Source organism: Grampus griseus, assembly GCF_964374135.1.
Source record: "Grampus griseus genome assembly, chromosome: X".
Taxonomy (NCBI): Eukaryota; Metazoa; Chordata; class Mammalia; order Artiodactyla; family Delphinidae; genus Grampus; species Grampus griseus.
The window spans coordinates 78,051,010-79,204,442 of record NC_138999.1 but is presented as its reverse complement, the minus strand read 5'-3'; the positions used below and the strand labels follow the sequence as shown (position 1 = coordinate 79,204,442).

At 35.1% G+C, this 1,153,433-nt stretch overlaps 1 protein-coding gene and 2 pseudogenes across 10 annotated transcripts; all 3 read right to left on the bottom strand.

Moving 5' to 3' along the window:
• Positions 1–60,024: 60,024 nt before the first annotated feature.
• On the bottom strand, positions 60,025–60,602 carry LOC309817558 (splicing factor U2AF 35 kDa subunit-like; annotated as a pseudogene). The gene has a single exon. The product of its transcript is annotated as a splicing factor U2AF 35 kDa subunit-like (transcript).
• A 282,210-nt stretch (positions 60,603–342,812) lies between these two features.
• On the bottom strand, positions 342,813–1,049,657 carry PCDH11X (protocadherin 11 X-linked; the record flags this gene model as incomplete). 8 transcript variants are annotated; one of them, XM_082680819.1, is made up of 9 exons in its annotated part: positions 342,813–343,073; positions 343,182–343,495; positions 472,471–472,494; positions 543,103–543,301; positions 670,061–670,090; positions 719,190–719,270; positions 996,451–998,937; positions 1,033,702–1,034,286; positions 1,049,615–1,049,657. In XM_082680819.1, 8 exons carry the CDS (start codon positions 1,034,239–1,034,241, stop codon positions 342,813–342,815), a joined length of 3,936 nt encoding a protein of 1,311 aa, XP_082536945.1. The 8 variants fall into 8 exon arrangements, with proteins under 8 accessions (XP_082536945.1, XP_082536942.1, XP_082536944.1 ...); XM_082680816.1 differs by having other exon boundaries at positions 342,813–343,495; XM_082680818.1 differs by lacking the exon at positions 1,049,615–1,049,657 and having other exon boundaries at positions 342,813–343,495; positions 670,061–670,105; positions 1,033,702–1,034,241.
• LOC309839433 (retinoic acid receptor beta-like) lies at positions 1,013,854–1,032,851 on the bottom strand (annotated as a pseudogene). Its single transcript has 2 exons — positions 1,032,818–1,032,851; positions 1,013,854–1,014,616 (listed from the first exon to the last, which is right to left on the bottom strand). The product of its transcript is annotated as a retinoic acid receptor beta-like (transcript).
• Positions 1,049,658–1,153,433: the final 103,776 nt, after the last annotated feature.

The window sequence follows — 1,153,433 nt, the reverse complement described above, 5'->3', positions numbered from 1 at the left end:
AGACGTAGATGCTTCCTAGATGCTCTCCATTAAATTGAGGAAGTGTCCCCTTGTAGTCCTAGTCTGGTGAGAATTATTATTATAAATGGGGATGGGTTTTGTTAAATGATTTTTTGTGTGTATCAATTGATATGATCATATTTATTTCTTTTTGGGGACATAAAAACTTTTTATTATATAATCTCTACATATCAACTAGCCATAAAATTCCAAGCTTCTGTTTTCCCCCATATTTCATAAACTCCCATGCTTTTCTCAGATTTTTATGTCAATAATTTATCAATATTTTACTTGACGATTATTTGCATTTTGCTTACTCTCTTTATATTAAGGGTTCCATTTCTTTTTTTTTTAAGGGTTCCATTTTTATTATTGCTTCCTTTTCACTTTTTTTTTCTTCACCTCTGACAGCCATATTTATATTTCTTTAATTTCTTCTTATTATCCACAGGGTCATAGAACACGTAGGAAACAAAAGGCAAAGTAAAACATTTGTACAATTGTCCTAAAGGATAATCTAACTTCTTGGAAGCCTTATAGGAAAAGATAAAGAACCACAAGAAAGAAGACTATATTCCTTTTGAGAAATACCTCCTTTTTAAATTTGTTTAATTTTTTTATATATTTATTATTTTTCAATATATTTTTTAAGATTAATGTAGTTGACTTACAATGTGTTAGTTTTGGGTGTACAATGAAATGATTATAGAGTATTACAAAATATTCAGTTCAGTTCTCTGTGCTGTATATTAGGTCCTTGTTGGTTATCTGTTTTATATCTAATAATGTGTATATGTTAATACCAAACTCCCAATTTATCCCTCCTCCACCCTTTCCCCTTTGGTACAGATTTTTTTTCTATTTATGTTTCTGGGCCTATTTCTATTTTGTATATAGGTTCATTTGTATCCTTTTTTTATAGATTCCACATATAAATGATACCAAATGATATCTATCTTTATCTGTCTGACTGACTTCAATTAGTATGATAAACTCTAGGACCATCCATGTTGCTGCAAATGGCATTACTGTATTCTTTTTTATAACTGAGTAATGTTCCATTGAATATATATATGCCACATCTTCTTTATCCATTCCTCTATTAATAGACATTTAGGTTGCTTCCATGTCTTGGCTATTGTAAGCAGTGTTGCAATGAACATTGTGGTGCATGTTATCATTTTTTTAATCTTTATTGGAGTATAATTCCTTTGCAATGTTGTGTTAGTTTCTCCTGTACAACAAAGTGATCACCTATATGTATACGTATATACCCATATCCCCTCACTCTTGAGGCTTGCTCCCACCCTCCCTATCCTACCACTCTAGGTCATCAAAAAGCATCCAGCTGATCACCCTATGCTAGGCAGCAGCTTTCCACTAGCCATCCATTTTACATTTGGTAGTGTACATATGTCAACACTACTCTCTCACTCCATCCAAACTTCCTCTTTCCTGCCCCGCCGTGTCCTCAAGTCAGTTCTCTATGTCTGCAACTTTATTCTTACCCTGTCACTAGGTTCATCAGTACCGTATTTTTTAGATTCAATATATATGTGTTAGCACACAGTATTTGTTTTCTCTTTCTGACTTACTTCACTCTGTATGACAGACTATAGGTCCATCCACCTCACTACAAATAACTCAGTTTTATTCCTTTTTCTATGGCTGAGTAATATTCCATTGTATATACATGCCACATCTTCTTTACCTGTTCATCTCTTGATGGATACATCATTGCTTCCATGTCCTGGCTATTGTAAATAGCACTGCACTGAATATTGTGGTACACGTCTATTTTTGAATTATGGTTTTCTCAGGGTATATGACAAGTAGTGCGATTACTGGGTCATATGGTAGATCTATTTTTAGTTTTTTAAGGAACCTAGATATTGCTCTCCACAGTGGCTGTATCAATTTTCATTCCTACCAACAGTGCAATAGGGTTCCCTTTTCTCCACACCCTCTCCAGCATTTATTGTTTCTAGACTTTTTGATGATGGCCATTCTGAGTGGTGTGAGGTGATACCTCATTGTGGTTTGATTTGCATTTCTCTAATGATTAATGATGTTTAGCATCTTTTCATGTGTTTGCTGGCAGTCTATATGCCTTCTTTGGAGAAATGTCTATTTAGGTCTTCTGCACATTTTTAGATTGGTTTGTTTGTTTCTTTGAAATTGAGCTGAGGGAGTTGCTTGTATAATTTGAAGATTCATCCTTTGTCAGTTGCTTCATTTACAAATATTTTCTCCCATTCTGTAGGCTGTCTTTTTGTCTTGTTTATGGTTTCCTTTGCTGTGCAAAAGTTTTTAAGTTTCATTAGGTCCCATTAGTTTATTTTTTATTTTATTTTCATTACTCTAGCAGGTGGGTCAAAAAGGATATTGCTGTGCTTTATGTCATAGAGTGTTCTGCCTATGCTTTCCTCTAAGAGTTTTGTAGTGTCTGGCCTTAAATTTAGGTTTTTAAACCATTTAGAGTTTATTTTTGCATATGGTGTTAGGAAGTGTTCTAATTTCATTCTTTTACATGTAGCTGTACAGTTTTCCCACACCACTTATTGAAGAGGCTGTCTTTTCTCCATTGTATACACTTGCCTCCTTTGTCAAAGATAAGGTGACCATATGTGTGTGGGTTTATCTCTGGGCTTTCTATCCTGTTCCATTGATCTATATTTCTGTGTTTGTGCCAGTACCATACTGTCTTGATTACTGTAGCTTTGTAGTATAGTCTGAGGTCAGGGAGCCTGATTCCTCCAGCTCCATTTTTCTTTCTCAAGAATGCTTTGGATATTTGGGGTCTTTTGTGCTTCCATACAAATTGTAAAATTTCTCGTTCTTGTTCTGTGAAAAATGCCATTGGTAATTTCATAGAGATTGCATTGAATCTGTAGATTGTTTTGGGTAGTATAGTAATTTTCCCAATGTTGATACTTCCAATCCAAGGACATTGTATATCTCTCCATTTGTTTGTATTGTCTTTAATTTCTTTCATCAGTGTCTTATAGTTTTCTGCATACAGATTTTTGTCTCCCTAGGGAGGTTTATTCCTAGATATTTTCTTCTTTTTGTTGCAATGGTAAATGGGTGTGTTTCCTTAATTTCTCTTTCAGATATTTCATCATTAGTGTATAAGAATGCAAGAGATTTCTGTGCATTAATTTTGTATCTTGCTGCTTTACCAGATTCATTGATTAGCTCTAGTAGTTTTCTGGTAGCATCTTTAGGATTCTCTATGTAGTGTATCATGTCATCTGCAAACAGTGACAGTTTTACTTCTTTTTTCTGATTTGGATTTGTTCATTTCTTTTTCTTCTCTGATTGCTGTGGCTAAAACTTCCAAAACTGTGTTTAATAATAGTGGTGAGAGTGGGCAACCTTCTCTTGTTCCTGATCTTAGAGGAAATGGTTTCAGTTTTTCACCATTAAGAACGATGTTGGCTGTGGGTTTGTCATATATGGCCTTTAGTATGTTGAGGTAAGTTCCCTCTGTGCCTACTTTCTGGAGAGTTTTTATGATAAATGGTGTTGAATTTTTTCAAAAGCTTTTCCTGCATCTATTGAGATTATCGTATGATTTTAATCTTTCAGTTTGTTAATATGGTGTATCACATTGATTGATTTCTGTGTATATATTGAAGAATCCTTGCATTCCTGGTATTAACCCCACTTGATCACGGTGTATGATCCTCTTAATGTGTTGTTGGATTCTCTTTTTTAGTATTTTATTGAGGAATTTTGCATCTATGTTGATCAGTGATATTGGCCTGTAATTTTCTTTTTTGTGACATCTTTGTCTGGTTTTAGTATCAGGGTGATGGTGGCCTTGTAGAATGCATTTGGGAGTGATCCTCCCTCTGCTATATTTTGGAAGAATTTGAGAAGGATAGGTGTTAGCTCTTCTCTAAATGTTTGAAATAATTTGCCTGTGAAGCCATCTGGCCCTGAACTTTTGTTTCTTGGAAGATTTTTAATCACAGTCTCAATTTCAGTGCTTGTGTTTGGTCTGTTCTTATTTTCTATTTCTTCCTGGTTCAGTCTTGGAAGGTTGCAATTTTCTAAGAATTTGTTCATTTTTTCCAGGTTTTATTGGCAAATAGTTGCTTGTAGTAATCTCTCATGATCCTTTGTATTTCTGCAGTGTTAGTTGTTCCTTCTCCTGTTTCATTTCTAATTCTGTTTATTCAAGTCTTCTCCCTTTTTTTCTTGATGAGTCTGGCGAATGGTTTATCAATTTTGTTTGTCTTCTCAAAGTACCAGCTTTAAGTTTTATTGATCTTTGCTAGCATTTCTTTCATTTCTTTTTCATTTATTTCTGATCTGATCTTTATGATTTCTTTCTTTCTGCTAACTTTGGGCTTTTTTTTTTGGTCTTTCTCTAGTTGCCCTAGGTGTAAGGTTAAATTGCTTATTTGAGATTTTTCTTGAGGTAGGATTGTATTGCCATAAACTTTTCTCTTACAACTGCCTTTGCTGCATCCCATAGGTTTTGGGTCATCGTGTTTTCATTGTCATTTGTTTCTAGGAATTTTTTGATGTCCTCTTTGATTTCTTCAGTGATATCTTGGTAGTTTAGTAGTGTATTGTTTAGCCTCTATGTGTTTTTATTTTTTACAGTTTCTTTCCTGTAATTGATATCTAGTCTTATAATGTTGTGGTCAGAAAAAATGCTTGATATGATTTCAATATTCTTAAATTTACTGAGGTTTGATTTGTGATGCAAGATGTGATCTCTCCTGGAGAATGTTCCGTGTCCACTTGAGGAGAAATTTTATTCTGTTGTTTCTGGATGGAATGTCCTATAAATATCAATTAATTCCATCTGGTCTAATGTGTCATTTAAAGCTTGTGTTTCCTTACTTATTTTCTGTTTGGATGATCTGTCCATTTGCGAGTGTAGGGTGTTAAAGTTCCCTACTATTTTTGTGTTACTGTTGACTTCCCTTTTCATGGCTGTTAGCATTTGCCTTATGTATTGAGGTACTCCTATTTTGGCTGCCTATATATTTACAATTGTTATATCTACTTCTTGATCTGATCCTTTGATCATTATGTAGTGTTCTTCCTTGTCAATTGTAATAGTCTTTATTTTAAAGTCTATTTTGTGTGATATGAGAATTGCTACTTCAGCTTTCTTTTCATTTCCATTTCCATAGAATATCTTTTCCATCACCTCACTTTCAGTCTGCTTGCGTCCCTGGGTCTGAAGTGGCTCTATTGTAGATAGCATATATACAGGTCTTGTTTTTCTATCCATTCATCTAGTCTCTATCTTTTGTTTGGAGTATTTAATCAATTTACATTTAAGGTAATTATTGATATCTATGTTCCTTTTACCATATTCTTAATTGCTTTGTGTTTGTTTTTGTAGGTCTTTTTCTTCTCTTGTATTACCTACCTAGAGAAGTTCCTTTAGCACTTGTTGTAAAGCTGCTTTCATGGTGCTGTATTCTCTTAACTTTTGCTTGCCTGTAAAGCTTTTGATTTCTCTGTTGAATCTAAATGAGATCGTTGTTGGGTAAAGTAATGTTGGTTGTAAGTTTTTCCCTTTCATCACTTTAAATATGTCCTGGAACTCCCTTCTGGCTTGTAGAATCTCTGCTGAAAGATCAGTTGTTAACCTTATGGGGATTCCCTTGTATGTTATTTGTTGCTTTGCCCTTGTTGCTTTTAATATTTTTTCTTTGTATTTAATTTTTGATAGTTTGATTAATATGTGTCTTGGCCTGTTTCTCCTTGGATTTATCCTGTAAGGGACTCTCTGCACTTCCTGGACTTGATTGTCTATTTCATTTCCTACGTTAGGCAGGTTTTTGACCATAATTTCTTCAAATATTTTCTCAGACCCTTTCTTTTATTCTTCTTGCTCTGGGATGCCTATAATTCAAATGTTGGTGTGCTTAATATTGTCCCAGAAGTCTCTGAGACTGTCTTCCATTCTTTTCATTCTTTTTTCATTATTCTGCTCTGTGGCAGTTATTTCCACCATTCTATCTTCCAGGTCACTTATCCGTTCTTCTGCCTCAGTTATTCTGCTATTGATTCCCTCTAGAGTATTTTTAATTTCATTTATTGTGTTGTTCATTACTGTTTGTTTGTTCTTTAGTTCTTCTTGATCTTTGTTAAACGTTTCTTGTATTTTCTGTTTTCTATTTCCAACATTTTGTATCATCTTTATTATCATTACTCTGAGTTCTGTTTCAGGTAGGTTGCCTATTTCCTCTTCATTTATTGGTCTTGTGGGTTTTTACCTTGCTACTTTGTCTGCAAAATAATTCTCTGTCTTGTCATTTTGTCTAATTTACATTATTTGAGGTCTCCTTTCCCTAGCCTGCAGGGTCGTAGTTCCTCTTGCTTCTGTTCTCTGCCCCTGGTGGTGATGTTGGTGCAGTTACTTACGTAGTCTTCTTGATGGGAGGGACTGGTGTATGAGGTCTGGTGCGTGGAGCTAAGTCTTTTACATTTGATGAGCAGGGCCAGGTCAGGTGATATGTTTTGGAGCACCTGTGAGCTTAGTATGACTTTAGTTGTTCTGTGTGTTGATGGGTGTGTTTGTGTTCCTGTTTTGTTTGTTCTTTGGTGAGAGTCAGCCAGCGCTGGAAGCTGCTGGAAGTTGGGTGGAGCTGGGTCTTGGATTCAGATAGAGGTCCCCATGAGAGCTCTCAGAGATTAATCTTCCCTGGGGCCAGGAATTTTCTAGTGGTACAGCATACTGGACTTGGTGCTCCTACCCCTGAGCCTCAGGCCCTACTTCCAGTCGAGGAACCAAGACCCCACAAGTCACTCATCCCAGCAATAATGGGGATTTAAAGGAAAAAGAAAAATAAAAGACTAACAAAACCCCTGACAGAGTAAAAAGTAAAATCAAGCAAACAAAAACAGATACAAGGAAACATGCAAACACACAAAAGAAATAAAAACATAACCAAATAGAAAAGAAGCAAGAGAACAACCAGACTAACAAAAGAACCCAAGAAGGTAATCAAACAATTAAAAACTGACAAAAAACAAAATCAAAGAATGAAACCAAAGTAGATGCCAACTGAAGAATGAAGTAAAGAAACAAAACAAACCAAAAAAAATGATTAAAAAAAAGAAAAAGTAAAAGAGGAAAGAAGACAGAACAACAGAAAAGCAATGTAGAAATAGAAATAAAAAAATAGAAAAATATTAAAGAAAAGAAAAAGTCAAACAAAACCCCAGAGAAATTGTAAAAACAAGATCAAATGAACAGAAACAGAAACAAGGAAACACACATGCAAAAGAAACAAAAACAGAACCAAATAAAACAGAAAGCAAGAGAACAACCAGACAAATAGAAGAACCCCAAAGTGAAATCAAACAATTAGGATCAAAACTAACAAAAACACAAAACCTAAAAACAAAACCAAGCAGTGTGCCAACTGAAGAATAAAGCAAGGAAACAGAACAAACCAATTAAAATGATTTTAAAAAATTATAACAAAATAAAATGGGAAAAAAACACTGGACAACAGAAAAGCAAAATAGTAATGGAAATATAAAAACAATAAAACATATATTAGAGAAAAATAAAAAAGGGAAAAGAACAGAGAACAACAGAAAATCAAAGTAAAAATAAAAATATGTTACAAAAATTTAAAAAATGTTATAAAACACGATCCCAAAAGACTAAATTAAAAAATATATATATATACTAAAACAACAACAAATAAACAAAAAAAGAAAACAAAACAAAACAAAAGCCAGAACCAACAACAGAATGAATCAAAACATAATAAAATTAATGGTAATAATTATGTTTCCCTGGGTCTCCACTGTAAGTGCCCTTGCACACACCATGAGCCACAGCCCACCTCCACCTACCCAAGAGGCTCTCTTCTTCCTCTGGGTTGATCTCTGGTCCTGCTGTGGGCCGTGTTAGAACCACTCAGACTCTGATCTGGCCCAATTCCTGAATGTGCTTGCCCCCAAAGTCCACAGCTGCCAGAACCAGACTGTTTTCATTTGTGGGAACACTCATTGCCTACTCAGGTATTCTAAAGAGGCAGGGTCTACCTAACTGATCATGGGGATTTAATCTGCAGCTTATACAGCTAATGGAAAGATTTTTGATCTTCTTCCTTAGTCACTCGATCCCTGGGGTTCAGCTTTGGTCTTATCTCCACCTCTGCATGTGGTCCACCCACCGGACTCTGGTCCCAAGGCTGCCCTGAAGTTCTTGGGTCTGCCCCTGTGAGGGCCAGGCGCAAGCATGGTATGACTGCTTGAATTGTGGGAGCTGTGGAAAAGCCAAATGTGCAGGGATGCCAGTGGCCGTGGGTGCAAGAGATATGGCCCAAGTGAGGGCCTGTTCTGACGACAAGCAGCAGGCATGTGAGGGCCAGGCCTAAAAGCACTTTTTTTTTTTTTTTTTTTTTTTTTTTGCTGTACGCAGGCCTCTCACTGTTGTTGTCTCTCCCATTGTGGAGCACAGGCTCAGCGGCCATGGCTCATGGGCCCAGCTGATCCGCGGCATGTGGGATCTTCCTGGACCGGGGCACAAACCCGCGTCCCCTGCATCGGCAGGCAGACTCTCAACCACTGCGCCACCGGGGAAGCCCTGAAAGCACTTTTTTTACTTCCCTGCAGCCAGCACATGAGAGCCAGACCTGAGGGGGCTTTTTTTTATTGTCCATCAGCAGGCGCTGGCATGTGCAGAGAGAGAGGTTACAATAGTGGCTCCACACCCTGCCTGTGACTCGGCAGTAGTGCCCTGGTTCCATGGCAGTCCAGTCTTCCTCTGTAGGCATTCCCTGCTGCAGATTTTCCCCTTCCCATACTCTCAGTCCATCTCCCCACAGCCAATAGCAGTTCTTGCTCTGGACCTGTTCTCCAACCTCCATGCTCCAGCTCCCAGCCCCCTTGCACACCTGTGAACACACTTCCCAGTCCAGGGCATGTAGGGCCATGGTATGGACCATCTGTATAATTCTCACTCTGTCCCATCTGTCACAGATCAGCCACTTTCCCCTCTTCTAACAGCCTCAAATTCTTCCCTTCTGTCCCAATTGATTTCTCCATCAGACAGGGGGTTTCACCAAATTCGGGAATCTCTCCTCTGCTTCAGTTCCCCTGCCTGGGGTGCAGGTCCAGTCCCACTTCCTCTCCTCCTCCTTCTCCCTTCTTTTTTAAATCCTACCCAGTTATTCAGGGATCTTTATAATCCTTGCCAGTGTCCAAGGTCTTCTGCTAGTTTTCAGCTAGTGTTCTGTGAGAATTGTTACATCTATAGATGTATTCCTTTTGTTTTAAATTAATTAATTTATTTATTTTTGGCTGCATTGGGTCTTCTTTGCTGCATGCAAGCTTTTATCTGGTTGCAGCGAGTGGGGGCTACTGTTTGTTGTGGTGCACAGGCTTCTCATTGTGGTGGCTTTTCTTGTTGCAGAGCATGGGCTCTAGGCACACGGGCTTCAGTAGTTGTGGTGCATGGGTTCAGTACTTGTGGCTCATGGGCTCTACAGTGCAGGCTCAGTAGCTGTGGCAAATGGTAGTTGTTCCATGGCAGGTGGAATCTTCTTGGACCAGGGCTCAAACTAGTGTACCCTGCATTGGCAGGTGGATTCTTAACCCCTGCACCACCAGGGAAGTCCTATAGATGAATTTCTGTTACATCCATGGAGAGAGTTGAACTCCATATACTCCTACTCCTCTGCCATCTTAACTCTTTGGATCTGGTAAGCTATTTTTAACTATGTAATCTAGGATGGTCTTGTGGAGGTGATATTTGAGTTGAGTTGTAGAAGATAAGAAGGTGCTAACCCTACAAATACTTGGTAAATATTCTCCACAGAGAGAAAAAAAAATGAAAGTATTCAAAGCAGTTACAAATTTTGCTACCATGAGGAACAATGTAGCTAAAGTATAGTGTGTGAGATGAATAGTGGTAAAGATGAGGGTCAAGAAAAAGGCAGACATCAGATCATTTAAAAGCTTATAAACCATATGTTAGAGGATTAGTTTAAGGATTATCCTATATCCATGAATTTGTCTTGCTTTGTGACTGGAGGGACTTAGCAATGACTTGTACTGTTCCCATATAAAGCCAACTTGCAGTTGCTACTGCTTCCACTGCTGCAGGTCAAATATCACCATACATGACATTAACTGGTAAAGCAGGATGGTTTTGCTTGTTCACTGGCTGGAATGAACTAGTGGAAGTTTTGGCTTTTCTTGTAGGTTTCTAGTGAACTTAGATGATACAGACTAGAAGTAGGGTAGGATGATGCCCCATTGGGCAAAGTTTGAAGAATGGAAAATAAATTCTTCTTCCTTCTTCCCTCATATGTATTTTTCTGAGACACAGTAGTTCATGTCACCTTTCCAAAGGTGTTTTAGGAGACTGAGCAAGACTGTTATTGGTGGAGTAATCAGCTGCACTTGTTACAAAACTTTGGCCAGTTTGGTAATGCACACACTCATATCTGCTTTTCCTTCTTCCCTATCACTTCCCTTTTCCCTGGGATTGCACTCCTAAGTAAAGTGTTAACAAGTAAGAATTTGTCTCAGGCTCTGTTTTTTAGGGAACTGAAGGTAAAACACCTGATAAGCAAATAGACTTTTAAGTGCAAAGGGACATATTTTAAGCAGATGAGAGACATAATCCAATTTACATACTTAAAAGATCTCTTTGGGTGCTACAGATTGTGGGAGCACAATTATGTCAGTAGGGAGATTAGTTGTAATTTTATTGTAGTAGTCTATGTGAAAGATGGTAGTGTTTTGGCAAATGGTTTTGATAGTGGAATGGGGAAGTGGATTGTTTTCTAATACATTTTGAAGAACGGTGGACAAGACTTAATTAAAGAATGTATGGGGGTGGTTGTAAAGAAAAGAATTAAATCAAGGATAGTGCTAAATTAGGGGTTTGAGCTAGGGGGTGGAAGAATTGTGCTATATTTTGAGTTGAGGCTTATTCTGGATAAATGAGTCAGTGGACGTAGCAGAGAAATCAACAACTACATTTTGGATATATTAATTTTAAGATGCCCTATTAGAATTTCAGATTGAAAGCCAAGTATGAAACTATGTGCTCACAGTTCATAGCCAAAAATTAAAATTTGTGGGATACAGTTAAGTCAGTACGGGGGGAAATTTTATAGTGCTAAATGCTTTCAGTAGTAAAGAAGAAAGGTCTCAGAGCAGTAAGTTGTACCCCAAGAAACTAGAAAAAGAAGAATAAAATAAACGCAAAGCTGGTAGAGAAAAGGAACTATTATTAAAGACAGTTAATAAAAATCATTCAATTTTATAATCAAATAAATGATAAAATAAAATAATTAAATTTAACAAACTTCTAATAAAAACAGCAAAGCTAAAAAGAGAAGATGCAAATCACAGATATTATGAATGAGATATGGATGTCACTACAGATCCTGCAGCCATTAAAAACATAATATGAGAAAACTTTGAATAACTTTAAGTTCATAAACTGGACAACTTAGAAGAAATGAATAGTTTTCTAAAAAAAAATAAATTATCAAAACTCAACTGAGATGAAATACATAACCTGAACAGTCCTATAACCATTAAAGAAATTAAATTTGTAATTAAAACATCCCCAAAATGAAATTTCCACGTCCAAATGATTTCAATGTGTAAGTCTATCAAACATTTGAAAAAGAATAAACATTAACAACAATTGTACACAAAATCTTCTAGAAAATAGAGATGGAGGGAATATTTTTTACTTTATGATGCTAGTATCACACTTTTACCAAAACCAAACAAAGAAAGTGCAAAAAAAAAATGAAGAAGAAAACAAAAAAGAAACCTACAGAGCAATATCTAAATAGACATTTCTCTAAAGAAGACATACAGATAGCCAAGAAGCACACGAAAAGCTGTTCAACATCACTAATTATTAGAGAAATGCAAATCAAAACTACAATGAGGTATCACCTCACACCAGTTAGAATGGACATCATCAGAAAATGTACAAACAACAAATGCTGGAGAGGGTGTGGAGAAAAGGGAACCCTCTTGCACTGTTGGTGGGAATGTAAATTGATACAGCCACTATGGAGAACAGTATGGAGGTTCCTTAAAAAACTAAAAATAGAATTACAATATGATACAGCAATCCTACTACTGGGCATATACCCAGAGGAAACCATAATTCAAAAAGACACATGCACCCCAATGTTCATTGTAACACTATTTACAATAGCCAGGTCATGGAAGCAACCTAAATGCCCATCGACAGACGAATGGATAAAGAAGTTGTGGTACATATATACAATGGAATATTACTCAGCCATAAAAAGGAACAAAATTGAGTCATTTGGTGAGACGTGGATGGATCTAAAGACTGTCATACAGAGTGAAGTAAGTCAGAAAGAGAAAGACAAATATTGTATATTAATGCATGTATGTAGAACGTAGAAAAATGGTACAGATGAACCAGTGTGCAGGGCAGAATTGAGACACAGATGTAGAGAACAAACGTGTGGACACCAAGGGGGGAAAACCACGGTGGGGTGGTGATGGTGGTGTGCTGAACTGGGCGATTGGGATTGACATGTATACACTGATGTGTATAAAATTGATGACTAATAAGAACCTGCAGTATAAAAAAAACAACAAACATACAAGCAAAAAACAACTAATACTAAACTTTCTTTGGGTTACTTGTATGGAAATATGTTAACATAAATGTTTCAGGCATTACATGACATTTCTAAAAATCTTATATGTTCTGGTATAATGTTATAAGTCATAATTCTAGTTATTACTTTAAAATGTATATCTCAGAAGTAACTAAATTTCCTTGTCAACTGCATTCTTATGAATTTTCATCAAATCTTTAACTGTGGTTATTTTTAAGTCTTTTATCACTTACAGACAGTTCTGTGTGTACTGATGCTTTTGTAAAAATGTTCCTATAAAAGAGTTTCATCTTCAAGGAATTCATGGAAAAGACTCTGACAAGTACAGGTTCCTGGTAACTGACTATACTGATGAACTGAATGAGTAAGCATTTTCAGAACTCAATGGAAAGCTGATGAATTCATAAAAGTGCTAACAAACGATCAAGATGAAAAAAAATAATTACATGGGACTGAGTGAACTGATGAGGACGATTATAATTTTTGTGACTTTGTGTTTGAATTAAAAAAAAATCCCACAAGGACTCAGAGGCAAAAAATATACAAATCAATAATCACTGCAAAGTAAAGGAGCTGTTACAGTGGAAGATTACTGGACTGAATGTCAATATTATGACATAGTATGAGTGTGTTTCATGTTTGGTAATTGCAATCATTGTTGCTTTTGTTGTGGTCATCCACTTACAATGCTTGGTGTCAGTTTATTTATCTATTGTAAAAATAAAATACAGTGTGTGTGTGTGAAAAAGAAAAAAGAAACCTACAGAGCAATATCTCTTATGAATATAGATGCAAACTCCTCAACAAAATTTTACCAGACATAATCCAGCAATATGTAAAAAGAATTATACACTATCACAAAATGGAAATTATTTCAGGTAATCAAGGCTGTTTCAACATATGAAAATGCATCCATATAATCCACCATATCAATAAGCTATAAATAAAAGAAAAAGAATATGATCATATCAATTAATACACACAAAAATCATTCAACAAAACCCGTCTCCATTTGTGGACAAATGGACAAATTCTTAGAAAGGTACAATCTCCCAAGACTAAACCAGGAAGAAATAGAAAATATGAACAGACCAATTACAAGTGCTGAAATTGAATCTATGATTAAAAAACTCCAAAAAACCAAAAGTGCAGGACCAGATGTCTTCACAGGCAAATTCGCAAACATTCAGCGAAGAGTTGACCCCTATACTTCTGAAATTCTTCCAAAAAATTGCAGAGGAAGGAACATTCCCAAACTCATTAGATGAGGCCACCATCACCTTGATACCAAAACCAGACAAAGACACCACAAAAAAACAAATAAAATTACAGGCCAATATCACTGATGAACATAGATGCAAAAAACCTCACCAAAATATTAGCAAACAGAATCCAACAGCACATTAAAAGGATCATACAGCGTGATCAAGTGTGATTTATACCAGGAATGCAAGGATTCTTCAAACTACACAAATCAATCAATGTGATACAACATATTAACAAACTGAAGGATAAAAATCATATGATAATCTCAGCAGATGCAGAAAAAGCTTTCAACAAAATTCAACACCCATTTATGAGCAAAACTCTCCAGAAAGTGGGCATAGAGGGAACTTACTTCAACATAATAAAGGCCATATATGAGAAGCCCACAGCCACCATCATTCTCAATGGTGAAAAACTGAAAACATTTCCTCTAAGATCAGGATCAAGACAAGGTTGCCCACTCTCACCAGTATATTCAATATAGTTTTGGAAGTCCTAACCACAGCAATCAGAGAAGAAAAGGAAATAAAAGGAATCCAAATCGGAAAAGAAGTAAAACTGTCACAGTTTGCAGATGACATGATACACTACATAGAGAATCCTAAAGATGCTACCAGAAAGCTACTAGAGCTAATCAATGAGTCTGGTAGAGTAGCAAGATACAAAATTAATGCACAGAAATCTCTTGTATTCCTATACACTAATGATGAAAAATCTGAAAGAGAAAGTAAGGAAACACTCCCACTTACAATTGCAACAAAAATAATAAAATGCCCAGGAATAAACCTACCTAAGGAGACAAAAGACCTGTATGCAGAAAACTATAAGACACTGATGAAAGAAATTAAAAACAATACAAACAAATGAAGAGATATACCATGTTCTTGGATTGGAAGTATCAACATTGTGAAAATTACTATACTACCTAAAGCAATCTATGGATTCAATGCAATACTATGAAATTACCACTGGCATTTTTCACAGAACTAGAACGAGAAATTTTAAAATTTGTATGGAAACACAAAGGACCCCAAATATCCAAAGCATTCTTGAGAAAGAAAAATGGAGCTGGAGGAATCAGGCTCCCTGACCTCAGACTATACTACAAAGCTACAGTAATCAAGACAGTATGGTACTGGCACAAACACAGAAATATAGATCAATGGAACAGGATAGAAAGCCCAGAGATAAACCCATGCACATATGGTCCACCTTATATTTCACAAAGGAGTAAAGAATACACAATGGAGAAATGACAGCCTCTTCAATAATTGGTGCTGGAAAACTGTACAGCTACAGGTAAAAGAATGAAATTAGAACACTTCCTAACACTATACACAAAAATAAACTGAAAATGGATTAAAGAACTAAATGTAAGGCCAGACACTATAAAAGTCTTAGAGGAAAACATAGGCAGAACACTCTGTGACATAAAGCATGGCAAGATCCTTTTTGACCCATCTCCTAGTGTAATGAAAATAAAATCAAAAATAAACAAATGGGACCTAATAAAACCTAAAAGTTTTGCACAGCAAAGGAAACCATAAACAAGATGAAAAGACAACCTACAGAATGGGAGAAAATATTTGCAAATGAGGCAACTGACAAAGGATGAATCTCCAAAAAATACAAGCAGCTCACTCAGCTCAATACCAAGGAAACAAAGAACCCATTCCAAAAGTGGGCAGAAGACCTAAATAGACATTTCTCCAAGAAGACATGCAGATTTCCAGTAAACATTAAAATATGCTCAACATCACTAATCATTAGAGAAATGCAAATCAAACCACAATGAGGTATCACCTCACACCACTCAGAATGGCCATCATCAAAAAATCTAGAAACAATAAATGCTGGAGGGGGTGTGGAGAAAAGGGAACCCACCTGCACTGTTGGTGGGAATGTAAATTGATACACCCACTATGGAGAACAGTATGTAGGTTCCTTAAAAAACTAAAGCTAGAACTACCATATGACCCAGCAATCCCACTACTTGTCATATACCCTGAGAAAACCATAATTCATAAAGAGACATGTGCCACAATGTTCAGTGCAGTGCTATTTACAATAGCCAGGACATGGAAGCAACCTAAGTGTCCATTAACAGATGAATGGATAAAGAAGATGTGGCACATATACACAATGGAATATTGCTCAGCCATAAAAAGGGATGAAATTTTGTTATTTGTAGTGAGGTTGATGAACTTACAGTCTGTCATACAGAGTGAAGTAAGTCAGAAAGAGAAAAACAAATATCATATGCTAACACATGTATATGGAATCTAATAAAACAGTACTGATAAACCTAGTGGCAGGGCAGGAATAAAGATGCAGACATAGAGAATGGACTTGAGGACATGTGGGGTGGGGAAGGGGAAGTTGGGATGAAGTGAGAGAGTAATATTGACATATATACACTACCAAATGTAAAATGGATGGCTAGTGGGAAGCTGCTGCATAGCATAGGGAGATCAACTTGATGCTTTTTGATGGCCTAGAGGGGTGAGACAGGGAGGGTGGGAGTGAGGCTCAAGAGCAAGGGCATATGGGGATATATGTATACATGTAGGTGATTCAGTTTGTTGTACAGCAGAAACTAACACAAAATTGTAAAGCAATTATACTCCAATAAAGACTAAAAATATATGTATAGCTTACCAGTAACTCTCCAAAATTTTAGCTTGGTTTATTTTCTCCACAGCATTTATCACAATATTGTTTATTTATGTGTTTTTTTGTTTTTGTTCCTTCCACCCCTTGAACACAACTCCATACAAAGAAAGATATTATTTTTCCTGTTAACTGCTGCATTCATTGTACTTATCACAAATCTGGCACATCATAGTTATTATAATAAATGTCTATATTTTAAAATCATATTAATATTTTTCAAGTGCATACAAGGTGAGACACTTAGATTCCCTCTCAAGACCAAGGCAGTCATTCTTTCAACTGATAAGAATGTTGACCACTGATGTATTATATTGAGTCCTTCCCCAGGAATTGCTCTCTGCTGAAGGAAGATGCCTCACCAAGGTCATGTCCCCTCCCTAAATATAGCCTGCATCATATCATGGGTCAATGTAGGAGTAAAAAGACCTGGCCCTATTGCCTCACTGCACTTTTTTATTCTTTTTTCGGTACGCGGGCCTCTCACTGCTGTGGCCTCTCCAGTTGCAGAGCACAGGCTCCGGATGCACAGGCTCAGCAGCCATGGCTCACGGACCCAGCCGCTCTGTGGCATGTGGGATCTTCCCGGACCGGGGCACGAGCCCATGTCCCCTGCATCGGCAGGCGGACTCTCAACCACTGCGCCACCAGGGAAGCCCCTCACTGCACATTTTTGAGGGGCTTTACCAAGCTCAGCATTCCTCCTAAGATTGGATGGGACCTCTGTTGCTACCATATCATGGTTTTACTACTCCCTCTACGGAGTCCTGCTTCCTTCATTCTGTTCTAAGTTTGTTTCCAAAAGGAAGTCCCAATAAATCTCCTAAATGCAATTCTTTGTTTCAGAGTCTGTTTCCTAGGGTACTTGACATAAGGCAGCTACTTCAGAAATATTTTTTAAATCTAGCTTCTTCATCTCAACTGTCATTGACCTAGTCTCAGATTTATCGCTTCCCACTTGGATTATTTCAACAGTCTCCAAATTTTTCTTTTGTTATATACACCTTCTCTCCAACACTTTTAGAATTCTTAGTCATGAACCTCTAGCATAGTGCTTCTTAAACTTTATTGGGTCTTGGAATTCTCTGTAAATATGATAAAATTCTTGTCTTGTCCCTGACCTCACCTCATCAAATAATTGTACTTTTGCATCTATATATAAATTACTACATATAATTTTCTTGGCCTAGGACCCCCTAAAACCCATCTCTGGAACCTAACTTAAGAAATTCTGTTCAAAAGGCTTAAAGTAACTGAGTAGGCAAAACATGCAATTATTTAAGCACTCATTTCTAAGAAAAATAGAACATTAAAATTATTTTATATCTCTTTATTTACTCTTTTTTTCTGCTTGTTTTTGTTTGGCCAGGTGAACAACATTGAAAATCATCCAAGGAGAAGAACAGGAAGCCATGATAGAAGAAGGAAGATAACTTCAAAGGTAAGAAAGGGCAGTGATGTTCTTTGGCTAAAAAAACAGGGGGAAATCTCCTAGAAAAATATTTAATTTTTAAAATTGAGAGATAATTGACATATAACATTATATTAGTTTCAGGTTTACAACATAATGATTTGATATATGCATACATTGGAAAATGATCACCACAAAAATTTAACATCCATCACCACATTTTTTTCTTACAGTGAGAAATTTTAAGATCTACTGTCAGCAATTTTCAAATATACAATGCAGTATTATTAACTACAGTCACCATGCTGTACATTACACCTCCAGGATTTATTTATTTTATAACTGGAAGTTTGATCCTTTTGACTACTTTCACCCATTTCACTCCCCCCGAACCCCCACCTCTGGCAACCAGCAATCTTTTCTCCATATCTACGAGTTCAGTTTTTTGTTTCTGTTTCTGTTTTTAAGATTCCACTATAAATGTGGTCATGAGGTATTTGGTATTTGTCTTTTTCTGTCTGACTTATTTCACTTAGCATAATGCCCTCAAGGTCCAACCATGTTGTCACATGGATTTACTCTTATAAACCCTTCAAGGCTTTTTTATGATGCTCTTTCTCTCTGAAGGAGATTGGTAGTATAGTAGTAATCCTAATCTTTTTAAATCAGTAAATAATTTGTCTCCCATCAATTATGTATAATGTAAAATCAAGAGAATTATGTGAATGCAGGTGGACTAATAAAGCACCATTAAAAAGGCTAATCCAATTAGTTAAAATCAAGATAATTACAATAAACATAGCAGGTCAGGTTTGCTTACCAAGAATGAGAAGGAGAACAATTTATTTATTAAGTTAATACAGTGGTATATAAAGCACTAAAGTATATGTTTGACTCACAGTCACTGACTCAAAAACAGTGAAAATCTTCTAATTATTGTATAATGATATTGAGGCCCAATTTATTTTTTACTATGACGATGAACTCTTTAGATACAAAATTCATTACAAAATTATTCAAGGACGCCATCTTTTTTAAAATGTTGAGAAACTTTATAAGTAATGCACATCTTAATTACTTCATACATTTATTCCACATTTATTAGGTATTGGGCAGTTCACTACATACTTTAAATCAATTAGCCAATTTAATCTTCACAACTACTCTGAAAAGTAGTTTTATATCCCATATTACTGATGAAGAAAGGCTTAGTGATTATGGAATTAGCCTAAGATCACACAGGTAGTAAGTGAAGAGTCAAGAATCAAACTCAAGGCTACTGTCTCTATCATGTAAAAAGTTCTTTAAAATGATCTATATCCATACACACATTCCATTGTAACACAGTATATCACAGTATGTATTTTTATGATCCCTATATCAGTTAACCATTGCTTTATAATGAAACACTTCAAAACTTATTGGCTTAAAATAAAAATCATTTATTTGTTCAAAATTCTGTGGGTCAGAAATTTGGACTAGGCTCAGCCATGATAGTTCATCTCTGCTCTTTGCGGTGCTAGCTGGACACAATATTAAGTGTAGGGCCACAAGTGGTATAGCTGGACTGACTGATTTCACTGGCTCTCTCTTCCCACATAGTCTCTCATCATCCAGCAGACTAGCCTGGTCTTGGTCAAATGCAGACAGCATTCCTAGAGGGAGAGAATGGCAGCCCTAAGGACTCCTGAGGCTTAAGCTTAGAATGTGCACCACATCATTTGTGTTTCATTCAATTAGTCAAAGCAAATCACAAAGCCAATCCAGATCCAAAGGGTTTAGAACTAGATTCCATTTTTTGATGGAAGGAGATGAAACTAATTTGTGATCATTTGTGATTTACCAAATTCCCATTAGTAATAATAGGGAAAGCCTATTACGTAATGATTACTTGATATTTAATATAGCAATCAAAATAAATATTATTGAAATTATCAAGATGAAAACTATCTAAGAAATGCTATTATTGGTAAATTAATATGATAGACACAAATGTAATTATTTTGTTCAGCAGAAGCAATGGAGGGTTCTTTAAAATATACTCTCTAACAAAATACTTTTTAATTTTAGTGTCTTATTTTTGAAGCAACTTGTGAACATACATTTTTTTTATAACTAGTTTCTAATATTCAAGGAAAAAAGCCATAGAAATTCAATTTTATCACTGCTTTCTGATAGAGTTATAAATTATTTAAAAATTCTTTATCTTCACAATGCCCAGTTGAATACATTGAGGGAATACATTCAGAGAACAGAAACAAAAAGTTTCAGCAACTGATGCAACTATCTTGCCAAGTTAGAGAAAAACATGCCTTTCTCTAAACACTTTAACCCTAGGAGATTCATTCCAGTAGGTCAAAAAAAAAGCAGCTGACAAAAATCAGTGTTAAAGGAAATATAACTCACGTTCTTCACAGAATGTATAAAATGGTTAAAATGTTAATGTAGAAATATTATCAGTCTTTATTTCCCTTTTAGAAATAGTTTTCTACTAAAATAAATGAAAACATTTGGTACTAAGTAATTTAGCAGTTGGCAAGCCAATATTGCTTTGTTTGTTTTCCAATAATTAAGACTAGACATTCAGATGATTTCTATTAGAATTTGTCTTCCTGAGGTTAAAAAAGAACTTTGCTTATAATGTCAAATACCGAGCTTTCTTTTCAACCTGAGTATTGACTTCCTCCTTGTCTAAAAGAGAGCAGTAACTTCTACATCACAGGAAAAATACCAAGCATAAGATAATCAAACTCATAAATTGCTGTACTTGTTCTTTATTTATTGACTGTCAGAGTCTAGTCAAGATCCAATTAAAGCCCAAAGTAAAAGAAAAGGGAAAATTAGAAATAGATCAACAAATACACAAAACCTCTTGTGAAATCTAAATAGATTTGGCTCTTATATCTTATGCTTAACCATCTGTGAAAAATATATAAGCTAACTTCTCACTCTACCTAATGAACATGTTTTACTTTGTAGAATGATTATATCTTAAACTTGATTAATGTTGGTAATTTCCAACTGAAATCATCCATGCCCACAATACATGTCCTTTCTGGTGGCAGACACTCTGATAATATACCTTGTGTTTTGTTATCTAGAATAGTTAATACCAAGAACATTAGAAGGGCTAGGTGAAGACTCTTGATGCAAAGTTTTTACTTTTTTCAGGGAAAGTAGTTTACCAAAAACCATCAGACATTTTGCAAACTTAGCCTGGATAACAATCACATAGTAAGAGTAATAGAATTAATATTTGTGGAACACCCTGCTCTGTACTGGGAACTGGGAGCTGGGAATATATATATATATATATATATATATATATATATATATATATATAATCACTTTTTAATTTAATTTTCACAATCCTCTGTCATAAAAATTACTATTTCTATTGCCCAAGCAAGACAACTGAGGTCCTGAGAATTCAGTAAGTTATGGAGCTAAGATTTAACTTAATTCTCTTTCAGGACTTAAGGGTTCTATGTGGCAAATTAGATCAAAGTCTAAGGGATCAGGATTCACATGGGGGCTTTATCCATGGAAAAAATCATAAAGCATGCTATGATTCCATTCATGTTAACACTCAAAAAAAAAATTTAAGACAAATCTTAGCTGCATACCCCACTGAGTTCTCAAAACTGATCAGCACATCCTCTAATCTTTGAATGTACATTCCTATATATGTGTCTTTGTGTGTATGCATGTTATCTTGTTTGATGGAACAAAGTATTTCATTAACTATGAGTGAAGTATGCATAGGGAAAATGAAGTGATTGTGATAAGAATCAGATGATATTTCTAAATTTTTAATTCATTTAATTCAAGATGTCATATCTTTGTATTACTAGGATTCAATTCACTTATTGAATTCAAACAGTCCTTTAAGGTTAACAAGAAGAGAAAAACAATATTTCCTAAAGTATCCAGATAATAATGTGGTAAAGGTCTTTTAAAAATTATAATTACCTAAATAACTTTTTTGTTCACTGCTTCACTGCTGTTTACACACATTAGAGTAAATTATATTTAAGCATATAATTCCACTTATAAATTATTATTTATTTTATGGCTTTTCAAAACACATATAATTCCAAATGCCAACTTTACATATAGAACCTGCTTCAATAGCACTTACACTTTGATACTTTAAATGTCAGCAGCCCGTCTTTGATGAGCAGCTTAACAATTCTAAAACAGCATGTACATTTATTTTAAAAAGAGGAAAAATCAGTATGCAAATTCATGTCAGTATTTCATTCTACTGCATACAAAGTGGCTATTGTTAAAAATGGTAAGTTGAAAAATGCTAGCCAGTATCCTTTTCAAACTTATAATATTCTAGTAAATTTAACTATAATACATTTAAGCTACTGAAGACTCACTTAGGCACAAAAGTGAAAAGAATATTAATGTTAGCACTAGAAGGTTGAGTATGAGCATCAGAATAATGTTCTTTTCCTGTAGACATTATATCATATGAACAGATGGCCTGCTTCTTTGCAGAAGAGATTTTCTATTACCATACAAAATACTCATGGTATAATAGAAAATGCATTGGATTGGGAGTGAGGAGACCTGAGTTGTAGTTTCAGCTTTTTCATCATTCTATATGTGTGACCTGAGGTAAGTCAGCTTCAAAAACTGAAGAAATTTGGGAGGTATGGATAACACCACATTAGACAATCATTAAATCGATTAAGTGGACCATAGTGAACATTTCTGAAGCAATAAATAGGAATATAGCAAAGTAGAAAATATTTAAATGTCTCACACATAACAAGTACACATACTGTGTGAAAGTGCTGTTTCAGTTATATAGATGTCTTGTGGTTTGCCAGAGTGTATGATCAATCTTTCTCCAAAAACAAATTGCTAAAAATGTTGAAACACCAAGGGGATATGTGAAAAGGCTTATTATTCACACAGAGAGGCTTTCTGTGAATAGTAGTGTGGGTACCCAAATGGATCCAAAATAGCTTGAGTGAAGGGAAGGGCAAGTGGCTTTGTTTTTTATTGTGACTTGGGTGTGGGGCTAGAGTGAGGGAAGTTTGTACTTCCCTCTGGCACCAAAGGAGAGAATGTGCATGCTTCTTTATCCACTTTCCCAGATTTGGGGAAGAAGAAAAAAAGGAGTGGTTGGGCTTTAAAGTTCTCATGGTCAAACATCAAAATGGTCAGAATCTTTATTGCAACAGATACATATGTGTATACCTGGTCACTTCTTATTGAGAAGTGCTCTCAAAAAGATGTATATATAGCTTCTATTCTTGAGCAGTTTTCACCATATAATATTCAGGAAAATGAGGATAAAAAGATTTTTACATGTTTGAACTCTGGATGAGATATTGTGAGGGTAGATTTCTAGTGTCTGTGGTTCCCACTTACTTTTATCCCAGTGAAAGGGAACTTCTGCAAATGGGAAGAGGCCCTCCTTACTAACAGGTACATAGGTCTTGCTTACATAGTAAGACCTATGGTGTGTCTTGGCCATTGCTCATATTAAATTATTCTTCAGGAATAATTGAGTAGGCATTTGATTCCCTCTCAACCATATGTAGCTGAAACGTAGGAATATCATATCTACAAATATCACAGGACAGTCTGGGAAATACATATATATCAGGTAATATATCAAAACTTTCAGCCAGGGATGATACTCCCTTTGGGAAGTCATACTATTGACCCTGATGGACATCATTTTCTGAAAAACCTTCCTGAGTTGGAGCAGCTCCTATTGTTTTTTATAGATACCCCTGCACACATACTTTGGAGAAACTGTTATTTTGTGGCCTCTTCCTCCTTAATGTTCCTCAAAGTAAGTATCTGTTGATACAAAATACTTATAATATTTTAAAGTGTCTCCTTAAAATTCACAATAGCTTTAATAAAAACAATCAATATCTCAGACTTGCAGGGTCATGCCTTACTGTATAAATTGTAATTTTAGAGGATGAGGGGAATATGGCGAAAGAGTAAGACACAGAGATCACCTTCCACCCCACAGATACACCAGAAATACATCTACACAAGGAACAACTCCTACAGAACACCTACTGAACACTGGCAGAAGACCTCACACCTCCCAAGAGGCAAGAAACTCCCCACGTACCTGGGTAGGGCAAAAGAAAAAAAGAAAAAACAGAGACAGAAGAATAGGGATGGGATCTGCACCAGTGGGAGGGAGCTGTGAAGGAGGAAAGGTTTCCACACACTAGGAAGCCCCTTCGCGGGCGGAGACTGCGGGTGGTGGAGGGGGGAGCTTCGGAGCCATGGAAGAGAGCACAGCAACAGGGGTGCAGAGGGCAAAGCGGGGACATTCCCACACAGAGGATTGGTGCCGACCGGCACTCACCAGCCTGAGAGGCTTTTCTGCTCACCCGCCAGGGCAGGCAGGGCTGTGAGCTGAGGCTCAGGCTTCGGTCGGAGCACAGGGAGAGGACTTGGGTTGGCGGCGTGAACACAGCCTGAAGGGGTTAGTGCACCACAGCTAGCCGAGAGGGAGTCCGGGAAAAGGTCTGGAGCTGCCGAAGAGGCAAGAGACTTTTTCTTCCCTCTTTGTTTCCTGGTGCGCCAGGAGACGGGATTAAGAGCTCTGCTTAAAGGAACTCCAGAGATGGGCGTGAGCAGCGGCTAAAAGCGTGGACCTCAGAGATGGGAGGGAGACGCTAAGGCTGCTGCTGCCACGACCAGGGGGCCTGTGTGCGAGCACAGGTCACTCTCCACACCACCCTTCTGGGGAGCCTGTGCAGCCCGCCACTGCCAGGTTCCTGGGATCCAGGGACAACTTCCCCAGGAGAACGCATGGTGAGCCTCAGGCTGGTGCAACGTCACCCTGGCCTCTGTTGCTTCAAGCTCGCCCCGCACTCCGTGCCCCTCCCTCCCCCTGGCCTGAGTGAGCCAGAGCCCCCGAATCAGCGACTCCTTTAACCCCGTCCTGTCTGACCGAAAAACAGACGCCCTTTGGCGACCTACTGGCAGAGGCGTGGCCAAATTTGGGAGCTGTGAGAACGAAGAAGAGAAAGGGAAATCTTTCCCAGCAGCCTCAGAAGCAGCAGATTAAAGCTCCACAATCAACTTGATGTACCCTGCAACTGTGGAATACATGAATAGACAACGAATCATCCCAAATTGAGGAGGTGGACTTTAGAGAAGATTTAGGATTTTTTCCCCTTTGCCTCTTTTTGTGAGTGTGTATGTGTATGCTTCTCTGTGAGATTTTGTCTGTATAGATTTGCTTCCACCATTTGCCCTAGGTTTCTATCAATCTGTTTCTTTTTTTTTAAATTTTTTTCTTAATAATTATTTTTTATTTTAATAACTTTATTTTATTTTACTTTATCTTCTTTCATTCTTTCTTTCTTTCCTTCCTTCCCTCCTTTAGACAACGAATCATCCCAAATTGAGCAGATGGACTTTGAGAGAAAGACTTTTGATTTTTTCCCCTTTTCCTCTTTTTGTATGTATTTGTATGTTTCTATATGAGATTTTGTCTGCATAGCTTTGCTTCCACCATTTATCCTAAGGTTCTATCCGTCCTACTTTTTAAAAATTTATTTTCTTAATAATTATTTTTAATTTAATAACTTTATTATATTTTACTTTATTTTATTTTATCTTCTTTCATTCTTTCTTTTTTCCTTCCTTCCCTCCTTCTTTCCTTCCTCCCACCTTCCCTCCCTCCCTCCCTCCTTCCTTTCTTTCTTTCTTTCCTTCTTTCCTTCTGTCCTTCTTTCCTTCAGTCCTTTCTTTCTTCCTTCCTTGCTTCCTTCCTTCCTTCCTTCCTTCCTTCCTTTCTTTCTTTCTTCCTACTTCTACTAATTATTTCTCTTTACATTTTCTCCCTTTTATTCTGAGCCGTGCAGATGAAAGGTTCTTGCTGCTAAAGCCAGGAGTCAGTGCTGTGCCTCTGAGGTGGGAGAGCCAACTACAGGACACTGATCAACAAGAGACCTCCCAGCTCCACATAATATAAAATGGCAAAAAACTCCCAGATATCTCCATCACAATGCCAGCACCCAGCTTCACTCAACACCAGCAAGCTACAGTGCTGGACACCCTATGCCAAACAACTGGCAAAACAGGGACACAATCCCACCCATGAGCAGAGAGGCTGCCTAAAATCATAATAAGTCCACAGACACCCCAAAACACACCACCAGATGTGGACCTGCCCACCAGAGAGACAAGATCCAGCCTCATACACCAGAACGCAGACACTAGTCCCCTCCACCAGGAAGCCTACACAACCCACTGAATGAAACTTAGCCACTAGGGACAGACACCAAAAACAATGAGAACTACAAACATGCAGCCTTCAAAAAGAAGACCCCAAACACAGTAAGATAAGCAAAATGAGAATACAGAAAAACACACAGCAGATGAAGGAGCAAGATAAAAACCTACAAGACCTAACAAATGAAGAGGAAATAGGCAGTCTACCTGAAAAAGAATTCAGAATAATGATAGTAAAGATGATCCAAAATCTTGGAAATAGAATAGACAAAATGCAAGAAACATTTAACAAGGACCTAGAAGAACTAAAGATGAAACAAACAACAATGAACAACACAATAAATGAAATGAAAAATACTCTAGATGGGATCAATAGCAGAAAAACTGAGGCAAAAGAACGGATAAGTGACCTGGAAGATCACTTAGTGGAAATAACTACTGCAGAGCAGAATAAAGAAAACAGAATGAAAAGAACTGAGGAGCATCTCAGAGACGTCTGGGACAACATTAAATGCACCAACATTCGAATTATAGGGGTTCCAGAAGAAGAAGAGAAAAAGAAAGGGACTGAGAAAATATTTGAAGAGATTATAGTTGAAAACTTCCCTAATATGGGAAAAGAAATAGTTAATCAAGTCCAGGAAGCACAGAGCATCCCATACAGGATAAATCCAAGGAGAAATATGCCAAGACAGATGTTAATCAAACTGTCAAAAATTAAATACAAAGAAAACATATTAAAAGGAGCAAGGGAAAAACAAAAAATAACACACAAGGGAATTCCCATAAGGTTAACAGCTGATCTTTCAGCAGAAACTCTGCAAGCCAGAAGGGAGTGGCAGAACATATTTAAAGTGATGAAGGAGCAAAACCTGCAACCAAGATTACTCTACACAGCAAGGATCTCATTCAGATTTGGTGGGGAAATTAAAACCTTTACAGACAAGCAAAAGCTGAGAGAGTTCAACACCACCAAACCAGCTTTACAACAAATGCTAAAGGAACTTCTCTAGGAAAGAAACACAAGAGAAGGAAAAGACTTAAAATAATGAACCCAAAACAATTTAGAAAATGGGAATAGGAACATACATATCAATAATTACCTTAAATGTAAATGGACTAAATGTTCCCACCAAAAAGACACAGATTGGCTGAATGGATACAAAAACAAAACACATATATATGCTGTCTACAAGAGACCCACTTCAGACCTAGAGACACATACAGACTGAAAGTAAGGGGATGGAAAAAGATATTCCATGCAAACGGAAACCAAAAGTAAACTGTAGTAGCAATTCTCATATCAGACAAAATAGACTTTAAAATAAAGACTATTACAAGAGAAAAAGAAGGACACTGCATAATGATCAGGGGATCGATCCAAGAAGAAGATATAACAATTGTAAATATTTATGCACCCAACATAGGTGCACCTCAATACATAAGGCAAATACTAACAGCCATAAAAGGGGAAATCGACAGTCACACATTCATAGTAGGGATCTTTAACACCCCACTTTCACCAATGGACAGATCATCAAAAATGAAAATAAAAAAAGGAAACACAAGCTTTAAATGATACATTAAACAAGATGGACTTAATTGATATTTATAGGACACTCCATCCAAAAGCAACAGAATACACATTTTTCTCAAGTGCTCATGGAACATTCTCCAGGATAGATGATATCTTGGATCACAAATACAGCCTTGGTAAATATAAGAAAATTGAAATTGTATCAAGTATCTTTCCTGACCACAATGCTATAAGACTAGATATTACAGGAAAATATCTGTAAAAAATACAAACACATGGAGGCTAAACAATACACAACTTAATAACGAAGTGATCATTGAAGAAATCAAAGAGGAAATAAAAAAAAATACCTAGAAACAAATGACAGTGGTGACTCGAAGGCCCAAAACCTGTGGGATACAGCAAAAGCAGTTCTAAGAGGGAAGTTTATAGCAAAACAAGTCCACCTTAAGAAACAGGAAACATCTCGAATAAACAACCTAACCTTGCACCTAAAGCAATTAGAGAAAGAAGAAGAAAAAAAAAAAAGAAAGCAGAAGGAAAGAAATCATAAAAATCAGATCAGAAATAAATGAAAAAGAATGAATGAAACAATAGCAAAGATCAATAAAACTAAAAGCTGGTTCTTTGAGAAGATAAACAAAATTGATAAACCATTAGCCAGACTCATCAAGAAAAAAAGGGAGAAGACTCAAATCAATAGAATTAGAAATGAAAAAGGAGAAGTAACAACTGACACTGCAGAAATGCAAAAGATCATGAGAGATTACTACAAACAACTCTATGCCAATAAAATGGAAAACCTGGAAGAAATGGACAAATTCTTAGAAAGGCACAACCTGCCAAGACTGAATCAGGAAGAAATAGAAAATATGAACAGACTAATCACAAGCACTGAAATTGAAACTGTGATTAAAAATCTTCCAACAAACAAAAACCCAGGACCAGATGGCTTCACAGATGAATTCTACCAAACATTTAGCAAAGAGTTAACATCTATCCGTCTAATACTCTTTCAAAATATAGCAGAGGGAGGAACACTCCCAAATTCATTCTATGAGGCCACCATCACCTTGATGCCAAAACCAGACAAGGATGTCACTAAGAAAGAAAACTGCAGGCCAATATCACTGATGAACATAGATGCAAAAATTCTCAGCCAAATACTACCAAACAGAATCCAACAGCACATTAAACAGATCATACACCATGATCAAGTGGGGTTTATTCCAGGAATGCAAGGATTCTTCAATATATGCAAATCAATCAATGTGATACACCATAATAACAAATTGAAGGATAAAACCCATATGATCATCTCAATAGATGCAGAGAAAGCTTTTGACAAAATTCAACACCCATTTATGATAAAAAACCCTGCAGAAAGTAGGCATAGAGGGAACTTACCTCAACATAATAAAGGCCATATATGGCAAACCCACAGCCAACATCATCCTCAATGGTGAAAAACTGAAAGCATTTCCACTAAGATCAGGAAGAAGACAAGGTTGCTCACTCTCACCACTCTTATTCAACATAGTTTTGGAAGTTTTAGCCACAGCAATCAGAGAAGAAAAGGAAATAAAAGGAATCCAAATCGGAAAAGAAGAAGTAAAGCTGTCACTATTTGCAGATGGCATGATCCTATACATAGAGAATCCTAAAGATGTTACCAGAAAACTACTAGAGCTAATCAATGAATTTGGTAAAGTAGCAGGGTACAATATTAACGCACAGAAATCTCTGGTATTCCTATACACTAATGATGAAGAATCTGAAAGTGAAATCAAGAAAACACTCCCATTTACCATTGCAACAAAAAGAATACAATATCTAGGAATAAACCTACCTAAGGAGACAAAAGACCTGTATGCAGAAAATTATAAGACACTGATGAAAGAAATTAAAGATGACACAAATAGCTGGGGAGATATACCATGTTCTTGGATTGGAAGAATCAACATTGTGAAAATGACTCTACTACCCAAAGCAATCTATAGATTCAATGCAATCCCTATCAAACTACCACTGGCATTTTTCACAGAACTAGAACAAAATATTTTGCAATTTGTATGGAAACACAAAAGACCCCGAATAGCCAAAGCAATCTTGAGAACGAAAAACGGAGCTGGAGGAATCAGGCTCCCTGACTTCAGACTATACTACAAAGCTACAGTAATCAAGGCAGTATGGTACTGGCACAAAAACAGAAAGATAGATCATTGGAACAGGATAGGAAGCCCAGAGATAAACCTATGCACATATGGTCACGTTACCTTTGATAAAGGAGGCAGGAATGTACAATGGAGAAAGGACAGCCTCTTCAATAAGTGGTGCTGAGAAAACTGGACAGGTACATGTAAAAGTATGAGATTAGATCACTCCCTAACAGCATACACAAAAATAAGCTCAAAATGGATTAAGGACCTAAATGTAAGGCCAGAAACTATCAAACTCTTAGAGGAAAACATAGGCAGAACACTCTATGACATCAATCACAGCAAGGTCCTTTTTGACACACCTCCTAGAGAAATGGAAATAAAAACAAAAATAAACAAATGGGACCTAATGAAACTTCAAAGCTTTTGCACAGCAAAGGAAACCATAAACAAGACCAAAAGAAAACCCTCAGAATGGGTGAAAATATTTGCAAATGAAGCAACTTACAAAGGATTAATTTCCAAAATTTATAAGCAGCTCATGCAGCTCAATAACAAAAAAAAACAAACAACCCAATCCAAAAATGGGCAGAAGACCTAAATAGACATTTCTCCAAAGAGGATATACAGACTGCCAACAAACACATGAAAGAATGCTCAACATCACTAATCATTAGAGAAATGCAAATCAAAACTACAATGAGATATCATCTCACACCAGTCAGAATGGCCATCATCAAAGAATCTGGGAACAGTGAATGCTGGGTGGGTGTGGAGAGGGTGGAGCACTCTTGCAATGCTGGTGGGAGTGTGAATTGGTATGGCCACTGTGGGGAGCAGTGTGGAGGTTCCTTAAAAACTACAAATGGAACAGCCATGTGACCCAGCAGTCCCACTGCTGGGCATGTACCCTGAGAAAACCATAGTTCAGGGGGAGTCGTGTGCCATGATGTTCATTGCAGCTCTGTTTGCAGTGGCCCGGAGATGGAGGCGGCCTAGATGCCCATCATTGGATGGGTGGATTGAGAGGATGTGGTACATATATACAATGGAATATTACTCAGCCTTAAGGAGAAACGAAATTGAGCTATTTGTGGTGGGGTGGATGGACCTGGAGTCTGTCATGCAGGGTGAAGTGAGTTGGAGGGAGAGAGACAGGTGCCGTGTGCTGGCACATATGTATGGAATTTGAGAAAAAAAACAATGTCATGAAGGGCCTAGGGGTAGGACAGGGATAGAGATGCAGACCTACTAGAGGGCAGACTTGGGGATATGGGGAGGGCGGGGGGTGAGCTGTGACTGGGCGGGAGAGGGGCATGGATATATATACACTACCAAACGTAAGGTAGATAGCTGGTCGGGGGCAGTCGCATAGCGCAGGGAGATCAGCTCGGTGCTTTGTGACCACCTGGAGGGGTGGGATAGGGAAGGGGGAGGGAGAGAGACACAAGAAGGAAGAGATATGGGAACATATGTATATGTATAACTGATTCACTTTGTTATAAAGCAGAAACTAACACACCATTGTAAGGCGATTATACCCCAATAAAGATGTTAAAAAAATTGTAATTTTATTGATAAAAACCATAATGTGTTCTTTTAAATTTCTCTACTTAATGAAAAACATGAAAGAGTCGTCTTCCTCGTATATTCTTATAGTCTAACCAATTGTAACCCAAATATTAACTAAGGTCTTATTGTCCAGTAAGACCTAGTTAGAATGAACTTGAATCCCTATCTATGTCTTATGGAAGTCCCAAACTATCTCCAAGAGTTCTATGAATTACTAGAGGATCTAGGTTCTCAGAGTTTCCATTAGCTCCAGGCTCCTACTTCTGCTGAAATACTTCCATTTGTAAATTATCTCTTAAAGTGCTATTCCTTTTATGCCTATTTTGAATTGCTTTATATGGATAAAGAAAGAATCTTTGTTAGAATGGCAGGTTTTAATAATGGTTTTATGGAAAAGTGTTTCTTGTATGAGGATTACAACATTGCAAATAACTTTTATTCTTAACTAAACTCCATACTTTATTCAGATTCTTTTAATTCCCTTTTTTTTTCTAAATTTAAGGTCCTTCTTATGTTAGGGTCCTATCCTATATGCCACATTTATTCAGTGTTCATGTCTCCTTAGACTCCTCCAGCCTGTGACAATGTTTTAGACTTTCTTTGTTTTTGATAACTTTGACAGTTTTGAGGAGTGCTGATCAAGTATTTTGTAGAATACCCCTTGATTTTGGTATGTCAGCTGTTTCTCTTATGGTTAGACTGGGGTTATGGGTTTTGGGAGGTAAACTACCATTCTCAACCCATTATATCAAAAGTACATGCTATCAAAATTACATCACTGATGATGCTAACCTTGATCAACTGGCTGAAGTTGATTTTGCCATATTTTTCCACTATAAAATTACTTCTCCTTCCTTCCTTTTCCAGTTAGAAAGCCTTGCCCACATTTTAAGTGTGGGAAGGACGTCTGCTCCACCTCAGTGAGGGGCCAGTATCTATATATGTTACTGAACTTAGGTTCGGCTCCTCACCCCTCAAAAGTCAATAATGGAGGGGCAAGTGTCAGTAGAAAGGAAAGGTGCTGTATTCAGAAAAGCTGGTGATCTGGGAAGAAGGCAGACTCATGTCCCATGACCAACTCCAAAGTTTCTGCTCAGCCATGACAGTTTTTAAAGGTAAAAAGGAGAAACAATCTCAGTTCATCATTAAGGTAGGAAGTCAGATGCTTCAATTTTCCATTGTTTGCAGACCTACTGACTTCTCCTGATCTTCCTTTGGATGCTAACCTGCTGTGTCATTTACCTGCAAATTTGCTAAGAGGGAAGCTGGGGGAAGAATGTCTGTCATTCTTTAACTAATTAATTCTTCTTTCTTACTCCTTTTAATCCAGGAAAGGAATCAACAGGTTAGGCAAGGCATTTAGTAGAACAGAAGTCAGGAGTTAGGTTAAAGGTTACATAGTGAGCTCATTTTTATAATTAAGGTTTAAGGGGAACAGAAATAGACAAACAGGAAAGAGGCAAAAGAGCTGCTTACACATACATTATATGGAATTCTGCTGTATGGGAGATAAGTCTTTTCTCCCTCATTTATTCACCTATTTATATCAGTATGTGAACATAGATATGCTACCTTATTTATTTTATTGCTCAAATTGTTCCAACTTTGGCCATTTGGAGCTCTTTCAGTTGGTTCCTCTGTTCCTTTGACATGTCCTCATCATTGTGAGGTTTTTTTTTTTTTTTTTTTTTTGAGCACTTTCTTACTTTCTGGCACCATAAGATGTCCCAGGCTCATTTTGTATGTTTCTTATTTCCTGCCCCAGTTCTAGAACTGGCCATTTCTACAAGGATCTATGTTCCCTTTATTGGGGAATGGAATTAGAAACCACTATATGAGCATGGGATGTGCTTGTTGCTACTGGAGTGTCATTGCTTCTAAGCCTTCTTAGCAGATAGAACTAGGAAATGTGTGTGTGTGTATATATATATATATATATATATATATATATATATATATATATATATATATATATATATATATACTAATCTGTGTATATACACAGATCTAATAAATAATATACATAAATATATATCCAACCATATCTGTATTGGGCTTGTATCTATGAGTTAAACATGAGTTTATACTGCTGTCTTCAACTCTAACTCAGTACTAAAAGGCTCATTCTAGCTTTCTCTCCTTGCTCATGCATAATCTCACTCACTACCATGGAAAAAAACCTGGCTCCCACCATCCACCAATCATTTACTTATTTATTCAATTCCAGTATATATGTGTATTGGTTTTGGTATTGATAACTTACACACAAGGGAATGACTTTTCCAATCAAAGTACAGTGTTATGTGCCATTACATTGTCTTTAGTCTTATAGGTTCCATACCTTTCCAAAGTTACTCAGGTCAGCATCTTTCCCATGACCCTCTTCAGTCAGGTTATATTATACATTTGTAATGCAGTTAGATCCTGTTGTCACAGTTTGCATTTCATCCTGAGATACCCTGCCTTTCTAGTTGATGTTTTATAATTTGCATACATTAGGGTTTACTCTTTGTGCTGTAAAGTTCTATGGACTTGATAAATGGATAATGTCAGGTATCTACCACTAGATACATAACAGTATCAACACCTTAAAAAATCTCCTGTGATTTATGTAGTGCCTCTCCTCCATCTCAAATCCTGGACAACCAGTGATCAGTTTACCAATTCTATAGTTTTTCATTTTCCAGAATGTTATATAAATAAACTGATATATTTATATATGTAGCCTTCTCATACTGGACTCCTTTACTGAGCAATAAGCATCTACAGCTCATCTATGTTGGAGAGTGGATTAATAGCCTATTCCTTTTAAACAGTGAATAGTACTACATAGTACGGATATACTAGTTTGTTTATACCTTCATTTATTGAAGAACATTTTGGTTGCTCCCAGTTTTTGGTGACCATGATTAAATGCTATAAACATTCATATGCAAGTTTTCATATGGACATAAACTTTCAAGTCAGCTGGATAAGTACCTAAGAGTTTGCTTAATGGATCGCATGGTAAGACTATGTTTAGCTTTGTAAAAACTGCCTAAGTGTCTTCCAAAGTAGCTGTGCCATTTTGCATTCCTACCAGAAATAAGTGAAAGTTCTTGTTGCTCCAAATCCTTGCCAACACTTGGTATTTTCAGATATTTGGTATTTAAATAATTTTAATAGATGTGTGGTGATATCTCCTTGTTTTAATTTATATTCCCCTAATGGCAAATGATGTTGAACATCTTTTTATGTGTTTAATTGCCATCTGTATATCTTCTTTTGTGAGCTGTTCAGGTATTCCCACATTTTTAAATGGGTGATTTATTATCTTATTGTTGAGTTTTAAAAGTGTTTTATATATTTTGGATATAAGTTTGTTATCAAATCTATGTTTTACAAATCCTTTCTCCCAGTCTGTGGCTTATCTTTTCATTCTCTAACGGTATCATTCACAGAGCAGAAGTTTTAATTTTAATAAAGTCCAACTTATCAATTTGTTCTTTTATACATCATGTTTTTGTTGTTATATGTAAATTCTCATCACTAAAGCCAAGGTCATGCAGAATTTCTCCTATATTTTCATCTAGAAGTTTTATAGTTTTGCATTTTACATTTAGATCTATGAAAAGTGCATGCTGCAGTGGTATTTCAACTTGCATAGAAATTTTCCATTAAGTATTTGAAAAGTCTCATTTTTAAAGCCTTTGATCAGTCTATCACAAGAACTATTGTGTACATACTTCACTGGACATATATCACAACTTGAACCATCTGCCTAGCTCCTCTATCTCCTTTTTTTGTTCACTTATAACATCCAAAAGTTATGGAACACTTATCGTGTGATAGTCACTGCTGTAAGCACTTTCCAAAGAGTAACTATATTGATTCTTACTAATCCCTATGAGTTAATCGCTATTGTTCTTCTCACTTTACAGAAATAGAAACTGAAGTACAAAGAGTTTAAGCAGCTTTGCCATGGCCATATACCACTGGTAGAGTTAGAATTTAAACCCAGTCCCTTTTCTTAATTTCTCCAATATAATAAAAATTATACCATGATAACATAATAAAGCAATAACATTTTAATATAGCTAATATAATAATAAATATATAATTTCAAATACAATAATAAAAGGTAAACTTGTTCAGTGAATAAATGTGTCAGTTATTAAATATATTTTTTCTGGTCTTACACAACATTTATAAAAATTGACTATATTCTAGACCATAAAGCAGGTTTCAACAATTTTCAAAGACTCCAATCTTACAGGAATACATTATTTGACCACAGTGTATTTAAGCTATAAATCCATAACAAGAAGCTAAGTATAAAATTCCCCTATGATTGTAACATAAGCACTATACTTTGAAAGAACTGATGGATCAAGGAAGAAATCACAATGTGGACTGTAAGAAATCTTAACCTGAAAGATGATGGACATATAACTTCCAAAACCTTGTGGGATGGAGCTAAATGTTTGAATAAAGGAAAGTTAGAAGCTTTAAATATATATTTTAAAAATTGATAAAACTGAAAACCATTTATTTAAGCATCTATCACAAAGAGTTATACAAATAACAAAATTAAACTAAAGTCAAGGGAAAGAAAGAAAATCTAAGGAGCATATATTTGTGAAGCATAAAACAAATGAAAAACTATACTGAAATTTGGATCTTTGGAGAAACTTACTGAAAGTCCTAATGAGGATAGCCAGGAGAAGAAAAGAGAAAGCACAAATAATATCAGAAATTAAAATTTAAAAGTATATCACTACACAATAAACAGACATTGAAAAGATCATAAATTGTGGACTTTATATCAATTAACTAGAAAATTAAGCTAAAAACAGGAAATTTATAGATAGTACAACTTTCTACACTGTGTACAAGAAGGAATAGGGAATAAGAATAACCCACTAATTATTAAAGGAATTGATACTGTAAATAAAATCATTCCCATGAAGAAAACTCTTAGCCTAAATGGTTCCACTAGTGAATTATGAAATATCTAAACAAGAAATAACACCAATCACAAATTAGTCCTAAGAACAGAAACACTTCCCAACCCAACCTGTTTTATTAAATTCTGTTTATACCAAAACTCTTTAGGAAATTTACATGATAGGACAATTACAAGCCAATCACTTTTGAGACTAGATGCAAAATTTCATCAATAAGATATATAGTAATGAATAGCAATGCATCAGATAATACAACAACCACTTCACAAAGCAGAAATTATAGGCAATACAAGAAAAGATAGAAACATATTAATAATGGTTGATTTTAGTACATCTCTCAAAGTTAAAGACAAATCAAGTTGGCAATAATAAGGAATAATTTAGAAGAATTAATAAAACTAATAAAAGAGATTTTATGGATATATTCCAAACTGTATGCCCCAGTAATAGCAAATATGTCTTCTTCTATAAGGCATATAGAATATTTACAAAAATCAACAATATATTAGATCATAAAGAAAGTCTCCATAAATTCCACAAAGGAAAAGCAATACAAATAATATTCTCTGATTACAATGCAATAAAATTAGAAATTTATTACAGAAACAAAAGGGCCCTTACAGTTGAAAATGTATAAACGTGTGAGTGTAAATAACTTTAGAGTAAAATAGGAAATACCACCCAAATCCACCTGTTAAAAGGGACAATCAGATTGTATTTTAGGAATTGAGCTATGTACTTTAAAGGACATGGATTATTTGGAAGAAAGAAATGGAGAAGAGATACTGAATAAATATTAACTGAAAAGAAGTTGATGAGTTATATTAATATTGTATTAACTTGAATTGAGACAGAATATTGTATTAGAAAAAGTGATGAGAGGAATAATTCACCAGAGAGTTCAATTTTAATCTTATATGAAGCTGATAAAGAATAGACTATAAAAATATGAAGCAAACTACAATATTACAAAGAGAAATAGACAAATCCACAATTATAAAGTTTTAACATATTTCTTTCAGAAATTGATTTACCAAGCAGATGAAAATTAAGTATGATTTAAAAGATTTGAATATTATTTTGAGCGCTTGATTTAACTGATACATAAAGATCCTTAAACCCATTAATGATGATTCCATCAATGTAAAGGACCTTTTATTAAACATTCATGGCCTCTCTTTACCCCTTTCCTCACTCTTTCCAAGGTGAGATCAATTGACATCTGATTATTGACTTTTTGTAAAGAACTGGGTAAGCATAGTCCAGACTTTTATTTTATTTGCCTTTAGGGATACAACATGCTTCCAGAGGGCACATATTTTCTGCTCCTCTGCCCATACAGGGTAGGAACTGTAACATTCTATTATTGGTTGATACTGAATGGGTAAGTCTCATTCTTAGCTGCAGCATTAGGAAGCTCAGTTTGCCCCAGTCATTAACCATATTCTTCTATGTCATGTTTACCAATAACAGAAGTTATAATTTATTAACAACATGGTTTTCTCTTCGTCTTTTAAGGGAAGAATGAATGCTATATATTGGACCATCACAAGACCCAATAATAATAGAGAATACACAATGCTTTCAAACAAATATACATTACTAAAATAATTGACCTTGAACAAGATCACAAAGGCTATAGTTGTTAGTATACAAACTTTATTTTATAAGTGTAAAGGAATTAACTTAGAAACCAAATACAAAATGATTTATAAACTCCCTTATACATCTGGAAGTAAGAAAACACAGATGTTATGTATCTTATAGGTCATAAAATAAATCTCAATGCCAATTAGAAAAATATGTAGAATAAATATAAAAAAATGCAGCATATATGAGAATCTGTATCTTTACATGTTTATGTTATAAAAAGAAAATTTGAAAATTAATGATTTAATTGTCCAATTCAAGATGTCAGAAATAGGACAATTGAGTAAATGTAAGAAAATGGAAGAAAGATGATATAATACAAGAGTATAAATTAACAAAACAGAAGAATAAAAAAATATTTTCCTCAGATAAGTGATTCAAATTTGAATTCCATACTACATATTATGTTATGAAATTTAAACTGTCAGGTTTTTAGCTTCAAATCAAATCAAAATTAATAAATACTCCCACTTTTAAATGTATATGTCTTTAAATTTTTAATCTTCAATATCAAACATTTTTGCATTATGATACCTGATTAAGAAAGTTTCTGGCAGTCGATTAAAAAAAAAATTCTATCCCAGTCAGTGTATTTGTTATGCTTTGTTGTTCTCTTTCCACCTGGAGTTTGAAATCATGAAAAGCTCGTTTAGACTGAGTTAGTAGTGTCCCTGGGCAAATGAGATTTAAAGTAATTAATTGTTAAAATAAAAGAAACTTGAATCTATTTTTACAGTAGGAGTGTAAAAAGAATCATATCGATCTGTTTCCTATGGAAATATTACATGCAAACAGATCTCTATATTCTCTAAATTCTGGAATAGACAGTAAAAACAAACAAAAAGCACCAAAATCATACATTAAGGCCACACCATGTAAATATGCATAGTATATTTATTTTAGGTTTGTCCTCTAAAGCAGACCCTGAAATACAAGATTCTATTTTTTTTAAATGAGTTATGCTCAGGCTACCTGTAAGGTAGTGAGAGAAGCAGGATAAGGAAAGCAAAGAGCTAGACAAAGATGTTTTTTTAGATGAAGTTTAGCCTCAATCTGATTCCATGGGGTGATCTGGAATGCAAATTTCACCTCAGAGTCATGCCCCCGCTACTTGAGGAAAGCGAGTGAAGATTTTGCAGGCCTGTGCTGTTAACTAAGAGCTGACCTGGGTGGAGGGTATAGGCTCCTCTGCTGGAGCTGGCTCCAATCTTTCAAGGGCAATCTTCCAGTTAAGGTTTTAGGTAAGAGTCATTAGCACAGGCAGCAGATGATAAGAGAGATTCTAAGGCTATCAACAAAAGCTGCTATAAAGCTGAAGAAAATTCAATAAAGGAAAAATATATTAAAGAATGTTTAACCTTACAAGAAAAGAAAAATGGGAATTAAAATGATAATGCAGGACTTCCCTGGTGGCACAGTGGTTAAAGAATCTGCCTGCCAATGCAGGGGACATGGGTTCGAGCCCTGGTCCAGGAAGATGCCACAGAGCAACTGAGCCAGTGCACCACAACTACTGAGACTGTGCTCTAGAGCCCACAAGCCACAATTACTGAGCTTGCATGCCACAACTACTGAAGCCCACATGTCTAGAGCCTGTGCTCTGCAACAAGAGAAGCCACTGCAATGAGAAGCCCGCACACCTCAATGAAGAGTAGCCCCTGCTTGCCACAGTTAGAGAAAGCCTGTGCACAGCAAAAAAGACCCAATGCAGCCAAAAAAAGAAAAAAAGAAAAAAATGATAATACAGTATCTCCACTTTTTACCAATTATATTAGCATACATTTTTAAATGATAATTTGCCTTACTGAAATGTGGCAAAGCAGGTGCAGTCACACGTTACTGACATTATCATAAATAATTAGAAACATTTTGGAACAGTATATATTGAGAAAATTAAAATTTTTGAGTTTAATATCAGTTTTGGTACTGTTAACCTTAACCAATAATCTAATATATAGAAAAGATAATATGCATGTGATTGTTCACTACAGTATTACTTATAATAATGTAAAATGGAAAGTAATTTGTCTTCAACAACAGAATCACTAAATAAATGTTTTGTACATTTACTGTGTAGACTAATTTTTTCGAGGGTGGGCCGCATCACATGGGACTTATGGGATTTTAGTTCTTGACCAGGGATTGAACTCAGGGCCCTCAACAGTGAGTATGTGGAGTCCTAACCATTAGACCACCAGGGAATTCCCAGTGTAGACTATTTTCAACCATTGAAAAATGCAGTTGTGTAGATTAGATTGCAAAATGGGATGGTGTTTACTGCTCAAAGTGAAGTGAAAAAACAAACAGCATATAAAATTACAAGTGCACTCTGTTTTCCAAAATAACAGTGGTTATATGTAGGTGAGTTATTATGAGTGATCTGTTCTTGTTTCTCAAATTCTCTTTAATGTAATTTTATTTCTATTATTCAAATAAGTTTCTTTTAAAACAAAACAAGGAATTATCTTTGAAAAATGGTAAAGTTTTCTTAGATATTTAATTCCCTGCACCTTTCAGAGACAGATTAAAGATTTGTTCATAAAACCTTCTCATTTTAGTTGTTTAAACAAGTTATTTTGTCAGCATAGTGTTGAGGGATAATGAGGAACAAGGTTCCTTCTAGGTCCAACCTAGCACTTGGGGAGTTCTCACTCCTCTGAGTGTTCCCTCACTCTCTCAGAGTGCTTGTGTTCATTTAACCATTCAAAAACACTACTACGGTTCTACTATATGCAGCACATTATGATCACTGTTAGAAATATGAAGACAAAGAAGGGATTTTACCAGTGAGGAACTCATAGATCAGTAGAGGTGAAACAACTATAATGGGTTGAGTTCTAGAATAGAAATAGGACTAAGTATTACTGGAATGAATAGAAAAGAGCAAGCATACTCACATATCTTGTTTCTGAATATCTTTGATTCTGTTACTCAGTGTCTCTATCATTGTATGTTTCTGATACAGCAGTTCTTTAGGGTGTCTCTCGCTTGGCAATTCTGTGAGTGTATTATTCAATAAATAGGTTTTGTAACCTGAGATGATTCTAATTCACCTCACAATTTTCAAGTTGAATTAATTCCTTTCCTCCCAATATTCTGTAGCTATTATAGATGATTCTGAATCACTATTAGGTTTCTTAAAAATATTTGCTCTCTTTCTATTAATATCTCCCAAGTAATGGAATAAAGATACTGTTAGACTAATACCAACTGAAAAACAGACACAAAAAGAACACCTCTATATCAGGTAGGAGTTTTTGTTTATAAGTAATAGGAAACTCACTACAAAATAACTTTAAAAAGTAAATGGTATATATGGGATTGTTGTCAAACCCAAGTTCATATGCCTAATGCACAGTGAGGCCAAACAAACTGAAATGTTGAAGTTTGGAGCAGAGAAAGTTTTACTGAAGGGACAAGCAAGGAGAACGGGTGGCTCATGCTCAAAAGACAAGAACTTCCTGATGGGTTTCAGTGAAAAAGTTTTTATTGACAAAATTTGTGGGGAGGGCTGCAGCATGTGTAACCCTCTTCTGATTGGTTAGTGATGAAGTAACACAGTGGTGTTCCAGGAATCTCAATCATCAGGCTTCTGGTTCCAATCAGTCTGGGGTCCACCTACTTGTGCTCAAACTGAAGTTACCATCCTCCATCTGGTTGGGGATCTTAGTTTCTTTAGAACTCAGAGATATGCATTAAATTTTTAGGCACAGGGATTGGTTCAAGATGGTGGAGTAGAAGGATGTGTGCTCACTCCCTCTTGCAAGATCACTGGAATCACAACTAACTGCTGAACAATCATTGAGAGGAAGACACTGGAACTCACCAAAAAAGATACTCCATATCCAAAGACAAAGGAGAAGCCACAATGAGATGGTAGGAGAGGCACAATCACAATAAAAGCAAATCCCATAACGGTTGAGTGGGTGACTCACAAACTGGAGTGAGTCTTTTTTTTTTTTTAACATCTTTATTGGGGTATAATTGCTTTACAATGGTGTGTTAGTTTCTGCTTTATAACAAAGTGAATCAGCTATACATGTACATATGTTCCCATATGTCTTCCCTCTTGCGTCTCCCTCCCTCCCACCCTCCCTATCCCACCACTCCAGGCTGTCACAAAGCACCGAGCCAATATCCTTGTGCCATGCTGCTACTTCCCACTAGCTATCTACCTTACTACGTTTGTTAGTGTGTATATGTCCATGACTCTCTCTCGCCCTGTCAGAGCTCACCCTTCCCCCTCCCCATAACCTCAAGTCCGTTCTCTAGGAGGTCTGCGTCTTTATTCCTGCCTTACCCCTATGTTCTTCATGACAATTTTTTTTTCTTAAATTCCATATATATGTGTTAGCATACGGTATTTGTCTTTTTCTTTCTGACTTACTTCACTTTGTATGACAGATTCTAGGTCTATCCACCTCATTACAAATAGCTCAATTTCATTTCTTTTGATGGCTGAGTAATATTCCATTGTATATATGTGCCACATCTTCTTTATCCATTCATCCGATGATGGGCACTTAGGCTGTTTCCATCTCCGGGCTATTGTAAATAGAGCTGCAATGAACATTTTGGTACATGACTCTTTTTGAATTTTGGTTTTCTCAGGGTATATGCCAAGTAGTGGGATTGCTGGGTCATATGGTAGTTCTATTTGTAGTTTTTTAAGGAACCTCCATACTGTTCTCCATAGTGGCTGAACCAATTCACATTCCCACCAGCAGTGCAAGAGTGTTCCCTTTTCTCCACACCCTCTCCAGCATTTATTGTTTCTAGATTTTTTGATGATGGCCATTCTGACTGGTGTGAGATGATATCTCATTGTAGTTTTGATTTGCATTTCTCTAATGATTAATGATGTTGAGCATTCTTTCATGTGTTTGTTGGCAGTCTGTATATCTTCTTTGGAGAAATGTCTATTTACGTCTTCTGCCCATTTTTGGATTGGGTTGTTTGTTTTTTGTTATTGAGCTGCATGAGCTGCTTGTAAATTTTTGAGATTAATCCTTTGTCGGTTACTTTGTTTGCAAATATTTTCTCCTATTCTGAGGGTTGTCTTTTGGTCTTGTTTATGGTTTCCTTTGCTGTGCAGAAGCTTTGAAGTTTCATTACATCCCATTTGTTTATTTTTGTTTTTAATTCCATTACACTAGGAGGTGGGTCAGAAAGGATCTTGCTGTGATTTATGTCATAGAGTGTTCTGCCTATGTTTTCCTCTAAGAGTTTGATAGTTTCTGGCCTTACATTTAGGTCTTTAATCCATTTTGAGCTTATTTTTGTGTATGGTGTTAGGGAGTGATCTAATCTCATACTTTTACATGTACCTGTCCAGTTTTCTCAGCACCACTTATTGAAGAGGCTGTCCTTTCTCCACTGTACATTCCTGCCACCTTTATCAAAGATAACGTGTCCATATGTGCGTAGGTTTATCTCTGGGCTTTCTATCCTTTTCCATTGATCTATCTTTCTGTTTTTGTGCCAGTACCATACTGCCTTGATTACTGTAGCTTTGTAGTATAGTCTGAAGTCAGGGAGCCTGATTCCTCCAGCTCCTTTTTTCGTTCTCAAGATTGCTTTGGCCATTCGGGGTCTTTTGTGTTTCCATACAAATTGCAAAATTTTTTGTTCTATTTCTGTGAAATATGCCAGTGATAGTTAGATAGGGATTGCATTGAATCTATAAATTGCTTTGGGTATTAGAGTCATTTTCACAATGTTGATTCTTCCAATCCAAGAACATGGCATATCTCTCAATCTATTTGTACCATCTTTAATTTGTTTCATCAGTGTCTTAAAATTTTCTGCATACAGGTCTTTTGTCTCCTTAGGTAGGTTTATTCCTAGATATTGTATTCTTTTTGTTGCAATGGTAAATGGGAGTGTTTTCTTGATTTCACTTTCAGATTTTTCATCATTAGTATATAGGAATGCCAGAGATTTCTGTGCATTAATTTTGTATCCTGCCACTTTACCAAATTCATTGATTAGCTCTAGTAGTTTTCTGGTAGCATCTTTAGGATTCTCTGTGTATAGGATCATGTCATCTGCAAACAGTGACAGCTTTACTTCTTCTTTTCCGATTTGAATTCCTTTTATTTGCTTTTCTTCTCTGATTGCTGTGGCTAAAACTTCCAAAACTATGTTGAATAAAAGTGGTGAGAGTGGGCAACCTTGTCTTGTTCCTGATCTTAGTGGAAATGCTTTCAGTTTTTCACCATTGAGGATGATGTTTGCTGTGGGCTTGTCATATATGGCCTTTATTATGTTGAGGAAAGTTCCCTCTATGCCTACTTTCTGTAGGGTTTTTATCATAAATGGGTGTTGAATTTTGTCAAAAGCTTTCTCTGCATCTATTGAGATGATCATGTGGTTTTTCTCCTTCAATTTTTAATATGGTTTATCACATTGATAGATTTGCGTATATTGAAGAATCCTTGCATTCCTAGAATAAACCCCACTTGATCATGGTGTATGATCCTTTTAATGTGCTGTTGGATTCTGTTTGCTAGTATTTGGTTGAGGATTTTTGCATCTATGTTCATCAGTGATATTGGCCTGTAGTTATCTTTATTTGTGACATCCTTGTCTGGTTTTGGTATCAAGGTGATGGTGGCCTCGTAGAAGGAATTTGGGAGTGTTCCTCCCTCTGCTATATTTTGGAAGAGTTTGAGAAGGATAGGTGTTAGCTCTTCTCTAAATGTTTGATAGAATTCTCCTGTTGAGCCATCTGGTCCCGGGCTTTTTTTTGTTGGAAGACTTTTAATCACAGTTTCAATTTCAGTGCTTGTGATTGGTCTGTTCATATTTTCTATTTCTTCCTGATTCAGTCTTGGCAGGTTGTGCCTTTCTAAGAATTTGTCCATTTCATCCAGATTGTCCATTTTATTGGCATAGAGTTGCCTGTGGTAATCTCTCATGATCTTTTTTATTTCTGCAGTGTCAGTTGTTACCTCTCTTTTTTCATTTCTAATTCTATTGATTTGAGTCTTCTCCGTTTTTTTCTTGATGAGTCTGGCTAGTGGTTTATCTATTTTGTTTATCTTCTCAAAGAACAAACTTTTATTTTTATTGATCTTTGCTATTGTTTCCTTCATTTCTTTGTCATTTATTTCTGATCTGATTTTTATGATTTCTTTCCTTCTGCTAGCTTTGGGGTTTTTTGGTTCTTCTTTCACTAATTGGTTGAGGTGCAAGGTTACGTTGTTTTTTCGAGATGTTTCCTGCTTCTTAAGGTGGGCTTGTATTGCTATAAACTTCCCCCTTAGAACTGCTTTTGCTGCATCCCATAGGTTTTGGGTCGTTTTGTCTCCATTGTCATTTGTTTCTAGGTATTTTTTTATTTCCTCTTTGATTTCTTCAGTGATCACTTCGTTATTAAGTAGTGTATTGTTTAGCCTCCATGTGTTTGTATTTTTTACAGATCTTTTCCTGTAATTGATATCTAGTCTCATGGCATGGTGGTCAGAAAAGATACTTGATACAATTTCAATTTTCTTATATTTACCAAGGCTTGATTTGTGACCCAATATATGATCTATCCTGGAGAATGTTCCATGTAACTTGAGAAAAATGTGTATTCTGTTGTTTTTGGATGGAGTGTCCTATAAATATCAAGTAAGTCCATCTTGTTTAATGTATCATTTAAAGCTTGTGTTTCCTTATTTATTTTCACGTTGGATCATCTGTCCATTGATGAAAGTGGGGTGTTAAAGTCCCCTACTATGAATGTGTTACTGTTGATTTCCCCTTTTATGGCTGTTAGTATTTGCCTTATGTATTGAGGTGCTCCTATGTTGGGTGCATAAATATTTACAATTGTTATATCTTCTTCTTGGATCGATCCCTTGATCATTATGTAGTGTCCTTCTTTGTCTCTTTTAATAGTCCTTATTTTAAAGTCTATTTTGTCTGATATGAGAATTGCTACTCCAGCTTTCTTTTGGTTTCCATTTGCATGGAATATCTTTTTCCATCCCCTTACTTTCAGTCTGTATGTGTTTCTAGGTCTGAAGTGGGTCTTTTTAGACAGCATATATAAGGGTCTTGTTTTGCATCTATTCAGTCAATCTGTGTCTTTTGATGGGAGCATTTAGTCCATTTGCATTTAAAGTAATTATCGATATGTATGTTCCTATTCCCATTTTCTAAATTGTTTTGGGTTCATTATTGTAGGTCTTTTCCTTCTCTTGTGTTTCTTGTGTAGAGAAGTTCCTTTAGCATTTGTTGTAAAGCTGGTTTGGTGGTGCTGAACTCTCTCAGCTTTTGCTTGTCTGTAAAGGTTTAATTTCTCCATCAAATCTGAATGAGATCCTTGCTGGGTAGAGTAGTCTTGGCTGCAGGTTTTTCTCCTTCATCACTCTCAGTATGTCTTGCCACTCCCTTCTGGCTTGTAGGGTTTCTGCTGAGAGATCAGCTGTTAACCTTATGCGGATTCCCTTGTGTGTTATTTGTTGTTTTTCCCTTGCTGCTTTTAATATGCTTTCTTTGTATTTAATTTTTGACAGTTTGATTAACATGTGTCTTGGCGTATTTCTCCTTGGATTTATCCTGTATGGGACTCTCTGTGCTTCCTGGACTTGATTAACTATTTCCTTTCCCATATTAGGGAAGTTTTCAACTATAATCTCTTCAAATATTTCTCAGTCCCTTTCTTTTTCTCTTCTTCTTCTGGAACCCCTATAATTCGAATGTTGGTGCGTTTAATGTTGTCCCAGAGGTCTCTGAGACTGTCCTCAGTTCTTTTCATTCTTTTTTCTTTATTCTGCTCTGCGGTAGTTATTTCCACTATTTTATCTTCCAGGTCACTTATCCGTTCTTCTGCCTCAGTTATTCTGCTATTGATCCCATCTAGAGTACTTTTAATTTCATTTATTGTGTTGTTCATCGTTGCTTGTTTCATCTTTAGTTCTTCTAGGTCCTTGTTAACTGTTTCTTGCATTTTGTCCATTCTATTTCCAAGATTTCAGATCATCCTTACTATCATTATTCTGAATTCTTTTTCAGGTAGACTGCCTATTTCCTCTTCATTTGTTAGGTCTTGTAGGTTTTTATCTTGCTCCTTCATCTGCTGTGTGTTTTTCTGTATTCTCATTTTGCTTATCTTACTGTGTTTGGGGTCTCCTTTTTGCAAACTGCAGGTTCATAGTTCCTGCTGTTTTTGATGTCTGTCTCCATTGGCTAAGGTTGGTTCAGCGGGTTGTGTAGGCTTCCTGGTGGAGGGGACTAGTGCCTGTGTTGTGGTGGATGAGGCTGGATCTTGTCTCTCTAGTGGGCAGGTTCACGTCTGGTGGTGTGTTTTGGGGTGTCTGTGGCCTTATTATGATTTTAGGTAGCCTCTCTGCTAATGGGTGGGGTTGTGTTCCTGTTTTGCTAGTTGTTTGGCATAGGTTGTCCAGCACAGTGGCTTGCTGGTCGTTGAGTGAAGCTGGGTGCTGGTGTTAAGATGGAGGTCTCTGGGAGATTTTCGCCGTTTGGTATTATGTGGAGTTGGGAGGTCTCTTGTTGACCAGTGTCCTGAAGTTGGCTCTCCTACCTCAGAGGCAGAGCCCTGACTCTTGGCTAGAGCACCAAGAGCCTTTCATCCACACAGCTCAGAATAAAAGGGAGAAAACGTAGAGAGAATTAGTATAAGTATGAGGAAAGCAAGAAGGAAAGGAGGGAAGGAAGGAAGGAAGGACGGAAGAAAGAAAGAAGCAAAGAAGGAAAGTAGACAAGCAGGAAAGAAAGGAGGGAGACAGGGAGGGAGGAAGGAAGGAAAGAGAGAAAGAAGGAAAAAAGACAGAAAGAAAGAAGATACAGTAAAAATAAAATAAAGTATAATAAAGTTATTGAATTAAAAAATACTTATTTAGGGAAAAAAAAGGGACGGATAGAACCTTAGGACAAATGTTGGAAGCAAAGCTATACAGACAAAATCTTACACAGAAGCATACACATACACCCTCACTAAAAGAGGTAAATGGGGAAAAATCATAAATCTTGCTCGCAGAGACCACCTCCTCAATTTGGGATGATTCGTTGTCTAAAGGAGGGAAGGAAGGAAGGAAGGAAGGAAAGAAAGAAAGAAAGAAAGAAAGAAAGAAAGAAAGAAAGAAAGAAAGAAAGAAAGAAAGAAAGAAAAGTATAATAATGTTATTAAAATTAATTATTAAGAAAAAAATTAAAATAAAAACCATGGATGGATAGAACCCTAGGACAAATGGTAGAAGCAAGACTACACAGACAAGATCTCACACAGAAGCATACACATACACATTCACAAAAAGAGGAAAAGGGGAAAAAAATCATAGATCTTGCTCCTAAAGTCCACTTCCTTAATTTGGGATGATTGGTTGTCTATTCAGGTATTCCACAGATGCAGGGTATATCAAGTTGATTGTGGAGCTTTAATCCGCTGCTTCTGAGGCTGCTGGGAGAGATTTCCCTTTCTCTTCTTTGTTCTCACAGCTCACTGGGGCTCAGCTTTGGATTTGGCCCTGCCTCTTCATGTAGGTCGCTGGAGGGTGTCTGGTTTTTGCTCAGACAGGACGGTGTTAAAGGAGCCGCTGATTCGGGGGGCTCTGGCGCACTCAGGCCGGCGGGGAGGAAGGGGCACGGAGTGCGGGGCGGGCCTGCAGCAGCAAAGGCCGACGTGACTTTGCACCAGCCTGAGGCCCGCCGTGCGTTCTCCCAGGGAAGTTGTCCCTGGATCCCGGGAACCTGGCAGTGGCGGGCTGCACAGGTTCCGCGGAAGAGGGGTGTGGAGAGTGACCTGTGCTCGCACACAGGCCCCTTGGTGGCGGCAGCAGCAGCCTTAGCGTCTCCCTCCCATCTCTGGGGTCCGCGCTTTAAGCCGTGGCTCGCGCCTGTCTCTGGGGGTCCGTGCTTTTAGCCGTGGCTCGCGCCTGTCTCTGGGGGTCCGCGCTTTTAGCCACAGCTCGCGCCTGTCTCTGAGGTTTGCGCTTTTAGCCGCGGCTCACGCCCGTCTCTGGAGTTCCTTTAAGCAGCGTTCTTAAACCCCTCTCCTCACGCACCAGGAAACAAAGAGGGAAGAAAAAGTCTCTTGCCTCTTCGGCAGGTGCGGACTTTTCCCCGGAATCCCTCCCGGCTAGCGGTGGTGCACTAACCCCTTCAGGCTATGTTCAAGCCGCCAACTCCAGTCCTCTCCCTGTGCTCCATTCGAAACCGAAACCCGAGCCTCAGAGCCTCAGCTCGCAGCCCCGCCCGCCTCACCGGGTGAGAAGACAAGCCTCTCGGGCTGGTGAGTGCCGGTCGGCACCAATCCTCTGTGCAGGAATCTCCCCGCTTTGCCCTCCGCACCCGTTGCTGTGCACTCCTCCGCGGCTTTGAAGCTCCCCCCTCCGCCTCCCGCAGTCTCCGCCCGCGAAGGGGCTTCCTAGTGTGTGGAAACTTTTCCTCCTTCACAGCTCCCTCCCACTGGTGCAGGTGCCGTTCCTATTCTTTTGTCTCTGTTTTTTCTTTCTTTTCTTTTGCCCTACCCAGGTACGTGGGGAGTTTCTTGCCTTTTGGGAGGTCTGAGGTCTTCTGCCAGCCTTCAGTAGGTGTTCTGTAGCAGCTGTTCCACGTGTAGATGTATTTCTGGTATATCTGTGGAGAGGAAGGTGATCTCCGCGTCTTACTCTTCCGCCATCTTCCTCTCCATCTGGAGTGAGTCTTATACCACAGAAGTCCACCGACTGGAGTGAAGGTTCTAAACCGCATGTCAGGCTTCCCAACCTGGAGGTCTGGCAACAGGAGGAGGAATTCCTAGAGAATCAGACTTTGAAGGCTAGTGGGATTGGATTGCAGGACTTTGACAGGACTGAGGAAAGCAAAGACTCCACTCTTGGAGCACACACACAAAGTAGTGTGAGCATTGGAACCCAGGGGAGGGAGAAGTGACCCCATAGGAGACTGAACCAGACCTAACTGCTAGTGTTGGTGGGTTTCCTGCGCAGATGGGGGTGGCTGTGGCTCACCATGAGGACAAGGACACTGGCAACAGAAGTTCTGGGAAGTACTCCTTGGCATGAGCCTTCCCAGAGTCCACCATTAGCCCCCAAAAAGAGCCTGGTAGGCTCCAGGGTTAGGTTGCCTCAGGCCAAACAACCGATAGGGAGGGAACCCAGCCCCACCTATCAGCAGACAAGCAGATTAAAGGTTTACTGAGCTCTGTCCACCAGAACAACAGCCAGCTCTACCCACCACCAGTCCCTCCAAACAGGAAACTTGAAAAACCCTCTTAGATAGCCTCATCCACCAGAGGGCAGACAGCAGAAGGAAGAAGAAATACAATCCTTCAGCCTGTGGAACAAAAACCACATTCACAGAAAGATAGACAAGATGAAAAGGCAGAGGGCTATGTAGCAGTTGAAGGAACAAGATAAAACCCCAGAAAAACAAATAAATGAAGTGGAGATAAGCAACCTTCCAGAAAAAGAATTCAGAATAATGATAGTGAAGATGATCCAGGACCTCAGAAAAAGAATGGAGACAAAGATCGAGAAGATGCAAGAAATGTTTCACAAACACCTAGAAGAATTAAAGAACAAACACTTAGAAGAATTAAAGAACAAACAGAGATGAGCAATGCAATAACTGAAATGAAAAATACACTAGAAGGAATCAATAGCAGAATAACTGAGGCAGAAGAACGGAAAAGTGACCTGCAAGACAAAATGATGGAATTCTCCACTGTGGAACAGAATAAAGAAAAAAGAATGAAAAGAAATGAAAGCAGCTTAAGAGACCTCTGGGACAACCTTAAATGCAACAACTTTCCCATTTGGGGTCCCAGAAGGAGAATAGAAAGAGAAAGGTCACAAGAAAATATTTGAAGAGATTATAGTCGAAAACTTCCCTGACATGGGAAAGGAAATAACCACCCAAGTCCAGGAAACGCAGAGAGTCCCAGGCAGGATAAATCAAAGGAGAAACATACCAAGACACATAGTAATCAAACTGACAAAAATTAAAGAAAAATTATTGAAAGCAACAAGGGAAAAATGACAAATAATATACAAGGGAACTCCCATAAGGTTAACAGCTGATTTTTCAGCAGAAACTCTGCAAACCAGAAGGGAGTAGCATGATATATTTAAAGTGATGAAAGGGAAGAACCTACAACCAAGATTACTCTACCCAGGAAAGATCTCATTCAGATTCAACAGAGAAATCAAAACCTTTACAGACAAGCAAAAGCTAAGAGAACTCAGCACCACCAAACCAGCTCTGCAACAAATGCTAATGGAACTTGTCTAAGTGGGAAACACAAAAGAAGAAAAGCACCTACAAAAAGAAGCCCATAACAATTAAGAAAATGGTAATTGGATTGTATGGATAATTACCTTAAACGTGAATGGATTAAATGCTCCAATCAAAAGAAGGAGGCTTGCTGAATGGATACAAAAACAAGACCCATATATATGCTGTCAACAAGAGACCCACTTCAGACCTAAGGACACATATAGCTTGAAAGTGAGGGAATGGAAAAAGATATTCCATGAAAATGGAAATCAAAAGAAAGTTGGCATAGCAATACTCATATCAGACAAAAGAGACTTTAAAATAAAGACTGTTACAAGAGATAAGGAAGGACACTACATAATTATCAATGGATTAATCCAAGAAAAAGATATAACAATTATAAATATATATACACACTATAGGCACATCTCAGTATATAAGGGAACTGCTAAGAGCTCTAAAAGAGGAAATCAGTAACACAGTAAGAGTGGGGGAATTTAACACCTCACTTACAGCAATGGACAGATCATCCAAAGAGAAAATTAATAAGGAAACACAAGCTTTAAATGACACAATAGACCAGATAGATTGAATTGATATTTACAGGACATGCCATCCAAAAACAGCAGATTACATTTTCTTTTCAAGTGCACGTGGAACATTCTCCAGGATAGATCACATCTTGGGTCAAAAATCAAGCCTCAGTAAATTTAAGAAAATTGAAATCATATCAAGCATCTTTTCTGACCAAAACGATATGAGATTAGAAATCAATTATAGGGAGAAAAACAAAACAAAAACAAAAACACATAGAGGCTAAACAATATGTTACTAAATAACCAAGAGATCATTGAGGAAATCAAAGAGGAAATCAAAAACTCTCTAGAGATAAATGACAAAGAAAACACGATGATCTGAAACCTATGGGATGCAGCAAAAGCAGTTCTAAGAGGGAAGTTTATAGCAATACAAGCCTACCTCAAGAAACAAGAAAAGTCTCAAATAAACAATCTAACATTACACCAAATGGAACTAGAGAAAAAACGAACAAACAAAACCCAAAGTCTTAGAAGGAAAGAAATCATAAAGATCAGAACAGAAATAAATGAAATAGAAACAAAGAAAACAATTGCAAAGATCAATAAAACTAAAAGCTGGTTCTTTGAGAACATAAACAAAATTGATAAACCATTAGCCAGACTCATCAAGAAAAAGAGGGAGGGGACTGAAATCAATAAAATTAGGAATGAAAAAGGAGAAGTTACAACAGACACTGCAGAAATACAAAGCATCCTAAGAGACTACTACAAGCAACCCTATGCCAATAAAATGGGCAACCAGGAAGAAATGGACAAATTCTCAGAAAGGTATAACCTTCCATGATGGAACCAGAAAGAAATAGACAATATGAACAGACCAATCACAAGTACTGGAATTGAAACTGTGATTAAAAATTTTCCAACAAACAAAAGTCCAGGACAAGATGGCTTCCCAGGTGAATTCTATCAAACATTTAGAGAATAACTAACACCCATCCATCTCAAACTCTTCCAAAAAGTTGCAGAGGAAGGAAGTGTCCCATACTCATTCTATGAGGCCACCATCACCCTGATACCAAAACCAGGCAAACATACTACAAAAAAAGAAAATTACAGACCAGTAACACTGATGAATATAGATGCAACAGTCCTCAACAAAATACTGGTAAACAGAATCCAACTACGCATTAAAAGGATCATTCACTGTGATCAAGTGGGATTTAGCCCAGGGATGCAAGGATTCTTCAATATACACAAATCAATCAATGTGATACACCATATTAACAAATTGAAGAATAAAAACCATATGATCATCTCAATAGATGCAGAAAAATCTTTTGACAAAATTCAACACCAATTTATGATAAAAAAAAAAACTATTCAGAAAGTGAGCATAGAGGAAACCTACCTCAACATAATAAAGGCCATATATGACAAACCCACAGCAAACATCATACTCAATGGTGAAAAACTGAAAGCATTTCCTCTAAGATCAGGAGCAAGACAAGGATGCCCACTCTCACCACTATTATTCAACACAGTTTTGGAAGCCCTGGCCGCACAAATCAGAGAAGAAAAAGAAATTAAAGGAATCCAAATAGGGAAAGAAGAAGTAAAACTGTCACTATTTGCAGATGACAGGATACTATACATAGATAATCCTAAAGATGCCACCAGAAAACTACTAGAGCTAATCAATTAATTTGGTAAAGCTTCAGGATACAAAATTAATACACAGAAATCTCTTGCATTCTTATACACTAATGATGAAAAATCTGAAAGAGAAATTAAGGAAAAATTCCCATTTACCACTGCAACAAAAAAAAATAAAATACCTAGGAAAAAACTTACCTAGGGAGACAAAAGACCTGTATGCACAGAACTATAAGACACTGATGAAAGAAATTAAAGATTATGCAAACAGATGGTGAGATTTACCATGTCCTTGGATTGGAAGAATCAATATTTTGTAAATGACTCTACTACCCAAGCAATCTACAGAGTCAGTGCAACCCCTATCAAATTACCAATGGCATTTTTTACAGAACTAGAACAAAAAGTCTTACAATTTGTATGGAGACAAAAAAGACCCCAAATAGCAAAAGCAGTCTTGAGGGGAAAAACTGGAACTGGAAGAATCAGACTCCCTGACTTCAGACTATACTCCAAAGCTACAGTAATCAAGACAGTATGGTACTGGCACAGAAACAGAAATATTCATCAATGGAACAGGATAGAAAGCCCAGAGATAAAGCCACACACATATGGTCAACTAATCTATTACAAAGGAGGCAAGGATATACAATGGAGAAAAGACAGTCTCTTCAATAAGTGGTGCTGGAAAAACTGGACAGCTACATGTAAAAGAATGAAATTAGAATACTCCCTAACATGATACACAAAAATAAACTGAAAATGGATTAGAGACCTAAATGTAAGACCGGACACTATAAAACTCTTAGAGGAAAACATAGGAAGAATTCTCTTTGACATAAATCATAGCAAGATCTTTTTTGATCCACCTCCTAGAGTAATGGAAATAAAAACAAAAGTAAATAAATGGGACCTAATGAAACTTAAAAGCTTTTGCAAAGCAAAGGAAACTACAAACAAGACGAAACGACAACCCTCAGAATGGGAGAAAATATTTGCAAACGAATCAATGGCCAAAGGATTAATCTCCAAAATATATAAACAGCTCATGCAGCTCAATATTAAAAAGCAAACAACCCAATCCTAAAATGGGCAGAAGACCTAAATAGACATTTCTCCAAAGAAGACATGCAGATGGCCAAGAAGCATATGAAAAGATGCTTAACATCAGTAATTATTAGAGAAATACAAATCAAAAATACAATGAGGGGCTTCCCTGGTGGTGCAGTGGTTGAGAGTCTGCTTATGGATGCAGGGGACACGGGTTCATGCCCCAGTCTGGGAGGATCCCACACACCGTGGAGTGGCTGGGCCCGTGAGCCATGGCCACTAAGCCTGCACGTCCAGAACCTGTGCTCCACAACGGGAGAGGCCACAGCAGTGAGAGGCCTGCATACCAAAAAAAAAAAAAAAAAAAAAAAAAAAACCAACTACCATGAGGTATCACCTCACACTGGTCAGAATGGCCATCATCAAGCCCTACAAACAGTAAATGCTGGAGAGGATGTGGAGAAAGGGAACCCTCTTGCACTGTTGGTGGGAATGTAAATTGATACAGCCACTGTGGAGAACAGTATGGAGGTTCCTTAAAAAACTAAAAATAGAATTACCATATTACCCAGCAATCCCACTACTGGGCATATACCCAGATAGAACCATAATTCAAAATACACATGCATCCCAATATTCATTGCAGCACTATTTACAATAGCCAGGTCATGGAAGCAACCCAAATGCCCATCGACAGATGAATGGATAAAGAAGTTGTGGTATATATATACAATGGAATATTACTCAGCAATAAAAAGGAATGAAACTGAGTTATTTGTAGTGAAGTGGATGGACTTAGGTTCTGTCATACAGAGAGAAGTAAGTCAGAAAGAAAAACAAATACCGTATGCTAACACATATATGTGGAACCTAGAAAAATGGTACAGATGAACCGGTTTGCAGGGCAGAAATATGGACACAGATGTAGAGAACAAACGTATGGACACCAAGGGGGAAAGTGGTGGGGGTGGTGGTCGGATTAATTGGGAGATTGGGATTGACATATATACACTAATATGTATAAAATGAAATACTAATAAGAACCTGTTGTATAAAATAATAAATTAAATAAAATTCAAAAAGAAAAAAATTGTTAGGCACATTCCCAAGGAGGAACCAGGCCAAGGTCTCATACTGCACTATTGTTTCTTCCTGCATTCCTGCCCTTCCCTGATTAACAACTGTTTGTATCTGCCCTTTGGAACTCAGGGAAGGCCTAGAAGGCTGAAAACCTTTTTCCTAAGAACAAGAAATGGGGGGTGGGGTGGGGGGCAATGGAAAGGGTTTTGTGCCCGGGAGAGCCCCAGAGGGTCCTGCTTGCTTTCAGTGTTAGAGAGTGTGGGCTGAAGCGTGGTTTGATATAGAGATTTATGATGTCATGAGGATTGCAGCCCTGTTTTCCTATAAATATCTTGGCTCTTCCCTTCTCTTATGTTGGCTTTATCTGGGGGCTGACTACTCTCGTAGCTGGGTGGCTGACAGCATCTCCCAGATTTACATGCTTTCTTATTCTCATCAAGGGGGAAAGAAAAAAGCATGTCTCCTCCAAATATTGAACAAAAGTCCTGGAGTTCCCACTTATGAGACTTTCTCAGTCATGTTCCCACACTGAGCAAATAACTTTAGCAAAGAAATTTACAAAAAATATCAGATTCTGTTGCTGGGAGTAAGTGTTGTATTGATACCACCTAAATCAAAAAGCTGTGACAAAATGAAAAGGGATACAATCATGTTGAAGTGGTGACCAATCTGCCCAATACAAAGTGACTTAGTATCTGACACATACTAAGTAGTCAACAAATTTGTTTCACTTTATTTAATTTCCCTTACATATCCAATTCTTTCAACACTAAGGAGAAAAAAAACATTCATTCGTTTTCATGCCAGATTTTTTTAAAAAAAAAGATCTTCAAGGGGAATAAAATCCTTTATAATTTATGGGTTAAAAATTCTGTGCCTTGATTTATATAAATCTAGTATTCTCCTTGTGTTTTGATGCTAATGCATTTCAAGTGTAGGAGAAAAAGGTTCTGAAAATAGGTGGAAAAGTGTGGGTGACATGGTGTTTCCCAAATGGGACGTATCTTTAGTCTCTGCTATCCACCAGTGTAGAGAGTCTTTTTCTGAGTAGGATTTTTCAATTTCCTTTTCAATCTGTGCCCTTAACCAATACTTTTTCTTCTCACTACATCAAATTGAGGTTTGGATTTTGAAGTTCCTGTGTTAAATACTTCATAATATTACATCATGTTCAATAGAGTCAAGTGAACTCTCTCACCCACCATGCAAATATCTGGCAACTCTATGTTATACATGAGAATGCTTATAATAGTGTATCATTACTCAGCATCCATTTCCCTGGAGTTTCCTGCTGATTTACTCTGAAATCATTAAGAAAAGAATCATTTGTTAGCTTGTACTTTTATTTTCTTTATATAATTGCTTAAACTTTTCACTTATGATTTGCTTAAAGGCAAAATTAAATGAAGTAATTTTGTCCACTTTTCCTGACGACCCAAGTCTGAAAACTTCAAGTGTATGCAAATGTAGTATTTATAACAAATTATTTTAGGCAAGCATCTTATGAAGGGGATGCAATGAATTTCTGCCTTTAGGAATTTTGAGCTATTAGGAAGTCTGGTATAGCACTAATAAAATACAAACGCATAGTCAAATCTTATTTCTGATGCTGTTAAATGAGAACTTACAGCTTAACGAAATAGGCAATTTAGCATATAAATGTATACCATAAAAGCAAGATGTTGGCAGTTCAAAACAATAAATGTTAACCTGTGGGCAGGCTGTTACTGAGGTGTTAAAGGCCCCTGAAATTTTAATGAACTTGTTTAGACTAAGAATTTCCTACTCTAAGTATCTTGCCTGAATTTACCCACTCCCAATTTCATGCCAAATTACAGAATGAGACATTCAAAAAGTTAGACCTGAAGTAACTGACATTTTCATTGGATTGTTTTGGCAGAAGTTTTATTTCAGACTTTTCCCTTCACTATGATGTTTGCATCTGTCATCTATTCTGGTAATTCTCTAAGTACATTCTAGTGGCAGTCTATTTCCCAGAACCAAGAGGAGGCATGAACTGTCTCTCTTAACTCGGAGAGCCATTTTCAATGCAAGTACATAACAACATTTTTTATAATCTAAATAATATAAGGATAACTTTATTTCTTTCTCATTTTTCTAAGCAGATACAGATGCCAGTCACTCTAATCCTCAGGAGAGAGAATACTATCTTGACAGTGGAATTCATTGAAAGGGGAACCAGAGGAGATTCTTCAATGTGGATAGAAACTCTTAAAAACTCCATAATATCAAGCAAAAGAAGTCCAGACTCTCTGAAGTCACTCATATTGTTGACCAATAATTTCTCGTCAAACTTTTGCCTTTTTTTTCTGAGTCTTCACCAGCCTATTAGTTCTGTTAACAATCTTACTGATCTTTTTCTGTATCTTTAGCTGACTCCTCTTCTGTGGTCCCCCACATCTTAAAGTTAGATATTCTCCCAATTTCGCCCTAGTCCCTCTTTGCCTTTGTTTTTTTCTTTCTTTATTTAGGTTTATTACATTTACTCCCAGAGAGTTTCAGTTATACCTATGAAATTGACTCCAAAATCTATGTGTCAAACCCTCCTTATCATTTGAGTTTCAGATATAATTTTCAACTTCCACTGTTTCTCAATACTGAGATAAGTTATTAATAAACTTAACAATTCCAAAACTTAGCATATCATCTTTTTAAAATATAGTGTTATAAGAAAACCACAGGCCTCAAATGACATCACTTGTGCTAAAGCCCATGATACCAAACCTAGATTTAATACCTGATCTAATTGCAGTTTAAATGTAATCTTAATGGACCAATCTGGAATTTTCTGTCATGTACAAGTAAGATCATCAGTCATGTGCCTCTCCATCTCCCACAGGAAGAAGAAGCAATCTGCATGGTAACTTCTTTGCTTTCCCTTCTCCCACAAAAAAAAAAAAAAAAAAAAAAAAAAAAAAAAAAAAAAAAAAGATGTCCTGGCCTGAAAATAACCCTTTCTTTTATTTTGTTAATAGTTTCTTACCCCACCCTCCTTCTGTCTATAAAAATTTCCCATTTTGTACTCAGAACTCTCTTCTAGTTGCTAGATGGGATGATGCCCAACCCATGAATCACTGGATAAAGCCAATTAGATCTTCAAATTTACTTAATTTCATTTTTGGGGTTTTTAAAATACTAGTAAATAATAAAATATCAGGAATTGTTCTAAGTGCTTTACATAAAATAAGGCACTAAATTCTGAAGTAGGTACAATTTCTACCATCATTCCCATTTTACAGATAAGGAAACTGAGCCGCAGAATGTTTCAGTGACTGCCCACAGTCATACAGCTGGTAAATAGTAGAGCCAGGACTTGAGCTTGAAAATCTAGCACTAGGGTCCTTGTTCTTAACTACTTTGCTTTGCTGCATGGTTTCCCTTACTATTTTCTATTGATTTTACCTCTATTCTCCTCACATCAACACTTATAATCATATTTTTTTTTTTACTTTTTCTTGTTACTCCCCACCCTTCTTCCCACATCAGATCAGTTGCTAAATTAACAAGTCTTGTATTTCTACCACTTCAGGTTTGTTTTTATTTTTTGTGAGAGAGTGGACTCAATTTGTTTTCCTAACTCCAGCCTCTCTCCATTCTAATTCAGCAGTGGGGAGATTAATTTTACTACAGCACAGCTCTAATGGAGCTCCTAACAAATTTCTTTCTACTTACAGAAAAAGAGAAACAAAAACAAAACAGACTCTTCAAACTGAAATTCATGGTTCTCCACAATATATGGCTCCAACCCACTTCTCTAAGCTTATTTGTTATGTTTCTAATACATGAGATCCATTGTTTAGCCATGTTGAACTGCTTGTTTCTGTCTTTGGTAACCTCATCTAATTCTATCCCTAATTTCATAGCTATTCATTTTGTAGTCTTTATGCACAACAAATATAACCTGTCTGTTAGTCCCTGCCTTTCCTAATTACAACTCAGCTGCTAGTACTATTGATCTCCAATATATAGGCTCAATCCTGCCCATTTTAGGGGCCAGAACCAAACAATCTTATTGATATATGAAGAATGCTATTTTGTGGTAAAAATATAAAGAGACAATAAAAAACTAGGAAAATAAATATAAATGGCCATTAGCAAACAAAATATTCAATATTGTTTGTAATAAAAAATCAATATTAAAACAATAACCAATGTTTTATGAGATGGTCAGCTTCATAAACTTGTGATGAGTATTATTTATTTTTTTACTATATCATTACTGATTTTATTCAGAAACCCATCCTTGTTGGTTTTGTCGCTGTTGTTTAAAAAAATTCCCATTATGAACTAGTTTGGTCAATCAACTACACTTTCTAGAAGACATAGGGTAAAAATGGCATGGCTTAAAATTGCCCTCATCTTTCATGATCTCTCCACTACCTTCTGTCCACACTCTGGTCCCCAGACCCTGACCTCCATCTATGCTTCTTGCAATGGTGTCCATATAACTCTCACCACAATTCTCTAGAAATGGGCTTCAAACGCATGAAGTTGCAGAAGCCTTCTCCTGTACACACTGCCTTTTCATACTGGTGGCATCAGGCTTCTCTGACATCTGTCCCAGAGGAGAGCCTCAAGTCAATCAAATCCTTTTCTGCATCTTCTTCAGGACGAAACTTGACATACATGTTTACACCTAGGTGATCTCCAAGGTTATCACAGACGTTCTTCTCTTCAACTTAACCCTATTTTTCTATTTCTGTAAAAACCTCCTCAAAAAATTCATCATAATGTACTTGCATTTTGACATCACCCATAGCACAGCACAAACTGTCAGCAGGCAATGAAGAGTTTTGAAGGTTATGGTACATGTTCAAGCAGGCAATGGTCTGGTTGGTTTATTGTGCGACTGAGAGGATCTGTCTCCATGAGGACATACTCCAATTGTGAAACAAAATGAATAGTTGACTTTGTCTTTTTTGGTGCCAAAGATGGAGATCAAGTCGTGTGCCATTTCCCACCTGCCGCTGCCAATACTACTGCCTGCAAAGCTGACCTTCTATGAAGGGAATTTAAATAGGCACAACCTTTGGGGAAAGCAATTTAAAAAAACAGCCTATAACAGAAAACAAATAGAAAAAAACTTAAATATTCATGATAATAATAATCACTAAGTTAAATATAGTATATCCACTCTATTGAATTATTCATATTTATATGTACTGAGGTAGAAAGTTCTTTAAGATATATTTAATTGAAAAGTAATGGTTGCAGAATGATGAGCACCATATTTATAACAATACATACAGATAAAATATCCAGAAAATACACAAAAATGTATATAAATTTATGTGTGAATTATAATGTGGTAATTGTAAGGTCCAATATTAGTGTACTGTTGAATAAATTTTGGTACATCCATATGGTATTTGAAAATCATATGTAAATATTTATAATATAATGTTATATAAGTAAAGTAAGTTATAGTTTATATCTCTGGTGTCAAACACAGGGCCTGACACTGACAAGTGAATGTTCAATGAATACATGTGTGTATATTACAATATTAATTGGAAAAAGAAAAGATAGCATACATGCTCAGAGTTTAGAAGGAAGTTGACTAAAAATTCAGCAGTGATTATTGATGGGTAATGGGCATAAGAATATTTTAAATATCACCCATGCAAATATTTCTTCCACAAATTTTTTTTATTGTGGTAGAAAGAATAACAGTCCCCCAAATATGTCCATGTCCTAATTCCTGGAACCTGTGAATATGCTAGCCACCTGGTAAAAGGGACTATACAGATGTGATTAAAGACATTGATTATCCCAGAGATTATCACAGATTATCCAGGTGGGCCCCACCTAATCAAAAGAATCTTTAAAAAGGAAAGAATGTTCCTCAGCTGTGGTCAAAGAGAAGTGTGTGTCAATGTAAGTGTCAGAGAGATTTGACATTAATGGTTTTAAAGATGAAAGAAGCGGGGTGCAAGCCAAGGAATGCAGGTTACCTTTAGAAACTGGAAGTGAATTTTCTTGTAGAGCCTCCGGGAAGGAATGCAGCCTTGCTGACACCTTGATTTTAGTTCAGTGAGAGCCATGTTAGATTTATGATCCACAGAACTATAAGATAATAAATTTGTGTTGTTTTAAGCCAGTACGTTTGTGGTAATTTGTTATGGCTGCAATAGAAAACAAATACATTTGTTGAATACAAATTAAAAGTATAGATACACACACACACACACACACAAACAACAAAAAAATCATTGTTAATCCCACACCAGATATATCTACTACATTATGATATATAGATAGATACATAGAACATTTTTCTTTACAAATATAACACATCTCAATAAAAGGCAACTTCATTCTTCCAATTGCTCAGGTCAAAATCCTTGGCATCAGTATTGTTTTTTTTTTCTTATATACCACGTTCAATTAATCAGCTCTATATTTGTAATAATCTGACCATTCTCACCATCTCCAAATACTACTTGGATTTCCATAGCCTCTAAATCTTCTCCCTGCATCCATACTTGCCCTGCTAGTCTATTCACCATAGAGCAGCCAGAATTATCCTTTACAAATATATATCACTCACCTTCTAAAGATATCCTCTCTTTCAGAATAAATCTAAATTCCTTGCAGTTGCTTATGAGTCCCTAGAAAGATATGGCCCTCCGTTGCTTCTATGATCTCATTTCCTATCACTATTTGCTCTCAGTCACTCCATGGAAGCCATTAATACACTCCATGTTTTTTCCCCCCAAATACCAACCATGTTCATAAAACAGGACTTTTCCATTCTGATTCTTTTGCCTAGAGTGTTCTTCCTAAATATGTCTATATGGCTCAATTTCATTTCTCTTAAATTCCTGCTCAAACGTCATCTAACCCAGTGGATTTCCATGACCTCCATAACACTATCTTCCCCATATTCTCTATCCCCTTTACCCTGCTTTATTTTTCCTCATAAAACTCATTACTTCCTAAAATAAATTATACACATTTCAGATATTGTATATGAAATTGTATAGTTATATGCATTTTGTTTTGTATGTATTTTTTAAGCATTTGTATGTGTTTTCTTCTTTTCCCAGGGTATGGAACACTATAAATAACATAAATGTTTTTCTCTTACAGTTTTGGAAGCACATGTATATGAAATGATCTCTTCCTAGTTACTTTTGTTAGTGTACGTCTTTGAGTTTGAAGCTGTTATGTATATTGCCACTGTGAACACCCTTATTGGTGTGCCTCAGTGTAGGGTTTTGGGTTTTTTTGGGGCATTTATCCTTCTTGGTGGTCTCTGAGCTTCCTGTACCTGTAGGCTGGTGTCTGACATTAATTTGGAGGAAATTCTTAGTCATTATTTTTCAAATATTTCTTCTGTTTCTTTCTCTCTTTTTTCTCCTTCTGGTATTCCTGTTATGTGTATGCTACACCTTTTGTAGTTGTATCACAGTCCTTGGATATTCTCTTCTGTTTGTTTATCTTTGTTCTCTTTGCTTTTCAGTTTTGGAGGTTTCTTTTGAGATATCCTCAAACTCAGAGATTCTTTCCTTAGCTGTGTCCAGTCTACTAATAAGCCCAGCAGAAATAATTCTTCATTTCTGTGTTTTGAATCATTAGCATTTCTTTTTGGTTGTTTCTGAGGATTTTCATCTTTCTGTTTACATTGCCCATCTATTTTTGCATGCTATCTACTTTATCCATTAGAGCCCTTACCATGATAATTATTGTTGTTTTAAATTCCTGATCTGACAGTTCCAACATCTCTTCCATGTCTGGTTCTGATCTGTCTCTTCAAATTGTGTTTTTTTTTTGCCTTGTCTGTATTTATGTCTTATAAATTTTTCTTAATTGCTGGAAATAATGAACTGGGTAAAAGGAGCTGCTATAAATAGGACTTCAGAAATATGGTGGTGTGTGTATGTGGGGACAATGTTCTGTAGTACTATGAATAGGTTTCAGTCTTTTAATGAGTCTATGCCTCTGGACTATGAACTTCATAGTGTTTTTCTCCCCAATTAGATGGGATAGGATGGCTAGAGTGGGCTGGAATTGCAATTCATCAGTTACTGTTCAGGTTTTACTATCCCAGCCCTGGTTCCTTTATTGGCTTCCACTCATGAGTCTCTGCTTTTGTAACTGTAACTCATATTCACTTGTCTGTCTCTCCAATTTAGGAGGCAGTGGTTTGCCCTGTGTCCTCTCTTCTCTTCTAGATCCAAGAAGAGTTGTTGATTTTTCAATCTGTTAAGCTTTTTACTTGTTAGCATGGAGTGTCAACTTCCAAGCTCCTTACATGTAGAACTGGAAATTGGAAGTCTCTAAAGGGTTTTAAAATTCACTCCAATTGTTTTATATTCCAATATCCTCATCTGTGAGTTTTGTTTAATTGTCTTTCAATAACATGAAAATGTGAAGAATTTATTTTTTCACAGAGAGTACATCGGTTAAACAATCTTAAGTCTATGTGTTTCCAATAAGCCCTTTTGGATATCTTCACATATGAATGAAAACTTGATAGGGTATAAAATTCATGGGTGATAACTTTCACTGAGTAAAACTCTGTAAACCTTGTTTTGTGCATCAAATACCTTTATTATTTTAAAATAATCTATTTGTATAATTTTATGAGTACTATACAGTTTTGATGATAGTGGTTTTATGATACATTTTAATAGCTGGTGAAATGAGTCCTCACTATTTGCATTTTTATTATTTTATTGGATATACTCAGGCATTTTTTATTTTATATAATCTTTTAAATTATTTTAAACCAATTTCAAGAATTCCAGTCCCATACACTTTTCTAAATGAAACTGCATTAAATTCATAAATTAATTTTGTCAGAATTAATATTTTCATGGTATTCACTTTCCTTCTAAACTCATGACACATTTCTAGTTGTTCTGATATGATTTTATGTTCTTCAATTTGATGTTTTGGTAACAGTTTTATTGGGATATAATTGACACATCATACAATTTACCCATTTAAGTGTACAATTTAATGACTTTTAGTATGTTCACAGAGCTGTGCAACCATAACCACAATCAAATTTAGAAAATTTTCATTATCCCCCAAAGAAGCATTATACACTTTAGCTATCTTCCGGCAATCCTCCCCATTTACCTTAACCTAAGGGACCCATTAGTACTCTCTGTTTCTATGGATTTGCCTACTATGGATATTCAATATAAATGGAATCATATTATGTGTGGTCTTTTGTGACTGGCTTCTTCCCCTTAATATAATGCTTTCAAGGTTCATATGAGTTATAGCATGTATCAGTATTTCATTTATTTTTATTGCTGAATAATATTCCATTCTATGGACATATGACATTTGGTTATCCATTCATTGGTTGATAGATATTTGGGTTGTTTTCACTTTTTGGCTATTATGAATATTATGAACATTCATGTACAAGTTTTCATGTGAACATATATTTTCACCTCTCTTGGGTATATAACTCGGAGTAGAATTGCTAGGTCATATGGTAAATCTATGTTTAAGCTTTTGAAGAGCTGCCAGACTGTTTTCCAAAGTATCTGCACCATTTTACATTCCTTCCAGCAGTGTGTAAAGGTTCCAGTTTTTCCAATTCTTTGTCAACACTTATCTTTTTGATTATAGAAATTCTATTGGTTGTGAAGTGGAATCTCATTATAGTTTTGATTTGCATTATCCTAATAATTACTGATGTTGAGCATCCTTTCACATATCTATTGACCATTAGTATATATTATTTTGAGGAATGTCTACTCAAATTCTCTGTCTATTTTATAATTCCATTATTTGTCTTTTTATTATTAAGTTCTAAGAGATACAATTTGCAAATATCTTCTCCCATATTCTCTCCCATTCTGTTAGTTGTATTTTCACTTTCTTCATGGAATCATTTGAAGCACAAACATAATCTTTTAGTTTAATAGATTGTAATGAAATCCAATCTATTTATATTTTTCCTGGGCTAGTTTACAGTAGGTACAGAAGAGTCTCCATTAGTAAAAGAGTGCATGCTCCATTATGTGAATACTTTTAAAACCTCTGCTTGTACATATTTAATAATGTTTTATTAGCCAAAACAATTCACATGACCAAGGCGAAACTCAAAGGTAGAAAGATATACTTAACTCCTTAATGGGGGGAACTGCAAAATATTGTGGCTTATTTTGGCAAAATCTATCACATCCTTAATTAAGTGACACTTCTACTATGATGTTTCATTCCACAACTAAGAACCAGGACTCTGAAACTTGTCTAAGCTCAGTTCACAATACTTTTTTGAACACTAAAAATTAGGCTTTTCAATTTGAGTCAACTATACAGGTCTATTGCCTTTGGTTCATCTATAACTTGCTTATCCTATTACCTGCCACAAAGAATCCAGAATGCTTTCAGACTGAGCCACCCCAGATATAACACTTTCCTATCACCATGCTTTCTTAGGACACCTAACTTACTCTAGGTTGTCTTATATTTATTTATATACTTGTCTTTGCTACTAGATCATGAATAACCTTGAGGGAAGGGATCATATATTACTTCTCTATCTCTGACAGTCTTGCCCATGACCCTGTCTCTTGTCTTTTCTCTATATTTGTAGAAACCACTAAACCAGAGCACAGATTCTCATTTTATTTTTGTTTGTTTAGCCTTGCCACACTTCCAGATAAAAGATTTGGCTACATAGATGTTCCATAAGTTATTTACCACAATTAGAGTTTAGATTGGGCTGTGGTTGTTACAGATTTCCCATACCTATGGAAACTTCATTCAACAAACTGATCCAGTAAGAACATCTGACCACTGAATCATTGAACTTTATACACTGCTGTTCTATGTATTTATTTGCAATAATCAGCTCACTGTAGTTTATCCAGATGAAGGGCATATGGAAAAGCTGTAATGAATGGGTTTCTAATTCCATTTTTCTTAAGGGAAATTTCTTCATTATTGGTTGCTGACTATTCTCTCTCTCTCTCTCATTGTTATTATTCTTTTTTAATGAACAAATGATCCCATCTTTGGCTACTATGAGCCCCTTCAAGTTGACTTCTGTGGGATGTTTTTTGTCATGATCCTAATAGTTTTTGATAGCTTCTTAGATTTCAGACATGACAAGGTGCTCTAAATTCAATTTGTACATTTCCTAATTCATACCGGAATTAGCTATTTCTCCAAACTTCCTTCTTTTAGTAGAACATTGTATTTATAGACCACTCTTTTTTTGTGCTAGGAATGCTCATTGAAATTGGGTTGGTTGTTTCTCCTATTTAATTATTTAAGGCCTTTGTAGAATATTAACAGGTTTGAAAAATGATGAACTGTATCTTGTCTCTAACTTTAATAGCAATGTTTCTAAAGTGGTAGCATTAAGGATAATGCTTGTTGCATATTTATAATAGATTGCCTCAATCAGGTTAATGAAGTTCTCTTGTTTACATATTTTGGTAGGTAACTTTCTCAGGTTAGGTGAAGTCTCTATCTTTATGTTCTGAAAAAAAAATTAACATGAATGTGTATTGAAATTTAATTGAATGATTACATCTGTTATTACAATCACATAGGTTCTTCTGAAATCATTTTATATGATATATTTGATTAATATATTTTCTGACCTAAATATTTTTTGCTTTTTGAAAATAAACTTTTCTTGGTCATGATATATATATATATATATATATATATATATATATATATATAATTTTTTTTAACATGATAGAAAAAAATTTTTATTGTTGTGGAATTTTTATATGTATACTCATAATTGACATTAGTCTATAATTGTCTTTCTTTTACTGATTTTTTTCTCCTGAATAAATTAAGGATATATTTTCTAACCTATGAAAAATTTTAAATTATATAGGAATTATCTTTTTTCTTTGTATTTTTGGTAAAAATAATCTGGAACTTTTATGTGTGTTCTTTCAATTATTGATTAAGTTCCATTGATTCTCTATTTCTCTTTTGGTCTTTTTTACTAATTTTTTTTGAGGTATTTATCTCATTTAGTTTCAAATGTTGGATAAGTTTGTTCATAGTATTTTCCGATGAATTTTTTTTTTTTTTTTTTTTTTTTTTTTTTTTGCAGTACACGGGCCTCTCACTGTTGTGGCCTTTCCCGTTGCGGAGCACAGGCTCCAGACGCACAGGCCTAGCGGCCGTGTCTCATGCGCCCAGCTGCTCCACGGCACGTGGGATCCTCCCGGACTGGGGCACGAACCCACGTCCCCTGCATCAGCAGACGGACTCCCAATCACTGCGCCACCAAGGAAGCCCTCTCCAATGAATTTTTAATATCTATACTGTCTTTCTAGTTATACTCTCCTTTTGTCCTTAATTTTATTTATTTGTATCTACATCTTTTCTTTCCTACTGATCAGTATTTCTTTCTATGTCTTTCCAGAGAACAAGGTTTTGTTTTCTTTATTTGTAATTAATTATTTGTTTTTATCTGTATAATTTTTCCTTTTCTTTTATATTTAGGTTTAGTTTCCATCTCCATGACTCTAAGTTGAATGTTTTAGTGATGAATTTTCAAAATTAAAAAAATATATATAATTTTTGTATAAATTTCCCTCTAAATAACAGTTTAGCTACATCCCCTAATTTTTTTGTAGTGCTCATTAGGATTCAGATCTAAATATTGTGTAATTTCCAGTATAACTACCTCTTTAACTCACAATTTATTGAGAAGGACATTTTAAAGTTTCTAAATATTTCTCAACTATATTCACATTGTGATATTTTATTTACTTGCATTTTGGTCAAAGGATGTTATCTTTATTATGTAACTTTTCTGACTTTTGTACGTCATTTTGACCATTACATGTTTATTTTTCATTCATGTTCCCTGCATACTGTTCTTCAATATATATATTCTGTATTTGGAATTCAGCGTTCTCTCTCTCTCTCTCTCTCTCTCTCCCCCCTCCCTCTCTCTCTTTCTCTCTCTCTCTCTCTCTATATATATATATATGAATATATATATATATATAAATATATATGTGTGTATGATGTGTATGTATATGCATGTATTAGATCAACCTTGTTAAGTTTGTTGCTCCAATCTTCCATATCTTTACTAATTTTGAATGTTTGTTGTTGGACCTATCATATTAAAAAAATGCCCAGGTAGGAGTCATATTTCTGTACCTAAGGAAAGTGATAATAGAGTAGTTTTGCTTACTAATGTGATAAGAAAAATTCTTCAAAAATCAGGAAAGAGATAATTGATAAATATGATATACATTTTTAAATTATTATTGAAGTTTTATGCAGTATATAGTAATGTTATATGGTATTAATTCACAATTTTTTTGTCTAAAGCTTTTGCTAAAATAATTACAGTATCAATGTCATTATTACTTATTATCTTCATAATTGACATGATTATCATCATGATAATTGATACCTTTTTTTGAGTCTCATTGTATGGTAGACACAGAATACTTTTTATACAACATTTTTTTTTTGGCTGTGCCAAGGGGTATGTGGCTCCCAGATCGGAGATCAAACCCGTGCTCCCTGCAGTGGAAGCACAGAGTCTTAGCCTCTGGACCACCAAGGAATTCTCTATATACACTATTAATTCCTTATGAAAGTTCTCTGAAAAATCTGCTAATACAGCTGCCATTTGTAGATGAGGAAACTAAAGGTAAGAGGCTATGTAACATATTCTAAATCAAATAGTTTTACGTACCAGAGCTGGGATTGTGAGCAAATGTGTCTGATTTTAAAGTCTTTGCTATTTGCTTCTATTCTCTATACTTCAATGCATAACCAACGTGTTTTTTCATATTTTCTCACAAAGATCATCTTTCTATTTATAGCTATAGTGCCCTGTGTGTGTGTGTGTGTGTGTGTGTGTGACTGTCCAGCCACAGACACCTTTCCTTACTTTGATCCTGATACCTGAGCCTGGGTCACACAAACCAGGCTGAACTGTTCAAGCTGTGCTTTCCTCGTGTGGCTGGACACAGACATAAAACTGCAGAGAACACAGATTTTCAATCTCCTTCTTTCTGCTTACCTAGAAGTCTCCTTCAGGCTGTAGGCACCTCAGTGGGGTTACTATCAAGCTAAGGATGGTGACCTGCAGTTACAACATAAGAAGTAAACAAATTTCCAAATAAGGAGTTTGTTTCAAGGCTGTTCCTCTGTACTTCTATAAGCAATCCCAAATAAGAAACTGCTTTTCCCCCTTAGGGTAGAAAGGTAGAAGGATTCCTCCACAATCTAGGCAAAAAGCAAGATCCTAACTATATCAGGGTGAATAACCCTAACCTCGGATTGGGGTTCTTCAAACAAGGGAGTAAAAATCCAACATCAAAATTTCTGGATCATTAAGTTATGCATGAGAGTTTTTCACACTGAATTTGACTTTTATGTGCTTTCTTGAGTTTAAGAACCTATTTACCCACTAACATTGTACATGTTTTACCCATCAGTATTATTCTTAAACAAATGCTCTTTTGACCTTTGAGAAATACATTTTTAATTCCTTATCTCACACTAAGATAAATGTATCTATAACTTGAAGAGTTACCAATCCAAGAATATTTGTATGCTAATCAAAATCAAAGTCCAATATTTAGAGGCAACAATATGGAATTTCAAGAATTACCTTCTCTATAAGCATTGTTTTTTTCCCGACCCTTGAATTGTATTATTCAAGAGCATCACTTACAAAGTTTACTGACAAGACCATCCCCTCAAAACAGACATAGCATCTTCAGTTGCCCTTAAATTTTTTCTTTCTGTACCTTGCTTACAGGTGCTTCACATTTGATCACCAGGGGCTAATTACTTCATTTTCCTTCCACTATCAGTTTTATATGCAATCTCTCTCTTTATGGAACTGTAAAAAACAGAAACATCAATTAAATAGAATTGGGAGACAAGAAGGGGGAGGATAGGAGAGCCCAATGGAAAGAGAAAGGCTCCTCTTCTTTCCTGGCAACAACTCAACCAGTGAAAAACCATGGACTCTTTGTTTACTATAACCCTCCCAACTTCCTTTTACCCTCTATAAGTTCTTTTTTTATATACGTGGGCCTCTCACTGTTGTGGCCTCTCCCATTGTGGAGCACAGGCTCTGGACATGCAGGCTCAGTGGCCATGGCTCACGGCCCAGCCGCTCCACAGCATGTTCCCGGACTGGGGCACGAACCCGTGTCCCCTGCATCAGCAGGTGGATTCTCAAGCACTGCGCCACCAGGGAAGCCCTATAAGTTCTTTTTTAAAAAGTTTTTATTGGAGTATAGTTGATTTACAATGTTGTGTTAGTTTCAGGTGTACAGCAAAAGTGAATCAGTTATACATATATATGTATCCATTATTTTTCAGATTCTTTTCCCATATAGATTATTATAGAATATTGTGTAGAGTTCCCTGTGCTATACAGTAAGTTCTTGTTAGTTATCTATTTCACATATAGTAGTGTGTATAGGTTAATCCAAACCTCCTAATTTAACACTTCCTCCCACATTTACACTTTGGTAATCATAAGTTTGATTTCGAGATCTGTTTGTTTCTGTTTTGTAAATAAGTTCATTTGTATCATTTTAAAAATTAGTTTCCACATATAAGTGATATTATATGAAATTTGTCTTTCTCTGCCTGACTTACTTCACTTAGTATAATAATCTCTAAATCCATCCATGTTGCTTCAAATGGCATTATGTCATTCTTTTTACAGCTGAGTAATATTCCATTATATATATATATATATATATATATATATATATATATATATATACCACATCCTTATCCATTCCTCTGTCAATGAACATTTAGGTTGCTAACCCTCTATAAGTTCTCTTCCCCTTGCTGCTCTATGGGGACTTGAACTTGGCTCACCATGGTTGCAGACTCTGAATTGCAATTCTTAGCTAATCCTGAATAAACCTATTTTTGCTGGAGAAATAGCTGGCAGTCTATTTGTTTTAGATCAATAGAACTGAACAACTTTGTTTCAGGATTAGTGGATAAATGTGTATTATAGGTATTCACTATAGATGAGCATATATTGTTACTGTTTGCTCATGGAAGCTGCAAAAAAACTGTTGAGGAGACTGGGAATATTAGATGCAGTATAATTTAGTGGGTACAGTCTTGGGTATTGAAATTAGTCAGATCTAGATGAAAACTACAGGCACATCTCAGAGACATTGTGGGTTCAGTTTCAAACTACCACAAAAAGGGAATATCAAAATAATGCAAGTCTTACCAAAGTTTTGGCTTCCCAGTACACACAAAAGTAATGTTTACACTATACTGTAGTCTATACTAAGTGTGCAGTAGCATTATGTCTTAAAAAACAATGTATATACCTTAATTAAAAAATAGTTTGTGGCTAAGAAATATCATCATCTGAGCCTTCAGCAAACCGTAATCATTTTGCTGGTGGAGGGTCCTGTCTCAAAGTTGAGAGCTGTTTACTGATCAGGATCGTGGTTGCTGGGGTTGGGGTGGCTGTGGTAATTTCTTAAGATAAAGCAACACTGAAGTTGGGCACCCTGATCAACAATTTCCTTTCACAAATGATTTCTCTGTAGCATGCAATGCTGTTTGGTAGGATTTTACCCACGGTAGAACTCCTTTCAAAATTTGAGTCAATCCTCTCCAACCTTGCCACTGTTTTCAACTAGGTTTATGTAATATTCTAAATCCTTTGCTGTCATTTCAACAATCTTCATGGCAACTTCACCAGTAGTAGAGTCCATTTCCAGAAACCACTTTCTTTGCTCCATAAGAAGCAACTCCTCATCCACTAAAGTTTTATATTTATAACAAATAAAATAATAAGAAAGCTTGAAATATTGTGAAAATTATCAAAATGTGACACAAAAACACGAATTGAGCAAGAACGGTTGGGAAAAATGGTGCCAATAGACTTGCTTAATGCAGGATTGCCACAAACCTTCAATTTGTAAAAAACACAGTATCTTTGAAGCACAATAAAGGGAAACACAATAAAATGAGGTCTGCCTGTATATCACTTGTCCTTATTAGAAGTATGATGTTGAACAAATCATTTTAACACACTTATTCTCATAGGAGGGTTAAACAAAATAATGTATATAAAGTGCTGGGCAAATAGTAAGTACTCAGTAAATGTTAACTAAACCAAAACAAAAACAACCCCAATGGAAACCTAGAAGTGCACCTGGATTTCATAGTCCTGTTGAGAATTAGATTGGGTCATTAATCAATTTAACTTTGCTTTCCACAGCTAAAATGTATTTGTAAACTATTTATACTTTATAAAATGAAGACATTAGGTAATGACTACAACTCAGACCCTAAAGCAAACTTCCCTTGATTTTATGTGTTTGAATTTTTCATATAAACTCTCTGTGTCAGAACTCTGCTAATGTTTAAGTCACATGCTAGCCTTCTTGGATCAGTTTTGCATTCTTGACCATTCATTCAATAAATAACAATTTATCTTATATCTACTATGTACCATGACTGTATTATTTGTGACTAGTGTAAAGTTGCATAAGATGTTGCCACTGCTTTTAAGGTATGCACAGGTTTAGTAGAGGAGGCAGATATGTAAACAACTAATGATAACAATAGTTATCTGTATGAAAATCACTTGTTATAGAAAGTGCAAGTGACAAATATCATAAAAAAGGTTGACCTGGTGGCGCAGTGGTTGAGAGTCCGCCTGCCGATGCAGGGGACACGGGTTTGTGCCCCAGTCCGGGAAGATCTCACATGCCACAGAGCGGCTGGGCCCGTGAGCCATGGCCGCTGAGCCTGCACGTCCAGAGCCTGTGCTCCGCAGTGGGAGAGGCCACAACAGTGAGAGGCTCGCGTACCGCAAAAAAAAAAAAAAAAAATTGTTGACCTGAGTCATGACAATACTTAGTGTGGAATAGTAAGATTCATAAACTTTATCTTATGTACAAAATTAGGACAATAGAGCAAGGAGCACAGGGAGATGGGTGCCAAGTTGACCTCTTCCTGCAGTGGGATATAACAGAGCCATACAATGTTTTGTCACTATTAGCTATGTAATTATGAGCCTTACTTTTATCTTCTGTAAATTGGGGTAATAAAACTTTCATTTCAATATTTATTCTGAGGACTTGTTCTTTCACCCAACAATATTTATTAAATCATTATTCTGCCAGACAGTGTGGTAAGTGGTGGATTAAATAAGACAATGTAAATAATGTACTTAATACATGGCAGGCCCTCAATAAAACACAATGATATAAGTGGTAGTAATCAACTAACAATAATAACAGTTATAATTTATTGAATATGTTCTATGTGATACTTACCTTCATTATTTGGAAATGTTTCCCACAACTCCCAATATCACTATTAATAATATTATTCATTATATTATTATATAAAATTATATAATAAAGTTGTATATTATAACTGGATTCTTATATATTAATATAAAATTGATATTATTAATACTAATGCTATTTATACTGTATTAGATAATATAATAATTGCATTATAAATAGTAATACTTCCCTTATACAAGTGAGTTAACAGAAAGGTGAACCTTTCTCCCTAAAGTAATATGTTAAAGCACTGGTTTGTTGAAGCTAAGACTAACGTTTCTTCTAATTTAACATGCTGCTTTTGATAAATAAAATTTTTAGCTTCTTAACTAAAGACATAAATTCAAGTCTAAAATTTTTTTTTATTTTTAGGAGCATAAAATTTGGATAATTTTAGTGGATAATTAGCAAATTCCTACCGATTTTTCCTTGAATTCGTTGTTTAAATGGATGATCTAAAGGAAAAGTAACTGGACAATATTATAACCCAATCCAACATTTTTAGTGTTTTTAGCCAATATTACCTTGTTTATTGTTTTTTTTTAACATATTTTTAAGCAAGAAATTCAAATTAATTTTTAGACAGAAGAGAGGTTATTTAACATTTTAGAATGGATTATCTCTTTTTGAAATTCTTGCCCTCAAATATACTGCTTTTCACATGTAGGCAAATCAAAGCTTTTATACAGTGTGTTTAATTTTTAAAAAATATAAAATTCTATTAGGGCAAGATATTCACACTGAATTGTGTAAGATAATTTTAATTAAATTGTGATTTCAAGATAAACGAAAGAGTATGTCAATATCAAATATTTGCACAAGCAAAATTAAAGATCTTCCAAGATCTCTGCGGACTTTCCCCTTATTATTAAAACACTGCTGGAAATAAAGTACTGTCAAAGGTTTTCCAATTTTATTGTGATTCCTGAAAAATCCATTGTTGTTGAGTGATTGTAATGTTTAAGGAATCTAAATTAAATGGTGACACAGGATTATTAAATATTAAATATAAATATTATTAAATATTAAATATAATATTAAATTCCAATTATTACAGAAACTAAAATGTATCAGCAATCAACTTTCTTCATCAAAATTGAAATGTCATCAAGAAATATTCAGAGTTCATTTGACTATGAACAATAAAAACATTAATTATTTAGAGTATAAATTTGCGAAAATTTACTGTGAAGAGTCTAATAGTAATTGTTTTAGACTTTGTGGATTTCATGGTCCCTGCCAAGCTACTACTCACCTCTGCCATTGTAGTATGAAAGTAACCAAACACAATACATAAACAAATGGGCATGGATGTGTTCTAATAAAACTTTTCTTATTGACACAGATTTGAACTTCGTATATTTTTTTTCCTGAGCTTGAATAATCAGTTATATTTTTTATTGAAGTATAGTTAATTTACAATATTGTGTTAAAGTGTACAGTAAAGTGATTCAGTTATGTAGTTATATTCTTTTCCATTATAGGGTATTACAAGATACTGAGTATAGTTCCCTGTGCTATACAGTAGGATTTTGTTGCTTATCGATTTTATATATAGTAGTTTGTATCTGCTAATCTTAAACTCCTAATTTATTCCTCCCTCCACCCCTTTCCCTTTGGTAACCATAAGTTTGTTTTCTATATCTGTTTCTCTTCGGTAAATAAGTTCATTTGTATCATATTTTAGATTGCACATATAAGTGATATCATATGACATTTGTCTTTCTCTCTTTGAATTACTTCACTTAATATGATAATCTCTAAGTCCATCCATGTTGCTGTAAATTGCATTAGTTCATTTTTTTTATGGCTGAATCATATTCCATTGTATACATATACCACATTTTATTTATCAATTCATTTGTTGTTGGACATTTAGGTTGTGTTTCCATGTCTTGGCTATTGTAAATAGTGCTGCTATGAATATTGGGGTGCATGTACCTTTTCAAATTATAATTTTATCCAGATATATGCCCAGGAGTGGGATTGCTGGATCATATGGTGACTCTACTTTTCATTTTTTAAGGAACTTCCATACTGTTCTCCATAGAGGCTGTTCACAAAAGATTCAGCTCATTCCCTTCCTTCACACATAATATTTTCACTACAGTCTCAGGGAGGGCAACACAAAAATCTCATCTAGTGACTATGTCAAGCTCTAAATCCAAGATGCCTGAATTAGGCACAGATAATCTCTATATCAGATCTTGATGTGACTCTTCCTTATGTGAAAAAAAATAAAATATAAAGAAAAATTATCTGTTTCCTGCACATACTCAATTTATGATGATTGAAAAGGGACACGATAATACTAATAAACATCTTCATTAGGAAGGGGGAAGGATGGGAAACCTACACATGCTAGTGGTTAAAGCTTCCACATAGAAGTTTATATATATATATATCAGTTCTCCTCATATTTTATTGGCCAAACCAAGCCATGTGGCTATACAACACTTCAGTTAAAGAGTCTGGAAAATGCAATCTTAATGTGACCCTGGAAGGAAGGGAGTCTGAAATAGGCAGTGTAGAACATTAATAATTACTGTAAATTATATATAGGGATATATGAAACCACAATATCAAAGTAAAAAAGGAAAAGTATCAATAACTGTTTTTTTTCCATTCCCTGAAATGCAGACTTCACTTGTCAGACTTTGAATACATCCAATCTTTTAATCAGACCACAAGGAGAAATGATCAGTTTACTTCATTATGTAAGACCAGTCACAGGTGACTTTTGCACAGCATTTTTATATCCCACATTAGAGGCAATATAGACAAAAGACAAGGAGTTGTGATAATTGAAACAAAGGAAATGTGAAGTTTAGAGTGCAACATAAATTTATTTTTCATGTTTAGAACATCCTCGTGTTTTCATCTTCTTGGTTTTAATATATTTTGTTTACATTTCAGAATTTTCAAACTTTATAAAACATAGCACTGTGCATATAAATCACCTCAGATCCTTGTTATGTATACAGCTATTGGACCTTACTCCTTATTAGGTCTGTTGTGGGTCTCAGGAATCTACACTTCTAAAAAGCATTCCTGGGACTTCCCTGGTGGTGCAGTGGTTAAGAATCCACCAGCCAATGCAGAGGACAAGGGTTGGAGCCCTGGTCTGTGAAGATCCCACATGCTGCAGAGCAACTAAGCCCGTATGCAACAACTACTGAGCCCACATGCCAAAACTACTGAAGCCCGTGTGCCTAGAGCCTGTGCTCTGCCACAAGAGAAGCCACAGCAATGAGAAGCCTAAGCACTGCAACAAAGAGTAGTCCCCACTCGCTGCAGCTAGAAAAAGCCTGCGTGCACAATGCCCAATGCAAACAAAAATAAAATAATAAATAAATAAATTTATTTAAAAAAATAAAAAGCATTCCTGATTATTCTGAAGTGGGTGATCTGTGCAAACCCCATTTATAAATGAATAAAATAGAGTAACTAGATTCAAAGTAATCCAAGAATTTCTGAATTATTTTGCAGTGAAAATCTATATTAATATAAAATTCATATTCCATATAAATAAATAACTTACAGAACATGGCATATTTCATGCTAAAATAGATAAATCAGTTATGAGTAAAGTTAATTCCTTACTGAAAAAATCACATCACATTTTGAAACTGATATACTAGCTGTTGAATTAAACAGATCACCTTCTTTATCAGGTATATCATGTATTGAGTAAGTTATATAAACTGCTAAATTAGATGTCCTGCTTGAATGTGATACATCACCCTATGAACCAGAAGATAACCTTCTAAATTAGATATATAACTTGCTGAATCTAATACCTAATACACTAACTCAAAGTTACCACCCACTAATTCATGAGTATTCAAATCATCTATTCTCAGGTTGCATATATATTTAAAGAACTAGTGCATGCCTTACATCATCGTTATCTCAGATTTTACTTGAGGAAGCCCCTACAGATTTTATTTTGCTTTAATGTTTTAAGAGTTTGATCAATTTTCTTTTACTTGTTATATTTAAGCCACGAGTTGTCTGGAGAAAGTGGAGATATATCTCTGCATGAATTATGGAAATATATATTTTTAGTTAAGGAATCTAAACAAATACATTATTTAGTGAGTTCTATTTATTGTTGCTCCTTCTGTGCTATGCAAACACCAAATCTAAAAGTAGAAAATGAGCAGAAACTTACCTGCTAAATTAGGTCTATTTAAACTAATGATATTTTGGTGCTCTGTAAAGATCCTCCAGGTGGGGTTGTGACTGGTTTAAAACTCACATTGAACAAGAATGTTGCTATTATTTGATTAATATATTAAAATATATTGATATTTTTATTGTGGTGAAAATCATATTTGAAATAAATATGATTGTAAATTCAGACATACTGCATTTGACTACAATACAATCTATGTACTATATCTATTGGTGTCTGTATATCATGCTTAATGGTCTTCCAACTATGTAGACTGCCTAGGCTTAGCATAAATCTCAATAGCATCCTATTATTCAAGTGTGATTTGGGGAGTGTATAAGAATTAATTGGAATATTTAAATAAAATGATTATAACAGATATTTTCTCAAATATATCACCTTCTATATAATTATTCCATCACAATCAATGTTTAATCATTTGTTTATTTTGTGAACTATTTTAGAACATAATTTTTTATGTCAAAATCTAGGGTTATCTTATTTTTTGAAATTTAGAGGTGACTTGAAACATTATTCTCCCTCAGAATGGGAGAAAAATATTTGCAAATGAAGCAACTGACAAAGGATTAATCTCCAAAACATACAAGCAGCTCATGCAGCTCAATATCAAAAAAACAAACAACCCAATCCAAAAATGGGCAGAAGACCTAAATAGACATTTCTACAAAGAAGATATAGAGATTGCCAACAGACACATGAAAGAATGCTCAACATCATTAATCATTGGAGAAATGCAAATTAAAACTACAATGAGATATCACCTCACACCTGTCAGAATGGCCATCATTAAAAGATCTACAAACAATAAATGCTGGAGAGGTTGTGGAGAAAAGGGAACCCTCTTGCAATGTTGGTGGGAATGTAAATTGATACAGCCACTATGGAGAAGAGTATGGACGTTCCTTAAAAAAACTAAAAATAGAACTACCATACGACCCAGCAATCCCACTACTGGGCATATACCCTGAGAAAACCATAATTCAAAAAGAGACATATACCAAAATGTTCATTGCAGCTCTATTTACAATAGCCAGGACATGGAAGCAACCTAAGTGTCCATCAACAGATGAATGGATAAAGAAGATGTGGCACATACATACAATGGAATATTACTCAGCCATAAAAAGGAACAAAACTGAATTATTTGTAGTGAGGTGGATGGACCTAGAGTCTGTCATACAGAGTGAAGTAAGTCAGAAAGAGAAAAACAAGTATCGTATGCTAACACACACATATGGAATCTAAAAATAAAAATAAAAAGAAAAAAATGATCAGAAGAACCTAGGGGCAAGACGGGAATAAAGATGCAGACCTATTAGAGAATGGACTTGATACAGGGAGGGGGAAGGGTAAGCTGCGACAAAGTGAGACAGTGGCATGGACATATATACACTACCAAACGTAAACTAGATATCTAGTGGGAAGCAACCGCATAGCACAGGGAGATCATTTTGGTGCTTTGTGACCACCTAGAGGGGTGGGATAGGGAGGGTAGGAGGGAGGGAGACACAAGAGCGAAGAGATATGGGTACATATGTATATGTATAACTGATTCACTTTGTTATAAGGCAGAAACTAACACACCATTTTAAAGCAATTATACTCCAATAAAGATGTTTAAAAAATAACAGGGAGGAAACCAAAAAAAAGAAAAAAACAAGAAACATGAACAACATTATAATGAAAAAATATTTTTAAAGCAAGTGAAATAATTTCACCTAGTGTACTCCTTTTTCATTTTTATTATAAATTAGTTTTTCTAGAAAAAAATAATAACACAAATAAGCCATTTTAATAGTAAATCATAAAAAAATATCTCATGCATCGGAGGTTATGATTGTCATTACTCAGATATCTCCTATGAAAATGCATACATACACTGAAAATATTCTTGAAGTCATTTTAGCAGGCATAGCAATCTGAGGTTCATTTGAAGCATTAAAACTTTGCATGTTTATTCTTAGCACCTTAGTTGCTTCCCATGGCATCTTGTGAGTTAAAATAGGAAAGTCTGATATTATCTCTTCCATTTTATAGATGAAGAAAAGATAAAGATATATTTTCATTTTGGTATATTTTAAATATCTTAAGTAGGTTGTATGATCTGTTAAAAAAAACACTCTCATATACGAGTAAAGTGTAAAAAGTCAAAAATGAATCATTCCTATTTTTTTATTGAGACAAATACTCTCTTTTCTTGATCATGTTTTGTGCCTTTTAAAAAATATTCTACTTAGTTTATTCCTCTATAAGTGTGACAATAATGACTTTCTCCTCATCTTTTTTGAATTAACTCCATAAATCAAACTTAATTTTACTATAACTCAACCTCATCTTCTAGAAATTCTCTTCAAGCCTACGGATTCTCCGAACTCCTCTTACATTCCTTGAGAAATGTAGTACCGGATCTATACCATGAATAGGGAAAATCAGAGGCATGAGATATTAGGATCCAAAGTACTAGTGCAAATTTTCATCCATTCTTATGGTTTTTTTTCTACAGGAATGGCCAGAGAGTAGGTAGTACATTATCTACCTAGATGTGAAATAAAGTACAGAAGAAGGCTGATACAGGAAGAAGTGAATCAGTCAAACTTAAGATAAGATAAAAGCAAAGTCAGATCCATACAGTGAATGCTTTCACCTATTAACCTTCTTCTTGGAAGAGAATTACCTGTTTTGCTTTAATCAATTACTTTCTTGTCCCATTCTTTAACACTTAAGGTTAACATTGAAATTGCACATCAGCTGCGTGTTTGGAAATTCCCTGAATTCTGAGAATATAAAATACTACAGAATACTTAAGCATAATGATAGGTCAGCTGGAAAGAGCATTCAACTAAGAGTCAGAAAACCTGGTTCCCAATGTGAAACTTACAACTATATAACTTCGAAAATGTCACTTCACCTTTCCTGGCTTCATCTACTAAATAGAATTACACATCTAATCCTCCCAAATATTGTAAGATGTTATGAAGATTAACAACATTCCATTAGATAATTTGAAGTTCTTAGAATAGTAAGGAGGAGGTATATAAGTACAGGGACTATTTTTTTTAACTGATAATATTTAACTTTTTCTTAACATATTTATTGGAGTATAATTGCTTTACAATGGTATGTTAGTTTCTGCTTAATAACAAAGTGAATCAGTTATACATATACATATGTCCCGATATCTCTTCCCTCTTGCATCTTGCTCCCTCCCACCCTCCCTATCCCACCGTCTAGGTGGTCACAACGCACTGAGCTGATCTCCCTGTGCTATGCGGCTGCTTCCCACTAGCTATCTATTTTACATTTGGTAGTGTATATATATGTCCATGCCACTCTCTCACTTTGTAACAGCTTACCGTTCCCCCTACCCATGTCCTCAAGTCCATTCTACAGTAGGTCTGCATCTTTATTCCCGTCTTGCCCCTAGGTTGTTCTGATCATTTTTTTTCTTTTTTCTTTTTTTTTTAGATTCCCTATATGTTTGCTACCATACGGTATTTGCTTTTCTCTTTCTGACTTACTTCACTCTGTATGACAGACTTTAGGTCCAACCACCTCACTAAAAATAACTCAGTTTCATTCCTTTTTATGGCAGAGTAATATTCCATTGTACATATGTGCCACATCTTCTTTATCCATTCTTCTGTTGATGGACACTTAGGTTGCTTTCACATCCTGGCTATTGTAAAAAGAGCTGCAATGAACATTTTGGTACATGTCTCTTATTGATTTATGGTTTTCTCAGGGTACATGCCAAGTAGTGGGATTATTGGGTCGTATGGTAGTTATATGTTTACATTTTTAAGGAAACTCCATACTGTTCTCCATAGTGGCTATATCAATTTACATTCCCACCAAAAGTACAGGAGGGTTCCCTTTTCCCCCCACCCTCTCCAGCATTTATTGTTTGTAGGTTTTTTGATGATGGCCATTCTGACAGGTGTCAGATTATATCACATTGTAGTTTCATTTGCATTTCTCTTATGATTAGTGATGTTGAGCATTCTTTCATGTGTTTGTTGGCAATCTGTTTATCTTCTTTGTAGAAATGTCTATTTAGGTCTTCTGCCCATTTTTGGATTGGGTTGTTTGTTTTTTTGATATTGAGCTGAATGAGTTGCTTGTATGTTTTGGAGATTAATCCTTTGTCAGTTGCTTCATTTGCAAATATTTTCTCCCATTCTGAGGGTTGTCTTTTTGTCTTGTTTATGGGTTCCTTTGTTTTGCAAAAGCTTTTAAGTTTCATTAGGTCCCATATTTTATTTTTTAATTTCCATTTCTCAAGGGGTTGGGTCAAAAAGGATCTTACTGTTACTTATGTCATAGTGTGTTCTGCCTATGTTTTCCTCTGAGAGTATGATGGTGTCTGGCCTTACATTTAGGTCTTTAATCCATTTTGAGTTTATTTTTGTGTATGGTGTTAGGGAGTGTTCTAATTTCATTCTTTTACATGTAGCTGTCCAGTTTTCCCAGCACCACATATTGAAGAAGCTGTCTTTTCTCCACTGTATATTCTTGCCTTCTTTATCAAAGATAAGTTGACCATATGTGTGTGGGTTTATCTCTGGGATTTCTATCCTGTTCCATTGATCTATATTTCTGTTTCTGTGCCAGTACCATACTGTCATGATTACTGTAGCTTTGTAATATAGTCTGAAGTCAGGAAGCCTGATTCCTCTAGCTCCATTTTTCTTTCTCAAGATTGTTTTGGCTATTCGGGGTCTTTTGTGTTTCCATACAAATTGTGAAATTTTTTGTTCTAGTTCTGTGAAAAATTCCAGTGGTAGTTTGATAAGGATTGTATTGAATCTCTAGATTGCTTTGGGTAGTAGAGTCATTTTCACAATGTTGATTCTTCCAATCTAAGAACATGGTGCATCTCTCCATCTATTTATATCATCTTTAATTTCTTTCATCAGTGTCTTATAATTTTCTGCACACAGGTATTTCATCTCCTTAAGTAGGTTTATTCCTAAATACTTTATTCCTTTTGTTGTATTTGTAAATGTGAGTGTTTTCTTAATTTCACTTTCAGATTTTTCATCATCAGTGTGTAGGAATGCAAGAGACTTCTGTTCATTAATTTTGTTATCTGCTACTTTACCAAATTCATTGATTAGCTCTAGTAGTTTTCTGGTAGCATCTTGAGGATTCTCTATGGATAGTATCATGTCATCTGCAAACAGTGACAGGTTTACTTCTTCTTTTCTGACTTGGATTCCTTTTTTTTATTTTTCTTCTCTGATTGCTGTGGCTAAAACTTCCAAGACTATGTTGAATAATATTGGTGAGAGTGGGCAACCTTGTCTTGTTCCTGATCGTAGTGGAAATGGTTTCAGATTTCACCATTGTGGATGATGTTGGCTGTGGTTTTGTCATATATGGCCTTTATTATGTTGAGGAAAGTTCCCGCTCTGCCTGCTTTCTGAAGTTTTTTCATCATAAGTGGGTGTTGGATTTTGTCAAAAGCTTTCTCTGCATCTATTGAAATGATTATATTGTTTTTCTCCCTCAATTTGTTAATATGGTGTATCACGTTGACTGATTGGCATATATTGAAGAATCCTTGCATTCCTGGAATAAACCCCACTTGATCATTGTGTATGACCCTTTTAATGTGGTCTCTGTTTGCTAGTATTTTGTTGAGGATTTTTGCATCTATGTTCCTCAGTGATACTGGCCTGTAGTTGTATTTGTTTGTGACATCTTTGGCTTTGGTATCAGAGAGATGGTGGCCTCTAAGAATGAGTTTGGGAGTGTTCCTTCCTCTGCTATGTTTTTAAAGAATTTTCGAAGGGTAGGTGTTGGCTCTTCCTTAAATGTTTGATAGAATTCTCCTGTGAAGCCATCTGGTCCTGGGTTTTGTTTGTTGGAAGATTTATAATCACAGTTTCAACTTCAGTGCTTGTGATTGGTCTGTTCATATTTTCTATTTCTTCCTGATTCAGTCTCGGAATGTTGTGCATTTCTAAGAATTTGTGCATTTCTTCCAGGTTGTACATTTTATTGGCATATAGTTGTTTGTAGTAATCTCTCATGATCCTTTGTATTTCTTCAGTGTCGCTTGTTACTTCTCCTTTTTCATTTCTAATTCTATTGATTTGAATCTTCTCCCATCTTTTCTTGATAACAATGGCTAATGGTTTATCAATTTTGTGCATCTTCTCAAAAAAACAGCTTTTAGTTTTATTGATCTTTGCTATCGTTTCCTTCATTTTTTCTTTCATTTTTTTCTGATCTGATCTTTTTGATTTCTTTCCTTCTGCTAAACTTTGAGGTATTTTTGTTCTACTTCCTCTAATTGCTTTAGGTGTAAGGTTAGGTTGTTTATTTGAGATGTTTCTTGTTTCTTAAGGTAGGATTGTATTACTATAAACTTCACCCTTAAAACTGCTTTTGCTGAATCCAATAGATTTTGGGTCATTATATTTTCATTGTCATTTGTTTCTAGGTATTTTCTGATTTTCTCTTTGATTTCTTCAGTGATCTCTTGGTTATTAAGTTGTGTGTTGTTTAGCCTCCATGTGTTTGTATTTCTTGCAGCTTTTTCCTGTAATTGATATCTAGTCTCATAGCATGGTTGGAAAAGATACTTGATACAATTTCAATTTTCTTATATTTACCAAGGCTTGATTTGTGACCTACGATATGATTTATCCTGGAGAATGTTCCATAGGCACTTGAGAAAAATATGTATTCTGTTGGTTTTGGATGGAATGACCTATAAATATCAATTAAGTCCATCTTGTTTAATGTATCATTTAAAGCTTGTGCTTCCTTATTTATTTTCCTTTTGGATGATCTGTCCATTGGTGAAAGTGGGGTGTTAAAGTCCCCTACTATGATTGAGTTCCTGTTGATTTCCCCTTTTATGGCTGTAGTATTTGTCTTATATATTGAGGAGCTCCTATGTTGGGTGCATAAATATTTGCAAATGTTGTATCTTCTTCTTGGATTGATCCCTTGATCTTTATGTAGTGTCCTTCTTTGTCTCTTGTAATAGTCTTTGTTTTAAAGTCTATTTCGTCTGATATGAGAATTGCTACTTCAGCTTTCTTTTGATTTCCATTTGCATAGAATATCCTTTTCCATCCCCTCACTTTCAGTCTGTATGTGTCCCTAGGTCTCAAGTAGGTGTTTTGTAGACAGCATATATACAGGTCTTTTTTTTTGTTTCCATTCAGACAATTTATGTCTTTTGGTTGGAGCATTTAATCCATTTATATTTAAGGTAATTATCAATATGTATGTTCCTATTACCATTTTCTTAAATGTTTTGAGTTTTTTACTGTAGGTCTTTTCCTTCTCTTGTATTTCCTGCCTAGAGAAGTTCCTTTATCATTTGTTGTAAAGTTGGTGTGGTGGTGCTGAATTCTCTGAGATTTTGCTTGTCTATAAAGGATTTAATTTATCCTTCAAATCTGAATGAGATCTTTGCTGTGTAGAATCATCTTGGTTGTAGCTTTTTCTCCTTCATCACTTTAAATATGTCCTACCACTCCCTTCTGGCTTGCAGAGTTTCTGCTGAAAGATCAGCTGTTAACCTTATGGGGATTCCCTTGTGTATTATTTGGTGTTTTTTTTTTTCCTTGCTGCTTTTAATATTTGTTCTTTGTATTTAATTTTTGATAGTTTCATTAATATGTGTCTTGACATGTTTCTCCTTGGATTTATCTATTATGGGACTCTCTTTGCTTCCTGGACTTCATTAATTATTTCCTTTCCCATATTAGGGAAATTCTCAACTATAATATCTTCAAATATTTTCTCAGTCCCTTTCTTTTTCTCTTCTTCTTCTGGGACTTCTATAATTTGAATGTTGGTGTGTTTAAAGTTGTCGCAGAGATCTGTGAGAATGTTGTCAGATCTTTTCATTCTTTTTTCTTTATTCTGCTCTGCATTAGTTATTTCCACTATTTTGTCTTCCAGGTCACTTGTCCGTTCTTCTGCCTTAGTTATTCTGCTATTGATCCCTTCTATGGAACTTTTAATTTCATTTATTGTGTTGTTCATCACTGTTCTTTGCTCTTTAGTTCTTCTAGGTTCATGTTAAACGTTTCTTGCATTTTCTCCATTGTATTTCAAGATTTTGGATCATCTTTACTATCATTATTCTGAATTCTTTTTCAGGTAAACTGCCTATTTCCTCTTCATTTTTTAGGTCTGGTGTGTTTTTGCCTGCTCCTTCATCTTCTGTGTTTCTCTGTCTTCTCATATTGCTTAACTTACTGTGTTTGGGGCTCCATTTTGCAGGCTGCAAGGTCTTAGTTCCCTTTGTTTTTGGTGTCTGTCCCCAGTGGCTAAGTTTGGTTCAGTGGGTTGTGTAGACTTCCTGGAGGAGGGGACTAATGCCTGTGTTCTGGTGTATGAGGCTGGATCTGGCCTTTCTGGTGGGCAGGACTGTGTCTTGTGGTGTGTTCTGGGGTCTGTGGCTTATTATGATTTTAGGCAGCCTCTGTGCTAATGGATGGGGTTGTGTTCGTGTTCTTGCTAGTTGTTAGGCATAGGGTGTCCAGCACTGTAGCTTGCTGGTCATTTAGTGGAGATGGGTCTTTGTGTTGAGGTGGAGATCTCTGGAAGATTTCCCCCTTTGATATTACGTGCAGCTGGGAGGTCTCTTGTGGACCAGTGTCCTGAACTTGGCTCTCCCACTTCAGTGGCACTGCCCTGACACATGGCTGGAGCTCCATGAGCCTGTTCTTCACACAGCTCAGAATAAAAGGGAGAAAACGTGAAGGAAAGAAAGAAGATAAAATAAAATAAAGTTATCAAAATAAAAAAAAATCATTAAGAAAAAAAAATGTTAAGTAATAAGAAAAGGAAAATCAGACAGACAGAACCCTAGGAAAAATGGTAAAAGCAAAGCTATACCATACGCACTCACAAAAAGAGAAAAAGATTATATATATATTTATATATGTATGTATGTATGTGTATATATATATATGTATATATATATATATACATATATATATATATATATATATAATTGCTCCCAAAGTCCACCTCCTCAATTTGGGATGATTCATTGTCTAGTCAGGTATTCCACAGATGCAGGGTACATCAAGTTGATTGTGGAGCTTTAATCTGCTGCTTCTGAGGCTGCTGGGAGAAATTTCCTTTCTCTTCTTTGTTTGCTCAGCTCCCGGGGTTCAGCTTTGGATTTGGCCCCGCCTCTGTGTGTAGGTCACCTGAGTGCATGTGTTCTTTGCTCAGACAGGACGAGGTTAAAGGAGCAGCTGATTTGGGGACTCTGGCTCACTCAGGCCGGGGGGAGAGAGGACTATGGATGCGGGGTGAGCCTGCGGTGGCAGAGACTGGCATAATGTTGCACCAGCCTGAGGCACACCGTGCGTTCTCTCTGTGAAGTTGTTCCTGGATCACGGGACCCTGGCAGTGGCGGACTGCACTGGCTCCTGTGAAAGGAGGTGTGGGAGTGACCTGTGCTTGCACACAGGCTTCTTGGTGGCTGCAGCAGGAGCCTTAGCATCTCATGCTCGTCTCTGGGGTCCGCGCTGATAGCCATGGCTCGTGCCTGTCTCTGGAGTTCCTTTAAGCAGCACTCTTAATCCCCTCTCCTTGCACACAAGGAAACAAAGAGGCAAGAAAAAGTCTCTTGTGTCTTCAGCAGCTCCAGATTTTTCCCCGGACTCCCTCTCAGGTAGCTCTGGTGCACTAGCCCCCTCAGGCTGTGTTCACGCAGCCAACCCCAGTCCTCTCCCTGGGATCTGACCTCCGAAGCCCAAGCCTCAGCTGCCAGCCCCCAACCGCCCTGGCAGGTGAGCAGGCACCTGCCAGGGCTGGTGAGTGCTGGTCAACACTGATCTTATGTGCGGGAATCTCTCTTCTTTGCCCTCTGCACCCCTGTTTCTGTGCTCTCCTCCGTGGCGCCGAAGCTTCCCCCCTCCGCCACCTGCAGTCTCCCCCCACAAAGGGGCTTCCTATTGTGTGGAAACCTTTCCTCCTTCACAGCTTCCTCCCACTGGTGCTAGTCCCATCTCTATTATTTTGTCACTGTTTTCTCTTTTTGCTTTTCCCCTACCCAGATACATGGGGAGTTTCTTGCCTTTTGAGAGGTTTGAGGTCTTCTGCCAGCGTTCAGTAGGTGTTCTTTAGGAGTTATTCCACATGTAGATGTATTTCTGATGTATTTGTGGAGAGAAAGGTGATCTCTGCATCTTACTCTTCCACCATTTTGAAGCTCCTCACAAGGACTACTTTGAAAAGTTACATGGCAACTGAACTTATTTACAAAACAGAAACAGACTCCAGACTTAGGAAAACAAACTTATGGTTACCAAAAGGGAAAGGTATGGAGGGGAGAGGGATAAATTGGGAGTTTGAGATTGACATATACACACTACTATATATAGTATAGGTAACTAACAAGGACCTACTGTACAGCACAGGGAACTCTGCTCAGTATTCTGTAACAACCTAAATGGGAAAAGAATTTGAAAAAGAACAGATACATGTATGTGTACAATATATATGTAATAAAGGTGTTTATAAGGTAAATAAATAAATAAATAAAATTTTAAAATTTACATGGCAGAAATAATAAATGCTTCAGAAAGCTTTAGTCTAAAATCAAATTTTCATAATTTCTATTATTCTCTTCTTTTGAATTGTTATAAAATTCCTCATCTTAATTTGTATTAGAAGGAAGTATAGATTGAGAGACTGAATAAGCACCTGTGTGACTAGTGCTCAGAGACAAAGGAGGTGCATGGTAAAAGACAAGGCTGGAGAAAGAGAGAGACCAATCAAACAAGGTCTTGCAAGCCATGATAAGGATATTGTTTTTTAGTCTAAGAAGCAATTGAAAATTATTGAAAGATTTTAAGTGGGAAAAAAAAATCAGATTTGCATTTTATAAAACTCACTCTGCCTGCAGTGTGGAAAACTAATTTGTTTTGGACAAGAGTAGATACAGTGAAATTAGTTAGGAAACCACTGCAGGAATTTAGATGAGAGGTGATGGGGAATTTTTCTTGGATTTTATTAACAGAAATGATGAAAAGTGGGCCAAATACTAGTTTTCGTGAGTGAAGGAAGTCAGGGTGATCAGATATATGATGATCACAAAGATGGATATCAAGTATCAGTGTTCTGATTAGTGTGGAGAGTTGGCTCATGTGTATTCATTGTAATGTAAATGAGCAAATAAATTGAGAGAGCAATGCATGGAACAATGATGACAGGTTTTAATGAAGCAAAGATTGTGACTAATCTAATCCTGAGAAACTGATGCTTGTAAGAAATAAGAAAGCAAAAATCAATGATTAAATGGAAATGTGAAATTAAATGACAAATATATACTAACACAACAACAATTTCAATAAATATAAATGGGATATACTCATTAATAAAACAAAAAGACATATAGTTTTGAGAAAAGAGAAACAGGATCCAACTGGATGTTGATAAAGGTACATAGAATACTTGAAAATAGAGGAAAAAAAATGGAAATACCAAGCAATATGACAAAGAAATCTCAGTGTGGGTTATTAAGTATCTGAAAAAAATAGAATGTAGTCAAAAAAAAACATAAAGGAACAGGAAGGTTGTTATGATAAACAAAACAATTGAACAAGAAGATATATCTATTATAAATATATACCTTTATCAGTGCAGACTTTATATATTCACTAAACAGTAACAAAACTTCAGAGAAACAAAGATAAAGCAACAATTTAATCAGAGACTTTAACACATCCTTGTAGAAAAACCTAAAATAAATCTGTTTTATATATACTCTGTGTGTGTTTGTGTGTGTGTCTACACATATAACCCTACAAAAAAACAGGAAAATATTTTCAAGCATACATAGAATATTTAAAATAATAGAATACATATTTTGTCATACAGAAAGCCTCCATGAATTCCAAAAGATAAGTAAACTGTGGTAACATTAAAATCAAAAATAATGGAAACATAGGTTAATATCACAATTTAGAAAATGAAATAACATATTCATAAATAACCTATGGCTTACAAAAGGAATCATAAGAAATCAATAAATATTTTAAACTGAGTGATAATGAAAGCATGAATTGTCAAAATTTGTACGTCACAGATAAATAATTATTAGAAGAAAATTTGTACTGTTTGTATTTTATAAAGAAACAAAGATGGCTCTGTTGTATCCCACTGCAGGTAAGAGATCAAATTGGCAGCCTTCTCCCTATGTCTTACTCTCTCATTCTAATATTATACATAAGGTAAAGTTTATGAATATTACTACTCCACACTAATCATTATCATGACTCCGGTCAACCTTTTTGATGATATTTGCCAAGAACATCATCTCCACCAATTATTTTTCCCCTTGAAATCCTTCTCTCCCCTCAGGAAAAAAAAAAACAAAAAAACCTCTTTGACCTTTTAAACAAACTGTCGCCTGTTCCTTCTCCCCTTTTTCCCCATTTATTGAAGGACTGAATGGAGGTTCCTTGTCTCAGTGTAAGTCTCCCTCTGCTATGGACTCTCTTTCAAACTGTGCCATATTCCTACTAATCCTTACTATTTTCTCAACGTGTCAAGGACAAACCCAGCACCCCCACACACCAGTCTTCCAAACCATGGCCACATTAGCAAATCAATCTGATTGCTGATTATGTCAACATTGTGCCCTGTATACAAAGCCCTGACCAAGGAGGAGCTTGCACAATCCTTAGTAAAAAACGCAGCTTCTATGTAAATCAGACAGGACAAATGGTGTCTAATTTACACCTGTTAAAGGAGAAGATTAATACTTTCCATCAGATAAATGAGGCTCATAAGTTTTATTGGACTACTCTATTCCCAGGATTGAGAGTTTGGTTTTAACAGAATATGGGGAAGTGTGTTTAGATTTGTTCTTTTCTGCTTATTCATCTTTCTTCTAATCAATATTCTTCTCTCCCTTTGTGGATCTCATACCACTCAGCTATTAAACTGAAACTTCTCTTCACAGTTATCAACTCAACTTTTAATATGTAAAATTTCCTGTAAAATTTTATACAGGGGAAATAGAGGTGATCAGAATATGCCACCCCAAAATTTGCTGCATTGGCATAAGATTATTTTGAGCTGAAGGCAAATGAAAAATTAAAGATACAAGAAAAGTTCTCTTCCCACTTCCTATCGGCCTAAATGCAGACATACATTTCCTTCATTAAGGTGTCTCTCTTTTATGGGAGAACAACTTTGTCACCAGACTTGAAGATGGCACTGAGATGAGTGAGCATAAACAAAACATTAGTAAATAACCCTTATCTTCCATTAGTTCCTCCACAATTTATTGCCTTTTAAGATGATTATATAAGTCCCCTTCCTGTCCCTCTTCCAAGTTTAACTGCTTCTTTGGGTCTTCATTTCTTTTTAGGAAGACCTCTGTATATGTAAAAAAATTAAAATATTAACATCAAATAAACTTTGTGTAACTTTTCTCCTATTAATCTGTCTTTTGTCAGTTTAATTTGTAGGCCCCAGGCCAAAAAACAAGAATGTAGAAAAACAACTTTTTTCCTCCTCTACAATTGACTAAGTCAAACAATTGTAAAAATGAATATAGACTATATTCATATCTATACTCATATTTAGCACACAGGGCCACAAATAACAGTTTAGTTCTAAAATAAATGCTGTCTTATAACAAGTGAAAATATTTTTTTCTTGAATATGTGTCATATTTCCAGAGACTCCAATATAACTAGATCATAGGTCAACAAATTGTAGTCCAAGGGCCTAATCCAGTTTAGCAAATGATTTTATAATTAAAGTTTATTGGAACAGAGCCACACCCATTCCTTTATGTACTGTCTGTGATGCTTTTGTGTTACAAAAGCAGAGTTGACAGAGTTGAGCAGTTGTAGTAAAGCCTCAAATATTTACTATCTGTTTTTTTACAGAAAAAGTTTCCCAGATCATCAAGATCTCTAAAGAAACAATCCTATTGAGGGGAAAGCTTATAAAACCTCTGTAATAAATAGTTGTTTGGCCTCTTTCTATTCATAGGCAGAAAAATAATTTATTGAAGCACACAATGGAGTAAAAGTGAAAAATAAGATATTAGCATACGTCTTCAAAAGTTTCTTATCTGCATAATATATATATATATAACAAATAAGACAAATCTGCAAATAAATATGATCACTCATACATAAAAAAACTATGTTTGTATCTATCTAATTAAAAAAAAAACTTACCTGTGTGAGTTGATAACTAAAAAGGTAACTGTAAAGATATTACAATACTGTCTAATATTAGAATACTGTCTAAACAGTATTCTTTGTTGCTCTAGCACCCTTATGAGTCTCAAGTTTAGAGTCTATACAATAATACAATATTTTATCAACTTTCATAGCCTTCATAGGAGTCTCTCAAGGAATTCTCTCAGCCTTTTCTTGGAAAACTGTGGTTCTATATCAAAATTTTGTGTAATATCAATTTCATCTATTCCTCTTTTCTCATTTGGCCTTAATTAGATTGCTTGCTTGTAGTTATCTCCTCTAAGCCTAACACCAAAATTTACATATTTTATTTGATTTTAATTATGCATGTTTTGATGCCTTCCCATGCTTGTCTGAAACTTGTTCTGGGGACCCATGCTTATCTTTTAACACAAATTCAATAAAAATTGTGTGAGTCGAATTTACTTCTCAAAATAAACATTACTACTTTGGCTTTTAGGAGTCTTAACCTTCTTATTAAGAATATATAATGCCTAAATCTGAAGGTCTCTGTCAACTTTTTAGCCGCAGTTCCTACCACTTTCATGTAGAACTTGTTACCAGACTCAATGGATCTGTCACTGGGGTGGTTAGCCAGTGAATACAAAAAGTACTTTTAATTAAAACAGAAGCATTTATTACTTGTAACAAGTATGGAGACAGGTATATAGCTCTCAAAACACTGTTTTCCCAAACAGCAAGATCAGGGAAGTTTTAAGCTAAATGTGCATGCTTATTCATGAAAGGGTGAGTGTAATCTTCCTTGTAAAGGTGGATATCTAGACGTGCTTGAGCAGAGTGACAATATTCTCAAACATACATTGCATGTTCAAAAATGGCAGCGATACCCACCCTGGGGAGGCAGAGATTTTAGCCTTAAAATGAGGCAAAGATTGCTCTAGGTTGACAAAATCCTGACACTTAGTTGAGTGAAGTCACAGGGTCAGCAATTGTCAGCGTCATCATTTCTTAGACTCCAGTTAGTCAGATGATTGAGTGCTTGAGGGGATTTGGATCCTGCACCTCAAGTGCTTCAGGCTGATCTTCACCTTTGAAACAGAACTGGAAGAGTTTATGACTAATTTTTTATCTTTACTATGTTTACTTCTCTTGCCTCATGACAGTTGTTTGTTCCTTCATTCTTTGTTCTTTTTAAAATCATTAACCACTGAAACCTATTCTTGTTCCACATGAGGACCCAGGAGACCATAGTTCACCCATCTCCCAAACATCAGTAAAGAGAACACAAAGGGGTTCTGAAATTCATGCTCCGGTTCTCAACCAAAGCTTGTCTAGCTCGTGTAACAATTTCTCTTATTGCCTGGTATTCTACTTCTGCAAGGTATGACATACTCTGGGTCAAACCTACCCTTTCGTTATTACTGTCTCACTAACAAACTTACACTCTATACGTTCAGAATTATATGCAGTTTTCGCTCTCATAAAAACTCTTTCATTCTGTTCCACTGTTTTCTCTGCCAAGAAAGTATTCTCTTGTCCATTTCCCTTCCCCCTCATCAAATTCCTAGTCATCCCTCAAACTTGAATTCTAACCTTACATTCTCCAAGAAGCTCCCTTTGACCAAGCCCTCACTACCAACAAGTCAGAGTTGGATTGTATCTCTTTGTGATGTTCCCATATTTCATAGCACTAATCAAACCATATTTTAAATGCTAATGATGTCAAGTACTTAGTGCTAATGCACCAAGCACTACTCTAAATAATTTGTACATAGTAATTCATTTATCTTCATAAATCCACATTGAACTAGGTACTTTTTATTAGCCTCAATTTTTTAGATAAGGAAACTGCAACACAGACAGCTTAAGTAACTTTCCCAAGATAAGGAAACAAGTTAGTGGCAGAACTCCAGCTGGACCCAAGGAACCTACAGTCAAAGTCTATGCTTTTAATAACTTTTCTACACTGCTGTATTTGTCTATCTTCCCCTCTAAAATATAAGGGTAATTTTTTTGTCACTTTTATCCCCAACCCACTATAGATACTAGTACACAGCAGACCACCAATAAATGTTTTTTGCATTTATCAATGAGTGGATGTATATTTGTGAGGTTAAGCATATATCTTGAATCTTATTATATTATTATAAGAAATTCATACATGCTAAATAGAAGTTAAAATTTGGCATTGCCTATGAGAGTCATAGGCCTCAGGTGTTTCTGATTTGAACATTAGAGAGTCTTTACAGATAATGTTTTTTAATCTTGTGGGAGTGAAATTTAAAGCTATAATTTTTCTTAATATATCACCAATAAACCTTAAACCCAATATATCAGTAAAAAACCCTCAGGAGCTTTGTAAAACATATATATTCCCAAGTCATGACATTAAATTTGGCAATGATTTATTGGCTATGACACCAAAAGCACAGGCAACAAAGATAAAATAGACAAATTAGAATTCATCAAATAAAAAAGAAAAAACTTTCTGTGCATTCTTTTTTTTTTTTTTTTTTTGCAGTACGCGGGCCTCTCACTGCTGTGGCCTCTCCCGTTGTGGAGCACAATCTCCAGACACGCAGGCTCATAGGCCATGGCTCATGGGCCCAGCCACTCCGCGGCATGTGGGATCTTCCCGGACCGGGGCACGAACCCGTGTCCCCTGCATCGGCAGGCAGACTCTCAACCACTGCGCCACCAGGGAAGCCCTCTGTGCATTCTTATATCAAGAAAGTGGAAAGGCAACCCATAGAATGGGGTAAATATTTGCAAATTATGTATTTGATTAGATGTTTATATCCAGAGTATGTAAAGAACTCTTTTTTTTAACATCTTTATTGGAGTATAATTGCTTTACAATGGTGTGTTTGTTTCTGCTTTATAACAAAGTGTATCAGCTATATGTTTACATATATCCCCATATCTCCTCCCTCTTGTATCTCCCTCCCATCCTCTCTATCCAATGCCTCTAGGTGGTCACAAAGCCCTGTAAAGAACTCTTACAACTCAATGACACCAACCAAAAAAAGCAAGCAAACAACCCAATTTAAAAAAAATGGGCAAAGGAGTTGGAAAGACATTTCTCTAAAGAAGACATATAGATGAGCATTAACCATGAAAATATGCTCAAAATCACAAATAATTAGAGAAATTCAAATCAAACTACAATGAGTCTCCACCCACATCCACTGCAATGACTATTACAAAAAAAAATAGAAAAAAGAAAATAGCAAGGATTGTTGTGGATTCACAAAAATTAGAACACATATATTGCTGGAGGAATGTAAAATGGTGTAGTTACTGTGCAAAACAGTATGAGAGTCCCTCAAAAAATGAAATTAGAATTACCATAGGATTCAGCAAGTCCACTTCTAAGTATATACACAAAAAATTTGAAAGCAGGGACGAGAACAGACGTTAGTACACCAATACTCATAACAGCATTATTCACAATAGCTAAAATGTAGAAACAATCTAAGTGTCATCAATAAATGAAAGGATAAACTAAATGTGGTATATACATACAATGGAATACTTATCAGCCTTAAAAAGGAATGAAATTATGAAATATGCTACAACATGAATGAATTTTGAAGCCTAATTTATGCTAAGTGACATAAGCCAGATGCAAAGGCCAAATATTGTATGATTCAGATTATATGGGGTATTTAGCATATTCAAATTCATAGAAGCAGAAAATAGAATGATGGTTACTAAGGGCCAGGTGAAGGCAAAAAAGAGAGGTTTTGGTTTTTTGGGTTTTTTTGAGGTACACAGGTCTCTCACTGTTGGGGCCTCTCCCGTTGTGGAGCACAGGCTCTGGATGCACAGGCTCAGCGGTCATGGCTCACGGGCCCAGCCGCTCCGTGGCATGTGGGATCCTCCTGGACCGGGGCACGAACTCGCGTCCCCTGCATCGGCAGGTGGACTCTCAACCACTGCACCACCAGGGTAGCCCTAATGTAATTTTTTTTATGTATGCATTGGCCAAAACATATTATATAGATCCATATACTCTATGTGTCCAAAAAGATACAGCATTAAAAAAAAAAAACTCTATATGTTCTGTTAGAGAATGTTAACCAGGGAAAATTCTGCATACTATTATTTTAGTATTTTTGAAATCTTTCTTCAGATTCTTATAGGAATATGGTATAATAGTATTTCACTTAAGTTGATCTCTCTTTTTACTGTGACTGCTTTTAAGTTCTTATCATTGTCTTTGCACTTTTATAGTTTCACTACAATAATTTTAGGAGTGAATTTATTTTTAGTTTTTTAGTGTACATTGCTCTTCTTATTTCTAAGGATTTATTCATTTATTTAACAAATATTTATTAACATTTATTACATACCTAATTCTTGCCAGGTAGAGTTCTACATGCTGATGATACAGTGATAACCAAAACAGACAAAAACACACTGCTCTTTGGAGTTTCAATTCTTCATGTGTTTGATCATTTCTGGAAAATTCTCAGTGGTGATATTTTCAAATATGGCCTCACATCCTTTCTCTCAGATATGCTTTTTTGAGCCTCTGATTAACAATATTTTAGACTTTCTCATTCTATCTTTCACATGTATTATCTTCTTTTTCATATTTTATCATTCTTTGATTCTCTGTAGTGCATTCTATGTCTTCACACCTATCTTACAATTCACCAATATACTATTCAACTGTATTTAATCTACTTTTTAACAATCCTTTCAGTTTGATATTTTTATTTTAATTTTTTATTATTTTATTGAAATAAAATGTACATACAAAAATGCATAGCTCTTAATTTTTTATTTGTATAAACATTGACAATTGAATTCATCTGTGTAATCATCTCCTAAGGTAAATTGCAGAAAATTCCCATGTCTCAGAAAGTTCCTTTACACTTCTCTTTGTCCACCATAAATCCCCGAGAGGTATCACCATAGATTAGTCTTATCTGCTCTTATACTTTACATAAATAGTGGGGGATGGTAGTTTGGGAGGAGTGAATGTACTTTGGATGTGGGTTAGATGTAAATAATTTGTGACCTGAAGGCAGGATATGGTAATTAAAAATGTCCACACTAGTATACTTCCACTTCAGTATAGTCTAGCCATGTAACTTATGGCCAATACGTTGCAGGCAGAAAAGAAATGTCATGTCATCAGAGACCAAATGATAAGGAGTTGTGTTGGCTTTTTGATGTATCAACTTGGCTGGGCTGAACTACATTTCCAACTATCCCCATTCTAGTTTGATTTAATTTAGGAAAGACTATAAGGAATATTATCTTGTAAGATTTGGGGGATGGGAGGGAGGGTAGTGGCCATCTATTTGCATATACACACCTTCTCCAAGTTATTTCATCAAACATTAATTTAGGTGTTGCCATGAAGTAATTTTTCAGATGTGATTCAAACCCTAATCTACTTTGAGTTTAAATTAATCAAAAGGGAGACTATCCTGGGTGGAATTGACTTGATAAGTTAAAAATCCTTTAAAAGTGGTCATAGGCCTCCTGTGTAAGGGAGATTCCAGACACTGAGTCTGCAATTACTCTCTCTTTCCCATAAACCTTTCTTTCTGACTGCCACCTGTGGACAAAAAGCTTCAGCCCATGCTAATGGACTTTCATCCTGAGAATGACCATCCCTTCTTGGCTGCCGGTGCAATGGACTTTGGACTTGCTTAGCCAGTCTCCACAGTTGCATGAAATTCCTTGTAACAAATAAATATACATGTATATTTGATCTGTTACCAGTTCTGCTTCTCTTGTTGAAACCTGATTGATACAGAATTTAGTCAGCAATAGATAGCTAGTACAGATTTTGGTTTGTGTAGTGGGATGCTGCCCTAACAAGTAACTAAAAGTGTGAGAATAGGTTTGAACAGTGCTATAGCTGTGTTCCCAGTGAATTTAAGGTTCTTGCCTCATTGCAAAAGAATTCAGAGACAAAGTGATAGGTAATGAGTGGATTTATTTAGAAAGAAACACACTCCACAGACAGAGTGTGGGCCATCTCAGAAGGTGAGAGAGCCTCAAAATATGGCATGGTTAATTTTTATGGGCTGGGTAATTTCATAGGCTAATGAATGGGAGGATTATTCCAATTATTTGGGGGAACGGGCAGGGATTTCCACAAGTTGGGCCACCGCCCACTTTTTGACCTTTTATGGTTGGCTTCAGAACTGTCATGGCACTGGTGGGTGTGTCATTTAGCTAATGTATTACAGTGAGCGCATCATGAGGCTCAAGGTCTGCTGGAAGTCGAATCTTCCACCATCTTGGACCTAGTTAACTCTAACCAGTTTTTGTCATGTCCTATGGCTGTGTCATTCTTTTAAAGGTTGTGCCCTTCCCCCTTCCCTCCTGTTTCAGCTGGAAGACTGTTTGAAAACATAATAAAGTCTAAATAACCCTAAACAGACAGTTAGAAATCTGGACTTGGAGGACATTGTTGGTGAGGGCTCAGAAAAAAAGAGAAGAACATATTATTGGAAAGTAGAGGAAGGGGAAGTCATTGTTTTATAGTAGCAGAGAGCTTAGCAGAATTGTGACTTGCAATTATGTGGATAAGTGACAGACTTAGATATTTTGTTGTCAACTGAAAAAATAAAGTTGCAAGTTATGTTTTATTCGGGAACCTTATTGAGGAATATAGCCCAGGGTACAGCCTCTCAGATAGCTTTGAGGAAGTATTCCAAAGAGGTAAGGGAGGAGCCAAGATATATAGAAGTTTTTGCTGAAAAAAAAAGTATTTGAACATCAAAATATTACTGCTAATCACAAAAAAATGACATCTCAATTTAAGGATTTAATGCTTTTCTTTGTACGGGAAGTTGCAGGAGTCTGGGCTTATTGAAATTATTCCTTTGATATGCCTCTTAACAATCTGGGGCCAGTATCCTGTTTTTCTCCAAACTGAATTCCCCTCAGGGTGCACCATTAGGGGCATTCGGGGCAGCTGCAGTGACTGATAGCTTGATGGCAGGCAGCGTTGTTTACATAAAAGGCAGGCAACATTTTTTTTTTTTTTTGCCCACATAGTTAAGAAGATTTCCAAACAAAGTGTTGAAGGCACAGCATGGTTTTTCTTGTTGCTTACAGTAAAATGTCAGAGAAAGAGATAAATTGAGGGAAGAACTGTTATACCAAAAGGAAGCAGGACCTGATGATTTTGGAAATGCTCAGCCTTTGGAAATGGCAAAAGACATTAAATTAAGAGATTTATTATTAGGAAAGTGTGCTCCAGAGAAAAGGCTGAAGGTGACTCTACAACCCTTTCCTGAAGCCCCAGAAAGATCAAACATCAGAGTATTTAGTCACACAAAATCCTCTTTAAAGAGATTAAGGGTGTGCCTCACAGATCCTTTCAACTATATCAGAGGACCACTTGGAAGTTTAAGGCCATTCTCTCTCATCCATCTCAGCAGGAGCCAGAATTAGAGAAGGGATTATCCTGAAAAGAGCTGTGAGTTTGTCTTTTGTATAATGGAATGAATCCCTATGAAATATATGGAACACTCACAAAGTTCCTAAGAAATTAATTTAGCAGAAACACTGCCAATTTAGAATAAAAGAGACAGAGACAATTAAAAATGAAAAGTATTTCTTGGACCCCAAAAATTCTACTGGCAGGAAGCAGGCTGAGCTGCAAATAAATGCTACTTTACATGAAAAAGGAATGATGATTCAGAAGCAGAAAAAAAAAAAAAAAACCCAGAGGACAGAGCCAAGAGCCACAAAGGATTATCCCTAGTCCTTGAACCTGATCAAGGGACTTTGGCTGGAGTTTGCATGTCTGGATTACATAACTGCCTTGGAGCAGTGACTGTTTTCATCTTCCATTTCCCCCTTATTCGAACTGGAATGTCTATTGCTGTTATCCTATGCTTTTCCCACCACTATATGTTGGGTATTGTATTAGTCAGTGCTCTCCAGAGAAAAAAAACAGAACCAGTAAGATATAGTATATATATAGTATATCAACATCTGTATGTATATGAATGTAGATATATACTATATCTATACATATAGTATACATATACATATACATATGTGTATTCTCATGGTTCAGTCAAGTTAACACATAAAATTAAGCATCACAGGTGTATTGGGGGCAGATAACTTGTCTCTTTACTTTCACATTTCCATAAGATAGAGGGGAATTTTATCTCAGGAGCAAAATGGATTAAATCTACGAGACTTATTTGCACCTGATCTATATTTAGATGATGAAATTTTGAAATTTGACTTGACACTGCAATGGTATGAGACTTTTGGAAATCTTGGAATGAGGTGAATATGTTTTACATGTGAGGGAGACATAGGTCACTGGGGACCGGAGGGTGGGCTTTGGCAAGAATACCCTAAGAAAATCTCTAATTATTCATGCCTTATATAATCCCCTGCAATCTAGTATGGCAAAACTTCTGACTTGCTTCTAGCCAATAGAATATGGCAAAGGTGATGGGGCAGTCACTACATGATTATCTTATATTATACATGAGTCTGTTTTAGCTGAGTGATAAAAGAGACTCTTTGGCTTTGATGTAGGAGGAGTAGTTTGGTACATAGCAACAGATTACTGATATTTAGATAAACATATATATTTTTTAAAGTTTTCTTTAAACTTTATCCAGATATTTAATCCAGGTATTTAATATTTAATATATTTAATTTTATATTTCAGTGATTTTGACATATGCATACAACCATGTACATATCACCATAAGCCAAGGTATAATACTTTCTCATCATGCCAAAAGTTTTCCACATACCCTTTCCCATTAAATTTCTGCTTCTCATACCAGGAGGCAGGCAACACTGATCTACTTTCTATCAGTGGATTAGAGTCATCATTCCTAGAGTTTTATATAAATGAAACCTTATAGCATATTCTCTTTTGTGCTTAGTTCATAGTGATCCTGAGGGTCATACATGTTATTGTGTATATCAGAAGTTTGTTCATTTTTATTACTAGGTAGTGCTCCTTTATGTAGATATACCACAGTTTACCTATTGTCTTGTTGATGGATGTTTGTGTAGTTTCCAGTTTTTCCCTATTAGGACTAAAACTACTGTTAACATTCATGAACAAGTCTACTGTGGATTTATGTTTTATACATCTTGGGCAATTACCTAAGAATGGAGTTGCTGAGTCATAGGTAAGTGTACATTTAAATTAAGAGATGAATAGACCATCTTCCAAAATAGTTTTACTACATTCTATTCCCGTAAGCAATAATATTAAAGACCCAGTTGCTCCATATTCTTGCAAACACATATTATTTTCTAGTATTTTTTATTTTAACTTTTCTAGTGGGTACTACTGCCATGTCATTTTAGTTTTAATTTATGCTTCTTGATGATTAATAATATTAACCACTGTGGAAGGAAGAATAATGATATCCCAAAGATATCCACATCCTAATCCCTAGAACCTATAATATGTTACCTTACAAGGCAAAATGGACTGTACAAGTGTGACTAAGGATTAAGGACCTTGAGATGGAATTATTTTGGATTAGTTGGGTGTGTCCAATCTAAAAGTGGAGAATCTTTCACAGCTGAGGTGAGGGTCAGAGGGAGATATGACTAAAGAAGTATGGTCAAAGAATGTAAGGCTTTGAAGTTGGAGAAAGAGGCCATGCATCAAGGAATGTGGGAGTCTTTAAAAGCTGAAAAAAAAGGGGAAAAGGAGTCTTTCCTAGAGCCTCAAGAAAAGAGTACAGCCCTGTGTATACATATTAATTTTAGCCCACAGAGACCCATGTTGATTTCTAACTTACAAAACTGTAAGATAATAAACTTGTGTTGCTTTAAACCACTAAATTTCTGGTCATTTGGTATAGCAGCAATAGGAAATTAATGCAAGCATGTTTTACTGTGCTTATTTGCCATACATATATCTTCTTTGGTCAAGTGTCTTTTCAAATATTTTATCCAAATATTAGGTTGTTTGAATTTTTATAATTGAATTTTATAATTACTGGACACAAGTCCCTTGTCAAACATTTTGCATTTGTTTCCTATTGCTGAATAAGTTATCACAAACTTTTTAACTTAAATCAATACAAATTTATTACCTCACAATGTCCACAGGCCAGGAATTTGTGGGTGGCTTAACTGGTTCTGCTTTTCAGGCTATAATTACAGTGTTGAATGGGACTGTGATTCTCATCAGAGGATCAGTGTTACCTTCCATGTTCATTGTTTGTTGGAGGAATTTATTTCCCTGTAGCTTTATGACTGAGGTCCCTATTTTCTTGCTATCTGTCTTCCAGGGACCACTCTCTTTGCTTAGAAACCATCCATAGTTCTTTGTCAAGTAGCCTCCTTATTAGGCAGTTTAAAACGTATATGTTTTCTTAATTTCAGGCCAGCAAGAGAAGGTCTACTGCTGCTTTTTGTTTCTTTTAAAGATTTACCCACCTTATTAGGTCAGACCCACCCAGGATAGCCTTCCTTTTGTTTAACTCAAAATGAACTGATTAGTAACTTAACTATGGAAATGATATCCCATCATATACACTTGTCTCCCCTATATGTAAAGGAAGGTGATTATACAAGGTGGGTACAACAGGGGGTGAGAATGAAAGGGGCAGCATCTGAGAATTCTGCCTATCACATGTATGTATTGCAAATGGTTCCTCTCAATCCGTGGCTTCTCTTTTCATTTTAAAATACTGTAATTCAAAGAGCATACTTTAAAAAAATTATTGAGGTATAATTGACATATGATATTATATTAATTTCAGGTATAAGACATGATTTAATATTTGTATATATTGTTAAATGATTATTGCAATAAGTCTAGTTAACATCCATTACTGTATATAGTTAGAGAATTATTTTCTTGTGATGGGAACTTTTAAGGTATACTCTCTTAACAACTTTCAAATATTTAATACAGTATTATTAACTATAATCACCATGATGTACATTATATTCTCATGAGTTGTTTATTTTGTAACTGAAAGCTTGTAACATTTGACTCCCTTCACACATTTCTCCCAGCCCCCAACCTCCTTGCCACCAGCAACCACCAGTCAATTCTCCATATATGTGAGCATTTTAAAAAAATCATTAGATTTCACATATAACTGAGATCATGATATGTCTTTCTCAGTCTGACTTATTTAACTTAATTTAGCATAATGTCCTCAAGGTCCATTTACATTATTGTGAATGGCAAGATTTCCCTCTTTTTATGGCTAAATAATATTCCATTGTGTGTGTGTGTGTGTGTGTGTGTGTTTCTATGCCATATTTTTTTATTCATTCATCTTCAATAGATACAAGTTGTTTCCATATCTTGGCTATTGTAAATAATGTGGAAAAAAACATGGGGTGCTATAACTTTTTGAGATTGTGTTCTTTTCTTTTTTATAGATACCTAGAAGTAAAATTGCTGGATCACATGGTAGTTACATTTTTAACTCTTTAAGGAAACTGTATTACTTTCCATAGCAACTGCACCAATTTTTATTCCTACCCACAGTGCACAATGGTTCCCTTTTCTCCACATTTTTGCTAATACTTGTTAATTTCCTATCTTTTAAATAATAGCCATTCTAACAGGTGTGAGGTGATATCTCATTGTGTTTTTTCTTCCAGTTTTATTGAAATATAGTTGACATAAAGCACTGTATAAGTTAAAGTGCACAACATAATGATTTAACTTATGTACATCATGGAATGATCACCACAATAAGTTTAGTGAACATCCATCATCTCATATAGATAAAAAATTAAAGAAATAGAAAAAACATTATTGTTCCTGGTCTTAGAGGAAAAGCTTCCAACTTTTCTGCATTGAATATGTTCACTGTGGGCTTGTCATATATGGCTTTTATTATGTAGATCTATGTTCCCTCTATCACTACTTTGTTGAGAGTTTTTATCATAAATGGATGTTTAATTTTTTCAAATGCATTTCTACATCTTTTGAGATGATCATATGATTTTTATCCTCAATTTTGTTAACATGGTATATCCGTTGATTAATGTGAGGCTGTTGAACCATCCTTGTATCACTGGAATAAATCCCACTTGATCATAATGTATGATATTTAATTTATTGTTGAATTCTGTTTGCTAATAATTTTTTGAGGATTTTTGCATCTATCTTTATCACAGTTATTGGCCTGTAATTTTCTTTCCTTGTGTTTTTCTTGTCTGGTTTTGGTATCAGGGCAATGCTGGCCTCATAAAATTAGTTTGGAAGTGTTTCCTTTACTTCTATTTTTGGAAGAGTTTGAGAAGGAATGGTATTAATTCCTCTTTGAATGTTTGGTGGAATTCACCAGTGAAGCCATCTGGTCTTGGACATTTGTTTGTTGGGATTTTTTTTTTTTTTTTTTTTTGCGATACATGGGCCTCTCACTGTTGTGATCTCTCCCATTGCAGAGCACAGGTTCCAGATGCACAGGCTCAGTGGCCATGGCTCATGGGCCCAACCACTCCGCGGCATGTGGGATCTTCCCGGACCGGGGCATGAACCCATGTCCCCGGCATTGGCAGGTGGACTCTCAACCACTGCGCCACCAGGGAAGCCCTGTTGGGAATTTTTTGATTACTGATTCAATCTTCTTACTAGTGATCTGTCTGTTCAGATTTTCTATTTCTTAATGATTTTGTGTGGTTTCACATGGTGAATTCATACATTTATTCTAGGTTGTCTAATTTTTTGGTGTATAATTGTTCATAGTAGCCTGTTTTGATTCTTTATATTTCTGTGGTATCAGTTGTAATACCTCCTCTTTCATTTCTGATTTTATTTATTTGAGTCCTCTCTATTTTTCTTAGTGAGTCTAGCTAACATTTTGTCAATTTTATCTTTTTATAGAACCACCTCTTTGTTTCGCTGATCTTCTCTATTGTCTTTTTAGTGTCTATTTCATTTATTTCTGTTCTGACCTTTGTTATTTCCTTCCTTCTACTAACTCTGGGATTTGCTTGTTTTTCTTTTCCTAGTTGCTTGAGGTGTAAAGTTTTGCTGTTTATTTGAGATTTTTCTTATTTCTTGAGGTAGGCAATTATAATTATGGACTTTCCTCTAAGAACTGCTTTTGCTGGCTCATATAAGTTTTGGTATGTTGTATGTACAGTTTCATTTTTCTCAAGTTTTTTTTTAAACACTCTTTTGAGTTCTTTGTTGATCCATTGTTTTTTCAGAAGCCTGTAGCTTAATCTTCATATGTTTGTTAATTTTCCAATTCTTTTCTTGTAATTGATTCTAGTTTCATACCATTGTGGTTGGAAAAGATGCTAGTTATATTTTCAATCTTCTTAAGTTTTAAAGAGTTGTTTTGTGGCATGATTTATAATCTATCCTGGAGAAAATTTCATGTGCATTTAAGAAAAATATATATTCTGTTGCTTTTGGATGGAATGTTTGGTATACATCTGTTAAGTCCATCCAGTCTAACATGTTGTTTAAAACAAATTTTTCCTTTTTGGTTTTCTGTCTGGATGATCTATTCATTGATGGAAATAGGATATTAAAGTCTTCCACGATTATTGTATTGTTGTCTATTTCTCCCTTTAGGTCTGTTAATGTTTGCTTTGCATATTTAGGTGCTCCTATGTTGGGTGTATAAATATTTACAAATATTATATCCTCTTGTATTGACTCCTTTAGCATTATGTAATGTCTTTCTTTGTCTCATGACTGTCTTTGTTTTAAAGTCTATTTTGTCTAATATAAATATAGCTACCCCAGCTTTCTTTAGGTCTCCATTTGCATGTAATATCTTTCCATCCCTTCACTTTCAGTCTGTGTGTGTCCTTACATCTGAAGTGAGTCTCTTGTAAGCAGCATATAAATGGGTCTTGATTTTTAATCCATTCAGCCACTCTTACGTTTTTTGATTGGAGAATTTAACCGATTTACATTTTAAATGATTATGGATAGGTATGTACTTATTGCCATTTTGTTAATTTTTTTCTGGATGTTTTGTAGTTCCTCTGCTCCTTTCATCTTCTCTTGCTCACTTCTTTTGTGGCCTGAAGACTTTAGTGTATGCTTAGATTCCTTTCTCATTATCTTTTTACATCTACTATAGGTTTTTACTTTGCAGTTACCATAAGGCTTACATATAATAACTCATATTTATAACAGTTTATTTTAAGTTGATATCATCTTAAGTTTGAATGCATTCTAAAGTTCTATACTTTTACCTTCACCCCCCACAACATTTTATGTTTTTGATGTCACATTTTATACCTTTTTATTTATATCCCTTAACTAAATTGTTGTATCAATTATTTTTACTACTTTTTTTTTCTTTTTAACTTTCATACTAGATTTTTAAGTGATTAATCAAGGACTTTTACTACATATTTACCTTTACCAGTGAGCTTTATACTTTCATATGTTTTCCTGTTACTAATTAGTGCTTTTTTCAACTTAAAGAAGTCCCTTTAACATACCTTGCAAGCCATTTTAGTGATGATGAATTCCTTTAGCTTTTGCTTGTCTGGAAAGCTCCTTATATCTCCTTTAATTCTAAATAATAATTTTCTTGGTAGAGTATTCTTGCTTGGAAATTATTTTCTTACAGCACTTTGAATGTATTGTGCTACACCTTTCTGGCCTGCAAATTTTCTCCTGAAAAATCTGCTCATTGTCTTATGAGGGTTCCGCTGTACATAACAAGTTGTTTTACTCTTGCTGTTTTTAAGATTCTTTCCTTGCCTTTAACTTTTGACATTTTAATTATAATGTTTCTTGGTGTAGGTCTTTTTGGGTTTATTTTTTTGATATCTTGGGTTTTCCTGGATCTGCATGTGTGTTTTCTTCTCTAGATTAGGAAAGTTTTCAGCCATTATTTCTTCAAATAAGTTTTCTTCCCCTTTATTTCTCTCTTCTCCTTATGGGACCCCTATGTGACTGCTAGTGTGCTTGATATTGTATATAACTCCCTTAAGCTATCTTCTCTTTATTTATCTTTTTCTACTTTTGCTGCTTTCGTTCTGTGAGTTCCTCTGCCCTGTCTCCAAATCCACTGATCCTTTCTTCTGCTTCATCTAGTCAGCTTTTGAACCCCTCTAGTGTATTTTCAGTTCAGTTCATCAGAGACAGGAGATCAAGGAGATATCCCCTAGGCAGCAATTGCAAAACATAAGGGCACCCAACATAAAAACTAGGGTGCCAGACACATATAAGATCTCCCCTCTTGAGGAATCTGGTGCTCTGAAGTATGGCAGAAGGGAGTGTGAAGAGTGCCATTCTCTAAGGTCTCAGGAAAAGTTTACAGTCAGCCCTTGGAAGTGTGTGTAATTAGAAGCCTGTATTTCAGGCTGCAATTATTATGATAAACTAATAGGCCTTTTTTACAGAAAGACTGAAATCCTGGGTCTGCTGCCTCTTGCTGTGCCCTGGTGGTTGTAGCTATTTAAGAGCTCTTTCTCCATTGTTTACAGTTCTGTGAGAGCTGCAAGCAAAAGCCCCAATTGCCACCAGAGTCAGGTAATGTAGAAGTATCCCCAGGTAGCAGCCACAAAAGTCAGGGCACCAGAGGAGTGTATAAGCTTCTTTTTGTATGATATCATAGAACTGGAATGAGACAGAAGGAAAATGCAAAGATTGTGTCCTTTAGACTCCATTTCCTGAGATTACCTCCTTAAGCCCCTGTAAGTTTGCTAAACCAGAAGCCTCTATCACAGACCAAATCTCTTGGAAAAGCAAATAAGTCTTTCTTAGAAAGACTGGAGGTGTGTTTCAGTCTGCTAACTGCAGTGCCCTGGGAGTGATAGTCTGCCAAGAACTATCTTGCCAATGTCTCCAATGTTATAGTCCCATTGAACCCAGGAACACAAGCCCCCCCTGGCCTCCAGAACCAGGTGACCAGAGGGCATCCCTTGGGTGGTAGCCACAGAAACCAGGTCACCATATGTAAAAATCAGGGCACCAGATGTATGTAGGAGCTCCCCTCTCGGAGGTACTGGCACTTTGAATTGTGGTAGCGGGAAAGCATGAAGAAGGCTCTTACCCATGTTTCTCCCTATACCTTTTGCCTTCTGGCTAAACCTGGTGCTTCCCTGTGTGGCCCATTGTGGCATTTTGTGCTGCCTCTGCTTGAGAACTGTGAGTAGCAAACTGTCTTTTCAATGACAGCTATCTCCTGATCTATCAGCCTCACCATACCTGAATGATAACAAAACCTACATTTTAAAATAACATACTGTACACTTGTCAAAACTCATATGTACAACCTAGAGTGAACTCTAATGGAAAGGCTGTAGCTAATAATACTGCATCAAGCAAGAGGGAAAAGATATGGGAACATATGTATATGTATAACTGATTCACTTTGTTATAAAGCAGAAACTAACACACCATTGTAAAGCAATTATACTCCAATAAAGATGTTAAAAAATAATAATAATAATACTGCATCAATATTGGCTCATCAATTATAATAAATGTTCTATGATAATGCAACAGGAGGAAACCATGTATGTTAGGGTGGTTGAGTGAGTAAATGGGTACTCTGTACTTTCTGTTCAATTTTTAGGTAAGCCTGAACTCTAAAAACAAAATCTATTAATTTCTAAAAATGGGTTTATTTTAGGATTTTTGCATTTGTTCTATTGACAGATATGTCTATCCTTAAGACATTACCACATCATAAATCTATGATTACCATAGGTTTATAGTGTGTCTTAAAACTGGTTATTCTAAATCTTCTGACTTTGTTCCTCTTTTTCAAAATTGCTTTGGCTCTTATTTTTCCTTTGATTTTTCATATATATTTCAGGTTCATCTTGATAATTAAAAAAATGTTTTCTGGGACTTTGATTGGTATTGCCTCAGATACATAGTTCAACGTGGAGAAAATTGCTATTATAAAAAATATTGCATTTTCCAATCCATGAACATGGTATACCTCTCCATATATGTAGATTCTTTCACTTCTTGGAATTTATTTAGGTTTCTTTGTTTCCTTAGCAAATCTGATAGGTCAAAAAAATAAAACTTTTAACTTATCTGGAATTTTCTCATTGTTTCTTGGGATGTATAATCTTTTAACTTTCTAATAGTAACAGAAGTGAAAGAACCCACTGAGTTTTAAATTTCAACAAATAAAAATAGTCGCTTGTGTGTGTATACACACATTTCTAAAAGTTTTATTTGGTTGTTTTTAAATGTCAGATTATTTTTGATAGTCTCATATTGCTTATTCATATTCTGGAGTCCCTGTCTTATTTTTTTTAACACATAATAAATAATTTGTAGTCAGTTTATGATGGTTCTGATATATATCTTAGATATGTAAATCCCTTGCATCTAAAAACAAAATTCCTGCTGACTTTCACTTATTTAAATTTATTTTCTTCATTGCTTAGTAAACTTTAATAGTGAGTTCATATCTCTTTGATATTTCTCTGTGGTAATATAAGGGTCTATAAAAGGCATGATTTCATTTGCAGATGCCTGTGCCTGAGCTCAGGAGACACTATGGCCTGGAACCACTTTAAATTCCTTGCAATGTCCTTGATAAAATGTAGTGGTCTCAAGTTCATCTCCTTCATTTGAGATTTTCTCATGTCTTTTTTTTTTTTTTTTTTTTTTTTTCTGTATGAGGGCCTCTCACTGTTGTGGCCTCTCCCGTTGCAGAGCACAGGTTCTGGACGCGCAGGCCCAGCAGCCATGGCTCACGGGCCCAGCTGCTCTGCAGCATGTGGGATCTTCCCGGACCGGGGCACGAACCCACGTCCTCTGCATCGGCAGGCGGACTCTCAACCACTGCGCCACCAGGGAAGCCCCTCATGTCTTAATCTATAAACTGCAGTGCTGATTTTGGAAGTTGCTTTTAGGGTTTCTCTGATTTTTTGGTTTCAATGGCTACTCAAAACTTCCTGTTCTGGTTTCATTTCAAGCTTATTACTTTGTTGTTGGTGGGGGGGGGGCTGGTGTTTGAATATTCATTGTTTTTTGATTAGATGAGAAATTTATTAAAATGTGTATTCATAAAATTTCTGCAGTTTTATAGAAGATCTTTTGATGTATCAGCTCTGTTTTAGTACTCAATGATACACTCTTCACCACCTCTCCAGAAGGTCTCAAAAGTTTTATGCCAATAAGACTATAAGACTTTTGAAGGTAACCTATTTCAGTCTTACATGGATTCCTTGGATAGACACATATATTGATAATATTTATACATATAATCATGATGAAGAGCTACTATATATGTGTGTATACACATATATAGTATGTGTAAACACATGTATATATGTCTGAATTTTATTAGATTTGACTTTTAAGTCACTATTTTCCACATCATCATTAACTACTCCTAAAGTAAAAATGCCACAGATGTCGTTTGCTTACAATTTTTTCCCCAATTTTTGGCAGCATAAACTGAATGATAAAATGAAAGCAGAAGGAACAATAAAGTAGTTGTACTTTAGCTGCAAATGTGCTGAATTTGGCCCAAATATTTTTGAGAAAAAAACTTGAGAACTAAATCCAGCAAGTTTAAGATAACTGGGATAATGGATGGAAAAATAGAATGGTTCTGTCTACATATTTGTACATCTTACTGAATGAAACCAAATGCAATTATATTAGTATGTATGTCTCTGTAGATTTGCATCACTAACATGCATTCTTATTATACCAGAAAATCCATCAATATAAGTACTTCCATTGGCTGAGTCTAGTGCATATAAATATATGGAAGACAAGCATAAACTGGGACTTCAAAGATTCTAAATACCTGATGTAATATATTCCTTCATTCATTCTCTCTGTTGATTTCTGTTTTCTATCTACTTCCTAGAGCCTTCTTCCACAAAAATCATTGTTATTTCCTCACATAGATTTCTTTTTCAGAGAGAGGGAATTCGTATCAGAATTTTTAGAACAAGTGATTTCTGCCACGGTTCTTTCTGCTCATTTCACACGTCCAAGAAAATGAGATTGAGGAAGAATTTAAAGAGAAGAGACTTATTGCTTGCTATTAGGAGTGCCTGACTTTGTATGTCTCCTCTTTCTAGCACTATAACTTCACATTGAAGTAATATTCCCTTACTTATGATTGTATTTCTTTGGAAAGTCTTCAGGACAGTTCTAAGATATTATGTATTCTATCTACATGGTACAAGTGGTATAAAAAAAGTTAACTAAAATTTTACTAATATGGAGTGTTCAGTGAACCTGAATATCTAGAAATCAAATTATTAGGAATGGTTGAGATGTAGTTCTAATACAATGAGAATAGATAAATGGGTTATATTATCTATACTGAAATATTTCAGAACTATGAAATGAAACAATTTTTATCTTTGTAAAGAAGGTTTTTCAATTCTTGGATAATTAGCAATGTGAATAAATATGAATTATCGGTAAATAAAATTTTGTTTTCTGGAAATATATAAATAAGCACCCTTGAAGCACTATAATAAAAAAATATAGCATGACATTTGTTTAAGCTTATTTTAAGGATATAAAGTGCTATATAAAATGTATACTTATAAATAACTTAAAAAGCGAGAACAATTTTTAGGAATGTAGACAGTTTGGGCATAAGGTATAATGATGTGTTTTGCTGTAGACTTCCTAATGTAGAACTAATACTCACTATGTGGATAGGAGTTTTCTCTTTACAAACTCAGCTCCTGTCTTGTTGTGGAACTGATGTGTGGGACAGAAATGTTAATCTGAGAGCCAGCAATCTATTTGTCTAAATGACCCAGTGAAAGAACATAATGTAACTTGACATTAGGAACTATTGCTTTCCCCCAAGAGGGAACCCCTACTCATGTTAGTTGTAGGAAGTGAGGATGCACAAGGTATAGGGAGCAGACAAATTCATCCTACCCCTGAATTAGACACATGGAGGATTCTTTCTACACTTCTCTCAATCTAATTCATGCTTTCTTCAATGCACTTTATTCTAGCAGTACAAAGATAATAAAGTTAAAGGTGAAGATTTGTACTTGCTACAATACAAATGAAAAACTAAACAAATAATTAAATTAAATGAATAAATAAAGGATTGGTTAAAAATTACTTGTGACTTCTACTTTTCACAAAACTTTACTTTTCAATTTTGTTCATATTCATATACAGAGCCTCATCTCATACTTATGCAACTTGACGTTTATTAGTGTCTCTTTCACTCTGACTTCTGGCTATATTCCTTGACTGAGATTTATAATCATTCCATTTTCCCCTTTTTGAGTAGCTCTTCTGTTTCAGTCTGGTTTCCAGGACCCTATAGCTCTGTGCAGACTCTAAGAACTGTCACTCTACTAAGTTCATATTGGCTTTGTATTTTAAAAGAAATATGATTGCCTTCTAAATTTGAGATGAAGGTTATGTGAACAAAGATCTTAACATGATCTGCTTGGCTGCAGGCTAGTTTTGGAGTGTGGTTTCAAGCTAGGATCTACTACTGGAGGTTATAGAGTGGCAGCTTTTGATGTGAGCTATAACTAGCAGGAATGTCTCAAGAATTAGTAGATATCATTGGATGATAATAGTATATGATTAAAATATCAGATAGTTACTGTACTAGAAAGTCTTTAAGGTTCCTTAAAATCTTGAGGCTCTTTCATACTCTTTAAAATGAACTGTTTCAGGTCAATATTAATATGCATATGTTATCTGTCTGAATTCTCTCCTTGTAGGGCTTTAAGCAGGTTGGCCAGAAGGCTAGAAATTAAGTCTGGAAGTGCAAGTTGGGGAGATGCTAAAGTCCTGAGCAAACAGAAAGCAGGTAGATCTTGTAAGGTCAACTCTGTCAGAGCACTTGTCACAGAAGACAGTGAGGAGCAGAAAGGACCAGGTGAAAAAAAAAAAAAAAACAAGCCTAAAAGGTAACAACAGAATCAATGTAAATGAGACATTCATCCAAGAGTAAACAACCAAAATGGAACTGGATGAAAAGAAGAACAGTTCAAAAAAATGTATAATCATTCTGAGACAATTGGTGCAAATATTATGTGAATTCTCCTTCTTATATTTATGGAGAGTTGTTGCATGGATCTCATAGACTTGCATAAATGCCCAGGACTAAAAACGGCTGTATTCTCATATTCTCTAATACACTTTTTTAGTAATAGTGTTATAGGGAAAAATTAGTCCATTTTTAAAGCAGAGAAAACTGATTATTAACCAATACCCATTCTGTTCTTCCTTTAACAAACAAAACTCTCAAGTTTTATCTTGATGCATACTCAAGTGAAGAATGCATTTCCTAGCTTCCTTTGTATTTTGGTGCTTTCAGGTAACAAAGATATGCCATTTCTGAGTCATGCACTTGAAAGGGATTTGCTTCCCTTGCCCCTTACTCTTTCTGAAAAATGGAGTGCAATCATGACTGGAAGACTTGAAAGAAATGTTAAACCACAAGATGGAATTCAAATATTTAGGATGGCAGAACAACAAGATAGACTGATACTGATTTTTTATACAAATTCCAGAAGCAGAGCTATCCTACAGTATCCATATTGCCTACCTCATGACTATTGTGTAGGAGAAAGGTTTCTATCTTATTTAAATCATGGTATTCTGTAGTCTCTTCTTCTTCCTTTTCTTCAGCAATTTAGACTTTATACTAATACACATGAGATATCTTCCATTAAAAAAATCTTCATGGTGAAAGAAATTTAGAAAATTTTGGATGAAACAAAGTTAAACTGAATACACACACACACACACACACACACACACACATACATATACATATCCAAAAACCTTCACCATGCTAATATGCATTGTGATTCTCCAATAGAGGGATATAGTATTCTGTATATTTAAAATTTCATGAAACATGGAGCTCCATTTTCAGAAAATTTAAAAATTTTTTCCATGGAGTAAACTACCAAAATTCTGCTCCAAAAATGTATATAGGAGAACTGCTCCATTTGGCAGGCACATTCTGTCTATCCACCACAGAACTGAAGAGAGAATTTTTATGGTATGACAAGGAAAAAGAGAGAAAGATAGATATTTACAGAGTAGCTGCAATGATGCTCTACTAAACAGTTAAATATTGTTAGAGGAAAGGAGAATAATATTTATAATACACTGGACACTGTACAAAAATATATATACACATGCACATTTTATGTACATGTGTTAGTATATGTATACACACATATGTGCACAGATATATAGATATAGTGTCTTCCTATCCTTATAAAAATTATTCAAAGTAAGCTTTAGCAAACTCATTTTACAACTGAGAAAATAAATTCCTATTTAATGACATGTTAAAATGATACTTGGTAACACCACTAGCAGGAATGAAAAGAGACAATATGATGTACTTCTCATTAAGGTCCTTCTAGAAATGTCTTAAAGGTGTATGACCAACCTTCCAGTGAGTGAATGATATAAAATCAATAGATAACCCCTTTGATCACCACTCTAATATATAAAAACGGGGACATAAAGGAATGGAAAATGAGGCATGGCAATTCTGATGGTGCACCCGCTATAGCAGGCGGAGGTGGAGGTAAGACCTTGGTAAACAAGACCCCAGTCATGGGGTTCTGGACAACAAAAAAGTACACAATGAGGGATGGGAGAACATTGGTGCTCTAAAAAACTAAGGTCTTCATCACAATTTTGCTTTAGGTTAGTCCAAATAGTTTACAGTTCCTATGTATAAAGAAAATGCCAGTAAACTGTTAATCCTATTTTTAAATACTGGCTTCTTTTAAGAATATTGATTTAGTTAAATAATAGAACATTTGGTGTCTTTAATAAATAGATTTGTTAATTAAGCATATTGATTTGTTTCCTGAGTTTATAGATTTGTGAAAAATTGATTTTTGTGATAAATACTTGGGTGTCCTTGGCAGTTTAATTATTTTCTACATGACACCTATTGATGTATGATTAGGGAGTATTTCTTGGAGTATGTATTAAGCAGTGATCACACTTTGTAGGTAGTGTCTTGTAACTTGACTTAGACACTGGTAAGAAGTACATGAATAGTCACATAAACACACAAATATAACAACACACATGTTTCAGCTTAAATTAAGGCATCCATTCAAAACAACTCACTACATTGTTATGCACTAAGAATACAGAATTAAAATCCAGTCCATGTTCTCAAAGTATAACTGGGGAGTAAACATATAAACATGACTATAGAATAGCCAAAACCTGCTATAATAGAAGGATATCACATGGAATGTGAGAGAGGGAACAATTGTTCCTCATTGGAAAGGATTTAGGAAAGAAGTAATATTTGAACTAGACCTTAAGGATGATTAGCATTTCAACAAAATTTAAAGGTCATTTAGGTGGAGGAAATAATGTTTCCTATTTTTGTAAAGGCACAAAAACTCTGATGAGCCTAATGACATAATGAAACTTTGCATTCTTAAACATGAATACTCTTTTGACTCCCCCAAAATCTTTAGATCACAGTAGTGCATGATAATTTTTTCTTCATAGCATTTTGACTCCTTGGTTAAAATACAATACCATATAATGAAACAGCAGAAGTGTTATACATGGTGTTGCCCGTTCATTATATTATACTATCTTTTGAATACGAGATCTAGAAATAATGACTTGTGCATTTACAATTCCATTTAATCAATAAAAAATATTTATTGTGCTTCACCTACACATTCAGAACTGTGAATGGTATGATGAAGAATTTATAAAGAAAGAAAATTTAAGACATGGTCCCAACATTGATTATCTTAGAGTCTATTTGTTGAAAGCAAAGTTAACATATATGTAATAATCAGAGAATATAAAGCCCTAATCCAGTAGTTAAGATTCATAGCTATTACTACCAAGACATAGATTAAATTTCAAGATATTTTGAAGAAGAAATATCATGATATAATGGAAAGAATACTGGATCACACATCAAAAAGCTTGGATCTAGCCTTAGTTCTGTTACTACTTATTATGTGACCTTGGGGATTTGCTTACTTGATCTTTAATTCTTTTCCAGATATAATAGACAAAAGTTTCGTTCAGTAGTTCTATGAACAAATAATGATAAATTACTGATAGGTTTTAGAGTCAGTACTCTATATAGTACTAAACCATGAGTGTTTTTGGCCAACTGAGGAAATAACAATTGGAGATTAGGGAGATGCACATTTGTGTGATACACAATGGAAGTTTGTGTTAGGATCAAAGGTAAGATAAGGTTATATGGATGGGCTAGACCCAGAAAATACTAATATTAATCAGATAGGTCAGTATTTAGATTGGATTTTGGTCAGAGAGACTAGGCACAGAGAAACTAGCTAGAAAAACATTGTGCTAATCTAAGAAGGAGCTATTGAGTTCCTGCACTAGTGCACAATCAGTGGAAGTAGAGAAAAATAGGTGAATCTGAGACATTTGGGGGAAAAATAGACAGGGAAAGACATAAGATAAGTGAAAAATCAATGGTCATCCTGAGGTTTCTAGTTTCAGATGTTAGGGAATGAAGACACTCCTGAAAAAATAGAATAATTAACCAAAATGAAAGGAGAGATACAGTGTACCTTCATACGTATGGGTTTTATGGTAATGATAACAAAAACCAAAAGGAGAAGTTCTGCAGGCAGTTGAAAACATGGCCATTGTACACAGATGTGAAAGAAATCAGAGCTAGAGATATAAATTGGAGAACGATAAAATCATCAGAATGAAAGTCAGTGTCGAAGCCATAAATTATTAAGTTCACCAATAATGATAATGGTAGCTAACACTGATTAAGGATACTGGTTTAAATGCATCATGTGTATGAATTTATTTAAACATCAAGTTAACCTATTAGTTAGATTATTATCATGAACCTCTTTATAGAAGAGGAAACTGAGGCAAAGAGGTGTTGATTACTTGTCTCAGGTCATAGCTAGGCCATATGATTCAGAGTCTACACTATTAAACATGTGGGAGTGAATAAAGTTTGAAAAGAGGAGAAAGCTTGAGAGCTACCACAATTAAGAAACAAAAGGAAGAAGACAGGATAGTAAAAAAATAATAATAATAATTTTAAAAAAACAAGGGAGAGAGCATGAATAGTCAAGGGAGTAAGAAGAGATTTAGGAAAGTGCCATATGAAGAATTCTGCTACTGAGTTGTATCAGTTCCCTATATATTTTGTGTGTATACATATATTTGGGGGAAAAGACCTGAATAGATTATTTCTCAGAAGAGAAAACATACGAAGGGCTAATAGGTATATGAAAAAGTGCTCAACATCAATAATCATCAGGGAAATGTATATCAAAACCACAATGAGATAACACCTCTCACTTGTTAGAATGGCTACTATGGAAAAGACAAAAGATAACAAGTACTGGCGAGGATGAGGACACCGTTGGTGGGAATGTAAATTGGTACAGCCATATAGAAAACAACATGAAAGTTCCTCAAAAAATTAAAAAATAGAAAATATCCTCCAGCAATTCTACTTCTTGGTATATATCCAAAGTAAATGAAATCTAAATCTTGAAGCAATATCTGTACTACAACATTCATTTCAGCATTATTCATAATACCCAAGATATGGCAATAACCTAAGTGTCCATCAATGGATGAATGGCTAAAGAAAATATGTATCAATATAAATATACACACACAAAGGGAGTCAAGATGGCGGAGAAGTAGGAGGATGTGGAGTTCACCTCTCCCCACAAATGCATCAAGAATACATCTACAAATGGAACAAGTCTCACAGAGCATGAGCAGTACACTAGCAGAGGACCTTGAACACCTAAAAGGACAAGAAAGATCCCCACATAACCAGATAGGATGAAAGAAAAAAGAAGGTAAAAGGAAGAGGAGAGGAAGCAGAGCAGGACAGGACCTGCACCCGTAGTGGAGAGCTGAAGGAGACACGAGGTTCCCATACCTGAGGAAGTCCCCTCACTGGCTGGGAGATCAGTTGGGACAGAAGGGGAGCTTCAGGGGCTATCAGAGGAGAGTGCAGCAAACCATCTGTGGCAGGAAGGACAGAGTGAGACTTATACAGATGGTCTGTGCCACAGCCCTGTGTGCCCAGCCTGAGACGTGTATCTGCTGGTGCAGATGGGGGCTGGGTGCTGGAACATGGGGTTTGGAGAGCAGACCCAGGGAGAGGACTGCTGTTGTCTGTGAGGATACAGCCTGAGCGACCATAGAAGCAAAGCGCTGTTACCAAGTGATACACAAGGGGCAGGACCACCATTGCAGCCTCTTTCTCCATGCACTGGCCCCTGGCTCTCTCGGCACTAGGAAGGACTCCCTCTGGAGCAGGCACTCCTGCAACCATGGCAGCCACAACCTCCTCCTCTGCATTCTGTACCTGCAGAGGCAGGTGCTCCTGTGACACCAGCAGCTGCTGCCTCCTTGCCCTTCTTTGCCAGGGTGGATTTGTGTGATCCAGGGCAGCCTTGGGAGCAGAACCCTGTGGGTGGCCCACAAACAGAAGTGGGGCTGAAACCACAGCTGAGCCCCAAAGGCCATGCAGCTAAGGAAGAAAAGCTGAAATCTCTCCTCACAGCTGCACAAACAACGAATTGACACCTGCATGACCAGCTTTGTAAACTCAGCACCTACAGAACATCTGAACAGACAACGGGTGCTCCTGCAGCCAAGACTGCTCTAGCTTTAGCATGTCAACTTTGTGAGCACATACATGTAGGGGTTAGACCAGGCCAGAGTCTGAGCTTCCCCCATAGTGCCCACAATGGGTCCAGATCCATGATTACTGCAATCCTTGGACCTGACTTCAGTGGATCCACACTGGTGGCATGGTAAAAATAATGTCTGAGAGACATAAGAGCCAATTGCCAGTATACCCACCAGTAAGGTGGAGCCAAGAGCAGTGCCAGCAGCAAAGTAATCTGGGAGCTCACACAATGGGTGAAAGGTGACACAACAGAGCACACCCACAGGTGAACAGCTCCAGAGGAGGAATACTCAGTGGCTTCCCTCCCAGTGAGACTGATCCAACCCTACCTATCTCACACTGCAGACCAGAAACACAGTGAAGAAACAGATGTGGGGACCTCTAATCCAACAACTAGGGAGTAGACCCCAACTATGACAGGTCAGTGACAGCCATAGAGCCAAGGGGAGGACCTGCTCAATATCCAGTGCAGGCTCTGGTCACCACAACATCAGTCACACCTCCTATCAAGGGGATAATGGCCAACATACACTGAAGAAAGAGGTGGAAGACATCTATGCTAGAAGCAGCCCTTGCAACAAAAAATATTAAGCCCACACAGGATGTACAGGGATGTTCCCACATAAAAATAGCTCACCAAGAGACAGTCTGAGGGTCTGACATTGGGAGGAAGAATTCCCAGAGCATTCAGCTTTGAAGGCCAGTGGTGCTTGAGTGAAAGAGCTCCAGAGGGCTGGGGGAAACAGAGACTCTACTCTTAGAGGGTAGAGACAAGGTCTTAGATGCACTGGGACCAAGCAAAAAGCAGTACCTCCACTGGAACCTGGACTATACTTACTTAGGGGTTTTGGAGGGTCTCCTGAGGAGTCGAAGGTCAAATATAGCTCACTGTGGGGGCAAGGACACTGGTCGTGGAAGCCCCAGGGAATATTGATTGGAGTGAGCGCTCATGAAGGTGAACATTTTGGCACCAAGATGCGGCCCCATGCAACAACCTGCAGGCTCTAGTTCTGAAAAGCCTCAGGCCAAACTACCAACAAGATAGGAACACAGTGCCACTCATCAGAAGACAAGCTGCCTAAAGTCGTACTACACTCACAGCCACCTCAAAACATACCCTTTGACACGGCCCTGCCCATCAGAGAGACAAGACCCAGCTCCACTCATCAGAGGGAAGGCACCAGTCCTTCCTACCAGGAAGCCTGCACAAGGCCCTGGACCAACCTCACACATGGGACAACACCAGAAGCAAGAGGAATTATGGCTCTGCAGCCTGTGGAAAGGAGACCACAGATACAGAAAATTAGACAAAATGAGATGACAGAGATATATGTTGCAAACCAAAGAACAAGATAAAAACCCAAAAGAACAACTAAATTAAGAGGAGATAGGCAACCTACCTGAGAAAGAATTCGAGTAATGATAGTAAAGATGACCCAAAATCTCAGAACAATAATTCAGGCACAGATCGAGACAATACAAGAAATGTTTAACAAGGTGCTATAAGATTTAAAGAACAAGCAAACAGATGAAAAATACAAAAACTGAAATCAAAAATACACTACAAAGAATCAATAGCAAAATAACTGAGGCAGAAGAACAAATAAGTGAGCTGGAAGACATAGTGGTGGAAATCACTTCCATGAAACAGAGTAAAGAAAAAAGAAGGCAAAGAAATGACGACAGTTTCAGAAGCCTCTGGGACAACATTATATGCACCAACATTTGAATTATAGGCATTCAAGAAGGAGATGAGAAGAAGGGGCCTGAAAAAATATTTGAAGATATAGCTAAAAACTTCCCTAACATGAGAAAGGAAACACTTAAGTCCAGGAAGCACAGAGGATCCCACACAGGATGAACCCAAGGAGAAATATACAGAGACACATATTAATCAAACTGACAAAAATTAAGGCAAAGAAAAAATATTAAAAGCAACAAGGGAAAAGCAAAAAGAAAACATACAAGCTAAACCCCATAAGATTATCAGTCGATTTTTCAGCAGAAACTGCAGGCCAGAAAGGAGTGGCACAATATATGTCAAGGTTGAAAGGGAAAAACCTACAACCAAGAATACTCTACCCAGCAAGGCTCCCATTCTGATTTGACACAGAACTCAAAAGCTTTACAGACAAGCAAAAGCTAAGAGAATTCAGCACCACCAAACCAGCTTTACAATGGATGCTAAAGGAACTTCTCTAGGCAGGAAAGAGCCCAGCAACATAAAACAAACTTGTACATACATAGACTGCTATATCAAAATCTCATAGGAACAACAAGCACAAAAACTACAATAGATACACACTTAAAAAAAGAAAAAAAGTAACCAAAACACAACACAAAAGATGGCATCAAAACACAAGAGAACAAAAAAGGAAAGGAAGAAAAAACACCTATGAAAACAAAACCAAAATAATTAAGAAAATGGAAATAGAACATACATATTGATAATTATCTTAAATGTAAATGGATTAGACTCCAACCAAAAGACATAGAAAGGCTGAATGGATACAAAAATAAGACCCGTATATATGCTGTCTACAAGAGACCCACTTCAGAGATAGGAACACATACAGGATGAAAGTGAAGAGATGGAAAAAGATATTCCATGCAAATGGAAATCAAAAGAAAGCTAGAGTAGCAATTCTCATGTCAGAAAAAATAGAGTTTAAAATAAAGACTTATACGAGATAAGGAAGGACACTACATAATGATCAAGGGATCAATCCAAGAAGAAGATATAAAAATTGTAAATATTTATACACCCAATGTAGAAGCACCTCAATATATAAGGCAAATGTTAACAGCCATAAAAGGGGAAATCGACAGTAACACAGTAATACTGAGGGACTTTAACAGCCTGCTTACACCAATGGACAGATCATCCAGATAGAAAATTAATAAGGAAATACAAGTCTTAAATGAAACATTAGACCAGATAGACTTCATTGATTTCTATAAGGGCATTCCATCGGAGAGCAACAGAATACACTTTCTTCTCAAGTGCACATCACATGGAATATTCTCCCGGATAGATCACATCTAGCACCACAAATCAAGCCTTAGTAAATTTAAGAAAATTAAAATCATATCAAGCATCTTTTACAACCACAAGCCTTTGAGATTAGAAATAAACTATTAGAAAACAACTGCAAAAAGCACAAACTTGTGGTGACTAAACAATACACTACTAAAGAACCAATGGATCAATGAAGAAATCAAAGAGGAAATCAAAAAATACCTAGAGACAAATGACAATGAAAACATGACAATTCAAATCCTATGGGACACAGCAAAATAAATTCTAAGAGAGAAGTTTATAGCAATAAAATCTTATCTCAAGAAACAAGATAAATCTCAAATAAACAACCTAACTTTACACCTAAAGCAACCAGAGAAAGAAAAAACAAAACCTAAAGTTAGTAGAAGGAAAGAAATCAAAAAGATCAGAGCAGAAATAAATTAAACAGAGACAAAGAAAACAATAGCAAAAGTCAATGAAACTGAAAGCTGGTTCTTTGAGAAGATAAACAAAATTGATAACCTTTAGCCAGACCCATCAAGAGAAAAAGCAAGAGGACTCTAATCAATAAAATTAGAAATGCAAAAAGAGAAGTTCCACTGACACAACAGAAAAACAAAGGATAATAAGAGAATACTACAAGGAATGAAACACCAATAAATGGACAACTTAGAAGAAATGGACACATTTTTACAAAGGTACCACCTTCCAAAACTGAAGCAGGAAGAAATAGAAAATATTAATACACCAATCAGTTGTTTTTATGAGATTGAAACTGTGATTAAAAATCTTCCAACAACCAAAAGTCAAGAACCTGATGGCTTCACAGATAAATTCTATCAAACATTTAGAGGAGAGCTAACACTTATCTTTCTCAAACTGTTCCAAAAAATTGCAGAGGAAGGAACACTCCTAAGTTCATTCTACGAGGCCACTATCGCCCTGATACCAAAACCAGACAAGTATATCACACAAAAAAAGAAAATTACAGGCCAATATCACTGATGAACATAGAAGCAAAAATCCTCAACCAAATACAGGAAAACAGAAAACATCCACACATTAAAAGGCTCATACACCATGATCAAGTGGGGCTTATCCCAGTGATGCAAGGATTCTTCAATATATGCAAATCAATCAATGTGATACACCACATTAACAAACTGAAGAATAAAAACCATATGATCATCTCAATAGATGCAGAAAAAGCTTTGGACAAAATTCAACACCAATTTATGATAAAAACTCTTCAGAAAGTGGGCATAGAGGAAACCTACCTCAACATAATAAAGGCCATATACAACAAGTCCACAGCAAACATCATTCTCACTGGTGAAAAACTGAAAAAATTTCTTCTAAAATCAGGAGTAAGACAAGGATGTCCACTCTCATCACTTTCATTCAACATAGTTTTGGAAGTCCTAGCCATGGCAATCAGAGTAGAAAAAGAAATAAAAGGAATCCATATTGGAAAAGAAGTTGTAAAATATTCACTGTTTGCAGATCACATGACATCGTACGTAGAAAATCCTAAAATTGCCACCAGAAAACTACTAGAGTTAATCAATGAATTTAGTAAAGTTGCAAGATACAAAATTAATACACAGAAATCTCTTCCAGTCATATACACTAACAATGAAAGATCAGAAAGAGAAATTAATGGAACAATTCCATTTACCATCACATCAAAAAAAAAAAAATACCTAGGAATAAACCTACCTAAGGAGGCAAAATACCTATACTCAGAAAACTGTAAGATACTGGTGAAAGAAATCAAAGATAATACAAAGAATGGAGAGATATACTATATTCTTGGATTGCAGGAATCAATATTGTCAAAATGATTATATATCCAAAAGTAATCTACAGATTCATTGCAATCCATATCAAATTACCAGTATCATTTTTCACATAATTAGAAGAAAAATTTTTACAATTTGTATGGAAACATGGAAGACCCCAAATAGGCAAAACAATCTTGGGAAAGAAAAACAGCTGGAGGAATCAGGCTTCCTGACTTCAGACTATACTAAAAAACTACAGTAATCAAAATAGTATGGTACTTTCACCAAGAAAGAAAAATAGATAAATGGGAACAGGATGGAAAGTCCAGAAATAAACTCACACACATATGGTCAACTAATCTAAGACAAAGGAGGCAAGAAGATACAATGGAGAAAAGAAAGTCTCTTCATTAAGTGGTGCTGGGAAAACTGGATGGCTACATGTGAAAGAATGAAATTAGAACATTCTCTAACACCATACACAAAAATAAACTCAAAATGGATTAAAGACAGAAACGTAAGGCTGGATACTATAAAACTCTGAGAGGAAAACATAGGTAGAGCACTCTCTGACATAAATCACAGCAAGGTCTTTTTTGATCCACCTCCTAAAGTAATGAAAATGAAAACAAAATTAAACAAACTGGACCTAATTAAACTTAAAAGCTTTTGCACAGCAAAGGAAACCATAAATGAAACAAAAAGACAATACTCAGAATGGGGGAAAATATTTGCAAACGCAGCAACTGACAAGGGACTAATCTCCAAAACATACAAATAGCACATGCAGCTCAATATAAAAAAATAAATAAATAACCCAATCAAAAATGGGTAGAAGTTCTAAATAGACATTTATCCAAAGAAGACATACAGATGGCCAACAAACACATGAAAAGATGCTCAACATCATTAACTATTAGAGAAATGCAAATCAAAACTACAATGAGATATCACCTCACACCAGTCAGAATAGCCATCATCAAAAAATCTGCAAACAATAAATGCTGAGAAAAAAAAAATAATAAATAAATAAATGCTGGAGGGAGTGTGGAGAAAAGGGAACTCTCCTACACTGTTGGTGGGAATGTAAATTGGTACATTCACTATGAAGAACAGTATGGAGTTTCCTTAAAAAACTAAAAACAGAGCTACCATATGATCTAGCAATCCCACTCTTGGGCATATATCCAGAGAGAACCATAAATCAAAAATTTACATGCACCCCAAAGTTCATTGCAGCACTATTTACAATAGACAGGACATGGAAACAACCTAAATATCCATCGCGGGATGACTAGATAAAGTAGTTGTCATATATATATATATATATATATATATATATATATATATATATATATATATATATATATATATGACACAATATTACACAATGTAATATTATTCAGCCAAAAAAAGGTTGAAATAATGCCATTTGCAACAACATGGATGGGCCTAGAGATTATCATACTGGGTGAAATCAGACAGAGAAAGAAAAATATATGATATTGCTTATATGTGAAAACTAAAAATATGGTACAAATGAAATAGTCACAGATGTAGAAAAAAAAACTTATGGTTACCAAGGGGGAAGAGGGGGAGGGATAAACTGGGAGATTGGGATTAACATATACAGACTAATATATATAAAATAGATAACTAACAAGGACCTACTGTATAGCACAGGTAACTCTACTCAATACTTTGTAATGACCTATTTGGGAAAAGAATCCAGAAAAGAGTGAATATATGTGTATGTATAACTGAGTCTCTTTGCCCTGCAGCAGAAACTCACACAACATGGCAATACAACTATATTCCAATAAAAATTAAATTAAAAAAAAGAAAAAGTTATATGCACACACAAAGACAATGAAATATTCAGCCTTTGAAAAAGAAGGAACTCCTGACATTTGCAACAACATGTATGAACCTAGAGGACATTATGCTAAATGAAATAAGTCAGATACAGAAAGATAAGTTCTTCATGATTTCACTTATATGTGGAATCTAAAAGAGTCAAACATATAGAAGCAGAGATTAAGAACAGTGGTTGTCAGAAACAGTGGGGAGGGAGAAATGGGGAAATGTTGGCCAAAAGGTACAAAATTTATGCAAGGTAAATAACTTCTAGAGATATAATGTACAATATGATAACTATAGTTAACAATACGATATTGTATACTTGAAATTTGTTAAGAAGGTAGATCCTCAGACATTACATGAAATTTCTAAAAATCTTATATGTTCTGGTATAATATTATAGGTCATAATTCTAGTTATTACTTTAAAATGTATATCTCAGAAATAACTAAATTTCCTTGTCAACTGCATTATTATGAACTTTCATCAAATCTTTAACCGTGGTCATTTTTAAGTTTTTTGTCATTTACAGACAGTTCTGGGTGTACTCTGATGCTTTTGCAAAAATGTTCCTATAAAACGGTTTCATCTTCAAGGAATTCATGGAAAAGACTCTGACAAGTACAGGTTCCTGGTAACTGACTATACTGCTGAACTGAATGAATAAGCATTTTCAGAACTCTAATGGAAAACCGATGAATTCATAAAAGTGCTAACAAAAGATCAAGATGAAAAAAAAATTAATTACATGGGACTGAGTGAACCGATGAGGATGATTATAATTTTTGTGACTTTCTGTTTGAATAAAAAGAAAAAAAAATCCCACAAGGACTCAGAGGCAAAAAATATACAAATCAATTTTCACTGCAAAGTAAAGGAGCTGTTACAGTGGAGGATTACTGGACTGAATGTCAATATTATAACATAGTACGAGTGTGTTTCATGTTTGGTAATTGCAATCATTGTTGCTTTTGTTGTGGTCATCCATTTACAATGCTTGGTGTCAGCTTATTTATCTCTTATAATAATAAAATACAGTGTGTGTGTGTGTGTGTGAAAAAATGTTGCTTTACTTCATAAATCCTTATGATGCAATTTCCTGGAATGCTTATCAAAATGTTTAAAGTGAAAAAGACTGACAATACTTAGTGTTAGCTAAATTAGAGAGCAACCAGGATTCACATCTGTTGCTGGTTGGTGTATAAATTGCTACAACTACTTTAGAAAATTATTTGGCAGTATCTAATATTAGCATAACCTATGACTCAGCAATTTCATTTCTAGGTATATTCTCAACACAGATGAGAATATATTAACCAAAACAAATGTATCGTGTGAGCTGAAGCAGCACTATTCATAAGTGTATGAACAAGAATCTGTACAAGTATCCTTCTTATCCTTCAAATTGAATGGTCAAATAAACACTCATATATTTATACCATGAAATACTAAACAGCAATAACTGAAAGATATACATACAGGTATACAAGAATATGAATCTTAAAAATATTATGGCTGAGAGAAAGAAGCTACAAAATAATATATACACTTGTATATTTATATGAATTTCAAAAAGAGCAATAAATGACCTATGTTCTTAGATGCTTCAGATCATGGGATAGTAGTGAATAGAATCAGACATGAGAGCTTCTGAGGTTCTGGTAATGTTAATGTTGTGTCTCTTGGTCTGAGTGTTCATTACATGACGTGTTTACTTTGTGATAATGCATCCAGCTATACAATTTATTGCATGTACAATTTTCTTTATGTACATTTAACTTCAATGTACATTTAGCTTTAATTTTACTTTAAATCAATATAAATTTTTAAAGATTAAAAAAACATTGTGATATGACATGTCTCAGTTATAAAATAATTTTATATAAAATAAATGTTTTATTGATACTATAAAAAAGAAAAAGAAAAGAAGGTAGATCTTAAATGTTCTCACCACATAAACACACAAAGAAAGAAAATAGTAACAATGTGAGGTGATGGGTATATAAGTTAATTAGCTTGAGTGTAGCGGTCATTTCACAATATATACATAAATCAAAACATCAAGTTGAATACCTTAAACATATACAATTCCTATTTGTCAATTATATCTCAGTAAAGCTGGTGGGGGGCAAGGAATGTTGCACTTAAAAGGGGGTAGGGAACACAAACATATAAATATGTATGTGTGGTAAGTTATATTTCCCAAAGTACTGACACAGATAGGAGGTGCTAAAGGATAATAAAGGAGAAATTCTTTATGAGCTAAATTGCTAAAAAAAAAAGTATTTAAAGGAGGGGACATTAGATTGAACCTTGTAAAATGAGTATATATCTAAGAGATGTCTAAATAATTGAAGAAAGATAAAAAGAAGACTGAAGAAAAGTACAAATGTAATATATCAGTTAACTATTGACACAATAATGGTGTGCAGCAAAGCACTTCAAAACCCAGTGACCTAATACAGCAATCATTGCTTCTCACTCATGCTTTTGTGGGTCAACTAGAAGTTGGCTGCTTTCACCTGGGCTTGGCTGGCTTTGGCCATAAGCTTCATCTTGCCTTCACCAGCAGAAGAACCAAAATATCAGGGTGATAGTAGATACAAGAGGAAAAACCCAACTTTGAGAGCACATTTCAAGTCTCTGCTCATGTGATGTCTACTTGTATAACATCTTCTAACTCTCTTGGACAAAGTAGGCTATATGGCCAAGTCCAAAAGACAACTGATAGGCAAGCACACACTGAATATAGTATGAGGAACTGCAAAATTACATGTTAAAAGAGTATGGATTCAAGGTAGGTGGAGATTAAAGCCAATTATTCAATCTACTACAGATGAGAATGCATCAGCCATTTGGAGGTCTGTGATTTTCAGGCCATGTTGAATGACACAAAAGATTTTTATAGGGAAAAACCATTTTGAATGATAAATTAGGGCCACAGAGTGGAAATCAATGGATGGCAAGCTGAAGAATATTTATCTTATAAGTAATGGAGAACCAGTAAAGATCAATGAGCATTGTAAGGGCTTTATGAAAGTGATATTTTATGAAGATTGTCCTGGAAGTGTTATGCAAACATGATTAGAGTGGAGAGAGACTTCGGTATGGGAAACCAGATAGGAATCAGAAACCCTAACCATAAGAAAGCTGGAGTGGATATATTGATATCTGAGAAAGTAGATTTCAGGACAATGTATATTAAAATAGAGAAAGAGGAATATTTCACAATAACAAAAGAGTCAATTCATCAATAAGACATCCTTAATATCTGTATTTTTGCATCTTAATTTTATTTATTATTTTTAACTTTTTATTTTATATTAGAGTAAAGTGGATCAACAATGTTGTGTTAGTTTCAGGTGTACAACAAAGTGACTCAGTTATACGTGTACATGTATCCATTCTTTTTCAAATTCTTTTCCCAATTAGGTTGTTACAGAACATTGAGCAGAGTTCCCTGTGCTATACAGTAGGTCTTGTTGATTATCCATCTTAATTATAGCAGTGTGTACATGTCAATCCCTAACTCCCTAACTATTCCTCTCCCCAGACATCCCCCCTGGTAGCCATAAGTTTTTTCTCTAAATCAGTGAGTCTGTTTTCTGTTTTGTAAATAAGTTCGTTTGTATCATTTTTTTTAGATTCCACATATAAGCTATATCATACAATACTTCTCTTTCTGTCTGACTTACTTCACTCAGTAGGACAATCTCTACCTCCACCCATGTTGCTACAAATTGTATTATTTCATTCTTTTTAATGGCTGAGTAATATTCCATTGTATACATGTACCACATCTTCTTTATCCATTCTTCTGTCAATGGAAAATTAGGTTGCTTCCATGTCTTAACTATGGTAAACACTGCTGCAATGAACACTGGGGTGCATGTATCCTTTTGGGCCATGTTTTGCTCTAGGTATATGCCCAGGAGTGGGATTGCAGGATCATATGGTAGCTCTATTTTTAGTTTCTTAAGGAACCTCCATACTATTCTCCATAGTGGCTGTACCAATTTACATTCCCTCCAACTGTGTGGGAGGGTTCCCTTTTCTCCACACCCTCTCCAGCATTTACTGTTTGTGGATTTTTTGATGATAGCCATTCTAACTGGTGTGAGGTGATATCTCATTGTAGTTTTGATTTGGATTTCTCTAATAATTAGTGATGATGAACACTTTTCATGTGCCTCTTGGCCATCTGTATGTCTTCTTTGGAGAAATGTCTATTTAGGTCTTCTGCCCATTTTTTGATTGAGTTGTTTGTATTGATGATATTAGCTGCATGAGTTTGTTTCTTGGAAGATTTTTAATCACAGTTTCAATTTCAGTACTTCTGATTGGTCTGCTCAATATTTTCTATTTCTTCCTGGTTCAGTCTTGGGATATTGTTCCTTTCCAAGCATTTGTCTATTTCTTCCAAAGTGTCCATTTTGTTGGCATATAGTTGCTTGTAGTACTCTCTTATGATCCTTTGTATTTCTGTGGAGTCAGTTGTAACTTCTCCTTTTACAATTAAATTAAAATTTCTAATATATTGATTTGGTTCTCTTCCTTTTTTTCTTGATGAGTCTGGCTAAAGTTCATCAATTTCATTTATCTTTTCAAAGAACCAGTTTTTAGTTTCATTGATCTTTGCTATTGTTTCCTTCATCTCTATTTCATTTATTTCTGCTCTGGTCTTTATGATTTCTTTCCTTCTACTAACTTTAGGTTTTGTTTGTTCTTCTTTCTTTAGTTGCTTTAGGTGTAAGGTTAGGTTGTTATTTGAGATTTTTCTTGTTTCCTGAGGCAAGACTAAATTGCTATTACCTTCCTTCTTAGAACTACTTTTGCTGCATCCCATAGGTTTTGGATCTTTGTGCTTTTGTTTCCATTTGTCTCTAGGTGTTTTTTGATTTTCTCTTTGATTTCATTGATCCATTGGTTGTTTAGTAGTGTATTGTTTAGCCTCCACATGCTTGTGTTTTTACAGTTTTATTTTCTTGTAGTTGATTCCTAATCTCATAGCATTGTGGTTGGAAAAGATGCTTAATATGATTTCAATTTTCTTAAATTTCCCAAGGCTCATTTTGTGGCCAGCATGTGGTCAATACTGGGGAATGTTCCATGTGCACATGAGAAGAATGTGTATACTGCTGCTTTTGGATGGAATGCTCTGTAAATATCAATTAAGTTCATTTGTCTAATGTGTTATTTAAGGCCTGGGTTTCCTTACTGATTTTCCGTCTGGATGATTTGTCCATTGATGAAACTGGGGTGTTAAAATCCCCCACTATTATTGTTTTACTGTCAATTTCTCCCTTTATGGCTGTTAGTATTTGCCTTATATATCGAGGTGCTCCTATGTTGGGTGCATATATATTTATAACTGTTATATCTTCTTGGATTTATCCCTTGATCATTATGTAGTGTCCTTCTTTGTCCTTTATGACAGTCTTTATTTTAAAGTCTATTTTGTCTGATATGAGTATTGCTACTCCAGCTTTCTTTTGATCTCTATTTGCATGGAATAACTTTTTCCATTCCCTCACGTTTTGTCTGTATGTGTCCCTAAGACTAACGTGGGTCTCTTGTAGACAGCATATATATGGGTCTTGTTTCTGTATTTATTCAGCCAATCTATGTCTTTTGGTTGGAGTATTTAATCCATTTACATTTAAGGTAATTATTGATATGTGTGTTCCTATTTCCATTTTCTAATTGTTTTGGGCTTGCTTTTGTAGGTCTTTTTTCTTCCCTTCCTCTCTTGTTTTCTCCTCTTGTGGTTTGATGACCATATGTAGTGTTGTGTTTGGGTTGCTTTGTGTGTGTGTGTGTGTGTGTGTGTGTGTGTGTGTGTGTGTGTGTTTGTGTACCTATTGTAGTTTTTGGGTTTGCTGTACCCATTAGGTTTTGTTATACTGGTCTATATATGTACAAGTTTCTTTTAAGGTGCTGGTCTCTTTCCTGCCTGGAGAAGTTCCTTTAGCATTTGTTGCAAGCCTGTCTGGTGGTGCTGTACTCTCTTAGCTTTTGTTTTTCTGTGAAACTTTTGATTTTTCTGTCAAATCTGAATGACAGCCTTGCTGTGTAGTGTATTCTTGGTTGTAGGTTCTTCCCTTTCATCACTTTAAATATATCATGCTACTCCCTTCTGGCCTGCAGAGTTTCTGCTGAAAAACCAGATAATAATCTTATGGGAGTTCCCTTGTATATTATTTCTCATTTTTCCATTGCTGCTTTTAGTATTTTTTCTTTGTCTTTAATTTTTGTCTGTTTAATTCATATTCCTCCTTAAGTTTATCCTGCCTGGGACTTTCTGTGCCTCATGGACTTGTGTGCCTGTTTCCTTTCCCATGTAAGGGAATTTTTCAGCAATTATCTCTTCAAATATTTTCTCAGGTCCTTTCTCTCTCTCTTCTCCTTCTGGGACCCATATAATATGAATGCTGGTGCATTTAATATTTTCCCAGAGGTCTCTTAGACTGTCTTTATTTCTTTTCATTCTTTTTTCTTTATTCTGTTCCTCGGCAGTGATTTCCACCATTCTGTCTTCCAGGTCACTTATTTGTCCTTCTGCTCAATTATTCTACTATTGATTCCTTGTAGTGTATTTTCCATTTCATTTATTGTATTGTTCATATCTGTTTGTTTATTCTTTAGTTCTTCTAGGTCTTTGCTAAACATTTATTGCATCTTCTTAAGTACTTTCTTGGAGATTCTGACCATCTTCACTATCATTATTCTGAATTTTTTTTTCCAGAAGGTTGCCTATCTCCACTTCACTTAGTTGTTTTTCTGGGGTTTTATCTTGTTCCTTCATCTGGGACATATATCTTTGCCATTTCATTTTGTCTAATTTTTTGTGATCGTGGATTTTGTTCCACATGCTGCAGGATTGCAGTTCTTCTTGCTTCTGCTGTCTGCCCTCTAGTGGATGAGGTTTTCTAAGGGCTTGTGCAAGCTTCCTGATCAGAGGGACTAGTGGTTGGTGCAGGTGGGTCTTGTACTTCTGGTGGGCAGGGTCATGCTCATTAAAACTTTAATCTGCTTGTCTGCTGATGTGTGGAGCTGTGTTCCCAGCCTGTTGGTTGTTTGGGCTGAGGCGACTCAGCACTGGAGCCTACAGTCTGTTTGGTGAGGCTAATGGTGGCCTCCAGGAGGGCTCACACCAATTGGTACTTCTCAGAACTGCTGCTACCAGTGTCCTTGTCCACTCAGTGAGACCCAGCCACCCCCCACCTCTGCAAGAGACCCTTCAATACTAGCAGGCAGGTCTGTCCCTGTCTCTTCTGGGGTCACTGCTTTTATCCCTGGTTCCTGGTGCACTTGAGACTTTGTGTGCACCCTTCAAGAGTGGAGTCTCTGTTTCCCCCAGTCTGTGGAAGTCAAACCCACTAGCTTTCAAAGCTAGATTCTTTGCGGACTCCTCCTCCCTTTGCCAGACTCCCAGGCTGGGAAGCCTGAGGTGGGGCTCAACTTTCACTCCTGTGGGATAACTTCTGTGGTATAATTGTTTTCCATTTTGTGGGTCACACACCCAGCAGACATGGGATTTGAGTTTATTGTGATTACATCCCTTCTTCTGTTTTGCTGGGGCCTCCTCTTTGTGTTTGGATATAGGGTATCCTCTTTTGGTAAGTTCCAACATTATTTTTTCGATGGTTGTTCAGCAGTTAGTTGTGATTTTGATTTTTTCATAGGGAGGGGGTGAGTTCACATCTTTTTACTCTGTCATCTTGAGCTAATCTAAAATGTCAGGCATTTTAGACTCAAAGAAGAAGTGACCACCTGAGCAGAGACTCAGGAGTGGAAACCACAGTGGGAACCAGGACTTGAGAAGGAAAACTGGAACTGTAATTGATGAAGTGCTGGAGGTTCAATGTAGACAACACAAAAAACTCCAGGGGCACCCAGTCTTGGTAGGGTGGGTGGGGATGGGAGGGCTCAACAGTATTGTGAGAATTACCTCTAGGAGTTCAGCCAGGTTCTCACAGTAGATATCAGAGAACAATCCCCTTGTGCTTCCAGTAAGAGGAGGGGAAAGGGAACCATGTGTATTTAGCAAATAACAGAGTTTCAAACGTGACATAAAATATAATTGAAGTAAATGGAGAAATAGACATAATCCATAATTATATTTGAAGATTCCCATATCCCTCTTTCAGGACTGATAGAACAAGTAGACAGAAAATCATAAGCATATAGAAGACTTCAACAACACTCTCAGACATTTTAAACTAATTTCCATTTATAGAATAATAAACCCAGAAAAGAAAATACACATTCTTTTCAAGAGCACATGGAAGATGCACTAATTAGACCATATCATTTGCTATAAACAAGCCTCATTTTAAGGGGTTGAAAGCATGCAGACACTGTTCCCTGACCAATATGCAACTAAGTTAGAAATCACAACAAAAGGTATGTTGAAAATATGAATATTGTGAAATTATGCAACATAGTTTCAAATAACCCATGTATCAATGATGAAATTACAAGGAAAGTTAGAAAATTGAGTTAAATTATATTGAAAACTCTACATCAAAATGTGCAGGATGCAGCTGGAGGAATAATTAGAGGAAAATGTATAGCTCTACATGTTTACATTAGAAACAATATTTTAAAAATAAATGATCTGTAGACTTTTGCTTGTGAAAAAGATGCAGTAAAAGGTACCAGATTTACTCTCCCAACTTGAAGGAACAACAATAATAACAACAAAATCAGCTAAAAACTTGATTAGTGCTTGTTTCCATCTGCCAGATTCAAAAATTCAGTATTCACAGGGAATTGGCTAGTGTCTTGTCTCAGTACTGGGAAACAATTAGCTTGAGACTAAGCACTGTTCTGGTCTTGACTGAATACTAACAGGAAATAAGTTCAGGAATACACTCAATACCACTGATCCAGTGGAAGGCAAATTAAAGCCTTATGACTCAGAAATTCTTCTAGGTATTTACCCAAGAAAAATGAAAATAAAATATGTACACAAAAAGACTTGTGCAAGAATGTTTATAGCAGCTTTATTCATAATAGCCCCCAATAAGAAACAACTCAAATATCCATCAGCAGAGGAATAAATTTAAAAATTGTGGTCTATCCATACAATGAAATGCTCCTTCGCAATGAAAAGGAATAAACATGCAAAACACAGGTGACTGAGAAACATCAGGCTGAATGAAAAATAACTGGACAAAGAAAAGTACATACTGTAAGATTCCATTTATCTAAACTTTTAAAACAGAATAAAACTTATCTCTGGTCAAAAAAAATACATCAGAACAGTAGTTTCCTGGGAGTGGACTGAGGGTGAATGGAAAGGGGCAAAACGGATCTTTCTTGGGTGACGGAAATGTTCAATAACTTGATAGGGATGATTATGCAATTATAAAACTCATCATACTACACCAGTAATATCTATCATTTGCTCACATACGTAAATTATACCTCAATTTAAAAATACTTTAAAATTATTAACAAAATCTCTTTCAGAAAAGTGATATTTGAAAAAATGACAGTGAGTTACAGAAATAAAATCAGGAGCGAGTATAACAAGGTTAGGGTATTCAGGAGTGGGAATACCCCACCATCGCCATCACCAAATGCTTACTTTACAATGATAGTTCCATGAAGGCAGAGTTTTTAAAAGTTTTGTTCTTTTCTTTAACCTTGGTACAGGGCTTGACATATAGTCATTGCTAAGTAAATATCTGATGACTGAATGAATTTCATCCAAATTGAAGCAGATAGGATATGAGAAAAGATCAATGGATTTCCAAAAGTGGTAATCAATGAATTTTTAAAGAATAATTTATATAGAAAAATGGACTTGAAATAAATCTATTCTTTTTTGTTTTACATCTTTATTGGAGTAAAATTGCTTTACAATGGTGTGTTAGTTTCTGCTTTATAACAAAGTGAATCAGTTATACATATACATATGTTCCCGTATCTCTTCCCTCTTGCATCTCCCTCCCTCCCACCCTCCCTATCCCACCCCTCTAGGTGGTCAAAAAGCAGCGAGCTGATCTCTCTGTGCTATGGAACTGCTTCCTACTAGCTATCTATTTTAAGTTTGGTAGCGTATATATGTCCACACCACTCTCTCGCTTCGTCACAGCTTACACTCCCCCTCCCCATATCCTCAAGTCCATTCTCCAGTAGGTCTGTGTCTTTATTCCTATCTTACCTCTAGGTTCTACATGACATTTTTTTTTCTTAAATTCCATATATATGTGTTAGCATACGGTATTTGTCTTTCACTTTCTGACTTACCTCACTTTGTATGACAGACTCTAGGTCCATCCACCTCATTACAAATAGTTCAATTTCAATTCTTTTTATGGCTGAGTAATATTCCATTGCCTATATGTGCCACATCTTCTTTATGCATTCATCCAATGATAGACACTTAGGTTGTTTCCACTCCGGGCTATTGTAAATAGAGCTGCAATGAACATTTGGGTAAATGACTCTTTTTGAAATATGGTTTTCTCAGGGTATATGCTCAGTAGTGGGATTGCTGGGTCATACAGTAGTTCTATTTGTAGTTTTCTTAAGGAACCTCCATACTGTTCTCCATAGTGGATGTACCAATTCACATTTCCACCAGTGGTGCAAGAGTGTTCCCTTTTCTCCACACCCTCTCCAGCATTTATTGTTTCTAGATTTTTTGATGATGGCCATTCTGACTGTTGTGAGATGATATCTCATTTTAGTTTTGATTTGCATTTCTCTAATGATTAATGATGTTAAGCATTCTTTCATGTGTTTGTTGGCAGTCTGTATATCTTCTTTGGAGAAATGTCTATTTAGGTCTTCTGCCCATTTTTGGATTGGGTTGTTTGTTTTTTTGTTATTAAGCTGCATGAGCTGCTTATAAATTTTGGAGATTAATCCTTTGTCAGTTGCTTCATTTGCAAATATTTTCTCCCATTCTCAGGGTTGTCTTTTGGTCTTGTTTATAGTTTCCTTTGCTGTGCAAAAGCTTCTAAGTTTCATTAGGTCCCATTTGTTTACTTTTGTTTTTATTTCCATTTCTCTAGGAGGTGGGTCAAAAAGGAACTTGCTATGATTTATGTCATAGAGTGTCCTGCCTATGTTTTCCTTTAAGAGTTTGATACTTTCTGGCCTTACATTTAGGTCTATAATCAGGCTTATTTTTGTGTATTGTGTTAGAGAGTGATCTAATCTTATACTTTTACATGTACCTGTCCAGTTATCCCAGCACCACTTATTGAAGAGGCTATCCTTTCTCCACAGTACATTTCTGCCTCCTTTATCAAAGATAAATTGACAATATGTGTATGTGTTTATCTCTGGGCTTTCTATCCTGTTCCATTGATGTATCGCTCTGTTTTTGTGCCAGTACCATACTGTCTTGATTACTGTAGCTTTGTAGTATAGTCTGAAGTCAGGGAGCCTGCTTCCTCCAGCTCCGTTTTTCATTCTCAAGATTGCTTTGGCTATTCAGGGTCTTTTGTGTTTCCATGCAAATTGTGAAATTTTTTGTTCTCATTCTGTGAAAAATGCCAGTGGTAGTTTGATAAGGATTGCATTGATTCTGTAGATTGCTTTGGGTAGTAGAGAAATTTTCACAGTGTTGATTCTTCCAATCCAAGAACAGGGTATATTTCTCCATCTATTTGTATCATCTTTAATTTCTTTCATCAGTGTCTAATAATTTTCTGCATAGAGGTCTTTTGTCTCCTTAGGTAGATTTATTGCTAGATATTTTATTCTTTGTGTTGCAATCATAAAAGGGAGTGTTTTCTTTTTTGATTACACTTTCAGATTTTTTCATCATTAGTGTATAGGAATGCCAGAGATTTCTGTGCATTAATTTTGTATCCTGCTACTTTACCAAATTCATTGATTAGCTCTAGTAGTTTTCTGGTAGCATATTTAGGATTCTCTATGTATAGAATCATGTCATCTGCAAACAGTGACAGCTTTACTTCTTCTTTTCCGATTTGGAATCCTTTTATTTCCTTTTCTTCTCTGATTGCTGTGGCTAAAAACTTCCAAAAGTATGTTGAATAAGAGTGGTGAGAGTGGGCAACCTTGTCTTGTTCCTGATCTTAGTGGAAATGCTTTCAGTTTTTCCCCATTGAGGACGATGTTGGCTGTGGGTTTGTCATACATGGCCTTCATTATGTTGAGGAAAGTTCCCTCTGTGCCTACTTTCTGCAGGGTTATTATCATAAATGGGGGTTGAATTTTGTTGAAGCTTTCTCTGCATGTACTGAGATGATCATATGTTTTTTCTCCTTCAGTTTGTTAATATGGTGTATCACATTGATTGATTTGCATATATTGAAGAATCCTTGCATTCCTGGAATAAATCCTACTTGATCATGGTCTATGATCCGTTTAATGTGTTGTTGGATTCTGTTTGCTAGTATTTTGTTGAGGATTTTTACATCTATGTTCATCAGTAATTTTGGGCTGCAGTTTTCTTTCTTTGTGACATCCTTGTGTGGTTTTGGTATCAGGGTGATTGTGGCCTCGTAGAATGAGATTGGGAGTGTTCCTCCCTCTGTTATATTTTGGAAGAGTTTGAGAAGGATAGGTGTTAGCTCTTCTCTAAATGTTTGATAGAATTCATCTGTGAAGCCATCTGGTCCTGGGTTTTTGTTTGTTGGAAGATATTTAATCACAGTTTCAATTTCAGTACTTGTGATTGATCTGTTCATATTTTCTATTTCTTCCTAATTCAGTCTTGGCAGACTGTGCATTTCTAAGAATTTGTCCATTTCTTCCAGGTTGTCCATTTTATTGGCTTAAAGTTGCATCTAGTTATCTCTCATGATCTTTTGTATTTCTGCAGTGTCAGTTGTTACTTCTCCTTTTTCATTTCTAATTCTATTTATTTGAGTCTTCTCCCTGTTTTTCTTGATGTGCCTGGCTAATGGTTTATCAATTTTGTTTATCTTCTCAAAGAACCAGATTTTAGTTTTTTTGATATTTGCTATCATTTCGTTCATTTCTTTTTCATTTATTTCTGATCTGATTTTTATGATTTCTTTCCTTCTGCTAACTTTGTTTTTTTTTTGTTCTTCTTTCTCTAATTGCTTTAGGTGCAAGCTTAGGTTGTTTATTTGAGATATTTCCTGTTTCTTAAAGTAGGATTGTATTGCTATAAACTTCCCTCTTAGAACTGCTTTTGCTGCATCCCATAGATTTTGAGTTGTCTTTTCTCCATTGTCATTTGTTTCTAGGTATTTGTTTATTTCCTCTTTGATTTCTTCAGTGATCACTTCGTTATTAAGTAGTGTATTGTTTAGCTTCCATGTGTTTGTATTTTTTACAGATCTTTTTCTGTAATTGATACCTAGTTTCATAGAGTAGTGGTCAGAAAAGATACTTGATAAAATTTCAATTTTCTTAAATTTACCAAGGCGTGATTTGTGACCCAAGACATGATCTATCCTGGAGAATGTTCCATGAGCACTTGAGAAAAATGTGTATTCTGTTGTTTTTGGATGGAATGTCCTATAAATATCAAATAAGTCCATCTTGTTTAACGCATCATTTAAAGCTTGTGTTTCCTTATTTACCTTCATTTTGGATGATCTGTCCATTGGTGAAAGTGGGGTGTTAAATGCCCTGACTATGAATGTGTTACTATCAATTTCCCCTTTCATGGTTGTTAGTATTTGCCTTATATATTGAGGTGCTCCATTGTTGGGTGCATAAATATTTAAAATTGTTATATCTTATTCTTGGATCGATCCCTTGATCATTATGTAGTGTCCTTGTTTGTCTCTTCTAATAGGCTTTATTTTAAAGCCTATTTTTTGTGATATGAGAATTGCTACTCCAGCTTCCTTTTGGTTTCCATTTGCATGGAATATCTTTTTCCATCCCCTTACTTTCAGTCTGTATGTGTCCCTAGGTCTGAAGTGGGTCTCTTGTAGACAACATATATATGGGTCTTGTTTTTGTATCCATTCAGCCAGTCTATGTCTTTTGGTGGAAGCATTTAATTCAATTACATTAAAGGTAATTATTGATATGTATATACTTTTCCTATTTTCTAAATTGTTTTGGTTTTGTTATTGTAGGACTTTTCCTTCTCTTGCGTTTCTTGCCTAGAGAAGTTCCTTTAGCATTTGTTGTAAAGCTGGTTTGGTGGTGCTGAACTCTCTCAGATTTTGCTTGTCTGTAAAGGTTTTAATTTCTCCATCAAATCTGAATGAGATCCTTGCTGGTTACAGTCATCTTGGTTGCAGGTTTTTCTCCTTCATCACTTTAAATATGTCCTGCCAGTCCTTTCTGGCTTGCAGAGTTTCTGCTGAAAGGTCAGATGTTAACCTTATGGAGATTCCCTTTTGCGTTATTTGTTGTTTTTTCCTTGTTGCTTTTAATACGTTTTCTTTGTATTTAATTTTTGACTGTTTGATTAATGTGTGTCTTGGCATATTTCTCCTTGGATTTATCCTGTATGGGACTTTCTGTGCTTCCTGGACTTGATTAACTATTTCCTTTCCCATATTAGGGATGTTTTCAACTATAATCTCTTCAAATATTTTCTCAGTCCCTTTCTTTTTCTCTTCTTCTTCTGCGACCCCTATAATTTGAATGTTGGTGAATTTAATGTTGTCCCAGAGGTCTCTGAGAGTGTCCTCAGTTCTTTTCATTCTTTTTTTTTCTTTTTTCTGCTCTGCATTCGTTATTTCCACTATTTTATCTTCCAGGTCACTTATCCATTCTTCTGCCTCAGTTATTCTGCTCTTGTTCCCATCTAGAGTATTTTTAATTTCATTTATTGTGTTGTTCATCATTGCTTGTTTCATCTGTATTTCTTCTAGGTCCTTGTTAAATGTTTCTTGCATTTTGTCTATTCTATTTCAGAGATTTTGGATCATCTTTACTATCATTATTCTGAATTCTTTTTCTGGTAGACTGTTTATTTCCTCTTCTTTTGTTGGGTCTGCTGGGTTTTTATCTTGCTCCTTCATCTACTGTGTGTTTTTCTGTCTTCTCATTTTGCTTATCTTACTGTGTTTGGGATCTGATATTTGCAGGTGCATGTTCATAGATCCCATTGTTTTTGGTGTCTTTCAGCAGTGGCTAATGTTGTTTCAGTGGGTTTTGTAGACTTCCTGGTGGTGGGGACTAGTGCCTGTGTTTTGGTGGATGAGGCTGGATCTTGTCTTTCTGGTGGGCAGGTTCACGTCTGATGGTGTGTCTTGGGATGTCTGTGGACTTATTATGATTTAGGCAGCCTCTCCACTAATGGGTTGGGTTGTGTTCCTGTCTTGCTAGTTGTTTGGCTTAGGTTGTCCAGTAATGTAGCTTGCTGGTCATTGAGTGAAGTGGGTACTGGTGTTGAGATGGAGATATCTGGGAGATTTTTGCCATTTGATATTATGTGGAGCTGGGAGGTCTCTTGTTGACCCATGTCCAGAAGTTGGCTCTCTTACCTCAGAGGCAGAGTCCTGACTCCTGGCTGGAGCACCAAGAGCCTTTCATCCACATGGCTCAGAATATAAGGGAGAAAAAGTAGAAAGAAGGAAAGAAGAGAAAAAGAAGGAAAGAAAGAAAGAAAGAAAGAAAGAAAGAAAGAAAGAAGATAAAATAATATAAAGTAAGATAAATTAATGTTATTAAAATAAAAAATAATTATTACAAAAAAATTTTTAAAGAGAAAGAAACAAAAATGAACAAACAAACAAAAACGGATGGATAGAACCCTAGGACAAATCGTGGAAGCAAAGCTATACAGACAAAATCTCACACAGAAACATACACATACACACTCACCAAAAGAGGAAAAGGGGAAAAAATCGTAAATCTTGCTCTCAAAGTCCAGCTCCTCAATTTGGGATGATTTGTTGTCTATTTATGTATTGCACAGATGCAGGGTACATCAAGTTGATTGTGGAGCTTTAATCCGTTGCTTCTGAGCCTGTTGGGAGAGATTTCCCTTTCTCTTCTTTGTTCGCACAGCTCCCTGTGCTCAGCTTTGGATTTGGCCCCGCCTCTGAGTGTAGGTTGCCAGGGGCGTTTGTTCTTTACTCAGACAGGACGGGGTTAAAGGAGCAGCTGCTTTGGGGACTCTGGCTCACTCAGGCCATGGGGAGGGAGGGGTACGGAGCGTGGGTCGAGCCTGCGCAGCAGAGGCCAGCATGACAGTGCACCAGCCTGAGGCCCACTGTGCATTCTCCTGTGGAAGTTGTCCCTGGATCCTGGGACTTTGGCAGTGGCGGGCTGCACAGGCTCCCCAGAAGGGAAATGTGGATAGTGACCTGTGCTCGCACACAGGCTTTTTGGTGGCAGCCTCAGCAGCCTTAGAGTCTCATGCCTGTCTCTGGGGCCTGCGCTGTTAGCCGCGGCTCACGCCCATCTCTGGAGCTCCTTTAAGCAGCGCTCTTAATCCCCTCTTCTCGCGCACCAGGAAACAAAGAGGGAAGAAAATGTCTCTTGCCTCTTCGGCAGGTCCAGACTTTTCCCTGGACTCCCTCCCAGCTAGCCGTGGTGCACGAACCCCCTGCAGGCTGTGTTCACGCTGCCAACCCCAGTCCTCTCTCTGCGCTCCAACTGAATCCGAGCCTCAGCTCCCAGCCCCGCCCACCCCAGCATGTGAGCAGACAAGCCTCTCAGACTGGTGAGTGTAGGTTGGCAACGATCCGCTGTGTGGGAATCTCTCTGCTTTGCCCTCCGCACCCCTGTTGCTGCACTCTCCACCACAGCTCCGAAGCTTTCCCCCTCCGCCACCTGCAGTCTCCCCCCCGAGAAGGGGTTTCCCAGTATGTGGAAACCTTTCCTCTTTCACGGCTCCCTCCCACTGGTGCAGGTCCCATCTCTATCCTTTTGTCTCTGTTTATTCTTTTTTCTTTTGCCCTACCCAGGTACGTGGGGACTTTCTTGCCTTTTTGGATGTCTGAGGTCTTCTGCCAGCATTCAGTAGGTGTTCTGCAGGAGGTGTTCCACATGTAGATGTATTTCTGGTGTATCTGGGGGAAGAAGGTGATCTCCACATCTTACCCTTCCGCCATCTTCCCCTCGTCTCTAAATCTATTCTTTATTAAAAAATATTGTGTATTGAATCTACATGGAGAGAAAAGATGCAGAACATTGTTTTCAGGTAACATTGAGGGAAATGTTTCATATTTTACCAAGATGTTTAATGGGTAAAAACAAATTAAACTCAAGTGTTGAGTAAGAGAATAATTTTTGCCTCCTATATGAAGTTACAGAATGAGTGAAGAAAATGATATGTTCATACATATAATTACTATCATAGATTGTGAATGCACTTTAGACTGCAATTATGACAGCTTTAAACCTATGGTTACAAAATTGGTCTCACTGAAGAGACAATGTAGAGATCCTTTTGTTTAATGCTAAACTGATTCTGAAACAAGACTGTGTGGTACCAAATTTAGGGACAGTCCTATCTGAAGGAAGAGGCAGTTGTGAGTTTCCTGATTTATAAACATAGAGAAAAATTACTTAAACAAAACTATGTACTTGTTAAGATTTTACAATTCCAACTGGCTACTTATGTGTAAAGAAAAAATAATGAAACATAAATAACAAATGAGGCAGTTCAACTACTTGGTACTTGCAGATCTAAAAAAAAAAGTTTATTGTGAGAGATGGTTAAAATCAGGATTTGAATCAACTGCAGATTTCAATTATCTGTGATATCATTGGAATACAGTGAGTTATTAATAAATGTTTCTTTAAGAATGAATGAATCAATCTCTGTACTCTATCACGGGGAGAAAAACAAAACAGAATTGGCTGTTGTGACGCAGGAAGAAATGTCCTGTCATCATTGTTTTGCAAACAGCATTTCCCACCCAATAAAACAATGATGACTTTGGGAAATTATCAATGGTTTGAACTCTGCAGTATCTGGAAAACTGATCATAAACCATCAGACAGCACTTGTTTGTCAAAGTCTGAGTTACACTAAGAATGATGATAGTGATGGTAGAGTGGTAGGAATTGAGCAAGTTGTTTCTCAAGACTTAATTTTGTGGACCTGAATTAAGAAATCATGAAAGGGCTTCCCTGGTGGCACAGTGGTTGAGAGTCCACCTGCTGATGCAGGGGACGTGGGTTCGTGCCCTTGTCCAGGAGGATCGCACATGCCATGGAGCAGCTGGGCCCATGAGCCATGGCCGCTGGGCCTGCACGTCCGGAGCCTGTGCTCCGTAACGGGAGAGGCCACAGCAGTGAGAGGCCCGCATATCGCAAAAAAAAAAAAAAAGAAATCATGAAAAAGTAAATATTTATATATTATCAGAAAGAAAGGGGGAGTAGGAATATTATTACTATGAATCTAGCACACTACAATTCATTTACATTTTAAGGTGATATTGACAATATTATTAAGATTAAATATATTAATTTCCCTTAGGAATAAGAATATGGATATGGTCTCCAAATATTTTTTAATACAAGGAAAAGAGTTAATGCTCTGCAAAATGACTTTCTCTTGGTTTAAAAATTAATTTTCTCATTATCATTTGTATTTTATGAGCCCTAGGTATAATTAGTAAGATAAGTACTCTGTATGCACAAAGCTCTTGATATACCTTTGTTGTATGCTAGAATAGTGTTCATCCACACACATTGGAGATCCACCATAAAAGTTATTTCTGATGGGATGGGATGAAACTTGAAATAATTTCTTTCACAAATTGCTGGAAAATTCCAGGTTCATCTCACCATTTACTGTTTTAAAGCAGTGACAAGAAAAATAGTATGTTCCTAGAGAGAAATATGTCATCAGTGATAAACAATCCCAAACTCAGTCAAGCAAGTAATGCATTGCAGGTCAAAAACTATACACCTGACAACTGCACATGCAGGTAATACACCACATGTCATATTTGAAGGAGGGAATGCTTTTTCTATTACTACATCCTCAACAAATTGTAGTACCTGCTGACATAGAGATATGAAGGATTTGTAGAGCTAGAGGAATGCACTTACAAGTAATATGAAATGTAGCACAACAAAGAAAAAATGCAATTGGCATTCCAAACTCATGAGGAATATTAGCCAAACAATAAATCATGGTGGAATTTAATTATAAATGATAGTAAATGTTCACCATAACTAAAGATTAGGTCCTATGGACAGAAAATACTCCAAATTCAGTGTCAGTAAAATCGCACTTGATATTGGTTGAAAGGGAAGGGAGAGGAGATTCTTCATTCTTGGTTTAAGATAATTCTATTTCTCCTCTATCTACTCAACTACAGATGAATTAAACATGAATATAATAATATACTCCTACTCTCACTCCACTCAACTAATATAGCTGCAAAAGCAGTGGGGAGGACATTACCTTCAGTGTTTAAGTATTTAAACAAATAGAGCTAAAGTACTGAATAAGAAATCTAGATACAGAGGTTATTTATAGCTATTCTCTTTCCAAGAAAAAACTCATGGTATTTCACTGACTAGGTTGGTGAAAAGATGACTCTATTATTTTTTTCCGTGCAAAAGCCAGGATACAGTCATATGGAATAATTGCACAGGTTTGGGGCATATCAGACGCTTCTGCTAGTCTGTTTTGGCAGAATCACCTTATAAACCATTAGTCATATTTCCACTTTTTAAGAAACCATATGATTGATTGTTTTATCATCCAAAATCTAGAAGTAAATGGAAAAGATGGATTCTGCAGAATTTGTGGACTTTGTGTGCAGGAAATTCCTAGGACCACCTGCAGGACTGAGAGCACCTTAGAATTGTGTTAAATTAAGCCTTTTATTGCTTAAAAAAGCAAAATGTAGAAGCAACAGGAAATCAGAACTTTTATAACTAACCCATATAAGTTTTTGCTCTAAACATGGTTTTAAATATGCAACACAACTAATTTCATCTTAAAAATGGGGATATGAATAAATATGACTATCCTTAAGTTACAAATGAGGGATCTTAAGCATAAAGTGGTTAAATATCTTGTTCAAGGTCAAAAGCTCAGTTAATGATGAAGCCATGATTAGAAGCAAGGAAAACCTGGTTTCAGCATTTGCATTCTTAACCATTATACTATACTATTAGAAGTTAAAATACGGAGGAATGACAGGAGACAGCAAGAGAAATGTCAGCAGAGACTGATTCACCACTCTAAGAGCAGTTAACTCCACGTGGTGCAAAAACCACTGAGGGTTTCATTGTGTTACCTCATTAAAATAATGAGACAACAACAATAGTGGTTTATTGAGCACAAACTACACTACAGATGTTTTCACAATGAGATTTATTTCCTGCAATCCTTACAACCCTACAAAGTGGGTTAAAACCTTGTTAGTAAATGAAAGAAATGATTTGAATCTAGGACTGTCTGAAATCAAAAGAATTATGACTTCTAATAGGTAATGCTGATCAGTGAAATAAATACTTTCCACTATTTTCACTGTCCATGGATGGCCATGGGTGTTCAAAAGAAAATGAAATTGTTTACTGTGTGAATGAAAACAAGGTATGCATAAATGCACTTTATGTACTGTTTTTACTAAAACCCTTAAAACCTAATTTAACTTAATTTAATTCAACAAGTACTTGCTGATACCCCATATAATTAAGGTACCAGATTAAATTCTTCAGGGGAAACAAAAATGATACAGCCTGTCTCCACAGAGCTTATAGTTTACTGAAGGAGTTAAGACAACTGTGCAAAAAAGAATACTGCATAAAAGAAGAGAATAGACATTTTCAAAGAAGTACAAAATGTCATGAGGGCACATCTGGATTTAGGATGACAGAAAGAAGAGGTTTCTACCCCTTTATTCTCTGATAATCACTCCCAAATAAGAAAAAAAAAAAAAAACAAGGAAATGAAAACACAAACTCCATATTTGATGAAATCAGGATGCTGCTGTAACATCAAAACCCAGTATATGAAGATGGAAAGTAAATGAGGGATTGTGATTGATTCAGCTGTGCTAATAAAAATCCACACACTTGTCTTCTGGGATAAAAACAGATCCAGTGGTGGGAAGAGAAAGGGGGAAGGCTATAGGCTAAGAGCTTTCATTTGTACTTTTGCCTCTGGCCTTCAAATCCTAAAGGTGAACCTGAGCTGAAGTACATGGAATAGTGCTGTATCCAGGACATTTTAAAAGGTGTCGAAAGACTTAATAATAGGGACAAAGAAAACTAATCAAACAAATACTATAATATAGTATTTGAAGTAGTAAACATTTACTTAGTCACAAAAGTATAAATGAAACTTTTGTATTGAACTCAATTCACACATTTTGTGAATTTCTTCTGTGACTGGGGAGTAAGAAGAGAAAAAAACAGAAATTGAGGATTAACCAAAATGTACTCTAAAATACTGTAGCTTAAATGAGACCATTTTAGCTATTGTGCACAATTTCTTTCTTATAATTATTTTTGTACTATTTATATGGAATATATAAACTGAATATAATTTACTTTTATTAACATACTCATCATATTCTTAATGGATTTTGAATATTTTCTCATATCATTAAATATCATTCTTATGTATTAAAGTGTAATTTACATAAAAAACCCACATAACTGACATGTTATGTATGCACCTGTGAGTACCAACCACAAGAATTTATAGTACAGTTCCGTGGCTCCAGAAAGTTCCCTCCTGTTCCTTTTCACCTCATTCACCTCATTCCCACCTGAGCAACTGTTTTCTAATTTTTATGACCATAGATCAGCTATGCCTGTTCTTGCATTTCAAGTAAATTGAATCATACAATGTGTACTCTTGAGTCTGGCATCTTTCAGGCAGCATCAGGTTTCCAAGACTCACCCATATTGTTATGTGTATCTGTAGTTTATTTTTCCCTTTTTGTTACTGAGTAGTATTCTTTTGTATGAATGTACCCAGTTTGTTCACCCATATATTTTTTTGGACATATACACACAATTCTTTTTTATGCATTATTTTATTACCCTTCAAGAGCAGAAAGAGTGAGCATTGTTGTGTATCCTAGTAACTAACAACTCATAACTACTTTCATATTAGCTACTATTATGTTTTTCTTTTTCCAGGGTATGAAAATATTACTAATTAGGAAGTCTCCAAATTTGTTGCTAAAGTGATTAAAATAAAATCTGTGCTATGAATTCAGTTAAATCAACAAATAGCATCTAGCTCCTGTTGAAATAACTATAAATCCAAATGTTCCATTATAGTCTTTTTTATTAAAATTAATTTTGCTTGTTTGGAAACTAGGCTAAAAATTATGCATGAAAATAAGTTTATATATATATATATATATATACATACATATATATATTTTACTCTTTAAAAATTTAATTTAAAAAATTTAATTTAAAACTATCATATAGTGAAAATGACTGTTTTTTTTTTCCTTTGGTGCTCATTTCTATGAAGTTTAAGACATGTATATTTTTATGTAACTGACACCACAGTCAGAATAGAGAACATTTACTTCTTTCAGCCACAAAACCTGCCTTGTGCTACCTCTTTATAGTCCTACTCTTCCCCTACCTCTAACCCATGAAAAGCACTAATCTGTTCTTCATCACTCTAATTTTATCACTTCAAGTATGTTATATAAGTGAAATCGCACAGTTTATAACCTTTGAAAACTGTCTTCTTTCACTCAGCATAATGCCTTTTAGGTTCATCCAAGTTGTTCTGTATATTATTGGTTTGTTTCTTTATATTGACGAGTAACATTCCATTGTATGAATATAACAAAGTTTATCCATTCACTGGTTGAAGGACATTTGGGTTTTTCCCAGGTATTGGCTCTTTGAATAAAGGTTTTATAAAATGTGCTAGGAACTTGGGATAGTTCTTTTTCTTGTCTGAATCTCAGTTTCCTCATCTATAAAATAGACATAATACTAGAAATCACCTCACAAGACTGCTGAAAGAATCAAATTAGAATGTATATAAAACATACCATGAATTTTAAACATTCAAATAATTACTAATATAATAAAAATATATGACAATGCAAAACTGAACTGCAAGTCAGGTATCCCCTATCTTCTACTTTTGCAGCTGTTTTTTTTCTAAATGACTATTACAAAACATTACATGCATCCTTATTTATGTCATTTCATTTGTTTCTATCAGTAGAGAAATTCCAGTTTTCTCATCCTGCAACATTAGTTATTTATTCATAACTAGATATGAATTGGGCCATATAAAAATTTTATAAATATGCTTTTAGTAGTTTCAATAATGCTACACAAGGCAAAAAAGTAATGCATGCAGTGGAAATGAATGGATAAATTTGAGAGAAATTGCAGGTAATTGAAAGGACTTGGAAAGTTTTCACATATAATGGGTGACAACAAAAAAGGAATAAAATGAGGCTTTGAGTCCAACCAACTGAAAAAATAATTGCATCATTCATAGACATAGGAAGGTCAGAAATGGGGGGGGATATTCAATTGTAGACATAAAATTCTCAGTGGTAAAATAAATGTGAAATCATACTTTTAAATATACGAATTAGAAAAATAACATTTAAATACCTTAGAGGCAAATGAAGGATAAACATACATATTAGTACTTAATCACATAAGGAAGAAAATGTTATGGAGAGTGACATCAGCATCCTGGCAGCATAAGATATCCTTCCCTTTTGTCCCCCCATTTAACAGCTAAAATTTGGCATCTATCCACAAACAAAAGTGCTCTGTGGGAGTTGTGGGATCCAGGACCATAATCCAAGAGACCCAGGAGGAGTCTCAACCCCTTGTGCATCAGGTAATAGGCAGGCAGAACTTGATATAGACTGTAGAACCAGCAGGAGCCTATAAACAAGCTACAGGCCCTTTCAGTGGTAGTCTGGGAGCACCTGAAGAACACTGATTTGGGCAGACACCCATAGGTGAGACAGTCTTTGTAGAAGTACAGGTTTTACAAAAGAGAAGTTCCACAACTCTGTTGGAGCCAAAAAAGATAAATACAAGTTTGGATTCATTGGAGTGGGTAAGAGGAAGTTTATCAGTATCTTTCCTTTTCCCAAGACAGCACAGCTAAGAGCTATAAGAGGCCAGGGATCTTTCCCATGGAGGAAGTGGGAGAGTGGTGAATGAGTGCCCAGATTCCCCAGCAATTTGAGAAGCTGCTAAAGAAACCCATCTCTCTCAGAATATTAAAGCAAGAGCTCCATGACTAGCAGGGAGGGAGGAGATTAGGAAAGAGTCAGACAAGAATATCAGAAAGCATTTAAAGAATGAGGTCCCTGCTGACTGCCTCTGTACTCCAACAGGAAGCCTGCCCATGAACCTCTGGGAAAATCTCACCTGAGGATCCCCTAACCTGGCCTGTAGGCACACCAAATCTCCCAGTACCAAACTCACACTTCCCCCAACTCTGTGGCTGGCTCCTTGTTCACCTCCTGAGGGTGGTGGCAAGAGGGAGCTTGAGTAGTCAGGGAATGTACACAAAAAACAATCCAGAGTCTATGGGCAAGGGAGAAATCACAAATTTGAATGGTAGTTCCACCTTTGAGAGTAAAAGAGGTTTCCAGCAGTTGGCTTGGTTATTGTAAGGTTGAGAAAAGACATACAAGCTTAAGGATTCTGCCACAAGAAGAGGAAAGAAGCATGGAGCAAATATATCCATAAAAGGTCAAAGAAAGTCCCAGATATAAGCATGAACAACAAAATATATCTCCTATCTGAAGGCAGCCATTAAATATTGGAGGAGGCTCTGCTACTTCAAATACAAAAACAACAATGCAGAACTCCAAGTAACATGAGGAATCAAGGAACCATGACATCACCAAACGACCAAAATCTTCCTCCAGTAACCAAACCCAATGATATGGAGATCTGCTATTTACCCAATAAAAAATTCAAAATAGAGGAAGTTCACTGACCTACAAGAAAACACAGAAAGACAATTCAACAAAATCAGGAAAAAATACACAAAAAAATGAGAAATATAAGAAAGTGATAAGAATCATTAAAAAGAACCCTACAGAAATTCTGAAGCTGAAGAATTTAATGAATGAAATAAAAATAGAATAGAGACCATCAATACCAGACTTGAGCAAATAGAAGAAAGAAGCCTTGAATTAGAGAATAGGAACTTTGAAATAACCTAGTTAGAGGAGAACAAAGTAAAAAAATAAAAATAAAAAAGGGCAAAGAAAGCCTACTTGACCTATAAGACACCATCAAAAGAATAAATATCAGAGTCATTAGAGTAACAGAAGGAGAAGAGAAGGAGCAAGGGGTAGAAATTTTATTTAAAGAAAAATAGCTGAGAACATGCCAAACCTGGGGAAACACTTGGACATCCAAGTTCATAAGCCTTGTAAATCACCCTATTATTTCAATTCAAAATGGTCTTCTCCAAGATACATTATTGTAAAACTGTCGAAAATCAAAGACAAAGGGAGAATCCTAAAAGCATCAAGAGATAAAGATTACGACCTACAAAGCAACCCAATAAGGCTATCAGTGGATTTCTCTGACACATTACAGCCTAGAAGAGAGTAGAATGATATATTTAAAGTGCTGAAAGAAAAAAATTGCCAGCCAAGAATATTCTACCTGGCAGAATTATTCTACAGAAATGAAGGAGAACTAAAGATCTTCCCAGACAAACAAAAGCTGCGAGAATTCAACATCACTAGACCTGTCATATAGGAAATGCTGAAAGGCATTCTTTAAGCTGAAATGAAAAGGTCGGTAAGGTGAAAACATACAAAAATATACAACATCCTAATAAAGGTAATACACAGTTTAAAAAACTCTAATAAGATGTTGTGTCAACCACTCAATGATGTTATAAAAGTTAAAGGAAAAGAATATTTTTAAAAACTATAGTTAGTAGTATTTGTTAATGAATGCATAATATAAAAAGAGGTAAATTGTCACATCAAAAATATAAAAAGGGGGAATAAAAGGGTAAAGTTTTGTATGTAATTGAAGTCAAGTTGCTATCAGCATAAAATGAACTATATTATCTGTAAGATGTTTTATGCAAGCCACATGGTAACCACAAAGCAAAAACTTATAGCAGATTCACAAAAGATAAAGAGAAGGAAATCAGAGATGACCACCACAGAAAGCCACTAATTCACAAAAGTAGTCAGCAAGAGAGAGAAAAAAAGGAAATAAAAAAGCCAGAAAGCAATTGACAAAATGGCATTAGTAAGTTCTTACATATCAGTAACTACTCTAAATGTAAATTAATTGAATCCCCCAATCAAAAGGCAAAGAGTGCCTGAATGGATAAAAAACAGGACCCAACTATATGCTGTCTACAAAAGAATCACTTCAGCTTTAAGGACACACATCAGCTCAAAGTGAGGGACAGAAAAAATATATTCTATGCAAGTGGAAACCAAAAGGCAGTGATGGTAGCTATACTTATATCAGACAAAACAGATTTTAATCCAAAAATAGTAACGAGACAAAGAAGGTCATCATATAATGATAAAGTTATCTACTCATTAAGAAGCTATAACAGTCATAAATATATATGCACGTAATATTGGAGTACCCTAAATATATTAAGCAGATACTAATGAAACTGAAGAGAGAAATAGATGATAATACAATAATCATAGGGGACTTTAATAGCCATTTTCATTAATAGATAAGTTATCCAGACAGAAAATCAAAATGGAAACATTGGACTTGAACTATACTTTTAGACAAAATGGAGCTAACATTTCATCCAACAGCAGCAAAATATACATACTTCTTAATTGCACTGTTAGAAGGAATGTAAATTGGTGCAGCCCCTGTGGTAAAGAGTATGGGAGTTCCTCAAAAATTAAAAAAAATAAAAATCATATGATCTGACAATCCCACTTTTGGGTATATATACAAAGAAATGAAAACAGGATATCAGAAAGATATCTAAACTCCCAAGCTTACTGCAGCAATATTCACAATAGTCAAGATGTGGAGAAAACGGAAGTGTCCATCAATAGATGAATGGATAAAGAAGATGTGGTATATGTGTATATTGGGATATTATTCAGTCATAAAAAAAAAGATATCCTGCCTTTTGCAAGAACATGGATAGACTTTGAGGATATTATGCTGAGATAAGTCACAGAAAGATAAATACTGCATGATCTCATTTATATGTGGAAACTAAAAAAGCTAAACTCATATAAACATAGAGTAGAATATCAGTTACCAGGGGCTGGTGGTTTGGAAAACTGGGGAGATGTTCGTCAAAGGGTACAAACTTGAAGTTAGAAGATGAATAACTTCTGGAGAGTTAATATACAGCACTGTGAAAATAATTAACAGTACTGTAGTACATGTTACTAAGTTGCTAAGAGACTAGATTTTAAATGCTCTCACTATAAAAAGTAAATGATAATTATGCAGCGCATTGGAGATATAAGCTAACACTATGATGGTAATCATATTGCAATATATAAATGTATCAAATCAATCTGTTGTACACTTTAATCTTACACAATGTTAAATATCAATTTTATCTTAATTTAAATAAAGTCTAGGAGTTAGTTTTTCTGAGTGTCTCCCATGTAGACATGTTGTTAAATTTTGCTTGATTTTCTCCTGTAAATCTGTCTCTTGTCAATTGAATTCATAGACCAGCCAGAATAACCTAGAAGGGTAGAGGGCAATTTCTTCCTATCCAACCATTGGGATGAGAATGGGATAAAACTTTACTGGCTGGACACTACTTGCCCCAAAGTTGTCACAGTAAGACATGCTGGGACACCTGACAGAAGCCAGCAGGTGAGAATTCCTACCACATCAGTCAGTCCCCTGGATTTCTGCCTGCATGGTATGTTAGAAACAAAAGTGCCATGTGGCTGACAGGGTCTTGGTGCTCCAGCCAGGTATCAGGCCTGAACCTCTGAGGTGGAAGAGTTAAGTCCAGGACATTGGACCACCAGAAACTTCCCAGCCCCATGTAATCTCAATTGGTGAGAGAACTCCTAGAGAACTCCATCTCAACACTAAGACCCAGCTCTACCCAATGCCAAGCAAGCTCCAGGGCTGGACACTCCATACCAAACAACTAGCAAGACAGGAACACAACTCCACCCATTAGCAGAGAGGCTACCTAAAATCATACTAAGTTCACAGACACCACAAAACACACCACAAGATCCAGTACCACCCACCAGAACACAGGCACCAGTACCCTCCAGAAGGAAGGGTAAAGAAGCCACTGAAGCAACCTCACTCAATGGGGGCAGACAACAAAAAAGCAACGGGAAGTATGAACCTGCACCCTGCGAAAATGAGAGCCCAAACATAGAAAGTTAAATAAAATGAGAAGACACAGAAATATGTAGCAGATGAAGGAGCAAGGCAAAAACACAAAAGAAGAGAAAATAGGCAGTCTACCTGAAAAAGAATTCAGAATAATGACAGTAAAGATGATCCAAAATCTCGTAAATAGAATGGAGAAAATAAAAGAAATATTTAACAAGGGCCTAGAAGAACTAAAGAACAAATAGACAATGATGAACAACAAAATCATTGAAGTTAAAATTACTCTAGAAGGAATCAAGGGCAGAATAACTGAGGTAGATGAACAGATAAGTGACCTTGAAGATAAAATAGTGGAAATAAAGTAAAAAGATTGAAAAGAATTGAGGACAGTCACAGAGACATCTGGGACATTAAACACACCAACATTCGAATTATAGGCGTCCCAGAAGAAGAGAGAAAAAGAAAGGGTCTGAGAAAATATTTGAAGAGATTATAGTTGAAAACTTCTCTAACATGAGAAAGGAAATAGTCAATCAAATCCAGGAAGAGCAGCAAGTCCCATACAGGATAAATTCAAGGAGAAACACACAAAGACACATATTAATCAAACTAGAAAAAAATTAAATACAAACAGAAAATGTTAAAAGCAGCAAGGGAAAAGCAACAAATAACATACAAGGGAATCCCCAAGAGGTTAACAGCTGATCTTTCAGCAAAACTTGGCAAGCCAGGAGGGAGTAGCAGGACATATTTAAAGTGATGAAAGGGAAAAATGTACAACCAAGATTACTCTACCCAGCAAGGATCTCATTCAGATTTGATGGAGAAATGAAAAACTTTACAGACAAGCAAAAGTTAAGAGAATTCAGCACCACCAAAACAGCTCTACAACAAATACTAAAGGAACTTCTCTAAGCAGGAAACAGAAGAGAAGGAAAAGACCAATATAAACAAACCCAAAACAATTAAGAAAAGGGTAATAGGAACATATATATTGATAATTACAGTAAATGTAAATGGATTAAAGGCAACAACCTAAACACATAGACTGGCTGAAAGGATACAAAAATAAGACCCACGTATATGCTGTCTACAAGATACCCGCTTCAGACTGAGGGAAACGTACAGACTGAAAGTGAGTGATGGAAAAAGATATTCCATGCAAATGAAAATCAAAAGAAAGCTGGAGTAGCAATTCTCATATCAGACAAAACAGACATTAAAATAAAGACTATTACAAGAGACAAAGAAGGACATGACATAATGATCAAGGGATCAATCCAAGAAGAAGATAAAACAATTGTAAATATTTATGCACCCAAATTAGGAGCACCTCAATACATATGGCAAATGCTAACAGCCATAAAAGGGGAAATCAGCAGTTAAAAATTCATAGTAGGAGACTTTAAAACCCCACTTTCACCAATGGACAGATCATCCAAAATGAAAATAAATAAGAAAACACAAGCTTTAAAGGACACATTAGACACAATGGACTTAATGGACATTGATAGGACATTCCATCCAAAAACAGCAGAATACATTTTCTTCTCGGATGCTCATGGAACATTATCCAGGATAGATCATATCCTGTGTCACAAATCAAGCCTCGGTAAATTTAGGAAAATTGAAATCGTATCAAGTATCATTTCCAACCACAATGCTATGAGACTAGGTATCAATTACAGGAAAAAAAAACTGTAAAAAATACAAACGCATGGAGGCTAAACAGTATGCTACTAAATAACCAAGAGATCACTGAAGAAATCAAAGAGGAAATGAAAAAATACCTAGAAATAAATGACAATGTAAACACGATGACCCAAAACCTATGGCACACAGCAAAAGCATTTCTAAGAGAGAAGTTTATAGCAATACAATCCTACCTCAAGAAACAGGAAACATCTCAAATAAACAACCTAACCTTACACATAGAGCAAGCAGAGAAAGAAGAACAACAAAAACCACACAGTTAGCTGAAAGAAAGAAATCATAAAGATCATGTCAGAAATAAATGAAAAAGAAATGAAGGAAACAGTAGCAAAGATCAATAAAACTAAAACCTGGTTCTTTGAGAAGATAAACAAAATTGATAAACCATTAGCCAGACTCATCAGGAAAAAAAGGGAGAAGACTTAATCAACAGAATTAGAAATGAAAAAGGAGAAGTAACAACTGACACTACAGAAAAACAAAAGATCATAAGAGATTGCTACAAGCAACAATATGCCAATAAAATGGACAACCTGGAAGAAATGGACAAATTCTTAAAAAGCACAACCTTCCGAGACTGAACCAGGAAGAAATAGAAAATATGAACAGACCAATCACAAGCACTGAAATTGAAACTGTGATTAAAAATCTTCCAACAAACAAAAGCCCAGGACCAGATGGCTTCACAGTTGAATTTTAGCAAACATTTAGAAAAGGCTAACACCTATCCTTCTCAAACTCTTCGAAAATATAGCAGAGGGAGGAACACACCCAAACTCATTCTATGAAGCCACCATCACCGTGATAGTGAAACCAGGCAAAGATGTCACAAAAAGAGAAAACTACAGGGCAATATCACTGATGAACATAGATGCAAAAATCCTCAACAAAATTCTAGCAAACAGAATCCAACAGTGCATTAAAAGCATCATACACTGTGATCAAGTCAAGTTTATCTCAGGAATGCAAGGATTCTTCAATATATGAAAATCAATCACTGTGATATACCATATTAACAACTTGAAGGATAAAAACAATGTGATTCTCTCAATAGATGCAGAAAAAGCTTTTGACAAAATTCAACACCCATTTATTATTAAAAACTCTCCAGAAAGTGGGCAAAGAGGGAACCTACCTCAACATAATAAAGGCCATATATGACAAACCCACAGTCAACATCATTCTCAATGGTGAAAAACTGAAACTATTTCCCCTAAGATCAGGAACAAGACAAAGTTGCCCAATCTCACCACTAATATATAATATAGTTTTGGTAGTTTTAGCCAGGGCAATCAGAGAAGAAAAAGAAATAAAAGGAACACAAATTGGAAAAGAAGTAAAACTGTCACTCTTTGCAAATGACATGATACTATACACAGAGAATCCTAAAGATGCTACCAGAAAACTACTAGAGCTAATCAATGAATTTGGTAGATTAGCAGGATACAAAATTAATGCACAGAAATCTCTTGCATTCCTATACACTAACAATGAAAAATCTGAAAGTGAAATTAAGAAAACACTCCCATTTACCATTACAACAAAAAGAATAAAATACCTAGGAATAACCTACCTAAGGAGACAAAAGAGATGTATGCACAAAACTATAAGACACTGATGAAAGAAATTAAAGATGATATAAACAGATGGAGAGATATACCATGTTCTTGGATTGTAGGTATCAAACTTGTGAAAATGACTATACTACCCAAAGCAATCTACAGATTCAATGCAATCACTATCAAAATACCAATGGCATTTTTCACAGAATTGGAACAAAAAAAAATCACAATTTGTATGGAAACACAAAAGACCCCAAATAGCCAAAGTAATCTTGAGAAAGAAAAATGGAGCTGGAGGAATTCAGCTCCCTGACTTCAGACTATACTACAAAGTTACAGTAATCAAGAGAGTATCTTGCTGGCACAAAAACAGAAATATAGATCAATGGAACAAGATAGAAAGACCAGAGATAAACCCACACACATATGGTCACCTTATCTTTGATATAGGAGGCAAGAATATGCAATGGAGAAAAGACTGCCTCTTCAATAAGTGGTGTTGGGAAATCTGGACAGCTACATGTAAAAGAAAGAATTTAAACACTCCCTAACACCATACACAAAAATAAACTCAAAATGGTTTAAAGACCTAAATGTAAAGCCAGACAGTATAAAACTCTTAGAGGAAAACATACGCAGAACACTCTATGACATAAATCACAGTAAGATCCTTTTTGACCTACCTTCTAGAGAAATGGAAATAAAAACAAAAATAAACAAATGTGACCTAATGAAACTTAAAAGCTTTTGCACAGCCAAGGAAACCATAAACAAGACAAAAAGACAACCCTCAGAATGGGAGAAAATATTTGCAAATGAGGCAACTGACAAATGATTAATCTCCAAAATATACAAGCAGCTCATGCAGCTCAATATCAAAAAAACAAACAACCCAATCCAAAAATGGGCAGAAGACCTAAATAGACATTTCTACAAAGAAGATATATGCCTTGTCAACAAACACATGAAAGGATGCTCAGCATCACTAATCATTAGAGAAATGCAAATCAAAACTACAGTGTGGGGCTTCCCTGGTGGCACAGTGGTTGAGAGTCTGCCTGCTGATGCAGGGGACACGGGTCCATGCCCCAGTCTGGGAAGATCTCACATGTCGCAGAGTGGCTGGGCCCGTGAGCCATGGCCACTGAGCCTGCACGTCTGGAGCCTGTGCTCTGCAATGGGAGAATGGGAGAGGTTACAACAGTGAGAGGCCCGTGTACTGCAAAAAAAAAAAAAAAAAAAAAAAAAAACCTATAATGTGGTATCACCTCACCCTGGTCAGAATGGCCATCATCAAAAAATCTACAAACAATAAATGTTGGATAGGGTGTAGAGAAAAGGGAACCCTCTTGCACTTTTGGTGGGAATGTAAATTGATACAGCCACTATGGAGGCTACTATAGCCACTATACAGCCACATACAGCAGTATGGAGGTTCCTTAAAACAACTAAAAATAGAACTACCATGTGACCCAGCAATCCCACTACTGGGTATATACCCTGAGAAAACCATAATTCAAAGAGAGTCATGTACTACAATGTTCATTGCAGCACTATTTACAATAGTGAGGACATGGAAGCAACCTAAGTGCCCATCATTGGATGAATGGATAAAGAAGATGTGGCACATATATACAATGGAATACTACTCAGCCATAAAAATAAATGAAATTGAGTCATTTTTTTGTGAGAGGGATGGACCTAGAGTCTGTCATACTGAGTGACAGACTCTCTTTCTCTCAGAAAGAGAAAAACAAATACTGTGTGCTAACACATATATATGGAATCCAAAAAAAAAATGGTTCAAATGAACCTAGGGGCAGGACAGGAATAAAGATGCAGATGTAGAGAATGGACTTGAGGACATGGGGGGCGGGAAGGATAAGCTGGGACGAAGTGAGAGAGTGGCATGGACATAAATACACTGCCAAATATAAAATAGATAGCTAGTGGGAAGCAGCCACATAGCACAGGGAGATCAGCTCAGTGCTTTCTGACCACCTAGAGGGGTGGGATAGGGAGGGTGTGAGGGAGGGAGACGCAAGAGGGAAGAGATATGGGGATGTATGTATATGTATAGCTGATTCACTTTGTTTTGCAGCAGAAACTGACACAACATTATAAAGCAATTATACTCCAGTAAACATGTTAAAAAAGTATGTTCTAATGAGGATCAAGTTGCCAGATTTAGCAATAAAATGTATGATGATCAATTAAATTAGAGAATCAAACAGTGAATAATTCTTTCAGTATGGGACATACATTTATGAATATTGTATGAGATATATTTATACTAAAAATTATTCATAGTTTATAAAACTCAAGTGTAACTGAGCATCTTGTATTTAATCTGGAATCCTCTGAGTATTAAGAATTTTTTGAGCCCTGAGTGTCTCCAAAAGGTTAAGCAATATCAGTGACATGTCTAAGCTAAATAAGAACTGGAAGAGAAACCAAGCAGAAGAACAGGTAAAGAATGAACAATGAATGTGAAAAAAATATTAAAAAATAAAAAATAGAGGCTGAGATAAATAAAATGATATATATGGTGGGTATACAGCATCGTTAACCTGGAGAGGCCCTTATGGGATCCATTCAACAAATGTTGTTTAGCAGCCTTAGGATTGCTAGTGTTTGGCTTGTTCTCATGTAGACTTAATTTGGCTTTGATACTTGTTTTGGATAATTATTTACAAGTTAGAGACTGCAGATACCAAACTAAATAAATAAATACCATATTTGCCTCAGTTTACCTATGGAGTAAATATCTTGGATGGTCAATGTTAAAGATGAAGAAACTGAATAGCTGAGACATGCCCAAGCTCATATAGTGTTTTGCAAAGCAAACTAACTAGAGCCTGCCTTTTGTGATTGCCCCTCCCCCACCTCTTTTTAACCTAGACTTTGACATTTCAGTAATTTATGGAGGAAAAACAAAACAAAGCAATACAAAATCAAGCAAAGAACAGAAGGAGAGAATCTGATATCTCCATCATGTAGGTGAGGTATAATATGATCCTCAGAGTTTAGTTTCCAGTGGCAGGATATAAATAGCCTGAGAAAAACCATTGAGACAGGATAATGACTAACTGGTAAGCTTTGCCATAGTAGAAATGCTTCAATTCAATTTTTTATCTTCAGAACTGAGCACATAACCTTGTACATACTATGTGCTCAATACATACTCACTGGGGAAAAAAAAAAAAGATATCCCTTATTTATAGTAGATATTAAAATTCCCATGAACTGAATCAGAAATTTTACAATACTAACAACTAACTCAATAAAGACCACATAAGAGCTCTGAAAAACAAATTATAACTAAATATATATATATACATATGTATCAGTTATGAAAGATTCATGGTCCTCAGAACATGAGGCAGAACTTTGTCAATTAAATAGGACTCCAGAAGCTACTTTGAGTAAATGTGTCATTTTGAAAATAAACATTTTAAAAACATATTCTAAAAATTTCAAATCCAAAAGAAGGTGTACAAATTTTTGAGACATCGGCACGTACATTCTTTCTCAACCATCATCTCTTGTTTCATCTGTGAAATACATAAGGTTTATCCAAAAACCTTATGAGATACGTAAATTTATCCAAAGTTGGAGAGACAAAGAATGCTTTGGCTGGAAAGGGTGACAGGTCCATTTACGATAATGAACTGCTATTATGTCCTTATTATGTCTGAAGCCAAAGAAAGACCTGGAGGTGTTCTGAAACCTCATTTGTCATACTGGAGAGGTAATTCTATTAATGACTTTAAGTCAAGCTTTATGCAGTGTGTTTCAAGTGTATTTTAAGGATCACTTGGTCAGACAATTTCCCAAGGACAACAGAGAAAAAAAATGGCTAAGTGCAACTGAAAATGACATCCAGTTACCATCAACTCTCTTCCACAGTGAATCTGGCAATATCTTTTCCTGGTGGACTATTTCCTTTGTAAACATGGGATGATCAACACCTATCTCAAAAAAGTAGTCTTGCTTGGTTAGCACTGAATTCTAGCCTATGAAAGGAAAAAAAGGCTAACGGCAACAACTGGAAGATATCTTGCTTACTGTTTTTGTAATACAGCATTTGCTTTATTTTAGCTTCTAACCTGAAAATGTTTCATTACATAGGAAGCATGAGAAAACTGAATCATTTCTTACAGGCCTGTAGCTATGGCAGAATCTTAGAAGAATCTTAAGCAAGAATACAGCAGACGTTGCTTTTGCAAAGGCCATAATAATCCCATTTATATGAAAAACATAATTGTGGTTCTAAAGATCAAATACTGATTGTTTTACTTCACAGATGTATTATGTATATGGCATTGAAGACATAGTTGCATCTAGTTATTAAAATCTCTCCCATATTGCACATAGGAGAAGGAAATACACGTTTTTGGGAATACTCTTTGTGACTAATGTTATTAATATGGGACAGGCTAGTCATGAAATGACCATCAAGAAACTCCACTCCTAGCAGAGAACTAATTAATAGAGTGATGCTTCAATACTGGGCAATGCTATTTGTTAGAAACAGCTGTTCAGTATGGCATTTCTTGACTATACTACACTATGGACTAGGGCTTCTTCACTGCCACACAAGAAAAATGAGGAACCGATTTAGAAAGTAGTGTTTAAATGTGTGTATCTGAACACTGCCAGATTTCAAATCCCAGCCTTACTATTTAATAGCTGCATAAGTTTGGATCTCTCATTGTGTCAGTTTCTCCATTATAAATGGAAATAATGTTAGAATCTATTTCATAGATGCACAGTGAGAACTAAGTGGGATAATGTATGTGAATGAAGTTCGCAGCACTATGAGACTCAATTCATGTTAGCTTTATTATTATTATTAAACAGCTATGTGCCACACATCGTGCTAGGCGTTTCACATTTCTTATTTTTTTTTTAACACTCACAAGCACCTTGTCAGGACAATATCATTCATTGTTTTGCCAAATAGTTCTTTTGCTTGCAAGCCCAAAAGATTGACTTTGGATAACAAACACATCTACAAAAAGTGTAGGAACCAAGATGATACCAGTGATCAACATAGCAGGTATACCATGCTGCCTCTGCTGGGGTGAATCAAATCTAACCATTTTTTCATTCTTTTATCACTCTGCTCAAGAGAGACTTCAGTTAGTTACACTTGGATTTTTAACCATAATTTGCCTAAGGAAGGGATCGACACCCTGGTCAACATTCCTATAAAGACTAATCACAATGGGGAACAGGTAATCCTATAAAAGGAAGTCAGGGTGCTGTTACTTGAAGAAGACAAAGCATGATAGATAGCCACAGACATAAAGTTTCTAGGAATCATACTATATAGTTAAAGGAGTACTTTTGTGTTTTCATCTTTAAGGTATGGAAGTACAGGTCAGTCAGTAGTGCTGGTGATGGGTGAGAATCCATTGTGAGAGATTTCTCTTGGAAATTTATTTTCTGAAAACCTGATAAATTCCTTTAACATTTCTTCTGGAGGATGAAATCTCTAGGAAAGATTTAATAAATTTACCTTTAGGTTACATACATAGAGGTATATTGTTATAGGCTCCTCACAATATCTTAGAGCCTGTGCAAACAAAAATCTTGATAGGACTAATTGTTTATGGAGATTATAGATGAGATTTATTACCCTTTAAAACAATAATTTCCTTACTGCACTTTAATTGTTCCTGACTAATCATGAACCTAACATAAAAAGCTATCAAATTGCTGTCAATTTCCTGAAATACCTTCAAAACCACTAGTGGAAGTGATAGTAATAGGAATTGTCCAAATATGCAAACACCTAATAAAAAGTTTCTAAACCTTATTGAAGTTATCCATTGGTAAATATCAAAATATTACATATGTGGGGAAGTGGAGAGTAAAATTCTTTGGGGGAAATTTTTTTCAGTTGTTGTCTTATTTTCTAGCAAGTAAAGATCATCTTATTAAACATCTGTTTTCAGGTTTAGTCAATTTGCTTGAAATACTGCCCACTCACTTTGAGAGTAGAAAGAGACTAGGCAACTGAACTATAACACTTTCATAAATTAACCAGAGCTTCAGTAGGAACTGGTTTTGAACATTTTTTTTTCCTATTCCTATTTTTCTTTTTCTGGGAAGGTAACTGAAACAAATTTTCTTCTGAAGCCATATTCTTTGGCTATTGAAATATTCTGAAGTATTGATTTTTATTCCTGGTTTTGCTTATTGCTTGGCATTTCATTCCAGCCCGTGTTGCAGCACCCAGTTTTTTTTTCATTTTAACATCTTTATTGGAGTACAATTGCTTCACAATGGTATGTTAGTTTCAGCTTCACAACAAAATGAATCAGTTATATATATATACATATGTTCTCATATCTCTTCCCGCTTGCGTCTCCCTCCCACCCACCCTCCCTATTCCACCCCTCCAGGCGGTCACAAAGCAACGAGCTGATCTCCCTGTGCTATGCGGCTGCTTCCCACTAGCTATCTACCTTTTATGGCACATCTAGTGTAATATGAAGTATTATGACAAAATTTAGTTCCCTCAAACTCAAAGACTGCTGTAACTGTATCTTTTGCACCTGCTTGGAGAGAAATGGAAGGTATCTTGTTCAGCTCTGAGGAAGGGAGAAGTTCCTCTAAAGGAAAGTTTCATCTATTTCAATAGTACTTCCTCTAAATAGTCATAAAGGAGGAACGATTTAAAAGTTACATAATATAGTATCACTTTAAGCCAGACACAGATGTTTCAAATTAAAGTGGTACAGTTATAGAAGCACAAAACGAAAGAAAGCTTTTAAATAGTAGGGTGACAGACGGCCTACTTATCAATGAGCCTGCTTCAGAAACCCTAGGTGCTCTCCCATTATAAAAGACAAAACCTTTTTACAGTGTATACACGTCACAATATTTCTAAAAATGTGGGATTCAAAACTGTTGGCACTTAAGACCACTTGCTTCCAGAAATAAAGCCTTGGTTGTGCAATAAACCTCCTCTGAGCACTACATTTCAGCTCTGCACATAATTAGGATTTTAAAACTTCAAAATGGCAAAAATCAGGTAGTACCATTACCAGTATACTAAAATTGTCCAGTAAGAAAAGATCCACTTACACTCGTATTAAATGAGGAAGTCAGGCAACCTCCATAGCCAATAATATTTATCAAACTGGCCCTGCCAGAAATTTCCACCATTAGCCAATTCTTTGTGTTAAAGCATTATTATCCCTCTTCTATCAGATTGCATAAATTATCTGAAAGGGAGTAAACATTCAGCCATTAAATGTAAACTTCAGATTTATTAGATTTAAGGAAGTGAGACACAACTCAAATGTTTTTATTAAGGTGATATTAACATAAAATAAAACTGACCATTTTAAAGTGAATAATTTAGTGTCATTTAGTACATTTGCAATGTTGTGTAACTACCAGCTCTATCTACTTCCAAATATTTTCATCACCTCAGATTATGATCCCATACACATTAAACAGTTCCCTATTCCCCTTTTTCTAGCCTGTGGAATCACCAACTTGCTTTTTATCTCTATGGATTTACCTATTCTGGATATTTCATATAAATGGAATTGTACAATATGTAACCTTTTGTGTCTAGCTTATTTCACTTAGGATAAATATTTTCAAGGTTTTGTCATGTAACAGTACTTCTTTCATTTTTAAGACTGAATATTTTTCATTTCATGAATACATCACAATTTCTTTTTCCGTTCAGTTATTCATGACAATTGACTTGCTTCAAACTTTTGTCTATTGTGAATAATGCTATTATGATCATTTGTGTACAAATATTCTTTTGAATGTATACCTAGAAGTAGAATTGCTGAGTCGTATGGTAATTCTATGTTTAATTTTTTGCAAACCTCCCAACTTAAACATCACAACTAAACAATTTTACATTACAATTAGCAATGTATGGGGGAGGTTGCAATTTGTCTACATCATTGCCAACATTAGTTATTTTTGCATTTAAAAACATGTATTACAGTCATCCTAGTGGGAGTAAAGTTGTGTCTCACTGTGGTTTTGATTTGCATTTACCTAATGACTAATGATGTTGAGTACCTTTTCATGTGCTTATTGGCCATTTGCATGTCTTTGGAGAAATATCTGTCAAGCCCCTGGATTGGTTATCTTTTGGTTGTTTGTGTTTTGCGTTTTTGAATTATGAGTTTGAATTGAGTTGTTCAACATTTTGTCATTGAGTTATAAGAATTCTTATATGAGAACTCTTATGAGAAAAAGATAAAGATTTGCAAAGATTTTTTTCCCCTCTGTAGGCTGTCTTCCACTTTCTTGATAATGTCCTTTGATGCACAAAATGTTTTCAATTTTTACAAAGTCTAATTTATCTATTTTTCTTTTGTTGCTTATGTTTTTGGTGTCATGTTTAAGAATTTATTGTCAAATTCAAGGTCACAAAGAGCACAAAAACCTGTATTTTCTTCTAAAGGTTTTAGAGTTTTACCTCTTATATTTAGGTCTTTGATCAATTTTCAGTTAATTTTTGTTTATGGTGAGAGATACCACTCCAACTTCATTCTTTTGCCTGTGAATATCAAGTTGTCTGAGTACCATTTGTTGAAGAGACTATTCTTTCTCCATTGAATGATCTTGGCATCTTTGTTGAAAATAAATTTACCAGGAATATATGTGATTATATCTGGCTTCTCAATCCTACTCTATTGGTCTCTATGTCTATCTTTATGCCAGTACCATGCTGTTTTCATTACTGTGGCTTTGTAGTAAGTTTTGAAATCTGGAAGTATGGTTTCTCCAACTTTGCTCTTCTTTTTCATGTTTTTTGTTGTTGTTGTTGTTTGTTTTGGTATTTGAAATCCCTTCTAATTCCATATGAATTTGAGGATTGGCTTTTCCATTTCTGTAAAAAGGCTTTTAGAGCTTCGATAGGGACTGTATTGAATCTGTAGATCACTTTGGGTAGTATTGCCATATAAACATCATTAAATCTTCTAATCCATGAACATGGGATGTTTTTCCATTTATTTTTGTCTTCTTTAATTTCTTAAAGCAATGTTTTAGAGTTTTCAATGTTCAAGTTTTTCACCTCCTTAGTTGAATTTATTCCTAGGTATTTTAATTTTTTGGATGGTATTACAAATGGAATTATTTTCTTAATTTCTTTTTCAGACTGTTCACTGCTTGTCAGTATATAAAAGCACAACTGATTTTATATGTTGACCTTGTATTCAGTAACTTTGCTGAATTCATTATTAGTTCTAGTAATTTTTTTGTGGATCTTATGGGATTTTCAATATATAGCATCACATTATCTGTGAATCAGCTAAGTTTTCAAAGGAACCTGAAGAAGCAAAACAGGGAAGAAAATGCCCACAAAATAAGATTGCAGAAGATGTTAGTCTTGTGTAGGATGCAACAATTAGAGTAGAAGAAGGGAATCAAGAAGGCAAAAATAAAATATTAGGCCCCTAAAAAGTGTACAGAAAGCAAGGAGTAAAAAACAAAATAGACTAAAGGAATTTGAAAGGTCAGGTTTTCATACTTCACAATCTATTCAGTAGCCAGCTTTATTCACAGCAGAAAGGAAAGACCTCATTTAATCAAAATTATTATAGTAAGGATGATGCTTAGAGACACGTTCTTATTGTAACAAAGACTTGAATTTCTGGGGATCAACCAGACCAAATTCTTAAATTTTGTCTGCATATATATTTTACAGCCTTAAACATACAGATTAATATGTCTTATTTTAGTTGCTACTTAACATTCCATTTTTCCAAGCTGCCTCATGGTAAGCAATATGGAGTTTGAAAGCACTTACTAAAAAGTGTCTGCATTTTGAAGAATTCTGTAGTAGACTGTATTTTTGAATCTTCCTAGGTGCTTCAATACAATTTCAACTGTTTCAACTGTTTCCATTTTGACATTTAAGGAAATAAATCCAAGGCTAGAATCCTCAGTTTCACAGGTACTTTTATTTTTTAGTCATGTCTGAAAAATGATAAGCAGGAAATGATCCAAGCATAGGTCATTTTAATCCATTACTCAATTTCAACCTCATAGTAAAAGAATGTCAGTCAATAGATGAAATAAATTGCCATTTTGATCATTTGATTTTCACCCGCCAGATTGATTAAACTGATACTCCTTTTTAACCCTATTCTTTAATGGACTTATTTGACACATCAAGTAACTGTCTGAACTAGAAATCTAGTTTCTTTCTGGATACCTTTCTCTGTCTTAACCCACACCTAATCTATCAGCAAGTCCTACAATTTCTACTTCCAAAATATACCCCACATGTCAATTTCTATCCCTCTCTACTGCCACCAGCCTAGGACAGACCACCCTCATCTCTTGGCTGGATTTTTAAATAGCCTCAAATTTTGTCTCCCTGCATCCAAACACACTTGCCTCTCAATTCCATTCTCCACACAGCAGTTAATCTTTCAAAAATGTAAATCAGGGCTTCCCTGGTGGCGCAGTGGTTGAGAATCTGCCTGCTAATGCAGGGGACATGGGTTCGAGCCCTGGTCTGGGAGGATCCCACATGCCACGGAGCAACTAGGCCCGTGAGTCACAACTACTTAGCCTGCACATCTGGAGCCTGTGCTCCGCAACAAGAGAGGCCACAATAGTGAGAGACCCGTGCACCGTGATGAAGAGTGACCCCCGCTTGCCACAGCTAGAGAAAGACCTCGCACAGAAATGAAGATCCAACAGAGCAAAAATAAATTAATTAATTAATAAACTTCTACCCCCAACATCTTCTTTAAAAAAAAAAAAAGGTAAATCAGATGATTTCACTCTCCTCTTTAATCCTCCAATGGCTTTCCCCTTCAAACTTAGAATTTAACATCCAAACTCCTTACTACAACCTATAAAACTCTGCATGATCTGAACCTTCACTGACTTTCTCATACCTTCTACTACTTCCTCCCTTACACTAAACTCTCCAGCCCCACTTGTCCTTTTTCTGATTCTCAACATTCCAAACTTGTTCCCTCTTCAAAGCTTTTTCTCTTCTTATTTTTCTACTTTAGATGCTTTTCTACTAGGTAAACTACTTGTTCAACCCATCTATGAAGGTCTCAGCTCTAATGAAACTTCCTAAAGCAGAACTTCCTTGACAACCTGATCTAAATTTGTCTCCTAATCCATCCCTTCTCCATACCATATTATTTTTTTACAGAGTCCTGTTCTTTCCCACAGAAGTCTTATCACAATATTTATTTATTTATTTATTCATCTCCTACTAGATTGTATGCTCCATAAAGACAAAACCCTATATTTATTAATCACCAGCTTATAATATGTACATAGGCATATTTTTTTTAAAAAAATGTCCACTGTATAAATAATTTTTATTTTTTTAATGAAGAAAGTGCCATCTTAACTTTATTTTCTCTGCTTTAATTCATTACTTCCTTCAATAAATGTTATCCTTTCTCTTGAATCTTTAATTATCTTCCTTCCCCTCTGTAATGCATAGGCTCAGGTTATCTATAACAACACAAAATTTAAACTTTACTCCTTCTTGTCAAGACATGCCTTTATTTCTCAGCTTCTGCCCTCAGATTCATGGATTGCCCTGAATTCACATTTACTTTGTCCAACCCCAAGTTAGTTCATTCAATAGAGCTGGGTTTCTGTCTTGACCTATGTGTGTTAATTCTCACAGATGATTCTTTTTTTTTCTGTCAAATTCTTATTCTAGTACTGGGGTCTGCCACATCTTTAGTTCACTGACTAGTAGTCTCCCTGCTGTTTCCACTTACTTCTAAAAAAGTACCCTACCTTTGATAGAACTGGAGACTTATATATTTGCTCAACTAGGGCCTAAGAAATGAGGATTTTGTCCTTTCCTTTTCATGGAAAAATGTGCTGTGTAAGGGCTGACCACTTTCCTCAGGACCAATTTTTTCAAAAATTGATATTGAGATTTCAGTAGGTAACACAATTAACCTCACCACCAGCCCATTAATCCTGTTCTCATAAACTCCAGCCTGTCTCTGGCTTCTTGTTTACCCAAAGTTCTTTAAAAATAGTGTTCAATCATTCTGTCTATTTTGGCAACATCAATCCACCCAAATTCTTTGTAATCTGATTCCTTCTCTACATGAGTACTAAATCTATCCTCTGGAATGATCTCCAAATGATAAAACCAATTCCTTAGTTCTCATTAAAATTGATTTCCCTGCAGTAGTTGACTAACCAACTTGTTTTTATTGAAATGTTCTTAAAATTTGTGACCATTCATTACTGTTTTTTCTCTCACCTTTCAACTGAGCTTTATGTTGTTTTTCTAATAATCCTTTTTTTCTCCTGCTCCTTAAATATAAGGTGCTGTCCTTGATTTTATTTCACTTGTTCCTTAGAGAATTAATTCATCTCAATATCTTAATTATTACATCTATGTGAAATTTATGTACTTAGTTAAAAAACATCTTTGGGACATTCTTCTCATATTTCTCTTTGATAGCTGACTATTCATATTTTGATGTTCCAAGACCTCATTCTCAACATGTCAAAAAGCTGAACCCATAATCAAAACCCCAAACCTCATTTCTTTTAATAGTTACCATTGCTTTTTTCAGTCTTGAAACTTCAGAATTATTTTTATGTCTTTCTACATCACTCCCTACATCCAACTATCCAATAAGTATTATCAATTTTTCCATTACAGTGTTTCTCACATAAAACTCTATAGCCAGAGTACATTCCAGAAACCCATTTCAATCTTTCATAACATATGCATGAACTATACAAGTATCTACTTAATTGTTTCCTTCATTTCAATAATATTTGCTCCTGGGCAGTAATCTTCAAATAGAAATTAAATATCCCAAAAGTATTCAAATGGCCCACTAGAATTCAAGACAGAAAGTCATAGATTTGATTTATATAATTTGATGTCTTAAAAATCAGAAAGAAATTTATGTTTACCAACATTTAACATATATGTTGACACTGGCTTCCAACTCAATTCATAAGTATATGTTTATTTGACAAGGCTGGGAGGCATGTTATCTTGAAGGAGATGAAGTATCACAATATGGAGGGGTTGGTGCCTTCACTCTTCATTTTTCTTCAGCTTTCATTAGATATTGTGTTTTACTCATTCCAGTTCAGTGGATTTAAATATTACATTATCAATTTTTAAGGAAATGAATAATCAAACATTGGCCAAAGGCCCTAAAAATATGTTGGGTATGAAATTGAAGATTGAAAATTATATTAATATTGCAGATACAAATAGATTATATGAAAATGCAGCAGACACTTCTAAAAGCAGCACTTCTTTAGTTTCATTACAAGGTAAAAATGACAATAATTAGATCAGATATAAGAAGTCATCTAAATGTTCCTAATGTTAGCAAAAATATTTAAATATATATTTATATCCATTACTGTTAATGATGATGTCTATGTGCTTTGAGATAGTGACTAGTGCTAATGCAAAACATCACAGTAAGAAATACATTGTAAAGTAATATTTATATCATTTAAATTTTGAATATATTTGATAATATACATAAGTAGTACAACAGGAAATGTATATACTTTATAACCAGCTAATTATCTGTATATCAGAAAGTACATAATCAAATAGTTTTTATTGATGAGTGTATGACCAACAAAATAGAGACCACTGTTCTAGTACATCTTTCATATCACAAGTTGATTATTCTTTATGAAACACTATTTAAGTCCTGCCACTTCCATGTTAAAAGTCTCCAATTTTCCCATTGTTTATTGAATAGAGTATAACAAACACTTTAGCAAGGCTTCTAGTGTCTAGTTCCAGCTAATATTTCCACCTTTTTTTAAAAACCATTTTCCATCAATTTGTTGCATGTTGGAAATCAACTATTAAGCCAAAGGACCACATAGGCCTTGATAATTTGATGCTCCCACTATTAAGTTGCATAGGATTATTTAAAAATTATTTATTTCATTGACAAAAGTCATATTTCTCAGAAACATCTGAATTTTGGGCTTGTTTTAAATATCAAAAAATGTGCCAACACTGGACTTTTAGTCTTGAATGGCAACAGGAAGCTGGAGCTGAGTAGCAGATGTTCCCTTTGAACTAAACTTGTATTCTCCAGGTCATCAAATTTGCAAACTCTCTCCTTTGTCTTTGTAATTCTAAGGCCAAGTGTTAATTAATATTTCTCACCACCTTTTTGCTGTGGTAAAACAAATATACACAAAGATTGTAGTGTGTTTTAAGAGAAATGGAAGAGAGTACATATGTATATGGAAGAGAAGAAATTCCTGTCATATAGGCTTTTGTATCTCTTAGCATCTACTTCAGATGAACTTAGCTAACTCAACATTACATGAAACACATTTAGACTTCTCATTCTTGTGTTTTTATTCACGCTGTTTTCTCTACCCAGGAATTTTCCTCTTTATCCTTAAAAACTAAAAGATCTATGTAACACTTCTGTTTTTTTTTTTATTATAGATACTTAGATCCTCCAAGTGACCATTCAGTTCTATAACAACTAAAACTTTGCAAGATATTAGTTAGGAGACATTGAAAGTCTCTACCAAAGGTAGAACTCCTAAATATAAAAAATAATATAATTACTCAAATTTAAAAAAAAACACAACACATCTGACAGGAGAAACAGCAGAATAGAGAACTAAAAGCAGAATTAAAGAAGTGGAAGATGGACCAGTAGAAATTACCCAAATAACAGCTCAGAAAAACAAGCATATGGCAAATTAAAAAAGAAAATGTGAAAGTATATGGAGATGTGAAATTAAATGTCTTGCATAAATCTAATAAAAATCACAAAAGGAGAGAATAGAGATAATTGAAGGGGAGACAATATGTAAGGAGATAATGGCTGAAAATTTTTCCAGAACTGATAAAAACAAGAATATATAGGTCTAGAAACCACAGTATATCCAAGCATCCAGAAAGAAGACCAGAACATCTAAAAAGAAACAATAATTATATTTACAACAACATCTTAACAAAATATTGAAGCTAGAATACAATGAAGTCATATCTTCAAAGTTCTGAGACAAAATAACTCGACCTGGATTGTCATACCATGTTAGATTTTCAGCAATTCCTCTAAATGAATCTTTTCTTCCTATAACCATGTTCTTGTATAGTCCTCTCCCACATTAACTCTAGGGTTGGTCTTGTGAAATGTTTTGACCCATAAGACATTATCAGATTTGAGGCTTAAAAGCCCTTGGGAACTGGAGCTTAGCTTCTTGCTCCTGGGAATTCAACCTCTATAATATGAAGAAGTCTAGGATAGTTTATTGAAAGATGAAAACATGTGGACTCATTCCAAATGAGGTCCTCCTAGACCAATTGTGGCAAAATAATACCCTTCCACCTGACCAAAGATGTCCACATCCTAATCTATGAAATATGTGAATATGTCACCATACAAAGTAAAAGGGACTTTGCATTCAGATGTGACTAAGTTAAAGACCTTGAGATGGAGATATCCTGGATTATCTGGGTGAGCCTAATGTCATCACAAGGAACCTTAAAAGAGTCAGAGAAACAGGTAAGACAACAAAAGTGGAGATGAGAGAGAGAGAAAGAAAAAGAGAGAGAGAGAGATTTGAAGATCCTACACTGCTACATTTCTGGCTTTGAAGACAGAGGAAATGGCCACAAGCCAAGGAATGCAGGCAGCCTCTAGAAGCTGGAAAAGGTAAGGAAATAGATTCTTCCCTAGAGCCTCCTGAAGGACTGCATCTCTACCAACACATTGATTTTAACCCAGTAAGATCCATTTTGCATTTATTATGAGATAATAAATTGGGGTGATTTTAAATTACTGTTTGTATTAATTTTTACAACAACAGTGTGAAATTGATACATAAGTGTTTCTCAACCAGAGACAATTTTGCTTCCAAGGGAACATTTGTCTGGAGACATTTTTGGTTGTCACGACTCTGGAAGTTCCATCATCATCTCAAAGATAGAGGCAATGGATACTGCTAAATATCTCATAATATATAGGAAAACCCCATAAAACACAGAGTTATCCCATTCAAAACGTCAATACTGTTGAGGTTTGTTAACCTTACCCTAGACCAACAAGCTCATGCTGATCCACAAGCTGAATATAGTCACATGAATGAGCCCCAGACAGGACCAGTAGAAGAACCATCCAGTTGAACACAGACTAAATTGGAGACTCAAAGTCAACACCAAATAAAATAAATGGTGGGACTTCCCTGGCTGTCCAATGATTAAGACTTCACCTTCCAATGCAGGGGGTGCAGGTCCGATCCCTGGTCTGGGAGCTAAAATCCCACATGCCTCACGACCAAGAAATCAAAACATAAAACAGAATCAATATTGTAACAAATTCAATAAAGACTTTAAAAATGGTCCACATCAAAAACAAAATCTTAAAAAAAATGTTGTTTTTCTATATAGTAGTAGATAACTGATACACACCAGGAAATCAATATATGAAAAATTAGAGTAGAAAAAGACACTTTCAGATGAATAAAAAGTGAGACTACCAACAAGAGACCTGTACTAAATTAACTCCTCAAGAATGAACAAAAGATGTCAGAAGAATAGTCTGATATGCATAATAGTGAGCAAATAACTAAAATGTTAAACAGGTAAGTAAATCCAAAGTTTTCTTTACAAATTAATAAAAATAATTTATAATGTATGCTGTTAGAAAACAACAGAAAATTTCACTATTAGGATGAGTTTGGACTTGTTCCCTCCTCTTCATTTTTTTTTTTTTTTGGAAGAGTTTAAGTAGGAATGGTGTTAATTCTTCTTTAAAAGTGTGTTAGAATTCACCAGTGAAACCATCTGATCCTGGCATTTTCTTTTTAGAGATGTTTTTGATTACTGATTCAGTAGCTCTGCTAGTTATAGGTTTGTTCAGATTTTCTGTGTTTTCATGATTCAGCCTTGGTAAGTTGTGTGTTCTTAGGAATTTTTCCATTTCATCAGTGCCCTTAAAAGAAGAGACCAGAGAGAGCTTGCTTCCTCTCTCTCTCTCTCTCTCTCTCTCTCTTTCTCTCTCTCTCTCTGCCATGTGAAGATACAAGAAGACGTTCCTTAGCAAACCAGGAAGAGGGCCCCTCCAGAAATCTCTGGAACCTTAATTTTGGACTTCCCAGCCTTCAGAAATGTGAGCAATAAATATTGTTGTTTTAGCCACTCAGTCATTGGAATTTTTGTAGAGCAGCCCAAAATAACTAAGACATGGTTGTTCCTCAAAAAATTAAAGATAAAATTATCGTATGACCCAGCAATTCCACTTATGGGTATATACTCAAAAAAGCTTGAAAGCAAGATCTAGAAGAGATATTTGTACACCCATGACATTGGCAGCATTATTCACAGTAATCAAATGTGGAAGCAACCCAAGTGTCCATCTATGGATGAATGGATGAACAAGATATGACATATACATTCAGTTACAAATTGGATATATGTCCAAAAGAAAAATAAAGATCTAAATAAATGAAAATATATTCATTGTTCATGGACAGGGAGATGCAGTTTTATTAAGGTATCAATTGTTACTACTTCATCTATAGACTCAACGCAATCCCAAACAAAATCCCAGCTACTTATTTTGTTGATATCCACAAACTGATTCCAAAGTTTATATGGAGAGGCAAAAGACCCAAAATAGTCAATAAAATATTGAGGAATAACAAAGTCAGAGGCATGAAACTACTCAACTTCAGGATTTACTATAAAGCTATAGTAATCAAGACAGTGCAGTACTGGTGAAATAATAGACAAATAGATCAATGGAACAGAACAGACAGCCCAGGAATAGAGCAACCAAATATAGTCAACTGACTTTTGACAAAGTTGCAAAGGCAATAAAATGAAGAAAATTGTGTCTTTTCAACAAGTGGTATTGGAACAACTGGACACCCACATGCAAGAAATAATAATAATTATTATAAAAATTTATTCAAAATGGATCATAGGCCTAAATGTAAAATGCAAAATTATAAAACTCCTAAAAGGTAACATACGAATAAATTTAGATTACCTTGAGTTTGCCAGTGACTTTTTAGACACAAAAGCAACAGTACAATCCATTGAAAGAAATAACTGATAAGCTGGACTTCATTAAAATTAAAAACTTCTGCTCTGTGAAAGACAGTGTCAAGAGAATGAGAAGACAAGCCACAGTCTTGTCTTCACAAATCCGATAAGACAGATATTTTAATCCTTTAATAATTTATTGCTTGGTCCCATTCTATGTTTCTGACTTTCACAGATTTCTCATCAGAATTAGTTTGGAGTATGGAAAACAAAAATTAATAATAAATTATAATAATTACTATTTAGTGAATCTTAAGTATTTTACTTTATTCTAAAAATAAGATATGTCAGTACTAATATAAATTTCTTTTGAAAATAAATTCATCAGATCTTTCTAAGCCTGGAAGATATACCATCTATACTAGTGACTCTACCAGTTAACCAGACACTGAGGGGCAGATTAGCTAGTCATATGACACTGAGAACCCATCTGTCACTCAAATATGACAATGTCTTTGGAGCCTATAGTAGATCTCACAGAGATTAGAGAGAAAGATTGAGTTAAACCTGAGAAAATTTTAGAAAAGCCACACTATCCCCAGAGATTCTGTAATGGTGGTTCCGGTGCTGATACAAAGGCCCTAATATGTCAGATGTGCCTGAAGTATTTGAATTTCCTTTGATAATTTTTATAGTGTGGACAGAATTCTTGATTTTATGATGACTTTATGAAGTCTAGAGCATTCTATACTTATGGAAGAGAGGATCAGTGTCTTTACAGGTATTGCATGTAACCCAGCACCAATTTACACCATGCAATAATGAATAATCATTTGAGGCAGTAATTCCAAGTAACACATTTTAATGCCTTTCAATACTTTATTATTATAATGTTCCTCTTGTGTCTTAAATAAATAGTACTGTCCATGGATATTTCTATTTAAAATATTAATAAAAACAACAACTTTTGTTTTCTCATTTACCCACCTGAATTTGTTCTAAATGAGAATAACTGATTTTAGGTACATGTGAAAAATACTTAGATTGAAGCTGGATTTTATTAAAATTAAAAATTTCTGCTCTGTAAAATATAATGTCAAAAGGATTAGAAGACAAGCCACACATGGGGATAAAATAAAATAAAATAAAACATATAAAGGTATATGTTTGTATCCAAAGTATACAAACTCTTAAAAATTAACTAGAAAATGAACAACTCAATTAAAAATTGGGCAAAATATTAGAACAGACAAGTTACTACAGGAGATATACAGATGAAAAATATTAATGTGAAAAGATGTGCCACATCATCTCATCAAAGATTTGAAAATAAAATGAGATACCACTACACACATATTAAAATGGCCAAAATCTAGAAAAATGACTCCACCAAATGCTGGTGAGGATGTGGAGTTACAGGAACTCTCATACCTTGCTGGTGGGAATGCAAAATGATACAAATACTTTGGAAGACAGTTTAGCAGATTCTTACAAAATTTAACATTCTCTTATCATATGATTCAGCAATCATGATCCTTGGTGTTTACCCAAATGATTGAAAACTTATGCCAATTTTAAAAACCTGTAAATGAATATTTGTAGCATCTTTATTCATAATTGCTAAAATGTGGAACCCATCAAGATGTGCTTCAGTGGGTAAATGGATAAATTGTGGTATATCTAAACAATGGAGTATTATTCAGCACTATAGAGAAATGAGCCATCAAGATATACAAAGACATGGAGGAAAATTAAATGCACAATACTAAGTTAAGAAAGTCAAATTTAAAGGGCTAAATACTGTATGATTCCAACTATAAGACATCCTGGAAAAGAAAAATCTATGGGAAAATAAAAAATCAGTGGTTGCTAGGGGTGGGGAGAGGGATGAATGAATAAGCAAAGCAGAGAAATTTTTAAGGCAGTGAAACTTGTTTTGTATGATATTATAATGGTGGGTAATTATCGTTGTTCTTTTGTCCAAACTCATAGAAGGTACATCAAGTGTGAACTCTAATGAAACTATGGACTTTGACTAATAATGGCATGTCAATGTAGACTCATTAATTGTAAGAAATATACCACTCTAGTATGGTATGTTGATAATAGGGGAGGCTATGTTTGTTGGGGGGGAAAGTGGTATATGCGAACTCTGTGTACTTTCTCTTTCTTAGTTTTGCTATTACCCTGAAGCTTATTCAAATCAAAGTATATTTAGGTGGAGCAAACACAAAATAACTCATGTGCCATTAATAAATATGTTGTTTAATCTCCAAATTTTTGAGGGTTTTCCAGCTCTGTTTACATTATTAGTTTTTAGTTTCATTCCTTTGTGGTATGAGAATGTACATGGTATGATTTTTATTTTTTTAAACTCATTAAAGTGTTTTTGGGCCAATAATGTCATCTATCTTGGTAAATTTTCTATATGACCTTCAGAAGAATATATATTCTGCCATTGTTGAATGGAATGTTCTAAGTGTCAACTTGATCAAGTTGATTGATAGTACTATACAAGTCAGCTATATCCTTACTGATATTCTGTCTGCTTGATATATCAATTACAAAAGGAGGTGTTGAAGTCTCCAACCATAATAGTGGATTTGTCTATATATCCTTTTATTTCTATCAGATTTGGGCTTATGTATTCGGACAGTTTTTCAGTGCATGCACATTTAAGATTTGTATGTTTTCTTGCATATGTGACCTACTTATTATTATGTAATATATCTCTTTATCTTTGGTAATTTTCATTGTACTGAAGTCTACTTTGTTTTAAATTACCATATCTATTCCAGCTTTCTTTCGCTTAGAATTAACATGGTTTACCTTTTCCCAATTCTTCCTTTTAATTTAAGTCTTTAAATTTAATGTATCTTTATGGTACATAACATATAGCTGTGTTTTTTTATTTCACACTATCTGTGTATTTTAATAGGTGCATTTAGATCATTCACATTTAAAGTGATTATTAACATTAAATTAATATTTATAATGTTTATGGCTGTTTTCAATTAATGTATTTGCTTTTGTTTATTTTGTACCCTCTTTTTCTGCCTTTCCTAATTAATTTTTTTTAATTGAAGTAGAGTCAATTTACAATGTTTTATTAGTTTCAGGTATACAAACATAATGATTAAATATTTTATAGATTATACTTAATTTAAAGTTATTACAAAACAAGAGCTACACTTCCCTGTGTTGTACAATATATTCTTGTTGCTTATCTATTTTATACATTGTAGTTTGTACCTCTCAATCCCATACTCTATCTTGCCCCTCTCTCCTTCCTTCTCCCCATTGGTAACGATTAGTTTGTTCTCTATATATGTGAGTCTGTTTATGTTTTGTTACATACATTTGTTTTATTTTTTAGATTCCACATATAAGTAATAACATAGAGTATTTACCTTTCTCTGTCTGATTTATTTCACTAATCGTAATACTCTAGGTCAATCTACATTGTTGCAAATGGCAGAATTTCATTCCTTTTTATGGCTGAATGTATATACATATATACATATGTATATATATACAAATATGTATATATGTATATCACATCTTCTTTATCCATTCATATGTTGATAGACACTTAAGTTGTTTACATGTCTTGGCTATTGTAAATAATGCTGCTATGAACATTGGGGTGCATGTATCTTTTTGAATTACTGTTTTCATTTTCTTTGGGTATATACCCAGGAGTGGAATTGCCAGATAATTTGGTAGCTCTATTTTTAGTTTTTTAAGGAACTTCCATATTATTTTCCACAGTGGCTGCCCCACTTTACATTCCCACCAAAAGTGTACAAAGGTTCCCTTTTCTTCACATCCTCACCAATATGTGTTATTTGTAGACTTTTGATTAAAGTCATTCTGAGAGGTGAATTGATATCTCATTGTGGTTTTGATTTGCATTTCTCTAATGGTTAGAGATGCTCAGCATTTTTTCATGTGCCTGTTATCCATCTGTATGTCTTCTTTGGAAAAATGTTTATCAGGTCTTCTGCCCACTTTTTAATTGGGTTGTTTGTTTTTTGGATGTTGAGTTGGATGAGCTGTTTATATATTTTGGATATTAACCCCTTATCGGTCATGTCATTTGCAAATATTTTCTTCCATTCAGTAGGTTTTTCCTTTCATATTGTGGATGGTTTCCGTTGCTGTGAAAAAAAATTGTAAGTTTGAGTCCTATTTGTTTATTTCTGCTTTTATTTCTTTTGCTTTAGGACACATGTGCAAAATACTGCTATGATTTATGTCAAAGGGTGCTCTGTCTATGCTCTTTTCTAGTTTTATGGTTCAGAGCTTACATTTAGGTCTTTAATCCATTTTGAGTTTATTTTTGTATTTGGTGTGAGGAAGTATTCTAATCTCATATTTTACACATAACTATCTGGTTTTCACACCACCAATTATTGAAGAGACTGTCTTTTCCCCATTGTATATTCTTTCCTCTTTTGTCATAGATTAATTGACCATAAGTGGTTAGATTTATCTCTGTGTTCTCTATTCTGTTACATTGATTTCTGTTTTTGTGCCATCTTCTGTTTCTAATACTGTTTGATAGACAACTTTCAGCCAGTATCTAGTGCTCTTTTTGTTGCTGTGTGTCTCTGACCATGTTCTACTGGGTCAGAAAACTGCTTCTTGAAATGGATCCTGCTACCTAAAAGTCCTGGCACAACCCAGTCCAGGTTCCAGTGAGGCAAATGTGAACATTACATTTTAAAGCTTTTATAACCTTTGTTACTCTAGCCTTTGGATTCTTGATTCTATGAGCTTCATCTACAATAACAGCTGACCATTCCAAACTGCTAAGTTCATCCAGACACAAGTACAGTATTTCATAAGCCGTTACAGCAATTTCACATTTCCTCTGCTTTACACAAGTCGGTTCATTGTCTTTTTTGTTACCATGTAAAATAGTGATTCTGAAATATCCCCAGGTGTCCAATTCATCCTTCCAGTTGTAGAGGACAGAAAGAGGAGCAACTATTAAGAACATATTTTTTGCTATAAGAGAAGAGGTGCTCCTTTTTCATACTTTGTAGTAAAACCTCTGTCATTTTATTTTCAATATCTTCATGAGTAATCTATTTATGCAAAACTGCCACCAAAAATGAAATACCCTGTACTATTTTTCCAAGTTCCATATCATCACCAAGAATACTCCCTCTTCTTTGGATGAATTGTCCATAGATAAACCGGACTCCTTCCCTTTGGTAGTCTGTCAAATACCCATTAATTGTATAAGGAATAGAGTTTCAATCTTCAGATAAGAGAAAGCAATAGCAGAAGATGGAAATTTTCTGTCTAGGAAGTAAGGTTTTTCCAAATCTTCATCATCAAATATAAAATTCCTGAAGCAATCTTTAACAGTTCTTACTTCTTGAAATCTTTTGAGAAGTATTTTCCTTTCTTGAAAATCTGAATATAAGATGATGCAAATGACTTCCTATTTTCATCCACAGTGATAGATTTTATGAAGTTTTATGAAGTGATAGATTTTTATAAAGTTTTTCATTATCTGGAGAAGAGGAAAGACATCTTTCTCCTGGATGCCATGTATTTGCCAGTCGTTTCCACACCTGGTTTCTAGGCAGAAGGATCCGTCTGGCCAGGGGGAGGGGCCTGACAGTTTGGCTGCATTTAACCCCAGGCCAGGCAGGAGGATGACAAGGAGGAGGCCAGTGGGAGGATGGTGGCCAATACCACTTCCTGCTGCCCTCTATACAGTGCCTCCCCCATGTGGCCTGTTAACATGTGACAGAGGGAACAAAGGAGGGGCCCAAGGCGATGAAGGGAGAAAGGACAGTGGCCAAAGTATGCTGTGGAAGCTGACAAGGCAGCACTCACTTAGTCCTCTAGAGCTCTGCCATGGTGGAGGACAACAGGTGGGCAAGTCAACCCCCTACCCTCCCTTTCAGTGTTGGGCCTCCCTTTACAGCACACTGCAACTTCCCAATTCTGAAATGTTTGTGAGAATTCATCAGTGAAGCCATTGAGCCATGAGCTTTTTGTTGGAAGGTTGTTAATTACTGCTTCAATTTTTTACTGGTAATTTGTCTGTTCATATTTTCTATTTCTTCATGATTCAGTTTTGATAGGTTTTATGTTTCTAGGTATTTATTCATTTCTTCCAGACTGTACAATTTGTTGGCATATAATTATTCATAGTAGTCTCCTACAGTCCTTTGTATTTATGTGGTATCAGTTGTAATGTCTCCTCTTTCATATATAATTTTATTTATTTGTCTTCCTTTTTTCTTGGTAATCCAGCTAATAGTTTGTCTATTTTGTTTATGCTTTCAAAAACTAATTCCTAGTGTCATTGATCTTTTCTATTCTCTTTTTGTCTCTAATTTATTTCCACTCTGATGTTTATTTTCTGCCTTCTGTTAATTTTGGACTTAGTTTGTTCCTTTTCTAGTTCCCTGATATGTAAAATTAGGTTTATTTTAGCTCTTTCTTGTTTTTTTTTGTTTGTTTGTTTGTTTTTGGCTTTACAAGCTTTATTTCTCCTTCAATTCAGAGTTTATGATTTGTCTATCACTGATATCTTAAAATTAAGAAGGCACATTCTGTTTTATAATGTTACCAACAATTTAAAGAGAAGATTATTTTTTTAAAGATTTTTAGAAGTTTCATGTAATGTCTGAAACATTTATATTAACATGTTTCCATTAAAATAACCCAAAGAGAGACTTCTGGGAAGATGGCGGAAGAGTAAGTCATGGAGATCACCTTCCTTCCCACAGATACACCAGAAATACATCTACACGTGGAACAACTCCTACAGAACACCTACTGAATGCTGGCAGAAGACCTAAGACCTCCCAAAAGGCAAGAAATACCCCACGTACCTGGGTAGGGCAAAAGAAAAAAGAATAAACAGAGACAAAAGGATAGGGATGGGTCCTGCACCAGCGGGAGGGAGCTGTGAAGGAGGAAAAGTGTCCACACACTAGGAAGCCCCTTTGTGGGTGGAGACTGCAGGTGGCGGGGGGGGGTGAGTTTCGGAGCCACGGAGGAGAGCACAGCAACAGGGGTGTGGAGGGCAAAGTGGAGAGATTCCAGCACAGAGGATCAGGGCCGACCGGCACTCACCAGCCCGAGAGACTTGTCTGCTACCCCGCCGGAGTGGGCGGGGCTTCGGTCAGAGCCCAGGGAGAGGACTGTGGTTGGCGGCCTGAACACAGCCTGCAGGGGTTTAGTGCGCCACGGCTGGCTGGGAGGGAGTCCGGGGAAAAGTCTGGACCTGCCAAAGAGGCAAGAGACTTTTTCTTCTCTCTTTGTTTCCTGGTGCACAAGGAGAGGGGATTAAGAACGATGCTTAAAGGAGCTCCAGAGATGGACTGCGAGATGCGGCTAAAAGCACGGACCACAGAGACACACATGAGACGCTAAGGCTGCTGCTGCTGCCACCAAGAAGCCTGTGTGTGAGCACAGGTCACTATCCACACCCCCCTTCTGGGGAGCCTGTGCAGCCCGCCACTGCCAGGGTTCCGGGATCCAGGGACAACTCCCCCGGGAGAACGCACGGCGCGCCTCAGGCTGGTGCAATGTCACACTGGCCTCTGCCGCCGCAGGCTCACCCTGCGCTCCGTGATGCTCCCTACCCCTTGGCCTGAGTAAGCCAGAGCCTCCGAATCAGCGGCTCCTTTAACCCTGTCCTGTCTGAGCAAAGAACAGACGCCCTCCAGCGACCTACACGCACAGGTGGGGCCAAATCCAAAGCTGAGACCCTGGGAGCAGTGAGAACAAAGAAGAGAAAGGGAAATCTCTCCCAGCAGCCTCAGAAGCAGCAGATTAAAGCTCCACAATCAATTTGATGTACCCTGCATCTGTGGAATACATGAATAGACAACGAATCATCCCAACTTAAGGAGGTGGACTTTGAGAGCAAGATTTATTATTCTTTCCCCTTTTCCTTTTTTTGTGTGTATGAGTATGCTTCTGTGTGAGATTTTGTCTGTATAGCTTTGCTTCGACCATTTGTCCAAGGGTCCTATCCATCCATCTTTTTTTTCCCTTAATAATTACTTTTTTATTTTAATAACTTTATTTTATTGTAATTTATCTTCATTCTTTCTTTCCTTCCTTCCCTCCTCTGGACAACAAATCATCCCAAATTGAAGAGGTGGACTTTGAGAACAAGATTTATGATTTTATCCTCTTTTTCTGAGTGGGTATGTGTATGCTTCTGTGTGAGATTTTGTCTGTATAGCTTTGCTTCCACCATTTTTTCCAGGGTTCTATCCATCCATTTTTTCATTTTTTTCCTCTTAATAATTATTTTTTATTTTAATAAATTTATTATATTTTATCTTACTTTATATTATTTTACTTTAGCTTTTTTCTTTCTATTTTCCTTCCTTCCCTCCTTCCCTCCTTGCACCCTCCCTCCCTCCCTCCTTTCTGTCTTTCTTTATACTTCTACTAATTCTTTCTTTCTACGTTTTCACCCTTTTCTTCTGAGCCGTGTGGATGAAAGGCTCTTGGTGCTAAAGCCAGGAGTGAGTACTGTGCCTCTGAGGTGGGAGAGCCAACTTCAGGACACTGGTCCACAAGAGGCCTCACAGCTGCACATAATATCAAAAGGTGAAAATCTCCCAGAGATCTCCATCTCAATGCCAGCACCCAGCTTCACTCAACGATCAGCAAGCTACAGTGCTGGACATCCTATGCCAAACAACTAGCAAGAGAGGAACACAACCACACCCATTAGCAGAGAGGCTGCCCAAAATCATAATAAGTCTACAGACACCCCAAAACACACCACCAGACATGGACATGTCCAACAGAAAGACAAGATCCAGACTCATCCACCAGAACACAAGCACTAGTCCCCTCCATAAGGAAGCCTACACAACCCACTGAACCAACCTTAGCAACTGGGGACAGACAGCAAAAACAACAGGAATTATGAACCTTCAGCCTGCAAAAAGGAGACCACAAACACAGTAAGGTAAGCAAAATGAAAAGACAGAAAAACACACAGCAGATGAAGGAGAAAGATAAAAACCCACCAGAACTAACAAATGAAGAGGAAATAGGCAGTCTACCTGAAAAAGAATTCAGAATAATGATTGTAAAGATGATACAAAATCTTGGAACTAGAACAGCAAAATGCAAGAAACATTTAACAAGGACCTAGAAGAACTAAAGATGAAACAAACAATGATGAACAACACAATAAATGAAATGAAAAATACTCTAGATGAGATCAATAGCAGAATAACCGAGGCAGAATAATGGATAAGTGACCTGGAAGATAAAAGAGTGGAAATAACTACTGCAGAGTAGAATAAAGAAAAAAGAATGAAAAGAACTGAGGACAGTCTTAGAGACCTCTGGGACAACATTAAACGCACCAACGTTCAAATTATAGTGGTTCCAGAAGAAGAAGAGAAAAAGAAAGGGACTGAGAAAATATTTGAAGAGATTATAGTTGAAAACTTCCCTAATATGGGAAAGGAAATAGTTAATCAAGTCCAGGAAGCACAGAGAGTCCCATACAGGATAAATCCAAGGAGAAACATGCCAAGACACATATTAATCAAACTGTCAAAAATTAAATACAAAAAAAAATATTAAAAGCAGCAAGGGAAAAACAGCAAATAACATACAAGGAAATCCCCATAAGGTTAACAGCTGATCTTTCAGCAGAAACTCTGCAAGCCAGAAGGGAGTGGCAGGACATATTGAAAGTGATGAAGGAAAAAAACCTGCAACCAAGATGACTGTAACCAGCAAGGATCTCATTCAGATTTGATGGAGAAATTAAAACCTTTACATACAAGGAAAAGCTGACAGAGTTCAGCACCACCAAACCAGCTCTACAACAACTGCTAAAGGAACTTCTCTAGGCAAGAAACACAAGAGAAGGAAAAGACCTACAATAACGAACCCAAAACAATTAAGAAAATGGGAATAGGAACATATGTATCGATAATTACCTTAAATGTAAATGGACTAAATGCTCTGACCAAAAGACACAGACTGGCTGAATGGATACAAAAACAATATGCATATCTTTGCTGTCTACAAGAGACCAAATTCAGACCTAGAGACACATACAGACTGAAAGTGAGGGGATGTAAAAAGGTATTTCATGCAAAATGAAACCAAAAGAAAGCTGGACTAGCAATTCTCATATCAGACAAAATAGACTTTAAAATAAAGACTATTAGAAGAGACAAAGGACACTACATAATGATCAAGGGATCAATCCAAGAAGAAGATATAACAATTGTAAATATTTATGCACCCAACATAGGAGCACCTCAATACATAAGGGAAATACTAACAGCCATAAAGGGGAAATTGACAGTAACACATTCATAGTAGGAGACTTTAACACCCCACTTTCACCAATGGACAGTTCATCCAAAATGAAAATAAATAAGGAAACCCAAGCTTTAAATAATACATTAAACAAGATGGACTTAATTGATATATATAGGACATTCCATCCAAAAACAACAGAATACACATTTTTCTCAAGTGCTCATGGAACATTCTCCAGGATAGATGATATCTTGGGTCACAAATCAAGCCTTGGTAAATTTAAGAAAATTGAAATTGTATCAAGTATCTTTTCCGACCACAATGCTATGAGACTAGATATCAATTACAGGAAATGATTTGTAAAAAATACAAACACATGGAGGCTAAACAATACAGTACTTAATAAGAAGTGATCATTGAAGAAATCAAAGAGGAAATAAAAAAATACCTAGAAACAAATGACAATGGAGACATGACGACTCAAAATCTGTGGGATGCAGCAAAAGCAGTTCTAAGAGGGAAGTTTATAGCAATAAAATCCTACCTTAAGAAACCGGAAACACCTCGAATAACAACCTAATCTTGCACCTAAAGCAAATAGAGAAAGAAGAACAACAACAAAAAAAAGAGATAGCAGAAGGAAAGAAATCATAAAAATCAGATCAGAAATAAATGAAAAAGAAATGAAGGAAACAATAGTAAAGATCAATGAAACTAAAAGCTGGTTCTTTGAGAAGATAAACAAAATTGATAAACCATTAGCCAGACTCATCAAGAAAAAAAAGGAGAAGACTGAAATCAATAGAATTAGAAATGAAAAAGGAGAAGTAATAGCTGACACTGCAGAAATACGAAAGATCATGAGAGTTTACTACAGCACTCTATGCCAATAAAATGGACAACCTGGAAGAAATAGACAAATTCTTAGAAAGGCACAACCTGCCAAGACTGAATCAGGAAGAAATAGAAAATATGAACAGACCAATCACAAGCACTGAAATTGAAACTGTGATTAAAAATCTTCCAACAAACAAAAGCCCAGGACCAAATGGCTTCACAGGCGAATTCTATCAAACATTTAGAGAAGAGCTAACACCTATCCTTCTCAAACTCTTCCAAAATACAGCAGAGGGAGTAACCCTCCCCTACTCATTCTACGAGGCCACCATCACCCTAATACCAAAACCAGACAAGGATGTCACCAAGAAACAAAACTACAGGCCAATATCACTGATGAACATAGATGCAAAAATCCTCAACAAAATACTAGCTAACAGAATCCAACAGCACATTAAACAGATCATACACCATGATCAAGTGGGGTTTATTCCAAGAATGCAACGATTCTTCAATATATGCAAATTAATCAAAGTGATACACCATATTAACAAATTGAAGGAGAAAAACCATATTATCATCTCAATAGATGCAGAGAAAACTTTTGACAAAATTCAACACCCATTTATGATAAAAACCCTGCAGAAAGTAGGCATAGAGGGAACTTTCCTCAACATAATAAAGGCCATATATGACAAACCCGCAGCCAACATTGTCCTCAATGGTGAAAAACTGAAAGCATTTCCACTAAGATCAGGAAGAAGACAAGGTTGCCCACTCTCAACACTCTTATTCAACATAGTTTTGGAAGTTTTAGCCACAGCAATCAGAGAAGAAAAGGAAATAAAAGGAATACAAATCAGAAAAGAAGAAGTAAAGCTGTCACTACTTGCAGATGACATGATACTATATATAGGGAATCCTAAAGATGATACCAGAAAACTACTAGAGCTAATCAATTAATTTGGTAAAGTAGCAGGATACAAAATTAATGCACAGAAATCTCTGGCATTCCTATAAACTAACGATGAAAAATCTGAAAGTGAAATCAAGAAAACACTCCCATTTACCATTGCAACAAAAAGAATAAAATATCTAGGAATAAACCTACCTAAGGAGACAAAAGACTTGTATGCAGAAAATTAAAAGACACTGATGAAAGAAATTAAACATGATACAAATAGATGGAGATATATACCATGTTCTTGGATTGGAAGAATCAACATTGTGAAAATGACTCTACTACTCAAAGCAATCTACAGATTCAATGCAATCCCTATCAAACTACCACTGGCATTTTTCACAGAACTAGAAGAAAAAATTTCACAATTTGTATGGAAACACAAAAGACCCCGAATAGCCAAAGCAATCTTGAGAACGAAAAACAGAGCTGGAGGAATCAGGCTCCGTGACTTCAGACTATACTACAGAGCTGCAGTAATCAAGACGGTATGGTACTGGCACAAAAACAGAAAGATAGATCAATGGAACAGGATAGAAAACCCAGAGATAAACCCACGCACATACGGTCACCTTATCTTTGATAAAGGAGGCAGGAATGCACAGTGGAGGAAGGACAGCCTCTTCAATAAGTGGTACTGGGAAAACTGGATAGGTACATGTACAAGTATGAGATTAGATCACACCCTAACACCATACACAAAAATAAGCTCAAAATGGATTAAAGAACTAAATATAAGGCCAGAAACTATCAAACCCTTAGAGGAAAACATAGGCAGGACACTCTATGACATAAATCACAGCAAGGTCCTTTTTGACCCACCTCCTAGAGAAATGGAAATAAAAACAAAAATAAACAAATGGGACCTAATGAAACTTCAAAGCTTTTGCACAACAAAGGAAACCATAAACAAGACAAAAAGACAACCATCAGAATGTGAGAATATATTTGCAAATGAAGCAACTGAGGAAGGATTAATCTCCAAAATTTATAAGCAGCTCACACAGCTTAATAACAAAAAAGCAAACAACCCAATCCAAAAATGGGCAGAAGACCGAAATAGACATTCCTCCAAAGAGGATATACAGACTGCCAACAAACACATGAAAGAATGCTCAACATCACTAATCATTATAGAAATGCAAATCAAAACTACAATGAGATATCATCTCACACCAGTCAGAATGGCCATCATCAAAAAATCTAGAAACAATAAATGCTGGAGAGGGTGTGGAGAAAAGGGAACCATCTTACACTGTTGGTGGGAATGTAAATTGATACAGCCACTATGGAAAACAGTATGGAGGTTCCTTAAAAAACTACAAATAGAACTACCATATGACCCAGCAATCCCACTACTGGGCATATACCCTGAGAAAACCATAATTCTAAAAGAGTCATGTACCAAAATGTTCATTGCAGCTCTATTTACAATAGCCCAGAGATGGAAACAACCTAAGTGTCCATCATCGGATGAATGGATAAAGAAGATGTGGCACATATATACAATGGAATATTACTCAGCCATAAAAAGAGGCAAAATTGAGCTATTTGTAATGACGTGGATAGACCTAGAGTCTGTCATACAGAGTGAAGTAAGTCAGAAAGAGAGAGACAATTACCGTATGCTAACACATATATATGGAATTTAAGAAAAAAATATGTCATGAAGAACCTAGGGGTGAAACAGTCATAAAGACACAGACTTACTAGAGAATGGACTTGAGGATATGGGGAGGGGGAATGGTAAACTGTGCCAAAGTGAGAGAGGCATGGACATATATACACTACCAAAGATAATGTAGATAGCTAGTGGGAAGCAGCCACATAGCACAGGGAGATCGGCTCAGTGCTTTGTGACCGCCTGGAGGGGTGGGATAGGGAGCGTGGGAGGGAGGGAGATGCAAGGGGAAAGAGATATGGGAACATATGTATATATATATATAACTGATTCATTTTGTTGTGAAGCTGAAACTCACATATCATTGTAAAGAAATTATACTCCAAGAAAGATGTTAAAATGAAAAAAAAAAAAAAAAAGAAAAGGAAAACAAACCTGTTTATGTGATATAACTACCCAAGGGCAAAAAATAATAATAATAACCCAAAGAAAGTTTAGTATTAGTTGTTTTTTGTTTGTTTGTTTGTTTTTATACTGCAGGTTCTTATTAGTCATCAATTGTATACACATCAGTGTATACATGACAATCCCAATCGCCCAATTCATCACACCACCATCCCCACCCTACCGCAGTTTTCCCCCCTTGGTGTCCATACATTTGTTCTCTACATCTGTGTCTCAACTTCTGCCCAGCAAACCAGTTCATACGTAACATTTTTCTAGGTTCCACATACATGCGTTAATATACAATATTTGTTTTCTCTTTCTTACTTCACTCTGTATGCCAGTCTCTAGATCCATCCAGGTCCCAACAAATGACCCAATTTCGTTCCTTTCTATGGCTGAGTAATATTCCATTGTATATATGTACCACAACTTCTTTATCCATTCCTCTGTCAATGGGCATTTAGGTTGCTTCCATGACCTGGCTATTGTAAACAGTGCTTCAATGAACATTGTGGTGCATGTGTCTTTTTGAATTATTGTTTTCTCTGGGTATATGCCCAGTAGTGGGATTGCTGGATCATATGGTAATTCTATTTTTAGTTTTTTAAGGAACCTCCATAGTGTTCTCCACAGGGGCTGTATCAATTTACATTCCCACCATGAGTGCAAAAGGGCTGCCTTTTCTTCACACCCTCTCCAGCATTTGTTGTTTGTAGATTTTCTGATGATGCCCATTCTAAATGGTATGAGGAGATACCTCATTGTAGTTTTGTTTTGCATTTCTCTAATAATTAGTGATGTTGAGCAGCTTTTCATGTGCTTCTTGGCCATCTGTATGTCTTCTTTGGAGAGATGTCTATTTAAGTCTTCTGCCTATTTTTGGATTGGGTTGTTTGTTTCTTTAATATTGAGCTGCATGAGCTTTTTATATATTTTGGAGATTAATCCTTTGTCTGTTGATTTATTTGCAAATATTTTCTCCCATTCTGAGGGTTGTCTTTTTGTCTTGTTTATGGTTTCCTTTGTTGTGCAAAAGCTTTGAAGTTTCATTAGGTCCCATTTGTTTAGTTTTGTTTTTATTTCCATTACTCTAGGAGGTGGATCTAAAAAGATCTTGCTGTGATTTATGTCAAAGAGTGTTCTTCCTATGTTTTCCTCTAAGAGTTTTATAATGTCTGGTCTTACATTTAGGTCTTTAATCCATTTTGAGTTTATTTTTATGTATGGTGTTAAGGAGTGTTCTAATTTCATTCTTTTACATGTAGCTGTCCAGTTTTCCCAGCACCACTTATTGAAGAGACTGGCTTTTCTCCATTGTATATCTTTGCTTCCTTTGTCATAGATTAGGTGACCATAAGTGTGTGAGTTTATCTCTGGGCTTTCTATCTTGTTCCATTGATCTATGTTTCTGTTTTTGTGTCAGTACCATATTGTCTTGATTACTGTAGCTTTGTAGTATAGTCTGAAGTCAGGGAGTCTTATTCCTCCAGCTCAGTTTCTTTCCCTCAAGACTACTTTGGCTATTCGGGGTCTTTTGTGTCTCCATACAAATTTTAAGATGATTTGTTCTAGTTCTGTAAAACCTGCCATTGGCAATTTGGTAGGAATTGCATTGAATCTGTAGATTGCTTTGGGTAGTATAGTCATTTTCACAATATTGATTCTACCAATCCAAGAACATGGTATATCTCTCCATCTGTTGGTATCATCTTTAATTTCTTTCGTCAGTGTCTTATAGTTTTCTGCATACAGGTCTTTGTTTCCTTAGGTAGGTTTACATTTGTTTGTTTTTAATTTTGGCATTTATCAAAATGAACTTGCCTCTTATAGCTGCTCTCTGGTGTTCCATATTTTTTGGTGTATTGTGTTTCATCTTCATTTCTCTCAAGATACATTTTTAAAATTTATTTAATTTTTATTTATTTATTTTTGGCTGTGTTGGGTCTTTGTTGCTGCACACAGGCTTTTTGTAGTTGCAGCGAGCGGGGGACTACTCTTCATTGTGGTGTACGGGCTTCTCATTGCAGTGGCTTCTCTTGCTGTGGAGCATGGGCTCTAGGCACACGAGCTTCAGTAGTTTTGGCATGCAGGCTTCGTATTTGTGGCTCATGGGCTCTAGAGCTCAGGCTCAGTAGTTGTGGTGCACAGGCTTAGTTGCTCTGCAGCATGTGGTATCTTTTCATACCAGGGATCGAACTGGTGTCCCCTGCATTGGCAGGTGGATTCTTAACCACTGTGCCACCAGTGAAGTCTCTCAAGATATTTTAAATTTCTCTCTTGATTTATTATTTGACACATTTGTTGCTCAGGAGCATGTTTAATATACATATATGTTTATATGTATAAATGTTTATATGTTTACATTTATGTAAATTTTCCAGTTCTTCCTATATATCTGGATGTCTGTTTTTTACCCCAGGTTAGGAAGTTTTAGCCATTATTTCTTCGATTAAGCTTTCTGCTGCTTTCTCTCTCTGTGTCTCTTACACTGCATATATTGGTTCCTTTCATGAGTCCTATAAATCCCTTAAGCTATCTTCACTACTTTTCCTCATCTACTTATTTACTTCATTTTTTTCTCATTTCTTTCCCCATTTGAATGGATTCCACTGCCCTGTCTTCAATTTCACTGATCTTTGCCTCTGCCACATCTAGTCTGATGTTTAACCCCTCCACTGAATTTTTCAATTCAGTGATTTGTGTTTAGTACATTTTAATATTTTCTATCTGTTGAAACTCTCACTCTGTTTGTGCATTATTCTCCTGATCTTGGTTAGAAGCTTTATGACACTTATTGTGAACTTTCTATCAAGTAAATAAATTATCTCAATTTCATTGGGGCATGATTCTGGAGTTTTGTTGTTCTTTTATTTATTTTTATTTTTAATAATTTTTATTGGAGTATAGTTGCTTTACAATGTTGTGTTAGTTTCTACAGTACAGCAAAGTGAATCAGCTATACATATACATAAATCCCCTCTTTTTTGGATCTCCTTCCCATTTAAGTCACCACAGAGCACTGAGTAGGGTTCCCTGTGCTACACCGTAGGTTCTCATTAGCTATCTATTTTATACATATATCAATAGTGTATATATGTCAATCCCAATCTCCCAGTTCATCACGTCCCCCCTTTCCTCCTTGGTATCTATACATTTGTTCTCTACATCTGTGTCTCTATTTCTGTTTTGCAGATAAGATCATCTATACCATTTTTCTAGATTCCACATATGAGTTAATACATGATATTTGTTTTTCTCTTTCTGACTTACTTCACTCTGTATGATAGTCTCTAGGTCCATCCACGTCTCCACAAATGACCCAATTTCATTCCCTTTTATGGCCAAGTAATATTCCATTGTGTGTGTGTATATATATATATATATATATATATATATATATACACCACATCTTCTTTATCCATTCATCTGTTGATGGACATTTAGGTTGCTTCCATGTCCAGGCTATTGTAAATAGTGCTGCAATGAATATTGGGGTGCATGTGTCTTTTTGAATTATGGTTTTATCAGGGTATATGCCCAGTATTAGGATTGCTGGGTCATACAGTATTTCTATTTTTAGTTTCTAAGGAACCTCCATACTGGTCTCCATAGCAGCCATATCAATGAAAGAATTCAAAGATGACACAAACAGATGGAGAGATGTACCACGTTCTTGGATTGCAAGGGTTAATATTGTGAAAATGAGTATACTACCTAAAGTAATCTACAAACTCAATGCAATCCCTAACAAATTACCAATGGCATTTTTCACAGAACTAGAACAACATATTTTACAGTTTGTCTGGAAACACAAAAGACCCCGAATAGCCAAAGCAATCTTGAGAAAGAATAACCAAGCTGGAGGAATCAGGTTCCCTGACTTCAGACTATACTACTATAGTAATTAAGCTATAGTAATTAAGGCAGTATGGTACTTGCACAAAAACATAAATATAGATCAATGGAACAGGATAGAAAGCCCTGAGATTAACCATCGCACCTATGGTCACCTAATCTATGACAAAGGAGGCAAGAATATACAATGGATAAAGACAACTTCTTCGATAAGTGGTGCTGGGAAAACTGGACAGTTACATGTAAAATAATGAAATTAGAACACTCCCTAAAACCATACACGAAAATAAACTCAAAATGGATTACTGACATAAATGTAAGGCCAGACACTATAAATCTCTTAGAGAAAAACATGGGAAGAACACACTTTGACATAAATCGCAGCAAGATCTTTTTTGACCCACCTCCTAAAGTAATGAAAATAAAAACAAAAAGAAACAAATGGAACCTAATGAAACTTAAGAGCTTTTGCACAACAAGGGAAACCATAAACAAGATGAAAAGACAACCCTCAGAATGGGAGAAACTATTTGCAAATGAAACAAATGACAAAGTATTAATCTCCAAAATATAAAAACAGCTCATGCAGCTGAATATCAAAAAAACAAACAACCCAATTCAAAAATGGGCAGAAGACCTAAATAGACATTTCCCCAAAGAAGACATACAGATGGCCAAAAGGCACATGAAAAGATCCTCAATGTCACTAATTATTAGAGAAATGCCAATCAAAACTACAATGAGGTATGACCTCACCTCACACCTGTCAGAATGGCCATCATCAAAAAATATACAAGCAATAAATTCTGGAGAAGGTGTAGAGAAAAACGTACTCTCTTGCACTGTTGGTGGTGTTGTTCTTTTATTTGGAACATATTCTATTTCTTTATTTTTACTCTGTGTGTTGGTTTCTGTTCATTAGGTAAAACAGCCACCTCTCCCAGTATTGAGTGGTCTTGTGTAGGAGATGGACCTCCTCGATCAGCCTACCAAACTCCTGATTTTGTCTCAGACCTTTGATTGTTCAAGCCACCTTCTTTGTTCTTAGTGTCTACCAGTAGTTGAGGGTGGCCCGAGACCTGCTAGTGTTCCAAAGAGGAGGATCACATTCAACACCTAGATAGGAAGTTGGATCCTCAGGCAACAGCTGGGAAAGTATGTGGTTAAGCCCCTTCCAGGGAGAAATGGGGAGATGGACATCTTTGCTTATTGTTTGTATGCTAGACCTGGAAATACAACCATGGGGGAGGTGCTTCTGCATCCATTAAGAAATGCTTCTTTTTTGCTACAGTCCTGTGGGACTCATGAGTCCATGCTCCATTGTCTATCTGAGCCAGATGATCCGAGGGCCAGTCCCTCAGGTAGCAGCCACAAAAATTGGGACACCATATGTGTCAGTTCCTTTCAGGGGAATACTGGCAACTTGGAAAGTGTTTGAGGGAGATGGTGAGAGAAATGTCCATCAGCTTACCCTGTCTCTGGGGAGGATCAATGCCAGACTTTAGATGTGTGCTAAATTAGAAGCTTGACCCTCAGGCAGCAGTTTTTAGAGTGTGAAGGTGGACCCCTTTCAAGAAAAGACTGGGAGATGGTCATTTTTGCCTGCTTCTTCTGTGCAGACCTCAGAGGGGAAATAGCTGGTTAAGAATTCCATTGTTTGCTACAGTTCTGTGGGACTCATGAATGGAAGTCTTCTTGGCTAACAGAGCCAGGTAATCCAGAGATTTGTCCTTAGGCAGCAGAGCAAAATCAGGGTGCATACATGCATACAAGCTTCTTTCTGGAAGATACTGGTGACTTGGAGTCGGCTACGTAGAGATGGCCTGGTGACTGCCAATTTTCCTGGTTTCTGGGGAAGAGTGCATCTAGTCCCTAGATGTGTGCTAAATTAGAAAGCTGGCTTTCATTCAGCAGCTTTCAAAGTATGCAGATGGACCCCTTTCAAGGAAAGATTGGGAAAGGGGAATTTCTACTTGCTCCCTCTGCACTGCACCCTGAGGAGATAGCCATGGGGGTGCTTGCCACCCATTAACAACTACTGTTATAGTCTTGTGAGTTTCCTGAATACAAGCCTCATTGGCTTTCAGAGCTAGGTGTTTTGGGGGCTCATCCTTTAAGCAGGGGTCTAAAAATTTGGGACACTAGATGTGTGGTACAAACCCTTTTCTCCTCAGGGAGAAGCTAGGAGTTGGAGCTCCCTCTGGATTGTATGGAACCGTGCCAGTGTGGGGTTTATCTTGAGAGTGTTCCTCAATCTTTTCTACCCATTTTGATGTGAGTTTTTCTTTTGATGTGGGTTTTTCTGATTTGCCTGTTGTGTAGTAGTTGCTCAGTTCACTTCAGGATTTCTTTCAGAGGTAATTGTTGTGTGTAGATCTACAGTTGTTATGGCCATGGAGGAGGGGAGTTCAGGAGCCTCCTGTGTTGCCATCTTGGTCTACTCCTCTCCTGTAGCCTTGTTTGATTTAAATTCAATTTTGTTTAATACTTGTTTAGCACTCCCCTTTCTATTTTCCTTACGATTTGCATGGAATATCTTTCTCCATCATTTCACTTTCAATCTATTTGTGTCTTTGGAACTACAGTGAGTTTTTTGTAGACAACATAGAGTTGGTTTATTTTATTTTTAATCCATTTTGTCAATCTCCATCTTTTGACTGGAAAGTTTAATTCATTTACCTGCAAAGTATTTACTCAAAAGTAGAGACTTCAGTAATTTTGCTATTTGTTTTGTATGTGCCTTATAATTTTTTTGTCCCTCATTTTCTGCATTATTGTCTTTTGTTGTTAGTTGACTTTTTTGTACTGAAACATTTAAATTTCCTTCCCATTTCGTTTTTGTGTATTCTGTAGCTGTTTTCTTTTTGGTTACCATGGTGATAACATTTAACATCCTTAAGTTATAAAACTGAACTTAATTTTTTAGCAGCTTAACTTCGATAACATACAAAAACACTGCTTCTACCTATATAGCTCCATCTCCACTCTCTTTTAACTATTAATGACACAAAATTATGTCTTCATACATTGTCCAAAATGTAGACTAGTAATTACTTTTATGCATTAGTCTCTTAAATCAAGTAGAAAACAAAAAGAGGGAGTTTCAAATCAAAGTACAATAATTGTAGTTTTTATAATTTTCTATGTATTTACCTTTACCAAATTTCTTCATGTCTTCATACATGTAGTCTCCTGTTATTTCAACTGGAAGGACTCCCTTAAGCATTTTTTGCAGGGTTGGTCCGGTGATAATGAACTCCTTCAGCTTTTGTTTATCTGAAACGTCTAATTGTTACCTCATTTTTGAAGGACAATCTTTCCAGATCAAAGATTCTTCTCTGATATCACTCTATTAGGGAGCTGTAGGAGTGCCTTTTTTCTGCATCTATTGGCATTTCTGAGTTCCAGCCTTCTTAAACTCCAAATCTTGGATATAAGAGGCAAAAAGAAATCCAAGAACTGACCACCATGTCTTTCTTTAGGTTTTAAAATCCCCAGCCAGTCTTTCTACTTCTCACCATTTTTTAAAGTTTCCTTATGTTTGTTTTATATAATGTCTGTAGTATATTTGTGCTTACCAAAATGACAAAGGTAAAGTATGTCTAGTGTATCTTCCTAGAAGCATTAAAAAACTCTATTGAGATTTTCATATGTTATTTGTCCTTTTATTCTATTAATCTGGTAAATGACATTTATTGATTTTCCCCCCTTGCGGTACGCAGGCCTCTCACTGCCATGGCCTCTCCCATTGCGGATCACAGGCTCTGGACGTGCAGGCTCAGTGGCCATGGCTAACGGGCCCAGCCACTCTGTGGCATGTGGGATTCTTCTGGACCGGGGCACGAACCCGCGTCCCCCGCATCGACAGGCAGACTCTCAACCACTGTGCCACCAGGGAAGCCCCATTTATTGATTTTTTAAGTGTTAAACTATTTGGCATTACTTGAATAAACTTTATGTAGTTTTATATTAGTATCATTTTAATATATTTTGTATTCAATATTCTAATATTTTGTTATAGATGTTTTAATCTCTATTCTAGGCATACATTTCTTGTTTTCTGAAAATCTCCTTGGCATGTTTTGGTATCTGGAATATTTTGACCTCTTAAAAATTAGAAAAATGCTCTCTCCTTTTTACTATTTTGTGGAGGAATTTATATATGAATACTGTAATTTTGTTCTTAAAAAATCAAAATAATTTTATGATTTAGCCTCTGGATTTGAAATTTACAGTGTAAGAACGCTTTTAATAATGGAAATAATTACTTTTAGTAAATATGGGATATTTGAGATTCTCTGTATTTTTATCAGCTTTAGTAAGTTTTATTTTTTTTAATTGTTCATAATATCTTATTGAAATTTGTAGGATCTGTGGTTATGTCTTATTTCATTTATTATATTTGTACAATAATTTGTAACTCTTTTAAAGAATATTTATGACTTTTAATTTTATATGCCTTGTGTTAGTGTTCTTTTGCTGTCTGTTATGTACTGAGTGTTTGATTTCCTGCCCCAAAATCATATGTTGAAGTATTAACCCCCAATGTGCCTGTCTTTGGAGATGGGGCTTCTAAGGAAGCAATTAAGATTAAATGAGATCATAAGAGTAGGGCCCTGATAAAATAAAATTAGTGCCCTTGTAAGAAGAGGCACCAGGGAGCTTGCTCTCTCTCTCACAAGCACAAAGAGGTCATGTGAGCACACAATGAGAAGGCAGCTATCTAGAAGCCAGAAAGAGCCCTCACAAGAAATTAAACCCTGCTGGACTTTGATCTTGGACTTTCTAGCCTTCAGAGCTGTGAGAAAAATAATTTCTTTTGTTTAAGCCATGCAGTCTGTGATATTTTGTTACAGTAGCCTGGACAGACTAAGACACTGTCATAAAATTAATACAAAGATAGCAGCTTAAAAAAGCATAAATTTATTATTTCACATTTTTTTAGATCTGAAGTCTGGGTGGATTTTAATGTTTTTTGTTTGTTTGTTTCTTTTTTTTACTCCTTATCTCACATGGCTAAAATCAGGGATAGAGGATCCTTTTCATATACCAGTAGCAATAAAAAAATACTCATATATATCTTAGTGTAAAGAGGGTATTACACTGTAAAAAATACCTGAATAAGTGAGAACAGCTTTGTAATTAGGATTTGAGCAGGGGCTGGATGATTTTTAAGGACTATATTAAAAAATGTCTAAATTCCTTTGAGCAGATTGTTTGTCAGACTGTTTTTCAAGTTGGTTCTACTATTATACATTCTTACTAGAACTATATGAGGATTTTAATTGGCCCTGTATGATTTTCATGATATATTTAAAGTATGGCTCTGTAGTTTCTGAAACCTGCTGGATCTCATTGGCTCCTTCACTTTAAGGCTTTGTCTTAGAAGGGAGATTTTGTTGGTTAGTTTTGATTGTTCACATGGCCTTCCTGCTCCATTACCTAACTGCAGTTTCTTTGCAGTCACCTCTGAATTTCCTGTGTAATGAAGTTTCTATGTATGTGAAGAAGTAAAAACCAAACAAAAAAGAACTCCAAATTTTAAAAAGCGCACACACAATAAACTTTGTAAACACTAATCACTTATCAATTCTCTATAGGGGAACTAGGTTATGTTTCTGATATGTAATAATTGGGCATTATAGAAAGACCAATGAAATATACATTAAAGTATATATCTGAAAAATAGTTTTATTATCCATGTGACAATAAACATGCAACATTTATGCTACCTTTTTTAAAAAAAGGGAAATCCTTTATTCATTACATTTTAATAAAGTATGCATCATTATTAAAACATTGTGTGAACATGAGATGACATTTTTCAAGGCTTTGTCTTTTGACATAGTGCAATACATTTACTTAAACTTCTTTGGAAAAATTTAATTTGATACTGACCCTATAACAAAATATAAAATATGTGATATAGGCAATTTAAAGTTACACACAAAAGAGGAAAAGAGACTGCTCACTAAGATTTCAGAACAGTAGCCTTCAAGTTATTAAAATATTTATATTAATAAATGTGTAATGATATCTACAATTGTGAAGTAGGGAGTATGTCTTTTATCCATTTGGAAAGTTTTATTTAGAAAGATTTAGATGCATAGAGTATTAATGTTTGTGGTTGTAGAAGTAGTTAAGGATTTTATCATAGAGACTACTTTTCATAATCAGCTACATACGTATTCCAAATAATCAGGAACTTACTTTTCCATCAGATCAGTCAAACTTAGAAGACAGTTCTTATTTCATCTTATAAATAATAATTGCTATAGGTTATCACATATCCACCATTTAAACATAGAAAAATATGTGGCGATCATTAATGTTATTCACCAGAAAATGAATGGTATCAGCCACTTTTAATTCCTGAAGATAAGGAAAACACTAATGGTTGGATTCATTTTTATTTTCCAAAACTTTCTATGTGTTCCAAAACTCTGTAAATCCAGGAGCAGAGAATAGTCTAGAAAATGGTGATTCTCTTCCAAGTCTATCTTTTTATTACCTTGAAAAATATCGTTTCAGGGCTTCCCTGGTGGCGCAGTGGTTGAGAGCCTGCCTGCCAATGCAGGGGACACGGGTTCGTGCCCTGATCCAGGAAGATCCCACATGCTATGGAGTGGCTGGGCCTGTGAGTCATGGCCATTGAGCCTGTGCATCCGGAGTCTGTGTTCCGCAACGGGAGAGGCCACAACAGTGAGAGGCCCATATACCGCCAAAAAAAAAAAAAAATATATATATATATATATATATATATATATATATATCATTTCAAACATTTGGGACACTGTCTTAAACTGATAGTTAACATTTACTGTATATGTATCATATTTTTCTCCCAAAATTAAAACCTCTTGAGAACAGGAGCCATGTTATTTACTTGTTTTTCTTATTTAGCACTGGGGAAAAACACGAGGTTTATTAGTTCCTCAAAAAAAAAAAAAAAGCATTGGACTTGCAATATACTAAAGAAAAAGAAATCCCTCTGTATTCATAAAAGCATACTCTGCTATGGATGCATAATCACATGTGTCCTAAAGATGCAGTACACTGTTGAAATGATTAAAAATTGTCTCCATATAATATAGGTATTATTATTATTTAAATCTGAGCATTGAATCTAAAAAGAGATACCTCTTGTATGCCAATGATAATGGTGAGCTAACATTTACTACTGCCAGGGAAAATGGTAAGCATTTTCAGGTATATTTCATTTAATCCCCTTAAATATTTATGAGACAGATGTAATTATCCCCATTTTACAATTTTAAAAAAATGAGGCAGAGAGGTTATGTAACTTTTACAAATCTTTCAGTTAGTAAGTGGTAGAACTAGGCTTCAAAGTGTACACTTTCAATGTCTATACTATATTGCCTTTTCAGTTATGTAATACACTGGATGAGAAGAACTCAGGTCATACAGTTGGACTGATTATAAAGAACTGAAGTCTTGCACAATAGCACAATAACCTGATTCCTCAAGTACCAAATCTACTCAATATTTTGTCACACATCTAGCAGAAGAACCTTATTATACAGTTCTCTATCAAATAGTGACAGTAATTTAGTACGTTACTAAAATAATACCTGATACTAATTTAGTGTCTTACTAGAATAATATCTTTTTCAATAGAAAAAAAAAGAATGCAGTTCTTCAAAACTCTATGATCCAAGGATCAACTTTAAACCTAAGCAAACATAACTCAGTAATATTCTTTGCTGGTTTCAATTACTTGTGTGCAGCTCTGCCACTTTCATTCCATTATTACTTGAGATTCCATCTGTAGAAAAGACATCTGTTTCCCTGTAGCCACAAAGAAAATGTATCCACGTGTTCATATAAACACTTTGAAGCAGGGAATACATTATCACAGTGAATACAAGCTGCGATTGAAGCAGTGACATCCATAAGAATATGTGATACAAAAATTAACTCTGATTTCCCAATAGAATTTGATGATTTTATTGCTACCATTGATTTTCAAAGTATTTCATATAGATTAACTTAAGATATAGTCTTGGGCTTCCCTGGTGGCGCAGTGGTTGGGAGTCCGCCTGCCGATGCGGGGGGCACGGGTTCGTGCCCCTGTCCGGGAGGGTCCCACATGCCGCGGAGCGACTGGGCCCGTGAGCCATGGCCGCTGAGTCTGCGCGTCCGGAGCCTGTGCTCCGCAATGGAGAGGCCACAGCCGTGGGAGGCCTGCGTACAGCAAAAAAAAAAAATATATATATATATATATAGTCTTGACAAAACATTGCTGATGCTGATGAGTCAGCTCCAAAGAACATGAGAATCATTTCAAATTTGTGGCATTAAAATATAGTTTTCACAGTAAATTGAGGACTAAGTAAACATAAGTAAAATACTTTGGGCAAAGAGCTAACTAGGATTATCCTTTGGTTTAGGTCATATATCAACTGTATGCTTACCTTACATATCTATACTAATTCCATAAAATCTTTCATTTGATGAAAGTAGCAAGTGTGAGATTCACAAGTGACCAGTAGTAGAATCTTAAAATTCAGCTAACAAAAGAAGTAATTGAAATTAAAGATATAAAACTTAAAAGGGACAAATCTGAGTTCTCTTATATATGTCTAGGTAGATTCCATATAACATGTATTACTGAGAAGTAAAACTATTCCCCAGAAGGTTCTGGATTAACTAAGCACTGAAGGGCATTTGAAGAAAAAACCTGTTAGGGAAGGGATCAAGGTGACAATGGTGTATGAACCACATAAACGTTAGGAATTCTGATATCATTTTTGAGGTTGCTATTTAGAACCATTATGAGAATAAGTATTATATAAGTGCACTGATGTATAAAAAAGTTAGACAAAACTTGAAAGCAATCACTTTCTGGGACAGATTTCTTAAATATCATGACACCCAGCAGTAGTGCTACAGTACTTTAAGCTATGATTCCACACTGCCAGATATGCCATTATTGTAACATTGACATGGTATGTTAGATAGGGTAGGAAAAGTTTATTAAAATTATAAAAGTTGGTTGATATTTCCTCAGATTTAAAATATAGTCTATTTTTACTGGTTTAGCACAAATGCAAGGACACTTCATTGGACAGATGGAATAACAAGAATCTGAGGTTTTTGGCCTGCAAAGTCTTACAAATCATATTAAGTATGATGATCTAGAGTGTTTTAATTACAGAAATAATACCCATAGCCTGAGAGTCTTCAGATTCTTCAAGCATATTAGAATGCTCAGAGTGACTGGTGAGCAGAGCGAAATCTCCCATGGGCACTACCAGCTGGGTGGTGGTGAGGCTCAGTGGTATAGATCAGGAGAACAAGGTGAATGGGGAGAAGATATAAGGGGAGAATCATATGAATGATAAGGATGATACGAGATACAGGACCATTATCATGATAGTCAAAATTATAATAGTATAAACAATAAATGTGGTATAAAACTCCAATAAAATTTTTTAGAATAAAATCATATTTTCCAAGGTTGTTGGACAGAGGCATTCTGAAGTTTTTTATAAGGTAGAGCAAGCTTGGAAGTGGGGACAAGTGGATGGATGGAGCCTGCTTCATTGGTAGGTGGCAGAGAGTACACACTAAAATAATGTCACTCATTGGCTACTTTCCCCGTTTACATCATGTTTTGTTTTAATGGTGTCTTACCTAATGGTTTTTAAGCAAAATCTCAGGAGTCACTTATCGTATTTTAAAATTGTTTAAAATTCTAAAGTAGAAACTACCACACCACTGTAAAGCAATTATACTCCAATAAAGATGTTAAAATAACTCTAGATAACTTACTCAGTGGGAGGAAACATATTCCTCTTCCCCCCCAGCTACACATATGCTGCCACTGTTCTTCAAGTTCCAGCTATCCACACAGCCAAGAATTGTCCTCTTAGATAACTAAACCAGGCTGAAATGACAGGTGGGACTGTCACATGGATGGACTTGAAACTTACACCTGGAACTCCAGAACTCTATACCAGCTGAACAGTGTACCTAAGTAATTTATTTAACTGTGCAATAATGTGACCCCACCATCTTAGGTGACTATATACTTTGAATTTCATATAACATCATTGTAGAAGGTTTTTGCTCAAGTATTTTGTCTCTATCCCTAAACCACCAAAAGGCACACACACACACACACACACACACACACACACACACACACACACACAGGAGTACGGGGATAAGAGGTTTTGTATGTGTTTAACTCTCCATGCAGAGATTGACAAAAATCAAATGCAGAATTGCATCCTATTAATGGCTGAATTACAACACAAGTTGAACTTCCAGCCTCTCATGGTGTCTGCTGTTAAAGGGAAAGAAGAGTATTCTGAAAATTGGAATGGGAGGTGTGTAAAGACCCTGATGGGAGACCTTCAAGATGGCGAGGACTAAGACATGGAGATCATCTTCCTTACCAGAAATGCATCAGAAATACATCTACATGTGGAACAACTCCTACAGAACACCTACTGAACACTGGCAGATGACCTCAGACTTCCCAAAAGGCAAGAAACTCCCCACGTACCTGGGTAGGGCAAAAGAAAAAAGAAAAAACAGAGACAAAAGAATAGGGACAGGACCTGCACCTCTAGGAGGGAGCTGTGAAGGAGGAAATGTTTCCACACACTAGGAAGCCCCTTCACTGGTGGAGACGGGGGTGGCAGGGGGGAAACTTCAGAGCCGCAGAGGACAGCACAACAGCAGCGGTGCAGAGGGCAAAGCAGAGAGATTCTCCCACAGAGTAAAGGTGTTGACCAGCACTCACCAGCCTGAGAGGCTTGTCTGCTTACCCACCACGGTGGGAGGGGACTGGGAGCTCAGGCTCTGGCTTCAGAGGTCAGATCCCAGGGAGAGGACTGGGGTTGGCTGTGTGCACACAGCCTGAAGGGGGCTAGTGCACCACAGCTAGCTGGGAGGGAGTCCAGGAAAAAGTCTGGAACTGCCTAAGAAGCAAGAGACCATTGTTTCGGGGTGCACGAGGAGAGGGGATTCAGAGCACCACCTAAACGAGCTCCAGAGACGGGTGTGAGCTGCAGCTATCAGCCCAGACACCAGAGATGGGTGTGAAATGCTAAGGCTGCTGCTGAAACCAACAAAAAGCCTGTATGCAAGCACAGGTCACTATCCACACCTCCCATCCCAGGAGCCTGTGCAGCCTGCCACTGCCACTGCCAGGGTCCCGGGATCCAGGGACAACTTCCCTGGGAGAACACAGGGCCTGCCTCAGGCTGTTGCAATGTCACGCTGGCCTCTGCCATTGCAGGCTCACCCCACATTCCATACACCTCCTTCCCCCTGGCCTGAGTGAGCCAGAGCCCCCTAATCAGCTGCTACTTTAACCCTGTCCTGTCTGAATGAAGAAAAGATGCCCTCAGCCAACCTACACTAAGAGGTGGGGCCAAATCCAAAGCTAAACCCCAGGAGCTGTGCGAACAAAGAAGGGAAAGGGAAATTTCTCCCAGCAGCCTCAGGAGCAGTGGAATAAATCTCCACAATTAACTTGATGTACATTGTTGCATCTCTGGAATCCATGAATAGACAATGAATCACCTCAGAATTGAGGTGGTGGATTTTGGGAGCAACTGCAGACTTCAGGGTTGCTTTCTACATCTAATTTGTTTCTGGTCCTATGTTTATCTTAGCTTAATATTTAGAGTTTATTATCATTGGTAGATTTGTTTATTGATTTCATTGCTTTCTTCCTTTTTTTAAAAATATATATATATATATTTTTTTTTTCTTTTTCTCTTTTGGTGAGTGTGTATGTGTATGCTTCTTGGTGTGATTTGGTGGTCTGCATAGCTTTGTTTTTACCATTTTCCTAGGGTTCTGTCTGTCCCATTTTTGTTTGTTTGTTTTTTTAGCATATATTTTAGCACTTGTTATCATTGATGGATTTGTTTTTGGTTTGGTTGCTCACTTCTTTCTTTTTAATTACTTTTAATTTTTTAAATTATTAATAGTTTTTTTATTTTAATAAGTTTATTTTATTTTTTCTTTCTTTCTTTCTTTCTTTCTTTCTTTCTTTCTTTCTTTCTTTCTTTCTTTCTTTCTTTCTTTCTTTCTTTCTTTCTTTCATTTTTTCTCCCATTTCTTCTCAGCTATGTGGCTGACAGGGTCTTCGTGCCTGGGTGTCAGGCCTGTGCCTCCGAGATGGGACAGCCAAGTCCAGGATGTTGGTCCACTAGAGACCTACCAGCTCCACATAATATCAAGCAGTGAAAGCTCTCCGAGAGATCTCCATCTTAACGCTAAGACCCAGCTCCACTCAACAATGACCAAGCTACAGTGCTGGACACCCTAGGACAAACAACAAGCAAGACAGGAACACAACCCCACCCATCAGCAGAGAGGCTGCCTAAAATCACAATAAGGTCACAGACACCCCAAAACACACCACCAGACACAGTCCTGTGCACCAGAAAGACAAGATCCAGCCTCATACAACAGAACACAAGCACTAGCCGTCTCCACCAGAAAGCCTACACAATGCACTGAACCATCCATAGCCACTGGGGGCAGACACGAAAAATAATGGGAATCATGAAGCTGCAGCCTGTGAAAAGGAGACCACAAACACAGTAAGTTAAGCAAAATGAGAAGACAGAGAAACACACAGCAGATGAAGGAGCAAAGTAAAAACCCACCAGACCAAACAAATGAAGAGGAAATAGGCAGTCTACCTGAAAAAGAGTTCAGAGTAATGACAGTAAAGATGATCCAAAATCTTGGAAAGAGAATGGAGAAAATACAATAAATGTTTAACAAAGACTGAGAAGAGCTAAAGAGCAAATAAACAATGATGAACAACACAATAAATGAAATGTAAAATTCTCTAGAAGGAATCAATAACAGAATAGCTGAGGCAGAAGAATGGATAAGAGACCTGGAAGATAAAATAATGGAAATAACTACCACAGAGCAGACTAAAGAAAAAAGAATGAAAAGAATTGAGGACAGTCTCAGAGACCTCTGGGACAACATTAAACACACCAACATTCGAATGATAGGGGTCCCAGAAGAAGAAGAGAAAAAAAAAAGGAACAGATAATATATTTGAAGAGATTGTAGTTGAAAACTTCCCTAATGTGGGAAAGGAAAGTGTCAATCAAATACAGGAAGTGCAGAGAGTCCCATACAGGATAAACCCAAGGAGAAACATGCCAAGACACATATTAATCAAACTATCAAAAATTAAATACAAAGAAAAAATATTAAAAGCACCAAGGTAAAAACAACAAATAACATATAAGTGAATCCCAGTAAGGTTAACAGCTGATCTTTCAGCAAAAACTCTGCAAGCCAGAAGGGAGTGGCAGGACATATTTAAAGTAATGAAAGAGAAAAACCTACAACAAAGATTATACTAACCAGCAAGAAACTCATTCAGATTCAATGCAGAAATTAAAACCTTTACAGACAAGCAAAAGTTAAGAGTTCAGCACCACCAAAACAGCTTTACAACAAATGCTAAAGGAAAGAAACACAAGAGAAGGAAAAGACCTACAATAACAAACACAAAACAATTAAGAAAATGGTAATAGGAACATACATATCAAAAATTGCCTTAAATGTAAATGGATTAAATGCTCCAACCAAAAGACATAGACTGGATGAATGGATACAAAAACAAGACCTACATATATGCTGTCTACAAGAGAACCACTTCAGACCTAGAGACACATACAGACTGAAAGTGAGGGGATGGAAAAAGATATTCCATGCAAATGGAAATCAAAAGAAAGCTGGAGTAGCTGTTCTCATCTCAGACAAAACAGACTTTAAAATAAAGACTCCAACAAGAGACAAAGAAGGACACTACATAATGATCAAGGGATCAATCCTAGAAGAAGATATAGCAATTGCAAATATTTATGCACCCAACATAGAAGCACCTCAATACAGAAGGCAAATGCTAACAGCCATCAAAGGGGAAATTGACAGCAACACAATCATAGTAGGGGACTTTAACACTCCACTTTCACCAATAGACAGATCATCCAAAATGAAGATAGATAAGGAAACAGAAGCTTTAAATAATACATTAACCAAGATGGACTTAATTGATATTTAAAGGATATTCCATCCAAAAACAACAGAATACACATTCTTCTCAAGTGCTCATGGAACATTCTCCAGGATAGGTCATATCTTGGTTCACATATCAAGCCTTGGTAACTTTAAGAAAATTGAAATTGTATGAAGTATCTTTTCTGACCACAACATTATGAGACTAGATATCAATTACAGGAAAAAATCTGTAAAAAATACAAAACATAGAGGCTAAACAATATACTATTAAATAACCAAGATATCACTGAATAAATCAAAGAGGAAATCAAAATATACCTAGAAACAAATGACAATGAAAACATGATGGAGACTTCCAGGAAGATGGTGGAAGAGTAAGACGTGGAGATCACCTTCCTCCTCACAGATACACCAGAAATACAGTTACACATGGAACATCTCCTAAAGAACACTTACTGAACGCTGGCAGAAGACCTCAGACCTCCCAAAAGGTAAGAAAGTCCCCATGTACCTGGGTAGGGCAAAAGAAAAAAGAATAAACAGAGACAGAAGGATAGGGACGGGACTTGCACCAGTGGGAGTGTGAAGGAGGAAAGTTTTCCACACACTAGGAAGCCCCTTCACGGACAGAGACTGCAGGTGGTGGAGAGGGAAAGCTTCGGAGCCATGGAGGAGAGCACAGCAACAGGGGTGCGGAGAGCAAAGCGGAGAGATTCCCGCACAGAGGATCGGTGCTGACTGGCACTCAGCAGCCCGAGAGGCTCGTCTGCTCACCTGCCAGGGTGGACGGGGCTGGAAGCTGAGGCTAGGGCTTCGGTCGGAGCACAGGGAGAGGACTGGGGTTGTCGGCTTGAACACAGCCTGGAGGGGGTTAGTGCACCATGGCTGGCGGGGAGTCTGGGTAAAATTCTGGACCTGCCAAAGAGGCAAGAGACTTTTTCTTCCCTCTTTGTTTCCTGGTGGGGGAGGAGAGGGGATTAAGAGCACTGCTTAAAGGAGCTCCAGAGATGGATGTGAGCTGCCGCTAAAAGCGCGGACCCCAGAGACAGGCATGAGACGTTAAGACTGCTGCTGCCGCCACCAAGAAGCCTGTGTGCGAGCACAAGTCACTATCAACACCCCCCTTCCGGACAGCCTGGGCAGCCCACTACTGCCAGGGTCCCAGGATACAGGGACAACTCCCCTGGGAGAACGCATGGCATGCGTCAGGCTGGTGCAACATCACGCTGGCCTCTGCCGCTGCAGGCTTGCCCTGCACTCCGTGCCCCTTTCTCCCTCCGGCCTGAGTGAGCCAGAGCCCCCAAATCAGCTGCTCCTTTGACACCATCCTGTCTGAGTGAAGAACAGATGCCCTCTGGTGACCTATATGAAGAGGCAGGGCCAAATCCAAAGCTGAGCCTCTGGGAGCTGTGAGAACAAAGAAGAAAAGGGTAAGTCTCTCCAAGCTGCCTCAGAAGTAGCGGATTAAAGCTCCACAATCAACTTGATGTACCCTGCATCTGTGGAATACATGAATAGACAATGAATCATCCCAAATTAAGGAGGTGGACTTTGAGAGCAAGATTTGTGATTTTTCCCCTTTTCCATTTTTTGTGAGTGTGTATGTGTATGCTTCTGTGTGAGATTTTGTCTGTATAGCTTTGCTTCCACCATTTGTCCTAGGGCTCTATCCATCCGTTTTTTTTTCTCTTAATAATTATTTTTTTATTTTAATAACTTTATTATATTTCATCTTACTTTATTACATTTTACTTTATCTTCTTTCTTTCTTTTTCCCTTCCTTCCCTCCTCTCTTCCTTCCTTCCTCCCTCCCTCCCTCCCTCCCTTCTTTCTTTCTTTCTTTCTTTCTTGCCTTCTACCTCTACTAATTCTTTCTTTCTACTTTTACTCCCTTTTATTCTGAGTGGTGTGGACGAAAGGCTCTTGGTGCTAAAGCCAGGAGTCTGTGCTGTGCCTCTGAGGTGGGAGAGCCAAATTCAGGACACTGGTCCACAAGAGACCTCCCAGCTCCACATAATATAAAATGGCAAAAATCTCCCAGAGAACTCCATCTCAATGCCAGCACCCAGCTTCATTCAACAACCAGCAAGGCACAGTGCTGAACATCCTATGCCAAACAACTAGCAAGACAGGAACACAACCACACCCATTAACAGAGAAGCTGCCTAAAATCATAATAATTGCCTAAATGCCTAAAATCATAACCCCAAAACACACCATCAGATGTGGACTTGCCCAACAGAAAGACAAGATCCAGCCACATACACCACAACACAGGCACTAGTCCCCTCCACAAGGAAGCCTACACAACTCACTGAACAAAACTTAGCTACTGGGGACAGACACCAAAAACAACAGGAACTATGAACCTGCAGCCTGTGAAAATGAGACCCCAAACACAGTAAGATAAGCAAAATGAGAAGACAGAAAAACACACAGCAGATGAAAGAGCAAGATAAAAACCCACCAGAAAAAAACAAATGAAGAGGAAATAGGCAGTCTACCTGAAAAAGAATTCAGAATAATGATAGTAAAGATGATCCAAAATCTTGGAAATAGAATGGAGAAAATGCAAGAAACATTTAACAAGAACCTAGAAGAACTAAAGATGAAACAAACAATGATGAACAACACAATAAATGAAATGAAAAATACTCTAGATGGGATCAATAGCAGAATAACTGAGGCAGAAGAACGGATAAGTGACCTGGAAGTTAAAAGAGTGGAAATAACTACTGCAGAGCAGAATAAAGAAAAAAGAATGAAAAGAACTGAGGACAGTCTCAGAACCTCTGGGAAAACATTAAAGACATGAACATTTGAATTATAGGGGTTCCAGAAGAAGAGAAAAAGAAAGGGACAGAGAAAATATTTGAACAGTTTATAGTTGAAAACTTCCCTAATATGGGAAAGGAAATAGTTAATCAAGTCCAGGAAGCACAGAGAGTCCCATACAGGATAAATCCAAGGAGAAACATGCCAAGACACATATTAATCAAACTGTCAAAAATTAAATACAAAAAAAAATATTAAAAGCAGCAAGGGAAAAACAGCAAATAACATACAAGGAAATCCCCATAAGGTTAACAGCTGATCTTTCAGCAGAAACTCTGCAAGCCAGAAGGGAGTGGCAGGACATATTGAAAGTGATGAAGGAGAAAAACCTGCAACCAAGATGACTGTAACCAGCAAGGATCTCATTCAGATTTGATGGACAAATTAAAACCTTTACAGACAAGTAAAAGCTGAGAGAGCTCAGTACTGCCAAACCAGCTCTACAAAAACTGCTAAATGAACTTTTCTCTGCAAGAAACACAAGAGAAGGAAAAGACCTACAATAACGAACCCAAAACAATTAAGAAAATGGGAATAGGAACATACATATTGATAATTACCTTAAATGTAAAGGGACTAAATACTCCCACCAAAAGACACAGATTGGCTGAATGGATACAAAAAGAAGACCCATATATTTGCTGTCTACAAGAGACCCACTTCAGACCTAGAGACACATACAGACTGAAAGTAATGGGATGGAAAATGTTATTTCATGCAAATGGAATCCAAAAGAAAGCTGGAGTAGAAATTCTCATATCAGACAACATGACATTAAAATAAAGACTATTAGAAGAGACAAAGAAAGACACTACATAATGAGCAAGGGATTGATCCAAGAAGAAGATATAACAATTGTAAATATTTATGCACCCAACATAGGAGCACCTCAATACAGAAAGCAAATACTAACAGGCATAAAAGGGGAAATCAACAGCAACACATCCATAGTAGGGGACTTTAACACCCCACTTTCACCAATGGACAGATGATCCAGCATGAAAATAAATAAGGAAACACAAGCTTTAAATGATACATTAAACAACATGGACTTATTTGATATTTATAGGATAGTCCATCCAAAAACAACAGAATACACATTTTTCTCTATTGCTCATGGAACATTCTCCCGGATAGATCATATCTTGGGTCACAAATCAAGCCTTGGTAAATTTCAGAAAATTGAAATTGAATCAAGTATCTTTTCTGACCACAAGGCTATGAGAATAGATATCAATTACAGGAAAAGGTCTGTAAAAAATAGAAACATTTGTAGGCTGAACAATACACTACATAATAACAAAGTGATCACTGAAGAAATCAAAGAGGAAATAAAAAAATACCTAGAAACAAATGACAATGGAGACACGATGATCCAAAATCTATGGGATGCAACAAAAGGAGTTCTAAGAGGGAAGTTGATAGCAATACAATCCTACCTCAAGAAACAGGAAACATCTCGAATAAACAACCTAACCTTGCACCTAAAGCAATTAGAGAAAGAAGAACAAAATACCCCAAAGTTAACAGAAGGAAAGAAATCATAAAAATCAGATCAGAAATAAATGAAAAAGAAATGAAGGAAATGATAGCAAAGATCAATAAAACTAAAACCTGGTTCTTTGAGAAGACAAACAAAATTGATAAACCATTAGCCAGACTCATCAAGAAAAAAAGGGAGAAGACTCAAATCAATAGAATTAGAAATGAAAAAGGAGAAGTAACAACTGACACTGCAGAAATGCAAAAGATCATGAGAGATTACTACAAGCAACTCTATGCCAATAAAATGGAAAACCTGGAAGAAATGGACAAATTCTTAGAAAGGCACAACATGCCAAGACTGAATCAGGAAGAAATAGAAAATATGAACAGAGCAATCACAAGCACTGAAATTGAAACTGTGATTAAATATCTTCCAACAAACAAAAACCCAGGACCAGATGGCTTCACAGATGAATTCTATCAAACATTTAGAGAAGAGCTGTCACCTATCCTTCTCAAACTCTTCCAAAATACAGCAGTTGGAGGAACACTCCCAAACTCATTCTATGAGTCCACCATCACCCTGATACCAAAACCAGACAAGGATGTCACCAAGAAAGAAAACTACAGGCCAATATCACTGATGAACATAGATGCAAAAATCCTCAACAAAATACTAGCAAACAGAATCCAACAACACATTAAAAGGATCATACACCATGATCAAGTGGGGTTTATTCCAGGAATGCAAGGATTCTTCAACATACACAAATCAATCAATGTGATACACCATATTAACAAATTGAAGGAGAAAAAACATATGATCATCTCAATAGATGCAGATAAAGCTTTTGACAAAATTCAACACCCATTTATGATAAAAACCCTGCAGAAAGTAGGCATAGAGGGAACTTTCCTCAACATAATAAAGGCCATATATGACAAACCCACAGCCAACATCATCCTCAATGGTGAAAAACTGAAAGCATTTCCACTAAGATCAGGAAGAAGACAAGGTTGCCCACTCTCAACACTCTTATTCAACATAGTTTTGGAAGTTTTAGCCACAGCAATCAGAGAAGAAAAGCAAATAAAAGGAATCCAAATCGGAAAAGAAGAAGTAAAGCTGTCACTGTTTGCAGATGACATGATACTATACATAGAGAATCCTAAATATGCTACCAGAAAACTGCTAGAGCTAATCAATGAAATTGGTAAAGTAGCAGGATACAAAATTAATGCACAGAAATCTCTGGCATTCCTATACACTAATGATGAGAAATCTGAAAATGAAATCAAGGAAACACTCCCATTTATCATTGCAACAAAAAGAATAAAATATCTAGGAATAAACCTACCTAAGGAGACAAAAGACCTGTATGCAGAATATTATAAGACACTGATGAAAGAAATTAAATATGATCCAAATAGATTGAGAGATATACCAGGTTCTTCGATTGGAAGAATCAACATTGTGAAAATGACGATACTACCTAAAGCAACCTACAGAGTCAATGAATTCCCTATCAAACTACCACTGACATTTTTCACAGAACTAGAAGAAAAAATTTCACAATTTGTATGGAAACACAAAAGACCCCCAATAGCCAAAGCAATCTCGGGAATGCAAAATGGAGCCAGAGGAATCAGCCTCCCTAACTTCAGACTATACTACAAAGCTACAGAAATCAAGACAGTATGGTACTGGCATAAAAACAGAAAGATAGGTCAATGGAACAGGATAGAAAGTCCAGAGATAAACCCATGCACATATGGTCACTTTATCTTTGATAAAGGAGGCAGGAATGTACAGTGGAGAAAGGACAGCCTCTCAAAGAGTGGTGCTGGGAAAACTGGGCAGGTACATGTACAAGTATGAAATTAGATCACTCCCTAACACCATACAAAAAATAAGCTCAAAATGGATTAAAGACCTAAATATAAGGCCAGAAACTATCAAACTCTTAGAGGAAAACATAGGCAGGACACTCTATGACATAAATCACAGCAAGATCCTTTTTGACCCACCTCCTAGAGAAATGGAAATAAAAACAAAAATAAACAAATGGGACCTAATGAAACTTCAAAGCTTTTGCACAACAAAGGAAACCATAAACAAGACCAAAAGACAACCCTCAGAATGGGCGAAAGTATTTGCAAATGAAGCAACTGACAAAAGATTAATCTCCAATATTTACAAGCAGCTCATGCAGTTTAATAACAAAAAACAAACAACCTAATCCAGAAATGGGCAGAAGACCTAAATAGACATTTCTCCAAAGAAGATATACAGACTGCCAACAAAAACATGAAAGAATGCTCAAAATCACTAATCATTATAGAAATGCAAATCAAAACTACAATGAGATATCATCTCACACTGGTCAGAATGGCCATCATCAAAAAATCTAGAAACAATAAATGCTGGAGAGAGTGTGGAGAAAAGGGAACCCTCTAGCACTGTTGGTGGGAATGTAAATTGATATAACCACTGTGGAGAACAGTATGGAAGTTCTTTAAAAAACTACAAGTAGACCTACCATATGACCCAGCAATCCCACTACTGGGTATATACCCTGAGAAAACCATACTTCAAAAAGAGTCATGAACCAAATTTTTCATTGCAGCTCTATTTACAATAGCCTGGAGATGGAAACAACCTAAATGTCTACCATCGGATGAATGGATAAAGAAGATGTGTCACATATATACAATGGAATATTACTCAGCCATAAAAAGAAACGAAATTGAGCTATTTGTAATGAGGTGGATAGACTTAGAGTATGTCATACAGAGTGAAGTAAGTCAGAAAGAGAGAGATAAATACCGTATGCTAACACATATATATGGAATTTAAGAAAAAGAAATGTCATGAAGAACCTAGGGGTAAGACAGGCATAAAGACACAGATCTACTAGAGAATGGACTTAAGGATATGGGGAGGGGGAATGGTAAGCTGTGACAAAGCAAGAGAGAGGCATGGACATATATACACTAACAAACATAAGGTAGATAGCTAGTGGGAAGCAGCCACATAGCACAGGGAGATTAGCTCGGTGCTTTGTGATCGCCTGGAGCGGTGGGATAGGGAGGGTTGGAGGGAGGGAGATGCAAGAGGGAATAGATATTGGAACATATGTATATATATATATATATATATATATAACCGATTCATTTTGTTGTAAAGCAGAAACTAACACCCCTTTGTAAAGCAATTTTATTCCAATAAATATGTTTAAAAAAAAATTATGACCCAAATCCTATGGGATGCAGGAAAAGCAGTTTTAAGAGGGAAGTTTATAGCAATACAAACTTACCTCAAGAAACAAGAGTCATCTCAAATAAACAACCTAACTTACATCTAAAGCCTTTAGAGAAAGATCACAGAACCCCAAAGTTAGCAGAAGGAAATAAATCATAAAAGTCAGAGCAGAAATAAATGAAAAAGAAATGAAGGAAACAATAGCAAAGATCAATAAAAATAAAGCTGGTTCTTTGAGAGGATAAACAAAATTGATAAACCATTAGCCAGACTCAACAAGAAAAATAGGGAGAAGACTCAAATTATTAGAATTAGAAATGAAAAAGAAGTAACTACTGACATTGCAGAAATACAAAGGATCATGAGAGATTACTACAAGCACCTATATGCCAATAAAATGGCCAACCTGGAAGAAATGGACAAATGCTTTTTCTCCATACCTGTTAATAAAGATGACCAGAAGCAGTTTTCTTTCAGCTGGCAAGGTGAGAAATATACTTTTACTGTCCTATTTCAGAGGTATGTCTACTATCTGGCCCTATGTCATTATTTAGTTCATGTGGATCTTAGTCGCCTTTTCCTTCTGCAAGTTTTCACACTGATCCATTACATTGATAAATTTATGCTGATTGAACCTAGTAAACCAGAAGTAACAGCCTACTTATTGGCAAGACATTTGCTTATCAGAGGATGGGGAATAAATCTAACAAACTCTTATAGGTTGTCTACTTCAGTGAAATATCTACGTGTCTAGTGTTATGGGGTATGTTGAGCTATCCCTTCAAAGGTGAAGAACAAATTGTTGCATCTAGCCCCTCCAACAACTAAAGGAGAAACACAATGCTGAGTGGACCTCTTTGGATTTTGGAGGCAATATATTCCTCATTTGGGTGTGTTACTTTTGCCCATGTACTGGGTAACCCAAAAAGCTGCTAGTTTTAAGTGGGGCACAGAAGAAGGGAAAGTTCCGCAGCAGGTCCAAGCTATTGTGCAAGCAGTTACATCACTTGGACCATATGATCCAGCAGATCCAATGGTACTTGAAATGTCGGTGGCAGATCGGGATGCTCTGTGGAGCCTTTGGAAGGTCCCTATAGGTGAATCTTAGTGCATGCCTTTAGGATTTTGCAACAAAACTGTGCCATCCTCTTAAGGTAGCTACTCTCCTTTTGAGACACTTTTTTTTTTTTTTTGCCTGCAACTGGGCCTTAATAAAGACTGAATGCAACAGTAGGCCACCAAGTTACCATGTGCTGTGAGCTTTCCATCCTGAACTTGGTGTTATCTGATCCACCAAGTTATACAATTGCACATACACAGAAGCATTCCATCATCAAATGGAAGTGGTTTATAACTAACTGGACCAGAGCAGGCCTTGAAGGTATAAGTTACATGAAGAAGTGGCCAAAATGTCCATGGTCCCCATTCCTGCTACATTGCTGTCTCTCTCACAGCCTACACCTATGGTTTCATGGGGAGTTCCCTACCATCAGTTGACAGAGGAAGACAAGAATCAGGCCTGGTTTACTGATGGTTTTGTGTGAAATTCAGGTACCATGTACAGGTGGAGAGCTGCAGCACTGCAGCTCCTTTCTGGAACATAGTTGAAGGATAGTGGTGAAGGGAGATCATCCCAGTAGACAGACCTTTCAGTAGTGCACCTAATTGCTTACTTTTTTTTTGAAGGAGAAATGGCTGGATGTGCAATTATATACTGATTCATGGGCTGAGGCCAATGATTTGGCTAGATGGTCAGGGACTTGGAAGAAACATGGGTGACATAGAAATTTGAGAAAGGTATATGGATAGATGTCTCTGAATGGGCAAACCATATGAAGATAATTGTGTCCTTTGTGAATGGTCATCAAAAGGTGATCTCAGTAGAGAAGAATTTTAATAATCAAGTGGATAGAATGACCTGTTCTGTGAGTACCAGTCAGCCTCTCCCTAACCACTCCTATCATCACTCAATGGACTCATGAACATTGTGGTCATGGTGGCAGAAATGGAGGTTATGCATAGGCTCAGCGACATGAACTTCAACTCAGCAATGCTGACTTGGGCACAGCCACTGCTGAGTGTCCAATCTGCCAGCAGCAGAGACCAACAATGAGTCTCCTGAATGACAGCAATCCCTGGGTAGTCACTCAGCCAGCTACCTGGGCCATATTGATTACACTGGACCATGTACATGATGAAAGGGGCAGTGTTTTGTTTTTACTGGAGTAGACACTCAATATGGATTTGCCTTCCTTGCACACAATACTTTTGCCAAAACTACCATCTGTGGACTTACAGAATGCCTTGTCCACTATTAGGGCATTCTACACAGCATCACTTCTGATCAAGGAGCTCACTTCACAGCAAATAGTGTGTGACAGTGGGCCCATGCTTATGGAATTCACTGGTTTTACCACGTTCTTCACTACCATGCAGGATATAGCTTGATACGATGGAAGGTGGAATGGCCTTTTGAAGACTCAGTTACAGTGCCAGCTAAGTGGAAACACCTTGCAGGGCTGGTGCAAGGTTCTCTAGAACACTCTATGTGCTATAAATTGCATCCAATATATAGTACTGTTTCTCTCACAGCCAGGATTCATGGGTCCAGGAATAAAGGGGTGGAAATGGCCCCACTCACTGTTACCCCAAATAACCTACTAGCAAAATTTTGGCTTCCTATGCCTGTGAGCTTATGTTTTTCAGGTCTAGTGATCTTAGAGAGAAATGCTTCCATCATGAAATACACCAATGATTCCACTGAAGTAAAAATTAAAACTGGCTCCAGCCACTTTGGGCTCCTTATTCCTCTGAATCAACAGATAAAGCAGGAAGTTATGGTGTTGGCTGCAGTGATTGATCCTGATTACCAAAGGGAAATTGGACTACTACTCCACATGGAGGAAAGGAGATTGTGTTTCCAATACAGGAGACCACTTAACACATCTCTTAGTATTACTATGCCCTTTGATTAAGATCAATTCAAAACTACAACATTTCAATCTAGGCCGAGACCCTAGGGACTTGTCTGCCTCCATAATTGTGTGGGATTATTCCTTATTAATATATAAGGATATATTGAGTGTTTTGTTTCTCTGGAAAATTCTGACTAATACATGGACCGTTTTTGTTTTGTGACTATCCATTTTCTATTTTATCTTATTTTTCTAATGGAATTTAAAATTTCCTTTCAATGATCATCTTTCCCCTTCTCTCATTTATATGGTTGTGGTCAAGACAACATCATCTCTCACTGAAGAACTGGGCACCAATCCATGATCAGCTAATCAGACACTCACAGTAATTGGTTCAGGGATGAGAACATGACCTAGTTTGGACTGGTTATAGTCATGCCTGGGACTTTTTTAGAAAGAGTGAAAAAAAGTGGCTCTCTTTCCACTGAGGTGTTAATTTCTAGTTGCTGTGGTTACCTTTCAACTATAAGAGCAAAGTCTTTCTGAGAATGATGCAAACACAGAACCAAAATATGGAGATAATGAAATTCTTAATGAAAATTTTGACCTTATCAATCTAGCTATTCTTCAAGTCTACCTTTGGATTTTTCAGTTATATAAACTATTCTTGATGGGTTTCTGTCACTTATAACTAAGAAAGTCCTGTTTAATACAACTCGTACAGCTGAAAATATTTCATTTTATCTTCCCATATGAATGCTATCTTGCTTGAGCATGTGTTTCTTGCCTTACAATCATTTTCTTTCCATTCTTGAGATATTCTCCTACAGTATAACTTACACTTATACAAATGAGAAATTCAGTGACAGTATGATTCTCTTTCATAGCTATTGTGCTTTTTCTCTTTATGGGAGATTAACAGAGTTTCCTTTTTTTCCCTGTAATTTAAAAATTTTTCCATCACTTGTCTAAGTGTAGTTCTTCTTTAATACTACTTCCTGAAATTTTGCATGTGCTTGGGTATAAAAATTCAATTTTTTAATTACTTTGGTTCAAAATTCAGTGAAGTTTTCTTTTTAATTACTCTATCTTTGAGCATAGATTTCCTTTCATCTTTTCCTTCCTTCCTTTTTTCTCGCTCCCTCCCTCCCTCCCTAAATCCATATTCTATTTTAGTTACTTATTTTGTCATTATTAGTAATGTTAATAGAAATGATAAAATATCTCAGCCTTTATTCATTGTAATACAGCCATGATATTAATTTTATTAGAAGACTACATTTCTTGATCAGGTAGAGATATGATTCTGTGTTATATTCAAAGGACATCCTACTTTTTAAATGAAATTTTGAAATTGCATACTGTGACTAATGAGAAATTATGTTATATAGTTTCATCTTTTATTTCAGTCCCATATTACTGAGTCACAAATGTCACTTCATGTGTTTCTGAGGCAAGAAGGAAGCTTGACATTATGGTATCTAAACATTCATATAACCTTTTCAAAAATATCCATTTAATATGAGAAGTTATGCTACTCTTAGAAATAAGTTATAGCATAATAATAGACTTATATCTTAAATGTTGACTTGAGATTTATTGTAGGGATTTTTAAGGAAAATTTAGGGGAGAAATAACACTATTGCATAGTAATATTTTAAATCTTAAGAAATTATCTTTAAATATCACACAATTTTCAAATTCCCAGATGTTATTTATTTATCATATATGCATATGGATTTGAAGATACTTAAATTATCAAGACTTCAGGAAACAATTACTACTGAAATTTTCTTTTGTTAATTCAAATGCTTTAAGTTACACAATGAAGTTGTTTCACCATACTACATCTAGATTATATTTCCAAACAATTGAAGAATTTACTGCATGTTTTTAGTATTCAGTTATTTGAAATTATATACATAGTCATAGTAATGCTCTGACTTAGAATGCATTCATCTATTTTTATTATAAATTATTTTTTATTTATTATTTTTTTTAAGTGAAAATTGTTTAATCATCTTAGAGCAGTCGAAATACAATATAAGATTGGTATCTTGGTGTCTGAAAGCAATCATTTTACCATTTGCATTTTAATCTTTTGTATTATTCATTTAAGTTGATGGTTAATTAAAAAACCTAGTTTTAATCAAAGTTGTTTTCAAACATTGTCATAATGTCACTTTGAAGAGTCATATCAATGGTACCAGCCATTGCTTCTCTTCTCCTCCGCTCTTGCTCTTTCCCCCTTGCTAAATTACAGTCTTTGAGAAGCCAGAGTTTGCCTCCATCTTGAGCTTACAGTGACTGCTGACGTTCTTTCTGCTCTTCTCCAAGACACTCGTTTTGCATTTTATTTGGAAAAGATTCTAGAGTGAAGCCATGGTCCCTTTGATTTTCTTGAAATACTTTTGGTTCCTTTGTATTCTGTTCCAGATGTTTCTGTATTAGTTCCTGTGTTTGAGCTCTCACTTCCTTTTCTATCACTGCTTTTCTAAATTGGTTGAAGAGTTCATCTGATGATTTCATTACCCCTGATGTTTTGACTGGTTTGCCTAAACTTTTCCAAGAATCTGCATTCTTGATCTTTATATCCTTTTGCACTGGAACTTGGCATTCTGATTCTAACACCACTGTGTCATTATCACCAGACTGATGCATCACAGTTAGGCCATTCAAGCATTGTTCAGGATTATCTGAAAGAGGCAGAATTTGTAAAAGTGAAATATTTTCCACACTCTGTAAACATTCTGATTCTTGATAACTTGATAACTAACTGGTGGTGATTTGGTGGTGTTCCACCTGAACATGTAGTCTGATGAACCAGGCTAGTTTTCCCAGAGGTTGTATCTTGCACAGAAGATTGTATCTTTACTTTCTCTTTAGAAGAAGAATCATTCTGTTTTACTCCAGTAAATTTAGGAAACATTTCTGATTCGGAATCACTGCGTCTGAAGAACTTGAATCACTGCTACTACTTTCAGACTCTGATAAGCTACTGATGCTGCTACTGCTGCTGTTTTCATTCATTCGGGAACCACTTCCAATGGCCTATTTTTATTATAAATTATATTTTAAAAAGAATCAAGTTTTACAAGTGTTCTCTTAAGTAAAGTTTGCAATCCAGATTACTGTATAAACATGTTATGAATGTGCAGTTGGTGAGGATAACAAGAATAAATGTTTATTAATAGATCACTTCAGTCACTATTGTAATCTTGGATTATATTCACTGTCATTACTATGACTGTAATACCTTCTTTCCCACATTTCTTTTTAGGCAGTTTCCCCTCCTTCCAGTTTAGCCATATAGACTGAGTAGGAACTGCCATTCTCTCATGTGACCCTACCACAATGGGCACCATTGATAGTCAAGGGATAGACACTTAAACCAACCTGAGACAGCCATTTTTTGAGATTTTTCTAACTAGAGATATCAGTTAACAGCCTTTTCCTTTCCAGTCACAAAGACATAAGGATAGAAGTCTAGAGTTGTTGGGTATATACCTCCTTTTATAGGGAAAACAAGTCATAAAATAAAGTGTAGTAAAGAAAGAAGAAAAGATGAAGAGACAGTTCTGACAGCATCAGAGACCATAGTTCTAGATTTTCTTGGCTTTCTTAAGATTATTTGTTGTTCAGCCATTATTTGGGCCTGGGAACTGAGCCACTGTAGTTTCTTAGTAATTAATTTCTTTTTTTCTTCTTATTCTACCTTTTTTTTTTTGCTTAAGTTATTCCAGTTAGTTTTCTGTTACTTGAAAACTAAATAGCCTGCCTAACTAATATACAAAGTCTTGCTCTTGCACATATATTGAAATTATCCCTAAGAAGAGCAAATCTGAAGAGTATTTCTCAAGTCAGTTCCTACCAATAACACAGCCCCCTCTGAAGGAGTATATTCTTACTCTACATCCAGCCTTTTTCTGAGGTTTGTGGTGGTTTATAAATGTGTCCAACATGAACAGTTCTATCAAAACAGAGGTGATGAACTAGACAGTAAATATGGGGAAATTCTATCATTTGATAGCAACAAGAGAAGCTGAGAGTGACTCATACGTCAAATTGTGAGTAAGCAGAAGCAAGAAATAAAAAGAAACCATAAAAAAAAGAAAGAAAATATAAAGAGAAGGTGCACAATGTAAAGACTGAGGCAGTTTGTTGGTAGTAACACGTACAGGAGAAGTAAAGTCAAGAGGCATGGTATTGCCACAATGGAGAAAGCTTAATGAATCCATAATGCTAACAGACTAATATGATAATCTGGATCCCAGAGGACTGGGCTTGTATCTTCTAAACTGCATTTTATCTCCAATTGTAGAGTTATACAGCTGTTTCTGCAATCCTGTAAAATTGCTATTTCCTTTACTTCCATATATGGCATTCATTATTTATCGTTTGAGGTAATGAGTGACTAAACCTTTTGACTAAAATAAACTAAATATCACAGTTCTGCACTTTCTATCTCACAGCATTGTAAATTACTTACAAATATATATATATAGTTTTATAATGTCTCACAGACAAATTACAAGAAATCAGGTAATCATAAACACTTCACCCATGCAACAGTTAAAACATTAAGTCTATTAGAACAAAAAAATTAGTATGGTAAGAAAAATTGGGTAGCTTCCTTTTTAAATATTATTTTTCCTTCTGAAATCTTCAAATATTGATTTCAGGTTTTCTATTTTGTTTTTATTTCTTAATACATTATTTTAAAAGTTTTATGCTCCATTGGAACATTGAATCTGAGTCCCTACCCACCTTGGCAAAATATATGAGAATATATATCTATGGGACTTCCTTGTTATTATTTATTTTTAATACACACTTTAATTAAAATTTTGGTAGAATAAATATGATATCACTAATGGGATAACACTTTCTATCAATATATATACACACACACATACATATATATATATATATTCATATATATATATGTATTGTAAGTATACATATAAGATCTTGACAAAAATAAGTCTAAATGGACATTAAATTTATTAAGAGTAAAGGGAAACTAAGAAAGGCAATCACTAATAAGTAAACAACATGCATTACTGTGAGTGATTGTTTTACTTACAACATATAGACAACATAAATTTAGTATATTAAAAAAGGAAGATAAAATGTTCTTCTTGCTTTGATAGAATAACTAGTAGTGGACCTACCTCCCCCTTCCAGAAAAAATTAGAAAACTTGGGGGAAAAAAGGATACTGTTTTCAGACATTGGTCAACATGAAACTTAGCACTGTGATCAGTAAAAGGCTATAACAAGGTAAATAGTGCAATATCCTAGACAGAGGAACAGGGAAGATGAACCCAGGGGAGGAACTGTGGTCTCCCTAAATTTAAGGTATAGAAATTGGAATTTAGGGAGGTTTAGATGACTGGAATTTGTAGGGCAGAGTACCAGAGAAGAAGGTACAATACAGAGGAAGAACTCCAGAAATTTGCAGAGAAAACAGTTTGAGATTTTTGTGCAGTAAAAAACTGAACATAAAAAAAAAACTGAACATTCATGAGACTATACAGAGAACAATAACTGGGAATTTCCAACCTGAATGATTCCCAGATATCACACAGGGCTGGGAAGCATTCAAATTCTAACCAAACAGCTTAGGGAAACCTCACTATACCTACCACAGGGCACTCAGTAGAGATCTCAGAAGCTTCACACCTTAGTAGTAGAACATAATTATCTCTATGGTTAAAGCTACTCCACACATACCCTAACAAAGCTTAAAAACAAGTCCCAAACGAATCAAGCTTATCTGTAAGTTAATGCAATGGTAAAAGTTATGCCATGCAAACATTAGTATAAACAAAGCAACAGTAGCTATATTAATGCTAGATAAAGTAGACTTCAAAACAAAGATTACTAGGGAAAGAGATAACAATAAAAGGTTGGATTGAGTATATTAATATCAGACTAGGGAAAGTTTAGGACAAGTAATAGTAGCAGAAATATCTCATTCCATGAGAAGAAGGTGTAGTTATATAGTCTCCTTTACCTAGGGTCACACACCAGTTACCCATCTGGACTTAAAATAAGAAGAGGACCCAGATAAAATTTTCTAATCCAAGAATCAAGACATTTGAGAAAGAAAACGTTTCTTGTGGAATATCAATTTTTCTTTGAATATCAGTGACCAAGCCTGGAGAACTCAAGGCATAGTTTATACCATTAAAAAAAAGTGTAAAATAATTCATGGCTACATAAAAACAAGTTTCCAACCACATACAGAGGAAATAAAAGCATCTCTGTTCTGACTAGAGTAGGATGGAGAAAACTAAAAGAAACGACCAAGACAATAATCTTGATCTAACAACCTGAGAAAAGTGACTCAATTCTATTAGAGTATTGTAAACCTGGAAGTGGATGATAGTAACTCAGAGAGAGGTCTAAGGAACTAAATGGTGAGGTGACTTACTCTGAATCCTGATTGAAAATTTGAGGGGAAACAACTTTGTGGAATGTCACTGTAAAGTAAGAATAAGCATAAGATTAGTTTCCTTTGGAGGAGAGTAACTGAGTTGGGATAAAACCCTCACTGTTCATCATTAAGTATACCATAAAATTTGAACAATGTGAATGAATTACATCTTCAATTTTATTTATGTATATATATATGAAAAAGGATTAAGTTTTTCTAAAGTTAATTGATTCATTGGCTCTGATTTTTTTGCACTCTGCTAAAATTGTAAACCCAAGGAACATAACACATGGAGCATTAAGGTAAGTACATAATTTATATTAATATACAGTAAACATAAATGCCTATTATAAATGGCACATATATAATTTGTGTTTCTCTATTAAAAAGTGTCAGTTGTCAGCCAAAAGAGGAGTAAAGCTGAGAGGATGTGCAAGAGAGGAAAGAACAGGTAAAGCCAATTTACAATACATTTCCTTAAAATAGAAAATAGAAAAACAAAATAAATAAAGAGGATATAGTGTTTTTTATTATTATTATTGTCTGGCTACTGAATATCTCTAGACCTTCCTATTCAGGGAAAGAGGGTCATGATGGGAAGTGGAGCTCTACTTCCTACCCTGAGAATCAAAGGTGATACTTGTGCAAGTCTGGGTCCACTGGATACACTTGACAAGAAATTTGAAAATTGAAAGGATAACATAAAGATACAGAGATATTTAAAAATTATGTTGCAGACTTGAGATTCTAGACATGGCATCAGGAGTGTCCAGGAGTGGCCAGAAACGGCAGCTCCAGGGATGTTATGCTAACCAAACTTCAATGAACTTCATTTTGTAGATTCTTATCTTCCTTTGGTTTCTCCTTCATTTTCATACCTGGTTATCCATTTTCCGTTGATTTTGTGACTTATACCTTTTCCTTTTAATAAGCTCGTTTTCTGTATAAGTTATCCACAGCAAGTTTCTACATTTTACAACTAACAAGCCATGCTTATAAAGTGGATTTTGGGTTGTAGGATACAGGTGATGTTTATTCTGATAGGTGTAAGTGTTTAAATGACTTATGGAGTTTTTTGTATGTTATGTGTGATTAAGTGAAAGAGCAACACTAATCTTGCCTCTGCCATAAACTTGTTATGTATCCTTGAACAAGTCATTCAGTTCTCTGGTACTCAGTGTCCATATATGTAAAATCAAGTGACTAGGAGTGACATCATGGAAAATGGCAGTGTAGGGAGCTCAAGAATCAGTCTCTCCACTGAAGGAACCATTATGCTCACAAAAACTGTCTGAATCTTTTTTTTTTTTTTTTTGGAATTCTGGAATCTAGTTTAAAATTTATATTAACAAGGAGAATGCTAAGTAAAGAGAGAGGCTGCTACATTTTAGTAATAAAATATAGTGGTATTTTTGCTTACCCGCCTGCCATCTCTTAATTCCCCAGCTCAGTTAGCTGTAGGGACAGAAGCCCACATTCCTGGTACAGCTTTCTGGTGTCAAGGGGAAAGGCAATACAGACCTCTTTCTCAAAAAATTTGTGGTTCTGTGTTCAAATTGGTCTTGTATGTAAAACAACAATTATAAATCTAAGTTAGTGTGCACAAGATGTATAAAAGATGTGTTTGTGGTGGCATTATCAACATAAAGGGAATGTATTAGCCTGCTCAGGGTGCCATAACAAAAAACACAGACTGTGTGACTTAAACAACAAAAATTTATTTCCCAAAGTTACAGAGGCTGGAATTCCAAGACGGTCAGGTAGGCTTTGGTTTCAGATGAGGGCTCTCTTTCTTGTTGGCTGGGGACACCTTCTCACTGCAGTCTTCACACAATCTTCTGAGTTAATCAGAGAGAAAAAGAAATGGGGGGAAGAGAGATATCTGTTTTTTTCTTACATGCTTATAAGGTCATCAATCCTACTGGATTAGGACCCCATCCTTATGACCTCATTAACCTTAATTACCCTCTCACGGCTCTATCTCCACATACAGTCTCATTTGGAGATTAAGATTTCAACACATGAATTTTTGAGTAACACAATTCAGTCCATAGCAGATGGGTGCTGAACTGTATAGGACCAGAGTTTTTGTATGTTATTGAAGCTAAATTGGTATCTATTCAAACTAGACATTTATAAATTTACAGTGTTGATTGTAAACCCCAGGATGAAACAGAACCCTAAGATATATGAAGCAAATAGTGACAAAAGTAAAGAAAGAAATAGACAGTTCTACAGTAATGGTTAGTGACTTGAATACCCCAGTTTAAAAATGGACAGATCAATAAGGAAATAGAGGCTTCAGAACAACGTTATAAAGAAGCTATATCTAATAGACATCTATAAAACATTTCAGCCAATAAGAGCAAAATACATATTCTTCTCAAGTGCACATGAAGCATTGTCCAGATAGACTATAAGTTAGAATTAAAAAAAAAACAATAAATTTTCTAAGATTGCAAATATACAAAGTACCTTGTTGACCACAATGTACTGAAGCTAAAATCCATAAAAGAAAGAAAATTAGAGAATTCAAAGATTAAGAGTGAGAAACATGCTCTTAAACAACAACATGGTCAAAGAAGAAATCACAAGGCAAATTAGAAAATTATTTGACATTAATGAAAACAAAAACACAGTGTACTGAAGACTTATGGTTTCTAGTCCAACATGTAAGGAGAGTGTCACTCAGACAGTAGTCACTCCTGTCCTCATGACAAAAAATTGTGGAAAACTGAAAATTGACAACTATCTTAGATCATTGAAGATGTTGAGGTATCAGGGTAAATTGTCTCCCCTCAAACTGGAGAGAATGCAAATACAGAGAATCACAGCTTATCAGGAGCATAAACCTCTACTGAAGCCTACAAAGAATATTTTAAAATATCCTTCAAATTACAGGAGAAATAAAGACATCCTCAGACAAATAAAAATTGAAGGAATTGTCACCAGTAGACATAGCCTGCAAGAAAGGTTAAAAGTTCTGCAGAGGAAAGAAAAATTATATAAGTCAGAAACTCAGATCTAAATAAACAAAGGAAGAGCATTAAAAAAGGAGAAAATGAAAGTAAATAAGATCTTTCATTTTTCTTGTTCTTAATTGATTTAAGAGTTAATAGCTTGTTCAAAAGGAAAAGAGCAAAAAACTATTAGGTGATTATAGCTTATGGAAGAGTGAAATGAATTAAACCAATTTAATAAGAGATAATAAGGAAGAATTGAGAATAATTTGTTATAAAGGACCTGAATTACCCATGTTATTTGAAAGTGGATTTAGATTAGTTGTATATTACAAACTCTAGGGCAACCACTAAAAAATCTTTTAAAGGAAGTATAGAGAGGGCAGACAGCATACGCAAGAACTACAATCCTGCAGCCTGTGGAACAAAAACTACATTCACAGAAAGATAGACAAGATGAAAAGGCAGAGGGCTATGTACCAGATGAAGGAACAAGATAAAACCCCAGAAAAACAACTAAATGAAGTGGAAATAGGCAACCTTCCAGAAAAATAATTCAGAATAATGATAATGCAGATGATCCAGTACCTCAGAAAAAGAATGGAGGCAAAGATCAAGAAGATGCAAGAAATGTTTAATAAACACCTAGAAGAATTAAAGAACAAACAGAGATGAACAATACAATAACTGAAATGAAAACTACATGAGAAGGAATCAACAACAGAATAACTGAGGCAGAAGAACGGATAAGTGACCTGGAAGACAGAATGGTGGAATTCACTGTTGCTGAACAGAATAAAGAAAAAAGAATGAAAAGAAATGAAGACAGCCTAAGAGACCTCTGGGACAACATTAAATGCAACAACATTCACATTATAGGGGTCCCAGAAGGAGAAGAGAGAGAGAAAGGAACAGAGAAAATATTTGAAGAGATTATAGTTGAAAACTTCCCTATCATGGGAAAGGAAATAGCCACCCAAGTCCAGGAAGCACACAGAGTCCCATACAGGATAAACCCAAGGAGAACCATGCTGAGACACATAGTAATCAAATTGGCAAAAATTAAAGACAAAGAAAAATTATTGAAAGCAGCAAGGGAAAAATGACAAATAACATACAAGGGAACTCCCATAGGGTTAACAGCTGATTTCTCAGCAGAAACTCTACAAGCCAGAAGGGAATGGCATGATATAATTACAGTGATGAAAGGGAAGAACTTACAACCAAGATTATTCTACCCGGCAAGGATCTCATTCAGATTCAATGGAGAAATCAAAAGTTTTACAGACAAGCAAAAGCTAAGAGAATTCAGCACCACCAAACCAGCTCTACAACAAACGCTAAAGGCACTTCTCTAAGTGGGATACACAAGAAAAGAAAAAGACCTACAAAAACAAACCCAAAATAATTAAGAAAATGGTCATAGGAATATACATATCGATAATTACCTTAAATATGAATGGATTAAATGCTCCAACCAAAAGACACAAGCTTGCTGAATATACAAAAACAAGACCAATCTATATGCTATCTACAAGACACCCACATCAGACCTAGGGACACATACAGACTGAAAGTGAAGAGATGGAAAAAGATATTCCATGCAAATGGAAATCAAAAGAAAACTGGAGTAGCAATACTCATATCAGATAAAATAGACTTTAAAATAAAGAATGTTACAAGAGACAAGGAAGGATACTACATAATGATCAAGGGATCAATCCAAGAAGAAGATATAACAATAATAAATATATATACACCCAACAAAGGAGCACCTCAATACATAAGGCAAATGCTAACAGCCATCAAAGGGGAAATTGACAGCAGCACAATCATAGTAGGGGACTTTAACACTCCATTTTCACGAATAGACAGATCATCCAAAATGAAAATAAATATGGAAACAGAAGCTTTACATGTCACAATAGACCAGATAGATTTCATTGATATTTATAGGACATTCCATCCAAAAACAGCAGACTAAAATTTCTTCTCAAGTGCTCACAGAACATTCTCCAGGAGAGATCACATCCTGGGTCACAAATCAAGCCTCAGTAAATTTAAGAAAATTGAAATCATATCAAGCATTTTTTTCTGACTATTATGCTATGAGATTAAAAATGAATTACAAGAAAAAAAACGTAAAAAGCACAAACATATGGAGGCTAAACAATACATTACTAAATAACCAAGAGATTACTGAAGAAATCAAAGAGGAAATCAAAAAATACCTAGAGACAAATGACAATGAAAACACAACAATCCAAATCCTATGGGATGCAGCAAAAGCAGTTCTAAGAGGGAAGTTTAGAGCTACACAAGCCTACCTCAAGAAACAAGAAAAATCTCAAATAAACAATCTAACCTTACACCTAAAGGAACTAGAGAAAGAAGAACAAAGAAAACCCAAAGTTAGCAGAAGGAAAGATATCAGAAAGATCAGAGCAGAAATAAATGAAATAGAAACAAAGAAAACAATAGCAAAGATCAATAAACCTAAAAGCTGGTTCTTTGAGAAGATAAACAAAAATGATAAACCACTAGTCAGACTCATCAGTCAGGTTCACAGTAGGTAGGAGAATAAATCCACCACTTTGTGGGGACTGGCAAAATTCTGGAAAATAATGCAAGACAGAAAATACTCATGTGGTTATTCTTGTAAAATAAAATCTACCACAAATATTTCTTAAAAGGAAATGTGTGGTCACAAACTTAGTGAAATTTATCAAACCTGTTTTTTTTTTAAATCTTGCTTCTCTATTTTAAAGAAAAAGCAACTGAAATACCATGCCTTATCATAAGTTGCAGATTAACCTTCTGAATATAAGGATTACAGTACAAATTTACTAAGAAAAAATTCTATATAAAGGAAATATTTTCAGTGCCTGGATACAAGCAGTACAGAAGCTCATAGAAATGTTTTGCTTCAAAAACATGTAAAATGTACTTTCTCTTTTAAAATGATGTTTTCACTTAGAAATAAATATAGCATGAATAAAATGAATAATTGCAATTAACAAAATATCCGTTAAACAGCCTCCTGTTAGCTCTTGCTGTATTGCTTTACAATAATTGACTAAAATGAGTAAGTGAATGCCATTTTAGAATTATTTCATAATAATAATATGCCTCAGGATGATATTAGAAAACCTGTTTTAAAGACAATGAATTTGATTAGCTTCAAAGTATAATTTTAATAACTTTCCAAAATACATTCACCTTAATCTCTACCTTGCTAAGAGATAAAACAGAACCATTTTGTGCTTAGAATTTTATTTGTTTGAAATTCATTGCTTAAGAGAAGACACACTTTAATGTTTCGTGAAAATGCATTTGCTAATTCACATTCTTAACATATTTACTGTTTAATCTTCTCAAGACCCCAGATGGCACTATCTTGTCTCTTTCTTCTGATGATAGAAAAGATGTCACATTTCTGATACTATATCCTGTCCTATGTCAGATCACTTTTAAAGCCATTGGAAGAGAAAAATATCTCAATGACCTTGAGTTTGGCAATGACTTTTTAGAAGAAACACCAAAGGCATGGTCCTTGAAAGAAATAATTAATAATAAGGACTTTATTAAAAATACAATTTTTTTGCTCTGCAAATGACAGTCAGGAAGATAAAAAGATAAGTTGTAGATGGAGAAAATATTTGCAAAATACATATGTGAAAAGGACTTCTATACAAGATATCCAAAGAACCCTCAAAAGTCAACAATAAGAAAACAAACAACCTCATTAAGAAATAAGTCAAAGGTCTTAACAGACACCTCACAAAAGAGGATATTCAGGTGGCGAATAAACATTAAAAAATGCATATGTCATCAAAGAAATGCAAATAAAAACGAGATAACACTACACACTTATTAGAATGGTCAAAATCCAGACCGCTGGCACCACCAAATGATGATGACTGGTGGAAATGCAAAATGATTCAGCAACTTGTGAAGACAGTTTGACAGTTTCTTACAAAAATATACATACTCTTACCATCCATCATCACACTTCTTTGGTATTTACCAAAGAATATGAAAACATGTCCATACAAAACCATGCACACAGATGTTTACAGTAGTTTTATTCATCATTGCCAAAACTTGGAAGCAAACAATATGTACTTCAGTAGGTTAATGGATAAATAAGTTGTGGTACATCTAGACAATGGAATATTATTCAACTCTAAAAAGAAATGGGCTATCAAGTCATGAAAAGACATGGAGGAAACGTAAATGCATATTACTAAGTAAAAGAAGCCAATTTGCAAGGACTATGTACTATTGAATTCCATATGCTTTTTTTTTGAAAAAAGCAAAACTGTGGTGATAATAATAATAAAAAAGTGGTTGCCAGAGGTTTGGAGGAAAGGAGGGAAGAACAGATAAAGCACAGAGGATTTTTAGGGCAGTGAAACTACTCTCTATGATACCATAATGGTGGTATTTGTCATTATACATTTGTCCAAACCCATAAAAGTTACAATATCAAGAATGAAACCTATTGTAAACTATAGGTTCATCGATTGTAATAAGTGTACCACTCTGGTGGGAGATGTTGATAATGGTAGATGCTATGCATGTGTGGGAGCAGGGGGCTTATGTAAAATCTTTGTACTTCATGTTCAATTTTGCTGTGAATCTAAAACTGCCCTAAGAAATAAAGTCTATTTTTGAAAAAAGAATAATTTTCAAGCTGTTAAATTAAAAAGTGAACTTGGCATTTTATCACCTTAGATCTTCTATTTCCTCCCATATCAATAGTGACACAATCTACTCATGTTTCCCAAATTGGAACCCTGTGATTCATCCTAGACATTTCCATTTTCCTCATCACCTGCATCCATTCTGTCATGAAATCCTGTGAAATCTAATTCCTAAAAATTCCTCAGACCTCATTTTTGCCATCTTAATTGCCACTGCATTAAATCAATGTTCATCACTTTTTTTCATGAATTGATTACTTTCTGATAATTCTGCTTCCAGTCCTATCCCTGGCCTGCTATTAAATTACTCTCTTTAGAAAATCACAAATTACTTTTTTCATCCTTTACTTTATACCATCCAATAGCTAATCTTACTCCTCAGGATAATGGTTCAACAGAGTATAAAATGTACACTGGGGTAGTTCCTGTTTGCTTCACCACTCTCATCTCTGGCTACCTACCCATAACAATTGGCATTTTGTTATGTATATCATATTCTTTCTTGCCTGTATGTCTTTGCCAATGATATATCCTTTGTCTGTTATTCTTCTCTTTTCCCACTCTCATATTATTTCTATTTGTTGCTCAATACTCAGTTGAAGTGTCATGTTCTTGAGGAAGAATTTCCTGATTTCTTCACACTCACATCCCCATCCCAATCAAGTCATGGTTATATACTCCTCCTCTGTTTTCTTTATAATATTGTTTTTAACACCATGATAGCATGTGTGAAAATGCATTTCAATTTTCTACTAGTTGTCTTCCACCCTAGACTCTGGTCTCCTTGAGGACAGAAATCCTCTCTTGCTTATTGTTGTTTCCTCAGCATTTAGGCCTGTGCTAACATAAAATAGGTATTTAATAAGCATGTGTTAATGACTAGTTGAGTGAATTAAGTACAGTAAAATGGAACAGGCCATGGACTAATTGCCAGAAATCTAGCTCCCAATCCCATTCTTTTACCTAATAATTGTGTAAGTAGGGACAAGTGACCTAACCTCTCTGAACCTCAGTTGTCTCACCTTTAAAATAAAAGAGGCCAAAAATAAATAAATAAATAAAACTATAAAATAAAAGAGGCCTACCCATTTTACCAAAAAAAAATGTTAAAGCACCTTACAACATAGATATACTATCATTATTTCCAATTTTTTCTAAGATTTAATTTATTATAACTAACCCATTGAAATAAGTCAGGGTTGAAACTTCAGTTGTTTTACCCAGAATCAAGGCTTCTATATCAGCTAAGATAATTTTAGCTACAAGTAATGAAAAACCTGAAATTGGAATGCTTTATACAATGAGCAATATTGATTATTTTCAGCCAGTGAATGAAAAGCTATGGACTCTTTGTTTACTATAGCCCTCCCCACTTCATTTTTCCTCTCTATAAAAACTTTCTCCTTCCCTTGCTGTGCAGGATCTTGCACATGGCTTGCCATGGTTGCAGACTCTGAATTGCAATTCTCTGCTGAATGCTAATAAACCAATCTTTACTGGAGAAATACCTGCCAATCGATTTGTTTTAGGTCAGCACAACATTTACATTTTTATTTTTCAAAAATTTTCTTCCATTGATTTAATGAAAGAAACATGATAATTTTATATTTGGTAAAATTTACCCTCCTGCCAACATTTCTATTTTTTTCAGTTCTTCTAATTATTCTAACTTGTTGGTTTTACCAAAAGAACTCTAAACTCTAGCTTCAGAAAAATATCTAATGACATTTTTATTGGGCTACTTTAATGTAAATAACTTGGGGAAAATTAACTTTTATGATGTTGATTCTTCCTATTTAAGACCAGAGGACCCTACTAATTTTTTAAAAGAGTTATACTGCTAAAAATATCAGAAATTAACACTAAATATGTCTATTTTTTTAAGTTTAAAATGTACCTTGGACTATCTATATTAGGAAGAAGGCTGGAAAGAACAGTTTTCCCCAGCACTCACTTCACATAGAATCAGAAAGAAATTGCACATGGGGAATATTCCAGAGGTTAGGGCCAGCACTGTGGAGAATGATGGACAAAAGAGCAAAAGATGAGCTTAACCAAGGAGCATTTTCCAACCCCAAGTTACCTCTATCCCATTTCAGAATTTCTATGTATCAATGTCTGTTGTATGTATTTCACTATTTTTCATTTTTTCTCCATGGAAATACTTACTGCTATTAAAGTGTGCAATAGTGTGCAATAACATTATGTCAAAAAGTAATATGCATACCTTACTAAAAATAGTTTATTACTAAAAAATATTAACCATCATCTCAGATGAGTCTTCAGCAAGTTGTAATCTTTTTGCGATAGAAACATCAAAGAACACTTATCACAGATAACCATAACAAATATAATAATAATGAAAAAATAATGAAGTATTATGAGAATTACCAAAATGTGACACAGAGACACAAAGAGAGCAAGTGCTGTTGGAAAAATGGCACTGATAGACTTGCTCAATGCAGGGTTGCCACAAACTTTCAATTTATAAGAAATGCAATATTGGTGAAGTGCAATAAAATGAGACACAGTAAAACAGGTATGCCTGTATTCAATTTTCCTCTGTTTATGAGAACACAGGGGATTAAGTTTTCCACCTCTTGCACTTAAGTGGGATTGTTTGTTACCATGAGATGTAGATATGTATTTGATACATGGGGATTGTACATTTTCTTTTCTGTATTCCTGGTTCCCTGGCAAATAGAGATTGTACATTTTCTTTTCTGTATCTCTGGTTCCCTGGCACATTATATATACACTTAGCAAATATGTATTAAAAGAATGGAAGCTATCATCTCAGAAATTCTAGCAGTAATATCTCATGACCTCATATATTTTTGCACTGTAAATATAATTAAATTTCCAAAGTTTTATGATTATTAGTTTTCACTAACTTCCAATTTTCTGAACATGTCAGAAAATATGTATCTAAAGGAAATATCCATCTAAGGAAATTATTTTCCTTTATTTCTGTGTTTTACTCATCCTTCAGGAATTCTATTCCTTTTCTACCAATCTCTTAGTCATGTCTAGGTATTTTAGTGCTGTTTTGTTTAAAAAAATATATCGATACATGAAGGGTAGATTTTTACAGTTGTCTAGTAATAAAACTCATCACCTATTTTCCTGAGATTAGTCTAGAAATAAAGTAAAGCTCAACAATAATTAGAAAATAGATTAACTGTGCCCATATAGACCATTGTACTTCCAATCCAGTGGTATGTTTACTTAACTGACAACTAAGTGTCTCCTTTTAGGATGTTTTGAACAGAAATAAGTACAATTTGAGCTTGATAAAGTGCTGATGGAATGAGAGTGACATCTCAGTTCATCTATTGATAGCTATATTTAAGGGAAGATACTTTGGGGAGATTCTATTCCTTAAAGTGAGTGTAGTACAAGGAAGCTGCCATTAAATCTTGCTGATCCAAGGACACCTGGACTTATAACTTGTAAAGGACTACATAGACAAAGAGTGTTCACACTTTGGGGGCGAGGTGGCTTTTTTTGAAGTTCTTACATATACTTTTAAAGTTAAAAAAAATACAACACACTTGCTCAAACTATCTTTTTAGATGCACAGAGCACTTATTTAAAAATTTTTTTTCTACAAACAAGATGCAGTATATTCTGATCTAAAGTAGACATTCAGTAATTTTGACAAGGTATTATAAAAATCTACTTTTGAGTTACCTAGCTTCAGAAATCATCTGAAATAATTTACATCTGAAAAATATATTGAGACAACTGAAGTGGGGTATTACATTATAGCAAAGCTTTTCTACAAGCTTCCTTTCTAAGAGCAAGAAAGAAATTGAAGTTGACAACATGATTAAAAAACTGTATATAGTACTTATGCTAAGGAAATCACACAGCAGACTTTTGATTACATAAGGTAATGGGGTGCTGATAGAGCATGCAATTAAGCTCCACAGATAATCATTTTAACCATGAGTTTCAACCATCTAAGCTATTAGTAAGTAGCCAATTTTTATTTCACTGCTCTCCTCCCCAGTATCATTAAAAGTGATAGTCAATGTTAAGGAACAAGGGTGAGTTACTAACAACTCAGAATATTCCAAAACCTGAATTGATTTCCTGTATAATGTAGGATTTATCATGCCTCTTAATTGAGAAACACGACTTATGTAGAGAGCAAAAGAGGTAGAAATAATTGAAAAGTCTTTGCTTGAGGGACAGAGAGGAACCCTAACAGGGCTGGCCAGCCCACTCAAAGGAAAAATAGCTAAACATTTCTATAATTTTTTTCCAATGGAGGGATGAAAATTCTTTATGTATACACTGCATGCTTGATGTTTCTATAGTCTAGAAACACTATTTGAAATTGTCATTGACCTCTGAAGATTCATAAATGGATAGCATGATTATTAATCATAAATTATGAATGGAAAGACAATTTAATTTTTTTATATTGTTTTAAAAAGTATTATATTATTACCTTGAAAGTTAGCTACTACTTATTGTACATTATTTCATGCTTATGTAAACTTCAAATAGATTATTTTCCTGATAATTGTTTCATCCCCAAAATGATTACTTAACTCATCAGTAGCATATTTTTACCCTATTTTATTCAAGGCAATATGACAAAAGGTAATTTAAAATCTTACCCTAAGTGTCAGAAATACAAGGAATGGCAAAGATTATGGTAAACTAGAGAGCACATGTTTCACGCTGACCATACAACTGCTATTACAGCCAATTATTCCCATTCAAAGACATAAGGCCAAGATTGTCAGATCTCCTACTATTTCAAGAGAAGCAACTAATAGCATAATTATCATAGTTACACAGATTAATATTTTCATCATTTTTCTGTTCTTTATAACTCAGGGACAAAATGGCATAGTATAGGGTTTCTGTCCCTTAAATTCTTAAGCAAACTTTTCATGCAGCCACATAGTTTTCATATCATGCTTCATTAAATAACTGTATACTTTAGTTACCTTTTCTTATTGTTAATGCCACATGCTGACCACAAAGACAACATCTGGCTACTAAGAAGATTTTGTTATACACAATAATGATATTTATCTTGTTCTGATACAGAATCTTGCTCTGCTATACTCTTTTTTTTTTTTTTTTTTTTGCATGGTACTCAGAAAACTAGAAACATTTAACAAAAAGTGTTTCCAATTTTAAAAAGAAAAATAACTAACTCCTGTTGATGTGAATCAGGGGATATAAATTCTATTTTTATGAAACATTCTGTACAAACACTATGATGGTAAGCAGAGGAAGTAAGCATAAAATAATTATGATCTTCCAAAAATATATTGGTTCCCTCAAAGTTTAGGGAGCACCTATGCTGATGGTTACAGTTATAGCCACATGAAAAGTAGGAGTGTGTGTGTGTGTGTGTGTGTGTGTTTAGAGAGGAGGGGAAGGACCTTTCTTTGAAATCTGCAAAAGATAAATCCAACCAGTTCATTTTTTATATGTGCATGAATGCACATACACACACATTGATATTCATTTAGTCCCTTTTGGTAAAAACGTGCTACAGAAGTGGCTATCAATGCAAGATTGCAAGATTCAGGAGAAAATGCTATACAATATTTTTTGAAGAGTTGCTTTGTAAGACTAGCTGCATATGCTGTATAGTAAGTAGAGATTGTTTAGATAAATTCTTGTAATTCAAACCTTGAGGAGAACTAAAGATTAAACATAGGGCAAAGCTTTTAAGTCTAGATGATACTAGTTCTCCTTCAAATCCTTATACTTGCACTCCAGAAACATACTAGAGAATGGATTTTTAACATATTAAAAAACTTAGCAATATTCAATATTAATTTAAGATGCCCATGGAAGAGAAATAATAAAAATTCCCCCCAACCACACACACATACACACAAACACAGAGTGGATAACAGTGGCTGATGCTGTAGGCCAACTGGACAGAAAAATAGAAGCAAATAGAAAAATCTGAAAAAAAAATCCCCATGTGTTAATTAAGACCAAAGTCATGTCCCACATATTAAGCTCATTGTATGAGACTTTGGGCTAAGCAGAATAATTCGACTCATGAATAAATTAATAAAATCTGCTGTCACTCTCCGTATCTTCAGATAATATAAAGCTTCTCTTCTAAGGATGTAGGAGGTAGCAGAGAACCTGGGATCAGGACAATGTGCCTGTTGTCCTAGGCTTGGCATTTATGTTATTTGTCAGGAAAAAAACTTGACTTTACCAACATATATCTTATTCTTATACTGTACCTACATAAACCAGATGCAATCAATTATAAACCTATGGGACAAAGGAAATTTCCACTCAAGATGAACTCTTTAAATTATCAATAGACAAAAGCAAAACCAAAAGTGTGAATAATAGCCAACAAACTCAATAATCAGAAAAACTTGCTTCTGAGGAAACAGAAATAATAAAACAATCTGAACATGACTTTAAAATGAATGTTTATTATCTACCATAGAAAATGAAAGGGTTGATATCCAGAAAAGAGCAATAAATCATTAAACAAAAGAAAAAGGCTATGAATCAAAAACAGATATCTAAGATAATAAACCTTCCAGTTAAAAAAATATAAAATACAATAAGAGCTGATATATTTAGAACTCAGATGAATAATTAGGAACTGATAGTACTTAAGAATTAGCAAAGAATGCATTACAGAGCAAGAAAGTTATTTAAACTATGAAAAATAAACCAGAAAGGACCTACTGTACACAGGGAACTCTACTCAATATTCTGTACACAGGGAACTCTACTCAATATTCTGTGATAACCTATATGAGAAAAGAATCTGAAAAAGAATGAATATATGTATATGCATAACTGAATCACTTTTCTGTACAACTGAAACTAACACAACATTGTAAATCAACTATAATCCAATAAAATAAAAAAAATAAATGAAGAAACATAGAGAATAGTTTGAGATTAATTTCATGACTGAAAAGAGTTCCTAATATAGAGAATGGAGGAAATGACATACAGGCATCATAGTCAAGTTTTTTAGAATTGAAGACTTGAGTCATAAGCTTGAAAAATAATACCAAATATTGAATGAAATTAGACTGCAAATTATCATGGACTAAGGCAAAATCTCAAAATCTAACTGCAATTGACAGAACTGTTCATAATGACTCAAATCTGGAAAGTATATAAATATCTGTCAATAGTAGTGTGCACAAATAATTTGTGCTTTAATTACACATTAAAATACTATATATCAATGACGATGAATTAACTATAATCATATGCACATTTTAAATTCTTAAAATGGAAAATATTTATTTCTTGCTCATGTTACATGTCTATGCAGGTAAGTTATTCATCTTATTCACTTGGAAGCAGTCCTCAGTATGGGAAGTTGGCGGATAAATATCCCAGGTTTCTCACTCCTCAGTTGGTGTAACTAAGAGATGTGTTTCCTCACTGTCTCTCAGAGATCCTCAGTGGGATTAAACTACAACTGCCACACTGATGACTGGTTTGATAATGTTAAATTTCTCGGTTTACTTTTCTTCCATCTTATTTTTCCACTTCCCTGACACTGTTTACTGAGATCACCTTCCAAATAAACTATTTGCACTCAAATCCTTTTCTCATTGTCTGTTTCTTTGGAAACCTAATTCAAAGCAGTTCCCCTTCTGGGCGAAAAATTACAAAAAAACACCCCTTATGAGAAGACAAATTAGAAAAGTCATGCTTCCTTCAGCTTTATGCAGCTTTTTACCAGATGATTGTTTAGTGAGCAAAGTACAGGGTAGATTTTAGTCCACCCTTTCCTCATTGGAAGGGAGCCCTTCTTATGGAAATATCCTACGAATTGTACACATTGATTTTGTCGGGTATGTTCTTTTTCATTAGATAATTACTTGACTGACACCCTTGCTGCTTTCAGTTTTCTGCTCAAACATCATAGGTTAAATGAGACCTTCTCTGTCAAATCGCTAATACAGTAAAACCATTAACTACTGTTTATGAATCAGTGTAGATCCATGCCTTTGTCCATCTTTTCTCTTATGTACAATATAATACCTAAAGTACTACTCAAATTCTGCCCTCTGGGTTGGGGGTGAGGTAGGGGTGGGGTGAGGTGTGGTGGTTCCTTCCATTATCTTCTCCAGTGCTACACAGCTGGTGCCAACATATCATGTAGGACTATCTGCTAAACAGCTCAATTATTTTTTTTAGTAAACAGGTTATAGGGAGCATCTCAGGAAGCACTATGATGTTTAAAGAGAAACTGGATCTGTTGAGTGGATGCTAAAGCCCAAGTGGCAGAAGTTGCTCACTTTACAACTTAAATCATTCCAGAGAGGCTTTTCTTTCTGGGATTCCTCCAAAGAAGGCAGCATTACTGGTCACTTCATAAATAGATTGAAGTAAATGAAAATGCACAATATATTGTCTACAAAATAAAAAAAAATCCAACAAAGATTGTGTATGTTTCTTACTGGAAGAGATATAAAGTGCAACAACTCATCATTCATGAGGTTGAGATTTACTGCTTTGAACCAATTAGGGGACTGGATTTAACTGATTTGTTGTGGGTTTGCCCAGATAGAGAATTTACAGGTGCTTCAACCCAAGTATATCCATTCTGATGGAAAACCTCAAGGCAACCCTATCCAATTATGAGCTGCAAAACTCAAATTCCCCTTTCACTTTCCAGTCCTCTCTCTTATTTAAGTATTTGCTTTACATGATTCCCTGTGAATTGCAAAGTGAATATATTTGAGTAACTGCAATAGTCCACTAGGACTGCCATAACAAAACACTGCATGAATTAAACAGAAATTTTTTTTCACAATTCTAGAGATGAGAAGTCCAAGATCAAGGTGTTGGCAGAGTCAGTTTTGCCTGCAGCTTCTTTCCTTGGCTTTTTGATAACCATCTTCTTACTGTGTCCTCACATGTCCTTTTCTTTGTGTGTGTGCATTCCTGTGTCTACAAGGACATCAGTCCTATTGAGTTAAGGCCCCATCCTTATGATCACATTTAACCTTAATTGAATCTTTTTCAATTGACTTATAGTTGACTTAAAACATTATGTTAGCTTTAGGTGTACAGAATAAGTGATTCAGTATTTTTACAGATTGTACTCCATTAAAAGTTATAACAAGATAATGGCTATAATTCCCTGTGCTATACAATATATCCTGGTTACTTATCTATTTTATATATAGTAGTTTGTATCTCTTAGCCCTATACCCCTATCTTGCCCCTCCCTCATTTCCTCTCCCCACTGGTGTCCAGTAGTTTGTTTTCTATAACTGTGAGTTTGTTTTTGTTTTGTTAAATACATTTGTTTGTTTTATTTTTTATGTTCCATATATGAGTGATATCATACAGTATTACTCTTTTTCTGTCTGACTTATTTCACTAAAGCATAATATTCTCCAGGCCCAACCACATACTACAATTTAACTCTTTTTTAGGGCTGTGTAATGTTCCATGGTGTGTGTGTGTGTGTGTGTGTGTGTGTGTGTGTGTGTGTGTGTGTGTGTATACCACATCTTCTTTATCCATTCATCTGTTGATGGACATATACTTGGTTTGTTTCTATATCTTACTGCTATGAACATTGGGGTGCATGTATCTTTTAGAATTAGGGTTTTAGTTTTTTTCTGAATATATACCCAGGAGTAGAATTGCTGGATAATACGGTAGCCCTATTTTTAGTTTTGTTAGGAACCTCCATATTGCTTTTCATAGTAGCTGCACTGATTTACATTCCCACCAATAGTGCATGAGTGTTCTCTTTTCTCCATATCCTCACCAACACTTATTTGTAGACTTTTTGTGATAGCCATTCTGTCAGGTGTGAGATGATATCTCATTGGTATTTTGATTTTCATTTCTCTAATCATTAGCAATGTTGAGCATCTTCTCATGTGCCTGTTGGCCATCTGTATGTCTTCTTTGGAAAAATGTCTATTCATCTCTTCTGCCCATTTTTTGATTGGGTTGTTTGCTTTTTTGATATCGAGTTATATAAGCTGTTTATATATTTTGGTTATTAAACACTTGTCAGTCATATCACTTGCAAATATTTTCTCCCATTCAGTAGGTTGTCTTTTCATTTTGTCCATGGTTTCCCTTGTTGTGTAAAAGCTTTTAAGTTTAATTAGGTCCCATTTGTTTGTTTTAGCTTTTATTTCTTTTGCATTAGGAGACAAATCCAAAAAAATACTGCTAAGATTTATGTCAGTGTTCTGCCTATGTTCTCTTCTAGGAGTTTTATGGTTTCACATCTTGCATCTAGGTTTCTAATCCATTTTGAGTTTATTTTTCTATATAGTGTGAGGAAATCCTCTAATTTGATGTTTTACATGTAGCTGTCCAGTTTTCCCACACCCATTTGTTGAAGAGACTGTCTTTTCTCCATTGTATACTCTTGCCTCCTTTGTCATAGATTAATTGTATGGGTTTATTTCTGGGATATCTATTCTGTTTCATTGATCTATATGTCTAGTTTTGTGCCAGTACCATGCTGTTTTGATTACTGTAGCTTTGTAGCATAGTCTGAATATTGGGAGGGTGATGTCTCCAGCTATGTTCTTCTTTCTCAAGATTGCTTTGGCTATTCAGATCTTTTGTAGTTCCATATTTTAGAATTATTTTCTCCAGTTCTTTGAAAATTTTATGAATATTTTGATAGGGATTGCATTAAGTCTATAGATTGTATTGTGTAGTATGGTCATTTTAACAATACTAATTCTTCCAATCCAAGAGCACTCAATATTTTTCCATTTCTTTGCATCATCTTCAACTTCCTTCATCAATGTTTTGTACTTTTAACTGTATAGAATCTTTCACCACATTTGTTAAGTTTATTACTATGTATTTTATTTTTTTATGTGATTTTAAACAAGATCTTTTGTTATCCCTTTCTGGCAGTTAATTATTAGTGTATAGAAAAGCAACAGATTTCTGTATATTAATCTTGTATCCTGCAAATTTGCTGAATTCATTTATCAGTTCTAATAGCTTTGTCTGGAGAATTTAGAGTTTTCTATATAAAGTATCATGTCATCTGCAAATATGACAGTTTTACTTCTTTTCTTCCCTTCCAATGAGGATGCCTTTTATTTCTTTGTCTTGTCTGATTTCTGTAGCTAGAATTTCCAATATTATGTTAAATAGAAGTGGAGAGAGTGGGCATCCTTGTCTTGTTCCTGAAATTAGAAGAAATGTTTTGAGCTTTTCACCATTGATTATGATCTTGGCTGTGGGCTTGTCATGAATGGCGTTTAATATGTTGAGATATATTTCCTCTATACCCACTTTGATGAGAGTTTTTATCATGAATGGATGTTGAATTTTGTTAAATGCTTTTTCTGCATCTACTGGGATGATCATGTGATTTTATCCTTCCTTTTTGTTAATGTGATGCTTCACATTGAATTATCTGAGAATATTGAAACATCCTTGCATCCTCGGAATAAATCCAACTTGATCATGATGTAAGACCCTTTTTATGTATTGTTGGATTTGGTTTGCTAATATTTTGTTGAGAATTTTTGCATCTATATTCATCAATGATATTGTCCTGTAAGTTTCTTTTTTTTGTCATATCTTTGTCTAGTTTGGGTATCAGGGTAATAGTGGCCTTGTAGAATGAGTTTTGGTGTTCCTCCTCTTCAATTTTTTGAAGTAATTTGAAAGGGATATGTACTAGTTCTTCTTTATATGTTTGGTAGAATTCCCCTGTGAAGCCGTCTGGTCCTGGACTTTTGTTTGCTGGGAGTTTTTAAAGTACAATTTCAATTTCACTACTAGTGATTGATCTCTTCAAATTGTCTATTTCTTCTTGATTCAATCTTGGAATATTGTATTTTTCAGGAAATGTGTCCATTTCTTCTAGTTTGTCCAATTTGTTGGCATTTAAATGTTTGTAATATTCTCATGATTTTTTGTATCTCTGTGGTATCAAAGTTCTTTCATTTCTTATTTGGTTTATTTGGGTTCTCTTTCTTCTTGCTGAGTCTGGCTAAATGTTTATCAATTTAGTTTATCTTTTCAAAGAATTAGCTCTTGGTTTTACTAATATTTTCTATTGTCTTTTATCTCTACTTTATTCATTTCCTCTCTGATCTTCATTGTTTCCTTCTTTCTGTTTATTTTGGGCTTTCTTTCTCTATACTCCTTTGTCTAAGTCCTATAGGTAGTACCCTAGGTTGTTTACTTGAGATTTTTCTTGTTTCTTGAGGAAGGCTTGTATTGCTCTATACTTCCTTCTTAGCACTGCTTTTGCTCCATTTTGTAGATTTTGGAGGTTTTTTTTCCCCATTGTCATTTGTCTTGAGGCATTTTCTGATTTCCTCTTTGTTTCTTTACTGACCCATTGGATTTTCAGTAGCATGTTGTTTAGTCTCCATGTGTTTATTATTTTCCCATTGTTCTTTATGTAATTGATTTCTATTTTCATATAGTTATGCTCAGAAAAAAAATCTTGATATCATGTCTATCCTCTTAAATTTGTTAAGATTTGTTTTGTGGCCTAGTATGTGATCTATCCTGGAGAGCATTCCATGTACAGCAGAATGTGTATTCTGCTGTTTTTGAATATAATGTCCTGTAGACATCTATTAAGTTTAACTAGTCTACTGTGTCATTTAAGAGCACTGGTGGTTGCATTATTGTTTTTCTGTCTGGATGATCTGTCCATTGATGTAAATGTAGTGTTGAAGTCCCCTACTATTATTGTATTATTATCTATTTCTCCCTTTATGTCTATTAGTATGTGCTTTATATATGTAGGTTCTCCTATATTAGGTACATACATGTTAACAAATGTAATATCTTCTTCTTGTATTGATTCCTTTACCATTATATAATGCCTTTCTTTGTGTTTTGTTATAGTCTTTGTTTTAAAGTCTGTTTTATCTAATATGAGTATTGCAACCCCCATTTTCTTGTAATTTCTGTTTGCAAGAAGTATCTGTTTCCAACCCCTCCCTTCACTTTAAGTCTCTCTCTGTGTTTAGCTCTAAAGTCAGTCTCTTCTAAGCAGTATATAGAAGAGTCTGGTCATTTTATCCAATCAGCTACCCTATGTCTTTTGATTAGAGAATTTAGTCCATCACTATCTAAAGTAATTATTGATAAGTATGTATTTATTGCTATTTTATTACTTGATTTCCAGTTATTTCCATAGTTCTATGTTCATTTCTTCTTCTTTTTGTTTCTTCCCTTTTGGGTTGATGCTTTTTTTTTAGTAGTATGCTTATGTTCCTTTTTTTTTTTGGTTTTTGTGTATCTATTGTAAAGTTTTGATTTGTGGTTACCATGGGGTACAAATATGTTGAGCTATAATTATATCTACTTGTTTCAAACTGATAATTATTTAAGTTCAAGCACGTTCTAAAAGTTCTACATTTTTTATTCCCTTCCCCCACATTTGACATCTTCATATTTATCCTTTAACTCTTTACTGTAGCTATAGTTGCCTTTACAACATTTTTGTCTTTTAATATTTTTACTGGCTTATTTAAGTAGTTGATCCTGTCCTTACTATATATTTGCCCTTCCTAGTGGGATTGTCCCTTTCCTCTAGATTCTTACTTCTTTTCCACTTAGAGAAGACCCTTCAACCTTTCTTTTAGGGTAGGTTCAATCTTTCTGGGTAGAGTATCCTGTGCTATAGGTTCCTCCCTTTCAGCACTTTGAATATATCATGCCACTCCACTTTGGCCTGAAAAGTTTCTGCAGAGAAATCAGGTGAGTTCCTTATGGGAATTCCCTTGTAACTGACTCTTTGTTTTTGCCTTGCTACCTTTAGAATTCTCTTTATCTTTAAACTTTGCCATTTTCATTATGATATGTCTTGGTGTGGGTCTGTTTGGGTTCATCTTGTTTGGGACCCTCTGTACCTGGATATATGTTTCCTTCCTCATGTTTGGGAGGTTTTCAGCCATAATTTCCTCAAATACATTTTTCTTTTTTTTGTTATGTTCTTCCATAAAGATAAATACACAAACAAATAAAACCTATTTTTTGGAAGTATAGTTGATTTACAATGCTGTGTTAGTTTCTGCTGTACAGCAAAGTGATTCAGTTACACATAAGTATGCATTCTTAATATTCTTTTCCATTATGGTTTATCACAGGATATTGAATATAGTTCTCTGTGCTATACAGTAGGACCTTGTTGTTTATTCATTGTATATAAAATAGTTTGCATCCACTAACCCCAAACTCCTAATCCATCCCTCCCCTATCCACCCTTGGCAGCCACAAGTCTGTTCTCCATGTCTGTGAGTTTGTTTCTGTTTTATAATCAGTTCATTTGTATCATATTGTAGATTCCACATATAAATGATACCATACAGTATTTGTCTTTCTCTTTTTGACTTATTTCACTTAGCATGATAATCTGTATGTCTATCCATGTTGCTGCAAATGGCATTATTTCATTCTTTTTTATGTTTGAGTAGTATTCTATTGTATATATGTACCACATCTTCTTTATCCATTCATTTGTCAATGGACACTTAGGTTGTTTCCATGTCTTGTCTATTGTGAATAGTGCTGATATGAGCATAGGGGTGCATTTATCTTTTTGAATTATAGTTTTATCCAGATATATGCCCAGGATTGTATTGCTGGATCATACGGCAACTCTATTTTTAGTATTTTGAGGAACCTCCATACTGTTTTCCCATAGTGGCTTCACCAACTTACATTCCCACCAGCAGTGTAGGAGGGTTCCCTTTCTTCCACACCCTCTCCAGAATTTGTTATTTGTAGATTTTTTTAATGATCACCATTCTGACTGGTATGAGGTGGTACCTCATTGTAGTTTTGATTTGCATCTATCTAGTAATTAGCAATGTTGAGCATTCTTTCATGTACATGTTGGCCATTTGTATGTCTTCTTTGGAGAAATGTCTATTTATATCTTCTGTGCATTTTTTGTTTGGCTTGTTTCTCTGTTGTTTAGTTGTACAAGCTATTTGTACATTTTGGAAATTAAGCCCTTGTCAGTTGCATCATTTGCAAATATCTTTTCTCAGTCTGCAAGTTATGTTTTTGTTTTGTTTATGGTTTCATTTGCTGTACAGAAGCTTGTAAGTTTACTTAGGTCCCATTTGCTTACTCAAATACATTTTTCAATCCCCTTCTCTCTCTCTTTTCCTTCTGGGACCCCTATAATGTGAATGTTGGTATGCTTAATGTTATTCCAGAGATTTCTTAAATTGCTTGCACTTAAATTTTTTTTCCCCTTTTTCTGTGCTGATTGGTTGATTTCTATTATTCTATCTTTCAGTCACTTATACATTCTTCTGTATCACTTATTCTGCCATTAATTCTTTCTAGTGTATTTTTTATTCCAGCTATTGAATTCTTCATTTCTGATTGGGCCTTTTTTATATTTTCTAGTTCCTTGCTGTAATGTTCATTGTTTACATTAATTCTTTTCCCTGATTAAGTTAACATTTTTATTACCAATGTTTTGAATTATTTATATGATAAATTGCTTATTTTGGTTTCATTATGTTTTTTCAGGGGTTTTCTCTTGCTCTTTCAATTGAGAGCAGTTCCTGTGAATTTTCATTTTGCTTACTTTCTCTGACTCTATGAATTTAGGTGAAAGAGTTACCTATTGCATTCTTGAAGGGGTTTTCTTCTGTGGGAGCATTTGTATACAGACTGTGTGTGCCCAATGCCTTTGGTGGGATAGCTGGATTTGACATGAATGCAATTCACATATTTCCTCAGGGTGTGCTGGCAGCTATTACCTTGATAGGGGGTGGAGCTGGAGCTAGAGAGCCTAGAGCTAGCTCTGGGTGTGAGGCAGGACTTCCCTGCTGCTCCGTGGCCATCACCACTTTATTGGGTGTGGGGTCTGATCCCATGTTCCTGGAGCAGAAGCTCTGAGGATTAGGCCCTGTGCTGGCTCTGTTCCCTTTAAGTGTGTGTTTTCCCCCTTCTTCACCCTGAGACACTTGCCCCAGAGTTGGGGAGTGCTGAAGGAAGGAGGGTCTATGTGGACTCTCAGCTCATGTTGTGTACAGACAGAGGTACAAGCTACTTCTGGTGCACTGCCTGTGCAGGTGTCTGTACTTTTATCCCTCACTCTGCTCAGACACAACCTCAGGTGCAAGTACCCTTTGTCCCTCACAGTCAATCACTTCCCCCGAGCTCCTCTTCCCCCACCCTATTGTGAAACCACTCCACAGGGTAGGACGGGCCACATGGACTCTCAGCATGTATTGGAGAGTAGGCTGTGATGGAGTGGCCACCATCGGAGATCTGAACTTCTGAGGCCCTGCTTGAGTAAGCACCAACAGTGGCTGCTGCCACATCCAGACACTGCCTTGGGTCCAGGTTGTCTCTGTGCCTCATGGTTGGGTGTTTTTCCCAGTCATGACTCCCCCAAATGCAGTGCTATACAATGGCATGGAGTGAGTGGGGCTGGAGTGTTGACTCAGCTTGGGCTGGCACACATGATGGGATGGTGGCAGGAAACCCAGCAGTTGCTAAAGCAGACGTCTCTGTGCCCTTCCTCAGGGGAAAGCCAGCAGTGCATGCTCCTCATGTGTGGAGTCCAGGCTTCCCTCCATTCTTCCCTTAGTCCCAGTGGTGCTCCAATCAGTCAAGGGATCTTGTTTCCCAAACATAGGACTCAGGACTGGCATGCTCATTCTGTGGCTTAAACTGCTCACTCCCAAGGGTTGGTGTCCACTGGTGTACTCTCCCTCTTCCTATGAGTCCCCTCCCAGGGGCGCAGGTCTTAACCCAATCACTTTTCTTCCCTTCTGACCCAATTATGTGTGTGTCTTTCTTACAGCCTTGGTTGTACAGGAATATTTCTGCCAGTTTCCAGTTTGTTTCCAGTGAGAATTGTTCCATGTGTAGATATATTTTTCATGTGTTCATGGGGGGAAATAAGGTCCACACTCTCTTACTCTGCCATCTTGATTGATCTTCTTTTAATTGCCATTTTAAAGGCCCTGTATCCAAATACAGTCACATTGTGGGCTAGGGTTTGAACATATGATTTTGGGGGTGACACAATTCAATCCATAGCAGTAAGTAAAGAGCTCTCAATTGTATGTATTCCCTTAGTTTTGTGTCAGTTCCTTTGTTCTGGAATGATGTTTGACATGTTCATGTGCATAACTACCCTTGCATAATGTTAAAATTAATTTTTAAAATAATTATGAGTTATTTTTACATAATCATTTAATGCACAACTATAGATTCTGTTATGGACTAAATTTTTTTCCTTCCCCCTAAATTTATATATTGAAGTCCTAACACTGAATATTTCAGAATGTGACTGTTTGGAGATAGCACCTTTAAAGAGGTATTTGAGTTAAAAGATGTCATTGGGATAGGCTTTAATCCAACAGAACTGGTGTATTTTTAAGAAAAGGAGGTTAGGACACAGACACATACAGAGGGAATATTGTGTGAAGACACAGGGAGAAGAAAGCCATCTACAAGCAAAGAAGAATGGGTTAATAAGTAAACAACCCCGCCAACACCTCAAACTCAGACTTTTGTTAGAAAATGAATTTCTGTTGTCTAAACTACCCAGTTTGTAATATTGTGTTTTGGCTGCCCTAGCAAACGAATACAGGTACCTAGTTTCTATATATTTTTTCACATTTGACCCAGGCCCCTGTTCCTTTTCTGACCCGATTATTGTCTGCAAATTTATATGCTATGGGATAGGGATTCACATCTCTGAATCAATCAGATACTTGATGTCAACTGCTCTTTTGGGATGGTTTGCCCAGATGACAACCTTGCAGAAACCCCAACTGAAACACACCAGATTGGGTGCAAACCTTAGAGATTCTGTGCAATTTCTTCTTTGCATACTGGGTCAATTCATCCCAAATGTCCTAGTAACCCAGTAAAGACAGAAATCTCCCAGAAAAAACTCAATTCCCCTGTCACTTCCCAGATAAACCCTCTCATTTAAAGTCTTGCTTTCCATGATTGATAATGAAAGAAAATGTGAAGTGCATTTTTGGGAACTGAGGATCTCTCTCAATTTTACTGACTCACTTATGTCTTAGCCATTTCTTTTGACTAATTTCCTTAGGAAAATGTGAATTGCCTCTTCTCTGTGCCTAATTGGGCTTCCTCTTTTTAAAAATGAGTATCTTTAAAAAAGAACATACAGACAGTGACGTTACCAAATCACAAGTGTTCAGGTGGATGAACTGACCATTTAAGTCAATATACATTGAATTAATTCCAGTATCTAAGTCCTCTGTGTCTCATATCACTATCACTATTCCCACTCTCCATTCTAACACTGTAGGTTAGTTTTCCCTGTTTTTGTAATTTTTATCAATTGAATCATAAAGTATGTGCATTCTTGTTACTGACTTTTCTTTTTTCTTTTTCTTTTTTTTTTTTTTTGCAGTATGCTGGCCTCTCACTGTTGTGGCCTCTCCCATTGTGGAGCACAGGCTCCGGACGCACAGGCTCAGAGGCCATGGCCCACGGGCCTAGCCACTCCATGGCATGTGGGATCTTCCCGGACAGTGGCATGAACCTGTGTCCCCTGCATCGGCAGGCGGACTCTCAACCACTGCGCCACCAGGGAAGCCCTTGTTACTGACTTTTTTGGTTCAACACTATATATGTGAAATTTTTCCACGTTGTTGCATATGGGGATACTTTGTCCTCTTTTTAATTCTTCATAGTATTCCATTATGTGAATCTCCTGCAAGTAAACTTACTCGTTGGTTCATTTCACTCTTAATGGCCATTAGGGTCATTTCTAGTTTCTGAATTATGAATAATTGTTCTATGGACATTTTTACATTTGCATTCTGGTGCATGTATGCACCCATTTCTGTTGGTCATATTCTCATGAGTGGAGCTTTGGTTCAAAATTTATGTATATGTTCATTTTTAATAGAGGCTCATGAACAGTTTTACAATGTAATTTTACCAATGTGGATATCCTTTTTACGAAGAGCCTTGATAAACTTTTTTCCCATTTTCCTATTAGGTTGTCTATCTCTTACTAATTTCTAGGAATTTTCTATATATTATGGACACAGGCACCTTTGTCCATAATATATATTATCAGTTAAATCTATTTCAAATGTTATAGTAATACTCTGGCTTGCATTTTCGTTCTCTCTTTTTCTTAAATTAATTAATTTATTTATTTATGGTTGTGTTGGGTCTTCATTTCTGTGTGAGGGCTTTCTCTAGTTGTGGCAAGCGGGGGCCAGTCTTCATCGCAGTGTGCGGGCCTCTCACTATCGCGGCCTCTTTCGTTGCAAAGCACAGGCTCCAGACGCGCAAGCTCAGTAATTGTGGCTCATGGGCCCAGCTGCTCTGCGGCATGTGGGATCCTCCCAGACCAGGGCTTGAACCCTTGTCCGCTGCATTGGCAGGCAGATTCTCAACCACTGCGTCACCAGGGAAGCCCGCATTTTCGTTCTCTTAATGGTATGTTTTGATTAAAAGAAGTTTTTCATTTTAGTGTAGTCCAATTTATCAATCACTTCCTTTATGGCTACTGCTATTTTTCCATTTTATAAATATTTTCCTATCACAATGTCATGAAGATATTTTTTGATATTATATTCCAAATGCTTTTTAGTTTTACATTTCACATTTAGAGGTTAGAGGCTCCTGTTAGGGATCACCAGGGACAAACCAATAGCCTAATAAAATCTGATTATTGACCCACCACAAAGGAGGGGCATTTTAGAAGGCCTGTGGAATGTCATTTGACAAGACAGAGGAAGGAAATATTTTTATATGGTTTGGATTACTGCTGAAGTATTCTGAGGACAGTCTAAAGGAAGAATGGATCAGTTCTAGAGTGGTTGTTATTTCTGAGATTAGCTTAGAAGCAACACAGATTATTAAGGGTTTGGTTACTGGCAAGAGGTGAGAGAAGTTCAGCATTTGGGTTTCCCTAGTAAGAAATAATAGAAAATCTAACCTGGGGGTATCAATAGTAAGAAAGTAGCACTCTCTCAAAGAGGTGATTTTTATGGCATATTACAGCTATTGTATGATCTTTGAAAAAACCGTTTCCTTTTAACCACAGCTGACTTCATCATGTCTACCCTCCCAGAGTGATTAACAACAGGCTGTCATTTTTTTTTTGACTACCCAATTGGCTCAACACCATTAACTGAAAGGACATTTCTTATCCCACTATTCTGATGTGTTATATTTAAGATAAATCAGATGACTTTATGTTGGTATGTTTCTGGGCTCTAGATTGTTTATTCTGTTTCACTGGTATATTGTTACGAAAAATACCACATCGTCATCTGTTTTTTTCCTTACATCTTTATTGGAGTATAATTGCTTTACAATGGTGTGTCTTTTTTCTGCTTTATAACAAAGGGAATCAGTTATACATACACATATATTCCCATATCTCTTCCCTCTTGCATCTTCCTCCCTCCCACCCTCCCTATCCCACCTCTCTAGGTGGTCACAAAGCACTGAGCTGATCTACCTGAGCTATGCGGCTGCTTCCCACTAGCCATCTACCTTACGTTTGGTAGTGTATATAGGTCCATGCCTCTCTCTCGCTTTGTCACAGCTTACCATTCCCCCTCCCCATATCCTCAAGTCCATTCCCTAGTAGACCTGTGTCTTTATTCTTGTCTTAGGCCTAGGTTCTTCATGACATTTTTTTCCTTAAATTCCATATACATGTGTTAGCATACGGTATTTGTCTTTCTCTTTCTGACTTATGTCACTCTGTATGACAGACTCCAGGTCCATCCACCTCATTACAAATAGCTCAATTTCGTTTCTTTTTATGGCTGAGTAACATTCCATTGTATATATGTGCCACGTCTTCTTTATCCATTCATCCGATGATGGACACTTAGGTTGTTTCCATCTCTGGGCTATTGTAAATAGAGCTGCAATGAACATTTTTGTACATGACACTTTATGAATTATGGCTTTCTCAGGGTTTATGCCCAGTAGTGGGATTGCTGGGTCATATGGTAGTTCTATTTGTAGTTTTTTAAGGAACCTCCATACTGTTCTCCATAGTGGCTGTACCAATTCACATTCCCACCAGCAGTGCAAGAGTGTTCCCATTTCTCCACACCCTCGCAAGCATTTATTGTTTCTAGAATTTTTGATGATGGCCATTCGGACTGGTGTGAGATGATATCTCATTGTAGTTTTGATTTGCATTTCTCTAATGATTAATGATGTTGAGCATTCTTTCATGTGTTTGTTGGCCGTCTGTATATCTTCTTTGGAGAAACGTCTATTTATGTCTTCTGCCCATTTTTGGATTGGTTGTTTGTTTTTTTGTTATTGAGCTGCATGTGCTGCTTATAAATTTTGGAGATTAATCCTTTGTCAGTTGCTTCATTTGCAAATATTTTCTCTCATTCTGATGGTTGTCTTTTGGTCTTGTTTATGGATTCCTTTGCTGTGCAAAAGCTTTGAAGTTTCATTAGGTTCCATTTGTTTATTTTTGTTTTTATTTCCATTTCTCTAGGAGGTGGGTCAAAAAGGATCGTGCTGTGATTTATGTCATAGAGTGTTCTGCCTATGTTTTCTTCTAAGAGTTTGATAGTGTCTGGCCTTACATTTAGGTCTTTAATTCATTTTGAGTTTATTTTTGTGTATGGTGTTAGGGAGTGATAAAATCTCATACTTTTATGTGTACCTGTCCTGTTTTCCCAGCACCACTTATTGAATAGGCTGTCCTTTCTCCACTGTACATTCTTGCCTCCCTTATCAAAGATAAGGTGACCATAGGTGCATGGGTTTATCTCTGGGATTTCTATCCTGTTCCATTGATCTATCTTTCTGCTTTTGTGCCAGTTTCATACTGTCTTGATCACTGTAGCTTTGTAGTATAGTCTGAAGCCAGGAAGCCTGATTCCTTCAGCTCCGTTTTTCGTTCTCAAGATTGCTTTGGCTATTCGGGGTCTTTTGTGTTTCCATACAAATTGTGAATTTTTTTCTTCTAGTTCTTTGAAAAATGCCACTGGTAGTTTGATAGGGATTGCATTGAATCTGTAGATTGCTTTGGGTAGTAGAGTCATTTTCACAATGTTGATTCTTCCAATCCAAGAACATGGTATATCTCTCCATCTATTTGTATCATCTTTAATTTCTTTCATCAGTGTCTTATAATTTTCTGCATACAGGTCTTTTGTCTTCTTTGGTAGGTATATTCTGAGATATTTTATTGTTTTTGTTGCAATGGTAAATGGGAGTGTTTTCTTGATTTCACTTTCAGATTTTTCATCATTAGTGTATAGGAATGCCAGCGATTTCTGTGCATTAATTTTGTATCCTGCTATTTTTCCAAATTCATTGACTAGCTCTAGTAGTTTTCTGGTAGCATCTTTAGGATCTCTATGTATAGTATCATGTCATCTGCAAATAGTGACAGCTTTACTTATTCTTTTCCGATTTGGATTCCTTTTATTTCCTTTTCTTCTCTGATTGCTGTGGCTAAAACTTCCAAAACTATGTTGAATAACAGTGGTGAGAGTGGGCAACCTTGTCTTGTTCCTCATCTTAGTGGAAATGCTTTCAATTTTTCACCATTGAGGATGATGTTGGCTGTGGGTTTGTCATATATGGCCTTTATTATGTTGAGGAAAGTTCCCTCTATTCCTACTGTCTGGAAGGTTTTTATCATAAATGGGTGTTGGATTTTGTCAAAAGCTTTCTTTGCATCTATTGAGATGGTCCTATGGTTTTTCTCCTTCAATTTGTTAATTTGGTGTATCACATTGATTGATTTGCATATATTGAAGAATCCTTGCATTCCTGGAATAAATCCCACTTGATCATGGTCTATGATCCTTTTAATGTGCTGTTGGATTCTGTTTGCTGGTATTTTATTGAGGATTTTTGCATCTATGTTCATCAGTGATATTGGCCTGTAGTTTTCTTTCTTTGTGACATCCTTGTCTGGTTTTGGTGTCAGGGTGATGGTGGCCTCGTAGAATGAGTTTGGGAGTGTTCCTCCCTCTGCTATATTTTGGAAGAGTTTGAGAAGGATAGGTGTTAGCTCTTCTCTAAATGTTTGATAGAATTCGCCTGTGAAGCCATCTGGTCCTGGGCTTTTGTTTGTTGGAAGAATTTAAATCACAGTTTCAATTTCAATGCTTGTGATTGGTCTGTTCATATTTTCTATTCCTTCCTGATTCAGTCTTGGCAGGTTGTGCCTTTCTAAGAATTTGTCCATTTCTTCCAGGTTTTCCATTTTATTGGCATAGAGTTGCTTGTAGTGATCTCTCATGATCTTTTGTATTTCTGCAGTGTCAGTTGTTACTTCTCCTTTTTCTAATTCTATTGATTTGAGTCTTCTTTCTTTTTTTCTTGATGAGTCTGGCTAATGGTTTATCAATTTTGTTTAACTTCTCAAAGAACCAGCTTTTAGTTTTATTGATCTTTGCTATTGTTCCCTTCATTTCTTTTGCATTTATTTCTGATCTTATTTTTATGATTTCTTTCCTTCTGCTACCTTTGGGGTTTTTTTGTTCTTCTTTCTCTAATTGCTGTAGGTGCAAGTTTATGTTGTTTATTCTAGATGTTTCCTGCTTCTTAAGGTAGGATTGTATTGCTATAAAGTTCCCTCTTAGGTTTTGGGTTGTCATCTCTCCATTGTCATTTGTTTCTAGGTATTTTTTTTTATTTCCTCTTTGATTTCTTCAGTGATCACTTCATTAATAATTATTGTATTGTTTAGCCTCCATGTGTTTTTATTTTCTACAGGTCTTTTCCTGTAATTGATATGTAGTCTCATAGCATTGTGGTTGGAAAAGATACTTGATACAATTTCAATTTCCTTAAATTAACCAGGTCTTCATTTGTGACCCAAGATATGATCTGTCCTGGAGAATTTTACATGAGCACTTGAGCAAAATATGTATTCCGTTGTTTTTGGATGGAATGGCCTATAAATATCAATTATGTCCATCTTGTTTAATGTATATTTTAAAGCTTGTGTTTCCTTATTTATTTTCATTTTGGATAATCTGTCCATTGGTGAAAGTGGGGTGTTAAAGTCCCTGACTACAAATGTGTTACTGTCGATTTCCCCTTTTATGGCTGTTAGTATTTACCTTATGTATTAAGGTGCTCCTTTGTTAGGTGCATAAATATTTAAAATTGTTATATCTTCTTGGATCGATCCCTTGATCATTATGTAGTGTCCTTCTTTGTCTCTTCTATTAGTCTTTATTTTAAAGTCTATTTTGTCTGATATGAGAATTGCTCGTCCAGCTTTCTTTTGGTTTCCATTTGCATGGAATATCTTTTTCAATTCCCTCACTTTCAGCCTGTATTTGTCTCTAGGTCTGAAGTGGGTCTCTTGTAGACAGCATATATATGGGTTTTGTTTTTGCATCCATTCAGCCAGTCTGTGTCTTTTGGTGGGAACATTTAATCCATTTACATTTAAGGTAATTATCGATATGTATGTTCTATTCCCATTTTCTTAATTGTTTTGAGTTCATTATTGTAGGTCTTTTCCTTCTCTTGTGTTTCTTGCCTAAAGCAGTTCCTTTAGCATTTGTTGTAAAGCTGATTTAATGTCGCAGAACTCTCTCAGCTTTTGCTTATCTGTAAAGGTTGTAATTTCCCTATCAAATCTGAATGAGATCCTTGCTGGGTAGAGTAATGTTGGTTGTAGGTTTTTCTCCTTCATCAATTTAAATATGTCCTGACAGTCCCTTCTGGTTTGCAGAGTTTCTGCTGATAGGTCAGCTGTTAAGCTTATTGGGATTCCCTTGTATGTTATTTGTTGTTTTTCCCTTGCTGCTTTTAATACGTTTTTTTTTTTTTGTATTTAATTTTTGACAATCTGATTAATATGTGGCTTGGCATGTTTCTCCTTGGATTTATCCTGTATGAGACTCTCTTTGCTTCCTGGACTGGATTAACTATTTCTTTTCCCATATTAGGGAAGTTTTCAACTATAATCTCTTCAAATATTTTCTAAGTCCCTTTCTTCCTCTCTTCTTCTTCTGGAACCCCTATAATTTGAATGTTGGTGCATTTAATGTTGTCCCAGAAGTCTCTGAGACTGTCCTCAGTTCTTTTCATTCTTTTCTCTTTATTCTGTTCTGCAGTAGTTATTTCCACTATTTTATATTCCAGGTCACTTATCTGTTCTTCTCCCTCAGTTATTCTGCTATTGATCCCATCTAGAGTATTTTTAATTTCATTTATTGTGCTGTTCATCATTGCTTGTTTCATCTTCAGTTTTTCTAGGTCCTTGTTAAATGTTTTTTGCATTTTCTCCATTCTATTTCCAAGATTTTGGATCATCTTTACTATCATTATTCTGAATTCTTTTTCAGGTAGGCTGCCTATTTCCTCTTCATTTGTTAGGTCTGTTGGGTTTTTATCTTGCTGCTTCAACTGCTGTGTGTATTTCTGTCTTCTCAATTTGCTTATCTTACTGTGTTTGGGGTGTCCTTTTTGCAGGCTGCAGGTTTGTAGCTCCCGTTGTTTTTGCTGTCTCTCCCCAGTGGCTAAGGTTGGTTCAGTGGGTTGTGTAGGTTTCCTGGTGGAGGGGACTAGTGTCTGTGTTCTGGTGGATGAGGTGTATCTTGTCTTTCTGGTGGGCAGGTCCAAGTCTTGTGGTGTGTTTTTGGGTGTCTGTGGACTTATTATGATTTTCGGCAGGCTTTCTGCTAATGGGTTATGTTGTGTTCCTTTCTTGCTAGTTGTTTGGCATAGGGTGTCCAGCACTGTAGCTTGCTTGTCATTGAGTGAAGCTGGGTGCTGGTGTTGAGATGGAGATGTCTGGGAGATTTTCTCCATTTGATATTATGTGGAACTGGGAGGTCTCTTGTGGACCAGTGTCCTGAAGTTGGCTCTCCCAACTCAGAGGCACAGCATTGACTCCTGGCTGCAGCACCAAGAGCCTTTAACCCACACAGCTCAGAATAAAAGGGAGAAAAGTAGAAAGAAAGAAAGGAAGAAAGAAAGAAAGAAAGAAAGAAAGAAAGAAAGAAAGAAAGAAAGAAAGAAAGAAAGAAAGAAAGAAAGAAAGAAGGAAAGAAAGAAAGAAAGAAAGAAAGAAAGGAAGGAAGGAAGGAAGGAAGGAAGGAAGAAAGGAAGAAATAAAGAAAGAAGGAGAGAAAGAAGGAATGAAAGAAAGAAAGAAGGAAGGAAGGAAGTAAAGAAAGAAAAAAGTGGAAAGAGGGTAAAATAAAATAAAATAAGATAAAATAAAATAGTTATTAAAATAAAAAATAATTATTAAAAAAAATTAAAAAAAAAGAAATGACAGATAGAACCCTAGGACAAATGGTGACAGCAAACCTATACAGACAAAATCTGACACAGAAGCATACACATACACACTCACAAAAAGAGGAAAAGGGGAAAAAATAATAACTCTTGCTCTCAAAGTCTACCTCCTCAATTTGGGATGATTCGTTGTCTATTCATGTATTCAACAGATGCAGTGTACATCAAGTTGATTGTGCAGGTTAATCCACTGCTTCTGAGGCTGCTGGGAGAGATTTCCCTCTCTTCTTTATTCGCACAGCTCCCGGTGCTCAGCTTTGGATTTGCCCCTGACTCTACGCGTAGGTCACCGGAGGGCGTTTGTTCTTCGCTCAAACAGGACAGGGTTAAAGGAACAGCTGCTTCGGGGACTCTGGCTCACTCAGGCTGGGGAGAGGGAGGGGCACAATGTGGGGCGAGCCTGCAGCGGCAGAGGCTGGCATGACGTTGCACCAGCCTGAGGCGTGCCGTGCGTTCTCCCGGGGAACTTGTTCCTGGATCCCGGGACCCTGGCAGTGGTGGGCTGCACAGGCTCCCCAGAAGGGAGGTGTGGAGAGTGACCCATGCTCACGCACAGGTTTCTTGGTGGCGGCAGCAGCAGCCTTAGCATCTCATGCCCGTCTCTGTGGTCCACGGTTTTAGCCGCAGCTCATGCCCATCTCTGGAGCTCCTTTAAGCAGCGCTCTTAATCCCCTCTCCTTGCGCACCAGGAAACAATGTGGGAAGAAAAAGTCTCTTGCCTCTTCGGTAGGTCCAGACTTTTCCCCAGACTCCCCCCCGGCTAGCCGTGGTGCACTAACCCCCTGCAGGCTGTGTTCACGCCACCAACTGCAGTCCTCTCCCTGCGCTCTGACTGAAGCCCTAGCCTCAGCTCCCATCCCCGCCCGCCCCGGGGGGTGAGCAGACAAGCCTCTGGGGCTGGTGAGTGCCAGTCGGCACCGATCCTCTGTGCAGGAATCTCTCCACTTTGCCCTCCACACCCCTGTTGCTGCGCTCTCCTCCGCGGCTCCGGCTCCGAAGCTTCCCCCCTCTGCCACCCACAGTCTCTGCCCGTGAAGGGGCTTCCTAGTGTGTGGAAACCTTTCCTCCTCCACCGCTCCCTCCCACTGGTGCAGGTCCTGTCCCTATTTTTTGTCTCTATTTTTTCTTTTTTCTTTTGCCCTACCCAGGTACGTGGGGAAATTTCTTTCCTTTTGAGAGGTCTGAGGTCTTCTGCCAGCATTCAGTAGGTGTTCTATAGGAGTTGTTCCACGTGTAGATGTATTTCTGATTTATCTGTGGGGAGGAAGGTGATCTCCGTGTCTTACTCTTCTGCCATCTTCCCGATTCCCCCATCCATTTACTTTTAATTTGTGTGTTTCTTTATATTTAAAGTGGGTTTCTTGTATACACATACTTACTGTTAATCTGGATTTATCCTGTGGTTATAACTTTGGGAAACATTTCTGTAAATAGAATTTGTGTATGTTTCTGCCAGTAGCCAGTGGGAATCCTTTATCCTATGATATCTCAGTCCCCTATAGAGTTTTTAGCTGAAAGTAGAAATCCCAAACTAAGAATTTATAAGTCTGAGTATACCATTTTATTTCCTTAAGCTCTCAAGTGCAGTTGGAAATAGACATCCAACCCACAAACCTTGTGTTCCTCATTCCAACAGTGTATCATAATAACTCTTCATTACAGTCACCAGTGAAAACTTAAGTAACTATTTGCCACTGTCTTCTATGAACTAACAGTTGTGCATTCTCCAATAATAACAAGATTTTCACTACATTTATACACAATCAGGTCAGATAACCAATCCCACATTCTCAATCTTGAAGTTTTATTGCCTGAAATTACTTCTAGTATCAAACACTTTCTCAAGGCTTGGTTTAGATAAAAGAAACTATTCCAAATAGTTTAATTAAAAAGGAACTTATAGTAAATTCAGTGTTTATGAGGTTATTGCAAGAGTTAGAGGATGAAGCTCAAGACTTTACTGGACCTCCACTAATGGTACCTAGTACCCTTCAGAACAGATATTTTAGAAGTGTTAATATTTTTCATCATAATCAGGAAGGTGGGGAATCAGGAGGTGACCCCATAAGTTATGAACTTTAATATAGCATTATAGTAGCCATGATCCAGGAATTAACAAGACTGTTCAGGAAGTCATGACTACTACTACAAACACTGCATGTGTCTGGACACTGAAATATGGACTCTAGAGTCCATGATAGCCACTTTTTTTCTCAGTACCCATAACGCTAATGACTGGATTCTGAACTGTTGAGTCTGGCCACTATTATTGCTGTAATTGCCACTTTCATGAAACTGGAAATTGAGTAATGACATCTCTACCATCAATTTTTGCCAGCCAGAAAACTGAAACGCTATTTTAGAGGGCCTATGCCTGACTTCTGCCTTCTAAATCTTATGTGCGTACAACTCATTAGCAAAACTTAATTTCACTATGTAGTTGTTTTCTATTGCTGCATAACAAGTTACCACAAACTTAGCATTTTAAAACAATTTCCATTTTTTTATCTCACAGTTATCTAGTCCAGGAGTCTGACATGGCACCATTGGGTTCTCTGCTCTGTATATTACAAGGCTGGAATCAAAGTGTCAGCCATGCTGAATTATGGTCTGAATGGTCTGGGAAAATATCTGCTTCTAGCTCATTCAAGTTGTTGGCAAAATTTAACTCCGTGGAGTTGTAGAACTGAGGTCCACATTTCCTTAAATGCTGTTAACCAGGGGTCACTCTTTGTTTCTGAAAACCACTCTCTGGTTCTTGCACATGATTCCCTTCATCTTCTAAGCAAGCAACAACAGGCCCATTAAATCCTTATTCTGCTTGAAAACTCTGTGACATCTCCTTCTGCCATCAGCTGGAGAAAATTTTCTGCTTTTAAAGGACTCAATTGAGTCAGGTCCACCCAGATAACCTCTGTTTATTAACATCAACTGACTTGGGACTTCAGTTACATCTGTAACAATCCTTCAAAGACATACCTAGATTAATATTTAATTGAATAACCAGAATATGGGAATATTAGGGTTGAAGGGCTGAGTTAGACTCTTATCTATCACAGCCTCCATAACTCCAGTCACAAGAGATTTCTGGATATTTTTTTTTTAGCTAGTATTAAAAATCATGCTAGAAGGAACTTAGAACTGTGTCATTTAAACACATCCAACCAAGGATATAGCTAATAAATAGGAGATTTTTTAAAAGTAGCATGTATAGGAAACTGCAAGAAGTTCAGTATGTTTAAATTGTAGCATAGGTGCATGATGAAAGAGGCAAAAAATGAGCCTTTCAACGTGGGTTCGGGAAAATTGTGAAGAACCATGTATGAATGTATGAGGATTTTAAACTTATTTCTGCAGGTGATGAGAATTTATATAAGATGGAGTTTAAATCATAAATATTGAAATGATATTGAGATTAAAAAATACTGGTTTATATCCTGGTTTCACCATTAATGAACTTTATTTTCTTGTGCAAATTACTTGAAGTTTCTTAGCATCAATATCTTTATATGTAGATGAGGATAATAATGGTAATATATTATTTTAAAAGGATTTTAAAAGACTACATGTTAAGTGAATAGGATATAAAGAGCACTTTAAGATGCTAGTTTTTATTGCCATTAAATGTATTGTACAGGATATTTATCTGATTTAACATGTGTTTTAGAAAGAAAACTCCCAAATAAATGTAGAAGATAATTTAGAATGGAGAAGAGACCAGAGAGTTAGACAAGTAAGCAAAGGTCCAGATAAGAGATGATAAAAATATGTAAACTAAGACACAGTTGACCAGAATGAAAAGGAAAAGAAAAACTGAGAATCATTTCAGAAATAGATTTATCCATGTAAATTTATTTAATTTACAGGTGTCTTCAATTGGTCAATCACAGTACCTACTATGTCAAAGCTATTCCCCTGCTAGGGGAAGTGACCCCTGGTTGTTTGTTGATTATGTTATGCTCATGTGATGTCCCACTTTATACTTCTCCACAACCAACCCTTACCTACAGGGTATTAGACTGTGAATGGTCACTTGATTATAACAAGTCATTCTCTAAACTTATCAGAAGCCTATGAGGTGAAAAAATTGAACAATTCTGGAAAAATAAGGATAAACTGAACCACTAATATTCCCTTTTTAAGAAATATAAAGGGGTGATCTCAAGAGAATGATGTAGTTAATAAGGACAGCTGAGGCTAAAAGCATGTACAGAAGGATGAAAAGGCATGAAGGACCATAAAAAAAAGATTCAACTGAAGATCATGGGTTGGTCAAAATTATAAGTAAGCAGAAAATTTGTATAAGTTGGAGATTGTTTTATCGGATGTCAATGTTACACACACATTTTAAAAATTTATTATAAAATAAATTTAGAATATTTGAATATGGTAAGTTATGCATAGTAAACCTGGTTAACATCAGGGAAGACAGAAAATATACTGAATAGAAGTTAAAATAGTCAACGCAGAGAAGGAGGAGAAATAAGAAGAAACAAAGAAAACATTAAAAACCAAAAGAGTAGCTGTGTCACATTAATGGTAGGACACTAAAGTGAAAATCCATGAACAACTGTTACAGGGGTTCCTGGAAGTCTTGACAGTCCATAACATAGTCTCAAAACTATGTTATAGTTCAGTCTGTGAAATATGACTGCTGCTCTGCTCATCTTTTGGAATTACCATGGAAGCCCTATCACAAGTTTTCTCATATTTCTCCTCATATTAATGCCCATAACTTGAACTCTTCCAAGAACGATCGTGTTCCTTGCAACTAGAAAAGACAGACATAAAATAAGGAAGCTCTTATCTGTCTGTTCTTTGTACGATGCTCCATTTTTTAGTCTCTCTATTGCTTGAATTCTTAATATCTCCCAGTGTTGGGTTTTCCTCTTGTGTCTTCAAACATGGCGCAGCTCTCCCTGAATCAAAAATTCATTTACTACTTCCTGTCACCTCTTCAACGTACTGTCTTGTCTATTTTTCTTACTTTCACATTTCCTTCAGAGAAGATTTCAAAATTGTCTTCACTTCTTTACCACCCATTCACAGTTTTACTTCTTAAAATCATTCTCTTAACTGATTCGTCTGAACCATTTTACTGAAACTGCTTTACTAGATATTAAAAATTACCTTCTGGTTTCCAAATTCATTTACCTACATCAATATTCATTTTTCTTGACATTTCTGCAGTATTTGATGGTGTTGACAACTCCATACTTCTAAGAATTCCTCCTCCTTTGGCTTCTGTAAAACTGTACCCTCCTCATTTCTACTTGACTTCTGTATCTTTTGTCAGTTTCTCTTATTCTTTCAGTCTGCTAAATACATACAACCCAAATTTTACTATCTTATTATCCCAATTGCTGACAAATTTTACTTTGATCCCTCTACAATGCCTGGCCTTATCATTTGTCCCCTTGGGGGAATACCTTTAAGGGCTCCACATTCAATGTACCAGCATTGTGCCATTGGCTGCTATGGTCATCCCTGTTTTCCAGCTAGGTACAGTTTTCTAATTTTGATGGCCACTGCTCTGTCTAGTACAACAGGCATTGATGAAATGTTGTAGGTCAGTCTGTTGCCACTAATCTGTTCCTACATTTGTGGATACTGGTGTTTTCTACTTGATCTGCTTGGCACAACATTTATCTCTTCCTGTTGCCAAAGGTAACAGGGTTTGCATGACAGTGTGATGGAGTGTAACTCCCTCCCCTTTATTTTCCAATTTGTTAAAAGAATCCCAAAGAAGTGTTCTTGTGCATCCATATCTTAAAGAATATTTAGTGACATATCTCTCCATAGGTCTCAGACAATCCAACTGGAGCTGAGCCAGGAGACTAAACATAATAATAATTAACATTTGTTGAGCACTTACTAAGTCTCAAGAACTGTTCTATATACAGACAGTATTTAACTTCTTTTACCACTACAACAGACTTATGAGGTAGTATTATTTTCTCAATTATGAATTTGAAGGTACTGAGGCACAGAGAAGTTAAGATACTTGCCCAAGGCCACAAAGCTAGTAAGTGGAAGGGCAGGAACTCAAACCCACACACTCTGGCTCTAGAGACTCTATTCTTAACCTCTAGATTCTACCTTCTTTCAAATCTGTGCTGTGGACACAATGTTTTTCTTAGATTGTTCTTTCCTAAATTAACTAAACTTCATTCTACGTCAAGTGCAGGATTTTAAACCTTCCTGCCAGGAAACTTTTCTTGGAAGGGTGCAACAGTTTGCTGGACATGCCTACCTGTGCCTGAATTATTTAAAATATAAAAAAAAAATCTTCACACAATTTACCTTGTGAGCCCATCACATGAGTTATACAGCTATTTGCAGATCTTCCTTAATCAATTTTTTTTTTCACGGTACACAGACCTCTCAGTGTTGTGGCCTCTCCGGTTGTGGAGCACAGGCTCCAGACGCGCAGGCTCAGTGGCCATGGCTCACGGGCCCAGCCGCTCTGCGGCATGTGGGATCTTCCCAGACTGGGCCACGAACCCGTGTCCCCTGTATCGGGAGGCAGACTCTCAACCACTGCGCCACCAGGGAATCCCCCTTAATCACTTTAATCCTTAAGTTGGATCTTGCTACTTTTGTGTATTGCTTAAGATTCCATTCATGACCTTCTGGTCATCTGTTCTTTAGCATCCATTCCTCAGAAAATTTATCTACATCCATAGATTCAACTATCACTTCTATGTAAACAACCCTTACATCCATATCTTCAGTCCTAATATCTCTCTAGACCAGGAGACCTGCTGAGCTAACTGATATTTCCACCTCACTGGCACCACAAATTCAACATTTTAAGAATTAAACTTTTCATTTTCTTTCTCAAGACAATTTATTTTTCTGACATTTAATTTATTCCAACAGTTCCACTCAAGCTTGAAATCTCTATATCATTTTTTACCCTTCCTCTCTTCTATTTTCTATGGCCAATCCGTGGCTGAATTTTATTAATTTTAGTTTCCGTGGGATACCTTTTATCCATTCTTTCTCTCTGTTTCCTCTACCACTGCACAAATTCAGGCTTGATTGACTTAATATTGAACTTTTATAAGGCCTTCTTAGCTGGTCTTCATCTTTTCCGCCTCCTCACTTCCAAATTATCCTATCCTCCTATCAGAAAAATATTCTTTCAGTAAAACTTTATATATTTTATTTTCTTACTTTAGAATATTCATTACTCCTCCTCAGTTAACTATGAAATTAACTTGAAACTACATCACTTTGCATCCAAAACTCTCATCATTTTATTTCAAATTACCTTCTCAGGCTTTTATTTGTCTAACTTGCTAGATCATGTACAAAAGATCACTCCACAGACATATGGGGATGCTTATTGACTCATGCTTTGCTTCTTCCATGCTTATTTTAATCCATCTTTTTGGAATGTCTCCTATACCCACCCTGGAGTACATATTTTAAAATTCTGCAACTCTATCTCACCACTTCTTTAATGAAACCTCTTTTGATCCCTCTAATTAGATGTGGTCTTTCATTCATTTCTCCCCACACCATTTTTACCTATTTTAGTGTACTTTTTACATCCTGATTATTTTAGTTATTTTTCACTTATCTCCCTTCTATTTCCACCTTACAATCCCACTCCCAACTTCATCCCAGTTTGTGTCTAAGCAATTCAAGAGAATGGAAAATAATTTTTTATATTCTTTTCCCTTGTAGTGATTAACAGATTGCTTACACATAGAAAGTACTCTGTAAAAATCATTCAGTCGAATTAAAATTTCAAATAAGTCAGAATTCCTAATGCATGTGGTGGAGATATAAAACATTTGTCAGTTTCGTTTCTTTTTATGGCTGAGTAATATTCCATTGTATATACGTGCAACATCTTCTTTATCCATTCACCTGTCAATGGACACTTAGGTTGCATCCATGTCCTGGCCATTGTAAATAGAGCTGCAATGAATATTGTGGTACATGACTCTTTTTGAATTATGGTTTTCTCAGGGTATATGGCCGGTAGTAGGATTGCTGGGTTGTATGGTAGTTCTAGTTTTTTAAGGAACCTCCATACTGAGGTGGATGGACCTAGAGTCTGTCATACAGAGTGAAGTAAGTAAGAAAGAGAAACACAAATACCATATGGTAACACACACACATATATATATGGAATCTAAAAAAAAAGGTTCTGAAGAACCTAGGGGCAGGACAGGAATAAAGATGCAGATATACAGAATGGACTTGACACGGAAATTGAGAAGGGTAAGCTGGGTCAAAGTGAGAGAGTGGCATGGACATATATACACTACCAAATGTAAAATAGATAGATAGTGGGAAGCAGTCGCATAGCACAGGGAGATCAGCTCATTGCTTTGTGACCACCTAGAGGGGTGGGATAGAGAGAGTGGGAGGGAGACTCAAGAGGGAACAGATATAGGGATATATGTATACGTATAGCTGATTCACTTTGTTATAAAGCAGAAACTAACACACCATTGTAAAGCAAGTATACTCCAATAAAGATGTTTATATATATATATATATATATATATATATATATATATATATATATATATATATATATATATGTCCATGCTCACGGAAAGAGAAGGAAAGCTGCTAATTTCTTGAGTAGGGCAAGGGTGACAACAAATACAGCTACACCAAAGGTTGCCCACTAATAATTTTCAGAGTGTCGCCCAAAATTCATCAGATATCCTCATTACACATAAGTCACCAGTTGTGAAATAATGAACAATCAAAAAATCTAGAACAGTTTGTGAAGTCCCTGAGGTCAGCAAATATCTTTATTTTCTTCACCACTGTATCCTCCATGACTGGTGGACTATTGATGCATAATATACCTCACATATTTATAGAATGAATATATAAAGGAAAATAATTGAATAATGGAAGTGAAAGAATACCATGAAGGAGGTGGTTTCCTTTGTCAATCTGTTTAAAAGTTGTTCTTAGCTTAGTGAGAGGTTAAATTGGGGTATGGAACTCTGAGTAGAGTGAGAGTAAAGAAGGAAGCCATAAGGTAACTTTGAACACACTGACTATGAGAACTTTAAAATTTACTGATATGCTTGTTGATCCCTATTCAAATAAACTCTCTACTTAAATATAAAATTGTGCTAATATCTATTACAAATGCATAATTGTGCATATTTGAAAATTTTCATTCTACCAAATGTAGAAAGTGGAGAAAGAGAACAGACATGCTAGTTTCTAGAGCATCATGTAAGGAGCTTGGAAATTAACAGTCCTAATAACAAGGAAATAGCTGAACAAACTGAAAAATCGACAACTCTACTTAGATCCATAAGAGAAGTGAGGTCACAGGGCAAACCACTGTCCCCAAAATTGGAGAGACAGACAGGTAAATACAGAGAATCACAACTTACCAGACCAGAAACCCATGAATAGAAACCTCCATGGGAACCTGTGCTGGGGTAGGAAAACCTGAACTGTAATTGATGAATTGCTGGAGGCTCCGTGTGGACAGGTCTGAGAGTCAAAAACTCCAGGGAGACCCAGTTACAGGAGTGTGAGTTTTACCTCTAGGAGCTCACAGGTTTTCACAGTGAATACTTAAAAGGAAAAAAACCACTTCAGGCAGAAGGAGGGAAAAGGTAGCCATTTTGAAATACACCAGAGCAATCTGTTCTTCTTAACAAAGCCTGCAGTCAGGAAAAACTATTTAACCAGGGCCTAACTTATTGGGGATTTATCAGAGTCTAACTGACCCAAGGGAAGGGAAATAACCAACTCCAGGCCTCTCTATCCTTCCATGCAGGGGAAGGCAATTATTTAATTCCAGCCCACTCTAACCATTCTGTTCCACCTAAGGGAGGGGTCTCTGAAAAGTACTTGTGAAATTCACTGTCCAGAGGCACAGGTTCACTAAAAGACAGAGATCTAATCATAGGACTATAGAACGTTTCCTCTCCCCACACATCTTACCATTATTAAAGACCTATTAATGGTAGTTTCTTTTATCCAGTACATCATGTCTGGATACCAAGAGAAAATTACAAGGCACAATAAAAGGCAAAAACCACTGTTTGAAGAGATAGAACTAGCATCAGATCCAGACTCAATTATGACAGAAATGTTGGAATCATCAGACTACCAATTTAAAACAACTACAGTTAGTAAGCTAAGAGCTCTAATAAATAAAGTAGATAGTATGCAAGAACAGATGAGTGGACTTCCCTGGTGACACAGTGGTTAAAACTTCACCTGCCAATGCAAGGGACACGGGTTCGATCTCTGGTCTGAGAATATCCCACATGCCGTGAAGCAACTAAGCCTGTGTGCCACAGCTACTGAGCTTGAGCTCTAGAGCCCACAAGCCACAACTGCTGAAGCCCGTGTGCCTATAGCCCTTGCTCTGCAACAAGAGAAGTCACCACAATGAGAAGCCCATGAACCACAACAAAGAGTAGCCCCCATTCACTGCAACTAGAGAAAGCCTGCACACAACAACAAAGACCCAACACAGCCAAAAATAAATAAATAAATAAATTTATTTTAAAAAAGAGCAGATATGCAATATAAGCAGAGAGATAAAAATTCTAAGAAAGAATCAAAAATAAATGCTAAAGTTCAAAAACACTGTAACAGAAATTCAGAATGTTTTTGAATGGTTTATTAGTAGACTGGACACAGCTGAGGGAAAAACATCTCTGAGCTTGAGTATGCCTCAATCAAAACTTCCAAAATCATAAAGCACAGAGAAAAAGACTGAAAAAAACAGAGCAGAATATCCAAGGACTGTGGAACAACTACAAAAGATGAAACAAACAAACACATAATAGGAAAACCAAAGGGAAGAAAGAGAAAGGAACAGAAAAAAAATATTTGAAGAACAATAATGACTGAAAATTTCCACAAATTAATGTCAGACACCAAGTCACAGATCTAAGAAAATCAGAGAACACCAAACCAGATAAATGCCAAAAAAAAAAAAAAAAATTCTATACTGAGGCATGTCATATTCAAATTGCAGAAAGTCAAAGGTAAAAAAAAAAAAAGTCCAAAGAAAAGCCAGAGGGTAAAAACGGTATACCTGTAGAGGAGTAAGGATAAGAGTTATATCATCAGAAATCACGTAAGCAAGAAGAAATGGAATAAAATACTTAAAATGTTGAGAGAAAAAACTCACGCACCTAAAATCCTGTACCCTGCAAAATTATCCTCCAAAAGTGAAGGAGAATAAAGATTTTCTCAGGCAAAGAAACATTGAGGGAATTTGTTGCTAGTAGACCTACCTTGCAAGAAATGTTTAAAGAAGTTGTTTAGAGAGAAGGAAAATGATTTATATTAAAATCTCAGACCTACATAAGGAAAGGAAAAACATTGCAGAAGAATAAATGACGGTAAAATAGAAACTTGTAAAAAATGTTTAATGGATAAAACAGGTAATAATTTTTGTAAAATAATAACATCAACAGTACAATATATTCAATTATGTATTCATATATATGTATGTATATGTATATGCTTATGTATTAGTGAAATGAATGAAAATTGTGATTAAAGGGATGTGAACAAAGAATTAGGATAATTTTGTTATTATATGGTACCTGCATTACACATGAAGTGATATAGTGTTATTTGAAAGTGGACTTGGATTAGTTGTAAACATGCATCACAAACTTTAGGACAACCACTATGAAAAGAAAAGTAAAAGAAGGAGTATAATTTATATGCTAAGAGAAGAAAGAGATGGAATTACATAAAATGCTCTAATAAAACCACAAAAGACAGAAAAAAGTGGAAGACAAAAATAGGAACAAAGAAAACGGGCAACAATTAGAAAATAGTAACAGATAAGGTAGATATTAATCCAATTATATCAATAATTATTTTGAATGTCAATGAGTTAAATGTACCAATTAAAAGACAGAGATTGTCAGAGTGATTAAAAAAAATAAGACCCAACTGTCTTAGTCAGTTTGGGCTGTTAAAACAGAAATACCATAGACTGGGCGACTCAAACAACAAGCATCTATTTCTCACAGTTCTGGAGGCTGGAAAGTTCAATATCAAGATGCTGGCAGATCTGGTTTTTGCTGAGGACCTGCCTCCTGGTTTTCAGAGGACCATCTTTTCATTGTATCCTCACATGACTGAGAGATAAGAGAGGAAGAAAACTCTCTCAGGTCTCATCCTTTATAACACATTTATGAGAGCTCCACCCTCATGAACTCATCTAATCTTAATTATCTTCCAAAAGGTCCATTTCCAGTAATGCCATTATATTGGGGGGTAGGATTTCACCATATGAAATTTGGGGAGACTTAAGCATTCAGTCTATAACACCAACTATATGTTGTCTACAAGAAACCCCCTTTAAATATAAAGACATATATAAATTTAAGGTAAATGGATTGAGAAAGCTATACCATGCTAACAACAATTAAAGCAGGAGTATCTATATTATATATATTTTAACATTTGGAAATAAATTAATGTAATCCATCACATCAAGAAGCTAGAAAAGAAAAATTACATGATCATATCAATATATGCAGAAAAAGCATTTGACACAATTCAATACCCATTCATGATAAAAACTGTCAGTTCACTAGGAATAGAGGGGAATTCCTCAACTTGATATAGAATATTTACAAAAACCTACAGATAACATCACACTTAATGGTGAGAAAATTGACAATTATCTGCTAAGAATAGAAATAAGGCAAGGATATCCCCTCTTACCACTGCTTTTCAATATCATACTGGGAGTTCTAGCTAATGTAATAAGTCAAGAAAATGAAATAAAAGATATACTGATAAGGAAGGAAGAAAAATTGTATTTATTTGCAGATGACATGATTGTCTATGCAGAAAATCTAAGAGAATTGACAAAAGAACTCCTAGAACTAATAGTATTTAATTATAGCAAGTTTTCAAGAAATAAGGTTAATACACAAAAGTCAATTGCTTTCCTATAAACAAGCAATGAATTACTGGAATTTAAAATAAAAAACACATTCCCATTTACATTAGCATCCAAAAAGAGAGGAACACTTAATGTTATGAACTGAATTTATGTCTCTCCAAAATTCATATCTTGAAGCCTTTAACCCCCAATGGTATCTGGAGGTAATTAAGGTTAGATGAGGTCACAAGAGTGTGGTCCTCATGATGGGATTAGTACTCTTAAGAAGACACCATAGAGCTTTCTCTCTCTCTCAATGATGTGATGGACACAGAAAGAAGACAGCTATCTGCAAGCTAGGAAGAAGATCCTAGCCATACACCAAATCTATGAGGACTGATATTGCTGTGAAAGAATTGTTAAAGGTGATTATGATGAGGACTTAGAAAGAAAAGGGAAAAGCTGTCAATAAAACATCCATCTTTTTAGAAAATACATAAATAATTATGCAGACAATGCTAGTAGAAATATGGACAATTAAGGTCATTCTAATGAGGTCCCAGATAGAAATTAGAAATGTGATTGAACAATGGAGAAAAAGCAATTCTTGTTATAAACTAGCAAATAATCTGGCTGAATTGTTTGTTCTTGTGTTTTGTGGAAAGTAGAACTTGAGAGTGATTAAAATTGGATATTTAGCTGACAAGATTTCTAAGCAATGTGTTGTGTTCTAAGCATCTTGGTTCCTCCTGACTGCTTATAGTAAACTATGAGAAGAGAGAAATGAATTGAAGAAATAATTGTTAAACAAAAATGAGCTGAACTTAAAGATTTGGAAAATTGTTATCCTATTTATATTGAAAATAATTAGACAGTGTGTTTGTTCAGAAGGGAATAGCAAGGGTGGTGCTGAACCTTTGATAAGGAGATTAATATGGGTGTGAATCATGGAGCTAAACAGTCACTCAAGCAGGAACACTGTCCAGTTTAAACTAAAGGGGGGGTAAATGGGACAGAATGAAGGAAGGCTGTTGAACTTCTTAGATCCCACAGGACAGGATGATAAAGCTATTTGGCTGTGAACTTGTGCTATTCTCCAAAAAAAGGGAAGGGTGGCCCCAAAGGCAAATCAGAGATCACCAGGACCTTTGCCACAATTTCAAAAGGCAATACAGCATCCATCTGAATCCATGGGGTCTGGGCCACTCAGAACCCTGGGAGTGAGACTTCCACCCAGCAGAGCCCTGTAGGTGGAAACCCCACTCTGCAGAGTCTGTCTTGGCTCTCTTTGGGAGCCCTTCCCATGCCACAGATCTGCCATACAGTGGAGAGGGTGCACCCCACACAAGTGGGAGTGGCATTGACACCACAGTGGAACTGGAAGGTAGAACATAAAACCAAAGAGGATTACTTGCTCCTTAAGATCTAATGGGATTTTTCCTGCTGGGTTTTGACTTGTAAATCTTATGCCTGTTCCACCATTGTATTCAAGAAGCATATAACTTGTTTTCTTTCAGGGGTTCACTGCTGGGGAGGAATTTGCCTGAGGATGAATCTCATCTCGAGTCTCACCCATATCTTATTTACATGTCATTTAGATGAGACTTTGAACTTTACAGTTGATGCTGGAATGAATTTAGGCTTTTGAGACTATTAGGATGGAATGTATGCATTTTGTATATGAGAAGGAAATAAATTTTGAGGGACCAACAGAAGAATGCTATAGACTAAATATGTCCTGCTGAGATTCATATATTGAGGCTCCAAGCACCAATGTGATGGCTTTAAGAGGTAGAGCTTTGAGAGGTAATTAGGTTTTGATGAGGTCATGAGGGTGGAGTCTTCATGATGGAAATATAGTGCCCTTATAAGAATAGACCAGAGAGTTTGATCTCTGTCTATTCACAATCCAAGGGCACAGAAAAGAAGACTGCCATTTGCAAGCATGGAAGAGCACTCTCACCAGACACTGAATCTGCCAGTACCTTTGTCTTGGACCTCCCTGTTTTCAGAACTTTGAGAAATGACATTTGTTCTTTAGGCCACTCAATATTTTGAGGGTATTTTGTTTTAGCAGCCCCAACTAAGACACTTAAGTGTAAATCTAACAAAATATGTGCAAGATTTATATGAGGAGAACTACAAAACTCTGAAGAAAGAAATCAAAGAACAGTAAATACTGAGCTATTCCATATTCATGAATAGGAAGACCCAATATAGTCAAGAAGTCATTTATTCAAAACTTTATCTGTAGATTCCATAAAACCCCACTCAAAAATGCACCAAGCTATTTTGTGGATATCAACAAACTGATACTAAAATTTTTAGTAAGAGACAAAACACACAGAATAGCCAACACAAAAAGGAGAAGAATGAAATTGGAGAACTGACACTACTCGACTTCAAGACTTACTCTAAAGGCATAATAATCAAGAGTGTGTAATATTAGCCTAAGAACAGACAAACAGATCAATGCAAGAGAATAGAAAGCCAAGAAATGGACCCAAATAAATATAGTTAACTGATCTTCAACAAAGGAGTAAAAGTATTACAAGGGAGAAAAGATAAATTTTTCAACAAATCATGCTGGAACAATTGGACATCCTCATGCAAAGAAATGAATCTAGACACAGACTTCACAATTTTCACAAAAATTAACTAAAGATGTATCACAGATATAAATGTAAAACTCAAAACTGTAACTAGAAAATAAATCCTAGAAAATAACATAGGAGAAAATCTACATGACCTTGGGTTTAGTGATGACTTTTTAGATATAACATCAAAGGTACAATCTATGAAAGAAAGCAATGGTAAGCTGGACTTCTTTAAAAATAAAAATTTGTTCTCTGCAAAAGGCACTGTCAACAGAATGAAAAGACAAGCCACATACTGGGAGAAAATATTTGGAAAAGATATATCACATAAATTATTGTTATCCAAACTATTCAAAGAACTGTTAAAATGATTTAACAAAATGAACAACTGGATTAACCAATGACCCAAGACCTTAACAGACACCTCACCAAAGAAGATATATAGATGATAAATAAACATATTAAACAGCACTTCACATCATTTGTCTTCAGGGAAATGCAAATTAAAATTGCTACACAACTATTAGTAGGCCGAAATCTGCAACACTGATAAATTCAAATACTGGAGAGAATGTGAAGCAACAGGTACTCTCATTCATTGCTGATGGGAATTCAAAATGCTACAGCCACACTGGAAAACAGTTTGACTGCTTCTTACAAAACTAAACATACTCTTACCATATGATCCAATGATCATGCTCCTTGATATTTACCCAAAGGGGTTGAAAAATCATGTCCACGGGTAAGTTTGCACAGATGTTTATAGTCGCTTTATTCATGATTGTCAAAACTTGGAAGCAACCAATATGTCCTTCAGTAGGTGAATAGATAAACACACTGTGGTAACTGTGTGCTTTTAATCCACACTGTGGATTATTCAGCTCTAAAAAGAAATGAGCTATCAACCCAAAAAGACACGGAGGACACTTAAATGAATAAGGAAGAAGCCATTCTTAAAAGGCCATATATTCTGTGATTCCAGTTATATGACATTCTGGCAAAGAAAAGCTATAGAGATAGTAAAAACATCAGTGGTTGCCAGGAATTAGTGGGGAGGCAGGAATGAAGAGGCAGAGCACAGATGATTTTTAGAGCAGTGAAGTTATTCTGTATTATACTATAATGGGGGATACATGTCATTATGAATTTGTCCTAACGCATAGAATGTACAGCAAGGGTGAACCTTAATGTAAACAATAGACCTTGTTTGATAATGATGTGTTACTTGTTCATCGATTGTAACAAGTGTACCACTCTAATTGGGGATGTTGATAATGGAGGAAGGTATACCTGTGTGGGGGTAGAGGTATATGGGAAATTTCAGTACCTTCCTGTCAATCTTGCTGTGAACCTAAAACTGCTCTAAAAAATATATTCTTTAAAAAAATGGAGGGTGACCACCAAACATATCAAAGAGCAAATCAGTAGAACTTGCTAAACTAGAGACAAAACAGGATTTCTGCCTTAGACCATTTATAGTTTTCAGTGCGGTTTAAACTTAGCCCTTCCAACTACATTGAGTAATGCCATATCTTTTAATAAACTTGGCACCTCTAAAATTTACTTTTCAAATAATGCAGAGAAAAGACATAAACAAATCAAATGTATTTCTTCTACTGAAGTCACAAATACAGTGTATCTAAATTTAAACATGGTAAAACTAGGAAAGATTAATTTTTTCTTCAATGATGTTTCTATTTAGGCAGTATTTCTTTCAGGAAAACAATAAGTAAGTATATTTAATACTTTTTATTCTGAGTTGCAAATTATAATTTTGATTTATGTAGAATTACTCAAGAGGCAATTTGTATGCAAGATCAAATATGAAGAATCAGAATATTTTCCTCTTGGGACTTTCTGTGATATATCAAAATTGTATCACAATGGTCTTTAGATAAATGAAAGAAATATAAAACAGCAGGTTTAAAAAAATTATTTTGGTTTTGTTTTAAATAATGATTGTATCAGTTACAGGTCAATGGAGAAAGAAAAAGTAAGGTGTATATAAAAAATTGACTTCTTTTTAAATTTTCCTTTGTCATTAATCTTTCTAATGTTATTATGTAAATACCAATCAGCACTATAAAGTGACCTTTGATTTCCTTGTATCTAGAAATACAATAGCCACTGCCTTTCCTTTTTGCAAAGAGTAAAATAAGCTACAAAAGGCAGCATTTTGTGGTTTATCACAGGCTAGGAGATTATCGGAATTTAAAAAACAAAAAACCTGTAGGAAAAATTTTTTCTATAAGATGTGCCTGTGCAACAATGAAATTGCCAGGATCATCTTTGTCATTACACATGAAAATAAACATCTATGAATACATATACCCAATAAGATTTTGACCAAAAGAAAGATGAAAATGGCTCAGCTATAGATATCCATTACAACTGAGATGAGGAAAACATAGGAATGAAAATCACATTTAGATTGTATCAGAGTCTGAATTTCTTTACAGCTTGCTACAATAAAATTCTGATGTACTTTAAGAACATTTCCATTCTTTTCTTTTCTTTGTTTAAATTATTTCCCTTTCATTTGGTAAAGGCACCTTGCCTTTCTTTTGGAAGATAACGCTTTCCTCAATCTTCTTTTTTTTTTTAACTGAAGTATAGTTGAATTACCATGTTGTGTTAATTTCTGCTGTACAGTAAAGTGATTCATTTATACATATATATACATATTATTTTTCATAATATTTTCCATTATGGCTTATCATAGGATATTGAATATAGTTCCTTGTGCTATACAGTAGGACCTTAACTTATCTATATACAATCATTTGCATCTGCTAACCCCAAACTCCCACTCCATATCTCCCCTACCCCCTCCCCCTTAGCAACCACAAGTCTGTATTCTAAGGAACATATCTTTTCTTATCCCAGGTTTTGTTGTTAATACACGATTCAGAATGGTGAACATATATTTTTGGGTGTGGGTATTTTTTGTTTTTTTTTTTTGAGAGAGAGTTGTTGAGTTAGAGTGAACTATGTTTAAATCCCTGCTTCACCACTTTCTAAGTCATTGGGAATGTTATTTAAAAATTCCCAAACAATTTTGGGAATGTTATTTAAGCTTTTTGAGCTTTAGTTCCTTCACTGTGAATAACAGAATCTACTTTGAAGAGTTGTTGCGACAATGAAATGTGGTAAATAAATTTTATTCACACACTTAGATGTTACACAGTCATAAAGAGGTACCATCAGTTGCCTTAAATTCTTTTTGACTGAAACTCATAGAAAAGATATTGAAGGAAATAACTTCATTTAGAGGTGTTTTTTTCTCTTTCAAGGAAATCTACATTTCCTAGATTATAATACTTGATCCTTTCTCAATGATTTTTTTCACAGAATGTATAACTTTTGACAGGAAATTAGTTTTAAAGCCTATAGTCTCCAACACACCTAGAAACCTATAATTTCCACATTTACCTTCATGAAGTATATGTTATTCATAGCACTTTCCTTTGGAATCTAGAGCAATAGTTATATGCCTCCCAATAACGTCAAATTTACTCCATTGTCTCAGCAGATTTCAGCTATATCTCAAACAGTATACAGTTCATAATTTAAACAGGCATAATAGAAAAAATAATAATAATAAATAAGAGAATGGAAAATAGTCCAAATATAACAATAATGACATTCAGAATATTCACTTCCTGTATCAAAAGAAGATTGGGATAAATCACAAATCTAGCAATATAGTGACACCTGGAAGAGCCACTTTTAGAAAAATATTAAGTAGAATAAAATATGGGTTTGTGATATATTTTTAAATAGCAAGAAAAACATAAGTAAAAATTATAATGCCTAAAGGGGGGTGTAAATAAAGAAACCCCATTCAAGAGGACTAATTTAGTGGCACAAAGGTAAAAGCTATAGTAAATATTTTTTTTAAAAAAATGAGTATATATTTCTGAAATAAAACAGCAAGAACATATATACACGGAAAAATGGATAAAAATGCATGGAAAAAACAATGGAAGTGGACTTCCCTGGTGGCACAGTGGTTGAGAGTCCGCCTGCTGATGCAGGGGACATGGGTTCATGCCCCAGTCCGGGAAGATCCCACATGCCATGGAGCGGCTGGGCCCATGAGCCGTGGCTGCTGAGCCTGCACATCTGGAGCCTGTGCTCTGCAAGGGGAGAGGCCACAACGAGAGGCCCGCATACCGCAAAAAAAAAAAAAGGAAGCAAAATTTCAATGAGATATATTTATATAGAACTAATGAGCTAAAAAATATACTAAGATAAAGAGGACAATTAATAAATAGGTAACACAGATTTGTGTTGTTTACTAAACAGAAAAATAACTTATATTTCCTGTAAAATATACCTATATATTTTATTGAAATGATGCAATAAGCTGTCATTAGAGGCTGTCATTAGATTTTTTGAATAAGAACTTTACACATAACTTTTTTAGATTGAAAACTATAAACAAATAAAATGTAATCAAATTATTTAAATATTTAGGTTTTTCAACGTACCCTTTTAATTATAATAACCTCAGGAAAGAAATCATAATATATCAACAAAACATATGTGTAAATAAGAAAATTAAAAACAGAGGTTGGTTGGTTAATCCAATACACATTCATTCACCATTCTTTTGATATACTGCCAATGGTTATTTTATTGTTATAATTTTAAGTATGAAGAAGTAATTGAGGTCCCCCTCACATCACCTCTCTTATCTAAATCTTATCCATGGTACAACTTCTACAACTTCCTGTCTCATTTTTTTAAAACTGGAGCAATAATTTATATATCCTTGTGAATTAGTCTGAATATGAAAACTCTTTGAATTGTTATGATTTGTTCTCCAGTCTTTAAAGGTTGTCTTAAGTGCACTTAATTATATAGCAGTTATTTTTAGTATTTCTCTGGCATTAAGTCTTACCAAAACATTCAATTTAGTTTCTATAGAAACACTTCTTTTTTTTTGCACTCATATTTCCCAACTTTGCATGATATTATTTATGTATATAACTTCAGTAACAAATATGGGTAGTATAAATAAGTTTGGCAATAAACTCAACACACTCTGTATAAACATAATTTAACTGCCAATCTGCTCTCAACTGCTTCTATAGTACTTTTAGAGGGACCCAGAAAATCTTGATTATTTATCCCGTATTACAGGAAGAGTGTTTAGGATTCCATTAGGTTGCTGTTCGCTCCATCCACTTAGACTGTCTCCTCACTCATATCAGTGACCTACCTTTACCAGTTAAGAATTCATTTAGCTACAAACAACAGATAGCTACACTAATTGTGATTCAAGCAAGAAGAGGCTTTCTTATATAACAAGAAGTCTGTAGTTAGGCAGTCCAGGACCTTTGCAATTCAGAAAGAATGTCATCAAGGGCCCAGTCTCTCTATTTCATGTTTTACCATCCTCAACATGTGTTTTTTGTCCTTGTGTTTTCAATGTAATTAATGCACCTACAAAGAGGAAGAAAGGTGAAGGACAAAAGGCAAAATGTCAATGAAACAGCTGAGAGACTGAATACACAAGTGGAGAATGGCAGACCATATATAAAAATAGGACTCTGACCCCAAATCTTCAGCAACCAGCCTGGAAAGCCAACTCATTATCTACAGTGACCATTCTAGGAAGTCAGTCTACTGTCTCTAGCAACCAATTTAGGAAGCCAAACAATGAGCCCTGAAACAATCCGACCCAAATGGTCAGGACTTGGTTAATGGCTGACAACTACTCTAATTTTTGTTCTCTTTTCTAACTGGAGGAAGTTAAATATGTACCCTTAACCAATCACATAGGATGCCCCACTTCTAGTTAGCCTGCCTACTGCTTCCCCCATGCCAACAGCCTCCTATCAGAGCATACCTGAAGTCTTCCCTTTTTACCACTATAAAGCTTTCCCACTCCTGTGCTTATCTTTGAGTCTCTGCTAAATACAAGTGATGTTGCCAGACTTGCTATAGCAAGCTCTGAGTAAATAGCCTTTGCTTGTTCTCATTTGGGTGGTCTTTGTTTATTTCCACATAGCCATTGATCTTGTCCCTTTCAAAAGAATTCCAAAAGACATTCCTAAACTTCTTACTCTTACATTTTATTATCTGCAAAAGAAGGAATCTGAAAAGGTGAATATTTTAGGTTTCTAGGTGTCATTAAAGTAAGGTAAAAGTGAGTTTTAAATGACTTTGAGTAGACATTCTGCAGTATCTGCCACACTACTTAACATTTAGTATCTATGTGGAACAAAGGACAATTTTACAAAGTTTCCATTCTCCTGGATTACAACCTAAAATATATATTTTTCTTGGGAAAATTCTTAATTAATTAATTAATCTAAGGTTTCTGACCAGGTTATTTTTAAATGTATAAAGATAAGAACTTTTAAATTATAATCATAATAACAGTATCACATATAAAAACAAATAATAAAAATTACTATCCTGTCAGTTCAAATTCCCCCACCAATTCATATTCTATAGATTATTCATATAAGAATCGAAATAATAGTTATACTTTTAAATTTTATTTTATCTCTCTTATGTTTTTCTCCTTTAATTTATACTTTCCTCTTTTTTTTTTTCCCCAAGATTAATCATATTAAATAACCTTAAGGCACATTAACGATCCTGGAAAGGGCTGGCGGCACAGTGATCTGTTGATTCTCAGGGAGCAGGTAACCATCAGTTAATATGTGTTTCCATAGTCAATAAGGCCACCAAATGGCAAAAATCATTGAATATATTGTGTTGAAATAAATTTCTAGACCCAAGATGGAGCCACTCCTGCCTGGAATGCAATGTCAGCCAACCAAACTTTTGTACTCCTATAAACACTACACTTGACCGGAAAAGCAGTTGATCAGAAATGTGGTGCAGTTGACCCTTGAACAATGTGGTTTTAAACTGTGTGGGTCCACTTATATGTGGATTGTTTTTCAATAAACATGTACTACAGTACTACATGATCCCAGGTTGGTTGAATTTTCCGATGTGAAACTGTGGATATGGACAGTAAAGTTATATTTGGATTGCGCCCCTAACCCCTCCTCTGTTCAAGGGTCAACTGTATGTCCAATCAGCCAATCACAAAATGCCAAGCCAGCTCTGGGCTCATACATATTTTCTTGTTCCTTCATCTTTCTAAATAAGTCAAATACAAAACCCCAGCCAATCATGCCCTTTTTTCATGTTGCCACTTCTAACGCTGTTAGAAAACTCTTGCCCAAAATCCCTCAGGAAGAGTGCACCACTGCTTGTGAGGCACCACACTCCCCCAGTCTATGAAATTTTTCCCTAGAATAAAGGACATCAAGCTTGTTACTAACTTGTTTTAGCTTTGTCATTTGATATTTTGTTGAGTCTTCATTGTTCTTAATGCTGTAAGAGTATGTGGAAATCAAAGGGGCTGCAGCAGAGGACTAGCAGCCTGCCTGCTTCTAAACAGCCAACCCAAGGGGATACATTTAAAGTGCTTCTTCCTTCCCCCTTTGTACAAAAAACTGGTTAGAATACTCCAACAACCATACCTAAACTACAATGAGCTAACGAGTTAAATAATTCATTTAAAGCATCCAAACTGCCAGAAATAGAGACATCAGTGAGAATATATAATACATTCATAAGAAAGAAAACTTGCTGACAGAGATAGATGAAGACTGAAATAGAAAAATAATAAAGGACTCTTGAGGAGCTACAATCATAATTTCCCAAGTAAAGAATTCAGTAAACAAATAGAAGATGATGGCCAGTGCTGAGACCCCATAATTGGCATTATTATTTTAAAGTTTAAATCAACATTAATGAGGTATAATTTACTTTACAAGAAAAAACACAGATATCAAGAGTTCAATTCATTTTGTCAATTGTGTATAAACCTGTGTACTCACTACCTGAAACAGGCTACAGACCATTTCTATCTAACTTAAAACATTCAGCAGTGCTCTTTTGCAGTCAATCCTCTCAACTCTTGGTCCTAGCAACAACTGATCTATTTTCTTTCAATATAGATTAAGTTTTGCCCATTTTAAAATTTCATATAAATGGAATCATACATACAGCTTGCACTGTTTTTTGTCTGGTTCCTGTTTTTGTCTGTGTACAGTTTTTGAGATTCATCCATGTTATTGAATGTACGAGTGTTCCTTTTAATTTTCAAGTGCATTCAATTGAACGGATATATGGCAATTTGTTGATTTATTCTCCTGTTGATTGATTTTTTTGTTGTTGGCTACTATAAATACAGCTGCTACGAACATTTTTCTACAACTCTTTTGGTGGATGTGTTTCCCCATTTCTCTTGTGTAAATACCTAGGAGTGGAAATGCTGGATGGTACAGCTAGTATAGTCTTAGCTTTATAAGAAACTGTCAAACTATTTTCCAAGATGACTGTACAATTTTTATTACTACAACATATGAGAATTCCAGTAACTCCACAATCTAACAAACACTTGATAAAATTAGTGTTACTATTTTAATCAGTCTAGTGAGTATGTAATTGATACTTTAATTTGAATTTTTCTGATGTTTAATGATTTGATTACATTTTCATGTGTTTATTGGCCATTTGTACATCTTCTTCTATGATGCATTTAAATACTTCACCAGTTTTTTATTGGGTGGTATGTCTTTCATTGTAAGAGTTCTTCATATAGTCTAATTTATTTGACAGATATACATATTGTGAGTATTTTCTTCCAATCTATTGCTTTTATTTTCATTTTAACAGTGTCTAATGAAGAACAAAACTTGTTATTTTATACGAAGTACAGTTTATAAATTTTTACTTTTAATTAATTTTTTACTTTTTGTGTCCCATCTAGGAAATCATTGCCTATGCCAAGATCATGAAAGCTTCTTTTATTTTCATATTGGTTCTGGGAGACCTATGGGGAGACGCAGATCTCAGCAGCATCTTCAGCTACTCAGACATCTGTTGTTCATTGCTTTTGTATGTTAATGGTTTATCCTCCTATCTCATTCAAATTCTTTATATTTTGAGGGAGTTTTGAAAAAAAAACATTGATTCTCTTGTGTTTTCCATACATAATATAAAATCACTACATATAGAGATAGTTTAAATTATTCCTTTCTAATTCTTAAGCTTCCAGTTGTTTCCTGTTATTGAATTGCATTTCCTTATGCCTCAAACACAATGATAAATAGTATTGGAAATAATGAGATTTTTTACCTTGTTTATATCCAACAGTGGAAATGACTCTGTTGTTTTCCATTAACTAAGACACTTGTTTGAGAAAGAAAATATATATTTATATTACCACATTAAAAAAAAGTGTGCACTGATTTTTTTATTAAAGGTTTTCATCAGTAATCAGTGTTAGAACTTAGGAGTTCTGTTTCCAGGGACAATTGAGAAAAAAAAAGCGTTTATCTTTCCAATTTATGCAATAAAAATATGCAGTAAATAAATTAAACAATGCTGTACAGACATTGGGCAATAAGCAGTGCAGGACAGTGATCACTGGGAGAAGACAAACAAATGAGATTAGCCTTATCATTGACCCAGTTTCCAGGCTGAAGCACATTGAGAGCAGTCCCATAGACAGCACACTGGTCTCCCTGAGTTGAATAGACATAGTTGAGCAATCAAGGACAGCACACCAGGTAGAAATGACAATGAAGATTACCAAGGGAACTGCACAGAAAAGGGTTGCAGAAGATTCCCTTGAGTGTGCAGTTTATCACTTATTAGTGCAAAACAGGTTTCTAAATTACTAGAGAACAGAGAGAGAACTACAATAAATTAGCAGGGAAAACAACTCCTAAAGCACACACAGGTTTGGGAATAGTTCCTGCTCCTCAAAGAAAGGAGAAACCTCTTAATACACACATCAGATAGAGATATCTGTAGAATATTGCATCAGCAATGATGTCAAACTAGTACTAAAGACTGTTCTGGCTTTGCATAACAATGCTTACAAGAGAGTCCCAAAATGATTAAACTATTTTCAAGTAACTTAACTTCATATCAGAACAAATCCCAAAATTATTGAAATGAATTTTAAAAAAGAGCATAAGCACTCAGCAATGAAAAATTCACAATGTTTGGCATCAGAAAACAAAATTCTCAGGCATGGAAAAAGCAGGAAAATTTGACTAGTAACTTTGAGAAACATCAATAATAGAAATAGACTTAAAAACAGATGATAAAATTAATACTGGAGAACATGTAATAAGTATTATTGACATATTTTATATGCTTAGGAAGTTCAAGGAAAGAATAAGCACATAAAAGACACATGGAAGATGTAGAAAAACACAGAATGAACTTCTGGAAATAAAAAAAAAATTAAACTGTTGGAGATGAAAAATACACTGGTTGAAATGAAAGGCAGATTACAAATAATAAATTCTGGAGAGGGTTTGGAGAAAAGGGAACCTTTCTACACTGTTGGTGGGAAAGTAAATTGGTACAGCCACTATGGAGAACAACTGCCATATGACCCAGCAATCCCATTCCTGGGCATACACTTGAAGAAAACCATAATTCAAAAAGATATATGCACCCCAATGTTCATTGCAGCACTATTTACAATAGCCAAGGCATGGAATAATCTAAAAATGTCCATCAACAGAGGAATGGATAAAGAAGATGTGGTACATATGTACAATGGAATATTACTCAGCCATAAAAAAGAACAAAACAATGCCATTTGCAGCAACATGGGTGGACCTAGAGATAGTCATACTGAATGAAGTAGGTCAGACACAGAAAGACAAATATATGATACCGCTTATATGTGGAATCTAAAAAAAAAGGGTACAAATGAACTTATTTACAAAACAGAAGTAGAGTCATGGATGTAGAAAACAAACTTATGGTTACCAGGGGATAAGGGGGAGAGGGATAAATTGGGAGATTGGAATTGACATATACACACTACTATTTATAAAATAGATAACAAATAAGAACCTACTGTATAGCATGAGAAACTCTACTCAATCTCTGTAATGGCCTATATGGAAAAGAATCTTAAAAAAAAAAAGAGTAGCTATATGTATATGCATAACTGATTCACTTTGCTGTACACCTGAAATTAACACAACATTGTAAATCAACTATACTCCAATAAAAATTTTTAAAAAGGAAAGCAATCATAATAAGAAAGCATAAGAAAATAATGTAAATTACTATTTACAGTAAAAAATAAAATGTGGAGCAGAAAAATAATAAAATTAGGCAATGTGAGCTCTTCACAGATATAATGTTAAGAAATTTGTTATGATTTTTTTGTAGGAAAAAAACACATATAAACTATGTTTACTATTCTTGAAAGAAATGTCTCTTCTAGGGGACTTATTTTCCTATGAAAATTGAATTGAAGATAACTAATGAATAATTGTTAACTAAATCAATTTTAGGACTTTACATTTCACTAATAAATTAGGTCATTATTAGGTTTTTATGAGGATTTTACTATTCTTATTTCTCTGTGCTATAATTTTTGGCAATTATAAATAGCATAGAATATAGAATGTAAACTTTAGGAAGTATCCTAGATAATTTAATCCAATAAAAATTTGGAAAAAGCCAAAAAAAAAGAAAAAAAAGGAGAGTAGACAATGCAAAAGAAGAGATTAGTGAATTTGAAAGTGTTACAGCAGGCAGGTTGCTAGATATCAGCAGAGAAATGGGGACAGGGACCAGGTGGCAGGAAATCATGCATCTTGTAAACACTGGGGGGTCCATGGGCAGACAAAGAAAATCAGGAACCTTCAGACTGACAGGGAATGACACATTTTGGGTGATGTGTCCTGGAGGCAGACAAAAGAAGGTGGGAATCTCCTTCATCCAAATGTAACCTGTTGCTCATTATGCTCTCATTACAACAAAATGATCCTTGAAGCTAAGAAGTACCCATCATCCACCGACACCATGACACTTCTGATCTAAGGTAAATAAGGACAAAAGTCCTTCCCTCGGGAAGATGGAGCTGGGATGAAAATCAGGGAATATGACCCCCAAACTCCTCCTTCCCTAGTGAATATTCCACACCATGTGGTTGGAACTCATGGTGGTAGGACAAAGTCTGGGCTGCCATTGTTCAATGCCCATCTCCTGGTGTTTGGCTGGCCCCCTCCAGGGTCCACCCTGACCCCATCCCCACCGCACCCTGTTGGGGTGGGACAGGCCACTCATGCTGGGTGGGTTGTGCACACGGCTGTGCGCTGGGGATACATGCCTAGGCAATGACTTGCATTTGCTGTGCTTGCTTCCTCCAGGGTCATGGGATTGGGAGTGTCCTTCCAGAGTCACAGGGCCCTCTGTCTCCCAAATGCAGATGTGGTGCCTCCGCCTCAGGCTCCATATCTGCCCCTGCACCCATCCCCACTTCCCACTGCCTGGAGCACATGTAGGAAGGGGTGAGGGGGAGGATGGCACCAAGGACCTGGGGGGTGCCACCCACAAAAAGGAAAGGAAGAAAGAGGGTTTTTTCACAAACCATCTCCCTTAATGGCCATGCCTATGTTCCAAAACTTACCACCTTTTTAGAGAAAAAAAAAAGGCTGGGACCTAAATAGGTCCTGGAACCATGAGGATGTCCATTGCAGGGGAACATATCCCAGAACACAGGGATTAATCTATAGAATCTATAGAGAAGCCTACAGGAAGGTCACTCATCCTGGGTACTGCAGATGCCAGGATAGGACACAGGTCCTAGGATGCTAGAGCCATCAGGACTGCCACATGGGGGAGTAGCTAACTCCTATTATGGATAAGGTCAGCAGGACTAGGTGGACGGGGACACCTAGAACCAGCTCTGTCTTAGACAGCCGCCAAGGGACCTCCTAATGCTAATGATCCTCTCTGTTACAGGAGCATCCTCTCCCTGAAGGAACGATGGGGAACACCTCCTCCATCCCCAAGGACTCACACCTCAGGTGTATTTTGATTCACTGGGACAAGTTTTCTCTAGATTCTTTAAAATGAAAAAAACCTCATTTGTTTTGTAATGAAGTCTGGCCCCAATATAAACTTGAGGACAATGAGGCCTGGTCAGAAAATGGGAGCCTCAACTATAATACCATCCTACAGTTAGACATCTTTTGCAAAAGGCAAGGGAAATGGACAGAAGTTCCTTATGTTCAGGCTTCTATGGCCTTAAGAGAGAACCTAAGAGCTATGGAAGTCCTATGTTAGGAAACCTTGCCGGCTGGGACCCATTAAGGCTACACAGAAGCCCTCTCTAGTGGCACCCCTGGAGCAACAGGAGCCCCAGACAGAAGATTCAAGTCCTAACACTCTTTCGCCATCTTCAGCTTCTCCCCCACCCTATAAGGCTCTTTACCCTTCAGTACCAGAAATGCAGCCAGAACCTCTTTGCCCCCTTCAGAGAGTAGTAAGTAGGCCTCAAAGAATTACCTGAGTCCACATCCCTTTTTCTTTGTCTGACCTTAACCAGTGCTGCACCCTCTTAGGCAGATTCTTGGAGGACCTAGCCAGTTCATCGAAGAATTCGAGGCACTGACCCCCTTTTTTGACCTTACCTGGAAGGACGTAAATATTATCCTTTCCCACTGCTGCACCGAGGAAAAGGCCCATATTTGGGCACAAGCTTAAACATATGCTGATGGATTACACGTTGTCCAACCACATCAATACCCTGTGAGCCTAATGGCAGTGTCTCTAATGGATTCCAATTGAGACTATCAACCAGGCCAGCCTGGAATCACTAGAAGTGATCACATGGTCTTTTGCCTCATTGATGGGATGAAATAATGTATAATTAAACCTGTTAACTATGATAAGGTTAAAGAGATCACCCAAGGCCAAGATGAAAATCCAGCCCTATTCCAGACCTGATTGGAAAATGCCCTCAGAAAGTATACAAATGTAGACCCAACTACTTTTGTATTTGCAACCCAATTCATTAGCCATTCAGCCCCTGATATCCTTCAAAAGCTCCAAAAGCTTGCCATGGGGCCCCAAACCCCTCTCAACCTTCTATTGACACAGCCTTCCATGTCTTTAACAATAGAGACTAGATTGAGAAGGAAAGGAAAGAACAGCGTGACTTAAGGAAGGAATGATGGCAAGCCAGGCTTTTGGCAGCTGTCATGACAAGACCTAATCCACCTCCTGGTCACGCCAAAATTATTCCCAGAAGACCTCCACCAGGGAAGGGAGCCTGTTTTAGCTGTGGGGGTCCCGAACATGAGCAAGGAATGCCAGGAAACAGGTGCCAGCCTACACCCAAAATGCCATGCCCACTCTGCAAGAAGATGGGTTACTGGAAGAGAGAATGCCCCCAGCTTCAAAGGGAGCAAGGAAATTCCCCCACACCTGTCACGGCAGTGTTTGATTGACTGGACCCATGATCTCCCAAGGTTCCCAAGACAGTCATCATCACACGGGAGGAACTGTGGGTGACCACTGACATGGCAGGTAAGCTTGTCCAGTTTCTAGTGGACATGGGAGCTACTTACTCTGTCCTGACTTCTCATGCTGGGCCACTTGCCACTGAAACCTGCTCTGTTGTTGGGGTCAAAGGAAAACCAAAACTAAAACATTTCACCACCCCTCTAGCTTGCACCTGGGGAAAGACTCATAACTCACAAGTTTCTTGTCATGTCTGAATGCCCCAGCCTGTTATTGGGAAGAGATTTTCTCTCAGCCTTGGGGGCAACTCTTACTCTTCCTGAAAACCAAAGCCAAGGAATGTTTTTGGCTGGACTATGTGTTATACAAGACACAGACAATCCAACCCAAAATATCCCCCCAGAAATTGAAAAACTTTTACATCCACAGGTCTGGGACCAGGGAATCTCAGGGAAGGCAAAGTTTGTCACTCCTGTAAAAATAACCTTAAAGGAAACTAATAACTTCCCTTTCAGGAGCCAATACCCCATAAAACCAGAGGCTCGATGGGGCCTCCAACCCCTAAACTCAAAATTAATTAAATATGGGCTTTTGGTGCCATGCCAATCTTCCTATAATACTCCAATCCTACCTGTCCTCAAACCAAATGGGGAAATGTAGAATGGTCCAAGAGCTCCTGGCTGGCTCGCCAAGATGTTCCAGGTGAATTTAAGGTTCTTGCCTCAACGCGGAAAGAACTTGGAGACGAGACACGGAGGTTAAGAAAGTAAAGTGAGAATTCATTTAAGCAAGAATACGCTCTCAGAGGCAGAGCAGGGGGACAGGTGAGTAGCTGCCGCCTTGGGTTTCTTTGGCAAGCCAGTTATGGGGGGCATACAAATGAAGGGGTGGAATATTCACTGGGGAAGGAGGAGTTTGTTGTATTCCCTGATTTTCATCATAGCTCCATCTTCCCAAGGGGAGGAGGGATTTTTGCCTTTATTTAGCTTAGATCAGAAGTGTCATGGTGTCGGTGAACGATGGGTACTTCTTAGCTGCAAGGCTCATTTTATTGTAATGAGAGCATAATGAGCAACAGGTTACATTTGGACGCAGGAGATTCCCGCCTTTCCCCCACCTTCTTTTGTCTGCCTCCAGGACGCTTATCACCCAAAATGTGTCATTTCCTGTCAGTCTGGAGGTTCCTGATTTTCTTTGTCTGCCCATGGACCTCCATTGTTTACAAGATGCATGAATTTCTTCTACCTGCTCCCTGCCCCCATTTCTTTGCTCATATCTAGCTACCTGCCTGCTGTAGCAAAGGCACATCAATAGAGCTATCTAAAATGAACACAGAGAGAAAAAAAAAATTGTGTAATTTGAATTTCAGCAGGGAAGAAGAGAAAACATCTTTGGAGAAATAATCATGAAAATTTTCCCAAATTTGATAAAAATTTTGAAGCAGGGTTTCTCAATAGCAGTGCTGTTGAAGTTTTGTGTAAGATAATTCTTTAGTATGGGAGACTATTCTTTTCATTTTAGGGTGTTTGGCATCATCCTAGTAGATATCAGTAGCACCCCCACTTATTTAACAATGAAAAATGTCTGCAGACACTGCCAAATTAACCCTGTGGGGTAAAGTTTTCCCTGGCTCAGATATCCAGAATATATAAAGAACTCCTGCAACTCGATATCAAACACACACACACACACACACACACACACACACACACACACACACACAATCTGATTAAAATATGGGAAAATGGCTTGAATAGATATTTATCCAAAGAAGATATGAAGATATGCAAAAGACTAATAAGCACATGAAAATATTCTCAACATCTTTAATCATTAGGAAAATGCAAATCAAAACTTCTAAGAGCTACCACTTCACACTCATGAGGAAGACTAGTAATCAAAAAATAGAAAATAACAAGTGCTGGAATGGATATGGAGAAATCGGAACACTTGTGATTACAGAACAATAAAATTCATCCAATCTACACAACAGAGGGAAAAAATACATTGAAAAAATGGACAGATCCTCAGGAATCTGTGAGAAAAAAAAAAAACGAAAGATAAAAACTTCTCAGTAGAATTCTAGGAAGGGAGAGACAGAGTGAAGGTGAACAAGTATTTGAAGGAATAATGGCTGAAAACTTCTGAAGTTTGGCAAAAGATAAAAACCTACTACCCCCAAAAGTCAAATGCACCCCAAACAGGATGACCCCACAGAAATCCATGCCAGGACACATCACCATTGATCGTTTGAAAACAGAAGACAGGATAAATCCCTAATGTAGCCAGAGAATAACATATAGGGGAACAATAAATCAAATGAAAGCATATTATTTATCTTAAGCAATGGAGACCAGAAAGGAGTGGCACAATATTTTTCAAGTGCTGTAAGGAAAGAACTGTCATTCATGAACTCTATAGCTGGTCAAATTTTCTGTTAGGAAAGAAGGGGGTATTAAAACATTTTTAGATAAAAGAGCACTAAAAGAATTTGTCATTAGCAGAACTACCATATGAAGGAAAAAACGGAGCTGGAGGAATCAGACTCCCTGACTTCAGACTATACTACAAAGCTACAGTAATCAAGGCAATATGGTACTGTCACAAAAACAGAAATATAGATCAATGGAACAGGATAGAAAGCCCAGAGATAAACCCATGCACCCATGGTCAACTAATCTATGACAAAGGAGGAAAGGATATACAATGGAGAAAAGACAGTCTCTTCAATAAGTGGTGCTGGGAAAACTTGACAGCTACATGTAAAAGAATGAAATTAGAATACTCCCTAACACCATACACAAAAATAAACTCAAAAAAAAAATTAACTACCATAATCCAGGGAAATAATGAATAAAATGAACTCAGAGCAAGAAGAATGCACAAAATTATATGCATAATATACATAATAAAATAGTACATAAAATAAATATGTGTGGATGTCCATGAAGTTGAAAACAGAAAAACAATTTAAAAAGATTGTAATGTATAATTTGAAAAGATCAATAAAATTAGCAAACTTCTAGTGAGGCTGACAAAGAAAAAAGAGAGAAGATCAAAATTATTAATATCACAAATGAAACAAAGAGTATCACTACAGACTCTGCAAACTTCTTAAGACTAACAAAGAAATAGTATAAAGAGTGATACACACAAAAGTTTGACAACTTAGATTAAATGTACCAATTCCTCAGAAGGCACAAACTACCACTACTCATCTAGTATGAAATAGATATCCTATAACTATTAAAGTAATTTAATTCATAATTAAACAGTCTCCCAAAAAGAAATCTGCAGGCCCAAATGACTTCTCTGGTGAATTCTACCAAACATTTAATGAAGAATTAATATAAACTCTACTGAGTATTTTCTACCTCTATCTCTCATGAATATAAAGCAAAAATTGTTAATAAAATAATAACAATTGAATTCAACAATATATAAAAATAATTATAAAATATGAACAAAAGGAATATTCCAGGGATAAAGGCTGGTTCAGTATTTGAAAATCAATCAATGTCATCTACCATGCTAATAACTTAGGAGAAAAGTACATAATCCTATCAATTGATGTAAAAGAAATAATTGACAAAAATCTAAATCCCACTCGATAAAAAACTTTCAAGAAGTTGGAATAGCTGGAAAACTGCCTCTATATGATAAACAGCAGCTACAAAAATCGTACAACTAATATCATTAAAAAAATATAATTGAAAAATCCAGCACCTGTTCATGATAACGGCTTTCAGAAAAATAGTAATAGAGGGATCTTGATAAAGAACTCTTACAAAGAACATACAACTAACTTTATACTTCATGGTTAAATACTATATGCTTTCCCCTTAAAATCAGGAGCAAGGAAAGGATGTCCACCCTCACCACTCTTACTCAACATAGTACTGAATGTTCCAGCAGGTGCAGTTGGCAAGGAAATGAAATAAAAATTGTACAGTTTGGAAGGAAAGAAACAAAACTGTCAGTGTTTCCTGATGACATGATAGTATACACAGAAAATCCCAAGCAATCTACTAAAACCACCTAAAACTTATTCATCAGTTTAGCAAGGTTGCAAGATATGAAATTTAAAATAAATTGCATTTCTGTATACTAACAATGAACATTTGGAAACTAACATTAAAGTCAAAATATTACCTTTAATCTTTCCAAAGAAAATTCGATGCTTAAGTATATACTGCAAAAAAAATACACAGGTTTTGAAATTAAGAGAAATCACTTTAATGAAATAAGTCAAAGAAGGATTAAATAAATGGAAAGACATACCATATCCATAAATTGGAAAACTCAACATGGTCACAAAGTCAATTGTCCCAAAATGGGTCTGCAGGTTTAATGCAATTCTTATCAAGATCAGAGCACAGATTTTTGAAGATGTAAACAAGCTTAATCTAAAATATATATAGAAAGGCACAGGACCTAGAAAAGCTAAAATAATTTTGAAAAGAAAAAAGAATGAGGAGGTATTATCCACTCTATATTAAGGCCTATTATGTAGTTACAGTGATCAAGTGTAAGATTGGTATGGAGGGATAGACAAAAGATTAATGGAACAGAAAAGTAACTCAGAAATAGACCCATTCAAATATGCCCAGGATGACGGGAATATGGCAGAAGAGGAAGACGCGGAGATCACCTTCCTCCCCACAGATACACCAGAAATACATCTACATGTGGAACAACTCCTACAGAACACCTACTGAACACTGGCAGAAGACCTCAGACCTCCCAAAAGGCAAGAAACTCCCCACGTACCTGGGTAGGGCAAAAGAAAAAAGAATAAACAGAGACAAAAGAATAGGGATGGGACCTGCACCAGTGGGAGGGAACTGTGAAGGAGGAAAGGTTTCCACACACTAGGAAGCCCCTTCATGGGCAGAGACTGCGGGTGGCGAAGGGGGAAAGCTTTGGAGCCGTGGATGAGAGCACAGCACAGGGGTGCAGAGGGAAAAGCGGAGAGATTCCCGCACAGAGGATCAGTGCTGACTGGCACTCACCAGCCCAAGTGGCTTTTCTGCTCACCCACTGGGGCGGGTGGGGCTGGGAGCTGAGGCTCGGGCTTCAGTCGGAGCACAGGGAGAAGACTGGATCTGGTGGCATGAACACAGCCTACAGGGGGTGAGTTCACCACGGTTAGCCAGAAGGGAGTCTGGGTAAAATTCTGGACCTGCTGAAGAGGTAAGAGACATTTTCTTCCCTCTTTGTTTCCTGGTGTGTGAGGAGAGGAGATTAAGAGTGCTGCTTAAAGGAGCTACAGAGAAGGGTGCAAGCCGTGGCTAAAAGTGTGGACCCCAGAGACGGGCATGAAACGCTAAGGATGCTGCTGCCACCACCAAGAAGCCTGTGGGCGAGCACAGGTCACTATCCACACCCCTGTTCTGTGGAGACTGTGCAGCCCTCCACTGCCAGGGTCCCGGGATCCAGGGACAACTTCCCCGGGAGAAAGCACAGCACGCCTCAGGCTGGTGCAACGTCACACCTGCCTCTGCTGTCGCAGGCTCACCCTGCACTACATGCCCCTCCTTCCCCCCGGCCTGAGTGATCCAGAGTCCCTCGAAGCAGCTGCTCCTTTAACCCCGTCCTCTCTGAGCAAATAACAGATGCCCTCCTGTGACCTACACACAGAGGCAGGGCCAAATCTGAAGCTGAGACCCTGGGAGCTGTGAGAACAAAGAAGAGAAAGGGAAATCTCTCCCAGCAGCCTCAGAAACAGTGGATTAAAGCTCCACAATCAACATGATGTACCCTGCATCTGTGGAATACATGAATAGACAACAAATCATCCAAAATTCAGGAGGTGGACTTTGAGAGCAAGATTTATGATTTTTTTCCCTTTTCCTCTTTTTGTGAGTGTGTATGTTTCTGTGTGAGATTTTGTCTGTATAGCTTTGCTTCCACCATTTGTCCTAGGGTTGTGTCTATCGTTTTTTTTTTTTTTTTCTTTTTCTTTCTATTTTTTCTTTATTATTTTTTATTTTAACAACTTTATTATATTTTACCTTACTTTATTTTATTATACTTTACCTTCTTTCTTTCTTTTTTCCTTCCTTGCAGCCTTCCTTCCTTCCTTCCTCCCTCCCTCCCTCCCTCCTTTCTCTCTTTTGTTAATTTTCTTTCTTTCTTTCTTTCTTTGTTTCTTTCTTTTTTTCCTTCTACTTCTACTAATTCTTTGTTTCTACTTTTTCTCGCTTTTATTCTGAGCCGTGTGGATGAAAGGCTCTTGGTGCTACAGCCAGGAGTCAGTGCTCTGCCTCTGAGGTGGGAGAGCCAACATCAGGACACTGGTCCACAAGAGACTTCCCAGCTCCAAGTAATATCAAATGGAGAAAATCTCCCAGAGATCTACATCTCAAGACCAGCACCCAGCTTCACTCAACAACCAGCAAGCTACAGTGCTGGACACCCTAAGCAAAACACCTAGCAAGAAAGGAACACAACACAACCCATTAGCAGAAAGCCAGCCGAAAATCATAATAAGTCCACAGACACCCCAAAACTCACCACCAGACGTGGACCTGCCCACCAGAAAGACAATTTCCAGCCTCATCCACCAGAACACAGACATTAGTCCCCTCCACCAGGAAGCCTACACAACCCACTGAACCAACCTTAGACACTGAGGACAGACAGCAAAAACAACGGGAACATCGAGCCTGCAGCCTACAAAAAGGAGACCCCAAACACAGTAAGATAAGCAAATTGAGAAGGCAGAAAAACACACAGCAGATGAAAGAGCAAGATAAAAACCCACCAGACCTAACAAATGAAGAGGAAATAGGCTGTCTACCTGAAAAAGAATTCAGAATAATGATAGTAAATATGATCCAAAATCTTGGAAATAGGATAGACAAAATGCAAGAAACATTTAACAAGGACCTAGAAGAATTAAAGATGAAATAAACAAAGATGAACAACACAGTAAATGAAATGGAAAATACTTTACATGGGATCAATAGCAGAATAACTGAGGCAGAAGAACGGATAAGTGACCTGGAAGATAAAATAATGGAAATAACTGCTGCAGAGCAGAATAAAGAAAAAAGAAAGAAAAGAAGTGAGGACAATCTCAGAGACCACTTGGACAACATTTAATGCACTAACATTCGAATTATAGGGGTTCCAGAAGAAGAAGAGAAAAAGAAAGGGACTAAGAAAATATTTGAAGAGATTATAGTTGAAAACTTCCCTAATATGGGAAAGGAAATAGTTAATCAAGTCCAGTAAGCACAGAGAGTCCCATACAGGATAAATCCAAAGAGAAATATGCCAAGACACATATTAATCAAACTGTCAAAAATTAAATACAAAGAAAACATATTGAAAGCAGCAAGAGAAAAACAACAAATAACACAGAAAGGAATTCCCATAAGGTTAACAACTGATCCTTCAACAGAAACTCTGCAAGCCAGAAGGGACTGGCAGGACATATTTAAAGTGATGAAGGAGAAAAACCTGCAACCAAGATTACTCTACCCAGCAAGGACCTCATTCAGATTTGATGGAGAAATTAAAACCTTTACAGATAAGCAAAAGCTGAGAGAGTTCAGCACCACCAAACCAGCTTTACAACAAATGCTAAAGGAAATTTTCTAGGGAGGAAACACAAGAGAAGGAAAAAAACCTACAATAATGAACCCAAAACAATTAAGACAATGAGAATAGGAACATACATATCGATAATTACCTTAAATGTAAATGGAACAAATGCTGCCAGCAAAAGACACAGATTTGCTGAATGGATACAAAAACAAGACCCATGTATATGCTGTCTACAAGAGACCCACTTCAGACCTAGAGACACATAGAGACTGAAAGTAAGGGGATGGAAAAAGATATTCCATGCAAATGGAAACTAAAAGAAAGCTGTAGTAGCAATTCTCATATCAGAGAAACTAGACTTTAAAATAAAGACTATTAGAAGAGACAAAGAAGGACACTACATAATGATCAAGGGATCGATCCAAGAAGATATAACATTTTAAAATATTTATGCACCCAACATAGAAGCACCTCAATACATAAGGCAAATACTAACAGCCATAAAAGGGGAAATCGACAGTAACACATTCATAGTAGGGGACTGTAACACCCCACTTTCACCAATGGACAGATCATCCAAAATGAAAATAAGTAAGGAAACAAAAGCTTTAAATGATACATTAAACAAGATGGACTTATTTGATATTTATAGGATATTCCATCCAAAAACAACAGAATACACATTTTTCTCAAGTGCTCATGGAACATTCTCCAGGATAGATCATGTCTTGGGCCACAAATCAAGCCTTTGTAAATTTAAGAAAATTGAAATTGTATCAAGGATCTTTTCGAACCACAACACTATGAGACTAAATATCGATTACAGGAAAAGATCTGTAAAATATACAAACACATGGAGGCTCAACAATACACTACTTAATAACAAAGTGATCACTGAAGAAATCAAAGAGGAAATAAAAAAATACCTAGAAACAAATGACAATGGAGACACGATGACCCAAAACCTATGGGATACAGCAAAAGCAGTTCTAAGAGGGAAATTTATAGCAATACAATCCTACCTTAAGAAACAGGAAACATTTCGAATAAACAACCTAACTTTGCACCTAAAGCAATTAGAGAAAGAAAAAAAAAAGTTAGCAGAAGGAAAGAAATCATAAAAATCAGATCAGAAAAAATGAAAAAGAAATGAAGGAAATGATAGCAAAGATCAAAAAAACTAAAAGCTGGTTCTTTGAGAAGATAAACAAAATTATTAAGCTATTAGCCAGGTTCATCAAGAAAAAAAGAAAGAAGACTCAAATCAATAGAATTAGAAATGAAAAAGGAGAAGTAACTACTGATATTGCAGAAATACAAAGGATCATGAGAGATTACTACAAGGAACTTTATGCCAATAAAGTGGACAACCTGGAAGAAATGGACAAATTCTTAGAAATACACAACCTGCCAAGACTGAATCAGGAAGAAATACAAAATATGAACAGAGCAATCACAAGCACTGAAATTGAAACTGTGATTAAAAATCTTCCAACAAACAAAAGCCCAGGACCAGATGGCTTCACAGGCGAATTCTATCAAACATTTAGTGAAGAGCTAACACCTATCCTTCTCAAACTCTTCCAAACTACAGCAGAGGGAGGAACACTCCCGAATTCCTTCTACGATGCCACCATCTCCTTGATACCAAAACCATACAAGGATGTCACAAAGAAAGAAAACTACAGGCCAATATCACTGATGAACATAGATGCAAAATTCCTCAACAAAATACTCACAAACAGAATCCAAGAGTACATTAAATGGATCATACACCATGATCAAGTGGGGTTTATTCCAGGAATGCAAGGATTCTTCAATATATGCAAATCAATCAACGTGATAAAGCATATTAACAAATTGAAAGACAAAAACCATATGATCATCTCAGTAGATGAAGAGAAAGATTTTGACAAAATTCAACACCCATTTATCATAAAAACCCTGCAGAAAGTAGGCATAGACGGAACTTTCCTCAACATAATAAAGGCCATATATGACAAACCCGCAGCCAACATCGTCCTCTATGGTGGAAAACTGAAAGCATTTCCAGTAAGATCAGGAACATGACTAGGTTGCCCACTCTCACCACTCTTATTCAACATAGTTTTTGAAGTTTTAGCCACAGCAATCAGAGAAGAAAAGGAAACACAAGGAATCCATGTTGGAAAAGAAGAAGTAAAGCTGTCACTGTTTGCACATGGCATGATACTATACACAGAGGATCCTAAAGGTGCTACCAGAAAACTAGTAGAGCTAATGAATGAATTTGGTAAAGTAGTAAGATACAAAGTTAATGCACAGAAATCTCTTGCATTCCTATACATTAATGATGAGAAAATTGAAAGTGAAATCATGAAAACCCTCACATTTACCATTGCAACACAAAGAATAAAATATCTAGGAATAAACCTACCTAAGGAGACAAAAGACCTGTATGCAGAAAATTATAAGACACTGATGAAAGAAATTAAAGATGATTCAAATAAATGGAGAGATATACCATGTTCTTGGATTGGAAGAATCAACATTTTGAAAATGACTCTACTACCCAAAGCAATCTACAGATTCAATGCAATCCCTATCAAATTACCACTGGCATTTTTCACAGAACTAGAAGTAAAAAAATCACAATTTGTATGAAAAAACACAAAAGATCCCGAATAGCCAAAGCAATCTTGAAAACGAAAAGCGGAGCTGGAGGAATCAGGCTCCCTGACTTCAGACTATACTACAAAGCTACAGTAATCAAGACAGTATGGTACTGGCACAGAAACAGAAAGATAGAGCAACGGAACAGGATAGAAAGCCCAGAGATAAACCCACGCACATATGGTCACCTTATCTTTGATAAAGGAGGCAGGAATGCACAGTGGAGAAAGGACAGCCTCTTCAGTAAATGGTGCTGGGGAAACTGGACAGGTACATGTAAAAGTATGAGATTAGATCACTCCCTAACACCATACACAAAAATAAGCTCAAAATGGATTAACAACCTAAATGTAAGGCCAGAAACTATCAAACTCTTAGAGGAAAACATAGGCAGAACACTCTATGACATACATCACAGCAAGATCCTTTTTGACCCACCTCCTAGAGAAAAGGAAATAAAAATAAACAAGTGAGGCCTAATGAAACTTCACAGCTTTTGCACAGCAAAGGAATCCATAAACAAGACTAAAAGATAACCCTCAGAATGGGAGAAAATATTTGCAAATGAAGCAACTGACAAAGGATTAATCTCCAAAATTTACAAGCAGCTCATTCAGCTCAATAACAAAAAAACAAACCACCCAATCCAAAAATGGACAGAAGACCTAAATAGACGTTTCTCCAAAGAAGATATACAGACTGCCAACAAACACATGAAAGAATGCTCAACATCATTAATCATTAGTGTAGTGGAATAACTGAGGACATGGAAAGGAGGTGTGACCCATGAGCCCTCCCCCCCAGCAAACTGGGGGCTGGTGAATAAGCCAGAACTGCAAACAGTCCTGACTGCTTTGAGCCCCCGCAACAAACCAGGGGCATGAGAATAAGCCAGAACTGCAAACAGTCCTAAATGCTTTGAGGGCCCCCCCCCGGCAAACCGGGGGCCTGCGAATAAGCATTGAGTGCTTTGGACACTGATCCATGAGATGTCCTCAGTATAATCAGAATGGTGAGAACGCAAGGAAATGTCCTTGTGCTACTTCATTATAATCAAAATAATGGTGGGAACTTTATGCTGTTTTTGCGCTCAAGGACGAAGCACGACATGTTTTCAAGAAAGCCCATTATTGCTTGTATAATCAATAGAAGAATATGTTACTGCTTTGGCATTTCTAAAATGTTAAGAAAACAAGTCTTAAAATGTAAACATAGATAATGCTTTAATAAAAGCTACCACAACAGGACAGACGGTGCTGTTTTGCCTGAGTGAGTGGCAGCCCTCTACTGCTGTGCTTCGACACAATTCATGTCATGTGATGAGCTTACTTTTGGTCCTGTCATAAGATAAACTACAACATTTGGCACCCGAACAGGGACCTGAAGGTAAGTAATCACGTGATTGCGGGACCGAAGGGGAAATTGGTCCGCTCAAGAGTAAGCGAAACCTTTGGGAGCAGTAGAGTAACTGTAATGGGGAATTCCCATTCAATAGAATTTCAATACATTAGACTCCTGAAACAGTTATTACAGAGTTCAGGAGTGAAAGTAAAGCCAGAATCTTTTGATGAATTGTTTGCGCTGGAATGTAAACATTGTTACTGGTTTCAACCTACTGGTCATAACCAGTTGAATTTAAAAGTTTGGAAACAGGTTATGTGAGCCTTAAGAAGAGCTCATCAGCATGGAGACCCTATATCTGTCCGTGTTTGGTCTCTTTGTAAATTAATTTCCCTTGCCCTGGAACCATTACAATCTGAGACTGAAAGTGAAAATGGGGCGCACCCTCAGCGTCCGAATTCTGCTCCCGATCATTCTGCTGCTTTTCGTACTCTGTTTCGTGAATCTCCTATAGAGGACCTTCCTCCGCCTCCTCCTCCCCTTGTGTCTGAGACAGGAGAGGATTTTTCAGGTTCCAGTGATGAAGGGGCTTTTTCTGATGATGATAAAGATCGGGAGCAGGCTAGCAAACAAAATGAGATGCCACTTTCTCAACAGAATGAGATTTCTGATATACTTTCAAAGTTAAAAAATTTGATGGTTAAATTGGAAGAAAATAAAAACAATGCTACCACTCTTTTATATCAGGAGCCATGTTCTACTATTCCTTCTGCTCCTCCTTTAGAATTAGCAGCTTATCCTGTTGGAGCCTCTTGTCAGTTTCGCTTTCCTCTAAAACCTGAATCTAATAGACTATTGTTGGAAGAAGAGATAAATAAGGAGGAAAAGCAATATTCTGAATCATTTTTTGCTTTCCCTATTGTTAGACAAGCTATGTCTGCTAATGATCAATTTCCGAATGGATATGTAAATGTTGAGTATAACCATCATTATGTAAAATTTTAAAAATGCTAAAAGAAGCCATTAATGCATATGGGATGCATTCTAATTATATTCAAGGTCTTTTGTCTAGGTATGCTTCCGAAAACATATTAATTCCTCAAGATTGGGAGGCACTTGCCAAGACTGTTCTTGACTTGGTGGAAAAAAGAAGACACCTCCATTGACCTGGAGGCAAATGAAAAAGTTTACAGGCACTGCTAAAAATCTTGTCATTTCACAGGGTAAACCCCTCACTAGCACCAATCTTTTTGTGGCCATGATGGCAGTGTTGTCTACACAGGTAATAAGCATATCAGCCAATGAGATAAATTGTACTAACCATACTTATTGGACTTATATTCCTAACCCTCCTCTTAATATGGGGGTTACCTGGTGGGATGCCCCAATTCTTGTATATGTAAATGAGTCTGGATGGTTGCCTGGTCCTTTTGATGATAGAGGCCCTTTGAAGCTGAAAAAAGAAGGAAGGATAATAAAAAATTACACAGTGGGTGTTAATGGACCTCCTATCTGTATGGGAAAGGGAGATCATTGCCTTAAAATGAATTATCAGGCATGGTTAAGTGTTGTCAAAAATGAAAACAGATATCATGGGTTATATCTTTTGAGTGCTTATAGCTTTAAAAGTTCTAATTCCACTCTTAATGAGAATGTTTCTGCACCTTACTTGCCTCCATGCCAGGTGCCTCTTGTGGATCGATTATTGGATTGGGTCCATTGGACTCAATGCCGAGGAGAAATGGCTCGGATTCTTGTTAATACTTCTTGGGGAAGTGTCATTGATTGGAGCCCTTTTGGCTCCACCCGAGGATAAAGGGGTCTAAAAAATTTACACTGGTATAGAGAGGATAACACTATTTATAACAATACTATTAACGATACCATAGTATGACATGCAGGAGGGTTTTCTCCTCCTGGTCCTCATTTAAATGGATATCCTATCCAAAAGGATTTGTGGAAGCTTATGACAGCTTTGAAAAAGATTAATGCTTGGGTAGGACATATGGTTAACAAATCTGGAAATCATAATTTGACTTTTCATAAAAATGTTACTCGGTATACTCGTAGTTATGTGAAATTACCTTATATATTGTTAAAGGGACCAGCTGTATGGAATGAGACTCAAGGTATTATAATGTGTAAAAATTGCTCTCTGTATACCTGCATTAACTTTAGTATATCTTTTAACATATCTACTAAAAGTTTGTATATCTTACAAGCTCGGACAGGTCTTTGGCTTCCTGTCAATCTTTGAAGGAAATGGCAAAAATCTCTTCCTAAGACTGTTTTGCAATATTTAGTTGATGCATTAAAAAAAGGTAAAAGATTTGTAGGAATGTTGATTACAGCTGTCATGGGTATTATAGCCATAACAGCTACTGCTGCAGTAGCTGGAGTTGCTTTAGAACAATCTATTCAGACCGTTGATTATATAACTGATTGGCATAAAAATTCTGAAATGCTTTGGTCCTCTCAACAACAAATTGATTCGGAAATACATTCGGAAATAACAGATTTACAATAAGCTGTGGTTATGTTGGGGGACCAACTTGTGAATTTACAAAGACAAATGAAGCTACGTTGTGACTGGAATCAAAGTGCCTTTTGTGTCACTTCAGTTCCATATAATCAGTCTACATTCCCCTGGACAAAAACTAAAAAGCATTTATTACATCACAAAAATTTGACAAAAGAAATTGTAAATTTACAAGAGAAAATTCAACAAACTTTTCAGAAGAGATTGCAACAACTTAATTCACAAGAAGTATGAACTAGAATTATTCAAGGACTTAATAATCTAAATCCCATGTCTGAATTACATGCTTTATTTGGTTCTACTGCAGGATTGCTAATGCTCATTATAATAATAACCATATGTTTAATTGTAGTCCAACGACAAGTAAAAGCTACCCACCATACAACATTGCAACAAGCTGCTGTGTTCTCCTTGATGTTACACAAGCTACAAAACAAAAAGGGGGAAATGTAGTAGAATAACTGAGGACATGGAAAGGAGACGTGACCCATGAGCCCCCCCCTCAGCAAACTGGGGGCTGGCGAATAAGCCAGAACTGCAAACAGTCCTGAGTGCTTTGAGCCCCCCCAACAAACCGGGGGTATGTGAATAAGCCAGAACTGTAAACAGTCCTAAATGTTTTGAGCGCCCCCCCCCCCGGCAAACCGGGGGCCTGCGAATAAGCATTGAGTGCTTTGGGCACTGATCCATGAGATGTCCTCAGTATAATCAAAATGGTGAGAACGCAAGGAAATGTCCTTGTGCTACTTCAGTATAATCAAAATAATGGTGGGAACTTTATGCTGCTTTTGTGCTCAAGGTGAAGCACGACGTGTTTTCAAGAAAGCCCATTATTGCTTGTATAATCAATAGAAGCATATGTTACTGCTTTGGCATTTCTAAAATATTAAAAAACAAGTCTTAAAATGTAAACATAGATAATGCTTTAATAAAAGCTACCACAACAGGACAGATGGTGCTGTTTTGCCTGAGCGAGCGGCAGCCCTCTACTGCTGTGCTTCGACACAATTCATCTCATGTGATGAGCTTACTTTCGGCCCTGTCATAAGATAAACTACAACACATTAGAGAATGCAAATTAAAACTACAATGAGATATCATCTCACACCCGTCAGAATGGCCATCATCAAAAAATCCAGAAACAATAAATGCTGGAGAGGGTGTGGAGAAAAGGGAACACTCTTGCACTGCTGGTAGGAATGTGAATTGTTACAGCCACTATGGAGAACAGTATGGAGGTTCCTTAAAAAACTACAAATAGAACTACCATATGACCCAGCAATCCTACTACTAGGATTGCTACTAGGATTCCTACTACAATCCTACTACTGAGCATACCTGAGAAAACCATAATTCAAAAAGAGTCATGTACCAAAATGTTCATTGCAGCTCTATTTACAATAGCCCGGAGATGGAAACAACCTAAGTGTCCATCATCAGATGAATGGATAAAGAAGATGTGTCACATGTATACAATGGAATATTACTCAACCATAAAAAGAAACGAAATTGAGCTATTTGTAATGAGGTGAATAGACCTAGAGTCTGTCATACAGAGTGAAGTCAGAAAGAAAGACAAATACCGTATGGTAACACATATATATGGAATTTAAGAAAAAAAATGTCATGAAGAACCTAGGGGTAAGACAGGAATAAAGACACAGACCTACTAGAGAATGGACTTGAGGATATGGTGAGGTGGAAGGGTAAGCTGTGACAAAGCCAGAGAGAGGCATGGACATATATACACTACCAAACGTAAGGTAGATAGCTAGTGGGAAGCAGACGCATAGCACAGGGAGATCAGTTCAGTGCTTTGTGACCACCTCGAGCGGTGGGATAGGGATTGTGGGAGGGAGGGAGATGCAAGAGGGAAGAGATATGGGAACATATGTATATGCATAACTGATTCACTTTTTTATAATGCAGAAACTAACACACCATTGTAAAGCAATTATACTCCAAAACAGATGTAAAAAAAAAAAATGACATTTGACAAGAATGAAAGAATGCAAAAATGATTCAATGAGGAAAAATAACCTTTTCTACAAATGGTCATGGAGTAATTAAAAAATTCAAAATGGATTACAGACTTAGGTGGAGAAAGGAAAAGTATGAAATTTTTAAAAGATTATGGGAGAAAATCTTCATGATTCAGAGCTAGGCAAAAAGGTTTTAGACTTGATCCCAAAAGCATGATCCATAAAAAGATAAGTTGATTAATTGGACTTAACAATTTTTTTTAAACCTATATTTAAATTTATTTTATTAAAAATATTTTTCCTTTGTGAAAGACGATGTGAAGAGGATAAAAAGACAAGTCACAAGTTAGGGGAAAACATTTGCAATCTATATATCCTACAAAGGACTTGTGCCTAGAGTACATAAAGAATTCTTAATACTAAACATTTATAAGAACTGTATTAAAAATAAGTGAAATACATGAACAGACATTTCACTAAAAAGCATATGTAGATGTAAAATAAGCACATTAAAATATGTTCCACAACATTAACCATCAGGGAAATGCAAATCAAAGACTACAATAAAATATCACTACACATTTATTAGAATAGCTAAAATAAAAAATAGTGACAACACCAAATTCTGACACATCCATATCCAGAGAAACTGGAGCATACATACATTGTTAATATGAAATGATAGACCCATCTAGGAAAAAATTGGCAGTTTCTAATATAACTAAACATGCACTTACCATATGATCCAGAAATTCACTCTTGGGCATTTATCTAAAGAAATGACAACTCATGATCACACAAAAGCCTGTATATAAATGTTCATAACAGCTTTATTTGTAAGAGCCAAATTTTTCAGAACTCATTCAACTGGTGAATGGTTAAACAAGATGTGGTGCATGCATAACATGGAATACTACCTCAGCAATTAAATGATACATACAAATAACTACTCAGCAATTTAAAAAAGTAAACATACTAATTCAACCTTGTTGAATTGCCATGGAGTTATGTGGAGTGAAAAAATCAATCCCAAAAGGTTACATACCATATTGCTTCATTTATATACATTTTTTAATAACAAATTTTAGAAATGCAGGACCAATGGAGGTTTCTAGGGGCTAGGGACAGGAGGGAGGGGAGAAGAGGTGGGTGCAGTTATACAAGGGCAATATCAGGGATTCTTTTTGACTGAAATGTTCAGTATCTTAACTGTGGTGGTGGATTCAGAAACTTCCAGGTGTGATAAAATGTTGTAGAACTAAATACAAATATACACACAAACACATGCACACCTCACAAATGAGTACAAGTAAACCTGGTGAAATCTGAATAAGATCACTGGGTTTTATTAATGTCAATATCCTGGTTGTGATATTGTTGTATAATTTTGCAAATGTTACTACTGGGAAAACCAGGTCAAAGATAACACAGTGGATTTCTCTGTTGTATATTATAACTGCATGTGAATCTGTAATTATCTCAATAAAAATTTATTTTTCTTCTTCTTTGAAGAAAATAAATCTCAATTTCTAGTTTTAGTGTTAATGGTGGAAGGTTAAAAAAAAAAAGAATTATACGGAAGAAAAACCATCTAGGGAAATATTGAAAAAGTCATCCTCCTTTATGTATGTAAAGCAATTAGCATTGTGTCCTCTTGCAACACAGAGTGAGTACTCAATAAATGTTATCTACTATGCACAATGACCCTACCTCAGTAAGGGAAGGATTATTCCTGAAAGTCTAATTTGAAACTCTGAACATTTTTTTTCCATAGAAACTTTGTTAAACATAATATAATGTTTTGTGCTACAATCTGTTTAGAACAATACTTAAGGGACCTTAGAAGTTAAATAAGATTTTACGGAAGTGCTGTAGATATCTATCTGCCATATTAAATATTCCCTAGAAGAAAAATAATTTCCAAACAAATTAAATGCAAATGAACTTTACACCCTTCTCACAAATTGTAAATTATTATTATATTTATGGGTATTTAAAAAATATTTTATTGTAGTGCAAATATAATTTTCATATCTAAATATATATATAAACTTTATTTCAAGAATTATTTGTACCAGTCATTATTTACATTGCCAAGAAAAATCTGATCTATCTTTAAAGAATGCACGAATTATTTTTACAAATATATTATAATTTTTAACTGATTTTCTTTCCATATATTTCTATTCTATATTTGTTTTCATTAATTGTGCTCCTTCCCTTTTGTCAGCTCCTTCAAATCAAGACTCTGATGTCTATGAATAAAGTGTCTAGATGTGAAGAGAGAAATTATTTCTTAAAAAACTATTGAATATTAGGAAAATCTGAAAAAAATAATTGAGATGAATGTGCAGACACCAAAATAATTAATGGGAATATTGTGATGAAAATTAAAGTTAAAATAAGAAATACCTTAAAATTCTGCTTGTGATTATTTCACTTTGGGGAATGTGTAAAGGAGAACAAAATCAAGTTGTTTTTTTTTTTTTAATGACCTGCAAGTATCATAACAAAGCAAAACAAACACCATATACTAGTCATTGTTTATATGGCCTAAAGAATATTTTAGTTACTATTACTAAACTTTATCTCATTAAGCAATATAAAAGAGTTGAATCGCTAACAATTGGGCATCTACTTCTAATTAGGGCAATTTAAATTTAAGTAATCCAGTTAAAACGTGGCCCTTGATTCTCATATAACAGCATTGCGAGTTATGCATCAAATAGAAGCAGGCCTTACTTCTAGCAGAAGGAATGGAGGGAGAGAGGGTAGGTAGCCTAAAAACACTCACAATTTTAAGACTCATATCCTGCTAGTATGCCAGATTCCTTGAGACCTAACTGGCATGCATGCTGGTTTTGAAGATCCTATTTAGATGAGTTAGGAATGACTGTTTACTTCTCCCCTTAATACTTCTAAATAACTGTAACGCCAACTAGAATGGTTAGTCAACATAATATATAATCTCGCTTAGGGCAGGAATGATTCATATGCATACATTTGTTTTAATTGAGTAGATAAATTGTCTTTGACTAAAATGTAACAAGTTTAGTATATCTACTAAGATAAACATACTAACATAATGTTAATTTGAAAAAAACAAGAAACATAAGTACAGATGGATCAGAGAATTCAAAAGGAATTTGAAATTTACAGTTTTCCTGATATTGTGCCATTAACATACATTGGGTAGAATTATTTTTATCATAGCAACTGATTTAAATTTTGACACTACCAGAAACTACCAGTTTAATGTACTAAACTAGGTTGATTCTTTATATATATATTTTTCTCAAGGTAGACTTTGTTTTTGTGTGACAATTAAAGACTTATTAATGCATTTACAGATTTTCCCTTTCAATCTCCCTTATTCATACCAAACCCATCCCTCACCCAGGAAAATCCCTGTGTTTGCCTATAATGTTAATATTTGGGACACTTTGTGCAAATAGGATAATGGGTGAAGAAAACACATGAGTGAAGTCCAGAAGTACTATAATGGCCTGTAAAATAATATATTGAGATACAATTGACAGGAAGAGGAGTAGATTAAAATTTTTAAATTTATAGTAATTCTTGGTAAAGTTGAGGTAGTAGTGGATATAGAGGAGTTTGTAAAATAGAATTGTGAAGAGTTAGACACTGAGATGAGAGACGAATAATTTTAGTACATTTAGATGTGTGTCATGCACATGCATTCCTCTGAAATTACTCAATGATGATTTAAATTGTTTTCCAGGACTTTGTGGTCATTGACTTTGGGTTTCCATCTACATCACATCACATGATAGGGTTGACCACAACGACTCACACAGATTTGGATTATGCATATTTTAATTTATGCTATTTTTAAAATATTTTTAAAGTATGGAAGTCATACCTGCTCATTCTACTAAGTGAAAATAATACAGAAATGTAGAAAGTCAAAGTTGAAGGAAATATATATTCTCATACAATTCTGATAAGAGTGTAAAATGTTAAAACTATGTTAGCCTCTTAACATGATGAAAATCATTACATAAATTGTACTATATAATACTGAAAATGATTAAATGATGGATTGACATGGATAAATCTACAAAGCATGATAACCAAAAAATGTTGCAGAAGAGAATGCTTTGTATGATAGCAAAGGTGGTAGGCAGCCACTGGGATCACCTCTAATGATTCCCACCTCCTGATATTTATGTCCTTGTGTAATCCTTTCCACATGAGTGTGGGCTGAAATTAATAACTTGCTTCTAATGAATAGGAAAGACTCTGGCTTTGGTCTTGGCTGCACTCTCTTGCTCTCTTACTTGGGAGCTCCAATGGAAGTCAGCTTCCATGTTGTGAGCTGCCCTATTTGGAAGTCCATGGGTCAAGAAACATAGGGAGGGTATGATGGTTAATTTTATGTGCTAACATGAGGGGACTAAGAGAAGCCCAGATAGCTGGTAAAATATTATTTCTGGGTGTATCTGTGATTGTGTTTCTGGAAGAGATTAGCATTTGAATCAGCAAACTGAGTAAAGAAGAGTGCCCTCACCAATGTGAGTGGGTATCACCTAATCCACTGAGGGCTTGAATAAAACAAAAAAGTGGAAGAAGGGACAATTTGTTTTCCTTGCTTGAGCTAAGACATTCATCTTCTCCTGCCCTCAGACATATGCACTCTTGGTTCTCAAGCATTTGAACTCAGCCTGGGACTTACAATATTGGCTTCCCTGGTTCCCACGCCTTCATACGTGGACTGAATTACAGCACTCACTCTCCTGTTCTCCAGCTTGCAGAGAGCAGATCATGGGACTTTGTGGTCCATAATCATGTGAGCCAATTTCTATAATAAATGTCCTCATATTTCTATCTATCTCTATCTATCTATCCTATAGTTTCTGTTTCTCTGAAAAACCTTGACTAATACAGGAGGCTTCTGGTCAATGACCAGTGAGGAACTGCGACCCTCAGTTCAACAACTCAAAAGGAACAGGATTCTACTAACAACCATGTGAATGAACTTGAAGGCAGATTTTCCCTCTGTTGAGCTGTTAGGTGACACTGCAGCTATGACCAATATCTTTTTTTTTTTTTTTTTTTTTTGCGGTACGCGGGCCTCTCACTGCTGTGGCCTCTCCCATTGCAGAGCACAGGCTCCGGACACGCAGGCTCAGCGGCCATGGCTCACGGGCCCAGCCGCTCTGCGGCATGTGGGATCTTCCCAGACTGGGGCACGAACCCATGTCCCCTGCATCGGCAGGTGGACTCTGAACCACTGCGCCACCAGGAAATCCCCTATGACCAATATCTTGATTGCAGGCTTATGCGAGACCTTGAGACAGAGGCACCCAGTCAAGCCACGCCTAGATTCCTTATCCACAGAAACTGTGAGATAATAAATGTTTGTTCTTTTAAGTCACTAAGTTGTAGGGTAATTTGACATACAGCTAAGATAACTAATATAATATCATTTATGTAAAATTTAAAAGCACAGTACATTACATTTTATGGACACGTAAAAAAAACATGAATAGGAATAACGACAACTTTTGGATAATACTTCTTAAAATAAGAGAAGGGAAAGGTGGTGAGTGGGGGTGGTCAATGGCAAGGCATAAGTGAGTTTCAACTGTAACTATAACATTTTGTTTACTAAAAAGTATTTTAGAAGTAAACATATTAAATATAGGTGGTAGGTAATTGGAGTATTATCTCATTCTCTGTTTTTTCTACTATATTTTGGAAATACTTCATAAGTTAAAAAACAACAGTGAAAACAATGTAAATATTCTAAATAATTTATGTTTATAAAAACTTATCATTCTATACTATTATTTTCTGTAACTTGAATTTGTACTTACAAATTTAAACTGGATATCTTATAATGATATTCTGCTTTATAGTTGCAGAGTGGTCCATTATGTAGAATTACATAATTCAGACGTCGAAATAGATAGGCATTTTTATTGCTTCCTATATTTTATTAAAATATTGTCTCTGAATATTATTTGCATTTGTACAAATGCTTGCTCAGAAAAAAAATGGACAAATGGATTTTATAATTCAATGGTTTTGTGGAATTTACATTTTAATTAATATTTCTATGGTTCTGAATATGCTCCAAAAATTTATGCTTGTACCAACATTGTATAAATATGCTTTTGCTAGCACTAAATTTTTTTTTATATTTTAAATCTTTGAAAAAGTGAAGAGAACTTGTTTTGATTTGCATCTGTTTGATTAGTAAATTTGATGTTTCTTTTCTTATGTTTGTGAGCAATTTACAATTCTTTTGTTAATTCTTGTGTTTACTTATTTTAAATGAGGTATTCATGTTTTACTGGTTTATAGATTCTCATATATTATAGACACGTCTCTTGTTTGTCACATATATTTGTAAATTTCCCAATTTGCTACTTATTCTCTAAATTTGTTTATAGTGTCTTCTTTCACATAGATTAAAAAATAATTCTGCATTAAAACTTGCCTGAATTTCTTTTTAAAATTTTTAATCTTTGAATCATGTTTATGTACATATCCTCTAATATTTTCTTTTAAAACTTTAACAATTTTTAAAATTATTCTTTTGGTTTACATTCAGGTCTTTCCACCATCTGGAATCTAATTCTGGAAATGGTGATATAAGCTAAATATTTCACTGTATTCTTTTTCCAAATGGTTAATTATTCTAACATAATTTATTGAGTAATTCATCCTTTCTCTCCAATTACCTGAAATATTACCTTTTCTATATAAATTCTTATTTATGTTTTATTTTGCTTCTGGACTCTGTTGCATTTATCAATTTTTCTACTTAAGTTCAAAACTCTTGAACCTTTGAGATTTAAAATAAGTTTTGCTATATTTTAGTGAAAGTCCTAATTTTTTTCCATAAATTGCTTAACTATTCCTACACTTTCATTAAGCTATTAATTCAATAAATATTTGAATTTCTAACATGTGTCAGGCACCACATTTGGTATTAAAGTAGTGAACAAGCTAGATGTGGAAATTTCTATATCATTATCTGGTTAATATTACATTAGTTAATTTTCATTTGGTTCCTAGCATAGAGCCTTGCACATCATAGACAGTCAAATATATATCAAATAAAGAAGGAACTTTTATTCATAAGTGAGACAAGGTTATTGTTAATTTTTTTCTAAATTTATCATGTTTTATTATCAGCATTACTCTAGATTCATAAATGAATTCTGGTGGTTTCCTTCTGTCTCTATGCTATGAGCTGGTTTAAATAACATGAATTATTTATTACCTGAAAGTTTGGTAGAATTTATATTCACTTTAATCTAGTCCCACAATTCCGGTTTGGGGAGTAGGTCTTTGACAATTTTTCACAAATTTAGCTGATTGGCAGAGTTCATAACCAGCTCCACTATTTATTAACTCTGTGTTCTTGGGAAAGTATTTCTTCCTTATCTCTAAAATACAGAGAATGATAGTATTAAGCTTACAGGGTCCTTTTGAGGATTAAATATGTGAAAAGCACTTAGCAAATGTTTGGAAAAAAGTAATTTTCTTTGTGTCTTATATAGATGATCACTATTTGAAATGTGCCATAAACATTTGAAGACAATGCACATTTTCTGTTTAAAAAATACCAGATAGATAGATAGATCTAGAGCTAGATATGCTTTTGCCAGTATCTATTCTGCAACTGAATGCATCTCTTCATATAATTTTTGGCAATTTAAACATCCTAGAACACTGAGAAATTATTCTTTTTATGTGGAAGTCTGCACTCTTTTTTAAAGTATATTTCAAAAGATTTTTTTCAAAGTTCTCTCCTTTTTTTTTTTCTATGAAGCCTCTTAACAGGTTGAAGCCTCTTAACATGTTGATCCATTTGACCTGAATTGACAATTTGAATTTTCTCTTTTGAGCTAATATACTGATATATCCAGTGATTTTAATTTTGTATTCTATTCCAGATCAATAAGCCATAAACTGGGGGCCTATAGTTTGGTACAGTGGATTTACTTTCATGTTCACTGGAGTCCCCATAATCACTTAATATTTTCCACCCAAAGGGCTTCACATAGTTACATTTCCCGATTGTTTTCTGATGAGTTTGCTACTTCTGGTCTAAGTGAATCGGTGTTGTTAATGGGTGTGAGTCCTTCCAAATGTATATAAATTTATTTTTCACATTCTTCCCTGAAACAGATGAACAGTAGATGAAATCTCTTCCCTTATACACTTGGGAATGAATAGAATGGGCCGACTAGGGCAGGTGGAAGCTTTAAGGGTATTTGCTTCGCTCAGGTAGTGATGGGACTGCACATTATTCCTTGCAAGCCTGGAGGCTTTTCCACAAATAGTTATAAATGTCTGTAGATGGCTAACTAAACAAGAGGGCAGGTTGAGTCATTTTCCGGCAAGTGTATGTGTGTGGTTTGGTGTGAACTGCTGTATGTCTATTCCAGGAGGAGTAAAGATCAGGAGTATACAGGCCTCCTCTTGCTATGTGACTGGGAATAAAGTTCCCCAAATGAGACAATTTTGAGAAGTCTCATCGTGCAGTTTCTGTAGCTTTCTTATTTAGAAGGGCTGCTACTAGGAGTCTAAGAGATGGGACGCTTTCTAAGGGACCCGTCTCTCTAAGTGACTTCATATAACTATTCTGATTCATTTCCAGGATAAATATAGGTGTACAGAAATATTTCCACGTGCTTTGTTGTCTTCTACAGGAGTAGAACATTTTATAGCTGCTGTTCACAATGCAGAGTAAACTCTGAGGCCTACAGTTAAGAAACTAAGTGTATTAGGACATTCTGCAAAACAAAATTTTGTCTCTTGAGGTATTAACCTTAAACCATGCAAAACTGCAGCAGATTTGAGATTACAGTTATTTTAAATATACCCAATTCAAATTCTTAGATGGGATTGCCTTCTCATGCCAAATACTTTTGCTTTTCTTTTCCCTGTTCAGAGAATACCTCAGGTATGGCGGGTGTTCTCCCAGTTTTATATGTAAATAAAGACGGATGGAAAAATATATGTAGATATAGAAATAAACACCTAGGGTCAACTCTGTAAGCTTTTGTTACCTAAAACTTCAGAAATAGGTTTAAATGGTTCAAAAGTTTTATTTGCTTAGTATTTGTTATTGTCTACTAAACAGCCTTGAAAATAATGAGAGTAGTGAGTGGTGAATGCTTGCTTGCGCCTTAAGCCATAGTGAATAAACTACACCAAAAAAACAAGCAAGAATCTCTAAATGTAACTCCAGTGTCCTCCAGCCTGTTAGCTCCTGATTCCTTGTCCTTCCTTTATGCTTTAGGACAAATGATGCTGCCGAGAACGGACATTGTAACTCCTTGAGATGATTTTAAAGCAATAGCATATAAAGTTTCTAACCTGTTTTATTATGAGAGTATTGCCAGTTCCTCAAGAATTGATCAAGCTGGAAAGAAGGGAATATCCATTTTCAAAGTTTGATTGTAAGCAATTTTTACCTCTAAATAAAAATAATCTCTGGAAAATCTTAGGCTTACTTAAAATAAATCTGTGAGAACTGGGGTAAGGGGAAATGGGGAATTTTGTTGCTCAATGGGTTTAAAGTTACAGTTATACAAGATGAATGAGTTCTAGAGATCTGCTGTACAACATAGTGTCTATAGTTAACAATATGTTATTGTGCACTTAAATTTTTGTTAAGACAGTAGATCTTATATTGTGTTATTACTGCAACAACAAAAATAAATATAAATCTACAAAATTGTAAATTCTACAAAAATTCATATGATCTTTCCTAGATGTATGATGAGTATATGGCAATGCAAAGATTGAATCTAGATTATAAGGATATGATAAATAAAGTCGTATGTCTTCGTTGACTATTTTTCATGATCTTTTGAATGTTATCATTAGTATAATAGTTTGTATTTTTTCAGAGAAAAGGATTAAATATATTTGCTTTAATTAATTTTTTTCATATTTTTGGAAAAAAATCAAGTAAGGCAACTTATGTAGCAACCAGAATAAATAAATGAAAGAAGTCTAGGGTATGAAATTCAAATATGGCAATATCTAACAAAATGTGAAGAGCTACTTAAGAAACAATTTTGCTTTGGACAAAATTCATCTTTGTCAATAGTTTTATTTTTTCATATAAGCAAAAATTTTATTTTAATTTTCCTTTTCAAATCTAGTTCTACAAAAGGTCGGGCAGAATGTAGAAGGAATAACCCACTTATATGTTCATTTATTTCTACTAATGCATCAATGCACAAATAAAGCATATAAATATTAACTAATTGACTAAAATAAAGCTCTTTACATAATCAGTTTGAAGGTGCATTGTTTCAACTATCTATTGCTAATAACAGCTTAATGATACAAAAGAGCATTAATATATTATTAATTATTGTTATTATTATCATCACTTATGGTTCTGAGGGTTGATTTGGATCAGGTAGACAATTCTTTTGTGGGCCTCCCAGGTTACAATCAGTTGATGACAGGGGCTGGAGTCATTTAGAAGGCTTCCTCACTCACATGTGTGGCAGTTGATGTTGGCTGCTGCCTGGGACCTCAGTGATGGCTGTCAGCTGATGTATCTTGACAAGGATTCTCAATGTGGCTTGGGCTTCCTTATAGCCTGGCAGCTGACTTCTGGTAGTTACTGTCCCATGAGGAAAACAGGTAGAAGCTCTATTGTGTTGTCAATGATATGAACTCTTATCAAGAATATAACCTATTCATGAACCTCATATACAGTAACATTACTTACACTATATGTAATATCACTTCCATCAGGCCAGTAAGAAAGACCCACTCAAGTTCAAGAGGAGGGAATATAGTTTCTATCTCTTGATAGAGTTGTTTGTGAAAATGTGGAAGAGCATGTGGGACTGTAAATATTGTTGCAGTTGTTGGAAAATACTATCTGCTATAGGAATCTAAGGAAAGTAACATAAGAGAGTAGTTAAGTATGGTTCAGTCTCTGACAATAACCACAAGTATGAGCTTAGGTAGGTAAATTGTTCTACGTTTCTAAGGCATGGTTTCCTCATCTACAAAGTGGGGATAACAACTTCTAAATTTAGGGCTAATGTGAGCATTAAATGGGATAATGCATTTAAAGTGCTTGGCACATTGTGGATGCTTAACAAATATTACCTACTACTACTATTATTATTATTCATTATTATTGCTATTGTATGAAATGGAGCCACTCTATCCAATAGCATTTTCTTTATTAATAGAAATGTTCTGTATTTTCATTGTTCAGTATGGTAGCCTTTAGCCACATATGGCTATGGAATTCTTTAAAAGTGACTAGTGCAATTTATGAACAGAATTTTAGAATTTTATTAAATTTAAAATAGTCACTGTTGGGAGATTTTCAATGGGCCTCTTGAATTTCTACATCTCTTGTGAGGGAAGTACTAACTGTCTCTTGTTCTGAACTAGCTTATCAAGGATGTTTGCAGAGAGAAGAGCCTTGGTAGTGTCTCCCTCCAGAGAAAAGAGCAGGCATACTTAAAACCCAATAAAAGATTTGAGCTCCGTAAACTCAAAGTTTATCATCTATAATACATCTCATTGTGTATGCAGGTTTCAGATGGCTTTTTTTGTATCACCCTGTGGGAACTGAGGCTCAGAAAACCAGTGCAAAATATGATACTCTTGCTACTGCTATTGCTGTGGGTAATGAACTACCCTTGTCTCGGATCCAGGAGTTTCAGAAAGTTGAATAATATTCTATTGTATGTATATGTCACATTTTCCTTATCCATTCATCTGTTGACAGACATTTAGATTATTTCCATATCTTGGATATTGTGAATAATGCTTCAATGAACATGGGAGTGCAGATATGTCTTTCAGATCCTGATTTTAATTATTTTGGATATATACGCAGAAGTGGGATTATATTCAAGTTCACTGATTCTTTTTTCTGCTTGATCAAGTGTGTTGTTGAAACCCTCTAGTGAGTTTTGCAGTTCAGTTATTATATATTTCAGTTCCAGAATTTTTGTTCAGTTCTTTTTAGTAGTTTCTCTTTGCTGATATTCTTATTTTATTCATGTATTGCTTTTTTAATTTTGTTTAGTTGTGTATCTTTGTTCTCTTATAACTCACTGAACTTCTTTAAGATGATTATTTTGGGCCTCTTGCCTTCCAAGATGGCCCACACTCTGTCTATGGAGTGTGTATCTCCCTGAATAAAACTTCCTTCACTTTACTATGTCTTGCTCTTGAATTCTTGCCTGCACAAAGCCAAGAACACACACTTGGTGGCCATCCCAGGGACTCAGACATGACTTGGGATGTGACCATCCTCTCGCACCCCACTCTCTTTCCTGCAACATCTTTTCTGGCACCCAATGCGGGGCCTCAAAGGCCATAATCTCGATCCGCCTATTGGGCTATGGCTCCCCTCTGAAGGGTGGCTGGGACTTATTCTGAGCCATGGAGATTCAAGTAGCCCGTTAAGTGGCAGCTGACGTCGCCTGCAGGATCTGGCAGAGACCACTTCTCTGGCCGCTAAGAAGCACACTGAGGCCAAGGCTTTTCCCCCTCAGTCTTTCTCATTCTCCTATTGCTCTATCTCTTTGGACTTGAAAAGATCCACCCAGACGACCACCGAACATCCAAATTAAGACTGCGCGGCAAGTAATTGACAACTTGGTTGGGTCTAAAGAACTCCTGCCAGGGGGCTTATCTGGTGGCACAGTGGTTGAGAATCTGCCTGCCAATGCAGGGGACAGGGGTTCGAGCCCTGGTCTGGGAGGATCCCACATGCCGCGGAGCAACTAGGTCTGTGCACCACAACTACTGAGCCTGCGCGTCTGGAGCCTGTGCTCCGCAACAGGAGAGACCACGATAGTGAGAGACCCGCGCACTGCGATGAAGAGTGGTCCCCGCTTGCCGCAACTAGAGAAAGCCCTCGCAGAGAAGCGAAGACCCAGCACAGCCAAAAATAAAAAAAAAATAAATTAAAAAAAAAAGATGATTATTTTGAATTCTTTGTCAGATGATTCATAGATTTCCATTTCTTTAGGGTCCATTACTAAACATTTTTGCTGTTGTTGTTCCTTTATTGTATCATGTTTCCCTGATTCTTTGTGTTCCTTGTAGCTCTGCTTTGATGTCTGTACATTTGAAGAAACTGCTGCCTCTTCCAGTCTTTACAGACTGGCTTTGACAAGGAAAGACCTTCACCAATCAGCCTGGCTAGGCATTCTGGGAGCCACTCAAACCTTTTCTATGAATGTATCTTCCTTGAACTTGTGCATGTAGATTGTGAATTAGAGTGATTTACTGGTTTCTTTCTTTCTTTCTTTCTTTCTTTTTCAAGACTCTATAATCTCCTGCTCCTCTGTCCTTCTGGTGTCTGACTGCTATACTGTAGGCTAGGACATTAGAGGCATGCTCTACTTCCCTCTCTCCTTCCTTGTGGAGGAGTCTTAAGATCGGCCCCTTTTCCCAATTTTGCAGAGCGGTGCTGGGAACAGCAAGCCACCCTTCACTCTTCCTTCTTATTAATTGCCTCCATAAACCTAAGTTGGTTCCACCAGGGTCCTTTGTGAGGGGTGACAGAAATGAGCCTCTTGGGCAGCTTAGTGAAAGACCAGAATGTTGGACGCATTCTCTACTCCTCTCCTCCCTCTAAGGGGAGAAGTTTCAGGTTCTTTACTTGATTGCAATCTCACAGAGCAGTGCCAGCCACAGCAGGCTGTCTGCCCCATTTCTTTTTTTCTTAACTTCCCCCTGGCATCTGAACTATGCCAGTTTTACCAGGACTACATATGAGGCAAGACAGAAACCAACTTCTCCAGCAATGCATGTAAGCACCAAGATATTTGAGGCATGTTCCATTCTATCTTTTCCCTGATTGGAGAAGTTGCAGGCCAAGGTTGTCTCTATGTGCAACTTGAGGAAAGGGCTGGCTCAAGTTAAATAAAACTACACTTCTTTCTCATTTCAATGTGGCTGTTCTTTGTTTTGTGCTCATCTGGAGTACTGCAACTTCCTAACTGAATTTTAGACCTCTCATAAAGGTATTTTGGTCCATATGTTATTGTTAAATTGGTGTTTCTGTTGGGGAACGAGGACTAGGCCTTCCTACTTTGCCATCTTGCTGACATCATTCCCTTGTTATTTTAATTGATGACCTATAGTCCAGTTTTCCTCAAAAGTCAGAATCTATTCCAAAGGTAAGAATCAGGAACTAAAACTATTTTGAAGCTATGTATAGGTTGATGGGACTTGCTTACTGATGAGCTTAGTGAGAGCTTTCTTTTATTGGACTGAGATTTGGTCATTATGTTTGTGGATGCCCACATGTTAGAACTTGGAAAATTTCACTCTGGGATAGTTCAATTTATTTTGATTAGAAAAACTGATTGTATCTGGAAGACAGACTTTGGGAGGTAACAATTCTTTTTTAGGAGAGGGAGAGCAAATGGGAAATTTACTTGTCAGTGTTCAGTCTTTCAATCAATTTCACATTTTCAGTCACATATTTTTTTTCTAAAACGCTTTTATCTAGTAGAAAAGGTAACAGTAGGCACTGAAGAACTCCAGAAAGGTTGAGTACATAGAAAGAGCACACATGATGGTGTGGAACTTGTCTACCTGAAAGAGAAATAGAAGATTATGCCCACAAGTATTTCAATAACTTCTTCGATTATAGATGTGAGCCTAGGCACTCCAAGATATTTTCTAATTTTGAATAACTTTGTAAAATTTGTGTAGGTTTGCAGAATTTGCTGTGAAAGAAAGTGTTGTTTACAAATTTGAAAGAAATAATGAAAATAGAGACAGAATCTTTACAGAAATGGGATTCTTATCATGGAAGAAATAGTATAAGCCTGTCCTGTAAGCTGCAGATAATAGACCTTTTAAAGGATGGCAGAACTGTTTTGTGTAAATGTAGATGAGTGAATTATAATTATAACAGCACTAGCTACTATTATTTGTTGTCAAGCAATATGATTTGCATTACTCAAATAATTTAATCTCCACAGTAACCCTCTATTTTACTATAACACAAAAAGCCTATAATTCTGATGTTATTTTTGTCTTCAATACAGTGGAATAATTTTGTAACTAAAACAGATTAAGCAATTAACTAATAACAACATAAGCTCCATTAAAATACACTTAACATATCCATTCCATAGACTGAGGGCCTGGGGCAAAAACAAAAAAGACTACACATCATAAAAGTAGGTTACCTCTAATCCTAGATTCCTATAAATTAATGTAGCTCTGGTCTTTCATAAGTGTGACAGACTGAATCAAAGCATTGTTGTTAATATGTAGCATTTTTAGAAGGCCAGTTTTTAAGTAGTCATTGTAAACCACCAAGAAGTAATAAATATCACTTAATACAGAGAGTTATTACATTGTCATGGCAATATTGATCGAAGTGTGACTAAAGGTATGGAATGGGATGCTTTGGAATCTGACCTCTTGAGGTTCAACCTAGCACAGTAACCTTTTAATGTCAAGATAACTGACTTTCTACTCTGCATTTGATGCAAGATTTCCAATTTATAAGACATTCTTTTCATTTTAATTCATAAAGAATGCACTGTTAAATGTTTCATGTAAGAACCTGACTGGTACCTTGTAAAAGTATAGGTTAATGTGAAGAGTGATCCCTTTTGTTACATTTTGAATAGAATATTCAAAATATTCAATTTGAGTATAATTTGTATAATTTTAGTTTCTTTGAATAATTCAGATGCATTCATTTATTCTTGATTAGTGAATCAAAATCTGAAAAAGAATATATTTTACTTTATGACATGTAGCATTAATAATTTATTACTTCACTCACAAATCTTTCTTTCGGGAAAGCAGTAGGAAATTTTCAGGGAAAGTAATACTCAAAATCACAGATGTACTAATGCCAGGTAGCCACAGCATGATATGAAGAGCAATCTGGATGGATCTGATAAGAGAATTTAGTGTTCTGACAAGCACAGCCATATAAAAATACACCTTTTCTATGATTTTAGAATGAAATCTTTTCCCTGGATTTTATCTAGGTACATATATATGGGTAAAATGTCTTCGAGATTATGGTTTATCCTCATAGCACTCTCAGACACAATTCAATGTTACTATGCCTTCCTAATATTTTTCACAAAGTTCTACTTCTATGACTGATCAGTCACACTAAATGAAAAATAGCCAATTTGGTGCTCTTAGGTACCTTAGAAAACACCTACAGGACCTCTATAATGAACAGATTATATTGAATTCCATCAAGATATGGATTCTCAACAAGTCACATGTGCCGTAACCCCTTCCCAATGTGTTGCCAAATATTTTCCAAAGTGTAAATTTTATTTTTGTTACAATTGAGAATATGTATTTCATGGCAAAATCTGTCAGAAGAAATATTGAGCTGAGCAGTTGTAAGATACAACATAAGAAGGAAGAAGTATAGCAAATACCAAGCTGTTGTCAGATGAAAATCTTTTACTCCATGAAACACTAGTGAAATTTGCCTCTTGAGTGTATAAAAGGGTAAGGTCAAGTCAGTAAAAAGCTGTAATGATTTAACTAAAGTGAACACAAAAGTCAATAGAGTGATCAATGCTGATGATATTGTGTACCTTCTGAGTCAATATTATACTGTAGTAATGATTATTTTATAACTACTGTTGATTTGTGATTGTTGTGATACTTTTAATTTCTACAATTCTGTCACCCAAACTTCTAACATTTTAAATGTATTGTGAAGTTCCTGATGAAAACGGAACACATATGTTTGTTTTCTTCTCTCCTGAGGAAATACTGCTAGGAGATTCAAGAGTCTCTAAAAAAATTCTACCTAGTGTTCAAAGAAGATATTGGAAATCCAAGGTTTGAATAGCTGGAGAAGGCCCTGGATGTCAAAGGAGCAGGATATTTTAATGTATTAGAGCTTCGCTTCAAATTATACTAATCCATTCAAAATTTACAACAAAAATATTTCCTTTAAAAGCCAGTAATAAATGAATCAATTAATTTTGTATGATTATACTTTTTTTCATTATGAGAAGTTTCAAACCTATGCAAAGTAGAGAATTTTCTAATGAAGCCACATGATCTCACCACTAAACTTAAAAACTATTCAACTGTTCAAATTATTCATCAACAATTCATGTCCTAACTTGCTGAATCACTACATACAACAAGTCCCCTGCCCCACCCATAACTGAGATTATTTTGAAGAAAATTACATAATTATTTCATACTTAAGTATATGCCTCTGCAAGTTAAGACTTTTAAAAATATAACCACAATGGAATCATCAAACTTAAAATGAATAATTCCTTAATATCATGAAATATCCACTAAGTGTTATCCGCTAAATTTTCCTCATAGTCTTACACATGTTGTGAGACATTTTAAAGGCTTTTTTAAATTCAAAAGTTAGAACTCTCTTGAGCTTAATTTAAGGTTTGCATTTAGTACAAAAAATTATAATGTTTTTTCTTTTTCTCTTACTTTTGCTCCTGTACACAGGAAGTTTAAATGACCTGCATGAAGTATTTGTCACAGTGGGGGGAAAAAAACAATAAAGCAAAAGAAGCAACATTTCTCTGATAGTGCAGTGCTTAAGAAAGAGAGAACTGGGAGAAAAATAAAAGTGCTATTTCTACAGTGTTTTTTTGTTTTCTTATGATAAACGTACAACAGTGTCTATACCTAAATCAAGAGCCTTTTGAATAATACTTGCTGAAGAAAGTAGATTTCAATTTGTTCTATAATTCACTAACATTATCCTCCATCCAATTCCCACATATATCAGAATATAAATCCTAGACTTCCCGTGACAGTGGTCTGTAATGAAAATGCAAGCAGTATTGAGGGCAAACGAAGAGCCAAAATATTTTGAACTGGTTCTACTCTGTCCAAGCTAGACTCAATCCTCAACTGTTATTCTAGCTACTTATATTCAATAATTTTGAGCCCCCTTGTTTCCTGCCAAAGCTGAGAGGCAAGACTGTTGACTTCAGTAGAATGCACTTCAAGCACATATATCTAAAATTGGGAAATTACAGAATGTTAGAATTCTAAACTTATGCACATTACAACATTAGTTTCTGAACAGGTTAGTATGCTTTCAAATTTCTTCACATGAGGTATTTTTGCTACCATTGCCACACCCCACATCATGGACTTCAATATTTAGTGAATCTACTATAATGATTACTCCATTTCAGAGCCGTATATTTCTTTGTAAAAATAATTGATTGTAAAAGGATGAGGAGAAATTTATTTTTGTTTCATTACATAATTTTTTAAATATAATTTTTCATTCTTTATTTGACAGATTCATAACTTTACAAGGTTTTCTTTTTCTGCATCTATTCACATGACACTAAAACAAAAATTGATTTATTATTTAGGCATTTCCTAGAGTATTTACCTTCCAATACAAACACATAAATGAATGGGAAACCAACAGAACATGACTTGCATTTTATTTATTTCTCCAATAACAGCCATTAAAAAGTCAAAACCCTTAAAACATCTCAAGGAAAATTCACAGTTTGTTCTATATGCTTTTAGTTTAGTTTTTTTTTAACATCATTATTGGAGTATAATTACTTTAAAATGGTGTGTTAGTTTCTGCTTTATAGCATGTTATCGGCTATACATATACATATATCCCCATATCTCCTCCCTCTTGCATCTCCCTCCCACGCTCCCTATGCCACCCCTCTAGATGGACATAAAGAACAGAGCTTCTCGCCCTGTGCTATGTGACTGCTACCCAGTAGCTCTCTATTTTACATTTGGTAGTGTGTATATGTCCATGCCACTCTCTCACATCGTCCAAGCTTAGGCTTCCCCCTCCTCATGACCTGAAGCCCATTCTCTGCATCTGCGTGTTTACTCCTGTCCTGCCCCGAGGTTCTTCAGAAACTTTTTTTTCTTTTTTTAAGATTACATATTTATGTGTTAGCATATGGCATTTGTTTTTCTCTTTCTGACTTACTTCACTCTGTATGACAGTCTCTAGGTCCATCCACCTCACAACAAATAACTCAATTTCGTTTCTTTTTATGGCTGAGTAATATTCCATTGTATATATGTGCCACATCTTTATCAATTCATTTGGCAATGGACACTTAGGTTGCTCCATGTCCTGGTTATTGTAAATACAGCTGCAATGAATATTTTGGTACATGATTCTTTTTGAATTATGATTTTCTCAGGGTATAGGCCCAGTAGTGGGATTGCTGAGTCATATGGTAGTTTTTAGTTTTTTAAGCAACTTCCATACTGTTCTCCATAGTTGCTGTATCAATTTATATTCCCACCGATAGTGCAAGAGGGTTTCCTTTTCTCCACACCCTCTCCAGCATTTATTGCTTGTAGATTTTATTTTTTGCAGTACGCGGGCATCTCACAGTTGTGGCTTCTCCCATTGTGGAGCACAGGCTCTGGATGCACAGGCTCAGCGGCCATGGCTCATGGGCCCAGCCGCTCCGCAGCATGTGGGATCCTCCCTGACCGGGGCACGAACCCGCGTCCCCTGCATCGGCAGGTGGACTCTCAACCACTGCGCCACCAGGGAAGCCCTGTAGATTTTTTGATGATGGCCACTCTGACCTCTGTGAGGTGATACCTCATGGTAGTGTTAATTTGCATTTCTCTAATGTTTAGTGATGTCGAGCACTTTTCAAGTGTTGGTTGGCAATCTATATATCTTCTTTGGAGAAATGTCTATTTAGGTCTTCTGACCATTTTTTTTTTTTTAAACATCTTTATTGGAGCATAATTGCTTTACAATGGTATGTTAGTTTCAGCTTCATAACAAAATGAATCAGTTATATATATACATATGTTCCCATATCTCTTCCCGCTTGCGTCACCCTCCCTCCCACCCTCCCTATCCCACCCCTCCAGGCGGTCACACAGCACCGAGCTGATCTCCCTGTGCTATGCAGCTGCTTCCCACTAGCTATCTACCTTACGTTTGGTAGTGTATACATGTCCATGCCTCTTTATTGCTTTGTCACCGTTTACCCTTCCCCCTCCCCATAGCCTCAAGTCCATTCTCTAGTAAGTCTGTGTCTTTATTCCTGTTTCACCCCTAGGTTTTTCATGACATTTTTTTTTTTTCTTAAATTCCATATATATGTGTTAGCATACGGGTCTCTTGTAGACAGCAAATATATGGGTCTTGTTTTTGTATCCATTCAGCCAATCTGTGTCTTTTGGTGGGAGCATTTAGTCCATTTACATTTAAGGTAATTATCGATATGTGTGTTCCCATTCCCATTTTCTTAATTGTTTTGGGTTTGTTATTGTAGGTCTTTTCCTTCTTTTGTGTTTCTTGCCTAGAGAAGTTCCTTTAGCAGTTGTTGTAGAGCTGGTTTGGTGGTGCTGAACTCTCTCAGCTTTTGCTTGTCTCTAAAGGTTTTAATTTCTCCATCAAATCTGAATGAGATCCTTGCTGGGTAGAGTAATCTTGGTTGCAGGTTTTTCTCCTTCAACACTTTCAATATGTCCTGCCACTCCCTTCTGGCTTGCAGAGTTTCTGCTGAAAGATCAGCTGTTAACCTTATGGGGATTCCCTTGTGTGTTATTTGTTGTTTTTCCCTTGCTGCTTTTAATATGTTTTCTTTGTATTTAATTTTTGACAGTTTGATTAATATGTGTCTTGGCGTATTTCTCCTTGGATTTATCCTGTATGGGACTCTCTGTGCTTCCTGGACTTGATTAACTATTTCCTTTCCCATATTAGGGAAGTTTTCAACTATAATCTCTTCAAATATTTTCTCAGTCCCTTTCTTTTTCTCTTCTTCTTCTGGAACCCCTATAATTCGAATGTTGGTACGTTTAATGTTGTCCCAGAGGTCTCTGAGACTGTCCTCAGTTCTTTTCATTCTTTTTTCTTTATTCTGCTCTGCAGTAGTTATTTCCACTATTTTATCTTCCAGGTCACTTATCCGTTCTTCTGCCTCAGTTATTCTGCTATTGATCCCATCTAGAGTACTTTTAATTTCATTTATTGTGTTGTTCATCGTTGCTTGTTTCATCTTTAGTTCTTCTAGGTCCTTGTTAACTGATTCTTGCATTTTGTCCATTCTATTGTCCATTCTATCTCCAAGATTTCGGATCAACCTTACTATCATTATTTTGAATTCTTTTTCAGGTAGACTGCCTATTTCCTCTTCATTTGTTAGGTCTGATGGGTTTTTATCTTGCTCCTTCATCTGCGGTGTGTTTTTCTGTCTTCTCATTTTGCTTATCTTACTGTGTTTGGGGTCTCCTTTTTTGCAGGCTGAAGGTTCGTAGTTCCTGTTGTTTTTTGTGTCTGTCCCCAGTGGCTAAGGTTGGTTCAGTGGGTTGTGTAGGCTTCCTGGTGGAGGGTACTAGTGTCTGTGTTCTGGTGGATGAGGCTAGATCTTGTCTTTCTGGTGGGCAGGTCCACGTCTGGTGGTGTGTTTTGGGGTGTCTGTAGACTTATTATGATTTTGGGCCGCCTCTCTGCTAATGGGTGGGGTTGTGTTCCTGTCTTGCTAGTTGTTTGGCATAGGATGTCCAGCACTGTAGCTTGCTGGTCGTTGAGTGAAGCTGGGTGCTGGCGTTGAGATGGAGATCTCTCGGAAATTTTTGCTGTTTGATATTATGTGCAGCTGGGAGGTCTCTTGTGGATCAGTGTCCTGAAGTTGGCTCTCCCACCTCAGAGGCACAGCACTGACTCCTGGCTGCAGCACCAAGAGCCTTTCATCCATAGGGCTCCTTAATTTGGGATGATTGGTTGTCTATTCAGGTATTCCACAGATGCAGGGTACATCAAGTTGATTGTGGAGCCCCAATCCGCTGCTTCTGATGCTGCTGGGAGAGATTTCCCTTTCTCTTCCTTGTTCTCACAGCTCCCAGGGGCTCAGCTTTGGATTTAGCCCCGCCTGTGCGTGTAGGTCGCCGGAGGGCGTCTGTTCCTTGCTCAGACAGGACGGGGCTAAAGGAGCCGCTGATTCGGAGGCTCTGGGTCACTCAGGCCTGGGGGTAGGGAGGGGCACGGAGTGTGGGGCGGGCCTGCGGCGGCAGAGGCCGGCGAGAAGTTGCAGCCTGAGGCGCGCCTGTGCGTTCTCCCGGGGGAGTTGTCCCCGGATCCCGGGACCCTGGCAGTGGCGGGCTGCACAGGCTCCCCGGAAGGGCGTGTGGCTAGTGACCTGTGTTCGCACACAGGCCTCCCGGTGGCGGCAGCAGCGGCCCTAGCGTCTCATGTCTGTCTCTGGGCTCCGCACTTTTAGCCGCGGCTCGCGCCCGTCCCTGGAGCTCTCTCAAGCAGCGTTCTTAATCCCCTCTCCTCGTGCACCAGGAAACAAAGAGGGACGTAAAAGTCTCTTGCCTCTTCGGCAGTTCCAGACTTCTCCCCGGACTCTCTCCCGGCCAGCCGCGGTGCACTAACGCCCTGCAGGCTGTGTTCACGCCGCCAACCTCAGTCCTCTCCCGGCGCTCCGACAAAAGCCGGAGCCTCAGCTCCCAGTCCCGCCCGCCCCGGCGGGCGAGCAGACAAGCCTCTCGGCTGGCGAGTTCCGGTCGGCCCGATCCTCTGCGCTGGAATCTGTCCGCTTTGTCCTCCGCACCCCTGTTGCTGTGCTCTCCTCCGCGGCTCCCAAGCTCCCCCACTCCGCCTCCCGAAGCCTCCACCCGCGAAGGGGCTTCCTAGTGTGTGGACACTTTTCCTCCTTCACAGCTCTCTCCTGCTGGTGCAGGACCCGTCCCTATCCTTTTGTCTCTGTTTAGTTTTTTCTTTTGCCCTACCCAGGTACGTGGGGGGTTTCTTGCCTTTTGGGAGGTCCGAGGTCTTCTGCCAGCGTTCAGCAGATGCTCTGTAGGAGTTGTTCCATGCGTAGATGTATTTCTGGTGTATCTGTGGGGAGGAACGTGATCTCCGCGTCTTACTCTTCCGCCATCTTCCCGGAAGTCCTGACCATTTTTTGATTAGGTTGTTTGTTTTCTTGATATTGAGCTGCATTAGCTGCTTGTATATTTTGGAGACTAATACTTTGTCAGTTGCTTCATTTGTAAATATTTTCTCCCATTCTGAGGGTTGTCTTTTTGTCTTGTTTTCAGTTTCCCTTGCTGTGCAAAGCTTTTAAATTTCATTAGGTCCCACTTTTTTATTTTTGTTTTTATTTCCATTTCTCTAGGAGGTCCACTTTGAGTTTATTTTCATGTATGGTGTTAGGGAGTGTTCTAATTCCCTTATTTTACATGTAGCTGTCCAGTTTTCCCAGCACCATCTATTGAAGAGGCGGTCTTTTCTGCATTGTATATTCTTGCCTCTTTTATCAAACATAAGGTGACCATATGTGTATGGGTTTATCTCTGGGCTTTCTATCCTGTTCCATTGATCTATATTTCTATTTTGCACCAGTACCATATTGTCTTGATTACTGTAGCTTTGTAGTATAGTCTGAAGTCAGAGAGACTGATAACTCCAGCTCCGTTTTTCTTTCTCAACATTGCTTTTGCTATTTGGGGTCTTTTGTGTTTCCATACAAATGGAGAAATTTTTTGTTCTAGTTCTGTGAAAAATGCCATTGCTAGTTTGATAGGGATTGCATTGAATCTGTAGATTGCTTTGGGTGGTGTAGCCATTTTCACAATGTTGATTCTTCCAATCCAAGAACATGGTATATCTCTCCATCTGTTGTATCAGCTTTAATTTTTTTCATCAGTGTCTTATAGTTTTCTGCATACAGGTCTTTTGTCTCCTTAGGTAGGTTTATTCCTAGATATTTTATTCTTTTTTTTGCAGTGGTAAATGGGAGCGTTTCCTTAATTTCTCTTTCAGATTTTTCATTATTAATGTATTGGAATGCCAGAGATTTCTGTGTATTAATTTTGTATCCTGCTACTTTCCAAATTCATTCATTAGCTCTAGTAATTTTCTGGTAGAGTCTTTAGGATTCTCTATGTATAGTATCATGTCACCTGCAAACAGTGACAGCTTTACTTCTTCTTTCCCAATTTGGATTCCTTTTATTTCTTTTTCTCCTCTGATTGCTGTGGCTAAAATTTCCAAAACTATGTTGGATAATAGTGATGAGAGTGGGCAACCTTGTCTTGCTCCTGATCTTACTGGAAATGGTTTCATTTTTTCACCATTGAGAACAATGTTGGCTGTGGGTTTGTCATATATGGCCTTTATTATGTTGAGGTAAGTTCTCTCTATAACTACTTTCTGCAGGGTTTTTATCATAAATGGGTGTTGAATTTTGTCAGAAGATTTTTCTGCATCTGTTGAGAGGATCATATGGTTTCTCTCCCTCAATTTGTTAATATGGTGTATCACATTGATTGATTTGTATATATTAAAGAATGCTTGCATTCCTGTGATAAACCCCATTTGATCATGCTGTATGATCCTTTTAATGTGCTGTTGGATTCTGTTTGCTAGTATTTTGTTGAGGTTTTTTGCATCTGTGTTCATCATTGATATTGGTCTGTATTTTTCTTTTTTTGTGACATCATTTCCTGGTTTGGGTTGCAGGGTGATGGTGGCCTCATAGAATGAGTTTGGGAGTGTTCCTTCTTCTACCATATTTTGGAAGAGTTTGAGAAGGATAGATCTTAGCTCTTCTCTAAATGTTTGATAGGATTCACCTGTGAAGCCATCTCACCCTGGGCTTTTGTTTTTTGGAAGATTTTTTTTTTTTTTTGTGGTACGCGGGTCTCTCACTGTTGTGGCCTCTCCCGTTGCAGAGCACAGGCTCCCGACGCTCAGGTTCAGCGGCCATGGCTCACGGGCCCAGCCACTCCATGCCATGTGGAATCTTCCCGGACTGGGGCACGTACCCGTGTCCCCTGCATTGGCAGGCAGACTCGCAACCACTGCACCACCAGGGAAGCCCCCTACCTTTATCTGAGTGGTCTGCAGAAAAGCTATTGACCTTTAATTTTTTTTTCCTTTTAATTTGATTCCAAATATGCCTTCAAATTATCTTAATATTTTTACTAGTTCATAGAAGAGTCTGTGGAATTCCAGAACATTTTTGGAAATAACATTTTTTCAATATTTATTGGAAACAACTTTAAGTTTTTAAGATTTATACTGAAAGTTTCATTTTATTATCTTATTCTACTATATAAAATCTCCAAAAAGAATGTCATATATTAGTGAAGAGAGCATGTATATGTCTTTTTCTGACAATAATGGAAATTAGTATTTCATTACTATTTATGTCTGTTAGTTTTATTGCAAAATGTATTTACCATATTTTGTAGTTCCCTTTAATTTTTATTTACCTACATTTTTATTTGAGTTGGATGTTTAATTTCAGCTTCTATTGATACAATCATATATTTTCCCTTTTAATTTATTGTTAGAGTGAATTTTATTGATAGAGTTTCTAAAAAGAACCCAATTTTGCATATGTGGAGTAGAACATACTCTGTCATCATGGTATATTGGTGTATTGTTCTCTTCATGTATTACTTAATTTGGATGACTATTTTTTAGATTTTTTCATTTATGCATAATTTAACGTTGTTTAACATTTTCTTCTTTTGTGCTACTTTTGAGGTTTAATATTTAAGCAGTAAAGTTTTGTTGGTTTCATAAAATAAATTATGGAAATTTTAATTGTTTTTTTTAATGAATGGTGTAGGGGAGCAAAATTTGCCACCCCAAAATGTATCTCTTTGGTATGAGGATTCATTTAAGCTCATTAATTTTAAGGTGCAAAAGACCCAGGAAGAACCTTTGACCTTCCCCCTAACTGCCTAAAAGAATGTAGATAGAGGACCTGTTCCAGGCAGGCAGCTATCACCATAGATAACTATAGTATGAATTAGGTATATAGAAATAGAGGAACCTACAAAGTCTGTTTGTTAAAATTCTTCTCTGTGTCCCACCTTCTCTGCTTGGCCCAGGAAACATTTGCGTTTTCATCTCCATGTGAATTGCCTTCCTCCCCTTTGAAGTTCCAAACCACTACCGCCAACATCCTCTTTTGTCTTTAGTTGAAGATGGTATTTAAGGTGAGGGTTTCAGCCATTTTGGTGAGTTACTCAGTTTTCCTGAGTCTCTCTCATGTATCAATGTTATTAAGTTTTTGTTTGATTTTCTCCTGTTAATCTGTCTCATGTCAATTTAACTCTTAGACCAGCCACAAGAACCTAGAAAGGTAGAGAAAAATTTCTTCTTCCCCCAAAATGGAATGAGTTTGAAAACTATAGGAGTTTTAAGTGTCTTAAAAGTTATATAGTTGAACAGGAAAACATCTAAGTCTGGACTTCTTTTTAAATAGGTTGGTGTTTAATTGCCTCTCTTCTGTCTTCTAAGATTACTTTTATGTCTAGGTAGTTTATCATTTCTTTGGTCAACTTTGGTAATTTATATTTGCAATGAAATATTTTTTTTCCTTCAGATTTTAAAATTATTTGAGCAATATTCCACATTAATTTTTTAAAATAAGTTCCATATCCATGATTACATTTTTTTCTTATATGACATAATTTTACTTTCTTTATTATGCTTACTAAGTTTAGACAGAAAGTTACCTATTTTATTTGTATTTTTAAGAATTAACTTTTGGTTTCATTTGACATTTCTTCAATTTTTAAGATTAAGGTTTAGGGAAATTGATTCTAGAATAGTAGTGTGAGGAGCTTGCTCCAATAAAACAACCATAAGTGGTAAAAGTTATTGAAAAACAAAAATAAATAACCATTTAAAGTCTCTGGAAATTGTTCCAAGGGCATATAATACACTTTTTTTTTTCCAAGAAAATCTGGTAAGAACAGAATGTCTATATGGCGTTTGAGCCACAGTCCACTCCCTTTCTCTAGAATCATGGGAGGTCCACTCATGCTGGGATCAGCTAAGAACACAGTGTTCCCTCCCCACCACCGACTTCCAATCTATTGTTTCAGTGTCTTCCATGGATGGGAGGGCTACCAGTATATCTTACCCCTCCCAGATCTGTGTTGCAGAAGCTCCATTCCAGGCAAGACTGATTCTGGGAATCTCTTTCTCTACTCAGCCCTAACTCATGGGGTACTAGCTCTTCTCCTGGTATGGCAGGCTGAGGATACTAGGGCCTAGTTACCTTCACTTCAGATTACTCATAAGATGGAGCCATTCTAAGGAGGCAAACTGAGAAAACCAGAAGCTACCATCCACTTTGGGTGTGAATGGTGTAGGGGAGCCTGAGAGTATTGAGCCACTGTCATGGTCACAAGGTCTGGAGCAATGGCAGAAAGATTTTGCACAATGATAGAGACAAGTTGTAAGAACAGAAAACTGTGAAGCTCACCCCAAGTTATCAGGCTAAATTTAGAATGGACTGTGGGGATGTTTAAGCCTAGGAAATTTGTTGAAAGTAATGCAGATTTTAATGGTAAGCAATTCTGTTGCCTCCATGAGAAAATTCACCAAACCATAGACCAGCTAGAACTTTACGAGAGACAACCAGGGAAAGAGACAACGAAGAAGGCACCTCCAGGGTTATAACAAGAGAGAAGGAAGACTATATGGTCACAGATGCAGGCAGTTGGAAATAGGAATTTGTGGTAGGAGCTTGTGAAAATTCTGTTTGAGTTGCTCCAATGTTCTCATTAAAATAAGCAACAATATTATCAACCAAGGATGAGTGAATCATCTAGAAGAGTAGAAGAAAAAATACACTAATATGGTATGGTTGTTGGGCAGCATTAAGGTCCACTTGAAGTGAAAGAACAGTAACAAAGTTCTGACAATTAACAGAGTCAAACATTCACATTTTGTTGATATTCTTTCCTTCTTTGACTTCTACAAAACTACTCTTGTTGTTTTCTCCATATTTATTATCTCTACCTCCCAGTCTCAATTCATCCTTTGTTGCCTCTTTTATCATCCATATCTCATCTCACCTCAAATGTCTTCTCAAAGAGGCCTTCTAAGGTTGCTGAGAATTTAGCTAAGCCACTCCATGATATTACTACCTCAGCACCCATTTTGCATCGCTAATAGCCTACAGGGGCCTTGAACTGACACTAGTCTTACTCACTAGTGCATGCCCTAAATAATGGCCTTCAGAGTCACAAGTAAGTGCAAGTTCCTGATATGACTTCCTCAACACCTCTGGTGATAAAACAGTCACTCCTGCCTCCCAACTCCTTCCTCTTGTGTCCCCTTTAGGTAAGACCGCTGTGGAACTTACCAAAACCCCACTTTTTTGATTTGAATTGACCAATCTAGCCTTAGTCCAGGAACCCCAAAAGCATTCAACCCATGGACCCTAACAAAGGTAAATGCCCCAGGTCTTGTTTCTTGCTTTCTGCCTGTACTCTGCCCTGCCCTTCCCATTTGGACCCTCAGGATGTACTCTCTACATCTCTAGAATAGTAATAACCTTCTGTATTTCATTTTCCCTTGTAGTCTTCTTTGAACAGGTGGTTCACCGACTGGTACCCCAGGGCTTTACGTAACAAATGTTAATTTAACAAAAATCACAACAAAACTGGCTCCGTATTTGACTAAACCAAATCTATTTCTTCTAGTTTAATTTATTCATGGCAACTTCATGCACTTTACCAGTGATTGTTTCATTAGGGACATGTGACCTCATTTTGGCCAATAAAATAGTCAGCTGGGAGGTCCCCGAGGAAGATTTTTCTGTTTCTTGAAATATGGCATCTCTTCTTCTTTCTCTGGATGTTGCTGTATTTAGATGTGACAATGAAATTGCAGCCGTCTTCTTACTAGCAGCCTGAGGATGAAGCCAATAAACAATAGTAGGTAAAACCAAGGGAATTAACAGAGAAGCAAAGTTAGAGCCTGGATGTACCACATCTGAAACATCCTCACCTTAGGATAGATATGGTGTTAAGTCAAATAATGAAATTTCTCATTTTGAACTTATGTGAGTCAGGGTTTTCTATTATATGGAGCTAAAAACATCTTAATACACATACTAAAGAGTCGGCCTCTATCATATTACTTTGTTGGATTTTCCTCACTGATCACTATCAGACATTTTCTAATAAATGTATGTGTATTCTTGTTTATTGCCTGTCCCCTACATATCATTAGATCACTAGCACCAGAAGAGCAGAAACCATTTTTCTTCTCATGATTGTATCTTCAGTGACTAGAACAGTGCTTTCCACTTCATAGGCACTCATTAAATACCCACCGAATTATCAATTCTCTCTTTCAAGGCTGTCTTTCTTATTTCCTTCCCTGCCTCATTATCTCACTCTCTAAATATTTGTTTCTTTAAGTTCTTTCCTTTACTGCTATCTTCCTCACTAATAAAGTTCTAAGCATAAAACTTTAGTAATAATATGATGGCCATGATCAGGTTAGGTGTTTGAAAATGCCCATAAGCATTGCCTCAGTGCCAATGGGATGAGAGGCCCTTGTGTTCTTCAGGTGACTAACAACTTCACTTCATCAGGTGGTTAGATTTCAAGTGTCTCAGGGCTGAGGCACCTTCTCTAAGGACAGAGGAGTGTTGACTAGTTCATTTTTCTTTATTTCACTTCCCCATTGAATGGAAAGAGGTAAAAATCTAGTAAGGTGAATTATATATAGGTGTCACTCCAGAGGAAATATTTTTCACTTTTTTATTTGTCCTTTTAGTTGTTCCCTTCTCCAGCCAAAGTTCATAAGTCACTTATTGCCATGATTGCTTATAATATACCTGTATTAACCCCAGTTTACAAGAAAGAAAAATGAGGCTTAAATATTGCCCCATGGTAATCTAGCTTTCAAGTGGAAAAACTGGGATTTGGGCCTAGATTTGTATGATTTTAGAACTTAACTACTAAACAATTACTGGAGGCAGATAGAATTCTAGCTAAGACCACCTGCATGTCAAAAGAATATACTTCTCTCAGAACCCGAATACTGAATGAAACAGCACTTCATCAGGCCTGATCTTGTATGACAGATCTTAGTTAAGATATGCTTAAAATTAAAACCTGTATTAATCAGGGTTCTCCAGAAAAAAAAAAAAGTACATATAGATAGATAGATAGGTAGATAGATAGATAGATAGATAGAGAGAGAGAGAGAGACAGAGACAGAAAGAGAGACAGAGACAGACAGACAGAGCCTGGCAGAGACAGAGACAGAGAGGTTGATTTTAAGGAATTAGCTCACACAGTTGTGGAAGCTGGCAAGTCCAAAATCTGAAGGTATGCTGGCAAGCTGGAGACCCAGGGAAGCAATGATGTTATAGTTCAAATCTGAATGTGGTCTGCTGACAGAATTCCCTCTTCCTCAGAGGGAGGATAGGAGTTGTTTCTTAAGGCCTTCAACTGTTTGTATGAGACCCACCACACATTGTGGAGGATAATCTGTTTTAACAAAGTTTTCTTATTTAAAAGTTAATCTCATGTAAAAAAGACCTTGACAACAACATCTAGACCAGTGTTTGACCAAATCTCTGGTACTATGACCTACCCAACTTGGCACATAAAATTAACCAACAAAGAATCTCAGTACTCTGCCTTGGTTACCTATCAAATCTAATTGCTAGAATCAATTTTGTTGGAAAATCTAGTGTGAACTATTTTAACCAGAGACATAGACAATAAGATTTTCTAAGTAATACATTTCCTGGATTTTTCCACTTGCTCAGCAGCACATTGCAGACAAGAATAATAGGATGATTGGATAATTCCTCCAATTGGATGGCTGGCAAGACAAGTACTTTGTATCCTTACAATTCATGTTTAAAGTTCAGCTTCTTTCAGTGTCATTCCTGGTTGAGAAGCAGACTTGTGTGTAAGACAGTCTTTCTTGACACCTTACCGAACACAGCTAGGTAAAACTAAAGCTATTTGGAGAGTCATTGGCTGACCCTTTAAACAAATGCTCCCTTCTAGGCATATAACTGTATTGTAATATGTAAGACAATGACTTTAAGTACTGGAAATGGGCAGTGTATGACTTAGGCTCTTAGTTTCATTGTGTTTGATCACGTGAATGCTTTCATAGAAAAATATACAGTGACAAGCATTATCATCTTTGTGCCTAAAAGGCACTCACATGTGTCATCTAGTAATTGATTTTTTTCTCTTCCTATGAATAAAGAATGCAGTGGAAAAAATTTACCTTGGGCTATCGCAGGGTAATTTGCTTTATAAATTTGAACTGTTCTTATAGAAGCATTCTAAATTGAAAGCCACAACTTTTTTTTCCTTTAGTTTATGAAAAATCAATTCCCTCTCACACATTGAGTATATTGTTTGGTAATAAATTTTTGTAACTACCAGATATATGGCATCAAAGAGCCAATTGGTTTAGGTGTAAAATTTAAAAAGACTTAAGAAAAGGGCCAACAGTTTTCTCTCATTAGATAAATCTTCAATAACATTTCTCCCTTGACAATGTCTAGTGAATATCCCCTAGTAGATAAACTTGAGCTTCAAAGCACCAATCTATTAAATAATAATCAATTTATCTACACTTCTTCACAACTCCAAGACAAGTAAAACAAGTTAGAATCCAGCAATTTTTGTCCCCAACCCCAGAAATAAGGGATATTTACCTATTGTATTGTATTTGTTCTATGTGTGTCTAGGTGCTCAATGTCTTCTACTTGTCATTAAAAAAGGTAAAATCTCAGTTTTCCACCTCCTTCTGTGTTTCTCTTTCTTATGTATCTCCTTTACTACTCACACAGAATAGTTCACTTCAGATACTTCTAGTCACAAAATGTGTGGAGGTTTTTTTCCACACCAAGCATTTCTCTGCATGCAACACCAGCTGGGTGTGCTACAATTCAACTCAAGTCTGACACTAGATATCCAGATAGCATAGGATTCTATAAGTTAAATTTTCAGTCCTACAAGACTGTCCCCACCCCCAACTTTAGACACCAGTAGTAAGCACAGAGTGTTACCTGTGCTTCCCACTGACCAGTTACAGATTGGAGATTCCTCCCTTAGGTTCCATTAATTTGCTAGAGCAGCTCACAGAACTCAGTGACATGTTTACTTACCTTTATCAGTTTATTAAAGGGTATGATAAAGGATACACTGAACATCCCTTTGGAAGAGATGCATAGGGCAAGATATGTGGGAAGGAGTGCAGAGCTTCCATGCCCTTTCCAGGCACACCACTCTCCCAGCACCTCCACATGTTCACCAACCTGGTCATGTTTGAGTTTCTATGGAGGCTTCATCACATAGCCATGGTTGATTATTAACTCCATTTACAACCCTTTTCTCTTCTCAAGAGAATGGGGGCAAGGGCGAGGCTGAAAATTTCAAGCTTCTAATCATGCCTTGGTCTTTTAGATGACCAGCTCTCATCCAGGAGTCCACTCAGAGTTGCCTCATTAGAACAAAAGACAATCTTACCACTCAGGAAATTACAAGGGTTTCAGGAGCTCTGTGTCAGGAACCAGGGTCAGAGGCCAAATACTGAAACAAAAGATGTTCTTACTGCTCTTATCACTTAAGAATTCACAAGGGTTTTAGGATCTCTGTGGCAGGAACCAGGGACAGATACGAATATATATGTATTTCTTATTACAAATCACAATATCATAGACATGATTCCTGAAATTTTCATCATTAGTGGAATATCACCACAGCACTCATTTACTATTTAGTAACTGTGGGAAGGGGAACACAGTTACTTATTATTTTCTATTAATACTTTAGTTAAAATTGCCCCATTAGACACTGAAAAATTAAAATGAAATGTTACGATAGTAATCTTTGTGAAAAGTGGTAATTTGGGAAAGAGCATATCTTAAATTATCCCATGGACTTCAAGAGCATGGAAGGAATGTTGTCGGGATATCCTGAGCCTCTGTGCACCAAACACTTGAAAAATTGTGGGTCTCTGATTCAATGGTGAAGAGTGAAACCTAAGCAGAAAGTGAGATGATGCAAAACACTAACTGTATAAGTTAAATAATGTACTATCATGTACAATTCATAAAATGTGATGAAACAGGCACTTTGCCTCTATGGTCTTCCACTCAAAAACATATAGCCCCAGTCTAATCAAGAAAAAAACACCAGATAAATCCCAACTGAGGGACATTCTACAGAATACCACACCAGTATTCAAAACTGTCAAGGTCATCATTAACAAGGAAAGTCAGGAAAATTGTCACAGTCTAGAGGAGCTTAAAGAGACATGACTACTTAATGCAATGTATAATTCTGGATGGGATCCTGGAATGGAAAAAGGACAGTAGCAGAAAATTTAGGAAAACTGAATAAACTATGGACTTTAGTTGATAATAATGTACCAATATTGGCACATTAATTGTAACAAATATGCCATGTTAGCTATGTTAATAACATGAGAAACTGGGAGATGAGTATTTGGGAGCTGTATCATCTTTGCAATTTTTCTGTAAATCTAAAACTCTTCAAAACTGTTTATGAAGAAAATGTACAATGAATAGATCCCTGATATACTTAAATTGTTGACAGGATTAAGCTTCCATTTATGGTTTTCTTTATTTTTGTCTTTTACTTTTGTTTTCCCCAATTAACTTTAGAACACTTTGATAGACAATAAAGGAATTAAGCCTGCGTACAAGTTAAATTTCTATTGTTTTTATGCAGCTGTAGATTCTCAGATACTTGAAATGGCTATTGAGTTTGTAACCCAACTTACAGAAATTAAATACTGTACCTACTTGCCTGCTTCACAGTTGTGTTTTGTTTTGTTTTGCTTTGTTTGAAGCCATTTCCATTACACCATTAACAATTTATTTTATCAATCACTGTGACCAGTTCTAGCAATGAAAGCAGCAAGTTCAATAATGTCTTTTTTTTTTTTTTTTTTTTTTTTTGCGGTACACAGGCCTCTCACTGTTGTGGCCTCTCCCGTTGCAGAGCACAGGCTCTGGATGCGCAGGCTCAGCGGCCATGGCACACGGGCCCAGCCACTCTGCGGCATGTGGGATCTTCCTGGACTGGGGCACGAACCTGTTTCCCCTGCATCGGCAGGCGGAATCTCAACCACTGTGCCACCAAGGAATCCCCAATAATGGTTTTAATCAAACTAAATATTAGCTCACTAATTTTTCCACTTGTTGAAATATAAATTTTCAACATTCTTTTCCAGTAGGGCACTTTTCCCCCATTCACACAGTGTGTATTCACCATATTCACTTTTTCAGGTTTTTAGAGTTCTTGCCAAGGTTATTATGATAATGTCTATCTCTAATCTGGTAATTCCTAATCTACATATTACTCACTACAGCTTGTGTTTTTTCCCAAATGGCTGGAGTCAAGCTGAGAAATAACACAAATTAACCTACACATATGTTATACTTCTTCTAAATCTCCAATCTCCTTTTGCCAGAAATTAAATATTTGCTTGATTTAATTTTTTGTTTTTAATTCCTTCATCAGCCAACCTTTGGTAAGAATGAGTACATTAATATCACAATTACAGAAAAATGGGTGAGAAAAGAAAGAAGACAAAAAGCTCTAGATTATTGCTCTATAACTCTTAATCAAACTTCAGGACTGATAAAAATACCAAGTGCAATGGAATATTTACTGATCCTGTGTGGCCTGAGAGGTTTCAAAGTACTGGAATTCTCTCCATTTAGCCAAAGTGAAGCCAGGAGTGAAGTTATTTTGTTCCACAAATATTATCAACATTCTCCAGAATCTTATTTCACTTGGATCCTCAAGGGTTGTGTAGGGAAATCCTTAGGTGGCTTTTACATTAAATGAGACAATAGGCCTATTCTGAAATAAATAAATATCTCAAGTTTGTCTTGTAAGATTCAAAATAAGTGTTCTAAAAGACTACAATATTGCTTACCAACTTTGAAAAGTGGGTGAAAAGATGTGCATTTCAAAGAACTATATTGAAGGGACTGAGCAAACAAAAAAGTAAGCTAACTCATCAAAATGTTCCACCAAAAGGTGTATTTTACTCTAGATAGATTTAGAAAACTATTTAAAATAAAATAAAACCTTTGACTTTTGAATTAATAAACACACACAATGAATATGTATCTTCATTTCTCAGAGCTTTATTAATACCTATATTAATGAATAAGAAAGCATGCAATACAGAATCTGATATTGAACAATTAATACACATTTGCCACTGGACTACATACTGCCATCCTGGGCCATACAATATCCAACCGTCTCACTTCCAAAGTATGGCTAGAGCTGCTTTGGGATACTGTTCACTTTCAGATGCTGTATGATGTCACAGAGGAGGAATCTTCTCGAAATACAAACATAAATACATATTTCATAAAATTCCAAGTATTTTAAGCAGGGACAGCACACATTTTCACACATTTTATTTGTAAAAGTATCACAGACAATCACTAAACAATTGCCTTCATTATTTTTGTTTTCATTTGTGCACACACATTTTTCTGAGTGGCCTTTTCATTTTACTACTTTTACTGATGTCAACTTGTACTGCTTTTAAAAATCATATTTACTGAAAGCATATGGATGGTTAGTGTAAGAAAGCTACTATGAATGAATATTTTAAGGCCTCTGCATAAAATTGCTCTGGTGTGATAATTGGCATGTTAATGTAAAAAGTTTCCTGTCCAAATATAGTTCAGCTTCTCTTTCTCCCATGTTTTCCAGGGCAATTGTGCCAGTTGGAAATAGGCAAAATAGTCTAATGATTGTGAGAAAAAGTTCATCTATATATAACCATAAATTTGGTTTGGAAAAAATATGAAAGAGGAAAGACAGGAAATGATAACTATAGTGGAAAATATACATCAGAAGAATATAAAAAGAGAAAAGATTAAACAAATAGGTGTTCACAAATGTGGATTAGGAGATATACGCACATTCAGACTTAATATAAACAACAAAAAACTAATGTTGAAATATACATGTGAGTAAAACTTAATTTTCCCATGACTTTAATGAAAGTGTGTGACAAATATTGGTTTGAGAAGGCAGAGGTTCTTCATAACTGTCACCAGTACACAATAGCACTAATCATTTAGCAACCTTTTTTTTTCTAACCAAATTTACATTACCAAAAATAAAATGTTAAATAATTAGATGAGACTACACAAAATGTACCTTCTAAATGTATTACATTGTTTGTACCATATGTAAGTTTGTTTTTAGTACACTGACACAGTATTAGTTAAAACTTGAAGATAAATTTCAAGGAAAAAATATGTATGCACTTAGCATATAAGATACACAGTGTTTGAATACATATTTACAAATGTGGTATATTAACATTATAACTAGTAAATTAATGATCACATGTAACTGAACATGGCCACAAAATAGAACAACCAGTCTGACTAAACATATTATTACCATCCTTGTCATTCAGTTATAAGTTCTTATTTCCAACTAAATCAAATCTTACTTTTTTCAAGGGAAATATTTTTGGTTGATGGTAAAATAAGACTTATTGGAGTTCCAGGACTAAATTTTTGCACATTAAAAAAGCCATCTGTGAGTTTTGTCAACCTACAGCTCTGTCCATCCACTCAAAGAAAGAATTTGCAATGTGATGAGAAAGATCTCATCAGATCTGAAACCTTGGATGTTACAGGTTGCCAAGTCCAGACCCAATGGAAGCTTAGGAAGAGAATGCATAGGGGAGCATAACTGGGCTCACACCCCTTGCCTCTTTGGCTACTTTGAGCCTGCTTCCATTCAAAGCCTCTCTGGTACAAACACAGAAGAGGGTGCCCAGTCATTTAATATTCTAAACACAATCTAAGTCTGACTGTATAATCAGAGTTAGAAAGGACAATAAAAGCATATTTGTTCATTCCTATATCTCTAGGAAAGGTATCAAAACTTCACAAATTTTACATGAGGATTTAAGAGCCACCCATATAACTCAATAAATCACACTATCAGAAAAAAAATCCCAAATATCTAACATTGATTTCTATTCTGATTTTCATTAACATAGATAGTAACTATTCATACTACTGACATTATTTGTCTTTCAGTTTCTCCTTTTTATCTCTTTTTCATTTATTTCTTTTTGTGTGTGTAGATCTTAACTAATAATGTGGAGAAGAAAATGTAGAAATAACTAAAAAAAGAAAAAAAATAGCACATTATCTTTGCAAGCTTTAGAGGAAAAAGCATTCTAAAATCTACTGGAAGCACCGATTTTGTCATTCTAGGTTTCTTTATCTTCCCCAGGTATAAAATCTTCATTAACCATAGCAACAAGAATACCAACACATATACGTCATCATATTTCAATATCTTCACTTTCAAACATCATCAGTCCTTCAGGACTCACCTGCATCTGGAATACCAGGATGCTCCAAATCCCTTTGAATATAACAAACACAAATGAGGGGAAAAAATCAGTAATACTAACTAATTTGAAATTTCAGTAATTAAACTCTAGTAGTTAAAAGTTAAGAAGTTCTACACACCAAATCAGATATGATTTAAAGAGCTTCATAATGGGAACAATATATTCTCAAAATGCTACGTAACCTGCTGGGCACATGAAGAGAAGCTTTCTCAACATTCAATGGAAACTTTCACCAATGAAACTATACATTTACCACAGTTTATAATACAACATTTACACACAGTTTAATCATAAATTACATATCTTCAAGTTACACATTACAAAGTCTACATCTAATTTAAGCAAGAAGAAATATTCACTCCCCCCCCCACACCACAACTAAAACATCAATTGTCTCCTGGTTTAGCGTAATACTGAAATAAATATTTTCAGTTTTGCTATGGATGAAAATTAAGTTGATGGTGTTTCGGTAAATTGATCAAATGTGCACATAGAAGACCACGGACAGTTAAGAGGACAAAAAATAAAATAAAGAACAGACAACAGAAGGAAACTAATGTTCCCTAGGAATACTCATGTATTCTTTGCTTAGAATGACATATATTGTTTCATATATGAGATTTTGTTGGTTTATTTTTTTGTGTGTGTGTGTTATTGGGGTATTTCTTTTCAACCCCAAGAGGTAGTCATGAACCCCATTTCTCCCTCTGCACATCTCCTTAAAATTCTATACTGTAACACATTTGATGTAGATTTATAATTATGTCTCTTGAAAAGTTCCTTCCTGACTTTCATCTTGTTATCAGTGGTTTTCTTCAGTAGGTTGAGCTAGAATGACAAAAATCCCTTAGTCTTATAGGTTTAGTATGTGGTTTTATCTACAGTTATGTTTATTTTAATTAGGAGTTGAATACATCCACCTTCTTTATGATTTTCTAAGCTGTTATATACAAATTTCAGAAGATAAAGACCCAATTAATAATGGAATATAGGCTTAAAATGACAGATACAACATGATTTCTGATGCACTTTACACTAAACTACAAAGATAAATTTAACACAAAAAGAAAGAGGCCCTTTTTAGCAAATAATTGCCTAATTTGGGCACAGTTATTGCACTTCAGTGTCTCGAACTCTACTAAAGAGTAGAGAAATAGGTTATAGACGTAAATCTGTACAGTTTTTATAAGTTCTTTACTGAAAATGTATATACAAATTATATCAACAATATATTCTTAAAATAAAGGTAGAAAACATAAAAAACAGACAGAAACAAAAAATATAAGAGATATCTCCACCCCTATTGGTCATTTTTGCAGAAAAACTAATAACAAAAAAGTGGAGACAACAAAAAATATCAAACAAAAAGACAAACAAAAATGCCACCGTACTTAAACCTTCTAACAGTCTAAACAAAAGTTTAGATAGAATAAACGTACTCTTGGAAAATCAGATATTTGTTAGTTTTCCATTAGCTATGTACTGGGTCCACAAAAAACAGAATGGAAAAAAATCAGTAATATTGCACATGTTGGTAAAAATAAATGAAAAAATACAGTGCACCAGAAATAATATATACTATATATTAATATATGCCATGATAAGCCTTTCTGTACAAAAGGGTGCAACTTTTTTTTCAATTTCTTTTATTTTTAATACACATTCTGAATTAATCAAATTGTAAATTTATTTTTAACTTTTGACTAAGGGTCTAGCTCTAGACTTGATTCTGGTATTGGTTTCTATTTACATAGCTATTTACAAATCTAATAATTTGAAGTATTCATTGAAATTGGATCTTAAACTTTGATTATATACATCCTGTTGGAAAATGTGAAGTAGCTGTTTTAGTTTTATAAAGGATGTTCTTCCATAGTGGGAGAATCACCCCTAGAGGGTCTGGCCTGCTGCCCTGGAGTGAAGGTTTTCAAGGGAATGACTTTAATTGAATCATCACTAGGATGAAGTCTTTCAGACATGGCGTAAAACTGAGATCTTGTACTACCTTGTGCTCCCTGATCAAGAGAAAGTAGTCCATCAGGGCCAGCACTTTGCCCCCAACCTTGCTGCAGACCCATTGGTGGTTGTGCGGGGCTACAATGGAGGGCAGCAGCCTGTGGCAGAGGAGGGCTGCAGTGGATTGTGGCAGCCTGTGCCAGGGGAGGGCTGTAGCGGAGGGCAGAGGCCTGTGCTGGTGAAGGGCTGTGGCGAAGAGCAGTAGCCTGTGCTAGAGGTGGGCTGTGGTGCAGAGTGGAGGTCTGTGCTGGTGGAGGGCTGTGGCACAGTGCAATAGCCTGGGTCACCGGCGGACTGTGGCAGAGCACAACGGTCTGTGTCACTGGAGGGTTGCGCCGGCGAAGAGTGGTCTGCGTCAGGGGTGGGCTGTGGCACAGAGCAGAGGTCTGTGCCTGTAAAGGGCTGGAATGGGTCAGAGAAGCTGGCATCCAGCAGGCATCAGAGTGGCCCAAGATGAGACATTCTTGAGTGCAGTTGTCAGAGGCCTCTTCCAAGGTTGGTTGAACAGTTATTTCTGCAGCTGTTAGGGTGGGAAACAAATAATAAAATTTATGTTTCAAAGGCATATGTTTAATAGCTACTTAAAATAAATCATATTGTTACAGGAACATTTAATAATCTGTATACAAATGCATCAGAGACTTCTAATATTTTCACGATTGGTACTTGATTTGTCAAGAAATAATTCTTACAGTAACATAAACAGCCAGGAGTGGGAGGATGGCATTTCATTTCTATAATTAGGATACTTTGGTTTAGTCTCCCAAATGTAGATATTTTAAATTATGTTTGTGACTGGGAATGGAAGCTGTGGTCATTGATCTCTACACACAAGTCAGTTGAAATATGGTCCTAACACAAAGAGACGACATGAGTGAAACCAGTCACAGAATGGTAAATGGAAAAACCAGTCACAGAAACATGTAATTAACTAACCAATTATAGCTAACGGTTTGGTTAAGAATCTAATTAATTAATCTGAGAATAAATCTAAGAATCAATTAGGTTAATTTGGAAACATAGCTTATTGAACTCTAAGATATGTCTTTTAGTTTCCAGAATGAAATATAGCTGTAATTATCTTAGAGACAATTGATTTCTGTATTCCTCATTTTCTGAAATCATGGCAAATCAGTTTAGCAACATAATTAATTACAGATCCAAAATACTTAGCTCTAAACTACAATACTTTTTAAAACTCCTTTATAAGATTTCTGTAACATTTTCAAATTTCCATAGGTATGAAATATCAATAAGTATACCATACAAAGACTAGCCAAGTAAAGACAGAGTAGCTATATCAACGTAAAAGTTGACTTTAAAGCAAAGAATGCTACTAGCGATGGTGAAGGATATTACATCATGACTTTTTTTTTAAAAAAAGGTCATTTCTCTAAGAAGACATAACAATTCTAAAAGTTAAAAATAGAATTCACGTTCCTATAAGTCCTCAACAGGATATAGAGTCCAGGTACTCGCATTATACTATCACACTTAAAGCCAAAGAATAGTATATATCAGAAGTGATTCTCATTAATAAGGCTAATTTTCTCCATTAGATAACCATTTACTTTTCTTCATTTAGAAGGCACTTTAAAAATGTCCCTATGAGCTTAACATTTAAAATATTCTATATTTTTGCACAATTATATTTGGGAAGTATTTGGAAAGGTAGAGTGTTATATATTTCGGGTGACATTAAATCATAAAAGCATGCATGGAAATATATGAACATACATACAACTATACTTTAAAACAAAATTTAATTTCCTCACCATCAGAAAAGCAACTGATCTGGCAGCTTTAAATTTTACAACACAAGAATATATCATAATTTCAACATTGAGTTATTTGCCTCTTTATGATGAGGAAACATACCAAGTCATTTTCACTGAAATATATGATTTATAGAAATTCCTTTTTTAACAGCTTTATTGAGATATAATTCACATGCCATAAAGTTCACTCATTTAAAGTGAATAATTCAATGGTTTTTAGTATATTCACATAGTTGTGCAACTATCACCACAATCAATTTTGGGACATCCTTATCAGTCCCAAAAGAAACCTGGTATCCATTAGCAGTCACTGGCCACTTCCCCCCAAAATCCACAGCCCTAAGTGACCATTAATGTACCTTTTTCTTCGATAGATTTGCCTATTCTAGGCATGTAATATGAGTGGAATCCTTTAAATGAAGTCTTTTGTGACTGGCCTGTTTCATTTAGCATAATGTTTTTAATGTTCACCCACGTTGTAGCATGTATCAGCGCTTCAGTTATATTTTTTATTGCTCAAGATTACACTTTGTATGAATATACCACATTTTATTTATTCATTCATCAGTTGATGGACATTTGGGTTGTTTTTACTTTTTGGTTATCATGAGTAATGCTTTATCAACACTGTATAAAAGTTTTGAGGGAGGGGAAGATGGCAGAAGAGTAAGACGTGGAGATCACCTTCCTCCCCACAGATACACCAGAAATACATCTACACGTGGAACAACTCCTACAGAACACCTACTGAACACTGGCAGAAGACTTGATACCTCCCAAAAGGCAAGAAATTTCCCAGGTACCTGGGTAGGGCAAAAGAATAAACAGATACAAAAGGATAGGGATGGGACCTGCACCAGTGGGAGGGAGCCGTGAAGGAGAAAATGTTTCCACACACTAGAAGCCCCTTAACGGGTGGAGACTGTGGGTGGCGGAGGGGGAAAGCTCTTCTCCGTGGAGGACAGCGCAGCAACAGGGGTGCGGGGATCAAAGCGGAGAGATTCCTGCACAGAGGATCAGTGACGCCCGGCACTCACAATCCCGAGAGGCTTGTCTACTCACCCACCAGGGTGGGCGGAGCTGGGAGCTGAGGCTCGGGCTTCGGTCGGAGCTCAGGGAGAGGACTGCGGTTGGCAGCGTGAACACAGCCTGCAGGGGGTTAGTGCACCATGGCGAGCCGGGAGGGAGTCCAGGGAAAAGTCTGGACCTGCCGAAGAGGCAAGAGACTTTTTCTTCCCTCTTTGTTTCCTGGTGCGTGAGGAGAGGGGATTAAGAGCGCTGCTTAAAGGAGCTCCAGAGACGGGCGCGAGCTGCGGCTAAAAGCACGGACCACAGAGACGGGCATGAGACGATAAGGTTGCTGAGGCCTCCACCAAGAAGCCTGTGTGTGATCACAGGTCACTAACCACAGCCCCTTTCTGAGGAGCCTGTGCAGATCGCCACTGCCAGGGTCCCGGGATCCAGGAACAAGTCCCCCAGGAGAACGCACGGTGCACCTCAGGCTGGTGCAACGTCATGCTGTCCTCTGCTACCGCAGGCTTGCCCTGCACTCCGTAGCCCTCCCTCCCACCCTGCCTGAGTCCCCGAAGCAGCTGTTCCTTTAATCCCGTCCTGTCTGAGCGAAGAACAGACACCCTCCGGCGACCGACGCGAAGAGGCAGGGCCAAATCCAAAGCTGAGCCCCTGTGAGCTGTGAGAACAAAGAAGAGAAAGAGAAATCTCTCCCAGCAGCCTCAGAAGCAGCGGATTAAAACTCCACAATCAACTTGATGTACCCTGCATCTGTGGAAGACATGAATAGACAACAAATCATCCCAAATTGAGGAGGTGGACTTTGAGAGCAAGATTTATTATTTTTTCCGTTTTCCTCTTTTCGTGAGTGTGTATGTGTATGCTTCTGTGTGAGATTCTTTCTGTATAACTTTGCTCCCACCATTTGTCCTAGGGTTCTATCTGTCAGTTTTTTTTTCTTTCTTTCTTTAAAAAATTTTTTTTTCTTAATAATTATTTTTTTATTTTAATAACTTTATTTTATTTTATCTTACTTTATTTTATTTTCTCTTCTTTCTTTCTTCCTTTCTTTCTTTCCTTCCTTCCCTGCTTCCATCCTTCCTTTCTTCCTTCCTCCCTACCTCCCTCCCTACCTCCCTCCCTTCTTTCTTCCTTCCTTTCTTTCTTTCTTCCTTTCCTTCTTTCTTCCTTTCTTCCTTTCTTTCTTTCTTTCTTTCTTTCTTTCTTTCTTTCTTTCTTTCTTTCTTTCTTTCTTTCTTTCTTTCTTTCTTTCTTTCTTTCTTTCTTTCTTTCCTTTCTACATTGTCTCCCTTTTATTCTGAGCTGTGTGGATGAAAGGCTCTTGGTGCTAAAGCGAGGAGTGAGTGCTGTGCCTCTGAGGTGGGAGAGCCAACTTCAGGACACTGGTCCACAAGAGACTGCCCAGCTCCACATAATATCAAACAGAGAAAATCTCCCAGAGATCTCCATCTCAACACAAGCACCCAGCTTCACTCAATGACCAACAAGCTACAGTGCTGGACACCATATGCCAAACAACTAGCAAGAAAGGAACAAAACCCCACCCATTAGCAGAGAGGCTGCCTAAAATAATAAGTCCAGAAACACACCAAAACACACCACCAGACGTGGACCTGCCCACCAGAAAGACAAGATCCACCTCATCCACCAGAACACAGGCACTAGTCTCCTCCACCAGGAAGCCTGCACAACCCACTGAACCAACCTTAGCCACTGGGGACAGACACCAAACACCATGGGTACTATGAACCTGCAGCCTGCAAAAAGGAGACCCCAAACACAGTAAGATAAGCAAAATGAGAAGACAGAAAAACACACAGCAGATGAAGGAGCAAGATAAAAACCCAAAAGACCTAACAAATGAAGATGAAATAGGCAGTCTACCTGAAAAACAATTCAGAATAATGATAGTAAAGATGATCCAAAATCTTGGAAATAGAATAGACAAAATGCAAGAAACATTTAACAAGGACCTAGAAGAACTAAAGATGAAACAAACAACAATGAACAACACAATACATGAAATGAAAAATACTCTAGATGGGATCAATAACAGAATAACTGAGGCAGAAGAACGGATAAGTGACCTGGAAGATAAAATAGTGGAAATAACGACTGCAGAGCAGAATAAAGAAAAAAGAATGAAAAGAACTGAGAACAGTCTCAGAGACCTCTGGGACAACATTAATCGCACCAACATTCGAATTATAGGGATTCCAGAAGAAGAAGAGAAAAAGAAAGGGACTGAGAAAATAGTTGAAGAGATTATAGTTGAAAACATCCCTAATTTGGGAAAGGAAATAGTTAATCCAGTCCAAGAAGCACAGAGAGTCCCATACAGGATAAATGCAAGGAGAAATATGCCAAGACACATATTAATCAAACAGTCAAAAATTAAATACAAAGAAAACATATTAAAAGCAGCAAGGAAAAAACAACAAATAATACAGAAGGGAATCCCCATAAGGTTAACAGTTGATCCATCAGCAGAAACTCTACAAGCCAGCAGGGACTGGGAAGACATATTTAAAGTGATGAAGGAGAAAAACCTGCATCCAAGATTACTCTACCCAGCAAGGATCTCATTCAGATTTGATGGAAAAATTAAAACCTTTACAGACAAGCAAAAGCAGGGAGAGTTCTGCACCACCAAACCAGCTTTACAACAAATGCCAAAGGAACTTCTTTAGGCAAGAAACACAAGAGAAGGAAAAGACCTACAATAATGAACCCAAAACAATTAACAAAATGGGAATAGGAACATATATATCGAAAATTACCTTAAATGTAAATGGACTAAATGCTCCCACCAAAAGACACAGATTCTCACAATGGATACAAAAGCAAGACCCATATATATGCTGTCTACAAGAAACGAACTTCAGACCTAGAGACACATACAGACTGAAAGTAAGGGGATGGAAAAAGATATTCCATGCAAATGGAAACCAAAAGAAAGTTGGAGTAGCAATTCTCATATCAGACAAAATAGACTTTAAAATAAAGACTATTAGAAGAGGCAAAGAAGGACACTACATAATGATGAAGGACACTACATAATGATGAAGGGATCAATCCAAGAATATGATATAACAATTTTAAATATTTATGCACCCAACATAGGTGCACCTCAATGCATAAGGCAAATACTGACAGCCATAAAAGGGGAAATCGACAGTAACACATTCATTGTAGGGGACTGTAACACCCCACTATCACCCATGGACAGATCATCCAAAATGAAAATAAATAAGGAAACACAAACTTTAAATGATACATTAAACAAGATGGACTTAATTGATATTTATAGGACATTCTGTTCAAAAACAACAGAATACACATTTTTCTCAAGTGCCCATGAAACATTCTCCAGGATAGATCATACCTTGGGTTACAAATCAAGCCTTGGTAAATTTAAGAAAATAGAAATTGTATCAAGTATCTTTTCTGACCACAACGCTAGAGACTAGATATCAATTACAGGAAAAGATCTGTAAAAAATACAAACACATGGAGGCTCAACAATACACTACTTAATAACGAAGTGATCACTGAAGAAATCAAAGAGGAAATAAAAAAAAAACTAGAAACAAATGACAATGGAGACACGACGACCCAAAACCTATGGGATGCAGAAAAATCAGTTCTCAGAGGGAACTTTATAGCAATACAATCCTACCTTAAGAAAAAGGAAATATCTCAAATAAACAACCTAACCTTGCACCTAAAGCAATTAGAGAAAGAAGAACAAAAACTCCCAAAGTTAGCAGAGGGAAAGAAATCATTAAAATCAGATCAGAAATTAATGAAAAAGAAATGAAGGAAACAACAGCAAAGATCAATAAAACTAAAAGCTTGTTTTTTGAGAAGATAAACAAAATTGATGAACCATTAGCCAGACTCAGCAAGAAAAAAAGGGAGAAGGCTCAGATCAATTGAATTAGAAATGAAAAAGGAGAAGTAACAACTGACACTGCGGAAATACAAAAGATCATGAGAGATTACTACAAGCAACTCTGCCAATAAAATGGAAAACCTGGAAGAAATGGACAAATTCTTAGAAGAGCACAACCTGCCAAGACTGAATCAGGAAGAAATAGAAAATATAAACAGACCAATCACAAGCACTGAAATTGTAACTCTGGTTAAAAATCTTCCAACAAACAAAAGCCCAGGACCAGATGGCTCGACAGGAGAATTCTATCAAACATTTAGAGAAGAGCTACACCTGTCCTTCTCAAACTCTTCCAAAATATAGCAGAGGGAAGAACACTCCCAAACCCATTCTACGAGGCCACCATCACCCTGATACCAAAACCAGACAAGGATGTCACAAAGAAAGAAAACTACAGGCCAATATCACTGATGAACACAGATGCAAATTTCCTCAACAAAATACTAGCAAACAGAATCCAACAGCACATTAAGAGGATCATACACCATGATCAAGTGGGGTTTATTCCTGGAATACAAGGATTCTTCAATAGATGCAAATCAATCAGGGTGATATACCATATTAAGAAATTGAAGGAGAAAACACATATGATCATCTCAATAGATGCAGTAAAAGCTTTTGGCAAAATTCAACACCCATTTATGATAAAAACACTGCAGAAAGTAGGCATAGAGGGAACTTTCCTCAACATAATAAAGGCCATATATGACAAACCCACAGCCAACATTGTCCTCAATGGTGAAAAACTGAAAGCATTTCCACTAAGATCAGGAACAAGACAAGGTTGCCCACTCTCACCTCTCTTTTTCAACATAGTTTTGGAAGTTTTAGCCACAGCAATCAGAGAAGAAAAGGAAATAAAAGGAATCCAAATCAGAAAAGAAGAAGTAAAGCTGTCACTGTTTGCAGATGACATGATACTATACATAGAGAATCCTAAAGATGCTACCAGAAAACTACTAGAGCTAATCATGAATTTGGTAAAGTAGCAGGATACAAAATTAATGCACAGAAATCTCTGGTATTCCTATACACTAATGATGAAAAATCTGAAAGTGAAATCAAGAAAACACTCCCATTTACCATTGCAACACAAAGAATAAAATATCTAGGAATAAACCTACGTAAGGAGACAAAAGACCTGTATGCAGAAAATTATAAGACACTGATGAAAGAAATTAAAGATGATACAAATAGATGGAGAGATATACCATGTCCTTGGATTGGAAAAATCAACATTGTGAAAATGACTCTACTACCCAAAGCTATCTACAGATTCAATGCAATCCCTATGAAACTACCACTAGCATTTTTCACAGAACTAGAACAAAAAAATTCACAATTTGTATAGAAACACAAAAGACCCCAAAGAGCCAAAGCAATCTTGAGATCAAAAAACGGAGCTGGAGGAATCAGGCTCTGTGACTTCAGACTACGCTACAAAGCTACAGTAATCAAGACAGTATGGTACTGGCATAGAAGCAGAAAGATAGATCAATGGAACAGGAAAGAAAGCCCAGAGATTAACCCGTGTGCACATGGTCACCTTATCTTTGAAAAAGGAGGCAGGAATGTACAGTGAAGAAAGGACAGCCTCTTCAATAAGTGGTGCTGGGAAAACTGGACAGGTGCATGTAATAGTATGAGTTTAGATCACTCCCTAACACCATACACAAAAATAAGCTCAAAATGGATTAAAGACCTAAATGTAAGGCCAGAAACTATCAAACTCTTAGAGGAAAACATAGGCAGAACACTCTATGACATAAATCACAGTCAAGGTCCTTTTTGACCCACCTCCTAGAGAAATGGAAATAAAAACAAAAGTAAACAAATGGGACCTAATGAAACTTCAAAGCTTTTACAGAACAAAGGAAACCATAAACAAGACCAAAAGACAATCCTCAGAATGGGAGAAAATATTTGCAAATGAAGCAACTGACAAAGGATTAATCTTCAAAATTTACAAGCAGCTCATGCAGATGAATAACAAAAAACCAAACATCCCAATCCAAAAATAGGCAGAAGACCTAAATAGACATTTCTCCAAAGAAGATATACAGACTGCCAACAAACACATGTAAGAATGCTAACCTCATTAATCATTAGAGAAATGCAAATCAAAACTACAGTGAGATATCATCTCTCACCAGTCAGAATGGCCATCATCAGAAAATCAAAAACCATAAATGCTGGAGAGGGTGTGGAGAAAAGGGAATACTCTTGCACTGCTGGTGGGAATGTGAATTGGTACAGCCACTATGGAGAACAGTATGGAGGTTCCTTAAAAACTACAAATAGAACTACCATATGACCCAGCTATCCCACTACTGGGCATATATCCTGAGAAATCCATAATTCAAAAAGAGTCATGTACCAAAATGTTCATTGCAGCTCTATTTACAATAGCCCGGAGATGGAAACCACCTAAGTGTCCATATTGGATGAATGTATAAAGAAGATGTGGCACATATATACAATGGAATATTACTAAGACATAAAAAGAAACGAAATTGAGCTATTTGTAATGAGTTTGATGGACCTAGAGTCTGTCATACAGAGTGAAGTATGTCAGAAAGAGAAAGACAAATACCGTATTCTTACACATATATATGGAATTTAAGAAAAAATAATGTCATGAAGAACCTAGGGGTAAGACAGGAATAAAGACACAGACCTACTAGACAACAGACTTGAGGATATGGGGAGGGGGAAGGGTAAGCTGTGACAAAGCGCGAGAGTAGCATGGAGATATATACACTACCAAACATAAAATAGATAGCTAGTGGGAAGCAGCTGCATAGCACAGGGAGATCAGCTCCGTGCTTTGTGACCACCTAGAGGGGTGGGATAGGGAGGGTGTGAGGGAGGGAGATGCAAGAGGGAAGAGATATGGGAACATATGTGTATGTATAACTGATTCACTTTGTTATAAAGCAGAAACTGACACACCATTGTAAAGCAATTATACTCCAATAAAGATGTAAAAAATGAAAAACAAACAAACAAAAAAAGTTTTTGTGTAGACACAGTTATTCATTTCTCTTGGGAGTGTACCTGTGTATGGAGTTGCTGAGTCATATGGCAACTCTATGTTTAACTTGAAGAAGTGCCAAACTGTTTTCCAAATTGGCTGCACAATTTTACATTGCCATCAGAAATACATGAAAGTTCCAATTCCTCTTCTAACTTTCTGCAAAAATTCAGTTTGAATTTTGTTAAGTATTGTTTTGAATCTGAAGATCATTTTGTGAAGTATTGAACTTTAACAGTATTAAATCTTCCTGTCTTTGAACATGGGATGTCTTTTCAGTTATTTATATCTTTAATTTCTTTCAATGGTTATTTCAAATTTTTCAGAGTAAAAACTTTGCACTTCTTTTGTTGAATTTGCTCTTAAGTATTTTATTCCATTGCAAATCGAATTGTTTTCCTAATTTCTTTTTTGGAATATTTATTGCTAGAGTATAGAAATACACTTGATTTTTATATATTGCTCTTAAAGCCTGTAACACTGCTGAGCTTGATTAGTTTTAATAGGTTTTTATTGGATTTTGTAGGATTTTCTCTATACAAGATCATATCATCTGCATATAGAGATAGTTTTGCTTCATTCTTTGCAGTATGAATGCCATATATATATATATATATATATATATATATATATATATATATATATATAGTCTAATTGTTCTGGCTCAAACCTCCAGTATAATGTTTAATAGCAGTGATGAAAGTGGACATCCTATGTCTTATTCCTGATACTAGGGGAAAACAGAGTATTTCACCATTAAAGTAATTTCTAATTTCTCTTGTGATTCCTTCTTTGACCAATTGATTATCTAGGAGTGTGTGGTTTAATTTTCCCATACATATTAACTTTCCAAATTTCTTTCTTTTATTTCTAATTTCGTTCCATTGTGTCCAGAGAATATATTCTGTGTGAATGCATTTCTTTCAATTTATTGAGAATTGTTTTATAGCGTAGCATATAGTCTATCCTGTACAATGCTGCATGTGCACTTGAGGAGACTATGTATTCTGCTCTTATTGGCTGGAGTGTTCTGCAGATGTCTGTTAGGTCTAATTTACTTAGAGTACTGATCACTTCTTCTATTTCCTCTGTGGTCTTTTACATGGTTATTCTTTCTATTATAGAAAGTGGAATATTGAAATCTCCAACTGTTATTATTGAATTGTCTATTTCTCCCTTCAATTATGTCAGTTTTTGCTTCATGATTTTTAGAGCACTGTTTTTAGATGCATATATGTTTATAATTGTTATATCTTTCTGATTATTTGACCATTCTATCATGAAAAAATATCCCTCTTTATCTCTAGTAACATTTTTAAAGTTCTTCTAATTTAAATAAGTCTGATATTAGTGTAGTCACTCTATCATGATTTCTGTGTGCATGATATAACTTTTCCATCATTTCATAATTAATCTATCTGTATCTTTGAAACTAAGGCCTGCATCCTGTAGGCATACATTTGGATTTGATTTTTTTAATTCAGTGTTACAATTCTTCCTTGTTTGGGGTTTCTAATCAATTCATTTTCAATGGTCTTATTGATATAGTACATTTATATCTACCATTTTACTTTTTGTTTTCTATGTATTTCATGTCTTTTTCTGTTCCTCTATTCCTCCTTTACAGCTTCTTCTGCATTAGGTGAATACTTTCTAGTTTAATGTAATTCTTTTAATGATTTTTGACTACATATGTATATATAATATATAGTGTATATAATGTTACATGTAAATATGTATACTTATTTATGCACGCATATGTGCACACGTGTGTGTGTATGTCATTCTCTTACTGGTCTTTAGATTGTGTGGGCTTATTACAATTACTTCAGATTTATTATACATTAATTCCAGTGAGAAATAGAAATATTACTCCTATATATCTATATTTTCTCTCCTCTTTATTGTGCCATATATATATATACATATATATAACACATATGTATGTAAAAATTCAATATATTGTTATAATTATTACTTTATGTATTATTTGTTTTAATGAAGCTGAAACAAGGATGGGAGTGCAAGTTTTATAAATAATTATCAATTATTTTTTACTAACATTCTTATTTGCCATTTCTGGTTCTCTTCATTTGTTTGCTTGTTTCTGTGTATTTTGAGTTACCATATGATGTTGTTTTGTTACTCCAATTCAGTTTTGCTCCTACCCACCCCTTTTATACTGTTATTGTCATATATATATGTGTGTGTGTGTGTATATATATATATATATGTATAAATTTTATATATATATATAATTTTAATAATGCTGTTATCAATGCATGTGTACAAATATATTTGAGCCCGTTTCAGTTGTTTGGGGTATATATCCAGGGATGAAATTACTAGGTTATATGGTAATTCTATGTTTAATTTTGTGTGGGATCACCATACATCTTCTATAGCAGCTGCACCATTTTATATTCTCACCAGCAATACACAAGTATTCCAATTTCTCCACATTCCCCTTGAAGCTTGTTATTTTCTGTGTGTGTGTGTTTGTGTTTTTAATAACTGCCATTCTAATATGTGTGAAGTAGCATCTCACTGTGGTTTTGATTAGCTCTTCCCTAATGACTAGTGATGAACAGCATCTTTTCGTGTGTTTATTGGCTATCTGTATACTGCATTTGGAGAAATGTCTTCAAGTTTTTTGCTCATTTTTAAACTGGGTTGGTTGAGTGTTTGTTTTGGTGTTGTTAGAATTCTCTTTATATTCTGGATATAAGTCCCATATCAGATATATGATTTGCAAATATTTTCTCCCATTCTGTGTGTTTCCTTTTCATTCTGTTGACCAGATCCTTTGTTGTACAAAGGGTTTTAATTTTGATACAGCCCAACTTATCTATTTTTTTTTATTGCTTGTGTTTTTGGTGTCATACCCAAGAAATCTTGCCAAATCCAATGTCATAAAGTTTTTTCCCCATATTTTTTCTTGTAAGATTTTTATAGTTTTAGTTCTTACATTTAAGCCTTTGATCCATTTTGAGTTAAATTTTGTATACGGTATATGGTAAGGGTGCAATTTCATTCTTTTACAAGTGGATATCCAGTTTTCCCAGCACTATTTGTTGTCTTCTAGTTGCTAAATGGCAGCCATTCATATTGCCCCTTCTTCTCAAAAGATCTATTTCTATATATTTAAACAAGCATCTTTCAAGTTTTAGAAGTCTAATTTATTAGGAACCATCCACCTTCTGAATTCACTTGCTGTCACTCTGTCTCTAGTTAAGCATTAACTTTACCAAGTGAAATCAATAATTTCCAACTAGATAGCTTTCATCCATAGAGAATAAAACAAAGCATACTAAGAATTGAATTCAATACTAACATTTTGACTAACAAAATTAGAGAGTTCTTGAAAACTTGGGAAATTAAGTAACAAATACATACAGAATTGAAGAAAAATTAAAAAGCCAAAAGGTAAGGGCTTTTAAAAAATTCATTATGCATATAAAATATTGTAGTGTTTTTCACAATTTGACAGATTTTCTGAAGAATTTGGAAACTAGCTGACACATAATATTTTAGATGGACAGACGATACTTCACATAAAGTGCTTCCAAAATATGTGATGGAACAATGTAATATTATTGTTCAAATGATATTTACTATAAAATATAGGTAATTAAGTACATCTCTAGAACTTTTCTCAATAATTCACCTTGACACTAATCCAAAACATCTTTTTTATTTTCTCACTTAACTCTAATTGGCTTATAGTAGATAAACCACATAAATACTAATTGAATAGAGACTCTGTCAATTTGGTAGTAGAGTTTTAATAAATAACCAGAAACATTGATATTATTTGTCCTTAAAAAAACTCTGTCTTGTCCTTTAAGTAATGGGTATTGCTATAGTTAGTAACATTCATGACTTGAAAAAAGCCTATTCACAAACTACAACAAACAGAAAACATATATCCAAACCTACTAAATGTAATTATACCCAATTAGATAAACAGGAGATTGTTCACAATGTGTGTGTGTGTGTGTGTGTGTGTGCGTGTGTGTAAAATTTATAAAAAGTCACATTTTTAGCTAAATGTTTTTAATCTCAGAATTCAGAATACCTTGGTGAAAATCCTAGTTTTAATTAAAACAAGTTTTGTAATAAACTTCGTTGTTGTATCTCTAAGTGCATAAAAATCCACCAACTACTAGAGAAACAATATAAATAAAAGCACAAAAACAGAAGTGTAATTAATATTCTAAGAGTTTCTATTTGAATGAATGCTATTAAAATATTCTTTTAAGCATATTTTTTTAGTGGGCTATACAGTCTCCCTTAATACTATCGATACCATTTAATTAATGAACTATTTCCCAAAGAGAGAGTACAAGTCAAGCACAGACTAACTCAGTGAAAGTTCAGAATAACATTCGTTGTGAATTAGTGGAGTTCAAATTAATTACACTTAAAACAACATTCTCTGAGGGCTTCTGTAACTTATTAATAACATTTAACTTTGAAGAAATAAATATTCTTCCTAGGGAAATATATTATCCTCGTAAAGCACAAAAATACCCTTTGGATATCACAGTAATTTTCTATAGGGAAAATGTGATGTAGTCATATTTTTGATCATTTTATCATGTTGAAAAGGCAACTTGAACTAAAGTTATGAGTCAAGTGATGACCAAAATTCTGCCAATATGCACCTCAATCGAGTATACTGGGAAAATGGAATATATAACAGGGTGATAAAAATACCTATCTATAAAGAATATATTGCAAAGGAGACAGACCCAATATCTCTCTTTGGAAATCACTTACAAGAGAACTGTTACCATCTGCAGTTGTTGAGAAGGAGTGAGGAAAAATGACAGAATATTGAACTATATTTTTAGCACAATGAAATTAAGATCACTGTTAGAGTGTAATTCATCTGTTTTGTGTCAGAAAGAAAATGTGTTCTTATGAGGTTAAATAAATTCATTTGGATATTCTTTTCCTTTGTTCTAAATGCTTACACTTATTTGACCATTAAATTGCTTTTGAGAACTATCTGTTAACTCACATTTATTTAGTTGGCTGATATATATATATATATATATATATATATATATATATATATATATATATATATATATATATATATATATATATATATTTCAAGAAATAGAGGAAAAATTCCAGTCTTTCAGAATTCAGATAACAAGTTCATAGATATGATTAAATGTGCTCTGGTGATGCTCCCTATCATTCTCTAATCTTTATCAATTTGAAGACAAATGCATATTTTATAGACATTTTCCTTAGTGCTATTCCAAAACTTAATAGAATGTTCATTATACAGAAATCTCCAAACTGTTCCATTTAATATATCTGTTCATCTCTGATAGCAAATTACATATGATAGAGCTCTTATACAGATCATTTGATTAGTTTTCAAAGCTGACCTCTCATGAAAAAGAATGTGATATTGTTATAAATTTGCTTTGGTCTTTCTTTCTCTTGCTCTTTCAGTAGCTTTCCAATTATACCACTGAAGATTTTCAGTGTCATGTTTTAGGGGAATACTGGATTGTAACTGATACATTTATTTCAGCAAATAATTTTTACTGCCCTCAGTTGTTCATCATTTGGTCTTCCCAAGTGAATAACTGGAAAATTTATGACTTGCCTAATGGGTTGACAGTTCAGAGTTTGGTTTAATGTGGTCCAAATGCCTAGTAAAGGTATTTGGGACATTCAACTCAGATTTTCACTTTTTATTTAAAGTTTTGTGAGATTTAAAGTTCCCCTAATATTGTTGAAGATAATCTGTTGCAACTTGATACCTTCAATCTATTCATGTAAGTTAACTAGTCAGAGTAGCAAAAGGACACACTAGAAACAAATATAATAAGATGAATGATCCTATTTTCACCTGACATCTCTCCAATATCCACTGAGACTTGTTGGGAACAAATTGAGTAAAGTTCCCATCACCAAAATAATAATTTGGGCCCATATGAGTAAGCAAACATCTGGAAATAGGTGGGGTTGGAAAGCTTACTATGAAAATATCGTTAGAGTTGGCTACCTTATAGCTACAAATATATCTATACTTTTTTATGCTAATAAATTGTTTATTCTACACCAGACCTTTAATCAATCCATGGTTCCATAATCATATATTAGTTCTGAATTTAGACTTCCCAGAGTTTTATTCCTATATAACTTAAAGTCTAAGTTAGTTAACTAGCTTAACAAAGAGCAGGTTTTTGTTTTGCTTTGTTTTGTTTTGCGGTACGCGGGCCTCTCACTGTTGTGGCCTCTCCCGTTAAGGAACACAGGTTCCGGACGCGCAGGCCCAGCGGCCATGGCCCACGGGCCCAGCTGCTCCGCGGCACGTGGGATCCTCCCGGACCGGGGCACAAACCCACGTCCCCCGCATCGGCAGGCGGACTCTCAACCACTGCGCCACCAGGGAAGCCCAAGAGCAGGTTTTAAATTAAGCAAATTCTTAATATTAACAGTATAGCATTGCATTTAGAGTAAAATGATGAAAGAAGCAAAATTCTCACACAATGAAACTGTCTATAATTACACAGATACTTTTCATATTTCAAAACACTGCAAATACATGAAAACATAGTTCGCAATATCAACAACCATCAAACAATGAGAAGTGACTCATTTGCTATAGCATTTCTGATTAATCAACAAGTGTAGCAGTTTTTATATTATCAGGTTATTGGGACCTCAGCGAAACAATGGTGACAACCTTACACTGGTTCAGTTAACAATAGTCACTAAGAAGAGTCTTCCTTTCCCCTTTAAAAGTAGTATTTGATGAAAATAACAATTCAAACCTGGTAAAAGAAGAAAATCTTCGGAACTACCACAGCAGCCAAAAATAATCTCATGGATAATATCACTGAATAAATTTTGTTTCATGTCTATCTGCAATACTTTGAAAGACTTAAAACTTATTTGTTAATATTAATTGATATACTTTAATAAAATGAGCTGTGATATCTTTCATTTCAAAATTCTGTGACATATTCTGCATCATGTGACTGTAAAATATTTTAAACACCCAAATCTATGCAAAACTAAGACAGAATGCAGGTAAATGCCAAATTTTTAATTACTTTATTCTTTTATATTTTATCATATTGAAATAGTGCACACATACTTGATGAAGAGGCAATGACACTTTGATGCAAAACATTATCACGCTAGGAGTGTTGTGATGCAAAGTATACTTCACAAAGCACTAATTGTATTTGGCTTTTGAAATTGGAAAGTAAAACATTTTCATTTTTTCTGGGGGATTAGCAGAGAATATTTTATTATTCTTTAGAACTTTGATTTATAGCGTGAACTTAATATCTACAAGTCCAAAGCAGAACAAGGCCATTACCTTAGTGTGACTTTTAATTTTTTTTAGTTTAATGAAGAATCTATCAGACTTATAGATTCTCCTTTTGGAAGATGGAAAAAGGGACTTTTGATCTATGGCCACAGACACTATGAAAAACATACAGAATTATTAATGACCAATAAATGTAGCCAATGCCTTTCATCCAATAATCTTGGCCTATTTGTGCTAATGAAGTGGGCTTGGTAATACCTATTGCTATTCTATAAAGCAGGAAGCCTGTGTTTATTTAGACTGGGAAAACTGGGACACACCTGCCTTGTTTAAGAACTCACTTGGCAAAATCTTCACACTTCAGGTTTAACCCATTTTTTTTGAATATATCTTACAAGAAATAGAAATTGTTCTCTCCATTTAAAAATTAATAATGTTAAGATTATAAACTTCTCCTATTATGAATTCTGGGAGTTTCTTACAAGCATGCTAGGTCCTTCTAATAATGAGTCTTTTAGAATACTGAATCATTAATAATAAATGCTGTCCAGTGTATTTGTTAACAAAGGCTATTACAGTTAAACATGTTAATATACGTTATTACAGAGACTCATAGGTGACTATAAACACAAAATCAGTCATGATATTTTGGGATTATTTGGGGAAATATTTGTTCATAAATTTACTATTAGTTAGTAACTATTCAAGAACTATATTTTGCAAAAGCAATAGTTAATGTTATTGCTTCTAGGCCTTTTGGCTAAGATCAAGTGAAGAGTTAATTTTAGTGATTAAAGAGATATGTAATCAATTAATTTATATTTTAAAATGTAATTGATAGCTTTTAAAATATGCCATTTAAATATGCCTTTCAACACAATCTACAGTATTGGTGTCTTTGACATAAAGAATAGGAAGTACAAGAAAAAATATATTCAAAGGTACTGAAAAAGTACCATTTCATGCTTATTAAAAAACAAAGTCTGTCATATATAATACTATGTAATGCTGTTAAAAGATATACATAGAAAGAAAACTCAGATATCTAAATTACTTTGGATATTCCATTTAAATAATTTTGTTTCTATAAAATTGATTTTTATACTGAAAACATATACAACAGAGAAAGTGTGAGCTATTACTATCATCATTGCTATCTAATTACAATCTGAAGAAGAGAAAGGATTTCTTCCCCTAATGATGCTCTTTGAATAGGGCACTAATAAGAGCAAGGATAAACAGTAGTGACACCAGATATTCCCACTGCTGGGATCACCTCTAGGTTATTCTAAGGTAGGATTTGGAAATGTCAAAGTATATAATGAAACAAATGTGGAAACATTTATTCTATGGTAACTTTGAATAAATTGATTCAAATGTGAGAGAAGTCATGCAAACTTTCTCTAGTGGAAATATTCTTACTCCTGTTACAAGGTTTATGAACTATTACCCATAATATAGGTGGGTATGAATTAACCATTTGGGATTCAGTATTACATATTACTTGAATGAAATTTTCAATAAATTCTAACTTACTGCAGCCAAACATTATGCATGTGAGCATTTATTCAGTATTTTGTATTTTAGTCAAACTCAATATGTTCCTGGTGTCAATATGCTGATTGTCTTTGAGCAAGAGAGAAGAAAAAAGTGTTGCTTTTCTTTTTTGAAACAGAGAATGCCTGGTACTTGCTTTTCTATTTGTGCTTGTATTGATTTGCATATTCTTTAGAGGTAGGTCATTGAAAAAACAATGCTTTATATAATTTTACACTAATAATGCAAGTACATTTAATTGGTCAAGAGATAAAGCTAATTGCTTGCTTTTATTAATGCAGATATCATAACTGTACTGTAAATGACATATGAAGGTTTTCTTTCAAATTGTTTTTTTAAAAATGGCAACTGGTGCTCCAGTTGTATTAGGCATACTATAGATTCAATATTTTTGATCTGTACAAATTTATATCTGTTTTGTAATGAGGAGCATTAGAATGTTTGTACAGATATATTTTGTAATGAGGAGTTTTTTAATGAGGAGCATTAGAATGAGGAGTTTTGTGAAGTTTTATAATGAGGAGCATTAGAATGTTTGTACAGATATAAGGTGGACAAGCATTAATCAAATTTAGTCTAATGAACTATAACTTTGATGTTTGCACTGCAGACAACCTGTATTTCAATTAATCTGTACAAGATTTCAAAGGTAAGTGTATGTGCTATAAAAACATATAGAGAATCATAGAGATAGTGTTCATTTAAACAACAACGTTTCTTCACAGCAAACTAAAGTTTAATTAACAGTATAGATAAATAAACTGTTATAATGTAATAGACTAATCATACATTTCTTACAAAGTGGCTGAAGATATGGACCAAAAAAAATAAGATTTCTTAAAATGTACTTAATCCAAATATATGTATGTAATTTGTGAATGACAGCCAATTTAACTACTCCATTTAAGAGGAAGATGATAAATAAGGCATAGGTTGTGTGTGTGTGTGTGTGTGTGTGTGTGTGTGTGTGTGTAAAATAAGGAGGATGTGATTGTGGTGGCTATGGAAGAGAGAGCACAATATCCATAGAGGTCTGGGGACGATAGAAATGAGTGAAGAAAAGGAGAGATTTAGGTACAGGAAGATTTGCAGGGAACTAGTGTGAACAGTCCTTTGGACAGTTAATTGGAACCTTAAGTGAAGAGGAAGGCCCCGGAGGCAGTACTCTTTCTCAATTGAGGGAAATGAACCAAAAATGATCCCTGATAAATGGACATGGAAATAGATGAAACATTGTTCACGGTATGTAGGCTGGCATATTAAAATAGAATATAAAGCAACATTCCCTGAATTAAACAGCATACTTATTTCAATACATTTTTCCTAAAATTGCTTTTCCTCACTATTAACATGTATCCTCCCCACATATGGATTTTATTGTACATACATACACAACAAGTGCAATTCAATACATACAAATGAACTTTCTTTTACTAAGAAAGGAAGAAAGGATTAACCTCATATTCTTATTCTATTTTTAACTCATTATGTTTTCTAGTGATTCAGTTGCACTTAGGCTCTAAAGATGGGCCTGCATTTATTCACTATAGCAACAAAACTTACTATGCTACTGGGGTGAATTACAAAGACATATTTCTAAATGTTAAAGAAACCATGAATTCCCAGGAAATACTTCATTCCCTAATATGTATCTCACATTTTATATATTGTTAGATTTGTTTTGCTAATATTTTAAATGGACATTGTGCCTATATTCATGAGGAATATTGTTTGTAGCTTTTTTATTCTTTTCATTTCACACTGTCTTTTCCTGGATTTTAGTGTCAGAATAATGCTGGTCCCTTAAATGAGTTGTAAAACATTCCTTCTTGTATTTTTTGAAAAAGTCTGTGGAGAATTATTATTCTTTCATCCTTAAACATTTTTGAAAATTCACCTTTGAGACTCCCTGGGCTTGATGTTTTCTTTGTGGGAAGATTTTCAGCAAAAAAAGTAAATTCCTTCTATAGATATAGAACTGTTCAGATTATATATTTTCTTCTTGAGGGAGTTTTGATAACTTGTGTCTTTCAAGGAATTTGTTTATTTCTTCTAAGTTGTCCAAATTGTTGGAAAAAAGTTGTGCTTAACTATTCTCTTATTTTTTACTATCTGTAGGATCTTTGGCAATGGCTCCCCTTTTTTCCCTGATATTGATTGATTGATTTTTTTTTTTTTTTTTTTTTTTTTTTTTTTTTTTTTTGCGGTACGCGGGCCTCTCATTGCTGTGGCCTCTCCCGTTGCGGAGCACAGGCTCCGGACGCGCAGGCTCAGCGGCCATGGCTCACGGGCTCAGCCACTCCGCGGCACGTGGGATCTTCCCGGACCGGGGCACGAACCCGCGTCCCCTGCATCGGCAGGCGGACTCTCAACCACTGCGCCACCAGGGAAGCCCTGATTGATTGATTTTTGATCCCTATCTTTTTTCTTCATTGCTTTAACAAGGGATATATCAGTTTTATTAAAGTTTTCAAAGGACTAGTTTTGACTTGTTCATTTTCATTAATGTTTGTTTTCTATTTTGTTGGGTTATGCTTTTTTCTTTATTACTTCCTTCTACTTACTTTGGGTTTATTTTGTATTTATTTTCTAGCTTAAGTTAGTATCTTGGGACATTAATTTTAGACCTCTTATTTTTTCTAATATAAGCATTTAAAGCTTATGTTTCCTCTGAGAATAGCTTTAGTTATTTGCATCTCATTAATTTTGATATATTGTATTTTTATTACAATACAGTTTGGAATAGCTTAAACTTCTTGATTTCCTCTTTTTCTCATTGAAGTATGTTGTTTAAATTCCAAATATTGTGATTTTTCCTAGGTATCTAATTGTTATTTATAGTTTAATTCCATTAAGTTCAATAAATATATTGTGTGCTTTCAATCCTTTGAAATTTATTAAAATTTGTTTTATGATCCAGCAAATGGTCTACCTTGGTGAATGCACTATATGCATTTGGAAAACAATTCATATCCTGCAGTTTTAGGTTGTAGTATTCTGTATGTAATTATCAAGTAGGTGAATGTGGTTGATTGTGTTGTTTGGATCCTCTATTTCTTACTGATTATTTTTTTTAATCTACTTGTCAGTTGCAAAGAGAATGATGTTTAAAATCTCCTACTATTTATGGGATTATGTATTCCTTGTTTTAATTTCATCATTTTTGCTTCACATATTTTGAAGAAATTAAGTGCATACCCATATAAGATTAATATATTTTCCTAACGAATTAACACTTTTTAAATTATGAAATAGTCTTTATTTTTGGTAACACTTTTTGTCTTGAAGTCTATTTTTCTAATATTAACATGGCTACTCTGGCTCTTTATATTTACTGTTCAATTTATATATCTTTTCCTATCCATTTATATTCAAACTATCTATATCTTTGTATTTAAAATGCATCTCTTCTAGACAGCATAAAGTTGGATTTTGCTTTCTGCCTTTATTTAGAGTGTTTACTTTGTTAACATTTAATGTAACTTGATATAGTTTAATTTGGTTTCCCATTTTATTGTTAATTTTCTTCTTGTCCTCTATTTTTCTTAATATCTGTTCCTATTTTTCTGTCTTTTATTGGATTATTTGAATTTTTTAGATATCCACTTTAATTTATTTATTGGCTTTTTAGCTATATGTCTTTACATTTTTTTAGTGATTGCTCTAGGAATTAGAATACATATTCTTAAATTTTTACAATCTACTTAAAATGAATGTATTGTTAAAAAATTATTCTGACACTTGTTAAAACTATAAGGAAGACTTTACTCAAGACACTGTCATAGGTGTGGTGTGAAGACATTTTCAGTAGAAGAGAGAGATTGAGCTCTTCTCTGAATACAGTAAAGACAGCTGAGTACTTATAGTCAAGGAGAAGAGAGAGGGGGAGATGGATGGGGAGATGGAAAATTACTAAGAGGAGACATCAAGGGTAGGGAGATTCTTGATAAACCAATTCAACAGAATTCTTGCTGAAGTCATGCCTGAGTAATCAAATATCGAGGGTGTGGGATTCTCTCTAAACTGAATTTTCAGGGCTTGACAGGCCAAAGAGAGGGCCCAAAAATGAGATCTAGTCAAAAAGAGGGCTCAGAGGAACCTATCTAAAGTTTGGTGAAGGAGAGAGTCTTTGTCAGTACCACTGAACATAAAATGTAGTAATTTACTGTGTTTACTATGACATATTATTTGGAGAACAATACCAAAATATAGTAAGCAAGAATTTGTAAACTTTTCCACATAACGATGTTTTTAACTACCCACTTTGTCATTCTTCTACAGATTTCTTCTGGAAGAGACATAAAGCATATTATTTCTTTATTAAAAGAAAGTTAATATTGGGGAGGAAGAAAAGTATTTGATAAAAACAGTTCTGATAATTGGATAAGGAAAATCTGAAAATATTAATTATATTTATAATTTAATTCAATTATTTAAAGTGTCTATGTTTTCCCTTTATCACTTTTCTGGGCAGATTGAGCAATAACTCAATAATAATCATGATATTAAATCCTGCAGGCACATTACAAGAAAGACATTATAATGTTATTGTAGTTAATACAAATATAACAGTTAACAGAGAATATTCCAAGACCATGTTCTTATATTCAACCCAAAGGATTTTAACAGTGCTTCTTGACTAGGGTTGCCAGATTTGACAAATAAAAGTACAAGTGGCCCAGTAAAATTTGAATTTTATATAAACTCCAACTAACTATTAGTGTAAGTATGCTTGATGCAATATTTAGATCTACTTATGCTAAAAAAAAATGTTGTTTATCTGAAATCCAAATTTATCTGGACATCCTGTATTTTATCTGGCAGTCCTATTCTTGATATGATGCTCTAATGTATCCACGAATTTTCTGTAACTGCACAATAACCACAAAAAACATCAATGAGAATTTATTTGCTTTCAATCAGATGCTAAAAAGATAACTTAAGTAACCCTTGTATATGCATAGTAGGTAACTATTTTAAAGAAGAAACTTATCATATATTTCTTATATACATCCTAACATTATAAACCATATACCTTGTGGAGAAAGAGAGGAACTAATTTCTCAATATTAAATTCTTCAATTTAAATCCCAGGTCTTGAAAAACAGTCTCTTTTTTAACATATTAGACCAGCTCTGCTCCCTACTCTCAGAAAAATTCCTTTCGTTTTTTAAGGAATACATGATATTATTTTAGCAAAGACCTGTTGAGCAATTAATATTTATTTGGTTCTAATATTGATGGAGGCTAGACCATATAAAAAAATTTTGATAAATCTGTTGCTTTTCATTTTGTGGTGCAATCTATTTTAGTTTATGTCTAAAAAAAGGTGTTTAAGGAGGCACATTCTGTTATTCTGGTCATCTTAATATTAACTAATAAATTATTATTCATTTATGAATATTACTGTACTAATTCAAAGTTAGCAGGAGAGAAGATGTCAGAGCCTTGCTGAAGGCAGTCATGGATTTATACTGAGATAGTCACTTTCTTGCTTGGCCCTGCCTGTGACCAAGGATCCACATTTGTAAGAAAGACAAACCAAATATTAAATTTTTATTATATGAATTGCAGGAAGATTTTTGAGCTACTGTACAATAAAAATGTGTTTTAAACACAAGGGATAATATGTACCTATATTATTTACTTTTACAAAAGCTATTAAAAGTAAAATTGCATCTAAACAAGTCAATAAGTATGAAGTATGTCTATATTTTTGCATTTTTTCCTAAAGTGTTGCAATTCCAACCCAAAATACATTTTCCCCAAGGTTTGAATCATCTGTAAATTTCACAGAGCAATCATTATATAATTGAAATATGCAAATATGCAGATTTTTGAATTAGACATTTTATGATATTGTGTGGTTACATAAGTTGTAAAATGAAACTCACTATTAAAACTACTTAGAATGTTTTATAAAATCAATTTAAGACATAGTCAATATACTATTATAGTACTCTTTTTTTAAAATAAGCTTTATACCTTAATGATTACATATTAAAAAAGTTTATTATAGCTCTGTGGTGATTCATCCTATTTACTCAGGTAAAAAAATATATATATTTTCAAAACCTAAATTGCTCTGACAATATTACACCTCTAGGAACAATACAATGCAGGAAGTTTTCAATATTCAACTAATGTGTTTCTTCCCAGCTAGTCTTGCCAATTATTTATAATATCATAGAGATAGTAAAATGTAATTGAAATCTACTTTATATCACTTAACTGAGTACATTATGTATATCATATAATTTAGAAAATTTTATTAGATTCCATTAGTCATGTTCCAAAGGCTACAAACACAACAAATATGAAACATATATATTAGAATTTATAACACCTGTGCCTAACATTCACACCTTTCAAAATAATGATAGAATAGATGCCATGCATATGCACTGCATACATGCATATGTTTGCCCACAATTAATTTGTATTTTGTAGTTAATATCTTATTGTTATGGGCTTTTTAAAGTTTGTTTTATATAAATTTTGGATGGTAACTGCATATATTATCAAATATAATAATTCCTTTCATTAAAAAAATACACATTGTTTCTCAAAGAAAATTTAGATCACTTTCTATAAATTAAATGCAAATCAACAGAGTGATAGATTACATTTATTTATACAAGAGTGTGAGTATAAATCAGTGTAGGTAGATATGAATGTTTTAAAATATATGGTAACAACTTACACAATAAAAAGGGTAAAAAGCAATGACATATTTTGATTATTGGTTAGTTGCACCAGAAAGTATAAACATAAAATGAAACATTTCATGAAGCAACAATTTAGTATTTTAAATGAAGGGAAAATGCGTAGTCAAACTGACAAATAGAAATAATATGAGTGCTACAATTTTCACATCAATCTAAGGAAAAAACTGTTTTGAATTACAGTCTTTTTAATCCTATGTGATAAAGAAAATTATTTCAAATGTGTAATAATTTTAAATAGTATAATCCAGATTTCACTGTGCCCCTATCAAATCTAACAGTGTAAAAGTGTGCTTCTGAGTAATGTATATCTTCTGGCACTTCTGAAAAACTGTTGAAAGCTTTTGTATTAGAAAAGTGGTGAGGGGGACCTTGAAGATGGCGGAAGAGTAAGACGCGGAGATCACCTTCCTCCCCACAGATACACCAGAAATACATCTACATGTGGAACAACTCCTACAGAACACCTACTGAAGGCTGGCAGAAGACCTCAGACCTCCCAAAAGGCAAGAAACTCCCCACGTACCTGGGTAGGGCAAAAGAAAAAAAGAAAAAACAGAGACAAAAGAATAGGGACGGCACCTGCACCAGTGGGAGGGAGCTGTGAAGGAGGAAAAGTTTCCACACACTAGGAAGCCCCTTCATGGGCGGAGACTGAGGGAGGCGGAGGGGGGGCTTCGGAACCGCAGAGGAGTGCACAGCAACGGGTGCGGAGGGCAAAGCGGGGAGATTCCTGCACAGAGGATTGGTGCCGACCGGCACTCACCAGCCCGAGAGGCTTGTCTGCTCACCCGCCGGGGCGGGCGGGGCTGCGAACTGAGGCCCGGGTTTCAGTTTTGGACTGAGCGCAGGGAGAGGACTGGGGTTGGCAGCTTGAACATAGCCTGAAGGGGTTAGTGCACCACGGCTAGCCAGGAGGGAGTCCGGGGAAAAGTCTGAACCTGCCGAAGAGGCAAGAGGCTTTTTCTTCCCTCTTTGTTTCCTGGTGCGCGAGGAGAGGGGTTTAAGAGTGCTGCTTAAAGGAACTCCAGAGACGGGCGCGAGTCACGGCTAAAAGTGCGAACCCCAGAGACGGGCGTGAGCCGCGGCTAAAAGCACGGACCCCAGAGACGGGCGCGAGCCGCGGCTAAAAGCGCGGACCCCAGAGATGGGGGGGAGACGCTAAGGCTGCTGCTGCTGCCACCAAGGGGCCTGTGTGCGAGAACAGGTCACCCTCCACACCCCTCTTCCGCGGAGCCTGTGCAGCCTGCCACTGCCAGGTTCCCGGGATCCAGGGACAACTTCCCTGGGAGAACGCACGGCGGGCCTCAGGCTGGTGCAACGTCACGCCGGCCTCTGCCGCCGCAGGCCCGCCCCGCACGCAGTGCCCCTCCCTCCTCCCCCCCCACCCCGGCTTGACTGCGCCAGAGCCCCCGAATCAGCGGCTCCTTTAACCCCATCCTGTCTGGGCAAAAAACAGACGCCCTCCAGCGACCTACACGCAGAGGCAGGGCCAAATCCAAAGCTGAGCCCCTGTGAGCTGTGAGAACAAAGAAGAGAAAGGGAAATCTCTCCCAGCAGCCTCAGAAGCAGCGGATTAAAGCTCCACAATCAACTTGATATACCCTGCATCTGTGGAATACCTGAATAGACAAGGAATGATCCCAAATTGAGGAGGTGGACTTTAGGAGCAAGATCTATGATTTTTTTCCCTTTTCTTCTTTTTGTGAATGTGTATGTGTATGCTTCTGTGTGAGATCTTGTCTGTATAGTCTTGCTTCCACCATTTGTCCTAGGGTTCTATCCGTCCATGGTTTTTTAAATTTTTTTTCTTAATAATTAATTTTAATAACTTTATTATACTATACCTTCGTTCTTTCTTTCCTTCCTTCCTTCCCTCCTTTAGACAACGAATCACCCCAATTTGAGGAGGTGGTCTCTGAGAGCAAGATTTATGATTTTTCCCCCTTTACCTCTTTTAGTGAGGGTGTATGTGTATGCTTCTGTGTAAGATTTTGTCTGTATAACTTTGCTTCCAACATTTGTCCTAAGGTTCTATCCGTCCCTTTTTTTTTTAAATAAGTATTTTTTAATTCAATAACTTTATTATACTTTATTTTATTTTTGCTATATATTCTTTCTTTCTGTCTTTTTTCCTTCTTTCCCTCCTTCCTCCCTCCTTCCCTCCCTCCTTTCTTTCCTTCTTTGCTTCTTTCTTTCTTTCTTTCTTTCTTTCTTTCTTTCTTTCTTTCTTTCTTTCTTTCTTCCTTCCTTCCTTCCTTCCTTCCCTCCTTTGCTTCTTTCTTTCCTCATACTTCTACTAATTCTCTCTACTTTTTCTCCCTTTTATTCTGAGCCGTGTGGATGAAAGGCTCTTGGTGCTCCAGCCAGGAGTCAGGGCTCTGCCTCTGAGGTAGGAGAGCCAACTTCAGGACACTGGTCAACAAGAGACCTCCCAGCTCCACATAATATCAAATGGCGAAAAACTCCCAGAGACCTCCATCTTAACACCAGCACCCAGCTTCACTCAACGACCAGCAAGCCACAGTGCTGGACAACCTATGCCAAACAACTAGCAAAACAGGAACACAACCCCACCCATTAGCAGAGAGGCTGCCTAAAATCATAATAAGGCCACAGACACCCCAAAACACACCACCAGACGTGAACCTGCCCACTAGAGAGACAAGATCCAGCCTCATCCACCACAACACAGGAACTAGTCCCCTCCACCAGGAAGCCTACACAACCCACTGAACCAACCTTAGCCACTGGAGACAGATATCAAAAACAGTGGGAACTACAAACCTGCAACCTGCAAAAAGGAGACCCCAAACACAGTAAGATAAGCAAAATGAGAAGACAGAAAAACACACAGCAGATAAAGGAGCAAGATAAAAATGTACCAGACCTAACAAATGAGGAGGAAATAGGCAGTCTACTGAAAGAATTCAGAATAATGATAGTAAGAATGATCCAAAATCTTGGAAATAGAATGGACAAAATGCAAGAAACACTTAACAAGGACCTAGAAGAAATAAAGATGAAACAAGCAACGATGAACAACAGAATAATTGAAATTAAAAGTACTCTACATGGGATAAATAGCAGAATAACTGAGGCAGAAGAACGGATAATTGACCTGGAAGATAAAATAGTGGAAATAACAACTGCAGAGCAGAATAAAGAAAAAAGAATGAAAAGAACTGAGGACAGTCTCAGAGCCCTCTGGGACAACATTAAATTCACCAACATTCGAATTATAGGGGCTCCAGAAGAAAAAGAGAAAAAGAAAGGGACTGAGAAAATATTTGAAGAGATTATAGTTGAAAACTTCCCTAATATGGGAAAGGAAATAGTTAATCAAGTCCAGGAAGCACAGAGAGTCCCATACAGGATAAATCCAAGGAGAAATATGCCAGAACACATATTAATCAAACTGTCAAAAATTAAATACAAAGAAAGCATATTAAAAGCAGCAAGGGAAAAACAACAAACAACACACAAGGGAATCCCCATAAGGTTAACAGCTGATCTCTCAGCAGAAACCCTACAAGCCAGAAGGGAGTGGCAGGGCATACTGAAAGTGATGAAGGAGAAAAACCTGCAACCAAGACTACTCTACCCAGCAAGGATCTCATTCAGATTTGATGGAGAAATTAAAACCTTTACAGACAAACAAAAGCAGAGAGAGTTCAGCACAACCAAACCAGCTTTACAACAAATGTTAAAGGAACTTCTCTAGACAAGAAACACAAGAGAAGGAAAAGACCTATAATAATGAACCCAAAACGATTTAGAACATGGGAATAGGAACATACATATCGATAATTACCTTAAATGTAAATGGACTAAATGCTCCCAGCAAAAGACACAGATTGGCTGAATGGATACAAAAACAAGACCCTTATATATGCTGTCTACAAGAGACCCACTTCAGACCTAGAGACACATACAGACTGAAAGTAAGGGGATGGAAAAAGATATTCCATGCAAATGGAAACCAAAAGAAAGCTGGAGTAGCAATTCTCATATCAGACAGAATAGACTTTAAAATAAGGGCTATTAAAAGAGACAAAGAAGGACACTACATAATGATCAAGGGATCGATCCAAGAAGAAGATATAACAATTGTAAGTAATTATGCACCCAACATAGGAGCACCTCAATACATAAGGCAAATACTGACAGCCATAAAAGGGGAAATCGACAGTAACACATTCATAGTAGGGAACTTTAACACCCCACTTTCACCCATGGACAGATCATCCAAAATGAAAATAAATAAGGAAACACAAGCTTTAAATGATACATTAAACAAGATGGACTTACTTGATATTTATAGGACACTCCATCCAAAAACAACAGAATACACATTTTTCTCAAGTGCTCATGGAACATTCTCCAGGATAGATCATATCTTGGGTCACAAATCAAGCCTTGGTAAATTTAAGAAAATTGAAATTGTATCAAGTATCTTTTCTGACCACAACGCCATGAGACTAGATATCAATTACAGGAAAAGATCTGTAAAAAATACAAACACATGGAGGCTAAACAATACATTACTTAATAATGAAGTGGTCGCTGAAGAAATCAAAGAGGAAATAAAAAAATACCTAGAAACAAATGACAATGGAGACACAACGACCCAAAACCTATGGGATGTAGCAAAAGCAGTTCTAAGGGGGAAGTTTATAGCAATACAAGCCCACCTTAAGAAGCAGGAAACATCTCGAATAAACAACCTAACCTTGCACCTCAAGCATAGAGAAAGAAGAACAAAAAAACGCCAAAGGTAGCAGAAAGATAGAAATCATAAAAATCAGATTCGAAATAAATGAAAAAGAAATGAAGGAAACAATAGCAAAGATCAATAAAACTAAAAGCTGGGTCTTTGAGAAGATAAACAAAATAGATAAACCACTAGGCAGACTCATCAAGAAAAAGAAGGGAGAAGACTCAAATCAATAGAATCAGAAATGAAAAAGGAGAAGTAACAACTGACACTGCAGAAATAAAAATGATCATGAGAGATTACTACAAGCAACTCTATGCCAATAAAATGGACAATCTGGAAGAAATGGACAAATTCTCAGAAACGCACAACCTGCCAAGACTGAATCAGGAAGAAATAGAAAATATGAACAGACCAATCACAAGCACTGAAATTGAAACTGTGATTAAAAATCTTCCAACAAACAAAAGCCCAGGACCAGACGGCTTCACAGGCGAATTCTTTCCAACATTTAGAGAAGAGTTAACACCTATCCTTCTCAAATTCCTCCAAAATATAGCAGAGGGAGGAACTCTCCCAAACTCATTCTACGAGGCCACCATCACCTTGATACCAAAACCAGACAAGGATGTCACAAATAAAGATAACTACAGGCCAATATCACTGATGAACATAGACGCAAAATTCCTCAACAAAATACTAGCAAACAGAATCCAACAGCACATTAAAAGGATCATACACCATGATCAAGTGGGGTTTATTCCAGGAATGCAAGGATTCTTCAATATACGCAAATCTATCAACGTGATAAACCATATTAACAAATTGAAGGAGAAAAACCATATGATCATCTCAATAGATGCAGAGAAAGCTTTTGACAAAATTCAACACCTATTTATGATAAAAACCCTGCAGAAAGTAGGCATAGAGGGAATTTTCCTCAACATAATAAAGGCCATATATGACAAGCCCACAGCAAACATCATCCTCAATGGTGAAAAACTGAAAGCATTTCCACTAAGATCAGGAACAAGACAAGGTTGGCCGCTCTCAACACTCTTATTCAACATAGTTTTGGAAGTTTTAGGCACAGCAATCAGAGAAGAAAAGGAAATAAAAGGAATCCAAATCAGAAAAGAAGAAGTAAAGCTGTCACTGTTTGCAGATGACATGATACTATACATAGAGAATCCTAAAGATGCTACCAGAAAACTACTAGAGCTAATCATGAATTTGGTAAAGTAGCAGGATACAAAATTAATGCACAGAAATCTCTGGCATTCCTATATACTAATGATGAAAAATCTGAAAGTGAAATCAAGAAAACACTCCCATTTACCATTGCCACACAAAGAATAAAATATCTAGGAATAAACCTACATAAGGAGACAAAAGACCTGTATGCAGAAAATTATAAGACACTGATGAAAGAAATTAAAGATGATACAAATAGATGGAGAGATATACCATGTTCTTGGATTGGAAGAATCAACATTGTGAAAATGACTCTACTACCCAAAGCAATGTATAGATTCAATGCAATCCCTATCAAACTACCACTGGCATATTTCACAGAGCGAGAACAAAAAATTTCACAATTTGTATGGAAACACAAAAGACCACGAATAGCCAAAGCAATCTTGAGAACGAAAAAAGGAGCTGGAGGAATCAGGCTCCCTGACTTCAGACTATACTACAAAGCTACAATAATCAAGACAGTATGGTACTGGCACAAAAACAGAAAGATAGATCAATGGAACGGGATAGAAAGCCCAGAGATAAACCCATGCACATATGGACACCTTATCTTTGATAAAGGTGGCAGGAATGTACAGTGGAGAAAGGACAGCCTCTTCTATAAGTGGTGCTGGGAAAACTGGACAGCTACATGTAAAAGTATGAGATTAGATCACTCCCTAACACCATACACAAAAATAAGCTCAAAATGGATTAAAGACCTAAATGTAAGGCCAGAAACTATCAAACTCTTAGAGGAAAACATAGGCAGAACACTCTATGACATAAATCACAGCAAGATCCTTTCTGACCCACCTCCTAGAGTAATGGAAATAAAAATAAACAAATGGGACCTAATGAACCTTCAAAGCTTTTGCACAGCAAAGGAAACCATAAACAAGACCAAAAGACAACCCTCAGAATGGGAGGAAACATTTGCAAATGAAGCAACTGACAAAGGATTAATCTCCAAAATTTACAAGCAGCTCATGCAGCTCAATAACAAAAAACCAAACATCCCAATCCAAAAATGGTCAGAAGACCTAAATAGACATTTCTCCAAAGAAGATATACAGACTGCCAACAAACACATGAAAGAATGCTCAACATTATTAATCATTAGAGAAATGCAAATCAAATCTACAATGAGATATCATCTCATACCAGTCCGAATGGCCATCATCAAAAAATCTAGAAACAATAAATGCTGGAGAGGGTGTTTAGAAAAGGAAACACTCTTGCACTGCTGGTGGGAATGTGAATTGGTTCAGCCACTATGGAGTTTTTTCTTAAAAAACTACAAATAGAACTACCATATGACCCAGCAATCCCACTACTGGGCATATACCCTGAGAAAACCAAAATTCAAAAAGAGTCATGTACGAAAATGTTCATTGCAGCTCTATTTACAATAGCCCGGAGATGGAAACAACCTAAGTGCCCATCATCGGATGAATGGATAAAGAAGATGTGGCACATATATACAATGGAATATTACTCAGCCATAAAAAGAAACGAAATTGAGCTATTTGTAATGAGGTGCATAGACCTAGAGTCTGTCATACAGAGTGAAGTAAGTCAGAAAGAAAAAGAAAAATACCGTATGCTAACACATATATATGGAATTTAAGAAAAAAAATGTCATGAAGAACCTAGGGATAAGACAGGAATAAAGATGCAGACCTACTGGATAACGGACTTGAGGATATGGGGAGGGGGAAGGGTGAGCTGTGACAGGGCAAGAGAGAGTCATTGACATATACACACTAACAAACGTAATAAGGTAGATAGCTAGTGGGAAGCAGCCGCATGGCACAGGGACATTGGCTTGGTGCTTTGTGACAGCCTGGAGGGGTGGTATAGGGAGGGTCGGAGGGAGGGAGACGCAAGAGGGGAGACATGTGGGAACATATGTATATGTATAACTGATTCACTTTGTTTTAAAGCAGAAACTAACACACCATTGTAAAGCAATTATACCCCAATAAAGATGTTAATTAAAAAAAAAAAGAAAAGTGGTGAGAGATTGGCTCAAGATGGCAGAGTAGAAGGATGTACGCTCATTCCCACTTGCTAAAGCACAAGAATCACAACTAATTGGTGAATAATCATTGACAGAAAGACACTGGAACTTACCAAAACAGATAACCCACATCCAAAGACAAAGGAGAAGCCACAGTGAGATGGTACACAGGGTGCAGTCACGATAAAATCAAATCCCATAACTGGTGTGTGGGCAACTCATAAACTGGAGAACAATTATACCACAGAAGTCTACCCACTGTAGTGAAGGTTCTGAGCCCCACGTCAGGCTTCCCAACCTGGCAGTCTGGCAATGGGAGGAGGAATCCCCAGAGAATTGGACTTTGAAGACCAGCAGGATTTGATTGCAGGACTTCGACAGGACTGGGGGAAACAGAGACTCCATGCTTGGAGGGCACACACAAAATAGTGCATGCACCAGGACCCAGGTGGAAGGAGCAGTGACACCATAGGAGACTGAACCAGACCTACCTGCTAGTGTTGGAGGGTCTCCTGCAGAGGTGGGGGGCAGCTGTGGCTCACTGTGGGGACAAGGACACTGGCAGCAGAAGTTCCAGGAAGTACTCATTAGCTTGAGCCCTCCTGGAGCCCACCATTAGCCCAACCAAAGAGCCTGTAGGCTCCAGGGCTGGGTCCCCTAAGGCCAAACAACCAACAGGGAGGGAACACAGCCCCGCCCATAAGCAGACAAGAGGATTAAAGTTTTACTGAGCTCTGTCCACTAGAACAACACCCAGCTCTACCCACCACCAGTCCCTCCCATCAGGAAGCTTGCACAAGCCTCTTAGATAACCTCATCCACGAGAAGGCAGACAGATAAAGCAAGAAGAACTACAATCCTGCAGTCTGTGGAAAGAAAACCACAATCACAGAAAGACAGACAAAATGTAAATGCAGAAGACTATGTCCGAGAGGAAGGAACAAGATGAAACCCTAGAAAAACAACTAAATGAAATGGAGATAGGTAACCTTCCAGAAAAAAGAATTCAGAATAATGATACTGAAGATGATCCAGGACCTCAGAAAAAGAATGAAGGCAGGATCCAGAAGATGCAAGAAATGTTTTACAAAGACCTACAAGAATTAAATAACAAACAAATAGAGATGAGCAATACAATAACTGAAATGAAAAATACACTAAAAGAATCAATAGCAGAATAACTGAGGCAGAAGAACGGATAAGTGACCAGGAAGACAGAATAGTGGATATCTCTGCCGTGGAACAGAATAAAGAATGAAAAGAAATGAAGACAGCCTAAGAGACCTCTGGGATAACATTAAATGCACCAATATTAGCATTATAGCAGTCCCAGAAGGAGAAGAGAGAGAGAGAAAGGACCCGGGAAAATATTTGAAGAGATTATAATAGAAAACTTCCCTAACATGATAAAGGAAATAGCCACCCAAGTGCAGGAAGTGCATAGAGTCCCAGACAGGAGAACCCAAAGAGAAACACGCCAAGATACATAGTAATGAAATTGACAAAAGTTAAAGCCAAAGAAAAATTATCAAAAGCAACAAGGGAAAAAAGACAAATAACATACAAGTGAACTCCCATAAGGTTAACAGCTGATGTCTCAGCAGAAATACTGTAAGCCAAAAGGGAGTGGTATGATATATTTAAAGTGATGAGAGGGAAGAATCTAAAACCAAGAATACTCTACCCAGCAAGGATCTCATTCAGAATCGATGGAGAAATCAAAAGCTTTATAGAGAAGTAAAAGCTAAGAGAATACAGCACCACAAAACCAGCTCTACAACAAATGCTACAGGAAATTCTCTAAGAAAGAAACACAAGAGAAGAAAAGGACCTTCAAAAACAAACCCCCCAAAATTAAGAAAATGATAGTAGAATCATACATATCAATAATTAGCTTAAATGTGAATGGATTAAATGCTCCAACTAAAAGACGCAGACTGGGTGAATGGATACAAAAACAAGATCAATATATGTGCTGTCTACAAGAGACCCAATTCAGACCTAGGGACACATACAGTCTGAAAGTGATGGGATGGAAAAAGATATTCCATGCAAATGGAAATCAAAAGAAAGTTGGAGTAGCAATACTCGTATCAGAACAAATAGACTTTAAAATAAATAATGTTACAAGAGACAAGGAAGGACACTACAAAATGATCAAGGGATCAATCCAAGAAGAAAATATAACAATTATAAATACATATGCACCCAACATAGGAGCACCTCAGTACATAAGGCAAATGATGACAGCTCTAAAAGGGGAAGTTGAAAGTAACACAATAATAGTTGGGGACTTTAACATTTCACTTACACCAATGGACAGATCTTCCAGACAGATAATTAATAAGAAAACACAAGCTTTAAATGACACAATAGACCAGATTTATTTAATTGATATTTATAAGACATTCTAGCTGAAAACAGCAGATTACACTTTCTCCTCAACTGCACATGGAACATTCTCCAGGATAGATCACATCTTGGGTCACAAATCAAGCATCAGTAAATTTAAGAAAATTTAAATCATATCAAACATCTTTTCTGACCACAATTCTATGAGGCTAGAAATAAATTACAGGAAAAAAAAACTGGAAAAAATACAACACATGGAGGCTAAAAAATATAATACTAAATAACCAAGAGATAACTGAAGATATCAAAGAGGAAATCAAAAAATACCTAGAGACAAATGACAATGAAAACACTACAACCAAAAACCTATGGGATGCAGCAAAAGCAGTTCTAAGAGGCAAGATTATAGCAATATAATCCTACCTCAAGAAACAAGGAAAATGTCAAACAAACAATCTAACCTTACACCTAAAGGAACTAGAGAAAGAAGAACAAAAATAACACAAAGTTAGTAGAAGGAAAGAAATCATAATGATCAGAGCAGAAACAAATGAAATAAAAGAAAGAAAACAATAGCAAAGATCAACAAAACGAAAAGCTGGTTCTTTGAGAAGATTAAAGAAAAAAGATAAACCTTTAGCCAGACTCATCAAGAGAAAGAGGGAAAGGAATCAAATCAATAAAATTAGAAATGGAAAATGAGAAATTACTACGGACACCATAGAAGTGCAAAGCACCGTAAGAGACTATTACAAGCAACTATATGCCAATAAAATGGACAAATTCTTAGAAAAGCACAACCTTCTGAGATGGAACTAGGAAGAAATAGAAAATATGAACAGACCAATCACAAGTAAGGAAATTGAAACTGTGATTAAAAATCTTCGAACAAAGAAAACCCCAGAACCACATGGCTTCACGGGTGAATTCTATCAAACATTCAAAGAAGAGCTAACACCCATCCTTCTCAAACTCTTCCAAAAAATTGCAGAGGAAGGAACACTCCCAAACTCATTCTATGAGGTCATCATCACCCTGATACCAAAACCAGACAAAGATACTATACACAAAGAAAATTACAGACCAATATCACTGATGAATATAGATGCAAAAATCCTCAACAAAATACTAGCAAACCAAATCCAGCAATGCATTAAAAGGATCAAACACCATGATCAAGTGGGATTTATCCCAGGGATGCAAGTCTTCTTCAATATATGCAAATCAATCAATGTGATACACCATATTAACAAATTAAGAAATAAAAACCATATGATCATCTCAATGGATGAAGAAAAATCTTTTGACAAAATTCAACACCCATTTATGATAAAAACTCTCCAGAAAGGGGGCACTGAGGGAACCTACCTCAACATAATGAAGTCCATATATGACAAACCCACAACAAACATCATTCTCAATGGTGATAAAGTGAAAGCATTTCCTCTAAGATCAGGAACAAGACAAGGATGTCCATTCTCACCACTATTATTCAACGTAGTATTTGAAGTCTTAGCCATGGCAATCAGAGAAGAAAAAGAAATAAAATGAATCCCAATTGGAAAAGAAGAAATAAAACTGTCACTGTTTGCAGTTGACATGATAGTATACATAGAGAATCCTAAAGATGCTACCAGAAAACTACTAGAGCTAATCAATGAATTCCATAAAATTGCAGGTTATAAAATTAATGCACAGAAATCTCTTGCTTTCTTATACACTAAGAATGAAAGATCAGAAAGAGGAATTAAGGAAACAATCCCATTTACCATTGCAAAAAAAATAATAAAATACCTAGGAATAAACCTACCTAAGGAGACAAAAGACCTGTATGCAGAAAACTATAAGACACTGATGAGAGAAATTAAAGATGATACAAAGAGATGGAGAGATATACCATGTTCTTAGATTGGAAGTATCAACATTTTGAAAATGACTATGCTACCCAAAGCAATCAACAGATTCAATGCAATCCCTATCAAACTACCACTGGCATTTTTCACAGAATTAGAACAAAAATTTTCACAATTTTTATGGAAACACAAAATACCCCAAATAGCCAAAACAATCTTGAGAAAGAAAAACGGAGCTGGAGGAATCAGGCTCCTAGCCTTTCAGACTATACACAAAGCTGCAGTAATCGAGACTGTATGGTACTAGCACAAACACAGAAATATATATCAATGGAACATGATAGAAAGCCCTGAGATAACCCCATGCACATATGGTCACCTTATCTTTGATAAAGGAGGCTAGAGTATACAATGGAGAAAGACAGCCTCTTCAATAATTGGTGCTGGGAAAACTGGACAGCTACATGTAAAAGAATGAAATTAGAACACTTCTTAACACCATACACAAAAATAAACTCAAAATGTCTTAAAGACCTAAATGTAAGGCCAGACACTATAAAACTCTTACAGGAAAACATAGGCAGAACACTCTATGACATAAATCACAGCAAGATCCTTTTTGACCCACCTCCTAGCAAAATGGAAATAAAAACAAACATAAACAAATGGAACCTAATGAAACTTAAAATCTTTTGCACAGGCAAGGAAACCATAAAAAAGGAAAAAAAGACAACCCTCAGAATGGGAGAAAATATGTGCAAACGAAGCAACTGGCAAAGGATTAATCTCCAAAATATACAAGCAGCTCATGCAGCTTAACATCAATGAAAAGAGCAACAGAGTCCAAAAATGGGCAGAAGACCTAAATAGACATTTCTCCAAAGAAGATATACAGATTTCCAACAAACACATGAAAAGATGCTCAAAATCACTAACCATTAGAGAAATGCAAATCAAAACTACATTGAGGTATCACCTCACGCTGGTCAGAATGGCCATTATCAAAAAATCTAGAAACAATAAATGCTGGAGAGGGTGTGGAAAAAAGGGAACCCTCGTGCAGTACTGGTGCACATGTAAATTGATGCAGCCACTACGTAGAACAATATGGATGTTCCTTAAAAATCTAAAAATAGAGCTACCATATGACCCAGCAATCCCTCTACTGGGCATATACCCAGAGAAAACCATAATTCAAAAAGAGTCATGTACCACAATCTTCATTGCAGCACTATTTAGAATAGCCAGGACATGGAAGCAACCTAAGTGTCCACTAACAGATGAATGGATAACAAAGATGTGGTACATATATACAGTGGAATATTACTCAGCCATAAAAAGGAACGAAATTGGGTCATTTGTAGTGAGGTGGATGGATCTAGAGTCTGTCATACAGAGTGAAGTAAGTCAGATAGAGAAAAGCAAACACTGTATGCTAACACATATATATGGAATCTAAAAGAAAAAAGTTTCTGATGAACCTAGGGGTAGGACAGGAATAAAGACACAGACATAGAGAATGGACTTGAGGACACAGGGAGGGGGAAGTGTAAGCTGGGATGAAGTAAGAGAGCAGCATTGATGTATATACACTACCAAATGTAAGATAGATAGCTAGTGGGAAGCAGCTGCATGGCACAGGGAGATCAGCTCGGTGCTTTGAGACCCCCTAGAGGGGTGGGATAAGGAGGGAGGGAGGGAGATGCAAGAGGGAGGAGATATGGGAATATATGTATGCATATATCTGATTCCCTTTGTTATACAGCAGAAACTAACAAAACACTGTAAAGCAATTATACTCAAATAAAAATGTTAAAAAAAAAAAGAAACTTGGTTGAAGATCAAAATATGCACTGGAGAGAGACAGTTAATTTCAGATTAAACAGTATTTCCTTACATTGACCCCAAATCACAATACTGTCTAAGTAAGTAGCCAATGAAATAAAATGAAAATCCACTTCATGTTCAAAATGAAATAAGTAATGTATATGAAAGTCTTTATCAACTATTAATGACTGCTCGAAAATAAAGTAATGTAACATATCAAATTAAATTTTAAATTAGGAAAGCAAAGTCAAATTTAAATACGTAATTTCTAACTTGAACATTAGTGTGAGATTTGGCAATTACAACTTAGTATTCCTCATAATGTACTAAAAGCAGGATTTTGGACCTCTATATCACTGTATTTTGTGAGATTATATGAGTTTTTATTTTTTTTTTATTGTACCTTGTTCTGTTTTGGTCAGATGTATCTGGTGCCTGTTTTAAATTATTAAATGGCAAACAAAAAGGCAGCCTCCTTAATGGGAGAAGGCATTTACAAATGATATATCTGCTAAGGGGTTAATATCCAAAATATACAAATAACCCATACAATTCAATATAAAAAAAAAAACTCAATTAAAAAATCGGCAGAGGGCTTGAACAGACATTTGTTTCCAAAGAAGACATACAGATGGCCAACAGACAAATGAAAGTATGCTCAACATCACTAATCATCAGGGAAATGCAAATTAAAATCACAATGAGATACCAACTCACACCTATCAGAATGGCTATTATCAAAAAGACAACAAATAACACATCTTGGCCAGGATGTGGAGAAAACGGAACCCTCCTGTACTGTTGGTGGGAATGTAAATTGATACAGCCACTCCAGAAAACAGTATGGAGGTTCCTCAAAAAATTAAAAATAGAACTACCATATGATCCAACAATTTTACTTCTGGGTATTGACCCAAAGGAAACAAAAACACTAATTCAGAAAGAAATATGTACACCAATGTTCATTGCAGCATTTATTATAATTGCCAACATATGAAAGCAAACAAGTGTCCATCCTTAGATGAATGGATAACGAAGATGTTATTTGTGTGTGTGTGTGTGTATATATATATATATATATATATATATATATATATAATGAAATCAAACTTGCCAACAGAGACAACATGGATCTATCTAGAGGGCATCATGCTAAGTGAAATAAGTCAGACAGAGAAAGAAAAATATGATCTTACTTATATGAGGAATCTAAAAATAAAAAGAAAGAAAACAAAGCAAAAACAGGCTCATAGATACAGAGAGTAAATGTGTGGTTACCACAATGCAGGGGGGTGAGGTGTTGAAATAAGTGAAGGAGATTAAGAGGTACAAACCTTCAGTTACAAAATAAATAAGCCATGGGGATATACAGAATAAGGATACAGAATAAAGAATATGGTCAATAATATTGTAATAACTTTTTATGAGGACAGATGGTTACTAGACTTACGGTGTTGATCATTTCATAATGTATGCAAATGTCAAATCACTCTGTAATACACCTGAAACTAATATAATGTTGTAGGTCAACTATATTTCAATCAATAAATCAATCAAATATTGAGTGGTACACTTTAAACCTGATTTTAATAAATGACAATTATACTCTCCACACATTAAGTATATGGATTAGACATTTCTTAAGACATTCTGATCTTTTGGTTTATATTTTGACTGTTGCTTCATTTAATATAATTTTAATAACTGTGGTAATGCTTGCAGTATTCTCTAATAACAGGTGAAACATGTCACTTCAAAAAGTTTACTTTTTTTCTGTGTTGTTATGAACAAACATTTCAAATAGTATTTATGTCACTTGGTGTTAGCTCTGTCATCTATTAAGAGGACTACTTCTGATAGCATTCTGAGAGATAAGGGAAAGACGGCTGAAAGCAAAACTTTGACATTGCAGTATAGTTTTTGTTCACATTCCAGAAGGCACTAATTTTAAGAGAAATTAATTTAGGGATGCTCATCATATTATCACAGGTTTGACAGGATCAGCAAGTGTCATTGTGAACACTGATGATAAGATGTCAGAAGCTAGATAAAAGAATAAAAAATAAATGAAAGTACAGGAAGGAAATGAGCTCTTCCCTTTATGGGTATTTTATAGATAGTGATGCAGAATTTAAACTTGAATTGTGTTGGGAGGAGGAATCCAGATCATCTTTTTTTAACAAGGGCTTTCGGTTTTAATCAACTTTTACATATATCGAAGCTATTGGCACCTGATACAAATAGAATTTAGAGTTTTAATATAATTTCTGTACTACCAAAATAACATTTTAAAGGATGCTAAAAATCTTACAAATAGTTCACTATCTATACAATGGTGGTGAAATAGAATATTTTTGCAAAATCCAGTGTATTTTTTCTTATTTACAGATGGAACTGATAAAACTATACAGCAATAAGAGTATCAGTTTAATACCAAGAAAAAGCTCTTTAGAATAAAAATGACCAGTTATCATTTTTCTCAAGGTAAGTGTGTATCTTCTAAAAGCCTTGATAGGGAAAAAGCACACTAAAGGTAAATCTTCATGATAATATAAGGTAAATAACTAGCAACATTCTAAATTTTAAGGTGGGGAGGGGGGAAGGAATGAAGGAAAGGAGGGAGAGAGAGAGAGAAAAGGAGAGAGAGAGAAAGAGAGAGAGAGAGGTTTGTGTTCACATTTCTTCTTGAGATTACAACTTAATCTTCATTTAGAAACCCTAAATGGGAAGTAGAATATGCATTTAAATAGCATTTTTCCAAAAAATGAGTATTACCTTAAGCAACATTTAAAAAAAATCAGTTGTTATTTCACCATATTTTATTTTATAACCAATTCCCTTTATCACTATTCTCTCACCTTTTATGTCATTTTCTAAGTAGTTTATCAAGGAATCTTGACAACTATGAAGGAATAGAGAAATCTGGCCAAATCACCATGATGCTACTCTAATTCACAGAAAGAAAGTGTTAATAATTCTTGATGGGGATTTATGTTGAATTTATGGTGGCAATAGTGCTTTCAATGGAACTATCTAGAAGCTAGTTCTTTTTTGCTGGGTTCTCCTAAGGGTGCAATAAATATGTCCACTGTGAGGAGGAAAATTGTTCCCCCCAGCCCCGCAGTAGTGAGTGATGTTAGTGCTCCAAGGAGGACAATAAGATACTGTGCTGGGGCATACTGTGAGGAGACAGGGAAGAGAGCAGCAGATCAATTTTTGCAATTCAGGCAACAGGTCCTTGTAATATAATAATTAAATGTTGATTAAATTTATGGAGTCTATGTGCTCCTGAAGCTGTAGATCCAATATTAAGGAAAATTAAGCTAAAGGCCACTTGCAGACATTACTTTTTTTACAAGAAAAGCAATATACTTGTGTAAATGGAGGGTAGTGATAAAATAATTGTGTGGCTTGAAATACTGTAAGGAAATACAAAATTTCATCAGACACCTGCACATTTTACATAGTTCTCAAACTTGGCTCTTTTTCTCCACTTAACTATAGATTATTACTGTATAGTAACTTTATTTAGGCTGTCATAACATCTGTAATTTGGAAGAGAGGAATGTGGGGAATTGGCATTACCTAACTTTTTCCTTGAGTAACATACTCTAACAATTGTTTCCTAATTGTTTGCTATCTATCCTCAAAATAAGAGTTAATAACAAGGAAAATAAACTAGTAATGATTCATCTAGAATACTTATTGAAAAAAAAGTTCTCATAAATACACGGAGATGAGAATTTTCTAAGATGTCTCCACATATGTTGATGGAAGATAACAATATTTGGCCTTTAAAGTGATGCTGTCTTCTCTAATACTGTATAGTTTCTCATTTTAGCGCTATTCCAGCCAGATTCTGGTAGCAAGTCAATAATTTTTCTTTTGGGTTTTATTCCTAATTTCCACAACTAAATAAATGTGTGATCTTAGGTTAGTCACATCCTCACTAGGGCTTAGTTTTCTCATCTATAAAATAAACAGTGTGAACTCCCTGATCATCAAGGTTCTTTCAGATAAAAAATTCCTTTCCTTTTCTTTGTCATTTTTTTCAAAGAGGAAAAAAGGCCCCCAGTTGTGTAAGGTTCAGCCCACCACATAATACCTTGACTGGATATTCAGCAGTTCATTGTCGGGTGCATACTTTTAAAATATTGGGTTGGCCAAAAAGTTCGTTTGGGTTTTTCCATAACATCTTACTTAAAACAAACGAACTTTTTGGCCAACCCACAATAAAAGGAGCAGATCCTTATCAACAGTGCCTGAGGGCTAGTGATAATACTTCCTCTATTCCCCATCATACAATTTTGGAGAAAGAGATAACAGAGAAAATGCTACCTTTAAACCAAAGGTATCAGGTGTGACAATAATTTTATATTCTTAACCTAAAATGTCTGAGAAGGGGTTTCTAAATTCATACTACTGATTTTTCTATCACATTATGCGCAAGAGCCTTATTTAAATTTATGCACATGACCGCATATCAGTGGATTAATTATCAGTCAAGAATTTAACTCTTAAAGTCAGTGATTCAAAAAATTACAATTTTACATATCTCCTTATCTGATAGAATAAATATCTCCTATGTGGTAAGATATTATTCATCTTTGGAACAAATAAACTCTAAATTATAAATTGCTCTGGTAAAAATTGAATATATGCTAAAGTAAATCCTCACATGCTCCCTTGGTGGTTATAAAACTCACATGCTTATCATTATGACTTTTCTCTCCACTCTCTCCCAGGGAGTATATCAAAAGCTATAACGGCCTTTTCAGTCCACCTTATGGGAGCATGCTTTTAGACAATAGGATCTCTCCAATTATTCTATTAAAACCCCTATACTATGCACTAACATTTCCGTCCACTTCTAGGAGTCATGGAACATGGGTGCAGGTAATAGGAAGAGATAGGTGCCAGTCTACTCTGCCTGTGTCTTGAGGTGTATGAGTCTGGATATATAAATTGCAGGATTCTAGGCTATCAGTAAAAATACACCACCTAAACTGATTCTAAAAATTTCATTTATACAAGTTTTCCTTACTTTAAAAAATTGCTTCCATTGTTAATTCACACCAATATATTTTCTTCATTAAAGGCATTTCTAGAATTTAATGTTCAGGAGAGCTTTGATTAAATCAGGTCTTTAATTACAGTGAGTCTAAGAAAATCCAATTATTTTAGATAATGTGTCCAACCTTCTGAACTAAAATAAAAATCATATAATGGGGTTAAATGTTAAGATGTCTGTCTCCAGTGGTAACTGTTCACATAAGATAGGAACAAAGAGGGTAAGACAAAATAAAATAAAACAAAAGCAAAAAAAAGAAAGCAAAATTGCCTTGTGCTGAATTCTCAGTGTACTTCCTTGGCTAACTAAGTCTAAGTCTAACAACAGTTCTTCTAATCTCATTATTTAAAAAAATAAATCAAGGGCAAACTGTTTTGCTGTACTCTTTGTTAAACATAGCCAGTAATTTTCTCTTCTATTCTTCAAGGGCTCTGTTCTTCATAAAACCTATTTTGGAGGAGAACATAGCTATATTTTCTCCAAGGGTAACTTATGTACCTAGGAAAAAAGCAAAATGATACATTCTCTTAAGGCATTTTGCTATCCTACTTAACTAGTTTATGGGAAAATGTGAAATATGCAGAATCATTCCCCAAAAGGAAAATTTAGTGATGAAATTGTACCTGCCTGAAACTCAGGGTTTTATTCCAATACATATGGATGTCACAGTGAGGAAGGTGTTTAAAAACTGCCCTATGCTGACCCTCCCCGCCAAAACCTACCAGTTTCATTTAAGAGGGAAATGAAATTGTCAGAGACTGATTTTTCTTAAACTTTCTTCTTCCCTTCCCTCCTTTCCTTCTTTCTTTCCTTCCTTTAATGGTCTATCGACAATTGAATCTATGCTACTTACACAGTTGTGTTTTTTTTCTTGTTTTATCTTAGATATCTATGTTCTTATTTACCTTTCACATACTTGGAAAATAAGATTGTCTTTTGATGACTTCCTTAGATGACTTGAGTACAGCATATCCTTCTGTTCTAGAGTATGTACTATGTGCAAACTTTTTTTTTTCCAAATAATGACCCTGATACTGATCTTGTGAATTCATATGACAACTTCTAGCCTATTTAGAACATTTGAAAAAATGAATTAGCTAGAGATTTCATTCTACTTTCTGATTAGTAGGGATTATTGGGAAATTAAGGATTGAAAACAGTCTATTACCATGTATATTCTTTTTTTTTTTTTTTTTTGCAGTACACGTTTCTCTCACTGTTGTGGCCTCTCCCGTTGTGGAGCACAGGCTCTGGACATGCAGGCCCAGTGGCCATGGCTCACAGGCCCAGCCACTTCGCAGCATGTGGGATCCTCCTGGACCGGGGCACGAACCTGTGTCCCCTGCATCAGCAGGTGGACTCTCAACCACTCGCCACCAGGGAAGCCCACCATGTATATTCTTGACATGTTTATACTTTTGGAATTGATTGGCCAACAATGTTGATTTGAATAACAATTTAATGCTGTGTTGATAACTGTAGGTCATCTTTATAGTATAAAAGTCAATTTTATGTAATATTTACCTTCAAGCAGAATTTTGAGAATTTACATGTGTCTATAGGAAATCATGGCAATGTTTAAAAATAAAGGTTCAAAAGTTATTAAGGGCCAACTTTTAAAAAGCTCTATAATTATTATTGTATGATCAAGAACTGCAGTGTTCTGACATTCAGACATTAAACTGACTAGTGACTTCAGATATTTTTAAAAAATAAACATGACCCCTTCAAATATTTGTAGAAATCAGATACTCTCACTAGTTCCTCATATTCTAGATGAAAAAAATGGAAGTGAGTGTTCTATAATCCAGACTTAACACTTTTTTGAAAGATGAAATAAAATGCTGAAGAATTTTGATCTCTTATGATGAATGATCCTGTTCAGGATCATTAATAACACAATTGGTTGAAACACTTCATTTTTCTTCTGTACCATGGAGTATCTAGAAAGATGGCTCTCTGGAGAGTAAAATGATATTTTCTTTATTGCATTTTTAAAGAAGATCATGTATTCTTTTTATTAGAACTGCATTGAACTTCGTAAATTTCTGCCACTTGAGAGGCTTTAGGTTTTTCATAGAGAATACTAGTCATCAGAAAATAAATAACAATTTTTTAATGGTGAAAGGATTCCATTTGTTAATGTTATTTTGCATACTTTCACAGAACATGTTTTTATTCTTTCATCTAAAAGGAGAATGTTATGTATCTCACATATAAATTGGCTTCAAATGATTTTCTTACAGATTATTTTTAAGAAGCATATGTTGAGCCACAAAATTTGGGCTCCTATTATGAGCTCTTAAGAAAAAATTAGGAAAATGTTTTTATTATAACTTTATTAAAATTCATAGACACTTTGAAACATGCTAATAGTACTTTTAATCAAACAATAAAATGTAGAGTACAGGCATATCTCACTTTACTGCACTTTACTGAGTTTGTTTTACAAATTTCATGTTTGTGGCAACCCTGTAGTGAGGAAGACAAAGTCCATGGGCACCATTTTTTCAACAGCATTTGTTCACTTCATGTCTCTGTGTCACGTTTTGGTAATTCTCCCAATATTTCAAACTTTTTCATTATTGTTATATTTGTTATGGTGATTTGTGATCAGTGATCTTTGATGTTACCATTGTAATTATTTTGGGGTGCCATGAATCATGCCCATATAATATGACAAACTTAACTGATAAATGTTGGATAAATGTTGCTTGTGTTCTGACTACTGCATGGACCAGCTGTTCCCCCATCTGTCTCCCTCTCCTTGAACCTCCCTGTCTCCTGAGACACAAAAATATTGAAAGTAAGCAAATTAATAACTCTACATAGGCTTCTAAGTGCTCAAGTGAAAGGAAGAGTTACAGGTCTCTCTTTTTAAATCAAAAGCTAGAAATGATTAAGCTTAGTAAGGAAGGCATGTGAAAGCTTACATAGGCCAAAAGCTAGGCCTCTTGTGCAAAAAGTTAGCCAATGCAAAGGAAATGCAAAGGAAAAGTTTTTAAAGAAAATTAAAGGTGCTACTCTGGTGAAGACACTAATGATAAGAAAGTGAAACAGCCTTATTGATGATATTGAGAAAGTTTTAGTGGTCTGGATAGATCAAATTACTCACAACATCCCCCTTAAGCCAAAGCCTAATCTAGGGCAAAGCCCTAATTCCTGCAAATTCTATGAAGGCTGAGTGATGTGAGGAAACTGCAGAAGAAAAGTTTGAAGCTAGCAGAGGTTGGCTCATGGGGTTTAAGGAAAGAAGTCATCTACATAACATGAAAGCACAAGGTGAAGCAGCAACTCCTGATGTGGAAGCTGCAGCAAGTTATACAGAATATCTAGCTAATTAATGAAGGTGGCTACACTAAACACTAGATTTTCAATGTAGACAAAATAGCTTCTATTGGAAGAAGATGCCATCATAGCTAAAGAGGAGAAGTCAATGCCTGACTTCAAAGTTTCAAAGAACAGGCTAACTCTCTTCTTAGAGGCTGACACACCTGGTGACTAAGTTGAAGCCAATGCTCATTTACCATTCTGAAAATACTAAGGCCTTTAAGAATTATGCTAAGTCTACTCTGCCTGTGCAGTATAATGGAACAACAAAGCATGGATGACAGCACACCTGTTTACAACATGGTTAACTGAATATTTTAAGCCCACTGTTGAGATCTGCTGCTCAGAAAAAGAAAAAAAGTCCTTTCAAAATATTACTGCTAATTGACAATGCACCTGGTCACCAAAGAGCTCTAATGGAGATGAGCAATGAGATTAATATTCTTTTCATGTCTGCTAGCACAGCATCCATTCTGCAGCCCATAGATCAAGGAGTAATTTCAACTTTAAAGTGATTATCTAAGAAATACATTTCATAAGGCTATAGCTTCCATGGCTAGTGATTCCTCTGATGGATCTGGGCAAAGTAGATTGAAAATTTTCTGGAAAAGATTTGCCATTCTAGATGCCATTAAGAACATTCATAATTCATGAGGAGAGGTCAAAATATCAACATTCACATGAGTTTGGAAGTTGATTCCAACTCTCATGGATGACTTAGAGGGGCTTAAGACTTCAGTGGAGGAAGTAACTGTAGATGTGGTGGAAACTAGAGAACTAAAATTAAAAATGGCACCTGAAGATGTGACTGAATTACTGCAATCTCATGATAAAACTTTAATGGATGAGGAGATCTTCTTATGGTTGATCAAAGAAAGTGGTTTCTGGAGATGGAATCTACTCCTGGTGAAGAGGGTGTGAAGATTTTTGAAATGACAAAGGATTTTGAATACTACATAAACATAGTTGATGAAGTAGGGACAGGATTGACTCCAACTTTGAAATAAGTTCTATCATAGGTAAAATGCTATCAAACAACATTGCATTATTTATTTTCAACAGACTTATCGGGTCCATAAAATAATTTAGAAGTAAAAATATAAAGATCTAAGTTAGATTAGATCATATAATCAAATACTAGCCAATTAGAAATTGAAGCAAAGGTAGGAATAAGATCCTGTGATACAGTATAGTACCAGTAAGGATACATATTTGAAAACACGACATTATGTAGAATGATCTTAGGTTAACAAGACTATCTCCTCAAGTCTTTCTTATTTTAGCACTGTTTTGCATAGAATCGACAAAAACTTTTGCCTTCTCAAAGGTATCATACTGGCTGGGTGAATAAGAAATGTCTTAGAGGTTCATCCTTTAATCTTGATATTCAATCCTTATAAAGTGTTTTGTGTTACAGGGTTTGATAATGCTGTTTCTCTAGTGAGTTTGTGTTCCCCATAATCTTTTTTTTTATGTTAACATTTCAATCTCCCCAGAAAAGTTTCACCTGTATGAATCTTACTGGTAATGAAGTTAAGGTAAGTGTCGCACATTTTTTTTAAATATAGAAAAATAGAATATAGTAGCTTAGTAGTTTCAACAAAGAAACTGCTATTTCACCTCAATAAGAGTGCTTATTTTTTTTCTGAAATTATCTGAATAAAAATATTCACATAACACTATTTATGAAGATTCCTAATATGATTTGATGTTAATATTAACAAATCACACTCCTCCCACAATCTATCTGGTACATATGTTGAAACCATGGCAACTATTTTAATATAAATCTTTGTCTTCACAAAATAACAGAGTCACATTGGGATTATTCACTAAAAATTTCAATATTTGTAATCATTTGACTTTGCTATACAGTTTAGTAAGGAAAAGATTAATGTTTTTATCTGTCTTGTAGTCTTTTGACTAAAGATACACAGTAGTAATTAATAATAAATTTCTCATAAGGAAATATCTAGTTGTCCTAGCTAAAATTTTACTCTTGAAATATTACTGTCCCACAAAACACCTTCTAAGAAGCTTGTACAAGTTTTATCATTATATTATGGAGACTATTGCGCTACATGTCTTAAAGAGTTTCTAAGTTCAGGAAAGCTTAAGAATATAGTATGAATATCTTTGTTTAAAAATTGGTTATAAAAGTTCTAAAGCCAGAATCTGATAATTTAATATAATTTCAAAAGTCTTATAGATACATGCAAGTATAATTTTTCTTTTTCTCTACTATAGATTATAAACGTATTCACACTAGATAGTAAGCTTCAGGTTACATAGACTAGACACATGTTAAATTTATGTAATGTAATTAGTAAATATGGTCACCTGCTTCAGGTCTTACAAAATCATCACCTTTTCAAGATTTCTACCTGGGCAGGCCTATTTAAAATAAAATCTGCCCTGCACCTAAAAATCAACTTGCAAATTTCCTACCTCTGCACTAAATTTTTCCATACCACTTGTCACCTTTTAATATATCACAAAATTATTTCTTAAGTTGATTGCTTATTGTCTCTCTTTTACCACTAAAATATAAGTTCATAGAGGGCAGGGAATTTTTTTTCTGTTTTGTCCTCTGATAAAACCCAGCTACCTAGAACTGGGTCTGGTATAGAGGATCTAATAAATATTCACCAAAGGAATTTTTATTATACACATAAAATTATGCCATAACATCACAAGTATTAGGGCTATATTTTAGTATTATTCATCTTTATTTTTCTCTCTCAAAGATATTTTATTAGTATTCTATCTTGTCTATGATCTCCTTCTCAAGGCCTCCAAACAAACTGCACATTCTGTTCTAATCAGTTTTTAATGTTTACAAATTTTTTTTAGAAAACAAACATTTCCTTGCTAGATACATTACTCCTTAACTTATCCTGAGTCCCTTTTAATATATTCTTAAACCTCACTGCATCCTAATGTGAACAGCTTTTCACTTTCTATGTTGTATCTTATTAAACCTAATCTGTATCTTTTCTCCCATTTCTACTACTTCCTAATTTATTCCCCTCATTCTGACTAAACACTTCGTGTCTCTACTGTCTACTCTCATATATGCTTAAGTACAACAAAGATTTAGTTGATGATGAAGATAGTATGGTATTTGTTAGTATACTGTATTTAGTAAAGAATTTTCTTCTTTAAAAAAATTATTTAACATTAGAGCTACTCCTTATATTTGAATAGTAAAGGTAACATTAAGTCTAATTTCTTAAGGAGAAAACAAATGTAACTGAATTTAGGTTAATTTAAACTCTATCTGAAGAGTTTCTTATTGATGTCCTCACTCCCCTTTTATTGATCACTTTGGGAGAATGAACACTATATTTATCAATAGCCAATCTTTATGGACAGCAGCTAAATAATGGAAACTTGAAATATAAAGGACAGACCAGATACTCTCAAGGTACTGTAGGGTCTACAACAATTAAAACATATTTCTATTGGTGTATCTTTCTTTCATGAAATTCCCTATACTAGACCTCGCTTTCCCCAGTGTCTACTTTGTCCCTGTACTAGGTTAGCATGATTACTGAGGTGCCTCTGTGGTATCATTAGTAATACATTACTGCTGCATGACAGAAAATCCCATTTATCCTTAGAATACCAATGAAAAATAGGAATTAAATTATCCACATTAGTGAAATTAATGAACTTAAAGATCTTTTCATTTCCAGTCCCTCAGGCACACTGTTAAGCCATGATTTTTCATGATTTTCTCTGTGAAAAAGATAATTGAATATTTTTTGACAATATAAGACTCTCACTAAACTCAGAAAAGCTTAAGGCTAAGAAAGATCACATAGGTGGGTCAGTGGTTTAATATTAATACTTTTCAAGTCAAGTTCTCTGATATGTCAAATATTGTCAAAATAAGATTTTTTTCAGTGTTAGTGTAAATATTTACTTGCTTATTTAAGATATTCATAAAAACCTTCAATTTTTGATAAAATCTGGTTGAGCAAATTTTCAGAGCATGATATATAATATGTTAATAGCAAATAAGCTGGTTTAAGCAAATAATGTGTAGGAACACATTTATGAATTAAATAAGTAAATTCATTAAGAGTATGCACACAGAGTTCAGATCTTCAGAAAACAGCATATTTCTGTCAATGATTTATATTATAGAAAATTATAAATATAAATTATAAACCCATCTCTGGATTTCACTTATGGGGGAAATAACTTTGACATCTAAAGTTAAAAACATGAGAACACTGACATTCTGCTAAAAGATGTAGCTTTAGCATTTTTTGATAATACCTATGACGTCTTACCCTTTGTTTTAGATACACTGAGGATAGAGTTTTATTTACAAAGTTAATTTTAAGACATTAAGTTTTGTTCTAAATCCTTCAAAGAAACCTCAGAGGAGTTAAATTAAGATTCTGTCTACACAGTTTAAAATTGTCACTTTACTCCTACTGAATTGATCTATCTATCTATATATATATATATATATTTTTTTTTTGGCTCAAGGAAACCTTTCCATTTCTAGTGTTTTTCTCACATGTGGGAGTGCCACAGATGTGTTTCTTCTAACATAAGAGAAATAGTTTTGGAGATAATGCATTAACTTGAGAATTAAAAAAAATACGTTCTACATCTACGTTTGCTACCAATATACTTTCAGACCAGTTGAAATTGGCACCATCTATCCATCCATGAAAGGATAATTTAAAAGGCTTTACTTAGAATTGTGTGACCAACATGATGACTACATCAGATGACTCCATGACTAATACAATTGTTTCTTTGTAATCAGTTGTCAAGGGAGAGAAAGAAAGAAAGAAAGAAAGTAAGTAAGTAAGTAAAATAAAGAAGGGAGGAAAGAAAGAAAGAAAGGAAAAACGAGCTAAAAATAGTTGATTCAGAGATTCATCACCTAAGTGATATCATATTCTGTCTTTGGGTTCTGTGAGTCTGGGGCATTTTGTTTATACCTTTTTAAAGTTCTGCAATCTTATTCTTTAAGCACAGAACCATTTTGAAGCATTACTGTAACTTTTGTACTAAGAGACCACAGGGTCTTTGAAAGGGATATGCATGACAAAGTATTAGGAAAGTGGCATTATTAGCACCCATCTCTGAATTTCTCCTGCCTGACAGCTATAGTTTGTATCTATTACTGGGGTAAGGCTTAATGTTCTTTGTAGTTGGTACATTGACAACAATGTGGGGCCTGTTTTGGTGGTGGTGGATGTTCTCCCCCAGCCTTCTCAAGAAAGTTTGCATTTGTACACATTATATGTAAAAGGGGGAGTCAAGCTAATTTTTCAAAATAATCAATATTCAAATGATTTTGAATCTTATTGGAAGAACTTCTACTCCCCCCATAGATGAAGACTAATTAGGAGGTCTAATATGTACCTTGAACTTGGGGTTCAAAGAATAATAAAGAAAACAAAATTTTTAATCTTTTAAAAAATTTTTTTTTTCGCTTTGAGGACCGCCTGAATTGAAAGTTAATTTTCAGGTTCTAAGGTTTCTTTTCTTTTCTTTTCCTTTTTTTTTTTTTTTCTAAAGAGGAAAGCATGGTGGCAAAGTATTTCAAATCACTTATTTTAATATCCCTAATTCTATTACACATAGTTTATTTACAAAACCCTGTTTCACAAAAAAAAAAGGTCAGTCCTTGCTAAAGCACGGTATCTTACAGAGAAGTCCTTTGTATATTCCCAATAAATCCTTATATAATTTTCAATTGTTATTTCTACCAAATCTAGAAGACGGTTATCAACAATGATGGACACCATTATTGGCTCAAGTTATATGTACCTCCAATTTTCCTTTCTCATTCACAAACAGATCACAGAACCTATATTTATTTACTTTTACTTTTTGAAAATATCTCTTTCTTTATTAGCATCCCATAGAACATACTTTAGTAAATGCTAGTCTCTACTTACATGCATTTGAGTCAGCTATTCTATTTTCTTTATATTCAACCAATGAAACCCAGAGAAAAGATGTGCCATCTGTTTTGGCTACTTATATGTAATTATTCACGATTTTACATCCATTAATCCTCTTCATATTCACTGCTATCCCAGTGCTACTCTGGGCAAGAGCTTAGACTGACTATTGCTCTTGTAGTTGCTCTTTCTTATTACAGTATAAGGGCTCTACTGCATTACCAAGATCCATGAACACAAATAAATAACAGAGAAATAAAAATCTGGAAAGCTCTAAGAGTGGTAATGGCACTAAATAATACATATAGATTCAGTGGACTGTGATTAGCATTTGTCTGAAAGGTATCACAGCTCTGTTCTGCTGTTAGAACAACACTTGCAGCCATGGAATATATCTATATTAATGCTAGAAACCCTGACTAATGCATTTAGTATGAATAACCCATCCAAAAAACAAGCAATGGTGGTTTGCTGGTTACAACAACACAGATTGCACACTAATCACTGCCTATTCTGTAAACATGAATCCAACTGTGTTCTTTTCTTCTGATTTCCTTTAAAAAAATCATTCATTCTATAAACACATAAAAGGGGGAGCTTTCCACAGTGTTAAGTATAATGCTTCAGGAAAAAAGTGGTGCATTAAAAAGCTCTACCCTTTAATCCAGACAGCAATCTAAATCTAACCTGGGCTGTTTATTTTTTTAAGGTGTGTGGATCTGATTATTATATCATTCAGTGATTCCCTCTGTTACCTTTATCAATTCTGTACTAATCTTTCCTCAGTTAATAATGTAACAAATTTTAGGGCTTAAATTGGACATAATTTCCTAAATCTCTATACTGATGCTCTTATTTTATCACCTGAGTTACATATACATTTGTAGGTAGTGGGTTTAAAGATAAAGACCACTGTTCTTCTTTTGACCATCCAAACTTTTGTACAAACATTACCTCTTCTTTTCTCAGAGATATTAAAGTAATAATTCAAATTCTTATTAAAACATGGAGAAATATAGTGTTTTCAGAGATATATGAAAAAAGGTTGAACTGGAATTTCACTAAGAATTCCTGCCACAACCTAGGACTCATTAAATGCATGTGCATTGTGCATGTATATGTCTGTGTCTGTGTGTGTGTAATTTTATTTGTCTTAAAAGGAAACTTCTCTGTAATTTTGTTAGCTGCATTATGTGACCTCTTGTTCTTGGAAGAATAATCAAACTCTTTAACTAACCAAAGAGACCTGCTTTTACAACTAGTTCCACAGTTACCAGTCTCATTCCTCTTTTGATTAGTATCTAGGGCTAGGAGAGAATTTAGAGGTAGTTCTCACACTCTCCTCTCATTTTCATCTATTCATCTGAGAATGGGGAATGTTTTTCACACTCAAAGAGCTATCTGGAAGTCTGTCAGATTATGGTCCATTTCATTCACTCATGCATTCTTACATTCATTCATAATAAATCTATGATTGCTTTTTAAATATGCTTGACATTACTGATGGAAAGAAGAGAATCTAATTTTATAAGTGAAGTAGAAATCAGATATTTGGGTTAAAATTTTACTTGGGTCTTGAAGGAATGAATGAATGCCCTTTGGAAGAAATGGTCAATTATATTAGATAACTTCTCTTGGGCGGGATTGTTGAATAGATGAATACAATTTTGGATATTTATCTTTTTAAAAGTGTTTTCTTTTAAGTGCAGGGTCTGATAATTTTTTTTAAATAAATTAACTTTAGGGCTAATTTCTCAACCTATATTAAATAACTATATTCTGTTTGTCAAAATTTCCAGCATTTTAAAATTGGTTATAAGCATTCTAAAGGTATCAGAATCACATTAATTTAAAAAAATATCTTCATTTATGCATGTGATCTGTTGGCATTTTTAGGATTTATGACAAAAATACTTCAATCTTGTATTCTGTCTAAGAAGACACTATATAAAACTCCCTTTCAAGCTTCACACTCATCAAAGACATTACATCAGATATCACACTGCTTATTTAGTTAAACATATGAAGATTTCAGTAATAATGTAAATATTTTAAAATTTGCATGTCAACTTAGCCACAACTGAAAATCAAAAAGTTCAATTTTTACCAGTAGAATAAAACACATTATTTTTACTCTCAATGTAAATATACATGGGCATTAGCCATCTCTCTGAATAAAATCTACCCAATGTATATTTTTACCATATGACTTCAGGATTTTCCAGTAAAAATGTCTTTCTCTCTAATCAAGTCTATAGCATAAAAGCTCTAATTTTCAGGAAATGAGGAGTTTTGTTTTAAAATGTGATAATATGTTTTTACAAAATAAAACAAAGAAAAATAGACCAAAACAACAACTTCCCCCATGTAAACATGAGCTATTAAATAGCAAGCAAGTAAAGCAGAGTTCATAGAAAGCTCAATTCATGGAAAAATTACGGATTTCTTCTTTTCCTTACTTGGCTTCCACCACCTTCAGTACTCCAAAAGCTGCTAATGATCATAAAGGTGAAACCATATATCAAATGTTGCAGGTGGTAGAATAAGAAAGGAAGGAAATGCTAAAGTCAGTCTACAAGGACATAAACCTCCTGTGATGAATTAAGAATAACTTTTATTTCAAGGACAGGTACTCTTTTAAAAGTTCAGATGCTGGCCTATTGTATTCTGACACCTGAGAAATATTTAGCTACAGGGAACAGCAGGGAATCTGCAGCCCAAGTACTGAGTTCCATTTCTTAATTTTGTATCCCAATTAATTCTTAGGTCATTTCCTAGCACTCTGTGTTTTATCTTCTAATTTGAAAAATTAGAACAAGAAATTTGAAAATGATCCAGTGAATGAATTCTATTGTCTAGCTTGTCTAGCTAAAGTTGCATTATCATTGCAATATTTTTCTTTTAAATGGTTATCAATTAAAATTTAACACACTGGCTTCAAAAATGGTTATGGTTAGGATGTTTTATAAGGCAAGGTTGATAGAGAACTTTTCAATAAGCCATTGTGTACCTGATTGGCCAAAACCTCATAAAATAAAGATTCCATGTTAAAAAAAATCTTATTTTTGGCAATTTTATGCAGTACCATTTTTGTGAATAGCTTTAATTATTTTTTATATTTTTCTTGACATCATGACTGTATCTATAAAAGAAAAAAAGTAGGCAGCTTCTTATCAAGTTTAAAAAGAAGACACAACTCAGGAAGGAAATTTGGCAGATATCAAAAAGAAAATTCAAAATGGTTAAAAAGGATATGATAGTATGAATCATAACACCACATGGAAACTAAGTTTGTTTTTAATGGGTTGAAGACATAATATTTTATGAAGATTCTACACAGTTTCTATTTAAGGACTCTTTTCTGGCACAGTTACTTATTACTGAGTAAGGAAAAACTTTACAAGTTTGTTTCTCATTGTCAGATTTACTTTTTTGGGTAGGTTGCAGATCAATTATCAAAAATCATGGAGTTCCTCATAGCAGAAAAACAAGGTCCTGGTCAAAGACATGAGCACAAACCGTGTACTGGACTTTAGGCATTGCCAATACACATTCTAAAGATGACATTCTCTTAGCTGTCTATCCTCCTATTAAGTTAACTTTTGGTCAATTATCAGATCTCAAGGGAATGGCAAGGCACAAAATGGCAATAGATTGAAACAAGTGTCTGTTACAGGGACAGAACATGAATTCCAGAGGATAAGTTTCACCTGTATTTAGTTGTAGTAAAGAAAAGGATAAACTGACCTTGAAAACTAACACTGAAAACACAAATCTCCAATGAAAACACAAATCTTTTGTAGGGGTATAAAAATAGGGATGAAATAACTGGTAGGTGGGAGTGGATACCCACATTGTCAGAAATCAGAGGATAAGCCAGATAAATGTTATTGCCTTAGTTTCACCACAGTATGCATTAACAAGAGCTCCTTCTGAGAAATGAATAGGTAAAGAATTCAGATTTTGGATAAGAGACATAGAGCAAAAGTTGGACATCCGATAGATTTACACCGTCTAGGTAGTTAATCATTTGTGTCTTCCTATATTAACTCTACCTGATATATGGCATGATATGTTTGCTTCATATTATAAACTCTTTTTCACAACTCTAGAGCAATTTAAAGAGAAAAGGGAAAGAGATCTTCCAAGAGGATAAGTTGCTTAAAATCAATAGGGATAAAGGTAGTAGCTGGGTACTGAGGTGTCAAGGTGTTTAAAATTTAACTCTGGATAATACATGATAAACGAAAATAACCAGAAGCTCTAGAATACCAAACCATTTTTTCTTCCGTAGTAACTGTTTACTACACGGCTTCTAGCCTCCCTTTTAGAGCATACTGAAACATATCTAGTTTGGTATCTGAAAGTAGCTCACCTTAATTCAAAATGAAGTCATAGAAAAAGGATGAAGAAACAGTCATATTTCATTTGGGAAAGGTGCTAAAAACTAAACATTAAAAACAAATTATGATGAATTGAGAGGTCAAGGACATTTCTGAAAATAAACAAAAAAGAGCACGTGTTAGATTCAGGATGTAAGAAAAGTAATGATCAGTGAGCAAAAGAAAGAACTTTATGATGAGGTGAGCTATTAAGTACCAGAAAGGCTAATTGATTCACTGCTGCAAAATCTCTTTCCCTGGAAGTTTTTAAAAAAGCATGTGTGCATTAGGGCATATGCTCACGCCCTTAGGGAGGCCACATAAACTTTGTGGGCAGGGTGACCAAAGCAGAGATGGAGGCAGTTGGAGAAAATCCCTGCCACTGAGTTCCAGGGTGAACTCTGGTGGGCACAAAGTCAAGATTATGATAGCACCAGTTAATGTCAAATTTCAATCTTGATTCAATATGTCTTGTTTTTATGAGATGTGAGAAATGTATAACATTACTCTTACTATTTATAGAAAAAAATGTAGCTCACAGCTATCTAACACATTATGAGGGAAAAATAATGAGGAGACGAGTGGATAAAATATTTGTGGACCAATTTAATAACATGAAATTTTAGAAATAGACCAACTATAATTCCCTGTGTATGTAGAAAGGGATTCAAAAGAGCCTGTGGGCAGAGTAGTAAGCAAAAGACGTGACTCATCCAAACCAATAAATATCATCATTTTGGTCGAAAAGCAGTGCATCACTGAGAAAAGTTGATATGACATTGGATGGTAATGACAAAATGGATTGCCTGTTGCTGTGATGTTATTCTGGGGGAAAGACTTTAAAATGTGACATCTTTTAAGGGATATGCATATTTATACAATGTCTGCATGAGCTGAACAATACTTCAGACCAAATCATGTGCAACCAAATTTTATAGTTTTCTAAAACAGCCTGAGAAGTTCTACTTTGCTACCTTCAGCAGTTTTGCCCCCAAACATGACACTTAATTAATGATCATTAAAATAGTGCAGAAGGCTTGACCCATCATTTCCTGTCCTATATTTAGCTTACTCTCTGACTGATGCATCTATGGCAGATTTGTCAGAGAGCCTTACTTTCTGAATGGTCAAAATCTTAACTGCAAAGAACAACTCTTGAATATAGCTTATTCAAGTGGCATCAAGTTGTGGGAAAAGTATAAGTATTAAGGGTCAGATAGACTTGGGCTGTTTTGGCACTTAAGAGTTTTTGATCTTGGGAAAATTAATTAGCTCCCTCTGTGTCCCTTATCCCCTTTTTCTTAAGGTCCAGAGTGAGTTTGCAATTCCTATTCTTCAGAAAGACTGTTTTGAAAATTGGACATAATGTATGTAAATTTCTTATCAGAGGATCTAGAAAATAAACAAAATAACATTTACTATAAATACAATAAATGTTCATGTTGATTCCTTTCTATTTCTTGCACCCCCAAGATATTTTTATTTATCAGCAATTTTTCTATACAATGAGTCATTTTTACAAATAGTGTCCAATTATTCTTTTTCCTCTCTCATTCATATAATTAGAAGCCAACCAACTGCTCCTTCCATCCTACCCCACAAGGCAAAGAAAACACTTAATACTTGTCAGTATCATTTCTCAACTGTCATAGTACAAATTCAAATCTACAAAGATATATCTATTGACATTATTGTCATCTCTAGTCACAAATCCTCAAAAAGCCAACAAAATCTGTAAAAAAACAAGCATTTCCTATTAATATGTACTTGAAGTGGGCATATGAAGGCAAAGAGAGGGTGAAAGGGATAAAGGGAAAGTATAATATTGTAAAAATGACATGCTGAAAAATGAAACATATTATTTGAATATACTGGGACGATTAATTAACTAATGATAAAGATATAATTTTGATTTATTTTCCTGTCATAAATTAAAAAAAAAAGAATATGATGTCATTATGGTAAATTTCTGCTTTCTGATGCCAACTGTAATTTGAACTAATTACAACTGATAGGTTAATATGCCTTTTGATAAATGAGTCTACAGTCATTAATTATATTTTTTATCTCTAACAAAGAAAGTAATAATTATACTTAAGCACTCTGCAAGACAGAGAGTTGTACTAGCTTAATCATAAAGTAAAGTAAAGGCAAAGAACATATAACCTGGCATTAGGGAGAAGGAGAAGGTCATGTTTTGATAGAGAGGATAAATCTATGTCCTAGTATAATAGAAGGATAAACACAAGTTTGGCTTTAATTATGAATGAGTTAACACCCAGTTTCATATGAGCTTGAATGAGTTACCCAGGTTCTCTATACATAGTTCATCTGCCAGTGCAATGTATGAGGCACTTGACATGCATTATTTTATGTATTCTTACAAAAATGAAGTAGTTAACATTATGATCCTCATTTTACAAATGAGGAAATGGGGTTCAGAGTGTCTAAGAGCTTGTCCAAGGTCACACTGTTAGTAAGCAGTAGTAGCAGGACTTGAAAGATCTTTTTATCAGTAAGTCATACTGAATGCTCCCTGAAAGATTTGTTTTGTATCTAGCAAATTCCTTTTTTGCTAACATGCTCCCAGAAGGTCTTCAACAGACTACGTTAGGATGTAATGCTGAAGGGCCTGATCATTCTAGCTTTTGCAAAATTGAGGAAATAGGCCTTATATAAGCAAGTCAAAAAGATGCCTAGACCAAGTGGAGAATGCAAAACATCATCTCCTTTTCATAGTGATGAAAGGTATATGGTGATATCCTCCCAAGAATATAATTGGCTCAATTGAATTGTTCCAGACCATATTCCCTAGCAATCACTGGACTGAGTCTACAAAGTGCATATGTATACTATGCACACACACACACACACAGTGTTGTGATTGCGTTTTACAAAAGTATTTTATAATATCAATATTTATGCTTATACATGAAGATATAGTTGCTGCTAAGGAAAGTATAATAAAAATATCCACATGATAGGTAAAGAGAATGTAAACAAACATGAAAAGAAAGACATTTCAAAAAAATGATATATACAGCATTTAACTTCTCAATTTGGATGAGTTTACAAATATTCTTTAAGATAAAAATCCAGTTAAATTAAAACAAATTAGTTAAATGAAACAGGTTTAAGGCAGATAGGAAAGTCAACTTTGTTTTTGAAAAATATTGAAACTATATGACAGCTTTCACATACTAATTTGTTTAAAATAACTTATAGTATAAAAGAAAGAAAGAAAACAAGAAAACATGGGATTAATCTATCATCTTAGTTCAAACAATTTTCACCAATAGACCATGGAGGTGAGATCCCCAGTGAATGGAAATACTGTCATTGCACTGTAACATCTTTTTAAAAATCAAAGAAGTGGGCTTCCCTGGTGGCGCAGTGGTTGAGAGTCTGCCTGCCGATGCAGGGGACAGGGGTTTGTGCTCCGGTCCGGGAGGATCCCACATGCCGCGGAGCGGCTAGGCCCGTGAGCCATGACCACTGAGCCTGCTCGTCCGGAGCCTGCTCGTCCGGAGCCTGCGCGTCCGGAGCCTGTGCTCCGCAACGGGAGAAGCCACAACAGTGAGAGGCCCGCGTACCGCAAAAAAAAAAAAAAAAAAAAAAAAAAAAAAAAAAAGCCATTTATATTAAAAAATAGGACAATAGAGACAGAAAGTAGATTAGTGATTGCCTGGAGTTAAGGATGGACACAAAGAATCTTTTACGGGGTGATGAAAATGTTCTACAATTGCATTGTGGTGATGATTGCACAACTCTGTAAATTTGCTAAAAGTCATTGACTTGTACACTTAAAATGCGTGAATTTTATGGCATGTAAATATTATTTCAAAGAATCTGTAAAGGCAAAGATTAAACATTAAAAAAAATCAACATGCGGAACCTTATGAAAATAAGAATATAAAAGGAAAAAAGTACTTTTCGAATTGAAAAGTTGAAATGATGGGAATAAAAATGTCAAAATTAGTGAATCTTCAGAGGTGTAACCTTCATTTCAAGTCTGAGTGTTTAAGATCTTCAACAGATAAAATAATCACATATTGAAAATTTTTATGGTCACGAAATCCTTATGAAATGTCACATTATGTGGTGGCCATATTTCTAATATTCTTATTTTTGTGTAGTGCAAAATATAAAGGAATTCCTCACTATGATTTTTTTATCAATTCCATAACTTCATTTCTCCCTTTATTTCCAAAGTTTCATTATTTTTGATAGTAACATTTTTCATACTTTCACAATATAAAGGCCGCTACTTTCTTAATAAGAAAATCTTCTTTCCATTCTCAGTAAAGAAGCAATTTGCCCTTGTTTTTTAGAAAGAAGGGGCAAAACTTGAAGTTACTCAAGTTGCACAGGGTATGTGTACACATGTGTGATTAAAAAATGCATTCACCTTTGTCTCCACTTTGTATTTTAACAATAGTAAGCATGAGAATACACTATATTTCATAATATAAAAGAGATAACATACTGAATAAGCACCATCCTAACTGCTTTAAGTCATTCTATCTCTATTAATTAATTCTTAGGGCTGAAACATATTGAGGACTTAATATATGTCAGGCATTTTTCTATACACGTTATACACATCATCTTTCATTTAATCTGCAAAGCATTTCCATGAAGTAGGTACTAATATTATCTCCATTTGACAGATGAGAAGCCTGAGGCACAGTTAAGTAACTTGCCCAAGACCACACAGCTAGCAATAGTAGAGCTAAGAATAAAATTCAGTAGTCTGACTGCAGAGCCAAGATCTTAACCACTGCTCAGTGCTGCTTCCCACTTTGTGTTAAATTTTCAAGCTAATATTTCAAAATAATCCAAAATCATTTGATTTAATAAATGTACTATAAAAATCACTTTCCCATTGTGCTTCAGCACTCTGTACACCCACTGTGAAATGATGGCTCAGTTTTATGACCTGTAGTTACAAAGATACTAACTATGGCTTTAATTAAACATTTTCCTTTCTTTCGTGTATCATCCTTTAAACATTCCTCCAGTAATTTCATCCTAGTTAAATAATTTAGTTCTCAGGAGAAACTCATCTTAATTCCATACTTCAAAAACCCAGTCTCCTCAAGACACTTTAGTTGGTTCTCTAAAAATGTTGTAACAAGAGGAAGAGTATTCTGATGAGTTCAATATAATTATATTTAACCCCAAAATAGTTCCCAGTATTAATATGCTAACTACCATCTACTAATCTTGGAAGTGTTGTAGTCATCAAAGGCTGTTGCATTTTCCAGTGATGTGTCTCTCTTTCCTTCAAAAGAGAAAGCACTGATTCAACTCAATGAGCCACAATGAAAAAATAATATTCTTTTGCTTTCCAAAGCACTGGTAAATGGACAGGTATCTGCATGAATGTGTTGATGCTTCAAAGAAATAGACCATTATATTAGGATGTGCTTCACCTAGCGGATGGTATGTGAAATCAGTTTCATGGATGATGAGGCTTCTAAAGGTTTTGATTTGTAATCCATTGCTTTAACACGAAGTAATACATACTCAGGGAAGAGTTTCCCCACAGCAACATTTTATAATGATCCATATTTGAAGGAATACCCTTAAAGACAAGCACAGACAAGCAATAGACATTACTATGTGACGCCATAGATAAAGGCCTTATTGGATTTCAGCTAAGTTTGCCATCAAGAAGCTGGACCTGTCATAATCTTATGCACCCCCTCATCTTCTAGGAGTGGGGAGGTTCCTTGAAAGCTTTTGATTCCACTATGTACACACTCAAGAAGCAAAGAACATGATATGGAGTTTCAGGGGATTTTTTATGCTGCTTCAAATTATTTCTTAGAAAATACAGGAAAATCTTATCCTGCCTCTGTTCTCTGTCACTAAGATGCTTCAAGGCAGAAATGCACTGAATTAAGACTGGGTTTCAGACTCATCTAGTTCAGTTAACTTCTCTGTGCCTCGTTTTGTCTCTCCATGGACCAATAATGCTAAAAGCAACAATAACAACGATAGATACAATAAATTTGGAAGACACTCTGTTACATGCACCGTGCTTAGTGTTTGTTAAAAAAACACGTTATATTGCATTAAGGTGGATATAATCACATCCATTTTATAGCTGAAACATATTAGGTTAATAACTAATGAATAAAATATTCAAACCCAGACTCCCTCTTCCGAAGCTGCACTCCCCTTTCCAGCTTAATGTTGCCTATTTTAATGTTGCCTATTTGCCTCCTCACTACCAAATAATGGGATTTTGAACTTTAACATTCTCTGTTGTCCCATTTGATCTAAATTACTGCCAGCAATATGTTCTAACGATGCTCTGCAACTGTCTCTGCCTGGGGTCAGTAGAGTTACTAGAATTCCTAGAATCACACAGTTGCCATAGGAATGCCTTTCAGACCTGGCTCACAGACAGTAGCAATTTTCAGGTATGCTCATCTCTCCGGAAGAGATAGCACAGGAATGTGTATTGAACACATGCAAAGACACAGCGTCCAGTGACAAACTGGAACCACTACAGGCTTTACTTTTATACTCCTAAATTGCATCTGGGAAAACTGGCCTGCAGAACCTCCCAGCACATTCAGCCTTGCTGTCTGCAGTCTGAACATTCAACAGCTTTAAAAGGTATTGCTAAAAATAGCCAAAGCAATCTTGAGAATGTAAAACATAGCTGGAGGATTCAGACTCCCTGACTTCAGACTATACGACAAAGCTACAGTAACCAAGACAGTATGGGACTGACACAAAAACAGAAATATAGATCAATGGAACAGGAAAGAAAGCCCAAAGATAAACCCATGCACATATGGTCACCTTATCTTTGATAAAGGAGGCAGGACTGTACAGTGGAGAAAGGACAGCCTCTTCAATAAGTGGTGCTGGGAAAACTGGACAGGTACATTTAAAAATATGAGATTAGATCACTCCCTAACACCATACACAAAAATAAGCTCAAAATGGATTAAAGACCTAAATGTAAGGCCAGAAACTAACAAACTCTTAGAGGAAAACATAGGCAGAACAATCTATGACATAAATCACAGCAAGATCCTTTTGACCCACCTCCTAGAGAAATGGAAATAAAAACAAAAATAAACAAATGGGACCTAATGAAACTTCAAAGCTTTTGCACAGCAAAGGAAACCATAAACAAGACCAAAAGACAACCCTCAGAATGGGAGAAAATATTTGCAAATGAAGCAACTGACAAAGGATTAATCTCCAAAATTTACAAGCAGCTCATGCAGCTCAATAACAAAACAAAACAAACAACCCAATCCAAAAATGGTCAGAAGACCTAAATAGACATTTCTCCAAAGAAGATATACAGACTGCCAACAAACACATGAAAGAATGCTCAACATCATTAATCATTAGAGAAATGCAAATCAAAACTACAATGAGATATCATCTCACACCAGTCCGAATGGCCATCATCAAAAAATCTAGAAACAATAAATGCTGGAGAGGGTGTGGAGTAAAGGGAACACTCTTGCACTGCTGGTGGGAATGTGAATTGGTACAGCCACTATGGAGAACAGTATGGAGGTTCCTTAAAAACTGCAAATAGAGCTACCATATGACCCAGCAATCCCACTAGTGGGCATATACCCTGGGAAAACCATAATTCAAAAAGAGTCATGTACCAAAATGTTCATTGCAGCTCTATTTACAATAGCCCAGAGATGGAAACAACCTAAGTGTCCATCATCGGATGAATGTATAAAGATGTGGCACATATATACAATGGAATATTACTCAACCATAAAAATAAATGAAATTGAGCTATTTGTAATGAGGTGGATGGACCTGGAGTCTGTCATACAGAGTGAAGTAAGTCAGAAAGAGAAAGACAAATACTGTATGCTAACACATATATATGGAATTTAAGAAAAAAAAAATGTCATGAAGAACCTAGGGGTAAGACAGGAATAAAGACACAGGTCTACTAGAGAATGGACTTGAGGATATGGGGAGGGGAAAGGGTAAGCTGTGACAAAGTGAGAGAGTAGCATGGACAGGTATACACTACCAAACGTAAAATAGATAGCTAGTGGGAAGCAGCCGCATAGCACAGGGAGATCAGCTCGGTGGTTTGTGACCACCTAGAGGGGTGGGATAGGGAGGGTGGGAGGGAGAGAGACACAAGAGGGAAGAGATATGGGAACATATGTATATGTATAACTGATTCACTTTGTTATAAAGCAGAAACTAACACACCATTGTAAAGCAATTATACTCCAATAAAGATGTAAAAAGTAAAATAAATAAATAAATTAATAAATGCTGGAGAGGGTGTGGAGAAAAGGGAACCCTCTTGCACTGTTGGTGGGAATGTAAAGTGATACAGCCACTGTGGAGAACAGTATAGAGGTTCCTTAAGAAACTAAAAATAGAACTACTGTACAGCCCAGCAATCCCACTAATGGACATATACCCTGAGAAAACCATAATTCTAAAAGAGTCATGTACCACAATGTTCATTGCAGCTCTATTTACAATAGCCAGGACATGGAAGCAACCTAAGTGTTCTTTGACAGATGAATGGGTAAAGAAGATGTGGCACATATATACAATGGACTATTACTCAGCCATAAAAAGAAACAAAATTAAGCTATTTGTAATGAGGTGAATGGACCTAGAGTCTGTCATACAGAGTGAAGTAAGTCAGAAAGAGAAAAACAAATACCATATGCTGACATATATATATGGAATCTAAAAAAAATAAAAAATAAAAAAAATGTGGTTCTGAATGAACCTAGGGCTAGGACAGGAATAAAGACACAGACATAGTGAATGGACTTGAGGACACAGGTAGGGGGAAGGGTAAGCTGGGATGAAGTGAGAGAGTGGCATGGACATATATACACTACCAAATGTAAAATAGCTAGTGGGAAGCAGCAACATAGCACAGGATCAGCTCGGTACTTTGTGTCCACTTAGAGGGGTGGGATATGGAGGGTGGGAGGGAGATGCAAGAGGGAGGAGATATGGGGATGTATGTATATGTATAGCTGATTCACTTTGTTATACAGCAGAAACTAACACACCATTGTAAAGCAATTACACTCCAATAACGATGTTAAAAAAAAAAAAGGTATTGCTAAATCTGCACTTCTTAGAGATAAACACTTAAGACAATTGAAAGCCTGAGAATAGATTTCCATAATTTAAGAATACCTTTCATGCACAGTAATTGAAAAGCAGAGTGAATCTGATGTTTCTGGGGAAGCTGTACTTAAAAATCAAGAGATGAGTTAGGATAATATGAACTGAATTTCTTAACAATCTTATAAAAGGCACAAGCAGAAGTGTTCTATTAAGAGAACTTGCACCTTCCAGAACTGTGCAAGATACAGTCTGTTAATCCAGGGAGGCATTGTTAAGAATATTTAGTCAGATACACCCCCATACCTGAATCACTCCATGGTGATAAGTTAGGTTGCTCTACAGCATAGTTAGCTTTTCAAAGCCTCTTCAGGACAATTTAGTGCCTTGAAAATTGTCAGTAATATGCTAAATGCCCTCAAGTTGCATTTTCATGGTTAAGCAAAGTAGAGACAGGCAATTATTATATCAGAATAATTCAGACAAAACCCTTTCCCCAAATTTGTACTGAGAGCTAATTTAAAAGATTCAGAAACTGGCATTTGCAAGATTTTTGCCCTGTTATTTAATTCTTTCAACCATGCTGATACTGCTCAAGTGTTTATCTTATTGCCATGTTGTTATTCAGGAACAGGGGAAAGCAGGTTTCATTCACTATCACTAAAGGAATGAAATAAAGTAATCAACTGAGAACAACTCTGTAGACAAGATGTTATAGCCTGGCGGTGGTTCCTACTAATTAAATATTTCAAGGTTGTCCTCAGTAAGTTATAAATTCCAATTATATCAAGATTTAGGTTTGTTTTGAAGCAAGAAATTATTTAATTTCACCCACCTTCAAGTTCAATACTTCATGTTTACTTTCACACAAGAACAACAATTACATTACAAATTAAAACGTCTGAAAACATATTGTTTCATTATTAAATATCCTATAATTTTTGAAGTGAGATTCTAGCTAAATCTCTATTTTAAATCGTGGCATATTTCATTATGAGTCTCAAAAAAAAGGGAGAGATATTGTAAGGCTCAAATGAGAATATGACTTAATAAGAAAATTTGCAGGTTTATCTCAAAGATCAATAATTAATATTTTTCCTACCAGTGTTTCCTTATGTTGCACAGAGAAGCTATTATGAATTTGACCTTTGTCTAGCCAAACAATTCTTTACCCAGGGGTGAGGATGGAAACTAACAACTATTAAGCATCTCCTATATACTAAGATCTAGAATAGAAACCAGGTCACCTAAGTCCCAGCCCAGCCCCATGTTTTTCCCCATATACCATTGTTGCATTTCTTGAAATGCAGAAGAAATAAACAAAAAAAATATTACTGAGGCAATATTAGCTCTTATAACAACTGACTAGGAAGCTGTAATCAATAAGTATGTAGACTGCTCTCAAATAATACTTATCTAAAAGAAAAGGAGAATCTGAAGCAGAAACCATTTTGCAGAATTCTAATCAGAATATGTCTCAAAAAAGGAAAAGTAAATACAGTATTTCTTGTCACTATTAATAGCACTTTCTTTTTATCTGAACTTTTGGCCTTAAAGAATCACAATATCCAGATTCCCAAGTTATAATTTATTTGAAGAAACTCTAAGTCTAGTGCCAAACTGTCAATCACTGTAGGTCTTACATGTAGGCAAATCTGATATACTCATTCTCCCCACCCCCACCCAACCCTCATATACACAGCGCAATTTCCATCCCATCATTTCAGCTAAGAAGTAAATCTGACAATTTATTACAGCCCTCCTGCACCAGATAATGGTCCAATTGATGGTATGTGACAGAGCAGCTTAACTTCAAGAGCTACTGCCGCTTTCTACAACTGCTGTCACTTTTGCTTTCCTCAGCTTCACCTTAGTAAACGATTTCCTTGCTGCTGTTTTAATTTTGATATGTCTTGTTTCCCTAGGAAATTTCTATGAAAGTGAATAAAAATAGGTAGCTGTGAAGTTTTTTTTCCCCAGTATATACATCAACTTTTCTCTAACATAGTCTCAGAATCAGAGCAGTGGCTAACACCAGACATTTTTTTTTTCTAGCCAGTATGAAAACATGGGCACTGTCTCATCTTGGCAAAACTCTTTACTTTTTCAGTGATATATAATCTATTGAGGCAGAAGAAAAAAGTTTTAAAAATTCATTGTTTTGATCTTAATATTTAGTAAAATTAGATGTTCTTCAGGAAATTTAAAAATATGTTCTCTTTCAACTTATTTGTATATACAAAGTTATTTTCAGGCACCTATTAAAATCCCAGCTAAATTTCTGTCCCAAATGCTGTTCTAATTTTGCTATTATTTTAGTTATTTTAATCTTGTGTTGATTTATTTTAATGAGTTTTATGTTAGTCTTAGCTTTACATCATTTGTAAAATATCCATAAAATGTTATGCATTCTAAAATGAGAGGGTTGATATGTGTTGGAGGTTCAATGTTAAAATTCTTGTTTCTTGTTGTTGCAGCCCGGCCTCTTTACTGCTACTCCAACACCAGTTAAACATCAGTTTACAGCATGAAAGTTTTTCTTTAGGTGCAAATCAAATATTTAATATCCACATGGAAACCCAGATGATCCAGCAGAAGTTTGCGCCAGTCATTTTGATTTCAAATGAATAAAATGTCAGTGTCTAAAAACATTTTTCTCACTTAAAGATCTGTATTTCTCATTGTAAGAAACTGAACTAGAGTCAGCTCTCACCAATCTGACCCAACAGAGGACAGTAGCAAGGATAATCCATAAGGTATTTATATTTGGTTTTGGAATGCATTTTTGACATGGCATTTTTTGCAATTGAGTGTTTTCTGATGTGGAGCGCTCAATTCAAAGTGATTCAAAGACATTATAAAAGTCCAATTCTGAAATGGCTGGAAAGCTGCTCTGATTTGCACTCTCAGAACTGTCCCCCCTCCCACCTCATGTTTATGTTCTCGATTTTCTGCCTAAATCCTCCCTATATCTCTCAGGCCTCTATATTGTTACATGTTTCTGGCACTATTTCTGACAGTTTGTAGGATCTCTCTTTAGCTCAGTCCTGATGGGAAATAAAGGCTTTTGCCACTTTTCCTCAATGGAAAACAAGTAGAAATATATTCACCCTCTACATTACATTTTCGACCTTTGAAGATGAGGATAGGAATTGATGTTGTAAAAAGGAAAATAAAAGGTGAAACAAATCACATGCTTTTCACAGATTAAGGTAATTTTTTTCAAAATTAAACACTATTAATTAGAGAGATGTATAAAAGGATCCTGATTCCTGGAATTGAAATCATTTGAAAGATAAATTGTTTGGATAAGCATATAAAAAAGTGGAGTGCAACCACTTTAAAACATTTTACAACTTGATTACATGTTCAGTGTAATTTTCATTCTGGGTATCAATTACAAGAAAAGTGTTTTAAGCCACAGAAATTTTCATAAATAAATTGCCTCTATAAAGATTCATTTTAGCTGCATTAGAAATGTGTTACAAAGCAAATACAGTGAGGAGCTGGATTCACAGTTGAAGAAAATTATACACGTTACGGTGACAAGAACTAGCATTATAAAGGCCAGAGAAAGATTGGAATTACTTATTGCCCTTCTTCAATGGTATTTCTAAAATGCATTATTCATAGTGATGGCAATAACTATCCACTGGTTTTCAGAAACTCCAAAGGGAGAGGTACTTTCATTTATTTTATTCTTTTTTTTTAAATCCAGAGCTCATGTCTGGGCAAAAATTACTATCAAAATTGTATAAATATAGAATCAAATATTTGATTGTTTTATATTTATTTGTTTACACTGAAGAGAAATAAATCTTAATTAATTAGCATCATACTGATAATGAGTAAATTTTTCCCCTAAGTAAATAGTCATAAATATCGAGACAAATTTCACAGACCCTCTAAATTCTGAATTAAAAAAAATATATATTGTATTGAAGTGATTTAGATTTAATGAAAGGAGATAAGGTATAAAAGAAACCAGAATGAAACAATTAGGAGATATTTAGTACATTTAGGGAGAATTTGGGAGGCACTAAAACAATCTAAGTGTCTGTGGACTTCTTTTCAGGAAGATTATAAAGAATTACCCAGAAAAAAAATATGCTATATTTTCCATTCCCCAAGTTATCTCTAGAATATAGTCAAGATATTTTGAATTATGCTATAATATCTAATCTATTGCTGATGTGCAATATACATGAAAGAACTACTCAGTTTTGCAAAGAAGCTGCTTCTTTTCAAGTTAAGGAATTTATCTTCCACTGGGTATTTTAATCACTGCTTCAGGTTTATATTATTCATTTCATATTTGAAGGTTGCATTTTATGTGTATAAGTGTGATCTTTATTTTTAAGCATTTTAGGATTAAAGTGTTATGTATCACATAAGTATATAATAAACTTAAAATTTGCAATGGTTTCATAATCACTATATTGTTTGATTGACTTAGTACATTATAAGGCTAACTATATAACTAATAAACGGACTTGAAGTTTCATTCTTGTGTCATGGTATTTATTTTTAACAAACTGGGCAGCAGAATTTTTGAGGAAAAAAAACCTCTACTGCAGTAATGTAGCAGATTTGTTTTAAACTATCAAATGTCTGTATGTTTAGTGATAATCCACCACATTCTGTTAGTGAACCACAGGTGTCTCTAAAGAGTGGGTAATTTGGTATACCATATGTGATGACATGCTGTCCCAATAGGATAACATATTTGCTATAGAAACTTTACAATTTAGCGTTATGCTTTGTTACTTTTGTAGGTGGACTAATTTTACTCAAGACAAACTAAACTACCTCTTTTAAAGAGCATACTTTCATAAAAATAACTTTAAAAGAGAGAAAAGGAAAACTCTCAGGGCATGCTTAATTGTGGACATCTGAGATAATGGTCCAATTTACGGAAGTACCATTATACTCTATGCAAATGTTTGTTATATTTTGCAGTTTAAACCAACAAGAAATGTGTCTTTGTTTTTTGTTTTCTTTGCGGTACATGGGCCTCTCACTGTTGTGGCCTCTCCCGTTGCGGAGCACAGGCTCCGGACGCGCAGGCTCAGTGGCCATGGCTCACGGGCCTAGTCGCTCCGCGGCATGTGGGATCCTCCCGGACCGGGGCACGAACCCATGTCCCCTGCATCGGCAGGCGGACTCTCAACCACTGCAACCACCAGGGAAGCCCAAGAAGTGTGTCTTTATACACTAACAAAACAATGAATTAAAAAATTTAAAAAAACGAATTAACTGGATGTTTGACTTTTCTCCCACAAAGCAAATTAATCAGACTTTTTGTAATCATGTATTATCCTTAAGTGATCAATATTTGCACGGAACATCTAAGGGCATAGCAATTTTACAAAAGCATATCAAATAAAATTTTGATAACTTGGAATATTGATATACTTGGCAAATAACGGACATTTGCCTAGTCCTATGCATATATATCTATATCTATAAATATATATCTGTCTAGCTCCAATTCAAACAAGATCATTCTCTATTATGATAATTAATGATTTGAAACAAAGCAATATTAAAATTTCTCATGATTGATCAAATAGTCAATTAAATGAAATAATTCTTATTTTTATAATTATGAAATATATATAAACATTTCAATCAAAAGTTTGTACTTTGAAAGATTCACCTTTTAACTGTAGAATCCTAGTGTCTAAATCCTAATGAATACCTGACACTACTGCTATATTTTAAAAAATAGTAGTTTAAAGTTACCTTATGCTCTGTACTTAAAAAGTTAATTTCAATTCAAATAACAACTTATCACAGCAGAAATCCACAAGAAAAACCCCCATGAAAACCAGTGCCAGGGTAGGAAAACCTAAACTGTAATTGAGAAATTGCTGGATGCTCAATGCAAACAATTCTGAGAGATAAAAACTCCAGTGGGACCCAGTCATTGAGGTGCCCCAATAGTTTTTGAGTTTTACACCCTGGAACTCTACCAAGTTCTCACAGTGAGAAAAATCCCCAAGGTCTTTTGGCAGGGAGAGGGAGAAAAGAACCATTTTGAAAGATGTCAGAGCCCTCCGTTCTTCTTAATAAGACCTGAATTCAAGAGAAACTGTTTAACCACAGCTTAACCTGCTGAGGTTTTATCAGAGCCTAACTAACCTGGGGGAAGGGAAATACCCAACTTTGCTGCTATGGACTTCTAAATGGAGCAAGGGAAATGTCCAAAGCCAACCCCTTTAGCCATCTTGTCACTCCCAAAAAGGGTGGGGAAGTTGAGAAACATTTGTGAAGTTCACAGTCCAGAGGCATGGGCTCACTAAAAAATTGAGACCTAGTCATAGGACTACAGAACACTTCTCCTTTCCCTTATACCTTATCACCATGTTAGTGAAGATCTATTTACAGCAGTTCCTCTTACCCAATATATCATGTCCTGTTATCAAGAAAAAAGTGACAAGGCATACTAAAAGGCAAAAAGCACAGTGCGAAGCAACAGAGCAAGCATCAGAGCCAGACATGGCAGGAATGTTGGAATCGTCTGACTAGTAATTTAAAACAACTATGATTAATAAACTAAGGACTCTAATGAATAAATCAGAAACAGCATGCAAGAACCGATGGTCAATGTAAGCAAATAGATGGAAAGCATGAGTAAGAAATATTAGAGATCAAAAAACGCTGAAACAGGGCTTCCCTGGTGGCGCAGTGGTTGAGAGTCTGCCTGCCAATGCAGGGGTCGCGGGTTCGTGCCCCGGTCCAGGAGGATCCCACATGCCACGGAGCAGCTGGGCCCGTGAGCCATGGCCACTGAGCCTGCACGTCCAGAGCCTGTGCTCCGCAACGGGAGAGGCCACAACAGTGAGAGGCCCACGTACAGCAAAAACAAAACAAAACAAAACAAAACACTGAAACAGAAATGAAGGATGCCTTTGATGGGCTTGATAGCAGGCTGGACACAGCTGAGGAAAGAATCTCTGAGTTTATTTTAGCTGCTATGACAGGGGTCCATATAGGATATAGTGTTCAATTCTACCTGGGGGAGGGTCGTGGAAGCATTGTAAAAGGAATTGACTCTTGAGCTGTGGGTTGAAAAATAAGAAGTGCTTTAAAGTGGACATTGCAAACAAAGTAGTATATAAACCAACAAGGAAGCTGAGTGACTCATTAAGTGAACTTTAAATTATTTGGATTGTTTAAAGCATTGAGATTGAGGGGCAAGTGGAGAAATGAGCATGGAGAGATAGATGAGATGCAGATCATGGAAGACTTGCTAAGCTAAGCAATTTGCATTAGTTGATAAAAAAGAATGGCAACCAGAAAAAAAGGGCTGCATCAATATATAAAATGTTTATACAAATATTACAGGAAACTCACTGTTAAAATGCAGTGTGATGTGATGAGAAAAGGACTAGGATAGAGTGTGACAAATCAGCCTTTAAATATCAGCCCTTCTATTTAATAACTATATACTACAGGGGAGTTACTTAACATTTTTGAATCTCAGTTTACATATGAACAACTTAAATTGCTTAGATATTGTGGACATAACACCAATGCAATGGTATTATTGTATCTGGCAGAGTCATCAACTGTAGAACAGCACCTTGTAGTCTATATATATAACTGTAAAATGCGAGCCCAGCAAGGCAAATGATTATGTTCAGTTTTAGTTACAATACATGTGAACCGTTCCCAAGTCTGATGCATTTACTGATACCTCAGGTTAGAGAAAAAACTCCTACCACTCTTCAGGGTCTGATCATTATTCCAGAAAGAGGGCATCACTGTAGATCAATGCATTTTCTTGAATGCATTATGTAAATTCAGTATTGTCAGTGAGAAAGGATGGATTACAGTAGTGCTGGCCTATAATATTCACTGGAGAAAACAAGGAGAGTTAAAAAAACATCAAACGTCAGCCTCTCTCTACTGAAACGAAGTGAAAGGTGAACTGTTTATACATATGGCATGACAGCTCCACTAACATATACTTCATTTTTCATAGGATAAACAGACAGTGATATTTAATACTCCTAACAGGGGATAGATGTTCTGATCTGTGAAACTGCTTGGCAGTTCATGAGGAGAAGACAAAAGTGCACTGATATCCTATTGAAAGGCCAGGACAAAATACATCTCTTGAATCACAAATGACATGAAAAGGACTTAGAAGGACTATATTTGCATGATCTTTGGGTTATTTTATAATAACAGGTTTTGAACAATTTATACCTCTTTACTATTTCTTGTACGATACTTTGACCCTCATTTTCTTTAAGGGAATTGTTGAATTGTGTGAGTTTGAGGTGTGGCTTTCCAACTCCCTTTAAACTAGATGGATGGGTAAAATAGCAAAATGGATATTTTGGTAGGGTTGTGTGTTTGACCGTTCAACATATGCTTCTCATTTTTTTTTTTTTTTGCATTATAATACTTAGCTTTGTGAAGGGAAAGAAAATAACCTTTTTGTAAAATGTTGTCAAATAGGGTTATAAAAATCAAGGGGACAGGGCTTCCCTGGTGGCGCAGTGGTTGAAAGTCCGCCTGCCGATGCAGGGGACACGGGTTCGTGCCCTGGTCCAGGAAGATCCCACATGCCGCGGAGTTGCTGGGCCCGTGAGCCATGGCCACTGAGCCTGCGCGTCCGGAGCCTGTGCCCCGCAACGGGAGAGGCCACAACAGTGAGAGGCCTGCGTACAGCGGAAAAAAAAAAAAAAAAAAAAAAAAAAATCAAGGGGACGGACATGTAGTTTTTATTGCTTTAGTTCACTAGTTTCTGTGTTATGCAGAATCCAAGTATTAAATAAAAGTTTCCCATATTTTTTGGTCGTAAAGATGGATTTTGTAACAAAAATGAACACACTACTGCCTTATTGACTTCTAATGAGACCAAAACCGACAGAGGTGTGAACTGCCCTATTTATTATATTGAAATTCCAATATTATCATTTATTTATGACAGTTTTGATGTTCTTACTGAAATAAGACTTTAGAGGTTTTTTTAAAAAAATATTAACCTTGCAATCAAAAATAAAATATCTCTCACTGAACTATATTATATTCTCTCACAATGAGATCTGTACTTATGACATTTTAGTATGTGCAAGATACATCCATATATGCACATCACAAATATATTTTATATAGATATTTTGGAAATGTATATTTATTTCACATGATTCTTATTTTAAAAGAAGAAAATATTATAAATTAATTATTAGCTAACATTTAGAGAAATCACACCCTATTTAATATCAAATGTTGGGCTCTCAAGGGTGTTTTATAAAGATGTTTGCAAATTCTAGAGCTTTTTCTCAGCTCTAAAGGATCACTTGGTAACATAGTAGATAAGTTAAAGAAATGTACTAGTAGTCTTTTGGGGAAATGAAAAAAGAGAAAATTTGTTCTGATCCTCTCTGGAAAATTAGTCCCCATAATACTTGCCTCAAAAGTTCTGCTTACCACCGAGCATCTATACTTTCAGAATTTTTACATATACAGTTTAACAAGCAACATACATATTGGTAAACGCATCTTCTATGACTCATATATCCTAGAGCATGTTACTGTCAGTGCCTTAACTAATGACATTCTTCAGGCTCATGTTCCAGATGAATCTCAGTAAGGTTAAGGACCTCACAGAAGGACACACAGGCATATTCTAGTGACTGGGATTTAAATATTTAAATATTCTGCCTAGCTCACCAAGACATGCTGGCTTTGTGGGAAGCAACTCCAGCAACACTATTAGTACTTGTAAAGGGCCTCAAGGCTGATGTATGCGGATGATTTTCAGAGGGCATAGCTATATTCTAAGAAAGTTAAAGCATAGTAGTCGTCATTTTCATATCAACAAACCATCTCTACTACCCCTATGGTGTGCCAGTGTGTAAAAATGAACTGAAAATCGAAAAACCTGAAGAGTTAGAAGCAACCTGACTAATTTCACATCTGAGTCACTGAGAAATACAGCCTAGTATGTTCTCAGTGTTTTCAACTTTGGTAATGAGTCTCCTATCTCCCATCTGAATCTCATGCTAACCCAGGCAGTGAAGCAGGGGGTTGCTGATCCTTCCCATCTGACACTGGAACAGCTGAACTATATACAATAGGTATGATTTTTCTCAAAATAAATGACAGAAAAAAGACCTAGGACTAGAATGCAAATCTCTAGTTTCCCAGCCCCAGGCACTTTGAAGTTCCTGAAAAGCTGATGTAGTGACCTGTTATTAAGGCTAAAAGAAGAAATCAGCTTAAAATATATAACATGTTTTCAGTCATCAAAACATATCTGTTTACTTTTGCCCAAACTCCAAAATGTATGTTAAGCAAGAACGAAGCTCACAGTTAAATTGAAACCCTGATTAATTAATCCGGTCTTATATGTTTTCTATGGGAAAGATATAAAAGAAGGTGTGACATCTCCATAATAGTGTTAGCTTGTATAGTTTGCATGCACGATCTGAACAAAATACTTTTTTTTATGGGCAGATTTAGATCTGAAACATCCTTTTCCCCCCATTGTATACTGATTTGGGGAAAATTTTTGCTACCTGAATTTCTAATCAATGACACAATAAAAGTTTGGATTCAGCTCACCAATACACAGAAAAAGCAGCTTTCTCCAAAACAAACATATTTCACTCTAAAAAACCGTGAGAGAGAGCAAAATACTAAAGTGATTAACTGAAGTGAAGAAATATATGTAGAAAGTTATTTGAATATTTGGTACCTAGCTATTCTGTAGTGAAGATAATATCACAATAAAGGTTGCTATGCTTGCAAAAGTGAATTCAAACTAATTGAATTGAAGCAACTTATTTGTGTAAACTGCTATTGTAAAAATACTATTTTCTAATGATGTAGATTACCTTAAAGTTTAAGTGGCTTATTGTTTTATTGCAGAAGTATAAGTAGTATCTAATCCTTCAAGTTGTACCCAGAGGCTCAGAACCAATTAGCAAAAAAAATAATAAATACATAAAAAATTAAAAAGCTAATTCAACACAGTTCACTTTAATTTTTACAAACAGCTAAAATAAAATAGGTTTGAGGATAAAACCTAAACTTAAAATGAACATGGCTTGTCACCATTAAAGACTGAAATTTTTCCAATTAATGCATATTTTACTATACCAAATTCAAAGCTGATGAGTTTCATGACATTCAGATACAGATATTGCCAATACATGCCATACAAATCAAGCTATTAACAGAGACTTAATGTAAGACAATGGTAAACTAAGTCTCTTGTGTTAAGCCACTTGGACTATACAACACAGTCCTAGAAATGCAACACGTGGAGGAATACCCAATATTTTCTTTATTTCATTTTTTTTTTATATTACACGGAGGGAATCTGGAATTTTCTAAGTACAATTTATTATGTACCTTACATTTTTTTGCCTTCTTTTTCCTCCTGTTTCTCTTTTAAACTATTTTAGTGAAATTTGAATTGGGATTCTGGCAATAACTTATATGCCATGATTTAAAATAAATTTGAGTAGAAAAAATATACTCACTCATAATTTACTCAACTCTCTCTTCCTTTTAGAAGACCTGTTTCACTTCCTATTAAAATAGATCACAAAATAGATCACAAGACAAGCTTCACAAGATCCTCCTGAGGTCTGTGCCTTGTTTTTTAGTTGATATGCTTGTAACTAATAACAATCATTCAACTATCAAAATTCCCAGATTAGAATTCCCTAAGACTCTGTGTCAAAAATCACAGCTGTCATTAATTTCTCTCCTAGTTATCATTTCAGTAATTGTGCCAAAAACTGAATGGCTCAATGAAGACTGAATTTCTGTCTCTCTCTTAAAACAAGTTGTGCAGGGCAAGCATGGTAGTGAGACAGGGCAAATAAATTCAATGCCACTGCACATGCCACTTCTGTACTGTGTATTTAATAGATAATCATGGTCTCTGGGGTCCCTCTTTCTGACATCTGGCTTAACTTCTATTGGTGACAAGTTCATTATAAGTACATAGACAGATTTTTCATGATCATTGTTATGAAAAGTAGCATTTTACTTCCCAGAAGTATATAACTTCAACCCACATGCATCTTCACACGTAGGTTTTGTTAATTGTATATATGTATTTCTGACATAAACCTAACTGCATCATCACTGTCAATACAAGGAAGAAAAATACTCCAGAGTATATGACATAAAGATATGTGGAGGAAAAAAAAACTATAGAGGTTTAGGTGATATAAATTATATTTGACGTTTTATTGCTGTAAAGCCCATGATTAAAATATCTATTCTAAAGATAATCCATGTCCTTATTTCTCTACTAATTTGTCTCTGATGCTCTTGTTACTCTTTGAAAACAAGGAGCTCTCCTGTCTCTTTTGTACAAGTTCTTAGAAACAGTAGTACTGAGAATGTATTGACTACCATTTCATCTATTAGTGTCAGTTCTAAAGAACTTATTAGGTTTACATGTCAGCAAAACCTTTTTCTACTTTTGTGCAGTCCAAGGACTGACATCGCTTTGTCATGTTCACAGTTGTTTTTTATCTATCTGCCTTGAAGTTCAATTTTATTTGAGAAAGCTATTATATTTTTGTTTTTGCTGTTATTATTATTAGTACTTTAATCATTATTACAGAATTATAGGTGTTAAAAATAATATGCCAGAATTAATACTTATTGGGTTCAAATAAGATCACGTTGTTTCATACAACAGCTTGTGTGAGAATATTAGTGATTTGAAAGATATACATAAAAGTTCTGTGGCATGACTCCTATTATTTCAATAAATGAAATGGGCCAGAATTAGAAAGATTAAAAGGGTGGAGATGCAGATTGTTGAAAAATAATTTTGATAGTAAGAACAGAACAGAGTCTGACAGAAAAGGGTATATTATTTCATCCTCAGTTTAGCTCTATGAGGATCTGAAAGAAAAACTTAAAAAAGGAGGGTGGAAATAATTAAGTAAACTCACAAAGTTTGACTCTGCCCAAAAAGAAAAATAAACATTGTGAGAGAAGGGGTAAGGGACAAATATATTTTGTACTAAATGAACATTCAAGTGTAAACATATCTGGGTTTCTGGGTGAAGGTCTCTGAGAAGCCATTGTTTTCCCCAAGCCTAACATGGGCATTGCCTGTGGTGACCATTTTGGCTATGACAGCCATTTTTGTTCAGAGCAGGTGGTGGGTGTCTTTCACCAGGATATAATACCAGAAACATCTTTTCCTCATGCTTTTATTTTTTCAGACATAGGAGTAATCCAGCAAGGTCCAAAAGTGAGTGAAAAAGTTCATTCACATTAATATTTCTGGTGGTATAATACCACCATAACTATAATCACAATAAATGCCAATCTACTGTGATGTTAAAAAATAAATTAATCCAGCTGTGCTATTTATTAGTTAGAAGTCGAAGTCATCAAAATTAAATCATTAGTTTGGATATAAAACTATGTTATACACAGCATATTTTAAAATGTTCACTTGATGTGGGTGTGTGCCCACATCCAGGGTCTGGGTGCATCTGGCCATTTGGAAAAGCTACAAATTAGCTTGTGTGTGAAATAATCCCCACAGAGCTGCACGTGTCACTTTCTGGAAAGTTGAGCTGTAATAAGTTGTTCCAAATAACTGTCTTGAAAATTGGCCATATCATCCCTAATTGTTCTTTCTTCACTTTCTGTCCATATAAAGACAGACTCTAGGGGAATCTGCATATCACGGTTTCTGAAACAAGTGTCATTTCTTCAGATCAGAGTTTGTATGGTATATACCTGTTCTGCAGCAAATAGTGTTTTACTATATCTAGATTTAGACTGATTAGGTCTTTCTTTGCAGTCCACATTGAAACTATTTTGAATACAAACCTAGCTTATAAACACGCTTCTTCAAGCCTGCCTGAGTCTAACAATTAAAGATTTTGAGCTTTCTAGTAGTTAACTAGCTCAAAAATGTAAATTCAACCTTAGTCATTGTTCATGAGCCCTGTATATATTTGTAAGACAACTAGAATAATTGTACTCTACTAAAGAAATAGACAAATGATTGATAAAATTGGGCAAAAATTCACTGAACAAGTATTTATTGGAAAGCTTATATATGCCAGGTACTGTTATAGGCACATGGGAAACATCAGTGAATAAAACAGACCAGAACTTGGCCATCACAGAGCTTACTTCCTAGTGAACTTACATTCAAGTGACTAGAAAGAAATCCCTCTCCTAACACTCAAGACACTAAGCAAAACTTTCCCCAGAATAGAGGCTTCTTGTCATTTCTTACAACCTGCACCCTAAGAAGAAGTTACTGATGGTAAGAGGTTAACTGAGGAGATGATTATGTGATACGGTTCTAATAAAACATTAACCAGATTCACCCCTTACTGATATTCAGGATTTGAAATTAATTGGGAGGTAATTCAATCACATCATTACAGGGTGTTCATTGAAGGATGAATTATTCTTGTCAGTGGTGCATACACATCATTAGTTGGCAAATATTGAGTCCTAACAGAAACCTATTAGCTCATAGGAGTCAGAAAGGGCCTTCTTATTTCTCCAGAGCAGAAAACTATTTTCATAACTATATCTTCATATAGTTCATATGATATGTCAACTATATCATAACTATACCTTTCATAACTATATCTTACTATACTATATGGGAATTACCTATTTTTGAACCTAAATCTCTCTTAGAAACAGAGATTGCAGTATACTTATTTCTGAGCCCTAGGGTCCTACCGCAATGCCTGACACAGCATAAGGGCTCAGAATTGCTAACTGAGCTATTATTGAACAATAAACAATCTTACTCTTTTTTTAAATGAAGATTTAAATACCATTTATAAATAGCAACCATTTGAAAATTTTACCTTTTTATGCCATTTCTCTGTATACAGAAATAATTTGGCATAATTAAGTACTAAAATACTTAGTATTTTATAATAGAATATTAGAAAACTGCATTACCATCTTGTATTAGCTCAAATAAAAGATGAAAAAGACATTTGATCAGTGATCTTAATGGAAGGTAACTTTACCTCCAAGGGGACACGTAGTAATGTCTAGAGTTTTGTTGTCACAACTCTGGGGCGGGGGAAGGGTTACCACTTTTATCACTTGACAGAGAATAGAAGCCAGAGATGCTGCTTGGCAACCTACAATGTACAGGACAGCCCCACACAACAAGGAATTACCTAGCTCCAAATGTTAATAGGGCCAAAGGTGAGAAACCCTGCATTAGATAAATATGGGCTAAAATTATAGGAAGTATAGATAAAATTCTAACATAGCTTGTCAATATTTAGGTGACAAGAGTAAATAAACATTTCAGTGAACATCATGAGTGGAAAACTGGTAAGATATGGTAAAACCTTTAATTATTTTATTTGTTACAGCTATTTTAAATGTTTAGTGATGATTTCCAAAGGCAGCTGGTTTGCATATTTATTGCAAAATGGTGGTGGGGGGAGGGGGAGAAGTCAGTATATTCCAGTAGATAGAACTCTGAGATAAAAGATCAATGATCATCTTTCTCTTCTAAGTGTAGCACTAACTCCGGGACATCTTGGGGAGGTCACGTAGTTTCTGGGACTCAGTTTTTGTTGTGCCACCTGCTTCTGATCAGTAAGTCCTCAATAACCCACTCCTCTCTACGGCAGCATTGTCCAACAAAAATATGAGAGGCCCAGGTACAAGACACATATGTAATTTAAAATTGTCATGTAGCCCCATTAAAAAAAGTAAAAAGAAACAGGTGAAATTCATTTTAATATTATACTTTATTTAACATAATATATCCAAAATATTATCATTTCAACATGTAATCAAAACAAAAAACTACTCAGATATTTTACATTATTTTTTAATACTGTCTTAAAATCTCATATTTAGTTTACACTTAGGGAACATATCAGTTTGAGCTAGCCACATTGCAAGGATTCCTAGACACATGTTGCAAGTGGTTAATATATTGGTCAGTACAGACCTAGATATTAAAACCTGACTCTTAAATTTGCCCATGGAGGTTTGAAGAAAGAGAAAGGAAAAAAAAAATCAGAAATCACGGCATTATCACTATTAACAAGTTTTACTGGTTCCCTCTTACCCCATTTATGTGACTCTTGTGATAAGGTTTATACCTATAAACATAGCCATTTTTTCTTTTCATCTTCGGGCATTATTAGATAAATAAGTATAATAAAATAATCTGGAACTTTTGTTTTACATCTGAAGAAAGTTGAGATGGGTGTTTTCATATATTTACAACTATGTGTTTCAAGGTATTCTCCGGTAATGGTAGCCAGAGATATTAACTAAACAAACAGGAACTGAGTAATGTCTGTAAGGGCAGAACAATTAACAACATTAAGTACTGTCTCTGCAATCTTTTCTTTCTTATATCCTTCCTTTAATAGACTAACCAAATTGTGAAGCTGTATCTTTAAGTTCAAGTGAAACAAAAATAGAGTTTTTTTCTTGGAATTGAAAAACTATATATTTGTTATGTCACTGAAGCTTTGCTAAGGAAAGCACTTCATCCACAATCATATGAAGTTCTGAAGCTTCACAATGTAATACTTCAATTGAAAACAACACAGGATTACATGACAGTTGGAAAAATGCAATACAGTATCTCTGAGAGGATATACTAAAATCCGTTTTGACAGCATAATGATATTACTACTGCTTAAAGACACATGCTAAAAATGTTTTTTTCAATTTGTTCACTTAATTGTGTGAGTGGTGATAAAAAATCAGAAATATTTGTTAAGTTTATTGCTCATATCAATATATTTGCACAAGCAAAATAATTTCCCAAGAAAAATTAAGTAGGTAAGGCAGAGAAAATAAATGAATTATGAGTTATGATGGTTTGGAGCATACCGGTTAAAATTAGTATATTTTCTTTTAAAGAAGAATTTGAATATAGGAGTATACAGATATTTGAATCAACTTGGGATATGTGAGAGTCACTTTACTTTTTTAAAGCTTTGCATTGTATGTCCATGATCTTTAGCTTTTATGATTCTGTATACACATATTGCAAGGAGCAGCTGATACATACTGAGCATTTACAATACGACAGGTGTTTTGCAAATATTGGTTTCAACATAGTACTGTCCCACATTTTCTGATGAAGAAATCAAAGGTATTCGAGTTTCAAGTTATAAAGATTAAGGAGATAGTAATAAATTTCCTGCTTATTATTTAATACATGTATACAGGATCATTTTCATGAAATCCTTGAAAAGTGGAGAGATTTATAAATAAGATTTAATAAATTTACAATGCTTGCCATGTTAAATATAATGCCTTCTGTATCATTTACTCTGTGAATCTTGCCCACCTGTACATCCCAGCTAACAGGTAAAACAGACAATTTATATTCTCTTATACTCTGAGTTTTGGGAGGAATTAATATCACTTTACTTAATGATAATAGCAATTAAAATACTTCATTTTTCTTGCATCTAGATAGTTAACACTTGCTCTCTAAACTCTGTTCTGCATTCTGACAGCACTTTTCAACCTGGTAATCTAGTACAAGGAAAAATTCCCAGAAGGCAAGCTTTTTTTTTTTTTTCGGTACACAGGCCTCTCACTGTTGTGGACTCTCCCGTTGCAGAGCACAGGCTCTGGACGCGCAGGCTCAGCGGCCATGGCTCATGGGCCCAGCCACTCTGTGGCATGTGGGATCTTCCTGGACCAGAGCACGAACCCATGTCCCCTGCATCGGCAGGTGGACTCTCAACCACTGCACCACCAGGCAAACCCAAAAGGCAAGCTTTGACCTTATGTTCTACTACATAAAGAATTAGGAGGGAGGGGAAGATGGCGGAAGAGTAAGACGTGGAGAACACCTTCCTCCCCACAGATACACCCGAAATACCTCTACACATGGAACAACTCATACAGAACACCTACTGAACACTGGCAGAAGACCTCATACCTCCCAAAAGGCAAGAAACTCCCCACGTACCTGGGTAGGGCAAAAGAGAAAAAGAAAAACTGAGACAAAAGAATAGGGATGGGACTTGCACCAGTGGGAGGGAGCTGTGAAGGAGGAAAGGTTTCCACACACTAGGAAGCCCCTTCTCGGGCGGAGACTGTGGGTGGCAGAGGGGGGGAGCTTCGGCGCCACAGAGGAGAGCGCAGCAACAGGGGTGCGGAGGGCAAAACGGGGAGATTCTCGCACAGAGGATTGGTGCCGACCAGCACTCAACAGCCCAAGAGGCTTGTCTGCTCAACCGACGGGGCAGGCGGAGCTGGGAGCTGAGGCTCGGGCTTCGGTCAGAGCGCAGGGAGAGGACTGGGGTTGGCGGCGTGAACACAGCCTGCAGGGGGTGAGTTCACCACAGCTAGCTGGGAGGGAGCCCGGGAAAAGGTCTGGAGCTGCCGAAGAGGCAAGAGACATGTTCTTCCCTCTTTGTTTCCTGGTGCACGAGGAGAGGGGATTAAGAGTGCTGCTTAAAGGAGCTCCAGAGACCGGCGGGAGATGCAGCTAAAAGTGCAGACCCCAGAGACGGGCATGAGACGCTAAGGCTGCTGCTGCTGCCACCAAGAACCTGTGTGCGAGCACGGGTCATTATCCACAACTCCCTTTTGGGGAGCCTGTGCAGCCTGCCACTGCCAGGGTGCCGGGATCCAGGGACAGCTTCCCCGGGAGAATGCACTGCGAGCCTCAGGCTGGTGCAACGTCATGTGGGCCTCTGCCGCCGCAGGCTCGCCCTGCACTCCATGCCACCCCCCGGCCTGAGTGAGCCACAGCCCCCGAATCAGCGGCTCCTTTAACCCCGTCCTGTCTGAGTGAAAAACAGACGCCCTCCGGCGACCTACATGCAGAGGCAGGGCCAAATCCATCGCTGAGCCCCTGGGAGCTGTGAGAACAAAGCAGAGAAAGGGAAATCTCTCCCAGCAGCATCAGAAACAGTGGATTAAAGCTCCACAATCAACATGATGTACCCTGCATCTGTGGAAGACATGAATAGACAACAAATCATCCCAAATTGAGGAGGTGGACTTTGAGAGCAAGATTTATTATTTTTTCCCCTTTTCCTCTTTTTGTGAGTGTGTATGTGTATGCCTCTGTGTGAGATTTTGTCTGTATAGCTTTGCTTCCACCGTTTGTCCTAGGGTTCTATCCGTCCGTTTTTTTTTAATTTACTTTATCTTCTTTCTTTCTTTCTTTCCTTCCTCCCTTCCTTCCTCCCTTTCTTCCTTCCTTTCTTCCTTCCTTCCTTCCTTCTTCCTTCTTTCTTTCTTTCTTTCTTTCTTTCTTTCTTTCTTTCTTTCTTTCTTTCTTTCTTTCTTTCTTTCTTTTCTTTCTTTCTTTCTTTCTTTCTTCCTTCCTTCCTTCCTTCCTTCCTTCCTTCCTTCCTTCCTTTCTTTCCTTCCTTCCCTCCTTTAGACAACGAATCATCCCAAATTGAGGAGGTGGACTTTGAGAGCAAGATTTGTGATTTTCTTCCCCTTTTCTTCTTTTTGTGAGTGCGTATGTGTATGCTTCTGTGTCAGATCTTGTCTGTATAGCTTTGCGTCCACCATTTGTCCTAAGGTTCTATCCGTCCATTTTTTTGTTTGTTTGTTTGTTTAAAAATTTTCTTTCTTAATAATTATTTTTTAATTTGATAATTTTATTATATTTTACTTTAGTTTATTTTAATTTATCTTCTTTCTTTCTTTCTTTTTTCCTTCCTTCCCTCTTACCATCCTTCCTTCCTTCCTTCCTCACACCATCCTTCCCTCCCTACTTTCTTTCTTTCTTTCCTTCATTCCTTCTTTCCTTCTTTTGTTCTTTCTTTCTTTCTTTCTTCCCAATTCTACTAATTATTCCTCTCTATTTTTCTCCCTTTTATTCTGAGCCGTGTGGATAAAGGCTCTTAGTGCTGCAGCGAGGAGTCAGTGCTGTGCCTCTGAGGTGGGAGAGCCAACTTCAGGACACGGGTCAACAAGAGACCTCCCAGCTCCACATAATATCAAATGGTGAAAAAGTCCCAGAGATCTCCATCTCAACACCAGCACCCAGCTTCACTCAACGACCAGCAAGATACAGTGTTGGACACCCTATGCCAAACAACTAGCAAAACAGGAATACAACCCCACCCATTAGCAGAGAGTCTGCCTAATATCATAATAAGTTCACAGACACACCAAAACACACCACCAGATGTGGACCTACCCAGCAGAGAGACAAGATCCAGCCTCATCCACCAGTACACAAGCATTAGTCCATTCCACCAGGAAGCCTACACAACCCACTGAACCAACCCTAGCCACTTGGGACAGACACCAAAAACAACGGGAACTACGAACCTGCAGCCTGCAAAAAGGAGACCACAAACACAGTAAGATAAGAAAAATGAAAAGACAGAAAAACAGACAGCAGATGAAGGAGCAAGATAAAAACCCACCAGACCTAACAAATGAAGAGGAGATAGGCAGTCTACCTGAAAAAGAATTCAGAATAATGATAGTAAAGATGATACAAAATCTTGGAAATAGAATGGAGAAAATGCAAGAAACATTTAACAAGGACCTAGAAGAACTAAAGATGAAACAAACAATGATGAACAACACAATAAATGAAATGAAAAATACTCTAGATTGGATCAATAGCAGAACAAGTGAGGCAGAAGAACGGATAAGTGACCTGGAAGATAAAATAGTGGAAATGACTATTGCAGAGCAGAATAAAGAAAAAAGAATGAAAAGAACTTAGGAGAGTCTCAGAGAGATCTGGGACAACATTAAACACAGCAACATTCGAATTATAGGGGTTCCAGAAGAAGAAGAGAAAAAGAAAGGGACTGAGAAAATATTTGAAGAGATTATAGTTGAAAACTTCCCTAATATGGCAAAGGAAATGTTAATCAAGTCCAGTAAGCACAGAGAGTCCCATATAGGATAAATCCAAGGAGAAATACGCCAAGAGACATATTAGTCAAACAGTCAAAAATTAAATACACAGAAAGCATATTAAAATCAGCAAGGGAAAAACAACGGATAACACACAAGGGAATCCCCATAAGGTTAACAGCTGATCTTTCAGCAGAAACTCTGCAAGCCAGAAGGGACTGGCAGGACATATTTAAAGTGATAAAGGAGAAAAACCTGCAACCAAGATTACTGTACCCAACAAGGATCTCATTCACATTTGATGGAGAAATTAAAACCTTTACAGACAAGCAAAAGCAGAGAGAGTTCAGGACCACCAAACCAGCTTTACAACAACTGCTAAAGGAACTTCTCTAGGCAAGAAACACAAGAGGAGGAAAATACCTACATAAACAAACCCAAAACAATTAAGAAAACGGGAATAGGAATATACATATCGATAATTACCTTAAATGTAAATGGACTAAATGCTCCCACCAAAGGACACAGATTGGCAGAATGAATGTAAAAACAAGACCCATATATATGCTGTCTACAAGAGACCCACTTCAGACCTAGAGACACATACAAACTGAAAGGGGATGGAAAAAGTTATTCTATACAAATGGAAACCAAAAGAAATCTGGAGCAGCAATTCTTATATCAGACCAAATAGACTTTAAAATAAAGACTATAAGAAGAGACAAAGAAGGACACTACATAATGATCAAGGGATTGATCCAAGAAGAAGATATAACAATTGTAAATATTTATGCACCCAACATAGGAGCACCTCAATACATAAGGCAAACACTAACAACCATAAAAGGGGAAATCGACAGTAACACATTCATAGTAGGGGACTTAAACACCCCACTTTCACCCATGGACAGACCATCCAAAATGAAAATAAATAAGGAAACACAAGCTTTAAATGATACATTAAACAAGATGGACTTAATAGATAATTATAGGCCACTCCATCCACAAACAACAGAATATACATTTTTCTCAAGTGTTCATGGAGCATTCTCCAGGATAGATCATATCTTGGGTTACAAATCAAGCCTTGGTAAACTTAAGAAAATTTAAATTGTATCAAGTATCTTTTTCGACCACAACATTATGAGACTACATATCAATTACAGGAAGAGATCTGTAAAAAATACAAACATATGGAGGTTAAACAATACACTACTTAATAACGAAGTGATCACTGAAGAAATCAAAGTGGAAATAAAAAATTACCTAGAAAAAAATGACAATGGAGACACGACGACCCAAAATCAATGGGATGCAGCAAAAGGAGTTCTAAGAGGGAAGTTTATAGCAATACAAGCCCACCTTAAAAAACAGGAAACATCCCAAATAAACAACCTAACCTTGCACCTAAAGAAATTAGAGAAAGAAGAACAAAAAACCTCAAAGTTAGCAGAAGGAAAGAAATCATAAAAATCAGATCAGAAATAAATGAAAAAGAAATGAAGGAAAAAATAGAAAAGATCAATAACACTCAAAGTTGGCTCTTTGAGAAGATAAACAAAATTGATGAACCATTAGCCAGACTCATAAAGAAAAAAAGGGAGAAGGCTCAAATCAATAGAATTAGAAATGAAAAAGGAGAAGTAACAACTGACACTGCAGAAATACAAAAGATCATGAGAGATTACGACAAGCAACTCTATGCCAATAAAATGGACAACCTGGAAGAAATCGACAAATTCTTAGAAATGCACAGCTGCCAAGACTGAATCAGGAAAAAATAGAAAATATGAACAGACCAATCACAAGCACTGAAATTGAAACTGTGATTAAAAATCTTCCAACATACAAAAACCCAGGACCAGATGGCTTCACAGGTGAATTCTATCAAACATTTAGAAAAGAGTTAACACCTATCCTTCTCAAACTCTTCCAAAATATAGCAGAGGGAGTAACACTCCCAAATTCATTCTACGAGGCCACCATCACCCTGATACCAAAACCAGACAAGGATGTCACCAAGAAAGAAAACTACAGGCCAATATCACTGATGAACATAGATGCAAAAATCCTCAACAAAATACTAGCAAACAGAATCCAACAGCACATTAAAAGGATCATACACCATGATCAAGTGGGGTTTATTCCAGGAGTGCAAGGATTCTTCAATATACGCAGATCAATCAATGTGATAAACCATATTAACAAATTGAAGGAGAAAACACATATGATCATCTCAATAGATGCAGTAAAAGCTTTTGGCAAAATTCAACACCCATTTATGATAAAAACACTGCAGAAAGTAGGCATAGAGGGAACTTTCCTCAACATAATAAAGGCCATATATGACAAACCCACAGCCAACATCATCCTCAATGGTGAAAATCTGAAAGCATTTCCACTAAGATCAGGAACAAGACAAGGTTGCCCACTCTCACCACTCTTATTCAACATAGTTTTGGAAGTTTTAGCCACAGCAATCAGAGAAGGAAAGGAAATAAAAGGAATCCAAATCGGAAAAGAAGAAGTAAAGCTGTCACTGTTTGCAGATGACAGGATGCTATACATAGAGAATCCTAAAGATGCTACCAGAAAACTACCAGAGCTAATCAATGAATTTGGTAAAGTAGCAGGATACAAAATTAATGCACAGAAATCTCTGGCGTTCCTATACACTAATGATGAAACATCTGAAAGTGAAATTAAGAAAACACTCCCATTTACCATTGCAAGCCAAAGAATAAAATATCTAGGAATAAACCTACCTAAAGAGACAAAAGACCTGTATGCAGAAAATTATAAGTCACTGATGAAAGAAATTAAACATGATACAAATACATGGAGAGATATACCATGTTCTTGGATGGAAGAATCAACATTGTGAAAATGACTCTACTACCCAAAGCAATCTACAGATTCGATGCAATCCTTATCAAACTACATCTGGCATTTTTCACAGAACTAGAAGTAAAATATTCACAATTTGTATGGAAACACAAAAGACCCCGAATAGCCAAAGCAATCTTGAGAATGAAAAACGGAGCTGGAGGAATCAGACTCCCTGACTTCAGACTATACTACAAAGCTACAATAATCAAGACAGTATGGTACTGGCACAAAAACAGAAAGATAGATCAATGGAACAAATAGAAAGCCCAGAGATAAACCCATGCACATATGGTCACCTTATCTTTGATAAAGGAGGCAGGACTCTACAGTGGAGAAAGGACAGCCTCTTCAATAAGTGGTGCTGGGAAAGCTGGACAGCTACATGTAAAAGTATGAGATTAGATCACTCCCTAACACCATACACAAAAATAAGCTCAAAATGGAGTAAAGACCTAAATATAAGGCCAGAAACTATCAAACTCTTAGAGGAAAACATAGGCAGAACACTCTATGACATAAATCGCAGCAAGATCCTTTTTGACCCACCTCCTAGAGAAATGGAAATAAAAACAAAAATAAACAAATGGGACCTAATGAAACTTCACAGCTTTTGCACAGCAAAGGAAACCATAAACAAGACCAAAAGACAACCCTCAGAATGGGAGAAAATATTTGCAAATGAAGCAACTGACAAAGTATTAGTCTCCAAAATATACAAGCAGCTCATGCAGCTCAATAACAAAAAAACAAACAACCCAATCCAAAAATGGTCAGAAGACCTAAATAGACATTTCTCCAAAGAAGATATACAGACTGCCAACAAACACATGAAAGAATGCTCAACATTATTAATCATTAGAGGTATGCAAATCATCTCACACCAGTCAGAATGACCATCATGAAAAAATCTAGAAACAATAAATGCTGGAGAGGGTGTGGAGAAAAGGGAATACTCTTGCACTGCTGGTGGGAATGTGAATTGGTACAGCCACTATGGAGAACAGTATGGAGTTTCCTTAAAAAACTACAAATAGAACTACCATATGACCCAGCAATACCAGTCCTGGGCGTATACCCTGGGAAAACCATAATTCAAAAAGAGTCATGTATGAAAATGTTCATTGCAGCTCTATTTACAATAGCCCAGAGATGGAAACAACCTAAGTGCCCATCATCGGATGAATGTATAAAGAAGATGTGGCACATATATATAATGGAATATTACTCAGCCATAAAAAGAAACGAAATTGAGCTATTTGTAATGAGGTGGATAGACCTAGAGTGTGTCATACAGAGTGAAGTATGTCAGAAAGAGAAAGACAAATACCATATGCTAACACATATATATGTAATTTATGAAAAAAAAATATCATGAAGAACCCAGGGGTAAGACAGGAATAAAGACACAGACCTACTAGAGAACGGACTTGAGGATATGGGGATGGGGAAGGGTAAGCTGTGACAAAGCGCGAGAGTAGCATGGAGATATATACACTACCAAACATAAAATAGATAGCTAGTGGGAAGCAGCCGCATAGCACAGGGAGGTCAGCTCCGTGCTTTGTGACCACCTAGAGGGGTGGGATAGGGAGGGTGCGAGAGAGGGAGATGCAAGAGGGAAGAGATATGGGAACATATGTATATGTATAACTGATTCACTTTGTTATAAAGCGGAAACTAACAGACAATTGTAAAGCAATTATACCCCAATAAAGATGTTTAAAAAAATAAATAAATTAAAAAAAAAGAATTAGCACTCAGCCTCTCCATCCAACCCAGTTTTAATAAAGCTACCCAAATCCTCTTGGCTGATTCTTTGGCAGGATTGTATCACTCAAATACTCAATTTTTTGCTTGCTAATTCAATAGGCAGCCTGAAAATGCTTTCAGCTCTACATTTAATGGGATAAAGATTTTTATGTATTTTCAATTTTTGTTCTGTTGACAGAAAAAAATGAGTTTTGAGAACTCCAACAAGACTTTCTTCTCTCATAATAAATGTTACTTCTAACCTAGGGGCAGGACAGGAAGGAGGGAGAAGCAAGAGTGAGGGGATATGGGATATATGTATACATATAGCTGATTCACTTTGTTATACAGCAGAAAGTAACACAACACTGTAAAGCAATTATACTCCAGTAAAGATATTAATAAATAAATAAATAAATGTTTCTTCTAACTTTAACATTACTTACCATTTCATCAATCTTCCACTATTATGCAAGTTTACATTTTAGGGGAATATAATATTAACTTTATTATCACAAGTAATTGAAACTTTATGGATTATTAATAATAATAAATTAACTCATTCCTTCAGGGCTTAAAATAACTTCATATTTTATTACCTTTGGAGAGAAAATTTATATTTAAATATACTAAATGTGTCATTGTGTTACTTTATTAACCTTTTCTTATTATTAAATGCATAATTGTTCTTCACTGTAAATGTGTTTCTTATGAGATGTGAAAAAATATGAGCATGTTTGACATAAGTGAAGTCTTCCTGATCTTTTCCTATGTCATTATCATTAATCACTAATTTTTCTGGGGTAAGTGCACTGCTATATGTTTATGTCATTATCTTTCTCAATATTCTTAACAGTTTTAGTCATATGACCAATGAAAGAGTGCTCCAAATACAATCTTTATGATGTTTACTATTATAATAATAATTTAAACACTCCCCAAAATAGGTTATCTCCAAAGATCCAGTATTCCCCAAAATAGGTTATCTCCAAAGATCCAGTATTTCTCATCTTAAGAAAAACTGATTATCACCATGCAGAGCATGGGAAAGAAATAAAACAAAACAAACAAAACAGATACAAATATCAAGGTACCTTTTGGTACCTGGGTACAGTAGAAAATTGTCTAACAAATAATTAATACTTTTAAAGCAATCATCCCTAAACCCTTATATCTTAATGGTGCTTTGTGGCTTCACATTGCTTTTTAGAAGTATAAAAACCAGTTTATCATTCATCACTTGAATGTTAATTCAAGTGTTTTCTTAATTTTGCACATAGCTATGATCTCTGAAGTCTACTTTAGTCTTCTTTCTACTGAACATTGCTCCTTCCCGAAGTTAAGTAGTAATGCTCAGGAGGGAAACATTACATATTACACTGCTATGTCACTGCTTTCTCAGTAGTTCACATTCTCTGGCAGAAACGATATAAAATCAGAAATAACCTCACACTGGAATAGAGACTTCGATTTCTAGGCAATACATCAAATGCAAAATATTGCTTAAGTGTTTAAATCAACTATCTATAAAGAAACCATTTCTCTTATGGAGTGGATTATGAAAGAATAAAATAAAAGATAAGCTTGTTCTTTCTGAGGTTAGGAATTTAAACTTAACTGGTGCTTATATGCACACAGGGCAAAGAATGTTACAAGGAGGAGTTTGAATTTCCAATCAATTACAAGTTTCCTTGTAATCGTATCTATTGACTTTTTACAAGAATAGTGAGCTAGACAAAGCAATGCAGACCAATTTCATGAAAATGTCTAAGTGTCAATTTCCCTAACAGACCTTACATAAAAATGGAATGATTTTTAAATGGATCATGACATATACCTGACTGTAACTGAAAAGAGACATTATCAAGGACTGCATACTCAGTAAACAAGAGATTATTTTCCCAATAAGCAAAGAGAAGCTATTGCTTGTTAGGCTCATTCAGGCACTCTAAGTGACATTCTGAGACTTCGTTTCACTCTGAAAAAATAAAATAAACAACAATAAAGTTATGGAGAAAACTTCATTTTCTTCTAAACACTAAATGAAATTAACATTATGTGGAATGAAAATCTCTTAAGCTAAAAGCTCTATTTCTCCACCTAAGGCAAATTTCAAAATAAATATTAAGATTTTCAAAGGATAGTGTTTAAAGTTCTTGTTACTGAGGGAAGACAGAATGAAATTAATAAACATATGTGCATAAATATGTATCGAATCACAGTCTGATAAAATAGAATGGAAGTATCTAAATATTTTGTGATAAATTCTTGTGGAAAATATGCTGCTATAAAATGTGAGTAGCATTTAACTTGTAAACAATTCCGAATCATCTTCTAAATCATCTATCTGTAGGTGAGGTTCTCATGCAATCACTAACACATTCATTTCTAAAACCACTAAATGTAAATTTTAATGTTAGGGATAACTTCTGATGACAAAAAAGGAAGTACTTCTAACTGTACCAGGTTCCCTACCATATGTCTTCACACCTTCCCTTACCTCTATCCACCCACCTATAGATACCAATTGCAGTTCCTGGAAGATACTTCTTTCAGATAATCTCATTATATGGCCAAAGAACTGTGGTGCTACTTTAAGCTCGAAACATATTCCAAGTTAACACCCTCTTGTGATATGGCTTCATGTAGTGTACAGTCATCTAATCCACCCTTCCAACTCTGACTCAGAATTTCCATAGATAATTTGCACATGATTTAGAGAAAACCATAAAATAGAAATAGTAAAAATAGCACAGTCTGTTGTTTCTTAAGCTATAGACAATCATAAAATGCCAGTATGAAACATATTTGTAACATTACATATACATAACTATTTATTCAAAGGTACCTCTTATCCTGTGTGATATGAAATGGAACCCAGCAGGTCTTCATTTAAAAATGATTAAAATTATGTGAAATAATTTTAAAACCATTCACCCATTTTGTTTTGTTTTAGAAAATGGCATTGCAAATTATTACATTATTTACATTCTCTGTATCATTTATTGTGCCTTTTGGAGAGGGTATAATAGAATGCAAAGGGGATTCATAATAACGTTGACTGGGTTTAAACTGTGAGACTGCTACTTAAAGTCTGGATGCACAGAGAAATTAAGTGACTTGTTCAAATGACAAAAAGTAAGATTTGTAGTATTTTTATTATTAATATAGGATTGATACAGTGGAAATTAATAGATAATATTATATAGTTCTCTGCTAACTGCTCTGTATCTACTACCTCACACTTTAAAAATATTATATTCATGGATTTAGAACATGGAATTATGCAAATCATATAGCAAAGTATCAGAACACAGAAGGAGTTAAAAAATGTTAGGTATTGTAGTACTGTATAGAAAGTTGGAATATGTTACCAAGTTCTAGTTAGAAAGTAAAGAACAGAGTGAAAGGAAATGAATATAATTCCTGATTTTGAGGATGTTTAGGTGATGGGCTGCATTCCATTTCTCTTAATGTCACTGCAGATTACCAGATGGATATCTCACTGAAAATTAGTGTCCTATCCTTTATAACTACACATGGTACCAGGTAAGATAATTGTTCAGTCCTGATTATTTTTAGACCAAGGCCCCCTCTTATTCATGTCTATATTTTCACATCTTTTTCCAACTCATTTGCCATTCAAGTCCAATATTGTAATCCTCAAAATAGTACAACAGACCAATAACAAAATTGTGATAGAATTCAGGAAATTTTAGAGAGATTTAATCTATTAATACATTTTAAAGTATAATGTTACATCAATACAATTTAATGGGAGAACGAATAGTCTTTTTAACAAATTCTGCCCTGTAATCACATGGAAAAGGATGCAAAAGGACCCCTAACTCAAACCATGTACAAAATTAACTCTAAGTACATTATAGACTTAAATATTGTATAAGATCTAAACCTATATATCTCTTAAAAGGAAACATTGCAGCAAATGCAATCTTGGATTTGGCAATGGTTGCTTAGATATGCCATCAAAAGTACAAACAACAGAGACAAAATTGGATTTCATCAAAATAAAAAAACTTTGTCTTTGAGAAAAACTGTCAAAAGGATGAAAAATTAAGCTAAATACTGGGAGAAAATATTTGCAAATCACATATTTGATAAAGGAATGTATTCAGAACATATAGGTAACTTACAGCTCAACAATAAAAAGACAAACAGCCCAATTAAAAATGGGCAAAGTGTTTGAGTAGACATTTTGCCAAGAAAATATACAAGTGGTCAATAAGCACGTTAAAGATGTTCAGTATTATTAGTCTTAGGAAAATACAAATCAAAATCAGGAAATATCACTTTATACCCATTATAATGGCTATAATAAAAAAGATAATAACAAGTCTTGGGGAAGATGTGGAGCAACTGAGAACTTCATGCAGTGCTGATGGGAATATAAAATAATGCTTTGGAAAACAGTTTGGCCATTCCTCAAAAAGTTAAAAATAAAGTTATCATATAACCCAGTAATTCCAACCCTAGGTATATACCAAAGAAAATTTAAAATATATGTCTACACAAAAATGTATATACAGCAGGGAAACCTTCAAGATGGCAGAGGAGTAAGCCGTGGAGATCACCTTCCTCCCTACAAGTACATCAGAAATACATGTACCTGTGGAACAACTCCTACAGAACACCTACTGAATGCTGGTAGAAGACCTCAGACCTTCCAAAAGGCAAGAAACTCCCCACGTACATGGATAAGGCAAAATAAAAAAGAAAAGACAAAAGAATAGGGACAGGACCTGCACCTTGGGGAGGGAGCTGTGAAGGAGGAAAAGTTTCCACACACTAGAAAGCCCCTTCACTGGAGGAGACAGGGCTGGTGAGGGTGGGGGAAACTTCAGCGCCAAGAAGGAGAGCACAGCAACAGGGGTGCAGAGGGCAAAGCAGGGAGATTCCTGCACAGAGGATCGGTGCTGACCAGTACTCACCAGCCTGAGAGGCTTGTCTGCTCACCTGCCAGGAGGGGTGGGGTCTGGGAGCTGAGGCTCAGGTTTCAGAGGTCAAATCCCAGGGAGAGGACTGGGGTTGGCTGTGTGAACACAGCCTGAAGGGGGCTAGTGTGCCACAGCTAGCCAGGAGGGAGTCCAGGAAAAAGTCCGGAACTGCCTAAAGGCAAGAGACCATTGTTTCAGGGTGTGTGAGGAGAGGGGATTCAGAGTACCACCTAAATGAGCTCCAGAGAGGGGCACAAGCTGTGGCTATCAGAATGGATCCCAGAGATGGGCATGAAATGCTAAGGCTGCTGCTGCAGCCACCAAAAGCCTGTGTACAAGCACAGGTCACTATCCACACACACACACACACACACACACACACACTCGGGACCTGTGCAGCCCACCAAGCCAGGTCCTGTGATCCAGGGAAAACTTCCCTGGGAGAACACACAGCACGCCTCAGGTGGTTGCAACATAACACAGGCCTCTGCCTCCACAGGCTCACCCTGCATTCCGTACCCTGCTCTCCCCAGGCCTGAGTGAGCCAGAGCCCCCTAATCAGCTGCTCCTTTAACCCAGTCATGTCTGAGCGAAGAACAGATGTCCTCTGGTGACCTACATGTAGAGGTGGGGCCAAATCCAAAGCTGAATCCCAGGAGCTGTGTGAACAAAGAAGAGAAAGGGAAATCTCTCACAGCAGCCTCAGGAGCAGTGGATTCAATCTCACCAATCAATTGGATGTACCCTGCATCTCTGGAATACCTGAATAGCCAACAAATTATCTGAAAATTGAGGCAGTGGACTATGGGAGCAACTGTAGATTTGAGGTTTGCTTTTTACATCTAATTCGTTTCTGGTTTTATGTTTATCTTATTTAGAGTATATTATCATTGGTGGATATGTTTATTGATTTGGTTGCTCTCTTTTATATATAGATATATAGATTTTTTTTTCCTTTTTCTCTTTCTGTGAGTGTGTATGTGTAGGCTTCTTTGTGTGATTTTGTCTGTAGAGCTTTGCTTTTGCCACTTGTCCTAGGGTTCTGTCTGTCTTTTTTTTTTTTTTAAGTATAGTTTTTAGTGCTTGTTATCGTTGGTGGATTTGTTTTGGTTGGGTTGCTCTCTTCTTTTTTCTTTCTTTCTTTTCTTCCTATTTTTCTTTTTTATTTTAATAACTTTATGTTTTTTTCTTTCTTCCTTTCTTTATTTCTCTTTTTTCTTCTGAGCCGTGTGGCTGACAGGGTCTTGATGCTCTGGCTGGGTTTCAGGCCTATGCCTCTGAGGTGGAAGAGCCAAGTTCAGGACATTCATCCTCCAGAGACCTCACATCCCTATGTAATATCAAATGGCAAAAGTCCTCTCAGAGATCCCCATCTCAATGGTAAGACACAGCTCCATTCAAAGACAACCAAGCTACAGTGCTGGACACCATATGTCAAACAGCTAACAAGACAGGAACACAACCACACCCATTAGAAGAGAGACTGCCTAAAATCATAAAAAGGTCACAGACATCCCAAAACACACCACTGGACATGGTCCTGACCACCAGAAAGACAATATCCAGCCTCAGCAACCAGAACACAAACACCAGTACCCTCCACCAGAACGCCTACACAACCCACTGAACTAACCTTAGCTACTGGGGGCAGATGCCATAAACAATGGGAACTACAAACCTGCAGCTGGTGAAAATAAGACCCCAAACCCAGTAAGTTAAGCAAAATGAGAACATAGAGAAACACACAGCAGATGAAGGAGCAAGGTAAAAGTCCACCAGACCAAACAAATTAAGAGGAAATAGGCAGTCTACCTGAAAAAGCATTCAGAGTAATGATAGCAAAGATGATACAAAATCATGGATATAGAATGGAGAAAATACAAAAACCCTTAACAAGGACCTAGAAGAACTAAAGAGCAAACAAACAATGATGAACAACACAGTAAATGAAATTAAAAATTATCTAGAAAGAATAGCAGAATAACTGAGGTAGAAAAAACGGATAAGTGACCTGGAAGATAAACTAGTGGAAATAACTACCACAGAGCAGACTAAAGAAAAAAGAATGAAAAGAATTGAGGACAGTCTCAGAGACCTCTGGGACAATAGTAAATGCAACAATACTAGAATGATAGGGGTTCTGGAAGATGAAAAGGAAAAGAAAGGAACTGAGAAAATATATGAAGAGATTATAGTTGAAAAATATGGTAATATGGAAAAGGAAATAGTCAGTCAAGTACAGGAAGTGCAGAGAGTCCCATACAGGATGAATCCAGGGAGAAACACACTGAGACACATATTAAACAAACTATCAAAAATTAAAGGCAAAGAAAAAATATTAAAAGCAGCAAGGGAAAAACAACAAATAATATACAAGAGAATCCTCATAAGGATAACAGCTAATCTTTCAGCAGAAACTAGGCAAGCCAGAAGGGAGTGGCAGAATATATTTAAAGTGATGAAAGTTAAAAATCTACAACTAAGGTTACTCAAACCAACAAGGATCTCATTCAGATTCGACAGAGAAATTAAAACCTTTACAGACAAGTAACAGGTAAGGGAATTCAGGACCACCAAGCCAGCTTTACAACAAATGCTAAAGGAACTTCTCTAGGCAGGAAACACAAGAGAAGGAAAAGACCTACAATAACAAACCCAAAACAATTAAGAAAATGGTAATAGGAGCATACATAATGATAAATACCTTAAATGTAAGTGGATTAATGCTCCAACTGAAAGACATAGACAGGCTGGATGGATACAAAAACAAGACCCATATATATGCTGTCTACCAGAGAGCCACTTCAGACCCAAGGACACATACAGACTGAAAGTGAGGGGATGAAAAATGATATTCCAATCAAAAGGAAATCAGAAGAAAGCTGGAGTAGCAATTCTCATATCAGTCAAAAAAGACTTTAAAATAAAACTATTACAAGAGGCAAAGAAGGACACTACATAATGATCAAGGGATAAATCCAAGAAGAAGGTATAACAATTGTAAATATTTATGCATCCAACATAGTAGTACCTCAATACATAAGGCAAATGCTAACAGCCATAAAAGAGGAAATCAACAGTAACAGAATAGTAGGGGACTTTAACATCCCACATTCACCAATGGATATTTCATCCAAAATGAAAATAAATAAGGAAACACAAGCTTTAAATGATACATTAAACAACATGGTCTTCATTGATATTTATAGGACATTCCATCCAAAAACAACAGAATACACTTTCTTCTCAAGTGCTCATGGAACATTCTCCAGGATAGATCATATATTTGGTCACAAATCAAGCTTTGGTAAATTTAAGAAAATTGAAATTGTATCAAGTATCTTTTCTGACTACAGTGCTATGAGACTCGATATCAATCACAGGAAAAAAACTGTAAAGAATAAAAACACACGGACTCAAACAATACACTCTGAAATAACCAAGAGACCACTGAAGAAATCAAAGAGGAAATCAAAAAATACCGAAAAACAAATGACAATGAAAACACAATGACCCAAAACGTTTGGGATGCAGCAAAAGCAGTTCTAGGAGGGAAGTAAATAGCAATACAATCTTACTTCAAGAAACAAGAAACATTTCGATAAGCAACCTAACCTTACACCTAAAGCAATTAGAGAAAAAAGAACCAAAAAAAAACCCAAACTTAGAAGAAGGAAAGAAATAATAAAGTTCAGATCAGAAATTAATGAAAAACAAATGAAGGAAACGATAGCAAAGATCAATATAACTAAAAGCTTGTTCTTTGAGATGATACACAAAATTGATAAACCATTAGCCATACTTATCAAGAAAAAATGGGAGAAGACTCAAGTCAATAGAATTAGAAATGAAAAAGGAGAAGTAACAACTGACAATGCAGAAATACAAAGGATCATGAGAGATTACTACAAGCAACTACATGCCAGTAAAATGGACAACCTGGAAGAAGTGGACAAATTCTTAGAAAACCACAACGTTCTGAGACTGAACAAGGAAGAAACAGAAAATATAAACAGACCAATCACAAGCACTGAAATTGAGACTGAGATTAAAAATCTTCCAACAAAAAAAAAAACCCAGGACAAGATGGCTTCACAAGCGAGTTCTATCAAACATTTAGAGAAGAACTAACACCTATCCTTCTCAAATTCTTCCAAAATATAGCAGAGGGAGGAACACTCCCAAACTCATTCTACAAGACCAGTATCACCCTGATACCCACACCACATATGTCACAAAGAAAGGAAACTACAGGCCAATATCACCGATGAAACTAGATGCAAAAATCCTCAACAAAATACCAGTAATCAGAATCCAACGGCACATTAAAAGGATTATACAACATGATCAAGTGGGGTTTATCCCAGGAATCCAAGGATTCTTCAATATATGCAAATCTATCAATGTGATACACCATATTAACAAATTGAAGGAGAAAATCCATATGATCATCTCAATAGATGCAGAAAAACTTTTGACAAAATTCATCACATATTTATGATAAAAACCTCCAGAAAGTAGGCATGGAGGGAACTTACCTCAACATAATGAAGGCTATATATGACAAACTCACAGCCCACATCACTCTCAGTGGTGAAAAACTGAAACTGTTTCCTCTAAGATTAGGAACAAGACAGATTGTCCACTCTCACCACTATTATTCAACATAGTTTTGGAAGTTTTAGCCACAGCAATCAAAGAAGAAAAAGAAATAAATGGAATCCAGATCAGAAGAGAAGAAGTAAATCTCTCACTGTTTGCAGATGACATGATACTATACATAGAGAATCCTAGATATGCTACCAGAAAACTACTAGAGCTAATCAATGAATTTGGTAAAGTTGCAGGATACAAAATTAATGCACAGAAATCTTTTGCATTCCTATACACGAATGATGAAAAATCTGAAAGAGAAATTAAGGAAACACTCCCATTTACCACTGCTACAAAAAGAAACAATTACCTAGGAATAAACCTACCTAAGGCGACAAAAGACCTGCATGCAGAAAACTATAAGACACTGATGAAAGAAATTAAAGATGATACCAACAGATGGAGAGATACACCATGTTCTTGGATTAGAAAAATCAACATTTTGAAAATGACTATACCATCCAAAGCAATCTACAGATTCAATGCAATCCCCATCAAACTACCAATGGCATTTTTCACAGAACTAGAACCAAAAATTTCACAATTTGTATGGAAGAACAAAAGACCCCAAATAGCCAAAGCAATCTTGAAAAAGAAAAATGGAGCTGGAGGAATTAGGCTCCCTGAGTTCAGACTATACTACAAAGCTATAGTAATCAAAACAGTATGGTACTGGCAGAAAAACAGAAATATAGATCAATGCAACAGGAGAGAAAACCCAGAGATAAACCCATACACATATGGTCACCTTATGTTTGATAAAGGAGAGAAAAATATACAATGGAGAAAAGACCACCTGTTCAATAAGGGCTGCTGGGAAAACAGGACAGCTTCATGTAAAAGAATGAAATTAGAACACTTCCTAATGCCATACACTAAAATAAGCTCAAAATGGATTAAAGACCTAAATGTAAAGTCAGACACTATAATACTCTTAGAAGAAAACATAGGCACAACACTCTATGGCATAAAGCACAGCATGATCCTTTTTGGCCCACCTCCTAGAGAAATGGAAATAAAAACAAAAATAAACAAATGGGACCTAATGAAACTTAAAACTTTTGCACAGCAAAGGAAACCATAAAGAAGACAAAAAGAGAACCCTCAGAATGGGAGAATATATTTGGAAATGAAGCAACTGAAAAAGGATTAATCTCCAAAATTTACAAGCAGCTCATGCAGCTGAATATGAAAAAAAAACAAACAATCTAATCCACAAATGGGCAGAAGACCTAAATAGACATTTCTACAAAGAAGATATACAGACTGCCAACAAACACATGAAAGGATGGTCAGCATCACTAATCTTTAGAGAAATGTAAATCAAAACTACAATGAGGTATCATCTCACACTGGTCAGAATGGCCATCATCAAAAAATCTACCAAACAATAAATGCTGGAGTGGGTGTGGAGAAAAGGAAACCCTCTTGCCCTGTTGGTGGGAAGGTAAATTGATACAGCCACTATGGAGAACAGTATGGAAGTTCCCTAAAAAACTAAAAATAGAACTATAATATGACCCAGCAATCCCACTACTGGGCATATACCCTGAGAAATCTACATTTCAAAAAGAGTCATGTTCCACAATGTTCATTGCAGTTCTATTTACAATAGCCAGGACATGGGAGCAACCTAAGTGTCCATCGACAGATGAATGGTTAAAGAAGATGTGGCACATATATATAATAGAATATTACTGAACCATAAAAAGAAACAAAATTGAGTTATTTGTAGTGAGGTGGATGGACCTAGAATCTCTCATACAGAGTGAAGTAAGTCAGAAAGAGAAACACAAATACCATATGCTAACACATGTATATGGAATCTCAAAAAAAAATTGTTCTGAAGAACCTAGGGGCAGGACAGGAAAAAAGACACAGATGTAGAGAATGGACTTGAGGACACGGAGAGTGGGAAGGGTACGCTGGGATGACGTGAGAGAGTGATATGGACATATATACACTGTCAAATGTAAAATGGATAGCTAGTGGGCAGCAGCCACATAGTACAGGGAAATCAGCTTGGTACGTTGTGACCACCTAGAGGGGTGGGATAGGGAGGATAGGAGGGAGATGCAAGAGGGAGGAGATATGGGAATATATGTATTTGTTTAGCCGGTTCTTTTTCTTATAAAGCAGAAACTAACACACCATTTTAAAGCAATTATACTCCAATAAAGATGTTAAAATAATTTATACACAATTGGTGATAGCAGCATTATTCATAATAGCCAAAAAGTAGGGAAGAAAACAAATATCCATCAAGTGATAACTGGGTAAATAATTTGTGGTTATCAATACTATGAGATATTATTCAATAAAACACTATGGAACTGTACATTTTAAAATGCTTAAGATGGTGTATTTTATGTCATGTTTTTATACTATAATATTAAAAAGCCAGGAATTGAGGTACTGATATACATACTCCAGAGGGATAAACCTTGAAACTACTATTCTAAGTGAAAGAAGACAGTTAGACCCCAAATAAATAATTTCATTTATATTAAATATTCAGATTAGGCAAATCAATAGGGACAGAAGGTAGATTAATGGTTGTTTATAACAAGGGGCATGGAGTAGAACAATTGGGGGTGACTGCTAATGGGTATATGTTTTTTTTCTGGGGTGACAAAAATGTTCTAAAGTTAGATTGTGATGATGGTTGCACAACTCTGTGAAGATATAAAACCCATTAAATTGTATATTTTATGTGGGTACATTTTATGGTATGTAAATTATATCCCAATGGAGCTGCTAAAATTTATCTATCATCTATCTATTTATTTTTCTTTCAGACTTTGATACTCACTTCTGAAGAATAGAGTATGGAAAGGGAAAAAGAACAAATTTACAGTGGAGAAACCTGGCATAATATCACCTTAAGCACGTGGTCAAAGAAAATATTACCATTGATGTCATAAGGATATTATATACTCCCAATATAATGAGACAAGAAAGCCATTTCACCCTTCTTTTATTCTCCCTCAAATCCATAACCCCTCTGTTATTCTCCCTCAAATCCATAATCCATAATCTAATCATGAGACAGACATCAGACAGATCCAAATTGAGGGACATTCTAGAAGACCATTACTCTTCAATATTGTCAAGTTCATAGGAAATCGTCATAGGTCGCAAAAAACATGACAATTAAATGCAATGTGTTATCCTGGATTAGATCCTGGAAACCAAGAAAGAACATTTTTGGAAACACTGGTTTAATCTGAATAAAGTCTATAGATTAGTTCCGTTTTAGCAGTGTTGATTTCTTAGTTTTGATAAATGTACCATAGTTATATAAGTTATTAACAATAGGGTAATCTGTGTGACAGCTCTAAGGGAATTCTCTGCATTATCTTTACAGATGTTCTTTAAATAAATGATTCCAGAATAAGAAAAAAAATTCACGACAAAATATTAGATATATACTATATGTAACTATTACACCTCTAATTTACAAATCATTTAATTAAACAAAAACAAATACAAAATGATTATTTCAGTGGCAAAATTATAGATAGTAGAATATGACTTTTGATATTAAAATAAAATGTATATATGATAAAAATGTTTTCTTATGTGCTCCCCCTCCCATGATGCAACATATTCATGTTAAATCAGGGTATCATCAAAGTGCAGAATCTAAATAAAGACATTATCACTGTGTCAGATTTGGGGGTGATGAATTTTAGCAATATATTGCATATAATTTTATGAATAAAATAAATTGTACAATATACAACACTGAAATATATAATTTATGTAAATTAAGGGGAAAGTCTATATAACTGAAAGAACATAGGACTTGCTGAGCATGTGTTATTGACTCCTCTGAGTTTTGGGCCTTCATAAACTAACTATATGATCTTGAAGAACTACTTTTCTATTTATGTACTCTCATTCCTACTTCAATGCAAAACTGTTCATATGCATCATGATCATTAAAATCAATATTTGCATCACATGTGAAAATAATAAGACATATTTCCAGAGAAAACCATAATTCAAAAATATACATGCACCCCAATGTTCACTGCAGCACTATTTACAATAGCCAAGACATGGAAGCAACCTAAATGTCCATCGACAGAGGAGTGGATAAAGAAGGTGTGATACATATATACAATGGAATATTACTCAGCCATAAAAAAGAACAAAATAATGCCATTTGCAGCAACTTGGATGGACCTAGAGATTGTCATACTGAGTGAAGTAAGTCAGACAGAGAAAAATATATGATATTACTCATGTATGGAACCAAAAAAAAAAGGTACCAATGAACTTATTTACAAAACAGAAATAGAGTCATAGATGTAGAAAACAAACTTATGGTTACCAGGGGGGAAGGGGGGGAGGGATAAATTAGGAGAGTGTGATTGACATACACACACTACTATATTAAAAAAGATAACTAATAAGGACATACTGTATAGCACAGGAAAATCTACTCAATACTCTTTAATGGCCTATATGGGAAAAGAAGCTAGAAAAGAGTGGATATACATATATGTATAATTGATTCACTTTGCTGTACACCTGAAACTAACGCAACATTGTAAATCAAAAAACTTCAATAAAAATTCTAAAAAACGATAAAGTCAAAAAAAATAAATAAGTGCCTTTGTAAATATATCGCAACTCTCTTAGTACAACTTATATATGGTGAAGAATAAAAGATTAGAAATAATTCAACAGCATATGTGTTTTTCTCTAAGCTATTACTAATCATTTGTGATTTAAAAATTTTAAAAATATTTAAAAATCAGTATTTGCATCACATGTGAAAAGAATGAGACAAATTTTTCCCATGCAAGGTGCAGTCTATTGGTCAAGTGACAACAAAGCCACATGCTTCACTGAAGGAACTGTGTCTTTGGGGAATAGTTTAAACTCCAAAGCATTGAGAAAATGCCGTTTTCCCAGCAATCCTTCACTACTTCTGACAACAGTCTGTGTAAAAGGCGATAAATTGTTTAGCTGCAAGGAATGTCAAACAAGCCATGCACCACAACTGTAACAATTTTCTCTTTCTTTATAAAATTATGGTAATCCATGTGTCTCTGTTGATTTATAAATTCATTTTGTCATTTAAAAAAAAATAGAATCTGGATTATCATAATGTCATACATAAAGCCTACAAGAGGCAGAGAATTTAGTTTGAGTTTAGATGTGTGTCATATGACTTCAGGGAATTTAATAAATACCCTAATTATCATTGAAGGGTAAAAAAAGACAATTAATTTACATGTTCCACATCTTTCCTCAAAACACCTCATATGCTAAGAAGTATCAAAGGATGAGATAAGAAAAAAAATACTGTTTAATGTTTAGTGTCAGATTATTAATTCAGACACAATATAGCATTCCCATGGATGTTAAAATACAAATGTTACTGCCTAATTCTTAAAAAGATATTCCTATTTATAACTAACAATCAAGTTGAGACTATTTATAAGGAGTCTACACACAAGTTTGAAGACTAAGAAAAACAAGTAAAAGAAGAATGTCCCTACAATTTTAATAAAACATATGTGGGTACGAAAGAGTTACTACAACCTTAGATTTATACGCATACATCTATTAATTTCTATCAAGATTTGTTTAGATTTTAAAATATGCAAATTAACCTTGCTACCTCCTTATCACCTTTAGAGTTAGACACTAATTAACAGAGAAGTTAGCTTAGTTAAAGGTAAAGGTTAATTGTATTTAAGTATAAGAATAGAGGGTTCAAAACATATTCAACAGTTATAAGCTTCTTTGATAAACTCATTAAGAAGTATCTCTCTTGCTTTTTAACTTGACATATATGCCTGAAAATACTGACAATGATAAAAGAATATAATTACACATGAAGCTTTATTTTTTAAATTCATAGAAAAAATATTTCATGGATTGATGAAAACAAGCAGCACCTCTTTTTTTTTTTTTTTTTTTTTTTTTTTTGCGGTACGTGGGCCTCTCACTGTTGTGGCCTCTCCCACTGCGGAGCATGGGCTCCGGACGCGCAGGCTCAGCGGCCATGGCTCACGGGCCTAGCCACTCCGTGGCATGTGGGATCTTCCCGGACCGAGGCACGAACCCGTGTCCCCTGCATCGGCAGGCGGACTCTCAACCACTGTGCCACCAGGGAAGCCCAGCACCTCTTTTATTAATTTATATTTGGAATAAAAATAAAACAAAATGAGTTTTGCCTAAAGGCTAAGCAGGAAAACAGTATAATTTGCATCCAGATAAATAATAAAAATGGGAAAATAACAAAGCTGTTATTATATTAGCATAATACTGAACATCTTCAATGTCCAAAGGACAGGGCTAAGTTCTTTGTATGCATTAATTCATTAAATCCTCACCACACACTATGAAGTAGTTGCATAATGGTATTTATATTTTACAAATGAGGAAACTGTGCCTTTAAGAGGCTAAATGAGTCTTTGCTAAGAAGAAAGATATGTTTATAATTTGAAATGCTGATGCAAGGAAATATCTTTACACCAAGTCAGGTTGAAAATTGTGGAATGGGTCATTTAAAATCAACCAGGATTTAATATCCTAAAAACCTGAATGAACCTGGAATGTCAGAAACAACCCCAATTTCCAAAATAGTTCTCAGCTTTCTTGGATATATCTCAAAGGTCAAAGTTATTGAAACTACTTTGTTAAAAATATGTTTAGACATCTTTTAAACATGGTTACAGCATTAAAAGTTGCTTTTCAAACAGTAAAGTGTGGTGTGGCAGGCAGAATAAATTCTCCTATCCCCAAGATGTCCAAATCCTAATCCTTGGAATCTTTATTATGTTATATAATACATGGCAAGGGAGAAGTAAGGTTATAGGTGGAATTAAGTTTGTTAATCAGATGATCTTAAAGGAATTATCCTGGATTATCCCAGTGGAGCCAACGTTGTCACAAGGGTCCTTAAATGGAGGAAAGGGAGGAAGAAGAGTCAAAACCAGAGCGATGACATTGTGAGAAAAACTGAACCAGGCTTTGCTGGTTTTGAAAATGGTAAGAAGTCATGAGCAAAGGAATGCTGGTAGCCTTTAGAAACTGCAAAAAGGCAAGAAAATGGATTCTCCTTTAGAGGCTCCAGAATGCTACACAGTCCCATCAATGCCTTGATTTTATCCAAGTGCATTTTGGACTTCTGCTCTCTGGCAATGTAAAATAATAAACTTATTCTGTTTTAAGACACTAAGATTGTGGTAATTTGTTACAGCATCAATAAGAAACTAATACAAACAGAATGTTGCTATAATCTGCTTGATTATTGTTCTAGTAATCTTAGGTGCTATTCAAAATGTTGGTCACAAATATTCACTAGAAACCTGTTAATAAATTGACTTTGAAAACAGAGGAGGTATGCAACTCTCAGAAAGATTGATAAAATTTGCATCCATCTATCTATATCTGTATCTATATCTATATATCTGTATCATCTATATCTATATATCCAACTATATATGCAAATCTAATAGCCAAATTAATATTCAGGAGTTAATTTGCAGTTATTAAGGCATAATTCTAAAAGCATTTCTACCAGTTTTCTATCTGCCTGCTTACTTAAAGCAAACACTAATAAGTTTGACATTCTCTTTTCTTTCAAATACCTGAAGGAAAAATGTTATTTGGTATGAATCACCTGGATTATTTATGTGACTATAAAATTTAAGTTAAAAAAGAAACTTAAAGATTGAATTAGAAAATGTAACCTAATTTCTTGTTACCACCTGAATGGATATCATTCTTGGAAACTTTAGTCATATAAAAATTATGAACCAGTTAGATGGCTAAATTCTTAATAAACCAGTCAAATTGAATCAATTTAAAAATACTTAAAATATGTCTTTCCTAATTGTATCTCAAGATTTTTATTATTCTAAAATCTAAATTTAATTATAGTGATAACAATAAATTGTTTCATGTGGAAAATTTCTAAAAGTATCTCAAACTATATTAAAGGCCTATAATTTCCATAATCCTTAAAGCTTGTTTGATTATCAGTAGAAGCCTGATACAGTAGAAGATCTGTATTTACAAAGAAAAGTAGCCTTATAAAATTTTCCCTGGTGGACAGGAGACTTTTCTTATGTTACTGAAACAGCAGAGATAAAGAATGAGATTAGCTTTCCAAATGTAACAAAATTCCCTACATGTATTAGGTATTCTATATGTCTAAAATGTGCAAATTAAATTTTATAAGAAAAATTAGGGATTTCTTTCCAGATATTAAAGTATTGTTAGTTTAAGTAAAAATTAAGGATAAATTTCTAGTAATAAAAAATCAATATAAGGTTTACTTTGTAACAATCTATTTTTGTTCTAGTTCTCTTGATTCTGCTTGTTTTATACATAATTTTAAGACCAAGATATACTGTATAAGAATGACATCAAGATTTCTCATAATCCTTACCCTATCATTATTTTATTTTATTTGTGAGGAATTTATCATAATGAGATGTATGAATCTATCCTTGAATTGACCATTTATTTAGAAAAAAAATGTCATTTTCAATGATCATGACAGATCAGCTATGAATATGAGAAAAAAAAACCTTTCAATAAACTGACTTCAATCTATAAAATTGACTTTAAATGTGAATATTCTTTTCTTAAATATAAGTAACGTCAAAATTATTTAAAATTTATTTTTTGTGTGTAAATAACCTCAAAATATATACAATTCCAAGGAATATTAGGAAAAAAAGCAGCTGTTATTGATTTAACTTCACCATTTCTGTTAATGATACTTAACCTATATTCTGTTTTACCTTCTGAAAAAAATTTATATATCCTATAACCTCAGTAAGTGTATTTTTACACCAACTTTCTCTCTGATGTTATTTTTACACACATTTTCACCTTTTTTTGTGTGTGTGTGGTACGCAGGCCTCTCACTATTGTGGCCTCTCCCGTTGTGGAGCACAGGCTCCGGACGCACAGGTTCAGCGGCCATGGCTCACGGGCCCAGCCGCTCCACAGCATGTGGAATCTTCCCAGACTGGGGCACGAACCCGTGTCCCCTGCATTGGCAGGCAGACTCTCAACCACTACGCTACCAAGGAAGCCCCACATTCTCACATTTTGATAAATCTGTGCTTTTTATTCTATGGTGTTGTAAGGAATCCATATTACTTTGTACCATAAAACATGAATATTTCTTGAACCATAGATCTCAGCTCATTATGAAAAAATTTTCGCTAATATACTGTACTGTTGTAACATATTCAACCTACAAATAATGAAAATAAATTCAGTAAATAATTATTTATTAATAATTAAATACTCTATACGATGGCATTAATCCATGATTGAGTAATCAATATTAATTCATTATGAGCCAGACACTAACCTAAGCATTAGATATATATCAGTGAACATGATCATAAGAGTACTTTTAGCTAGTAAAATAATAGAATTTATTAGCATAACATAAACATAGTCCAGTTGTTTTATTTCCCCATTTCACAATTTAAAACAGTTCACAGAGTATTGAGCACCCAACATACTGACAGATATTTTGTTTAAAGCTAAATTTTATATTGTCACTATACTTCATAATATATAAGATTTTTAAGTGCGGAGATTTATAATTAAATTTTGATGGTTGAAACAGTGGGAATTGAAGGTATACAGAATTAGGTTCAAAATCTTGCTTCAACTATCTGTGAAATGGTCAATATATAGTATTTTGACCTTTGTTTCTTCATCTGTAAACTGAAGATAACATTTACCATGTGAGGATTAAAAGAGATAAAGAATTCAGAATTATGCCCTCCATTAAAGGTTGTTATTATTTTAACTTCTTATTTTTAATTGTATAGCTTAACTAGTAGGAAAATAGACTGTATTGCATTTTTAATACTATAATCAGATGAAATGTATTCAATAAATGTAATCACACCTAAAACTGATTCCAGGACTGGTGCCAGCTAACATTGTAGAATAAGAAATTCTCAAAATCCTGTCTTCCATGAAAACAATGAAAACACTGGCCAAAATATCAGAACTAAGTTTTTTCAGGACTCTTAAAGCTAACCAAAGGTTTTAAGCAATCCAGAGAAGGTTTATTCAAGAAAAACAACTTTACCTCTAAAAGAACAGCAAGATTTGTCATGCTTTAGCTTACACTAGACTCATTCTCAACCCTTCAGCTCAGTAGTAGCTTTGAAAAATAACAACCCATATTCCTGGGGCAGCTTGGTAACCCCTGAAGAGAGTAGAACTTAATTGAAGCTATTTGAAAAGCCTCATTCCCAAAGGGTTGTCATTATATTACCTGTTTTGTGGTCCCCTGTAAGACCTACTTTTAAGCTGATACAGAGCTCACCCAGTGCTAAAAACCTTCTCCCAGAGAGCTGATGTTGAAAACAATTACAGGCAAGTGTTTTGACATTTCAGCTTCCTGAAGTGATGGATAACAGGGAGTACATAATAGACGTACCAAAAACCTTAAAAGAAAAGGTGGGGAATGAATTTCAACAGGGCCTTTGATAAGCCACAATATATTCTTGGATAACTACAAACACATAAGGGTAGGCCTGATTACATTCTCAGGAAGGACCTGAGAAAGCCCTCAACTTTTGCCTTTGGCTGATATTGAGGCTCTATATGAGCAGAAGTAAAGGCTAAGGGTAGAGGTGTAAAGAGCCTAGCTGAGTGTTGAAGGCATGGCTCAATAGACACAAAAATCTTCTCAGCAAAGACTAGGAGATTTATAGTTCCAGGCATTTAAAGAAAGTGCTGCCCAATCATTAGCTTACCAGTTAGCTATTCAGGTAAATACTTCAATGAACATGCATAACAAAGAATACACAGTTTAGAGAATTAGTTAAGAAAAGTAATTAAATAAACAAATACAAGTGTCAGCAACAACAAAAAAATATCCTGGGGATGGGGGAGAATCTGATTTCTAGAGTTGTCACATTGTACTATTTTAAACTGCCAGTTTTCAAAAAAATATAAAACATAAATTATGACTTATTCATAGGAATAAAAGCTATAAATAGAAGCTGTCCCTGAGAAAGTGCAGACATTGGACTTATTAGATACAGACTTTAAGCATATATTTTAAATATGTTCAAAGAATGAAAGGAAATTATGTCTAAATAATTTTTTTAAAGCATGGGAATAATGTCTCACTTAATAAAGGATATCAATAAAGAGGTAGAAAATGTAAAAAGAAACAAGTAGATAATCTGGTATTGAAAAGTATGATAACTGAAATGAAAAATTCACTGAAGACTATCATCAGCAGATTGGCACATGCAGAAGAACCAACAAAGTTAAAGATAGGTCAAATAAAATTGTCTATAGGTGGAAAAGAACTAAAAAAGAATGAAGAAAAATGAAGAGACCTGTGAAACACCATCAGATGGACCAATATATTCATAATGGGAATCCGAGAAGCAGAGAATAAAAAAGAAATAATCTCTGAAGAAATAATCACCAAAACCAGCCCCAAATTTGGTAAAATACATTAATATACACATCTGAGAAGCTGAATGAACTCCAATAAACACCTAGGCACAACATAATCAAACACTTGAAAGACAAAGACCAAGAGACAATCTTGAAAGTAGCAAGATAGATATGACTCATCCTGTACAAAGAATCTTTAATAAGATTGACAGTGGACTTCCCATCAGAAACTGTAAAGGCCAGAAGTGTTCAAACTGTTGAAAGAAAAGTACTTCAACCAAGAATTCTTTACCTTGTAAAACTATCTTTCAACAATGAAAAACAAATTAAGACATTCCCAGATTTATTTTTAAAAGAGAGATTCCATTACTAGAAAACCTGCCTTACAGGAAATAATAAAGGAAGGCCTTCAGACTGAAAGAAAAGGACACTGGAGAATATCTCAAATGCTGGTGAAATAAATGCATAGGTAAATATAAAAGATAATATAATTTATTTTCTATTTGTAACTTTTTATCTCATTTGATTTAAAAGAGAACTGTATAAAACAATAACTATAAATCTTTTGATTGACATACAATATAGAAAGACATAATTCATATGACAATAACAGCATGATGGAGGGGAGAGAGAATGGAACTATAGAGGAGCAGTTTTTATATATTATTAAAATTAGGTTAGTGTTCATCATAACTAGATTGTTATAAACTGCATTGTTCATTATAATCCCCAAGGTAACCACTAAGAAAATAACTCAAAAATATAATAAAAGTAATGAAATTTGTTAAATAGTCATTTAACAAAAAAAGAGGAAAACAATGTAGGAACAAAGGAACAAAAAATGCATAAGACATATTGAAAACAAATAGTAAAATTAAAAATTCAAGTCCTAAGTTGGTAATTACCTTAAATGTAAACAGATTAAACACTTGAATCAAAAGGAAGGGAGTGGCATGATATACTTAGAGTGATGAAAGGGAAGAACCTACCACCAATATTACTCTACCCGGCAAGGATCTCATTCAGATTTGATGGAGAAGCAAAAGCTAAGAGAAGCAAAAGCTAAGAGGAGTTAGCACCACCAAATCAGCTCTATAACAAATGCAAAAGGAACTTCTCTAAGTGAGAAACACAAGAGAAGAAAAGGACCTACAAAAACAAACCCAAAATAATTAAGAAAATGGTCATAGGAACATACATATCAATAATTACCTTAAATATGAATGGATTAAATGTTCCAACCAAAAGACACAAGCTTGCTGAATGGATACAAAAACAAGACCCATATATATGCTGTCTACAAGAGACCCACTTCAGACCTAGAGACACATACAGACTGAAAGTGAGGGGATGGAAAAAGATATTCCATGCAAATGGAAATCAAAAAAAGCTGGAGTAGCAATACTCATATCAGATAAAATAGACTTTAAAATAAAGAATGTTACAAGGGACAAAGAAGGACACTACATAATGATAAAGGGATCAATCCAAGAAGAAGATATAACAATTATAAATATATATGCACCCAACATAGGAGCACCACAATACATAAGGTAACTGTTAACAACTGTAAGAGAGGAAATTGACAGTAACACAATAATAGTAGGGGACTTTAACACCTAACTTACACCCATGGACAGATCATCCAAAATGAAAATAAATAAGGAAACACAAGCTTTAAATGACACAATAGACCAGATAGATTTAATTGATATTTATAGGACATTCCATCTAAACATAGCAGATTACACTTTCTTCTCAAGTGTGCATGGGACATTTTGGGTCACAAATCAAGCCTCAGTAAAATTAAGAAAATTGAAATCATATCAAACATCTTTTCTGACCACAACGCTATGAGATTAGAAATGAATTACAGGGGAAAAAATGTAAAAAACACAAACACATGGAGGCTAAACACTATGTTACTAAATAACAAAGAGTTCACTGAAGAAATCAAAGAGGAAATCAAAAAATACCTAGAGACAAATGACAATGAAAACAGGATGATCCAAAACCTATGGTATGCAGCAAAAGCAGTTCTAAGAGGAAAGTTTATAGCTATACAAGCCTACCTCAAGAAACAAGAAAAATCTCAAATAAACAATCTAACATTACACCTAAAGGAACTAGAGAAAGAAGAACAAACAAAACCCAAAGTTAGCAGAAGGAGAGAAATCATAAAGATCAGAACAGAAATAAATGAAATAGAAACAAAGAAAACAATAACAAAGATCAATAAAAGTCAGAGCTGGTTCTTTGACAATGTAAACAAAATTGTTAAACCATTAGCCAGACTCATCAAGAAAAAGAGGGAGAGGACTCAAATCAATAAACTTAGAAATGAGAAAGGAGAAGTTACAACAGACATTGCAGAAATACAAAGAATCTTAAGAAACTACTACAAGCAACCCTATGTCAAAAAAATGGACAACCTGGAAGAAGTGGACAAATTTTTACAAATGTATACCCTTCCATGACTGAACCAGGAAGACATAGAAAATATGAACAGAGCAATCACAAGTAATGAAATTGAAACTGTGATTAAAAATCTTCCAACAAACAAAAGTCCAGGATCAGATGGCTTCACAGGTGGATTCCATCAAACATTTAGAGAAGAGTTAACACCCATCCTTCTCAAACTCTTCCAAAAAATTGCAGAGGAAGGAACACTCCCTAACTCATTCTATGAGGCCACCATCACCCTGATACCAAAACCAGACAAAGATATTACAAAAAAAGAAAATTACAGACCAATATCACTGGTGAACATAGATGTAAAAATCTTCAGCAAAATACTAGCAAACAGAATCCAACAACACATTAAAAAGATCATAAACCATGACCAACTGGGATTTATCCAAGGGATGCAAGGATTCTTCAATATACGCAAATCAATCAATGTGATACACCATATTAAGAAATTGAAGGATAAAAACCATATGATCATCTAAATAGATGCAGAAAAAACTTCTGACAAAATTCAACACCCATTTCTCATAAAAACTCTCCAGAAAGTGGGCATAGAGGGAACCTACCTCAGCATAATAAAGGCCATATACAACAAACCCACAGCAAATTTCATTCTCAATGGTGAAAAATTGAAAGCATTTCCTCTAAGATCAGGAACAAGACAAGGATGTCCACTCTTATCACTATTATTCAACATAGTTTTGGAAGTCCTAGCCACAGCAATCAGAGAAGAAAAAGAAATAAAAGGAATTCAAATTGGAAAGGAAAAAGTAAATCTCTCACTGTTTGCAGATGACATGACACTATACATAGAGAATCCTAAAGATGCCACCAGAAAACTACTGGAGCTAATCAATGAATTTGGTAACTTCGCAGGATACAAATTAATGCACAGAAATCTGTTGCATTCCTATACACTAACGATGAAAAATCTGAAAGAGAAATTAAGGAAACACTCCCATTTACTATTGTAACAAAAAGAGTAAAATACCTAGGAATAAACCTACCAGGAGAGACAAAAGACCTGTATGCAGAAAACTATAAGACACTGATGAAAACAATTAAAGATGATATCTGTTGATGGAGAGATATACCATGTTCTTGGATTGGAAGAATCAATATTGTGAAAATGACTATACTACCTAAAACAACCTACAGATTCAGTGCAATCCCTACCAAATTACCAATGGCATTTTTTTATGCAACTAGAATAAAAACTCTTAAAATTTGTATGGAGACAAAAAAGACCCTGAGTAGCCAAAGCAGTTTTTAGAGACAAAAACAGAGCTGGAGGAATCAGACTCCCTGACTTCAGACTATACTACAAAGCTACAGTAATCAAGACAGTATGGTACTGGCACAAAAACAGAAATATAGATGGAAGCAAGGATATGCAATGGAGAAAAGACAGTCTCTTCAATAAGTGGTGCTGAGAAAACTGGACAGCTACATGTAAAAGAATGAAATTAGAACACTCCCTAACACCATACACAAAAATAAACTCAAAATGGATTTTAGACCTAAACGTAAGATTGGACACTCTAAAACTCTTAGAGGAAAACATAGGAAGAACACTCTTTGACATAAATCACAGAAGATCTTTTTTGATCCACCTCCTAGAGAAATGGAAATAAAAAACAAAAATAAACAAATGGGACCTAATGAAACTTCAAAGCTTTTGCACAGCAAAGGAAACCATAAACAAGACCAAAAGACAACCCTCAGAATGGGAGAAAATATTTGCAAATGAAGCAACTGACAAAGGATTAATCTCCAAAACTTACAAGCAGCTCATGCAGCTCAATAACAAAAAAAAAACAAACAACCCAATCCAAAAATGGGCAGAAGACCTAAATAGACATTTCTCCAAAGAAGATATACAGACTGCCAACAAACACATGAAAGAATGCTCAACATCATTAATCATTAGAGAAATGCAAATCAAAACTACAATGAGATATCATCTCACACCAGTCAGAATGGCCATCACCAAAAAATCTAGAAACAATAAATGCTGGAGTGGGTGTGGAGTAAAGGGAACACTCTTGCACTGCTGGTGAGAATGTGAATTGGTTTAGCCACTATAGAGAACAGTATGGAGGTTCCTTAAAAAACTACAAATAGAACTACCATATGACCCAGCAATCCCACTACTGGGCATATACCCTGGGGAAACCAAAAATCAAAAAGAGTCATGTACCAAAATGTTCATTGCAGCTCTATTTACAATAGCCTGGAGATGGAAACAACCTAAATGCCCATCATCGGATGAATGGATAAAGAAGATGTGGCACATATATACAATGGAATGTTACTCAGCCATAAAAAGAAACGAAATTGAGCTATTCGTAATGAGGTGGATAGACCTAGAGTCTGTCATACAGAGTGAAGTAAGTCAGAAAGAAAAAGACAAATACCGTATGCTAACACATATATATGGAATTTAAGGGAAAAAAATGTCATGAAGAACCTATGGGTAAGACAGGAATAAAGACACAGACCTACTGGAGAACGGACTTGAGGATACGGGGAGGGGGAAGGGTGAGTTGTGACAGGGCGAGAGTGAGGCATGGACATGTATACACTAACAAACGTAAGGTAGATAGCTAATGGGAAGCAGCCGCATGGCACAGGGATATCGGCTCGGTGCTTTGTGACTGCCTGGAAGGGTGAGATAGGGAGGGTGGGAGGGAGGGAGACGTAAGAGAGAAGAGATATGGGAACATATGTATATGTATAACTGATTCACTTTGTTATAAAGCAGAAACTAACACACCATTGTAAAGCAATTATACCCCAATAAAGATGTAAAAAAAAAAAAGACACATGTACCCCAATGTTCGTTGCAGCACTATTTACAATAGCCAGGTCATGGAAGCAACCTAAATGCCCATTGACAGAGGAATGGATAAAGAAGTTGTGGTACATACATATAATGGAATATTACTCAGTCATAAAAAGGAATGAAACTGGGTCATTTGTTGAGACCTGGTTGGATCTAGAGACTGTCATACAGAGTGAAGTAAGTCAGAAAGAGAAAAACAAATATCGTATATTAACGCATGTATATGGAACCTAGAAAAATGGTACAGATGAACTGGTTTGCAGGGCAGAAGTTGAGACACAGATGTAGAGAACAAACATATGGACATCAAGGGGGGAAAACTGTGGTGGGGTGAGGCTGGTGGTGTGCTGAATTGGTCGATTGGGATTGACATGTATACACTGATGTGTATAAAATTGATAAAAAAAATGCAAGTCCTAACTTGGTAATTACTTTAAATGTAAACAGATTAAACACTTCAATCAAAAGCTATAGATTGACAGAACAAATTGAAAAATGATCCAACTATATGCTGACCACAAGAGAAACACTTTATATTCAAAAATACAAATCGGTTGAAAATAAAATGATGGAAAAATAGATACCATGCAAACAGTAATCAAAAGAGGAGTGGAGAAATTGTATTAACATGAGACAAAAAACACATTAAGACCAAAAATGTTACTAGAGACAAAGAAGGATATTAGGTAAGAAAGGGAGATAAAAGAAATTCATATTGGAAGGGAAGAAGTAAAACTATCTCTATTGACAGGTGAAATAATGTATACAAAAAATCCAAAGAAACACACATAAATACTCTTAGAGTTAATAAACAATTTAGTAAGGTTGCAGGATACAAGATCTACATAGAAAAGTCAATGTTTATGCACTAGCCATGAACAATTTGAAATTGAAATTTAAAAACAATTCTATGCACATTAAAAGAATAAACTATTTAGGAACCTATTTAACAAAAGAAGTTCAAAACTTGTGTATTAAAAACTACAAAACATCAAGAAATTAAATAAAATTTAAATAAATTGAAAGATATGTGTTCATGGATTAGATGACTTTATATTATTAAAATGGCAATACTTCCTAAATTGTTCTATATATCCAATACAATTTTTATTAAAATCTGAGCTGATTTTTTTTAAGAAATTGACTTGCTGATCCTAAAGTTGTTTCAGAAATTCAAGATATCCATATTAGCAAAAACAATCTTGAAAAGGAGGAACAAATTTGGAGAAATGCTTTCTGATAGCAAAACTTAACACACAATTACAATAATCAAGCCTTTGTGGTACAATCATGAAGATAGACATGTAGATTAACAGACCACAATTTATATTCCAGAAATAAACATATTCATTTTGCTCAATTTTTGACATGAATGCCAAGAGAGTTCAATGGGTAAGGAATAGTCTTTTCAACAAATGCTTCTGGAACAATTTGATTTCCACATTCAAAAAAAATGAAGTTGGTTCTTACCTCACCCCATATACAAACATTAACTCAAAATGAATCAAACACCTAAACGTAAGAACTAAAACTATACATTTTTTAGAAGAAAACATGGGTGCAAATCTTGAAGACCTTGTATTAGACATTGATTTCTTGATGTAGAAACCTAAAGCATCAACAAACAAATAAAAAATAGACAAATAAGACTTCATGAAAATAACTTTTGTACTTCAAAAGACACTATCAAGAAAATAAAAAGACAATCTACAGAATGAAAAGAATTATTTGCAGATTGTATATCTTTTATGTAACTAGCATCCAGAATTTATAAAGAACTCTTACAACTCAATAATTTTAAAAAAAATACTCCAAAAGAAAAATGAAAGGTATTCAAATAAACTTTTCTCCAAAGAAGATATACAAATGGCCAATAAGCACATGTAAATCTTCTGAGCATCATTAATCATTAGCAAAATGTAAATCAATGCCAAAGTGAGATAATAATTCACACCCATTACTGTGGTTACAATTAAAAAGACAGATATTGACAGACGTTGGTAAGGATTTGGAGAAATCAAAACCACCATACAGTGCTGATGGGAATGTTACATGGTACAGTCACTTTGGAAAACAGTTTGGCAGTTCCTTAAAATATTAAACATAATGTTAACACATGGCCCAGCAATTCTACTCTTTTAAATAATCACTGAAGAGAACTGAAAACATGTTCACACAAAAAAGTGTACACAAATGTTTGTAGCAGCATTATTCATAACAGCCAAAAGATGGAAACACTCACATTTCTATCAACTGATGAATGGATAAACAAAATGTGTGTACCACACAATACAATGATATATTACTCAGCCTTACAAAGGAATGAAGTACTGATATATACTATAATGTGGATAAATCTTGAAAACATTATGCTATGTAAAAGAAGTCAGACATAATAGACTACATAGCGCATGATTCTATTTTATGAAATTTCCTATATAGACAAATCTAGAGACAGAAGTGAGAGTATTGGTTGCCAGAATGAGGATATGGGGGATTAGGGTGTGACTGCTAATGGTTATGTGGGTCTTTGTGGGTGATGAAAATGTTCTGGAATTCAATAGTGGTGAAGGTTGCACACATTTATGAATATATTAAAAACAACTGAATTGTACATTCTAAAAGGGTGAATTGTATATTATGTGAATTATATCTCAATAAAAGCACTAAATCAACATATATTAGTTCTGCTATATAAGCTTTCAAAGAGAAAATGCTTACAATAGTTGTATTCAAGGGAAAATTTAAAAGTTGAAGAAACGGCAACACACAGTACAACTAAATACCATAACAATGCAACAAATCCTTTTAAATTAGGATGTGTTAATTAATTAGTTAAAAAAATTTACAATTTCCAGTAGAGAGTCTTTTCAAGAAAGTATCAATTGATTGGGTGATATTTCTTAAGTAAATTCTAAAAGTAAGCAAATGTGTATGGTATAACCCTAATTTTGAGTTTCCATTAAACTGTAAATAAGAATTATTATATAATATTATCATAGATAAAATGGAAATTCAGAGTTCTTGCCAGAAAACCTAAAAGAACATATGGAATTAATAAAACCTTGGTAGTATTTTCCCTTCATAACAATGCTGTTTTTTTGAACATCAACTAATTACAATAAAATATTAAGTTTAGGGGAGTCATAGAACTAACCTCAAAAATAAATTAGGCAGTGCAGTTACTGATAACTAAGGAAAGTGGATGCTTTTATACTTGAGCCTAAAATTAGATTATCAAGTTAAGTAGTTCTGTTATCTGACTTTCAATCAATCCTGATTGCTTTAGCAGCTTGAAAAATGTGGAAGAATATTCAGAAGTATATATGATTAAAAAGTAGTTTTGTTTATACAGTTTTAAACAAAATTCCAATATCATTTTTCATGATGAAGCTATGCATGGACCATTTTGGTATTAAACTGAAATGCAATCATATAGCAGGCATGAAAGAGTACATTCTCAAAGTGATCCATCCAGGCAGACACTTTGGCTTATACTTCTGCCTCTGAATATTTTGAGAAAATGTTGAAAATTGTATATAGTTTTTTTTCTAGCAATCCCATTTGAAATTTATCTCTATGTTATCCTAATGCAAGGTCACAATATGTTAAATCTTCTTACAAAGTATACCATGGAACATTAATATTAAAATTGTAATTTCATATATTTATGAATAAATAACTCTACCTCTGCCTCTATCTAACTTCCATCTCTAACTATAGCTATACTACTAATTTTCTCCCATGTCATCCCTTGCCTATTGGAGAGAGATTAAAAGATGAAGGAAGGGAATTAGTATAGTGCCTGGCATGTACCAGATACTCAAAAAAGATTGTTGAATAAAAGGAAGCAAAGGGAAAGAGAGCTGTCGAGAGCTGTCAAGAGGCCTGTGAAAGGGAAGGTTGGGAGGAAAACGCAGGTTTGTGCAAGACTTTTAGGAAACTCTTTACTCTCAATGTACATTAGCATGAAAGGAGCAATAGGGCTACATCTACAAATATAAGCCAGTTTGATGAAATATTGTTAGAAGAAATCATACAATCATTTAAAAATAACCCATTGTTTGAAAGTGACAGACTTCATCTGTCGCTGCTTTGAAACGTGAACAATGAGTAATGTTTTATACCTACTCATTAAAAGTTGGTGATTATTATTACCACTATCATCAAAATCCATATTTAAAAAAAGAGAATAGCTATTACTTAGTGCCATACAGTCTGCCTTCTGCAATCATCCTTTCTTTCAAGAGCTATGTCTAAATTAATGATAATAGAATCACTCTAGAATTTAAATTTTTGGAGTAACAGTAATTTCCATAGTGTAGCATGAGAACTAATTTCAGTATTTCAATTCAATGAAATATATTTATCAGAAATGTTTGGAACTAGTTTTGTCACAAATTATACAGATATTCAGGAGTAAAATTTTAAATGAAGTCCATTTCTTTGATTAATTAATATTCACATATTTTCTTCTACTGTATGTCCCCAGGTTTATAGTTACATCTTTGACCTACTATAATTTTTTTGGATCTGTATTTTGGAGTGATGATCTTTTTCCAAATACTTTGCCAAATTTCACAGCACAATTTGTTTAATAATTCATGCATATTTGTTTACCTCTGGTTTTGATTATTTTTTAATCATATATTAACTTCAGGTATGCATTATGGTCAACTTATTTACTATTTTACCACATTGATCTATCAATTTCTACACGCCTACCATCTTGTTTTTGTTAAAGCTTTATATATTCTGACATTTGCTGACAAAAATCTTTCCCCTCTTTTTGTTACTTCTCTAAATATTCTTATTCTATGCATTTTAAACACATTAGAAAAAGCTTAAGAAGGCCAGAGTCAATATATTTGGAAAGTATTTAATATGAGTTTTCTAAAGTTCCCTATTTCTTCCCTCTTATCTTCTAGGATATTGTTATATTTGGAGAACAGCAACAAATATAGACAGCAAATAAAATACAATTTTTGTTAATCTGATATAAATTCAAATTGTGTAAAGTCTTCAACAGTCAGTTTCTTCAAAATGCAAACTGTTAAAATTTTATAAATTTCACTTGGATTCTGAATAATAGGTAAATAGTATATTCCATATCTTTACCTATAAGCAACAATATAATTAGATATGATTGTAGTTAAGAACATGAAGCATTTTTCGATTTACTTGAATGTTGTCTTATTAAATGAGCATTGCAGTTCATTACTTTGTAAGGTGTTTTCTGTTTTTAGCTTGGTGATATTTTGGACCAGTAATAAGTGATTATCAAGTGAAGAAATCAATGCTTTAAATTGTCTCTGACACACAACACTATTTAGAATCATTTTTATAGCGGGTGAACCTAGGAAATACACCCTGTGAGCATGAGCACCATGAATACCACATGCAGACATCTATTATATAAGTATTTTAGATTTGTTTAAGAAATTACATGCTCTTATTTCATATTCTTAGAAATTCACATTCTTACATTCACATTAACATGGTAAATTATATTGCTAATCTTTTAAAATTGAAGTATCACATTTTATATGAACTGGAAGATAGAAAATTTTCAGCCTTCTGGCTCAAGTTCTGGTAGTGATACATATTGATTATTATAAAACGCTATACAATACACGTTTTAAAATCATCCATGCCTCGAGATTAACAAGCACCAATCAGTGTTCTCTACTGAAGGCTCCTCTTGAAAACTACTCAAGAATTTCAAGGAGAGCAAATTGCAATGAATTGTGTTTCTTAAGAGCCTCAAACATATGACAAAAAGTCTGCAATTGAAAGTGTTGACTTTGATCTATACAGCCCTTTGCTGTTTCACATTGCACATTGTTTCATCCCCCATGACAGCGAAAATCAACAAGAGTACATTTACCAAATGTTTTCTGTTTTTCTTTGAACTTTGACCAGCCAGGGGGAAAATGTCCTCAGATGAGCAAGGATAAATTCAAGGTTTTCAAGCGTTCTTTGTTTGTTTGTTTTTCTTCAAGGTATAATATCAAGCCAATGTATACGAAAGCCCTTTTTTTCTCTGCAGCCCAATCCCAAATCCCTAGTCTTCGAGAGGTATCTAAAGCTCTTTTGATGTAGCAGCCACTAGTCACACATAGCTATTGAATACTTAAAATGTGGCTAGTTGGAACTGAGGTGTGCTGTATGTGTAAAATGCATGCCAGATTTCCAGATTTACTATGAAAAGAAATGTAAACTATCTTATAGAAAATTTTTATATTGATTACCTGTTGGAATAATGATATTTTGTTTATGTTGGGTTAAATAAAATATATTGGTAAAAATGAATTTCACCTATTATTGGTTTTTTTGTTTGAGTTTTAAATGTGGCCCCTAGACAATTTAAAATTATATATGTGTCCCTCATTATATTTCCAGTGACAGTGCTGATCAAAATCAATGATAATAAATTACTTGAACTTCAAGAATCCTGGGCTATATTCTCAGATAGACAATTTACCTAATGAGAAAGTTGCCTTTTCAACAATCAATTGTTATGTGTGTCCTAGAAAAAAATCACCTGTTTGTAAAGTATATTTCGATAGAAAAATTCTGCCTCATAGTAGATCCAGCTTTTGATATGGCATCTGCAAATGAAAGTAAAGTAATATTTTATCATTTTACTGTGTCAGTCAAATAGTATCAATTTCAAGGCAATATAAGAGTGATGTAAAATAAAATTATGCTTTATGAAATCAGGGTTACTATTCTTATTAGCTGTAGCAGAAGTAATGTTTATGGGTCATTTAAATGTTCAAGCCATGATTTGCTAACAAGCAGCTGACCAATATGTCACCTAGCAATACTATTTATTTCTCTACAAAGATTTTTTAAAAGACATTAGTATATACTCAGAACATAAAGTTTAAATTATGCATTTTTATTCACAAATTATATACTGTTTCAAAGCTATGCCAAGAGTTTTTATCAGAATGATAACACTAAAGTACTGCACCCATTTTCTAACTTTAATACACTGCATAGCCTCAAAAAGATACTAAATTTTCTACTAATCAGTCAACTTTTATGTGATAAATAATATCACATTTGTTTCTTTTTTCTTCATTGTAAAAAAAAACATTAAAAAACAATACAATTTTATCATAAGACATGTTTTTTCTAATTCTATGTGTCACTGTATAATACATAATATGGTGGAATGAACTTGTTATACATGATCTAAAGAAGGCAATTTTAGATAGTAAAATATGCAAATCCTTCATTAGACTTAATTTCTTTCACAAATATTGCTCTATGACATTCTAGAGTCTACTATTAGTAATCGAAAACAAAACTAACAAAACTGCATATTGATTTAGTCCTTTGGTCTGAGAATTTAGGGAGATACTATATAAATTAACATGAAGTGATTAATATTATGGCCTGTGCTATAAGTTTTTCATTTTGAAACTTACACATACATTTTCATTAACTCCTGGCCATGAAAAAAAAAAGATACCTTATGAAAAGACATTACTTTTCTTACTAATTGACATATGAAAAGCTCCATATCTATCATGCATAAGGATGAATTATATTTTATGTTCACAAACTATTATTAACTAAGTAGTTGGATGAAGATAGGTGAGGTGATTCATTTGGCTGAGAGATAACTCATTTCCCCAGTTTTTCCTAGAACCTTCCACTTCAACCTACTTCCCCCCCCCCACATTCTAATCTCTAAACAGCTTCTCCTGACTCAAATTCAACATTTCAAGTCTAAAGTAATGAACTCCTAAATTACAGCTGGCTCTTGAGTACTAACAATAAATATGGAAACCTCTCTCAAGAACAGATCCATGAGAGCTATCTGAAGGCCAGAAGGGTAATAAAACACTGTAATGATATGCCAACACTCAGCTTGGACAACTGAACATTACTATGGACAATGAACGACTGCAGGTAGACAAACCAGTTGACATTCTATTGCTTAAACCCTAGACCTCAATGAAAACAGAAAATGTAATTGATATATTATAGCTAAAACTCTCACCTTACATTAAAACTTGTCCACAAAAAAGGAAAGTACACTTGCAAGCAAATTCAATGAAAGGTATTAATTTATAAATGTTTATTAATGTATGTTTTCCTCAGAAGGTGGTACAAAAGAATTTGCTCTGAATGAACTGACAAGTATATATTTGCAATTTCTTGCTTGGGGCAAGTAAAGCATAACAGAATTAAAAGTAATTATCTTATTACTAAGAATTTGCATGTATATATCTTATTTACTGTGAGGGAAAAAGCCTACATATTTTTGTATTTAAGAAAAAACTCAATGTCATCCCTGGTTATCAGTTACCCTTCAATAGAAGAGTTAAATAAACAAAATGATCTTAGTTTTATAAATTTATGATTAGACTCGCAGAGGGCTTCTTCCTCTTATAAACTAACATTTAACTACATAAAATATGCCTAAGAAATTGTGCTATGTGAGTTAAATAATAGCAAGTCTACTCAAATGAGTTGATGAAAAATGGATATATAAAATATGGTATGAAAATTTTCATAGAATATAACTACAAAAGGTACTATGGTGTTTCAGTGCAGTTGGAGGCAGAGCCCAGTTGCATTATGAATATACTAAATAAATATCAATTACAGCAAGGTTTAAAATATGAGTTTAATTGCAATGATCATTACTCATTGGTGTATTGATAAAGGTTTAAAAATCTAAGTAATAGTAGTGTTTTATACAGGGAAAGTGCTTTAATTCATTTTATCAAAAGAATTTCTATATTATTTAGCCTTTCTTTGCCTCAGTTTCTATCTTTACAAAAATGGATAAAATGATAGAACTTACACATAGCAGGGGTGTATTAAGATAAAAACATTTGTAGGTTATAGGGACAGCGTATAGAACTGTACACACTTGTTTTTTTTTTAAATTTGTGATTATTATTATGTTGTCATGTTTTAGCAGCATGACTTCTCCTGAGGCTTAAGCATAATTATGATTACTAGATTTTTTTAATGAGGGAAAGAAGAAAATGAAGACTCTGAGTTTAAATGACTTGGCCAGTATGCATCTAGTCAGGTGCAGAACTGTCATTAGAACTCTAGATGTCATGGCTCACATTCAAATGCTCTTTCCACTATGCCTCTGAATAGTTATGCTCAAAACACCTTGACTTTGCATCACAACCCAAAAATATCACCATGACTTTATATAGCTTTAGTTTCTGAACAGTATCTATCATGGGATACGTAGAAACTAATGAGAAGGGGAGAGAAAAAATGAAAAGTACATGTAATGCATCCACTTTCACATGAATAACCCATGTAAATGTTGAATACTCAAGACTTTCATGGGGAGTAAAATATTTAGCTTGAAATTCTGCTAGTTAGATGATAGTTAAAAATTTATCATGGACATTAAAACAAATTACATAAGATCACAAGAGAAATATGCCAATGCAATGTAAAAAGACCAAAGCAACATTGAAAAAAACATTTAAAATACCAAAAATAATAACACATGCTGTTAGTATTGATGATATGTCAAAATTAAAAACTAAAGGGGAAGTTCTTTACATAACGATTTAGATTTTTATGACTGATTTCAGAAAAAATTATTCTTTGAGTGCTATTTCCACCCAGTCAAAATATTGATGGACTGTAACATATTTTAAAAGTGTGTGAAGTGAAATGAATTATTGTCTTAAATAGCAATGAAACAATATGATAGATCCATCCTGAACTATGAAATACACAATAAAGAAATTGGTGCATATACACAGAGAATGCAAATATATTTGGAACATTCAAAATACCCTGCATCATTTTAAAACTTTATCAGCACAGTAAAATTAGATACGTTTTAACTGATTGCTTAAACTCCATATTTAAAGATATTTGTTTTCTGTTGACCATGACTTAGTATAGATTCACATGTAATCCATATATATTTTTTGGCAAAGAAAATGCATATTATTTACAAGTTCACAAAGAATGTTAACTTGGATTATTTTGTTAGGCATGTATACAGCATTCACAGTTTACAGATCAACTTCAAATGAAAATATAGAAAAGTAGAATTATATATTTAATGCATCCTCAGACAGATGCCTAAATATGCTTATACTGTCAGAGGAGAAAAATGAATAATTAAATTCATAGGTAATTTGAAAGTAACTACTGTAAGTCAAATAAATGACAACAGGCTCACATTAACATCTAAAGATTAATTACACATAACTTGGAAAAAGCATCCAGTTATATAAGATAACCAAATGACTGATACCTTTCCTAGATATCAGTTCATTTTAAACATATTAAAAATGTGTTTGAAGCAAACAGTTGAAATTGCAATGTTTTATGAGAAATGAAGAGGCCAAAGTTCTTAAAACAAACACAAATTCATTTTAAAATGATAAATGCACCATGGTTATGATTTGTGTTGATTTCTACTGTACCTTTCTTTAGTCCAGGAATGAAAGCTAAAAAGACAGTTTAACAAAGTTAAGTACAAATAAATATTTTCTTTTATTCCCAATATGTTACATTAACTAAATAAATGTAAATTGTAATATATTGCAATATATGTTCAACATCATTTTTTAGAGAACGTGATGACTGAGATAGATAAGGTAGAATACTGATAACCCATAAAAATCTATCTCCTATAGTATGTTTTTCTAAACTCAGACCAAGCCTATGCTATATTCTGACCTCTTGGGAAGTCATGATTGGTCCTTCCCCTGAAGGCAATGTATTGTTGAACTCAACATTTTGCAAGAACTCAGTAGATTTTCTAGCTTCATTGCTGATGATAACAAAGTGTAGTCCTCTATTAAAATTTCACTTTTTCTCCTGGAACCTCCTACAGGAAGTGTAGCATAAGGAAAACATTGTTTTTGACTTAACAGGTTGTTTTTCCTCCAAATCCAATTTGAAAAAGTCATGGGAAAAAACAAAACATCAATGGATACTAATATTAGATGGCACAATAGAAGTATTCTTATCTTGGTTAAGACACTTTTTCTATAATACAGCTATTTTCATAACTAAAATTTCATTTATTTTTCACAATTAAAAATGGGGGATTCGAGATCATTATATTTATTATCCAGATAAATAAATTATGGCACTGCATTATCAAGTGACTTCCTTCAAAACACTGTGAGATCATGCTTGATCTAAGACAAATAGCAAAGTCTATTTTCAAACAAAACAAAGTAATTATATATTTATAAATACTTTGATATGTGTTGATCCGGACAAATGAATCACAGATTTATCCTTTGTAAAATTTTAAAGCCAACAGTAAAAATGATTTTCTGATATATTTAATAACACACATCTAAAGATAAAAACGTTAAAGATAAACATTTTGAACTTGTTAAAAATCAACTTTGGATTAAATTTGGATATTATGAAACTAAAGATGTATGCAATGCTTAGAGAGAAGGAATAGGTCAAAGACAGAAAAATGGAGGTGAAAGTAATGTTTCCATACAATAATATGGATTAATTAGAGAGCATTGCACAACATTTTAAGTGTCATTGACATATACATGGCACATTTATTTTTCATCATAAGGTGTTTTGTCCATAAGCAACGTAATTTAATGGTAATACAAACCAAAGTATAAAGAAAAAAAAAAAGTAGTGCTTTCACAAGGCACTTTAGGTAGAATTGATCTTCTAAAAAATATTCATCAACTCTGCACCACTCAAATAATGGTTCTACTTCAATGATAAGTCTCTCACTCTCTATCTCACACACACACAGTATTTTAATTCATTATTTGAATTAATAATTAATTCCTGTAATACTTTTTTTAAAAATTCCTGTAATATTTAAATGTAGAGTTTTCAATATACTGGAGTGAAAAAGAAAGGCTGTTTTAAGCAGAGAAGTAATAAAGTGCTTGCTTTCATTTTTAAGTATGTAATTTCAGTGTGTTCTAGACCTAGTTATTAAAATCCTTTCCAATTTGATAACTGAAAAGGTCAGAAAAAAAAATGTGATAGGCCTAGACTTATTTCTAAGGGTAAGGAGGTACAAATAAAAAAAGCAAAACAAGTGACATGACAACAATGAAAAAGAAAACAAACACATTTTAAAAATCTATCCCAGGAGACATTTAGCTCCCAAGCTGAAAAATGAAAATTGGTTTATAAACTAGTAAAGTCAAATATTGATCAATTTTCTTTAAAATTCAGGACAATAAGCAGATTCTGCATAAAATTTTCAGGACAGTTCTGAAGAGACACAAATTCATCACATGAAAAATAGTCAAAAAGGGAACAATTTTCCCCCTCTAAAGCAATATTAAGTACTCATATGCTGACACAGAAATTAATAGATACATTCATTATATTAGGAAGAATTTTTACATAAAGTTCATTTCCAAATGCATTCCTAAATTTCAATTGCTTCCTAATGTTTAAAGTTTATCATTGATATTTTTGAAGCATCCACACTGCTCAAGATTTTTGCAAGATCAAAATAAGGATAATCCTTGTCATTTGAGATACTAGAATCTATGTGAATCACTATGACTGAAATGAATTATTTTACTAATAAATCCAACTACAGTTATATTATGGATGAGTTATCATTTATGTGTAACTTGAAATTTTACTAATAAATAAAATAAATATATCTAACAAGTTAAACTTGCTTTCACCAAGAAAATTGTTTTCAGGTTATTAAATATTCTGCAATGTATTTAATAATAAATGTATTAATTAATAAATTTAAGCCATTAATAGTTCAGGTATCATTAGTTTTACTTACACAAATACAATAATCACATAAAAATTTAAGTTTGTGTACATGCTTACTTTGAAATATACTTGAGGTTTTAACATTACTTTCTAAATTTATTACTCAAATATCTTAATTAGTAAAGGAACATAAGTAATTAATTAGTAAACAACATGAATTACTGGGATTCTTGTACTACAAAGTTTAAATTAAGGAATCACATTTTACAGTAAAAAATGCAGCTTCTACTTAAGTCACATAAAAATTACAAAAATTTATCACAAGAACAATAACAGAACATGTTTTATTACTCTATACAAACATATTTTAACATTTCCTTCATAATCCTAACATAAATGCTTAAATACTCAACATGCACTAGGAACATCTGGCTAAATGTGAAAAAAAATATTGATAAATAGATACTGCTTGAATAGCTTAAAGGTCAACAGAGCTCACCACAGAATTGATTGTGTTGCCTTAATGTTTGTTGATCAAATATCATGCACCAATCTATTACTGCCATTTACTTCAAAAAATAGTAACAATTGCAGTTGTTTTATCATGTATAATTTTTAAAGTCACATAATAAAGCTACTTTAATGAAATTTTAAAAGGTCATTACCTTGGGGGTAAGTAAGATTTGAAAACATTTTTAAAGACATTCATTTGGAGATAAGCAGATATCTTTGCCACTATAGTCAATTGAAGGATAATGTTTTCTATAAGTATTAAATAAATATTTAAATATTTATTTATTTAATGCATCACCATGTCTCAGTACATTACAGTGTTTACTATGCTTCTTAATATAGAGAAAAATCTGATAAATCAAGATTCAATTCATCTAAAGCCTAACATATTCTAAGTTATGGACTAATTTTTGAGAACAAGTTCCTCATTCATTTTCTTATGCCAAGCCACACAAGAGTTTGTACTGAAGGTCACAGAATATAGCTGAATCAATATGAAAAACAACAACAACAATGTACTTGAAGATGTAATGTCAAATTAATTGGCCAATACCTAGTTTTCTTTGAATAATGCTAATTTTAAAGCGTTCCAGAAGATGTGCCAAGAAGATCCAATTCTTGATGTATAATCCAAATCACCCCAGTGCATCTCCTGTTTATTGCAAAACTAATAAGCTACAGCATTATTGTACGTGAGTCTGAACCACAAAAATAGTGAAGCTCAAATCAAATTTTCTGTTCAAATTGTGTGAAAGGTTAAGGCTACAAATGCAAAAGATGCAAGGCGATTAGTATAATGAGTACCTTATTTACAATAAAAGCAATGTTGCAAGTGTAAAATAAATTTCTCATCTCTGTATATTAAAATTTCTATTCATATCGGTCCTGAGTTTCTATAAAAGTTAGTTTACTGCTGGATTAAAGAAATATTCAGGGAATTCCCTGGTACTCCAGTGGTTAGAACTTGGCAGTTTTACTGCCATGGCCTGGGTTCAATCTCTGGTGGGGGAACTAAGATCCCGCAAGCTGCGCAGTGCAGCCAAAAAAAAAAAAAAGAAATATTCATTTCAAAATTGACAACCAAAGTCATAGTGTTGGCTTTATTGGAGAGACTAAAACCTAGAAATTAAAAGGAAACATTTTCACTAATATGCAATTACCATTCTCTACATTAATAGGATTTTGGTTAACCAAACTCATGCTGAGCCATACCAAATGGCTTATTTTCCTTTTTAGCCTAGAGTTGTACATATTTTTAAGTTTCTGAAGTTAACACATTTTTCCTATTTATTACAAAATATTTCTAATCCATAAACTATTGGCTGTATTTTCTGCCTTTTTATTTAGGGGATATCTTTGGGACCACAGCTTAGAGCTGTATGTCTTTTAAAATTCCTGAAATTAACTCATTTTTTCTATTCATTACAAAATCTTTCTAATCCATAATCTATTGGTTTTCTGACCTTTTATTTAGGGGATATGTTTGGGACCAGTGTAACAGATAGTACTTTCAAATGTCATTTTCTTTTTTATGTTGACAGTGTTTGTACTTCAAAGAGCACAGAGGTACAACTTAAATTTTTTCTAGAATAAAATAAATTCACAGGCCAAAGACCAGAGCCCTTAGAAAATCATTTGATTCAATATTCTTAGTATACATATGAAGAAATGAGGTCAAAAGAAATGAAATGACTTAAAAAGTACAAACTTGCAACTAGAAGATGAACAAGTTCTGGAGATCCAAGGCATAGCATACTGGTTACAGTCAAAAATACTATATGACATACTTCAAAATTGCTGAGACTAGCTCATAAATCTTCTCACCTCAAAAAGAAATAATAATTATGTGACATGATAGAGCTGTTAGCTAAAGCTACAATGGTAATCACATTGCAATATATAAATGTATCAAATCAACATGTTTCACACTTTAAACTTACACAATGTTATACGTCAATTATATCTCAATAAAATATAAAAATAAATTTAAAAAATAAGAGGAAATGAAATTACTTATCTATGATCCACACAACAAATGAAAGGAAGAAGTAGAATTAGAATTCACATTTTCTCTACCAAAGAACTCACACACTATGAAATGTTTTATTGATGGTTTATTGATCATTTCCAAGAGATGGAAACAATATGCATATCCGAACCTATTTGCCCAAGATAAACATTTACTGCAGAGAGTATAAAAAAATCAGTGCTTTTAGAATATATTTTGGGGAAATGCCAACTTAGATGAATATTAAATGTAATTTACATTTTACTGTACACACCAATTGACAAGGGCAAACAAGAGAAGAGCGTACTTTACGAATCAAAATCTTGATTTGGCAAATCAAAAAAAAGATAATTCCTAATAAAAATTGTAATTTGTAATTTAGCTTGGTCCTGGAGTGTTATTCCTTCTTTCCTTAAAGATTTAAGTCAAAAAGTTCCACCTCAAAATCTGACCTTAATGTTTTAAATGGCTCAGAAGCATACGGAGTGAATCTAGCCAATCATAATAGCTCCTTTTGACAGTTACAATTAAGAGAAGAAAAATTCTGAGATGTACAGGGCCAGATACCTTAGAGAATAGGACTCCTGTGAACACAGATATTTTGGCTTCACTTAATCACTTTGTAAAACTGTTCTAAGCAGCACAAATGCTAATTCCAAATACTTCTGGTTTAGTTTGGTTATTTAAGGGAGAAGATCCTTCTTTTAAGAATTGTGCTGCGAATTCCCTGGCAGTCCAGTGGTTAGGACTCCAGGCCTTCGCTGATGAGTGCCTCGGTTCCATCCCTGGTCAGGAACTAAGATCCTGCAAGCTGTGCAGTGCTGCCAAAAAAAAAAAAAAAAAAAAAAACAAGCAAACAAACAAAAAAAAACCCAACCAAACAAACAGAAAAACACACAAAAATTAAAAAAAACTATAAAATAAAATGAGTTGAGCTCACTCCCCCAACTTCAAAACAAACAAACAAAACAAACAAACAAACAAACCTCAAAGAAACTGAAACATGAAGGATTCTGAACTTTTCAAGAAAGCAAAAGTTGGAATATAAATGTTTTTACAGTTCATTGAAAGGACCTACCAAGGCCCTAGTTACATTATTCTGAGAGGTGTATGAAGCTGTTCTGAAAATAACACAAATTTAAATGATCTTGAGAAATTCCAAAAACAAAAGCCTGAGGGCTGGATCCATTGTCTTTTCATTTGGCAAAGAAAATACTAAAAAATCAATATTTATGAAATCTGCCTCTAAGCTATCCAAAATGTTTGAAACAATTGTAGCTCTCAAATATTTCACACCTTTTAATACTCAATCTGTTATTGAGTGAATGAATTCTAAATTATGACCATTTTAAAATAGGACTTGATGGTGTATCTGGTCTTTGGGTCCATAGAGAAATTGATTTTTGAAGCATTTTCCTTTGCCTGATTTAATGTAAAGTACATACCTCCAAGGTAATAGTGTACAATTTTCCCACTACTAACGGATTTAAGTTTTTAAATCTCTTCTTTGTGAAATTTAATATGATTTTCTTTTAATCAGTTTATTCAATTTTAGAAGCTTTGACTGGCTTGTCAATGACCATGAGTTGTGCACACAGAAAAATAACACAGATAAACCTTAAGTAAATCTAGAGATATGTGCTAAATGTACTAGGCTTATTAATATAATGAAACTTTCTTTTAAAAATAAGTTACTTTTTAGATTAAAAAACTTTTGAATATATTCCCTCACATTTTCACCAAACTGTTTGCTCTATAAAAAACAAATTAAAAAATCTGCTGTAGTAGGAAGAAAACAGTAGGTAATTAAAGTCTCTGTATGGCATAAGTGGACATGATATCAGGGAATGGCTTTTACTAAAACACTTCAGATTATTATTTCATTAGTGGAAATCAACTTTGTGAATTCCAGAGTATTTTGTCCTTCCACATGAATATATGCATTTTTAAAAATATTAGGCTCTGTATACCATTTAAAGTACAATTTAGAGACAAAGATGTTTCATTGGAGAAACATTTATATTTATAATATATGCACATCTATATTTATATTATAAACAAATTCTGTATATTACTTATGTATAATATATGTGTAGTATATGAAATAGGAAACCAGGAAAGGAAATAGTTCATATAATAACCATTTGAAAAATACCTGATTTAATTCTATTTTGAGCAGAGGTTGATACATTTTTGTACACAGGAGCATAATTTTTAAAAATCCATGAGAACTAACTTCAATAACATTCTATCTTTCACTATCAGTAAATATTATATGGCTCTCCAAAACAATGTTCTATTAATTTCACTTTAAAATTCTCTGAAAAATGAGAAAGATAGTGAACACTATTTATTGATAGCATTTGTTCTCCCAATGCATCAATTTAGAGAGATGTATCTGGATGTACTACTTAGAAAATTCCAAGTAAATTGGTCATTCTATGATGTATCTCTTAATATTTACATAGCACATATTTAAGTAGATAAAATGACTGAAAGAAAAAGTATGGTGTTAGAAGGGCAATCTGACTTGATGATTCTCTTTATGAATATGTTTTCATTTTCTCATATGCTACGTTAGTGCCTAGGAAGTTGTGATTTCTTGTAATCACAGTGAATTAATACCAGTTTAAATCACAGTACCAAGTTGGTATTTTTAAATAATTGGAGACTTTTCGTTTATTTTCTATTTTATAGTCTTTCTCTCTAATGTATATTTTGCTGGGACTTTGTGCCAGAGTACAGAACACAAGCTTTGGCAGAAATTTTCATTCTTGGAACTAACTGGCTATTCATGTGTTGTATTTTAACATTTGGGGAAAGGAGTTGACCTTGAAACAATAGGCCATTTCTAAAAAATAGTCTCAAGCTAGTTTTATTTTTTCAACTATTTGGGACATTATATTGAAGAAAAAATGAAAAGTAAATGTATTGGAAGACCTATTTTTCCATTAGGACAGTTAAAAGAATGAAATAATATCCACATTTATGTTTGCTTGATATCAAAAGAAGTATGATCATTTTTCTTTATTTTAGATTTAAATTATTTTAAAATCTAGTGTTTAATGGTACTATCCATATATAATTATTATCCATAAAATTATTTAGTTTTATATTTCAAATGTCAATGGATAAACCTGACATATGGACATCTGGCTATAGATTTTAGGAATAAACAAGAAGAGACATTTTCCATGTGGTGTAACATTGAGTATCTACTGTGGAGAAACAATCTCCTTTGGTGATATGTTGATAAGTATTTTACAAATAAAAGAATAAAGAGTAAAAGACAGTGCCACAAACATGAAGAAGAAATGAAAAGTAGAAGTAAGCTATTTCAAACTGAATTAAATAAAAGTTTATATGCACAGGAAGAGAAGGAGGAGTATGAACGACTTATGCTACCAGTCTGACAGATGAACTGACTGCATAGGACATGTTAAAAGGTTTTTTTGAATAAACCAAATGCTATCTGCCTTAGAAATCATCTTCACTTCATGATTAGAAGACACAGATTCAAGGTAATAGCTCTTTGAATACACAAAATGTAAATATTATATTTTGGTATTTGCAAAAGAAAAGCATATCAGTTAGAGATAAAATATTGCCTAAGATCTACTTTTTACATAATAAGAAAGAAAATATAAATCTTTCACATAGTATAAATTTGATACTGTACTTGCTTGAGTTCTTAAGTATTAATCTCTCCCTTTACTTAGCTAAGTTGCTTCAGACATAAAATGATAATATTTCTGCTAGCCAAGCTGGGGAAATGATACACAAATTGTGTCAAATATGCCGATTAGTATTGCTAAGAATCTGAAATTTGGCCTAAGAGAATCTAAAGCATGACCAACCAAGACGTTTATTTAAAATGTATGTCACTCCTATCTGGTCCTCCAATGCTCACTGCACTCAGATGAAACATTATGACACAAGGATTTGTAAGAAGGGACAATTAAAATGTTCTAGGCAGGTCCTTGAATCCCCTGATCCCTAAGTAGCAATACTTTCTTATTCTGTTTCTACATTTGTACTGGATCAGGCAGGGAAGAAACCAGTGTTCACTCAGTTTGCATAGTTACAACTCACTGAAAAAATTCTAAAAGTGATTCTACATGTTTTTTTTAAATAGAATTAAATTCAATTTTATTTCTTTAAATTAAATTTAAGGACTACATGTAGTTTTGTTTGTAAAAATTGAAGGGAAAATTGTGTAATTAAATTAAATAACCAAACCACAATGTATGTTTCCAAAAACAAAATAATCTGATCTTTTCCCTGTAATTTGAAACATTACACCTGGATTTCAAGTGTCAAGAGAAAGACAAAAATACTCATTTTTAAAATAATAAATACTACTTGATTTAAATAAGACCTAAGAATATTGTTTTTTCTTACTAGAAGAAATTTTTGGATTTTTATTTTTTAGAATATATATTATCCTTTAGGTTAATGAAGATAAAAGAAGAATTTGATATATGGTTTTGAAATAAATATGCATGAATTTCTAATCCTATGTTTTTAAACTTTACTTCCTATACATAGTTAACTGAATAACATCAAAAAGAACCAAACCTAGTGCATCATTACATATTTTCAGCATAAAACCATATATGGTTATCAATAAACTCTGAATACTATCACAAAACTCTCATTTTGAAAAATAGGCACTTTCAGGAATGGACACAAAACATTCCCAGCTATCAATTGGCTCTTTAGTTCAAATAATTTAAATGAGATACATTAGAAGGAAGATATAGGATAGCCTCATCCACCAGAGGGCAGACAGCAGAAGCAAGAAGAACTACAATCCTGCAGCCTGTGGAACAAAAAACACATTCACAGAAAGATAGACAAGATGAAAAGGCAGAGGGCTATGTACCAGATGAAGGAACAAGATAAAACCCAAGAAAAACAACTAAATGAAGTGGAGATAGGCAACCTTCCAGAAAAATAATTCAGAATAATGATAGGGAAGATGATCCAGGACCTCGGAAAAAGAATGGAGGCAAAGATCAAGAAGATACAAGAAATATTTAGCAAACACCTAGAAGAATTAAAGAACAAACAAACAGAGATGAACAATAAAATAACTGAAATGAAAACTACACTAGAAGAAAACAATAGCAGAATAACTGAGGAAGAAGAACGGATAAGTGACCTGGAAGACAGAATGCTGGAATTCACTACTGCAGAAAAGAATAAAGAAAAAAGAATGAAAAGAAATGAAGACAGCCTAAGAGACCTCTGGGACAACAATAAAATGCAGCAACATTCACATTATAGAAGTCCCAGAAGGAGAAGAGAGAGAGAAAGGACCCGAGAAAGTACTTGAAGAGATTATAGTCGAAAACTTCCCTAACATGGGAAAGGAAATAGCCACCCAAGTCCAGGAAGCACAGAGTCTCATACAGGATAAATCCAAGGAGAAACATGCCGAGACACATAGTAATCAGATTGGCAGAAATTAAAAACAAAGAAAAATTATTGAAAGCAGAAAGGGAAAAATGACAAATAACATACAAGGGAACTCCCATAAGGGAGTTCTTACTCCCATAAGCTGATTTCTCAGCAGAAACTCTACAAGCCAGAAAGGAGTGGCATGATATACTTAAAGTGATGAAAGGGAAGAACCTACAACCAAGATTACTCTACCTGGCAAGGATCTCATTCAGATTCAATGGAGAAATCAAAAGCTTTACAAACCAGCAAGAGCTAGGAGAATTCAGCACCACCAAACCAGCTCTACAACAAATGCTAAAGGAACTTCTGTAAGTGGGAAACACAAGAGAAGAAAAGGACCTACAAAAACAAACCCAAAACAATTAAGAAAATGGTCATAGGAACATACGTATTGATAATTACCTTAAACATGAATGGATTAAATGCTCCAAACAAAAGACACAGGCTTGCTGAATGGATACAAAAACAAGATCCATATATGTGCTGTCTATGAGAGACCCACTTCAGACCTAGAGACACATACAGACTGAAAGTGAGGGGATGGAAAAAGATATTCCATGCAAATGGAAATCAAAAGAAAGTTGGAGTAACAATACTCATATCAGATAAAATAGACTTTAAAATAAAGAATGTAACAAGAGACAAGGAAGGACACTACATAATGATCAAGAGATCAATCCAAGAAGAAGATATAACAATTATAAATGTATATGCACCCAACATAGGAGCACCTCAATACATAAGGCAACTGCTAACAGTTATAAAAGAGGAAATCGACAGTAACACAATAATAGTGGGGGCCTTTAACACCTCACTTACACCCATGGACAGATCATCCAAAATGAAAATAAATAGGGAAACAGAAGATTTATATGGCACAATACACCAGATAGATTTAATTGATATTTATAGGACATTCCATCCAAAAACAGCAGATTACACTTTCTTCTCAAGTGTGCATGGGACATCTTGTGTCACAAATCAAGCCTCAGTAAATTTAAGAAAATTGAGATCATATCAAGCATCTTTTCCAACCACAACACTATGAGATTAGAAATGAATTACAGGGAAAAAAACATAAAAAACACAAACACATGGAGGATCAACAATACGTTACTAAATAACCAAGAGATCACTGAAGAAATCAAAAAATTCCTAGCGACAAATGACAATGAAAACACGATGATCAAAAACCTATAGTATGCAGCAAAAGCAGTTCTAAGAGGGAAGTTTATAGCTATACAAGCCTACCTTAAGAAACAAGAAAAATCTCAAATAAACAATCTAACAAAAAAAAGAAAGAAAGAAGATGTAATTCAAAATTAATTATATAATCTAAGTCAAGGATTTTAGGAGTCATAAATATATAATAGAATGTAGTACTACTACTAATAAACATATTGCCACTAAACCTAAAAATATTAATACATATGTGTGACTTCTTGACAAAAAAATGTCTCAAAGAACAAATCTTTACACAGGTGAAACTATTTTCAGGCCATGTATAATACAAATCCGAACATATCCTGTGGTAAAACAATGCAATACACTTAGGGGCATATAGTAATTTAGTAATAAATTCTCTCACAATATTTTTGGTCAAAAAAATTTTTTCAGGCTAATGTGCTATGGTATATTTAGCAAAAGATTGCACAAAAATAACCTAGAATAGTGTCTGGCATCATTAAGCATTTGGCAAATATTGAGTGAATGAAAACATGTTGAATATTTGAGTGTCAATATGTCACAGTCACCCTGTAACACTAATTCCAGCTCAGTGAAAAATAACGAAACCAAATCTAAGGATGAAAGAAAAAAGTCTATAATGTATGCCTGTATCAAAACCATTTCTCACCCTCTTGGGGCAAATTTTCCAAATGGTCTTTTTGTCAGACTTTTGTATAACCTATTTCTGTTATAAAGAACATCCTTCTGCATCACTGCCTTGGTTTGCCAGGTCATGAGTTCTCCACCAATAAGAACTTCTGGAACCCTACATTTTTCATGATTTTTAATCTTAAAAGAAGAAAGAATACTTTTTGCTTACTCTGTTTTGTTTAGGCAGAATTTCCAAATCTAAAATACCAAAAAGCATCTCTGACATTCATTAGACCAAAAAATATTTATCATTTATTATGTTGTAGGACTTGCTATATATTGAGAATACTTTGGTGAAAAAAAAAGAACATGGTCTCAGATCACCTGGCACTTTTATTCTATTAAATATATATATATATATATATATATATATATATATATATATATATATATATATATATGAAGACATGCTAATGTACAGGTTTCTGTTTAGCATTTTTCAGCAGTTTTGTCCTGTCTTTGGTATGTTGTCTAAATGGCTTAACCTCAGTGAGTCACTTTAAAATGGGAAAATTAGGTGTCATTTTCCTACAGGTCATTGATCCAAATTATCTGTATATAAGTACAGGTACAGATCATAGAACATCAGGTCAATAGAAGAGTACATTCAAATTTCACTTGATTTGCAGGTACTTGCAATCACTTTACAAGCCTTAACTTTAAGAATGTAAATATTTTAAGTACTATTTCAAATGGAAGAATGCCTTCTTTGGTTTTCAAAGGACATTTAAATCATAGACTGTCTCAGAAACAATTATTCAAAAATAGTTTATAAGGCAATAGAGAAATGTCTAAAAGATGCTGTAGGTACTACAATAAAATAGAAAAATAAATTTCATTCTGTTGACCAAATGGTTGGGGTGGATTCCATTTTATGACTTTTGAATTTGATAGCATTTTTAAAGAATCTAAATTTGACTATTGAGTAGAAAGAACACTGACCCAGTTTTCAAATACCTATGACTACACTCCTTACTTGGTATGTAACCTCTGCTGACTTAAAGTACTTTGCCAGGTCGATATATGTTTATAGTTCAAACAATTAAGATAAGAGTTCACCATCTTATATTTTCATAAACTAGTGTTAATTAGGACCAAATTCAGAATGGATACTCATGACTATAATACTTGCTATCACTTCTATATGCTGCATTTCTGTGGCATGCAGGAGTACAAATGAAATGTTTATTACACAGCAAGAAAACTAAGTCATTTCTCTAGTTTCCATTGACATAGCAATCAAGGAAGTCACTTGGTCTTTATCATTAATGTATAATCCCAAATTAATATTTAATACTGCATAAGATGTATCATTACTGGTCACATTTATAAGACAGATTTAAGAGAGGAAATTGTATATCTCAAATACTATTATAAATGTTGACACCTCTATAAATGTTCAACATAATTATAATTCTATATGGGTCATTCTCTAAGTATGTCAGGGAACTTGTAATAGAGGGACAGAAGACAATAACAAAAACAAAGGTACAGAAATAAAAGAAGGAAGACATATAAATGCCACAAATATTGTATTGTTTAGTATGCCATTATATATCTCATAATATTATATATGTATATACATGAAATTTTGCTTTGTTTTTAGATCATCTCAGTTTTGCACTGTAGTGCTTGAAGACCATTGCTATACTCTTTGTCAGGGTGGATTTGTCTTTGTTCTTACAGGAAGTCTTTATTGTAGATGTTAAAGAACTCAGAAAATGAGTGATTAAAGCTGCCTAAGTTTACAAAGTTGGTAATATTTGGACTCAGACAATCTGATCCTGATGCTTATATTCTTTCGTTTGATAAATGTTTTGTTTTGATAAAAGTCTATACATGAATCAATATGCTCAGAAAACATTCATCCTGGATGTAATATATGTATATTTATATATCATGCTATCTAATCTATCTATACATATCCATAAATAGATAATATTAACATACAATACAATTCACACATTCATGTGTACTAAAATATCATTTTTAACAGTTCTTCAGTTTTCATATCAGTTCTATGAGTACTCTCAGATTCATAAAAATATTATGATATAATTAGCAGATGAAACTTTAATACCCATTTGAATGATTACTGATCACCTTCCTGTTTCCTTTATTTTGAGAATTTTAAAATCATTGAATTTAGCCCAAGAAGAATTTGACATGATTAAAAGGAAAATTTTGCTTTTCATCTCTCTAGTAAAGTATTTTGTGATCCTCAAACTAATACTGTTAAATAGTTGACCATAAACAAAGTAGAATGCCAGAAATTTGTGGCTCTTCATTAAATTAATTGCAATTAATCAAGTTTCTTTGCTTTCCTTATCATGAAGGCTTTTCTATGTTACATTTAGCCTAACAAAGTTTTGAGAATGTGCTTTCTTAGTAAACATATTTTCTTCCCTTGTGACACAAAGAATTGATGGAATCTAAGATAAAACTTTACCTTCATTCTCACCAGAACTCAAATGGTAAATGATTGGAAGGTATTTTAAGTTTTTCCATTCAAATACTGGTTCTCTAATTTGTCTGCACATTTAATCAACTGGATAACTTTGCAAAACTACCATTTCCAGGTTCTATTCTCAGAGTAAATGATAATATTGGCCTGGAGTGGGACATGGCATCAATATATTTTGCCTTTTTTTAACCGTGGTAAAGTATATATAACATAAAAATGTACTAAAAAAGAATTTCCATTAACAAGATCCACAGGTGATGCATCTGGGCATGAAAATTTGAGATGCATTCATTTTAGCTACTCTAAAAATCATTCATATGTACTTTAAAACTTTGTATCTCTGATTAAAGGCTGATGCTGCTGTCAGGTAGCAGTCAAGTAGCTGTGAAGGATATACACAAACTGCAAACAAACTTTTTAGATATTAGAAGATTAAATGTATTGTGTTGACTTTTCATCAAAATTTCAGTTTGGCTACGTAAATACAGTGCTAAATTGTAATGAGGTCTACCATAATTAGATGTCCCACTTTGATATGGCAAATATTTTAACATTAATAAATTAAAAACTGTTTTGACAGGCCTCTACTTAATCACTTCATTGGTCAAACAAATTCATTTTTCTTTCCATGAATAAAACATACTGACTTGTTGACCTCAGTAAGCTGTATGTCCCCAATTAGGATGCTACTTTATAGTATAGTATGTCCATTTACTTTTTTGCTGCCAAAATGTGTTTTATGCTTAGGAAAAGTTAGATATGTGTTCATAGACATGTTAATATCAGCTGCATTTGCTATTAAATTTATTTCATTTAATTAAAATCTTATGTTAACTAGTAAAATATGAATACAAAATAATTGTTTCAAAGAAGATTAAACTGAGCTTTTCAGAAAGACTTGTTAATGGCAAGTTGCACCAAGGCTTGTCATAGAATTACGTCTGAGCAGGATAACAGCAGAAGATTCAGGAAAAGTACCATAAAATTCCAGAGGCATTCCATATTCAGAAAGCTTTTCAAGAATGTTTAAATACACACTATTTTATGGGACCCAAAACTGGCAATTACAGACTATGTATTATGGGTGTGGTTTTTGTAATAATATGGTGCATGACTCTAACCAGTGAACATACAGCTAAAGAAAAGACAAAGACATCAAATAATAGAAGATAAATGTGCACTTATTTGTTTCAACTATTTATGAATCACATATATTTAAGGTACGTATGCATTTTAAAATAATTTACCCCTTCATCTGATTTCTTTGGTAAAGCATCCTACAACTGGTTCTAATTGTATCTGTTAATAGGTTTCCTATTAGAATTGAATAGGGTTATGTTCTTATAAATAAGAGTCTTCTAATCAAAAGTTTATTAATCTTATCAATAAAATTTAACTTTAATTTCTGGTCTTTGTGGTTTAATTCTTGGTGGGTGTGCATGAATGTATGTGTATGGTAAGAAAATTTTCCCAGTGATCTGTGATGGACACAATTCAATAAACTTTTATCTTTGCCATTTCAGGAACTCTATAATAAATAAGTCATTTATTCAATGTGAGATGAAATAATTTTTTAAATTACACAATTACACATTTTCAATTTTAAAAAAACCTATAATATACTTTTGTTTGTTACACATACTATGTGTCAAGAACTCTTTTTGCATTTATTTTATTCCTTCAACAACTGTCTAAGTTTGTAAATATTACTATTTAATTCCTACTTAATGGATGAGGAAACTGAGTTTCAGATAAGAAGATAAGGGGCAGATCTGAGATTGAAATAAAGGGGTTTCTGACTTTTGAGACCTTTGTGGGCTTAATCACTGCATGAAAATATTTCTTCAGAATGTTCCCTGACAGAATGGGCAGAACACAAGGCAAGTTCTCATGTAAGATTCAAAAACAATTTTGAGACTGGTTTTTAACCCAAGTGTTATCATTACACTTTTGTGTAACTTTGTGCAAATAACCTATCCTTCTGCCTCAATTCCAGATCTGTGTGGTAGAATGTTTGTGTATATTATTTTAAATATTCACTTTAGAATTGAAAGATTTCTTATACTCTTATATTAGGGACTAATTTTTGAATTAGCAGGTTGACCAGAGACTCATTTTCTCCTTATTCTCTTGGTTGGTATCTCTTCTTGTTCTTCTCACTCACATGAGAATATCCCCCTGATAATGCTATGAAGTCAAACAAAAAAAATTCAATTTAATAGTCAATTAAAATTTGTGGTAGAGAAGATTGAAGTTATTTATTATATTAGAAGTTAATCAGAGAGTGTTTGTGCTTTTCAAATATCTGATTTGCCCTGGTTTTATTTAGTTGACTATAATTGCCTGTTCATACTGTCTATACATGAAATGTCTAAGTATGATACCTGTGCTATTTGCTAAGATTTTTCTCTAAAAGTAACATTCTACATGCTACTTGTAGGGTAATGATTATAGTCCATCATGAATGAGCAACAAATTCAAAGTATGGCTATGTTGATCTTCCTGTTCTGTACCAATTTAGTTAGGAGATGAATGTCAAACATTTATTTGTTAAACTTGGCAAATAGAAGTAAAGACTTATGTTTCATTTGAAGAGGATCTTAGAAAAGTCCTATATTCTACATCACATTCAAGTGGTACCTATCTGAAGAATGTCAAAGCCATCTGCAAATGAGCAGATTTACTTATGTGAGTCATTCTAAAATGATCTGAATATCTGTTACTATATATTTTAAAGTATAATGCTTTTGCCAGCTAATGAACAATAAAATTCAGGCTATAAGACATTAGTGAAAATGAATTACCTAAGCCAATACTTACATGTATTTACATGTATTAAATACAATGTAACAATACTTACATATATTATAAGAATTTTACCTTTCAAAATTCTCAAATTGGGAATGGTTAAATCCTGCTCTCTATTTCCCAACTTTTTTTGTCTGTGTGTTCATTCTCTTTAGTTCTCATTTTAAAAAATAACAGAAATTACATATAATCAGTTCAGGACAATTTTATTTAATATTCTAGTTTGTATGTGCTCACTCCTGGGTCTATTTAATCTGGGAAAAAAAAGCCACATTATTTGCACACTACATAGGAAAGAGGAGAGGCTAAAACTGATCTAGAGTCAAATACTGGCTGATATTCAGGAAGTAATAAGTATTCTTGTTCTTTCTTTTGTTAATTCTGCCTCATAATCCCTTGAAAATGACTTTCTAAGATTAAAAATCTAAGTGTTATTAAGTAATTATACAGAATTTAAAATTTGACTTGGCTTTGGTGAAATGTTAAGCCATGAAAAAAAATAATATGAGGTTAAATTAAGAACTTCACTGAAGTTGGAGGCATTTGATGACATGTTTAATTCATTCAGAATTATCATGGAATCAAAGTGTAGGGACAAAATAATAATTCTCTTAATCCAGTCTGCTACCTCATTGCAAGGCTGAATTTTAGTTATCTGTGTTACTCTTAATTATTCTCAAGAGAGATGACTCCACAATTTCCCAGAGACTTTATCCAATGGCCTATCTTACTCTAAAAGAAGCAGTTCTTTAGAGCTAGTACAATATCTAAATTTAATTCAAAGGCTTTTTCTATATTTAGTGAAAATAAAGAACTGTTGATCTTCAAATACTCTGTTTTCACTAAATATTTAAATACTTGAAAACAATTTTAAAATCACTTTTCAACCTTTCCTTCTCCCAATTCCTTTATACTTTTCTCATGGGTTATGTTTTCTTCCCTTGATTGGTTGTTTTGTTCTACTCTGAATACTTTCGTTGTTATTGTTGTTGTTGTTTTAAACAATCCTCATAACTCATGGTGCCCCAAACCCTAACAGTGGTAAAGGAATGATATCAAAGTTCTTCTGTTCCATGTAGACTGTTACTTATAAGATTTATACTCTTCTAAATTGATCCAAAGTGTGTGATCCTACTTCTTTGTTGCAAATTTAACTTTGGACCTCATTAAAATCTGTGCTGTAATTTGGTGATATTTAAATCTTTTTATCAAAAAAATTGTTCATTTTATCACATAATGAAATAGAAAATAGATTTATTACTCATGACTGGTGGATCAGTAAATTACATTGGCTGCTGTCCCTTATGCTATGCTTACAAAAAACTAAACAAATAAAAATCCCCCTTAATTCTATCAGCTCTAACTTCAATTTTTTCTTCAGTTATCTAAGTTTTTCTGAATAGTCTTTAAATTAAGGTTGCCCTTAATGATAAGCACTTTGAGTGACTGTATCCAAGATCTGAATATTACACCTTTCATCTTTGAATTCTCTAACATGTTAGTTAATAAATTTACTACTAAAACATTGATTTCTTTAGGATGCATGTTATCCAACTTTATAAAGTGGCTTCCAAACAATTCTTTCATTGATATGCCATAAAGCTAAATCTCAATCATACTTGGCATGAACTATTGAAATCTATGTTGGCATTAATTTGTATTTTGAATCATTTTAAAGCAATTTGTGGTATTTAAAAATATGAAATCTCACAAATTTAAGAGATCATTGGAAGAATGGTTTAAAAAGTTAACATTTAACATTATTTAACAATGTTAGAATCAAGACTTGTATGTACTTGAGAATCTAAAGGGAAAAACATATTAGCCCGTCATAATAAAAGCAAAAAAATTAAATGAAAAAACTAGCTACCACAGCATTGTAATTAAGCATGATTATCAAGTAGAAATGACTTTAAAAGTAATATTTTATACTCCATACTCTTATATTATATCCTATAATTTATAATACTTTTTGGTTTACTGTTTTCAAAAAGTCTTTAATCTTCCAAAGTTTGTGACTATAGTGTTCTCTTCAAATCATTTTGCTTTAAATATCTCTAATGCATAAGCAGATGCAAAGAAAAGAAGGAGGAGGCAGGAGGAAGACAGGGAAGGAGGAAAAGAGAGTTGAAGTTTCTATGTTGACATATTTTTACACACCTAAACCTGAACTCTCAAGAAATTCACAAAATGTCTGTTTAAAATGCTTCGAGGAATGATTACTTAAATAGCATGTGTCTTTAAATGTAGATAAGAAGACTTTTAGCATGCTTTTTAATCTTAAACTCAGGTGTTTTTTTTCATACTCTTACAAATATATGCTTTTAAACTGTAATGGTTTTAGTACTAGGTGATTTGATCAACAGCTACTCAGAAAAGCTGCACTTTTAAAAAAAATCATCATATGGAGGAAGACCCCATGGCTCTGATTCAGTATGTAGTCTGTCTATACTCTTCCAGATTGAGGTTACACACTGTTGTCCTTTTAAGCTCTGGTCTCTTATTTCAATATAATATAAATGGTCACAATCCAAGGTGATCGCTAGGACAGCACAGAGCTAAATTATTTTTATTATTGCTGCCCACTTAGTGTTATTACCTTCAGAGATGTAATCCTAGAGACACTCCTCTTTCCTTCTTCATTTTTATGACAGTTTATAACCTCATTTTAATTATGTAAATGCCATTAATCCACAATGGCACCTAAGAAGCACAAATGAAGTCTGAGTTATATATTTATGCACAGTCTCACATTCATTGAAAGGCCAGGTTTCTCCTGTGTGTTTCTTTAACAGAAAAATACCAAAAAAAAAATCCCATGTATGTCTATGTGCCATGTCATGACATATATGCTCAAGTGCATCAGATTTCCCTTAATGAATGCTTGGTGCATAATTCACTTTTTAAAGTTAAATACAACAAAATCATCAGTTCCCTTAACTAATACTGCATTGAGTAAAAGCAACAGCACACAGGTACCTTTTTTTGTTGTTGTTACAGTGTGTGTCATGTTTTCTAAAGTATGCGCTCATATAATTTTTAACACAATGTAAAGAATCTTTCAGGTTATGATTTGACTTGTCATTAGAGTAGGATTATGGAAAGGACAATATGTGGATTAAGTTCTTTGACTGAATAATGAGAAGTAATATATGACCTCTAAATTTCCTTACAAGACTGAATTTTTATAAACTCTAAAATATTGCCTTTTGTTTATGTCTGTCTGACTACCCAACAGATTATGTTCAAACCATGCAGACTGCCTTTTAGGCAGAACCCAACTTCTATTCAATCTTATCTTCCATTACTCATCAGTCATTCCCTTATTGTTTCCAGTACACCTAAATCATACTTCCATCCTACCTGTTACCTGTACCTGTAATTGTGTTACCTTTCTCATCCATCTTTCTACAAGCTGTACTTTAATCGAGGCTTATAACAACATCCTTTCCCATCTTCCAGTTTTTTCAGACTAATTCTAAGTTACAATTGTTTTCTTACATGACCACTATATGTGTACAAGAATCATATGTATTACACACCACCTAAGAAAATTTCTACACTGTTGCAGGATTTCTGTTTCCATTTAAATCTGTGGACCATTCCATGTGAGAAATCTCTTCTGCTTCTCTAAAAGCCTCAAAGGCAATAATAGCACATTGCCAGAGCAAATGATACAATTAACAAAGCCAGTGAAATTAATTAATAAGCAGATGTTAAGTTTAAAGAGAGAAGGCAGGGCACACATGGACAATTAGCAAATTAATTATAGTCATATTTATGCCTCTATTATTAAGGTCAATTATGTATTTATTTTAAGTAAGGTGATTTATCCTTCATTATCAGTATTTGACTTTCCAAACTTACATTTACTTTTCAAATATATTGATTTTCTGAGTAGGGATTCACCCAAGAGATTCACTACAAAATTTTACTGACACTTGTAGAAAATATATGAAATTTTACCAAAATGATTATGTGATTATCTTTAAGTAGAATTGTCAAGAGAATTGTGACTTACTATTTTGCTAACCACCCATTCCTATTGTTGATGTCGATCTTGAGCCATTATATAAAACATATATACATACACTGTATTTGTCTCTTTATTTTTTAAATGTGATTTATATATTTAAGGTTACTTAGTGTCTCATTAATAACAGCACTATGAATTTTTCAAAGTCCGTCTTTGAAAATTCTCATCTAAAACTCCCATGTTTTCATCCCATGTTGTTTCAACCATATTGTTCCCCATGTTTATTGGTAACAAGGTCAAATGCTTACTTTTACTCAACACTTATATTTGGGGGTTTGAACTGGCTTTGTGCCCAATCTTATATTCAGGCACTCTGTGCAAGTTAAATACAATTACAGATACTAAACAGCAATATATTAACAACCCGAATAAAACTTTTGCTGCAACACACACTCAAATTTGATGACTACCTGCTCCTTGATGAGAAAACATCAGGGGAAAAGTTCAGACACAAATTATTTTAGAATTAAAAAGAGAAGACAAAGTCTCAAATAGCAGACATTATAACCAGATTAAATGACTTATAATATTATTTTTTATAGGTGACAGTTGAGGCTTATATCAAAGTTCACAGTATTCAGGTTTTCTTTATTAAATATTCCTACACACAGCTAGTTCATACTCACAGACAGACAACAATAAACCTGAACAATGCAATTGAAAAAAAATCCCTGTGTATATACCCATGCTATGCGTGAGTTACCCTGTGATGAGATATACCTATTAAGCACTACAGTGGACAAAAACATTATCCCTGCTGGCTTCTAAGTTAGTTAACAGTGATACATTGTTGATGTTATAATTACAGAAAACAATGAAATAGCAGATTAGTACTTATTTTAATTCCTTGAATAGTATTTCCACAAGTCTATGGAAGCTAGGGGATTGGTTGTAAAATACAACCATGTAGAAATACCAGATATTAAATCAGGAGAATTCAGGATATTATGCATATTTCTGGTTTCTGGAGTTATTAATTTTTTGCCTAATTCTTCTTAAAACATATTAAATTCATGTTTTATAAGGGACTTTTTTCTACTATATTTATTACTTTAATGATTATATATGTCAGCTATTTCTCTATGATAGTTTCTATTATTATTTTGTTCATCTATTTAGAATTTATTCTTTTATGTCATTCAGTTTTCTCCATGCAGATTTTATCCAAATCAAGATGGGAGATTTTTTATTTGCACTATTTAAAATTAAAAATTTCAAACAGTTTTACTTCTTTGGACAAAAAAATGTTATTTTTTTTAATTGTTGAAGATCCTTTAATTTTGTTAGTCTCCAAATTATTTTCACTATGAATTAGGGGTTTTAATGTGAGTCTTAACTGATAGTATTTTTTTCCTAAATTGGTACTAGACAACCTGTCAAAAAATGAGGAAGTTTTAATTTTGAGTATGGCCATACACCATTACTTAAGGTATCCATTTATTGAATATGTTTTTTAAAATTCAGTCTACTTTTTGCCATTTATATTTTATTCATTATGAGTAAAGATATTTAATACACTCTGCCAAAGACTGACACATTTTGTCCTTTTTTTCCCCTTAAGCTATGCCAATGAAAAAAGTAGTGTCATCTCATTATAAAATCTTGCTATGATTTTTGAAAGATATATTTGTGGTAGTTATAAAAGGTGGTTCACTCATGTTCCTTTCATTCAGCTTCTTTTTGTTGAAGCAAACGTTAAGCACCATACTGGTAAATGGCAAAAGTCTATTTGTACATCATGGCATGAATGTATAATTATAAAAATACACAGATGATAAATGATAGATAAATTTTAGTTTAAAATACATCTATAAGAACCCTATGTTTATGCTGTATGATTTTAAAAGAGGAGAAAATAATGAAACAGATTCTCATTGTATTCACAATCTGAAGCTAACTCTAGGCAAAGTTAGTTTGCTTTTGGTGTTCTCTTGCTTCCATGAGCCTGCTGTGTGTTCAGAACATTTTCTCACTGTTTTACCACTACTCGCATCACGGATGTTATTTGATCATGAAAAGACATGTATGTGTCAAGTTGCACCTGTATTCCTAAATCTCCCTATATCAACGAAAACAGTGACAAAAACAATAATGTATCATAACTGTGCAGGTAATAGGTTTCAAGCACTATACTATGTGCTTTATGTACATGTGTCATTTGATCTGCACATCTACCCACTGAGGTAGGCATTATCATATTCATTTTACAGCAAAGTCAGTATTCACTTTCAGGACTGATTCCAAAACACACGTTCCCTTCACAATTCTAACTGAGGATCATTTGTGGAATAAATTATAAAATTCCATAACACTGACATTTTGGCAACACACCACAGACTCCTACCATAGATGTTCTCAGAACATAAAATCTAAGAAAAAGGAATAAGGCTCATGGGACATCTTTGAGCTGTCTTACATGTCCTTCATATGTTCACAAGGCTTTATGTGAATCATAATAAAAAGTGAATATTCCACAGTGTGAAAGTAGGCCTCTACAGAATGCTTGCAAAATGTAGGTCACCTTTCTGGACCTACAGGAAAGAAGGTTGAATATTATTTATTTATTATTATTATTACTACTGTAAATAATGTCTTATTTATACACTTATTTCCTTGCTACTTTTGGTTGCTTGGTAAGGCCAAATGAAGGAAGGGGATATTGAAACTTTAAAATACTAAATGATTTATAAGCCTTTTTTGGGATAAGTTTATTGTTGGCTTATATTCCCTAGTAGCAATTACAATGACAGTTTCTAAAACAACAACCAAACAAAACCCCAAACATACAAGCCACAAAAAACACCACCAAAAAAAGTCTTCCCTATCATTTCCTACTGCAGAAATTAAAATCATTCATTTATTGTCTATTCCTTGTTGAACCAAGCTACACTTTGCTGTGCCCAAACCCATGTTGACAGATTTACAGCAGGCTTTGAAGTAATACAATATTCTTTAGTGTATCTCAACCAAAATTGTGTTGAAGATAATTTAATTTAAAATTAAGTCTTAATTAACTTAAAGCATGAAAATGAAATAAATACACTTTGAAAATTTGCTCACCAGGTTTTCTTGTGGATTTCCCTAAAGATTCAGAGCTCTAATTATAAAACATCATAGCCAAGAGTAATAAAACAACCATAATGATGCTGTCAATATAATGAGTAGTTATTTTTGTTAAATAATGAAATTTTAACTTTATTTAGCTGTCATATTTCTAAATAAATAAAGACCAAACCCCCATTTTAACAAGGAGTGCTCACAGAAATTACAGTCATATTCTGGCAGGATTTCTTTAGCAACTGTTTTTCATGCATATTCTACAACTATTTATTCATCTCCTACTAGATATCAAGCACTGAACTAACTACCAAAGGATATGCAGAAAAGAAAAGGAAGTATTTGGGGCTATACTGCATTTATGAACCCATGTGATGGAATTTTTCAATTCTTGAAAAGGTGATTTTGATGTCACTCATATCTAGGAACATTACATACTGGAGAATAAAACTTTAAAATGGAAGACAGTTTAAAGTAGAGCTTGCTGTGCAAAATCTAATCTATGAAATCTTTGAACCAGTCTAAATAATATTTCTGTTGAAAGCCACTGATATAAATATACAGCTGGTTATAGGAAAAACTGGTCATAAAAGCTTCAGAAGTATGGTGCCACATGATTTGTAATCAACTAAAAATTCAAAAATTGACAATGAAATTTTTAAATGACTTTGAAACAAATGCTAAGAAAGATGAAAAAATAGAAACAACAATACCAACAATCCTGGTATAAAAATTCAAAGGGATCATTAACTATGATAAAATGATCAATTCATTATTATTATTTGAAACATGCTTTTGTTCATATTTGTTGGGTGGTGCATTTCTGGGCCAATCAAATGTTAATAAAATATTTCCAAACCATTTTCTAATTTATATTAAGATATGTAAAATAAATCTAATTAATTACTAGGTTAATACAAATTTAATTGAAGAGTTAGAGGTAATATTTCCTTTATAGTGTTTCTTTAAAGGAAAGACTTTAAAAATTATTTAGGATTCTAACCTTATCTAATTTTCAGAGGAGTGAAAACAGGTGGACTCCTAGACATAAGCTAATTAATTTCCATAAAGGTGATACACAGTGAGATAATTCAGTTCCTAAGCAATATCCAACTTCCCAAATGACTGGCTTGACTATATTGTAAGTTGGTGATTTTCAGGCAGAAAAGGATATAGGCAGACAGAGTATGTTCTCATGCCACTTGAAGATAATGTATTTAAGATGGCTGAGGGTTGAATTAATAAACATATCACACATGATTGATAGACAATAATAGCTTGATAATAATGCCCCCTACCTATCCCTCACCACCCGCAAAATATATATGTGTGTTTACAAATGCTTTGATTACTTGTAACTACGTTTTCCCCCTTACCTTCTTATAGGTGTCAGTAAGCCTAACAAAAATGGAGATTCAGTTCTCTTGTCTTAAATTTGATGACATTCTGCTAAATCCTAAATGTTTCCCTTTTATCATAGTGCTAATTCATGGACAGTACTATCATCTAGGGACAAAATACCTCTTTAAAGTATATTTATCTTTAGTGGAAAGTGCCTGTGTACAAATTTTATAAATGCATTACTTCTATCATGCAAAACATCAACAGAACATTTTCTTCACAAGTATGGAGACTTAGAACTGTAAGTATTAAAGACAGTGTAGAAAAAAGTCAGTCTTCAGTTACATTTTGAGGGAGAGTGTTAGGAATCCTGTACTTTTCATTTTATTTCCCCAAAACAATATTATTATATAATATAAGGTGAGGTTAGCTTTTTTTACATCTTTATCTTAAAAAAAAGAAAGAAAGAAAGAAAGAATGTCTCCTGTAGGTAAATCTTCATTTTGTAAAGTCAGTAGAAGACTAAGTACAGTGGAATTCACTTTAGCTTTTAATTCTTAGGCATTAATTTCTTATCAGCAAAGAAATTTCAAAGTTGAGGTTTTGAGAATACAAAGATATATTATCTTAATAATCAGCCCTATAAAACATATGCTATCATGCATTACAGATGGATGCAGAGTTGTAAACCTGACTTATGCTGTTATATGTACTATATATAGTGCTGCCTCTGACTAATGACAATGAACCACATATGACAAACTACAATTACAGTACATTGTACTTTCAGACTATTTCTAACAAATATTTTAAACCAGTCTTCCACAACAGAAATAACACAACTTTGTTCCTCTGTGACTTTTAAATATATTTTTTAACACATCATTAATGAATACAGATTTAAGATTGATGGCAGTGGAGGTTGCAAATTATTTTTAGAGGAGAAATGTTGAAAGTTCAACCACATAGTCAAGACATTTACAGTCCCTAAGAAGACCACACTCCTTGAAATTAAACTGTTCTATCAGCAAGTTTCCTCTTCCTCGGACATAATAAATGCAAAAACATTGAAATTATTATCACAAAAAATGAACACTCTAAAGTAAAATGGATAAACTGCTCAATTGACACTGGAAATGAAAAGTCTAGTCAAATAACTGTGCCAAACTACTGAATAAACATGTAATCAATTGCCATGGGAAATTAATTCTTAACTGCTATTTTTCACATTTAATATATTTTCTTCTGAATCTTATTTAGCCTTATCTCCATCCTCAGATAAAAATAGAACACAAAAGTTCAAAAATGGAATTAGAACAGAAATATTATGCATATTAGGATGAACTGTCACAAATTGTGAACTTCCACAAGAAGGCCTAATATTTGGCAGGATGCCATTTAGAGGATATTTTCACAATGGACAAAATCCTAAAGATGCTCACAGTACAATAAGTTCAAGTCTATTAATTTTAACCCTGGAAAGAAATCATTGATAACTGTTCTCTGAAGACATTAAGGCAGATGGTAAGTTGCATATGCTCATACAAAGCATACTTCATGCTTCTGTTACAGACAGAAGTTGCTAAACCTGAAAGAACATTTCTCTTGTTTAACAATACACTGGAAGTTTTAAGAAAACTTATTATGGAGGAAGAAAAGTCATCAGTTACTTAACTTTTCTTCCACATCGACAAACCTGAGTGTGATATTATCTGTCAATGAAGCTCACCAGGCAGTGATTCTCACAGGGCTACGCACCTCTGGGAGGTTCAGAGAATCTGGGTAGTGAGGAGGTGTAATTTGAAAGAGCCCATCAGTTATCACGATCTGCATCCCCTAGAGGTGCATTACCGCCCACTCATACTCTCTGAAAATCACGGATCTCTCCTCCACCATAAGGCACAGAATACTTCAAACAAGGACTTGTGTATAAAAGCATCTAAAACTCCATCTATCTCAGCTTTTCATTAGCCAGGTGTGGATTATTCTTTTAAAATTTCACTAACTCCCTGACATTGGCTTTCAATGGCCTGTTTAATTCCTAAAGTGTGTGTATGGCAGATACTATTAATGGACAATAGAGTTACCTATGACATTTATCAGGCTGCTAGATGCCACCTGTGCTTTCAGGGCAGGATGATTCTGTAGGAGGGTGTCTGTGCCCTCCAAGGGTTGACAGACTTCTCAACTCTTCATTTTTATACACCAATTGTCACTTTCAAGACTTATTTTACTTCCTATGACCCTGGAGTTTCTTTTCAGATACTGTTGGATTTTTCATTGGTCAAGGTAAGTTTTGTCATATAGGTGAAAGGGAAAAGTCACTTAGCATTTTGAATTATCTTCTCCTGAATAAATGCAAAAGGTTATTTATGCTAGTTCCCGTCATTGGCCACTGAGAAGAAAATTATTTGCTATTTTCTATATAAGCTAAGTATTTTATTTTTATTTTAAAATTCAGGACCCCAAAACCCAGCACTGAGGCATCTAGAATGCATTTGGTTGGACCCAAGCATTGTCTGGTGCAGGACATAATCAATTCAGTACCCTCGACAGAATTGTGACTGGGCTTTATGCAGTGTTATCCCTCTTGCCTTATTGAAAGCCAGAGTATATGAGTCCATCTGCTCCAGATTCACCCTACCATATGTGTTATGAAAGCTCTCCTGCCTCAGAAGAGAGGGTGAAACTATAAATACCCAGGTGCCTTGACAGCTGTGGCACAAGCTGGATTTATTCAGTTCATGTTAATTATGTCATCAAAGAAGCTAAAAGGCTAAATTTTCAGATGACACAACAGTGGCAGCATGCTTACTGAACCAAAATAAATAAGTAAACGTATGAGAGTTGGCAATGCTAAAAAAAAGAAGAGGCATTTTTATAAACGTAGATGAATAAAGGCCATGGTGTGTGAGGCATTCAACCACTTATTCTATCTGGATGGGTGGGAGGGGTGTATCGTGATGTGTTATAAAAGATTTTTTCCTAGAATGTCAAAGGCACAGAAGGAAATCAAAAGGGACACCAGAAAGTGGAGACTATGACAACTGGTACGTTTGCTTACACATACTCTTGCCTTCCTCCATTATCTCCAGAGAGTAAAGTCGGGAAGGGAAAATGTCACTCACCTGGGTGGGCTGGATGAGAAAATAAACAGCGGGCCAAACAGAAGGGAAAGCACAGGAATGTGTACAAAGCAATCCACTGCCACATCACTCATCCTGTTACAAACACAGATGCACAATTCAATTCATGCTAATAAGGGCCATCAGTTCCCAAAGAAAACTCATTGCCTTTTCTTTATGGTGCACACACATGTTCTGCAAGAGTTTTATTATGACTCTGAAGGTAGCACTGCAAGAAATGTTGCTGTATCATTTGTATACTTGTATGAGAAATTACAATGGCATCAGCAAATGCTCATTTGAGGCTCATAAATAAAATTGTCCATATCACTTTTCATCTCAAACCCATTCAATAGTACAGTTAAACACTCTAATAACAAGCTCAATTTGATTACAATTATTAAAAGAACTGGATTTCTTAACACGGAATATGAAGATATGCCAAAAGTCTTAAAGCAAAGATAATACTACTTTAGATTATGTATCCCTTTTATGCCTCCACTTACTTATGATGTCACTAACTGAATTTTAAGTAGACCAGTTCCATAATAGTTCACAGGTCCTACTATGGCTATTCTTTGAAACAGTGACTATGAATATGTTCATGAGTTTTCATAAAGGTATTTCCCATTTAAAGAGAGTTGTTTCTGATAATAATATTGATAATAAAAAATAACACATGAGTACTTATACTGTGTCAGGTGTAACGTTTAAAGCTAGCAATGTCATAATAAATTAAGCATAATTATCCTTATTTTCTAGATTAACAAACTGAAGATCTGAGGTATTAAATATTTGCAAATTTCAAATGATTGATAACTATAAAAAGTGGAATTCAAAACCATGGTTGTCTGCACTCTTAAACCAGTAACTTTTAGGTATATTGGTCAACACCCCAGAGAAAAGAGAAATCTCAGAACATGATTGATCTGAAGTTCATGAAATAAATCTGTAGGGTTACTGTTATTTCTTTCTGTCCAAGGATATATGGGCTATTTTGTTCTCTGAAATAGTAGAGGTTATTTTTTTAAACTACAAAGAATTTAGAACGTTAGAGTTCTTCTTCCAAATAACTTCAGTGGTGTGTGTGTGTGTGTGTGTGTGTTTGTGTGTGTGTGTGTGTGTGTGTGTGTGTGAAGTAAAGAATTATGGGGGATAGTACTAGAATGATTCTTCTCTTTCAACCTTCTCCCATTTCATTAACATTTAAATCTTCCTTTCTTTTTTTTTTTTAATTTATTTTATTTTTTTATTTTTGGCTGTGCTGGGTCTTCGCTTCTCTGCGAGGGCTTTCTCTAGTTGCGGCAAGCGGGGGCCACTCTTCATCGCAGTGTGCGGGCCTCTCACTATCGCGGCCTCTCCTGTTGCGGAGCACAGGCTCCAGACGCGCAGGCTCAGTAGTTGTGGCGCACGGACCTAGTTGCTCCGCGGCATGTGGGATCCTCCCAGACCAGGGCTCGAACCCCTGTCCCCTGCATTGGCAGGCAGATTCTCAACCACTGCGTCACCAGATAAGCCCCCTGGCAGGAGTTCTTTAGACCCAACCAAGTTGTCAATTACTTGCCGCGCAGTCTTAATTTGGATGTTCGGTGGTCGTCTGGGTGGATCTTTTCAAGTCCAAAGAGATAGAGCAATAGGAGAATGAGAAAGACTGAGGGGGAAAAGCCTTGGCCTCAGTGCGCTTCTTCGCGGCCAGAGAAGTGGTCTCTGCCAGATCCTGCAGGCGACGTCAGCTGCCACCCAACGGGCTACTTGAATCTCCATGGCTCAGGATAAGTCCCAGCCACCCTTCAGAGGGGAGCCATAGCCCAATAGGCAGATCGAGATTATGGCCTTTGAGGCCCCGCATTGTGTGCCAGAAAAGATGTTGCAGGAAAGAGAGAGGGGGCGTAAGAGGATGGTCACACCCCAAGTCATGTCCGAGTCCCTGGGATGGCCGCCCAGTGTGTGTTCTTGGCTTCGTGCAGGCAAGAATTCAAGAGCAAGACGTAGTAAAGTGAAAGAAGGTTTATTCAGGGAGATACATGCTCCATAGACAGAGTATGGGCCATCTTGGAAGGCAAAAGGCCTAAATCTTCCTTTCTTAAAGGAGAAGAATAAGCAAAAAGCTGATAGGGAGTACGGAGAAAAGAAGGAAAAGAAGAAAAGGAGAAAGGCAGATAGTGAAGGGGAAGAGAAAGGAAAGAAAAAAGACATTTTCCTAATATGTTTAATTTTCTTCTCTAATATGATTCTGAAAAATACAGCAGCAAGAGTACTGAAAACCACCTGATACCAAACTTTGTCAAAATTAGCTGTGTTACTTTGCGTGAGTCATTATATACACTGTATTTAAATTTCTACATTTGTAAATACATAAACTTGGACTATATCATCTAAAGTGTCCCTTCTAAATAAAATTATATTATTTTCTCTAATATTTTCACCTTAAGTTCTAAGATAAAATACTATTTTAAAAGAGTATATTAAAGATAAGCAATATCTTGTTTTCAACATTTCAACATATTTTCATCTACATGAATATAAACAAGTATGATGTTTAATAATTTCCTAAAATAGTATTATTTTATGTATTAATATGTAAGCATTGATATTAGGTATGACATTGTTAAAATTGAGCCTTTATATTGCTCCCTATAATAGTTTTTAGCATCTCCATGAAAGTATAGTTTAATGCAAAGTTTTCATTATTTTGAAATATATATGTCTGTCCTAAATATGTAATCCCAAAATAATGTATGCCAACTTGTTATTACAATATTCATAAAATTGATGACAACACATTTCTTAGTCATTTTAGGTTGCTCTCTTTCTCTACCTTGCATTGCCCTTTTAAGACAGGACAGTAATGTTTCAAATTGCTTTCAGCAATGCCTGAAGTCTAGAACTATTGAAATGTCCTTCTAGCTCTATAAATATTATTTATGCTTATTTACTAGGAGTAGAACATTTTGGTCAATTCCAGTATACTTTGAGGTTAATAGTTATCTATTGACTATTTAATAGCTTAATCATAACAATAGAAAAATGAATGCAAAAGCTGAAAGAAGCAACATATTAATAAAATCATAATATTTTGTCAAACTACATTCTAGATTTCTGTTCTTTGAAAATCTTTTCCTCAAACTCACACAATTTCTCTGCTTCCCTTTTAGCAAACTCTTCAAAATAATTGTCTATGCCATTTGTATCCAATTTCTCTCCTCTCATCTGTCTTGAACCCACTTGATCCAGACTTTCACTTTCAATACTACTCTGATTATTCTCAAGGTATAAGCAACTTCCATGGTGCTAAAATCAAATAGTTAATTCTCAGATCAAATTTTACTTGAAAAATCTCATTTTCTTTCTTTTTTTAACCTCTTTATTGGAGTATAATTTCTTTACAATGCTGTGTTAGTTTCTACTGTATAACAAAGTGAATCAGCTATATGTATACATATATGCCCATATCCCCTCCCTCTTACGTCTCCCTCCCACCCTCCCTATCGCACCCGTTTAGTTGGTCACAAAGCACCGAGCTGATCTCCCTGTGCTATGTGACTGCTTCCCACTAGCTATCTATTTTACATTTGGTAGTATATATAAGTCCATGCCACTCTCTCACTTCGTCCAGGCTAACCCTTCCCCATCCCCGTGTCCTCAAGTCCATTCTCTACATCTGCGTGTTTATTCCTGTCCTGCCCCTAGGTACTTCAGAATCTTTTTGTTTTCTTTAGATTCCAGATATATGTGTTGGCATAAGGTATTTATTTTTCTCTTTCTAACTTACTTCACTCTGTATGACAGTCACTAGGTCAATCCACATCACTATAAAAAACTCAAATTCGTTTTGTTTTATGGCTGAGTAATATTCCACTGTATATATGTGCCACATCTTCTTCTTCTTTTTTTTTTTTTTTGCAGTATGCGGGCCTCTCACTGTTGTGGCCTCTCCCATTGCAGAGCACAGGCTCCGGACATGCAGGCTCCACAGACATGGCTCATGGGCCCAGCCGCTCCACGGCATGTGAGATCTTCCCGGACCGGGGCACAAACCCGTGTCCCCTGCATCGGCAGGCAGACTCTCAACCACTGCACCACCAGGGAAGCCCTGCCACATCTTCTTTATCCATTCATCTGTTGATGGACACAGGTTGCTTCCCTGTCCTGGCTATTGTAAACAGAGCTACAATGAACATTATGGTACATGATTCTTTTTGAATTAGGGTTTTCTCTGGGTATATGCCCAGTAGTGGGATTGCTGGGTCATATGGTAGTTCGATTTTTAGTTTTTTAAGGAATCTCCATACTGTTCTCCACAGTGGCTGTATAAATTTACATTCCCAACAACAATGCAAGAGGGTTCCCTTTTCTCCACACCCTCCCCAGCATTTATTGTTTGTAGATTTTTTGATGATGGCCATTCTGAGTGGAGAGAGGTGACACCTCTTTGTAGTTTTGATTTCTCTAATGATTAGTGATGTTGAGCATTCTTTCATGTGTTTGTTGACAATCTGTATATACTCTTTGGAGAAATGTATATTTAGGTCATCTGCTGATATTTGGATTGGGTTGTTTGTTTTCTTCATACTGAGCTGCATGAGCTGCTTGTAAATTTTGGAGATTAATCCTTTCTCAGTTGCTTCATTTGCAAATATTTTCTCAAATTCTGAGGGTTGTCTTTTCATCTTGTTTATGGTTTCCTTCGCTATGCAAAAGCTATTAAGTTTTATTAGGTCTCATTTGTTTATTTTTGTTTTTATTTCCATTTCTCTAGGAGGTGGGTCAAAAAGGATCTTGCTGTAATTTATGTCATAGAGTGTTCTGTCTATGTTTTCCTCTAAGAATTTTATACTGTCTGGCCTTACATTTAAGTCTTTAATCCATTTTGAGATTATGTTTCTGTATGGTGTTAGCGAGTGTTCTAATTCCATTCGTTTACATGTAGCTGTCCAGTTTTCCCAACACTGCTAATTGAAGAGGTGGTCTTTTCTCCATTGTATATTCTTGCCACCATTATCAAAGGTAAGGTGACCTTATGTATGTGGGTTTATCTCTGGGCTTTCTATCCTGTTCCATTGATCAATATTTCTGTTTTTGTGCCAGTACCATACTATCTTGATTGCTGTAGCTTTGTAGTATACTCTGAAGCCCAGGAGCCTGATTCCTCCAGCTTTGTTTTTCGTTCTCAAGATTGCTTTGGCTATTTGTGGTCTTTTGTGTTTCCATACAAATTGTGAATTTTTTTGTTCTAGTTCTGTGAAAATGCCATTGCTACTTTGAAAGGGATTGCATTGAATCTGTAGATTACTTTGGGCAGTACAGTCATTTTCACAATGTTGATTCTTCCAATCCAAGAACATGGTATATCTCTCCATCAGCTTGTATCATCTTTAATTTTTTGCATCAGTGTATTATAGTTTTCTACATACAGGTCTTTTGTCTCCTTAGGTAGATTTATTCCTAGGTATTTTATTCTCTTTGTTGCAATGATAAATGGGGGTGTTTCCTTAATTTCTCTGTTAATTTTTTGATGATAGCCATTCTGACCATTATGAGGTGATACCTCACTGTAGTTTGGATTTGCATTTCAGATTTTTCATCATTAATGTATAGGAATGCAAGAGATTTCTGTGCATTAATTTTGTGTCCTACTAATTTACCAAATTCATTGATTAGCTGTAGTAGTTTTCTGATAGCATCTTTAGGATTCTCTATATAGAGTATCATGCCATCTGCAAAGAGTGACAGCTTTACTTCTTGTTTTCCAATTTGGATTACTTTATTTCTCTTTCTTCTCTGATTGCCTTGGCTAAAACTTCCAAAACTTTTTTGAATAATAGTGATGAGAGTGGACAACCTTGTCTTGTTCCTGATCTTAGAGGAAATGTTTTCAGTTTTTCACCATTGAGAACGATGTTGACTGTGGGTTTGTCATATAAGGCCTATATTATGTTGAGGTAATTTCCCTCTATGCCTACTTTCTGGAGGGCTTTTATCATAAATCAGTGTTGAATTTCGTCGACAGCTTTTTCTGCATCTATTGAGATGATCATATGGTTTTTCTCCTTCAATTTGTTAATACAGTTTATCACATTGACTGATTTGTGTATATTGAAGAATCCTTGTTTCCTGGGATAAACCCCACTTGATCATGCTGTATAATCCTTTAAATGTGCTATTAGATTCTGTTTGCTAGTATTTTGTTGAGGATTTTTGCATCTATGTTCGTCAGTGACATTGACCTGTAGTTTCCTTTCTTTCTGACATCTTTATCTGGTATTGGTATCAGGGTGATGGTGGCCTTGTAGAATGAGTTCGGGAGTGTTCCTCCTTCTGCTATATTTTGGAAGAGTTTGAGAAGGATAGGTGTTAGCTCTTCTCTAAATGTTCGATAGAATGCGTCTGTGAAACCATCTGGTCCTGGGCTTTTGTTTGTTGGAAGATTTTTAATCACAGTTTCAATTTCAGTGCTTGTGATTGGTCTGTTCATATTTTCTATTTCTTCCTGGTTCAGTCTCAGGTTGTGGTTTTCTAAGAATTTGTCCACTTCTTCCAGGTTGTCCATTTTATTGGCATATAGCTGCTTGTAGTAATCCCTCCTTATCCTTTGTATTTCTGCAGTGTCAGTTGTTACTTCTCCTTTTTCATTTATAATTCTATTGATTTGAGTCTTCTGCCTTTTTTTCTTGATGAGTCTGGTTAATGGCTTATCAATTTTGTTTATCTTCTCAAAGAACCATCTTTTAGTTTTATTAATCTTTGCTATCATTTCCTTCATTTCTTTTTCATTTATTTCTGATCTGATCTTTATGATTTCATTCTTTCTGCTAACTTTGTTTTTTTTGTTGTTGTTGTTGTTGTTTTTCTTTCTCTAATTGCTTTAGGTGTGAGGTTAGGTTGTTTATTTGAGATCTTCTTGTTTCTTGAGGTAGGATTCTATTGCTATAAACTTCCCTCTTAGAACTGCTTTTGGTGCATCTCATAGGTTTTCAGTCACTGTGTTTTCAATGTCATTTGTTTCTAGGTATTTTTTGATTTCCTCTTTGTTTTCTTGAGTGATCACTTGTCTATTAAGAAGTGTTTGGTTAGCCACCATGTGTTTATATATTTTACAGATTTTTTCATGTAATTCATATCTAGTCTCGTAACATTGTGGTCAGAAGAGATACTTGTTACGATTTCAATTTTCTTAAATTTACCAAGGCTCGATTTGTGACCCAAGATATGATCTCTCCTGGAGAATGTTCCATGAGCACTTGAGAAGAAAGTGTATTCTGTTGTTTTTGGATGGAATGTCCTATAAATATCAATGAAGTCCATATTGTTTAATGTAACATTTAAAGCTTTTGTTTTCTTATTTATTTTCATTTTGTATGATCTGTCCATTGGTGAAAGTGGGGTGTTAAAGTCCCCTGCTATGACTGTGTTACTGTAGATTTCCCCTTTTATGGCTGTTAGTATTTGCCTTATGTATTGAGGTGCTCCTATGTTGGGTGCATAAATCTTTACAAATTGCTTTATCTTCTTCTTGAATTGATCCCTTTATCATTATATAGTGTCCTTCTTTGTCTCTTGTAATAGTCTTTGTTTTAAAATCTATTTTGTCTGTCAAGAGGGAAGAGATATGGGAATATATGTATATGTATAACTGATTCACTTTGTTATAAAGCAGAAACTAACACACCATTGTAAAGCAATTATACTCCAATAAAGATGTTAAAAAAAGTCTATTTTGTCTGATATGAGAATTGCTACTCCATCTGTCTTTTGATTTCCACTTGCATGGAATATCTTTTTCCATCCCCTCACTTTCAGTCTGTATGTGTCCCTCAGTCTGAAGTGGGTCTCTTGTAGATAGCATATATATTGGTCTTGTTTTCGTACCCATTCAGCCAATCTATGGGTTTTGGTTGGAGCATTTAATCCATTTGCATTTAAAGTTATTATCAATATGTATGTTCCTTTTCCCATTTTCTTAATTGTTTTGGGTTTGTTATCATATGTCTTTTCCTTCTCCTGTGTTTCCTGCCTAGAGAAGTTCCTTTAGCATTTGTTTTGAAGGTGTTTTTTTGTTGCTGAATTCTCTTAGCTTTTGCTTGTCTGTAAAGCTTTTAATTTCTCCGCCAAATCTGAATGAGATCCTTGCCGTGTAGAGTAATCTTGGTTGTAAGTTTTTCCTTTTCATCACTTTAAATATGTCCTGCCACTCCCTTCTGGCTTGCAGAGTTTCTGCTGAAAGATCAGCTGTTAACCTTATGAGGATTCCCTTGTATGTTATTTGTTGTTCTTCCCTTGCTGCTTTTAATATTTTTTCTTTGTATTTAATTTTGATAGTTTGATTAATATGTGTCTTGGTGTGTTTCTCCTTGGATTTATCCTGTATGGGACTCTCTGTGCTTCCTGGACTTGACTGACTATTTCTTTTCCCATATTAGAGAAGTTTTCAACTATAATCTCTTCAAATGTTTTCTCAGTCCCTTTCTTTTTCTCTTCTTCTTCTAGGACCCCTATAATTCTAATTTTGGTGCATTTAATGTTGTCCCAGGAGTCTCTAAGACTGTCCTCAATTGTTGTATTCTTTTCTCTGTATTCTGCTGTGCAGTAGTTATTTCCACTGTTTTATCTTGCAGGTCACGTATCCGTTTTTCTGCCTCAGTTTTTCTGCTATTGATCCCTTCTAGAAAATTTTTATTTTCATTTATTGTGTTGTTCATCATTGTTTGTTTGCTCTTTAGTTGTTCTAGGTCCTTGTTAAACATTTCTTTTATTTTTTCCATCCTATTTCCAACATTTTGGATCATCTTTACTATCATTTCTCTGAATTCTTTTTCAGGTAGACTGCCTATTTCTTCTTCATTTGTATGGTCTGGTGGGCTTTTTCCTTGCTCCTTTATCTGCTGTGTGTTTCTCTGTCTTCTCATTTTGCTTAACTTACTGTGTTTTGGGTTTTCTTTTTGCTGGCTGCAGGTTCTTAGTTCCCCTTGTTTTTGGTGTCTGCTCCCAGTGGGTAAGCTTGATTCAGTGGGTTGTGTAGGCTTTCTGGTGGAGGGGAGTGCTGCCTGTGTTCTGGTGGATGAGGCTGGATCTTGTCTTTCTGGTGGACAAGTCCACGTCTGTTGGTGTGTTTTGGGGTGTCTGTGGACTTATCATGATTTTAGGCAGCCTCTCTGCTAATGGGTGGGGCTGTGTTCCTGTCTTGCTAGTTTTTTGACATAGGGTGTCCAGCACTGTAGCTTGGTGGTCGTTGAGTGGAACTTGGTCTTAGCATTAAGATGGAGATCTCTGGGAGAGCTTTCACCATTCGATATTATGTAGAGCTGGGAGGTCTCTGATCGACCAAAGTCCTGAAGTTGGCTCTCCCACCTGAGAGGCACAGGCCTGACACTGGCTGGAGTACCAAAACCCTGTCAGGCACACAGCTCAGAAGAAAAGGGAGAAAAAAAGAAAGAAGGAAGGAAAAAATAAAATAAAATAAATAGTTATTGAAAACAAATTTAAAATTATTAAAAAAATTATAAACTAATTTTAAAAAAGAAAAAAAATAGAAAGAAAGGAGAGAGGCACTAAATCAAAAAAACAAATCCACCAATGATAACAAGCTCTAAAAACCAAAATTAAAAAAAAAGGACAGTCAGAACCCTAAGACAAATGGTAAAACAAAGCTATACAGACAAAATCACACAAAGAAACATACACATACACACTCACACAAAGAGAAAAAGAAAAAATATATATATATATCCATATATTAACAAATAAAAGAGAGCAACCAAATCAATAAACAAATCTACTAATGATAATATACTCTAAATACTAATCTAAGATAAACATAAAACCAGTAACCAGTCAGTCACATACAGCAAACCCCAAGTCTCCAGTTGCTCCCATAGTCCACCGCCTCAATTTTGAGATGATTTGTTGTCTATTCAGGTGTTCCACAGACGCAGTGTACATCAAGTTGATTGTGGAGATTTAATCTGCTGCTCCTGTGGCTCCTAGGAGAAATTTCCCTTTCTCTTCTTTGTTTGCACAGCTCCTGGGGGTCAGCTTTGTTTTGGCCCCTTTTCTACGTGTAGGTCACCTGAGGGCGTCTGTTCCTGCCCAGACAGGATGAAGTTAAAGGAGCAGCTATTTCAGGGGCTCTGGCTCACTCAGGCAGTGAGGTGGAGGTGGAGGGTGGGGTATGGAATGCAGGGCGTGCTTGCAGTGGCAGAGGCCAGCGTGATGTTACAACAGCCTGATTTGAGCCCTGTGTTCTCCCAGGGAAGTTGTTCCTGGATCATGGGACCCTGGCAGTGGCAGGCTACACAGGCTCTTGGCAGGGATGGTGTGGATAGTGACCTGTGCTCGCACACAGGCTTCTTGGTGGCTGCAGCAGCAACCTCAGCATTTCATGCCCATCTCTGTTGTCCATGCTGATAGCCTCATCTCATGCCTGTCTCTGGAGCTTGTTTAGGCTGTGCTGTGAGTCCCCTCTCCTCACGCACCCAGAAACAATGGTCTCTTGGCCTCCTAGGCAGTTCCAGACTTTTTCCCAGACTCCGTCCCAGCTAGCTGTGGTGCACTAGCCATCTTCAGGCTGTGTTCACAGAGCCAACCCCAGTCCTCTTCCTGGGGTCTCACCTCCAAAGCCGGACCCTCAGCTCCCAGCCCCCACAAATCCCAGTGGGTGAGCAGACAAGCCTCTCAGGCTGGTGCGTGCTCATCAGCACCAATCCTCTGTGCGGGAATCTCTCCGCTTTGCCCTCTGCACCCCTGTTGTTGCGCTCTCCTTCATGGCTCCGAAGCTTCCCTCTCCCCCACCACCACCTCATGTCTCTGCCAGTGAAGGGGCTTCCTAGTGTGTGAAAACTTTTCCTCCTTCACAGTTCCCTCCCCAAGGTGCAGGTCCAATCCCTATTCTTTTGTCTCTGTTTTTTCTTTTTTCTTTTGCCCTATGCAGGTATGTGGCGATTTTCTTGCCTTTTAAGAAGTCTGAGGTCTTCTGCCAGCATTCAGTAGGTGTTCTATATGAGTTGTTCCACAGGTAGATGTATTTCTGATGTATTTGTGGGGAGGAAGGTGATCTCCACATCTTACTCCTCTGCCATCTTGAAGATCTCCCCTCATTTTCTTGACGTTATGTTTGATATTGTTCCTGTGGCTTCCAGTATCCCACTGACTCAATTTTTCTCTTACATCATACTGCTCTTTCTCAATCTTCTTTGTTGATTTCTTCTCACCTCTACCACCTCTAAAGGTTGGAATGTCTTTGGAATAAGTTCTCAGAACTTTTCCCTTCTCTGTCTATACTTATTCCCTAGGTGATATCCATCTTCACGGCTTTAAATTCCATCTATATACTCAACTCCAAGCCAAAGCAACTTGCCTAAAATCCAGCCTGGTATATCTAAGTGCCTAGGTAACATATATTTTGCATGTGAAAGTGGCATCACAAATCCAATATGTCCCTCTCCCCTGGAAATTTCTTTTAACCCCACACTTGGTTCTTCCACAGTCTTTACCATTTCAATTTAAAAAAAATACTTCTATTTCCTTAGGTCAAAAAATTGGACTACCATTGATTCTTCCATCATTCTTAAAATTGCATGTCTGATATATTAGGAAAATTTCTGGCTTTATTTTCAAAACATACCTACAATCTGATGACTATCCTCCACATATACTGCTACTATCCTGGTATAAACCATAATTCATCTGAATTATTGCTATACTTTCTAACTAGTCTTCTTGTTTTTGCTCTAGTACCATTCAGTCTGTTCTCCAAAGAGTAATCAGAGTGATCATCTTGAAATAAACATTAGATCATGCCATTTATTGGCTCAAGACCCTCCTTTAGGAGTTATCCTAGCCTCACATATTCATGCTGATAAAGATAGTTTGTCCCAGGAGCCACTGCTGAAACCAGCTTGCAGTTGTGTCAACACTTAAAGGAGCAATAAAATCACACCACTTCCTCAGAGACCCCTGTGACAGTTAGCCAGCATCCCCTTCTCAAAGGCCAGAGTCTCAAGCCCAGAGAACCCTCCTCTGTGCTCATAGATGTAAGGACCAACTGAAATGCACCTCCTTCTTAGAGGGTTCTAATTCTGTCCAAAATGTAGTAAGCCCAGTCTAGCCTATGTTTATCACTGATTAGGACTAAAATCTCTGGAAAATATTTAAAAATCAACTACCTGAAATATAACCAAAAAAGAGGGTAGATGGTGGAAAGGAGTAAAAACATGGAGAAGCAGGGGTCTTCCCTCGTGGTCCAGTGGCTAAGAATTCACCTTCCAATGCAGGGGATGTGGGTTCAATCCCCGGTTGGGTAACTAAGATCCCACATGCCACAGGGCAACTAAGCCCACATGCCACAACTACTGAGCCCGTGTTCTCTGGAGTCCACACACTCCACAACTTGTGAGCCCCATGTGCCACAACTAGAAAGAAGCCCATGTGCCTCAATGAAAGATCCCATGTGCTGCAACTAAGACCTGATGTAGCCAAAAATAATAAATAAATAAATAAATAAATAAGTAAAAATTTAAAAAAAAATGAAGAAGCAACCTATTCTGGGATGAGAATCCCCCTACATTTTGTCCTTTTTGTCTCATGGATTTGCCCATAGGGTCCCAGTTGCAAAGCTGAGCAAAGGTTTGGAACTGGCAGCTAAATCTCTAGTAGAAACTGTGTCTTTCTGGCCAGAGGAACAAGAAAAGTGTCAGAGAATGTGAGGGAAGTCCTAGAAACATAAATTTAAATAAACAGACTCCCTAACTCTGTGTATGAATCCACACAAGTCCCAGGCTCACCCCTGAGCTACACAGGCTGGAGACAGGCTCAAAGCAGATTAGTAAAGGGCCTTGAGAACTGAACTATGATATCCAGGCATACTGCTTAGATATTGTGAGTTTGGTGTCCGACCACTGCAATAAAGCAAGTCACATGAATTTTCTGGTTTCCCAGTGCACATAAAAGTTAAGACCATGGGAATTCCCTGGTGGCTCAATGGTTAAGAATCCACCTGCCAATGCAGGGGACACAGGTTCAATCCCTGGTCTGGGAAGATCCCACATGCCGCAGAGCAACTAAACCTGTGTGCCACAACTACTGAGACCATGTGCCACAACTACTGAAGCCTGTGCACCTAGAGCCCATGCTCTGCAACAAGAGAAGTCACCAAACTGAGAAGCCCACACACCACAACAAAAAGTAGCCCCCACTCGATGCAGCTAGAGAAAGCCTGTGTGCAGCAACAGATACCCAATGCAACCAAAAATAAATAAATAAAAATAAAATAAAACAATTTTAGAAAAGTTATCTTCACACAATAGTCTAGTCTATTAAGTGTGTGATAATAGCATTGTCTAAAAAAAAAGTATATATCTTAATTAAAATGTAGTTTATTGCTAAAAAATGTTAACCATAATCTGAGCCTTCAGTGAGCCAGAATTTTTGCAATAATAACATCAGAGATCACTAATCACAGATCACCATAATAAATATAATAATAATGAAAAAGCTTAAAATATTGCAAGAATTACCAAAATGTGACACAGAGATGTTGGAAAAATGGTGTCGATGGACTTGCTTGATGCAGAGTTGCCACAAACCTTCAATTTGTAAAAATTGCAATATCCATGAAACACAATAAAGTAAAGAACAATAAAAAGAAGTACCTCTGTAAACTACAGCCTAAGCCTCAACTAACTCTTGAAGCATGCATGTACTGGATTAACCAAAACATCACAGCAAACTCTTTTAAAAATGAGATTAAAAAAAATAATAATAAGATTAGAACAACTGTCTGCTAAACAAACAAATGGAAAAATCAGCATTATTAAGATAATTCAAATAGGACCCAAGATTTCTACCACATAAAATTTGAAATTAAAAAGATGTAGGAAAATATGACCAATTCTAAATACTTAAGAAAATGAGCAGATGCCAATACTGAGATGATTTAGGTATTGGAATTATCAAAGATTTTAAAGCAGCTAATACAACTATATATTTGCTCCATGACATAAATCAAAAGGTAGAAGTTCTATTTCTTTCACAGAAGTAGAAACAATACAAAATATCCAAATTAAAATTATATGACTGAAAATGCAATATCTAAAATAAAAAATAAACAATTCACTTAATGTGATCAATGACAGAATGGAGATGATAGAAGAGTCAATAGACTTGAAGTTAAATCAATGGAAATTATCCAATCTGAAGAACAGAGAGAAAAAAATGTTATAAAAAGAATGAATAAAGCCTCAGGGAACAATGGGACAATTTCAAAAGTTTTAAAATATATGCCATTGGAGTCTCAGAAGAAGAAGAGAAAAAGATCAATGCAGAAAAAATATTTGAAGATGTAAGGGCCAAAAACCTCCACATTTGATGAAAGACATAAAATTACAGATTCAAAAAGCTCAGCAGACCCTCAATCACAGTAAACTCAAAGAAAACAATGTCCAGGCACATCATAATCAAACTACTAAAAACAGACTAGAATAAATACTTTTGAAAACAGCTAGAGAAAAACAATGCATTACAATCAGGGGAACAATGATTCAAATTACCACTGATTTTTGATTAAAAATCATGGAAGCCAGAAGACAATGGGGCTGCATCTTAAAAGGATGAAAGAAAATAACCACTAATCTAAAATTTTATGTATATGGAAAATCTCTTTCAGGATGAAGGATAAACAAAGACATCATCAGATAAAGGGAAACTCAGAGAAGTCATTGCTGGTAGACCTGATCTAAAAAACGCTAAAAGAAAATTTTCAGCTAAAAGGCAATGATATAAACTTGAATTTATTAAATCTCTTTCTCAGAAGAATACATTGTTAAAGATTATATTTCATTATTATAAGTAATAAGAGGTTTTTCTGAAGGCCAGTAGAGAGTATATTCAGGAATGAAGGAAGAGCAAGAAAAATAGTGAATATATCAGTAAATGTAAAATCTTATTTTCTTTTAAATTCTTTAAAATATGTATGCTCACTGAAATCAATTTGTATAGATTTAACCCATATGACAACTGTAATGAGAAGTCTAATGGGGGAGAGTAAAAGAAATCTATATGGTTGTAAAGCTTCTACAGTTTTACTGAAGTAGTAAAATATAACTGAGTAGAATGTGAAAGGTTAGGTATGTATATTATAAAGCCTAGAGCAAGCACTAAGAAATAATACAAAAGATATAGCCAAAAGTCAATAGGTAATTTAAACTGGAATATGAAAACAATTCTCAAAGAATACAAAGAAGGAAAGGAAAGTGGGAAAGAGGAGCACAAAAGAGAAGAGACAAACAGAAAATAGGTAATATAATGGTAGAATTAAATACAATTATATCAATAAATACATCAAAATAAATAGGTACATCACATTTATTAAGATATTGTCAGGTTGGATTAAAAAAAAAGACTCAACTATATTCTGTCAACAAGAAACCTACTTTAACCATAAGGATATAGATAAGTTAAAAGTTGAAGGATGAAAAAAGATATGCTATGCGAACAATAATTAAAGGGAAATTGGAATGACCACATTACCATCAGAAAAGGTAGACTTCAGAATAAAGAATAAAACCATGGGTAAAGAGAGAAATTATATAATGATAAAAAGATCAATTCATAAAGAAGACAACAATTTTACAAGTATGTGTTTTATGTAACAGAGCTTTGAAATACATGAAACAAAAAGGAATAGAAATGGAGAGAGAAATGAAGAAGGCACTTCTAATTAATACATGGGCCAAAAAGGAAGTTTCAAGGGGAATTGGAAAAATTTTTGTTGAATGAAAATAAAATCACAACATGCCACAATTTGTAAGATGTAGCTAAAGCAGTGGTTAAGAGAAGATTACATTAAATATCACAAATTAGAAAATAAGACAGTCCTCAATTCCATGTTATAAATTTCCACCTTAAGAAATGAGAAAAGCAAATTACACCTAAATCAAGCAAAAAGAAGGAAATAACAAAGAAAATAGAAATCAACAAAATTGAAAACAAAAATAATAGAAAAAAACAATGAAACTAAAAGCTGGTTATTTGAAAGGTTATTTGAAAGTGGGTGAAAATTTTAAAAAGCACAGGATATAGTAAATAATACATTATCTTGTAAAGATACTTTTGCTTCTGACAAAGTAAATCTATGGGCAAGATAATCAGAGTTTGAGCTATCTTCTATTTTCACATGGACAATTTGATCTTAGTTCATTCTATTTCTGTAGAATTGTTGAAAATCACTATAATTATACAAGCCAAGTGATGGATGAGGCATGATCATGGAAACTATTGGTTATCAAACTTTATGGTCTAGTACTGTGTAGCAGAGAATTAGAAACAAAATTTGAAAACTAAAGAATCTCATTCTATAACATTAAAAAAAATATCTTAAAGCATATTTGGTTGGGAAAATACGTATTAGTAGTGCTTTCCTAATATGGAGTTGGAGCTGTCAGAGGCCCAATTTGAGCCCCTTGAAAAATTCAGATTGTGTTAAACATAAATCTCCACAATCTACAAGTCTACATGTATTCCAAACAGATGACATTTGTGGTCTTCATTTTTTCTAAATAATAAGATGTTATGTATATAATATTCACAAATGAATAATAGATCTGAAACTTTTGAAAATATCTGGAAAGTCATTGTAAATAAATATGATTTGAGATTTAATAAAAAATGAGAAGATAGCTGTGAAAGCCTTGGTCACACATGCTTTGGTGACTAAAATGATGATCAAACTGCCTCTCTGTAACCATAATAGAGTCTTTACATAAAAAGTCTCAAAAGGTAATGGGGAAAAGAAAACGCCATACATACTTCATCAGGGAAAAATTTTTAAATAAAACTATAAACATATTTACTTAGAATATTTTGTTTGTTTTGTTCCTCTCACCATTGCATTGGAAACCTTTTCAATATAAACTTTCGTCTAAAAATGAAATTTACTCTGGATATATCTGCGAATACTCACACTGCAATAGCAGAGTCCCTATTAAAGTTATCAGGCTTTGTAGAAAGTTGGATGTTTGTACTGATTAGAATCTGGCTTGTTGCCCCAGGAATCTACGTCCATGAAATGGCATCTGTCTGTCAATTTTCCCCCCAGTAAATAAATTATTAAATGAATTATGACAGTAAGTGAATGTAGAGAAACAACATTGGGAAAGCAAGTGAAAAGCTATGAACCCCTTTCTAAACATAAAGTCATAAAATTTTGTTCTCTGGTGTCATTTTCTCACTAATCAAAATATGTCACATTGCACTAAAAAATGAAATTTACATAGCTATCATTTCCGTTGAAGTCCCTTATGCACACAGCACAAGGTAATTTGATGCCATTCTAGGTGGATAATATGAATAATTTATGACAAATCTCATGGGGACTAATCTTGTCTTATTCAAGGTTAAGATTTCCTTTCTCCCGTCCTTCCAGGTTTATTGGCCTGATTTTCTAAAGAACCACTGGGTCTTAGTGACTACTACAAAAAATAACAACATCTATCATTATTTCACAAACTGTTATTAAAAAATCAACAAAAGCCAGATCTGGTAAACATTTTATCACTTGAATGCAGTTGTATGCCAGAAGAATTATTTCCTTTTCTAACAACACACTGGTTTTATTATGTTCTGAAATTGTCCTAAATGTGCAGAAAGTACTTGGCAAATTCCTAAAAGTTGCCTTATTTTACTAACATTTTTTTCTAAATGAATAATTTATCATTATCAAAGGATAGGAGACACTGAAAGTTTATCAAAGCTCCAAGATATGGATTACTTATCATTTAAATATCACGACAAACCTCTAAATAAAATATTATTTTTAAAAAATCAGGAAATTATATCTGCCTTCACAGATACACTTTTGTGATTATCTGGCCATTTTTACTTTATGATTATCTGCGGTTATGGATAATTAGGAATTTACTCTATTTTGATACTTTTGTCTTAGCAGGCAGCAAAACTTAGTAGTAATTATTCTATACTCTTAAACTAGTTGAAACTACTAGTACTATCAAATGTGTTAAATCAGAAAAACTAAAAAAAGAAAAAAAAGAAAAACTAGTAGGTAGGGAAGAGATCTGGCATTGGGCAATAGAAGCATGTTGGAAGTGGTGGCAAATGTACCTCAGCGGAAGGTTAGATGAATTTTATTCAATATCATATTAAAAACATGAAAATCCTTATTCAACTAGGTCAAAAGACAATTATATTAAAATCGAGTAAACAGAACACACCTCATGTAGTAAACCAGTCTGTCAGGAGTGGGTTAGTCAAAGCTTAGCTTTCTAGTATATGAAATAAGAACAAGCTTTTGCATAAGAGAAGAAAGAGACAGAAACAAAGAACAGAAGAAAAAAAGAAAGCAAAAGTGTATGACCAGGGCTGTAAGCCAAAGTGACTTGATGGCTGTTCAATATTAATTAAACACATTAGGCAATGAGCTAAACCTCTGCAGTATTCACTGCCAATAACAGTTTCATAGTCTCCTTAACCAGTCATTATTGCCTTTAAATTTAGCGTGAGCAAGGAGCAGAAACAAAGTTTAACAAAAATTACATGTATAGATTAGAACTCCCTAAACATTGAAATATATTTTTCTAATTCATATTGAGTATTCCCTATGTGTCTGTCCTGAAAGAAAGTTAGAATAACATTCTATTTCAATATTGTAAGTAATAAAAAAAAATCTGTTTGAAAGCTAGTATAAAAGATCCATAATTCAAGTGCTGACACATTTGGGAGCCAGCCGACTGCAACCAATGCAGGGTGCATATCTTTTGTTCTAATGCTGAATAAATTTCTAGAAATCTAAAAGAATAATATCAATTTGGCAGCTATGTGCCTGGTATGACATTAGCACTATAATAGAAAAAAACACAAATAATAATTATTAATACTTTGGAAATACCAACTCATACAAAATGCAAACACTAATATTTACTTGCTTTTCACAATTCAACTAACACTATTCGTTATATTCTACTAGGAGTTTATTTATTGTTACCTTTCTCTCAACAAATCATTAATTTGTCTACAGATGGCATTTATCCCATGCATAATGCACACTACACCATCACTCTGAAAAGGACTACAACAGCTAAAAACAATACCTCTGACTCTCAGCCGCCCACCTCTGTCATTGCTAAAATCAATGAGATGCATTTATGTGTAATGAAGTAATTGTCCAGTATACTAAAGCTATAATTATGAGATGATGTTAAAAAAAAAGCCACTAAAGTGGCTTGGATCCTGAAAACACAATAAATTATGTACAACTTTAATTTATAGTTAACAAATATTTAGTTACTAGAATAAATAGAAGCACCAGGTTTAATGTTCTCAAAGAGAAATATGCACTAAAAAAAACAGAGGAATCAACTTTCTAATTATTTCCATTCTCAATTAAGCCCAGATCTTCTTTTAAACATATGCCTGCTTTTTCCTCTCTGCTTAATTGAATATACTGGAGTTTTATACACTAAATATTGATAAGTTTACTTAAGAAAACACACACACACACACAATCAACAGCCTACCTGTGGCTTTTAATTGGTTAGAAAACATGAGAAATATTTTGAATTCAATTCACTTGGGAAGCTTCATTATATGTATATTCAATACAGCACAGTAAGAAATAAAAACAATGTTTACTTTCCTATTAGCACATATTAAAGCCATTTTTCCAATCATAAAAAGTGTAAAATAACTATGGATATTTAGTCTTCCCTAATAATATAAAGCTTTGGAAATAATTTTTCCTAATAAGTGAATTGTAGAATGTCAATATTTTAATTGCAAAATTTGGAATTTGTGCCATTTCACCTATTAGTTAAAGCACACATTCAGCATAAATTGTGTCTTGTAATTCACACTTTCATGATTGCTATTCAGCTAAGTATCTAAATAGACCAAACACACCTCTCATTGTAGTTATAAACATAACACATTATTTTTCTTTTCTAAAATTCCATACAATTTTGCTTTAAAGTCACTAAAATTGTTTCTATTGGAAATGTTTTCAAGTTGTCTATACTGTATCTTCTTGATTATTTTAATGCAAATAAATGCTGACTTGTATTTTAGAATATTTCATTTCATACTTTTTGAGTCAATAAAATACTATTTCTTTTTTTATAAAATAAATTTAATATTCAGATAAGACAATTGATACACTTGTATTTTCATTTAGGGACTAGTAGTCTAATTCATATTAAGAAGTAGAAATTAGGCTTTGTTAGTCAGTGACAGAAAGGTACATTAATGTAATGAAGTAAAGTCCATGATCTCTTGGAAATTATTTTAAAAGATAAAATGATAAGCATACATATGTTCACCCATATGAGGTAAATCATCTCTTGTAGGAAGTTAAGTGGTCCTCCTGAAAGCAGTAGTGCAACTCAGAGTAGAACACTCTCCTCTGATGAAGATGCACTGTTAATGGGTAATTATTAGTGAGTTATAGAACCTTCACTCAATACCATATGCTTCAGAAAAAAAACAAAAGCTTAAATAGTGTAAAGTTCTGAAGAGTACTACATTTCATTCCAAAGCCCTTGCTTATGAAAACACATTTTTTCCTCTTTAATCTAGCGCTATTGATCAGAACTGAGATTTGATATTAAAATAAATGACAACAAAGTATACACTGTACCCAAAGATAAATGCTGAGAACTATAATATAATTGCCTTCTGGAAATCAATTTTTCAATTTGGAGGTCATTGGATTTGGCTGAGAATAAAAATTCCAGTGTGATTGTTTATGTCATTCTTTGGGTAAGAATTTCATCCTAGGACTCAAGACTTGAGGTGACATTGGTACAGCCATGTGACTCTTGGTTTATAGTGGTTGATTGTCTTGGAAAGCTGTAACCTTTTAAAATTAAAAATAATAATAATGATTCTGTGAAACAGTTGGTGATATCTTTACTTCTTGCTCAACTCATAATCAATGTGCATGTGCAAATGTCATAAATCTGTAAACAAGCATTTGTGTCAGGTTCATTTAATAGTTAATAACAAAGATTGGAATCAGATGTACCACTGGTTCCATCATATTCTAATGGTATAACTTGGCAACCTATTTAACTTCTGTAAGCCTTCGTTTAACAACCTATAAATTTGAGATATTAAATTCTGTTCCATATGTTTGATTTTGAGAATAAAATCTTAGTGCCTTGAACACAGTAAACACCTGATAAAAGGCATTGATCTCATTATTAATTAGTAATTAGCAATATTAAAACATTTAGTTTGCCATATTTCTAAATTTTCCACTGTGATTACCTCTTGATTCATTCTATCGTGGTATATTAAGAGAATATGAATTGAGAGACCATAAATAACTAAGCCCACCAGACCTACTTTGCAGCAAGACCTTAGAAAAGTATGTGCATCAATGTTTGATTTCCCTCAAAGAGAGATAGATAGCAATAGAATTTGTTGTGTTCTTGAGAAAATGATAAATATATATAGATCCAAATGTTGCCAGGTTCTTCTTAATAAATTCTGGGTTGTTTGTACTGTAGGAAATAATCAAAGATTATTTATTATAACTTTTGTGAATTTCTCTGTGAAACAATAATAAATTAACATGGAGACCTGAATTAGGAAAAATAAAACTAGATTTCAACAACAACAAAGAACCAAGCCAGGGGTAAAAAGAATGTTCAAACCGAATATATGATTACCCACAATTGGCAATTTATATTGAACACCTCTTAACTAGGTCATCTATAAATAAAAAGAACTAATGAAAGTGATGTTGGCTGGTTAAATTTTTGTAGGCACAAAGGTTAATTTTTAAAACATTGAAATTTAGGTAGAGTTTTCTGATCAGTATCCCTAAATCTGTTTTAAGTTTTGTCATATCATGTCTATTCCAAACAAAAAACAATGATTCATTAAATAAGAAAAAGTAATTATATTGAATGCATAGTGATAGCTTAATAAAAAATTCATTTTAAAAAGTTGGTCTTTGGGGGCTTCCCTGGTGGCGCAGTGATTGAGAGTCCGCCTGCCGATGCAGGGGACACCGGTTCGTGCCCTGGTCTGGGAAGATCCCACATGTCACGGAGCAGCTAGTCCCGTGAGCCATGGCCGCCGAGCCTGCGCGTCCAGAGCCTGTGCTCCACAACGGGAGAGGCCACAACAGTGAGAGGCCCACGTACCGCAAAAAAAAAAAAAAAAAAAAAAAAGTTTTAAATTGTCGTTGTTTAGTTGTTTCAAGTATTACATTACTTTTCAGGAATATAAAAAGGTTATCCAAGAAGAAGATGGAAACAAGTAGGACACTGAAAAGTAATAATATCTAATGTGATTGAATACAGAATTTATTAAAATATATTTTCATTGAACTAATTATAATGTTATGAGGCAACTTCCAGTTTCCACTTTGGTATTCAAAGAGCTAGCTCCCTTACAAGAAAAATCTGAACAAGATGAAAATCAATTACTTTTCTTGGATCTATCAGAGAACTAAGGTTGCAGGACAAATTGTCAGCCCAAAATCTGGAAAGATAGGCAAAACCAGAGTCACAGGTGACCTTTGCATACCTGGAGCAGAAGCCTCTAGAGTCATAAGACAGTAAAAACACTTAAATGGTAATTTTGATGAAATGCTGGAGGCTGTGAACTATCCTGAGAGTAAAAATCTCCTGAAGAGACGCAAGAGGGAAGAGATATGGGAACATATGTTTATGTATGACTGATTCACTTTGTTATAAAGCAGAAATTAACACACCATTGTAAAGCAATTATATCCCAATAAAGATGTTAAAAAAAAAATCTCCTGAAGACCCTCATTTCTGGAAAGGATCCTCAGTGATAAGTCATGTATATAATGTGTAATCTTCATATGATATGATGACAATAGTATTTTACCTCTGTTACCCTCAGTTTATCTGATTAATCCTCTCTGAAACAGCATGTTTGATTTGCATTTCCTGTTAACTCTTAAATGCCTTGAAAAATAAGTGCGACCACATAACTTTGCCAATTTATTCAACCTGAAGGGAAATATATGTTTAGTGTGTCTTCATAGCATTGAACTACCCAAACATTCTCTGGCAAAAATTTCTTGCAATATATTGTATTTTAAAATCTTTCTGCCTCATATTTTTTTTAGTTTTAAAAATTAGTGATACAAAACAGCCAGGAATAAAGAAAACATTGAGGTTATTTAAACTGTAATCTGCTGATTTTATCCACTTCCACAGCTAATAATGGAATGCAAAAGGTTTTTTCTTGATTTGTCTTTTTCTTACAGACTGATACCACATAGATCTACATTGCTTCCTAGAGAGTTTGCAGATACCACTTTCTTATCCCAAAGGCACAGATTTTCTTTATCCTTTGATGTCATCAAATACCAGCTGACCCTTCTGAGATCCCTCAAGAAAGCAGTCCTTACTACTTATGCAGATTCCCTTATCTTCCCATTGTCCCTTGTAACTTTTTGGCATTGTTGATTCAAAATATCACTTCTAAAATCCTAATATTCCCTACTAAGTTTTATAATAATGAATATTATGCCAGGGCTTCTGGGTATACAGATTATTAAGGACTTTAAGCCAAACTGGCAAACATTAATGATAATCACAAATTATATTTTCCTTTATATCTTGAAGGAATCACCTATCTCTCTTCAAAGCTATCTTTTCATCACCCCCTTTCTTATTCTCCTTTTCATGCAGGTGTAGCATTAAAATTCTCTTAGTTGGTACTGCAGGGGCAATTCTGCATGAAGAGTTTCACTCAGGTACCAATTTCACCTTGAAAATATAAGAATATATCTTTTGTTGCTGTGCAACTAATTCTCAGTATAGACAGTAAGTTGCCAAGCAAGTCACTCACTATATGTACCAAGAAAGTGACTCACTCCATCTCTAGCTAAACACCTGGAAGGATTCCTATCAGCAAGCAATGGGAGGAGAAGAGATAATTATGCTTGGTAATTCCTAAGTGTGATTTTCCTCCCTTAATTACATTCCTTTCTACCAATTTTCCCAGTAACAATGATGGGAAGGGCGGGGAGGTGCGGGGGCGGGGGGGGGGAACCCTGAAATGCATAAAGGATGGTTTCTTTAAAAATAAATTATATGGATGCCACTGGAGGGAGGGAAGCCTTTATTCTCGCATGGATACATCCTTTTAAATTCCTCTCAAAGTAATTAAAGCTATTACTACAGTCACATTTCTAGTTTAAATTCTGCTTTCGCCAGTCCAATGTGTAAATATATGTTTATTTTAAAATGTTAAAAGATACGCTTTTAAAGTGCTGGGGAAAGATAAATATTTCACACTTCAAAGTGTAAGTCTTGAATAAGCAATTTCTTGGCATTGATTTTCAGTAAATACAAATGTTAAGAGTCCACTAATTGAAATAGAATAAGCACAAGCAAAATGAGGTAGAGTAAAGCAATTAACTAAAAGTACTGTGAATCAAATAGACTTAAGGACCAAATCTTCACTTGAGTTTAGCCATTGTTACTTTTTAACCCAATTTTTAACAAAGCATAATTTCAATATAATACGTTCAATGTAACACAATTTTGTGGACCACAGAGTTTGAAATTTTTTGTATTTCAGAAATAAGGGAGAAAAACACTGCATAGCTCTATTATTTCAACCAAATGGCATTCTCTCATTACTATCTACTTGCCAAATCTACACTATATTTCCATTAATATACATAATGTGGATGATTTATTCACCAACATGGAATTTATTCAAATAACAAAATAGTTATAGCAACAAGACAAACAGTGTTTTATAATTTGTATACCTCTTGATCTCAAAGTGATCAAGAGCAGGGGAAGTTTACCATTTTGATGTGGTCTTTAAACAGAATGTCAAACCAAGTTCTAGCTTAAGTATTATGTGGTATGCTTGTGTCTATATGAGATAACTACTATTTAAAATTGTCCTCTACTGAACTATGATGACATCAGGCATATTATTGGATGATACATAATTTAATTCTAAAAATGCATTTGGTATTGTAAATAGCATCTCTCAAATTGGTCCTGCATGATTAAAATAAGTATAGCCACAGTCAAAGAAAGTCATGCTAGCAAAATAAATTCTCCCAAAGTACTTTAAAACTCATTTCAAAGTAGCAAATGATGTCTTTCACCCTTAGTCCTCAGGAAATATATAATATACAACATATCAGTGTAATGTTGACATTTCCCAGCTTAAATTGTATCACTCTAAGTATAATTAGCCAGGTATCTTTTTAAAAATATTTTAACGCTAAACATGCTTTTCTATAGATAAAATCTATATAGATTTATATAAAATATAATCCTGTTAAGAATAGTGATAAAAAAGACATTTCTCGGTGTGATGAACTGGGAGATTGGGATTGACATATATACACTAATATGTATTAAATGGATAACTAATAAGAACCTGCTGTATAAAAAAGTAAGTAAAATTAAATTTTAAAAAAGGCATTTCTCATCATTAAATGCATTCTAGTAAACTACAGCAAACACTAACATTTTGGGTGTTTCTTCTGCCTTCTGTATGAGTTAAATAATGTAAATTAATTTCTATGCATACAGCTTTATGTAACTGACAAATCTGAGAATCTACTTTTTAAAAACTGCAGAAATCGGTAAAAGTCCAATATGTTGAAAAGTAATAAAGATAAAGGGAAATTTTTTATAGCTGAAATTAATATTCTGGTGAACACATGTTAAAACATGCTAAGATGTACTGTCTCACTCATAAATATGGAAAATTACATCTGGACATCAAAGAAACACATTTTTCATATATCATTTTGGCAAAATTAAAACATACTAATAATATCCAGTGTCTGCAAGAGTGTAGGGAAAGAGCAAACACATACACACTTTGGGGTATTGTAAATGTTTTCCACTGCTTATGTCATTTGATCCTGAAGACAATCCAGTGGGGTGGGTATTAACATTATACACATTTATACAAAGGAGGAAATGATAGAGCTTGAGTATGCAACTTCCTCAAAGTCACAACCAAACATCATCTTATAATGCACATCTTTATTCTTCATAGGAAGTGTTGGGGCAATAACAGAATATTATTTGCATGCATTGAAAGTTCCCCTAACACAACAAATCATTTGTGTCCTTTAAAATTCTTCAGTTTTGTGTTTGCTTAAACAAAATGGCAGAGGCCAGAGCTGGCTATATTATATGTAGTTAAGTCCATTCTTCAATATCTACCTACCTCACAAATCCACTGGATGGAGTGGTAGAATTTAGTGATTAATTTTAAAGACCAACCTATGGCCTAGTCACTCACCGTTCTACTTAAACTCTGCTAGAGAAAGAGTTCCAAAGATATGTAAGCAGGAAGACTGGAAGTTGTAATCCATTTGCAGCTCTGCTATTTATTTTTTCCCTTAAATAAAATCTTTCTCTTTAGAAGAAAAATAAGGTTCCTATTCCTATACATACAACTTTAAGATAAATAACAAATGGTATTATATTTTTACTATAGATTAAAACTTGAAGGTATAGTAAGGCTAAATCTCATATATATATTTTTTGTTAATTAGCTAGGAGAGTATATACAATTGAAATTTTCATTCTACATCTCCATGTGATCCAGCTAAAGACAACTTCTTTTTTTTTTTTAACATCTTTATTGGGGTATAATTGCTTTACATTGGTGTGTTAGTTTCTGCTTTATAACAAAGTGAATCAGTTATACATATACAAATGTTCCCATATCTCTTCCCTCTTGTGTCTCCCTCCCTCCCACCCTCCCTATCCCACCCCTCCAGGCGGTCACAAAGCACCGAGCTGATATCCCTGTGCCATGGGCTGCTTCCCACTAGCTATCTACCTTACGTTTGTTACTGTATATATGTCCATGACTCTCTCTCGCCCTGTCACAGCTAAGACAACTTCTTTACATAGGTAATTTGAACATAAATGAGGGTAGATTGAAAGCCCATTCATTCATTCATTTATTTCTGAGGATGGTGAAATGCGTAAGAGTTTTAAAATCTGGTTCTATTTTCTTTCATATCTTTTGATTGCTCTTAAGATAGAAACATAGTTTTGTTAGATTTTTGATTTAAGTATTAGTAAAAGTAAGGTCAATTAGAAAATGTACAATATCACATGGCATTTAAAATTTATTTTTAGCAAAAGGAATTATGCTTTTAATATTAAACTGTGAAACTTTAGTGAAGCCTTCTTACTTAAATTCTGCCAGTTTTTCCATTGTGCAGAATTAATTACAATCATCATCTTAAACATAAGATAGTGATTCAAATCAAATGAATTAGTCCTATTTATCATTTTTGAAAATTATGGCTCAAACCAGGAAAAGTAAATCCTACAAAAGAAAGGTGAAAATGTGAGTCACTTTGATTTTTTGGTTAGATTTTATCTAAGAGACAAAGCTTAGCTTATCATTGAGTCTTCTGTTTTCCTGATTGCAATCTCATTTCACTTGCCCTTGATAAGAAATGTTTGTAATGACCTCCAGCTTGTTAAATATTCAGCAGAAAGTTTATGGACTTTCCCATAATATTGATTAAAAGGCTTTTGGGAAAATAAATGCTGAAACAAGAACTTTCTTTGAAAAGCAACTTGAGTGCTCCATGCTGATTTCAGTTTCACTAATAGTACTTATGATCAGCAGTCACTGGCATAAGATGAGGCCAGAGGTAAAATATGGAAAAGCAACCACTCTCTTCTTATGAGTTACTGTCGTAGCAGACTAAATGAGGTATTTACAACCTGATTTAGCAAGCAGAAGAGATTTATTTTTAAACTCATGGGAGGAATGCATGAAGTGACTTACAAATTCACATTCTACAAAATAAATAGCAAGTATATATCCCACCCATATCTCTGAACACACATGTAAACAGATACTCACATAGGTACTCAAATACAAACAACAATTCATGATGTTTTGAACCAAAATAAATAGGAAGTTTGTAGATTTTAAATTTGAACATCTAGATGTAAATTAATAATTCAGACTGATTTGAGTTCATATGAAACCCAGGGAAATTTCTAAGATAGGAGGAAGCTTCATTATCTCAAGACAGACAGTAATCCTCTGCCTAAATATCTAAGTCATATTTACCTTAAATTGCATAAAAATGGACTTGTTATATTTTATTAGTAATTTATGGTTTATCATTTCTTCAGTGTATTACTTTGTTCTGGAAGCTATTATCAGTAACTCAAAGGCATTGCAGTAAGATTTCCTGGATTTAAATGCACTATTCACCTTTAATTATAATCTATAAAAATCTAGTACATTTAGTTTTCAACCTGCTGTTTTGTTTTGTTGTTATATGTATAAAATAAGTTACTAAAATCATTCATCATCATTATATCTCTCCCTTTGATAAATGCTTAGATTGGAAAAAGGAATCTAGAAGTTCAAAAGGAAATTTAGTTTCTATACAATGTGCAAAAAATAGAAGTGAGCACCATAGCTTGATCTTCTTAAGGTATATTTTAGCTATGATTTTTATTTCCTTTATTTTCCTCCCTTTTAAAAATGAGCTTCCTACCCAAGGTATTTATTTCTTACATTATGTATGAGTGATATTTGTCAGGTAGGTTTTAATGTAAAACTTGCCACTAATTTTCAATGGAGTTAAAACATAAGCAGAAGAGAAACAAACCTTACAGATAATGACATTTAGTATTTTTTGAAAATCATATGAAATACATTCAGTGATCATCCTTACAAGTAATGCTGACATCAGAAGTAAGCCATAGTCTCAGAGAAAAAGTGACTTTGTTGTTTAATATTGAGTTATCAGAAGTAATGATAGTCTAGCTATCATTCTGTAATGCAAATTTAAAAATGGAAGATATTATATCAAACTAAAATTTCTTTACAAACTTAAAGAACCTACCATCATTTCTACTGAAAATTTCATAGTGCTCTGGGTTTTAAACATGATGGATAGCATAACCTGGATTAAAGTCCCAAGACTTTTAAGTACATAACTTACAAATAATCCATTAAACCAAAGTCATGACAATGGGTGCAACCTCTGTATTAGTCTTTGGATGGTAAGTATTAAGAGTATGAGAAATTGTGCTGAAAACTCTATCAAGAATTCACCATACCTTCATCATATTAATGGCCTGAGAACAAAATACAAGTTCTTTGGAGCATATTGTGTTACTTTTCTTAGAAAAAATATTTTAATGTATTTTAAGATATTTTAAAGTGATTTGGCTTCAGGGTTATGTCAGATATGTAAAATAAGTCTTTAATATATTATTTCCATGGGCCCTTAAGAACTTTGTGAATCAATGCAGAAATAACACAAAATACATAGCATAATTTAAAATATATATATGTGTGTGTGTATTTGTGTTGTATAAATAGAGTACTTAATTGTTCCCAGTGAGAGCCTATGTTCACATAAGGGTATTCTTTACTTTCTCTTACCTGTACTATATCTTCCAACAAAAACATAATCTTAAACATTATTAGTAGGCCTGTGCTGAATGAAGCAAGTCTTTTCATAGTATATTAAAAAAGAAAGTAGTGTGTAATTAACTTTGTCTTTAACTACATACATCCTCCCTTCCCATCCGAATGAAATCTAATGAAATAATAATCTCTTTTCACCAACCCGCAGGTGAGAGGTAAGGCTTATCATTAACCCATGAAAAGTATAAGCCCTCAGCAGGTTTACAGGGAGAAAAAGTATTTTTTATCCCAACATTTGATTAGATGATACTTTCTCCAACCAATGAAAGAAAATACTGAAAGATGATATATATGCGTCTGCTTTGGCAAATGTCTGAAATTGTAAACACATATAAAAGAAGAAATGCAGTAAAATCAGTTGAAAAAACAATGTTAATTGTTCATCTTGTATTTGCCTATGAAGCAATTGTGAAATTTGGTGTTAAGATCTAAGGAAAGCTGTGTGGTCAAAACATCCACAGAAAAAGCCATAAAAGCCTTAGGTATTTCTGATAAGATAGTGGGCAGCAGTGGAATGGTGTGCTTCAGGAGCCAATTCTATAGGGCAGATAATAGATGTAGACTATTTATTTAACATTTCACCAACAACTACTCCCTCTATTTTTAAAGCAGCACAAAACAGAGTGTCACCTGTATTTGTAAATAAATTAAATAGTTCATGAAAAATAATAGTTTCTTCGGATTGAGTTATGCTGTAAAATGTTAAAATGGAAAAATAAATATTTCTCAAATTCTAATGATTCTCCTTAGGTAATACTTTCTACTGCAAGCACCTTACGTTTTATCAGAATTCCCTATGAAATTTTCTATCTCCCTAAATTTATACATGATTGATTCAGTACCTATGAATCATCGATAATAAACCGACATGTATAGTAGAATACTTTAATGATATTTTAATAAAAATGTTTTGTTGCTGCCTGTGATCACTGAAAATATTTTCTTTATTTTCTCTAATATTTTCTAAAGTTATATCATACCTACTGGTCTACTAGAATTTCCCTTAAGGCTTAACCTGGGTAAGATATTCTCCTAGGTATTTAGCTGGTGAATTTTTGAGGTATTTAAAGATTTCACCCTCATGTTGAAGTTATTATATTTTTAACACCGCACACTATTTTGTTAGCTAAAAAAGAAAATTAAAATTCAATCGTTTGGGATGAATAACAGGTATTAGTGATAGTTATTATCCAACATTAACAAATTAAGGTAATGTAACAGAAAAAAGTAGAGAATTTTTAAATTGCTACCTAAGCAGAATATAATATTGTGTATGGGAAAATTGAACAACAAAATTATAGAGTCATTCCAAGCCTGTTATTTTACAAATATGTGACATGGGCCTAAAGAGAATAACTGACCTCTTTAAGGGCACAAAGAGTTATTGACAGATTCTATATCTCTGTCCCCCTTATCCTTAACCTTGTTCTTTCCATGTCTATACAAGTAGACATGTATCTATTAATTTGATAAGAAAATTATTCTTTCCTTCAAAAACAGGAAGGAGTAACTGAAAGAGGACACTAAGGATTAATTCATGTATCCATCTAAGTGCCATTTACTTTTCCATGCAAATGAGTATTTTCCTTAAAAGCCATTTCTATATTTGCTTAAGGACGTAGATTCAAGAAAGAAGAGAAAGAATATAAATGAGGCATTATCATTTGATCTACAGTAATTTGTCAAAACGGCAAATCATTGCTTCAATAACTTTCACACATGCCTAACACTGTCTTCATTAGATAATTACTTGTTATAAATCAGCACAAACTGAAGTCTTGATAGGGCATTCAGTGTTCCAGATATACAGAAGTTTCTTTACTTATATCAAGATAAAATACTTTAAAAGAAATTTCATTGATTAAAAACATATTTTTGTGCTCACCTATGACTTTTTTTTTAAGAAATAACATTTTGCCATGGGTTTACTTGCAATAAATCACCTTAAAATATTCCAATAAAATGGCTTGGTCTCATATAATACAGGCATTGCACAGAGCATTTAAGAAACATGATTTACAATGAAATGCTTTTGTAATGGAGCAAAAACATGGGGCTGCCATATTCATGCAATAAAAACATAATATTGGGCTTCCCTGGTGGCTCAGTGGTTGAGAGTCCGCCTGCCGATGCCGGGGATACGGGTTCATGCCCCGGTCTGGGAAGGTCCCACATGCCACGGAGCAGCTGGGCCCGTGAGCCATGGCTGCTGAGCCTGCGCGTCCGGAGCCTGTGCTCCGACTGCAACGGGAGAGGCCCCAACAGTAAGAGGCCCGCGTACCGCAAAAAAAAAAAAAAAAAGTTAAAAAAAACATAATATTAAAGATGGTTTATGTCTCTGAAAATGGTGGGAAGTTATAAAAATGGCAAGTATTCTTTTTATTTCTTCATGCTCAGAGTAAGTTAGTTTGCTTTATCTTCAGTATGTTCAATCCTCACCCTGGGGAGGAATACTTATTTGCACTTATGCCTAAGGAGTGTGAGGGTAAGCCTGATCTACAAATCAGCAGTAACATATTCTCCATTTACCCCTTCTAACATATCAATCCACCCACTTACAAAGAAGAGTATACACTCTGTAAATTTCAACATGAACATTTTACTTTTGACTGTATGATTATTATTGCTGCTGCTGCTGCTATTGTTGATAGGATCCTAAACTATTCATTTCTGGGAAAAGTTCTAATAGTTAATTTGAAAATTCTAAAACAATTTGAAATAAAATCATTAATATATTTTAAACTCTGTGAAGGTTTAATTCAAATAAGTCACAATGTTGAATAGAATTTGGCTGTCTTTGATTCCTACTGTGGAATAGAAAAAGCCATATACCATAAGAGATGAAAACACATCTGCCTACAATTTCCCTCAGCATCTATATTCAGAAAGCATCATGCATACTAAAATCACAGACTTCCCTTCATTTTATGTCCATTAGACTCGAGGCATAGAGCCTCCTAAAACAAACTAGGAGGGGGAGAGTACGGAGAAAGATTGCAAAGAAAATGAATGATAATAATAAAACATGATGCAAGAACAAATGATCAGTCAATAATTCTTCACTCTTTCGAACTAAACTAGGATATATTAGTGAGCAATGAGATAAAGAAAGAAATAAAACTCACACATAATGAGCAGTTACTCAAAGTTCCTATCAGAGAATATATCCACATTGAATTGCTAAGCAAATATGCCTTCTCAAAACTATTAGGACTTTAACAACAGGACATTTCCTTTTTATGATTCAATAGGCATACACAAAACACAGACTCTTCTGGATACATGCAAAAGTAGTCAAATAAAACAGTACAGCACCCCACATTCAATAGGAAACTTATCTGTCTCTTTGCATTTACTTTTTGCCACTTTCTCGACTTCTTTATTCATCTTCCCCATTCTGATAATAGTTCACAGAAATCAGACCATCAACACGAGCAATGATCCAGAAGGATTCTTAATCAGCTTGTGTGTAATGGGAAGCTTAATGACTTCACGTGCATATAAGATGTTTGCTGAGTCGATTAGTTGACTGTGCAGCTAGTGCTCTACTTTGCTAATGCCCTTTCTGCCCTGTTGTTCTGATAAGTTTCCCAGAAATAGGGAGCCTGTATATAGCTGCACACCTAGAATAAAAAGAGCATTTATCCTCACCTAGATGACATGGTGACATATAAATAGAATATTGTTTTTCAAATTGGAATTGTCAAAAAAATAAGATGTGTGCACTTGTATGTGCATGTGTGTGTGTGTACCTATGTGTGTATGAAGAGACAGTAAGGAAAGACAATCTTTTGGTTGAAGAACCAAGTGAGTACATACTAACACTTCAAAACTATCTAGAAGGCTTTTCTACACTTCGGTACAAGATTTATCCCAAAGTGTATACAATATAAACTCCAATACAGTAAATTTTGATATTTCTTAAAATATAACAGAACCTCCACTGAGGCTTTATCACAAATCATCATGAGTTATTTTAATGCCTTAACTCATCATGGCTAATTGTTGCACTGCTCTCCCTCATCTCTATTTTGGTCAGCTACTCAACACATTTGTTAGAACTTTGCTAATCAAAGTGAGGTTCCCAGACTAGCAGGATCGACATTGTCTGGGGCCTTGTTAGAAATGCAGAACCTCAGTTTCCCACACCAGACTACTGTGTCTACATTTTAACAAGATCTCCAAGTGATGTGTGTGCATGAAACTTTGGAAAGTACTGTGTGAGAATATGCATTATCCCAAGAAAAAATCCTGTAAAATGCTTTAAGTATATGTATATACTCAGATACATGTGCACACACTCCTTTAATACAACAATTCTGTGAGACAGCTGTTATCATTGCCATTTTAAAAATGAGGAAAACTGAGTCACAGGGAACTTAAATTTCTTGTCAAATGTCATATTGCTAGTGAGTTGCAGGACTGAGTCTAATCAAGTAGTCTGGCCCCATCCCATTAGAATGCTTCTTTTCATAACTAATTATTTAATCATACATATTACAACAGCAGCTAGGCTCACTTGTAGATGTGAGACTAAAACAGAAATGGGAGAAGACAAAACATATCTGCACTTCATCTTAATGTATTTTTTTAATCTTCTGAGAGTTAAAATTCTTCAATTTCAGGAAAAAAAAACCTATCTGGGAGTGGGCAAACAAAGAAAATCAATGTCTTTAAAAATCAAAGTCTCTTAAGGTCTTAGCTTGAATTTGCTCCAATATTTCTTTCTTTTTGCAAAAATAGTATTGCTGAAACAGCTCAGAAAACTCAGTTTAAAATGTGTGATTAATTTTACCTATGCCGTGGTCTTTCACTCTCTGTCCTAAAAGCAATCTGCTTTTTTCCTATATTGAGTGATAATGTATAGACAGATTCATTTCAGACTATTGGGTATTATGGGATCTTTCTAGATGAAAGGTTTTTTTACTTAGCCACAGTTCATATCCTTTGAAACCCTGAGGGGATATTTCAAAGAGTTACATGGGTATTGAATTGGGTTCAATGTGTTTAAGATCTTTCCTCATGATATTTGGATTTCAGATATTATATTTTGGAAGCTAAGTTGTTCTGCAAAAAGGTAATGGCTAGTTCTTTCAGAAGGGAAGTCTTAATAGTTCAATATGATGGGATTTTTCATTGGAATTTCAATATTTGGATTTACTTCTGGTTGAATCCCCAAATTCCAATTTTCTACTTGAATAAAAACAGATACCTGTGTGAAGTTTTTGATATATCCTGTTCTCCTGTCCAATTCAACTCAGAATCAGCACTGGAGAAGAGGACAAAACATTAGTATTGCAATGTTTGTAATAGTTCTAAACTTGTAAAACTACATTTTATAGAAAATGATCTCTAGGAAAAAACAAACAGAAACAGCTCAATAAAAAGCATGATAATCCAACAATTGAAAAGGCCTTTGGTGCATTCATATTTCAAAAACATCTCAGATGAGTACTGCATCCTTGTAACTGGAGTTTGAATTAAGCAAAGAATCCCTGAATTTCTTGTTAATATTTAACTTAGTCATATAATTTGCTAAAGATTAATTTGCTACATTCTTTAAAATGACTTAGACAACATGTACGTGCCTCTGCAAAATTGGCTTCTCCTTCAAATCAAAGCAAAGAAGTATTTATACATTATGAGAACACATGTTTCGAAAAGAGATAAGCAGGGTGTAGTTGAATAGAACCATCAATTAAGAAGGAATTGTGCAATTCAGTTTTGGATTAATTTCCATGCATAGATCTACATGTAAGTAAATCTGACCTGACCCCAACCCTGGAAAACTAGGCCATTAAAACAAAAATGATAATGTGCCAGTGAGCCTTGTGCTACACTGCTGATGAGCCAAAGAATAGGAGTAGAATATCAAAAAGTCAAATGAAAATCATCATATTTTACATGCTTAGATAATTTTGAGCTGTAAAAATAATGCTATTTGTAAGACCAAAAAGTATTTTTCTCAAAATATTTTTTTTAATTTCAATGTGATTTTCTCAATCCAGAGGATTAACTTCCATGTCATCAATTTAGTATAAATAAAAGCAAACATACTTTCTAGGTAAGACAAACTTCTTCACATAATTTAAAAGTTTGAGCAGAGTACAGCTGCTTTATAGCTCTAAAAGTTATCATGCCTTTATCTACAGTTCTGATCAGTGTCCATAAAAGACTATTATAATGTTTTCTCCAAATATTTTACTATACGGCACACTATTAACTCAGTAGACTTGAGTCTATCAAAATCACTTCCCTGTTAATTATAACTTCAACATTCTGCTAGGAAATTGAAGTAGGATAGAATGACAGGAATTTCAGAATGGAGGAAGAGTTGAGTTTTCAGCAGAAAGGATGAGGGATATGTTCACATATTCATTCTGTTTCACCCCCCTGAGATCCTTTTTATGTACTTTTCATCCTATTCAGAGGAAATTAACTTTGTACAATTAATTTTTAATCCCAATTTGCTCTGTAAGTAGTATGCACACACACATGCATGCACACACACACACAATCAAAATTTATGTATGTTAGATAATCATAGTAAAGATTAGCTAGTTTCCTGACATAGCAATCATTAAGATTCAGCATGTTTTCAATTTTCCCTATAAAACTTTCATTGGTTAGCACTAAGTAATTTTAGAAATGATCAGTCCATATTGCTCAATTGCCTTTCAGTTCTATAAGATGCTAAATGGGAACCATTTTAAAATTTTAATACAAGGCCTCATCACATATATTAAAAATATTTCCATATGGATATATTATAACATTCCCCTTGAGGGATGGTAAATATTTAAATTTTATACTTGTCTATTCTCAACAAGTTGCTTCATTTAAATTACAAAAAGTAGCTGCTTACCAACATTAGTGACTCTTCTAGTTTAGAACATGATAAACATTAAATCTTGGTTTAGGACATTAAGCTATTGCTTAAAAGGCTTAAATCTCAGTTGTCTCATTTGCATAATGAGGGAGTTGGACTAAATGGCATTAAGGTCCCTTAGAGCTCTGAATTTCAAAGACTATATAAATGGCAACATCTGAACATGTACATTTTGCGATTTTAATAGTTACAAAATTATGACCCTAGAAGGGACATTAGAGATCAGTATAATCCCCTTATTTTTTAGCTAAGGAAAAGAAGATTCAGTAGGTTAAAATGCCTGTCCAAGGCCACATAGCTAGTTAATTGCAGTGCCTGAATTAGAACCCTATAATATGCAAAATAATGGCCTAAATGAGTTGATGTACTGTGGTCTGTGGTAAAAATATTTCATGGATAGTGATTACAAAATGAAGTATTACAATAAAACTATTAGTCAACATCCAAATTTTTTAAAAGTATGATTTACATAGATACCTCAAAGTAATATTTAAAATCATCTGTTTTCTCATTGCTTTTGAGAACTATACATATTACAGAAGAAATTTCTGACAAAAAATATACTTTTAAAGGCTAATTTCATATATACTACTTAGAAGAACTTTTTTATGTAACCTACACATTTTTTCCAATATAAGATTGATAAAGTGCCAGATGATCATGTACTTTATTTTTATTTTAGTGGAACTGGGACAAAAATTACTAAGATTATTGATTAAAATGGGGAAAAATTGGTTCAGCAAACACTGTCACTTCTATTCTCTACTGGGAATCTTCAACATTTGATAAAGATGTAAATTAACAAATTGCAGAAATCATGGTAAGATAGATCATCTATAATTATTCATTATTTAATGATTTCCTTGATATACTTACTAGTTGTCGAGTGTTCTGTTGATGCAAGCAGTTATGAGACTTGCAAGTTACTGTACAATTTAAAAGTGTCATGGGGACAAAATATATTGCTATAGTGCTTCTCATTCATTAAAATTTATAAATTATTTTAAGACAAGAAATTGGTATATGGCTAATACTACTAAATAGTCCAAGTCACCCCAAAGTTGCATCTTGCATGACTGATTGTATTATCTTTCAAAGAACTACAAAAAAGAACACATGGCAAACATTCTTGTCTTATAGGCAAAGTGAGAAGTAAGAGTAAGATAAAAAAAAGCAGAAGAAAGACAGAAGAAGGTCATAAAAAGAACTGCCTCATGGCTCATAAATAACAGAAATATAAATGTCAAATGAACTTTATTATGTGGTATAGGTAGCCTAATAAAAATTTAGACACAAAGGAAGGCTTATTGTGAAGAGAAGGCCACATATTCTCTGCCACTGAAGGTGGTTTTTCAAGCTTACTGACATTCTAGACCTTATGGCATTGGCTTTCAATTGGCAGCTTGTGCCAAGCTTCTAGTGCTTGTCATTTTCAAACAGAAAAGACAAGATAAGAGATTGCTTTACTTAGAGTGGCCTGCTTTTGACTGATAAAACTCTATCTAATCCATATTAGATTTAAGATACTAAAGATACACTCATCTTAAAGGCTGTCACCCAAATGGAATCCTGTAAATGTCTTCAAGTTTCCAACTTCAGAGGTATACTTTTCATCTTGATCCATGACTTTTGTGACTCTTTTTTTTTTTTAGATTATCTCTAGTATAAATCCTTCATTGACTTCACAAAGCCTAGATACTCCAAATGAGATGTCACTTTTTGATTGCTTTGTATGGTGATTGCATTTCCTGTATAGGAAAGTTAGATATGATAGGATGGTGCAGTAGGATTTGTTTCACCCATTTTCTTATTAAGATATATATTTTAACTTTCGTAAGTATGAAAAGAAAAAAATTGAGTTTTTGAAAGCATGTCAATTTAAGTGATAAAATTAATACAAATTACAGAGCATCTGCCACTAGATCACTATTTATATCTGCCTAAGCTCATTTAGTATACAACTACTATCAAGTGTGCCTTATTCGTTCCCAAGCAATGGCAGACAGCTGAACTCTTGGATGGAACCATTCTTTCTAATCTATTTATATACACTATTATTTATATAACACACCAGGGACTAAAATAAGCTGGTAGGCACAGACAGTATTCATGACTGCAATGATTTCCCTGTGAGAATCAATAAAAGTGACTTATTTGATATTATTGTTAGCTTAAAAAAATATTACTCTATGTGAAGGATTTTGTTTTTATTTCAATAGATGGATAAAGCTGAATGTTGTTGTCTATTGTCAAGGCAATGAAAATTAGCAGACATTTGTTTTATACCTTCAGAATCCAGGAGCACTGAGCTCAGTCCCTTCCTCCAGGTGGGACAGAACAAATACTAGAAATACTGATTGGTTTATCTTTCGAAATCCGTGACTTCAGGTTTGTTGAGCTGATTTAAATTATTTATTTATTTTACTTTTCCCTCCCTGGACTGACACTACTATACAGGCTAAGAATGAACACAGTTTGGGAAACTATCTTTCAAATACATAACCAGCTGAGACAGAATTGGCCTGGGTGGATAATTAACCTTTAAAAGCAGCATAACTTTTCTTTCTCAGTTTGAATGCATTTCCTGTTTGTTTCACATAACAATATTAACAAAATGATGCCATTCACTTTTCTTTTTTTTTTTTTTTTTTTTTGCAGTACTCTGGCTTCTCCCTGTTGTGGCCTCTCCCGTTGCGGAGCACAGGCTCGGGACGCGCAGACTCAGTGGCCATGACTCACAGGCCCAGCCGCTCCGTGGCATGTGAGATCTTCTCGGACTGGGGAACGAACCCGTGTCCCCTGCATCTGCAGGCGGACTCTCAACCACTGCGCCACCAGGGAAGCCCAGCCATTCACTTTTCTTTCTGTTGTGGTATGGGAATTGATGTGTAGCTTTGCTCAAAAATGCATTTAAAAAAATATCGGAGGATTTAAGAAGTCAAATTTGGCAACAAACAAAAGTACCTAATTAACATTTATATGGGTAACATTTGCTGAATTATAGATTTAGATGATTTTCTGTGACATCTTTTGGAAAAGTAACGGCTACTGGCCCCTTAAATATATATACCATTATTATTATTCTTTCTAACAAACTGAATGGTATTTTCTCATTGAATTTTTCGGATGAATAATTAACACAATACTAGTATATCAAATTTGCCTGAAAAGATGTTTCCTGTACCGCAAAAAAAAATTAAAAAATAAAAAAATAAATAAAGCTCTTATATTGTTACTAACACTTGCAGTTTTTTTATTGAAATACAGTTGATTTATAGTATTATGTTAGTTTCAGGTATATACTTGCACTCTTAACTACTAATAAAATGTGGTCCTGTAAAGAACTCTGCATTTGAATTTTTTTTTTTTTCGATACGCGGGCCTCTCACTGTTGTGGCCGCTCCCGTTGCGGAGCACAGGCTCTGGACGCTCAGGCTCAGTGGCCATGGCCCACGGGCCCAGGAGCTCTGCGGCATGTGGGATCTTCCCAGACCGGGGCATGAACACGTGACCCCTGCATCGACAGGCAGACTCTCAACCATTGCGCCACCAGGGAAGCTCCTTAAATGTTTTATAATAGATTCTAGCCCATACCAATTCTGCCCCTATTACTATCAATAATATACCATCTTAGTCTCATTCGGCTTGAAAATTTATTTCAGGGTTAGATCCACACTGTGGATGCTTACTTTGAGTTTATTCTTTAATTGTTGCTATACAATCCTCTAAGAAAAGGGTTTAATAACACATCATACGCAAAGGAATCAATTCTCTCTAGTTTATAAAAATGATGCTTATTTCATCTATATATTTCTATCCGTTAACAAGGCAGAGATAGGCCTACAATTACAATAATAACTTATGAAGTAAAAAAGAACAAAGATACCTTTGCTTAATGCATATTTGTAACTTATGACCATATTCTTATTAGAAATTGGCTCTGAGTTCATTATAGCAGAAGATATAGTCACAGTCATGTATTTCTACCAGAAGTCACTATATCATATTATACATAAGTAAATGAAAGGTAGATTAGTATTGCATATTATGGAAGAATTTTTCATCCTCAGAATGAATGCTGATAAATTGTTTTAAGTATAAAATTAAATAAAGAGACAGATGTTTAGGACTTTCTGAATTTGGTGTCTAAATAGTCTCTAAAATGTTTATATTGAAAACACTTTTAATATCCAGTGTCTACTTTTGTAGAGAGAAAAATTTTGTTATGCTGTCATTGGTTCCGTATGCTTAGTCTTAGATTACATTCTGATCTTTAACCAATGCATTTCCCTTAGTTTTTTGAGTTTAGAAAATAGAGATTAAAATACAATGTTGGGATAAATAAATAAATAAAATACAATGGTGGGGAAGCCATTTTGTTCTCAAAACTGGAGGTTTATTTAAATTATATATCTATACAATCCATAATGCTCAAAATACCTTACAAAATTTCTATTTTATATTTATTTTATATGTTATGTGGTCCCTTTTTTCTTCTTGTTTTATACCTATGACTCTTCTCTATCACATATATGCTCTTTTGGACCTACACAGATTTATGTACATAAAACATACCTGAGGCAACTTATAATTCTTCAAATACAAGAATCTTCTGAGATATGTATAATCTTACCAAATTTTGTATTTCCCAAAATTATGAGGAAGTAGTGATGTTCAAGATACATGTTCAAGATAATAAATTTAATGAACTCTATTTAGTATCAACTTCATGATCCTTTTCAAGAGTTCAACATCTTTGGATTGTGCAAAATATATCCTTTAATACCTTCAGTCTGGAGACCAAATCTAAATGTTTTTCTAAATAGTAACATGGCTTAAGGCATGTGGTTTCAATACATTATTGAAAACCTCAGACCAATTCTTCTACCTTGGAGTCAGGATCTCTTATTTCCTCAAAAAATAATTAATTGTTTATGATTCTTATCTCTATTAAAGATTAAAAATAAAATCTAGAAAATACTTTATATGAATTATAAAAATATTTTATCTGTACAGAAATAAATGAATAAAATAAACTGGCTGATTATATACATATAAATACATATGTATGTATAGGTAAATGGAAAACTCTATGTCTAAACAAAATGACTATTCAAATTTCATAGTAAATTTCAAAGTAGATGTGATCACATATTTCAAAAATGATAAACTGCTGCATATATGCCTTCCACCTAATTCTGTGTTTTTACTTTTTGAAAATGTGTTACTAACATAATTAAATGGCCAATGTTATTATGGCTGCAGTTGTTTGATTTTCAAACACAGTAAGCCCATTTATACTGCAGGACTAGAGAGGTATCACTTACTGGATTCAGGATCAGAGTTGCCATCCCCTTCAGTGCGGTTGTTGGGTGCAGCATGATCAAAGTACTCCTCCTGAGGATAGCCAAGGGGCAGGGCATGGGATGTGCTGGGAAGGTTGCCTGTATCATGGTCTCCTAGTCTACCATCACTGCTGCTTTCCTGAGAGCCTTCTGGTAGGTGAAATGTGACACGCCGCTGGGACTGAAAAAGACAGAAAATTACAGGGTTTCAGCTATGATCTGAATAATTGCTTAATACATCCAATTTAGAAAATGTATTATTTCAGCTATCTAGTGAAGTCACATTAATATTATCTTGAGTTGTGAACGATTTCAGGCTTTTGTGAACAGTCAGCTCTGTGTTCAAACCTGCTTTACCTGGCAGCAGAATTGCTTTTATTATATTTTTTTAACAGGGCATATCCAGTTGCAGAATAAAAGTTAACTTGTTCTAAAGCAAGAGGCTGTCACCCATATTGACATTTGAGCACATTGGATATTCTGATCATCATTTGAACATGGATTTATTTAACTATAATTTGACAAGATTTCATTTTTTGAATAATAAACTTGAATAAATATAATGAAATTTTACTGTTATATCTGTAAGATTCTGGTGGGCAGAAACAGTAAATAATAATACAAATTTATTCAATCATGTAGGCTTATAAATTAAAATTACAAATCATCTTTTCAAAGAATCTTAAGGGCAAGATTTTGAATTGGAATTCATTTAAATCAATTCTACACTCTAAACAATAAAAATAATTACTTGGTATGGATAACAGTTGATAATTATAAAAGTAAACTACAGGGATCATCTCTTATAGTAATTATAGCAGAATATAAAAAACTTATACATGCCAATATATAAAGATGTAGGATTTGGTTCATGACATCCAATAGTGTGGTAACTCCACCAGATGTAGCAGTAATTTTGTTTGCGGTATTGCTACATGTAGTAGCTAGTCTCTGAAGATAGTCCTGACAATGGACCTCACATCTTGGTATTCAGACCCTTATGTAGTCTTCTACCACAATGAATATGGAGAGGCCCTGTGTAACCAAATCTCACAGTTTTTGCCTTGCTCCCTTAGAATACTCATTCAGGAAAATCAGCTGAGTTGAAAGTAGTCTGACTACTTGGAGACTGCCATACAGTGAGGAAGCTCAAGCTTCCCATGTGGAAAAATTCCATAAAAAGAAAGTATAATACAATACCCAGAGAGGCCCAGCTGCTCCAACCACTCGAGATTAGTGCTAAATATGTATGTAAATAATCCATTCTGGACATTATAGCTTATGGTCTCCTTTGAGCCATCCATCCCAGCCATCTCCAGATATTTGAGCCGTTCCATTTGAGATACCAATCACTGTAGAGCAGAGATAGCAATCTCTGCTGTGCACTACCTAAATTCCTGACTTAAAAAATGTTAAGTACAATTGATTTTTGTTTTATGCTCCAAAGATTAAGGATAGTTTGCTATGTAACAATAGATCAACCAAAACATTTAACTACTAGTAGCATGAAAGATGCAATTTAGAGATAATTATTTAAGGAATTTATACATATCAAAGGGTACATGTAATTAGGCACTAGAAATTTCCATGACAGAGTGCATATACTTTCACAGGTTCAGGCTTGACAGTCAGCCATTTCTTCAGATGTTGGTATTGCTGTAGACTGTATGTTTGTGTCCTCTCAGAATTCATATGTTGAAACCTAATCCTCAACATAATAGCATTTGGAGGTGGGGTCTTTGGGAAGTGATTAGGTTATGAGGATGGAGCCCTCATTAATGGGATTAGTGTCCTTATAAAAGCAGCCCAAGAGACCTCCCTCTCCCCTTCTTCCATGTGAGGACACAGTGAGCTAATTTTGTCTGTCCAGCAAAGCTGCATTTGACTGTTCTCTCTCTAAGAAGCCATAAGCTCATTTAGTTATAGGTTAAACCCCATTTAATTCCAAAAATTACTTATAGTTGTGAATATATTTTCAGCCACTTCAAGTAAGATATAAGCATTTATGCTCACAAAACTTTTAAAAATTCAAGAACTGGAAAAACAGTATTTAAAAATGCCTGAAACATTGTATTGTAGACATTTATCAACAGTCAGTTATTATATGTAACTTAAAGTCAAAATAATACTTAACACATAAATTTAAAAGTCATTGTATATAAAATAAGCCAGTTAAGCATGAGACTAATTTACAGTTGTTCCACTACAATGCATAACTGTTAAGAGGTATTTTAATTTTCTATTAAGACATAAGTCAGGTATTTCAAGTATTTTTATCATTTAGCTTTTTTTAAAGTATTAGACCTAGATAATAGAATCTATATATAGGAAAATAATTACTGCTGACAAAAATAAATGAATCTAGAATTTAACATGTGCTAGTTAAGCATGGAGTCATATACCCTAACAGAATTAAAATTGCCAGTGAATAAAAGGTAAAGGTCTATCAAATGATAGAAGTAGGGCCTATATATATATATTACTTCCAGATGTAAGAGAAATGAGGTTTGGGTTCAATTGCTTATCTACACAGAAAAGAAGAAGGCAATTTAAGTCAAAAAGATATCCCATCCTATGACACCTGTAACTAGTAACAACTAAAATTCCTTGCAAAAGAATGCCCTAGAGTGAATCTGTAATTAGCCAGGTCACGTATTGACCCCCAACTCTTCTGATACTCATAAATTGAATCCCCTTAAGGGTACATAAGAGGGAATAAATGGGTTGGTAAGGACTCCCTTTAGCGAACACAACTGTTTTTTGTCCTTTCCTGAATGCCCGTAAAACACCACAAGCACCAGCATCCTGTTCCTGAAATGCAGTTCTTATATGTGACATTATTACGTATACACCTTTGAGATTTCAGTCATATTAATAAACTCTCTTGTCTATATTAACTTTAACAAATATCGGAATGCTTCAAGTGGAAACCAAGGTATGTTGTTTGGTCATTAATGGCTCTATATCATTTTAAAATAGTCTGAAGTTCAACTGCATACTGAGGATTTGATTTATTTCTCAATTCACAGTTTCAAAGTTTACAGTCTAAAGCATTTTTTTTACCTATTTCTATAATCTATAGAAGGCATTCAAATATCATTGATTAAATGTAATATTCTATTTCTTTATTCAGTGAATTCACAAGAGGCTGTTTATTGGCACATGGGTGATTAACTAGGTTGTCCATCATTTTACAAAATCTCCATGAAATAGTTCCTTAGGTGAAATTGTTAGAATTTAATTTTTAAGGAATTGTTTCAAAAGGCTTCTGAAAATTTAATTTTTAATGGGAAAAGAACAGCTAACTATTTTTTCCTAGGGTTACTTTAATGATTCCTACTTAAACTTGCATTTTGCAATTTGTGACACTTCTAGATAGAACTGAACATAAAATAATTATATGAACTTAACAATTTATGAATCCTTTGTAGTAAATTTTGGCAATCTGGTTTAACTCATTTACCCTTTACTTTTTAATGGATGAATCCCTAATCTCTGATGGCACTTTTCTGCTCAGATTCATAATATGGACGTATTCAAGATACAGAGGTATTTTTCTTATCCAGTATATTTAGAAATATTAACTATTTCATGAAAATCATTCCTTAGGTCTCTCAAAGAGAAGACTAAATAATTCCCTTTTTTCAAGTGTTGACGATGATTACTGTGCAATATAAAAGAGCTATTACGTTAATGACCATGTCATAATTTGTCTGTCTGCTACTCTTCTAGGAAGCTGTGGCATTCAAATTAAAGCAATCTATTGATTGCAATGGTGCCTTTACGGGATGGAAACAAATCCTGGATTATTCATGAATAAATGTCTGTACTGAAAGTCTAGTTATTTTTCTGCCAGTAAGAGAAAAGTCGACAGAGAGCCTCTCCCTATAATCTACATGCCTTCTTTTTACCTCAAATCAATCAAAATTCCAAAATGTATGAATGCTCAGAAATAATATTGGTGTTACCTAGATGAATCATTTACAGGCAAACTATCAAATTCCCAACATTCTTGTGTCCATTATACCTCATGAAGGCATAATTCCATAGTAAATATCAGGTGAATATTGTTACATTTCCATAACATGATGTAAGTGGCATTTTAGAAAGGTTAATCTGGCAGCAAAGAGGCTGCATACAGATAGGCCAGCCTATGAATCTCATTATTGAATGCTTGAGTATCATGTTTTAGAGGGCTCATTAGAATTACCTGTCAAAGTTTTCAAACTAATCATACATCCTTGCATTCCCCCTGACTCCAATTCTAATATACCTTGACCCAGTCTACCTTAGATTCACTGCCAACACCAGGAACTCTGATTAGAAAGGGTAATCATAGATAGGGTTATTATTTTTTAAAGATTACCATATGCAAGAGTGTTTTTGATTCATATATAAAACATTTTTGATATCAAACTAACACATTTTAAGCTTCTGAGCTCCCCTATTCTATAATAATCAACAGCTTCATTCTGAATGTCAGAGATAATCTCCATTTTCCCATGGGTCCTGTCTCTTTGCAAAAGAATTTATAATTACTCAATATATTATAAAGTTAAATGTGAAAATAGTTAGAAATTCAACTTGAAATTTTCACCAGCATTACATGGTCAGCACATATATCTCACTTGCAGCTCATAATTCCCAGTGTAAAAACTCCCAGATGACATATTTTATAGTAGTCCTTTATTATTTGACCCTATACTTATAGTTATAAAGCCTCCTGCGTTTCCAACTCAAGTCATCTTGCAGGATATATCAGTTCACCTGATTGTTTTTTCAGGGTTCCATTTCATAAAATTTGAAAGGTCTGTATAATTTCTCATTTTCCCTTTCACATTATGTTCCTGAAATGTTTACCCTTCAAGGCTTTTATTTTTTTAATACCATAACTTATTACTAGCATATGCAGGAAGTTCTTCATGATCTTCTCCAGAATCATATCTTCTCTTAGCTCTATTTTGCCATGATTTTTTTTCATGGCACTTGGTCATTTTTAAAATTTTATTTTATTTATTTAATTTTTGGCAATTGTCAGACATATTCATTTGATAGAAGACTACATGGCATTTCTTGAGGGCATCTTTCCTTGAGTCATGAATCATTTCAGCTTAATCAAAATGGAAATAATCTATTTGTAGATAGGTACTATGATGAATTGTTAAATTGGCAATTGAGTTTTGTGAATTTGAATCTACAATGCTTCAGAAACTACAATTGTGTGACTAACAATGAAAGTAGAACAAAACTGAAAACCTAACATGCTTTGAAACTGGCATGTGTACAAAAATTAAAACCAGATATTAAAATTGAAACCAGGCCATTGCAATGGTCTCTAAGACAAAACCCAAGTATCAATTTTAAAAAATAGATGAAACATTTCTACATTGTTTTTGGTGCTAACCACATGTAGATTTAGTGACTTACATTTAAACATATAAATCATCATAGGACCTTCATTGTCCAAAAGCAGTTATCTGGTAACCTCAAACTATTCAAAAAACAGTCATTCAAGGAAGTAAGAAAGATAAAAAAAAAAAAGGCATGTGAATTGCTAAAATATTTAACAGGTAAGTTCATGCTAAGAATCATGTCTGCCTTACTCTGCTTTTTTATTTGAGTTTAACATCTTTGATTATTTGGTTCTCCGGCTCAAAATGTAATAGAACTCTTGGTAGCTGCTGGAAATAAAAACATTGACAGAAGGAGAAATTTCCACCAATTATTACTATATCTGTCTTCTGTAGCTATATAGAATAAGTGTGATTCTTGTACATGACAAGGCTTCCAGTGTTTGAAGATAGTTAAGCCTCATCTACTAATATTCCTATTCCAAGCTAAAATCTCCAACTTAATTTGGCATCTGTAGAGGAGCAGAATTTGCCACCCTGAAATATGTCTCTTTGGCATATTAATTTTTTTAAGCTGGTTCTTTTCTAAGCAGTAGACACGGGAAAAACTGAAAACCAAGTAGGAGTTACCCTTTTATAAGAAACATTTATATTTGTAAGGGAAATCTCCATTTGTAAGGGTGTGTCCCTCCCTGTACCTGAAGATTTAGAAACTCTTATTAATGGAGAATTCAATGGCTTAAATTTGCATAACAACCTTACTCTTGTTTACTGTGCTGTGCTTGGTCATCTCCCATTACTGCCTCTCCCATCCAACATCCTCTTTTGTCTTTAGCTGGAGATGGTATTTAAGGTAAGGGCTGCGGCCATTTTGGCAAGTTACTCAGTTCTTCTGAGTCTCTCCCATGTATACATGTTAGTAAACTTTTGTATGATTTTTCTACTGTTAGTCTACCTCATGTCAATTTTATTCTTAGACCAGCTAGAAGAACCGAGAGGGGTAAATGAAAATTTTTCCTCCCTGACACAGTATTTTCAGATCGTTTACATTTTACTCTTTTCCTTTTTACCCATGTAATTTATTTATGTAATTAACAAAGTCAGACCTTAAATATTTACCACTTTATTGTTGGTGATAATGTGGGCTTAGGAGATGATGGCTTTATAGATCACATATGATACAAATAACCATTTTATTTTTCATAATATTAGTCAACATTTAATATTTTCAAGTTGTTAAATTGTTTGAAAATGTGTTTCCAAGACAGAAGCCACAAATTTTGCTTTGAGCAGTGCTTTGTCTCTGGTGTGACCTTTTATATTTGCAAAATAATTCTTCCATTGCTGTAGTTACACAACATGTCTGCTTAATTGATGCATTTTAAACAAACCAAATGTCATTCAAGCAACAGATGGTTTCTGACTTGAATTATATAGGTTGGAATCACTATGCAGTATACAGTGAAAGATGAAAAACCTGGCATTTTCATTAATTGCATAAACACTTGGAACAAAATATTCTCTTGTTTAATGTTAGTAGAAATCACAACAAGAAACTATGTGATGGTGATCAAATACCAGTTTAAAAATAAAAATGACCTAGAAAATTTTCCTAATAAAACTGAAGAGTGCACATCAGCTGGCATGGTGGTAATTTATTTATTGCGTTGTACCAAACATTGGTAACCTGTTTGTTTTAGACCCTTTCAAGTGTACATAAAGCATGTTTAACTTCATCTTCTTTACCTGGTGTTCATCAGAGCACATCAAAAACAACTGCTACTCAGGTAAAATGGGTAACATCCTGGAAATATATGAGATTAGAAGACCAATATTCCCTTTGAACTCTTGTCACTCTTTAAAAAATATTTGGAGTTCTATAATTCCCATTGGTAATCAAAGAGTAAATTAAAATAGCTGCATCTTCCAGCAACAACTGTCAGTGATGGAAGGTAGCAGTAAGCAATGTAGGGTTGAATATAGTTGAGGGTGGAAGGAAGAAGAATTGCAAAGTATTAGTATCTGTAGTATTACTGTACTCTTTTATTGTGCAACTCTTTATACAGATATATTTTTCTAAAAGCAGACCTCCCTCTATTTATTTTACATACAAACAAGAACACCCTTATATTCTATTTATCACACACACACACACACACACACACACACACACACACACACACAAATGGTATTAAAAATAACCTCAAAGTGATCTACAAGTTAAAAAGGTGAAAAAAATATTATGCTACTGTACCAAGAGAAAACTGATATGGCACTACCCTTTTCATTGCTTTAAAAAAGTTATATACACATATTTCTAAAATATATCTAAACTGAGGATGAAATAGAAACTAGTGAAATATTTTGTTTCCTAACCCCAAACCCTCAAATCAATCTTATGTGTTTACCTTAAATACATTATTTGGACCTATTGTAATATTACTTTTGTTGCTTTTCATTGTATTTGGGAATTAGGGAGAAAACGGCATTCAATTTTGGTAAAATTGCTAGCCAGCTAATGTAACCAGCTATTCTGTGGTTTAGAAAACACTAGATGCATACAAATCACCTAGTTGATGTGTTAGTAATGCAGATTCCTAGGATCCAACCCTCAAATATTCTGATTCAGTGGGTCTAAGATAGGACTCAGATGTTGCATTACAGAATCCTTTGACTACAATTTCAAGGGGAAAAAAAAGAAAACAAGGAGTCCTGCTTAAATTTTCTAAATATTTTTGAATAGACAATTTGACATTTTAAAATAAATTGAGTCATTAGAATAATGGGATTCTAATGTCAGACTGTAGTCTAATTAGTCATTAATTCATAATTTTTATATGAGACATTTCCTTTTGCATTCAGGAAATGTTCTTGCTCATTTTTGGTGAATGATACATATGATATACCTATGACATTATTAACATAGAGGTGACCATGGAATAAAATGATGACTGTGTGTGTGTGTATATATGTGTGAGAAACTTCATAGATATAAAATTATCTCTCTATAACTTGATCATGCTAACATGCAGTATTGTTCTGAACAAAAACAAAGATAATTCCAATGGTATTATAAGTATTAAAATGTATTTTCAGTTTATATGTATATATGAATGATAAATAATAATACAATTTGATTTAATAAGCATTAATTATTATTTGGTGCAGTCTTTATAATACAAAATTCTGCTTTTATTGACACAGAAGACAACTTCAATGATAAAACTGTTAAAATTAAATATATGAATTTGATGCCATGGAGGAAAAAATGTTGCTGAAATATATTTGTACTTAGAAGCTCTTTAAGCTCTGTGGTGTTGAGACAACTTCATTTATAATACTCTGAACTAAATATAAGAACTCCAGGCCCAATACTGAATTTAATTAATGTTTAAATTCAATAAATCTTCCAAAATTACTTGTTCTTGAAGTGCATTCTACAATTTGGTTTAAGGTACACAAATTGAAAAGATTAGATCCTACAAAATACAGTAGGTCATATTTTACAATGTTCAATGAGGAGTGTTATCTCTAGGTCTCTGAAGTTCCTATGAGATTTTGAAATAATATCTTTTAGTGCTTTCCATGCATGCCCTGACAATTCTTCAGTAAGCGATCAACACATACAATAATTATAGTTGTACTTAGAAATTATATAGACTATTTTCTTGGATGTCTGAAAGTTTTTTCTAATATTACTGATTCCCAACATTACTGATAAATGATCTGTTTTGAAAAGAATGATTTTGAACATATTTTTAAATCTTTGAGTAAAAGGTAAGTGACCCATAAGTAAATGACATAAAGGTCAGGAGTAAGAACTGGTGACACTTTAGGAAATACCATTAGGTAATAATGTTTAAATTCAGACAGAATGCTAAAGTTAAAAATATTGGAGCATTAAGTTATTGCCATAAATAAGTAAAGAGATCTCTTTTTATTTTTTTTCCAAAAAGTAATACTGAAAAGAGTTAGGCAGACCAAATACTATTTCTTTTACTGACAGGGAAACAATGTAGCAAACCCCTAAGATTTACTTCCATTTGACATCAGCCCCTGGAAAATATTTTGCTAATCAAGACATCACCTTCACTTAGCAACCACGGGCAACCAGGCAACTTAACATCCTTCACAGCTCCCTGATGGAAATATGGCACAAAAGAATTAATGTAACTCTATTGTTGAAAGATGAATTTGCCGTATATTACTGCTGCTGGATATTTTCGGTTCAATAGTTTCATGGAGCGGCAAATCTTCAAATCTATTCAGTGTGTTTAGGTTAAGTTAGGTTAGTTTTCATGTTCCTCTAAAATAGCATATCTATGAACCTATTCAATTTTTTTTTTTTTTTTTTTTTTTTTTTGCGGTACGTGGGCCTCTCACTGTTGTGGCCTCTCCAGTTGCAGAGCACAGGCTCCGGACGCGCAGGCTCATTGGCCATGGCTCACGGGCCCAGCCGCTCCGTGGCATGTGGGACCTTCCTGGACCGGGGCACAGACCCGTATCCCCTGCATCGGCAGGCGGACTCTCAACCACTGTGCCACCAGGGAGGCCCCCTATTCAAATTTTGTTGTAGTAATAAAACAAAATAATTACACCACTTTGAGAAAATAAGACAAGTAACTTGATGGTAAAATGTTTAACTCTAAGTTTAGAAGTTGGTCACAAGAAATGGGATAAATTCAAATTAAGGAGAACTGTTCACTCACAACTGGTTTTAAAAACAAGTTGGAAAAGTCTATCTGTGGTGCATTATACAGAAGATTTTACTCTGATCTAAATGATAACCCAAAAAAATATGTTGTGATGTTTAAATTTAAAAATATGACCTCAGACATAATAGGCAAGGGGAAGACAAAACAGAGATAATCTTGAAGTTACACAAGATACACACACACACACACACACACACACACACATACATACAACATGCTTTTCACAAATCCAAGTGCATCAATATGTCTTATTTTCCTTCTGGAGTTATTTTATTTATTTATTTATTTATTTATTTATTTTATTTATTTTTGGCCTTGCCACACAGCATGTGGGATCTTAGTCCTGAGACCAGGGATTGAATCCATGCCCCCTGCAGTGGAAGCATGGAGTCTTAACCACTGGACTGCCAAGGAAGTCCCTGGAGTTATTTTAAAAATTAATTTTAACAAATATGACATATTAAAAGTCATTTAAACAAATATTGATAAGCAAAAACTTCAAACAGATTATTTTAGCTAGATACTATTTGCTATATTGTTTAAAGTAATAATAATTTAAAATAAATGTAAATTTAAGCTAATTCTCAGAAACGTACACAGAATGATACACAAGAAAGTGAACTCTATAAAATGTGCATGCTTAATTTGATATTTAATAATCCCAAATATTTAGGAGCTTTTATTTTTTAATCTCTCTTTTTAAAAATTTTGTGCTGCCATTATTTTATGAAGAAATCACATCCAAGTTTTCTCTCCCATGGATTAATATTAACATTAACAAAAATTACTAGAATACTTATAATTTCAAGATGGTTACTGATAATTCAATTTGATAGCCCTTTTGGAAAATAGTTTATTTTCATACACACTTTAAATATGGATAAATATGATCTGAATCACTGCACACACATAGTGATATGAATTATCATTTTAAACATCCTATCCAATTAAATTCCAAAAGCATTTGTTAAATGTCAACAATGTACTAGATACTGTGCTAAGTGCAAGGGACAGAAACATGAATAAAATATAGTTCCTGATTATCAAAGCATCGTAGAAGTTCACACTTCATGGTGAGTTTGCTCAGATAAACTTATTATACTTGAAAACAACTCATATCCAGATAAGCCACTGAACTTTCTGTTACTCTCAAATGAGCCAACAAAAGTTCATTTTCCCAGAGAATCATTCTTTAGTCAAACAAGTTAAATCAATTATCAAACTAGAAAGGTAGTATAATATGAAGTTTACATACCTAATAGACATTTCTTAAGGTGGAAAAAAAAAAGGACTTCTAATTGATACTCTAAAGTATTAATAAAAGTCTTTCTGATTGTTACAATCTTAGAATTCAATATCTGGAGACAGTGAGTGCTCTCTGGGAGACAAGGGATAAACCATCTTTGGATAAAACAGAAAGATTAAGATAAGTGACTTGTGCTATGGAAATCTAAGGCCGTAATCTCAGGGCTGGTAGTGGGGGGGAATGGACAAAATGTGACTTTATAAATCAATTGATAATAATCTTCAGAAATTTAGAATTTGGTACATGTATTTTAAAACAATTGAATTTATTTGATTTTTTAAATTTATATAAAATAAAAATAGGAATATGTACAGTTCTATGATTCATTTCAGAAGAAAAAAAAATTACAAATATAAAAATGAGGCTTTGAAAATCCAACAGATGGAAGAAATGTTCACATATTGAGGTATAGGGAAGTCATTCTGGCTTATACATAATTTAACTTAAACTTTATGCTGAATAAAACTGCCTGTTTGTGGCCTATCAAACATACAGTGCACATCTGCTTTAACCGTTAAAGAAAATAATGCATTTAAAAATGATTATTTGAATAAATTCAAATTATTTTTTCTCCCCCATAGCAGCATGAAGTTTGCATCATTTAAACCAGTATTTCTCAGTACTTGGTCTAGGAATAGTGGGGGTGGTGGTGGTGAGTGACAAGGTCAAATTAAATATTCAAATTAGTTGGTCCCATCACAGACCTATTGAATCAGAATCTCAGGTGTCATGGTCTAGAAATCGGCATTTTTACCTGCACCCTTCATGATTCTTATGTTCACTAAATTTTGAGTGCCGCTAATTTTAAGCACTGACTATGGATAAATTATTAAAAACTATATTATTAATTGAACATTCATTTTCAGCTAATTGAAGAAAAATAGAAGGGAAAAAATTCCAAGCACTTAGATGTGATTGTAATTTTTTTTTTAATTTACACCATAACAATATTTATTAACTAGATTGATCAAAATAGTTATTGAATACTTAGATATTGTTTCTACCACATTGAAAATGCATAATATAAATCAAGAAACCTAATATGGTCAATACAAACCAGAAGAATCAGATGTTCATATAGCTGTATCTAATTCTCCCAATAATCCACTCATTTAAGATTAATTCAAATCTCTCATAGTGTATCTCTCTTCTAAAGTAGTTGTGCCCACTGAAAGTTATGATTTCATGACATAGACACAAGGTGCACATTAGGGGAACTGAAGAACAAATATACACCTAATGTACTTCTGTTACATTAACAAGAAATGGAAAGCATGATACCAGTGATGTTCTATACAATTTCAAGAGTAGTTTCTTAAAATCTCTCTTCTATTCTTATAGATTATTTATTGATTATTTGTGTTGACAGATTAATGGGATAAATATTACCTCAATAGAGCTGATAGCAGGTAGAATTTATTTCTTGTAAATAAATGCAAGTGGCAACTGCTTCACCAAAACGAAAAAAAAGTTTTATTTCAAAACACACTCACACACACACAAACACACACATCCTTAGGATTTAAAATCTAGAATAAAAAATCAAATGAATCAAAACACCTCATTATTAACCTTTGAAAATGAAATGACAATAGATAAGTCAAAGTTACATTAGAAATTCCAGAAGAGTTAGATATTTATCTCTGAAATTACTTAGTCAACTAGTATACATAGAAATGTATGCTATTTATTTAAAGTTAAATGTAAATGTATTTTACCTTTATGTGTGTGTATATATATATATATATATATATATATATGCAGTCATACATACTAACAGTGAAAGCATTCATATACAAATAAATGGAAATAAATATCAATAAATGAACTCTATAGAGCTCTAAGAAGACTATACTAGGCAAAAGGTTTATATGTCTTATGTAGATTTTCTAGGTTATCTTGCAACATAATAGAAACTAGTGAAAATACATTACCAGTTAACTCTGATTAATACTATGGAAATATGGTTTCTTTAAAAAGATTATTATGTTTAGAATTAAAATTCCCTTAAATCTCTTTAACAAATATGCACAACATTCCTAGGATATTAGAACACCAGAACTGAACTTAAGAAATATTTTGGGTCCATACATTTTTTTGAAGGTTCTCAATTATCCATGGCCTCAGTTATTAGTGATAAGTTGATTTTGACTAGTAAATACATATTTGAAAAAATTTCTGCAAATGTGATAGTATAATAAATTATAAAATGGTCATATAATCAACCTAATCCTTATTTCCTCTTTAACCACAATATATCAGCTTAAAATAATCTCATATGCTATTTTTAATAATACCATCTTGTTGTTCTAAATTACCACTGCTCTCTCATTATCATATGATATTGACTGAAAATAGGAAATCAATCTGATTTTAGAGAGCTTTTCTAAAAATTCTGATAGAGAGCGAGAGAGGGAATAAGGACAATAATGAAATATGTACTACAGGAACATGAAAGAGTTGAGTGAGAAAATACAGAAGATTTTAAATATAAATTGAAGTAAGTTTGCAACAATCAAGGAAGCAATTTTAATTTAAAATTGCTTCCATGATTTAACTAAATGGAATAGAAATCTCCTGAGTCTCACTGCATTTACAAGCCATTTCCTATAACAATATCCATAAGAAAAACCAGGCTCTGTTCTCAGTTCTATACATGATTAAGATCAAGATTTTCCTGACTTGTTTTGTCATTCTCCATCTTCATTCAAACTGAGTCACTTTGCTGTACAGCAGTAATTAACACATTATAATTCAACTATACTTCAATAAAAAATAAATTTAAAAAATTACATGATACATACTGTCCTATCAATGTTAAGTATTATGAGTAATTCCAACATACCAATACTACCAATGAATGCACATATATGGCATTATAAGTAAAAAGAGCTGGCTCAGTGTCTCCATTAGTCACAGCACACTTGCCTCTCACTGTTGCGGCCTCTCCCGTTGCAGAGCACAGGCTCCGGACGCGCAGGCTCAGCAGCCATGGCTCACGGGCCCAGCCGCTCCGTGGCACGTGGGATCTTCCCGGACCGGGGCACGAACCCGTGTTCCCTGCATTGGCAGGCAGATTCTCAACCACCGCGCCACCAGGGAAGCCCCACAGCACACTTTGAGACAGATGTTTTTCACTCTGGGTACCTTACTCTTAATTTTCAGTTACCCTTAAGCTCCGTGCAGGGTACTATTCAGCTTGGGCTATCACTTATTCTGCAATATCTTTTTGCAAAATGAAACATTATAACTGCCACTGAGTTGACAGATTCAAGGGATGAAGAGGCCCAGTGTGAGACTGTGAAATTGGTGAAATTCAACACCTGGTGATAGTTAGCACATACATCCATCACAAAAATTAAGAACACCATCGGGAATATAAACATATTCTTCCTGGATGATTGAATATTATCAGCATAATCAGTGTTAGTTAGTATTAGATACAGGCAAGGCATTGTTTAATTAGTGGTCACAAAAAGGATGGTAAAAATTTAGTGTTTCTTAGACTGTTTTCTTTTCCACTGTGAAGGCAGTGATGTTCGTTTATTTCTAAAACTCACTAAACATCGTGCACTGGAATCTATACATTATAAGCTGTAGCTCTCTTACAACTCATTTCAACTGTAAGTACTTTCAAGAACAGACACACACAGTAGACCTATTGTTTCCCAACTGTTTAATTTATTTCAATTCTACCAGAAACAGTGTCTCTTAATCTAGCAATTGAAAAGTAAATGATAATTGGTCCGGACAAATGTTGTTAACACCTTAATCAGTTGATACAATGTTTTAAATGGAAGTATCTTTTACTCTTTTATCTAACAACTGAGACAGAATCCATTAAGAGTGTTGGAGCAATTCATGAAGAAGGAGCTGCATGAGAAAAACGTCCAACTAAAATTAAAAACCAAAGGAAATCTTTTAAGATCTGAGTTAGTAAAAAAAGAAAAAAAGAAATTACAGGGATTTCAAGCTATTTTGTTTCTGCTATAAATAAGAAGTAATTACATCTAAGTCCATTTTATCACTTGCTTAATAGTTTACTAATAGTTACTAAATCAAGCAATACCTAGCCTAGAAGGGGAGAGTCTATCAGTGAATTCACTTTTTTTCCCCCAGCTTTATTGAGAAATAATTGGCATATATCACCATATATGTTTAAGCTTGCAGCATGATGGTTTGATTTTCATATATTGTGAAATGATTACCACAAGAGGTCCAGCTAACATCCGTCTTCTCTTATAGATACGATAAAAAGAAAAGAAAGAAGAAACAAACAAACAAAAATCCTCCTTGTGATGAGAACTCTCGGGATCTACTCACTCTCTTAAAAACTTTCCTATATAGCACAGAGTGGTATTAACTATAGTTATCATGTTGTACATTACATCCGCAGTACTTATTTATCTTATAACTAGAAGTTTGTAACTTTTGACCACCTTCCTCCAATTCCCTCCCCCTAACCCCTGACTCTGGTAACCACAAATCTTACCTCTTTTTCTATGAGTTTGGTGGGGATTTAAAATTATTTTTATTAGATTCTACATATAAGTGAGATCTTACAGTATTTGTCTTTCTCTGTCCGAATTATTTCACTGAGCATAATGCCTTTTGTCACAAATGGTAGGATTTCTTCTTTTTTTATGGCTGAATGATATTCTATTGTGTACAACAACCTCTTTATCCATTCAGCTGTTGATGGGCAAGTTAGTTGTTTCCAGGTCTTTGCTATTGGAAATAATGTTGCTATGAACACGAGGGTGCAACTATCTTTTCTAGTTAGTGTTTTCTTTTCCTTTGGATATATTCCCTGAAGTGGAATTGCTGGATCATATGATAGTTCTATTTTTAATTTTTTGAGGATGCTTTATAGTTTTCCATATTGCTTGTACCAATTTACAATCTCACCAACAGTGCACAAAGGTTTCCTTTTCTCCACATCCTCCCCAGCACTGTCTGTTAATTCATCCCCCTACCCGTGCATAGCCTGGGAATGCTTCACACCTGGTACTGACTTTGCTCTGCGGGTGATCAGCTCTGCTTGCCTCCTTCTCAGCTTTAGTGCCACTGGGCCACACTGCTTCCAGGAGCTATTGCCAGCCCTTCTGGTCAGATGGGGCTGGAAAACACTCTCCACAGTGAGTGGGTCTGTGATCCAGCTCCTCGCCTGGGCATCGGAAAACTGGGCTCTAGGGCCAGCAAAACTCCTCATTTGACGATGTGAATCAGGCAGATCTGCAGCCTGCTGAGTTCCCTGGTCAGAATGTACCCTCACTTGTTTCTGCATTTGAGCAAAGCTGCTGGTTGGAATTACTACTTAAGTACTGCAGATATGAACTCTATCTGCCAAGACCCTTGTGCTGGTTGTTGCAACCACACCCTCCACCCCACTCCTGCCTCCAGTCTACCATCATAGTCATATTCACAGTGGTTGAGGCTTCCAGATTTCCCTGCAATCCCATGATGTGAGATCTAAGTAGGGGCTTCTGAAGAGTGACCCATGATGCTGAAAGTACTTGGTTGTCCCCTGGTTCTCTTTTCCCACTGGAAGAAAAATAGGCTCAAGGGAGACTTCTCTGCATGGAGCTGTACTGGCCTGTGTGAGGGACAATGCAGTCAACATGTAGCTGCTTCTCTTATCCTTCAAATGCAGTCTGTCTTGGTCTCTGTTGTACATGGAGGTGTTTCAGCTTCACCCCTGTGTTTTAGCATCCTCTCAATGATGCCCTCTTCTTGAAGAGTTGTTAATCTTCTTGTGAAGGGAATTGACATCACGAACAACTTATGTCACCATCTTGATGACATCCTCTCTCTGAATTCACTTATTATATTGTAATAGTTTAGTTCATTTTAAAACATATTTTTCAAAACAGTTTAAAATTGAGGGTTGGATTATTGTCCTCTATCAAAAGAAATAAACAAGAATTGCTTATCATGAAAAATAGGACCATGCCTCTTCCAAGAATCTTTTATTTTTCTCCATGCTGTCTATCAGCATATTTTTGTGATAGCCTTTTGAAAGGAAATTGTGATATGGATAATCATTAATTCCTCATTGTCCTACATGGGTTCTGGCCTTAATTTCTTTATTCATTAGCATATATTGATTGCATTTGAGCTTAAGAGAGAGATTTATTTACTCAGCTAGTTATCAGTTTCTAAGAATCATACTGAATCAATGTGCTTTTAAATGGAATAGATACATAATATCATTTCTTGCATTATAAAGATAAATAAATTTCATCAGTGTCTCATAATATAATTGTAATCACCTCATGCATAGGGCCTTTGTTTGCATTATGACCCAAATCCAGCTGATTGTCTTCCTTATGTACCCAAAAGTATCTAAAGCTTTATACTTAAGAGCCAGCCACAGAAGGAAAATATTTTCCACCATGCTTTTAAGGCTTGCGAGTTAAAAAAAACCCTGATGCTTATAAAAAATTGCTAAGGAATTTTTCCTTCATTGATTTTTACAACATAACATATTAGTAATATTACAAATATATTTACTTTACCCATAAGCATTTACATGCTATAAAAAAGGAAATTCTGTTTTCTGTTACTGATTCACTATGCTGAGAAACACTCTTTCAAAAAACACCTGTTATTATACTTTATTATATATGTTAATAATTATTAGCTTAGTTATACATTTATGGATATATAAATGTACTCACATTTTCATCATATGTTTTCTTATTTTAACATGGCAATTACCTTCTGATGTATAGAAGTCAGTAATTATTATCGGATATACAGGTAATCCTCCATATCTGTGGGTGCCAAATCTGAACCAACCAACCGTGGATCAAAACTACTTGAAAAAAAATCTGGAAAGCTCCAAAAAGCAAAACTTGAGTTTGCTGTGTGCCAGAACATATTTCCATAGCATTCACATTGTATTTACAACTATTTCCATACCATTTATGTTGTATTGGCATTATAAGTAATCTAGAGATGATTGAAAGTATATGGGAGTTTGTGCTTTGATTATATGCAAATACTACACTATTTTATGTAGAAGACTGGAGCATCCAAAGATTCTGGTATCTATAGGAGGTCCTGGAACCAACCCCCTGTTGATATCAAGGAACAGTTTTATATACAAGATCTAAACACTCCCAGTGCTTCCACTGTGAGCACACTATCCATGCCACTAACATAGTTTGCTAAGAATATTGCATTAGCTACCTAATTGGTCTTGTTAACTTCAGTCTATCTCTCTTTCCATTATCAACATATCAGACAGAGTGAATTTGTTGAAACCAAAGTCAAATTATGTCAATTATCTTCTTACAATACTCCAGTGTCTTTCTATTTCACTGAGAGTAAAAGTCACAATCCTATAGTAACCTTCTAATCTCTACATAATCTGGCCCTTCATTATATCTCTGACCCATCATACTATCATTTTCCCCTTCCTCAAATCGCTCAGACATAATGGCATCCTGGTAATCCTCATACACATCAAGTCATGCTCCTGCCTCATAGACTTTACACAGTCTGTTCCTTATAACTGGAAATGCTCTTCTTCGAGTTACCTGAAAGACTCTCTCATCTCCTTCAAGTCTTTCCTCTACTATCACCTTATAAATGAGGCCTACCTTAAGCATGCTACTTAAACTGTGACTTGCCTACCCCCCAAGTGGTGTTACTAATACTATTTCCACTTCTCTAGGTATTCCACAGCACATAAATAGCTTCTAACATACTATATATTTTTATATTATCTTTACTGCCTATCACCTCCATGAAGACAGAGGCTTTTGTCTGTCTTATTCACTGTAATATGCTCAGTGCCTGGAACAATGTCCAGAACTTAGTAGGTAAAAGTCAATAAATTTTGTTGAATTAAAGTAATGAATTTAAGGACTGATATTTGTAAAAGATTATAATACTTAGACTTAAGTTACATGTTGAGAAATGTAATGTTTTATGAACTGGATCTTCCAGCCTGTACCTAAGATATTGAAAACAAATGTCAAAAGTAGCATCCTCGGGCTTCCCTGGTGGTGCAGTGGTTGAGAGTCCGCCTGCCAATGCAGGGGACACAGGTTCGTGCCCCGGTCCGGGAAGATCCCACATGCCGCGGAGCAGCTGGGCCCGTGGGCCATGGCCGCTGAGCCTGCGCGTCCGGAGCCTGTGCTCCGCAACAGTAGAGGTCACAACAGTGAGAGGCACGTGTACTAAAAAAAAAAAAAGAACCATAAAGATTCCACATCGCACAAAATGTTAAAATTAATAAACAAATTCAGCAAAGTTGTAGGATGCAGAACTAGCACTCAACAATCAGTTTAGTTTCTATACAGTAACAATGAGCAATCTAAAAAGGAAATTAAGAAAACAATTTCATTCCCAATAGTATAAAAAACTATTCTTTTGTGTAAACTTAACCAAGGAGGTGAAAGACTTATGCACCAAAAACTACATAATTTTACTGAAAGAAATTAAAGAAGACACAAAGAAATGAAAAGACATTTTATGTTTATGGATTGGAAGACTTAATATTATTTAGGTGTCAATAATACCTAAAGTGATCTATAGAATCAATGAAATCCCTATTAAAATCCTATATTTTTTGCCTATATAAAGAAATCCATCCTAAAATTCATATGGAATCTCAAGAAACTCCACAGAGTCAGAACAATCTTAGAAAAGAACAAAGTTGGAAGTCTCACACTTCTTGATTTCAAAACTTATTACAAAGCTATGGTAATCAAAACAGTGTATTACTGGCATAAAGATAGATATGAAGACCAATGGAATAGAGTAAACCTATAGAATAAATAAGTCCAGAAATAAACCTTCACATATACAGTCAAATGCAAGAGTGCCAAGGCCAGTTAATGGGGAATGGACAGTCTTTTCAACAAATGATGTTGGAAAATATTGATATCCATATGCAAAATAATGAAGGTAGGCCCTTACCTTACATCCTATACCAAAATTAACTCATAATGGATCAAAGACCTAAACATAAGAGGTAAAACTATTAAATACTTAGAAGAAAACATAGAGGAAAATCTTCATGACTTTGGATTTGGCAACTTTCTTGGATAAGGCAGCAAAAGTACAGTCAACAAAAGAATAAATACATAAATTGGACTACATTAAAATGTAAATCTTTTGTGCATCAAAGGACACAATCAGTTGAGTGAGAAAACAGCTCATGAACTGTATAATTAAAAATGATTAAGAAGGTAAATTTTATGTTATTTGTGTTTTAGCACAATCTTTAAAAATGTTACAGTAGAGGAGGGAGTCATATAAAACGGGACAGAAAAAAAAGATAAACAAGATGACAACAACAACAAAAACTAAAAAAACAGTGATTTTCAAGAAGCTATGAACTGAGAAAAATCAGCTGATATTGGTAACCACTGGTTCCCTTTAAGAAAATAAAATGATAAAATTGTGAAAAATAATTCCAGGTTTCACAAAGTTTATGAGTTGATGTCTTCTGGTAGCAGTTATGGAATGAATGATCTTTTAAATAATTTGAAGACAAAAGAAAGTGAAGAGTTTGGGCATAAGTCTGAAGGAAAAGCAGGGCTTAAGACATTTAGAATTGTTTGTTTTTTAAACTAATGAGGACCTGATTGATTGTGCATAAAGATATAGGAAGACCAAATAGAATAATGACTTAAAGATGCAAAATGGGGGAATTCAAAGGAGAGATATATATTTTCTTCAAAGATAAAAACAAGAAAAGACAGTGAAAGGAAAGATTCAATAATATTCTGAAGTGTAGAGGAGAAAACCCAAGTTAAATTATCTTAATCTTCTAAAGAAGATAGCAGTTGAGATAACATCTGGCAAATCGTTAAGTGGCATAGGGTAGGACTCGGAGTTTGAAAAGACTGAAAAAGTTTGAATCAGCTTCTGAGGATAATGTGATAAGAAATAATAAGAGGACTAATAAAAATACTGCCCAGAGGCACCAAGAACCCTGACAGCATGAGTTTGCCATGGTCCCAGACAGGCCATTTAAAAAATATATTTTCCAGCAGTTCTTGGAAATGTGTGAACAGAAGAGCAAAATGCTTACTTTTGCATGATTCAACCCATTAGTTTTAATATGAATGACACTTTAGTGACCTAATGAAGACCTACAGTGCCCAGAATGGTGCCCAGAGCATATAGACAGTAAAGAGATTTCGTTGACCGACTAATGATGCAATGTCTTTTTAAATATGTATGATGTAGTAGAAGTTAGAGAAAAAAAGAAAAGAAAGAAAAAGCTACACGAAGGCAGTTTTGCTGGTATTTTTTTTAAACTACAAGATGAAGGGGAGAAATTTAAGCTTTAGTTTAGACCAGAAATACTGAAACAGCATTTTGAGCTGATGTCCAATTTTTTTCTCAGCTATATTTTTAAATAATCCCCTCATTTTAGAATTGCTTACCTGATTTATGGACATCCAGTTTAGGTAAGCTCAATTCCTAGAAAAGACAATTCTATTCATTCATCTTACATGTAATATATTGGACAAATTCAAAATATTTTGAGTATTAAAATATTCCAGTCTTTCAAATGTTGTAGAAATAGAAATGAAATGAATCTATTGCCCTAAAATAATTTTATGCTACAGAAAAGTAGCATAAGAAAAGCAAGAGATAAAGCTATATTTCACTTTCACAAAATGATAAAAGTACTGTACAAGCACTTCAAAAAAGGAAACAATTAGAATCTATATAGTTTTATTTGTACCCTTGAACTTATTTACAAAACAGAAAATAGAGTCACAGATGTAGGAAACAAATTTATGGTTACCGGGGGCGGGGGGGGGAGTGGGTTGGGGAGGTGGAGGAGGGATAAATTGGGAGATTGGGATTGACACATACACACTACTATATATAAAATAGATAACTAATAAGGACCTATTGTATAGCACAGTGAACTCTTCTCAATACTCTGTAATGATCTATATAGGAAAAGAATCTAAAAAAGAATGGATATATGTATATGTATAACTGATACACTTCGCCATACAGCAGAAACTAACACAACATTGTAAATCAACTATACTCTAATAAAAAATTTAAAAATAAACTATACATACTTTTAAACTATTAAAAAAATCTACATAGTTTCAAAATGAGGTATATTTTAAGCTTCATAAAACGTAGACTTCAGATCTTTCAAATGTAGATAATTTGTAAAAATGATTCCCTAAGGAGTGAGAAAATAAGGATCCTAGCAATGAAATTTGATTGAAAGATTTTTTTTTTATGCTTAGAAAAATAGGTTTGTTTGCTCTTACAGACAACTCATTTAAAAAGTATGTGCTGGGTGCAAGTCACTGAGGAGGAGCAGAACGACTGTTTTTTTTTTTAATGGAGCAATATTGTGTTTTAAGAAACACTTTTGTTTGCTTGTTCCAATAAGATCTAGTTACCATGCACATAGCCCAAAATGCAGTGATGGAGAGACAGACTTCTTATACTTGCAGATTGTATACATATTTTAGCTCATTTGCTGGCTCTGTAAATCTTAAACGGCAGAGCCAATCAAATCTATTGTGTCATGAAATGAATCAGATGTTAAGTCAGCTGGAAACACTGGTTTTTGATCCACTGAATTTTATCATCGAGTCATGAACTTTGACTTAGACTAATGTTTAACTTCAATTAGTTTGCTTTTATTGTATTGTGTAAGAAATTGAATACAGCAATCCAAGCTGTTCACTGAGTATATGTACCAAGGGATACATTTATCCTTAATTGTTGTGCAAAATCTATTTGGATGTTTTAAACTAATGTAGTAGCCTATAGACTTTTAAGTACAATTCATTCTCACTTGCATTTTCTTTCCTAGTGATCAGTAACTTTAAATAATGAGATCCCAAATTTGACTTTATTAGTGATGATTATAAATAATCAGTCCCTTCTGAACAACCCAAAAGGTAGAGATAATCTGCTCACACAAAATGTATGTTTATCTTCCTTCATTCCCAAACTTATCACATAAATATATACTTTTTCTAACAAAGGGCAGTTAGTATCAAAGAACACAAATGAGATGCAATGAAGAATAGCCATTCCTGCCCCAGGCATGAGACACCACCACTAAACAATGTGTGACAATCAATTTCCAGGGAAAATGTACACTTTACTTACTGCCTTCTGATGACAGCTTTTCATGGGAATCAGATTATAAGGCTGCAGGACTACAGGTTAGTGAGAATTGATGAAACCATAAATGTCCTTGCTTTAAGACTCTACAGCCTGAAATATAAACTTCTTGTAAGACTAATAGCACATCCCTTATGAGCAGAATTTGTAATAAACGAATAGAAGAACTTATAGATATCAGATTCTAGATGCTAAAAGAAAATAAGAGGAGCTAATGGACGTGGGATAAAATGTTATTCTGTTTGCCCAATATCACACTTTTGTCTCTATCTGTGAGCACAATAGAGTATTTTCTCATGTCTGTTTGAGTCCCCGATTGTGTTGCTGGTAACTTCAGAGCTAGGAGGAATACTAAGTTTCTTTAAGTCATAATATAAACCATGGGTGATTATGGACAGACAGAGAAATATCCAAATAATCAAATTCCTGTGTTAGGACAAAGTTCAGTGAAGCAAACAACCGTAAGTGTATAACAGAAATATATATATATTTCTGTTATATAAATATAAATATATATATATATATACCTTACCTGAAGTATTATAAGATTGTTTTTCATAAAAGACTGAAAAGTATAAATCCAGTACCTAAAAGGATCTGGCCATGGCCAAAAATACAGATTCTACTTTAAATGAATGCATACTTTCAACATCTTTGTGATTTCAATAACATGAATGTGATATCTTATCATTTTGTGTGTGGCACATAATTGGCAGTCAAAATTCTTTGTTGAATACATGAATGAATATGTATATTAAGAGGCTCTAGAATCTTTCTCTACTCCGCAACTTCAATTATTGCCTCTAACAAATGGCTTTCAAACATTTATCTTCAGCCTAGTTAGATGTCACTTTTGAGATTTAAACCAATATTGTTTTCCAACTACATACAGAAGATGTCCAACTGACTGCTCATAAACATTTCAAAATCAACATATCAGAAACATAATCCATATTGCCTTTGTCCCAGCCTTATCCTTGTACTTCATGTTTTCTGTCTTTTGTGGTTCCTTAACCTTTGCCCCTTAATAAGACATCACAAATTCTTGTCATTCTACACTGCCTACATGCCCCAAATATCTCCCTTCCCCTACCCTCCAAACCTCTCATTTTATTCCTACAGTCACTGCCTGTGACTAAAACTCTATCTGCAAGTAAAATAATAAAATAAAATAAATAAAAGTAACATACATCCCTGAAAATTAGCTTTCAACATCTTCAATTCTCTTAAGTATTAAAAAACAGGCAGAAGACTGAAAAACTACAAAATAAAATAAAGAAAAGCATATCTATAATTAATGAGATTAATGCAGATAAAACAGGGTAACAGAAACGCTGGATTAATTTTTCTCCAAATTGGGTAACTGAGGTAATTTATATCCTCAATTATAAGAGTTAATGGCAAAGACAATATTAGGACATGAACATTCTTGCTTTTAAAAGATTCCTCCAGACCTTCAATTTTGGTAATCACATTCGACTGCGTTTTTAGAATAAAGCAAAACGATCACCATGACTTCTAATTAATGGCCTACATTTTGTGTTTTTAGATAAATCTAACCAATAATGCTTTGGGTGATTCATTCAGCAAAAAACTGACTACTCTCCGCTGAGAATCAAAGTGAGTTTTTCAAACTTGGCTCCATCCTGAGTCGCCTACATTAGGCACTCAGTACTTACTTTAGTTTCACTGTTCCATAGGAGCCACATTCCCTGCAAAGAGAAGCATTTCCTGCTGTCTTTAACAATAACCATCTGCATTATGGTCTCCGAATCATCCAGAGTGGGCATCTTTATGTACCATCTTTGTACAATAGTAATTGCTGTATGAATGACATTCACTTTAAGTAGATAACTAGGGGAACTGACATGGCCAAAGACCTTACTCTGAAGATCACAGAAATTCCCCAGTAAAATACCCTGTGGCACATTTGTTAATAGTTTGGCTGTATTTATTCTATTAGGGTTGAAAGATACATAGTTTAAGCTATTTCATTTTCTTGCTCAGTGATTATGGAAACAATACCAAAATGGTAATACAACAAACAAATATCATTACCTCCTGTAAAAAAGGCACCACCCAGATCAAACTTGTTTTCTACTTTCACTTACGCTATTATATTCTTGTTGCATTTGTTGTTTCCTGTATCAAGAGGCGAGTACATTGATTTGAAATTTTATTATGACAAGATGATTCTACTCTAAACAATGTTGTAACTATAGGGGAAATATTTTGGAGGGTGAATCACTTAATAATTGTAAGCTTAGGATAAATAGTTAACTTAATGGAATTTATATGACATATAGCCAGGTATATTAGAGCTAAATTTGGTAGTTTTTTCTTCTTTAAATAATTTAGTATTAGGTAATTACACACCACATTTTTAGAGACATGGGACTTTTTAGTGTTGTTAATGGATCCTTTTTATAAAGCAATATGAATTCTAGTTTCTTTGCTGGCAAAGCAAGGCCAGTCTGTGAATAAAGTAAATGAATTCCTAGTGCATGAAAGAAGCAGAGAAAAATGTTACAACTTCTGCTTTGCTCTCCAAATTATCTCCTAGTGTTTCCTCTAGGGAATAAAAGTTGAAGCTTTTACCAGGAGTACTGACATAGAAGGAGCTCCTGGTGGTGTAATCAAAAGAGACAACAGGAGCTATTCTTTCATTCTATATATGAATTTCTCTGCCAGCCAGCTGATATATGAGGCTACAGAAATAGCAACACTTGGTGTATTTAAGGCAACATTTAAAGTGTCTTTTTGAATTCACAAGGATTATATGGAGATTTGTGAAACTGTATATTTGCACAGTCCCAAGATTGGGTGGCACATTTCTCTGATGGCAGTGATCAGTTACAAATGTTCAAAAAATACTGCAATATAAATCTATATTCTCTCCCTGTATCCTTCTAAATGGATCCTTAGGCTGCTAATGCTTGGTCAGGACCAAACTAGATGTCTATGAGACAGATATAGAACACAGAGTATCTTTATTAGATCATATGGTATTTGCAAAAAATGCAAGGATTCTCAGAAATTTACAAAGACAGTTTAAACTGCAGTTAATAAATGACAAAACCATTCAGGATGTCATGTTTTAATAATATATTATGGTAATAAAGCTCAAAACTGTATCTTTTACTTGTGCCTTCAGATAGTAAAGAGATTTTTTGTTTGTTTATTTCTTTTGTCTTTGCATTATTTTTAATATAGGAGATTCTACTTCAACAACTCTTTTTTTTTTCCTGCAAAGTAATCAGCGTAGATTTTATTGGATGTCAAGGGAGATAAAGATTACAAGACTAGCAGTTCCTTTTAGAAAGTGAAATCAATAAAAATTACTAATTAATTAGAACTCTAATTACCGACTAGATAAATAGGGACAATTTATTTCAGTGATGCTGCTATTGTTCACAACATCTTGCTGTTTCTCTTTCAGGTTGATCTGCAGTGCTAGGTTATAAGCCACATAAGAAGATCATTGTCATTATTTTACTGATTGACCTCACATTATCAAGTCGTTTAAAACTCTACCACACTGAACTCCTTTTTTTCACTGAGTATCTACTAATGTTTGATGATTTTCCTTGGTGCCTTTATTATAAATTCACCTAATTTCAACCATTTTCTTTCCTCTTTGACTATATATGTCAACACCAACACTTGTCTTAGTGATGAAAACAAAATCCTACACTAAATACTTTATTTCTAATAAAATGTGCAAGACATAGTTAATAATAAGGAGAGTTTAATAGAGTAGAAAGTGCCCTAGACTGTGAATTGAGAGACCCACATTTCAGTTCCAGTTCTAGTTCATGTAAATCTGGGTAATCAAAACACACTTGACATCAGTTTTCTCATTTGTCAAATGACAGAGTTAGGTCAGTCTCTAATTTTTAATATCCCTTTCCTCTCTAAAATTTTATGGCTTTTTTAGAAAGGGTTAACTCTAGGCATGAGCCCCAATTAATTTAAAATGTAAGGTCAACAGATGGAGTATGAAAATAACATACCACATCTTCAAAGTCAGTATCTTTTTATTGTATAAAGTAGAAAATCTTGATGATAATAAAGAAAATTACCCTGTCCAATTTAAGGCAACTGGAAATAGCTTTCTCCCCAATTGATGGTGTGATCATCTAGTTGGATTGAGTTACTCTCCCCAATTTCTCACTGTCTGAAAATAGAGATTTCTATATATATAAACACTTCACAGCTCTTCTCCATAATCTATGTAATGCTTTGTAGGCAACATTTTGGTGTGGAATGATGATCTTAAGGAACCAAAACATCAGTAAATCAATAGTTGATGTGCCAGTAATTCAGGGTGTATGAACCTCTCCTGTAGCCAACACCATGGAAGTTCCACATCAATCAGATTTGTCCAGATGAAGGGAGAAATCACAGTGGAGAATTATGAAGGCAATTGAAGAAAAATGCATTTCACCTCAGATAACTGTGATTCATATGATACTTGCAGTAAATGAGCATGCAGTGTCTGATCACTGAGTTACAAAATTTGGCCCAAGCCCAGTGTACACTATTCAAATGTAAAAGTAATGTAATTAGTATTACACTATAAATAACATTGATAACTCTTAAGGTGAAATTACATAGTTACAGATCTTAGAAAACTAATCAACTTGAATTTTAAAGATAGCTAAAGAAATGGAAAAAAAAAACTTACTATTAAATGCACATTACAGATTTAGGTGAAACAAAATAATTTTCAAAAAAATTAAATATTATTAGTTTACATGAAGTTAAATTAGGTCATCCTTTAGTTGAACCCAGTCTGAGTCATTCTTGGGCAGTTTATTCTGAAGGTAAGGAAATTTGAAATTATTTATTTGTGAACCAACACAAAAGAGTTTCACTGGGGTAGAATTCAATTGAAAGGATGGTTCAAAGAAAGTGAGTCTTGTAAAGTAGAGGTAATTTTAGTTCTTGAAACAGATGTACCTGATTAGGGATTATTGTCTCTTAGGACTGAAGAACAATGGAACTGTGATCACAGTAAGTAAACATCTTGCCAAACAATGGTTACTCAGAAGTTTGAAATCAACTCACATGTTCTTTCTTTCCCTTTGAATTGCAAAGTAGTCTATATAAGTTCAAAAGCTGCCAGCAGTGAAATGGAAAACCTAGAGAAACATGCCAATTTTCATTGTCTATCAGTGCACAAATATTTCATGACAAAAGAAGAGAATAATGTATGATATGGGTAGAATGGACATGTTTTGAAGTACAGTAGCATAAAAATAAATGTAACAAGATAAATGGTCACAGGTCTACAATTTTTACACACTTACTGATAAGCTTTCCTGCTTCATTTGTATTCAAGTTATAAATGCAGGTCTATAGGAACTTATATGAACTACAATTTTTTTCCGAAGTTAGGAAAGAGATAGCAAATGTTTTTAGACATTAATAAAATATTTACATAGACAGAAATTATATTTGCCAGGAAGGATAGGGCATGGTTCCAATTATCATACAATCTACTTTTGAATTAATTTTCAAATTTCTTTACATAGTTAACTTAAATTTAATCATCAACTAAAATCCATAAAAATTATTTTTATTCATTCAACAAATATTTATTCATCATCTGTTGTGTGTTAAAAACTGTTGTATGCCATGAAGACACATCAGTTAAAACCAAAGCAAAGCAAGAATTCATCGTTTGATAGAACTAATATTCTAATGTGGGCATCCAAATAATGAATATTTAGATCATTATATAGCCTAGATAATGACAATTTTTGTTTGTATACTCAAATGTTTTAAATTGTAAAAAAATCTAATTCTTAGATATATAAGTATACAATGCCTTTAACCATCTAAATATGTGTGTTAAGGTATACTTCACAAAGATCTAAGCAGAAAGTTACCATGTTTGAGATCCTATGAACTCTACCAGCTACAGCCACATGCACTGAGCTGCAATTATGTACTAATCCCCATATATTTAAGATGTTTAGAGTTCTTTTTAGAATGAATGTTTCTCTTTAGGAGAGCAACTGTGCAGAAAAATTTCACTACTGTCAAGAAGCCAATGGTGCTGACTATGATCAGTGTCCCATACTTTATTTTTCCATTATCATTTGTTGGGTTTGATTTCCATGAGTTGAAACATATGATAGATGAACGGTCTTAATCTCTTAACTCTGATTTTTGAAGGTTACTGAAGAGAGAGTAGTACAGCATATTGGTGGAGTTCCTGGGCTTGTAGAGTCAAATAAACCAGAATTAGAATCCTATACTGCTATTTGCTAGCTTAGCAGAGCCCTTGGCTTAAAATATTTAATATTTATTTTTGTATTTTGTTTTTCCTTTTGATTTTGTGAACAAGTCAGGGGCTGAATCATTGGTTGCTGGTAGCTCACAGGTTCACCATCAGAGGTTGTCAGACATGAAATGACAAGCCTCCTTCAATTACTTAAACAACCTCTTTGCTTGAGCTTGAGGAATTCAGATGAGAGTGTTGTACAAAAGAACAGATAAATGTTAGAGTCTGGCTGGGGAGAGTGGATACTATAAATTACCCTAAAAAGAAAGCTCATGCTCTGAAGTGAAAATGGGGCTCTGACTGACATCAACCATTGTTCTGTTTTTAAATTTCTCTCTGGCTCAAATGTATGTCTTCCTGTTTCATGTAATCTCTATGGCCTTAACCTAATACAATGTTTGTCTTCAAGGATAGATTTAAGCCCCAAAATGATGCCACTTGAAGAAAATAAGAAAACTATAAATAATCTTTGATTTGAAAATCAATTAAAGACTCAAATATTGATATTTTTGTGGAATCTAGCATGCTTATACTACAATACAGATAATGTGCATAAATTATAAAGAGTTTTTCTTATATAAAAATATACATTTTGCCCAAAGGCAGATTATTTTAAAAAAGTAGAATCCATGAGGTCATAAAATAGAATGTAGATTTGACCCCCTGCCATCTAGTAGTCCAGGATCCTCAACTGCAAACAATGGAAAATACCTTGTGACACAAACCTGGTGTCATAAGCCTGGTATAAAACCCTAGTATAAATGGTGTTCCTGAGGGTTAGCTGCTTTCTTTTGCACACAGATATACTTAGGAAATCCATTTCTACCCAGAATCCTCTCAGATTTTAGACTATGATTTCAGGTGCCCTTTATTTTTTCCAGAATATTTTATTCTTTTCTTTCTAACTGCCAGATTTTTTGTTGCATTAGAAGACTGTAAAGGCATCTGAAGGGAAAAAACAAAACAAAACAAAACAAAACTCTTTATTAACTATTAGTGTCATGGTTAACATCAAACATTTCATTGCATCAAACTATGTGAATGTATAATGACATCTAATTTTCTACAATTTCTTAAATTACTTAATGTGTTACTCGTCTATGAATAAGTTATTTATATGATTGTTGATTAATATGACATTTATCACCAGCAGTAACATGGTTTATGGCTGAGCTTGGCCAAACACAAACACAAATATGGCCACATATGCAAATAACTAAAAAATCTATTTTATAAAGCAAGGTACAGGAGTAATTCAACATATACTTAAGGATGTAAAAGAGAATTTTAAGTGCATCTAAAGATAGAAGAGATTATTTTAGCACAAAAGACATATAAGTAGATACTTCAAATGAATAATTTGAAAGTGATTTAATAAAACCCAGTTCTTTTTACCCCCAATTAACATAAAGTTAGTACAAAATCAATTAAAAAGAATTATGTCTTAATGGGTGCCACACAAAACATTTTCTATAGGAAAAATATACCCTAGGTCATTTTCTTTAAGGTTTGAATACCTGTAGAAAGATGCCTGTTAAAAACTGTGATAGGGCTTCCCTGGTGGCGCAGTGGTTGAGATTCTGCCTGCCCGATGCAGGGGACGCGGGTTCATGCCCCGGTCCGTGAAGATCCCACGTGCCGCGGAGCGGCTGGGCCCGTGAGCCATGGCCGCTGAGCCTGCACGTCCAGAGCCTGTGCTCCACAACGGAAGAGGCCACAACAGTGAGAGGCCCGTGAACCGCAAACAAACAAACAAACAAACAAATCTGTGATATAACAGTGAATTAAAGCATAATCTAGTCATATAATAACTAAATGTCTATGGCTGCCACCATAAGGATGGACTAAGATAGTCTCCTTGACTAGAATGAATTATTGAACATCAAGAAAACAAATCTAATAGAATTTGAGAGGAATATATAATTGTTCTGTAAGAAGTCAGGATACACAAGCATTTGTTAAATATTTATTGTAGTCTACTATGTATGCCTATGTTTTCACTTAAACATATAATTCTATGCATCACAGGTAAATTTTTCAATACAAAGTCTTACTTTCTCAGAAGACAGTCTGATAAATCTATTGGTTCTTGGATCTGTGCAGATTTTATTGATATTATGAGAGGAGGAGGTTTGGAAAGTGGAAATAACTTCTCTTGCACAGAGGATCCACCTAGTGACTGAGTATTCTATTATTGCAAAGTTTAAAGGATTATAAGCCTTGAGGTGTAAAATGAGGTAAAGATGCTTTGTTCTAACAAATAATCCATGAAGCCCAATCTGAGTTTTTCACTGACATTAAACAGACATTTCTATTTTACAGGACAATATGACTGACTGATAAGAATTCTATGACCTTTCCTTTTCTTCTCTTTCCCACACTACAAAAATGATCTACTTCAAAATGTCATGGAAGGTATAAAAACTTAATCTTGAATCTGTCATATGAGTTGATAGACTAATTGCTAATATAGCATTCGTAGTTTTTAATGTACATCTAAGATCATTAATATTTGTTTCAATAAGCAAATATTTGCTCTTTCAACAAGGAAAAAGACCAATAACTTAAAATTGGAAATTCAAAAAAACATTTTTTTAAAGATGGAGTTCTATGTATTTTCTCCTTCTTATTTTAGGATTCTTTTGAAATATTTTTCACACGTAAGAAGCTAGTCATTTTATAAGAAAAAAATACAGATACTAACCCTTGATACTATTCTGATATATACACAGGAGTGACTAATCAGTTATCAGTACCTCATCTATTGTGTTCACTTATTCTCAAGATAATGAATGAGTTTATCTTGATGAACTGTGGAGTAACTCCAAAGGACAGATGCAGATGTCAGAAATAACTTGTTGAATTTCAACAAGTGAGAAAGACGCTAAATAACTATTAAGACTATGAGCTTATTTTATAAAGCAATTGAATTTTGTTTGAGATTTCTTCTTCTGAGATTACTACAGTTCTTGAAATTAATATAAGTGAAAAATCATAAATTAAAAGCATTCTGGATTTAATAAAATTTCTTTAAGGCATTTGTTAATACACTTCTTTAAAGATTTTTTAAGGCTTCTTCTAATATTCTGATAGTGTGTGTTGGGAATGTTTCTATTGTATAGTTGAGGGTAGTGGGAGAAAGGGTATAAAGCTTCATATCCTGAGTTTCTCTATGGTTTTCTCCTTGTAATCCCTCCAAATTTATTCTTTCCAAGCTAGTAAGAAGTTCTATGTGATAGTACTACACATCCAGTTTACTGCGTTGAACCCAAAGTGACTTTTGATGATTTGTCTATTTGTAAGGGATAGTAGTCATTGTTGAATTCAGTCATGTTACTAAAAAGCAAGTAACTACAACAGGAAAATCACACACCCAATTAAACAGATCTGCTTATTTCCTTCTGTTTTTGCTCTCTTCTCAATATAGCTATGTTATTGTTTCTTCATATTCCCTATTGTTTGGTTAATAAAATTTATAAACTCCCTGTCATTCAAAGAGCTCAAAAACTGAACCAAGTGAACATACAGAGACATATGGGAAAGTCAAAGGAAGTAAAGTGGAGAAGGAATAACAAAAAAAAGGGGGGGTGAAGGGCAAGCATTTCTACCTTTTGATTGTACAAAATTAGGAAGAACTTGTGGGAGGAATTTGTCCTACTTCTGCTTCCTGAAGAGACAGTAGACAGCACTCTGCTAGATTCCTGGATTATCTTCCCAGATTTACACCCATTATTTTATTTTTGTATTTCCATTTAACATTATTAATTTCAATATTCTTTGTTGTTATTACTTTTGCCATTGGCCCTTTTCTTCATTCCTTATTCAAAATTGAGCTTATTATATAAACTCGGATGTTGAGAGAGAATGTAGGAGTAGCTTACAAACAAAATGTTCTTGATGAATAAATCTGTTTTATTTCCTTATCAAATGTCATTAGTTTTCTTTGCCTTGGTGAGATATTTATAAAATCCATGGAAGGTATTGTCATCAATAGCATTTCTACAATACAATTCTATAGTACAATTGTGGAAAATGTAAGGAAAAAATATTTTTACAAGTGTTTAGCACTACATATAAATTTCTTTTGACATATTAATCACCCCTTTCCCAGAAAGTGGAAGAGAATGGCAGTCTATTATAAGTGAGAATTGAGACTAAGAACGTGTAGATTATGCTTCTCTCTCTGCCTTGACTTGCTATACGACTTTGATAAAATAATGTAATAGCCATATTGTTAATCAGTTTACAAAATAGAATTAACAGTACTTTCTTGCTTCTTGCTGCCTCATCATTAATAATACCTTTAATTTTCCTCTAAAGGCATGAGGAAAGGGTCAGATGGACATAATCCCCAGATATCATCATTCATTAGCTTCATATTCTGTATATCAGAAATTATTTCTTGATTCTCTGTTAAGTGTAGAATATTATGCTAAAACTTGAGGAGCCAAATAACTTGTTGTTCAGGAGCAAAAAACCCCATGTAATCCACCTTCAAGGAATTTTTAATCTGATGTAGAGGTAGAATACCCAAAGTAAAGTTTTCTCATGTAGCTAAATTCTTAAATACTCTAAATTCTTAAATACTCAATTGTATTCACATTGTTCAAACTCAACGTAAGAGTCAATTTAGTTTACATATAATGTATAATTGAATGTCCCAAAAATAGTATTTTTAAAATAATTTTTATTGGAATATAGTACTGTATAGCAAAGTGAATCAGCTGTACATATACATACATCCCCTCTCTTTTGGATTTTCTTCCCATTTAGGTCACCACCACCACAGAGCATCAAGTAGAGCTCTGTGTGCTATAGTGTAGGTTCTCATTAGTTATCTATTTTATATGTACTATCAATAACGTTTATATGTCAATCTCAATCTCCCAATTCCCCCCACCCCCCCTTTCCCCCTTGGTATCCATACATTTGTTATCTACATCTGTGTCTCTACTTCTGCTTTGCAAATAAGATCATCTGTACCATTTTTCTAGATTCCACATATATACATTAATATACGATAATTGTTTTTCTCTTTCTGACTTACTTCACTCTGTATGACAGTCTCTAGGCCCATCCACATCTCTACAAATGACCCAATTTCATTCCTTTTTATGGCTGAGTAATATTCCATTGTATATATGTACCACATCTTCTTTATCCAGCAATCCCATTACTGGGCATCTACCCAGAGAAAACCATAATTCAAAAAGCACATGAACCCTGATGGTCATTGCAGCTCTGTTTACAATAGCCAGGACATGCAAGCAACCTAAGTGTCCATCGAAAAATAATATTGAATGTTATTGAGTTAGGGATTAAATTTGGTAGCATTATTTTCCCAATTTTCTTGAGTAAAACCATTTTTTTCCCAAAAAAATCATGTTTAAAAATGCACAAACAGTGGATTTTTAAAACTACAGACAAGATCCATCAGATAATTCAAAGCTAGTTTGATAATGTTAAAAATCTTATCTAATGTGATCTTTTCCCCTAAAGACAAAAAGTCTTTTTACATGAAGAATTATACCTAGAGATGGAGCCTTAGATAAAACATTTTGTGTATGTTCCCTTATTTTCATATTCAATATGAGTGGTTCTGAAATAAAATTTAAAGTTTCATTACAGGTTTAAGATTGTTTCCTTTCCCCACCCTTCATTTTAATCTAACCTATTCTACTAAAAGGTGAGGAGAAAACCTATTCTGAAAACGAGTCTGAATGTTTAAGTGCTTTTGGTTGATTTATAAAGTGATAGAACCATATAGGTCTATATCATTAGTGCTCAACTGGTTTCTGATGAATTCTATTCTACCTAACACTCAAGAAGGCAGATAGAATTTCCAAAATGAATCCAATATTAAACTTTGGTCTTCCAAATGGCTTTGAGGCACACCATCCTGAAAATGGATTTTGCCTGAACTCTGTCTGCTACACATTTACAATAAGACAGCTATTTGAGTTTCAAATAAATGTGTTTAGCACCAAGCCAACTTTAGCAAATCATGATTCTGATCAAATAAAACACTCAATTCCATTAGACATATTCTTACATTTAGCCAGTTGTTTAGTTTGGAAAATGTTTCAGATTAGCTACTAAACAGCATGAAATAGACATAATCCAATAATCAGAAATGATAAACAGAAGAATATAATTAACTTCAAATATTTTTATTGTTCATTTTGAATTTCTAAACAAGGTAAATATATTCAAATTTTTAGCTTTGTTCAACCACTAGTGATTATGAATGGAGAAAAAGTAAACCAAGCACTTCAAATTCAGTGTTAATACCTGAGCTTCAGGGTATCAACCAACAGGGCCCAGCCACTTATTGCACAGGAATTGGTAGCTATACAAATTAACAATTTAATGTAATTGACTGGGTTATTTATAGGCATTTAACATGCTGTGTTTTCTATATTTCTAAACCACTTGAAGACCACTATAATGGGATCTAAATCTAACAATTATCCAAGGCAGGAAAACAGTATTATATGTTGGAGTGCTTCCAATATTTGGTAAAGAATTTAATTTATATATGTGTAATCTTATGAATTTGATTATAGGAGAGAAAATTAACTACAGGTTTTATACATAAATGTGCTTGTAGTTGCTTTTATATACACTTCTTTATGTATCCATGTACAAATTACTCAATTTAAAAAAAGGAATATTGTGACAATACTCCACAAATGCAAATTCTGCACTTTCCTTTCTCAATGTGATTTAAGAATACAGAATGCAGCCTAAATTCTCTAAAACAGTAGAAGATAATTTATTAACTTTACCTAACTGAGAAGCAAGAAATTCATATAATAGGTTAATGATGGTAGCTATTTGAATAAGAAGCTTCTATTCGAAAAGATTGTCAACCTGTTTATTGTTTTATTTGAAAAAGTAATGTGGGTCTGAGAAAACTGAAGCATGCCCTCTTTGTGTGAATATAAGCTTTTAATTCAAGAATATTTTTAAAGCAAACTGCTCAAGCAAAAATAATTCTACTTGTTAGATATGGAACTATAGACCTAAATGGGGGGCAGTAAAATGTAGAAGTTAAGAATATGTTTCTGGAGTCTAATCAAAGAACTGAGTTGGAGGCTGAAATACTTACTTATTAGCTGTGTGACCTGAGGCAAGTGTTTTACTCTTTTACTCTTTAAGCTTACATTCCTCATCTCTTTGGGTATATATATAATTACATATTTGTATCCCAAAGGGATTTTTTTTCTGGTGATTTTTTCTGTATTTATGGGTTTTTAAATTAATTTTTATTGGAGTGTACTTGCTTTATAACATTGTGTTAGTTTCTGCTGTACAGCAAAGTGAATCAGTTATATGTATACATAAATCCCCTCTTTTTTGGATTTCCTTCCCATTTAGGTCACCACAGAGCACTGAATAGAGTTCCCTGTGCTATACAGTAGGTTCTCAATAGGTATCTATTTTATACATAGTATCAATAGTGTATAAATGTCAATCCCAATCTCCCAATTCATCCCACTCCTGCTTCCCCCTTAGTATCCATAAGTCTGTTCTCTACATCTGTGTCTCTTTTTCTGCTTTGCAAGTAAGTTCATCTGTACCATTTTTCTAGATTCCACATATAAGCAATATTATATGATATTTTTTTCTCTTTCTGACTTACTTCACTCTGTATAACAGTCTCTAGGTCCATCCACCTCTCTGCAAATGACACACTTTTTCCCTTTTTATGGCTGAGTAATATTCCATTGTATATATGTGCCACATCTTCTTTATCTATTCTTCTGTTGATGGACATTTAGGTTGCTTCCTTGTCCTGGCTATTGTAAATAGACCTGCAATGAATATTGGAGTGCATGTATCTTTTTGAATTATGGTTTTCTCTGGGTATATGCCTAGGAGTGGGATTGCTGGGTCATATGGTAGTTCTATTTTTAGTTTTTTAAGGAACCTCCATGCTGTTCTCCATAATGGCTGTACCAATTTACAATCCCACCAACAGTGTAGGAGGGTCCCTTTTTCTCCACATCCTCTCCAGCATTTATTGTTTGTAGAATTTTTGATGATGGCCATTCTGACCAGTGTGAGATGATACCTCATTGTAGTTGTGATTTGCATTTCTCTAATAATGAGTGATGTTGAGCATCTTTTCACATATTTGTTGGCAATCTGTATGTCTTCTTTGGAGAAATGTCTATTTAGGCCTTCTGCCCATTTTTGGATTGGGTTGTTTGTTTTTTTGATATTGAGCAGCATGAGCTGTTTGTATATTTTAGAGATTACCAAAGGGATTGTTTTTGTTTGTAAGCTTTTAATTACATTTACATTCCTTAGTGTGGTTCCTAGAATACTCTAAACACTATAAATGGTCAATACCGATATAGTTATTCATTTTTCCCATGGTAAATCACCACCTTTTATATATTTACCCATATTTAACAACCTTAAAAAAAACCTTAAGATGAGCTCTCTGGAATCAAGACTGGTTATAGCAAGTAATCTCTGAGAATCTACTGTAATTACTCAGACAGTTTATTTACTTCCTACTCTCATTAATATCAATGATTGATAGGCCCTCATATCAATTAATATTTTCATTTAAAAATTTATTCACATTGTATTACATCTTTAAATTTCCATGTCTCTTGAATGATTATAAACTTGACTGCAGCTAGAAGCTTGTCTTATTCAGCTCTATATCTCCAGGGCCGAGAACAATAAGTGGATTGAGGATATTTTTTGTGAATGAATGACCTATAAGTGTTAATCTTTTTTTCCAGCAATGTTACTGGGGACAATGTATTTTCTTTCTCTGAAAAACTAATGACTGAAACCATAAGAAGTCTGTAAACTTTCTAAAGAGAATGAGAACTCACATTTACTTATTATCTACCATGAGCAAGGCACAGGGCTAGGTTCTCCATAGAGAATTTGTGGAATTCAACAATATGACAGAAGTAGTGTAAGGTATCTTGGAGAGCAAGGTGAGAGCTTCTCAGTTAACAAATTCAAATTTCCTACCTTAAAAGATAAAGCACAGAAAATGCACCACGCTGCTCACAGATGCAAATTCAGTGTTCCAGCTATTTCCAGTTATTTTTCAGCCTTATAATAAAGATCAGATATTTCTACTATGAACTGCCAAACATGTATAGCTTAAATAGGATCAAACTTATTATTTGTGCAAAAGCTTAAGAATACCTTCACATCTCCATTTATTTTTGGAGAAGCCCTCTGCCACATAGAATAAAATGTCAAATATTTTGAGTCAACCCCTTCTTATGTAAATATAAAGCTAAGAGATCATTGTAAGGAACTGAATTCAAAAGTGTGTTCTATGAATTGTTTGGTAGAGTTGAGTTAATGAGATCTCAGCCTCTCTGACTCTTTTCTTAAAACAACTTTGTTGAACAGATTGGCTCAAAATCTTACTAGAAGAGACACAGCTGCAAAGAGATAAGTATGCTAATGAAGTTGTCCATGCATTGTACATTTCATAAATGTTTATAAATTTTGAAAACTTTGAGTGAATTTGAAGTATAGCAATTGTGCAGAATACAGTTTTCACTACAGCACACATGGTGAAAGTCAATGAATTCAGTGTAACTGAAAAAAAACAATCCAAACAAAAAATATTTTGGAAATATACCAGGAACTCAAATGAAAAAGTTTTCATATGTCGTCAGAAATGAGGTTTTGACATTTTCAGGTTCAAGATAATGTGAACAATCAGTAATTAATTAATTAAAGATTTTGGATATATTTGTCATGTATGTAAAATAAGTGTTTCTATATATTTCTTTTCAGAGTTATGCAGTACCTAGGGTTTTAGCTAGAAAATCTTAACTACTTCAGCATTACAACTGAGTCTTGCAAGTATCTCAAGATTCAATCTAATTATGACCATGAAGTCACCTTTTTTTTGAAATAATTTTGTGTGTGCATGCTCTTAACAGATTTCTTTGGAAAATAAACCTTTCCTGCTTGTGAGAAATAATATAAGAATAAATTATATGACTTTTAATGATCACTGTCATTATATATAATTGTGACATATTTAGATGACAGTTTCCCTATAACTATAATGTAATGAGCACAAACAAAATCACTAAGGTTATTTATGTAGTTGTTGTCTTGTGGTATATGTCACCTATAAGCATTTAAAACATAGCCCACAGAGACCTTCAAGATGGTGGAGGAGTGAGATGTGGAGATCACCTTCCTCCCCATTAATACATCAAAAATACATCTACATGTGGAACAACTTCTATAGAACACCTACTGAACGCTGGGAGAAGACTTCAGACTTCCCAAAAGGCAAGAAAATCCCCATGTACCAGGGTAGGGAAAAAGAAAAAACAGAGACAAAAGAATAGGGACAGGATCTGCACCTCTGGGAGGGAGCTGTGAAGGAGAAAAAGTTGCCACACACTAGGGAGCCCCTTCACTGGTGGAAATGGGGGGTTGGGGGGGAAGCTTTGGATCCACAGAGGAGAGTGCAGCAACAGAGGGGCAGAGGTCAAAGCAGACAGATTCCCTCACAGAAGATTGGTGACGACCAGCACTCACCAGCCTGAGAGGCTTGTCTGCAAACCCACTGGGGCAGGTGGGGGCTGGGAACTGAGGCTCAGGCTTCAGAGTTCAGACACTGGGAGAGGACTGGGGTTGGCTGCATGAACACGGCCTGAAGGGGGCTAGTGTGCCACAGAAGCTGGGAGAGAGTCAGGGAAAATGTCTGGAGCAGCTGAAGAAACCAGAGACCATCATTTTGGGGTGAGTGAGGAGAGGGGATTCCTGCTCCATGCGCCCACAGAAGGCAGAGCACCACTGAAGCAAGCTCCAGATATGGGCACGAGCTGTGGTTATTAGCTTGAACCACAGAGACGGGCATGAAACACTAAGACTGCTACTACAGCCACCAAGAAGCCTGTGTTCAAGCACAGGTGACTACCCACACCCCCCCAGGAGCCTGTGCAGCCCCACTGCCAGGGTCTGGAGATCCAGGGACAACTTGCCTGGGAGAACACACCACGCGCTTCAGACTGTTACAATGTCACACTGGCCTTTGTCACTGTAAGCTCGCCACACATTCCAATTATGATTACCATACCCCTCCCTTGCCCCTGCCTGAGTGAGCAAGAGAGCCCTAATCAGCTGCTGTTTTAACCCCCTCCTGTCTGGGCAGGGAACAGATGCCTAAAGGCGGCCTACATGCAGAGGTGGGGCCAAAACCAAAGCTGAAACCCAGAAGCTCTGCCAACAAAGAAGAGAAAGGGAAATTTCTCTGTGCAGCCTCAGGAGCAGCAGATTAAATCCCCACATTCAACTTGATGAACCCTGCATCTGTGGAATACCTGAATAGAGAACGAATGTCCCCAAAATTGAGTTGGTGGACTTTGGGAGCAACTATAGACTTGGGGTTTGCTTTTGGTGTCTGATTTGGTTCAGGTTTTTAAGTGTATCTTAGTTTAGTTTTTAGTCCTTGTTATCATTGGTGGATTTGTTTATTGGTTTTGTTGCTCTCATCTTTCTTTTTTTTTTTTATTATTTTCTAACTTTTTAAAAAATATTTTTCCTTTATTTTCTCTTTTTGTGAGTGTGTATGTGTATGTTTCTTTGTGTGATTTTGTCTGTTTAGGTTTGCTTTTAGCATTAGTCCTAGGGTTCTGACTGTTCATTTTTTGTTTTTGTGGTTGTTTGTTTCTTTTCTTTTTATGAGTGTGTATGTGTATTTCTTTATTTGATTTGTCTGTTTAGTTTTGCTTTTACCATTTGGCTTGGGGTTCTATCTGTTCTTTTTTTCCTTGTTTTTCTTCCTTATCTTCTGAGCCATGTGGCTGGCAGGGTCCTGGTGTTCCAGCTGGGTGTAAGGCCTGAGCCTCTGAGGTAGGAGATCCAAGTCCAGGATACTGGACCAGCAGAGACCTCCCAGACCCATGTAATATCAATGAGTGAGAGCTCTCCCAGAGATCTGCCTCTAAACAGTAAGACCCAGCTGTATCCAATGACCAGCAAGCTCCAGTGCTGGACACCCCATGCAAAACAACTAGCAAGGCAGGAACACAACCCCACCCATTAGCAGAAAGGCTGCCTAAAGCCATATTAAGAGACAACCAAAAAACACCACCAGACACAGCCCTGCCCACCAGAAAGACAAGATCCAGCTCTACCCAGCAGAACACAGCCACCAGTCCCCTCCACCAGGAAGCCTACACAGGCCACTGAACCGGGGGCAGACACCAAAATCAACAGGAACTACAAAGAAGTAGCCTGTGAAAAGGAGATGATACACAGTAAGTTAAACAAAATGAGAAGACAGACAAATCTGCAGCAGATGAAGGAGCAAGGTAAAAACCCACTAGACCAAACAAATGAAGAGGAAATAGGCAGTCTACCTGAAAAAGAATTCAGAGTAATGACAGTAAAGATGATCCAAAATCTTGGAAATAGAATGGAGGAAATACAAGAAATGTTTAACAAGGACCTAGAAGAACTAAATAACAACAATGGTGAACAACACAAGAAATGAAATTAAATATTCTCTAGAAGGAATCAATAGCAGAATAACTGAGGCAGAAGAACAGATAAGTGACCTGGAAGATAAAATAGTGGAAATAACTGGGGCAGAACAGAATAAAGAAAAAAGAATGAAAAGAATTGAGAACAGTCTGAAAGATCTCTGGGACAACATTAAATGCACCAAAATTCAAATTATAAGGATGACAAAAAAAGAAGAGAAAAAGAAAGGGTCTGAGAAAATATTTGAAGAGATTATAGTTCAAAATTTCCCTAACATGGGAAAGGAAATAGTCAATCAAGTACAGGAAGCACAGAGAATCCCATACAGGATAAATCCAAGGAGAAACACGCCAAGACACATATTAATCAAACTATCAAAAAATTAAATACAAAGAAAAAATATTAAAAGCAGCAAGGGAAAAGCAATAACATACAAGGGAATTGCCATAATGATAACAGCTGATCATTCAGCAGAAGCTCTGCAAGCCAGAAGGCAGTGGCAAGACATATTTAAAGTGATGAAAGGGAAAAACCTACAACCAAGATTACTCTACCCAGAAAGGATCTCATACAGATTTGATGGAGAAATTAAAACCTTTAGACACAAGCAAAAGTTACGAGAATTCAGCACCACCAAATCAGCTCTACAACAAATGCTAAAGGAAGTTCTCTAAGTGGGAAACATAAGAGAAGAAAAGGACATACAATAACAAACCCAAAACAGTTAAGAAAATGGTAATAGGAACACATATACCAATAATTACCTTAAACTTACCTGGATTAAATGCTCCATCCAAAAGACACAGATGGGCTGTATGGATACAAACACAAGACCACTATATATGCTGTCTACAAGTGACTCACGTAGGACCTAAGGATACATACAGAATGAAAGTGAGGGGATGGAAAAAGATATTCCATGCAAATGAAAATCAAAAGAAAGCTGGAAAAGCAATACTCTTATTAGAAAAAATAGACTTTAAAATAAAGAATATTACAAGAGACAAAGAAGGACACTACATAATGATCAAGGGATCAAATCAAGAAGAAGATATATCAATTGTAAATATTTATGCACCCAACATAGGAGTACCTCAGTACATAAGGCAAATGCTAACAACCATAAAAGGGGAAATCAACAGTAACACAGTAATAGTAGGGGACTTTAACACCCCACTTTCACCAATGGACAGATCATCCAAAATGAAAATAAATAAGGAAACACAAGCGTTAAATGACACATTACACAAAATGGACTTAATTGATATTTATAAGACATTCCATCCAAAAACAACAGAATGCACATTTTTCTCAAGCAATCATGGAACATTCCAACAGGATAGATCATATCTTGGGTCACAAATCAAGCCTTGGTAAATTTAAGAATATTGAAATCATATCAAGTAACTTTTCCAAACACAATGCTATGAGACTAGATATCGATTACAGGAAAAAAACTGTAAAACATACAAACATATGGAGGTTAAACAGTATGCTACTAAATAACCAAGAGATCACTGAAGAAATCAAAGAGGAAATTAAAAAATACCTAGAAACAAATGACAATTAAAACACAATGACCGAAAACCTATGGGATGCAACAAAAGCAGTCCTAAGAGGGAAGTATATAGCAATACAATCCTACTCAAGAAAGAAGGAAAATCTCAAATAAGAAACTTAACATTATACCTAAAGCAATTAGAGAAAGAGGAACAAAAAAATCCCCCAAAGTTAGCAGAAGGAAAGAAGTCATAAACACCATATCAGAAATAAATGAAAAAGAAATGAAGGAAACAATAGCAAAGATCAATAAAATTAAAAGTTGGTTCTTTGAGAAGATAAACAAAATTGATGAACCATTAGCCAGACTCATCAGGAAAAAAAGGGAAAAGACTTAAATCAACAGAAAAAGAAATGAAAAAGGAGAAGTAACAATGACACCACAGAAATACAAAGGATCATGAGACATTACTACAAGCAACTGTATGCCAAAAAAATGCACAACTTGGAAGAAATGGACAAATTCTTAGAAAAGCACAAGCTTTTGAGAGTGAACGAGGAAGAAATAGAAAATATGAACAGACAAATCACAAGCCCTGAAATTGAAACTGTGATTAAAAACCTTCCAACAAACAAAAGCCCAGGACCAGATGAAGGTGAAGTCTATGAAACATATAAATAAGAGCTAACACATATCCTTCTCAAACTCTTACAAAATATAGCAGAGGGAGGAACACTCCCAAACTCATTCTACGAGGCCACCTTCATCCTGATACCAAAATCAGAAAAAGATGTCACAATAAAAGAAAACTACAGGCCAATATCACTGAAGAACATAGATGCAAAACTCCTCAACAAAATACTAGCAAACAGAATCCAACAGCACATTAAAAGGATCATACACCATGATCAAGTGGGGTTTATCTCAGGAATGCAAGGATTCTTCAGTATACAAAAATCAATCAATGAGATACACCATGTTAACAAATAGAAGGATAAAAACCATATAATAATCTCAATAGATGCCGAAAAAGCTTTTGACAAAATTCAACAATGATTTATCATAATAACTCTCCAGGATGTAGCCACAGAGGGAACTTACCTCAACATAATAAAGGCCATATATGACATACCCACAATCAACATCATTCTCAGTGGTGAAAAACTGAAACCATTTCCTCTAAGAGCAGGAAAAAGACAAGGGTGCCCACTCTACTGCTATTATTCAACATAGTCTTGGAAGTTTCAGGTATGGCAATCAGAGAAGAAAAAGAAATAAAAGGAATAAAAATTGGAAAAGAAGTAAAACTGTCACTGTTTTCAGATGACATGAAACTATACATAAAGAATCCAATAGATGCCCCCAGAAAATTACTAGAGCTAATCCTTGAATTTGGGAAAGTAGCAGGATACAAAACTAATGTACAGAAATCTCTTGCATACTTACACTAACAATGAAAAATCTGAAAGAGAAATTAAGGAAACACTCACACTTACCACTGCAACAAAAAGAATAAAATACCTAGAAATAAACCTACCAAAGGAGACAAAAGACCTGCATGCAGGAAACTATGACACTGGTGAAAGAATTTAAAGATCATACAAACAGATGGAGAGATATACCATGTTCTTGGATTGGAAGAATCAACATTGTGAAAATGACTATACTACCCAAAGCAGTCTACAGATTCAATGCAATCCCTATCAAACTACCACTGGCATTTTTCACAGAACTAGAACAAAAAAATTCACAATTTGTATGGAAACACAAAAGACCCCGAATAGCCAAAACAATCTTGAGAATGAAAAGCGGAGCCGGAGGCATCATGCTCCCTGACTTCAGACTATACTACAAAGCTACAGTAATCAAGACAGTATGGTACTGGCACAAAAACAGAAATATAGATCAATGCAACAGAATAGAAAGCCCAGAGGAAAACCCACGCACATATGGTCACCTTATCTTTGATAAAGGAGGCAAGAATATACAGTGGAGAAAAGACAGCCTCTTTAATAAGTGGTGCTGGGAAAATTGGACAGCTACATGTAAAAGAATGAAATTAGAACACTTCCTAAAACCATACACAAAAATAATCTCAAAATGGATTAAAGACCTAAATATAAGGTCAGACACTATATAATTCTTAGAGGATAACATAGGCAGAGCACTCTATGACATAAATCACAGCAAGATCCTTTTTGACCCACCTCCTAGAGAAATGGAAATAAAAACAAAAATAAACAAATGTGACCTAATGAAATTTAAAAGCTTTTGCACAGCAAAGGAAACCATAAACAAGATGAAAAGACAACCCGCAGAATGGGAGAAAATATTTGCAAACGAAGAAACTGACAAAGCACTAATCTCCAAAATATACAAGCAGCACATAAAGCTGAATTTCAGCAAAACAAACAGCCCAGTCCAAAAATGGGTGGAAGACCTAAATAGACATTTGTCTAAAGAAGACATATAGGTTGCCAACAAACACATGAAAGGATGCTCAACATCACTAATCATTAGAGACATGCAAGTCAAAAACACAATGAGGTATCACCTCACACTGGTCAGAATGGCCATCATCAAAAAATCTGCAAACAGTAAATGCTGGAGAGGGTGTGTAGAATAAGGAAGTCTCTTGCACTGTTGTTGAGAATGTAAGTTGATACAACCATTATGGAGAAGAGTATGGAGGTCCCTTTAAAAGCTAAAAATAGAACTACCATATGACCCAGCCATCCCACTACTGGGCATGTACCCTGAGAAAACCATAATTCAAAAAGAGACATGTACCACAATGTTCATTGCAGCACTATTTTCAATATCTAGGACATGGAAGCAACCTAAATGTCCATAGACAGATGAATGGAGAAAGAAGATGTGGCACATATATACAATGAAATATTACTCAGCCATAAAAAGAAACAAAATTGAGTTTTCTGTAGTGAAGTTGATGGACTTAGAGTGTGTCATACAGAGTGAAGTAAGTTATAAAGAGAAAAGCAAATACTGTATCCTAACACATATATATGGAACCTAAAAAAAAAAAGTTTCTGATGAGCATAGTGGCAGGAGAGGAATAAAGACGCAGACATAGAGAATGGATTTGAAGATACAGGGAAGGCAAAGTGTAAGCTGGGATGAAGTGAGAGAGTGGCATGGACATACATACACTACCAAATGTAAAACAGATAGCTAGTGGGAAGCAGGTGCATAGTACAGAGAGATCAACTTGGTACTTTGTGACCACCCAGAGGGGTGGGATAGGGATGGTTGGAGTGAATCACAAGAGGGAGGGGATATGGGGATATATGTATACATATTGCTAATTCATTTTTTTATATAGCAGAAGCTAGCACAGCATTGTAAAGCAATTATACTCCAATAAAGATGTTAAAAATTATTTAATTAATTTAAAAAATAAATAAAATGTAACCCACTAGTTAACTTCCAAATCATAACACAGCTTTGCCAACTGACTAATACTGGCCTAATGAAGGTTCTAGGCTTATTTTTATACCACCTACTGTGCAAATGTAGGTCAGTAAAAACAAAATAAAATGATATTAAATTAAAAAGAGATTAGATATTAACTGTCAAATAATAATCACTATTGTGAATGTTTTAAAAACACACTCCTTCTACCAGTGTCTATCTACTCACATACATATACAAACATTTATAAGATATTGGCTAGAAATAAATGATCTCATTATAGTGAAGTTTCAGGCTAACCAGCAAAGTATATCTAAAGCAACTTTTCTGCACAATGTTCCTAGTAAATACTTTCTGTTACTCATTTTAAGTGTGATTTTCACACAGTTTGGAAACCTCAAGAGTGTTGGCCTTCTCCATTAACAGATGGAGTGTTATTGATTCAATACTTGCAGATTAGAGAGGAGCTCATTTTCACTGTTAAGATTTGTTATCATTTGGTTGCTTCTAGTCCAACAATGGATTGAAAAATATGCCTATGCATGCAAAGCTTGTTCAAGATGAATACATTTCAATTTCCTACAAATGCCTTGATTTTCACTTATTCTCAGACAAGTTTCAGGAATCAAAGCCTGGAGCACATTTCTTTTAGATTCCTGATGATAGATGCAAGTGTGATTTATACATAAGCTACTTATAAGTGAACCAAATAGAAAATTAATCTCTCTTGTTGGATCAAGATTCACTTGAGGTCTAAAACTATGGACTTTGGGGAGACCTTGAAGATGGCAGAGGAGGAAGACACGGAGATCACTGTCCTCCCCACAAATACATCAGAAATACATCTACATGTGGAACAACTCCTACAGAACATCTACTGAACGGTGGCAGAAGACCTCAGACTTCCCAAAATGCAAGAAACTCCCCATGTACCAGGGTAGGGGAAAAGAAAAAACAGAGACAAAAGAATAGGGAAGGGATCTGCACCTCTGGGAGGGAGCTGTGAAAGAGGAAGAGTTTCCACACACTAGGAAGTTCCTTCACTGGTGGAGACGGGGTTGTCAGGGGGGAATCTTCAGAGCCATGGAGGAGAGCACAGCTGTAAGTGTGCAGAGTGCAAAAGGGAGAGATTCCCACACAGAGGATCTGTGCCAACCGGCACTCACCGGCTTGACAGGCTTGTGTGCTCATCCACTGGGGTGGGTGGGGGCTGGGGGCTGAGGCTCTGGCTTCGGAGTTCAGATCCCAGGGAGAGGACTGCGGTTGGCTGTGTGAACACAGCCGGAACAGGGCTAGTGTGCCAAAGTTAGATGGGAGGGAGTCCGGGAAGAAGTCTGGAATTGCCTAAGAGGCAAGAGACCATTGTTTTGGGTGTGCGAGGAGAGAGGATTCAGAGCACAGCCTAAACAAGCTTAAGAGACGGGCACAAGCTGCCGCTATCAATGCGCACACCACAGATGGGCATGAAACACTAAGGCTGCTGTTGCAGCCACCAAGAAGACTGTGTGCAAACAAAGGTCACTATGCACACCTCCCCTCAAGGAAGCCAGTGCAGCTGCCATTACCAGGGACGATCCCGTGATCCAGGGAAATCCCCAGGAGAACACACAGCACGCCTCAGGCTGCTGCAAAGTCACTCCGGCCTTTGCCGCCACAGGCTCACCCCGCATTCCATACCCTTCCTTCCACCCTGGTCTGAGTGAGCCAGAGCCCCCTAATCAGCTACTCCTTTAACCCCGTCCTGTCTGAGCAAAGAACAGATGTCCTCAGGCGACCTACATGCAGAGGCGGGGCCAAATCCAAAGCTGAACCCCAGGAGCGGTACGAACAAAGAAGAGAAAGGGAAATCTCTCCCAGCAGCCTCAGGAGCAGTGGATTAAATCTCCACAATCAACTTGATGTACCCTGCATCTGTGGAACACCTGAATACACAAAATATCACCCCAAAATGAGGCTGTGGACTTTGGGAGCAATTGTAGACTTGGGATATATATATTTCTTTCCTTTTTCTCTTTTTCTGAGTGTGTATGTGTATGCTTCTTTGTGTGATTTTGTCTGTACAGCTTTACTTTTACCATTTGTCCTAGGGTTCTGTCTGTCCTTTTTTTTTTTTTTTTTTTTGCTCTTTGTTTTATTATGTATAGGTTTTGGTGTTTGCTATCATTGGTTGATTTGTTTTTTCGTTTGGTTGCTGTCTTCTTTCTTTATTTCTTTTTCTTTTCTTTTCTTATCACTTTTTTTTACCAATTTTTAAAGTTTTTATTTTAATAACTTTATTTTAGTTTTTCTTCTTTCTTTCTTTCTTTCTTTCTTCCTTCCTTCCTTCCTTCCTTCCTTCCTTCCCTCCCTCCCTCCCTCCCTCCCTCCTTCCTTCCTTCCTTCCTTCCTTTCTTTCTTTCTTTCTTTCTTCTTTCTTTCTCACTTTTCTTCTGAGCAATGTGGCTGACAGGGTCTTGGTGCTCCCTCCGGCCGGGTGGCAGGCCCGTGCTTCTGAGGTGGAGAGCCAAGTTCAGGACATCGATCCACCAGACCTCCCAGCTCAACATAATAACAAGTGGTGAAAGCTCTGCCAGAGATCTCCAACTGAATGCTAAAACCCAGCTCCACTCAACGACCACCAAGCTACAGTGCTGCACACCCTATGTCAAACAACTAGCAAGACAGGAACACAGACCTACCATTAGCAGAAAGGCTGATAAAATCATAATAAGGTCACAGACACCCCAAAACACACCACTCGACATGGTCTTGCCCACCAGAAAGACAAGATCCAGCCTCATCCACCAGAACACAGGCACCAGTCCCCACCACCAGGAAGCTTACACAACCCACTGAACCAACCCTAGTCACTGGGGGCAGACACCAAACACAACAGAAACTATGAAGCTGCAGCCTGTGAAAAGGAGACCACAAACACAGTAAGTTAAGCAAAATGAAAAGACAGAGAAACACACAGCAGATGAAGGAGCAAGGTAAAAACCCACCAGACAAAACAAATGAAAGGGAAATAGGCTGTCTACCTGAAAAAGAATTCAGAATAATGATAGTAACAATGATCCAAAATCTTGGAAATAGAATGGAGAAAATACAAGAAACGATTAACAAGGACCTAGAAGAAGTAAAGAGCAAACAAACAATGATGAACAACACAATAAATGAAATTAAAAGTTCTCTAGAAGGAATCAAGACCAGAATAACTGAGGAAGAAGAACGGATAAGTGACCTGGAAGATAAAATAGTGAAAATAACTACCACAGAGCAGAATAAAGAAAAAAGAATGAAAAGAATTGAGGACAGTCTCAGAGACCTCTGGGATAACATAAAACGCACCAACATTCGAATTATAAGGGTCCAGAAGAACAAGAGAAAAAGAAAGGGACTGAGAAAATATTTGAAGAAATTATAGTTGAAAACTTCCCTAATATGGGAAAGGAGATAGTCAGTCAATTCCAGGAAGCACAGATACTCCCATACAGGATAAACTCAAGGAGACACATGTCAAGACATATATTAATCAAACTATCAAAAATTAAACACACAAAAAAATATTAATAGCAGCAGTGGAAAAACAACAAATAACATACAAGGGAATCCTCATAAGTTTAAAACCTGATCTTTCAGCAGAAACTCTGCAAACCAGAAGGGAGTAGCAGGACATAATTAAAGTGATGAAAAGGAAAAAGCTACAACCAAGATTACTCTACACGGCAAGGATCTCATTCACATTTACTGGAGAAATTAAAAGCTTTACAGACAAGCAAAAGCTAAGACAATTCAGCACCACAAACCCACCTCTACAACAAATGCTAAAGGAACTTCTCTAGGCAGGAAACACAGGAGAAGGAAAAGACCTACGATAACAAACCGAAAACAATTAAGAAAATGGTAATAGGAACATATATAGTGAAAATTACCTTAAATATAAATGGATTAAATGCTCCAAACAAAAGTCATAGACTGGCTGAATGGATACAAAAACATGACCATATATATGCTGTCTACAGGAGACCCACTTCAGACTGAGGGACACGTACAGACCGAAAGTGAAGGGATGGAAAAAGTTATTCCATGAAAATGGAAATCAAAAGAAAGCTGGAGTAGCAATTCTCATTTCAAAAAAAATAGACTTTAAAATAAAGACTATTAGAAAAGACAAAGAAGGACTCTACATAATGATCAAGGGATTGATCCAAGAAGGTATAACAATTGTAAATATTTATGCACCCAACATAGGAGCACCTCAATGCATAAGGCAAATACTAACAGCCATAAAAGGGGAAATCGACAGTAACACATTCATAGTTGGGGACTTTAACACCCCACTTTCACCAATGGACAGATCTTCCAAAATGCAAATTAATAAGAAAACACAAGTTTTAAATGATACATTAAACAAGATGGACTTAATTGATATTTATAGGACATTCCATCCAAAAACAACAGAATACTCTTTCTTCTCAAGTGCTCATGGAACATTCTCCAGGATAGATCATATCTTGGATCACAAATCAAGCCTTGGTAAATTCAAGAATATCAAAATCATATCAAATATCTTTTCTGACCACAATGCTTTGAAGCTAGATATTAATTACAGGAAAAAATCTGTAAAAAACACATGGAGGCTAAACAAACACTACTTAATAACAAAGAGATCACTGAAGAAATCAAAGAGGAAACCAAAAAATACCTAGAAACAAATGACAATGAAAACAGGATGATCCAAAACCTATGGGATGAAGCAAAAGCAGTTCTATGAGGGAAGTTTATAACAATACAAACCTAACTCAAGAAACAAGAAACATCTCAAATAAAAAACTTAACCTTACACCTAAAACAATTGGAGAAAGAAGAACAAAAAAACCCTAAAGTTAGTAGAAGGAAATAAATCATAAAAATCAGATCAGAAATAAATGAAAAACAAACGAAGGAAATGATAACACAGATCAATAAAACTAAAAGCTGGTTCTTTGAGAAGATAAACAAAATTGATAATCCATTAGCCACACTCATCAAGATAAAAAGGGAGAAGACTCAAATCAGTAGAGTTAGAAATGAAAAAGGAGAAGTAACAACTGACACTGCAGAAATACAAAGGATCATAAGAGATTACTACAAGGAACTATATGCCAATAAAATGGACAACCTGGAAAGAATGGACAAACTCTTGGAAAAGCACAACCTTCTGAGACTGAACCAGGAAGAAATAGAAACTATAAACCGACTAATCACAAGCATTGAAATTGAGATTGTGATTAAAAATCATCCAACAAACAAAAGCCTAGGACCAGATGGCTTCACAGGCGAATTATATCAAACATTTAGAGAAGAGCTAACACCTATCTTTCTCAAATTCCTCCAAAATATAGCAAAGGGGGGAATACTCCCAAACTCGTTCTCCAAGGCCACCATTACCCTGATACCAAAACCAGACAAAGATGTCACAAAGAAAGAAAACTACAGGCCAATATCACTAGTGAACATAGATGCAAAACTCCTCAACAAAATACTAGCAAACAGAATCCAACAGTACATTAAAAGGATCATACACCATGATCAAGTGAGGTTTATCCCAGGAATGCAAGGATTCTTCAATATATTCTAATCAATCAATGTGATAAATGATATTAACAAATTGAAGGAGAAAAAGCATATGATCATCTCAATAAATGCAGGAAAAGCTTTTGACAAAATTCAACACCCATTTATGATAAAAACCCTCCAGAAAGTAGGCATAGAGAGAACTTACCTCAACATAATAAAGGCCATATTTGACAAACCCACAGCCAACATCATTTTCAATGGTGAAAAACTGAAACCATTTCCTCTATCAGGAACAAGACAAGGTTTCACACTCTCACCACTATTATTCAACAAAATTTTGGAAGTTTTAGCCACAGCAATCAGAGAGGAAAAAGAAATGAAAGAAATGCAAATCAGTAAAGAAGAAGTAAACCTGTCACTGTTTGCAGATGACATGATACTATACATAGAGAATCGTAAACATCCTACCAGAAAACTACTAGAGCTAATCAATGAATCTGGTAAATTAGCAGGGTACAAAATTAATGCACAGAAATTTCTTACATGCTTATACACTAATGATGAAAAATCTGATAGAGAAATTAAGGAAACCCTCCCATTTACCATTGCAACAAAAGAATAAAATACCTAGGAATAAATCTACCTAAGGAGACAAAAGACCTGTATGCAGAAAACTATAAGACACTAATGAAAGAAATTAAAGATGATACAAAGAGATGGAGAGATATACCATGTTCTTGGATTGGAAGAGTTAACATTGTGAAAATGACTATACTACCCAAAGCAATCTACACATTCAGTGCAATCCCTATCAAGCTACCAATGGCATTTTTCACAGAACAAGAACAAAAAATTTCACAATTTGTATGGAAACACAAAAGACCCCAAATAGCCGAAGCAATCTTGAGAAAGAAAAACGGAGCTGGAGGCATCATGCTCCCTGACTTCAGACTATACTACATAGCTACAGTAATCAAGACAATATAGTACTGACACAAAAACAGAAATATATATCAATGGAACAGGATAGGAAGCCCAGAGATAAACCCACACACCTATGTTCAACTAATCTATGACAAAGGAGTGAAAGATATACAATGGAGAAAAGACAGCCTCTTCAATAAGTGGTGCTTGGTAAACTCGACAGCTACGTGTAAAAGAATGAAATTAGAACACTCCCTAACACCATACACAAAAATAAACTCGAAGTGGATTAAAGACCTAAATGTAAGGCCAGACACTGTAAAACTCTTAGAGGAAACATAGGCAGAACAAGCTATGACATAAGTCACAACAAGATCCTTTTTGACCCACCTCCTAGAGAAATGGAAATAAAAACAAAAATAAACAAATGGGACCTAATGAAACTTCAAAGCTTTTGCACAGCAAAGTAAACCATAACAAGACAAAAAGACAACCTTCAGAATGGGAGTAAATATTTGCAAATGAAGCAACAGACAAAGGATTACTCTCCAAAATTTCCAAGCAGCTCATGCAGCTCAATATCAAAATAACAGAAATCCCAATCCAAAAATGGGTAGAAGACCTAAATAGACATTTCTCCAAAGAAGACATACAGATTGCCAACAAACGCATGAAAGGATGCTCAACATCACTAATCATTAGAGCAATGCAAAACAAAACTACTATGAGGTATCACCTCAAACCACTCAGAATGGCCATCATCAATAAATCTACAAACAGTAAATGCTGGAGAGGGTGTGGAGAAAAGGGAGCCCTCTCGCACTGTTGGTGGGAATGTAAATTGATATAGCCACTATGGAGAAGAGTATGGAGGTTCCTTACAAAACTAAAAATAGAACTACCATACAACCTAGCAATCCCTCTGCTGGGTCTATACCCTGAGAAAACCATAATTCTAACAGAGTCATGTACCACAATGTTCATTGCAGCTGTATTTACAATAGCCAGGATATGGAAGCAACCTAAGTGTCCATCACAAATGAATGGATAAAGAAGATGTGGCACATATACACAATGGAATATTACTCAGCCATATAAAGAAAGGAAATTGAGTTATTGGTAGTGTGGTGGTTGGACTTAGAGTCTGTCATACAGCGTGAGGTAAGTCAGAAAGAGAAAAACAAATACCGTATGCTAACAGATATACATGGGATCTGAAAAAGAAAAAAAATGGTTCTGTAGAACCTAGAGGCAGGAAAGGAATAAAGACTCAGACGTACAGAATGGACTTGAGGACACGGTGAGGGGGAAGGGTAAGGTGGTACGAAGTGAGAGAGTGACAAGACATATATATACTACCAAATATAAAACAGAAAGCTAGTGTGAAGCAACCGCATAGCACAGGGAGATCAGCTCGGTGCTTGGTGACCACCTAGAGAGATGGGATAGGGAGGATGGGAGGGAGACGTAAGAGGGAGGAGGTATGGGGATGTATGTATATGTATAAGTGATTCACTTTGTTATAAAACAGAAACTGTTAACAGACCATTATAAATCAATTATAATCCAATAAAGATGTTTTAAAAACAACTGTTTTACTCCAATAAAGATTTTTTAAATAAATAAATAGAACTATGGACTTTGGTGTTCATCTTGAATTGATAGTAGTTATTTTTATGCTTTAGGATCTGAAAAAAAATGATTTTACACACAATCTAGGTGGCTACTGCTTCCAATGTTGGAAAAATAATTTTATTATCTTCAACCTAAAAAAATAGGAGGGAGTTATAGCATATCATGAATAAACAATTAATTTGTTTTCTCCATAACGGAACTGATTGACCCTAACCCCTAACTCTGAGAGACTGAACAAAATAGTCCAAAAGCAAGTGCTATATTCAGAGCCTGAAATGCAAACAGAAGCTTTCCAGTGCAGTTGAATTGCAAAAGCACAAATTTAAAATAGATTCCAGGTCCAATTTTCAACACTGATGATAATTTGCAGGTTATTTGTAATGGTAAAGGACTGTAAGGTTTTTCTGTCACTAAAGGTGCTAATAAATATATCTTGCTTAATTGAAGTTTACTTTCTAGAAATATCAAAGATAATTTCTAAGTGCTAAATTGATATCAAAAGATTGAATGGATCAGTAAGTATTTATATCAAATTGGGCAAATTGCCAAGTTCAACTAGGCACATGATCTGTCCTATTACAACCTCTATTCAGAACATGAAGTCTGTTCAATGCCCACTTTCCCTCAGGAAAGTTCTCAAAGTGAGTTCTTTCAATATCTTTACTCATGTGGCTGCATATGCATTTCAAGTGAATTTCTGAATAGTGAAAAATTATTTCCAAAGCAATCTTCCAGAAATTGAATGCTTGATAAAACCTTAGTTCTTCAGTGCAAAAGGCATCCTCCATCAGGTAGAAATGATTTAATGACTCTGTAGCTCACATACACCCATTGATTGTCAGCTGTACAACATAAGCCACAAAAAAGTACACAGAGTCTTTGCATGCAAAATCTTAGGATTTAAATCTCTTGCAATTCGAATCCTTCATATGTATTATTTTATCCTCACAAGATGCTATTCATCAGGTACTAGTATCATCATCCTCATTTTACACATTTGAAATTCAATCACAGAAGTTTTAAATAACTTGAGTTTTTATCACTAATTCATGGTGAAGCTGGGCATGAAATTTTAGCAGTTTCAAACAAAATAAAGGGCACTAAACTAATACTCTGTGCTGCCTCCTATGTACATGTTGCATAGATTTTCTACCTTCACTGTTTCTTGCTTACCCTGGCATTTAGCATGATAGCATTTCTTATTGGCTAAGCACCCCTGAACGCCTAGGCATAAACCCAAGTTGGTAAGTTTCACTTGGTTTAACCCAATAGTTAACCTTAACATGCATCAGAATAACTCGTAGGCTTATTAAAACATCCATCTTTGGGGCCCACCCCTGGGGTTTTTGATTCAATTGGCCTGGTGTGGGGCCTGAGAACGTGCATTAAGATTCAGTTCCCAAATGCTGCTGTTGGTCTAGGAACTACAGTTTGAGAAACAATGGTCTATTAATCCAATCCATTGCTTATTAACAAACACAATATTTTGTGAAAGTATGTGATAAGGGGTCAATTATAACATTTAGCTCCAGAACTTGTCAGGACATATTTGTAAACTGAAGCCAATAATTTTCTTTACTAATTTATTTTTCTTCACTGACACACAGACAATGTGTACTGGAAGTGAGAGGTCATATTTCAAGAAATACATAGGAGCCCAAATTACCAGAGATCCTACATCTTATGCTCTTATTATAACCTTTGTAACCTTTACATACCTGAGACCCCCCCATACACACACACAAACAAAAGATTTAGGAAAAAAGACAAAGTACAACCTGAATGTTCTTTTTAAGAGTGAAGCTGCCCTGTGATACCAGTAAATAAATGCATTTGTCAAAAGAAATGAAATACTCATTAAAAAAGTATTTACTTGCTTTCTTAATTTCTCTTGTTTATACATCTCATTATGCTGAATATTGTCACTTTTCCAAGAAATTTAGGTGACCCAACTTTTAAATGTTTAGCAGATAATTAGCGAAAGGTAGTGATTTCACTGTAACTTTATTAACAAGGCATTTTTAAAAAACAGTCTATAACTGTAAACTTCAAATTGGAAATAACAAAACCCTAGTTATGACACATGTTATGATTAATGTGTGCCAGATAGTGCTACTTTGCTACTTATCTGAATGCCTATTATTCATGGAACACTGAATTTAACATGAAGGCATACAAAAGAAATGGAAAATAAGATTCCCTGATCACAATTGAGTTAAGTTAAAGATGTAATGTTGTAAACAAGCAGACTAAGTTAGAAAAACTGAGTTCAACAAGCTTGAGAGGATGTGTATTAAAACCTGTGAACGAGTGAGAAGAAATTAATCAGGGAAGGCTTTACAGAGGAGGTGGTTTTAAAACCAGTTTGTAAAGAAAGGCATAGACTGGTTAAGAAGGAAAAGGACCATTTGAATAAAATATGTGGTAACCCAACTTCCTCTTTAAAATTTCCCCAAGCATATGTGTGTGTGTATATATATATATATATATATATATATATATAGAGAGAGAGAGAGAGAGAGAGAGAGAGAGAGAGAGAGAGGGAGAGGTAGAGGTAGAGCGAGAAGGAGAGAGAGAGAGATTCATTTCTCTCAAGCAAATGACTAAGGGTAGAATGACTAGGTCATCTAATGGGAGTATGTTTAACTTTTTAGAAACTGTCAAACTGTTTTCCAGCATATTTCTTCAATTTACATTCCCACCAGCAATATATGAGAGTTCCAGATGCCTCATATTCTCACTAAGAGTTTTTAATTTCAAGTATTCAAATGTCTTATTTTGCATTTCCCTAATGACATGGAATGTGCGTATTTTAATGAAATGTTTGCCACCCATACATATTCTTTGTTGAAGTATCTGTTCACATTGTTTTGACCATTTTTAATTAGGCTGTTTGTTATCTCACTACTTAGTTGTGAGAATTTCTAAAAATAAATTTCTGGATATAAATCCTTTATCAAATATGAGATCTGCAAATAAATTCTCTTTCTGTGGCTTGTCTTTCCATTGTCTTAAGAATGTCTCTACAAATGAAAAAATGCAAATAAAAATTTAAAGGGCCTGGCACACACACACACACACACATTTACACACACACGCACACAAAAAAGAATGTCTCTAAAAAGTTGAAATGCTTAATTTTGATGAGGTACAATTAATCTTTTCTTTGGTGTTCCATATAAGGAATTATTGTAAATTATTGTATAACCCAAGGTCGGAAAGATCTCACATGTTTTGTTCTAGAAGGTTTATGGCTTTAGATTTTACATTTAGGTTGATGATCCATTTTGAGTTAATTTTTATTGATTGATATATGATGTGAAATATGATTTGACATCCATTCTTTCACATGTGGATATCCAAATATTGTAGCACCACGTATTGGCAAGAAGATAATTTCTCCACTGAATTTTTTTTTATACCTTTGGTAAAAATCAGTTGTTTATATATGTGTGAGTCCATTACTGGACTCTCCATTCCATTACTCTGCTCTATTTGTACTTTTTTCCCCCACAAAACCACACTGTATTGATTACTGCACCATTAACAAGTCTTCAAGTCAGGCAATGTATGTCTTTAAACATTGTTCTTCTCTTTCAAAGTTTCTTATGCTGCTCTGGTTTTTTAGCATTCCCATATGAATTTTAGAATCAGCTTGTCAATTTCTACAAAAAAAATGGAAGCCTACAGAATTTTGATTGAGATTTGAGATAAACTATAAATCATTTAGGGAAAATTGACATCTCAACAATATTGAGAATTTCAATCCATGATTGATATTTTGGTTATTCTTTGCTAGTATATAGAAATGCCATTAACATTTGTATGTTGATCTTGTATCCTACAGCCTTGATGAAGTCACTGTTAGTTCTAGCAGTTTTTGTATAAGATTTTTTGACATCTTTGAAGAAAGATTTACTTCTAGCAGTTTTTGTGTAAGATTTTTTGACATCTTTGAAGAAAGTTTTACTTCTTCATTTCCAACATTATTTCTTTTTCTTACCTTAAGTATTGGCTAATACCTTCACTACAAGTTAAATAGAAGTGGTAACAAGGGACATTCTTGCCTTGTTCCTGACCCTAGGGAGAAATCATTCAGTATTTCATCATTCTGTATAATGTTAACCATAGGTTTTCACAGATATCCTTTATCAAGCTGCAAAACTTCTCTTCTAGTCCTAGTCTATTGAGAATTTTTATAAAAACTCAGTGCTGGATTTTGTTGCATTCTTTTTTTGTATTGATTGAGATGCTCACATGGTTTTCCTTTTTCAATCTGTTAGTATTATGAATTACACTCATTGATTTTGAGTGTTTAAACCAATCTTGCATACCAGGGGTAAGACCCACTTGTTCATGACATAGTATCCTTTTACTACATTGTTGGATTTGATTCACTAAACCTTTGTTAAGAATTTTTGCATCTATGTTCATGAAAGATATTGGTGTGAAAGTTTTCTTGTTGTCTAATGTCTGTTTCTGCTGTTGATATCAGAGTAATTTCAGCCTCAAAGAATGATTTGGGATATATTCTGTCCTCTTCTATTATCTCAGTGTTTGTACAGAATTAATATTGTCTTGTTTAAAAATGTTGAGTAGAATTCCCTAGTGAAGCCATCCAAGCTTGGAATATCCTTTCTCAAAAGAATGTTTATAATTTCAAACTCAATTTCTTTAATTGATATAGAGCTATTCAGGCTTTCTATTTCTTCCTGAGTAGGCTTTTGTATTTTCTTCCAAATGATTTTTATATTTCATCAAAGTTGCCAAATGTACAGGTATAAATGTTAATACTCCTCCTTTATACTTGAAGTATCTGTAGAATCTCTAGTGATGTCAGCTTTCAGAATCCTGATATTAGGAAGTTTTGTCTTCTCTGTTCTTTTCTGATCAGTCTGGCTATTAATTTTCTCAAAGAACAAGATTTTGCTCTCATTGATTTTCTCCATTATTTTTCTTTTATTTATTTTTATTTTATATTGCAGTATAGTTGATTTACAATGTTGTGTTAGTTCCAGGAGTACAGCAAAGTGATTCACTTATACATTTACATACATCTATTCTTTTTCAGATTATTTTCCCATTTAGGTTATTATGGAATACTGAGTAGAGTTCCCTGTACTACACAGTACTTCCCTGTTGATTATGTATTTTATATGTAGTAGTGAGTATATGTTAATCTCAAACTCCTAATTTATCCCTCCCCCACAGCTTTCCCCTTTGGTAACCATAAATTAGTTTTCTAAGTCTGTGAGGCTGTTTCTGTTTTGTAAATAAGTTCATTTGTATCATTTTTTAGATTCCACATATAAGTGATATATGATATTTGTCTTTCTCTGTCTGACTAACTTCACTTAGTATGATAATCTCTAGGTCCATCCATGCTGCTGCAAATGGCATTATTTCATTCTTTTTTATAGCTGAGTAATATTCCATTTTATATATGTACCACATCTTCTTTATCCATTCATCTGTCAATGGATATGTAGGCTGCTTCCATGTCATGGCTATTGTAAATACTACTGCAATTAACATTGGGGTGCATGTATATTTTCGAATTATGGTTTTCTCCAGATATATGTCCAGGAGTGGGACTGCGGGATCATATGTTAGCTATACTTTTAGTTTTTTAAGAAACCTCCATACTGTTCTCCATAGTGGCTGCACCAATTTACAATCCCACCAACAGTGTAGAAGTGTTCCCTTTCTCCATACCCTCCCTAGCATTTATTGTTTGTAGACTTTTTGATGATGGCCATTCTGAGCAGTATGAGGTGATACCTCATTGTAGTTTTGATTTGCATTTCTCTAATAATTATGAATGTTGAGCATTTTTTCATGTGCTTTTTGGCCACCTGTATGTCTTCTTTGGAGAAATGTCTATTTAGATCCTCTGCCCATTTTTGATTGGGTTGTTTTTTTTTTCTTTTGATATTGATATGAATGAGCTGTTTGTATATTTTGGATATTAATCCCTTGTTGGTTGCTTCTTTTTCAAATATTTTCTCCCATTCTATAGGTCGTCTTTTCATATCGTTCATGGTTTCCTTTGCTGTGCAAAAGCTTTTAAATTTAATTAGGTCCCATTTGTTTACATTTGTTTTTATTTTCATTCCTCTAGGAGGTGGATCTAAAAAGATATTACTGAGATTTTTGTCAAAGAGTGTTCTGCCTATGTTTTCCTCTAAGAGTTTCAGAGTATCCAGTTTTACATCTAGGTCTTTAATCCATTTTGAGTTTATTTTTGTGTTTGGTGTTAGAGAATGTTCTGATTTCATTCTTTTACATGTAGCTGTCCAGTTTTCCAAGCACCACTTATTGAAGAGGATGTCTTTTCTCCCTTGTATATTCTTGCCTCTTTTGTAGTAGATTAATTTACCATAGGTGCGTGGGTTTATTTCTTGGCTTTCTATCTTTTTCCATTGATCTATACTCCTGTTTTTGTGCCAGTTCCATACTGTTTTGATGACTGTAGCTGTGTAGTATAGTCTGAAATCAGGGAGCCTGACTCCTCAAGCTCCATTTTTTTTCTCAAGATTGCTTTGGCTCTTCAGGGTCTTTTGTGTTTCCATACAAATTAAAATTTTTTTTTGTTTTAGTTCTGTGAGAAATGCCATGGGTAGCTTGATAGGGATTGCACTGAATGTGTAGATTGCTTTGGGTAGTATAGTCATTTTCACAATGTTGATTCTTCCAATCAAGGGACACGGTACATCTTTCCATCAGTTTGTGTCACCTTTGATTTCTTTCATCAGAGTCTCATAGTTTTCAGAGTATAGGTTTTTGCCTCTTTAGGTAGGTTTATTCCTAGGTATTTTATTCTTTTGATGAGGTGATAAATGGGATTGTTTCCTTAATTTCTCTTTCTGATCTTTCATTGTTGGTATATAGAAATGCAACAGATTTCTGTGTATTAATTTTGTATCCTGCAATTTCACTGAATTCATTGATGAGCTCTTGTAATTTTCTGGTAGCATCTTTAAACTTTTCTATGTATAGTATCATTTCATCTGCAGACAGTGACAGTTTTACTTCTTCTCTTCCAATTTGGATTCCTTTTACTTCTTTTTCTTCTCTGATTGCCATGGCTAGGACTTCCAAAACTATGTTGAATAAAAGTGGCAAGAGTGGACATCTTTGTCTTGTTCCTGATCATAGAGGAAATGCATTCAACTTTTCACCATTGAGTATGGTGTTTCCTGTGGGTTTGCCATATATGGCCTTTATTATATTGAGGTATGTTCCCTCTCTGCCCACTTTCTGGAGAGTTTTTATCAGAAATGGGTGTTGAATCTTGTCAGAAACTTTATCTGCATCTATTGAGATGATTATATGGTTTTTATTCTTCAATTTTTTAACTGTGTATCACACTGATTGATTTGCAGATATTGAAAAAACCCTTGCATCCTTGGGGTAAATCTAACTTGATCATGATGTATGATCCTTTTAATGTATTGTTGGATTTGGTTTGTTAGTATTTTGTTGAGGATTTTTGCATCTATGTTCATCAGTGATATAGGCCTGTAATTTTCCTTTTTTGTAGTATCTTTTTCTGTTTTGGTATCAGGGTGATGGTGGCCTCATAGAATGAGTTTTGGAGTGTTCTTTCTTCTCCATTTTTTTTGAAATAGTTTCAGAAGGTTAGGTGTTTACTCTTCTCTAAATGCTTGATAGAATTTGCCTGTGAAGCCATTAGGTTCTTGACTTTTGTTTGCTGGGAGTTTTTAAATCACAGTTTCAATTTCAGTATTTGTGATTGGCCTGTTCATATTTTCTATTTCTTCCTGATTCAGTCTTGGTGGATTGTACCTTTCTAAGAATTTGTTTATTTCTTCTAGGTTGTCCATTTTATTGGCATATAGTTTCTTGTAGTTGTCCCTTATGATCCTTTGTACTTCTGGGGTGTCTGTTGTAATTTCTCCTTTCTCATTTCTAATTTTATTGATTTAATCCCTCTCCCTTTTTTTCTTGATAAGTCTAGCTAATGGTTCATCAATTTTGTTTATCTTTTCAAAGAACCAACTTTTAGTTTCCTTGATCTTTTCTATTGTTTTCTTCATGTCTAAGCCATTTGTTTCTGCTCTGATCTTTTTGATTTCTTTCCTTCTACTAAGTTTTTGTTGTTGTTGTTGTTCTTCTTTCTCTAGTCACTTTAGGTGTAAGTTTAGGCTGTTTATTTGAGATTTTTCTTGTTTCCTGAGGTATGATTGTATTGCTATAAACTTCCCTCTTAGAACTGCTTTTGCTGAATCCCATAGGTTTTGGATCATTGTGTTTTCGTTTTCATTTGTCTGTAGGTATTTTTTTTTATTTCTTCAGTGATCCATTGGTTGTTTAGTAGCATATTGTTTAGCCTTCAAGTGTTTGTGTTTTTTTGCATTTTTTTCCTTGCAGTTGATTTCTAATCTCATAACATTGTGGTTAGAAAATATGCTTGATATGATTTCAATTTTCTTAAATTTACAAGACTTGCTTTGTGGCCCAGCATGTGATCTATCTTAGAGAATGTTCCACGTGCACTTGAGAAAAATTTGCATTCTGCTGCTTTTGTATAGAATGCTTTATAAATATAAATTAAGTCTATCTGGTCTAATGAGTCATTTAAGGTCTGTGTTTCCATATTGATCTTCTGTCTGGATAAGCTGTCCATTGATGAAAGTGAGGTGTTAAAGTCCCCCACTATTATTGTGTTACTGTTGATTTCTCCTTTTATAGCTGTTAGTATTTGCCTTATATATTGAGGTGCTCCTATGTTGGGTGCATATATATTTACAATTGTTATATCTTCTTCTTGGATATGATGATCCCTTGATCATTATGTAGTGTCCTTCTTTATTTCTTGTAACAGCCTTTATTTTAAAGTCCATTTTGTCTGATATGAATATTGCTCTTCCAGCTTTCTTTTGATTTCCATTTGCATGGAATACTTTTTTCTATCCTTTTGCTTTCAGTCTGCATGTTTCCCATAATCAGAAGTGGGTCTCTTATAGACAGCATATACATGTATTTTTTTTTATCCATTCACCCAGTCTTTTGGTTGGAGCATTTAATCCATTTACATTAAGGTAATAATTGATATGTTTGTTCTTATTGCCATTTTGTTAATTGTTTTGGATTTGTTTTTGTAGGTCTTTTTCCTTCCCTTCCTCTTTTGTTCTCTTGTGGTTTGATGACTAACATTAGTGTTGTGTTTGGATTGCTGTTTCTGTGGTATGTGTATATCTATTGTAGATTTTCAGTTTGCAGTTACCATGAGGTTTTGATATAGCAGTTTATATATATACAAGATTGTTTTAAGTTGTTTTTCTTTTAATTTAAAATTCATTTCCAATATCTTGCATTTGTACTCGTCTCTTCTCACAATTGCTGGTTTTGATATCATATTTGTGTGTGGATGATTTTCTACCTTTACTGTATGTTTGCCTTTACCAGTGAGCTTTCCCATTCATAATTTTCTTGTTTCTAGTTGTGGTATTTTCCTTTCCACCTAGAGAAATTCCTTTAGCATTTGTTGTAAAGCTGGTTTTGTTGTACTGAATTCTCTTAACTTTTGTTTGTCTGTAAAGTTTTGATTTCTCTGTTGAACCTGAACAAGAGCCTTTCGGATGTATTGTATTCTTTTTGTAGATTTTTCCTTTTCATCATTTAAAATATATCGTGCCATTCCCTTCTGGCCTGCTGAGTTTCAGCTGATAACCATATGAGTATTCCCTTGTATGTTATTTGTTGCTTTTAATATTTTCTCTTTGTCTTTAATTTTTGTCAGTCTGATCAATATGTGTCTTGGTGTTTTCCTCCTTGGGTTTATCCTGTATGGATCTCTCTGTGCTTCCTAAACTTGGGTGACTGTTTCCTTTCCCATGTTAGGGAAGTTTTCATCTGTTATCTCTTCAAGTATTTTTCAGGCCCTTTCTCTCTCTCTTCTCCTTCTGGGACCCCTATAATGTGAATGCTGGTTCATTTAATGTTGTCCCAGAAGTCTCTTAAACTGTCCTCATTTCTTTTCATTCTTTTTTCTTTATTTTGTTCTGCAGCAGTGATTTCCACCATTCTGTTTTCCAGCTCACTTATCTGTTCTTCTGCCTCATTTATTCTGCTATTGATTCCTTCAAGTGTATTTTTCATTTCATTTATTGTATTGTCCATCTCTCTTTGTTTGTTCTATCTTCTAGCTCTTTGTTAAACATTCCTTGCATCTTCTCAGTCTGTGCCTCCACTCTTTTTCTGGGATAGTGGATCATCTTCACTATCATTACCTTGAATTCTTTTTCAGGTAGATTGCCTATTTCCACTTCACTTAGTTTTTCTTCTGGGGTTTTATCTTGTTCCTTCTCCTGGAACTTATTCCTTTGCCATCTCATTTTGCCTAAATTTTTGTGACTGTGGTTTCCATTCAGTAGGCTGCAAAGTTGTAGTTCCTCTTGCTTCTGTTGTCTGCCTCCTGGTGGATGATGTTGGCCTAAGAGATTTGTACAGGCTTCCTGGTGGGAGAGACTGGTGCCTGCCTACTGGTGGGTGGAACTGGGTCTTGTCCCTCTGGTGGGGAGGTCCACATCAAGGGTTGTTTTTAGAGGTGGCTGTGGGCTCAGGAAGACTTTAGGCAGCCTTTCTGCTGATGTGTGGGGTTGTGTTCCTCCCTGTTGGTTGCTTGTCCAGAGGCATCCCAGCACTGGACTCTACAGGCTCTTGAGTGGGACCGGGTCTTGGTGACAAAAAGGTGGCCTCCAGGAGAGATCACACCAATGAGTACTCCCCAGTACCTCTGCCACCAGTGTTCTTGTCCCCATAGTGAGTCACAGCCAACCCTGCCTCCCCAGGAGACCCTCCAAGACCAGCAGGTAGGTTTGTCCTAGGCTCCTATGAAGTCGTTGCTTTTTCCCTGGGACCCGGTGCACATGAGACTTTCTGTGTGCCCTCCAAGAGTGACATTTCTGTTTCCCCCAGTTCTGTGGAGTTCCTGCAATCAAGACCTGCTGGCCTTCAAAGCTGAATGCTCTGGGGGCTCTTCCTCCTGACACCAGACCCGCAGGCAGGGGAGACTTGTGTGGGGCTCAGAGCTCTCACTCTTGTGGGAGAAACTCTGTGATATAATTATTTTCCAGTTTGTGGGTCTTCCACCCAGCTTGTATAGGATTTGATTATATTGCAAATGTGCCCCTCTTACAGTCTCGTTGTGGCTTCTTTGTCTTTGGATGTAGGATATCCTTTTTTGGTAGGTTCCATTCTTTTATGTCGATGGTTGTTCAGTTTTTAGTTGTGATTTTGGTGTTTCCATGAGAGTTGAAATCAAGTCCTTCTACTCCACCATCTTGTCTCCAACCAAAAGGGGGAGAGATGAGACAGTGGGACAGGGCAGTGGCAACTGACTTGGAGTTTCTGCTGTGGCTTCCTTCCATCCCTGCTATCAAGCTTTGAGAAAGCCTATTTTTCTGTTTTTTATTTCATTGATTTGCTAATTTTTATTATCTCTTTTCTTCTGCTTAACTTGCTTTTATTCTGCTTTTCATTTACTAATTTCTTAGTGTGGAAGCTTAGATAGTTAATTTAAGACCACATTTCTTTTCTGATATAAGAATTTTATACTATAAATTTTCCTTTAACACCACTCTGGGACTCTAGTCAACTTGGCCTCCCTCGACTCAAAATTCCAAAACAGTCAACTTCAAGACTCCAAAGTGTTCTGCCTGGGTTCCCTCTCGCTGTACTACAGCATAGAAGTGTTATCCAGGCAGTAAGCTAAAGCAATAGCAGAAATCACCTTATTTGTTTTCTGTCCCTTAGTATCACTATTCTTGTAACTCTACATATAATATCTTTAGAACCATTGTTTCATACATTTATTTCATGGAGGATTAACCCTCTCCCTGTTACTCAGTCTTGGTCAGAGACAGAAGTCTTGAATTTTGTTGTTTTTATTTAAATATAATTATTACCTCAACAGTCTGGGTTTCTGAAAAAAAATAAAAATAGGGCACTCTTTTTTTAAAAAAATAAATTTATTTATTTATTTATTTTTGGTTGTGTTGGGTTTTCATTTCTCTGTGAGGGCTTTTCTAGTTGCGGTGAGTGGGGGCCACTCTTCATCACGGTGCATGGGCTTCTAACTGTCGTGGCCTCTCTTGTTGCGGAGCACAGGCTCCAGACGTGCAGGCTCAGTAGTTGTGGCTCACAGGCCTAGTTGGTCCACAGCATGTGGGATCTTCCCAGACCAGGTTCGAACCTGTGTCCCCTGCATTGGCAGGAAGATTCTCAACCACTGCACCATCAGGAAAGCCCAAAACTAGGGCACTCTTAAGAACACATTACATGATTCAGAATCATTTGAGTTATGTCTCAGAAATGTTATATTATATTTCTGAGGAAGAAATATTTACAGGCTTGATCTTATTTACATCTTAATTACCAATTTCTTATTTGCTCCAACAAAGTCTTTCTGTTGGAGAAATGTTCCTCAAGGAGGATTAAAATATATTTTGATGATATATCCTAGTTGAATAGAAATGTCAACATGTGTACTAATGTCAGGTGCATAATATACTGAAAATTTGAAATGTCTTCAATAATTAAATTCTGCAAAACACAATCAAAAGCTGCTAGGACCAAAAGTAAAATGGTGAAATTAATTATTTCTTTTCTGACTGAAAACGATTAATTCTTATACTATGATAGTTATTTTCTCAAGTAGCAAAAAGCACATGGACACCTTGCAGGTAGTCTAAAGGAAGCCTTTTATGTGTTCTTTCTAAGAAACCTCTTTAAAGCTTCAGAATATAGCTCAGTATGCAGTCATCTAGACTGCCCAAGTGCAAGTGACAAATGAGAAATTTTGAGGACAATTGAGCACTGCAAAACCACACAATGGATTGACATAAGGTTTTTTAATTATGGTTGTTTTTGAAACAATATAATTCAAAATGTTCAAGGGCTTCCAAGTTCATTCTTTGACCCTCTAATGTAAGATTATTAGTTCAAATGCTAATCTTTCTATTTCTACACTGTAATGATTTCTTTCACATATGGCCTTTGAATGCATGTAATTATGGGCTGAAGATATATGGGATATGCATACTCTAGTTTTCCCGACCATTAAAACAGATAACTAAGAAGACTGATGAGGGACTTCAGATTGGAATGTTTTACAATTCTTCACTGTTTTACATTTGCAAATCATGAGGTGAAGGTTTGGTATTTCTAATAATTTCCACAATTTTTTTTTTGTATTTTTCAAGGAGAATCTGACTTTTCAAATACTGATATAGGTAACAATACCTTCATTAAACATGGAAAAGTTAAGTAAGAGTTTACATGTTTTGGGGTAGTCTTCCTAAGGGAAAAATGCAAAAAGAAAATAAGTCCTAAGTGGCATTCAATCAATTATCCTATCATTTTCTTTTCCATTATATATCGATAAACATTTATCAAAAATAAATATAACATGTTATAGAGTAAACATAATGAAGGCCTGAAGGCCACAAAATGCCCACATTACTCATTTTGGCAGATTGTTATTTTCCAAAGATATCTACAAAAATATCTCCTATCTTACAATTTCCTCTAGAACCTTGCCACTCCACCATCAAGTGGTGAAGTCTGTATATCCTCTTCTTGAATCTGAGTGGGCCTTTGTGACTTCCTCTACTTACACAATACAGCAGAAATGATGCTAGGTCATAAAATATTGTGTACTTTCACCTGTTTAGCTGTTAGATCCATGAACCTCGACGCATAAGCAATCTGATTTCCCTGAGGCTGCTATACTGCAAGGGAGTCCAAACTACTCGACATGGAGAAGCCCAGAATGTACCTGAGGAAAGAGCTGCCCTGCCAGTCTCCAGCTCTTTCAGTCATCTGTTCCAGTTCTAGCCAACTTCTGACTGCAACCACATGAGAGATCCCAAGCCAGAACCACCCAGTCCAACCCTTCCTGAATTCCCAACCTATAGATACTGTGAGACATAAAAAATTAATTGATGTTGTTTTAAGCCACTGAGTTTTGGAATGATTTGTTATGTAGGAACAGATAATCAAAATACTCATTCTTTTGGTTTATTTTACAACATTGACATGTTTTGCTGTCATCAATTATTAACACTGTGGTATTAATTTCTCTGAGCAGCAGTTGACTATAAAGGGAGGCAATGGGGGAAGGCTAGCTTTAATAGGAATGTGGAGCTCAGGAAAATTCTAGAGCAATTAATGAAACTTATATGGCTTTAGGCAACCAGGGTATAATGTGAGGACAGGTGCTAGATTAAGAGATGTATTGGAGGCAGAAATAAGCTTTGTCTGCTGAATCAAGGTGTTATTAAAGTATAAGTAAGGGTCATACTGACTGTGGCACTTGCCACAGCTGTAAGGCTACCCAGGACACAGTTATGATTTGCCTCCTCTACAGCACACGGAGAAATTAGAACAATATAAGATAATTTGTGATTTTTCCTCTCATTTAAATGAAAATATCATTTAAAATTAATTTTTCTCTTTAAATTGGAATGATGGGTTTTCTAAAATTTATCTATTAAAGTATTGTTTTCTTGATGTTAGGATTATTTGTGCAGAGACTATCTTAATGTAATTTGATTGCACTCATAGTTACTGCTTTTTGGAAATTTTTACATAATTTTGTGAGAAAAGCAAGAGTTGCTGGCTACTATCATTTCCTTTCTGTTTTCATTTATTTTATTTAAGATCAGAGAAAGTGTGGTCTGAACTAGAGTGAATCATTACTCCTTGAATTCTTAGACTTACAATGTTGCTAAGTTTGGGAGTATACAAGACCATCCCCAAAGACTTTGGTTGCTCAGTTTCTATCTTTCCCAACCAGATATCCTTTTGTCCCAAAGAATTGCAGTATGTTAATAATGACATTCAAGATGATGGTGATAAATAATATTATTAGATACTAGATTGTTATCTTTTTTATATTAAGAGATTAACTCAGCAATAAATTGTATATAAACATTATTCAGGATAGTCTTTCTGTTTCCTGAAGGCATTGAAAGAAAAATAAAATGTCACCAAGTTATTTCAATAATGCTACAGAGTGCTGTGAAGGTCTCATGCTATAAATGAAGGTAGATTCATCTGACCTATGAAGTCAGATTGTTCACTCTATTGACACTGCAGAAAGGGATTGCCAAGTTGATTTATAAGTACTGGGGACACCACCAAGTTAACTCACTGCCTTCCAGCAACAGTTGTCAAGTTTACACAGAAGACCTTATGCACTGGGGTGGCCTCATGTGTGACCTGAGCACTCTAGCTGACAGGGTAGAGCAGGTGTCAGTGACTTTAGCACATCTTGTTAAAACCCTTAACTGTACAAGAAATGTCATACTCCTGCTCATCAAAAAAAGTATATGAGGGTTTCTTTTACAGTTCTACCTTTTATAAGCCAGGATTTTCCCTCTCTATGCTAGTCCCACCCTAAACTACCAGCAGAAACACACTAATCACTGTTATCAAGATAATTTTAAGTAAGTCAGATAGAGACAAATATCATATGATATTACTTATATGTGGAATCTAAAAAATTGATACAAATGAACTTATTTACAAAACAGAAATAGACTCACAGTCGTAGAAAACAAACTCATGGTTACCAAAGGGGATGGGGGCTGGAGTTAAATTAGGAGTTTGGGATTCACATATACACACTACTGTATATAAAATAGGTAAAAAAAAAAAAAGGCCTACTGTATAGCACAGGGAACTATACTCAATATCTTGTAATAACCTATAATGGAAAAGAATCTGAAAAAGAATATATATATATATATATATATAATATATATGTATAACTGAATCACTTTGCTGTACACTTGAAACAAACACAACACTGTAAATTAACTATACTTCAATTTAAAAAAGATAATTTTAGTAAAGAAATACAGAATATATGAGCTAGGCTTAGATCATTATCTAAAACTACTATCTGGAATATTGATTGAATTTTATTTTTAACATAATTAATTTTCTTGGATTGGCCTTAAATGTTTTATTAAAGCCTGGAAAAATTGAAAAAGGTATAAAATAATACCATTTCATTTCTACCATTAAAATGAAGAGAAATCCAGATATTTAAAAGAAATAGATTTGACACTTTTAGAAGCAAGGTGAATCTGATAAGGCGGTCTTAGGGTGTGATAACGAAGCTCCCTTCTCCAGAGGCTCACATCTGTGTTCCTAGTAAAATATCAGTATCTAAAAGTTGAGGGGAATGGGCTATTCTAATATAAACACAGAACATTCTCCTATACAGGGCCTCACCAGACCACCAGTGAAGAGACATGTATGGACTCCAGGTTTCAAGAATGAATCTGTGGATGTATTGCTTCCTTATTCATCTAATAGTGGGAGGTAAATGAAAAATCCTACAGTTACTCCTCTTTCTGGTCCTGCAACAATTGGAATACCAGGCTATCTAAATAGTATAACAACAGGGGGAAATAAATCACAGCCTGATAGCTTTTTCGATTAGTTCTTATAACGTATCATAGTTTTAATTGAATCTCTATAAGACAAGCCTTATTTCCCCTTTAAAACAAAAGCTTTAATATTTTCTGTTCACATAAGCATAGTGATTGCATTAAATAGAAAGAAATAGGCTTTTTCCCCTATGAAGCCTTTATGAAGTATTTGTTTATTATAATGCACTTGCTTTTTAATTGGTTAGTTTCTTGCTTAAGCAAGCAAATAACCTAAAAAGGATAGTGTCATTACTCAGCAACTAAACAAAGTTAGCTGTAAATGTATCATCAATTTCAAGTTAGTAGTCTTTCCCAGTGGTTCCAGTGAAAAGACAGTATGGAACCAAGAGAGGAAACACAAACTATGTGACAGATCTAAAGGACATAACACCACTAAAAGAGAACTGAAATAAAATGGTATTAATAGGCATGCTCTTCACCATTTCAGTTTTACTATAGCTCTTTGATTTCAAGCTTTTTTTTCCTGTCTCTGTCATTCTTTTGTCCTTAAGATGACAATATTCCCCTTGCAATAGGTTTTATTAGTGTTGTTAATATAATGTTATTAATAGAGTTGTGGTAGCAATTGAATTAGTATTGTTAGGAAATGACTCTTGTAACTAAAAAATTTTTTGTCAAGAACTATTTTTAGTGTTACCTGTTTATATGATGTGTCATACAGTTGGCCCTCCGTACCTGTGGGTTCTGCATTCGGGAGTTCAACCAACCGTGAAAAGAAAATATTAAAAAAAAAAAATTCCATAAAGTTCCAAAAAGTAAACTTAAATTTGCCTCAGGCAGCAAGTATTTACATAGCATTTACATTGTATTTACAACTATTTACATGGCATTTACATTGTATTTACAACTATTTACATAGCATTTACATTGTACTAGGTATTATAAGTAATCTAGAGATGATTTAAAGTATACCAGGATGTGTGTAGGTTATATGCAAATACTAAGCCATTTTATATAAGGCATTTGAGCATTTTTGGAATTAGATATATGTGGCGGTCCTGGAACCAGTCCCCCATGGATACTGAGAGACTACTGTATATATTTGTACTTAGGTGAGTAGAAATATGATAAAATTAAAGTAAGACATAAAGACTTCATAAAGCTCTAAGACTATACTCATGTCTTCATGATTAAGCCCACCTTTTTCATATATTCTTTGCATTGTACTTAACCCCTCTCAGCCTAAGTTTTGCCATCTGTAAAATATTGATAAAAATAACTTTTTTCTTTGCTTATTTTCAGTTATATGAAATAATGAACAGAAAGTACATAGTAAATACTGAGTAAATGTTTATTTTTGTTGTTACTATTGTTAGTGTTTTTCCTCATACATATTTGATTCAGCCACCTATACATTTGAGAATATTGCATATAATTCTGGAAAATGTTGGTAGTAATTACCGAGGGTAAAGTTAGTTATATTTAAGGTAATACTGAATATTTAGTACACTTTGTCTCTTTCTGGTAAATACTTGTATATGTACATGTGTTAAGTATGTAAGATCAAATTCCTTAGTATATAACTGATTAAATTAGCCATCAGAGAATATCAATAGAAAGTTATACAGACAATAATTATAATTAAAAGGCTACATATCAACAACATATATGTTTCTGCTACAAAAGCTTAAAAATAGAAAATATTTTGTATGCTATGTGTGCAATTCTGTGAAAGCTACATGTGAATATACTCAAAAACTTGAACATAAAAAAAAAACCTCAATGTTCGAGTAATGGGTATAAAAAGATTGAAAGTAAATTTTCCCTTTCATCCTAATATCTTCATATATTGTTTGAATTAAGCATGTACAATGAATCATAATAAGTTTAAAAACCTGAAACACCCTTTACTTGCTAGTGATATGAGCAAGCCTAGTGATTTATTCATCATATATTCTCCATATTCTCCATATATTCTCCATATCATATATTGTCCATCATATATTCTCCACAAAACGTGTATGTGTGTGTGTGTGTGTGTGTGTGTGTGTGTGTGTATGTGTGTGTGTGTGTGTGAGAGAGAGAGAGAGAGAGAGAGGTCTTTGACTATTTGTTAAGTCTGCCCACTTCCTCTCTACATTGTCAGTTCTATAACAGGAGCAGGGGACAAGGAAAGTAAATTTCAGAGGTATTATATAAGCAGGTACAAAACTCAGAGGAATATGAGCCAGAACTTTTGTCTACTACAATGATTGCTCATAATAATTTATTTTTCTCACTAGTCAGTTGCCATAAATACATACAGCATTTGTGTACCATTCATAAAACTGAACAGTATGAGAACAGGTAAAATGAGATATTTTTGCCTTGTTTAAGTACATGTAGAATGTCATATCACATAGTGTTTTGGTACCAACCCAAACCCATTAACTGTAGTAACAATTCTGGTAGTGCATGGTAACTTCAATTAAATTACTGAACATACATGAATATTGATTTGAATTGTACCATGATGCTCACTTAGCAAAATGAAAAAAAAAAGTGTAATATTTCAAGAAAGCACAGGAAGGTTACAAATAAATGGCAGCATTTCAAAATGTATTCCATATTCACTAGCACACAAATCAAAAAAGTCTTGTTCTACTAATCAGTATTATTTTGCATTTGCAAATTTTAATCTCTCATTGATAATAATAGCAGCTCTCATCTATACAGTGTTTATGATATGAGAGGCCTTGTGTTAAGCACTTTACATGTAAAATCTCATTTCATTTTCTTGATAATCCTATCTGAGGTAGACATGATTATCTGCATTAACATAGAAAATAACTGAGCTAAGTAAATCTTAATTCTGTGCCCATGGTCACATTCTTAATAAGTAGAAAACCTGGACCTTAAAATTCAATCCAAATTATTTAATTCTATACTTTGTTACCTCACCAAATTTTTAAAACCTCATGTTCAAAGTCCTCATGCATTGATATTTGTTTATCCTAAACAATCAAAATTTAAGTTGACAATTTTGCAGGATGGTTTTAGGATACATATTGTAGACATGCATATATGATAAATGACCAACTGATAGAGGAAGGTGGACTTACCATGCACTCTCAAGATAATCAGGAGCCCCATGTAAAGCTGTATAGTACCAAACATGGAGGTAATAATGGAAAATTCAAGTCATTATCAAAGTTATCTAAATGTTTCCACAAAACGTTTTGATGTTTAATAGAATCTTTTGGTTTAGCTTACAGCTCTGTCTACAGAGCTATGAGGCTGCTTTTAAAATGTGTGTACAATTAGGCATCTTTAGAGAGAATTTACATTCTTTTAATAAAGTAGACAATGCCTACTTTATTCTGTAAGGAAAAGTTGTTTTATAAAGATAATGATAGTTTCATTGATTAAGACTTTTAATGGTATAGAGCCTGTGAAGTCTTTAAATGACCATGGATTTCTCAGTCTTCAAGGATGTTAACACGTTTCCTTAACCTCTCACTGATCAGTAAAACTGATGAAAAAGTTTAACAATTAAAGAATTTTTTGCCTTTACCTTGGGTGGTATTCTTTTCATTTTGTTCTAGAGGAGTCCATTTTCCCCTAATTAGAGAGATAATGGAAGAGTTACTGAGATTTTAGGTTATCAGACGTTAAATCAGCCCTTTCTATGCCAAGGAGCTTTGAAATAATAAAGGTGCTGACCTATACCCATGAAGAGGATATTAAACCCTAAACTCACATCAGTGAAAGAGTAAAAAGTATCCCAAGGGAGAAGCAAAAGGATTTATGCAAATAAACCTCAAATACCCAATCTCTGTATTTCAAAAGACAACTTTGAGTCTGGATATGCAATCATAGACAGAAGAAATTTCTCAGCAAAACTGCTTCCTACTGACTATTCCTATTTTTGTCTTTGCGTTTGCATGTGGTTTTTGATTGCTGGATTTCACAGGCAAGACTTTTCTGGTTGACAACTATCATAAAGCATGGCGAAATCAAGTTTAACTACAATATATGGAATTCTCAGGAATGTGGCAAATTCCAAGTCAAGGGATAAACACATCAGTTTTGAAACGCAGATACGCAATAAAAACATGAGGAAGACATTTTCTTCCAGATGGTATACTCTGATAGAACAATTTTATTCAAAGTAGATTTTATCAGTGGGAATTGTGATACAAAATTGATTGCCCTATATTTTTCTTAGGACGAAATAAATATGGCATTAGAAAAGTGATTTTACACTATGGATTTAAGCATGAAATAAGCTACAAAAGGTAAAAAAATAAGTTAATGATAATCTTACATTTTCAGAGAAATTGTACTTCTGTTGTTACTACTACTACTGTCACTACTTCTACTACAACTACTACTAATAAAAATAACTAACATTTAATAAGAAGTATTGTGTGTTGAGATCTTTTATGTCTATTGATACATTTGATGCTAATAGTAGCCAGAAGAGATAGTTACCATTACCAGTTAGGAAAATTGAGTTTTAAAGAAGCTATGTAAATTGCTAAATTTCAAATAGCTAGTAAATGGGGTATCCAGGATCTAACCTCAGGTATTTCCAATGCCAAGTGTGTAAGCCTTTCTCCTATACCAAACTATCTTTTGCACTGAAGTATGAGAAGAAGAAAATATCTGAAGAAACTGCTTAGATTTGCTATGGATTTTAAATCTTGGTTCAAAATACTCTATAGATGTTTACTTAATGCTTTTGTACCCAGACAATCATTACAACTGAGAAATAATTAAGATATTTTACAGACCACTGAAAAATATTCTCAATAGTTATTGTCAGTTTATAACCATGCTTGATATATTGTGAACTGAGGAGCAGTATTAGAGAGAGAGAGAGAGAGAGAGAGAGATTTTTTAAAAGAACTATTCTTTTAACAAACAGAAGTGTTCATATTTGTACAACCTAGAGTTTGGGGCTTTTTAAACAAATTGGTAGAGTGGTGAAGAAATATGAGACAAGAATGTGGAAATATACTTTATAGATTAAAAGAGGATAAATACACACCACTGTAAAGCAATTTTACTCCAATAAAGATGTTAAAAAAAAGAGGATAAATAAGGAACTTTTAAAGACATATCAAATTATTTTTGTCTATCAGTATGTCTTCAATTAAATGTTATTCCTGGGGCAGCCTGTCCAGGGGCAATTTCAAAACAAGTGATAACAACATATTCTTTCCAATTAACATTTCTTCACTCTGTTCCTATCATATTTCCACTCTCTAATTCCAACGTTTTAAACCTAACAAGTTTTACAGATGACTTTCCTTTTCTGTCCTTGACTGAAATTGTTTCGGATAGTATGTCTTTGCCTGTCTTTCAGACATGAACATTTTAATTCCATTTTTGGCACTGAAGACCTGAATTGAGCTTTTCAGTGTAGAAGAGCACAGTGAATAAATGTCTATCAGAGACTGGTTCTTTGAGTACAAGGACTTTATGAGATTAAAATTTCAGAAAGGCAGTTCCTTGGTTTAGCAGAACTAGGAGAAGAGTTTCCAAAATCTACCAATTCTAAACCCCTTAAAACTTAAAATACAAAGTAACTTTACTATTCTTAAAATTCTTTCTGATATCAGCCTCAGGACAGTTTTGTCCCTAGTAAATTATTTGTAAAGAGTTCCAAATTAAAGAAACTAATAATATTACATCAATAACAGAAAAACAAACAAATCTGACATCACTGTTGTCATAATTTCACAATGGTATCTTTCACAATGACACTAAAAATCCCTAATAATGTTTAATTAAATTTCTAAACTGAATGAATTATTGGGTGCATAATCATAGATAATGTTGTTTTATGAAAAGAAGTTTCACATTTTAAGAAAAGAAAAGCATTACATCATATTTTAACTTGCCTTGGATATAAACAAGAGCTAATTTCGGATCTCCTTTTGAAAATTAAGTTTTGGCTAACTGATTAACTAATCAAATTCAGCATTTACTGTTCTATTTAGAGAGATCTATAGATGTCTCTGCATCTTAAGCAATTTTCTGATGGGATTATGGAAACCAGTTTCATTCAATGTGTCAGCAGAGAAAAAGGATGATATATAATAAACATACCATGTGTTTGGTTTATATGATGTTCCTTTAAAATAAAATCAGAGGACACTGATGGAAGTGAGTAAAATTCTTTAAAGATATGACCTAGGTGCACAATGTTCAAATTTCAATTTCTACAAAGGAAGCTGAGAAGTAGTGTAATTATTCAAGAGTAATTCAAATGATCATTCCTTAACCAAGGGTGTTTATAGGCCTGAGAAATCACTTCCCCAAACCATATATACATATATATATATATATATATATACACACACACACACACACATATATATATATATGTATATATGTATATACATATATATATATATATATGGCATGTGTGTGTATGTGTGTTTGTGTGTGTGGAGAGAGAGACACACACAGTGAGTGACAGAGAGATAGAAATTTTGTCTCCATCAACTCTCCCTACTCTCTAAGTATATACCTACCAAATGAGCAAGTCAAACCAAACACTTTTATTTAATGCCTATTCGGCAAATACAAGGCCCTAAAGAGCTTTTAGAGCAACTATTCATAACCCCCACCCTTCCCACTCTCTATCAATTGATAGCTTACTCCACTGTAGTAAAATTAAAGGTCATTGTATACTCTACCCTTATTTTTCTTTCTTCTATCTAAAATATCTCTACTTTTATGTACCTGGTTTCATCCTAGTGGTGTCACAAAGAAAGAATATTACTCTGTTCCTCACCTCCCTCATAATCCCCCATGTACATGTGTATATGACCTCAACTGATGCTAAAACAAAATTCTATTCAACTCCAGAGTAAGCTGTGCACAGTTATTTACATTTTGCTATTACTTTTGCCTATAACGCTATCCCTTCTGCTTCTCTTCCTTGAAAAAGCCTAATCATTCTTCAAATTCAACTCAAATATGCATCCTTATATGACTTTCTCAAGTAGTCATTCTCACAGTATTCTTTGCCTAGCATTTGGTAATATTTAGAGAAAACATTAAATATACTGTTTTACAATTTATGGTTTCTGTATCTTCTCATACTACTATGAGTTTGTCTAAAGCAAGCACTATGACCTGCTTGTTTTTAATCTTCAGATTCTAGCACAGTTCCAGGCACTAAAGTTCCACAGAAAATGTGATGATTAAATCATATGGGGTTCAATAATTCCTTTGATATTAATACGGCACCAATAATTTGTTCTATCAATGGAGGCAACATTTGCGTTGCATTCATTTCCCAAATCTATCCAGATTAAAAAAAAAATAGAAGTCAAGTACCATCTTGTTTTGGTTGTTATATTTTCATTAACTACCTGAGTTGTTTTCTCAACTGTCCACTTAGTTTGTGTTAAAAAATTATAGCAGCAATAAGTGAAAAACAGTGCCCCCAAATTAAAGGATTATATTAATTCCAACATGTATGTTATGGTTCAAGGTCACTTCTCTGAGGCCAGTTCTGTGTAAGTGAAATTATTCAGGTGATTCCAGTCAATAATTAAGTAAGCAATCTAGCTAGCAAACAAAACAAAACAAAAATCAGCTGTTAAGAAAAGGGAGTTTGGGGCTTCCCTGGTGGCGCAGTGGTTGAGAGTCCGCCTGCCGATGCAGGGGGCGCGGGTTCGTGCCCTGGTCCGGGAGGATCCCACGTGCCGCGGAGCGGCTGGGCCCGTGGGCCATGGCCGCTGAGCCTGCGCGTCTGGAGCCTGTGCTCCGCAACGGGAGAGGCCGCAGCGGTGAGAGGCCCGCGTACCGCAAAAAAAAAAAAAAAAAAAAAAAAAAAGAAAAGGGAGTTTGAAATATCTAAACTGGCTCTCTGTTGATTAAAATTTATCACACCGATGCCAATCTTGCTCTGCACTTCATGGTATATAGTTCTGGCATGAGTAAATGGTACATGTTACAGAATATTTTAGTACAGCATTGAGTGTACCGCTAATATCACTGTGCATCCATGTGCATCTATAAAAATTCAAAGATTTGAAAGGTGTGTAGCAATTCAACTTGCTCAGGGCTCTCTGGGAGGTATACATATTGATTGCACTCTTCCTGCAGCATTCACTTCCCAGGGGCATGGATGGAGATTCGCTAAATTCATGCTGGTACTTGAAAGGAAAAGAAATTAAATAGAAACTCAAGTCGTGGCATATTATAAGGCATTCAAATTTAAACATATTGAAATCTGCACTTGTGGACGTTTTCATGGAAATACTGATTTACTGTGGTCTCCAAATATTGCACTTTTCATTCTTCATAGACTGATAAACAGTCTTATGCCCCTTATTTTTTAATCTTGTGCCCTATTTATATAATTGAGAACCTTAATATTTTAGGTATTGTAAAAAAACAATCCAGTGCTCTGTGTTGATGTATTTAATAAGATTGTGCAAAGAACAGTTTGGAGCTAGTATTAGTGTTGTTTAAATTAAATTATACAAGTATAATTTGTTCAAGAAAACATTACTTAGCAGATATTCTAATGTAAGGACCACGATAAATTAGTCATATCTTTTCCTTAGTATGAAGGCAGTGTGTAATGATGGAAAGAGCATAGCTTTTGCCCAGATAGATGTAGGTTTGCTTTCTCATAACATCAGTCACTATGTGACCTTGGCTGAGTTCCTCCACCTCTCTAAGGCTGTTTCTTCAACTGCGAAGAGAGCTAAAAGTACCTACCTTTAGGTAAAGTATTTTGTAATGTCCCTGTCCCATAGTAAGTACTCAATAAATGTTAGTTCCTGTCCTTCTTACCAAAGAAACAAAAACAAATAGACAAAAAACCCCACAAACCTACATTCTATGGAATTACAGACCACAAAAGTGCTGCCTTTGCTTTGCTACTGTCATTGAATTGCCTTGGTTCCCCTAAGTGAGGACTAATGAAAAACTCCTGTCACTGGGAAAACATGGGCAATGATCAATATACAACAACCCAGGCATTAATGAAGAAACCATCATGTAGGGAATAGTAGCATGAGGAAAATCAAGCAATCATCATTGACAGCTTTAGATATTTGATGAAATAAGTCCACATCACGAAAACACACTGGGAGAAACCTCTACTGCTGAACAAGGATTAGGATTTCAGGCCTTAGCAGTATCCTCGTTAATTCCTCTCATTCAAGGATACATATTATAAAAAAAAGAACTTGTGTCAGTAGGAAAATTATCTAAAATAAAGGAGTAAGTTCTAACAGTGGAAAATGTTTTCAAATGCAAAAAATCCACTTGAATATAAATTTTAAATGGTTAAGATGATTTGTGGCTGGTGGAAAATTCATTCTAATTTCTAAGGTTTTAGTAACAGCTTGTCATTCCTGCAGATGGAAAACTGAGGCAGGCACCCGTCTCTTTTTTTTCCTTAGTGGCAGGCACCTGTCTCTTTTTTTTTTTCTTAGTGTTCTTGTGTAGTAATTTATTTGAAAATAATATAATGTTTATGTCTGTTATGCTATTAATTTGGGTAGTAGATTAGTCAAAATACTTTTCCCAGGGGACCTAATCTCTAACTTTAACATGTAAGTTAATATAAAAATAGGATTCAATTTCCACAACTTTAAGTTAAAGGAAACTTGCGGTGGAGTAAAATTATTTACTAAGTATAAAACATCTATGCTAATTAAATTTCTTTCATGCTATATACAAACTCCTCTTTGAACTTGACAGCAATATTAGATATCTCCATTTTCCTATTTTGCTCTGTAAGTTCTCTAAAGGGCACAACTGCTTCATGGCAAACATTCTGCTCTATCATAAAAAAGAAGGTAAACAGCTATGTTTTGTGGGAGGTGAATAAAATAGAAAAATTAGTTTATCATGTAAACAGTTTCATACCCACTAGCAGAAAAGAGTCAGTGCATAGACAGATCTGACCCTTTTATCTCAAAGGACACTGAGGCATGCTTTTGCACTGCAAAGATGCCAAATTTAGCTATGTGAAATAATTTAAAACCAAGTTTACTTGACAATGCTTAGATTATCTAATCTACTCAGTACAGATACTTAATTCTCAAAAGATGACTTTTTGTTGCTCTATTTTCTCAATGATAGTAACTATTATTTCTTTTCTATGCTACAAAGAAAACAATCCTGTTCTATGGAAAAATTTAATAGCATCCTGTTGCCTCTTAATCATATATTTCATACATCTTATCTATATGTCATACACAATGAGGAAAAAAGAAAGGATTATATCTTTTCTTTCCATTTAAAAAATACTAGTTATAAGACCTGAATTCCCATATTAAAATTGTACAGCTGAATGTTAGGAACAAAAATGTGTCATGGACACTGTAATTCCTTCCTTTCTGGAATGCATGAAGCCAACACTAGTAGTGTTGGGAGATAAGTCCTGTGAGCTACTCTGAAAAAAATTTGATTTCTTTGCTTTTCTAGAGAATTTCTTTCCAACTGCCAAGTGTGGTGGCTCCTTTATTTTAACTGAACAATGTCAATATTTAAGTATGAGGGTTTTTTTTTTTCTAATTTAAGAACTATGTATTTAAACGACAATTCCTTCTGCTGATGGTACATCAAGTAAGATTACAAGATAATCAGAAAAAGAAAGACAAGAAGTAATAAATGTAAACATTAGCCTCTACTTAGAAAACTAACAATTAGCTAATGTAGAACACCACCGTTTTTAGAAGGTTGACTTGACTCTACCTTGAAATGGATTCAAGGTGAAAAATAAAACTAATTTGAAAGCAGAAAAGAGCCTACTGTAATTGAATATCTACTATGTTTCTTGTAGGTTTTATGCATTATCTTACTTCTTATTTTAGAAAACTTTGAGAGATTGGTATCATCCCCATTTTACATTTCTAGTTTTCTTCAACATTTCACATATCAAAGTTTATTTTCCATCTACTTTTCTTCAAATAGAAATTAGGTAATCTGGAAGTTTGGTTGAGGTAAAAGTCACTATAGACAAAATCATTTGGGTTTCAGAAGGAAAAAGAGATTTCAAATGTGATGATGTTTATAAAATTGAAAAGTCCCTATTTCCAAATTTAATTAAATGTAACTTCCCTCATGCAACCTTCTTATTTTGCCATATTTCAACCTGAACAGAAGATCAAAACATAAGAGAATACTGGAAATAAAGGAGAAAAGTATGCAGTCAGGTCATAAAGGGAAGTTGAATAGAGTAGTTTACAAGAAATGACGGGTACAACAAAAATAAGTCACTGTAGTGACCTGCATGGAGAAAAACAGGGCAGGAAGTCCATGTAAGAAAACAGGAATGATGGCTTGACTGAGGGGTAGAAGCCAGAGTAACTGGAAATTGAGCCAGACCTTTCTGTTCCTTAAAAAAAATTTAATAATACAATTTTAAAAAATTTTAACCTGCACAATTAACAGGTATTTAGAAAGCAACAGAAAGCAAATCTAGGTCAGTATTAAATAGAAAATTTCTGCTATTTTGTCTGCATTTTGTCCCTACATCACTAGCTTGGCGAAATTTCCCTGGCAACGAGAGGTGCCCTGTTAGCAAGTGCTTTCCTTTGTTTCCTCTGTGGAGAGAAAGTACCATTTTATTTCAGACATGGTACAAGTTACAGGTTTGCATTTTGTTCTGTTTTGTTTTAAATTTGTTTCTTTTACTGTGGTAAAATATACATAACATAAAATTTACAATTTTAACCATTTTAAGTGTACAATTTGGTGGCATTAAGTACATTTACATTGTTGTGAAAACACCACAACCATCCATATCCAGAAATTTTTCATCTTCCCAAACAAAAACTCCATACCAATTAAACAATAAATCCTCATTCTTCTCCCTCCCCTGCCCCCAGTGCTTGGCAAACACCATTACACTTTCCATCTCTATGAATTTGACTACTCTATGTACCTCATGTAAGTGAATTCATACAGTATTTGTTCTTTTGTGAATGGCTTACTTCACTTAGTGTAATGTCTTCAAAGTCCCTGCACGCAGCATGTGTCAGAAGTTCCTTCCTTTTTAAGGCTGAATAATATTCCATTATATGTATATACCACATTTTGTTTTTCCTTTCATCCATTGATAGACAGTTGAGTTTCTTCCCCCCTTTGTGCTGTTATAAAAATACTGCTGTAAATATAAACATGGGTGTACAAATATCTGTTCAAGTCCCTGCTTTCAATTGTTTTGGATATATACCCAGAATTGGAATTCCTAGGTCATATAGCAATTCTGTTTTAATTTTTCTGGTCCTGGGATTTTCTCTGTTGAAAAGTTTATGATTACTGATTCAACTTCCTTATTAGTTATAGGACTGTTAAGATTTTCTATTTATTCGTGAGGCAGTTTGGGAGGCTGTGTGTTTCTAGGTATTTGTCCATTTTATTTAAGTTAGCCAATATACTGGTGTACAACTGGTAATGGTATTCTCTTATAATTCTTTTTTTTAATAAGTAGTCATGTTCTCTCTTTCATTTCTGATTTTAATTATTAGTCTTCTTTCTTTTTTTCTTAGTCAATCTTGCCAAAGTTTTGTCAATTTGTTGATATTTTTGAAAAAACAACTTATGGTTTCATGGATATTCTCTATTGTATTTCTATTCTCTATTTTATTTATCTCTCCTCTGATCTTTATTATTTACTTTGCTTTGGTTTAGTTTGTTCTTCTTTTTCTTCTTCCTGAAGGTGAAAGGTAGGTTGTTAATTTGAGATTCTTTCCCTTTTTAATGTAAGCATTTACAGGTATAAATTTACCTCTTAGACTTGCATCCCATAAGTTTTGGTACATTGTATTTTCATTTCCATTTGTCTCAAGATATGTTCTAATTTCCCTTGTGATTTCTTCATTGACCCATTGGTTGTTTATGAAATTTCTCTATATTGAGAATTTCCCTTCTGCTGTCGATTCTAGTTTCATTCCATTGTGATTGAAAAAGATGATTTGCATAATTTCAATCTTTAAAAAAATTTAAAGACTTGTTTTATGGCTTAACATACCATCTTTCCTGGGGAATGGTCTATATGTTCTTGAGAAAAATGTATATTTTGCTGTTGTTGGGTGGAGTGTTCTGTACATGTCTGTTAAGGTTCAATTTTTCTATAGTGTTGTTCAAGTTCTCTGTTTCTATATCGGTCTGGTTATTTCAGGTTTTAGTTTTTAAATTTTTGCTCTTATTAGCTAGTTTGGTAAGGTTATATATCTTAACCCAGGAATACAAGGCATTATTAACAAAGTATTCTCACCTTGAAAATGATCAATTTTTCCATTCTTAGTTGTGCAGTTTTGAATTATCCTCTACTGTTAGTGTTCTACATTTAAAGAGTTTTCTCTTTATTAATGTATTCAACCTAACCAGTACTAATGTACATTGACACAATGCCACACTTGGTTTCTATATTCTCTCTCTCTCTTTCTCTCAAGAGCTTCCTTCCAAATAGCCATAAAGCTCTGCTTCTGCATCACTCAGACAACTCAATGCTTACTATCTTAGGAACTAGAATGCAAGCTTTCTGAATAATAAGTGTGCTTATTGCTTCACATTTAAATAAAAGTGGCATGCAAAGACAACATTTTACTGTTGTTTCAAAGAGGGTTTTGTTATAAGGGTGTAGAATTATGTCTCTACCCAGCTGGAAGCACCTTTCATTCTACTGGGCTCCAAATGGTCACTACATATGAAGCTTATGAAATACTGACTAGAAAGCGAAACTTATTTATAAAAATCTTACAAATAATTTAAAAACTGACTACTACCATTATCATTTATTTTATTTTGGTTCAAAGTTCTTCTGGAAAAAAATTCCTTACTCCTTTATGTTGGTTGAATGTTCTGGATAAGTGCACCTAAAAAGCAAGTGACTAGTTTGAAAATACTGTGTCATTCAATCACATTTCACTGTATTAGTAACATACAAGTATGTGCCAGCTCTTCCTCTAGGTAGATTACACTTTAAAAGTTTTTGAGTAGCAAAGGTGTGGTAATAAGGTAAAAGAAAATTGATATGTTTAAGAGATGTTATGGACTGGACTGTATACCCTCAAAGTTCATATATTGAAGCTGTAACCCCTAATATGACTGTATTTGGAGATATGCCTTTAGGGAATTATAAGGTTAAATGAGATAATAAGGGTAAGGTCTTAATTCAATAGGACTTGTGTCCTTATAAGAAGAGGAAGAGACACCAGAGAGCTTTCTCTCCATGAATGCACAGAAAAGAGATCATCTGAGGACACAGCAAGAAGGCTGCCATCTACAAATATCATATGATATCGTTTATATGTGGAGTGTAAAAATATAGTACAAATGAACTTATTTACAGAACAGGAATAGAGTTACAGATGCAGAAAACAATCTTATGGTTACCAAGGGGGATAAAATGGGAGATTGGGATTGACATATACACACTACTATATATAAAACAGATAACTAATAAGGGCCTACTGTATAGCACAGAGAACTCTACTCAATACTTACTAATGGCCTATATGGAAAAGAATCTAAAAATGAGTGGATATATGTATATGTATAACTGATTAACTTTGCTGTACACCTGAAACTAACACAACATTGTAAATCAGCTATACTCCAATAAAATTTATTTTTAAAAATTAAAACATAATAATCAGGAAAAAAAAGAAGGTTGTCATCTATAAGCCAGGAAGAGAGTTCTTACTAGAAATCAACCCTGAGAAGTACCTCGATCTTGGACTTCTATCTTCCAGAACGTTGAGAAAATAAATTCCTATTGTTTAAGCCATCTAGTCTGTGGTATTTTGTTATAGCATCCCTAGCAGCAGGCTTTCAGCTGTCTATGTGTGGCACCATTATCAATAATTTTGGGATTTATTGAGGAATTTTTGCTGAGTATTTATGTAATCTGTTGCTAAGTGCAGCCTTATTAAAATATACCAAATCAACAAAAAATTTTGATTCAATTGGCTGAAGGTAGGCAGATGTGAGTATAACATTTTTCAGTATCATCTCTTGGGAAACATAAAAAAAAATTGCTGCAGGATTATATTCGTTGCAATCATGGCTAACTTAAGAGGGCTGAGAAACTGTCATTTTTCTAGATTTACCTCAATTCGACATCATCTTATTTTCATTTCAAATTCACTAGAAGAATTGGTCAGTGTAGCAGTTTTATTTTATTCTTCTTTGATCAAAGATTATTATGACTTTTAACATAAGGGGTAAACTAGTAAAGTGGAAGAAGATAGGGCAGACAGAAGTCAAAACATAAGGATGGTTGTCCTGTCCCTGACAGTAAGATGTTTTGTGAGCCAGGGAATATCACTTAATGTTCCTAAACCTCACATTCATCATCTGAAAAATGGGGGGGGGGGTAAGCTAGATAATCCCTAAGGATTCCCCCAGTTCTGACAATATATTATCTGAAGATTAATGTTCTTCTTACATAATACACTCTCTTTATTTTGTTTGAAGTGAATTACAACAGTCAAAAACAAACACATCTGACATAGATAGGGACATCATAATTAACATGTTTCTATATTAGATGGTTCTTTTCCAATATCATAAATACATATCAATTAAAAACAAAATTAATATATCTAATCAGCATTTTGTCAACTTAATAAATTCCAGTGAATTTGAGTCAGTTTCTGTTTCTGCTTAATACTTTGGACTTAAAGGCTTTCAATGATAGCAAGATCATCATTTTTATAGATCACATTCTCTAAATGAATACAGTGAAAGCCTTCAGTAAAAACAAGTTTTACTTAATTATTTTCATCAACATTGAGTCCAGAGCTAAATTGGGAAACATAAAGAAAGAATTTTGCAGGTATCTTATTAATATTATCAATTTAACTAGCCAACCAGGATGACCCTGGGTAGATATAATCTAAATATGACACAGGTGTAAAATACTGTTTTTGTGATTTACCTTTAAATACTCTCCCTATTTGTTTTCCCTAAACATCATTGCTGATAAAATTTCTCATTCCACTGGAAATTAAGTGTTCTTATGCTCCTAACATAAAATATCTCATCTTATTTAAAACTCATGTTGCATTGTAATAAATATCTGAATGCATTTAAGCACTGTTTATCTTGTAAGGCATGATTCTAAAACACTAATATTAATGGCAGTACAAGGGACTGTCTTGGGTTGTAACTGCAATCATTAGTGTTAGTTGTATTCATGGGAGGGAAAATCAGCTTCTCAGTATGAAATTACTATGTAAAAGTGATCTTTAAAAAATGAGAATGAAATTTTACTCTTTAAAAGGTTTAACAGATATCACTTCTTAAACATCTGGGGGCCTGAGAAACATTTGTTTACAGGTGCCAAACAAATGCAAATATATTCATAGTTGGAGACACAAAATGGGACCGCTACACAAGACATACAGTCAAAACCACAGCAATTGCCAGATAGCGTTTCTTTAAATGACATACTGTCAAGATTGTTCTTTTTGTTCAGATTTATCTCACTTAGGGGTTCTCTAGGATACTATATAAATGATCATCTTGGAGGAAGAGATATAAAAATCCACTGAATTTTAGAATTCTGTATAGAAATGCTGACCACACTTCCCTGCCTGAAACTCTGTCAAGCATTTGCTTTGCAATGCTGTTACCTTCCTCTCTTCCATCCTATTATCTTCCTCCATAAGAGTGAAATTTTTTGGCTCTTTTTCTTCCAATCATGTCATTGAAATTGTATTCTGCTAACATTTGTAAATGTTATCTTCTTCTTCTATGTGTTCTTGGGTAATGTCATCTATTCCAGTGACTTCAAATACTATATGCCCTGTCATGACTCCCACATCTTTATCTCCAAGGTCAAATTCTCTCAGAACTCAAGACCTGTATTTTAGTTGCCTCCAGAACATCTTCATCATGATAACCTACAGTTCCAGCAACATAATGTCTCCAAAACCATATCCATAACCTTCTGCCTCAAGTTTTGTCCTCTCCCTATATATCCTACTTGTGTTGAAATCAGAACTTAGCCAGAAACTATTGTCCCATTATCAAATTTTTACTTGTCTCATATTCAATTTCCATATTCAATCAATAATTTTTCAACTTTCTACCTCATATATCTTTTGAATTTATTCTCTATTTGTTCTTACTATTGGAGTCACCGTGTAGGCTCTTAAGAAATTTAATATGTGCATCTGTGCTTAGCTTACTCCAATACTTGTTCCACACAGCTGCTAGAATTGTTTTGTTAAACCCAAATCTAGTCATATCACTCAGAATCTTAGAGGATACCAGGGTGTTACATTGCCAAAATGGTAATTTTCAATTTTCTTAGTATGACATACAAGGCCCTTCATAATCTATGGTAACCTCATACCTTAAGCTCTAGCCTATTTAAAACAAAACAAAAAGTGCTCCTTCTAATAAACTCTGATTTTATATTCCTTTATCTTAAAATTATGGGGTGAAAAGTTACTTCTAGCAGGACACCTGAGGAACTCCACAGACTTGCTCCCCAGTGAAACTGGTAAAAATTGTAGAAGAACAGCCATTTAAAGTCTCTGGAAATGGGCCTAAGGCATCCAACTAATGAAGAAATACTTATTCAAGAATATCTACTAATTAACAGGATGGAAGAAAGTGGCTTCCCCTGCCCTGCGCATCATGCATTCCCTGTGGGGGACACAGGATGCATGGGGGCCGGCGGGGCCGCGTAAGCAGCTTTCAGGGCTCGGGACGTCTTCCTAGTGACACGGCGACAAGCTGCTGCACATGCTCGTTTGGAAACCAAGCTGAATGCCTGCCCGGCAACCACAGGTCTGGGTGAAGGCCGTCTCTCCAACTCAGCCCAGGGCCGCCTGTCTTGTCCGAGGCCAGATGCCTCTCTCCCCAGCCTGCCTTCCATGGAGCAGGGGGCCACTTCCCAGTGTGGCTCAGACAACCGCGGGGAGGTGTCCATTCCTGGGTCAGGGTGCCTGTCTGGGTATGGGTGGGAGGCTTTGCTCCCTCGCCTCACCTTGGAGAGTCCCTTGTGCCAAGTGCAGAGGACCCTGAGGGCTGGAGGTGTCGCTCTCCCGAGCAGCTGTGGGTTGTCGGGCGCGGGCCGCTGTGGCTCCCACGGGGCCGGGAATTGCTGTGTGGGTGGGTTGGGTGCACGCCGGGTCTCTGCTGCCCCGGGACTCTGCACAAGGGGCCCCTCCTCCTCCCAAAACCATCGATGGAGCTTCTTTGGAATTGTTTGCCAAAATCCCAAGGTAGAATCCAAGGGTCCAAGACCATTTCCATTGAGCACACGTTTTCCTTTTCCATAGGAACATTTTTTGTTTTTTTTTAACCAGCACCACACCATGCTTCCGAAGGCCATGTTTCGTCTTTCCTGGATCACTACAGTGAAGTATTACAGTTGTACAATTCCCAATCTGGCCTTGGCTTGCTCGGATAAAACTTTGTATGTATTTTGTAAGGCATAGATTCTATATTGTAATGATGTCCTATGCAAAAAGAAAAAAAATAACTAAATTGTAAATTTTATTGTTTTAACATGTATGCATGTTTAGTGACATTTACATTTTGAAATTAAATTTATGATTCATTAAAAAAAAGAATACTAAAATTCGGTCAAAAACAACAAGAGTCTATAGTATCTGAATGAAGACCCATGTCTTCCATTGCTCTCTCTTTGAAGTGAAAGCAGCTGAGAGGTAGGGGCTCTCTGCTTCCACCAAGCCCTCACTCATGGGTTGGAGGCTTTACTTTGGACCAGAACCCTGAGAATATTAAGGTCCCAATCTAGCCTGCCCTGGCTTGTAAAGCAGTGAGTGGTTCCATGCCCAGAGAGAAAGGCTAAGATTTGAAACTATTGTGACTGCCCATCCCTTCCTTCACCAAGCCCTCAGCTCCTAAACCAAGAGTATCACTGAGACAGAAGTACACCAACCAGGACCAGATGACTTCACTGTTGAATTCTACCAAATATTTAAAGAGAATTAGCACCAATCCTTCATAAACACTTCCTCCAAAATGGAAGAACAAGTGAACACTTCCTAACTCATTGTATGAAGACAATATTACCCTGATACCTGATACTAAAACCAGACAAAAATATCACAAGAAAATTACAGACCTGTATTTCTTATGACTATAGACACAAAAATTCTGAAAAAATACTAGAAAACCAAAACAGCAACATATAAAAATAATTATACATGACCAAGTGGGATTTATCCCAGGAAAGCAACAGTAGCTCAACATACAAAAATCAATCGTATATCACATCAGTAAAAGACAAAAATACACATTATCATTTTAATAGATGTAGAAAAAACTTTTAATAAAATCCAATACCTTTTTATGAAAAAATACTCAACAAACTAGGAGTAGAAGGGAACTTCCTCAATCTAATAAAGGGCATTCATGAAAAACCCACAGATAACATTGTAACTGATGCAAACAATTGGATGCTTTCTCACTAAGACAAGGCACACAACAATGACGTCCACTCTTGCCACTTCTATTCAACATTGTTTTAGAGTCTTACTAGAACAATTATGCAAAAAATAAAATAAAATAAATAAATGAAATACATCCAGATTGGAAAGGAAGAAATAAAACTACCTCTATTTGCAGATGACCTGGTCTTGTATATAGAAAATCTTAACTAATCCACTAAAAAATAATTAGAACCAATAAAGTTCAACAAGGTTGCAGGATACAAGATCAATATATAAAAATCAGTTGTATTTACCAATTCTCTCATTTTTTTTGTTTTTAGATATAACAAATGTAAGCAACACCATATATTTAACTTTTGGACTGGTTTTCATTTTTTGTTTTTTTTGTGGTTTTTTTTTTGTGGTACGCGGGCCTCTCACTGTTGTGGCCTGTCCCGTTGCGGAGCACAGGCTCTGGACGCGCAGGCTCAGCGGCCATGGCTCATGGGCCCAGCCGCTCCGCGGCATGTGGGATCTTCCCGGACTGGGGCACGAACCCGCATCCCCTGCATCGGCAGGCGGACTCTCAACCACTGCGCCACCAGGGAAGCCCTGGTTTTCATTTTTGTAATGCTCTCTCAGTTCTATAATTGCTTGCAGTTCAGTGTTTATTTTACAATTTTACTCATAAATCATATTTTGCATTTGTCCTTTGAAAAATTTAAGTTATTATTCATGCTGATTTTCTCTATATTTTTGGTATCATTACAAGTTTTCTTAATCATTCATGAAACTACAATTATATATTTATTCCAATTAATTAACAAACACAATAGCTGACCTCCTTTTAGGTAGTTACCATTTTGGCTTCCAGAGAATAGTTTTAAACAGCTGAGTGAGAAATAGAAAATTTCAGAACTTCCATGACTCCATAAGCTTTTACAATGTGAGATGTTTCATCGTACAAAACTCAAGACCATAATAGCATTGTGTTCACTGAAAATGGCAGGAATATGTTTCTCTAGGACCTTGAATCTAATAATTACTATTTTTATGTATTTCCACACAGTAGTTCTCTGACAGGATGCCCTTGTTTTACAACAGAAAACACTAAGGTATTCTTGATGAGAACTAGTATATAGCACTTGCAGAACAATAGTTTATAAAAAATTCTCTTTGCAATCACTATGGATCCACTTGTTTTTCCCCAAGACCACAGCTCCTGAAATGTATGAACAAAAATGGAATATCCATTACTGTGGAGTGCTGGGATGACTGGAGAAGCTGGGTACTTAACTAATGGATATATTCCCTAAGAAGGGGAAATTATTAAGCAGACTGGAGTAAAAGCCATTGATACTGCTAGAATTGCTACTGGGACAAAACTCTCTAATATTTTTAGTATATAATTAAAATTATTTTTTTTTATTTTAGAGTCGTTTTAGATTTTCAGAGAAGTTGCAAAAGTAGTACAGATAGTTCCCCTACTCCACACACATTTTTCTGTTACATTGCTATGATAAATTTTGCAACTATTAATGAACCAATATACTATACAGTATTATTAATTAATTTATGCTTTATTAATTAATTTATGCTTTATTTGAATTTCCTTAGTTTTTACCTAATGCCTTTTTCTGTCCCAGGATCTCATCCAGGATTCCACATTGCATTTGGTCACCATGTCTCCTTAGATTCCTCCTGGCTATAACAGTTTGTCAGACTTTGTTTTTGATGACCTTGATAATTTTGAGGATTACTGGTTAGGTATTTTGTAGTACGCCCTTCAATTTAGGGAAAACTTAATGTTTTAAAATTCAGATTTCATAGCAGAAGACACAAAGATGTGCTTCTACATGCCAACGTAGCCTTTGAGAATGTGTTTACAGTTTTAGTTCTAAGTTCAAAGGAAACCAGATAAGTGATATAGAACTTCAACTTTCAATTCTAGGCCTAGATATGTCAACATTAACAGATTAGACACAAGTTTCTAAAGAAGTTAAAAACCTGGGCCTTTTATGTTTTAATTGTATTTGATTTGTATTAGACTGCCATACCAAGTATCTTCTCATTAGAAGGTTGCATTTATTTCCTCTTTATCTGCTTTTTATTTGTCCCTTTTACAACATGATTGAAAAGTTATCTTGGCATAAAGATATCTTATGGCTAGAAATATAATTAGAACTATATAAGAAAGTACAAAATGCTGACCAAAATTCCCAACTTCCTAGAACTTGTTTTTATACTCTTGACATTTTAAGCGAAATACACAAATCACAATGAAAATAAACTTAAAGCATGGATTTATTCCCCAAATAACTTTCAGGTTATGTTCTTTAATCATAGGGGATTCATCTCAATAGCCTATACTTTGCATACCTAATCTACCACCGTGTACCCTGTTTTGTTTGGCAATATTAACTCTGAAACCAATACTATTCTAAAACATTTATAGTTATAATAATTTTCTGTTAATGCATAAATGACTATCCTAATGCATCAGCAAATGTAATATATGTTTATTTATATTTATTTTATGTAAAAACTTTTGTTCCTAAATTTAATGCTTCTAGTTTTACTGGTTTAGCTTTATTCTATATAAAGTGGTAGGAGGGGCATTAGGGTTTATTCCTTTTTACTCAATAATTAATTCACAATGTAAATATTTTAGGGCAAGTGTGACCAAGCAGTTTATCAACTAATTGATGATATGGAATTCTAAAGATGGAAGAAAATAAGTTAATTACTGTATCTTGATTTCCCCATTTCCAAAATAAGCATCACATCTAGTGAGAGGAGCAAGAAAGGCCAGTTAGAGGGCTCTGAAATCCTTAGAGCAAAGTATATACATAATACATACATACACACTTAAAATAAAACAAAATACATACATACACACTTAAAATAAAACAAAATACATACATACACACTTAAAATAAAACAAAATATTTAAGTCTTTACTATAACTAGAATAGAAATGGAATCAAGTTTGTAAACTTGTAAATCAAGTTTACAAAAACAAGTGATTGTATCCATTATAATTCCAAAGTGACTAATTAAATTTTATTCAATGTTGCATTAAGTTTTACCTTTAGTCACACTGGGACATTTTATTTAAATGAAAAATCGTGTTGTATGCCATTCACCACACACAGCTTTTCTTAAACTTGGCATCAAAAATGACATTTTGGTGTCGCTGAGATCTGCCTACTACTTCACTATTCCCCTCACTTTATTTTCCATAGAAGAAACTTTAATGTAATGAAATCTTAGCTGGTGCAAGCTCATGGTCAATTACAGCTTGGGTCATTGTTAACCCACTTAAGAACACCGAGAAATCCAAAAAATGTTTCAAGAAATTCATGGAATATAACATATAGTACATATTTAATTTTTTTTCCTGTCAGCTCAACTTTTCCTAGGCAAATAGACATATAACGTTGTTCCTTACTGAGAATTTTTAGCCATGAGATATGATAACCACAATACAGGAAACCATACAATAGTCCACAAATCCTTAAAGGAAAAGAACATTTTAATTTGATTAGCTCTCTAAGATTGTTTGGTAGTGGTTATTGCAGACATAGCAGAGGAATGCACTGGCTGTAATTATAGTATTGGACAGTTTAACAAATAAAGTATCACATTCTTCAACATTTACCAAGCATTTTCTCTTTTCTTTCTTTCAAGGGATACAGTTAAAAATCTCTGCACAGATGCACACATGTACAGCATGACAACTGCCTTGGCAAAAACCTCTTTGTTTTGCTGAATAGTTCCATTATGATCTTCTATCTCTGGCTGTCATTGATTCCTAAAACAAATATGATTCTTTCTTGGTTTTATCAGGCAGGCTCTTTCTTGTTAATTACTCTTAGTTCAAATCACTTTGCTTTTCATTAAGGTCAACAAATTGAAGGAATTAAATAAATAATTCATGTCGTACTCTTACTGTAGCTCTCTCTCCTTGACTTTGCAGTTCTTTGAATACCAATAAATACTAAACTGGTTTTCTTCCTTGCCTATTGTTCTCAATAGTGACTGTGCGTAGTTATGTGTTTTTGGGGGGGATGTGGTTTTGTGGTACAGTGCATCAACTGTAAAGATTTCATAACAAGAATTAGGAAGACAACTTTCTTGAACATTTTCTTCTTGACTTTTCTTGTTTTGCTTCTCAGGATTGTAGCTCCATTATGTGACAGTCTTATTTGAATATCTACAGATGTATTTTTTTTAAAAAATCATCCCCTATGTGCCAAACTCTAAGAGATCTCCTGAATTGTTTTCAACTAAAATAGAACAAGAGGTAATCTGACCTAGCAAGCAGTGCATAGAAATGACTTCCATGAAAAGATAGCATAAGTAGAAATAAAATGAGAGTGAGAGCATTTAAAGGACAGTGTGCAAGTAAAGTGCTCCAGCAACATGCAAATCCATTAAGGATCTTTCCAATTTATAAATTCCCCATTGTTTTCAGTAAAACCTTACCTGTTGACCGTTATGGCACTTAAATATTTTTTCTAAAGTGAAAATTTGTTTTTTCTCCTGCAGCAGAACCTGAGAATTGTTCACCCATTAATCAAGCAAGATCAGCCACTTTATTAGTTCTTAGATGCAAATGACTCTTTGCACCCATAATCCAGAGAGATAAGATTAAACTCTATGTTTTCTATGTCTAATATGTTATAACTATTAAATGTAAAGCCCAGTATTATATATAATGGCCCATCTTTTCTTGGAATGCGTATGACCATCTACTAATACTTAACCAAAGAGATATAGTTGATTCTACATTCTATCTATTCAGAGCTGATTTTCCAGAAAGTCTCGAGGGTGGATAATTAAAGAAAATGAATTATTCTTGCTTTCACTGGCACTCATGCTTTCTAGAAGAACAAGAATACAAAGCCTGCATCATTTTTTTGTTCGTTTGTGAAAAGGAGAAGCAATGCCGCCGTCTTTCCCTTTCTCATGAACTTGCACATCAAAGAACTTGATTACATGAATACCTGGTTAAAATGAACTTGATTGGCAGTTCTAAAAACAAATTAGCCTTATAACCCCTAATATAATCAACAATACACTGTCACACTGTCTTTTATGAATCTAAATCGGTAACTGCATTTTCAAGTGAACTCACTCTCAAGGATGAGTATTTTACACAAAATTGCAAAACAGACTCACATGACGATTTTCAAATCTATTTTATAGTACATACAACACTATATTTTCCTATGCATCTCCAATGTAAATACATATCTGACAATCAGAAATATTCAAGAGCAAAAATAAGGGAACTTTCTATTTCTTAGGCATGAAACAATGTAGTCCTAGAAGTTTATATCACATTTTCACCTAAAAAACTCTCCAGATATGCAATTTTATTTGATTTTATTTGACATTTTTTCTCTAGAACAACATCATCTTCATATTTCTGAGCACTTGATAAAATAAATACCAGTAGCATTTATTGCTTCCTTGTAACCACAGATAAATTGGAGAAGAGGGAATGATGCCTTCAGACCTTCATTTGTGGCCTAGCTCTGCTGTTAGTAAATCAGATGAACAATACTTTCTGTCTAGTTCCAATCACTAATGGACATGACAGAAGGATACCCTCTACTTTCCTGATTTCCTCCTTCTATTCAAATTGTTTTCAGAACCCTTCAGTAATTTCCCTTAGAAATATCATCCTAGGAGTTCAAATGATAAAGTCAAAGTCACTCTCTATGTTACTTGATGCCTGCTGTCAGGCAGTCTTAGTCACCTCTTTGAGCATAATGGAATAAAAGTTCTGATCAAAATTGCAAATGGCAACCTCCTGCATTCAATATTCAGAACTAGTTTTACATACAGAAGGCAGTGGTTATGTAAGTCATATACTGGAGGAATGCAGGGGAAAAAGCCAACTTGTCAAATAACCACCATTTCCATCTTGACCCTTTCATACCCACAGTGTCCCATGGCAATGACTAACTACAGTTATTAGGGGTTCATTGTTTTTCTTCAGCCGGTGCATTTAGTGCAATTCTTGAAGAAAATGCAATTTCACCTGAAGCGGGAAAAGATAAACCAAGATACGAGACAGGGGATCATGAAGAAGAACGCTAAACAGCTAGAATCCCATGAGACGCAAAGCATATGAGTGAGATAAAGGCAACTATAAATGAAGGAGGTAGAGCAGAACTAAGACAAACCTGGTCTATTTCAAACTTTGTGTCATCTTCCTGAGAGGAAATGTCAGAAGAGACACCTCAAAAAACCTCTGTATTACATAATTGGTCTAAATATGCTTCATGGGAGATGAACACTCCTCAAAGTGAATAGGCTTTGTCACAGTTTATAATCTGCTTTTGTAACTACAGCTCTGCCTCTGCTGATGTTCAACACAGCAGGGAGATGAATCACATCAGATGTGCAATTGTCTACAATAACATATTGTCCTTTTCTATAACAAGTGCTTCATGAAATACTCAAACAAAAGGTTTTTTTTTCCTTTTCCTTTGTGAGGAAAGAAAAATTGAAAGCTATTTTTAATTTCTCATTCAGATATTACTTACGCTCTCCCCCTTTGTGCTTTCAATCTTAATTATCCTGGTAAACACGGTAGAGTAAAGGGATGTAGAACTAAGGTGTTGACTTTGAAGAAAAATGCTCAGCTTGTGAATATGTAATAAGTCCTGCATTGGGGGCTGAGAACATTACATATTTTTTCTTATCAAAAATCATAAATTTAACCAACAAGGACCTACTGTATAGCACATGGAACTATACTCAATAACCTATAATGTAATAACCCATAATGGAAGAGAATGTAAAAAAAGAATATATGTATATGTATAACTGAATCACTTTGCTGTACACCTTAAACTAACATAACATTGTAAATCAACTATATTTCAATAAATTTTTTAAAAAAATCATAAACTAAGTATTAGGAACCATTTTTAAAAAGCATTGAAAAGCTTAGCTTAGGGTTAGGTAAATAATGTTATTCAAAATAAGTGGGAATTTTCTGTTTATCCTAATGAGAAATACACATAGATAGTCAATCAGAAATAACCCATTTCAAAATATTTATGACAGGGCTTGAAAGTTTATTGAAAGGTAATCTGATCTCCTACAGCTTTGACTGCAACCAGCAGGCTACTCTTGATTATTTCTGCACAACAGGAAGCCAATTAGAATTACAGCAATCACTTTCTCATGTCTAACTTACTGAAAATTGGTCATCTGTCTCCAGAAGCAGTCAGGGAAATGTACTGTATGTCTACCAACATCAAAATTTCAGTTTAGAACTAAGAGTCACAACGGAGATAAAAATGAGATCAAATTCAATTTGTAGAAAGAGAGAGGAGTGTATCAAACTATTGACAATTTAGGAAATTACCAAGTATCAGTAATTCGTGTAGCAAAGACACACATTTTCTGAGATTTTTGAAAGACTTTTATCTATTTGTGAGGAAACAATTTGACCATAAGTCCGATTTAAGGAGATTCACACAGTAAATAGGTATTGTAAAGCTTGCTTGTGGTAGGCTATTGTCTCTCCTGCTTGGCTCTAATTCCTAAAGTGTCAGTCACACATTTAATATGGATATCTCCAAGCAGTATCATAAACATTGCCAAGAGGTCAATATGCTACCGCTAAAGACTGAGCTAAGAAGCCTCCATTTTTCTTACCATTTTATCACAGTTATCAGTTTTTCAGGGTAGAGAACAGAGAATGGAGTACAGACAGGACAATGCAGATAAGAAGTTGGGAGCACAAAGAGACATGCCATGGGTCATGCCTGGCCTAAGCAGGGATGATTCTAACCCAGTTGGCATGGGTTGCATGAAAGCACCAGGCAGATTGAAGGGAGGATTTACTAGAGACAAAAAGCTTACTTTGGGGAATTTTTCCTGGATTGGGCCATAACCCTATTGACGGTACCAACAAAATGTTATTGTAAGTTTATTTTATTCACATTTCCAACTTATTTTTGTGTGCAGTATGACAGTTTATCGTATATAAGTAGTATGTATGAAATTTCAGGTAGACTTCTGGCAACTTATTTTAAAGTTTCAAATTGTTCTAAGTTTTTCCTGTACTTGTAAAATTACTACTGATTCTTGGATAGGAAATGGTTTCCATGTTTTTCCCACTCTTCCTAGAATACACTTCCTTTTCTGTTCTCTTCCATATTCCTTTGCATCTAGCTCTCTATAAATAACTGTTACTCTTCTTCACAAGCAATCCAGTAACTACAAGAGAAATTTAGGAAAAAATAAGTTAGTAATGTGGATATTTATTTTCTCTTCTTGAGGAAGGAAGAGAAGAAAGAAGGGGAAATTAAAGAAAGGTATTGATGCTTTTGAAGGGAAACTGGAAAAAGAAGGAAAATGAAAGCAAATCAGGGAAAGAAGAGAAAGAAAGGGAAGACAGGGTGTCAGATTGTCACAGGCCTATTCCACTCTTGCCACTTATCTCACAATGCTTTTAAAAAACTTCAAGTTTATTCTGGCCAATCAGCTCACTACCTTTTATCCCATCTACAATCCAAATTCAAAAATCACAGTAGCTCTACCAAAGAAATTGTGGTTAAAATAGATTTGCAGTAGGCAGAGTTATAGGCAAGTAGCATTTATTGATATTATAAATTTTTACCAAGAAGTGTTGGCAATGTCTCTTCCCATGTTCCTTTTTTCAGTTCTAAAGGAAAAGCCAGCAGCAAAACTTCATCATGGTAACTTAAGAGTCATATAAAGGACAGAGGTAGAAACTATCCTTTTTTCCTTACAATTCTAACCTGAGATCCAAGGAAGGGATTGCATTTACATAATGGAAAAGATCATTTCTTCATGAAAAAAGATTTCTTCTTTCACTTACCATTTCCATTCATCCATTCAACAACCCTGTCCCTGCCATCCCCCTTTTCTAATCCCTTCCCTGGATTTCAAGTCGGGAAAGTGAGAAAAAAAAAAAAAAAAGATACTTTCCACCTTTGGGCTTTGTATGACTCTAAAATACTACAATCATTTTCCATGATGAAGCGTTGCTGCTATGTTCTTTTCTCTTAGAACTGAAAAATAGGTCTAGGGAGGAGACATTTTCCAACACTTCTGGATGAAATTTATAGTAAACTATGCTTGCCTACAATTCTGTCTGCTGCAAATCTCTACTAACCACAATTTATCCATTTTACCAAGTAGAGGGATGATTGGCATTCATGATTCCTCTCAACTGGTGAAATTCATATGGACCTTCTAGATTATTAGGAAAAGTTTTAAATGATATTTGCTATGTTTTTAGTGTCAACTACTCTATATTGTATTGTAATGCTTTAAAAAATGATCATCAAATGATGATATATAATATTTGATAACTATTAAGTTTAACCAACCTGAACTTTCTCCCTCACTCTGATTAAAAAACAGCAACTTTACTGTACAAAATCCTCACTCCCTGATGTAAGGAGTCAGTCTAAAACAGCAGGGGCAAAGAGCAGACAACCACAGCTGTATCTTTCAACAGCCAGGGGATAGCTCAGTTGAATGCATGACTTCAGGTCTTTCTATTTTTCAAACTCTGTCCTATTCACAGAAATAAATGATGCAGTGTAACTGTACTTTCAAAGAGTTGAATATGGATTCAGGAAAGAAGGTTAAATTCATCTGAGTTCCACACTGCTTTTTACTTAGAAAGCTATCTTTTGCTGCCTGAAAAGAAGTGTTATTAATATTCTGTAAAGTCTCATATATACTATTTTCAGGAATTTACATTTTCATAATGCCACACAGTAGACAAAGTTATGATTTAGACGTATTTACAAAATCATAAATCATGTCTCTGATGCTTTTGTTCAAGGTAGGATTTTTCCACCTCTGCACATTCAGGTACAAAAACTACTATTTGATTCATTTCAAAGATGAAAAATAAAAGTGAAGCATATAATTTTAATAATAGTTTATGGAATTTTTTCAAAAGGAGGAAACTCACAACAAAACTAAAAACTAATTATCTTTCCTATAGTTTAAGCAACATGGAGTAATTAGATAGTTCGTTTTGCTAGCTTAAGATTGCATAGCCACTTTTATCCTGTATTGGTTGGATGCGTAGGCTTTAAAAGGTTGGAATTGGGTTAGAGCTGATGTGTGTTATATTTTATTGAACCTTAAAAGTTACAAATGTGGTGTATCCATCTGTGAGTTCTCTCAATATTGTAAGAGGTTGAATCTTCTGTGATTTCAACAAAAAGGAGCATTCCAATTTTTTCTGAAATTATTGTTAATTATTTAAAGCTACCAAACATGTATCTAGGACACAGGATATATATCTCTCCACCCTAAACACACACACGGACTTATTAGTGATTCCATAAGCAAAAATGCTTAGAAAGACAATGTTATACCAGTATCTTTAAACAAACAAAAATTTCTTTCTCAGTTCATCTTTCATCCACTAATTACATCCTCTATGTAAATTACTTTGAGACTCTAAAAGTATAAATCATATAATTAATAAATACGTGGTGGTACGTTGTTCTTACCACTATGCAAATGTAACCACTATACAATAACTTTGCATACTGAAATAATATGACTGATAAAATGGGCCCAATGACTTCGATCAGATTTATTTCTTTTGAAAGTATTTGCACACTTAGTTATGCCACTGGTTAGTCATTGCAAAATATTAAACTTATTTCAGACAAACATGACAACATAGAAGGGCAATTTCCTCAAAACACTTGATTTTTTGCTTTTACAGAGAATAAATTCAATTTCTCCACAAGTCAACACACTGATATGCTTTCCATAAAATCACTGAAAGTATCTTTATTATGACTAAAATGATCTGATGTGTTATTTAAGTAGTGGAATCTGAATTAAGGTTAAAGCGTCTGCTTGTGGAGCCAGATGTTAGAAGTCAACTATTCTTCCTTGGTTATTTCCTTGAATAGCTTTCACAATGCATTTTAACCATCAAGTGAATCTGTGGAAGTGGTATACTAATTCTAACCTCTTTCCAACTACAGTGGAAGAAATAACCACTGGATTGCAATAGCTTGTAAAATTTAGCATATTTTATACTTTATCATCTCTAACATATGTATTGCAAATTGAAGGTAAATAAACTATGAAGGTGTAATTAACACTCACTAATTTGATTCATTAATGATTTTATTAGATATCAAACAAATGAGAACCTTGCATTGATCATAATCAAACTATAACTGTTAAAGAAAAATAATCAAAACTGCAGTTTTATTTAATGACAATTTTAAATGTCGTCTGTCATTGCTGCTACTACCCTTATATCAAAGAAGTGTTTTAGACTAATGTGTTTCAGATTCTTGACTATGACTCAATTCCTTTAAAAATATGTTAAAACAAGCTATGATTTAAGAAAGCTTAAATAAATGATAAACTTCCCTAGGAAATATTTATTAGATGAGATGATAGTTCTATGAAACTTTTCATATAAAGAATTATGATATCTATTAATTAGTTAAAAGAAAAATTTTAAAAAGTATATTGGCTTCTGTGTATTAAATTATGATCTTTCACTAGATTATCCGTCCAATTACCGAGTCTACAGAGTGTACAACATAGGTGTACTTTTTAGCTGAATTTAAATATCTGACCTCGTCATAACTATATGGTATTTATGTTATCATCCTCACAAATTTCTTTTCCTTTTTGTTCTCATTCAATAGTACTCAGCTCTTAATTCGCTAAAATCTATTAAAATAAGATTTACATCTTCCATTTTAAGTATATAAGTGAAAGCTGAAATAAATCGGGCTGTAATTTAAAACATGAAAATGCAGTTTTTTAACTTCCTAATGCTTCAGAAGCTATGTTTCAGCCCTTGTTATACCAACTTGGAAAAACAGAGCCTGATTTCCAAAAACTTTAATAAACACTTTTAAACAACTTTAATAGACATTTCACTTTGGTGTCACATACTACGTTCATTGAAAAGATAGAAAATATATGATTCCATATGAGATTTTAAGTATATAGACTGAAATACAGATAAAAACTTCACTGTAATCATTAATAATATAGATGTAATAGTAACAATTTGTATTTTAATATAAAATTTAATTATGTAAATAAAAAACCAGCGGCAGTGGTTGATGGTGAGGGAGGACCCGGGTCTGTTGCCGAGTAGAAGGGAAAACAAACAAACAAACAAACAAAAAACAGAAAAAAACCCAAAACACAGTAATACACTTTGAAAGAATTTCAGTAACTAGGTCTGAGTTATGCAGCAGATAAGGAGCACCTATAAAAATTGAACCAAGTTAAGATTAAGTAGTAACTCTATTTGATAGTTTTAGTACTAAATTCCCTAAAAGACAACTTACATACAGTCTAAATTAAGAGAAATATTTTCAGTGTCTTAGTTGATGATTCAAAGTTCTTAAAAAAATAGAAATTATAGTGGGATCAAATGCAGAGTGGTTACCTTTCAATATAGCATCCATTAATTTCTCTTTTACATTATAGAAATATTGATCAACTGATAGTTTATCAAATTAAGAAAATATGTTCATATTCATGATACTCTCTTAAAAACATTTTGAAATGCAGACTGGAATTGTTTCCTGGGATAATACGAAACCTGGTATATGCTTTTGAAAGAATCACATTAAGATTTAAAAAGGATCAACTTAAAAAAATAAACCAAAGAGCTGTTTAATGTATTTCCTATGATTTTTATTTTTCTACCCTGACAATAAAATTTAGCCAATGTAAATACCATAGCATGTGCAAGGAAATGACAGCCTTCCTTGATTACTGGTAAAAATAAATACTTTTTAAGGCTTGGATTTATCTATACAGCTTTAGAAAAATAACTAACTCAAAATTTCTAGCGACCTCACTATCTCCCAGTGACTAAGCAGATCCTTTCATAAGGTAGGATAAGAGCCAACTGACTACTATCCCAGACCTCTCATAACAGAGCTAAAATTCCCAAAAGTAGCCATTAATTTTTGACTTTGCAATCGCCCTGTCAGAAAGGAAAGTGCAATTCTAAGAGTAGTAATACTTTAAATCCAATAGCACAGACTTATTTTAGTAGAATTAGCTAGCTGTCTGTTTACTGTGTAGAAAATAAACCCTGAAGAAACAAGATATTGGGTAAGAACATGTTGAGGTAGGAAAATTTAAAGAAAGGGGGGTGGCAGGGAGAACAATTTTACAATCCAGGATATTGTCCAAATAGTGTTAGATCATTTGGGACATACAACACAATTATCTGTGCTGCTGGATGATTGAATGAGGACATTGGAGAGACAGAGAATGCAGATGGTGGAAACTGAAAGGGATATATATTGGGACAGGTAAAACAGAATCAGTATTTTCACACTTTATTTTTTACTGATACTCAATTACAAAAACAAGCTACTAGTTTGGTATCCATTGTTTTGAAGTCATGTAAATACAGTGCATTGAATCATGCTAACATTACCACTAATAATAATGATAATGGCTAAACTTTGCATAGTGCTTCTGTATACCAGGCATGGTTAAGATTAATTTTAGATACATAAAGTTATTTAATATACACTTAGTAAATCCTTACAACAACTCAATGAAGTATGATTATTATCTTCATTTTACTACCTTGAAAATGACCTTATTTGATCACTTAATATGATTTCATGTTTGTAGATGTGAGATCTTTCGAAGGGGACCAATATCTGTAGATTATAACCCCCTTCTTGTTATATTTTCAGATTTTCAGTAGTTGCTACTTTTTCTTTTTGAAATCTTTAAATAGCACTAAGAAGGGAACTAAATTCTCTAATAGAGAATCTACAGAATTGGAAACTAGTAAGATCATTTAGGAGAACATACCTTTGTGTAAGCATCAATTTGAAAGTACAGAAGCCCATTTAATTTAGAATGAGATAACTGTCCTCTTTTAAGGAGTCCATTGTCACTACATCCATTTGCTTTTCCTTTATTATTTATTTATATATTCTTTTACTTTTTGAATTGCATTTCAAGCATTAAGAAAAACAATGCCTAACATTCCACTCTACTTTTCAAAATGTCAAGTGGACTTTTGGCTAACCATCAGTACCCCTCAATTAAGGGCTAATTCTGAATCTTCTGAGAATGCTGGAATATTTTTGTGCACCAACAATAAAGATTTTTTTTTCTAAGCTCGTTAATGAAAGCAAAGCAGAAACCACTGAGGAATGATAAAGCAGTTTTGAAAAAAAAACTTTTTTCTAATAAATATTCCATATATATGAATAGAAAAATATACAATTTAGGTCAATATGTTTCCTTGTTTTCAATTTTAGTTCTCTAATAAAACTCAAACTTAAAGCATAAAGATACATTATTACATACATAGATTAACTTACTGCTTTTCTTAAAATATGCTGCTATCAGAAAATCCATACTCTATAATAACGTGGGACCAGTACCATAGACCTTACTAGCATATCTGCATCTCGTTACATACTGATATCCTAATAATAATAATAATAATAAAACAACTAGGCACTGAATAAATGTCATCTTTCATCATAGTAAAAATATCTGTGCTTGTGTCTTCCTTGCAATATCAGTATAGGTTGCTTGTATGCAATATGCAGTTATTTGGAGTGAGAAAGCAGAAAAGCAAAAAAGCAAAGAAAAGTGCCTTCAGTGTCTATGGGCCTTCACATACCACAGTTCACTAGCTACCCAAATTGTTTTCAGGCAGTTTGGCATATCTCATCAAGTCCTCCAGATTAAATTTGAAATGCAGTCTCAGATGTGAAAAGACAGTATTTTGTACACTAAACCCCAGAGTTCCAGCTTGTTTTTACGCAAATTTATGCAAAAAGCCATTGAGAGTTGACACCAGATTATCCCCCAAATAAAATCTCTACATTGCATTAGAATAGATCCTGCTTAAACATAAAAATAAACTATTTTTTAGGCAGCAGAAATATTCTTATGCACAAACAATTTTAGCTTCCTTCAGAGCTTCCGAAAAAAGTGGCCCTACTTCTCAGCAAAAATTGTTCTTATCCTGTGTTTGCTGGCAGTTATTAAGTGTACCTATCAAGAAAAGGCTAAGTAATATCACTTTCTCCCATTCTTAGAATTATCCTAAATCATGGACATTCATGGTGGATGAAAATACTGTTGTTCAATGTTTTTTATTCTGGGGAGGTGTAAGAGAATACACTTTATAGCAGATATCAGCATAATTTTTTCTTTTTGTGTTAAATTATAATTGCTTTAAAAGCACATAGTAATTTACAATGTGTAATAGTTTGATTCAGTCTTACACATATTCTATTCCATACATGCAGCTTTGACATTTTTTTCTTTCTAAAAATACAATCAAGAAGCACAACCTTGGGGTTTCCCTGGTGGCACAGTGGTTAAGAACCCACCTGCCAGTGCAGGGGACACGGGTTCGAGCCCTGGTCCGGGAAGATCCCACATGCCGCGGAGCAACTAAGCCCGTGTGCCACAACTACTGAGCCCATATGCCACAACTACTGAAGCCCGTGCACCTAGAGCCCATGCTCCACAACAAGAGAAGCCACCGCAATGAGAAACCCACGCACCGCAATGAAGAGGAGCCCCCACTTGCCACAGCTAGAGAAAGCCTGCGCAGAGCAACAAAGACCCAATGCAACCAAAAATTAAAAATAAATAAATAAATTTAAAAAAAGAAGCACAACCTTAGAGCCAACAGGAATAAATATGAGCCATTATAATGATTAGTACTAATCTAACTTTCTCCCAAGTATAGTAAAAGATAACAAGAAAATTTTATATTGGTCACTAAATTTACATAAATAGATTGATTTATGTTACTAATAATTCACTAAGTTGACTATCGATAGAACTCTAAATAGAATTCACATGTCTTAATTTGAATTTTATTAGGAAAAAGTTAACTACAAGAATCAGTTTAAAATGGTAATTTCAGTCAGTCTGTGCTTGGAGAGAGTCTGAAAATTTGAATCCACTAAAAGAAACATGGGTAATTTAGTCAACTAATAAAAAAGGTAACTTGCCTAAAATGAGAAATTTTAAATCAGTTGATGAACACTGTATAATATTTATTTTTAAAAAAGAAAATACACTAAAATAAAAGAAATATATCTTCCATCATTCCATACTCCACTTCATGTAAAAGGAAAAATTTAATCTAAAGAGTCCAAAATATATACCTCAAATAAAATAATTTATATGAAGCTGTAAAACTAATGAGAGGTTAATTAATGAAATAAATATGCTTAGAACCACAGGTTATATTACATGATGATATAGCATTTTATATGGGCATATGTGCAAAACTGTTCATCAGACCATGAAAAGGGCCAACATCTTTGTATTAGAAAAGGTGATTTGTGGAACTAAGAATGGAATCATGTGGGAAGAAAATCAGGCATCAGAAACCTAAACATAGTTGTAAACAGCAAAAATAAAATGAAATAAAATCATATTAAATCACTGCCTCATCAATGTTGGCCATGACATGAAAACTGGACTAAAAGAAAATCTTCAATTCTGACTGGGAAAAGGTATGAATCTGAAGTTCAGTGCATTCTGCTTTAATCATGCTGCAGCACTGTCCACTCATGGTTAGGGGATGAAAGTAACAATAATAAAGGTAGACAATTTCAATAGAAATTGTAAAGAAATCCTTGTTTACATAGTTTTTCTTGTCATTAGGGAGAACAGGGGCAAGAAAATTAATAATTGTCTCCCATACCCCTGAATGCAGCATAACTTGGTTAATCTATTCAGTTTTAAATACCTGCTTTTATATGGAGGTAAGAATTGCCATAAGTGTTGCTAAAACAATTAATCCCAATTGGAATTATCATGTAGTGAGCTGGGGATATAGATTGTCTTATTTAGTTTAATTTTTAGCTCAAGGGATCTGGCTCTACTGTCATACTGTGTCTTCAAATCCCAGCTTCACACACATCCTGGCATATGGTATGTGCTCCACAAATTTGGGCAATGGTAGACCTATAGATAGATAAATATTTTTATAAATTTTGGTCTTCTTTTCCTAATATCAAGAGACTGATTGATTTTATGTGTCTTTTTCAATGTTGCACAATAGATTAACAATTTCAGCATTACAGAAAATAGTACTCATAATTTTCCAATAATGAAAAATCTCTTAACAGTCTACCCATGCCTTCCCATTATAAATAGTGGAACTAATATAAAAATCCATGTATAATTTTACACTCAGGCCTCTGTATCCGAGGTTCCGAATCCTCGGATTCAACCAACCACAGATCATGTAGTACTGTAGTATGTGTGTATTGAAAAAAATCTCCATGTAATTGGGCCCACACAGTTCAGTTAAGTTCAATTAAGAACAAGTGAATTATGGATATTGACCTGATAACTATACCATATTTTCAACTCATCTGCAATGAGAATTGTGTGTTCAAAGGTCAGCTGTACTACTGAGCCATGTCCTCTTTCAGTCCTTATTATTACTAGATTCCATGACATTAAAATTCTATACCTTTTCCAAAAATTGAACTGGGATATTATTTTTGTAGGACATTAAATATGTGAAGCTTAACAGCCTCTGAATTTTATAATTTTTATTCATTTTTGAATATGAGCACTATCAAATTTCAACTTCAAGAGCTAAAATACAATTTAAATTTAATAATCCATTAGATATTTTTCAGGCAATCATTTGCTGGAAAGCTCCCATGGAATGGAATGACAACTCCATAAACATGATTGTAGAACTGCTGGTATTCTCCCATTTCCCTTTACCCTCCTTCTTCTCTTTGTTTTCCTTTTTCTCTTCCCTCCCCTGCTGTTCCCTCTTCTTTCTCGTTGTCCTCCTCTAACTCTTCCCTTTCTTCTTCTTTCTTCTCAGAGAAATTCAGGTCCAAAAATTTTAAATAGCTTGACTAATGTCTATATATCTGAATGTAAATGTCACAACCTAACAACTAGTTCAGTTCCTGCCATACAGTGGGACTTCCATAAATGTTTGTTAAATAAATGAATGAATTTGAGTCCCCTTAGCATACATGATAATATGTATTTTAGACATATCATTTAGCAGGCTCGTTCTTACCAGCTACCAGTTTAGTCTAAGAAGAATATAAGGCCATGATACAGGGTCCAGATGAGTTAAAAATATGGGATAGGTCAATATCCATAATTCACATGTTCTTAATTTGGACTCTTGCTGTTTGAAGGAAAAGCCATGTGACAATGGAGTCAGAAAACCCAATCAACAGAGATTATAATTCTATGCCTCATAATTTCAGACATTTAAGATTAATTGATGTTAATTTTCCCTATAAATTGTATATCACTCAATCATATTTATATATATTTTGTTTCAAATTGACTATTTACCTTTTTTAATCATCTTGCCAGATCCAGCTTTGCAACTTTTACTGTCACTGCTTAAGTTTGCTTTTATTATTATTTTTTTATTTTTGTTTATTTTTATTTTTTTTGCGGTACGCGGGCCTCTCACTGTTGTGGCCTCTCCTGCTGCGGAGCACAGGTTCCGGACGCGCAGGCTCAGCGGTCACGGCTCACGGGCCCAGCCACTCCGCGGCATGTGGGATCCTCCCGGATCGGGGCACGAACCGGCAGGCGGACTCTCAACCACTGCGCCACCAGGGAAGCCCTGCTTTTGTTTTTTAACCACCAATTATTTTTCCACAATGTGTATATGGAAACACGCACAAATTAAAGTTGGGTAGATTGAAATACAGATACTTGACCGTATGTAAACAATCCTTGATTCAGAAATGGAAAGGAGGTTCCGTTGTTATGGAGATAAGCAGTGGTATGGCCAATAGAAAAATCCAGTAAGACATTGAGAAGCAAGCTTTGCTAGTGCATCATCTTCTAGTCAGTTTAGTCGAATGAGCTCAGGACACAAATGGCCCTCATCCGTCACCACCATTGATACTTAAAATTCAGTTTGTTAAAAAACAGATGCTCATGCCTACAATACTACAGAGGGAACTCATTCTGAACTTTAACATATATTTTTGTCAGCTCCTTGGTTCATTTGCTGAAAACAATTTTTATTCTTCCTATCTCATAGATTTATTTTTAGCAGTAATATTAGATGAGATCTCAAGTTTTTTCCACATTTGATACTAGACCCAATAAATGAAGAGCTACTTTTCACTATAATGTCAGAATTTTTAAATATCTATTAGACTAAATAGATTTATATCTCAAAGGATTGTTTGTTCAAAGTAACCCATTTGTTTTCCCATTTTCTACCTAGTCTTTATTTAGTTCTATATCACTGCATATTTGTAATCACTTAATTTGGAGCAAAATTTTCTTAGAGTTTCATTAAATATGTGAAAGATACAGAACTGGACAATAAAGTATAAGAAAAAATTCTTGAGTGAAATATAACAATGGCTTTTTATTTAGTATCTTAAATCTATCAGATCTGCAGTGAATTAAGTTGAAATTTCAATATTTTGAATAATTAAAAATGTGAAAAATAAGCCAGGCAATAGCCATTCATATATTGCCAATATATGCCAACTAATACATATACCAAGTAATGTATTGCCAAGTAAAAATTACTTTGCTACGCTATATTTATCATGGCGCACATCAACTTTGAGAATGAAAGGATAAGTTAACTATCTTTGTTATTACTCACCTGCCCTTCAGAGTTGAAGAAAGGGATAATAAACTAGTTATTATATCTTTACTGTATGTTTAACTTATCTTTGTTCAGCAAGTCATAGTAAATAAACACTGGGCTGGAATTCTGAAGGCTTAGGCTTTATTCCTGACTCTTCTACTAAGACATATGATTCTGAGAAGGTTACTTAATCCTTTGGGCCTTAGTTTACCCATGTGTGAAATAAAATTATTGGGTTTTATTCTATCTAAAGATGCTTCCAATTATTAAATGTTAGTATTCTACTAGAAATCAAGACAATTGGAAGTTTATATTCAAGTTTCATATTTTTCTTTAATTTGTTGAAAAGTGACTTCAAATTCTTTAATATAATTGTACTTTCAATTTAGTCAAAACATGGTATATATAGAATTATGAAAGATTATCCATTAATTAACTCAAGAGACTTCTAATTAAGAAGGAATAAGTAAAAATGACTTGTATTTACATGATATGAAATGTGTGGGTAAAAAGTGACCTGATCAACTAATGAACAAATTTTTTCCATATAGCTTGGTTATCGACATATTTCCAAAATTAACATCACAATTACTAGACAATTTTTCCACTTTCTAGAAAAACTATTTTGATATGATATAAGCATAAGACTTAAGGAAAAAGAATGAAAAGATAAAGTGCCATTATGAAAAGTTAGTCTAGGGCTTCCCTGGTGGCGCAGTGGTTGAGAGTCCGCTTGCCGATGCAGGGGCCACGGGTTCGTGCCCCGGTCCAGGAAGATCCCACATGCCGCGGAGCGGCTGGGCCCATGAGCCATGGCCGCTGAGCCTGCGCGTCCGGAGCCTGTGCTCCGCAGCGGGAGAGGCCACAACAGTGAGAGGCCCGCATAACGCAAAAAGAAAAAAAAAAAAAAAAAAGTTAGTCTAATGAGGAGAATTATCAGAAGCAAAAAGAGAAAATTAAAGTTACTGAATAACTGAAAAATTCCTTCAGCTAATTCAGTTTAAGATATGGTTAAATAGGAAGTCATGTAATTAACAGATGTTGGATTTTCTGATTTCCAACCCAGGATATTCACAATATATGCCACTCCAATAATAAAAATGGTAAAACTACCTATGAGTATAGATATGGCCATAGACCAAAGACTGAGATGAATTGTGTATTTAAACTTGCATTGAAAATGTTTTCACTGTAATATGTAAATGGATATTACTTTCAATAATTACAAACTTATCTTTTTCAGTCACTATTAAATTGTCATTTCAAAATGTCACAATTACATTCAAATCATGTCTGCTTTTAGTTTAGATACTTTCTAACAGACAAATGTGAAAATCTAGGCTATTATTAGTCTCAAAACCAGTATGTATATATACATCTATAGCTATAGTATCTAAAGTCACAGTTGACCATGGTAAGTCATCTAAATTTGTGAATTCGGTATGCTTTTAGAAATTATTTTATTTCTGTTCAATTACTATAAATCATTTCAATGTCTTTTTTTTTTTTTTTTTTTGCGGTACGTGGGCTTCTCACTGTTGTGGCCTCTCCCGCTGAGGAGCACAGGCTCCGGACGCGCAGGTCCAGCGGCCATGGCTCACGGGCCCAGCCACTCCGCGGCATGTGGGATCCTCCCGAACCGGGGCACGAATCTGCGTCCCCTGCATCGGCAGGCAGACTCTCAACCACTGCGCCACCAGGGAAGCCCTCAATGTCTTTTATTGCCACTTTGTTTGACATGAAATAACTTATATATAAAAAAATATATCCTAATGTAAAAAGCTAGGTAGAAATCCAATACATTGAATTCTAACCAGAAATTTTGTGTATTATCAATCATAAGCTCATTTTTTCTACTTAGGAAAAAAGACTTCTTAGGAAGAGAACCACACTTGCTTTAATAGAGTAAAACATGACTTAAGACAGATCTATAATACCTTAGGATGGAGCATTCCCAATGGGTTAATAATTCCCAACTAATACACATGAGTTTCCTTCCTCTTGACTTGAGGAAATATGGGTTAACTTGTGTCCTAAAAGGTGTTCAATGAACTAAGTTGTGACAGTTTTTCAACAGCCAATGTCTGAATTGTGTTTTTGATGTGAGAAAATGCTGAATCTATTCTTGAGCACTTTCTCAATATAGTTAAGACCCCCACTTGAAAAGTTGCATAGTCCTTGTCAAGTTACACACCTCCAAAGGAGAGAGTTAAAGTTGGAGTTGAATAATATTCAGATATGAATAATATTCTTTCTTTCCAAACTTCTAATGTCTTAAGCCACAACTCCTCAAATTTCAATGAATGCTTAGTGTAAGAGCATATATTTTCTTAACAAAAGTTGTCATGTATTTTAAACAAAACAAGGCGAGGTAATTCCAAATAGTGATGGTAGCAGCATGGAATTAGAAAGCAGTGATAGGATGTTATGCCTATGACACCATAGATTCCATCTATTGAGAATATTCTTATCTATAGTGAAAGCATATGATAAAATAAACTTAACCAAAAGCACATAGAATATAAAAGAAAATTACATTGTTTGCTTTCTCTTGATAGTGCTGATGAGGAAGACTTTCACTAAATATTAACTTAAATATGGTTAGTGCTTGGTATAAAGTGTCCCAGTGAGGCTGAATTTCTGATGTTTTATATTAAAATACCAACAGAGATCCTGAAATAGCAGTAATACTCTCTGCTAGAAAAAGTATTAATAATAGAGTGTTGTAACAACTCAATGCACAGTGAATACATCTCTCAGAAATATTGTTATGTGTCACATAAACAAGTTTTATACATTGAATATTATATGCTAGGCAGATAATGACACTTATTTTACAAGGTTCTATATCTAAGAAAATTCTCTAATCCTCTAATACACTGCCAAGAATACATCAAGGATTTGTGGGTGCCATTCACATTTAAACAGATTTCTTGATAACAGCCACTTGAATAATGAGTGCAGAGTGAAAGATCAAGGCTTCACAATTCACACTCTTTAGTAAGAGCAATATAAACTTGTTTTTTTGCACATTTTGTAAATAGGTCAAAGAGTACTCACATATATCATCAGTTTACAGAACTTTATTTCATGTGTGCCCTGTGTTCTCTTGCCATCCAGTTCTTATGTACTTTATTTGTTACCATTGTCTTTAATTTACCCTCAGAATTCATTTGAGCTCCACTTTAGTGGGATACCAACTACCCTGATCATTTTCCTGCAATCTTTCCTGTTTGACAAAGCTTTTGTTTATCCAGCAGTGCTACAATATAATCACAGAAAGAATGGAAAGTCTATTCAGTTATTACATGTTTATAGATTTCAAATGAGTATATTTAATATACTGTTACCTTGGCTTGGGAGAGTGTCAAGAAGCAATACTATTTCAATACTTCATTCAATAACAACAAAATATGGGAAATTATACTTATTGTGGTTGTTATTTGGATCAACATAAATAAATGGGTACATTACTATCCTTACTCAATACGTAGACTTGAAATCTAGTATGCTATAATCATCATAGCATCTTTTAAACATTACTAAATTGTAAGATTGGGAAAACACTCTAACTGGGTTCTATTAACCAGGGATTGAATAAACCTACTGAAAGCACGAGCTGCCTTTTTGGAAGGTTTTATATCGTTACAATCACACATGCATATATAGAGTAGGGTTGATTAACCTCATTGGCAAATATGTTACTGGTCATTGCTTGCCTTTTCTGTGGGTACTGGTCCTATATTGGCATGCAAACTATATTTTACATCAATAAAATTAGGGCACTATTTTAATAACATTCATGAAAAGACCGATCAATCCAATTTTTTTCCTCAACGAAACTTAGGATTTTATATAAAGGATTTGCCACAGAAACAAATAAAATTTGCTAAATCTAAATTAAAGGCAGTAAGAATTGAATAAAGTAGTTCTCAAAGTTGGCTCTGTATTTGAAACATGTAGGGAGCTTAAAAAACTACCAATGCCTGGGTCCCACCCCAGAGATGTTGATGTAATTGCTTGGAATGCAAAATGGACATTGCCAGTTTTCAAAAGTCCCTAGGTGATTCTAACACGCAGCCAGAGTTGAGAAGTACTAGAAAAACTCCCTCCCTACTCAAGAATCACTGTGCAGTGAGCCACATTAGCTGACTGATGATCATAAGGACATTGGGAGAAGCAAATGGACTAATTGAGCATTTGCTATCTACTTGTTTCACAAAGCCCAACAAAAGCCAAAAAGCTTACCCACTAGCAACTTTTGTTTACTAAGTTTAAATGCATTGGTTTCTGCCATGAAGTGTGGTTTTTTTTTTTTTCCTGCTGCAGGTGGCTTCTTTGCTCAGTCTTGTAATGGGATTTCCTGTTTTGCAATACTCACTGCAATTTTTATGGCTAATTCAAAGCATAATGTTTTAAATCAATTTAACACCCAGACAACTTTACATAGGCATTACAGAGATGGTATCTTCTCATCAATAAAAATGATACACAGCCTGTTCCGGAGTTACACAGCAAACAATTCCCAGCAATCACCTTTATTACAGAATATGAAACAGATCTCAGAGACAGTTCTTTAATGCTAGAGATTTACAGCACTGCATTCACAATTGCTTACTATGGAAAAGACTGAAGGTCAGTATTTGAGATTTGCTCTACTACACATCTTGCTTTCAAGAAAATAAGGAGGATAATCTGTCATGTTAGTAAAGAGTTACACTGTTTGAAGTATTATGCACTTCAAGAGAAAACCCAACTCTTAAATCAATGTTTAAAGTATATTTGGATAACATTAGCTCTCATTCATAAATAATAATACAAGCTGTTAAAGGGTATCTGATAAATACTGTAGGCCAAGAGGAGGCAAATATAATGGGAAGGGGTATGAAATTTAAACAGAATAAAAATACACTGGCATATGTGTCTGATATAAGCTAAAAGAGACCAAAATATAGGTGCTCAAAAACATAAACAAGAAGCCATTATATTTTAAAGAAAGGTTAGTGAATTTATGGAAGCTCTTACCTCTAAATGAGTAAGCCTGACAGAAAACCTAAGTACAAGTGAGTGGACTTTATTTTTATTCAAGAAAAATATTCTAAATAGGTTATTATAGTAAACTAAGCTTGTTATATAAGGTTGAATTTTTGGTTTACATATTTATTTTCCTTACTATACAAGGGGGTCTTTGAAGTCAAAGAAACTATCTCATTCCTTTAGATATTTTCATTACCAAGTACAGAGTTTGATACATAGAAGGCATTCCATATATGTTTGTTAAACAAAGGACAAATTTTCATTAAATATTTACTAGGTTTCAAGTAGTGTGTTAGGCATAGACTAAAGGAACTTATAAGACATCTTGAATTATTAATTCTTTATATCTCAACATTAGACTGTAAAATTTATGCTTTAGTGTCTCTAAAGCATAAAAGTTAATCCTATAAACTTCTTTTAAGCAATTAAGAAATAATTCAACTAAATGAAGAAGACTAGTTTCACAGGGATCCTCAATAAATGGGCTAGGAAATTGACTAACATATTCATAATTTTTTGGTAAAATAACAAATGATGATTAATTCTTAGAGGCTTCCCTGTGAGTCCCCTCGGAGTTAAGTAGGATACTTGCCTACTTTAAAAATTAAATGCATGAGGGGCAAATATGTGAGAAGTAAAGGAATACGAGGAAGTATGCCAAAGATAATGTTTCTAACGTAATCATCACAAGATATGAGACTTTGAAATCTCAATTCTTATTTATAAATGTCTCAATATCTGATTCAGCAACCGTTGCTAACTCTACTGAAGAAATGTGTGCTCAGAAGAAAACTTCTTAACCTTCCAATATAAATGTTTCTTGGTAGAAAAGAGATGGCTCTAAGTCACTATTACCGAAGACTTATACTGCACTCTTAAATCCAGATATTTTGTCATAGAAACAGACAAAATATTTGAATCAGTACTCTCATGCATTGCCAAACTTCGTTCACCTCCATGGGTCTAATCTACTTATACCATTTATCATTAGTGTGTGCTTGTTCTAGTCCTCAAACCATACTGCCTAAGGGACATAACACATACAATAAATATTTAAGAAAAGATAATAAAGGAGCTTTTGATGATTGAAAGACTCAATGAAAAGTCTACATATCTTACTACTATAAAGCTTACAAAATTATGAATATTAGAAAACTATGAAAAACTGGCATCATTGCAAAAGAACATGGTATAACACATGTGAAGATGACATATATTCAGTAGAAACTGCAAAAGAATCTGTCCCCTGCTGGTGGCAAGAAAGCAATAGATCATAGAATAACTAAACCTCAGCTCAGCCACGGAGAAAAACATATGATTTAATGAAATAAACATGATTTGTCTAGTAGTCCAAAAGAGAGTGGTCAACGTTAGCTCTATAGCAATGATATTGGCAAACGTTATTAGAAAACATTATCCAATAAATTGCCTAAGAAAGTTTCCTCTCCGAGTTACTTTCAGAAATCAAAAGATATGAATTAAGAAGGTGATACACCTGAAACAAACACAATATTGTATACTTTGATTAAAAGAATAAATAAATAAATAGGAAAGTAAAGTAAAAAAAAAACCCACAAAACTAAACTTTAATTGTGTGAATTATATCTCCAATAAAGCTGTTAAACAAAAAGAAAGTGAAAGAAAATTTAATCTTTTTATCCTAAAATAGGGGAATTTTACATTTCAAAGGTGTCATGAATTCAGCAGTGAGGACAGCTATGTCACTGTTTCTGATATGAAAATCTAAGTTTAGAATAGAATTATAATTGTTTCAATTGTTTTGTTGAGATCAGAAGTATAAATCCTAATCTGAGCTCTATAGTTTGGAGTATCGATTTCAATGTATCAGTTGTTGAGTTAGTCATAGACAGTAGAAGACAAGGCTTCTAAATTATGTACTGACTCAGATGGCATTGAATAAACAGAAGCAAGGACTTTCAACAGTTGCTAGAAAAAATGAATGGAAAACTGCCCAATCTGTGAAAATGGAAAGAGTATATATGCGAAAGGCTGAATCTGTAACTACATCTAACACTATTGTAAAGCTAATGACCTGAGAATAGTGTATTTAATACACATAAGAGTGCTATTCAAATAAACCTTGAAATTACTTTCTTCTTTTCTACTGCTTTGAATAAAATATATTTTGAAACCTTTTAAAACCTTGACTTATTTTACTTAATATATCACTGTCTATTGTTTCCCATACATTCAGAAAAGGGCATAGAGCTGAAATGAATATATATGATTTTATTTCAGACCATCCTCAATACTATGCCACACACAGAGTGAAAACACCTGCTTCTCAGAGATATAATGGGTGAATTTTGATGCTGTAAGGTGAGACAATGGTAGGTAGGAAGGCTTAGAACATTTTCAAGGGAGGTTTAGAGTCTATCAGTAAGGGATGAGAAAAGGACGCAATGTGATCATATAGCCACACCCCCTCCACTTTTTTGGTATAGGAGCAAAGAAAAATAACATTTTTATAGAAATAAAGAGTCCAAATTGGACAGTTCAGTCACCTGGGACCTTACAGAAAAAAAAATATATATAAAAAATATTCAGAGCATCAGAGTTTTACAAAGAAGACACCTCTCAGCATTGATTTTCCCAGGATACTTCTATGCACACTAAAGAACAGGATTACAACTGCCTGAATTAGGCTAAGGAGTAGTTTACCATTTGTGCCACATATTTCTTTCTGTTTTACATGAAGTCAGAGGACCCTAAAAAGAAGATTTTTAAATCCCTGTATAATCGAGCATTTGCTATTACATTAGTAGAATACTTCACATTTTATTCTGGAAAATTTGAAATCAGTTTCCTTTGGATTAAGTCAGTTCTGTTAAGCTCTTATCAAAATATGGAAATTTAGGGCTTCCCTGGTGGCGCAGTGGTTGAGAGTCTGCCTGCCGATCCAGGGGACAGGGGTTCGTGCCCCGGTCTGGGAGGATCCCACATGCCGCGGAGCGGCTGGGCCTGTGAGCCATGGCCCCTGGGCCTGCGCGTCCGGAGCCTGTGCTCCGCGGCGGGAGAGGCCATGGCAGTTAGGGGCCCACGTACCGCAAAAGAAAAAAAAAATGGAAATTTAAAACAAGACAAATACACTAAATGTCTATAAAAAGTGAAATATGATAGGTCCTAGTGATGAGGTTCAGGGCAGGTCACCCCAAGATACACTACTTCAGTGTATTGATTATTTGGAATTAAAGTAACTTAAGAAATAGCAAGTGCAAGAAGAACACTCTGACCCTCCTTTGTCCCCCTAAAAACAGGAAATAAATCTCCAATGTGAAAGGTATCTTCCCTGTACAAGGAGAAAGATAGAGATCCTCATCACCAGAGAAAGGGAATTCAGGGCCGAGAAAGTTGTATACAAAAACTTTGTTACTTCTTTACTAATTTTACTACCCTAAGCCCAAATCCCTTTGTCTTGTCAATTCTTTACAAATTTATTGTTTCTTTATCTAAAAGATATAAAAGCTGCCGGCTTTGGTTACTTCTTTGAGCATCATATTTTTATGAGCTCCCATATGTACAAACTTAAATTTGTTTTTCTCCTGTTAATCTATCTTATGTCAATTTAATTATTAGACCAGCCAAAGAACCTAGAAGAGAGAAAGGGAAAAGTTTTCCTCTCCTACACTAGGAATCGAAAGAATACAGAAGAAATATGTACTTGATTAACATGAACTCACAATCCAGTTGTGAACATTATATTTATGGGTAGCAATGGATGGACAGATCACAGAAGGCTTTATAGAAAAAGGTTTCCAGAAATACTGGGAGAGGAGCAGTGTTTAAAATGTCAAATGTAACAGAAATTCTGGAGCCAGTGAGCAGAAAATCTTGGACAAATGATGAAAGGATTATATTTTAATTGGAAATAAAAATAACAAATTATAGCAGGGAATATGTAGTGAGAAAATGCAGTTAATAGAGAGATGATTCTCTCAATTTAGTAGTGAATTACAGCAATGGCTGAAGAGGATATATTCTACTTGGGGGGTGGTTATTTCATATTTATTTTCCTTGACAAATGACATTTATGTATATTTAAAGGAAAAATGGAAGTGGCATGTATAAAGAGACTAAAAAGCTAGATATTTCAATAACTGAAAGGGAACAAATGAGATACTAGAAAGGAACTCAGAAATATATTGGGGTTACAAAGGTGGTCTCTATCTTAGGAGAGTAGGACCTAAAGTTATCTGCTGGTAATTCAGGGTTGGAAATTGTAAAAGGAATTTGAAGATGGTTGAAAAGGTTTGGGATAGTCATTCAAGGCCCAGGATAGAAAGTTAATGGAAAGGAGCATAAAAAGACTTCTGAACAATACCTAGAGCCACAGCAGAAGTTTAATACGATGAATGTGTAGTAAGCTAGATTTTGAGTACAATTTTGTAATTTCTTTTTTTTTTTTTTTTTGCCAAAGAGTGTTCAGTGACCTGTGGAGAATACAATCTGTGAGGGGACTACAGTTGGAAATTGGCACCATAAACAGAGTGAGAAGCCAAGAATGAAAAGTCAAGGATAGTAATGATGAGATGGGGAGAGGAATGTAACCAGGAAGGAATTTCATAAAGTGGGATGAGCAATTAGAGGACCTAATGAAGGGAAAGTTCAAGTTCACAAGAGGATAACACAAGGCGGATAATAAAGTTATGGTCATAAAAAGAGAGGACAATGTTCAAAATCATGGAGTCCTTGTAATCACGTAAAAATAACATCCAGGGAATGCACATATGTACATATAAGGGCAATAGAATCAACAAACCGAGCAACAAAAATCAACAAAATCCAAAACAGATCAACAAAAACAAACATGTAAGACAAAACAGATATCGATTTGTGGTGATAGCTACATTAACAGTTTTAACATTGAATAGTGCAAGCAGAAGTCTTGAATAAGCATAGAAGGAGAATCCAAAGATCAAACCAAAGATGTCCTTTAAAATCTGTCACTTTTTTTGCCACTAACTAAATTTTCAGTCACTACCCATTGAGTTAAATAATCTATTCCAAAGCAAAATAAGAAGCTGTTAAGACACTACCAAAGGACTCAGTATACCTGCAGTACAATGTCCCTGGAAGATCACATCTATGGAACATATGTAGGAAAAAGGTAAATAGGTTTGCTTGTAGTTGGTAATGCTAAATTAGAACTCTTATGTGATTTAACTTTCTCATAGCATTACTAACATTCAACTGAATGCCTGATAAGGAAAACTGGTTAGTATAGAAGAAACAGCATTCACAATTGCTATAGATTTAGCTTCATGCATTTGTTAGATTATCATGTTGCAAAAAGTATGTATGAAAATAATCCTTCATTAAAGCCAAGGCTTGTGGATACGTCTCTTCAGAAACGTAACCTTAGAATTAGTTTCATTTAGAGAAAACCTTTAAAAAATATCTCAACATGCTGTGCCATATTCAAACTTCTAAATTATACAGTTAGGACAATTTATGATGAAGAAACTTCCCAAAGTTTCTGGATTGTTGAATAGGATAAGGGAAGAAGAAGTAGCTTGGAGACACCAGTAAAATGTTACTTTAATATATGTTCCTTTGAACATTCTCATTGCCTCCCTCTTCTTCATGTAGCCTTGGAGCAAATGGTTACACAAATGACAGGAGTCTGGAAGAAGAGAGGCCAATAACAGGCAATGACTTTTATTTGCTTTTTTCCTATAGCTATTCTTTCTGCTACCAACTAGCCTAGTCTGAAAGAAAACACTTTGTAAATTCACCTCAGGCAAATATAAAGAAATAAGAAATATACTCTTTTGAGAATCTCAGTCAGCTCTGTTTCTGCCAACTTCAGTTTAGCACTTTGGTGAACATACTCTTTAACAAGCATGGCCATTTGTGCAAACCCTGAGGGCAATTTAAACTCAGGCTTAGCCAAAGGGGAGGGATTTAAAAAAAAATCTACGTGGAAATTTTTAGGTTAGTACTAACTTAGGGAATCAGTTTGTGTTTAAGCAAGAAATGTTTGTTTTATATTAACCAGGTTCAAAAATTGTACTTCTCTCTTTTAGTTGAAAACAAACATTGCTATCACCAATCTATTAAGTCACAGGTGGCTATGTGTTGAAATGTATTTTCCCCTTAATTAACTCTTAGCCATTCCATACTAAAGAATGAATGAAGTATGGAGTATGACATTTGCTTTTATTCTGCTCTTTGAATGCCACTAGCTTCCCTGTGAAATGTAATCTTTTAAAAGAGAGGTAGAAAAACATGTCTATCTATCTCTGTACCTTAAAACTCTGATTTGGAATCTAAAACTAGTCTTGTTTGGTGAGGTCTCTGAAGTCATTTAAATGCAAATAGCTGAGGAAGTCTTTGAGAAATTATAGGTCCTTTGAAGTTTGAGACTCTAGGTCCTTTGATGTTTGAGACTTTAGGACAATAAAGCATTCATTTAGATACTTCATTCTTAGCTAAGTTAATATGTGGCCCTATTTTTTTACAAATGCAGGAAGCTTATATTTTTCACTTACTCTGAATTAAACTGAACGTAAAAGTAATATTTTATAATTTATATTAAAAATACCTAAATAGGTGAGGTTCAAGAGATTAATTCGACTTTTTATGGAGATATTTGCAGTAAATCCAAAGTTAATGAATATTCTGACACTTAATATATTTAAGGTTTATAGCTTCTTGAATTTAATATTCAAAATACCCTTCAAATACATAAACGCAATGAACCAAAAATAAAGGGTGTCAGAGGACAGACCTAATATCCATGGTATATGTTAACCATATTATATCAGGCTAGGTATAGAATGCATATAGACTAGTGAAAAGGGCTTCATAATAGGTCTGTAGCATCATCAGAGTTGACAGAAGTAAATTTTTTAAAAAATATTATTCTTCCAGAAGCATCTTAAAACATTAAATATATTCAGGGTAATTACTAAAATACAATAAAACTATTATTTTGATATAAAAGAAGTATTTGTTTTATGATTCAAGTTTTTCGCTTTTATTTTTTTTTTAATTATTCTGGATAGATTGCCTGGGTTCAACTCATGGCTTTTCTACTGGTGAGCTCTATAATCTTAGGCAAGCACTTAAGCTCTCTGCACCATGGTTTCCTCATCTGTAAAAGAGTTCATAGGATTAAACTATGAGTTTATAGGACTAAATATGTAGTAGGTATAGACATATAGATATAGATGTAGATATAGATATAGAAGTATACACATATGCACTTATATGTATACACACACACAGTGCTTGGAACAGAGTAAGCACAATATTAGTAAGTTAATTTTACTGTGTTTACTTTGGTATAGAACAGTATTGGGAAAAAATGACCAAGTGCTCACAGCTGTCCCTTTCTTATACTCTGCTTTTGAGACCGGAGAGAAGTGGGCAGGGCACAAGAATTAAAAGAATGACACAGCCGTTGAGAAAAACAGGATACTACAAAAACTGGTTAGAACCTACTAGGTCCAAGACGGTGGAAGATTCAACTTCCAGTAGACCTTGAGACTCATTATACACTCATTGTAATACATTAACATCTAAATGACACACCCACAGGCATGACAGTTCAGAGGCTGACAATAAAAGACCAAAAGTTGGTGGTGCCCCAACTCCTGGAAATCTCTGCCCCTTCCCCCAAATAGTTGGAATAATCCTCCCACTTGTTAGCCTATGAAATTACCCAGCCCATAATAACTAACAACCCATACCCCAGGGCCCTCTTGCCTTCTGAGATGGCCCAAATTCTATCTATGGAGTGTGTATCTCCCCGAATAAATCGTCCTTCACTCTACTTTGACTTGCTCTTGAATTCTTTCCTGCATGAAGCCAAAGACCTTCGCTTGGGAACCCATCCCAGGGCCTTGCCTGAAACCTGGGATATGATCATTCTTTGGCTCCCTCCTTTTCTTACAACACTTTGTCTTGACCAAACTTTAGTCAGGAATCTCTCCTTCCTACAGGCTCCTGAGCTCTGCTTGCCACCAAGTAATGAGCAAGCACTAAAAATGTGGAATGCATCCCCTTTATCAGGGTCTCTTGGGAATCAGCTGACCACAGCAAGACACTTTTCCTGGTGGACCCCACTGGCCACTTATCTGGCCTGTCCGGTTTCTTCTTAAAAGATTCTGCTTATCTCTGCTTACCCCTTTTTACCTTAAAAAAAGAAGCACCTTTTTTCTGTTAGATTTTAAGACCTTGCAGATTTCTGAGGTCAGAGCCTTTTCTCTATTCTGAATAAAATCTCTAAGTCCAGATTTGGTTTTATTTGACAAAAAAAAAAAAGTATCCATCACTAAAAACCACACTTTCCATTGCTCCTTATATTGTGATTATATTACTGTTTTAATATTCACAATTGAAGTGGTTTATGTTAAAGTTTCATGACCCAGGTGTTTTCTGAGTTCATCCCAGAGTGCTGTGTACAATCTTAATTTTTTAAAACAAAAACACTTTTCTATTTATAGAATAACTATACTAGATAAAATCTGCCAATATTTATGTTCTTCAAAATTCCAACATTTAAATAACTGAGCAACAGGTCCTTTCCTAAATTTACCAGAATGGTTGAGAATGTTAGAACACCTAAAATCTGTAGAGCTTCTCTCTCTCTCTCCCTCTCTCTTTCACTTTACATAGCTAGTGACATTTCATTCCCCTTGCTTCCCTCCTTTTAATTGGAGAAATCTTCTATAAACTTTTGCCTTCTCGGAGGAGTTAATTCTCAAAAAGTCATCACTCCAAGGTCACAGTGATAAGATGGTTCAGACGGGCATTTGAAAACTCTCAGAAAGGTATACTGAGTGAAAATTCTCTAATGCTGTTATTTTAGTTTATCTCTCAAACACTAATGAAAATTCATTTTGATATTCTAGTCAGGCTCCGTTTTCAGGTAATTCTCACACTTGATAAAGCCATCCAGGGCTAACAGAGTACTTCTGGCATAGTCTAGACCACCCTTTGGCAAGTTCTTTTTCAAAGACAAAATTTGGTCTCTCAAACTAGAAAAACACTCATATTTAACCTAGCATATAGTTATGACAACATTTTGGTTCCAAACCTCAAAACATGGTGAAGAAACCAAGGCATAAATTCTAGAAAACAAATGTCAGTGAACAGCTAAATAACTGTTTATTTTTAGTGGTGGTGCAGTTTAACCAATGAGGTAATTAAAATTTAACAATATGTGTGACATAGTTTATTTTTTTAATGGTAGAAAACCGAATTTTTCTAGACAGCTAGACTGTTCATATATATGTGAGCAGAACTTAAAACTTTCACATTGAAGGAGGCCAAAATATACAATGTGAAAAATTATCTTCAATAAATGGTGTTGGGAAAACTGGACAGCTACATGTAAAAGAATCAAACTGGGATACTTTTTCACACCATATACAAAAATAAACTCAAAATGGATTAAAGGCTTAAATGTAAGACCTGAAACAATAAAAGTCCTAGAAGAAAACATTGGCAGCATGGTCTTTGACATAGGTCTTAGCAATATTTTGGGGGGTCTATTTCCTCAGGCAAGGGAAACAAAAGCAAAAATAAACAAATGGGACTACATCAAACTCAAAAGTTTTTGCATAACAAAGGAAACCATCAACAAAATAAAAAAGGCAACCTACAGAATGGGAGAATATATTTGCAAATGATATAACTGATAAGGGGTTAATATCCAAAAGAACTCATACAGCTGTCAAGAAAACAAACAACCTGATTAAAAAATGGACAGAGGAACAGAATAGACATTTTTTCATAGAAGACATACAGATGGTCAAAAGACACATGAAAAGACGCTCAACATCACTAATCATCAGGGAACTTCAAATCAAAACCACAATGAGATACCACATCACACCTGTCAGAATGGCTATCATTAAGAGACAACAAATAATGAGTGTTGGTGAGGATGTACAGAAAAGGGAACCCTTGTGCACTGTTGGTGGGAATGTAATTGGTACAGCCACTGTGGAAAACAGTATGGAGTTTCCTCACAAAATTAAAAATAGAACTGCCATATGATCCAGCACAAAAACACTAAAACACTATTTCATAAAGATATATACATCCCAATGCTCATTGCAGCATTATTTACAATAGCCAAGATATGGAAGCCAAATAAGAGTCCATCAAATATTATGAAATAATAATGGAATATTACTCAGCCATTAAAAAAAGGTCATGCCATTTGTGACAACATGGATGAATCAAGAGGATATTTGCTAAGTTAAATAAATCAGACAGAGAAAGACAACAACTGTATGATCTCATGTGTAATCTAAAAATCAAAAACAGACTTCAGAGAACAAAAAGGCAGTTGGCAGAGGGGAGGAAAGTGGTTGAAAAAGGTGAAGGGGATTAAGAGGTAGAAACCTCCAGTTTTAAAATAAATAAGTCATGCTGATGTAATATACAGCATAAAGGATACGGTCGATAATATTGTGATAACTTTATATGGTTACAGATGGTTACTAGACTTATCATGGTGGTAATCATTTCATAATGTATGCAAATGTCAAATCACTATGTAATACACCTGAAAGTAACATAATATTGTACATCAACTATATTTCAATTAGAAAAAAATTTTTGCATTGAAAGATGACATTCTAAAGCCCAATTTCTCAGAGAACATCAATTTACTGATTAACCATGTTTAGTTTATGCTATTTTTCTCTGTGACCTTATCAGACATCATCATGCTTCATATTCACTAACTTTTGCTGTCACTGTTAAATTGTAAATTGACACCAAAATGGTCCCTTTTATTGCTAAAATTTATCATAAAATAACTGTATTACCAGAATATTCACGAAGTGATGCTGTCAGCAGTATGTTGTTTTGGCACAGTGGGAAAAGAAAGTGTTGATGAAAAATAAAATAAAATAAGACTTGAAAATTGCTTCCAGGACTGTGTAAGTGATACAAAATGTAGAGACAGCTCAGCTTGAAGCTCTTTTGAGGCAGAACTACAACATATGTCATCTTAAATACTTACAGTTTTAACTCCACTTAGTAGCTACTGTGGCTTCAGAAATGCAAGAAAAAAATCACAACGTATTTTGAAATCAATTTTCTTTGAAATTTACAATCTTACCTTTCCTGCCTTTTTTCCCTCGGATTTCTGCTGATTTAGGATAAAGTGGAGGCAAAGGAAGCAAAGGAAAACAAAACAAAACAAAAATCAGCTCCAATTTGTTATTGCAAATATATTTTTTAAAAAACATGCCAAAATTCCAAGTGCAATAATACACAATTTTGTTTTTCTAATGAAACTATTTTCATCTGTTGCATTCTTCAGTGGTTTCAGGAAAGGGATATAACATTGTAAATCTCATACAGCAATATGTAGAGCCATATAAAAATCTTCAATGGTCATCAAAAAGTCATTAAATCCTTAGCTCACATAGGCATTGGCCAAGAAAAGACATATTTCCAATTAGATATTCCCTTATTTATTTTCCATCCATTTTTAAATGGATGAGTCTTTATCTCAAGCATGAACACATTTCTTAAAAAAAAAAACTAGTTTAGTTGGAGATTCATGAATTAGGAGTAAACATAAATATCTATACAGCTTTGGATACTCTCTCTAAATATTAATTTTTGTGGGTCTTAGGAGCACCTAATTCAATTCTGTTCAACTAAATAATTTTTGCAGCCATCTTGGTAAAATCATTTTGTTCATTTTTATTTAAGACTTCTTTTTTCCCCCATTCAACCTCAGGAAATGGGGTAAATTGATTTTGAAAACTCCAGAAGCATTTAGGCCATTTGTCGCTTGGATTCATTCTCCTTTGTAGAGGATGAATACATCACATGATAAAAGGATCACATGTCTAACATTTCTAGTTAACGATGCTCCCAAGTCCTTTCTCCTCAAAATTTACCTCAGTTCCATGTCATTGCTACAGTTATGCAAAAGTTTCTCTGAGCATCAGAGAAAATTGGGGAGGAGATAGAGGTGAATTTGAAATAAGGGTATATACAAAGAGAGATACAAATGTAGTAAGAGGATGAATGCTGTTGTTTAGTGGTTTGATATGATTTCAGATCTATTTGTTCATGACAAAAATTGTTTTGATCTAAGAATACAGTTGTTTTTATAAGTAAAGTTGTTTCAATAAAAGTATTGAAGTTGTTGTGTCAGGATGTCATCATCAACATCTGCGGTTGCTGACAAGCACTCAGTAGTAGCTCAACTGCTGAGGGGCACCACCAGGGTCTTATCAATAAGAACACATGAAGAAGCAGCTATGGCAAGGGGACATTAGAGTATAAATACCCAGAGTGTGTGAGGACCATCTGAGAGTGTTTGGTCTGGGCAAGATGACTCTTTGCTGATCTAAATAGCTCTCTGAAGACTTTGGGGTATTGGCTCCTGCCTAGGAAGGTGGATCTCTGCTCAGCAGTGGTGAAAACCATGAAGCAGCCCCAGGGAAGGAGATTATCATGCTTGCCAGCCTCAATGCCTTCATTTCCTAGCCATGTGCTCTACAACAAGAGACTTTCATCTTTGCGCTGGCAGCTGGACATTAGCTCTCAGTTGACTAAGCTCTCTCTCTCGAGAACCAGCTCATAAAAATGTTAGGGAGTCATTGACTGAAACCTTGACCAGGCATGATGATAACCTCTTGCCTGAGTTGTCTTGCAACAGGAGGTCTCAATGAAGAATGTGGTGCTGCCACCAAAAACTAACCAGGAATATTTGGGAGGGGCCAAAGGAAGGAGGACATGCCAACCCATAGTATGTCTTGTAAAACTAACCTGGAAGAATTTGGGAGGGGCTAAAAGAAGGAGGGAGGAGACGACATGTCCTGTCCACCTCCCAGAAACCCTCATGCTGGAATCCATCTTGGCTGAGAGAGGTGAATGCCACCAGGGAAGACACTTAGTTAGATCAAATATGGGCCATGCAAGATGATTGTCCAGAGATAACCCGGAAACTAATCCCATTACCATAAAACCTGAGACCACAGGCCATGTAGCAGAGCAGTTCTTCTGGGTTCCTTTACCCTGTTGCTCTCTGCCTGGGTGCCCATTTCCAATACAGCCTTTTGCTTTGTCAGTACATGTGTCTCCTTGGACAATTCATTTGCGAGTGTTAGACAAAAGCCCACTCTAGGCCCTGGAAGGGGTCCCCCTTCCTGCAACAGAAAGGTACACCACAACTAAATTTGGACTTTATTCCTTTCATCGTGCCCTTTGCCTGGAACAATAGTGTAATTAATCAATCATTGGTTTGGAGTATGTTATTTCTTTATTGGCTTATTAAAGGACATTATCTTGTATGTTATTGGCTTGTGAAATTATAATTCCCACAGTAGACCTGTGTTAAATAAAATATTGGCAAAGATAATCTCAGTCTCTGAGCATAATTTGCCTTGAAACAAAACAAAGGCTCTGTATTTTGTTATTCAATGACTTATTCTCAGACCAAAAAGGGTATAGTTTTTTTCCTGTCATTTTAATATAACGTGAGTTTCCAAAATTGACTTTTGAGGAAGGTATCCAGACATGGGCACAAATCTATTATCTAAGGAAATCAAAGTGTGTTTTTTTCTTTCCACTTTGGGTAGTTATTTTTAGCCTAAGATATTCTTATTGTCCTTATGTGTTGATCAAATTCAGCCATCAGTGGCTCAGTGATAGAATTCTATTTGTCTGTGAAGGCATAGCCTGAGGATAATGCCTTGAATAATCTCTTTCAAGAAAGTGTCCTTGGATTTTAATATCTTTAAACAATTGGTATTTACATCTCTCTCTATCATGAATGATAATTCTTAAATAACAGGTTAAAAATTTTAACTTTCCAACAGAAATAATATCATGGACAAAAAACCCTCAAAACTTTACCCATATTTAAGAATATAATATTAAAAATTACCATTCTTTATTTTATAGAACCACGATAGATCTTTTTATATTCCCTCCATTAGAATTTACTGTCAAGAAAACAGTAGATTTTAGTTAGATGTTTTACCACTTATTACTGAGCAATGCAAAATCCTCAGCAAGACAAGTGAAGATGTGAAAATATTAATTATATCTATCTTGGTAAATTAGTGAATTATTGAAAAAGTAATGAAAATATTTAAGGCTAGTCAACGTATTGAGAGCACCTCTTTACCATTGCAGTGAAAAAAGACAACTCCAGAATGTGTTTATTTCCCTAAATTATATATTTTAATTAAGAGCATTGCCTATGCTGTGCTCCTTTTGTCCTTGTTTGAGAATTTCTATTGAGAAAGTTTAAAATAGATCAAGTGGGAAATATTAAAATGATAGTCTTTGCATTTTCTACACCACACAGACAGAACACAATCTGTCACCATAAGTGGGCCCTATCTCATGACAACTAGACAAGCATTAGAATTAAAAGAAAGCACAGAAATATATTGGCAGGCATGTGAGTAGGTTGGCAAATTGATACCAGATTTGATGATAGAAACATTTAAAAAAAATCAATTCTGGAAGGGGAAAAATCATGCTGAAAAGCAATTTCTATTTTAACGGAGACATGGATTTTTATCCCCTTATTTTAAAAATGACTCCCAAGAGGCCAAAATTATATCAACAAAATCACTCTTCAAACTAAATTATATATAGTAAGGTAGGGAGAAATGTTCACCAGTCTGAATGTTATGGGCTCAGAATTTTCTATAGTATACATTAGTCATGTAGTTTTCATACGTTCTTATTAACCTCTAGGAGTGAATAAATTCTAACTCCAACTGCCAATAAATGAATATTTCTCCTATTATATCTAATTTTCTAGAGTGATAGAGCTGATTGACTCTAATGAAAAAGAGGGCCAAGATATAGCATACAAGAGAAGTAAAGTCTGTTAATACCAAGGGGATGATCCAACTAGGAGAGCATCCTCAAATTTTAGTCAGCTCTCTTCTGTATCATACAGCATTAGCACAGTAGAGTATGGTGGCAGATAAGTCACCACAGTGAAGAGTTATTCAAGTAGACACTGAGGCTGTAGCTGTATTGGTATAATTGGAAGAAATAAGATCAAATGATTTTGGTATTTCTCAATATCTATGTGCTTTTGTGTTTCAGCTTTGTCTGTTTTTGATCTGTGCATTCAGAATGAACACAACAAGGACAAAGGGTGGGGTCAACACAAGAAGAGATTTCTAACCCAAAAGAATATTGCCTCTGTGCAGTCTCTGAAAAATCCTAACTCCTTCTTTTACCCATCTCCAAGTTTACTACTTCTCTTTTCCTTTTCTGACTTGTGTACAGTACAGCTGTTACCTTCATTCTGCCTTCATGTATTGCTGCTGCTTATAGAGCAGCTGTCCTCTTGAACACAACTATTAGGAATTTCTGATCATTAAGCCTAATGACAGAGTAGAGGGAACAAGACTAGAGTCAGAAGTCAAGGCAGCCACATCTCTAAACACAGGTAACAGAAAGAGGAAGAAACTTATTAGAGGACAAAGACACCAGAGCTTATCCTAACTCACTACTCTGCCTGCTGATTAGGAAAGAAATAGAACAGAATGTGTACAGGAGAAAATGCACTTGATAAGCACAGCTTTATTTTAAAAGCTGATTATGATTATCACTCAATAAAGCATCAACCATCACTAAATTTCTTTTTTTAATTGAAGTATAGTTGATTTACAATGTTAGTTTCTGGAAAACAGCAAAGTGATTCAGTCATACATACATATATATCTATTTTTTTTCAGATTCTTTTGCTTACAGGTTATTATAAAATATTGAGTATAATTCCCTGTGCTATACAGTAGGTCCTTGTAGGTTTTCTATTTTATATATAGCAATGTGTATATGTTAATCCCAAACTCCTAATTTGTCCCCCCCCACCTTTCTCCTTTGGTAACCATGTTTGTTTTCTATGTCTGTGGGTCTATTTCTGTTTTGTATGTAAGTTTGTATGTAAGCTTTGTATGTAAGTTTGTAAGTTTGTATCATTTATTTTTTATATTCTACATATAAGCAATATCATATGATATTTGTCTTTCTCTGTCTGGCTTACTTTACTTAGTATGATAATCTCTAGGTCCATTCAACCATCACTAAATTTTTGTCAGCTGGATCAGGTGTAATAGCAACTTGAGATGTCCAGTAGTGGTCAAGATTTAACAAAACACACTTTCAATGACACCAGCAGGGTTGTGGTGGTAACTTTTCTGAATGGCATGGTCAAATGAAAATAGTTATGACTGTGTACACAACTAAATAAATATTTGTCTAACAGATGGAAAAAACTGGGGAAGAAGGTTTTTTATCGCAGTGTGTGCATGTGTGTTTATAAAAAATTAGAAGCCTATGGAGTCAGGTTTCTAATACTATACCATGTGGAATATCCAACCCCTCCCCCTAATCTACGCTTTAAAAATATCAGAACTTGAAGTGTATTTTTTACTTGGCTTAAATCTCCATATAATTATCACAGCCTAGTTTATTTTTTTAGTAGGCTGGTACATGTGACATTGTATTTCAGAACTTTATTCAGTTAGCAACTTAGAGTGTTGTTGGCTTTAAAGGAAAGATACTGGTGAATCTAATAATAATAGTAAGCCTAAATGTTCTTCTCAACATGTTTGTTTACTATCTATTTCCTCTCTAAAATGTAAATCACCATTTGAAAAGAACACAAGGGAATGTATCTATGGATTTTTATTGTCTTATTCTCTTTTTTCTAAATTTGAGACTGGTATAAAAATTGTATACATAGTTTCAATACATCAGTAAAGAGAATATGAAATTTGAAATCAGAAGATTCAGGTTTCAGTCCTGGGTTCACAAGTAGCTATGTGAACTTATTCAAGCAAAACTTTAGAAGGCTATGTCTTCCTCCTACACTGAATCCAAGGCATTAGCTACATTTAATGATGATGAAGGTGATGATTGTGACAATGACAGGAATACTATTACTACAACTATCACTGCCACTGCTATCATCACCTTTCATTTATTGAGTATGAAGCATTTTAGTAAGTGCTTTACAAATATTATCTCACTTAATTGTTATAGTGACAAATATCATCTAACTTAATTGTTATAGTGACACTTTGATGTGAGAAAATTATCATTTCCATTTTACAAAGAGGAAAATGTGGATCAAAGAGATGAAGAAATTTACTTAATCACTCTACTTGTAAGGTATAGAGCTGAGGTTTCAATCCAGATCTTCTGGATTCTAAAGTTCTAGAATGTAAGCTCCGTGGCAGCAGGCATTTTGTCATTTTGGAGTTTGGAATTCTGCTATATTCTCAATGCCTAAAAAAGTGCCTGGTACTAAGGAGACCTACAATAAATATTTATAGACTGAATCAAATAACAAGATATTCCTCTATTATTTAATTACATAGATAATTAGAGCTAGATTGTAATAATTGATTATGAATCTTACTGAAAAGCACAAATTTTGGAGCTATATTGACTGGATTCAACTCTTGTCTCTAACACTTATTACCTATGTGACTCCAGACATGTTTCTTCTTGTCATTTTGCCTTAGTTTCATCATCTGTAGAATAGAGAAATATGAGTTCCTACTCCAGAGTATTTGTTACAAGGGTTAAATCAGTAAACTAGGGGCATCAAACAGTAGTTGGCACTTTGAATAGTGTATATATGTTAGCTCTTATTACTGGTGTTTTATTTTAACATCTTTATTAATATACCTTATATACCATAGAATTAATCCATTTAAAGTATAAATTCAATGTTTTTTTTGTATATTCACAGGTATCTGTAATCATCACCATATTCAATTTTATAACATTTTCATCACCTCGAAAAGAAACCCTAAAGCACAACATTGTAAATCAACTATACCCCAATATTTAAAAAAAAACACATAAAACAAAACAAAACAAAAGAAACCCCATACTCCTTAACTATCACCCCCTAACCTCTCACTTCTCCCAAGTTTTAGACAACCACTAACCTACTTTCTGTTTTTTTATTGTATATTTCTCTGTTCTGGACTTATGAATAAAATCATATAATATGTGGTCTTTTGTGGCTGGCTTCTTTCACTTATAATAATGTCTTCAAGTTTCAACCATGTTGCATCATGTTTCAGTAAGTCATTCCTTTTTTATGTCCAAATAATATTTCATTGTGTAGATATACCACATTTTGTTTAAACATTCATCAATTGATGGGAATTTGGGTTATTTACACTTTTTGGGTATTATGAATAATGCTAATATAAACATCATACAGAAGTTTTTGCATGGACATGTGTTTTCTTTTCTCTTGGGTATATATCTATGAGTGGAATGGCTGGGTCATAGGGTAACATTATGTTAAATCTTTTGAGGAAATGCCAGGCTGTTTGCCAATGCAGCTGCACTATTTTACACTCCCATCAGTAGTGTACAAGGGTTCCAATTTCTTCACATTCTTGCTCTCAAGGTAATTTATTTTTAACTTTAGAATTAAAGACTGTCTAAATTAGAATTAAATATTAGAATACTTAGAATTAAATTCCTATCTAAATATTTTTTAAACTATACACTGGCATCCAAAATTATTTTAATTAGATCAATAAAACTGTAGCATAAACTATTCTATTATGTGAGCTTAATGTACTATTCCCTGTTACTAAGATACCATTGAACAGATTGCCAAACCCATCCGTTGAGAGGGTTGAAAAGTTATATATTTCTTGATATTAATTTACATATAATTTGAAATATATTAAGGAAATTCCCTCTGCTAAAGTGAATGAAACTTTTAAAAATGTTTGTCAAATTATTTATTCAAATCCACCTACTTTATAGTATATCACTGTTAAAAGTCTGATAAAACAGTTGGAAGAACACATAGGATATCATGGGACAATGACATTGCATTTGCTGAATATGGGAGAAAGGGATTGACAGTACTGATTAAATCCAGTTGAAATAATTTTTTCATGGGTGCTGAATCTTGGATTTGGAACATGCAGAGATTATATAGAGTACCAGAATGAGAGTCAAACTAAGGGGGGAAAGAAACCAATGCTTTATTCAAGATTGATACTAGAATTGATCTAACAAAGCTAAACAAGAGTAAAATGTTCTCAAAGTGACATAGAAGCGGAATATTATGGATGATACGAAAATCACAGTTTCTTATGAGAAGGCAGGATTAAGTTAGAATACTATTACACTTGTTCTCACATAATCTTTCTGGTTTATTCAAAACCCTACTCTTGCCCTGAAACATTCTTATACTGTGACAATAACAAAATCAATGTGACAGACAGGTCTGCTTTCTTAAAATATTGCATGTCAGTCAGAACAGTGTTTCATTTTTAATTGTTTGAATTTTGCATAAATATACCTCTGTTTGCTGCTAAAGACATATGCAATTGTCTCTGATATCACTTTAAATTACAGATCATCTTAACACGTCATTCTCGTGAAATGTAAAACTGAGATTGTTGCATTGCATCTATTAAAGCTTGTAGATGTTTACAAAATGAACATCAAAGTAATAAAGTGATTATAAGAATAAACATCAGAATACAAATGATCTTTCTCATTAGTTAAAAGGAAATCATTGTTTTAATGTGCAGTAGCTACCAGACTGCTTAATTCTGTGAATGCCTGGTTTTTATATTAGATGAAAGCATGACTAACTAGATCTATGATAAGAAATAAAAATTTAAAAGTGACCTATGTGCCTGTCTTTATATCAAACCCTGAGATAACAAAAGGGTATTTTAAAACAGTGTCATTAGTTCATTAGCATCGATTCAAGTGAACGTTAAATTCTCATATAGTGGTCTCACATAGGTACTAGTTAAGCATATGACTTCCTGATTGTGACTTGAACCTAAGATATAGTTGCATTCATTTTAATGTATCCTTCAGCTTTAGTTTTAATCTAATATTACCTAGCTTACAGCAGACTAAGTTATTATAATTGTCTGATACCCATTATCATTTCTTGCTTATTTCCTAGGTGGGAAAAACATTCTCTTCTGGGATCACCATAGTTTTCTTGAGCTCTTAGCTGATTACGGATATATTCTCCCCTATTTCAAACTCCTCTAGCAATTCCATACTGAATTTCCACTTTTAGTGCATTTTCTGTAGAATTTTCAACTTTATTTCAAATCATCTGAAAAAACTGAAACTCAAAGCCCTTCATTTTTTTCCCCAGTTGAATTCATTGCTTTTAGGTTTGTAAGATTTCATTAAGCTTGTCTTAATACTATCAACTCAAATGAAGCATAATAGCTTTAGTGGATAGAATAGTGTCCTCCAACAATTCATGTCCATTCCAAACTCAAAATTTGATCTTATTTGTAAAAAGGGCTTTTGTAGATGTTAGTTAGTTAAGGATCTTGAGATGAAATCATCCTGGATTTCAGGATGTCCTAAATCCAAAGACTGGTGCCCTTGTAAGAAGAGGACACACAGACAGAAAGAAAGCGGCCAAGTGATGGTGGGGCAGAGACTAGAGGGATGCAGCTACAAGCTAATGAATGTCAAAGATTGCCAGGTGCCCACAGAGGCTGGAAGAAACAAGGAAAGATTCTTCCCTAGGGCTTTCAGAGGACACCTTGATTTCAGAATTTTAGCCTGCAGAATTGTGGGAGAATAAATTTCTGTTGTTTTAACCAAATATTTTGGTAATTTGTTATGGCAGTCCTAGTTAAAAATACAATGAGCGAAGGGGATATACTCCCATTTCAGGAAAACAATACACTAGGATAGAAAATAGGTTGTTCTGTTTTATGATTATCAAACCGAAAATGCATTGAAAGATTACTGAATGCAAATCACTATATTTCATCTAATATGTAAGTTTTTGGAGGACTGGGATGATTATAAGTAAGCATATGGTACAAGAGAAATAGAATATCCGGTTTTGAATAATGTGACATACGTTCCAGCTCCAGATCACTCACTCATTTGTGAAACATTTAGCAGAAGACTATTTGGTACTATGTATAAATTTTCTAAATTATAGAAAAATGAATGGGATAAGGCCCTTGCCCAAAAGGATCTCACAGTTTAATAGGGAAGCCAGAGGTAGAAATAGATAATTACAGTATTACATTTTAAGTGTTTTAATGAGCAGATGAATAAAATACTATCATACCACAAGGGAGCAAAGAGCTGTGTGACCCTGAGCAAGTCCTTTGAGCTCTCTGAATCTGTTTATTGATATGTAAAATGGAGATAACAATAACAATTCATAGCTCTCCTACCTTCTCCCAACTATTTTGGACATCTACTACTTTTTTTTTTTTTTTTTTAGGCTCACGGACGTGCAGGCTCAGCGGCCATGGCTCACGGTCCCAGCCGCTCCGCGGCATGTGGGAACCTCCAGGACCGGGCACGAACCCGCGTCCCCTGCATCGTCAAGCGGACTCTCAACCACTGCGCCCCCAGGGAAGCCCGGACATCTACTGTTTTTAAGAGTCCTATGAATCAGACTTTCTCTTAGCTATTTAATATACATTATCTGAATTAATCCTTAGAATAGTTCATCATATAAATACAATTATGCTAATGTTACATGTGTGGAAACTGAGGTACAGAAATTTATACTATGTGCCAAAATTGCATGAATCAGGAAGGAAATATTCTTTTCACTCAAGCCTGTTGTATGTCTTAGGTAGAAATGCATAAAAAATAAATATTATACTACTAGAAGTTAATGTTCGATGTGCCACAATATCTAGCAATAAATAAATTAGATGATGAATAATGTTTCAAATATGTATGAATAATTCCAAATAAATATTATATATCCCCTATAGTACTTTATTTCCTAACTAATGATTTTCTATGCTAGAGAAAGTACATTCAGATGTGCTTCTATAAAGTAGTCATTTGCATTGATTTTAACGTTAGGCAGTTACATTTGTATTTACCTACTGGATTTCTCTAAGTTAATTTTCCCTCAAAAATTACTGTTACAGGGCTTCCCTGGTGGCGCAGTGGTTTAGAGTCCGCCTGCCGATGCAGGGGACACGGGTTCATGCCCTGGTCCAGGAAGATCCCACATGACGCGGAGCGGCTGGGCCTGTGAGCCATGGCTGCTGAGCCTGCGCGTCTGGAGCCTGTGCTCCGCAACACAAGAGGCCACAACAGTGAGAGGCCCGCATACCGCAAAAAAATATATATAATAATAATAATAATATTAACAGTTAGAATATTCAATGTTTTTACATATGCAAGTAACATGGCCAGCTGCATAATCTGGAGCCTCTAGTATTAGTTCATTTTCTATAATCTAGGCAAACTACTAACTTGTATAATTGACCAATTTTCCAATTCAACCATTTTAATTCTTTGTTCAGTTTCCATCTGGTTAAGTCAGATGCATCATATGTAAAGAGAGCATCTTATTTGTGGAGAAAAGACCAAGAATTCACAATCTAGTTGCCCTTCAAGGTAAGAAGGACTACCCAGTGTGACAGTGCTCAGAAAATGCAACCTAGAATGAATTTTTGTTTCCTCCATCACCTCTAACTTCTTCATTCACTCATTCACCAGGCTAGTTACTAGGATACAGTGATTGCCAAGATAGAAATAATCATCTTTGCCCTTACAGAGATTATAGTCTTCATAAGGGAACAGAGACAAGAATATAGATAATTACAATACTTGTGATCTCAAAATAATTTGGCAGCTTTTCCCTCAATAATAGAGAGGTATCCTTGTATAATTTTATTTCCCAGAGAATAATTTCTAAACATTTAGTTATAGCTTTAGCAGAAATATAAAGTGAATATTAATTAAACACACAAATGAATATTTACCATAGCTAAACTCCAATATCTATGATGCTGCCAGATTTCTATAATACAGAAATAAAAGCACTCCTCCTGAGTGATCCATAAAGTCTTGAATTATCAAAGACTTACATTAAAACTGCATAAGATAGGGTCTGAGCTTCATTTAAAAAGGTATTTCATTCCCCTAGAGGCTCATCCGCCTCAGGCGTCTTCCCAGAATTTAGCTCTTAAAGTATCTAAAATATTTTAAGCTTGTACATTTTTTACTGCTTTGTGAATCTGTCGTGTCGATTTTCATTTTTTTTCCAAGTTACCACATTGACATTGTTATTTTCAGCTTCCAATTCAACATAAAACAGTGGATGGCTCCATTTATCTCTCTGGCTGCATTTATTCTCAGCAGAGCTCTGTATTCAGGACATTTTTATTTTTATGATTGGTTATTTATCGTTAGTATTTTTAGAAAAATGAGAGAGTTGTAATTCTTGGGAGCTTTAACTATAGAATTTTATCAGTCAACAAATATTTATTGAGCATCTACTATGTGACAGGCATGGTACTTAGGATCATGGGCTCTGGAAGTAGACTGCCTGGCTCAAAGCTCAGCTCTACCATTTATTAACTGTGTGACCACGGGCCAGCTGCTTGAATACTCTATTTGGTGCTTGAGCTTGTCTATCTGTAAAACACCAAGAATAAAAATAGTAGCACTATGATAGAGTGTTTGTGAGGGCTAAGTGCATTAATACAGTAGAGCACTTAACACCATCATATAGTAAGCTTTCAACAAACTCTGTCTGTTATTGTTAATATCAACATCATCATCCTTTATTTTAACCATGCACTGTGAAACCTTGAGTACACTATAAGAAGGAAGAATCTTACAATCTACTGTCCAAGTCAGCTACTAAAAAATACTTAGAGATGATCAATGAATTAATTTCTGATATATACAAAAGTGCCTTGAATGGTAGTAAAAGACTGTGAGAGGGAAAAATTTTGCTTTGAGGTCACAAGTAAATCACTACCTTATGAAAATGAATTATAGAAAACTGTATAATACTGATCTAGTTTGCCTGAAGCATATAAAATAAAGTCCCAGTTTCAAAAAAAATCAAACATTTTATTCAGCTAGTGACTATGGTCCAAAAGTAAAAAGCTAAGTTTATTAAGGGCTTTAAACATTTATAAATCTCCAGAGCCACAAGACTTAATGCATGGCCCTTAATGTTAAATTAAGTAGTGAAACAGAGGTTTCTATCTTGGGCTCATGGGATCAGAATCTTGGCCCAGATGATGAGATCTTTATCATATTCATTCTAATTGTGGCTCATCTTGAAATGATTAGATCTATTGTTAGAAAGAGACCTTGTCAGCACTAAGGATGCAGTGATTAATAGAAAATTCAGTATAATTCGTTTAGATATATGTCTAAAATCTCAATTGAGCCCTGGACCCACATTATTAAGTGATTAAAGCAATTGTAATTGCCACCCTTTATTCACATTCATCACCTGACTAGGAATTAATCATTGCAAGCAAAGAACAGCAGAAAGCAAAATATTTCATAACTAGTACTATACAGATAGATAGCAAAACTTTAAAATGGGCTACAGGAACAATGCTTGATACCATAAGCCAAAACAAACGTTAAATCATTAGAAATGCTCTAACAAAATCTGTTTTAATTTCAGTGAAGGTCAAATTTACCCTTGGGGCCATCAAAAATGTGTTTTTCTTTCACAGTTATGGCAACCTTAGTTATTTTCTTTTACCCCAAGAAAGGGTAGAAAGTGAATTTCAGTCAGCCCTGCCTGATAATCTCCAAAAGTTTTATCTTAATTGTATGCTCTTTGTAGGTGAGTTATCACTCTGACTTTTTTGTTCATCACAAAGACATGTTTCCAGGTTGTAGCATATCAACATTAAAAGATCAGGACTGTCTCATTGTTTCTCTAAATAAGGTCATAGCTAAAATAAGCAGAATTTAATGTACGTGCATCTCCTTGGAATGAGAATATATCAAAACAAGAGTCAAGTGAAGGGAGAATGTTCTGTTAGCTGAAAAAAATACAGTGGTACAATTAGAATTCTAGGGAATTCTGCCAAAATTTTAAAGAATAGTTGATTCCAAGTATATTCCAAGAAAAATAAGAGGAAGCATGCTTCCCAATTCATTTATAAGGCTATTATTGCCCTGATACCAATGCTAGACAAAAAAAAATATAAAAAATAAACTACTAATCAATATCTCTTATGATTGTTGAAGCGAAAATTCTAAATAGATATTAGCAAATCAAATTCAACAGTGTATAAAAATAATTATACACCATGACCAAGAACATTCCAGGTGTGCAGGACTTGTTCAACATTGGAGAAACAATGTAATCCAGCATATAAACAGGCTAAGGAGGAAAATCATATGGTCCTATCAACTGATGCAGAAAAAGCATTTTGAAACCGAACAGGACCATGTGGGTCTCCCAGGCATGGAAACTTTTCTGAGTCCCCTGTTTCTTGTTTGTAGGGAGTAGGCTTCAGCCTCCATGACCTTCCCTGAGTTCCAAAGGGCAGGTTCAAACAGTTGCTGATCAGGGAAGGGAGGGGATGCAGAGACAAGGGAGGAGCAGTCAAGAAACAATAGTGCAACATTATAAATTGATGAATTTTCACAAAGTGAACACACCCTGGGTGTTCCATAACCATAACCTGGGTCAAAAAATTGCACAGAAGTAGCATCCAGAACCCAACATCCTGCTGTAGCCCACTCACTTCCTCATAGTTTAGTTTAGTCTATTTTGGTACTTTATAAGAATGGGATCATACTGTACTCTTTATTTTTGAATGGCTTCTTTCAACATCATTTGGTTTGTCCAATTTTCTCATGTGCTTGGGAAAATTGTGCCAATAATTTAATTTTTGCACTGTATTATATTCCACTGGATGAATATATGGCAATTTATTGATTGTATTGTTGGACAATCTAGGTTATTTCTAGCTTTTCCATACTGTAAATTATGCTGTTACGTATATATGTGCATGTGTTGGGTGAATGTATGTACACATTTCTGTGTTGTATATAACTTAGAAGTGGGATTGCTGGGCCACAGGCCATATCTGTTCAGCTTTAGTATTTAAATTACCTTTAAACCACTATCATATCAGTGAGATCAAAGTAATGAGGTGAGGCAGATTAAGTGTTTACTTTAAAGTCAGCTGGAATTTAGTCTTGTTCCCACTACTTTTTACTACTAATATTAAGTATGTTATATAATTTCATTGACCCTCAGTTTATGTATCTGTAAAAAGCATGAATACTATACCATACATTCTTATAAAAATACTAAATAAAATAGTGTATGTTGAAAAGTATTTTTTTTAAAAAAGAAACAATAGTGCAGCCTTGGGACAGGGTCCTGGTTCTGTCTCAAGGGATATACATAACAATTTCTTTGAGCTCTTCTGCAGAACTAAAATCCCCAACAAATGGAAGATGTTAACTACTTAATGAGCATTCCTCATTCCAGAGAGAAGGTCACAGTTTGGATAACATCAGAGAACCACAGAAGCTCATCAGGAGACCACCTGAGGACAGATTAAAGGAATGCAGTTCCTGCACATACCCTCTTCCTTATCAGCAACACTGTCCCTGAACCATTGCTATAAAACTCTTCACCAAATCCCCTCAGGTTGGGACACACAGTTTTGAGGGCTTGAGCCCACAGTTTCCCCCTTTGCCTGGCAAAGCAATAAAGCTATTCTTTTCTACTTCACCCAAAACTCTGTCTCCAAGATTCAACTTGGCACCAGTGTACAGAGGCTGAGTTTTGTCATCAAAATGGCTATTATCAAAAAGACAACAAATAACAAGTGTTGGCAAGGATGTGGAGAAAAGGGAATCCTCACGTACTGTTGGTGGGAATGTAAATTAGTGCAGCCACTATGGAAAAAAGTATAGAGATTCCTCAAAAAATTAAAACTTGAACTTCCAAAAGCACATTCCTTAAAAGTAAAATTGATTAATTAGATTTCATCAAAATTTAAAATGTTTTCCCTGTGAAGAGGATGAAAACACAACCTATGGTTTGGGAAAATATATTTGCAATTCATACATCTGACAAAGGAGTAGTATCTACAGCATATAAAGAGCTTTCAAAATGCAACAGTAAAAAATTCTCAAGCAATTCATTTAGAACACGAACAAAAGATATGAACAGCCATTTCCTTAAAGAGGATATACAGATGGCAAATGAAAGGATGTTCAACATCATTACCATCTTGGTCTGTTTGAGCTGCAATAAATAAATAGCATAAACTGGATAACTTATACACAACAAATATCTATTTCTCACATTTCTGGAGGTTTGGAAGTCCAAGACTTGGCTGATTCGATGTTTGGTGTGGGGCTAGTTCCTGGTCCGTAGAAGGTGACTTCTTGCTGTGTTCTCACATGGTGAAAGGGCACTGGAGCTTTCTCAGGCTTCTTTTATAAGGACACTAATTCCACTCCTGAGGACTCTGACTTCATGACTTAATCACATGCCAAAGGCCTCACCTCCTAATACCATCACCCTGAGGGTTAGAATTCCAGCATATGCATGGGGGGTGGGGCATAAACATCCATACCACAGCAATTAGCCATCAGGGAAATATAAACTTAAATCACAATGAGATAACACTACACATCTATCAGAATGGCTAAAGTTAAAAAAAAATAGTAACAACACCAAATACTGGAGAGATTGCAAAGAAATGAATCACTCATTCATTGCTGATGGGAATAAAAATGGTATAGACACTGTGGAAAGCAATTTGACAGTTTCTTATAAAACTAAACATGTGACCCAGCAATTACACTTTTGGACATTTATCTCAGAGAAATTAAAACTTACATCACATCCACACCACAACTTGAACACTAATGTTCATTGCAGTTTAATTCATACTTAATTCAAGAAAAAATTAGAAACAGCTAAAAAATTGGAAACAACTCAGATGCCTGTCAACAAGTGAATGGTTAGACAAACTATGATATATCCATACCATGAGATGTTACTCAGCAATAAAAAGGAATTAACAATTGATACATGAAACAACATGAGTGAACCTCCAGGGAATTATGCTGAGTGAAAAAAACGCTACCCAAAGGTTACAAACTGTATGATTTGATTTATACACATTCTTAAAATCACAAAATTATAAAAATTGAGAATAGATTAGTGATTGCCAGAGATTAAGCATGGGGAGGAATGGTTTGAGGGAGATGAGTATGCTAATAAAAAGGCAACAAGAGGGAAGGTTTTAGTGATAGAACTGTTCAGTTTCTTGACTGTGGTGGTGGATACATGAACATACACGTGATATGGTTGTGCAGAACCACACACACACACACATAAACGCAAATGAGTGTATGTAAATCTAATAAAATCTAAATGAGTTTGGTGGATTGTACCAATGTCCATATCTTGGTTTTGATATTATGTTAGAGTGTTGCAAGATGTTACCTTTTGGAGAAAACAGGTAAAGGATACAGGGGAACTCTCTGTATTATTCCTTACAACTTCATTTAAACCTAGAATTATCTCAATAAAAATTACAATTTAAAAAGCAAAGCTTACTTAAGTTTAAAAGAGACTAACCAAGGAAAAGCAAAATTTTTAGAAGCCAATAATCTGCCATGTCTGGCACAAAATATATTTGCTATAAACATTTTCTCTGGTGCTGCAGACTTCTACTTACAGGTATGTCCAATTTTTATAGTTATAACAAATTCTTAGTTCTTTGTAACTGGAGTTTTTAATGCTCAGTTGTTTTAAAGAAATGACAAGGGAAAATAAAAAGTGGAAAATGAAATAAGATCTATCTATGAAGCTGGAAAGATCTCATCATGGAGAATATTGGATTTGGACACCATTAGAGCACAACTTTCATGTGTGCTGTGATAAGATTAGATATATTGAGAAGAGTATATTGTTTTTTCTAAGTCACTGCACACCATTTCTTTGTTGATGCATTCATTCTATTCTTTCTAATTTTATTTAGCAGTTTGTTAAAGAAAAAAATAATATGATATGTGTCTCCACTTTTTTTTTTTAGAGCTATATTCATTTGTGTTAGTCCTCAGTAACATCACAGCCAATGGGTCTTCTTTATTACTTTTTGCAAGGTGACCCTAATTTATAATAACTCTGTTCAAAATATGATGGAATTTATTTGGACCACTATTCTCATTTATATTTAAATGCACACCATTAAAATCAGTGCAACTTTATCATTACTATTTCAATATCAGCTCCTGTATGTCATCACATGAATATATACTAGGCAACACTTTTCGTGGGCAGAGTAACCTGCATTAAAAATGTATACACAAACTATCCTCTTATTCATAATTTCAAGGTTTTCGCTGAGATTAATAAAAAACAAAACCCCCTAGGCCAGCATTAAACTGTGGTTGTCTGACATGGAGACATTTTTAGCCTGGTTCTAGTCTAGTCAGAGGGCAAACTTCAAGTGACTGAGAAAAGTAACTGTTTAAAAAAATAGTAATTCTACAACAACTTCTACAAACAGACTTGTATAACTTTCCATTAGCAGAGCCACATATTTGACCATTATACCAATATTATAATTGGGAAAATTGATCAAATGAATATTAAAAATACAAAAAATTAATTTAAAATGTGGGCTTTAAAGTTTAAGAGGTAAGGGTGAATTTTACTATATATCTAATTATACTTTAATGAAACTGTAAAAATATTAATGACAATATAGGTGGTGGTTTGTGCAGGGCAGAATTCGTAGCTAACCTTCAATGATCCCCACCCTTGTCTAAGCCCCTGTACTTTGATTGTGGGTAGAATCTATGAGATGTCACATTCATGATTATGTTAGATTATTTTATATTATATGACAAAAGGAAGATTGTCCTGGTTGGGTCTCCTGAGCCCTTTAAAAGCAGAGAGTTTTCTCAAGCTGGTCAAAGAAAAGGAAGTCAGAGAGATGCAGAGCAGGTGTTCTGGAAGAAAACAAGCATTCCTGTTGAAAACTGCCTATGTTGAAGGTCACATATTAAGGAACTGTCGGTTGATTCTAGAGTTGAACCCAGCCAACAGCTAGCCGGTAAATAAAGGCTACAGTCCTACAACCGCAAATGAATTTTGGCAATAACCAGTATGCTTGTAAGAAGACTTTGAGCCCCAGATGAGAATCACAGCCCCAGTCCATGCCTTAATTTCAGCCCAGTGAGTTCCTGAGTAGAGAATCCAGTCATACTGTGCCTGGGCTTCCAACCTATATTCAGGTAATAAATTTGTGCGTGTCTTTTAAGCTATTAAGTATGTTTTAGCTAGCAGGAGAGAGCTAATAAATGGTTATACAAGTATTCACTGGAACATTATATCAACTTTGTTGTATATTTGAACATTCTTTTAATTAAATGTTGAGATAAGAAGAAAAATCTAAAAGGGTGAGCAATATTGGAGAAGTGGCTTGTTAATCTTCAGACCAATAAGCTTTGGTTTCAGTGGAGAAATAAAGAGTGCTACTTACTAATCTCAAGCATAATTCATCTGAGTATGTGCCAGAGGGTGCAGATATGGCTAATGGAAGATAATAAATAACTACAGTGTGTGGTACATAGTGAAGGAGAAATAAAGTGCTCTGAGTTACATAACAGTGTTCAATCAGACAGTTGGGTCAGTTAATGTATGAACTAAAGGTTGGCACATCCATCTCCCTAGTTGTCCGGAAAGAGAGCAATGTGTATTGTCAGTGATATGGAACTGCATGATTCAGTGAAGATCATTTAAAAAGTCTCAAAAAAAATAAATTAAAAAAATAAAAAGTCTCATAGACAAAAAAAATGTCATTTCAATTGCAGTTCCTCCATATCAGTACTTTTAAGTTAATTTTCATGATTAGGTATATTAAAATTGATTGAAAGTGAAATTTACCATGGATATTGCAAAGCATATATGCTTCCCATTTGAAACCATTTTAATTCTCTGCATAATGTGTTTTAAATTTGGCACCTGCATAGCACTAACCATCTATGTTACTGCTAAATCTATGCCTGGTGGACTCCAAAACCACAATCTATATGTGAATTAACTAAACAAGAAAAAGAGATGGCCAAATATCAGTGCCTCACAGAATGCTTTTGGATAACACATTGCATATTAAATGCAAAATGCCGATTTCATATCTTTGCCTCTTGAATCAATATTTAAGGAGTGACCCATTCATTTCATAAACTCTTATTCCAAATTCCAATATATGAGACCATTGGAAAATAAATGAATGAGGAATGAATGATGGCTGGAAATAAAGGCAGATGATATCTGGTGAGATGAAGTGAAATGACTACAAGCAAGATAAATAAAGCACCTATTTCAAAGACTTGCAGAAAGGTAACAGATATGTATCTATGGATAGAAAGGAAATATAAAAAGCAAACCAACTTTTATTTTTCTAAAATAATGACTGGAATGTTTTGTGATGAGCACTTATGAGTCACCAGCCACAGATGGACATGTAAGTCTCTATCAATAGTTGCTGAAGACTATGGGTATGTAAGGAATGTGCAGTATTGATAATTTTTAAAGTACATTTTGTTAAGCACCTTCTATTTACTAAGCACTGTACTTTACATGTATTTTATATGCATTATTAATGTAATGGTAAGAGTTAGGTATGACTGTTTTCCCAATCTAGCCTACTTAATTGTATAGGTGGACAACAGCAAGAACAATTATAAACAACAGTAAAGGCTAGAATTTATGAGCACCTACTGAGGGTCAGACATTATTACAAGCCCTTGTGTTATTATTATCTGTATTATCTCATTTAACCTGTGTAATAACCCAAAGAGATAGTCTTTGTTTTTTTTTTTACTTCCACTATATAGATGAAGAAAGTGTAGCTCAGAGATGTTAGATAACTCACCCCAAATTAGTCACCTTGTAAATGACAGAAATATGACTTCAATGTATACCTGCCTGAATTCTGTTTATCATCATGCACAATGCCAGCCTGCCTAGTGAATATGATGTTGTCTACAAATAACAATTTTATATAATATGATCATAATCAATTAGATGTCTATGTAAAATATTCACAGTACGCACATAAAAAGTATTGGTCTTTATTTTGATATTATAATATCCAAGCAAGATAAAAAGTCAAACTTTTCAAGATAACAAGGTGTCTTTTTAAAAATTTTTTAGTTTTAGAAAATTTCTGAAGGGAGCTTCCCCGGTGGCGCAGTGGTTGAGGGTCCGCCTGCCGATGCAGGGGGTGCGGGTTCGTGCCCCGGTCTGGGATGATACCACATGCCGCGGAGCAGCTGGGCCCGTGGGCCATGGCCGCTGAGCCTGAGCGTCCGGAGCCTGTGCTCCGCAATGGGAGAGGCCACAGCAGTGAGAAGCCCAAGTACCGCAAAAAAAAAAAAAAAAAAAAATTCTGAAAATTGTGAGAGCATCCCATGATGCTCAGAAATAAAAAAATTGGGCTGAGGCTTGTTTTCATCCAAAGATGTGGAAGTTTATCTTGTAGAAAAGGCACACCTTAAAAAGTCTATGAGCTTTCTATGGATAAAATGCTGGAATAAACTTACTTTCATAATGATAGACAGGAACATGGAGACATATAGGTAGAGTACACAAGCACAAATTAATTTAATGCCCTCAATAAGTAAACTCATTATGGTTCTGAAGCTGCAAACTGTTAGCCATTGTGTGATTCTGTACTAAATTGCTGGTTTGTTTTAACCATGCCTCGGCATAAATGATTTCATAGATGATGGACTTGTTTCATCATCTGTAATTAAATATGGGCCCAGAAACCTAAGGAAACAACAACAAATATGGAACTGAAGATTGAAGAGAGTCACTGCTTTGCAAAATAAGGCAAGACTAAGGAGGTACTCATTATAGCTACTTACTGGGTATTGATAATCTACTAAAAGGAATTTATATATTCCTTTGAATTTGTATCCTGGTACTGACAATTGGATTACAGCAATGATAGAAACTTAATTTTAAATAATAATAGCTACTTTTATTGAGGATTTATATTGTGTCAGGCATTATGCTTTATTTGTACATGCATTCTTATTAAATTCTCCAAATACACTTCTGCATTAGGAACTGTCACTATCCCATTTTACAGATGAATTAACTGAAACATACAGAATTTAAGTGGTTAAATGAAGTAAAGAGGGTAAACAACTTGCTCATGATGACAGAGCTAAAATGAGCAGAGAAAGGATCCAACCCGAACCTATCTGATTCCAAAGTTTAATATATTGACATTAAAGTAATTGGCAAAGTTATTGATCCTTATGGATTTCATTTTCCTTAATCTAAATCTAATTATAAATTTCAGGTAAATAATAAAGAATATTTTACTATTTAACCTATTTTATAGATACACTTTTTGAAAGCCAATTACCTTTTCTTATAGAAGACCATGTTTACCTCTGTATTAGAACAATGAAAAGGAATGCCACTTTTGAAATTAGTATAAAACAAAAATAAATCAAGATAAAACAAAATATAGAAGAAAATATTAAATAGCATACATTTATTTAATCTGGAAAAAAGAAAAATAGGAAATGAACTATTACAATTTTTAAGAACAATGAAATCCTCACAGAATACCTCATTATTACATAGATTTAAAATATTATGGGGCTTCCCTGGTGGCGCAGTGGTAGAGAGTCCGCCTGCCGATGCAGGGGACACGGGTTCGTGCCCCGGTCCAGGAAGATCCCACATGCCGCGGAGTGGCTGGGCCCGTGAGCCATGGCCGCTGAGCCTGTGCGTCCGGAGCCTGTGCTCCGCAACGGGAGAGGCCACAACAGTGAGAGGCCCGCGTATCGCAAAAAAATATATATATATATATATTATGGTTAATTTAAAAATAAATAACACTTGTATAAATTATAATTTCATTAAAAATCTACTAAAACATACGACTGCCTGTAAAAGAGTTCTAAACTTTAAATTCACAACAGTCATTTTGAGTGAATTTATTCCCAATGTCAAAATAGAACATTATGCTCTTTGTTAAAGTTGCCATTTCATGACTGATAGAAGTGAAAAGGAACAGTGGAATACTAGCTGATATCTAAATATAAAATTCAGATTTTTGAAATGAGTTAAAAATGAAATTAGAGTCTCCTTTCACACAGATCCCAAGCTAGCAGGTATATCATGGCAGGTGTCTTTTTATTTTTGTTCTTTGACAACTTTTAAGGAATTGAAACCTACAATTCCTAAGTTGGATTTAAAACTGTCATTTATTTGGCAAAAGATTTTACCAGCTCAAATTGTCATTATTAGAGAAGAAAAAAACAAATGAATAGATCCCTTTACTGGTAATGTCAGTGAGTATCAAGCTGCCTAAATCAGTATTTCACTTGGATATTGTGGACAGTTCCTAATAAGACTACTTAATAGAAATTTATTTTCTCTTTGTGGACCTATTAAGCAGTATGAACATATTAACCAGATAAAAGAATTTATCTTAGCTATGATATTTCTGTAATACACTAAACATTTTTTTCTAGACTTTCTTGTACAGCAACACAGTAAAAATGGCCAGTATCACAAGCCAATACCTGTCAGATTTCTCTTTTTGCTAGCTTGATTCTTATTAGCAGTTTTGAGAAATGTTTTTTAGCCTTTTTAAAAATTTTACGTCTTCTTTACCTTGCATACGTTTTCCCAGTCACTAACCCATTCTTTGATCATTCTTGTGGGATATCATGGCAGTCAGGTGAAATTCTAGAAACTCAGAAATAAGTCAATGAGTCAGGAGAGGAACTGTTTAGGAACGTAGCACAAGGGCTACTTTTATAAATTTTTAAATCATTATTAAGAAAAAAATATAAAATAATTGATTTCACTTTTTATTATCTATTCATTCTCTCAAAATGCAAATAAATATAGATTATTTCATTTTAAAAAAAACCATTTTCCCATCTCTGAGTTTCAAATCCCATTCATTAATAATACTATTCAGTCAAGACTAAAGTAGGGGCTCTGGATTTGTTTCTCAGATCTCAGCTGACCAGGCCTTAACTTAATTAATCCTCATGGTACATGAATTCTTTGATCTTCAGATGTTTAAAGTAAACAGTACTTAAATCTACTTAACAGAGCATAAATCTCAGATTTCTGTTAAAATTCTGAGAAATAGAATATATTTAATAGAAGATGTTAGCTTCTTAGTATCTAAAAGGTAAAGAACGTTTTATTATAGTTACCTTAGCATACGGAAATATCAGGATAAGGTAATGATGTAGAAGTTGGTTAGGTCATCTAAGCCAATATTATCTGTTTTTCTTAAGAAAACATCAATTCAATCTTGAGTTGACTAGTTTTTCCAGGAAAATAACAAAAATCCTGCACAAAGCTGTACATGAGAGATGGCAGCCAATTCTGAGGTGCAGTGCAAGCTATTGTTTGATCAACAATCATTTGATTTTGAGATGCAGTTCAAGCAAGTACAAAAAGCTGGATCCCTCTCAACATGATCCCACTACATGGGCTTGCAAGTTGGTTCTTTAAAAAGTTCACCCCTTATTCCTTTTTCCCTCCCTTATGTGAGAAGGCATATAAAGACAGCTTTGAACGGTGGAGGGTTGCTCTGCTGGCTTTATCAAAGCTCTAGAGCTGCAAACCAACATTGCCATTTTCTACAGTCATGATAATGAAATAACCAAGTCCATCTGCAAAAGACTTTGAGAGGTCACACCAGCTACAAAAGCAAAATTAGAACTCCTGTGTTACAAGGGAGAAAATATTTCTGAGTTGGTTTTATTTATATTCTGTTTCATATTATCATTTACACTATACCATCTTTATCTGTATGAGGATTAAGGAGCCTTATTTGTCAAAACTCTTACATAATTGGTTAAGAATTAACATTGTTACTGAAATCATAACCCAAACCTGACAGCTAGAATTCAATGCAACCCAACCATGCAAAGCCTCAGGGAGTCTCAGGGTTACTTTTGAAAATCCAAGAATACAACCAAGAATCATCTATATAAGCAAACTACTGGATTCCTGGACTGTAATATAGCTATAAAAAAGAAAGGAACACATTTTGTGCTTGTATTTCTTTTTCTTTCTTATTGTATCAATGAGGACTTTCAATTAAAAAAAATCATGCTTCTGAAGTTTCTTAATGTATTAAAATATAGTTTGAAGATATATAATTCATTAAAAAATATTATCCTTTACAATTAAAACAACACACGGGAGAAGGAATTATTTTATTATCTTTTAATGTACCAATTCTTAAGAAAGCCATGGTTTATCCAAGGATAAAAATTCTTCCTTCTGAGAATTTGAGTAAAACACCTTGGCTCCTTCATGGTCCACTTACTAAAGTGATAGTTTGCTCCAAATGTAAATGCTAACAATAGAAAAAAGAAAAAGAAAAAGAAAAGTTCTTTTGGAGCTAGAATAAGTACAATAATCCTTTATATTGTTCATCGTTTCATTTAGAGCAAACAATGTGATATTCTATGTGTTCCATGAGCTTTGTCATAAAGTGCTACAGTGTACATTCATTATATATATGTACAAGTCCCTTGGAAAAGAGAGCCTAAAAACGAAAAAGCATGATGAGTTTGTTGAATGCCAGTATGAAGATGAGTGATAAAAACTACCTTATATGTTAGATTTGATATTGTCTGGTTTTAACTACTGCATTGAGTACATGCAGTCATGCCTTAATAATGCATAACTCTGGGCTTCCCTGGTGGCGCAGTGGTTGAGAGTCCGCCTGCCGATGCAGGGGACATGGGTTCATGCCCCGGTCCGGGAAGATCCCACGTGCCGCGGAGCAGCTGGGCCTGTGAGCCATGGCCCCTGAGCCTGCGCGTCCGGAACCTGTGCTCCGCAACGGGAGAGGCCACAGCAGTGAGAGGCCCGCGTACCACACACACACAAAAAAATAATAATAATAATGCATAACTCTGCAGAGGATATTGCCCCCTGAATCTCCTCTGGTATGGCTGTGAGAGCCCCTTCTTTCTCCACGCTGGCACCTGCTGTCCCAGATCAGCCTGTCAAACCTATCTCTGTAGTTATCACTTTCTGTGCATGCTCTGACTAGCCGGTCTTCTTTTTGTAGGTAACTTTTAATTCAGTACAACAATTGACATGCTATAGGCAGGCAGAGATAAAAATTGTGCTATTCAATGCTGTAGAGCAGCGGTTCCCAGCCCTTTTGGCACCAGGGACCGGTTTCGTGGAAGACAATTTTTCCACGGACAAGGTGGTTGGGGTGGCAGGGAGGATGGTTCAGGCGGTAATGCGAGCGATGGGGAGCAGCTAGCCCACCGCTCACCTCCTGCTGTGCGGCCTGGTTCCTAACAGGCCCTGGATGGGTACCAGCCTGTTAGGGGTTGGGGACCCCTGCTGTAGAGTTTATGCCAATTAAAAGCAAATGATGTATTTAAAAAGAACATCTTTTTCCTAGAAAAAGAGCAAGTGCTTCTCCCATTTTAGACACTAATTGTAACAATATTATTGAATTATCTGGATTGTCTTGGCTCTTTGATGGCACCCTTGAACATGAGGTCTAGAGATATTGCATTATTCTATGAAAGTCAAGCTGTTAAAACCAAGTGAGTACTGCCATAGAAAACTGAAACCACTATGTCTTCACATAGTCATAAATTTGGAGTTCCTTTACATTTGGGAGAACGGCTTTTTAAAAATCAATGAATACTGCAAAAAGAATGAAGTATGTTGTAAAAAATGTAATAAAGGTATAAGTGAAACACCACTACTCTTGCATCAGTGACCGACAATAGCCTTTACTACTTAAGATTCAAACACATCTGAAATATCTGTGGATAGCAGAATTACTCTCTGGATTCAAAAATACCCATAGCTTTGAAGTATATTCTTCATTACATTGGTTTCAAGTAAATAAATATATAGAGAGAGAAATTCGAAAATGAAAATAATTTTCTCTTTGAGCTAAAACACCCACACGCACATACACACACATTGATTAGTTCCAACAATGATTTGAATTAGTCTTACATGATAAAGCACAGGATAAAATAGAGAAAACTTAAGTAAAAGTGGAAAAATAAAAATATCAGGAGCTGAGAAATACATACTACTGTAACTCATAGGTGTTTGAATTTTATAGTTAAGCAATAAAATTTGCTCTGACCTTGCATGACAAGTAAAACACAAAGAAACATTTAAGTTACTACCAGGCGTATGGCATGTTGTTCCAGGAATGTACGAATTGCATATTAAATTAATATTATACAGAATGTTACATAATACTTTCTATATTATTAAACAAATGAGAAAAGACAGTGTGCTACTAGGTACTAAGTATGACAATAAGAGAAATAAATAAGCAATCAATGAGGTCATAGTTTACCATAGTATAATATTACCAAATATAAGGAAGCAATCCACAGTATGAGTTATTTCTTAAGAAAGTTGAGGCACTAAGTGAGGTTTAGGGTGCAGGAAATCAGAAGAAGCAATGGGTAGGAATAGGTGAGGAGTTGAGATGGAGTCAAATTTTACTGCTGAACTATATTTAGGCCATGCCTGAATGTCAGGATGAGCAATCTTCCTCCTAGTTGTGAGTCTCTAAATTACACTGTCAACCTTGGGCTCGTTGTATATATATATATATCTATATGGCCTGGAAAAAAAAATGAGTGACTATATGGATGCCACACACATGACGTTACTCGTTACATGTGTTTTTCCCCCAGGGGCAACAAAAGCATATTAATTGGCAAGTAGAGTTGTATGCACTACCTTTAGAGAGTTAAAAGTAAGACAGATATTCCATATTTCTAAGAATTTCAAAAGGAACATTTAAATATTTCATATACACAGGGCATTTGGGGTATCTTTCAAAATTTGGGAGAAGATGTAATCAACAAAGTTGCAGAGTGCACCATCTAGTGGTTCAGTGTAGTACATGACAATATCCTCTAGTGTTAGACTGCACAGGGTTCTTGTTTTGCAATTCTGTTTTATAGTTGTGTTATCCCTTCTCTTTGCTTCAGTTGCCACTAACCATTCTATTCCATTATTTTGAAGAGAAATGAACACAATCAGCATAGCTTTTATAATATCCACTGCCATAAATCTGTTCTATCATTGCTCATCTTAAACTACAGAAACTTTGCATCAGACACCTGATTCATGCAACAATAATGGCTGTGATATATATCATGGTCAAAGAATGGGTGAATCCCAAATGCAATCATCCATCTTTCCTCACAAAACTGATACTACATTTGGAGCACTATATGGACCTTTGCCCTCCTCATAGTTTCTCAAATCATGAAGTGTGTGGCCTCACATTTGACTGAAATGAGTCTTCTTTGTTTAATCCAGCCCAAAGGTGTACTCAATAGATTCATGATGGCCCCGTGAGCTTTTGCACAATAATACAGCATTATGGATTGTGACTTCCCATGGCCAAGTGGAATCCTTGGGGAGAAGTGTATCTTACTAGCCTATGTCCATAGAACTTAAAATTGACATATGTCTAGTTATTTCTTATTTTACATACATTTTCACATACCAGATGATCCTTTTTGTACTTGTAAGGTTCTCATTCAACTAATTATTAATGACTAAAGAACAGAAACCACATATTTAACTGTAGCAGTAAATCATTATATCTCTACACAACTGCAAAGGGCAAATACAAACATATTAAAGGCCCTGTGGCCTAATACAAACAATAAGCTTCCTAGCACTTGGTTTCCCTAAACCAGAATGGAATTTCCCCAGTTCACCCACCTAGCCTCCCACTGACATTTTTATTGCTGTTATTAGAATTGTTTGAAATAATGGGGGGAAAAAAGGGATGAAATTTTCAGGGATGCTCTTTCTTCCAGATGATCTGGAGTTGTTTTTCTTAGATCTTCAGCTATAGAATATCAAACATTACACAGAAGAGTTACAAATTATTTTAAATGAGTGGAATTTTTCCCCACTAGCTTACTTTTTCAGTTAGTAAACAATGAAAAAGCTTATTTCTAATTCTCTTCTGGTACCTCAAAATGGGCACATTTGGGAAAACAAACGGAAAAATAAAATGCTCTTCTCTACTAAGACAGAATTAAGAGGGCTCTGACAGAAAGAGGATTCTGTCTCTGACAGAAAGAGGATTCTGAGCCCTCTTTCCATTTCTACTATGGTCGAAGTTACCTATTATACATAGACAAATTCTCTACTAGAAGTGAAGTGTTTATTGAAAACTGCCTAAAGCTGCTGTCTTTCTTCTCCATAATCACAGATCTTAGTGGAGAACTGCAGTGATTCTACCGCTTATTCCCTGTTGCCACCTTCTGTACCTCCAAACTATATTCTATAGTTGTGGTAGATTGAAAATAAGAAGTCCCTGAAACAGTGACTAATGAACTTCATGGCCTTTCTGCACAGCCATATTCTCTTTTGGTAAGACTAGCAATGGAGAATCAAATTGGAATGTCCCTGCACTGTATGGCTTCTCTGGAATATTTGCTGACAGTGGCAGAACATTTGTCACTAGCTCTGGGAAGTTATAGAGCAACATCTTCCTGTTGTCTCTTTGTCACTGAAAAGTAAAGGAACAAGTTCCCTGGACACTAACTTGGTTGGTTGCTCTAGCAACATCCATATTCGCCAAACTAAGATGACTTCTGGACAGAGAAGTGTGCCTGCCTTCCAACATGAGAGGTATATAAAAGCCTTATGCATAGACAGAGACGTTTTAGGACAAAATTGAGATATTAAAAACAAAAATAAGACAATGGCAGAACAACTTGAGTTCCAGGGGACACTGTGAGAGTACCTGTTCAGGCTGTCTTAAGGTTATGTTTTTACCTTCTCTGGTGTCCAAATTACAAGAAATAAAAGAGCTTTTATATATATATATATTTGTGTGTGTGTGTGTGTGTGTGTGTGTGTGTGTGTGTGTGTGTGTGTGGTACGCGGGCCTCTCACTGTTGTGGCCTCTCCCGTTGCGGAGCACAGGCTCCGGATGCGCAGGCTCAGCGGCCGTGGCTCATGGGCCTAGCCGCTCCGCGGCCTGTGGGATCTTCCCGGACCGGGGCATGAACCCGTGTCCCCTGCAATGGCAGGTGGACTCTCAACCACTGTGCCACCAGGGAAGCCCAGAGCTTATATTTTTTATACACGGATATTGCTCTAAAACAATTTTCCTTACACTTAAAATAGTTTTCAACTATTTTTAGCATAAGCATATTTCAGAATATGACCAAGATTTTTGTCTTACAAAAATGGGATATTCTCACTTTCAGATTATCCAAATTTTCTGTGATTGCCATCCATTGACTTTAATTACCCAGTGTGATCCACACAACATTAGTTCAAAGCAATAAAGTCATCAACATTTCTGGGGTTTTCAACTTGAAAATGGTTTTAATACACTTTTATAAGGTATTATAAACTGTGCCTAACTAGGCATTTGTGTTTTTTTAGAAGTCATTTCTTAGGGTGACCATAAACTATTTTTCAATAAAGCGAGATTGTAAAACAAAATCACATAATTTCATTCACTGACTGTATCAGAGCCTAGGCCTCATAGCAACTGAGGTCGTGCTCTGAGAAATAAGTAAGCTAACTTACAACTTCCTTCTTTTTTTATTTCAATTTATCCAGAATAAATATTAAAATCTGATTTTATACTTGTCAGTGGCCTGAATGGCTAATGACTTAATTATAAAATTGGAAAAACTATGATATAATTATACCCAGAAAAAACTTATGTCAACCCAGCCACTCCTCTGATATAAGCTAACAATTTATTTCAGGTGCTGTCATGAAAGTTTCAAGTCTAGAGTTTTTCTCCTCTCTTGGCTGTTAATGCATCCTGACATTATTAATGGCTCCCTTATGGAATTACACAGTAAGCTGAAAGCGCAACTCTCTAGGTGTTAGCATTTATATTCAGAATCACTTAGCAGGGAAGAAAATAAATTTAAACTCTTCTGTGCCAAGCATTACTATCACTTGGTTATCTTTGGGAATTGTCTGAGAAGAAAAATGAGGCCTTGGCAAAACGAGGGGAGGCCTGATGGCTACTGCATGTTGTCCTTATGATCTGATTCCTTCCCCCACAGATGGCATTTTTGTTTCCCCTACTATGACTTTACTCACACTGTTGGTAATTTCCCCACTTTACAGCTCACTAGAATATTCTACTTTTTCTTTTTCTTCTATCCAAATCATACTCATCTCTGAAGGCCAGCTCCAATCTCATCTTTTCTAAGAAGCTTTACTGGGTAGTACAGCATATATCAGTCCCACTAGCCTGTAGCTCCTACAGAATCGAAATTCTGCAGTGCACAATTTTAGCACTTAAAGCAGATTTGTGATTTTTTTTTCCTTTTTTTTTTAATTGGACTAAAATTGCTTTACTATGTTGTGTTACTTTCTGCTGTACAATGAAGTGAATCAGCTATATGCATACATATATCCCTTCCCTCTTGGACCTCCCTCCCACACCCCCCACATCCCACCCATCTAGGTCATCACAGAACACTGAGCTGAGCTCCCTGCACTCTCTTTCTCTTTTCTTCTCCCTCCATCCACTCTGTGAAATGAATATTTGGCCATGCTATCTGTATGTGCCCCACGAGTTTCTCAAACCACACACATGACATTACTCGTGAGCCTCTACACAAGGCATTAACACCAGCCAGCCCTATTGAATTCGGCTACCTGGGGGCAGGGGGGTGGCTGGGGCAATAAATTCATCATCTCATTTCCTTCATCATCTCACCCCATTTCATTCCCTTCACAGTCACTTGCCCCAAATGAATAAAGATCTTGCACCAAAAAAAAAAAAATAAATGTTTTGTTGAAACCCTTGGGGGAGTTTCGGTTTTTTGAGCACAAGTCACCCATTCTCCTTGCATGGCCCTGCAATAAACCTTTCTCTGCTCCAAACTCCGGCATTTCAGTTTGTTTGACCTCACTGTGCAATGGGCACACAAACTTGCTCGGTAACATCCCCATCCAAGGCATAGGTTTGGAAGAAAGAAGTGGTCTTTGAATATCTGTATATCCTTTACCCTGTACAATGCACACCTGAAAATCTGATGAATCACTTTGGGCAAGATCTCTGTAATGATTGATAAAGTCTCAAGTAGTGAAGGTGTTAATCACCACTTTTCAGTGGGAAAAAAAAGGGCTATTACTAGTCCTTGAAGATAAATAGAGCAAGCAGCCCAGATAATATTCCTTTTTAGATGTTAAAAAATTAAAAGAAAATAGATTCAAGAAATAGTAACAGCTGCTGTTTTATTTATTTATGTATTTATATTTTTGGCTGCATTGGGTCTGTTGCTGCATGCGGGCTTTCTCTAGTTGCAGCGAGTGGGGGCTACTCTTCATTGTGTTGCGTGGGGTTCTTATTGTGGTGGCTTCTCTTGTTGTGGAGCATGGGCTCTAGGCGCACAGGTTTCTGTAGTTGTGGCACACGGGCTCAGTAGTGGTAGCTCTTGGGCTCTAGAGCTCAGACTCGGTAGTTGTGGCACATGGGCTTTGTTGCTCCGCGGCATGTGGGATCTTCCCGGACCAGGGCTCGAACCTGTGTCCCCTGTATTGGCAGGTGGATACTTAACCACTGTGCCACCAGGGAAGTCCCAACAGCTGCTGTTTTAGAGCTTTGACTATCACTGGCCCAATTGTTTTATATGCATTGTTGAATTTGATCCTTCTAGCCCTATGCAGCAGGTATGCTATTATCATCTCCATTTTACGGATGAGAAAACCGAGACTTAGAGAAATTAACTAGTTTGTCCATTGCTGTGTAACTAGCAAAGACAAGATTCAAACTTCAGTGTGCCTGTTTACAAAGCCCATGTTTTTTAAGCATGAAGTATGCTTTATGGTCTCCCCAAAGTGAAACTGAATTCAGTGGAGAGGGAGTAAATGCAGAATTTCTGCTTTCAAATTTGAATATAAATAGATTCACAGGGGCAGACCTTAGAGATACCCTGCAGTCTCCCTGCCTGGATCATTTTCTTTTGGCAGTTTCAAAGCAGCCTCTGAATCCCCCATTTGAGTGTGACTTAAACCATTACCTTCTCATTTTGACATGTTTAGTAAAGGAGGAAAGAGAAACCAATGGAAGTCCTTTCTGCTAAATCCTTGTTTCATACTTAAGCTTCAAAGTTACTTGATCTAAGACTTAGTATGCACAAATTAGCTGATTGTATGTACCAAGGCTGATGAACTGAAGTCCCAAAGAAAAAATCAGGTCCTCAAATTTCTTAGTCATTGTTTAAGATGTCAAATGATTGAATAGCAGTGCCAGTTATGGGAGTGTCCAAACATGGTCTAGATATAAAGTGTTTGAATTCATGTAGATTTCTTAGATTCTATGTCTACTGCTATTACTTTTATATTGTTGCTTGAAGTTCTGTGCCTCTAGCAGAAAAGTCCAAGTTTACTTTTTTTATCTATTAAATAGCTTGATCTCAATAAAAAATAAAGGAAGGAGAGATCCACTAAAAGAAAAGTCTATTCTTAGTCCCTCCCATTGGGACAACATAAATTACTTCTTCAGTTACTGTTGTCTTCTGAATGTATCATTATTTAGTCTATCACTGAGCCCAGTTAGTACATATCTGGTAGCCTCTCCTTTAAAAAAACAATTCAACCTCAAGATTTTTAGATTAAGTACAGATTATTTAAATGCTCTTTGCACAAATCAAATTGTAGTATCTCTACAGTAAATTTCTTTAAATCCAATACATATTCACTTAACAAACTTCTTTCCCCCCTTCTATAGCATGAATCACAGGAATTTAACAATATGTAAAAGGAGTACCAGAGGTGACAAAACATGTTTGCTGCCTATTATATGCCCCTATATCATTATAAGACTAGTACCAATAGATAGTAACAGTACATCAAATAAATAATGAGTATTTCATTTTCTTATATATTGCCTGAACCCCAAAATTTAAACACCCATTTTCTCTGTCTTGCCAGGATTTTTAGTATTTTCTAAGTATCTGTTAGGGAACATGAAAAACATCTTTCACTTCCTTGAGGTCAGTAGATCATTCAGTTAATCAATACACATTTATTGCTTGAGTTTACAGGGTAATGGAAAACAATATGTTAGATTTTTTAACACAAGCTTCAATGTCCAACTAGCTAGCAGACACCAGAAAATAAAACTCTAGATCACCATGTTTTGGCTGTAGGTTGGTAAGGCTACATTCTCTTAAACACTGAGAACATCAAAATGGGAAGGTAAATAAATTGATAATTTTTCAGTAGCAGGTATAACATAGCTTTTCATGTCTCTTTTCAGTCAATTTCTATTTTATTTTATTATGGAATAATTTTTACTGTCTTGTTATAACTGCTTACTTACATGATTCACTTTCAAGGACACAATCTTTTTATAAAGTATATACATCTATTTTTCATTCTTTGATAGAGCAATGCTCTCCATGTTCATTGTTATAGGAATATGCTTGTTTCATTGTCTGAATTGTAATGATTAGCAGAATCTTTCTATAGGCTGTTACTGTATCTTAATAGTGTCTACACTACAGCGTCTACGAAAGTAGAAAAGTAAATGTGAAGCTGTCATGATCTGAATCATTAACGCCCCGCCCCCCACTAACACATTAGTTTCTCTCCCCAAGGAGTACAGAAACTCAGAAATACAACAATTTGAATTATAGATTTGATTTTTAAAGGTCCACGGTAATATTATTTAAGTTTTGGTGGCATTTCATCTTAAAAATACAGTGTGCAACCTTCAAGTCATGTTCAGAAGGATATAAAACAGACTAAACAATCACAAGGGGATTTTATTTCAATGAACAAAAGACACAGGTTCATTTATTAAAAATTAAAAAATAAAATAATATATGCCAGGAAGCCCAGCAGCATTAGGATTATTAGGCATAACCAGGAGCATTGTCACATTATCTTAGAGAATATATTTCTGAACAGAAAATAAACTTGAGTGAATACAAATGACTGTAATTTATTGAAATTTGCATCAAGTTTATAGATCTTGACATACTAAGTAATGCCAGGGGGAAAAAAAAAATAGAAAGAGGAGCTAAAACTAGCATATTTCATAGGACCAATGCAGGGATCAGGTGTTACATTTGGCAATTAAATAAAAGAAACAGAGGAAAGCTGGGGAAAAGCCAAGGAGTAAAATTCAAATGCAGAAGTTCTAAGTGCACTCCTTGGAGGGAAGTTGATGTTATATGTGGGTCAGTGTGTATGAGACAAAAGACAATAATATATACAGTCACTTGCAAACTTGCTGATGCTCAGAATGTATACTTTATTCACTATTAAAACTGAATGTGCTCTTAAATTATACTTACAGTATAGATTAACTGGGGGCATTTCCTGTCTGCTTCAAAAATTTCTTCTAAGGATTAAAATTTTTAAATACAGGCCACTTGAGAGTTCACCTGTTTTGGCATCTTTATCTCTTTAAGTTTTTATGTGCTTCCATGATAAAAGCTCAGAATCAAAATATTATAGGGCTTCCCTGGTGGCGCAGTGGTAGAGAGTCCACCTGCCAATGCAGGGGATACGGGTTCGTGCCCCGGTCCGGGAAGATCCCACATGCCGCGGAGCGGCTAGGCCCGTGGGCCATGGCCGCTGAGCCTGTGCGTCCGGAGCCTGTGCTCCGCAGCGGGAGAGGCCACAGCAATGAGAGGCCCGCGTACTGCAAAAAGAAAAAAAAAATTATAAATGACACAAGGGTGTATGTGTGCTTAATATTCCCAAAATGTTATTTGGAGTTCTTCTGCATTTGGGTTTCAACTAACCTTTCAGTTCCTGACAATCAAAAATGACTTTTGATCTTTAATCTGTTTCCCTCATGTACTCTTTCCCCCAAACGGAAGTTCTCAAGGTAATCCAGTTGAACCTAAAATTGATCCAATTCAAATTAAAATTTTTTCTGTTGATATTGAGGCAACTCTGTTAATCAGGGCATGCTATCTTCAGGAAGAGAAAAATATTGTAGAAAGAAACTATTATGTAAAACAGGAGATCTGGTTTCCAACTCTACCACTTACTACCTATGTGAGGTTGTGATATAATAACTATTACTACTGATAAGGGTCTGCTGAATACAAATCACTGTGCTTTAAAAAAAAATTAACAAATGTGTTATTGATCCTAATTCTACTCTTATTATCCTACTCTTTGAATTCCAGTTCCAACCAGAAATCATTCCTGATTTCCACTCCCAGTCGAATGCAATCATTTTTCCATGATCATAGTATTGTTACTTATTCAAGTATTTATCACCTATTTATTTCTATTTTATTTTATAATTAGTGGTTAGCACATTTTTTCTTACTAGGCTGTAGGCTATTGGAAGACAGGGCCTGTATTATTTTTCTTTTTTCTTTTTCATGGTTTTATTTCCAGTATTTGCCTCAGGACTTAGCACAAACTAAATACTCAATAAATGTTTTTTTGAATTATTGTGTTAAGTGACAATAAAGCAAGAAAGAAATAGTACGAATGGCTTACTTTGGAAAATATTAGACCAAGCAGAGAGAATGGGACATATGGCACAAATAATTTATTTACCTTCATTTAGAGCAAAATGCATTTTGTACAGGTGTAAATTATATTGCCTCAGAAGAGCTAACTCTCAAAGACGTTTTTATTAGAATATTAAAAGAAAAACTTTGCATTTGACATGTTGTAAAACTCCCTTTCAAACTAACAACAGAGCTTTAAAAGTTGTTGTAATAGAAAAAATATCAACAGAAGCCCAATATGTTTCTATGCTACGTATTGACAACAATGCCAAACTCTCAGAGGTGATGCAACGGAGAAGAGGAAGGGCAATTTTGTTGGTGGAGAACACCCACAGAATTCTCAGAGCACACTTGAGTAGCCAAGACATAACCATTTTAGACAGAGCAAAGGTAAATGATGCCTAGGGAGTGTGTTCTGTGATTAAGTACCACTTTTAAGGGGTTGCTGGAGTTGTTGTTCATTTAATTATTTTCTTGTATAAATACATGTATTAAACACTTCCAAGGATCAAAAAGTCTGCAATACTTTTTATCCTCCTTTTCCCATAAACATTCTCTACTACCATCTCCTTAGGGCATCAGTGAGAAGGCATGCTATGCTGGTCAAGTAACCTCAGTGTTGCCTTCAAGTATCATAAGCTGAAATAAGCACGACTGCCTCAAAGAAGAGTCAGCACAGACATGTGACTGAATATTCATCTTGCCTTAACTCTAAACATACCTCGATTAGATACTTCTTCACATTGTCCTATGGTCAATAGGGGAGGGAGGTTAGGGGCTGGGATGCAGAGGTGTTGCCATTCTTATTCCTTGCATCAGAACACTTGAGACGCTCCCTTACAACCAATTTTTTCTACACATGAAGGACACCTTAAACTTACATAAAGTTACATGTCGGTTATATCTCCATAAAACTGAAAAACAATGGCCCAAGCGGTCCTCACGGTTACCTCTCATGGTCCAAATAACATGTGCATTAATGAGGCAAGGCAGATCACTAAATCCTCTCTTTGTGTACCTTCAGTACTTATGCCTAGCAAGCAGCTTCCCATTATTGTAAATACACAGAACGTAAAAGTAGCTTACGTATGAACAGATGCTTTAGAAATAATCCACCCTCAAAATTATTTTATGGAGTATTTTAAGAGAACAGTTGATAGTATTGAGCAAATTACTTATAGTTGATTTTTCAAATGTAGCTTTAATTAGGATGTCAATTATTGAGGTCTCCTAGCGGCAGAGTTCATTTGATCATGTTTCAGATTTAGCCTCACGTACCAAGAACACTGACGGAATTCTGAAGAGCAGCAGTGATGATGGATAGAAAGTGAAACAGTCAGCTTTGCTTCTTGGGTCTCTTGTTCTATTAAGTCCTACCATTTGACCCCTTGCCAAAGAAGGGCAGAGTTTAATGAATTAGTGATTTTAGAGGCTAAGTAATTTTCCTCTTTAGAGACTTTAAAACAAAAATGGAAACCTCGCTGTGAGATGACACAGGTTGAAAGAGAGAGCAGCATGGACTTTTTGAGAATAAATGGATAAAGAAATAAACAAAGCTGCATTACATTATAAAACACTGATTTGTGGCCTGTTGTTCAATAGGTGAAGCACATATATACATACATACATATATAAAGATTAAATATATATTAATATATAATTTAATTAACATTGATTGAATATTTACTGTGTGCCAGGTATTGTACTAAGTACTTTATACAGGTTATGTATATAAACTAGATCAATTCCTGATAAAAGGGATGTATTAGTGTTGTCATGACAAATGATGAAAATAAAACTCTGAGCTATTAGTTTGGCAAAGATTACATAACCAGTCAGTGGCAATGCTGGTATTTAAACCCAGACTTGATTCCAAAGTGCAAATTCTTATCCAACATGATATATTGCCTCTTCAAAAAAAGTGTAGGTGAATACCAGTGCTTAGGGGAGAGAAGAATGTTTTGCCTCACACCGGAAAACTATTACTGAATTCAAGATACTATACTAGGTATGGAGTCATGAGTTGAAAACCATCCCTGCTCTCAAAGAACTAACATTTAAATGGGAGAATAAGACATGGGCACAAATATTTGAAATGTAATTCTGTGTGTGATAAGAAGCCTTGAGAGGTACATACACAGTGCTATGGGAGCTCAGAGAATGAAGAGCTAATAGCCAGTTGGGTGGATGGAAAAGTATTTCACGTGGCACCTTAAAAGATGAGTACTATGCGAATGGTTAAGCACAGGAGGAGATAAGGGAGAAGCATTGTTTGGAAGGGGAGAAATAGATACAAATAAATAGGTAGGGAAGAATAAGAAAACTGAAGGAAGAGTAAAGAGTATAGTTTGATTGGAACTTAAGGTAGGCATTGAGCAATGAGCCAGAAAGAAAAGTGTAGAAAGACCAGAGAGTGTGGGCCAAAACATGGAAACCTGTGACTGTAACTAAACTTCTTTCTATAAGTAATGGGAGACATCTGAAGATTTTTAAAGTAGGACCCTCCATATGGACCTTCCAATCAGTATTGGAATTTAGGATGAAAAATATGGTAGGTCTTCGAGAATAGACAGATAGGAGAAATCTAGGAGAAGGGAGAGGAGATGGAGTTTTACAGCAGTAGTTCAGGTGATGTGTTTTTGCAGCCTTATCATAAAGAATATGTAGATGAAATATATTTGGAAGCTCACTGATGAATTCTTTCTAAGGTAACTCAAATCTAATCAAAGATTTTTGGTAGAAACCTGGTGAGAGTTTCAATATGAGCACAAAGTCTTCTATTGCCCTACTCATTTTTCAATAACTTTAGTTAACAAAAAAGAGCTCTATATCATAGAGAACGGCTGACAACTGCAGAGGGGTCAGGATGTTCTACAATGTATGTTAATAGGAATTAGCAGCAGGAGATAACAGCAGGGGAGAAGGACTACCTACTGCAAAGTCAAAGAAAACAGAAAACAAACAAAACAAAAAGGAAAATCTTTAGTGTCAGAGGCATGCAAACTGCTAAATTGCTCTAGCATTGTTTCCCTGACATTCATTCAGGCACTAACGTTAAATGGAGCAATTTGACATTGTTGCATGTGAGACAGAATGAATTCTACACAAACAAGGCCTGGGATGACAGATTTACTATTCATATTGTTATCTGCCAAAATCGTGAGGTGAAATACTTCCACATCACATTAAGGAACTCCCTGCCATTATATATTCCTTTAAAATATACATATATATATATATATATGTAATGAGGGTAATGGTTTACATCACATTTATGCTGGAAATCAACAATTGGTCTAATGATTAGGTCATAGAATAGACCTATGGATGAGATTTTGATAAAGTTTACTTTTGTTTTTACTAATTTTTAACTTAGCTCTAGATTATATCAGCAGGTATCAAAGTAACTTAGGGACCTTATACACTTGTTACTATGAATCCGAGCAAACTCAGCAGTGTTTCCTCCAAGAGAATTTCTTTACTTTAATTTGCTTATATTAGTTTTAGATTAGCCAAAAGGAAGTATTTTAAGCATATAATTTCATGCTGATCTGAGAAACTGATATATAAAATTAAATCAACTGGAATTTTTTTCCTTTAAGGTATCTCCTATCAAAATGAAGAGACATGGACATACGATGTCTCTGGCAATTATCTACTTTTCCTTTATATATACTTCTGAAGATTGTCAGCCCACTTAACTGTAGGAGGTGAATGCCAACTCTACCTTGGGCTTGAAATGATCTGCACCATATCTGGGAGTATTTTAAGATGCCCAGTCATTTCACTACCTAAGTGCAGAGTGTGGTGTGCTAGGGTAGGCCATGGAAACCTGAATGTCCATGTTTGTTAATGGCAGTTTCACTCGCCCAGCTCATATGCCTGGAATTTTCCCCAGCTTCTTGTTTTACTTTCTAATTTTTAGATGGGATTGGAAAAAAATAAAAAAGAATTGGATATCTGCATATTGAACATCTATTGGGTGCTTGCCTTAGAATATATTGTGTTAACTCTCATAGCAATTCTATAAGAATGATATAAATATCCTCATATTACAGATGTGGAAACAAATTCAAATACTTTGTCACTGGCCCCAGGCTTCACACATAGTTAATGGGAGAGCCATTGGCTGGAGTCTTACTACAAAGAGAACCCAATAATATGGTTGCCTGACCATGATTATCAGCACTGTTTAAATATCTTTTCTACAGAGCCCCTCCCACTAGTTCAGGACCTTTGGTTTCTGAAAGTTAGTCCAAATTTATCATATTTCCCCTTGGGAATTCTAATTTGCTTGCTGACAGTTTTCCTGTGAGGATTGTACCCTTACCCTGAACGGTGCCCCCAACTCTAGCCCTACCTAATTTGATGTTTATTCCTCCCTCATGTGGCCTACTTTTAATTCCCAACATGCTTTATTCGTGAGCCCACATGATAGATAAACCAAGTGATGAGCTTTTAGCACTTTGATTTCAGTGTCATCAAAAAGGTTTCATCTGTGATTACAAATACAATTTATTTTGCTTGTGTGCTAGGCATTGCTAGAGGACTCATGTGCAGGCTGACAACTCATAATCCAGATTCCATGTAAAGAAATGATTAATATAGTAAAAGTAGGTTCATCCTTGATTTCTTCCTTATGTTTTGAAAATTGAGACCTATTTTTATTCCTATGAATTACTATTGTACCTAATGATATTTAAGGTCTATATTTATTTTCTACTTTAAAGCTTAATAACAAGTGGATATTAACATCATAGTTAGCAATTTCATTTCAAAACTGGTTGCCAATATTTTGTAGTCTAAGAGCTCCAGAAGAATGGTCCCCATCTGTTGCAGTGTGTATTCATCTGCTGTGGGTGCTCACAAGCCTTTTATCTGTGAACATGGCACAAATCTGCTATGCTGCTGAGATTCACACATAAGCCATGGAATCAGAGGGATGTCAGGTCACATGTAGGATGCATGTTCACTGAAGAGACATTCTCTGTGAATATAATAAGAATGGGAGGCAGTGTGCAGTTGGGGAAGAATCATGGACTTTAGAATCAGAACATTAAAGTTTGAATCCCCCTAACACTCGCTAGCTGTGCAAACTTAGGCGCATTATTCCACCTCTCTGAGCCCCAGTTTCCTCAACTAAGAAAAGCAGATATTATAGCTACACCTCAACAAAACTGCTGTAGAGACTGAAGAAAAGGAAATAATTACTGTGGAGCACCTAGCATGATGCTTTTAGTAGTCACTTAAAAATAAAAGTCATTAATGACTAAAAGTAAAGTACTCACACCACTAAAGGTCAAGGACAAAGGCTAAATCTTAGGAGTCTGGTCGGAGAACAATGTTGAGTAGTTTCCATATGTCTGAAAATAAACGTTATATATAATGTCACATCAAGGCATGTTGATTTCTTTTTAAATGAGCTTCCTATTGTGTCAAGACTTACCTCTAAAGTTGGCTTAGCATTTTAAGGCCTTCCACAAAATAATCCTAGAAGATGAAAATAACTCTTAAAAATTCCCAGATTAAGCTTTGGAAAAATTCTGATCTCAGATTCTTGCATGATCATTAGCTTACATTCTCATAGAACATATACTTTTCTCTACAACATGAAGAAATCATAACAAGAAAAAAAACACATCTTGAATTTCCAGCCAAAAGATAAGTGCTTTGATCTTTGAGGAAAACATGAATTATGAAGTGTGTAGTTCAAAAAAAATTTTTTAAATAAGTGTATATCTTAAAAGCATTATCAAAAATATCATCTGATGTGAAACCGAGGCTGGCAACTAACGGAAGTTAATGGTATGTGCACCTTGGAAAATGTTTTGTGGTTTCATGACCCCAATGAATTTTTTTCAAGATACTTTTGCTGCTAATGAAGAAACATTACAAGTGGCCCCACTGAGTAGACACATATTGAAATCAAAACAAAATGCTGCCTAAGTGTAGTCTAACATTTCATGATTTAATTATTCACAGTCCAGGAAGGCAGTTTTCTTGAATTATCTTTTTTTTTTTCCTTGCAAGAGAAGCAAAGACACTAGTGTTGACCCTTATCGTGAACATCTAAACTTTCCTTTGGAGTTCTATTTCAAAACAAAAAAACAATAATACCGTGCAGCTTATTCTATCAGTAGTTGTAGGCCATTTAGAATAGGAAGGAACTGTAAGAGCTGGTTTTACTTTACGAAAACTGATTTGCCAAAGAAAGCCCTGTGGATTTCCTAACCATGCTGTGGTAAAATATAAGATTAGTGTAGCAATTCCTTCATCAAATGACTTTACTGTTAACATATCGAATTAGTGATCCTGTTAGCCACTATTCCAAGATTACAAGGTAATTCTTTAAAACCACGGGAATTCTCACACATTCTATTACTGTTAATTAGCATTTCTCATCCTGCAGAAAGATTTTCATTAAGGATTATCATTGTATTTAATATGTCTACAAATTGCATTTTTCTGATTACTTTTAAACCTCATATTCTTTATGATCCACACGTCTTATTGTTCTTTTATTTTCATTCCAGCATCATAACAAGGTCATCTTCCTTTATCATACACAAATACAAGCAGGTGTTCTAGCTGAATAGAAAATTATGTTAGTTTAACACTAGAAAGAGACTCCTTTTAAAATATTTCTTGTTCCAGGGACCACCTTCCATTATTGCTGTTCATTCGTGGTGAGAAATTATTAAGCAGTTGTTACAAAGATGAGCTTTAGAGCCAGACCCAGGGAGTCTGCATCCTGTCTTTGGTACTTGCCATCATCTCTTGGTGCCCCAACTTCCTCATCTACAAAATAGGGTTAATGATAACAATAATAGATTTAATAATAGTTATAAGTTTGTAATAAGAATTCAATGAGTTAATGTTTTAATTGCTTAAAAGACCACCTGATATGTAGTAAGTTTATATAGGTTTTGTTAAATAAGAAATAAATTCCATTGCCACATATGACTTCTGTCATCTTTCCAAAGTAAAAATTTGCTCTACATTTCTTATTTCTCTTGTATCCCTTCATAGTGTTTGCACTATTTCATTTACTTTCTGTGCCAGAGGTGAACTGTGTTCTTTGTAGGAGACATAAGTCACTAGCTGTGGGTGTTAAGGTTTGGGGAGTTAATGTCAAGCAGTGGGTCCATTCTCCACTCATATATTCTATAGCAGTTGCCTGATACTACTATTCTAAGCTATTTATTTCTCAATGAATATAAGTCATGATCATAATACATCTGGATTTAATGAAGTACAGTGGCAGCCAAGTTAATGTCTATATTCATAATCAGACTGTCTTCAGAATTGTTTCACAAACAAGGCCATTGTAATTGAAAGTCATAGAAAGTCACAGAAAGACTCCCCCCAGATATACTAGTTTTATTTTGTTTCAAGTTTTTGACAGAATGTTATTCAGTTTTAGACTTGCTAGCATACAGAGCATTGTAATTACTAAGAATCAAAGGCAGGGAAGGTGATTGGGGGCGGAGAATTTATTATGCAAGGGGAAAAGATCGAGTTATTATAGAATGCTGCATTACCAAAAAATAAGAATTTCACATGAACTGGCATATGTAAACAGCATGTGAAAAGCTGGTCAACAGCCATTTCCGAGTAGCTCTCTATTTCCCCTAATACTACACAGATGCTAGGAGGTTAGCTACAGTGAATGTTTATGACCCCATTGCTGTCCACCTCACATTGAAAAGCTGCTATGCGTGATTTGATTCCTTTTCCAATGTTATTTAAAAATCACGTTAATTTTAAAAAATCTAACTTGGAACTTCAAGACGTGCACCCCAGTTGTACACATATTTTCTAAAGATTCTAAGAAAACCGCTAAAGGAAATGGACTTACAAGGGTATTTCTTGTAAGGAAATGGACACTTTCATTTTGATTTTCTTTGGTCAAAGAATAAGTTGACCTATTTCATGGTTCACAAGTTACTTTAATTAGTTGAACAGTTGGCTTTTACAGCTAAGAACCATTCTGCTTTATGGGACACCATTGTAGTATTTGCTCATTTAAAAGAAATAAACCCTCCAAGTCACCATCTGTATCATGACTTTAATTGTCATCTGAAGGGTAGAGGGAGGGATAATCAAAGAGTTTAAAGATTTCAATGGAGGAATAGAAATAATTTAATTGTCAGGTTACACTCTAGTTTCAGTAGTTTCTATTTTTAGATTGTTGCTTTCGAAATCCAACAAATGAGTATTGAATAACTTGCTAAATATAAGGAACCATAAAAGCTTATTCATAAAACACATATTTTCTTTAAATTTTTCAGAGGCAAGCACAATGTTTACCAAAAACAAGGTTGGAAAGTCCCTATCTGTATCATATTCATGATAATTCTATGCAGTGCAATCCACCACTCTATGACACATCTTAAATTTCAATTGAAGTCTCAGGCAGTAAGGACAATCAAGGCTCTCAGATATCTAAAAGATTTACCTAATAAAAGAACCTCAAGCAAAATGAACCCACTACAGGGAAACCAGTTCAGTGCTTTGTGACCACCTAGAGGGGTGGGGCAGGGAGGGTGGGAGGGAGACGCAAGAGGGAGGGGATATGGGGATATATGTATACATATAGCTGATCCACTTTGTTATACAGCAGAAACTAACACAACATTGTAAAGCAATTATACTCCAATAAAAATGTTTTTAAAAAAGAAATAATTGTGTCTCCAACAAGATTTTAAGTTCGTAAACAAACAAGAGAATCAGTAATCAGCAAGAAATTAGTAGAATTACTTATATTGCACTCCTTTTAGTAGAATACAACCAGGAGTAACTGGCTAGGTAAAAAATATTGCTCATAGAGCAATGTCTTATTCATAGAGGAACAGTGCTATAACAATGTCTAATTTCATCTGTCATCTAACTATTTATCCTAGTCCTATCTCTTGTCACATTAGTAGTTCAAATCTTTGGACCTTAAAGTACACATTTTAAAATTGTGTACTTTTCCTCAAAACAGCTATTCTGAAGACTGTATAGCCTCTTAATCAAGGATATAGATGTGGATTCTATCATCGTGTATTCTACATCCTCACCAATTTTCTTGAGACTGAATCAGAGGTGCAGGACCGGAAAGTCAGTTTGAAATTTGGCAAAACTTCGTGAATTCGGACTTGAGTAATTTAAAGCTAGTCACAATTTGGACAGCTCCTGGGTTGCAATGAACCTTTATTTAATTAACCATTTCTTTCCACAGGGCATGTATTAATTATGTAACTCTTCCTAAAGAGCATAAATTAACACTGTAAAATATTGTAGGATGTTATTATTATAGAACACATGATTTCCATGAATTTCAGAAGCACTCGTCAAATAACAAAGGATAAGCAATGTGATTCTCTTCTCACTCCATTTGGGTTGTTTTTCTAATACTCTAGACATGCATTTATGTATCTACATTTTTAAAATTTATATCCTTTGTAACAAATAAATGACATTTGAAAATAACTGGATAGCCGATAATTTCTGGTTATTAACGTGGCACCCAAGGGGTCAAATTCAGGACCTCTATGTTATGGAAAACAGTAAGTAAACCAGCCACAATAATAAATGGCCAACAAATGTTTAGATTGGTCTCCTCACTTCATTTTTAAATTCCCCTTATGGCCTCTGAAGAAAACAAATTAGGTTGGATTTGTTAGTCACATTTTGAGCTGTCCTGATTGAAATGAGAAAAAGTGGATTCTTTAAGAATACTTTATAACATAATTTCCTTTAAAATTCAAACTGTTTTTTTTCAGGGAGGTCTTACTAAAATTTGCCTGATTAGCGTAAAATCAAATTGTCCTATATTATGCTAAACCTTAAATTTAAGTCATATTGTAAAACAGCAGTTCTCAATTTTTTTTCACTCCACGACCTCATGATTAGACAAACATCAGTGGAATAGATAACCATTTAGAAGAGGCATTTTGAAGAATACTTTTACCTTATGCAAAAAATAAACTACCTCCAATATTATTATCAAACTACACTAGGAAGAAATACGTATTTACTGTCATATTTTCACACTAGAGTCAAGCATAAAATCACCTAAAGAAACTTCATGGAATACATATTGAGAAATACATCTTAAGAATGTTTTTTAACTCTTCCAAAATATAGCAGAGGGAGGAACACTCCCAAACTCATTCTATGAGGCCACCATCACCTGATACTTAAACCAGACTAAGATGTCACAAAGAAAGAAAACTACAGGCCAATATCACTGATGAACATAGATGCAAAAATCCTCAACAAAATACTAGCAAACAGAATCCAACAGCACATTAAAAGGATCATACACCATGATCAAGTGGGGTTTATCCCAGGAATGCAAGGATTCTTCAATATACGCAAATCAATCAACATGATACACCATATTAACAAATTGAAAGAGAAAAACCATATGATCATCTCAATAGAGGAGGAGAAAGCTTTCGACAAAATTCAGCACCCATTTACGATAAAACCCTGCAGAAAGTAGGCATAGAAAAACTTTCCTCAACATAATAAAGGCCATATATGACAAACCCACAGCCAACTTCGTCCTCAATGGTGAAAAACTGAAACCATTTCCACTAAGATCAGGAATGAGACAAGGTTGCCTACTCTCACCACTATTATTCAACATAGTTTTGGAAGTTTTAACTACAGCAATCAGAGAAGAAAAAGAAATAAAACAAATCCAAATCAGAAAAGAAAAAGTAAAGCTGTCACTGTTTGCAGCTAACATGATACTATACATAGAGAATCATAAAGATGCTACCAGAAAACTACTAGAGCTAATGAATGAATTTGATAAAGTAGCAGGATACAAAATTAATGCACAGAAATCTCTTGCATTCCTATACACTAATGATGAAAAATCTGAAAGTGAAATTAAGGAAACACTCCCACTTACCATTGCAACAAAAAGAATAAAATATCTAGGAATAAACCTACGTAAGGAGACAAAAGACCTGTATGCAGAAAATTATAAGACACTGATGAAAGAAATTAAAGATGATACAAATAGATGGAGAGATATACCATGTTCTTGGATTGGAAGAATCAACATTGTGAAAATGACTCTACTACCCAAAGCAATCTACAGATTCAATGCAATCTCTATCAAACTAGCACTGGTATTTTTCACAGAACTAGAACAAAAAAATTCACAATTTGTATGGAAACACAAAAGACCCCGAATAGCCAAAGCAATCTTGAGAACGAAAAGTGGAGCTGGAGGAAGCAGGCTCTCTGACTTCAGACTATACTACAAAGCTACAGTAATCAAGACAGTATTGTACTGGCACAAAAACAGAAAGATAGATCAATGGAACAGGATAGAAAGCCCAGAGAGATATCCACGCACATATACCAGGTCACCTTATCTTTGATAAAGGAGGCAGGAATATACAGTGGAGAAAAGACAGACTCTTCGATAAGTGGTGCTGGGAAAACTGGACAGGTACATGTAAAAGTATGAACTTAGAACACTCCCTAACACCATACACAAAAATAAACTCAGAATGGATTAAAGACCTAAATGTAAGGCCAGAAACTATCAAACTCTTAGAGGAAAACATAGGCAGAACACTCTATGACATAAATTACAGCAAGATCCTTTTTGACCCACCTCCTAGAGAAATGGAAATAAAAACAAAAATAAACAAATGGGACCTAATGAAACTTCAAAACTTTTGCACAGCAAAGGAAACCATAAACAAGACCAAAAGACAACCCTCAGAATGGGAGAAAATATTTTGCATTTGAAGCAAAAAAGGATTAATCTCCAAGATTTACAAGCAGCTCATGCAGTTCAATAGCGAAAAAACAAACAACCCAATCCAAAAATGGGCAGAAGACCTAAATAGACATTTCTCCAATGAAGATATACAGATTGCCAACAAAGAAATGAAAGAATGCTCAACATCATTAATCATTAGAGAAATGCAAATCAAAACTATAATGAGATATCATCTCACACTGGTCAGATTGGCCATCATCAAAAAATCTAGAAACAATAAATGCTGGAGAGGGTGTGGAGAAAAGGGAACACTCTTGCACTGTTGATGGGAATGTAAATTGATATAGCCACTATGGAGAAGAGTATGGACGTTCCTTAAAAAAACTAAAAATAGAACTACCATACGACCCAGCAATCCCACTACTGGGCATATACCCTGAGAAAACCATAATTCAAAAAGAGTCATGTACCAAAATGTTCATTGCAGCTCTATTTACAATAGCCAGGACATGGAAGCAACCTTAGTGCCCTTCATCGGATGAATGGATAAAGAAGATGTGGCACATATACACAATGGAATATTACTCAGCCATAAAAAGAAATGAAATTGAGATATTTGTAGTGAGGTGGGTTGACCTAGAGTCTGTCATACTGAGTGATGTAATTCAGAAAGAGAAAAACAAATACCGTATGCTAACACATATATATGGAATCTAAGGAAAAGAAAAAAAGGTCATGAAGAACCTAGGGGTAACACGGGAATAAAGACACAGACCTACTAGAGAATGGACTTGAGCATATGGGGAGGGGGAAGAGTAAGCTGGGACAAAGTGAGAGAGTAGCATGGACATATATACACTACCAAACGTAAAATAGATAGCTAGTGGGAAGCAGCCACATAGCACAGGGAGATGAGCTCGGTGGTTTGGGACCACCTAGAGAGGTGGGATATGGAGGGTGGGAGGGAGGGAGATGCAAGAGGGAAGAGGTGTGGGAGCATATGTATATGTATAACTGATTCACTTTGTTATAAAGCAGAAACTAACACACCATTGTAAAGCAATTATATTCCAATAAAAATGTTAAAAAATAAAAAAATTAAAAATTTAAAAAAGAATGGTTTTTATACATTCATAAAAATCAAGTAAAGGGAAATATCAAGTGTTTCCTTTCATACCTGTGGTTGGGGATGAGTCCAGATTTCCACAGTAGTTGTCTCTTTCATGGGTGTGCGAGATCGTATAACCTCCTTCATTGGCTTTACAAGGGGAACAAAATAGAAGTATTTTTGTTTGTTAAATGTGGAAAACATAGTACAATGCACACATGCATCAAACACAGGTAAGTAAAATAGTGCCTGGGTAAATATCTCTTTCTAGACATTGTAGTTATTGAGGACTTACAATGTGATAGGCACACCTCTAGGTACTGGGAATAAACAAGAGACAAAAAAAAAAAAAAGAAATTTCTTTTCCGATGGAGCTTATAACCCAGTGTTACATTTAAGAGTTCCATTAAACATTTGAGTGCAATTGTGGAGGGCAGTTTAAAACATTTAAATGGCTGAAATTTAAGTTGGAGAGACTTTCAGTCCAATACTTTTACAACTCAATGGCTTCAACAGCTTGTATTTGCAAATTTACAGTGTCTGAAATTAAAATCTATCCTGTGCATGCCACCACATCACAAATTTGCTATCTATCATATAAAGATATTTAACAGTTGTTATAAATGCCAAAAAGCTTATGAACCAATATAGAGATACTAGCATACCAACCCAGAATAATTATCAAGATTTTGAAAAGATGATGTCTATATCCATTTTATTTTCTTCAGGACAGAGAGTATATTCTCTGTTTTAAAAAATATTGAATGTATACTCTACACATTTCTATGTATGTGATTTTAGTATATGGGGGAAAGGGTTTGGTTAAAAAGTTATCCTTTTATCTAGCCAAGGGAGAAATTTTTCAAGGAAGCTAAGAAAACCAAGTTCAGTGACTGTTGGAATCTCATGGGCTATAATAGCAGAACAGAGTAACAGTGACAGAGACCTTATGTCACACTCTCAAGACTTCATACTGATGTTTGGTGTACTACCAATTAGAGTTATGTAATTATTACTTGACAGGGTTTTGAAGGAGAGCATATTTGCCACCCCAAAATATTTCTGGCATAAGGATTATTTTAGGCTGATTATTTTTATGAAACAGCAGACATAAGAAAAGCTCTGAAAACCAAGAAAAGTTACCCTTTTGTAAAGGATATTTACATTTATAAGGGAAATCTCCATTTGTAAGTGTGTCTCCCTCTCTGTACCAGGAAGTGAAGGATGACTAAATCTCTAAAACATTTTTCAGTGAAGTAGGCAACAGACTTAAATCTGCACAACAATCTTACCCTTGATTATTGTGCTTTTCCTCATAGCCTCCCATAACTGGCTCCCCTGCCCCCAACATCTTCTTTTGCCTTTATCTGAAGATGGTATTTAAGGTGATGGCTTGGGCAATTTCAGATAGTTACTCAGATTTCCTGGGTATCTCTCACATATACAGGAGGGATACATGGTATTAAACTTGTTTGTTTTTCTCCTGTTAATCTGTCTTTTATTATGAGGTTGGGGGGAGGGTCTCAGCCAAGAATCTGAAAGGGTGGAGGAAAAATTATTTTTCCTCCCACACAGTTTTAAGTGCCCCATTCCTATTGCCTTACCATGACAGTTTATTTTTTATATTTTTATTATTCCTGCATGCCCATTATGTCAAATCAAGAAAAGAAGAGGGTGAGAGTCCGCCTGCCGATGCAGGGGACACGGGTTCGTGCCCCGGTCCGGGAAGATCCCACATGCCGCGGAGCGGCTGGGCCCGTGAGCCATGGCTGCTGAGCCTGCACGCCCGGAGCCTGTGCTCCGCAACGGGAGAGGCCACAGCAGTGAGAGGCCCGCGTACCGCAAAAAAAAAAAAAAAAAAAAAAAAGAAGAGACAGTTAGGGCTTCCCTGGTGGAGCAGTGGTTAAGAATCCACCTGCCAATGCAGGGGACACGGGTTCAATCCCTGGTCCGGGAGGATCCCACGTGCCGCAGAGCACCTGGATCCATGTGCCACAGCTGCTGAGCCTGCGCTCTGGAGCCCGCATGCCACAACTACTGAAGCCCGCGCGCCTAGAGCCCGTGCCCTGCAGCAAGAGAAGTTACCGCAGTGAGAAGCCCATGCACTGCAACAAAGAGTAGCCCATGCTTGCCGCAACTAGAGAAAGTCCTCGCACAGCAGCGTAGACCCAATGCAGCAAAAAATAAAATAATAAAATAAAATTTAAAAAAAAAAGAGAGACAGTCAGATGTGGAACATCACATTTTTAAGGCCCAGTTGAGCAAGAATTATTTTGTTATCATTTAAATGGCAAATTGTGTTTATTCTGCAATGACACTATACCTGTGACAAAAAGAATGCAATGCACGTTAATATTACAGACTAAGCACTCATCACAATATTCCAACTCACAGGAAAGCAACAGTTAGAAGAATTCGAAAATTAAAATGAAAGGTCTCATCATAGCAGAATTTCATCACAAAAATAAATGAAAATGAGTGACAAAAGTAAGTTTCTGAAAAGCTAATTTGTTAGCCAAGCAGAGAGAACTACTCACTGATGGTGAGTTATTAAACAGGGTTTGCTTACAGCAAGCAAAGAAATACATCTAGAGAAAACAAACTTAAGACTATTAGCGTTTCACCAAGTACAGTTACTCAAAAAGTTGAGGACATTGAGAGCAACAGCAACGGTATTTTTTTTTAAAAAAAGGGAAAATGGTATGCAGTGTTTTTCCTTTGTGAGTTAACAGATGTTACCAACAATGCTTAATTGCTGTTACTTGCTTGAGGAAGCAATACCAAGTTTGAAGAGACTGAAAAATTAGCCTCTATGAATGAATTGTCTGTGTGGAACAGAACAGGTAAGAATATTTTCAAAGAATTTGACAAAACACTAATTCAGTAAAACCTGATGTGGGATCTGTTAAGGTGTGTTACAACTAATGGTGAGTGAAATATATGTTGCACAGAAAAAAAGTTTAGCTGGACAAATATACAATGCTTTGGAAAACATAAGGTGTTCAAAACCTATGGCTGTTTATTGTATTATACATCAGCAGGTACTTTGTGCAAAATATTTGAGTCTATCATGTGTTATTGAACTAGGAGTGTCAATAGTGAACTTCATTCGCTATTGCTAATGGAACCATTGTCATTCTGTGAACTTTTGTCAAAATTGCAAGTTGAATATCCTGACTTGCCTTACCATACAAGCAGTTGGATGGCTTATAAGTGGCAAAGGTTTATTTTTGAGCTCAGAGCCAAGACGGAAATTTTGCTGAATGAGAAGTACCCTTGACCACTATTATTGAATGCTGAATCACGCTGGCAATTATTTTTTGTTGAAAACTTGATAACGTTTGATAAATCAACCTAAAATTGTAAGGTAAAAGAGTGCTTATATGCAAAATTTATACTGCAGTAAAGTCACTCTGATGACAACTAAAATTGTTTGAGCCACAAGTAATGGTAAGTTACTTTATACACTCCAGCCCTGTAGAAGTTAAAACAAGAAGCAGAATTTCCATTTGTGCACAAACTCAAATTTTCAATAGGTTGCAATAAATATGGAATTGAGGAGCTTTTATCTGTCAATTAGAAATGATTAATCTTCAATGTAATGGCATGCTAAATGGCAGATATGAAGAAAAGAATCTAATAGAGCTCTTCACATGCCTTCCAAGGATAGATATGTTGAGTTAAATCTATATGCTTGTGGATTGATATCAGTATTGGGCAGTACCTATCTGTGTGAAAAGACATTTTCTGAGATCAGATATACAAGACCATTCATTTCATTAGTAGTCCTCTATTACATAAAACATTGTACTCATTATTATTACATTTGATGGTTTGAATATCATCAATTGAAATTTTTGGGGAATTTGGTTTCTCTTTTGTTATATATAAAACCTACTGAAACTGAGCAGGACCCTGTGGGGCTCCTGGGCACAAAAGTCTTTCTGCCTCCCCTGTTTCTTGTTTGTAGGAAATAAGCTTCATTCAGGTTCCAAGACCATCCCTAGTTCCAAAGGGCAGGTTCAAACAGTTGTTAACCAGGGAAGGGAGAGGATTGGGAGACAAGGGAGGAGCAGTCAAGAAATGATAGTGCAGCTTTGGGGCAGGGTCCTGTTACCTCCTCAAGGGATGTACATAACAATATCTTTGAGCTCTTCTGCAGAACTAAAACCCTCACCAAATGGAAGATGTTAACTACTTGATGAAGCATTCTTCATTCCAGAGAAAAGGTCACAGTTTGATAACTTCAAGAACCACAGAAGCCCATCACAAGACCACGGTGATACAAGATGATCCCTGGATTGAAGGAATGCAAGCCCTGCATGCACCCTGATCCTTATCAGCAACCCTGCCTCCCTTGAACCATTACTATAAAACTCCTCACAAGCCCCCATGGGTTGGGACACATAGTTTTCAGGGCATTAGCTTACTGTGGCCTGCTTCACCTGGCAAAGCAATAAAGCTATTCTTTGCTACTTCACCCCAAACTCTGTCTCCAAGATTCAGTTTGGTGTGACAGAGGTCAGGTTTCAGCAACGCTACTCTGGCCCTTTACAGAAAAAGTTTGTTGACTTCTGATCTAGAGGAAAAGAAAAGACAAACTAATAACTGTAATTAATGACCAAGTCTATGAAATAAGTAAAGTCTGGTAGAATCTAGATGCAGAGGGTGAAGAGAAGACTTTTTTTGGCAGAGAGAGCAATATGGTCTAAGGTAGGGAAATCCAGGTTGTGGTCTATATGACTGAAGATGTAACTGAAAGATGGGACAGATGTATGAGAAAGTGAATTAAGCACATACTCCTGATGGACTTGCAAAGTCAGCTGGTGATTTTATAGTTATACACTAAGCAAAGATGAAATTCTCAAATGTATTTGAGTAAAGTGTCCTGTGCTACAATAGTTTCTAAGCAGATTTGTGCTCAGGTCTCAGATTTAACCTTATTTTTTAGACCAAGTCTACTAGAGTTGCATTTCCTATGCACAGTTTACGAATCTGATTTTAAAATTTTCTGTCAATTGTGAGCAGTTTTATGTCTGTCTGTGTGTCAGTCTGTCAAACGTATCATGCCACATTGTAGGGTAGCAAAATTTGCCACCCCGAAACTTATCTTTTTGACATGAGGATTAATTTGGGCTGGTTATTTCTAAGAAACAGAAAGATCAGGAAATTTTTCTTGTTCCTTCCCCCTTAACTGCCTAAAAGCATTTAGATGAAGGGCCTATTCCCAGAATAGAGCTATCACCAGAGATATTTTCAAAGAATATAAGCTTGGTGAGGTGGAGGAAACTCAGCAGGGCCTAGAGATCAGAGTCCACTCTGTGTCCCATCCTCCCTGCTTGCCCCAGCAAAATTTGTTTACCAAACATTTGCTTTTCCATCTCCATGTCAATTGCCTTCCTCAGCATCAAAGACCCAAACCACTACCCCCAACATCCTTCTTTGTCTATAGTTGAAGATGGTATTTAAGATGAGCATTTCAAGGCTTCCCTGGTGGCGCAGTGGTTGAGGGTTCGCCTACCAATGCAGGGAACATGGGTTCGTGCCCCGGTCCGGGAAGATCCCACATGCCGTGGAGTGGCTGGGCCCCTGAGCCATGGCCGCTGAGCCTGCGCATCCGGAGCCTGTGCTCTGCAATGGGAGAGGCCACAGCAGTGAGAGGCCCGCGTACCACAGATGAGAGTTTCAGCCATTTTGGTGAGTTATCCAGTTTTCTGGGACGTCTCCCATGTATATATGTTATTAAATTTTTGTTTTGATTTTCTCCTGTTAATCTGTCTCAAGTCATTTTAACTCTTAGAACAGCCAGAAGAACTTAGAAGGACAGAGTAAAATTTTTCCTGCCTGACAACATTCAAATGTCCATTAAATTAATTAGGGATAGTATATTAGGTGGTTAAATGCTTAAAGCTATGTGGATGTATCTTGTCCATTTAACTTTGACTATTAAATATCTCTATTGTATAATATGCTTCAATATTCAAATATTAGGAAAAGTTTATTGAATTATATTGCACACAAAAATAACAGTTTAAAGGTGAAATAATACTCCCACCCCTAACAATGTTCTTTCCATTACTCTTCTCCCTTCCACCAAACCCCATAGTTTTAATACTAATAAGTAAGAAATGGTCTAATAATATAGCTCCAATATACAGAACTGCTGAGGATTAACTATAATACAAATGAGAGAAATGGCAGTTCTAGGAAATATTAGTGCTCAAAAAATCTATGCTTGACCTTTTTAATAAAACAAAATATGGTTCATCATTGACTTCTGAAAGATAAGATGCAGATCTATGTTTCTGTATCTTTACATGCACCACATACTGAACCAAAATGTATCTTCCCTTTTATGGAATCAGATGTCAAGCTGTCAAGTAAAGAGTAAAGTGCTTTATAATAATCACCGTCTTTACAGATTTAAACCTCATTTTAATCCAGTTCATATTAAGACAGTGCTCAATAGTGAAAAGTGAGAAGTACATCTTACTGTTGATCGTAAAGAGTTGTGAGAAGTGTCACTGTTATTATTGCTAAAAATTAAATAATAATACTTCCAAGAGGATGGATAGATATTGGCTCTTCTTATCTATCAGATATTACTAGTTCATAGTTTAGACATTGGAAGGGAATTCAACTTTATTTAAAAATGTATTAAATCCGTTAGACACTAATATTTCACCAGTGATGCCCTGTTGATCTAATGAAATAGTCATACATGAAAGAAAAATAAAACGTTCATTTATCTTATTTCACCTTTCAGAATCCAGAAATTTTATGCCTTAAAAAGTTGTCTATAGTCTGTTTGAATGACTTTATCTATGAATGTGGGAAAAGTCTGGCTAATAAGGAGCACTAATTCAGAGTAAATGTCCAAAACTGCATTAAATCTCCCCTAATTTTTTGTCTCAGGCAAGAAGTAAGGAAATTTTCAACCAAATTTCCATTCACAGAAATGTGAATTATAGCCCAAAATATACACAGTGATATAGTTTTTGTGATAAATTGGAAAATATTTTCAGTGGCCAAAGGGTTTAGTTTTTTAAAAAAATAATAGGTGACCTACAAGAATAAAATTCACTTCTCCAACTGTGACTGCCTCACAAAAAAGGCTTATGAAGCAAGATAATTAGATTGAAACTTCTAAATATGGCAAGGCCTTCTAAATGTTCTTCCCAAATGTTTTCCTGACAGTGTCGCACAGAATTTGAGATTCAGGGACTTAACATATTAACTGCATACCTTAACCTGACTAATCCCCAAACTACTGGGTCAGGCAAACCCAGACTGATTCTGTGATTCTTTTAGGGTGAAATGCAGAATGCATCCTTTATTCTCCCTTTTGGGAATATTTATTGCCACTTAAATCTAATGGTAAGAAAATCATAGTTAGAATAAGATCATGATATTTCTGACTAGTCTCAACGTTACATTATTGTTTCAAAATCTAGCAAAATGAGAATCCAGAGGAGCTTCAGTGATTCAGCAATTACATTTCTTTCTCAAAGGTTGCAGGTTTCCCACTAGGAAGGTAAGTATGCTTCCATTTTCTTGGTAATGGTAAGAAACCCAAGAATCTCAGATTTTGCAGAAATGTGACATTCTAAGTTGTCACAATCATCTTTTTATTTTAGCTACCAAAGACTACAAGTGAATTTAACTGATAGATTTTTGTTATTTTATTGCCATATATTAGACACATTGACAGGTTAGGGAAAAAGTCTTCTCAAACTAGCATATAAGACATTTTTGGAGAGTCTTATGTAATATCTACCACAATGATATATGCCTAAAGACAGGTAAGTATGCGGGTGATGCTTCTAGTGATAATATTTATAAAACTTTTCCCTCATTCTCATTTAATTCCTTAAAAGAAATCCAAATCCTTACTATGGGAATAATATCCATCAAAACTATGGCAAACATTTACAAATACAAAGTGAAATTTTATCCTTATTTTTGCCCACGATATATTTACTTGAAGGATTTTGTGTTAAAAGTGTTGGCAGAGGGGAGCTTCAAGATGGCAGAAGAGTAAGACGTGGAGATCACCTTCCTCCCCACAAATACAACAGAAATACATCTACACATGGAACAACTCCTAGAGAACACCTACTGAACGCTGGCAGAAGACCTCAGACCTCCCAAAAGGCAAGAAACTCCACACGTACCTGGGTAGTGCAAAAGTAAAAAGAAAAAACAGAGACAAAAGAATAGGGATGGGACCTGCACCAGTGGGAGGGAGCTGTGAAGGAGGAAAGGTTTCCACACACTAGGAAGCGTCTTCATGGGCGGATGCGGGTGGTGGAGGGGGGAGCTTTAGAGCCACGGAGGAGAGTGCAGCAACAGGGGTGCAGAAGACAAAGCAGAGAGATTCCCGCACAGAGGTTCGGTGCCAACCAGTACTCACCAGCCCGAGAGACTTGTCTGCTCACCCTCCAGGGCGGGTAGGGCTGGGAGCTGAGGCTCCAGCTTCAGTGGATCCCAGGGAGAGGACTGGGGTTGGCTGCATGAACACAGCCTGAAGGTGGCTAGTGCACCACAGCTAGCTGGGAGGGAGTCCGGGAAAAGCTTTGGAACTGCCAAAGAGGCAAGAGATTTTTCTTCCCTCTTTGTTTCCTGGTGCGCGAGGAGAGGGGATTAAGAGGGCTGCTTAAAGGAGCTCCAGAGACGGGCGCGAGCCGCGGCTAACAGTGCGGACCCCAGAGATGGGCATGAGATGCTAAGGCTGCCACTGCAGCCAACAAGAAGCCTGTGAGCAACCACAGGTCACTATCCACACGTCCCCTCCCAGGAACCTGTGCAGCCCGCCACTGCCAGGGTCCCGTGATCCAGGGACAACTTCCCCGGGAGAACACACAGCGTGCCTCAGGCTGGTGCAACGTCATGCCATGCTGTCCTCTGCTGCCGCAGGCTCGCCCCGCATCCATACCCCACCCTCACCCCCGGCCTGAATGAGCCAGAGCCCCCGAATCAGGCGCTCCTTTAACCCCGTCCTGTCTGAGCAAAGAACAGACGCCCTCAGGCGACCTACACGAAGAGGAGGGGCCAAATCCAAAGCTGAACACCTGGAGCTGAGCAAACAAAAAAGAGAAAGGGAAATATATACCCGCAGCCTCAGGAGCAGCAGATTAAATTTCCACAATCAATTTAATGTACGCTGCATCTGTGGAATACCTGAATAGACAACAAATCATCCCAAATTGAGGAGATGGACTTTGGGAGCAACCATATATATACTTTTTCCCTTTTTCTCTTTTTGTGATTGTGTATGCATATGCTTCTGTGTGTGATTTTGTCTGTATAGCTTTGCTTTAACCATTTGTCTTAGCGTTCTGTCTTTTCTTTTTCTTTTTTCTTTTTTTTTAGTATAGTTTTTAGCACTTGTTATTGTTGGATTTGTTTGTTTTTTGATTTGGTTGCTCTCTTCTTTCCTTATTTTAAATTAATTTTTAATTTTTTAATAATTATATTTTATTTCAATAACTTTATTTTATTTCATTTTATTTTATTTTACCTTTTTCGATCTTTCTTTGCTTTTTTCTCCTTTTTATTATGAGCCGTGTGGATAACAGGCCCTTGGCACTCTGGCCAGGCATCAGGGCTGTACCTCTGAGGTGGGAAAGCCAAGTTCAGGACATTGGTCCACAAGAGACCTTCCAGCTCCACGTAACATCAAATGGCAAAAATCTCCCAGATATCTCCTTCTCAACGCTAAGACCCAGCTAAACCTAACGACCAGCAAGCAACAGTGCTGGACACCCTATGCCACACAACTAGCAAGACAGGAACACAACCCCACCCATTAGCAGAGAGGCTGCCTAAAATCATAATAAGGTCACAGACACCCCAAAACACACCACCAGACATGGACCTACCCACCAGAAAGACAAGATCCAGCCTCATCCACCAGAACACAGGCACTATCCCCTCCACCAGGAGGCCTACCTAACCCACTAAACCAACCTTAGCCACTGGGGGCAGACACCAAAAACAACGGGAACTAAGAACTTGCAACCTTTGAAAAGGAGACTCCAAACACAGTAAGTTAAGCAAAATGAGAAGAAAGAGAAATGCACAGCAGATGAAGGAGCAAGGTAAAAACCAACAAACCAAACAAATGAAGAGGAAGTAGGCAGTCTACCTGAAAGAGAATTCAGAATAATGATAGTAAAGATGATCCAAAATCTTGGAAATAGAATGGAGAAAATACAAGAAATGTTTAACAAGGAACTAGAAGAACTAAAGAGCAAACAAACAATGATGAACAACACAATAAATGAAATTAAAAATTCTCTAGAAGGAATCAATAGCAGAATAACTGAGGCAGAAGAACGGATAAGTGACCTTGAAGATACAAGAGTGGAAATAACTACTGCAGAGCAGAATAAAGAAAACAGAATGAAAAGAAGTGAGGAGTCTCAGTGACCTCTGGGACAATATTAAATGTACCAACATTCAAATTATAGGGGTCCCAGAGGAAGAAGAGAAAAAGAAAGGGACTGAGAAAATATATGAAGAGATTATAGTTGAAAACTTCCCTAATATGAGAAAGGAAATAGGAAATAGTTAATCAAGTCCTGGAAGCGCAGAGAGTGCCTTACAGGATAAATCCAAGGAGAAACACTCTAAGACACATATTAATCAAAGTATCAAAAATTTTAAAAAAAGGAAAAAATATAAGCAGCAAGGGAAAAACAACAAATAACATACGTGGGAATCCCCATAACGTTAACAGCTGATATTTCAGTGGAAACTCTGCAAGCCGGAAGGGACTGGCAGGACATATTTAAAGTGTTGAAAGGGAAAAACCTACAACCATGATTACTCTATCCAGCAAGTATCTCATTCAGGTTTGATGGAGAAATTAAAACTTTTGGAGACAAGCAAAAGCTAAGAGAACTCAGCACCACCAAACAAGCTTTACAACAAATGCTAAAGGAACTTCTATAGGCAGGAAACACAAGAGAAGGAAAAGACCTACAAGAACAAACCCAAAACAATTAAGAAAATGGCAATAGGAACATACATATCGATAATTACCTTAAATGTAAATGGATTAAATGCTCCAACCAAAAGACATAGACTGGCTGAATGGATACAAAAACAAGACCCGTATATATGCTGTCTACGAGAGACCCAATTCAGGCCTAGGGACACATACAGACTGAAAGTGAGGGGATGGAAAAAGATATTCCACACAAATGGAAATCAAAAGAAAGCTGGAGTAGCAATTCTCATATCAGACAAAACAGACTTTAAAACAGAGACTACTGCAAGAGACAAAGAAGGACACTACATAATGATCAAGGGATCAATCCAAGAAGAAGATATAACAATTGTAAATATTTATGCACTCAACATAGGAACACCTCAATACATAAGGCAAATACTAACTGCCATAAAAGGGGAAATTGAAAGTAACACATTCATAGCAGGGGACTTTAACATTTCACTTTCACCAATGGACAGATCATCCAAAATGAAAATAATTAAAGAAACACAAGCTTTAAATGATACATTAAACAAGAGGACTTAATTGATATTTATAGGAAATTCCATCCAAAAACAACAGAATACACATTTTGCTCAAGTGCTCATGGAACATTCTCCAGGATAGATCATATCTTGGGTCATAAATCAAGCCTTGGTAAGATTAAGAACATTGAAATCGTATCAAGTATCTTTTCCAACCACAATGCTGTGAGACTAGATAGCAATTACAGGAAAAGATCTGTAAAAAATACAAACACATGGTGGCTAAACAATACACTACTAAATAACGAAGTGGTCACTGAAGAAATCAAAGAGGAAATCAAAAAATACATAGAAACAAATGACCATGGAGACACGACGACCCAAAACCTATGGGATGTAGCAAAAGCAGTTCTAAGAGGGAAATTTATAGTAATACAATCCTACCTTAAGAAACAGGAAACATCTCGAATAAACAACCTAACCTTGTGCCTAAAGCAATTAGAGAAAGAAGAACAACAACAAAAAAAAAAACCCAAAGTTAGCAGAAGGAAAAATATCATAAATATCAGATCAGAAATAAATGAAAAAGAAATGAAGGTAATGATAGCAAAGATCAAAAAAACTGAAAGCTGGTTCTTTGAGAAGATAAAATTGTTAAACCATTAGCCACACTCATCAAGAAAAAAAGGAGAAGACTCACATCAATAGAATTAGAAATGAAAAAGGAGAAGTAACAACTGACACTGCAGAAATACAAAAGATCATGAGAGATTACTACAAGCAACTCTATGCCAATAAAATGGACAACCTGGAAGAAATGGAAAAATTCTTACAAATTCACAACCTGCCAAGACTGAATCAGGAAGAAATAGAAAATATGAACAGACCATTCACAAGCACAGAAATTGAAACTGTGATTAAAAATCTTCCAACAAACAAAAGCCCAGGACAAGGTGGCTTCACAGGCAAATTCTATCTAACATTTAAAGAAGAGCTAACACCTATCCTTCTCAAACTCTTCCAAAATATAGCAGATGGAGGAACACTCCCAAACTCTTCTACGAGGCCACCATCACCCTGGTACCAAAGCCAGACAAGGATGTCACAAAGAAAGGAAACTACAGGCCAATATCACTGATAAGCATAGATGCAAAAATCCTTAACAAAATACTAGCAAACAGAATCCAACAGCACATTAAAAGGATGATACACCATGATCAAGTGGGATTTATCCCAGGAAGGCAAGGATTTTACAATATACACAAATCAATCAACTTGATACACCATATTAAAAAATTGAAGGAGAAAAAACATATGATCACCTCAATAGATGCAGAGAAAGCTTCTGAAAAAATTCAACACCCATTTATGATAAAAACACTGCAAAAAGTAGGCATAGAGGGAACTTTCCACAAAAGAAAAAAGGTCATATATGACAAACCCACAGCCAACATCATCCTCAATGGTGAAAAACTGAAAGCATTTCCAATAAGATCAGGAACAAGACAAGGTTGCCCAGTCTCACCATTCTTACTCAACATAGTTCTGGAAGTTTTAGCCACAGCAATCAGAGAAGAAAAGGAATTAAAAGAAATCCAAATAGGAAAAGAAGAAGTAAAGCTGTCACTGTTTGCAGCTAACATGATTCTATACATAGAGAATCCTAAAGATGCTATCAGAAAACTACTAGAGCTAATCAATGAATTTGGTAAAGTAGCAGGATACAAAATTAATGCACAGAATTCTCTGGCATTCCTATACACTAATGACGAAAAATCTGAAAGTGAAATCAAGAAAACACTCCTATTTACCATTGCAACAAAAAGAATAAAATATCTAGGAAAAAACCTACCTAAGGAGACAAAAGACCTGTATGCAGAAAACTATAAAACACTGATGATAGAAATTAAAGATGATACAAATACATGGAGAGATATACCATGTTTTGGGGTTGGAAGAATCAGCATTGTGAAAATGGCTCTACTACCCAAAACAATCTACAGATTCATTGCAATCCCTATCAAACTACCACTGGCATTTTTCACAGAACTAGACCAAAAAATATCACAATTTGTATGGAAACACAAAAGACCCCGAATAGCCAAAGCAATCTTGAGAAAGAAAAACAGAGCTGGAGGAATCAGGCTCCCTGACTTCACACTATACTACAAAGCTACAGTAATCAAGACAGTATTGTACTGGCACAAAAACAGAAAGATAGATCAATGGAACAGGATAGAAAGACCAGAGATAAACCCACACACATATGGTCACCTTATCTTTGATAAAGGAGGCAGGAATGTACAGTGGGGAAAGAACAACCTCTTCAATAAATGGTGGTGGGAAAACTGGACAGGTACATGTAAAAGTATGAGATTAGATCACTCCCTAACACCATACGCAAAAATAAGCTCAAAATGGATTAAAGACCTAAGTGTAACGCCAGAAGCTGTCAAACTCTTAGAGGAAAATATAGACAGAACACTCTATGACATAAATCACAGCAAGATCCATTTTGACCCACTTCCTAGAGAAATGGAAATAAAAACAAAAATAAACAAATGGGACCTAATGAAACTTCAAAGCTTTTGCACAGCAATGGAAACCATAAACAAGATCAGAAGACAACCCTCAGAATGGGAGAAAACATTTGCAAATGAAGCAACTGACAAAGGATTAATTTCCAAAATTTACAAGCAGCTCATGCAGCTCAGTAACAAGAAAACAAACAATCCAATACAAAAATGGGCAGAAGATCTAAATAAACATTTCTCCAAAGAAGATATACAGACTGCCAACAAACACATGAAAAATGCTCAACATCATTAATCATTAGAGAAATGCAAATCAAAACTACAATGAGATACCATCTCACACCAGTCAGAATGGCCATCATCAAAAAATCTAGAAACAACAAATGCTGGATAGGGTGTGGAGAAAAGGCAACACTCTTGCACTGCTGGTGAGAAAGTGAATTGGTACAGCCACTATGGAGAACAGTATAGAGGTTCTTTTAAAAACTACAGATAGCAGTCTTCCCTGGTGGCACAGTGGTTGAGAGTCCACCTGCCAATGCAGGGGACATGGGTTCGTGCCCTGGTTTGGGAAGACCCCACGTGCCGCAGAGCAGCTGGGCCCGTGAGCCATGGCCGTTGAGCCTGCACATCTGGAGCCTGTTGCTCCACAATGGGAGAAGCCACAACAGCGAGAGGCCCGTGTACTGCAAAGAAAAAAAAATAGCCCATTTTCAAAAAAAAAAAAATCTATAAATAGAACTACCATATGACCCAGCAATCCCACTACTGGGCATATACCCTGAGAAAACCATAATTCAAAGAGTCATGTACCAAAATGTTCATTGCAGCTCTATTTACAATAGCCCAGAGATGGAAACATCCTAAGTGTCCATCATCGGATGAATGGATAAAGAAGATGTGGCACATATATTCAATGGAATATTACTCAGCCATAAAATGAAACGAAATTGAGCTATTTGTAAAGAGGTGGATAGACCTAGAGTCTGTCATACAGAGTGAAGTAAGTCAGAAAGTAAAAGACAAATACCGTATGCTAACACATATATATGGAATCTAAGGAAAAGAAAAAAAGGTCATGAAGAACCTAGGGTTAAGACAGGAATAAAGACACAGACCTACTAGAGAACGGACTTGAGGATATGGGGAGGGGGTAGGGTGAGCTGTGACAAAGTGAGAGAGAGGCATGGACATATATACACTACCAAATGTAAGGTAGATAGCTAGTGGGAAGCAGCCACATAGCACAGGGAGATCAACTCGGTGCTTTGTGACTGCCTGGAGGGGTGGGATAGCGAGGGTGGGAGGGAGGGTGACGCAAGAGGGAAGAGATATGGGAACATATGTATATGTATAACTGATTCACTTTGTTATAAAGCAGAAACTAACACACCATTGAAAAGCAATTATACCCCAATAAAGATGTTAAAAAAAAAAAAAAAGACAGTATGGTACTGGCACAAAAACAGAAAGATAGATCAATGGAACAGGATAGAAAGACCAGAGATATACCCATGCACATATAGTCACCTTATCTTTGATAAAGGAGGCAGGAATGTACAGTGGAGAAAGGACAGCCTCTTCAATAAGTGGTGCTGGGAAAACTGGACAGGTACAAGTAAAAGTATGAGACTAGATCACTCCCTAACACCATACACAAAAATAAGCTCAAAATGGATTAAAGACCTAAATGTAAGGCCAGAAATTATCAAACTCTTAGAGGAAAACATAGGCAGAACACTCTATGACATAAATCGCAGCAAGATCCTTTTTGACCCACTTCCTAGAGAAATGGAAATAAAAACATAAATAAACAAATGGGACCTAATGAAACTTAAAAGCCTTTGCACAGCAAAGGATACCATATCAAGACAAAAGACAACTCTCAGAATGGGAGAAAATATTTGCAAATGAAGCAACTGACAAAGGATTAATCTCCAAAATATACAAGCAGCTCATGTAGCTCAATATCAAAAAAACCAAAAAACCCGATCCAAAAATGGGCAGAAGACCTAGATAGACATTTCTCCAGAGAAGATATACAGATTGCCAACAAACACATGAAAGAATGCTGAACGTCACTAATCATTAGAGAAATGCAAATCAAAACTACAATGAGATATCATCTCACACCAGTCAGAATGGCCATCACCCAAATATCTACAAACACTAAATGCTGGAGAGTGTGTGGAGAAATGGGAACACTCTTGCACTGTTGGTGGGAATATAAATTGATACAGCCACTATGGAGAACAGTATTGAGGTTCCCTAAGAAACTAAAAATAGAACTACCATACGACCCAGCAATCCCACTACTGGACATATACCGTGAGAAAACCGTAATTCTTAAAGAGTCATGTACTTCAAAGTTCATTGCAGCTCTATTTACAGTAGCCAGGACATGGAAACAACCTGAGTGTCCATCGACAGATGAATGGACAAAGAAGATATGGCACATATATACAATGGAATATTAGTCATAAAAAGAAACAAAATTGAATTATTTGTCATGAGGTGGATGGACCTAGAGTCTGTCATACAGAGTGAAGTAAGTCAGAAATTGAAAAACAAATACCATATTCTAACACACACACACACACACACACACACACACACACACATACACACACACATATATGGAATCTAAAAAAAAATTGGTCATGAAGAACCTAGGGCCAAGACGGGAATAAAGATGCAGACCTACTAGAGAATGGAGTTGAGGACACAGGGAGGGGGAAGGGTAAGCTGTGACAAAGTGAGAGAGTGGCATGGACATATATATACTACCAAACGTAAAATTGATAGCTAGTGGGAAGCATCCGCATAGCACAGGGAGATCAGCTTGGTGCTTTGTGACCACCTAGAGGGGTGGGATAGGGAGGGTGTGAGGGAGGGAGATGCAAGAGGGAGGAGATATGGGGATATATGTATATGTATAGCTGATTCACTTATAAAGCGGAAAGTAGGATACCGTTGTAAATCAATTATACTCCAGTAAAGATGTGTTTTATATATATATATATATATATATATATATATATATATATATATATATATATAGTCTCCCAGCTAGAGGGGTGGCACAGGGAGGTTGGGAGGGAGATGCAAGAGGGAGGAGATGTGGGGATATATGTATTTGTATAGCGGATTCACTTTGTTATAAAGCGGAAACTAACACACCATTGTAAAGCAATCATACTCCAATAAAGATGTTAAAAAATAAAGTGTTGACAATATGTCAACTTTTAATTTTTATAGTAAGTAACGTGGAACAATTTTCATTGGCAGTGAATACACTCCAGAAAGTTCCTGAAATAGGAATAAAATCCCTTAGTTAATTCCTACACTCCTTAATGTTTCCTAAGGTCCTTCTGTGTGTTTTTCTGTCTTACAATTAGCAAAGTGGTAGGCAATATCTGAGGAGGTAAAGATAAGTGTTTAAAAGAAATTAACATCAGGCTTCCCTGGTGGCGCAGTGGTTGGGAGTCCACCTGCCGATGCAGGGGACATGGGTTCGTGCTCCCGGTCCGGGAAGATCCTACATGCTGTGGAGCGGCTGGGCCCGTGGGCCATGACCGCTGGGTCTGCGCGTCCGGAGCCTGTTCTCCGCAACGGGAGAGGCCGCAGCGGTGAGAGGCCCGCGTACCGGGAAAAAAAAAAAAATTAACATCTGCTCATCATTACAGTGCAATAGTGGAAAAGGCAGGGCCTTTGAAATCTGCATGTGGCTCTACATCTACTAGGTTTACGAATTCTGTCAAATTAAAGATGACTCTCAGTTTTATCATCTGGGAAATTAGTATAATATGAGCCTCTTAGGATCACTGTATTTTACTGAGTTACTAAAGTGCCTGGCACCTTATAAGTATCCTGTTCACTTGAACTGTTATGGATATATCTACCCTAATCACACGAAGTGGAAACCTTCTACAGCCATCCCCCATGTGGTTCTCTCTCTCTCTCTCTCTCTCTCTCTCTCTCTTTCTCCCTCCCTCTCCCTCTCTCTTTTCATCTTAACATTTTTTTTTTTTTTTTTTGCTGTACACGGGCCTCTCACTGTTGTGGCCTCTCCCGTTGCAGAGCACAGGCTCCGGACGCGCAGGCTCAGCGGCCATGGCTCACGGGCCCAGCCGCTCCGCGGCATGTGGGATCTTCCCGGACCGGGGCACGAACCCGTGTCCCCTGCGTCGGCAGGCGGACTCTCAACCACTGCGCCACCAGGGAAGCCCTCAACATTTTTGAAATTAGTAATTCCAATTACTTAGAAAAGGTTTTTGTATATTTGAAAAATTAAAATTACCAAGTGCTACAATAAATAGCACAGGAATGTGTTGATTGAGGGTTGAGGGAACAGGGAAGAGGTAGACCTTAATTATTCCTTATTTTTCCAATTATTGCATAACTCCTAATTGGGAGAAACCGCTTTTGATTATAGATAAATTCCTTTTAGTCACATAAAAATAAATTATCTGTGAATTTACTTGGCATTCCAAAAACCACGTTGGTTTACAGAACTGGAGATTTCCCGAAATCTTCAAAATCTGAGAACGAGTATTAATCATATTTATGAATACCTAAAGATAGACAAAGCCAAACTGACTATTGAAGACTTTTAAATGAATTGACTTATTAACATGTTATACAATGTGTGTAAATTTGCTTAGAATTCAGTGAAATTTTTTTGGATTGTGGCAAGAAGGAGAGGGTTTGGATTGAGTAAATTTAAAGATGGAGTTTGTTATTTGGTTTTGATTTAAAATTTTCAAGTCTTCTTAAAATATTGTCTCCTAAAAGTACTGTATACATTACATGCTTGAAGAAATATGACAAATTTAAAATTTCCTAATAAGTTATTCAGAGTAAAGTGTTCCCATATAAACTCACAGATTAAATTTATAGCATATTTTTGGAAGATGAGGCTAGGCCAGGAATACACAATTTACTATGTTTCCTTTCCACATGACCAATGGGACACATTTGTCAGAATTTAAATGGTATGAAAACCTATGTTCATCAGCATTCTGGTATAGATAGTACATTGTGGATTTGGAACACCTTATGTCCTATGACCTTATGTCTTTATTGTTTGGATCTTTTTTTGCTTTGTTTATTTTGCTTTTTACTTGCAAACTGGTGTTAAGAGACATGGGTTTCTAAAAGTAAAGAACACATTTGATAGTGGTGGATGGAATGGTGTAGAAAAGATTTAACACAGGTTAATATAAACTAAAAGTTATTTTAAGATTATTTTTTCTAGGATAACCACTATCATCAAAGCTAAAATGATGAGGGCCTAAGGAAAACAGTGTTGGATTATTCCATTGGCATATCCACTATTTTCCAGACTTGTCTGAGTCCCTCAGAATGAGTTTGGCAGCACAAGAATATGCCGACCCTCTTTCTGGTTGTAGTTAGCCCTAAGCAAAATGTGACAAAAAGAGGGGAGTAATTTGTGAGGAATATATTAATTTATCCATAAGGATTCCAAGGGTTCTGCCAAAAGCAAACAGCTATTTTGAAATTGTCTTCAAGGGTAACAAATCACCAGGTGGAAAAATCAACAAGCTTGGAGCACTTAATTAGATCTTTTATCTTAATCATCAACAAGTCAAGTGTATGCTTATGTGTTTAGGGAAGGGGGAATGTTTTAGAAGGGGGATGAATTAACACTTAGAAAGCTCAGAGGTTTAACAAAATCTGACATGAGATTTGCCAGATGGTTTGGTACCGGATTGTAAAACTTGAAACTAATCTTCATTTAAGAGTTTTAATGGTTGTATCTCTCTTACGAAGCCTCTTGCTCTTCTGCTGTGGTGATTCTGCAAAATTATAGATCAGGCTTTAAAGAACAGCTTCTATGAAAAGAGTCTCCTTAAATCTCAGCTAAACTGAGCAAGAAGATTACATGTTATTATGATGTAGCACAGCAGGATTTTCCCCCAGCAAACATAATGATGTGAAAAAGGATAAAGCTATCACTCTGTGCAAAGAGGTCATCCATAGAAGAACAATGCTTTTCACGCAGATTATCCATACATGTTGAAATGTTCACATTGCAAAAGCTTTTTCTTAATGTTTCTTTGAAGAGCTCTGATCCTGACAAGCATCCAGATCTAGATAAAAAGACCCAGTGATCATATCTATAGGAGGTGGCCTGCCCCAGGGCACTTGGGAGAGATTGTACCTGTCACAGACATTACTGGAAAAAAATAAAGTATTTTTTTCTCAGGTAATTTATATTTAGTCCAAGCTGATCAATTTTATTTGAAGGAGAAGACATTTTTCTCAATTTTACATAATTTAAGTTTACTACACATTAAAAATACATATTCTTATTAGCACACAAAAGACCAGAAAAGTAATACACAGAACTATAACTCTGTATGTGTTTTCATATTTCAATGTTCCTACTGAAAGCCAATTAAGGTATGTTCCATAATAATGAGCCTCAAATATTCAGTAGAAGGATTATGCTGTCATCAGATTATTTAACACCAGATCATTTGAACTTTCATCTTTTAAATATCAACGCTTATCAGAAAATATCAGTAAATTATGTTTAACACCTTTAAAGAATAATTCATGTTTGCTTATTCACTAGATTATTTCTTGCTTTCAACTCTCTGAGAATGGCTGGAAATTACTCCTCATAGTAGACACGGATATTTCAAACAAATGGCTGCCGATTATTTTTCAAGAACTAGACCCAAATAAAGACACAAGTATGCACATGCACACACATGCACATGCATACACACACACTTCTATAAATTTTATTTAGTCCTCATTTAGTCCTCATTTTCAAAGTAATTATTGTCATTGAAGTTACCATAAATTCTCAAGAATACACTATGTAAGTAGCATCTGGGCTAATCTCTTAAATGGTTTCAAATTCTTTAAAGCTGGCTATGAAAGCGTTAAAAACTATTCTAAACTTATAATTCAGAGACAACAATTATACATTTTCAAAGATTTTATAAATTGTTAGAGAAAGCGTAGGGGTGGTGGTAAACCTTTGTTTTAAAATACTTTTTCCATGGGCTTTTCTGGTGGTGCAGTGGTTGAGAGTCCGCCTGCCGATGAGGGGACACGGGTTCATGCCCTGGTCCGGGAAGACCCCACATGCCACGGAGCGGCTGGGCCCATGAGCCATGGCCGCTGAGCCTGCGCGTCCGGAGCCTGTGCTCCACAACGGGAGAGGCCACAACAGTGAGAGGCCCGCGTACCGCAAAAAAGAAAAAAAAAAAACTTTTTCCAATAGGAATTGAAAGAACTCAAAAGAGTGAGATTAACTGACTATTTACCCCTTTAATGTGGGGTGATTTTTTACATAAACATTAATTTTTATATTATTTCTAAGACACTAGAGTAGAAGTAATTCATGCATTTTTTGTACATTTTAAAACATGTGTCTTTCACTTGGAAACATTTTTCCATGCATAAATCTCTTGAATGGGGAAATATATGATAATTTATTATATGTTGTAGCAATGTTTAATTTGAAATATAAAAGTATTATTTTGCAATTGGAAAGAAAAATACAGCAAGTTTGGCCAAATTTATGCTCAAAATACTAAATGTGATTGCAATTAAGCAAAAATTATAGTATTCCTATTATTCATAGAAATAAATACAGTACAGATGAAGCTAAACTCCTAAAAACTTAACTATTCCCTGCAATGAAAAACATGGCACAATGAAAATTGTTTAGGTTATTGGCATCATCATTCTTGTCTCTACGAAAGGGGCTCTACTGTATATAAACTAGACGGCATCATGAAGAGGATCTGTTGTATATCAGTAGTACTAATATCCACACCCCCTTGCAATCTCTGGTAAAGATAAATTAACCTTTGTCTAGAACACACACATAAAATAATAACTTTATCACTACCTCCAGTCTGTAATCTTGCCTGCAGTAAGTCTTCCTAATGATTATGTCAAATGAAAAATCTCTCTTTCAGTTACACATTAAAATCTGGATTGGTAATTTCTAAATGTTAAACATGTCTGCCCTTAACTATAAATGAATTATAATTGCATCATCTGTGTCTACTCTAACTTGCCATCATTCAGACATGAAAATGATGACACCAATTATTTAAATAGAGAATGGAATTGTGGACTTCTAGCTTTTTCTTCTATCGTTTCACCTGTGAACACAAAATCTATGGAAAAAGGGATGTCTGAGAGCTGGTGGCCACAGCAATTATGAATTAGCTTTCTTCTCCCAAAATCAAATTACAAGTCAAAAATTAAGAATTATATACTTTTTGTCCTAATATCAGGACATTAGGTTCAAGTGCGGGACAGAGACAGAGAATAGTCCTATTTCATTATGGAAATCATGATTTCCCTCAGGATTTATATCATAAGGCACAAAAAGGGACTTCTTCCTAAACTTGAGAATTTAGTGAGGCATGTTAAAAATTTAGGAAATCTGTTTTCAACTCCAACCAAGATTCACATGCTAGGTACAAACAAAGTCTTACTAGATTTCTTGTACAAAAGAAAACTGTCTCATGAGGTTGCTGTCATGAAAGTCTTCTGAGTTTTTCAAAGATGCTGCTTATGTTGAATTTTTTTGGCAACATAAACATGGCCAAATAGGGGCCCTCATTGCTGCTATGAAAACTTGGCTTTGTGAGCATAAATTCAATATTAAAGAATTAAAAACAATCCATGTAGATACATTATTTATGCTATTAATTAAAATTGGTTTTCAGCACCAAAAATCTTACTAATTAATTATTTTAAAAACATTCATCATGGGCTTCCCTGGTGGCAGGGTGGTTAAGAATCCGCCTGCCAATGCAGGGGACACGGATTCAAGCCCTGGTCCAGGAAGATCCCACATGCCGCAGAGCAGCTAAGCCCGTGCGCCACAACTACTGAGCCTGCACTCTAGGACCTGCGAGCCACAACTACTGAGCCCACGTGCCACAACTACTGAAGCCCTCACACCTAGAGCCCGTGCTCCGCAACAAGAGAAGCCACTGCAATGAGAAGCCTGCGCACCACAACAAAGAGTAGCCCCCGCTCACCGCAACTAGAGAAAAGCCCGCATACAGCAACAAAGACCCAACACAGCCAAACATAAAATAAATAAATTTAACAACAACAAAAAAAACATTCATCAGTATTGCTTGCTAAGCATATGTATATCCAATTCCTAGGTTGTTATCAATAAACTAGTAAAGAAATAAGATGTTTTCTATAGTTAAAAAATGTGCTAGACTAAGGTATTGGTAAATCTAACTTCCTTTTGTAAGAACCTGAAGAATATGCATTATGACTATATTAAAGCCCTTCATATAATAATGACATTTCTAATTCCTCAAGAGATCCTTCTAGGAATCTTGAGTGATATGCTAGAAAATATTTTGACCTGAATTAGTCTACAACCTACATCAATCAGCTAAAAATCTGAAGCAAATAGTAAACGGAGGAACGGAGAGTAATGCAAGTAAGTAAGAGTGGAAAAATAGTAAATATAATTAGTGAGGAAAGAAAGAAGTTAGCTGTCTGAAATATGATGGAAAATAATGTAGGCAAAATAGAGATGTGACCTATATAACTGTGCCCCTATCCTAGGCAATTACCTATTGAATTTAGGAGTACAGTAATGAGAGTCCATATTAGCTCAAGTAGAGCAAATTTACCTTGACCAAAACAAGAGGAATAACAAGCAAATATGAAAATGGAATTTTAAAATTGGAGTTAAGTTACAAAGGGTAGAAAGTTTAGTACTGGTTATTTTTGTATTAGAGCATTAGGAAAATTTTGCATATTATAACATTATAATAAAAATTAAAAAACAACATCACAATTATATCTCTTTATAGTAGATTTTCTAAACCTAAGCTAGATTAATATCTCAAGTTTATTTCATAGTAGATTTTACAGTAAGTGGTCTTTAAGGACTAGTTAAAAAGGGGGAAAAAGTAAAAATGAATAATCTATATTTCTGAGAAAGCAACATTTTTATATATCAAGAACTTTATGATCACTATATTATTACTTTCCTATCAAAGGTATTGAGGAAATATTTATTTACTAGACTCATTGGAATTTTATTTTAAAAGAAATGCACACTCATTATATATAGACATGGGCAGAATATTGAGACTGATGAGAAAGACAGGAATGTTGAAATCCTTTTGAAGTCAAGGGAAAATGCAATTGCTTGCCAATGTTGAGTGGGTACAGTGATTGCAGAAATAAACTAAATTAATAACCAAGGTTTTAAGCTATTATTTCTTAAGCTGCCTACTTCATCCCAAGCCTAACATGATTAAATAATATGTCAAATAGGGGCTTCAAAGAAGATAAGCACATAAAGATTCTTCTAGCTCAAGACCTACATATTACATTTGGTTTTAAATATCTAATAAATTTGGCTTTTTATTCATAATATGTTTTTTGTATACAAATAGTTCGAGTAGATTAGTAAAAACAGCAAAGAATTTACAAACATAGGCTTTAGAATCACACAGACCTGAACCAAATGCCATTTGTGCATGCTAATTTGTTCTAAAATCTTGTACAAGTTAGTTAACTTACCTGAATCTCTGTTTCCTCATCCTTAAAAAGGAGAATGAAAACACCTCTCTCGTGGGATTGGTGTGAAGATTAAACAGATCTCTGTGCACAGCAATTAGAATAGCACCTGGCATATATCATTAGTATTCGATACATGCTGCCATTTATTTCATGTTAGTTCAAAGCAAATATAATCACCTTAATCGACAATCAACTTTTGGGCATAAGAGGGTCTACTTTAGCTTCCTATAGATTCCAAGAAGGAAGAAAATCATAGTCTAACACAGCACTTGAATTATAACATAGCATACCTCTTATTTGAGCATGACTTTTTAACAATTTACATCTCATTGTGTGTAATACCACCTACAAGACATCTTATGAAGCAGCCTCATGCTACATTACTAATCTTATTTCCCTCTGCCTTGCCCTTGCTCAGACTGGCCCATCCACACTGGCTTCCTTGTTTCCTTTTTTAATATACAGCCATGTTCTGGCCCCTTGTTCTTTGCTCAGTCCCTTACTGTTTTCAGATCTTTGACCAAATATTATATACTCACATATCTAAATTTGCAATTTCTCACAATCTCTAACTTCCTTCTCTATTTTATTCAATAGCACGTCTCAGCATCTTGACTGTCTTAGTTTTCTAAGGCTGCCGTAACAAATTACCACAATTTTGACCGCTTGAAACAACAGAAAATTATTTCAGTTTAGGAGGTCATAAATCCAAAATCAAGGTGTCAGCAGAATTGGTCCCCTCTGGAGGCTCTGAGAGGAAATCTGCAGCATGCCTCCTCTCTCCTGGCCTCCGATGGCTACTGGTAACCTTTGGCATTCCTTGGCTTGGGACTGCATAACTCCAATCTGTGCCTCCTTCACATGGCCTTCTTTCTGTGTCTCTGTGTCTTCCCTTCTTCTTATAATGACACTGTCACTGGATTTAAAATCCGTGCCCCACCCCCGCAATCCATGATGATCTCATCTCAAGATTCTTAACTCAATTATACCTGCAAACACTCTTTTTCCAAATAAGGTCACATTTATAGGTACTGGCAATTAAGACTTGGACATATATTTTGGAAAGACACATATTAACCCACTAGGTTAATTTAGTATAAATTTACTTATTTATTTATTTATCTATTTATTTATTTATCTATTTATTCATTCTCAGTGTCCATCCACTAGAATGTTGTCCATGACAAAGGTTAAAAACTTTTCATTTACATTTGTGCCTTGACCAATTTCTGGCACACAACAGGAGCTTAATAAATACATGCTGAATAAACAGAAGAAGAAAATGTGGATGAGACATAGGGGTTATCAAGATAACTGAAGCCAAAAGTAGAAAAAAACAGGGAAGGAGAATTGGAAAAAGGGGTCAGCCTGTGTGAAGAAATACAGAATAGAGTAGAGCCCCTGAAGTCAAAAGTACTGACTTTACATGTGAAAGAAAAAAAAGAAGAGAAAAGAAAAGAAAAAAGAAAATTATGGTCACTTCATTCCCTGGAGTAGTGACTGGTATTGATAGGTTATTTGTTAGAGATGAACAAGCTGATGTTAAGGCTGGGTGGGTAAGGACAAATAGGATCGTTTCCTTTAATTACTCAATTAACATTAACTGAGAAGCTACTATATGCCAGATAGAGTTGTAGGATGTAGAGTCAAAGAACATGGCTGTCTGAGATTTGGTCATCTCTACTGTATGATGATGTGTTCCCATTTAATGTTGTTGTCTCAAAGACTCAGAAACATCTGAGAAACTGACTAATGTTTGCCCTCCATTTTCATTAAGATATTAAGTATTTTACAGACACAGCCAAAACACTTGAGTTTCAAGAAAAGGAGCTGAAAATAAATGTGTTAGCCTGATTACACTAAAATGGATATGATTACACTAAAAAGCATGACATATATAAAAATATCACATAAAATGTTAAAAGAAATTATCAAATGATATACTAAAAAAAGCAAAATAATATGTTTAATAATATATACTGTAAAATATGCTTGATATAAATAATAAAGTTGCATCTGCTAAGACATATTTTCTAGACCAAGAGGATCATCTACAGAGGAGTTCACTACAATGCCAATATACAGACTTTTAAAAATAATTTCTGTAATGTGAATGTACATGATGTAATAGGCTGTCAAAAATTTAACCATTGTTAGCTCAGTATCTGTATAATATTTGCACAAAAAATAATTGCAATTGTACTGTTAAATTTAAACTATGTGTCCCTGCTTCCCAATACCATTTCTATAGAACCTTAAGATAGATTATATATTTATGCAAAGTGCTGAAATAATTTAATATATAAACACTACTTTTAAGACTGCCCTCAGGTTTTAGAATCTTAGTCATGTAGCTAGATTAAAATCGCTTATATTTATGGCTTTCCACCAACCAAACTTTACCATGCAAAATTCTATTCCAAGGATATAGAATCATGGTAAAAATCATACAAATATGAAATTATATTGAAGACACTTATTACTGCAAAGAAAGATTTTCCATTGTTCAAGTTCTTCCCTTGTAAATGTCATAAAATCAAAACCTTTGGCATCACATCTTTGAGATCACTTTTGTATATAAATTTGTTAAATGTGGATATCTTTGTAAGTTGTCCAAAAAGCACAGACTTGCAAAGATGTTCATTTTACTTTCTTAATACCTTTAAGCGTCTCCAGAATACCTTTCTATCTCATCTCATCCATCCTCTCTTATGGCCAAATATAAAAAATATGAATGAAAAAATGGGAAAAAATTAATAGGTGATGTCTTCGTCCCAAGCAATATTCTCTACCTACTCTCAGTGATGCCAGTTTTTTTCTAGTCATGACAAAAACTGAATGGCTGCCCCAGGATTCCCTTCATTATAAACCCCATTTAGACTTATTCTCCCTCAGCAGGTCCCCAACATAAATTTCCTTTCTCTATTATTCCATCAAATAGATTTTACGGCTTTGTTTGCTCAGGACCTTCCATAGTGAATCACAAGCCAATCTGATTAATATATCCTAAAGTGTTCATTTCTTATTATGCTAATTCCTCCCTGGCTGAATTTGTGCTTGTGGAGACCTAATGTCTTAATCCAACTGAATGACTGTAATAATGAGAAATGTGGAGGCTGGGAAAGGCCATTGAGGGAAGAACGTAGAAAGAAGAAAGAGACAGGCAGGGAAACTGGGGGGATAGGTCCTCCCAGTCCTGTCTTATCATTTCCCCAATCACTCCATTCATGGTATCTAGTCGCAGCTTTCTCAATCTCTGCCACAGAGATTATAGGAATCCATAACTGTCTCCAATGGGTAAATATGAATATAAAACCCACCTGTGGAATGAGGTGACAATTGTCTCAATCAGATGTTCAGCCTCCCAGACTTTTCCAGAACTTTATGTAATCAGTTCTCATATATAAGTTTCACTCTCCCTGGGCACTTCATCTAAGTCCTCACCTTTCAATTCCTATTTTCACTGACTATAAAGATCAATACAGAAGATTTTCAAGTCTATGATAATGCAGAGAAGAACAAATACCCTTATGTTTATATTCAAGATTAGCCATGGCGGTCTAGTGGTTAAGAATCCGTGCTTCCACTGCAGGGGGCACGGGTTGGATCTCTGGTCGGGGAACTAAGATCCCGCGTGCTCTGTGGTAAGGCAAAAAAAAAAAAAAAAAAAAAAAAAAAAAAGATTAGCCATTGTTTAGAGCAAATAAAATTCACTTGAACCTTGGAAACAAACCAGTCATGCTATTTAATAAAAATCTGGTAACATTTTAAATCAAATAAGTACCTGCATTTTCTTCTTTGGTGAAACAAAAACCTAAACTTGCAGACTAGTTTGCAGCATCTATTCTTTCAAAAGTACTGGCAGAATTATAAAGAGCACAAAACTTCTACTTTTATACCTAATTTTTTAAATATTAAGATCCATATATTACCTTGGGAATGATTTCATTATTTGCTTAGATGTTGGCAGTGTTTCCTATCACCATTTTAAATTATTTCCATTAAAAATTCAGCCTTTTGTGGTAAGTAGAATAATGACCCCTCAAGTATGTCCACATCCTAAACACTGAATTTGTAAATATGTTAACTTGCAGATTTGATTAAATTAGGGGTCTTGAAGTGGAAAGATTATCCTGGATTATCCAGATGGGTGCAATGTAATCACAAGGGTCCTTATGAAGAAAAAAATGAAGAAGGAGAGTCAGAGGGAGAGATGTGAAGAGGGAAGTAGAAGTCAAACTGATGTGGCCCTGAGCCAAGGAATGCGGGCAGCCTTTAAAAGCTGGAAAAGCCAAGAAAACAGATTCACCCCAAGAGCATCTGGAAGGAATATAGGCCTGCTGACACCTTGATTTCAGCCTCATAAGAATCATTTTGGACTTTTGATGTCCATAACTGTAAAATAATAAGTTTTTGTTGTTTTAAGCCACTAGTTTTGTGTTATATGTTACAGTAACAATAGGAAACCAATATACCTAATAAATGTTGAGTTCAAACCATGGATATTCTGAAATATGTAAATATATGGGTTAGACACAAAACTTTTTTCATTTTTTTGCTGTTTTGGGTCTTCGTTGCTGCACACGGGCTTTCTCTAGTTGTGGAGAGTGAGGGCTACTCTTTGTTGCAGTGCACAGGTTTTCTCATTGTGGTGGCTTCTCTTGTTGTGGAGCACGGGCTCTAGGCATGCGGGCTTCAGTAGCTGTGGCACAAGGGCTTAGTTGCTCTGCGGCATTTGAGCTCTCCCCAGACCAGGGATCGAACCCGTGTCCGCTGCGTTGGCAGGCAGATTCTTAACAACTGTGCCACCAGGGAAGTCCACAAAACATTTTAAATGGCAATCACAGCCATGAAAATACTGGCTAGTGTTGACATGTCAGGACCTAAGAAAATTCAATGGCTTTTGCAGTACCTACATGATATACAAAATCTCATGAGAATAGATCACTAATGAACTGTGCAGGAAACTAAAGACAAGGATACTTGCGATGAACATTCATTCACTCAATAATTCAATAAATATTTAACGAACACCTACAAAGTACTATATACTGCTCCACATATAGTGGATGCGGCTGTGAATAAGGTCATCAAAATCTCTACCACCATGGCCATTATATTCTATAGGAGGTGTGACAGAAAATAAACAAAATAAAAAATGTATAGTCTTTTATATGGTGATCAGTGCTGTGGGACAAAATTTAATACAAATCAGAGGGATAGAAATTTCTGGAGAGTATGGTTGCTATTTTACATAGAGTGATCAAAGAAATTCTTACTGAGGAGCTAACTTTGTGTAGAGACCTAAAGGCGATAAAAACAAGCAAGCCATAGGGATATCTGGGGAAAAGGAATCCCAAGCAAATAAAGCAGCAAGAACAATGCTCCTGACACAAAACAGTGTTTGGTATGCTAGATGTGTCTAATGAACAGCAAAGAGGCCAGTGTATTTAGAGTATAATGATCAAGGAGAATAGAAACATATGAGATTAGAGACACAAGGCCTATCAAGTCATATAGGGTCTTTCAGACCACTGAGTACATTGAAATTTATTCTGAGTGAGTGGTAAGAAATTGGACAATTTTGAACACAGGAGAGACATGGTCTGACTTGAGTTCTTAAAGGATTTCACTAGATGCCATGTATTGATAAATAGATTGGAGGACAATAGGAAAGGTAGGGACACCTGTTAGAAAGCCATTTTGGTAATCCAAGAGAGACATGATGATGGCTTGGACAAGGAGGGTAGCAATGATGTAGTCAAAAATGGTTGGATTCTATATATCTTAACAGTAGAGCCAACAGGAGTTGTTAAAGGATTGAATATGTGGCATGACAGAAACAGAGGAGTCAAGACTGATCCCAAAGGTTTTGCAGGACCAACTGAGATGGCAAAGTCTCAGGAAGAACAGATTTGGAGGAAGGGAATCAGGAATTGTCTTGGGCATATTAAGTTAGAAATGCCTATAAAACATCCAGGTAGAGACTCTCGAGTTTAGGGGAGAAGAACGACCGGAGGATATACATTTGGAAGTCATCAGTATATAGATGTTATTTAAGCCACGAGACAGTATAAGCTCACCAAGAGAGTGAGATTCGATAGGAAGGAGAAATGGTTTGAAGACCAAGCCCTGGCCACTACAATGTAGAGTGGCTGAAAAGATGTGGATTCAGCAACGGACACTGAGAATTAGTGTCTTTGAGGTTAGAGTGACAAGAGAGAGTAAAGAGCAGGAGGTGGAAGGGTAAGCTGGGACAAAGTGAGAGAGTGGCATGGACATATATACACTACCAAACGTAAAAGAGATAGCTAGTGGTAAGCAGCCACATAGCACAGGGAGATCAGCTCGGTGCTTGGTGACCACCTAGAGGGGCAAGATAGGGAGGGTGGGACGGAGATGCAAGAGGGAGGAGATATGGGGATATATGTGTATGTATAGCTGATTCACTTTGTTATAAAGCAGAAACTAACACACCATTGCAAAGCAATTATACTCCAATAAAGATGTTAAAAAAAAAAAAGAGTCATGTACCAAAATGTTCTTTGGAGCTCTATTTACAACAGCCAGGACATGGAAGCAACATAAGTGTCCATCAACAGATGAATGGATAAAGAAGATGTGGCACATATATACAATGGAATATTACTCAGCCATAAAAAGAAATGAAATTGAGTTATTTGTAGTGAGGTGGATGGACTTAGAGTCTGTCATACAGAGTGAAGTAAGTTGGAAAGAGAAAAACAAATACTGTATGCTAACACATTTATATGGAATCTAAAAAACAAGCAAACATAAACGGTTATGAAGAACCTAGGGGCAAGACGGGAATAAAGATGCAGACCTACTGGAGAATGGACTCGAGGATACGGGAAAGGGGAAGGGTAAGATGGGACAAAGTGAGAGAGTGCCATGGACATATATACACTACCAAATGTAAAATAGATAGCTGGTGGGAAGCAGCTGCATAGCACAGGGAGATCAGCTCGGTGCTTTGTGACTACCTAGAGGGGTGGGATAGGGAGGGTGGGAGGGAGGGAGACAAAAGAGGGAAGAGATATGGGAACATATGTATATGTATAACTGATTCACTTTGTTATAAAGCAGAAACTAACACACCATTGCAAAGCAATTATACTCCAATAAAGATGTTAAATAACTAAATAAATAAATAAGTAAAAAAAGAAAAAAAGAGAGAGAGAGTAAGGTCCAGGAAGCCAGTGGAAGAAAGTTATTCAAATAGGAGTAAGTGACCAACTGAAACAAATGCTGCAGGCAAATCAAGTAAGATAAGTATTTTGAACTAATTCCTATATATAGCCACATAGAAATAAGTATTGATCTTGCTATAGCTACTTCAGCGGAGTGGTAGGGGAAACTCCTGATTGGAGGGGGGTAAGATGTCTGTCAGGCTCTCCAAACATGTTTCAGATTTCTACAACCTTACTATCTCTAATTGTTTTCTGAATAAGCTCAAAAAGATACCGTGATAGAAGCATGGAATTCATTTTTAACGCTGCCTATTCCATTAAATAAGGTATACATAAAGTAATAAGCACTTTCCTGACAAGAAACTGTGACTTTTTTAATACCAAAACTTTTTCAATGAAACAACATTTTTTTCACTACATTTCTTTCTCCATATCATTCTAATTATATGGCTGAGCAGTTTAAACACTTGTCTTTTTTTATACACATGTTTTTACGGTCAGTGGTAATATGGTTTTTATATTCATTTTTTGAAATTCAGATGGATTAAAATTTTCAAATGTTTGTGTCACCATTAGTGATGGATATATACAATAAAGGGAAAGCAAAAATGCTTAAAAGAGGGTTACTTGAAGTATTCTGCCTTTTAGAAAATTAAACCTGATGATTTTGTCTTTATATTCTTCATTAAAATGGCATACTATAATTATTAATATTCACTTGCTTTAAACTGTCCATGTTGTGTTCATATACAAAGTGTGAAATGGAAAATTAAAGAAATAATTCAAATACTTTAAGATAAAAAAAAATCCAGCTTTACTAGCTTCTAATTGAATGCTGTGTTTTTGACCCAATCTGTAAGCTTCTGTCAGCAAAAGAGTTTTACCTATTACATGGAGAGGTGTTCATTATACATTGTGAAGTTGATAAAGCAGTTTAAAAGAAGGAAAAAAAATCCAGATTTCACTTCTGTTAGTTATAAATTTCAGGGAATGTGATCTTTTGGCTTGAGTTTGTTAAATTGTTTCATTCTTCTACCTTCTTGTATATGTGAGGAAACATGAGAGTTATTCTTGATTGAGAAACTTAGCATACCTGCAGGGAAAAGTTGCTGGAAAAAAGAAGAGTTATTATCTGAAAACATTTCATATGAATCCATGTGTTTTAAGTAGTATTAATAATGGCAGTGAAAAATGTCCTTGCCCACTTTTCATAAAATGTTTCATTTAATTCTGAAATAGTCTCTGACTTTGATTTGGAACAAAAGATTCCTTTCATTATAACTTTCATTCTTTATGATTGTGAATTTTGTTTGACTTGTAATACATGGTAAAATCCATTATTTAAATCATTAGATGAAGACTTTTCAAACTTGGGAAATATCTGTATACACTAAGGAATATTCATCCTCGCCCTTGGTAAATCAACATGAAGCTTAATATATGTGATTTATTGAACAAGCCTTAGAACCTGGAAACCATGGAATATAGGACATAAGTGAAAACTGCACAGTTATCTGACGAATTTTAAGCAAGGTAAAAAATCAACTTAAAGATGATGTATTTTCAAATATACATTTCCAAATTGCATGAATTTACCATAATATATTGCCACTTTCAAAAATTTTAAAGTATGTAGACATATCATTAGACCGCTGTTTTCAGTAATACAGAATAATATCAGAAGAATATGACTGCCAAATAAATTCAGGTTTTAATTCTTGAGATATGTCTGCAGCTAGATGTGATTCTATGGTTATAGAATGTCTGAAGCAGGAAAGAGTGGATGCAAATAACGAACATCAATTGAACATCTATAGCCATCTTAGTTTACTAAATAATATTCACTGGTTATTCGCTGTGTGTTATTGAAGCACACTCTGCTGTATGTTAACAATAAGCTGCAAATTCCAGACATTGTTCTTCAGTTTTCATTATTTTGAGAGTCACTGGGGCCTTCAGGATTGTAGCAAGAATTTAAGTGCTTTCATTCTACTTGGGATTCCTACTATTCCCAACATAGCGTTCAAATTATTTCTGTAAAAAATGTCTTTTGTTCTGTACTTGTGAAATTTTATATTTAAAATAATGAGAAAAGAAATCAATCTGAATTGTCCTCACAATTCATTTAGCCATGCCTCATTGTCTTTCTTTGAAACAAATAAGACTCAATGGAAAGACATTTATGGGTAAAAAGTGAGTGGTGGTGGTAGCTGGAGAGAGGTGTTAGAGAAAGCCAAAACAAAACAAATATTCAGTAGTACTACCAAATATAAAACATTTTAAAAAGTATACATATATATCACCCATAAATAAAATGTCTTCAAGTGATTGGGGTTACATACAACCCTGACACACCATCTAAAAACATTTACAAAAAACTGGCTCAACTAAATCATTCTAGGTTTTGTGTGAATGTTGCACTGAAATTCAGGAATTCAACTCAAAAAATGACTATTACATTTTTGCTTTAAACACATCAAAATGTTTCCAAAACTTATATGGGCAAGCCCCGAAAGATAAACATTTATTTGGCTACATGATGACAAACTTAAATGGCCCCATTATTCAACTGACTTGTAAGTTTTACTGTCTATTAGGCCACCTCCGGGGTTTGAGGGTTTTATATCATCTCAGTTCTGGAATCTAGCCCCAAAGAAGCTTTGGTAATGAAGTCAGAATGTGCTACTGTCTATATGCTGAGTTTTTCACCTCCGTACTCTAATAGCTAGGTGCATTATTTGTACCAGAACTTCTCCAAAGAAACGCAAGCACAGGGCACAGTGTCCCAAACTAAGTCTGGATTAAGAATCACTTAAATCACTTTGTTTACAGTTTAAAACAACTGCTAGTTACAGTGAGGGTTGTGACCCCCCCATTTCCCCACCCCCCAAAAAAGTATGGAAAACTATTCTAAGGGTCTGTGGTGTATGCCCTAGAGGACATTAGAGAACATGGCAGAAGTTATTAACCCAGGCAGTGATAATGTAATATCTCCATGTATATACTTTTTCTCTTCTTCCACTCCCATGTAAAAGTAGCAGACCGCTTGAATTACAGAACCACATATGGTTTTATGAGCAAGGATATAAAGGTTAACTTTCAAAATTGACAAATGTTCTGCATATTGAATCTGGATCTCGTTCTTGAAACAATATTCCCCACTATATTGCACATTGAATGACTGTATGCGGTGTTGTAGGAATTGAAGGAACTTAAACTTGGAAGATTAAGGAAGCTTTACTTTTCAAGCAACTCAGCACATTGCCTGAAAATATCTACAAGCCTGTGATTTAACTAATCCATTAAATTCCTGTGGCATCTTCAGTGAGGATTTTAAAGCTCTAGTGAAATCCATTACAATGAATAATAAGAATCAAGTCAAAAGTATCTCTAAATCTACTCATTTTTGTCCAGACCCAATCTGAGAAGTCAGCTCCTAGGTACATCCTAAATTTTTGGAAACCAAGGTGACATTCCAATGATGAACTATATGTCAGCACTCTTGTTCATTTTGCTTCTTCCAGTAAACTCGTAGTGTGGCAGTGTGTCATAGTGAAAAGGAGTACATAAAAAATCAGGAGTTTAGAACCAGTTTTATTTTGCCACCTCTTTTTCTGTGGTTTTAAGATAGTTACTTTGACTGTTAAATGGAAAAATTACAATGTTTTACTAAAAGAGGAAACCAATCTGAATAATTTGACTTCATGTAATTATAGATTGGGAAGTTCTTATTTTAGGGATTTTAGGTTATCACAGAGGTGTGTGAATACATGCATATTTTTGTACATATGTGTGTCCTTTTCAAGGGAGAATATCTTCTTCAGTTAGCAGTAATTTCTATGTATCATTCTTACCTGCTTCAAAAAGTTAGAAATTTTTAACTAAAGGTGCCTAACATTTGAATTTTTTTGTCTTTATTTTTTTAACTGAAGTATAGTTGACTTACAATGTTGTGCTAGTTTCAGGTGCACAGCAAAGTGATTCAGATATATATATATATATATATATATATATATATATATATATATATATTCTTTTTCAGATTCTCTTCCATTATAGGTTATTATAAGATATTGAATATAGTTCCCTGTGCTATACAGTAGGACCTTGTTGGTTATCTATCTAACATTTGAATATTATAGATCCACTAAGTCCATTTAATTAATCATCCAAAAGTATGGCTTATTCTTCATGGATTTCTTGTAAAATCAGAATTTTTTTCCCCTGTATATTGAACTGTATGCTAGGCTGTGGCAGTTTTGCAGGGAAGCTGCAGATGCACAATGTCTACTTTTCTTCTCCTTGAATGATTAAATGACACTTTAAAAGTTCTGTATATTTTAGATGCTTTTATGCTGAAACTAAGTTTCTTAGGATTATTCTGTGTGGTTAACCACATTTAATAGCTGCTGGGAAACTATCATTTTTCATTACTGAAGTACAAGGAGCTATGAAGTTATAATCTTTGTAAAACAAAAAATGGTAAAGGCTCTAGATCTTAACATCAAGAAATAACATTTATTTTGGATAGTTTAAGGACTTAACTATATGCAACCAAGAGGCCTCAGAGATATAGGTGAAAGATGGATGGTATGCAAACATACATTTTATCATAGATTTGGGAGATGTAACAAAAGCTGTCATTCTTAGACAATTAGATCTTTCTTTTTAAAATCAAACACTTTCTTTGTTTCAGCATGAAATTGTCTCAAATCTACATTTCCAACTCTGATTTAGCTTTTTGTCCACTAATTGATTCTCTACATTTTCTGATTCTCACATGCATGTGACATGATACCTGCAACTTAACAAAAACTGAACTCATCAATGTTCAGCCATTTTGTTTTCCCATAAACGTCATGGTCAGTATCATTTTCAAGCAGTGGAAATGTCTTTGGTAGCCTCCATTCCAAAAATGTGAACTCAAATTCAAGACTCTAGTAAAAGCATCACGTTTTCCTCCAAGCCAATCAATAACACCTTTATCTTTTGCTCTGTTATCCCTCTTTGCTTATTTAAAGCTGGGTTTTATAAGTTTATTATCTCTTTGTATTATTAATTTTAATCGCTCTTGTCTATAGACTCTTGTTTTTAGGATCACCTTTGAAACTAAAAATAAAAGTAGCTTCTCCTTTGTCCCAATTTTCTTCCAAGATTCTGTGGAATATTGCATTTGTTCCTTTCCTTAATAGGTAATCTCTGATATTTATTCTCATTTTACCAAAGCTTCTTGTTTAGGTGAGCAGTTGGTTTCCTGGTTTCTATTTCTCATTACATGTTTTAAATTATTTTTTAATTGAGGGAATATTGGTTCATGACATTATATAAGTTGCACATGTACAACATTATATTTCTACTTCTGTATACACTACAGAATTACAAATATATTTGGAAGTCACAGATTTGAAAATCAGACTTTACAGGAAAAATTATTTGTGCCAATTAAGTAGAAAAGTAGGATCTCTGTGTATTCCTTTTTCTACATGTCTACTTTCCTGGTGTATGTTGAAGTAATCACTAATGTCTGACCTAATCAATTCTGGCTGCTTATTTTCAAGAAGGAGCTAAATAGTATTATTTGACTTGTCAGATTGTGTCACTAATGCTTCTAACAAATTCAGAAGTAATAAGAAGAAACTTAAAGAAACGATTGCCTCAAACAAACAAACAAACAAAATTAATGGCTTTTTTTCATCTTCTTTATTCTGAAAAATTACACAGTAGGGGTTATTTCATGGTTGAGCAAGACTTTAGCACTGAGGTCAGTACAGACCCACCTGCATTATGCCCTAGACTATAAAAGCAACTAATCTCAAAGTCAATACCCTGCATTGGTTAATATTTTAGGACCCCCAGAAAGAAAGGTTACTGCCTTTCCTGGCATTATTTTGGTAAAATAGTCCTTCAATTAGAACCTAAAGTTAAGAAATATGATTTGAGATATTCTATCTGGTCATAGAAGATTAAGACAATAGAATAATTTCTTATAAAGATACCTTTTTTAAAACTATGAACAATTTCCATTTTAAGGTACTGAGACAACTTTCTTGGTAATTCAAACATAAATCTGTCAATCATTTGGATATTTTATGGAAAAGAAATCTTGAGAAAGAAGTCGGTGACCATAATTACATGGACAATTGCCTTAAATACATTTGGAATAAACATGCCTAGTGACTGCAGTATTTCCAAACATGTAAAGAGAAGATTCATTCATTTTAAGCACAGAAATAAATCTGTATTTCTTTAAGAATAATCTCAGGTGTTTTCTAAGCAACTAATATTCTTTGGAGTCCATCCACTGCCCAGATCGGTGTTCTACAATTAACCAGCAGTAACTATGTGCTGAGATGTATATGGATTAAACATTTTGCTCACAAGGTTTTCTGTTTTGCTTTGTATTGCTTCTCTTCTACTGAATTTTGAGCAATGGAACATATAATTTTATTGGTAATCTAAAGTCAATTAAAAATTTTAACTAAAATCTCAATGAAGCCAGCACACCTTGGTGATAAAAATATAAACAAGAACTGTAAGGAAACTCCCTTAACTTGACAAAAGACAACTATAAGATAACCACAGCTAGCATCATACTGAATGGTGGAAGACTAAATGCTTTCTTACTAAGATCCAGACTATCTGGCCTCCCACTTCAATTCAACATTGTACCGGAGATTCTAGCTGGAACAATTAGGCAAGAAAAAGTAATAAGTGACATCCAGATTGGAAAGGAAGAAGAACACCTACTTCTATTTGAAGATGACAGGGTCTTGTATATAGAAAATCCTAACTGAATTTCTTTACTGTAGCATTCCTATCCAAAAATGAAATTAAGAAAATAATTACACTTGCAATACTATCTAAAAGATAAAATACTTAATAAATTTAGCAAAAAGAAAGTGCAAAGTTTTTACAGTGAAAATTCAAAACACTGTTGAAATAAATCAAAGAAATCTTAAATAAATAGAAAGATATCACATGTTTATGGATCAGAACACTTAATATTGTTAAGATGGCAAAACAATTCAAATTAATCTACAAATTCAACATAATACCTATCATAATTCCAACTGCATTACTTTGAAGAACTAGACAAGATGATCTTAAAATTTATAGAGAAATGCATAGAACTTCGTCAAAACAATCTTGAAAAAGAAAAGCAACAGCATTGGGGGACTCACACTTCTCAGTTTCAAAACTTACTACAAAGCAAGAATATCAAGAAAGTGCAGTAGTAAAAATAAGAGATAGATGTATAGATCAATGGAGCATAATTAAGAGTCCATAAGTAAACCTTCACATTTTCAGTCAATTTCTTTTGGACAGGGTACCAACACAACTCAATGGGGAAAAAACAGTCTTCTCAACAGATGTTGCTTGAAAAACTGGACATCCACATACAAAAGAAAAAAAAATGGCATTGGACTCCTTTCTCACACCATATGAAAATAGTAACTCAAAATATATCACAAACCTAAATTTAAGAGCTAAAACTTCAAACTCATAAAAAAATAGGAGGAAGTTTTAATGACTTTGGGTTAGGCAAAGCCTTCCTAGATATTACACTAACAGCACAAGTATCAAAAGAAAAATAAATAAAATTGGAATTAATCAAAATTTAAAACTTTTGTGCTTTAAATTATACCACAAATAAAGTGAAAAGACAATCCACAGAATCAGGGAAAAATTTGCAAATTGTATATCTGATGATGGACTTGTGTCCAGAATACATAAAGATCTTTTATAAGTTAGTACAAAAGGATAAATAAGAATAGAAACTTTTTCAGAGATGATACACAAATGAACAAAAAGTGCATGGAAATATGAGGAATGTCATTAGCCATCAGGGAAATGCAAATTAAAATTACTATGAGATACCATTTTACACCTACTGTAGGATGGCTAAAACCAAAAAGACAAATAATAACATGTTTTTGAAGATGTAGAGAAATTGGAACTCTCAAACATTGCTGATGGGAACATAAAATGGTGCAGGTGCTTTAGAAAATTGTTTTGCTCAAAATGTTAAACATAGTGTTACCTTATCCCTGACCTATCAATTCCACATCTAGAGAATTGAAAACATATGTCCATACAAAAACTTGTACACAAATGAATACTCACAGAGCACTATTCACAATACACATAAAGTGGAAATAATCCAAATGACCATCAACTAATGAATGGATAAAAAATGTGGTATGTACATAAAATGGGATATTATTCAGCCATAAAAAGATGAAGTACAGTATACATGCCAAAATGTGGATGAACCTTGAAAACATTATGCTGAGTGAAAGAAGTTAGACACAAAAGACCATTATTATTTGGTTACACTTATATAAAATGTCCAGAATAAGCACATCTTATAGAGACAGAAAGTACATTAGTGGTTGCTTAGGCATACAGGGATTTGGTGATTGACCTCTGATTGATACCGGGTTTCCTTTTTGGAGTGATAAAAATGCTCTAAAATCCTTTGTGATGATGATAGCAAACTTTGTGAATATGCTAAAAAACATTGAGTTGTACACTTTAAATAGGTGGATTTTACAGTATGTGATTTGTATCTCAAAAAAGCTGTTATAAAAAATAATTTAATAAAATTTACCCCACATTCATTCAATGACCATTTTTTGAACATCTGCTTTGAGTTTCTCAACCTTGAGTGCACATTAGAATCACCTAGAGTGCATTTAAAAATCCCAACAGCTGACAGTCTCCCAGACCAATTCTGTCAAAATCACTAGGAGTAGAACAAAGGTGATCAGTATGTACAGCCAAGGTCAGGAACCACACTGTGAATGTAAATAACACTTTTGGGCACTGAACTAAAAGGTGACTCGGAACCTCAGTTCCTTTATTTGTAAAGTCAGCATAATAATATTGATCCTTAGTATTAGAAGTGACTATCTGTATGAGAAAGGACTTTTTGACCATAAAAAATAACCGAAAATAATCAGGTTTTAAAGGGAAATGTTAGTGGTAGAATTTAGGTGTTGCGTATATTGACGTCTACTGTTAAATTAATAAAATCACTGTTAAATTCTTTCTTGTATGTGTAAACATTTTCATTTCTTCACACCTGGAAAAAAGTTTGAGAATTGATTCTATTACAGGGACTACTATATTTTCTTACATTTCCATTTTATTTGAACTGTCCTTTAGTAACCTTAGATTTTCTATTCTTTAACAACAGAATCAAACTTCTGTAGATGCATAATTCATATACATGTACTTTAAATATATAATGTTGTTTGGCTAGAAAAGCATAAATGATAAATATTCTCAAAATTAATACTTTCTCTTAAATTTATCTTTAATATTAGGTAGGAGAAGATAGTGTAATCATCTACACATCTTAGTCTGGAATATTTTGAGACAATTATAAGCACAACTTTGTTAGGAATTGAGGGTGATATGAAATATATAGAGAAGTATTGTTATTTTATTTCTATGTCCATATTTTCATGCAAAATATATCTTTATCTTAAATAATGTGATGTTAACCATAGAATAATTAGACTGGAAAGTACTTTGTATGAATTTCTCCAGCCTAAGTTAATTGCTACTACCTCTGGGTCTATACTCCCCTCTGTTCAAACCCCATGCTATAAAAAGTGGTTATTACAATTAACATTTTTATATGTAGATATGTTTATCTCCCCCACTAGATTGTGAGATCCTTGAAGGCAGGAATTGTATCTTGTTAGTCATTAGCCAGTTCTTGTTAGTCTTGTTAGCCAATTCAAAAAATTTTTCTGTGTATTTATTTTCAACCAGATACAGTGCTAGATGGTGGGAATTCAATGAACTTAACGTTTAGCACATTCCCTAGCTTATAGTGAGCCCTGAAAAGGTGTTTACGGATCTTGAAGAAGGAATAAATGCAATATATTCCAGTGTATCAATAACATAAAATAGCGAAAAGGGGTTATACTAAGTAACCATCTAGTCAATTATTCAAGAAATTGGCTAGATTAATTATAAAGAATGGATATGCAGTCTGTAAAGTTATCGGTCCAGAAATATATGGGTGTGGTGCAATTCATATAATAATAGTTGCCATTTGCCATTTGAATTAAAACCTAAATCTAAGATGATCACTAGGTCTTTTCCTATGAAATTAAAATTCTGTGTTTCAATCTCCATCTGTTGTGAGCAGGGCTGTGGATGAAAACATTCAGAAGAGTAAGGATGCTTCTGAAATTCAATCTTAGCTCTACTCTTATTTTGTCATATAAATTTAGAAAAAATACCATATTTTTGCTATCTCTGAAAGCATGGGACTATATTTTCCTTTCTCCCTTGAAGGTTATAAATCTCACTTGAAATCTATAATTCTCACAACGCTTCAAGGCATTAAACCAAGTTTAGGCCTCCATTGGAAATGAATATAACTGACTTCCCTTAACTGAATGAACAGAGACAGGGTCAAGAATAAAGTAGGGAAGAGAGAATACAATGATACTTCCCTAATTCTGCTACTGTATACTCAAGCTGCCTTACATTCCTCCAAGTGGATTTAAACATACTCAGTTTTTGCCCCTACAAACAATTTATTTCCCGGAAATGAAGACTAAGAAGTCCTTTTCCCTCCATTCAGTTTGAGAAAGTATTTGTGACTATACTGTCTTTAACCTGAAGAAAAGAATCAAGAATATGGTTTTCTAATCTTCCATTAACACGACACTCCTTCAGTGGTGTGCCACATGATCTAGTAATAATCTTGTAAAACACACATAGAACATGTTTTAGGAAAGGCACTATTACCCAGCTTTGAAAATTTAAGGGAAAATTGTCACACCAAGCTAGATCCAAAGCTGACCTATTAACCAGAAACTATACTGAACCCATAGAACTGTGATTCAACTTCTAGTTTGGCTTTGCCCAAGCATGTGAACTTAGAAAATTCACTTCATCTCTCTGAACCTAAGTTTTCTCACCTTTTAAATGAGATTATTGGACCAAAGATATCTAAAATAACTTTCAACAGTACAACTCAATGATTTTATGGTAAAAATGGAAAACTGGTCCTTTGTCCTCAAAACTACAAAGAACGGGCACACTCGTAAGTTTATTTATTTTCTGCCCAAAATTTGGCATTTATATAGTTTAAGGGATTATTGTGTACTCTAAATTTGTTGCAAATAAAGCAACAGTGTTAACCTTTGCATCACAGGTTGAACTAGTCCTCATCCTAGCAAGCTCTAACTTGTTTTCTTTCTTCAATAATCCCAATCAGAACTCATCAGATATGTACTTACCCATTTTCTATTATACAATGAATAATTTCATTTAAACATACACTTATACAGTATATTGTAGTGACTCTCTAAATTTTGCCAATTGCCCCAATTTTAGGAGAGGAAGAAAATAGATGACCAGTGGTTATGATAAGAAACCACAAAATAACAAAATATGTAGCAAGATTTTTCCAGGAATTGAACTAGATGGCCAAAGTCATCTACTATCGAAAAGCAAAGAAATACCTATAATCATTTTCTATGACTGGCTTTTGTTTTCATCCTAAGACAACATAGGAAATTAGTAGTTATGAAGACAAAGAACATGAACAAAATGCAAAATTTGGAACAAGAATTTTAATTTTGATTCTTCCAAGAACCACACAATTCCCTGAAATTAAATATTATTAGATATTTTCCTATAAATGAGACACCAAAAAAATTTTGCTGAAATAAATTATTATTATATTGCTACTTGCAATTGAAACATGAATATTTCTCTTCATGATTCTATGGCTTGAGAGTCTCTAGATTGCTTGTTTTCTGATCTAGATTAAAACTGTTCATCTGCAGTGTCATTCAATGTCTATTTTAAAAGTTCTTCAGTTATATGGCTGATTCCCTTTCAGCCATATAACTTCCAGTTTTATAGCTTTTAGAGAATCCTTCTAATAAATACTTTAAGGTTTAATTTGACACTTCATATTGAGTGAGGAAAAGGAAACAAAAATTAGCAGGTAAAGCTACAGTATACAATTGAGGTTAAGATGTTTCAGCAAAAAGAAATGCAGGTGCAGATTTAAATGACAGGAAAGTGATCCTTTTAATGCTCATAATAAGGAGAGTTGCCAACATGATAATGAATAGAATCATCAATTTGCAGCCATTGGTGACATTTCCTGTTGTCATTCAGCAAACCAATTGCCTCTTTTGTCAGATGAATTTCTTATAACAGAAATGTTACAGGAAATTCTATTTGGGCAAAAAAGTTCTGATATTTAAAAACTTATGCTTAGATAATTTTTCTTTTTGATATATGGATAGTGTTCAGATGATTGAGGTGGGATTTATTAGCAAGAATTCCAAGTGAAATATTATGCAACATATAGGATTGTGAAGTCTGTGGAAACCCACATTTTAAACAAAGAGTTTACAAAATTAGAAATTATTTTCTGATATTCAAAGGCAGAGTCATAACTGTATCTACTCAAAATCATTAGGCATCAGAAATAACACCAAACTGTACATAAAATATCATTTTATAAAAATAAGATTGAAATAATAATTACATTAACAGAATAAAGTGTGTGTATTCTCTGAACACTTAATCTCATAAGTACTAATATATACTAATGATAGCTTTTTTTCTTTTAAAAGTATTGAAAATACATTTCATTATTGTATGATGAAATAAAACAATACAGTGGTTAGCTTCAGAACTTTAATAAGAGAAATAGATGGTATACAAAGAAATAATTGGAAACAATTTATATTTAAATATTAATATTACTGTATATTATATTTAGCTATACATTATTTAAGACAGATTTTCATAAGTTTACACAATAGAAGTAATGTCATTCACAAATCCTATCATCACAGTAACTAAAAGAATCAGGTAAATATCCTTAGGCCAATGTTGACCTTTCAAGCCTTTTTGTAATGCAAATGATGTAACTTTATCAATTTGTCTTTTTTGGCTAAATTCCCCTTGCAAATCCTGTGTGTCTAGTAACAATCACATAATCCTTTTAGGAATTTCATGAAAATTATTTCCTGCTATGGAAGACGTATTTATAACAGGAAGTACTAGAAATGCAAAAGTGCAAACAATGATTTTTCATTAGCTGTAAAGCCATCCTTAAGCATTTAAATATAACGCAGACACATTACCAAAGCAATTACAGGGCACATAACCACTCAAATCTGAGCATGGACCAGTTCTAAATTGCTTTAAAATCAATAATATATATCACTGGGCATAATTACGGAACATCAGAAGCAATGTAGAGTTGTATATAATTATGGTACATCCATGGCACTTTACAACACAGCCAATAGCCTCTTGGACTGAATCTCTTTCACTTGTGCTGCCTAATTCTGTTTAAGTGGGGCATTACATATGTAATAGAGCAAGAAAAAAAAAAGATAGATTTTATAATGACAAATGCCCTGTAGAGATCAAAATCCTATAGGCAAGATGACTTGAAAATACATTAAGGGTATTGCAGAGGCTGCTTTATTTGAGGGAGTCCATGTTCACTGTCAACAATATCAATCAAATAGAAAATCAGATTGTGATCTCAACCCGTTTTCATCTTTCAAAATATGCATAGAGGTTGCTGCTTATCAGAGCGTCTTTAAATTACAGAGATTTTACATGGGGTCTGCAATGAGACTCTCTTTGTGTTCTTATATATCAGGAACTCTTTGTTATATCTATTTATGATATTTTAAAATTATTACTTTATTTTTATCAAGTCAATGACTCAATCTTAAAATATCAACATAAGGATATTTATCATACATCATACTATACATGGAGTTCTTGCATCAACAATGTCACATTTTTGGGCTTCCCTGGTGGCGTAGTGGTTGAGAGTCTGCCTGTCAATGCAGGGGACATGGGTTCATGCCCCGGTCCGGGAAGATCCCACATGCTGCGGAGCGGCTGGGCCTGTGAGCCATGGCCGCTGAGCCTGCACGCCCGGAGCCTGTGCTCCGCAACGGGAGAGACCACAACAGTGAGAGGCCCGCGTACCGCAAAAAAAAAAAAAAAAGAATGTCACATTTTTATTTGACTCAGGAATTCTCTGTGGTGAGATGTATTAGTGTTTATTTTAAGCAATTGGCTTTGTCTTTAACCTTATTAACATTTTTATTGCTTTTTAATGTATGTTCACACTTCCCTCCAAAGCTTGCATTCAAGAACATTCATAAGTACGTCATTCATTCCTAGCACATCTCAGACTATTTCTAATGAAACAACACACAGCAAAATATAATTACTTATAATTAGTGAGAGAAATGAAGAAAAATAGTTATTTTAGAGCTTTTAGAACATCACTTTTTTAGATGGTGGTATATTCCTCCCTAACCAATTTTCTACTTTGTCCTCTTTATATGGGCTAAACTGTACTTTTCCAACATTCTGCCTCAATAATAAAGTCCTTCTATTTAGTAAACCAAAATAAAACAAAACAAACAACTATTAAAAAAAATAATAAAATGGATATATGTTTATGTATAACTGAATCACTTTTCTGTACACCTGAAACTAAAACAACATTGTAAATCACATATACTCTATTATAAAATAAAAATTAAATGAAAAATCCCCAGAAATGTTCTTTATTAGTATATGTCAGTAACTGGAAGACAGTGCCATAAATATTATTTCTAACTTTCTGCAAAGTGCAGGATACTTGAAAACTACATAATAATGCTAATTAAAAACTATTTTCCCCATAAAATTGATTAAATTTGGAAAACATGACTTATTACTAAGTTAAATTTCAGAGGATTGTAAAGATAGCAATATAATTCAGTTATTAAAGTTTTCTCTTTGGATCAAGATGATTCACTTATATTTAGAAAGTACAGTGTGTTTAGATGATAATTTAACTTTTTTAAATTGTGAAATGACTAAACTTTTGATTATTTTGACATATAATATTAAAACCAGTCTTCTAAATTGCCATCTTTTTGTTCCCAAGATGGAGCACTCCACCAAATCCCTTTGTATTTTCTCTGGATAATTCTTTTTTATACTGAGAACATACACACACTTTTGTTTTTTTTTTCTTCTGAGCAATAAAACCCTTTCTAAGGAGTTTTATAACACTAAACTATACAAACTGTTACCCAATAAACTATGAAAACTTTTAAAAATAATAATGTGATGTGTTTACTGTATACAAACCAGGAATTCATACATGTAATTCTTCCTCACTATGAAAGATGTCATTCTGCATCAAAGACCTGTTAAACCTTTTGCAGTGGGTCACGTGAGAAAACCCACCCTCCCATATCCACATCTGAAAATAACAGCAGAATGAGAGATTCTGCCTACGTATTGATCCACAGCTGTTTCCCAAACTGTATTCATTCATTGTTACTTCATATATTCCTGTATAGTATTTAGCCTAAATCCCTTCTAAAGTTTCTGTACTTTTAAATATTTATATTAGAAAAGCAAGAAATTTGGTTATTAGCATGTTAATTTGATAGAGGCTACAAAATCCATGAGATATTAATTTGTTTTTATAATATGTACTTGTATTTGTCCACAAAATCTCAGAGGCATTTTGTGCATAAAAATGAAGGCAAATAAAGTGAGTGTAGTTCACTAAGTATAAAAAAAATTCTATTCTAGAGAAGATTCTAAAGTGCACTACTATTCGGTCAGTCTTAAAATCCAAGTTAATGATCACAAAGATAAATAAGTTGAACAGAGCCAACTATCTATAAAATACATTTCCTGTGAAGTGCAAATGTGTTGAGATTTAAAACATAAACTATTAAAAAGTATTCTTGATATTTCCTAACTTAAAACAGAAAGGTATTATTGAACTGGTTTTCAACATATAAGTCATTCCTTTCCCTGTTATAAGTAACTAGTACTATCATTGATATTGTTCAAATATTTATTTATAATATAAAAATGAACACAACAAAAATTCTAAAAGTTGGTATGATGAAAATAAAAACCTAGTAAGAGTAAAATATGTTTAAGTTCTAACTGAGTTTCTGAACAGATGCCATTTATAAGACCAACAGCAAAAAGAAAGTGAATATTTGAGTCTATCAATTATTTATTCCTTTTTAATATAAATATCATTTTGAACAGAAATAAGCATATTTCCACAAACTACTTCATTTTAAATGGTACCCTGACATGCTTTAAAATTGTTTTATTACAACAATTGACCATGTATGTAACAACTTTCTTTTACACTCTTTTTTTTTTTTTGGTTAATAGACCAATGGTTCTAGCTTTTGCCATTAAATGGTCCTACATCCTCCACTTTTGCTCTCGCCTGATAAGTAATGGCAAATGATATTAATCCTCAATAGGGAAAAAAGTGTAAGTCTTGTAAGTTGTCAACAGTGCAATTAAACCAGGACCTACTATGATCAGCAGAGGAATAGTACAATAGAAGACAAACCATTTGATAAGTTTAAGGTGAGGGAGAATAGGGCCTTTATCTCAATAATAGGAAACTGGTTTAACTCAGACATTCCTAAAAACTACTGTCCTACATATCAGAAAGATGCTTTATTTTATGGTTCTCAAAGGTTAGGGAAATTGGATAGATGACCCTTGCTGAGTTTTAGGTATGGAAAATGTGTTCTAATGGTCTTCTAAATAATTAGACTTGTGTTTTGATACAGGACATACTACAACCATTTGATTTTGTATTTCAGAGACAGATTTTTAGAAGTAGTAATGCATTAGTTAAATAAAGCACTTGTCTTATTTAACTTAAAGTGTATTCAAATATCTCTTATGGATGTCATTTTAAACCCATTCAAGGAGAAGTTAAATTCAAGTACCATTGCTGTCTTTTGATTTCTTATGCAACAAGAATGTTAGGACATTTATTTCTGGAGTGTGAACTTATTCTTTGTGTATAATTTTGAAACAGTCAAGTTCACATATACACAAAGAAACAGTAACTTCAAGGCTTTTGGCTTGAGCAACTGGAAAGACAGTGTTGACATTGACTGAAAGACCAGGTTTGATTGTAAAATGCTGACTTGGATCAGTTTTAGAAATATTTCTCCTCAATTTAGCCTAGAGTTAAGCCTTCTTGACATGGTAGACCTTTGGTCCTCCCCTCTAGTATTTTCTTATGAGAAAGTAACAGATAAAGAGAACATATGATTGATCATTCAACCAGTATACTCCTGAGAGTGAAAGGCAGTGTAAATATATTATACCATAACAACAGGCGTAAACAGCACTGTCCCAGAAAAACTAACAAAATTAGATTAAAGCAAAGATTAACTACTTGGAATTTAATTTAATTTGTCATTACCAAATGGAATTTTTCTTCATGACATAGAAGAGATTTTATATAGGAATGCCTTAAATATCTTTTCCTGAAGTATCTCCAGAAGTATCTTAAATCACTTAAACTATTTTAATATCATTAAATAACAGAGTTGATCAATAATGGAATGAAACTTGAGAAAACTGGTGGTCAGGTTTCCTACTTCCCAATCAATAGATAGGTAGGTGAGTTTCCATTTGCAAATACATGTTTAGTCACAGCAGATTTCATTAATCAAAGTTGAATAAAAGACCTATGGTACAGCTCTTACATAGTTATTTTTAACCTAAATATTTTGATGCTTTATTTATGGTTAGGCTGCTCGTTTATGCCCTACATTTTCAAAATTTCTACAGCCATTAATTTTTGGTGTTTTCCTCACCATATAACTACCTTTTATGTTGTTTGTTGCTATGGTGATTTTATCCTCCTTTGTTATTGCTTTCATCAAAAAGAATAAAGAAATCTGTAATAAAACAGCTTTGTTTATAGACAAGAACACTTTGTTCTTATCATTACTTCTGCTATGTCTGTTGATTCTTGTAAAATTAGTGTTGGTATTAAAACTATATAGTTCTTATGAAAACCCTAGATTTGTTTAGTGATAGAATTCTTATAGTCCCTGCCATGCTCACCACCCCAATACATGTCTGTCTTTTGTGAGCATACCACTTGTAGTAAATGGGGAAAATCCTTTAAATAATACAAAATTTTAAATATAAATAAGCATATAGACAGCATGAAAAAATTACCCCTTTCTATAGACAGAATAATTGTCTACAAAAGAAGTGTCTGGGATTTCAATACAGCCCTAACTGTTCTTAAATTTGTTCTTACATTATCTAAATTGTCAATTTGATAAAAATAAACCACAACAAATCACAGAAAAACAGTGATTACTTTCAAGCTGCATACAAAGTCCAATGAGGTTCTGTTTTATAGGATTATATTCCTTGTGTATGTGTCATATAAGATGGCATCACAGTCTAAGATAGGAATGACATTTTATTGCAACTGGACTTGGTTCATGAAAATGAAAGCAAAGATTCCACATAAAGGAACTATACAGATGCATCCTCTTGTGTGTCAAATATCAGACTTTGTGATATAGATTTTAATGTGTCCCACAAGTACATCTTCTGGGAGAAAACTATATTCTCAAAAGAATTTCACTGTATCTCATTAGTAGTAGTAGTAATAGTAATATTACTATTATCAAAAGGGATGCAATGAATCTTCACATTTTTTCAGACTTTTGTTCGTGAAACTTGAAGAAAGCTTTGCTGTTCTGAAGTGGGCTTCATAAGATTATCCTATCAGCATTTTGTGGCTGTGTATATATATAAACATATAAAAACATTCATCTATTTTAAATAAGCAAAGTCTCTTGAAATAAAAGTTTAAAGTGCAATTCTAAAGCACATTGTCTTTGACTTTCTTTCTACCATTCAAAACATTTTAGTGTTCCAAGTATCCATGAAGTGTTCATGAAGTGTAACTGAAGCTAAACAAGCAAACATCAATCTGCTCCAGTATATAAACTTTTGGGAAAGAGTTTCCTACGTTGAATTACAACTGAAAAGTACATAAAGTACTTAGAGTATTTTTACTAGATTATTTGTCTAGCACTAAAAACAAACCAAAAAAATGTGATATTTTAATCAGTTTCTGGCATAATATGATTTTGTTTTCTAACTTCAGTGTTGGATGGAACTATTCAAATATAAAAATGTGTTCATTGATGTTTGTAAAGGCATTTCCATACTATAGTGAAGTCCTCTTAATCATCAGCACAAATTCTTTCCTGTTTTAAGTACATTCTGCTTCATTGGCAGGTCTACACAATCAACACAGCTGTTAGCATGACACGATGCCCATCCAAAAGCTGTAATGCCAGAGTCAAAAGATACAGGTGCAAAACAAACATAGGTGAGGTTTTAAACCACATCTACCAAAATATATTCTGCTTTTTATCACCTATATGATTTTCTTACTTCTTCTTGTAATGCCTTTGTAGTATCTTATCTTTTACTGTTATGGGATTTACCTCCTGAAATTTTAGGTCTAGAATGTTAAAAGCACATAGCCGTATGTAAGCTGTCTCAAATTTTCAGAGAAATAGTTCTATAGAAATTTATTGGATTGATAAAATACCTATTAACACATAAATGAACTCTAAGATTTGCTTGTAAAAGTGAAAAACCTTTTTCTCTAGTCATGTCTACAAATATGAAATAAACTAAATGTAACAGTAATAACTCCTAATAGATACTAAAATGAAGTTTTATTGTTCACTTTTTATCTCCAAAACAGAACAACAGAAGTAAGATAGATTATAGATACATCACTTCAGTTTCAAAACCAAAATATATAAAAAAATAAATATAATACACTGCATGACAAAATAAAGGAAAGAACATTATTTCAATAAATGCAGAAAAAGCATTTAAGAAAATTCAACATCCATTCATATTAATATTAATATTCATATATATGTCAATTTATGCAAGGTGAGTTCCTGAAATTATGCTTGCAGATGACCTTATAAAGAAAAAAAATGTTTCTTAAGTGGCTGAAGAACACGTATGTTAAATGAAATAATAATTCCCTAATGTATATTTTATATAAATCTAGATGTACCTACACTAGATGTGCTAAGTAAGTGGTTCTAATGTAGTCTATCATAAATGCTATTCCTAAATATTATGAAGAATTTCAGTAAGTGAGGATTATAACTACATAGTAGGAGAAAAAGAAAGCCTTGAGGTTTATGCTAGGGCAACATACCATTTTTAAAACAAATTATGAGAAATTTTATAAGTATTTTTTAACACAGTAACATTTCATAGTCTCTTCTGTACTAATGAAAACTAATTGGCCTATTTTCAAGAGAATTAAAAAGGTAAAGCTCCCAAACAAGTTGCTCTCTTCTGCAGCTAAAGAGAAAATAGGAACATAAAACCTTGCTTATTTAATAAATAGTGGTATAAAAATAGGGTAAAGGTACAGTTTAAAATGTCAAATTCAAATTATATAATACTGTAAATTTTATTACAACTTGGGCACTTAGATGACCTTGTTGTAGCAGCTGTTTAGATTTAAGATTGAATAATTCTAAGGTTAATAGAATTTCTTAGATTTATATTTCTAAAATTGCCTCTTACCTAAGTAGCCTTTTAGGGATGAGTGTTTCACTCTGTAAGTAAGGATTGCCACAGTCTCACAAGCTACCAGTTACTACCTGCCTCCATTTTTGCTTGTCCATTTTTGTTTTCTTCACGTCACCTTAGGCCTTGCCTGTGCCTACTATGTCTCTAAATATCAAGTACAAAAAAAGCTTCCCTGATATCCAAGATTGTCCTACTGCCTTTCCCTTCATTAGAAGTTTTACTATCTTAGAAAAGTCACTTTGTTTCTATCTTTTGACTAGCACTATTCAATAGAAATATAACATAAACCTCAAATAAAAGCCATGTATATAATTTAAAATTTTCTATTAGTCACGTTATAAAAAGTGAAAAGAAACGGGTGAAATTAATTTTAATAATATAGTTTATTGAACCTAATATACACAAAAATTATTTCAAAATGTAATCAATATGAAAATTACTAATGAGATATTTTATGGTTTTTGAACTAAGTCTTTAATATCTGGTATATATTTTACACTCATAGCACATCTCAATTCAGACCACTGTCATTTCAAATGCTCAATAGCTACATGTGGCTAGAGGCTTCAGTACTGCCCAGGTTTCAAAGGTGTTAGGAACTCTTCCTGGCCTAAAGACCCTGAAATATATTAGAGCACTTACTATGTACAAGTCATAATGTTAGGTGTTACAAGAAAACCAGACATAGAATCTAGAATTTAATAGAAAAGATTGCACAACTATATTATTCTACCATTAACTTATAAAAACTTGTACTTGCTTGTATCTAATATCTATGATGCATTGAATACTGCAAAAATTAAAAGTTTCATTTATTTTACCTGAAACTAAGAGAAGAAAATGAGTCATTGTCTTTCATCACAGCTCTGATACTTCTCTAGTGTTCTGCTCCAAAGTTGTCAACTTGCCTTTGGCAATCTTGGTAATTTCCCTCTTAATACATAGGTGTGTAGCAAATTAATCAATGATTTCCTATTGAAAGAAGTTAAACTGCCATCAAGTTCTATGTCGGATATTGGAAAGATCTGTGAACTCCTTGCAAATAGATTAAACAATAGCAGGATTTACAAGAACAGTCCCTCCTTTTTTTACCCCCTCCCCTTCAATTATTTGTCATTGTACCATCAAGCTTTCCTGACCCAAAGCCCAATCAACAGCAACAGTCTTCTTTTCAAATATACATTAAAGTAGAATCTGAAAAGAAGTCCCCTGGAAATGAAATTTGAAAAGGTTTCCAAAAAATCTAGACATAAAGTTATCCAGAAAATGTTGCAATTAGAGATGATGTTCAAATAAGAGGATTAAATTGATCAGGTTGTATTGTCATTTAAAAAGATAGATACTTATTTTAGACCTAAAGTAGTTCAGTAGTCCCACTCACAATTTTATTTCTGCTGACGGTTTAAACAATTTAACATCCCAAACTCCAATTTATTCCTTCTCAAATTAAAATAATAATTATAGGGGGACTTCCCTGGTGATGCAGTGTGGAGCAACTAAGCCCATGCTCCACAACTACTGAGCCTGCACTCTACAGCCCGTGAGCCACAACTACTGAGCCTGTGTGCCACAACTACTGAAGTCTGCATGCCCAGAGCCCATGCTCCATGACAAGAGAAGCCACCGCAATGAGAAGCCTGCACACTGCAAAGAAGAGTAGCCCCGGTCGCTGCAACTACAGAAAACCCGAGCACAGCGATGAAGACCCAAAACAGCCAAATAATAATAAAATAATAATTATAATAATAGACACTCAAATAATAACTATCTCTTTCCCATTTAAGATAAATAAAAATGTACCCCCATATCATCTATTAGCAACATTCTATGAGTATATATTACTATAGCTATAGTTTAACCTCCAAATTATCCACACTTCAAATTCTATGTGTCATTTATGGTATATTAATAGGTCTTCTACAAATTTAAGAGTGTACTTAGGCTAAGAATTACCAGGGGAATTCTGCAATGTGGGCTTGCTTATTGATACCACAAAAGTCCACCCCAAAATGCTTAATGAAAAGAAAAAAGTATTTTGAGAAAATAAAGACTTCAGTTAATGGGGAAAAAAGAGTATCCTCTATTTTTCCTTTTTCTGAGACATTTTGACTTTTAGCTATAGCACAAGTTGCACATATATCAGCGCTCTACATTGCCCCTGCCATCTCCAAAAGGCAAGTGGTTGTACGGAGCAGCATTCTCCAGTTTAATAGACTCCCAGGGTGAAAGAAAAGATTGTTGTACCTGCCTGGAATGTCTTTAGGGATTCTCAGTTGTCAAAATTAAATTTCAAAATAATAGTTCAGTTTTTATTGGCTTATTCTTCATCATAACCAGGAAGAAAAGGGGAGTATACTAAAACACCCACTAAATGTGATGTCTATGAATAAATATTACCCATGGCAGTTCTATAGAATGTTTCCTAGGTCTTATGATTTTGATGATGAAAAAATGTATTTAGGGTTGCCTGTTACGTGCCAAGCACATTTGCAAGGCACTAGACCAGAGGCAATGCAACAATTCAATGCTTCTGCAGTCTCCAAATGGATATATTATACATTTAAAAAAAACAAAAACTTTGGAACAGCTTGACATTTTTATTTGAAAAATAGTTTCTAAGCATGTGGAACTGAACCATCTTTCAAGAGATTATAAAACTGCTGAAAAAACATTATTAAGTTATCATGAAATGTATTCAAAAATCCATTGGGGTGGGGGAATTCTGGAGCTATACAAAATTAAATCTGGCTTTCAAGTCTCTATTTCCCAAGGAAATTAATAAATTTTTATAATGATAGTTTAAGTGAATAAGACCATTTCATTCATTTATTTATTTACAAATTTCAAGTACCTGCCTGTGTCAGGCACTGGTAGACTCTTGGTTCTGTGTTTTGGTTCTGTTACAACTGACAATATTGAATAGAAGTTTCAATCTGCCACCTCTAATTAAAATTCACACTTCAAAAAATCTATCCACAATTATATATTTTTAAAATAAAATAATTTCCTTATTTTCTACATATGCTATTTATAAAGCAAAGATATCTTATTTGATACAAAAGCCTTTTGCTAATACATTTTTAAGTCTCTGGGAAACATTGCTTTTACTTGCAACGTCAGATGTTTTCCATGAAGCCTAAATTCTGTTCTATAGTTTTCTGCTCACCATAAAAAGCAAAATAAATAATAAAAAATAAGACAAATAACAGCTGTAGATATTGGAGTTGATAAATATTCATCAAGTGACTACAGCAACACTTCTCCAAAAGTTCCAATTCTTTTTAAACTGTTCAAGTGCTGTCCTCACATTTTTCTGATTCCCTTTGTTTATATTTAATGAATATAAAATTGGAATCATTGTGTATGCACTTGAATTAAATACAATCAGTTATTTTCTTTGCACAATCATCTCACTGTCAGCAGGTTATGTTCATTTGAAAGCCAAGCTTATTGCCCAAACTGACACTATGGTGATTATGCAATGGTTTTAAATAGATAAAGCAATCAAAATAGATGGATCGATAATGCCTAGCAGAATAAATGTGGGATAGAATGGTAGCACTGTTTGACAGTTCCCCAAACATGTTTATATATAATCCAATGACACCGTGTCATTTAGATTTTCTATATGCAACAAGCAATTCTGTAGCTCCAGTTCAAAGGTTAGAAGTTTAAATCAATTGGCCATAGAAAATTATCAATGCTTAAATTTCTAACACACGTCAGTGTTATTGTGTCATCCCTCTCCACTGATTTCATGAAGAATAAAGAAAAATTCAGAGCTAAAGAACTAAGTCCTGTGAAATCCTAGTAGTACTGACATTAGGGTGGTTGGCTACACAGCACTGTAGAATAGGAGAGCAAAACTGAAGGAAAGTGTTGGGTGATACTGTCTGAAAATGTCAAAGTGCAAAACTGCCGAATAACCAAAAGACAGCAGCCAAGGATAACTGAATGTGTAATGGTATTTTAAAACCCCACATATTTATTTATGTATAGAACTAATAGAGCAACAGCAATTCTTGAAATGCACTTTGTGAGGTGCATATTCCATCCCTATTTTCTTTTCTTCCTTCCCTTTGATTAATTGGACTTATTTGAGCATTTTGACTTACTCCACGTTACTCTATCCATGACTGGTTGAAATAACCACATCTTTTGTGGACCTCAGTGTCCTGGATGGTAAAAAGCAGAACACTAACATATGAGTTCTGTGTTATCACATCAAATGATGGTCAGATTATGTTCTTAAAAAAAAAATGTTTCCGAAGTAGATTCAAATTCTATTGGCTTCTGAGAGAAAATGAAAATTCTAGGCAATTGGTTTCCATTTCCTACTATAGAAAAGAAAAACTTGGCAGTTGAAAAGGCCTTTCTGGAGTTTGCTCTGTGAAACTACTGATATCACTGTTAAAACACTGGAGTCAGAACAGAAACTTACTAACTGAATAAGAATATTCAGGGCATCCACTTATTTTTATTGTCATTATGTAATTTGCTTGTTGATATCAGTGTGCAATCCCCTCACACAACAATCCCCTTTCTTGATTTTAAAATTTCTACAGTAACAATGACAGAATTTTCTCCTTTGATCAGAATAATAATTTTTTTTAGACAACTCATAATATTTGAAGGCATTTTTTGGATGAGTGTTTTAAAAATATAAAGGATTTTGCACATGTGAAAAAAGCAGAGAAAAACATATATCAATGTAATTCCTATACATTATACAAAATAATTAATGATGATCTTAATATAAACCATAAAGTTAACATATAATGCATGATATTTGATAATTTATAACAATAATATGTCATATTTTATCAAACTTTTGGAACATGTGAAAGGAAGGAAGAAACAAGAAAATGGAAATTAGGAGAAATATGGTGGAAAAAGTAAGTTGCATAAAATTTTAAATGCATGTGTGTGTGTGTGTGTGTGTGTGTGTGTGTATCTATGAAAAATTTAGGGTAAACTTTTGAAATAAAGATTGAAACCATCCCATATAAGACTGTCAAGATTAAAAAAATTAAAGGACAATAAACAAGGATGTCAGATGATTCAGTAAATTCACTGTAAAAAAAAATGGAAGAAGTTATTTGTATTTGTCAAATGGATTAAGTATTTTGAAGGTGTATTGTGTGGGCATGCCTTGTGTATGTGTGTGTGGGTGTGAAAGTCATAAGAGCTTATGCCCGGGTACTTCAGTTAAGTGCTAAAACTGTGAAATACTTTGGTTGCCAAATTGTGCTTTGGTTATTTCAGTCATTAGAATAGATTCATTTAATCCCTGTCTCTCACTTGACCTACAAAGAACTGAGCCACTTGATTACAGGAAGCTCCTTGCATACATGGCCATAGTAGGACAGGAGTATTTTACAGTTATCTGATGAATTTGAGACAATCTCTAAAATGTATTCAGCTAAATTTATACAACTTGTTTTTAATGTAAAGTTTTATAAATTATGTACTTCTATCTTGTCTTATAAGATGTACCCAAACAAGGCCACATACAGAACAATATTTAGCAATGATGTAGAACTTTATGGAGTGAAGAGTCACACCTTAAAACTTACATACAGTATTCAGACACATGAAATATTCAAATTACAGGCAACTAGAAACATATTCTTAAATATAGAGCTATTCTTTGAAGTTAATTTTGTTGGGTTTCGTTCAAATACCTATCTCTGCTGTAACTTGACATCCCAGACTACTATATACATAATGGATGTACTGTAGAAATATTGTAGGCAAAACTATTTTTTTAAAAGTGCTAATTTGTTTAACTAAAGCACATGGATTTCTTAAATGTTAAAATGATAATGCAATTAATGTGAGAGAAAAATGGTATTTGAAAGCTAACATTGGGTTTAAACGGTCTTTTTGTTGCATCAAGCATCTTACAAACAATACGGAATTTAAAATGGGAAAGGAAAAATTTCATCTTTAATATAGCCTATAACCTTACTCTTTAAAGTTAAAGCACTGTCTTTGCCTGGCTTAAATTAAGATGTGATACTCTCTTAACAGCATTCCCTTGTTTTGCTTTTATGTTTTTTAATAAACTAAGTAATTTATCATGTTCCACTTTATACTTGCTGATCCAGCAATCTGTCAAGTGTGGCCCCATACTAACATGGCATACTAATTTGTAATGTTAACAGTTTGGTAAATGGCATAAACAATGAAAAATAGAATTTCAAATTTAAAAATCTATGTAACATTCAATATTACTGATTACCAATAAAATCCTGCATGCCATTCATATCAAATTTCAATTTAATTCACTAATGTGAGAAGAATGTTAAGAAAAACGGACTAAACTAAATCAAGCCAGCGTAGTTTTCTACTCTCCACCTGTTTCCCCTCCTTTAGTAATAACTATAAGAATAATCTGTAGATGGTGGCATTGTTTCCAGACACAAATGAAACAGAATGATGATGCCCCATTCCCAAGTAAAATGAATGATAGAGTAATAATTAATATAAATGTACATTAGCTACATAGGCCATTCTTATAGCTTTATTTACATACTCATCCATCTTTCTCTATAATTATAAAAGAAAAATACGTATTTACTAGCATAACTTCATTTTATGTACTTCATTTCAGGTACCTCTTAGATTGAATGCTGAGAGAGATGAATTACAAGCTAAGTATGTACTAATACTAGATAAACATTTTTGGGACAACCAGACATTACAGCACAGAGCTGATGGCTTTTATAAACCTTGCTCATAGGGGAGTTGAGGGGAGTATAAATTCACAGGAAAAATAATTTGGGGAAAGAAGGGCCATTTGGTCTATAAATTTAATGTAAGTTTTTTATTTCTCAAGACTTTTGATTTTTCATGAGTGGGTGTTTTTTACACAAGAAAAAAATTATAAAAGGACCTTCACTTCAAGATTAAGAAAAAGTGATGTAAAAGCACTGTCATTATTTTTATTTTTATGTACTGTTTTATTTCATTTACTGTTCTTGGGTTAATTATACAAGAGCTCTGAAAACGTATCTCATTTAGTGGGTCCCTCTTTAATAAAATCTATGGCTGGTAAAGTCTCTTAGAAATAACTTCACTTAAAGGTAACCATACTCTAACCATATGATACAGTATAGCAAAAAAAAGTGAAAAAAGTTAAAGTTGTGTTTGAACAGAGATCAAAATGAAAATCTATTTAGATATTGACAACTAATATGATAAAACATCTTTTGGAATAATCATTGACCTCATAAATCTCTTCCTGTTTATTATATTCATATGTTTGATAAATATATACATATATATACACACATAAATGTGCACACATATATAGTTATTTCCATATATACATATATTTATATTGTCCATTTCAAAATTCTGTTTTTGAAGACATTTTAAAATGCTGAAAATAGTATGTATTTACATCTGTACTTTAAAAGTTATTCTTTTTTCAATATGTATTAATCCTGATTATTACTTCCTTTCCCATTTTCTCTCTGAGGTCAAAGAAAACATGAAAGGAGTAAAGGGGCATTGATAGTAGATAATTTTAATCCTCTCTTAAAAGTGATTCTATAAATGCAGTAGGTGAAAAACAGTATGAATAACTGGGAATTATATAGATAAATTGTCCCCTCTGTTGATAGATCGTAGACCCTAAATAGCATTTTAATGATGAAGGCATATATCACATTCCCTGATGAATTACGCCACATAAACGCTAGTGTGTACATTGTGTTTAATTATTAACTATTAACATTATCAATAAGTTTGTGAAATGGCTTTTATAGCCACAGTGCATAGATTAACTAGCTTTCTGATAAAGGTTTCTTATTCTTGTCTTATGGATAAATAGTTAATAGAGAACAACTACAGGTTTTATTTAAGTATGGTACATGTGCCTACAGCTGTCATTGTGATTAAAACTTTTTAAGTAAAATTGACTTTTTTTTTTCAGAAAGTACCAGATACTATCTGTAGGTAATCTTAATGTCAGGAACTTAAAAATGGAAAAAATATTGAGCTGAATTTTCATGAAAAAACAAAATGTTCACTCGCTGCATCTACATTACTGAAGAGGAGAGGTGAAAATAGTCTCTATGTAAATGCATTTTCAAGGACATATACCCTGCTACTGTTATTAACAATTAGTCAAAAAATTTGCATGCAGATTGAACGTTCTCCTTTGTCCAATAAAATTCAAATGTGCTGTGCATGTGTGAAAAGCCTAGGGAGATTGTTGATGAAAAAAATAAAGTTGATGATAGTCCTCACCTTAAGATTTCTTATTGCACACGATCCTCAATGTGTTAGAAAATTGGAATCTGGCATAATTATTTTTGTATATAAATGCTGTTCAATATATTATGCATATGATTAGAGAAACTAATTAGATAGATTAACATTAAATATTTGGATCTGAGTATAATACTACAAATGATCGCCCATTACATATTATAACTACATTCTGTTCCTTTAATTTCAGGGTTCTAATACATTAGACACTTATTTAAGCCAAGGCTATGATAAGAACTAACAATTACAATGTGCTTTGACATGCTAAGCTATTTCAATATTCAGAGAGTATGCTATATACCACATTTGCTATTGTATTTCCAATGCACATATTAAAGGATATTTCCTCCCAAGTGCCTATGCTGCAATAATTTATGGAAATAATTATTTTTCTCTTTTTAATAAATTTATTTATTTATTTTTGGCTGCATTGGGTCTTCACTGCTGCACGTGGGCTTTCTCTAGTTGCAGCGAGCGGAGGCTACTCTTCAATGCAGTGTGCGGGCTTCTCATTGTGGTGGCTTCTCTTGTTGCAGAACACAGGATCTAGGCACGTGGGCTTCAGTAGTTGTGGCACACGGGCTCAGTAGTTGCGGTACGTGGGCTCAATAGTTGTGTCTCGCAGGTTCTAGAGCGCAGGCTCAGTAGTTCTGGCGCACAGGCTTAGTTGCTCCGCGGCATGTGGGATCTTCCCGGACCAGGGCTCGAACCCGTGTCCCCTGCATTGGCAGACGGATTCTTAACCACTGCACCACCAGGGAAGTCCTGAAAATAAATTCTGTTGCTAGAGTAAAACTGAGGGAGGGTATGCCAGTTTTTATAACAGGGCATGCCACTTAAAAGCTTTCACAAAACATTACTCTAAATGAAATAAACTAGAGAAAAAAGACCATCTATTGTATGATTCCATTTATATGAAATGTTCAGAACAGGAAAATCTATAGATTAGTGGTGGTCTGCAGCTGGGTGAGGGGGGCAGGCAGGGGTGATTGCTAACAGGTATTGTGCTTCTTTTTAGAGTGAAGAACATATTCTAAAGTTAATTTTGACGATGGTTGCACAACTCTGTGAATATAATAAAATCATTGAGTTGTACACTAAATCTGTAAATTGTATGGTATGTGATTTATATCTCAATACATCTGTTACCAAAAAAAGGACTTCATATACCCAAGCATATAGGGAAACATGGTATGAGATGCTTGTATGCTTCATTGCCTGCTGGAACTAAGGACCACATATTTACAGCCATTAAAGTAACTTGAAGTTGATCTTTGCTACTGCAGACATTCTTCAACTTGAATTTCAGGCTCTCCAAGGTGACTTTTTTAAGGGACAAAAAAAGAATATGTTCCCTTCATTTTACAGTTTAACAAAAATCAACTCTTTATTTTATAATTACACTTCATATACATAAACATATACCAATATGGGTACACATATGTGTGTATACATAGGTGTCTATGTATATATTTGCTTATGGTATAAGAAAAATAACGAGCAGAGGGAAAAGGCAGACATATTAGAAGATTTGTTTTCCTGTTATGAAGATAAACATTTTTAAGAAGAAAGAAAATAGAAGCCACTCACCCCAGTCTCCCCACCAATTTATTAATACAGCAGGTAGCAGACAAAGGGATCCTGTTTTTAAAAGGAAATAAACTGATATCATTCCTCTGCTCAAAAACCACTCTGATGAAAAGTTATGGTCTTTAAAATGGCCTGCAAGGCTCTACAACAGGGGTTTCGGTAGCAAACAGTTTTTGTAAAGGGACAGATAGTAAATATTTCAGGCTTGGCAGGGGCTAAGGTACGTTTTGCCACTGCTCACTTCCACTCCTGTGGGACGAAAGCAGCCACAGGCAGCACATAAAATAATGAGCATGACTATGTGCCAATAAAACTTTATTTATGAAACTGAAATTTGAATTTCCTAAGATTTTTATGTGGGAAGTAATATTATTTTTCTTGGGATATTTTTCTCACCATTTGAAAATGTAAAAACCATTCTTAGCTCTCGTGCTGTCCAAAAACAGGCATAATTTACTGACTTGTGCTGTGTCTCCTGCCCGACTCCTACTCCTCTTCCTCTAGCTAGGTCGACTCCAGAGATGCTGATCATCTTGCCGGCTACATCAGGCATACAGTGGGTGCCTTTGTAATTTTGTTCCTTCTGCAGGGAATCAGCTTACCCCAGACAGTCACATGGTTTACTCCCTCATTCTTTCAAATCTTTGCTCACTTGTCACCTACAATATCCACAACAAGATGTTTGACTTTTATTTCTTTGCTTTGCTAATGAACAGTGCTTTAAGAGCTAATGTGGGACTAATTAGCATTCCAGTGTCTTAATTTGAACATATAAGAAGACTTCTTTGCCATGTGCTTGTAATTTGTAAATGAAAACCAATTATTGACTGAATAATTACAAGTGAGCAGCCTATCACCACTCCCAAATATTTTTGTTTAGAGCTAATGACATTTTTTACTTATGTCATCTTCAAATTACAGTATGTGTGTTCTTGGCTCCATTATTTCTTTCTCATTACTAAAGATTGCAAGTTCAGACTTTCTTCACCAAGATTATAATTTTCATTCCAATTACTGTACTCAAAAGACAAGTCCGCCAATTGACTTCATGTATTCCACTACACACACAGACACACACATACACATACACACACTCACACATATATACATTATAATCACGGAACTAAAGTCTGAGTTATGGGGTAGGTACAACTTGTTTACTGTTCTCTCCAAGAGACATATGATAATTTCCTTTGTCAGTGTTCAAAATAATATTTACACTGAAACATAAACACTACTCTTGCACAAACACTTGAGGGACACATTCTAGCACTCTTATTGGAATAATAAAGCAGAATATTAATAAAATGTAGTGACTTACTTGCAAAAAAAAAAATAAGCCTTTCACACAGGACTGTTTACTACACAAAACCATCACGGCCCATATAGTAAAAAGCACTGTTATTATATTTGAAGAAATTATTCATTCTTGGATAAGATATTCATTGAATGGAAATAATGCACTTAATTAAGCTATCATTGTGACAAACTGGATGTGATGAGACTATGAATGATGCTAATCTCTCTTTTAGTTAAGCTACATTGAAGCTAGGGACAGATACAGGATAATAATAAATTCCGGTCTCAGAGAAGACCAATAGCAAAATTACATTAGAAAATACATTAACTATACTGTCTTATTAGTTCATAGTAAAATGTGGAACCAAAATCCAAGCAGGCTACCATCTTTTAATAGTATGGAAACACTCTCAGGGATCTTATTTTTATTTCCAAATATTTGTTACTTTGTAATATCTAAAACATCCCTTCTTCTGAGAGAACATTTGTTTCTTTTTTTGAGGGCTATTTTTCTGAAACATACTATCATAGCAATCAGTTCTATTATGAAGAAAGTGTGATCCATTTCCAGAATGTGTATTCTGTTCCCCTCTGAAGCAGTCTGTCCATCTGTAAGTACAGACCATATATATTGTCCTTATATCCTAAGGTGTGTGGCTTTTAATAAAAATACATTTATCAAAATAAGTAGCAAGAAACTTCACAGCTTCCTACAATACCAGGTATCTGTGAAAAGTTTCAAAATAAGTCTCTAAAAGTATCTGAATTTTATTAAGATTAATGTGAAGAAAGCTTTTGGACTTGATAGTAGCAAAATATATATAAACAATCATTCACAATTTGTAGAGAAAGTTATAACTAGTCTGCATAATGACATTAGACAATGTTGTAAGCTAATTACCATGATTTTTAAAGGAAAATATCTACTTGATATGATTATATTTTCTTCATATGTAAATCAGTGTACAATGTCATTAATTGGGGAATTATTTTACAAGACATTGAAATAAAGCAAAGGGCTTTTCAAGAAAACCTCAAAAAGCCAAAATCAGGAGTATTGAATTTGTGTTGTTTTGCTTCTAAATATGCACTTACTTGATGAAATTTTTAAGTGTTAAGAAATGTCAATTTTTAAATTACTAATTGAAAAAGATATGAATTCTTCTTAATCCAAAAGTAGTTTATTTTTCCTATTAATGCTTTAGATTAGAGCAAACTTTGAATAAAGTTGGAAATTAAAGAAATAAAAAATATTCCATGTCACAGTATGTTATTTTCCCATCAGACTGTAGAGGAAGTTTCTAACTCTTGCTGTGTCTCATGTAAGTAAATCCTCCTTAACCTTTATTTATTTTTCCTGTCTCTTGATTTAATATTCAAATTCATAAAATATTTAGTCTGACCTTAAGACTTTGAAAGGGGAACTGAACACTGTACATATTTTTAAACTCAATAAATATTAATCACAACGTAACATAATAAAATAAAACGATTCACTTTTCAAATAATGTGATATAACACATTAGAAAATGATCTTGTCCTGAAAATGATCCAGTAAGATCAATTCAAGTATATACTGTGATTCATACGTGTATTGTTTTCAATAGTACGAGGACATTCTGCTAAGTGGTAATGTATTTTGCGCTCATAACTGAAATTTTCACTGGGAAGTTCATAAAAGCATAGAAAATATTTGGTACATGAACACTATATTATGATTGTTTTATCTCTAAAAATCAGAAAATGACTTCAATTTCTCCAGCTTGAAAACTACTTTTAGGTTGATATATGAAACATATGATACTTCTGAGGCAATAATTTATTTCCCCAGATCTCCATGGAAACAATACATTCATTCATTTGTTCAACAAATCTTTATAATACCTATCACATACCAGGAATTCTCTTTGTTTCTAGATATTTACAGGTAAACCAAGTAGAAATTGTTATAGTCTTAATGAACTTTTTTTTAAAGCAAGGAACTCTATTTATTCACATTAGGGTAGGAGAAATCATTCCAACATTCAGTCCAAATAAGCAGCTGTCTGTGTTTCTTCTATATGTTTCCACAGATAATTATATTCTAGAAGCTGTAACATGCCATCTGTGCACTAAATGAGTTAATGTCATTTTTCTAGGTCATTCTAGCTACTGTACCACAAAGAGAATATTGACTACAACTAACTGCTGAACAATCATCGACAGGAAGACACTGGAACACACCAAAAAAGAGATGATCAGAAGGGCACAATCACAATAAAATCAAATCCCATAACCGCTGGGTGGGTGACTCACAAACTAGAGAACAATTATACCACAGAAGTCCACCCATGGGAGTGAAGGTTCTGAGCCCCACGTCAGGCTTCCCAACCTGGGTGTCTGGCAATGGGCGGAGGAATTCCCAGAGAATCAGACTTTGAAGGCTAGTGGAATTTGACTGCAGGACATCAACAGGACTGAGGGAAACAGAGACTCCACCCTGGAGGGCACACACAAAGTAGCATGTGCATGAGGACCCAGAGGAAGGAACAGGGACCCCAAGACCTACCTGCTAGTGTTGGAGGGTCACCTGCAGAAGTGGGAGGTGGCTGTGACTCACTGCAAAGACAAGGACACTGGCAGCAGAAGTTCTGGGAAGTACTCCTTGGTGTGAGCCCTCCCAGAGTCCATCATTAGTCTTACCAAAGAGCCAGGCGGGGTCCAGTGCTGGGTCATCTCAAACCAAACAAGCAACAGGGAAGGAGCCCAGCCCCACCCATCAGCAGAAAAGCAGATTAAAGTTTTACTGAGCTCTGCCCAACAGAGCAACACCCAGCTTTACCCACCACCAGTTCTTCCCATCAGGAAGCTTGCACAAGCCTCTAAGATAGCCTCATCCACCAGAGGGCAGAGAGCAAAAGCAAGAAAAACTACAATTCTGCAGCCTGTGGAACAAAAAGCACATTCACAGAAAGACAGACAAAATGAAAAGACAGAGGACTATGTACCAGATGAAGGAACAAGATAAAACCCCAGAAAAACAACTAAATGAAGTGGAGATAGGCAACCTTCCAGAAAAAGAATTCAGAATAATGATAGTGAAGATGATCCAGGACCTCAGAAAAAGAATGGAGGCAAAGATTGAGAAGATGCAAGAAATGTTTAACAAAGACCCAGAAGAATTAAAGAACAAACAAACAGAGATGAACAATACAATAACTGAAATGAAAACTACACTAGAAAGAATCAATAGTAGAATAACTGAGGCAGAAGAACAGATAAGTGACCTGGAAGACAGAATGGTGGAATTCACTGCTGCAGAACAGAATAAAGAAAAAAGAATGAAAACAATTGAAGACAGCCTTAAGAGACCTCTGGGACAACATTAAACACACCAACATTCACATTATACGGTCCCAGAAGGAGAAGAGAGACAGAAAGGACCCGAGAAAATATTTGAAGAGATTATAGTCAAAAACTTCCCTAACATGGGAAAGGAAACAGCCACCCAAGTCCGGGAAGTGCAGAGAGCCCCAAGCAAGATAGAACCAAGGTGAAACATGCCAAGACACATAGTGATCAAATTGACAAAAATTAAAGGCAAAGAAAAATTATTAAAAGCAACAGGGAAAAATGACAAATAACACATGAGGGAACTCCCTTAAGGGTAACAGCTGATTTCTCAGCAGAAACTCTACAAGCCAGAAGGGAGTGGCACGATATATTTTAAATGATGAAAGGGAAGAAACTACAACCAAGATTACTCTACCTGGCAAGGATCTCATTCAGATTTGATGGAGAAATTAAAACCTTTACAGACAAGCAAAAGCTAAGAAAATGCAGCATCCCCAAACCAGTTTTACAACAAATGCTAAAGGAACTTCTCTAAGTAGTAAACACAAGAGAAGAAAAGGACCTACAAACAAACCCGTAACAATTAAGAAAATGGTCATAGGAAAATATATATCGATTATGATCTTAAATGTGAATGGATTAAATGCTCCACCCAAAAGACACAGGATCGCTGAATGGATAAAAAACAAGACCCATATATATGCTGTCTACAAGAGACCCACATCAGAACAAGGACACATACAGACAGAAAGTGAGGGGATGGAGAAAGATATTCCATGCAAATGGAAATCAAAAGAAAGCTGGAGTAGCAATTCTTGTATCAGACAAAATCGACTTTAAAATAAAGACTATTACAAGAGACAAAGAAGGACACTACATAATGATCAAGGGATCAATCCAAGAAGAAGATATAACAATTGTAAATATATATGCACCCAACATAGGAACACCTCAATACATAAGGCAAATGTAAACACCTATAAAAGAGGAAATTGATAGTAACAGTATAATAGTGGGGGAACTTTAACACCTCACACCAATGTACACAACATCCAGAGTGAAAATTAATAAGGAAACACATGCTTTAAATGACACAATAGGTCATATAGATTTAATTGAAATTTATAGGACATTCCATTCAAAAAAGGCAGATTCCACTTTCTTCTCAAGTGCATTATCCAGGATAGATAACAACTTGGGTCACAAATCAAGCCTCGGTAAATTTAAGAAAATTGAAAACATATCAAGCATCTTTTCCGACCACAATACTATGGGATTAGAAATCAATTACAGGGAAAAAGAAGTAAAAAACACATGGAGGCTAAACAATGCATTACTAAATAGCCAAGAGATCACTGAAGAAATCAAAGAGGAAATCAAAAAATACCTAGAGACAAATGACAATGAAAACACGATGATCCAAAACCTATGGGGTGCAGCAAAATCAGTTGTAAGAGGGATGTTTATAACAATACAATCCTACCTCAAGAAACAAGAAAAATCTCAAACAATCTAACCTTACACCTAAAGGAACTAGAGAAAGAAGAACAAACAAAGCCCAAAGTTAGTAGAAGGAAAGAAATCATAAAGATGAGAGCAGAAATAAATGAAATAAAAACAAAGAAAACAATACCAAAGATCAATAAAACTAAAAGCCAGTTCTTTGAGAAGATAAACAAAGTTGATAAATCTTTATCCAGACTTATCAAGAAAAAGAGGAAGAGGACTCAAATGAATAAAATTAGAAATGAAAAAGGAGAGGTTACAGCAGACACCACAGAAATACAAAGCATCATAAGAGACTACTACAAGCAATGCTATGCCAGTAAAACGGACAACCTGGAAGAAATGGACAAATTCTTAGAAATATGGACAAATTCTTAGAAAAATGGACAAATTCTTAGTATAACCTTCCAAGACCAAGCCAGGAAGAAATGGAAAATATGAACAAACCAATCACTAGTAATGAAATTGAAACTGTGATTAAAAATCTTCCAACAAACAAAAGTGTAGGACCAGATGGCTTCACAGTTGAATTTTATCAAACATTTAGAGAAGAGCTAACACCCAATCTTCTCAAAATCTTCAAAAACATTGAAGAAGAAGGAACACTCCCAAGCTCATTCTACGAGGCCACCATCACCCTGACACCAAAAGCAAAGATACTAAAAAAAAAGAAAATTACAGACCAATATCACTGATGAATATTGATGCAAAAATCCTTAACAAAATACTAGCAAACAGAATCCAAAAACACATTAAAAGGATCATACACAGGGGCTACCCTGGTGGCCCAGTAGTCGAGAGTCTGCCTTCCGATGCAGGGTACACAGGTTCGTGCCCTGGTCTGGGAAGATCCCACGTGCCGTGGAGCGGTTAGGCCCATGAGCCATGGCCACTGAGCCTGCGCATCCGGAGCCTGTGCTCTGCAATGGGAGAGGCCACAGCAGTGGGAGGCATGCGTTCCGGAAAAAAAAAAAAAAAAAAAAGGATCATACACCATGATCAAGTGGGATTTATCCCAGGAATGCAAGGATTCTTCAATATATGCAAATCAATCAATGTGATACACCATATTAGCAAATTGAAGAATAAAAAGCATATGATCATCTCAATAGATGCAGAAAAAGCTTTTGACAAAATTCAACACCCATTTATAATAAAAAACTCTCAAGAAAGTGGGCATAGAAGGAACTACCTCAACATAATAAAGGCCATATATGACAAACCCACAGCAAACATCATTCTCAATGGTGAAAAACTGAAAGCATTTCCTCTAAGATTAGGAACAAGACAAAAATGTCCATTCTCACCACTATTATTCAACATAGTTTTGGAAGTCCTAGCCATGGCAATCAGAGAAGAAAAAGAAATAAAAGAATACAAATTGGAAAACAAGAAGTAAAACTGTCACTTTTTGCAGGTGACATGATAATATACATAGATAATCCTAAAGTTGCCACCAGAAAACTACTAGAGCTAATCAATGAATTTGGTAAAGTTGCAGGATACAAAATTAATGCACAGAAATCTCTTCAATTCCTATACACTAATGATGAAAAATCTGAAAGAGAAATTAAGGAAACACTCCCATTTACCATTGCAACAAAAAAAATAAAATACCTAGGAATAAACCTACCTAGGGAGACAAAAGACCTGTATGCAGAAAACTATAAGACACTGATGAATGAAATTAAAGATGATACAAACAGATGGAGAGATATACCATGTTCTTGGATTGGAAGAATCAATATTGTGAAAATGACTATACTACCCAAAGCAATCTACAGATTCAATGCAATCCCTATCAAATTACCAATGACTTTTTTACAGAACTAGAACACAAAAATCTTAAAATTTGTATGGAGACAAAACAGACCCCAAATAGCCAAAGCAATTCTGAAGGAAAAAAGCAGAGCTGGAGGCATCAGACTGCCTGACTTCAGACTATACTACAAAATCTACAGTAATCAAGACAATATGGTTCTGGCAGAAAAACTAAAATATAGATCAATGGAAAAGGATAGAAAGCCCAGAGATAAACCTACGCATCTATGGTCAACTAATCTATGACAAAGGAGGCAAGGATATGCGCTGGAGAAAAGACAGTCTTTTCAATAAGTCGTGGTGGGAAAACTGGACAGCTACATGAAAAAGGATGAAATTAGAACACTCCCTGACAGCATACACAAAAATAAGCTCAAAATGGATTAAAGACCTAAAGGTAAGAATGGACAATATAAAACTCTTAGAGTAAAACTTAGGAAGAACACTCTTTGACATAAATCACAACAAAATCTTTTTTGACTCACCTCCTAGAGAAATGGAAAAAAAAACCGAAATAAACAAATAGGACGTAATGAAACTTAGAAGCTTTTGCACAGCAAAGGCAACCATAAAAAAGATGGAAAGATAACCCTCGGAATGGGAGAAAGTATTTGCAAATGAATCAACGGACAAAGCATTAATCTCCAAAATATATAAACAGCTCATGCAGCTCAATATAAAAAAAAATAACCCAATCCAAAAATCGGTAGAAGACCTATATAGACATCTTTCCAAAGAAGACATACAGATGGCCAAGAGGCACATGAGTAGGTGCTCAACATCACTAGTTATTAGAGAAGCAAATCAAAGCTACAATGAGGTATCACCTCACACCGGTTAGAATTGGTATCATCAGAAAATCCACAAACAACAAATGCTGGAGAAGGTGTGGAGAAAAGGGAACTCTCTTGCACTGTTGGTGGGAATGTAAAGTGATATATCCACTATGGAGAACACTATGGAAGTTCCTTAAAAAACTAAAAATAGAATTACCATATGACCCAGCAATCCCTCTACTGTGCATATACCCAGAGAAAACCATAATTCAGAAAGACACATGCACCCCAATGTTCATTGTAGCACTATTTACGATAGCCAGGTCATGGAAGCAACCTAAATGCCATCGACAGACAAATGGATAAAGAAGATGTGGTACATATGTACAATGGAATATTACTCAGCCTTATAAAGGAACGAAATTGGGTCATTTTTAGAGAGGTGGATGGACTTAGAGACTGTCATACATAGTAAAGTAAATCAGAAATAGAAAAACAATTATCGTATATTAATGCATATTTGTGCAATCTAGAAAAATGGTACAGAGGGACTGATTTGCGAGGCAGAAATAGAGACACAGATGTAGAGAACAAATGTATGGACACCAAGGGGGGAAAGTGTGCAGGAGGGTGGTGGTGGGATGAATTGGGAGATTGGTATTGACATATATACACTAATATGTATAAAATCGATTACTTATAAGAAAGTGGTGTATAAAAAATTAAATAAAATAAAAATCAAAAAAATTTATAGCTGATTTACAAAAAAAGTGAATATTGACTATATCAAGCAGTAATGATGTAATAAAAGTTTCATCAACATAAAAATACATATTCTGATCACAAAGAACTAGAAATACTAATCATAATTAATGTTATACAATATAAAAGCTAAGTATCCCAAGGAAAATTTAAATGCCTAATTTTTTCTATAATAATATTAAAACTGAGTTAACAATAGTAGTTTCTTAAAGGATATAAACTAATGACAATTTGTCTAATGATCTAGTAGGAATACATTAAAATGTGGCTCAGACTAGATGGTTATTTAAGGGAGTTTTTTTTAAGAAATAGGAACACAGTATAAATATGTGAAATAGTTTGCAAACAAAAATACAAAGAAGAATCTTGCCAATATGTGCAACACTTTTATTTGATAAATTACCTATCTGCAAAATTTTGTTTTCCTTTTCCTAGTATTATATAAATGTGTATATTACATATAATATATATTCTTCTAGTAAGACATAGATAATATTAAGAAACCAGATCTTAAATTTGAAAATGTTTATAGATATATATGAGCTCTATTACTCATAAAATAGTTACATTCTACTAGTACAAAACTATCTTAAAGAACAATGTTAAGGAATTAATACAGAAACATACACTATTTATTGTATTGATTTCTATATAATAACTGGATAAAAATAAGATGAATTCATTATTTTTATTAATTTACTTATTTTCTGGGTATATAGGGCAACACCAATTCCAACAATGACAACTATAGTAGCTATAATGTACTGTATTTGGGCTCTTAAGTATGTATGTTTGGAACATTATACTCTTCTAATACTGATGATATCACCTGTAAAGATATGTTCTTTTCATAGCAAATCATTGTGTTAGAAAATATGAAATGAATTTTGACAAATAATCTGTCCTCTGTTCAATTATCTAATTTGTGAAAAATATTTTCTGATGACCCAGGAATCATCTTAAAGAGCTAATACTGAGAGATTTCAGATAAAAACACTGTTTTTAGTTATCTGGGTCTTCCTTTCCTGTCCAAGGCACACATAATTCCTAGAACATTATTTCTTCACCCAAGCATGTTGCTGACTGACTCAAACCCCAGGAGAATGAATTCAGAGATGTCAGAACAATGATTGCTTTCCTTTTTCTGTAAATACTACCGAGCTCAGACTCCCACCAGAATGTTTTACATTTGTATAGCATTTAATGTTTTCTCAAGTTGCTTCCACATTCATTATAATTAACTGCAACACCTCACTTGGAGATGCATTGGTGCCTGAGTTTCAAGACTATAGATTTTAAGAAGCTACTTACAAATCACACACCACATAGAGAATGAGCCTAATTCGAATCAAAATATTCTCTACTGAGACCAAATAACACTTTTGGCTATTTATTATTTTCTAATAACCAGATTCCCACTTCTACCTGAGTGTAATCTGATTCAGTAATCACAATAACAGTAACATAAAACTAATAGCTCTGCATTGACAATATTTTACATTTGGATTGAAGTATACAACTAAGCGGGAAAAAGAAAGAGGGAAGGGTGGATATGTGGCTGCTTCTTATGCAACATTTAAATCACTTATTTAAACCCTGCCTTATTCCATAAAGGATTTAAGACTAATATTTTAATTATCAAAATAAAATTACAGCATAATTATAACCAAATACAATGAAGGTAATCAGTCTAATTCAACAGTGGAGGAAATAAAACAAATGAATCCAAGAATAGGGAGATTCAAATTTTTGCAATTTAGGTAAGTTATTCAGTATCAACTTCTATATTGAAGGAAAATGAGAACACTAATAAATTATATGAAAAAATTACATGGAATATTATAGATACTTATTAATATTTATAGCCATTTAATAACTATACATTTTAGTAATATATATACTCTGTGGCTTGGCAATGAATGCATCAGATAAAATATACATACTTCCCAGAAGCAGTAATTAATTAGGCCCACATATTTCATTTTATCACTTCAGGCTGAAAAAGTTTTCATTCATCAACATGGAATCAGTTTTCAAACAGTTATAAGCATTTCTGTAACAGATATGCCCATTAAGAAAGGTTAAAATGAAAAAGGAAAGACTTATCTTGGATTAGAAAGGAATCAAATGATATATTTAATCAAAATCTTGCTACTTGGCCACAAAATTCAGCTTCCCTGTTTGAAATAGTGACATCATTAGCAGTGAAACTTTGTTTACATAGTTCAAACAAAACCAAAAACACATATGTTCTTCCTAAAACATACTTTTTAAGATATTATTCTTTAAATTACATTCTGTCACACTTTAAACTTTTTTCCCTTAAAATCTAACCTAATACATATAGACATACACACACAGATCTTCATTCTGGTGAAAATTCTATTCCAAATCAAAAGAGGGAATACTTATATTTTTAACTCATTTTAATGGAGGTATGATTGACATATATACTATTCCTCTTTAATTGTTAAGAGTTAGTTTGGGGCCTTCTTGAACTGATTCAGAAAAGTCAGATTATAACTAAGCTTACATTTGAAAAAAATGAGCAAATTTCCTATAAATATTAGTTTATTGTAACATCCTTTGTAAAGAGCAGGCATTTATCATTAGGTTACTAATAGTTTTGTTCATTAAAAAAAAACTTCATTTAAGATGTTTGCAATAACCACTGTTTCCTACTGCTATAGGCTGTGTCTATAAAGCAAGGAGACGGAATTCAATAACTAAGTCATCAAAATCAGTGCTGTTACTTGTAGTTACACCTGTGTAACAATGCCAAATAGAACTTTCCTTTGTGTTTGAATACAGAACAGTATGCCTGTGGCAATGTCACTTTTCGAGACTTTTATAGGAATGTAAAACACATACAACAAATATGAATAACTTTCTTTGATGCATATAACATTGTAATTTTAGTAACTCTACTGTTTTGACTGAAAGGGCACAATATTGCTTATGTTGAAGATATATTTATAAGCATTATCTTGTTAATATATCTTTATATATGATTAGAACCATCCATAGTGGCTCATGAAACTAAATGTTGCCTGCCTCTACTGTATTGTTCTTTTCAAATAATTCAATATAAAATTTCAGTTTCACTCATTCATTCAGAGTGCATGATTAAACAGTATGTGCATAAAATTCAAATATGTTCATCCATTCATGCAATAAATATTTACTGAGTTCATATTATGTGCCAGATACTTGTTAGGCACTGGAGATACAGTTATGAACAAGGCAGACACATTCCCTGACCCACTCTGAGTGCACAATCTAGCAGGTAAGACAGGCAACAAACAGGAAAACAAATGGGTGAATGAATCAAAGGTCACAAACTGAAGGCCCAGGGCCTGATATGGGCTGCAGGCATGCTTTGTTTGTTCTATACATTGTTCCAAAAATATTGTTTTACCACATTAAAAAAATATGGAACATTTACATAAACATTTAGAGTCCATTTTTTTTTTTGAAGACCTTAGAATATTTCCAACATCGCAGTCTTATTTACAAATGGCCTGGTACCAAACAGTTATTGCCCAATTTAGACCCAGAATGTCATATCCAGCTGGCCAGAGTCCTTGCCATACCTCATACAGCTTTATAAGCAGACCCATTTTACCCATTTATTTTACCTGACTGGCTTCTGTGGCACTGGAATTTGTAATCCCTGAAGTATATCTTAATTACAATTGTGACACAGACAATAGAGGAAGGAAGAGAATGAGGTATTAAGATGAATAGGCTCTGGAAAGTTTCTCTGAGGATGCGGAAACCTGAAGTTTGAGAATAGAGGGTGCAGCAGTGTCCTAGGAAGAAAGCATAGCAAGGGCAAAGACACTGAGGCAGGACAGAGCCTGCCTTATTTCATAAAAATAAAGAAGGGAAACCAATGTGTCTGGAATATATATTGAGCAAGGAGGAAAGGGGAATGAAAGGAAGTTAATGACGTAGAGAAGTCAGTCAAATCATGTAGGGTGTTGTAAACCATGGTAAAGATTTGTTGCTTATTCTAAATGCATTGGAAAGTCATCCTAATCTGATTTATATTTTTCAACATCACTCTAGCTATTCTGAAAACTGTGAAGAGATGTGAGAATTTTAGTTGCAGAGACTGTAGTACAGAGTGTATGGTGGGTTGACAATGGCTTGGTTTAATGTGGAAGCAGTGCAGATGATTAGAAATTGATGAGTAAGACAGAGTTTTGAGGCAGAATCAATAGGATTTGGTGACGGACTGAATGGAAGCTGAGTAGGGGAAATAGATAAACTGAGCTGATGTTCACACTCTTTATTGAGAAAGAGATGATGAAGGAGGAACTATGGTTGGCACCACAGCAAGAGAGTTAAAATTTAAGGTACCTATGACTTATGCCAGTGTGGATCTTAAGTAGGCAGTTAGATACACATGTTGAGAGATGAAGGAGAGTTATCAGCATATAGATGGTATTTAACGCCCTAGGAAGTAACACGAAGAGAGATCATAGAGGAAAAGTAGATAGTGACCTAACACTGAGATCTGAGGAACTACCATATTTACCAGTTGAGTAGATGCTGTGACAATGACACATTGTATGGTTCCTGCTCTAATTACAGAGCAGGAAAGAGCTTACAGACTAATTATATATATAATATATATAAGATTATATATATATATATATATAAGACTGTATATATATATATACAGTCTAATTATATATATATATAGGGCTTCACACACACATACACACACACACACACACACACACACACACACATATATATATATATATATATACAAAATCACTGGATTATGATAAATGGAGTAACAGCAACAATATACTGTGGTAGATAAGAGAGAAGGGAAGGAATATTCATCTAAGTGGGGAAAGTCAAAGGAGAATGCTTGGTAGAGAAAGTTGATGTGGTATTAAAGAAAAAAGTCATGCAGGTCATGCAGAGGTGACACTTAGGGACAAAGAGAGGGATATCAGGTGAGAATAAATTTTCCCCAAAAGGATGCAGGACAAAGTTGTTCATGTTGCAGGAACCACAGGTCGCCCAATGGGTTAAAGCATAAGATGAATGAAGGGCGATACTTTGAGGTTATAATTTTCTTAAATGTAAACATTAAGTACTCAAGAGTATCACTTGGTCTTCATTCTCATTATACCACCATTTAATGTGACATTCGTTGATTCCATTTATTTTTTTTCTTTGTAGAGGTATTTCTAGCCAGGTTCACAAATACAATACACATGGTAAGTACAAAAGAAACAACAAGGATTATGAACTAGAGATTTCTTATCATAGAAACCATCTTGAAATTAGTTACAAGTAGACCAAGAACACAACCAGTTCAAAATTCAGTAAATTCAAAAATTATTTGCGAAATTGTCCCATTATGCTTGTTTCAGGCACAGGAATTATAATGTGATTAAAATTCTAATTGCATTTTGTTTTTCAAGAGATGACTGTTTCTTTTACATTCATTTGCCCTTTGAAGATTGATGTCATAGATTGCCTTTCTACCTCCATTTCAAATTATTCATTTGTCTATCAACTGGCATTTTAAAAGTTTTATTTATTTATTTATTTATTTTTGGCTGTGTTGGGTCTTCGTTGCTGCGTGCAGGCTTTCTCTAGCTGCGGCGAGAGGGGGCTGCTCTTCATTGCGGTGTGTGGGCTTCTCATTGCGGTGGCTTCTCTTGTTGTGGAGCCCGGACTCTAGGCACGCAGGCTTCAGTAGTTGTGGCATGTGGGCTCAGTTGCTGTGGCTCGTAGGCTCTAGAGCGCAGGCTCAGTAGTTGTGGTGCACGGGCTTAGTTGTTCCGTGGCATGTGGGATCTTCCCGGCCCAGGGCTCGAACCTGTGTCCCCTGCACTGGCAGGCGGATTCTCACCCACTGCACCACCAGGGAAACCCCAACTGGCATTTTTTTTTAAATTTTTTAAAATTTTGTTTTCTTGTAGGGGGGAGAGGTGGTGGATTATAAAAGTATATTCTACTATGGTTTTATCCTTTATATTTAAAAATTAAAAGTATATCTATACTAATTAAACTGAGAAAAAATATTTCCTTCTAATCATATAGCTCCCACCCAAAAGTTAATGTTCAACTTTTTAAAATATCTAAACATTTAAAGACAAATATGAGAGAGAAAGTAAAACCACTTAAGAAAGAAAAAAAATGATGTTATCCTTGTTTGAATAAAAGAATTATATTTTGCCCCAACTATTAATTGTTCCTAAAGAACTCCAGGAGGTAAGAGAGGCATTGTGTGAAAGATGACACACAGATTAGGAAAAACGTGTATTGAGAGTACAGACACCCTAGTGACTTGACATAATGTTTATAAAGACCTAAGTTACTTAGTTAAGTGTCAGAGTTAATTAAAAATAAATTTAGCAGGTATGTCTGAAAATAAATATCATGTTATTAAAATTATAACACATAACAGCTAATTATCATAGAAATGTTAAGTAAGCTTGCTTATTGGCCAATGCTACATGTTCATATTATCAAGACAATGAAGTATAGTCAGAGAATTTAATAATTGACTGAACAAAAAAATACGTGAACATGTACTAGACCTCTGAAATACTTTTTTTTTTAATAAAGAAAGGCTGCATGATTAAAAGGTATCATAATCCAGTGTGCACACACTACAAATAATGAATGCTTATAGAGAGCCCTATGTTATTAATTTTTTTCAGCTAAAAACATTTATGCCTGAGAGGACAAAATTATGTTCAAATAAATTTTATTTTCACCTATCCTAGTCATGTTATAATTGTCACTTAGTGAAAGACAAGCCCATTTCTGTAACAAGACATTAGCTTCCAAATTCATATGGTCTGTCTCCATTTATGGGTCTTAAAGGCATCACTCTTCCACTACAATATCACCAAACATATAAGGCTTAAGGTCAAAAAGTGTAAAATATGAATTTGGCAATTGACACCTAAAATTACTTCATCAGAAATGAAATTCTACCTATTCTTTTTCTTTTTTTTTTTTTAATGAAAGCTTCTTTATTTAGTTAGTTAGTTATTTTTGGCTGTGTTGGGTCTTTGTTTCTGTGCGGCAAGCGGGGGCCACTCTTCATCGCCGTGCGCGGGCCTGTCACTGTCGCGGCCTCTCCTGTTGCAGAGCATAAGCTCCAGACGCACAGGCTCAGTAGTTGTGGCTCAGGGGCCTAGTTGCTCCGTGGCATGTGGAATCCTCCCAGACCAGGGCTCGAACCCGTGTCCCCTGCATTGGCAGGCAGATTCTCAACCACTGCGCAACCAGGGAAACGCCTTTACCTATTCTTTTTTTCAGGCTCCAGACGCGCAGGCTCAGTGGCCATGACTCACGGGCCCAGCCGCTCCGCGGCACGTGGGATCCTCCCAGACCGGGGCACGAACCTGTGTCCCCTGCATCGGCAGGCGGACTCTCAACCACTGCGCCACCAGGGAAGCCCCCCTCTACCTATTCTTAATCTCCATTTTAACTCTACTTATTTTTTTTTTACCCAAACATCTAAGGAAAGTTAGAAAATGTTGCCATTCTACAAGTGATTATCTTTACTTCATAGTACATATCGTGGATGGCATAGGGATAACTTTGAATTATTAGAAAAAGATGGTAGCATACTCTTTCTGCCCCTTTTCATCTTACTCTATTCTGACAGTGTGTTTTGAAGCAGTTTTATGATATATCATATTGATACCCTTGACAATCAAGACCACAAAAGTACTTCCCTCAAAAAGTACAAGAAGACAAAAATACTGTTATTGTGTAAAAGCCTCTAGTTCAATTTTGCAAAAAATTAAAAATCTGTCTTCCCTCACAGGTAAACGAAGAAATGTATAAAATATTAAAATTGCATAAATATATTTTAGGTATTTGACATACATTTAAGAGCACACACAATTTGCCAAGCTACGTGCTACCCACTCAACCTGGCTTGAATGTATGTATTCTGTAAAAAATGTTTATTTGGAAATAATAGAAATAATAATAAAAAAAAAGGGCTCTACAACTAATGAGTAAACTCTGTATTAGGAGGTTATTTAACTGCTTTGAGCCCTCCACAGTTCCACCTCTATTTTTCTTATTTCCTATCTGTTCTAATAAAGTACTTTTGGTTAATATGGAATATCTATACCCAATACTATACTCCAAAAAGTTATACCACATAGGTAATTTGCTGCTGGTTAAGTTCTGGCTCTACCATGTCACTTGACGTTTTAAATAATTTATCAACTTTTCTCAATACTGCATTAAAACCAAACTAAAAACTGTGCATGCCTAGTTTGCAAACAAAATTCAATAAATTTCGGAATGTGACAAATTTGAAAGAAAATGTTTATAGAACTATTAATTTTTAAAGATATATGTTTAATTCATATTGTAAAGCACACGTGGAGGAGAGCTGTGAGGCTGGAAGCTGGTCAGGAAAGACTTCCCTGAAATTGAGATAACAGCTAAGAGGTTGATGTCATTGTTTTCTGGTTTTGAGGTCTTTTAAGAATGCTTAGAAATGAATGAATATATGTGTATATTCCACCCTTTTCCCATCTTGTGGGCTTGGAGTTTCTAGACTATAGAGATCTCATGCTGCTAGTAAAGCAGAAAACCATATTTGAATTCCAGCATTTACAGCCTTGTTTAGTTAACATGTTAGCTGGATTTATTTTTCTGACATCTTGTTTTGTCCCCTTTAAATGAGAGACTTTTATGAAACATTAGGATAATGTACATTATTATGGCAGGAAAACCCAAACTGCATTATTACTAAAGGGCATGTGGCTTCATAAAGCTGCTGGTGGTAGATCTGTGTTGTAGGTTGGAAATCTATAGCAACAGTAATCTGTGGCTCAAGAAATAATGTAGGTGCCAAGTACCTGCATATAAATTGGACTTTTGTAGCTGTTAAGAGGCTACTGTTTAAAAACAGCAGCATGCATGACCATAAATCCATTTGACATTTATATAGCCCAGCTCTAATCTCAATGTTCCCTGCATGTGGAACAGCAAGAGCAATAAATGTTATTACACATTGCTCATTAATATGCAAAGGTGAACCTGAATACTCAGTGGATATTGCCTCAGCTTGTTAATGAGCATTTCATGGACTGTGTAACTGCTGAACTACATTTTTATAGACACAGTGAGTTGTTTCTTCAGGGCTTATGTTTCAGTATGCTTGTTCTCACTTTGATATATAAATTAGAGCACTACATTGAAGCGACCCAGGGGTTGCTAGAGATGTTGAATCTTTCCTGTGAAATTGAATGCTGTGTTAAAATGCACTTCTGAGGCATTTTTCCTTCCTCTATTTAATGCATAGAAGAACTTCTACTGCCACAGAAATCAACTCCTCTGTTAAAAATTACTTTTATTTTTTTTATTTAACAAAAGCTTAATTTATCACCTTTCCCATGCATTACATGAAAAATAAGATACTGAATTTTGAAAAACAACTTCCACTAGTATATACATATCTTTTTATATTTGTTCTTCTGGAGAATATTTGTGTAAGTATGATATTACTTTTTGATGATTTTCCCTACCTTTTTAAAGTCTAAAGACATAAAAGGATTGAACTAGAGGAATCTCAGAAATCAACAAGTTCCAAACCTTCATTTTATAGAGGAGACAAGTTCAGGTGAATATAGGGAAAGAGAATTTCCCAAAGTTACACAGGTAATTCCTACCCAGGATTCCTAATATTCAGAATAGTATTACATGTGCTTTTTAACACTGCCCCTCTAACATTGATATTATTACTTATAAAATACATTTGCTGAAAGAAAACTGCCAGAATGACTTTCTAAGAATTTACTTATCCCGTAGCTTTCTACTTCTGTCTACAACGGCATTAATACTAATGCATTAATATTGGTTTTGGCCTCCATTGCTATTAAAGTTGAAATGTGTTGATTGGATAACCCAAAAAGAGCATAGAAAAGGCTGCTTCTTGATTCTCTCTTCAGGTCAGTAACTTAATCTTGATGTCATTATGAGTCAATTTGAAAATTAAAAACTTTTTGAATTAAACCAAATGTTGCAGGCTACAAGAAAAACATACTGTCAAGTTAATAAATGAATACAAGGCCTATGTCTTAATGGGTTAATCCCACTTTTAGGCAAATTCTCAAAGGAAATTAAAAATATATTTCACATATAATATTCTAAGTGTTAAAATTAAAGTGTTGAAGGGCTAATTAAAACACACATCTACAATTCTTATAAAACATACCGCTGCAGAATAATACATTTTAAAATTTACATTATAAGCAGCTATCACTCAGAAAAGTTCTCTGAATCTGAGACTATAGGACCATTATAGACTCCTAGAGTGATAACACCATATGATAGCAATTTTGTAGAAACCTCTCCTTCAAATATTTTTCATCATTTTTGTACTGCTTGAACCTTAAAGAACAATAAAAGTTAAACTTTATTACTCTTGAGACACTTGTGATCCACTTATTTTTCTTTCATCAAACATATATTAATTGTCAAAGTAAGGAAATTTTATTCTAGTCTACATAGATAGCTCTAACATTAAGTAGTGATAAGAATGAGTGATAAATGGTACTGGAATTCAATGAATACAGAGGTGACTTCCAGCTATTATAATTTAGAAGACTTCATGGGAGAAGTTTAACTTAAATAAAACCTTGGAAGGGCAGATGACATTTGTATAGGAGTGTAGGGGGTGGAGAGTAGTAAATGAAGCTTTCAAGTTGGAGCTTTGCAAATATCTGCAAAGGCAGAGAGCAAGAAAACCACGAGGTACATCTAGACAATATCTAGGAAACAAGCTTGCATGAGACAAACTGTTTGCATAGAGGAATAAGAGAAAATATAATGAGAATGTAGAGGACATTGAATAATGTTGATCTTCATCCTTTAAGCAAGGGGTTTTCAAAAATTTGAAAAGTTTAAACTTTGTAAAAGATCTCAAGAGGGTAGACAGCAGAAACAAGAAGAACTACAATCCTGCAGCCTGTGGAACAAAAACCACATTCACAGAAAGACAGAAAAGATAAAAAGGCAGAGGGCTATGTACCAGATGAAGGAACAAGATAAAACCCCAGAAAAACAACTAAATGAAGTGGAGATAGGGAACCTTCCAGAAAAACAATTCAGAATATTGATAGTGAAGATGATCCAGGACCTTGGGAAAAGAATGGAGGCAAAGATTGAGAAGATGAAAGAAATGTTTAACAAAGACCCAGAAGAATTAAAGAACAAACAAACAGAGATGAACAATACAATAACTGAAATGAAAACTACACTAGAAGGAATCAATAGCAGAATAACTGAGGCAGAAGAATGGATAAGTGACCTGGAAGACAGAATGGTGGAATTCACTGCTGCAGAACAGAGTAAAGAAAAAAGAATGAAAAGAAATGAAGACAAACTAAGAGACCTCTGGAACAACATTAACGCAACAACATTTGCATTATAGGGGTCCCAGAAGGAGAAGAGAGACAGAAAGGACCAGAGAAAATACTTGAAGAGATTATAGTCAAAAACTTCCCTAACATGGGAAAGGAAATGGTCACCCAAGTCCAGGAAGTGCAGAGAGGCTCATACAGGATAAACGCAAGGAAAAACATGCCGAGACACATAGTAATCAAATTGGCCAAAACTAAAGACAAAGAAAAATTATTAAAAGCAGCAAGGGAAAAACAACAAATAACATACAAGAGAACTCCCATAAGGTTAACAGCTGATTTCTCAGCAGAAACTCTACAAGCCATAAGGGAGTGGCATGATATACTTAAAGTGATGAAAGGGAAGAATCTACAACCAAGATTATTCTACCCAGCAAGGATCTCATTCAGATTTGATGGAGAAATCAAAAGCTTTACAGACAAGCAAAAGCTAAGAGAAGGTAGCACCACCAAACCAGCTCTACAAAAAATGCTAAAGGAACTTCTGTAAGTGGGAAACACAAGAGAAGAAAAGGACCTACGAAAACAAACCCAAAACAATTAAGAAAATGGTAATAGGAACATATATATCAATAATTACCCTAAAAGTGAATGGAATAAATGCTCCAACCAAAAGACACAGGCTTGTTGAATGGACACAAAAACAAGACCCATATATATGCTGTCTAAAAGAGACCCACTTCAGACCTAGAGACACATACAGACTGAAAGTAAGGGGATGGAAAAAGATATTCCATGCAAATGGAAATCAAAAGAAAGCTGGAATAGCAATACTCATATCAGATCAAATAGACTTTAAAATAAAGAATGTTACAAGAGACAAGGAGGACACTACATAATGAGCAGGGGATCAATCCAAGAAGAAGATATAACAATTATAAATTTATATACACCCAACATAGGAACACCTCAATACATAAGGCAAATGCAAACACCTATAAAAGAGGAAATCGACAGTAACACAATCATAGTAGGGGACTTTAACACCTCACTTACCCCAATGGACAGCTCATCCAAAATGAAAATAAATAAGGAAACACAAACTTTAAATGACACAATAGACCAGATAGATTTAATTGATATTTATAGGACATTCCATCCAAAAACAGCAGATTACACTTTCTTCTCAAGTCTGCACGGAACATTCTCCAGGATATATCACATCTTGGGTCACAAATCAAGCCTCAGTAAATTTAAGAAAATTGAAATCATATCAAGCAACTTTTCTGACCACAACACTATGAGATTAGAAATCATTTACAGGGGAAAAAACGTAAAAAACACAAACACATGGAGGCTAAACAATATGTTACTAAATAACCAAGAGATCACTGAAGAAATCAAAGAGGAAATCAAAAAAAAATACCTAGAGACAAGTGACAATGAAAATATGATGATCCAAAACCTATGGGATGGAGCAAAAGCAGTTCTAAGAGGAAAGTTTATAGCTATGCAAGTCTACCTCAAGAAACAAGAAAAATCTCAAATAAACAATCTAACCTTAAACCTAAAGGAACTAGAGAAAGAAGAACAAACAAAACCCAGTGACGAGGGGAAGATGGTGGAAGAGTAAGACGCAGAGATCACCTTCCTCCCCACAGATACACCAGAAGTACATCTACACGAGAAACAACTCCTACAGAACACCTACTGAACACTGGCAGAAGACCTCAGAACTCCCAAAAGGCAAGAAACTCCCCACGTACCTGGGTAGGGCAAAAGAAATAAAGAAAAAACAGAGACAAAGAATAGGGACGGGACCTGCACCACTGGGAGGAAGCTGTGAAGGAGGAAATGTTTCCACACACTAGGAAGCCCCTTCGCGGGTGGAGACTGCAGGTGGCGGAGTGGGGGAGCTTCGGAGCTACGGAGGAGAGCGCAGCAACAGGGGTGCGGAGGGCAAAGCGAGGAGATTCCCGCACAGAGGATCGGTGCCGACCAGCACTCACCAACCCGAGAGGCTTCTCTGCTCACCCACTGGGGCAGGCGGGGCTGCGAGCTGAGGCCCGGGCTTTGGTCAGAGCACAGGGAGAGGACTGGGGTTGGCGGCGTGAACACAGCCTGAAGGGGTTAGTGCACCACGGCTAGCCGGGAGGGAGTCCGGGAAAAGGTCTGGAGCTGCCGAAGAGGCAAGAGACATTTTCTTCCCTCTTTGTTTCCTGGTGCGCGAGGAGAGGGGACAAAGAGCACTGCTTAAAGAAGCTCTAGAGACGGGCACGAGCTGCGGCTAAAGGCGTGGACCCCAGAGACGGGCAGGAGACGCTAAGGCTGCTGTTGCCACCGCCAAGAAGCCTGTGTACGAGCAAAGGTCACTCTCCACACCTCCCTTCCGGGGAGCCTGTGCAGCCCACCACTGCCGGGTTCCTGGGATCCAGGGACAGCTCCCCCGGAAGAATGCACAGCGAGCCTCAGGCTGGTGCAACGTCTCGCCGGCCTCTGCCGCCGCAGGCTCGCCCCGCACTCCGTGCCCCTCCCTCCCCCGGCTTGAGTGAGCCAGAGCCCCTGAATCAGTGGCTCCTTTAACCCCGTCCTGTCTGAGCGAAAAAAAGACGCCCTCCAGCGACCTACACGCAGAGGCGAGGCCAAACTCAAAGCTGAGCCCCTGGGAACTGTGAGAACAAAGAAGAGAAAGGGAAATCTCCCAGCAGCCTCAGAGGCAGTGGATTAAAGCTCCACAATCAACTCGATGTACCCTGCATCTGTGGAATACATGAATAGACAATAAATCATCCCAAATTGAGGAGCTGTGTGGAGAAAAGGCTCTTGGTGCTGCAGCAACAAGTCAGTGCTGTGCCTCTGAGGTGGGAGAGCCAACTTCAGGACACTGGTCAACAAGAGACCTCCCAGCTCCACATAATATCAAACGGCGAAAATCTCCCAGATATCTCCATCTCAACGCCAGCACCCAACTTCACTCAATGACCAGCAAGCTACAGTGCTGGACACCCTATGCCAAACAAGTAGCAAAACAGGAACACAACCCCACCCATTAGCAGAGAGGCCGTCTAAAATCAAAATAAGTCCACAGACACCCCAAAACACACCAACAGACGTGGATCTGCCCACCAGAGAGACAAGATCCAGCCTCATCCACCAGAACACAGGCACTAGTCCGCTCCACAAGGAAGCCTACACAACCCACTGAACCAACATTAGCCACTGGGGACAGACACCAAAAACAATGGGAACTACAAACCTGCAGCCTGCAAAAAGGAGACCACAAACACAGTAAGATAAGCAAAATGAGAAGACAGAAAAACACACAGCAGATGAAGGATCAAGATAAAAACCCACCAGACCTAACAAATGAAGAGGAAATAGGCAGTCTACCTGAAAAAGAATTCAGAATAATGATAGTAAAGATGATCCAAAATCTTGGAAATAGAAGAGACAAAATGAAAGAAACATTTAACAAGGACCTAGAAGAACTAAAGATGAAACAAGCAGTGATGAACAACACAATAAATGAAATGAAAAATACCCTAGATGGGATCAATAGCAGAATAACTGAGACAGAAGAACGGATAAGTGACCGTTCTTATAAAATAAAATAGTGGAAATAACAACTGCAGAGCAGAATAAAGAAAAAAGAATGAAAAGAACGGAGAACAGTCTCAGAGACCTCTGGGACAACATTAAACGCACCAACATTCGAATTATAGGGGTTCCAGAAGAAGAAGAGAAAATGAAAGGGACTGAGAAAATAATTGAAGAGATTATAGTTGAAAACTTCGCTAATATGGGAAAGGAAATAGTTAATCAAGTCCAGGAAGCACAGAGAGTCCCATACAGGATAAATCCAAGGAGAAACATGCCACAACACATATTAATCAAACTGTCAAAAATTAAATACAAAGAAAGCATATTAAAAGCAGCAAGGGAAAAACAACAAATAACACACAAGGAATCCCCATAAGCTTAATAGCCGATCTTTCAGCAGAAACTCTGCAAGCAGAAGGGACTGGCAGGACATATTTAAAGTGATGAAGGAGAGAAACCTACGACCAAGATTACTCTACCCAGCAAGGATATCATTCAGATTTGATGGAGAAATTAAAACCTTTACAGACAAGCAAAAGCTGATAGAGTTCAGCACCACTAAAGCAGCTTACAACAAATGCTAAAGGAACCTCTCTAGGCAAGAAACACAAGAGAAGGAAGAGACCTACAATAACGAACCCAAAACAATTTAGAAAACGGGAATAGGAATATACATATCGATAATTACCTTAAATGTAAATGGACTAAATGCTCTCACCAAAAGACACAGATTGGCTGAATGGATACAAAAACAAGACCCATATATACGCTGTCTACAAGAGACCCACTTCAGACCTAGAGACACATGCAGACTAAAAGTAAGGGGATGGAAAAAGACATTCCATGCAAATGGAAACCAAAAGAAAGCTGGAGTAGCAATTCTCATATCAGACAGAAAAGACTTTAAAATAAAGTCTATTACAAGAGACAAAGAAGCACACTAGATAATGATCCAGGGATTGATGCAAGAAGAAGATATAACAATTGTAAATATTTATGCACCCAACATAGGAGCACCTCAATACATAAGGCAAATATTAACAGCCATAAAAGGGGAAATCGACAGTAACATATTCATAGTAGGAGATTTTAACACCCAACTTTCACCAATGGACAGATCATCCAAAATGAAAATAAATACGGAAACACAAGCTTTAAATGATACATTAAAAAAGATGGACTTAATTGATATTTATAGGACACTCCATCCAAAAACAACAGAATACACATTTTTCTCAAGTGCTCATGGAACATTCTCCAGGATAGATCATATCTTGGGACACAAATCAAGCCTTGGTAAATTTAAGAAAATTGAAATTGTATCAAGTATCTTTTCTGACCACAACGCTATGAGACTAGATATCAATTACAGGAAAAAGTCTGTAAAAAATACAAACACATGGAGGCTAAACAATACATGACTTAATAATGAAGTGATCACTGAAGAAATCAAGAGGAAATAAAAAAATACATAGAAACAAAAGACAATGGAGACACGACGACCCCAATCTTATGGGATACAGCAAAAGAAGTTCTAAGAGGGTAGTTTATAGCAATACAAGCCCACCTTAAGAAACAGGAAATATCTCGAATAAACAACCTAACCTTGCACCTAAAGCAATTAGAGAAAAAGAACAAAAAACCCTAAAGTTAGCAGAAGGAAAGAAATCATAATTATCGATCACAAATAAATGAAAAAGAAATGAAGGAAATGATAGCAAAGATCAATAAAACTAAAAGATGGTTCTTTGAGAAGGTAAACAAAATAGATAAACTATTAGCCAGACTCATCAAAAAAAAAAAAAAAAAAAACGGGAGAAATCTCAAATCAATAGAATTAGAAATGAAAAAGGAGAAGTAACAACTGACACTGCAGAAATACAAAAAATCATGAGAGATTACAACAAGCAAGTCTATGCCAGTAAAATGGACAAATTGGAAGAAATGGAAAAATTCTTAGGAATGCACAACCTGCCAAGACTGAAGCAGGAAGAAATAGAAAATATGAACAAACCAATCACAAGCACAGAAATTGAAACTGTGATTAAAAATCTTCCAACAAACAAAAGCCCAGGACCAGATGACTTCACAGGCAAATCCTATCAAACATTTAGAGAAGAGCTAACACTTATCCTTCTAAAACTCTTCCAAAATATAGCAGAGGGAGGAACACTCCCAAATTCCTTCTATGAGGCCACCATCACCTTGATACCAAAACCAGACAAAGATGTCACAAAGAAAGAAAACTACAGGCCAATATCACTGATGAATACAGATGCAAAAATCCTCAACAAAATACTAGCAAACAGAATCCAACAGCACATTAAAAGGATCATACAGCAAGATCAAGTGGGGTTTATCCCAGGACTGCAAGCATTCCTCAATATATGCAAATCAATCAATGTAATACACCATAGTAAAAAATTGAAGGATAAAAACCATATGATCATCTCAATAGATGCAGAGAAAACTTTTGACAAAACTCAACACCGATTTATGATAAAAACCCTGCTGAAAGTAGGCATAGAGGGAACTTTCCTCAACATAATAAAGGCCATATATTATAAGCCAACATCATCCTCAATGGTGAAAAACTGAAAGCATTTCCACTAAGATCAGGAGCAAGACAAGGTTGCCCACTCTCACCGCTCTCATTCAACATAGTTTTGGAAGTTTTAGCCACAGCAATCAGAGAAGTAAAGGAAATAAAAAGAATCCAAATCAAAAAAGAAGAAGTAAAGCTGTCACTGTTTGCAGATGACATGATCCTATACATAGAGAATCCTAAAGATGCTACCAGAAAACTACTAGAGCTAATCAATGAATTTGGTAAAGTAGCAGGATACAAAATTAATGCACAGAAATCGCTGGCATTCCTATACACTAATGATGAAAAATCTGAAAGTGAAATCAAGAAAACACTCCCATTTACGATTGCAACACAAAGAATAAAATATCTAGGAATAAACTTACCTAAGGAGAAAAAAGACCTGTATGCAGAAAATTATGAGACATTGATGAAAGAAATTAAAGATGATACAAATAGATGGAGAGATATATGATGTTCTTGGATTGGAAGAATCAACATTGTGAAAATGACTCTACTACCCAAAGCAATCTACAGATTCAATGCAATCCCTATCAAACTACCACTGGCATTTTTCACAGAACTAGAACAAAAAATTTCACAATTTGTATGGAAAAACAAAAGACCTCGAATAACAAAAGTAATCTTGAGAATGAAAAACGGAGCTGGAGGAATCAGACTCCCTGACTTCAGACTATACTACAAAGCTACAGTAATCAAGACAGTATGGTACTGGCACAAAAACAGAAAGATAGATCAATGGAACAGGATAGGAAGGCCAGAGATAAACCCACGCACATATGGTCACCTTATCTTTGATAAAAGAGGCAGGAATATACAGTGGAGAAAGGACAGCCTCTTCAATAAGTGGTGCTGGGAAAACTGGACAGGTATATGTAAAAGTATGAGACTAGATCACTCCCTAACACCATACACAAAAATAAGCTCAAAACGGATTAAAGACCTAAATATAAGGCCAGAAACTATCAAAATCTTAGAAGAAAACATAGGTAGAACACTCTATGACAAAAATCAGAACAAGATCCTTTTTGACCCACTTCTTAGAGAAATGGAAATAAAAAGAAAAATAAACAAATGGGACCTAATGAAACTTCAAAGCTTTTGCACAGCAAAGGAAACCATAAACAAGACCAAAAGACAACCCTCAGAATGGGAGAAAATATTTGCAAGTGAAGCAACTGACAAAGGATTAATTTCCAAAATTTACAAGCAGCTCATGCAGCTCAATAACAAAAAACCAAACAATCCAATCCAAAAATGGTCAGAAGACTTAAATGACACTTCTCCAAAGAAGTTATACAGACTGCCAACAAACACATGAAAGAATGCTGAATATCATTAATCATTAGAGAAATGCAAATCAAAACTGCAATTAGGTATCATCTCACACCAGTCAAAATGGCCATCATCAAAAGCCTAGAAACAATAAATGCTGGAGAGGGTGTGGAGAGAAGGGAACACTCTTGCACTGCTGGTGGGAATGTGAATTGGTACAGCCACTATGGAGAACAGAATGGAAGTTCCTAAAAAAACTGCAAATAGAACTACCATATGACCCAGCAATCCCACTACTGGGCATATACCCTAAGAAAACCATAATTCAAAAAGAGGTATGTACCAAAATGTTCATTGCAGCTCTATTTACAATAGCCCGGAGATGGAAGCAACCTAAGTGCCCATCTTCGGATGAATGGATAAAGAAAATGTGGCACATATATACAATGGAATATTACTCAGCCATAAAAGGAAACAAAATTGAGCTATTTGTAATGAGGTGGATAGACCTAGAGTCTGTCATACATAGTGAAGTAAGTCAGAAAGAGAAAGACAAAAACCATATGCAAACACATATATATGGAATTTAAGAAAAAAAATGTCATGAAGAACCTAGGGATAAGACTTTAATAAAGACACAGACCTACTAGAGAACGGAGTTGAAGATATAGGGAGGGGGAAGGGTGAGCTGTGACAAAGCGAGAGAGAGGCATGGACATATATACACTACCAAACGTAAGGTAGATAGCTACTGGGAAGCAGCTGCATAACACAGGGAGATCAGCTTGGCGCTTTGTGACCGCCTGGAGGGGTGGGATAGGGAGGGTGGGAGGGAGGGAGACGCAGGAGGGAAGAGAAATGGGAACATTTGTATATGTATAACTGATTCACTTTGTTATAAAGCAGAAACTAACAGACCATTGTAAAGCAATTATACCCCAATAAAGTTGTTAAAAAAATAATAAAAAACAAAGTTAGCAGAAGGAAAGAAATCATAAAGATCAGAGCAGAAAGAAATGAAATCAAAACAAAGAAAACAATAGCAAAGATCAATAAACGTAAAAGCTGGTTTTGAGAAGATAAACAAAATTGATAAACCATTAGCCAGAGTCATCAAGAGAAAGTGGGAGAGGAATTAAATCAATAAATTTAGAAATGAAACAGGAGAAGTTACAACAGACACCACAGAAATACAAAGCATCCTAAGAGACTAATACAAGCAACTGTAGGCCAATAAAATGGACAACCTGGAAGAAATGGACAAATTCTTAGAAAGGTATAACCTTCCAAGACTGAATCAAGAAGAAACAGAAAATATGAACAGCCCAATCACAAGCAATGAAATTAAAACTGTGATTAAAAATCTTCCAACAAACAGAAGTCCAGGACCAGAGGGCTTCAGAGGTGAATTCTATCAAACATTTAGAGAAGAGCTAACAGCCATCCTTCTCAAACTCTTCCAAAAAACTGCAGAGGAAGAAACACTCCCAAAATCATTCTATGATGCCACCATCACCCTGATACCAAAACCAGACAAAGATACTACAAAAAAAGAAAATTACAGACCAATATCACTGAAGAATATAGATACAATAATCCTCAACAAAATACTAGCAAACAGAATCCAACAACACATTAAAAGGATCATCCAACATGACCAAGTGGGATTTATTCCAGGGATGCAAGGATTCTTCAATATATGCAAATCAATCAATGTGATACACCATATCAACAAATTGAAGAATAAAACCATATGATCATCTCAATAGATGCAGAAAAAGCTTTTGACAAAATTCAACACCCATTTATGAAAATACCCTCCAGAAAGTGGACATTGAGGGAACCTACGTCATATAATAAAGGCAATATATGACAAACCCACAGCAAACATCATTCTCAATGGTGAAAAACTGAAAGCATTTCCTGTAAGATCAGGATCAAGTCAAGGATGTCCAGTCTCACCACTATTATCCAACATAGTTTTGGAAGTCCTAGCCACAGCAATCAGAGAAGAAAAAAAATAAAGGGAATACAAATTGGAAAAGAAGAATTAAAACTGTCACTGATTGCAGATGACATGATACTATACATAGAGAATCCTACAGATACCACCAGAAAACTACTAGAGCTAATTAATGAATTTGGTAAAGTAGCAGGATACAAAATTAATGCACAGAAATCTCTGGCATTCCTATACACTAATGACTAAAAATCTGAAAGAGAAATTAAGGAAACACTCCCATTTACCACTGCAACAAAAAGAATAAAATACCTAGGAATAAACCTACCTAGGGAGACAAAAGACCTGTATGTAGAAAACTATAAGACACTGATGAAGGAAATTAAAGATGCTACAAACAGATGCAGAGATATACCATGTTCTTGGTTTGGAAGAATCAATAGTGTGAAAATGACTATACTACACAAAGCAATCTACAGATTCAATGCAATCCCTAACAAGTTACCAATTGTCTTTTTTTTACAGAACTAGAAAAAACGATCTTAAAATTTGTATGGAGACACAAAAGACCCCGAATATCCAAAGCAGTCTTTAGGGAAAAAAAAACGGAGCAGGAGGAATCAGACTCCCTGACTTCAGACTATACTATAAAGCTACAGTAATCAAGACAATATGGTACTGGCACAAAAACAGAAACATAGATCAATGGAACAAGATAGAAATCCCAGAGATAAACCAATGCACCTATGGTCAACTAATCTATGACAAAGGAGGCAGGGATATACAATGGAGAAAAGACAGTCTCTTCAATAAGTGGTACTGGGAAAACTGGACAGCTACATGTAAAAGAATGAAATGAGAACACTCCCTAACACCATACACAAAAATAAACTCCAAATGGTTTTTGGACCTAAATGAAGACCGAACACTATAAAACTCTTAGAGGAAAACATAGGAAGAACACTCTTTGACATAAATCACAGCAAGATCTTTTTTGATCCACCTCCTAGAGTAATGGAAATATAAATAAAAATAAACAAATGGGACCTAATGAAACTTCAAAGGTTTTGCACAGCAAAGGAAACCATAAACAAGAAGAAAAGACAACCCTCAGAATGGGAGAAAATATTTGCAAATGAATCAATGGACAAAGGATTAATCTCCAAAATATATAAACAGCTCTTGCAGCTCAATATTAAAAAAAACAAACAACCCAATCCAAAAATGGGCAGAAGACCTAAATAGACATTTCTCCAAAGAAGACATACAGATGGCCAAGAAGCACATGAAAAGCTGCTCAACATCAGTAATTATTAGAGAAATGCCAATCAAAACTACAATGAGGTATCTCCTCACACCAGTTAGAATGGGCATCATCAGAAAATTTACAAACAACAAATGCTGGATAGTGTGTGGAGAAAAAGGAACCCTCTTGCACTGTTGGTGGGAATGTGGATTGATACAGCCACTATGGAGAACAGTATGGAGGTTCCTTAAAAAACTAAAAATAGAATTACCATATGACCCAGCAATCCCACTACTGGGCATGTACCCAGAGAAAACCATAAATCAAAAAGACACATGCACCCCAATGTTCATTGCAGCACTATTTACAATAGCTGGGTCATGGAAGCAACCTAAATGCCCACTGACAGATGAATGGTTAAAGAAGATATGTTACATATATACAATGGAACATTATTCAGCCATAAAAAGGAACTAAATTGGGTCATTTGTTAAGACGTGGGTGGATCTAGAGACTGTCATACAGAATTAAGTAAGTCAGAAAGAGAAAAACAAATATCATATATTAACGCAGATATGTGGAACCTAGAAAAATGTTATAGATGAACTGGTTTGTTGGGCAGAAATTGAGACACAGATGTAGAGAACAAACGTATGGACTCCAAGGGGGGATAGTGTTGGGGGTTGGGGGGTGTGTGATGAATTGGGTGATTGGGATTGACACGTATACACTGTTGTGTATAAAATGGATGATTAATAAGAACCTGCTCTATAAAAAAAAAAAAAAAAAGGCATGAGCTTCCCTGTGATGCAGTGGTTAAGAATCCACCTGCCAATGCTGGGGACACAGGTTCGAGCCCTGCTCAAGGAAGAAACCACATTCTGCAGAGCAACTAAGACCGTGTGCCACAAAAAAAGAAAAAATAAAGAAAGAAAGAAAAAAGGGTCTCCCCACCTTTTTAATGGAAATTGAGCAGGATCAAAGCCACAATACAGAAAATAGATAAAGGTGTAGCTATTGTGGTTGATGTAGGAGTAGTACCCTCTCCCCTCTACATAACCCACATACACTCACTGACCTTCCTCAAACATTTAGGATGTGAAAATAGTTTTAAAATGTCTGTTTAAGCTAAAGAGTGTCATTATAGGTTCTTGTGAAGAAAAACTGAGCAATAAAATAAGTGTTTTAGATAAAATTAATCTACTGCTGGTATTACTCCCTTGCACCAAAAATACAAAATATAAATCACTGTCCTCTTTGAAATTAAATAATTGACACTGAAACAACTTGAGTAATTCTTCAAGGAATCTTCAAATGATCAACTTCAAATATTATTAGAACTCAGATGTCCTGACCAGAAAAAACAAAGGTTGAAAATGCAGAGAAGGGAACCCTCCTGCACTGTTGGTAGGAATGTAAATTGGTACATCCACTATGGAGAACAGTATGGAGGTACATTAAAAAACTAAAAATAGGGCTTCCCTGGTGGCACAGTGGTTGAGGGTCCTCCTGCCGATGCAGGGGATACAGGTTCGTGCCCCGGTCTGGGCGGATCCCACATGCCGCGGAGCGGCTGGGCCTGTGAGCCATGGACGCTGAGCCTGTGTGTCCGGAGCCTGCTGCTCCGCAACGGGAGAGGCCACAATGGTGAGAGGCCCGTGTACCGCAAAAAACAACAACAACAACAACAACAAAAAAAAAAACTAAAAATAGTGCTACCATCTGACCCTGCAATCCCACTCCTGGGCATATATCCAGAGAAAAACATGGTCCACAAGGATACATGCACCCCAATGTTCATTGCAGCACTGTTTATGATAGTCAAGACATGGAAGCAACCTAAATGTCCATCAACAGAAGAATGGATAAAGAAGATGTAGTGGGGCTTCCCTGGTGGCGCAGTGGTTGTGACTCCGCCTGCCGATGCAGGGGACACGGGTTCATGCCCCAGTCCGGGAAGATCCCACATGCTGCGGAGTAGCTAGGCCCGTGAGCCATGGTCGCTGAGACTGCATGTCCGGAGCCTGTGCTCTGCAACGGGAGAGGCCACAACAGTGAGAGGCTCATGTACCACCAAAAAAAAAAAAAAAAGATGTAGTGTACACACACACACACACACACACACACACACACACACACACACACTGGAATATTACTCAGCCATTAAAAAGAATGAAATAATGCCATTTGCAGTAACATAGGTAGACCTAGAGATTGTCATACTGAGTGAAGTAAGTCAGAGAAATATAAATATGGTATGATATCCCTTATATGCAGAATCTAAAAGGAAATGCTACAAATGAACTTATTTACAAAATAGAAACAGACTCACAGACTTAGAGAACAAACTTACGGTTAGCAGGGGGAGATGGGTGGGGGGAAGGGATAATTAGGGAGTTAGGGATAGACATGTACACACTGACATATTTAAAGTGGATAACCAACAAGGACCTGTATAGCACAGGGAACTCTGCTCAATGTTGTGTGGCAGCCTGGATATGAGGGGAATTGGGGGGAGAAAGGATACATGTCTATGTATGGCTGAGTTGCTTTGCTGTGCACCTGAAACCATCACAACAGTTTTAATCGGCTATACTCCAATATAAAATATAAAGTTAAAAATAAATAAATAAATAAAAGGAACGAAATTGGGTCATTTGTAGAGATGCAGATGGACCTAGAGACTGTCATACAGAGTGAAGTAAGCCAGAAAGAGAAAAACAAATATTGTACATTGATGCATGTATGTGGAATCTAGAAAAATGGTACAGATGATCTTATTTGCAAAGCAGAACTAGAGACACAGACATAGAGAACAAATGTATAGACACTATTGATACTATGTGTATAAAGTAGGTAACTCATGAGAACCTACTGTATAGCTCAGGGAACTCTACTCAATGTTCTGTGGTGACCTAAATGGGAAGGAAATCCAAAACAAGAGGGGATATATATGTATACATATAGCTGATTCACTTTGGTGTACAGTAGAAACTAACACAACATTGTAAAGCAACTATACTCCAATAAAAATTAATTTTAGAAAAAAAGAAAAATGGCTGAACAAATTAATAGCAAAGATTTTCTTAACTCATGATTAGAAGCTTAATAATAGTGGATTAAATCCCCAAATGGAGTATCCTGCTAGAATAAAAAAGAGAAGTAAATACTTTTTAGAATAATATAAGCAAACAACATGATGATATAGCAATGACATATGAAAACATTATAATGAATCTTTTTAACTAAAAAATGAACATGCCTATGCAAATTATCCACACAAATGGCAGTAAGTAGCAATTATATGATCAAAATCATTAATATTTTAATTATTTTGTATTGGGAGAGAAAACAAAATACCAAATATTTCTTAAACTTTGGGGGAGATTATTTATTTAAAAATTTTAAAACAGTATAACACTATAATAACTCTAAAGTAATATTTCTCACCACAATCTCATCCTACACACAGATACTACTTGTTTGTCAAGCCTCCTGCAACCCTACAAGCCCACCATGATGTATCTGGCTTCTGGACAAATAGAACACATCATGCCTGTCCTGATCATGTGAAGTTTTTGTCTTGTATATATATCTGCTACTAAATTATAAAATCCATAAGAGCAAAAATCATAGCTTATATCTTTTTGTTTTCTTGCATTACCCACAATGATTGGTTGAGTGATAATCAGTGCTGTTTAGGAAAATGAGCATTAGAGTGAGGGTTGCAAGATGGATGTTGGCCCCAGTTCTGTCACTAAGGATGTGATTTGGAAAAACTATTTTATCTTTCAGGATTTCAATTTTCCCTTTTATAAAATGATGGCATTGGACTACATATTCTAGGGCTCTTTCAACTTAGTGATTCTATGATTAAAGAAAACTGAATAAATATCTGATGATTGTTTTCTTTCTTATGCATTTTGCTCCTTGAATGCTATCTTATAATTAAAGAAATGTATGGAAAATTGACTGTTATTTGAGGAAATTTACTTTCATCAAGTGACATTACATTTTTGTTTGAGACTAGTGGATAGAGCCTATTTGAACTGAGTTTCTAATAGAGGGGCAACTACATTTTCATGAAAAACTCCTTTCTTATCAATAGCTAGGAGCATTAAGGTAATATATGAAATTTTCAGGTAGATGCTTTTTTTATCATTATTTTTACTCTGAGTACTCAGATGTCTTGGGGAAAGACATGCTAACTTTCTAAGTAGTTGAAAAAGGGAGGAATTTTTAAAAATTTAGTCTTAAGTGATTCAAATCCAGCTCAGAATGTTTACGGCTAATACAGAGCTAACTTCCATATCCTCCAAGCCTACAGAGATAATACTAATAATAAAATACCACTGATGCAGATTAAACTAAATCAGACTCATAATAATCTTTCTTTTACCAAGAAGTCTAAGGGTATAGACACTCTTTTAGGTGAAAATATTTTGTTTGTGGAGCTACCAAAGCCCCAGAAAACCCCAGATGCTGATTGAATTTATAGAATAACCTGCCCTAAGAAAAGTTTTCTGTTTGCTCTGGTTCCACTAAGAAAACAAAGCAGAACCTGACAGGGATATTTAGAGCTGTCAGAAATATGATGCATTGGGCTTTTCTGGTGGCGCAGTGATTGAGAGTCCACCTGCCGATGCAGGGGACACGGGTTCGTGCCGCGGTCTGGGAAGATCCCACATGCCACGGAGCGGCTGGGCCCGTGAGCCATGGCCGCTGAGCCTGCACGTCCGGAGCCTGTGCTCTGCAACGGGAGAGGCCACAACAGGGAGAGGCCCGCATACCGCAAAAAAAGAAAAAAAAATAAGATGTCTTCTGAAATTCAAAAGTTTCTCTTTGATTTTTTAGATGTGTAGTCTATACTGGTGTTTGTACTGTGAATTCTTAATCTACAACTTTATTTTTCTCTTTCTTTGAAAGATCCTAAGACTTCTTATTCCAATTGAATTACTTAAACTACATGAAAAATTCTCATTTTCAATAATCTGGAATTCCTAATTAGTTTTATTTAAAAGTATAAGTTTAAAACTAAAACCCTTTTACATATGATTGATTTATATTTAGGGACTAATCAATCAGTTAAAAACGGCTATTTGAATTACGAAGTAATTTTGAGAAAAGATTAACTGCTAAGAAGTATTGCAGCTCAATTGGTCAATAGCTGAAATATATAGTGTTTTCTTCAAAATATGGACCATCAAAGAATAACTTCATCCTATTATAAAACTTGTAATGGTGCTTCCCTGGTGGCGCAGTGGTTGACAGTCCGCCTGCCGATGCAGAGGACACGGGTTCATGCCCTGGTCCGGGAAGATCTCACATGCCGCGGAGCAGCTGGGCCCGTGAGCCATGGCTGCTGAGCCTATGCGTCCAGAGCCTGTGCTCCGCAACGGGAGAGGCCACAACAGCGAGAAAACTTGTAATGATAATAAAGCATTTTATATAGCATTATTCAATGCTTAGAAATACACATTTTAGACTAATCTTAGACGATTCTGACCATAATCACCTTTGCATTTTAATTCTATGTCCTTACTTCTTATAGCTTATTCAAAACCTACAGGAATAGCGTGTTTTTTTTTTATAGCAAGGTTAACGCTTAGTAGTACAAAGGATAGAAGTTATGTTTACAAATGCATTGTTGGAATTCTATTTAAAAATTATTTCCTCTCATAGTCTGCTATAAAAAACCAGTTTTATGGTAAAGGTCAGAATGGGAAACAGAACACTCTGCATTATATTCATACCGTAATGGTGAAACATTAATCTATATTGATAGATTGAGGGAACGTTTTTTATCATATTGAAGTGTGGAAGGTAAGACTCAATGCAGCAGAAAACTAACCTCAGGATGATGGTGTTTTATATTTTTTATTTTATTTTATTTTTATTGTGTTTTATTATTATTAAGCCTCTGCTAAACACTTGTTTCAGTTCCCTTCTAATATTCAAAATTGATGCATGGTGATTTAAAATACAGTTTCTTCCCAAGGCAGTCAGACTTGGAAATACTAAATTCCCTTCATTTATTTTCTTATCACAATGGTAAATTCTCCTGAATCTCAAGTCCAACTTGGCTGAATACACTTGCCAGTCTATTGCCATTGCAGCACATTCTTAAGAAAAGGGAGGGCTTCCCTGCTGGCGCAGTGGTTGAGAGTCCACCTGCCGATGCGGGAGACGCGGGTTCGTGCCCTGGTACGGTAGGATCCCACATGCCGTGGAGCGGCTGGGCCCGTGAGCCATGGCCGCTGAGCCTGCACGTCCGGAGCCTGTGCTCCGCAATGGGAGAGGCCACGACAGTGAGAGGCCCGCGTACCGCAAAAAAAAAAAAAAAAAAAAAAAAAAAAAGGGAATACACTAGAGAACTAAATTGTCATATATTTCCTTTGATACTGATGTAGACATTGTGAAAAAATCACGTATTTTTTTGTTTGTTTGTATTTTGGCAGCATGTGGGATGGTTCCCCAACCAGAGATTGAACCTGGGCCTCTGTAGTGAAAGCGCTGAATTCTAACCACTAGGGAACCAGGGGACTTCCCAAGAAAAACTGTGTTTTGAACCTGGTGTCTTTTCAGGGACAGATCTTGGACTGTATGATGCTGACATAGTTAAGTGGCATCAAGGACTCTATTATTAAGTAATTTTTACTTACTGGGCTTGTTAAAGAACTTTGCTTCCTAATAATCAGATTTATATTCTGTCTTTATCAGTTCATATTGCTTACATACAAAGACTCTTTGCAAACTATCAAATAATGTTGATAAATTAATTTGACTGGTGATTTTCCATGCATATTGTAAAGGTTACTATCTGAAGGAAGTTAAACTTTTAAAATCTGGTAATACAATATTCTATCTAAATATTATACTTCAGTTATTCCATACCTTACTCGAGCTTTGCCTTTATATCTCTTCATTTGGCTACAATTCCTCTCCCTTCTCCTAAAAATGCTATACCCTGCTTCCAGTTTTTCATGGGAAAGGATTTGTTATGAACAAATAAAAGTTAAAATTGTAGTTTATGACACGAAATGACATACTTTTTAAAAATGCTTTTAAATTTTGCAGTGCCCACTTAAGTAACTGGAGAGGGTTTGAGTTATTCTACAGCAAGAGCTGGGAAGGAAATAAAAGAAAGTGACAAGTTAAGCTCAGCAGATACAAGGATAGCCAGGCTAGCTTGAGGGAGAGGTAGCTGAGAGCAAGTATTGCTACTCACTGCAAGGTTCATGCACTAAATTTCTGCTTCAAATTTTTACTTTTGAGTTGGTCTATGCCTACATCCAACAGCAGTTCAGTTCTAATAGCCACCTTTTTTGGTAATATTTTGAATCACATGACCTCAGTAATTTACTGTCCTTCTGTTAAAATGAAGGTAAAATTATTTACTCTCTTTTTAAAGGTGTTAGATTTCATGAGTTAACAGTACTCTAAAGATGAAAAGTGCTTAATATTACTATTATATATATATATATATATATGCATATGTATGAAATGAAGTGAATAAAGAAATCTATAAAAAATACAGCAGCTGTGACATTACTGCCACACAGACATGTTACATTTCCAAGCAGCTCATGGAGATTTAGGCACTGGATCCCATTAACATCAAAGGGTGTCACACAGCTAAATCCTAGCAAACAGCTTGGAAAATGTAAGTGATGTCTTGTTAACTATAGAGTCAATTCAGTATTTGAATTTGTTTAAAGAAATAAATCACTAAACAATAATAAAGCTCTTTTTATTTTCTCCAATTTGAAAAATTTTATGATAATATATTAATCAGCAAGTATTTGAGGAATTCCCAGTCCTTTACTATGGTAACGTAAACTTAGCAAGAGAAATAATTATTCAATAAATATTAATGAAAATAAAGTATTTGGATTAGCATATATTTGATAAAAATATACTGTGTGCTACTACCAATTTTGCTCAATATCCTCATATTTCTTACATTTGCAGATATTACTTTGCTAAGACTGCAAGGGCATTTACAATAGCAACAATGAAAAAGATAAAGTACCCAGGAATAAATATAACTGGAATTGTGCAATGGTCATAAGAAAAATATTTAAAATACTTTAGGACACAACCTTAAAGTGGAACAAAGGAAAAGACATGTTGTAATCTTGGATAGGAAGGCTCAACATCATAAAGCTGATGCTTCTCCTTACACTAATATTAAATTTGGTGTAATCCCCAAAACAATAGTAACATTTTTCTAGAACTAGATAAATTAATTTTTAAAGTTCATTTGACCCAACAATCACACTTCTAGGAATATGTATGAATGATATCTGTGCAATGTCATTTATTACAGCACTGTTTACCATTTTAAGAGTGTAGTTAAATCCTGGTATCCATCTACAGGGGACCGTTTATAACAAATAGGATACATCTTATGAATATTTGCTTATATCTACATAAAGAAACTCTGGAAGCATACATAAGAAAACTGAAAGTGATAGCTTATTGAGGCAAAGATAAGTGGGATAGACAGGGACTGGCATGGAAGTAAGGTTTGTAGGTATGTACCTTCTTACATAGTTTTGATTTTTGAACCATTCAAATACATTACCTATTTAAACCCCAAAAACCTAAATTAAAAGAAAAAAGACCAAACACCTGAAAAAAATGGAAAGAGTACTGAATATACATTCTACTAAATGCTGTAAATGGTAGTCCTGCCAATATGGTAGAAGTGTTTCAAAAACATATTTGATTTAATGATAATTTGAATTAATCTGTTGAGTTCAGCCATCATTTATCTTTGGCTACTTGTAAGTTGGAGCTGGTTTTCAGAGAAATTATAGAGAAGATCGCTTCTTTTCACCTGAACATCATACCATAGTGCACAATGCAATTGGTTTTGATAACTCTCAAAAGTAGTACAAAACCCTGAACAATATTTTAGCATGTACATATAAACAGATGTTCACTGAGCGACAGCAGGAGGCATAACAATGGACTAAATGATTGAGTTTTGTATAAAAGTGTGGCACTGGCCCCTGTTCTCAAGGTGCTAACAGTCTAAATTTACTCAAAATACTTACTGCTTGCCTTCTATGGGGAAAAACTGCCTTTTTCTTTTCCTATAGTTATTGCAGGCAGAAGATGTAGCAGAATTCAGAAGTGAGAGAATAAAGAACTTAGCAACCACAGTTTCCCTGAGGTTAAGGTTACTCAATTTGGGGGAATTTTATTCAAAAGAGTAAAATGATTAATGTAGCTCAGCATATGACCTGTAATTGAAGACACCTGGCTCAGAGCTTGCTATAAGTTTGATACATGAGGTTCTTTGGCATTTACTGCCATGAAGTTTGAAGGGACCATACTGAAAAGAAGACACAGCAATAAACTTTTGGCAATAATTTCTCTCTCACAGTTTCTGCCAAGCTGGAAAGAAATGTCATTTATATTTCTTAATTAGATTCATTTCCAGACAAATACAGACTTTCTGTAAAAGTTTCTAAACAGCTGTACACATGGAATTAATAACAACACAAAGCACTTATTGAGCCAAGTTGTGAATGAACAATTCAAACAGGGAAATGACAAAGAAATCCAAGAACAGAAAAATGATTAAGGTATGAAAGCAGTTTTTAGAGATGTTTCTGTAAAATAGACATGAATTACAAGGTAGTAATTTCCTTGATGTGGCCAATATGGTTTGGCATTACACTTTCAGGAACACACAGATACATATGTATATGCAATGATTAAGTACAAGAGGGCATTTGGAGCTTCATTGGACAAGCACTGCCTGCTCAGTTGATTTTGGCAATCCTAAGAATATTTCCAGAACTGTGCCTGTGCTTTAACCATGGATAAGATTCTAGCTAGTGGCCCAAGGGAAGAAAAATATGATGAGCAAGTTAAAACACAATCTTTCAGTTCAGCCTTTTGGTTTAAATGGCCAACTACATGTTTATTTAAGTAAGCGTTTATAATATTTACTAAAAACAAAATCAAAAGGAAGATGCATGATATCTTATTAGTCCTATGTGTCCTACCTTAGAAATACATTTACTAAGGACTTAATTATCATTAGAATTGAATCTAAATCTGCCTAAATTTGTTCCTGTGCTCAAGTTCTGATCACATAACTTCACAACATAAAATGTAGTTTTTCACTACTTTCATTAGTGTAAGTCAGAAAATGCTGGTGCAAGAGGGAAAAAAAGTAAATCCTTAGGATCAATGAAACATCTGTTACATTACTTTTTTCTTAAACACTTGTGCTTTAGGATTGATTTAATTGAATATAAATAAAATATATTTATATATAAATATATTATATAAAATACATATGAATAAATATGTATTCATATATAAATATAATAATTATATCTATATAGAGAGAGATAGCACAAACAAATAAAATAAAAGTTCATGTGTAGAAATTCTGTGCAGTTCTGCTTAACTCATTTTTAGCTATATAATCATAATCTGTAGCTTGCATATTAATAGAGTGTCAATTCTGCTAAATAATATATTTTTCACATGAATATACACTATCATTAGAGATGCAAAGGCTTCTAGAGGAAGTAAAAAGAAAAAAGAAAATTTGTTGGTGCTGGGGGAACTGTGCAGTGAAATGTATTTCCTTGCTTCTTCCCTGAGGACTTTTAAAATTTTACTTTCTAATCTGAGAGGAGAAAATAAATAAAATTAAAGACAAATTGAAGCAACATTATCAATATTTTACACCTTCTTATTAATTAAAGTGTTATCAAAAGGTGAACATCTCTGTCTAATTGTTATTGACTTGTGTTTGGCAGATCTATTAACTTCAGTTCCCATGTTAATTCCAACTTCTCTCAAGTTTTCATCCAAACCACATACACACACAGACACACACACAGGCACACACACACACACCCTACTCTAGGCCCTCTAACCTATGTGTAAGCTTAGCTGCTCATTCAGTCTTCTCACATAGTCTCTGTGAGAGCAAGTAGATGTAATGTCTTCAGAGTGCCTTGTTATCTTAGCTTAGAACAGTGAAAGGGACTTTCATATATATATATATATATATATATATATATATATATATATATATATATATATATCTTTAAGAATGGATCTCCACTACTTCCATCCAGGAATCAGGTGATGTTCCCTGCTTATTTTAAATTTGAATAAAGATTGATCTAGCAAGTGACTTATATTATAGAATATATTAAATATTTCAATTTTATCTTATTGTTCTTTTAATATGTACATAAGGAAAACTTTCTTCTTCTTAATGCCTACTGTGATAACTTCCGTTGGTGACTAATTCTGTTATTTGCAATTTTATAATTTTTTTATTGTTGTATTGCTTTCAAGAATTTTCCAAAAACGTGAAACATCTTTGCTTTTTTCTCACAAAAATATGCATAATGGTTGGCCTGAAAGTGCTCAATGATCCTCTTTGTCCAGGAAATTGAATAGTAAAAAACACTTCTGAGTCAACACTATTGCCATTTGAAGAACATTTCAAAGGTTTTCCAGGAAAGGGGAAGATTTCCCAATGTAAAGATCTCTGGCTTGTCAATATCCATTGACAATTTCACAATGTGTACAAATTTAATTATTAAAAAGCACAAAGTCACTACAGTTGAAGTGTAGGGCACAAGTTTTAAACAGCACATCTTTTAATATTATGGATCATTTAATTTTCAAACTCAGATATGAGGAACTGCCAAGTAATCACTCTATTAGGATTTCTCATCGTTTTAACTTTGAATTAGACTTATTTTAGGACTATAGAGATTACTACATGAAAAAGAGGCTACTTCAATAGATAAGAAACCCCATAAAAATTTCAGCATGAGGGTGAAAATGCAAATTTCATCACTTGGGATGTGCCACACTAATGCCAGAATGAAATACTTTTATTTTATCAAATACACATTAAAAGGCATAACTTTTTTAGGGGTATATACTTCTAGACAACAACCTAGAATATTCTAAAGTAAATAAATTGTTACTTGAAAATAAAAACATATTTTGTATTGGGAACTGAATTCTGAAGACATAGTACAACCTTTCATAAAAGTAACAAGGGAACAAAAAAACAGGCAAAGAAGCAAAGATATAAAATACAGAAAAAAGCCTGAAAAGTAGTTGGCAACAAGGGAGCAAATGCATTAGCTTATCAAAACACTAATGGCAACCTAGATATTTCTGTGGTGAAAAATGCCATGGCGGGGGATGGAGATTGAAAAGATATCAACTGAGTGACTTTCAAGTACAAAGATTTAGGATTTGACCTTGCATTTTTATTAGAATGTAATCCCCCACAGAATTCAGTAGTTATTTCTATGTTCAGTGGGTGATACTGAAAATGTTACCATATGTACTGTAATGAAAAGGATTTGCTCGTAGAAAAAGTACCGTTAATGTATTTAAGTACTGATAATAATGTATGTGTGTTTGTGTGTGTGTGCCATTGTAAGCAATCAAATCAAAGCAGCATTTTAATATTTTTAATCTCTAGATTTTAGAAATTACTATGATACTCATTTCAAAACACTCTGCAAGCATATATTTTAAAACATTCAAATTTTTCTTTCTAAAGCTAGGAAGTACTCATGACAGCAGAGCATATTGTCCTGGTGAATCCTGTTGGCAAAATCAAACTGTTCTAAAGGCTGAATTACTAGGAGAATTGGAAAGTATGATCATCCAATTGGCCGACAGCCTAGTAATGGAGATGATGGAGCAGTTGGAAGTTAAAACAGGAGTCTCAAATTGTCCTAGGATATAAAATCAGGGGGAAATAAGACATATTTCCACACCCTGATGCTTTGTATATTCCTTTAGGAAGAAAGAGAAAAGCGGACTACTGCTCACATGTAGCTAGATATCCTCAAAGTTAGATATGTGTTAAATCTGAGTAACACATGTATGTCAGAGGGCATCAAAGGTTTTTAAAACAAGGAATGATGGTTCCAAATCTCGTTTTTATTTAAATATCTACTAGAAATAGATTCAATAATGACTGTTAAACTTATCTCTATTATATATATATATTTCAAATATTTTTCAAAGGAAAGGTTTGATAAAATATTACTGTCCGTTTTTTCAGTTATTTGAGCCAGTATGTGTGGGATGTTAACCAAACAACTATGGTGAATATTTTTCAAAAGCAAAAATAAATAAGTGGAAAGGAATAAAGCTTTATGAATAAAAAATTCACACATAATTTATGTTTAATAAAAACAGGCAGATTTAGGAAAAAATAAAGTCGTGAGTTTAAGAAAATGTGTATTAAATTATTTGTACCAAGTAATAACCTCACTAAATGAGGAATGTGGACATTTTAATATACTGCACCAAAATGAGTTTTAAAATTTTTAGAGAGTTAATCTCTTTCATATCACCATATATTTGTCCTACAAATGCTGATACACTGGAAAATTGAGTCACTTTCTCTCATAAATCTGAAGATGTCCTATGTCTCCTTTTGGCTTCACTGGACACTTAGCATTCTTGGTGTCAATCTGCAACTAATTCTCCAAGACTACCACTTTTCACACAGATATATTCCTAAAGAATTTACAGTTGAAGGTCTGTGTACACATGAATGAGTCTCTAGAAGGAACAGTGATTAGGTATGAAATCATATGAGACATTTGCGCCTATCTACTTCTCACGGCGCCAGAGGTTCTTTGTCCCAAGAATAAGGGTAGTTTCACTGAGGAAATTCTTACTACTACTGCGGAACCCATTTGTCCGTATCTTAAATGATCTATTCAAATATGGCCCAACTTACATTGACATAGTAATAACCTTCTTCTCTAGTTCAAACTGTACACAACATTATCTCATAATTAAAATGTTTTCTTCTTGCTAAGATGGTTACCTGGTTTAAAATGTGCAAATTATGCTGAAAGAGAAAAACAGTGAAATGATACCTATTCATTAAAGCACATTTTCAAATAGATTCTTGTTCTCACTCTTCATCATGTGAAGGTGAAAACCTAGCCCCTTGGCTTGGAATAGTCACAATTCTCCATATGCATAGAGATCACTACTATCTCCATTTGTACTCCTTAGAGAAAGACCAATGTCTTCAGTGCGTTAACTTGTCAGGTCCTGAAGGATATAAATTACATTTCCTTGCCTGCTGACATATTGGGCAATTATATAACCACATCAACCTACCTAGATTTGAGAATAATTATGTATAGAGCTGAAAAATGCAAAGATAGACATATCTGACAACAGAGAAGACAAGAAGTCTGAGAACAAATCTATACTGGCAGCCTAATCTGGGAGTTTAAATGGAACATGCAAAGAGTTGTAAGGATGTACTTCACAGCCTTCTGCTATCGTTGTTGGATTCATAACTCTGCAGTCTTCTAAATTGACTTCCTGTTTTAAAAACTAGAAATCCCTGAACCACTTGATCGACTGTAGAAAAGAAAAGAAAGAAAAAGCAAAAACCTCACTAAAGCATTACTACTTATGTTAATATGATAGCAACTCAATTTATTCAAGTGTTGATCAATGCTAAACAATCAGAGAGGTTCATGAATTATGTATTTCAAGAAATCCTGGTACTTTTTAGTGGAATGTCACAAGGTTAACCAACTGGTAGACATGGGTTCCCTTGGGCACAATTTCAGATGCAATGCTTACTATTCTAGTCGATGGAAGAACAATATCAAAATAGAGCTTTGTTTGAAATACATAATGAACTGCTCTCATAAACCTCAACCTTCAGAAATCATTATACATGAGAGTTTGATACTGCAGACAATTACCAGACCTCCACTTGTCTGGCAGTATCATCTCTTGTTGCTTTGTCTGTTCCTTAACCATGTCTCAGTAATTATTGATAGCACAATTGTCATAGATTGCCCTGTTAATACAAATGCATTAGCAATTAAAACAACTTGTTATGTATTCCCTACTTCAGGGGTCTCTAGTCTACCTCAAGTCTGTCTCCATTTCTCAGTAATGCTTACTTTTGAAAAACCTGAAGGCCTAACCTCCACTTTCTTATGTCTGGCTCACTCACATAACTATTTCCCCACTTTTCATTTTTATGTGTATTCATGTCAGTAGCCCTTTACCCTACCATTTTAAAATCCAGGACAATTACCTTTGAAGCTAAAGTTGGAATATCAATATCAAAACTGGCATTTTTCTGGGTGTTTGTAAAAGCTGTCAACTAATGAGGTTAGAAACTTAAATAACCCATTAACTCTTAAGACTATCTGGAACCCATTTTTGCAAGGAGTTCCTCTCATGCAGCCCTTATTATTGGAAACATTGCCATTATTCATAACTCTTTGAAAAATTGCATTGTCGTTAGCTTATCATGTCCTCAATAAAATGGTGGCAGTGTATCTAAACTGTATCTGAAAGTATTCAATTCTCTGTATAGCTCTTTATACACTCAATGGTAAATCTTGACATTTCTAACATCTACCACTCTTAGCAATGCCATACAATCAGAGTCTATTCTTTCCAAATGTGGTTCAAAATAGAGACTGTAGAAAAAAATGAATGAAGTAGCTATGTGACTCCACCATTATAAGGAGATACTGATCTTGAAGAAAAATGGGAGCAAATTGCAAAAGATTTATTGCAATAACAATAAAATGCTGAATCAGTCTCTGAGCAGTCTGTCAATTCACTTAATCAAACCTTAAATCACCTGCTGTCACATGTTTATGCTACATCCCCTTCTAAACAAGCAAGAAAAGGCTGAAGAAAACAACTTATTTAAGGTAGGCATGGCCCCACTACCCCCAAAGGAATGTAGAATATGGGCTTTTATTTTATTTTAGTTGTCCCAGTAAGCTAAGTTCAAGAGACCATGAAACATTAAAAAACGTAATGACACTAATACCATAATTATATATAACCATATGATGCAAAAATGATTTAGCATCTACCCATATTGTTCAGAAATAAAATGAGTATACAATACTTATATTGTTAATTATTTAGGAAGATTACCTGTTCTTCAGTTTAATGAGTGGATACCATAATTCTCTCTGTATTAAATCACGTTATTGTCTCCTATATTATGTGTATAGTTATATCAGAGCTTATAATTGCCTTGCAAATTGTTCATATTCAAGGTGTAGAATTGGAATACCAACACGTTTATGCTTCTCATGAACAATACTTAGGACATATTCGCACATATCTGAAAGGATTATTGCACACTGCCTAGTAATAAGAAATTGTCTTCAGATGTTCAGATGTTTTCTCATCCCAAGGGTTATTTCATTCTTCATTCTTCTCTTTAGTGAAACAACCTGTCCTAGGTTTTGTTTTGTTTTGTTTTGTTTTGGCAATTTCTTCCTTTCTGGTATCTGGCCATAACAATGCGAAAATACTATTAGGACACTAATATATGAATGTGTTACTTTAAGATGGTGATATTTTGTGGGACACTACAAAGATCTCCAAATTTAATGGATCTGCCAAAGAAAAATAAATAGTCCTAGGGAAGTAGAGGGAAAGAAATCCCAAGTCTGATAGAATTGGGGAAATAATATAAAAAGTTATTGGAGTATTTTCCACTCAATTCACAGAAAGAAACACACTTTGCACTAGGGAAATCCAGTCAGTTATTATCTCTCTACTTTGGCATTCTGATGTGAATCTATACGATATTTCCCAGATGTAAAATGGCTCCTCCAATCACACACTGACTAATAAATTGAAAGTGTCTTTGAGCTTTAGAGCATGATTTTGAGGAAGCGTAATAAGCAAAAGTAATTTCTCTTCTTATAGCCCGTTTCATACTTATTTAAAATGAGAATTGTCAGATAATTCACGGACTAACTAAACGAGCAGACGTGCATATGAGTTCCCAATGATTTCCTAAGACAAGGTCAAAGTATTGAAAAAAAGAGAATTCCTTAGAAGGGGGAATATCTAATACTTAATCTAAAATAATGACATAAATGTTACCATTGTTTTTTAAAAAAATAATAACAAAAAAGGGATAAACTGCTGCAACTATTAAGACAATTGAAAATAATATTCAAAGGAGAAAATGTGTTGCTCAGAATTATATGGCCGAATGATTCTATAACCATGCAAATTTATTAAATCCATTTAATCTCTTACTTTAAATGTAGTTTTTATAATGATATATATATATATATATTTCCACATTTACTTCTACTGAATATGGCTGACATAACTTTAAATTTCCATGAAATGTAGTCAAAACTAGAAATCTCACACTCAAAATTATTGGGGCTTTAAGAAAACCTAAGTGATCAAGACCTTCTTTATGCAGTTAAGTTGCTTATTAAGCAAGTAAGAAATTTCAAACTAATTAAAATCAGCATTCTTTAAATTCCATTAATCATTATTTGCCATTGCAAGTGCATATTTGGAGGGCAAAACAACAGTAGACATGCTATAAGATGAGTAGCTTTTTCAGCTAGCTTAGTCATAATTCTAACATTAAATGATGAAGAAGAAGTTGAACAAAAATATGGAAGTAATTATCATGATTTGATTAGATATGAACCGTGAAAATTCATCTGTCACAAAATATACGTAATATATTAAAACAAAGAAATGTGTGAGGTTATCTTTCTCATAATTCAGAAATACCTAGAAAAGAAAAACTTGTACTTTTGAGAGCAGGAAAATAAGAAGTACAAGGGGGCAAAATGAGTATGTCCTCTAAAAAAACTATGTTTTACAGTTTATTATTTTGAGGTTCAGGTAGTTTCTTAACATCAATAGATAAATTTTCATAAACATCATTTCCAATTAGGCAGTTATCACCATTTCTGTGGCCTAAAGAATAATCCCCTTTAGAAGATACTGTAAGAAGAAGTCGAGTCCCTAATTAACTTTTAAGTTTCTGGATCCTTAAAAGCATATTTAATGTTAATATGCATATGATTAATAATAGTAATTCCATAATATTATTTGATGTTAAAATCCATAAATAGTACATGCCTTTGTCTTTGATATTTTTTAATCAGCCATAATATAATTAGTATCAAGTAATCTTCAAACAAAATTTTCCTTACTACTTTTAGTATAAAAGAGAGTTCAACAAAAATGTAAGACATATGTAATATCTAATAGCTAAAAAAAGCAAGAAGAAACAGGTGAAACTAATTTAATATATTTAACCCTATATATTGAAAATATTCTCATTTCAATGTCAATCAAGGGGATTAAGAGGTACAAACTATTAAGTATAAAATAAGCTACATGGATATATTGTACAACACGGGGGATATAGCAAATACTTTATAATAACAATTAATGGAGTATAACCTTTAAAATTGTGAATCACTATACTCTACACCTGTAACTTAGATAACATTGTACATGAATTATACTTCAATATAAATTTTTAAAAAATTATCCATGAGATATTTTACATTGTTTTATCCATACCAAGTGATCAAAATCTGGTAAATATTTTATACTTATAGCACACCTTAATTCAGACTAGCTGTATTTCAAGTGCTCAATAGCCACACATGACTACTAGCTACCATACTAGCCAGTACAGGTGGAAAATATCCTCTGCAGTGGTATTTTAGTTTTGATAGCTATAAGTGAATGAAGCCTGTGGAGTCCCAGCTCTGTGTTATTTTTTTCTTTCTTTCTTGCATAGGTGCTATTTGAAAAGAAAAAAAACTGTTCTGACCATAACTTAACATTCCTTCTTTAGTTTTCAAAGTCTCAATATGCCAGATGTTAGAATTTCTTTGGACTATTTTTTTTGCTTCTACAATATGAAGGTGGGGGGTTGTAAAAGATTTAACATAGCTGAGCACATCCCGTTAAGTAATGGCAGAATTCCAGGGTAAAAGAACACAGGCAGCCATGGCATGTGGGTGGCATTTATTTTATTTTATGTTTTTTGCAACCAAGTTAAGAAGAAAATTTAGAGAATGAATTTCTATCACAAGAGGAGTAAGATTGGAGGTCGTGGGGGAGGTAGTTTTAACTTCAGTCTGCATAACCTAGTGAAAGGTTAATTTTAACTCCAAACAATTAGAGCTACATGTAACAAATAATATTTATCTTATATTAATAAAGAAATCTATGGCCAAATGAGTAATTGACTCAGATGGTGTTAAAGAAAGCAAGTTCATTTATAATCAGAACTACAGCTTCAACTACAGCTTCAAGCAATCATATAACTATATCGACCAATGCACCATTGTGTAATGACTCTTAAAAACCCTGTTAAGTCATGATGAGTTCCAACTCTGGTAGTAAAACCAGGTACCTGTGATCCTCTAGAGGTGCAATTACTGCACGCTAGCTACACACACCCGCCAATTTTCTTATTACTATGGTCAAATCTCTTTTAATTTTATAGGTATAAATTATTAAGGTCAAAACCTTTGATCTCTTGTTAATATTAGACTATTTCAATGAAGCAAGATGTTCAGAAGTTAATTCAATCATATTAACTGAACACTTCCAAATTCTCCAAAAAACTAGACCATTTTGATTAAAAAGGGGGTGATCACAAGAATGTTCCAGTAAATTATGTAAATAAAGTAAGCTACTCATATGGTTTTACCAAAAGCGTCTTTCCTCAGTAAGATGCCTTTTGTAAAGTAGTGGTTATCACATATTTACATTTTCAAATCAAGTAAAACAAAATTTAATTTGGTGTTGAGAAGGAGGCCTTATGAATTTAAAAGGAATGTAAAGTCTAACACAACACAAAATAATGGTTAGACAAACTTTTAGAGTTCTTTTGACCTTTGTTAATGCAGATATAAGAAACAGTGCTGTATAAGGGAAATTTATACTTAAAATTTGTAAATTTCCTAGTTTGTAGTTTACATGACTATTTATTTAAAATTCCTCTCATATTTAAAAGAGACAAAGTGTTATTTTTTTTCTGGAGTTTAAAGCAATGCAGAAAAAGTGCTATTTAGATTAGTTTTCAAAGTCGAATTTTCCTTGAAGTTGCAATTTTGTAAGTTTGCTTCAATTTATTTCTTGGGTTTATTCTACGTTGTTCCTAAATGGGCACACAGCTTAAGTTAGGTGCAGCTTTCAAGGTTGGAATACACTTCTCTTAACCAATAGTGTGAGCCAAGATACCATTACAGTAAGGTTTTCATGAGACACAATGTCAGCACTTAGTAAAATTTAAAAATAAGTAATAGATAGTAAACTAAAGAACTGCATACTTCATGTAAATTTCTGGTGGCTCCTGCCACTTCTGACACAATTCCATACACCCATATATTTCCTAAATAAATGTATCATACCTGACAAGATACCCATTTCTAATATTACAATATTAGTGTTAACTGTGGTCATTCATAGTGTTAATATGATCCAGGCTGGCAACCATAACTATGGTCCTGTCATCTAAGCACTGCTGTGATCCTGAACCATTTAAAATCTGTGTTCCTCTAAAATTATTTAGTTATATAAAGTGTTATCATATAATAGCAGCTCAAGACCAAATATTTTGAACTGCTTAACAATGTTTATTATTTTCCCTCATTCTTTCTTGCAATTATTAATTTATAATTTCTATTAATATTAAACATCTGAGAAAGTATCATCTTTTACCAACACAGAAGAAATGTGTCCAAGTTTACTTTTCATATATAGACCACTGCATTTTATCATTTTCTTGAGAATGTGGAATGCCTTAGTATCAGCAATGTCAACAATTCAAAGGACCTTAGCATTTTAGTGTGAGAAATACATTGGATAAAAATCTGATCAACCACCTCACTTGAAAGATGAGGAAATGAGGTTAGTAGAATGGAGAAGTCCATTTTACAAGGTCACACTAGGTAGAAGCTGTGGCTATACTAGGCAACAAGTGTTCCAGTACTAAAATCAAGACACAATACTGTTGTTTAGATATTCTGAAATTAGCAAATCTTCATGGTTCACATCAGTTACCTTACTTAAACATAGTACTTGTACATGTTTAATTTTGGTGGTAAATATATTGACTTAAACAACTATCAGGACTTGTTTTTCCAAAATGGCTTCCTATTGCATGGTCATACACACAGAAACTTGACAGCAAGTTTCTTATTTCATTTATATATAACACTAGTGCTCCCAAAGATGAATGCAAGCTCTCATATCTAATATACTTCATTCTTTTACTTATTTGATGAGCTCTAATGCTTCACATATCAAACTTCACATATTCATAGTTATATATTTCAAATACATTACAAAATCCCACTGCATCTTCTTTAAATTCTGCAATAATTATGCTATTGATATTTGCATATTTGTGAAGGTAATTATTAGTTTTTTTAGTATAGTGAAGAAAAAATTGGAAAGCCTAGAAAAGCTTCTAGTTGTTAAAATACATTTTTCTTCCACTTATTTTCAACCTGAGATTAATAGCCCATTCCATCACCTGTTAATATCTCTGCAATTATTAACAAACTTAATAAAAATTTGTATACTTTTCTGAATTAATCTTAAATAATAATTCATATTTTTATAGGCTCTTAGTCATGTACTATGTTTCACATGCAGTGAAATTACTCCAATTCAAATCATCTGCCCACTTGCTTTAACTATCACTGATTGACATTTCTTTACCTCTTTCAAAAGCAATACCCCTAAGCACATTCGTCTTTTTAGGATGACTTATAAAGTACTTCAGTTATTATAACTATCCTATCATATCACATATTTTGAAGTACTCCATATTATCCTTGTGACAACAAGAGCAAAGCTTATCACACCATTAACTTCATTTCCATGACATTCAGACAAATGATTTTAGATGTTAACATGCACATCAGCAATTTACATAGTTATGTCAAAGAAATACAGAAGCCTCCTGGAGATTGCTAGTTTAATTTATTGAAGAAATAATAATTTCTCAAAGGTTAGGTGTGTATATATGCAAAGATATGACTCATATGGAAGTACGCTTACCTACAAACTGAATGAAGTCTTCGTTAAGTGTTTGAAACATACCCAATCTTATTTCCTCTCTATATCCCAACTCCTCAAGCATGTGAGAGCAGAATTGTATCAGACAGACCTGAGTTTCAGTCCTAGCTTTGTCACATACTAGATCTTCAACCCTGGGAAAACTGTTAAATGATTCTAAGTCTCAGTTTCTCCATCAGGGAAACAAGGGTAGTAAATAGTACCTACCCCAGAGGGTTGTAACAAAGATAAAATTAAATAAATGATGTAAGGCACTCAGCCTGTCAGATATTTTTGCTTTTTTTAATCAAGCTATTCCTTATAGTATTCATAAGACAACTTGTTTTTCATCTATTGTGCCATTATTTGAGCAGTTGCTGTAAATTAAATAGACATCATATAATAGTCATCGCTTAAGACGAAGTCTGGATCTTACCTCTTCTATGTAGCCAGTATCCAATTCTGTGTGTGTGTGTGTGTGTGTGTGTGTGTGTGTGTGTGTTTGTGCATCTTATTGGTTCAGCTAAAGCTGAAGCATTATGTTATTCTCTAATTTCCAGTGCCTTACATATTAGCGCTTAATTATATATTAGATCATACTAATGATGATGTGTCTGTGTGCATTTTATCTTACCAATTAGACTGTAAGTTATTAGTGAATTGGAGTGAGTCATAGATCTCTCTTGTAGTCACAATGATTAGCCACATAGTAAGTACTTAATTGATCAACATTAGATGAATTATGTATTTGGTACAAGTTCCCCATATCTATCTCACTCCTCATATATCATTGTCATATGCGTCCCTCACAATAGAAAATGAATTTTGAGAGGAAAACATGCACAGGTGTACATGAGACACAGGTGTTTCATTTTCCTGACATATTTTTGGTCAGAGTCAATCCCTCTCTCTCCCTCTCTCTCTCACCCTCTCTCTCTAAATTTCCCAATAAGGTATTCAAGCACGGTTGCATCTAGGTTTTCTGGGCCCTGAAAATTATGTGAGAGATACTTTTTTAGTGTCTTAATATTATTATTTTAATAATATTATTTTTGAAATTTTATAAAAACGTATGATCCATGTGACACATTGAAAGGAGAGCAACCCCCTCTAGGACTTAAATGAGTGTTGTGCTTTTATTGGTATCAAGGTAAATCATTGTCTGCATTCAATAGTTGCTCCTGGTAAAGTTCCCAACTTGTGTTGTCATCTCCAAACTCTTCTACTCCTTGATAACAAATGATATTGAAGGGGAATTTTTTTTCAGCTAAAATGTTGTTCTCATTTGACTCTTTTTTAGTGTTAGTTAATTTTATCATTTTGACAAAAATGACATCAACAACAGCAAAAAATATCAACTTATTATTTGAAGACATCTGTATTTGTTTCCTATCACTACTGTAAAAAATTTACTTAGTTTAAAACAACACAAATTTATTATCTTACAGTTTTGGAGGTCTGAAATCTGAAATAGATCTCATGGGCATAAAATCAAAATGTCAGTAGGATTGCATTCCTTCCTGGAAACTCTAAGGGAGAATCTGTTTCCTTGCCTCTCTCAGCTTCTAGAGGCCACCCACATTCCTTGAATCATGGTCTTCTAGCAATTTCATAGTCAGAAGGGTTGGGCCGAGTCTTTGTCATACTGCCATCTCTGGTTCTCCCTCTTCTGCCGCCCTCTTCTACTTTTAAGGATCCTTGTGATTACATTGGGTGCACCAGGATAATCCATAATAAACTTCCTATTCTTTTTTTTTTTTTTTTTTTTTATGGCTGGCATGCAGGATCTTAGTTTCCTGACTACGGATCGAAACTGCGCCTCCTGCAGTGGAAGCACGGAGTCATACCTACCGGACCTCCAGCGAAGTCCCTAACCTTCTTATTTTAAAGTCAGCTAAAGAGTAAGTTAAACTACGTCTGCAACCATAATCCTCTTTTGCCGTGTATCCTAACATATACACATTTACCAGAGATTAGAATGTGGACATCCTTGGTGGGTAGACATTATTCTGCCTACGTTCTCTGGGAAATCATTGAGCAATAATTAGAACCCATTCATGTAAATTTGTCATTAAATAAATAATATGAATTACAGTTTCTGGGTCAGTGATTCATTCCTTCATGCAACAATTACAATTATCTCTATTAACAGTAGTTCTATAAAGTTGCTGTGAACACCAAATTAGCAAATACTGAATCCTTATTCCTAGGGGAAGCATGTGTGTGAGTGTGTGTGTGTGTGTGTGTGTGTGTGTATATATATATATATATATATATATATATATATATATATATACACATTTCTGGAGATCTTTGTCCAGCTCTTTCATGATCTTGTACACACACACATCTATCCATCCATCTATCTATCTATCTATCTTTCTTTCTTAGGCCTAAGTACAATTCTTCCTAGCAGATTCTATTTATTTTACAAAAGAGAAAAGGACATTCATACATGTTAACTGACTTGCCTGAGGACAACCATTAACAGGTACCAGAGTTGAGATTTAAATCCCATTCAACTGGCCCGAGTCAGAGCTCATACTACACTGCACTGCCCCCACTATCCCCATCTTATGGCCATTTCTTAGAGCTGAGAGAAGGCAGAAAAGTGTCTGGTGGATCTCAGCTGGGAACGTGCACACCAGCAACTCAAAATTTCACCACTCCCTGCATGTCCACAAATGACTGTGAAAATGCCACAAGTATTGATTTGGGGGGTACAAATAAATTTTAGTGAAGTGTATTTGCAAATACAGACTCTGTTAATAATGAGGATCAGCTCTATTTTCTAAGCACCTACTGTGCAGCAAGCTCTATTCTAGGTTCTAGAAAGAGACAGATTCCTTGTTCTTAAAACGCAGGGAGATAAGTCAGAGAATAAGAACGTAGGTGGATAGATAGATAGATTGATAGAGATATGCATGGAAGTTCTATATGGGTATATGTGTGTGTGTACAAGATCATGAAAGAGCTGGACCAAGACCTTCAGAAATGAAAATATGCAAGAATACACTGAATGACAATGCCAATGAAACAGCCATGTAATCTCATTTTCCCTAACCTTGAACAATTTAATTTTCTCTTTCTATTCCCGGCAAGTAGGCTTAGGGGAAAAAAAAAATGAGTAAGGCTTAACACAACTCTGAAGAATTAGCATAGTCAGCTGCTCAGCTGAGCAAAAGTTTTAATGTGAAGTACTGTTAATTGGGAGAGTGGTACCGTGCTATACAGACAGCCTTGCTGTTCCTTTTTATAACTGTTCTCATTCTGCCAAAAATCCTAAGAATCACTCATTAGCAGCCTTAAAACAACTTGAAGCTGGTACCCCCTGCAAATATTACAAACAGGTCTCAAGAAAACTTATCTAAATCAACAACACTTGTAAACACATATCTAATGTTGAATTTCAAAAAGTAAAGCAAATGGTGCCCAAAATGAGTATACTATCTATACAAGTAAAAAAGGAAGAAGAGAAAGAAAGGATTTAAGCTTTCTGTACTATTGGGATTCAGCTACATTAGATAAAACATTTTATAAATATTTTGCAATGTGAGCAGATCTTTGCAATGCTTAAACTGAAATATTGTAAGGATGCCAAATCTTCCAGCATCTCCATTTTAAAAGAAAAAAAAAGAAGTTCAATTTTCAGTAAAGAGCCATATTTATTCATAACTGAATATGATTATTACAAAATTAAAATAAAGGTGAAGGCTTAGGAATACATATATTTCTGCTCAAACATCAGATGAGAATATGAATTTTTCTAAAGCATGCAGGAAAGGGCCAAAATAGTTTTAATAATCTATTGAGTCCACAGGGAAAAATTACTCTACTTTGTTTCCAGGAACAAGCATAGTGCTTGAGAACAGTAATAATAATATTTATAAGGCACTCATTTTCCTTACTGAGGGACTCAAAATATGACAGTTCAAATATGACCATAAATAAAAATTTAACCTTTTTATTACTATAATGAAAAATTGTGAAAATGTTTGATTAGGTTTTGGGAGGTCCAAAGTCTTAACGAAAATAAAAGTATTCCTGGTTTTGCCAAATTGGAAGTATTTAGCTCTAAGCTTTAGTTTAAATTCCTTCAAGAAACTAGCACAGATATACCCCTATGTATTTCTTACTTTTTTGGAGTTTATGAACTATATGCTACGGTAGGATTTATTTGACCAGTTTATTTTCACTTAACGTCTCTTTTCCTCTCCCCTTCCTTCCTTCCTTCCTTCTCTCTCTCTTTTTGTTTTTGAAACATTTGTTATAAGCAGCCAACAGGAATACGGACTGCTATGGAAGCAATGAGAAATACCTTCTTCCAAATGACATTCCCAGTATTATATAGTTCTATATTGGTGGAGCTAGAAGGAAATAAATTTCATGAAGTTCACTGTCCTGGTTTTACAGTTAAGGAAGTTGAAGTGCATGAAGTGGAAACAATTTCACAAACATCACGTGGTGATACAACAATAGAATTAAAGCTAGAATAACTATTTCCTTACTTCTGCTCAGATGTCCCTTCAATTGCATTATGCTGTCTTCTATTCATGCAATAGGGGTGCACTGACTGCTTACTATGGGCCAAGAATCATGAAAAGGCTATGGAAAAATTGCACGAATCGTCTACAAAGTTTACTATGATCATGGGGCTGGTTCACCTCTTTGTACTCAAGGTTTCCAGATTAAGATTTAAAATGATAGTAATTACAATTTAATTTTAGGCATGTGGAACAACTGCTTATGACTTAAGTTATGTATGAACTCATCAAAGAAAGTTGCATGCTAGGGTTATTGTTTTCTGGCCATAATATCAGCTATATGTAAGTAGCTATATATGTCAAAAAAAGACTCTTGTCATAATATGTACCATCAATAAAAGGATGAGAGCAGTTAATGGCTGTGGAGAGTTCTGAAAAGCTGTCTAGGACAGTGTATAAACGTTATGAGGACCAGGAACAATTCTGCCTTGTTCACCATTATTCCTTTGTACCTAGCACAATTCTTTGCCCATTGTAGGTGCTAAAGAGTTTTGTTGTTTGAATGATATGTGTGAAAAGCTATACCAACAAGAAAAATTAAAGACAATGAGCCTATTTCATTGAACATCACTGTTTTAGACCATAGAGGGAGTTTATGAAATTATTTCTAATATTTCAAGTGAAAAGAGCTTCTTTATTAAATAAGTCTATTCCTCCCAAAAGATTTTCAGCCCGTATTTCTAACACACTAGATCTAACTTATCCAGGAGATCATTTGAATGCACAGAGGTAGATTTTTGTGTACTTTTAGTGCCAGAAAATAAAAACTGAGGATTTAGAAATTTTGAGTAAACCCAGCTGGGCAGATGTCAATTTTATTGTATTTATGTATTCAGCTCAGAATATTGTGTTAGCTGGCAGGAAACAAAAAAAGCTAAATGCCAGTAAAAATAAATGACTCAAATAGGGTTTTACTGAAATAATGTAATTTGAAGATTTTACATATTTGATGAGGAAACCCTCAGTCCCACAAAGGCTATGGGGCTCCAATTATATTTCCCTTTTGATGTAATTCTGCCTTTATGATGCTGATCCTTTTCCAACCCTTTTAATACATCTGTTCCACGTTGTGAGCATCAAAGTCTGATCTCAGTAAAATCCAAAAGAGGAACCACTTAATTGATCACAGACCTTACTGGAAACATTCCCAAACAAACTATAGCTGGGTCCTTTGCTTCCCTTTCTGGGTGATAAATATTGGCTTCTCACTACATTGCACTAGGAATGATTTCTAAGTTTGGCTCATCTTCATTTGATGACAATAACAAACAGTTGCTGTGGTCTTTCATTGGTTTTCTCTCAGAGACAGGCAAAATGTTAGAAAAAGAACTCGTGTAAAATGATGCATAATCTTTTTAGAGACCATAAATATGCTGTCATTGGAACCATGTTTGAGCTAGATGTTAACATATTCACTTACACAGACTTCCTTTCTCTTCATCTTTTACCATAAGTCTCTCTAACACCTCCTTTGCCAATTCAGAGAAATAGTTGTAGTTACAAGGATGGTGCCACATGTCTTCCAACTGGGTTGATTTCACTGAAGTCTTATTATTCCTTCATTTCCAGAATAAAAAAATGGGATACCAAAAAGAAGTCATTCACACCTTCTTACAGCCTCTGGTTATAAATATGCTATCCACTATGCCTTTGTACACAAGTTCATAATGCAGTGGAAAAAGAGTCATGGCCTACAGTGGATATACCTGAAGCATGGATTTGTCTTTACTAAATGTATAGCTTGGGGAAATTGGTAATACTGAAGTTCCATTTACCCATTTGTGAAATGAAAAACTTGATAGTTACTCTCATGACTTTTTGTGAGGAATAAATCAGATTTTTAAAATTTGGTTGAAATTTGTTCAGTTCTTACAAGTTCATTTCATGGTTCCAGATGAATTTTTTGAAGAATTTTTTGAAGAATTACCTTGGAACAGATACTTTAAGTCCAAGAAAACTAAAATAAACTTGAAGAAAATAAAGTTTTCTCAAAGAATAAAAACAAAATCTCTAAAGTAATATATAGTCTGAGTCACTTTCTGAAAGTTTAACGGTTGCTTTGCTTCAAGGCAGTTTTTTTACACTGTGGCACTGAGGTACCACAGAAGGGAATATGATTTGTTCATTCAAATAGAAATCCCATACAAAGTATTTGCTCAGGATAGGCATAACCTAAATCAGTGCTTCTCAGAGCTGAGTCCAAGAGGCATCCATCATCAAAGATTCTGAGGTACCTGTTTACAATGCAGTTTCCTGCACATTACCTCTGACCTATCAAATCTACAGGTTACCAAGACTCTCAGGTGATTTTTTTGAACTCTAAAACTTTGAGACCCACTGACCTAAGTAAATAAAATGACTAGTAATTATATCATTCTTATTTAGGGCTCTGTGAGATTTAGGTAAAAACTAGAAAAAGTATTTCAAGGATCTTTGAATCTGTAGTCCAGCATTGCATGAGGGAGAAAGTAGCCCCACCTTGTAGTCACTACCACGAGTGCAAGTATCCCCATGCATATATTGTGCAACTTTGTTTTGTTTCATTTCTGATATTGATTTTTACCTATGAGACCTATGTCGCTTGAGTAAATAGATACAGAGACAGAATTGGGAAAGGCTGCTAACATGGGTAAGTTCAGTGGCTGTGATGTCAGACCACACAATTGCTTGTAACTCCAGGGTAAATAGAATTAAGGGCATTGCAATGCTGTTAGGAAAGAAAACTAAGAAAGGAGGAAAGAAAAGCAATTTTTCTAAATACAGAAAATAAAACATGATTTTAGCTGGAATTACAAATTAATAGATCATTACTTATGAAATTAAATATTGGGTAGGAAAAATTCTCAGAAGTGCATTATATGGAAACATTATTGATTATTTAGAAATGGAATGGATGATCTATTGAATTCTTTCCATCCCTGATTTATGTCTCTATACCTGCAGTTTCACACAGAGGTGTTTTCCAATAAACTAAATTGAGCAGCCAATAGGTGAATAAATAGAAAATTTTCATACAAATAACATAAAGACATACAGGTAGTGGAGAATGAGGACTGAAACACACCAAGAAAGATAATTCTGTTATAAGACACACCAATGTACTTAAAGTTTTTAAAACTAGATCAGTGTGTACAGTAGGAAACACAGATGTTTTGTTTTTCTTCTTCAGTTTCAGACATAAATAAGTTCATTTCCTAAAAATAGCAAAACTTTCCTAGCACAAACTTTATATCTGAAGCTAAATTATGTTTTTTAATTTGGCCTCATTTTAACTTTATTTTATTGGAATACAGGATAATTGCCATGATTTATGTTCTTTTCCTGTGTCCAATGTCACAGTTTGCTTATAAATGATCTTTCTCACTATCAATTGCTAGCAAGAGAAAAAGTTTATTATGAAGTGGCATCATGGCAAAGAGGAATCAAAGAGATAGACATTTCTTGTTGTGGATCCAGCAACCACCTGAATCAAAATTATACTTTGATAATGTTCCCCCCCAGATAACTCTTATTCATATTTTTATAGATCATACTTTGAGAAATATATCTAATGGAAATAAAGCAACTTTCAATGAGCGGATGAAAATGACATCATAAGAAAATAAATGAACCTAGTGAGCATCAAATTGTATACTATTATACATACATGGAGAACTTGGAAATAGCACGTTAACATACTTGTTTATATCTTTTGCCTCAGCTGGATTGGTCTACATTATTTCCACTGGCTACAATTCCAAAATGGGTATGGCCTCTGTACTTTTGTCATTCAGCTGCTTTCTTATACAAAATGAAACATGCTCACCTTTCCTGAAACATCTTGATTAACAGTCCCATCATTAATGTGTCTACCAACCTCATCTAGACTCCCTCTGTATCTAACAAACTGACCCTCCAGAAAATAACCATCAGACTATTAATCTTACAATTTGTCTTGCATTAGTTCACATAGACAAGTCTATTCCCCTCCATCACCTCCAGGTTCCTCTATGATTGTTCTGCAGACACTTAGAAAATAAAAAGTGTCTAAAGTGCATGAAACACGGTAATATAACCTACTTTATTATCACTCCTTTTATCAGCTGGCTTTCTATGTTCCACACATTGTATTAGATATGGAATGATTAATATCTGCCTCATATTCAGCATTGCTTTAAAATAAAAGAAGCAAGTTACACAATACTGTTTAAGAAGGGCATTGGCAGAAGAACTGCAATCCTGCAGGCTGTAGAACAAAAACCATATTCACAGAAAGACAGACAAAGTGAAAAGGCAGAGGACTATGTACCAGATGAAGGAACAAGATAAAACCCCAGAAAAACACCTAAATGAAGTGGAGATAGGCAACTTTCCAGAAAAAGAATTCAGAATAATGGTAGTGAAGATGATCCAGCACCTCGGAAAAAGAATGGAGGCAAAGATCGAGAAGATGCAAGAAATGTTTAACAAAGACCTAGAAGAATTAAAGAACAAACACCTAGAAGAATTAAAGAACAAATAAACAGAGATGAACAATACAATAATTGAAATGAAAAATACACCAGAAGGAATCAATGCCAGAATAACTGAAGTAGAAGAACGGATAAGTGACCCAGAAGACAGAATGGTGGAATTCACTGCCATGAAACAGAATAAAGAAAAAAGAATGAAAAGAAATGAAGACAGCCTAAGAGACCTTTGGGACAACATTAAACACACCAACTTTCACATTATAGGGGTCCCAGAAGGAGAAAAGAGAGAGAAAGGACCCAAGAAAATATTTGAAGAGACTATAGACGAAAACTTCCCTAACATGGGAAAGAAATAGCCACCCAAGTCCAGGAAGCACAGAGAGTTCCAGGCAGGATAAACCCAAGGTGAAACACACCAAGACACATAGTAATCACATTGACAAAAGTTAAAAACAAAGAAAAACTATTAAAAACAACAAGGGAAAATAACAAATAATATACAAGGGAACTCCCATAAGGTTAACAGCTGATTTCTCAGCAGAAACTCTACAAGCCAGAAGGGAATGGCATGACATATTTAAAGTGATGAAAGGGAAGAACCTACAACCAAGATTACTGTACCCAGCAAGGATCTCATTCAGATTCAACGGAGTAATTAAAAGCCTTACAGACAAGCAAAAGCTAAGAGAATTCAGCACCAACAAACCAGCTCTACAACAAATGCTAAAGGAACTTCTCTAAGTGGGAAACACACGAGAAAAAAAGACCTACAAAAACAAACCCAAAACAAGTAAGAAAATGGTACTAGGAACATACATATCTATAATTAACTTAAATGTGATTGGATTAAATGCTCCAACCAAAAGACACAGGCTTGCTGAATGGATACAAAAACAAGACCCATATATATGCTGTCTACAAGACACCCACTTCAAACCTAGGGAGACATACAGACTGAAAGTGAGGGGATGGAAAAGGATATTCCATGAAAATGGAAGTCAAAAGAAAGCTGGAGTAGCAATACTCATATCAAATAAAGTAGACTTTAAAATAAAGAATGTTACAAGAGACAAGGAAGGACATTACATAATGATCAAGGGATCAATCCAAGAAAAAGTTATAACAATTATAACTATAAATTCAGCCAACATAGGAGCACCTCACTACATAAGGCAAATGCTAACAGCTCTAAAAGAGGAAATCAACAGTAACACAATGAAAATGGCAGGACTCTAAAACCTCACTTACACCAATGGACAGATCATCCAGACAGGAAATTACTAAGGAAACACATGCTTTAAATGACAAAATAGACCAGATAGATTTAATTGATTTTTATAGGGAATGCCATCCGAAAACAGCAGATTCCACTTTCTTCTCAAGTGCACACAGAACATTCTCCAGGGTAAATTACATCTTGGGTCACAAATCAAGCCTCGGTAAATTTAAGAAAATTGCAATCATATCAAGCATCTTTTCCGACCACAACACTATGAGATTAGAAATCAATTACAGGGAAAAAAGAGTAAAAAACACAAACACATGGAGGCTAAACAATACGTTACTAAATAACCAAGAGATCACTGAAGAAATCAAAGGTAATCAAAAAATACCTAGAGACAAATGACAATGAAAACACAATGATCCAAAACCTATGGTATGCAGCAAAAGCAGTTCTAAGAGGGAAGTTTATAGCTATACAAGCCTACCTCAAGAAAAAACTCAAACAATCTAACCTTACACTTAAAACAACTAGAGAAAGAAAAACAAACAAAACTCAAAATTAGTAGAAAGAAAGAAATCATAAAGATCAGTGCAGAAATAAATGAAGTAAAAACAAAGAAAACAATACCAAAGATCAATAAAACTAAAAGCCAGTTCTTTGAGAAGATAAACAAAATTGATAAACTTTTATCCAAACTCATCAAGAAAAAGAGGGAGAAGACTCAAATGAATAAAATTAGAAATGAAAAAGGAGAGGTTATGACAGACACCGCAGAAATACAAAGCATTATAAGAGACTACTACAAGCAATGCTATGCCAGTAAAATGGACAACCTGGAAGAAATGGACAAATTCTTAGAAAGGTATAAACTTCCAAGACCAAACCAGGAAAAAATAGAAAATATGAACAGACCACTCACAACTAATGAAATTGAAACTGTGATTAAAAATCTTCCAACAAACAAACGTCCAGAATCAGATGGCTTCACAGGTGAATTTTATCAAATATTTAGAGAAGAGCTAACAGCCATCCTTCTCAAACTCTTCCAAAAAACTGCGGAGGAAGGAACACTCCCAAAATCATTCTATGAGGCCAAAATCACCCTGATACCAAAACCAGACAAAGATACTACAAACAAAGAATATTACAGACCAATATCACTGATGAAAATAGATGTAAAAATCCTTAACAAAATACTAGCAAACAGAATCCAAAAACACAGCAAAAGGATCATACACCATGATCAAGTGGGATTTATCTCAAGGATGCAAGGATTCTTCAATATATGCAAATCAATCAATGTGATACACCATATTAACAAATTGAACAATAAAAAGCATATAATCATCTCAACAGATGCAGAAAAAGCTTTTGACAAAATTCAACACCCATTAATGATAAAAACTCTCCAGAAAATGGGCATAGAGGGAACCACCTCAAAATAATAAAGACCATATACAACAAACCCACGGCAAACATCATTCTCAATAGTGAAAAACTGAAAGCATTTCCTCTGAGATCAGGAACAAGACAAGGATGTCTGCTGTCACCAATATTATTCAACATAGTTTTGGAAGTCCTAGCCATGGCAATCAGAGAAGAAAAAGAAATAAAAGGAATACAAACTGGAAAAGAAGAAGTAAAACTATCACTGTTTGAAGATGACATGACACTGTACGTAGAAAATCCTAAGGATGCCACCAGAAAACTAATAGAGCTAATCAATGAATTTGGTAAATTTGCAGGATACAAAATTAATGCACAGAAATCACTTGCATTCCTATACACTAACAATGAAAGATCAGAAAGGGAAATTAAGGAAACAATTGCATTCACCAATGCAACAAAAAGAATAAAATACCTAGGAATAAACCTACCTAAGGAGGTAAAAGACCTGTACCAGAAAACTATAAGACACTGATGAAAAAATCAAAGATGACACAAACAGATGGAGAGATATACCATGGATTGGAAGAATCAATACTGTGAAAATGACTATACTACCCAAAGCAATCTACAGATTCAATGCAATCCCTATCAAATTACTAATGGCATTTTTTACAGAAATAGAACAAAAAATCTTAAAATTTGTATGGAAACACAAAAGATCCTGAATAGCCAAAGCAATCTTGAGGGAAGAAAATGGAGCTGGAGGAATCAGACTCCCTGACTTCGTACTATACTACAAAGCTACAGTAATCAAGACAATATGGTACTTGCACAAAAACAGAAATATAGATCAATGGAACAAGATAGGAAGCCCACAGATAAACCCACACACTTATGGTCAACTAATCTATGACAAAGGAGACAAGGATATACAATGGAGAAAAGACAGTCTTTTCAATAAGCGTTGCTGGGAAAACTGGACAGCTACATGTAAAAGAATAAAATTAGAACACTCCCTAACACCATACACAAAAATAAACTCAAAATGGATTAAAGACCTAAATGTAAGACCATAAAACTCTTAGAGGAAAACATAGGGAGAACACTCTGACATAAATCACAGCAAGATCTTTTTTGACTCCCCTCCTAGAGAAATGGAAATAAAAACAAAAATAAACAAAAGGGACCTAATGAAACTTAAAAGCTTGTGCACAGCATAGGAAACTACCAACAAGACAGAAAGACAACCCTCAGAATGGGAGAAAATATTTGCAAACAAATCAACGGACGAAGGATTAATCTCCGAAATATATAAACAGCTCATGCAGCTCAATATCAAAATAAACAAACAGCCCAATCAAAAAATGGGCAGAAGACCTAAATAAACATCTCTCCAGATAAGACATACAGGTGGCCAAGAGGCACATGAAAAGCTGTTCAACATCACTAGTTATTAGAGAAATGCAAATCAAAACTACAATGAGGTATCTCCTCACACCGGTTAGAATGGACATCATCAGAAAATCTAGAAAGAACAAATGCTAGAGAGGGTGTGGAGAAAAGGGAGCCCTCTTGCACTGTTGGTGGGAATGTAAATTGATACAGCCACTATGGAGAACAGTATGGAGGTTCCTTAAAAAACTAAAAATAGAATTACCCTAAGACCCAGCAATCCCACTATTGGGCATATACCCAGAGAAGACCATAATTCAAAAAGACACATGCACCCCAATGTTCATTGCAGCACTATTTACAATAGCCAGGTCAGGCAATCAACCTAAATGCCCATCAACAAACGAATGGATAAAGAAGATGTGGTACATACACATAATGGAATATTACTCAACCATGAAAAGGAACGAAATTGGGTCATTTTAAAAGATGTGGATGGACCTAGAAACTGTTATACATAGTGAAGTAAGTCAGAAAGAGAAAAACAAATATCGTATATTAACACATATATGTGGAATCTAAAAAAATGGTATAGATGAACCTGTTTGCAAGGCAGAAATAGAGACACAGATGTAGAGAACAAACGTGTGGAAACCAAGTGGGGAAAGCCGGGGAGTGCTGGTGGTGGGATGAACTGGGAAACTGGGATTGATATATACACTAATATTTATAAAATAGATAAATAATAAGTACCTGCTCTATAAAAAAGTAAAATTAAGTATGTGGGAAAAAAAAGTGCATTGCCACTTTCCCTGTTCTCAGTGGGCAGAGTCTATCTGGTCCTATTTTATCCCTCTTATGTCGCTTATATTTTACTTCGGAAAGATTTCTGATAATTTGTCTTATATCAATGGCCATATTTTGAAAAATCAAAGCATATTGGTGCCCTGAAAATTTATAATAACTGGACTTTGCAAATTTGTAAACCATTATCCTTAGGCATGTCTGACTTATTATATGACAATTCTTCATGACACTCTAACAAACATCTCTAGATTCAGTCTTCTTAGACATTATAAACTTATTTTTTAAACTATATGCATAAAAAATTGATCTTAAAGGAAGTATGGAGATTTAAACATCTATCATTTTAATGTGCCTTTAGGGGTTCCATGACTGAACAGATAAATGATGGCTAAAGTAATCATGACTTTTGTAATGCTTAGTAAAGAAAATAAGTTTAATTCACAGCAGTGGCAGATTTGTAGTAGCAATTGAACAAATTGACATCAAAAAAACAGCTCTTCTTCCATGGGAGAATGATTGATATAGATAATCACAGGGATGATATTAGATAAAAGAGTCCAGTATACTTTTTTAAGAGCAGTAAGCTTAAATTGTTTTTTACTGATTATACTTTTTCTGAGCAGGTGTATACTAAATTAAATGTGTCCATTGTGGAATGGAATTCAGCAGCAGCAATTTTAAGACAATCAAGAAGTTTTCTCTTTTTAAGTAAATATTCAGATAGGTACCATTGGATAGGAAGACATAGAGAACAACAGTTTTTAGAATGTTCAAGTTTTGTTTGATAGTAATAATATTAACATAGATATGCAGATACACTTTCTCATATATAAGTGAATTTAATGTTAAGAACGAACTTCTGCAGGAGTCAGAATAGGTTATTACTTTAACCCTTAAAGCAGAAGTCCAGAGAGGTTAAGTGAATGGTTCATGGCTAAGGCAAATGATGGAGCCAGAGCTGGAACCATGGCCCTTGAGAGGCATCAGTACATACTTAGTACTTCCAGACAACATAATGCCTCTTAAATTGTTTTTTCTTCTAATTATTTTCTAAATTAGTCTAAAATATCATCTGATAATTAATACTAAATATTTCAGCAGCATTTTAGGAAATATTTTGCATTTTCTACCACATCAAGATTATTTCTTCTTTCTGATGTAAAAAAAAAATGAAGAAACTAAGTCTCAGAAAGGTTAAATAATTGTCAAAGCTCAGGTGGGTCCAAGTCTTCTGACTTCCTATAATATTATAAAAATAGAGATCTGAGGAATGGAGAGGTATGAATTACTTCATCTAAGTTTTGTTCTAAATCCACAAGAGTGACAAAAGAAAGACCATTGGGGTTGGTTCTAGTGACTAGATCAGTGATTTCTCAACTGTGGCTACATATTAGCATGACCAAGGGACTAGCAGTATCTTTTAAGGCACCCAAGAAACTCCAATGTGCAGCCAAAGTTGAGGGTCACTGCTGTAGGCACAAAGGCAGTGTTATGAAGGCAAGTTCCAAGTGTACTCTCTCTTGCCTCTGCCTCCTCCAAGTTTTTTTAATACATAAGATATTAAAATATTTTTCCTAACTCACAGAAGAACAAACTTGGGATCACAAAACTTTAGGGGAGCTAAAGATCATCTAGGTCATTGATTCTCAACTTTGGCTACACATTTGAATCACCTAAGGAGCTTTTTAAAAATAATCAATGCCTAGGTCCAACCCAGAGCCATAAATCAGAATATCTGGCTGTGGGGCCTGGGTACCAGTATTTTCTAAAAGCTACCCCAGTGATTCTAATGTGCAGCAAGGATTGAGAAATATTAAACAAATTCCTCAGTAAGTGAGAATTAAGATCTTAAAGCTATTTGTTCTAGGAAAGCAAAGTTGAATTAGTTGGGTTGAATAATTGCCTTTTTACTTAGAATAATAATGTGCTTCTAACTACAGAAGATGATTTAAGTGCTTCAAGATATTTTGATTTTAAAGGTTGCCAATATATTCTAATACTTTTGTTGATTCAAGAAAAAAATAGGTGCTTTTGAAGAGAGACTCTATTTTATAAGAACAAATAAATATGCATAGCATATCTATTACCAGTCATGATATCCTTAATGCATTTACTGGAAAAGAAAAAAAAAGAGATAGAGAGAGTCTATTCCACAGACCTCAACAATGTCTAAGATTTATTCTTTCTTCTTCAGGTCACAATTAATCCTTTGAGAAATTTCATACTCAATAATTCTCCCTTGCATATTCCATGATAGAATCTATATTTAATAATAATTTTTCTTATATTAAAATTTAAATTAATTTGTGGGATAGTCCTTGGAAAGTCATAGCATATCAACATTTTTCTTGGAATACATACTATATTCATAACTTTTCAAATTTAATACTTAAGTGTAACAACAGGCATAAGATCTATAAAAATAATTTTTTTCCTTTAGTACCTTGAAGTGCTACTGGGCTATTTATTGTGGATGTGTTAATTCTACAGAGCTTCGAAACAAAGTAGGGCCTTGAAGGGTCACACAGTTTGGAAATTTGGATAGACGTGTACTTTACATGAAATCCTCAGTCTTTGTTATAGAGTAGGGGTACTAGAATTCCACACACTGCTTAAAAAATGAAATTTAAAATGTCAAACATCCTCAGCTATTAGGATTTCACATTATTACTAAACCTCAAGAGTAATTTCACTTTGTAAACATTACTGCAGAGTTCAATTTGGTGCTAATAAGTTCTTTAACTATCACGCAATCACAAATCTATAATTACTGCATGATTCCATTTATATAAAATTCTAGAATAGACAAAACTAATCTATAGTGAGAGAAAGCAGATCAGTAGTTGCCTGGGACAGGAATAGGGAAGAGCTACTACAAAGAGGTGTAAGGGAACTACACACTTTGTTTGATGGAAAATATTCTATAACTCAATTGTGGTGGTGGGTACATGAATGTGCAGAGTTGTCAGAATACATTGAACTGTACAATCAAAATCGGTGCATTTTATGGCATGTACATTTTTCAAAGGACAAAAATATGGAGCATAAGGCAATAGACTCTTCAAAAGGTTTATAACTAAAATGACCATACAATTATATGGTAATTCGAAATTTAGAGAAACTATCCCACTCCATATGGAATTCTTTTATTTTATCTTATGACACATAGAACAGAGTAAAGCCATATTTTTTTTATTTTAAATCATTGTTTCAGTATTTTTAAATTGAAAGTTAACCAGGGTATGGATGAAATTGTCTCTAAGTGCCAAGTAATTAGCTAATCCAGGTTTTTAGAGGCAAACATTTTCTCATGGAAGCAATTTTAGTGCTTGCAACAATCTGTACCTATGAATAAAACAGAAAAGCCTAATTGGATCAAGGAAAGTGCTTAGATATTCAATTAGTTGTACATACCACATTGCATATGCAAGCAGAGCAGATGCATTTAGCTGTGGCTAGAATATATATAATGTTTTTCAAATGATGAGTAAATTGACATTAAATATCTGTGAAATAGCTAAGCAGAAAGTTTAAGTAGTAGCTTGCAGAGTTACCATAAAATTATCATATTGAAGAGGTCTAAATTATGGGACTGTAATTCTAGGATCAGAAGTCAAGCTTTGTTCCCCATCATAAGAATCAATGTTTCATGTGCAGGTATGATACAGATATATTTTTTCCTCAAATGTGACATTTACATAATTTTTAAATATTGAAACTAGATAAGGAATCAACATAGAACACATATTGCTAGAATTCCTTTGGTTTAAAATTCATTTGATGTATACTAGCCTACTTCTTACTATTGAACCTTCATATCTACACACATATTATAAAGATATATAGACCTAAAACCGTTCTAATTTTATGATTGTTCCTTTCCCTTGATTAGGTGAAAATGAGATTCTGAATATTCAGAGGCAATGTGGTGTAATAAAAATACCACTGGACCTAAATTAGCACTCTACAAAAAGTAAAATACCTTCTTGAATTTCAGTATTCTCATTTTTCAGTGGAGATTAATAATCCCTGTCTTAGCTAATTCACAAGGGTTTTGAGGATCCAATAATGTAGTATATGGGAAAGTCCTGTATAAACATGAAGTTAATATCATTATTATGCTTAAGTTTTCTGCCACACAATATTTGTTGTCAAGAAGTATGTATCAGATTTCTACTCTTTATATATTATTTAGAATTTTAGCCATTTTGCTTTTAAGTATAAAACTAATGCACTCATGTCATACAGCCAAATGTTTATTAGATACAGGGAATCAGCATTTTAATAGCTTTTAACAACTCTATAGCAGCACCATATTACATGCTTCAGTTTAACTTAGACCCAAAACCTAATTCAACACTTTGGATTTTTATATTTTAGAACACTTAGGAGCATAGATTTTCTTTACTCCTCCAAGAGCCGGCCACTGTTAACAATGATTGAAACCATTCAGACAAGAGAGGAATATATGCACCTTGAACTGTGATATCAAATTCAATTATCCACCGTAATTTCTGGAGATTATAAATCACAGAAAAAATACAGCATTAAAATAAAGATTAATATTTTGAACCTGAGTATTTATTAGTTTGTTCTTTTTTTAAAAAACATCTTTATTGGAGTATAATTGCTTTACAATGCTATGTTAGTTTCTGCTTTATAACAAAGCTAACACATATATATGGGATCTAAAAAAAAAAATGGCTCTGAAAAACCTAGGGGCAGGACAGGAATAAAGACGCAGACATAGAGAATGGACTTGAGGACACAGGGAGGGGGAAAGGTAAGCTGTTCTTTTTCTTTTTACTGTAAATCTGAATCCTGGTCAGAATTTATAAGAATAAACACATAAGTATTAGTACACTTAAATTGGAAATGTAATAACAATATCAATGACTAAGTATAGTGTCTCTTACTTGGTCTAAAATGTTTTGTAAAGGTATGTCTTACAAGAAAAAGAAAATTTGGCTGTGGTCATTGTATAAGCACTGTGACCTGTACATGTTTATAGGCTAATTAAGCACACTATTTGAAAATTAAATGCATACACATATATGTTGATATATATGTAACTGATTTTACTCATAGCATTTGCAACTTCTAATGGCCCATCTCCATAGGTTTACAAAATATACCTCTCACCACCAACACTTTCCCTTTTATGCATCAGTAGTCACAGATAAAAACAGAAAAGCAGGTATCTAATTTGAAAACATCCAGCCACGTAACTATCTCCATTAGCCACAAGACTCTAGAGGACTGAGTTACAATGAGTAGGCCTGAGAGAAGTGGACCGAAATAACTGGGAAGTTATGTCCCAAGACTTGAGTATCCAAGACAACATTGAAATGAGAAGAGCAACAGAGACATAGAAGGAGTTAAAGCAGATTAAGTAGACTCTGCAATTTTGTTACATGTGGCTGCGAAATCATCTACTATCATCATGATTAAAAGAAATAATTTCAATTGCAACGGCAAAATAGCTGGCTTCAGAATTGAATCCACAATATAATGAGCAAAATGTCTATTGTCTAAAGAGTGCCAGTATCATTTAGTCATTTATCTATGAAGATAAGCTATAAATCATATCCTCAATATATGTTAATGTTATACCTTTATAAAAATGAGCTATGCTGTGTAAGTTCAAGTTGAACACATGGCAAACAGAATGTAAATTCAGAACTGAAAAATCAATTTTCAAAGATTGCACTGTGTTGGTACTTTGATAAGTGAGCTAAGCACCACTAATGTTCCTCATTTATTTCATTTGTGTTTTTGGAGTTTTTAGTTCCAGTTCAAAAATAAAATGAAAGCTTGGTATAAATTGAAAAACATTATGCAATACCTGAAAGATAACACAATTTCCAGTTGTCAAAGTAAAATTAATTTCAATATCAGCTGGCCAATGCTAAAGGCTGTCAAATTCACTATGGTGTTTTAGATATATTACATGGTACCCTTAACCACATTACATAGAAAACTACTATGGCAGGATTCTGTGCCACTTAGTGGCCATATAGACCAACTATAAACTATAGCTCACACTTGGCTGGGAGAAAAAGAAGCCCTTATAAAGAGCAGAGACTGACCCTCCAATCTGATTCAAAACAGATAATTTGTAGACCATTATGGATGTCAATATGCCCCATTTAATCCCCCATATAAAGGAAAAGTTATTCATATTTTCCTTTAATGTTGGCTAATTTCTTAAATAAAATCATTTTTGCATAATAAAATATCATGCTTCCCTTCTCACTTCAGTGTCCATTTTGTTGTTTGGAAAACCTACCTTATTGCACTCAAGTGTAATTTACACCTAAAGACATAACTAGATATCTTTGCCCAGAATGAAGTATAAGGTCATAAATGTATAACAATATAAATGCATATGAAAGTAAAAATGAATTGTATTATAGCTCTAAACATTAAAAAATCCTTTACCATATAAACGAAGAGTAATCAACTCCTGTGTATGTTATTTCTTTGTAAGTAAAAATCAAAAAAACTTCAAGCAGTTTAATTTTTAGAATAGGAATACAATTTTTTTCAAGTTCACTCTAAATACATGAACATTAATTTAAATAATTGCTACCATGGTTCTTATGTAAAGCCCAAAACACATGTGATAGAAATATATTCAGCAAAAATAACATAATGACATTTGCTAACATTTCAAATAATCCACAGAAGATTCATAGTCTCTTCCATTCCAAGTTGGAATGGAAGAGACTATGTCTGGTTTCATTTCAATATTGACTTTCTGTTTAAAAATAAAATTCTAAGTTGGTTGTCAATGGATGCTTCTTAAATTGGTCTTTTTTTTAACAGACACATAGTAACAAAATGGTCTGCCACGTGTATACTAATATGTACCAAGTGGCAGTGTAAATCAAAGTAAAATAAAGGAACCTAGTTCAAATTTTATTCAGGCATATTTATCAGGACATTGCATGCCAACATATCTCTGTAGATCTATTTGCTCTTTATAGCCACTTTCCTCTAGGAAAATTTAAAGTGATGATTACTTTAAAAATTCCACTTTACCTTTTCTGGAATAGGAAGTTCACGGCTTTTGGGATACCAGTTAAGTGCTCTTGATACACAATGGGAATTTCATATTCTTTGAAAGGCAAATTCCCTTTCTCTAAAGTATACTTTATACATTTTGAATTTCTCTTGAGTAACTCGTTTCCTTTAAAGACATTGTTTTGTTTTCACTTTCAAAGGCAAATCAAAAATCACCCTGAGCTTACTTTTTAATCCCAAGTACCTCTCCCTTAACTGGAGGAGTAACAATGACTACCTTAAATGCAGACATTTCTTACTGATGAGGCTTTGAATGATGAAGTAAAAGTTTTCATATGAAATATCTCACCGGACTCCCACAAAATCCTTTGAGTTGTGCATATGTCATCCCCATGGGCCACTTTAATAGATGAATTGACTTTAAAAAGGTTACACAATCAGGATATGACAAGAACACTGATCTTGCCGATTCCTTGTAAATTGCACTGCTTTACTTCTTGGTCCAAAATAGACATAAAGAGACAAAGTGAAGCCGAATTTACAACTTGTAAATGATTTAGGAACTAGCAAGGCATTTATATAAGCTCTTGACACACTTCAAATTATCCTCATAGCAATGTTAAGCGTTGAAAGGTTAGACATTTTTAATTAAATGGTTGTCTGTGAAGTGGAATCAGTAGCATGGGTCTAGGTTCTACCAAGTATGAGTTCTGTGACCTTGGCCAATTTTCTTATTATTTCTGAGCTTTCATTTTCTCATTTGGAAAATGGGAATAACAGCATCAACCTCAACTAACTATTCTGAAAATTTAAATGACGTAGTAAGCACAGATGAAAAAGCTTAGCATGAAACTTAAAGGATATTGGACTCTCATTTCAATGTCAGTTCCGCCTTCTGCCTCTTATCTGAAAAATTGCCACAAAAACACTAGTTAGCCAAACCCTTATGGTTTTATGATTTTCAGAACATCCCTGATCATACCATATTATGAAATTTTTAATAATTACAGAAGTGTAGGTCACTAATTATGAATTACCACTGTGAAGAATACAAAATCTTATAAAACTGACATAAAGTCAAGTTAATAGCTATTTTTAAAAATAATAGGTGACTCCTGGTGTTTCTTATCGTACTGTTGCCTATTGAGTTAGTTTGTGGCCCTGTGCCTCATCATGCACTTAAAACATATATTCAATATGCCAATAAAACATAAATTGTCTTCTGTTAACAGCACACTCAGGAGATTTGAGAAACACCTGAAATGCAATAAAGTTGTTTCTAATAACTTCGTAAATTCAGATTACAATTCACATATGTAAATACATGATTGGCATTGTAATAAACATTAGCACACATGAAATAAGAACTTCTGTGGTTCGGTCGGAGCGCAGGGAGAGGACTGGGGTTGGCGGCTTGAACATAGCCTGAAGGGGTTAGTGCACCACGGCTAGCCAGGAGGGAGTCCGGGGAAAAGTCTGAACCTGCCGAAGAGGCAAGAGGCTTTTTCTTCCCTCTTTGTTTCCTGGTGCGCGAGGAGAGGGGTTTAAGAGTGCTGCTTAAAGGAACTCCAGAGACGGGCGCGAGTCACGGCTAAAAGTGCGAACCCCAGAGACGGGCGTGAGCCGCGGCTAAAAGCGCGGACCCCAGAGATGGGGGGGAGACGCTAAGGCTGCTGCTGCTGCCACCAAGGGGCCTGTGTGCGAGAACAGGTCACCCTCCACACCCCTCTTCCGCGGAGCCTGTGCAGCCTGCCACTGCCAGGTTCCCGGGATCCAGGGACAACTTCCCCGGGAGAACGCACGCCGGGCCTCAGGCTGGTGCAACGTCACGCCAGCCTCTGCAGCCGCAGGCCCGCCCCGCACGCAGTGCCCCTCCCTCCCCCCCGGCCTGAGTGCGCCAGAGCCCCCGAATCAGCAGCTCCTTTAACCCCGTCCTGTCTGAGCAAAAAACAGACGCCCTCCAGTGACCTACACACAGAGGCAGGGCCAAGTCCAAAGCTGAGCCCCTGTGAGCTGTGAGAACAAAGAAGAGAAAGGGAAATCTCTCCCAGCAGCCTCAGAAACAGCGGATTAAAGCTCCACAGTCAACTGGATGTACCCTGCATCTGTGGAATACATGAATAGACAACGAGTCATCCCAAATTGAGGAGGTGGGCTTCGAGAGCAAGATCTATGATTTTTTCCCCTTTTCCTCTTTCTGTGAATTTGTATGTGTATGCTTCAGTGTGAGATCTTGTCTGTATAGTTTTGCTTCCACCATTTGTCCTAGGGTTCTATCCGTCCATGGTTTCTTTTTATTTTTTTCTTAATAATTAATTTTAATTTTAATAACTTTATTATGCTTTACCTTCTTTCTTTCTTTCCCTTTCTTTCTTTTCTTTCTTTCTTTCTTTCTTTCTTTCTTTCTTTCTTTCTTTCTTTCTTTCTTTCTTTCTTTCTTTCTTTCTTTCTTTCTTTCTTTCTTTCTTTCTTTCTTTCTTTCTTTCTTTCCTTCCTGCCTTCCTTCCCTCCTTTAGACAACGAATCATCCCAAATTGAGGAGGTGGTCTCTGAGAGCAAGATTTATGATTTTTTCCCCTTTACCTCTTTTTGTGAGGGTGTATGTGTATGCTTCTGTGTAAGATTTTGTCTGTATAGCTTTGCTTCCAACATTTGTCCTAAGGTTCTATCCGTCCCTTTCTTTTTTCTAAATAAGTATTTTTAATTCAATAACTTTATTATACTTTATTTTATTTTACTGTATCTTCTTTTTTCCTTCTTTCCCTCCTTCCTTCCTTCCTCCCTCCCTCCCTCCCTCCTTCGTTTCCTTCTTGCCTTCTTTCCTTCTTTCTTTCTTTCTTCCTTCCTTCCCTCCTTTCATTCTTTCTTTCTTCATACTTCTACTAATTCTCTCTACTTTTTCTCCCTTTTATTCTGAGCCGTGTGGATGAAAGGCTCTTGGTGCTCCAGCCAGGAGTCAGGGCTCTGCCTCTGAGGTAGGAGAGCCAACTTCAGGACACTGGTCAACAAGAGACCTCCCAGCTCCACATAGTATCAAATGGTGAAAATCTCCCAGAGACCTCCATCTTAACACCAGCACCCAGCTTCACTCAACGACCAGCAAGCTACAGTGCTGGACAACCTATGCCAAACAACTAGCAAAACAGGAACACAACCCCACCCATTAGCAGAGAGACTGTCTAAAATCATAATAAGGCCTCAGACACCCCAAAACACACTACCAGACATGAACCTGACCACTAGAGAGACAAGATCCAGCCTCATCCAAAACAACACAGGCACTAGTTCCCTCCACCAGGAAGCCTACACAACCCACTGAACCAACCTTAGCCACTGGAGACAGACATCAAAAACAGCGGGAACTACGAACCTGCAGCCTGCAAAAAGGAGACCCGAAACACAGTAAGATAAGCAAAATGAGAAGACAGAAAAACACACAGCAGATAAAGGAGCAAGATAAAAATGCACCAGACCTAACAAATGAAGAGGAAATAGGCAGTCAACCTGAAAAAGAATTCAGAATAATGATAGGAAGGATGATCCGAAATCATCTTGGAATCTTGGAAATAGAATGGACAAAATGCAAAAAACAGTTAACAAGGACCTAGAAGAAATAAAGATGAAACAAGCAACAAAGAACAACACAGTAAATGAAATTAAAAGTACTCTAGATGGGACCAATAGCAGAATAACTGAGCAGAAGAATGGATAAGTGACCTGGAAGATAAAATAGTGGAAATAACTACTGCAGAGCAGAATAAAGAAAAAAGAATGAAAAGAACTGAGGACAGTCTCAGAGACCTCTGGGACAACATTAAATGCACCAACATCCGAATTATAGGGGTTCCAGAAGAAGAAGAGAAAAAGAAAGGGACTGAGAAAATATTTGAAGAGATTATAGTTGAAAACTTCCCTAATATGGGAAAGGAAATAGTTAACAAACCCAGGAAGCACAGAGAGTCCCATACAGGATAAATCCAAGGAGAAACATGCCAAGACACATATTAATCAAACTGTCAAAAATTAAATACAAAGAAAGCATATTAAAAGCAGCAAGGGAAAAACAACAAATAACACACAAGGGAATCCCCATAAGCTTAACAGCTGATCTCTCAGCAGAAACCCTACAAGCCAGAAGGGAGTGGCAGGACATACTGAAAGTGATGAAGGAGAAAAACCTGCAACCAAGACTACTCTACCAAGCAAGGATCTCATTCAGATTTGATGGAGAAATTAAAACCTTTACAGACAAGCAAAAGCTGAGAGAGTTCAGCACCACCAAACCAGCTTTGCAACAAATGCTAAAGGAACTTCTCTAGACAAGAAACACAAGAGAAGGAAAAGACCTATAATAACGAACCCAAAACAATTTAGAAAGTGGGACTAGGTGCATACATACCGATAATTACCTTAAATGTAAATGGACTAAATGCTCTCACCAAAAGACACAGATTGGCTGAATGGATAAAAAAAAAAAAAGACCCTTATATATGCTGTCTACAAGAGACCCACTTCAGACCTAGAGACACATACAGACTGAAAGTAAGGGGATGGAAAAAGATATTCCATGCAAATGGAAACCAAAAGAAAGCTGGAGTAGCAATTCTCATATCAGACAAAATAGACTTTAAAATAAGGACTATTAGAAGAGACAAAGAAGGACACTACAAAATGATCAAGGGATCGATCCACGAAGAAGATATAACAATTGTAAATATTTATGCACCCAACATAGGAGCACCTCAATACATAAGGCAAATACTAACAGCCATAAAAGGGGAAATCGACAGTAACACTTTCATAGTAGGGGACTTTAACACCCCACTTTCACCCATGGACAGATCATCCAAAATGAAAACAAATGAGGAAACACAAGATTTAAATGATACATTAAACAAGATGGACTTCATTGCTATTTATAGGACACTCCATCCAAAAACAACAGAATACACATTTTTCTCAAGTGCTCATGGAACATTCTCCAGGATAGATCATATCTTGGGTCACAAATCAAGCCTTGGTAAATTTAAGAAAATCGAAATTGTACCAAGTATCTTTTCCGACCACAACACTATGAGACTAGATATCAATTACAGGAAAATATAAGTAAAAAATAAAAACACATGGAGGCTAAACAATACACTACTTAATAATGAAGTGATCACTGAAGAAATCAAAGAGGAAATAAAAAAATACCTAGAAACAAATGACAATGGAGACACAACGACCCAAAACCTACGGGATGCAGCAAAAGCAGTTCTAAGGGGGAAGTTTATAGCAATACAAACCCACCTTAAGAAGCAGGAAACATCTCGAATAAGCAACCTAACCTTGCACCCAAAGCAATTAGAGAAAGAAGAACAAAAAAAAACCCAAAGCTAGCAGAAGGAAAGAAATCATAAAGATCAGATCAGAAATAAATGAAAAAGAAATGAAACAATAGCACAGATCATTAAAACTAAAAGCTGGTACTTTGAGAAGATAAACAAAATTGATAAACCATTAGCCAGACTCATCAAGAAAAAAAGGGAGAAGACTCAAATCAATAAAATTAGAAATGAAAAAGGAGAAGTAACAACTGACACTGCAGAAATCCAGATGATCATGAGAGATTACTACAAGCAACTCTATGCCAATAAAATGGACAATCTGGAAGAAATGGACAAATTCTTAGAAATGCACAACCTGCCAAGACTGAATCAGGAAGAAATAGGAAATATGAACAGACCAATCACAAGCACTGAAATTGAAACTGTGATTAAAAATCTTCCAACAAACAAAAGCCCAGGACCAGATGGCTTCACAGGCAAATTCTATCAAACATTTAGAGAAGAGCTAACACCTATCCTTCTAAAACTTTTCCAAAATATAGCAGAGGGAGGAACACTCCCAAATTCCTTCTATGAGGCCACCATCACCTTGATACCAAAACCAGACAAGGATGTCACAAAGAAAGAAAACTACAGGCCAATATCACTGATGAACATAGATGCAAAAATCCTCAACAAAATACTATTTTTCAGTGTCCAACAGCACTTTAAAAGTATCATACACCATGATCAAGTGGGGTTTATTCCAGGAAAGCAAGGATTGTTCAATATACGCAAATCTATCAATGTGATAAACCATATTAACAAATTGAAGGAGAAAAACCATATGATCATCTCAATAGATGCAGAGAAAGCTTTTGACAAAATTCAACACCCATTTATGATAAAAACCCTGCAGAAAGTAAGCATAGAGGGAACTTTCCTAAACATAATAAAGGCCATATATGACAAGCCCACAGCCAACATCATCCTCAATGGTGAAAAACTGAAAGCATTTCCACTAAGATCAGGAGCAAGACAAGGTTGCCCACTCTCACCACTCTTATTCAACATAGTTTTGGAAGTTTTAGCCACAGCAATCAGAGAAGAAAAGGAAATAAAAGGAATCCAAATCAGAAAAGAAGAAGTAAAGCTGTCACTGTTTGCAGATGACATGATACTATACATAGAGAATCCTAAAGATGCTACCAGAAATCTACTACAGCTAATCAATGAATTTGGTAAAGTAGCAGGATACAAAATTAATGCACAGAAATCTCTGGCATTCCTATATACTAATGATGAAAAATCTGAAATTGAAATCAAGAAAACACTCCCATTTACGATTGCAGCACAAAGAATAAAATATCTAGGAATAAACCTACCTAAGGAGACAAAAGACCTGTATGCAGAAAATTATAAGAACCTGATGAAAGAAATTAAAGATGATACAAATAGATGGAGAGATATACCATGTTCTTGGATTGGAAGAATCAACATTGTGAAAATGACTCTACTACCCAAAGCAATCTATGGATTCAATGCAATCCCTATCAAACTACCAGTGGCATTTTTCACAGAACTAGAACAAAAAATTTTGCAATTTGTATGGAAAAACAAAAGACCCCGAATAGCAAAAGCAATCTTGAGAACGAAAAAAGGAGCTGGAGGAATCAGGCTCCCTGGCTTCAGACTATACTACAAAGCTACAGTAATCAAGACAGTATGGTACTGGCACAAAAACAGAAAGATAGATCAATGGAACAGGATAGAAAGCCCAGAGATAAACCCACACACATATGGTCACCTTATCTTTGATAAAGGTGTCAGGAGTGTACAGTGGAGAAAGGACAGCCTCTTCAATAAGTGGTGCTGGGAAAACTGGACAGATACATGTAAAAGTATGAGATTAGATCACTCCCTAACACCATACACAAAAATAAGCTCAAAATTGATTAAAGACCTAAATGTAAGGCCAGAAACTATCAAACTCTTAGAGGAAAACATAGGCAGAACACTCTATGACATAAATCACAGCAAGATCCTTTCTGACCCACCTCCTAGAGTAATAGAAATAAAAACAAAAATAAACAAATGAGACCTAATGAAACTTCAAAGCTTTTGCACAGCAAAGGAAACCATAAACAAGACCAAAAGACAACTCTCAGAATGGGAGAAAATATTTGCAAATGAAGCAACTGACAAAGGATTAATCTCCAAAATTTACAAGCAGCTCATGCAGCTCAATAACAAGAAAACTAACAACCCAATCCAAAAATGGGCAGAAGGCCTAAATAGATATTCCTCCAAAGAAGATATACAGACTGCCCACAAACACATGAAAGAATGCTCAACATCATTAATCATTAGAGAAATGCAAATCAAAACTACAATGAGGTATCACCTCACACCAGTCAGAATGGCCATCATCAAAAAATCTAGAAACAATAAATGCTGGAGAGCATGTGGAGAAAAGGGAACACTCTTGCACTGCTGGTGGGAATGTGAATTGGTTCAGCCGCTATGGAGAACAGTATGGAGGTTCCTTAAAAAACTGCAAATAGAACTACCATATGACCCAGCAATACCACTACTGGGCATATACCCTGAGAAAGCCAAAATTCAAAAAGAGTCATGTACCAAAATGTTCATTGCAGCTCTATTTACAATAGCCGGGAGATGGAAGCAACCTAAGTGTCCATCGACAGATGAATGGATAAAGAAGATGTGGCACATGTATACAATGGAATATTACTCAGCCATAAAAAGAAAGGAAATTGATCTATTTGTAGTGAGGTGGATAGACCTAGAGTCTGTGATACAGAGTGAAATAAGTCAGAAAGAAAAAGACAAATGCCATATGCTAACACATATATATGGAATTTAAGAAGAAAAAAAAATGTCATGAAGAAACTAAGGGTAAGACAGGAATAAAGACACAGACCTACTGGAGAATGGACTTGAGGATATGGGGAGGGGGAAGGGTGAGGTGTGACATGGCGAGAGAGAGTCATGGACATATACACACTAACAAACGTAAGGTAGATAGCTAGTGGGAAGCAGCCGCATGGCACAGGGATGTCTGCTCGGTGCTTTGTGACCGCCTGGAGGGGTGGGCTAGGGAAGGTGGGAGGGAGGGAGACTCAAGAGGGAAGAGATATGGGAACATTTGTATATGTATAACTGATTCACTTTGTTATAAAGCAGAAACTAACACACCATTGTAAAGCAATTATACCCCAATAAAGATGTTAAAAAAAAAGAAAGAACTTCTGTGAATAAAAATGCATTTACCACTCAATGAACATATATTCATAAACTAAATATTCACAGATCTTTCTTTTCACAGTGGAAAATATTTCTGCATCTAATTCAGCAGTAAAAATAGAATGAATTTATTTTTTATTTTTTTACTTTAATTCAAACAAAAATTCCATAGTAAGTAATAAAATTTTCTTACTTCATAAAGCTTTGATAGTGTGTACACTAGGGAGCCTAAATAGAGAGGAGAAAGCTAGAAATTCCTTGGGAAATAAAATTTTTAGAGAATCACAATTATAAATATAATGAAGTTCAAATATATCACAAGTAGAATAGAATATAATCTGCAAATTGATTATGTTAACGTATAATATTTGTTATGGTTTAGAAAGAAAAAAATAAATTAAGTACAATATAGATAAATTTACACCTACCAGTTTGATCGGAATTTTGAGGAATGTGTGTGTCTGGGAATTTCATTTCTACTCTATTTAAGTAGCCTTAGTATAAATCCAGAACTAAACTGAGAGAGAGAATGAGAGTGAGAGAGAGAGAATGATTTATAACTGGGCTATACATACGGTACCATTTTTAATAGTATTTTTTCCTCAGAATTTAATGATATCTTCACCATGATTTTTATTTCTCTGTGGTTTATAATATATTAAAGAGGGCAAATTAATCAATGAAGGCTTGAAAATCAGAACACATTTATATATCCTTTCTGAAACAAATCATTTTCATGACTAGTATCACTCATTCCAACAAAACTCACATATAAATATAATTTAATAAGTGGTCCCTTGTAATACTTTTCATTTTTCCTACAATAATCAACAGTTTTCAAAAATATTTTGCCTACCAGTTTCTTTAATCATATGGAACCTAAATTCCAAAACCTGAGTTAATTCTTATTATCTAAACAAGTGAGTTTATTAAGGCAGGAGAAATGGGGAATGGGGCATTCATTCCAACTCCTCTGTGCTACTTAAGGAGATAAGAATGATGTGAGGAGCAAATTGGGAAGACAAATGAAAACAGGATTTTACTACTTTGTTACTCCTCAGTGTGTAGGTTTTGGCTTTCACTGGAGCTGGATGGAGAGACTAAAGTAGAATGCTTTGTATCACAGTTTAATTGAAAGTGTTCAGAATAGAGTTTACATTTTTAAAGTGTTTGCATGAGTATCTTAACAGATTTATTGAGATATAATAAAAGGCCATAAAATTCACTTTTTTAACTGTATAATTTATTCGGTTTTTTGTATATTCAATTTTGTGCAATTATCAGCACTATCAAACATGCTCTTTTAGTTATTCATCTGGATGCTTAGAGTTATTTAACCAGGCTCTCTCTAACTTCTTATCAAATTTTAATGTCCTTTAGCTTTAGAAACTCCTACCCTAACATCCATCTGATGCTTTGGTGATTTGTTGAGACCAACATTGTACAGTCTTAAGAATGAAATCCCATACATCCTCACTTCCCATACAGCTAGAAAAAGGAATGTAGATTTGCATATTTTTCATTGTATTGTTACTGGGACAGTAAAAATAAGAATGTCATCTACATGTATACATGTGTCTCAACAATTGATATTTTGTTCCTAACCATAAATAATAAATACCTAATTAACATATAGGTGAATTTCCATCAGCTTGGAATTTAGAACATACTGTGTTGGAAATCATTTCTGGGTCACTTATAACAAAATCATAAAGAAACATTTTCTCTTTTGAAACACCAATGCCTTTTAACATTAAATGTTCAACAACAATTTTAATTATCCAATTTTTAGTAGTGAAGAGGGGCAATGACAACTGTAAAACAACACTGAGGATGTAGAAAAGAGAGAGACAATAGGACAGAAATATTTGCCATATGCTGATAAAGGAAAGGGGAAGAAATGGAAAAAGTATCTTACTGGTTTAGTGTTTGGAATTGAATGGCTGGTAATTCTATATTTTGCATCTGGTTGTATATCCTTCCATCCACCTATTTATCCCTCCATTCATTCATCCTTTAACCTATTGAACTGTGGAATGCTAATTTTCATGCTATAGAAATTTGTATGAATAAACTCTTGAACATTTATTGTATCAGAAAAAGAATATCATCCAATGGTATTGATACAAACAGAGAAAAAGGGGACATCATGTTTTGAAGTTCTTTCAACAAATATTTTTTGCATTAGAATGTGAACCAGCAAACTTGGTCCAACATGGTGTCACATTGGATTCCAGTGTAAGTTGAGCCAGAAATTACAAGGAAATTATAATTAACTTCCAACATGCAAAGGAACATTTATTTTCATTCAAAATATTTATTATTTGCTTATGATACCTAGTAGGTACTCTCCTAGGTACTAGGTATATAAAGATAATTATGTCATAAGCCTTACTCTTGCCGGGTTTACAGCCTACTTTCCTGGTACTTAGGTTAAGTACCCTTTTACGGTAAACAAAGTACTATTATTAAAAACTCCATTTCAAAAAATGAGGAAACTGAGGCACAGAACTATCCGTTGACAGCTAGAAAGCCTCAAGGAGCAAGAATTCAAATCCAAACAATCTAGCTCCAGAGTCCATAGTTTTACAAAATGAGCTATACATAGTGTTTTATACAGTGAATACTTAATAAGTGAACAAAGCATAAGAACATAATTCCAGTAGACTATGAATTTTATGCTGGGAAATCATTCTACCATCTTTCAGATTTATGCCAATAAAATGATAAGCAATACAAGAAAAGACAAAACTTCAATTTATATCAGTATCTTGCTGTATGCTATGAAAATACAGTATATTTCTTGAAGTATGAATTCCAGCTTTCCTAGGAAGTAAAGATAATTTTATTTCTTATAGCTATAACACTTAAAGTTGTAACTGAAAAAGAGCAAATGAATCAATGTGTGTTCCTGGGTCATCAAAAATTTGGCATGTATGTATCAATAAGAGCTCTATTTTGATGCCAAGGTTTTTTTTGTTTTTATTTTTATTTTTTCGTTACACGGGCCTCTCACTGTTTTGGCCTGTCCCGCTGCGGAGCACAGGCTCTGGACGCGCAGGCTCAGCGGCCGTGGCTCACGGGCCCAGCCGCTCCGTGGCATGTGGGATCTTTCCGGACCGGGGCACGTACCCGTGTCCCCTGCATTGGCAGGGAGACTCACATCTACTGTGCCACCAGGGAAGCTCTTGATGCCAAGTTTTTGTTAAATTTGGAAATTAAATCACACCAACAATCATTAGGATAAGCTTAGCATGAAGAATAAAATATTTTTCATTTGCACTAACATTAGTAATTTTGTATAATAAATTATGGAAAATACTACAATAAATATGGAAAGGAACAATCATTTTAGTAAATGTAAAATGTTGATGATATATTTACTTTTAATTAAAAATGCATATTTTCCTACAGATATTGGTCTTTTCCATCTATGAATGCAATTTAAATCATTTAAAGGCTCAATTCAGTATTGCTATAATAGAAATCTGAATTATGTGAATCCCTTAAATTCCATAGGAGGTCCCTAAAACTGCATGCAGTGTGAAATCATAACAGCTAATGCCATAAAATGAATTTATTTTCTAATAGATATTTTTGCATGGTACCTTTAACAAAAAAAGTGTTATTTTTAACCAAAAAATTCAGGCCTTATGCCACATTTAGCTTCTCTAGGTAAGAAACTATGCAAAAAGAATATATATTCTTTTTTAGTACTTACTATAACTAAACTTTGAATTGTTTGGTAATGAATATTTGGCTCATACATGTTAAGTGCCTTGAATTTACTCATTGAAACTGGATGGCTTGTTCTCCAAGAAAAAGCTTTTTTATTTCATTTATTTTGAGTTGTATCACATAAACTGGAGGTCCTGTAGTCTCAAAATTTTAAGGAATGAGTATTTGAGAGAAAGAACACTTTGAACACGGCCTATGTGAGAAAGTAGCTGTTGAGGAGGAGAGAAAAATCTTTTTTTTTCTTGAAAATAGAAGTTTCACATCACTTTGCAAGCAATAATTATTTGTGTTTTGAAAGGATGTGTTCTCAGATGATCATATGACTCTTCCAAAGCTCAGTAAGTTAGACTATCAGTCATTTCTCCTGAACTATGAAAGTCCTGCATATGAAGACATTCACAAGTATGGTATATAACTAGATAAGAATCAACATCTGATATTGAGACGAATGATATTACTTTAACCTGACCTGAAAAGAGTAGTCAACAAATATTCTTTTTCCTCCCATACATCCGAATGCAGTGAATTCATCCATCTTGCACTTAAGGTTCATCCACGAAAGGACTGTGTAGCCCAAAGTGGTTCTTGTGCATATATCTACTTTAATTTTGACAATTCATTGAGCTGGATAATGCTTGCTTTTTTCGGGGCTGTTAAAACCTTCTTTTCTAGTTTGCTTGAAAATACATTGTGTGAATGTTTCTAAATTTGACTTCCAAAAATCTGTCTGTATTCTTCCTATCACAGTGGGGTTTCAAATTTCTGTCTGAAAGATGAGAAGATGGGGGAAACTATTTACTCTGACTTCTTAGAAACAACAACAAAAGAGAAAATATTATTCACCTTCCTATATATTGCCTGGACATGTAAGCCATAAATATACTCTGTTTAGGTTACACTATGCCACATATCAGCTTTTAATATACGGCATGATCACATCATATCCTAGACCAAGTGAAAATATAACTAAGCAAAGGGCCAAAGTTAAAGTACATAAAAAAACAAAATCATCTTAAATGTATTGATTATTTTAAAAAGCTGGAAGCTGTATTAATCCAGAGGCCCAGTAGTGACTCAGTCTATGTATACACAGCAAGATCAGTCAAGACAAAAAGAGAATGGCTGTGGTGGAATCCCAGTTTTCCAGGTTGCACACATGGAGTACAGAAACCAAAAATGTTTATGTTTCAAGGAATATAAGAAAACAGGAGAAAACTGAAACACAAAGGAAATTATTTCCAAATATAAATTGTACAGTATTATTATTACTATAATCACTTTAGTATATTTTCTATAGCCTTATACTACATATTATAACAGAGGATATATCATGCAAAGGAGATAACATTTCAAAAACATTAAAATGTAAGATCATTACAAAGATATCTCATTACTCTTACAAGCAGGTATTAGTTGGCTCCAGCCACACACTGTCAGTATATCTTTAGTAGCAGTGGTTACAAATAGAATGAAACATATTAGGGACAGATATTTTCTTTGTATCTCTGCCAAAATAAACCTCCTGAAGTAAAGTTCTGACCCTCCAGCCCCCAATTATGAATGCCAACAGAGCTCCTTCACCTAGCATCCAAGACCTAAATCTAACATTTCAAGTTTTCTTCCAACAACTCTATTTCATGTATAACACAACAAAACTGAACTATTCGATGTATAACAGTGCACCACAGAAATCTGCTTTTGTGCCTTTAATAGTTCTGTTATTACTTCTTTCTTTCTTTTTTTTTTTTTCCGATATGCGGGCCTCTCACTGCTGTGGCCTCTCCCTTTGCGGAGCACAGGCTCCGGATGCGCAGACCCAGCGGCCATGGCTCACGGGCCCAGCTGCTCCGCGGCATGTGGGATCTTCCCCGACCGGGGCACGAACCCGTGTCCCCTGCATTGGCAGGCGGACTCTCAACCACTGTGCTACCAGGGAAGCCCTGTTATTACTTGTTAAACACCTTTTTCCTCATGACCAACATGTCTAAACTTGATCTTTCCACAACCTGCTCAAGAGTCACCTGCACTAGGAATCCTTCTCTTGCCCAAATAGATCTATCCCTTCCTCTGGTCTCCCATGGCTTAGACTCTCAATCTCCTTTCTGGAATCAATCAGTTTCTCCCTCGATTTATAATTCTTGGCCTATATTTCTTATCTTCCCTAATTTGACTATAAACTTCCTAAGGGTAGGCACCAGGTATAATTCACATTTATATTTCTCAGACCTTCAGGCACTGTGAACTCATTCAAATACGTACTTGAGCCTAATTCATCTGTTAAAGCATAACGGTGAAGAAAAGAGTGTTGTCATTTTCAAAAGAGCATTATCAATCTTTTCAAGATTTAATTTATAGCTTATCTTCCTTGGTTATTGCTAAATATGAACTTATGCACCATGCAGCTTTCTCCCTAGGAATCCCTTCTGTAATTCAGTGAAAGATACAATGGATACGAGAGGTCTGAGAACACATGACCATATAGATGTGGTTACATACCATACACATTATTTGATACAAATAAACAATCCCCAAATAACTCATTTTCCTACCTAATGCTTTGACTTTTAGCAGCATTGTACTTACATTAATCAGAAAACGTTGTAGTGGTAACTCTAAGTCAAAAAACATTTCTTTCAAAAACAAGAATTCACCCATTTGGTCTTGACCATAGATTGATAAGAAACACACCTAAGGTTTAAGATTTGAAACCTCAAGAGAATAGATGCAAACATGGCTGTGAGCAGGTAGATAACCTACATGCGAGAATAACAACAACAAATACAACAAAAACCTGTGTAATCAAAAGTATAAGCAGGGTAGAAACAAACTCAAAGTCAGATGCTAAAATTTTACATACTTTTAATTGACATATATTTATACTTTAAAAGTCTATGTTTATTTACCAATATAATAAAGCCATGGAAAGTTTCTGCCTTCTATTACCTATATCATTAGTTATATATTAAGAAATCCAGGAATCCCATTATAAACATTTTTTTACAATATATTTCCATTAAATATGCAGACATATGATCTCATTATTTATCTAGAAAAGGAGGAGTTGGCAAGATTATAAAGCATTTACAACTAAATTTCTTTCTAAGTAAATCAAAATAAAAACGAATCCTCTAAACAACAATAAATATATTCATCTCAATTTAGCCTTCAGCTCCTGTCAGTGAAAACTTTAATAGACAACATAGTCAACAGAATTACTCTGTCACAATTCTACAGAGATTTTGCTAATTCTTTTCAAGTCCATTTCATTAGTTGGAAAAAAATATTTTAAAAAGTCAAATCCTGATTTAATAAGTGGGGGATTTGAATAAATTACATACCTCCCATGTTCAATGAACTTTAAATGAATTTCACTACAATCCATTGCCAGGCAACTAGGCTCTATCCTTAAGAATTTCAACAACATACTTATATTAAATTGACAAGCTGAACAAATACTTTACTGAGTATTTCAGCCTTGTAAGATTTTAAATAAGTGGGATTTTTCTCATTAACTCTATCAATCATCTATAAATACAAGATTATACATACCTAATACATTGATGCTGCTATTTTAGACCTCAAGATAGTTATGCCTATGATAGTTTGTCAGTAAAGCTCAAACCATTTAAAGACAAATTAAAATTTTATATTAGGATTTGTATATGATTGAACTTCTGTGGGGATTATACATCATTTTGACTGATAAACTGACAACTTGCTATTTCTGTGAAGTTTATTTTTTCATACAGAGAATATTTGCTTATAAATTATAGCAACCAAGGGATTTTCATTCTGCATATATTAATTTTCTTTTCCTAGCTCCAGGTTTTAGGTCTATCACTATGCACCAATGGCCCATGAAAGCTTGAGAGGGAAAGATCATTTAGTGCTCTGATGAAGGACTAAGAGAATATCAGTATATCTATTTTGGAAAAATATTCATTCCTAAACACAGGCTTTGAAATATTTTTGGAATTATGGGCCGTATGCGATAACAACCATGACAATCTGCTGGAGATTTTTTAGGCCCTCTGCTGTGCATAGATTCAATGATTTACACCCCAGTCCTCTACATTTTATGCAACCATTACATACTTGCACTGACAAGGAAACAAATAGAGCAATAACCACTAACTGCAGAAATTACAATGAAACTTCACTGAAAACAAAAAGCCAATAGAAGTAAAACGTGTTAAAGAAATTATTTGTATATTTAAGCACTGTTGTTCTTAACATGCTGATATACAAGAGATAATATTTAATTTCTAAAAAAATAATATACTCCCTCACTTTTAACTATATATGTATTAATATGCAAGTGTCATCCCTTTCAAGAAGAAAGCTAGGGCATCTTTCTTCAATAACAACATAAAAATATCTACTCTATGAAAAAATGCATAATTATATGTAAGTCACCTACAATGGTATAATAAACTGAAAATCACGGAAATGTGCTATTAAAAAAATTAGCAATAACTGTACAGCTTCCCAAACCACAGCCTTTCTTCAGAGTTATTTGCATTTGGAAATAGCTACTCACTAGCAAAATGTGGTTCACTGAAAGAAAATCAGTATATGTATGTTACTATAAAAGCCCATGTCAGAAACCTTCAAGATGGTGGAAGAGTAAGACTTGGAGATCACCTTCCTCCCCACAAATACATCAGAAATACATCTACACGTGGAACAACTCCTACAGAACACCAAATGAGTGCTGACAGAAGATCTCAGACCTCCCAAAAGGCAAGAAACTCCCCACGTACCTGGGTAGGGCAAAAGAAAAAAAGAGACAAAATAATAGGGATGAGACCTGCACCACTGGGAGGGAGCCGTGAAGGAGGAAAAGTTTGCACACACTAGGAAGCCCCTTCACTGGCCTAGATGGGGGTGGCAGGGGGAAAGCTTCGGAGCCATGGAGGAGAGCACAGCAACAGAGCTGCAGAGGGCAAAGCAGAGAGATTCCCCCACAAAGGATAGGTGCTGACCAGCACTCACCAGCCCGAGAGGCTTGTCTTCTCACCCGCCAGGACGAGTTGGGGCTGGGAGCTGAGGCTTGGGCTTCAGAGTTTGGATCCCAGGGAGAGGACTGGGGTTGGCTGCGTGAACACAGTCTGAAGGGGGCTAATGCCCCACAGCTAGCCGGGAGTGAGTCTGGGAAAAAGTCTGGACCTGCCTAAGAGACAAGAGACAATTGTTTTGGTGTGCACAAGGAGAAGGGATTCAGAGCACTGCCTAAACGAGCTCCAGAGACGGGTGCGAGCCACGGCTAACAGTGAAGACCCCAGGGACAGGCATGAAATGCTAAGGTGGCTGCTGCAGCCATTAAGAAGCCTGTGTGCAAGCACAGGTCACTATCCACACCTTCCCTCCCGGGAGACTGTGCAGCCTGCCACTGCCAGGGTCCCGTGATCCAGGGACAACTTCCCCAGGAGAACAAACGCCACGCTTCAGGCTGCTGCAAAGTCACTCTGGCCTCTGCCGCCGCAGGCTCGCCCTGCATTCCATACCCTTCCCTCCACCCTGGCCTGAGTGAGCCAGAGTCCCCTAATCAGCTGCTCCTTTAACCCCGTCCTGTCTGAGCAAAGAACAGACGTCCTCAGGTGACCTATATGCAGAGGCGGGGCCAAATCCAAAGCTGAACCCCAGGAGCTGTGCAAACAAAGAAGAGAAAGGGAAATCTCTCCCAGCAGCCTCAGGAGCAGTGGATTAAATCTCCACAAACAACTCGATGTACCCTGCATCTGTGGAATACCTGAATAGAGAACAAATCATCCCAAAATTGTGGCGGTGGACTTTGGGAGCAATGATATATATATATTTTTTTCTTGTTTCTCTTTTTGTGAGTGTGTATGTGTATGCTTCTTTGTGTGATTTTGTCTGTATACCTTTGCTTTTACCATTTGTCCTAGGGTTCTGTCTTTCCAGTTTTTTTTTTTCTTTTTCTTTTTTAGTATAGTTTTTAGCACTTGTTATCATTGGATCATTGGTGGATTTGTTTTTGGTTTGGTTGCTCTCTCTTTCTTTCTTTCATTAGGTTTCTTTTTTTATTACTTTCCAATTTTTTTTTTTCAATAATCTTGTCATTCACACTATCTCAGCCACCTACTCTCATGGTCATAGTCTAGATATTTTCGTTTTTAATAACTATAGCTCCTCTATAATCTTAGTTTCAATTATTGCATTTTCCACTTATTAACTCATTATCTCTCCAGCTGCAATAATCTGTCAATCTCTCAGGACTTCTCTATTGATCCTAGTGCTTTTTAATCTTACAAGATGAAACAATACAATCTCTCATTTGCATGAACCCTGAACGCCTTTATCAATCCCTGTTTCTCCTTTCTGTTCCAATCCCTTTCCTCATCTTCAGCTGACAACCTTGCTTCCTTCTTTCTTTCTTTTTTTTTTTTTTTTAACATCTTTATTGGAGTATAATTGCTTTACAATGGTATGTTAGTTTCAGCTTCACAACAAAATGAATCAGTTATATATATACATATATTCCCATATCTCTTCCCGCTTGCGTCTCCCTCCCTCCCACACTCCCTATCCCACCCCTCCAGGCGGTCACAAAGCACCGAGCTGATCTTCCTGTGCTATGCGGCTGCTTCCCACTAGCTATCTACCTTACGCTTGGTAGTGTATATATGTCCATGCCTCTTTATCGCTTTGTCACCGTTTACCCTTCCCCCTCCCCATAGCCTCAAGTCCATTCTCTACTAAGTCTGTGTCTTTATTCCTGTTTCACCCCTAGGTTTTTCATGACTTTTTTTTTTTTTTAAATTCCATATATATGTGTTAGCATACGGTATTTGTCTCTCTCTTTCTGACTTACTTCACTCTGTATGACAGACTCTAGGTCTATCCACCTCATTACAAATAGCTCAATTTCGTCTCTTTTTATGGCTGAGTAATATTCCATTGTATATATGTGCCACATCTTCTTTATCCATTCATCCGATGATGGACACTTAGGTTGTTTCCATCTCTGGGCTATTGTAAATAGAGCTGCAATGAACATTTTGGTACATGACTCTTTTTGAATTATGGTTTTCTCAGGGTATATGCCCAGTAGTGGGATTGCTGGGTCATATGGTAGTTCTATTTGTAGCTTTTTAAGGAACCTCCATACTGTTCTCAACAGTGGCTGTATCAATTTACATTCCCACCAACAGTGTAAGAGGGTTCCCTTTTCTCCACAACCTCTCCAGCATTTATTGTTTCTAGATTTTTTGATGATGGCCATTCTGACTGGTGTGAGATGATATCTCATTGTAGTTTTGATTTGCATTTCTCTCATGATTAGTGATGTTGAGCATTCTTTCATGTGTTTGTTGGCACTCTGTATATCTTCTTTGGAGAAATGTCTATTTAGGTCTTCTGCCCATTTTTGGATTGGGTTGTTTGTTTTTTTGTTATTAAGCTGCATGAGCTGCTTATAAATTTTGGAGATTAATCCTTTGTCAGTTGCTTCATTTGCAAATATTTTCTCCCATTCTGAGGGTTGTCTTTTGGTCTTCTTTATGGTTTCCTTTGCTGCGCAAAAGCTTTTAAGTTTCATTAGGTCCCATTTGTTTACTTTTGTTTTTATTTCCATTTCTCTAGGAGGTGGGTCAAAAAGGACCTTGCTGTGATTTATGTCATAGAGTGTTCTGCCTATGTTTTCCTCTAAGAGTTTGATAGTTTCTGGCCTTACATTTAGGTCTTTAATCCATTTTGAGCTTATTTTTGTGTATGGTGTTAGGGAGTGATCTAATTTCATACTTTTACATGTAGCTGTCCAGTTTTCCCAGCACCACTTATTGAATAGGCTGTCCTTTCTCCACTGTACATTTCTGCTCCTTTGTCAAAGATAAGGTGACCATATGTGTGTGGGTTTATCTCTGGGCTTTCTATCCTGTTCCACTGATCTATCTTTCTGTTTTTGTGCCAGTACCATACCATCTTGATAACTGTAGCTTTGTAGTATAGTCTGAAGTCTGGGAGCCTGATTCCTCCAGTTCCTTCTTTCGTTCTCAAGATTGCTTTGGCTATTCATGGTCTTTTGTGTTTCCATACAAATTGCAAAACTTTTTGTTCTAGTTCTGTGAAAAATGCCAGTGGTAGTTTGATAGGGATTGCATTGAATCTATAGATTGCTTTGGGTAGTAGAGTCATTTTCACAATGTTGATTCTTCCAATCCAAGAACATGGTATATCTCTCCATCTATTTGTATCATCTTTAATTTCTTTCATCAGTGTCTTATAATTTTCTGCATACAGATCTTTTGTCTCCTTAAGTAGGTTTATTCCTAGATATTTTATTCTTTTTGTTGCAATGGTAAATGGGAGTGTTTTCTTGATTTCACTTTCAAATTTTTCATCATTAGTATATAGGAATGCCAGAGATTTCTGTGCATTAATTTTGTATCCTGCCACTTTACCAAATTCATTGATTAGCTCTAGTAGTTTTCTGGTAGCATCTTTAGGGTTCTCTATGTATAGGATCATGTCATCTGCAAACAGTGACAGCTTTACTTCTTCTTTTCCGATTTGGATTCCTTTTATTTCCTTTTCTTCTCTGATTGCTGTGGCTAAAACTTCCAAAACTATGTTGAATAAGAGTGGTGAGAGTGGGCAACCTTGTCTTGTTCCTGATCTTAGTGGAAATGCTTTCAGTTTTTCACCATTGAGGATGATGTTGGCTGTGGGCTTGTCATATATGGCCTTTATTATGTTGAGGAAAGTTCCCTCTATGCCTACTTTCTGCAGGGTTTTTATCATAAATGGGTGTTGAATTTTGTCAAAAGCTTTCTCTGCATCTATTGAGATGATCATATGGTTTTTATCCTTCAATTTGTTAATATGGTTTATCACATTGATAGATTTGCGTATATTGAAGAATCCTTGCATTCCTGGAATAAACCCCACTTGATCATGGTGTATGATCCTTTTAATGTGCTGTTGGATTCTGTTTGCTAGTATTTTCTTGAGGATTTTTGCATCTATGTTCATCAGTGATATTGGCCTGTAGTTTTCTTTCTTTGTGACATCCTTGTCTGATTTTGGTATCAAGGTGATGGTGGCCTCGTAGAAGGAGTTTGGGAGTGTTCCTCCCGCTGCTATATTTTGGAAGAGTTTGAGAAGGATAGGTGTTAGCTCTTCTCTAAATGTTTGATAGAATTCGCCTGTGAAGCCATCTGGTCCTGGGCTTTTGTTTGTTGGAAGATTTTTAATCACAGTTTCAATTTCAGTGCTTGTGATTGGTCTGTTCATATTTTCTATTTCTTCCTGATTCAGTCTTGGCAGGTTGTGCATTTCTAAGAATTTGTCCATTTCTTCCAGATTGTCCATTTTATTGGCATAGAGTTGCTTGTAGTAATCTCTCAGGATCTCTTTTATTTCTGCAGTGTCAGTTGTTACCTCTCCTTTTTCATTTCTAATTCTATTGATTTGAGTCTTCTCCCTTTTTTTCTTGATGAGTCTGGCTAGTGGTTTATCTATTTTGTTTATCTTCTCAAAGAACCAGCTTTTAGTTTTATTGATCTTTGCTATTGTTTCCTTCATTTCTTTTTCATTTATTTCTGATCTGATTTTTATGATTTCTTTCCTTCTGCTAGCTTTGGGGTTTTTTTGTTCTTCTTTCTCTAATTGCTTGAGGTGCAAGGTTAGGTTGTTTATTCGAGATGTTTCCTGCTTCTTAAGGTGGGCTTGTATTGCTATAAACTTCCCCCTTAGAACTGCTTTTGCTGCATCCCACAGGTTTTGGGTCGTTGTGTCTCCATTGTCATTTGTTTCTAGGTATTTTTTTATTTCCTCTTTGATTTCTTCAGTGATCACTTCATTATTAAGTAGTGTATTGTTTAGCCTCCATGTGTTTGTATTTTTTACAGATATTTTCCTGTAATTGATATCTAGTCTCATGGCGTTGTGGTCAGAAAAGATACTTGATACAATTTCAATTTTCTTAAATTTCCCAAGGCTTGATTTGTGACCCAAGATATGATCTATCCTGGAGAATGTTCCATGAGCACTTGAGAAAAATGTGTATTCTGTTGTTTTTGGATGGAGTGTCCTATAAATATCAATTAACTCCATCTCGTTTAATGTATCATTTAAAGCTTGTGTTTCCTTATTTATTTTCATTTTGGATGATCTGTCCATTGGTGAAAGTGGGGTGTTAAAGTCCCCCACTATGAATGTGTTACTGTCGATTTCCCCTTTTATGGTTGTCAGTATTTGCCTTATGTATTGAGGTGCACCTATGTTGGGTGCATAAATATTTACAATTGTTATATCTTCCGCTTGGATCGATCCCTTGATCATTATGTAGTGTCCTTCTTTGTCTCTTCTAATAGTCTTTGTTTTAAAGTCTATTTTGTCTGATATGAGAATTGCTACTCCAGCTTTCTTTTGGTTTCCATTTGCATGAAATACCTTTTTCCATCCCCTTACTTTCAGTCTGTATGTGTCTCTAGGTCTGAAGTGGGTCTCTTGTAGACAGCAAATATATGGGTCTTGTTTCTGTATCCATTCAGCCAATCTGTGTCTTTTGGTGGGAGCATTTAGTCCATTTACATTTAAGGTAATTATCGATATGTGTGTTCCTATTCCCATTTTCTTAATTGTTTTGGGTTCATTATTGTAGGTCCTTTCCTTCTTTTGTGTTTCTTGCCTAGAGAAGTTCCTTTAGCAGTTGTTGTAGAGCTGGTTTGGTGGTGCTGAACTCTCTCAGCTTTTGCTTGTCTGTAAAGGTTTTAATTTCTCCATCAAATCTGAATGAGATCCTTGCTGGGTAGAGTAATCTTGGTTGCAGGTTTTTCTCCTTCAACACTTTCAATATGTCCTGCCACTCCCTTCTGGCTTGCAGAGTTTCTGCTGAAAGATCAGCTGTTAACCTTATGGGGATTCCCTTGTGTGTTATTTGTTGTTTTTCCCTTGCTGCTTTTAATATGTTTTCTTTGTATTTAATTTTTGACAGTTTGATTAATATGTGCCTTGGCATGTTTCTCCTTGGATTTATCCTGTATGGGACTCTCTGTGCTTCCTGGACTTGATTAACTATTTCCTTTCCCATATTAGGGAAGTTTTCAACTATAATCTCTTCAAATATTTTCTCAGTCCCTTTCTTTTTCTCTTCTTCTTCTGGAACCCCTATAATTCGAATGTTGGTACGTTTAATGTTGTCCCAGAGGTCTCTGAGACTGTCCTCAGTTCTTTTCATTCTTTTTTCTTTATTCTGCTCTGCAGTAGTTATTTCCACTATTTTATCTTCCAGGTCACTTATCCGTTCTTCTGCCTCAGTTATTCTGCTATTGATCCCATCTAGAGTGCTTTTAATTTCATTTATTGTGTTGTTCATCGTTGCTTGTTTCATCTTTAGTTCTTCTAGGTCCTTGTTAACTGATTCTTGCAATTTGTCCATTCTATTGTCCATTCTATCTCCAAGATTTCGGATCAACCTTACTATCATTATTCTGAATTCTTTTTCAGGTAGACTGCCTATTTCCTCTTCATTTGTTAGGTCTGGTGGGTTTTTATCTTGCTCCTTCATCTGCTGTGTGTTTTTCTGTCTTTTCATTTTGCTTATCTTACTGTGTTTGGGGTCTCCTTTTTGCAGGCTGAAGGTTCGTAGTTCCTGTTGTTTTTTGTGTCTGTCCCCAGTGGCTAAGGTTGGTTCAGTGGGTTGTGTAGGCTTCCTGGTGGAGGGTACTAGTGCCTGTGTTCTGGTGGATGAGGCTGGATCTTGTCTTTCTGGTGGGCAGGTCCACGTCTGGTGGTGTTTTGTGGTGTCTGTAGACTTATTATGATTTTGGGCAGCCTCTCTACTAATGGGTGGGGTTGTGTTCCTGTCTTGCTAGTTGTTTGGCATAGGATGTCCAGCACTGTAGCTTGCTGGTCTTTGAGTGAAGCTGGGTGCTGGCGTTGAGATGGAGATCTCTCGGAGATTTTTGCTGTTTGATATTATGTGCAGCTGGGAGGCCTCTTGTGGACCAGTGTCCTGAAGTTGGCTCTCCCACCTCAGAGGCAGAGCCCTGACTCCTGGCTGGAGCACCAAGAGCCTTTCATCCACAGGGCTCCTTAATTTGGGATGATTCGTTGTTTATTCAGGTATTCCACAGATGCAGGGTATATCAAGTTGATTGTGGAGCTTTAATCCGCTGCTTCTGAGGCTGCTGGGAGAGATTTCCCTTTCTCTTCTTTGTTCTCACAGCTCCCAGGGGCTCAGCTTTGGATTTGGCCCCACCTGTGCGTGTAGGTCGCCGGAGGGCGTCTGTTCTTTGCTCAGACAGGACGGGGTTAAAGGAACCGCTGATTCGGAGGCTCTGGCTCACCCAGGCCGGGGGGGTAGGGAGGGTCACGGAGTGCGGGGCGGGCCTGCAGCGGCAGAGGCCGGAGTGACGCTGCAGCCTGAGGCGCGCCGTGCGCTCTCCCGGGGGAGCCGTCCCTGGATCCCGGGACCCTGGCAGTGGCGGGCTGCACAGGCTCCCCGGAAGGGCGTGTGGCTAGTGACCTGTGCTTGCACACAGGCCTCCTGGTGGCGGCAGCAGCGGCCTCAGCATCCCATGTCCGTCTCTGGGCTCCGCCCTCCCAGCCGCGACTGGCGCCCGTCCCCGGAGCCCTCCCAAGCAGCGTTCTTAATCCCCCTCCTCGCGCACCAGGAAACAAAGAGGGACGTAAAAGTCTCTTGCCTCTTCGGCAGGTCCAGACCCCTCCCCGGACTCTCTCCCGGCCAGCCGCGGCGCACCAACGCCCTGCAGGCTGTGTTCACGCCGCCAACCTCAGTCCTCTCTCCAATTTTTTTTTTATTTTTAAGAATTATTTTTTATTTTAATAAAGATTTTATTTTATTTTATGCTTCTTTCTTTCTTTCTTTTTTTCTTTCTTTCTTTTTTTCTCCCTTTTCTTCTGAGCCTTGTGGCTGACAGTGTCTTGGTGCTCTAGCCAGATGTTAGGCCTGTGCCTCTGAGGTAGGAGAGCCGAGTTCAGGACATTGGTCTACAAGAGACCTCCCAGCTCCATTTAATATCAAAAGGTGAAAGCTCTCCCAGGGACCTCTAACTCAGTGCTAAGACCCAGCTCCATTCAATGACCAGCAAGTTACTGTGCTGGACACCCTGTGCCAAACAACTAGCAAGACAGGAACACAACCCCACACATTAGCAGAGAGGTGCCTAAAATCATAATAAGGTCACAGACACCCCAAAACACATGACCAGATGCGGCTCTGCCACCAGAAAGACAAGATCCACCCCACTCACCAGAACACAGGCACCAATCCCCTCCACAAGGAAGTCTACACAACCCACTGAACCAACCTTACCCACTGGGGTCAGACACCAAAAACAATGGGAAATACAAAACTGCAGCCTGGGAAAAAGAGACCCCAAACACAGTAAGTTAAGCAAAATTAGAAGACAGAGAAGCACACAGCAGATGAAGGAGCAAGGTAAAAACCCACCAGATCAAACAAATGAAGAGGAAATAGGCAGTCTACCTGAAAAAGAATTCAGAATAATAATAGCAAAGATGATCTAATATCTTGGAAAGAGAATGAAGAAAATACAGGAAACATTAAACAACGACCTAGAAGAACTAAAGAGCAAACAAACAATGATGAACAACACAATAAATGAAATTAAATTTTTTCTAGAAGGAATCAATAGCAGAATAACTGAGGCAGAAGAACAGATAAGTGACCTGGAAGATAAAATAGTAGAAATAACTACTGCAGAGCAAAATAAAGAAAAAAGAATGAAAAGAATTGAGGACAGTATCAGAGACCTCTGAGACAACGTTAAATGCACCAACATTTGAATCATAGAGGTCCCAGAAGAAGAAGATAAAAAGATAGGGACTGAGAAAATATTTGAAGAGATTATAGTTGAAAATTTCCCTAATATGGGAAAGGAAATAGTTGATCAAGTCCAGGAAGTGCATAGAGTGCCATACAGGAAAATCTAAAGAGAAACATGCCAAGACACATATTAATCAAACTATCAATAATTAAAATCAAAAGAAAAATATTAAAAGCAGCAAGGGAAAAACAACAAATAACATTCAAGGGAATCCTCATAAGGTTAAGAGCTGATCTTTAAGCAGAAACACTGCAAGCCAGAAGAGAGTGGCGGAACATATTTAAAGTAATGAAGGGAAAAACCTACAACTAAGATTACTCTACCCACCAAGGATCTCATTAAGATTTGAGTGAGAAATTAAAACCTTTACAGACAAGCAAAAGCTAAGAGAATTCAGCACCACCAAACCAGCTTCACAAAAAATGCTAAAGGAACTTCTCTAGGCAGGAATCACAAAAGAAGGATAAGACCTAGAAGAACAAACCCAAAGCAATTAAGAAAATGGTAATAGGAATATACATATCGATAGTTACCTTAAATGTAAATAGATTAAACACTCTAACCAAAAGACATAGACTGGCTGAATGGATGCAAAAACAAGATCCATATATATGCTGTCTACAAGGGACCCACTTGAGACTTAGAGATACATACAGATTGAAAGTGAGGGGTTGGAAAAACATATTCCATGCAAATGGAAATCAAAAGAAAGCTGTAGTAGCAATTCTAATATCAGAAAAAAATAGACTTTAAAATAAAGACTATTACAAGAGACAAAGAAGGACACTACAAAATGATCAAGGGATCAATCCAAGCAGAAGATATAACAATTGTAAATATATATGCACCCACCATAGGAGCACCTCAATACATAAGGCAAATGCTAACAGCCATAAAAGGGGAAATTGACAGTAACACAATCATAGTAGGGGACTTTAACACCCCAATTTCATCAATGGAAAGATCATACAAAATGAAAATAAATAAGGAAACACAAGCTTCAAATGATAGATTTAAAGAGATGGACTTAATTGATATTTATAGGACATTCTATGCAAAAAAAACAGAATGCACTTTCTTCTCAAGTACTCATGGAACATTCTCCAGGATAGACCATATCTTGGGTCACAAATCAAGCCTTGGTAAATTTAAGAAAACTGAAATTGTATCAAGTATCTTTTCCGACCACAGTACTGTGATACTAGATATCAATTACAGGAAAAAAATCTGTAAAAATTACAAACACATGGAGGCTAAACAATACACTACTTAATAACCAAGAGATCACTGAAGAAATCAAGGAGGAAATCATAAAATACATACAAAGAAATGGAAACATAATGAGCCAAATCCTATGGGATGCAGCAAAAGCAGTTCTAAGAGGGAAGTTAATAGCAATACAATCCTACCTCAGGAAACAAGAAACAGCTCAAATAAACAACCTAACCTTACACCTAAAGCAATTAGAGAAAGAAGAACAAAAAATAAAACCCAAAGATAGCAGAAGGAAAGAAATCATAAAGATCAGATCAGAAATAAATGAAAAAGAAATGATAGAAACAATAGCACAGATCATTAAAACTAAAAGCTGGTACTTTGAGAAGATAAACAAAATTGATAAACCATTAGCCAGACTCATCAAGAAAAAAAGGGAGAAGACTCAAATCAATAGAATTAGAAATGAAAAAGGAGAAGTAACAACTGACACTGCAGAAATCCAGATGATCATGAGAGATTACTACAAGCTACTATATGCCAATAAAATGGACAACCTGGAAGAAACGGACAAATTCTCAGAAAAGCACAACCTGCCATGACTGAACCAGGAAGAAATAGAAAATATAAACAGACCAATCACAAGCACTGAAATTGAAACTGTGATTAAAAATCTTAAACAAACAAAAGCCCAGGACCAGATGGCTTCACAGGCGAATTCAATCAAACATTTAGAGAAGAGCTAACACCTATCCTTCCCAAACTCTCCCAAAACATAGCAGAGGGAGGAACACTCCCAAACTCATTCTACGAGGCCACCATCACCCTGATACCAAAACCAGACAAAGATGTCACAAAGAAAGAAAACTACAGGCCAATATCACTGATGAACACAGATGCAAAACTCCTCAAGAAAATACTAGCAAACAGAATCCAACAGCACATTAAAAGGATGATACACCATGATCAAGTGGGGTTTATCCCAGGAATGCAAGGATTCTTCAATATATGCAAATCAGTCAATGTGATACACCATATTAACAAATTGAAGGATAAAAACCATATGATCATCTCAATAGATGCAGAAAAGCTTTCAACAAAATTCAGCACTCATTTAGGATAAAAACCCTCCAGAAGTTAGGCATAAGGGGAACTTATCTCATTATATTAAAGGCCATATATGACAAACCCACAGCCAACATCGTTCTCAATGGTGAAAAATTGAAACCATTTCCACTAAGATGAGGAACAAGACAAGATTGCCCACTATCACCACTATTTTTCAACATAGTTTTGGAAGTTTTAGCCACAGCAATCAGAGAAGAAAAGGAAATAAAAGGAATCCAAGTTGGAACAGAAGTAAAGCTGTCACTGCTTGCAGATGACATGAGAGTATGCATAGAGAATCCTAAACATACTACCAGAAAGCTACTAGAGGTAATCAATTAATTAGGTAAAGCAGCAGGAGATAAAATTAATGAGCAGAAATCTCATGCTTTCCTATACACTAATGATGAAAGATCTGAAAGAGACATTAAAGAAACACTCCCATTTACCACTGAAACAAAAAGAATAAAATACCTAGTAATAAACCTACCTAAGGAGACAAAAGACCTGCATGCAGAAAACTATAAGACACTGATGAAAGAAACTAAAGATGATACAAACAGATGGAGAGATATACCATGTTCTTGGATTGGAAGAATAAACATTGTGAATATGACTACTACCCAAAGCAATCTACAGATTCAATGCAATCCCTATCAAACTACCAGTGGCATTTTTCACAGAACTAGAACAAAAAATTTCACAATTTGTATGGAAACACAAAAGACCCCAAATAGCCAAAGCAATCTTGAGAAAGAAAAATGCAGCTGGAGGAATCAGACTCCCTGACTTCAGACTATACTACATAGCTACAATAATCAAGACCGTATGGTACTGGCACAAAAACAGAAATATAGATCAATGCAACAGAATAGAAAGCCCAGAGATAAACCCATACACCTATGGTCAACTAATCTATGAAAAAGGAGGCAAGGGTATACAATGGAGAAAAGATAGCCTCTTCAATAAATGGTGCTGGGAAAACTGGACAGCTACATGTAAAAGAATGAAATTCGAGCACTCCCTAACATCATACATAAAAATAAACTCAAAATGATTAAAGACCTAAATGTAAGACCATAAAACTCTTAGAGGAAAACATAGGCAGAACACTCTATGATATAAATCACAGCAAGATCCTTTGTGAGCCCCCTCCTAGAGAAATGGAAATAAAAACAAAAATAAACAAATGGGACCTAATGAAACTTCAAAGCTTTTGCACAGCAATGGAAACCATAAACACGATGAAAAGACAACCCTCAGAATGGGAGAAAATATTTGCAAACGAAGAAACTGACAAAGGATTAATCTCCAAAATTTACAAGCAACTCATGCAGCTCAATATCAAAAAACAAACAACCCAATCTAAAAATGGTCAGAAGACCTAAATAGACATTTCTCCAAATAAGATATGCAGATAGCCAACAAACACGTGAAGAGATGCTCAACATCACTAATCATTAGGGAAATACAAGTCAAAACTACGAGTTATCACCTCACACCAATCAAAATGACTATCGTCAAAAAATCTAGAAACAATAAATGCTGGAGAGGGTGTAGAGAAAATAGAACCCTCTTGCATTGTTTGTGGGAATGTTAATTCACCCAGCCATTATTGAGAATAGTGTGGAGGTTCCTTAAAAAACTAAAATTCGAAGTACCATATGACCCAGAAATCCCACTACTGGGCATATACTCTGAGAAAGCCGTAATTCAAAAAGAGTCATGTACCACAATGTTCATTGCAGCTCTATTTACAATAGCCAGGATATGGAAGCAACCTAAGTGTCCATGGACAGATGAACGGATAAAGAAGATGTGGCACATATATACAATGGAATCTTACTCAGCCATAAAAAGAAACAAAATTGAATTATTTGTAGTGAGGTGGATGGACCTAGAGTCTGTCATACAGAGTGAAGTAAGTCAGAAAGAGAAAAACAAATACCGTATGCTTACACATATATATATATAGGTTTTTTTTTTTTTTTAAAAAAAAGAACCTAGGAGCAGGACAGGAATAAAGACGCAGACGTAGAAGATGGACTTGAGGATACGGGGAGGGGGAAGGGTAAGGTGGGACGAAGTGAGAGAGTAGCATGAACTTACATATACTACCAAATGTAAAATAGATAGCTAGTTGGAAGCAGCCGCATAGCACAGGGAAATCAGCTCTTTGCTTTGTGTCCACCTAGAGGGTTGGGATCGGGAGGGTGGGAGGGAGACGCAAGAGGGAGGAGATATGGGGATATATGTATACTTATAGCTGATCCACTTTGTTATAAAGCAGAAACTAACACACCATTGGAAAGCAATTATACTCCAATAAAGATGTTAAAAAAACCGAAAACTAAAATTAAAAATTTTCTCTGATCAAAAAAAAGCCCATGGTAGGTGTTCATTAGAAGAAAATAATAAATTATAGTGTTTGTCAAAAGCTTTTGTACTAAGAAATGATAAATTTTATAAAGTATGTGTTTTCATCTGAGTCATATGATATTTTATATACAGAACTCTTTAGAAAGATACATTTCATACAGATCAATTTTCCACTAACACTTATACATGTATTTTTTAAAAGTAAATATGTTTAGTTTATAATTTATTCATGACAAAAATTCTGATCATTCAATAAAGAACTTGACAGCACCATATTCCACAGTATATTCTAATTTAGTACTTGAATATTTTAAGATAAAGGCTATTTAAATACAGTGTTTCTTAATTTTGAACATTAAACTTTAATGGATTACATGGGAAATATTCAGACTTGTTCTTATCACATAATATTTTAATTAAAATAAATTATATTTTAGGTAACATTTATTTTAGAATTAAATCACATTTATTAACATTGCTATGTTAATAATCACTGTGGGATCAAAATTAGTGAAGAGTGTTTTTTTAAACTGTAATACTGGTTATTTATACGGTACCTATTCACCCTTTTACAAAATGTATAAATGGTGTATTAAAATCAATTGAAGTTCAAGGAATAGAACCCTGAATTATTTACTCCTTTACTGACCTAACTACCAAGACACATCACCTTACTCTGCCTTTTTTAAATGAGAAAACAAGAAGAAGCAGATATCCTGGACTGTGATTTCAAAACCCTGAATGTTTATATAACCCAATTATGAAATGGTTTGCATTAGATTATTATGAGATAAAATATCAAGACCAAAACAGGAAAGTGCTCTTATCGTGATACAGTACCGATAAGGTGATTGTATAAGAAAATTACTTAGGTTTTATATTTATGGTCTACTATATGAACAGGTCTACTTTTAAAAGTGTCATTTTTTTAAATGACCAATAATATAAGCAGTAACTGCTAAAATATCCAAAATAGTGAACCATAGCTTTGCCTTAATGGCAAAATTCTGAAACTATTGAAAAAGGAATTGTTTTGTCATTTTCAAAATGCATTAATCTTTGGTGAAATCTTTGCCCCACCAGAAAATGTAAAACATCTCTATTTAGAAGATAATAAATCTCTAAGATTCAGAAGAGTTCTAAACATACTATTTAGAAATACTAAAAGGTTAAAATCTACTTATTGTACCGTTTTATGTTTTTTTGGCATGATTTTTCAATATTAATCAGGACCCCAGTGTGAAATGAATAACAAATCAGGTAAGATTTCTCTTTATGTAATAGGTGATAAAATAAGGCTTTACCATGAAAAATTATAATATTTGTTAAGGAAATTTTTGAAAATCAAAAGTTTTCTCTTGATTTTCAGAAACACTTAATGCTACCTAAAGGCAATAACAGTTTCGAAATGTACTCCTTCTTCCCGATTTCTTTGCAAAGAAGATTCCTGAAATAGCATATGCTACAATAAGTCCAAAGGATAACTTACCTAATGTCAGACTGAATTGGTAACATAAAGGAAATAGATATGGTAATCCCTCAAAAATGGTGGGTCTGGAAAAATTATGACAAAAAGATCTGAATGATATTGGCAGCCCCACAATTTCATGTCCATTATAAATGCTGATCTCCTCCAATTTCTGACGATATCTCATATTTTAGATTTTAACTACATAGAGGGAGAAATTTCAGCCTCACTTGACTGCCCAAAATGAGGTGGAGATAAGTAGTAATACAGTGAACTGAGATGGAAAGGCAGCTAAAAGGAATGGGAGGAAGGATTTGAACATATAAAGTATTGCTGATTATGTTCATTTAATTACCTGTGGGAGGGGGTGACAAAAGTCATATTGGACTTTGAATATAATCTTTAAGCACTTTGTAATCAGTAAACTTGCTCTGATAGTGCTCTCTTAAAGAGCAGAGTCACTGAAGTCCCCTTTAATCAGTAGTTGTCTTGTAGCAGATGTGCATTTTACCAACAAACTAAGCCAGATTCTCCTAATGTATAAGCTACTCCTGGGGGGTGTACTAATCATTTCTGGAAGATACATTAACTCTTTCAGGCACTGAAGCAGTAATTTTCAATGGTACCCTCTGGCCCACCAAAAAGACAAGAAAATGTCAAAACCAACAGTGTGTGTAGGTTGCTCAAAATGGCTCATTGAGTCTCCATTCCATCCTGGCATAATTTGTAGTTTAAGCAAAAAATCTCAAAAGGAGAGAACAGGCAACGTGTCGTTGCTCTGGCCGTGTTTGGGGCCGCCTTTGTACCAATGTTTACACCTGTTGAGTCCTAGGGAAACTCTTCAAAGGGCCACAAAGTAGAAAGTAATTTGTGAGTGTTTCAGCTTCATGGGATTCAAAAAAAGGAAATGTGAAAAAGAACTCATACATGATAATTCATAGAGAAGAGCATAGAGCCTCGTTTAAATGAGGGAAAAAGTAGAAGGAGGTGAAGTTAAATAGAAATGACTCATATTGGTAACCTAAAGGAAGACTTTGTAGGGCTATTCTAGACTATTGTAAGGATCTTAGGTTTTACTCTAAATGAGAAGGAGAGGTATTGGAGATCTGAACAGAAGAATTAGCTGACTTTCTTTTTAAGTCTCCTTCTGTAGGCTCTTTGGAGAACAGAGTGTGGGAAAGCAAGTGGGAAAATAAGGAAACGATTACAGAAACTATTGAAATAATTCAGATGAGATAATAGTGTCTCAGACCAGGGCACTAATAGTGAAGGTGGTGAGAAATTGGTTTTTTAATAAATTCTAGGTCTGACAAAGTCACAAGTAGGAAGCTTAAAAATAAAGATCAGATTTTCAAGTTGGCCCTAATCCTTGTTGTCACTATCTTACAGAATATGAGATATGTAATGGAACCCACAGAGAGGCTTTGGAGAAGTTACAGTCAATTTTCAGAGACTTCCCTCACTGTGATCTTTAAATAAATTTTAACATTTACTTTTGTTTCTCTTAATTAGTTAATAAGCTTTTTTGATGGCACTGACTGTGCAGGGAGCTTTACACTAGACATGGAGAGATAATTAAATAATAATATTTAGAAAACTGTATTTAGACTGGAGGGGGAAGGCTAGATGATAGAAAAGCTGGTAGAAGAGCTATTAAGGAATTTAATGAGAAAGAGCACAGTCAGGACTCATCTACGACAAACTGTAAAAGAGAAAATGAAATTAAACGGTAAAGGCCTATAATTTTTAGCAAAAGCATTAAATATTAAAAATGCATAAGTCGGATGGTAAGACAATTATATAGTAGATTTTCTTGCAATTCGATGTCATTGAAATGGTCACATACACATTTATAACAATAACTTAGATCCCATATCCTGGAGGAAACATTGAATGTTAAGTCCATTCCCTCTGGAATATTATAGTTTGGTTTATATAAGTGAGTGTCAGATACCTAACTATATTTTTGCAGCTATATTATAGGATTATATGGATTTTATAATGCCTCTTTCATGCATGGACTAACCACTAAGCATAATTGATAAATCTAATATTCATGGATGAATGAAAAGAGGAGTGATATGGTATCACTTTCATGCTTCTCTTGCTATACCATACACAAGATCTAATAAACCTATTTACAACTCACATTTCTGTCTTTCTTGGTGATAATGCACACAGTCCCTAGGGCTATTTAACTTGTTCTGCATATTTCCTATCCTTCAACTAAGAAGCAATCAGTGAAAATTGCTTTGGTCCCCTATGCTCTATATTATTTGGCTTCTGTACAGCTAGTAGATGGAAATTTAGCTACTGTGAGGGCATTTAGATACCAATTAGGAGTTTTCTTATACAGATCAACAAGCCCCTTGGCTATTGTATTCCAGTGAAATAAGAAAACTAAATTTTCTTAGATAATCACCAATAATCACCATGTTGCTATGGCAATGACACTATCACTGGGACACATACACGCATAAAAGCAATATGCAAATAATCCACATTATATATATGCACACACGTGTGTGTACTAGGGGTGTGTGTAGATATACATGTGTATATATGTGTTTATAATGTGGCTATACTTAAACACACTGATTTTAGCACAAGAAAAATTAAAAGCATATTCCTCAACAAAAGAGTAGACATAGTCACAAAAATGGCAGTAAATAACCCTGATGATTGTGAGAAATAAATACTCATTACAATCACATTTCCATGAAATAAAGGGCAGAGGTTGATCAAACAAGCTAAATTCCAAGTGGACACAATGCTCCCCTTTGAGCCTAGGAGTGTTCCTTTGTGGGTTCAGACTAGCCATTTGCCTCCCAGCACCTGCATTCTAGTCAAGCAACAGGAGCACCAGGTAATAACCACACTCATCTTGAAGCAGATACAGCTTCTACTCTCTCATGAAGGATGAAGAAATCAGGCAATAGGATAAAATCACAAGCTGTCTTTTCTTCTTTCTATCCACGCCCTACCCTATTTGATATAAGAACCGCGGTAATCAGAAACACGCTGGTTGTGGTTTAAAATTGGAAAAGTATTCTTCCCCTAATTCCCAAGGGAAACCCATGAAGATACTATTTTGCTTCATTCATATCACTCGTTAAGTCCATACAATTTTATCTCAAGACTGGATAATGAGTGTTCCTTAAGTCTGGGGGGAAATGTATCCCTTGTTACACTCACGTTTTTTTACCTAAGTGGATGATTTAAAAATTTGCTAAGTAGTCAGCAAATTTTTTCTGTAAAGGGATAGATAATAAATAATTTAGGCTTTGTGGACCATGATTTCTGTTGCAACTACTCAGCTCTGCCATTGTATTGTGAAAGCAGCCATAGATGACATATAAACGAATATGGCTGTGTTCCAATAAAACTTTACTTATGGACACTGAAATTTGAATTCCATCACGAAACATTATTCTTCTTTTGATTTTTTCAACTTTCTTAAAACGAAGAAACAATTCTTAGCTCACAGGCAGACTGGGTGTAGCTCAGGAGTCATAGTTTGCCGACCCCAGATTTACAGTCTGAGGTCCTCTCTAGCACATATAAGATTCTGACGAAAAGCAGAGTGGAACTGGAAGACAAGCAATGAGGTATTTCCAACAGGATGGCAAATACTATTTCCTGTGTGTGTGAGTGTGCATGTGTGTGTGTGTGCATGCTTCTGCACACACAGCACACTTAGATACTAAACGAGGTATGGCTATATGTTAACACAACTGGTTGTTAACAAACTTACCAGAATGTACATAGTTGAATAAAAGCCATTTCCAAGTAGTTATCTTGAGAGGCTGTATTCATTACTCACAAGGAGCCTTCTATTGCTCACACCTTTTTTGTAATGTTTAATTTGAAATTGTATTTCAAGGTAACTGCTATGAAGGCAATGGCATTTTGGACTCTGTACCTCTGATATATTTGTTTTAACACTGTTAACATTACCTTTATAATAATGTCTTACTTGGTGATGCACAACATTAATTATAATTCCATTTATAATTCCATCAAAGTATGAACATTGATTTGTTCATTCTTTTAACTAACTTCTGAAATTGTTACTAATATTTTTAAAACCAAAATAGATCTACACAATTTTATTGACACATTAATTTAATAAATACTTGGAAAACAAACTTAAATATAATTTGAGGTTGAGACTAAACTAATGCATAATGGTTGCAGATAATCTTTCTCCAGTCATTTCTGTGGTAAGCCCCTTTAACACTCCCCATGAGCTCTGGCAGCAAATAGTAAGAATGAGACAAACAGATGCCAAATAGTTACTAAAGCATCTATGTAGTTGTGTCAGCCTAACCATTTAGCTTCTTTTTATGGTTGTTGGTATCTATACATTTCATAACCTGGTAAAGTGTAAATATCTACTATTTTGTATAAAATATAAATATCTATTTACTATTAAAGGTATGCAATGTAACATTTCCTTTAAATCTAGAGGGTTTTTCCCGATGGGACTATGGACTGGTACCAGGCTTAGCTTTTTAAGCCCACAACTGATTTTAAGCAGAGATTTTACAAAGTAAAGCATACGTTAATTTAACTATTCGTCATAATACTGATTATACATAGCTCAAATACTGGTATACATTTATACTTTCAAGAAGATCACATTTGCCAAAGTTGTTATTAAAACCTTCATTCAAATTATTTTAAAACATTTTGTATGAATTCAGTTTTCTACATTTTATTTTCAAGAGAAAAACAACTTCTTATAGAAGCCAAGAGAATATTATTCTTAAAGCAGTACAGATGTGCAGAACAATTTTACACATGGGATAAATTCTCTTTGACCATTTAAGGAAGTATCATATATTCACAGCTGGAATTTCTTTAGTAGGAGGTCTTTTAGGGTAAAACCAGCTGCCATTTTACTGTCTCCCAAAGACAAACCACTCAGCAGCACATCAAAACATTACAACGTTAAACAAAAATAAAACATGGTCTTTATGAACACACAGCTGTTCGATGCATTCACCACCAATTCATTATTTTCATATAAAGCAAAGAATCAAGTTGTGTTTGAAGTTTTTAGAGTTAAAAAGGATCTGTGCTAGATGTACCTATTAGGTTGAAATGGCCACATATGTCAAGGTTACCTTTTTTTAAGCTAACATTAATAAAAAAATAATTACCTTTTAGATTTTAGATGATTCACTAGGGTGACTTTAAAATGCATCAGAACTACTGTATAGGGAAAATATTTGACCAAGAGTTGAAAGGCCTAGATTCTAAGGTTGGCTCTACCGCTAACAAGATTTGGACTTTCAGCAAGTCACTCTTCTCTGGGTTTTAGTGGCTTCATCTGTAAGACTATGGTTTTCACTAAATAATCTTCACAGTCCCTTCTAGTGCTGATTCTAAAAGCTACCATTGTTTTTCCTGTTTCTATTGATAACTTTTTCTCTGTCTATCTATCATCTATCTATCAAATTTTTTCTCTATCTATCTATTGATACCTATCTATCACCTATCTTTCTAATTTACCTTATACATTAAACAGTTACCCTAGGGGGTATGAAAATAGGAAATGCTACCATCTAAATCTTTTCTCAGAAAATTTTTTTTGGTGTGTAGAGTTTACACTTTCTTGAGATCGTAAAATTCTTCAAAGCCATAAACTTTCTTTTCTATATACTATTGTATACTTCATGTATTAGATTCACCTCTATGAAATAAGGAGGTTGGTCAAGCAAGTTAAGTTAAAACCCATTTGTTCTTAGAAAAATTTGCCTTCTCCAGACTGAAGCCACTTTATACTAAGTGATATACTGTGAAACCAGGGCCCTGGATAAAAATAGTAACTGCTGCTTTTTCACTAACTTGTGACTTCCTCAGTACTCATCTAAAAAAGAGATAAGACCTGTACATATCAATCTTGTAGGATTATTTTATCAAATATTTGAACACATAAAACCAAACCATTCAGTACACATGGAAAAATGTGTGGATCATGAATTCATAAGGTAATGAAAGAACTCTTTGGTATAGTAAGACGGTACTTATATACTAATCATTGTAATGAATTTATAACATATCTGGGGGGTGGGGGGGAAATGTCATGTTATTGGATATGTCTGAGGCACAGAATAAGTAAAAAGAGAAATAGGAGATATAATCACTTAGGATAATTTAATGATCACCAAAGAGGGCATATTTTTTGACAAATCTCTGTAACTTGGTTTCAGTGCGCAATTCTGAAGGCCAATTCACATTTGGTGAATAATGCAACTTATATATTTTCTATTTTAAGTGAAAGTTGATAATTTGCAAAAGTAATTTTGTTCTGCACAGTTCCTTATAAACTTTATTTTGATGAAAGAAAACATTATTTTTCATCACTTTAAAAACACACATTCCTATCATAATATTTTTGTGAGAAATTCCAAGATATTAGTATATTTAAAATATTGAAATATGTAGGAATTTCATGTAATTACATCATAATTTCATTTTATTTCATAAAAGATCAATGGGAAAAATTTCTGATAATTTTGGGTAACATAATTCCATCACAAAATACAGTAAGTTCCATTTTAAATATATGCTGAAGAAAAGTAGTCTGAATACTATTAAATATTTATAAATTTTTGGGTAAAGTTATAGCTTTCAAAAATTATTTTTCTATAAGAATGTTCCATAATATTACTCGTAAGAGAAAATAATTTTTTTCAATAAGGAATTTCTAAATCTAAAATATATAATTCATTATATGCAGAATATAATCTAGCTTTTGTGGTAAACTTTAGGTTTGCAGTAAATGATTAAAGTTAACTACATAAGAACTATTCGTATGAAGGCAGAAGCAAACTAAATAGAACATACTGAGGCAAAAATAAATCAATAATAAAAAATCTTCCATTTTATTCTTAGCATGATGATGGCATTGCCTCAGTACATTATATGTAAGAAGCCACATAATTTTCATTATTTCAAAACTTCCTTAACAGTGGTTTTATTCTATGCCATTTTGTTGCTTATTAGTATATTTAAGCTTTAGGATAGAATACCTTGTTAAAAAATTAAAGTTCAAAGACATAAAATTATGCTCTTAATACTTTTAGAACTGGACCACAAAACATCCTGCAAAATTTTTCCAAATAACAACTGTATTTTAATATTTCCATTATTCTTACCTGGAAGCTAGGAGAAGAGCTCTAGAATAATTCTTTTGAAGGTAAATCCAGTCATAACCATGTCCAATCTTAATAATGGGAATAAACTTAGAATTTTTAATATAGTTAGTAAAAAGGAGATAGTTTACTCCTTATCCATAAACACAGTTATATTTACTGTATTCACATTTGGCTAAAATTATTATTTGTGTAAAATTAATTATTGGTGGAATTAGCCTGATTGTTTTGTTTTGGGTTTGCTTGTTCTGTTTTCTTTATCAGTGCCTGAGCATCAGAGGTATACCCATAACATTGACTAGTCAGAGTTTTGCTCACGTTCACCTGTTATCTAAAGAGGACAAATTGGTGTTGATTGATTTGAAAATATACTTTACTTTTGATTAGTACAACAGTCTGTGTCATTCATGTTACAATGTATACTTAGTCTACTGAGAAATGTACAAAAAGGAAAATCAATATTAATTAGGAAAAAAGATGCTAATTAAATATAACTTTAAATATCATAGAAACTGAACATATAAAATACCATTTTACTTCATTGTATGCAGTAATACGTCAGTTACCTAGAACCCATTTTTCACGTACAGATTTGCTAAGATGCCAGTGGACTGGGTTCTAGTTAACTGAGGAGTATAACTTAATTAAGGAGTATAACTTCAGAGTAGCCTATGTATGATCTAGTCCTTGTCATACATAATCATTACTTTCTTACCTGGGAAGGGTAGAACCTGTTTGCCTGTCAATTGTTTCATGTTTTTCAGTCATAAGTCTAAGATTTGTTCTCTAGCAAAGAGAACTAGAGCCAATACTAGACTTTTAAAAAAATTTTAGATTTCTATTTCAATGTTGTCACTTTCAACCTGCTTACTCTGAACTAGTGGGAGCAAACCTGCTACTCCTATAACCTTAATCCAAGGACATGCAGCTTTGGTAGGGATTAAAAAAAAAAGAAAGAAATAATAAGAGATAAAGACATGCCCTGCTAGATTATTTGAATCAACACCAGCAATGAAATCACAATTATCGTAAATATTATTAAAATATTTAATAATATTTAATAGTATTCAGACTAATTTTTTCAATATATATTTAAAATGGAAGTTACTGTATTTTGTGATGGAATTATGTTACACAAGATTATCAGAAACTCTTCCCATTGATCTTTTATGAAATAAAATGAAATTATGATGTAATTACAAGAAATTCCTACGTATTTCAATATTTTAAATATACTAATATCTTGGTATAGTCTACCCACCTGATTCCATGAATACCTCCTAATCTCTCCACCTTCAAGCAAAACTAGTGCTAACTTTATATTCTTCAAGTAAAAAGTTTGAAGCTGTTATTTTTTATGAAGCTCCATTCTCTCTGCTCTTCTAAACCATGTGAATTTTGGAGGAAATATTTTAATTTTTCTTCTAATTTTATGCTTTTTCATGTAACGTTATTAATAACAAAGTTGAGGGTTTTTTCTATTTACAAAAAAATGATTTCAATTGCTTTCCTACAGGTTTTAAGTTAAAAGAAGTCCAAGTATATGAACTGATATAAGTAGACTGGGAAATCCATTCTACATTTTGAAGTGAATACAGCACTGCTATATATAGTATAAAGTTGAGTATTTTTACATGGTCAATTTCTAAGCATATTGGTCTGATTGAAGTTTCATGAGAAACATAGTTGTCTTCCAAAAAAATTAAAAAGATAATTAATAGTGCAAGCAAATAACAATACACAGATCTGAGTGCTTTGGTGGTTGAGCCCAGTATTCTATTTGGGGTATATCCCATCTTAAAAAATTCTATTGCATAAAATGATGAAAACCATTAAATGAAAAATTAATTTATCAAAATACAATAGCCACCAACATGCCAGTTAAGTGAAGTGTTATTATATGATTCTTTTACAGTAATGTGCTATCAATCAGGCAACAGATTTACTGATACCTAGTAAATGCTCAGTACTGTATTAGGCACGGAGAAAAAACAGAAAAAACAAACCTATGAATCCTAACCTTCAAGAAGCTTATAATTTGGTTGGAGAGAAAATAACTATGTCAAAGAATACACAAATATAAATACACAAATATGCACACGCACTCACACACACACACTCAAAATGTTATGATAGGTAACTTAAAGAAATGATTAGTCTGAATGGACTAAAACTACAGAGCTAAGATATAGTAGAATTGTGTGAGACTTTTAAATGTAAACAAATACCATGATAGCAATACAGAAACAATAATAGAGATGATAAAGCAAAGTAATTACAAAATCATTTAAATCATACATTATTCTTTAATTGAAGAAAGATTGGAATGCAGTAGGTCAATGGCCTGTGCTTCTGATGAGCTTCCATTCTAAAGCAGGACAGTATACACAGTAAGTCTACAATATGCATATTATATATTTTTATTTTCTGGAAATACAGATGACATAAAATTACCATTTTAAAGTGCACAGTTCAGTGACATTCAATACATTTGCAATGTTGTGCAGCCATTACCACTACCTAATTCCAGAACTTTTTCCTTACCCCAAATGGAAACTCCATATCTATTAAGCAGTCACTCCACATTCTTTCATCTCCCAAGCCACTGGCAGCCACTAATCTGCTTTTCTTCGCTATGGATTTGACTATACTGGATGCTTCATCTAAATGGTATATAGACTCTTGTCACTGGTTTCTTTCACTTGGTATAATATTTTGAAGGTTCATCCATATTGTAGCATGCAAAAGTACTTCATTTCTTTCTTGACCGAATAAAATTCCATTGTATGGATAAACCACATTTTGCTTATCCATTCATCAGCTGATGGACCTTTGGGTTGTTTCCAACTTTGGGCTATTGTTAATAGCATATATGATATATTAATCAATGTATTGGATGTATATTATAAACACAATAATCATACACACAAACATACACATATATGTACACACTAGCATTCTATTTTTTCTGCTTATATTGATTGTTAGTCTTTTGTTTAGGTGACCCTGATAAAAAGGTAATGAAGAAAGCTAGCTGTTTCATATGGAATGTTCTGGGAACAGTAAGACCTGGGTTTAAATGGACAGTCTGAAGGCATATTAATGCAGTGTTTTTGCTCACAATATAAGCATTAAAGTTAGACAAGATACCATCTACTACATCAAAATATACCTATGGTATAAATATAGATCTCATAGTCCATTATACAAAAGCTTTTTCTCCTACATTTTTCCCCTCGTGGACATTTGTTAAAATTACAGCATTTCAAAAGCTCATCTGTTTGTAATTTTACTTTACCTCATATAAACTTACAATATACTCTGGGACTTTCAACAGCTTTAGTTCATATTTTTTCTCTGTTTAATAAGGGTTAATATCTTTGAGGTGAGTCTCCAGTAGTTAAAGAATAGTTAAATTTAAACTTATATCCTAAATCAAAAATCCTTAAATAAAGAGGAGGTAGTTATAGACATAGAATACTACTGCTAGCTTCAGTAATAAAAACTAAAGTAAAAAGCACAGTACAATAATTGGCCAAATGTTGCAGAGGATCAGTATACACTGAATAAGAACAGTAACAGAAAATTTTATTCTTGACATTAATAATAAATATGAGTATAAATGAAGTCAGACTAATCACCAGAAAGGAACATTACACCTACAGCCAAGGAGAAGGGAAGATGACCCTAACAGGCTTATTTCTTTATATTTCCCTGAAAGCAGTCTTGTTAAAGCAGTTTTGTCAGCCTTCCTGCAGATTTTCAGGTCCTGAGGAGAATGAGGTTTTTCTAATTCCATCAGCTACAGTTATCACTTCACAGGAACACAACTTTAATGCACTGGCATTACCCACCCCCACCTCTTTTTCTCAAAGAAGGGGCGAGAAAAGCCAAGATTATAATCTGAATTTTAGCAGAATTTATAGCATAAAGTTTTTTTAAAAAATATGTATATTATTGATTTAACCTGCAGCTTTCCATTTGTAAAAGGATAATTCAAAACAGTGGTAGTCATAGCAACTTTTCTTTAATCTTTGAAATAAATCACAATCCATATAGGTAAGGAGAAAGTTAACAGAAGATACACTGTTCCAATTACTGTTTGGCTGCTAAAAGCACTAGGTAATATTTGTTCAAAATTACTTTTCATAAAATACAAACCATTCTGTTAACATATCACATTGTGAAACTAATTAACAAGAACACAGTCTTGGCAAACTTGATAATTTGAAAAGACTCTAAACTTCAACAAATTTCACCTTGGTGTACGCAGTATGTTCATCTTTGCAAACAGATCTAAGCTGGTGTGCAAAATATTTAGTTATTCCTGCAAATGAACATTGGTACAACTTTTATGTGGCCAATGTCATCTCTGATTTAATGATTTCTATTGCTTCTTGTTAACAGGGGCTCCACCACTATTTCTCACTTTTACATTTCCAGGGCCAAGCCTAATATCTAGCATATGATGTATTCATTACATGTTTGATGTATGCATAAATTAATTAATGAGAAACATAAGTTATTTCTCCCAAGTTCTACCCCAAACTAGATCTCTATTTACAGTAGTAGAGAAGCTGTCTCTTTAAAATCAAAAGCATGGGATTTCATGTTGACCAGACCTAAGTTGAGTCCTTGCTCCACCATTTATTTGCTGTGTTGTTTAAATCACTCAACCTCAGTTACTTCATCTAAAATATAGAGATAACAATAATACTTGCCCCATAAGGTTATTGTGAAGCCAAAACAAGATAATATTTCTCCACCTGTGAGCCCAGAGTAAGTATAACAGAGGTCGATGCTGGAAAGATGGTGGTGGTAGCAGTTTTTGAATTTGATTTTCCAGAATCCCCATAGAAAAACAGACAGAGCACGTAGATTGCAAAACCAAAAAAACAGGGACAACATTTACAACTGAATCAGGTGACAAGGTATTCCCATGATTCTCAGAATAAAAGTGGTTCAGGAAAAATCACCAACAATTATAAGACCATCATGTTATCAAGGTCTGTGTAGGAAGAAGCAGAAGAAGCAATAGGGTGGTTGATGGATCTGAGAACAGGGGAACCCCAAAATAGCCAAGTAGTATTCACTGGAAAGCACAGTAAACAAAAAGTTGAGAGAGCAGCTGAAGTTGATAAGGGTTTAGTCCACTCTACAAGTGAGTGTGAGAGGCCAGCATTTGTGATTGAAGGGACTGCAGCAATGTAGCCTGACAAACTTTTGAAAATGACCAATCAGGGGTCCCTTCCAAGACAAGGCTCTAAACTGAGACAAAACTTCTGGGAGTGGAATCAAAATTGAGTGGGATAGGGACAATAGTGACGAAGGCAAAAGAAAGTCCAGATAAAGTGGGGAATAGAAAGAACACCATGATATCTCAGAAAGGAAGCCATCATTTTTTGAACGCAACAACAGAAAAGGGAGCTTTGTGAAGTTAGAGCTACTTGTGAAGGTAGCTCCCATGAGCTACCCTGTATACTGCCCCCATCTAAAAGTTCAAGAAATCTAATAATTTTACATAAGAATGAACAATCAAATATTATTGAGGTAAACCTCATAGAAAGTTATTATAGGGCTTCCCTGGTGGCGCAGTGGTTGAGAGTCTGCCTGCCGATGCGGGGGACACGGGTTCGTGCCCCGGTCCGGGAAGATCCCACATGCCGCAGAGTGGCTGGGCCCGTGAGCCATGGCGGCTGAGCCTGCGCGTCCGGAGCCTGTGCTCCGCAACGGGAGAGGCCACAACAGTGAGAAGCCCGCGTACCGCAAGAAAAAAAAAAAAAAAAGAAAGTTATTATAAGACAAAAGAAAATAAGGAGCAGAATAGCATTCCTACAGTTCATAAAAATGGACTAACAGTATATAACTTACTATTTTAAAATGAACTAAAAGACATTAAGAAAATTGTACAAAACATGAAAGAGCAATATAAAGCAGACTTATAAACTGTAAAAAAAGATAAGGTGACAGAATTCAGGAAAAAATAGAAATAAAAGAATTCATTTAAAAAACATTCCTTCTAAATTTAAAGAACAGAAAAATATAGAAGTAAGTCAGAGAAAGACAATATGATATTGCTCATACATGGAATCTAAAAAAAAAAAAGAGGTACACAGGAACTTATCTACAAAACAGAAATAGTTACAGATGTAGAAAACAAACTTATGGTTACCAGGGGGCAAGGGGGAGGGGGGAGGGATAAATCGGGAGACTGGGATTGACATATACACTCTACTCTCTATAAAATAGGTAACTAATAAGGACCTACTGTATAGCACAGGGAAACTCTACTCAATACTCTGTAATGGCCTATATGGGAAAAGAATCTAAAAAAGAGTGGATATATGTATATGCATAACTGATTAACTTTGCTGTACACCTGAAAGTAACACAACATTGTAAATCAACTATACTCCAATAAAAATTTTAAGAAAAAAGATAAAGGTCAAATGGAGGAAAAACTTTAGAAACAAAAAAGAAATTTAAAAAAGAGATGATAATGATTTAATAGAAAGTGTCAATTATTGAAAACAAGTAAAGAAGATCCAGTACACAAATAATAGGACTCACTGAGGAAGAAAATCAAACGGAAGAACAGAACAAATACAAACTGAACAAAAATATTGAAACTACATATTGAAAGAACACACCACAACACCACATGCCTGAAAACTGTCAACCCCGAATGACCAACACCATTATATTTTCTTTAAACAGCACTAGAATTAACCAAAAAAGAGAAAAAAATCTTAAAACATCTAAGAGAGTGAATTATTAGGGAATGTAACGTATTATCGTAAGACTTTTCAGTAGTAATTATGCCATAAGGAAATGGAGTATATGGTGACTTTATATCCAGTAAAACTGACTTACAACTATAAAAAACATAAACTGTAGTTATCAATATGAAAGAACTTAGGAATATTGTTTCCATGAGTGATCCAAGATTCCATTGGCAAATAAGCTTCAGACAACCAAAATGACTGGAGAGACAAAAAATAGACACTAGTACAAAGCATTAAACATATAATTATTATAGAATGAAGACTAAATTAGGACTAAAACAAAGAGACTGTAGCAAGTATATTTATGTACTATATCAATGTAGATATAATACAACTATTTTTGAAAGAGTGCACAACGAGGGAGCATAGCCAAAACTAGTTTTAACTCTTTTCAATGATTATATTTGTCATGGTAGTATATGTATTATTATTCTGAAATGATTGAAGGTGTAATATGGGAAGAAGCAAATGATAATCAGAGACTATTCTGACTTTTTTCGTACCTTATGTCTTTTAGAACCAGGATAATAGATCTGAAAGAAAGAAGGTACAGATAAAATACAGAAGACATTATATAAAAAAACTCATAGTCCTGAATTTGAAGTATCAGTGTAAATCTATGAAGTGTTTTATCTTTAAATATATATGTGTCAGTGTATACACATACACACATGTTTCGTATCTCTGTCCACTGAAAAAACCTATAAGAATGACCCAACCAGTAGCAATGAAGATCCCTAGCACCTAGATTATGGTTTCAAAATATTACCCACTAAAAGAAAAGAGGCTCTCTTGGAATACTGGCAGTTTCAAGATCTAAAACAGGAAACATACAAGGTGACCCTGGAACATTTTATCTTACCAAATAGCAAATAGCTGTCAAGATTATTAAGATCTTGCCAAAAGAACTCAGGAGCCAACTTGAAGAGGGGCTCAAAATTGGATAATGTGAGCTTCAATAAGGATAAGAATTATAATGAAATGAAACACATCAAATATATTTAAATCTATAAATTCATAATGATATGAAGATAATCTACTTGGTCTCTCTTTGAGGATGACAGAATCAACTCACTATCTTAGAAACTGGTAAGTAGAGCTAAAGAATCATGCCTTTATCTTGCTCTTCTTATATGAATTGTACCACTAGGCAACCAAATAATAGATAAGGGGTAGCATTTCTTTTATAAAAGTGTTGTAGGAAATGAATTAAAGGCAATAATATAATTATAATATCATCATGTTGCAACCACAGTGTATTAATGGATTTTGGAACTGAACATTTCTTATATCGCAAAGAAGATACAATCAAAAGATAAAGTAGATGTTCTTTTCCCTGTTCTTTCTGCTAACTACAGCTCAAAGCACTGAACATCATATATCAAACAAACATAAGGAATGTCCGAAAGTTGGAGAGAGGGCAGATCAGTGACCTCAGAGCCTAAAGAAAGACATGGTTGTGAGGCCCCGGGTCTTCATTTTGCCTCATGTATCCAGACTGTATACTTGAGAAGTCAGTAACCTGGAAACACCAACAGGCACAGACCAAAAAATTCCCATCAAACGCCTGCTCTCAGTAACCGAAGGTCCTGGAAAGGGACAGCCTAGCAACAAAGAAACTGTTAGGCAGCAACATTTTGACTCAGCCGTACACAGAAAAAAATGTGGCTCCATCCCTACATACACTAGCCTAGTGGAGGCCCTGGTTTTCCACCTTTGTCAGGTGCTTTAACTGCTTTCCCTGCCACTATCCCCCTCCACCTTCTTCTTTATCCTCCCACAGTGATTTCAGAGAAGATGGTGTGGGGGCAGTAATGAGTCACTCTTACCCCTCTCAGTGGAAGATTAGTGGAGAGGCCAGAACTACCACCTCATCCTAGAAGTAACAAGGAATCACCCCTTACACGCCACTGCTCAGGTGTCAGCAGAGGCAGAGTGGGAAACCTAGACTTATTCCCTCCACACCAGGCAGTAACAAGATGCCCCTCTCCCTCCCCACTGGGGTAGATGGTGTCAGGAAGACATAGTGAAAAGTCAGGTCTCTCAGCACTGCACAACCCTAAGGAAGACAGCCTCCCTCAGTGTTAGTGAAGGCCACTTATCGAGTAGTAGTAAGGCAACTCTGCCTCTCTCAACTAGGGTGGTATCAGCAGAGGCCTAGTGGAGAAAAGGGACTCCTAACCCCACCCAGTAATAAACCCCTGCACCCACAGGGTGTCAGTGGAGGCTGAGTGGGAAACTGGGACTTTCACACCACCTGGCAGTAATAAGGCAGTGTTCCGTTCCCCACTCGAGTGGTGTCAGATGAGGCTTGCTAAAACAGAAATTGTAAATAAAATCCAGAGTGTCATAACATAATGTGCAAAGTGTCCAGATTTCAACTGAAAATCATTCGTCATACCAAGGAGCAGAAAAATCTCCACCTGAATGAGAAAAGACAATCAACAGATACCAACATCAGAATGACAGAGCTGTTAGAATTACCTGAAAAGAATTTCCAAGCAACCATCATGAAAATCCTTCAACAAGAAATAACAAACACACTTAGAACACTGAAAAAATAGAAAGTCTCTGAAAAAAAAAAAAGAGAATATAAAAAAGAGCCAAAAAAAAAGAGGATATAAAAAAGAGCCAACAGAAACTCTGGAACTGAAAAAATAACCAGAAAAAAACCCTCAACGGATAGGTTCAACACCAGAACATAGGGGAGAGAGGAAAGAGTCAGAGAACTTGGTAACAGATAAATCAAAATTACCCAATTTGAACAACAAAGAGAAAATAACTGAAAAAAAAATGAACAGAGCCTCAGAGGCTTGTATGATTATAATAAAATATCTAACGTTGATATCATCAGAGTTCTGCATGGAGAGAAGAGGGCAGGCCTGAAAAGATATTTGGAGAAATAATAATGTAAAAATTTCCAAATTTAGCAAGAAATAATTTTATGGGTTCAAGAAGCTGAGTAAAACATTTAAATCTATTTTCTTCAGGACTTCTTAGAACCTTGTATATACTAATGTGCATTATGAAATCATAATTTCACAAATGGATTAGATACTCAACCATTTTTTTCATGACTATAGTTAGGAGTCACGCCACTCGCTCCCACCTGGGATTAATTTACAGTCTGCATTGTTTCCTTTTCTTTTTCTTTAACAAGAAATATTGGGAAATCAATGACAGTAGCTTTTTTTATTTGAGAAGTGTAAGCAACATTGGAATCAAAAAGGATGGACTTTCTTGGGGCCTCCTAGAATCACGGAAGGCAGCTTCCCTCTGAAGGATGTGTGAGAAACATCATTGTCTAATGAAAAAGGTCTAATCAGGTCCTCTGTGTTTTGAAAAGCCAACTGTTAGTAGTAGATTTCTGGATAGTGAAGGTGATAATAAATCTGGGTCCATGAGGTAATAGATGCAAAAACTAAACTTGATTGAGAGTTTCTTGAACCAGCTGGTCCCCTGGCAAAAGGATATATATTTGAATCAATAAGTGATTCCTTGGAAGCCCAAGAATATATAGGCTTGGAAAGCTGAGCTCATTAGCACTAAGTAGTATGCTTATTTTTGGAAGAACACTAAGAGCTTGTGTTGAGATCTGGACCTACACTACACAATCTTAGCACTGGTCTGTGTCCTCTTCCAGACCGTGTAGGATGAGTGTGCAACTGCCTTAGACAGCAGCCAGCAGCAGTGGCCATAGTGGACTGATCAAATATCACTTCTCAGATTTGGAATTCAAACAGATCCACATTTGTACTTCATAAGGCACCAGAGTATTACTGGTCAAGTTGAGGTGGGGACAGGGGGAGAGCCTCAATAGAAAATATAAAGTTAAGTGACCTTATTTCCACATGGTATTTGTAGGGACAGTACACTGCTTATACTCAGGAATATTTACTACTCTTTCAAGTCATTTTGAAGATCAACTACAGCTTCAGTTATTCAATAAATATTAATTGAGAGCCTGCTATGTATGGCTCAGGCAAAGCGCAATATGTGAGAAATGCTGTTATTATTCATATATTTCACAGGCATTTATTGATGGACAGGCAGAGATTATAGGAGTTAATGTCATAATCACTGCCCCCAAGGAGTTCAAAATATACTAAGACAGATAAAAATACAAACATGAATTACAGGACAGTATGATAAGTACAATAAAAGGTACGGACAAATTACTTTGGAAACATTAAAAAGACAGTGCTTTTCTTTGCCTATGGGGCTAACTATAGAAAGTGTTTGCATGTGAGATTGTGGAAAGGACCCCTGAGAGATCCACACAAACCTTTATGTTATATGTTTGTGTTCTAAAAGAAATATAGCATTGTGAAATGAGATAATGTCCTTTCTCTGGTATATTTTACCTCATAAGTGAATATAAAAGACACTTTCTTCCCACCAAAGATACTATTTAGGGATCTCGGTAAAGATAAATTCCGAAAGTGACTATAATTTTAAAAATAAGTCTCAATGAGCCCCAAACTACCTAGAGGTCCTATTTATCTCTCTCTGAAACCGTATTCCTCTGTCAAGGGCTCTAATCATCCTATTAAAACCAAGCTTTGAGAAGCAACCATAGTTTATTACTGTTGAATCTGATTAATCCATCAAGTTTACCTCCTCCCTTACTCATTCTTGACTATGTTGCTATATGTTACAGTTAAAATTAAAATCTGCTCAAAATATTATTTACTTCTTTTAATTGTGTGGAATTTTAATGCTTCATTCTACTGCTTCAAAAGAGAACGTATCAATGTTTCTATACCCCAAGATGCTGACAAATTGTTTCCTAATGAAATCCTTTTATGTCTTCAGCACTTATCCACTAAATTAAAGTGGTTTAAAAGACAATGGCAAATTGCTTAATTTTTAAAAGAAATTAGTGAAAAAGTAAGTTATACTGACCATTTTACTAAAATGAGTATCTTTCACATTTTTATTCTCTAATATTTGACATAGAGATATTAGGAGGTACATGAAGGCTCTATATCAGGTGAATTCCCTCAGAAAATGACAACAGAGCTGCAAAGATAAAATGAATATGATGTTTAAATTTAGATTTGTTATAAGCACCTTCTATATTGCAGATTAAATGTAATTGCAAAATCTCCAAGCAGTTCATTTAATAAAACGCTGCCTAATCTCTCATTACTTGAACACATAATCAGCTTCACACTTTTGTCTACTTGAGAATTATTGATTCTTCCTTTTAAAACAAATACAGATCCAGGTGATATATATTATAATTATCACAGCTAAAATGATTACTGCATGTAAATTGATTACTATAATTAGGATATAGTTATTTGTATGAGAGAGAGAGAAGTAAACTGTAGTTGTGGCACGTGGGCTCAGTAGTTGTGTCTCGTGTGCTCTAGAGCACAGGCTCAGTAGTTGTGGCACACGAGCTTAGTTGCTCCGTGGCATGTAGGATCTTCCCGGACCAGGGCTCGAACCCGTGTTCCCTGGATTGGCAGGCAGATTCTTAACCACTGTGCAACCAGGGAAGCCCAGTATTTTATTTCTTAAAATAAAAACAGTGTTCACTATAATATTCTTAATATTTAGAAAAAGGAAGTTACAAATAGAGTTTTTTTCTTTTTCATCATATATTGTAAAATATTTATAATGAATAGTATGAAAATTTATAATATATGTTTTATAAATAGAAGCTTTAAAATATAGACTTTTACATAATTACTAGATTTAGTGATTGTAACCTAGATGTACAGTAAACATTAGACACTCACCAAGTCTAATAATGTCTAACCCAATTTAATGTTATTTGATTAAGAACCAATATGTTTGGCACATTATAGGTGCTCAACAAATACTTGAATATTCAACTCATTCTTTTTATTTGACATGATTTTCATTTTAAGTCTGGCTCTATATATTTCAGTTAAATTTGTATCATGATGATATTACTGAACTGGATTGATTACATTGCCATTTCATTTGCTTAGGTAAACTTTTAGATAGCTGAGAGCAAAGCTTTAAATACATACACCGTAGTAAGAGAGAATGATGGCACCCAAAGATGTTCATGCCCCAATCACAGAACCTAGGAATATGTTACCTCACATGGCAAAAGAACTTTGCAGATGTGATTAAATTCCTTGAGATGGGAAGATTATTCTGGATTATGAAAGTGGGCCCAATCTAATCACATGAGTTCTTAAAAGATGAAAACCTTTCTCGGTTTTCCTGGATGCAGTCAAAGGGAGATATCAGGAGAAAAAGAATGAGACAGATGCAAAGTTTCTGCTTTGAAGATAGAGGAAGGGGCCATGAGTCAAGGAATGTGAGTGTCCTCCGAAAACCAGTAAAAGCAAGGAAACAGATTCTCTCCTAGAGACTCCAGAAAGGAACATAGCCTGATTGCCAGGCTTGTAGCCCATTGAGATCTGTGTTGGGCTTCTAATCTTCAGAAACGTAAGGTAATATATTTGTATTGTTTTAATCCACTAAATTTGTGATACTTTGTTATGGCAACAATAAAAAACTAACACATACACATATTATTCAGTTCCTGCCTATTGACGTTGACATAGTATCAATGACATACATAGAGAATGTGTTATAAAATGGTTGATTCATACATAATTTAATTTAAAGTTGACAAATTTAAATCCATATTAACTTTATTTTCCTAAAGGAATTTGAATCCTTAGGTTTTTGTTTTTGTTTTCTTTTCCGGTGAGCATAATTTAAAATGGTACCTCCAAAAAATTAGCAGTTGGAGCTGCAAGCATTTTTAGATGAGCTGGTCTACTTCTTCCTTACCTCATCTCATAAAATCTACTTTCAAGAAAAGGCTGAGGGCTTCCCTGGGGGCACAGTGTTTGAGAGTCCACCTGCCAACGCAGGGAACACGGGCTCGTGCCCCAGTATGGGAAGATACCACATGCTGCAGAGCGGCTGGGCCCATGAGCCATGGCCGCTGAGCCTGCGCGTCCGGAGCCTGTGCTCCACGACGGGAGAGGCCACGGCAGTGAAGGGCCCGCGTACAGCAAAAAAAAAAAAAAAAAAAAAAAAAAAAAAAAAAAAAAGAAAAGGCTGAGGTTCACTGTGCTGAAATAACTTATTTAAGCTAATCACTGAAACAAATAGATTCCTGAGGAATAGAGCCAGATACGAAAGTGGGAGAAGAGGCATCTGCTGTCCTCACTGTGGTGGGATATATCCCTGTGGGAGGCTGAAAAACATCTGTGCTTCATGAAACTGTTTCATGAAAGAATCATGCTTCTCCACCAGACATTTCAAGCTCTTAAAAAAGATACATTTAAAAAAGACAATTTTCCATACTAGCATTTCACTTAGCATTTAGCTTATTTTTATTCTGAATTAATTTAAATGTTCCTATAAAATAGATTTCAAGTTAGATGTGGCTTTTTTCTAGTTTTACAAAAAGAACCCTTTCCTTCTGAAATGATAGCTATGTGAACTTAGAAAACAAGAAAGAAGACAGGAAGAATGTATTTAAAAGTTAAGCCCAGATATAAGGAAAGCAAACAAAATTCATAGCGAAATCTGCAAGTGTCTTGGAACATGGCAGTATTCTTTGAAGAAAATATAGATTTCCTACAGGGAAAATATAGATATTGAGTATTTTTTCCCTGTATATCACAAATGAAACTTTTGAGTATGTAAACCTAGTAGACTTCCATTTCTGGTGACATGGTAGAATAAATAATCTGAAAACTAGCCTGTTACAGAACTCATAGAATGTAGGATAAAATATAACAACATCTCTTTAAATGTAATACTGAGAATGCAAGAAAAGGAAAGCAATCCTCAGAGGACAAAAAATAATAATAATAAAGTAAAAAGAAGGAATTGACACTGGGGCTGCCCTGGTGAGCGTGTTGGAGGAGGAGGGATTGACAGGTCCTCAAACCAAGGCGTTTGTGATTCCATTGCAAAACCTCCTCCTAGGTTCATATGAGGTGAATATTGTAAAGGAAATCCCTGAATAAAGCCAAGACCTTTAAAGAACTATACATAGGTTGGATTTTTTTTTAATTTAATTACCCATCAGAGCAGTGAGATTCCAAGAATGTGAACTTTTCTTGTTTTGGACTCTGGGTGGAAAAAATTCTCTCCTGAGAATTTACAAATACAGACCTGTATTTTAACAGGTTGTGGTCTAAATTTATACTACTCATATGGTCTAGGGATGCCCAAAGTAACAAGTTGCACAGTGGTCCCAAATACATAATACTCCTGGGTTGCCTGGCAGTAGTAAACTCAAAACTTGTCTAGAAGGATGCATGTTCAATTCAGGCAGAATAGAATTCCTACAGATAAATCATCTTTAAAGATTATCTCCAAGTTCAAAATTTACCATAGAAAAGAGTCAATAGCCACACAAATAGCCCTGTTACTACCCCAAGGAACTTTTGAGAATCATTAGATAGATGAAGAGAAGTATCTTTAAACCAATTAAAGAAATAACAGAAGAATTTTTAAAACATAAGCAAAGAATAAAACGTCACAAAATACACAAATATTAAAAGAAATTAAACTAACAAAAAGAAATAAATATATAGCTATTAAAATTAAAATCTAGCAGAATATTTATTCAAAAAGTGAAGTCTCCAGAGTGATATGATTCTAATGAGTAAAAAACTATTAAAACATTTTTAATAAGGTAATATAGTAAAAATTAGGACAGTCATGCCACATGGAATTCACCTTATTTTAGATTTTCCCCTGATTTTAAAAGAACACTATAACAATTCCAAGGTTAAAGAGCATCACTGATATATAGAAGTCTAGATGTATATTCATAGTTCCAAAAAAAAAAAGAAAGAAAAGCAGTTTTCCTTATGAGGCATACAGTAATTAACTGGGATGATTTTCAATATTCAACTCAAATTAAAGACTTCACATGAAACTCTAACTGTTAATAATGCATACTTATATGATAAGTATTTTCCATAAATATGTTAGGAGCAATTTTTTGTTTGTTTGTTTGTTTGTTTTTTGCGGTAGGCAGGCCTCTCTCTGTTGTGGCCTCTCCCGTTGTGGAGCACAGGCTCCGGACGCACAGGCTCAGCAGCCATGGCTCACGGGCCCAGCCGCTCCACGGCATGTGGGATCTTCCCGGACCGGGGCAAGAACCCGTGTCCCCTGCATCGGCAGGCGGACTCTCAACCACTGCGCCACCAGGGAAGCCCTAGGAGCAATTTTTATGATATATTTTTGTCTACAGTTGATAACATACAGTATGTATCTTTCACATGAATATGTATTCTTTATTTTATTAAATTGGCTTCATTGGTAGTATAAATGGTTAAGTGGTAGATCAAGAATTAATACCTATAATTCCGACTTGAATTTTTTTCTAATTAAATCCTCTTTTGAGTAAAAACAGCAGGCAGTGGAGGATTTATCAGGTAGCCACTCACGTTTTTTATCAGATCTTGGGTCATTGTAAACTGCCAGACGACTTAAGAAACCACAACTATAAATCCCTGTTGAATATTTGATTTTTACAAGGACAAGTCAAGTTTCTGTTGAATTAAAAAAAAAAGGTTTATCTGAGAGTGATCAGTATGATGGAACTCAGTTCTCCTTCATTTTCCCTTATTCAATTCCTCACTTAGTGATTAAATGGCGAGGGAGGTATAATTTTTTTACATTAATTTTTATTGGAGTATAGTTGCTTTACAATGTTGTGCTAGTTTCTACTGTACAGCAAAATGAATCAGCTATACATATACATATATCCCCTCTTTTTTGGATTTCCGTCCTATTTAGGTCACCACAGTGCATTAAGTAGAGTTCCCTGTGCTGTACAGTATATTCTCATTAGTTGTCTATTTTATACATAGTATCAATAGTGTATATATGTCAATCCCAATCTCCCAATTCTTCCCACCACCCCCCTTCCCCCTTGGTATCCATACATTTGTTCTCTACATCTGTGTCTCTATTTCTGCTTTGCAGATAAGATCATCTTTACCATTTTTCTAGATTCCACATATATGCATTAATATACGATATTTGTTTTTCTCTTTCTGACTTACTTCACTCTGTATGACACTCTCTAGGTCCATTCATGTCTCTACTAATGACCCAATTTCATTCCTTTTTAAGGTTGAATAATAGTCCCTTATATATATGTACCACACTTTCTTTACCGGGTGCATGTGTCTTTTTGAATTATGGTTTTCTCTGGGTATATGCTCAGTAGTGGGATTGCTGGGTCATAGGGTAATTCTATTTTCAGTTTTTTAAGGAACCTCCATTTTTAAAAATATATTTATTTATATATTTGGTTGCACTGGGTCTTAGCTGTGGCAGGCGGGCTCCTTAGTTGCAGCTTGCAGTCTCCTTAGTTGTGGCATGTGAACTCTCAGTTGCAGCATGCATGTGGGATCTAGTTCCCTGACCAGGGATCGAACCCGGGCCCCCTGCATTGGGAGTGCAGAGTTTTATCTACTGTGCTACCAGGGAAGTCCCTGGAACCTCCATTTTTAAACTTAAAAGCTTTTGCACAGCAAAGGAAACCATAAACAAGATGAAAAGACAACCCTCAGAATGGAAGAAAATATTTGCAAAGGAAGCAACTGACAAAGGATTAATCTGCAAAACATACAAGCAGTTCATGCAGCTCAATATCAAAAAAAAAAAAACAACCCAATCAAAAAATGGGCAGAAAACCTAAATAGACATTTCTCCAAAGAAGACATACAGGTGGCCAACAAACACATGGAATGATGCTCAACATCACTAATTATTAGAGAAATGCAAATCAAAATTACAATGAGGTATTGCCTCACACCGGTCACAATGACCATCATCAAAAAATCTACAAACAATAAAGGCTGGAGAGGGTGTGGAGAAAAGGGAACCCTCCTACACTGTTGGTGGGAATGTAAATTGATACAGCCATTGAAGGAAGTATAATTTAAAAAAAAAAAGACAACTGTTGGTTATAGCACTGTACAGTCCACTATTAAACATTTATTAATTGTAAGATTTTTGCTATACTATGAGCTTCTTGGAGACATGGAACAAATCTTGCCTACTATTTATATCCAGAGCCTAGCAGAAAATTTCAAAAATAGTAGGCACTCAATGATATCTACAGAATTAATAAATTAACTGATTTCAACTCTTCTTCCTTATTTCCTTCCTCTCTAACATAAAAAATTTTTATATTAGAAAAAATTTTTATCATTTTTACACATACCCTTCATCAAGGCAACACAAAATACTTTATAAAATCCCTCGCTTTTTGTAATTATCACTTGTTAAAATTGCTTTCCTGGGGACTTCCCTGGTGAAGCAGTGGCTATGAATCCGCCCCACAATGCAGGGGACACGGGTTCGAGCCCTGGTCTGGGAAGATCCCACATTCTGCGGAGTAACTAGCCCGTGTGCCACAATTACCGAGCCTGTGCTCTAGAGCCACAACTACTGAAGCCCACACGCCCTAGAGCCCGTGCTCCACAGCAAGAGAAGCCACCGCAGTGAGAAGCCCACGCACCGCAACGAAGCGTAGCCCCTGCTTGCCGCAACTAGAGAAATCCCGCATGCAGCAACAAAAACCCAACACAGCCAAAAATAAATAAATAAATTTATTTTTAAAAATTGCTTTCCTAAGATATCCATCAAAAGATATAATTAAAGACCTAGAAGAAACCTTGAATATTATTGAGGAATTGTTCAAATGGGCTGTGATTGGTCAAGGAAACATCCCTGCCATTTAGGTCAGCTTGACTCTTTGCTTTGAAAGAAATATTGCATGTCATTGGTGGAGATGTGTGTGGAGGGCAGTTCAGAAAGAAAGAATGGCTTAACCCAGCTTCCCAGATCTGTTTTTAGAAGATAAGTACTTCTGGTTCAGGGTAGAGTCATCAGCTTTTTAAGTGTTAAAATTTCTACTCCACATCTTGCTTTCATTCACTTCAATTTTGTCCTAAACTTAGGGTAAACAACCACAGCTGTCCTTAATTCTGAGAAATTAAAGACCAAGCATATTCTTGCTAATTTTAAACCAAGGCAATTCAGGATAAGATATACCATTCGGTAAACTCCTCAGTGTCCCCTCAGTTTCTGATGTACCATTCTAACCATCGACTATTGAGAACTTCAGTTCTTATTTGATGAGTCAGAATTTGGAAAATTGTATTCACCTGAATTCATTGATTTTAAAAAATGTTTGCCTTCAGATAGAATATTTGACAATTAGATTGGCTGTTATGTGACTCTTTTACTATTCAGTAATTACCATTTTGTTATACTTCCATTGGCTGTGAAGATAAGGCTTTTTCAAAATTTTGTATTTCAATTATTCATAGGAACAAGTATGATGACTATAGTTCCACACAATTCATAATCACTTTACAGAGATATACAAGTATCTTTTCTGTGTAGTAAATAAAACTGCACACACTCTGGAAAAGAAACAATGTCAAATGAAGGGGAACAGCATAGAATAGGGTAAAGATCCCCAGTGTGGGAGTAAAGGGACTTAGATTTTAGTCCCAGCACTGTTATTAACTAGTTGTATGTCTTTGAGCAAGCCATTTAGATTCTCTGAGTTTCTGTTTCCTTATCTATAAAATTACATGCTCTATTTTCATGGTAAAAATAATGTAATATGAATGTTGTTGATAGGAAGGAGAAACAGAAATGCATTAAAGAAGACAATATAAAAAGTAATAGCCTATCATTATTCTTTCTTTTCTTGCACCGACACTTTAGCAAAAGTATTAAGGTGTCTTTAATAGTTTTAAGTAACACAAATTATTACACATTGATTTCAAACCTAGAAGATTAACTTTGTGCCTTTCATATTCTATAACTTGCCAAATAGCAGATTTGTTGTTTTAGAATTTGTAATCTCACTCTCAAGAATAAATCTACTGATTTTTACAATGGTTATTTATTCAAAACTGATACTCTACTCATGTTTGTTACAGACATATAAAAAAGATATCATTAGTACACTATGTTTTCGATCTAAATTTTGTCTGAATGCTGTTAAAACAGTTTCACGGTAATACATTCCAATATATAGAAAATTCAATATCTTTGATTTGTTGTTAAATTTTAAACTGACAAAACTGCCCTTTATGGAAGGCTTATACTGTATAATAAATTCAGACATGAAGTGCTAAATTACACATACCATAAGCCTTAAATCATCAGAGATATCTCTAGAATTATACTATGCCTTAAGATATTGGAAGAAATCCTGAAAATTGAGAAAAATGATGGCAGCTGCTGTCACTGATGCTGGAGCCAAACCAAACTGCAATGTCCACACATAATCAATCACAGTGCCCTGGGCCCTGCCTTTATCACCATCTCCAAAACCAGAGGCCATGAGTGTAAGATGAATAAGCACAATGTCATGAGGAAGTCTGAGCTGTGATGAGAGGAAGAGATTGAGAATCAGGCAGGCAAGTACTGGATAGCAGCTGCTTACAGAATATAAGTAGGGATAAATAAGGAGATCACAATTTCACCTATTCAAGAATCATCCCTTGTGCACCTATTATGTGCCAGACTCTGCTGGGTGCTAAAAATGAATTAGACACAACCTTGCTTATCAGAGAGCTCACTGTATAGCAAGTGAAACAGAGACACATAAATATTAAACCACATTTAACAGTGATAAGTGCTACAATAAAGCTATGTGCAAAATGTGATTGGTAGCCCAGAAAAAGAATCATCTGCCAAAGAGACTTGGGAAACTCTCCACAAGGGAATTGTTTCATGGTGCTTAGTAGAAAAATAGGAATTTTCCAGTTGGAGGAGGGAGTCAAAGGGAGTATAGGCAGAGAAAAGCACAGGTAAAAGAAGGGGACATGACAAAGCACTCAGGCTAAAGGGACTAGGTTTTAGCATGCTCACCTAGAGCTCTTGGAGTAGGTTAAGAAAAAGTAGAAGTGAAGTGACTAGAAAACTAGATTGGAACCAGATGATGAAACATCTCCTCTGCCACGTTAGAGAGTCTGGATCTTACCCTGCATCCAACAGGGAAGTCAACAGGATTTATGAAGAAGTGTTTTTAGAATGGTATATCTGGGGAAAGTGTGGAGGGGTAACTTGATAGGGAGGACTGAAGGAATGAGGGGGGAAATACTAATTAGGAGACTGGGTTAAAATAGCATAGACAAAGATTAAAAATCCAAATGCTTTTAAAGGCCTGGAAAGTAATGCAAATGTGAAGGTGGTCTGTGTCCCCCGTACCCCAGGCATTAAATTCAAGTAAATAAATAAATAAACTATCCTGGCCAAGCATCACTTAGGATAAAATTTTCTTTAGGGATGCCAGGTTTCTTAAAATCATATGTAGGAGAAAGGAGGATAACATTATGAATTATGTAATGAAAACATGAGGAATGAAAAAGAGATGATGAAATCCAGATCTATTTGAGTGGTGAATAGAACAGTTCCAGCTATTTCTGAATCACTAAGAAATCAGAATATACACTAAAAATTCTATAATGTGTGCTGACTGACTCCATCCAATAATGGCTAAGGAGAAAGTAAGGGAGAAAATCCTGCCCCTCATGCACTGCCAGTGGCAAAAAAATTGTACATAGATACTGAAAAGTATAAGTCAATACCATTTTTTAAAAAACATATTGAAACCATAGCTTGGTCCTAGCAATACAGAAAATTGCCTAGCCTTAGTCAGAAGGTGTTTTAGTTTTTACATTATTATTTTTCTAAGGTGGACAGTAGCTGCATTAAGCACCTGGGCAAAACCCAAAATAAACAAATAAAAACTATGCTAGAGCAGTAAGAGAGGCCAGAATGACTATACCATTAAAAGTTATTTCCAATTGCAGTTCTGCTATAACTTTTTACAATTAATTGTTTTGCTCCTTCAATCTATATCTAAATAGACATATTATCTACAACCATGGTGTGGCAGGAAAGATCGCAGACATGGAGTCTACTTAGACTTGGAGTGAGGGAAACATAAATGAGGAAATACAGAGACTTAATTCTAAGGGTTCAATAATTTCTGGACAAAAGGGGAATTCTAATGGATAAGAATAATAGATTGAATACAGGTGGTTATCTCAAAACCAAAGTGGAATGTTAAAATGATTTTCCCCACTTAAGCTAACCTGATCATAAATTATTATTGAGGTAATATGGATAAATATTATCTTAAAAACTACTATATGTGATTTTTAAAAGCACCATATGCAATTCTGATACATTTAAGCACACAATTTAAATGTGTTTCCTGCTTTCACAAATGACTGCACTTTACATGTATCACTTGCATAAACATAGTATGTCTCACGTATGTCAGATGATTAATGAATAGGTTAAGTGAACAGTGGTTAGATAGCATGATAGAATGGCAAACTTCATGTCAGAAGACTGATATGATATACTTAAAAAAATTCAAGAGCTGAGTGAGAATTTAGAGTCTTGATGATATCACAGCTGACCATTTGCTGTGCAACCTTAAACAAGACAATCTCTGTGTTGAAATTCCTCTTTTGTGAAGAGGGATAAAGGAAGGCCAAATTACAAACCAAGAGTCCCTTTTTTTTTTTTTAACATCTTTATTGGAGTATAATTGCTTTACAATGGTGTGTTAGTTTCTACTTTATAACAAAATGAAGAGTTCCTTTTAACAAACATTCTATCATTCAATGCCCTTGTAAAAAGAGAGAAAGAATGTCTAGCCTTGAAATAAATTTGGATGAAAAATTTAACTACCCCAAGCTAAAAATCAAGGTTTTTTATATCTATGAGAATGGAAATAGACTTCCCTGGTGGCGCACTGGTTAAGAATCTGCCTGTCAGTGCAGGGGACACGGGTTCGGGCCCTGATTTGAGAAAATCCCACATGCCACGGAGCAACTAAGTCCGCGAGCCACAACTACTGAGCCTGCGCTCTAGAGCCTGTGTGCCACAACTACAGAGCCCACGTGCCACAACTACTGAAGCCTGCGTACCTAGAACCTGTGCTCCGCAACAAGAGAAGCCACTGCAATGAGAAGCCCATGCACTGCAATGAAGAGTAGCCCCCACTCACCACAATTAGAGAAAGCCGTGCACAGCAACAAAGACCCAATGTAGCCAAAAAAAAAAAAAAAAAAGAATGGAAATAACTGTGCCTTCAGAATTACATCTGATTATTTTCTCAATGTCAAAGCAAAAGTGCACTTAATATCCAGGGGTCACAAATTCAAAAATTTCCAAGAGCCAAGAAAAAATCATAAATATGTGAAGCCTCCCAAATTCAATATAATATGAGATGATGGAGTCTATGGCCAATAGGAGAATACATATCTTCCAATACCTCTCACATTCAATTCTTTTTTTTTTTATTTCTAAAAATTGCCTGCCAAAGCCCATCTTTGACCAGATCTGGACAGTGTGCCATAAGATTGTGACCTCTGAACCCTGTCACTTATTATTAATGGTCTTAAAGTGTCTTTTTTCACTTGGGAAGTCATATTGCTTTTCACAAGTCAGTAAACTATCTTATCAATGGCCAGTTTCTTCCTCATTTTATCTGATGCTATGAACAGCATTTAACCCATTAGATCACTCCCTCCTCCTTAATAGCTTTACTTACCTGGCTCACCAGACACCGCATACTCAGGTTTTCCTCTGAGCCACTCCTCAGTCTCCTTGACTAGTTCTTCCTCTTCTCCAAGATCTCCAAATGTTGGACAACTCTAAGGTTTCTTCCCTCTTTCTCTACACATTCAATCCTTTGGTAATATCCAGTCTCTCATCTTTAAATAACAATATGCTGTAAACCACCAAATTTATATTTCCAGCCCAGGCATTTCTCCCAAACTCCAGATTCTTATATCCAACTGACCATTGAACATCTAGACGTGGTTGTCTGACATTTCAAACTTAAGATGTCTCAAACTGAAATCGTGTTCTCTTCCACAAATGTGCCTCACTTGCATTCCTTCCAATTTCAATTAATAGCAACTCTATTATTTCAGTTACTGAAGCCAAAAATTTTGATGTTATCTTGACATCTCTATTTTGGACATGCAGGCTCAGTGTCCATGGCTCACGGGCCTAGCTGCTCCGTGGCATGTGGGATCCTCCCGGATCGGGGCATGAACCCGTATCCCCTGCATCGGCAGGCGAACGCTCAACCACTGTGCCACCAGGGAAGCCCAATATCTCTATTTTTCTCACACCTTACATCTTAGTCTGTCAGGGCATCATCTTAATTTTACTTTCAAATAAATATAGAATCTGACTACTTTTCAGCACCTTCACTGTTTCCATGCTGTTCCAAGGCACTATTCTCTCTCTCCTGGGGATTACTGCAATAAGTCTCTACTGGCACCATTACCCCATAGACACTATTCTCAACACAGCAGCCAAAGTGATACTTCTGAAATCGAAGTAAAATTATTTCACTCCTTTGGACAAAAGCCCGCCACAGCTCTCTGTTTTACTCTGAGTTAAGCCATTGTCCTCTCAGTGGCTTCTTACAAGGCCCTTCAAAATTTCCCTGCTGCCACCATCAACATCGCCTCCCCCTATGTCCTCTCCTAACATTCCCCCTCAGTTTAGGCTGCTTTAGTTACACTCACCTCCTTATAGTTCTTTGAACATCCTCATCATGTTTTCATATAAGGACTTAATTATTCCCTCTGGGTGGAAAATTCTTCCTTAGATATTTACTTAACAAATTCCCTCACCACATTTGATATTTGCTCAACTATCACCTTCCCAATGAGTCAGACCCAGACCCCACCTACAAAACTGCTACCACCCCAAGCCCTGGGACTTCTAATCCCATTTACACTACTCCAAAAAGTCTATCACATTCTAATACTCTACAGTTTATTAATTTGATTAGCATTTAATATTTTCTCTCCCCTTGCTAGATTCAAAGTGCTATGAGAACAGATATCTTTTATTGTTCATCTCAAGCACCTAGAAGAATGTCTAGACCACACTCAGTAAATATTTGTTGCAGTTTATTAACTTTCAGAAAAGACAATTTATCAGAGAGTTTAAATTCAATTTTTAGAGTCTTGGTATTATTTTTACAACAATTATCAATAAAAAGGGAAGTAAAACAAAGGATGTGTTAAGTGCCTACTATGTGTCACTGTGCTACGATATTTACATATATTGTCTCATTTATCCTCATGACAACCAAGTCAGAATGGTATAATGGGTTCTGTTTTCCAATAACAAAGCCATAGTCATATAACTTGTAAGTTGCATTGTCAAGCTTTGCACCTATGGTCACTTAACACAAAATCTACAATGCTCAAAAAGAACTCGTATGACGTATATTCTTTAAGATAATTAATATACAAATATGAAGTAAACCATAGAAAGGTAAGAATAACTGGCCATGTGATTGATGTACAATTAATTAAGGTCATTCGTTTGCATTTTAACATTTCTTTTGAAGGTTTGCTCATATTATAGAAAAAATTTTTTTTCCAGATTTGTAGAAGCTCTTCTACCACTATAAAATTGAGAATAGGGAATTGATACAAGTGGGAAATACCCCTAACATAGAAGCTTTACAAAATACCTGTTAATTTTATTTTTAAAGTATAGCTTACATGTAGCTAACAGTTTGCCTAGACTGATATAGAATAATATATGAAAAATTATACTAGAAGCAGTAAAGTGAGTTTTCTTCCAGTTTCATTTAAGCTTTAAATGCTTAAAATTGAACAAATCAGCTACTTGAAGAAATATCAAAGGCTTGTCCGATAGCTTCTGTTCACTGTCAGAATACTGTCAACTAGTTTTCAGAACAGGCAAAAAAATGTGTCACTTAAGAGGCTAATACATTAAGTCTACAAGACAAATTGTTCACTAAGGTTGAAGTAACTGTTTTCAAGAAGAAACAGCTGTGTTATCATTAGAAGTAAAGTTCTCATGATCATACAGCCAATTATATCAGAAATTCAGCCACCTTAACTTCAGTGTACAATTTGTCTTCCAGACTGGATTCATTGTCTATATAACTGACAAAACTCCCTGGTTTAGAGTTTATTCACGTGCTAAAAATTGAGTAGCATGTTTGTACAGATATAAATGACTCTAAAGGCCCACTCAACAACAGAAGTCAGTGTCCTTTCCAACCTTGCTAAAACACCAAGACACACTGAGTAAGCTTAATTGAATTGTTTTATTTTACCAAAGTATGCAAAGTTATTCGATTTCTTTTTATTTTCTTTGTAATAATTGTGACCTTAGGCTCTAATAAATGAAATTGATTCTCCTTTTGAAGAAAAAGATCAAGAAAAATTCCCCAAGTGCAAAATCAAAAAGAAAGATTTCTTTGCTTACTTGAACTATACATCTTGTCTTACTGTTGCTTTAATGTTCTCTTAAATAGTGAAAATTAGAACAGAACAGGTAGCTATGCTGTTTTTTCCCTTACCCATTCTTCTAAGGAAACAAATTTATGAACATTTCAGTGAACTTTAAAATTATGATAATACTAAGTAGCATTCGCATGACACTATAGTATACAATGCCTTGCACCTTCACTTGCATTTGGACTTCACAGTCCATTCAAAATTTGAAACTAACAGTCATTGGAAGTTTATGGGGTCAAACACTGTATAAGGTGCATTCACCATATCACATCATTTTACTCTCAATGAAATAGGTATCGTTATATCTCAATTTTTAGATGCAGAAACTGAGTCACATAAAATCAAGTAAATCACATAGGAACACACAACTAATAAGGCAGAGAAGTGGAATTCATACCCTCATAGGTCTATGCTACTGTTAAAAGGTATTCTCAATTGCACTTATAAATTAGGCACCGTCTCCCATTTTGTTGACCTATGATCCAAAGTATTGTAGTGGGTTTTTTTGCATCATGTTTTATGGCATTTACTACTTTAAAAAGCAGCATAATAATCAGAATTGCCTTTATTGAGTGTCTGCTAGGTATGCACTATGAAATTTACCTTATTGCTGATTTTCACTAGAACCATTCAAGATAGGTATTATTATTCTTATTTTATGAATAAAAAAACTGAGGCTCAGTGAGGTTAAATAAATTATTCCACATCACATAGCAAGAACTGGCAGAATCAGGATTCCAGGCCACTGTCTTTCCACAGACCATACGGCCAAACAGGATGACCCTTCTTTGATCATCCTTACTACCTGGATGCTCAGTGAATTCTAAGCAATGTGCCTTGAACTTTCTAATGGGACACTGTTTTAAAGCAATCACAACTATTTTATATGTAACAAGACATTATTTTCTAAGAACTTGCACATAAAATGAGCAAAGTCTTGTTTGGATACTAATTTTATAGTGCAAATTGGTAGAGGGAAAGCTGCTTTGACATGTGGATGTATTTGTAAATGTTGCCTCTGGACTTGCAAAGTATTCTTCTCTGGGATCAACAAAATGTAAATATAATTAAACTACCCTTTCTGAGGTGACCACTTTTTAACCAACTATTTTTTTTTATATCAACTACATTCCTTTGGGTAATAATGGGATAGCTGGTATTATGCAATTATCTGTATAGTATTTTAATTAAAAGATGTATCACTGAATACTTAAACATTCTGTGTCTGCCAGAACCTAGAATCATTATGCAAATGTAAGAGAACAGGGAAAGAAAATTCACATCTTTTCTGTTTATATTTTAATTAGATTTTGTGAAAGTTCATTGCTGAAACTGAAGATTTCACATTTTCTAACAGATATAAAAAGTTCAGACATGCTGTTTTTTAGTTCTAAGCTACACCAAATTCTACCAACATTTATTAAAGTTTAATAATTTCATGTTATATATTTATATATGTATATGTTGTATATGAACCCACAAAGTACAACTGAACTAGGTCACCCATTTTAAGATTTATAAAAATATGGTATCATAAATCACAATGTTTTATTGCAATATTTCAATCTGGCATGGTGAACTAGATCCTTCCAAATTGATAAGTTCTTCTGGAGTTGAAAAGAACACTTCTTAAATGATATTTTAAGTCATCAGTGTATTTGATAATAACATGGAATGGTAAAGGGTGAAGAGTGGCTGAAACATATGTTAAAGTCCTATTAGCCTCAGGACAATTAAGCTAAGACTGAATAAGAGGAGACATACAAGAGAAATAAAAAATACTTTTGCTGTCAAAAGAGTTCCGGTCTAGAATCAAGAACATGAGATTGGTGTTGAACACAAACTAGCTGTGAGGTCTTGTGAACCATTCTTTACTTGCTCGGGACTAGGTTGCTTTAAATGTGAAATGAGATAACAAAGGAAAGGACAAAAAACAGGTGTATTGGTAGTATTTTGAGAGGGGAAACACTGCATACAAATCTAAGGTATTTCTATTGTTATTTTATTGTTTATACTGCAGATAGATTGACTATAAACATTTAACAGCATGAACCTATTGGAAAAATATTAGTATGGCTCAGAAGGGACTATAAAGAAAAGTGAACCTCCTATCTGAAATCCATTCTCCAGAAATCACCACTGTTAGCAATTTCTTCTCTTATCAGATTAAAAAAAATAAATGCTAAGGCTTTCTATTGGAGTGAAGAGCTCAGTTTTTAAATCAGCTCATATTTGAAAACTTGCTTTTCCAACCCACTATACAACTCTGAATTCTGATTTACTTTGTAGTTCAGATGTGGTGGGAGGTGGGGGAAGCAAATAGATTGTAGTCAGAAGACCTTGTTCAAGTTCTGGCACTGTACCTTATCAGCTGTGTTGCTGGGTAAAAAGTGGAAACTCTGAGTATATGTTTCTTATCACTAAAATCAGAATAATAATATGTCCTCTCAGAGTCGTTAATGAAATAAGAACACGCTTTTTAAACTACAAGTGAAATATTAAGTTGTCATTATGAACATAGTTTTTAGAAAGGTTGAATATTGTTCTGTCTAGATAGGGACAATGGAATAAAGTACTCCCAAATTCAAGATGCCTACTCATGTCATATTGTTAAGGGGTTCTGCCTCTGTTCTACTTTGTCATCTCTCTGGGAATGTTGAAAGCTGACTATGAAATAAGGAAACATTTCTGCTTATCTCCTTTTTCCACAGCATTCTCACCCATACAGCCTGTTCACACCCTTTCAATAAGTATACACAGGTAACTGAGAAAACAAAGGAAGAACAAGGAAAGAAACTGACACAAAAACAGTTCCCTCCATCTCTCTGCCTTAAATTAAATTTCCCTTTACCCAACAAACTGTCAAAGCAATAGGAAAAATATATAGGATAAAATCTTCAGGTAAGAAGCATATCTTCTCTGTACTCTAGGAAATAATGTTCTGAATAAGTTAATTTACCTCCAAAAGCATCAAATATTCATGTATTCAACTCACAGAATGTGGCCTTCTAAACCTTAAAGAACCAAAAGTATCATTCTCTAGACTTCCATCCCCTTATAAGTCAATGTGTTTGACTTCAGAAAGTGTAACTAACAGTTGCTTAAAGAACTCTCTTAATTGAAGCAGGACTTTTATTAAGAGATAGCTATAAAGAAACAGAAAGTGGAAAATCAGTTCTTTCTAAACTGAAATAAGGAAATCCAGTTGCATGAATTGTGGAACTGACTCTGTGTTCTCTGTCAAGTTCCTTAACTGTTTGGTCCCTTTCTTACTCAACTATAAATTAAGTTTAACTCACAAGTGTGTCCAGGTGAGTCACACTTGTGAGTTAAACTTGTGAGTTAAGGTGTCACTTAATGCCTGCTGTCAACAAAGCCAAAGCTGGGAATTGCACATTTGACATGCATGGCCTCTAATTCTTACTTTGGCCATGAATGCAGGGGGAAGGAAGGATATCAAAAACTGAGTCTGCGAGGGCCATCACCATGCTTAACATATAAGAATGATAAGTTGTGTTTGTGTGAATGACCTCCAAATTTACTCTTGTGTGCCCTCAAATGTATTGATATCTTACTCACTTTTACAAATAGAATAAAGAACAATATTCCTAGTCACTATAATTTTACCTATCATTCCATATTCTTCTTTCCCATTCACTATCTTTCATTTTATATTATCTTCCACTCCCATAACTCATTAAAATAGAAGAATATCATAACTTTGCATCCTATTCATTCCCTCTATTTGTGATAACTTTAAGTGTATCCCCTCTTTTTTAAAAGAGTGCAATGCACTTTAAACTACTGAAAACAAAAGTGAATAGAATGTTTCCCATTTTCATGCATCTTTAAAATGTTGACTACTTCAAATTCAGTATCTGTCATCATTATGTAAAATCATCTGTAAGAAAGAAAGTCAGTGACCCACAAATTATAGCTAGACCTGGCACCATTTAAACTAAATGTAAGCAGTTTCCTTCAGCTCAGGCCTTATCTCCTTCTCCTTTTTTCAAGAGCTATCTACGGTTGCTGAAGATCCTAAGGGTCTAAGCTTGTACCCTATTCATTACAGGTCATCTCACATTGCATGTTGCTGGGCCACAGAGGCACAGATATGAGATGGCATATGATCTAGTACAATCTGTCAGTCCTCTAAACAAAGCACATGTAAGTACTGCTGATGGAGGAAAGTCTAGAAGAGAAAACCACATTTTAGCAAGAGCGTTTTCAAATAGAGAAGAGGAAGTAAAAGCATTATTTAAATTCAATGAGTATAGAGCACTATAGTATAACCACCACGATTCTCTTTTAAGTAGCCTTCATGCAGCCACAGTAACTAAGTTTGCAGATAAAAATGCTATTGTTCATTAATATAACACAGTCTAATCATATTAACATTGGACATGTATTTTTCTTTAGCTAAAAATCTTGATGAAGCCCTGCAATATGAGTCTTAGGCAAGACTCGATGACTTTATAGTCAACCAACTAATGAAAAGTAAATATTGTGAAAATTTTACATTTTTAACAAAACAAGTTGAGCTTCTCTGAATCATTTCAGGGAGAAAAGAAGCAAGCCTTATGAATTTGTTATTATTGCCATGGATGCTATCAATAAAATGCTAATAAAAATGTATTATCTGTCTAGTTGGAACAGTGCCACTTTGTCCTGAGGTCCACCATATTAACATTTCTATCTAATATTTTTCATTATTAATATCAACTCATATCTCAAGACTGAGAGATATGTCAACTTTTCTATAATGCCGCCCTTCATGCATAAAATAAACATTAATCTTATATTCTTGTAGATGTCAACATGACTCATGTTATCAAAGCTATATGGTAGAACTTCATAAGAAACAACCTAACTTCCAGACCCTACTCCCAAATAACATTGATGTAGCAAATCTATCTTATCTGGTTCTCAGTCTAATTATAGACTATTAAGAAATATACCAATATCTAGGTACATTGATCTTAGGGCTTGTAGAAAAATAAAACCTATTGGTAAGACACTAAAATGCATGGAGGAACAAGATCCAAATTTGAAGGAGAGAAGGTATTTTGTATTTGTGGCTAGCCCTCTAATGAGAAATTAATGGTGGATACTGAATTTCTGAATTTTTTTCCTCCAGTGCCAACTGCTCTGAAATTACAAGGGCAGAAGTGTAACTAACACAGGTACCCTGGTAATTATTTAGTTACCAGGTATGCCAATTCATTTCAGTTTAGTTACAACAGCCAATCTGATACCTCTTGAAGGTCCCTCTGCATCTCCTTGGTTTAGATTGTGATTAGACTCTCAGCTGGTTGATATGCCCCAAAGTAAACGTTTTTTTTCCTTCCAATATAGTTATACAAACAATGCATCAAAAGAGCTGTTGTATCCTAGCTTTATTTATTTATTTATCTGTTTATTGGCAGTTTTATGGTTTTTCAAAGTTTAAAAATGGTAACTTCTTTTCAGCAAAAATGAAAAATTAAACTGACCAAAGAAAAAGTATAAATAGAAAAACATTACTTGTTGCTGAATTTAAATAGTCAAGAAAATGTCATAAAGTGCTTTCGTTCAACCTACTTCAAACTTTACATGCCAAAACAGAACTCAAGTGTTAATACTTTTACATTAAAACAGATATTACTGATTAATAACTTATCCATTGTCAAATCAACTCTAATTTGCAAAAAGTTTATCTAATTCATCTGTTATAGGTATTCTTAAAAGTGAAAGTAATTGCCATTCTAAAGTATTTTCAGTGCGTATAGTTTTTGGTATTGCCTATTTTCCAATAGAAAGGGGTGGCAGAGAGATAGAGAATGTTGTTGGGGTACTTAAGGTAGTTTTGTTTTTGGCTTCCAGCTCTGATGGCTAATAGAACTTGTAAGAGGTATGGAAGAGCAAGGTATCCAGAGTTACAACACTCATGATACTGACATAATAGCCGCCATACCAATGAATAGGTCTAGGCTTTACTGCTACCACTACCACTGCAATTTCAACAGGCAAGGGCTCCTCAAAGAGCAACGGGAAGCTTTCCTTCCCACTGGTGCTGAGGGATAATCCCTCATCTATAATAATGAAAACGTAAGAAATTCCCAAACCCTTAGTCGAGAATCATCAGAAAGTAAAATTTTCTCCATGGCTTTATTAATTCAATGAGAGAGAAAATCATGCATATTGATTTACTGCTTATTATGTGATTGTTGGACTGGGACAACTATGAAAAACAAATATGAAGATGTCAGAAGTCACATTAATTTCACTGAAAATTTTGTCTTGTTAAAAATGAATCTCAGGCAATTCGGATATTTGATGCACCAAGGAGGAAAACATTCAACACCAATAACATTTATTTTCAATGGAAATTCAATACACAGAATGTCAAAATTTAGTAACCCTTGATGATTCTAATTTGTGTCCAAAAAAATATCTGTCCTGTCCTTAATATTGATAATAATGCAAATAATTTCTAGATCTGTTATGTTTAAATATTAGGGTTATGACTTTAAAAATCCCATAGAAGAATAAAAAGACTATTCTCCAAGCTTGCAGAAAAATAAGTCCACACAAATGCTGTTACTATGAGTACAGCTGCTGTCCTGCTGCTTTAAATTGTTTCGAATACTATTCCCACACCCTGTTCCATAGCAAACAGCAGTTGCAGTTGTACTGACTTTCAAATGGCTTTCACTCCAGTGGCAGAGGTGTTTTATAGTCTAAGTACACTCACTTTTAACATAGTGCCCCGAGAGTAAAATAATAAACCATGGTTGGCTAGTTACCATTTCTACCTGAAAAATGAAGATCCATTATTTATTGATACTTAAGATGTAGTCATAAATGCCTTCAGCTGAAAAGCTACAAAAATGTCTAGATCTCCTTTTGAAAAAATAATAAGGTTGCTCATAGCAATTGTAACTTCCTTATATTTCTCTCTACATGGGAGTGATTTCACAAAGCTCCTTTAAGGTACAATATCCCATTTTTCAAGATGTGAAAAACAATTCTGATTTTTTAAAAACAGACTAACCTGGGTAAAATGTATTCCTATGCCAGGCACTATTCTAAATGCTGTGAATGAATAAAGAAGGAACAAAATAGACAAAAATCACATGGAGCTTACACCCTAAAGGAGAGAGCAAAATATTCCACCTCATGATTGTGTATTTTAAAATACTTTGTGTATTGAAATATATTTTGAAATGTTGAAATATATTCTGGTCTTGTAATATGTTCTGTGAGAACTTAATATGCTAGTATAAATAACCAAGTCATGCAATTCTGTCTGATGTGTCATTTTCAACCCTTAACTCCTGTGAGGCTGCTCTCTTACAAACCACTCCCCTTCCTGTCAAATACACCCATACTTCTCCTCATCATTCACTTACTAGTACTGACCTTTTTGTCCTTCTTTTTCTCTGCCTATGAAAATCCTACCCAGCTTTTTAAGCAACTGTGATGTATGTAGTTTAAATTATACCTCATTCCTCCCAATCACTTCAGCTTTTGATTATTTCTTCCTCCTCTGAACTTTTATAGTACCAATTAATTAAATAATTATTGTCCTTTTCTGATTAAATTCTCAAAGATTAAATCATTACACAATATCTGGAATGGATTTTAAAGATCTTCAAATCTAATCTCTTTTTACAGCAGAGAAAACTGGGCCCTAGAGGCCGAGTAATTTACTCACAGTCACCCAGGTTACAAATGCAGAACTGGGTCTGAAGCCTCAGCACTTGATTCCCAGTAAAGTATTTTTCCACTCCACCAAACCTGCTTATACACGTTTATTTTGAATTTTTTTCCTGGTCACTAATCTATATTTTATAATAATAAAATGCAATCCAATTCCAAATGCTTTAGCCCATGATAATATCTCTCAGGTTAGCTCATTTATTTACAAAGCACAGTACTCTCTATTGTAGATTTTTCCTCCTACGTCTGCCTCTCTGAAAAATCCTTGGAAATTTTTATCTGATTAACTAAAAATTGATGATTTTAGTCATTTCCTGTGCATGTTCAGCTTCTATTGTTTAAACTCATCTTTGTAAGACTCTTCCTTGAGGTAATCAATCCCCAAATGTCATATATACCTTTTTACTGCCCCCTCCACGCACCTTAACTTTCAAGTGACAGACCCACCACATTATTGCCGACTCCATGTTGCCTACATAGTGGACAACATCTTCAACTATTATTTAAACACAGCTTTTTCCTTTTCATTTGCTTTGCTTGCTGATTTTATTGTGTCTATTTTTACTAGTATTTCTTTCTTTTAAGAGATAATTTTGGGGTTTAAGCTTCCTTTCATAGGAAAATTAAAGATTTCACTTAAAAATAACTTTATTCTAATAACAATTAAAATCTGGCAGTTAAAGCACAGAACTGGAAGCTAAGAATCCAAGAAGAGTAAGATTGTTTACATGTGAGTGAAATATATAAACTGAGCAAGCACCTTAGGTTTGCTTCTAGGAAATCCTAAAATGAAGATTGCCATATTGCAAATTCAAAACATTTCAGGGGCCTCAGGAACCTAGATTAGGAAGGTGACATGGGTTGAGTGGAATGACTCAGCAGAATGCCTTGAAGGTATTTCTATCCTACTGGTTGGGTCTGATTTTAGAAATAGAAACAGAATTGCCCTTTGATTTCCAGAAATTTGGGTAATTGGATGGATGCCAGCCGGTTACCCAAGTTACTAGACGGGTGTACCTAGAGAGACTATGGTTTAAGGTAGCCATATTCCACATACCAATCAGAGAATTGGAAATTACTAGATTCACTAATTTGGGTACAGTTCCCATGCCAAGGCCTGAGGCAAAATCACTCTACATGTTACCAGAAAAGTGGTAGAGGAATTGTTAACACAGAGTCCTGCCCTAGAGTTCTTTTGAGAAAAATCGTTATAGGCATTTCTTCCTCCCTAAGATTTCTTTTCTTTTAAACCTCTAACTGCAAAATTATACTTAAATCTCTAACAAAATTATATTTTAAACCTTTAACTGAAAAATTAGTTTGATTTCTAGTTGCAAAATTTTCAGTTGCATCTAAAATAACCATATCAAATATAGGAGTTTCAAACATAAATCTCCCTCCAACTACTAAGTGTATCAAAAAATAATGGAGGGGCTTCCCTGGTGGTGCAGTGGTTGAGAGTCCGCCTGCTGATGCAGGGGACACGGGTTCGTGCCCCAGTCCGGGAAGATCCCACATGCCGCGGAGCGGCTAGGCCCATGAGCCATGGCCGCTGAGCCTGCGCGTCCGGAGCCTGTGCTCCACAACGGGAGAGGCCACAACAGTGAGAGGCCCGTGTACCGCAAAAAAAAAAAAAAAGTATATATATATATATATATATATGCACATAATAATAATAGTGGAATTTTTTGTAGAGGATATTTATGCAAAACATATCATGCAAGTGCACATAGGTTCCTAGAGTATGAATAGAGATAAATGGATGACTTCTGGTCTCCCTATTCTTAGATTGCTTCTTACCTACAAAACAGAGCAGCACGCTATGGGTTCCTCCCAGGTACAAATCCTTTCCATGTCCCCAGTTTCCTGTTTATAGGAAATATACTTCATTAAGCCTCCTCGACCTTCCTTGCGTTCCAAAGGGCAGATTCAAACAGTTGCTAGTCAGGGAAGGGAAGGAATACAGAAACTGAGGAGGAGCAGTCAAGAAACCATAGTGCAGCCTTGAGGCAGGATCCTGGTTCCTTCTCAAGGAATATACATAACAAAATACCTTTGAGTTCTTCTGCAGGAACTAAGGCCCCCACCCAGGTGGAGGATGGTAACTTCAGGCTGAGCACAAGATTCCTGGAACACTGCCCTGTCAACTCACCACCAACCAATCAGAAGAAAGTCATACCCCCTGCAGCCCTCACCCCAAATTTTGCCTGTAAAAACTTCTCCCCAAAACCATCAGGGAGTTTGGGGTTTTTGAGCATGAGCCACCCATTCTCTTCATTCAGCCCTGCAATAAACCTTTCTCTGCTCCAAACTCAACATTTTGTTTTGTTTGGCCTCACTGTGCATGGGGCACAGGAACTTGTGTTTGGTAACACCTACAGCTTCTTTTATCTTATTTACATCAAGATTTTCATCTGGGTGAAGTCAAAGCAACTATTTCTGGGACCCCAGTATCAAGTTGTTTTAGACTGCTACATCTCTCCCCCCACCACACACACACACACACACACACACACACACACACACACCTTCCCTTAGTTTGCAAGCACAAGTGCACACACAGCCATTAAACTTTTAGTGTCAAAATTTTTGTAGTGGGTCCCAGCATGAGCATGAGTAAAAATTCTTCTTGGGGAATAATTTGATAGCAACATGGTTTTTATAATGGCACCCTCTGGTTTACCACTACCCAAAATCTGCTTTGTGCATATAGGCACCTGGGGTTTATCCTCATCCTAGATACAGTTGCATTAGGTGTTTCAGAATTAAATTACATGCTCTCCACCCCAATAATTGAAGCATGCATTCAGGTAGGAAAACATATGTGCAGAGTAAATAAAATGAAGATTACATTAACGTCCAACTTCAAAGATTTTAACCTGGCGTGCTTTATTAGGTATACTAGAAGTATGCCTTCTTGTACTATCTCTGTAAATATGTATGAAATTTGAATAACCATAGCAGATAAACACGAAAGAAGAAAAAATAGGAATTGGTCAGAGAGAGAGAGAGAGGGTAAGAGAGCAAAATTCAGAATTAATGACATGCAAATTATTGCTTTTTTTTTCTTTTCTTTTTTTTTTTTTTTTGCGGTATGTGGGCCTCTCACTGTTGTGGCCTCTCCCGTTGTGGAGCACAGGCTCCGGACACGCAGGCTCAGCGGCCATGGCTCACTCCGCGGCATGTGGGATCCTCCTGGACCGGGGCACGAACCCGTGTCCCCTGCATCAGCAGGCGGACTCTCAACCACTGCGCCACCAGGGAAGCCCCAAGCTTTTCTTTATTGAATATTTTAAATACCAAAAAATAGAACAAGGAAGCAGATTTGAATCCAAATCCAGTCTCCAGACATCAAGCATGGGTGACAGAAACACAGTTCCCCTATAATTTTTATGGTCATTCACAGTACTTGCAGTCAAATACAATACAGCTTTTTTTTTAAACTTGTGTGAGAGTCCAACATTTTTCAATTCAAAAATGTATTAAGAACAAGATCATGTTACTGAGAAAGCTTCTTCAGCACCTATACATTATTTGTATAATGATTACAGTATAAATTATAATATCCCCAACAATAGGAGTATGAATAAAAAACAAAATTTAACATCTAGTTGAAGCAAAATAATGTGGATGGGCACTTCAAAAATGCCTCCTAGATATGTGATTCTGGGCCTGTGATGGAATCTATGTGTGCTTCCTTTTTTATCAAATGGGGATAACAATAATAACTATAGCCAAAGGGGTATTGTGGGGATTGTGAGGACTGCAATCAATATAAAACAGCTTAGTGTACTAAATAAAACAGCTCAGAGTCTTCAACTTCAAAAGGGAGATTTTTTTTTCGTGTGTGTGTGTGTGTGTGTGTGTGTGTGTGTGTGTGCATGTGCATAATCTTCCTCGTGCATTGTATTTGTTGTGTGCCTCATTTAAAAATATTACATAGGTACAGTACCTACATACTAAAAATTGTTTAGCTACTACTAGAATAATTGATTCATACAAAAAGTAGTTCATGCCAAATGTCTAAACTGAAATCTGGTGACACAACTAGGAACAGAGCTGCGAGGTATAGAAAATCCAAGGTGGGTTTGGAAACATGGAGCAATTTCAAAATGGCTAAAGATTCAGTTTCATCATACAATTACCTAAACTTGGGAGACAAATTTTAGTTTTTTGAAAAGGTTAATATAATTCCTTCTCTGTAACAAAAGTGTAAAATTGCAACTATTTTGAACTTACAATATTTATCAAATATGATGTGAACATGCTGTGTTTTCAGAACATCAGAAAATACATTTTTCACCCTTAAAAATTTCAGAGATTTATTATAGTGTACTTGTCTTCTGATTTTAAAAGACAATTAAAATAATAGAGTATTATATTCTTTCAAGGTTAGTACAAGGACATTGTGCATCTAGTTCATCATGAACAACAAAACTGGTGTTTGTTATTTCAGGGATTAAAGAGGCCCTGGGGGACTTCCCTCTTGGTCCAGTGGTAAAGAATCCACCTTACAATGCAGGGGACGTGGGTTTGATCCCTGGTCAGAGAACTATGATCCCACATGCTGCAGGGCAACTAAGCCAATGTGCCATTACTACTGAGCTCGCATGCCTCAACTAGAGCCGGCGTGCCACAAACTACAGAGCCCACACGCTCTGGAATCTGTGCACGACAACTAGAGAAGAGAAAACCCACGCCACTACTAGAGAGAAGCCCGCAACTAGAGAGAAGCCTGCACGCCACAGCTAGAGAGAAGCCCATGCACCACAGCAAAAGATCCCACATGCCATAACTAAGACCTGACACAGCCAAAAATAAATAAAAATGAATAAATAAATAAATAAAGAGGCCCTGGAAAATTAGGAATTTCATTTAGGGTTATGTTTGACTTTAATCGTAAAGGCCAATGTTATTTATATTTCCTTCTCACCACCATAAAATCTTAGTCTTTCAGTTTCGACTGCTAGCACGTGACAGCAAAATGAATTGACATGGCACTCTAGTATTGTCACAAGACTTACTTGCATGTTTTAGGGGTGGGGTTTAAAGATTTACTCCTGAAAGATTATAAAATTAGTCACTTCATACAGGGTATTTCATTTTATCACCTGAATAGTATTTTTCTTTAATCTAAACTTCTGAGATTAATTTTCCATAGGAACAGTGTATTTTTAAAAATATGACCATTTCCAATGTATATGAAAACACTGACATCATCCTGACATTTTAAGATATACATAAGTTCTATGAAGACAGAGAAAAATTAGAGACAGCTGCATTTAATATAAAGACTTTCAGAGAATAGGGATTTTAAGCATGAATTTACTGTGGGTCAGGCGGTGGTTTTGACCTAATTATTGATGAGATTACTTAATGGATCCATGCTGCATTTGACTTGCGTTTTGCAAACTATTCATTTTAATAGTATTAAATGTATTTTTAAAAGTTCTACAAAAGGATTATTTTCTGTCAACTAATGATAACATTATGCTAAATAATAAACACTCTAGTTTCATATTACATGGATTGATTAAATGTGTAAGTCCATTTCAAAAGTAAACCCATACATAATTCTTTCACTATTACCAAGGGATTTTGAGGGATCAACTAAAATAAACTATTTCAATTTGCATTCTGTGAGAATATTTCCCTTCCAAACTATTTTCCACAGATAGAGCCAGTGTATAAATATCCAAGGGAAAAATGAGGAAGTGTCAAAGGATTATTTGATGTTACGTAATGATACACTACACGATTCATACAAAAAATTACTTCCTTCATATATTTTATGTTTCTTAACATTAAAAAATTTATTAATGTATAGACTTTTGGGGTGAATATTGCTATTGACTGATCTGAAATACAAGAACTTTTAACAATTTTTGAGATGCTGCAGACCCCTACCTTTCACCACAACAGTTTCAACTTAGCTGTGTTTTCCGATTAGAATTTCAAGCTAAACTGTTTTTGTGAGTACTTCTTACCAATTAAATTCAGTCATTTTACTCATTTCACACATTTGTATCGAGTTCCTCTTTTGTCCGTGGAATAGTTAACCCTAATTTTATCATGATGTGATCAAGGAAGTTCTAATTGTGTATTAAAAGTACAAAGCTGTTGTAGGTCTGTTACTAGCATCGAACAAGAGCAACAGCAACAACAAAAATCCAGGAAGATGTATCATTTTGGACCATGCAGTTCTAAAAGGAGAAAAACAGTTAAGCAAGCTAAGGTGAAATCACAGATGGTTCTCACCATATATGTTAAATATTTTAATGGTTATATCAAAAACTGGAAATAAACCTCTAGGCTTGTTGTTGTTTATTTTTTAGAAAAGAAATATAGAGCATCATGGTTAACATAGTTTATGTGCTCTCTTTTAAGTATGTCAATAATGTTTTTCTGTTTTCAAATTTCAGATGTGAAGTACTGACAGAATAACCATTACATTGTTAGCTTCTTAGTACACTAGTTGCAGAAATACTTTTAAGCAACTATTTATGATTTATGTATGCATCAAATATAATTTTGACTCCAAAGTATACAAATCTAAACCTTTGTTTTAACAATAGTTTCAAGTCATGCAAAAAAATATAAACAGGGAAATGTCATAATACAGAAAAACATATTAAAGGCATCTAATAAAAATTACTTCCTTTGTATATTTTATATTTCTTAATATTAAAAAATAATGTATAGATTTTGGGGGTGAATATCCCTATTGTCTGAACTCAAATACAAGCATTTTTAACAATTTTTGAGGTGCTGGAGAGCACTACCTTTCACAACTGTTTCAATGTAGCTATGCTTTCCTATTAGAATTTCCAACTAAACTGTTTTTGTGAGTACTTCTTACCAATAAATAAACAGCATATGTTTTTTTTTGTTTTTTTTTTGTTTTTTTTTTTTTTGCAGTATGTGGGCCTCTCACTGTTGTGGCCTCTCCCATTGCGGAGCACAGGTTCCGGACGCGCAGGCTCAATGGCCATGGCTCACGGGCCCAGCCGCTCCGTGGCATGTGGGATCTTCCCGGACCAGGGCACGAACCCGCGTCCCCTGCATCGGCAGGCGGACTCTCAACCACTGCGCCACCAGGGAAGCCCAACAGCACATCTTTTTAAAAGTTAAGTTTTTTGTTGTCTAACTCAAGTATGATTTAATAATGTGAGTTTAATGAGCCAATTTAAGTTTACTAAGTTTTAAAATATGTAATTGTTACAACTTTACTGAGGTATAATTGTTATACAATAAATCATACACAAAGTGCACAATTTGATAAGCTTTGAAATATGTGTACATCCTTGACACCAAGAGCACAAATTCGTGAACATATTCATCACCCCAAAGATCCCTGCTACTCCCGACTCCGTAAGTAACCACTGTTTTATGCTTTACGTCATTATAGGTTAGTTTGCATTTTCTACAATTTTATGTAAATGGAACCAAACAGTATGTAGTCTTTTTTAATCTAGATTCTTTCATTCAGTATAATTGAGATTCATCTGAATTGTACAAGTATCATTAATCCGTTTCTTTTTTATTGCCAAGTAGTACGTAGTATTCTGTTGTATCGATATATCAATGTGTGTTTTTCCATTCACTTATTGATGGACATTTTTGAGTTGTTTACCGTTTTTGATTAGTACAAATAAAGCTTTTAGAAACATTCCTATACAAATTTTTATAGAGACATAAAGTTTCATTTATTTGGGGTAAGTAGTCATGAGTGGAATGGCTAGATCATATGGCAGGTGTGTATTTATCATCTTAATAAACTTCCAAACTGTTTACCAAAGTGGTTGTACCATTTGCATTTAGACTAGCAGTTTTCCACTTCCTCCACACCCTCACCAACCCTTAGCTAATGATTGGTCAGTATGGTCAGTTTTTAACATTTTAGCCATTCTAACTGGTGTGTAACTACAATTTTAATTTGCATTTCCCTAATGACTAATGATACTAAGCATCTTCTCATGTCTTTCTTTGCCATCTGTATACCATCTTTGGTGAACTATCTGTTCAAATCTTTTGTCTATATTTTAATTACATTCTTATTTTTGAGTTTTGAGAGTTCTATAAATTCTGAATCCACATCCTCTATCAGATATATGCTTTGCAAATTTATTTCTTAATCAGCGGCTTGCCTTTTCATTCTCTTAAGTGTTTTTTGAAGAGATTTAAAATTTTGAAGTTAAATTTACCAATTTGTTCTTTTACAGATCATGATTTTTGATGTCATATTTAATGATACTGCCTGATCCAAAGTCATAAATCTTTTCTCCTGTTTTTTCTAAAATTTTCATAGTATTAGGTTTTACATTTAAGTCTATGATCTATTTTGAGTTAATTTCTGTATATGTTGCAAGTTATGGATCAATATTTATTTTTTGCACCTCGATATCCAATTTCTTCAGTACAATTTATTGAAAATACTATCCTTCTTTAAATTACCTTTGCACCTTTGTCACAATTTGGTTGTCCATAAACATGTAGGTTTATTTCTGGAGTCTCTTTTCTATCCCACTGATCTATGTGTCTACCCTTCTATCAATACTACGTGCATTTCTTTACTGTAACTTTACAATAAGTCTTGAAATTTGAATTGTTAGCTGTCTAAATTTGTTCCTCCTTTTCACAGTTGTTTAGGCTATTCTAGATCTTGTTCATTTCCACAACAGTTTTAGAATCAGCTTGCCAGTTTCAAAAAACTCTGTGATTTTGAAAGGGGTAGTGTTAATTTACAGATAAACTTGTGGGAGAATTAACAATAACAAGACTTTTGACCCATAAGCAAAGTATATTTCTATTTAATAGACTTTCTTTGACTTCTGTCAGTAATGTCTTGCATGTTTCTGTAAATTTTATCCCTATTTAGGATTTTTATGCTATAGTAAATGGTACTGTTTTATTTTTAAAATATTTATTTACTTATTATTTTTATTGAAGTATAGTTGATTTACAATGTGTTAGTTTCTGGTGTACAGCAGAGTGATCAGTTCTACATATATATATATATATATATTCTTTTCCATTATAGGTTATTATAAGATACTGAGTATAGTTCCCTGTGCTATACAGTAAGACCTTGCTGTTTATCTATTTTATATGCAGTAGTTTTTATACCTGCTAATCCCAAACTCCTAATTTATCCCTCCCCCTTGTATTGTTTTATTTTAAATTCCAATTTCTCATTATCCCTTGCAAGTGTAAAGAAATACAATTGTTTTTTGTAAATTGATCTTGTATTCTGCAAACATGCTAAATTCACTCATTCAAATAGCTCTTATGTAGATTCCATTGAATTTTCTACATAGAGAATCATGCTGTCTGTGGACAGTCTTATTCCTTCATTTCCAATATGAATGTCTTTTATTTCTTTTTGTTGCCTAAATACACTGGCTAGAACCTCTAGAATCATGTTTAAATCAGTGCTGAGAATGGATATCCTTGTCTCGTTTTTGATATTCAGGGAAAAGCCTTCAGCTTTTCACCACTATTGTGATGTTAGCTCTAAGTTTTTCATAGATGCCCCAAATCAGGTTGTAGAAGTTCCTTTCTATTCCTACCTTGCTGAGAATTTTTATAAGGATCAGATGATAGATTTTGTTAAATGTCTTTTCAGCAACCTTTATGCTGATCATGTGTTTTCTTTCTTCTTTAGTTTCTTTTTAATATGGTAAAATGTATTGATTAATTTTTGAAGGTTAAACCTTTCCTCCATTCTAGTATAAACCCCACTTGATCATGATGTATATGATGATGAGTCTGATATAATTTGATATAATTTTGTTTAGAATTGTGCATCTATATTCATCAAGGAGACTGGTCTTTAGTCTTCTTTTGTTGCTGATGTTTGATTTGGTATGAGGATTGTCCTGGACTGATACAATGAAGTGGGAGATACTCTCTCCACTTCAATTTTCTGGATTTTTTTTTGTGGAATTAGTGTTTTGTGTTCCTAAAACACTTGGTAGAATTCACAAGTGAAGCCACCTGGTCTTGTTTCCTGTGCGTGAAGGCTTTAAACCATAATTTTTTTATCTTTAATAGATATGAGACTCTTCAGCTTATCTATTTATCCTTTAGTAAGCTTTAGTAGTTTGTGTTTTTCAAGTAATTTTAATATTTCATCAAAATTGTCAAATTTATAGGTGTAAAGTTTTTCATAATATCCCCTTTTTATCTTTAAAATAGTTTTAGAATCTGTAGTGATGTCATACCTCCCTAACTGCGGATACTAGTAAGTTGTATTCTCTCTCTTCTTTTTTTAGGATCAGTCTGGCTAAGGATTTATCAACTTTAATTTTATTAATTTTTCTCAAAACATCAAATTTTGGTTTGATTGTTTTTCTGTGTTTTTTTTTTCTGTTTCCAATTTCATTGGTTTTGGCTTTGGTATTTATTATTTATCTATCTTTACTATTTCCTTTTTTATGAGTATTTTGAGTTTAATTTGTTCTTCTTTTTCTGGTTACTTAAAATGGAGCCTGATGGGCTTCCCTGGCTGTGCAGTGTTTGAGAGTCCGCCTGCTGATGCAGGGGACACGGGTTCGTGCCCCGGTCCGGGAAGATCCCACATGCCGTGGAGCGGCTGCACCCATGAGCCATGGCCGCTGAGCCTGCGTGCCCGGAGCCTGTTTCTCTGCAACGGGAGAGGCCACAACAGTGAGAGGCCCGCGTATCACAAAAAAAAAAAAAAAAAATGGAGCCTGAGGTCACTGATTTTATACTTTACTTCTTTTCTAATAAAAGCATTATAAATGTCCTCCTATTTCCTGGTTTAGTAGCATCCCACAAATTCTGATAAATCGATGTTTTCATTTTCATTCAGTTCAAAACATTTTCTTATTGGAGCCACACTTCTTATTTAGAAGTGTGTTATTTAGTTTTCAATTATTTGGACACATTTTCCAGATGTCTTTCTCTTACTGATATATAATTTTATCCCATTGACCTTCACCAAAGGTACAAACATCTGATTATAAGATGCTAGAGATGTAATGTACAACATGGTGATTATAGTTACCATTGTTGTATGATACATATGAAAGTTGTTAAGAGAGTAATCCTGAGTTCTCATTACAAGGAGAAAATTCGTTTTCTCTTTTTTTCCATTTGTTTTTATTGTATCTATATGAGTTGATGGATGTTAGCTAAACTTACTGCGGTAATCATTTCACTATATATGTAAGTCAAACCTTTATGCTGTACACCTAAAAATCACACAGTGATATATGCCAATTATACTTCAATAAAACTGGAAAACAGAGAAAACATAAATAAAATAAAAGGTATTTTTTGTAGGCAGCATTATAGTAGTCTAGTTTTTTTTAAATAGAATCTGACAGTCTCTTCATTTTAATTAAGGTGTTTAGACCCATTACACTTAATTTGATTATTGATATGTTTATGATTAAGTTAATAATTTTGCTATTTGTTTTCTATTTGTCCTTTGTTCTCATTTTCCTTTTACTGCCTTCTTTTAGATAGAACATTTTTGTGATTCAATTTTATCCTCCTTGTTCTCATTTTAGATATCTTTTAAATTATTATTTTAGTGGTTACTTTAGAATTAATTTTCTATATCTTTAACTTATCACAGATATCTTCAATTGATATAATTCAATTGATACAATTGATTATACTAATTCATATATAATATAAAAATTTACAATAATGTACTTCCATTTTTCCTCTCCCAGCTGTTAGCCATTATTGAAATACACTTTACTTTTTACTTGTTTGTGCTATAAAATCCACAATATATTGTCTTTCATTTTGTTTAGTAAAGTTACTTTAAAGGAGAGTTAAATAATGAGAAAATATCTTATATATTTGCCCTGTAATCATTATTTCTAGTGCTCTACATTCCTTTATATACACCCACATTTTTATCTTATGTTTTTTCTTTTTTCTTGAAGAACTTCCTTTAACATTTCTTGTAATGCATGTCTGCTGGTAAGAAATCCTTTCAGCTTCTGTATGTCAAGAATATCTTTATTTTGCTTTCAGTTTTAAAAGATATCTTCCCTGGCTATTTTTTTTTTCTTTTAACACTTTAATGATGTTCCTCTACCATCTTCTCACTTGAATTGTTTCAGACAATAAGTCTACCATCATCTTTGCTACTATCTATGTAATGTGTCCCATTTGTCTGGCTGCTTTTGAGAAATTTTATTATTATGAGTTTGGTGTAGGCTTTTTTAATGTTTCTTGTGCTTGAGGTTAACTAAACTTCTTGACCCTGTGAGTTAATAATTGTCATGAAGTTTGGAAAATTTTGCCATTATTAATTCAAATATTTTTTCTGCGTATCTCACATCTCTCCTTCTTGGAATCCAGTTCCTCATATATAAAGCTGCTTAAAGTTGTCCCACAGCTCAGTTACTCTTTTTATCATTTTAAATTCATTTTTCTGTATTTCATGTTGGATAATTTGTATCATGATTTCTTCATATTAACCAATCTTTTCTTCTTCCATGTCTAATCAGATGTTAATCCCATCCTGTACTAATTCCATCTCATAGATTGTAGCTTTCATCTATAGAAGTTTGATTTGTCTCTTTAATGTCTTTCATATCTAAACCTAATGTTTTGAACACATAGAATACAATTATAATAAATTTTTAAATGTCACTTTATGCTAATTCTCATACCTGTGTCAGTTCTGGGTCAGTTTCTATTGATTGATTATTTTCCTCATTATAGGTTATGTTGCCCTGATTTTGTGTATGCCTGGTAATCTTTCTTTGGATGCCATTCATTTTGCATTCACTTTTTTGGCTGTTGGATATTTTTCTATTCTCATAAATATTATTGAGCTTTTATCTGGGATGCATTTCATTTATTTGGAAATAGTTTGATCAAGTCTTCCTTTTGTTATTTGTTGGATAATTCCAAAGTAATACTCCATCTAGGGCTAAATAGTCCCCACTGCTAAGCAGGACCTTCCTGAGTATTCTACTCAATACCCCAGAAATATGAATTTTTCCAGTCTGGCTAGTGGGAACAAGTACTGTTCCAGCTTTATGCAAGCAACTGACACCATTCTATAATACAACCAGATGGTTTTTCACTGGCCTCAGATGGTTTCCTCACACAGACACTGATGTGTAAACTGAGGAATACCCAAGGGAGACCTTCTAGTGATCCCCAGAGTTTCCTTTCTGTGTAGCTCTCTTCACTTCATCACTGTGTCCTGGAAACTCTAGCCACCTTGGTCTCTTTGGATTCCCATCTCTGTCTCCTCAACTCAGGGAGTTTCCAGGCTCCATCTGGATTACCTCTCCCTGTGCTGTGCCCTGGAAACTCCCTCAAGATTGTAAACTGTGGTAATCTTAGAGTTTACCTCATTTGTTTCCTGTCTCTAAGGGATCACTGTCCTTCATTGCCTGAGGTTCACAGCTTTAGAAATGTCGTTTTATACATTCTCTCTCTCTCTCTTTGGGTTGTTTCAGATGGTATGATAAAGCTGGCCCCTTTTACTCCACCTTGGGCTGAGGCAGAAGTTTTTTTTGTTTTGTTTTGTTTTTTTCTTTTTGCGGTATGTGGGCCTCTCGCTGTTGTGCCTCTCCCATTGTGGAGCACAGGCTCCGGACGTGCAGGCTCAGTGGCCATGGCTCACAGGCCCAGCCACTCCGTGGCATGTGGGATCTTCCCGGACTGGGGCACGAACCCGTGTCCCCTGCATCGGCAGGCGGACTCTCAACTACTGCACCACCAGGGAAGCCCAAGGCAGAAGTTTTTAAGTAGTTTTATAAACCACAGGTGTGCTTCTGAGGATGTACTTTGTGAAAACATACAGGTTCCAATTCAGAAATTTCAGGCAACGTTGACTTCTCCAACCTTTGGCTATTAAAGGGAACTTGTAGTAACTTTGATTCAAGGCAGTACTTATTCGTGCATATTATCACTCTTTTGAAAATTTGATGTGAATATGTGTACATGATAGAAGCTTATGCATTTTCTGAAGGGATTGGCACAGTTTCATTATTTCATGTCCTAGTGCTAGTTTTCTCAGTATGGGAAGAATTACATAACATTAAATGGCCAACTTAAAATTAATGGTGGCTTTATTGGCCCAACTAGACAAATAGACATACATAATGAATTTAATTCAATTGCATGAGATATAAAGGTCTTATTTGCATGAGGAAATTGAGCTTAATTTTTTAAGTTGATGAAGAAAAATGGCTGAAATTCTGCCATATACTGAAGGAAAGTTATGTACAGGCACTAAAGGCAAAGAGTGACACTGTAATACTTTAAACTGAGACCAACTAATAAATGTAATCACTACTCTACACATATAGTGAAAGCTATGCATATCAGAATCACAATTAGAAATCAGAGGATTATTGAAATTAACACAGGATTATCAAATATGTTTTCTCATATATTTTTAGATTCATAAAAATGTGGATAAAATAAATAAGTAAAACTGATAACAGTAATATCACAAGCATCCAATATCTAGACCTCTTAAATGCTATTGCATTCATTTGAAGTAAATGCTGTTTCACTTTCTACATGATGCATAAATTTTGTACTTTTAATATTTCTTACTATATATGATGCACTGAAACATTATTCTGACTTAAATCACCAGGCATGTTTGTTTTACAAATTGCATAAGATAATTGGACAGATAGTACTTAAGAGGAAAGTGAAGAATTTCATGTACTAGGTAAGAATTTTTTTTTTTAATTCCACTATGCTTCTGAAAATATAACAGCTCAGTATTGGTGTATATTACTGTTTAAAAGGAAAAATAGTCATGTAAACTGAGTTATAGACATATGGAAGATGCTCATTCTTTTGTTTTCCTTCTTATTATGTATATTGAGGGTTGAATGAAAAAAGTCAGTGAGTTTAAACCATCCTCATGTATAAAATCTGTATATAGCCTTAGAAAGATGGATTAATATTAGGTGGCAATTATATAATCAGTTATATAGCATTGCAATCTAGACTCTTAAAGCTATTTTAATTTTACAAAAATTATTCTTTTGCCAGTTGTGACTTTGAATTAAAGTACTTAAGTCATTATCTAAATAATTAAAATAACATGTGACATATTTAAGCTTATTGAAAAAATAGTTAATACTAACAGTAAGAAAGTGGTAAGCATCCTCACTGAATATCCAAAAAAAGATAAAATAGTAAGCCCATCCAATTATCATTTTCTTAATAATACTTTGATACAGATAAGCTATGAACTTTTACTCATTCAAGGCTTGATGCTATAATAATACAGAAACCTAGCCTACATCTGAACTTAAATCATAAATCAATCACAGATCATTCCTTTCAGGATTCTCAAAAACCAAATCCAAACAAATAACTTAAAGTGTTATCTTCAAGTTAATGGCAAATGGCAAAAATCATAAGCAAGGAACCATTTCCAACGTTATTCAAATTATACTTTCTAAGGGGCAGGCTATATATTTCAAAGAGGAGCTATATGTTTCAAAATGATAAACAAGTCAGGAATGAAAATGCAATTGTAATTTGTAGGAGTTTGAGATAATTATAAGAGGTCAAATATGTTCCTATCTGGGCGTGAACCAGATAAATGTGAAGAAGGCTAACATTACTCAGGAAAGTCTACTTTTCATCTCGGAAGACTACCAATTACTGTTTAACTTCAATCCTTTCCAATTTTTTAGCCACTGTTGACTGCAGAGTACTGAGGAGAAATATTACCCTGGTAGATCCCAATCTACTGAAACCCTGCTCCTGGATCTTATATAACTTGACTGAAAAACATAAAGCACCACTTGGATAGAACAAAGAAACTGATGCTTCCCCTCAAAGGGACCAGTAACAAAAAAAAAAAAGAAAGAAAGAAAAAAAGTGACAGGGTTTGGTAGATATTTTAGTGCTAGGTCACTATGGAGGTTTAATTCCATATCATTAAGTTAAGTTAAGTGAAACTCACTGATAATATAAAATAGTGTATAAATTTAGGAACAAATGTTGCTTAAGGAAAATGATTTATCTTTAGAATAAGTGACAGTATAGTGGGGAAAATTTCAATGTAAAGAATAGTACACTGGGCTTCCCTGGTGGCACAGTGGTTGAGAGTCCACCTGCCGGTGCAGGGGACACGGGTTCGTGCCCCGGTCCAGGAGGATCCCACATGCCGTGGAGTGGCTGGGCCCGTGAGCCATGGCCACTGAGCCTGCACGTCCGGAGCCTGTGCTCCACAACGGGAGAGGCCACAACAGTGAGAGGCCCACATACCGCAAAAAGAAAAAAACAAAACAAAACAAAAACAAAAAAAAGAATAGTACACTGAAATTATAAGAAAATACTTTAGCTATCTGTGAAAACTGAAATATTTTCTTTTATCTCTCCCTTATTTCATGAGGTCCTTTTCACTTATCCCTTTAGAACCATTCCTTCACCTAATAACTCTTAAACCTCTTAAACTAGATCTTCTCTAGTAACGGACATTTCTTATATCTATAGCCATGATAAATTGAAAATATGTTCCAATATTCTTTCTCACTTGCATAGGTTATCTTTTTATACAGTGGCTTTTTTAAAACTTGAACTTACTAGGCTTGATAAATAATTGTGATAACACATCTTGCTGAGATATTTTTTACCTGAATTAGCATGCATTGAAAAATACTTGTTTCCCTTTCAAATTTCTGGTCTTCATTGAGCTGTGTCTGTTGAATTTCATTGCTTTGTTACTTTTTGAGTAGCATCTTATAAAATTAACTGTTCTCCTAACAGCCCAATAACTCTCTCTGTTCATTTTCCAGCTTTAAGATAATTTGTTTTAGACACAGTGTTATTTCAGTTTAAATTTACTAACAGATCTACAGTGGGATTCCCGTCTAACTTCTTTCATTTGTCCAGGACTCTCAGGTGGGAAAAGGCAAAACTCAAATTTCCTTTAATTCAGTAAAGAACAACTACAACAAAGGTCCTTCATTGAGGAAAAACCAATGAAGATGGCCACAGTTGGATTTGTGACATATCAGTCATATGAACGTCAACAATTTGATGGATAGAACAAAGTTACTAGGATTTTGTGTAAAAGATTAATTGAACTAGTGTACTCCAAAGTGAGATTTTAAAATCATATATTGACTTTAATTCTAACTTAAACTGTTACCATATAGTTCTGAAGGACTGGATAGGGTCTCCCTAGCCTGTTTTAGCGTAGCCCAGAGAGACACATAGACAATGTCCTATAACTAATGTCTATAAACCTTACACCAGTCAGCAACTATCTAGCTAACAGAGGAGTGCTATGTCAAGAATTTCTAATTTTAGCAAAAAACAAAGGTTGAGCTCTAAATCTCTGGGGAAATAAGCCACACTCTCAAAAAAAGCAGATTATCTTTCTTAAAAGTTAGAACTAGAGGCATAACAGCAGTTGACAGACATCTTTAATTGTGGGTACTATTCTAACTCAATCCTGGAGGAAGGAAGTCTTCCCTTGGTGCTGGCAAAATTTGAATGCCACTAATCAATGATTCTTATCACTTGGGCTGTGCTATTCTTCTACAATAACATTCCCATGGTTAGGGACAATTAACAAAGGGAACAGCAAAGAGTAAGATGAAGAAAAAGCCCATCTTAAAAGGAAACAGAGAGTTAAATAACTGAGGTGAAATATTTAGCTATCTTTTAAGAAAAGAATAATGTGTCTGGGATGTTAGGTCTATTGTCCTAATTAACAGACTTAGAATGTTTTCTTTGGATGGAGACATACCCTTAACCACAACTTTGCTATCACCCTTTCTCGAAAGCACACTTAACAAAAGGGCTAGTATACCCTGAGAAAACCATAATTCCAAAAGAGTCATGTACCACAATGTTCATTGCAGCTCTAGTTACAATAGCCAGGACATGGAAGCAATCTAAGTGTCCATCAACAGATGAATGGATAAAGAAGATGTGGCACATATATACAATGGAATATTACTCAGCCATAAAAAGAAATGAAATTGAGTTATTTGTAGTGAGGTTGATGGACCTAGAGTCTGTCATACAGAGCAAAGTAAGTCAGAAAGAGAAAAAAATACCATATGCTAACACATATATGTGGAATCTAAGGGGAAAAAAATGGCCATGAAGAACCTAGGGGCAAGATGTGAATAAAGACGCAGACCTACTAGAGAATGGACTTGAGGATATGGGGAGGGGGAAGGGTAAGCTGGGACAAAGTGAGAGAGTGGCATGGACATATATACCCTACCAAACGTAAAATAGATAGCTAGTGGGAAGCATCCGCATAGCACAGGGAGATCAGCTCAGTGCTCTGTGACCGCCTAGAGGGGTGGGATAGGGAGGGTGGGAGGGAGGGAGATGCAAGAGGGAAGAGATATGGGAACATATGTATATGTATAACCAATTCACTTTGTTATAAGGCAGAAACTAACACACCATTGCAAAGCAATTATACTCCAATAAAGATATTTTAAAAAAAAGAATGTTTCTACTCAGAAACCTGATATTTTTGTGTGTGATTTGTTTATTGCTCACGTGTTATGGTTGTTATTACTTTCTCTCTAGTAACTTTTTGAAGGGGAGAATTTAACACTGGTTTCAAGCAATTGGCTTAGGCATGTCTGACACCTAAAATATTCACTTATTCACAGCAACTATCCCATTCTGCAATTCTTATTCACTGACAAGTTTAGAAATAATTGCTTACTACCTAAGCAGTTCATAAATATGCATTGATTTTATCAACAAACTAGAGTATATTTTAATAAAAATGCATCTAAATATATCAAGATTACAGCTCACGTTAATGTTGTCTTTCCTATATATAAGCTGGATTCCTTATTCCTAGAGAAATTTGCTTTAAAATACATCAAGTGCGGAATATCTTCAAATATTTGCATAGAGAACTGCGTTAAATCGTGTTTGAAGGTTGAAATAATGTATTGTAGGTATTTGAACTGCCTATATTGTAATAAGAATCCACTAACATTAAATAATAGTATAAACACCCTCTGATATTTTAACATAGGGTGGTTCACTCTTTCTTTAAGAAGACCTAGTCAATGAGTAGCCCATTCTCTCTCCCAAGGAAATAATTTTCTCTGATGTGTCTGAACTTTCTGAATACAGCTTGGTTTGTTTATTACTTCAGTCTTTCCCTTGGCTCTAATCAGAGATTAATAAGTAGCAACTGCTTTGCAAGGCATAGGTCTGCTTTTACCAGTTAGAGGGGATTTTCAAAATAGGTGAATCAAGACCCCACTTGATAATCCCAAAATAATGTTATAATCAAAACAGTGATGTTTAGGAAGTCAAGAAGTGAAATAATGTTTTTCATGATAAAATTTTTCATGACATCTGCAGAGAATGCATCATTTCAGTATTGGTCACTAAAGGAGGACTTTCCACCCAAAGGTGAAGGAATCATGGTTAACAACAGGTATGTAATTCCAGGAGCCCGACACTCCTGTAAGACTTGTAGGGAGAAAGGGAGTACAAGCAGTCTATACCTCCTATTTGAAATGCTACTTGTAATTAAATCATTAATTTAATAGGATGATTATAAGATGTTTACATTATTAAGTAGATACTATTTAATGATCAGTATGCCTCAGTACAGAGTAACTCTAGAAATTATCTCTTTGTCTCTCATTTCTCTCTCTCTCTCTCCTCCACACACTTCTCCATACCTGTGTTTCTCTCTTTTCCACCCTCACATTCTCCTTCCCTTTTTCCTCTTTTCTCTCTTGCTGTAGATTATCTCTGCCTCTCTCCATCGATCCCAGATTTTCTTCTCCACCTGTCACTCTTTCTTTTTTTTTAATTTTATTATTTTATTATTTTTATTGAAATATAGTTGATTTACAATATTGTGTTAATTTCTGGTATACAGCAAAGTGATTCAGTTATACATATATATATTTTTTCATGTTCTTTTCCATTATGGTTTATCACAGGATATTGAATACAGATCCATGTGCTATACAGTAGGACCTTGTTGTTTATTGTCACTCTTTCTTTTTAACTTTACTTCTCTACCTCCCCTTTGCGCCCTCTTCCCAAGTTTCTCCCCTTCATCTTTACTATACTTTACTATACTTACTCCCTATTTTTCACTCCCTTTCTCTCTCTAACCTCTCTCTCTCTGTCTCCCTTCCTACCACCTCCCCCTTAGTATTCCTTTTCTTTCTCCCTCAAAATCACAAAACTCTATGCCATTTTTTTAATTTATTTTCTTTCTTTTAAACCCACACATAATCATGTACAGTGTTCCACATCCACAATTTTTGTTTGGCTCAGCATTGGTCAGGAACAGACCCTAAAACAATAATATGGTGTATTTCTATTGAGTGGAGAATTAACTCCCTAAAATATGACTTTTCTGTGGGATTCATCTGCATTTCTCAAACATGGAAAAATACTCTTTTAGATGTCTTGCTGAATCCAACCCTTGATGAAAGACTTGTTTCTTTTGCAGATAGAAATTACTAAATAAATCATAAAATTTTAAAAACACAGGTAGGAGTAGCCTTGGAATTAATACAGTACAACCTACTATGAACTTCTTCAACATAATCCTCCATAAGTGCCCATCTATCCTTTGCTTTTTAAATACCAGTATTGAGAATCTCACTACCTCATTAGATAGCTCATTCCATTTTATTAGAAAATCCTGCCTTCTAATGAAATAAAATCTGTCTGTGTAAACTCCACTCCTAGGTTACTACTAATTACTCCTAGTATATTAGCAGACCATTTTCAACATAATTAATTCTGCCTTTCATAATTTTTTTCTGGCAGCCCAACATGCACATACTTTTACTGCATCTTATTATATAAAAGTTAATTGGGACAAACTGAAAAAGTTTCCAAAAGTTTTTCTTTCATGCCAATATATGTTGACAGTTAATTTAAGATTAACGATTGTACACACACACAACTCTGTGGGAATAAAAGAAAGAGAAGTGAAAATGCTACCTATAATGAACCCCAAACACTAAAAGTTCACCGAAGTTCCCTTTCCTGAACACTGTTTCTGAATATTTCTTTTAGAATTTCTTGGGCTTTCAAATGTTATATATTTAGAGAGTGAAGTCTACTTAATGACTAACCATAGAATGGCCACACAGAATTCCCCCATCTGCATATAAATTTTATGCTTAGATTTCACGTCTGAACACCGTAACCACAATGAAATTTACACTATAATGACCAACTCTAGGAAGACATTAGGCCAGCTTCAGAGCTTACCCACCATGCCCTGTGGTGCCAGCATCAAGGGCCAAATTAAGGCATTAAACCAAGTTCCAACTCAACGAATAGTTCTCACTCTGTTGGGAATTTTATGAAAAACTAAAACCTAAATGGACTGGAGCTTGTGACAGGGGCACCAGCTCTGTTGCATCTGGTAGCTAAGGGCTACTGACCCCGCTTCAGCAACCACAAGTTGGACCCCAACTTGAGAAGTTTCCTTCTCTTCTGATCAAGAGACAAAAAGAAGTGTTTCTTTGAAGAGGATCTCCTTTTTTGTCCCTACTTTTTTTTCCCAAATATCTTTCCCTTCTGCATTGTCTAACCTGTTATTTTACAGAATTATATGACTGCATATCTTACCATAGTTCCTTAGGGGAAATTCTTTTCTTTTCTTTCTTTTTTTTATTCTCTTACTAATGTCCTCTCTCTATCTCTCTCTCTCTCTCTCTCTCACACTCACACACACACACACACACACACACACACACACATACACACAGAGCAATTACCCTACTATCAGATAAGCTTCTAAATTTGGTCATTTTTTAATATTTAAAATGAATTTCTACACATTTCTACCAATTTTTTTTCTATCACATTAATGCACTAAATATTCTATATCTCAGAGCTATCTATAGACATTTGGGCTGATCTAACACCATTAAAACAGTGTTTTGGCTGAAGAAACTTCTCTTATTTGGGTCTATTTTCTTCTATTGTCTTTCTAATTCCTCGATTTATTCTTAGAGATTATTTATATGTACTAATATTAATCCATTTTCCTACAACTTTTATGGATTTCAACTTGCTTTCTGTCATTTCTAACATCCTCTTTTTAAATAGATCACTCCACTCTTCTCCTCAGTGGAGATAATTTGTGATCCTGCCAAGTATCTGAAGAACACATAATCACCAACATATCATGAATTTGCATAACGCTGATGGAAGTAAAGCAGTACTAAAAACTAACCAACTTTCTTGGAAACAAAATCTCTAGAATCAACTAAATCTTTACCACATATCTTTCCATATAGACTCTTGGAGTCTGTTTGAATGACTGAAGTTATTAAATGTGCTATTTCTTATTTCAATTCCTTTTCACTTTCTCTACTATGAAGTTTAATTTCATTAATTGCCCCAGATTTCTATTTTAAATAGCATGTCTGAATCTTTTATAAGTGTACTGGTAAGAATGCTATTTGCTTTGCTGACCAATATAGCCATGGTAATCAGTAAAGATAGTTAAAACTGGATTTCTCCAGCCAGACTGCTTAGGCTTGAATCTTAGCTCCATTTCTTCCTAGATTGGTGACCTTGGGCAATTTACTTAGTGTTTCTGGGCTTTATTTATTTATTTATTTATAATCTAGAAAATAGGATATAAAGAAATGTATTTCATAGGGCTCTTGTGTTACACACATTCAAGTGCTTAGATTAGTACTTGGTACATAGTAAGAACTCAATGAACTTTGTTATTCCTCTTTTTAACTCTCTATGTACATGATGATCAGATGGACTATAAATGTAATATGTTAGCTAAAACTAGATATAAACCAAATAATTCACACCAACTATCAAAATGATTTAAATGATTTTATGAAAAACAGGTCATTTCAATTTTCAGAGAAACAGCTAAACAGAATTAATTGATTTTGTCAGAATTTGAATTTATTGCTTCATCTTATAATTGAAATTTACTAAACTGTATAGAAAATATACTATTCATTACCATCTAAGCTAGGCACAATTTAATCAGATTCAGTTTATGGTTTTTAAGGTTTCTAACACATAAAAAACATCTTTTAAATGCCCTAAGGCATCTATATATAGGGGATACATAGACAAAAAATTTTATGTATATACACTATACCTAAATACTTGCTTCATTTGCTCCTATTTAACTTTCATTAACATGCTTATACAATTCATTTGTTCCCCTAATCTACTCATGGCATTTCGTTAATTCTGTGACATCCTGGAGTAGAGAATTCCATAAGTTAAAATAGACTATTTAATGTCTATTTCAAGGATACTTTATCAGATCACAATACTGGAAAAGAAATCAACATTCTTTTGGATCATTTTCAGAGCATGTATCATCATTCATTATGAACTCTTACACATGACATTTACATTCTCAGCTAGGATATACTAGTCATTCATTTCCCATTGTAAAGACATTTGCTCACACATCAAACCACTAATTGTTGAATTGCAATTTGAGGGTGTCTGAAAGTGTACTCTCTGGGCAAACTCCTGTTAAATTTAAAACTCAGTAAATGTAGTAAAATCCTTATTTCTTTCCTCTCAGACTAATATTTGCATTCGATTTAGGCTACAATTTTTTTTCTTGATTTACAGTAATTATTTGTATATCTCATCATGTCTGATGAAATTAATCATAGTCCTTTTAGCATCTTCTCTATTTAAAGCGGCCACTCCTTATATAATATATATGAATAAATGATGCTCTTTTGCGTGATATAAGGCTATGTTTTTACTATAGGTGCCTGCAAAGAATACAAACCACAAGAGCCAAGTTTCATTAGGTTGTTCATTTTACAAAACCCCAAGATAAATTTTAGTCTTTATTATATGCATAGTGAGGGAAGTGTTACTCAGTGCAACAGTCAAGAACATATTCACAGCCTGCTGTCAGTAGTGAGTACAGATAAGGGGAATCACTAAAATAAACCTTGAAACTTAATTTCCAGTCTAAGTGTCTATTTGTATCAACTTCTTTATTTTTAACTGAAAAATAGGTGCAGAGAAATATATGTACTTTTATCTGGCCATTTATTTGGACTATAAATTAGACTAAGTCTACGTTTTGACAGTGGCCAAATTATTAATACTCTCCCAGTAACTATGGGGCCTTAATACAATCCTTCCTCCTTCACATCCTTGTGAATTATGAAGCGTACTCAAGTCTAAGCCAATACCTAATTAAGTAGCAGATCAGAACCTGGAAACAGATTCTGTGTCACACTGCCTCTCTCAGTATTCTCAGTATGTTTTTTTTTTTTTTTCCCATCTTCCCTATCCACCATCAGCCATTTGTAATGGGGGAAATTCTCAGAAAGTTTATGACAGATATCAAAGATATGCTGCATGAGCTTAGCCAAATCCTTTAACTTCTCTGGTTTCCTGAGATTCCTCATCAATAAAGTGAAAGAATATGACAAGAAAGCCATTTACCTTGCTTACAACATCAGTCACATAACAAGATTTCTTTTTTAATCTTTTTTGAAAGGCAGTATGCTTGATAGTTAAGAACATGGCCTCTAGAGCCAAAAAGCCTGGATCCTTTCCTTAGCACTTACTAGTTCTGAGAGCTTCAACCAACTATCTAAACTCTCTGCTCCTCAGTTTACTTATCTACGAAATGGGAAGGATAATGGAATCTATGTCATACAGTTACTGTGAGAATTAAATGAATTAGCATATTAAAGCATTTAGAAAAGTCTTTGACACTTAGATAGATGGTGAATTTGTTATGCGATCTACCTGCTAATGACAACAACCTGGAATCATGGCCTATAATATCACTATTTTTCTGAGCAATTTCCAAAAATACTGTTTTGCATTGAAGAACATTCAGATATTCAGAACAAATATGTGACGTGTTTGTGTGTATTAATTTCTTATCAATTTCCTATCACTGCTGTAACAAATTGCCATGGACTAGTGGTTTAACACAATCAAAAGCTATATTATAGTTCTGGAGGCCAGAAGTCCAAAATGGGTCTTGCTGGGCTTTAAAGGCAAGGTGTCAATAGAGCTCTGTTCCTTTCTGGAGGCTCTAGGGAAGAATCCCTTTCTAGCTTCCTGAGGCCACTCACATTCCCTTGGATTATAGCCCTTTTCCTCCATCTTCAAAGCCTATAGCAGTCAGTGCAACTAACTTCCCATCACCATGACTTCCTGGTCTGCCCCTCTCAACATTTAATTCCACTTTTGATTACATTGAACTCATCTGTATAATTCAGGCTCCTATACCTATCTTAAGATCAGCTGGTTAGCAACCTTAATTCCATCCATAAATTTAATTAGCTTTTGCTACCTAAGGTATCATATTCACAGGTTCCAGGGATTAAAACATGAACATCTTTGGGAGTATATTATTCATCATAGCACAGCATGTATTTTTTTACATCGAAACCCACAAAATATTAATTAGTTTTTCATTTTCATTAATTCAAGAATGTGTTTCTTTTAATTTAGAATTTCCAGAAAGTGTTCCTTTTTAAAGTCTATGTGAAATTACAGATCCTCTGAATCTGGTTTAAGGGTTAGTAGGAGATAAGCATTGCTTGCTTTTGCTAAAGGTTATATGCTGCAAAAGTGTTTTTAAGTTCTGAAAGATATTTACAATAGAGATCTAAGATTCTGTCATCTAAAGTATCTTAAAAATTGCTACTATAGTCTCAAAATTAACAACATGTATTCTAGAGCTAAACTGACTGCATTTAAATCTGAGCTTTACCACTTACTAATCCTGTCATCTTCACCTAACAATGCTATGCCTCAGTTTCCTAATCTGTAAAATGGAATTCAAAATATTACCTAAATAAGATAATATGTGTTAATAGAACAGAACCTGGCACTCAGTTAAGTGCTATATATATGCTATTATTACCAAGTTATAATAAATGTTGAAATTATCTATTTAAAATTTCTAATTTAATAAAATGCATTATGAATATAATAATTGATCTTACAACTAACTATATTATAGAACAAAGGCTAATTTAAAAATGGAAATTTTATATGTGCATGTGTAATACAAAATATGGACTAAAGTAAAGGCCACTCCTATATGATAGAAAACACTGAATCATAAAATGGCTGAGATATTATCTGCTACCATCTTCAAAATGAAAGAGAATCAAATGTTTCTAAGGATAGAGATGCTCTGAGGGCAAGTTTGTAAATGAGAAATTCATCCACAGACCAGTCATCACTGGAGGCTCTGTGGTAAATTTTATTAGTAGCCTTTTGGGTGATATTTTGAGTCTGTATGGAAATCCATAGAGCCAAAAGCATTTGTAGATCTAGAATTTTTCAAGTTTGTGCTCTCTGCAAGCACTTGGATTATGAAATTACAGACTAATTAGTGTTACTGGCTATTTAGGTCTCAATTGAGGTTTACATAAAATTATAGGTCTGCTAATGAGCAGGTAAAAGAGTATCTACATGATTCCAAGATTTCCTAAGACAGAATTTTTCAAATTATGAACACAGTAACAGTAAAATTACAGTTACTGGGAGAAAAAAAATAAGATGAAGGCAAAATAAATTCAGGAATTTTTTCTACAAACATATTTTTCTCATCACTCTGTTATGTTCATACAAAAACATGCAGACTAAAATGTCTCAATTGTTAAGAAAGTGTCACAAAGCAAATTGTAACAACCACAATAAAGACCAAAAACCTTTAATTTTTTCTAGGGTGCCAGATATCTCTGTTACTCTTACTCCTAGCAATTCAGTAGGCAATTCGGTATCATTTTACATGTTCACTTTCCTTTTAAAGACGTATACTGACTGAGCAAAACTCCTTTTACAACTTCATTGCCTTTTCTTTGCGATTGTTTACTGAATGCAAAATACACGTTTGAATTATTTAGCATAGAAGAGACTTACTGAGGGCTCTAGAGAAAATACCTCTGGTACAATACAGTGTGTCCCGATTTTATCCACCACTGCACAGAACATCTATAAATGGCCCCAGTGCTTGCACAGTGCTATAGGGCTCATTCCCATTATTCCTGCGCTGTGGTTACTTCAAATGCTCTGCTAATCGTTCTGTGCTCTAACATGCTCTGGAGGAAAATCTAAATGTTCCCACAAAGTCAAAGAGGAGTCCCACTAATGAAATTAAGCAAAGGCAATAAAATGTGTTTTTGTCAATGTAGACCCCTTAAGCTAAACTTTGGAAGGTAATGCACATGGATTATTCAGTAGAAAAGCTTTTAATTAGTGTTACTGTACACTTACTCCATAAAGGGCAAAAATAATCAAAACAGTCCATCAGGCTTGTTGAATGTGTAACTAAGCAAGTTTTCAACAAGCTGAGTTCACATTAGTTATCTACTTGAAAAGTACCTGAAAGTTAATTTAAAACAAGTCACAAGGAGTGTCTAATCAAGTTCTTTCAGAGGAAGTATACTTTGTTCCTTTAATATTTATAGTAGAGTTATTTTTTTTTTTTTACCAAACTTCATTCTAATTATTTCTAATGTGTATTTCTTTTTCTTCCTGATTGGGTTCTCTTTTTCTCAGTACCTCACTCTTTAGTCCTGGTTGTGGAATGTAAAGTGCATTGAAAACACCAATTTCCCAAAACTTTGGTGAGGACACAGTGACAGAGAAAAAATATGCAAATACACTGCCTCTGCCTCAATATTGATTTCTCACCAGCCCGAAGTGTTAATGTAATTGCTTTAATGGACAATTGTCTACAGCTTGTAAACTTCAGTCAACCCACATCATTCTTTCACTGTGGTGCCCAAAACATTGTTGATTTAAATATTGTCTCTAAAAACAAAGGTAATCCTTTTTTTAGACTTCAAATTTAATTTAAAGACTGCGTGTAAGTGACACTAGGTCAGTGCTGCCATCAGCTGAAGGCCAACTGACCTTGACGGTTCTGACATTTCAAACAGGCGGTTGGTAGTGATTGGCTCACCAGAGAACACCTCATTATTTATTGTGCTATCTCTTACTGAAACAACTTGATTCTGACCTGAGCAGTTTTCATCTGCATCTGAGCAGTGTAGAATTATAGACCCTCACTGAATTGAAAAGTAATCTGTTCCTTTGTATTCTCTAATTTTATGGCTTTCATTTTATCAGTCTCCCTGAAGGGTCTATATCCTCTCCTGTGGGTGATATCCTATCTACACTGTCCCAGGGGAAGAATTGCTAGTACATGCCCTTCTCTTAAGTCTGTATTGTCCTGAATTCTATTTTGTGGATTGGAGTTTTTCTTAATGTTTGAAAAGAGAGAGAGAACCAGAATACCAGTGGTTGCTGGAGGAAATCATTTATCATGAGGCCATGGTAAATAGAGAAAAAAAAAATCTCATACCTGAATCCATAAAACTCAGGTTGACTTTCCAGGAGGTTTAATAAAGCAAAAATTCCCTGAAGTAATTGAGAGCTTTCCTTGATTAAAAGTGGAAAATCCACCATTAGTACAAACTGCAAAAAAACATTTTTCTACTAAATAATCCCATAGCAATATTCCCTGAACACATTTCATACCCAGTAGAATGCCTCTTGGGTGATGAATTGGGAGGTTGGGATTGACATATATACACAAATATGTATAAAATGGATAACTAATAGGAACCTGCTGTATAAAAAAGTAAATAAAATAAAATTCAAAAATTCAAAAAAACCCAAAAGAATGCTTCTTGATCAATTAAATCTTGATCTACACCCAACTCATGATTATCTATCATTTTTGATGTCTCCCTCCCCTTATCCTTCAATGTTTAGATATCACGAAAACTTATATTCCTCTTGGAAGATTAACATATATCTTTTGTGTTGGACAAATTATGCCAAACATAAGCATTTGAAATGGAATCTCAATTAATAATATGTCTCATTCTGCTTCTGCTATCACCCAGTAAATGTAAAATACTTTTATATGTGATCTCTCAAGATTAAAATAAATGATGGCAAATATTAAAAAACACTTTTCTTCCCAAGAAAGGAAACTTAATCTAGGAGACTGAAAGACTTAACAAAATTCACTGTGCTAATAGTGGTAGTCAGAGCTAAAATCAAATTTATAGCTATCAAAATATTTTAAAACTTGCTATATATATAAGAGGAAAAAGCCACTAAATTAATGGATTTTTCAACTTATGGTTGTTTATTGGACTGTTAGCTCATCTGGGGGGACCACAATATATATATTGGGTTGGCCAAAAAGGTGATTCAGATTTTTCCATAACATCTAATGGAAAATGCCAGACAAACTTTTTGGCCAACCCAATGTAGTCTTTGCATTCCAAACACCCAATATTTCACCTGGTATAAAACAGCTCCTCAATACATACCTTAGTTGTTTTTTACTGACATAATTAAGGTAATTTTCAATCCAACAAAATGTATGTCATCAGAGAGCAAATTTGCTCCGTTCTCTCTGTGGGGTAGATTTATATCTAGAAAGTTACCAAACAATCAATAGAGATATGGAAATTGTAAAGTGCCATAAATATCTTGTGGTTATTTTGAGAATGTTGACTTTAATCAATGACAATTTCTAAAACATTTGATTGGAAGATTTAAAAGGCTGGTTACATGCTAAGTGAAATAATTCCAAAAACTTATTACATTTTCCAAATCATTTTGCACATTAATTAGTCATGGTGTGAGATGGTTCAAAGAACTGGAACAGATGCCTAAAAATTCATGATTCGCAAGTCACTCTATGTTAAGTAGAGCCACTTCTTTAAAATTACTGCTTGAACAAAAGCTAAGAGAATTCAGCACCACCAAACCAGCTCTACAACAAATGCTAAAGGAACTTCTCTAAGTGGGAAACACAAGAAAAGGAAAAGACCTAGAAGAACAAACCCCAAATAATTAAGAAAATGATAATAGGAATATACATATCAATAATTACCTTAAAAGTAAATATATAAATACTCTAACCAAAAGACATAGACTGGCTGAATGGATTCAAAAACAAGATCCATATGTATGCTGTCTACAAGAGACCCACTTCAGACATAGGGATACATACAGACTGAAAGTGAGGGGATGGAATTCGATATTCTATGCAAAGGGAAGTCAAAAGAAAGCTGGAGTAGCAATACTCATATCAGATAAAATAGACTTTAAAATAAAGAATGTAACAAGAGACAAGGAAGGACACTACATAATGATCAAGGGATCAATCCAAGAAGAAGATATAACAATTATAAATATATATGCACCCAACATAGGAGCACCTCAATACATAAGGCAACTGCTAACAGCTAGAAAAGAGGAAATCAACAGTAACACAATGATAGTGGTGGACTTTAACACCTCAATTACACAAATGGACAGATCATCCAAACAGAAAATTAATAAGGAAACACAAGCTTTAAATGACACAATAGACCAGATAAAATTAATTGATATTTATAGGACGTGCCATCCAAAAACAGCAGATTCCACTTTCTTCTCAAGTGCACACGGAACATTCTCCATGATAGATCACATCCTGGGTCACAAATCAAGCCTCATTAAATTTAAGAAAATTGAAATCATATCAAGCATCTTTTCTGACCATGACACTATGAAATTAGAAATCAATTACAGGGAAAAAAACGTAAAAAACACAAACACATGGAGGGTAAACAATACGTTACTAAATAACCAAGAGATCACTGAAGAAATCAAAGAGGAAACCAAAAAAATACCTAGAGACAAATGACAATGAAAACACAATGATCCAAAATCTATGGGATGCAGCAAAAGCAGTTCTAAGAAGGAAGTTTATAGCAATACAAGCCTACCTCAAAAAACAAGAAAAATCTCACATAAACAATCTAACCTTACACCTAGAGGAACTAGAGAAAGAAGAGACAAAACCCAAAGTTAGTAGAAGGAAAGAAATTATAAAGATCAGAGCAGAAATAAATGCAATAGAAACAAAGAAAACAATAGCAAAGATCAATAAAACTAAAAGCTGGTTCTTTGAGAAGATAAACAAAATTGATAAACCATTAGCAGACTCATCAAGAAAAAGAGAGAGGGGACTGAACTCAATAAGACTAGAAATGAAAAAGGAGAAGTTACGACAGACACCAGAGAAATACAAAGCATCCTAAGAAACTACTATAAGCAACTCTATGCCAATAAAATGGACAACTTGGAATAAATGGACAAATTCTTAGAAAGGTATAACCTTCCAACACTGAACCAGGAAGAAAGAGAAAATATGAACAGACCAGTCACAAGAAATGAAATTGAAACTGTGATTAAAAATATTCCAACCAACAAAAGTCTAGGACCAGATGGCTTCACAAATGAATTCTATCAAACATTTAGAGAAGAGCTAACACCCAGTCTTCTCAAACTCTTCCAAAAAATTGCAGAGGAAGGAACACTCCCAAACACATTCTATGAGGCCACCATCACCCTGATACCAAAACCAGACAAAGATACTACAAGAAAAGAAAATTACAAACCAATATCACTGATGAATATAGATGCAAAAATCCTCAACAAAATACTAGCAAACAGAATCCAACAATACATTAAAAGGATCATACACCATGATCAAGTGGGATTTATCCCAGGGATGCAAGGATTCTTCAATATATGCAAATCAATCAATGTGATACACCATATTAACAAATTGAAGAATAAAAACCATATGATCATCTCAATAGATGCAGAAAAAGCTTTTGACAAAATTCAACGCCCATTTATGATAAAACTCTCCAGAAGTGGGCATAGAGGGAACCTACCTCAACATAATAAAGGCCATATATGACAAACCCACAGCAAACATCATTCTCAATGGTGAAAAACTGAAAGCATTTCCTCTAAGATTAGGAACAAGACAAGTATGTCCACTCTCACCACTATCATTCAACATAGTTTTGGAAGTCCTAGCCATGGCAATTAGAGAAGAAAAAGAAATAAATCTTATCCAAATTGGAAAAGAATAAGTAAAACTGTCACTGATTGCAGATGACATGATACTATACATAGAGAATCCTACAGATGCCACCAGAAAACTACTAGAGCTTATCAATGAATTTGGTAAAGTTGCAGGATACAAAATTAATGCACAGAAATCTCTTGCATTCCTATACACTAACAATGAAAAATCTGAAAGAGAAATTAAAGAAACACTCCCATTTACCATTGCAACAAAAAAAATAAAATACCTGGGAATAAACCTACCTAGGGAGACAAAAGACCTGTATGCAGAAAACTATAAGACACTGATGAAAGAAATTAAAGATGATACAGACAGATGGAGAGATATACCATGTTCTTGGGTTGGAAGAATCAATATTGTGAAAATGACTATATTACCCAAAGCAATCTACAGATTCAATGCAATCCCTATCAAATTACCAATGGCATATTTTACAGAATTAGAACAAAAAATCTTAAAATTTGTATGGAGACACAAAAGACCCCGAATAGCCAATGCAGTCTTAAGGGAAAAAAGAGGAGCTGGAGGAATCAGATTCCCTGACTTCAGACTATACTACAAAGCTACAGTAATCAAGACAGTATGGTACTGGCACAAAATCAGAAATATAGATCAATGCAACAGGATAGAAACCCCAGAGATAAACCCATGCACATATGGTCAACTAATCTATGACAAAGGAGGCAAGGATATACATGGAGAAAAGACAGTCTCTTCAATAAGTGGTGCTGGGAAAACTGGACAGCTACATGTAAAAGAATGAAATTAGAACACTTCCTAACACCATAACATAAAAAAATAAACTCAAAATGGATTAGAGACCTAAATGTTAGACCATAAAATTCTTAGAGGAAAACATAGGAAGAACACTCTTTGACATAAATCACAGCAAGATCTTCTTTGACCCACCTCCTAGAGTTACGGAAATAAAAACAAAAATAAACAAATGGGGCTTAATGATACTTAAAAGCTTTTGCAAAGCAAGGGAAACTACAAACAAGACAAAAAGAATGGGAGAAAATATTTGCTAATGAATCAACGGACAAAGGATTAATCTCCAAAATATATAAACAGCTCATGCAGCTCAATATTAAAAAAAAATCAAAAAATGGGCAGAAGACCTAAATAGACATTTCTCCAAAGTAGATACACAGATGGCCAAGAAGCACATGAAAAGCTGCTCAACAACACTAATTATTAGAGAAATGCAAATCAAAACTACAATAAGGTATCACCTCACTCCAGTTAGAATGGGCATCATCAGAAAATCTACAAACAGCAAATGCTGGAGAGGGTGTGGAGAAACGGGAACCCTCTTGCACTGTTGGTGACAATGTAAATTGATACAGCCACTATGGAGAACAGTGTGGACCTTCTTTAAAAGAGTAAAAGTAGAATTACCATATGACCCAGCAATCCCACTACTGGGCATATACCCAGAGAAAACCATAATTCAAAAAGACACATGCACCCCAATGTTCATTGCAGCACTATTTACAATAGCCAGGTCATGGAAGCAACCTAAATGCCCACCGACAGATGAATGGATAAAGAAGATATGTTACACATATACAATGGAATATTATTCAGCCATAAAAAGGAACAAAATTGGGTCATTTGTAGAGACGTGGATGGATCTAGAGACTGTCATACAGAGTGAATTAAGTCAGAAAGAGAAAAATAAATATTGTATATTAACGCATATACGTGGAACCTAGAAAAATGGTACAGATGAACTGGTTTGCAGGGCAGAATTAGGAACACAGATGTAGAGAGCCTACATATGGACAACAAGGGGGGAAAGTGGCCAGAGGGGGATGGTACTGTGATGAATTGGGAGATTGGGATTGACATATATACTCTAACACACTGATATGTATAAAATGGATAACTAATAAGAACCTGCTGTGAAAAATAAATAAATAAAATAAAATTCAAAAATTAAAAAAAAAGTGTAGCAGAAAAATATAGATCAGTTCATGATCATAAACATTAATTAAATATATAAGGGAAAATTACATCTTCAAAATTAAGTATTGTTATATTTGTTTTCTTTACAACCATTTTACTTCTGTTTTAATTATTATGTTCTTTCTTTCAGATAATTTACAAGTTTTTCTAAGTTTGTAAGATTAGTGTGCAATGGAGGTTATAAACTCAATAAAGTTTGGATATGACCCCACCCTGGAGAAACCGCCAAAAACAAAATAAAATTAAATTAAATTACTGCTTGAGAACATTTAATTTCATTATTTAATTCATTATTTAATTTCATTATTTTAATTTCTGTTTTCTTGGTAGGTTAACAAGTGTTATAAAAATAGAGTTTAAAGTATGTAAAATCAGTTTCTGAGAGTACTGTAATTTCCTTTTACTTGTTCCTTCATACTTAAATATAACACATTAAAAGAAAATGATGTGAAGATTTAGCAAAAAAATTAAAGATAAGTATTTCACTGGAAAAGAAATGCACTAGTACAATAGATTTTTCTAACAGAATTGCTGTATTGCATTCCATTTTCATAAATTGAAATAAATATTACAGAATTCGTGATAAAATCTGTTCATCTAATACAGTTTTATGTAATTTTTACCAAATATTGTTACCTGAAAAACTCATATTTACATGTAATCAAGTATCTCAAATATTCCCCCAAATATTGCAATAAACATGGTTCTATGCTCTGCCTAGATAATACTACAAAACAAATGCAAATATTTTTATATTCCCATAATGCCAAAAAAACCTAGATGCTTGCAGTCGTCAGGAAGTTTAGCATTCTACTGAGAAAGCTCTACTCATTTAACCTATTAGATGATATATACTGAGGCTATAGAAACATGTAAGACAAAATCAGGAGACCCTATAGTGTAACTGACACCAAGCTTAATGCAACTGGGATGCTTCCTCTTTCCTTTCTTGAATATTTATTTTACAGACTATAGTTTACTTGTGAATAGGTAGCCTTATCTTTTCAGTAGGGCTGAAATTGCTGTTCATTAATAATGGAGGACAATACATACTGTTCCCACCTCTTGCAGAGTTCTCTGTTGGACTAAATCTCTCATTAATTAAGCCAGAGAACATACAGTGGTATATTTTGTTTATTCTTTCTTCACTTGAGATAGAAGTAAAATGGAAAGCCCCTGAAATATTGATGGCACATATAATAAATTATCCAGAGTCCATTTTACTTCCAGAGACTGGTTTGGCTAGAATAAGTGTATTTAGAACTAAATAGATCATTTTCATTCAACACCTTTGTGACAGGCAGAATGTTAAAATGACCATCTCTCAAGATATACATCATAGTCTCTGGGACTAGGAATTTGATGAGATGTCTATGATAGTGTTAAATGGCAAAAGGAATTTTGCAGATTTAATTAAGGTTACTGATCAATTGTCTTAGAGTTAATCAAAAAGGAGATTATCTGAGTGGGCCTGATCTAATAACATAAGCCTTTTAAAAGAAGATAATTTTCTTTAGCTGGTAGCAGAAGAAGATATCAGAGAGATTTGAAATGTGAAAGGGATTCAACACGTGGGAAGTATTTCCTTTGCGGAGATGGAAGGGACCATGGACTAAGGATCTAAGAGTGGCCTCTAGAAACTAAGAGTGGTTCCTAGCTGATAGTCAGCAAGAAAATGGGACCTCAGCTTAGGAACTAAGTTTTTCCACCACCTGAAAGAGTTTGAAAACAAATTCTTCCCCAGAGACTCCAGATAAAAGCCAGCCTGGTCAACACCTTGAATTTGGTCTTGCGAGACCCTATGCAAAGAACCCAGTCAAACCTGCCTGAACTTCTGAACTGCCCAGTTGTGAGATAATAAATAAGTAGTTTTAAGCTGCTTAAAGTAGTGATAATTTGTTACACAACCACAAAGACTAATGCAACATTCATTTTTTATAGGTAAGAAAACTGAATCTCAAAGAGGTCTACAAGTATAAAATGATGTGCCTACTCTTCATTCTGCACATCCCACTCAGTACACTTGCTTTGTGTTTTTCTATTGGCAACTGTCTGTGAATCTCACAAAACAAAATATCTAATTAGTTTTAAATAGTCAAATATCCATAAAACTCATAAAGCTGACAAGGAAATAATACATGAATTATCGAGTTATCGAATGTATTAATGTGTGAATTATTTTTATACATCTCCATACTCTAATTAATTGAAACCATTTTCTTTTTTGCCTCGGCAGTAATAAACTGATTAAACTCTCTATTTTAATAGGTCCAGAATCTTTGGGTGTCCATAATAGTTTTTCTACATATATATTAAATTAATTATTTAAAAACAACTTCTAGAGATAAGCTTAATTACTCTGACTTATCTAGTTTCATTGTTTCATATTGAATGAACATGCAAAAGTCCCTATGTGTTTGCAAATTTCAGAAATAAATATAAAATCAACTATCTTTATATAGACCTAAATGAGCTTTAAAAATACATCATATCAAATTAATGGAGTTTCAGTAATCCTATTAAGGAAAAGAAACTGCTGATGTGACTCTGAAATCTGTCACTTGCTTGAGTTAGCAAGTGTTTGTTCTAGTTTGTCAGGCATAAGAAAAATATCAAACTATGGCTATATTAGACTTCTATAGCCAAATAAAAGGGAAAAATTAAAGTAAGCCTTCAGAATGTGTCCAAATACCAGTTTATTTGGTACTGTGTGTGTGGGGTTGTGTGTGTCTGTATGTGCATTTTTATATATGCTTCTTGGCATTATCACTAGTAAAATAAAGGTAAATTAAGTAATATGAATCAGGAAGGTAGGTTAGTCGGCTCTCCATAACTAGAGAAAGCCCATGCACAGCAACAAAGACCCAATGCAGCCAAAAATAAATAAATAAATAAATAAATTTATTTAAAAAGAAAAAAAAAAAGAAGGTAGGTTAGTGTCTTGTAAAAAAAATCACTGAACTAGGTAGCAGTCAGGAGATTTGACTAGTCTGTCATGAACCCTGTTTCCCAGTCTGTGTTCCCTGTAATGCCCTTTCCACTTTATGGATACATTTTACAGGTGGGCCTAATTAAACTGCCTTTGCTCATATATAAGATTTTTTTCGTTTCAGTTATAAGTCCTATCCCTCCTCCATAATTATAACACTTATATAATGATCACAGCATTATAATGCTTAAGACTATAAGAATGCACCTAGAATTTTTAGTCAGTGGTACTTGAGTCTGACCTATCTCCCCTTTGATTCTATACTCCTTCAACACAAATTGTTTTATTTCATTCAAATTGTTCAGGCTCTCAGTTCATTTTTTTTTTTTTTTTTTTTGCGGTACACAGGCCTCTCACTGTTGTGGCCTCTCCCGTTGTGGAGCACAAGCTCCGGACGCACAGGCTCAGCGGCCATGGCTCACGGGCCTAGCCACTCTGCAGCATGTGGGATCCTCCCAGACCAGGTCACGAACCCGTGTCCCCTGCATCGGCAGGCGGACTCTCAACCACTCCACCACCAGGGAAGCCCCTCTCAGTTCATTTTTAAGATCTTGAATTTTCACTTTTATGGACCATGACACAGAGTGGTTTGATTTATGTGGAAATAAATCATTACTTTTAAGAAAATGCTTTCTACTCTTATGTGCATATGTATTTTGGTGCCTGGTAAACATGAACATACTGGTATGCTTTGTGCCAAGTGTACTGATTATATTAACTGAGGATATTGATCTATTAAACTTATTTTGTTGTCAAGTATGAGTATTTGATCCAATAAGATTAAAATTATTTTTTAAATAAAGCAATAAAATAATTAATTCTCTATATGTCAGTGTCAATGTTCCAGGGTCAGGATTACAGTGAGACAAGGAAGTTTCTCTATCGGGGCACTTGCAGGTCCTTGAGAGTGAATGCCTCTAAATTTTGTGCCCTAGGTGCTGCCTTTAGTTCAACTTAGTCCCGACTGTGTAATGTACATTAACTGATTTTTATATTATTTAATTTTACAACACTTTTTCTGTTCAGACACTATATTCAGTAACAATTGCAGGTGTATAAAATTGTCATGTATGTATGCATTTTCAATACTTGAGAAAAAAGGACAAAAATGCAATATCTTTTACAAAGTGTACTTGAAGTACCAATGAACATGCTCACCAAATACTTTGTTTCAAACGAAGGAACATTTATTTTTGATATAAATAACAGGGTAATAGATTTACCCCTGGACATGAGAAGTAGATTTGGCCTAATATAATTATTGAAATGGTCATGTATATGTAGTAACAATAAAGAAAGAATCTAACACTTATCACATTGAATTAACTTCATAGTACCTTTGGCATTTTGTTATTTTACTTCCAAATACATATCCTTAAATGTTATAAACTTATAAAAACCCGTGTTTGAAATTCAGATAATGAACTTTTATTAAATAAGAATTTCTGAAACAAAGTAATAGCTTCAAAACCTTCCAAAATATGCTAGTTTTTGTTCTGTTTTTAGATTTCCTAAAATAAGTTGCAGATTAATGGTAGTTTCAAGAGGTCCATATTAAAATATTTTGATAGGGTTTTATGAATTTTATCTCATAATGATGTATGGTGTTAAAAAAAAGCCAGCCAAACTGCCTTATACATCATTAACTGAACCAAATAATTATGATTTAGGGAATAAGGTGAGAGTGACATTTTAAATAAAGGTCAGACACTTTCATAGAAAACAAAATGTGCATTTGACATTGTTGAACTTTGTAAATTAGACAATGATACTGATAAATGTGATCTGATATAAAAATCCATCCAATCTTTCCTTCTTGGATGTTTTTGTATTCTTGCAGATCATCATGTAATGTCCTCTGTGAGGTTTGCAAATGCCAATATTAGGATGTAACTTATTTAAGGAAGTCAAATGTTGTTTATCTAAAAGATCATTGAAAATGGCCTTTTTTGTTTGTTTGTCTTCATGAATATTTGTATGAAGAACTAAGATCTTGCTTAAATCTGTGGCTGAATGTTTCTGCACAAGGCAACTGGAGCTTTCCTATAGTAACATTTCATTGTATATGCAAATTACCAAGTTCAAAGAGCAAGGTGTTTTGCCTAGGCCTACAAAATAAATGTATATCATAGTTCAATATTAGTGTCAACCTTTTCCAACTTCTAATTTCATCTCTTCCCACCTTACGTAGACTTTACTGGGAACTAATAAGGCCCAGCAAAGGAAGCATAAGTGTTGTTATTTTTGTTGCTTCACATAAAGTGAAACCTTATCATGGTGATATTCATAAACAAGCCAGAGATAGAAAGGCCAGTATGCTCATCAGCAGTCCTTTCAGATTAGTTGGAACATTTTGTTTCAATGACAGATGCTGTAAAAAAAATGTATATTCCAGGGATCAGACCTTAATGAAACTGGCTTAAATGGCTGGGTACTATTGGGCAATGACTCTGCAAGCCAAAAACAGGAAGCGTTATAAAGCAGACATTACCAAAGAGTGAAATTACCTTAGAACTGGAAATCTAATCGTATAATGTACCATCTTTTCAGACAAATTAAAACATGGATGTGACATACCAGTTTCCAAGATCGTTCTTGAACAGAAGTTTTCAACAATTTATTAGGTAATACCAGGTAAGATTCTGAATCTAGTGAGGCATCAAAAAGATTGCTAAATTTGATTTTTTAGCTTGGATTACTGTCCTTTGAAGTTAGCAAGCCAAAATCTCTGCACCTTCTTTCATTATATCAGTGAGACTTTTTTAAATCAGCAAAACACTGCAAGAACTTTAAGGGAATTCTTTCAACCTATAAGATGCCATATATATTTTTAATGCATTTTCCTTTAGATGCATTGAGTTTCTTATGAATGGGAATGTTTAGAAGGTGGGACATATTAACAACATATGAGCTACCAAATGTGACAGAAGCAGAGGATCAGAAAGACAGGTAGATATTTTTACAAAGTAGTTGTGATGGCAGCATCAAATTGTTCAAAATAGTTTTATCATTTTCTTTAAATTTGTCATTTTAAGCTTATTTTTTCCAAAAATGTACTTTAGCTAATTGTGAGCAATCAAGTTTCCACTCAGCTTTAACTTGGATGCAAATCTTGGAGCAAATCATTTGGAATAGCTTGTTTTGAATAAACTGTGTAAAACTGTCTCTTCTAAAAAAATGATTTTATAATTCACTATTTTTTACTTTATTTTGAATGTTTTATACAGTTTTAGAATTACACAACTATGTGTGATTATATTTGAAGAACTGGTGAAGAAATAACTGAAGTGAATAAAGTTGTCCTTTACATTGGCAATACGTCATATTTGATTTTTAAAAATATGAATTGAAAAGCATCTGTACTAGTTAAGACCATGGTAGCTTGCAAATCTGTATTTCTCTACTACAATAAATATAGGTCAATGTGTGTATGTGTTGAGGGTGGTGTGTACCTGTATGTGTATGTGGGTACCAGTGGTTGCTCTTTGGAAAATAGAAATAGAGAAATTCAGAAGTCACTCAACAAATAAAAAGCAAGAACCCGATTCACCTTACCCATACCTACAGATCCATTATTTACAAAATCACTAAAATCAGTTTAATATTTGCTCGCATTTAAAAATTGTACTAGTGAAAATAGTTCCGTAATACACATATTTTAATTTCCACTTGCCATACTATTTTGCTTTATTTTAAAGATAGAATTACACACTGCACATTGTTTGTGTGTCATTGAGTTGGCAGAGTTCCTAAAGTTTATTTCTTGGCAATGTACAGTGTGTCCATTTAGCGCTGTAATGGTGAAAATGCTTTTTTTAGTAAAATTATTCCTGATTTTCCTTAAGGAGATTTATCCTTCTTAGAAAAAAAGAACAATAAAAGAGCAATGATAATATTTGTTCCAAAAGTAGTTTTGTGTTTGATTTTTAAATACTGATTTCATAAACATTTTGTCACTTACTATGAATCTAACCAATGTCATGATTCTTCAGTGATTTAATAAGTTCTTATTACTATATTAAACAAACAAACAAACAAATAAGCAGAAATGTTTCCTAAGTGCTTATGTGATTAAAACTGATCTAGTTACTGGAGGTACAAAATTAATATAAACATTGTGCCTGCCATTGAAAAGCTCAGTCTAGTGAATAAGCTTATTAATGACCAATGTTTCAAATATGTGGGCGAGGATTCATTTAATGGAGGTATGTTTGTGTTAAATGATTATCATCTCTGTTTGCACATCTAAATCACTTGTTAAGCTATTAAAAAATAAAGATAGCTAGGCTTCAATTCAGACCTTCTCTGTCAGAGTCTCATGGGATAGGTTCTGACCTCTAAATGCAATTTTAATGCACAGCCAGTGTTGTGAATCTCTGGTCTAGACAGTGATCAAATAAAAGGTCACTTTTATCAAAATTGTTAATATAATGGGTCAGCGATGATTCAGCTTGCTTGTCCCATTCTAATAATGGGGGAGGGTGAAGTCCACTTAACACTAAGTAAAATCAAATTTGAAAAATGGTAAATAATTTTCAATATATCATTGTTTATTAGATAATTTAACTCTCTATGTCCAACATAGAAAACAAAAACGTCAATATGCTGAATTTTATTAAAATAAGATTTAAAGTTATCTCTACATAATAGTGATAAGTTAATGTCAACTTCTAGAGCTATTTGTAAGCCAAAAATGTCTTCTTTATTACAATATTAAATATATAGCATTATGCTTTTTTCTAGTGTTGAGTACGCTAGTCTTTATTTTAAATATGGCACAACAATTTAAAGATATTACATGTATATTGAAAAACCACATCCTGAATTGCAATTTTTCTAAGTGAATTCTCTGAAGCATTAGTTTTGAGGTTTAAAAATAACAAGTGAATGGTTACATGTATAAAGATTAAGAACTAATGGGTTGACATGCTCTTGGCTTGGAAAAATTAATATTGTTAAAATGGCCACAGTATCCAAAACAATCTACAGAGTTAATGTGATCCCTATCAAATTACCCATGACATTTTTCACAGGACTAGAACAAATATTCCTAAAATTTATATGGAACCACAAAAGACCCAGAATTTCCAAAGCAATCCTAAGGAAAAAGAATAAAGCTAGAGGCATAACCCTCCCAGAATTCAGATAATAGTACAAAGCTACAGTAATCAACACAGTGTGGTATTGGCACAAAAACAGACATATAGATCAATGGAACAGAGCAGAGAGCCCAGAAATAAGCCCATATATCTACAGTCAATTAATGTTTGACAAAAGAGGCAAGAATGTACAATGGAGAAAAGACAGTCTCTTCAGCAAGTGGTGCTGGGAAAGCTGACAGCCTCATGTAAATCAATGAAATTAGAACACTCCCTCACACCATATACAAAAATAAACTCAAAATGGCTTAAAAACTTAAATATGACATGACACCATAAAACTCCTAAAAGAGAACATAAGCAAAACATTCTCTGACATAAATCGTGGCAGTATTTTCCTAGATCAGTCTCCCAAGGCAAATGAAATAAAAGTAAAATTAAAAAATGAGACTAATCAAACTCAAAAAGTTTTACACAGCAAAGGAGACCATCAACAAAACCAAAACACAACCTATGGAATAAGAGAAAGTATGTGCAAATGATGTGACTGACAAGGGGTTAATTTAAAAAATATACAAGTATCTCATGTAACTCAATATCAAAAAAAATCCCAAACAACCCAATCGAAAAATGGACAGAAGACCTAAATAGATATTTTTTTCCAAAGAAGACATACAGATGGCCAACAGGCACATGAAAAATGCTCAACATCACTAATTATTAGAGAAGTGCAAATCAAAACCATGATGAGGTGTCACCTCACGCTAAGAATGACCATCCTAAAATATCTACAAATAATAAATTCTGGAGAGGGTGTGGAAAAAGGGAATCCTTGTACACTGCTGGTAGGAGTGTAAATTGGTGCAACCACTATGGAAAACAGTATGGAAGTTCCTTTAAAAACTAAAAATAGAGCTATGATATGATCCTGGAATCCCACTCCTGAGCATAACTCTAGAGAAAACTCTAATTCAAAAAGATACATGCACCCCGATGTTCATAGCAGCACTATGTACAGTAGCCAAGACATGGAAGCAACTTAAATGTCCATCGACAGATGAATGGATAAAGAAGATGTGGCACATATATACAATGGAATATTACTCAGCCATAAAAAAGAATGAAATAATGCCATTTGCAGCAACATGGATGAACCTAGAGAATATCATACTAAGTGGAGTAAGTCAGAGAGAGAATGACAACTATTATATGAGACAAACAATATACTAAATATTATATTTTCTGCCATTAAAGTAAAAATGTGTACAATAGATGTAAAGGGGAAAAGATCACAAAAAGGAAAATGGAAATACCATTCAATCTCTAAAAATCCACTATTTGTTGATTATACATTATTTTCCAATCAGAAGTGAAAATATAATTTTACAGAAAAAAATCTATAAAATGAAACTTTGTAAACTAAGTTTCTCTATAAAAATTACTTTATGTACAAATAGCAGATATTATATAAGAAACAAAAAGGTGTTTAATAGTGATATCTATTAGAGTACTTGATAACTGATAGGATGAAATATAAAGATGTTTTAAAATTCAGTCACTTAAATTTTTTTTTTCTTATTTATGCTTACAATAAATTTCTAGAAGTAGAATTGCAGACTTTTGGTACACATTACCAAAGTTTCCTTCTAAAAGCTGTCCCTTTACATACTACCACAAGTTTCTCTTGGAGTTTCTCAGTAGAAAATCACTATATAGTTAAAGCACTGCATTTCATTTTCAATATCTATTATTTTCCCCATATTATTGTTTTGAAAGAAATGTCCAAAACAATTTTAAACAAATAGTGATCTAAACTCATTACTGATTTTAATGGAATCTTCTCAAGTGTTTCTCTGTGAATTGTAATGTTGACTGTTGGGTAAGTGCACAGAGAGATTTATGTTCACTAAGTTTCGGTATATGTTTGTAATAGCATAAAATTGAAACATCCAAAATATTAGATAACTTAATGTATTATGGAATATCTATATAATGTAATATTATATAGCCATCAAATTTTTTGTTTTAGAAGAATATTTAATAAAATAGTAAAATAATCCCAATTTTGTAAAAACAAAAATAAATCACTGGAGTATATACACAGAAGAAACATTGGAAAGTACACACGAAAATAACAATTTTTTTTTTTTTTTTTTTTTGCGGTACACGGACCTCTCACTGTTGTGGCCTCTCCCATTGCAGAGCACAGGCTTCGCAAGTGCAGGCTCAGCGACCATGGCTCACAGGCCCAGCTGCTCCGCGGCATATGGGATCTTCCCAGACCGGGGCACGAATCTGTATCCCCTGCATTGGCAGGCGGACTCTCAACCACTGTGCCACCAGGGAAGCCCATAACAACATTTTTATTGTCATTGAGTTGGTGGATTTGCAGGTAACTTGTTTTTCTTTATTTTATTTATCTATTCATCTGTATTTTTCAAACTTTCTATAATTATTGCATGCTATTTTATAGTCAGAAAAGGGTCAATTACCTACAAATACAAGTTATTTTGGGGAAAAAATATCCAAGATGGATGGTAGTTGAAGAACTCCTTGCTCATTAATCAGTCAATCATAGATGGATTGTTTCCACTAAACCATATAGTGAAGAAATATAAATACATAGTTGTAGTGTTTAACTGGAACTTATTCTTGTCATATGTAAAACTGTGCTAAATATCTATTTATTTATGATATAACAGCTTTCATACAGGCCATGTTCATCTCAAAATATTTAATCACTGCACTCATCTTCTCACCCTTTTTCCCCCTACAGATTAAAGGAATTAGTGTCCCCATCTTTACATGGAAAACACATACACATTTTTTCTCCACCTCGTCATCTCCCAATTCTTTATAGAAGTTGCATTCCTAGCTACCTTGGTTCAAACTCCAACTACTAATCTCCAACTGACTGCCTTAAATTTTGGAATCATGTTAGAAATGTTATTCACTTTGATCTCCCATTTCATTTGTCAAGCCTGATTTTCAATTCCTACCTCCACCACACTAGTCCTGGTGTTTATCTCTTACTTTGATCTCAACATAACATTCTCTTAGCTGATTTCCCTACTTTAAACTTGGCTTCTGTCTTCCATTATGATCTTTAATTCCTTAGTTAGTTGTCTCAAAAATAATTTTCAACATAATATTTTCCCACTCATTATTTACATCATATATATATATATATATATATATATATATATGTATTATATCCCAGGAATGTGCTTATGCTGGGAATACAAAAAATATTCTCTCAAACAACTCAAAGTCTAGTGGTTAGAAAAAAATTTTATGTGATCATGGTAAGAAGGAAATTGGTCAGGGAAGGCTTTGTAGAGGAGCCTGAGCTGAGTCATAAAGAATTCATGGAAGTTAATCATGTTAATAGAATGACAAAGAGCAGACCTCCACTAGGAAAAACAAGAATGAATTTGCAGAGACTAAGAACAGCATGTTGTATAATAGAACACTGAAAGAAATTTGATTTTCCTGCAGCATAAACTATGACCCAGGGAGGGATGGGTGAAACCTAAGGCTGAAAAGTAATCAGAGATAACATCATGAGAGCTTAGTATGTTATGCTAAAAAACTAGGGTATTTATCCTGAAAATTATGAGGAGCCAGTGAAGGACTTCAAACACAGGAGTGGAATGATAAAATCTGCAATTGAAATAGAACATCCATTGGTTGTGTAGAGACTGGTTTGAGTGGAACAAGACTAGATATAAGATGAATGCCATTCAAGCAGCTACTGCATGTATCCAAGTGAAAGATGAAGAGGACCTAAAATAGAACAATGTAGTAGAGACAGGAAGCAATACAGGCTACCATTGTGTGTAAGAGTGTGGAATCTGAAATTAAAATATTTGGATTTAAATACCACCTCTACTGACTATTAACTGTGTGACATATGGCAAAGCATTCAACTGCCCTAAGCCCCATTTTCCCCATAAGCGAAAAAGGAAAAATGGTACCTTTAACATGAGGATTAAATGAGATGTTTTTGGCACATTCCTGGCCTGTAGTAAATTTTTAAAATATATTATCAGCTATTATTTTCATTATTTTAATAATATTTCAAATGTAAAATCAGAAAAAAAGATGGTTGAATTATTGGAATGGGGAGGGATCAGGAGAGAAGGAAGCATAAGATATTACCTAAGTTTTCAACTTCAGTGGTTTGAGTGAATGTATCAACTCCATTAGTTGATACAGGTAATGAGCCAGATTTGGGAAAAGGAAGTCAGAGGGAACTGATCCCATTCGAAGAATGTTGAGTTTGAGGATCCATGGACCACTGATGGGAAGATGTCCATAGGGGAGTTTTACACATCTGTCAAAACTGCAGGGAGAGGTCAGGGCTAAATACAGGGATTAGAACTCATAAGGATATAGGGCACATATGAAAAAAACAGGGAGAGTATAAAGTGATGAGAACAATAGATGAAGGATATAATTCTAAGAAAAATGAACACTGCTGCCATGGACAGATGATGAAGTACTCACACACATACAGAAAATAAAATTGTCATAAGGCAGAAGAAAAATCAGAAAATAATATTGTCATGGAAACCAAGAAAACAGAACTCCAAAAGGAGTGAATGAATGAGGAAAAGTGTCAAATGAAGGAGAAAGGTACTCAAATGAAAAATGTCCTTTGAGTTTAGCAAATAGGAGGCCACTGCTAACAAGATGAGAGATGTGAGTAGTGAGCAGATGTGGGAAGAGACTACATCACAATGTTTTGAGGAGTGAAGAGGAATTGAGGAAATATAGACAGTAAATATAATTTTCCCATTTGGGAAGGATATACGAGAAACGGTGCTCCAAAACTAAATACCAAAACTCCTTTAGTCTGGTATTATTGTCTCCTCAAAGTTGTCCAAAATAGGGCCCTAACACATTTTCCTAAATATATCTCAAAGGTAGCTGAAGACCCTGTTCTAAAAATACAACATGTGCTTTAGCTCATTTAATTGCTACCAACTGGGACTTTTTCTTCCTCTCCATTTTAAATCCGACTTTAAAAACTAAATCATGTTCTTTCTCCTCCATGAGTCTCTCTCATTCTATTCTAGCTCACAGTGGTTTTTCTCCTCAAACTCAAAATGAAAATGATACCTATACTGCCTTGTATTTTAGGTATTTATCTTCATTGGTGTACAATTTATGGGTCTAGATCATGTGTTTTCAATTTTAAAACCAGTCTTTGAGTTACTCATTTGTTAAATGAAGAAGTTAACACAATCATTTATAGTCACAGTATGGTCAGAATTCTGTCATTTTAAATAATATATGTTTTAAATATATAAGCTTATGCTTAAAAAATATTAGAAATTTATCAAAATGCTAAAAGGAGTTAATTTTGAATAGCAGGAATGTAAAGTGATTTCTATTTTCTTCACTGTATTTTTTCATTATTTTCTAAATTTTCTATCATAAAATTTTATAATCAGAAAAATTAACTACAGTAGAAATAAAATAATTGTTCTCCTGAGCTGAAAATCTATAAACTATTCATTTAAAATTTTATGGATGTGTAATTTGGTTTGCTAAACCAATATGAACAAACTAGCATTCCAGTTGTGATGGAAATAAAACATTTAATTAAAAAATATTTAACAGATTCTAGACAATATATGATATAATTTAAAGTTTCAAACAATGTTTTTATGCAATTTGTTTTCCATAGCATGTGAATTCTAATTATGTTGAACCTAGGCTCTATTAAAATTTTTTTCTTAATGTTTTATCTCTCGATACCTATTTTAATTAGAACTATCCTTTGTAAGATAGTCATTCATGTATACAAGATAATAGAGTAAAATAACTAATATTAAAATGACATATTAAGTCAGATTCTTATCATTATATTATAAACTTTCCCCTCTAAAGTTATTTATTCACAGTTCAGAAAAATAGTCTTACTCTTATCTCCGTATGCCTAAGGAAAAAGAATGTGAAAAAGATAATTAAGTATATGTTTAATGCCATGCATAACAACTTGAATTTTCTGAGTTTGTAAACTACCTCTGAACAGAGGCATTTTGGGTCTTATGCCAGGGGCAGGACAGTGGACAGAAAATTAACTTGGACAGTAAATGGACAGTGGACTTGAAACTGAGAGTCAGGCCAATCTTGGTAAAATTCCAGACAGGCCAACTACCAGTTGCTTGAGCTTGAGCAAACCATTGAAACTCTTGAGACTCAGTCTCTCAATTTAGTTTGCAACGTGAGGATGATACTAATAATATCTTGTTCACTGGGTTGTTGGGTGGATTAGTTGAGACAATTGATGAAGGGCGTTAGCACTAATTAAGTGCCTGTTATGTGCCAGTCACATTTTATAGAATATCTCATTTAATTCTCACAGCAACCTTATGAGTTTGACCTTATTGTAGCTATTTTTATGGATGAAGATCCCAAGACTCAGAAACATTAACAAGTTTTATGCAAGACCCAACAGCTAAAGATAACAAAGTCAGGGTTAGAACCCACACTGCCTGATTTGGAAGCTAATCCCTTCCTGCTGCCCCAGTGTGCCTATCACAGAGAAGGTAGGTACACAGGAACAGTTTTCTCCCTCTCTTTTTTTTTCTTTTTGAGAAGACTCACTATAGCTCTTTCATTTCTAAAATGGCTCTCACTTGCCACTGAAAGCTGTCTCAGCTTCCTTAATTAAATGCCAGGCAAAACCCATGGTTTTAAGGAATTTGATTCCATGTGCTTACAAACTATTCTAAGAAATACTTGATATAATTTAGTTCAAGGATTAGAAAGTGCATTTCAGAAACCCAGGAGTCTCCCAGTCTCCCCATATAATCATAAGCTGGCCATTTTGGGAACTTGCATGAAATATTAATTAGATACTTGTAATCAAGAACCCATCATTTTCAGTGTCCTGTGAGGGAAGAAACGTGATTGCAGAGCAGTTTTAAAGGCTTTCTTAGTTCTATTGTATTGATAATAATTATCATTTATGTAGATCTCTCATTTTTAAAATTATTTTTCCAAAATCATCTTATTTGAGGTTCTGAAAAACCCATCCTCCTCATTTTGCACATGAAGAAACTGAGTCTCAGAGAGCATGTGATCTTTCAAGGTGACAGCAGATTTATTACATAGGAAACCTTAAACCTCAACCACAATCTGATTCCTACAACAGTTTTATTTTTGTTAGTTTCCCGTTTTTTCACAATTTTAATATTATTCAATGCCACTTTGTACCATTGTTATTCAGGGCACAAAGTTATCAGACTAAATAGGTTGTGTATGTAGTGGTAAGAATCCTGAACTGGAAGTCAGGACATTAACACTCATCACCTGATTCTTTTAAAATCCCAACCATATGACCTTGGGCAAATCACTCTCACATTCTGAGTCTTCTTCATCGAACATTTTATGATTCTAACACTAAGTTAGGCTTGTCAGTAGTTTTCACAATCCTTAGAATGCCAAACTTTATTTCCACCAGCTACATTTAAAAATTCATTCACCTACAACTGAAAGGATTTTAAAGTTATTATTTCCTAGAGCAATACTCAATACTTCTCAGGCTCCTGTAAAGAACACACTTGATAGGGTTCAAGAGGCAAGGCTGCTTTGTGGCTGAGCTTTAGTTAAGTAGTTAATAAAAAATACGGTTGCCTAGGTTCTTGATTTTAAATAGCTGTGGTGTAGGGTAAAGAGTACTTAAATTGGTTAAATTGGGCTTGGGCAAATATTGGAAGCCCCCAAGACCCAGGTTGTTGGTTTGTTTTTAATCTATAAAATGGGTATGATATCAATAATATCTAGCTCACTGTATTGTTCAGGTTAGATGAGTTCATCAATGTGCAACAGGACTTACATTTATTGTCTGCTTTATGCGAGACACTGTACAATGCAAATTTTTATACACAATCTCATTGAATTACAATCCTGTTAATTGAACACCTTGATTATCACAGAAGATTCTGAGGTTAAAAAGGTTACACGCATACAGCTAATATCTGAAAATTCAGATTTGGAAACCAAGTCTATCTGACTCTAAAGCCCAATCACGTCCCAATACATCTTGCTGTGCAGTGTGCCTAGCACTACTCCTGTTGCCTAGCAGCCACTCCCAAAATTTTCCTTGAACTATCCTTTCCTCCTTTCCTTCTTCTTTCCAATCCTATTTTCAGAACCTAATGTAGCATGGACATTTGATATATACGTTCCCTAAATTGTCTTAAGGAGTTAAGGCAACTTCCTAAGTAAGTAGTGACCTTTCCCATTTGAAAAAAAATATATTGTTTAGCATATGTTGGACACCACTAATAATTAATGTTCCTATAGCTATATATGAATTGGTTAAACTAGGAAATGTAACCCAGAAACAAAATATTTTTTCAATTTCTCCTATGTAATCCAAAGTTAATAATTCTAAATGACTAAGAATTCATATTGTATTTCAATTAATAATTTTCAATACTTTTTATAGATAGCTGGTGGTCCATATTTGATATATATATATATTTCTGGTTATATGTCTCATCAGGTTAATCAGAAATTCATAACTATACTGAATGTGTTACAATGCTCCTTTTCATTGTAAATTGATGTAGAAATTAATTTATATTTGGTGACACACATGTACTTTCAAACTCAACTTGTGGCTTACCAAACTGTAGAACTTTAGAATCATATTATGTTTTAAATATTGAAAAGGCAGAATGGAAAGGGAACTTTCTGCAGAAAGTTCAGTTTGATTAAACACTTTTTGAATAGCCACTATTTTAAAAGTTTGTTCAGGGGTTCATATATTGAGAGTGGAAGTAGGTGGAAGAAGAGAGCCTTCTTTGTCTACACTATTTGCATTTTTCCAACTGACCTGTTCATTGGGAATTATGCCCCATAGCTTTCAGAATGAACATGGTGCTTGTCAACCTTATGAAAATCTAATAACAAGAATCATCTAAAAGATCATCTGTCTGAGCTTAAATACATGAGCATGAGTCCAGGAAGGGGCAAAGAGAGTTGGGAAAATCTACACCAGTTTACTGGGTGTTGATTTGTACAGTAGAGGAGAAATTTAATAAGAAGATGGTAAAAGTGAAGGACCTCTGAACTTCAAATCAAGAGCTGTGGGAGCCACAGCTCTGCCAGACCTGTGATGAAATAGAGAGGAAGGAGAACTTGAGAGTTAATTAGATCTAACCACAGATCCTCTCTTGGCCACTTACTCTGAGATAAAGAACTATTATATGTAAGGTGACTAGCACACTGCCTGACATAAAATAGGTGTTCAGTAAAGGTCTGTTCTCTCTCTGGGCCTTGGTTCCACTATCTGTCAAATAATAGAGGCAGACTAGGATACCACATGGTCTCTAAGGTTCATTGTATCTCTGAAATAGAAGCAGATCACAGATGTAATAATACAGCTCATAAAGGTTACAGGAAATATTACAGATCTGGGAATTAGATTGGTCAGCATAATACAACAAGAAGAGTAAAAAGCATTTTCAATAATTCAAGTAAAATATTTATCCAAATTCAAAACAAAAATGTTATCATTAGAAGAAAACCTTTGTCTTCTTAGTTTTCCTTTTTAAATTAGGATTTAAATTTAAGTTCAATTAACTCTATTTTTATATATATATATATATATATCATATTAGTATTTATAGACCTAGATCTCCTTGGAAATTGAAACTTATATGGAGATCTTTCTGAATTATTAGACTCCTTTAGGCAAAGGGAAACCTCAGGGGGAATATAAATATATGTGTCTGCCAGGGAAGGGAGAAAGGGTAAAAGCTTGGGGGATGAATATATGAACCTTTAAGAATGATCATCTGTACAGTACAAGGGCCAATAGTAAGCATTACCAGGGAGAGTCAAATTAATGAAGACATAAGTTGATGAAATTGAAGAAATGTTACAGAGAAAGCCATGTTTTTTTTTTTTTGTCTTTCTATGGTCTACTTTATTCAAATTGAGAAAGCATTTGAGAATGTAAGAGGAAAATAAAAACCAAGAAACTAAATGGCACTAACCCATAAATAAGAAATAGACAAAGGATTAATCTCCAAAATTTACAAGCAGCTCATGCAGCTCAATAAGATAAAAACCAAAGAACCCAATCCAAAAATGGGCAGAAAACCTAAATAGACATTTCTCCAAAGAAGATATACAGATTGCCAACAAACACATGAAAGAATGCTCAACATCATTAATCATTAGAGAAATGCAAATCAAAACTACAATGAGGTATCACCTCACACCAGTCAGAATGGCCATCATCAAAAAAATCTAGAAACAATAAATTCTGGAGAGGGTGTGGAGAAAAGGAAACCCTCTTGCACTGTTGGTGGGAATGTAAATTGATACAGCCACTATGGAGAACAGTATGGAGGTTCTTTAAAAAACTAAAAATAGAACTACCATACAACCCAGCAATCCCACTCCTGGGCATATACCCTGAGGAACCATAATTCAAAAAGAGTCAGGTACCACAATGTTCATTGAAGCTCTATTTACAATAGTCAGGGCATGGAAGCAACCTAAGTGTCCATTGACAGATGAATGGATAAAGAAGATGTGGCACATATATATGATGGAATATTACTCAGCTATAAAAAGAAACGAAACTGAGTTATTTGTAGTGAGGTGGATGGACCTAGAGTCTGTCATACAGAGTGAAGTAAGTCAGAAAGAGAAAAACAAATACCGTATGCTAACACATATATATGGAATCTAAAAAAAAAAAAAAAGGTTCTGAAGAACCTAGGGTCAGGACAGGAATAAAAATGCAGACGTAGAGAATGGACTTGAGGACAGGGGGAGGGGGAAGGGGAAGCTGGGACGAAGTGGGTTAGTGGCATGGACATATATACACTACCAAATGTAAAATAGATAGCTAGTGGGAAGCAGCTGCATAGCACAGGGAGATCAGCTCGGTGCCTTGTGACCACCTAGAGGGGTGGTATAGGGAGGATGGGAGGGAGATGCAAGAGGGAGGAGATATGGGGATACATGTTTATGTATAGCTGATTCACTTTGTTATGAAGCAGAAACTAACACACCATTGTAAAGCAATTATACGCCAATAAAGATGTTAAAAAAAATTCTCAGTTAGCTATATGACCCAATATTTAGTTCACACTGACATGAACCAAATATTAAAATTTCAAATTCTATAACAAATTGATAAAAAGAGAAAGTTTAAAAAGTCAGAAAAAGTCCTTTCTTTGTGAATGTGTACGCTGAAGAAATTTCTCATGATTAAATTAACCAGTTAGAATTACTTGGAGAAGTAGCTATATCTCTACCTCAGTCAACACTATTAACACCAGTTAACCAGTTAACATGAAGTTTTCTGATGTAACAGTTATTTTCCTGGAAAAAATTAGAAGTACCTTTAAAATTTTAATTTATTCCCATCTATAAGAGTACTGGTTTTGTGGGCCACCTGGTAACCATCATTTTCGTACACAGCTTCTATTGTTGGACTACTTCCCCTAAGGCCAAATTCAGGCATAACCTAACTTTGTAGTAAGGCCTTATCCAAAGTATGTACTCAATCACTATCTAATGGTTGAGTGAATGAGGATGACCTGGAGAAAGCCATGGTTTTAACCCTTTGGCTCCTACCACCTCTTTCTCTTTTTCTGTTAGGCTTTTGTTTTTTTCAGCACTAGTACTGTCTCCCTGTGTCTCAGTCTCTTTTTCACAAGATTCAAACACCTTGTTGCTTTAGCTATGCAAACTATACTTCTTTCAGCATGAAAAATGTAATTTCAGAATAGCAGGTTATGGTGGGTAAACTTTACTCTCCATACAGTGCATATTTTCATTGTAACGAGTGCAGTGATCACTGCTCAGGGAATGAGAGTGTTCAGGTGATTTGACTGAAGTACATCAAAGAGTGATTTTACTAAGAAAGAGTTACAAAAATGTATTATAAGGACGGGATGGTCAGAGACTTTATTTCCAGGGGAGAAAGGGCCACCTAGTCCAGAACATATCTACGTAACTGAGGCTTTTTCTCTTATTGGATCGACAGAGGTTAGAAAAAGAGACAAGACACATCCAGAGAATAGAGAGGACTGACCTACAGCATATTTCCTTTGTGTGTTAAGAGGGCAAGTCTCTCTCAGCAGGTCCAATACTTCCCATGCCCGTATGTGATAGTCAACCTGGGGTTTTAACACATTTCACAAGCCAGACCAACCTGAAGAAGAAAGGGAATGTTGACAACTCTATTATCAGAGTTAGGAGAAGGGATATGGAATTTTGCTCCATGAAAAGCAAAATGTACCATGAAATTTAATATTTCACACACAAGCGCAAAGACAGTTGTGGTAGGAATATACTTAAGACAGATTTGGCATATAGCTATGGTAATTTTTCAGTTAGATTGATTTTAGATAGGATTGTTCCCAAGAAATAAATCAGAGTAAAAAATACTTTTTGGCTCTATCAGATGAAAAAAGAATAAGTGAGGGTGTAGTTTATGAATAATAATTTTCCCACGGCTGTGATAGAAGCACTTCAAAAATATATTAAAAACCATACAAATATGAAAGGGAAGTTTGTTCACTAGAAATGTGGCAATGTGTTACTCTTGCAAGGTTTTCATGTTATTGAGTCCTTAGCCTTGTCGTTCTATCCAATCTTCCAACTTCATTACCCCTTTATTTTGGCCCTATATTCCCAAGGGGTAATGTACTGAAGAAAATAGCCACTGACTTTAAGAATGTTAATAATTGCTTTTATTTTATCTGGGATAGTTGGAAAACTCAATAATTATAACTGAGCTAAAGAAACATTATTTCCCTACTTATGATGATGTTCACCCAATCTCCAAGGATGTTTCCTGCATGCAATTTAGAAAGTTTTTTTTCTGTCATAATAAGAACAAAAGAAAAAAAGGGCTAATTTAAGGACTATGTGGTTTATTTTCATCTATTTTGAGGAAGCAGGTGGTGTATTTTCTTTCAGTATGTGTGCCAAGAAGTGCATTCCTTAAAGATATATGTGTGTGTGTGTGTGTGTGTGTGTGTGTGCATATGTGTGTAATACACTCTCAATTTGGGGAGGGGATATGTGGTTTCTGAATTTTCAGGGTAGCTCTACCATGTTATAATTTGGATGTTATCTACATTTGATATCCCATGGTTTCTTCATCTGTCCTGTTTTCACAAATTTGATAATTTTGACTTTCAGTATGGGGGGAAGAGATAAAATGATTTCTATCTGGGATGACCATTTCATCTCAGTACTTCAGTGACAGTTTCTATGTATAGACAGCACATTTTAACCAGAGTTCTCAATATCTATTTGTTACCATTCACCATGGAAAAAGTTCCTCTATTGAGGACAAGAACACATTTTTCTTGCCATATTTATAAGAAATGTTACATTGATATGCTCCTTTTGCCAAAATGTCTAAAAGCAGTATGTGGTTCTCCGGTATATGTTCATATTAAGATGAACAAATGGGTTAAAATTTTCTGTTGATAGTTTTTCTTTTAAGTGCAACTCATGGACAGGAAATGTAACAAGAATCAAAGTATCTGAGGTAAATATTTAAAAATCTTTCTAAGATTAATGAAGAAAAATGATGTAACATTAATTTTCTGGAAATAGTTTCCGGCAACTACTGTTTGAAGAGCTATATGACCTAGTCATTTGTTGAGGCTTTTCATTTCACGAGAATTATGTAAGGTTAATGTTAAGAAACAGGAAAGATGTTGAAGAAAAGGGTACCATCCAGGCTTCTTTCATTTTTAATAAAATCACAGGTAGCATACTTTCATTTTTTTTATCATATTCTCTCTGCTATTAAAAGTATATTTTCTTACATTATCTCCACAATTACACTTCTACTTCACTGACCATGGCTTAGTTATTTTTGTTGTCCTCACAGAATCTTAATGAAAGGAAGTGCTTAATGTAATTCTGGTAAATTGTTCAGATTTATGGAAGCATCAAAGTGCATGAAATATTCAAGGAACAAGAGGTAGTAGGTAAGACAAAAATGTGGGGTGCATGGAGTAGTAGGAGATAAGGATGAGCAAGTAGACCTGATTAAAATTGTAAAATCCTTGAAAAATAGAGTAATTAAGGTTTTATCCTATATGCAATGGGGAAAGACTCAGAAGCTTTTCTCTCATAGGCTTCACTTGATCAGATCTGTGTTTTAGGAAGTGTTCTGGGTACAGGGTAGAAAATAAATTGGACAAATGAAACTAGGAAGCAGGACAACCTGTTAGTAGTGGAACCAGTAACTTGTGACGAAGACCTGAATAAGTAAATGTAAAGGGAGAAATGTCTGAGGTATGTTAGAGGCAAGATCAACAGAATTTGGCTGTTATTTGGATGTGATTCGGGAAAGTGTTGATGACTTTAAGGTGCTTCCTAAAATGGGTTAAGTATATGCTTGCTCAGTTCAGATTTCAAGAACTTTGGAATGAATACCTAATACATGTAAGATACTCTACTAGCGATATTCACACACACATGTGCACACACAAACATACACACACACACCCTCCTAATTATTATGATAAAACTTTTAATTTTTTTTCTTTTGTTTTTTTTTAAACCTTATATAATCAGGGATTGTCTGCACTAGAAAAGCTGAAAGTTTTTTTTTTTAACATACTTTCAATTAAACTTGTTGGGTAAAAGGCTTTTTACACTAATAGAAACCAGGAGAGAACCTTGATTGTCCCACATCTCTACCCCTTAATACCCCATCCCTCACCATAACCACCATCATTCTCTACATTGCTTTGTTCATAGCAGGAGTTTGAGAAATATTTAATTCATCTCATTTGAACTCATGGTAAACTCCATTATCTATAGCATGTTCTATGAAAAACAATAGTTAATAAGTGGTACCATATTACCAATATTCAAAGAATTTGAGTACAATAAAATGCACAAAAGTAAAAGTTTAGTTGAATATGAGTCACTTCAATCCACTTCATTGCTTTGGACCAGTTATCTCCCAATGTTAGTGGTCAGGAATGCCAATATATAAAGTTCTGGTTAACACAACACAGATAATGAATTATACCATGAAATTGTAGGATGTTAGTGTGCTAAAAATTATTTTAGGATCCTTGATGATGTCAGTGAAATCAGTAGCCCCTGATGACAACAAGCGCTTCAAAAAATATCAGAAGATATGTTATTGCAATGCAGAAACAACTTTATTTATAGGTATTTCACTTAATACAGATTACACACACTTTATGTACTGAAAATATATCAAATACAACCAATGTTAGTAACTACATGTATTCCAGTTGAAAGATGCCCTATAATATTCACTCTAACATATTCACACAAAAACCTGTTTATTCTTTTTTAAAAGTACAGCTACAAATAACAAAGCAAAAACAAAATTTTAAGAGTGACTGTGACTGCTCTTGTATTTTAAATCTTCACAATTTTAATGTTACTTTACACAGCTTTTCTTCAATGGCAGTTCGTAGTACTAGCTCCACTCAAAACCAGAAATGATAATAAATTGTACACATTACCCAATCTAAAAACTGAATCTATCCTCACTAATATTTCCATGATTTATGTCAATCCATAGTTCACACCAAGCTGTTTATAAAAGTGTATGTGTGTATACACATACATAGATAAGTATGTATGCATGTACTTGATTATGGCAAATTCATATCTTAGCCTTTGATGGAAACATAAACCCACAAAGTTGCAGACTTATGAAACTGAAAATCTGACATTGTACAGAGCACTAACAGAGAATTACTTATCTTTTTTTTGGTTTCAGTGGTATTAAAATTAAATAAGGTATTAATGCAAATAAAAATAATTATTTTAATGGATTCTTTTATATATGTTTTAGTTATGCCAACTGAGCAGAAGTTGACTATTACTGAAGGCAAATTTATCTTAGCTTTTTTGTGTGGAAAAGAAGTAGAATCTACACTGGTAATTAGATAGGAAAAATAGTTTAATTTTTAATGTATAATTTAGTGTTACTGGATCTGTGATCCTTCAGAAAACAGGGAAATTTTATGAAGAGAAGTACTGCAGTTACATTAGAGGCAAAATAATTTGAAAGTAAAAAACACATGAGCACATATTCAGAATGCAGTGAATGTGACAAGTTTTTTTTTAAATAAAAGGTGCTATGTAGGGTGATATAAGGGATAAAGGATGATTAAAGTTTGGAAGTGAGGCATAAGTTTAAAAGAACAGAGAATAACATTGTAAATATAGATGTATGATCTTTGAACACGTTGTCTTTAGTATAAAGTTTATGTTACTTTTTTCTGCTAGAAATTTGAAAAACATAAATATACACACATATACGTAAACATATGTATGCTTATACATACCCTAGCCCATTTTAATCCCACTGTTTTAGAATTACATAAACATCAAATTAAAATGAATTTTCCTCTAGACTCACAATTAGGTCTCTTAATTTTAAGAGTTTGGTATGGTTGTCTTTTAAGTCTCACACCTAAAATGACATAATTGTATGTACCTCATCATTTCTACAGTTTGTGTGCATTTTGAAATAAATGTGTGTATAGTCTTACAAACAAATCAAATTTATATACGTAAAGTTGAATTGTAGCACCATGTAGAATTTTGTTGTTAAACGTTATCAATTGCTCTAGTTCAGATAATGTTAACTTTATATAGCATGTCAAATTCTTTTTTCCTATCTAAAATGAAACTATTATAATATCATTTTGTAGTACTAGATAAAGTCTGCGTCTTTATGGAGTCAATTTTTTCAGGTAGACAAAATATCCCCATATTCAGTGAAAAATTGTATTTTGCCTCCAGATGTTTTAGTATCACGTAGACAAAACTATGATACCTATCGGGAAGAGAACTCAGCACCTTCTCTTTAATAACTATATTTGTGTGAAAAATATGTACTTATTCAATCTGAACTTCATAAATAATGTATATAATTATCTACAAAAAAGGCACCCAATACATAGCTCTGAATGAGTGATCAAATAAATAAAATTAGTAATGAAATATAATCTCTCATTTAGCAGTTCATAGATTAGTTTTCCAGCATCCATGCAATTCCATTTTTGTGTGTTTTTTCCCACCTTGAATATGAGACTAGGTCTGTGTTTACATACCAAAAGAGCTGATCAAATTTGTCCTTGTGTGTGTGTGTGTGTGTGTGTGTGTTTAATTACTTCGAGGTTGTGACACTGAACAACTATTTGAGCTATATACTTGAATTACGGGAAATGTTTTTGTGTAAGGTGATAGTGTTTATGAGCAATTCTGTTTAAAGTATCATTGAAATAGTGGTCTGTGTTGATTTTGAATCTGAGGTTAAAACTGATATGTAGTAATATGAGTAAATACATTTTAAAGTTTATTTTGTGGATTTCTGAAAATAATATTTTTCACCAGTATTGCACATTTGTTTACTTCTACTACCACCAAAGAGAGTAAAAGTGGTATTATTCAAATTTTCTCTAAGTATCTAATGAAAGTATTATTTTGTTATCTAATGTTTTTACCAAGTGTTAAGACAAAAAATGAAAATGTTTTTAAAGTGCATTTCTAAGAGAATAACATTTATGAAGTAAATCAGTGAATAGTTAATAAATATAAGGCTCCAGGACAAGGGAGAAAAGTGCATATATTTCTAGAATATCCATTGAAGTACTTCATTTCCATTATTATGTCAATTTGACTATCTGAAACCTAATAGAATGTGATTTTTTTCACTTCACAGAAAAAGATTTACTCCTAACTGGATAGTACCAGTGTATGTGTGGATAATTAAATATAATTAATCAGTTGAAACGGGAGAGTTAATACAATTTTAATTGAGAATATCTAGAATTTGCAAAAGGTAAAAATTGGTTACGAGGCTTTTTAGAAATAATTATAATAGATAACTTAGTTGTTCATTCTAGGGGAACTTTTGGCAGATATTTAGATGGCATTCTTTTTAATGGAAAAGCTTTTTCATCAAGACTTGATATTTTCACTGAGGGCAGATTAGTCTCGTGGTGGAGATATATAGTATTCCCTTCAGTATACTATAAACTAATCAGACTCAACTATTTCATAAATTTGTCTAATCATACATCTATAAAAATAAACAATATGCATAATAATTAAGTCAATTACCACTATGTGTAAAAAATCCTGCATGTATAGTTTATAATATAAAAAGAGAAGAATACTTCTGTAATTTTAAAGTGCACCACTTCCAAAGGTTAAACAGAATTACTAAGTAAATTATAAAGAAAAACTTACTGGTATAGCCTGAAGGAAAAACAAATAGTTTTAAAATTCTTCATCAAATTTTCATAGATACAGTTAAAATCTATCTACAATTTCCTAAATTTTCTACAACAAATGTATATTGCATTGTGCAATAAAAATAAAGGTCTATGGCTACTCTACAATTTTAAAAAGTCTACTCCTAATTCTAAATACCACATAAAACCACGGATGTTATGTATGAACACACATAATGCATGAAAAAACAAATTGAACTTCAGTTCTTTTTAAAAATAATAATTATATACAACACATACAGCTTTATATTATCACAGCACCTTTGAATATGCTAGAAACCTAAATCTAAACAATAAAAATAGACAGAAACTAAGCAAATCCTAAAGAAAAAAGTCTATTACACAAGAGCACCTATAGGAAGCATTTACACAGTGTAGATTAAGTTCATATAAGATTACTTAAGCTCTGCTTGTCCTGTAGCACTTCTGTTGAGATCAGGCTTCAAATCACACCTAGCTAGATGGACAATTACAAAATCTAATTAAACAGTGACGAGTGCAGGTGAAAAAATTGTAAAATGTGTCAGTATTGTTTTGAAATGAAAAGATTAGTAAATATTGCATGAAATAATGACTGATTGAATCTAAATTCAGCTTTTAAAAGTTATTCTAAAGTATATGAGTTCACATTGATAATGTGAACAGGATGGTCAGCAGAGAAAACAGAAGTATACATAAAAGATTAATTAATGGATAGAATTAAAACTGTTCTATAAAATTTTCAATTTAAATCATTGAAAATAAAAATAACTTAAGAAATGTAATAGCTTGAATACCCTATTTCCAAAAATAAACTTTTATATTTAATGTAAAATGAGGAAATGTATTTCAGCAATTTTTTTCAATTTATGCACTTTGGATTTTAATCAAAAGAAAATAATACTCCTTCGAGTGTTTACAGGTATGAAAGTATACAGCACATTGTAGTTAATCGATTAGGTAATCCCTAAAAGTTTCTTTGCTGACTAGTCTTAAGATTTCCTTTCCCTCTGTTTTCCTCTATTCACTGACTAGAATAAGAACAAGAGAGACCATCAAGGACACTTCATTGAGAATATTCTAAGAGTCCATTAACACCAATACAAGAGATGGGAAGATATCTGAGACCTTGTAAGCCAAACATGTAATAACACCAATAATTAAATTAAAAGTATCATCAAATCAACTGATAAGAAAGAACCAACAGGAAAATATATAATTTTGTCCTCTCTGGCTTTTGTGGAAAATTCGTTTCAATGCCGTCCATACTGTTCTCAAATGTTAATATTATTTCCTCAAGCATAAGCAAAGGACCGACCAAGGGTAGTTAATAATCAAAAGTAGAATCCATTTTCATCTATGGCTGAAGTTTAGATACAGTTAAACCTCAATCATCATTGGTTTATATGGGTAAATATTTTAGCCTCAAAGAGCAGGAAAGAAATCAATTCAGAAGTTCCTTTCTCACAGAAATTATATTCTGAGAAGAATCACTTGCAGCTTTAAAAATAAAGTTTCTATTTTCATCTTCTGCAAAGATGACCCCCATAAAAATACTGAGGAATTTTTTAAAGAGATTCTGGGTAACTGTTTCAAGACATTTTCATCTTCATATATACAAAGGAGTGATTAGGAGTTTTCCTTATCACAGGCCTAAAGGAAAGGGTCACTGAAGCAGAAGAAAAATGAAGTATTCTCCTCTAGCTCACAGAATGTGTGGAAAAGCAGAGACCAGGGTGGTCATGACACAAGCATTTAAAATGCATTTATATAATAATTACATATACAAATGGTCATGAAGCCACACTAGTTTATCATGGGATATGTGAAGTACTGATTCATTTTCTTGGGCATCATAATTTTTTTCACAATTAAGTGAGACTATGGATTTTGGAAACTCCTACTCTTAGTACGTCTTTGTACCTGCAGGGCACTGAATCTAGAGGTATAATAAGTTGGCTAAATTTTGACATTCCTTGAAATGATTTGAATTAAACTGAAATATTTAATTTATCAGGAAGAAATAGGGGAGAGATTATAAAGTTACTCTATATGAGTAACTTTCACAAAGGTAAAATTTAATTTTAAGTATTTTTCTACAATAGTTGTTTATAAGTATGTAATACAATATTATAATTTACATGACATTTCTCATTACCAGTAAAACAGTTACACTTACAGTCATTATAATTAACTAAGTAATGTTTAAAAAGCCAGATAGCAAGCATGTTCAAGGAACTTGACATTATTGGAGGTACCAGAGATTCTGTACTGAGTAAATGGGAATGCTAAATTTTAACAGAAATCTTTTAAAAATATTGCCTATATATTAAATATCCAAGAATTACACTAATTTGAAATGCTAAATAGAGCATAAGCCTCTTCTAAATACCTTTACAGCAAGGAACACTTTAAATAATACACTAATTTAATGCACATACATAATAGACCAAATCCTGTCCACACTTTGCTAGGTAAAATGATACACAATGAAGCATTTGAAAGAGAATCCAGGAAACATATCTTATGTTGTGATTATAAAGGTCCTTTATACTCCCTCTTAGCCCCAAGAAATCGTGCTTTTAAAAAAATTCTGTTAGTACTTTTAGTAAGTCATAAGCAGCTTAAAGAATACAATGTAAAATTGGGACACAACCTTCTTTCCTTAATACATTTAATGTACACCAAATTTGACGCATTTAGTCATTTGTGTAAGAAACTGATTAATCAACATATTGTGAAGAATGAGTTAAAGGCCAAATTACTCAAATCAATGAAATATATTCAGTAATTTAATGCCAGAGAAATTATGTAGATCTATTTAGCTGTTTGACTCTAGTAGCTTATATTTTCTTAGGTAGTTTCAAAATTAAGATAAAATCTTTCAAAATATACTATTTAAATCCTTGTCTCTACTCACATATGAATGGAATTATATTTCACTATATAAGAAACATCAGTACTTTTTTTCCCCAAAATATCAGGGAGTATAAAGAACTTTACATTCTTCTTTTGATAGATAAAAATAGAAAAAAAAAAACCTCTTTCTTTTACAGTATTTATAGAAAAAAAGAAACATGATTACAACAAAAATATTTTTTTAATGATTAAAGTAGTGAAACAACATGATTACAATCAACATAAAAACCCATTAAAATTATTTTATATCATCTAACTTTTCAGCAGAGTGATGGATAATTATAATTATTTTCTCAACAACACTATAGTAGTGAATATTTTCCAAAAAATGATCTAAAGTGGTTTTTTGTTGTTGTTGCTGTTTGTATTTTTGATATTAAAGAAAATCTCTTGCCCTTGGATACCTTTCAGAGGGTAGCTTGGATAGTTCAGCTTCACTTCCAAACTCCCGCAGATGATGTTTAAATTCTTCAGCAATCAGACAGGGCAAGTAATTCCACGTTTCATGATTGATACATTAACCATCAGTTTGTACATCAAGACATATTATATTACATCACACTTGTTGGCATTCAGAGGAAGCAAATCGAGAAACAGCATGATAAAACTTTTTTTTTATCACACTGCACTGTTTCTTCCACAAATTTAAAATTTCGATTGCAAGATTACAGCTAAAGTAAGCATGGGGTTCAGTGGGACATATTTTTTAAGGTGGTTTTTGTTTTGCTTGCTTTTATAGTGGGAAATCCAGATTACAAGCTAAATGATCTTAGCCAAATTTTGAAATCACAAATCATTGGAGTTTTTTGGAAGGGGAATAGAATTATGTTGTTCCTAGAAAGTTATATCTCACTGTAGATTTCAATAGTTGATGTCCTGGAATCAGTCTAGGACAAGAAAAATAACATGTTATCAAAATCAGATGGTTGTGTTCTAGGAGTCTTAGTTGCCAAGCATGCTACATGGCTAAAATTCACATTGCTAAAATACAGATGCACAATATCAAGGTTATGGAATGTAACAGTAGTAAATACCAAGCCTATTCCAAGCTAACTCAGACTCCTCTTACCATTTTGAATCCATGTATAATACCTACACTCATGTAACCATGAATTATTTCTTTTTGAAATGAAGTACCTCAAATACATGACTAAGACAGTGACTTGTACACAGAAGGCCCTTTCCAAATAATAAGTTCATTTTTGTTCCCTTATTTTTCAGATGTATAGTCTTCACAATATTTTAATGGAAGAACTGTGTTAAGCAAGATTTCGTTTTGGCATTGTATCTCTTTTATACAACAATTATCAAAATTGATTCTAAAATGATTATTCTTATTGTTTTTCTAGAATCGCACCAAACACTATCTGCTTGCTCTGAAAGACGTTAATATAAAGTACACTGTAAGATCATCTTTTACATTTCATGTTTTAATTTCTACTATAATATATGCATACAAAAATGCCTTCCAGAATACTTGTAAAAATTTATATCAAAGAGGATCCTCATATTCCCCAGGTATAAATGGTTCTGTGCAATAGATACGTTTCTATCTAATGAATGTTCCATATTTTTTCAGAACACGAGTCAGAAAAAAAAAAACTATAGAAAGTATTTGATTCCCTTTTTAAAAACATGAAAGTTTTTATAAATCCCCTTATATCTTACTGCCTCCTAGAACCATTTAATTTCTTCACTTTCATATTTCTATTCAGATGAATAATGAACTAAACAGAAATATCACCCTAAACCCTCCTTTTGAAAATATATTTCTCACTTTGTTTAAAATCAATTGAATATAATTCTGCCTTCTGATAACAGTAATATTTTATTCCACTGTCAGAATTTCTTTAAGGAACAATGGATTTTTATTTTACTGTCTGACACTTTTCCTCATTTTGTATGATGTTTCTTTAAAAAGAAGACACCTACTGTATTTGAATTTTTATAAATACACGAGTTCTTTTTCAGTGCTCACTTAACTTTTTCGCATTCTCCAACATCACTGAATATAAGATGCCTCTCCTGGTGTTAATCAGAAATTGAAGCGTATACAGAAAGGGTGAAGAACATTGCAAATGTAGCACAAAATACAAGGATTCAAATTATTTTTAGTGTCACATTAGTCTGCCTAAGTTCACCAATTCATGTCCAGAAGATATTTAGTAATTAATCTGAAACATCTGTGAACCAATGACATAAAATATACAATTTACCTATTTTTTTAAGATGAGAAAAAATAGAATAAGTCATCTGAGAACCCACTGATTCTAAGATACTCCTTTTAGCTAATAAAAACCGAATGATAACCAAGAATTTATTCTCATTAGCATTTACTTTCCTTATTTTGCCTATCTCATGAAGTTACTGTTCTGTGTTTAGGAAAAAATTTCTTAGCTAAATAAAATAAAATACCTGAATGAAAAAGTTATTAATTTTATCGACTTTCTCAGGATTACAAAATATCAAAAAAAGCAATAAAAGAGGAAGATATTTGGAAAACACTTCAGTATTTTCCTTCATCTATGCCTTACTTACTGTATGTTCATGTCCTCATGTAAAATAAGTCTAGCTCTTAAAACATTTCCATGCTTTCAAAAACAGTTGAAACCAGAATTTGCTCTTCTAACTAACTTCACAAGCCAATCTATTAAAAATGATGCTCTGCAAAAGTAATTCACAAACCCCACCCTTTGTATAGATTTTTAAGTGAGTCACAAATTTAGCCCTGGGAAAAGTGCTATTAGGATATACAACACACATAAAGTGCTATTCATAAAGAATACTTTTCTGTTGAGAAATGTTTCCAAAAAACCGGATGATAGCAATGAGAATTAGAAAATGAGAGCACCCTTTTTAATAGTTAAATAAAAACAAAAACATACCATGATGAGATATTCGGCATCTGTTGTTTGCCACCCATTTAAGATCCACCTTGGTCAGAAACCATGAGGCTCATGTAAACTGTAGAAATAACCACTGCCCTATAAACTCATTCAAAGCATAACAGAAACTCACCACAAAGAGAGTAGGGTTCTATTTTACCGTTTGCGATAGCATAATTATGAACCTATTGTAACAAAAATGCACCCACAACTGAATTAGTATCTTACTTTCACTGTGTGATTAAGAGAGAAAAGTTAACGTTATTGTATAATTTAACTATGCAAATCCATGAGTGACCTCAATTCTTAAAAGCATTTCCTAAATTATGGTAAATTATTTTCATTGTTATTTTGAATCCTGATAGACTTCTCTAATATCTCTAAATTTGGTGAGAGGAAACCTATTCTGACTTTCACATTACTACTATTTAATTAAGCCTAAATAGGTTTTCAAAAGTTTTATTCACTGAAACTGATATGAAGACCTTCTTAAGAGTAACACAGATGAAATGATAAAATCAACATGCTGTATAACTTCCAGAGAAAAAATGTAGATAAATTCTATCACTTGACTTTATTAAGGAAATAAAAATACTTAAATCATTTACTTTAGTTATGAATTTCTAGATACATTTTAATTCATTTCTCCATGGAATACAGATAAAAAAGACTGTATAAACTCTTGTTTTCATAAATTTAATGGGTTTTAAATTATTGTATACAGATATCTTGGGTCTTAATATGTGCATAGTTTCCTTCAGGCCCATTAGAGAAAGCAATAATATTTCATTTTCAAAAAGTCATTATCTCTTAAGAATGTCTCCTGAAGGGTTCTTAATACCTTGCATGAATATGCAGATACTCAAATGGATATCTAAAGTAGAGATCTCATATATATTTCATTCTCTGGCTTGAAGGTGAGAGTGAGTAGCATGACTTCATTTTCCTAATCCCATTCTTGCTACATTGTGTTAATACAGATTTATGAACCAGAATAATGGTGAGTTCCTAATCTGGAAATGACACTGTCTTTTCATTGTGGGGGTTTAGAGGAATGGTGGGTAGGGGGGATATCTTTATGCTATTTGATTATCTTGGGTAGACACAGATTTTTCCAAGTGAAGCTGGAACTCTCAATAGCATTAAGTATTAAGACCTGTTTATCAGATTCCAAGAGGCTTTACTGTGATGTATCTAGCCATGACTGTTTTGATCCTCATGCACACAATTGTACTGAGGACAGTGCCATGACCCTTTATTTTGGAGTTTTTCCAGTATATTCTCTAGCAAGAAGTGTCATACTGCCATCTACAGACAACACTGTCCCTATTATAATCATCATTCCTCACCCAATTTTCCTCCAATCAGGAGTCATTTTGTTCTGATTTTCTACCAAACTTAAAATGAATCCATATATCTATTCAGATACTTCTGCAGAACATTTTGATCCCATGTTGAGTCAGTAGATTCTGTAAAGTCCTAGTTCAACTGAAAATAATTAAAAAATATAAAATTAGAAAGGTTACTTAGAAACTTGGATTACCTACCAGTCTGGTGTGTACAGACACAGGGGTCTTGAAAGTTGTCACTGGATAGCTGCACTCAGAAACGCTGTAGGGATCAGAACTGCTGGAGGAACACTTGGAGATGGAATCACAGCCCACGAAGGTGTTATCAAGAGGCAGTTCCTGGATGATGTGGTGCTTTGAATTCAGGGGAGTTTCCGGCTGGATCTGGAAGGCAGGCTGTGGAGAGGCAGATTTGTAGTGCCGGGCCAAATCAGGACTTTCAGGCTTGAAAGTAGTAGGTGTAGTGCCCCAGTTGTACTTGCCCATGGTTTGCTCTTCCAGTTCAATGGGAAGGTCTAGTGTGACGCTGTTTCCATCATTGTCAGCATCATCTGCCTTAGTTTCTTCAATAGTAACAAAGTTAAGCAGCAAGTTCTTAGGGGTATGCTTCTTCTTCTTTTTCTTCATCATTATCATCTGCCTGTTTTCTGGGTTTGGAGTAACCCATTCGGAATTCTGCTTGTTTTTCTGAGCAGCCTTAAGGTGTGGTGATTGGCGGCATCTTACTACAGCAGTGATGAAAATAACAAGGATGACAGTTATGGTGCCTGCAACAATGGCAACCACGATCTTGACATAGTCACTGGATGGTGAGGATGTATCAGCTGTCTCAATACTTTGGGTCACTGGTGTTTCAATGTTTTTTCGCACCAATTCATAAATCAGTGTAGCATTGGTCACTGACTCATTCACAAATAGATTAACATTTACAACATTGAAGAGAGAATCAGGTTGTCCTAAGTCCTTGACTTTGACTACCAGTTTGTGTAAACCAAGGTCTGCAAGGACACATTTCTCCTTCAGTGTAATGTTGCCTGTTGTTTGGTCAATCATAAACAGACCTTTTGTGTTTCCTCCTACAATGCTGTAATGAAGCTCTGCATTCATGCCAGTGTCATTGTCAACAGCAACTACCGTGAAGACCACTGTGCCTGGATTAGTGGATGGCAGAACCAATTCAAAGGAGTAGTTCGAAGAAGGGACAACAAAAACTGGTTTGTTGTCATTGACATCAACCACATTTATGGTGACTTTGGCAGTTGAAGAACGTGATACCCTACCACCATCCTCAGCCTTTACATAGAAAGTATAAGATTCTTGTTTTTCTCTATCAAAGGAAATATTCGGTCGGATGACACCAGTCTGTGGATCAATGGTGAAGTCATCACTTGCGTCTAAAATGGAGAGAGTGACTGCAGAATTTTCTCCATAATCAGGATCAGTTACAGTGATTAGTCCTACTGTGCCATGTCTTGGAAGGTTTTCTGGGACATAGAAGTTGTACTCATTGTGAGTGAAAATTGGACTGTTGTCATTCTGATCAAGAACAGTCACTAAGACTGTGGCATTGGTTATTAAAGGTGGCATCCCATTATCTTTTGCCAGAACTGTGAATGAATATTTTTCCTGTTTTTCTCTATCCAGTTTCTTCGCTGCAGTCAGAATGCCTGTACGACGATCCAGGTTGAATTCAGATGGAGCATCAATGCCAAGCAGGTAGTTTATCTCAGCATTATGCCCTGTGTCTGCATCCGTTGCACTTATTTTTGTCAACTGGGTGCCAGGAGAGTTATTCTCAGGAACAGAAAGACTTATGAAAGGCTGAGTGAAAACTGGAGCATTATCATTTTCATCTTTTACTTTGATGAGGAGCATGGATGATTGATTCAAAGGAGGTTTGCCAGCATCTGCAGCCAGTAATTTAATAGCATATTCTCTTGTGGACTCGTAGTCAAGATATGCAGCAGTCTCTAGGAGGAACTGATTACTGAATACTGGCCTCAACCTGAAAGGGACTTCATGATCTGTAAAGCACGTCACCCTACCATTAAGGTCAGCATCCTTATCTGTCACAGTTATGAGCGCAATTTTTGTGTTGAGTGGAGAATTTTCTGAAAGAACCACGGTGCCATTGATTGGATTGATGATATATCTTATGTCAATTGATGGGACATTATCATTGACATCTGTAACATTTACTAGTACCATTGATCTTGCTGGTATCAATCCACCATCACTTGCCAAAACCAGTAACCTGTGGTTTGGTGATTCCTCCCTATCCAGTGGTTCTTTGATTGTGATAAGTCCACTGGTGGAGTTGAGGTGAAATAGCCTCTTGGCCATGTTGGAGACTAGATTGCTGAAATAGAAGTGAATCCTGGCATTTTCACCTATGTCGGCATCTGTGGCATGAAGTTGTGTCACTGAAGTACCTACAGGAGCATTTTCTGGTATACTGACTTCAATCTCATTCTCCTTGAAGACTGGGCAGTTATCGTTTGTATCAGCAACACTGACTTGCAAAATGGCAGTACTGGATCTTTGAGGAAAGCCACCATCTTCAACCTTTACTTTCATTACATATGTATCTTTCTCTTCCCTATCTAACTCCTTTTGAACTATCAATTGTGGCATCTTCTCTCCTTCTGGTGTTTCAATAACATCAAGCCCAAAAATACTTTGACCCTGGAAAACATAGAAGGAAACATTTTAGCTTATGTTATTATTTAATGAGACCAGTTTTCAATTCCTTGAAGTCATATGACATAGGCTCAACTCAGAAATAAGTGCCAGAGACTTGAGTTCTAAGTCCCAACTTCGTCAGTAACTAATATTGTCACCACAAACAAGATGCTTAACATCTCTACACATTTGTGAAATTAGAGTTGTGCTAGAAGATGTTCTAAGCGCTTTTCAGGTTGTAGCACTTTGTGGTGATAAATGTAACATTTATGTGAACTATTAAAGATTTCAAAAGGAAGAAGTATGTAGAATTTTAAAAAGAATTATCACTAAGTTTCACATGGTGAATGAACTTATAAGTGAATTAAAAATGGTTACTCCAAATGAATTAAAATATCTTACTGTAGATTTCAGTTGTCTAGGACACCTTTTCACCACCAGAAGTAACAATCAAGTATAAAATCTTTATCCAAGACAAAAGTGCATATATCACATCTAATAAATACAGCTAATAACTTTGGCAGAGGGAGAAAATATGCAAACTCTGATAAGAATAAAACCTTATGTAAAATACACAGACTTTCTTTTTTTCCCCTATAGAAACAGGTGTTAAAAATGAAATTTCTGGGAATTCCCTGGTGGTCCAGTGGTTAGGACTCGGTGATTTCACTGCCAGAGCCCAGGTTCAATCCCTGGTCGGAGAACTAAGATCCTGCAAGCCATGAGGCCTGGCCAAAAAAGAAAGACATTTTCTTGGAGATTAACAGAACAATGTTATTTAACTTCTAATTTTTTTTTTAATGAGCACGCACAATGGACTGAAACTAACATGCCAAAATGTCAAATTGGAAAATATAGCTATAGGAACAGTACCTATATTTTCTTTATGCCTATAAAGTCAGATTATGGGAATGTTTAAAATCAGTTTCCTCTGGTTCTGGCTTCCCTCAAAACCCTCAAGGAAGTGGTTCAATTAATATAAAACTGTAAAATTCTTAAAGTGCTTGGGCTCTCTTAAGTGCTATTGTTTATCAGCACACAGAGGATCTCATACTCTTGTATAAGTCTTTAAAATAGTCAAATAATTTTGATAAAGTCCAATTTACCAATAGGAAATAAAAAAAATTAAAGTCCCTTCTCTGAACTACAATAAGATAAGCCCTACACAGACAAACAGTGATCTTGATAGCTGATTGAGGAGTAGCATTCACTGGCTCTCAGGTGCAGTTCTAGCCAGTGTTACCTGTAGCACTTTGACAGAAATGAATAAGATAGAAGGTACTGGAGGCTGTGAAGATCAGAAGATCTTAAGATTCCTAGTACACAGGTGATTTATGAATCCTTATGTACACACGTACATACGTGCACACACACACACACACATAACCACACACTACGATTTTAATTCTTCAATATATTTTTTAACATAAAAGTTGCTGACATGTGCTGAAGATCAGTTATTGAGATACCATCTATGTGAACAGGAGAGCATCTGAGGGTTTTTTCTCATTGTTCTGTCATACCAGTTTCTAAAATAAGATCCTAAATGTTAGAAACCAATGAAGGATATCAGGTTTTCAAGGACCACTAGAATATATGGTGAGATTATATGGTCATATTATCTTTTATAACTTATCAAAGTGTTATAATTGCTTACATAAAATCTAGTACAGTACTTAAGTACAACTACATTTTTCCTCATGAATTGCTTGAAGATATTTCTGCATTTTTTGGATTTTTTGTGTGTGTTTAGATTCACTTACTCTTTTATTCAAATCCAGACCATAATATATCTTGATGGAAGAATTAAATGTTTATTATGAAATTTAAGGTGGCATTTCAAAAATATTAATTAAATTCATCATTTTGCTTCAATGTAATTTAAAAAAATTTCCTACAAGGTAACCAATGTGTATTAATCTTAGTTTTAATTCATAAACTAAAATGAGCATTCTATTAATATTTTACTTATATAAACCAATAAACAATTTGCCTTTTCTTTGCCAAGGAAAATATTTTTCATGTAATACCTATCTACAAGTGTGAAAATTAACAAATCTATTTTAAGAAAAAAAAGAATTTTACAACAATAATATTAAATATACATACAGTATTTACTATTATAATTTGATTTAGGTAAACTTAGTGATTAATGATAATTTTACTTTTGTAATGATATTTCAAAAGGCCTTTAGGAAGGTTCAAATCTGGAATGTCTCACCTATGGGTAGAAAAAATAGCTTCTGAATTGAACTTCACAGAAATCCATGGCATTTAATACAATTTTGTTAATTCTTGTCATGCCAATATTCAGTGGCTAATATGGTCACAGCATTTTTCTAGGCACTGGCGATATGGTGGTAAGTAAAAATATTTTGCTAATGTAATGGAAATTAAATTTTAGCTAAGATGAGGGAAAATCAATAGCAATCTAAGTATCTACTGATGTTGATACTAATAGATTTATGTTAATTGAAAATAATTACATTTTTAATAAGGGCTATAAAAGTAGATTATAAAGAATTATTAGAGGTTATATAAGGGGGAACTAGCATATATAATATAGCCTAAAAACAACAAGTGAATAACTTAAGATCTTGAGTTTCAGACTCAATTATCTAATTTATGACTATAATACATCTGGGGAAAAGAATATGCTAGTTTTAATTTTTAATTTTATTCATTTATGTTTATGTATTTTGTGTTTGTATATTTAGAGCTTAGTCTTATGTGTTTGCCTGAATTTTGCATTGACCTTTGCTTTCCCAAGCAAATGAATGCAGGGTTATGACACTTGAAAAACCCAAGAACAGCATGTTTGCTGTCCTTAACTATTATATGTGAAGTGACAGTAATGTTAAAAGATAGATTTTTCAAATTTTCAAGATGATAATGAGATATACATACAAGATAATGGACAATGTCCATACTGCTCTTCTGTCTTCTATGACTGCTCTGTCCAATATGACAGCGATTAGTCACAAGTATTTACATTTAAATTTTAATTAATTATAATTAGATAAAATAAAAAAATCAGTACCTTAGTCTCACTAACCACATTTCAGTTCTTACAGCTACATCTGAGTAGTGGCTATGGCATTGGACAGCACAGATATAGAACTTGTCCATTATTACACAAAGTTCTATTGCACTGGACTGTTCTCAGATGTTACATTTTTCTTTAATAAAAATCTATGTTCAGGTCAGGGGATTTTGTGCATACCACCCCCACTCAGATATTTAGAGCTCTACAAATGACTTCCTAGTTTACATATTTAAATTTCAGAGTGGGCATGAAGATGGTGGAAGAGTAAGACATGGAGATCACCTTCCTCCCCACAAATACATCAGAAATACATCTACATGTGGAACAACTCCTACAGAACACCTACTGAACTCTGGAAGAAGACCTCAGACCTCCCAAAAGGCAAGAAACTCCCCACGTACCTGGGTAGGGCAAAAGAAAAAAGAAAAAACTGAGACAAAAGAATAGGGATGGGACCTGCACCAGTGGGAGGGAGCTGTGAAGGAGGAAAGGTTTCCACACACTAGGAAGCCCCTTCACGGGTGGAGACTGTGGGTGGCGGATGGGGGAAGCTTCGGGGCCACAGAGGGCAGCACAGCAACAGGGGTGCAGAGGACAAAGCGGAGAGATTCCTGCACAGAGGATCAGTGCCAACCAACACTCACCAGCCCAAGAGGCTTGTCTGCTCACCCGCCGGGATGGGTGGGGGTTGGGAGCTGAGGCTCGGGCTTCGGTCGGATCCCAGGGAGAGGACTGGGGTTGGCGGCGTGAACACAGCCTGAAGGGGTTAGTGCACCACGGCTAGATGGGAGGTGGTCTGGCAAAAGGTCTGGAACTGCCGAAGAGGCAAGAGACTTTTCTTGCCTGTTTATTTCCTGGTGCACGAGGAGAGGGGATTAAGAGCGCTGCTTAAAGGAGCTCCAGGGACAAGCGTGAGCTGTGGCTATCAGCTCGGACCCCAGAGATGGGCATGAGACACTAAGACTGCTGCTGCAGCCACCAAGAAGCCTGTGTGCAACCACAGGTCACTATCCACACCTCCCCTCCAGGGAGCCTGTGCAGCCCGCCACTGCCACCGTCTCATGGTCCAGGGACAACTTCCTTGGGAGAACACCCGACATGCCTCAGGCTGGTGCAACGTCATGCCAGCCTCTGCCACCGCAGGCTCACCCCGCACTCCATCCCCCTCCGTCCCCCTGGCCTGAGAGAGCCAGAGCCCCTGAAGCAGCTGCTCCTTTAACCCCGTCCTGTCTGAGTGAAGAACACATGCCCTCAGGCGACCTACACGGAGAGGCGGGGTCAAATCCAAAGCTGAACCACAGGAGCTGTGTGAACAAAGAAGAGAAAGGGAAATCTCTCCCAGCAGCCTCAGGAGCAGCAGAATAAATCTCCACAGTCAACTTGATGTAGCCTGCATCTGTGGAATACCTGAATAGAGAACGAATCATCCCAAATTGAGGAGGTGGACTTTGGGAACAACAATACATATATATATATTTTTTCCCCTTTTTCTCTTTTTGTGAGTGTGCATGCATATGCTTCCGTGTGATTTTGTCTGTATACCTTTGCTTTTACCAGTTGTCCTAGGGTTCTGCCTGTCTGTTTTTTTTTTTTTTTTTTTAGTATAGTTTTCAGTGCTTGTTATCATTGGTGGATTTGTTTTTTTTTTTTTGCTTTGGTTTTTCTCTTCTTTCTTTCTTTTTTTTAATTACTTAAAATTGTTTTAATAATTATTTTTTGTTTTTTATTTTAAGAACCTTTTAATTTAATTTAATATTATTTTATCTTTTGCTTTCTTTCTTTCTTTTTTTTCTCCATTTATTTCTGAGACGTGTGGATGACAGGCTCTTGGTGCTCCAGCCAGGCGTCAGGGCTGTGCCTCTGAGGTGGGAGAGCCAAGTTCAGGAAATTGGTCCACAAGAGGCCTCCCAGCTCCACATAATATCAAACGATGAAAATCTCCCAGAGATTTCCATCTCAATGCCAAGACACAGCTCCACTCAACGACCAGCAAGGTACAGTGCTGGACACCCTATATCAAACAATTAGCAAGACAGGAACACAATGCCACCCATTAGCAGAGAGGCTGCCTAAAATCATAATAAGGTCACAGACACCCCAAAACACACCACCAGACGTGGACCTGCCCACCAGAAAGAAAAGATGCAGCCTCCTCTACCAGAGCACAGGCACTAGTCCCCTCCACCAGGAAGCCTACAAAACCCACTGAACCAACCTTAGCCACTGGAGGCAGAAACCAAAAACAACGGGAACTACGAACATGCAGCCTGCCAAAAGGAGACACCAAACACTGTAAGTTCAGCAAAATGAGAAGACAAAGAAACATAGCAGATGAAGGAGCAAGGTAAAAATCCACCAGACCTAACAAATGAAGAGGAAATAGGCAGTCTACCTGAAAAAGAATTCAGAATAATGATAGTAACAACCATCCAAAATCTTGGAAAGAGAATGGAGAAAATACAAGAAATGTTTGACAGGGACCTAGAAGAACTAAAGAGCAAACAATGATGAACAACACAATAAATGAAATTAAAAATTCTTTAGAAGGAATCAATAGCAGAATAACTGAGGCAGAAGAACGGATAAGTGACCTGGAAGATAAAAGAGTGGAAATAACCAGTGCAAAGCAGAATAAAGAAAAAAGAATGAAAAGAAATGAGGACAGTCTAAGAGACTCCTGGACAACATTAAACGCACCAACATTCGAATTATAGGGGTCCCAGAAGAAGAAGAGAAAAAGAAAGGGACTGAGAAAATATTTGAAGAGATTACAGTTGAAAATTTCCCTAATATGGGAAAGGAAATAGTTAATCGAGTCCAGGAAGCAAAGAGAGTCCCATACAGGATAAATCCAAGGAGAAACACACCAAGACACATATTAATCAAACTACCAAAAATTAAATACAAAGAAAAAATATTAAAAGCAGCAAGGGAAAAACAACAAATAACATGCAAGGGAATCCCCATAACGTTAACAGCTGATCACCAGGAGAAACCCTGTCGGAAGGGAGTGGCAGGACATACTTAAAGTGATGAAAGGGAAAAAAACTACAACCAAGATTACTCTATCCAGCAAGGATCTCATTCAGATTTGATGGAGAAATTAAAAACTTTACAGACAAGCAAAAGCTAAGAGAAATCAGCACAACCAAACCAGCTTTAGAGCAAATGCTAAAGGAACTTCTGTAGGCAGGAAACACGAGAGAAGGAAAAGACCTACAATAACAAACCCAAAACAATTAAGAAAATGGTAATAGGAATATACATATCAATAATTACCTTAAATGTGAATGGATTAAATGCTCCCACCAAAAGACACAGACTGGCTGAATGGATACAAAAACAAGACCCATATATATGCTGTCTACAAGAGACCCACTTCAGACCTAGGGACACATACAGACTGAAAATGAGGGGATGAAAAAGATATTCCATGCAATTGGAAATCAAATAAAGCTGGAGAAGCAGTTCTCATATCATAGAAAATAGACTTTAAAACAAGCACTATTACAAGAGATAAAGAAGGACACTACATAATGATCAAGGGATCAATCCAAGAAGAAGATGTAACAATTGTAAATATTTGTGGACCCAACATAGGAGCACCTCAATACAAAAGGCAAATACTAACAGCAATAAAAGGGAAAATCAACAGTAACACAATCATAGTAGGGGACTTTAACACATCCCTTTCACGAATGGACAGACCATCCAAAAGGAAAATAAATAAGGAAACAAATTTAAATGATACATTAAACAAGATGGACTTAATTGATATTTATAGGACATTCCATCCAAAAACAACAGAATACACATTTTTCTCAAGTGCTCATGGAACATTCTCCAGGATAGATCATATCTTGGGTCACAAATCAAGCCTTGGTAAATTTAAGAAAATTGAAATTGTATCAAGTATCTCTTCTGACAACAACCCTATGAGACTAGATATCAATTACAGGAAAAGTCTGTAAAAATTACAAACACATGGAGGCTAAACATTACACTACTTAATAACCAAGAGATCACTGAAGAAATCAAAGAGGAAATCAAAAAATACCTAGAAAAAAATGACAATGAAAACGCGATGACCCAAAACCAATGGGACTCAGCAAAAGCAATTCTAAGAGGGAAGCCTATAGCAATACAAACTTGCCTTAAGAAACAAGAAACATCTTGAATAAATAACCTAACCTTACACCTAAAGCAATTAGACAAAGAAGAACCAAAAAAACCCCAAAGTTAGCAGAAGGAAAGAAATCATAAAGATCAGATCAGAAATGAAGGAAACGATAGCAAAGATCAATAAAACTGAAAGCTGGTTCTCTGAGAAGATGAACAAAATTGACAAACCATTAGCAAAACTCATCAAGAAAAAAAGGGAGAAGACTCAAATCAATAGAATTAGAAATGAAAATGGGGAAGTAACAACTGACATTGCAGACATACAAAGGATTCATGAGCGATTACTACAAGCAACTATATGCCAATAAAATGGACAACCTGGAAGAAATGGGCAAATTCTTAGAAATGCACATCCTGCCGAGACTGAACCAGGAATAAATAGAAAATATGAACAGACCAATCAGAAGCACTGAAATTGAAACTGTGATTAAAAATCTTCCAACAAACGAAAGTCCAGGACCAGATGGCTTCACAGGCGATTTCTAGCAAACATTTAGAGAAGAGCTAACACCTATACTTCTCAAACTCTTCCAAAATATAGCAGAGGGAGGAACACTCCCAAACTCATTCTACGAGGCCACCATCACCCTGATACCAAAACCAGACAAGGATGTCACAAAGAAAGAAAACTACAGGCCAATATCACTGATGAACATAGATGCAAAAATCCTCAACAAAATACTGGCAAACAGAAACCAAGAGCACATTAAAAGGATCATACACGATGATCAAGTGGGGTTTATGCCAGGAATGCAAGTATACTTCAATATACGCAAATCAATCAGTGTGATACACCATATTAACAAATTGAAGGAGAAAAACAATATGATCATCTCAATGGATGCAGAGAAAGCTTTCGACAAAATTCAACATCCATTTATGATAACAACCCTCCAGCAAGTAGGCATAGAGGGAACATACCTAAAATAATAAAGGCCGTATATGATAACCCCACAGCCAACATTGTCCTCAATGGTGAAAAACTGAAACCATTTCCACTAAGATGAGGAACAAGGCAAGGTTGCCCACTCTCACCACTATTATTCAACAAAGTTTTGGAAGTTTTAGCCACAGCAATCAGAGGAGAAAAAGAAATAAAAGGAATCCAAATCGGAAAAGAAGTAGATCTGTCACTGTGTGCAGATGACATGATACTTTACATAGAGAATTCTAAAGAAGCTACCAGAAAACTACTAGAGCTAATTAATGAATTTGGTAAAGTAGCAGGATATAAAATTAATGCACAGAAATCTCTGGCACTCCTATACACTAATGATGAAAAATCTGGAAGTGAAATTAAGTAAACACTCCCATTTACCATTGCAACAAAAAGAATAAAATACCTAGGAAAAAACATACCTAAGGAGACAAAAGACCTGTATGCAGAAAATTATAAGACACTGATGAAAGAAATTAAAGATGATACAAATAGATGGAGAGATATACCATGTTCTTGGATTGGAAAAATCAACATTGTGAAAATGTCTCTACTACCCAAAGCAATCTACAGATTCAATTCAATCCCTATCAAACTACCAGTGGCATTTTTCACAGAACTATAACAAAAACTTACACAATTTGTATGGAAACACAAAAGACCCCGATTAGTGAAAGTAATTTTGAGAAAGAAAAATGGAGCTGGAGGAATCGGGTACCTGGACTTCAGAGTATACAACAAAGCTGCAGTAATCAAGACAGTATGGTACTGGCACAAAAACAGAAATATAGATCAATGGAACAGGATAGAAAGCCCAGAGATAAACCCATGCACATATGGTCACCTTATCTTTGATAAAGGAAGCAAGAATATACAATGGAGAAAAGACAGCCTCTTCAATTAGTGGTGCTGGGAAAACTGGACAGCTACATGTAAAAGAATGAAGTTAGAACACTCCCTAACACCATACACAAAAAGAAACTCAAAATGGATTAAAGACCTAAATGTAAGTCCAGACACTATCAAACTCTTAGAGGAAAACAGGCAGGACACTCTATGACATAAATCACAGCAAGAGCCTTTTGACCCACCTCCTAGAGAAATGGAAATAAAAACAGAAATAAATAAATGTGACCTAATGAAACTTAAAAGCTTTTGCACAGCAAAGGAAACCATAAACAAGATGAAAAGAGAACCCTCAGAAAGGGAGAAAATATTTTCAAATGAAACAACTGGCAAAGGATTAATATCCAAAATTTATATTCAGCTCATGCAGTTCAATATCACAAAAAAACAAACAACGCAATCCAAAAATGGGCAGAAGACCTACACAGACATTTCTCCAAAGCAGATATACAGATTACCAACAAACACATGAAAGAATGCTCAACATCGTTAATCATTAGAGAAATGCAAATCAAAAGTGTAATGCGATATCATCTCACACTGGTCAGAATGGCCATCATCAAAACATCTACAAACAATAAATGCTGGAGAGGGTGTGGAGAAAAGGGAACCCTCTTGCACTGTCTGTGGGAATGTAAATTGATACAACCACTATGGAGAACAATATGGAGGTTCCTGAAAAAACTAATAATAGAACTACCATACGACGCAGCAATCTCACTACTGGGCATTTACCCTGAGAAAACCATAATTCAAAAAGAGTCATGTACCACAATGTTCATTGCAGCTCTATTTACAATAGCCAGGACATGGAAGCAACCTAAGTGTCCATCAACATATGAATGGATAAGGAAGATGCGACACATATATACAATGGAATATTACTCAGCCATATAAAGAAGCAAAATTGAGTTATTTGTAGTGAGGTGGATGGACCTAGAGTCTGTCATACAGAGTGAAGTAAGTCAGAATAGAAAAACAGATACCGTATGCTAACACATATATACGGAATCTAAAAGAAAAAAAAAAAGGTCATGGAAAACCTATGGGCAAGGCGGGAATAAGGATGCAGACGTTCTAGAGAATGGACTTGAGGGCACAGGGATGGGGAAGGGTAAGCTGGGACAAAGTGAGAGAGTGGTAGTGTATATATGGACATATATACACTACCAAATATAAAATAGATAGCTAGTGGGAATCAGTTACATAGCACAGGGAGATAAGTTTGGTGCTTTGTGAGCAGTTAGAAGGGTGGGTTAGGGATGGTGGGAGGGAGGGAGACACAAGAGGGAAGTGATATGGGGATATATGTATATGTATAACTGATTCACTTTGTTCTAAGGCAGAAATTAACACATCATTTTAAAGCAATTATACTCCAATAAAATATTTTTTAATAAATAAATAAATAAATACATTTCATATTATCCCAGTAATTTGAAAAGGAGTTGCCTACATATAAGACATAAATACTTTTCAACAAAGTTTTGGACAGATGCCTAAGTCTGATGCTAAAGTGTGGTACCAACATGAGCTTACTATCTTTAATGAATGACTATTCCAAGGCTGTTCCTCTGTCTTGTCTCCTTCAGGAATAAAGAATGACTAACACATGGATCCAACATTAGTTCTACCCCATGTCAGTTAGCTCAACTGACATTCAAATCCATATGAAACATGAAAAAACCTGAAGCTCTTTGCCATATGTTAGACCATGACATGAAAACAATGGGATAGATGAAAAGAGGAAATAAAGATATATGGTATCTTAATTTATCACCTTGCTACCTTTACCGTAGATATGTCCTATATACAAAAAAAAAAAAATAGTTAAAGCTTTGGGATAATTGTAGTATCCTGAATTCCAAACTTACTCAGAATTATTTCCCCCTTGTTTATAGGGAAAAAATCTTGAGAAAATCCTTTGCTATCTCTCCCAAATGGTCATCCTTTGGTGAGAGAACTATCACTCATCTGTGTCTCTCTCTCGGTAATTTACTTAAGCCTCTATTACATGAATTAATGTGAGTGTAGGATAAAATGGCCTCAAGCTTCATTTATATGTATGATCTCTAAGGACATAGCACCCAGCATATACGAACACATTAAATAAGCGTTTGTTAGATGAATAAATGCACAAATTAAAAAGAGAATTCCTATTTTAAAAGAAAAAAAAGAGAAAGAGCAAAGTTTGGTTGTTCTTGTTTTTAATTTTCAGTCTGTGCTTGAATAGGAATATACTGTAATTGTTGACTCAGGTTGCTTTTTTTCTTTTGCTTTAATTAAATTGTCCAAAAAACAATTTCAGAATTATTTTATAAAACAACTATTTTTTTCTGTTAGGGATATGATAAGCTACAGTGTCAATCTCTGGTAAAAATTTATAGCCTAGTTGTAAACCTTTATTTTTGGAAGAAATAATGACAAGTACTTAGTTTGGTAAGTGGCCTGTGTACTGACAAAATACAAAACCCTACATCTGTCAAACACCCATATGTACAAACAAAAAAAAGAGACAACAAAAACTCAGAGAAGAAAACAACATACTATATGAATTGAATGCAACACATTATATGTTGATTTTGGATCCTGGTGTCTTAAACTAGTTTGATCTCATGTACACAAAATTGCCAATTCCAGTTCAGGTTAAGAAAAAATTTGGGACTTTCTAATAACCTCATGTAATTCAAAAGACTTAATTTCATTTGTGAGTGGCATTTCTTCCTAAATTCAAAAATAAGATGAGTTTGCAAATCTAGGACAAAAACCGCTGAAATAAGCAAGATGTTATTAAGCTTATATGAGACTTTAATTCTTTGTAGGGATTTGTAAAATTAAGGAAAAGAAAGTTGGTGCTGGATACGAAATTCCCAAGAGAAGTATTTTTGCTTTTGAAAAAAATGAATAAGGAATATTCCTTGCCGAATTAAAAGCTATTTTTTTGCCTATCCTTCTGTGAAAGAATTAGCTGAACCATTGTACTAAACTTTAGCATTTTTGACATATGCATGTGCAAGACACCACTTTATTGCCTATTGGAAGGTAATAAATAACACAGCAGTTCCAGAGCTATAAATCTAGTACAGTTGCCCAGAAAATGCATACAGTGCCAGTAAGTACTAAAAATAGTTCCAAAGAGATTGGATTCTAAAACTGCTTACATAAAAGCTGTTTATTCTGTAGATTGAGGAATGCTGGGGGAAAGACTAAAAATTTATTTCTGAGCTTTACCACTGCTTGATTTATCAAGAACTAACCTGACTTTTAAAAAAAAAATTCTTTTTTTTTTTTACTGTTACTGATACATCTTTGGGCCAGAGAAATGCCAGTGTTTATCCATTTGCATAGTTTCAAATGGATAAAACCACAGAGATATGGCTATTTTGGAAAACAATAGGGAAATAAATTTAATATTCTTAATACAAATATAATTGGTACTATAATAAATTTACTTTAATTCCATTAAAAGTTCATTGGTTTGCTATAGGCTGCCTAGAACTACAGAAGAGGATAGCAACTCTTTCTGAAATATTCAACATTGTGATGTCATTTAGATTCTATGCACTATTTCAAGAACATTTCTTTCAGCATTCATTTGTAGCACTGTCAAGGGAAATACAATAAAAAATGGATTACATGTAAAATGACCTGAGCCGTTAGTCACATATTTGACAATAACCTTGAAGTCACCAAGTCCCTACCTACTTTAAAGTTATATTACAGAAAGGAAAGTCATGTATTTAAGAAAGTATCAACTCTCTTCGGAAGAAAAGAATTTACATTAAAATATTAACAGCACTGGTGTTAATCTTGACAAAGCCATGCACAAGGTTTAAGATATCATACGTTTATTTTATCTATTTGATATTTAGCAAAGACTATTTAATAGAACAATGATATTGTAGCATATGATTCTTTTTTTAAATGTTAGTCCCAAGAAAAGTAATTCTTTCCATTGACTTTTTTTTCTTTGTTTCATCAGATTTCAACATTAGGAACAGCTTGTTTGTTTTTCCTCTTTGACAAAAGAGTACGTACTCGGGAAGGTCACTGAAAATGGTAGTGTCTTGATACTAACTTCTGTCTTAAAGGATTTTTTGTGGTGATGTATGATAAATCTATCTATTTCCTTTTTTATGGACGTGTGTCATTGTCACTATTCTGTGTCCTCCAACTAGGAGAATAATCAAACTACTTGATTATATTATTTGGAATAAGCATTCAGATTGAAATGTTTAAAAGTGTTAACTTAGGGGCTTCCCTGGTGGTGCAGTAGTTAAGAGTCTGCCTGCTAATGCAGGGGACACGGGTTCGAGCCCGGTCTGGGAAGATCCCACATGCCACGGAGCAACTGGGCCCGTGAGCCACAACTACTGAGCCTGAGCGTCTGGAGCCTGTGCTCTGCAACAAGAGAGGCCACGATAGTGAGAGGCCCGCGCACCGCAATGAAGAGTGGCCCCCGCTTGCCACAACTAGAGAAAGCCCTCGCACAGAAACGAAGACTCAACACAGCAAAAATAAATAAATTAATTTAAAAAAATTAAAGTGTTAACTTAAATTCATAATGTTATGGGCTGGAACAAAGGAGATCTTTTTTTCACGTTTAAAATAAATATATTTTATTCCTTGCCAGGAGACTCCATGGAAAAAATAAACAGTATATGAACATAGAAAGCATTGTTAAACAATTTCAATGTACAAACAGAGCCAGAGAAAGTACATCACAGGCTTGATAATATTAAAAAAAAAATTTTCCACTAGTGCTTAAATGAGAACTAAGAAACTGACACTTGTATCTGTTAACCACTCCACCCCAGCCTCCACTCTGATTCACAGTGATTGAATCAGGCCAGAGGATGCAAATTCTCTACCTGTGACTTTGGGAGGCAATGGAAACCCCCCAGTATCAAGCAGGAATCAGGAAGGATACAGAGTTACATGGTGCAGGTGGTAGACTAGCCCGTCATTATCCCATGAAACCTCCCTAATGGCTTGTGAATAGGTAAACAAAAACTTTTATTAACACGGAAAAGTGTTTCTGCCTTGGAGGCTATCATTACTGTAAAAATGTACCTCTAAAAAAATTGTGTAGTTATGTCATTAAACAAGTAATAAACCACTTTTAATTTAAAGTGACATCAACAATTGAACAAATGACATTTGATACTTGAACTGGCAGTTACACTATAACGGAATTATCTTCTGCTAGTACAGTGAATTTGTTGTATACTTCACTGGGCAACATGAAATAAAAGATGCGGTCTGAGAGCATCCAGAGAGCAAGCACAAGCTTCTATACTTACTAAAGTAGAACATCTTTAGCCTTATCTTGCCACACTGTACAACAGTCCCATTTCCTTACCTTGATGTCTTGGTCTGTGAAAGCAAGACAGTTATCTTTTTGACCCTTTCTTAACTGGATATGTAAGTAATCTGTTCCATAACCTTGGTGTCTTGGTTATTTGGGGTATGCAAGACAAAAGGAAAGCACCAAATGTACGGGAAAGAACAGAGCTATACTTCTGTATGTGCAGAGTCTTCAGAAGCTTAACCAGGGGGAAATAATTTTGACTGGGTCTTTGCCATGCAATCTTGAGTGTTCAAAGAGGAGAATAGAAGCTTTTAACTGGTTTTGGGTTGCACGACATAGCTGATTTTTAGAATTAAAATGTTTGTACTTCTAGGTAAGTTAGACAGTGAGGGGCATATATTGATACATATGAAAACTTCTTGAGTTTGAATATATTTTCAGTCCAAAAACTAAGCAGCAGTAAAAATGTATTTTCCTTGCATTTTAAATCCCAGGAGTGAAGGTACTGGGGAATGTCTGAAGTAGCTAGAAAGTGTCTTATGGCAGCAGTGGTGACTGACCGACACCACTGTTCTCCACGGAGCTGGGCGAGGTGCTCGGACTGTGCAATGCTGTGTTCCCACTTGAGCTTGGGGTCAAGGGTTCATGTCCTTCAGAATTCTCCAGCATTTCCTGAATGAGAGGGGGCATCGAGCCAGGAATTTCCATTTTCAAGGTAATTACACTTTCTGCACCTTTAGCACTGATGCTGTATCTGTGATTTTCATGAGGATCTTTGGAAACATGTGAGGCTTCCTGGGTCGTCTCTTTCTGATATAAATTTTTAGTGCTTCCAGCAATGGTTCTTGTAGCTTATCTAATTTTGTTGGTTCCTCAAGGTCCTGGCGGTCTCCACAGATCAAGCAGATGGCGCTGAGAAGGCCTGTCTCCGTGTCGTCCATCTCCAGATGTAGGAGCTGGCTGGCGAAGGTGAATACGAGGTCGGTCAGGAGTCTGATCCTGGCGTTGTGCATCTGGGTTCGATTCAGGGTCAGGCCGTCTGAAAATGGCATGGTGTCTTGCTCTGGGGTATACCTGGTGCAAATTCTCAGAATCAGGATGTCCAAACAGGCTGCCTTCAGCAGGGTGATTTGGTTTGCGATGGTCAAGCCGGTGAAGCCTGGTAGATGTTTAGCAAACTCCACGATCTCAATAATGCACTTGGTGGCCAGTTCACTGAATTTGTCCCAGAGGCCCAGGTCCAGTCGGACTCAATGGTCAGCACTGGAATTCCTGTTCCTGAACCTCGCACGTGCCCAACCTGTGCGTCATGACCGAGTGGGAGGAAACGCCCACCGTACTCAGCGGCTGCTAAAACCCCCGCCCGGGGTGCCTCCTCCAAAGGAGATTTAATTGAAGATATCAGGGTGGTTATATCCATGAGAACAGATGGATATTGAAACAAATCCATTCATCAGTTTCCAATTTTTTTTCAGTCTATTCTTCACTTAGTTTTGAAAAGCCAGGTTTTGACTTTCAGAAAAAAAGGGAAAATCTTAAACAAATGACTAAATATGAGACATATATAAATGAAACAGAAAACAAAATCTGATTCATTCTACTAATGTCCTACTTAATCCTCAAAGCCCAGAAATCTCCTTTACTCCAAAAAAGGATTTCAGTTTCTATATCATATGGGGAGGCCATTTCTTCTCTGTGTCAGGGTGTCTGAATACTGATTAACTAGATGTCATGATAAAGATGGTGGCAAATTTTCTTGAGAGAAGTCAATGACAAAGTTGTCCAAAGATTACATTCTCTTGGAAATGGGTAATCATTGCAAGAATAGCTCAAATCCTTTGCTCTGTGGGGAATGGAGTTTCAAATGGGCAGTGACTAATAAGAGATGGTTCATTCTAATCGAGGCTTTGCTGAATAATTGGAAGTCATTAATGCTAATGCTATCAATGGATGAACAGACAAATCTTGTGGATGATATATATATTTTTTGTTTGTTTGTATTGTTAGTCACTAAAACATTGTTCACATTTGTTAACGAAAGTACCAGAGTTTTCAGTGATCTGGTTTTTGAGAGGTAGGTTGTAGCCCAACAGTTGAAGCAGATCATCATGGAGGTGGGGGCAGAGTTTGTTGGAGGATGGCCTGAGAAGGGCAGCAAACCTGGGTCTTTTTTTCCCGTGCACATTTCAGACAGACCAAAGAGTATATTTTTTTTCCCTAATGGAAGCGAAGGATTGGCAACATTAGACATGGCTTTCTGCAGTTCAGACTTTAACTCAAATGCACATTCTTCTTTGTGGGTTAAGACTGGGCAAGGAATGGAGGCCATGGGATAGTTTTTTTTTTTTTTTTTTTTTTTTTTTTGAGGTACGCGGGCTTCTCACTGCTGTGGCCTCTCCCATTGTGGAGCACAGGCTCCGGACGCGCAGGCTCAGCGGCCATGGCTCACGGGCCCAGCCGCTTCGCAGCACGTGGGATCTTCCCGGATCGGGGCACGAACCCGTGTCCCCTGCATCGGCAGGCAGACTCCCAACCACTGCGTCACCAGGGAAGCCCCATGGGATAGTTTTGACATGCCTCTGGATTAAGAGATAATTAAAGAGAGAAAAAAATCAGGGCAGACAATATTAGATAATGCCCAGACAAAAGTATCTTGTCCACTGAATCAGAGAAAGCTCCAGGTGAGGCCATTTATAGTCAAAGTTCTTTTCATAATCCAAGGCTTAGCCAGTTGGTACTGACCGTATGGGATATATCTTGAGACATTAAGAGGGCCTTACCTCTTACCTATCCTTTCCTGTTTTAATTTAAGGGGAGGAAGAACTCATCCCCATTTGCTTAAATGTTTTTTCTGATTCTATTTTAGAAGGAAGTACCATGTCCTCTGAGATCATTTCTGATTCTTCATTATTGACCATGTTTTTAGCAAGATGGAAACATGTAGCTCAAATTTCGCTGATGTTAAACAATTCATGAGTAGCATTTTTAATATCATCAAATAAGTGATTATCATTAGAAAATTCATGATTTTCATCATCAACAGTATCATCATCATTGCCATTATCCTCATCATATTCATTACCATGATTGTTGTAGTAATTTTCCTCCTCTTACGGTACTACCTCTTCTGTACAACTGGCACTACCAGTTCCACAGGCCAAGACAGGTATCTTTTACAGAAACACAAGGAACCAACAAAGTCAAAATAAATTTTAATATCTATTAAATACATAAGCTATTGCTATCTAAATGAATTATCAGCATAGTAGATGACAAAAATATTTTTGTCACTACTTTCCAATAAAAAAATCATGTCTTCTTCTTAAAGTAGCCCCTCCATAGGAAAAAAGCCATCAGTGTTCTATAAGTATAGCTATATTTATATATTTAAGGAGTCTTAGCCTACTCAAATTTACTAGACATATTTAATATCAGCAAATACTACGCCCCATGACACTGATTCCAGGAGTGATTTAAATTATGTCTGGGATCATTTTGAATCAGGAGAAACAATGATATTTTCAAACTACTAGTAATTTTTTCCCCCTCAGGTGCACTGAATCACACTTTTTAATCAGGGTATCAATATACTATAATATCTAAACTCCATCCAGAGAATAGTAATGTTTATAAAAGTTCTCCAAAATTAATTAAGGTTATGCCTTGAAAGGCAGAACCAGTATTTTTATGCCATGACATCTAGCAACTATGTCAATCAATGAAACAACTGAAACTTCCAGTCTTATTAAGTTAATCAGTTCTTTACAGACACAGCCAATGACAAACTTAACTAAATTGGTCCCAGTTTCACACATTAAAGCGTAGACATTTTCAGTGACGAATATAGCAGTTTAGATAAGATTATTGTAGGCATACGGTCAAAATATATTTTCATGCCTCACAATACTAAAAGAAAAAATTATAAAATTTAAGAGCTAAAAACAATTGATCATAAATAAACCCATTAGTAAAGACATTGGCTTAATAAATGCTTCTTTTAACAAGATAGCCATACTAGTGCTATCATACAAGGCAAACTGTGTTACATTCATATACTGTATCTTCAAACAGTTCTTAATTTGTCTAATGCTAGATGTTAATTTTTATAATTTCTTACCCTTAACAGTAGCAAATAGTTTTTTTCAAAGTTTACTATTTTAACATTAGCATTTAACTATTTTAACTAATAATTTTTACACAACCATGAAATCAAATTAAAAAAATAATGATTTTACTACTGAAAAGAATAAACCTTTCTTTACTAGCTGAGTTCCCACAATTTATAACATTTTACAAACAAAAATACTCATACATATTAATTTTATCCTTCTAATTTTTATTCTAAGATTGGAAATTAATTTGGGCAAAGGACACATTTGTTTCATATAAATATTCAATTTATAAAGTGGATTCATTGCATAAGTTAAGATTTTGTTAGTGTTAACAATAAGTGTATTTTCTTGATATATAATAAAACAGAATAAATATTGAAATACTTTTGTGCAATTAATGAATTGTTTATCCCATCTGAAATTAGAAGAAAACCATCTTTCAAGTTACTTTGCTCTATATTTAGCATAATGTTCCCTTTCTAGTTACATAGATAAGAAAGTAACTTCTACACTGAAAATTAATTATAATATTTTGGAAATTATAAAAAAGCATTATTACTTCATAAAATCTATCAAAGGTGCTAATACTTTTTTTGGGGGGGTAGGAGTTTATTAATTAATTTATTTATTTTTGCTGTGTTGGGTCTTCGTTTCTGTGTGAGGGCTTTCTCTAGTTGTGGCAAGCGGGGGCCACACTTCATCGCGGTGCACGGGCCTCTCACTATCGCAGCCTCTCTTGTTGCGCAGCCTCTCTTGTTGCGGAGCACAGGCTCCAGACGCGCAGGCTCAGTAGTTGTGGCTCACCGGACTAGTTGCTCCGCGGCATGTGGGATACTCCCAGACTAGGACTCGAACCCGTGTTCCCTGCATTAGCAGGCAGACTCTCAACCACTGCGCCACCAGGGAAGCCTGGTGCTAATACTTCTTTATGTGCTAATACTTTTCCACTTATGACTCCTAAAGTTTAAGAAACTGTTCAAATTGCATTTATTGTTTAAACATTTGTGAAGTATTCTCTCATCTGGAAATGGTCATCGTTTGAAGGTTTGGGAAAGTGTTCAAAACATCCTGACTTGTCCTTGGAGTTACTAAAAATAAGATAAATCTGCTCCTACCACACTAGGCTGTGCAAGGGTGGGCTAAAGCAGTAGTTCTCTGCTAAGGAAATTCCAACCCCCTCCCCCACACAGGGGATATTTAGCAAACTCTGGAAATATTTTTGGTTGTCACATCTAAGCAGGAGGGTGCCACGGGGACTTAGTGGGTAGAGGCCAGGTATACTAATAAACTTCCTACAATGCACAGGACAGCCCCCAACCTGTCCTACCCCATCTCACAAGAGGGAATTATCCAGCTCTAAACGTCTATAGTGCCAAGGTCAAGAAACCCTGGGCCAACACACTGAGAATTATGATCCTAAAAGGAAAAGACTAAATTGTATCCAAATGTGAAGTTTTACTCTGAAATCAGTATAACTACAATTATACTTGTAGGATCCAGCAAATAAATAATCAGAAGAGCCTCAGAAATATAAATGGAAAGAAATGAATCACATCTGTGCATTAGAATCATTTGTACAAACATCACTTTTCTATGGCAGTAAGCCGACTATAAACATATTTTCATATAGACTATCTTATCTTGTGGTTAATTGTATTTTTAAAAACTCTGAGATCACCAGTAAGTAATACTTAATTTTATGAAAATATAAATGGTTTAAATGTTTCCAGGAGGAGAAGCTTTTGACTTTATTTGTATGCTAGGCCAGAATAGCAGCAAACTAATTTCTATTTGTGACCAATGGAAGTACTATTTAAAATTTCCAAGGTTTACACAGTAGCTTGAAATTATAGGTGGTAAAATCAACACACATTTAAAATGTAATACTTGAAATTAAGTGAATCCACCTAGTGTCTAATGATCAGATCATCTGATACAGAACTGGAGAAATTTGATCTTTGGTTACCAACTAAAATTTTAAAATCAAGTTTTGATTCAGGTTCCAAGACACGTTCTTATTCAATAAGAGCTAAAGCTACAGATGACAAAGAAAAACTGAACATTATGGGAAATATTATATATACATAGAAAACATTATTCTATTTATCTGATATGAATAAATGTCCAACTCTTTATTTTACATTTGTTAATTTAAACATGGTATTTTTAAATTATGTTAAACAATAATTGTTTATTATTTTTAAAATAAAAATGGTGAATATATTTGATTGGTGACAATATCATATGAAAAAACACAGTGGTTTAAACATCTAGGGTTTTGTAGATATTTTCATAATACTATAATTCTTAGAGTTTCATGCATTGCTTACTGATTTATAGATGTACAGTCAGTAAACATATGTTTATGACAAAATATAAGAAATTTTCCACAGCTCACTACATATCTTAATTAATTTGTATCATATTGAAAAATAATGGATAACCCAGTGGACAGTACAGGAAAAAACAAGAGCATGACGGCAGAATTATCACTATTTTCACTCTACCAGAAAGCTGCTCTACTTAAATCCCTTACTTATTATAACAATGCCTTTCCCTTATTCTACTAAAAGAGCTGTCATAGATGGCAAAACATATGACAATTCTTGACAGTTAAGGGTTATAAAATAAATGCTTCAAAGTATAAAGTTAGTAGAAAGGAGTTTTTGGTTTCGCTCTCTTTTGAATTGGGACATTTTCGGGGTTTTACCTCCTTTTTTAATACCTACATTAAATAAAGTTTACCAAATAAGGTCATAAATAAGCAAAGGTATTTTCAGTCCTCGTGCAGCTACAAGTCTTAGTTTAAAAGGGTGAGATGAGGGGGACAAAAAGAGGTACAAGTTTAACCATAATAGGAAAATACTGTGCATTTGGAAAGTCACGTCTTGATACGATTTTTAGAATAAAATGTTCTCAAAATCAAGTTCTAAACTATAATGTACACAAATACATTCTGTAGCATTAATAAGTTACTTTGATTAAAGGATGATAATTGGGCAATGTGGTAAAAGAAAATTATTTTTTTATCTTGACTAAGAATTAATGTAAAGGTCTTATATGCCAAAGCCAGTATAATATTACATTTCCCCTCTGGAAATCAAAGCAGAACTTAAAATTGTTGGTATCCACAGCCTCTGTACGTTTTCACAACCTCAGTAAGCCAATAGTTAGAAGAAAAATGGTTTAAGGAAACATGTACAACTACCAAAAAATCTGCAAAGTGAATGTAGCTACATCAAAATAAATTGTTAAAAGAGGAATCTCTTTATCAATGATTGAGGTTTGTGATACCTAGAAAGTCCAATTTGAAATTCCCTTTAAAAATCCCTACTATTCTAAATAAACACACCAATTTGCTTTGACTATCTTCTTAGAAGGGGGAAGATGCTGCTTCTTGTAAAATATCCTATATATAATAAAAACCAAGGACAAAGCTGCTACAGCACTGATCAGAACTAGAGGGGATTTTACTAATAACAGGAAAAAACATCTAAGGGAGATGTGAGTTTATCCAATCCCATGAATAATTCTGGAATTTAAAGAAGTTTTCTGGGAGACTTTTTTTAAATTGAAGTATGGTTGATTTACAATACTGCATTAGTTTTAGCTGTACAGTCTGGGAATCTTGACATACATTTGCTGAAGTAGAAAATTTCTAGGAAATATTTTTAAAGTATTTTGGAGAAAAAAGGTAATGGGAAAAGATATGATTCACTTAAATCTGATTATTAACCATAGAATAACAAAGTATTGACTACAGTTTAGAATGAATAATTTATATAGAATTATGATCAATTACTTTCATGCACATAATAGCAAGGACAAGAAGCCTGAATATTAAAGTGATGCTCAAATTATGTTTTGATTATCAAACTATAATTTAATGTAATCACAATTTCTCAAAAATTTGACAACCTTGGGATATATGTTTTTGAAGTATAGCAAAACCCTATCAATGATAGTAGACTGGTAAACATTTAATAAATACTGGTTTTAACTTCTGAAAAAGACATTCTTCTCTGATCAAAATCATTTGTGGGAGGAGATATGGGGATATATGTATACATATAGCTGATTCACTTTGTTATACAGCAGCAACTAACACAATATTGTAAAGCAACTATACTCCAATAAAGATGTTAAAAATAAATAAATAAAATAAAAGCAGGTACTAAAAAAAAATCGTTTGTGATTTGGTAAACTGCCAAGAGGTGGAAGAAAAACAATTAATATAAAGTTAAGGAATCTAATAATAAGCAATTTGCATTTTAAAACATCATTACTCTAAAATCAAATGTATACTATTAAACCATTGGATTATTAAACTAGCTGAACTCTATACCACATTTTATATTTAACTTGATTTTTATTACCACCAGAATTATTAAGTTTGTAGTGATTGCTATTAACTCTATTACCTAGATACTTGATCTAATTCAATTCTTTTTATTAGGGACTATACTAAAATATTCAAGCTATCTCTAAGAATTAAAGGCAAGTTTCAAAATAAACATACTTGAAATGTGTTTACTAATTCATTGAATCGCTTTGCTTTTCATGAATAATGTCATATAAAAGAACAGTAATCCTGATATGCACAATTGACTTTTAAAATAGAATTCTGCATCATATCTGGTTCTATGAGTCAAGGCATATAGGACAGTTAGGGGGTGAAATTTAAATTTATCTTTAGAAAAATGATTAGCTCAACTAGAATAGGATATGGGCACTCTTAAGTCACCATCAGAATACACCTGATATATATATATACAATATATAATATATATCTCCTGATGGTGACCTAAGTGCCCATATTTATCTATCTAAAAATATATATTTATATTTAGTATGTATGTAAAAAAAAGTTCAAAACGCTGAATGAAGTCCAGGCAAATCCATGAAGAAAACCAAAACATATGATGCAAAAATAATTAAATGATTATTGGTGACATCATGTTTTTTAATGTTGGTGAATGGAGAAACAACAACAGAGTACAATTTGATACTGCATCCAAGTATCCATTATTATTCTCAAATCAGTATAATGGAGGAAAATATAAACTGTTCTTTTAAAAGTATTTATGAAGAATATGTCCATGCAGATAAAATCACTATTCTTCTCTTACAAAAACCACTCAAGGCTCTTATCTACAACCTAATTTTTAGTTCGAAAAGATGTGCAAGAGGTTCTCTAACTCATCAACTGTTTAGGCTATACTCAAATGGCCTCTAGATAAATAGGTACTCAGGGAAAACAGTGTAGAAAAGGAGAAATGGGGTAACACATTTAACTTCTTAAAACCTTAATTGTTTAGAACCTTGGCCAGAGGCTAATCCCTCCTAATTTTTGTGAGTCAAAGCTTGGAAGCAAAGGACAGATAGCCTTCATATATTTAAATAATGATTAAGGAAATCATATGTCCAAAATAAAAGAATTTTTAATGAAATTACATCTGCTTTCCATGCCATTCTCTTGCCTGTTTAGCTTTAGTGAACACTACATGAGATGAACAATGCCAGCTCAGAAAAGGATTCACCCTACATAAATTTGATGATAGCATGTCTGCTGCCAGATAATTCTTCACAAGCCAATCTTTTGCCAATTGAGCTAACTCAGAATTGTTCACCTGAGAATTGTTCAGCTAAAATAAATGGAGAGTCCAGTTTGTGTTAGTGCAAGTAATAGTTTACTTCATTAATATGCAGGAAGTGGCAGCTTTCTGGCTCAAGGTAGTTCAGACCTTTAGGAAGAATAGGAAACATAAAATGGCAAAGAAGAAATTAGACATTTTGGGTTTTATATATTGTGACCATATATTCTTGGTCCCTGTTTAATTATTAAGAGGTGCCCTTTCACTTTTAAACTTGTCCTTATTTGGAGGATAAATTATGTGGTTAGCCTCATTTTATACAACAAAAGTAAATAACAGAAAACCAGGTGAGGATAAAATAGAGGCTAAAACATATATATACACAAAGATATGTATAAGGCACCCAAAGATAATTCTCTTTTTAATCTACAAATTGAATCTGAACTCTACAGGTCAAACCGTTTGTCCACTGTGTCTGTGGAAATCATTTGAGAAAGCAACACTTAAAGTAACTACAAATATTGCCTAAGCAATAAACAAAATAAGCAGTTATCTTTTAAAGCAACTAGGACAGCAAATCCAGTTATTTGTGAAACAGAAATTGCTAATGTGTGAAATCATAGAGTTATGCAGTCAGTTATGTGCGGGGAAAAAAAATCTTCCAATATCATAGTAACACAAAATACAAAAGCTGTTGTCAGTAAAAAGAATTGTGGATAACTCATTGTGGCAATGCACTGCAAATATGGGTGAATCAACTATCACTAACCCATTGGAGCAATTAAGTTTAAGAAAGCTTAACAATTGTGGCAGATGAAACAACTGTCAGTAAACTGTGTAGCAAACCATGAAGATACTTTGAAATAACTCTTGAGGTTATCTAAAACAATAGTTTGTTTACTTATAGCTGAATCTAATTAATACACTATGCCTTAAAATGGGGAAACAATACAAAAATAATTGCTTAACCAAATACCACAGTTGTCTCATAATATCAGGGAGCTATTTGGTAAAATGCTATTTTTACACTAATCAATACTCAAATAAGGCCAGCCACTAGATTGTAGGGTATGTAGAAGATTATCTCAGACAGGAGTCAATTTTTTGCCTCAAACCTTTAACAGTCTAGATTACAGAAGGCCAGACATAGTTAAAATGAGATTACTATTTACAAAATACCAAATAAAACAAGTGGAGAAAAATTTTAAGTTACTTTAAACTACTTAAATTTGCCATAGTATGATTATATTTGTGTAGAATATACAGCTCAAGAAGTCATGTCTATTAGATAAATAACAAAAAATCAGATTTCTAAGAGTTAAAGGGATTAAAATGTCAGTTTTATTAATCTAGCTATTTTGCATGTAAACTGGTTTTCTATGTGAGACCTCTAGCTTTATAAAAATCCGTTCGTTTTACCAATTAGGTATTTGATCTAAAGCATCATTTGAAGGACTAAAGCAAAACTCGAGGCAGCTAAATATGCCTGAAAACTCAAGACGGGTTTTCTGGAGAAAATAGATTTCAGAGAAATGTCTAGAATCCTAAAAGCTCCAGACGGATAAGCTAGTTCAGCCTATATAGAAGCCATCCAACAATGTTTCAACTCAGTGCCATATATATACCATCCTCAATGAGGAAATTTTCACTTTTCCAGTCCCATGAGTACTTCTAGTTAAAGATACATTCCCACACCACTACAATGGCTTCCAAAGGCTTAAATATGATAGGATGGTCATCGCTACTTCTTCGACTTAGAAAGTTCTAGACTGGTTTTGGAATCTAGGATAATGAGGTATTTGAAGGGGTGATATGGTTTTGAAGAAAATGCTATGGCTATCTGTAGCTGGTCCTTCAGGAATCACTTTCCTCAGAGTAAAATTAAAAGATTTGAAGGCCTCCTGAAACTCACAAAATCTGTTAAATATTTAAGTCCTCAGAGAAAAAGCAGTGTGACACCACTAAATGAAGTCAAGAATATAATAATCAAAATCAGAATTTTATAGTTTTTTTGTGTATTCAACCAATCTAAGTAGCCTTCATTTCATATTTACTTATGGAAGGGAGTTGAATATCTAAGTTAATCAAATATTCATTACTTTGTATAATCTAAACACGATTATATTTTCCTACCTTTTGATAGCTATATGCACTCTCACATTCATCCATACAATCATTCAGTGACTTCAATAATGCACTATGTTCAACTAAAATTAATCTATAAAGTTCTACACTTCTTTATTTATAATCCATTAAATTGTTTTTTTTTTAATTTTTTCATCCCTGGATTGTTTAGAGCATCACTTTGTTCTTCTGTTAACTATTTATTTCATTATTTTCCTTACTGACAGCAAAGCTCTTCTTGTCCCTGACTAAGCTACTATAAATGGATGCTTCTAAGCAAACTCTTGTGCTCAGTGAATATAAGGGCCCCCTCCTAAACCAGGAAAACATACTAGTATCCATGAAAGTGTAGTTCTAGCAAATATCCTGCTGCAAAAATGACTTTTAAAACCTATTTAATTTAGAATGATTAAAAATTTAAAAATTCAAATTTGTTATTATATATCTCTCCTACAGAATCCACTGCAGAAAGACAATTTTGACCAACTTACAAGAAAAGAAATAGGAAAATAGAAAAGAGTTCAGTGTGAAAAAGAAAAGACAAGATAGGACATCTAATTTTTTAAAATGGCATATGAATGAGATGTAAATAAAGTAATTCCAGATGGTAGAAGCTGTATATGAGAAAGTATTCACATTAGCAATATCATAGTCATATGGAGGGCCAGGAGGAGGGAAAGACAAATGAGGAGAAGGAAACATTTGATTCAAGAGACAAGTTAAAGAAGGTAAATGGAAGTTTGTTTTAAATTGAACTAAGTCAAGAAATAAATGTGGAGCCAGTGGCACTGATTGAGAAAGAGAAAAATGCTGTCATATATTCCTCTGTATACATATATAAAATATGTGTGAAAAGTTTAGGTTGTAAAATAAGGTTTTTAAAGAGTATAGAGCATAATTTTAGAAAAGTTGGAGGAGACTACAATCTTAAACCAGAGAGCAAAACCCGTAACTACTGTTTATAAAACACTTTTCTTCAAGGCACTCAGCAAATTTTATGTATTTTTCTTATTTCATTAATTTTTATAATATCCCTGCCTGTTAGATAAAGATAATTTTATTTTCACCATTATATAGAAGAGGAATTGGAGGCATAGACGACAAGTTTAAGAATTAAGATAATAGAAGGACTTATGTAATTACCACCACTAGCACAGGAATTAACATTTTCATCAAAAAGATTTTATTTCCAGTCTTGAAATTGTTTTTCAGATAAATGTTGGCAGAAAGTATCACTGCCACAATTGCAGACCTAGTAAAAAATAAAATATCATGAATTAATGAGAGTGCTGGGTGAAAATCTACTGAAAGTAGATTGGGAAATTTTAACTTGTCTGAAACTGTGGACACTTAAATATAATTCCATGTTCTTAATGTCAGAATGACCAATTCAAGATAAAATGTTCTTTTAATACAATAAATGTTTTCTTCCTTACTATCATTAGTGTAGAAATATATTCCCCATAATGCCTTGTTATTAAGCTCCCTAGGGACAGTGACTATTTTTCAAACGTATTTTTATCCCTCAAGACTTTGTACGCTGGGCACTCATTAAGTATATGTTAAATTTAGATGACTGGAATTAGACTAAGATGTTAGTTGGTAGTCAGTTACCGTTACAACTAAGAAAATAGTAGAACAGCTTTCCATTCTTTAGAGCTTTACTTCATTCTATTGGAGAAGCTTAAAATAATGGAGTTCTATATTTAAAATAAGCAATAGGATAAGATATGTTCATGAGAACATCCTCCATAAAATAAAATTCCTGGTTAAGTGAGATCTCAAGGACAAATGTAAATTAGGTGAGATAACCTAAAACCTCATTTTACGCATTCAACTTTTAAAACTCCTTGTTTTGTTGAATAAAACAAAGTTTAAAAGTAGTTTTTTCAAAAGGTTTTTTATTTCTATTTCCTATTCTATAACCTTGTATTACTTTTCTTAGTTTACCTGCAAGTTTACAGACATCTACATGCAGCAATTAAAATATAAACACTCTTTCACTGTGTTAAAAATAAAGCAATAGGTTTCTTATGACTGATTATCTAGAATTACATCTTACATTTCACAGCAAATGAAAAATATATGGACAGCTATAGTTTTATTGTTTTAGTTGCTAAAAGACACATTTCTGTGTGCTTGCATGTGGATATTATATTTTGATGCACTGAGCTCTCTAGTGATGAATATTTAACTTTTTACGAAGAAAAACAACCATTATCACATAATTGTGGAATAATATTGGAGGAGATATATTAATTTCTGCAAGCAAAAGACCAATGTATAAAGAACACTTCAAAAATAGTTATTTAAGCTCTGTGTTTTAAAATTAAATTGAACTTAATACTTTCCTTCCTCTGGTACCTTCTATGTTCATTCAGAAACTAAGACACTTCAACAAAGATATACTAAAATTTAATTTGTGGTCAAAGCAGTTTATTTTCTCTATTATGCTATCGAATTATTCACACTTTTTTACTGATTTATGAAGATGACTAAACTGATAAATGTGAAGGGAGAATACTAATTTCTTTTGTATTTGATTTTGAAGTGAGAACTATTTTTCATATGCATTTTATATTTTTTGATAAAGAATAATTTCTTCAAAATTGGTCCAAATTCACATAAAAGCATAAAGCATAAAGCTTGGTAAAAGCATAAAGCTATTTAAATTATTTTATTGATTGAATTAAGTCAAAATCAGAAATTTCCCCCCAAATGACCTTATTTCTTTTATCATCACTTCTGAACAAGATGTTATCACCTCTGGTACAAAAGTTTTACCAATCCATCATTTTTTTTGGTCTAAGATTGAACGAAGGATCATAATTCAGTTCACTAAGAGTGTTGTTATACAGTCAGTATAATGTTGTATAGATCAAAAAAATAATTTATGCTGAACTAACTACACACATTGGAATGTTTATTATCTCAGATTATTAGCATCGATCAGAATTATGGGAGCCAAGTAGATCTGTATAACCAAACCTCATGTTTTCATGAAAGAGTTCTATAATTTTGTCATATAATTAAATATATATTTAATAGATTTTAAGTCTTTCCCTTTGGCAGGCACAAAATTAAACATAAAATTGTTTCTTATTTAGATACAGTGATCAATGGAATAACAGATCAATAAACCTGTGCCTAATAATAATCCATGTAAAATTTAGCAGTATTTCTTATAGCTAGTTGCTATTATCAGGTCAAAGGGCAGAATGTGAGTAAATTAATCAAAGTTGGGGACATACATTTGCTCTTCAGAATCTTAGTTTATAAATTCTAGAATTGAGCTATCTAAAATGTCCTACATATATGTGTTGCATGTGGGACTATTAATAACACGTGTATTTAATGAAAGGCATTAGTGGACTATATTAACCAGGCCTCTGATAATAGCAATGAAGTCAAAAGTTACTTAATCCTATTAGTGTCACACTCTCATTGTAATAAGACCTGACAACGTTAATAAAGATCCATTTATGAAGAGAATGAGTTTTATGTTGTCATTTTTCCCCACTGGAGGTACACTTTGATAATAACCCCTAGCTTTCAGGGACCTAACAGTCATTTGACTGTCACCTTTTTTACTTTTTAGCACAGATCAAAAATGTTAATCTGCACATCATAGAATTCAGAGAATATAAAATCAAGTTATCTTAAAGCTGAAAGGGTGAACTTCCAAATAAAACTTCATTTTATAGTTGAAAACTGAGAAAATCATTATATTCAAACTCTTCTGAATATCTTTAGAGGCAGCTTTGCTTTCTAAAGCAGTTAAATACATTGTTTGTTATAGCATATTATGTATATTATAGCATATTATAACATTGTTTGTTATAGCATATTATGCCTGCAATGGCATTAATGAATTTTACTCACTCCTCCTGATACTACACACTACTTTGATCTATTGATACATATGATAAAGAAATATTAATTCCTTTAGAATAATAAAGTTTGCTTGCTCTTTAGCTCCACGATATATTATTTGATGTCTCATTCTTGGCAAGTGTATTCAAGGTTACTAAATCTAATGGTAGATAGAATTTTCACAATTTGGATTTTCTAATCCCAGATTTCAAAGCAAATCTAAGTCTAACCTAAGTTTCATAAATCCAAACTCTTGATCAACAGGCAATATGTTTAGTTCTCATTTAGTTTTTAAAGTAAAAACCAAATATATCTTATTTTAAACAAAATAGAAACAAGGTCCCAAACTTTGATTATGTGAAAAGACTCTGGCCAAGATTAATTTTTTTTGAGGTGGATGTAAAAGATGAGGATGCTTTATGAGATGGGCAAAAATGTGTGAGGGCTTTGAGTCGGGTCACGAATCTGAGAAAAATTTGACCTTCACGCTCCGTCAGCACAGTCAACCTTTGAAACATTGTCATGCCTGCCTCAAGGGGACCAATCAACACACTGCCACTGGGCTAGTATAGAAATATTATTGCTGATATATGTGAGGGAAGATGAAAATCTGAAGCAGAAAATGAAGACATATGCAACATCATTACACAAACTAATTTCCCCTGAGTTCCAACCATGGAAAGAAGTAGATCCCTGTGGTTTATATCCATATCCTGAGTCAGATTGGGTGCTTGAAGTATATTTCTATTTGTGAATGTACTAGCTTCCCTGACAACAGACTTAGAATATGAAAAAAAGCTTTATAAGTAACAGGCTGTCAGAATAATAAGGTGGAAGTTAGAAAGACATTGTAACTTTCTACTCCTGGACAACAGCTCTGTCAAATACTACTAGGGCTCAGTGGTATATATTTATTAGATAGATGACACATAGATGCAGATAATTATATATATAGTATACAATATGTATGTAGGTATAGTGTACACGTAGTATATACTATATACCATGTATAACATATATTTTAAAATATATTATTTAATAACATTTAAAAATTATATGTTTATAATATATATATAATATTTATAATATATAAAAATGGCATATATATACACATATATATATATGTGTGTATAGAGAGATATATATAGTTATAGATCTTTAGCATAGCTAGTCCAAATTAAGGGAAATTATATCAGAATATCATGGGGAATTCTCATTATACCATGTCTTTACTTGAGACAAGGAAAAGGGAAGATTTCACTTCTGGATATTATTTTAAGTGGCAATTCACATCAAAAACTTTTATAGATGAAGCTTTTTTTTTTTCTTTAGAGTAACCTAATCTCTCAAAAATTTGAAAATTAACCTTGCCAAGATCATGTGGATAAGTTTTATTTTACCATAATTTTCTTTGTACTAAGCAGAATCACTTGGTAATCATGTTATTCATTCATTCCTCACTTTCTTTTTACTTTGTCTTTTTTCATTTTCTTCTTCTTCCTTCCTGTTAAACTTGCTGTGATCCTCACCCTCAAGGTTATCTATCTGTCTCTTTCTGTCAATCAAATCTAAGAGTCAGAAGACCTTATTCTGGTTCCCAATTTACTAGTCATATGATCATAAACAAAACAAATTATTACCCTGAAATGCAATATCCAAATTTTTAAAGTGTGTAATCATAATGCTTTCCTTGTTTATGCCAAAGCACACCTAATATCATGAAATGCATAAATGAAATTAAAATATTTATATATTAATTTTTTGAAGATCAATATTGTATGTTTTGTCTTATGTTACATTTTATTATATACATTTTGATACATTTATCAAATATCTTTATTTTCAGTTAATTATCTTGTTAATTAACATAGATTTGTTAATAGCAAGACACTTTCATGTGTAAATTGACCTAATTTTTCCTAGAATTTTTCCCTATATCTCCCCCTTCTCTCCCTTCGTTATCTGAACTTTTCATATAAATTTTATATTTCCTTAGTTAAGATAAACTGTGATTTTGTTATTCTTGTCTACTCAACAAAAATAGAACAAGTTAACATTAATTAAATTCTCAACCTCTGCAGGAAAGATCTTTTAAAATAAATTAGTATGGTTGGCCTACTTACTTTCAAATTATAACACTTTTTAAAATTTATGGATGAATCATAACATGTTTCTTTTTTTTATTTTTATTTAACCTCCCTATCCCCCCTCCCCCAGTGTACATACCACTTTCATGACAGGACCTTTTTGCAAGTCAAAGTGCACTCAGTTAACCCATGAGATGGCCCTCTGCAAGCCCAGGGCTATGCTTTGTGTTCCATAATTATTATTTTTAACAAGCAGTCAGGACAGTATTTGCCCATTGGGACATACAAATGCCCCAGTACTTAGGTACATCACTTTTGGCTTATCACACATTCTAAAACAGAATGAAATTGTAGAGCATGTCTATTTCTAAGACTCATCTAAGAACCTCTAGTGAGCCTGTCTTTATGTCACTTGCTGATAATCTTTCAAAGAAATTCAAATGAAAATAGATTTTAACAAACCTAAATTAAGCCAGTGGGTTTATTTGTTTTTTTTTTTAATTTGAATTTGTTAAGCAGCTTTCAAGACAAATCAGAAATTTTTTGGAAGTTCATTAAGCTGCCCTGAGGGAGACATTACAAAATTATTCTTTCAGTAAAGCACTGCATTTCAAAATAACACATTTGTCAGGATTGTTGGGTGGAGAGACCCTATTACTAATTCCTGATTTAAATTTGGTAAGGTCCCATTTTGATTTGAATCTGTCAATTTTTATTTTCCAAATAAATTGCTTTTCTTTGTTTAGGCTGTGCTCTCCAAAATAGTAGCCACTTACCACAGGTGGCTATTAATATTAAGATTAATTAAAATTAAAAATTCAGTTCCTTGGTAATAGTACCCACATTTCAAGTAATGAATAGCCACATGTGGCCAGTAGCTACCATATTGGATACCACAGATAATAGAACTTCCGTCATCACTGCTGGACAGTGTAACTGTCCAGTCATCTACTGGACAGTGTAACTTTAGAGATAGTATCCACTCTGCTATGCAACTTACTGTTTAAAGTAATAAGCCTCACATTTCTATAAACAGTCAAATGTTTCAATGCATCTCGAAAAACCTTCTATGCAGGTGTATCTACCCTCTACTTAGTGCTTATTCTTCCCAATTCTGCCCCTGTGAAATTTATATCATCAATCTCATATTATGACTGGAGAAACTAAAAGTAAGAAAGATTAAGCTGGAGGTGGCTTGTCTAGTCGGTGGTAAGCACAAAATTGTGATCTATATCTTTCTGACTTCTGCATATTTTTGCATTTCATCAGATAAGGAGACACTATTGCAAGGACCTTACTTAGAAATGCTTATTTATAAATCATCCATCTGTTTTCAGTTTTTACTTCTTATATTCACACACAAATCTGCATTTCACTTGAAATCACTCAAAAGATCTCCAGAGTTCGATTTCTGAATGTATTTATAAACAAATATATCTTCACAACATATCAGCTTCATCTGAGCAGTTTTCCAATATTACACAACCTCCATGCTAAAACCTTCAGATGATATTCATCAAAATATCTTATTTATGTGTTCTTTGAATAATTTCAACATTGGTCATTATGATAATCATAATCTGGTAATGCATAGTCAGAAAATGTTTATAAAACTTTGAAAATTGCTTGACCATATCTATATTATACCTGCACATTTGTTCTTTTACACATTTGCCAAGGTCATTCAAGTGCATTGTACTATATCACATACCCCAATCTGAGTTTTCTACTACTCTATGTACCATATAGCCAATTAAAAATATTCTCCCATTCACTTGATAAATGCAGTCTCTCTGCACATACTTCAAAGAATACCAAATATTCCATCTATTCGTCCCTCTGCATTTACCACCCCAAGACCCAAATCAAGCCAAAATAGGTTCTTTAGGTTAACTGAAACTCTTTGACTGAAAAATTGACTTACCCTTTACTGCAAATGAATGCTCTGTGTTTTCAAAGAATTGGAACAAAATGAAAATATTTAACATTAACAAGACATATCTAAAATTTAATCTCATTTTGTGACTCAAGAGATGCTTAAAGATCTTGCTTTGACTTGAAATCAGCATGAAAAATATTTTTACTACTATATCTGTGTAGAAATGCTAGTAATAAAAATGTTCTATTCACCCCCAAAATAAATGTATTTGGCTTCTTTTCAAAGGACAAGATAAAGCTTTCTGTCTAAAATAATCACATAGAAAACCCGATAGGTTTGTGGATTCATTCTTGACGTTTAGATTTGCTTGTTTAGGCCAAGTTTGAGGCAAAGTCATGACTAGACAGATTAAAAGTAAGATACTGTGTAGGTTATTGATTTGTAAGCAGCAAGGCTGAACTCCTTGTCTGACCACTATAATAGATTGTTAGTGGAAACACAAATAACTGCTTGAAAATGAATATACATAAAATGAAGATTCATAAACTCCATGCAATTGCAAAAATTGCATTGATAAATTTTCTTTGCTATGCTTTACTTAAACTTTGTAAAATTGTGGTGATGGCTTACTCAAAACTTGAAGTACACTAAGATTCTTTTTTTTTTCTTCCCTTTAAAAAATGTGCTATCTTTAATGAAGCATTTTTAAAACGCACCTTAATTAGTTGGTAGTTTTGAACTCCGTTTATTCCTATGTCAGGATCAATGGCTGCTGGGAGAGCATATCGAGAGTTTATAGCTGAGTTCTCTGGAATTGATATGTTGATAACCGTTGCAGGGAATAATGGTGCATTATCATTTATGTCTTCTATCAGAAAACGTATTTTAACCAGTCTAAATATTTCATCTGGCAGAACGGCAACCTCCACCTCATAAAAGCAACGGGTGTCCACTAAGACACCAGCACATAATTTCTCACGATCAATGCGAGCTCCAGTAGTGAAGATCTCACCAGTACCCTCTTCAATTCGAATCAGTGGCACATCTCCGGTCTTGTACACTAACTTGAACTGCATAGGCGTTGTTAAGGACTTGTCTGGAATTAGCGACAAGTTGAGGTCTTTCAGCAAGTCGCCTATCAGGACGTTTTCTGGCATTTCTTCCCGGACGGTGTAATTCTTCTCCTGGGCGCCAGACTGAAACACGACGCATGCTAACAGGACCGCAAATATATACGTCCCGGACAACAAGTCCATACCAGGCAGGATTGCACTAGTTTTTTTGTATCAGTCCACAGAGAACTGCCAAAGAGAAAAGAAGAGTAGAAAAGAAAGAGAAGAGAAAGAGGAAGAGGAAGAAGAAGCAATTATTAAAGCCAAGCATTAATGTATGTTAACTAAATGCTCAGTTTTAAATTAAAATTACTAAATGAAATAAACAGCAAGGTCCTACTGTATAGCACGGGGAACTATATTCAATATCCTGTAATAGATCATAATGTAAAATAATATGAAAGAGAAACACACACACACATATATATATATACATATATATAACCAAACCACTTTGCTGTACAGCAGAAATTAACACATTGTAAATCAACTATACTTCAATAAAATAAAAATTTGCCAAAATCATATGAAAATACTAGCACGAAAAACACTGTTAAATAAACTAATGACAGATTTGTTTGAATCTAATATTATGCATTTTTACATCAAGATGAAAGGTAAATTAAGCAAGATACGTTGAGTAATTATGAGACCCAGAATATTTATAAAGGTGTTCACCATTGATAAGATATATAAAAGATAATATTATAACAAGACAGTTAAAAGTAATAAAAATAATTTAAAACATTTAATTCAATAGTTAAGGAAAAGTAAAGGGATATGTGTTACTAATAACAAAAATATAATCATTTACTCTTTGTTACAATGTGGTTTTCAAATGCAATTCTTCTATGTGTCATGAATGTTTTATACAATATTCTGTGTGTTCAGCTCTGGGCTTCAAAATGTAAATATCGATCTAGGTTAGGAAGTTTGGATTAAAAAGAAAAGTCCTTTCATAGAGGAGAGGGTTCAATATGGCAAATGCCTAAACATGGGAAGAACAATCATGTGAAAGAGGATTAAAGTTGTCTTTCTTTGGATGAGAGGAACAAGAATAGGTATAAAATTACAGGGAGGCAACTTTCAGATTAACTTAAACAACTGCCTATTAAAGCATTCTGGAAAAAAAATGGTTTTCAGGAGAGATTGAATTCCATATATTTGGAGGTACTGATACAGAAGCTGTATCACTAGTTTAGATCTACATATTTATGATTTGTTAGACAATATTCAAACATTCAATGAGAGAACTGGAGTGCAAGGCATCCCAACTCTGAGAGTTTGTTTATAGATTGCATAAAGTAGTCCATGTGAAAATGGGTTTTCACATCTACAGACTGACATAAGAATTACCCAACTACATGAAACAGCTTGACTAGGGTTTAAAAATAAGAAAGGCATTTTAAAAGACTTTATCAAGTTAAAACAGAGAGTCAAAAAACAAAGAATATCTCTGGCTCCTTTCCCCCTCCTTGCTTATTATTTTTCATTCACTGAAATCTGCCACTTTATTTCAGTTCTCTAGTTCTTCTGAAAAAATTCAACAAGGAATTTTTATTTCTTTATAAATTGCAAATTTGTCTTCAGTTTCCTTTATTAATTCTCAATTCCTATTCTCAAATTTATTTGGTGGATACAGTCTCAATTTGGTATATTAAATATCTTTTAATATCTAGTATTATGAAACATTTTAATATGCTTCTGGATGTTATTTGTAGGTTATATAAACACAAAGTGAAATTTGTGTTACACTGCTTTAAATCCTATCAGATATTATATTTTTATAATTAAGTAGGGATTAATGCAGCTCTCAATTCATTCTGAAGTTTTAAAGAATTAGCTAACAGATGGTCATTTAAAAATCTATTATGGAAAACTATTAATGCACATAGGTATCTAATTAAGGAAGTTCTCAATTTTTATTGGTAATTGATAACCAATTAAAATTTACAAAAATTTTAGTCATAGTTCTACAAACAGGAGGACTCATGAAATGATATAAATAACTTGCTATGGATATTATGATCTGATTATGCCAGACAATGTATTACATTAAATAATTTTAGAAAATATGCATATTGACAGGCCTGAAGACACAAGAGTGGGGAAAAAGAAACCTTATTTGCAATCAGTAACAGAACAAAAGCATTTGTTGCAACAATCGAGATAGCTTGGGTCACAAATAGAACAAAGAAATAAGCTAAATAGACTTGAAGCATCTCATTTTATAAATTCTTATCACAGAATTTAAAAATTATATATTATGAGTCCAACCACTTTCCTATGTTGGGCAGTTGGCGTCATTTATAAAAAAAAATTAAGTATAATAGTGAGTAATGCTGATGCTGAAGACATTATCTATCCTAGTAAACAACACAAAAAGACTATTGCCTGTGGTATTTTTAGCATCATTTGCTCAATGGTGAGCATTGGGATTACCTAATATAGCAACCTTTTCAAGACTCATTCTCTTGTGAATTATTGGCCTTATACTCCTCTATGAATGTGAGAATTAAAATACTTCATTTTTACTTACTATGAGTTAATATGCATACATATATGTGTGTCCTATTGTGACTCTAGAACATCTAAAAAAAACCGAGTGTCTAAGTGTGTGATTTTATAAATACCATGCAAACATAAGCAAAAATAAAAATGGGGCACTTACAATTAGAATTAAAACTACCACTCTATTCTTATCTTACCCTTAGGTATTACACGTTATTACAACTGGCAGAAGAATACTACAGACCATTTTTTAAAACATTGTGTGCATGTTGCAATATCCTAAACAAGAGGAGGGATTAAGAAAGTGACCTAATTCTAAGCAGTCCCCCTCTGCCAATCCATTCTAAATGTGTTCTACTCTACTTTAATAATAACATCAAATAAAACATTTTAAAATATGTTTCATCACTTGAAATTCTTTCAGAGGTTTTGAAAACCAGGAAAAAAAATGGGAAAAAGGACAATTCAATTTCTAAAACTTAGGCAAATATACATATTGCAAACCTAGAAGGACTATTTACTGTCTAGTTAGTAATTAGTTTCATGAAAGGGCAGTCACGTATTCAACAAATATTTATTAAGCAATTTGTGTATGCCAGGCACTGTTGTAGACACTGAGAATAAATCAGTGAACAAAACAGGCAAAAACCTCTGCCCTCACAGAGTTTATAATTGATAGCAAAAATATTCCAGAATATCTTTAATTCAGTGTTCAACAAATGTATAACAAAGTCAACTCTGCCTCTATCAGGATGTAAATATGCATGATAAAATAACCTCAATCTCCAGATTCTGATTCCAACCCTTGCAGTTACCACTTGAAAATGTTATGTTTAAAATTTAAAAAGTTTTCTTTTAGGGCTTCCCTGGTGGCACAGTGGTTGAGAGTCCGCTTGCCGATGCAGGGGACACGGGTTCGTGCCCCGGTTTGGGAAGATCCCACATGCCGCGGAGTGGCTGGGCCCGTGAGCCATGGCCGCTGAGCCCGCGCATCCGGAACCTGTGCTCCGCAACGGGAGAGGCCACAACAGTGAGAGGCCCGCGTACCACAAAAAAAAAAAAAAAAAAAAAAGTTTTCTTTTAAACTGCTGAGTTTAATTATTTGAATGACCAATACAGAAATTAGGATATAAAGAGTCACTGCTTAGTCTTATGGAAGGATGATGAATTTAACTCAGATATGCAGGGAAAGTATTCCTATGGACATATCTTACTTAGTTCTAATTTTCTCTCTCCCATGAACAAACTATAAGATAACTTTAGATTTCTTTACCATTCTCCCACATCCCACTGCTACTATAGTCTACGGTTAGTTTGGAAATTGATAAGAAAGGTACAATGAAAGAAGATGCAGAGAATTAAAATTTTCTACAAGTTTCAGTAGTGCCAGCGTTATTTAAGTGATGTTTTTACAGGCAATATATAGTGATTGGGTAGGGAACAGTCATAGTTAGAAGGACAGAATCATGACAGTCAGAGGAAACAAAAGCAGAAACAAAATAAGCAACTCTGAAATTTTAAGACATGAAAAGCAAAAATGCAAGTTCGTTTTATAGTCTCTGAGCAATTTAGTTCTAAAAAGGTAAGTAGATAGGGGAACTAAGTCTCTACTATATGCAGTTCTAGAGATTTCAAACCATAAAAGTGATATTCAAATGGTTTTTCAGAAGAATTCCAATGCATAATTTCCCTGACATACTTGTTACATTTTCCTTCATTGTACTGCTGTGTTCAACTTGTAATATACTTAAGGTAATTCTGCATGAATGAGTGGCTTACATGCTACAGTAACAAATTGTTAAAATAGTACAAATTTAGGGCTTCCCTGGTGGCGCAGTGGTTGAGAGTCCGCCTGCCGATGCAGGGGATACGGGTTCGTGCCCCGGTCTGGGAGGATCCCACATGCCGCGGAGTGGCTGGGCCCGTGAGCCATGGCCGCTGAGCCTGCGCATCCGGAGCCTGTGCTCCACAGCGGGAGAAGCCACAATGGTGAGAGGCCCGCGTACCGCAAAAAAAAAAAAAAAAAAAAAAAAAAAAAAAAAAAAAAAGTGCAAATTTAGGTATTATATGAAAATAAGAAATACCTGTATGTTGCCCACGATCCTAAATCCACTTGGCTCTCATCATTCTAATTACTGTAATGTCTTGTGAAGTCAAAAATACACAATTAAACAACCATAATGTATTATATAGTTACTTCTACATTCTTGTTCTCATGCACAGTCAAAGCTTCTTTCAAGACTGGGAAAACAATAATGTGGTTCTTCAGGTTGACAGGAAGGAATCTAGAACATTGCACCTGGAGAAAGACAAACTGGAGCAACTGATAAACTCAATCTTTTCCAAGGGATTGACCACAAGTAGAGTGGGGTAAGTGCACTGGCTGTCCTGTTTGACATGACTATTTCCTATGCATTCTGAAAGTTGAAATGTCGAAATGAAAGATTTAGTAGCGTACTTTGATTCTATTAAACTGATATTTTTATTAAATTTTATTCCACAAAAGACTCATTTATCGTACTTCTTTTTGTACGGGTCTAATTTTCACGTTTGGATCTAATCTTCTCCAAGAAGTCGATTCCATCAATGTTCCTTCCTTCTCTAAAATGTTTATGTTTTATTGAATCATTCTAACACTCCACACAGAAGTGCAGTGCTCTCTAATGGGGCTTCAAATCTGTTAATAATCAATGCTCGAATATCACTTATAAGACAATTTGTGAAGGTTGCTCTTCTATATTAATTTTTCTGGATTTTTGATATGATTTAGGGAGCATTTTTAAAATAGCTTTACAGATTAATCAAGCAAGAGACATATTCCATTTGGCAAAAATATAATGGTCATTCATCATCATATATCCTTTTATAACCTTGGGGTGAATTTAATCATGATTATTTCAATATCTACTAATTACTTTAATATGTTTGGTCTATAAGTAACATATTATCATAACAAATAGTTCTTGGATTCGCTGAGGTTAAAAGGATGATCTCCATTTGGCGTAGCATTTTAATTCCTCTAAGTAATTTCAAATCAGTTATTTCAATTAATCTTTATAACAACTATATGGTTTATATGAATATTGTAGGCATTAATTCATATATTAAATGTTTATATCAAATAGGTGGTAATTTCACACTCTGTAGATCCTCTAGATGACCAGGTGTTTGTTTGTTTGTTTGTTTTCGGCACGCGGGTCTCTCACTGTTGTGGCCTCTCCCGTTGTGGAGCACAGGCTCCGGATGCGCAGGCCCAGCAGCCATGGCTCATGGGCCCAGCCACTCCGCGACATCTGGGATCTTCCCGGACCGGGATACGAACCCGCGCCCCCTGCATCGGCAGGCGGACTCTCAACCACTGCGCCACCAGGGAATCCCTAGATGACCAGGTTTTAAGATCATGTTTTAAGCAGGTAAATAAATGGGGTAGATTTCTGACTTCACTGAGAATTGATTGAATAGTCCATTTTGATTTTTAGATATGTAAGGATAAGTGAATAATTCTATTAATTCCTATTCTCAGGAATTAATTAATCCCTATTCTCAGGAATTAATAAAACAGTGTAGGTTTAATCAGAAAAAAAAGTGATGACTTGGTATATTTTTTATTTGTGTCAGATGCTAATTTATCAAAATCATGATGCAATAAATTCAACAGTTAAAAGAAAATGAGATATACCACCAGAATCTTGGAAGGTGCTGAAAACAAGATCCCAGTTGATAGTCTGAAAAATGAATCAAGGTAAGATATTAATCATCGGAAAATGAATGGTATCTACCAACCTATTGTTCCAAGGAACAAGGAGATGACTTTCATCCTTAATAGCTGCATTCATTCACCCAGGGAGACAAAGAAGCTTTTCCAGGTAAGATGACTTTGGGGTGACATAAATCCTCAATCAATGGCTACACATCATAGACCACCAAGCAAAAATGACACAGCAACTTCTTAAAAACCAGTCTTGCTACTTGGTTAATCAACTGCCTAATAGCAAGTACCTCAGCCTAAAGGTTCAGCAAAAATCCCTTCTCCTTTCAATTCTTATTCTTTTACACATATTTTAATATCATTTCTGTGATTTTCATTTTCTGTCACCACAAAACTCAAACTGGATGACAAGTTAAAAATGACAACATAGGGGCTTCCCTGGTGGCGCAGTGGTTGAGAGTCCGCCTGCCAGTGCAGGGGACACGGGTTCGTGCCCCGGTCCGGGAGGATCCCACATGCCGTGGAGCGGCTGGGCCCGTGAGCCATGGCCGCTGAGCCTGCGCGTCCGGAGCCTGTGCTCCGCAATGGGAGAGGCCACAACAGTGAGAGGCCCGCGTACCGCAAAAAAAAAAAAAAAAAAAAAAAATGACAACATAAATGAATCAATGGGTAGAAAAACATTTGAACCATAAATGGGACATACACAGGCCACATTTTGATACATTTAATTTGGGGCAGAACAATAATTACACAGAATTCTGGCTTTAAAAACTGAATTAGCATTTATGAATTAAACACTACTTCTGGTCAGTTCTTAATTTGTACAATAAATTCATATTCTGGGGTCAGCCCCATTTTCATGAAGGAATTGTTTCTATAACAAATACAATTCAAATGTATTTACAAAGAGCTCACACAAAGACAAATTATAAATGTTAGTATTTCTACTATTTTTACTTTCTCTTTCTTCTAAGTTAACACATAAAGAAATGTGCTGTTGATTTAGCAATATCCCTCAAACCTGTAGTGAGTTATTATTTCAACTTTGTCTTACCTCATTTTAATTCCAAATATAAATATAATACTAATCATTCAAACTTCAATTTGGGCATTCAAAAACACCTTGCTAAATTTGAGGAATCCTAATTTTAGAGAAGGTCAGTTGGGTCCTGTTTCAATATTATTAGTATATTTGAAAGTGTACAAAATGGTCAGTTATAAACTGGATGCTTTTATGTGTAAAATCCTACATAATACCTGAAGTTTTAGCTCTTCAAAAATAGAAATTTAGGTATAAAATTCATCTCCCATAAAAATATTCTTTAAATTGAAATAATTGTATAGATCTGTAATATTTTATAGTGTCATCCTCTATTCTGATTGCAAGTGAATCATTTCAAATATATAACAAAATTTATTAGTAGGCCTTTATATTTACTTTAGCAGTGTATGGGCACTGTGCCAGACATATACGTGTTAAGTTATAACATAAGTTAAGAAATATTTATTGGGTCTTTGGGTTTCTGATTTTTTTGTTTTGAACTCTTTTTTTTTTCAAGATCATATTACTACAAAGACTGCCAAAGATTCTAAGACACAATAGGAATAATATACAACAACTTGGAGTATTCATTATACCGTGCATTCTGTTTTATTTTTAAAAACGTACATTATTTTCTAAGAGTATATTTTAAGCACAATCTTCTCCTGCAGGTATTTTCATTACAAATTAAATTGTTCTTAGCAAGCAGTTTTCCCAACTAGAAGTACATAAAATATTTAAATTAATTAACAAATCCTATACCTTTTCAATGTGTAGATTGCTGTTATTTAAAATTGCTTTTTATCATACTTCCTACTTTGGAGTACCACAAATCTCACTTAGGTTCATAAGAGAATTAAAAGTGATTCTTTTCATCATTAGATTTCATTCACTATACTCCATACTTTCCCACCATAAGTAAAGAGTCTTCCTTCTACACAGTAATAGGCTAGCATGTTGGAAGAAAAATTTTATGCTACCTTTTTATAACTCAAGCAGTACATTAACCTCAAAGTGACTTTAAGTAACTGTCAAATGGGAAATCAAGAATGTACAAGTTCCATTTCCACAGAGTTGGATACAGTTTTGTTCTTTGGACTAGAAGATGCCAGCCAAATCCTAATTGTGGAATATTCATGAGATATTTCATTTTTATGTTTAAAATAATCATCTTCATGTTCCACTGTGGGTATATGTCCTTGTGTGTATGTGTGTTCAATGAAAATTGGCAACTGAGATGCCATTACATTAGACAATAGTTGAAATCGAAGTGGAGCGGTCAGAATTGCTCTCATATTAAGGCAGTCTCGATATGCAGTACTTTCACTATGTCCCACATTAATGCATAAGGAGACCAAATAGATATTTTTATTTAGGCATTTGCAGTCGTCACTTTTTAAATTTAGCTCTTTCCCTGCTTATGAAGAACATAACTAACTTTATTTATGAAGGTTTGCAAAAAAAATTTTGTCTTCTGAAAAATAGATTTCACATTGATTTTGAAAAAGTTTGCCAAAGAAAGAAAATAAAGATACCATTCTTCCTATTAGGTACCAGAGACTCAAATTATTTGTGTTGCTTTACCCCCCCCCCCGAAAATATTCTTGGTTTTTAGAATTACAACTTACATTGTGATGATTTCAACTTGAAACAGAGTATGAAATAGGTATCTTATTTTAGATAAATCACAATTTCTGTATAGATAATAAATGTATAATAGTGTCCTCACATTTTGTTCTTATTCCAAGAATATTTGAAATACTGAAAAATATTTTTTTTCCTTTGCAAAGGTATTCAACACCTTAATGGAGATGATAGAAAGAGCTATCACAACCAGAACTATATCACGAGTGAGTGCTATAACTGGCACTCACTCTATGAAATTGTGATCAAATGCTGTATTAATTCTTCCTATAAACTAACAATCCTGGAAAATTAAGGCCAGTGCTATTCACGATAAAAATTGCTTTGCATCAGGACTTGCTATTATAGATGGCACAAGAATAAAAATTTAGAAGCAAAGGTGATTATACCCTGAAAAAAAAAGTCTCTTTTCCACTCTATAGTCATATTTAGACCATAAGCACCTGGAGCTGTGCATTTCAGTATAGTCATCCTGGCCATATGTATTCAATATATTATAGGTACTTATTTATATTATGCATGCATTTCTGATATTATAAAGCAAGATAAACCTATATAGTTGTCTATTAGGATATTTGCACTATTCCCTTCAGTTTCCTGTCTGAAGTTTTTGAAGAATTAATTATTTCTATCATGCATTATATTCTTCATGTTATCCCTATAAGGATTATGATGATGGTAAATCAGGAGAACATGGTGAGTACCCCACACTTCTATTGACTGTAAACACTATACTAAAAACTATCAAGTGGGTAGTTGTATTGGTATATTACCTCTTCATCATTTTAGTGTCTCAGATACAGTACATTTATTTATATAGTATTTCTCATAGGTTTTATGGGGATCATATAATGTTTTATGAAAATAATTGTAAGATACTATTTGTTTATAAAACTGCACATTTTTTCTCTTGGAGGATCTCAAGCAGTTTGATTTCTAATTTAACTGGAAATTTGATTGTTTCTCCTTGAATTAACAAGTTACCAATCTCTTAAAAATATTCACTACCTAATAGTTTCAAGATTTAATGTCATAAAATAGCATTCATCACTAAATGATTCAATAATAAATTTTACTGCATCATCTCATTTTATCATTTTTTTGTCCCCTGCCTATGAATCGGATACCCTAGCCATCATTTCACTTTCCTTGGATGCATGCATAGCTCAAGATTATTTTCCTCTCGCTGTAGATTACCACTGTCCAGTAGAACTGTTTGCCTGGTAGAAATGTTTGATAACCTGCACTGTCCAATACTGTAGCCCTTAGCCACATTTGCCTATAACACTTGAAGTGTACCTAGTGCAAATAAATGACTGAATTTTTAATTTAATTTATAGTTATAATAGAATCATGCAATGTAAGCCCCTATTGGCTGTTATGTTTCCTTATATTTCTATTTCTGTGCAAACTTAACCCTTGACCTCCAAGTTCTCCACAGTGCTGAATTCAGTCTTAATAAATGCTGCTCATTTAAAATTTTTATGTGTGTGTATATATATATATATACATATTAATAAAGAAATATAATTTAATAAATAAAAGACTTTGAGAGTTTAAAAACTTAGACAAAGTGATTTAGACTTTAAAAACTTAGACAAAGTGATTTAAACCACTAGTAAAAGCCATTAACCCCTGAAATCAAAATGGAATCCTTCAGTTTCTCTGTGCAATATCCAGTCTTGCTCCTAGTCTGTTTTTTCTCTAAAATTCTTATTTCTTAGGAGTCAGCTATTCCTATTTTTAATTTTATTGTGTTTAACTTTTATTTGGAAAAAACTGGACAAATAGAGGCAATGTATGGAGGAAGATCTAGCATTCTAATTTCATTTAAATATATATATATATAATAAGTTTTGGAATTTATTACATTATACATAAAACAGTAAATGAACATAGGAATTTTTTTGTGCATAAGGTATTGGTTTCTTACATTTTCCAGATCCACTATATAACGTTGCTTTAATTGTTTCACTTACTTATACTTATTTCCTTCCCATATGTCAATAAATTAACATGTCAATGTCAAAATATGCCCTCTTTAAAAGGGCATGATTTTACCCAATATTACTTTCGAAGTAGCAATTGAGTCTACAGACTAAAGCTGGAAAAAAAAGTAGGACTTTTATTTCTGCATTGTGTGCCATGTTCATGAAAAAGTATAAAATCAATTTTTCATAGTCATTACCAAGTGTACAAAAAAATAATTCATTGATAGCTAATTCCACCATGCTCACAAAAAGAAGCCATATTGTAGAAGCATTGTTAAAATATACTTTTGGTTTGATCTTCTTGTTTTAAAAATAAATGAAAATTTATTTATAAGCAGAATCAACCAAAAGCCTACACATAGATCCATTCTTGCTACTGCCTTAATGACCAATATTGATGATATCAGACAAATCATTCATTCAGGGATTTACATACATTGTAGCAAGACCATTCATTTAAAACTATTATTAAATATATTTGGCATAGAAATTGAGACAAACATTCATTTTCCTACTTAAAAATCAAAGTCATAGAATGTTATTATATCCAAATATAGATTGCCTTGGAACAATGAAATTAAAAAAAAAAGACATTTTATTTAAGATTTTGTAGCATGAGCTATGGAGATGGATCGCCTGGTTTTGAATCCATGATCCATCACTTATTAGCTGTGTAACTTTATGCAAGTTTTTAAAAATTCTCTGTCTCATTAAAAAATAGATATAATAATAGCATCTACCTCATAGTGTTACTGTGAAGACTAAATGAATTAACATATGTAAAGCACTTAGAATAGTTCCTGAAACTCACAAGTGTTGTATGTGTTTGCAATCGTTGTTGTTGTTACTATTAAACTAAAGAAAATAAACAAATGTGGTTGTATATCCTGCACTCACAAAGGCAAATAAATAAGTCTAATCCAGTGGGAGAAAAATAATTGGGCCTGAATTCTAGTGTTAACTTTGCCTTTAAGTAGTTATGACCTCGGACAAGTCATTTAATCATTCTGTGCCTCCCTTTCTTCATTATGGTGAGTAGGATTGGAGTTCATCTCTCAGATCTTGTTCTAGCATTTTATGATTGAAATAAGCTTTCATCATAAATCTGTAGTCATTTGCATAATGGATCTCAGTTATGTGCAATGCTACAGCTTTAAAAGTTTTTACAACACAATTCCAAATATCTTATTGTCATCAACTACATATTTCATATAATTTTATTTGATTTAAAATCATGTTTACAAGGTTTAAAGACTGTATGCCTTGTTTTCAGTAGGTAGTGATTTTATGGTTGTTTCTAGCTTGGCAACAAATAATTTTTCATATATTGGGTTGGCCAAATAGCTCCTTCAGGTTTTTCCCAAAATGTTATGAAAAACCCGAATGAATTTTTTGACCAAACCAATAATTTAGAATGGAAACCTTGTTTTAAAAGAGTATTTTAATGATTATTTTCCACTTTCAAAGGTTTATGGAAATAAAATTCCCCTCAAAATTTTCTGTTTCTTGATAACATTTTCAAAAAGGATATATTCTAATGACATTTATCTTTAGATATTATTATGATTAGTTTTCAAATTGGTCAAGTTTTCAAATTGACCAGTTCATCCCTTTGATGAAATACAAAATATATACTGACTCATTGTATGATTTTAATTGATATTTGCTTTTTTTAAGAACAAATATAAGTTAGAGAAAGCAGGGGTTTATTTTCATTGGATAATTGTAATACATCTTGAATCCCTGTAATACAGTACTGTGTTGAAAATATTGAAGCAAACACATCTCACAAAATCAAGTCATTTTTTTGAAACAGTACTTCCAACTAAAATATGCCATCATGATTTCATATTGAAAATGATAAAAATTCAACTTCTGAAAGTTGATAACTTTAAAATTAAAAAGATAATTAAAACCTGTTATAGTTTACAACCACAACATTGTACCTTCAAAATTTTCCACTAATTACAGCTGCTAATTTTCAAGAGGAACTGTTAAAGTGAGTCAGATTTGACATAAGGACAGCTTCTCCACCTCTTTTTTTTATTCAGAAGAAAAGTTTTTTAAAACAGAACACTTCCAAATATATTATCTATCCAACTCGCACTTTTTTATGGACTACTTTTACTTTTTTTGATGTTGGAAAATAAATATTAATTATTTCATAAAACATTATATACAACAATCAAAACAAAACAACAAAAACTGAAAACCAAAAAACTACATGTGTTATATATTAAAATCTACAGAATCTAAACTCTGAGGCCTAGCATTCAAAGGTCCTTAATTAGTTGCTTCCAATATACATCTTTCTCATTAATTTCTAATCCATGACCTCTCCTCTTCAGTCAAGCCAACACCCACTCTAACCACAGCATTTTCCACATCTCTGGTCATCCAAGGTCCTCATCTGCTCTGGGGCATTTCACACAACTCATTTCCTCTAAGAAACGTTCACAGATTAACATCACATGGGGAATATCTGAATAAGCATAAGAGTAAGGATAAAGTTAAATGTAAGTGCTTAAGGGACTTGTAGTTAAAATATGGCAACTATGGAGAAGGCAGTCAACAAAGTCATGGAGTTTTGTTTTTCTAACTTTAATTTGGAAAAAATATCTCATTAATAGTTATTATGTGTCATGTGCATTTGAATAGCACATTCCCTTACTCATCTATTCTTTCTCCTTCAGAACATTGTTTTGAACTGAATGTCTTGTTTAAAGAATTTTTTATCTTAGTTTAATTTGGCTTTGCTATCTTAATGGTAAACTATCACTAAGAAAATGGGGACTGTACTTCCTAATTTTTTTTTTTTATAATTCTGCTCTATTATCTCAAGTCCTATTGAAAGCAAACTTGGTACAAATATTAGGTCTTTGAAACATGTGTGCATGTTAAGGGACAATAAAGAATAAGATTGAATCATCCTGCCAATGATTAAACTACAAACGGTCTTACTCATGACAGTTTGTACCCTCAAGATGTTTGTAAATGTAGTAATAATGTGATGAGTTATGTTCCAACTACCTGTAAGGGCCTTGAACAATTTGAGAAGAACTGTGAGGCACTAGGGAAACAAGGAGTAGCAGAGGGTATGGAAGAGTCTGTGGAGGAAACTTGAAAAGAGTGGGGGTACTAAGGAGAGGCAAGGAATGATTTTGAGCATCAGGATGGACTAGGAGAATGAGAAGTATTCATGGAATCTAAGCAGGGCAAAGATGGATGAAAACTAACTGGGGGAATCTGAAGTTGGGGAACCTAAAAAGTGGGTAGAGAGTAAGAAGTTAATTATAGAAACTCAAAAGCACAGTGAGGAATTTGGTGAAACTGTAATGAACTGAGCATGACTTCCATGAATGGGAGACTTGAAGGACTGGAAAGAACAAGGAAGGTGTGGGGAGATTTGATGGATCTGGGAGGTCTTAGGTACCACTGAGAGTGGATTTGAGTACCTGAAGGGGATGGTGGATAGAGATAGAGGGATAAAAGAGATAATGGAAGGGAACAATGAAAATAATGACATAACAAGTAAAATAAGGTTGTTTAAAATTTTTTCATCCTTAAGATTAAATTACTGGGGAAATTTTACATTGGTTAGCACTTTTAAGATATTTCTTCTTTCAGGAATGCCGGGGGTGGGGGTGGGTGGGGGGTGGCACATATTTCACTTTCTTCTTCTGCCACATGGAAGAGAAAAACTGAGAATGGGATTTGTGACAAAGAACTTAAACACATTATTTTAAAATATAAAATATATTGTACTACTTTATAACAGTACTATTTAGTACTGTGAGAAGGTTGAGGGGCTGCACTGGAGGACACATTAACCACTAAGTCTATAAACTTAAATGATTTTTGAAAAAATTAAAACTTCCCATGACACTCTGAACATTATTTCAAATTTCATTTGATTAAACAGAATCTTAAAAACTTTTAATCACTTGAATGAAGATTGGAGGGATAGACCACTAGCTTATTTAATCAAATCATCATCCTATCAGTACAAGAAATTCTATATATTTATTTATTAGAAAAATCTCTTCTTTGCTAGTTTAGTATATATTTATTGAGTACCTTCTATGCACCAGGCATTGGAAATGCAAAAATGAGGAAGAACAGTCCCTCTCCCTAGGGCCTGTCCCTCTACCACCACAAAAGAGGTATTTGTTCCAAAAATAGGTTTTTCTGTAATTTATCAGTACATGGATATCTAATGGTCCTAATGATATCGCTGCATGATCCAAAGCAGCCTTTAAGTCTTCATAGGTAACCATCAGTCAGGCTATAGTGTATTTTTTTCCTCATAATTGATTCCTTAGAAATTTACAATACATTGATGACATGTGTTGTCATCCAAGTCAATAGAAACACTTACTGTAATTTTGGGGATTTTTCTTGTATTACATCTCTCCCCACACGATATTAATCAGTATACTGGAAGATAAGCTTCCCTTTCCCCTCATCCATTCTCACTGTTAACAATTTAAGCTTGACACAAATCTTTTAAGGAAAAGAAAGATTCAAACACTAAAAATGGGAGTTCAGATAAAATCTGTACTCCCAAAAAGACCCAAAAGAAGTGTGATTTATATGATGTTTAACATATATAAAACTCACCTTGAAATATCTGAATTAAAACCCACTTTCCTACAGTCCTCATAGTGCTCTGCAATCAGCTGTGGGGTAGAGGATGAAAAGAGGAGGGGAAGAAAAAGATCTTTTCCTCCAGTACAATGTAATCGTTTGAAACTTAAAATAGATGCACTAAAAGATTGGGCTTCAATAACCTTATACTACACTAGGTGGGAGGTTCCACAGCAGGACCTCTAAGGTCCCTTTAATTTCAGGGATGCAATGACTCTGTGTTCCCTGATGGATAAAGTGCTGTTAGCAGAAAATCATTCAGGACTCTGAAATGCAGGCACAAAATATTCTAGGAATTCAAAATGAGGCAAAGACTCTGCTACCCTTATTTGCCTGCTAAGGGAAGCTCAGATAAAAATGCTGTATCCACTAACTGGGCTTTCTACCTTGGATTTTTATAACAGTTCTATAAACCTAACACATAGAATTGGGAATCTGCAGTAGGATTATGAAACAGTAGAATGCATAGATTCACAATACTATATATGTGCACTAGGTATGATCCTAGTCCCTTTGACTAACAGTATTTGTTTCCTGAAGCTGAGGAAGGTGGTCAATTCTTGAATATTAATCACATATTATGTCACTAAGAATTAATAATTACCTACATATTAATTTCAATTTTCTTCAGTTATGAAGCTGTTCTTAACTCTAATGCTTCTTGATATCAATTCGTATTATCTTAGAGAGGGATTTCCAATTCTGTAAGTAGGATAGCAAATTTTTGTCTCACCCAAGCTTGTTAGCTTCTTCATAAGACTATGAACTTGAGAGCATCTGAGGCAAGACCTCTCTGGCATGTGATCTGTGGAATCCTTCTTACTCACAAAAGGGTTTTCCTGTGGTAGGTCAAACACTTTGAGTTGGATTTCAAGAAACCAAAAATCTAAAGTCAAAAAGCAGACAACGCATGGCAGAGGTCCATCATTATACGGCAGGATCCTCCAATTTGCTGTAATGGCTACAAACTAAGAAAAGGTTAATTGTCTTTGCACAATTTTAGATTTTGGAAAAGGGGAAGTAAGGCATATAAATTTGTGTTTTCAATATGATCTTATGGCTATTTCTTGGATTAAAAAACAAAAAGTCCATAATACTTTTGGAGGTAGGATATGCTGGAAAGGTGTTTCTAGGCTTTAGACTAGAAGAAGCTTTTAAAATTTTCAAAAGCCAGCCCACACTGCTGCATTCTTAATTCCAATTAAGTCTGATCTGTTAAAGCATTTAATGCATATTTGTGTAGAGATTATGGCAACTTACAATCTACGTCTATTATATTTTGAGTTTTATATTGGTGTTGCAAAAACTTATAGATTAAATGAAAATGTGATTAGAATGATACTGATATAAATGTTTTTCAGGGAATAATTATTTACATTGTAAATGGCTGTAATTTATACTTTTTAATATGGGGAAGTGGGAATCCTATGCCTTGTTACTTTATGACTATGACTTTCCTAGAATTCCAGAGACACGTGTTTCTCACATTCATTTATCCATCAAAACTTTCTAGAGCAGTGCTATGCAACAGAACTTTTTGTGATGATAGAAATAGTCTATATCTGCAAGGTCCAATATGGTAGCCAAAGGTGGCTGTTAAACACTTGAAATGTAGCTAGTGAGAACTAGTAGTGTAACTGAGAAAATGAGTTCTTAATTTTACTTAATTTTTATTTAAATAGCTACATGTGCTAGTAACTACCATATTGAACAGCACAGTACAGAGGTACTTCGTATTCTGTATTTAATTTAAGGTATGCATGATTTACCTATGGAAAATGTGTTGTTAGGATACTCATGCTTTTCTATCTATCCATCCATCCAACCGTCTAGTTGATCTTTAATTTTGAAGCACCCTCAGTATGTAAAACACTATGTTAAATTTATATAATAGAGGAACTTTACATTAGGTTTTTTATGGTGGGGGAGATAAGACAAGACTTGTACAAGATAAATAATACGGTACATTGAATAGGCTAACTGACAAAGGAAAAAGTATAATGCTATGGGAGTACCAAAGAACACTTTTGCATAATGGAGTTAGGAAGAGGTTCATGGAGTTCTTTAAATGTTTTGGATAAGTGGTTGCAAGGCATAGGAAGAATTTTAAGGAAAGGAGATTGCAAGATAGAAAGTCTGAAGTTTAGACTGGAATATGGGGATAAGAAAGAGGGAATACTCCAAGGTTTTTTAAGTGACTGATAGTTAGTGCCAAGAACAGATAAGGTAAAGTCAGGAGAATGAACATGTTTTGTAGGAAAATGTTCAGGCTAAATAAGAGAATATATTTTAATCTAAGATTTTTAGAGAAGTTATTTATTATAAAAGTTAATTTAAAATGAGTTAAAATTTTAGCCATCAAGCTAGCTTTATATATTAATTGTAATTGTACTAATGATAAATATGATAAATATAGATCATATTTATCATATGATCAATATGCTTAAAGAGACCACTAGTAAAGTGAAGTCATTAATCATCTACCTAAACTTTCATCTTGGCCTCTGAAGATTAACGATTAGGCTAGCTACAGTAAAAAGAGTCAAACACAAACATATGTGACTTTTCCCTTAATTCCTATATAGAATAGAATTCTATTAGAATTCGAATAGAATTCGAATAGAATTCTAATTCCTATATAGAATTCCTACTGGGCAGTGCCAGATAACCTAAGATATATTAAATTATTTTTCATGACCAAGGAGAGTACCTTAAATTCCTCAGCAAGTATTGCATTCTGTATTAATCTAAAAGCAAAGATCAAAACACTTTGGGGAAGTAGACATCCTTATAATGTAATGTAGGTAGCTAATCAAATGCCACAAATATAGAAGCAAACTGATGGACTTATTGATGCCCAGATCATGTTCCTTTTCAATGTAAATATATAAACATGTATTAAATTTGAAAAAAAGTTAACATTTATTTTCAGAGATCACTGTTATTTTTGTTTTGCATCTCTGAATTAATGTTCACTGTTTCTTTTAATTTCTTTTCAATTAAAAGAAAAAATAATTTTTGCTTCCTGTGCAAATAGAGAATTGAAGATTTCCATAGTTTGAATAAATATGATTTTAAATAAAGACTCAGGTAGTGAATGTTAATACTTAATTAACTTGAACGTACTTTGAAGTGTGGGAAATAATCAGGGTTTTATCTTTGCCTTTAATAAAGACTGGGCCTGTAACAGGCTAAAGTTATTTTCATAGCTGAATTTTCCTCTCTGGATTTATAGAAGTAACAGATATGGGTGCTTTATTTTGAGGAAATTATGATTTCCAGGAATTTGATTAACATGAGTGCTCATTTCTTCCATTAATAAGAAATTTGAAAGTTGAGAAGTTGTAGACCTTTACATTTAATATTTTATGAACTGTTCAGGTGCACTTTATGACTTAGGGGCTATGCCTATGTAGGAAATTTTCTTCGTACTAGAGTGATATATGAGGATCAAGAGGTTTTGAATATACAGTTTGCTGACACATGGATTCTAAACTCCTGGAATTTCCTCCCTCTAATAAAAAGTATCTCTATTAGCTTGTCTACCCAATGGTATGTTGCTGGGTGAATTAAAATACTATTTTTTCTGATCTCTCTCTCTCTCTCTCACACACACACACATAAATTCACACACTTTCTCACATTTACACACATACCATTTTTATTATTAATTAAGAGTGTAAATGGCAAATATCTGAGGACTGAATCATATTTATCTCTTCAAATTAAGTTTAGTTCTTGGTAATGCAACATGTCAATGTGCCTAATTCACTCCAAACAAAATGTTAAATATAAAACTGCCTATGAGAATAACTTTAATTAGTAATTGACTTGATGGCACATTTAAGAGATGTATATTTTATGTATAGATGTAGTTGCTCTGAAATTCAAGATGAGGTTGCTCTATACCATGGAAGCCAAAATATAGCTAACTACAGTTGACTGCCTCTCAGAGAATAGCTTCTTCCTTGATAAATTGTTACAATAAAACGGGAATGGCCAATACTTAATGCTTTGAGTTCTTCCATTTTAATCCTGCTAGCTGATGACTTACTAGTAAATTTGTATAATTGCAAACTGAAGCAAAAATTATGTAAACCTTAAGTACATTTATTGTAGGAAAATCGGATACAGGGTAAAATACCAAATTTCAGGTATGGCATTACTAAGATGAACTATCTGCCAAGTGTTGAGTCTAGAATAGTAACAGTAGTGTGCATTGTACAGAATAGCAAGAAATTATGCAAATATTCAGGTGTAGAAAATATAGAGATTACAGTAATATTACAGGATGTTTGAAAGATTAATGGAAAGCAGTATGCTACTTTCATAAAATACTTTCTTCTGTTTGGCCAACATGTTTTCACCCATTCTGATAATGAAATTCCATGATTTTTTTCCATGAGGCTCTGAGAACTTACTAAAGAAAACTTGGAATAAAACAAACAACAAATCTTTAAAAGAACTGTCATTCATAAGTATTTCTAGGTGTAAGAAAAAGTTATTCTAATGTTTTTAAGGTTAAGAGACATTCAAGCAAACAACCACATAGCTAACGGAAGTTGAAAGGTCTGACCTAAGATTTTGTTAATATACAAGAAAATCAGATAAAGATGACTGGGGAGAGAGGAAACTACCTTACCAGCTAAAGGAAACATACTGTGTTCTCTTCTTCAATAGTCTCCATTAGACAACCATCTTCACAGGTTGATTCGACCTTATGAATTAATTTATCAATTCCAGTCACTGTCTGCCTTAGGTATTGATTCTCCCTGTTCACCTTTACATCAGTAAGTTTTACTAAGAGGTTTCTGTTAAAAGTTAAACTATTTGAACTTTGTTGAATTAGGAGTATTTAACTCATTGTCTCTCCCTGATTGTTAGATGCATAGGTCTATAAGACCACATCCTTGATGTTTTTGACAGTAGAAAACCTACATCTTTCAGATTTCACAGAAGGTATGAGTAAAACATTGTTTACTCTCTGCTCTTCTGCACATGTTCAGATGTTATTGCATGAATCCACTTGGTAAGGAAAAACAGCAAGGAATATAGACACTGGCCCCTGCCAACATCAAGAAAGTTTATGAATTTTTTGTTGTTGCATTTTTCCTGCACTCAATAAGTGTGGTCAAGTACCAAATTCCACATTGCCTATTATCTTTCCACCAGTTTAAGCCTAAGGCTAAACTCAATTTTTAACTTGCTTGTGCAAATTTAATTTGCATAGAGAGATTTAGTTCTTCAGTGAGATTAAAATTCCCATCACCTAGGTGCCTTATTAGTTGAAAAGTAATAAGAAAAGAAATTCCCACAGGTGAGGTAACTGAAATTTACACTCCTTGTGACTTATCATCTTGAGAAAAGTTTCTTTTGTGGTTTCAGGTTTCTCTGGGCTACAATTTTTTAAACAGGTGTACTGTGGAGATTATGACAAATCTGCAGTTAGAGAATTTAAGATATCTAAGAGAATTGTCACAACCACGAAAGGTGAGAAACACCAAATGCACATTCTCTCCTTTTAAAACAAAACAACTTTTTCTAGTGGAAATCAAACCCTTTAAGTGGCTGTGCTTTAGCAAATACAAAACATTCCTTCACTTTCATTCTTTCTATTCTTCCAGCAATTTTTTTTTGGCATACCCCAAGACAAGGGAAAAATGTAAATATTTCTTCCCAATTTTCAAAAATTAGTAAACCTTTAGAACATTCATTTTTATAAGGAGATCAAAACATTCAACCATATGTGATTACAAAGACAACCAATTTAAATTGAGTTTGAATAGCAACCTTTCTTCTCCCCTTCACTTATACAGTCCTGTTGATCTCCCCACTTTATAGTCCTTTAAAGTATTCACATAAAATGTACTAAATTATTCAAGAAAAATGTACTTCACTTATTCAATGTTATTTTCATATATATTACTGAACCTTTTTTCCTTTTATTTGAAGGGGGTAAGCTTTCTGTTTATTTTGCCCTATATCTTTTTGTCACGATCACTTATTTTAGTGTGAAGATGCTCTAAATATAATACATGTAACCAATGAAAATTATTGTGGTAAATATAATGGTTCTATTCTAGTATTAGAGCCTTAGAATATTTGACATTCCTTTTTGAGATGTTACAACAAATACTGATTAAAAAATACACACATGTATGTATGTATGTACATGTGTATATGTTTAATATGTATATATGAAATATACAGTATCTAAAATTAAAAGAAGCAAGTGTCTAGTTTAAAGAATGCCAGAAAACTGTATGAAACTAAATTGTGGAAAGAAAGAGAATTTAGGGTCTCAAAAATTCATGCTCTGTATATAATTATTTGGGAAGAAGGGGGGACTAAAAGTCTACAAATAACTAGTACATTTAAATATTCTATAAGCATTGTTATTTTTTTAAATGTTTTTTAATATCTTTATTGGAGTATAATTGCTTTACAATGGTGTGTCAGTTTCTGCTTTATAACAAAGTGAATCAGCTATACATATACATATATCCCCATATCTCCTCCCTCTTGCGTCTCCCTGCCATCCTAGATAGCTAGTGGGAAGCAGCTGCATAAGCACTTTTAAAACAGATCAAGTGAGTAGGAATAGAATCAATAGAGAAAGAAAGTTAAATCTGATTATTACCTTTTATATTCACAAAAAAAAGTCTTCCTTAGAATAAAGTTTGATATATTCATCATCTTTAAATACATCGCAAAGGGAAACTGCAACTTCTAAGAGTAATGACAGTAAGTGATTCTATCAGTATTTTTGTCACTTCCATTTTCATAAATGGAAATTGAGTATTTTTCTTAGCTATTTTTATATAGGTTATATTTATTGTTTCAAAACTCTATTATGTTAAAAAAATGAAAGAAAAATATTATTCTTGGATCACTTTCTAGGACTGAGTTAAGTTTCTCAGGAAAATTAGTCTTTATGAGTAGGGCCAAGAAATATCTTTAACCAAATGTCTTTTATCATGGCATTTTATAGTATACCCATTATTATTATTATTATTATTATATGAATCTTTTTAAAACTTGCATACTTAGCTAGCTTATTTCAATATCTGGTTCAAAATTAAAATATTTGTGAATATTCAATTGAAAAATAAATAATTACACTTTATTACCTCTTTGATCTGACAATGTGATCAGTTTAGAAATAAAATATAATTTCAGGCATAAAATAAAGGAAACCCACTACCACATACATGTTAACTGAGTAGTCATTTGAGAAGGATGAATTAACATATTTACTTTAAAATAGAATTTCCTCAGTTAAACCAATAAATACATTACTAAAGATTTGTAGACAATAAATTTTAAATAAATTTAAAACTTTTTCTAATAAATTAACGACATTTTAAACAGTCTTAAATTTGTTCTTTCTTTCTCCCTGGTTAATTAAAAATGACCAGAACCACTTTAAATATGACACTGCTATTTCACGTTTTGTGGCATTCTTCTAGATAAACAATATTTGGAATCACCACGAAAATCTAAATTAAAGTGGCAACTTTAATGATATAATACCTTTTAAAACAATTCTGAGGAATTTTCCAAAAGAATTGGGATTAATCTTACTAAGAGTATGAAAAGACTTGCATTTGGTAAAAAGGGAGATCATATCACATTAACATTGCTTAAGCTGTAAAGAAAGAATATTCTTTATTTGTACTGACTTCTATTACCAGCACTGCGGCTAATTCACGAAGTCTAAAATTTCCACTATTTAGCAAATAGTCGAAATTTATCGGTAATCACACTATCAATACGTGATTTTTTTAAATCTAGGAAATTGGATAGTCCTCCACTCAGGCTATTGAACTCCTCTTTCCAGGATTATTTATATGCTGGTAAATTCTTGCAAGTCATAATCCTGTTAAAATATAAAGGAAATAAAGATCCATGTTTCTGAAAATTATTATGGTGACAAATATCTTGATACATTCAACAGTTGATGCATTCATCTTAATATAACTTCTAATGTATATAATCAATTATTAAAATAATAGTAGTTACCATTTTATTGAGTACTTCTTCCAGGCCAAGCACTATGCTAAGTACATTTAATACAACAGTCCTATAATATATGTACTGTTATTGTCACTTCTATTTACATATGAGGACAAAAGGTAAGAGCTTAAGTAACTTGTCCAAGGTCTCAGAGCTATTAAGGTATGTAGCTACAGTCTGAAAGCATATTTATCTGACTCCAAAGCTTAGGCTCTACTTAACTACTAAACAGACTTTATACATGACAAAATGTTTATGCGTTCACCTATGATAAAACAAACAAACAAAAGCTAGCAATGTCTTGGAATTAGAATCTAGATCAAGATTATCAAAGGGCTCACCCATTAAAGAGTTCATCTGTATGAAAATATAACTTTAGGAAAAATGGGAAAGGTACTTGATGGCAAATGATTTTGTTCATTTAACTTTTCCTTAGGAGTCAAATTTTCTCAGCTTTCTGGTAATAGGATAAACAAATATATGGAGGTCTCATTCCATGTGTTTCTATAATCTTTATTAAAGTAAAAACACTATAAATCTGTTAAAAGAACTAAATACTATCATTTGATCCAAATGCTATCTTCTCATTAGAAAAATGTCTACTCATTCAATAAGTAATTGAATTGGAAAATAGATTTGCTTCATGCTACATCTCATTGAAATTTATGTTGTAATAATTGGATAATTTGCACTAAGGACATTAAATGGAACTATGTTTCATTTTTGGGAACTCATGTGAAAATTAGATCAGAAGTCCCAACTTTACAAATCTCACTTTCTCCTAAAATATGTATTATTCATAAAGATTTCTCCAGCAGTAATTTTTACTTAAGCCTTATGTAATGATCTTGACAAATCGGCATATCTGAGGATTATATACAGGAAATATCTCCACTGACAACATAATTTTGGAGTTAACAATAAAGCTATGATTTCTCCCTTTCAGTAAATCTTCTGGACTGTGGCCTTTGATTATTAGGTTGAACCATATGAAAGTGCTGATAATCAATTTTAACCTAAAAAATAGCAATTTCATATGGTTCTACTTCATATATTCTGTCTAGGTATTTAGCCAGACTTTCCACTAATATTCAATCCTCTGTATAAATTACTGTGTCAGTAAGAAAAGATTAAATCCAAGTATCTGGGGAATATGCAAGCTGGGTGTGCAGAAAAATCTTATTTTATGCAGGTGGACATTAATAAATAAGTGGAAATTATCAGAATGTGTGGGCCTCTTAATAACGTAACTTTGATGTGGAGTGAGCAGCAGGTGCTTAAATAAGTAGAGAGAAATGGCTTATTTGAGTTGATAGAGGCATGGCAGACAATATAAAAGGTGTTGTGGGGCTTCCCTGGTGGTGTAGTGGTTGGGAGTCCGCCTGCCGATGCGGGGGACGTGGGTTCGTGCCCCAGTCCGGGAGGATCCCGCATGCCGTGGAGCGGCTGGGCCCGTGGGCCATGGCCACTGGACCTGCGTGTCCGGAGCCTGTGCTCTGCGGTGGGGGAGGCCACAGCGGTGGGAGGCCCGTGTACCACAAAAAAAAAAAAGGTGTTGTGGTGAGAAGCAGGAAATAAAATGGATCCAAAAAGATGAGTTTTAGTCAACAGAATTATTTGAATCCAAGCAAAGTGCAATATATGGCATCAGCACAAGTAACTGTAATGAAAAGGTAACAAAGGCAATACAAAGACAAGCTGGGAGAAAATAAAGAAAATCACCTATATTTAATTTGATAGATTTCCTCTAAGATGGAAGACAGTTTGTCAATAACAACTTGAGTAGACATATTGTGCACTCTATCTCTTCCAATATATGCATGCAGGGATAACATTTGCATGTGTATTATTGTCCTTTATACACAAAACTATAAAGGACAGGAAGAATATCTTCCCCACTTGCAGGAAGACCAGTTTTCTGAATTCCCTCAGTCAAGTATTTTCTCTAGTAACCACTTCTTAAAGAACGCACATTGTTGGGGACTTCCCTGATGGTGCAGTGGTTAAGAATCCACCTGGAATGCAGGCGACACGAGTTTGATCCCTGGTCCAGGAAGATCCCACATGCTGTGGAGCAACCAAGCCCATGTGCCACAACTACTGAGCCTGCATCCTCTTGGGCCCGCGTGCAGCAACTACTGAGCCCACATGATGCAACTACTGAATCCTGAGCCCCTCGAGTCCATGCTCCACAACAAGAGAAGCCACCACAATGAGAAGCCTGTGCACCGCAAGGAAGTGTAGCCCCTGCTTGCTGCAACTAGAGAAAGCCCACATGCAGCAACGGAGACCCAGTGCAGACAAAAAATAAATAAAATTAAAAAAAAAAAAGAAAGCACATTGCTACTGTACCAATGTCTTTACAAATCTGTCAGCATTTTATTGTTTAATTAAAATAAAGTTCATTAACAGATTTTGGCCTCCCAGATTCTTGTATCTACTAAGCATCTTTCACTTATATTCTCTTCTAAACATAACTCTTAGTCATACATGTTACATGTGAGTAACAAATGCCATTTTTAATAGAGTCTGGACCCTATTATTTAAGGGTCTATGACCAATCTATTTACACTATTTACAAAGTCTTTTGCAAAACAAATAATTGATATTTAATGTTATATATTACCCTGCTACACATATAATTTTAGTTTTATTTAATGACAAAATATTTCTATTTTTAAAATATGTATTTTTCCTATATGAATTGCCTTTGTAGATAAAGTTTTACAATATTTATATCACTCCAAGTGAAAGTAAAATGTGACTTTCACTAATGAAAGAAAAGTTTCTTTATTTCGTTCTGGAAAATCATGCCTGACTATTTCCTTCCCTTTGAAAATAATCAAGGGTAAATCTACTATTTCTATGCAAATGCTTTTCAATCAGTTTATGCTGAAGAAAGTTGTTATTCAGACACAAAATGCAGCCCATCTTAGCTTTTGTTAATAACTTTAAAATGAAGTAGCCCTGAGAAACTAACACAACATTGTAAAGCAATTATACCCAATAAAGATGTTAAAAATTAAACAAAATAAAATAGCTGCTTCTGTTAATGATACAAAAAAAAATAAATAAAGAAGTAGCCCTCCAAGTAGCCCTCCTCTTGAAGCTCAAGAGCCTTTTATGTAGTGATGAAAAAAGATATAAATGATTCTCTTTAAAACCCTGTTATTTGTTTTAAATTCTTCTGAGCTGAATAAGTAACAACTCTATCTATTAAAATTACCTTATTTTAAGCCCAGATGGGATAATTAACTTAAAAAAAATTGTATGTTTTTTTACAAAAAGAATGAAAAACTTTTAAAACTTAAACTAAATATTCCTAAAAGTTAAATATAAGCTATCACAGGCCTTAAATTGAATAATGAACTGAAAGTATTATAATAGGATTAGTTTGGTTTTGGTTTTGCTGCTTTTTCAAGTGTTAGTGGATAGCAGCAGAAAGGGTCTTAGTTTTTAAAAGAAAGCTATTGCTGCATCATATCCTAGATGAAAAACAAATAGGTACATTAATATAATGCTTCTCATAGAGAATCATTTTAATTAGAGCAAAGTTATCCATCTCATATCACCTTTGTTCAAAATGCTAGACAAAATATATCTATATATTTACATGTTTGTTGGTTGGTTTATTTCAACATCTTTATTGGAGTATAACTGCTTTACAATGGTGTGTTAGTTTCTGCTTTATAACAAAGTGAATCAGTTATACATATACATATATCCCCATATCTCTTCCCTCTTGCATCTCCCTCCTTCCCACCCTCCCTATCCCACCCCTCTAGGTGGTCACAAAGCACCGAGCTGATCTCCCTGTGCTATGCGGCTGCTTCCCACTAGCTATCTATTGTACATTTGGTAGTGTTGATATGTCCATGCCACTCTCTCACTTTGTCCCATCTTACCCTTCCCCCTTCAAGTATCCTCAAGTCCATTCTCCACTAGGTCTGTGTCTTTATTCCCGTCTTGCCCCTAGGTTCTTCATGACCATTTTTGTTTGTTTGTTTTTTAGATTCCATATAAATGTGTTAGCATACGGTATTTGTTTTTCTCTTTCTGACTTATTTCACTCTGTATGACAGACTCTAGGTCCATCCACCTCACTAAAAACAACTCAATTTTGTTCCTTTTAATGGCTGAGTAATATTCCACTGTATATATGTGCCACATCTTCTTTATCCATTCATCCGATGATGGGCACTCAGGTTGCTTCCATGTCCTGGCTATTGTAAATAGAGCTGCAATGAACATTTTGGTACATGACTCTTTTTGAATTATGGTTTTCTCAGGGTATATGCCCAGTAGTGGGATTGCTGGGTTGTATGGTAGTTCTATTTTTATTTTTTTCAGGAACCTCCATACTGTTCTCCATAGTGGCTATATCAATTTACATTCCCACCAACAGTGCAAGAGGTTTCCCTTTTCTCCACACTCTCTCCAGCATTTATTGTTTGTAGATTTTTTGATGATGGCCATTCTGACCAGTGTGAGATGATATCTCATTGTAGTTTTGATTTGCATTTCTCTAATGATTAATGATGTTGAGCATTCTTTCATGTGCTTGTTGGCAATCTGTGTAACTTCTTTGGAGAAATGTCTTTTTAGGTCTTCTGCCCATTTTTGGATTGGGCTGTTTGTTTTTTCGATATTGAGCTGCATGAGCTGCTTGTATATTTTGGAGATTAATCCTCTGTCAGTTGCTTCATTTACAAATATTTTCTCCCATTCTGAGGGTTGTCTTCTGATCTTGTTTATGGTTTCCTTTGCTGTGCAAAAGCTTTGAAGTTTCATTAGGTCCCATTTGTTTATTTTTGGTTTTATTTCCATTTCTCTAGGAGGTGGGTCAAAAAGGATCTTTCTGTGATTTATGTCATAGAGTGTTCTGCCGATGTTTTCCTTTAAGAGTCTGATAGTGTCTAGCCTTACATTTAGGTCTTTAATCCATTTTGAGTTTATTTTTGTGTATGGTGTTAGGGAGTGTTCTAATTTCATTCTTTTACATGTAGTTGTCCAGTTTTCCCAGCACCACTATTTGAAGAGGCTGCCTTTTCTCCACTGTATATTCTTGCCTCCTTTATCGAAGATAAGGTGACCATATGTGCGTAGGTTTATCTCTGGGCTTTCTATCCTGTTCCATTGATCTATATTTCTGTTTTTGTGCCAGTACCATAATGTCTTGATTACTGTACGTTTGTAGTATAGTCTGAAGTCCAGAGGCCTGATTCCTCCAGCTCCGTTTTTCTTTCTCAAGATTGCTTTGGCTATTCGGAGTCTTTTGTGTTTCCATACAAATTGTGAAATATTTTATTCTAGTTCTGTGAAAAATGCGAGTGGTAGTTTGATAGGGATTGCATTGAATCTGTAGATTGTTTGGGTAGTAGAGTCATTTTCACAATGTTGATTCTTCCAATCCAAGAACATGGTAAATCTCTCCATCTATTTGTATCATCTTTAATTTCTTTCATCAGTGTCTTATAATTTTCTGCATACAGGTCTTTTGTCTCCTTAGGTAAGTTTATTCCTAGATATTTTATTCTTTTTGTTGCAATGGTAAATGGGAGTGTTTTCTTAATTTCACTTTCAGATTTTTCATCATTAGTGTATAGGAATGCAAGAGATTTCTGTACATTAATTTTTTTATCTTGCTACTTTACCAAATTCATTGATTAGCTCTAGCAGTTTTCTGGTAGCATCTTTAGGATTCTCTATGTAGTATCATGTCATCTGCAAACAGCAAAAGCTTTACTTCTTCTTTTCCGATTTGGATTCCTTTTCTTTTACTTCTCTGATTGCTGTGGCTAAAACTACCAAAACTATGTTGAATAATAGTGGTGAGAGTGGGCAACCTTGTTTTGCTCCTCATCTTAGTGGAAATGGTTTCAGTTTTTCACCATTGAGAACGATGTTGGCTATGGGTTTGTCATATATGGCCTTTGTTATGTTGAGGTAAGTTCCCTCTATGCCTACTTGCTGGAGGGTTTTTATCATAAATGGGTGTTGAATTTTGTTGAAAGCTCTCTCTGCATCTATTGAGATGATCATATCTTTTTTTCCTTCAAATTGTTAATATGGTCTATCACATTGATTGATTTGCGTATATTGAAGAATCCTTGCATTCCTGGCATAAAGCCCACTTGATCATGGTGTATGATCCTTTTAATGTGCTGTTGGACTCTGTTTGCTAGTATTTTGTTGAGGATTTTTGCATCTATGTTTATCAGTGATATTGGCCTGTAGTTTTCTTTCTTTTTGACATCTTTGCCTGGTTTTGGTATCAGGGTGATGGTGGCCTCGTAGAATGAGTTTGGGAGTGTTCCTCCCTCTGCTATATTTTGGAAGAGTTTGAGAAGTATAGGTGTTAGCTCTTCTCTAAATGTTTGATAGAATTCGCCTGTGAAGCCATCTGGTCCTGGGCTTTTGTTTGTTGGAAGATTTTTAATCACAGTTTCAATTTCACTGCTTGTGATTGGTCTGTTCATATTTTCTATTTCTTCCTTATATGTTTGTTTTTATCAGGCAACATTTAGATATATAAATCAAAGCTTGATTCTCCTGGGCATATGTTCCTTTATTGCACATCTCCAGACTACTGAGAGCAAGCAAGGGGCCAAATTCAGAGCAGAGGGCAAATATTTGCCTTAAACAGCCCAAGAACATATTCTTAATTGTAAATTTTGTTTTTATTTTTAGAAAAAGGGATAATTTAAAAACACAATAATAAAATGAATTTTCAAACTTTCTTTTTGGCATAGATGCACATATGTAGAAGAATAGAAATAGATAATAGTGTGACTTGTAGTAAAATATTTAATCTTTCAACAATTCACTTTATAAAGAAAGGGGGTGAAAATTCAGTGGAAAAAGGAGAAACATAGTAGAAGGAAAAGATAAGGGGGTGGGAAGTGGAAGAGTATGAGTGCTGGGCAAAAACCTTAATGAGGTATCAGGTCAGTCTTTCTACTGTGTGAACTTGGCAACTTTCTGTGATGTGGAATATGTTTGTGCCTGTTACTAAGGGGTCAAAGTGCTGCTAGTGTCTAATAAGTATATACCATTTGTCTAAGCAAGAATATATGGGCATTTTTATCCACAAAAGTCTCTCAATAAATACTAATGTCTAATATATGAATAATATGTGTATCAAAATTCTATAAATGCACTTGTAATAATATTTAGAAAATATTACTTGTTATCTACCATCTCATCTGGTTTTATAAGGTTATGTGTAACACCTAATTTTAAAAACTTATTTAGAACATATCAGTGTTCAGTGTTTGTGGTCCCTTATGAATACAAATGTATAACATTTAAAATATTTAAACCTTCCTATCTTTCAGTTCTGTTCTTCTGAGTGATTCAATTTTTTTCATGTCTCATGACTTATTTGTACAGTCTCTCAAAAAAAAATGTTCAATGGGCATTCATTTTATTTCACAACCAGGAAACTATTTGGGTAGTTATACAGAAATTCATAGTAAATCAAGTGAATTGGAAGAAATCTATCTTCTTTTGTGAATCTTTAAAAAGCTTATTAAGTTCATTTATATCACTTATCACACTATATCAAAAAAATTAAGTGTTTGACTCCTCATAACAAAGAACCTAGCACAATGCCTCAATAGAAATGGAGTCACTTTCTTAACAGAACCACATATGTTTATGATTTATTATTTAACTGAAAGATGATAGAAATTTCAGTTGCAGGTATTCCTTTTAAAAATCCATCAGCAGTACAATAATTTGTATCTAAGAGATGATGGGTTTAGTTCAAATCTCTAACTTTGTAGAATATTCTTCTAAAATTTCTATCTTAAATTTCCAGGTATCTAAGATATTTTTTCAAAACAAAATAGTTCAGGAAAATATTACAAAACATGGAGTCAGAAATAAGCTAATCAAAGTCTCTGGATAAGAGTAGGGTTTGAATAAGTATTAATTGTTGATATAAGATAAGATAACTACAATGAGTTGGGCCCAAATATTTATTTTTAAAAATGTTTTGAATATGTATGTAATTGTGATTTGTGTACAATTTCAGATATTCTGTATATTACAAGAAGAAAAAGTCCATGTCTGATTGAAACACCTACCAAACAAGAACTAAATTATTCAACAACACTGCTATCTGGTGGTAACATATCCTAATATCAGGAAGACAACCTAAGTTCCACAGAATAGGTTATTTTCTGTGAACACTAGAATTCTTAAGTAACAAAGTAGCACTGAATATTACTCAGAGAAATACAATTGTTAAGCATTATTAAATATAAATGTATACTTGTCTATATCTAATTTGAAGGCCACCATGTATCACAAATTTTAAAAGGGGTGTGCGTGTATGTATGTGTACTTGTATTTTAGAAAAGTGATTCTATTTTCTTCAAGATTTAAAAATATCACTATATTATTTTTCTTAGGGCTGTGCCACACGGCTTGTGGGATCTTAGTTCCCCAGCCAAGGATTGAACCCCAGCCCTCGGCAGTGAAAGCACAGAATCCTAACCACTGGACAGCCAGGGAATTCCCAAAATATCACTATAATTTAAAAATGCATAATGTGTGCCTACTAGAATGAGAATCTACTTAGTCAAAATTCCACCATATTAAGCTTCTTGTTTGTACTTATCAAGCAGAGGCATGTGTGTTCATCTATGTTCCATATTTGCACTGCATTTGCATCACTATTGCATGACGATAATGTTAACTATTTTAAAAATATCAAAGACAAGATATTTTAACTTTTGACTGATCTTTGATCAATAACCTTGACTCACTGTTTTTCCATCCTGGCTGATAAGCCCTAAGGATGTGATTAAAGAATAAGGAATTGCTGTACTGTGCTTGTCTGAAGTAGAAATACAAACTCAGTTATTTGGACAATAGTCTAATGTCTACATAAAAATAAAACTAACAGTTAATTTGAAAAAATCAGTTAAAATAATTCATTGATTCAACTAGATGTGATACTGTGCAGATTAATTGTAAGTTCAATCCTCCCTTTGTGGTTCAAGAGAATGTTAGTGATTTAGTTGTTTAATGGTGTGAGACATTTTATTCTTCTAGTATTTATCCTAGAGTTATGTATAAGGATTTCTGAACAGAGACTAGAACTGAAAGCTATTATTTAAACTTGGGATTGTCCAAGCAAATGCATTAAAAATAAAAATTGCTACATGCCTCTAGATCAAACCTGTCAAATTTCTAATACAAATGAAATTAAAATGCAACAGTCTTTGATGAGAAAGATCATAAGCCATCTATAATTTTAATTTGCTGAAATTGATTATATAATCTACAACAAAAAATGTGATTATCAAAGGATAAAGTCTAGGTTTTAAATTAGATCAGTAAAGTGTGTGTCTGCATCTTCCAGGCTGTAACTGAATTGTTAATCACAGGTGATTTTATAGATTAAATATTTCTCCTAAAATTAAGATGTCCAGAAGGAAAAAAAACCCTTACTATCTACTTTAACTGATGTAGTTTTTGTTTCCTCAAGGCATGCTATTCTACAGCTCTAATACAGTTAATAAAGCTGAGAAATGAATATAATTTGAAACATGTCTAAAGAGAAATAAAAATAAAATATCCATGTACATAGTCATTATTAATGTAGTTAAATGGAATTTCAAAAATGTAGACAATACACAATACTGATCAATATTCTGTAAAAACAAAAATGGGAAAATAATTTGAAAAAGAATAGATACATGTATATCTGTAACTGAATCACTCTGCTGTACACCTGAAACTAACATGACATTGTTAATCAACTATACTCCAATATAAAATAAAAAAATTTTAAATGTAGACAAAAATAAACTTCTATTTGTCATTGTAGTTAAGTCTGGGCTGCGAAGTAAAACATATCTGAAGTTGATTCCTGACTTAGTCGTTTACTATCTGTTTAACTTTGGGCAAGTCTCAATTTCCATATTTATAACATGGAGAAAGAATACTTCCTACCTCACAGGGGTACAGATGTAGATGTTTAAGATAAAGACTACTAAACAACAGAGGAGGCTTCTGATTATGTTGGGCCAAAATAATCAGAAGCCTCCTCTCTTATTTAAGTGTGTATACATATATACACATCTATATATATATATACATATAGTGGTTATCAAGTGTGCAAACTATATATATATAGTGCAAAAATATATGTAGTGATTATCAAGTGTGCAAAAAGAATAGTTGTGAATAGGTGTACATTTATATTGTAACCATCATTTTCGGTTAAATGACTATGGATTTTTCAGTTATTGTAAACTTGTTAGTTTTGAGAATCAGCTTATCAAGTAAGTCTTTTCTAGAAGAGCTAAGAAAATTTTTGTCCCATTTTAGTCATTTAACAGTTTCCAACTTTACCTGTTTGTCTTTAGTAGCTTCTAAAAGGAGAAGATTCTTCTATGCTGCCTTTTTCACCACATAGCTAATATTTTAAAATTTATCTGTATAATAGTTAAAAACAATCATGCTATTAAAAAAAAACTACACCTAGAAATATTCTCTGGAAATCAAATGAAGTTCAAATTATTTCTTAAAAGAATTTATGCTATGCAGAAAAAATACATGGCTCTGCTAAAAAAGAAAAGAAAAAAAATTGTAGACCAATAACTGGAAGATAAAATGCTGTTGTTTGTTCCTAATGAAAACTCCTTAAATTTTGAAAGAAAAAAACATATAATCTTAGTTATGTAAAATAAATTTTCATTCAAACAAGTATAACTCGAGCAAAATATGACTGAGGTTTTTGGCTTTTAAACTATTTCCTTACAGTTAACCAAAAGTCTTTAATTTATATTTTGAAAAACAACATGACCTTTGAAGGTGTGCTTGCTAAGCAAAAGTTTACAACTCCACTACATTAATCTATTAAAACCCTAACGTGTTAGACATTTTTAGCAGGAGAGCAAACACCTTTAAAATAAACAGGTAAGATATTTAATTTTCTGTAAATAAGCAAAACATAAGTTTAATAAATTGGATCATTCATAGTGTTTATGGAACTTTAAAACTTTAATGTATTTTCGGGTCCTAGGTAACAGGGACATGCTATTAAAATTAAGATGACTACAGAACTGTTTTTATAGTATTTTTCAAAACAAAATTCTTAGATTCAAGACAGATCTATGTTGTGATACAGCAGAGTATTGTAGTGAAATTTCAGTCAAATTTTAAATTGCATGTACAAGATATATCTAATATTCAAGTTAGTAAATTATTTGAAATATGTAATATTGCCTTATAAAATGTAGGGTTTTTTCATAAAATCTGTCAATGAGTTAACATCTTTAATTTGTTCAAAAAGAATCACCACCTTTGCTACTTAATACACTCTTGTTTGATATTTACTATTCAACTCTATAACCAAATTAGTTGTAGCACTTTGGAACATTTCAGGCTATATGATCATTACACATCTAATTTTGCATTATTTACATAAGCTCTTTTACCATGGTAAAAGATGTAATACTGTATGATGTAGTGAAAAGCACACTGTCCAGAGAGAGATAAATTCTGTTCCAGACTGTCACTAACTAGCTTTTGTTACCTTGGGCAAGTCACTTCAAAAGAAATGGAACCTTCTGGAAAACAACAAATCTTAAGTAGGTGTAACTGATCACATTTAAACAGTATTTGCGTTTTAGTAAGTTACTTTAGAAAAAATTGCAAGTTACGCACAAAGACCAAAAATCCCAAAGGATGACCTTCCTAAGCAAAAAACAAACAAAAACACAATAAACTAGAGATTCAGGGATATTTCATGTCCATGAGCATGTATTTCACTAAAATTTCCCTCTTTCTTTAGTTGGAGGCACTAATAATGAGAACAGAAGGAAAATCCTAACAGCGAACAAATTAAGTATATTTTCATCAAAACATTGCTAGTTATGAGTTACCTCAGCATACTGCTAGTTCCGTCAAGCTTGAGTATTTATCTCATAACCTTTGCATTGTTGTCTGCAGAGAAATGTTAACCCTAACACAGAGTAAATGTCTAAGAGACATCTCCTTTCTCTTCCTTGCTTTATTAAAAATTTTAAATCATTGCATAATTCCCAGGATAAGTTATCTACAACCAGTGACCCAATTTATTTAGCATAGTGAAAAGCTCATGGAATTTGAAGCTACTCCTAATTCGGTGGTCTTAGGCAAGCCATTTAGCTAATTCTGGACTAGGTTGATTCTTCATTTGAAAAGAAAAAAGACAAGGAGGATAAAAATGTCTGCACCACCTAACTCACAGGATTATTTGGAGTGTTAGATGATTATATGTGAAGTCTTTTGTCAGGAGAAATTCACCAACAAATATCATTTTTATGTAGAGGAACTGTAGTTTTTAAGGAAACATTACAATAAGGATAGTGTTTGTCTTTTATATTCAGTAGCACTATGGCAGAATATGTGTCATCGTTTACACTTTTAAGTCTACTAATTATCTCATAAGATTCATTAAAGAAACTAAACAGGGTTTGCTTCTCTGACAACAAAATATATTTTTATAATACCTTCTACTAATCTAGTTCTTCCAAGGGAAAATGAAGTGTGAACTCCCAGTGGGTAAAACTATTCACCCCACGTGGTTAACTACTATTACAAAAATCTATCTTACAGAAATGCTTGAATGTAATTCAAATAAATGAGAAACCTGAAACCTCCCAAAGTTCCAGGTTGCAAGGATTGCCAGGACTTAGAGCGATACACCTTAGATTGTGATTTAACATTCTATATCTAAGCCAAGCCATAGCAATAATAGATTTTCCTTTTTTCTTCCAAAAACTCTCCCTCCAGACCTATTCTCACAAATATTTTTATCTTCACACAGAAAGAAAACTATTAGGAACTTGGCTCTTGTGCCAGAACCTATTTTAAATTGGAACCAAATCCTCAATTTTTCCTAAAAAGCCTTATCAGATTTATTCATCCTAGTACTCTTCTCTTGTTCAATATGATCACATCTTTATTTCCCAGCCCACTATGACTATTGTGTCATTGCATATTTATATGTTTGAAATTACTAAGGCCAGTGATATTATTCTAATTGTGCTGAATAAAATTCAATGAGTGCTCACAACTTTCTAATACAAACCCAAAACTTCTGAAAGATTAAACATAATAAATACATTGTTAATTGTTCCTTTGATGTATAGTCTTAAACATATTTGAACCTAAAATTTTAGCACACACACTAGCTGATGGAATGAATATTATCCCAGGGATCATGCTGTCTTTGACATTCAATAGATACGTGAACTTAAGGAAAAAAAATAAAACTTGTCTATGTGGCTTTCCTCATATGTCAAAATGGTCTAGTACCTGTTTCACAGGACTGTTGTGAGTTTCAGAGGAGACAAAATCTGTAAAATCCTGAAGTGCAAAAAAACAGTTTTAAAATGATAATGTAATCATTCACATAGTTAAAAACCTGGTAGTAGTGCCTTTCATACTTACTGAGAGGTACTATTTCAGGTAATTACTTTAGATTTAATGCAGAGACTCATGATGAATCTACTTTGTTTTTGGTTTTTTCTTCCCCCAAAACTCAGTTGTTTCAGTTACTGGCAAAGCATGTTCTTAAGTGATTTAGTTGCTAACATTAGTGTATGATATAAAGAAGATATAAAGTGTAAGGACATTTTCAAAGGAAATATTAAACATTATGTTCTCAGAATGTCTTCCATTTCTTTGAAAGATGATGCTTCCTTGAGTTGTCAGTCTCCATCCTGGAACCTAACCTTAACTTGGAATTCTAGTTTTTTCTAGTGAATATAATCCACCCATTTCCTTAGTAATGCTATTACTAACTTTTGCAATCCTAACATATTATTAGTAATTATAAGTACTTCAACATTTAATGTACATTATATGATATTATCTACTGGCTGATTGTGTTCAATCTTCACTGACACCTATTTTAAATCTTTACTAAAATTATATGACTTATAATTAAAATTCTGTCCAGTTAAACAATATTTTCCTCAAACTAAAAAATCACATTCTATTAATATGTAACCATATTGCCTCTGAAACAGGAAAAAGGAGAACTGACCTAGAGTTATACAGCCAGATTTGATTACTCTAATTCACAACATTGTTTAATATTTTTAGCATTTCTAATATTTGTTAGGTTAGTGCAAGAAATTATCTCCTATTTTTTCTTACAGTTGTATGATCCTGAAATTGTCTGGTGCTTTACATCATATTCAATTCTATATAGTTTTTGAGTTTTAGTGCCATTGTAAATTAACTCAATTTTTCCTCATTCTGTCTCAAGTCTTGACCAGTGTATTTTCATAGAAGTACTATCTCTACTTTCTATAGAGCGATTTTCCATCTCTAGCCTTTGAAAATAGGAATCTAAGAGCTCTGTTATTTTTCATCTGGTTTTTTGTTGTTGTTCTGTTTTTTGTATTTCTTCTCCTCTGTCTATTCTGGAGTTTCCCCCTTTAAAAAAAGGTATATGGTATTTTGCTTGCTATACATGCTTCCTCAGGCACATAGAAACAGTCAATGCTTAACATTATTAAATAATGTTAAGGGTAATGAAATCCAAGGCATTTTGGCAGACACACAAGTTCATTTAGCACTTACAAAAACCATTTCAATCCAGTTGGCCCTTTAGTTCACTGGGATCCTCAAGTTGCCACCAAACAAGCTCTACTGGTTGCTATTAAAGTATCAGAGCTTAGAAAAGACTAATAGAGTTTCACCGGAAAGGCGGTAGCTGCTGAATCCCAATGCCATAATTAAGACATGAATCCCAGCTTTGAAGTGACAACTTTTTCAGTTGTTTCCCTAACCCTGCCGGATCCACAGCTGTGCCTCCTAACAAACACAGTTTAAACACTTACAACTTGACTTATTTCAATAGCTCCTTTCAATGTTGTTTGTTTTAATTTGACACTGGTTCCATACCAAGATGTACTGCACATAAAGAAATGGAACTACGAAGATTTCCTAAACGGATTATGATGAAAAGTTCACTTAGATTAAATGGCTATTCTGCTGTAGTCTATGATAAAAATCTAAGTGTAAAGAAAGTAGCTAGGCACCATGTCTAATTTACTAAATGTCTAATTTACCATTTGTTCCTGCTTTGAGGGGAGTTTTAGGGGATAGCAAATATAAAATAACCTCTACCAAGTCTCTTTCATTGTTGTTGTTGTTGTTGCCCTAAAAAATGTCAGATACTAAAAAGAAAATAAAAATAATGTCTTCGAGCTAGGTAAATGAAAATTTAATTGGTCATTTTACTCTGATATCTGAATAATTAACTGATATGTTCATTTCCAATATGTCACAAATGAATATCTTCAAAGATCTATACCATATTAAACTCAGAATTTTGGGATCTTGTTGGAAAAGTTTTTAAAATATTGGTAAGCTATTGACACCACGTGGTCAATGGTTTTCTTTTTGAAATGGTATAAATGTATGTACATAGTCCTTATAAAATAGATTTGAGTATAAAATGAGCAAGCAACTGTTTTTTTATTCTGAGCTACAGTTTCAACTGATATAGTTACATCAAAGGTTAAAATCAATTTTAATACCCAAATGCAATAATTGTATATCATTTTTAATTTTTAAATATTCCACCCCTTGCAAAACAGCTACATTGAATCTTTTTTTTTTAAATCTGTTACCAGACTTCCCTGGTGGCGCAGTGGTTAAGAATCCGCCTGCTAATGCAGGGGACACAGGTTCAATCCCTGGTCCGGGAAGATCCCACATGCCCTGGAGCAACTAAGTCCTTGCACCACAACTACTGAGCCTGCGCTCTAGGGCCCGTGAGCCACAACTACTGAGCCCACGCACAGCAACTACTGAAGCCCGCACCCTCTAGCCACAACTACTGAGGCAACGTGCTGCAACTACTGAAGCCCGTACGCTTAGAGCCCGTGCTCTGCAATAAGAGAAGCCACGACAATGAGAAGCCCACACACTGCAACGAAGAGTAGCCCCCACTCGCTGCAACTAGAGAAAGCCCGCGCGCAGCAAGGGAGATCCAATGCAGCCAAAAAAAAAAAAAGAATCTGTTACCTTTTGCTTACCTCACCTTTTCATGCTTGTTTACCAGACTAAGAATTAACCCTTTGTTTTCAGTGTGGTTTGAAAGGCAGCAGCATCTACATCCCCAGGGAACTTGTTAGAAATGCAGAATTTCAGGCCCCAGATAGAATCTACTGAATCAGGATCTGCATTTTAACGGGGTTCCCCAGATGAATGGTATGCACATTAAAGTTTGAGAAGCACAGGAATAGAATATAACTTCCTAGAAACTGGAGTTTAAAATAACAAGTCATCAGCAGTGATGGTGATTAATTAGAAGTTGTGTATTGGCTCTATTTCTCAAGTGTTTAGATTCTGTTAACAGCTACACTGCTATATAATTTTTTAGCATTGGCCTTATATTCCCATAACTGTTTACTCTTGTATGCAATTCGAAGTCATTCAGAAGCCATATGATATTTAATGGATTCAAACTCCCTTCTTCAAATACTCCTTCTTTGCACTCATTCACTTTACAAAATGGCCAGCATATATCGTAAGTGTTTTATCTCATGGATGTTAAAACCGAGTTCATGAGTTAAGAAAAGTTGCAGGACAAGGGATGTTGTAAGAAATGTGGAGCCTGACTGAAGGCTAAAATAACAGTCTTAAACTGAGCAATTTTTTTCCTGGTGTAAGCAGAAAAAACAATGAAATCCTTCCTGATGACGGTAGAGCAAATTCTCCATGTAAAAGTTTTATTGTTTGTGTGTTTTCGTGTATGTTTATTACCCATTCTTAAGCGTCTTTTTAAAAAAATTTAATGTATTCTCATGTTTTTTTTGAAGATATTTGATCCTAGTAAAACTAGCAAACAAGTGTCAAATAACAGTTGAGATATTCCAAATATACAATATGAGAAGTGAGAGAGAAGCCAGCCTAGGCAGTTTCAAAAAGGTTGCATATTTCACACTAAACTGAAAACCAGGCCCTATCACCTAACACTCTGGCAGTGTTCTTCTCTACTTGATTTATTTTTTGTCCCCTTCTTTCCCCTCTGCCAAAAGTAAAATAAAGCAGTCTAAGGTTATGAAGGGGAGAAAGGTAAGCTTTGCTTTGGCACATTTTGCCTACATTTACCTGACCCATATTCCCTTACACATACAACCCTCGACATGAGCAATAAGATCATGCAACAAGCAGACCGAAGTTTAGAAAATTCACTTAAAATCTTTCCCAAATTATATTTAAACCTTCAGGAAAATGTACATTAAAGTCCTTAGGTAAATATGTATTTATAAAAACAAAACCATCCTTTGGGGTATGTACGTTTCTTGCTATCTTAAGTAAATGGGCTTTTCAAGTCCTTTTTAAAGAGTTAAAATATTTATATACTTTAATGCACCGATGTTTTAGTCTATTCACTCTACCTTCACGTCAAGATACATTTTGCATGTTTTATAACATCATATGCACAATAGACGTGTTTTTAATAATCTAAGTTCTAAACAAAGTGTGGAAAACATAGCATTTTCTATACCTAAGTCAGATTGGGAAATTGTCCAGCTTAATAAAGCCAAAGAAATAAACAAGCAAGTCCTGGATATATTTAACTTTCTGATAAGGTACAAAACTATTCCTGCATTTGAGCAAAGGAGGGAACAGGTAAGGTTGTAGAGTAAATTAAATAATGTTATCACCCAATACCTTACATGAGCTCCAGTTAACACTCATTTCACATCTCTGAGACTTAGTTTTCTTATCTGTAAAATTAAGGGGTTGGACTAAATGATCTTTCTGGTCCCTTCCACTTCCAGAGTTTATGAAACTTGGACCATTCTTGGTATATTATAATGTACCACCTGGCACTCGATATTTGTTAAATTTAATCTAATGTGACTATATATTACTTTTTTGTTGTTGTTGCTTATTGTTTTTGCCCAATCAGAATATAAGCTTCGCAAAGGAGATACTGCCTTAAATTTCTTTAAGGACCCCCTTTCTCAACCCAGTCCAACCACCACATTTAAAGTATTGTAATGCTGGACCAGCAATAGGTTTTTAGATATTGAGGGCTAATGAATCAATGTGTTGAAACTGGAAATACCTGCAGAGCCAAGGGACAAGGAAAGAATACATGGTAGAGCTTTCTGTAAAACATCATATAAATTTTTTTCATTGGAAAGGGCCTTGAAATAATGTAAAACTTCTTCATTTTACATTTGGGAAAACTGTATTCCAGGGAGATGAAGTTATTTGCTCAAGATCACTCTCTGGATACTAATAAAATATAAATCATAAAATACCTTGTGTTCACACAATTTAAATAAACCTCTGCTCTCATTTCCTGTACCCAAAACCACAGGAAAAAGGAGTTTATAATCCTGAAGACAACAGAAAATGATTTGCATATTGGGAGCTTAATGTCCTTTGGTTGATATGATACAAACCTACACACAATTGATTCCCGAAGATATTTTGCTTCAAAGATGGCATATCAGAAGAAAATCAGTATTTACAAATCATTGTCAAATATTCTCTAAAACAAATCCTATATAAAATATAGATGTCCTAAAAGAAAAACGAATTAGGCAATAACACTAAATATGTGCCACATTAAGTAAAATTAAAGTTTATGGAGTGTCATTATGATGGGTCATAATTTGAATTATCCTTATAAATAAAACAGAGAAAGTGTATGAGCATATATGAGCATGTACTGTTAAATTTCAATAGTCTTATTATTTTATTATATAATATTTACAGGGTTAGTAAGAGGAGAATATGACACAAGTAAACAGTTAAAAGACTTATTTAGATATATTTGAATATACTTGTCTTTGAAATTTTTATTTTTTAATCCAAGAAGCATTCTTTTTTGTTTTCTTTTTTTTTTTTATATTCAGAACTTTGAGGAAATATACTCAAAGAAATGCGAGGCAAGGCAGGTGTTGGGAAAAGCCCTGGTTTGGAAGCTAAAAGTCCTGTATAGGCTTCCCCTCTTACTAACTGGAAAGCCTTAGAGATAGGATTTCACCTGTCTGACCTTCAGTTTCCTCATTGAAAAAATAGGTACAACCATGCTTTCTTTTTCTACTCAAAGTTTTTTATTAGACTAAAATATTTACTTTTAAAATTATATAAAATATAGAATACTGTATAATTTTTTATTTGTTTTCAGTATGCGGGCCTCTCACTGCTGTGGCCTCTCCCGTTGCGGAGCACAGGCTCCGGACGCGCAGGCCCAGCGGCCATGGCTCACGGGCCCAGCCGCTCCGCGGCATGTGGGATCTTCCCGGACTGGGACACGAACCCATGTCCCCTGCATCGGCAGGCGGACTCTCAACCACTGCGCCACCAGGGAAGCCCAGATACTGTATAAATTAAACTAGGAGAATGAATTGAAACAAGAGGGTGGCAGAAAATTTAATGTTCTGTTTTCATTTCATATGACAATAAATGAATTGTAAAAATCAGTACAATCTTGATTTGCATTCTAATAACTTGAAGATTTAAAAAGAAAGGAATTTTCATATAGTTTAATTAAAATCCATCAGGAAATTAGTTTTATTGTCATGCTAAAGGATATGTAAGATTAATATAGTTTTTATTGAGAGAGAAAAATCCTCTCCTAGAATTTATTCTCTTCTTTCTTTTGCCTTTCCTCTTTTTGTTTTCCCAAATCTACACATTCAAGATGAGCAGATTAGGTGGAAAAAATCATTCTTTCAGATCTGGGCTGGAAATGACAACTATAGCCATTGTCACCCTTAGATTCAAAATTTATTATACTGATTTGATGCTTAACACATTAAAGTCAATTAAAAGGGCAGCTTAAAATCCTTGATCAGTTGAGGATGTTTAGAGTGTAAAAGATAATAGAAGCATTTATGATTTCTGCCAAGCCACTCTTCTAATTCAAAAACCGTAATTGAAAAAGACTCTTTATCCAATTTATTTTTACTGTTTGATAATGAGAATGCAGTCTTTCTACAGATGTAACCAAATCTCAAGACACTTTTCACCCTAAAATAGCTTTCTCCATGTGATAAACCTGTGTTTTACAATTAATGTTGCACAGGGCATAAATCTTGAGGGACCATTACATACAGGTTATTTGATGTTTTCTCTTAACAAAAGATGAGCACATTTTGGGGATGATGCCTTCTAGATGAACTTCTATTGAAAAATGACACCTTTTCAAATAGGATTAGATTAACTTAAACAATGCAAGCCAGTCTGGAATATCAAGGCATCTTACCTAGTTTTCTTCATTCTGGATACTGAATGATCAATAAAGTCTTCAGATAATAGAACTCTGCTCAGACAATGACATGTAACTTGGAATGTTATAAAGTCAATCCAATTAAATATACTTATAAATTTTATTTTTCACAAAGGTAAAATTTACCTATGTCATTGATGAAAGAATGTATCATCTATTTTTATGGCATACTCTTTCTTACCTCCCCAATTCCCAGTGATGTTGAGCCAACCTCAGTGCATGTGGAGATACGGACAATTTGAGAATTGCCCATTTCCCACACACACAAAAATAACTTTCTACAAATGCAGTACAAAGCAAGGGTTCCTTTGCCTCTGAAGATTGACATAGTAACTGTGTATGTTCGTATGAACATGCTTTGACAAAGGCCTTAAAGTCCTTTGTGTGTGTGTGTGTGTGTGTGTGTGTGTGTGTTAGGAGAGATCTGTCTGAGGCGGACACCCTCTCAAAATATTTAAATTTGAGCCACTGTGACAAGTCCACAAAGCAAAAAGGAGGGGGAATAAAAATGAGACAGAAACTTTCACTGAAAACAGAAATAATGACCCATGGGAAGAGGACACACCAGAAAGAATGGGATGCCGAGAAACAGTTTCAGGAGTGTGTGGTGAGAAATTCAGAAAAGTTGAAAATACTCCCCAAAGTACAATATTTAAATCCCTAGCTGTAACCAAAGGAAAACAGACATTTGCAGGCATGATAAAAAATATAAGAAATCCAAGGAATTCCACTATAAATCTTGTTTGAAATAAAACAGCAAAAGACATACATAGACGGCAAGAAATATTCTTGTGAGGAAAATTTGAAAAATCTGTAAGTTTAAAGTAGAGGTTCCGTGGTTCCTTTTTTAAAAAAACATCTTTGAGGTCACTGAAGGGGAAGAGAGTCCAAGGTAGCTAGTGGGAAGAAAGAAGTAAAATGGGGATTAGTGGAGAAATTACCTAGGTAGGTAATGCAGGGAAGAAGCAGCGAGGGAAGACTGACGGGAGAAGGAAAAAGAATAGAGATAGAGGTGTTTGCTAGGGCCTCAAGAGGAGGAAAAAGCCAAGATTAAGGGACTCTGATGGTTGGTAGAGAAAGAGCTGAAGGGGGTAAGGATGGGAGAGATGATATGGTGCACGGAGATGATGCAGGGAGGTGTGTGGAAAATGAAGTGCGGTGGGCATAAGTGTGCTTGCAAGTGACTGAAGGAGTTTACTCTGATGGTGGAAGATGGGGAATTTAGAAGGTTGGGTGTGGAAGCTGAGATGAGCCTAAAGATAAAACTATAGAGATGATTATGACTAAAGAGAAATTCTCTTTTCCAAAATGACATTCTTAGTTTTATTGATTTACCTTAGGCCCTCTTCATTCATTTGTCCTCTTTTCTGGATGTTACAGTATCTTCTTACCTTATTTACCTCAACTCTCTATTCCAATGCATTAGTTTATTCAAATACACATTTAAAGACAACAACAAAAATGTTTCTATTGTGTGCCACCTACTGCCTAATTTTCTCACCCTGTTTTGTTGTTGTTGTTTTTAACATATCTGCTTTAAAAATCTTCAAAGTGGACTATGCCTACAAAATACACACACAAACCCCCTAACTCCACAGTGGAACATCAAGCCTCACCCCCACCCGCCCTCTCCTTACTTAAGTCTGTATCAGGTTCTTCCAGGTCTACCTCCTGGCTAGCCACTGCCTATGAATGCCTATTTTTCAAAGCCAGAGAGACACCTTCTTTATGAATCTTTTTTTCAACCTCTTAGCAAAAATTAATTCCTCCCTCCATTATGTTCAATTAGAGCATTAATCACATTGTATCATAAATTTGTCAAAGTCTCCTGGCTCACAGAAACCCGAACAACCTTTTCCCATTCTCTTTTGCATTCCTGTAGCCTAGCACATTGTCTGGCACAGTAGGTGACTAATTAATGTTTGCAGATTCTTTGGTGAATAAATAAACAGATGACCCTCCTTTAAAATACATGAAGCAAGATTATTGGAGAAAATCAGATTTCAAAATTTAATCCCCTGAATAATTCCCCTTCCTACTAATAGAAAATGTGGCAGCCATACATATTTTGTCAATTTAGCTTAAACCAGTGGTTTATATAAAGTCTCCTTGTCCGCACGCCTCCCCTCTCTTCGCCAAGAACCTTGTAAATCCTGACTAAAGGCTGTTGTGGACTGCTTGCACAGAGAAAAGGAGAATTTTCTGCTTTCTAAATCCCTTACCAGATTTCTTCCTGCCACCAGCAGTCTGGAAGTTCTCTATCAGGAATTTCTATCTTTCAAAGAACATAAAGTTTTGAATACAAAGAGAAGAAATAATGTGAAAACTGCAATTCCTTCTGCCAGGCCTCCCAGCTGCCAAAACCCAACATTGCTTGGGCATCCATCAGAATCGCATTCAGGTGATTAAAAAAAAAAGTCTCCTTTAAACCTTTAGCAAATGATTGAACTCTAAAAACTGAATGCGCTTTTATGCTTGGTCTGAGTTTCCTTCCCATTCCTGTATTTCAAATGCACAGCAACTCTAAGTTTGCTGCCTTTGCTGATATAACATGTAAGGGAAGCCTTCCACCCAAGGGAAGAAAACAAAACCCCAGATTTATAAAACAGAAGAATTCTTTGCTCCTGCTCCCTTTCCCCCAAATCTCCTACCCGCCTCCAAACCAAAATACAGTCAGTAGGTAAGCAGTTTGTTGCGATCCTCTCTGAAGATAATTTCCTTGGGAAGGAAACTCAGTTCCGAGGCCCAGACGCCTCCACACACGCTGCCTTCATTCCCTCCCTCTTGCCCTGTACAACCTTCTCCAACTGCGCGCTGCGGTCCTTCTCCCAGAGCTAAAGAAAAAAATTGTCTGCAATCAGGGGAAACGGATTAGCCTCTAATTCGGGGAAGCAGGGGGTTGCCCCCTTAAAGGGAGAAGAGCAAGCTCAGAAAGGAAGTCGCAGCGGGCTTCCGTCTTTAAAAGCCCATTTCTGAATCTTCCCAATTTGGCGCGCCGGTCTCTAGGAGTGACTGCGCAGCTTTATAATAAAGAGGACGGTGGCCTGCCCCTGCGGCAGCAGCTCCTAGAGCCTTTCGTAACTTCCAATTTTCAGTCCCTTCTCTCACTTAAGGGGACTCTCCACCCTGTGCCAGCGCCTCCAATCGTCCCCCTCCCACACCTCACCATTTCACTGGGAAGACGACCCTCTTCGCCTTCTAGGGAGCTTGTTCTGTTGAAAGCAAAGAGACAGCCACAGGATTTTAAGGATACCGGTCTTCACATCCCCCTTCCTTATAATCCAGGGAGGAGAGAAAACAGCGGAAATTTAACACTGGTAACTATTATTTCATCTGAAGAACTAGCCCTCTAGAATGCCGCTAAATAAGTAGATTCATAGTGAAAAGTGAAGGTGCAAGCTGAAAACAGGAAGGACTGGGGGGAGGGTCGTGGGGGACAGGGACAAGGAGGGAAGGAGTGCGGGAAGACCCTACATCTGTATCAGATTCCGGGTTCAAAACCGGCCGCGGCCGGGACCGCAGTAACCTCCCCCGCCCCGGCCGCCTCGGCGCGCCTGTGGGGAGCGAGTGAGCGTGATGGATGGGCCGAGAGGGAGAGCGCGGGAAGGAGGCCGAGAGAAGCGAGGGCGGCTGCGCACAGGCCGGGACCAGCCGCTCGGTCTCCTCTCCGCCCGCCGAGGCGCTCCGGGGCTGACATCATTGCCAGAAGGAGGGGCTGCCCGTGCGAAGGCGTCTGGAGAACGAGGTTCTCGGGCCTCGCTGGCGGAGGCGTTCCCTCGCCGCTTGCCAGGCGCAGCGCGGAGTTGGCCGGATTCAGCCCGCGTGAGCTGCGCGCGGCAATTCTTATTTTAGCGGAGGGAGGAAGGTATCTTTAGACCTTAGCGCGTCCATCTCTGGGTTCATTCGTCAGAACCGCCCGCACACCGTCCGCGCTTCCTCCGACGAACCAGACAAAGGCAAGAAAGGGGGAAACACATACAAATACTATTACTTCGACTTGCTTTCAAATGTCCCCCCACTCGCCCGGGAAAGGATAGCCCTAAGGCTGAGATTTCCCGCTGTGATTGTTTCAAACAAGATTGAGAGTGGAATTCCATTTAGTCTTCCCCAAGTTCCGAAGGTGCCCGCAAGTACCCTTTTTTTCCTTGAGTCACACCTGTTTTAACCTTTCATGGGATGGGAGGAGTCTCTTTAGTCTAAAGCGCCGCTACCTTCTCCGGTGTTTTGCTCAATGTTGAGGATTCTTCGCACGCTCCTCAGGTTGTTTCCTTGTTGCAGCTCTAAGAGCACGCAAGCGGTGTCAACACCCTCGCCCCCTCCCCATATTTCCTGTCCCCTTCACCGCCTATCGCGATGTTTAAACAATTTCTTCCACACACTTTCCTTCGCACAGTAACGGCTCCTATGTGGGGTTTAAACCCAAGCTTGGGATGTTTCCACGCAAGGACTCGCTTTTGTTTGGTTCTCCCTGCTTAATTTTATTTATTCTTTTGTCTTCGCCCCTCCCTCTTCTCTCAAGTCTTTGCTTTGTGGGTGTGTGCCGCAGTGGCGCGAGTTTCTATTCCCAGCCCCCTAGCCAACATTTTGGAAGGGCACACCGCTTGGAGACTCGACCGCCCGCCCGCAGACGCGCGCGCACACGCACTCCACATGCGCGCCCCAGCGCCCCACACCCCAAATCGCAAAGGAGGCCAAAGCAGTGAAGCACAGAATAATTCATTCTGAAAGCGGAGACGCCGTTTGCTGTTGAGCTCTATAAGTCTTTCCTTGGGGGAGAAAAGGAAGTGGTTGGAGCTATACGCTCTTGGAAAGTGACACACACACACACACACACACACACACCCCTTTATTTTTTCAAGGAGAGGATGCCAATTTGCGGCTAAGCGCGCACATGCAAGTCGTGTCTCCAACCGAGGGCAGACTGCCGCTCCGCTCTTCCAAGTCTCTAAAGAAAAGACCCATTTGCCGCTATGAGCTTTTAAAAAGTCACCTTTTCCGATGACTCTCTTAAGAGGCATTCATTATCGCGAAAAGGGGCTGTTTTATGGCTACGCGCTTAAAAAATTAATTCCTTTGTGGACACATCTGTTTTTCGGTCCTATCGTAGTCCACGTCATTCATTTATGGGATAGGTAGGCGGGTTTTGGCTAAGGGATTAAAAGTCATTTCTTTACAGAAAGAGCAACCGCTTTATGTTCGGCTACGCTCTTAGAAAGTCTTTTTTTTTTTAATGAGAAAATGATGCCGTTTTTATGCTACGCAATTATAAGACGTTCCTTTTTTTAGAGCTAGGCAGAATTTTCCACACCTACCATCTCCACATCCAGCAGGTGCTGGCTGAGCACAGCCCCAGAAGTAGGGCGGGAAGGAAGGGCGGGGAGGCGAGCGTCAGGCGGAACTGCACGGGGGACCCTGCGCGCTCCGTGGCGCGCTGCACTCTCCTCTCTGCGCCGAGGGTCGGGCTCCCAAGGATTAGAGCCAGCCTGGCACGGATCCAGATCCGGAGACCCCAGAGATGGGAGCGCAGCGGGGCTGGACCGCCCTGGAAGTCCGAGCCGGGCTCTGGGCTCCGGCCTTTGCCCCTCTGCTCAGACCGCTTCGCCTGGCTAACCCGAGAATCCGGAGTGTGATCTTTTCCCAGCCCCTGCCGCAATCTTAAGAGTTTCTCTCAGCTTCGCAGAAGCTGGCTGTATCTGTTAAAGTGAAAGACCTTTTTGCACGGCCAATGTTGAGGAAATTCATGCGCGGACACTTTTCTGACAGAAGTGAGAGTTTTTGCAAAGTAACCAAGCCAAGCCGACTGGTGGCTGTGCCAAAAAGATATTCTAGCCGCACTCACCTCCGGGGTTTGCTCTTTCTCTTATCTCCAGGGAAGAGATGGGGGAAGGGAAGACACAGGAAGCGTCTCTAAAATCACTCTGTGGTCCTAGTCAAAGACCCCAAGAGCAGGCAGCCGGAAGCCTCCGCGCAGTAAGTGCGGGACTCACGCTTCACACGCCGCACTCTGTTCTGGCACCCGGACCGGATACTTACCTTGTTGTCCAAGCCACTAGAGTAGAAATGAGGTGGTAAGTAAAAAAGAGAAAAGGCTTCCGCTAGCCCCACGGAGACTGCGACTGCTGTAGCGGGGCTCTGCCGCCACAGCTCGCAGTCCGCGGAGCAGTTGGAGTCGCGAAGACTTCCTTTGAGGCTGTTTGGGCCGCCCGGGTTGCCTGGGCTGCCTGTGTCGCCGCTGCCAGTGCCACTCTGCGCACTCTGTTCAACTGCCTTTTTGCTTTGCCGCGCGGGCCGCTGCGTGCAGCTTGAGCTCACGGCTCCTCCCGCCCTGACAGTTCGCCGACTGCAAGGAGCCAGTGCCGAGCCAGCCCTTTTCAATGGCGAGTGGGAGGGACTCGATAGAGGGGGAGAAGGGGGAAGGAAGGGGGGTGAGCGAGTGGAAAGCGGGTGGGGGGAGAGAAGTGAACCAGTGCCCTGACCGCCTGCTGGGAGGGGGCGGCGCAGCACCAACTGCTGGGTACCCCCCTCTGGTCCCCACTCCCTGCACCCCACGGCTCCGGGGGCGGCCCCTCCAGGCTAACGGGGAGCCGGGGAAGAAGGGCGGGGGAGAAATGGAGGTAAGCTTAGGAAGTTACTGTTCGCCGCCCCAAGAAGGCGGCAGGAAGCGCGCTGGCGGCACCCTCGAGTGCGGGAACCGCTGCTGGGAAATACGCGCCGCTTTAGGGCTTCCCGCTTTGCGGAGCAAAACCAAGGGCATATTCCGCTCCGCTCGGTTCTCCGCTCGCTGCTCTCTTAGGCTTCCCTTTAAGTTGAACTCATTCGAATTATCTTACGGAAGTTTTATTTTTCTTGTTCTGTGTGCTTTTCTAGCGATCCTGCCGACCGCCCTGACTCCGGCTAGAGAACAAGCGTCCAGCAGCACCATTTTCTATACAAAGGATACTTAAGACAGACTAGTGGAAGTAGGGGCAGGAGCCCGGCAAAGCCGCAGTTGGAGCCGAGAGACTGTGCCTTCATATATCACACTCAACTGTGAGCCGGGTCTGGTACCTCGATTGCCTTCAGATTGATTGGGGGTGGCGGAGACGGGGGTGAGGGGGGAGATCTAGCATTTGGCTACCCCAGATTGCAAGTACGAGTGAGCGTAAGCAGGTCGGTGGCTTTGGGCTGCTTTAGTGGGGTCCAGCCGCTTCGCTGCCGGGGACCGGGCAGCATCGCGGGCGTGGACAGCGCGTTTCCGCGGTAGGAAAGGATGCAGGAGAGGGAGGAACCCAGCCGCAAGACTGGTGCTTGCCAGCGCGCTCCCTCTGCCTAGTCGGTGACGCCCGGGCGGGCATCGGGGTGTCAGGTCTTCCAAGACCACTAAAGCGACCAGGGGCAATCTGGCTGGTTTATGGCTCGGATGGGTCGTGGGTATCTAGAAGCAGGGCTAATTCCCCCGTCCCTGTTATGGGATTAAAAGCAAATAGCAACAACAACCAAAACCTCCCCAGCTGTTCTACTCCGATTCTTGCTCCAAGGAGCAAGTCCTTAAATTTACCCAGAGGCTGGAGAATGAACCAGGTGAATTCTTTAAATTCCTCTCCAGAAAGGTGTAGGGTTTTAGGTTTAGGTTTTAGCATCCATTTTCCATGCTTAACCAATAGAAAAACTTATCTTTCGAGTGCTCTGCTTTGTTTTTGGAAGGAGGAAGCTCTCTTTCCTGAAATAAAAGGAGGAAAAGTAGATAATGTTTTCAGGCGCCAAGAGCACAGTATTCATTTTTATTTTTGTCTACTGAATGGAAGGGGGAATGCATCTGCATAGGGATAGAACATCAGGAAGGAAAAATTTTGCCAATTATCGTGAGTTGATTTTATCTAATAGCTTCTTCATGGAAAGTTATTATTATTTTTTTATTGAAGGGCCAATCTTTCTGGCTTCTTTCCCTAGTATGTCCCTCTCCATCTTTGTAACTGCCGTCTTTCCAATTCCTGACAGTTTTAAAGGTTAAAACCCTGGTTCAGATAATCCTCACATCCCCCCCATTTTGTTCCTCTTGCCTTTTTTCTTCTTTTTCTTTCTTTCTTTTTTTTTTTACACCTACAGCCACTACTGGGAGGGACATTAGCACCACAGTTCAGTGCAGTCTGCATGAAAGAGGACACAGGAAGTGTTTACTATTACATTTTACTCCTCCTGTAACTCTGCCTGCATTATTCACAGTATCCAGCACATGTATTGTCCGCTTCTCGGGAGCTGGGAGATGTCTTGGAGTTGAAATTAGAAGCTGTCAAATGGTTACAGTTTACAGCTCTGACTCTTGGGGTTTGCACTGCTGGATGAGACTCAGTCATAGGTGATGGCAGGAACTCAATGAAAATAAAATCAGTGATTGATCCAGGAAAGTGTGGCAAAGCCATGCTGTGGAGGCACTCTCAGAGCACTAATAATCATTCATAACATCCACATTAGATATCAGTTAATTGATGTGTTAAGATTTCCATCTAAACCCAAGGCAGGGGGAGAGAACTATTCAGTGACTCTTATGAGGTATTTAAAGTTATCATCATGACAGTCTCATGAGGTTAATATTATTATCCACATTTTACAGTTCCTGAAACTGAAGATCACAGACAGGTAATTTGTACAAGACCATGGAGCTGAAAAGTAGCAGACTCTGGATTTTCATTCAGAGTGTGAAACTCCAAAATGCAGCTAAATGGTTGCTTTATAGTGAATCTGGATTATTCTATATATACAGCACAACATTTAGTTTTATGTGTCTAGTCCAATAGAAAATGATCTCTGTAGAGTAGCAACATTACTTACAGACTAAGGAGACTACTAGTTGAACTAAGTAACCCAGAAAATCATCTGAGAAATTGTTTGTTGATAAAAGTGACAGAAATCCACATCTGAAAATAATGGAAAAAATGTTCCCATTTTCTTTTCTCCTTTTCTGTCTGATGGTGGCACCAATGAGCAACGGAATAGCCAAAAGCCAGGACACCTGGCAAAAGCCCTCCGCTTGGTGCTCTAACTCTAAAAGGACTGATGAGGACTCTGCTTGCTTACAGAGAGAAGGACTCATTGACTGAATGCCTTTTATGCACCATTTGCATTATATACATTGTCCTATTAATCTTCAAAACCATCCTATGAGATAGGTATTATTAGCTTCATTTTTTTTTAACAAATGAGGAAACAGAGATTCACAGAGACTAGGTAAAATGCCCAAGGTTATATAGGTATAAAGTATAAAGTTGGGAAATTCAAACCCATGTCATTTCTAGTCCACTATGCTGACCCTTAGCATATGGTCCTCAGATTGTGTGATTACACATTTTCAGAATTTACATTACGTCAAAAATTTTATAATTAACCAAAGGAAACTTTAGGAATTTGTTTTTTGGAGGAGATGCCATGAAGGAACTGTTATATTTATTGCATTTGTTTGTTCAGTGTTCCAATTTGGAACTTGAACCAGGGTTCTACTAAGATCAGAAAAAAAAATATGGTAATGTGTACCCTATAAACATAGAAATATGTGCAATATCTGAGGATTAAACTATAAAGCCATTGTATAATTATAGAATGGCTTATACAAGATAATTAAAATACTTCGAGTTAGGATGTTTCTCAGGCCAGTGAGAATTGACTAAAACTGAGAAATAATGCATTAATCTGAAGAAAGGCTTGATCAGCTACGCAGACCTAGTAAAAGAAGTCCCAAAGAGATGAGCATTGGTAACTCTTATCCATGTACATTTTCGTCTCACTGGCAAAAACCACCCTTGATATGAGATTGATGAAGCTAATCAAATACTCTGATTTCAGTTGCCTTTGCATTGAAACACCCCTTATCAAGCAGCCTGCCATCTGACTGTGATCTGCCTTCCCACGTACACTGTCTAGAGAGAGAATGCACAGGTCTTGCGGATGGATGAGAATGACTACTATGCATCATGTGCCGGTTATTTTACATCAAATTCCATCATCTTTGTGTTGTCCACAGCAGCTTGCACCTATATTGTACATAAATGTTATAATCGATAAATTGTCACTGTTACTGAGAAAGTAGGTGAGTGTATGGACACAAAACTGTAAGAATGGATAAATTACATTCTCCATGACATTTTTCATATTTAATATTAACTATTGACAACGATTGGAATTAGTAGGAGACAGTGAAGCCCAGTGATTAAGAAAAGAACTTTGGTTTTAAACCAAATTTGGAATTCTGGCTCTGGCATTTTCTAGTTGTGTGGCTGTGAGTGAATTAATCTCTGGACCTGTACTGTATAAGATAGTGACTAGCCACATGTGCTACTGAGCCCTTGAAACTTGAGTAACCCAAATTGAGATGCACTGTGAGTATAAAATACACACCCTATTTCGAAAAGTGAGCACATGTACATATACACACACGTATATGAAATATATAATTAATATTTTATACAAATTGCATGATGAAATGATAATATTTTGACTAACAGGTTAAATAAAATATTAAAATAATTTAACTTGCTTATTTTCAATATTTTAATGGGCTTCTATAAAATTTAAAATTGTATATGTGGCTTGAATTATACTTTTGTTGTAGAGAGCTATCCTAAGAAGCTTCAGTTTCTTCATCTAAAAATGGGGATAATAATCTTATTTAGCTTAAGTTGTTGTAGTGATATTTAAATAAAATAATGCACCTCAAATGCTTAGCACAGTGCCTGACATTTAGTTTAAAAGTTGTCACTCTCCAAGAGTTAGGAAATAAAGATAAGTAAAAATATAAAACAAAAACTATAAACCTGAATGGATTGGGGACTGCTCAAAGAGAATGCTTTAGTTACAAATTAGTTTTCTTTATCTCAAGTGAAACCATTCTACTTCTCTCTCTAAAAACAGGGGCAAACATACATGTGTGGTGGTGGTGGGGAGGACAATATTTGTTACATACAAAACTAATAATGTGCATGCAAGTGTTTTGAAGAGTTAAAAGTACTTTCTCAATTCCAAGCATTTTTACTATCCTAATTTGTGAGACACTTTTACATTTAATTCGTAGATATTTCTAGTGTTGGGGCATTGAAGTCACAAATGAAAATAAGGCTGAAACTGGTGCCGGTACACATAAGGCAAATTAATTTCTGCAGAAGATACAGAAACAGGAGAAAGCCTGGTAGTTTACTGTGCCTAGCTGATGACAGAAATGCATAGCTCAACTGGAGACACTAGAGGGTGCTATTAGTGAGAACTTAGAAGGATGAATAAAGTCTTCCAACACCCATCCCCCTCTCCACTGCTATAGATTATAAGAATTTGAAAAGGGCATACCTGTGAAATGAAACTAACACTTCTCCATTCCTTCTTGGACATGACTTGCAAGGTTTTTTGTAGTCCTGAGACTGGCCTTTACAACATTCCCCAAATAATAAAATATTAGAAGTTTGCCATAGTACTTGGGCAAATAATTTGGAAAAGTTTGAAACAGTTGGTTCCCTGCTCTGAGAAAAACACTACCAAGGCCCAAGGAGGGGAGTATAAGAAATGAAAACACACAAGAAAGGGCTTTCAATGAAGGAAAGACTCCAACAACCTCTGTAATTAAGTAGGGATGGGGCAATTTTTTGGTAATCATGCCATATAAGATTTTTTTTTCTCTCTCCCTAGGCTTGACCAGCTACCCACTTGCAGCGGACAGAAACTGCAGCGGAATTTCTTTCATTGGAGCCTGGGAATTACAGCCTAATGTGTATAGCTGAACTTTGCTGAAGCACTGAGCTCTGATTAATGCAGTAAAATGAATAAAAAGGTACATGGTGTTGTCTTCAAGGTTGCTGTTTCCTACTAAAGAATGCATTTCTCCTTCTGTACTCTTTTTCTTTTTTTCTTTTTTTTACAGATAAGTAGTTGCAAACTGTACCGGATGAGGCTTTTCATCTGTGTGTTATTTGCCTGTATTGTGATGGAAGCACACAAGGAGGGAAAATTATCGTGTCTTTTAAAGCATAGAAGGATCAGAATGCTATTAACAGTTTCTATCTTTCTTGTTTCCTTAGGACAGGCTTTAACTTGAGTTATCCAGATGTTGCCTGCTGAGGTGAAAGAGTTAAAGAGATTTTGGTTGCTGAGGAAAGCGGAATTCCTTTTTGTTCTTTCTTTTAACATTGAGATTGAATTTTTTCCATCCTACCAAAACTCCTATGTGGTCATGTATTCAGGAAGTAGGCATCAGTGACTGCCCTAAACTTAGGAAATACACACACCTATGAAAATAATCACATAATGTTTCCAAAGAAATATATTGGGATTGATAAAAATATACATTTTTAAAGAATCGTGAATTAATCTCACACCACTCTGAGCCTTCTTTACTTTTTAAGCCTCTTTATTTCTATTATAAGATATGACTATGAAGTAAGTAGATTTAACTTTTGTATGGTTTGTGAAATCAGTTATATTTTCTGATGTATGATAACAAAAACACTGTGCATTTCATTGAAACATGTAGGAGAACTGCTTTAAGTTTTTTTTTAATTAACAACCGTGGCTGTAGTTTAGTCAACATAGTGTTTAATGGATGGCTATTTTGAGCCATTTTTCATTGACTGGGGTACTGCAAACATCCCATTTTAAGTGATTAGACATGTGTTTAGATAATCAACATAGGGTTTCTGTTTTCTTTTCAGATTGAACAGTTTTTATCTCATCATTACTGAAACTTAGCTGAATGTCAGTTTCTTTGGATAAAATACGAAAAACAAGAATTCTTCTTAGTTGCCAAAACGCAGCTGGTCTCAACTATTCCTTTTGGATTTCCTGTTACACAAAGTGAAGAATCGTGATTCATTTTACTTTTACGCAAAAAAAAAAAAAAAACAACACTTGAATCTTTCAATTAATTTTCCTTTCTTGACTAACTTCTAAATAAAGTGAAACCACAGATGTAGTCCGGCACACTATTGATCCTATTGTGGTTATCTTTTCTGACAGGCTAGATAGTGAAGGAAAAGTGTTTGGAACATCCAAGGGTCTCCTTTTAAGGAAAAAATAGTGTACACAAAATTGACAGTGAAAATGAAATATTGTTGCTGGATTCCTTCCACTGTGAATATTGTTATTATTAGGCTCCATCTTCCCTAGATCTGTTAATGGAGCTCAAAGCACTAAAGGAGCTTCTCCTTCAGACTGAACATAATCATGTCATACCAAAGAATCCTTCAAAAATTTCCATCTTGTCAACTGATAGGTTTTCAAATTTGATGTCTTTTCAGACCCACTATTCAGAGTTCTTGTGGTGAATCCAGTAAATCTGAGTTTTACTACAAGTCCAGTGCTGGTGATCTAGTTTGTACAATTAGCCATCTACCTCACTTATGTAAGTGGCACTTGAGTACCCACCACTAGGACCAGTGTTCAGGCTCTGATACTCAGTTCGAGCACTGGCATCCTGCCTAGTTTCCACCGGTCCATTTCCCTGGTGCCCTAGGCTCAGTATCAATGAAATACTACCTGCTTGGCTAAGGGTCATGTTCCCAACAGGACATCTTTCTTAGAAAAGTCCTATAAATATGAAAATAACATGACTCTAGCTTCACATTTTATGTTTTGCATTCTTGGACCATTTATTCTATGGAAGATGCTGAAGTAGGTAGGCTATGTTTGTTGGTAAGCCTCTTGCAGTTCATCACAATAAGTGATGATATGTTATTCAAAGATGGTTATTATTCTTGAAGAGTGCAACTGAATTACTGAACACCCACACTTCCACTCCCAGCAATTATAAATTATTCTCCAAAAATAATCATAAGATGTAACAATCATAGAAAAATTACAAATAAAATATCAGAAAAAGTGAAATTAATTTTGTCATAAACTTGCTAAATGACAGAGGTTTCCAAATGTCCTATGAATTATTAAAATTTCCCCCTTTTTACAAGTATCACTTGGGGTGGGGAGCCCAAATGGATTTCTGTAAAGGCAATAATATTTTGCAAGATACCATGTGTGGTAACTTTGAAGTATATATCAATTAGTGACACAGACAATGAAATGTGTATCTCCTCTCCAAATGTAGTCAAGGACCTTAAGAATTATATACTTATATTGAAAGTATTAAACTGTATTTGTCAGCTGTTGTCCTAAACTTATATCTCATGGAGAATTAAATACTGCTACAGCTTGTACTAAATTAACTTTTGTTTTTAACTCTGTGTCATTCTAATCTCTTCTTCTTCTAGGGTTTTTCTGGGTTAACAATGTATAAAAATAACAAATCAAAATTTTCTCTGAAATGTAGTGCTTGCTTCTTAGACTTTACAGAACAACTACAGCATGAGATGCCGTCTTAACTAGCAAAAACGTCAGATAAACAATATCTTTATTGTTACATTAGAAGCTATAAATTATAGTTCAATAAACTCAACAAAATTAGCTTAGAGTTCTATTCAACTAATAATAAATGAAAAGACATTTAAAAACTAGAAGATAGTCTTTTGTCTCCAAAGTATGTGAGGAGGAGGAGGAGAAGTGGGAAGAGGAGAAGGGCTATGAAGAATAGGCAGCCTCAGGGTCCTGAGGGAGGGAAGGCAGTACAGGTCCCTTTTCCTTTTAAAATTATTTTTAAAAATTTCAACTTCCCTATCATTACTTTAAAAACTTATTTTATGCAACTTCTCTTTCAACTTTTCAAGTACTCCAGCAGGGTAAAATGCTCATATGGAGACTGGTGTGGGGGGAAGTGGAAGTGACAGCAAAAAGGGAATTGAAGTACCATTCTCTTCACAGTGACTTTCATACAGCAGACCCTGGAAAGAAACGGAGGGAATTATCAGTTAATAATAGTGGAGAGATACAGATTGATGTTCAAACCCTGTTCGCAAACCCCTAACCACTTTGCTTTGAGCTCCCCAGGCCTGAGTTCAAGCAATGTAGTTTGCAGTAGAAATACAAGTCAGCAGGGAAAGGGGCGGTGATGGTGTGTGTGCTGTGTCTGAGGACCTTTAAAGGGCAGCAAAGGAACATGTTTGGAGTTGGCGGACGTTGGAGTTGGGGTGCTGCCCAGAAAGGAAACAGGTTTATTTAGAGTAAGACATCCTGTGTGTTTAGTATGCAAATATGTGTGGTGACTCTCCAGCAGGGACCTATGAAGAGTTTATTCAGCCAGGGAACCCTTTTGAAATAGTATGAAAAATGCTGCTAGATAGTTTTAGAAGCACCTGTTTGGGGTCTTCAAACCTGTTTGCCCCATCGTGATGAGGCTAATCCTTCTGCATATAGTGGTGTCATGCTATTAACATTCATGTCACCCTTGATGTGCTGCTGCCCAAAGCACACCAGACCGCATTTCAAAACTGGGGATAGGAGGAGCAATTTATGGATATGGAAATGAAAAGGAATAAATTGAAGAAATCTGTTGATTATAGCACAATAATAAGAGATTCTATTGTAACTTTTGCCATTATATATTACATTTTTGTCTGGAACTTGTCCAGAACACAATTTTAATTTAACATTCTCTCTTAAAATTTTTTTGGCTATAATTTTACAGCATGGTATGATGGGAACAGAAAAAACTATGGTGTATTTTACCTAAGAGTCAAGAAAGCTTGGATTCAGTTTGTGCTTCTATGGCATTCTAGCTGCAGAACATTTGATAAGTTACTTAAACTCTCTAAATTCCAATTTCAGTAATTGTTTATTGAGAATTGTTATGAGGAATAAATGAGATAATGAACATAAACACAGCTAATGGAGTACCTGACACAGATAGTTTAGTGTGGTTGAATGCTCCAATAGATTTAGACTTCATTACACACCTAAAGCAAACATTGAGGTAAAAGAAAATGGGAGGTGGGGATTGCTGTATTATTCATCAACTCATTTGTTAGTTCATTTATTCATTGGTACAGAAATATTTAATGAAGAACTGTGTATTCAAGGCACATTTTTAGGTAAATTAATTCTTTAAATAGCCTTTCCATCCCACATGTATTTTAAAGATCTAGATGTTGAGTTATATAATGCTGAGTACAACCCCATTAATTGAGGGAGGCAGGGAGAAAGCATTGGTAACCTCGATTTATTTGCAGAAAATTAATACCCCCTTCTACCCCACCTCCTGCCATATAACTTACATCTTCCCTGGGGAGCCATTTGCCCTGAAGTACATTCCAAAATTAAAATTAATGCTTTGGATTAATGTTTGTGTGTGTATGTATGTGTGTATACATAAATATGTATAACTAGTTAAATAGATTAGATAGATAGATAGGTAGATAGATAGATAGATATTTTGAAACAACAGGTTGTCACTAGTTTAGACTATTTGAGCAGCCACACAGTGATCAAATGACTGATATAAACAGAGCCAGATTTATTATGAGGTGAATGAAGTTTTAGCTTAAGGCCTCTCACTTGCATAGACCTTTTCTGAGGCCTGGTATTAGAAAATCATCATCATAGGAAGAGAGAATCAAATGATATGCAGCTGAAAATGTCGAAAAAAACGTATCATAGAGATATATCAAGCAGTTTACTAATACACATATGCAATTGCGATTTTTGTGATGTCAGCTTTTATAAATTTGTCATTTGTTGTGATTCTTTTTTTTGTTTTTTTTGTTTTTTATTTTTGGCTGAGCTGCGCTGCTTGCAGGATCTTAGCTCCCCGACCAGGGATTGAACCCGTGCCCTTGGCAGTGAAGGTCTTAACCACTGGACCACCAGGGAATTCCTTGTTGTGATTCTTTTATGTCTATAAATTAATATTTCATTCATACCAAATTTTGTATTAGTAATTTTGTATCCTTTTGTTAAAGAGAGCCCCTGTGGGGCTTCCCTTGTGGCGCAATGGTTGAGAGTCCGCCTGCCGATGCAGGGGACACGGGTTCGTGCCCCGGTCCAGGAAGATTCCACATGCCACTGACCGGCTGGGCCCGTGAGCCATGGCCGCTGAGCCTGTGCGTCCGGAGCCTGTGCTCCGCAATGGGAGAGGCCACAACAGTGAGAGGCACGCGTACCACAAAAAAAAAAAAAAAGAGAGCCCCTGTGTATAAGCTTCAGACTCCACAATACCAGTATTCACCTCCTATTTATCCATGTAAAATTACTTTCCTTTTATTCTTCCAGAGGAAATTAAAAAAATATCATTAAAAATAGAATTTAAGTTATAGGCTTGGGTCTTTGCTGAGTATTAATTTAAGTGTACAAAAATGACTTCAATTTTTGATTCTGAAAAGTTTTCAATCATTTCTATAGCCTTCTGGAATATGATTCTTAGCCACATCAGCAACTAAAGGGAAAATAAAAACAAAACCTCCATACACTTATGGAAGAGATTTCAGTCCTTTAATTAAAGGACCAAAAACATGCAATCTGTACAATATGGACCTCTGTGAATGAGGAGGTGCACTTATCATCTTGAAAATTATAAAATTTGTTCAAGTTTTGGACTTTCCGTCATAGGACACTTTTCTTCTCAGATATAATCATCTGTCATGTTTAAAGGATATATGGAATTCCTGAGAAATCAAATGAAATGGAATTTTGTATTGAACATAAAGTAGAAAACTATCAAATCAATCTTTCTTTCTAGTTCTATGATGACAATCCACTATTGGATGAGATTTTTTCCACTTTGAACTGCTAAGTATATTATATTTCACACAAAAGGAGCATTAGTCAAACTTCAAAACTTTTCTTCAGAACAGTTGTCATTTTTGTTATTTTTAAATGACAAAGGATAGGAAGCAGTGCAATGATTTTATCCACTCCAATTGAGATTCTGTGCTATTATTTACAATCTGCTCTGAGAAGAAACATGGAATCATAATTTACAGACTGAATTAAAGTGAATGGGATTCTTTTATGAAAATAGAGTAATTAGATTTTAGCAGATAATAATAGCCCATGAATCTCTTAATTGCTTTTATGTTTGTTGTAATACTACACATAGTATTTTTCAAGTAAAAAATTGTTGATACTTGTATAAGAGAAAGAGCAGTTTGAAATTTGTCAGTTAAAATGGAGCATTTGTTAAAAATATGATTAAATCTTGAGTTTTCCCCCTTGGGAAAGTTCCTTTAAGTAAAGTATGTGTTTAGAGGTAATGGCTGAAGATCTATTAGTTAATAATGACGAACAAGTGTGCTGCCCACCTATGCATATGATCCTGCTTGCTCCTTTAAAAAAAAAATAGCACAGTGACGGATTTCCTTTAAGATAAAAAAATAGGCATTCATCAGAGGATTGGTTAATGGCAAAGGACCTAGTGTGGGTGGAAACAAAATATTTTTTCTGTACAAAATTAACTGGCCTACATGTGACTCAAATCCATGGCCTTGGACTCATTAGCACAATGCTCTAATTAAACTAATGAATCTCAAAATAACGACAAATCCTAAGTTTGAAAGAATAAGGTTCTTCTTTAACTTGGCTTGTTAAAACAGATGCAGGCTATTAAGCAAGGGTGCCAAAAATGTGCTAACACTTCCTGAAATCACAATGACAACAGGAGAAAGAATTGTCTTTCTTTTCCTCCTGGTACTTGTTCATATGCACAAAGAATGTCATAAATTAGCATTCAGTAATCTACTGTCCAAGTGTTGATAATACTAATAAATATGAAGGATGATAGGGGGAACTCAAAAAATAAAGATAGAGATCAGAAATGCTGGATATTGCTAAAATACTATGTATGTATGTTCACAAACAAAATTGGAAACCTAGGAAATCTAATAAGTTTTCTATTCCAAAATATTTGGTGCTGAATCAGAGGTCATGCACCACCAAATCTAGTATTGGGGGGATCAACAAATGTAAAGTGGGCAATTAAATTTTTGTCTCATTGATCATTTCAGTGATTTTAAGTGCAATAGGACTGAAGACTGATCCAGCAGTTTGCTTATTAAGCTACCTTAAAGATTCATTCAGACAACCATATAGCCCTTGCTAAATACTTATTAGCTCAATGATACATTTACTTAGCTGGTGTTTTCTAAAGCATGTTCCTTGGATTGGTAAGTAATATTAGTTTTAAAGACTCTGAGATGTATTACAGCAAAGAAATAGGTTCAACACTTTCTAACCCAGAATTCCCCCAAATTAATTGCCTGTGGAGTCTTTTTTCTTTTCTTTTTACTACTGTTCCATTAAACTCATTTTGAGAAATGGTGACTTATAAGCTAATTATGTTCTTACTGAGAAAATATATAAAAAATAGATGAAAATTACTTGTATATTGAAGAAATATCACAAGGGAGAAAGTGAGGCCCAACTGTGTTAGGAATTACTTTTTAAATTATCACTAATTTATTTAATGTATAAAATTATGCAATATAATGTTTAAAATGATTAAAATCAAATTAATAGACTTAAGCAGCAATTCTTTAAATTCTAGGCATTTGGGCTAGAGTGTATTTATTATGTGTCAAAACGTTCATGAGTGCAAGAGAAGCAATATCAGTTACATGGTCAAAGTACAATTTCAGCTAAATTGCATCCTGCTTAATTAAAATTCCCCTTATAAAATCTGTTTCATGTAGTTTTATTCCACTTCTTGCCTCAAACCTCTGTGTTATGTTGTCTTATGTTATTTTGTTGCTAAGTAGCACCCCTAAGAAGACTGATACATTGGTTTGAAAAATGACTTCAGATGATAGTCACAGTATAAGTGAATCTCATTTTACTTTATCATAATTGCCTTGTTAATTTCTTTTGTCTTTGTTTTAAGATATTTTTTTTTTACAGACACGAAGGAGAACTCACATGTACTCTAGTGTATGTAATTCAGCAGGTCAACTCAGTGATTGCCCATATTCCAATTTTACTTTACGGATTGTTGACATGCTAGGAGATTATGGTGTGACATATCAATTTTGGCTGTTGACAGTCAACCATGGACATTAAAGCCACATATTTAAATCACCGTTTTGGTTAAGATTAAAAATAATGTTCAACATAGGAGATATTGAAAGTCAAACACTTATTTTTAATATTTTTATTAAATGCTCCACAGGAAATAATATATTTAATAGATCAATGACATTTGCAGGTTCATTCTGATTACCAAAGTAGTTTTTGAAAAATAATGAACGAATTTATAGTACCAACTTTGTCATTTCTATTTGTATGCTTGTTTAAATACATCAGACATATTCTTTTCTAAAATTAACCTGACTCAGATATACATATAGGCTTTCAATTAGTTTTAAAATTATGTTTCTAGTTGTATAGCAGAATATTCCCTCATAGCCGTTAAGTGGTTGCTCCTACGGTAAACTTTATCACAAGTTTAAGACAAATGCAAGTCTTCTTTCAAGTGGAATTCTGAATTCATGAGGCATATGTGCTGGGTGCACAGGAGATGCATATTCATTAATTACATGTCTCATTGGAATAGTGCCACTACCTATTTTTAGCTCACTTATAACCAACTATTTTTGATACCCTTTTTAGAAGAGCACCATAATGCCAGCCATATAATTCCATGGTCACAAACTTAGTTTTTGTCATTTGGAAAGAAATAAATGTTGTGTTCTGAAATGTATCAGTATAACAGGGTCTGAGTCTTTCACAGATCTAATAACCTCTGTAGGGTATTGACTTTTCTTGGTGTTTATTAAATTCATCAGTACTGGTATACAAATTTCACAGTCACTTTCGGAGCTGGTAATAACTAGTACTTTGTGTGATGAGAACACTAGAAGTAGTTTTTTTTTAATGATGTTTTAAATGAAAAATTAATCTGCTTTTATCTCTAACCAATGAAGTAGAAAAAGTAAATACATTTTATGACAGCAAACTTCGTTTCATAACTGGGAGGACATTGTGGTCTTTTAAAATATGAAAATCAAAGGGCAAATAACACAAATGAAAAAACTTTGCTATAAAAGTATTAGATTTACTTCCTATTCTGTTCTTAGATAATACAAATTTTTTCTATATAAAAAAGTGAATAGATCTTTTTAGTTGTCATAATTTTAAACGTGCATTTGAAACTGGAAGAGATATTAATGATCATCTGCTTCAGATGTTTTCACACTGTATTCCTCAGAGTCCTAGCCCTTCAGGGAGGTGCCTTAGAAGCCTAATGTATGAGGTGCAATGAGAAGCAAGTTTGTTGGGAAAGGCCCTGGGTCATCCTTAGTTAGAATTGCTCTGTTTTTTTTTTTCTGATGTATATGTGGGGTTCCACTTAATATTTTGTATGAAGCCAGAGTTCTGCTAAAAAATGAAAAGTAACTTTTAAAAAAATCACTGATCTAGGCCACCATCCTCATTTTACAGTTGAGAAAACTGAGGCCCAGTGGATTTAAATAACTTATTTATGAGCATACCCATTTACTGAGTGGCAGAATAAATTTTCATCAAAGTAACTTGCCCGGATATATTTATTACTCCTTATATTTATATATGATTTTGAACTTTTCAAAGCAGCCTCATGTCTGTTATTTGATTTGATCTTCAGAAAATAACACTATTAACTAGTTATAGAAAGCTTTAGTTCAATTTTAGAGATGAGGAGATGAGGTTGAAAGAGATAAAACCACCAGAGTTACACCACATTTTTGGTAGAGACAGGATGAAAACTAAGTTCTCTTGACACGCAGGGGTTTACCTTAGATCATAGTTTGTTCTAACACAGCTTGCCTAGGAAGTGGCAATTTACACAGATGTGGCACATGCCCTTACAAAATGCTTATCAGAAGTCCATGATGCTGTCACTATAGACTCTCAGAACTCACTGAGATCTTAAAAATATCTAGGCCCACTTTCCCATTTTATTGATAAAGAAACTGAACCTCAGGCTAAATAAAAGAGCTTGAATTAAAATCCACACATCCTAAATTCAAGTCAGCATTTTTTCCTAACAAACTGCTTTGCCCCTTAATTTATAAACATATGCTAACTAGTGAAAACACTCATTCTTGCCAGAGTTCCAACAACCTTGTTTTCAATTATCTAGCTCCTCTGCTGTACAATGCCAAAGCACCTTGCTGCAGTAGACTTATAAACCCTATAAAATGGGTGTGATAAGCCCTTTTATGATTTGCGATGACCCTAAGGAATAAAGGAATGTTAATGTGAGAGGAGGGGTTATGATCATCTAATATTTGCATAGAAATAGTAGTTTTCTTGGTCAGTTACTATGAGAGCTTGCAGGTGAGTAAGTTACTACCCACTTGTCTATCCAGTAGAGAGATTCAGTCTCCATGTTTTCTAAATGAGATGTCAATCCGCTAGAAGTTTAACTCTTTTGAAATGTAAATGAATTTCCCAGACAATTCAGACTCAAGGACTGTGCTTATTTAAACAAGTGATTTTCCTAAATCTCTACTAGATCTATTAAAATTATTTTTTCATGGTTAATTTTCTGTATGCACTCTGTTTCTATTATGTCCCCTCAGATTCCTTATTAATGGTAGAGCTTCTTTAACAAATACACTTGCAAAAGGAAATGTGATTTAGTGTATCTCAGTTGATAATCTTAGCAGCAATTATATACTCCTTAACTGACCATTGTCTATATTGGAATTTAGCAACTACTTTTTTGCCAGAATGAACAAGAAAAATATAAGCTACTCTCATGGGTTTATGGCTTTTCATTTAGTTGAAATTAAAATAAGAAACTATTGAAGATCCATTTGAATGATGCAGTTCATTGGGGAAAAACATGCCTCCAGTGGTAGAAATAAACTAGGCATAGAGATGCACTCCAGATCAACAGTTATGTACAAATTATTACCAAACTAGATTAAATTTTTCAAATATAAGAAAACAAAGATTAGAGTTTAGGAGAAAGTAAGAAGGAGACAGGTTATGAAGATAAGATCTCTTCAGTAAATACGGTTGAGCAGGGTAGAAAAAGTTCTAAGAAAAGAAAGAAGCCAAAGGGTAAGGGCAATAACCCTTGGCCCCTAGAAACTACAGGTCAGGACTGCTGTGTATGTTTGTGCAGTTGTTCACAGCACAACGGATTTGCAAGTAGGGCAAGTGGGGGCTTAAAGCTGAGCATTCTAGAAGTTTTTTTTCTTTTAGAGGATGGATTACTATGGCAACCAGAATTTTAAAGTCCCTCTACTCCTGAATTCCGCTCAAGATTATCATGCCCTGGCTATTCAATCAAACACTTATCTGGATTCTATCATGAAGCAATTTAGCAAATGCAATTAATGTCCCAAGTCAGTAGAATGTAAAATACAGATATTATCTAGGTAGGCCTGACCCCTTTAAAAGCAGAGTTTTCTCCTGCTGGAAACAGAAGGGAAAGTGACAGATCGAAAGAACATGAGGGATTCAACATGACTTTCTGACTTTGAATATGGAGGGGATCATGTGAGAAGGAATGCAAATAACCATTAGTTGCTGAGAGCAACCCCCAGCCAACAGCCAACAAGGGAACAGAAACCTCAGTCCTACAACCATAAGGAACTGGATTCTGCCAACCATCTGAATGAGGTTGGAAGCAGATCCTTCCCCAAAACCTACACTAAAAGAATATAGATCTGCCAACATCTTGATTTCAGCCTTGTGACACCCTGAGCAGAGAACCCAGTCAGGTCCACCTGGATTTCTGACCTATAGAACTATGAAATAAAAATGGGTGTTTTAAGTCTCTAAGTTTCTGGCAATTTGCTATGTTAACAATAGAAAGCCAATACAAATGCCTTCAAAAAAATCATATGAAGATGCTCTGTGAGCTAATGGAAGCTCCCTCTCTCTATAGTTTTATGCCCAAGTTTTTCAGAAAAGCAGAAGAAAGTCTTAGGGGTGGCCTATCACATGTTTTTCTTTTAGATTCTCATTCCAAGTACCATTGCTTTCAGGGGCAATTGTGACAACTGTCAGTGCAACTACTGACCTGAAAAACTCAATCAAATATAGAGGGTTGTTTGTTCTCATGCTTGTTTTCCCCTTCAATTTCACTTCCCTTTTCACCTTTAATCTCTTCCACAGGACATCATAAGAGCGACTTTGTGGCAGACCCGTTAATGAGGCTAATTTTTCCATAAACAGATTTTTAGGTAAGACTTTTAACTGTGAGTGTCATTAAGTGCTTCTTAGAACTAGCATCCTGTTTATTGGAAAGAGGTGATAATTCATTAGGGCTCTGGTTGGGCAGTGCAGTGTGCCTAGGGTGACCAGAGGGTATAAGATTTGATACCTAACATTGTAAACTGAAAATCCAATCCTTGTAACTAAATAACTCCTCTGAAATAAGGGAGGGCAGAACTCCTGTGATTCATCACACAGATGCTTCAAGAAACAGACAGTAGAAACATGGCTGAGAGGATACTGTTGAAATATTTTCAATTATAATAAAAATGCAACTTTGTCACCCTACTATGGACTTAACTATAAAATAACTTATACTTTGTATTTTATCTTCTTTTTGTGCATTCATAGGCTAGACATTTCTGTTTTCCCAAAGGGACACATAGTTTAACATGTAATAATAAAACTGGAGAATTCCAGTTAACTCTATTAATTAAAAATCAAACGAAATGAAATTAAAAAAACAGTAGTATTACATGAAATCTTATAAACAGCATTTGTTTGCTTTTCTAGTGTACTTTATGGTATTTATATTTTATCAAATTTAGAGATTTCAAATTTCCTGAAAAAATGACACTACAATATGAGCTCCTGAAATGTGAACTCCTGTGGCTAGAAACATGTTTAACTTATGAACAATTTGTTTGTTGTTTTAGAGTAGAATAGAGTACAGATATAGTTGTAGGCCGCTGACTTTTATAACTTAATGCACTCTAAAGAAAAAATAATAATTTTGTCACCGAAGGCTATAATCTGTAATGAAATGGATAAAAATGGAAGTTTCATATGCGCTATGACTAGATGAAAACAAATTTTATTATAAACAAAGTGTTATTATGGCAAAGGCAATAGTAGTTGCGTTATGTAGTGATCACTAGTCATTATATCTAAATTATAATACGTCCTAACATAGGGGTGACATTACATAAAATATTGCACTCAAGCTGGACGGACTCAGGTGGGGTCTAAAATAACACATTCACATATTCGGACATGTTAAGTGCTTGCCCTGAAACTTTTACCACTCATGAATTCCTATTTAAATACCATTCCTTATTTCTGGGATTCAGTGACTGGCTTGCTCTCTGAATCAGTCTCATTTACCTACTTACTGTGTGTCTCCATTTCATTTCATCTAAACTACTGTTTAGAACTGGAAAATGTAGCAACATTTAAGAGAAGATACTTTATCTCTGTAATAAGTGCTCTCTAGAGAAATGTGATATTGGATTATGTTTGGTTTGGCCTATAAATATTGATTATTAATATGACATGGTGAAGAAAATGATGAACAGAAAATAAAAAATTCTGAAGTGTTATTCTTTAATGTTTAGATGTACCACTGCAGGGCAGTCATAACAGCTAAAATAGTAAACTACTTTAAACAAGCTATTTGTGACTTTCAAACAAAACTGCATGTGCTTGAATTAAAAGAAAATCTACATATCACTTTTCTGAGATCTTGAAAATTTTGTAGCTCTTTTTGCTAATGGATTTTTAGGGAGTTGGTTTGTTTATTACCCTTTACTTTATTTTTTGCTTATTCTTACCATTTCTTCTTTCTAAAATTCCCCTTCAGTTACAACCACATTGAAATACCAAAGTAATTGTCATTATTTTTTAAAACTGAAATGCTGATCCAGAAAATGTCAGATAGTGAATGGAAACCAATCTACATTTCCTAAGTGCTGCATTTACTTTCTTCTGCATCATTTGAGAAATAAGCTGAGATGTTAATAAAGATATTACAATTAATCTCATGAAATTTATTATACATTTGGTCTAAAGAGAATTTGTAACATTCTGTGTTACCATAGTATTTATGTTAGAGAATTATTCCCAAGTGTAGAGATGACAAGATCTTTAGGATGCATGCTTACTTTGAATGGCTTTTTCGGTACAATGACGGTGTCAACCCCAGAGATAAGCAGGTAAGTCCACAGACAAGTGGAGAATAAAATTGGAAAATCCCAAAGCAGGCAATAGTAAGGGAAGTTTGATAGCTAATACAGAGACCAGCCGTTGGATATTAGGGAGCAAGACTTTTTTCTTAGGAAGACAACTAGCAAGATGCCAGTAGTACTCCCCTTCCCGAGTTGTGACAACCAAAAATATCTCCAGAAGTTGCAAAATGTCCCCTGAGAGACAAAACTGCCCCAGGTTGAGAATCACTTGACTAGAGTATAGGAAGGGCTCAGTATGCTGCAGAAAAAAGCCTGACCATATGACTGAAGTATTTGAAGTAGAGAGCAGGAGGCTGTTTCTGACCATAAAGAAATGAAAGTCCACTGAAAATGGACTTTAAAATGGTGTAGTATCTGCCCTTGAATATTAACACAAATATTAGTGACCACAATGATTAATTACGGCTTACCACAATACATTTGTTTGTTATGTAAGATATTATTCTTTACAAAGTCAAGGGTAAAGGTATAGTTACCAATTAATTTGATATTAAAGATGGTAAATCAACTTCAGTCTACAAATGCAGAAGTGATAATATAAAATAAAGTAGGCTAAATATTTATTGGGCACATTGTAAGGCAAGTTACTATAGGAGAAAAAATGTATAATATTTTATAATTGTACACAAGAAGCTTATAATTTTATAAGGACAGTTAAGATATGATCCCATAAATTTTAAATACTAATATGAGATTTACAAGGTAAAACAATTGATTAATTACAATATTAGTGGCAAAACAAGTTATAAATTCAGAGGAATTAGGATTGTAAAAGTAGAGGGCCAATTTTGGAGCCAAAAGGCAAAGATTTATTGAAGAATGTTGAGTATAAGAAAGATTTTATGAAACTACTCCTCAGGAGATTAGTTTGATAATGATTAGTATAATGAATTAGGAGTAGGGTGGGAGAGGGTGCAGAAGAAAAAGTCTTGTTAGAAGGTTAGTGTAGTAATCCAATGGTGAGAAGAAAAGAATCTGAGCTAGTGTAGTAGCAATGGGCATTAAAAGGAGGTAACTGATGAAAGATTTTATAGGACTTGGATCAGGGAGGATATAAAGTGTAGACGTTGACTGAGACTTTTAGTTCAGATATCTAGTTAATGATGATGACATTAATAGAAATGGAAAACTTGGGATAGAGAGCTGGACTTCAGGGAAACGCTGACACCTGTATTCAATTAGCTATGAGAAAAAGCAGGGCATTTATAAAATTGTGTCCAGTAAAAAACTGTATCTGTTAGTTTGGAACTTGGAATAATCACCAGAAGAGCTGGAGATGTAGATTTGGAAATTATTCATATGCTTTCTATGTACCAGGTACTGTTCAAAGTGCTATCTATGTATTAACTTATTATCAATAAAATCTCTTAATAACCCTATCGGGTAGTAAGTTATTGTCTTTATTTTGCATATGAGGAAACTGAGGCCCAGAGATGTTAGGTTATTTGTTCAGGTTCACATAGCAAAATGAGATCCATGAGGGGAAACCTGAAAAGAAGGAAGAGCAGAACTGGAGAAAATGTATTGCTATAGACTGGATGTTTGTATCCTCACCGAATTTGTATGTTGAAATCCTACCCTGCAATGTGATGGTATTAAGAGGTCGAGCCTCTAGGAGGTGACTGAGTCCCTAGGGCAGAGCCCTCATGAATGGAATTAGTGCCTTTTTAAGAGACCCCAGAGAGCTACCCAGTCTATGGTATTTGTTATAGCAGGCCAAATGAACTAAGACACCTATTAATATAACTTTAGAGGTTGAAGGAAGAAGGTGAGCCTGAAGAGTAGTTAATGAAGGACTGATCCAAAAGGTATGAGATATACTAAGATAGTGTAGCATTATGTAAGCTGGGAGGATGCCAAGAAAGAGTTGGAAAGTAATGTGAAATGCCTAAGCAAGGCCAGGAAGGATTGGATTTTTTTCAAAAACCTGTTGGATAACACAAGGTGGTCAAGTTTTAATATTATCTCTAGTTTGAACTCTTTCCTCTCTTAGATTGGCCAACTATTTAGTTTAATTAGTGTTAATAGTAATAGAAATGAGTCAATAGTGATGATCAACTCAGTCATTCTATTAGGTATCATGGATTGTGAGTAAGCCAGAGATAGGTTAAAAAAAAGTTAGATACAGATACAGATATAAATTAGTATAGATTCCTTAGCCAATGTATTGAAATATTAATATAATTTTGACAAACACAAATAGGTGGAAAATGTAGACAGGAATGGGGCAGTTAAGATATTTTTAAATGCTCAAGAAGTATAGCATTTTAAGATTCCAAATTCGACATATTTTCAAGAAATCAACAATGACACTTGCATTTACTTAATTTTTATCCTTCAGATCCCTTTCACATCTATTATCTAAAATAAACAGGAACTAAACTGTGACCTCAAGGTGTTTATTTTATGGTAAAATAGCTACATTACAAACTGAAGGCATTATTTACATTTAGAAGAACTAGATTCTTTGCTTGCCTTCCAGTAATTGAATAAATATATGCTGTGCTTATTTATCCCTGGCTTTCGAGCAGATGAATAAATAGAAGAAACTAGGAAGCTAGAAATGGCTTCTGGGTGTGAATGGGAATAAAGGTTTCTGGAACTTATCATGGAATAAACCAGATTCTTCCAATGCCAAAAATTTCTCCTGGCTATGCCAGTTTGCACTCAAACAGTAATTCACTAATTTGAATATAAAAGGCCTGAAGGAGTGATGCAGAGTTCAAAGATAATTTGGTTTATGGGGATCATTAATTCACTGTGAAAGTAGAAAGTATGTGTGAATCACTCTTCCTCCAAAAGGAAGGAAGAAGGACGGAATTTAGGAACTTCCTGACATGTTTGTTTAAGACTACTTCCATTAGGTAACATGTATATGGCAAGTGATTAATATATCATGGAGAAGCATTTTTAACAAGTGCTGCTCAAACCTCAATGTGTATACAAATCATTCGGGGTGGGGATCATGCTAAAAATGCAGACTGTGATTCTGAGGGTCTGGGGCAAAGCCTGAAATTCTGCATTTCTAACAATGTACCTGGTGATGCATCTGCTGTTTGTCCATAGACCACATTTGGACTAATAAGGACTTAAATTCACTGGTCTGCAACTTCTTCATCCATAAAATGAAGAGTATGGCTTGTATAAATATATAGTCTCTTTTAACCATATTTTTTTATTCTGCTTGATATATTCTTTCTTTTTTAACATCTTTATTGGAGTATAATTGCTTTACAATAGTGTGTAAGTTTCTGCTTTATAACAAAGTGAATCAGCTATACATATATCACCATATCTCCTCCCTCTTTCATCTCCCTCCCACCCACCCTATCCCACAACTCTAGATGGTCACAGAGCACCAAACTGATCTCCCTGTGCTATGCGGCTGCTTCCCGCTAGCTATCTATGTTACATTTGGTAGTATATATAAGTCCATGCCACTCTCTCACTTAGTCCCAGCTTCCCCTTTCCCTTCCCCATGTCCTCAAGTCCATTCTCTACATCTGCGTGTTTACTTCTGTCCTGCCCCTAGGTTCTTCAGAACCCTTTTTTTTTTTTAGATTCCATATATATGTGTTAGCATACAGTATTTGTTTTTCTCCTTCTGACTTACATCACTCTGTATGACAGACTCTAGGTCCATCCACCTCACTACAAATAATTCAATTTCGTTTCTTTTTATGGCTGAGTAATATTCCACTGTATATCTGTGCCACATCTTCTTTATCCATTAATCTTTCGATGGACACTTATGTTGCTTCCATGTCCTGGCTATTGTAAATAGAGCTGCAATGAACATTTTGGTACATGACTCTTTTTGAATTATGGTTTTCTCAGGGTATATGCCCAGTAGTGGGATTGCTGGGTCATACGGTAGTTCTATTTGTAGTTTTTTAAGGAACCTCCATACTGTTCTCCATAGTGGCTGTACCAATTCACATTCCCACCAGCAGTGCAAGAGTGTTCCCTTTTCTCCACACCCTCTCCAGCATTTATTGTTTGTAGATTTTTTGATGATGGCTATTCTCACCAGTGTGAGATGATACCTCATTGTAGTTTGATTTGCATTTCTCTAATGATTAGTGATGTTGAGCATCCTTTCATGTGTTTGTTGGCAATCTGTATATCTTCTTTGGAGAAATGTCTATTTAGGTTTTCTGCCAATTTTTGGATTGGATTTTTTGTTTTTTTGATCTTGAGCTGCATGAGCTGCTTGTATATTTTGGAGATTAATCCTTTCTCAGTTGCTTCACTTGCAAACATTTTCTCCCATTCTGAGGGTTGTCTTTTCATCTTGTTTATGTTTTCCTTTGTTGTGCAAAAGCTTTGAAGTTTCATTAGGTCCCATTTGTTTATTTTTGTTTTTATTTCCATTTCTCTAGGAGGTGGGTCAAAAAGGATCTTGCTGTGCTTTATGTCAGAGAGTGTTCTGCTTATGTTTTCCTCTAAGAGTTTTATAGTGTCTGGCCTTACATTTAGGTCTTTAATCCATTTTGAGTTTATTTTCATGTACAGTGTTAGGGAGTGTTCTAATTTCATTGTTTTACATGTAACTGTCCAGTTTTCCCAGCACCACTTATTGAAGAGGCTGTCTTTTCTCCATTGTATAATCTTACCTCCTTTATCAAAAATGTGACCATGTGTGCGTGGGTTTATCTCTGGGCTTTCTATGCTGTTCCATTGTTCTGTATTTCTGTTTCTTGTGCCATACTGTCTTGATTACTGTAGCTTTGTAGTATAGTCTGATGTCAGGGAGCCTGATTCCTCTAGCTCCATTTTTCGTTCTCAAGATTGCTTTGGCTATTTGGGGTCTTTATTGCTTGCATACAAATTTTGAAATGTTTTGTTCTAGTTCTGTGAAAAATGCCAGTGGTAGGTTGATAGGGATTGCATTGAATCTGTAGATTGTTTTGGGTAGTATAGTCATTTTCACAATGTTGATTCTTCCAATCCAAGAACATGGTAAATCTCTCCATCTCTTTGTATTATCTTTAATTTCTTTCATCAGTGTCTTATAGTTTTCTGCATACAGGTCTTTTGTCTCCTTAGGTAGGTTTATTCCTATTCTGCTTGATCTTGAGTTAATATCTTTTATGTTATTTGTTTTGGGGTAAGAAGGTACTCTTTTCAAAACCTTACTGATTATTTTCTTTTGTTCCTTGTTTAAGTACTATGATGACATAAATAAAGAATTTTTTTCCCTCTCTAGTCAGACAGAGAAAAACCTAGAAGAAAGTGCATTTTGGATAAAACATTTAGCCCTTCTCTTTAAGAAAGTTGGCAAAAGAGCAAGTTTGGAGAGTTCGCTTTCCAAGGCTACCTGTTATCCATCTGAATAATAATTTCCCACATGGTTTGGACAGGATGAAAGTAGAATTTGGAAGCTGGTAGCTTTCCAGACTTGATTATCAGAAGAGGGAGGGTCAGTCACGTTCTTCACAGTAGATTCACAAGTCTGTCAGATTATATGCTCCTATTGAAATCTAGCTGCAGACATGTCAAATCAAATATTGATGTATTGATGTGTTTTTCAATACCCACCATTGTGAATTTTCTATGTGATTGCCCCCACTCACTGGTGTGGATAACAGGAAATTAACTGCACACTCAATGTACACTCAATTTGTTTTATGCAAAGCCTTTTACCTATCAGTTCTCATTTGCTATTTTGGAGCATGTTGTCATGCCTCAGTTGCAGCTGATTCTCAGGTGCTAAAGAAAAAAAATTACTTTTGATTCTTAAGAATACAGAAGACATGCAGTTTTTGCCTTAACTTGCTTAAGATGATAGACACTCTCAAATGTGTTTTACTATTTGTTACGATTTTTTTTTTTTTACTGTGGAAGCAGGTAATCCATGTACAGGTGTGATCTGTGTAATTTAGTAATCCTAAACCAAAGCCCTTTTCATTCCCTGTAGCTTTAGTTACTGTAAACCAAATCCTTTTTTTAGATGTGTGTTCACAGCTCTTGTAAACATCAGCAGGTGTCATATGTGTGTTGATAAAAGAAAGTTCTGGTTAAATTTTCTTTCTGTTCTCCATATCTGAACTCTGATGGGTGGCTCTGGATCACAAGAGGTATACTCTGTATGTAAAATTTCCAAAATATCTTTATAATTATTATAATTCATAATCATCTCTGTTATCTCACCCAAAAGGCTAAATTTTATTTGGTTTTAGAACAGTTCTGCTTATTAATTTATTATTTGTTTTTTTTTCATATGGCAGTTATAACTCTGTAGTAAATATCATATATAGCTAAGAAAAACACACATAGAGATGTATCTGCCTTCTAGGACATTCAGTCCTAGAAATAATTTTCTGTGTGTATGTGAGAGAGAGAGAGAGAGAGAGAGAGAAATGAGGAAAGAGACACAATCATAAGTATTTGGGTACATTATGACAGTAAAGAATTAAAGAAATTATATATTTCTCATAGTTTTATTTTTCCTGTAATCATTTTTCCCTTAGCAGTTGGGGCAAGAAAGAATGCTAAAAGAAAGAAGGTGGCAGTAGCACAGGGAAGTGAGTATCACAGAGAAGAGTGAAGGGCAAGGACAGAAATTAAAGGCCTTGCCCAAAGGGCCAAGAGTACATTGTCAGTTATGCCTAGTTTGTGGGATTTCTTGCTCCGTTTTTCTCCCCATGGAAATCATACATTGACAGGAGAGAGGTTTCATGACATAAATCTCCTCCCTTCTGTTAGTTGGTTTATCCATTGTAAAAAATTGTGCATTGTATTACTATTCAGTAGTTCAGAACTACTGCGACCATGTCCTTCCAAATAACGGCTATGAAAATCTTGGAGTAACAAGCATGGTTTGTCTGCTTATGTAAAAACATCAGTGCCATCTTCCTGCTGTGGCCAAATGGCTGCAGGCTATTTCATCGGCAGCCCTATCACATTTACATTTTCATATTATGAAGTCTGAATTACCTGACAGGAACACATTTTTTTCCAGTGATTTTCTTGTTATTGTTGATTTTGTTCATCTATGTTCTCCCTGATTGCACTGGCTTACCTAACTGGACAGCTGGAATATGTTAGAGAGCAGACTGCTCAGAGAAACAAAATTGTTCTTTTCGAAAATTTTCCAGGAATGACTGGAAGATCTTAAGTCCCTTTCAGTGCAAAAAGACTACAATTCCACATCTAGTACTGTCTGACTTTTATTTGAATTTATTTTCTTTCATCAAGAAGAGTACTTTCTGGAAGCAGCTTATTAAATTGATGTTTTTTTTTCTGTGAATGCCTTTGGTGACTACTGAGAGCATGGAAAATAAAAAGTGTAGTAAAGAAATTATATTAATTAAAAGATTTTTCAGAATGTATTTTTGGAACTGCTTAGGTCTGTTAACCCAGAAGTCCTCTTTGTGTTTCCCACCCCCAACCCATGCTAGAAGGTAAATTCCCTAATAGCATTATCAGGAATTTTTTTTTATAAGGCTATGTCCTTGCTGGTTAAAAGACCTTTAACTAAGAAGAGAGAGATGTTTTATATTTCAGGGGAATACTATAAGTCAGTGTTAAAGGAATTTTTTTCTTGTTAAAAGTAAAACATGTAACTGTGATATATTTTTTAGTTTTATATTTTACCATGGTAATATTTTAGTGCATTCACTTAGGTCTTGCTAGAGCTAAATAAATGTTTAGTAAATTTGATGCTTCCTGAGTTTATGGCATGACTGACTTCTTTGTACTTACCAACATTCATTAAAACCGTATTTCCCTGTAAGAAGCTCTAAAAACAGATTCTTTTGTCCCTTTATTTTTTTCTATTGTCTCCTTCACTCAGGAGGTAGGTAAGCTGTTATTGTTTAGTAATTTTGTTGAAATGTGATATTTACTATTATTTTACACAATGCTCGAAGGGGAAAAAACAAATCTTATAGGATGACCCCCTGAAGAGGTTTATCCTGTCCTCATCAGCTTTGCATCCAAGGTCTATGAAAACAGCTTACCAAATGTGTGGCTTATAACTGTTTGGATAGCTCTTTCTGCCAGTAGATGGTTTATGAGTCTTAGCTCACACCCTGTATAGACCATGATTTTTGGTGCCAGATAGCCTTCACACATCCCTATCACTGGTACCAGTGATTCTTTGTACCTGGGCTCTGTAGTGTAGTAGCTCATTACTGACTGGCAGGTGAGTCATAGCATATCAGTTTTTGAAAATCTCCTCTTAATAACTGCCATATATTATTCAATTAGCACTGCTTCATAATTAATACTCTGTGACCACTCTATCAACTGGTATCATTATGGTAATTTCCTGCTCGCACACGACATAGTATAGATATTTTCAAATGAGTTTCTATCCAATGTTATGATTTTTAGAAGCAGGTATCACCTTACTACTCAAGTAGTAAGTGCTCATGTTTTACTCTTGTATGTCAAACCAACAGGGAAAAAGAAAGCCACCATTTGTTAATTTTGTCAAGCTGGATGGAAGAGGCATTATAAAATAGTTATGCCGCCTTTTGTGAGTGGTTAGTGGCTTTACAGAATCAGGTGTTCAGAATTATAAAGAGCTCATGTGTACCCTTGTCCACCATGCTAATTTCACAGATGCAAAGACTGGGGTCCAGGTAAGTTATATTTTCTAGTTTGTGTTGGGTTGTGAATGGAAGCCAGTACTTTTGACTTTCAATCAAGAATCTTTTGACGTGAAGCTAAGTTTTCATCATCACATCTTACAGAGCTACACTGGGTCATCATGCCTGGTGCACCTGCAATATAAAAACACACTGAGGGCTTCCCTGGTAGCACAGTGGTTGAGAGTCCACCTGCCGGTGCAGGGGACACGGGTTCGTGCCCTGGTCCGGGAAGATCCCACATGCCGCGGAGTGGTTGGGCCCATGAGCCATGGCCGCTGAGCCTGCGCGTCCGGAGACTGTGCTCCGCAACGGGAGAGGCCATGGCAGTGAGAGGCCCGCGTACCGCAAAAAACAACCAAACAAACAAACAAAACACTGAAACACTCATTCTGGTGATTAAAAGGCTGCTTCGAAGTTGTTACCTTGTATCCTGTGGTGGGCTTAAATTGTGTGCAATTTCATACACCATCAGATTTATAATGTAAAATAAAACTAGTAAATAATATTGCTAGTGCTATTATTTTAAATTATTGGGCCACCGAGCAAAATGAGGCCACTTTACTCGTTCAAGTGCTTTGAATACAATTGTTTCACAAATGTGAATTGATAGCATTGCCTTCTATTAGTTAAACAATGAATAGTTCCCTGGGGGAAAGGGATCTTCTTTCTTGCCCTTCCCCAAATCGTAACAGTGCAGGGAGTACTAGTGCTAATTATGCCTATATCATTCAGTTGTTGGATAATTGTTTTGAGATTAAATGGATTGATATATGTACATGAGTTAGGACAATGTTGGTGTGTCACAAATTCTACGTCAATATTAGCTATATGTTTTGCCAATAATGGCTGAGAACCTGGACTCTAGAGTGAGACTACATAGATGCACATCTGGTTCCACCATTTACTTCTTTTTTTTTTTAACATCTTTATTGGAGTATAATTGCTTTACAATGGTGTGTTCGTTTCTGCTTTATAACAAAGTGAATCAGCTATACATATACATATATCCCCATATCTCCTCCCTCTTGCGTTTCCCTCCCACCCTCCCTATCTCACCCCTCTAGGTGGTCACAAAGCACAGAGCTGATCTTCCTGTGCTATGTGGCTGCTTCCCACTAGCTAGCTATTTTACGTTTGGCAGTGTATATATGTCCATGCCACTCTCTCACTTCGTCCTAGCTTACCCTTCCCCCTCCCCGTGTCCTCAAGTCCATTCTCTACTAGGTCTGTGTCTTTATTCCTGTCCTGCCCCTAGGTTTTTCAGAACCTTTTTTTTTTTTTTTAGATTCCATATATATGTGTTAGCATACCGTATTTGTTTTTCTCCTTCTGACTTACATCACTCTGTATGACAGACTCTAGGTCCATGCACCTCATTACTAATAACTCAGTTTCATTTCTTTTTACGGCAGAGTAATATTCCACTGTATATATGTGCCACATCTTCTTTATCCATTCATCTGTCAATGGACACTTAGATTGCTTCCATGTCCTGGCTATTGTAAATAGACCTGCAATGAACTTTGTGGTACATGACTCTTGAATTATGGTTTTCTCAGGGTATATGCCCAGTAGTGGGATTGCTGGGTCATATGGTGGTTCTATTTTTAGTTTTTTAAGGATCCTCCATACTGTTCTCCATAGTGGCTGTATCAATTTACATTCCCACCAACAATGCAAGAGGGTTCCCTTTTCTCCACACTCTCTCCAGCATTTATTGTTTTGTAGATTTTTTGATGATAGCCATTCTCACCGGTGTGAGGTGATACATCATTGTAGTTTTGACTTGCATTTCTCTAATGATTAATGATGTTGAGCATCCTTTCATGTGTTTGTTGGCAATCTGGATGTCTTCTTTGGAGAAATGTTTATTAAGGTCTTCTGCCCATTTTTGGATTGGATTGTTTGTTTTTTGGTATCGAGCTGCATGAGCTGCTTGTAAATTTTGGAGATTAATCCTTCGTCAGCTGCTTCATTTGCAAACATTTTCTCCCATTCTGAGGGTTGGGGTGAGAGCAATGGAAGAAGGAGAAAATTCATGAGAAAAGAGGGTCTAGAGAAAGCACAGTAAAATGAAAAGGAATTAAATAATTTCAGAATGGCTGGGACAGAGTATATGGTGGAAATTGAAGATGAATGAGGCTGGAGAGCTAGATGGGGATGGGATTAGATGACAGCAATAACCCAAAGCCATGATAATATGTTGAGGGCAGAGATTTGAGAGTCAGTTAACTGTTTTAAGGAGGGGAATGAAATGATAGAATTTGTGTTTTGAAAATATTTCCTTGACTCCAACGTGGAAAATAGAATTAACTTGGGTAAGGCTGGAGATGGGGAGACCACTTAGAATCAGTTGTATTAGTGAAGGTGAGAGATGATGATAGCCTATATAAGCGGAGAATAAATAAGATTAAATGGAAGCAGATTTCAGATACATTTAAGAGATCGAATCAACAGAATTAGATAATAGATTTAATAGGGATTAGGAAGAGTTAGATATGACTCTCAAATTATTGGCCTGGGCAACTAGACAGGTGGTGGTACCATCCACTGACATAAGGAAGGCAAAAAAAGGAACACGTTTTGGGAGAATGGGGTGTCATCATTTTAGGTTTAGACATACTTCGAAATATCTAAGTGGAGATGTGAGGTGAGCAGTTGGATATGTGGATCTGGAGTTCAAAGGAGAGATTAGGGCTGGAGATTTGGGAGTCATTTGTGCAGAGATGCCAAGTGAAGCCAATGGGAAAAAATGAGATAGCCCTGAGAGACTGTGTACGCCTAGGAGGGAAAATACTTTATGACACAGCAAAGGGTTTTTAACCTTTTTTGTCCCATTAACCCCTTCAGCAGTCTGGCGAAGCCTAAAGGACCCCTTTTTAATGTTTTTTAATTATATATTTGTGTGTGTATACCAATGTATATGATATATATGCATATACATACACATAATATGTAATCATATGTTTAGTATATATAATATAATTTAGTATACAATAATATAATTACAGAAAAATCTTATTGAAAAAAGTTATCAAAATATTTTAAAACATTTGTTAGAAACAAAAATATGTATTTTTATTAACACATTAAATCACAAGATATAGTGGGCCTAATAATAACCTTAATTTCAAAGTAATGAGGACATCAAGTGATATTCTGGGATATTGTTAACAACTGTGATGCAACATAAAATTATCTGATTTCTATTGATGACAAAGTTATATGTATTGTTCATAGTGTTTTAATTTTTTAAAGATAATACTAACCTTTTTGACTTCAACTCTGAGAGATTAGTGAAAATAAAGATGTAATTCTCCCCCATCCAAATCATATGAATATTATCCTTGGGCTCTTCAAGGTCTGTGGACTCCAGATTAACAGGCAATTAGAGCCCTGATAAACAGTGATACTTAACGGGATGTGCAGAGTAGGAGGAGCTCAAAAAGGAGGCCAAACTCGAGGTGTTAGAGAAGTCAGAGAAAAACAAGAATGTAATGTTATAATGGAAAGCAAGGAAAGAGGGTATTTCCAGAAAAGATAGTGATTCCTGGTGTTGAATGCCACAGAGAATTCAAGTAAAGTAAGAACTGAGAAGTGTTCTTCAGATTTAGCAGGAAAGAGCTCAATGTTAGACTTGACAAGAGATTTCAGTGATGGTAGTATGTTTGCTGTTCGTGGTAGTAATGGTGGTTAGCTAAATTTCAGTAGGTTAAAGAGTGATTCATAGGTGGTGAAAGGCAGATGGCAAACAAAAATATTTTTCTGGAAAGATGACAATATAAAGGACAAAATGTAGATGGAAACATGGTTTCAAAAGAAAGATTTTTGTTTTTTTTATTTTTGATAACAGACAGACGTAGAGAACAAACGTATGGATACCAAGGAGGAAGCGGGGGTGGGATGAATTGGGAAACTGGGATTGACATATATACACTATTGATACTATGTATAAAATAGGTAACTAATAAGAACCTACTATATAGCACAGGAAACTCTACTCAGTGCTCTATGGTGACCTAAAGGGGAAGGAAATTCAAAAAAGAGGGTATATATGTATACGTATAGCTGATTTACTTTGCTGTACAGCAGAAAGTAGCACATCATTGTAAAGCAACTATAGTCCAATAAATATTAATAAAAAAATTAAAATTAAAAAAAAATTTAAAAAGACAGCAGACAGTTGATTATATATAAATGCTTATAGAAAAGTGTCTATCATGTTAAAAGGAGCATAAATACATTGAGTGGTGTTTGGAGAAGGGGCAGAGGAGGAGATGGACTAGAATCACGAAAAAATGCTTTGAACTTTCCAAAGTACAATGCTAACCAGAACGAAGAATGATAGTATCTATTTAAAGACTGAGAAGTATACGATAGTATAGCCCTTCCTAGGTTAGCAGTGTGTCTTATCTAGCCGTTTTCCTGTGTTTTTCTTCTCTACTGTCTCCTCTGCCTTACTCTTTCTTGCTCAAGATACATTCCTTGAGAGTGAATTTAAACCTCCAGGAATATTTTTTTCTTGTATATCTTGATAGTATGACTGCTGTAAGTTTTAATCTTTGATTACATCAGGACAGTCTGAATATGCAATGCCCTACTCTGGGATTTACCTTTTTATAACCTCCTCATCTGTAGTTTTCTTCAATTTACAGGTTTTTCCTCCATATTATTGAAGTTTTTCTGCGTTAGATGAAAGTCCATGTTAAAACAAGCAAGGGGTGTATAAAACTTTGCTTCCTTAATTGTTCTGCAGGTATCAATATTACTAAGAATATATTGTTTAGCCATTTTTTACAAAAATCTTATATTTTTCCACACCCAGCCTAACACGCATAATCTATGAAGTACATTTAACAGTATGTTGAAAACACATTTCAGTCTTTAAATAATGTTTAGGGTTGTTGTACCCTTTCTCCTCTTACCTTATAAATCATCATCTTTATTTTTGCCCTTGATATATATATGTAACAAAGCATTTGTGAGCAAATGAAACTCCCATGGATGCAAATCTATGTTATATGAAGGTAGGTCACATTGTACCCTGATCAAGAATGTGAGCTCTGGAGCCAGACTGTCTACCTTTGAATCCTGCCTCCACTACTAACTAGCTGTGTGACCTTTGGATAAGTTATTTAACCTCTTCATGGCTGAGTTTTCACATCTTTAAATGGGGATAATAGTGATACAGGTTTCATAAAGTTGCTGGGAAGATAAAATGAGTCAGAGTAGATATAAATTTAAGATGATGCCTGGCACATAGTAAAACACAATAAATGTTTGCTGTAAGGGCAATAAATTTTTTGCTATATAGGTAAAAAAATGCTTCATCATTTTACTGAAAACGAATCTGCTGTCTGTAAACCAGTGCTAACTGGGTTTTGTCGGCCGAATGGTGACCCTCAAAAAGATAGATCCATTCCTTGATTCCAGGAACCTGTGAATATTATTTGATGTGGTAAGAGTGAATATTACCTTATATGGCAAAAGAAGTGATTAAGTTAAGGATTTTGAGAGGAGTTTATCCTGGATTATCCCAGTGGGTCCTAAATCCAATAACAAGGGTCCTTTTTAGAGTGAGGCAGAGGGACATTAGACAGACAGAAGAGGAAGAGGCAATGTGACTATGGAGGCAGAGCCAAGAGTAATGCAGTGACAAGAAAAGAAAAGCCTGGAGCCCCCAGAGGCTGAAAACAGCAAGGAATGGACTCTCCCTTAGAGGAAGTGCAGCCCTGATGACACCTTGATGTCAGACTTCTGGCCTCCATAACAGTAAAAATACGTATCTGTTGTTTTAAACCACCAAGTTTGTGTTAATTTGCTATGACTGTCCTAGGAAATTAACACACTGGAACAAGTTGGTTAGTTTACTTGTGTTTCTTTGACTAGTCTTTCTTTTTAACCTGTTACTAAGCATTCTGTTCAATTTTTTCAACCCTCTCAATTGACTGTCTACAGCATTTTTGGACTGGTAGAAGGAAGCAACTCCAGTGTTAATTTTTCAACACACAAAGGAAAAAGTTTAGTTCTCGCTCTTATTATCATCAGCAGCAGCATTATCATTTTTAGTTAACAAAGAGCTACCATTTGTTTAGAAAGTGTACATCATGCTAGTTCACACTTTATTACTTGACATAATTGCTTTTCTTCTTTTTTTTCTTCCTCACTTAGCTTTTTGGTACATATATATTTGATTTAATTACTCACCATTCCATCTGTTTTCTCTCTGTGTTACTCCTCTACCCTTGAATCCTTGCCTAAAGAGATCAACAACCATATTGTTTCAATCTATTTTAATGCTTTGCATTTCATAATATTTTCACATAAATGCTAATCTGATCCATATATTAACTCTGAGGTAGTCATGTCAGAATTAGCATTGCTTTTTGTAGATGAGGAAACTGAGGCTTAGAAAGGGGAAAGAAGCAGAGCTAGGCTTTAAACCAGGTTCATTGTTTCTTCTATCACACCAAACTTACTGCTCTAGCCCTGTGCTCTTTCAGCTTTTGTGGGCACATAATCATCAGGGGACCTTGTTAAAATATTGATTATTATTCTGTACATCTGGGATAGGACCTGAAATTCTGCATTCCTATTAACTTCACAGGTGATGCCTATGCTACTGTTTTGTGGAACACACTTTGAGTAGCAAGGAGGATTTAGTTGATAGATTTATAATAAAAACTAGAAACCAAAACTGTAAAATTATAAAGTCTATAGCTTTAAACTTTATATGCTGGTTCATGGCCATGTTTGCAAACCAAAAGAAAATTACAGATACTTGGTGTCAAAAATTCAAGTATAAAGGTTTTTACAAGTGCTCCAAACTTTCCCTTGTAGTTTTTTCAGTTATTTGTGAAAGATGCCCCATAAAAATGAGACATTTATCATGTATTTGTTTATACAGAGCATATTATTCATATACAAAATTCTGATTATACATACTATGAATAAAAACAGATGTGACATTTTAACTCTCACAGAACAATTCGATGATACGGTATTTTTTTTTAACTTGGAAGGTTAGCTGTTCATTTAGCCCATTTGCCATTTATAAAGCATTGTGTTAGTATTTCATTAGTTTACATAGTGTTTTAATATGACTTGCAGCAGTAGGGTGCATAATTGTTTGAATGTTTCTTTCCACTGACTGCACAGCATTGCTTCTTCCTGAACCTGAGAAAGTGTTTTCTTCTACCTGACACTTAATGAGCAAATTTCTAGTCATTTGGCAACAAATGCATACAATTTACAACACATTTCATTCATATAATTAGGATTTAAAATGAAGCAGACTGTCAAATAGTATTAGGACAGCAGATGCACAGGGACAATTGTCTTCTCATTATTCTGCATTTTATGGTGCATTCATCTTGTCCTTATCCTCTCTCTCTCCCCCTCCCCTGCTGCCCCCCATCTGTCTCTCTATCGCTCTTTCTCTCTGTCTCAGTCTAAGATATCATAGAAGTGAATCAAACCAGTGAATCAGTTTTTCCTCTCACCAAGAATGTAATGCTAACAGAATCAAGATAAAGACTAAAAGTAAATGACCCTTTCTTTATTTTCCTTGTAAGTTCAATTATTAATATGTAATGGGAAAGGATCTTGAGAGTTGAACTTAAAGTAGTGACTTACAGTACCCTGCAGAAAATAAGTCAAGTATTCTGAGCAACAATAATACACTCACTTGAGAAATGATGGACATTATGTTTTACACTTAGAAAAAGATGTTCCTTCAAAACCTAAATGACTAGGACATCATTCAGCCATGATTAAAGGTTATGTCTTTGAGGCTTTGTGTTTTTTCTTACATTTGTTTGGCTGCACCAGGTCTTTAGTTATGGCACACGGGATTCTTGCTGTGGTGTGCTGGATCTTTAGTTGCAGCATGTGGGATCTAGTTCCCTGACCAAGGATTGAACCCAGGCCCCCTGCGTTGGGAGCACGGAGTCTTACAAGGGATTTTTCTTCTTCAACTCATTGTCACTAGGGAAACAGCAGTTCTAAAACTCTAGTAAGCTTAAAAGTTGCTTGAGTATCAATGAATGCATAATATATTTAACCTGGTATTTTCATTCCTACCCCCAATTTTTTAAAATTCCATTTTTTCCATTAGTATCTATCTTTGCTATTTTTTTCTTCAGGAGGGCAAAGCCTTATATAGTGAGACACTTCACTGGTAAACATTTACCTACAAGTATAGTGGCATGCACAGGGCAGATGAAAATATATGGGAAAAAGACTTCCGTGTGTTCCATATATTATAAAAAGAAGCATGAACTCTCCTTTTTGTATTTAAGGATTCGTAATAAAAATATTCAGTCTCCTGAACTAATTTATTTCTACCTAACTGCTGCTTTTTTCACCTACCCCAGAGTGTTTTGAAAGACAGAAAATAAGATTCCTTACTGTTCTTGATATAGATTTGTCTTCCCACTCAGAAAGATCTCAGTCAGATAGAAAGGGGAGATAGGCTTTTAAAATGTCCCAGATTCAAACATGAACAGTAGGATCCATCTGGTAGCAGGAAAAAAGAGAATGATTCTGAAATAGATGTTGCTGCATCAATTCTGACATGCAAATACTTATTTCTTTCTAAATATACACTATTGAGAGTAAAGTGTTAACAATTCCTCATGTTATTTACTTATCTTAAGATGCATATATTTGTAAATTATCAATTTGACCCTATTCTTAGGTACTAATTCATTACATTTACATCACTAATAAACTTTGTATAATATTTTAATAGATAACTATTTGACAGGGTAAACTTATTATAGGAATGGAAGATTTTTAAAAGGACAAATTTTCTGTTAACGTTAAGCAAAAATCAATTTCTTGCTGTTATGAATTTCAAATAATACTCAAAAGTGTGAATGCACATGGCAGAATAATAAGATCATTTTGATCTTAGTTAATTAGGGAGCAGAAATGACGGAGATTAATCCTGATCTCTGCCACTGGCTTCCTTTGTGACCATGAGCGCACATTTCCTGTCTTCTTTTTATAGTTGGGATAATAATAAGCCTAATCTTTCTCAGAGGATTTGATATAAAAGGACAGAATACTTCCTCTTTTTAACACTCACTGAATCTTCCTGGAGGGAATAAAGGGCTCCAAGTCATCAAACCTGCAGTGAATGAAATGCCGGTGACTTCAAATCTTGGGTACATCAGTTCAAGGCTCCTGTTGACCATGAAAGATTTATCTTCAGTATAGAAACATGCACAGATAGAAGAGGAGGAGAGCAAACTCAGGTAAGATAGTGGCTAGAGAGATTATTTTGAAGGAAAATGGTTCTAAGGGACTCAGAAAAGACAATTAGACTGTACTTCTTGAAAGCCAGGAACAATGTCTTATTTAACTTGTATTCACGAGGTCTAACATAGTGCTTAGCACATAGTAACCTTTTGATAAATTTTTGTTACAGTGAATTCAGAACAAAAATTAAACTTTTTGAATTAGTTGGAGAGGTCTTTTGCTTTGAGGAAAATGTTTCAGGCAACCATTTTCATACTGAATTAGTTGGGGGTTGGCATAGCAGATGTTAACCATTGCACTTGGAAATTAGGCCTTTTTGTAAAATGAAGCAATATGTTGCTAAATTTGTCTAATCCAATTTCCTTCCCTTATTGAATACATAGCGTTGATTGCTGTCAGCTCCTTCATCCTTTGAGTAATATTAAACAAACTGTACTAGTCTACCAACTGTGACTATATAGCAAAGAGAAAACTTAGGCATTTACTAGAACATTCAAAATAAATAATATCTTTGATATCATCAGTAGTTTGAAACCCCTTCTAGTTAACATACAATTTTGAGGTCTGACATCACAAATTACAAGCAGGTCCTCAGATGGAGCACATTTTAAAAAGCTGCTGATATAGGAGCTTCACCCAGACTTGAGGAGAGCAATGAAGGCAATAGGAACTAGTTGAGATGTCCTGAGAGCAAGTACAGTCACTTGTGAAAGACACTACTACTCCTATGGAAGGGAAAATGATGGAAGACACAAGAGTTAGGGTGTAATTCCAGTCACTATATTTGTGTATGTGACATTTCCTTGAAGACCTTGCAGAGGTAATATTCCAGAGGAGAAGAAATTGTCTCTTTTCGTGTGATGCCACAAAGTCTACATTACCGTGGACTCTGAGTTCTGTGGCTAACCAACATATCTAGGTGCAGTAAGTTGCAAACAGGTGGAAAATCTAAGATAGAACACTCTCATTGTGAGGAAAAAGGCTTTTCTTGAAAATGTTAATCACTGCCTCTTTTAGGAAACATTTTCAAAATTTCCTCTAATTCCTTGCATTATTAGGAAATGCTGTGGTAAAGAACAAATCTTGATCTCAGTAGCTTAAGACAAACAAAAGTTTATGCTTTGCTCACACCTGTTCCCCTGTGGGTTCAGGAAACTCCACGAAGCATTTGTGTGTTGACTTGGCATTCCAGATTGCTTATGGCAACTCTACATCAAGATATGTTTCTCCAATTACTGTAACAGGGAAGGAGCAGGATAGAAAGTAAAGCATCAACACATTTTATCTGTCAAAGCATGTCATATAGCCACATTTATGGCTATTTTTGCATGGACTCCCATTCCACTGTTTCATGATTTTTCCTAGGTTGTTAATGGTCTGTGCCACCATGTAACAACAGCTTAACTAAAGCAGACTAACACAGCCTAACACAGTAAATCACAGAAACATATTGTACTTCACCCAATGTCCATTCTTGATATCATCTTCCTCTAAGCTCAGTATGTCCATCTGCCCTGTCTTGGGAGTGCTTATTGCATGCATTTTCCACATTTTTTGTGCATTTTAGTCTTGTTTCAAGAACTCCAACTCCCCTCACAACTTTTCCATCAAGTTATCATTACATTTTTCTTTTAAGATAAAATCTTACATTTACTGTTTTAGCTCTTCATTTATTAGTTTAATGTATCTTTTTGTAATCAGTGCTATTATTTTATTAGGATTTTTAAAACATTGTTTGCTTCCCACAACTTACATAGAGTTTGAGTGGACTGCTCAAACATATTTTTCCCCACAGAACCTTTTCTTTTCAGTGAGTGCTTTTGCAGACGGTGAAGTTCACTTAATAGTGCACATATTGCTTATAGCAGAAATGCTCGTTTTGCAGTCATTGTTGTTCCAGTACTGGGGAAGTATCAATAGATATAAGCAGAATGAGGCTGTAGAGGGGGCGTTGCTCTAGCAACCACTCCATCTCAGGTTTGAGGTACACATACTAGGTCACTATATAAATCAAAGAGGCCCTGGGGACTTTGAGTAGCACTAGGGTAGTCCAGAACTTTGTTTAATAATCAGCCATTTCAAAATGTTTTTGACACCCATTCCATGGTTTCACAGTGTTACTCTACATGGCAAGGATCTGCCTGTTGCAAAATATTGGGTAATTAATACTTTCATTTTAATATAATATCCTTTTGTCACATTAAGGCCAGAGTGCTTAAAAATTGAGAATTTTGCACCTTTTATTAGGCTATTGCACCTTTTATTACAGTAGAGAGATTCCTGCCATTTTTTTTTTTTTTTACGGTATGCGGGCCTCTCACTGTTGTGGCCTCTCCCGTTGCGGAGCACAGGCTCCGGACGCGCAGGCTCAGCGGCCACGGCTCACGGGCCCAGCTGTTCCGCGGCATGTGGGATCCTCCCGGACCGGGGCACGAACCCGTGTCCCCTGCATCGGCAGGCGGACTCTCAACCACTGCGCCACCAGGGAAGCCCGATTCCTGCCATTTTTACATGGAGGATTACTCATCAATGAGAAATGATCACTTAAAATTAATGCAGATTCTTTTTGTCATCTTTATCCCTGATCCTCTCATTATACATACAACTTCACTACTTAGAGAAGCTGCTTTTCAGTTAAAAAAAAGTTTTATTTAAACGTGAGGATATAGTACCAGTCAGATGCTAATAATATAAAAATAGTTAAATTCAAGTATCTTTCACAAATCTTTACAATTTTAACTCCTTACTTGAAAGAAAATTAACTTGACCATAAAAGAATGAGAATAAAGTACGTGACCAACAATTAGTGATCATTCTGTTTGTAACCTTCATAAGAAATATTATTAATAACAGTCACCTTTATTCTCTTTCCTCTTAGTAAAAGTATGTGAGTGCATTTGTACAGTCACTGGAAGTTCTGTGTGGGTCGTTACTGTCTGTACAGAGGCTCTTGCAAACCCCATCACATCCAGGATGGGACTATGTTCAAAGTGATCGTGACACATTTTTTTTTTTTTTGGTAGTGAAAATTAGAGGATGATGAAACAGGAAGTATTTTCTATTAAAATTGCTTTTGGTTTTATACAAAGACTTAAAATTAAAAGTATGGGATATCCTTAAATATCATATTCCATCTCTCTATCTCTAACTGCTTTTTGGTAAAGGAAATGATGAGTGCACTAAACTAGGGCACATTTAAAATTGTTACACTGAGGCGAATTATTGTAACCTGCATGTCTGTATGTTAGATATACTGCAACTGTACAATGTGACACCTTCCCAGAGAGGTTTATTCTACTTTTGCTTTTTCAGGATTCTGTAGCCCAGGCAAAGGAAGAGATATCAAAAAGGGCTTGAAAATGATTTATTGTTAAACATAGTCCTTGACTACTAAACTAGATAGTAACACTAGGAAAGCTGCCACAATTTTATGAGATGAATGTAAAATAAGAGGTGAACAAGCTTTGGAGTTCTCAAATGTCCCTTCATCAGTTACCACCTTCATCCTGGAGAAAGGAGCTCTTATTCCTCCAAAGCGGGTGTATCCAATGTTTTTCTATTGCAGACACATAGAAGACATTTCATTGTTAAAATAGTAGAGCTTTTGTGGAAAATTCTTTGCAAGGTACTTTGACTTTAAAGAAAGGTTTGAGAAAATAGTGTACATGAAGAGCTGTTTATTTGAAGTTCTTGCTCTAGAGGGTAACTCAGTTCCTATTAGAAGTTACCAATTAGTCACTGTTTTAGATGGAAGATGCTATCAAAAATAACAGCAGCATTTAGATATTTAATAGATTCAGTAGAAATATATATTTTAATGTTGAATATGCAGCATTGCAACTGTTCTCTTTTGGTAACCATCATATAGTAAACCAAATTGCTGTTTGAAAAAAAGGTTCAGGCATAAGAGGCAGGAATTCTGAACCTTATTTGTAAATTGGGAATAACATTTATTTCCTCACAGTTTTGCTGAGAAGCCAAATAAGATAATATATATTAACGTGCTTTGTGATTGTAAAATGTTCTGCAGATATTAATCCTAATTCCAATGTCAAGTACAATAAGCATTATCATTATTTTAAATTCTACTAAGTGTTCTTTATTCCAGGGTGAGAGAAGAATATATTTTATTAATTTTTCAAATTTTATTTATTTTTTAACATCTTTATTGGAGTATAATTGCTTTACAATGGTGTGTTAGTTTCTACTTTATAACAAAGTGAATCAGTTATACATATACAAATGTTCCCATATCTCTTCCCTCTTGTGTCTCCCTCCCTCCCACCCTTCCTATCCCACCCCTCTAGGTGGTCACAGAGCACCAAGCTGATCTCCCTGTGCTATGCGGCTGCTTCCCACTAGCTATGTATTTTACGTTTGGTAGCCACTCTCTCGCTTTGTCACAGCTTATCCTTCCCCCTCCCCATATCCTCAAGCCCATTCTCTAGTAGGTCTGTGTCTTTATTCCCGTCTTGCCCCTAGGTTGTTCATGACCTTTTTTTTTTTCTTAGATTCCATATATATGTGTTAGCATACGGTATTTGTTTTTCTCTTTCTGACTTGCGTCACTCTGTATGACAGACTCTAGGTCCACCCACCTCACTACAAATAACTCCATTTTGTTTCTTTTTATGACTAATATTCCATTGTATGTATGTGCCACATCTTCTTTACCCATTCATCTGTGGATGGACACTTAGGTAGCTTCCTGGCTATTGTAAATAGAGCTGCAATGAACATTGTGGTACATGACTCTTTTTGAATTATGGTTTTCTCAGGGTATATGCACAGTAGTTGGATTGCTGGGTCCTATGGTAGTTCTATTTTTAGCTTTTTAAGGAACCTCCATACTGTTCTCCACAGAGGCTGTATCAATTTACATTCCCACCAACAGTACAAGAGGGTTCCCTTTTCTCCATACCCTCTCCGGCATTTATTGTTTGTAGATTTTTGATGATGGCCATTCTGACCAGTGTGCAATGATATCTCATTGTAGTTCTGACTTGCATTGCGAGAACAATATATTTTATTTCCCCACCAATTGCATGAATTTTCTGGTGAAATCAGGTGTCTATGCCATTTGCTCACTGATGGAGAAAAAAGAAAAAATATATGGTCAGTAGAATATCTATTTTGTGAAAGGGGAAAGGAATAAAATTGGAACTAGTCCCAGCCATCTCAAGCATTTTTCAAGAGATGCCTTCATTTTTACCTATAACTAGGATTCTGTTCATGTTGTTATGTATTTCTGAACAAATATAAGGGATCAAGGGGAAAAAATTTTTCTCTGTCTGGCTTTACCTTAGTCCTTCTATTTGGCTTTCTGGATCATTCTTCCCTAGGTGAAAATTTCAAGGAAATTTACAATCACTCTGATCATATTTATCCTCTGGGGTAATGTACAAGAGGTGTCAAGGTATGAATAAGAAAAATAGCACTGAACAATTTTTAAATTAATATATCTTTCAAGTATATAACATTGCCTTAATTAACCATGATTTGAATTTATCTGTTGAATTATTTCAGGGAATAAAGGATAAAATAATTATAACTTCTAAAGCATATGTGTAAGTATTTGAACATTTTAACTGTTTTATGAATTTTGCAATTTGTATTTCTTTGGCATGAATTGTGCTAGTCTGGGTTCAATCATTGTTTGAAAGAACCTAGTTTTTGTAATAATATCTGTGTATGAATGTGTGTGTGTTTGTGTGTGTGTGTGTGTTTGTGTGTGTGTGTGTTTGTGTGTGTGTTTATTGCCAAGCACCAAAAATTTTTGACATGTACTCAATTAAATATCTGGAAATGTATTACAATATATAGTACATGATTCTACGCTATCTATTCATAGATTTTAAAAATTGATTTTCATTTTATTTGTAGAATTAAGGTTTCAGGTTTTTTTTCTTCTGTCTTATCCTAAATTAACTTAATTCTTATTATGACTCTACCAAATTAGAGCCTCTGGAATGTGTTATCCAGCCTTATGATTCTATTAATCTCTGTATTAGTAAAGCATATACATAGTTTGAATACAGAAATAAATTCTTTTCAGTTATTAAGAAAGAAAAAGTTGAAATAATTATTTACATGGATTGAGATAAAAGACCAGATCCCATATACTATTTCTTTATTTCAACCTTGGCTAAAGCTGTGATGCTGATCCAAAGCTTTCACAAAGATTGACCCCCTACCTTGGAAGCAACATCATAGATAAGTGCTGTGATCACAAAGATCAGTGAGTATGCTTTCATTATCCTACTCAATCTCATTTCCTGCTTGGGACAACTAAACTTTTTTTTTATTGGGGGAAGAGGTGGGAAGAGGGAGTTTCATAGTAAGTTGCACATGTAAATTCTCAATATATTCGTTGAACAAAGCTAAAATCCCTCTAATGCTTTACTTCCCATGTCCTACATCATAACACAGACTTTGATGTTAATGTAGGTATATAAAAATATAGGTGTCCAAATACAAAAATATTTCTTCTTTACCTGAGTTATGTGATTATAGTACACAGTCAGGAATATAGACTTTTAAGGGAATGAAGAGTCTGTGGTAAGCTGTGCAGTAGAATGATATATTTGAGTTTTGTAAAAAGAAGAAATAATTTCAACACTTCATATCCGTGTGGAAAGCATTGCTGTGGGAGCCATGTAAAAGCTGTGCAGGAAGTGGAGGTATAGAAAAATCATACAGGAAAAAAGCCTACTGAAAATAGTTGTGTCTGGATTTGTTAGCTATACTGAAGTAAAAATGAAAGATTATTTTATCTAGGATATTTAAAACAATTTGATTTCATTACCATTATCTTACTGACCCTTGTCCATGAATTTATATTTTATATAAAATACAAATAATAAGTTTATATACGGTTACTAAAATCAGGTCTTATAAAGGCTTTTAATTTAAAAAAAAACTTGTAGAGTTATGAACATTAAGTATAATACTTTTATTGTACCTAGGTTTTTTTAAATTTCCATTGAAATATAGTTGATTTACAATGTTGTGTTCACGTTACTTGTACAGCAAAGTGATTCAGTTTATATATATATATATATATATATACACACACATATATATCTGTGTGTGTACATATGTATATACTGGGTTCATCTGCTTTAAGTAAAAAGACAAATCTTTCATTTTCACTAAGAACTTTATTGACCAACGTATTCACTAATCAAACGAACTTTTGGCCAACCCAATATATATATATTCTTTTTTAGATTCTTTCCCATTATAGGTTTTCACAAGATATTAAGTATAGTTTCCTGTGCTATACAGTAGGTCCTTAATGGTTATCTATTTTACATATAGTAATGTGTATATTTTAATCCCAAACTCCTAATTTATCCCTCCCCACCTTTCTCCTTTGGTAACCATAAGTTTGTTGCCCTGAGATATACCAACCTTAACTGTATACTCATCTTAACTGAATTTTTGGTTCCGTAAGCCTTTTCAAAACAATTTTCAGTCACTAGTGGCATTTACTCAAAATTAACATGTGGAAGGTAGTATATAATTAGTAGAAAGAATGTGCTTTTCTCCCTAGCTGCACTTTCAGAACATTTTCCATGCTTCCAGAATCAGTCTACCTCATCCCACCAGAAATGAACAGCCCATTGTATTCTCTCTTGATTTTGACCATATGGCCCATCTTTATGAATGAATGGCTACTTATGTGGCATGATGTGAAAACTTCTGACATGCCCCTTAGTTTCTTAATATCTCCCTTGTTCTCCCTCCCATTATTCTTGACAAGGTCCTTTATTATCATTCCTATTGTAGGTTTTTTTTTGTTTGTTTTGTTTTTGTTTTTGTTTTTTTTTGCGGTATGCGGGCCTCTCACTGTTGTGGCCTCTCCCATTGCAGAGCACAGGCTCCGGAGGCACAGGCTCAGCGGCCATGGCTCACAGGCCCAGCCACTCCGCAGCATGTGGGATCTTCCCAGACCGGGGCACGAACCCGTGTCCCCTGCATTGGCAGGCAGACTCTCAGCCACTGTACCACCAGGGAAACCCCCTATTGTAGCTTTGAACAAACATTTTAACTTTTATTACCTGCAGTGTTTTTGTAAGTACAGTGAGAGTAATGAGTTATTCTTAGATTCAAGGGAGATTATTTGTATGAAATGCTTAAAGCACTATACAGAGTAAATGCTGTAATAACAACAATAATTACAACTACAGCAAATGTGAGGATAATTCCATTTTATTTTTGTGGAAGACATTATTAATTACTCACTAATATTTCTCATTCTTCTCTCTTTCAAGGTATAATTGAAGATTGGACTTCCCTTCCCCTTTGAAAATAGGTGTAGCCATTAGAGTTGCTTTGAGCAGGCAATAAAATGTGAGCAGAACTTACAAGTATTACTTCCAAGCAGATATCTTAAAATGTGTGTCTTGGTCTCCCTCATAACTCCCAGTGTCAGTTAAAGTAAATGGCAACCATCCAGATAGTGGAGACTCAGTCAAACTGTGTCCCTGTGTGAGGACCCTGTGGAGCAGAGCAGCCCTCCCGAATCTATGCAGTGGACATGTAGGGTATGTAATATGAGGGGAAAACAAACTACTGTTTTTAAGCCAGTGAGATTTTGGTGTTGTCTTTTTACCATACCATATATTACTGTATCCTGATCAGTTTAACCTTATTAATTTAAGTCTTTCATTATATTGAGTATTTTTTATTGTGGTAAAACATACATGAACACAGGATGCTTTTACATTTATTTGTATGTTGTTTAATTTCCTTCAGCGATATTTTGTTGTTTTCAGTGTACAATTCTTTCATCCACATGGTTAAGTTTATCCCTAAGTATTGTATTCTTTTTTCCCATATATTATTTTTTATTGTGACAAAATAAATATACATGGCATACGTTTACCATTTTAACCATTTTTAAGTGTACAGTTTAGTGGCATTAATTATATTCACACTGTTGTACAACCATCACCACTATCTCCAGAACACTTTTATCACCACAACTGAAATTCTGTGCCAATTAAATAATAACTCTCTATTTCCCTCACCCTCACCCCCTTGTTACTACTATTCTACTTTTTGTCTATATGAATTTGACAATTCTGGGAAATTCATATAACACGAATGGTACAATACCTGTCTTTCCTGACTGGCTTATTTCACTTAGCATAATGTCTTCAAGATTCATTCATGTGGTAACATGTCAAAATTTCATTTGTTTTTAAGGTTTAATAATAATTCATTGTATGTATATACCATATTTGCATATCCATTTAAATGTTGATGGACACCAGGGTTTTTTCTACTTTTTGGCTATTGTGAATAATGATACTATACTATATAAACATGAGTACTGTACCATGCTTTCACTTTTTTGGGGTATATACCCAGAAGTGGAATTATTGGGTCATATAATTCTATGTTTAATATGTTTAGGAATTTTCATACCATTTTCCATAGTACCTGCACCATTTTACATTTCCACCTGCAGTGCAAAAGGGTTCCAGTTTCTCTATATACTTGTCAACACTTATAATCTTTGTTTATTTGTTTCTTTCTCTCTCTCTCTCTCTTTCTCTCTCTCCCTCCCTCCCTCTGTTCCTTCCTTCTTTCCTCCCTTCCTTCCTTTCTTGTTTTATGATAGGTGTCAGGAGCTATGCTGAGCTGGGAGAGAGTGAGCGAGTGCTGAGCTGTTAGATGTCACAGTAACCCATTAAAGCAACAAGCCAAAAATGAAAGAGTAAAGCCTTTAATCACTTACCGTGATAGTATAAGCAAGGCACTAAAACCAGGAAAAGTGTCATCTTCCCTTGTTCCCCCATAGAACAGTGCACGGGTGTATCATTGCAGACATGGGGTCTTCTCACTGTTGAGAGAACCCCAAACAAAAGACTCCAACAGTTTTATGGACTCTGGGGTTGGGGGTAGGCCAGGGGGAGGGCTAACAGTCGACTAATACTGAGTACTGAGTCAGAGTAGATAAAAGTGACTTCAAGTTTTCCCCCCTCTTCCTCCATAAGGAGATCTTGGCAGAGGTGCCTGAAGGGGACCTCGGAGGAAGTCCTCAGATGAAGAGAACTGGGATGGCACCAGGGTTAAGAATGTAAATATGTGAAGAACATGACTACCTAGAGGAGACTGAAACCTTGTCTGTAACACTCTTCAGAGATTGCAATGCACTGGTTGTGCCCCAAGTCTGGTGTGGAGAGGCCAGCTTCCCCACCCCCACCCCGCCAGGTGACCTGTCAGGTAATTGTAATTGCCTATGGTCAGGCCTGAAAAATCACACATTGGTTTTTAACCAGGAGTTGGGCTCCTCAATAGACATTTTAATATGTATGAAATGGTATCTCATTGTGGTTTGGATTTGCATTTCCCTGATGACTATTGATGTTGAGCATCTTGTATTTATGTGCTTATTGGCCATTTAGATAGCTCCTTTGGAGAAATGTCTATTCAAGTCATTTGCCTATTTTTTAAGCAGGTTGTTTTGGGATTTTTTTGTTGTCAAGTTTTAGGAGTTCTTTATAAATTCTGGAGATCAGTCTTATCACATATTCCAACACCATTTGTTAAAGAAACTATCCTTTCCCCATTGCATGTTCTCAGCACGCTTTGTCAAAAATCATTTGACCATTTATGTGAGGGTTTATTTCTGGGTTTCTATTCTATTCCATTTGTCTATATATCTGTCATTATGCCACTACCACTTTGTAGTATATTTTGAAATCAGGGCGTGTGAAAACCTTCATTTTTATTTTATTTTTCAAGCTTGTTTTGACTATTTGGGGTCCCTTGAGATTCCATATAAACTTTATGATGGATTTCTATATATCTGAAAAAATATCACTAGTATTTTAATAGAGATTGCATTGAATCTATACATCACATTGAGTACTATTGACATTTTATCGTTAAGTCTTCGAATCTGTGAACATGAGATTTCTTTCCATTTATTTGTGTCTTCTTTAATTTCTTTCAACTGTGTTTTGTAGTTTCCAGTGTACAAGTCTTTTACTTCCTTAGTTAAGTTCATTCATAAGCATCTTAACTTTTGACGCTATTGTAAATGGAATTGCTTTTAAAATTTCCTCTTTGGATTATTCATTGTTAGTGCATATACACACAACTGATTTTTTGTGTGTTGATTTCATATCAAACAGTTTGCCAAATTTGTTTATTAGTTCTAACAGTGTTCTTGTGTGTGTATGTGTGGAATCTTTAGGCTTTTCAACATTGTCTTTGTCTGGCTTTCATTGAAGGTAATGTTGGCCCCAATAGACTGACTTAGGAAGTGTTTTTTCCTCTTCAGTTTGTTGGAAGAGTTTGAGAAAGATTGTTGTTAGTTCTTCCTTAAATGTTTGGTAGATTTTACCTTTGAAGCAATCTGATCCAAGGCTTTTCTTTGTTGGATGTTTTTTGATTACTGATTCAATCTCCTTACTAATTTAGGTCTATTCAAAATTTCGATTTCTTTGTGATTCAGTCTTGGTAGCTGGTATGTTTCTAAGAATTTGTCCATATCATCTAGGTTATCTAATTGGTTGGTGTACAAATGTTCAAAGTAATATGTTATAATGTATTTTTATTTTTGTAAAACTGTAAATAGTCTCAACTTTCTGATTTTAGTAATTTCTCATCTCTCTTTTTTTCTTAGGCAATCTAGCTAAAAGTTTACCAATTTTGGTGAACTTTTCAATAATCCAACTTTTTGTTTCATAGATTTTCTGTATTGTTTAGTATTCTCTATTTTAATTATCTTTTCTCTTATGATTGCTATTTCCTTCCTTATGTGAGCTTTGGCTATGGTTTGTTTTTAAAATCTTATTCCTTAAGATATAAACTTCAGTTGCTGATTTCTGATTTTTCTTCTTTTTAAATTTAAGCATTTACAAATATAAATTCCCCTTGTAGCACTGCTTTTACTGTATCTCATAAGTTTTGGTGAACTGTGTTTTTGTTTTCATTTATCTCAAGTTATTTTCTAATTTCCCTTGTGATTTCTAACTATGCTTTCCTCAGATTTGGGGGATTTTGGACTATTATTTCTTCAGGTAGTCTCTCTGTCCCTTTCTCTCTTTTTTTTCTTTCTAGGACTCCCTAAACACACATTTGTCTCCAGTAAGTCCCTTGGGCTCTGTTCACTTCTTTTTTTTTTTTTCTTTCTAGGACTCCCTAAGCATACATTTGTCTCCAGTAAGTCCCTTGGGCTTTGTTCACTTCTTCTTCTTTTTTTTTTTTTTTTGTGGTATACGGGCCTCTCACTGTCGTGGCCTCTCCCATTGCGGGACACAGGCTCCAGATGCGCAGGCTCAGCAGCCATAGCTCACGGGCCCAGCCGCTCCACAGCATGTGGGATCTTCCCCGACCAGGGCACGAACCTGTATCCCCTGCATCGGCAGACGGACTCTCAACCACTGCACCACCAGGGGAGCCCTGTTCACTTCATTTTTTTTTCTTTCTGCTATTCAGAGTAAAATTTCAAATGTCCTGTATTCAAGTTTGCTGATTATTTCTTCTGCCTGCTCAAGTCTGTTGTTGAAACACTCTAGAGAATTTTTCAGTTGAGTTTTTATATTTCTCATCTCCAGAATTTGTTTGGTTCTTATAATTTCAATCTCTTTGCTGATATCTTATTTTCATATATCATTTTCCTGATTTTCTTTACTTCTTTTTCCATGCTTTCCTTTAGCTCTCTGAGAATATTCAAAACATTTGTTTTAAAGTCTTTGTTTAGTAATTCTGATGCCTGGGTTTCTTCAGAGATGCTTTTTGCTACTTTGTGGTTTTTTTTTTTTTTTTCCAATGGGCCATGTGTTCCGTTTTTTTTATGCCTTTAGATTTTTGTTGTTGTTATTTATAATTGGGCTCTTGAAAAAAACAGCCATTTCTCCCTGTCTTTGCAGATTGGCTATTTGCTGGTTAAGTTCTTTACTAATTAGTTGGACATTGGTTACAAGGCTTGGTATTATCCCAAGGTGAAAGCGTAAAGTGTATCCTGATCTTTTTTGACCATGCTCCTTTTTTGGGCCTTTGTGTAGCTTTTTCATTTCCCCTGAATGCATAGGTTCTTTTAAACGTCTTAATTTCCTGAAGAGGTTCACCGCAACTTCTCCTCAAGGCCTTTGATTGTCTATTGTACTCTTTCTATAATCTCTTGGCCCAGGCATCTGCAGACCTGTAGTTTCCCTACTGCTTTGCTTTTTTTTTTTTTTTTTTTTTTTTTTTTGCTACATCACACAGCGTGTGAGATCTTAGTTCCCCGACCACGGTTTGAACCTCTGCCCAAACCATGCCCACTGCAGTGGAAGCATGGAGTCTTAACCAGTGGACCACCAGGGAAGTCCCTTCCCTACTGCTTTTATGAGTGGTGTCCACTGTTTTCTGCTACTTCCCAGCCTGAGATCTGAGTTATGTTACTTCTTTCCACCTGAACTCTGAGTTAGGCCAAACAGAGGCCAGTCTTTCAGGCAGCCCCCAGACAGGTTAGACCATTGCAAATAAGGTCTGATCTACTCCCTCCAGTTTAAGGTAGGGAATTGAGAACTGGGCTGGAACTTTTGCCAAACCAAGATCATGTTGCATCAGAGAGGGGATAGAGTAAGGAAGAGCAAAAGTGCTATGAATTTTCCTATTGCTTTGAATGCTGTTTTTCTTGATTGGGCATTTGCTTGGTTGCTGACACATTTGTTTCCCAAAGCTTCTACATGTTCTTTTAGCCAGTTCTTTGCTGTTTTTTCATGTATCAATGGGAGAACGAGAGCTTGGGGCTTCATAGTCTGCTATTTTGTTTGAGTATTTTTTTATTGAGTATGTAAAAAAATCTCAATTCTGCCATCTATACATTTACCATATCTCTCTGTTTTGTCATCTGTAAATTATATTATTTATATTGAACAAGACTGAACCAAGTACAAAAGCTTATGGCAGACCACTGGAAAGCTTCCTCCAATTTTGTCAACGACCCATTAAATAATATGATTTTAAGACCAGTTGTCTACCAAGTTAGAAATCTCCCTAACCCTGTTATCTAGGTCACTTTTTTTTCAGTTGTCTCATTTTTTGCTTTAGTTAAGGTAATAAATCATATTGAAAATTGTTCTGATCTACTAATCTTATAACTCAATTAAAAATAAAGTTAATTTGTTTTCCTTGACTCTCAGAACCATTTCTTGCCTCCTGTGATCACCAGTTTCTTTGACACATTCTCTTAAACTATGCATTTGATAACCTTTTTTATTTTGCCATCAATTTCAACTCTTGAATTTCCTCCCCAAACCTGCTTCTCCCCAAGTTTTCTTCATCTCCTGTGTGGCAACTCCATGTTTCCAGCTGTTCATGCCAAAACTTGTAGTCATTCTTCACTCTATTTCTCTAACACCCCGCAATCAATCCTTATCATGCCCTTCCATAGCTGTTCCAAACACTAGGTTAAACATGGTCAGATTTTGTAAAAGGTTTCAATCATTTCTACTTTACCTCCAGGTTCTTCTAGATGAAATCAACCAGTAAGACAATATCCCTTACTGTTTTCACAAAGTTCTTTAACAAGTGAACATTTCTTCAGTCTTTATAAGACTGTGATTATTTCTATTGCCCCCCACCCTGCTTCTCTTTGATCACATTATATAATAAGATATTTTCTGGATATTTTGTTTCCTGGTGAATACCTTATTTTTCCACATTAACAAATATTTATTTATACAATTATAGCAAGAGAGGTTTTAAAATTTTATTTCTTCACATATTTTGAATTGTAGGCAACTACTGACAAATGGATTTCTAGCAGTATGTAAGATTAGCTGACTTTCACTATTTCAAGATATTTCATCTGTTTTGTTTGTTCATATACTTATTTTTAAGTACATTGTCAAAATCACTAATGCACTTTGAGCAACAGCTACTAGTGTTCTTCTGGTGCAGAGATTTGAAATTAATTAATGGAATCTTATAGTCTGAGATTGTTGTGAATTTGCAAGATAATAAGGAAGAGTCATGAGAACAAGCACGTGTGAGGAATTCAAGTATTACTTCCAAGAAGAGGAAATGTGGGGTGATGGTTGCTTCTTCCTTGCTAAGACATGAGTGACAATGGAATAAATAGGATAAATGATCACATGCATTATTCTAACAGCAAACTTAGAAGAACAGTTATAGCAGGAGCTTTATCTTTGACTTTAGCAAAGCACGATAGTAATTGACAATATTAGGTAAACAGAGATATTTAATTAAACAATTGAATTCAGAGTCTCTATAATCTAGGGAGAGGCCATATGTGTGGAGGTTAGAGCTCAGGCTTTTGAAACAGTCTCTCTGGGTTCAAATACTCACAAAAGTTAATTACTAATGTAATTTCCATTTTGTAGACAAGAGAGGTAAATGCTTATAAAACTTAGGCTAAATGAATTTTCCAAGTCTTATTGGCAGTGGCACAGCCTGATCTTAGACCTGCGGCTTTTTGACTTAGAGCTCGTACTTTGAAATTGGTATTTGACTTTTCAAACATTATGACATCCTTTCATAGCTCCATGTCTTAATTGATGGTGTTTATTCTGCCTGGAATATTCTTCACCAGGCTTCCTTTTTTTAAAGTCTTTGCTCTCTTTCTTTTTCTATATATGTGTCTTATTTTATCTTATTTTTTAAATAAACAACTGCATATATTTAAGGACAACATGGTTTTTTGATTTACGTAGTGAATTGATTACTGCAGTAAAGTTAATTAACATATTTATCTTTTCACACACTTACCATTTTTTGTGTATTAAGAGTGCCTGAAATCTCCTCTCAGCAAATTTCCAGTATGAGAGTTTTGTTTGTTTGTTTGTTTGCTTGCTTGGCTTAATTTTATAAGTACTTATGATATATTATTTAAATTACTGGAAACTTTATGCAAAAATCAAAGTTACATAATCGAGAGGCTTTTTAGAATACACAAACTCTTGTGTAAAATGTGTACTATGTTTACCCAAGAAAGTAAAAAAACAAAGACTTGAGAAAAACATCTGGATACCTGGATAATCTGTGCCATATCAATATCATTGTTTGAAATACTCATGGAATTTGGTTAAAAATATTTACTTATTTGTATATATTTCTCTCAGGTTTTCGCTTCACTGTTACCTTATAGACAAAGTCAAAAAAATTTCATCTATATTTTCTACTTATTTAGTTTTGTTTCCTTGGAAATTTCACAAACAATTACTCATGTTTTCATACTTTACATGATGCAAAGTGTGAAAGGCTGCCAGTTGTATCAGGTTAGACAAATATCATTCTGCCTGTAGAAATCAGATGAAGAGAGTTCATGTAGCATGTTTACCTCAATTGTCAGACTAGAATAGAATGGCATATTATAATTCTGAATTTCATTGCATTCCCTCAACCTCTGCTTTATGAAACTTGGCTGGAAATAGTAAATAATGCTGGATTTCAGATCTGTCTTGCAGCTTCTGAATTTGTAATGAGTAACTGTATATAATGATGCCAATATTGCATGTCCATATGACAAACATAAAATGTAAACTTTCTCTCCAGTACTTCCTGGAAATACTTTTGGTGCACTCAGTAGAATTTAAAGTAATGCTTATGAATTCATACACCTTTTCTGCCTGAGGAGAGAGATAAATTGATTGATTTACATATTTATTAAATATATCTTACGAAGATGCACACACCTGTGATATTTTATCTCATTTACAGGGTCACTTTTGTTGCAGCTAGTCATAAATGGAAGATATGAAACAAAAGCCCACATAAATTGAATATCTAAAACAAAAAATAAATTAAAATATGAGAATAAGTAGATATATCATATTCTATAGACATAAAAAAGGACATATATAAGGCAAGCAAAACGTAAGGTTTTTAAGGAATTTTAGAGCTTTATATTTTTATTTAACAATGTTACAATAAATGCAAACTCTTTAAAATTTGTTAAATATTTGACTTAAATATTATTTGTGAAATATGATTCAGGCTTTCTTTGTCCTCTGGTAAGCAAATTAGGAAATATGTTCTTGGTGTTTTTATAATATATTTATCTAAAAATGGCTATTTTTATTAATAGTATGACAAAGATTGTTTTCAGCAATCAGAAAGTATTTGTTTTTGGCACTTCTTTAGCTGTGATGTGTACTTTCTGGGTAGCAGAGAGACATTAAAGATATAATCATACACAATTCCACAAATGTAAAAATGGAATAAATATTTGAAAGCCAACTATTTCTTCTATAGGTAAGAGTAAATTCATAGTTCTTTTAACTATGAAGTAACCTGGAGATGTATTGCTATTAAAGGTATTGCCATAGAGCAGGAACTCATGTTATATAATGTTATAAAATGAGTCTCAAGGTTCTAGAGACTAAGAATTTTCTAATTTGAATAGGTTTTAAATAATAAATATTGCCTAAATCAGGTTTTCTGAAGGAACACAATATATGGAAAAGAATTTGATGATCCCTAAATCTGAAAGATACTTGAACACCAAACAGCATCAGACTTGACAGGACCATCTAGTTCACATCTGTAAGCTTATTAAAGTCAAGTCGTGTGGAAGCTGAGACTAGTTTACTAAGTATAATAATTTGGATCAGGACAAACTGTGCTCAGCCCTGGGAGATGCCCCATATAAATCATTATTTTATTTTATGTCACTTTCGATCCCATGATCCTGGATCATGATATTTCTATGCCCTTTGAAACTGCAAAGAATTAAGTCATTGTTTTCCTAAAATTTGGTTTGATTGACTCTTTTAAGCAGTTTCAGAGCTTTATTTAGAACTCAAGTTCACTTAGGAGGTATCAATATGTCACAGTATATAGTGCTATATTTGGGGACTGAAGTTTGCCTAGAAGCTATTTCTTATGTCAAAGTACATAGGTACTAAGTTGTCTCTTATCAGGGAATATCAAATATAGCTGAAAAGTTATAGATTTTTGTGGCATGCAGACCAGGCTTTAAATGCTAACTCTGCTACATAATAATGGAATAATCTTGAGCAGGTTAATTATTTTTTAAGCCAAAGATGATGATTAATAACACATACCTCATATAATTTATTATTATCAAGATCACTTAAGGAGATATATAATAATGGCTAATTCATTTATGTAGTTTGGCCTATAGTAAGAATTATCTCAAATAGTATTTTCCTTCCAACTTTTTGCCTCCCTCCCCCAACATCCCAAATCTCTTGAAGAACTAAGGTTTCTGGTTATCTTCCTAGTATTATGATGCATAATGGCTGACCAATGGGGGAGACAAGTGACTAGCTTTTCAGATATACAGATTATTATGTCCCTGGTTGTATTAATGATAGAGTAATTACCTTTAATGTATCCCCTTTTACTTCCACAGGAAAATAAAATTATTTAGCAAAACATTCTAAATGAAGTCTGTCTTTCTCTGTCACTTATCTGTCTATCTATCTATCATCTACTTATAATCTATATTGAACAAAGTTATTTGGCAACCAAGAATAATGGACAACTTTGATAAGGTCTCAGATTTTAAAAGTTTCTACTCCTAAATATAACTTATCCAATAAATGAATTAATAAAAGCCTAACTTCAATATTTCAGTCAACATCTAACATTAATTATTTTGGAGTTTGATTTTGAGATGTTTCATTATATACCTTTTTGGAAAGACTATGAGAAGATAATAAATTACACCTTTATTTTTGTTCGAAGTCAGTATGTATTTGGTTAAAATTGGATCCTGAATTTTAAAAATGTGATGCAAGATTATAATATATGGTAACAGCCAGAAATTTCATTCTATAGATCAACAGTCATAAGAAATGAAATGTTAAAGGCATCATAAACTAATCTATGTCATCTCAGCAGATGTTTTCACTTTACTTACCTCAAATAACAAAGATCTGAAAATCCTTATTGAACTCAGCTATGGAAAGAAATAATTCAATAACATCACGTCTTGTTTTATTACATGTGAAATGGCAATAGATTACATTATGACGTTGCTTTCTTTTCCTTCAAGATAATCTAAGCATCGAACTGCTGTAGATTTCAAAGGGTGATGTAAGTAAAAGATGTAAGTAAAAGATGGTAAGTAAAAGATGTAAGTAAAAGATTTCACAAGGTTTGGATTCTATACATGACAACAATTGTCAAATCTTTATCAAAATTTGCATATTATATTTACATATTATTTACATAATGATGTATTAGCTTCCTAGTGCTGCCATAACAGAGTACCACAAACTAATGGCTTAAAATGACATCAATTTATTTTCTTACGGTTCTGGAGGGTAGAAGTCTAAAATCAAGGTGTTGGCAGGGCCGACAAAGCCTCTCAGGGGAGATCTTTCCTTGCCTATTCCAGCTTCTGGTAACCCCGAGTGTTTTGTGGCTTGTGGAAGTGTAAATATAATCTGTCTCTATCATCACATGGCTTTTTGTGTCTGTCTCTCCTCTTCTTACAAGGACACCAGTCATACTGGATTAGGGACCTATTCTACTCAAGAATGACCTCATTTTGCCTTAACGAATAAAATCCTCAATGACTCTAATTTTCAAATAAATTCACATTCTGAGGTACTATGGATGAAGACTTCAATATATCTTTTGGGAGGGACACAATTCAACCCACAACAGCTCACGCTGTGTGCCCCTAAAATTCATATCCTTCCCAAGTGCAAGATGTATTCACCCCATCCCCAAGTCCCTCAAAATTGTAACCCATCCTAGCAACAACTCGAAGTCCAAAATCTCATCTAAATATAATCAACTTAAAAAGTTCCAAATTTTACCTTATAAATCGTCTAAGTAAGGTATGAATGAGACTGAATATGGTTCTTTCTGGAGCAAAATTCCTATCTGCAGGCCTGTAAAACCAGAAAGTAAGTCATCTGCTTCCAAAATATAGTGGTAGGACAGGCATAGGATAGACATTCCTATTGCCCAAGGGAGACCTTGAAAGAAAAAAGAGGTTGTGGGTCCCAAGCAAGTCCAAAGCCCAACAGGACAAATTTCATTAGATTTCAATTCCTGAGAAATATTGTCAATGACTTGATGCTCAGTCACCTGGGCCTGCTTGGGGCAGGGGTGTCCCACACTCTTGGGCTAATTAAGTCCCATTAGCCCCAGGCTCTGAATCCATGGCTCTGACCTTGGAGCCATTCTTCCTTCAATTCATCCTGTCTCTGTCCATTTCAGTTCAGACTGGCAGTTTTTCTGCCAGTATAAAATCCTCAAAAATGTGTTGGTCTTCAGTGGATATCATGGGGATCCACCCCATTAGACACAAAGTTCTCCACAAATCCTTTTGGAAAACTCTATTTCTTTTCCTGGCTGTTGCTGAGATGGGTGATTGGCTCTATAAGTAACATAAGTTCACTGCCTAAACTCTTTTGTAAATGTTTATCCAGCCACAATCTTGGTCTTGTTTCCAGAGCACACTATCTGGATGGGCTGAGAATTTTCCAAATCATCAAAAGCTGGTTCCTTTTTGCTATCAATTCCTTCCTCAATTTATCTCTTTCCTCCCATATTTTACTATAAGTACAAAGGAGAAACCAGGTTTCAGCTTCCATATTTTGCTTGGAAGTTCTTTTGGCTAAATATCAAAAGTTCATTGCTTACAAGTTCTACTTTGGACCCAGTAGTAGAACATAATTCAGACAAGTTCTCTGCTCCTTTATAACAAGGATTACCTTTCCTCTAGTGTCCAACAATAGGTTCCTCATTTCTATCTAAGACCTCAACAGAAGCACCTTTAACATTCATATTTCCAGCAACAAGATGATCTATATAAAATTACATGTCTATATTAAATTATATATATTATTATATACTATCTATATTTAGTTATATATACATAACTTTTATATACACTATATAATTCCCTAAGACAATCAAAGATTTCTTTACAGCTCTCCTTTCTGAGACCTCACCAGAATTGTCTGTAATGTCCATTTTTCTGTCAACAATCTCTCAAAGGAAATGAAGGTTTTGCTATCAAATGCTTCAGAATTCTTCTAGTGTCTACTCATTACCCAATTCCAAAGCCATCTCCACATTTTTAGGTGTTTGTCATAGCAGCATCCCACTTACCAGTAAAAGAATCCGTATTAGTTTCCTAGTGCTTCTGTAAAAAAGTACTGCAAACTGAGTGGTTTAAAGCCATAGCACATAACAACATAACAGAGTTATGGAGGCTAGAAGTCTAAAACTAATGTCTTGGCAGGGCCATGCTCCTCCGAAGCCTCTAGGGGAGGATCCTTCCTTGCCTATTCCAGATTCTGGTGGCCCCAGTGTTCCTTGGCTTGTGGCCACATAAGACTAATCTCTGCCTCCATCTTCCTGTGGCCATCTTCTTTCTGAATCTGTCTCTTTTCTTCTCACAAGGACACCAGTCACGTTAGACTAAGGGTCCATCCTACTCCAATATGACTCATCTTAACTTAGATAGTTACACTGCAATAACTCTATTTCCAAATTCGCTCACATTTTGAGGTACTGGAGTTTAGGGCTTCAACATATCTTTTGGTGAGATACAATCTTACTGATAACAATGAATGAACTGTGGAATGAGCCCTAATGAATGAACAATATTTCAGTGCTTTGAGGTATCCTTACATCATATGTATGGTGTTGCTAATGTCCATTACTTTATTTTTCCTATCCTGCAGCATTTATAAGTGAATAATCAGAATTTTCAGCATATATTCAAAAGTCAGATATATTTGAAAAGACTATATTTGATATAGTCTATAAAAGATATATTTGAAAAAAAGAGTTTTTAGGAGTGGAATTTACAATAGAGTATTTCAGACATCATATAAACCAATGTGTCAGTGCAGAAGACAATATTTTAAAAGCAAGACATGATTTAAGTAGAAAAGTTTTTCTTCAGATCTTAGCTTTTCAAACATTAGAAAACTTTAACCCATATTTCCAGATTTGTTTTTCTCTTGCAAAAGATTGTGTATTAGTTTTCTATTGCTGCATAACAAATTACAACAAACTTAAAACAACATTCATTTTTTAAATATATCTTTATTGGAGTATAACTGCTTCATGATACCTTGTTAGTTTCTGTTGCACAACAAAGTGAATCAGCCATATGCATACACATGTGCCCATATCCCCTCCTCCTTAAGCCTCCCTCCCACCCTCCCTATCTCACCCCTCTAGGTGGTCACAAAGCACCGAGCTGATCTCCCTGTGCTATGAGCCTGCTTCCCACCAGCCAACTATTTTACATTTGGTAGTGCATATATGTTGATGCTACTCTCACTTCGCCCCAGCTTTGCCCTCCCACCCCATGTCATCAAGTCCATTCTCTATGTCTACCTCTTTATTCCTGCCCTGCAACTAGGTTCATCAGTACAATTTTAAAAAAATTTTAGATTCCATATATACACATTAGCATGTTGCATTTGTTTTTTCTCTTTCTGACTTACTTCACTCTGTATGACAGACTCTAGGTCCATCCAACTCACTACAAAAAACTCAATTTCTTTTCTTTTCATGGCTGAGTAATATTCCATTGTATATATGTGCCACAACTTCTTTATCCATTCATCTGTCGATGGACATTTAGGTTGCTTCCATATCCTGGATATTGTAAATAGAGCTTCAATGAACATTATGGTGCATGTCTCTTTTTGAATTATGGTTTTCTCAGGGTATATGCCAAGTAGTGAGATTGCTTGGTCCTATGGTAGTTCTATTTTTAGTTTTATAAGGAACCTCCATACTGTTTTGCATAAAATCTGGCACAGCAGGTCTGGGTTCTCTGCTCAGGCTAAAATCAAGGTGTTGGTCAGGCTCAGTCCTCACCTGGAAGCACTAGAGAAACCTGCTTTCAAGCTCATTCAGGTTGTTGGAAGAATGCAATTCCTTTTGGTTATAGACAGAGGTCCCTATTTTCTTTCCCAGCTGTCCACTGTGGGCAGTTCTCAGCTAAATAAGCCACTCATATTCCTTCTCAGGTCCATCACCTCCAGGAACAGCATGTTGAATCCTTCTCATGTTTCAAATTTCTGACTTCTTCCTCTGTTAGGGAAGAAAAACTCAGAGAAAATTATCTGCTTTTAAAGGGCTCATGTGGGAATTCCCTGGCAGTACATTGGTTAAGACTCTGCTTTCACTACTGAGGCCCTGGATTCGATCCCTGGTTCAATCCGTGGTTGGTGAGCTAAGATCCCGTAAGCCACGTGGCACAGCCAAAAAATAAATATATTAAATTTAAATTAAATTTAAAAAATTAATTTAAATTAAAAAAAAAGGGCTCATGTGATTAAGTCAGGGTTACCTTGATAATCTCCCTATCTTAAAGTCAACTGTGCCAAATAATCTGATCATCAAGAGTGAACATCCTTACATTTACAATCTCAGGTTTTATGCACATGGAGGGCAGTAAGACCCAGGGTCCACTTTGGATTCTGCTCCTCCAATATAGCACCTGATATTTCAGGTTATTATTTGGTTTTTAAAAAAGGAGTGGGGCTTCCCTGTTGGTGCAGTGATTGAGAGTCTGCCTGCCAATGAAGGGGACACAGGTTCGTGCCCCAGTCCAGGAAGATCCCACATGCCATGGAGCAGCTAGGCCCGTGAGCCATGGCCACTGAGCCTGCGCCTCCGGAGCCTGTGCTTTGCAATGGGAGAGGCCACAACAGTGAGAGGCCCGTGTACCACAAAAAAAAACAAAAAACAAAACAAAACAAACAAAAAAAAGGAGTGAAAAAAGGGAATAGATTCATTATTATCTTCTTTCTCTTTCATAATGACATGTTATTACACTTTAAAAGAAATATTTGCTACATAAAAGTAATATAGGGCTTCCCTGGTGGCGTAGTGGTTGAGAGTCCGCCTGCCAATGCAGGGGACGCGGGTTTGTGCCCCGGTCCGGGAGGATCCCACATGCCGCGGAGCCACTGGGCCCGTGAGCCATGGCTGCTGAGCCTGTGCGTCCAGAGCCTGTGCTCCGCAGAGGGAGAGGCCGCAGTGGTGAGAGGCCCACGTACCGCAAAAAAAAAAAAAGTAATATATATTTATACATTATTATATGTTATATATACAATCATGATTAAATGAACAACCATTAACACATCTTGCAACCTAAGAACTAGAACATCTCCAATAGCTTGCATATATTTCTATGGGGTGCAATCTTTTGAGAATTTCTCTTTTAACTTAGATAGAAGGGCTATAGTCATAATTTGGTCTTAAGTATGCTACGATATACTCTCGATGTTCCTTCATGCCCCTTATAGCTGAGAATTGGAAACACTGGTGTTAATTTTAAGTTCCAAGCAGTTCAGAGAAGAAAGACATTAGCTGGAGGACTTAGGGAAATTTTTGTGGCAGGGCAGAGATTTGATCTATTATTGAAAGAGTGATAAGTAGTGCTTTGCAATCAAGGAGAAGACAATGTAGAAAATTCACATGGAGAAAATGCCTTAAGAAATGGTGTATATTTGAGAATGGAAATTTCATATGTGAAGGAGAATGTGGAGATGTCTCTGCCTATATTAGACAGTTTATGTTACATAGTATTGAAAGAGATATATATATAAATAGTTTGGAGCCATATCTTAAAGTACCTTAAATACAAAATTGTGGAGTTTGAAATTGACTCAAAAACAGGGGGAGCCATTTTAGGTTTTCATTATGCTAAGGCTAGAAGCACTATGAGAGCAAGAATCAATGTCTTGGGGGGAATCGGGAAGATGGTGGAAGAGTAAGACACGGAGATCACCTTCCTCCCCACAAATACACCAGAAATACATCTACATGTGGAACAACTCCTACAGAACACCTACTGAATGCTGGCAGAAGACCTCAGACCTCCAAAGGGCAAGAAACTCTCCACGTACATGGGTAGGGCAAAAGAAAAAAAGAATAAACAGAGACAAAGGAATAGGGATGGGACCTGCACCAGTGGGAGGGAGCTGTGAAGGAGGAAAGGTTTCCACACACTAGGAAGCCCCTTCGTGGGCAGAGACTGCAGGGAGTGGAGGGGGGAAGCTTCAGAGCCGCGGAGGAGAGCACAGTAACAGGGGTGAAGAGGGCAAAGAGGAGAGATTCCCGCACAGAGGATCCGTGCCGACCGGCACTCACCACCCAGAGATGCTTGTCTGCTCACCCACTGGGGCGGGCGGGGGCTGGGAGCTGAGGCTCAGGCTTTGGTCGGAGTGCAGCGAGAGGACTGGTGGCGTGAACACAGCCTGAAGGGGTTAGTGCGCCACGGCTAGTTGGGAGGGAGTCTGGGAAAAAGTCTGGACCTGCCTAAGAGGTAAGAGACTTTTTCTTCCCTCTTTGTTTCCTGGTGCACGAGGAGAGAGGATTAAGAGCACTGCTTAAAGGAGCTCCAGAGTTGGGCGCAAGCCACGGCTAACAGCGCGGACCCCAGAGACGGGCAGGAGACGTTAAGGCTGCTGCTGCCACCACCAAGAAGCCTGTGTGCGAGCACAGGTCACTATCCACACCTCCCTTCCGGGGAGCCTGTGCAGCCCGCCACTGCCAGGGTCCCGACATCCAGGGACAATTTCCCCAGAAGAACGCACAGGGCACCTCAGGCTGGTGCAACGACCTGCCAGCCTCTGCTGCCCCAGGCTCGCCCTGCATCCACACCCCTCCCTCCCCCTGGCCTGAGTGAGCCAGAGCCCCAGAGTCAGCTTCTCCTTTAACCCCGTCCTGTCTGAGCGAAGAACAGATGCCCTCTGGAGACCTACTCGCAGAGGCGGGGCCAAATCCAAAGCTGAGCCCCAGGAGCTGTGCGAACAAAGAAGAGACAGGGAAGTCTCTCCCAGCAGCCTCAGGAGCAGCGGATTAAATCTCCACAATCAACTTGATGTACCCTGCATCTGTGGAATACATGAATAGACAACGAATCATCCCAAATTGAGGAGGCGGACTTTGGGTGCAGCGATATATATATATATTTCTTTCCCCTTTTTGTCTTTGTGAGTGTGTATGTGTATGCTTCTGTGTGTGATTATGTCTGTATAGCTTTGCTTTTAACTTTTGTCCTAGCGTTCTTCCTGTCCATTTTTTTCTTTTTAAAGAAATTTTTTTCTTAATAATTATTTTTGTTTTAATAACTTTGTTTTATTTTATTTTACTTTATTTTATTTTATTTTCTCTCTTTCCTTACTTCTTCCTTCCTCCTTCCTTCCTCCTTCCATCCTTCCTTTATTCCTTTCTTCCTTCCTTCCTTCTTTTCTTCCTTGCTTCCTTTCTTCCTTCCTTCCTTCCTTCCTTTCCTCCTTCCTTTCTTCCTTCCTTCCTTCCTTCCTTCCATCCTTCCTTCTTTCTTTCATTCTTTCTTTCTTTCTTTCTTCTTTATTGCATTCTTTCTTTCTACTTTATCTCTCTTTTATTCTGAGCCATGTGGATGAAAGGCTCGTAGTGCTGCATCCAAGAGTCAGTGTTGTGACTCTGAGGTGGAAGAGCCAAGTTCAGGACACTGCTCAAAAAGAGACCTCCAAGCTCCACATAATATCAAACAGCGAAAATCTCCCAGAGATCTCCATCTCAACACCAGCACTCAGCTTCACTCAATGACGAGCAAGCTACAGTGCTGGACACCCTATGCCAAACAACTAGCAAGACAGGAACACAACCCCACCCATTAGCAGAGAGGCTGCCTAAAATCATAATAAGTCCACAGACACTCCAAAACACACCACCAGACATGGACCTGCCCACCAGAAGGACAAGATCCAGCCTCATTCACCAGAACACAGGCACTAGTCCCCTCCACCAGGAAGCCTACACAAACCACTAAAACAACTTTAGCCACTGGGGACAGACACCAAAAACAACGGGAACTACGAACCAGCAGCCTGCAAAAAGGAGACCCCAAACACAGTACAATAAGCAAAATGAGAAGACAGAGAAACAGACAGCAGATGAAGGATCAAGATAAAAACCCACCAGACCTAACAAATGAAGAGGAAATAGGCAGTCTACCTGAAAAAGAATTCAGAATAATGATAGTAAAGATGATCCAAAATCTAGGAAATAGAATAGACAAAATGCAAGAAACATTTAACAAGGACCTAGAAGAAATAAAGATGAAACAAACAATGATGAACAACACAATAAATGAAATTAAAAATACTCTACATGGGATCAATAGCAGAGTAACTGAGGCAGAAGAACGGATAAGTGACTTGGAAGATAAAATAGTGGCAATAACTACTGCAGTGCAGAATAAAGAAAAAAGAATGAAAAGAACTGAGGACAGTCTCACAGACCTCTGGGACAACATTAAATGCACCAACATTCGAATTATAGGGTTTTCAGAAGAAGAAGAGAAAAAGAAAGGGACTGAGAAAATATTTGAAGAGATTATAGTTGAAAACTTCCCTAATATGGGAAAGGAAAGAGTTAATCAACTCCAGGAAGCACAGAAAGTCCCATACAGGATAAATCCAAGGAGAAACACACCAAGACACATATTAATCAAACTGTCAAAAATTAAATACAAAGAAAACATATTAAAATCAGCAAGGGAAAAACAACAAATAACACACAATGGAATCCCCATAAGCTTAACAGCTGATCTTTCAGCAGAAACTCTGCAAGCCAGAAGGGACTGGCAGAACACATTTAAAGTGAGGAAGGAGAAAATCCTGCAACCAAGATTACTCTACCCAGCAAGGATCTCATTCAGATTTGAGGGAGAAATTAAAAGATTTACAGACAAACAAAAGCTGAGAGAGTTCAGCATCATCAAACCAGTTCTACAACAACTGCTAAAGGAACTTCTCTAGGCAAGAAACACAAGACAAGGAAAAGACCTACAATAACGAACTCAAAACAATTAAGAAAATGGGAATAGGAACATACAGATCGATAATTACCTTAAATGTAAATGGACTAAATGCTCCCACCAAAAGACACAGATTGGCTGAATGGATACAAAAACAAGACCCATATATTTGCTGTCTACAAGAGACCCACTTCAGACCTAGAGACACATACAGACTGAAAGTAAGGGGATGGAAAAACATATTTCACGCAAATGGAAACCAAAAGAAAGCTGGAGTAGCGATTCTCATATCAGACAAAATAGACTTTAAAATAAAGACTATAAGAAGAGACAAAGAAGGACACTACATAATGATCAAGGGATCAATCCAAGAAAAAAGATATAACAATTGTAAGTATTTATGCACCCAACATAGGAGCACCTCAATACATAAGGCAAAGACTAACAGCCATAAAGGGGAAATTGACAGTAACACATCCATAGTATGGGTTTTTAACACCCCACTTTCACCAATGGACAGATCATCCAAAATGAAAATAAAGACGGAAACACAAGATTTAAATGATACATTAAACAAGATGGACTTAATTGATATTTATAGGACACTCCATCCAAAAACAACAGAATACACATTTTTCTCAACTGCTCATGGAACATTCTCCAGGATAGATCATGTCTTGGGTCACAAATCAAGCCTTGGTAAATTTAAGAAAATTGAAATTGTGTCAAGTATCTTTTCCAACCACAACGCCATGAGACTAGATATCAATTACAGAGAAAGATCTGTAAAAAATACAAACAAATGGAGGCTAAACAATACACTACTTAATAATGAAGTGATCACTGAAGAAATCAAAGAGGAACTCAAACAATACCTAATAACAAATGACAATGGAGACATGATGACCCCAAAATCTATGGGATGCAGCAAAAACAGTTCTATGAGGGAGGTCTATAGCAATACAATCCTACCTTAAGAAACAGGAAACATCTCGAATAAGCAACCTAACCTTGCACCTAAAGCAATTAGAGAAAGAAGAACAAAAAAACCCCAAAGTTAGCAGAAGGAAAGAAATCATAAAAATGAGATCAGAAATAAATGAAAAAGAAATGAAGGAAACAATAGAAAAGAACAATAAATCTAAAAGCTGGTTCTTTGAGAAGATAAACAAAGTTGATAAACCATTTTCCAGATTCATCAAGAAAAAATGGGAGAAGACTCAAATCAATAGAATTAGAAATGAAAAAGGGGAAGGAACAACTGATACTGCAGAAATACAAAAGATCATGAGAGATTACTACAAGCAACTCTATGCCAATAAAATGGAAAACCTGGAAGAAATGGACAAATTCTTAGAAATGCACAACCTGCCAAGACTGAATCAGGAAGAAATAGAAAATATGAACAGACCAATCACAAGCACTGAAATTGAAACTGTGACTAAAAATCTTCCAACAAGCGAAAGCCGAGGACCACATGGCTTCACAGGCAAATTCTATCAATCATTAAGAGAAGAGCTAACACCTCTCCTTCTCAAACTCTTCCAAAATATAGCAGAGGGAGGAACACTGCCAAACTCATTCTACAAGGCCACCATCACCCTGATACCAAAACCAGACAAGGATGTCACAAAGAAAGAAAACTGCAGACCAATATCACTGGTGAACATAGATGAAAAAATCCTCAACAAAATTATAGCAAACAGAATCCAACAGCAGATTAAACGGATCATACACCATGATCAAGTGGGGTTTATTCCAGTAATGCAAGGATTGTTCAATATATGCAAATCAATTAACGGGATACACCATATTAACAAATTGAAGGAGAAAAACCATATGATCATCTCAATAGATGCAGAGAAAGCTTTCGACAGAATCCAACACCGTTTTATGATAAAAACCCTGCAGAAAGTAGGCATAGAGGGAACTTTCCTCAACATAATAAAGGTCATATATGACAATCCCACAGCCAAAATCATCCTCAATGTAGAAAAACTGAAAGCCTTTCCACTAAGATCAGGAACAAGACAAGGTTGCCCACTCTCACCATTCTTATTCAACATAATTTTGGAAGTTTTAGCCACAGCAATCAGAGAAAAAATGGAAATAAAAGGAATCCAAATCAGAAAAGAAGAAGTAAAGCTGTCACTGTTTGCAGATGACATGATACTATACATAGAGGATCCTAAAGAAGCTACCAGAAAACTACTAGAGCTAATCAATGAATTTGGTAAAGTAGCAGGATACAAAACTAATGCACAGAAATCTCTGGCATTCCTGTACACTAACGATGAAAAATCTGAAACTAAAATCAAGAAAATACTCCTATTTACCATTGCAAGCCAAAGAATAAAATATCTAGGAATAAGCCTACCTAAGGAGACAAAAGACCTGTATGCAGAAAATTATAAGACAATGATGAAAGAAATTAAAGATGATACAAATAGATGGAGAGATATATCATGTCCTTGGATTGGAAGAATCAACATTGTGAAAATGACCCTACTACCCAAAGCAATCTACAGATTCAATGCAATTCCTATGAAACTACCACTGGCATTTTTCACAGAACTAGAACAAAAAATTTCACAATTTGTATGCAAGCAATAAAGACCCCGAATAGCCAAAGCAATCTTGAGAATGAAAAACGGAGCTGGAGGAATCAGGCTCCCTGACTTTGGACTATACTACAAAGCTACAGTAATCAAGACAGTATGGTACTGTCACAAAAATAGAAAGATAGGTCAATGGAACAGGATAGAAAGCCCAGAGATAAACCCATGCACATATGGTCACCTTATCTTTGATAAAGGAGACAGGAATGTAGAGTGGAGAAAGGACAGCCTCTTCAATAAGTGGTGCTGGGAAAACTGGACAGCTGCATGTAAAATTATGAGATTAGATCACTCTGTAAAACCATACACAAAATAAGCTCAAAATGGATTAAAGACCTTAATGTAAGGCCAGAAACTATCACACTCTTAGAGGAAAATATAGGCAGGACACTCTATGACATAAATCACAGCAAGATCCTTTGTGATCCACCTCCTAGAGAAATGGAAATAAAATAAAAAATAAACAAATGGGACCTATTGTAACTTCAAAGCTTTTGAACAGCAAAGGAAACCATAAACAAGACCAAAAAGCAACCCTAAGAATAGGAGAAAATATTTGCAAATGAAGCAACTGTCAAAGGATTAATCTCCATAATTTATAAGCAGCTCATGCAGCTTAATAATTAAAAAACAAACAACCCAATCCAAAAATGAGCACAAGATCTAAATAGACATTTCTCTAAAGAAGATGTACAGACTGCCAACAAACACAATAAAGATTGCTCAACATCACTAATCATTAGAGAAATGCAAATCAAAACTGCAATGAGATATCATCTCACACCAGACAGAATGACAATCATCAAAAAATCTACAAACAATAAATGCTGGAGTGGGTGTGGAGAAAAGGGAACCCTCTTGCACTGTTGGTGGGAATGTAAATTGATACAGCCACTATGGAGAACAGTATGGAGGTTCCTTAAAAAACTACAAATAGAACTACCATATGACTCAGCAATCCCACTACTGGGCATATACCCTAAGAAAACCATGATTCAAAAATAGTCATGTACCAAAATGTTCATTGCAGCTCTATTTACAATAGCCAGGAGATGAAACAACCTAAGTGTCCATCATTGGATGAATGGATAAAGAAGATGTGGCACATATATACAATGGAATATTACTCAGTCATAAAAGGAAACGAAATTGAGCTATTTGTAATGAGGTGGATAGACCTAGAGTTTGTCATACAGAGTGAAGTAAGTCAGAAAGAGAAAGACAAATACCGTATGCTAACACATATATATGGAATTTAAGAAAAAAAATGTCATGAA